The sequence below is a fragment of the Anas acuta genome, chromosome 18 (genome assembly GCF_963932015.1).
Source record: "Anas acuta chromosome 18, bAnaAcu1.1, whole genome shotgun sequence".
Lineage (NCBI taxonomy): Eukaryota > Metazoa > Chordata > Aves > Anseriformes > Anatidae > Anas > Anas acuta.
Window position 1 is genome coordinate 11359550 of NC_088996.1, and position 975269 is coordinate 12334818.

At 52.4% G+C, this 975269-nt stretch overlaps 28 protein-coding genes and 10 long non-coding RNA genes across 68 annotated transcripts; 22 read left to right on the forward strand and 16 right to left on the reverse strand.

The window, feature by feature from the left end:
* The first annotated feature begins 20589 nt into the window (after nt 1–20589).
* On the forward strand, nt 20590–119707 carry LOC137841788 (uncharacterized). Of its 2 annotated transcripts, none has more exons than XR_011088741.1 (4): nt 20590–20725; nt 88519–88599; nt 89340–89466; nt 118215–119707. It is a non-coding gene; the product is annotated as an uncharacterized lncRNA (long non-coding RNA). The 2 variants fall into 2 exon arrangements; XR_011088742.1 differs by lacking the exon at nt 118215–119707 and adding an exon at nt 110205–111725.
* Nucleotides 119708–132457: 12750 nt separating this feature from the next.
* Nucleotides 132458–143890, reverse strand: LOC137841865 (uncharacterized). Of its 2 annotated transcripts, none has more exons than XR_011088805.1 (3): nt 143714–143890; nt 134129–134269; nt 132458–133631 (listed from the first exon to the last, which is right to left on the reverse strand). It is a non-coding gene; the product is annotated as an uncharacterized lncRNA (long non-coding RNA). The 2 variants fall into 2 exon arrangements; XR_011088804.1 differs by lacking the exon at nt 132458–133631 and adding an exon at nt 133635–133735.
* Nucleotides 143891–326955: 183065 nt separating this feature from the next.
* On the forward strand, nt 326956–354816 carry LOC137841869 (uncharacterized). Its single transcript, XR_011088810.1, has 2 exons — nt 326956–327073; nt 353751–354816. It is a non-coding gene; the product is annotated as an uncharacterized lncRNA (long non-coding RNA).
* A 23203-nt stretch (nt 354817–378019) lies between these two features.
* On the reverse strand, nt 378020–379971 carry LOC137841774 (uncharacterized). The gene is made up of 2 exons (XR_011088735.1): nt 379296–379971; nt 378020–379259 (listed from the first exon to the last, which is right to left on the reverse strand). It is a non-coding gene; the product is annotated as an uncharacterized lncRNA (long non-coding RNA).
* A 5823-nt stretch (nt 379972–385794) lies between these two features.
* Nucleotides 385795–513454, reverse strand: LOC137841928 (uncharacterized). The gene is made up of 9 exons (XR_011088837.1): nt 513368–513454; nt 498015–498151; nt 483529–483678; nt 423378–423586; nt 420422–420657; nt 419428–419474; nt 398939–399258; nt 397405–397612; nt 385795–397073 (listed from the first exon to the last, which is right to left on the reverse strand). It is a non-coding gene; the product is annotated as an uncharacterized lncRNA (long non-coding RNA).
* On the forward strand, nt 444196–448537 carry SOX9 (SRY-box transcription factor 9). The gene is made up of 3 exons (XM_068655407.1): nt 444196–445035; nt 446075–446328; nt 446842–448537. Exons 1-3 carry the CDS (start codon nt 444605–444607, stop codon nt 447624–447626), a joined length of 1470 nt encoding a protein of 489 aa, XP_068511508.1. The 5' UTR covers nt 444196–444604; the 3' UTR covers nt 447627–448537.
* RPL38 (ribosomal protein L38) lies at nt 499792–789705 on the forward strand. Of its 2 annotated transcripts, none has more exons than XM_068655412.1 (5): nt 499792–499797; nt 787805–787836; nt 788204–788264; nt 789382–789504; nt 789628–789705. In XM_068655412.1, the coding sequence occupies exons 2-5, from the start codon at nt 787834–787836 to the stop codon at nt 789651–789653; spliced, it is 213 nt and encodes a 70-aa protein (XP_068511513.1). In that variant the 5' UTR covers nt 499792–499797; nt 787805–787833; the 3' UTR covers nt 789654–789705. The 2 variants fall into 2 exon arrangements, with proteins under 2 accessions (XP_068511513.1, XP_068511512.1); XM_068655411.1 differs by lacking the exon at nt 499792–499797 and adding an exon at nt 787466–787571.
* On the reverse strand, nt 516451–545781 carry LOC137841929 (uncharacterized). Its single transcript, XR_011088838.1, has 2 exons — nt 545496–545781; nt 516451–517380 (listed from the first exon to the last, which is right to left on the reverse strand). It is a non-coding gene; the product is annotated as an uncharacterized lncRNA (long non-coding RNA).
* Nucleotides 551634–571587, reverse strand: LOC137841927 (uncharacterized). Its single transcript, XR_011088836.1, has 5 exons — nt 571502–571587; nt 570168–571366; nt 560155–568301; nt 554414–555286; nt 551634–554048 (listed from the first exon to the last, which is right to left on the reverse strand). It is a non-coding gene; the product is annotated as an uncharacterized lncRNA (long non-coding RNA).
* SLC39A11 (solute carrier family 39 member 11) lies at nt 574086–648942 on the reverse strand. Of its 3 annotated transcripts, none has more exons than XM_068655410.1 (10): nt 648785–648942; nt 647547–647678; nt 646869–646907; nt 641542–641700; nt 626243–626366; nt 604505–604675; nt 590988–591057; nt 575704–575802; nt 574494–574652; nt 574086–574367 (listed from the first exon to the last, which is right to left on the reverse strand). In XM_068655410.1, exons 2-10 carry the CDS (start codon nt 647652–647654, stop codon nt 574289–574291), a joined length of 1008 nt encoding a protein of 335 aa, XP_068511511.1. In that variant the 5' UTR covers nt 647655–647678; nt 648785–648942; the 3' UTR covers nt 574086–574288. The 3 variants fall into 3 exon arrangements, with proteins under 3 accessions (XP_068511511.1, XP_068511510.1, XP_068511509.1); XM_068655409.1 differs by having other exon boundaries at nt 626222–626366; XM_068655408.1 differs by lacking the exons at nt 646869–646907; nt 647547–647678; nt 648785–648942 and adding an exon at nt 642967–643034 and having other exon boundaries at nt 626222–626366.
* SSTR2 (somatostatin receptor 2) lies at nt 652598–660030 on the forward strand. 2 transcript variants are annotated; one of them, XR_011088816.1, is made up of 3 exons: nt 652598–653008; nt 653611–658111; nt 658177–660030. XR_011088816.1 is itself a non-coding variant. In XM_068655273.1 (2 exons), the coding sequence occupies exon 2, from the start codon at nt 653687–653689 to the stop codon at nt 654800–654802; it is 1116 nt and encodes a 371-aa protein (XP_068511374.1). In that variant the 5' UTR covers nt 652598–653008; nt 653611–653686; the 3' UTR covers nt 654803–660030. The 2 variants fall into 2 exon arrangements, 1 of the variants encoding a protein (XP_068511374.1); XM_068655273.1 differs by having other exon boundaries at nt 653611–660030.
* COG1 (component of oligomeric golgi complex 1) lies at nt 661145–669920 on the forward strand. Of its 3 annotated transcripts, XM_068655271.1 has the most exons (15): nt 661147–661729; nt 662376–662620; nt 662992–663173; nt 663517–663687; nt 663767–663920; nt 664824–665034; nt 665176–665958; nt 666077–666223; nt 666832–666993; nt 667287–667414; nt 667535–667643; nt 668106–668215; nt 668321–668396; nt 668783–668822; nt 669759–669920. In XM_068655271.1, the coding sequence occupies exons 1-14, from the start codon at nt 661412–661414 to the stop codon at nt 668798–668800; spliced, it is 2814 nt and encodes a 937-aa protein (XP_068511372.1). In that variant the 5' UTR covers nt 661147–661411; the 3' UTR covers nt 668801–668822; nt 669759–669920. The 3 variants fall into 3 exon arrangements, with proteins under 3 accessions (XP_068511370.1, XP_068511372.1, XP_068511371.1); XM_068655269.1 differs by lacking the exon at nt 668783–668822 and having other exon boundaries at nt 661145–661729; XM_068655270.1 differs by having other exon boundaries at nt 668783–669920.
* On the reverse strand, nt 668488–677984 carry VCF1 (VCP nuclear cofactor family member 1). Of its 4 annotated transcripts, XM_068655285.1 has the most exons (5): nt 677855–677984; nt 676804–676900; nt 673124–673165; nt 672775–672837; nt 668488–671135 (listed from the first exon to the last, which is right to left on the reverse strand). In XM_068655285.1, exons 1-5 carry the CDS (start codon nt 677899–677901, stop codon nt 670890–670892), a joined length of 495 nt encoding a protein of 164 aa, XP_068511386.1. In that variant the 5' UTR covers nt 677902–677984; the 3' UTR covers nt 668488–670889. The 4 variants fall into 4 exon arrangements, with proteins under 4 accessions (XP_068511386.1, XP_068511387.1, XP_068511388.1 ...); XM_068655286.1 differs by lacking the exon at nt 673124–673165; XM_068655287.1 differs by lacking the exon at nt 672775–672837.
* On the forward strand, nt 678012–681048 carry MTNAP1 (mitochondrial nucleoid associated protein 1). Of its 2 annotated transcripts, XM_068655274.1 has the most exons (4): nt 678014–678867; nt 679163–679270; nt 679447–679563; nt 680082–681048. In XM_068655274.1, exons 1-4 carry the CDS (start codon nt 678129–678131, stop codon nt 680108–680110), a joined length of 993 nt encoding a protein of 330 aa, XP_068511375.1. In that variant the 5' UTR covers nt 678014–678128; the 3' UTR covers nt 680111–681048. The 2 variants fall into 2 exon arrangements, with proteins under 2 accessions (XP_068511376.1, XP_068511375.1); XM_068655275.1 differs by lacking the exon at nt 679163–679270 and having other exon boundaries at nt 678012–678867.
* CPSF4L (cleavage and polyadenylation specific factor 4 like) lies at nt 680929–684565 on the reverse strand. Of its 2 annotated transcripts, XM_068655283.1 has the most exons (7): nt 683827–684079; nt 683313–683453; nt 682953–683051; nt 682628–682721; nt 682286–682328; nt 682005–682163; nt 680929–681504 (listed from the first exon to the last, which is right to left on the reverse strand). In XM_068655283.1, exons 1-7 carry the CDS (start codon nt 683918–683920, stop codon nt 681436–681438), a joined length of 699 nt encoding a protein of 232 aa, XP_068511384.1. In that variant the 5' UTR covers nt 683921–684079; the 3' UTR covers nt 680929–681435. The 2 variants fall into 2 exon arrangements, with proteins under 2 accessions (XP_068511384.1, XP_068511385.1); XM_068655284.1 differs by lacking the exon at nt 683313–683453 and having other exon boundaries at nt 683827–684565.
* CDC42EP4 (CDC42 effector protein 4) lies at nt 685846–693080 on the reverse strand. 6 transcript variants are annotated; one of them, XM_068655280.1, is made up of 2 exons: nt 692908–693080; nt 685846–687759 (listed from the first exon to the last, which is right to left on the reverse strand). In XM_068655280.1, exon 2 carries the CDS (start codon nt 687646–687648, stop codon nt 686734–686736), a length of 915 nt encoding a protein of 304 aa, XP_068511381.1. In that variant the 5' UTR covers nt 687649–687759; nt 692908–693080; the 3' UTR covers nt 685846–686733. The 6 variants fall into 6 exon arrangements, with proteins under 6 accessions (XP_068511381.1, XP_068511380.1, XP_068511379.1 ...); XM_068655279.1 differs by having other exon boundaries at nt 685846–687762; XM_068655278.1 differs by having other exon boundaries at nt 692904–693080.
* SDK2 (sidekick cell adhesion molecule 2) lies at nt 696323–741438 on the reverse strand. 3 transcript variants are annotated; one of them, XM_068654937.1, is made up of 45 exons: nt 740502–741438; nt 723221–723380; nt 715982–716088; nt 714698–714845; nt 713760–713893; nt 712680–712791; nt 712271–712461; nt 712057–712140; nt 711768–711962; nt 711476–711592; nt 711157–711324; nt 710869–710971; nt 710522–710698; nt 710297–710433; nt 709921–710068; nt 709708–709848; nt 709431–709612; nt 709062–709177; nt 708197–708392; nt 707935–708033; nt 707625–707816; nt 707412–707533; nt 707221–707330; nt 706973–707123; nt 706568–706805; nt 706361–706476; nt 706013–706202; nt 705738–705836; nt 705333–705527; nt 705045–705246; nt 704732–704835; nt 704588–704658; nt 704257–704392; nt 703496–703552; nt 703194–703295; nt 702883–702998; nt 702055–702241; nt 701793–701930; nt 701565–701726; nt 701289–701414; nt 700424–700588; nt 700122–700262; nt 699335–699473; nt 699008–699134; nt 696323–697585 (listed from the first exon to the last, which is right to left on the reverse strand). In XM_068654937.1, the coding sequence occupies exons 1-45, from the start codon at nt 740578–740580 to the stop codon at nt 697232–697234; spliced, it is 6534 nt and encodes a 2177-aa protein (XP_068511038.1). In that variant the 5' UTR covers nt 740581–741438; the 3' UTR covers nt 696323–697231. The 3 variants fall into 3 exon arrangements, with proteins under 3 accessions (XP_068511038.1, XP_068511039.1, XP_068511040.1); XM_068654938.1 differs by lacking the exon at nt 703496–703552 and having other exon boundaries at nt 740502–741174; XM_068654939.1 differs by lacking the exon at nt 701793–701930 and having other exon boundaries at nt 740502–741174.
* Nucleotides 789706–790980: 1275 nt separating the features above from the next.
* Nucleotides 790981–798349, forward strand: TTYH2 (tweety family member 2). The gene is made up of 14 exons (XM_068655024.1): nt 790981–791188; nt 792092–792264; nt 793292–793403; nt 793877–794097; nt 794184–794279; nt 794363–794435; nt 794526–794595; nt 794735–794790; nt 794872–794964; nt 795048–795140; nt 795227–795369; nt 795457–795642; nt 795763–795841; nt 796998–798349. Exons 1-14 carry the CDS (start codon nt 791060–791062, stop codon nt 797076–797078), a joined length of 1605 nt encoding a protein of 534 aa, XP_068511125.1. The 5' UTR covers nt 790981–791059; the 3' UTR covers nt 797079–798349.
* Nucleotides 798350–799098: 749 nt separating this feature from the next.
* On the forward strand, nt 799099–805652 carry DNAI2 (dynein axonemal intermediate chain 2). Of its 2 annotated transcripts, none has more exons than XM_068654806.1 (13): nt 799099–799492; nt 799988–800149; nt 800230–800351; nt 801127–801269; nt 801839–801952; nt 803038–803177; nt 803285–803407; nt 803809–804032; nt 804267–804402; nt 804673–804819; nt 804981–805205; nt 805327–805436; nt 805528–805652. In XM_068654806.1, exons 1-13 carry the CDS (start codon nt 799310–799312, stop codon nt 805631–805633), a joined length of 1935 nt encoding a protein of 644 aa, XP_068510907.1. In that variant the 5' UTR covers nt 799099–799309; the 3' UTR covers nt 805634–805652. The 2 variants fall into 2 exon arrangements, with proteins under 2 accessions (XP_068510907.1, XP_068510908.1); XM_068654807.1 differs by having other exon boundaries at nt 799108–799492; nt 805341–805436.
* A 1181-nt stretch (nt 805653–806833) lies between these two features.
* On the reverse strand, nt 806834–812354 carry BTBD17 (BTB domain containing 17). The gene is made up of 3 exons (XM_068654808.1): nt 810205–812354; nt 808851–809127; nt 806834–808351 (listed from the first exon to the last, which is right to left on the reverse strand). Exons 1-3 carry the CDS (start codon nt 810296–810298, stop codon nt 807271–807273), a joined length of 1452 nt encoding a protein of 483 aa, XP_068510909.1. The 5' UTR covers nt 810299–812354; the 3' UTR covers nt 806834–807270.
* A 1458-nt stretch (nt 812355–813812) lies between these two features.
* GPRC5C (G protein-coupled receptor class C group 5 member C) lies at nt 813813–819340 on the forward strand. 2 transcript variants are annotated; one of them, XM_068654810.1, is made up of 5 exons: nt 813813–814224; nt 817062–818121; nt 818565–818653; nt 818821–818958; nt 819160–819340. In XM_068654810.1, the coding sequence occupies exons 2-5, from the start codon at nt 817104–817106 to the stop codon at nt 819190–819192; spliced, it is 1278 nt and encodes a 425-aa protein (XP_068510911.1). In that variant the 5' UTR covers nt 813813–814224; nt 817062–817103; the 3' UTR covers nt 819193–819340. The 2 variants fall into 2 exon arrangements, with proteins under 2 accessions (XP_068510911.1, XP_068510912.1); XM_068654811.1 differs by lacking the exon at nt 813813–814224 and adding an exon at nt 815855–815971.
* Nucleotides 819341–821545: 2205 nt separating this feature from the next.
* CCDC137 (coiled-coil domain containing 137) lies at nt 821546–824393 on the reverse strand. The gene is made up of 6 exons (XM_068654812.1): nt 824077–824393; nt 822931–823061; nt 822631–822835; nt 822278–822360; nt 822096–822175; nt 821546–822001 (listed from the first exon to the last, which is right to left on the reverse strand). The coding sequence occupies exons 1-6, from the start codon at nt 824376–824378 to the stop codon at nt 821816–821818; spliced, it is 987 nt and encodes a 328-aa protein (XP_068510913.1). The 5' UTR covers nt 824379–824393; the 3' UTR covers nt 821546–821815.
* Nucleotides 823112–824086, forward strand: LOC137841672 (uncharacterized). The gene is made up of 3 exons (XR_011088690.1): nt 823112–823212; nt 823477–823655; nt 823983–824086. It is a non-coding gene; the product is annotated as an uncharacterized lncRNA (long non-coding RNA).
* Nucleotides 824366–826507, forward strand: OXLD1 (oxidoreductase like domain containing 1). The gene is made up of 2 exons (XM_068654813.1): nt 824366–824472; nt 825954–826507. The coding sequence occupies exons 1-2, from the start codon at nt 824377–824379 to the stop codon at nt 826320–826322; spliced, it is 465 nt and encodes a 154-aa protein (XP_068510914.1). The 5' UTR covers nt 824366–824376; the 3' UTR covers nt 826323–826507.
* A 1856-nt stretch (nt 826508–828363) lies between these two features.
* On the forward strand, nt 828364–829730 carry PDE6G (phosphodiesterase 6G). Of its 2 annotated transcripts, none has more exons than XM_068654847.1 (4): nt 828364–828452; nt 829166–829395; nt 829507–829547; nt 829654–829730. In XM_068654847.1, the coding sequence occupies exons 2-4, from the start codon at nt 829250–829252 to the stop codon at nt 829728–829730; spliced, it is 264 nt and encodes an 87-aa protein (XP_068510948.1). In that variant the 5' UTR covers nt 828364–828452; nt 829166–829249. The 2 variants fall into 2 exon arrangements, with proteins under 2 accessions (XP_068510948.1, XP_068510949.1); XM_068654848.1 differs by having other exon boundaries at nt 829169–829395.
* On the reverse strand, nt 829640–831698 carry TSPAN10 (tetraspanin 10). The gene is made up of 3 exons (XM_068654846.1): nt 831474–831698; nt 830474–831072; nt 829640–830385 (listed from the first exon to the last, which is right to left on the reverse strand). The coding sequence occupies exons 1-3, from the start codon at nt 831558–831560 to the stop codon at nt 830079–830081; spliced, it is 993 nt and encodes a 330-aa protein (XP_068510947.1). The 5' UTR covers nt 831561–831698; the 3' UTR covers nt 829640–830078.
* Nucleotides 831699–832072: 374 nt separating this feature from the next.
* NPLOC4 (NPL4 homolog, ubiquitin recognition factor) lies at nt 832073–859632 on the forward strand. The gene is made up of 17 exons (XM_068654845.1): nt 832073–832252; nt 833451–833531; nt 835128–835240; nt 836411–836590; nt 838913–838961; nt 839753–839847; nt 841008–841131; nt 841770–841949; nt 843572–843658; nt 845298–845369; nt 846078–846204; nt 848188–848348; nt 854901–854972; nt 856691–856786; nt 857759–857875; nt 858724–858826; nt 859061–859632. Exons 1-17 carry the CDS (start codon nt 832238–832240, stop codon nt 859216–859218), a joined length of 1830 nt encoding a protein of 609 aa, XP_068510946.1. The 5' UTR covers nt 832073–832237; the 3' UTR covers nt 859219–859632.
* LOC137841681 (uncharacterized) lies at nt 848355–854894 on the forward strand. Its single transcript, XR_011088691.1, has 3 exons — nt 848355–852840; nt 853349–853640; nt 854422–854894. It is a non-coding gene; the product is annotated as an uncharacterized lncRNA (long non-coding RNA).
* A 2658-nt stretch (nt 859633–862290) lies between the features above and the next one.
* FAAP100 (FA core complex associated protein 100) lies at nt 862291–870553 on the forward strand. Of its 4 annotated transcripts, none has more exons than XM_068654941.1 (10): nt 862291–862408; nt 863133–863301; nt 864121–864239; nt 864449–865443; nt 866173–866323; nt 866964–867736; nt 868095–868231; nt 869094–869210; nt 869597–869683; nt 869758–870553. In XM_068654941.1, exons 2-10 carry the CDS (start codon nt 863137–863139, stop codon nt 869881–869883), a joined length of 2670 nt encoding a protein of 889 aa, XP_068511042.1. In that variant the 5' UTR covers nt 862291–862408; nt 863133–863136; the 3' UTR covers nt 869884–870553. The 4 variants fall into 4 exon arrangements, 2 of the variants coding, with proteins under 2 accessions (XP_068511042.1, XP_068511041.1); XM_068654940.1 differs by having other exon boundaries at nt 862307–862456; XR_011088709.1 differs by lacking the exon at nt 869758–870553 and having other exon boundaries at nt 862307–862456; nt 868095–868242; nt 869597–869629.
* A 388-nt stretch (nt 870554–870941) lies between these two features.
* On the reverse strand, nt 870942–875019 carry FSCN2 (fascin actin-bundling protein 2, retinal). Its single transcript, XM_068654943.1, has 5 exons — nt 872952–875019; nt 871883–872039; nt 871670–871791; nt 871421–871588; nt 870942–871316 (listed from the first exon to the last, which is right to left on the reverse strand). The coding sequence occupies exons 1-5, from the start codon at nt 873772–873774 to the stop codon at nt 871111–871113; spliced, it is 1476 nt and encodes a 491-aa protein (XP_068511044.1). The 5' UTR covers nt 873775–875019; the 3' UTR covers nt 870942–871110.
* Nucleotides 875020–876873: 1854 nt separating this feature from the next.
* Nucleotides 876874–880019, forward strand: ACTG1 (actin gamma 1). 2 transcript variants are annotated; one of them, XM_068654929.1, is made up of 6 exons: nt 876874–877019; nt 877344–877476; nt 877621–877860; nt 878178–878616; nt 878762–878943; nt 879061–880019. In XM_068654929.1, the coding sequence occupies exons 2-6, from the start codon at nt 877354–877356 to the stop codon at nt 879202–879204; spliced, it is 1128 nt and encodes a 375-aa protein (XP_068511030.1). In that variant the 5' UTR covers nt 876874–877019; nt 877344–877353; the 3' UTR covers nt 879205–880019. The 2 variants fall into 2 exon arrangements, with proteins under 2 accessions (XP_068511030.1, XP_068511031.1); XM_068654930.1 differs by lacking the exons at nt 876874–877019; nt 877344–877476 and adding an exon at nt 877981–878018 and having other exon boundaries at nt 877763–877860.
* A 2619-nt stretch (nt 880020–882638) lies between these two features.
* On the reverse strand, nt 882639–910536 carry BAHCC1 (BAH domain and coiled-coil containing 1). Its single transcript, XM_068654780.1, is given in 28 exon segments — nt 882639–883732; nt 884441–884677; nt 885858–886996; nt 888179–888352; nt 888440–888562; nt 888643–888751; nt 889541–889616; nt 889707–889948; nt 889950–889961; nt 890050–890157; nt 890406–890731; nt 890843–891007; nt 891207–891456; nt 891553–891670; nt 892323–892424; nt 892552–892688; nt 892779–892963; nt 894182–894898; nt 894984–895341; nt 895796–895986; nt 896464–896622; nt 896740–896948; nt 897073–897178; nt 897264–898988; nt 899474–899596; nt 900512–900691; nt 908604–908918; nt 910262–910536. Coding segments are annotated over 27 exon segments (7653 nt in total). The 5' UTR covers nt 908779–908918; nt 910262–910536; the 3' UTR covers nt 882639–883525.
* A 976-nt stretch (nt 910537–911512) lies between these two features.
* Nucleotides 911513–916079, forward strand: LOC137841666 (uncharacterized). Of its 2 annotated transcripts, XR_011088689.1 has the most exons (3): nt 911570–911788; nt 912443–913812; nt 915889–916079. It is a non-coding gene; the product is annotated as an uncharacterized lncRNA (long non-coding RNA). The 2 variants fall into 2 exon arrangements; XR_011088688.1 differs by lacking the exon at nt 915889–916079 and having other exon boundaries at nt 911513–911788; nt 912443–913550.
* A 3497-nt stretch (nt 916080–919576) lies between these two features.
* Nucleotides 919577–950567, forward strand: SLC38A10 (solute carrier family 38 member 10). 2 transcript variants are annotated; one of them, XM_068654793.1, is made up of 16 exons: nt 919577–919789; nt 920426–920543; nt 923331–923376; nt 924656–924749; nt 925776–925919; nt 927611–927735; nt 930639–930741; nt 931387–931569; nt 933416–933527; nt 933669–933775; nt 938624–938777; nt 943631–943801; nt 944066–944488; nt 945070–945192; nt 947069–947248; nt 947543–950567. In XM_068654793.1, exons 1-16 carry the CDS (start codon nt 919682–919684, stop codon nt 948676–948678), a joined length of 3327 nt encoding a protein of 1108 aa, XP_068510894.1. In that variant the 5' UTR covers nt 919577–919681; the 3' UTR covers nt 948679–950567. The 2 variants fall into 2 exon arrangements, with proteins under 2 accessions (XP_068510894.1, XP_068510895.1); XM_068654794.1 differs by having other exon boundaries at nt 947546–950567.
* NDUFAF8 (NADH:ubiquinone oxidoreductase complex assembly factor 8) lies at nt 950564–951713 on the reverse strand. Its single transcript, XM_068654805.1, has 3 exons — nt 951554–951713; nt 950873–950983; nt 950564–950748 (listed from the first exon to the last, which is right to left on the reverse strand). The coding sequence occupies exons 1-3, from the start codon at nt 951686–951688 to the stop codon at nt 950731–950733; spliced, it is 264 nt and encodes an 87-aa protein (XP_068510906.1). The 5' UTR covers nt 951689–951713; the 3' UTR covers nt 950564–950730.
* Nucleotides 951714–951989: 276 nt separating this feature from the next.
* On the forward strand, nt 951990–955712 carry TEPSIN (TEPSIN adaptor related protein complex 4 accessory protein). The gene is made up of 13 exons (XM_068654795.1): nt 951990–952106; nt 952306–952378; nt 952536–952627; nt 952767–952860; nt 953060–953127; nt 953234–953312; nt 953494–953565; nt 953694–953900; nt 954031–954205; nt 954355–954468; nt 954583–954661; nt 954760–954894; nt 955097–955712. The coding sequence occupies exons 1-13, from the start codon at nt 952065–952067 to the stop codon at nt 955577–955579; spliced, it is 1713 nt and encodes a 570-aa protein (XP_068510896.1). The 5' UTR covers nt 951990–952064; the 3' UTR covers nt 955580–955712.
* A 143-nt stretch (nt 955713–955855) lies between these two features.
* On the forward strand, nt 955856–967953 carry CEP131 (centrosomal protein 131). Of its 2 annotated transcripts, none has more exons than XM_068654791.1 (26): nt 955856–956289; nt 957805–957988; nt 958405–958490; nt 958871–958985; nt 959175–959293; nt 959558–959671; nt 959776–959925; nt 960159–960276; nt 960880–960996; nt 961726–961882; nt 962019–962119; nt 962233–962415; nt 962572–962763; nt 962867–963004; nt 963492–963617; nt 963730–963846; nt 964223–964325; nt 964505–964706; nt 964941–965048; nt 965153–965270; nt 965388–965462; nt 965554–965696; nt 966172–966349; nt 966421–966617; nt 967575–967635; nt 967726–967953. In XM_068654791.1, exons 1-26 carry the CDS (start codon nt 956201–956203, stop codon nt 967798–967800), a joined length of 3366 nt encoding a protein of 1121 aa, XP_068510892.1. In that variant the 5' UTR covers nt 955856–956200; the 3' UTR covers nt 967801–967953. The 2 variants fall into 2 exon arrangements, with proteins under 2 accessions (XP_068510892.1, XP_068510893.1); XM_068654792.1 differs by having other exon boundaries at nt 962046–962119; nt 965533–965696.
* A 1404-nt stretch (nt 967954–969357) lies between these two features.
* Nucleotides 969358–972870, forward strand: LOC137841664 (alpha-N-acetylgalactosaminide alpha-2,6-sialyltransferase 2-like). The gene is made up of 9 exons (XM_068654804.1): nt 969358–969940; nt 970388–970532; nt 970645–970810; nt 970994–971159; nt 971241–971379; nt 971490–971593; nt 971692–971775; nt 971862–971961; nt 972213–972870. Exons 1-9 carry the CDS (start codon nt 969789–969791, stop codon nt 972390–972392), a joined length of 1236 nt encoding a protein of 411 aa, XP_068510905.1. The 5' UTR covers nt 969358–969788; the 3' UTR covers nt 972393–972870.
* The last annotated feature ends 2399 nt before the right edge of the window (nt 972871–975269 follow it).

Here is a 975269-nt window from a genome sequence, read left to right on the forward strand (position 1 = left end):
GTCTGATCCCTTGCTCTAAAACAGTGGAAAGTCTATGGCATGAATATGTTAATATTACTGGACCAACATTATGCTCTGAGCATATCCAGTATCAAGGTAATACTACGGTAGTACGACACATTTCACCCTTGCCAAGCTGCCAAATTTTGATGCAGCAGAGAAAAAAAAAAATAAAAAAGAAAGAAAACTTGAATATCTTAGAAAGTTAAATCTCAACATACTCTTGGTTACCAGTGCACTTTGAATTAAACATTTGTAATGGATGCCAGGATAGAAAGACTTTATTTGGCTAGCCACGCTTTGTTCCACATGCACTAACAAGTCAGGTAAAACAGATGTGTTCTTTAAAATAAATAAATAAATAAATAAATAAATAAATAATGAAGCTATCTCAGAAAGTTGCAGAGTAACCCAAAGTCTCTCTATGAGTTTATAACTGGTTATGACAGGGGTTAAAATTATCAGGAAGCAGTATCGCCATTTGATGATGTCACAGCTGCCCTCTGGGAGAGTGAGGTCACTAACAGAGTTGTTCGGGGAGATAACAGTCTGTTAAAATAAACAGAAGTGCCACGTAATTACCCACACTGCAGGAGGAGGATTAGACTGTTTGGAAGACCCTGCGTCTGCCTTACGCTTACTGTCACTTGTTTTTTAAATCCTTGGGCAGAGGTGGATGGACTGGGTGACTGAAATCAATAACCAGTGAGTTCGAAGTAAAAGAATAATTTAAAATGTAATAATAAAATAAAAAATAAAACAAAAAGACCCAAACAAACAAACAAACAAACAAACAAAAAACTCTGCTCTTTTGCATTAGTTAAAAAGCTGTCTCTGTAGTGTTATACACTCTTTCACCAACATGTAGATCTGTGCTGTGTTATTAAGTGGAGAAGGCTGGGATGTTTTCCCATCCAACAAGGCAAATTCAGAAAAAGAAAACCCCTTTCCCATGAAAACTAGCTCTGTCACCAGGAGCAAGAACAAGCAATGTTCTCGACTGTTACATCAGGAGAAATCAGCACTTCCCCAGCTTTTGGAAGATCACAGATCTGCAAGTTTTCAGTCCCACTGGTAGTGGGAGCATAAACCAGCAAAATAAATGGCAGGCTTGGCACACATCCAGATCAGCAACAGCAAGAGCATGGGAGCTGAAGCTCAATTGCATGCGACTGCCATCCTGCCCCTTGAAAGCAAAGCATCACATGCACTGCATGTGCAGGCGCTTGCATTTCACTGAGTACTGACTCTGAAAGGAAATCTTCAGAAATCCTGAAGCAAACAACCACTCTGACATCTTTTCCTTCCTTCCTTCCTTCCTTCCTTCCTTCCTTCCTTCCTTCCTTCCTTCCTTCCTTCCTTCCTTCCTTCCTTCCTTCCTTCCTTCCTTCCTTCCTTCCTTCTTTTCTTTTCTTTTCTTTTCTTTTTTTCTTTTCTTTTCTTTTCTTTTCTTTTCTTTTCTTTTCTTTTCTTTTCTTTTCTTTTCTTTTCTTTTCTTTTCTTTTCTTTTCTTTTCTTTTCTTTTCTTTTCTTTTCTTTTCTTTTCTTTTCTTTTCTTTTCTTTTCTTTTCTTTTCTTTTCTTTTCTTTTCTTTTCTTATGGAAGAGATGACCAAGAGGTTCAGACTGTCTTGGAGACCTGTTTTAAAAGTTCCCATTGTACAAACAAGTCATCAGGTCTCAAACCACTTTAAAACTCTTGCAATTGAAAACATGCTTTTAGTGGTTTTGTGAGCACAGAGACTTTACCATCTATTAATATTCTGCTAGCTTTGGTTACTAAAAGTATCATCCTGGGTATGCTATTTTTGACACTCTATTTGGAACATAGCAAGAGCACTAGACAGGCACTGTAGATGGTTATCCTGAGCATTTATAATGTTTAAAGATCTCCCAGAAAGCATTGTAAAAGTGTGTAAATCCCAGGAATCTGGACAAATTCCAGTTCCAGTAATATATTCTCCCAATATTCCTCCTGCAGTTTCAATTGGAAAACCATCCTGAGATGCTGTATTGCATTGCCGTGTGCTGTAATACAACTGCCATATTTTACCCAACATTTGGCTGCTCTTCTCTTTAAATAATTTGTAAGTCATTTTGTGAGGGGCTATGGGATAAAAAAAGGTCTACATAAACATATTATCATTGTCATTAATTTTGGCACCATTTAAGACCACCAGTATTTAAAATCAATTAACAGTTCTTTTTCTATTATCATTGGCATTTTATTTTTATTAAGCTAGAACAAGTTTCTCATAAAAGTTAAAAACAATCTATTTTTGGAAGTAATACAGCAACAATAAAGGAGGTCTGGTGAATTCTCATTAGACTTTTACCAACACAAGTTTTCTGGAACTATTTTCACATGTAGAAGCCTTCAATGGTTTTAAAGAGTTAGAGCTTATCCAGTAAAATGAGTTAGCCCTGCTTATTTCACACCTTTAGCTCATCATGTTTTTCTTTTTAGCTTATCATTAAAATACTTCAAAACAGACAAAGTCTGTTCTAAGCTCAAAATACTGTGAAGCAGAACCTAGGTCCTGTCTATGCTTTGGCTCATAGAAGCCAAGTCAAGGTTGGATTTCTTCAGCTGTTACCAGCTCTCTGACAGCAAAGGTGAGGTTTCTGTTATTTTCCATGGCCCTGTATATGACAGTCCTCACTGAAAACAGAGTCAAAGTTTTGTCAGGAGATAAAGTGTGGCTAGACACAACAGAAAAAATTAATGTCTCCATTGTTTGGGGTTAGAGCTTCCTAAAGATGGTGTAGCAACACCTGTTTTTTCTATTCTCTAATAATAATGATTCCGAGAACTCTAGAATCTGGATTGGCATTTTAAACTGAGCTGCTTTTTTCATGGGAAATTTTACCAGAACTCTCTGTGTTATATGGAAGTATCATTAGAGCCAAATGTTAATCTACATTTGTTGTAGATAAAATGGAAAAAGGATATACCTGGGTTTTAATGTTTAGCATTTCCGAAACAAACCACAGGTGTGTCAAAATGTAAATACATTTCCAAACACAGAAACATAAATATGTCAGGCAATACTACTGACAGTGCTTCATAGGAGAACTTTGAGAAGACTTTTATTTTCTCCAAACACATAAACATCACCTAAATGATGTGGGATATGCAGATTTACTATTGCAAGGCAACAAGGAGTGTCTAGAAGCAGCTGGAAATAATTCAGTAACACAGTACAGTGAAAAAGAGTTTAAAAACCACACAGTCTCAATGATATTTTCATAGTGCTCCAAGCAATTTACTTCCACAAGTTAAATGGTTTCAAGACTATCCAGCTCAAAATTACATACACAGCATAAATGCCAACAGTGGTAAACTGCAGAGCATCAGGCCAAGGAAACAACAGCCAAGAGCCCTCGAGGAAATTTCAGTGAGATTTATGAATGGCATTCTCATGGCTTTGATGGATATCACCCAAAGTCCTCTCATATCTGTCAGTGTCTATCTCATATGTGTATCAATGTAGAAAATAATTTGCATTTTATACCAATACTGCAAAAGCTATTGGACTCATTCAGCCCGTAAAATCTGTGCCTCTGCTCTCCACCTTACTGGTATCCAGAACATAAACCACCTTGTGCCGGTAAGTTACTATGCCATATAGATTATACAGTCAAAATTTTGGACTGTATGGAGTCCTGTAAATTCATGGCCCAGTTAAGTCTTTCCTCATACTGAAAAGCACCTCCATCAGTACCAGGTTGTGAATGCTGCAAGAGAGAGTGTGGCTTAGGTAGTGCATGTAATAATGTACGTGCTGATGCTGGGCATAAACCTCGTGATCTAATTTGTGTTTTGTATTCTTCTGCTAAGTTACTCCAGGACATGAGTACATTTTTGCTTGCATGCATCATCCAAATAGCTCTTATTTAAGGTAAATAGATCGGATGATCTGATATATTTAGAGTTTTCTCTGTACGTTGACTTAAAGTGAGTGAGAGGTGAGGTATTTGGCAGATGTGAAGGTTACTCAGACTCAAGTTTATGTTCTGGAGTGGATTTGGACTCAATATACTTTTCAATTTTAATGGGAGCATGGAAGTAAAAGTCAGAGAAGGTAAATAAGTAAAAGGCAAAAAGCAAGCAAAGAATTTTGGCATGCAATTGTTATCAGTGCTAGAAATCTTAAATTGAACAGTATGGAGATTTTTCATGGGTCTGCACACATCTCAAATTAAGACACATATAAAAAAGCTTTATATATATGTGTGTCTATATATGTATATATATAAAGAAAACTTGTGTTATATGTTAAAAAAAAAAAATCCCCTTCTAAAATTTCATGTGAAAGTCCCACAGAACTTCAGGCATTATTGGAAGGGTTTCAGAAGACATGGCTAGCAAAGAGACAGTGCACCCAAGGGAAGGAGCAGGTAGTCACACAGCTGCAGGCCTTCTGGAGATATGTGATATGGGAGCCAGAAATGAAGGCCAGTAATCCTTACCTAAGAGAGATACGCTACCCAAGAATAGCACCACAAAAGTAAAATGAGCAGTTATTTATCTTTAAGGAAGAAGTAAAATTTGAAGGAGCACCTAGGAAGACAGATGGAGCTTTGGAGAATAAAATTATCTTGTTATAATAATGTCCTTCACATTCTTACTGAAAAAATTAAGGAGGGAGAAAATGCAACAGGCCAGATCATAGTGTAATGATAGACTTAATGAAAGACTTTTATTTGTATGAATAAATGTTAAAAATGAATGAGTGAAGCCTCACAAAATTTAGGGAAGTGGCACTAGTAAGTGTTGAAAGTCAGTTTATCTATGAATGAATCAATGCAGAGTCTAAGGAGACAGTTTGCAGACCTGAGCTATCTCAAGCTTGGCCAACTCTCTGTGGATTAAAGCCCAAACATTTTTTGTCTAAATGATACATACAACAGCCAAAGTAAGAAGCCCAAAGGTTTTATTTCCTGGATAGAGAGATTAGCTTGTTGCTATGTTTCAGGAGGCAGGGGCAGAGTCTCACACTTTCTTTATGCATTCTGATGTCATGATAAAATTAGTTATTTTGGTGTGGGTTTGTTTGTTTGTTTGCTTTTACTTTCTTTTTGAGAGTTCCTCTCTCTCTCTTTTTTTTTTTTTTTTTTTTTTTTTTTTTTATCTTTTTCAAAATACACAACTTGAGGGCAGGGCACAGTAATGGTTACTGTAACTAGGAATCACTACAATGCATGTAGGATGAATTAACTGAAACAATTTTACATTCTGAAAGCACAGCTCTGTGAGGTAGGGAATTATAAAAAGAAAGACGTTGAAAAATTAGAGAGGGGCTCTAGACAGGCTTAAGAAGATTTGAAACTTGGAAAAGAAAAGCTGCTCTGTGAAAACTGTAAGGTGTTCAGTTTCTGTAGTTAGCCAGAGAGAAGCTCAAGACTTGATTATATCACAGTAACTTTAATGCAGGCTATAATAGTGACTGTGGGATGCCGCTGTGTATTAAGGTTGCTGAACTGAGTATCAGATTTCTTTTATCATCATTACATAGACTAGCTAGAACAAAACCAGTTCAGGTAAGCACACTTTTGTGGCAGCCATGCATAAAGGGAACACAATATCTGGCAAGAGAGACTTTCCAACCCACTGGAGAAAAGCATAAAAACAACAAACTAAAGCCGAAATGAAGATAAAAATAGGGTATCCATTTTTAAAAAGGAGGAGTGACTTTTTATAGGAAGAGCCTGAGGAACTGGTGCATTCTACATCTCTTGAAGTCGTCTGATCTAATTTAAGCTCTGTCTTGGAAGATAGATGTTAGCTAAACACAACTTATTGGCCTCGCTACAGGCCTGTGTGTGTGAAATTCTGTGGCCTTAAAGTCCAGGTGAGGAGATTCCCTCTCCAAATACCAACCCAACAACCGCGGGTTCCTCCTGTGCCTGCTGGGTCCGAGCTGGAAATGTTCTACAACACGTCATAAATACAACTGCACATCACGAGGAATGTGTCGCCACAGAAAAAAAAAAAAAAAAAAAAAAAAAAGCTTTGCTAAAACGTCAGGCTCCCTCTCTGGCTGCGATGGTGGCCGCAGTGCTGTGCCATGGGCCTTTCAGTAACCATCACCGTGATGTAGAAGGATGCAAGGTATTTTGGACAGCAGGAAATAGCCACAGACACATAGTTTGAAAACTAAAAAGTTTGACAAAATATATTAGCCTGAGGTAAAATTTCATCGAATCTTTGCTTGATTATAAAGTGTCCAATCTTCAAACATGCATATGAACTTCTGAAACCACTTTTAGTGTTTTCAGTAAGCTGCAATTATTTTTGTAGGGTTTTTTAAACAAGTCCACCTTGGGATTTTGGTATTTTCCAATGCTGTCTCAGACAGTTCTGTTTTAAAATAAAACCTGGGCAGACTGTGAGACTGAGGGCTGGGGCTCTGGACTGTGCACAGGGATGCAGTAGGGCCAGCTTGGTGGGACCACGGGGATAGACTGACGTTGCTTTAGCCAAAAACTTGGCTTGATATCAAAAGCAACGGGATGCAAAGAAAACAAAGAATAGAAGCTGCAAGATGGGACTGACCTGAGCAAACACTGGCAAATGAAGGGAACTACCTTCAGTGCTTCAACTGCCAAATGGAAAAAAAAATAGAGAAAATAAGAAAAACAGACGTTTTCCTTTAGCACCAAGTGCCTACAGGTGAATGACATATCAAGAACTAGAGTCTTCTTCCTTCAATTCCCACTTGGGCTGCTTTATTTGTGTGAAAAGAAGCCTTCAGCTCGTGCAGTTATTGAGCTTCAGGCATGGTGGGATTTTTGGCCATGCAGCAATGTGCAACCTCCAAGTGAACCAGCAAGCCCAGTAGCCCCCTGGGGATATGGCAGGGGGCTTCAAGCTTCCAATACTATGGCACAGACTGTTAGAGCAAAGAGAAATCCTCAGAGCATGAGTTACACATTGACCACTCCGTTACCGCAATGTGCAGAGCTGAGATGTGGGGATCCGGAGCAGGACCATGCTGAGGCTGTTTGGGTCTTGGGGGAGATGGGAAAGTTTCATAATTTCTTGTCATTTTTATGCTGATTTAGAAAGAAATTTTCATTTTTTTTCCTGCCATATTACAATTTGGAGAAAGGAACAATTGGCAGGGGGAGATGGAGGATGCAAGTTTTTTCAGATATATTGAAATATATCCCTTCAGTATCAACATTGAAGGTTTAGTTTGAAAATAAGCAAAGTTCTCTGCAACAGCATCAAACTTTAGAGTGTTTTGATTGGAGCCCATAAAAATAGCACATTCTCTTTTTAACCCCCAAATTCAGAACTACCCCTGAAAACAGCTTCCACAAACCAAAAGTAAGAAGAAATAAATCTACCAGCTGCCACAGTTTCCTGCCTTACCCAGGTTTCATCTCCCTTATCCCCTTGAAATGTTGGAAGAAAGTTAGCTTTGAAGTCATAAAGATAAAGCCATAAAAATAGCCATAAAGATGCTATCTCTATCCCAGCCCAGGGATACTCATCCCTCTCCCTCAGTGGTGATTGTATGTTTAGATAATTAGCATGCATCAAATGTTTTTGAGAGCCCTTAATAAAAGGGCTGTATAGAAGTCTATTTGATTGTCATTTATTAAATGTCCAGAAGTTATTTAAGCTGCTAGGAAACCTAAAACAAGTTAGGAACTGAAGCTTATTTATGAACACTGAATACTGAGTGCATTTGGCAATGCTGACACTTTGAAAACACTTAGGGACAGTGTTTTTTGCACACATGTGTCTCATTTTGTACATTACCTCAGCCTTACAGTCTGTGGCTTTCCAGAAGTTGATTGACAGCTACAAAAGCATACTCTCAGCTGTCAAATAAATTGCTGATTATTTTAGTCCTTCTTCCAAAGCTTTGAACACCCCGTTTAACTTGCAGGGAAGGAAAAACAGCCTACCCCAAAAGAAACAGATCCAGGATGTTACTGTAAGGCTGAATTTTACTTTGTGTTGCAGAAATGGCACAGATCAGAGAAGGGATGCATCCAGGGGAAGTCTGGAAAGCTCTGCTTTTGTACTGAGGATGCAAAGTATAGCTCAATGAGATTGAACAATGGAGATGAGGTTCCTTTGGCTCTTCTGTGAGCAGACAAGCAACTGTTTCAACTATAGGAGTTGTCTAATCGTAAATCAGTGGCATCCACCAGTGGTGTTAATGACACATCTGAACACTAACTTTTTTCCTGCTCTATTTCTGAATACTATACTGTCTTAAAAAACAACACCTAAATTATGTGTGTAGAAACAGGGAGGCAGTCTAATCCAATTTTAGGAACTGTTTTCAGCGGGTTTGCTTTCAAAGCAAACAAAAGAAGTTAACAATCACTGATATCTTCCAGGCACTGTGTCCTTCTCTATTGCAGCCCTGGAGCTTCCACCACTGCTTATTGGACATGCAAACAATTGCATGGTAATTCTTGCAGCCCAGTCATTTATTTAGGCTAGATGAAAAGCAGCTAAAATAAAATAAAATAAAATAAACTTTATATTTTGCAGAAGATTGAGTTACACCATCTCTACGGCTTGTTTGAAACTTATCTGAATCTTCAGGGACAAATTTAGACCTGATTAAAATCTACTTTGCTTTGAATGAGGTTACACTAGGGATATAGTTGTAGCTCCTAAGGTGTCAAAATTTGGCTGAAAAAGTTTGAAAATAAAGCCTTTCCTGCTTCTGTTTGATATTCAAGATTAATATAGTCAGAAATCAAGCAGAAAGTATAAGGTCCTTTTTTCAAGGGAAAGTAATATAGAGTGAACAATCTACCTGGAAAGGTAAATTGTTCATTTACTACCTTATTTTATCTCACCTATCTCAGGCTTCCTTTGGTCCAGCAATAAGCATGAGCTTAGTTTTAGGAAAACGGGAAACTCTACCAATATTAAACAAACTACCAGACTGCTTGCACTAAAGCATGCACTTTTTAGACTGGAGTCCCAAGAAAACAGTAATGGCTATTATTTACCAACATGGTTCAGGACGGAACTTATTTCACACACTTCTTGACCATGCTCAGTTTTCTTCAGTTTGTGGGCTGTGCATTGTAGCAGCTGCTATTCCAAACCCACTTGTCCCTGCATCCTTCATTTTACAGCTACAGCTCTCCCAGGAAAGAACCACCACCCTGTCCTCAGCAAGGTTCATCTTACTTGTCTGGAAAGTGGTTAAAATTGTTTATGACCAAATACAAGTCAAGAGGTGGGGTCTGCCAGGGATCAGAGAGAAGCCAAATCTTTAGTCCTCTATTTTTGGATGTTTTCTCTAAAAAGCTTTTTTTTTTTTAAGCCCTTAGTGAAAAAGTTGCTCCATGAACCCAACATGTACTAATTAGGTGAAAAACTTCTTTGCAAAGGCTACTTTGTAATTATAGGATTTGAGCTGTGGCATAAAAAAATTTCAGATATATATTTTTTAAAAGAAGCACATTATTATATTTAGAGCAAAGTCACCCCCACTTTTTCTCTCTCCCAGGATAGACATGAAAACACCTTTGAAAATTATTTTTTTCCCATAAGTATGGTTTCTTTCCCGGGTGTAAGTGTGTTCAAGTGAATGTAATTACATCTTGCATTCAACAAGCCAAATATTTGATTTCATATTAATATGTTTTCTCTCCAGCTAGTGGTAAATGTGGCTTCATGCACTAGATGCAGAACATTTTTAAGAGCTGGGCAAAAACAATATATATTTATATGTTTATGTGTGTGTGCGCATGTATATACATATATAAATGTAAATGATTACCACAGGAAAGAGAAAAAAGCTCCTGAATGTGAAGCACCTTCCCCACCCTAATCACTTCATTTTCGTGGAGTAAAATAAAAACTTGAGCATTTCTGATCACTCTGGCTTTGTAGCAAAAGGAACGTCAGACACTTAAGCTACAGGAGGAGGTTTAACCCTTTAAGTTGATGCCTTAGCAATCCGAATTACATACATCGCATTTTACAGCCAGTAAGTGAATAGCTTTGACACAGAAAGTGGTCTTCCAACCAGTTAGCTTAACAATAAGCAATTATCAGGGAACTAGATGACTAAAAAATCCTGAGAGATTCTATTGAGCATGACTGTGTCTGGAGGAGTCAGGTGTAACGGTAGGACTGCATCAGTGAGAAAGCATCCAAAGATTCTTGCTTCCTCCCTGTCCATGTGTGATGTGAGCTTCTGGCAATTCCTTTAATGAGGACAGAAGTTGGGTTGAAAAGATGTCCTCTTGCAATTGCATGTTACTGAGACGCAATGAAAAAATGGTGGTGAAATATTTAATTGACAAGCTTCTTGCTTTAGCTCTGGACTTGGCACTCTAACAGAGCTACTTGGCATTAATTTTGCAGTCTTCTCTAGAGGTTTTATTAATGTTGTCATCTTAAAGTTGCATTGATAAATGATCTAATTTAACAAATAAAACACTAAAACTAACATATAACGATAGATTTCTTAATGCAAAGCAATATTTTTCTTGTACCTGGTGGCAGATGACCATGCTCACATGAGATCACTATTTCAGACAAGCATGTAGAGCACCCCATCAGCACAAACAGCTTAATGCATATTTATTCCCTTGTTAAGAGATTGATCAATGATCTCATCAGCTTTAGAGTCTCAGTAAAATTTTTTGTTTGCATGTTTGTTTGTTTGTTTAAAAAAAAAAAAAAGAGAGAGACAGAGAGGGGAAAAAAAATCTCTGGAAGATACTTCTAATATATTTTTTTTTCTATATTTTTACTACTACCAGTTCATGCCTATTAACATCAGCGTCCGAGCTGATTAACTTATGAGCTACAGTTCATCATGTGAAATTAATGAATTCATGGATTACCCTCAACATCAAAGACATTTCCTGAACAGAACAAGACAAAACCTATGGAAAATTGTTAACAAGTGAAAGAGGAAAGCGTCCATAATTATGTTTTGAAATCTGGACCCTAAAATAGCATTAAGCCAAGATATCTCTAGATTCACACATTGCTACCTTCAAGGCACATCAGTAGATTCTATTTCCAAAACTAATACATCACATTTTGAAATTATATTGTACTTTTTTTTTTTTTGCTATTTTCACAGTTCATGATTCAATAGCAGCTTTAGTAATGAACAGATAATTAAATTTTCACTTTTCAGCCTTGATGCTTTGTTTATTTAACAAGCTTGATTAAGAAATAAGTAGCCCACAACTTGGTATCACTCCAGCTGTTTCCAGCATCTCATTATGTTTATTGTAACAACCCACATCCAACCCACCAGGAATAGCAGGGAGACTCCAGAGAAATACCATCCTTCAATTTACTAATACCAATCAAAGAAAATGTTGGTTTGTTTGAATTAGGGAAGGGAAAGCAAAGAAAAATAAACTACAAACCAAAGTATGTTCCTACTCATGGTACTTTCCCCTGGATTAAGTAAGAGATCCAGCGAAACTTCAAATCATAAATGATAAAGATAGAAAAGCTTACACATTCTAACTTGACTTTGGTAGCCAGATTACCATCAGCACAAACAACAGCAGGACCATAATGTGGTCCTTCTTGATCTGTTCTAAGTAGGGAAAGGAAAATTGGCACTGAGAGTGTAAAACAACAAAAATAGTCCCTTGGTGTATAAATCACACCTAGTAGAATATGTTCAGATAGTTCTTTTTTTCCCCATGTTCCTTTTCCTTTCACATATCGGTCTGGAACCAGAAGGAAAAGAGACATTGCCATGGAACTCTTAGCCTCCTTGTTTCAGACAGATTGGACAAAGAGAACCAAATCATGTTCTCATTTGTAAGGAAAAACATATATATATAGATATATTTTCCAAAGCAAACAGCAAACGCAAGGGCTGTGGGGTCATTGGTGAGGTCTGTCTGTTTGCACTAAGCTTATCTGCTTCCAGAGAAGCTGCTTCTGGATAGCCGCCCAGGTTCAGCACAGCTTCTCTCCTATCCTAGGTGTTATTCATCTTCCTGTTGGACATGATTGCCCAGTCAAATAACAGAGGGAACAGTGCATTCACCTTCAGCTGGCCACAGTAGGTGCAAGTTCTGCCCAGAAGCCCAGAAGCTTTATTGATGATATTCCATCTTCATATAGACACAAGCGATACTTCAGATGCTAGCTCCCACTCACATCCAAGAAAATATTTTAGATTCACTTATTGCTCCATTCAGCATCATTTCCTCTTAACAGAAGTGAGCCGAGGTACATTTCTGCACCTTAAAGACAGGAAACATCTCTTTCCCCTGCTCCTTCCCACCTACAGACAAAGGCTCACTGTCTTCTCCATGTAAGCTTGGTTCAAACAGCATTGGAAAAAAATAAAAATCAATCAATAATCTTTGCACTGATTCCCATGATTAGTGGAGTATCAGATCAGTGTTTAGCCTAAAGAGCACAATGCTGTGTAAATATTTTTTTGGTCTTCAATGGGGGAGAAAATAGTAGGGTTCACTAGATTGTTACAAGGGAACAGAGTCGTAATTATTAAACCAAAATATGTAAGTCAGCTAGCTTAAGTAAACAGTCTCATGCCCAAAGTAGACAGGATTTTTCAGTATGTGTCTTCATCCCATTACAGACCGTAATGAGAATGTAAGGGAAGATAATGCAGAAAGTGTATCTAAGAAAAAACCTCAGTGTGGCAGTAAGAGTCGCATAGTGAGGGTATGAAATGCCACACTGAACCTAGTTCCTAAAGCAAACTGATATGAAAGGAATGGCAGGCACCTCTCCCTGTGCGGAGAGATGTACTTGGCTGTGGGCTGCTCGGGTCAGAGCTGTGAATGCAGGCAGTCAGGAAAAGTGGGCAACTCCAGGAAAATCCAAGGAGTACAGGGAAAAGGCTGAGCCCTGGACGGGCGCCAAATAAATCTTGTTGAGGAAAAATAAATATCTCGGCTGGATGTCATTCAGAGATACTGCTGTTAAGCTGGTATTTCCCAGCGAAGCTTGGGAACTGAGCAACTGAAGCCTCCTGCAACAGCACAGGCTACTTGTGGCTAGAGAAAACTGAATCTGTTCAAGAAGAAAAAAAAAAGATATCTATGAAAATTCCGCAAATTTTGATAAAAAAACAAGAAAGCACCATCCACATGACTTGGTAAGCTGCTTTAACCTCAGAGCTTACCCAATTACCAGTGCAGTATAACATTTCTATTATTCCTTTCATCCTGACCCAGGAAATCTGCAGGATGTGCATAGCTGTCGACCTCAAGCAGCAGCACGAGCAGTGGGACAGAGGACCTTCTGTTAGGACAGGTAAACATTTGTAGGGCCATCTGCATTTTTCTCCTCCCTCCCATAAAATCGAGGTGGGTTCAATGATACACAATTATTCTTCTCCCATATGATCTTATAGGGACAAGGAATTGTCACTGGCCAGAAAAAGTCAACAGAGAACATCAAAATATGGTGCTGAAACTGCTCGATCATATTGACTGATCGCTGAATTCTACAATACTGAGCACCTGAACCTGCAGGGAAACAAACGTAAGAACTATGGCTTTTCTGCTGACTTTTTCATCTATACAAACAAGAATTTCTTTTTTTTTTTTTTCTTTTTCTTTTTCTTTTTCTTTTTCTTTTTCTTTTTTTAAAAGTTAGCAGGATAAAATATCGGACTGTGCAAAATGACTGGCTGCTATATTTAACTCAGACAAACACATAACAAATCACTATTCTGTAGAAAGAAGGCACACCTCATAGGCTATATATTTTTTTTTTTTCTTGAGACCTGGACGTAAGACCACAACCCTCTAAATAATCCTCCAGAAATAAACCAATGAAATGTTCACTCTGACAACAGACACAGTATTATACCTGCAGCTGGTAAATGTTTCCACAGTTCAACCACCTTTCCTTTTCGTTTCCAGTAAAAATTTGATCCCAGGGGAAAGAGTCAGCAGCTAGGATTTTAATTACTTTTCTGCAATAGAGTAGAGTTGAGTACAGCAGTGTTTTAAATGCTGCTGCTACATTCTTCTTATCTTCTCCTTGAAGGGAAGGACAGATGACAGCAAAGGCAGCTGCCCTAAGGAGAACCATCCTTTTTTTTCTTTATATTTCTCAATCCTTTGTAATTCGCTATTTCCCTGCAGTCCAAAGACACAGTATCCTGTAAATCAATGAAGACTTCAGAGAACATTTTCTCTGCAGTGCTGGTGGCTCAGTCTTTTGGACCAGTCTGTGAGCTGAGTGCACTGACTACAGCATCTTGCCTGCATAGAGCTAAAACCTAAGGGGATCTGGACCTGGGGACTGCCATAAGTTTCAAATTTAATTTCATTATTTTTCTCTGAAAATGTTCCAGAGCCAGAAGGCAGAATCCTCTTGCATCTGAGATTGCCTTTAGAAGTCATTTAGTTTCCTGTTTGCCTCAAATAAAAAGCCCTAGGATAGTTTTGATTTACATTATAGTTACATTATAGAATTGTCACACTTTCAGACTTTGACATTTTCCTTTCTGCCATGAGAATTAGACACTTTTTTTTTTTTTCTCATATAAAAGATAATACAGATGCATTTTTATTTGATTTCAGGAGGGAAAACAGGAAAAATACTCACATATATAATCATTATATATATATGTACATATATAAATGATCTTTGTATATATGTAATGTGTGTAAACAGCACACTTTCACCAACAGTACATTAGAGATCCTTGCTGAGGAAAGTGGTGGGAAAAGAGACAACAGAACCTGCCCAATAATGTCAGCAAGAGCAGGAGTTGCACAAAGGAGAGCTTGATGCTGCAGAACTTCAGGTAAAATGCATTTGAGAGTGTGAGCAGGAACTTCAGAACCTGAAACTTCCCCAGCATTGTAACGGGTTTGGAATAAGCTGGGCCAGGATCTCCATAAGCATGGGGCAATAAGGGAAGTCCAACTGGGGCACTGCTGAAAGCTCTGCCATCATCCAAGTGTCTCCTTATGATCCAGGTCAGATGGGACAAGAATCAAACACCCACTGAAGTCAAAACACGAATATGTGATTGACATTGCTTAAAATATGGAGAGTGGCTAAATTAAGGTTAAAATCAAACACAGTCCCCACTGAACAATATGTGTCCGTCACTGCCAGTTAGTTGTGCTGCTGTATAAAGCTGTCAGGAGCCCTTGGCTGAAAAGAAACATTCATCAGGATCCAAAGTGATGGACAAGAAGAGCAGCCGCACAAGTGGAAAATTAATGTTTCCTGTTTGGATAAATCCTCTCCACTTATCCCATTATTCTAAGAGGTTTGTCTGGTCAATCTTCATTTCATTTTGCTGGTAGGCCTTACACAGACTGCTGAGGTTCCCACTGCAAGAGTCCCTGGCAGGGCAAGCTAAGGGCCATAAACACTATTGTACTCCAGTGCTTTTGGAGTTTGGTTTCTTTGTGGATTATTCAGGAAGGGAGGCAGGGAATGACCAGGGAAATTAAGTAGCATGGGAGCCACAGCTTCCTTTCAAATGACTTTGCCACACAGATTTCACTTTTGCAGTATATCAATACGTATCCAGCGTCCTTCCTTGACACTTAATTGGATATTGTATTTTTCTTCTGGGATCTCTGTGTATATATATGTCATTTCCTATTTCTCTAAAACTAGAAGCTTTGAAATATCTTAAATATAACCTGCTCACTCTTTCTGTAACAACTTTGATTTATATTAATGCTGTTTTATAACTAGCTACCCTCTGCCCTGTACTCATAAACTAGAACTGTGTTCCCAAATTATGAAATGAGACTTCAGGACAATAAAGCTTGTAGTATTGCAGCCTTTCCCTGTCAATATATTACTCCTATAAAACCTCCTCCACCCCACAGATTAAAAGCCTTTCCTTTTAAGACTTGAAAATGACTTTTTTTCACTGTTCTTATTCTGACATGGTTTGCTATAATCAACATTCAGGAAACACAAGCCTGATGATGTCTAATAGCCATATCTAATAATAAAAATTTCATATATTACTACTGAAAGGAGAACGTTCTAATTGCTTTATATTTGACACAGTAACAAACACAAGTTTAGGCCCAAAAGTTAGATTTAATAACAGTAGAAGGAAATTTCAAGGAACCAAATATTTTGCATTAAAATATGGTGAGTGTTCACTTCACGTTTCCTCGTATGGTACTTATTTTGTTTTAATATGCAATTATTATCCCACAGCATTGTAAATAACTCTCAATCTCATAGTCAGTGAGATCTATGCGCATGGCTCAGTTTGCGTTGGACAGCATTTGTCAGTCAAATAAATTCCTAAGATGATGTATGTGTCAAACCTGCAAAGAGAAATGACTGCTGACAACCTCAAAATTGGAAAATATCCTTCTCCCCATTTAATATACGGAGCCCATAGCAATAAAATGCTAACTGCGGGGCCTAAAGTAGAGACCTTAGGGCTTCAGCAGTCCCTAAAGAACCTAAGATTCAACAAAATATTTTAAAATAATAATATTTCACTTTCCTGGTAGGCGGCCACACGGTGCTGCGTGCAGAGGGTCAGGACAATGTGCTCCTTGTCCCTCCACGCCTCCTCTCCAGCCCCTTGCAGGGACTGCGCTGTGGCACCCGTCCTGGCACTGCATCATGCCCAGTACCTGAAAGCTGAGTGAATTTTATGAACATTTTAAAATTTATTCAGAGATCTTCTTTTGGCCTCTGGGTTTTTCCAGTAAGATGGGATATTTTAGAAATAATATATTCCATGGGCACTTCAGCTGGGAGTAGGGAGCCTTGGCTTGCAGGCTTGGTGAATGTTCTGGCTGCTATTGTCATAATGTATTTTTTTTCTTTTTTCTCCCTTTTTTTTTTTTTTTTTTCTTTTCTTCATGGTGGAGAAACATATAGCTTTAGTTTGCTAAGCTCATAATAAAAGCTCTCCTTTTGCACAAGAAACAGAGTTGCCTGATTTTAAAGAAATTCTGGAAATGCAATCTCTAATGTTGTACAGTGTCATAACTGCTTAGAGTTTGCAATCAGGGAAGTACAAAAATTTATGTTGGCTGAAGATGTGTCGCATAATGTTCAAACACATTCAAATTTATGGCATATCTGTGAGACTGTAGCTATTTCTCTGTAAAAGCTACCATTGCTTCTTTGCTTCCCATCTCCACTCCTATTGTTCTCCTCAACTCCTGTGAAAAGAGACCCAGAAATGAGCAGCATAGAAATGGGAAGGTCTTAACTCCCTGTTCTCAAGACCCTCTGGCCAACAAACATTTTTGTTGGTAACATCTGTGATATTTGAGTTACAAGCTTGTTATCTTGGTAGTAATAATGGTATAGGCACAAACAATAAAACAGTGAGCAAAATTGCAGACCGTGAAGAAACAAAGGGACTCAGCCCTGAGGAGGGTGGAGGTTTCATGCAATCCTTCGTGTTCTTCTTTCCTCCCTCCTGTGGGATGTTAGCACGTCACAAGGGAAAAGGATGGTTTTCTTGGAGCCTGGCAGGTAACTTTCTGTTGCTACTCCTGACATCATTGGCATTTTAAATGAAATATTAACAGTCCTCCTTTTAATAGGAGTTTCAGCACAACCTAAATTAAGTCATTGGAAGAGAGATATTGTCCCATTAAGAACAGTAAAACCTTAAGCTCCCTTCCCGAAGAGTAGCTGTGGGCAGTTAAAGTGACAATCAATTTAAACAGGCGACACTGCTTTATAAGTCTCTGAAGTGTGAAGTCCCAGCATGCCTGATGTATTTCATTTTAATTTCCTTTTGGAAAACAGAGCTGTGGTTAGTGGGGAACCTCACACTCACACACACATGCATGCAAGAAAAGCTTTAGGAGTGCAGGAAAGAAGGAAATTATTTAACCCTTTCAAAAAGCTATACAATTTCTCCAGCTAAGTAAAGAAAAATAAGCATAGATATTTTCTCCTTTAGTTCCTGTGTAAAAATAAACAATAGTCTTGCATAGCTAATAACTACATTAGGGCCCCTTGCTAATTTCTGCTACAAGTCCTGAAAACTTCACGAAAAATATTTTTTGCTAGTTTCCCTTCCCTAAATCAGTAGCTTGTGCCCTCTACAGGGTGGGGGGAAGATAAGAATCGTGTAATTTCATCTGATTTCCCATTTCCAAGCAATTTCTCTGACATCAGACCACACAGGTACATGAAGACTCATTATCAGATGCAGCTTACTGCTGTTTTCAGGTCAAGTCTGATGTTTTCAAGATGGTAGTGCTCTCAAAATGGAGAGATGGAGAAAAGTCAAGATGACACAACATGTGGAGCAGTGATGGACGTGTCTCCCCCAACAAGGTTCAAAAGAGAAAAACAGTGTGCTGCTTTAGGACTTTCCTGAGGTTATTTCAAAGGGATTGTGAAATCACAACGGGAATGGAAAACTTTCCAGGACCCTTCTTTGTTTCAGTTGAAACCAGTAGTTTAAGGAATTAATGAATACTATCAAGAGCTTGCCAGAAAAACACGCAAAGACAATTGACTAGATGCATGTGCATATATTAGTTGTAACCTTGCCCAATAGAGACACCTGCAAGATAGATAAATAAATAAATAAAACAGCACTTCTGGTTGGAAGGTGATTGAACACATTTATCTATGCTTGCTGTGCTCTAAATTTTTATTTTTAATAGAAAGACTGAAAGTTGGCCTCTTACAAAGTAAAAGAAAAGTCATGTACATAGTTGAGTCTCAGGAATACAAATTTATAAAATGGAAACAGACACATAAATAAAAAATCCTGATAGTTTTACTATCATATCTGTAGGGTCATGGTTCAACCACAGGCATGTGTTAAGCCATTAATTACTTCAATTTCATGGGAAAACAGATAGAGATGTGCTGACGACATAATCAAGGACTGTAACAACTGTCCTACAGTTCTGTAAGCTGTGCTACGTTTTGAGGAATCCTGCTGGTGTGTCTGTGAAGGACAGCTCTGTTTATTTGTAGTAAACTGCAGTGTAGAAAGAAACTAAACTTGTATTTATTTTGCATATGTATATTGCATTTGCTAGCATGAAAGGAAGGCTCTCTATTTTTCCAGACCAATCAGGGAGAAAATTTTAATGGTCTAAACATCTACCCCTTCCTGGTTGACAGCAGCTTTTGAAGCCCAGACCCAAAGTCAGCTAAGTAAGACAAGGTTCCTTCTTGTCTCATCATTTCATCAAGGTGCAGGAACAACACAGCTTGTCTATGCCCCAAGGAAATTCAAAGCAAGGGGCTCCCACATGCTACATTTAATGCCGATGCCCATCACCAAGAGAACTGTGAAAGGCTTCTTTAGATTTCGCAAACTAAATGGGGTATATCAAGTTGAAGTGGTTTAGAAATGTTGCATTCAGTTTTTGAGTAGGTGGTGGAAAGTGAGGAACTTAAAGATTAAGGTTTGAAATGCAAAACTTATGAAGTCTTGCTTTTCAGGTATAAAAAACAAACAAAACCTACACACTCAGAGAGCTCAGATCTGGATGCCTCCTACAGAAGTAAGCCACAGTGTAACCATCATCTGAGGATGTCTGTGTGCTATCCCCATGCAAAACCCTTATCTGCATCCTAAAGGGGGAGCTGCAGCAACCACTACTGCTCCAGACATGGACTAGTGATAAAAAATTCACCTTCACAAAATCCAGAAAGAAGGATAATGGATAAAAGAACAGAAAACCCAGCTTATTAATTCTTCAGCTACTCAAGAACAAACCAAAGTACCAGATAAAACCCAACTGCCCTTTAAAGCTTGGCTTGTTTGTTGTAAGCCATGCAGTTGCTCTCTAAGGCATCACATGCAAAAACCAGTACATGAAACATCATGTTGTTGTGGTGTGAGTAAGAATCAGGGGCAAGGGTTTATTGGGATTTCTAGGTTAGGCAGAAATGGATGTGTGATCTGCTCTCTAAACTGAAGTAAGCAGGGAATGTCTTGAACAATTACAACATAGTGGTTTGGCTCTTCTGTTTTTTGTAGTCCTTTAGTGGGCCCACGGATCTGAACCCTTCTTGGTGGCAGGACGAAAACATTCAGATTGGTGCACGGAGTTAAAAAGATACTGAGTTCAGGGGCAAAGCTCAGAGCTATCAATATGGGCTATCGATATGAGATCTGCAGTTCCAACTTGACAACTCTCAAGTTTAAACATTATAAATCAATATTTCTGAATTTGTGATAGAAATTAAAATTTGGGAGCTACATTTACCCAACCTTTTTCTGCATCTCTAATCATTAAGAGGTTATAATCTATTTTAGAACAGCATTAACAGTACATTAAGGGTATAATTGTGTGTGCTACTACTAGTGTAATTCTTATGAAGTTCAAACAAAGATTCCTCTTATTCAAAGGCTGCTTTCCCCGTGTTTATTACAGAAAACAGTTTATATATCTGGCAAATTGTGTAATTAAAGTCAGAATATTAATTAGAATGCTAAATGATGCTACACACGAGACTTGGAGTACTATTTCTAGGGCAAACCAACAGAAGAAAGTGACCCCAGCTGGAACTTTGAGCAATCTTGATGGTGCAAGGCCAAAAACATTTGGGCCTGAGCACCCAGGTGTGAACAATTGCACTATGAGGCAGACCCTGAATATAGCCCACCCCTGGGGGCTTTGCTGAGTTTGGCATCTTTGGGGATCTGCTTGCAGCAAAGTTCCTGATTTGTGCTGTAGTTGGGTTGAGTATTTAGTATTCAGCCCAAGCAAGCTTGGAGGTGGAAGAAGCCAGTTTGTCTATGGAAGCCGTGCTATGGAGAGTTGCTCAGGTAAGTTATGAGCTAAGTTCATTATAAGTGTATTGGCTCATCTAATTTTTCAGTGGTTTTGGTAGTGAGTATATTTTGTGTTAAAATACCTTATGTGACAAAGGTAACACAACCATTTAGACTTCAGAATTTCTAAACCAAGACTGAGAAGGAAGAGTAAACAGAAGATAATTTCTGAAGATATTACATAAAGAATTTTATGTTCCTGGCTGTTTTGCTGGAATAAATTCTTTCTGAAATATTTTTTCTGTGAGGAAAACAAAATGAAACATTCCTTCCTACTCCTCTCCTTCTGCAGATCTGTCTTTGAAATTACTTAGAAATAGTCTTTTTAGTGAAGCTTAATCTATTTTCTTATATCACACTGATGATGCAGAAACAGCTTCTCCTGCTGTGCTTTGTCACTTAAGCGTCTGTTTGCCAGACTACAGAACAGCATGGATATCAGAAAATGGAAAATGATAAGGATTTAACAACTATTTTGGTGAGCTTGGCTCAGCCACTTTTTTTTTTTAAAGCAATTTGTCTGTCTCTAATGTGCGTGAGGAGGCGTGTATCAGCACGGGGTTTTGCTGAGCTGAAATAGCACTGTTCTGAGCAGTGGCAAAATGCTGCATCATGATAGCAAGGTCTGGGGGAGCATCCTGTCCCCTGGCAAATGGGTGTGTGCGTGCTGGGGAAGGGATGTGTTAAAGCTTCCTAAATCTAGATGAAGTGGGGACTAGAGTCGTGGGCAGGAAGTCAGGAGTCAGAGCCTAGTGAAGCCTATTAAGATGGAAAAAATGAAGTAATCCAGTACAGTAGGCTATTCAGGTCTGAAAACGGTGAAGTGGGAAAGGCAAAAAGGACAGGGAGATTGAAATTCAGATGTAATTCAAGGGTCTCTGTGCAGCAGCTGTAGATCATGTCTGGCAAAGCAAGTGTTTATTTGGACAATAATAGCCTTGAAGCCTCCTGATAAAACCATCTCCTTGCACTTCAATCCATAATACTGCCAAAGGTTTCCTTAAGTATTCCCTTCTACTGGGATGTAAACCAATCCCTGCCCCAGTGTTGGGGCTGTCATTGTGTATGGAGAGCGGAAGGGGGGTATGAAAATGATTTCCCTTAAAGCAGGCAGGCAGAAAAAAAAAGGGGGAAAAAAAAGAGGAGGAAGGGTCAGTCTTTTGTTACCTTTTTTTATCCACATCTTTAATTATTTCCTTGGAAAAACAAACGAAGTGATGGATTCTGGACTTCTGAGGAAACAACAGAGGAAGTAGCCTGTTTTCTGAAGCCCCCTTGCCATGTGGTTGCTGCTGTGTGCCTTTTGTCTCTCTGGCTTCCTGAACATGGATGGAAAGCGTGCCCCTTTCATAATCCAGCTTCGCTTCTCTGCCGCCCTCCCTCTCCCTTGCCTGCCTTTGTACAGTTGATAGGAGAAAGGAACCAGCTGCAAAAAAGCCTTTTCATGTCTATCATGCTCCTTGACCCCCCTTCAACACCTTCTTATGCCTATTGGGATTTTCATGATTTCTAATGTTACGTTATGGCAAGCGCCTTCTGCTGAACTTGATGGGAGTTTGGCCTGAGACTAACAGCTGGCTACACAATCTTGGTACAGTTTTTAAGGAGAAAAAAATTCTGATCAGTTTTCTTCTCTGCTAAGAAATTCAACTCAGGTTTCCCAAAATAGGAGAACATAGAAACTGGTGTTGAGTTTAAGACATAAATGAATTAAAACAAGCCTGTCTTTAGACTCCAGGTTTAAGCTCAAATATGGAAATTCATAAAACATGTGGATGAATATTAAGAGCAAATTCCACACTGTACTTAACTGCCTTGTAAAGTACTAGGAACTTCTGGTTCCTTGAATCAGATTTTAAAAATATATATAAAAACACAGTTACAGAACTCTCAGTTCATGGGGAGGATTGGGGGCAGATAAAAGAAATCAGAGTACTGGATGGCACAAAAATAATTGTTCTGTGATTTACATTTAAGTTACAGTGGTGCTAGAAAAGACCAGATAATGCTGCTGTTTGGAGGAGTTGGAAAGAACAAAGAAAAGTATTCATTACTATAAGGTTAAATATTTTCCTGTGACTGCCAACTGTCCTTCAGGCTTTTTTATTTGATTTTTTAAATCCTACAACAGGAATGCTAGCGGGTTTTTTTCTTTGGTGTGGGGGGGGGGATGTTTCCTCTCAAAGATTTTATTTGGAAAGAAGCTAGTTTTGAATTAAACTCCCTGATTAAACCCCCTGACAGACTTGATGAAACTTTATTAACTGATGAATATAACTTAAATCTAGAAGACAATACCTGATTCTGTAGTTTAACGTTAAATTTTGCTGTTGCATCCTACCAGTAACAGTAATCTCCAGCTATCTAGAACATCACTGCTAGAAAAGTGTCTGCTCTTGATCTGAAGACAAAAAGGTGCAGAGAACTTGCTGATTCCTTAGTAGTTCCCTTTGCTAATCACACTAATCCTTTGCTGGTAAATTTAGGCTTATTCAGCAACTTGTGCTTTCCTTTCCTGAAGGTATTTTTACTATGGTATCAGGCTAATTCTGCCCTTGGACAAATCTCAGCAGGTCCCTACAAGGCTTTTTCTCAGGGTCTTTGGATTTTTGCACCCCTTCCCTGCACCCTCTGCAGCTTTTTGCCTCACATCTGTTTTAAAATCTGGATACCAGAATGGGATCAATCTCCCCAACACTCACCAAGAATGTACATAATAAAAAAGATACAGGCCACATTGCAGGAAAGCCGTCAACACGCTGCAGTGGCTAATATATAATATATCAACCTGAGCTGCAGAGATCTAAGCTTTATTTAGTATCTTTTATGAGCTGTTGCTACGGAAATGGACCTCCCGAAATTAAAGCTGTGGTCACTGATGGTCTGTATTCAGAAAGTATTGGTGGAGCTGTTGTAAATATAAACTCAAATGCAAAAGCTAAGGAAAAGAATGGCAAAAAAGAAAAGCTTGGAGGATATCATGGATCTTGCTGCTTTGCATCGATAAGTTGATATCACTTCTAAGCAGGGGACTCAAAAGTTATCAAAGGCCTTTTAGGATAGGTAGTTGTATGCAGGTTTGGCTTGTATGAATATTTTGTGTTTTGGCTTCTCTCGTGGGTGGGAAGTCTGTTAGCATTTTTCATGTGTCTATTATTCATGAGATCCGCCAGTGATTTGCCCAAACTAAAGCTGGGCACTGCTGTGGGGTTACTGTTTAGTCTGTTGAGGTATAACTCGGTTCAGTCTTTCCCTTCCTTTCCATTGAAGCTGGCCATCGTGGCTGGCTAAGCTGGCGGAACGGTAAACGACAACTATTACAAATGATCGCTGGTGGTTCCTCGGACACCCAGAGAGCTGAGTGTATTGCATAGGACAGGATGTTTCTGGCTGCTAGAAAATATTTCCATCACATGTCTTTGTAGGTAACTGACAAATATACTTAAAGAACCACTGCCCCATCCAACTAAACTGAGCAAAGACTGTTTAAAATACATTGCATATTTCTCCCACCACAGTATTTCCCTTTCCATTTTTGTTACTGTCAAAAATACTTTCATCGAAAGGTAGGAGAACATTCTTCTAATCATCCACTGCTTTATATGAAAGTAGAGACAAAATCTAAGGCAAGTAAGAGGAGCAATTGCTCATCTTTCATGGTGGTAGTCAAGTTGAGATTGTCTGGTTCCTCCTGCAGACACCAGGATTCTGACTGAGTGGCATGATATTTGGGGTACTTGCATATCCATAGATTTCCAAAAACAATTTTATTATGAGTGGAAATATGAAATCTATTGAATAAAGTCAATATGAGAAGACACAAATGAAGATTCATCTCTACCTGGCCTGAAAATTACACTTCAGTGTTAAAGCTGAAATTAAAAAAAGTCACTCCACTTCAGGAGCTGCCCCCCCCCCCCCCCCCCAAAAAAAGTAGTAATCATAATAAAGTTAAGCACTTTTCTTACCAATCCAGAATACACTGGAGACAAATAATCTGCAATTTTCACCTTCACATTGTTAGTGAATTGTGGGTTTGGCCTTTGCAAGCATTAGCAAAACTTCTAGCATGTACATGGAATAATTCAGCAAAGAAATTGGCCCTGACCATCATCAGAGCAGTGAGAAAACAAACACAAGTGGATTAACATAATTGCTTAATCAACAGCATTCAATGAGGGGTCTGCAAGTGTGCTGAATTAATCATCTCATTGTGAGGTGCATTATAGGTAATGAACATAATGAGAACTTTGCACAGCTGGGAACTATTTTAATCCATTAACAAGCAAAAATAGGTCTTGAAAAACAAGGTTTTTTAATCTATAGCTAATCTTGATGTTAAATTTTGGGGTTAATTTCAGAGAAGTTAAAGGGGGAAAATCATCTTCTTGACCTTCTGCCTGTCCAAGAATGACAATTCCATTCATCAGTATATAATCCTGAGCAAACATTAAAGGATCCTATGTTTAATTGGTCATTGTAATATATTAGTAAAATCTGCATGCTTTCAATGGGAATGCTGCATGAAATATTATGTGTATGGAGCTGACAGGATATAATCAGATCCTTTTGTTAGGCATCATGATGTTGCTGAAGGTGAGGACCTGTGGGGAGGTTTGAATGCCATCTTTTCTTCCTTGTATGCCTATTTCAGTCAAATTAGAAGATTGGTGGTCTTTGTCTTGATATTCCTGAAGAATAAATTCTGCCTTCCATCTGAAATATTCAAGTTTTTTTATATTGTACTGTTTGTATGGCTTTGATTTCCTGGGAGAGTATAGATGGGGACAGGGAAAGCCCAGGAAACAAAGTTATTGCAAATGCCTCAGGAGAAGAAGCCTTGAAAACAACATGAGTCCAATGCTCTTTGTTACACAGGTCTCCACATGGTGGTGTTGGTTTAGGTCCCACAGATATTCCTTTCACACCAGCTGTGACTGCAATCCTGCTAATTTGACTCAGCCCAAGTGCAGGGAATTTATTGTACTGTTTTTTAAAGTCTGACGTCTTCAAAGGAAATATTTATCCACAGTCATCACTGACCTGTGATGACTCAATCAACTGCAGACTGGCAAGAAAAACCAACTTACTCCAAGGGATTTAGGAGACAAAGTGCTCCCTTCTGGCTATAACTAATACATCTATGTTCCAGTCCTCAAGGGTCGCTGTTGGAGAACTATGCAAGCATCATCTCCCCCATTCCAGCTGGCTAATATTTCACTAGATTACTTAGGCGATAGCAAATATAGGTCATATTAAGCATGTGCAATATTCCCTCTCCATTTTTTCAAGCAGGATTTTCTCCTTTAAGAGCATGAAAATGAAGACAAAACAGTGAAGTAGGATAAAGCAAATATTCATCAGCATGTTACGTGGTTTTGGCAAACATAGCCAAGAGAAACTTCTTATCTGTAGACATCCTCCTCCAAATCCATGCTGTCTCCTCCATGTGGTGTGTTAAATACTACAAAAATTCTGAGCTGATCCTCACACAACTGATAAGCAAAATGTATTTTTTTTTTCCCCTTCCTGAAGTAGGATGTTCAGAAAGGGATCCTGTCCAATTTGGAAGTGTTTGAGAAAAGTACTTAATGCATGAGATTTGAAAGAAAAGAATTGAGTCTTGATCACTACACTGATTTTCATTTGGCTATTGAATTCAGGAAGGAGGAAATATTTTTCTACTCAAACAGTTGGCAAACAAAAACCCAAATAACCAGATGACAAAATATTTCTTGGTAATAAATGCTAACTCTTAATAAAAATCTAAATTTTAGGGAGTCTTTGTTCACTTACTGGTTATATATGTATGGAGAAGGTATATCTCAGAACATTTATGGTTATGATTAGTTTTCATAAAAATTGGATAATCATCTAAAGAGGCAAGACTTTTAGTTTAGCCTTCTCTCAGGTTAGGACAGGTCACTTTGAATATTTTTATTGTTGTTGACAACCCATGGCTTTTGACTGGGATTTTTTGGACTTTCCTAAAATGGAAAAATATTTTGGATTTCCATTCTGATTCTGAATGCTATTAGTGGGAAATGAGAGTACAGAACAGTTTATCACAGTTGATAATCTCTGCTAGAGCCCCTCTAGGGGAAGCTGATCAGCTTGGAAACTCTGAGAATGTAATGCTACTACCCTAACTAGGTTAAAGGTTGGACTCAATGATCTTAGTGGTCTTTTATCATAGAATCATTCAGGTTGGAAAATTAATCTTACAGGTAGGCTTCTATTCTGTCAAACAAAATGAAGGAATAAATAAAAATGGCAAGTAAGTAGGCATTTGCTTTGGAGGATGCTCATTCTTCTTTCAGTCAAGAATGTCATCAGTGCTGGTATTGAAGAATCTTTCACTCCACCTGAAAATGCTCTGTGCACAACCCTTTCTTCCAATTACATTCCAGATATGTGGTATAAATGCTTCTACCAAAATCACATTGTACAGATGATACAGTTTGCATGTATAGCTGTGTTATTGGGGTCAAGTTGCAGCATGCCAAAAAAGGGTGTCTGCATTATGCACAGAAGAGGATTTTAAAAATCTGAGCCTCTCTTAAAAAAAAAAAAAAACTCCTAGCTTTTGCAACCTTAGCACCTGCAACTTAAGTAACAAAAACTAGGTGTTAACTTTGGCATTTGAGCAGTACTTCCGGCTTTGCAGCCAACCCCAAAGTTTTAAAATTTATTTTAATTTTACATTAGAACAAAACCCAAACTTGTAAAATATTCTTACAAAACAGAATTATGTCAAACCATATGTTTTGGGATGGAAAGACAGGTTTTACATGCTGTATTTTAGTTCTCTCTGACTTGGAAAGGGAAGGCCAGAATTTTTTCCCCATAAAGATTTTAATTAAACTAGAATGTCTTTCCTAAATATTTAGATCTGGCAAACCAGAATAGTTTGGTAAGAGGACATTTAGTTAAACAGCATCTAGTAATCTCTAGTATTTTAGTGTAAAAATTTTGGTAAAGTTAGCATATATAGTAGTAATGTGGAACTTATCACATGAAAAGTTATACTTGTGCATTTTTCATAAGTAAGTTTACTGTACAGAAATATTTGAATGATTGTATTAATGAGCATAGGCTTAAAACATTTTGCATAACTAAATCTTAATGTTCTTTTATTTAAATGTGACAAGAAAAGAGGAAAAATGCCTGTAGAGCAGCTGTTACATTTTCTTCTGTGCAGCAAAGAACTGAAAGACTATTAGTTCTAATTTTTCCTCTGTGGTATTCTTGCATTATACTCTTATAAAACTGAAAATTCTCGTCTTTGGAGAACAAACACCAAAATCTCAGCAGAGACAATATACAGAAACCTTAGTTATTGTAAAGGTAATAGATATATTTGACCTGGCTAAGGTGTTTTGCTGTTTATAAAAATCTAAGTCAAGAATGCACCCAGTTTAGGGAACACCTTGACTGTTGATAGTAGGAATCATAAATATTCAGTTTGAAAATAGGCTAATTGAGGTGCTTTGCTTACAATGCAATGGTTCATTCTGTTCTACGAGAAAGAAATTGTCCTCTGATTCCTTGCTACTGAGGTCTTTTCTACAAATGATGGGACTCCTGTGAAGATTAAATAGTATTTTGCATAAACCCTTCATGAAGAGGAAATCTCTGTCCAGCATGTTGATGTTATTCAGACCAGTAGCTGAAGGATTCCTAAAATTTCAGCAGTTCATTTTCTTCAGGGAGGTCCTGGTGCATGCAGGACGGGAGTCCCTGCTATGTGTAACTCATTTAGCATTGTTACTTCAAAAATACTCCACTGATGGGTTCTAGCATATCACCAAAATGGTTTAAATAACCTCAGGTCTCACAAGGAGAATGCCATTTCTAAACTATTTGAGATTTCATTTTCTGCCTCCCAGTGGTGCCTAGAGGACACTCTAGTGTCAAACCTGGTGGCAAACCTGGCACTTAGTGTATCTTTTTCAATGTCAAAGGACCTCTGAGTTGATATAGGAGTGATAGTCAGGTATCATTTCTAATGGTGAACAAGACCCAAAAGCTAAGTTTGGATAGTTTCTTCCAATTGTTTCCCTCTTTCTGTCTACAACCACCTCCCCAATTTCTGGTGCTGCCAACATGGTTGGGGCAATTTATACCCATAAACCAAGTCAGTCAGAATAATATTTGGTCAGTTAAACAGATGAGCACTGTCATGACATGCTTTGGTGATAAACCTGTGTACTATGTGCTATATATGAATCTGACTAGTATGTGTATACTAGACATTAATTGTGTAGCTTTACTCATCACTGCCCTCTGAATATTTGTTACATGAAGGCTTCTGCATGTCTGCACTCTTGTAAACCTTCATAATAAAGATTCCAAGGTCTTCTTTTACTCTCCTTCCCCCTCTGTTTCCCTCCCTCCTCCAGGCTTGCCCTGCTGGGCCTGCACAGTGCTTTATCTCAGTGCTGGGCCTGTGCCTGATGAGGCCTCTCAGAAGGTGCTTCCTTTCTGGCCTATGTTCATGTTGGTGAAAAACAGGCCTCTCCCGAGCATTTGAGCTGAAGGCGGATATGAAGTCAACAAGTATAATATGAAAATAAATAAAAATCCAGTTCAAACAAACCACTTGCCTCAGTAAATAGTTTCTGGCCCCCTTTCAGGGCTGCCTAGCAAATCTTCTTAACTATCTTGTTTTCAAACAGCTTGAAGGCCTAATCCTTCAAAGCTTACCTTGTTTTGGAGCACTTAATTCAGCTCACATAGAAATTACTCAGATATTATTGTGTATTGATGATTCATGATGGCTCTGCTGGAAAATGAAAGCTAAGGAGTCTAATCAATAAAATAATTTAGTCTCTTTGAACTAGTTCCAGGTCAATTTTTCTTGGCAGTTTTTTCACTTCCTGAATTATACTGACCAAAACCATGAATAATGATCTAAAATTACACAATATACAGAAACCATCTGTTAGATAGAAACTGGAAGGCTGATGTCATCAGGCTACTTCTAATCTGAAGCTCACATGTTGCCAGTGATGATGTCATGAGCTTGGCAACTCTGGTAGAGTTGGTTAAGCATGAGTAGCAATGCAGTTTTCCCCAATTTCTACCAAAAGCACTTGTGCTTGTTATATATAAAAGAAATGGAAGCACTGTGTGCTGATAAAACATCCTAACTGTCTGGTGGTAGTGTTAAAGAACTTGTTTAGTGCAATTTTATCAACAACCCAGAGCCAAAGCAAAGTCTCTTGGACTTTCATCATGTTCTCTGTTAAGGATTTAATCCTGATCTCTCAGGTTAATAATGAAATAGTTATTTTTATCTGGTGTAAACCTGGCTAGGTATGCTTCAGACAAGGCAGGTGCATGTGGAAGGATCATCGGTTCCATGTGGTGTTCTGGATGTTCTAATTCCAGTGTAAGCTCCAAGCCTCACACACTGGATTACCTCTGGTGACACTGAGTATAACAGCAAAATTCATACAACTTAAATGGATGAATGTTCTGGATTAAAATTTGTTCCCCATCTCAGTGATAATGTAAAATAAGCTGATATCAAAGCCTGGCTGCCAGGATTTTTTGACGTTGCCAGTTGCTTCAATGGAGGATTAAACCCTTCCATAGGGTGCGGAACTGTGGAGTAATGTGGCCATATAGAAATTCAACCTGATCTCCACTGGTGATGATATTGAAGACAGAAACCTGAAGCTTACTGTTCCTTTTGTGTGTTAGCTATTATTGTCACATTGGCATCTGTTTAAAATGACTGCTTCCACCGGTTGTTCTTATTGGATATCATAGATCATGTCTTCTACCACCTAACTGTATTCAATTGAATGGCTGTGGATAGAGATTATTTTTTTATCTCATTTTGCTGCTATTGAACCTGAAATCAATCTCCGTGACTTCTAGAAAAGAGCATCAGCACTCAGATTTTTAGAAAAGCCCTTAGTGCTTGGTGCTTCAAGAATTCTAAGATAATCTTTAAATGGTCTGAGTCTGATTTTAAACTTCATATAAAATTTCATGTAATTTGTGCTTGTTTATCAAGATGTATAATTTAATTACTGTTTTAAGTGCCTGAAAATATTTCTAGTTAGATGGAAATCTGTAAACAATCAAGTTTCTTATTTTAACATTATTTTCATTCTGCATTTAGAGCTGCATAATATAGTAAGGTTTTAGTTTTTCTTTCTAAATTCAAGTCTTATGCTCATCACATTTAAGGAGTTCAGTCGCTACATTTGAGAGTTCTATTTTTAAACTAGAACCAGCTACTTCATGCGAGTACAAATTCACACTAGTTTATATACAATTATACCACAAACTTGCTGGCTGTTACAGGGAAAAAAAATACATTCAATGAGTGTAATATTGCTTTAAATGCAGTCACATTGAAATTTAAATGTCTCCATACACAGTTTTGTGCGTGACAGCTGAGATGAGGGGATTTTGGAAGCATAGTGTTTTGCTATGTCTGCATACTCTGTTAAGGTTTTCTGTATTTGCAGCACTACAAAACAAGTTGACAGCAGGCTCTCTAATGATAAAAATATTTAATTTCTTTCTGTGGCAAGTATAAGGTCGATCAACTTTATGTACAGATCTTGTTCTCTGTGACTGTCGCAGCAATGGGAGGTATTTCTGCTACCTTTTCAAAGCAGCAAGTAATTTGTGAGCTGAGAACATGTAGCAACTGATGGCATAATTCTGTGAGCCTAGACTGTAATGCAGGTATGTCCAAAAGGCAATGAGCTGCCTTTCTCTGTTACAGAGCAAGCCTCGTTATTTCTTGTTTTAAGGGGCAAGGAAGAATTCAAAAGGTCAATCTTGAATCAGAAAGAAAAGTAGGGTTGTGCTTTCTTCCCTGAAGGAATCGTGATTTGCAATTGCTTACCAAGCTCTGTAGTAAATTCAAATTTTCTGTGCACCCTGCTAAAGCCCAGAAGCATCTAACCTAAGAACTCACCACTGAATCAAGGCTTTTGTTAAAGTCCTGCTGATTGAAATCTGTGCTCCCACTGCCCTGGCTTACTAGATCTCCATGGCAACCTCACAGTTGATGCCTGCCCAATATTTTCATTGGCAGTCCATCAAAGGATTTGGGAATGTGCAAAGTTTGGGGCAAGAGAGCCAATCCGTGTTGTCTCCAGACACCAGGTCCTGTGTTGCTTCGTTACAGGAAGTCACTGGCTTTTGCTGGTCTCAAGCTGTATTTGAGGCAACAGCTTGGTGAGCAAGGGGTTTCTCTGCCGCCTCTTACTTCTGTTTGCCACGTACCCTTCATAAAGAGATTTGATTTATCTTTAAAACACCAAAAAGTATTTGGAAAAGAAGCCTCAGCTTTTCTTTCCAGAGCTTCTCAGCACTTGCAGTGCCTGATTTCCACCTGATTTCTATCAAAGCATCAGATCGGTGGAGATGAATGAACAGGAAAATGATAAGCACGGGGAACCTTGCTAATACACATATCCCTAGGGGGTTATGTTAGTAAGCCCTGTCAAATTCCTTTATAATTTAATGAAATTTTGACAAATGAAAGTGGCTGTATGTTTACAAAACAATTTTGTCTGACATTCACACATTCACATGTTGCTTTGGCTTAGATGAGAGATATGCTGGAGGGATACTTGTATTGCAACACCCAAACTGTGTCAACAGTCTTGTGTTACAGCTGCAATACCGGATCAGATTTGAAAAGAACGTTGACTAGGAAGGAAGCCCGGATTTGTTTTAAAGTCTGGCAAATTTGAAAGACCCGCTTTAACAGCAGCAGAATAATAAATACCTTTCAAGCATATTATGTATTTAAGGGATGCTGTCAGGTTGATTAAGGCTCCAAACCTAGCTTTTAGTCCTTTTTTTTTTTTTTTTTACAATGTAAGATTTTTATTTTAATGAAATGTTTATATTTTTATTCTATGGCAGCTTTTTCATAGGCAGTTAACATTATCTGTATGAATTCTGTTCAGTGAGGTTACTCAGGTAGGTGAAGTTGAGATTTACATATTTGTCCTTTTTGGAGTTAAGTAGATCATATTATTCTAGGAAGTGTGTTACAAACTTAGTAATTCAGAATGTCAAATTGATGGATAAACTTCCAAATGCTCCAAGAGTCACAATGCTATGTCCCTGCCACTGACACACCGTTTTGGTGTTAAAGTGCTGTACAGATAGCCAGCTATCAATTAACTAAAACAAAACCCTACTTTGACTGCAGAGCACTCCCCTAGCTAAGATCACTTGACTGTAATCCTCCTAATAGGGACAGCAGCAGATAATATTAGTCTCTTTTTTTTTCTTTCCAAAGAACTTTCAATTGTCTTGCTTTCTACCACCCAGAAAAATGGGAGAAAATGCTCATCTTAATTTCCCTTTTTGGAGGAGGGGAGAGAAATACACATCTATAAATCTGTAGCCCATTCGGGACTTCAAATGCTTCACTTATCTGGTATTGTAAACTTGGAGCTGTAGAGTAATACTCACCAGACAAGTCATAAATCATGACTAAAGACAGGTGCAATAAATACCAGTGTCAAAAAGTTACAAAGTAAAATTATATTGTTTTGACAAGATGTCCAGATGCGTTGACAACAGAGCAAGTAAATGGTCTTTCTCTGAGAGTCTGTATTAGTGCAGAGGAGGCTGAGGAAGAAAAAAAGAATCTAAAAAGACCTAAGAAAAATAACCCTAAGCTTAAAGGCTTATCATGAAAACTATGTTACTACTGCAAAACACCTAGGAACACATTCATTTTCTGCACAACCCTTCATTTTCTTTCTCAAGCAAACTGTCTGAGTGCATCTCCTTCTGTGCATCTCCTTCGCTTTGCCTTTTTAGGTACACAAGGACTGACAAAATTTTTCTTTTTTTTTGTACTGCAGAATATCCACAGATATTTTGTTTAGCTAGCTGTTTCTATCATCTGAATAGCATATATTTATGTAACTGCTCCGCATCACAAGATGTGAGTTCTGTTGAATATAAAAAGCTGGGACAGAAAACCCATTTCAGTGTGCCCATCCTGTTCAAGAATTCAGCCATGCATCCAAGTATCTTTGAATGGAGTTGGAGTTGCTCTTGAGTTTTAAATTAATATGGGGCTTTCGTGACTATTTGAACTGGGGCCAGAAGGTTGAGCAACTTCCATGCTAAAATATTAAATAATTTGTCAAAAATGGAAGGTATATTTTTTTTAAAACCTGACCAATTGCCCCAACCATGAGACCACCCCAAATTCCTTGCTTTCATGGGATCCCGTTGATGCTTGTAATAGATATTCCAGGATCTTGGGTCTTTTTATTTTCAGGAACATGCATGTATTTAACAGAACTCTTTCATGATGTTTTCACCAGAGTATTCTTGCCAAATTCTAGCAGCAGTTTTGGAACCTTGTGATATGCTTGGATTTTACTATTAAATAGTGGGGGGAAGACTTCTGTTCTTAGAAAATTTGAGCACTAAAAGTCTTCCATATGGTATATTAATTTGTGGAAATTAAATGCAGTGATACCTCACCAAAAATTGCTAGATCTAAATCATGCAGCAATTAAGAGCGATTGTATGGTATGGCTGTGCAGGGCTCAGTCCTCCTGAGAAGTTCAGTTATATTAAACCAGGTGGGACTTTCCACTAGTGAAATTAAACTCTGCTTCATTCCCTGATCTAGCTAAGACATTTTCACACTTTTCCAAATATGATATATGCATTTTTGCCTGAAATAAATTCTAATGGCAGAATCTTAATACTGAAAGCAAATCTTGGTGTTTCTGCTCAGGTGAAATTTTCAGGTTTTGAGTAACTTTGCCTGTGCAAGGATGATGCTTTGGACTCCAAAAAATCTGGCTGCACTGTAGATGGTGGTAGGACTGTTGAGGCTTGGGCTGCCAGGCCAGACATCAGCACCCTGTAAAATCAAGCCAATATGTTTCTGTTGAAAGGAATGCGCTACCATAAATGAAGGCACTTGAAGGTCAAAGGTCACTGTGAGTAATTAGCCCAGGCCATTAAAGGAAGAATAAAAATAATGTTTTACAAGCTGATAGAAAAGAAAGTTAAAAATATTCCTTAGAGGAAAAACTAAAAATCCAGCACCATGTTTGATTGTGTCCATGCATGTGCACATGCACGTAAGAGCAATGTACACATTTTCTTTATGAAAGTATGCTTCTGGCCCAGTATGTATACATGTTCCATTAACACTAGGATTTTTTGGGAAAAAATAAATTGTCCCATGCTATATATAATATTTTAAAAGCTACCTTTAAAATGGTCAAGTCTTTTTATCATCACATTATCTCCTTCCTCAATCTTAAAATCTGTTTGACATTGGAAAAATACACAAAGTTTGACAGCCGGGGTAAAGTGAAATCTGAATATATCCTCGGTATATGCTGGCCATTTCAAAGCAGCTCTCAGGAGAGCTGGAGGGATGCTGTGCTGTAAGAGTATGAACAATCCACAAAGGACAAGCAGCCTGTTGCCCACTAACCTGATGGATGAGTGACCTGTTAAAGAGACTCCTGGGGCTATACAGTTGCCTGTTTTACTTAAATGAAATCAAATATGCTTAAAGCTATGTAGGCTATGGTATAGTTAAGTTGTACAAAATATTGAAGAGTCTTTTCGTGTAGCTTAAAGAAAAATCCAGATCTGTTGTAAGATGATACTTCAGTTCCATAGCAGTTAGTAGTGCCTACAGGTTGTTGTTCAGTTTAATGTATGCACTGTGGTGCACCATTTTGTATTTTTCTTGTTTTTACTAATTAGGTGTGATAATAACTAAGGTAATTTCAAGAAGTTCCCCTTGTTGGGCTCCCCTCTGCCTGCCACATTGTAGGCAGAGATATCCAAACCAGTTTTGTTCTGGAGGACTCCAAGCACTGCTGACAGCCTTACCTTCACCACTGACATCTGCCAACCAGAATAAAAGCTTTTTAAAAAAAAAAAAGTGGGGAGAAAAATTTGGTTCTCTGAGCCCTGTCACAAATGACTCTCAACAATTGCCCTAACAGCCTCAAAATAGTTATAACAAAAAAGCAAACAAGTTATCTACAGTCATTTCAGGAACTAACTTAAATCAATTTACTTCTCATCCACTTCCTCCTAATCCTATCCCAAATTGACTAATACCCACCACTTCCCTATCACTGGTGCTGGGCCTAGAGCTGTTCTCTGCATGACAGGGGTCAGGGATAACACCTCCTGTTAATCAGCTCTAAGATGGTTTCCAGCTCTTCCTGAGACCTTACTGCTGTAGAGGAGCCCTGTCAGCAGCAATTACCATGAAGCTCTTTCAGAAGAAAAGAGACCTATTTAGTCCATTTGCCTCTCTGGTGTTTCCAGATCCTTCCTCAAAATGAAAAATGCTATTTGATAATCTAAGAGGACGTGTCACTGCTAAACTATATATTTTAGCCAAGGGTTTTATTACCCCTTGGGTCCGTGGCACAGAGGTCTTGACACAGTAGGTAACAGAAGATGGCATGCCAACTTTCATATAAAGGTTGGGATGGAAGGGTATGAAAAGTGAGTAAGTAGGCATACAGTTGGCTTTCCCTCCTGTGCGTCATCTCTCTGCATGTCGTGCTACTAAATGCCATTTGATGTGTTCAGAAGGAGCCCTAGACATCTAGATTTTTTTTTTTCAGCATGGTTTGGTGAATTCCATCTTGGACTGTTTCTATTTTATATCTTGATTTTTCTTCACCAGGGATTCTGCCATATTGCTAGAAGTGTGGACCACTTTGAACAGATACATCCTGTGCTGTTTTGTATTGTTTTTGGTGTAGTTGTGGTACCCTGGCTTTCTGGCTTTTTTTTTTCTTTCTTCTCCACCTTTACCTTTAGACCTCTTGATGACCCTCATGTTCACGTTTCACCTTTATCATAACTCTGCTCCCCCTTCTCTGGTAATGCTCATAACTCCTTATTGACCCTGTGCATCTCTTAGACGCTGCATCCTCAACTCTGCAATTCCCCACAGGACACTTAGACATTTGCTTTTAATCTGGACTCTGAGTTTATACCAAATTCTGTAAACAAAATCAGGAGGACTTTCATAAAGGAAAGCACACGCATATCACAGGCATTTTTGCTGACACTTTTGACTCTGGGCTTGATCTTTGCCCAAGTTGCAAAATAAAAAGGGCAGAGGGCAGAGTTCAAAAGCGGCCATTTACCTCTTGGATTATTGAAAATAAAACACCAGCGGAAACCCTCCTGAGTAATTTGAGGAAACTTCTCTCCCCCTCCTCCCCCAGGAAGGATGTCATTATATTGTTTTCTAAGGTTAGGTCTGTTTATAGAAATAAACACTTGAGTGAAAACAGGCATGAAATGCTAGAAAGCCAGCAAAGAAATCTAGATAGCATGTGATCTGAACCAGCACACACACACACACACCAGCAACTGTGCCACACAACTGCCTCAAGTTCAAGCACCTCCTCTCCTGGATGGTGTCCAGCAAAGCACATTTTCTTACAGTTTATTGGGGATTTACCTGTACACTGATAGGGGCATTTGCAAGTGTCTTTGGGGAAGCTTAACGTGACATGAAATTTAAAATATAAGCTTATAGTAAAAATAAATTCAACAGATTTGTTTGCCTTGAGTATAGCAGGAAAGTAATTTGAATGTCTTGCTGATATAGCTATTTAATGAAGACTTTAATGACCAAGTATCAGTAATTGTATTATCACCTCCCATTTGAGGTATCTGAAGCTTGAGCTTTCAAAACTACAAGCATCCCAAGACTGTCAGTCACTCCCAATAATATATGCTGTAAACATGAATTTAAGTCACTAAATCCCCTTTCCATGCTTTGAGAATTTATGCCCCAAGTTTCTCCTCCAAATACATGAATTTCTGTACATCTTCATGTGTACTTCTTCCCAAGGACAGCAGCATACATTAGGTAGGATCTCTGACTAAAGGCAAGAAGCTGACTGGGAATAGCTGGAAGCTCTTGGAATGTATTTCAGATGAATTTACAATTCTTTAGCTGACACTTGAGCATGGTATTTTCCCTTCACATCCCCCCCTTTTTTTCACTACCATACTTATCACCCTCAGTTTTACTTTTCCTCATTTTAGTTGCTTCTACTTTCTCCTTACTGACCAATAAAGAGTTCATTTATAGCATTTTCTTAATTGACTTTCCACTAGGTGACTGGGGAAGGGAGGAATTTCTTTTTTTGCCTTTCTCCTCCTTCCTTTCCACACAATATTTTTTTTCCTCTTGTTTTGAATCTGTAAACTGAAGCCATCAGTTTGAAACACTACTACGAAGTCATAGATCCAACCTTCCTATGCTTGTTCATTTGGGTATTGGTCCTCTTCTTTCTCCCTGTCTGAATCTGGAAGTAGAAATAGATTGAATAATACTACGTAGACAATAAAATTGGGAGGGAAGGCACAAAAAAAAAAACTTGGTGTTTTATATAAAAACTGAAGTGTTTAGGAGAGTCCATAAATCATTCTTCCTGCCACATCTGTTTTTATTTTGAAATTTATCAGCCTGCTTATTTGCAACAGGGGTTTGGGGGGGGGGGGTTGGGGTTGGGGAGGAGGAGGGAAGGGTTGCAATATTAATCTCCCAATGTGACTTATAGAATATCAGAATAGGGGGAAAGAAAGGCTTTTAGCTGGTTTCTGCTTTTCCTTCCTTAAGACTGGAGATAAAGATTGGCTGCACACCGTGAGCTTGGCTGAAAAGGGCAATTCATGCATCCCTTCTTATCAGCCCTCAGAAGGGAGAGCTGGAGTTCACCCTGCACACTGTACAGCGATAGTCCCGCTCCCACATGGGGAGGTTGGTGGGTGTGTGAAGATAAGACAAGCTTAAAACTGATACCTGTCCAGACAAAATAGGCTTTTTTCCCCTCTCTCTGGTCTGCAGGGAACATGTGTGGGCATCTTTAAAGACACTGGCAATGATAAGTTTTTGTCTGTTCTTCACGTCTAGAATCAAGTGGCAGTCGGGGGAGCGGGAAGTCGGCACAGATATCCGGCTCTAATGAGCCTTACCCCTTTCCCAGAACTTTGAGCAAGTTGCAAGCAATAGCTTCATAGTTCCCCTCCCTTCTGATAAAGATGATGTTTACTTGATGTCTTCTTCTGTCCCATTCTGTGACAGCAGCAGCTGATATACTTGAACTGGTTTTGCACTTCAAGACCTGATGCATGATCTTCAATGCAGGGTTTCTGCTTGTGCGGATGCTGCAGAGCACACAGATTGGCTTCCTTCCCTTTTTTTTTTTTTTTTCCAAGATGACATTTTACAGTGGAAGTGAGTGCAAGCACATCTCATAGGATACAACAGCAGAATCCACCATTTCCACATAATTTTTTTCAGAAGAGAGATGTAAGCACTTCAGCCACTTATACAGCTTTTTCTGACTTTGTCTTCCTGCATAGATTATAGAAATTAAATGAAGAAAAAGCAAAGAAGAACATCGATTTTTTTTTTTTAATTCACATGGATTTTTTTAATTCTGTTGAAGAGACCCTTTTCCATGGAAGTATATAAGCTTCCTTATTTTTCTACTCACAGGTCTGGACACCCCAATGACAAAATGTCAAGTATGAAGCTTCCCTATGCTCCTAGAGATTGATTCAATTCCAAAGTGATGACACTCAATATCTTTACCCATTTCTATGCTGTAGTATTTTTACTTTATTCCAGTTCAAAGCAGAAATACTCATTTATTACGATGCTAGACTAAAGCTCAACTTTGAGCCTGTTCTCCATCTTGAGTAGGTGCTCCTGTCTCAGTCTTCCAAACCCCCATTTATTTATTCCATCATTTTGAACTCTCTTCCATCTTTGGTTGCAAATGAGATGTGGATGTTATGATTATTTAAATCCACATCTGATGAGTCAAAACTGATGTCCAAGGCTGTGCTCTACACAGCTGGCACATACAATCAAGGGTCTGTATTATGTTGGTAGCGTCATATTTAGAAACACTAAGACTCTTATTCTCCCCTTAGTGTAAGAAAGGATTAGCAGAGGTATTGGAGTTACATCAGTGCAGAAGCAGTGTGAGTGAGAGGAGAATGCATTTTGAGTACTGATGTGTGTTACAAACATATATTATAGAAACACACGGATATCACCTACTTAAGATGGTGCAAATGGGCTGGGTTCCCATTACTGGACCTGTTAGTGAAGGAAAATATTTACCTTGAAAGAAAATCAATGATGCCAGACAGACGGTAGATGTGAATGATTTGGTACAGATGGAGACTGTGGGAGGAGACTCAGGCAGGAGCTACCCCTTATCAGCGCACCATTATACTTCATACCCAGTACAGTGGTGTCCCAGTCTAAACAGAAAGCTGCTTGTACATATAACGTCATTTTTGGCCTGCTTTTTCTTTTTTCTTTTTTTTTTAATTTGGGTCTTTTTCCTCCAATTCTGTATTCACAGATGAAACTCTCTTCAACCATGCCTATGTTGGACTGAAAGAGCTACCACTAAACTGGCATTAAAAATGGCATGTCCCATGCTTTTCTCCCCTGATAATGTCACTGCCTCAAGAATAAACTTCAAAATGTCTGCACTAGGGCATATGCATCCACACCTTAGGAGAAATCTCATCCACAGCAAGATAGCAGCAGCTGATTTTGTTATTGCCCGTTTTACCATCCTTTATTCTTTTTATGACTAGTGTAGTCCACTGAACTCATTGGAAATTATTTACTGCTGCTTTTATACAAAAAATAATCATGTAATCATCATTATTTTGCTATTAATTAGTGGCATATAATTTCCTGGAATTGTTGCAAATTTCTTCTGGTTTTGAGTCACATCATCAAATGTGAATTTGGGATGAGTGGCAACTACACATTCAGGCAAAATTGCCAAGTTTCCTCTCTCAGCTTATTTTCACAAGGGTTTTCCTACTTAGGAGGCTCTTCTCTGCAAAGCTGATTCCATTTTCTTTATCTATAAATCAGTCTGCAAATCACAAATGCACAAGCTTTCTTGCTGGATAACCAAGTTTTGCTTCTTTGCTTTCAGATGAATACCGATAGATTTCAAGTAACATCTAGTATATTATACTTCTGCTTCGGTTTGCAATTAAATGAACATGAATGAAGTACAGAGGATTTTTTTGAAGTTGATCAAATTTTTTCCAACCACCAACGTAGATTATATATGTATTCAGCCGGAATTTCTGTGACGACATCAGGATTATGGTTATTTTATCCAAATTAGTCTGCCCAGCCCAAGCAGTTTATTCATGTTCTCTCTCTTTTTTAGTTGCCTTCTAAAAATAAGGTGAAGCAAATCACTGAAATACAGTTTTCAAACTCCTGTTTATACAGACCATGTTGACTTAGCACTTGAATTGCCTGTCTCATTTAACTGATTCATGGTGCAAGAGGATGCTGCAGTCTTGATTTGTAGCCCAATTGATATTTTGCTTGCCCTCAGGCTACCACAAATGCTGGGGCCTGGTTTGCATTGAGTGATTAGTCCTGACAGCTGCAGGAGACAATTACCTTGCCAGGCTCACATGAAATGCTTGTGTTGGACTGTTCTTTCCCCAAGGACTGAGCCCTACCAAATTCTGTATGTAGGACTGGAAAGTTGACTCCTACAAGATGAACTGTGAGATGTACATAACAACCAGAGAAGTAAAGCTAAAACGGTAGTGAGCATGGGAAGAACTGCTTCCTTTAAGGAAACCTCATGCACTAAGTCTCCTTATTAGCAGCTAATACCAAAAAAAAAAAAAAAAAAGTGAATTTCAGTTCATCATGAAGATCTATTCCCCCAAATTATTCACATCAATTAATCAATTACATTAGTATTAAATAAATTCCTATAGCATAGTGTCAATAAACAGTCTTCTCTACCCTTCCCCCCCCCCAAGTCCTATAGGAACATTTTGACTGGAGTTTCATCATTTTCCTTTTCTATTGTGTATTGGTCTATTATTTCTTCTGCTTTAAATAATTATCTGTCTTTGGCTTCCAAAGTTGTTGTGTTTTTTTTGTTGTTGTTATTTTTTAAGATAATAAGAGCAGAGCATTCATAAAGGTCTATTTTCTGGAAACAAAATATCCTATTCCTAATACACAGTACAAATTGCTAAAATAAGAAAAATAAAATAAAATAAATATTCTTGAACAGCAGGCTAAAGAGTGAATTTCTTAATGAAAAATGTCACAGCTTCTTTGCAAAATAGTTACTTTTAAGGAAAAAAGGTGCTCAAAACCTGAGCATTCTGCAAAAGATACCACACCTGAATAAGTGAAGAAAATCCCCGAAGCTATGGATTTCAAGGATTCCCATCCATTCACAAGAGAGAATAATTCTTGATGGGATCAGCTGTACACAGCATTCATAGAAAAGAAGGGCTGCCTGGTTTCAGCTGTTTTAGGGATTGATGGTGTATAGGAGACTCCAGATAAGTAAACCTAGAACAGAGCATTCAAGTCCCCAGAACTGATACATGGCAGAAAATGGTATTTCCAGATCCTTGCAAATTCTCCTCTTTAATATGAACCCTAAAGCTTGCTTCAGACAAAAGCCAGATTTTGTCTTCATAATCCACGGGAGCTTTAGAAGGTAAATAACAGTGCAAAGGACCAGAATCTTTTGTTTTCCTTTTTTTTTTTTTTTTTTTTTTTAAATATAGACATATCCATAAAGAATCTTCTTATAATCACCACCTTGTTTTACCATCTTGGCCAACTAGAGCTTTTGGAGCAGTAGAAGGAGATATAGGTTTATAGGGGGGGCCTACAGGCAAATATCTTAATTAGCTGTTACCAAAACCTCTGAGCCATATGGCCACCATAAAAAGGGGACTTTAATACACTGTTCCATTTTATGTCATCAGTTGCAAGCTATGGATTCACTCTCACCCCCAGTAACTCATGATTGTGCAGAAGAAAACCTCTGAAGTGAAAACATAGACCATCTGTTAGTGATACGGGTAAGCCATGTATTCTCTACATACATATATACATTTCCTGCATTGCATATGATTTCAAATATTTGCTCTTGGAACTGCAAGGTGTCCTACTGTCATAACAGTCAAGTTATTCATTAAGCTGTCAGCACCTTAGCGTATTGCTCCCACACAGGGTCCATTTCTGATTTTTCCATTCCCCCTTGGAGAACCCACTCACTCATCACCAAGTGCGGTTACTCTCATAACGGGTGCAACTGAGATCCTCATGTCAACATATGTAAACCAAATCTATACCTTTCTATTGCGACGATTCCAACTCCTGAATTTCCTAGGGCACTAATGGATTTTGAGGGCCAGCTTGAATTTGCAAGAGTTTTGTTCATATCAATGTGATGCAGTTCTTGGCACAGACTTCTGAGTCAGTGCCGTGAAGTATTAAAAGCTGAGAAGTAGAGCAAACAAGTATCAACCAAAAGCAAACCCATGATTGATTTCAAACCCCCATGTTTTGAAATGAAGCTAAGCAGACAGTTTACAATAGCAAAGCCAAGGCACCAAAGCTGTACAGATCTTTGCCTAAAAAACAGCTATTATGCTAAACCCGGCCCATAGGCTGTCCGCTTTCAGAAGAAAGATAGTTTTTGTTTATTACAGCTCAGCGGAATAAATAATATATGTATATACACGCTCCAGGCAATTATTCACTTCTAAGGGTTACTAGTTTATTTATTTCTAAATTTAAATATTTCTGAAAATTTCTCATAAAGCTTTCAGAAGCCTGAAGCTGAAAGCTGCCTCTTCACTAGGAAAAAATGTTTCTTTTTTTTTTTTGTAATTTTTCATGATGGTGGCTGACTGCATTGTAAATAGAGACTGGTTGACATCACTCATTTCTCTGTATTAACCTACGGTTAGTTAGTAGGAAGCGAATTGTTTAATTTTGCTGAGTTTCAGAGGTACCTTCGCACCATTACATCATCTTGTCACCTGCAGAAATTAGTGCTAAGCCTCATCACATGGTAGCAAATGTGACTAATAGTAAAGAATAATCTAAGTACCCCCAACAGATCACAGAAGAAAAGAGGTTTGACTGTTCATACTGGATGAAGGGCACTAGTGAATTCATGATCATCATTACAGCAAAATGTTCTGTCTTCAGTTAAGGCCTCCCATACCATGGGCCCTTTGAACAATTCCCTGTTCCCTGTCCTGCAGTCCTAAATAACCCATTTTGTACCCGAGTTTCCCGATGGTGAGTGGGAAACTCAGCATGATGACCAATAAGTCACTTTTAATGAGCAGTAGGACAAGAGGGAATGGCCTCAATGGCCAGGGAAGGTTTAGATTGGAAATTAGGAGACATTTCTTCTCAGAAAGAGTAGTCAGGCATTAGAACTGGTTGCCCATGGAAGTGTTGGACTCACCATGCCTGGGGGTGTTTAAGGAAAGGTTGGATGTGGTGCTGAGGGACATGGTTTAGTGGGTGACGTTGGTAGTAGGGTGATGGCTGGGACGGATGATCTTTGAAGTCTTTTCCAACCCTAATGATTCTATGATTCTCACAAGGTTTCACACAGTAACACCCCAGTTTAGCAAAGCACCTTTTACCCTCACATAGTTCCTAGATTACCCTAATTTTCTTCAGAAGATTTGCCCCAGTGGTATTATTAGTGATGTGCCGTGAATACCATGGTTATCAAGATAACTTCTTAGTGTGATCTTGTCATTGCACCAGGCTTAACACTGGCCTGGCTTGTTACTACAAGCAGAGTGCACAAGACACTCTTGGCAGTCTCTGTTCTAACAATCTGAAATACTTCAGACCCAGTGAAGGCAACAGTGTGCTTCTTCAGGGCCCTGTCACGGCTTCAGGCTGCTCCACCATGGCTCGGGCCTGCTTACGCTGGCACCATCTGCCCCATCTGGGCTGATCCCTTCTGTGCCTGCTCGGGCCCTGCCCTGCCTGTTTCTTCCATCTCCTGTCCCTGCCTGTTCCTGACTGCCTCAGCCTGCCTCTGGCCGGCCCTGCCTGGCCCGTGGGGCCCGAGGCCGCCTTGCCGCCGTCGCCCTGCAGATGGCAGCGCCGTGCCGCCGCTGCGAGACCGCTTTTTTTCCCTCTCAGCCCTTAGCGGCGCTGCCAGTTTCTACCTGGCGTTCGTATTTAGATAAATATATACGTATAGACTGGTTAATTTTGAGCGATTTTCATGGTTTTCAGATAGAGAGACAGAGAGAAGGAGCAGTCACGCTCCTGTCAGCGGGGCGTTCCCGACAGCTCCCCTCCCCTGCGTCCCCTCAGGCGGTGCCCGGCCCGCCCCTGCCTCGCCGTGGGGCAGGGAATGGCCTGGGTTGTCACACCCGCACCTCCGTGGTGGCCTGTGTGCCTGTGGGGAAGCCTGTAGCCTACCCCAGCTCCGTGTGCCAAATCTATTTTCTTTCACTTGCTCAGTTTCTGTTTTAAGAAGCACACATCTGTATTTTACTGTGTCGTGGCTGGCACAGAGGTTGGTCGCTGCGGTGTGTAATGTTGGCACACGGAAAGCTGTGTGCCATTAGTGGAGGTAGCAGCTCCTCTGGCTGCAGCCGTGCCCTCCCATCATCATCTGATCGACACAACAGACCCTAAGCATCCTTCCCTAAATGCCCCCATTAAAATTACTCTGAGTAACAGACAAATTATTCTGAAACAGATGGGGCAACAGAACCTGTATTGCATAGTGAATTTAGGTTCCTTTCTTGAGGAAATGAAGCAGAATCCTTCCCCAGGCCTGGTATCCCTATCGTCTCCTTTTACAGGACGTAATGGATGGGCTGTCTGCACGGTAACACGACGTTTTGGAGGAGGCCGAGCGGTGTGGAAGGCTTTACAGTGGCCTGTCTGCACCTGAGGCTGTTTCGCTCTCTGTGACTGTTACTGCAGGATCCTTGTAGAAACAAACCGTATCACTCACTAGCAATCTGGTTTAAAAGAGACATAAATAAGGTCCGTGCCCAGAGTTCAGAGTGAAACGCATTATATCTTTCGCCATAGTGTAGGTGAACTTTTTTTTTTTCAGCTGCGTGTCAGTGTTCCTTCTGGGCCTGTTTTTATTTCTTTCATCACTGTCAAATGCCTACTCCTAAAGCTCTACATGCTCACGCATTTTCAACCCACTCTATGGGTTATAATTGAGAAGGGGTATGTTTGCTATGACAGGAACTCTCAGCTGGCTCATTAGACCCTTCAGCAGGTGGGGGAGCCCGGAGCAGTTCATCCATCTAAATACAGACATTATTATGGCTGACCTTAGTTTGCAGTGTGAGTGACCTTCTGAAGGCTTTTAATAAATGTATTGGATGATTCCAAAAAGCAGTCCCATGCTGGGCAGCTAGATAAGAGCAATGTCATGTTAAACATTCCATAGGAGTTTGCCTAATGACGTTTGATGAAATCAAATCTCAGAAAAATAGCTGATTTATTTATTAATCCTGGCCAAGTGTTCATAACAGCAGAGTTCTGAGTAGAATCATCTCTAAGAGCTGGAACTCACATACGTTTTGAATACTTTTATCTCACTAGAATATTCTGCTTGAAATCGCTGCTCAATCTTGTGCCACTGTTAGTGCATACGTTTCACATTCGTAGTGTACATGGACATGTATGATTGTCTTTCACAAAAACGAGAAAAGAAAAATTCATGTCCAGTGGCTGTGGCTTTGTTTGTTTGTTTGTTTGTTTGTTTGTTTCTGAATAAAATTAATCACAAGCATAGCAAAGAGTTAGAAAGCTTCCAGAAATAAAAATAAAATAAAAAATAGTAATTAAAAAAAAAAAAAGTCTTTTTCATAATTCCTATCTCCATTTCATTCTCAGGTAGCTAGAAGCTTAGATAAAATTTTGTAACGTTGAGATGGATGTTCTGAGAGGAGGTGTCCTGGCCAGGTGCTGCGGCCTGGGCCGGCCTGCTCGCTGCGGCCTTCCCATGGCATGGCCCAGCCCATGCCCAGCAGGCAGCAGGAACTGTATTCGTTTTTCAGACTGAATATCAGGAAAAGGATCTTCACCGAAAGGGTGGTCAGGCACTGGAACAGGCTCCCCAGGGAAGTTGTCACAGCAGCAAGCCTGACTGAGTTCAAGAAGTGTATGCAGAACTCTCTCAGACACATGATCTGATTTTTATTTCTTTGGGGACCCAGGAGTTGGACTCGATGATCTTTGTGGGTCCCTTCCAACTCAGATATTCTATGAGTTTTCACAGCTTGTACTCAGATTGCTTTCCAACCCAGTCTGCTCAACTTGTGAGCACCAAAGCAATAAATAAATCAAACCAGCAAACTGAAATAAGAGGTGTTCTGATATCTACCACAAGGGAAATTATTTTATGTTTTCAGTAACATTTTAGATCTCATATTGTTTGCATTCCTGTGGTCATTACATTTTTAAGCTTCAAGATAAAAATTTTGTCTTTTTAATATTTTTCTTCTTTCTGTTTGACTCAAATTCGCAAATAGTTCTGGCTGACCTAAAATGATGTTTTTTTTTGTATGAAAGTTCTAAGTAATAATACTGGCTGAAGCCACTACATGTTCATTTATTACTTGGACTAAAGGTGGTAAAAACAAAGACTTTTGTTTTCTTCTCTGTCACTGGAATCAGCAACAAATTCTTTTTTCAATACATAGGTCTACTAAAATTAAAATTTTGGCACACTGAAATCAGTAGCATACTCATTGTTCTTGTGTGATTGTAAAGAAGTGACTCATTAAGAACTGGAAGTCACCAAGAATGATATTCCATCCAGAGTGTATTTGGAAAATCTCATGTAACAAGTCAATGATAACTTTAAGACACTTCAGGAAATACGATCCTATTTCTTGGAAGTATCTGATTGCGCAAAGTCCTTGGTGGGATTAGTAATAGGTCTGTCTTTTTGCATGTAATTGTTTTGTCTGAAGCTGTGATGATGTGCAGTACAGTTATTAGGTGTGAGTCTGCGACTTGGCTATTGCATGTGTATGGCTTTTTAATTGCCCATCCCAACCGCAAAATAAGGCATCGAGACAAATTATGTTCTCACATAGCTCATCTGGTGGAAACCTGCTGTTTCATCATTGTAGAAGGAACAGAATTCAGTGTATTTTGGTCACATTAAAGAGAGGAAAGAGGGGAGGTTTGTTTCCTCCTCCTCCTCCCCCCCCCCCCCTTTATTTAATGAAGTTGCTTTATCCCGCAATCTCTGCATGGACAACATGCATCAAACAGTGAGAACTGCACTCAGCAAGGCTTACCTTTCCCATGGCTGCCACTACAGCTTGCTGTAACCCCAGTATGAGCCTCTTCTGTCTGCAGAAGTGGGCTACAAGTTGCAGAAATACTGCTGACTACCAAAACCTAGTAATTTCAAACCTGAACTGCTATATGGTATTCAAGCAAGATTTCTCCTCCACTCAGAGGAGCAAAACAAGAATACTAAACAGGCAGAAGTGATCACCAAATAGAAAGGGTATCTTGTCCTTAAACAAGTACAATAATAATGCTTTATAGATTTTGCTTTTTTTTTCCTTTCTTTTCCTTTTTTTTTTTTTTTTTTAATCTTTACCTCAGACACCTTAAAAATGAAGCATAGCAGCAACTATAAGTGCGTAAATTACAAGAACAGAAACAAGGCCGAGTCAACAGCTCTCAGCTTTGTTACTCTTTTTCTTTTCAACAGCTCCATTAGGCCTGGGTGTTATAGTCACGCAGCCATAAATGAGTTTTAGATTTAGGAAAAATGAATAAAAAACATTCTGATATCAAACACCATGGGCTCAAATGGTATCATAGTTGTCTGCAAACGAAGCAGAGAGAGCAGTGCATCCATCTCTGCTACCTGTGTGGATGGATAACCTGACCTCCACTGCAAAAGGACCTACTGTACCAGTTGTGGTCATGTGGAGGCCTCAATCTCCTTTACTCTTGTCTGTAAATACTGTCTAGGCTAGATGAATGGTTAAGTAGACAGACAAGGTAATACAAACAACACCCACTGCAGATAATCCTAGAAAATTTATGTTTTCTTGTAGACGTCTCTGCAGAAATTAATATAGCTGGGTAAAAAATTTCCGATAAAACGTATTTTGGGGGAAAAAGATTTAGTTTTAGAGACATCATTGCATACCATACTCATCTTGTTCTTGCTCAGCTACTCATTGGAGTTATATATATGTCTGCATATATATATATATATATATATATATATAGGGTGTATTCAGAAAACTTTGTTTTGATGTTTGACAGTGAAATGTTCTTTTCTTCCTGACGTGACTTTTGCTTTCCAAAATTCCTTGTAATTAAAATATAACTAAACAAGCCTGAATCCGAATGAAATTCTGAACAGTATTTTACCCACCAGAAGCACATTTGATGTATCAATTTGCATTAAAATATTTTTGTAATAATTTGATCCAAAAAGTTTATACTTGACTTGGCAGTAAAGGGAGAAGCCAGTTACTTACACGACTGTATTGAGAAGTACTAATTACAGCTTCTGCTGTTCATGGTGCATGGTATGTAGACATATGACTCACGTATATATCACCCTTTTTTCTTTTGAAGAAATGCAGTAGGAATTTTAACTGCAGAGATGAACATAAAGGACCCGAAGTTAATGGTTCACTTAGGAATAAATAGTTCCTCTTCTTGACACTTGCACACAGAGTGCCAGACCTCAGCTGGACTAAATCAGTAAATCATTAACTTTAATAGGGATTTGCCAGTTTACACCTACAGAGGATCTGGCTCACATATTTCAGCGACGATTCTCCTCAGACATGGCCAACACGTCAGGCATGGGGTCCTATCCGCAGAAGTCAGTGGCTACAAATCTGCTGTTCCACCTGGGATGCCGAGAGCACAGGCCTTTCCTCGAGACAGGATATAATGCAACTTTCCAATCATATATCAGATACATGAAGAACCAGACTTTTGTGCCCATATAGCTACTGTATTTTTTTAATGAATCAGACAGGAATAGTGCTTAAACTGCCTACCACTAACTTTAATTTACAGTGTGTGGTAATATAGTGACAGTAATGTTGTCATCATTCTCTCTCTTCCTCTGTGGCATCAAGCCCAGACTTTCACATTCTCATTTTTAGGATGGTGTCAAACTGAGTTTTACCCCCACCTACTCAACCCCTGATGAAATGATATGTTATTTAAAAAGAAAAGGAAAAAAAAAAAAGGAAAAAAAGGGGGGTGGGGGGGGCAAAAGAGACCTCACTGATAACTTTAACTTCAGAATTTGCTGTTTTTTCTCTTCTGCCTTAATGTGCTTTTTATCCAAGGAACAGAATGAAAATGCATTTTCTACGGTAGTAACTGGCATGTTCTAAATGGTGTCAGAATTCAAGAACATGACAAGGAAAATACAGCTGGACTGGAGGGCTCCACCACACATATAGTAGGAAATATTGCATTCCCATGCTGTTTTCATGCATGCAAACGATCAGCCACATTACAAACCCTTAAAAACATTGTGAGAAAACTTGACATTTCCCAGATGGGCGGCTTATTTGAGACTAGCCCATCTGACTTTCCTTTCTCCAAGGGAATTTAACCCCTTGGAGCTCCTGCAGGGAAGCTGTGTTTCCTTGTCATTCTACTGAAAAGCTAATAAAATGGCGCTGTTTTGGCAGGAGTGTTAGAGTTTAGGTTGACACCCAAGTCTTTGTGCAAAGTGTGGTCAAAGATGCGCCGGTAGCTCTTACTCCTTGGTTTTACGGAGAGCAGCTTGTGCCAAGCTACAATCTGCACAAACCGCATTACAGGCTGTAATGAGACCAAAATCAGCAACTGCTAGTCAGTCTCCACCATGTATAATCCTAACAAGCATCGTGGCCTTGCAGGCTTTAAACGGTTCTCCATGTGTCAGGACCTCTTGAGCTTAAACTCAATATGTTTTCAATAACTCCATGAAAAATGCATAAGCTTGCTTTAGCTTCAGGGCAGATCATTTGGGGAACAAACTCACCATCTAGATTTTTTTGGCATAGGCAGTAGAATTAGATCTTTCCAATTTCTAATGCACCACCCTGAGCAAATGTGGTTGGTATGTAACCAGTGTTGAGTACTGTACAGGAGGTTTCATATTTGGTAGATCTCTTAAAACCTGTATAAATATTATTCAAAATGCACACCTTACTAGTATCCTTGATTTTGTAATAATCCTTCCTTAATTATGCCATCCTGTAGGCCTACTGACTTTTTTTTTTTTAAGATAGACACAATTTTGTTCACTATTAGCTGGCTCAAAAAATAACCTTTATTTTTCAGTGCCAGACTGTTTGTATTCAACAGGTCAACTAACTCAAAGGCACACAAAGGCAAGTCTTTTTAAAATCAGAAAAAAAAAAAAAAAAAAAAGGTGAAAAAAAAAAAGCACAGGGGCATCCCACTGTTAAACAACTGAATAATGTCTGGCTCAGAGGATCAAATGCAAAAGGCAGTGTCTACTCAGTATAAAGATGGTGATCCATCTAATACCTCATACGATACAAATCACTGATTTAACTGTTATTGTCTGCTCTCTTTTTCTTTCTTTCTTCCCTGTTGATCCCTTCCCTTTTGCTCCCCCCAAACCCTTTATCAAAAATAACTTCTGGAAGGAAAAATAAACAGTGGAAGACGCTCAGCTGTTTTGGCAACCATGTGTACAAGAAAGGCCTTTTCCCCCTGCTCTGCTCCTCCAGACTGAAAGGAGCTGGAGCTCCAGTTTGGAGGCAGACAAGCAGCCTGTGAAACTTCAGCCAGTTTTCATCACAGCTGGCCATGCCTGTGTGCTTTCAGACAAAAGACTTCCGTCTTTATCTGGCGCTTATTGAGACATCTCATTCAGCTAGAGATAAAAGGGAAAAGATGTGCTTTGAAATTGAACCATTAGGGCGTCAAAGAAATCAGCATGCAAATGCCACACGCAAATGAATTCAAGATGAAGCTTGAGGATCAAATCTCAGTGCCAACAGGAGTTTGCCTGCACAGGGACCCAGCAAAGCCATTGTAAAGACCTCAGGGGAGTTTGGCCCTATGTTTGTTAAGGGAAGGAGGTTTAAAGTTGGATGTGGAAGCAATCTTAATAAATGACAATGGGATGGATTGTTTCAGAGAAATGTCCCTGCTTTGCCAAAGGCTTGAGTAGATTATTCACCAAAATGGCTTCAATAGAGCATGGAGAATTTCCTTCTGATTTCCCACCTTGCAGATTCGCATAGAACTTAATGTGCCACCCTTCATGTTTCTCACTTTCCCCACTGCTTGTACTGGTGCAGGGCTGGTGTGCTGTGCATGAACCTCGTTTGCAGGAACTGTATCTCAGACCAGAGGGTCTGAGGTAGTTCACCTTTAAACATTTGGTACCCAGTTATAAAAAGTGAAAGTATTTTTTTCTAATCATCTATAAAAGGATAGCATTAGCCAAAACCAAAACCAAAAATCTCTGATATAACAAACTTACTGTGTTTAAAAGGCTGTGTGTGGAACATGTCTCCCAGTAGAAAAGAATCAAGATTTGGCTGAAATGACAGTAAAAGAGAGTCTTTGCTGAGGATGCTGGAAGTAGACAGACCCTGAGGTTTGCTAGCTTCTGCAGTACTCTATCACGGTGTAACACTGACTCCCAGTTTGTCCCATGCAGTCCAAGCTGTGATTGTTGACTATGCACTGCAATGATCATTTCAAAATCTGTAATTACCTGTAGAGGCTAATTAATGGTTGGGGCTAACTTAAGAAATCTCCACTTGCCCACAGCCTATGGATAGATGTGGTGAATATAATCCCCTCTTTCAATAGGGATTTTATTCTGATTTCATTTGCCATTTTTGTCCTTCAGCTGAGACACACAGCATTGGCCTCTTATGTGAAGAATGAAGCATTTGAGCTTTCCATCAGGAGAAATGTTCCACTGCATGATAGCTTTCCACCCACAGAGAAAACTACCACTTAATAACGTGCAAATCTCTAGTTAAAGAATTACAGAGATTAGCCTGAAGCCTGACACTCATCCTGCAGGAGGGAACCTCACTAAAATGCTGTTGACAAAGGGAAACTTTGTTAAGCATGTTTAGTTCAGCCCTGCTATTGCAAAGATCCCTAAGCTGCTTTGTTTTATGAGACTTAGGGCAAAGGATTTTCGTAAAGCAAAGGGCAAAGGATTTTCTTGAAAACCATATTCCTTCTATAAGGGTGCATAGTCTCATGGGATCTGGGGATTAGATGTTCATTTCCTATACAAAAGCTTCATAATTGTCTAAAGGATGCCTGGATATTAACCAACCTCCAAGTAAAATATCAAACACGGTGCCTGAAAAAAATAAAAATAAAAAAAAATATCAGTGATGAAACTCATAAGTTTTTCTCCATGGAAATTGTTTGTAAAAAGCAAAAGATTTATAGGATCTGAAGAGAAACCAGAGAGCAGTGTGCAGATGAATCTGCAGAGAAGCTATGATATGATGAATATAGCCTGCAAGTCTAGTCCAGGGGTTCACAAATCTGCGAAAGTTCCTGTTGGATACACATCCGTTTCCCAGCATCTCTTGTTATGTACCTGGACTTTCATAACTCCCAGGATTAATTACACATTTCAGCCCAGAGTGGCACTGCATCATAGTTTGGCTGCGAAGCTCATCAAAAGGAACCGTGCGCATAGCTGGTGGGGATCGACATTGCTGGAACAATAACACTCTGAAGGCACTATGAGAAGATGAAGTTTCATGCTGAACTAATGTGAAATGAAATGTATTTGGCTAGCTCAATATGCAAGAATTTGGGGAAGTTATTTTCACAAAAGAACATGTCGTCCATGCGGAAAGCCTGTACAAGATCATCCGCTGCCTTTTGAAATGGCTCTGATGCACTGATGAAACAAAAATCATAATGCAGAAATGAAATAATCTGTGATATGCCACCAAGGTAGGATCTTTCCTGATCCCTACATACCAGTTTATTCTGATGACATCTATTTACAAATGAACTCTCCTAAAGCATTTTGTGCCTGTTGCTACAAGGAGCTTGGAAGCAATTTTGAACCAGAGAGCTAAGACTCTTCTCAAGGAACAAATATTCTTAGTTTAAATCCCAGTTACCTTTTATACAATTGTAGCTGATGCTATCCAAGATGATGAAGACTATGCAACCAGGTCATTGTCTACGATGAGATTAGCTTTTTCTTCAGTGATACTTAATCTGTCAATGTGGGGCTTGCCTCACAGGAACATTCCTGATTTATGTGCAACCAATATTTTATGCAATCATATGTCCCATGTGTCTATTTGGGAACATGCTAGCTTAGCACGAGAGAAGCTGTTCTATGTTTATTGTATCTGGATACTTTCTCAAGGCAAGCTCTAGCTCTTTTATTAATTAAAGTGTTTACTGGGGACCCAGTCCCTGTAGTACCATCCCCAAAGTTGTATCTCTCTGACCTGATTTTCTGTTATTTCCTCTTCTGATGAATCAGTAGTTACTCCTGAATAAAATCTGTCCTTTTAGCCAAAGTGAAAGTACTTTGCAGTGAACAGTTGAGGTTCTTATGAATTTCTTATGAATTAGCTGAAAAAAGCCCTCATCCTTCAGACAGAGATGCATAATGTACTTGTGTCAGAATATCTTTCCTTCAAGCAGCAAGGATTGTGTGCAGAAAAAAAGACTTGTGCTACGGATTGGTGCTTGTCTTGTCTTAATCAGTTATTACAATCACAAGTATTGCTGTAATGGAACGTAATAATTGTTATATTATTATTATAACTGTAATAACAATAATAGAATTATACTGTTTTATTGTAGTAATTATTCCCATTCCCTTGCAGCAAGTAAGACTTCTAATTTTAATTCCACTTGGACTTTTAGTAATTTTCTCATTTTTGACTGTGAGATCTGCTGGCAATCATGGTGTATTTATAGCCTATGGCCCCATCTTAAATGAAGTGTCAGTTCAGTATCAGTCCTCATATTAGCTGTAGGGACAGGGCAGGGCGTGCTGAGCAGTCCTTCCAGAGTTTAGTGTAATAAAATATCTGAGATTATCATATAGCGTAGTATGGAATGTGCTTGGTATTCCTTTGCTATTAAAACGTTTTCCTATTTTCACTATTTAAAGACGTTAAATACCTGTTTCTTAAACATTGCAACAGTTCTACTACCTTCGCACACAGGTTCAGTAATCTGCAAACAGTGAGAGAAGTGACTGACAGCTTCACATGTAGGCTCTGACCAAAAAAGTTTAGACTTCTGAAAATGGCCTTGTTCTTTTTTTTTTTTTTTTTTAAACTCTCTGTCTGTTTTTTCCTAATAAACCCTTCACGGGGATTGCCTCTTTGTAAAGTGTATAGTCTGAAGTTAGTTTTGGGTGGCTACTCCCTCTATACGAGCGATTCTCGTGACCATATGTAGCATCTGTGCTTGACTGCACTTCCATACAAACCGTCACCAGCAGGGCTATGGTATGGGATGTTTGTTGCTGTTGATTGATTCTCTACAAGAATGGCCTATGTAGCAGTTTTCTGCAGTATCCCATGGGATTTTATAGTCTTACTCTACATCAACTAATATTGTTCTATAAAAACTAGGTGACTGGAGTGAGTTTGAGATCACATTTTACTCCACAGGGAATTTTTAAGTCTCCAGGAAAGATGGTTCCAGAGGGGTAAAGAATAAAAGTGGATTATTTCTGACATCCCTCTGCGAGCTGTGCTGCCCTTCTCTACAATAATTGATTTTAGTTTTGCTTGCAGACTCAGCACCTTGGGTTTTTCCTGGTGCAATTAGTGATTAGAGCCAATTTTATGAAATTAAAGTGAAAACGAATAGGACTGTTTTTGCACTTAATGCTGATGCTACTGATGTTTTGTGAACTAAAACTGCTATCAGCAAAATGAGAATTGGGCTCAGTCATAATATTTGGAACAGTGGTGGCTCTAGATTTATAAGCTACTGCTGTGGAAGTGAAAGAAGAAATAGGCTTTTCTTGGCTTCTCTGTTACTGCTATTGAATGCTACTGGTACAGGTGATCAAAAAGATTATACAGAGACAGAATACAGAAGCTTCTCTTACAAAAAATCTTTGAAATACTCATCCAGTGCACTGAGGCCTTATAGAAAATGAACTGTAGAGACAGTCCTGCCACTGCCCTGGGAAATAAATGGGTTGACTCATAGAGCTTTCTGCCTTTAATTACTATGAATCCACTGATTAAGCCCAGGAGCTCTCCTCTTAATCCTGAATTACTCATTTTGACCCTCGCAGAGTTTATATGCCTGAGCCATGACACTGTCACCCCAGAAATCCTGTGCTGCTCATTGCAGAGGCAGTCTCCACCGGGTGAAACAGAAACCAGCAGGTACTTTAGCGGGGCGACCTCCGTGTACAGGCAAGCATCCGTCAAGGCAGCCTTTCCTTAATTGAGTTGCTTACATTCCACGCTCAGTTACTGTCTGCTGACTTGCAAAAGAACAAAGGAACAGCTACTTCCTATTAAGGAAGGTAATAACTTAATTAAAACCAAGTTCTATGCACTGCAGGATCTAGTTTGTCATCAAGAGGCCTTCCTTGCCTTTCCCTATAGTTTTTGATAATCTATGCCAGATATTTAATCACTGGATACCCCGGTATAAAGCTTCTAGCCTCCATAACCAGCAGAAAGCTTGTCAAAATAAATTTTAACTTGTGACCGTGGTAGAAGACCAACTAGAAGGTATTAACAGAATCAGAGCTGTCAATCAGAGCTTGGGCGCACCGTTTATATTATTAATTCCAACTCTGGTGGCATGGTCTTGGGATAACAACCATCCTAAGCTGCATTGGTCCAAAAAACACAAACCAAGAGTGGAATATATTTCGTGCTGAGGTGACGTTACTGAGTGTCCAGAGAAAGATTTTTTCTTTTTTTGTCTTTGAAAGGTGATGTTTTATTAGATTATTCCCATTGCCAAAAGACACAGCTACTGTCTGGCTTCATTTGCTGACCGCTTTTTCTAATGTAAAGATTCATTCCACACACAAATGCAATCTCTTAAGAAAAAAAAAGGAGAAAAAAAAATATGTTTGTTTGTTTGTTTCTACTAATTTCCTCCTAATTAATGCAGCATGTTAGAATGGGGGCTGTAAATAGTGGGTTATGAAGTGAAACTGGCCTCACAAATTGAAATCTATCTCGGAGACTATACGTTGGAGGTATTATTACAATGCAAACCAGCGGGAAGGATTCCAGAGAGAAAGAGGAGAAGTGTGTTAATTGAGAACAATAACATGCCAAAGACCTCCAGAAGCTGGTGGCCTTAATAAAATGAGACAATGCTATGTTGTTGCATAACCTGAACTTCAAATTCAATTTCAGTTATAGGGGAACAGAAGTGGTGCAGAGCTATTTCGTGTATAAGGCCATCTGAATGGTGAAGGTTTCACGGGCCATGTTGAACTGGGCTTGAACTGCATTTCTCTCTCCCATATCAATCACATAAACATGGAATAAATTTCAAGGGCATTAAGCACACAGAAGGTGACGTTTGCAATCACAGTAAATATTCTGCTCCTCTGGTTTCAGTTCCACCTTGATATGGTTTGCTTTCCTGTCCTATTTGGTTCTGCCAGTTTGTGAATTAAACTGCTGCCTCCAGGGGTAATTAGAGCAGGAACTGTTGGCATTAATTTGATTTTGAAGAGTCCATGATTTCAGAGTTTGTTTTAATCCCCTAGTTTTCTTCATCCTCAAGAACAAAACTAATCTGAATTTGCCTGGAGAGGTTCCAGAACTCCTCTCACTGTGACTTTCTTCCCTGGTCACCTCAAGGGTGAAGCCCTGAAGTGGTGCTAGACACACAAACCATGTACAGTCAGGTAGGGTCATGGATTAAATGCATTTCTTTCCGGCTCCTGTGTGGGAGGTTCTGCTCTTTTGTCTTCAGTAAAAGAAGTAATTAGGAGCAAGAAGCTGACTTGACATCCGTGAGCAAATTCATGAGTCAATTTGTACAGGTTCTAGGATATATGTTTTATACATGGCTGTCCTGTGCTCAAGGTGCTTGAGGATATTTCAAGGCAATGATTTGTATGCCCAGAACTATTTGGCAATTTCTATTAGTGTAATTTTTGCAGTTGTGTGAATCACTTTCCCAATGATTTCCCACTGCTTATTTGAATGCATTTGGATCCTCTTTACTAGATAAAAATGTGTCATTTTAAAGAAGACAGCAGAGTGCGATATACTCCTAAAGATCCTGAATATTTTTTTTAAATAAATCTGGTCTGAGTAAGACCACAATATTAATCCAGTGATATTTGCTTTATCTTATTTGAGCAAGTAAATGGAGAGTAGAAAGTAAATGCAAGCTTTAGGATTTGTCAAACACTCTAGATCCTGGAGTATTCAGGAATATTTTATGAACAACTCAAAACCAGTGGTTCTTTCCTCCTTTTTGTCTAAGTAATAGAAATTTAATTGTCATTCATAAATGTGTACAACCTTTACTGAGCTGTATGTGCATTTTGAAGCCAGTGTGTTGGGGACAAACTCCAATATCTCTTACAGTTTCCTCCCTTGCCGCTACAACTCTGCAATATGCAGCACTGTGGTGTGCCTGCATGGGGTATGCATTGCTGGGATGTATTTGCGCATATCAAAAGCACTAGTCTCTCAATCATTCATTGAAAGTTCCAGTTGGCTTAGAGTCTTCCTGAAAAAAAAAAAAAAAATGTTTATTTTGTCTTCTTGACTTACTTTTCCTCGTGTCTGAGTATTGTGCCTCCAGGAAGAAAAGCTTAAATTGCTGAAGTAGGGCCTTTTTTCAAAGTCTGCCAAGAATAAAGTGGCTTAATAAGAAAGCACACAGATTTTACTTTCTTAGAGAGAAAAAAAAAAAAAAAAAAAAAAGAATAAGTCATTTAGAATGAGACTGGAAACTTCTGTAGGAGCAGGCAAAGATAGGAGCATTTGGGGAAGTAATATGGAGCTAACTAGCCATGAAACTTGGAAAGCTCTCAGACCCTGCTGACCAAATTTCATCTCTAAACACACGCTGATTTATGCTGGTGGAAATTATGTAATGGCAAGTCAACAACAATAGGTTTACAGAGTGATGTAGTCAGGCTGCCGTGAAGCATCTCTGTCCCAGCGGGAGGTGTTTGCCGTGGGACACGCCAGCGGCTGTCCCTTTTGCGGTAGTGTGGCTGGCACCGTGTCCAGTCCTATCGGTGTGGGCAAGGGACCCTCCCTAAAAGACTGCTTCACTCAGGAAACGTAAATGCCAAAGCTGCTCTCCCAGCATGTATTACGATCTCCTTTCCTTACGCTTTTGGATGTAAAATTGGTGTTGGCCTGGCCCCCGATGTTTCAGCTCCTGGCTGCCACAGCGTGTGGTGTCACTGTCGGCACTGGGGCGAGGCTGAGATCTCTTTGCCCATTTGCAGCTTGACCACCAAAATAGATGACACTTCCATTTCTGCGGTGGCAGAGGGAGACTGCCAGCCAGTGATTATTTTGTTTATTTTGTCTGAGCAATATTTGTATAACAAACACTATCGGCAGTAGTTGTGAGTCATCTTGTTAGCTGCAGAACATATGCAATTTCTATTCCCTCCAGCAGCAAGGGTTGTAATGCTGGGAGGGAAATGCATCCTACTGGGAAAGATGGCAAGTTTGTTCATCAGGGACTTGTAAGTCCAGGCTTGAGAGCCCAGTCAAGTCCTCCAGCTTTAGGCTGGGATGTTCCAGCACTGCCATCTTCTTGGGCTTCCTGACAAAGTGTTGAGTAGCTATGGGTTGAGAGTAACCCAAACTTACTTCCAACAGACCTTGTCTCTTATTGAGAAAACCTAGATTCATTTTCCCAGATGCAAGCTCCTGAAACCTAAGAAAAGGAAGAGAAAACAATATGCTATATTAAGTACAAAAATCTGGAAGTTTGATGCCTTGTTTTGCATAAGGCACTAGCAAGAAGACATTGTGTCCTCACTCAGTGCCAGATCTTCAGTGCAGTATTGACTCAGTGGGCTGGATGCCACCTCTTGAGTCACTTAGCATCACTTCTCGATACACCTGGTTTATAATTTATTTTTGGAGGTTTCCAGTCTAAGTACAAATAAACATGCCCAGCCCATCTTAGACCACAGCCTTAGGTGGAGCAGTTGCAGATTTCTTAAAGATAATGCAATGGTAGTGAAGGAAAAAAAAAAAACAACTGAATAATTGAAGAAAAATACTGAACTAAATATATAGTATATGTTATTCTTGATCAGTTGATTAAGGGTATTTAACATTCAGAATTGTTTTTTATTCCCTATCCAGAGAGATCAGGTGAATGCTCTTGCTGCCTGACAGCATGACTGCAGTGCTCATTTGTTCTTCTGTTATTTATCAGCTCAGGTCCCACTTGTCATGACTTGGTATTATCATAAATTCAACTATTGAACTATTTTCAGAAAGTAAGACATGAATGCTATTGAAACAAAGCCATCAGCTTTATTGTTATTTACCAGTGAGTGTAGATCTCAGACAGGTCTTGTCCCTGATAAACACAGAATAAAAGGCAGACCCTGCCACAGGTACTTTTCAGTCTAAGACTGAACAAAGGGAGGTAAAACAGGGCTGATAAAGGTGAATAGACTGAGAAACAAAATAAATACAAAACATAGCTGATAGTCACTAAAATTCAACCAAATGCTGACTAAAACATGTTTTGCAGAATTTGTCCAGGATCTTAAAAACAGTGTAAATATAAGAAGGGTGTTGTGTCAGGGCTAAAGATGGGGCCAGTCTCAAGGAAACATCATCAGATTTCCCAGATATTTCCCAGTCACATTCTGGGTTGCCTGTTCAGCACTGCCTGTTCTTTTCAGCTGGTCCCAGAATGCAGTGAATTCACTGACCGCTCCTTTACTTTCCTGAGTAGCTTTATTCCACCTATGACTTGATCCTGTCCCCCTCAAGATAAAGAAAATTATTGTACACTCTCCAGTGAGCTCTGTACTGGACATAAACCAGTGCCTCTCTGACGTCTCCCTGTTGGGATCACTGGTCCAAGCAAACCTTTTCAGTGGAATGTGCAGGATTGGGCTCAGATTTCTTAATTTCTTTGGATTCTACCCTAACACTTTTATTCAGGGTTTGCTGAAATTACTTGTGTTGTTAAAAGAATTCAGAACTTGAGACTTTTAGTAGAGGATGGTATTCAGGCCTCCCACATCTTGATTAATCTTTATTTTATGTTTAGCAACTGAACAGATTTTTAAAACCTTTCATTCCTCACCAGCAAAGTCACCTGTTTTCAGAAAGACACTCACTGGAAAAAGTATGTGGGCAGTCAGATTTCTTTGCAGTTCAGCCACTCCTATATTTGAAACACTTCTCTGAATAAAATAAAATAAAAATAATATAATAAAATAAATAAGAAAAAAAAAAAAAAAAAACAAAACACTTGAGGAAGACCTGGAAAGTGCAATTTGTCATAATCTCACCCATTTCTGAAGACCTATGATTATTTTCTGAGTCTTATCTCATCATCCATCTTTCTGTACCATATACAAAAACCTGTTTTTTTCCATTTCTTTCACATGATGACTTGTGCCTTCTATCCCTCTTTTGCCATTCTTTGCTTTAAAAATTGCTCAACTCACATGAGAACCTATAACTCAGCATAGGATGGAGCAAAGAATCCAGGGGATATTTCAGAAGTGCCTTATCGTTAATAAGTTCTGCTTGAGTTAAATAATTCCTGCATTGGCAGCCTTCTTTACTTTTCATGTGGAAATTGCTTTTCAGAGGACATGCTTGTCTGGTTGTTTTTCAGACACAAAGTCTACTTTTTGAGAACTTCATTACAATATAATGAAAAAATAAATTAGAATAAGATGATGAAGAAGAAAACCTAGTTTAAAAAAAAAAAAAAAAAAAAAAAAAAAGGATTCCTGGAACGCAAACAGCAAGCAGAAGTCCAAAGAAAAACCCCAACCTACGTCAGGCCTAATATTTATCAGGAACATGACACCAATGTGGTCATTTTTTGCTTGTTTACTGTTCAAATGAAGTTTATTCAAATTTTTAATCTGCAAACTTTCCTTTAGGCTCCTGGGCTGAAAGGGCAAGCTGGGTTTGGATGGAGTGGGATGAAGGAGGAGAAGAAGAGATGAAAGGAAAGGGAGGAGGCAAGGAATAAAACCTGACTTGCCAAAAATGTAAAGTACACAAACTAAAATTCTTTGCTGGCCATGTCTCTGTTTCACAGCATTGTGAATACTAAGCGTTTTAAAATGAGAAGCAAGTTATGTAGATACATATTTGGCCTTCGTTGCCCTTAGGTGAATGTTGAAAAATGCTGAGAAAACTTTTCAAACACTCAAATTGAAGAAGAAAAAAAAAAAAAAAAAAGGCTTTTACCCCAGCAGAAAGAGTTAATAATGTTTGTTATCCAGAGTAGGATTTTGGCTCTTGTCAGTACAAAGTACAGAAATGATCACTACAGATGTGAGTGATAGAGCTTCTCCACTTTTCTTCTACATCAAATGTGTAATCTTTGCTTCTGTATCTCTGTATCTCTGGACAGCTGTTCGTTCCATCCACTGTGCACTACTTGAAGAAATTCAGTACTGGGGCTTTTTTTTTTTTTTTTTTTTTTTGCCATGCTGGACTCTTTCAACTCTATTTATTTATTGGTTTATTCAGATGACAGACCTAGTATCAATGACAACATTTACATTTAAGATCTACCATGAACATGAAAATCAGCTTCAAATAAAAACTTTCTGGGGGCATTGAGAATCTGATAGAGATGCCCTTGCCTTTTGAGATAGGCTTTCAAGTCCTGGTACGTAGGCCATTTATGACTGCAATTAGCAATCTCCTTTTAGTACGAACCTTTCATATTATGTAGCACTTGCCTGTGACTCTCTTCCAGTTGAAATTCCTACAAAATATCTTAAAGCATCTGGCTGCATGAATAGAGCACATTAAGACAACAGGAGGTTTTATTTATTTATTTACTGCGTAATAATTCTTCTTTTAAAAGAATAATTACCCAGCACAACCTCGAATTGAAAGAAGTTATTTCCTTTGAAGAAACTGGAATACAGAGTGCAGTCTCTCCTTTCCATTAGCTGCTTGCTTGAGGTATAGCCCAAATGCAAAGAGGGACAGAAATATGATATATTAAAATTATGCTCTCTGGCTTGAGCTGTCGTTATAAAATGATTGATCTACTTTCTTGTATGAATTCATTTCAAGGTCCATCTTACCTGAATGAATGTACTAAGAGAACTCACTGAAGAAGCTATAGAAAAAGGATCATACAGATATTATTGAACATCCACAAACCACTGTAATGAGACCTAATTTAGGCTGTTTTAAGCTTTGATGATTTTTTATTATTATTATTTCTAATGGCTCCCAGCTAAATTTGTGTCTCAACCAAAGTTGAAATGATAAATAACTTGTAGTTACCACAACCAGAACAAATTTATAGCTGCCCACATTACTTGGCAAAGGGAAAAGATTTTAGAAAGATGAAAAAAAGTTAGGAGGAGGCAGTACATGTACTAAAAGGCTCTCCTGGGAAAAAAGAAGTTGAGATATCAGGGCACATACTGTATGAGACTGCCAGCTAAGAATAAGACAGATAATGGCTGATTATTGCTCTTATCTTGTTTTCATGAGAACAAGGATCTTCTCCCTTCTCAGCTCTCATGTCTTTTCCATAATTAATTTGCTTTCCTAGCTCCTTTTCTAGTAAAGGGGTTGGATCCTAAGTGCTAAGCAAAACATCCACGTACACACGGAGCAAACCCTGACTTTTTAGCTTTAGGAGTTTGCATTGTACACACATGGCCTTCTTCCAAGCAACAAATCTCTCAACACGAAGTACAGCTTTTCTGAAAGCCAGCTAGAAGTTTAACTACTATCTCTATCAATATTTATGATATTTATAATTATATTTCTTATAATAATATATAATATACATATATATTACGTATACACATAAATAATATACAAATATTTATTATTTCTTGAGCTAAGTACAAAGAATGGGAAAACATAAAGCTGTATGACAAGTTAAGCTTAAGTTTCTAGTCTGAAAAGTAAATATTGTTCACAGGCAGATAATGAGAAGGCAGTGGCATAGGGAAGTCAGATACTTGGGACACATCACCAGTTTTGTTTTGTTTTTATTTCTTTCCATTGGAAATAAACACATTTTTCACTTGTGTCCATTAAACTGCACTGCCTCCCTGGAGCAAAGATAGCCACTCAATCACCTTAAATATGTGTATATAATGTATTAATCATCCTGTCATGTCCTGGGACATGAAATGATTATTTAGAGATAACAAGGAAAATACTATAATCAAGTCTTTGTGGCCATTTATTTGAGTAAGAGCAAGGAATTCTCTCCATCATTATTCTATACACCTTGTTCACTTTTTGGGAACATTGGCATGAGTGAGAGGAACATGTTGTGAAACTAAGCAAATACTTACGCAGGAATATTCCTGTACCATGTGTATTTACATAAATATTCATCTGAGAAGTATTTAATGGCCGCTTTGACAGGCTGTGTGCCGAAGTGAGCTGAAATAATACGCTGTGCCTCGGTAACCAGTTGCCCAAAGTAAATTTGGATCAAATTTATTTAGCAAAACTGAAGCTGAGAGATGCAGAGAGCCCTAAGCTACGAGGAACCCCTGGCTGTGAGCCAGTGGGGCAAAGGAAGAGAGGAATTATGCTTCCTTGGGAGAGCCATGGGGACCGGGGCACCTCTGCAGGAAGGGAAATGCCAGGAACCTCCGACAGGACCTCTCGGTCTGCAGCCTGGATACTCGGGCTGTGTGCTCGGGGCGAGATTTGCCCCCAAAGTGCACGCAGTACACACATACAGTACGCAGGGTGAATGTGTGTGAAATGTTTCAATTACCTCTAAAATAATGTTTAACATGTTCCAGACATACTGCATTAAGCAAATAGCCAAGCAGTATTTGAAGCATATTCTGTTTTTCATTTTAATAGATTGTAAATGTATTAAACACATGTTAAGAATATATTTCATATACTGCATTTGTAAAATATTATCAAATTTATATAGGCGGAAACCACAGAGCCACCACAGGATCGGCCCAAGAGCAATACCATTTTTTAAGTTAACCTTTTAGCACCATTCTATCAGAAGGATGGAGGATTTGATTTGAATTGAGTTCTTTCCATTTCATTTCATTTATTTCATTTTTAAAGAAGAGTCTCTAGGTGGAAACCCTGTCGTTAACCCTTTCAGTTATAAGCTTTGTGCTGTATGCAAAGCCCATACCCCAGACATCGGGATGGGAGGCTCTGGAGTTACCTGCTTTTGTGCAGAGATAAGTGCTAAATGTTGGAGCTGAAGTAATGCCCCTATAGCTGTATGGTTAGATGTCTGCACCACATATAATATGCCCCCTCAAATTATTTGATAATATTAAATCTATTAAAAGGGAACACCAGTAGATATTTCAAAGTTTGAAAATGTTATCAAGAACACACAATTCTGCTCACCTCTTTCTGTCTTGCAGACTGAGCTAAGTGGAGTAGGTTTTTGTGTCTTTGTCCAAGCCAGGAAGAAGGGCTCAGGTTTGAAGGAATATTCCGGACACCCTCAGGTTTCTCTGAAATCAGAATCTGGAGCTAAGTCTGTTCCCTGGAAATGACTCCCATCTCCCTGCTGAGCTCAGCCAAAATCCTGGAAGTCAGCACTTAACACGAAGCAGAGCTCGGGCTCTGTGAGACAATTTGACCTAAAACTATAGCAATTAATCACAGGTAGCCATAAAGTACAATCCACTCCTCATTCTCAAAGTGTGGAGGAATCCAACACATTTCAAGACTCAAACCTTCGTTGCTGGTAATACAGGAATAATTTCGGTAGCTGGCTGTTACATTGGATTCTTCTCCTTTTATGTGGATTAAAAAATAAAAGCAAAGCCAGCCCAGACCCACAGTTTGCTGGTGAGAGTCAAGACTTCCAAATTTCACACTTCGTGCTGTATTGAATGGGAATCCCATAGCTGTAGGTGTCTGAGGCCCAGATGTACCAGACCTACTGTCACGCAGATCACTCTCTGCCTCTCTGCTCCTCTTCATTTGAAAGCTTGAAGAGAAGTTGTGGATACAAAAGGGTCACTCCCAAGAACAGAATGAAATTCTTGGTTTGCTTAGGTATTGATGTAAGTCCTTCTCAGGCATAGCAAGAGTACGAAATGCAACTTTGTTCATTAGCAAACATTCAATCTCTTGCATTGTTGTTCTTAAAAAAAATAAGTTATGAGAACCTTGTTGACACAGGGTGCTGAAGAATAAAGGAGGGTTCAGTGTGCTAAAGCTGTGTGGACTGCTCCAGCTTTTAGAAAGTGCTCACCTCAGCCCCTGTGGATGGTCCCATGCCATCTTTTAAAACTATTCTTGAAGAGATGTTGACAAGGGGGTAAATGAGTTATGGCAGCACTGCTCAGTTATTCCTTCAACTTTTTAGACACCCTGTTTTTTAATAATAAAATTTAAGAATGCAAATTTATTTTCATCTAAAATGCAGATCCTTAGTATTAACAGTTCTTCATCTCAATGAAGTTATAAAATAACAAATGTAGTGGATTAATGAGGTAGATTTTTTTTTTTAATTGTAATTTGTGTCAGGCTCTGCAGTCTGTAGACAGCAACCTTAATAAGCAGTCTGTTTTTCCCGGTGTGCTAAGGCAACATCTGCTCCTTTTGGAGGTTCAGTTTGGAGAACAGCTGGAGATTTCACCATCGTTTGCTCTCCACTGGCACAGTTTCTCAGCTGCAATAGAGATGCTGTGTTCATGAAAGAACGGGAGTTGAGTAATAACCATCTGTAGGAGCCCAGCATTACATGAAATCAGTCTGTCAGTGTGTGAGGAAGAGGCAAGGCTCTAGGGAGGGTTTGCACCATGCTTTTTATCCCTGAATACAGACTTGGAGGAGGCTGACCTGCTAAGGCAGGGTGCGTGGGGCCGCCCAGCCTGCCTGGCCTCTCAGCATCCTCGCTCACTTGCCTCCCCCACTGCATCCTGCAGGGTCTGGGAGCCCAGGCTGAGGCTTCAAGCAACATCACAACAGGTTATGGTTTTCTTTTTCTTTTTTTCAGTTATGGAAAATGAGACACCAATGCTATTTTTTCACCTTCAGTTTGAGCATTTTTAGCTAAAAAGTAATGGTGGGACTGTCTTTCAGACTGGAAATTCTTACCTCACTGCCCAGTCCAGTACATGAAAGCATTCATCAGCTTCGCAGGACTCTGTGACACTCTTCTTTCCTTGCCTAGGAGTTTTCAGAGAGCTCCTTGCAGAACTGATGCAAACAGAAATCAGGGCTTTTATCAGGCAGAGAGCCCTGTGCCATGGCAGCTCACAACATGGTGCCAGAATCCCACCTGGATGCTGGTCAACTCCAGGAAAACGAATTGCAAAGCTTTGTAAATCAGTGCACAGGTGGAAGAGAAGATCCTTTAGAACAAGATGAGACCTCGGCATTATTACACCCTAGCATTGTAACTATACACTCTATTGACACTATTAAATATATTGCCGTTGACCTGCAGATATTCAGTTTCCATAGGTCTAGTGCAGTTCAAGAGATACATTACAGCTCGGAGTATATAAGATCAGACACATTATGAAGCGCCCCATAAGAGTTATGACAGATGTGTCATAGTAACTTAACTACACTCTGAAAAAATATTAACTATGAAGTGTGTTGGTTTTTGTAGGCTTATTTCACATCATTACCCACTTAACTATTAAATAATGTACCAGGTATTTCCAACAAGCAGCAGGAGATATTTGCTGTGCTTTGACTTCCCAGTTATTTTGAATGGATGTTCAAGATGAAATAATAGACAGACTTTCTGGAAACACACTCAGATAGTCACTAGCACCAGAATTCTCCTCCTCTCATGTTTAATAATGCAGGATTTATCTTATCACAGTTGATAGACTTTTGCTGTATTAGTACTTTGCTTTCAAATTTAAAGGCTGATAGGAATGCATTTTCCACTTTGTTATATGCAATGTGTGATGCAGCTGTTTTAAATATTTGTTTTTCAGACAGAAAAAAAAAAGTCTCAATAAGCATTGCAATCAAAATTTCTGTGTATGAAACCATCACCTTGCATTGCTTTTGATTTGGTCTTGTCTTTCCAAGCAGCTACTGTATGACCTAGTGCAGAAATAACTTCTGGACCTCATTTTTCCTGTGTCATAGTATTTTCCTTCTCAGTAAGTGTGTAGAATAACTCAGAGAAAGAGAGGGATCCCAGGCTTCTTCCTCAATTTAAAAATCAGTTTCTTTCTTAATCTACAGATTCTCCAGGAAGCTAGCTAAAAGTTTTCTTAAAATTATCTTCTCCCTCACCCAAAAATGTAGTTTCATTCTAAACAAATTTATTTTATTTAAATTCCAGGACATGGAGCTGCTGAGATATATATTTTCTATTTTTATTCTTTCCAGGAGTCAGTACCCACAGCAATTCCAGCCTGGCCTTTACTAGTTTTTGCCAACTATATAGCTCTTGATTTCTCTGGATCTTTAATCTGCCTCTGTGGCAGCCATTCAAGCATGTAATTGTGGGAGATTTTTTGAGGGGAGATTTTCTGCAGCTACCTAGACATATGGGGCAGCTGTTACCTTTCAGATTCCTTGGAGAACATGCAAAATACGCAGCAAAGGCTGTCATGGCTTGGTATAATCTGTTGTAGTAGCTGGGAGTCTCAGCCAACTTCTGGGTAGATAACAGATATTATCAAGGAGCACTGAAACAACAGACACAGGACAGAAAGATGCCTGAATTAACTAACAGGACTATTGTATTTTATTTTGCTAATTCATAAACTGCTAGGGTGGATTCTGTGAAATTGCATTAATATTCTTGCAGGACAGAAAGAGGTGATTGTAGGTCTGTGTTCAATAGTGTTAATATTTCAACTTTTGTGTCCTAAGACTACATAATAAAGAGAGTGTTTATTTTCCACCTGCTGACACAATATTTTTCTACATATATTTCTACGTATATTTTTCTACAGATATAAAATCCCATAGTTAGCATATATTACCTTTCTGCCTGAGAGGTGAGAGTCTTTGAATAACATTGTCTGTTAAGCAATATCTGCATGTCTATTACTTAAGAAACCCAAAAGTCTGTATTACTGCAATGTCATAACATATGATTGTGTAAATAGCAAATTCTCATTTACATGATTTTTTTTTTCCCAATAGCAAACTCAGTAACTTGGTTAGCTTTTTAATATTTTTGTATTAACTACACCAGTAGTTCTTGTCTCCCCTCTCCCCAGTTCCTTCCTCCCTGCCCTGTGTTCCTTGCATTTGTTGTATGTGTGCATTTAAACATTAAATATATTGAAGATCTGGGAGACAGGACAGGTACATGTCTAGAGTCAAACAGAACAGAAAAGAGTATTTATTCTATGATCATACACAATTGTATTTTTAAAAGCAAACCTCCATAAGTTCATCTTGCTGACTTTCTTCACCAAAATAGTTTTTTTAACCCGACCTTCAATGTCTAAAAGCAAAAGCTAAGGGTATTTTTTTTTTTCTTTTTTTCTGGTCAAAATGGAAGCATGTATTTCAAACCAAAAGGAATATTGCATGTCCTGTTTTTTCCCCTTTATCAGATAAGCACTATTGCTGTAAGGTTCACACTGTCACGTACCCTGTGAGAAGAGCCCTGCACACATGGCTTTGATAGAGTTACACCAGCAATGAATTTAACCTAGAAGTCTTTCTGTACAGCCATGAAATATATGATAAGACACCAGGTTTGAGAGCAAGCACCTTAAACATGCTAAGGCATGGATATATTTGAGTTTCCCAGCTATGGTAGAAGTCACATCGCATTCTGCTAAGTGAGATTTGCTGAAGCAACACATTGTCCTTTTGTGACATGAAGAGATAAACTTGAATTGGGAATTAATGTGCACTTTCCACATCTGTCTTCTGCAAATCCTGCTCAGCTTCATGTATTCAGAACAAATTCTAGGCAAGAGGCCACTGGGAAATTGTCCAGTTCTCTGTACCCCATGCCCAGCTCTGTCAGACTGGCTGCAGAATAATTTATTTCATACAGTTCCTCTGGCCAAGGAAAACATATTTGCGCCTTGTGGCAGGGAAGCTCTGAAATGAAGGCACTGTGTTGCAAATTATACACCCTAGGGGTTGACCTTAGCTCGTGTGCCTTCTGACCTGTAGGAAACTCCATGCAAGTAGATGGGGGCAAATAAGAAATGTGCTTTATTGGTCCTTATGCCTTCAGAAATCAATTTATAACCAATCCTGTGTGCTAGCTTTCTCTTCACTTCATAAAAGTCCATGATGAATTGATTTTGTTACTTTTTTATTTACAACTGTATGCAAGGTAAAATTTGTTTCTAAAAGGCTGAAGAAAGGACCCTTCAAAATGAAATATCAAGATGTTGTTTAATGTCTCTAAGTGAATCTGGGCTGGGGGCAGGGGGAAATGGCTGTGTAGCCATACCCGAACTTAATTTCCTTATGTTTTCTCTGGAACATATTTTTTAAAGGTATACTGGAATACCTTTTCATTGAAAACAACCCCCCAACAAACTCTGTTCTTCATTCCTACACCCCAGAAATAGTTTAAATGGAAGGAGCTGAATGCAATGCTCAATCATACCATGCCACCATGGAAAATTGTGGTGGTCACGAATCTAATCTGGGGCAAAACCCATATTTAGAGGACAGTGAGACTGTTGCCACTGCATTTAATGGTACCAAGATCTCACCTTTGAATTTATCCTTTCCGTTGCTCTTGTTTTGCTCATCTGTTCCCAGTGGGCCTGGAGCTACCAGCACACTGTTTAGGCAAGATGTAACATTTTTTACTCTTCTGAAATATAAATGTGGTGATGAGTGCTTGCTGTTGTGGTAGGATACAGCTGGCTGGGAAGACTGTTCTGCTCCGTTGTAGTAAGAGCAGTGGCTGTGACGGGAGTTATCTTTATTGTTGGTTCACAGGAAGGAGGATTGAGGGATCAGATTCTGCTAGCAAGAAGATTATCTGAACACGAAGGATTTCTTTCTGAATTGTAACTTCCTTCCAAGCTTTTGTATGATTTCAGTGCCAAATAGTTCAAAGGAGCCAAAAGTTGCATCTCTCGTCTGACTGTCACTCAAAGCCAATCCTATTTTTAAATCTTTTACCAGCCCCACCACCCCATCCCTAAGTCTCAAGATTTTCTGCTCTACAGATTTTCTGCTTTACAGTGTTTGCCAGAAGCCTATAACAAGGCTTCTTAGTTATTATTTTTATCATCTCCCGGGGACGTTATCAGAAGGACCCAATACAGCAGACATTTCTCGGTATGAGCATGGCAAACCAGAGCTTTAGCTGGTGGAAGTCAGGGTGGTTTCTGCTGAAGTCCCAACATCTAGCATATTGGCATTCTTCACAAAAATAGACAGCACTGGGTCTACTCTCGTGAAGAAAGTTACGTGTGTAAGTGCTTGCAGGATCTCATTCTTAATGAGCTAAGACACCATATTATTAAAAAATAGTGCAAATTATGCTTTCAGTTATCCTAGTACAGATGTGATATAACTTTTTTGACAACTCATTGTATTTACTTTGGCTTTCCACTAGCCCGAGGTCACTGAAATCACTACAGTTTCTCTAGATTTACAATGGCATAACAAAAATTGGGAATCTGGGTGTGGAGAACCCATGGTAGGCTGAAGCCATAATAGTTCTCAAGAACTGCTGTGCTAACCTTCTGTGAGAGGCTGCCATAGGAAAGTTACATGCACGGTGATTTGAGTGCATGTATATTCTAATTGGAAATGAAAATGTTGTATAGAAATGAAATAGTCTAGCACAGACATTATAGTTATAAGATCTTTTAGCCTTTGGATGAATTCCAGATGTTAAATTCCTTTGTCCCATCTGGTGGAAATCCAGAGGATCTTTCTTGATACAGTGAACATAATTTCAGTTTTTACTGTGCATGAAGAGGACTGAGCTCTGAGTTTTGCTGTACTCAAGGTTACTCTAAAATAGTTTTGAATTGTGTCTTCTTTTTTTCTGTGTAATCCCTGAGACCCATCCTTTTTTCTAAGCTTGGAGGCAAGAGCATGTCCCAAGAGCAAGGGTATGGGCTTGGCTGGAGTGAGGGAGCTCTGTCTTCTGTGGGCTTTCCAGGCCAGGTAATACCACAGGGTGGGAGTATGGATCTGTAAACGAGGCAAAATATATTTCTGAGAGACTTCCATATACCATGTCCTATAAAGAACCAGTGGCATGTCCAGTGTGTGGGACTCAGAAACCACAACCTAGGGAGTCACTAAAGAGCTCTTTTAAGAAAAATGGGAGGGACATTTCTTTGAAATGTTGCACAGCGGTTTCCTACCTGAGGAAATGTGTGAAAGACTCGGCTCAGCTCCCACAAGGACTTAGCCCTGTTATCAAGTATATTCGGTTTCAGTCAACTTGCAAGAAAACAACATTTACATTCCTTGCTTTATTTAGTGGCTTCTGCTCAACTCCAGCTCCACACAGCTCAACCAAAAGGCTGAAAAGGAAGGCAGTTTGTTAGTTCTCTTGAATTTTTCTTTCCAAGCAACATTTTAGCATGTATCTAATTAAATCTTTCAGAATCATGTCTACTTGTTGCAGGACAACTACAAAGGTTACGAGCCTACACATGCTGTGTGTATTTGGGTCTGTAGGCACTCCTGTCCTATGCAGACTTTGTGTGTATGAGTGAACTCCTCACTGCATCCCAAGCTACACCTTTTGGACTGAAATTTTATGGAATCGTAATGGCAACAGAATGATTCCTCCCACTCATACCCTTCTTTGTCTGTGACTTTCCTGATGCTTGGTTAGACACAACCCTCATAAAGAAATTGGCTGAAACTGGGGCTCAGAAGAAAGGAAGGTTTTGTGCGTAGGTGTGGGTATGTGGAAGGAGGTAGAAAGGGTAGCCTACCTACATTTTTAATAGTTTCTTTATGAGTGTGATACAGGCATTTTCCTATAATAAAACAGTAATGTTCCCAACCAGCAAGTGCTGTTCTTGGCATCTCATTTTATTCCAATTTGCTTTTCTTGCAACAGTGGGCAAGATTCATGAAAGGGCCATGCCTAACAGGTAGGTAAGAGAAGGCACTATTTTTTATACAAATAAATGTCATTCCTAAATTATCTACTTTTAGAGTACACCAGATGGTTCTTGCCTATCCGTACCTCTCTCCCACCTTCTAATTGGCAGCTGCCATGAAATACAGAAAGGTGATTAAACAGTGACTTGTTCCACTGAATCTGCAGCTGACCTACCGCCAAAATTAAAGACAAATGAGTTCACTGCTTGCAAATATAAATAAGTAGAACTGATTCAGAAGTTTTCATCAAAATAAATAAACCTGAAAATTATAGGTTTCATTTTTTGCAGTAAACAATGAACTGCTGAAACTTCCCCAAAATTTCTCAGTAAATGACTGGATATTTCCCATATCTTTTCAAATACCAAGCTTTCAACTTATTTCAGAAATCTTCTTAGACAAGATGGGCCATGCAACCCATGGAATAAGAAAAGACCCATGGATTGGAAGTCAGGGAATAGAAATCTACTATACTCTACCATTTACCTCCATCTGACCTTGGTAATCTCATGTCATTTTGCTGTGCCTGTGTTTGTCTGTAGTCATCCTACTCACTTCCCCAAACCATGTAGGAAAACATCTGTAAAGGAAAACCAGCTGGGACATGCATGTATCTTCAGTTTTGTTATTTAATTAGAATCCTTCCTATTAATTACTTATATTCTCCATTTATCCACTCATGTCAACTATACTATTTCTTATGAAACTTTTAATATTCCTACTGAGACCAGAACATGTAGTTCAGATATAAGTTCACATTCCAAAATTCATCCTTAAGTAGAGATTGTGTATTGGCTTTTTTGGCATAGTAATTAAGTATAATAGTAAGGAACTAAATGGCATTAGATAAATAATAGAAATGGCTCAAGAGCCACTGTCAATCTTTACTTCAAAAAATTAAGAAGATAACTGCTGATGAACAAGCTATGGCTGCTCTAAATAGTCTATGGGAGTTATACTATCTAAGCAAAATTTGCATATTTATCTGTTTGCAAGCACCTCATTTGAACTTTCCACTGCTGTTTTCTGCCTTTGAAAGACATATGGAAGGTCTCTTCTTAGCCCATCTGGTTCTAAAGTTTTGGAAAAAACATGTATCAGTGCTGGACAACACTTCAACCTTCTGCTTTTTCTGCCACAGGCTCAAAACCACTTTACAAATTAAAATCATATTGTGAAAGAAGAGATCAGATCTCACATTTCAGAATGCCAGAAAAGGGCCTCTGGCAGTAAGTCAAAGGTTGAGGGACATCCCGCCTCCCCTTGCTTTGGAGGAAGCTTGATCCTCAAGGGAGACTTTTTTCAGGTGTGCATTTTTCCACAGCAAATCTGTGAACTAGAATACTTGATTCAAACCCATTTGTGCTCTGAATCTGATCTGCAAATTTCAGTGTTAATTCTGGAGATAAGGCTGAACACTGATTGTTTGGTCATGTCAGTCAGAGGTGTGCTTTTCTATGGGAAATTTCTCTTTTCTTCTGAGCTGAACGCAAACTTCACTAATAGTCCTGGAAGCCCACCTTAGACTGATGGTTACAGTAAACTTCCCACCTTACAATTCCAGGAATAGAGCTGCTGAGGTTTTCCTGTACTAGCTCTGAAGGGCCAAGACAAACCCTAGTGCTGGTGGTTCCTCCAAAATACTTCAGTAAGAATAGGATGTTTCCATCCACCACTGTATATTGACTCTTGCTATGCTTCTGACCTTAAATCATTTGATGACATCACATTGTTACTTTGAATCCATGTACAAATAAGCTGTATTTCCATTAGGGAACATAAAATGGTCCATTTTGACTCACTCTGCAAACTGTTTATGGGTTACTTGCAGCTTTCAGGATTTTTACAAGAGAACATCCACTGTTCGGTTCCTGGCTCAGCTCCAACTGGACATGTTAACTTTGCCTAATTTCCAAGACATTTGGTGGGAAGGCTTCATAATAGAAGCATGTTTTTCCACCAGGGAACTTATACCACTTTTTTAAAGTCTATTTTTCCCAGACAAATTAAACCTACTTTTTATGAGCTTCTTCTAAAGGGTAGAACAGTAGCTCGCCTTGTTAGATATTAGTGCTTCTGTTCGGAAGGGTGATCGTGTAACTGCAGGGCCTCAGTATTTTACACTTTCTGGAGTTCATTAACCAGAGGCTTCTGTATTTGAACCTGTAACGTTTTAGCTGGACGAGACCCAGAAAGCGAAATCAATCCAGTCCCGTAGCACAGAACTAATTGTCATCATAGCCAAATGTGCAAATATACAAGAAGTATATAGGAAAAGAGGAGGGGGAAAATTGAGGGCTTTAGTTTTTAGGGTATTATGTTGCTGAAAAGTTTTTACATGCTTCCTCACTGACATAAAATACAAAATTGAAAATATGTTTCCTATATCAAAATATCTATACCAAATTGAATGGTTTTATATACCTACATTCATCTAATCAAATGCTTTCCGCTTAAGTCATATATTTGACCACATATTGGGCTGGGTAGGAGTTGGAGGAGTTTTCTCTTCTTGTCAAAGTTTACAATGTCACCAGTTCATTTGACAAGAGAGGCACCTTTTTCCAGCTCACAACTGAGTGAGAAAGAGATGGCACAGCGACCCAGCTCCTCCTCATCACCTTGGAGAGACTGGAGACCTTCTGAATATTAATATTACAAAACTCTTGATGAACTTAAGGAATATTACTGTATCTGTCCAGAAGGGACACATGCAAGGTCCATGAGCTCACTTGAGGAAACTGGTCCTGTTTCCTGAATGTGAGTTTTGGAAGGAGCTTTGTGCCTCAACAGCTCTGAGGTCTCCTGCCTCCTGCGCATGCCAGCTGCCCTTAAACTAGGGATGCTCCAAGCCTGTTTCAGTACTGATTCAAAGAGCACTAGCTAATATCTATCCAAATATTTTCTCTTAATTTAAAGTCTTCTGAAGTCCTTCCAATGACAGTGAAGACCGGAATCTCCTTTAAGTGATAATATTATCATACCAGTTATCTGGCTTGGCAGGGGAAAGTTCCCATCCTCTAATCAATGCCCTAATTTAACAGTCATCACTAAAGTTGAGCTTAGCCAAAAAATAAAATACGTTGTTCAATTTAGAGACGAAGAGGCTGTTACTAGAAACAAAGTCAGTAAATTTTGATTTAGAGTAGTATATTGGCAGTTTCCTTCTTGGAGCAGAAGTGAGGGCCTATGTCTAATCCGAACAGATCCTTTTTAAATAAATATGACTATATTTAATTCATATACATTTTGAAAACGCCAAGGATGCTTCCAGGGAAGTTTTTTTTTTTTTAAGGTGTTGCCATATGGTTTTAATTCCTCGGAAATATATAGACCAGCTTGTTCACTGAGAACACTGTGCCAAATACGGCATGTCAAGATAGCTGAAAATGAAATTTAACATACAGTCTTTTCCTATAGTGATTCCTTACTAATAAACTATATATTTACTAATAATGCGTCTGACTGGAAAGTCAAATGAACAGTTAAAGTAAGAAATCTAAAATATTTATTACTTAATGGACAAGGAAAAGTAAAGGTTATTGTTTCCTATTTCATTACCCTCATCTCATATCTAATAATTTTAACTTTAGTGTAAACAATAGTAAACAGTATTTCCTAATGCAGTTAGAAATTTAACAGAGTTAGACAAATAACCTTCACATATTTAAGGGCCAAAAATATTCTCTGAAAAGATAAAAGCTTAAAATCAAACATTCCTTTGCAGGCAATGGAATGCTATGGCTATGCAGCCAAAGTTAAATTAATAAAATATGTCATTTCAGTTGTCTGGTCAATGACTTCATGATCACTGAAATTCTTGTCCTTCTTTCTATCTTTGTTATCTATTTACTTTTTGACCAAACTATGAGTGTACTGGGTAATTAAAAGTGAGTCTTACATTATGGACCACCACTTTAGCAAAACATTTTCTGTGTAACTGTAAACTAAAATGTGATCCATATATTTGCCATCACTGTGGTTGGTCCATTTTCACATTATTATTATTTTGTCTCAGAACTCCTGTGTTTATAAAATAGTCACAGAAACACAGACTAAATATAAATCCATTCCTCTTTGCACCAGAGAAGCTAGAAAACAGAAGCCTGAATTCAGAATACTCCCAAATATCCTGTAAGGTGCCTAAAGGTTGCTCAGGCATAAACCTGAAATAGTTTCTGTCCTTGGAAAGAGATGGGGAGAATTACATATGTTATAAGGACAATAAAATGGTTTCTGGATTAGTGTGGTGATAGGAAACCCATTTATCATTGTGGGATCCCTTAAAGCGGGCATCATCCTTCAGAGCTGGTTGGAGGAAATATATATATATATTTATTTTTTTTTCACATTTCCCTTAACTCCTAGTATCTCCTCCCATCTGAGATTTTCTTGTGCAAGTCCTACATTTTCATAATGGTTCTAAAGTCTGGTCTGCCTATAGCAATTCACCATGGAGTCCAGAGGAGATGAATGGGTTTTTAAACGAACAATTATAAGAGATGTCTAATCCATCATTTCAGTGATTTTTTCCTCTAGACAGTCATTAAGAAAATAGTTCATTACAGCTAAAGCTGTATCTGTAATGCAATTGGATACAGCATATACATTTTGAAACTTGCATTTCCTTTCCAGTGAGCCTACCATGCTCAGGCCACTGTATGTGCTGGATTGTTTGCCATTATAATAAAATGCTGTGAGGGAAAATATTTTAAAATATTATATTTATATATAAATATATAATATAAAACATAAAGGATTATATATTATGCTATTAGATATTTGCATTTATATAATATTTGTAAATAAATAGTGATCATTTTAATGTTCTTTTTGACTTTTTAATGTGTTTAATTAATAAACAAGTTTACACAAAATATAAATAAAAATGTATTTCCTGCTGTAAGTTTCCACATTTCAGATAGTTTGCAATCTACCTGAAAATGCAGTGTAATTATTATTAACTGTAAATGTATTCACAAATATCATTTGCTTGTTAAGAGATATGTTCCAAAAAATACTACCTTACAAATTGCAGTGGTAAAGAAAAGAGGAAAAAGGAAAAGGAAGGAGGAAAAATAGTATGTGTATGTGAGCGCATGTGCGTGCACCAATGCACGTTTAATGCTATTGCGGAGCTGCTTTGGCTGTTTTCTGTTTAAGGTCTCAAGCCTTGCTTGTTCCCCAGTGCTCCTGGGAGCAATGAGGAAGATCGCTGGGGCATAATGGTTACGGTTCCACCGAGCTGCTAGATGCATGCCTGAAAAATACATGACATGCAAAATATTCTTCAGATATTTAACCCCACAACCATGCTGATTGAACAGCATTAAATCTGCATTGCCAAACTGGAATATGTTGGCAAAACTGGTCCGTTTTTGGTTTATTTGTTGGTTTATTGGGAAGTAAAGGCAAGTTTTGTTTAATGCAATTAAATAAATAAATAAATCTGAAGAGATACTTTCACCAACCATCTGTTGACTTTGAATCCTACTGTTTAAAGTACAGTGTCAACAAGTTAACTCTCCTGCCTGCTTTTGCAAAAACATCCATCTATTCTGGGACTGTGGGCACAATTTGAGTACAATACTCTTCCCATTTTGAAACTGGTTTCCACCAAATATATACATGGACAAGGCTTTTTGTACTTTCTGTACTGTCAGCTCAGCCACCATGGGGCAATTCACAGCCCATGAGCCCAAACCAAACTGTCGAGAGGATTTCTGTGGCCATGAGCAGGGCTGGTGACATGGCATCAGAAGCATAGCTTTGACCCTGGCTTTTTTCCATATCTCATGATGCATCTACGGTACAGCTTGCTGTAAAGTAATAAAATATATCAAAGGATTGGAAAAACATTCATGTAATTATTGAGTAATTCCTTGGAGTAAACATGCCATTAATCACAAGGAAGTATTAATCATCCTTGTATGTTTGTACAGGCCTATATATATTGTCTGTGATCTTGCTACGAGTGCAGGAAAATGCAGCCGCAGGAAGTCGGCACTCCTTGCCAGGCACTGCCCCTCACTCCACACATTTCCCGGTGGTTGGAGTACATGGGACCTCTGAGATTGGAGCACAACTCAGGAATGATTTGTCTAAACACTGCACCTTGGATTAAAATTTATATCACGTCTAGGTTGTGATCTAATACTCGCTGCAGCTCTTTCACTAGATACTATTGGGCTTTTGTACCCTGTCCTACATATTTTGTAACACAAATGTATTTTAGCTTCACCCTTTCTGATTTCTGCATCTATCCCAATGAATACGCACAACCATTCCATCCTTTCTGGAGGCCAAAGGAAGGGAGACAGAATTTTTGTACTCAACTTTGCAGTCATCAATGTTCAGCACAAAACACATCGTGCAAAGCTCGCCCTGTATCTTAAAACCCAATTTTCTGTTTTTTTGTGTCCACTGGCCTGCTAATGGCCGAACCCCCATCTCTTTGCTTCTAAGCCTTCTAGGCGAGCAAAACCACGGGAGTGAACTGAGACAACACTATTTGCATCTGCCTGCAGCCTCCCATGGCGCCCTGCAATCGGAGAGCTGCCGCAGAACATAGAGGTCTTTCTACAAAGCAAACCCAGCGGAAATCGCCACCAATGTTAATTCGAAACAGAATGAGATAGCCACAGTGCAGGGCCTTGAGAGAGCGCACAAAGAAGGCCTTTTCTTGTTCTCAGGGTGCTGACAGTATGGGCGAGAGTCCATCCTGTGCAGCCGATGTGAGGAATAGCACATCCTTAAATCTCAGCACCTGGGCACAGCTCAGGAGACCTCGGGAGAAACTTAGAAGGAAGGTTTCTGTGAACGACACTGGGGGAATCCCAGGAGGCTCCCACAGCTGGCCAGCTACATAGCTGCTAAAAAAGGGTTTCAAAATGAACTTTGGGATCTCTAGAAAGGCTCATTTATCAATGTAAACAAAGTTTAGCTGTTTAATAAATCTGTTTTCTTTCCTCCTTTTCATCAGGCATTGCTATTATGGCTGATGGTTTTCATAATGTGATCAGCTGCTGTGTTAAAAAGCACTGTGTGCAACCAGATAAAGATGAGTTAAAGTGGTTCTGTTTTTTTTTTTTATTATTATTATTATTTATTACTTTTATTAAGTAGAAGCTCAGTTTGTCCTATGTGTGCTTAGCATTATTCTTTTTATTTCATTTCAGAGCTGCATCTCTTCTAGGGATGGGTAAACTGCTATGGAAAAATAAGAACTAGCCAAACCAAACCTCAGCCCAAACACTGACATCAACCTTAACATTTTTGAAGGTCAGTGTTAGTTTGGATAAGTAAACCATCTACCCAGTCATAAGTAGGGCTGGTTAGAAAATGGATTTCCACCTTCTAAAATATTTGGAGATTATATCTCTGTTTGCAATCACAGTTTTTGAATCACAGCTAAAATTTTGAAATTCTTTTCCAAAACCAAGACCAGTCTATTTAAGTGGTAATTTTATTAGCATTGTACCACCTCATTTTTTATTTAGATTTCTTTTTGGAAATTTTAACGTCCAGAAAAAATTGTACCCACAAAATACATGCAAGACAGCAGTTGATTTAGTAAATCCACCTTCTCCAAGCTAGCTCTTCTCTTCCTATTTTGCACAATCACTGTGCTATGTAGAATAACTGCATCTCATCGTTTTGGCCACAGACTGAGGCTAGGGGGGATCTCGCAAACCTCCAGTCCCATGAAAATTGATTCAAGCAGTCCTGCCTGAATAAGGCAGCCAGATCAGGAGGGGTTGACAGCAAACAAAGACTTGTGCTTGGTGTGGCACAATTGTCATGAGAACTGGGAGATTATCAGGGGCTGGAGACTGGTGACGGCCAAGCGCCCTCTCAACAAGCCAGGATGGTGGGGTCTGGTGGGATCAGCTCTGGCATGTCTAGGCCAGGAGGGATGGCAGAAAGAGGCCAAAGGAAATCTCAAACAGTTTTACCTGGAATAAGCTTGATTGTAGGATTGGTTTCATTTCTTGGTGTGTTTGCTGTAAAAACTAGAGCCATTTGAGCAAAAGGTGATTCCGTTGGGAAAAATGGTTACAACTTCATGTGTTTTTATGAGTGTAGTGGTTGTCATCCTAAAACAGAGGGCATGCTAAGGAAGGTTGACTTTGGGCAAAAGTAAATTGCAGAAAATTTGGTAAGAAAAATATTGGCATTATTTTAGTATGTTTGAAATAATAATATAAAAGAATGTTCTTCAGGAGGTCTCTTTCCACTCACAAATTGAATGTGAGACAAAAATAATCATGAAGGCAAATTGAGACACTTCCCCATCTTTTTCCAAAGTGTTAACTTTTTTTTTTTTTAAATGAACATTTAATTAGATACTGAAAAAAAAAGAGGCAAACAAACTAGACCCCAGCGACTCAATACTGAGCTTTGTGTATAAAGGAAACTTCATGAAATGTGAATCAGGTTAAATAGTTCAATTATTGTCCATTGCTTACATGTTTGAGAACGAGTGCAACTGTTTGAAATTGTTTAAGTAGTTAGTAAGGTGATCGTAACATTTACCAGCAAATGACATAAATCCAGAATTAATTATAATGGCTTAAATGGTTAAAAAGAAAGGGGATCATTGGTCCCATGGTTTATTGTGAACTGTCAGGATAATGGAATTTTAATCAGTCCGTTTATTTTAGGAAGGATTAATTGCATGGCGTGATGCAGAAAATACAGTGACTAACTTTGGAAACAGAGCCGACTGCGTAATTTTATTAAAGCGGATCAGTTGTAGCATCTTAATTTCCTTAGACATGTTTATGGGGAGCCATTTGTTTTGTCAAGATTCTTTCCCAACTGTTAGAGTCACTGGAAATGGATGTGTTTGCTGAGCTCATTGCCCAGGCTTCAGTCCCTGTCCCACCTGCTCTGGCCCTGCTGTTCACCAGAACGTGGGTTCGAAAAGTCCCTTTGGGATAGGTTTGCATGGAGCTCCTCAGAGCGGGCCTATGGCCACGTATGAAGGTTTTCTGTGGACTTTCACTGAAAGAATGGGGCCTACCCCAGATGTTCCTTCATTTTCCTGGTGTTTCCAGGGAATTCAGATGGTCTTTTCCTTGGGATATGACCCAAAGTTGCACTACTTGTGGCCTCCCTGACTGACATGTGGAGATAAATAGTTTAAATACTGTCTAATATGCAGATAGTTTGAATGCTGTCTAAGACAAAAGCAACAATTTGAGACTAATAAATTATATGTTTTTTGTTTGTTTGTTTTGCTTTTTAAATGATGGAGATTAAGACACCCAAAGAGATGCTAGAAAGATCTTGCAGCTCTGCTATATATTTTGGCAAAATATTTTTTGCAGGGAAAAATAATATATATGCTTCCCTCACAACTGAAAATATTTCATGTTGACATTATAAGGTGGAACCTTAACAAGGGATGCGATGGGAGAAGTTTCACTGGAAAGTTGCTGCAATTTTCTTGCAAATACATTCAAAGGCTAAAAAGTTCCAAACCCAAGATGAAGTTTCATTTCACCTGCACATATTTTTTGCTGAATAATTATTTGCTGGTCAGGCCCATTCTCTCTCTCCTTAATATTGCCTTAGCAAGAGAATTACAAACTACGCTTTGGTTAGCTTTTTTTTTTGCCTTATAAAACAAAAGCTTGGGTACTTTATATTTTACTTGTACTCAAGCCGAATCCACACTCCTGGGAGGTTGCATGTAGGAATTTTGGTTAGGTGCTAATGGTTGTGCCACACCTTTACTTTGTTTTCAGTTGCTTTTCTTTTTATAATTAGAGGGAGACGAGGCATTTTAAATAACTTAATATCAATACAGACTGTCCTTTCCACAGTTATTTGTTGTTAAGCTATTATTAGGCTGTATTCGTCAGCTGGGCTAAATTAAAAGTTGGTTATGTGGTAGAGTTTTACTGGTGTGCTAAAATAAAGTGACAAAAAAAAAAAAAAAAAAAAAAGGAAAACATGGAAACGAGGTTTACAAGTAGCATCAATTCTCCTTCCTTTTTCCTTTGAGGAGAATGGAAAGTGTGATGGTGTACCTGGCAAGTAGTCGTCTACATGAATATTTCAAAAAAAGAAAAGAAAAGAAAAAAATAGAAAGAAAACAGAGAAAAGCAAATGTTGCTGTTTTGTCTGAGCTACAGAGGAAAAATAATTCTTAAAAGAGTTCAGCAACGATGAGCTTGGGCTTGCAAAGTGTGTTGGGCTGGCCGTAGAGCATATGTCAGCACCTGTGGTGGGGTTTCATCCCTCACAAACCTGCCTGATGGATGCTGCAGTTGCTTTAGCTCCCATTCTATACCTTCGTGGATTTCCTAACAACTAGAAATATTTCCCAGTTTTATTTACAGAAGTAGAAAGAAATGAAATTCTGCTTGATTATAATTTTAAGAATTAATTTATCTATTTTTAGTTTGGTACCCATGCCACTTGATACACTTGCATCTTAAGTTACTCACAGCAGGCACATTTTTAGTTCAAAGACTTTTAATTGAAAGATTTATATTCTCTGAAATGAATGTTGGTTTGCATACAGAGTTAAAAGCTCTACGTATTTCTATCTATAAATATTAAATTCAGATATGCAGTGAAAACTAATGAAGTTCCTGGTTATTTACTACAGCTGATCAGATTCCTTCAAGACTTGCAACTGCTTTGAAACAGCACTTATATTTTCAGAAATTGTATATCAATTTCTGGTATCAATTATAGAAATCATCTAATCTGCTAAAACGTTCTTTGTATGGAGAACACAGTTCTGACAATCTGAAAAAGAAAATTCTGTTTTTAACAGGTAGGCTGGCTTGTCAGCTTTATTATCTGTGGTTTATAGCTCATGAAACTGAGAAACAAAGAGGAGGAGATGCAGATAAAAAGCAAAGAAGGACATAGGATTAAACCTCCATGACTCCAAGCTCCTCAATAAATCCCCAAGTCCATGGTGTGCTGTGTTGTACAGCAGTCTGGGACAGTACTGACTGCTATTAATATGAATAGAGCTTTGTCCCATACGTTTGGAGTTTCTTTCTCGCCACAAATGTTTTGAAAAGCAATTAAGTTATTTAAAAAGCAGCCAACATGCCTACCAGTTAACAGTAGTTAACATTTAAAGTGAATAACTATTACATGTTATTTTTTGAAAGATCAGACCTTAATCAATGGATATTGATACTTGCATAACACGAAACTATGTTTTTATTTTAATATTACTTTGGTATTCAAAAGGTCTCTATCCTGACTCAAATTAGTTATTTGTATTTTTTTAAAGTGAGAAAGAGTCAAGCTTGAAATCCTACTTGAATTGAAAGATTAGCTTTATGTTCTTGGAATTTCAGTGTGATCTAGTATGAAGTGGTAAAAACAGAACCAGTAATCAGTTATCAATATCATTTTTGTTTTTATTAACAATGACTTCTTAACACGTGTATATTCTCACATACATATGCACATACACATATGCTTAGCATTCAAGGAATTAAATTCCCATAATCTGCAGTATCTGTCTCTGACTTGGAAGGATCTGGATGAGCCTGGTGCCACCATCTCCACACTTGTTGTCACCCTGGCATCTTGTGGTTTCTCATGAAGTGCTGGTCTTTGCCAAAATGCGACACCAGGATGGTGGACATGGGCTCGATCCAGTCTGATAGATAATGGATGGACTGGTGTAGAATGATAGAATAGCTTGGTTTGGGAGGGAGCTTGAAGCCCACCTTGCTCCATCCCCTGCCAGGGGTAGGGACCCCCAGCCTGGCCTTGGGCACCTCCAGGAATTGTGCACCCACAGCTCCTCTGGCAACCTGGGCCAGGGCCTCACCTCTCCCATTGTGCAGAATTTCCTCCTAACATCTAATCTAATTCATGAGTTTGTTTCCAAAAAATCCCTTTATATATATATATAAATGTAGATTTTAGTAAGAGATCATTCCTTGTTATTGTCAGGCAGTCATTCCCTATGTACAGAGCACACAACCCCGGCCACACTGGTCACAAAAGCCAGCGAAACAGAGCTATGGGGAATCAGGGCGGCTGGCTGACATTTTCTCTTTCTTTCTCTCTCTTTTTAAAATAAAATTATTTGTTTAGTTTGAAAGACAATACCCGGCTGGGCTACAGGGAGTGCGCTCACTGAGCTAATGCAGGCAGCTGGCATAACCACAATGAGTGGAGCTGCACCCTTCCAGGAGGAAAAAAGGCTCGGATGACAATATAAGTTACTCAAAACAAATAGCAATGAAATGGAGTGGAAGAGAGTTCTCCACTTGAATTACTATAATGTTCCATTTATAGTTTCAGGCTTCTCAGAGGCTGTGATTATAAAACATTGGCTGGCATCTTAAAAAAGGGAAAGAAAATATTCTCCTGGAGGTAGAGAATCTAGATTATCAAGTGGATTTTTATTTGATATCAATAATAAATCACTACTGGGCTAATTTTATTGCAGCCAGAATGTAACGTACACCCATCTGCAGGGCTGTAGGGTGTGCTAAACTTAGACTGCAAGCTCACTTCTCTGTGCAGCACCTTACACCACTGGATCCATGCCTGTGATGAGAGCTCCTGGCAAAATAGCAGCATTACCAGTAACAGCAAGAGTGCAGGCAAGGGAGAAAACAAATCATTGTACAGTGCCCAAACGCTGCATGAGCAGAGCACTGGGGTGGGCCGGGGGCTGGTGAGGTGGTGGGTGATGAGCAAGGTGATCACAGAAATCTCATCTCTGTGACTTTTTTTCCCTCCTGGGGCATTTTGACCTTTGAATTTCAGGAGAACTGTTTGGAAGGAGCAGGAGGGTCAGCCCATCTCACAGCCCACAGGGGATATTTTTGAAGGGCTGAAGCTCTGCAACAGTCACTGGGGCTTCACCACTGCCTATGCTGTTGGGCGGTCAACTCTGGGCAGGGAAATACAGAAATACAGTTCCCACAGCTGTTTTATTCATGAACCTAAGCCAGACCTGTGTATGTGTGTGTGTGAGAAAAGTATTCAAAACTGGGTGAGGAGAGGTCCTACCTTCTGAGCGGGGTCTGGGTATTTTCTTCTGCCTTGAGCTTAAACAATGGGTAAAAATGCTAAAATACTTACAAAATTCAAAACCTGACAGCAAACATATATGTATTATGTCAAATGTACTATTTTCATTCTAACCATTTTCTCCTGGGGGCCCTTCAGTAATGATAGTGTTTTACCTTGGTTCAGATTCAAACCAAAATGCTGCTTTGGACCAGGAAACAGGGCCAATTTTTGATAGTAAGATGATGAAATGGGGCATTTCAACAGCTTTGAAATACTGTTTCACCTCCGGCATATTTCAAATGAGGAACCTTGCTGCAGACAAACCCTCTGCTGCAGTTAGGTTGGATCTCATTAAAATAGGTTGGATCTCCCCATTAAGAACCACTTACTTTTGATTGTTCTGGTTAGTTCTGATCTATTCTGCCATGGGAATGATATTCTGACATTTGGAAGGAGCTGCTGTGAGCCCTGGGGCTGCCAAACCCTGTCCCTTAGGCCACGCTGTACAGGACAGAGAAAGGAGGCACAGAGCTCCCAGGGCGATTATTTTTTCAACAAAAGAAAACACTCGGAAGGTAAATGTTTGAAAGAAGTGGTCATCCAAAGAGAAATGACAAAGTGGTTGCTTTGGTTAGAAACAAAACAAATCTCAACTGCCACATTTTTTATTTCTGTCAGAAACGCTGTTCGAGGGAGAGAAGTGAATTGTGTGGAAGCAAAAGAAAATAGAAACCAAAGATGACGAGAAAAAGAAGGATAAGAAATCATCTGAGGATAGATGATAATAAATGACTAGGAAGGCCACTCTGTCATGAAGAGTCGGTTTAATGTGCTCTCTTCCTGCCTTGGTGTATAAAAGGTTTTTTGTCAGACGTGCTTGACTAAAATCCCATGGAAACATCCTTAGCTGCAGCTCACAGGATTAGTGCTGATTTCCATCACGTGGAGCCTGACCTGAATGCCTTGTGCTGGTTTGTGGCACGACAGCTCCAGCCCAAGGGACCTCGGTGCAGCCCTGGCTGCCCTGTGCGGCCTGTGGCGGCCTGGTCCTGCCTCAGCTCCCGCAGGCACCCCAAAGGTGCCATGCAGCGTCTCAAACACCCACATCTGCCGTTGTGTCTGAGGAAGTGAAAAAAAAGAAGAGGGTGATGGTGGATGGAGGTGGGCAGAGAGCTCGGCAGGGCTCGTGCTGGGCCCCTGGCTGTCCGGGATGGGGGATCTGGGAACAAGGGGGAGGCTCTGGGAGCTGGCATCTGCACCCAAATTCGGTGTTGTAGCCATGTCTGTAGAGGGCCTCCTCAGACCATAAACTAAAGCTGCATCCTAGCTGCTGAGGGCCACGCTGCTCTCCCTCACCCTATGGGAAGGGCTGGCAATTCAGTGTGTCCTGTTCCTAATGTTGTTTTACTGCTCCTGCCCCAGAGAAATGCTAGCCCACCAACACGCATTCATCCCACTTAGATCCCTGACGTGATGTTAAATGAGACCCAGGAACAGTCCCTCCTTTCACCTTGACAAATTTCAGATCAGATATTTTGGGGGGAATGGTGCGCAGGAGCTCCCACAGCACTGCTTCACTTTTCTCTCTTTCAAGGGATGGGGTGGGGGGTGAGCCAGGAGAGAAGGGAGAAAACAGAGCATCTTCCGGGAACTTTTTGACAATGTTTACTCAAATTCTGCAAACTTATCAGATGGAGAGGGCGATTTAAAGCAACCTGATGGTTTGCTCGGGACGGTGGTCCCCCAAGCTCAGCAGCGCTTGGAAGTGATGCATCCCCTCCCTGCACCACGTTCAGCTGTTATTTGCTGCCAGATAAATAGCGTGGCTTCTCAGCTGGAAAATCCAACATCAAAGGAGTAGCAACACACAGCTGATCTGTGCTCTGTCAGCTCAGGCCAGCGGCTGACGGGAGCCATCCCCTCCCTGCTGCGAGGCCGGGGCCGTTGGCAGCGCTGCCGGCCCCAAGGACCCTGGTGCTGGCCGTGAGGGGCCACGCTTCCCTCCCCACGTGCAATCTGTGGTTTGCTCTCCTTGGCCGTGTTCCCCGCAGCGCTCGCAGTTACCTGCGGAAACCAAAAAGCACCGGTCTACGCACGCGGCTGTCTCCATAGTCCCTGTGTAGACAAGTGGAGCCAGAGGGCTGATCCCCCGGCCCCAGCACACAGCCTTCCTTTCAGCACCTTCCCCTTACACAAAGACCAACTTATCCCACCTCTTTTTTCCCCTCGCTCTCCCTCTGTCTCCACTCCCCATAGCCCTCGCAATGAAAAGCCCTCCACGCGCAGGCTAATAAAAAGTCCTGTGCCACCTCCTCTCCCCCTCCCTTCCCATCCAGAGCGGTGCTGCCAAAAAGGAAAAAAAAAAAAAAAAAAGTAAAAAAAAGGAAACAAAAAATGGGTGGGGGGAGTAGGGAGGGTGAAGGCTGGGGAGAGTTAAACCTGGAACTCATTTAGCAAAAGGGACTTTAGTTAACAAGAAAGTTACCCATCATGAACTGCCGGTAACACCTCGAGTGATCCTAAATCCATTACCCAGAGACTTAGCCCTGGCTGAGTTTGATTTTATGAACTGTGAGGCTGCTATGTTGAAAGTCTGCAAATTGGACATAAATTGGGCTGCAGAAGGCTGGGGAACTGAAAGGGTTGTGTTTTTTTTTTTTTTTTTTTCTCTGCTGGTGACGTAACAGGAGACTTGGCTGCAGACGCTTACTCCAGCGAAGAAGCTGTCAATGAGATTCTCCCTATCCCAAAGACAGAGCTCAGGATGAGTGAAAACCCAGGAAACCTCAATCTTGTGATTTTTGGTTCTGTTGCTGCATCACCTGTACAAGGATGGGCAACTGGCTGCACTCACCCTGCTTCATGTTCTGCCTCGTACACCTTGTGAGCTTTCACTCTCATTATTCGTGTGGTGTCTTCATCACCTCACTAAGCTTTGTTTTTGTTGTAGTTTAGTCTTTAAATTCTGTGACACAAATCAAACTCTAACCAAAGCAACTGGATTTGGTGAAATACAAAAAGCTACTCCATTTATTCTCAGAACTGGGTAGCAAAGACTCCACTATAACAACAAAATGACCGGGAAGGGTCAGTGCCCCAGGGGAATGTTGTGGTTTTTGCTGCTCTGTTTGAAATTAGGGTTGCTACAAATGCAACCTCAGTGCATAATATTTTATCATGTATAATCCGAATCTCACATGTTTCAGGGAACCTCTAATATACGGAAACTTCAAACTCAGCCATGGGTAATCTTAGGTCCTCAGACAATTTATGTAAAACCAGTTGCCTAGGTAGGGTACAACAAGTTGCAGCAGAGGTGGATGAATTTTATTGGGAAAGACAGCAGGTTGCAGGGTAGTCGAGCCACAGGCAAAAGACCTGTGTTACTCTCAAAACTGAGGATTTCAATAATTTTTCCACTTGTTATTATCATTTTGTTATTGCAGAAAACTGTTCATTTATCCATAAATTGTATTTAGTGCTGATGGTGCCTTCTAATTTTAGGTAGCCTAAGAACAATGAAGATGTCATGATTATGGAGGAAAAGTTTGGATTGGACATTAAGAGTCCTGTTCGCAAGCAGAATTTCTGTGGCCTTCACATTGTCAAGGATGATGACCCAGCTGCAGTGGGAGGTAAATTCCTTTTGGTGCCTGCCCTGATAACTCAAGAAACCCATGGACAGAACATGTCCTCCCCTCCTGCTCCCCACTGGCCAGAGTGCTGCCATCTCCTCATTTGCCTTCTGCTGCGTTTAGATTGAAAAGAATTTACCCCTAGGTAGTAGATGCAAAGATCATCAGCTTTCATTAACTGTGGAAAAAGAAATATTTTCTACACATGAAGTTGTATGAAAATTTGATTTTTCAGCTCAATGGCTGAACTAATTTATTTATTTTTATTATTATTACTTGAGTTAACTTGAAACAAATGACTTTCGATTCCATACTGAGATAGAAAATAGAAACGAGATGTAGGAAAAAAAAGTCCTTTCTCTGATTTAACTGTTTGTTTTATTGCTGATGCTTTAAAATTTAAACAAGTTTTGAGACAGGTTTTAAAAGTGAAAAATCAAGATGCTTTCTTCTAAAAAAATATAATATCAAAGAAATATCACTGCAAGATTGCATTTTTAATCAGATAAACTGTTTCTTGAACTCCTTTCAGCATTCAGGACAATTGAGAAAAGACATGAGTTTGCAAAGACATAAAATCAGTGGGTTTCATTTGAACTTAAAACTACTTTTTATCTTTAAATTAAGCATGTATAGAGATACCTTTCTAGATGGAGAAGGCATACCCACCCCATGTCAGCACAGACCTTTGAATATTTAATTTAAAAGATTAGCTAACATAGTTCTTCAAGGTACCTTTCTCCCTCTCTCTTAAGTCCTCGAGCCCTGATTGGTACCAATTTTGGATATTTTTTTGACCTGACATAGCATAGCACAGCACCTTCTCTGTTATTTGATAAGTAAAGGTAACACTGTGAAACACGTGGCTAATTTTACCAGCAAGGTGGCAACAATTCAGTATGTGATATGTGAGGGCAAAGCACAGGCAGTTCATTTGGGTAATTTCTTAGCCTTCTGGCTTCTGCAATGTTTCTTTAGGGGGCACTGAATATGAGTGATTGAGTGAGAGAGAGTACGACAGAATTAGCACACACTGGATCTTTTGACCAAGGGGGGAAGAAAAAAAAAAAAAGAGAGAAGAAAAAAAAAAAAAAAAACACAAAACAAAACAGTCTAATGTTGGTCTAGGGGCACGTTCCCCTAGGACTTGGGAAAGAAAAACACCAAACCACGTTAGTTTGGTGCACCTCGAGCAGAGCAGCACATTCAATTAAAATCCATTTCAACAAAATAAAAAGACACTTAATCTTGGATCAAAAATAACTACAAAATAGCAGGCAGCACCACCCAGCCTGAGCTGCGGTGGCATTTCCAAGGCAAATTCAGTTTGCTGATACTGTACCGCGAAGTGTGCTTCTAGGAAATTGCTGGCTATTCCCTCTTTGAGTTTCCAACGCCGTCTGCGAAAGGCTCCTCTTAATGAAAGCCCACGGGTACCTCCTCAGAGTCACCTGATGGTGCCATGTAGAATTTGCCAGTTTGTGTGAAAGGCATGCTCATGTTTGCCGTGTAACCTAAAGACAGGTAAAATTGCTCTGCTCTTTGCCTTTTCCCCCTTATTTTCTTTCCTTTTCCTTTTCTCTCTCTCTCTCTTTTTTTTTTTTTTTTTTTTAATTCTTGTTTCTTAATCTATGCACTCTGTATGGAATCCTCTCACCTCTGATACAATAACTACAAGGATATGTGGTACCTATTTTTAACATCAATGTCTTGCAGAATGTCTGTATGAGAAACCTGCTTGTGCCTTAATAAGATCTGGTTGCTGTGCTGGGAGAATTAAAGCCCCGATTTTCAGCTCATCCTTTCTGTTTGCACCTGCCTGTCTGTGAGCTCATGTAGTATTATCTGAGATCTGCAGTGATATCTAATTACTAAGCTGTCCTCCAAGGACTTACATTTCTCTGCAGTTTCTGATTTCCCTGCAGCAACAGCAGACACATCCCCAGCACTCTTCGGGTGACTCAGTCAGGTCTCAGCAGCCTCCCTTTTCCATCACCTTCCAAGACAACATGCTCACCATGTCTCGAGGTGGTCCTGTTGCCTTGGGGTCCCCCAGCTCCAGCAGCCCTGCATGGACCCCTGAGGCACCTGGCAGTTGTAAGAGTGTCTGGGATTGTCAGATTAAGTTTAGTCTGACCCAACCATAGAGGTTTGGGGATTGCAACTCTGCATTTAGTCCACAGAGGTCCTCTTTATGCTGCTAGGATCTTTACTGAATCCATCCCAACTTATTTTCATTCTTCTGTACAATACAGAAGAATGGGCTTTGGGGAATTAACTACCAGACACGCTGAGCATCTGTGGTTTCTTCTTACAATAGATTGAAGCCACACAGATTGTCTGAATGTGGCTCTAGCACCAACTTCACTGAGGTCTGGAGCTCACAAAGCAGCTCGGAGGAGTGGAGTCACACAGGGCAGCCTTGCTGTTCGAGCTGCACACTTAATTTTAATGAAGGGGAACTCTGCTTCTCTCCAGCTCCACAGCCAGGGTCCTCCTTGCATGCAAGCTCAGGTTCCTGATTTGCTACCAGGAGGGCATAAAAAAGTATTTAAAGATAATTTATTCTTACCGAGCAACAATAGCAATAGTTAATCTCTTATATTAAAACTTTTAATGACTTAGGGGACTTATGAAACCATCGGAGCCTGTTTAATGAGGGCCTGCTCTGGCCCACACTTTTGGAAGCTTAAATCTTTAATAGAGCAGAAAAGAAATTCACAACAATTTTTTGGGGGACTGTACTAAAATTTATGGAGCTGTTCAGTTTCCAGGACTCCTGTTCCTGCTGGGCAATGCTCTGATGATGTATTACAGTAACATGTCATCAGGGCAATGGAGCTCCATGATGCATTACAGCAATAAGTCGTTTGTAATACATCATCGGAGCAGCTGCTGCCCCGGATTGGGAGTCTCAAACAAAAATTAGGCAAGCAATTCAATGAGCACCGATGACGCTTTCTTTCTTTCCCTTTTTCTTTCCCTGTCTCCAGGTCCTTCTCTCCTTCTCACTCCCAATCTCTCCCTGCCAATAGCAATTTGCTGGTAATTTATTCATTCTGCTTCTCCCATGAAAATTCCTTTCTGGTGGAACCAATTGAGCACAATGTGCTGCACCCCAGGAAAGCACCGCGAGGAAGACGAGGATGACTGTAATGAATTAGATGTGTAATCCCTGCAGACTGGTAGCCCAGGTCTGACAGTGACCGGCACCAGATGTTTAAGAGGAGACAGCCCATGACGGCGAGTTGACGGGTGTAGGGCAATGTAGGTCTTATTTCACTATTACTAATTAAGAGTTAATACTTAATCCCCTACCCCACCCCACCCCCAGTCACATCCTGTTTTTACTTCTCATATTTTTGTTAACAATATTAACAATTCCATATAACCCAAGAAAAAAACATCCAAAATTATTTAATAAATTGGGGTAAGTTCTCAGCCTCAGTAACGTTACTGGACAGTGAGGTCCACAGTCAGACAGTGCCTGTGGCTTTACAGAAATTCCTGCTCCACTTTTTGTTTCTCTATGCTTCATCTCCTCTGCCTTTGGGCCTCCTTTTTCAGCAGCAGATTTTACCAGTTGGTCTTTGAGCTCCCCATAACCCCTCTTCTTGCAAGAGTAACACAAAGACAAGCAGTAAGGAGGCTGAGCTGGATTGGGAATGGCACTGCATGAATGCTTTGCCAACCATCTCCTCATCACCTGAAATAGCTGGATGTTCCCAGAGTGAAACAATCTAGAGAAATACTGTTTTCTAGACTGCCATAATTCCTGATTTCAGGAATCTTTAGCAAAAACATTGATCTCCTTTCACTTCTTTGCTTGAAAGCAAAAAATGTTCTGGTGCCAGAGCTCAGGTAAGGAAATGTGTTACTGGAAGTAGCCACGTAGCAATGGCAGCCTGATGGCATCCCGAGCCCTGTAATCTTGCGGGTGGCTTTCTAAGCTTTCCCCCTCTATTGTGCTTGCCTTGGCCTTCTACACATGTGGCAAACAGACCTCTGGAAACTCATCAAATACACTGAAACAGCCTTTTTTCAGCCTTGAAAACTCATTTCACTCTGTTCCTCTTCTGCTGTTTTCTTTAGAGAGGGGGCCCAGGTGAAATGTTTGAGACCTGACTCTTGCTATTTCCCAAGCTCAGAGGTACTAAGAGTTGGCCAGGGTGATGTTTCAGTTCATGACAGAGGAAAAAAACAATTGGGACCAGATGTAGTCCCTGATAGGGTATCTGGGTATTGGATCTAGGATTAGGACTTTGCTCTAGAGCTATCTGTTGTTCTCTTCAGCAGAGGTTGGCTTGGGAGATAATATAATGTTCAGTGGGGAACCGCTGAATATACTGTCCATACTCACACACTGCAGTTTGTTTTGTTTCAGGGAGTTGTTTTGATTTTTTTTTTCTGTACCACTCTTTTAGTGTCTAATGCTCTGCACTTATTAAATCACCCTGCACAGCAGAGAAAAAGAGAGGAAAATCACATCCATGGGTTGTTACAATGCATGAGGCATAACCAAGTGCTTCAAATCCTTGAGGGGATTACTTCAAAATCACCAGGCCACCTGGAGTTTCATTATGGCTCTTACAAACAGGCTTTTAGCAAGAAGGATGAGGTGGGGGGAGAAGGGGTCTTCTATTTAAGCACTGAAAAGAGATAAAGTTCAGAGAACTGAACAATGGCTTCCAATGGGCTCAGCCGAGTCAGCTGAGACCAGGGACTGGAAAGGATTAATCAGAGCGAAAAATGTCAGCTTACAACAAAATCTTTAGCAAAGTGTCCAAGCCACAGGGCTCAGCAGAGACCAGTGTTAGTCATTCTCTAATCACGTACTACTTTTTCCCTTGCTTAGTCTGTGAGTCAAGAGTTTGTACTTGAATCCAAGTCTTCTTTGCAATCTTTCTGCCACAAGCTGTTCCTTGGCCCTTATGTCCCATCTGTAGGAGAGCCCCTCTCTTGCTCCTGTGTTTTTTCTGGCATATTGGCTACCCCATGCATCCTCTGTCACATCTTCTGCTTTTGGTTAATTACATAGTACATATGTCTTCTGAAGCATATAGCGTCTTTGTAACAGTCTTACCTTAGACAGAGGAATACTTTAGTCTTGATGAGCACATTCAAAAGTTCTATTGCAAACTCTAAAGGGTAAGCTATAACCAAGGGAGTCTGGCCCTGCTCACTTGAAGAAAACCTGTTGTTCAGCACAGTGCTGGGGATGCAAGCACTCCATGATTTTTGGACTGATGGAGAGCAAAGGTTCCATCACTCACTTCAGCTGTGGAATGGATTTAACATTTTGGCCTGCTGCAATACAATTTATATCAGAAACAACTAAAATCCCCTTGTTCTGCGTCACGCTCTCAAAATATTGAATAAAGAAACTACAAGTTTCTACAAGAGCTTAATTTGCATTATGGTTCAGACCGTCTGTAAGACATCACTGCAGTAATATGCACAATATCTTTAATTTAGAGTCTATTCTTTATCTCCTGAAATTTGCTGTGAATCTTCTCTGAGTTTGTTAAAATGATTTATTTAGAAAGCAGCTTTTGGCATAGATCAAAAACTGTGCTCATTCTATGTCAGTTATTTCTTTATGTTATTAACAGGATGATCCTATTGATACTCAAGTGCTTTGTTCTGCTGTTACCTAGAGAAGAATTAAACTCTCTACAAGTTCTTTAAAAGCTCAGTTACGAATGGGATATAAAAAGCCTGCTAACCAAACAGCAGGCTGGCCCTTTCTCTGGAGGCAGCCACGGAAAGGAGCTGGAGAACTTTCTACCCAAAGCTCCCTGGGACCTGTTTTCAAAATAGTGCACGTAACGTGTGTTCACAAGGCCCTTTTATAGCTCTGCTGTCTTGTGCAGTAGGGAGCCGAATTTCCTGTAGCTGCTTAATGAGAAGCTTAGTCACTACAGAATGCTTTCTGAAGATTGTTTTCCATGATATACTGAGCTATGAAAAGGAGGTTTGGAGTCATTAATTCATTTTTACTCCATTAAATATGTAGGAGACTCCGTTAAATATGTAGGGTTTGGACAATCAAATATTGTCAGGGTTTGATTTTTCACCTCAAAGAAAGCAACACTATGATTGCAGTCTGGTAGATCTACATGTACAATTAGGTATGAAAATGTAGCTGGTCACCTGCACACAATTGCCATGATTGCATATATCAAATTATGGTAATTAAGGATGACAGCTTCTCTGAAGTTGGAAGGATCTCTCTGGTTCACTTAAAGGGCCCCAGGTTTTCCACAAAGTGCCATGGTGAAAGTCGTACATTTTGTTTGTAATAAGTCTCCCCAAAGCTAAGTCCTGAGACTCTGAACTGGATATCAAGTCTTTTAATCTAAGATCCATTCTGAAAGTGCATTAGTTGATCCAGTAATGTAATCTATGCAAAATAGGTATGTGTTTTTTTTAAAGACATCCTCTGTACTTCTCCAGATAGACAAACATAGGTTTGGGTTTTTTTTTGTTTGTTTGTTTTGTTTTGTTTCATTTTGGTTTTCTTAATTCCTTAAAGCTAGGGGAGGGAGTGGAGGTGAGAGTGTTAAAGCACTGAGGATGAAAAGAGCTGTTGGAAGTACTGGCACCCAAATGGATTGACAACCAAAGGGTTGATTAGGTCTGAGGGACAACCAGCAGTTTTGATTGGATCTTTTTCCCCTTTGAAACAGTTTTGCCACCTTTCAAAATTTATTTTATTCACATTATAGAAAAGGTCCAGTATACATCTTTAGAGTAACAAGTAAGCAAATGTATTAAACCTCTTCATATATGAACTCCTCCAATACCTCCTCACTCCTTTCTCTTCACGTAGACAAATAGCACTAAAAGTCTTGGAAGAACATAGGAATTTTTGTAATATTTTGCAAAATTGCAATAAGAAATCAGCAGGTAAAATCTTCTAGCTTATTATTTAGAAAACAAATAACTGGCTATGAGGATTGCCTTGAACGTCACTTTCAATTACTTTTAATCCTAGGTGGTGAAAGAACAGATGACACATCTGTAAGATATGCTGGCACTATTCTCAGGCTTTGCAAGAATAATTCAGGGTTTCCAGTTCAGGAATCTTCTCTGTAGGATTCTATTATATATTAACTTGACATAACTTATAAATATATACAGTAATTTTTATGCACTCTCTTAAATAACCTGAAACTTTTACAGAATGTTTACTTGCAGGCCTAGAAAAGAAATCCTAAAAGGGTAAAAAGAATTGCATGTGATCTTCAACTAGTATATGACAGCAAGTTTATGCAGGTGAAAGATGATTGAAGATCTAGAGACGAAGAGTGCATTTCTTCTCTCTTTGTGTTGTTCTTTCATAACCATTTAGGAATTTTATTCCCTTGTATTTTTAGTGGCATTACTTGGAGTGGGGAATCCTGAACACCACCCTGGGAATGCTGAGGTCCTGTTATACTGCTAATCTCCAACATTTCACCTCCTTAGAAATGAGTAGCAGAAGTGTGAAATGCACATACTAGCCCATGCTGACTGATTCCTATTACACTGACAGAGGATTGAGGCCAAAAAGTTTATGAATTCAAATTCAGGGAACCCTAAGGTGACTAGAGTACTCTTTTTCTCTGTCTCAACTTTTATCATGTAATCAAGGATAAAAAATATGCCACCAAATGCCTTTACTGTGGATACTGGAATTCAAATCCCTCCTCACGAACTTTTCTGGCTTTCAACTGAATGCCAATTTGAAACTATTAGAAAAATAACTAACCTAAGAATCTACTTACGCATTTGTTCTGTCACTCTGTTAAAAAAGAACAGCTGAACAAATTATCAACATTTTGTGAGGATTAGGAAAATTGATACAGGCTGACTCACTGCATGCCTATATAACCCAAAGTAATGTTAAAACCCAGGAAATGAGACGGGGACTGGAAAGGCTGAGAGAATTATTGTATTATTGTAGCATCCTATAATGCCAGATTATTGAACTTGGTTTTCCACTGCCTATTTATGCCCTTGTAAATGTTAGAACGTTCTTGCTCCAACCTGATAACCATGTTCTTGTGATGAACTGATGGTTCTCTCCAAGACCTCTATTCCTCTTCAAAAGCACAACTTCCATGAAATAATCAATTCAAGTTGTATATGCTAAATATCAGAAATAAATTACAAATTAAGCCATCATTATAGAGAGTCATATCAAACTATGTTTAATACAAAGGCATAAGTAATAAGAAATTTCAGCCCTACCAGTAAATGTAGGAGCAAGTAAATGTATTTGTGATCTTCACGCTGAGGAACTTCAGGGAGGGAGAAGAATTTCCAAAATATTCCCAAAAAATTTATTTAACACTAAGGATGGAGCAAGTGTCTTCCTCACATTTACATCTGAAGAAAAGGAAAGGCCCATGATTACAACCCCTGGTGTTAACTTGCCATATTTGAAGGGATGAAATCTATACCTGCATTTTGCCCAGAATAGGGAATTCTCATCCAGGATTGTCTTTTGTCTTCATTTCTCCTTGCCTGTATAGCTGCCTACAGTAGCAGAGCTGCAGAGCAGCTTCCAGTAACCTTCTTGTTGATAACAGGGTTACAGTCAAGACAAGCTCCTGGAGAGTCTCACTTCAAATTTTCTATGTGAGTGACGTTATTACAATTAAAGAGGAATCTGACCTGCACAGTTCACTTCAGAGGCTGCACTTGTGTGAATTCTGCTGGTAGCTTTTACATCTAGGATTTTGGATCCACATCATTAAAATTTTCTTCACCTTCTCCATCTTGTCAGTGGAAAGAAGAGAACTCTACATTCCTCCTGCCCCATTCCCCACGGCCAGGAGTTTCATTTTAGCCTCAAGGCAGGGTGAATGATCAATAAAACCATGCTACATCTGCCTCAGACAGAGGGGACACGGTGCAGCCAGCCAGTCCCTGGCTTTGATCGGTGGCTAAGCGCTGCCAAAATCTGGGCAGCCCCCAGGCAGCTCCAAGGAGCCCTTTGTGGGCATTGCATGTGGGGAAGGCATCACCTGTCAAAGTGAATGGCTGCAACCTTTCCCTGGCCATGGGAGGCCTTTTGATGCAGGGGGCGTTGATAATTAGGGCCTAATTGAGTGATTAACAGCCCCAGCAGCTCGTCTCTTTAAGGGTATGTGAGGAGAGCAGGCAGTGGTCCCCAGCAGGTCCTGGGTCCCTCTGAAGCCCTGGTTTCTCCTGCTCTGTTCTCCCTGGCTGGGCTTGTTCTTAGATCAGGCTGAACACAATCTTCATCAGCAATGTGCAGAGCAAGCAAAATCATAGAAGGTGATTACATTTTCTCACGAGTGCTGTAATCACTTTCTCTAAACCACTATTGATAATAACTGTTGCAGGACTAGGCTCCCATTTGCCAAGACACATGGTCTCTGCAGGCAATGAAAGTCTGTCTAGATATACTGAACTTAATTAACTGAGTTTGAAGAGCCTATTAAGGCAATATTAAAAGAAGCCTATCTCAGCAGGCCCTCACAGTGGGGAGACACAGCAGAGCTTTCAATTTAAGACTTATTGCAAAGCTATCCTGCTGCCCAGCTCCACGGTCTGCCTGGGAGCTGTTTAATAGACTGCTTGGGAGCAGGGTAAAAGCGTTTACAAAGAGATCGGGGTAAGTGGTGGGGATATCAAAGGAAATCAACCTGTAATATATTATATGCTCACTTTGTGGATGGGGGAGGAGGTGGTATATAAATGGGGAGATTATTCAGCACTGAATGAAACAAATGACAGCATGGACATGCTTAAAAATCTTAAAATAGGGCTTTGGGAATCCAAAAATAAGCTTTTCCTGAGTAATTTTGGCATACTGTGGTGCACAGCAGTTCCTTACTAAAAAGTGCAGACTTGTCACATAAAATAAAATCAAAGAAATACTTCCTGCATCTCTCCTACTTTCCTCTCCTCTTCCTCCCTCATGCCTCAGTTAGTGACTTTTGGAATCCCTTTTTTCTCTCTACTTCTTGAGAAAAATAAGTGTCATCACCGCTTTGAGCATCACTAGTGGGTTACATTTCCAGCTATAGGCGAACAAAACAAAGCTAAGTTCTCTATTAACTGACTTATGAATAAGGAACTCTGTTTTACAAACAGAGGTTCCCTCAGGCCACTATTTATTATAGGCCACTGAATTGCAAAACTACAGTAAAAATAACAAAAAAATAACAGAATGTGTTGATTTTGCCTTAGTACAACCTGCAAATGGAACGGTACAAAAGTATAAATGTAATACAACGCTAACAATAATTCCTAGCTTTTATGGAAGCATTTTATTTATTTAGAGGACTGTCCAGCCAGTACATGTGATATTGTGAAACCAGTATTTGCATTGAATTGAATGGTATGGACCTGAAGTCAGCATGAATCAAAACCTTTAGGCCCAGGGGAATGCTGCTGGCCAGCCCAAGGCTCCAGCTCTTGACGTCAACGGGCCATTTTCAATCGTTTATTGAGATGGGGAGGTCAGTGTGAAGTTGTGATGGGTGTAGGAAGAAGCTTGAAAACATGACCTGAGGTTACCCAGTTAATGAGGGGAGAGGATTCAAATTGTTATGATATAAAATCACAGGGGTTTTTAAGTGAAACAGTCTGTTTAAGGGGTTTAGGCGCTTAGGTGGTAACAGGTTTCCATCTCCTACTATTTAGTGTATGTACCAAGCCTAAAAGATGTGGCTCGTTTCATTATATAGGGACCCTGTCAGAAAAGCGGTAGTCTTTAGAAACTTGTAAGATTAATTTTTCTAATTCATTGAAGCCACCTTGGGATGGGGGTTATGGATGTTAATTTCTGCTTTGGGCCCATCAGCCTCTACAGCATCCCAGCCTGTGCTGGAGAAGCAGCAGCTGCCTGGGCAGAAGGGGATAACTGCTCCCATTTGCCCTGGAAACAAGAGGGGAAAATGTTCAGCTTAGCTTTCATAGGCTGACAAATTATTTTTCACTCTGCATGGGAGGGGAAAAAAAAAGGCAGTCTTCTCCATTTGCCAAACTCCACCACCTTTGCTCGGGGTGAACTTAAGAACCCCAAGCATAGGGGGGGGAAAGCTGTGGAGTGAGCAAAGGGAGCAAAAGCTGCACAGGCTGGATCGATGGAGAGTAAGCATTTCCAGAGTGCCCTAACTCTTCCCAATTAGAACAAAACCAAAATTATTATTTGCATGAATAATGTACCGTGTGTATGTTTACACTGCAGTTGTTCCTAATGCTTTATTTTTATACAAAATAACAAGGCTGTAAAGACCAGAATCCTTAGCTAGTTTATTGCAGTAACTGAATTAAAAATAGAAGATCCTACTGAAGAATGTCTGCTCAGTGCAACCGATGTATAATTGTGTGTGGCTTCAGTTTGTTTGGCATAGGAAAACCCAGTGTAACTTGAGAATTCATTACGAGAAAAGTACAGGACTCCTGCCATCTTCTAATGGCCTTCTTACAGCTTTAAACGCAAAATTTACAAGAGAAGTCTTAAAGAAATGACAGGAAAATCTGAGAAGATAACGAAATCAGACAGGGAAATTAATAGAAGCCTTGGGTTCTCTAATCCACAATGATTAATATCTTTAAGTTCCATGATCCTTGGTTTCCACTGGAATTGATAAACTACCAACTGTGGCTTCTCTGCTTTAAATCAGTACAAAAATTCTGAGTTGGCCTTGCTGGCCTATCTGTCATCCCTTTTCTTGCTGAAGGTTACATGTAATACTTACTAGCTGCAGCAGTACTATATTCTACTCTTTTCAGTTGCACTTGAATTTCTTTTTTTAAATTTTAATTGTAGTGCCCAGAAGGAGATGGTGTGACCAACATTTGAGATGCTAATCAGTTTTCAGCATCTTGCCAAAGCCAAGAGGTTTAATGACATTTTTCCAAGTTTTTCAGAGCATCCACCTCTGAAATATCAGTTGCCTTCAAGGCATCTCGGGTCCGGTACCGCAAATTAATTACTGCTTTAGCAACTCTTGGTTGTCTGCAGGAGTTCAGGCGGTTCATGTGAATCAGGCAGGCATATGGGAAGGGTTGGGTGCTGTTAGGTTCATTTTTTGCAGATGTGGAGGCTGAGCCATGGAGAAGTGAAGTCTCCTTCTGCAGACCACAGAGCTGCTGAATAGCAGAGGGGGGTTCAAACTCCTCAGCTCGGGACAGACAGATGTCTTCCAGGCACAAGTGTGCTGGTGAAGAAGCTGCTGGACATTGCCTCCAGGCTGGTGAGCATCTCCCAGCCTCTTCCAGCAAAAATGCCCCCAAAAATACCAGGGAAAGAAGGGTACATTTCCATGAGCAGCTTTGGTGATAGAAGGTGCTAACTCTTGGCAGGGGAAGGAGGAGGCAGCTGGGGGAAGTGATCGGTTCCCCTGACATGTGGGGATCAGAATGGGGATGTTTGTCTGCAGCCATTGTAATCTGGGGTCAACAGCAGGACTGCAAGGGAAACCTTGCCCTTGTTCATCAGCCGCAACTCTCACTGCAGGCAGGAGGATCTGGAATTTTTGGCAGAGAAAAAATTGGGATTTTTGGCAGAGAAGCAGGGCTTGCCATCTTAGCCCAAAAAGATTCCAACCCATTTATTTAAAATGAAGTGCAGAGCAAATCTGTCATGTTTAACTCTAAGGAAGAGATATTCAATACCAACCCTGGCACTTCAGGCTGGAGGATGCAGAAGGAGATGTGGCAGGAAGCCCACGGGTGGGTTGCCCCAGGGACAGAAGGAGTTAAGGGCTGCAGTGAGCCAAGGTTCAAGTCACTGCAGGTGTTCAGTTAACAGCAACTGGCTCCTAAGCCCAGTGCATAAATAGCAACAGGGCAGCTGGATCAAGGTGGAAAGGCTTAGTGCTGTGAGGGTGAGGCCAGGGTGATCTTTGTTTAGCAGGACTGAGGATTTTGTTTCCATCTGACTGTGTTATCAGGGCTAACTTCTGCTAACTCTGAGTTAGGAGAGCTCAGAATTCTGAGCTTATGCTAGAGAAAAAACGTACAGAGCACTACAATTTTACTGCAAGTGTGAATCTCTTGGGTAATGAAGGGGATGGGCTCTGAGGAAGCAGGAGCTAGAGGGTGTTTGGCTGTACCATGCTGCATGTGGCAGGGCCGTTCTGCTGCTTCTGTAGGACTTGAGACAGGGTTTGCTAGAGCTGCAAAGCCACTTTAAATTTGGGCACCTCGCAGGGACCTGATAAAGCTGGAAAACTATGGGAAAAGGACAGTCCTACCCCTTTGATGGGTCTGTTCATCAGGAAGTCAGGGCTCAGCTCCATCCTGTAATCAGGTCAGGGTGGCTGCTGCACGGTCCTCATGGCAAAGCCCTTCACTGCTTATGTTTCCTTCGGTGACCAGGCAATTTAGTCTGAGACTTGCCAGCAGGCCCCAGAAAGCTCCTGGGACTAGATTATTTGGGAATTATTTGCTGGCTTGTTCACATTTGCAGAGCGTTGAACCAGTTTGTTTTCCAGTAAATAGCATCATGTTATTCTTCTGAGTCTGAAATCTGCAGCACTGGACTATAAGCGTTCCTGTTAAAAAGCAACACATAGGCTCTGGGCTTTACCAGAAGTCTGTCCCTTTTACTGTTTGTTTGTTTGTTTAAAAAATAAAATAAAATTGTGGGAAAATCAAGAGGAGAAAATAGAGGTGGTGTCACATCGCTGCTTAACTGAAGAAAAAAAAAAAAAAAGAAAGAAGTATATTATAAAGCAATTGAGATGTGTGCTGAATTACAAACATAATTCTCTGAACTTTCAGACTTCTGATATTTTGTAGAAAACATTACTAAATTGTCTTTAAATGCATGTTGTGGGATAGAGGTATCTCCAGACCTAACATACAACTACCCTGACATTTTGTCCTGCCTGAATATTATCTGCCATAAATGCAGCCTTACCTTCAGTGCTTGATGTACGCAACTGTAGCATGTTACAAAACGGAGTGGGTTTATGGATCTGCTCTGAAGCAGAATCTCTGAACAGTGAGCATTGTAAGCTGGGTCTCTGTTTCAAACCTTACTTTTAAAAGTGCCGCCTCCTTCTTTGGAGAAAGCGGAAAAATACTGCGCCTTCCTGTATTTTTGCTACACACTCCCTTCCTCCATTTAGCTGCAGTCTATTTTCCTTCACACTTATTTGACATCATGGAAATTCAATGGATGCCAATAAATTATTATGGTATATGTAGGAGACGTAGGTGTTTCTGCCATTAGAGCATTAGATCGCTTTCCCAGTTCAGTTCTCAGAAGAAGCACTGCGGCAGACCCAGCATGCCTGCCAGCTCCTGCGCCTTCCAAGCTCGTGGTGGAGCACGAGTTACAAAGCATCCTCAAGCTCACGTCTCACGTATCTGGCATGGTTTAATGCCGTTCCTACCTCTTGAGGGGCTGTCAGTCATTAATATTCAGATCTCTGTTCCCTAGTAATTATTCCTCCCAGATCCCTTCATAGAAGGAAGACTTGCTAGTCTGGAAAATGAACATGTCATGATGAGCTGCCTTGGGTAAATATATCTTTTTTGTTTTGTTTTGTATGAAATAAGCCCATAATTCAGACATATGTTGTGTTTATTTGTGAACATGTTTTTTTGTTAGTGAATGTGCAGCTCGACCTTACGCTCAACAGGAAAATGTTTATCCAAAGAGTTAATGCAGATGAGTAATCTGGGGCACTCCTGCCAGTTCTCGGGTGGTGGGATTCCCGTAAACAGCTAGACACTTTGAACTTATGGGTTTTACTTTATGTCATACTCCAACCACTAAAACAACACGCCACCAGGGAGTTCTTCCCTGTTGAACCAAAACACAGATTAAACCATGGAAACTTAAGCTGAAAGTATCATCTGGGGGGACCTCCTGTTCATCATCACACCCTCTTTAATTCATTGCTGTCCTGAGATAGGTGGTGAAGTGCTGTTGTCACTGTTTGTATGCTGTTGTGGTTTATTACAACACTGGTAAAGCTGTCCTGGGTCAACGTACCTGTAGACATGGAGGTGTAGAAGTCGTAATTGAAGACATGTGAAAAGGGAGAGAGAATTGATCACGAGGAACTGGAGGGTAACATTTGTGCCAATAGATTTCCTTCTGGTTCCTTTCATTGGAAATTTAATCTTGAGCTGTTTCTTCCATATTTCCCTTCCCTCTGAAGTGCCTGCTCTGAGGGACCAGGTATTGGGCTGGTGGATCAAGGCTCTGATCCTACACAGAAGTTTCAGTATCTGCACGGATCAGCATTCACCCTCTCTTATCTGTTTGTATCATCAGTACTGTCTGAAAGTCACTTTGAAAGCCTGAATTTAACAAAACTTGTGTTCATTTGTTGTAGGATATAATTACACATGCATTATACATTCTCTTATATCTACTTTTCCAGGCAGTACCAAAAGCTCAGTTCTGCCTAGTTGTTTGTGTTAATTGTGGTCATGGAGTTTATATGGGATCTGTATCAATAAAGCTCTTGCAGATTTTCTGTGGGTGACAGGCAGCTCCAGTACCTTTGGATAATTGCTCAATATCAATACCATGTGGAATTATTAGACTGAAGTATCCAAGAAGTAATAATAATATGCATCACATGTTAAGGACATTACATAATCATTCTATTACACTGGCATGAGTCACTGTTAAAATGCCCTGTATATCTTTCAGGGTGGATTAAGGATACAAGCCACTGGGTATCATGAAGGCTGCTACAATGCTCCATAATGTCTCTAAAATGTGCAAGGTCTTTTGGAAACAACTAAGAAAAATAGCCTGTTCTCATATTCAGTAAATAACTTGGTCACTGGGGAGGTCAAGAGCTAAAGGCTCACATCCAGGTTGTGGATTAATGACCTGCAAAATATCAGTTTAAAAATAGGCTCTTCTTCTACTTAAAGACATGCAATAATGAAGCATCTCCTACCATTCCTTACTTGTCTTTTCAGACAGAAAAATGGGGCTTACGCTGGATGTACAGAGCTGAGTTAAGTAGTGATATAATGCACACTATGTAAATCATGGGCTAGTGGCACTACACCCTGTTTCTTATGCTGTCAGGATGTGGCACGCAGGACCAGAAACATCCAGGAGTCGTTCTTTATGTCAGAAACAATTGTGAGTGAAAAGGTTGAGGTGCGCGTGCTTGCTCACGATGTGTTTACATTGGTCCAACATCCGATGACAAGTTATAAATGTCCCCGCAGTGGACAAATTTCCATTGCAGAAGGGGAATATTTATTATGAGATTAAAAGGTATAGAATGGTGAAAGGGAAGGCAGAAAACCAACCTGTCCTGCGCTGGGAGGATCGATGAGGTGACTTAGTCCTGCATGCTTTGTGTTGTAATGTCCTTGTATGTACGCCCACGACTAATGGACTGGGCTGGGCTGCTGAGAGTCGTTTTTCAGATAATTCAGTGTCTTCGAGTTTGCCAAGATGGTTTTGCAATATGTTAAGAGGCCCTGAATTTAAAAATAAAATAAAAATCCCTCTTCTAGCTCTGCTTCTTTTTCTTGTATTTTTTAATGAGGCTAGAAGCCATGATGAAGGGGACTATTTTGTGTCTCAAATAGGTGAGGTGGAGGCAAATTGAGAGCAAATCTCGAGAGAGAGCTCCTCTCCTATAAGTTGACTAAAGGATGAAGCATATTCTGCTTTACATAGCCATGCAGATATGTCTCCATAACATTACTGGACTGATAGCTTTGAGAATGTTAATGCACTAAAACATGGTTTGAGACCATTCAGCAGCTGTGAGCTGGTATCACATATTTCCATCCGTTAGCTCTTCTTTGAATGTCCCCTTCTCAGCTAGAGCAGAGGGAATCCACTTGTTCTGCATGTCTGTGACACAATTTGCCATTTGGAGGAGGATTGCCACTTTGAGTGGGTTTTTGGTTGGCTTTTTGCTTTACATAATCATTTTAAAGCATGTAGAATACATGAGGAGGACGTTGGATCTGGAGATTTCCCATGCCTGTTTGTGGAAGGCACCTTCTCTGTAATACAGTGAGGATCGAGGCTCAGAGCAGGCTCCCTGTGAGGATGGCACTGGCTTTGCAAGCCCGCTGTAATTTGAGAAACGTGTTCAAAATTGTGAAATGCTCTCATTTTTTGAAGATTGTGTTTTCATGCCTTGCTCTGCATAAAGACTAAAAAATTGCTTTTCCTCTTGAGGGAAAGTTGAGATCCACTTACAAAATATCATTAGACTTGGGATGAAGTCAACAGAGCTGGCAACACAGACATCCTATTGCTGCCTCTACAATCACTTTTTTTTTTTTTCAGTAAATGTTTTGCCATGGGTAGAGCTTTTGTCTGAAGACTGAGAGCAAAATTGCAACATTAATATATTAGCCTAACTAAGAGCAGGATTTACTGGAAAACCTCAGTGGTTTTGTTCATCAGATGTGAGAATACTGCTTTCCATGTGAGACCTGTAGTGATTTTAATCCATCTGTTATTTAAGGTGCAGCTCTGAGGAGGGCAGTGGAGCAATGTTGAAGCACATCAGCTGCAGGTAGAGCCAGGAGCACTGAATACGTGCACAGTTCACATTGAAACAGGTTTCATCTGATGATGAAATAGGGATGGACAGAGGAAGAAAATTAGTGCACATTCTGCTTAATCAATCTGGCAAATAATGCACACAAATGAAGTCTTGGAGAAGGGGCTGAACAAGTTTCCAGAGGAGTGCACAGGTCTGGGGAGAGGACACATGGTCTGGGGGAGGTGGCTGGCAGGCACAGAGAGCAGCTCATCACGTTCAGCTCTGCCGTCCCTACCAACATCCCTGTTCCCAGACTGTTTGTTTTTCCTATCATTCCTCTCTCTTCACATTCTGGAAGAAGTGAGCTTTGTGTTGCACTGTTTCATCTTTATCATGAGCTATCATGTAGTTAACCAGCAGCCTGGTAGCAGCTTAATTCTGGAGATCAATAGGTTGCTCTGTGTTTCCAAAAAAACCTCCTTTTATTTTGCCATTACTGGTAATAACTAATATGAGTAAGGCTAGCATTGTGTATTATAGCCAAAAAATAATACAAAATTTAAAATTATTTGAGGATTACATCTTGATGGGTTTAATAATTTAAAATTAAAGCCACATGAAAGTGTGGGACAGTGGAGCTAAATGAACCGTGGCACTTGGAGGTGCACGAATGGGGTCCCTATTATTCATACTCACGTGAGGTTGTGAGCTGGTGTTCAACTTCGAATTTCAGGTTTGAACTAACGAAACCCTTAATGCAAACCTTGAGCTGAAGTGGCTTAGTTTCATCAAAACCATATTTAGTCTGCATGCTTTCCACCTTAGCTTAGACAAAATTCACATGAAGCCTTGTTCAGCCTGGCTTGAACGTGAACCTCAGCAAGTTTTCCTAAATCCAGCTAGCGATGTTGTATGCTAGAAAAAATCTCGTATAGTTGCAATACAAATAGAAAATAAAGTGGACGTGCATGGAGGTTGTGACATGCATTTCCATATCTGCATTTCACCAAACAATCTATTTGGACTTGGGGTTTGTTTTTGCAGGTTCCTGTTTACAGAATGTTTTCTAAAGTCCTGCTCCCTTTTGCGTGGAAAGTATTCATATAGGAAATAATTTTATTTATTTGTTTATATTCCACTAACCACATATGTTTAAACTCTTTGAGATACTTGAAAAAACAGGATGTTTCTTGCTCCAGTGTCATTCCTATTAATACATGTTCTTTCTCAGATGATGTCAGAATCATCTGTTTATGGCGTAATGGAGATTGTTACATCCAACTGGTAAACACTAAAATGTAGGTTTAAATCATGTCCAAATTTTTCTCAACTAATATTAATCCAAATGAATTGGATGCCAGCCTCTTCAAAAATACTTCTTTTTTTTTTTTTTTTTCTTTTCTTTTTTCTTTTTTGTTCTTGGCAGTGTTAGGGTAGCCCTGTTTGAGGCTATCCCAATGACAGTAACTCTCATGGAGTTATGTTTAAACCAGTATTTTAATTTTTAATAAGAAGAAAATATGTGAGAATGTTCACAGAACCAGACTATTGGACTTCTGGAGGTAAAAGTGAGTAAGGAAGAAGTTCATTTCTTTTAAAAGTGCAGTGAAATGTGTAGATTACAAAGAAAAAAATAAATTAAAAAAAAAGCTGATAAACTTAGCAAAAATCAGCATATGGAAATTCTGTTTTATTTTTGGAACCTACATACAGCTTCATTTCATTTGAGAGTTATTCACAGATCCTGTTCCTGAAACCACTCTGGCTTTGAAAAATGCAAAGCCGAGGAGGCATTAGAGTGACCTTTCTCTCAGGGCACGTTGGACACATCTTGCTCTGTTGCTGTGAGTGCCAGGGACGGCGCAGGTCCTGCGCTGCAGCAAGGCTGCGCCTCGGTGTGTGTGTGCGGTGATAGAGGAGTAAAGGGAGACCACCGGGCTCGCGTAAACCCCAGATAAAAATATGTCAATTTACACTTGAATGCACTTATTACAACTTTTCAAGTAATGTAATTTTAGAAGTGCCTTGGGCCCAAAAATATGACAATGCTTTAAGCGCAAAATCAAACTGTGGAGGTTCATTTTATTTCCATTAAATTCCACCGTGAATATTGCAGAAGCTTGGGTTTTATTATTGCTAATTCCAAGCATAATAAATATGCTTCAGAATCTAGGCTGATTTATTATCACTTTAAACAGCATGATATTTGCAGCTTTTCAAATATTTAGGAAATAATGTCTATTTCCAATTTCAGCCTTTCTTTTCATTTAAGTTAGGAGACAGCATCAGTACTAAAATCAGGTATTTAAAATATAACAATTATTTTCCCTGTATCTTTAGCTGTATCTTAACTTAATCAAATTGAAGGAATATCAGAAAAGTTTGTTTTTTCTTGTCACCTTTTCACTCTGAAAATTTTCAAAGGCAGTTAAAAATAAATGAGAAATGAACCAGTGAGTTTTATTCAGAACCTTTTTACTTTTGTGCTTTTTTTTATAAGTGCAAGCCAATGAAACCAGGTGGCTTTTTCATAATAATTTTTACTTTTCAAATTGTGGCTTGTACAAATCAAATACATTTTGTTCCTCTTAACATTAATTGATGAGTTATCAAATAAGAACAGATGTCAACATCTAACCAAGCCAAATGAAAACATTTCTCATTCTTAACAGTATCAATCATACCAAAATTAAGTGGTCATCTCAGACTTATTTTTTTTTTTAACTTACATGAGAATTTTCTATGCACATTACAAATGCCAGTACTAAATGCTTCATATAAGACTCCCCATTTTTTTGTTCTGAGGGTAGAAAAATATACAGAGATCTTCACCCAAAGACATATACAGCCAAAGGCTAAAAAATCCTACACGTTCATTTAGAAAATGTACTTTTTTTTTTTTTCTTTTTTTTTTTTTAATCAGATTAGTCATAAATTGAAATCTGAAATCAATTGGTTGGTCCAGAAAATCCCCAAATTCAGGCTATCACCCAGACAAGGCTTGTTAACAGGCTACTGAAGGACTGTTTGCTATTTTACACTAATCACTTCAGCCTGCAAATAAGCAAAGGGCTGATAAATCAGAGTAGTCCCAAACCTCTGACCTTGTGGTCCAGAGAAATACACCAGAATAACTGATGCTAACCCCTTTTTCCAGCTCACTTGATGTTGACTCTACTGTCCTTGCAGAAAGGGCTCAGCTATTCATGCTCTAGCAGGCAGACCCGGGCATCTGTGGTGCTGATTTTGTTGTTTTTCATATGAATATTTCAGACACGTAGCTTGTATACGACCTGATCCTGACACTGCTCATCTGCTCTGAAACACAGTCAGGACAGCTAACATACCCAAATCTCAGCATTTCAAGAAGAAGCCTGACAGCCTGGAGAATTAATGGAGCAAACAGAGATAATGCAGTAACCTGCGGCTTTTAGTCTCGAAGTGATACGAGGGGCCAGTCGGAGTTTAAATAAAGGATAAAACATTAAATCTTCAGGGGCAATTAACTCTGTCATTTACTGAGAGACTCCTCTAAGTGCGGCTCGTCTCGATTCCTATTCCTGTATATTATTAGTGTGACATGACGCTGTAATTTTGAGATGGACCCGATCCCTGGAAGAGGTGGCACTGCAGCACCATGAACATTGGCCCACCGGGCTGGGTGGGCTCGTGGGGACAAACACAGCTGGGCTGCTGCTCTCATGGAACTGTTTCCTGCCTGCACCAAGCCCTCAGCAGATCCTCGGTTTTATCAGCTGGAAAGGGCCAGGATGAGCCAGAGAATGAATTAAATCTTCCTCTCAGTATCTATGGAAAACTGAATGTAAATCCCTCACAGGGCAGCGACAGGAGAGCACCGTGGGCATTTCCCTTCAGCACTAAAAGCACTTAGTTAGATTAGAGTCATGCCCTAAATAATTTCTACCCCTGATTTATTCCTCATAGTGGTTATGGGCTATGGGAAAACAGTCCTCCTGCAAATTCCCATGTCCATCTCTCTTCAGCTTACTTTGGAAATGCAGATCTGGATTGTCATCTCTCTTCCCGTTCAACGACTTGTGGAGTTTCTTACTTAAATCTGTGTATTGATTTCAAACCTTTGCTTTATCACAGCTTACTTGTCCAAAGTGACTGGGTAGATGGTTTACTTTGGTGCTTGGCCAACATGAATTCTTGAAAGCTGCTATGTTAATATACAAAATTAAATTATTCTCCTGTTGCTGAGTGTACAGACATAGGTTTCTCTTCCTCATTGTCACACTGGAGGGCATCATGCCTTTTATATTTTATTTTCTTTGGAGAGCTGCAGCAGTTCATACGATGACTCTTTATGATGTTGGCTGCTTAGCTATTTTTTTATGAGACTCTTTCAAGATTTTATTGTTAGCAGTTAAGGCTTCCTAGAGAGCCATTTGCCTCTTGAAAATGTAGCAAGGTATCACACTGGGGTATGAGGCAGTGCCTCGGTCTAAAGGTGTATCTGATCTGTGCAGGAACATGAGAAGAGTCGCACATCTGTAGTTAGAAGCACAGAAATGCATATAGGGACATAAGTTCTTAACACCAGGAATAAGAAAAAGGTATTCTTCAGGACATAAACATGATTGATTGCTTACACCTGACATTGGTTTGCCACCTATGCACTGGTTTGCAGAAAACCTTCCTGCTCGCATGTACAACATATACATACAGGTCTGAAATCCTGCTTTGCAATGTGTTTTGGTTTACCTACCTTCCTGCTGGTATAATCTTGTCAAACATTTTGCTTTTTATTTGTTAACTTTTATTCTGACACTTTAAATTCAATCATCTCCTACTGGATTGTATTCTGGAGCTGTGCATAATGCTTGCATCCCAAGGATTATCCGAAGGCACATAGCACTACATGATGTCCAGACATTTCAAAGGTTTGTGCTGCATCTCTTTGGTAAATGAGCCATTGATCACAGCATCTACTCGAATCAGAGCAGGAAGGCAAGGAGGGATAATCAAACTTATGGGAAATGCTCCAAATTGGCAGAAAAAATTGACCAAAATAACACTTAAAGAGTAAAACAGCAGAGGCTGAAACAAATACCCCATCAGGAATCTCTTTTCTCTAATCTCTGGCATCATAATATTGGTTATTGATTAGCAGGGCAGGATAAAGGCTGAGTGGATTAAATTTTTATTCCTTTGTCTTAGTACATTTTAAGTCCTTGCAGACTTGCTTAGATTCTGAGTTTCCTCTCAGTATATGATGTTTTTTACCATGAAGATACTGTTTTGTGTTCTTCAGCTTGGCATTTTGTGCAGTACCCCTGCAGTTGGTGCCCAGCACCCAATGCTGCTGGGCTTGGCCTCTCCACACCTCTGTGCACTCGGGCACAAAGAGATGCCCATGCGCACACACCAAAAGGTGGGAGCCAAGGTAGGCTTTGGTTTTCAGAGGGTCTGAGCTGTCGTTTGCTTTTGCGAAGCACAATTTCTGCTCGACTCCACCCCTTCTCCCTCTAAACCAGATGAAATATTTATTGGGTTGGAGTGTAAGGGCTCAGTGTTTCGTCTGCAGAGGAACAGGGGAGTCCTGGTTCTGACCAGAAAATTCTAAGACTTCTTTGTGGCTACTAAACGTTGGAGGAAAAACCACAAATTACCATTGCAGTGGGGCTGGGCCTTGTGTCCTGGCTCCAGTGCTTCCCCATTCCCTTCCCCCTCTCCTCCTTTTTAAAGTGCACTGCATCTGTGTAAATAAGTACCCCATGTATACAGCAAGGTAATATTTAATGTGGACACGGTGTGTACAGAATTAGCCACTGACAGGGCGGGGAAGTGAGGGAAGAGCAGAGTTGTAATTACCCACAAAATTAAGCGATTACTGTGATTAAGATATTTCTTTAATATGTAGCTGAGGAACCTCCTTTCCCCCTAAACTAGTCACAATTCATCCCCTGTATGTCATTTTCTGGCTACTCCTATTTTTTTTCCCTTGCCACACCTAATCCCTGCACTACCTGGGGCAGTCCCACCTCACTCTGCCCATGGGCGAGGTGCTCCTGCCCCGGGGTGGCTGTGGCCCTGCTGGAGAGCCACCTCCTGCGTCAGCCTTGGGGACACCAGTTCGTTCCCTCTGGCTTTGACCAGGTTTCTGGGGGCTCAGAAGCTCTTCCCAAGCTATCCATCCCCATGTGTGGCTCATGTTATCTTCATAACCTCACCCTGAGATTAATTTCCAGATAGTTTTAGGAATTAATCCATAGGTGGAGTTGAGCATCCATGTTATAAGGGCATGATAGAAAAAGGATGAATACAGGGAAATTCTGGCATATGTAGTGCTGACCTGTGTTGGAGATGGGAAAGAGAGGAAAACAGATGGGATGTGTTATTTTGAGAGGATACAGCACTGGAAAGAAAGGTTCATCCACCCAATGTCTCAAGAAGAGTTTAGTAAGGATGGCAGAACAGGGGGAGCAAAAATACCCATGTGAAATAAGGCTTTGCTGAGCAGCCTTCTCCTTGTCACAACATACTTTAGTTTTAATACTGTAAATACTAATGTGATTTTTTGAGATGATTGTCAGAAACACTCAAATTATAACATAAAATTATAAAACATGAACTACGGTGCTCCCACAAGCAACACTGCTTGTATTTCATCGTCTTACAGATGGCCAGTATTTTGCACTTCTTTCCAACATATCTTGTAAGTAAAAATGTTATGTATGTGATTAATTGACAAAGATTTGCTAATCTTTCCAGTAAAATTTTCAACAAAAATGGATTTAAAAAAGGTCAACTGTTTATAGAAAAAGGAGTATTTCAGCAATTTACCATCACGTTCAGAAAAATTATTTTCAGGAAAATGTCTTTTTTTTTAATGAAAATATTTTTCTTAGAAATAGCATTGGTCAGCTCTATTAATGATATTGGGAGGGTATGAAGTGACAATGAGCAAATCATGAAAAATGGACAGAAAACAAACACAGAATCATTCCAGTCCTGGATTGCTTTTTAGTTATATTGGAGACATTCCAGAGCTTCCATTTTTCCACCAGTGTTTAATGGGCTCTCTGTTTGCATTTATGTTTTCCCGATCTTTCAATCTACAGAAATGGCTGTCTCTAGCAGCACTGTTAGCATCACTGCCTTCATCCCCTCTTTTGTGTGGATGTATGTGTGTGTCTTTTTTTCCTGAAGTGGTAGGAAGGAAATGCCCTGATACAAATGCATAAAGGGTAAACATAAAAAAGGTTGGAAGTCAGGGGTTTCAGAAACTGCGTGAGACTCCATCAGTGGATTTAGCTTGTACACGCACTCCCTGGAAAAAGTCCCTGCCCCAGAGAGTTTATGCCAATTAAAATTTAAAAAATGACATCAGTGAAATTAACCTAAATTTTGCTTGACCTGGAATTTAGGTCAGTTTAGATCATCGTCTCACCAGGGCTGTCTACGATTCAAACCCACGTGGAGAGCTATAGAAACAGAAATGTACTTCAGAGCAGAGGTAGCTCCTGCAAAGTCAGCTCTGAGGCAGTACAGGACTGTGTGTTCAATGATCACCAATACTCCTGTTGTTACTCATGTGCTGATATGAGAAACTGCCCAAAACACAGCCAATGGGCACACAGTCTGTACCAGAGGGTGCTGGTGGCTGATAGTGAGCTCAGTAAATGGATGTGGTGGACACAGCAGCATTATCTCCTTCCAGGATGCCTGGGGGTGTTCATCTGAGTGTGTCTGGGTAGAAGCAAAGCCACACCAGGTCTGCTAGGTGGGCACAGCACAAACGTGACTGCTGGGCACCATACCCAAGTGCTTGGTAGCAACTGGAGGTGGCCCCTAAGCCTAATGGCATTTGCCATCTTTGACCTATGGCATTGCAGGAAAAAGAAAAGGTAAAGACTGTTTTGCTCGCTGTGTGCCATCATGATCTGAATTCAGTGACAAAGCTCCAGCAACTTTCACACTCTGGGTACCCTTGTATCACTTTGTACAGGATGTGAGTGCCAAAAGGGCTTTTTCAACCCCCTACACATATAAAGGTGACTGAACACACACATGCATCCCTGTAGGAATGTGTTACTGGAAATACAATGATCTTGTTCAGTTGGATTCTTTATTTCCTGAGATTAAGGTATTTCCATAACTTGCTCTTTAGGTGGCTACAGCATTGAAAACACTAAGACAAGAAAAGAAATCATCAGTTGCCCTCTCATTTCAATGCTTTCCACCTTGCAGTACAGCCTTTGAGGCTGTTTTCAATTTTTCTCGTTGTGATTTGTGCTGTGTTTGTCTTTGTGCATAATTCTTAGCAATCATCAGAACAGAAAAAAAAGCTCATAAATGAATGGGAATAGCTAGGTAATGAACAGCATGTGAAAGTTAGGTATCATGTACATGGGATATTTTATGCTCATTCTTCTTTCCCAGAGACCCCAGGACGGACACACGTCCAACATTATATTCACAATGCATTTAACAAGCAGCGTGACGCTTCTTTCTTCACAGAGTGCCACAAGCACACGCAATTAAATATTTTCCACTTCTTCAATTAAGGCAAATGACCCTTGCAAGCAAGCTCAGTACTTTTTCCTGCAAAGCTTGTTCTGATCAAGTGGTGGCAGTAGGTTGCTTTGTTAGAATAATTCCTCCATGGATTTACATGCCCCACCCTCATGTAAATAGAGTTGGGATTTAGAAGGTGTGAGCTGGCATGGCAATGAAGTCTGCAAAATGTAAGCTGCAGTAGCCCTTTTTCCAAAGTCTTGACAGTAAGCAGAGTTAAATAAGAGACTGGGATCTCATTCAGTATCTGTGAGTGGGAGAAGTGTTGGGGAAAATAGAGTCATGCATTGCTCTAATCCAGTCCTCCCCTAAAGCTCGTTGTGGTTTTAGTTGTTATTGTTTGTTTGTTTTAACGGGAGGGGGGGTGCGCTGTTGGACGTGTTCCACAGGAATAGCTGTGAATTATCACAGTATCAGCACTGGGGTGTGGGTGGCAGAGACTGAAAGCTATCTCAGCGTGTGTTTCCTAAAGGTGGGAGGGATGTGAGGTAACCTTTTCAGAGTATCTGTGTGCTGTCCGGAGAGATGACAGCTTCCGAGGACTTCAGTCACTGAAGGTCCAGAATACCCAGTACCAGACCTGGAAATGCTACAGAGCAATTTAGCTATACGTTCTCACTCCTCGGGACTCAGCCCAAACTTTGACTGTCAGACTCTGGAAAGAAATCTCCCTTAGTGTTAGGTTATCCCATATCTGGCTGCTGTAAGGTGTCTGCAGCTCCGCCGAAGCAGCTGGTGCCACTCGCTGCTGGGGTACCTGGAGCACTGCAGGCAGATTTTTTGGAGCCCCTGCTGAAAGCGTTGAGCTCCACAGCCCTCTCAGTAAGCTCTGCGAGCATGTAACTTGGCAAAGCAGCAAGGAGAAAAATGCTGGTTGCCTATTTCTCTAGTAGACTGGCTGGTGGAGCTTTTTGTCTGTCAATGTCTCTCCTTCTTGAAGCAGAAATCTTGGGTGCTCCTTTCCCCCAGGAAATGCCTAGCACAATGCAACTGCCATTGTCATGCTGCAGACAGCTGTAACACCATGAATAATACAAATTAAATTGTTCAGTAACTTTAGATAGTGATAAGGAAACTGCCCCACCCTTCTCTTTCGATAGTGGGACAGATCTGCCTGGATTATGCTACTCCTTGGCAGGCACTGGAGATCTGTATGTGCAGCTGCCTGGTATTAAGAGATTAATTATTAATTTCTATAGACCCTCACATTAGGTGATTTTTCTTATTGTGTTTAACAGCTATCCCTGTCAACTTCTCTTTCCCAAATGGCATCTTTTTTGTGATACTTTAAAGTGATGTGTTGACATCATTCCAAAGAAATAAAAGCCCGTGTGAATTGTTCTCAGACTTTGCGTACTTCCTGAGCTGGTTTCAAAGCATTGATTGCTCCAGGGCAAAGAGAGGACAGGGAGCACGAACACTGCCAAATTGGCACTGCGTTCAAAAGGGGACTTCGCATCTGAGTGGGGTTTGGATCAAACTCTTGCAGAAGAAAAATGAAGGCACTGAAATATAGTCTGGGGTAATTTCCTACCTGTGCTGCAGGATGTTACACAACAGCGGGCCGGTGGGTGAGAACGGGACACAGCTAAGCTCGCCATCCATCCAAGTTATGTAGACTCCCTTGATAATCAAGGGGAGGATGAATCATCCTTCTGTTAGACAGCTGTCCAAGATGAGTGGGCTGAATTGTTTTCTGGCTATGTCTGTCTCCTCCATTAATTACAGAGAGTTTAGGTAACTAGTTTGGACTAGATCCCTAATTTTTAGATGGCCAAAGTGAAAGAAAACAAATCCACCCTAAATCTCTCTCCGCCTCAACTGTCCACCTGTAAAATGCAGGCTGTTCGTGTGCTTGAGTTTTGATAGTAAACTCTTTGTGGATCTAATGAGTCTGTCAGGATCCAATGCTAGTGTCCTGTTCACTACAAAAGGGGATTTGAGTTGGGTCCTCTGTTCATTGCAATAAGAGAAATGAGTAAAAAGCTTGGGAGCTGCAGGTGACAGATCTGTTGAGCTCCAAGGTGTGCATGTGTGGTGGTGTATTGTTTTCATGGGGAGGAAGGGGGGGAAACAGCTTCTTGCAGGGAAATAATGATACAGCTGAGATCCTCATCTTTCATGTGCTTTGTTGTCCTTGACAGCCTGTGGAAGTTCGGGGGGGGCGGGGATTGTAGTTGCTATGATATATTGTTAGAGGATTAGTACAATTTACCTAATGCAGTTCTAGTCTTAACGTTTTCTGATCAAAACTCATGATTAGAGAAGCAGGTTTCCAAATTGGTTATTTCGTTTAGTACAAAACTTGTTTTCAGGTACTAAAGCAACATGGAAAAGCACATTCAATGAAGACTTCGCCCATTTTTTTCCTTTCAAAAGTGAGAACTTATTTTGAAGAGTTACAGGAAGAAATCTTATTTGCTTGTTTTTGTTTTCATATGCAATCTCTGTAATTTGTTACACAAACCAGTAGTTTATTTTTATTCTGAGTAATTGCTCCAGAAATTTACAGATATGCACAGGGTTATTCAGACATCATTGGAAGACACGGAGGAGTCACCAGAAATTTGGTGCTTCTTGTCCCACAGCTTTTTAGGATGAAGAACAAAGCTGTGGTTCAAGACAATCAAAGTCTTCCTTTGGAAACAGACACTGCCTAAGTGTTATCACCTAGATCTGAACCTTGTACCCTTCATGGGTAGGAGTTTCCATTTCCAGTTTCTGTTTCCTCTCCCACAGATACTCACTGATGTCCCGATAATCTCCAAAACAGCAGTACCGTGCTTTTTTCTTCAAAAAATACAAATGCTGGCACTGGTCGATTGAGTCACCTCGGTGTTGTGGTGCTCAAAGAAAACCCGGCAATGACCTCGCACTCCATCTAACCTCACCTCCATTCAGCGGGCAGAGGCTCCCCTCGGCTCCGTGTAAGATACAATCACATTTTGTTTCTTCATTTGCCAGGTTGTTGCTGGTTTAAAGACATGACTCCATTAGGCCACTCTGGATATAGCACGGCATCTCCCAGCTTGGGCGGCTGCTTGGGCTTGGGTGATTGCTTTGATCATGAGAGCCACGACAAGTCCATGCAGGGTAACCGTGCTCTGTGCTCACTCTGTGTCGAGCCGGCCCATATGACTTGTATGAGTATATGTTGTCATAGGCTCCTAGATTAATGTGCTGCAGTGCTGTATGAAAGAACTCCACTTCCTGCTGAATAAGGCTTAGAGGTATCTTAACACAGTTACATAGCATGTTTAAAGGGAAAGATCAAAAAAGAGCTGTTCCAAATACCTTGAGAGCAGGATAGCAGATACAATCATGTACTTTTCTCTTTTAACTGATAAGGCAAGATGGAAAACAGCCCGTACATCTGCATGGCAAGTCTCGGGAACTACCTATTCACCAGCCAATGATTGGAAGAAAAAAGATGTTTTTTCTAACAAACATCTGTTCCTAAAAAAAAAAAAAAAAAAAAAAAAAAAAAAAAAAAAAAAAAAAAAATCAACCCTGTTATTCCTACCTCTTTTTACCCAGAACAAGCACAACAAAAACTGAAGGCATCACAGCCACAAGAATGTCCTCATTGTTTTGTGCACATCACTGGGTTTCTATAAATACCAGCCCAGCTGCTATTGAAATAATCCTCAAGTTTTTTAGACTATTCTGTTCTACTCATGTGTCCATATTAAATGGGTTGTTTTCATAAGGCCAGAATACCTCTTTCCAATGAACTGAATTTAGCATTCAGCAAATGCTGCTCAACCATCCCTCAGACCATTACGTTTGTAAGTTATTTTGGGGGTTTGGCAAAGCCATTAGCATCAGCTTCAGAACAGCCCTTCAAAATGTGTGCTCAGCTAAATTCACTTAATATAAAAAAATATTTAAAAGTCCAACCAAGTCGCCCACCTTCCTTTTTGCTTCCCAATCTATGGGATTGTTTTCAACTAAAATACCACGTGGGCGTATATATTCTACTCCCTTGTCCAAATGGATGTGAATATGGATTATTATGATTAGTTTGCATGCATCTACACTCTCCTGAAGAACATTTTGGGAAAGGGAATGTATACCTTATATTTCACATAGAAGCTTCTGTATGTTTAAAGAATTAGAAGTATCCTCTGGTGTTTAGGAACCTAGGGACATTAGATTGGAGATTAGCTGAGTCAGAAAGGCTGTAATCCCCTGCAGTTGGAAATGGTCTAGTAATCTACAGTTAGTCATGTAGGATCCAAGGAAACATCCAGTTCAGAAACAACCACATACCACAATCCTTAAAGCACCTATTAAAATATATATATATATATATATGCTTACTTCCCTGTATAAAGTTCAAAGATGGACAATCAGTAGAAATCCCAACAGTGGCTGGTGTTTTAAGATGCTTCAAAGAGCATTACTGGTCTGTCTTAAGAAACCATCAATGGTTAGCCAAAGTGTCCCAAAATATGGCATTTTAAAAATCACCTGTCATTTTCCCCTTGTGTGTTTTTTCACATGCATGAACTTGCAGTAAGAAGCATGATGTTTATATAACTTTATAATAAAACATTAAAAATTACCATAACATTATATTATCAAGTCAATACTACCTTGTTCTTTGGTAGGATTATGGTTTAGGGCTGATTTTAATTTTGTTTTTCCTATCTATCTCATGTTTACAATTCAAGAAGGAATACAAAATACACTTATACCTAAAACATGATAACAGAAAAGCTTTGAATTAGGGATCAAAAAAAAATAAATCACTGAATCATAAATGACTTGAATCTGAGAATAAGTTTTGAGTCAAACTTAAATGAGCAATTCTGGAAACTGAAACAAAGTTCAGAGAGCTTTATTCACTTCTTTATGCTTAGCTCCTCACTCCTCCTCTCCTTTCTTAGGTTTTGTAGTTACTTTACCATGTTTCTCATCTGTTTTCCTGGTATTTCCCTGACAAACTACAACTTTCCTATGTTTCCTAAGGGTACTAGTGTACTTGAATGCAAAAACATTAGGTAGCATATATTTTTATCTTATCTGCACTGTTCAGGACTGGGAATGGGACTGTGAGAGCTTTACTGGAACTGGCTCGGTATCCCAGCTCAGATGGGATGAGCTTTGGGAAATCTGGATGCCCACTTTGCTGCAATTTCATCCTGTGCAGGCTCATGCCTGCTGGTTTGAAGAACTGAGAAGTGGGAGCTGAGACAGTGATCAGTCTCCAAGTGTCTACTTAATTTCATAAATCAAGTTTCTCTCTCTTTCTGTCATATTGAATCACTGCTTAACTTCTGTGTCGCCATCTCAGAGACGATGCTGCTCCTTCTCCTGCTGATCAGCTCACTTGTGTTTGCTGCTCTCTCCTCTGTGCAATGGCCAATGCTAATCAAGTCACTGCAAAACCTTGCTGCTGGGTCGGAATTATTGGCACCTGCCAACAACAGCAAAATCAGGTTTTCAAATTTGTGTTCCCAACTCTCTGCACAAGACTGACATTTCTTCAGCCCACAGTCTCTTCCCAGTCTCCACATGTGCCCTAGGTGCCCGTGGTAGAGGCCCAGTATTTAAGCCATAAAATCCAAGGGTTGTTATCTTATTCTACAGAGACTGGCTTCTTTGTGTCACTGCTGTGTTCCTGGCCAGGAAAGTCATGTGCTGAAACTGCTCTCATGATACCTAAATTGTGGATAAACAGAAACTGTTAATTTTCACTGCTGGTATCATTCTTCAGGCTTTCTAAACAAGTACTGCTCACCAAATATCATGGGCTCTTGATGGATGGATGAACATTGCCTAACCGAATGTGCAGAAAGAGGGTTTTGTTGTTTTTTTTTCTGTCTTTTTCAGTTATTTAGTAGATTAAATAAATAAAAATAATTCCCTTTCACTTGCGGTCCAGTGTAAGCAACTTTGTGACGTTTGTTGCCTTGGGATTTATACATTTGAAAAACCTTTGGTTCCAACATTTTCTAAAGATTTGGAAGCAAATGTTGTTCTTTAATTTGGCTCCATCTGAAAATGGTGGAGGATGGAAATGAGAAAGACCAGGAATGCCTCTTCATGCTTGTAGAAGTCTACCTTACTCATTTAAAATCAAGCTGGGAATAAAGTAAGCAAGGAATGAATTTGCATTTAAATGCAGTGTATTTTCATCTAACATCATCCAAGAGGTTTCCTTGGTACAGGGACTTCTGGCAGAATTCCTCTTGTATCCTTGTTTGCTTCTTAGCTGTGGTGATGTACAAGGAAATCGAGCTACCAGATTTGGCTGATGGTTTCAGTCTTCCCCAGACATCTGGCAGATGCTGTGCTGGGTCAAACAGTTTTAAGAGGCTTTTCAAGTAGATATGATCTGAGCCACAAGATTCGGATTGTCAGACCAACTTTGGGGGCGTGTGGTTTTGGTTTGGACCCATCTTATTTTTTAATGTCACGGATGACAAGGCCTCCTTGTTCCAATGTGCAGATTGGCTATGAAAAAAAAAATAAACAGTGGAAAAAAACTTTTCATATGGACAAAACATAAAACCACTCACATGTTCTGTTTGAAATTTTCCAGGGCAATTGGAACCTTCTAAATTGCCCCGTGAAAGACCCCTCAAAAAGACCGAAGTTTAGTTTTGACCAATTACCCCATTGGTAAATTTAATTTGACCAATTACCCCATTTTTCAGAAAGATTCACTGCTCGGGTAAGCAGGTGTGATTCTCCTCACTAACACTTGTCTTGCAGGGAAGGTTGCAGATTTATTGATTCTATTCTAAGTGAACCATTTTTTTCTCAAACTGTCCAGGGCAATCTGTTATGTGTGTAGTTGGCAGAAACAAGAGCATAATCTTGTCACTCATTGCCTTTGTTCTTTTCCCTTCCTGCTTTTAGTTTATTACACTTGCCTGTTGGGAACTTTTTTTTTTCTAAGTGCATCAGGATGAGTAATGTGTCATCTATCTCTCTCTTCCAACAGTTGCATTATATGCTTTTCTGCTTGGTGTGTAGGTGGAAGAACAAGCTGGAGTTTTATCATGGATAATCTCTATGCCAACAAGCAAATACTGCTTTATGTATAATAATGAATAATGGTTCACTAGGATGGTGTTAGCAGTCCCCGGAAGCACTGAGGAACCTCATACGAGTTTATGTCCCATGCAATTGCTTCTGATTCTACCATCTCCAGTGCTTCAGAGGGACAAAATACAACAAAGCATGGAGCCAAATTATGCATTGAGGGGGAATGGGGAACATTGATCTTCTCTGTGGGTGATCAACCCCAATGCTTGAGATCAGTATAATGTGAGTGTGGTGCAGACAAATATGATAAAGAGCAATAAAACTAATTTTTAATTTAAGACAGATATGAACACTTTCAGTATTTTTTCATCCTCAATGTTGCCTTGATAGAACTTGTATTAAATATTCAGATATATTTGACTTATTTTTATAACATCTAGGCTTTATGTACAGTTACTGGAGAAAGCTGGGCATCTTCAGATAGGAATTGAACCCAACTATCTTAGCTTGGGATGGGATACATTATCATCTGGAATTCTCTATCAGTCTCTATCCTTTGACTCCAGCCAGATAGGGCTCCTATCTTTGATTTAAAAATTAAATATTTGGTGGATATATTTAGATGAAAGAAATCTGGATTTATACTAGAAAATAAATAAATAAATAAATAAAAAGAACACTTTCCTACAGCCAAAATCCTTCTCTAGAAGTGCATCTTCCAACTCACTTCTCAGCCCTGATGAAGGTAGTCTACTGAAGACTTTGAGAGGGTAAATTCTCATGAATCCCACAGTGACAAACACAAACAATTATTTATTTTACTTTACTATTAAAAACTTTCTGGTCATTCTACTAAATCCTCCACATTCAGGGTATTCAGGCAGTCCCATTCCGGTGGAAATAAAGTAAATTTCTCTAGTTGATTTTCTCTGTACTGAACTTATATGTAATAGTGAAGATAGTCTAGTGGTGGTTTCAGTATAAGCGCACAGAGCTGTCTTACAAATCACTGCTTTTTTCATGACAGAACAGTGAGATGGCAAGGCAAGAGTTATAAATTACACTTAGTTTACTTAAGAAATAAGCCTGCATCATCAACATAGGAAAGACATCCAGCATCACTTCTACCATGAGTACGCAGTCCAAGGAAAGCAAATAACCAGCTACAAAATTCTCGGAGGGAGCCTTCCTTGGGCATTCACAGGACCTCAAGGAGGAACAAAAATGGTCCACGATCCATCATTCATATGTTCACCGATCATATCGGGTTGTTTATAAGTGAACTTGGTTTCAAGTGGTGCCAGACACAGATGTAAACGCTGGCTGGTGCCGGCAAGGACCATCACAACCCACATTCTGTTGTGCTGCACTCAGACAGAATACACGGGAATGAGAAGGGGGTTTTATTTGGGGAATAAATAATGGCTTAAATCTCTGAAAGTAATTGTTTCAATACAATATTGGGAGAATCGTTTTAGGCAGTCTGGGCTGATTTTCAGGAATCGCTTCTACAATTCTGTAGCTGACTGAAAGTGTCAGCAGCAAAAAAGGATGTGTTTGGAAATAGGCCTCCAACTTCCAAGGGCTTCAGGCTCCTGGGATTGCTCCCATAGATGAGGGGAAACAACTGCTGTTTGAAGGCAGGAAAAACACCGCCAACAGTCAGCAAGCAGTTTAGAGTAGAAACTATCAATACCCTCACACTGTACACAAGGTAAAGAAAAGTATCTTGGAACGGGATAAAAGGGACAAATTCTTAATTGCCTTAATAAATGCTTCCCCCAACAATAGCATATAGGCACCAGGGATTAATAAAGGTATTAATCTCATGCATGTTTTCTTAAACTCAGGATTTAATAAAACTGATAGCGGTGTGTCTTTCAGAATCTATTCTTATCTGAAAGATATGTCTAGCACTGTACAATAAGACTACAAGGTTTTAAAGCTATCCTCATGTGGAGATGGCCCATGTATAGTCTGAGCCCAGCAGAATCTGGCAGCCATTTCTGCCTCTGCTACCATGGTACTGTTTAAATGCTCTAATTAGACACCTTCAGTTACCTCCTGGTAAGATTTTACAGCTATGAGGACACTATGAAGTCACTCTGAGTTTACAGAGTTTAGGAGAGCAGATCATTTAATACACCTTCTCAACAATGTTTTATAGCAGAATTAGTCTTCTGATAAAAGTTTAAATACTGAAAAAACTCTGAATTAAATGAAATAAAGATATATTTTTTTTTAAGAATAACTTCAGTAATATCTGAAACATTTGACTCGATGATCTTGAGGTCTCTTCCAACCTAGAAATTCTGTGATTCTGTGATTTCCCTAGAGCACTGATTTATCAATACTGAACCATGAAGGACTCAGTTCCCAGTGACTCCCATGGAAGAGCTGCGTTGCAAAGTCTGGGCATTGCAGAACTTCAGGATGCTGCTTTCCCTCTGGTGTCCATGGAGTGATGCTCTGTGTCATGTTTGCCTGTTTGATGGCATCTTTCTGGTGAAGTCAAGCAGATGAAGACTGAAGAGTCAGAAGTGATGAGACAGGAAATGTTTCACTTTTGCTGCGGTCCCCACAAATTGGTGACTTTGGAAGAACCCCTTCTCTAAGGTAATGTTGATTATAATTTATTACATACTATGTTTTGACTAGCTAAGGAGAAAAGAAAATAAAAGAATAAGCACAGTGTTCGGCCACGGAGATCTGCCTAGCAAAAGAAAAAAAAAAAAGCACAAGGTTACACAGATGAAGTGTGTAAAAAGGTAGGGAGTGAATCACTGGCAATGGGAGCTCTGTCAGAATTAGGAAATTAAGTTCATTAAAGCTGTGGTAACTTAATTTTCTATGCAAGCATGTAATGATGAGGGTTGGGCAGAAAAAAAAAAAAAAAAAAAAAAGTTCAGACATCCAATTTCACACAAACCCACCCAAACTTGGCAAAGGGGAGCATCCCCAGCTCAGCCCAAACTCCTGGCTCCCTAGTTAGATTACATTTGCTCTAAATAGTCCAAATGAGCCTTGGACTGTGTACCCTCCTTGTCCCCTTCATCAACATCATGTTGTGTCAATAGCCTGAGAGCAGCCGGGCTCTGCGGGCTGCCACGAGCTTCTATGTGGGACCGTCATCCTCTGCCGAGGAGCCCTTGCGTGGTCCTGCATCCCACAAGGGGGAGAAGATGTGTCCTGGCGGAGATATGGCCCTGCTCCCACCCCTCGTGCTGATGCTCAGGAGGATCCCTCTCTCCATGCCCTTCACCTGTTTGTCTGTCTGAGCATTTGTGTTTGTGGCATTGCTTGTTCTCTGACCTTTCTCTGCATCCCTGGGACCAGGGCCATTGCTTTTCCCCAGAAGGGTTTAGGCTTTTTGCTTGCTAATTTCTTAAAACCTCTTCCATAAACTAATCACATAAACGTGCTGGAATCTGATAATACTCCTGTCAAGCCTCAGTGTCCCATGTTCTTGTCAATTCTCTAAGGTGTATTTATGTTCAAGTATGTGGTAGATAAATAAGTCTTCATTCTGATTACTGACAGAAAACCTAGAGAAGAAACCTCCTTTGTATTCACATTGGCTCCTTATATTCACTACTTCTTAACTCAAAGGAAAAGCAATATCTGCTTTGACCTCATCACATTGTCCTACAGCTAAAAGGGCCCAGTTGTTTCCAAATCCCTCTCATTGCCTCACTTACCCTTAGAATGCTCAACCGAAAATTAAGCAAATTTTGGTTTCCAAAGAAATCCAGAGATTTTAATCCTTTCTAGTCTTGCTGATGATCGTGTGGATTGCCTTGCCCAAAAAGAGATCTCAGGTTGATTTAGCGAAGCCCACGAAATCACTCTGGATCATATCTATGTGCCTAAAATGAGAATCTTGTCCACGTTCTTTAATTCTCTGTGTAGGGTCATTACTATAGCCAAATTTCTGGTGGCCTATTAGCTTTATATAAAACTATAAAAATTTCCTGTTCCAGCAAAGAGCGGGTCTCACAGAAAATCTGAACTGGATTGGTTCAGGGAAAGTCAGCAAAAAATCCCAACGAGAGACATCTCTGACACAAAGGTGCCACCAAAGGTTTCTTCTGCCCACACGAAAAAGCAGCTCATGGGTGATGAGTTATTTCAGGTATAGTACAGCACAAATCAGCTGAGATCCTGAGGGATATATAACAGCAGCCGTATGCTTCAGTGCAGCTGGGTTGATCTGTGTTGATAAGAACAGGGAACATGGGCTGCAATTTTGCATTTCTTTCTCACCACTGATCGTGTATCTCCTTTTGGCTTCACAACATGCTGTTATTAATGCTGGCCTTATTGCTTGTGCCTGGCAGCAGTGATTAATCCAGGTCCAATTAGTGTTTGTTTCCACGCCATCTAAATCAAATTGTATGCTACAGCTTCCTGAGTGGGAGACGAGCCCCAAGCGACCTGCCATAAACTGCGTCTTCATCCTCCTCCTCCTCCTCCTTGGCCACTGGGGCTGCAGGGGAGGAACGAGGGGAGCTCCCTCTGAGCCAGGCAGGTGACTGGTTCTAACGTGGGTTTTCTACACTGCACATTTCACTGTGGATTTGCTGTGTTTTTATTCTGCTTTCTGAAAGCTCTGAGTGAACATTATTAAAAAAAAAAAAAAAAAAAAGGCAAAAAGAAAACAGTGAAAAGCAACAAGGAAGGTTTCTGTCCAAAAAAAAGTCCGAAACTGGCTCCAATTGGACCTCAGCACGGAAATGCTGGAACTTGTACCCTCCAGTGGCAAAATAAAACAGGCTACCATTATTAGAAATTTTCTACAGCTAAAGATGTAACATCATAGCTAAATTCAGTCAGAGACAGGTCGAGCAACAAAAACCAGGAGCCAAGGCAGTCTAGTCTGGTCTGAAACCTGATTCAGGCACCAGATTATGAATAGATTTAACTAGTTTGCCAAATGAAAATGTAGATTTTGGCAGTGTTGGGACTTTTTTATTTTTTTATTTTTTTGGTGTGCTATATGTGGAGTCCTATTGCACGCTGTGGGGATATGAGAAAAGAGCCTTTTTATATTATATAACTACTTGACGCGCATGTGTGTGTGTATATAATACAAAAAACACAATTAACCCTATAAATGCTAAAAACCTCAAGCACCTCTACCTGGCGCCCCTTAGCGAGGAGCACGCTTGGTACCACAGATCACAGCCAAACAGGTTGCACTTTTCCCTGTTATTCCTAACTCATCCAGAGCTGCTTTAGTTACATGACATGTAGTTTTTTCTTTGCCCTGAGCTCCCCAAAGAGGCTCTATCTGCTCGCTTGACTTTTCAGGCTGACTTATGGAGAGGGGGTTCTTTGGGTATGTCAGAGCAGCACGTAAAATATTTTTCCCAGTCCCTGTGCATGACAGAAAAGAGGGTTCGACCAGGATAGAAACATCCCAGTTCAATCCCAACAAGCCACCAAGGAGCTTTCTGAGCCTCCTGGAGCCTGTCTGAGCTTCCCAGAAGAACTCATTGGTCTGCAAGGAAGCTGGGGAGATGCAGCACCACCTGCAAAGCTCAAGCAGGTGTGGGTGCTTGTAGGGTGCCAAGGCACAGTGAGGCCTCCTTCTTCAAGAACCCTTGGACATTTAAAATCTTGATTAATGATGGTGAAAAAAAAATAAAAATAATCTATCTATTTGTCATGGAAATCCTGTACAGTATCATCTAAACCACCCCTGCAAGAGATGGGTATTTCACAGTAAAAAAGGTTAAAAATACCCACAATGCTGCAGCACACATGTGTACAGCAAGAAAAACAAACAGGCGATCTCTGGAGGTATATTTTGATGACAGATGCCAGTTCTCTGTGGTCAAATTTCGCTCTGATTCCGTTCAGGTATGTGATCTAGGAAGCAGTAAAAAAGGTAGAAGTTTAAAAAAGAAAATACAATCAAGGTGGGAGGAGGGGATTGTCAAAGGAGAAGGGAGCAGATGCCTGCTTTCTGTGACTGCTCCTTGACTGGGCTTTTTCGGAGTATTTCACTAACAAGGAAAATACACATCGGTCTGTGCATGTGTGTACTTGCCAGATGTCACAGCTGAATCTTACCATCAATATCTCTATTACCGAGTGAGCTCCAGAACTACTGTCACTAAGACAAAGAACACAAATTCTCATTTGTACAGCTCAAGGTATCAGAATCTCCTTGAATCACTGAGCACTTCAGTCAACATCTTGAACTGAAGTGTCTCTGCGTTAATAAATCGCAGCAGAGATATGATAAAACACAGAACGGGGCTCTGAGAGCTGTATAAACACATATACACAGGAGATAGCATAACTGTCAAGCTGAGCCTCTTAGAAGAACCCAAATGTTGTCGCTGCTTATATCTAGTGTATTGCACAGCTGGTTATTTCGTAAGATGTAATGCTAAGGATTTATTATGAAACTGCATTATACATTTGGAATAACTTGAATTAATCTCTTCAACCACTGCATGCATCCATAAATTCAATTACTAATTGTAATCTTTTATTTTATTAAATCATTCTGCACACACTAAATCACTGGAAATAGCACCGCCACGACAGTACACCAGATGTTTTACCCTTCTTTACTGTGGAAGTGTTGATTGACTAGGTCCTACAAGAATTACAATGTCTGCTGGTGTCTGCACCAGCCCTGGGCCCAGATGAAATGTAGCTTTATCACCATGGTGCTGTGTTCTTATCAGAGCAGGTTTTGCCACCCAGGTGACTATTGCTTCATAACACTGCTTCTCACCTGGGGAAGTGCCAGATCAGGTCAGCACGAGGTTAGGTGTCATCATACCTGTGGTGCTATAGGCATACCCAAACCATTCCTGCTATTTTAAAAGGTTTCATTTGCAGTGAACCCAAATTAAACCCCAGCTTCCCCACCCAAAGTCCACCCAGAACATAAAGTGTTACTACATGCTTGAAAGTACCGTGGTGATCCTCAGTGCTTATCAGCAGCTTTCGTAATTCAAGCTCTTGCCTGGCTGCTTGTTGGGAGGTTTGCTGTAGGGCCCCTCTCCATAAAGCTGTCCTCAGGGATGCGGATCTGGTAGAGGTCAGACTACATTTAAAGGAGATATTTCTCACCTCAACACCTATTTCTGGACTCTGTTTTCTCTGATATATTGTTTATTAAAAAAAAAAAAAAAAAAGGCTGAAAAGACACTGTGGTCAGAAACCACCTTCCTCAGTGATGCCCACATCTGCCGAGGAGACACTCTGCAATGCAAACAGCAGAGACAGCTCTGCGGCAGCAGATTTCACACTGGGCTGAAGCATCACAGAGGAGAATCCACATGCTGTTTTTGATATTCATTAATCATCCAGCTAATTTGTTTTTACACAGGAGCGCTGACAGCAAACGAATGTTATTATAGCAACAGCGCACTGCATAATCCAGACTATTATGGTATTAGCATTGATGAAAACGGCTGCTCTGTGTTCGCTTATGCTCAGCTCTGTATCCAACTGCAATTGTAAATATATCTATTTTTATTCACATCTGCTGAAAGAAATAGACCTACCATATGTGGCCAGAAGGATAAAAGGATTGCTGCTGTCTTTTTCTTCCTCCTCCCTCTGGTCCTTATCTCAGGAACATGAGTTGAAATCTGGCCCAGAATTTACTGGCTGTTCTGAGACTTTTTATGAGGCAATGCTTTCTCAGGCTGATATTGAGAATATATATATTTATATATGTGTACGCACATGCACACACGTATTATTGTGCCTCAGGTTATTTCTCCAGTAAATCTCTTTCATATTTGTATACAGTATGCATAGGCAGTATTCACACAAGAGAGAAAAAATAATCCAGTGGTTAAGGTTAACTTGGGATTTGAGAGACCTGTTTTTAATTCTTTCCCCTGCCACAGGCTTCCTTTTTAAAATATATATATATACATATATATTTTTATATATATACACCATGGAAAAGGCACACAGGGCATTGTCTATGCTGTCCTTCAAATGGAGACCTGAAGCCACATTGGAGCCTAAATGTAATGCAATTTTTGGATGGGATTTTGCATTCAGCAAAGGGTTTCAGTGAGCTTTGACCCACACGGGACAGGGACAGACTGGCAACACATCCCTCAGGACAAGCAAAACCCTCACAGTCCAGTCACACACAAGCTGTATTTCATTTGCCTACTACCCTTCGCCCACATAACAAAGGGGCATCACAGGGGTAGACAATGCAAAGAAAAATGTGAACCCATCAACCCTGCTAGAGGACCCATAGGAAAACTAATTAATTTTGCTCCTCTCCCTATGGGGGGGAGAAGAGCAAATTTTGCTCCTGGCTCCTCTCTAGACCCAACAGTCAGTTCACCTTGTGTGCCCAACTGCTTTGTCATCACAGCAGATTTGGGGCAGAGAGCACAGAGTGTGTATACCTACAAAAAGCCTCATTATGGGGACTCTGGTGTTCCTGTGGGCATCATCCCTCGGTTGGACAGTGGAGGAGGAACTGTCCCTGCAGGAGCTGTGCGGGTTATCCAGGAGGGCCGTGTTAGCGCCCTGTCAGTGCAGTTGCTCATATGTTGTCACACTGAATAATGCATTTCCTTATATTCGACACCCCATGATCTTAAAGCATTTAAAGCTTAACTATAGCTATAAGAGTTATTTTGAAACAGATGGGCACCTGGCCTTTCATGACATGGCAACTCCCTGCACTCCCTCATTTTATGCAATACCCTCATAAAAATGAAGTGTGCCGATAAAGGGAGGAGAAGAGGGCTTTCAGGTGTTTAGTGGCTGCAAAAATATTAATCCCGGTTTCAAATATGTGATTGTATTGTGTTATTACTGATAGTGCAGTATAAAAACAATCACAGCGATATCATATACATAAAAAGGAAAGCCGTTTGTTGCAATGGTTTCAGAAGTTATGCACATGGCCTTTATTATACCAGGATTTTAACCATTTGGGTAGCTACAGATTTGTAATGGAGTCCTGCTTTACATAGCTGCAGAAAGATTTATAAGAGTTCATTTTAGCCCGTTATCAAACACGGGCTGAATACACTACAAAATGGACCAAAACCCAAAATCCATCTTCAGTCTGCTTTAAGGAAGACCTGAAGAGACATAAGAGACCAAATCATAAATACATTGACACCCATTTCTACCTGGAAAACTTAATGGGCATGGAAAATGAATTGCTCCTTCTCGTATCTGTTTATCTTCCATTATTTGTGGTCTCTCACACAGTAGGAAAGTTGTGGTTCCCCTGATTTGCTCACTCATTCTGTTATTAGAGGAGATCTTGCCCTGCACCACAGGGACCCATTTTTCTGTCCTCACTCTTTAGCCAGTGCGGGGATCCCCGTTCATCAAAACAGTTTGTCAGAAAGTTAAAACATGTCTATACTTCTTCCTTCCCATTTTCTGTTGTTCAAATACTGACAGCCAAAAATGTGTTCATATGCTTTATGCATGAGGAAAGGTGACTATTGATGTTAGCAAATGTGTGGTCATTTTTTTTCTTGTCAAAAATCAGTCTCTGGAATCACTGATGCCTTGTGAAATTACAGTCTAATGTAACCAACTAGGGTATAAAGTAACCAATTTTTTTACTTTTTAAGAAAATTGTTCTCCTGGAGGTTGAAACACAAAACCAAGAAATATATGAAGTTATTTTTGTCCCTAGTCAGGGGAAATTAATGAAATGGCACCTCCCATTCTGTTGACATTGGACAAGATTGGCCAAGTCCTTAGTAATATTGGGGTTCCCATTATGGGGAATACAGTAATCACAGGAGGGGTTAGGAATATTATACTGGTGGGAATGTCCATGTAAGCGCCAACGCAGCCGACTACTTAAGCTCATGCTTAACTTTAAGCAAATAATCAGTTAGGGTCCATAGCTACAGAACTCTGATGAAATATATGCTTACATGCTGGATTGAACGCTGTAATGAAAAATATGTACAGTGAAAGTCTGATTTGAAACATTAGAAACCATCAGTAAATATTGTCTGAAAAAACGTTTTATTCATAATGTGTATTCAGGAATACGTATCCATACTTAAAAAGCAATATTTTAGTGACTTTTCTATAATTGGCAGGATTATTTTTGAGAATCATGACATTTTCAACACAGTTTTTCAGTTCTCAGTATTTTCCCACTTAAACAGAACTGGCTAAACTAAATAAATAGACTTCATTTTTCCCTTCCAGATCCAGTCTGAAACTTTTGCTCAGTATTTTTGCACAATTTGTCTGTGCTTTCAGCTTGTGGAAACCAGAGGCATCTCTATATCAAATACTGTACGGCTGCCTCTCTGTGATGAATTCGTGACGGAAATGACACAGGGAGGCCAAACATACACAGTAAAATAAGGAACCCTGTAAGAAGCAAACATATTGTTCTTGGCTAAACAAGCCGTTAGTCAGCATCCATTTTGATAACAATCTTTGAAAATACAGAGTTTTCTTTGCACAGATAGGTTTGCTTAGTGCAGTTCTCCCTGGAGTTTGGCATTCTTCAATACTTTGAAACTGCTGGTTTTGCACTACATCAAAAACTCTATGCCAAGCAATTTGTACATTAAATTATAATCGGTGGACATATTAATAAAATTATCTTGAAAAGTTAAATATATGAAGTGGATTTTTTTTAACTACATATGTTTTTAGAAGCTGTAATTGATATTCAACCTGATTTGTGCTAAAAAAGAAACGTATTTAATTTAGTGCATAAGTGTGTAATTACATGCCTTGATATAATTGAAGACATTATTCCCTTCTCATATAAAGAAGAGCTATTATATGAAGTTTAATTTGGCCCACAAAGATACAGTTTCCTCAGAGTAATTCCAGTATCTTTATTTTTTGTTGTTTGTTTTCTTTTAATCTGTGTTTATAGAAAGCATACCTAATGAAGAGCTAGTTAAACAGACGAGGACTAACTCCGGTTTCCACTGGTTTTCCCAAGGGATGGGTCCCCCCCAGGACAGCCGCGTGGCTCTGGACAGAGGCTGCTGGAGGATGCAGGAGGATGGGGACGGGCGAACGCGATAGTTGGCACCAGCCCAGTGCTTGTAGAGCTGGCAGGGATCCCATGCAGGAGAAGGATGGGGTGCCACAGCCATCCCCCTCTCTGTTTGCATCTCGCTCCGTTTTCCCTCTCTCCTTTGGATCTTTCTGCAACAAGTCCCAGATCTGATTCCTGGGGCTTAAAGGGGTATGGAGAACCCTGAAAGTGTGGCAGGAGCAGGCCCAGTGATAGGGGGAAGCTGTACTCAAAACTAAAAGAGAAAGAAAAATAGTTATAGCATCGTGTAGCTCCTTCTCCTCTTCAGAGAAAGCCCTCTGTAAACATTTCCTTTCTAATCTCCCTGATAGCAAGTGTAGCGAATTGTCAGCAGAGGTAAGAAACCCAAAACTGGGTCCACGAGCCCTGGGTTAGGAGCAGACCTTGGCGAAGGCCCTTTCCCTTTCACACCCGTCCCAGCATGAGCTCCCTCTCTCCCCCGTCCCTTCCCTCCCACCCATTGTATGGCTTCCAAGATTCCTCATGGAAATACCCCATGGCTTGTTTTCCATTGCAGGTTAATACCGGATTTCAGGCTGTTATTTTCTTTTTCCTGACATGTCGCCCATCACATTATGATTATTAGAGTTTTCTTTTGAAGAGTTACCTGAGGTGAAGCCTAATTGGACTCAAGGCTGCTGAGGAAGGATGCCAGGGCTCGGGAGCGCTGCCAGCCGCTGATGTGGCTCACGCACAGACAGCAAGCACAGCGAAGGGCTCGATTTCATGCCGTGATTTAAGATACAGCCTGTAAGAGGACACCGATGATAAAGCCTCGGTGCCTGCTCGAGAGCTGGAAGCAGGAACGGTGCCACTTCAATGCACAGAGACTGAGCAGCGTTTAATATAATATTTTTAAGGCAAAACAGCTATATATCAAATGACAGAATGCAACAAAGGAGAGGCTTAATGGCTGCGAACTTTAATCCCGTTAGAGTTTCCAGGCTCTCTTGCTGGTTCTGGGAAGCCAGCAGTGGCTAACAGGTAGTGCAAAGCCTACCTGTTAATGGTTTAAATAAAATTACCTTGAATACAGCAAAGGTCTTATTCTGCAAAATATTGCACGCTGGATTCTGCCACACAAACATGCATTAAATCTGTCTCAGGGATTGTAGTACAAATCTCACCTTTGCACCACTGCTCGCATAGACTTTAGCGGGACAGCTACTGCAGGTGAGTGCTGCTCAGTGAATGCACCAGTGAGAAGAGCTTGGAAGCTTTGAGAGGTTGTCATTTTCTGTCAATGTATTTACCAATCACTGAGCTAGAAGTAGCGGCAGGACACTGAGCATCCCTGGTGAAACTCCACTGGTTTAACTCCATCAGTTTATGTATGTTTTCCCTTCATTTAGATCAACTTTCATCTGATTCTAGCTAAGGCCTGGATGCATTGATAGCAAATAAAATGTCTGGCCCAGACATGCTTTTTTCCAGGTAGATTAGATTGACTACTTCAAATGCTGTTGGAGAATTGACCTTAGTTTCTTGCTTTTTACCAAAGAATCTATATTACCTTTATGAACTACAAAGATAAAAACACAAGGGAGGGAAGAGGACCCAAATGCTGTCACAGCTCCCCTCCTGGACCTCGAGCACGCTGCTACACAGGCACTACCCATGGTGTTAGCAGTGTGCATTTTGTCTGTCTTGGCATTTTGGAACACAAATGTCAGCTAAACATCCAAATCAGTCTGTTTTCATCACTCGTTTCAAATTGAACTGTTTTATCAGCAGCTAACTAAAATGATAGCTAGGCAAAGAGATGGTGGGAAAAAAAGAAAAAAGAAAAAAGCAAGAAAAAAAAAGAAAACAGCAGAAAAGAAACAGAAATAAAAGGTTTAAATGTTTGATTTTTATTTTTTTTCTGTCTACACTTCTTTTATTTTCCCTTTAAGCAAGCTCTAGAAAACATTTTGATGTGGTCTGTGGGATTGTTCCCTCAGAGATGATTAAAAGCAAATCCCATCAGCCATTAGGCCCTTTCAATATGATCATGTTTTTCCATCTAATTTTATCAGCCCAAATGATGACTTAACTGGGAGCAAACGCCAGTTGACCAACTCTCCCAAAGCATTTTCCTAACCAAAGGTGGTAAAGGCTCCCTTAATGAATTCTGATTTTCCATTTATAAAAATGTCCAGCATGCACGTGCATGCACACACACACAAAGGCATACATAGGAGGGAGAAACTAAAGCCTTCGCTTACCGTTTCTCTACAATCAACTGTTTTGCAGATTAAGGAGAAGGGGGGAAAGGAGCAGAGGAAAATCACATGGGACAAAAGAAAAAAAAAAAAAAAAGAAAGCCACATTTTCTACCTCTTCCTACTGTTTTTGTTGTTGTTGTTGTTGTTGTTGTTGTTGTTGTTGCGCTTTGCTTTTTTATTTTTATTTATTTATTTATTTATTTGGTCTGGGGTTTTGTTTTTGTTGTGTTTTTCCTTTTCTTCTCCTTTTTCTTTTTTCTTTTCATTTTCCAGCCCCATGTTGTGACTTTGACAAATGATGATGCGCGGAGAAAATTTATGCCAAGTCTTGGAGCATTAGCACATTATCACGAGCAAAACAGAGCCCTTGGTTGACATCATTGGGGACCCATTGAAAAATTCTTTGAAAGTGATATATGGGCCAAGGCCCATCTCTGAGAGAGCTGCGGTGCTGTCCTGCTGCATGAAGTCTGGGGAAATGCCCAGAGAGAGCCAGGTGAAGACACCGAGCATTAGATGAGAAATGGTTAGTAAAAACCCATTCTGGAAAGGAAAGAGGAATCTCTGTGCTCTCAGGGGGCCAGTGTGTTGAATGATTTAATGGCTACCTTTAGGAAATGCCTTTTGCTTTATTGCTCTCTTTCTGCTTTTTTCTTTTTTCATTTTTTTTTTTTTTTTAAGGAAAAGAAATATGCTGTAGGCTCTTCCCCTCATTTTCACCTCAGTATCCCAAGTCAGTGCTCCTGCAAAGCCACATCTTGAGACCTGTCATCTTTACAAAAAAAAAACCTCCCAAAGTGTCTACAGATGGCCTTACAGATCACGACATTCTGAACTGACTACTTGTTGAAAAAAATTGGGGAAAAAAGAAAAAAAAAAAGTATATGAATTTGCTACAAATGCAAAAGGATTTTTAAAGTTCACTGCAGACAGTTCCCACTCCTGTTAACTTCATTCTCAAGTCATTCCAAACACAGCTCAAGAGCAGGGCTGCAGCTCCCAGGATTAAGCTGTGCAGACTTTCCAGAGAGGTGTCAGAAATTGCATGGAAAACTGGTGGGATTTTCAGAGCTCCTCGAGGCATTGGCCCAATTCTCTTTATCCTGCTTTGATGCCAAAACTTCTTTAAAATGCTTCCCATTCCCCCACACAAGAAACTGTGTGAATCTTAATTTGCTGACAACACTCATTGTGCTTCTGGAACCAAAGGTTGGATTTCCAGTATTTCATTAGAATTATTTTATTTTATTTTATTTTTAATTTGGGGAATGAACATTAACATTTCAGTTCAAAGATCTTACTCCCTAATTTGGTTTGTGATTCACAAAATCTGGAAGACTGTATTTTAGTTCTGGTTCATCTGTGACTGAGATCTCGAGACATTATTTCATTTTCCATATTTTTGTTATTTTGGGCCTGAGTTTTCTAGGAAGGATTAAGATTTCAGAACTTTTTCGCTTCAAACAACCAATGCAGCTACAGTTTATAATTTCAGAGGAATTTTAGACTGTTCTTTTAGGAACTTGTATATCTTTGCTAGAGCTACATAAAGCTTTAGAAGCCAGAATAGTCTCACAGACAATATTGAGAGACTTTGGGGTACAGTATACCTGAGATTAACACACATTAAAATTTTGTATAGGGACTAGAAAATATAGAAATTATATATGTGGCCCCTAAAAATTGGATTGATTAAATTTGTCTCATTGAAAATTCCATTTTTTTCCAGAGGTAGCTAAATATTGGTAATATGTGTGCCATAGCTGAGGAATTCAGTCATTTATTTTGCATCCAAAGCACTCTGAATGATCTGTGACTCTCAGAATACCACAATTCAGCTGGAAATCTTAAAACAAAGCACTGGAATTAGCAGAAAAGTTTCAAAGCGTAAGGGGGGAAAGTTAATACAAGTAGGTCTTTTATCACTTGAAAATGTGCTGCACATCCATGTTTTGAATAAAAGTGCTACCGAATGAAGAAAGACTCAGTGATTCTAGTTTCATATACAAACTACAACAGTTAAACCCATACTGTAAACAATGAATAGTGAATGCAAAGATTTCAGTGCTATTATGGAAGTTTTTAAGGGCACACACAGATAAAGAAAACATTTTTGAGTAAATGACTTGTATCTTTTCAGCACTGTTTCAAGTACAGTGTGTCAAGATGATTGATGATATAAGCCTGTAGCGGCTTCATGACAAATTAGTGATTTTGACATATGTTTGATGCTCTAAGCATTTTTCACTTGAAAGCAAGAAGTCTTGCTTTTCAGGTGCTGCTTTTGCTCATAAGCTTGCAGTTGAGTCTGGGAATTCAGTTATCTGGAGGACAGCAGCATTTCTGGAAATATCATCAGAGCACCCAACTATCAGTGTGCTCCCAGAACTGCTGTCTTATTTTGTCTAAAGCGATACAATCAAAATGCAGGAGGAATGTCAATACAAAGATAAGGGATTTGGATGGTAAAATCAGAAGGGATTAAGGGTAACACTAATATGGTCCCCCTTCTCCAGGCAATCATCTTTCTTTCTGGAAACAGGGTCTTTTACTTATTTTCTTAATTTGTTTTTGTAATTTGTTTGTCTTGCCAATTTACAGCTTTGTGTATTTGAACATTAGAAACATTCTACAAGTGATCAGAACTGGATTATTGTGTCAGGTCACTTGTCTTCCAAGCAAAAAGAAACAGAAAATATGGATCTTTGGTTAAAAATCAAAATCATATTGCTAATCTATGGAAAGAACTAAGAATCCTAATTTCACCAGGTGTTTTACTTTGGGTGCAACCTTGGTATCACAGAAGCAGGCCAGAGCTCTGAGCAAGCCTTGCAAAGCCGTGATCCCTTCTTTTCCTTTGCTTGGTATGGACAGCCCCTGTGCTGATGAGTTAGTGGCTCTGTGTAACTGCATGTGGCAGAATCAAATCCAATATTTTATCACAGATTGGAAAAAAAAAAAAAAAAGAGAGGAAAAAAGGGCATTTTCCACAAATAATGCTGCTCAGTGTTGCTGCCAGCTCTACACTGAGATATCAGACCGTGCTTGCACTCTTTCCTCCTTGGACAAAAACAAACCAGTGTTTTGAGAGAGTACCGTTGTAATTGTGGGCAGTTATATGGAGGGGAAAAATAATGTGGTTTGTCATCAATCTCTCGGTGTGGCACACAAGAGCTGACTTGTTGAAATTTTGTAGGCTGTATTTACAGAGAAAACATAGACCTGGTGCTGTGCAGGGCCCTATCAGTCCCTAGGTCTGGAAGAATCATATCGGAGAAAAAGGGAAGGCTTGAATCATAACCTTTCAGGATAATCTAATCCATAAGGGAACAAAAATTACTCTGCTCCTCTGAGGAAGATCAAAACCCTAAGAATTTAATTATTAGGGATTTATTTGTGAATATATTCATAGTGATTCAATAGCAATAGTTAGTTACTGACCCTGACTGAGACTGCTGTCTAATGCAGACACAGACAATGGGGAAAATTAAGGATGGATGCTTCCACTCTTGAAAAATGCTACGTTGGAGTAAACTGATATGCTGCGTTGCTGTAGAAAGGCAATGTTAGCAAAAGGTCCAGTAGAGCTCCAACCCAACAGACACCATTCAGACTATGTGCTGTCATTCAGACTTGGGCACATTTTGCTTCAGGGTTATCTTGCGTATAGCTTTCATCAGCATAGTGTCTTTTATTTGCACTTGCCTGTCAAAAGTACCTGATAGGCCCAGTGGATTTTGTAATTCAATTATGGATTATATTTAATTCAAGAGATGAACTGAAAAAGTGGGGGGCCACACTGGTAGAATTTGGAGGGGTATTTTTCTAGAAACTTATTTGATATTGCTTACATTTGTGAATGTTATAAGTGTCCTGTTTCCCTCTCCTCTGATACCTTTTTTTTTTTTTTTTTTTTTTGTATTATATTTTAGAATAGTGTTATCACATGGAAGAAAACTAACCTGGCTCCAAAAGGTGAAAGACTTTATAGGGTAAAGGCTTTGAAAAAATCCTATAGCAAGACAGAATCCCTGCTATGTAGCTGTTCAAGATGGAACTATCACGTGTACCACAATGCTGGCAAAGACCAAAAGCAGATACACATGAGAAATGGGCTTCTTCTGAGTTCATTTTTGCCCTGTAAAAGTTAGGCAACTCCTCCATATCTGCAAGATCCATCTGCAGTCAATGGGGAGCAGAGCTAGACAGCTCAAGAGGAAGAGCCGTGCTTTACAGCATTCTGTGCTATTGTCACCCTGAAACAAAGCGTGTCTTAGACTGAAAAGTTCATAGTCCTTCCCAGGCATGAACTGTACCTACAATTCTGCAACAACAAAAATATCCCCAGCCTGGCTTTCCTTTGGACAAGTTCTACTTGCAACTCATACTATTTATTTTCTTTGCTTTTTTGTTTTGTTTTGTTTTGAACTTGCTATTCTGCAAAATTAGGAACACCATATGAAAGGTAAAACCCTCCCAGCGCAGTAAAGGACCTCTTTCTGCAATTTGACTATTTTCTCTCTTTCACTTATATAATTTTTTTTAGGAGATTTCAAAAGAAAACTGAGTCTACTTCTTATTAATATTGCCAAATGAGTCACCCACATACATAACTCTAACATATAAAAGAAGCATTTTCTTTTACTTCCATAAAAATATCCAGAGGGCAATGGCAGTGGGAGTAAATTGAGAAGACCAAAGTTAAACAAAACCAGTCTCATACATTTTCTGCAACTTCATTGTCTACTTTCTGTCTTGCAGGGAAAAAATGTACAGGTTTACACTCCTAAAGTTGGAGAAATTATCATAAAAACCCAATGGCTATTTTAACTAGCTCACTACTTATGCATACATATATATATATATGTTTAATGTTCATATTCTATCTTATTAAGACCATGCTAGGTAGTTGGTGGGTAATTTCTTGTAATATCACCCCAAAATGATTTGAAATTTGCCAACTTCCAGGTTTTGTTGCAAGTCCAAATCTAGGACAGATTTATGGAGTTTTATTACTGAAATTGATAGGTTCATATATCTTGAGCTGACATGCCTGGAGTCCACAAAATTCCAGAGAATAATTGACTGACCAATCAGTCTAGTGTCTATAAATATATAAGTTGAATACAGTTGTCCTTCAAGTCTAAACCTTCTTTCGGTATGCTAATTCTTGGAGCAGTGTCTCTGTTAATTAAGTGGCAAAACTTTTAGAGACCCCCAAGAGTTCAGGATTTGGCCTGCAGAGTCTTATGCACAAGAGAAAGGTGAAATTTCTTGCATGCTTTATTTGCCAACTATTGTAGTTTCCAGTTAATGTGAGCTGTTTGCAAATCGTGCTTTCCACTGTAGTTCTGACCTACACAAATGAGAAAAAAATTCAACACTAACAACATGGGTCACTGCAATGTTTCTGACATAGAAATGCTTTGATATCCATCATTCTTTCTTTCCAAATAGTCCTTTATTTGATTGCAAAAAAAAAGATTTAATTACATTTTCAAAATGAAATTGGAAGACTTTTTGTCCTTTTAAAGTTAACTCGAAGGAAACCTTTTGCTCAATGTGTTCCTTGGGTCAGCCAAGCAACTAGAAAGCCTGCTGCTTGCAAAGTTCAATAATTTTTTTGCCTGCTATCATTAATGTACATAAAAATACCACTTTAATAACTCAGAAACTATGAAAACAGCTCCAAGCAGAAATTTTAAACAAAATCTGAGCAGCTTTAAGACAAGAGCAACCAAATGTAAAGATTTTAGGGAAGAATCAACCTTGCAATGGCTTGAAGGCATTCATTCTGGCATGCTACTTCTTACACAGGCTGTGTACAGCAGCAGCTTTTGGATAACTCAATAACAATATTACTGTTTTAAAATTGCATTGTGTCTTCAGTCCCAAAGGAAAGCTTTTCAAAGTTTTTTCATCTATAATACCTAGTGGAATAGAGCTGTTTCTTGGCCAGGTCAGGAGCTCAGATTCTGCACATCAGCTGTAAGGTGCAGGGAGGTGGGAATGCTGAGCCTGATCCGGGGTCAACCCCTGCTCTTCCTGACAGATGTGTCCCATAAGCATGGGCTGCAATGCCAGCTTCACACAGCACTTTGTGTGGCTTCCTTGGAGGAAACCTCTGATACTGAGCACTGGTTTGCTCTGTGCTTAGTTTTTGTTCTGCTCTAGCACCTGTAACAAGCACACACACAGAAAGCAGCTTAAAAGGAGTTTCTCTGGTCTCTTTATGGCGAATATACTGGCCATCTGCATCCCTCAGATACTTGCTGAAACTGGCTCCTGAGCAGCCTAAAGAATAATGATTTGTCTGCTGCCTCTGCCCCAGCAATGGTGGCACATCAGTGTCCCAGCTCCGTTGAGTGAATAAAGCTTCAATTCCTGTAACCACGAAGGTTTTGTTAGTTAGAAAAATACCGGTGGTGCAGAGAATTAGGGAAATAATTCCAGGTATATAAGAAGTGAGATAGGATTTAGATTTGGGGGATTATAAGGCTCATGATATTCTTCAGTTACAGTGAATGTGTGAGGTTTCAAGAAAGGCAGAACAAATAAAAGAGAGAAAAGAGGAAGGAAGACAGAAAACTGTATTTTTGCAACAGCAAAAATACTTCTAAAAAACACAGTATGACCCAGTAATCAATACAAATATTTTAATGGAATTGTAAAATAGTCATTATAAATACAGTTGTCTTTAAAAGGACTCTGAATAGCTGGAGATATCCGATATTAATTGATTTTGAGAAGCATTTGAATATAGACAGAGACAGTAATCAGCTTTGCCTGCTTTTTTATCTAGATCGAAATAGATTTATGTAGGAATCTACAGACATAAGATAACTGAATATACAAGGTTTTGTCCCACAGACTAACAGAGTAAAACATATAGGTTTTAAAAATGAACCTCTGGGATTTTGTAATGAATTGTTTCCTATTTTTAGCCTCACAGAAACTTCTTAACTCTTTAATCCAAAGTTCATTGGAATCAATGGAAATCTTTTCATTTACAACATGAGAGTTTGAATAAGACCCTGAGTAGTGATGAAATAAATGTAGCTCTATAAAAATTAAACATAAATATGCCCAGAAATCATTTAAAATCTGTTCAGATTTTCAGAGAGAATAAAATCTTTTCTACAGGATTTTTACACTGTCTTCTGGATCTCATTGACAGAAATGTAATTTCCCATTAGATGTCAGAAGCTGGTTTAGTATGTCTGTATATAAGATCTCTTTTTCTATTATTCTTTGTAAGGCAGAATGTCCGCCTTTCTAAATAGAAGACAGTAATTCTGCAGGGATTAATCCTGAATTAGCTCCTCGCTACAAAGCTACTCCATGTGATTAAGTTTGCCTTTTCAAAATGTGGAAAAATACATGAAAACGAGCAGTTTTAAACCCATCCCTAGAAGTTCCTGACTCTTTAAAAAAAAAAAAGAAAAAAGTTTTTATGGGATTTTAAAGCCCTTTGTTTCAAATGCAGGCTGAACAATGGTGCCACTGCAAAGTTTCCTCCTGTCAGGAAAATCAGCTATTTTTCACCTGTATATTCATTTCATTTAGCAGGTTTCCACTCATCTTCTGTCTTTCTCTCTCTATTCTTCACATAGTACATGTCTAACCATGCCTGTATATGCATGTTCTGCAATGCTGAGGGACATTGCAGTTTATTTTCAGTTTAGTGGAAAAGCAGCCCTTCTTCATTAGTGCCAGCAACAGTGTCTTTTGGGATAGATTTCAGTATCAATCCCCAAAAGACTTGTTCCTTCACTGAAGTAAATTATTGCATTATTATTTCTTCTTCTGTATTTGAGAAGGTGATGAGATCATTTATTGTTTTTAAGGGTTAATAGAGCCTGTCAGGGTCTTTTCCCCTCGGCTGGTTTCGCTGCTGCTATAGGATCAGTAACAGCTCCGAGCTACACGATGCTAAATCAGACCACACTTTCCTGAAGAAAAGAAAAGAAAAAAAGAAAACTTACCACCAAGCGAAGAAGCAGTTCAGTCTGGTTTAAAGGAAGGGGAGGGAGGGAGGCAGGGGGAACAGGGACTAACTTTGGAGAGAAAATAACAAACTTTAAGTCCTGAGGTCTTTCCTCTGTATTGAAAAGGCAGTTTGGAAAGGAAATTAGTAAAAACAAACAGAAGGTGCCAAGGTTTCTTTATCATACCTGGAGTAGGATATGCTAAATTCCACAAGCACTCGCACTGGCGCCTGGTGCTGTGCTGGAAAAAATGGTACCCATGGCTCTATAAAATGATCTATTGGGACTTCAAAGTCGTGGCAGCCCCGTGTGGCACAGGATGTGCTCAATTAATTATGTGATTTTTAAATGACAGGGGTTGGGAAAAGTAAAAATAATAAAAAGGAGGAAAAAAGAGAAAATTATGAAGAAGAAAAAGGTTTTTAAAGAAAATAATATAAAAAAAAAAAAAAGAGAGAAGTAAACTGAAAGGCCTTGTTGTCTGTCTGCCAAACAGCAGCAGCAGATAAGGTCCGTAGTTGCCGTGGAAACACAGGCCTGTAGGAGCCAGAATCCAATTTCAGAAACCACAAAATCAACATAAACGTGTGCAAAAATAAAAAGGTTTGTTTGGCAAGTAATAAGTAGAAGGCTACCAATGTATAAAACAGATGAACCGGGGTGACCTTAGCCAACTTTAAGCCATAATAATGACAATGTCCCATGTAGCTTTGGCACCTCCGAAATGAGCAGTAACGAGACGCAGTCCATGCTGCCTACTGTTGTCTTCTAGTTGCCACCCTTTTTCTGTAGTACTCCAACCCCACATCTCCCTCCCCAGTTGTCCCCTCTTTAGAAAAAGAAAAAAAAAATATGAATGAAGAAGGAGAAATATTCATTAAAGCAATGATGGTGATCTCATGTTAAACCTCAAAAGGCTGAGGGATGCAGGACTGAGGCTTTTAATTCAATTTTCACCTACACATTGTCTACTACTACTGTCCAAAGTGATTATATGTAAAAAAGTCATTTTCTTTTTCTGCCTTCTATCATATGTGGCCAGAAATGACCAGACCTTAAACCATTAAACTCTTAAACCATTTCCAAGTCCATGAAGACTATGTAATTACAACCTTTGCAGTTTTCCTGGAAAAATGTTATAGTACATGTATGACTATCACTATTTCAAAGCAGGCGTCACTGAAAAGACACGGGGATACCCCTTCTTTTTATATCAGCTCAAGGGATTTCTTTACTGCAGATGGCTTTGGGGTGCTTCAGGCAACTTTTGAACCAAACTATATAGGTTTGGGGTTAAGTGGGATGGCCAGTACTTTCCCTTGCTTATAATTTTGGTAGAATATTTAGCATGTTCTGCCATTCTGTGAGACACCCCAGACAAATTCAAATGCCTATTTCTTTCCTCCCTTCTCTGCCTCCAGGCCTGCCTGCGTAGACGGTAGGAGAAAAGAGAAAGATATTCATTGGGATATAGCAGACTCAGCTCCCCTGGTTCTTCCCATCACATTCCCCATCTGAAGATCCCTTAGTGGGCTGCTGTGGGATGACCTGAGTGCTCTTAGGCACATCTCAAGCAGAAATACCACCCCAGACCTAAGGAACACTTCCCAGAGAAGTGTAGTGGAAACTGAGAAACATTCTGAGGAAAGTTTATAATGAACTATTGGGTCAAAAAATTCCTTTTCTCACACATGGTGAGTAAGCCAGGGAAGATTTCACCCAGCAAGGTCCTCGAGACTGCAATTGCAATGTAGGCAGCAAGGCTTTCAGGGTCTTCCACAGTTAGAAACGCTCCATGATTTCTGCTTTGCTCCTCTAAAGAACATTTCTTAACTTAATCCAGCCAAACAGCAGGAAGATCTCAAAAGTAATCTTAAATAATATCACCAGTGAGCTGGGAAATCAGCAGGGGGAGACAAACAATTGTACTTATGGGGTAAAAACTCAATTTTATATTTTATTACAACCTGTCTGCTGGGAGCCCCTGACAGCAAGAAGGGACGCATTCACTTTATTACAAGAGTCCACTTCCAAAAGAAACAACAGAATGGATCATGCCTCCATTCAGTGCTGAATGTCTATTTCTGGTTTAGAAAATAAGACTTTATCTTCTCTATCTGATGATTACTCACTGTTTCTTTTTCCTATATGTCAGGAACAAGGAGCTGTGTGTTAGCCCTATGCTAGCGCTGTCCTGCTCAGAGCGCTGCAGTCTGGTAGGGAATGCGATGCAAAAGAGAGTCCTGAGCTGCTCCCCTCCAACAAAACTTCTGAGCTTCAGGGGAAAGAGTTCTTGCTCAATTATTCCTCATATTTGCATGATATAAGGGTTGCTTTTCCATTCCCAGGAAATATCCCTTATAAAAAACTCAACTGGTGCTGACTAGGACACTTTTTGACAGAGGGTTGGGTTTATTCACTAAGGACAGCAAAATTTAAAAGCCATTGACATTAATAGGGTCCTTATTCTTGTGTAGCTATGTCCTATAATTTCTTTCAGCAAAGGCCTCAGTTACATGTTAATCGTTCTTATTCAGGCTCAATGCAACCGATTTCAGTGTTGGTCGGCTAGCTTCACTGGAGGTTTTGTCTTCATGAGCATGGAGTAATGCATTCATCTGTACAGTGAGCTGAAACCAATATTTATGGGCAGGAGAGTTTTTGCAAGGTTTTGCCAGGTTAAAGCCTGGTACTCCTCTGCACTTTGTACAGCCCATTGCGTTTTTGCTTTGTGCTAATATTTTCTTGCTTCCAACAGTGGCATGTGGATGAAACAGCCAACAGCTTCTTCAAACGCTGTCATTCATCACTTTTTTTAAAAGCAGAGTTATACAACCACATGGACTTTAAATTACTCTAACAAGAAAAAGGCAGAAAATTGAGGTGGAAGGTGTAGGACTAATGTGTTTTCACAATTTACGTGTCCCCAGTTCTTTTGCTGTCTTTGTGATTTCATCCAACAGGGTAGAAAGCTTGTCTTGCTGTAGCCTTATTTTGGGAGCTTCAATTCCCACTTTACCCCAAAATTGACTGATTTTCTGCTACTCTGCAAACCTGTGGGCAGCAGGATTGAGAGCTTGTGCATTATAGACATCCAGGGACTCTCTATTTCCCTCTCTAAGCTCAGCTTTAATAGGAAAATGCCTCACAATGGAAGCAGAGAGGAGTCAGAAGGAAAGAGATGGGAGGAAAATCTAAGCAGGGAAAAATAAGAACATCCCTCATTGTTACAACAGCAATTTGCACTTTCAGCTAAATTCACCAGAGCTTTTCAGCGAGCTTAAGAGAAAAGCGTTTCTGTGTCACTGAGCAAGCTTAATAAGAAGTCGTGCCAGCATGGGCTTTTCATGTCTCGCTGCACGAGGACTCGGTGTGCACAATGCGCGGTGACCCTCGGCGCAGCAGGCCCAGGGCCGGGCTTGCCAGGTTCCCCTCCTCGCTCCCCTAGACCTGCTCTGTCAGCTAAATCCAAGCCGAGGTGGCTCACTTGCCATCCAGAGGCCAGCTCCATCACCTCGCCTCTGATGTCCCCGGCCGGTGGAGCCGTGCCAGGTTCCCACAGTCCCATCACACACAGAGAGGGCTCCTTGGTGTCACCAGGGCGCTGCGGGCTCCTCCAAGCGCTCGCAGCCTGAGCGGCTCCTCTTGGTTTTGCTTTGGACTGAGCAAGCCCGAGCAGTTTGCAGAACTGTGACAAAAGGAAGAGGTGCAGCCCCAGCGACACAGGCCAGGTTACGTGAGCGAGGGATGAGCTCGGAGCAGGCGCGAGGGGCTGGGAATAAAGAGGTCTGTGTTCCAGCCCCGCGGCTGCCAGCAGCGCGCTGCGTGACAGGGAGGGAGTTATTTTGGCCCCGACTTTCCAAAGTGCCCACAAGCTTGGATGCATCGTTTTTTTTTTGCATGGTCAATTTGGCTTACTTGCATTATGAAGGGCCCGGTTCTCAGAAGCAATTACGGCCTGCAGCTGTAGCTCACTTCCCCACGGGCCGCGCGAGGCAGACGCTCGTTATCCGCAGGCAGACACCAGGAATTAGTGACAGCTCCTCTGCCCAGGTACACAGCGTGGGGAAAGATAATTGCTCCTTCTCTGCTGCACATCTGCACCGGGCCAAATATAATGAAGGCCTATATTTTAATGGGCAGTAATGTTTAATATTTGACATTAGGTAAATATACTTTCCTTGCCGCTAGAATAATTTCATACAGATTTAGGGTGGAGCTTTGAAAAGCTCCTGGGTAATGGAGTACAAATTCGACTGCGCTCAAGGCTCGCACTGTTTGGAAAGTCCCACCCTTAATCTCTGATCATCATCAACTCTTACCAGCCAGTAAATCTCGACCGCTGTCTTTTCAATAATGGTTATACCCAAAAACCCAACACCTGAGGTCAATCCTGTGACGCTGCCGGGCGGTGTTTCTGAGGACAAGCGGTGATGTCACGCGCGGCCCCGCGGGCTCCGCCGCACGGCTCCGGCGGGGGGAGACGAAAGGGAAAATTTCTATTTATGCAAAAGCCTTGGCAATCCAGAGCAATGGAAAACGACATAAAGAGAGAAAGTATATAGCTGAAATGTAAATAGCAGTTTTTATGAAATATGTCTCCAAGCGAGTCCATACCCGACAAAAGTTCTTGAAACATATCTGGATATATTGTAATGTCTTTTTTTTTTTTTTTTTAAGTACTTTACCAGTCTATCTATGGCAGTTCGGTGAATGTCAGCAGCAGCGCTGCGTTTAAAATGATAGATATTTTAGAAAGAAACTATAAATCTTTAGAGAGTTACAATCTACTTCCTTTTAAGAAATGTGGGTAATGGCAAATGGAAATTTACAATGCTGAAGGAACGTGTGGTGACGGCAGTTGGGCTTGATGCAGCAAACACACCTCTGCTTTAGTTAAGGGGGTAGTTGTCCTCATTGGCTTGAAATCCAGCACAGGCATCAGTGGGGAAGGACCCATGAACTGTGTTCATGGAAAAGATACATTACTGATCTAGCTGCTCTCATCAAGGAAAAGCGCCTTAGAAATACCACTTAATGCATAGGAATAGCAAAATGACAAAGGCTTTAGTAAACAGGGTAGACTGGATAAAGAATAGAGACGATGGGGGATTTTAGAACATCAAAATAACTTTTATGACAGGGGTGCTTGGACCACAGCAGCTTTAAAGGTTTGGATTTGATGGAGATCTGAATGAACATAAAACAGCTCTGCCACCAATCGAGACACAGCTGGATGCACACAGGTGTGGACATTTCCCCTCTGCTGATGATGCTCACTGAGATTTGCTGTTTCCCTGTGTCTCTGATTGCTTCTGAGTGCTGCAGAGGAAAGGCAAGGCTACATCAGCCATAGCTTGACTCTGCCAGGTATGTTTGGGATAGCAGAGAGGGGAGGAAGGCATAATTGTCTAGAAGCCACAACGCTTGTCCCATACCAAAACCTGCATAAACCTGATGGATATAGCAGAGGAAGTGCTAGCATGATGCTAAGCCAGCAGCTATGTCTGGTTTGCATGAGGGAAGTGGCAAAACGAAGGTTTAACAACGCAGTGAAAGTGGCTTCTAAGCCTCACCTACTCTCACACAGATCAGAAATAACATTTCAAGCATTTGGTAACGTGCTGTCATGCACTGAAGATGGTTTCTGTTCCCAGATAGTGACCTTATTGTGAAGCACACTGGCATTTTGTGAGATCTCTTCCATTATTTTTCTGTGCAAGATAACAATAATATAATAAATTATCCTGAAATAGAATAACAGAGCCTCCTTAAATCACAACACTAAGAACCTGAATGCTTTTCTAAACGAAAATTAAATAGCCCATTATATGATATATTCTCTTTTGCTACACATGCTAGGAAGAGATTTATTTCCATTAAAATTTATCTGGCCTCCAAGCACAAGAAAGAAAAATGCTTGCAAACACTACTTTTTTTAGGGCTGGTTGAGTTGGAATAAACTTCAGGTATCACCTTGTTATATTTGATACATATACTAATGCTGAGCAGTTTCATCTGAGGTATTTTTCAGGATCAAAATACGAAAAAGAGGTGCTTCGGCTTCCACTACAGGGAACTGGCTCAGCCCCATGATCTAAGTTTGGTCAATGGATGATTTGTGTGGGTAGGTACATTTTCTGCCCAGTGTATCACAAAATCACAGGACTAAGCTTAAAACCGTCAGTGAAATAGGCTCTGTTTCTTGTGGGGCTGATTAAGCAAGACAAAATCAATTAACATCTGAGACCTCACAGGGTTCTGCAGGCAAATTGTTCCAATTACCAGCACCAGAGAGCAAATTAGGAGGCAATTAAAAGGAGCAGCTGTGATTTCACTAAGTTACTCTTGTCACTGTCATATACATTCCATCTTAGGGTCATTAAAAATGTCTTTTGTCATTTTAATTTTTCTTTAACTGTGGCATTTTTCTTTAAAAAATTAAAAATGCCACTAATTATGGATGGAATAATTCCCTGAAATTGAGATAGGTGAGGGTATGTGCACATGGATATTTGTATTGCATGTGGCTCAGGTAAATGTCTTTGAAGGAGTTGCTGCTGATGATTATTCCAAGAGCTAATTTGCATGCACAGAAGTTTTAGGAAGAAACAGACCTCTATGCGCAACATCTGCTTCCTTCCAAAATATCTACAAGAAATATTTTTCTCTCTTCTCATCTTTCTGTTATCTATCCATCTTCTTGCCTGAAACAAACCAATGAAGTCCAGTTTTATTGGCTTATGTTCACAGAAATCACATACAAACCATACTGAGGCCATAGTCTATCATTATGAAGTCTACAGTCGAGGATCTCAGGTCACGTTGCAAACAGGAATTAATTATGTTTTGTTCTAGTTTTGCCTCACAGGCAGATTAAGTGGGGAATTAAGATTTAAATTAGTCAGCATCACAGAGGAAATAGGAATCCTAACCTTTAATATTTCCTAAATAAATTCGACAACCTTAACTCCTTCCAATTGAATAAAAAAGTCACACTACGCAGCCTTGGACCATCAAGCCTAACTTTCCTCATCCGACTTTCTTCCTTAAAACCATCTGCTGTCCCCAGCCATCCTGTCCCGGGCTCTGCTTTTTTCCATTAGCATTCCTAAATGTTTTGGAGATCCTCCATCTTCTGTACCTTCAGTCTCAGGGCACTGCCTAATCCCATCGTGTTTAATGCTCTGGGTGCTGGCTGGCTTCCTTGGCCTTGGAGCTGTTCAGTGGTGGAAGGCTTCATGCCAAGGAGGGAACATTTCGGGTCAGAAGCAGCCCCAAGCACGAGGAGGAACAAAGCCACTTTTCTTGGCTTTTACTCATCGATGGACCCACCTCAGCTCCTCACCTGGCCCATGATTTTAGCCAGAGCAGTCGCCACTCACCACTGAATCCAAATCCCCTTGGAAGTCTGGAGGCAAACCACATGGGGAGCGGAGCTGACTACCAGTAGCCAGAGTGAGCATTTTTTTGGCAAGCAAGGCGCTCGCAGTCATACCAAATCACTGCACGAATCCATCTCATTTGGGGGAAAGGGAGAGGAGGAGCTGGTGCAGATGTGGCACTTGGCACCACAAGGGGTGACCAGAGGGATGATGGCAGCGGCCCCCCGGCACATGTGGGGACACGTACCTCTGAGTGAAGGAAAGCCAGAGGTGGGAGAGGAGACCCCACGCTTGGGATGTGAGAATGGAGAGGCTGCAGATAGGGCTGCAGCTGGGAGCAGGAGCAAGGAGAAGGTGGTGAGGTTTAGAGAGATGCATTTCAGGGCTTTGGGATGCCTGCTGAATTTGTTTCCGAGCGTTTAAGAGGTTAATAGTCTTCTTGGTTAAACACCATGTGTTAGTCTGAGAGGTACCACCCAAGGGAAAAGGAAAAAAAAAAAAAGGCAAATTAAAAAATAAGCCTCACACCCACTAGTCTGCAATCAAATCTGCTCCGTCATGCTGAGGGACTGGTGGAGGAGAGGGAAGCAAAGGAAAGCAGCTTGCTCCAGCCCTAATAATTCTGATGATTCATCGCTCCGAATTAACAGAGGTCTTTGGGGACAGCAGCAACGGGATCGCACTGCTTCTTTAGGGATAATAAACACTCCTGGTAAACACGCCTTCCCCATCCCCTAAATATTCACCTCACGCAAATAATGTGAGTCATAGATCCCACCCAACTGCAGGTCCGTGGCTGCTCCTCGCCCAGACGTTCCCTTAGCCCAGCCCTCCTGCCACCCAGCATCGGTCCTCCCTGGGCAGAGGCTTCTGGAAAGCATACAGGGCTTATTTTTATTTATTTGGATGCCAATGCCCATGCACACATGCACACATGCACACTCACACATATATATGTGCAAAAAAGACTTTTCTTTTTTTTTTTTTTTAAGGGAGCCTGGAAAGGCATCTTGCCAAATAACCGACACTAAGCGGCGCGTTCCATTTTAGGTGTTGACAGTGTATAATAAATCCCGGCCCTACCTAACATTTACAGGAACATTATAAAATAAGTGAAACGGCGTGAGCTGGTTCCCAGGGCAACCAGACAAACACAATAAACAGGCCGCAGAGGCAAGAGTAAGTTACACCATCCTCTTGGGTCTCAAATATATCACTTTACATTAGCCTTCTGCTGTTGCTGCTCCTGAAAGCTCTTTGTTTTATTATTATTTAAGGGAAAAAAAAAAAAAAAGAACAAAAAAAAAGAACTTTTTTTTTTCTTTTGGTGCACATCAGTGTGAAATAGATGAGTTCCTTTGGTTGCTTGTCTTTATAGGTCTTTTACTGTACATTAAAGCTTCTGTGAAAATAATAATGACTAATAAATCTTTATAAAGAACTACATCCCCCTCTTACAGAAGAATATTATTAATAAGGTGTCTAGCAACCCAGGGCCTTTGTTGGCCAACTAAAGACTAGTTTCAAGGGGGATTTTTCCTCAGCCTAGATACAAGATTAACTGTAAAACATATGGGGTGGCCAAGTCAGCTTTCTCTTGATTCAGCAGCCTCCCTCCACCTTTTCATGTAGCCCAGCTAGGGCTTTGGATCTGCCACTCATTTTAGAAAGCTATTCAGGACCAAGCTGGGCTATAGCAGCTGTACAAAATGATGGCATTTAGTTCTCCCCTTAACTGGCTGCTACTTTTCACCTACCTACTGGACTGTGCATATACAGCAGTGACATTTTCAGGCCCATTCCCTAAATACACGATTTTTTGAACGCTCCCCAAAACCAGGAAAAAAGAGCTCCATATGAGATGGGAGAAGGGAGGTGAGATATTTAGAGAGGCACAGAACAAGGAAGTGATAGGTTTGGGAATGTGAAGATGACCTTAGGAGTTCCTCTGCTTTTAAGACCACCCACAGGTGATTCATCCTTTGATGTACCATCGGTGCTGAATGAAACCATCTTTGCCATTTTTCTCTAGTTTTGCCCATCTATTACTGCAAACCATGCTCTGCTTAAAGCTCCCTGAGCACTTACGCTTACTGAGACACCTTTCTGTGGTTTCTGTAATTGTTTTGGCTTGTCCTGTTTCAGGATGGGCTGAAATGGGGAGGCTCCATCTCAGAGAAGTGTCCTGGCGACTCTACCTGGATAGGAACTGGGTGAGTCAAAGGGAGTATATGGAGCACGAGAAGCTGGAAATCATAAAAGCAGCAGCAAGAGTCATTCAGCCCATCTACCTCCCCTTCTCCTGAACTGCCCTTCTTGTATGAGGACCAAGTAATACTGACCAAAGGAAAATTGCTTGGAAATACGTGGGTGCCTGTTAATAACCCCAGAATTTTAAAGGTGCTTTGGCAATGCCTGGAGCCCTTCCCCGTGTGTTATCCAGGGATTTCTGCACAGTAATGACATTTGGAAGTGCGGATACCAGACGGAGTTACAAGTGAAGGGTGGGGTAATCACATGCTCTTGGTTTCTTTGCCATATTTAGCTCCATCCTTTCCAGACTGCCGCAGTTTACAGGCTCAGGTTTAGTGGCCGTGCCAAGAAACAAGCTGCTGGCCCGCGAACACCGGGGTGGATGGCTGCTGAGTGAGAACACATCCACCCGCTCCAGGCTGCGAGCAGGGAGTCATGTGTAATAGCTCTGCGTAAAGGCAGGACGAGGAAAGTGGAGGTGGTGTTTTTTTTTTTTCTTGTTTTTTTCCTTTTTCTTTTTTTTTTTTTTTATGACCAAATCACCGCCCTATTGATGACTAATTAGAATGAGTGGGGTCCAGATGGCCAGCTTCTTTAATGAGGCCAATTAGGGATCCAAATGTTTTCCTACAGTGCCCTTTTTCCTAGAAAGACTAAGCAGCAATGGAGGTCCCACCTTCTGCTCCAGACACAGGTCAGCAACACGATCCTGCAGTGCTTAAAAATAAAACGCAAATGTGATAAGGGAAAAACGGTGCAGGTTTTCAGTATGGAAGCTTTCTGGCATGCTTCAGGCTCCAAGATTTATGCCAAAGTCCACCCCCAAACACTTTCTCAAAAATTCTAGAAACTTTTTCTTGGTGAGGTTGCCCAGATTCACTTTCTCTATTTTTTTTTCTTTTTTTTTTTTTTTTCTGATGCAGACTTTGCACTCCTTAGTCATGGTCATGAGGAGAGGAGCTGTAACCCTGTGATACAGAATTTCCGATTTCTAACCTGAACAGACAGCTCACGAGGTTTCCACCCTTGTTTTGCAGGTTTTCAATAGAGTGTCTAAGCAACTGGTTTGGGGTGTTTATTTGAACAGAAGGAGCTTCCTGAGGCTCTGTTGTCACCAGGGCTTCTGCTGTCTGGCCACCTGAGGTTTACAAGACACTCATTCCTGCATTGCAATAGTACCTGAGGACCTCGTGAGTTTTAGTATGTTTTTCTTCACAAGACTGCCATGAAACATTTCCATTTTACAAATGCAAATCGGGGAGAAGTGCTATCTATAGTGCACAGAACGAAGAAAATGAAGCAAAAAATACAAATTTCCGAAGTCCAGGATAGTATTTTGCTGCCAAATATATCTTCTTGTTTCTTGACTTCATGGACATAAAGAAAGAAATTCTATCATGGGTCAGATATTTGCAACCTTTACTCTGATTAATACTTATTTATAAAGGCAACCACACTAATTTGAATCCAGTAAAGATGCTCAGATGAAAAGCTCCAAAACCTGCAAACAGCTGTATTTCCTAGTGGCTTTAGGAATGTAAAATTTGTCTCAATTCTGAACGGGTCTTCAAACAAAAAGTTATTATTGTTTTTGATAAATGAGACATTTATGAAAAAAATCCATTAAATCCATTCTTTAATCCTTCAGTTCACAAAACATTTAATTTTTACAAAACAGATTTTTTTTTCATGTAGTAACCCAAAGGGATAAAGAAATATTCTATTTTTACATTTCCAATAGCTAGAGTAACTCCTTTGCAGGCCTGATCAGCAGCTTGGTCTCAGGGTAGCTGCAAGCCTGGCTTAGATGCTTTAGGGTCACAGCCTCCATCAGGTGAGTGAGCGCTCCCACGTGGGAAATGGCAGGAGAGGAATGCCACGCATTCCAAAATGTCTAAGGGCTATTTGGAAACATCCACGTCTGAGTGCACTGGACTGGATCAACCACAGACATTATGAGGTTTGTGGTGTGTCTGAGTGTAACAATAGCAGCAGAAGTCTATATGAGATTTCCCGGACGTGTAAGGCTAATATAGATTACATATGTTCCATTAAATACTCTGCAAGCCCCAGGAAAGCTGCACTGGAGTTGTAGCTCAGTTGGCTCCTCAGATGTGTGGGAACAACATCGGTGTTGCCAGGATGCATGACCAAGTGGTGTTAGATATATTCCAGTTATCAAAAGCTGTATGAGGGAAAGTTTACTCTCCGTGTGGTCGCCCACACACCTCTGTCCCAGGAGGATGGGTTTCAGTCCTGGGGAAGACCATACCCTGACCACTGCTGTCCTGTGCAGAGGACAGGGAACCTTACAAGATCTCCGTTTCTTTTCCAACAAAAAGGGAGGAGATAACAGTGTTTAGAGAAGTTGGTGCTCTAAAAAGCTGGGAGTAGAGAGAACTTTTGAAGCCCCCGGCAGCTAAAATGTCAGTGTGTTTGAGAAGTGATTGACCCAGGGCCTACTGGAAGCATTGCTGTAATTTTCAAGATTTTATCAGGTGAGTGGCAGGAAATGTCTGTGGCAATGAACCTTTTCCACAAATTCCTTAAAAAATGAAATGAATAGAAAGAAGTATATGTCTGGAGAGAAACCCTTGTGTTGAGCAGAGGTGGGGAGACCAAATGCTCTACCTGATGTGATTATAGAGGGACTTGTTTTCATTTATATTAGAAAAAATACAAATAAAGTTACAAAATGCTTCACTGAGTTTGATAAGTTCATGAAAAACATACGCCTAGCCAATGGACAGGCTGAAGCTCCTAAAAATGTCTAAATTGGATTTCTGGCAGGACAGAGATTAATGGATAAGTAGAGGGAGAGGCTGGGAGAGAGCAAAGAAACACGCTGCCCACGGGCCCTGTGGGCGCATGAGCAGATGGAGGCCTGAAGGAAGCACGAGGCCATTTAAGGCCAGAAAACTCTCTTGGGAGTTTCTGACGTATTTTGGGGATAAGCAGAGGCAAACAGAACAGGGACTTAAAACACTAATATTGGGCAGAGCAGAGACAGCCTGAAAACCCAGAGGTCAGGCTCCCTTTGTAGTTATTTGTGGTGCTGGGTAGGATTGCACTCGTGGTTTCTATTCTTTCCCTCACCCTTAAAAAATGTGATGAATTCAATAAGTTTTCTGACTGCCAAACAGGTCCAGCATTGCAAAACCAGCCAACCCTCCCCACTCGCACCGTCCCGGCCCCGAACCAGGCTTTGGTGCTGAGCATCCATAGTGTGCCGGGTTACCCAGCCCTCCTCAAAGGCTGTGTCACAGCACATAGTTAACCAGGCTGGTCATTATTTCAGAGCGACTGTCCCACGTTTTGCAGGGTGTCTGAAGGGAAGGCTTCTCTCTGCCATGCGTTGAGGCTGCCAGAGGTGGGAGTCTGGGGGCGCTGGGTGGAAAGCTGACAGACCTCGTCTCCTGATTTATTTCATTTTTCCCCTGAAATCTTAGTCCGAGGTTGATCTCCTCCATCTGCCCCCCTATGCCCGTGCCAATGTCTTTACCCCAAAGCACAGTGTTCCTGCCAGCAGTAGTGCACGGCACGGGGCAGAGCACTGCCTTTGCCCCTGCTCCCGCTGCCATGACCCCAGCTGGGTGCTCTGCAGGATTTGACCCCTTGTTTTTAGATTCCTTGTGGGTCACCCTAAATACCTTTCCACCACAGTCACTCATTTATTATGTAGGGACGGAAATGTTACCAATTTCCAGAGCAAATTGCTCTTATTTTGGTCAGGTACTGAATATTTTTCCTTACATTAGTGCAGAAAGGCTGACTTAAGACACTGCACTGAAGATGTCACTTTCTGTCCACTTGTGTTAATGCTTCAGGTAGAAAAAAATATCCCTTTTCCGGATACATCCTTCTGCCCATAATTGAATAAAATGGACCTGAGGCACACAGCAACCCGTAAGTCATTTGCTGAGTGCTATTTAACGACACTCCCAAGCCAATTGACCACCCAGGCATCCTCTAAGCTATTGCTCTGTATGGGTGGCAGGTTATAAACATCTATTTGGCCCCTATTTAAGGAGCCCCTTCCGGATTCAAGCCAGCTAGCTGGGCCATTTCCCTCAAAATGCTCCTGGCAGCTTCATCATACTGCTCTGAGAGCTCCTTGGCCAGACTGATTTTTTCGATGTTCTCTCTCAGATTACCTTCTAGCCGTACCTGGTCCAGATACTCGGGGTTTGCAGTTTTGATCCTCTCCTCCAGCTGAGCCTGGCCCTGGAGCAGCGAGCGGATCATTTCCTGGAGTCTCGTTTTTCTCGCAAGGACACGCTTTGTGGAACGACTCAGCTCCCCCACCTGCTGCTGGGCCTGCTTCAGTTTGTCAGGCGCTTTCTTGTCCTTCACAAGGAGGAAAAAGCTATAGCCTTCCACGTGCACCTGCACGGTGCAGGCACCTGAAAAGACAAAACAAGGTCTATCCTGTGACTTGCCTCTGGTTGGAGTCCAACAAAGAGATGTCTGAGCACTTTTGTTTCTGCAAAACTAAGCACACGAAGCAATAAGCTCTCCAGTGACTGACTGTGAAAGGCATCCATAAAATAAGCTTGTTTCCAGTTTCCTTATCACTGTGGCTGCTCTGCGTGCCTGCATTATATAATAGAGGCATTTGCCAGCAGCAAGCCAACTGACTCCACATAACTTCCTTGAGCAGACAGGGGCAAAATGAGCCCTGATATTGTGGCTTCCCTCCGGTGAAATCAATAGTCTTTCCACCTGGTTCAATTTGATCCATCTTTTCTTTTGTTCAAGTAGTGAAAAGCACAGGGTATTGGGTGATTTTTTTCTGAAAAGCGTACTGCAAATCCATCCTAATCTTCTATGAGACACCTCATTGTTCTGATCAGGGCCACCAACTTGTGGCTTTTCTGTCCCCTGTGTTTCGGGGCTGGTTCTGTGGTATGGCAAAGGCTGATGCCACATAGCTGGGCTGGCCTTAGTGCCACACGAAGTAGCACTACAAAGCCAGATCTCATGATGTGTCCTCAGAATCAGTCAGCCCATTTGGAAACTTTACATGGTACCATAAAGTAGAAACAAGCTGCAAAAATGACCGGGATCTCCATGAAATGTAAAATCATCTATACTCTGTCATACAGCATGTGAAGGAGCAGTGATTCGGGCTCTGAGCAGGCTCCAGATACAGGTGCTGTGACACAGCAGCCCTATAACAATGATGGCAACTTGAATGGTTCTGATTATTTTAAAGTTGGCCTCGTTTAATCTTTACCTTTGGTCTGCTTACCATGCTCCTGCTGCATCGTCTCTATGCAGGCTGTAAGACTAGCAGTGGGAGCACAGCCAGAAACCTCCTTCAGCTTTTGGGCAGCCCTCATCATGGCAGAGTGATCACTGTGCTGCTTGTTGAATGTTTTAGCGATATCTGAGAAGTGGGTGTCGATGGCACGTACGTTCACCAGCTTCAGCGTGAGGGTCCCCTCCTTACTGAAGACCCCTGAGGAAATTAAAAACCCAAAGGCATTTAGGAGACAGCAATAAAATAAATCAACCAGGGACTTGGGGAAGGGGTGAAGGAGCATGAAAACTTGTTTGAAATGAGCATGGGAAGTTGACTTGTGAGCTACAGGCCCTTCATTTGCCTTTGGGAGTTCTTTGGTTACCACTGGCTGCCCTCATCAGTCATTCCAAAACTGGATTTCTTGGCAGTCTGAGAAAGTAACGGGAGGTAGGTGACCATTCACCTTTATGAAGATGAAGAAGTTTAAGCCAACTTGGAACGTGGGGTTTTTTGAAAACTCGTACCCTGAGCAAAACCCCCAAGTCTCACACTGAACAGAGCAGGGAAGTGAAGCCAGATCCCCTGAGTGCCCAGCATGCTACCTGTGTAGCTAGCTGGGAATTTTCCATGAAATGCATTGTTTGGGATTTTTATGCTCCCCTGGTCCCCTAGTCACAAGTGCTGCTTTGCAGAAATCAAACCTTTACAAGAGGAAAAAGAGAGTCCCAGAAATTTCTTAGCAAAGCCCTTTGCCCTTTGGGGGGAACATTAAAATGGTTGAAATAGTCTGTATTAAGTATTTCCAAAGCAGGATAAAAATTGCAATGCCTTTTTTTTTTTTTTTGGAAATGTAAATTGACTATTGAATCATCCATCTCATTCCCTGCAAGTTTCTGGAAATGCCATACAGTCAAAGAACTCCCCATAGTGAGCAGAAACACATAATCTGTTATCAGGTCGGAGACTAGATCACACTGAAAAGCTTTCCAACACAGCAAGTGTGATATCACTATGCCAGGCGCTTCAGGGGGAAGGCAAAGAAGCCCTCAGTATGGAGCTGGTTTCACATGGCCTCCACAAGGCTCCCATTTGCCAGGAAAACAAAAGACAGTGGCTCTTATGGGGCTAAAAATCATCCTGGCTCCACTGAAATTGGATAAAATATGCTGATTTACAGTAGCAGAGGATCTAGTCCAGTAATTTTTCATACCTATAGTAGATTAAAGTTTTTCTCTGCTAAGTAAATCCTTCCGTGTTATACAAAGTGAAGATATAGGCCAAAAGTTTCAAAGCCTCTTAGAGCATGCTCCATTCACAATAATCATAATTAGAATTTGACATTCAAATCCCTTAGGTAGCTGTAGAAATTGCAAAGCGGTTGCACCACTGGAGCCCTAATTAAAAGCTCAGTTATCCAACTGGAAATCAGAGCAGTGGTTCCATGACAGCGCTCCTAGGACATAGTTTGTTTTACAAACCTGCAGAAATCTAATTGCATCTCCTGCGCAATGGAATACATGATCCATTCGCTAGCAGTATTTCCAGCAAATGTCAGAGAGGTTTGTTTTTTTATAGAGGGAAAACTTCAAGTCTCGGTTTTAAACAATAAAATCTGTTTTAGTAAGTTTCCCTGTTGCCAAATTAATGCTGAGTGTGCTTTGTTTTGCTTCTCTCTTTTGCTCTTCTGTGTCTAAGTTTCCTATTAGCAAAAAGAAAGAAAGGGGGGAAGCAGGGAGGGAACTTTGTTATTTTTTTCCCAATAAAGTGATGGATCCTAATGATAAGTAGAAATGAAGAATTTGTTCTCTGTGGTGCCACAGAAGATCATCATGTTCCATGTTCCTTCACATTTATAACAGTATAAAAATAAAAATTAAAAATAAAAGGAGAAATTGTTTTCTATCAAATTCCATTTAGTTCCATAAAATTTATTTAAAGTAGAGTCAATGAAAAAACAAATACTTCATTGGACTACCCTGAAATGTATTGTGTACATGTAATTTAAGGAAAAGTTCAGGGCATAATTCTGGACTTATTATTGATCCCATAGCTTACTCTCTTCAGTACAAGTTCTTGGCCTCCTTCCCACTAGAAAAGTAGGACTTGTCTTTGACAGGAACATGAGTCTTTAAGAAAAATAAAATATTCAAATGTCTAGTTTTCTGGAGAAAGTTAGGCTTCTATGTGAAAATATATATATATCCTGGAAAACATTTTTTTTTTTTTTTGTCTTTACTTAGAGGTAAACTATTCAATTAAAAGGCTAAACAGTTGCTTTCAGAAAGACCACCTCGGTGTTTCTTGGAAAGGTATTTCAGCTCTCTCAGTTTTAGCCTGTGAGTCCTGCGATGCCCCATTTCCCACCCATAAGACAGGAGGTTGGGGCTCATCACGAGGGATGCAGTGAGACAAGGTGTGTTGGTCCACACAGGAAAACTGACAGCACCCAACTCACATCTCCCACAAACTGAAAAAATACTAGCTTTTAAGTTTCTTTTTCAAGAAGTTCATTTTTTTTTCAGGTTTCTTTCAGCCAGCTGAATAAGATTCCTTTTATTTCCCCTCCTGTGACCCCACCAACACTTTACTTAAATCTTTGAGGACTTTTTACATGAGTGAATGGCACAGAGCTGGACTTGGGTTGGAGGATTTATGACTAAGTTAGCATTACAAATGGAAACTGTCCTTGCACGCTCCTCTAAATGAACATTCACAGGCAGTATTGTAAAGTCAGCACATCCAACTCATTGGGCTGGAAAAAATGTCCTATTTTGTCATATGCCTTTTGCTCATACAACGTTATTTTGATCTTCACTGGAGTTTCTATGTCATATAAATAACTCACTGCATTTTTTTTTTTTTTTAATCTTTATTTCTTGCAAACAAGCAATTTTGGGGGATCCCTGCATTTTCTTCAATTTCTACTGAATTTTAGTATTTTTCACTTCCTGTCCTAAATTGTCCCATAGTGACCACCCATTCCAGCCCTGCAGTGACTTTCAGAAAGCCTTGGCAGTTTGCAAAGCAGTTAGGTTTCTTCTGGATGAAAAGCACTGTTTAAATGTGAGGTCATTACCATTTAACATACTCTTTTATAACTGCATGCTTACAGTCGCTGGCAGGGGGGCTGCGCCATTATTTTTTTGTTTCTACTGATGGCAGAAAGTGGGGTGCTGACAATTTGTGTACACGTGTTTCTTGTGTGCCTGTGTACAATTTCAGCACTGGAGCATTTTTGGATGAGTACCAGAATTTACTAATTATCACTTTAACCACTATCCACAAAGAAGGGGGCGAGGGGGGTGAAACTTCCAAAGAAAATAGTTAAAATCTTATTACCAATGTTTCGACAGGGCTGTCTTGTATTTACAGGAAGAGGTTCCCGCTGTGAAGGAGAAAGAAAGCTATGATGTCGTTTTCAACGGAGGAGGAATTGGCTCACTTTACACAACAGTTTCTGTGACATTTTCCCAGAAGACGATATATTCTCCAGGGGCAAACACTGCACTGCAAGGGCAAGGGGCTCTCAAGCAGACCAAGGAAACAGGAGGGTTTGGCTGGGTCGGACACATCCCCAGGGACCAGGGCTGCATCACACTGCCGTGAGGCTGGGCCCCACCACCTCCCACCTTGCTTTCAGTCATAAGTCATCAGATGGACCTCACATTCCGAAAATGTATGAACCATGTGGCCCAAAGAAGGGAAAACTTTACATCCAAATCCCCGTTAAAATTCAGGTCTGGAAAGTTCTGAGCAGGGCAAAATGCTGGTTTCTCTCACCTCTCCCACCAGTCTGTATAAGTTTCCCTACATCTTTTGCATCTCCACCAGCAGAAACCTTGTTAGCTCGCCGTCCCTCTGCTTCTGAGCCAACATCCAAATGCTTTCCTCATGCTTGGCTACCTTGGAGAACAGGCAATGCCTGAACCCTGAGCAGCAATCAAAGGTAATCTATCAGGTGATGCTTGATGCTCTGCTGGCACCAACCTCTCTTACCGATCCTTGGTTAAGCGGAGAAGGCTTTTTCTGGTTTTAGCCTCCGTTACGTTCCCTGGTATTACCACCAGAAGCTGTTATCTGCCTATCATCACTACATTGCACACTTCATAATTCCCTGTACCAAATCCTACCTCCAGCTTCCCAGCCTGTCCTGGGATGAAATGCTGGAAAAAGCATTTGCCAGTCAGTTCAGGAAGTCTTTAAAAGGCAAAAAAAAAAAGAGAAAGGTTAAAGAAATTAGCTCCCATTCTATGCTCCCAATGCCTCCATTTCTTTTTCTGCTTTTCTTTTTAGTTGTTTTTCTTTTTTCTTTTTCTTTGTCTTTTTTTTTGTTTGTTTGTTTGTTTCATTGTTGTTGTTTTTGTTTGTTTGTTTCTTTCTTTCTTTCTTCACCCCTTTTTTCTAATTACAAGCTGAGGGTGCTAAGTCTTACCTATTTGGCATTGAGTCCAGTTCAGTTCAGGTACTGAACAGTAATTCTGAGAACTACATAGCAAATTTTGCAGAAAAAAAATAAAAAATAAAATAAAAAATAAAAAATCACTTGAGAGCTAAGACTTCAGGCCTTTATCCACAAAATTCAAAATATTAATAAAGCCTTTCATTATGATTTTGAAATCTATAATAGCAACTACGTTCAGATTGAAAAGCTGGTTTGTGACAGTGAACTAACAGGCAAACATGATGGCAACTTAAAAATAGCAGTATTAGCTCTACCTCTTGATTGGAAAATCAGTGGACAATCAGCAAAATTTGTCTTAGGAATATTTTATGTGTTAATACATCAGGCGAGTATGTCACTGTTAAAATTATTTAGTACGGAACATGCTCTCCCTTGAAAAATTAAGGCAAAACCTGCTTTTTTAAATATGGAAAAAGAGTACCAAAGAAAACTTGTTAATCAAGGCACTGTCACGGCCTCCTTAATCCTCATGCGGACCTACAGAGCAGGATTAGGCCCCTCTGTGTAAGAGCAGTGGCCAGCTGGCTCTGCCAGGTGCATTGCAAAATCCTTGTAGGTCCACAGAAAGCTGGGGGTGGTGGATCTGGAGGGGGCTGCAGGTGGGACCCTGCCAGCAGGAGGGAGCAGGGCCTGAGGTGCCACTGGGTCAGTGCAGGGGGCTCGGTGCTGCCCCTCTGTTCCTCCTGCCAAGGGGCACTGGGCTCAGTCTGGTCCCCGCCATGGGTAATTGCCTCCCTCCGTCCCAACCAGCCGCTCCTTCTCCCAGCTCTGCAGCTCGGGCACGGGCAGCTGCAGATCTTGTCATGTCCCGAAGTTGCTTTCTTACCTCTTCTGGAGACGATGAGAGACAGCAACAGCAAAGGATGGGCATGTTTATCTAAAAAAATAATGATCCCAGAAAAAAACAGGGAGTAAAGGTAAAGCGCCTTACTGGGACCTTTTAAAAGCACCACAGGAAAACAGCAGCAGCCCCGTTGCAAAACCACTGGAGCCCAAATCGTCAGGACTTCATGTCACAGCATGTCCAGGGACTTCCCAGTGCAAAGTGCTCTCCTGCTCAAATATTCACTGACAACATTTCTTTTTTAGTCTACAGTTTTCCTCTTGGCAATGTGATGGCGTCTGACGGGTTGGATTCTCTCCCTTTGCAAACAAACCTGGGGTTATCAAACAAACGCCTTGCACTTGACTTCCTCGGGGCCCTTCCGGGATGGGGTGAGGCCAAGGACAACCCAGGTTGCTGCAGACACCATGAGGAACGAGGCCGGCCCTGGGGACATCTGGTGACCAAAAGCACTTCTGTGCACATTGAGCAATGCCATCCTAAAACACGGGGCGGCACCTGCAACAGGATGGCTTTCATGCCAGTAAACGTGATAGAGTAGGACTGGTTGTTGATATTTTGAGCAATGCTCACCTTTGATTGTCATTATTGCTTCCCCAATTTGTGTTGTGACTTCTCTCAAGTGACAAGTCGGGCAGGAGGATGATCCCGATCACAAGGATCGTTTCCTACCTGGCACTGCGTCTCAGCGCATCTCCTCTCTGAGCTCCGTGGGCTCAGACAATTTTTAGGAGCATTTCTGATTCCATCCTGCACATATCAATCGGCCAATTTGTTATATATTCTATTAAACTGGACAAAAAACAGCCTTCCCTCTATATACTAAGACAATTTTTACTCTAAGGGAGCAATGCAGGGAGCTGTAGCACACCTGGCAGGCTCCGTCAGTACAGCCAGGCAGCGATCTGTTACCAGCAGCACAGGAACTCGGGTCCTCCCTAGGATAAAATGAGAACTGGAGAGATGGGCATCTCCCTCAAAGAGCCTTCTTTGAGTTTTCAAGGGCTCCAGTCAGACAATCGTTTTCTGGTCAATAAAAGGTGGAGACACAGATTCACAGAAACTTTTTGTATCTAATAAAGAAATAAAACACAATTGCTAGCTTAGAAATTCAGCTTTCCCATGTACTTGGCTGAATGGAAATTGAGACTCCAAATTGTTTATTGTTAACCACAATGTGCTGGGCTGGTTTTGTGTTTTTCCTCCAGATCCCCTTCCCACTCCGCTATGACATCTTTTCTCTTTTTCATACCAGTCTTTCAACCACGAATCCCAAGTCATCGTCAGATTGGTGTTGCAGTCTCAGGTCTCCTGCCCATTCTCTTACTCATATAAAATGGTGCAATTAATTTATTGCAGTCTCGCCACAGTTGTTTTATTCATCATAACTGTAAAGCTCCTGTGAAGTACGCCCAAGAGAGGTAATATCATTTTAACAAAACTGTCCTGATGAAAGAAAGCTGAGAACCCAGGGAGAAACAGTAAGCTTATATAGCTAGGGTACGTTTCTGAGATAATATTTCTTCCACTAAAACATTATTTCATATTATAATGAGTAAACGGCCTGTTCAGTGAAGAATCCACACAGTAAACAGATGTGGAAAAAGTCAGAGACAAAAACACCATTGGCAGACACCAGAATTAAGCTCAGCAAGCTATGGCTTATCATTGAGGGATCCCCTTTTACCCTGTGAATGAGTCTGGGATTAAAACGTAACTGTCTTAGAAGTGTGGGCATATCCAACACAGAAATGATCAGGACTATTCCATAGGTGTTAAAATGCTGCTGTGATGGATGTTAAAATTGTACCCATATTTAAAGAGGTAGTGTTAGAGCTCAGGGACTGCCCGAGGGCTACGGATCCTCTCATGGGAGAAGAATGATCATTCCATGGCAAAAAGGAAGATATGGGTCCTGGAGAACCAAGACTCATTTTGTAATGTCTGTTGATCAACTAAAGCAGCTTGATGTGTGCTGGCTACTCATGGTGATATTTAAGGATATAAAGGATAAAAAAGTCAGGTCATGCTTACAAACCAGCAACCTGAGCAGGCTGCCACGAGGTTAGCTACTCCTTTTTGTCAATCCAAGTGATGTTTTGCTTCGGTTAGATCAGGTTAAGATTGCTGGTAGAAATTTTGGAATGTGTAATGGGTTTTTATGGATTGTAGGATTTTAATTCTACTGTCTAAAATGGTAGGGACATGTAAATCTCAGTCTTGGTCTACAACCTGTCTTGCCCAATGACTTCTTATTGCCAAGCTAAAGTTCTGAAGTGAGTTCTACATTTTTAAATTTTTGTTCTAAAATTTTTGAGTCAATACCTGAAATCCTCTGAAGTTGCTTTATCCTGGGCGATTGACAAATACCTGACATTCTGCTCCCAGCCTATTTCTATAGCCTAGCAGATTTTGTTGTAGCTCATTTTAATGGCTGTATAGAACACTAAAAGGGTCTACATATATTAAAAAAAATAACAACAAGCTGAGATACAAAACTGGACTGTCTCACTATGACATAGTGCCATGAGGTTCCCAGACTGCTCTTAAGAAAACATAGCTCATACGCATGGTGCCCCTGCCCAGCTATGTTTCATCTGCCAGGGGATGTTGAAATTGTGCCTTCCTGGCTCTGCCTTTATTTACCACAGTGGCATTGACTTCATGCGCTGGGGCCCTTTCCATTTGGGTTGCCTCAGCCAAGGTCATCATTGCGTAAAGCATGAGCCCGCAAATAGCAATTTCTTGCTATTTCTGAGGAGAATTACTAGTTCTGTTTGCATCAAGGACTGTGAGGAATCCCTGCTACACTTGGGACGTGGCAGAGCTGACTTAGTCAGAGTTTCTTGGATTAAGCAGTAAGAAAAAAAAAAAAGAGAGAGAGAGAGAGCTAGAACGATGAGTCACTGCTGAGTGAAAATGTACTCTGTGGCTGCTCGTGGAAAGCAAGCTTTATTAAAAATCATATGATGTGCATCTATATATACTTTCTTCTATATATTGATATAGACATGTGAGAGTATATACATATAAATAAACACACACAAAGAAAGATCCAAGTACACATACACCCAGAAATGGATGCCTACAAACTTGTAACACCAAATTCTGGAAAGAGGTGAGGGTATATGCCTAAGCCATAAAATAAATCCACTGAATGAATTGTACAACATACCATTACACACCTCTTTTGTGACTACATTGCAAAAAAATAAAAATAAAATAATACTTTAGGAAAATAAAAAACCATGAAGAAATGATCTTCCGATAGAGGATTTTAAGACGCCTCCAATAGAGGATTTTAAGGTATTTCAGTGACCAACTCTTGAGGAAATCACAAACCAGATGTTCTGCTCATCTTCTGTCCCATGCGCAGGGCAATGCAGAAGCTCAGACACTTCATACATGTGGACTTCTGACATTACAGTAACGTGTCTTCTCTTCAAGGTTTTTGAGCTTCCCTTTTCCAGGCACTAAGGTAATGCAATATTATGGGGAAAAAAGTAAATGTCAAATGAATGAAAAATACAGATTCAAGATCTAATGACCAGTAGAAGTATTTCTTTATTCTGCAAAATTGCATTGTATGATCTCTTATCAGCTGATGAGGTTGTGTTTACACTTTAGTGTAACTTACACAATTTTGACACTGTTAAAATTACCTAAAAAAGCAATGTCAAGCACAAGTCTATAGGCTGGACACAGCATTGATGAAAAGGATAAGGTCTTTTGTCATTTTTCACTTTCCCTATAGCTAATTCATCATCTCTGATTTCTTAGGCATATCCACCAATGAAAGCAAGACATTTCATTTGATCTTTTAAGTGCTCATGGAAGTCCAAACATCGGAAAACATCTCACTTCTCCAGGTACTCTCTGAACTCTGCTTTCCCTGTACTGGGGATTTGTCCCAGGTACATGGTGTACATAAGAGCACTGGCTGCTGAAGAGCTGAGCTTTGTTCCCAGGCTGACGTCTGTACTGCAATGTCTCTCCAGATTTCTTACCTGGAAAATACCCTCCTGTTCCACACTGCATTAGGGAGCAGCATGGCCCTAATCGAGATACCTAAATAATAACACATCCTGTAACTAATTACAATCTGTCTTGCATCTATAACAGAAATAAACATTGATGTTGTTTTTCCTAACGGAACTAGATCTGTTCAATTATTAATTCTAACCGAAGAGGTCAGCTATCACTCGTCTCTTATGGTAGGTCTTATTAGGTCTAAACTAATGACTTTGACTCAGAAGGTACAAGGTAAATATAAGAGGCAAGAAAACGATGACAGAAAGAGTCCCATACCTCCAGCATGGTTTGGTTTCTCATGCTTTGCTGTGTCTAATTAAGGTTTTACAGGATGCTGCAAGCCTCCATCTCTCCCCGAGAAGCCTGTCCTGCATGGCCACCATGTTACAAAGAGGCACCCCCATATAAAACACAGCTGCAAACTCTACGGACAATTTACAGGTCTCCGAGATCGCATTTACGCAGAGGTCCTGCAGCAGGGAGGTTCTGAATGTCGGACCCGGTTGGTGGAATGTCATTAATCAGAGGATAATGGACAGGAAGGTGGGTGGCTGCTGATAGTTTTGGCTCATTTAAGACGGTTTTGGAAGGCTGCCAGATTGTGTGGAGAATTTTTGAAATGTTTTAAACAATACGGTCTTTACAATGTTATAAAATACTGGGGTGGCTTGAGTGGGTTTCAAACTGGCTTCTGGCCAGTAAAACCTCAGGATTCCAGTTGGCTGTGACCTGGACTCCAGTGGGTGTCTGGGATGTCCCAGGCCACCCCTTTCCCCTTTCCCTGGTGTTTGTGCCCTGCCATAAAGGAGACAATGTCCAGGGTGCTCAAGCTTCTGCTGAGCCTCAAAGCTCATCTCTCAGCTTTGCTGCTGCAACTATTGCTCTTTTGTAACTCGTGGAGATCCCCTTCCCTTCATGCAAAGGTGGCATGTTGTGTTGTACTAAAAACAAACACTGCATTTATGAACAGGTAAGGCTGAATCTTCCATAGTATTTCCAGTCGGAGTCCAAAACCTGTCTTGCCACAAAGGGAAATGGTACGTTGTGGAGAACAGACAGATGCTTGCAGGGAAAGAAATGTGCAGTAAAGAGTCTGCAGTTGTCTTAGGTAAAATAATAATAATAATAATAATAATAATAATAATAATAATAATAATAATAATAATAATAATAATAATAATAATAATAATAATAATAATAATAATAATAATAAAAATAAAAAACATTCATGGGCTTGGGTTCACACTCTGATTGTTTCTCATTTGCTTTCTAGTGCCTTGCACCCATCAGCTCCTTCAAAGCTGCTTTTTTGAGGGTGCCTGAGCCACACTGACTGCATTCAGAGGGCACAGTGGCACAATGCTGGGCAGCACCACCTTGCCTCCAGCCCTCCTGTTGCAGGCAGACTTGCCATGCAAGCCCCATGTGCAACCACACCACTTACAATCTTGAACAGCTCTTCATTTCAGTGCCTGCTGAGCCATGGATGTAACTCCTGTGCGCTGGTGTCAACAACCGCAGCATGTGTGTCATAAGCAAGCCTGCAATGAGCATCATCTGGTTTGTAAATAGTGTGCCTGTTGCTGTTGGGTACTACTTGATCATACAAAGAAGTGAACTAATTGTATTTGTATGAACTAATGCTGTAAGTCACAGACCAGGCTCTTTATTCTTATCCACGGGAGGTAGTCACACTTTCATTAAAATTAGGGAAACTTTTCTGTGCTCTCTTGAGAGCTGTAACACTGAAGTCTTTCAGCTTTTTAAGAGTAAAACTTTCCCATACTGGTAAAAGTGATATTATTTCATTTTATTAAATTAATATTTTTTGTTTTAATCTTATGTTAGTAAAATATCTTCCTGATTTTTTCTATTATTTTTGTTACAGAAAATGATTCCAACATTCTACGTCCAAATGAGACACAGTTCAGAAGGCTTTATTTATAGGAAAGTAAAGCCTAGACCTGAAGCTATCTTTTCCTCCCTTCTATGTTTCCATAAATAAGATTTCTCCCAATAGAAAAAGTAGTAGAAGTAACTTGTCATAATATCATTCATCAAAAGCAGTCTGATAATCCCAGACATTTGAAGCCACGTTTGCAAGTAAAACACACTAAATGGAAACAGAACGCTCTAAGAATTAACTGGTTTGCATTTCTTTTCCTTCCTATGTTTAAAAAAGAAAAAAAAAAAAAGAAAAAAAAAGAAAAAGAAAAAAAAAACTGTAAGACTTGATATTATGCCTTCTTTGTGTTTTACTCTAGAGCAAAATAACTACAGAAGCACAGCACTGTCATTCCATCCTTACCTATGTGACACCCTACGTAACCAAATTCCACATCTGGAGAAGGAGCTCCATTTTCCTGAGGACACAGCCAGAGTCCTCTGAGCAAGCCCACCTTCTTGCCAAGGCCCTCCTTCTTTCTGCACGTGACTGTGCAGCAGATTATTTGTTGTTTGAGCACATGGCGTATGTGAGGGACACGCTTCCCCTTTTCAGCAGATTTTGATTGATCCATGAAACAAAGCCTACTGTGACCACAGAAACTAAAAGCCATCAGCAACCACAATGGTGAGAATTAGCAGGCACCCACGAGTGTCCACATAAAATAAATCGGCGTAAAAGCAAATTAGGGAAGATGGTATTCTAAATGCTACTGTCCAATTCCTTGTGTGGAGTCAGATGTATGCTTCCATAACATAAGGATCCAGCCTTCCAGGATGGTTTTCTGTGTTGTTGGCACTGTTTTGCATAGTATTTGGATTTCTTTACACAGCACAATGTTTCACCGCACCACCACTATCACAAGAGCTCAGGCATACCGCACACTGATGTAAGAACAGAGTTCATCCTACTTCAAGCAGTGCATTTTGGTTTTGAGAACTTCTAGGGCTCGACGACAGTACTTACAACAGTTTGCTCTTACTCTCTGTGCCACTTTAGGAAGGTTATTTTTCACACTTGCTTTTACTACACAAACCTGAGGATCAAAGCACCGTTATTTGAGGCCTCTCTTTCACAAAAGGCAATCCCTCAAAGTTAAGGGTTGAAAATCTTCTGGAGGTCTCACGAAATAGAAGGAGGGAAGGAGAAAAGAAGGGGGCTTGTAAGTGTGTGTCTCTGGTGAATAGCTCTGTACAGCTCTACTCCTGATGCTCAGCCAAATAGCTTAAACAACAGACATTAACGTTAAACCTGCACTCATATTCAGCTTTAAGACTGCCAAGGCAGTTTTCCTGATACACCTACTGTGTATCTCAGCCCTCAAAGCCTCATGCTCACTTCCTTAGCTTTGCAATGACTGCAGCACGTCTCTGAAGTTATAAAGTCTTTTTGTTAATAAAAATTATACTGTGATTATATAGTAGCTTAAGAAGCAGTAACGTTAGAAGTCTTTTCAATATTCCCATAATACTAAAATAAAATATATGTTATTTTGAATTCCCAGAAATATAATCTGTTCTTGGAAGTAAACTCATGGTATATAATCGCATGCTCCTCCCTGCCGGTGAATGCACTCCCACCTCTGATTCATTTTTATGTTGTGAGTGGCTTTTAATGACAGAACAGGGGAATATATTGTGGTTTCACACATACACAGATTTTACGGTCACTTATTCCTAACAAGGAGATAGAGAGACATAGCAGAGAATTCTTTCTTTCTTCCAAGGTACTTCACCTCTGAGTACAGTACGTGGCTTGCTGCATTGTAACGTCACAGCTTGGAGTCGGTTCTAGTTCGAGAAGGAGGAAGATAAAATAAATAACCCCAGGGACTCTCTGATGGGAAATTGCTTTAGGAGAATTCATTTCGGATCTAATACCTGAGATTTGGGGTAACTGAACACTCAGTGTAGTGCCTTACCACAGTAGTTCATCAAATTACCTCCCTCACTTCTCCAGTGCCAATCTTTGAAGAGAGCCTGAGTGCCGTGACGTTACCTCGTTGCAGTACGTGTGAGTGTAGGATCAACAAGGTGCTTCGGTAGAGCAAACTGCGTCCTCCTAAGGAGTGGGAGAGGGGAGCTCTCCCACCCTGCTGTGCTTCCCATCCATGCTGGGCAAACCCTTCTGCCAAGGGTGGGCATCACCCACATCACCCGTGGCTGTTCTGCAGGGCTGGTGTAGGCTTGGACATTCTCTCTATGCATTTGATTTTGATTTTGGTTTTCCAGTTTGACACAGAGGCCTGCAACTTTTCTGTGATCATCAGAAGCAATACAGCACTTATGTTTATGCTTTTCTGCGGGCAGTAGGCTTAAAGTAAGTGACTAGAATTAGGTATATATTCAAATGTTTTATGTGTGAAAGCTCAATGGCTAAACTGGTGCTGTATTACATGCCTATCTTTATACAGCCAAAAAGATTGGTCTAAATTGGTCTAAATGTATTTTGGAGTCTCTTCTTTCTCTACCCTCCATGACATTAGTACTTTACAAGAATTTGCTTTTTTTAAAAAGGCAATGAAAAATGTATTTTTGAAGCAAACACTACCTAATTTGGCACTGCTTTTGATTGGCATTTCAGATTTCCTTTTTTTTTTTCTTTTTTTTTTCTTTTTTTTTCTTACCAGGATATTAGTAGCTCCTTTACAAGCTGCAAAAATAAACAAGAAAAAGTAAATGCAAGCCTTTGTTTGGGATTTTTTTCCTTTTTTTCTTTGGGTTTCCATCTGAATGTATTCGGCCGTCTGGGGTGAATCAAGGCTGATCCTGGTGCAAAACTATTCTCCAACAGATAGCCAAGCTGCTTAAACAAATGGTTCGTGTTAGCTAGAGAAAGACACTGAATCTAAACCATGTGCTTCTGGGTCTTGTGGTTTCAAATTGAACCACAAACACTCAGGCAAGCTGTCAGTCTCTATTCACAATTTCAACCAACCTTGCAGAAAAAAGGGGGGAGTCTTTGCCCACCAATCATGTTTTTAACCCTTCTGTGATTAGTGGGGTGGTTTTAATGCTTTGTGTTAGGGAGGCTGGCTGATGCTTAGAAGAAACGGTAAGTAGACTGATGGCCTGGAAAAGGAATAAAGACAAACATATGATGCAATGTGGATAAAAATAAAGATGTTTAGAATCATACAAGGAAGGGCTCAAAGAAATCTCAGGAACACATCCAGTTTGAAAAAGGCAAGATCATATAATCCTAGGCCATCCCTGGCAGGTGTCTAACTCATTTCATGGAAGCCACAGAAGCGTGTCTTTGAACAGTTTTTTTACAGGAGAACTAATTTATAAAATGCTAAATTTTACCATTCTCATTAAGTAGCTATGAAAGCATTATTGTAGCAGAAAGTCACCTGTGAGAGTGAGCCTGGGACATTCAGTATTCAGAATGAGCTGCTACCACTTGAGCTAAATAACTACTGAGGACTGAGCAGCATGAGGTTTTGAAGCACATGTCCTGATTGCCCTCAGTTACAATTTGTTGGTTTAGGTCACACAGCACTGAGCTTAAATGGTGCCATAGCCCTTACTCTTCTGTTCCCACTGCTTTGTCCAAAAAATAAAATAAAATAAAATAAAATAAAATAAAATAAAATAAAATAAAATAAAATTAAAATAAATTAAAATAAAATAAAATAAAATAAAATAAAATAAAATAAAATAAAATAAAATAAAATAAAATAAAATAAAATAAAATAAAATAAAATAATAAAATAATCAGAGTACACATAATCCCAGCCCTTGAGACAGAAGCACAGAAAGCCAAGAGATACACCTAAGAGAAGATGCCTGTGTATGTTGGAGGACGTTATGCACAGCAGCTATTTGCAGGTTCGTTCTGGTATTTTTCCAGCATGTAGGTGACTTACGTGCAAGGAAAGAACTGCTTGTTCAGGAACTGAAGCTGCTGGGGGAAACACATGGGGACAAGCTGCATTTACGTTCCAGGAATCACGCTGAGTAAAACCCTGCTTCAGAGAGTTCAGACACACCTGGTTGCAAGCCCAAAATGGAAATGTGCAAGGGTTGAATATTCTGTGAGGACAGGTTCTATAACAGCATTGTTTGGGGGGAAATAAATAATAAAAAAAAGTCCCACTGTAAGACCTTTCGTAAACCTATATCTCACTACTCAGCACACTTGAAATACCATAGGAATATTTGTCTCTTAAAGTCCTGGATCATATTTAGGACTGCTTAGTGGACTAAAGGCTAAAGAAGAGAGAAGAGGTAAGGATTGGAATTCATAATTTGTAATCTCATTAGTGGATTATATTTTAAAATGGGTTACAAGCCCCTACCTTCTTGCGCTTTGTTTCCCTACCTACACAATGAGATATTGTGGTTGAGATCTTCTCAGGAAGCCTAAATTGTTATGAAAGAGCTCATACACAAAATCTTCCCATCCTTTCCTTTCCATTAATAAACTTTACAATGTGGAAAAGAAAGATAATTTTAAAAATTAATTATTTCTTTTGAAGTTAAGTGTTAGTCTTCATTGCTAGTTGCAACTGTGAAAATCAAATGTGAAAACTATCGTATATGTCAAAATTATGCAGTCACATCAAATGACAAAAATGTTTGACAGCCTGTGAAGCAATGCATTGCTATTGAATAAAGGCCTTTAAAGAACTAATGAAATACTTCTAAATATAGCTAAAACCACTTTTATAATCTAGCGTTTGAATCCATTTTGCCTGTATATGTAAATGATATATAGCTGAAATCATTTATGCCCTGTTGCTTAATTACATTAATTGTCTGATCAAGTAGCAAGACAGATACAACATGACCTGCTCAGCTAATGTGAATCCAATAAGCAAAGCAATATTCACAAATATTGGAAGATTAAATAGTTTTGAGTTTCCTTACCTCAGAGTTAGATCTCAACAGATCAGAGAAAACTAATTCCAAAGAAGAATATGTTCATACCAAAATTAACTTTCAAATTGGAGTGCATATGGCAAAATTCTCTTGCATTACTTTCTTTAGCTCCATCCATGAGTACTTTGATGTTCCCACTGATATTCCTGTACAGAGAGCAATGCCATGTAATTAGACCTGCACCTGAAAAGAGAAGTGCAGGGAAAAAGTAGCACATATCACTTGGGAGACTACCATAGCAGGACTGGAAAATGCAGAGGCAAACATCATCAGCTTCCCACAGCACACGCCTGTGTTTTCCAGCAGAGAATGGGGGAATTTGATGTGTTTGCTGTGTGCAGTAGCAAAACACAGAGCCAAGTTTTTGGTTGGTGTTAGCTGATTATAAATCAGTTTGGCCATTACAAATGGGTTTGGCCAACCCATTTGGCCAAAATAAATACTGTATTTTCACTTTTTTTTTTTTAAATTCTTTTTGAGGGGAGAAAAGAACTAAAAACCCTTTAAAGAAACCTGACTTTTTTGCAAATTTGCAGGAATTTTCATCTAGGATGAAAAAGTCATTTTTTTATTTGGAAAGATGTTCCAGTACAAATTTTATTCAATTTCACTGCAGTGGAACAGGACTGATCTCAGCAGCTGAGAATTTACCCTAGTATTGAATAGAAGAAATAAGGTCAGTGTAAACTGATAGTTTTAAGTATTTAAGAAGAACATGGTGAAGATATGACTGTAGCTCCTCTATTGCAAGAAACTAAAGCAATTGAGCCTGCTGAGGATGAGCAGATTTGGGAATCCTGGGCAGAAAAGTTATGCTTGGAAAAAAATCAGACCGCTGGCTTGTCAGCCAATCTGCTTGCTGGACAAAAAATTGTTGCCCACATTGAAGAGGTTACTCCTATTAGTACTTTTTCACTAGGAGGCACCTTTAATGATAATCTTAAGGAATTATTTCTCATTGAGCTGCACAGTCACAAGCCACCATGTGCTTGGAGCAAGTCTACAGCATACTTCACCCAGCACCCTCCTTGTGCAGCCCTTTAGGGTTATAAATGAGAAGAGTGGTTCACAAGGATAGAGTGAGGCCAAATTCCATCATTTCTGATAGCAACTCAAGGTTTTTCTCAAACAGTGCTGAAAGATCTGCTACCTCTTTGTACAGTTGGAGGAGAGGAGAGTGACAGCTGCTGCCTTTTGGGACAGTGGGGGAACCAAGTTCAAGGAAGCATTGCTCAGCTTCTCACAGCCCATGGTACACCTCCCTCGTGGATATTTAGTGATTTCCCACCGTTAATCGATTCAGAGGAGTGTCTGATCAGGGCTTCAACCCATTTGGTTTAGGTCATGTTGCTCCCTTCATTTATATTCCTTCCACTTCTAATCCAGGGAACATTGGTGAATCCAAACTCAACTTTGTGCAACCAAATATAACTCTGGATTAATACTGCTGAAGTCAAGAGGTGCCTGAGACTGACAGTGCTAAAAATGAGTGCTATAACTCTTTAAAAAACAACCTTTTCCAACATTGCTTGCAGGTTACATGATCCCCTACTTAATATGCACATGAACTGGGATGCCACAAACTTCCCTGGGGTTTCCTGAGGGCTGAAGTAAAACTTAATTATACCAACCGGTTAGACAGACTGCTAAAACTTTTGTTTCCTATACACTTTTTATTCCCTCTTCCCCATCTTTTCCCATTTGCCAAAACCTCCTGAAGAGAAAATAGAGATTATTTTACTTTTTACCTTAAAGGGCTCCTTGTGTGCATTTGCCTTATTAAATAACTGCCAGAATATCTAATATTCCATGGACAGCACTGATGAAAATGAAGCATAACATTGGCCAAATGAGCAAGTTTCGTGTATAGCATTGTCCCTCGTTTGGTCTCCAACCAACGAAAATTCTGTACCATGCATCTGGTGGCTATAGATGAGTCTTTGCATTTAAAAGGACCTTAAAAAAGACAGGCTTTTCTTTTTTCTTTTTTTTTTCTTTTTTTTTTTTTTTTGGTCACTATTACTTTGGACAAAATCATAATGATTATAATAATCATTAATGATTCATTTATGCATCACTGATTTTTTGTCAGCCAAATTTCAGTCATCTTTCAACTGTCCCTGCATAGGGCTTGAGTCTTATTTTTCTCCTCGATGCTATTTCTGCCAGTCATGCAAACCAGCACATGTTGATTACAGCACAGTTAAATTCAACAACAGATATTATTACGGATCACAACAGCCTCTAACCACTACCATTTCAAAAATGGCAGAGGTAGAGGGAAATGCAGGTATTATTATCTACAATGCCTAGTAAAACTAAGGAGGAAATATGAAGCTTCAGTGTCTTCAAAGCAGCCAGTCGAATATCCAAAATGCGTGTGTGCATCTGGCTGAAATGAACTCTCCAGACTGATGCATCATTAAGTTCTCCTTTAATGATTTAAAGGGGAAAAGGCCTTTGCTGGATTTCCACAGATGGTTAATTTTCCCTTTTCTGGCAGATCCACAAGGTGCTTAATGGTAGATGGAAGGAAACGGTGCTACCTTTCTACACACACTTTTCTGTAGCTAGACCACTAATGCGAGGACCACCATATTCTTATGTTTTACCTATAAGAAATTAAACACCAACCATTAATATGTTACCTACTGACGGCAGCTCAATTCCTTTCCTGTAGGTTTGCCAGTTGTTAACTAGGAGGTTCCATTCTCTGACTTCAGACAGGGATTTTGTCCTCCATGGTAAAACATCGCCTACCTGAGGCACCAGGATCTTGTTCAGCATTTCAGTCCAGAAACAGCAAACTCAATCTAGCTGTGGCAAGCAGGGGGAAAACTGGAATGCCAAGGGCAGACTGGGAATCCAAACCACGATCTGCTGGAAATAAGGCCGGTTCCTGGAGAAGCCAAGAATTTCCACCCTGTTTGTTTGAAAAGATTTCACTTGTCTGTGCATACGGACAGGCTTGAATACACGGCTCCAGTACTCTTAGCGGCCTCACTGCAAATCACGTTAAACTTCAGACTGCATATGGACCGTGAGTTTAAAATAGTTTTTCTCCAAGTCCATCACTGCTAGTGCAGTGAGCTGGACTGCCTTCAAGGCTTTATGAAATAATTTCTGGTAATTAGGTTTGTAATTCTGTTCAGAGATGGGGATACTAAAAAGCTTGTAGAGGCTAGAACAATGATACTGTTATGCTAGAGGAGAAGTCATCTCCACACCTTTTCAACAGCCTGTTGGAATCCAAAATGTTTTCATTTACTGTCATTTGTCTTTGCCTCGCTCTGCATTTACTATTAAACAACCAGAAACCTTGTATCTCAGGCAAGTTAGCCATCTCTCCTTTTTTCCATTTCAGCTTCTCTTCAGTTTCAAAATGAATCTCCACCGTTTTGCAGAATTTAGCACATTTGCAGCCATCTAATAGACATTAAAATTAAGACAGGTCTCCAGGTTTGCAGAGCAGTAGTGGAATGAATTAGCCATTCCGATGAAAATGACCCATTAAAAGAAAATTGGGCACACGACTGGGAATAATCCATCCATTCGCATTTGTCAACATGGCATGCTGATACTCTTATCAGCACACTAAGTGAGGCTGGAGAATCATACTTAAATTAATATACCAGTGTAACAGTGGGTGCTTAATAAAGTAAATAGGATTGAGGATTTGATTCAAACATCTCAGAGAACTGTCCAAGGCTAGATTAATCAAGAATATACTTTGAGATATTTAGCTGAATTTTTGTGTTCATTTGAAAAGTTTTAATTATATTAAAAAAAAAAAAAAAAGCAAACAAAGAGGTGTTTTTAAAAATGGATGGATGATTTATTTCTGGAATATGGCTTCCTGGTGGTGAATATGGAATAATTTTTTGCATTTTAGCAGGCTGCAGCAAAAGCAAATAGAAATGGCAAATAGTAGAAAATATGTCAGAGCGATCAACAAATCTGCTTTTAATATACTTTGCCTCAAGAGCAATGTATTCGCTATGTATTTCATAATGTTATACAGTCCTTTCCCTCAGGCAACTTTTTAATGGACAGCATGAAGCTGAAAGCCATCTCAGGGACCGAAAAATCTTGTTATTACTCTGATCTCGGTTTCAGGCGGACAGAAACCGAGACATCACACCCTCATAGCTAAAAACAACAGCCCAGGAGCTCCGCTCGGCTGTTCAGCAGAAGGGACAAGGCCTGGAGAGGGCCCAGCAGGGCTGGAAGGGCCCATCCTGGGGCCTGAGGTGAGGCACGGGCACCTGCAGCCCTGCGAGGGGCCTGGCTTGGGCCTGGTTTCCACAGCAGCTCATCTGGCACTTGGTACTTTGAAAAACAGACAAACAGAAAACAAGGCAGAAAATAAAATGAAAAATAGTCTGAGATGGAATTTTCAGAGCCAGGTGTAGAAATGCCATTTTTCATTGTCAGGTGAAAGCCTGTCTCTTCCCTCCCGGGCTAAATCAGCCCAGCAGTCGTTACAAAGACCTACTGATGGGTCTCACCCCAAATTCAAAGTATCAACTCCTCTGAGCATTCACAGGTGAGAGAGATGTTAGGATCCGAAACCACATTCAGTTTTAATCTTCCACAAAGTCCCTTTCCTATAGGATTTCCACTGAACCAGGCAGCACAAGTACAATGTAAAAGTCTATTTCTAGCTCTTCTTAGAACAAATTATTTTCATTCTCTGCATAGCCTCTTGTCTCTTGGCTAATGGCTTATTTTGATTATAAATTATTTTGGGCTGACATCTTCTCTATATGTACACATACATATATAGAAATATATAAGCACTTTTTTTTTTTTTTATGTGCACTGCCAGCAACCCTTCAGCTTTGATTAAGCTTGTACATGCAACTCTATTCTACCAAAAATTAAATCCCAGATATAAATAATCTCAGTTTTATCCACATTCAAAACAGAGATGACAAAAATGGTAAATAATAGAATACATTTACAGCTTTGCGCATTAGCTTTCCACATGATGTGCTGGGGATCTCAGAATTTAAAATATTGGTACCTCTGGTATAGTATTTCCTCACAGATGGCAGTGAGAGAATTAACCCCTTTAATCTGAGTGAGAAATGAAACTCTGAAACAAGAATGATTCTAGCTGAATTTTAGGAGTCAAAAATGAAAATGACTGTGCAGTACGTATGAAAAACTGACATTTATATACTCTAACCAGAGATTTTTTTTCCACTATGGAACTGTTTAAGTTTACTTTTTTTTTTTTTTAACTGCAGCCATGGGAAGCATTTTAGGACATTTTGTACACCTGCTAGCTCCATTTCATTTGTTTAAACACATTTTATAACTGCAGTTTATATATTTTTCCAAGAAAATAAAAATGCTAAAAATATAATGTGGTGTTTGGGAGAATGTAGGTGGGGGATTGAAAGGAACAAGAGGGCCTCATCTTGGCATATGTTCCACTTTATGCCAACTGCAGCACATTCATCATTAACATGCTGGATGGGGATTACCTCCATACACTCATTCTCACTCACACACACGTTTCCCCTTTGCACCAAAGAGCAAAATCGTATACGGGACACAATAGACCTATTGGGCATGGGTGCTGCTTTACTGCTAATTACAGTGTTTGCTTCGCCAAGGTGTTACTGCTATTAGCCTTGAAGCAATTTTCTGCTCCATTGGTAGGATATGCCTCAGCCCTTTTGGTGCAGTCATTGTTTTGGAACATAGCCAGCCAGAAAGGATTTCTGTACAGTAAATGTTGCAGTATTCACCCCATGGAAAAGTCTTTACAGGGAGACCCAACCAGAGCTTGGAGAAGATCTTGAAATTATATTTTAACAAAGAGCCTGTGATCTTGTCCCTTAAATGTTTTTAATTTCACTAGCCTTACTGCCACTGTCTTTACCAGCTTCTACAAACAAAACAAACTAAAAAAGGCAACTCTTTAATCATGGACCTTCTCATCTTGAGAAACAAAGAATTTGGAAAGATATTTTTCAGAAATCATGTCAACTGCTAGCAGTTAGTGTGATGTGTTTATCCAAAGCCTTTTATCTGATTACAGAAGTACAGAAGAGCAAAGAAGCTTTGGGTGTTTTACCAAGTTCCCTGTTGTCACATTATCTTTCAGGAATTTAATTTCAACAGTGCATTACTTACGATTTAGCATGATTTGGTTCTAGACTTCTTGCCTCCATTTCACAAAGGGAAGAACACCGAGCATCATCACCTAAGTGTCTTACTAGAGGTCTTGCAAAGTGCTGTTACAGGTCTTGGGAGAGATGGATCCTGCACCCAAATCCCCATCTACTGGTCTCAGTAGCACCCAGGCTAGACTGGCACTAAATAACGAACCTATTTGTGTTCTAAGATCTAGCAAAGGGAACAGCTGGATTCACCTGAAGCTTCATGGACCATCGTGGACCTATCTATCTTTCACCATGGAAAAGGTTCTTGACCACTGTATCTGTGACTTCAAACAATTACATCATCTCACCACAGAACATGTTCCCTGGCACAAAGAGATCTTTTTCCTTCTGAGGGAGTTGGTGTTCTTCGGCTCAAGCTCTGGACTACACTAGCGAGCATGATTCAGATCTGCCAAATGACACATTAGCATAATGCATAAAGAGAGGGAGTCTCTATTCCCAACTAACACTGATTTAGCTTGGCATTATGTATTCCCTCCCTTAGGCTCCCTTCCCCCAGTGCAAGAAATTCATGACCTTTGATTTTCTTTTCAGTTTTCATCCTCCAGAATATGAGAGTTCTTCTCATACTGACCTTCCTCTTTTCTATGAATGATCAGAGAGGTCTCTCACCTCCTAACCTAGTTCCATCTCAGTCTTCTGATGCCACTAAGATGAGAGATAATGAAAAAAAATAGAAAGGAACCCAAACCAAACAAGAACATGTTTTGCCTTCTATATTTGAAGAGGAAAAAGAATAGCCTCAAGACAAGAAGACTCCCTTACGGCCAAGAAGACTGACAAATTCTTGTGGTTTTCTCCAAAAGTCAAACCAAAATCCAACCGCCAGCCAAGCTCAGTTCTGGCAATCTTGCATTGCCTGGAAATGAGCGCAATCGTATCCTAATAGCTATTTGGATAATTGTCCGTATGAGTGATCTGCCAACCAATGTTGGAAACAAGTCTTTATTACAAATATAGCATGAAGTCTAATCTGGAATACATTAAAATGTTATTTCTGTAGCTGTCTTTTCCCGAACCTTAAATAATGGCTAAACCATTTATCAGCTTTTGAGGAGAAAGGTTGTGTATGCTGTACTTTTAGAGCAAAGATGAAAAAAAAAAAATCTTCAATAAAAAATATTCTCCGTATATACTCTGTAATTTTTGGTCTCCCATACATTGCTAAAAAATACTACAAACCTTCTTCAGACTTGTGACATGGGCATGGTATGGTTTGAACATAAAATAACAAAACTGTCTTTCTAGTCACCTGCTACAGACCTCTCCAGATATCACTGGAAGCTCTGAGTGACCAAAGCAGCCAGACTCACTCAAGTTTTGTGGAATACATATAAATACTGCACAGCACTTAATATGATATGCCTGAAGGACCCATCCTGCACCATAGCATGAGTACTCACCACGGTGACAGGCTCTTTATTAGGAGAATCACCACTGCTTTGCTATATACTTGACTTCATGAGACCAGATACATCTATTTTTGACTTCTACACAGTTCAGGAAGCTATCTTAACCTTAGGTTTTATTTGATTCCTACTTGAGTTCTCCATCTTTGTAACCACCTTCTGATGGTGATCTCTCAGATGGGGCTGACTCACTCTCTTGAAATATCTGAAGATCTGAAGTTCCCAAAGCACTGCTGAGATAGTCGAGGTGGCCACAGTTTGGGTGATTAAAGGTAGCTGGGATGATTCCCACATGCCCACAGCCAATTTAGAAGAGGTGACTCTAAGCTTTGCAAGCCTAATGTTATGTCACGGTTCATGCTGAATTCAGAACATTGCACTCAGAACTGGCACCACAAATTGGAGAAAACATCAAAATAAGTTTTTTATGCATAAGTCTGAATGGCATCTCAGGCATCAGAACTCCTTATAACACCATAACAAGTCTAAACTTTATTAGTTGGTGAGTTCTCCTGTACCTCAAGAAGAGTATTTTGTGTTTGATGGATGCGCTGGGACTGCCATATTTCAGTCCCTCCATTTCTCTGCCTTCATTTTTTTCTTCTTGTTATATCTATTAAAGTGATTTACGACTTTTTCATTGTTCTGCCTGGAGCTCAGCCAACTCTTGAGATCAAAATCCAAAAAATTCTCCTCAACAAAACATTAGGGTGACCTGAATGAAACAAGACCTGTGGAAAAGATTTGAATTGTGGGAAAGGAAATAACCCCATCTCCGTGGAAACACAGTCACGTTTTCCAGTTACTCCTGAACAAATGAAGTTTGTGTTCTCTAATTCCTGGACTTCAATTTCAAGCACACCTTGCCTTAAAGTACCTGAGAATACTGTTAAAAACATCAAGGTTCCTCTGAGCAGCATTACAGTGTCACAGTAATTCTTGTGCTTTCTCTTTCTGTTCCTTTTCTTTTTCTTTTTCCGTTTTTTTTTTTTTTTCCCTTTTTCTTTTTCTTTTTTCTTTTCCTTCTTCTTTTTCATTTTCTTTTTCTTTTTTTTTATATTTTTTCTTATTCTTTTTTCTCTTTAAAATTTTTACGTTTTCCTTTTTTTTTTTTCATTTTCCTTTTTTTTCCTTCTTTTTCTTTTTTTTTATTTTTATTTTTGGAAATCAGCACCTGAGCTCTTCAGAAAATGCCAGCAGAGCACACACAATCCACCAGGTGCTTTTAAGAATCAGCTGCAGTGGCTAAGTTTGTGCTCTAGAGTTGCAAGCCCTCCTAATTCCTTAAGAATGCCTATAGTAGTCAGCAACACTTAACAAGCCCCACGTGTGTGACATTATTTTAAAAAAATACTTAAAGCTTTCAGCTTGAATTTACATAATATGAGCATCCAGCCAAGAATTTCACTCCATTTCTCCTTTGCAAGCTGTTGCTGTCTCTCCTTGGCAGTCCTGGCGCAGGAAGACACCATGCTGTTCAGTTTTTGCATGTGCAGCTGAAACAAACTCAGCATCTGCACCAGGCTGTTGTAGGCTCGCGACTGCTTTCAGCTCGTGCAACGTTCCAGCAGCACGGGGGGGCAGGATGCCCTGTGACCCCCTCCCTGCCCACGCAGGCGTGGTTGTCGGCATTTTGAGGTGCCGTGGCATTTCTCACTGTGTATCACCAGCTAAGCTGCAGGCTGGGATCAGGGTGAACTTGCCAGTTTCATTTGGTAGTCATTCCTGACTGTCAGTGGCCCGTGGAAATAAATATTAGCAAATCCCAGAACATCTGTGGTGGCAGTTAGTTATTTCAGTGTGTCCTCTTGGAACCAGGATTAGTCCTCACTGGGTTCAGCCTGAAAACAATTGTTATTAGCTGTATTTATTCACTCTAATTGTTCATGGCTTTAAAGACGTGTAAAAGAGAGCATTGTTTGGTCAATTTAGCACAAACTAAGAGATCTCATTTTAGTGTTTTCAGTCTCCCATGTAAGAGTCCCCTTCACATGACGAGTTCACATGCCCCGCTTCTCAGTAAGCACCTTCCTTTCCCAAAGCAATGTTTCTGAAGACTCCTCTACAAGAAAAACTGAGTGTCAGAACCTCTGAGTGGAGTTTTTTTATCATTTATCATTTCCCTACCACGGTGAATTGGCACCTGCAAATCCACCGATATGCCGGGTAATTCCTATAGATGCCAAACTATATACTGGGGAAAGATGTTTCATAAAGAAGCCTAAAATCCCTTTTGCTGACCACAAGCAGGAGGGGTTTGTATCCCTTTTCCAGGCCCCAGCACATTTTGCTCCCAAATCTGTTCATTTTAATGTTTCTGTATAAAATTAATGTAAAAAATAGGGGGTTCCTAGGACTAGCTGCTGCAGTAAGGATTGGCAGAAGTAGACTGTGCAGGATTTTATTTTAAGCAGCTTTGCTTGCATGCCTATGTTTCCAGTTGCTGTGCACTCTGTATTTGAACCTCACATTCACCCCCTTGCAAAAAAACAGATTTACCGGGGTAATTCTCACTGCTGACCTGCAACAACCTTTGTTACTCGGGATCCTTTTCTGAGCAGAGAAAGGCCATTACCCACATGTGGCCATATAGATTTTATGTGACATTTAACCATGACAAAGATGAGGCCTTCTGAATTAATTTTCACATCTAAATAAAGCTGTGAACCTTTGTCCTTAAAGTTGCTTGTAGCATCAGTGATCGCGCACCTCCAAGCTTCTCTTTGATGCATGGCAAAGGGAGTGCATAATTTAGTGCAAAATTATGAACTTGTTTTATTCTGTGCCCATGGCTTTTAGCCATTCCCAAATTAACAAATAAAGAACATTATTTTTTTAGATAAAAATCTAAAGAACATTTTTAGATTTTGGAAAAGATAATGGTTCTGTTCTGTCACAGAATTGTCTTCTGAGCTTGAGTAAACTGCTTTTAGCTTTCTTATGTCCCAGCATCAAGCTGTAAGTCAGAAAGTAAAGAAATGTTCCACTTTCCTGATGAGTTGTGAGCTCCCTTCTTTGTAGCAGATATCCCACAGCTGGATTTGCATGTGTGTCAACCTACAATGCAAAACCTCTGATACTTCATAGATACAATAGGATGCCACGGTTAAAAACCCTAATGTGGACCCTACACTCTGGCGTGTGGACAATACTTTTCGAAATTAGATATCAGTTGGATATTAGAAGAAAATAAAGTGCATAAACAATTCCCTTTTACTCACAAGTGTTTCAGGGCTGCTTAGCATGTGCCTTCCCTGTAGGTTAGTGGACACCGGGCTTGCTTAGCACTAAGTCAGCCAAGTTATTTGGGGGCCACCGTACAGAGGTGCTGAGCATCAGACATCTAACCTTGAAATCTTGGCCCGCGTCCTGCGGACATTTTTCACTGTCACAGGCCAGTCGCACGTGTTTGTTTTGCATTGCTATGAATGGCGGGGCTGACACTTTCATTCTTGCAACGCTTTTTTGGCAGTTTGTGCAAAAGCTTTAAAATGGATTCAACAGAGATGGATTGTCCCTGACTGCACAAGCCAACAGGTAGGTGTTTGGTCTTCTTTCACTGTTACCCCAGCCTCGCAAAGACCCAATAGCTGCGTGGATCAATACCCCCTGTGTTTTCAATCCATGCTTATTAAAGGTGGTGCATGGAAAAAAAATAAGAAACTTTCTCTATTTATATCTGGAACTTAATGAAGTGAAATTATCACAGCCGACAGGCGCTAGCGCTGTAATTCAGAGACATGGCTTGGCTTAGAGGGATCTGCAGGCTGTTTTTATTCCAAATAATAAAAAAAAAGAGTGAAACCTAATCCCCTAATCAGTTCCAATTTACATATTCACAGGTCTTACTTCCAGCCTGCTGGAAGAAAAAAAAAAAAAAAAAAGATAGTGTTGGAGTCACGGAGCAATTATTTGATTAAGTAATTATTAATCCCAGAGTGCTCTGATTAATTCTGAGCTGGTTAAACAAACGGGTTGGAGCTGGGCTGGTCACCTTCACGCCATTGTAACATGTAGGGGCAGAACTCGCGTAGATGTATTTTTACCTGCTCTACACTGAGGAGTTTTGTTCACTGAAGGTCTCCCTTTCACTTCCCAAGGGGTTAATACTCTGCTAAATGAAGTGTTACAAATTTGAGTTTTATCTGTGGCTAACTGCAATACCAAATGCTGATCTTTATTTTCAGACTGGAAACTCCATCCTGGATGTGTGTGCAATTCATTTTCAAATGTTTAAATTAAAATAAAAAAAAAAAAAAAGGGGGGGGGGGGGGGGGAGAACCTCTCCATGTATTTTTTTAACAACTGTTAACTGCCTGCCATGAATCTATCATGGAGATAAAGTTGGATGTGAGTTCTCCAAAGTAGAATATTTGCGCTGATTTCAAGAGAGCTGAAATAAATGCTTCAAATCGTTATAATTCTTCTAAAATATAGAAGCAAACACTGGAAGAAAACAAGTTTGGAATTTAGTGTTTTTTTCTAGTTGTGTAGGAGTTTATGTATTTTATTCTAACATGCTGGAATCCCTTGTAGCTGGTCACTATATTTCTTTAGACACACACACACACAAAATGCCCTCCTCAAATTTACTGTACTGTTCATTTCAGCTTAAAGTCTGCCTTCCAAACGTGGTCTTTCTCAGTCTTTCCATTTTCCTCCCATTACCTCTTATCCAGAGAAACAGAAGGATGAGGTATAAGAAACTCCATGGTAAATAAATCTGAAGTATACTGCATCAAGAGGAAAAGGTGAGAAGCACGGCAGGGAATCCCTTACCAAAGACAGCTCATAAGCTCTTATCACTAGGACTGAAATCAATTTATGTCACCCAGATATCTTATAATAAAAAGCAGAGTTAGTCAAATGTCTTAGATCTTCTAAAAATGCTGATAAAAGCACTGACTATGGACAGACGAAAGCAATTAAAAATCAACACGCTGGTTTTGTGTGTCAGATCAAAAGATTTTTATTTGTTATTTATTGTCCATTATTCTATTGCTTAACCGTATCTTCTCATCTGGTCCCGGGTCCAGATTCATCTGGTAAACCACATTACACAAGTGATGAATATTTGGAATCAAGAGTTTTGAAGCAATTTGGAGATTGAGGCTGGCTTTGGGATGGTTTGTTAATGAAATACAATATTCATAACAAACACTTCTTCCTGTGGGCATTCTTAATGACCCAAGTCTTTCCATCAGCACAGTCCAGCTATAATTCCTAGCAACAAATCTCGAACGTGATTAAAAAGAGTTTTCAAATTCCCTTTACAATTTTTAAATCAGAAAAATGTAAATTAACTTCACCGAAGATGGTTTTGATTTATTTTCTTTTATTGTCTGTGGAATATAATACGGAGCTCACCACTCACACCAGTTTGAATATTCATTCTCCCTTTTGAGGAAAGCACGTAGCCAGAATATTGAGCAGTGTGAGTAATTGCTTGGTCCATGGCTAGAACTTCCTTAGGAAGTTCAGAAACACTGAGCAAAGCCCATTTCCTTCAATACAGGCTACCGTATTTCAGATGAGCACATGGAGGGATGGAAAAATGTCAAATGCCTGATCTTCAGGGAAATTCGGCATGGATGAAAGAGATGAGGCTGAGACCAATGACCCAGGGCTGCAACTGAAATAGTTTGTCATGAGCTCAATAATGAGCAGAGTAATTATGGTCAATGAGACAATGCAGTGAGTGAGCAATGTGCGTAGATCCAGCTCTTCCCTGTCTCTTATGGGGGGATGTGAGGCTGAAACAGCTCAACTTTGGAGGGAAGAAAATATTCAGCGAAGTTTTTTATTCTAGAAAGATGAAAGCTTTTGTTTTGATTGAAATGGAAAGTTTTACTTCTCTGTTCTTTGCCTCAGTCATCTGTGTAGTCTTTTAGCATCTTATAGCACAGCATTAACTAAGGCAACCAACATCTGCTTCCCGAGCCAAAATAATTACTTCAGGTTTATTAATCAAGAAATAGCCTGAAGTACATTAGCAAAGACAATAAACACATAAAATCAATCCTTTTCCTGGAAAAAAAGTTGATTTTGACTTCTCTTTGGAAAATAGCTCCTTCAAGCCCTTTTGCACAGCTCTCTGCATGACTGCTGCCTCCCACTCAAGATTTGACAGGAGCACAGGGAGCCACAATGCTGCAGGGAATCCTTAGGATCAGGAAGATTGCCGAGGATGTAATGTAGGGCAGACTGTAGGCATCACCGTGATGTGCTACAAAATCTGTCTGCAGCACTGCGGAGAATGTATGAGGAGGGCTGCAAGGATGTAACCACAACCTCACTCCCTTTCAAAACCTTCCAAGTTTAAAGGAAACTACTGCTCAATGCAGAGATTTAAAAAATATATATTAGTAAAAATAAGTTTGTTTGTTTGTTTGTTTTTCTTTTTGGTTCTGTGACCATGCAATCTTTCTACTTCCTTAACTTGCTGTCACACTCATGCAGCACCACCAAACCCAGGGAAGAAATCTCCCTGGCTTCTAGGCTGACATTTCATCCTGAAAATGAAAGGGAAAAGAGCGGACAGTTGAAGTGCTTCTGAAAGCAGCCCTCGAATCGCGCCTGCCTGCTCCAGGCTGAGTCTGGCTGAGCTCCAGAGCTGAGGCATCCCACGTCTTCATGTGATCCCAGTCACACACGTCCCACGCTGGCTGGGACCCATCATATTCTCCAAACGCAAAACTTCTTTTCTTTAGGGTTTGAAAGGATATGTTTCAAGTTCTGGTCTGGCAACAGCTCCCACAATTTATTTAAGATGGAGCTCTCTGTTTGATGAGCTGAGGTGGCCAAATAACACAGATATTGATTTGTAAATATTTTCCTGAAGAAGAACACGGAGCACTGCTTATTTTGTTAACCACTAGATCAGATAATTGACTGCTCAGAAACATCTGAAAAACCCTTGAGTTCTTATGAAAACTCAAGACTTGAGATAAGCATTGAAAAATGCAGCTGCAATAGCCACGATCCACTTACATGAATATAAGAATTGAAAACTTTGGTAAAACATGGACATATGCTACCCTAAAATCTCATGTAAGAACACTATGGCACCTGAAACTTGTAGAAAGGACTTAAAAAAGACAATGTGAACCATATTGGCTTGACCACAGGTACTCCACAGACAGTAGCAGTGTGCCATCTCAGCTGGCAGGCTCACAGCAGCGAGGCACTGAGAAATCAGATGGAAAAAATAAAAAATAAAAATAAAACTTTATTTGTCTTGTGCTCGGTAATGACCAGAACTGGGAGGTTTCTTTCAGCCCAGTCCCAAAGCAACGTGTGTGCTTCTTTAACCTTTTGAGTCTAAAATCACCTCATACCTAATGGACTAAAAAAGAACAACTAATAATCTGAGAGGGCGGAATAGAAAATCTGTCTGCCTGAGTCAGACTATTGGACCATCAAGCCCAGTATCCTGTCTCTGAAATGCTGTCAGTATCTGACACTTCAGGCTTAGTTGGGATAATAAAACATTTTCCTCAACCTTATGTAACATCTCGGCCTGGCAAGGAGAAGATTTAAACATCGATTGCTTTCCACTCCCCTCTGTCCCATGAATGTGAATCTGACTCTTTTCCAAAATGAACAACTCTGATGAGCTGGAATTGGTTTCTGGGCAGGATGGGAAAAGCTCCTCTCTCGTTACTCATTCCTGGATAGATCTGCTAAACCTTTGCCTCCTAAAAGGGGGACTTGAATTACGATTCATAAAACTTCATCCGCAAAATTCTGGGTGCCCAACGATACCTTTTCATGGAAGGTGGAAATGCATGTCGTAAGACTTCATGTCTAGTCACTTTATTTTTCCCCCATCATGTCTACTTCCTTTATTTTTTTATTTGTTTAAGCTCTCCATTAGTTTATTAGCTTGACAGCAGCCCAGTTAATTAGACCGTCTTCCCTCCCCCAGCATAAGTGGTGTATTAGGCTCCCCAAATGCACACAAAATTTAGTGCTGCTGCTGGGGCACTTCTCAAAACAAATAAAAGATTTGCAAACCAGCCACCAAGCATCCAACGTAATTAAACTGCATTTGTTACTTTTTCGGCACTCGCACACAATCGAGGCCTTGTACGAAGCAAGCACTCCCCAATCAGGCTGTTTTTCTTTCGGAGGGAAGAGTGCCAGAAGTCTTACCACCCCAAGTAACATAAGATCTCAACACGCAGCAAATGGACAGTTGCAGCCAGAGCGAATGGACTGTGGGGAGATCTATATGAATGCGAATATCTATAGAGCGAGCTATAGGTATATGCAAACATGCACACACAGGGAAGTATAGTTCCTGGGGAGGGGGAGCAGTGGAAAGCCTCCTAGAAATTACTGCTCCACGCACAGGTATGTAAATGACTCTGGAGTCTTGCTGTCCACCACCTCAATCAATTACAAGGTTATTCAAGATAAAACAAACACCATTTCAATTAACTGCGTATACAGCAGTGGTTAGAGGCACAGGCAGGGAAGAGGAAGTGGGAGGAAATTCTGGAAAATGGAACTTTTTTTCTTCTTCTACAGATACGCACAAATAGAAGCTGTCTTGAGGTGCTGTGCGTACATGTCTTGAAACGTGTGCTGAGTTTGTACTGGCTCAGATTAACTCTTTGTGAGAGCCAGAGGGAGCAGAGATCTGGACAGATGCTTGAGTATCACTGATTCTGTCGGATACAGGTCCTAGCTACAGTGTCCCTCAGCAATTCGACAGTGCAGCTCTGTGCGAGTACAGCTTTCTTATTCGTATGCATGGGAATGTTTGAAGGCTTGCCGTACCGAGACAAAACTGCTTGACAGAATCTGAAAACAACCTGCAAATTCAGCAGTGGATCCTTCCAACCCAAACCATTCTCTGATTCAATGACTGTATGTTCTCCAGGACCAGAGTCTCCAAGGACATCGCTGTTTGAAAACAGGGCACCGAATATCTGGCAAACCATTGATCAAGTCATTGAACTATTTATCTGTGAGTTTGCCATGATCATATTTTGATTGATATTTGTCGATTGAAATTATGAGTTAAAAACTAAACAGCGAGTCAGGGATCCCAGCTGGAGCACAGACAGATTTGGGGCTTATTTGTTCACTTCCCAGGACCATTAACAGTCTAAGATAATGAGAAATGAACCAAGGTTAAAGAATTCGGTACCTTGTGTATTTTCACAAAAAACACTGACCGCTTCAGGGGACCTGCCAAGAGGAGAGTTTAATATCACAAGAAAAGGAAGAATTTTCGTAACGATACTTGGCAGTTCCTGCATGACACCCTAAATGAAGTTGCTGTTTTTTTCTCTCTGCTGTTCTCTCTCTTCCCTCAGTGCAATGGCAGGACAAAATATTTTCATTTTGAACAGGCAACTGAGAGCCATGAGGCCTACTAAGCCTGGTTCAAATACTGCTGAGCAGCCTTGGGCACGTCTCCTAGGGCATGTGGTGGGGGGGCTCACAGTGCGCAAATTTAAGCACCTTGGTTAGGAAGGTACTTGGGGAAAGTAGCTTTTCAGGCTGTGTAGTTTCTCTTTAGTCAAAAGAAAATGGATCCAAAAGTCTTCTTGTTAGGCTATGTGAACCACTCTCCTTGGTTTCCAGGCCTGGACAGCGGACCAAAGCAGTGACTTCCTTTGTAAACAGATTTGAGGCTTTTTGATGAAAACTACAGACATGGGAAGAATTACCTGAGCCATTAAGATCCATGCAGACCCAACAAGCCAGTTATTAATACTCAATGCAGAAGCACACAGCACAAGACCTCTTTGTTGGGTCCTGCACTTTGGCCACAACAACCCCACACAGCGCTACAGGCTTGGGGCAGAGTGGCTCAAAAGCTGTGCAGAGGAAAAGGACCTGGGTGTTGGTCAATGCTTGAGAGGTTCATGTTGGTAATTAGGAGACATTTTCTTTCAGAAAGAGCAATCGGGCATTGGGACGAGTTGTTCAGGGAGGTGGTGGAGTTACCGTCCCTTGGGGTGTTTAAGGAAAGGTTGGATGTGGTGCTTAGGGACATGGTTTAGTTGGTGATATTGGTAGTAGGGTGATGGTTGGACCAGATGATCTGGGAGATCTCTTCCAACCTTAACAATTCCATGATTCTAAGATAATAATCACTCTGGTCATGACTTAGATTTACTGCTCAGACCCAGCAGAGAAAGTCTATTCTTCTAAGCAGGCTTCTGTTAGAGAAGTGTTTCACATAACCACAGACAGAAGTGAATGGGAAAGATGTTTGTGAGACTGGAAATCCTGAACATTATTTTTGGCTGCAGAATGTAAGGGATGTGCCCTGGAACAACAGAACAGCCAAAATACTTCCCGAGAAGGAGAAATGTGTTGATATGACCATCATATTTCTGATATTTTATGATAAAGTAACCAATGGTCAAGCTGGGTTAAATACCGGCCAGCTTGGCTTCGTTTTAATTTAGCCATTAATGCTTTAGAAGAAGCTAAGCTTGGCTGGATCTTATCATTAATGGGTAACACTTAACACAAAGTTTCAGTAAATTTAGGCAGAAACCTGGATATGATTTTAATTATGCTATGCTCTATTTGAGATAGAAATATCTGATGTCTCTTGACTTCCAGATGAAAAGATGAACCAACAAAACAGAAGCTGTCACTGTAACATGTTGTCCTCATATTCCCTTTCATTTTATTTAGTTGCAACAGAAAAAGTTTCAGCCATTTTGACTTAAGGCATCTCCACATTTGCTGCTTGTTTAAGCCCCTCTGAATACCAGTGGGTTAGCTTAGGTCAAAACGGACAGGAAATACTCCAAGCAGGTCAGGAGTCAAACTCTTTAATTTCTGATTTATGTTGGATACGAAATCTCCCAGGAAGGCTCTCTGGAAAAATATTGAGAACTGATGAAAAATCTTTCTTTCTCCCTTCTTTTTAAAACATCATTTTCAACTTCCACATTAGTTTCTGAGTAGAAATAACTGATTCCTTTATACCTAATCACTTGTTCTGATTTGCCCAATTCTGATTATATTCAGAAATGTAGTCTGTAGACTCTGTCAGGTATTCTCCAAGTTCTGTGTGCATATGGCATTTGGGAAAGACTGGAGACCTTCACAGTGCTTGTTGTTCCTGTCTCTCAGTCCCATCTATCCATAGCCACTTCATAGCATGATAAAAGAGCAAGTAAAACAGAAATGAATGTTTTGAAAAGGGTTAATAATGTTTAATGTAACATAGTCAAAATGTTCTTCATCTATTATGTTTTAATGAGCAGTCAGAACTAGTTCTCAGTAACAAACAGGCTACAGCAGAAACAAGGCCTGCCCCCTACCAACGGTCTCATCTCAAAGGGTTTTATCATTTTTATTCAGGCAAAACTCACTGAGTGAAGTCAAAGTTCCCAAAACAAGCTAAAAACCGACTGGGTTCCCCAGTGTAGCCGTTAGGTGGAACAACTCCCTTGTATGAGAAGAGCTGAACATCAGGAAAAATTCCTTCTGGTGACATGGAAGAGTAGTAGTCAAATCATGCTCACTCAAGATGACGTGCAAATTAAAACGATCCCATCGAGATTTCTGGGGCTTAATAGCCGTCCTCAGGGAGTCACTCAAATCCTGCAGCAATAAAACCAAGCACACTTAGTTCATTTTACTGAGACTCCCAGTCTAAAGTAAGCAGAAAAGTGCCCTGGAATAAGGATTACAGAATGTAACTCTTCCCTTGGAGATGACAGTAGGGCTCTCATTTGCAAGTGATAAATGTCAGTCCCTTTGCATCTGCAAACTTTTTAAAACATTTTAAGGGACTAAGCCAGAGAGTGTAATGAGGCTACACTGCCCGTGGTGACTTGGAGGGATGGGGCAAGGAGACAGAAAAGCAATCAGAGTTTTATTGAGTGCGTCATGGGGGAGTTGTCCTTTTTTTTTTTTTTAATATATATAATTATTTTTATTTTTTTTAACAAAATGAGGTGCCCCAGGGGAAAGTCAGCAGTTAGAAGCGGCCCCACCTGAGTGTGTCTTGGGAGGAAGCCTACTGCCTCATATTTTTTAAAAGGAAAAAAAAATAAAAAATTATAATAATAGAGCTGAGCCAAAAATATCAAGCAGTTCATAGCTGTTAAAAAGCCAGGGAAAGCTGAGTCGCACCCGTTCAGTGTTGTTCTTCCAAACAAGCTGACCACCCTCCCTTCGTAACATCTTATTTATTAAAGCAAAAGCTGCTCCATTGGAATTAAAATTATGTTATAGCCACATGCATGCATGTCTGTATACACACACAGATATGTAGTTGTTCATGAGTATGCTTCTCAGCAGCACTCAGTCATAAATTCCCTTATATTTTTTGGTGTGTGAACTGCTGAATTTGATAAAGAAAGAGAAATTTAAGTGGGCTGGAGGGGAACGGGCTTTAAATGGCGCCGGGTATCCCCGGGCTCTCCTCAGGCTGCAGGGCGGCACTCGCAGCCCCAGGCCGCAGCCCGTTCTGCCGTCACCCTAGCAACAGGGTGCCTCGCTCCCATTGGCCCGCGCTCCGGGCAGTCCCGCCCAGGAGGGTGAGATCTCACGCGCTGTCCAATGAGCGTCAGCGGCGGCCCGGGGCGGGAAGAGGAGGGGCGCGGGGCTGGGCGGGAAACGCTCCTGAGGAGAAGCCGAGCAGAGGCGCCTCAGTGAGGAGGGCGGCCATGGGGAGAGCGGCCATGGGGAGAGCTAGCTATGAGGAGAGCTAAATCCGTGACTCTGTGTGGGTAGTGCAGCTGCCACTGCCTCCGTTCTTGCCTGTGAGCCCTCCACATTTGTGGCCACTCTTAAGGAGCTGTGCTGTTAGTTACTTCGGCCTTGACCAGTTTCTCAAGACAACCTGTGCTTTCTCACATGGAACAAAACCATATAATGCCTTTAGATACCCGACCAAATGTGTCTGGGTCAGCAGAGGCAGCGCCATGGGGATTTTCCTATGGCTATTAATTTATTTTTGTGTGTGTTCATTCCCATTATTAAGAACCCTGCATTTGCCTGTAGGACAGTCTAGTCTTACTAATGAAATAGTAAGAACTCCTTGGATTTTTACAAGAACATACATGAAAAGAATTTAAGAAATAAGTGTATGTTTGAATAAGCAGAGGAAGGTCAATGTCTGGGTACTGAACACACCATAGGCAGGGGTATCACTTGATTATTGGAGGCATTACTGTCATTCCTAAAAATCCCCAAAGGAATCAATCCATTGTTCTAAGGACTGTACGGCACCAGCAGGTCAAATTTATAAAATGTGCTTAAAGATGCAGATAAGATCCCAAAGGGATTTTTTCAGACAGTTCATAAAACTGGGTTATGAGTCACCACTGGAAACTAATGGGAGAAAGGCCCGGAACTTATCAAGGTGCTTTTAATAAAGCCTACTCTTTCCATATCGACCTAATTAAATGCATAATATGCTTTTTAAAATTTGACCTAGCGTTTATACATTGCCAAGAGCAGCGATCTGAGCACCGAAATACTCCGTACTTCTGGAGAATAGTGCCTACTCCAGAGAATCTAAAATCCTAATGAACAAGGTAGAGCACGGTCAAACTGTGAGAAGCAGAAGTAAAGCTGTTGCTTCAACGTCTCACAGCAGCCTTTTAGCATTATTTTATGTTGATGGTTATATTTAAACCTGAAATATCAGAAGTCACCTCTGAACTACCAAAACCAGATTTGCATTCCTTGCATTCACTGATGGTAACTTCTTGCCATGTGTCCTGACAAAAATGACAAGCATTTCTGTAGTACTTTCACCCTCATCACGCAAAATATGAGAAGCAACCGAGGGATCATCTGGAAAACCTCGTTTTTTCCATTCTGTCTTCTCAGAGGAGGGAGAGATACAGAGAACAAATTCCCCTGCTGCAGTTACCTGCTTCCTTTCTTGCTCATTGCTGACACTCATCAGTCACCCTGTAACCCATCACTTTTTCCAGACCCGCGCAGGGTGTTGTCGTGTGGTCCTTCCTCCCGTGTTACTGCTGCGTGTTGTTTCTGGAGAGCGCAGTACTACTGCTTGGCGTGGGTTCTGGCGAGTGACTCGGAGGTGGTGGCAGGCAAAAGCGAACCGTGCCCAGCACTTTCCCATGAAGGCCTGGCTTCCTCACAGAGGAAAGGCTGCTAAGCCTAGTGAAGCATGTCTTCCAGTCTATAGGCAAGAAAATAAAAAGTGATTCAGCTTATTTTTGTTTCATCCAGCTGTCTTACAACTACCATCCACAGAGAAGTGGAGCTGTTGTGTTTGTGTTTGAAATATGTTCTTTACTTACACGAACGATTTTCTTTGAATGTTAATTGTTTATTTAGAATTTCCTTCTACGTATGTGGCTGAATAAAAAGCCCTTTTCTTTTTAAGCATCCTGTTAACTGTGTGAGGAACAGGAGAAGCTCAGTAACGTCTGGCGGACTGCTAGTCTGAATAAAACACATTCAATGATAATAAAATCGTAGAAGGTTAGAGCCAGAAGAAAACTAAATAGATCGTGTAGTTTGACTTCCTGCACTGAGTCAGAATGAACTACACCTGGACTTGGAAGTTTGCCTGACATGTTCTTAAACATTTTAAACATCTCCAGGTAGCTTCCACAACGTTGTTACATGGCTCCTCTTAATGTTTCCCCTCTGACAGCTAGAGGCTGTTGAGGCCAAGGGGAGGAGGTTCAACGTGGCTCAGTGCCGGGTCCTGCACTTTGGCCACAATAACCCCATGCAGCGCTACTGGCTTGGGGCAGAGTGGCTCAAAAGCTGAGCAGAGGAAAAGGACCTGGGGGTGCTGGTCGATGCTCACCAGAATATCAGCCAGCAGTGTGCCCAGGTGGCCAAGAAGGCCAGCAGCATCCTGGCCTGTAGCAGTAGTAGTGCAGCCAGCAGGGCCAGGGAGGTGATCGTCCCCCTGGGCTCTGCTCTGGTGAGGCCACACCTGATGATTTCAGGGCTAGTACAGACATGAGCTCACTTTCCTTATTTCAGAGAAGCCATTCAAAGCTGTTGAAGGCATAGGAAGAAGATGTTAGGATCTGAAGTTCTACAGAAACTTGGTGAAATCCTCCTTGGGGCTCACGTAGAAACTTCTGTTGTTCAACCTATTTCCTGAAAGGAAAAAAGATGATTCCTGATGGGCAGACGTGAAGTACTTGTTTTACACCTGTTCATTGGAGTGCTCCATTAGCCACTGGCTAATTTATTGGAAAAAAAAAAAAAGAAAAAAAAAAAAAGAAAACCATGAGTAGCCATGTCCAACAAAGGGTGTCCAACAAAGAGCAATGAAGCTGGTGCAGGGTCTGGGAAACAAACCTTAGGAGGAATGGCTGAGGTTGTTCAGCTTGGAGAAAAGGAGGCTCAGGGGAGACCTTATTGTACGTTACAATGAGATTAAAGGAGATGGTAGTGAGGTGGGGATCGGGCTCTTCAACCAGCCATCAAGTGATGGGATGAGGGGAAATGGCCCATTGTGGAGTCCCCATCCCTGGAGGTCTTCAAGAAAGCGTGGAGATGTAGAGTTTTGTAGTGCAGTTTAGTGGTGGACCTTAGTACTAGGTGAAGGGTTGGACAGGATGATCTTGGAGGTCCCTTCCAACCTGAATGGTTCTGTGATTCTGTGATATATCTGCTTACATATGGCTCATATTGGGGGGATGGGGGGGGGGCGGGGGGGAGGGAGGAGAGAAAGATATTTGGGGGGCGGGGGGGAAGGGAGGAAAGAGAGATATTGGGGGTGGGGAGGGTGTTTTTTTTTGTGTTTTTTTTAGCAACTACTTACACTGAGTTTGCATTGAAACACTACAGGGAAGATTTTTTTAGATGGTTAGTGATGGTTAGTAAAGTTGCTAAAAAAAAAAAAAAAGGACAATTTATGTGTGTCTCCAAACAAGCAGTATTTTTTGTAAAAAAAAAAAAAAAAAAAAAAAAAAAACAAACCACCTGCTTCATCCAAATTGCTCAGGGTTTTGTGGCAAAACAATGTAAAAAGCAATAGTTCCTGGTGGCGAATTCCTATCAAATCTGTGTGATAGGAAAAGCTGAAAAAATTCAACCGTAGGTCTTTATTCGTCATGTACTTTCTAGAGGGGAGAAAAAAAAAAAAAAAAAAAAAAAAAACAGAAAAAAGTAAAAAAGAAAAAAAAAGAAAGAAAAAAATCAGCCAGTTTTAGCTGGTATGACTTTGAAATTTCCTCTTAAAAAAAAAAAAAAAAAAAAAAAAGAAGTATATTGGCCAGTTGCCATTGTATTGGTTCTATATTGCATTTCTGGGAGATAACTGAGGATCAGAAAGGAAGCGGGTACATCATTAAAACAGTTGAGCAATAGCATGGGATGGAACCCTTGATGACAAGATTTGTTCATACCCATTTTAGAAGCTAGATACAGAAGAATTCCAGCCAAAATTCAAGTGTTTCTTACCTGAGCTGAACATTTTTCACTATCAGATGAAAGTTCTTGCACCAAATTCGATTGAGACTCAGACGATATGCCATAAGTGGCTGGAGAAGGAAATCCCAGTTTATATGACTCACCATTTTTGTGCAAATATTAACCTTGGCTGATACACCTTTCTCCTTGTATCTCTTTTCCAGATCTGAGTGGAATTATACAATGTCCCAGAGTTAGCTTGGCTACAGTCAGCTGCAGCCTTTGGTTATTTGAATAGCTTTCATTTTTAACTGTTTTATCTATTTATTGTTTCTTAAAGTTAAAGAAAATATATATTTTGCCCATCATTCCGATCCCTGTGATACAGTATTAAATTTTACACCACTGAAAACTTTAATGGTGGCAAAAGCTCAATGCTGAGTGTTCGCTTCGCTGTGCTAAACCCAGTAAAAAAATCTTAGAAGCTGACAATTGCTTCCCAGGATTTACCTGCACTTTGAGCCCCCTGGTTTATTTTTTACTGCTTTATTTTGCCACTGGGGCTCCATGGAACAGGAAAAAAATCAGTGGACACTACAGTTAACCTTTCATTTTTGACAAATGTTCTTGTCCTCTGTCAAAATGCTCTGGTTCTGATCAAAATGCATGACAGGTGACCAGGCAAGAGCAAATGAATTAACATTGCTCACGCTTGGGTTTCTGATCGTGCAGCCCAGCTGGTCAGCACCCACAAGAGCAGAACACAGGAATGCAGGGGTTGAATCTAGAACCCCAGGTCTCTGTGGCAGTATCTCAAAACACACTGAAGTCCATGAGCCTCGGCTATTAAGCGCATTTAATGCATTTTGGGCTTCCTGGAAATAGTCTGGAACTGGTATCAGGCACTTTTAAAAAATGTTTAAGTCCCATAGCAGCTTTTACTCAATCTGTGGGTGTTAAAGTGCTGATGCACGATGATAAATGAAGCTCTATCTTCCCAGGGCTCACCAGCCACGGGGACACCGTTCCGCTGGCGTACCGCATGCCACTGTTGGGCCTGCATCATCGCACAGTTCCAGACAGAAAAGCAAAATTAACTTTTCCAGTTGAAACTCCAAGCGGTATTTTAGGGAGGCTGAATATAAATAGCCAAGATTGGATTTGGCCAGTATACCAGGGCTAACACCCATACTCTTGCAAAATGTGCCCTGGGATCTTGAATGACCACAAGTGGTCAGAAGCGTGGATTTGGCATCTTCTATTGACATATTTTCTTCGTGAAGTCAACATTCATCTCCCCTGTGGTCCTATCTTCCCCTTTCTGTGGCAGCAGCAGTGCTGCAGACTGACAGCTGTGACTTTCAGAGGCTTTAAATAGCCAACACGTCTTTCCTCTCCTCTACAGCTCTTTTACAAAGTGGGTAAAACAAACTGCCCGCCAGATAAGGAGCAATCGGTCCATGTCAGTATAGAAAGGAACTGGGAAAAGTCCCAGCAGCAGAATTAACTGGGCAGCGCAGAACTTCGGGGTGGTTCCTGGTAGTTCTGTCTTGCTCTGCTAGGCTGCTTTACATTGTCAGGTTTAATTTTATTTAATTTTGGGTCCTTATATCATCTTAATTTTGGACTTCTCTGCTGTTGCAGCGTTCATAGTTTGGAAGTCCCTTTGCGCTTATCTTGTTTTGGTTTCCTAATTTCCACCATTAGGTGATGTCTGACACCTTCTGTGCTCAGATCTGGCAGTCTGACACACAGTGAGTCACTTGCGCGCCCCCAACATCTTCCTGCCTCCCCTCATCCCCTCGCCGTGGGTGTGACGGCTTCAGAGTGAGATACACAACAAGGCAATGAAAAGAGTTTCAAGGGATGGGTGACGTTAGTTCTTCACTGCGAATACTATGGGCAGCAAACCCCACAGAGAGGATGGTTTAATACAAATGCACCCAAACTTTGAACTGAATTATAGAATTCAGTTTGCAAGAGCTCAGAGTCGTAATGATGTACAAGGGGACAGCTTTCCCCGGCACTAAAATCAGTAATACTCAGGGGAAGAAAAAAAAAGAAAAAAAAAAAAAAAAAAAGAGAAAAGGAAAAGGAAAAGAAAAAAAAAAGAATAAAAAGAAAAGAAAAAAAAGAAAAAAAGAGGGAAGGGAAGGGAAGGGAAGGGAAGGGAAGGGAAGGGAAGGGAAGGGAAGGGAAGGGAAGGGAAGGGAAGGGAAGGGAAGGGAAGGGAAGGGAAGGGAAGGGAAGGGAAGGGAAGGGAAGGGAAGGGAAGGGAAGGGAAGGGAAGGGAAGGGAAGGGAAGGGAAGGGAAGGGAAGGGAAGGGAAGGGAAGGGAAGAAGGGAAGGGAAGGGAAGGGAAGGGAAGGGAAGGGAAGGGAAGGGAAGGGAAGGGAAGGGAAGGGAAGGGAAGGGAAGGGAAGGGAAGGGAAGGGAAGGGAAGGGAAGGGAAGGGAAGGGAAGGGAAGGGAAGGGAAGGGAAGGGAAGGGACAGCTTTTGTAGCTGTTCCTGGGTCAGTCAGTGGGATGAATTCCCATCTTACTCATATGTAAAAGTTTGTCAGGACTTTACCTAACCTGTGTGAGTAAAGTTCCATTTGGTAGAGCACACCAGGTCGCTGAGGTGTGTTCAAGGCTTTCTTCTTCCCTCCTTCACTCTAGAAGAATACCCAAATTGTAATTTGGGGGATTGACTGGGGAAGAAAGGAGAAAGGGAGGCTGACAAATGCCAGCGCTAAGATCACAAGACACAAAGCCAGAGTACAGACCCGTGGTGGACCACTGGATGGAAGGAGCCAGTTTGGAGGGGGAGCTGTGGCTGACAGGCAGTGCTGACAGCACTGTTGGCTCCAGCAGAGGATTAAATTTATAACTGCACAGACGGCTGAGAAAAAGTATTCCTCCCACACGAGCTGCTGGGAGTGCTTGCTGGTGGGTTTATGTTGGATTTGAAGAAGCACTTAGTATGTGACTAACAACTACCTGGTTTCTCAGTGAAACGTGCAAAGTGGACAATTAAAATGTGATTGGTTCATTGCAGGAAAGACAATTAAGGGGAATGAAGTGATGGATGGCTTGTTGCTTTATTTGAGAGCCCCGGAGCGTCTGTGTTTTGAAGTCCCTCTTAGCACTTCTCACTGAGCTTTTAGACCAGAAGTAAAAATTGTCATTAATGCATTAAAATGCATGTAGCCTCGGTCTATTTTCCCATGCAATTGCTATTTTATTTATTTAGCAAAAATAGTAAGACTATCAATATTTGTAATTTCAGTCTTTTAAAACATTTCCTCTCTGATATCAAGGGCGATGAAAACGTCTTCCGGAGCAAGAGAAAGAGCAAGAGAGTGATGGAAGTCTTTAGTTCCCATAAATTTTGTTCCTATAAAGTCTGAACACACTGGGCGGATGCCTTGGCTCAAAACTGACCTCCTGGCTCCTTGTTTTAGTCGTGGTTCACGACTGGAGCCAGGAGAAGGATCCTGGCATTTGCCAGGTGAATGCGAGCTGTACCCTGGCAGGACGCCTGCAGACCCATTACTGGTTTGTAGATTAAAGTAAGGACAGCAGAAGGGGTGGAGGGGAGCTAGGGGGAGGGAAAGGGAGTAGCCAAACAGTTTTAATTCAGGTGCAAAAGTTAATCTCGGTGTCTCTGCAGACAGCCTGCCACGTACAGGGTGGAGGGAACAAGTTCTTTTTATACGCGCAGAATATTCTCTAATTATCCCTGTGTGCCAGCCTCTAGGAACAATCAAAACCCGCTGCCAAAGGCTGTGCCTGCTCAGACGTCGTTCTCATGGGGAAACTGGGAACGGGCTTGGCTGCTATGGGACCAGCCAACTGCTTCCAACAGGGCTCCTCGGGGCTCCTCGCACCCGCAGAGCCTGGGCTCTGACACTTGATCTCCGGCTGCCAACGGGGAGGGTGCTGATAAGAACATTTACTCAGTTCCAAGCAGTTGAGTTGAGTGGATTCGGGGCCTCGGTTACAAAGCAGTAACAAGCAGGTGCTGTTACCCTGCTCGTTACTGTGTGGTCCAGCCTAGCTCCGAATGAAGCACTTTTTTTTTTGCAGAGTTTTAAATCTAATGGACTGCAGAATGAAGACCAAATTTCCTCTTCTATTAGGCAATGAACTTCTATTACTAAGCCTCTTGGTTCTCAGGTTTACTTGAGTATGATGGAGAAGTCTGGTCAGTCACCGTAATGGCAAAAGCAGTCCTACAGCAAGCCTGCCTGAAAACCTGGGGCCGCTTATTTCATCCTACCACGTGCACTGAACAGGTCTGCTGGGCAATTTTCCATCAGAATGATTTTCTGATAGAAAATGCCTCTCTGCAAAATCAAAATTTCTCCCGGAGAAGGCTACAATTTTGCCAGAAAAAAAAAAAAAAAAAAAAAACCACACCAGTTTGCCAGTGGGAAAATCAAAATGACAGCTTCCTGGCTGCTCACCTTGGAGCCTCATAATGTTTTGTGTTTTTATTTTTTTCTTTATTGAAGATAAAAACTGAAATCAAATAAATCCTTAACATTAAAAAAAAAAAAAAAGGAAAGATAAGAAAAAGAAAAAGAAAAGAAAAAGAAAAAGAAAAAGAAAAAGAAAAAGAAAGAGAAGAAAAAGAACAAGAAAAAAAAAAGAAAAAAAAAAGAAAAGAAAAAGAAAAAAAAAAAAAAGAAAAGGAAAAAGAAAAAGAAAAACTTAAAAGTGCTTGGAAATCCCTCCACACAAATCTGTTTATATTGGGTTTGTTGTTGCCATTTAACTTTCATTTTTGTCCCTGTCAGTTTAATCTATATCATTATTTCATAATGAAAGCAATATTTATTTTTTTCTGGAAAGAAAATTACATTTTCAGCCAGCTCTTGTACTAAGGAATTAAAACCTGCAGGGAAGACAGGATACAAGACAGAAAGGGTTGGGTAGGAATTAGGGGATATGCTGTGCCTGGGAACAGTTTTCCTGTATTACAAAAATGATCTTTTGACTAAGACAACCATTTCCCCAGGAAGCTGAATTGGTTTCTAATTGATTACATAAAAAGGCAAATCATATTTCTGAAAATCAATGTGTGCACATTTTTGGAATTTCTATTGAAGAGTTCCAAATTTCAAACTAGAAATTTATTTCTCATTATCATGTTAATCAACTACCTGTGATTCTTTACTGTGTGCTGTAAGATGAGCTGGTGTGGAAGAAGGTACCAGTGTGTCTGAACTGGGAACTTCTGCTGAGTGTCTGGGAGAAAAAGAGAGTTTATATATGGGGGAAGAAGGGGCAGGCAACTCGGGGAGAGAACAAGGAAGTTGCCAGCATATGCAGAGAAAAAATTAGGAAGGTCAAAGCCCAACACGAGCTCAACCTGACCACTATGGTTGAAAATAACAAAAAATGTTTTTACAAATATATTAATGACAAGAGGAGGGAGGAGAAGAATCTCCATCCTTTCCAGAATACAGTGAGGAACGTGACTACTGAGGATAAGGAAAAGGCTGGGGCTCTTGACATCTTCTTCGCTTTGGTCTTTGCCAGCCAGAACACTTATCCTCGGATGTGTTTGCTGGGCCTCTTTCCATCATGTATCAGCGGTCATGGGCATCCGGAGAAGTCCAAGGTGACTGGAGACTTGCTGATATGGCACCCATCTAGAAAAAGGGTCATAAAGAGGACCTGGGGAACTACAGGCCCTGTCAGCCTGACCTTGGTGCCAGGAATGGTGATGGAACAGGTGGTTGTGATCACACAGCATATGCGGGACAGCTGCGGGATCAGGCCTGGTCAGCATGGGTTCATAAAAGGCTGCCTGACCAACATCATCTCCTTCTACAACTGTGTGGCCCACCTGGTGGATGAGGGAGGGCCTGTTGATGGCGTCTACCTGGATTTCAGCAAGGCCTTTGTCACAGAGGTGGTGAACGGAGTGAAATCCAGCTGGCTGCCGGCCCCCAGTGGTGTTCACCAGGGGTCACCCTCTTTAATATCCTTATTGATGACTCGGATGAAGGAATGGAGCGCACCCTCAGCAAGTTTGGAAGGTAGGAAAATTATTCTATAACTTCTATAGTCAGTGCCTTTAGAGAATTTTGCCATCATAAAATCCATCCGAAGTTACCTGACAGATGCATGTATATTCTTGTGTTTATGACGCCTAGTTGAGAAACACTCTCTCAGGCCTGCCTTGTATTTATTTGAAACTGTTTATGCTGAGTAAACTCCTTGGAGACAAGGAGCAAATTCCCCGGAGACCTTGTGGTCGGATCAATTTGTAGAGCTGTTTCCATGTTTTCTGATGCAATCCAATGTAACAATGCTGTATCCCAGTAAACATGGAAATGGAGCAAGGAAAACATTTCTCAATCGACTTCCTAAAAATACTGCTCTGGGTGGGGAGGGGCTCCAGTTTTATTCCAGAAGCTCATTCAAGACATCATCAGCTTCCAAAATGTCTCAGATTTTTCTTAGTCTTCTGTTTCATGTACTTATAGATTGGAAAAGAGACTGCTACTTAGGCCAAATGCCTGTGAGCGTGACATGCAATAACCATTATGCATTCAAATGTACATATACATGATGCAGAGATGCCAAGCATGGCTGGAAGCAAATTTAATGTTTGGCAAACTGGGCAGAACAGCAAGGGTGATCCTAGGAGGGGTAATCATGAATTGCCTTCTTCTGACTTTGTATTTTAATCTGGTTTCTTTCTGTAAAAGGAAAAAAAAAAAAAAAAGAAAAAAAATGATGGCTTTATTATGCTACTTTGATTTTCTGTGATTTTTTTTAGCTAGGATTTTCTCTGTTAAAATTTTTATTATCTTCCTGTCTCTCATTGCCTAGTAACTAGTGTTGCACTTTCACATAGAACCTGATAAAAATATAGGTTCTTACTGAGTTCCTGGAGAGGAGGGAGGAGGGTGGCATCAGGTCTGTATGCCACCATATTATGGACCCTATTTTTCAATAGAAAATACAGTGACAGAGACAGGCATGTATATTTACTTATTTGCACTGTTATCACAACAGCACAGTGCACTTGTGGCTTAGCCATTTGCACAGGGACTTGGCAGTATTGTGGGGGAAAAAAAAGGCTCTGATAGAGGATTTGCAAGGGCTGTTCTTGTGCACAGAGCAGACAAGGCATGGAGCAGTTGTGTGTGTGCATGACTTTTTATACCTGCAACATTCAGATGCTAAGTCCTGGCTATCTGATACTCCTTTGCCTTTCCTCTCTGCTATCCAAATATGAAAAAGGCAGTAATAAAATGCTCTAAAAAGGACTGTTTATGGTCTTTGGTGCTGTATGCCTGTGACATCTATATTGAATTTTGTCTTTTGGGCATAACCTATGTGGCTTCAGGGACTATTTTGTTCCAGAATCCCTTGCAGTGGGGCATAGTGAAGAATAGTTCATTTTAGTGAAGATTGGGTCAGCTAGCTGTCTGGACTGTGTAGAGACAGGTCTGCAGTGGAGCTGGGTCTCAGTTTGCTCTTCAGCATACACCTTGCCATGTAAAATTGGGTCCAGGCACCACAGAGGAACTTCCACCCTGTTCAGAGCTTATTCAGGGTCTCAGCCCACAGCACAATACTCCTGGCCTCGTCAGATTTCAACAGAGCAATTGCATTTTTTCTTATTCCAGTGCTTCTGTTTCTGTTTTGGGGACACTTGAAAGAGAGCGTCTCCCAATGGCAAAGATAAGAGCCCACGTCCTGCATCCTGTGGCTGCACATTCTCAGCCACAAGAGTCACCGAGTCCCTTTCCAGCGGGATGCGATTTGGACAATGACATCTCAGACTGATGCAGCTAATCCAGCCGTACCCAAGGTAATTATGTGAAGTGACATTCAAACCAGAGTGGTTTTTCTAGACACTGAGATTATTAAATTATGAAGAAAGTACACCAGCTACTTTCCTCCCCACATGTCTCTAGTGCAGTCTAAAAATAGCCCCAAGCATTTGAAAGTGTGCCTTAATCTTTTGATGGGGAAGTGGATGAGGTCAGAAAACTGGGAAAGGACTTGTTTGCTGTCGGGAGGATGGTGAAGTTGACACATCAAATAGAGCTGACTGCTGCTGTTGGTGAAGAAAAGGTAGGGAAATGGAGCCCAGTGTACTGTTTTTTTAAGTGTTTATCATATACATTTCAGGTGCTTGTGAAATGCTGTGGGTTAAAAACCCTTTTGATATATAGAGGGCAGGAGGTGATAGGATCATCTGGTCTATTTTCAGTATAGTAAGCTGCAAAGAGCTTATAGTGTAAAGACAAAACAGTGTATTCAAGATTAACAAGAGCCAGTGTAAACTTGTCCAGGGTACAGCTCTGCTTTGAATCTTCCAATCCCCTGTGACAGCTCAGTGTCTACATTAAGAAATTTGGGATTTCATCTTCCATGTGTTCAACACGCTCCAAATCAAGTTAATTCTCTTTGGTTTTAGAGAATGTTTTATTTGTTGTCATTTGATTGTATCTCAGATCTTGGCACTCCAACTTTACTGGAGAAATGTTAAGGGTGTATAGCCGAGGTAGTAAGCATGTGAGTATGGAAAAGCTAAATATTAAGAAGTCCTTGCTCATTAAATGAGGCTTCATCTAAACTGTAGGTTCTCACAAGTGTTAATGAAAAAGCATGAAGTCTCTACCACCCCAACAAAGAATCCCTGGGATAAATTTTCTCTGAATTCTCATTTTTCTGCCCCAACAACGTAGAGCCAGGCTACCACAGTCATTCATGCATGAAACACTTCTCCACAGATTTGCAGCCCAATAGGAGCAGTTCTATTATAGGTCTATTATTTGCATAATTGGGTGCTAACAAAAATAAAGCTAACAAATTGCTGATAATTGCAAAATGTCAACTATATTGGGCTAGGTCAGAGGTGAAATGTAAGGGTGAAGTCTCCAGGTGTGTTGAGGTCAAAAGCAACTTGTTATTGAAGGGAAACTTGTTAGGGATAATAGCTATCAGAAGAAACTTAACTGAATAATGTCAGAGCCAACCAAATCTTAAGTAACGTGTTGCTGCATTACTCCAGGAAAAGGTAACCACTGCCAATGTGACTAATTGGCTGGTTCTTCACATCTTACTTCTGAAAAAGAGCACTAAAGAGAGGTATGTAAACTCTTGTTGTATAGTAAGTGGTACAGGACAACTGCACAGAAGGACTTTATTCTATTTGATAACATATTTTTAATAAATGCTATAACATAGAGGTCCCAAAATCATCTTAGTACCTGAGAAAATTGAGAGTTTTTTCCCAGAAAAATCCACATGGCCCTTCAAATGGCTGGGAAGAGAAATCTCAGTTGTCCGTGGTAAGTCTTGAGAACCTGGGAGTCAAAAGGGAATGAACTCACACCAATGCTTTGAAGTGACTCAAAGCCCACAGAATTTAGCTGACTTCTCCCTACCAGATCTGCAGAGTTTCCTGGTATTTTTAGGAATGAAAAATTATGGATGGCCTGAGGAAATGCAATTATTTTTAGAACGGCCTTGGTTCTAACTACCAGACTGTATTGCTTCAAAATCCTCTCAAGAACTTCCGTATGTAAGTGAAAAACAGCCTCACAAATTGTGAGGGTGGTTTAAATCAACTTCAATGCGATAGAAGGTATATGTGCTCCCTTAGTCAGGGGAGTTGGAAAAAGAGCTATCAATAACAGTATGTCAGGTAAACACCGAGGGCAAAGAGAGTACTTCGCTGGGACATGACTTTTTTCCTTCTCTCAGGGATTCTTTCTCTTCTGTCTTCAGTTGCTTTTATATCTTTAACCATACAGCGGCCAAGACAGGAGAGGAACTGTCTGACAAAGGTTTCATTGACAAAAGTGTATGATTTTTGCTAGAAGGCACTTCCTTCTCCGCTGAAAGCTTTGAAGTGTCGTCTTTGTTCTTTCAGGCTTGTTTTTTTTTTTCTCTTTTAAAAATGATAGACAAAATACTTGAAAGTCCTACTTTAGCAGCAACAGAAACCCTTCATTTCAAAAGGTATCATCATGTGAAAGTCATGTATTTGGAATATCATTTCTAATCCTCGTTAAGAAAACAGTGCCTTAAATAATTAAGAAGTGTTTGTTGAATTTTAAGAATATGTGTAATTTTCTCTTCAAGTTGTCTTCTTCCTTCATTGACTAGCTCAGTGTGCCCTGTTTCTGCTGACTGTGATCTTTGTACCTCTTTCATGTGGCTTGGTTTCACTATCTGCAAAATGGATTAATGGGAATGAGCTCCTTTGTAAAGAACCAGCATTGAAAAGTGCTGTGGTAAAGCTAGGGATTATTAAAGAAGTCTGCTATTTAGTATTTGAACAATGTAGTAGATTTTGGTTTTCCACAACCTGAAATCTTTTTTTTTTTTGGCTCATTTGTACCAGATAACCTATTTCATTATCCATACTAACCTGCATCCTAGAGCAAAAAGTAATGGTAACTAAACTGAGGTCTGGTCATTGCAAGCATGCAGCACTCACTGCAATTCACTGTGTAACTCCAGTGAAACCAGCAGTGCTAATCCCTTGGTGTGGAGAACTGATTCTCCATCACTGAGTAAAAGGAAATTTCACTATTGACTCCACTGGTAGCAGGGTTAGATCTGTTCCAGACACTGCAGGATCAGGGCCTAAGACTAGTCCTTAGGGTTACAGGTAGGGAGAAAGACACATGATAATACTGCCAGCAATGAAGTTACTGTGTGTAATAATTTCAGTCAGTCAGACCACAGAGATCAGCAAACCACCAGAGACAGCTTCCTGTGGTTTGACACTATAATCCTGTAGTGAAACATGACTGTGTTAACCTCCTTTTTTCCCCTTGATTAACTCACTTTCTTTACTGAAAGTTTTAAAGTCCACGATCTCCAGGTCGTTATTATCCACCAAAGAGGGCTTCTTTGGCATGGATTGAGGAATGAAAGCTTCTTGGCACGTGAGGAGGGATGATTACAGCACTGCAATTCCTTTTGGCGCTTCCAAACTTAGACTCCAGATGAAAAGCTATTTGATACACTTAACTGTGCCTGTGTCCAAAGCACAGCAAAGCTCCGTGCTAGGGGAGATAATGGGTCTTTTTATTCCCCCACCCCACAAATAGTAGTGTTTCTGCCTGTGCTTCTGCAGGAGAGCTTGGCTGTGTGTTTTCTCTTTGCTCTGACTTGACTGTCCAGGGAAAACGAGGCAGAAGCTCAGATCTGAGTTCAGTAGCAGTGAGATGGATTTGTATTGTGTGTGCTGAATCCCATGGGTTTGGAAAAGAACTGGTAAGGTAATGAGAGCCAGATAGTGCTTCTAGTGTACTAGACCATATATGCTGCTCTCCGTACCATACAGAGACAGGTAGGAGCACATTATGCCCTGCCTGTGCTTCACAGCAGCTTGAGGAGAGCCAACGCTGCTGCACAAGCACAGAGCTCTTCCTGAGCTGCTAAACCCTTTAATGTGATAAGGTAAATGAATTCAGGGAAAGTGTCACAACAGCACCAAATGTGCTTGTGTGAATAGCTCAAAATCCAGGCAGGCTAATTCTGCCTCTTTAGCCATCTACATGCATAGACTTTGTCCTCCCATCTCCCTGAGTTTAACAGCTGAGCTGGGTGAAATTTTATAAACTGTGAGTTTTCAACAAATGTTTGGCCAGAATTTCCTAAATATTTTATTTTAAATATGGAGTATTTTTAGTGGCGGCTGTTACTGTTGGGAAGTCAATCTCATTTCTGCTGATCTGAATTTTCCTTAACTTTCATAATTGGGATACTTTAGAGAACAGTCTTTATGATCTGTAAGTAAGCACAGTTACAGGATTTACATGAGGAAAAAGATAATTTGTTTCCCCCACCCCTCCTGCTGTTTGTCCCACTCCCATAGGATTGCAGTTGCAGCTTCTTAGAGAAAATAAACCCCAATAAACTGCCTAAACACTTTTTTTTTTCAAATCCCCATTCTTAGCATAAGCAATGCTCAGCTGGAAGCCTAATAAAACCTTTGAACCTGTAATTCGCACCCATTCTTTTAAAGCCTTTTCCCATTTTAAATATTAGTGTAAAAAGGGGATTTGAAGAATTGGGATCGCCAAAGCAAACATTTGACACACTGTTATATTGGACTTATATAATATAAAGCTTAGGCACATGCACCCAAGCTGCTGCTGCTGTTCTGCAAATCAGTGCTTATGTCTGCAGGAAGGACAAAAGTGCTAGGGGGAAAAAATTTTAAAAACTTACGTGCAGGGTTGCACTGTGTTGGTATGGCAATAAACTGTAAAAAGAAAATCCTCCCACTTAAGGCTCCAAAGGCTATTGACTAATTTGTATCTTTCACTGTGAAAACAGTAATATCAACATACTTTTTCTATGTTGTGCCACAGACATTTGTATTTGAATGTTGTTGTGGAAACTTTTCAGCCCAGTTAGTTATTTGGGGTTCTGCTTTAGGAAGGATACAGCATGATACCAGATTTCAGACCTGGAGCTTGTAAGCATGTGTTTAACTTTATGGACCAGAGCATGTAATGATCCCATGTGCTTCTAGGGCTGAGTTTCTGGATCCTGGAAGCAGAGATTTGGATGTTAAAATTCTCATAGTAGTAAACAAGTAACTTGGTGTGCAGAGGGATTTATGGAAGTTACTTTTCAACATCTCACCCTCTCCTTTCCTCCTCGTTTTTTCTGATGCCTGAAAAACGGTGGGGGTGCTTGTTGTAGCATTTGGGGGCCATCTCCACTATCTAATTCCCTGTTTAATTGCATTTGTTAAAATCTTCCATAGGCATCCAGCTAAAACATTTAACACATCCAAGGTGAAAAGTACCATGCTAGTCTGATGCTCTGTATTTGTCATCTATACTTGCAAATCCGACACTGGAGCTTTATGCTTCTGCTGGAAAGAAAAACAAACTGAGAACAATAGGAGAAACCACAGAGCTGTGCCTGCAGTGCAGGGATTTGTGCAGAGACAGGGCAGGGTCAGTGGCAGGGAATTAAGTAAGTTCCCATGGACCAGTTATAAAAGGGAGAGCCCCAGCGGCTGTCCTGGGAGCAGGGGCAGAGGAGTCCGTGTATGGGGTGCACAGACTGGGCAGGCAGCTTGCTTTGGTTGGGAGAGGTGCATTTGACTTGATTTAGTATTTTCTCCCTACCCTCTCTGCAGTGTATTCAGTCATGCTAGCACAAAATATGTCTGGGAGGCATATATAGATATTTAATCTATTAATTGAGTTCAAGTGGGCCACGCTTCTTGGCCGATGTTTTGGAAACAGTGCCTGTTCTGGTCTTTGCTAAGGCTTAGAGAATTTCGGATACTTGTGCTCTTAGCCCTTAAGGACTTGGACCTTTCCTACTCTTTTTATTTTTTCCCCTCTAAATGGAGCCTCCTTACACAGCTCAAAACAGAAGAGGAGTAGGAGAGCTAAACAGGAGCAAATAAAGTATGTGCATAAAAAAAATAGCATCTGCAAATTAGGAAGACTACAAAATTAAGGCTAATTATCATTTTCAGAAATACCGTCCTTTTCATATTCTTAACACTCTGTCTGAGGCAGTGTCCTGCAGGGCCAGGAGTTTCCAGGCTCCCCGGACTCTGCTTTTAGCTGACCGTGTACTCTTAAGGCCACCTTTGCAGCACCGAGTGAAGATGGAGAAAGGTATAAATCTGTTTGTTTCTGACGACAGTAACTGAAAAGAGCCCTCTCAGGTAGCCAAGAGCAGAAAATACCGTCTTACAGAGGAAAGACTTTGGTATTCTGATTCTTCAGACCAAGGGAGAAGTTTTAAAACAAAACCCTGATTTTAATGAAGGATACCCACAAATGCTGCTTGACCACTACACAGGAATCGTGCCAGGTTCTCCTCAGCAGCTTGTCAGATTTCCCTGGGAACTGTTAAAAAAAACAAAAAGCGTGTGCATGTGAGATGCTGTCACAAAATAAAACCTCATCTCCCTTTCCTCTGCTTCCCCATCCTGCCTGTTGCAGGCCTTCCCAAAATGTATTCTGCACTGTCCGTCCCTTCAGCAGGACGCTGTCGCTGCAAGCATGGAGGGGCCAAATGAAACCGTGACTCACAAGTATGTCACTGTTTTTTTGCCTTTGCTCGTGGCATAAATCAAAAAGAAGAAGAAGAAAAAAAAAGATCTGTTAGCACAGGGCTCAGGTTTGTTTATTTTTTTGCCAGCTGCAACATGCTACCCTCTTAGGGGATCACGTAAAACCAGTCATGGTTTAGGTTGGAGTGACATGTCAAACCCAAACTGTAGGCCTGGCCCCTCTCAATGAATTACAACCTTGTCAAAAACCTATTATATATATACATATATACATACGTAGATATATTTTTTTTAAATTAAGGTAGGTTTTTTATCACATCAAATACCTACACACTAAATTATATTTCTGGTGCCAGCCTGGCTCTCCCTCTCCCCTGCTCTTTTCCTCAGCACTACGATACAGGGGGTTTTGTTCCGAGGAGAGAGTGAACGGTGAGGTCCCGTGCTGCTGAGGAAACACTGTTTGACCTTGCCACATGTTTTGTTTTTGGATATTTACCACAACATGTCCCAGTGCTGTTGCCTTAATGGTAAAAATATTCAGAGTCATAGACCGGAGGCCCGGGGTGGTGGGTGAAAGGAAGGAAGGTGAATCAGTAATAGAGTACAGACATCAAAGATGTTTACTCATCTGTTTTCTGAAAGCAGTTTGTTTTGTTTATTAATAGGGCTTGAAATGCCAAGGGGAAAGTTTAAGGTGAACTAAAAATGCCACATGTTCCTCTGGCATGGAGTCTCCTTTCATACTGGCTAAAATTAGTTGGGTGCTGGGTTTTCTGGTTTTATCCACCTCCTCCCTCTGAGGAATAGATGCTATTGTTATTTGGGAGAGGGGCAGAAAGCTCAGCAAGAGAAAGTGGCAAAAAAGTTTGCTGGAGGACTGTTTTCATCCATGGGATTAATTGGCCAAGGCCCAGCAGTTTCTGTAGTCAGGCAAGTAAACTACTTCAAAGTTGTACACACTAATTAAAAAAATAAATAAGCATTCAACTCATTCTATTTTCCATGAACAAAAAGGGTAATAATTGTATGACCAAGTATCGTTGTTCATGCACAACTCTGTGTACAGCCAAGAGATGCTTCTGCAGTAACTATGGCCTCAAAAGGGAAGTTACATATAGGAAAACATTAGACAAATTAAATTGGTACATAATGTCCCTGTGCATAATGGTTTGATCATGTAGTGTATCCACATGAGGGAAAAATGTGTACCTGGTTAACAACGCATCCAGCTAAGCATTGACCTAAAATCCCTTCTTTGTGTGCTTCCGAGGGGCATTATGGTTTGTTTCCCATGGAATTGAATTCAGAGCACACTTGGGGGAGGCAGGAAAGTTTTCCTCAAGAGGGACCTCCACAAACCGTGACCATTTCTGTTCAGAGAACATAATGAAAAACTCTTACTAATCCTATATCATGCATGTCTGGGCATTGAGCTCATGTGCAAGCTGAAAGAAGCTGGTGCTTGTAGGATCAATTGCAAATTTAATACAGGGTGATAGAGTATGCTAGTGTCTGAGCATAGCAGCACTGCATTAACTCCACTCTATGTTCAGGCTGCCTGAAATTCAAGGAATTATTTGTTACACGAGGCTACTGGGTGAAGGAGGGAAGACCACATTTTACAGGTGGTTTGTGGAGGTGTCTGTGCTGATGGACCTCGGAGCAGAGCTCAAAGAGAGGTAATGGCTTCAGTCTTTTCTGTCTAGATCAGGAAGGGACATTCAAATTTTCATTACAAAAAAGCTGCAAAGGAAATACATGGTAGTTCTTGAGATCTTAGACTAGCAATGATGAAATAAGATGAAGTTAAGATATAAGGAAAGGAGAGGTATGAAATGAGAGGAGGGAGAACCTAGCAGAGAAGACTGATGTCTCCAGCTCTGTAGCATAACCAATCCTCCTCTTCTGAGCTTTGATCTCTTGGGACCCTACAACCCAGACTAGTTTAGGCCTTCAGCACCCAAATAGGAGCTGGAGAGGTCAGCACAAGAACCCATTCAGACTGAGATGTGCTATGCCCAGGAATATTAAGGCAGCTAAATCGAGCAGGGCTATGGTGTTTCTGTAGGTCATTTCTGATTATTAGTTCATCAAATACAATAAACAGAAATGTGTGCCTTAATACAACCCTCCCAGTATGTACGTATCCCTCAGGTTAGGGTAGCTTCCCGCTATGCTGCCTGCTGAGGATGAATGAAATAGGTCCTGCCGAATCCCTCTGCTTCAGTATTGTACTCCCAGCTCTGAAGGGGCAGAAATAAATCATTCCAGGAAATGGCTCAGAGAAAATGTTAAATGTTATTTAGTCATTTAATTGCATTATAACCCTTATTAAATAAGACTACAGGCGAACGTAGAAGTGGCCTGCTTTTATTTTTGATGCAGATACTATGTAAATTTATGTACCTGATTATGCCAATCTTGTAAACCCCCTCAGGTTTCTGAACTGTTTCCAAAGTGTCCCTCTCACTCAGTGTGGAATACTTTGTCGTTTTGTTCTGGTTTTGAAGTAGGGCCTGCTAAACCTCCCATGTGTGTGTGCATGGGTGTGTGTGCTCGGTTGCTTTCCTGCAAGCCATGGACTGAATCTGGCACTGTGTTTTTTTTCTGGCTGGTTGAAGAAAAGTGCGTTTCTGAGGTGAAAAATTTGCCTTTTAAATTTCTATATAGCTTATACCAAGATTATAATTCATATCCAGGGCTGAATACCAAATGATCCTGTTACTCACTTCCACAAATATTCTGAAAGGCAAAGAGTGAGGCAAGGGAAAATGCTGGCCAAAATCCAATGCTCTTAGAACCCCAAATCAATGGCATTTATATGAAGGTTGGTTTTGGTCTCCTCCATCTTTCATTCAGAGGTATAAGATTAACAGATTATAAATATTGCACGATGCCCCAGAGCTGCACCAGCAAATCTGCTCAAAGAGGCATCTTTCCTTATTGAACAAGGCAGATATTGTAAAATGAGGTGTACATAACAAAGACCCCATCTCCTGGAAAAACTGTTAGTAACCGCTCTCAATATTGTATGTTACAAGGTACTTGTGAAGAGTAAAACTTGGAGGAGAAGCTCTCCAAACATGACAAAAAACCTCCTCTTTGGCAGCAGCAGTAGAACAACACACAGTGGTGATTTACATGATAGATCTTCAGTAAGAGTTTTAGTCAAATGTTTCCATGCTGACAGACCCATGCATTATCCCAAGACTTTTCCAGAACAAAGCAAGAGAAAAAAATACTAACTTTATTGTAAAGGAGATAACTCACTGGAAAATGAAGATCTTTGAAGAATCTTCATGTCAAATAGGATTTATTTGGACAACTACTGTGAATTATGGCTTAATTCCATTCTTTCTAATGTAGTTGACATTGCATTGTGTAAACAACACATAGTTTTTATCCTGAAATAATAATCGTAGACATGACCCCAAGGATACTACATTTCTCCACCAGGTCAGATGCTAATGGTGATTCTTGCTGAAATGCTAAGCTGTGTGATACATCCCTGCAAAACTCCATCCCACCATCAGTGCTCTTCTGTGCCTGGAGCACTGACTAGTGACATTCCAAGTCTTTGCACATCTGGTGCTAATTGTTCACTCATACGTGAATCCCAAGGAAGCAATATGGCAAAATAGTGACCGAGCATATGTTTAACTTCCATTTTGGAATCCTGGCTCTCTGGGATTGAAATCTTGAGATAAAACATGTGGGTTTCGGTTGTGTCTCCAGGGATGCAAAGTTATAGTCCTGTAGAATACATATTGTGCATAATGCACGGCTGTTATTTCTACATTAGCGCTGCCAGTGCTGGAGTTGGCTGTTAGCATGTCATTCTCCTGACACATCATTAATAAACAGGTAATTTCATACCTGATTTCCACAGAGTGTCATGCTGAAAACCACCTGGGTTTCGGTTTTCATCGACATTCAAATAAAAAAAAAAAGAAAAAAAAAGACATAGACTGAAAAGTGGTGGTTATATTTGAACTAGGACTGGTTTAATTGAATAATGGATCAATGAGGTTTGGACAAGCGTGCACGCCACAAGAGTAATTCCCTGTTGTTGTGAAGGAGAATTCACAGCTTTAGCTTCACAGGTTTGGGAAATGAGGGTCTTACCAAATCTTTGCTGCCACAGTAGTATATGCGTTGATCCTTTATTATGTCTTATCCCATGGATATGGAGATCACATTATTCCCTTTTGTAGTAGTATTTCATGTATTTGAAAATTTGACATCCCTTCCTTCTGTCTCTTCTTACTTTGGCTGAATACCTTCATTTTTTTCCACTGTCCTTTGTATCATGTCACAAAAAATCTGGCCTATACTCACTAATTCCTATTAATTTTGTAATTGATCCTTTTCCAGAAGTTGTTATAGGAGTCTGTTATTTGCCAGCAGGTGTCACCATAAGAGAACAATAAGTTTAAATGCTGAAACACAACTTCATCTTTCAGGAAATGCAACTTCTATCTCTGCAGTTATTTCTATTTTGCATACCACTGGAACTCTTCCCGTAATGACTTCCCACTTTTATTGAAACTAGATGTGTCCTGAAAGCAAGAGACCCTCCAGCAGAAGGAGAAAAGTTTGGAAAAGGGGCTTGACAGAGTTATCAGGTATTTCATGAAGTGGTTGCTGGCTAGTGGTGGCAGAGAACTTGGTTAGGATTCGGGATGGCAAAAGCCCCTAGGACCCCCCAGCAGGGTCCAGCATACTGAGAACATGAGTAACCTTCCTGCACAAGCTGTCTCATGCACTGAAGCACTCTTGCAAATAAATATCTTCATCTGTAGCCTCTCCAGGTACAAACATTCTCCCCAAAGCTAGGAGAAACACTCTGATTTATGCCCTCTAAGTATAATTTATGGAGGGAACATCAATGACATAAGTGAGGCTGTCATTAGTTTCTTTCTCTTCCTCTCTTGTTCATCCTTAGCTTGCCAGAGGATTTGAGTCAAACCACCTTTTGCCCTCCCCAGTTTAAAGAAACCAGTGTGAACAAGTGTTCATTGAAATGTCATATTCTCACTGTCAAGAGTCTTCAGCAAAAACTTTCTCACAGTTTCGTCATGATTTTCTGTTATGGGGACAGGGCAGTAACATAAATCTGTAACTGCAGCGTTTTAAGGGTCTTTCTAGCAAAGCTGGTAATTTTTGTGCAAGCATAGGTGAGTCCAGTACATCCTGCATCGTGCGAAATGCAACATGCTATTGATAGAGTTTGAGATGACTTTTAATTTTTATTTTCTTGATTAAACCAGCAACCACCGCACAAATATTGGAAATAAAACCTGCTTCAAACTGAAAGATCAGTATTTAGCTCTTTATCTAAATACACTCCATTTCCCCCATGCCCCCTCCCCAAAATAAAAGTGTTGTTTGAAATTTCCAGGGGAAGCTTAAGGCCTAAAGCATTGGGTGAGATGTAAATTTCTTAAAATATTTATCCATCCATAAGTGGCTACATATTTGACATTATTATAGGGTTTCTCAGTGTTCCATTTTATTAAAAAATATTTATTTGGTTTCTAAGATTACTGCTTCTCTGACCACAGAAAATTCAATTACCGAAAACTGCAGCTATCAAATTGGTTGAAAATAAATAGCCTTTTATCCAAACCTGGCATGGGCTGGTTTACTTTTAATACGTAGCCATAAAAAAAGAAGCTCTTTCCACAGAGAGCCGGTTGGTTACAGAGCAAGAAGCCAAGGAATACTTTGCATCATCAGGTTTTATTTAAAATAGGGTAGGGTGGGGGTAGAAAATAAGTCATGAGACTAATTAGTTGTTCATTTTGCTCTTTTGTTTTAACAAGTGACAGCAGATTTCTAACGGTGTTTCTTTTGTTGAGACAACTCACTCTTCTTATCTGGTTCACAAGGGTGAGTAGATATGTAGGTAATAATCCCAGATGCTAACTGAAAGCACGGGATGACTCCTACCTGTAAGGTTAAAAACAGGCATTATAATTTCAAATGATGTAGACGCTATTGACAAATAATAGCAAATGGTGCTGGAAGAATGGTTAGAGGTCATCCAGTTGAGCAGGTTTATTAATTGTTTTTCAGCTTTAATGATGTAGATTCCATCTCAAGGCAATGTACTGCAGGCATTTATTAAAGAAGTAGGTACTTGAATACAGATGAAGGCTGTGACATCCTTTCTGATGTATAGGCAATGTAGCACACCTACACACATGGTGAATGCCTGGCTCATATCTTCCACCCTACCGTCTCTCTTCTAACAATGCTTTTGCAAAGGTGAGACAGATCAGCAAGAACATAACCAAAGGGAACAAATTTTAAAAGAACGACTGTCATTTCCAGCTCTTTCCAAGTGTTCTGGGATAAGACTTCCCCTCCTTTAATTTGTTAAACAACCATGTTGCTTTTTTCAGTCTGCTGCCTTGCCTGTAAAGTCCCTTCTACACCGTGTCTGAAGACACCATGTCTTTCAGCTGAGGTCCAAAAGGCATCAAAGGCTGGAATGTGAAATATCTCTGTAGTGTCATGTGCCAGGAGTTTGTCGTTAACAGGTCCTGTTAGCAGACAGGCTTACAGAGAGCCCCTGGCTTCGAGGGATCAAGGATGCTCGCTGAGAGATGGCCCTGCAGTGGCTTGATAGGAACAATGTGCTCCAAGCAAACACAGGGCTCAGGATGCACCAAAGGGCTGCTTTTCCCAGCACAAGGATGAAAAGCTATGAGATCAAAGCTCAGACACGAGCAAAAAGAGATAATGCAGTAGGCATGCTGTCTTTCCAAAAATGCTACTTTTAAAGGGAGACTGCCCTCTTTTTTTATGTGGAATGAGTGCCCATTGCTTAAAGGTAACCCTCAAGGGGTTTAAAGGGCCAAGGAGATTTTTCTAAGAGAAACAGAAATGTGTCAATATTTAAAATCACAGCTCTTATTGCTTTGGAAAAAGTGAGGCAGCTAAATCCTGTAGATCTGTGGGGAAATTTGTCAGCTGCTGAGATGGCTTAAAATATTCCTCTATCTCCTAGTTGGCACAGCAAGAGAATCAGAAAGTTTTTCGGTCACGGTCATAACCCTTTCCTCCAAAACCAGAAGCACTTTGTAGTTGCTGTTTGGCGAGTTTTTGTATCTGTGGAAGTGCACGGGAGGAGGATTACCTGCAGATCTCAGCTGGAGCACTCAGGTCGAGACAGCAACCCGGACCTTTAGGTGGCACATTTCATTTCCCCGTCCCTCAGTCTTCCCAGCTGCTAGATAGAGATATTGCAGAAGGTTAGACTGCAAAGTTTAGGGAAATTAAAAAATGCTTGGAAAGGGCTTTACGGAGATTTTGCGAGGAAAGGACTCACTTAGGGTTGAAGAATAGCTGGCTGTTTTTCCATCGATGTGGTTTTGCAGGTCTGTACACACACGTCCCATTGTACACAAAAGCCGCTTATTTGTTTAAGCCAGTCGGTGAGCATATTATATGACATCAAGTCATCCAGAGAGATTGCTTCAGCCAAAATGGCAGGAGAGAAAAGAGGCTGAGAACCAGCACTTTAATCTCCTTTCTGACGTGATTTCCCAATTGCATCAGGAGGCAAAGTCTCCCCGAGCTTAAAGCCTGATTATGCCGGAAGGTAACGTACACAAGTGGTTATGCCACAGCCAGCTTTCCAGGAGATCTTTCCTCAGCTTCCCCGGGGATGAACCAACTCCCATTGTTTCCTGCAGAGCTGCTAGCTACAATGCTGTTGAAACGTAGTTTATGGATAAAATGTAGTTTAGGTATCTGTAATGGATCCTGTGCTCAAAGCCAACAGACTGGTAGCTTAGCCATCAGCTGTCAGCCCATAAAATCTGTGGTTACCTTTCCATTCCTTTTTTATTTTCCACTTTTTCCTTTTTTCATCCTTAAAGTGATGGCAAGAGGGAAGCTAGAGGATTTGAAATTACAGGAGCAGCTCCACTGGCTTCTTTAATAATTGGAAATAGAAGTGAGTTGGAAGTTTGTGCTGAACTGTATGATTGTGAATAGTTGTGTCCCCAGTGCTTTTTTTTTTTTTTTTTTTGGTGCTGAGTCCCAGCCTAAACTGCTTCCTTCTCACTGCTCTGCGCCTCCAGAAAGGCAATAAAATGCAGCAGATCCTGTTGTAGTGAGGTAACATCACTTTAGGCAAAAAACTCCTTGGAAGTGCATTTATCTGTAAAGCTTGTGTATTTGAATGTATCTTGAATGTCTTCTGTTAGATAACATTGCTCTGCTCATTTTAAAAACTCTACCTTGAATAAAGAGCTTCTTTGGGAGCTTTTGAAATGTGTTAGTACTTATGCTGCCGTGGTAGCAGATACCCTTCAGGTTACAGTATTCATTGCGATGCATACAAACAACACATTGACTATGGGCCCATTTTATATTCTCACTAAATCAAGGTAAAGTTTTTAAAGCCAAATTTGTATTAAAATTTTTTCCTGTGGGTGTGAAGTGATTTTGACATGAGCACAGCTCACACTGAGAACCCTCCAGGCTTGTGGCTTCGGAGCAAAAAAGAGAAAAATATAGCTTGGGGTGGGGAAAGGAGTTAGAAATAGTTTAGGAGACCCTTCAGTAATGGATGCTGGGCTTGAATTTATGTCAGAAGAGACGTGGCTATCACCCACCACTTGTCACAGATTTATGGATCATCTATTTTGCTAATGCTTATGGATCTCTTGCTGAACATAACCTTCCTTCTTGATTTTTTTCTCCTGATCAAAGACTGCTAAAAGTATGAATGTTCCTGTGATATCTTGAGGTTTTCCTAAGAAGAAGGTGCATTGATGGAACAGTTGTTAGGTACTCATGAAGTAATATATTTTCCATGCATATCTTAAAAGTTTCTGAGGTGCACGTATATTTTATATATATTGAACAATCTGTGCTTTAAAATAACCAGCTGATGGATTTTATGCTGCATATGACCGCATAGAATGAGGCCATTTGTATGTCATCAGTATTACTTGAAATGTGCAGAACAGCCCCTTTAAAATCTTTGCCATGTTCTTCCTTGAATTCACTCATAAGTAAACTTTTAAAGTTACACCTGCATGCCTGCAGCTGTAAAAGATTTAGGCATATATGTAAATAAAGTACAGCAGGATTTTCATCTCACATACATCACGACGTGACAACTGTCTCTCCACTCCTCTTTCCTGTTACATTTTTTTTTCCAGTCTGAAGTGATTATCTTAATGAGAGTAAAGTCTGCAAATGTTCGTGGATCAGCAGCTGCCAGGCACACACACACATCCTCTGCCACACATCGCAGCTCTGCCCTTACTGAAACCTCCGTGGCAGGTTCAGATCTGTTTCTTCCTGCACGCTGCTCAAGCAGCAGCTTCTCTCCTGGGAATAACAGTGGAGGTGATTTGCGTCTTTGGGAGAAAATAGAGAATTTCTGAGTCCTGCAACTTACTGTGCTCTCTTTTGTAAATAGGGCTTGCAAATGAAAAATTTTCTCTATTCCAATAAAATTCTGTGCGCAATATTGTATTTCAGCATTCTTAGGTTGGACAAAGCCCTGAGGTTTCATGGGCTGAAAGCTTGCCAAAAGCACCTGAGGTAGAAAATCAGCGTCTCATTTTCACCCAGCCATTGAAGCGTCATCCACTGAAGGAAATGCCAGTAGACTGATTTTCGTTTTAGGATGCATCTGAATTGTTTAAACTTTTAGCTTGGGCTCTGCTGGTAGAGATCTTCAGCTACTGGATATGAACTTTGCTAAGGATGGAGCAGGAAGCTCTGTGTCTCTCTGGTGATTTATTAGGCACCTTCCCACAGGGAACATCTCTTGTCCTGTAGCCTAGGGATATTTGCTACTAGACTCCGAGGGTTTCTTGTCAGAATAGCTGTGAAGGGAAATAAACTGAATACCTGGCATTTTGAAGAGCTTTCTGGTGGGTCATCACATTGATTCGCTCAGCAGAACTGCAGGTGGGCCTCCCTGAGTTGTTTCCCTAGGATGCTGCATGTAAAGCAATGAGCATCTACAACCAAACGCATCCACAAAGATAGATGTGAAGGGAAATGCAGGCGGTGCCCAAACCACAACGTGTACGGCTTGATCAGGCTCCAGACCTCAAACATCCCTAATTTAAGGGTTATCCAGATACAGGTTTTTAGGTTTGCTCATTATGGAAATTAGAAACTAACTACAGCATTCAGATACTGGTTTGAATACTCACAAAGACCACAGCATTCAGACACGTTAGGACCAAAGGTGTTAATTTTAATCCATTTTTAGAAAGGCATGATTTTAGAAAGGTAACTATTTTATTTTCAATTTAATTACTGGAGAACAAACTGTTTTACACAATTTCCATAACAGCTGGACTACGCTTTGGAAGCCACGTATTCTGGCAAGAGACAAGATCACTTTATTTTGCAAAATTAGGAAAAGATATACACACAGAGCTCTATGTAAATTGCTAAAATTATGGTTCAGTGTCCATTCTGTCAGCCACCTTAGAATTTCATTTAAAGATCTATATTTTAGATACAAATTAGGAGGTTTTATTGCTGCTTTAAAGCACGTACAGATTATTTTACTCTAATTCAAAGTAAAATTATACCCATTCAAGTCTAATGTCATTTTGCAGACATGAATACATAACAGCTCTATTCTCTAGTTCCTCATTATAGGACTGAGTCTGTTATTTACTGATTATGATTTTCCTTTATTTTACTGAAAGCAGCCATGGGGGATGAGTGCACTGTGTGAGCTGTTCTTCCAGTTTATACTACTCCTGTGTTTGTCTGTTAGCATGAAATTTGGTAAGGAACTCTGTACTGTATGATTTAAGTGAATGAGTAGACAAAAGAGAGAAAACAGCCACAACATCTAAGCTAATCATTCAGAATTAATAGGCTATCCATATTTCTGAGCTTGGCAATATTGCCAATGCAGTTGAAAATTTCCATCCTTGTTTGCTTTTTGTTCAAAAATGTGTGTTTTTGTTTTTATGCTGAATTTGATCAGACATTCAGAAAGTTTCAACAATTTATGTCAAGATGAGCCTACAATGTTAATGTTGTCAGAATGACAAGATAAATCAAGTAAAAATTGTATATGAATGAGTGATATGTGGATTACCTTTTCCTTTCAACATTTTTCATAATATTATCTATAAAGCTTGAAGCACAGGATTGCATACTTTTGTGGTAAGTAGAGAAGCACAGGGACCATGGCTTGCTTGGAGCAAAGATGGGGTTTCTAATAATCAAGAAGATAGTTTTGAGTGATAAATGATAGCATACCATATCCAGAAATCAACAAGTGTAAAAATTCTCATTGGAGACATCCAACATTTCCAGTATTTATCTGAACAGACAACAGTCTTGTATTGTGGAGAACAGGGGAGGAAAAGGCTTTCATTGGCATGTCACTAACAGGATTTTCATGAGATCTTTGTTGTATTTCTGAAACATTTGAATGTGCACCAGCTGTTGTCTCAAAGCCATAAACGTTCTAGATAGCCAGGTCCAGAAAATTCCTTTTTAAAAAAAGGTAGAGCAAAAAAATAAAACTGTATATTATTTACATCCTAGTATTAATGGGACTGTTTCTTCAGGAATTTTACTGGAATTACTTTAAAAGAATGAACCCCAAAATCTGAGCTTAAGGTTGCCTCTTGCTTTTCTTGGTAAAGAAAAACATAAAGAAAAGATAAAGAAAGGTAGAAACTTTAAAAAATAAACATCAGAACTAGAGATAGCATTTTTTTTTTTTTTTTTTCCTTTTACAAATTAGAAACATTATGCTTTTATGTCTGTTTCCAGAGTACCTCACTATCAAATTTTCATGTTTTTTTCATGGAAATTTTCCAGTCTGGAAATGCAGAGGGAGTGTATACATACAGAAAAGGATGGAAAAGGAGTGATAAACCCCGTAATAAATCTGTCACTAGGAAAGACCCTTGGAAATGACATAGTTCTTAGCTTTCTCCAACTACCACATCTCATCTTTTAACAGTATAAATAACTGGTTTTAAAACTAGATTTCTCAACTCAAAATGTAAAATTTTCTGGCAAAAGATACCAGCTTTTGACATTAGAATATAGGACCATTCAATTAGATTTACAGTCCTGAAGTCCATATTCCCTTGAAGATTAAACCTTCATTAAGTTCCCCCTTTTTTTCCCCTTTATTTCCTGCCTTTTGCTCCCATCATACTATAACTTTCATAAGCACTCTTGGGTTTAATGCTTTAATAAAACAGCTTTGGTAGAAGTTTAAAGGCACTTCAGATTTTCAAAAAAACTTTTAGAAATTCACCCCTAAATTGGTAATTCAACCTTCCTTCCCTATCCCCTTGTCTCCCACCATACATCTTCATTAAGATGCATCTAAAAGAACGTAGCCTGTAATTTAAACAATTACATCAAGGGTTTGATTTTCTCTCTCTTTCTCTCTCTCCCTTTTTTTTCACCATTGTTATGACTAGACAGAGGATCATACTGAGTACATTAGCCAGGCAGTGACTCAGGACACCTACTGCTTGGAATGCCATTGCACTCTGAAAGGAAAGGGATAAAACCGTCTATCCTCCAGCCCTGAACCCCACTACATAGTAATATTTCTGCCACAAAAATACTTTGCTGTCAGCTCCAGCAAGGCAACATTGGATAGCTGCGGTAGTTTGTTGTCAAAATGAAAAATGGTTCAGTGCAAAAGGTCTCATTGCTGGGATGCTAACAATCAAGGAACACTAAGTCAAGCATTTGACAAGGAACTTTGGTCTTGCTGTTAAATACCACTTAATATTGTCCTGCCCGATAATCCCTGCTGTTTAACAACTGTGCAATCATGGCTCAGTGATGGCATTATGCCTTTTCTGAAGGGAAAAACTAGGCCATATGTCATGCATTTTCCTGCAAAAGAAAATACATGTCTCTTAACGTCCAAGGAAAATATAGATGTTTCAAAAATAAGACAATTACAGACACATTATAGTCTTGATTCTTCTTTAGAGTTTGTGTCCAGAATGGAGCCTTGCAGCTCCAGGTGAGGTTAGTGAGGTGAAAAGCTGAGTAACTGCTAATCCTGACCTGCTGAAAAGCTTCTATGTACTGCATGCAACCTAGGAGCAAATAAATGCACCCCAGCCTGCATTCAGCAGTGGAACTGGAAAGCTTTGCTGTTATCACCTTGGTCTCTACAGCTTCTACCTTAAAAAAAGGCTCCCTCGTGGCATGAGGTGTCTTTTCCAGCTAAGATTTGTTGCTGTCAGGCCACGACCTCCCATGCATCCATCCTTTAACTGGTCCTCCTCAGATAAACCTGAGTTCTTTGTGTCATTTTTCTTCCTGCCTTTCAGTGCCCGATCTCTTGAGTCATCCAGCCACATGAGAGTCCTTTCTTTATTTTGATGTGCCTTTTTGGTGGTTTAATTCTTTTTGCAAGTAGTATCCTTTGCTTTTGTAATTTTAGTTCCATTTAATTCTGAGCCTACTCTTGCATTATGAATTAGGGAATATATGATGTGAACATTTTCTACCACCTTTGTGGTAGAAAATGTTGGAGCGTAAGATGAGTAGACTATTGACCTGCAAGCCAATATGACATTACTTCATTTTGGTTTGCCTACAAATCCAAGCTAGAGCTGGGAATAATGATGTTCACACTGGAGAATGACAAAATAGACAGTGGAACAGTTAAATGGGCAAAATTGAGCGTTATTGTGGGTCATTCCTTTTCAGCAAGGAATTGTATGGAGTAACAAGATTATGAATTAAACAGTTTGCAATAACAGAAAACAGTGATAATGATTTTCAGGGAGGGAATTCCTGGAAGGCCAGGAGACCTAAACAGTTAAGGAAGAGCTTGAAGACAGTCTTAAGAGAAACGAGTTAAGACCTGAAACATCTCAACATCTCTTTAGTTATACTTCTGGGACTGAGCGTCCTGCTGAAGGGGGGAACCAAAAGCCGAGCCTGGTGGTTTTCGGTTTACTTGCTGTTCCCCCATCAGTGTGCTGTCAGGGTAGGCCTACATTGTGTAACATTTTGCTTACATATAGACCCAAGTGAACTAAATAAACATGTAAAAAAGGCAAAGAAATTCTGGAAGAGATGGCTGATGGCAAATATTTTTCTATGCTTGATGTGTCAGCAGGGTTCTGGCAGGTGCCCTTAGAAAAATACAGCACACATTTTTGTGCATTCAACACCCCCTTTGGGAGACACTGTTTCCTCAGACTGCCCTTTGGGTTATGTTCAACACCTGAGGTGTTCAAAGGAAAATACAACAACTGTTTGATGGTATAGAAGGTACAAAGGTTTGTGTAGATGACATTTTGATCTGGGAAAACCAGTGGAGGAACCGGTCAGTAGTTCCTAGCAGCCTTGGAAAAAATGGGAGTCAGGCTAAAAGCTAAACCAACTGTAAAAGTAAGTTCTGTGAAATGGAAATAACATACCTGAGAGACATGTACATAGCGAGGCTCAGTGTAGATCACAACAAATTGAAGCTGTGTTGGCCCCAGAAGGTGAAGAAGGAGTCCGAGGTTTGTGAAGCCCAGGTAAGAAGTTCATTAACAGTTATAGACTCTGACTTGTTATCACCAGGCCAGTGTTTCAGAATGCTGCCAACTGATAAACTTCATAAAAAGAGGCACCATGAAAATACTCCTTCATCACAAAATGCCAAATTTATATGGGCAGTTCCTGCATTATCAGCCAATCTCGTGTATACTTCAGTATTCGAGTGCTGTGAATACCCTTGCTTTGAATCTAGAAACTATTTAGCTGTTGTAGAATGTACTCACTTTGAATCCAGAAAATGATGTAGAGATGAGAGGTTGTTGCATTTTATTTATTTCTCAGCATTTATCTTGGTATTATAGTTTTGTAAGGCTTTATTGAGGGGAGAAAAACATGAAAGACTGCTTCAGATCTGTTAAGTCTCAATCTGGAGAAGCTGCTCTCTTTAGAATTACCAAAATACTTAGCAAGATGAAGGTCTCAGACTCCCCTCTGGCTTTGCAGCATCATTTCCATGTATAAAAAAAATGGGTTCATTACTGTGATTATTGCTATTGTTTGAAACGATTACACCTCTCCTTTAAGACACTGCCTATTATCATGATTTTATACTTACCCCAATGGATCAAACAAACCCATGTTAAAGAAAAGCATATGCAAACTCTGTATAAATGGAAAGGTATCCTTACCAGACCCAGTTCTGCCACAGTAAAACTCCATTTGTTTTTTTAATCTAAACTTTTACCAAAACAGTCCCCAAGCTTACAATAAAGGAGAAGAGGACTTATGTAAAAAGAAAGCAAGTTTTAAAAATTGACTTTATGCAATTTGTCATGCTAGGGCATTAGATATCTCTGTTCTGGGAACAGAGCAAGCAGTGAATCACAGATGATTTTGCCATAAAAATAAGTAAATCATTGATTGAATTTAAAAGACTTAAAGAACTGACAGAATTTGTGGTTTCACTGTAATCTCTCCTGAAAATTGTTTTCTTTTTTTTCCCTTTAGTTATCTAAGTAGGTGAAAGAGTATCAAATTCAGAGTGAAGAAAAAGCTAATCTTTATGAAACAGTTATTCCTACATATTATATATACCGTTTTCTGTAGAACGGGCAATTATTTTTGTTTGTTTGTTTTTGTCTTTGCAGTGATGCAATTCAAATCCACTGGCTCCAAAGGAGCTCAGTTCTGTTTCAAGTATCCTTAACTTTATGAGTAAGGCACCATTTTCCCTGTTCAATAGCCCCTGAGGGATAGCTTTAAATGGGTCTATAAATCTATTACTGAAACTCTGCAAGGAAATGATAGTCTGCCAGCCTGAACAAAACAGCAGATATTGTGTCAGATGTGTCATATCTTGTCAAATGGCAAGTACATGGCTACTGGGATTGTGTTTCTATTTGCTATGGATATAAGCTGGTCTCGATTGTTAGGAAGGATTACTCACCCTCTTTACATTCAAGAGATGAAATGGAAAAGAAAATTGTTTCAAGATTTCCAGTGCTGGGAGCTGGCTCTGTGTGTTGGAAGCACCTAGGTTGAGCGACAAATATGGAGGAGCTGCCTGCAGGGCCTCACCTGAAAAAGGGTTATTTTCAGTTTGGGTATTTTGGTATGTATGTGGGGGGCAGGAAGGTAATGAGAAAAGGTAGAAACAGCCGTTCCCTTGAAACTGGAGAAATACTCTGCATCGGGGGCACTTGGAAGCGTGCAGCGCTCGGTGCACAGCTAGGAGAGGGTGATAATGTTAAAACCACGCACGTCACAAACAGGGTTTTTCTCACAGCCTCACTCTTCAGGTGAAACTCCTTCATGCCTGGGAGCTGACCTCATGGTGGGTTGGATGGGATGAGGTGTCGCAGCTGTAACCGCTACAAGTATTTCTGGTAATTCAGACGGGGCTGCCTGTCCCGCGTAGATCTGGACTCACCAGCTTTCCAATTACAGAGGAGCTGAAAGGCAGCAGTACAGGCAATACCGGTGGCATTTCTAGTGCTTTTTAGTTAATAATTCCCTAAGTAGACACTTTAGAAAGACAGGGAAGCAAACAAAGGTCCATAAACTGCAAAGCTAAAAAAAAAAATTACCAAAATTACCTATATGTCTACAGCTTACCTTGAAATGCTAATCCCTGAAAAGCCCTACCTTTAGAAGTTAGCCTGTTATTAAAAAGGCACAAAGATATTCTAGTGATGCATAAATAACCTTCACCTTTTTTTTACTATTTCTTATTTTGAATAGATGTTATATTAGTGGATCTAGTTTTACGAATGGAGCATAATTACAAGCCCATTGAGATGCCTCCCTCTGGACTTAACAATGAGATTTCCACACTCACTGTGGACTTGAGCTGAAAGCTTTGCCTTTTGGGTTGTTGGAATCAAAGGCACTTACAAGCTGTTCTCAGTTATATTCTTATTATTATCTCAAGTTGTTTCACTCTCGGTTATATCATTAGCCATGGAAGCTGATGTTACTTATGGATGTCAGAACAGTGGCAAACCAGCAGGGAGAGGAACTTGGCCCTCAGTTCTTCTTCAACCTCTAAACCAATATACTTTGATAAAGCTTACTCTTGAGGAATGCTTTGCAAAATTCTTGTGGTGTAAAAAACAGACTGCAAAATAGTTAATAAATCAGAGATCTGGGCTCCTACACTTATTTCAGTCAACTCCAACTGTTCTATATTTTCTCTAAAGAAACAGAAAAATACGTTATCATTTACCTACTCAAGGAAAAATAAAAGAAAAGAAAAAAGAAAGAAGCCCATTCCAAATTCTTCTTTTTTCTGGGAAATTCACTGTACTTCTTTACCATCTGGCCAACTGATATAGGAAAAACCATGCAGCTCATTTTTAGTAGCCAGTTTTTCAACTGAAAGTAAAATGATTGGACCTTTCTCAAGAATGATAGGGAAACCCAAAAATTAGTTGGAATCAAGTTTGCAGCAATGTGGTTGGAAGAGAACAGCTTTCCCTCATCTTATTTTTAAATTTTTCATGCATTAATGATTGCTCTAAATTCTATACTCTGAATGCCTATTTGGGGTCAGATATTCAGGACTAGATGTGAATTGAAAGACAATGGCTTAGACCCATTGCAGTTGTGGGAGATCGTAAGCAGGTTGAGTCACCCAAATCACTCTGCACCTTGGGGTTTTCCTTTACTTCACCAATAAATATAAACCTTATTATCCTGAGCTGCTTCCTGAACTGGCTCCTTTCCAGGGTTTTCCCTTGCCAAAATATTTGGCTGACTGTGGAGACGTTCTCCATATTTTAACTTCCTGAATTGATGTTAATGGGACCCACCTGGTCTGGTTTGGAGATGAGTCAGCAGAAGAGTCCAGCATATTTAGAAAAGTCCTTGAAAGTCAGGTCTAATAGAGACTCAAACCCAGTGAAGACAGGGAGCCAGCATTTACATCACTGAGGCTTAACATTGCATTTGTTGTAGTAGCTGCATTTCGGTGTCACTTCCTGAATTTTTATAAAAGCATTTGTCCAGCTAGGTAGCATTTCAAAAATTGCTTGCATTTGTGGTTGCAGATATTTGAGCAGGCAGTTTTGTTCAATCTTTCATGCTTCACCTCCCAAGCAAAACTTACCTCTGCGAGTAAAAGCCCTGAGATCAAGGCATATCTTTGCTGAGTTATTTGGGACTAGTTTTAACACCTCTTTGGTGGGTTTCAGAGCCCATTCTCAACTGAAGGTAAGGCAGCATTACCTATACCTAGCAGGTGCTTCCTTCTGCAGGCAGGGCATTCCTCACTCTCCATCTTTCCGTTCACTGATAACAAGGTTATTCCTTTGCACAGTTGTAGGGAAAGTACTTTTTTTTTTCCCCTCCATTAAGCAGATCAGTTTCCTATGCTTCCCATACAGCGATAAATTTCTGGTGGGCAGACCAAATGGATTTCTTAGTGTAACATACTTGTATAGGTGTGCCATAGTAGTCAAAGAAAATATGGGCAATGTCTGCTCTGAAATCTCGCCACGAATGTCACTGTCGTTTTTCAAGAGAAGGGGTTTCAGCTAAAGAACTGACAGCAAACAGAGCTGAAAAGAGAGCGTGAGCTTGTTGGTATTACGATAACTCTTGCCTTGCAAAATTGTCTCTGCTCCAACCTGCAGAAAAATTCAAATCTCTCAGCATCGCAGTCACTTTTCCAGGCAGAAGAGTGGATCACATACTCAGGAAAGGAACACACACAAGCAGTCTGATAATTTACAGCTTGTGAAGCTTACTGTGCTTGTAGATGTAATGGAATAAATGCAAAACCAAAATAACTTGCCTGTCTTAGCTGACATTAGGACTAGTAATTAGAGCTTCTCTGTCTCTTCCCAGAGAAACTTATCTAGCACTTTTCAGTACAGATCAGTCATTCTGCTAAGTAGCAAGATCCTAAGTGGCAATCTTTCATTCGCGTTCTTTCCTTTCTTCTCTCTGGTAATTGAAATGCTAAAGCTGAGCCAAGACTAGATGAAACCCTTCAAATGTACATTTGTGGCTTTCAGAGAATTCCCTACATCAACGTTCAATGTTTTTAAGGGAGAAAAAAAACGGTAGTAGTAAGATGTTCCCTTGGAGGCAGCGATTGTTTCACCCCCAAATGAACTTCCCTAAGAGAATGAATTTAAAACTGCACAAAGTGATTGATAACAAAGATGAAGAAATTGCCTGCTCTGCTCTAAAGCCAGTTCAGAAAGCTAGGTGGTTCATCAGGCAAACACAGGCATTTACCAAGAGGCCAGCAGGGTACCGGGCATCCCTGCAGGTTCACCTCTGCGTGTGCATGGTGGGGGCTGCCCTCACCATGAAGCTCAGGTCCTGAATTCAGTGCATCTGGCTCCAAAGTTTTACCAGCTGTGCCCTTGGAATCGGTTGTGCTGGGATGTGTGCACCTCTTCTGCATCTGTCAGTGAATCCTGTAGAGTAAAGGTGGGTGGAGAGAAGCCATTTACAGCTTCTGCAGCTTCTCTAAGACTTTAGGGTAGCTAAGTAACCTGACTAATTACAGAATAACTACAGTAATTAAGATCAGAGAGTAGCAATAGCTCTTATCTCATGGCTGGTAATGCACTTAGCAAGATCCTAATGTCAAAAGCACAAACATGTGCAAACACCTGACTGCGAAGTCAGGGCAGAGTACTACCTCCGTGTTTTTCCTTCAGTAAAACTGTCAAATTAACAAAGAAACCCTGTAAGGCTAAAACAACGATTGTGCACTTGTGTCCTGGAGCTAACTAGCCATGAATAAATTTGAGTTAATAAATAAATGCATGTGTAATGAGGCTGATCCTGATCTTTTGACTTAACTGAAGATTTTCTGATTTTTTTAAGGTTTGAACTGAGATGATAAATACTTTCGTGACCTTAATTTCAAGCTAGCAAGGTTTTAATTTTCACCTGTGAATAATATAAAAATCCAGCCACAAGATGGTTATTGAAGCTAGCATCACATACGTATTTCCAGACAAATCCTTGTTTCTAATTAAAATAAACAATGGATTGAGTTTTTTGGTGGGGTTGAGGTTTTTTTATTATTGTTTTGGGTTTTTGTTTTGTTTTTTTTTTAAAGAGTGAGAGGAGATAATAGTTTAATTAATAGAACCTGGAGCCTTTCCAAAGTACACTGTGTCAGTTGAAGTATGTGAGGTGGGGAAGCTCAGGGTGGCTGGCATGCGAAGAACTTCTCTCATGATGAGTCTTGCAAGAAAATGCCAGTCACGCTTCAGTGAGCAACGTCAGGTGTCTGCTCCCTGCCGCCGAGCAGGCTTCACCTTCTGCTCACATTCAGCGTACAAACGTAGCAGCATTGGAAATGAATGCCACCAGGTGCCAAGTCAATGAGTCGAATAAATCTCTTTAATTGAAAGACATCGGGACAAAACTGGGACCAGGTTGGGGAGATGCAGCCAGCCCGGTGAGCCGTCGGCACTGCCGCTGGTTGGGGCACGTCAGGCTGAGCACAACAACAGGAAGGAGATGCAGCTGCCAACAAAGCAAAAGGTGTCAGATCTACTTCCACCTTGCCTAGGTATCAACTGATGACTTCCAATGAAAACATTTTCCCTGTAGGACACTTTCCAGATTTCCAGGGGCAAGAGGGGCGTGCATCGGGCCAACAGCACCGCTATTACACGCAGCCAGGATGTTTTGCTGGAAGACATGGGTCAAGTGACAAAATACCCAAAATGCTTCAATTCCCTGTCTCTGCTCCCTCCTGCTTCCTTTGCTCCATGTAGATCTAATTCTGTGTCATTTTTCACCACCCATCTGGGTGTAACTGTTTTTGCTTTAAGAGTCTTTTGGTCTGCAGCCCTTCTTTGTAGGAATCCCTTCTTACTCCACCGTCCGTGTCAGGAAGTCAACCCAACGTGGAGGCAGTTCGGATCGTATTGGAAAGCAAAAGAGCCATGCCTGCTTCTCGTTACACCTTGATCTGTTTTAAATAAGCTGTTTGTGAAGAGGTATTTTGCTGGTCAAGCAGACATAATTGAGTTTGTGACTTCCCATGCAACCACCCGAGTACTGCTTTTTGTGGTTGACTTGTGCACCAAAGGGCAATATGATAGAATCAGAGGATAGTGGTTCGTTTTTGCACTGGTGTCTGGGGGTGGAAGGTGTGTGTGACTTCTGGAGTTAATCATCCTTTAAGGGCACAACAAGGCACAGCAGAGCCAGGTGCATCTGATTTCCCCGGGGCTTGATTATCTCATGATAACCACATCCTCTGAAGTTGATCTTCTGCTATGTTTTCCCAGGTTTTTTACAAAGGAATGATTTAGGTAAACTGAATTGACCATAAAATTTACCAAGTGAAATCCCCCCCTCCTTTTTTTTTTCTTTTTTTAAGAACATCCAAGTAAGCAGTCTGGTTAGGGAGAGAGAGGCTTGCAAAGTGAAATAATCCCATTTATATTTTAAATTTCAAACATGGGTGTCATCACTGAAACTTTAAGAACTTGCAGCTCTGAGATCAGCCTTCAGCTTATACAGATCAAACAGGAGTTAAGGATTTGAAGGGGCAGGGGTGGTCATAAAACAAATGTCAAAATAAACAAAAAATACTTTCTACATACATTGAGCTGCTGACACCTGTTCCACTGCCGTGGATTTAAGGTAGCTCAGCATTCCCATCCCCAGTGCTCTGCTCTGCAAGCATCAGTATCCCTGCTCCTTTTTTCTCCAGAGCACTCCAGTGCTGTGTGCCCAGCCGTGCTGGGTGGAAGTACTGATGTGTGCCTTATCCAGGCAGCTGTGCCAAATGTGCTGAGGTACCTAAAAGCTATCCCTTTTTACACATGTAAGAATAGGCTTTTCTCACTGTAAATGTTAAAAAATATATCAAGGTGGAGGAAGTGGTAGTAGAAATATAAAATTTAAGTATCAAATTAAGAAAGGACAAATCAGATGTCATGTAGGGTTCATTTATTTATATTTCACTTGCCTCCCAAACTGGCATCCTAAAAAGCTGTAGTTCTCTGCCCATGGATGCTCAGGATGCTTGAACTCCAGAGGAACTAGAGCTCCCCATGGACATTATTTTGGGAGTATAACGCATGCTTGTGCCATAATGCCATGCCAACAGCCAGGCATTTGAGCATTTGTGAAGCACTACAGCATTCAGCACTGCAGCATGGGAAGTGCCTCTGCATCTCGCCACCCGAACGCCCAAGCTGCACTTCCAGCCCTGCTGCTACCTCACGGTACCAGGTTGGACGAGGCACTCAGCTTCTTTCTGGGTTGTTTTTCAACAACTAGATGAGAGATGACTTAATCTCTAGTGGATATGAGAAGATTTCAGTCTTCTTTAGATCACCGATTTAATTCCAACAAAAACCTCTGTAGGCAATTTAGATATACTATTATTAGTAGTAATACAGTAGTAACAGTAATGGGCAAGATATGGATTCCTCAGCTTATGTAGCCAGCCCTCCTTTTTTAATTATTAGTTTTACTTCAAAGCAGGTGGGGAAAAAAAAAAGAAAAAACACGTTGACAGCCTCAGTGCTAACAGGAGAGTCCAGACTCCCGTGTCTTGTAGTAAATGTGACATTTCAGCTAATGTGTCTAAAAATAAAAGGGAAGCAGTGGAGAAAGTGCCTGTTACCTGCAAGTTCAGCCACACCCTGGTGCATTCTTTGCCTGATGAGATCTTTTTGTGACAGAGCCAAACTCCAGATTTCCAAAAGCCAAGGTGTCAGTCAAAAAATAGTAATTTCACCTCCAATTCTTGCTCACCGTCATTAATGTTTCAGCTGCTGACAATGGAGCAGTGAGAGAGTTGGATCGTTTCCCTTGGAAGGGGTTTGGCTCAAAGGAGCTTACTACCTTTTTGGAGGTTCTCTTTCTACCCATGTAGATGAACTTAGGGACAGGTTAGCTCTTCAGTTACCTCTGAACCACTCTGGCCAGGGCTGCAAAACCTCCACAAATGGACCAGAGCTTTTTAGGCAAAGTACCTACTTCTACGACTAGTTGAGAATTTCTGGAGAAAACTCTTTTTCATCGTGATTCATCAAAACCACAACTTTTTGCAGGAATGTATCCATTTTGACCAAAGCTTCCCACATCCAGGATAGCTCTTGGCTTTTGATACCAGGAGACATCTCTAACAGACAGTGAGAATATTTGAATTGGAATATCCAAGGTCCCAAGCGAGAGCTTTCACCACTGGACTATTATATATTCTTGGGTGGGTCTTTTTTCTCTTGCTCTAAAATACTTATTCCTAATGCAGAGCAAAGATGTTTTTGAAATCTCAAGTATTTGTGGGATGGGAAAACTGTCAGACATCTTTAGATTTTATCCAGAATTTTTTTTTCTTTCTTTGCAAGGATATTTTTCTGAAGCATCATTCTTCTTGTTTCAGACATATTTTTTGCTAAAACTAAAAGCAGATGGAGGAGATTAGATTTTTTTTTTTTTCCTGAGGGAAATAGTGAAATCATCAAATTTTGCTTAAAATGAAATTTATGAAAATGGTTGCAAGAATTTATGAAAATAAACTTTTTTTTTTTCAAAACTGTAATAGAAAACTGCAGTTTCCTAGAAGAAAATCAATGTTTGCACCATTAATATTTTTTAAAAATTTTCTTTAGACAACTTAGACAACTCAACACTTTCTTGAATAACTGTTTCACTGGAAAAATAATTGCAGGTTTTTTGTATTATTTTTTTTAACCACTGTCAGTGCCAAACTGCTTATCTGAAGCAGGTTGTCTAACTCAAAGTGTTTGGAAAGAAGAGAAGGAAAAATACTATTATAATTTTTGAATACTTTACTTAAAAAAAAAAAAACACTTTTTTTTTTTTTTTAATGATGAAATTGAAATTTGAATTTTAGACATTTTTACCATTCTGGATTTTTTTTTTTATTCCCACTATTTTCTTAGGTTTCACCCAAGAACAGGACACCATCAATGTCTTCTGTGACCTTGCCTAAGCTAGTGGCAGATTCTGCAGTTGAACAATTTGGCTTTCTTCCAAATTAAAACAGAAATTCACTTTGTCTAGCCAGGAAGAATGCTATTTTGTTTGCCCACCCTTTGTCTTTCCTGTTCAATCAAGAAATTTTTTGTTGCTTAAGGCTGATTTACTCTTGCAAGGTGATGGTGTAAAATCCAAAGTCAGGCAACAGTGGTTTTAGTGGTCTTGGGGAAGTGAATGCAAGTGACAGTTACAATATTTTGGAGGCTTTAGGTAAAGATTTCAAATGGAAGGACAGAGATGTGCTTGGGATGAACGTGAAAGAAGGCTTCTCTACCCAATTCCCAGTCAGCTCAATGTTTATACACAAAAGCACCCAGGTATTTTTGCAGTGGGGCAATGCAGGACTGTGTTTGTATGGTATTTCCAGGTTGGTTCTCCAATCTCTGACTTTTCAGCTGCACATCTTTAAATGTAGGGTTAGTATTTTAACAGAATAAAGAGGTATTTGGGCTGGTAACTAAGCCATAACGTTTGTGGATCTGATACAGGGCTTGCACTGTTGATAATTTGAGAATTACAACGTGGGTGTCAAAGCCTTAGGATACCATGTGTCTCATGGTATCCCTCTGCAAGCTCCAGCAAGAGGCCCCTTAGCAACACTGGAAATCCCCACGGTCGCATGAAATGTGCTTTCCTGGCACATCAGGCACTGAGGTCATGTGGAATGTCTGACTAAAAGGGTTTTCTCTATCTCAAACTGGAAGAAACAGCAGGCAGTTTTATTGTTTTTCCTGAAACCTGCCTCTTTGCATGGGTGAGTACACTGGCACTCTAAATTTCTTCCCCCTTTCAGTAAAACTGATTACCTTCTGTTCTGCCTTCAGAGGCCTGTCCAATATCAGGGGAAGAAGTTCCTCTGTATTGCCCTCCATTTCACTTTAGATAATAATATTCCATTTTCCACAAACTCCCCTCAATGTTTCATCTGGTTACAGCAATCTGATTTTGTCTTCAATAATAATAATAAAGTGCTTCTAAATATAAAATAATAAAGTGCTTCTAAATATAAAATAATAAAGTGCTGAGAGGCTGTTTGCTGGATAGGGAGTTTCCGAAATATAGACCCTTAAAATTCAGATTCTGGATTTGGCCACACCTGTGCAGGAGTTGTGGTACCATGGTAAATTGTTCTTAAATTTCTAGTATTTTTATTTTTAAGTAGCAGTGGAAGGAATTGAAGACCCTAAATCCCCAAAGCAAAAAAAAAGATAGTTGTATATTTTGAGAGGTTTTCTCTCCCTTCCTCTCTTCCCCCTAACAAAGCCCATCCCCTCTTCATAGAATTGCAAAATCATTCAGGTTGGAAAGGACCTCAGGAGGTGTCTGACCCAGTCTCCTGCTCAAAATAGAGTTAAAACTGAATTCAGACCAGGTTGCCTCGGTCTTCATCCAGCCAGGTTTGAAAACCTCCGAGGATGGAAATTCCACAGCCTCTCTAATTATTCTCACAGTAAACTGATTTCTCATACTGACTGGCTGTGGTGGTGCAATTCTTTTTCTGAATGACATCTCCTGATGTCAAAGCATTTTCTTGAGGTTCTTACAGTTTCTCCACGACCATCTCTTATTTTGGGTTGAAGTGCATTACTAAAATTCCTAGATTTAACTTCTGTATTTTAACCTCAGCTTCACTAGGTAGATCACTAGGTTACATCTTCGTTATCTGGCATTTCTGCCTAGTAAGACAGAATTGACACATACCTGCCTGTTTCTCATTAAATTACCATTTTTTTTGGCATTCTGGTATACTATCTTTTGTCTTGCTGTACACAAGCAAAATAAAAATTGAGTGCTTATGTATCTCCTTGCACAGGATGCCAACAGATGGCAATATTTTATCATCATTAAACAATGCAGTTCTTTACTCCTTTGCACTGCGGAAAGTTTGCATTTACTTCTATATTGTGATAAAAGGAGTTGATGAAACTTGTGTTTGTCTATAAATACCTCTCCACTGTGGTATTTTTATTTTTAAAAAAAATATTGCAACTGTATGTGGCAGAATATGTCACATTTGAGAATTTTAGAGAAGTCTCTTATATAAAGTCCTTACATGTGTTATGGTTCCTAGAAGGCTACACTCACTGCAAAGCAAGCACTGAAACATGAGCTTCTGAGTGTGTCCTAGATTTTTCCCTGGAAAAATCCTGCATGTGCTTTTTCATACTGCTGCATTTCTCTGTACAGAAACAGATTTAAAGGCCCTGGCCTCTACATTACACATATCTCAAAAGAAAGCAGGAATTCTTAGCTGCAGTAAACCTCATTGTTGGTTGTATTTGCTGTGTTTTTATTTTCCTAATCATTCCACATTACATGTTGACGTGGGTGGCAGTGTATGCACAGACCTAGGAATGAAAAATCCTGCCTTTAACCCGTTGGGCGTGCCACCTAATCTCTCTGCTTCCACTACCCTGTATGCAGTGGCCTGCTAAAACATTCTGGACTCAAAGGAAGGGTGTTTTCACCTCTTCAGCCCATGTTTAAGGGTTTTTATGATGAAGACATAATGGCACATGGCACAGCTGTCCGCTCTTTAAATTCGACAAGAAAGAACAAAGGATTGTTGGCTGTCTCCACATCTTCCTGTCTTCTGTCAGATGAGCTGTGGGGGAGATGTTGGCAGTGAAGGAAGGCACAAACTTTGCAAAGACCCATGCTCAGGATTTCCTGACCTACTGGGATGCTAGCATGTAGTAAATACTTCATGAAGTAAAGAAGTAGACAGAAACCAACTCAAGAAATCACCTGAAAACTTTTGTACTAAAGCATTTGTCCAACTCAGATGCATCACAGCAGTATGTTTGACTTTCATCTTTAAAAACTTTCCCTATTAAAGAAGGTGATCTAATGGACTGATGAAATCCTTTCTGCACCCTCTTCCATTTCTGTTTGCATATTTTAACAGCCAGGTCTTTTGCTGCCACCTTTTCTAATGTTTTAGCCCGTTTTCTATTTGTATTTTCAGATGCATTTTTTTCCTGACATATAATCCAGAAACTAAGAAGCAAAACATCTTAGTGCAAGATCAGATAGGGTAGAATGCACCAGTACCCCTTCTGCCCCCATGGCTCAGAAATGTGTTAGCAAAAGAAAACAGTCTCATGAGACAGAGGACAGGAGGGCTGCTATTTCAGAAAGGTTTTCAGTTGAACATGCCAGTTTTTTCAGAAATGAACTTCCTCCATCTCTGTTGGTCACTTTTTCCTAGCTGTTGAGAGCAAACATTTGGCAGGGAAAGGAAAACAGATGGTCCTTAGCATATTGTCTTGTTTTCTTTTTCTCAGTTCACTTTCTGAGGGGGTAAACCCAAGTAAATTGTCCTTTTCTTCTTTCTCTTCAGGCCAGAAATCCACGTGCCTTTGCAAAATATCTTTTCTTTTACTAAGTGTGCATTTCCCCCTCCCATTGTTATGACAATCGTTGAAGCAGGTATAAGCCATGTCTTGCATCCTATAACAATACACATCAGCTTTGACCTCTACAATGAAGACAGGACTCCAGCAGCAAATCCACAGGCAATAAAAATGAGACCACCAGAAAACCAACTACCATTTATTTCTTTTTAAAAGTGTTTCTTTCTTTCCTTCCCTCAGCAGACTTTCCCTGTGTTGAAAGGGATCCTCTGGTCACAAGTCAGCAGGCGAGGTTGTCGAAAGCTTTGACAGTCAGTGAAGTGGAACATTACAACACATGGTAGCAGCACGCACCAACGGAGAGTCCCAACGCTACATGGACCTCCCTCCAAGAGCAACCTCAGATCGTTCTTCATCCAGGCCCCCTCTAGTGATTCAGATCCCCTACTTCCACTAGTCCCGACACTGCCTGGGTCCCCAGGTTGCTCTTTTCCACAGGTATTGCTAAAGCAAATAGCACACAGTATTTACTAGGTGCAACACTTTAAATCATATTAATCTGGCCAATAAAGTATTTATGGCCAATAAAAATTCCACAGTGGCGTAGCTGATTCGTAAGGAGGATGAACGACAGACTCATGCCCTGCCCCAGCCAGACTGTCAGAAGTCTGGGAGGAACAGGGGAGCAGCAAGAGGAAATGGCACCACAGAGCTCAAATGGCCCATGTGCTGGGGATGGCAGGAGAAGGAGACACATTAGAGTATCTGACTTATTGATCATAATAACAGAGGGGTTTTTTATATATCAGATGAGCTTCCAGAGTCTTACTTAAATAGTGAGAAAGCCAAGTACTGATCTGGTCTAAGGGAACTTAATTCTGAAGCAGAGCTGTATTAGTTGTGCATTAGATCAGTTTGAATCAAAACTCATTCACTACAAAACTGATAAACGTTATTAAGATCTATAGAAACTGCTAAATCCACAGCACATTGTTAAGATACTACTGGAGAAAACATACACTGGACATGTTTCTGTGCTGGGGTCAGTTCTCACTGTGTTTTTTGGAGAGTGCCTCAGCTGCCCAACTCCTGGTTGCAGAAGGTAGATGAGTTGTAAATAACCTTACTCATATTGGGAAAGGAGATGACTAAGATGACATTGAAAAACTATAACACACCAAATGAATCACATAAGCTTCTCAAACCACGACCTTGGCCACATGGCTGGCCAACTCTCAACATCTCTGCTCCAAACCTCTTTTTAACATTCTTTCTTCTCGGATTAGGAAGGAGACTCCCGGGAGGATTTCTCTCTTTTTGTTGGTATTACAGACCTTATGTGGCATCTACTATGATTCTTCATTTCTTTATCTGAGAAACAGAATATTTGTGCGGTGCAGACTCAAGCCTTGGGACTAGCATGTCAAATATACAGGCTGAGAAAAGGGGATTAGTCTGGACCAGCCTGGTCATTTCTTATTTCTGCAGTACTCTGTGCATTTCTCCATGTTTTACATGCATCTGTGTCTATTCCAGGGACACAAAGCTTTTTTAATGTTACATTTGAGCTGTTGCAGCCTCTTGCTCTTTCCTGGAGGACCTGAAAGCATAATAGCTGTGAATAATGCAAATGCTTGGTGTACACAAATCAATTTTACATTGCCTATTATTTGTTTAAATAATGTATTAGGCATTTTTTTTTTTTAGTCATTTAATTCTGGATAGCTGTCACTTTTGAAATTCATGTGGTTATGGTACAAGTGATTATCTTAGGACCAGAGTATCTCAGTAGATGATCAGTTTGGGGATGAGAGACTTTTCAGCAAATCATGGGTTGGTCCAATTTTGTTGTTGTTGTTGTTGGAGTCAAAGCTAAAGAATTAGACATTTCCGATGGAAATCACTTCCTTTCCTATATTAGCTCACTGGAGTAGATAGGAGGAAAATTAGGATACCTCGTTGCCTAGGTTGACTGGCATCTTGAAGCCCTGTGAGTCAATGGGCGTTTCTTAGACCTTTGGAGACAGCTAGGCTTCTGGTATTACTGACAGGTATCTGTTGCCACTTCCCAGGGATGTGGATAGGCACTTGCTATTTTTAGATGGAACATAGAGGAAGAGAAGGTAAGAGACATGAACTCATGGAACAGTTTATGAATTGTCTCTGACATTACGTTGCCTAGTCAAATCTATTTCTTAACCCATAGTAGTTTTGCCAGCATCTTTCCATGTTGCCACCCAAATTAACATTCTCTCCCCATAGAGGTTAATGAGTTAGTGTTATTAAATACCATTCTTCAACAATGAGAGCAGAAATGGGAGGAAAGTGGCACTCTCACTGCAAATACAAATATATGAGGTTTTTTGTTTGCTTACTTCTGTGGGTTTTCTTTTTTCCATGCTAATTCTTAGGTGACTTTCCATTTGACATCTTGTGCAGCTCGGAAAGGAGGTTGCTTCAGCAGAACTTGTGCCTGTAATACCACCACCCTTTAGAACAACAAACCCATCAGTATGTGTAATTCTAAAAACCCTGACATGGCATGACATAAAGATGAACAAGGGCAACACCCAAAGTTAGCAAAGACAGGCTGTGACACTGGGGTTACTGATGATCCATAGGTCCAACCACTTAGCTGGATAAGCTACAGAAATTTATACCAGCAGAGAGGTTTGCCTCTCAGGAAGCCTCAAATTCCCATGCTCTCCTGTCACACAGACCATTTCAAACGGCAGAAAAAACAGCTGGATCGATCTGTCACATTTCCTATGGATTGATATTGTTTCAGAGCACACCAAGAACACGTACCGCTGGCCCACAAACAGTTACATGTCCAGCTTTTTCCTCTTGCTCTTTGGAAAAAAAAGGAAAGCTGTGGCAAAGAGATGAATTTTCCATTCCTTCCTGAAGGAATGAGGATTTGTTGTGGTCATTCTTAATTGCCTTGAGGATTTGTGGTTATCTGACACCTCGTTGGACCTGGTCTACGAGAAGATAGAGACTTCTTTTCTGTCAGCTTATGCAATTGGCTTTCAGCCTGATGGTTTTGCAGTTCCATTTTTTTGTCTGTCCTGTACTCCTGTGTAGAAGTGCTGGCAGCCTATGGCCAAAAGCAAAGAAGCAAAACTTTCCATGAACATGAAGTATTGCATAAGTCGGTGTATGTATACGTAAGTGCGTGCATGTGTGTATCAATATCTGCATGTGTACGCTCTTTTCTTTAGCCATTTCATATGTGGGCAAAGAATCCTGAACTTCAAGTCATATGTTCATATTGTGTGATGTGATGGAAATTAACACCTTAATATATATATGAAAAACAGCTCCAATTAGATTTTTTTTTTCTTTTACTGTGTTTCCTGCTCCTTATGACTAAGTGTGGGTAATTATCCTGGCTCACTTTTTCCACTCCACCCATGCTTAGAGAAAACCTGTTGCAATTTTTCTTGATATTTGCTTTTTTTCTCCCTCTCCTTTTTTCTAGTCTTGTTAATTAAAAGGTTTGCAAATTGTTGTATGCAATAATTATTTTTATTCAGGTTTAGCAACCTAAAAGTAGAGATTTGAAATGCTTTAAAGAAGAAATCTTGGTGTCCAACATGATTTCTTTTGCTGTAAGTATTATTAAAAAATAATTTTCCAAAAACTTATAAAGAACATCCTCATATAAAGAGGGTCAGACCAAATAATAACACTAAACTCTACTGCTCACTTCTGTAAGAGTTCCTTTCTTGCCACATAATTTCTTTCAGTTTGGTCTGAATTCGGTAGCATTCTGGACCTCGTATGGTTTTCTATGGTTAAAAGGTAACGCCACATCTACCCATCTACATCATTCCTGCCTCCCAAACAGATCCAGCACTACTGCAAAGGAAGCCAGTCTATCCATTACATATTAATTACATATTAAACATAGAGCTGATCTCAAATACACCCCAAGTCCAACTATTGGCAAGCTTGGGCCATCACTGAAGTGTTTTGAAGAAGGAAAACATACCTTCTCTGTCAGGAAAAAATAAATGTTGGCACGCTCGCTTTCTTGCAGGCTTGCTTCTTTTTTTTCTTTCTCTTCACCCATGAAAACGATCAGCACCTCCCAGGAGGAAACCTGGTCACAAAGCAAAAGATCTTTCAATTGATTTCAGTGCTATTTTCTTCTCTCTAGACCCAGATCTTTGGAATACACGTATTCCCAACTTTTAGAGAAAATCTGGCAAAATGCAGCAGTAAATTATCAAATAATACACTTCATTCATATAACATTTCACACATAAATAGCAAAAAAATATAAACATTGACCTCCATGGATCAAATGAAATGGGTCTCCCAGGCATTTTCGCCTGACCTCCAAAACATCCATAACTTTTTTTTTCTCTAATAAATGTATTCTAACTTCTTAAAGGATTTACTGTTTTGATCTAAAGAGAGGCTTATTCTGCTCTACCCAATGGTCAAACAGCACTAATTTTAGGGCTTCTAGAAGATTTAGCTGATTTAAATATTTTTTCAAAAGGTGACATTGGTGTTAAATTGAAATCAATTGTTCTGTTGATACTACCTACAGGTGATAGGAGACTCTTTGTATTGCTTTACATTGTAATATACTGTGTGATGCACAGTCCCAGGAAAAAAAAAAAAAAAATTTAGTTATCATTGATTTTTTCTTAATGAAAAAAAAACGGTCGTCAAAAGCACCTTGGGTTTGGCCAGGGGAAAGAATTGGGGAGACTCTTGAAATGCTACCCCGGAGCAGAACTGAGGAAGAGAAAGAGTGGCTGGAGGGGGTGAGGCACCCTCTTTTCTAGGGAGCCTGAGAACTGCAGGGGTTGGAAAAGCAGGGAAACTCCTGTAAAGCTGAAAACTGGGGGGAGCTGCAAATGGAAAGCAAGGTTAATGCTAGCAAAGAGCAGCCCAATGCCTAATAAAGGTCCTGAATGGTGAATTAATCTTAATGCAAACCTGAGGCTCAGGATGGAAGTCAAATGTGCTCTGCTCCCCAAATAAGATCATTTTAGGAGCATTCTAGCCCTACAGCAGACAAGAATATATAGTAAGTCTTGCAAATATATATGTATGTATACATGCACATTAAAAGGTTCAAAATTTATAAACTGAATTATCACTGCTGGTAAGAAACATACAGCACTAGCTTGAGAGCTGTCTTCTACCTGCAGGAGTTATCTGGGAGAACGTGAGTATTGTACTTGAAGCTAAAGAGGAATGACAGATCCGTCATAAAGGTTTTATTTCGTGATTCATTTTGGTTCTGGACACAATGAGTAAAAGAAGCAGCTTTATGCAGTGATTTCTCACTTTCACTGTTTCCAAATATTTCCTTGAGTATTCTGTTGCAGACGCCGCTGGTGTCTACATTTGTGTGCTGCCCTGTCACTTACACTGTGACCTTGGAGCATAAGTAGGCAACTTATCCAGGGCCAGGATGAAACACAGGATCAAGGCAAAATTATGCTGATCCTCACTCTAAGTAATTAAGAGATGTCATCTTTGACAAGTGTGAATGTGTAATTTCCTAGAGGAATAGTTCTGTTCTGTGTTTTTCTGCAATTAATTGTTGGGCACAATTTAAACAAAACAATAATTTGTTTTAGGAAAATGCAATATCCCAAACACAACTTGGGCCTTTGTAAAAGGACTTTAGTATTTTTAATATACAAATAATGAATGACCAAAGAGGAAATCTGGTGTTTGCCTTTTTTTTTTTTTTTTTCATTATTGATTATGCTCCTCCAAAGCATCTTCTTCTCGATGTCTTTCTTTTAAGACTCTGAAACGCCGGTACCTTCTTAATTAAAAATCAGAATATGAAAATCAGTTGCGATATTAGCCAGAAAAGAAGAGGCAGTGAGCAGAGCATTGAACTGGGACTCGGGGTACTTTCTGTTCTTCTCCAGGGCTTTGCTACCTGGGTGGAGAGGACCAGTAGGAAGTCCTCAGCACTTCACAGGATCCGACCCTAATATCCGCGGGCAATGGTGCCTGAGTAAGCTTGTGGGTTTTCCTGAATTACGTTTGGCTGTCAGCTTTTCTGCTGCAGTCAGCAGGGACTTGTTTTGTCTTGCCTTCCGCCAAAATAATTCCCACAGACTGAGCAACCAGAAAGGTTCAGGTACAGGTTACAGACTTCCAGTCATCCAGAAAATTGACAATCGCAACAGGAGATGGATTTGACTGTGTCTCTTTTTGAATATTTTTCCTCATGCATGAGACGTTAGGCAGACATCTTAGAGACAAATATCAGGTCCTTTTGTTCTGCCACTTCCTTTGTTTTATCAGAGGAATCTGACAGATCCAAGGGAGATTTTGTCGCCAGTGGGCTTGGTACTGCACATGCCGTGCACACACCACGGGGTCTGTTCTGCAGTGACTGAGCTTGATGCGTCATGTGAGAAGCAAGAAGAAATCGATAGGGAAAATGGGAAAATAAAGGCTTAGGGACGAGAGGAAAGTGGATAAAATTAAAAAAAAAAAAGTAGATATTTGTTCTGGTGACCACATACAAAAAAAAACTGACATATTTTGTTCTACAATTTTCTTTTAATATTTAACTACCAGTTCCTGACAACAAAGGGTTCCTAATGGCCATTCACTGGAGAAAAAAGAATTAAATTTGATTTCATATGAGAACAGCGATGCCATTTGTTACTCTAAACTGAAGTGCTGGTCTGTTTTAGGCTACATTTCTTCCAAAGCCTAAAGGAAGAAATCATTATCATTATTCATTATCACTGATATCAATGAAAAGCAGTTCTTCTAACTAGAAATATCACATTTAGAATCCAACCCTCGCTGGTGCTGCCTGTTGCTTACCATGCCCCAGTTCTGTAAAAATGCCTGACATATTCTAGGCTCTGCCACTATAAGGCTTGGCATTGCTTAAGAGGTTTCCTTCCTCTTTGTCTACCCCAAGTTTCTCTGCAGTGCTAGGAAAAATACTGCTCATCATGAGATACGAAAGTGAATCCCAGGTCTATATCTCATTTGACTATCTATGCTACCGAGAATTTTCCTGGCACCATAAGACTAAGTCTTTCCCTGCGTAAATTCTGGGATTGAGGTTCAGCAAAGAACGGTTTAAAGCATGAGTTACACTATAAATAATTGTTCAAGCTTTAGTGCTTTGTTGAATCAGGATGTGAAAAGTCATCTGATAGAGAATAAAACCCGGCTCTGAAACAAAGGGTCATTGAGTGAGTTTCATTCATGAAGAGCAAACACCGTTTTTCTAGAGAATGAACTTCAGTTATTCTAATTTTGATTTTTTTTTAATGTCAACATGACGGGGAACAATATAACAAATAGTGCCTAATTAATGATAGTTCTTTGTTTTAGGATTCAGATATGCTATTAGCATTACAGATTCCATCTTATTTAACATCTTCATATTTATATATTATCCTATTATTTAGATGTTAATCTGAGTGATGTGCCAAGTGTAAAATACGTCTTCTCTTGAACAGCAATGTTTCCAAGATGCTTCCCATTTGCCCTTTGGCAGCAGGAAGGTCAAATGATCCAAGAAAAAATGTATAAATACTATCTGTAATTCACATACACATTATAGGAGTACGGTCAAAAAATATCCATAAAGGAAAGGAATTCAGATCCTGTTGTAGTTCCATCAAGTTATCATCATCTGATGCAAACAGATTCCATGAAGCAAATATGACTGTAGCTAATTCTTATTCTTAGTTGCTTTTAGTAATATTCCAAATCAATCAAATATGGAACAGTCAATGTTTTAGTTTCCTGAATGCTTAATTTTTCTCTAGCACTACACATCTGATAAAAATAAACATGAAGCTGCTCAGACAGAGAGGAATAAATCCTCTTCTGGCAGAAATGTCACTGTCACAGCTGAGCCTGCTCTGCAATCATGGCTCTTGCCATCATTCATGGAATCATAGAATCATCTAGGATGGAAGAGACGTTCAGGGTCATCAAGTCCAACCATCAGCCTGATTGACAGTCCCATCAACAAAACCACATCTCTTACTGCAACATCTACACATCTCTTAAATACCTTCAAGGATGGCAACTCCACCATGTCCCTGCCCAGTCCCTTCTAATCCTTGACCACCTTCTCCATGAAGAAATTCTTCCTAATGTCTGATCTAAACCTCCCCTGGCACAATTTGAGGCTGTTTCCTTGCATCAGCTGAGAAAAGAGACTGGCACCATGACTACTGCAAGCTCCTTTCAGATTTGTATAGAGTGTTGAGGTCTCCCTCAGCCTCCTCTTCTCAGACTAAACAAGCCCAATTCCCTTGGTTCCTCCTCATAACTCTTGTTTTCTAGTCCCTTCAACAGCTTTGTTGCTCTTCTCTGTGCACACTTGAGCAACTCAATATCCTTCTTGTAGTGAGGAGCCCAAAACTGCAGGATTTCCAGACCCAATTTCACCCAGTTAACCACTGTAGTATAAAGTGGTTGTTATCATTTTCTTTTTTTTTTTTCTCTATGTCTTTTCTGTATATATTTTTTCAGAATTTAAACATGATTATAAGCACAGTTCTAGGCAGCAGCACTTACCGTGCCAATGAGAGTTTTTTATGACTGTTCTGAGTTAAGGGCATACTCTTTTCTCACTACCTCCTTGTCCATTTGTTTCCATTTATTCTGTATTTATACTCCAGTTAAAAAGAGGGAAAAGGAGCATCTCTAGTGAAGAAGAGCAACACTGAACATGTGGTCGTCGCTTCCACTTCCAGTCTGGTTGCATAACTTGGAGGAGAGACCTTATCTGCCTGTCTGATCAGAATATGATGCCGCAGAGCAGCGAGTGGGGCTCTTTTTCACTCACTCTCCTGTTCAGACCTGCTGCTTTTTGCTCCGTGACATATAATGAATGTCAAGAGAAATTATTTTCCAGGTAATAGAGTACTTAACCCCAACAATTGCTGTTGATGCTGTGAGCAGCTCAGAAAGGGATTCACCTTCAGACACGTTGCTGCTCAGTAGGTGGCCAAGCAGCAGCGCAGTTTGCTGTCAGGCAGGGGACCAAAGCTGAGCTCTTGACAAAGAGAGCCAAATGCTGCTGCTGCTTCTTTGGGAGCCCTGGTGTCTCATTTTTCCTATGCACATGGCATAGCAAAGACAACTCATGCAAGGGCTACAGGACTTGTTCAAAAGGGTCACGGCGCTACCAGACGGCGTGCATCACAGCCAGTGATCACCCAGAGGGCCTTCCTGCAATGCAAAATATTTTATCTCATATAACGTTTTTACTTTTAAATGCAGCCCCAGATGAAGGCCAGAGTCCAGAAGAGTCCCTGTGGTTTCCCCTTAGCAATTTCCACTGGCTGGAGCACCTGGCAGCTGCCCAGGTCTCTCTGGAGTGGCTTGGATCAGTATACTTGGACATACACGATGACAGTATATGTGGGGCTTACAGTGCCAGGTGACACGATGAAAAATCAGTGTTCCTTATTAGGACAAATCACTGAAAATCAGGTTTGCCTCAGTCTGATCAAGATGCCTGGCAGTTCAAAGGACAGCATGAAAATGTCATCCCCAAGCCAACAAAAGCACTAAAATTCGCCTAGAAGGAATCTGGCAGCTCATGACAGTGTAATATCTAAAGTCAATCATGATTAGGAAGTCCTCTTTCTCTGGCAGTGGTTGGACTCCTAACCAAAGACTGCATGAGATGCTGTCACTCTGAAGCTACTCAACAGGAAAGCTATCCAATTTTGGGAGGGCACTAGAAGCTAGTGAACAAATAAATAGATAATGCCTACCTAGCCCTCTATCTAACCTGCACCCCTACCTGACAGCACAGGCTATTTTTAATATGGAAATCCCACAGCAACTAGGCTTGTTTATCCTTGAAAGGATTCGTTAATATTGCTTTCCTTTTACAGACTTCCATTTTTCTGTACTATATATTTTTTGAGGTCAAAACTCAAAGGATGAACAAGGGAAAGTCCACTATCCAAATAAAGTGAAAGACAAGTGAAAAGAAATACGTGTAAAGTCGGTTGCTGGTTTGTTTGTTTAGAAACCTCACCTAGGGTTTTGCTTCTGCTGGAAAGGCAGAGGGAAAAAGGCAAATGATTACAGTTGTGTTGGAAACCTCAGGAATTATTTTAAGTGCATCACGATAGTTATAATGTCGGTCCAGTTTTGATTTGTAGGATGGCAATATGAAGTATCACAAATCTCTGAAAGAAATCAGGGTGCTAGCATGCAAAACCCGAGGACAGTCTCAAAGCCTTGCTTGTTGTGACATGCTACCTTTATTGCAGCAAATCCTTCATAGCTATTTGCAGTCATTAAGCTAATCTGTGGCAGGAAAGAGAAGGGAATAGAGAGAGAACACAACTGCAGAATGCGAAGGAAATTACACAGACACTGTCCACCCCCAGATCTAGCTTTTCCCTTCCATGTGGTTTTGGGATACATGTGGGATTTCAGTTGTACTTGGAAAGCATAATGCATGTACCAACATCTGGAAGTATCATAATGGTTGCTGTAAGAATTATTACAGTAGTTGTGGATGAAATTTAGCGCTTTGCAGCACATGCAGCCTAACAGCAGCTTGCTTTAGTTATTGAAAATATTTTAATGTCTTGAACTGTGTTTAACTGAAAAGGAAAAAGAAAGAAAATATAATCAAGAGAATAGAAAAGCGGGATGGGCACTGAACTTTTCTGTCCAGGCAGCAGGGTTTTTGAGGGCACGAGCTGGGTTGTGAAAAGAATTGAGATGCATCAATTTTAGATAAGCAATGAGTTTTATAATTGGGCTCCCTCTGAAGGTTGGGTCAAGCCGCAGAGGTTAAGCTTTTCAACTATTTCCACCAATCAGGCTTGCTTTATATTTTGGGTGCCACCACGGGAATCCACTGGTTCTCCTATTCCGATGGAAGTTAGGAGATAAAAATAGGGAACCTTCAGCACTTAAAAGGGATGGGTGCTTTGAAATAGCTTTTCTCTTCACTATGTTTGTGTTTCAGTTGGCTCATCTGTGATACGGCTACAGGGCAGCATCTCTCTGACAGCGACGTCGGGAGGCTTGTTTGCCGCGTGTGTATTGATTTTCAGGGCTTGGAAAGGAACTACCAAAATTGTGATGTGAAAGCTGTTACTTATTACTTGGTCTATTTCTTGAATTCAGGGTGGGCTGAATACTTTCTCATTGACTTAATTCTGACCCGTGTGTGCTCTGAGTGGCCCCACCACTGACTGGGGCTCTTTTTCCTGCAGGATGGAGCTTACTTGCATTGAGCCTGATGGAGGGAGGGCTTGGCAGAGCTATTGAGCTGGTGCTCGGATCAAAGACACAACTGATGGCATCCATTAACAGTTTTTCACATAAAGTGCTAGAAAGTGTTGTGTATTAGGCATGGATTGCTTGATCTGTCCTGTAAGCACCAACATCTGGACCTAAGGTTTTTGGTGGATGGATAGGTTTTGTAAGAATGCGATTTGTAAATAAGGAATAACAACCTACTTTGATGTGTTATTTAAGGATCCAGCTGGATGTCAGCCCAGCTTTGGTTTTCTCTTCACGTCTGTGTACTGTCCTGTGGTGCTCTGAACCTTGTGTCTTATCTGCAGTGAAAAATTGGGAAAGCCTGATCAGTTCCTAGTGAAGGAACTGCAGCCTCTCTCCGAAGGAAACCAAGCCCTGAATGCAAAGAACCCCAATTAAACCTGTTGACAAAGCTCATTACTGGCCACATGCCACTTCAAACAGGCTGCAGGCTGGGGAAGGTGGGTGTTGTTTATCAGAGACACATCTCTTGAAGTTTCATAATAACTGCCTTTCAGGAAGAGGTCTAGTGAAAATAATTCCTTGCTGTATCCCATAGTGCCTTCTTGCACCCTGGGCTCTTAAAACGCGATTCTGGGAATCAAAAAATAATAATAAAAAACCTATTCACTTAAGTCAGACCGAGCCAAGAATGGAAAATTGTCCTAGAAGTGCTTTTGGTTCCAGCAATAATAAGACCTGTCATTTGTTACATGTTAATTGCACGTTATTATCTTTTGTAGGTTAAGTCAACCAAAGGGTTCTTGTATAGTTGGAAACCAAATTGTAATCTTTATATGGTTTGCAACGTCAGGTTAGGGGTTTGTTTGTTTTCTTTTTGGTGGTGATGGTGGCTTGTTTGTTTGTTTTTCTGGTAGTCCTTGCTCTTAGACTGATTCTTTGCAAGTGAATTAGATACCTGTTTCCCCGTGGAAATGTACAGCCGTTTAAGCTAACTTTCATAGGATAATCTCAAAGACCAGCACTGCATTTTGGTATAAGTGAGCCTTACAGTTTCCCATTGGAAAGGTATATCCTAATCCTCATTTCTGAAAGACTAGTGGAGCAAGCCAATGATGAATCTAGGAAAGGAAACAAGATTTCCAAGCGCTGAAGTTCTTTAACCACTGCAGATAAAACCATCTGCTCCGACCAAGTACCCTACAACAGAAGTATGATAGTTCTGTAAGACTCTGCTTTAGCAACGAAACACTACCTTTCCTCTTCTCTCCCCCGTTTCTGCTGTCATTTTGCTCCTTAAAAGTCTCAAGCACTTCTCTCCCGCCGCTCCCAGGACGCTGTGTAGCAGTCGCTGTCTGCACGCGGTGATTTATCAGGACTGGGAATCCCCGGCGCTGATTGACTGCTCCTTGACGCTGCTGATCAATCAGAGTCTGGGACAGGCCGGGGCAGGGACAGGGGGATTGGCTGGACTGTAACCTAATGCATCCTTGATGGGCTTCGAAATGTTTATGCCTGAATATTAGTTGGCTAAAGATCTGTGTTGAGAGATGGAAGAGGATACCCAGGATTTCTTGCATTCAACGCTAATGAAAATTGAGCCCAGGGAAATAAGTAAAACATATTGTCCATTTTTCCTTCCACTTAGGAAGATCCTGGCAAGCTGTATCAGACTTTTCTAAGTGCCCCGGCATTTCTGCAGGTTACTATATCATCTTATACAAAAGCAACACCACAGCAATCATCCTCCAGCCACTGCACTCTCATCCCATATTTTGTCTGTTTCCATCCTTTACTGACTTTTACTGCACAAATAATGGACAGTCTGAGATTGCTGGCTGCAGACACAGAGAGCAGCTTTAAAAGCTGCACAGTATTTTTTCCCTATTGCCCCATGAATGTAATATAAACCTGGAATTGCAGGATTTGCCTTGTTATCACCATCTTTTTTTTTCTCTACGGACAAGTCTGGACCTGCTTTTCCAGTCAGGGCTTTTACATTCGTCTGTTGATTTAATTTCTCACGGGGAAAAAAAAAAAGAAAAAAAAAAAAAAAACAAAAAAACCAACAATAAAACAATCCCAATCCTCTTAAAGTCTTCCCCAAAAGGAAACAATACCCTGCTACCTACAGGGAAAACAAGACACTGAACTTGAGCATTCCTGGAAGAGATTTCCCTGAAGAAGGGAAATGTGTTAGAGAGTGACAGAAATCATCTTCAGACTTATTTATACTTTTCCTAGAGTGCCGAGGGACAGCACTCGCTGCCAACTTGAGCCATGCAGGTGTCCAACCCGAGCCAGGCTCCTGGGCTGCAGTCAGAGGATGAGAGGCAGCCAGCCACCAAGAGGAGATGATTCCTCTCGATTTTCTTTAGGGCAGAACCTTTGCCAGTGCTTCTTTCACCACATTGATATGAGAGGGAGTTGGATATGAAATTTAAATTGGGTGATGAACTTTTAGGGAGCAAGAGCTGCAGGAGGTGAGTTCTGGCTGTGGCTGCTGGTCTGCACAAGTCCATTCTCGGGGCTCTGTACCTGCCTCTGAGCATCATTTTGTCAAAGGTCATACAGCTGACAGTCTGCACGGTAATTTTCCAATCACGTGGAGTTAAAATAAATTGCACAAATCTTTCGTATTTTAAAATACAGTTTAATTAACCCACCTGTCCCCTTATCTCCAGTCCTGTTTGTACTCACCTGTTTCCCTATCAGTCGTCAATCTGTTTTCATGTGTGTCTACTTATGTAATCACTTATCCAATTCCTTTAATTTCAGCTCAAAAAGGAACATGGTTTCACATGTTTCTTGTCGTGTGTTACGTTCTGCACCTGGAGTGGTATGGGGGGTATTTGGGCGTTTGGTTTGGAGGGGGTTGCTTTGTCTGCATAGCAGTTTGCCTCCAGGCATTTACAGTGTCTGATTAAAGCCTTCCCCCTCCTGAAGGACAGCAAAAAGCTTTGCAAGAAGGAACAAGTGAGATACTTTTTCTGGTCGTGGCAGGCTGAGAACAGACCACCGCACTAGAACAAAAGAAAATAAACCAGAACCAGCAGCTATAATTATACACTGCACAGCTGGGGGTAGGACCCAGCACATCCATGTTTGTACAGCATATGTATAATTTCTTTCTATTTTTTTTTTAACTCTTTTAGACTCTTTGGAAAAATGAAGCGATGGGTTAAATTTAGTACAGGTATTAGGAAGCTCATTGCAAGGCTCACAAATTGGGTGTGGGGCCCCGCTGGTAGTGTGGATGTGCAGCTACAGCTGCCCTGGCTGGGAAGGGCTGCTCTTAGCAGGTGAAGTTCCTGCTCTCTGTCACTTGGGCAGTGTCCAAATGTGCAGCAGGTAATCAGAGGGCTGTAATTCAGTTTGAGACAGTGACTATGTGAGAACGCTTCTTGTTTAGACAATGAGCAGCAGTGAGCAGCAATAATGCAATTCCACGTCTCTCTTATTTTCCTTTCACATAAAAGCAAAACCCTTCCCCCGTATGCAGCACACTAAAGGCTGAATCATTTCCAACCCTATCATTAATGTTTCTCATCTGGAAGAATCAACCAGTCCTAACGCGAGCTGCTGTCACTCCTGCTGGAGCGTGCCATTATGGTGAGATAGTCTGTGAAAAGTTAGTTAATTGTGATAACCACTGCGCAACTATTTGTTTGGTTTTCTGTTCCATGGAACAGCAGGAAATGTATGCAGCATCCTCATGCTGCCTGTACTTCTATAATACTGTCACTTGTGCTTTATATACGCTAGATCTGTTCCTGCTTTTCTGCCTATGCCTAGTGACAAAAAGGGGCAGTCGCACAGTTCCCCTTTTTATTTTGTTCTTGGAAGGGCAGGAGCATGGAAAATCTACAGAACATCCAAAAACGTGCATTTTGCTGCCCAGGGTTTTCAAGCTGTCTGCATGCTGTGTGCTTTATCAGTTTAATATGTCAGTGAACCCCTGCAGCTTTGGAGGGTCTTGGGTGCCTCTGGGAGAACCTAAGAGAGCTGCTGGAGCACAAGGTGCCAGCTCTGGCCCCTGCCTGGCCAGGAGCTCAGCAAGGCAGCAGGGGAGCCACCGGTGGGGTGCTAGAAGCAAGCCTGGCAGTGGCAGTGACACAACTTTACCTTACCTGCAGCATTCTTCTCACCAGGGGGAAAAGCTCTGTTCCAGGGGAGTCTTTAAACCCAAATCGATGTAAATAATATTTTAGTTGAGGACATCTAGTGGAAGAATGATATACTGCATATACTGCATAGCACGTATCTGTGCTAGAGCTGGTTGGGGGATTGGAGGGTCTCCTGCAAGTCTGTACAGTGTGTAATGGAAAAACAGGGAGAAAAAAAAAAAAAAAACACTTTCAAAATACTCAAATACTCCCTCAAGGAGTGACAGAAATGCAATGTACATTTCTTTAATTTAATTAGGAATTTAATTCTCACAAACATCTCATTTTTTTCTGTTTTCAAACAGATAAAGATTAAAAAAAATAAACTTTTGAGAAATCCATCATTTAAGAGAAAATAATTCATTTTACAAAACTGGAAGAACTAATATAAAATTAGAAGGTAGAGGATGAACATTTTTGTAGCTTCAGTTTCAGGGAGACTTTCAATTTGCAGATTGAAGTGGTAATAAAGTAAATGAGGGAAATGATGAAATTGTTTTGGAAACAAGAGCCCGCTTTTTGGCAGTGACACATTTGTGCAGTGACAAGGGGTGCCTGGCATGACTATGTCTCCTTGGAATCACCAGTGATGATGGGAAAAGGTCATTTTTTATGTTGTTTCTTGTGCTGCTGTGCCCAGGAGCTCACAATGGCTGCAAGATCCAGAGAAAGCAACAAAAACCCAAGTTCGTGCTGCTCTTTAGCAGCAAAACTTTTGGATTTGCAAATGAACAACTACATTTTGTGCTGTTTAGAAGCAAAGTAAGGATCAATGTTCGTATCTGGGAAGAGACATTCAAAAGGCAGGACAAATGGTAGTGAAAGGCAAAGGGTAGAAGCATGAGGTCTATCACATGCTCCTAAATTTGCTTCTCCCACCCACTCAGCCCTGACACTGACAGGGCCAAATTGCAAAATTCTTTCCTTTTGTTTTTCAAAAAATCTGCCAAAATCAGATGTTACATTGTGCTGCGACCGTCTCTGGCCTGGTCATTCTTGGATAACTCCTGGGCAGACTTAACCTTGACCTTGACCACCTCCGTTAAGGTAAGAGAAGCTTTTCAGGATAACAAATACAGTAACAGCTGAGAAGCTTTCATTCATTCTGCTCCGCTGCCTTGACGTAAGCATTTGTTGTGTATATATGCCAAGTTATCCAACACCTCCTCAGTCAGTGGCTTTGTCGCCGAGGTTATCTGAAGCCTGCCAGAGAAATTGCTTCCTTTAATTGATGTATCTCTTTGCAACTGCAAAACAGCCGAAACGGGAGCAATTCCTGTCCATGTTCTTCAGTGGGGCTTTAGCAAATGCCCTGAACTTGGGACTAGGCATTGCATAGCCCCCTCCTTGCTGACTGGAGGTGCTTGCAGGGATCACAAGGAGCTAGAGCAGGAGCTGCTGAGGAAGCTGAGCTGTTCTGCCTCCGTAGCCACAGGGAGGTCTGAGGACTGGTTAACCAGAGCAGTGTTTAGCGAAGGTCAGAGATCTCAGCTTGTGGATTGTGGATCTGACAATTTTGTGTTGGCTCCGAGGCAGGCGAAGTTGATCTAATAATTATTATTTTCCATCTCTAGCTCGGAGGAGGCTGACTCCTTCCAACTTTATTTTTCTCCTTTTGGGATAATGAGGTGGATAAAAACCATGAGTGTTCTGTATCAGAATCCCTTCTTGACACTCTCACATGCTCCTAAGTATGTCATCAGTTGCACTCAGTCCCTGCTGCCAATACACAAGCAAAGGTTTCGGAAAGAGTTGAATTGGAAAAGAGGTGGGATCAGGCTCGCCCACATAATTTTCTTTTGTGCCAGTGCTAACAGACGTTTCGAGTTAAAGTAAGAAACAGCCAGGAAAAATGTGCAGATGCTTAATTCTCTGCAGGATTTATAATATTATACGGTAAGCGTTTGCACCCTATACAATAAAACCAAGTTGGCTTTACTACATATAAAAGAAAACAAAACAAAAAATCACAAGTTTGACAGCAATTAGAGTGAATAGACATTTATTTTATCCTTTTACTAGCAGGACCAATTGTGATTTTATGCTCTGAAAAAGCTCATTTTAAAGTTTTATGTCTGAAGTGGCCCTGCCAAATCTAGCTTAATATTGTTACATTAAATGGATGGTAAAATGTGTTCTTAAAACCCTCCATCCTGTAAAGGACCTGGAACCAGGGAACTACTGCTAATGAGAGTCAGGTCCTGAAACCCAGCCCTTACGCATGTTTGCTAGCGACCCAGCTGGAGGTGTTTGCCAGTCCCTCCCAGTACGGATCGTCCTCACTTTTCAGCCTGCATGTACCATCCAAGCTCCCACTGATTTCCAGCCACCCAGCCCACTGGCCAGTCCTCAGCAGGAAACCCAAACAGCCTGGAACTGTGCTGGCACCATGAACATTTTTAAAGAGGTCTTTCACATCTCCAGAGGTGGATCTCTGACTTCCTAGATCCCCACAGCCATTCTTTTCGGCAACTTTTCTAGCAACAAGAAACCCTGAAACCATTTATTAGAACTGGCTTTGCAATGGCAAGAGGAATTCTGATGATATCTCATTTTCTTTTCTTTGTGCATCAAAAATCTTTATAATTCTTTAAGATATCTCCAAGTGTTTAGGAGCATCCCTGTTACTTGATTGCCCGCTGGTGCTTAGATGGCTCTCATCTTTATTGGCCTTATTACCCCCACAGAGCCCTTCGTTTACCAGTGCTTCCAAATATGTTTTTCCCCCCATTTTTGATAGTGGGTTGGACAAATGTTACACACCAGGGACTGTTGTTGGTATTCACACCTGCACAGCTCTACTTAGACGTGATCTGGGCCACAAAAATAGTACAAAAAGCTGTAGAAAAAGCTGAACTGGAAATGAAGTGTCATCGTCAGCTCTGGTCTAAGCATGAGCAGCTGAGACACAGCATGGATGAAGTAATAGGGCTTACCAGGTAAAAAGCCTCTCCCTGTGCACGGGGACCTTCAGACTGGTTGCACAGTTCTCCAAGTCCATACAGAGGGTGCCAATTCCCAGTGCTGCCCCAATGCCCCGCAGAGTTCAGCAGACTCCAGGAGGGTGTGGAGAGCTTCCCATGCACACCCAGCGCGTTGGCTTCCCTCAGCAGGTGAGACCAGGAAATAACAACATGCAGCTAAGAGGAGATAATTACAGGGTGAAAACCGTCCAACCTGAAGGTTAGATATTGCCTGAAGGTAGCACAGGAGCGCTGCAGATACTGAAAGCTGCCACAGAAAAAGTTTCCAGCTGCCGCCACGCTGTTTCTGGTAGAGCAGGTCTGCAGGCAGAGTTCCCCACGTCGTTCCCATGCACGAAACTGGAGTATTGGGTTTGTTTTGGGGTATGGTTTGTACAAGGCTACTTAAATCTGAGTCTCTCTCTTGGCTTTCGCAATGGAAGGCTGCAACGTCAGTGTTGTGCAAGGAGGACAGAGCCACACAAGTTAGGTAAAGCAGAGAGGTGCTGTGCTGCTTGCTGCCCTGAGATGTCTGAGCAACACCTTAGCAGGAGTGAGCACTGGTTTTGGAAAAATAGTTTGCACGTTGCTGTTGTGCAGTTGATTGGGCCAGGAACTGATACCTAATGTTACAGTCTGCAGTCTGTATTCACTAAAAATAAAGGTTCCATGTTTTAAAAAAAAAAAAAAAAAAAAAAAAAAAAGGAAAGAAAGAAACAACACGCACACACACAGCCCATAATCAAAATTATTTGGATGTACCCACTGAAACTCGTGATTTTTATGAGTATTCCAGCCTACATCCTTCCTCTTCGTGAACGAGCTGATTACTGAATTGTTAAGAAGCAAGGAGGCGTGGTGTGTCCCTGTGCGAGTCAGTAGGATTGATGTGGTGCTTTCCTATTCCCATTGCTCTTCCTTCTCCTGCTTGTTGCCAGGACTGAGTTAGGCCAGGGTTCAATGAACCTGCCTCAGAGAGATGCTGATCCTAAAAACTAAGCACGTCTTTCACAAAATGCTTGCATTAGTAATGAAGTATCACACAAATATATCGCTAGTTTCCACTCTGCCCTTTTGCCTAGGAGGCATTACTCAGCAATACAGAAAGTTTCAGATCTTAATGTTGCTTTAATTAAGACACTGTTATTTCAGACCACTATTGGCTAGCTTCGTCTTTTTTCAGGTGCTTGCTGAAAGCTGTTTTAGCTTTCCTGTAGGGTGGTGATTTCCATTTTGTTTGTTGCTTATTTAACAATTATATTTGACAGTCTTAAAAGCAAACACCGAGACTGCAGTAACTGGGAATTTAAAAATATCTTGCTAATACAATGCCAAGGGTTTTTCTTCCCCCTCCACCAAGTGGTTTGACAGCACCAGAGAGGGAGCCTGTTTTCTGTAGGTACAATTAACAGCAAAGAAACTAAGAGTTACCCCGTCTGCCATGGCATGGCTTTCTTTTGCTCACACCTTGGTGACAATCCTTGAACCAAACGCCTGTGGGGTGCTTAGGAGCCAGTTTTCTGAGGTCTCCACCCAGAACACTTTTTCTGGAGGGACAGAAGGACTTTATTTGGGTATCAGAGTTAGAAGTGGGCGTTGAGCTTAGATGTGATGGCTGTTTGCAGGTGTTGTCAGATAACAATTTACAAAATGGCCTTGTCTCTTAATATATATATAAAATGTAGGCTGCAGCTATAGAAAAAATCAACCAGTAAGAACGCAACTACCATTTTCAGCCCATCTTATAAAATCAAATATTATTTTTTTTAATTTAATAATCTTTTGGCCCAACCCTTTTAAAATAATTTTCAGAACATCGAGCTTCTCAGCTCATGCAAGCATAAACACATGAAGTTAAAAATGCTAGTTTCTAACACAGAGACATCAGCGTGTAACAGCATAGAAAAATCTAGCTCTAAATAAATCCTAAAGGCTAGAATTTGGACATTCATCCTCTCAGCATCGAGTACAGAGCTGACGGCAAATGTGCTTCTAATTTAGGCCATCCCCAGCAGACGCCTGCAGTTGAGTGGGGTGAGCGTGTGCCAGGTATTCTTCCAGGCAGACTTGGTGTCACTGGGAGGAGAAGGTACTTCAAGGAGAGTATAAACTTGGGAGGGGCCTAAAATAATTAAATAACTTACTTAACGTCGCAGCATTTCAGTTTATACAGAAGGAGAAACTCTGGCAACGTGAGTCAGGCCCACTTCTAAGAATGACTAATATTGCAAACAAATGTTAAGATAGTGGCGTTAAATTCGCTTTTAACTGCAGTTCTTAAAGGTCATAAAACTGATTCAGTTTTCCAGTTTCAACTTTTCCCATCTACTTTGCTGAACAGTAATCAGGTCATTGGGCCATTTCCCTTGGAGACTGACCAATACGTCCTCAGCTTTATTCTAAATATAGCAGTCCTTTTTTTAGTATTGTTAGTTTTCCCATTTTTTTTTTTTTTTTTCACTTAACTCCTTTAAAAGTGAATTTAGTGCAGCAGAAAGGTGCCAGATCGACATCACTGGAAAATGACGTTCCAGGGCTGCTGTTTATCCGCAGAGAGCAGCCCGTGTTTATCCACGGCGTGTTGGCAGCGCAGCCTAACTTCTGCACCACTCCACCAGTGTGCCTTAACCTTGACCTGTGGGAACCAGGCTACTCTTAGTCCCTGTGCCTTGCTGTCCAAAACCACCCGGTGCAGGCAGCCAACAAGATTAACAAATCCTCTTGTCCTGGTTGCTTTGAAACTCAGACAGCAGTCGACAAAGGCTGGACTTGCGGATTTAATGCCATCAGTGGGATCCTTCTGAAATCCCACAGAAAAGCTGGGATTCAGCTTATCCATCTCGAGAGACGATGCGTCCAGTCCGAGCTGCTTTCTCTAGACACCTTCTGTAATTACCTGACGAGGGGAAGGGACCTGTGCTAAGAAGCCCTATGTGAAGGCTGTGGCACAACTCCATTTCCAGCCTGGCTTTCCTTTCTTCTTCTCTGTTGGCTCTGAAGAGGGCTGGAGACGTAGCTTAAACTAGACAGGTGACTTATGGTTGGGTAGGGTGTAGTGAATTGAATCCCACCCAAAGTGATTGGAGGGAAAACGACATATTGAATAGCCTCCTTCTTCTGCTATGTCAATTGGTATATATTTTCTTAGGCCCCAGTCCTACAACTGGATTCCTGGAGCCTCCAGCATCTGCTGCAGCCGATACCATTCACAGAGCAGGGCTTTATGTTGCAGGCTCTCCAGGGTGCTGTCTGCAGTCGGCTCCACAGAAGCGAGGGTCTTTTGATACCTTGACATATACAGGTTTGCACAACACCCAAAACAATGGGGGAAATGTGGTCCTGTTGGGAGCCTCTGGTTGTGATTGAAACATCAGTTTCTAAGTAAATAGCACTTGAATTAAATTTTAATAACTTTGCACTGCTGTTTATTGTGTCACCAAGAAGTATTATATATGTTATAATCGCTGCAATTTGCTCCTGTAATTGCAACTTCATGTTTTGCAAAATGCACGTGCTTTTCACTTTCAATCCGCGAAAAAAAAATCAGATTGACCCTGACAGCTCCCAACTTTTCCTTTTTCCCCTGTGTGTTTTCATTTCTCTTGACGATTCTTAGCTTTCTGCTTTGGAAGCTGCAGGACTGTTTGCAGGCAACAGGGTGTATGTATTAAAAAACAGCATAGCAAGATGTCCTCAAATGGATTTCTACTCATGATGTTCCACAGATGATATTCCGGTGCAGCAGCCATCCAGTCCGAGGAAATAAAATTGTCTTGATGCCCTAATGTTCCTTATGCTCCAAATCCAAGAAATGATGAGCTTGGTTTAAATGGTACAGATGCTCCACAGTGCAGTGGACTTTAAGTGCAATGTTATATGTTACATTTTTTTTGTGCTTTAGTCTTTGTTGTTCAATCTAATGTATGTTCTGGCAGAGGGGAGGCATGACAAACTGCAGTGAGTTACCTGGTTGGCACACTTTGCTCTTCTGGCTTACTGGGGTATTCACTGCTTCAGGAAATATTTGCTGCTCATTTCTGAAGTCAATAGAAGATGAAGGTGCTCAGCAGTAAGGAATCCTGCAAGTCTACCAACATCAGTGGCACAGCTGCGCAGGGAGAGTCCCTGTGCAAATACACTCACAAAAACTTTACATTTATGACTTTAGACACCTAACACAAATTTGGCTCAGAAACACAACGAGCATTCTAGCAGAATTCTGGTAGGTTGAAAACATTCATGGACAATGATTAGGGTTTTTTTGTTGTTTTTTTTCTTTTTGCCAACAAAGAACAAATTCTTTTTGATTTTGTTTTGATTATTTTTATCAGAGTTTGTGTTTTAGATGGTGGCTGACCCTGCTCTGGGGAAGTATGTTTAAGAAACCTTTGAGCCTCTGCATGTTACAGCATATCAGGATCTCCATTCAGCTCTTTCCTCTACTATAGGTTTTCTGTAAAACCTGGATGAATCAAACAGAAGAGTCTCATAGCTAGCTCCTGTCATCTGAGCGACTGCCCAGGTGAGTCCCCCTGGACTCCTGATGTGCCTCTGGGAAGAGCTACAGACCTGTAAAAGGGGATTTAGCCCACCTAGTTCTTCCTCGCCATGGAGGCTCGAGTGTTGTCTGTTAGTTCCCACTGAGAACAAGCAGAGGTTTCTCCCTTCTGCCCTGGAGCCTTGTCCGTTCAGAAATTGTGCTGGACTCCGTGTCCCTGCAGGGGGCTTAGCAAGGAGAGCTGGGCTAGGGCTCAGCCATCCTCAGGTCCCAACAAACAGCAAAAACACAACAACACAGAAAAAGTTTTGACCCAATTCCATAACCTTTGAGAAGAAGGAGAAAAGACTTTCTTAAAGTACGTTTTATAATTTATTGTCTCAAAACAAACCCAGCTAGTGGGTCTGCCTTCAGATAGACAGATATTTGTCACTCTATTATTGTTTTACAGTGTCAGTTCCAGACACTTAAGTATTGTTGGAATGCAGTAGGGGAAAAAAAGTCATGTTTTAAATCTCCGATGGGGTAATAAACTGCAGCCAGGAGCTAATTGTCCTGAAACTTGATCCTTTACAATATGTTATTGCTGTAATGGGACTACCCAACTCTACTGCACTGGGGTTTGTTTCACCATTAGTTAGGTAGTACATACACATTCAAAAAAAAGAAAAAGAAAAAAACAGATCACAGGTTTGCTCCCAGCTGTAGACTTAAGCACAATTCTCAAAGCTATCGATGCATTTTGTACATTAAGCTAGTAAGGGAGGGTATTAATCCTCATCAAGTTTAATGGCTCACTGTGGATTTGCTTCCTACCAACTTTCTTCCACCCAAGAAGTCCTGAGAATGTTGTACCCCTCCTGTCAGGAGAAAATGAATCATTACCCAGAGCCTGGAAGGCCAGAGGTGAATTGGAAGCCACACTATGGAACACTCACACTACAGTATTATTATTTTCTTTTTACACTAGCATTAAATAATATTTGAGCTCAGGGTGGTCAGCCCAATGGGTGGTTTTACATGCTGAATGCAACCAAAGAAAGAGTACATCCATCATGTACTCGTTTCAGTTTTTGTTCAACAAGCTTTTTTGTATTGGTTTGTTTTGTTTTGTCCCAAACTACTTATTAGCCAACCAGATCTTCGGCTGTAAAGTCCAACTTCTAAATGTTACCCCCAGTTTGGATGGAATTTTGACTGGAAAATCTTTTGAAGATCCAAAAAAATGTGATGTTCTTTCTCAGTGTTTTTCTCATCTGTGTTCTGGTTAAGGCCAATTAATAGATGTGCCTGGTGACCATTGGAAAAGCTGTTCTAAGGATGTTTTAGCCAAGTAGAATGAGATTTATTGAAGCTAATGGGATGCTGGAATCATATTTTAATGGAAATTCACTGAATTCTTATTTTCTGAATTTTCCAACTGTAAAATCTATTGTGAGTGTCATAAGATTTCCACCCAGTCCTGGGGTCCTTGGCTGTGAGCCATTAAGCAATGCCCAACTCTCTGTGCATCGAGTTCACAGGGGATGCACATTTCAAAGGGTCAGAGAGAAATTGAGGTCATCAGAGAGAAAAATCACTTGAGGTGCCAACACAGAACAATCGGGTGTTGTATCTCAGTTGCCTTCCATTTTTCTTTCTGATAGTGTCTTTATATATGTGAGACTTTTAACATCACTTCCAGTTTGAAGAGTGGTGCAGCGACTCTTGATGTGCTGTTGAACCTCTTGGGTCTGAACCTTGGTGCACTGTCCCTCGTGACCAGGTATCAGTCATACGCCTGTCTAATTCTTCAGCAAGTCTACTCAACAGAATAATCATTATGCTTGTGCTATTTTAGCATATCCATGCTTCTCATGCAGTAATCCCATTATGAAAATGGATACTGGATGTACCTCCGCTTGGCAGCGTCTCTCTGTAGAAGATGCTGCTTCTGGAACGATGCTAAGAGTACTGTTTGTTGATTGCATCTTGGTGCTGATGAAGAAAAATGTTTTTCTCCCTAAAGAATGGGATTTTTATTATTATACACAACTCAGTTAGCCGAGCACCCCATTAGCTCCACGTTGCAGTCCAGGTAGATGACAAAGGTCGTTGCTTCTTTACACAACTGCGGATCTGACAAATAAGCAAATTCATTGGAAAGGGTGTGATGCTTAAAATGAAAGCCAAGAGCTTGGCACTCAGGACGCAGGCATGCAGGGAGCACATGTGAAGTGAGGAAGTGTTTTACACAATCATTTGTCACACCGTAACTGCTCGTTAAACAATGGTCAGTCTTTCAAAGTAAATTCACTCCCTCCTGCCTAAAGAGAGCTGAGATATACATGTATATACACCATAAACTCCCATGGTTTAGACACAGCAATTAGAAACTAATTACACTAAAACACTTAATCCCAGTGCAGGGGGGGGTGGGTTGGTGGGGGGGAGCTGTTGAAATTTGGAGTTGTTAATCCATCATCCTAAGTGAAGGAGCAGACCTGAACCCAAACCAGCTCGAGGAGGTTTTTCTGTTTACTCTTTCTTTAACTCCGAAAGCGCGTGTTTTGTCACAGGGGGCATTACTGTCATTGTGTTTATACTGAGCTTTCAAGGGGCATTTCAGCATGTAACAAAGTTTATTCCCAGTCTTCTCTTTGCATTTGAATTAAGTTCAGCCAAGGCAAGAATTAATGTTAAACTCAGCTTTGGTGTAGCTAATAGAAAAACTCCTACTAGAGAAAAAAGAGCCTTTCACTCTCAGATACTTCCAAAATAGTTGCTGTAGTTTATTAGAGTCACTTCAATTGCTGTGTGTTGTATTTTGAGATGTTCTGAGGCAAACAATGCATCTCTGCTTTGTTGTACAGTGCCTCGTGTTGTGCAATGCTGATAATCGTGAATCCCTACAAAGCTTGAAGCATGCCTGGTGATTTCTCTTTGAGTGCTAGCTCAACAGCAACAGTTTGTGGATGTTAGTAAAGCCAGAAGGCAACAGACCTGTTCCTTGGCAGGCTGGGCAGCAGCAGGATGCTCTGTAAAGCTGGGCGTTTTGATGCTCTTACACATAGAGCGGACACGTGAGTTATCGTGCAGGTATCTCAGCTCTCTGCCATGTATGTGATGACTTCTGGAACAAGTGGTCCCCATGGCTTATTATTCAGTTTTACATGTCTATGATTGAAGGGAATGTAAAATTGCTTCTTCATGGGGTTATATCAAGAGGAACTTTCCTACCAAACCAAGGATTTTTTCAGTTCTGTGGAGGGCTGACCAAAATATGGGATTTCCATTCTCTGGGAAGTGCCCCTAAGTAAAATATAACTTGACTTTTCCTCCTGAGATGCGTCGTTGCAGTGTACGGTGAAAGCTGGCAAGGGTAAAGCAGAATGTTCTGGCTTTCAGAAATGAGAAATTGTGATAATTTTTGACAAAAGTCAGCAAAATTGATACATATCTTTGAACATGTGGATTTCACAGCAGAAGCCTGCGACACTGGAAAAATATCGATCAGCTCTGCCTGAAAGATCACAGTGCTTTTGTGGAGGAGAAGTTAGGGAGAGGCCTTTGGGTGATTCACGTTCCTCCTGTTTCTCCCCTGACTTTGCAATGGGCCAAAATAAGCTTCAAGGGCACAATCACCTTTTGGGCTGAGTAGTTTGGCAGGTAAACCATATTCCACAGACATCGGGGGTACACACAGCTGAGTCGAAGTGGAGCCCATGCTCAGCTCTGCACAAGAGAGGTTGATTGTTTTGGCCTCTTTCCTTTGCTCTAGGGTAAAATAGAGGCACCCTTCTTGGGATATTATTGGTGCGAAATCGTAAGTTACAGTTTTATTACCAGTTGCTGTGTGCGTGTGTGAGGGAGAAAGAGGAGGAGGTGGTGGGTATAGGAGAGTATAACCAGTCTTTTGTAACTGTGAATCCATTCTTTTTTTTTTTTTTTTTCTTTTTTTTTTTTTACTTCTTTGCAAAACACGGGTTTAGTTTTAGGTAGACAAAAATAGAATTTGCCTTTCCAAATTATGTTAAACATCAACATAGTTTGACAATCACTTTCTAAACCCTGCTTTTCTACGAAATGGTGGATTTCTTCAATTTGCATTGCTGAAAAAAATAAAAAAAGAAATAGGTGGCCTATGTGGATTTATGAAATGTTCACTTTATATCCTACAAAAATTTCAATTTTATGTTGCAGATTTTACATGCGGCATTTTCAAATGCTCTGTAAAACCTGGCTGTAAATGGTCACAGTTAAAATGTAATTGATTTATTCCAGAGAATAATTTGGCCTAGAAACTGAGGTATAATCTAGTTTGTAGATCAGCTGAACAATGGGAAGGTCTTGGTAACAGAGAGAAAATCTGACTTACTAGCATTTATCGTGGAGCCCAGTGCTATCTGGGACTCCTGTCCAGCCACGTGAAGAAGACTGCAAGCAGAAAAGCTGCTAAAGATGAAAGGGGGGCAGAGGATGGAACTGGAGATGATTTTCCTAAATACAAAAAAGATGGTTATAAGGCCCATTAAAAAAAATAAATAAATAATAAATTAAATAATTTAAAAGAAATGATTAAATCAACAATGAAGTAATTGGGGAGGAGAATGGCAGAATTAAAATATCCTTCCTCTGCATTTGATACCATATTCGGTGTAGTTCAGTGGCATGACAGGACGTCTTCCCTGGCTCCCTACCTGGACAGTTTAGTAGATGACAATGTTATTCAGAAGTTTAACAAGAACACTTCTACTATTTGGGCAGCGTTACACCCAGACAAGGACAAACTGAGGAGCCTTCTGCCCGTACAGTCCCTGAAAGCACTGGCAAGTTGTTTTAGACCACCTAACGTATTGATCTACAGCAGCCACGTTTCCCACGTCAAACATCTCCGTGCGTTTCCTTGCTTTACAGATTTAGAGGACCCTCCGTCTGTGTTGAGTTGTAAAGTTCTGTTCAATGGCTTGGTTTGCTTCCAGTGAAACAGGCTGGAAAAAATTGGATCTGAAATCAAGGTTGTTGGGGAAAATAATATTTTTCCCATTTGCTTCAGGATGTTTTCATTGATTGTTTTGCATAGGGTATTGATTTGTTGGCTTTTCCAGTGCCAGAAGCTTCAGCTGGTACATTGAGTCCATAAGGCCAGCTTTCAGCAACTGGCAGATTTTTCTGTTCCACTCAGCAGAATCAGAGCAATGTGTTCTTGGAGGCAGGACCACGAAGAGTTTGTCTTTTGTCATTGAAATGACCTGAATATATTGTTCAAGCCTGTCTGGCAAGATGGGAGCTCACCTTATGTACCATGGGGGGTAGTGAGGATGCTTTTTTTTTTCACTCTTGCATAGGTAAGGTCCTGCAGTTGTCTTAATTCCAGCAAGGATGCTGTTTGGAAATGAGAGGCAGGGGTGGCCTTGTGACTATTTCTGTTACAGACGAAGTGCAGGGTGACTTCTTTGCTCCTCGAAGAGACGCTCTATATAAGTTCTAAATTTAGCAGACGTTTAAGTTTATGTTGGTATTTTTGTAAAATGATTGTTAGAGTATTTTGTAACTTCTGTTCCCCTCTGGCTGGGATTCGAGAAACCTCTCCCTCCCACCCCCTCCCCAACTCCTTGACAGCAATCGCTAGTTGTAAAATAATAGACCATCAGCCAGCAATAATTTGCAATCCAAACAGACTTGACGCTCTCTGACATTTATTGAAACCTCAGACCCTGTTCGCTGGTTTCAGTTTTCCTCCCTTTGCTCTGTTTTTACAGACAGACAAGTGCTTAGATTTGGGTTTAATAATGAGGAGAAATTTCGTCTTGGCCCAGCTTTGCTTGTGTTGGCTGCGGCGGGGGCTTGCAGCAGACGGGCGGTTGGAGTTAATTACGCTAAATGGTGAGAACATTATTTGACCCCACTGGTTCGGCACCAGATGTTGTACGTTGCCTCTGAGAAACCAGCACAGACGTAACGCTTTCAAGGCTGGATGGGGAAGGATAACATACTTGGAGCTTAGTCATTTTTTGCAGCGTTAACTATCCCAGGATAAGCCTGTGACAAACAAAGCACTGCGACTTATTAGCTACAGATGACAACGTTCAGCTTGAGCCACTTGGGGCAAATTAGGGTATCACTGTAGTCTTGGAAATGAATGCATCAAAAGCCAAAAAAAAAAAGAAAAAGAAAAGAAACAGAAAGAAAAGAAATCCTTTTGCTAACTGTACAGTTAACGTTCTGCCAGCACAAGGTATCAACTTTGGTAAATCCTTCCTGGAAAGTGAACTTTACATTTATGGGCCAGACATGATGGAATTTAATGTTTGAAAATGATTAAAGGATTTTGTTCTTTCCTAGTAACAACTGCATTTATCAAGGTGGCAGACATGGTGGCCTTAGAAAGAGCTGAAATGTAACTGAACTTCAGAGCTTACACTGGTTCGGGTCTGGGAATCCCTCTGGTCTTTAAGCATTAGGGTTGGGGAATTACATTTGTAGATATGGGAGGCAGGGAATATAAAGTGTTTATTGACCCCAGTCTGTGTTAATAAAGCATTAGAAGTATTACCTGCTTGGGGATTGTCAGCACAAAGCAAAGTTCTTCTGACCTTTGTGGAAAAATGAAATTCTTCTTAGTCTTTGAATAAACTGTTTGGACTGGGGAAATGACAACACTTCTGCAAACTTGGATATAACAGGAGAGCAAGCTAAAAAGCATTCCTTGTACACAAAAAAATGTATTCCCATGGCGTTATTTCCGTGCATGGTAATAATAATGTATTTAGCATTACACCATTCGTAGATAAATTTGAGTTATATCTCCTTTTCCAGCACATGACATCACGTTTCAGTAAGCAGTAGCCCTCCTTCAGCCCCTTCCCAGGGGTGAACCAGGTGCTCTGGATGCAGTCCTCATCGATCCACACACCCTCCACTCTCAGCTCTGGACAGTTTTTACTTACTTTTTGGGGGTGACATCCTCTGCTGGAGCAAAACCACTGACACGTCATCTACTTGGACCAACACTGGTAGGACAGGAGAGAGTTTACTTGGAGCTTTTTTGGGTGTATATCAACAACAGAGGAGGGAAGAGGCTCAGTCAAGCCAGCATCTAAATGCCATCAGGTGGCAACAGATTATTCCATCCTTTTTTCCCCCTCTGGGCACTAAATAGGTAACATCAGATGAACTATACAATTTGCTGTATGTACTTCCTGAAAAATTGTATGCCTAACATCTCCACCTTGCGAGTTCTTTCCTGAGCTTCACAGCCAAATAATCTTTTCTTGGAAGGGGAAAGGCTGCTTTAGGGGCACTGAGGTTGTCTACGAGAGATTTAGATTCACTCGCAGCCTGCAACACTGTCTATAATTTACTGTGAACCATGAGAGACATTAGCTGAAATTTTCAGGAGCAGATTAGGTCGAAAAAATTTATGACAGCATTTAGAAACATTAGACTTAAGACTGCATGCCAGAGCATGACAAAATAGCAGGTAATAACAGATCTCATTAGAACTGTTTATTTAAATTGAACATTATCCTGTCAGGGATGTTTTCACTGCTGTATAGGTCTTATTTTCATCCAGATTAACTTCTAATCCAAGCACCCAGAGATGTCCTCCTACAGACGACTCAGTGTGCTCATTCATTTCAGTGTGCTCACAAATTTCATGTTTTCTTATGCAATTTTTGAATTCTAAGGGAAGTGCTCCTTTTCTTCCTCTTTATTGACAATTTCAGTATTTAATAATTTTTCTGTATTGAAATGCAATTAGATTTTCAATAGTATTTATATGATTTAGACCCCAATATACTCACTCAGATAAATCCAGAAACACTTGAAGCACCTCAGTCCCACATAAAGGTGCCTCGGTGACTGTGGCTCTTGGCCATTACCACCCTGAAGCCTGAGTCCTATATATCAATGGATATTACACTGCTCAGCACCTGTCCTCTCTGACAAAGCAGGATTCAGGCAGTACAGCTCTTCAGAGACTTAAAAAATATTGTGCATGGGAAAAGTCTTGGCTCACAGACTTCAACTGCATATGTAGGTAGTTCCTGCAACATACAGGCCAGAGCAGAAAGCTTGGCTCAACCTCCCTGAACAAAAACCACTCTCTAACATTTAGGATTTGGGTTTTCATCTTCAAGGTGATTGTAGTTTCATCTTTGTGGGGTTGTTTCCACCACTTAAAGACATGCTGAATGTGTCTGGACCTCTTGCATGGTTTATCCACAATAACCAGGCCAGCTATCTCCAAACAGCTTTCTGCTATATTTGCTTAAACAGAAGAGGTGGTAACAGCATACTTATATGCATAAAAATTAGACAAGACTATGCCAAATGAAGAACAAACAGGCAAACACCTTAGAAAGACCTTAGTTGTTTGTTCTTTTTTATGGAATTGAGCTTTGTATGATGGAAATTCTGCCCTAGCCACGTCTCCTGTAGACTTTAGCTGTGTAGCTCTTATAAAACCAATGGAATGATGTCACCACTGCTCAGCCGAAGTCTAGGCAATTGTTTGGATTTTGCAACTGTGGATATGAAAAGTACTTTTCAATCAGTCTTGTCAAAATAATGTTAAAATCACTTTCTATTCTGTATTTTATTTCAACAAATCAAACTGTTTCCTTATATGTCATAAGAATTTGGAAAACTTTAATCCTGCAGTAGCTTCCTAAGCCTTTTTTTTGAGGATATTCCAGGGCACAGAAAATGGCAGTTTGGGAAGGCAACACCAAAATGTTTTCCTGGACGGTGTTCAACCCTAAGTATCTCCAGGTTTAAAAAATAAAAATTAAAAAAAAAAAAAATAAGCATTAATACAAAGAATGCTATTCCACCATCTTTAGATAGGCTCCCTGATGTCTTACTACCTTTGATTTCCATTTGCACACCTCTGTGACTGATGAAAAGCAGCAAACTGCTATTAACTTCACTGGAGCCATTTTAATAGGGGCTTTAATATTCATTTCACATGCTTCACATCCACCTTTTCCTTACCCTCAAAGCTCCAGTAAAACATATTTTAGCCTATCAGGGTTAACAAGTATCCTTCTGCCAGAAACCCATCAAATCCATTTACTAATGACGTATATTCAAGACAATATAATGTTTTTGATTCATGTTTTTTGGAAAGCATTTTGAGTTGACTTCCCTGTAAATCTTGCCACTTTATTAATCCCCGTTGAGTAGCTGGCAGACAGCGCTCTGCTTTATTTGGCCGATGGCACTGGTTTTGAGATAATGCCCAGCCCTGCCATTCTCATTAGGGCAATAAGCAATTTAAAAATGTCTTTCAACAGCAGGTGAGGTGTCTGAATAGACTCACCTGCTGGGGTCCCCAGGGTCAGTTGGCAGCAGTGCCCACGGTGGCATTATTTACTGGAGCTGTGGGAGTGATGCTGTCACACTGAGGGTACCAGGGCTTTTCCAGGGAAGATCTTTCAGAGCAGAATTTCAAGTGTGCTGCTGCAAAAAAAAATGTCTTGCTGACAGAGCTTTGTTTACCCTGGGGAAAATTTCGTGGTCATCAACATAAAAAAGATAATTTATATAGCAGGAAGAACTTCTGCATCAAAACAATTGTGCACTGTAACACAGAGAAACCCATCACCAAAAATATTATACAACCCTGCTCTATCACTGAGCTAAATTTCTTCTAGGCTCTCCTGTTAACAGCCACATTCTGTTCTCTATTTGTGCTGGGCAGATAATGTATGTGATGATCATTTTTCATCACTTTTCTATATTTCCCCAGTTTATGGCCATTTCATGTTTGTTAATACTTGGTTCAAAGTGTTTAAATAACCTCGAGCTTCATATAAATGGAGAAAAAGCTGGATTACTAGATCTAAGTGAACATACAGGTAACAAGATGCACTTGAAATTAGAGAAATTCAACAGAACAACTTTTTAAGAGTAGGCAAACAGCCACCAATGCAGTTTGTTAACAGCAGCACTGCATGTCACTGCTAAGATCTTTAAATCATTCCTGCTTGTGTTTCTTAATGTTGTTAACTTCAAACCACCGAGCTCAGTTGTGTCATTTTTAGGTAACAGAGAAGAACATTTTCCTTGCTTCAGGAAACACAGGGTATAATTCTGTGGCTGACGTTGTGGTAGCATTCAGACTGATTTTTCCTTTCTGGCTAAGCTCTGCGAAATTACAGTGTATTTTAAACTTCAATTCTCAAGCACCTGAAGGAAGCAAACCTGCTAGGAGTGTGAATAGATACAGCACGAGGAGTTCTTCAGCTGCCTGGACAGTAGCAGGAAAGCTTTCTCCATGGTTTCCCAACAGGCTTCCTTCACCCTGCTGGATGGAGTTAGGTTTTCTGCAGCCCTTCGCTCCCGATGTCTTTGCTGAGCCAGCTAACCAGATGCCATTAGTGCTAGTTGTTGTGGTGGGTGATCTCCATTTTAAACTAAACAGAATTAATTCTGTGGTCGTGGTGGGAAGCTCACCCCCAGCATTTTTGCTAAGTTCTCAAATTGCACACACACAAAAAAAAAAAAAAAAAAAGCAAAAAAAAAAAAGCAAAAAAAAAAGCAGTGGATTTCATCCCAGAATGGTAACAGGGTCACGGGCATCACACTCCTCTGCCTGCCCTGTCCCCATTGAAGGCAGAGCCATTGTTTGCACTGTGGGCATCGTGGTACCTCCTGACATGAAGCAAATACTTGGAGATACCGTCACCTCATAAATTTGCAGGCTTCTCAATGGCTTTCCTCTCCTTCCCCCGTTTGGATCCAATCCACTGCCACCTCCTCATGTGAGGACAAGCTCAGCTCCCAGCGCTGGGGGAGGAAGGTGGCAGGGCACAGCTCTGGTTGCACCAGCCCATTGCCACCCCACAAGCTTGCCAAGGTTTGAAACAGGGCATGAGAAGCACAAATGAAAAGGAAACATTGCCTTTATGGTGCTGCTTTAATCCGGGGCTGTGCAGTGGAAAATACCACACCAGCAAAGTCAGATTGTGGTTTTTCTTCCTGGCTAAAACAAATCTTTCTTTCTGGTTTCTGCCGTATCTTGCCTAGGGAGCAGGGGGAAGCATCTGTGTTATTGCTTGCTAAACAACTCCAGCGTGCCCAGCCAAGCCACAGAAGCAAATTTTAAACAGGGGAGAAAATTCAGAGAGGTCTGCAGGCTCCAAGCCTGGGCTCCACCGAGGAAGGATCCTTGGTGCAGCATGCAGGACTCCTACTGGGCCACCTCCTGTCCCCCACCCAGCAGGAGGTGTTCCCCAAATTTAACTCCTACACAATGCTTTTATTGCAAGGAAACGAGGAGAGGGCTTTCTGAGCATTTTCATCAAGTAACGAGAAACTTCAGCTTAATTATTGCTCCGTGAGAGCATAGTGGGATGGTCAATGCAGTCCTCCAAAAGGAGATTGTGATTTCACCTGGTCACAGCCATGCAGAGCTGGCTCCTCCCCGACAAAGCAGCTGCTAATTGGCTTAATTTTTATAAGAAAATCTCAGGTGTTGGCTTCTCTTTTAATTAATCAATACTGCAGCAGCAGGGGAAAAAAAAAAAAAGAATAAAATCTCCCAGTTTTCATCTGGTTTATTCTCTCATTGTGCCCAAAAGATATCCTCTAGCCAGAACTCATCACTTGGTCTTGTTAATTAGTTAGATCTGCTGTGTATTTATCCATATTTCTCAATACCTAACCTCTCATTCTACCTGTTAGCTTATGCTGCTGACATACAAGCTGAAGAAAGCGGTTAGAATTAATTATAGATTTGGGCTAAAAGGATTATCCACAGATGTTGGATTACTGTTATTGTACTCTATTTGGGAATGACAGAAGGAATGTGTGGAGACTGATGGGATCTGTGAAAAGAAACAGGTGTTTAAATCACAAATGAACTTTAATTCTCTTTTTGTTTCCTCGTCAGTAATAACAACAATAATGAAAATAAATAGTTCTTCTTTTTCTAAGCACGCCTAAGGTGACAGCCTCCTACGAGTTGTGCTCGTTACAAACCATGGTTGCTCAGTTGACCAGTAGTGTGGTTTTTGCTTGAGTGGCTTACAGACTAACACGCTTTCTTCTCCCAGCCATGTACCTGAGATGGCTGAGACCTTTGAGATGTGTCCTCGTCTCACATCATTCCCCACCTGTTGCCTTAAAGCCTCCTATCCCTGCGCTAACACTCCTCAGCATCTCTGTCGTGCCCAGGTCTGTAAATTACCATTGCCTGAGCAAACTGAAAATGCTGTTTCCTTTTGCTGTATCTCATACTGAACGTACCTTTTGGGAAAATCGTTGGCATGCAACAAATGTGAAGTAACTAAAAGCTACTTCAGGCAGTGGTCACTGCAGAGCCCCCCGATTTTCCAAAGGCAAAAGGGCTCCCTTAAGCCCCCAGAATGAGTTGCACACACAAATGCACTGCTCCATCCTGGAATGCCTGCACATAGGTGTAAACAAGATATATATTTATTTGGAGGCAACAAGATTCATGCTTGCACCTACAGCTCATTTTTGTTTCTTCTCGGTGGAGCAAACAAAAGCCGGGCTTTCCTGTTTGTAAGGATTTTCCTGGAATGTGCCCATACCACGTGTGCCTGCCATATGAATTTCATGGCTAGCAACACGCTATATTTTCTGTATTAAACTAGTCTCCTTAAAGCATCAGTTGGACATTTATAAATCAAAACCATGCTTTGAGAATCTCAAGTGAAAATCATCCTGCTCTGTATTTACAAATTATCTTTTCTCAAAACTAACTCCCTTCGTAGTATAAATTGGCATAATATAAAGTGAGGCTTGTCACATTTAAGTGTTTGGCATGTGAGTTATTAAATTGCTCTTCTGCCCTTTGCAATTATGACTGGATTTGACCACGTAACCTTGTTCAACACCTGGGCATAATCCACAGCACCGTGAGCTCAAAGATTATTTTTCTGTTGACTGAGTTCAATTAGTTTTGCATTTAGCTCTGGTAGTGGCTTGCCATTGTTACAGCTAGTTGGGATTCAAAGAAAAGAAAAAAAGTCCAGTGTAGACAAGGCCAAAATGAATAACATCAGAAGCCTGATCATTTGTCACCTATGGTCACTCAAAACCATTATTTCTTTTACACACTGTAATTTCAGATAGACTTGTGTAAACAGTGTAAAGATTTATTTTCTCAAAATATCAGAACCACTTAGCATGAGTCACAAGCTAGATTTCAGGCAGATAATTTTCTTCTAATAGATTTTTGGGTTAACAAGATAAAAATTAACATGAAAATGATTATGTGCTGACTGAAGGAAACCTGGTTTTATTTTGTTCCCTATTTGTTTTACAAGGGAAGTCTTCAAATATCTTGCAGGGGCAAAAATATTTAAAGTGTTTGCACATGTTTCCCATTTCCATTTTATAAGATTCATTCACAGTCAGCCAAATGTATCTCTCTTTCTCTCTCTCTCATTTTTTTTTTCTTTTGATACACTTCTTAATTAGTCTTAAAGGCTCGAGAGGTGCTTTTTTCTCTCTGTCTTTTTCTTCCAGACGTAGAGTGGCAAGCAATGCTAGCAGTTAAGTCATAGGGCTGTAAAATCAGTGCTGGATGCTCCTCAAAGGATTATGGGGTGTCCTATGATTTGCTCTTTCTACTTGGTATGAAGGAGAAAAGTGGAGATCTAAGGCTTGTGCGTCATTGTGAACTGGAGTGACTGCACTTGGATAATGTAGTTTTGGCTCTTGCTGCCAACTTCTAGCCCCTGTGAAAGTTTTGCCACTGGGCTCAGCGTATAGCTCCGGCTTCAAAGGGCTGGAGGCTGAGATGAATGCTCTCATCGTGACGGACTCCAAGTGTGCGGGGGAGCCAAGGCGATTTCAGTTCCTCTCCTGCTCTATGGTCAGACATTACAAGGTCTCTGCTAGATGATGGGCAAGAGTCCGGGCTCTTTTGGAGCCCTTTTCTATCCCCAGAGGAGCCGCGTCCAGGTCACAGTGCCACCAGAGGCAGGAGCACCATGACATGAGAGGTGCTGCAAAAGCCATCCCCAGGCCAAGTCTCAGTAGGGTTTTTTTTTGCACTTAGGGGCCAGTCTTCAAAAATATTAAGGTCCAGATTTGGGGAGGATTCGGTAAGAGTTGGGTATTTCGTTCTCTCTGATCCAACTAGGTAACAGACAAAGGGGAATAGCAGACCCAAAGGATCAGCAAGGCACAGAGGAAGGACCGACTTTCCCCTGAACCATCCCAACAGTCCGGGAGGCACTGCTGCACCTCCAGCACCAGCTCATCCTTGGGCTGTTCACACTGCCTGTCCGATGTGAACTTTGTAACCACAAGTACAGGAGGTAGGAAATACAATTTAACAGGCCTCAAGGTCTCTTCCTCCATGGTGATGAATGTGTCCGCAGCAGCACTATCTGGACCGAGCTGAACATTGTTGGGGAGAATCTTATCACGGCGATTAAAGTTGCTTTGTATTTTGCAAAGTGATCTTTTTTTCCTATCACCCCGAGTTTTGGCACCACAGTGAAGTCCCTCCTCCCATTTTAAAGGTAGAGGAAAGAAGGACTGAAAGAAGTTAGGAACTGTTTAGTCTGTCCCATTCCCTCTGCTCCACGTTATGATAGTCTCAAAATCCCTTACAGCGTGAGAAATCATCATCTTTTCACTTCTTTAATCCCAAGCTAAGTTAATTTCATTTAAGGCTGGTAAATAATTTTTGACTGATGTTGATGTAAATAAAATAGGAGTGACTGGTACTTCACCAGGACATACCAAATATGCATTTTTACCACAAATAATGGGAAAATACTATGTTAGTACCAACTAGAAGAGAAAAAAAAAAAAAAAAAAAGAAAAAAAAAAGGAAAAGAAAGAAACAAAATGCAGCTGTTTGCAGGAGATCTGTGATGCATTAAAACTGGTACTGGAAAGTTGCCCTTCTGCTCATGTAAATCAGCAGATCTCTTTTAGAAGTGGGCAGAGTTTCAGCAGTTTCTGTCTAGATCAAGGGCAGAAGCCGTTATCTGCCTGAAATCTTAACTGTCTCGATTCTAGCTCTGGCTCGTGCAGAGCGGTCCTGCTGAATCCCGTTTGGGTCCATGCGGAATGGCAAGCGGGCCCACAGTGGGCTCAGTTTGAGATTAGACGTGTGGTAGTAAAGACTATCAAAAAGCCCGTGGGCTTCCTTGTGGTTTCAGGTAACAAAACATTTTAGTAAAGGACCAGCAAAAGCAGCAGTGGTGCTGGAGGTCAGCAGCAGCCAAACTGGGGCAGCTGCTCGAGCCCCATCCCTTGCTTGGAGCCAGTTTCTGCTGCAGATTTTGGAGTCTGCCCGACCAAGTCTGCAGCAACCTTCAGAGGCAACACCTGAAGCTCGCTTCTCCTTCTTTTCTTCTCTTGGAACCTTCTCAGCAGTCACTGCAGAGGTTTTACTAAACATGTCAGATTAAAGGTATAACCAGACGAATAAATGCAGTCCATCTGAGGGCATGTTTCCTCTCACACGTACAGTGGCTGTCAGCATTTTGAATAGGATTCAGAAACATGTCCTTGAAGCTGGCTGGAATGTAGCTTAATGTATCAGGGGCAGCATTAGAGAAAGGAGAAAAAAGGATGGGGGAAGCTTTCATGGAAATGTAACCCTCCCCTCCCCGCCTTTCCTCTCCAATATTGCGTTTGCTGCAAAACTGATAAACAAGTTGTGTGAGCGAGGAGGATGGGCACCTCCAGCCATGGGAGTTGTTGTACTCCCTATAGCCTTTTCTCTTTTTTCACACTCTCCTCAAAGCTTATTTTCTTTTTATCAACATTTTGTTTAGAAAGAAAGGTGATTCCTTTCAAGTGCTTTTAGCTGCCAGACATCTGCACTGCTCAGAGTTAGCCTTTCGTTCATATCCCTATTTTAAATGGAAACTGAGGCACGGGGTGACAAAATGACTTCTCTATCTCACGCTTAGTTCTCAATCTCTTCTCACCACTCACTCACAACTCATTTCTCCAGGAATAGCTCGTCCTTCCCTGGACAAGATTTTGTCTTGATCCCGGTGCAGGGAGTGGAATCAGAGCAGCCGTTCAGAATTAGGCTTGCACGAAGCAAAGCGTTCTGTGAGCAGGTGACGATGCTCTTGGCATGCAGGAGAGTCCCAAAAGGAAGATGAACTGAGCCCAGTACATCAGCGGCAGAGAAGAAGCAGATGCAGGTGTCTGGGTGCTCTACCAGAAAATAATTAATAGAACATGCAGCATTTAACCTCCTACTAAATTGCACATTATCATCTCTATGGAAAATCAGGAATTTCTCAAGTGGAGGAGCTCTCAAACATTGGTTTAAATGTGCAAATGTTTAGCTCTGCTATTGATTGTTGCCTTTTTTTTTTAATTTAAAATATTTACTTGTTTCTTTACCCTCAAGTCTTTAACAAATAGTTAATTCCAAAGTCTTTTTAAGGCCTTCTTTATTCCAGAGCTGAAGGCTTTCTGGTTACACTGCACCAACCTCCTCTGAATCCTGCCTGGAGTTCAGGAGGGTAATACCAGAAGTCCATCGGAGAAGCTTGAGTAAATGAGCGGTACAGGACACCTAATGACTTCTGCATTCATCTCTTTTCATCCACATGTATTTGTAGGAAGACAAAGTGCTGTGTTACAGTGAAAGAAAAACTATACGGGCTCCTGTGCATTGTAGGGTACTTAAAATATCTCCTTAAAGTGTAGATTTTGACTTTCTGCCCAGCATTGCCTAGAAAGCTTTGCCATTAAAACCTAATTGCTAAGTAAATGTTCCCTCTATATTTCTCAGTGGAGGACAGGGAGAAAGTGGTTCGCTGCTTAGCTTTAGTATCACTTTTGCTCCCAGTAATCTGTTCCTTTTATTTTTTCTGTGACATTCTTTCATTGCAAGTTACTAATCTTCCACCTTGGAGTGGATTGCACCTCTTTGAGACCGAGGGGGAGGGTAAAATGTGTTAGGTTTCTGAGAATTAGTTACCGCTTCCCAACCGAAAGATGGATTTCCCTTCTCTAGGGTCGCTGGCACCATCGTTTTTCCCTAAATATTCCTGACATGTCGCAAATCACTGCTCGGTTACTGACTTGGAAATGGTCTCCTTTGTGCCTCTCTTGAGAAGATGGGGACGGCGGTGGCTCAGGTCCAGAAATGAATCCACCACTGGGGTATAAGAAACACTTGGGGCTCCTGGGTTTGTGTTTATTCAATAAGATGCATGGAATTAATTAAGTTAAGCTTTAATATGATAGTCCTGTTATGTGACCTTGTGGGCTCCGTACCTGGGGAGGGGTAGGGAGGCAGAGTCCCCAGGAAAATGACACTGGCAATGGCTCAAGGCAACCGCAGACATTAGCTGCTGAGACAGAAGCAGCTCCCGCCTCGTGTTGGGACTGCAGAGGTTCCTCCTGTTGCTGAGGCAAACAAAGCAACAGTTTTCAGCTGTCTCTTTGTTACCTGCTGAGGGAAGTCTCAGGAAAGTCCCCGTTTTTGGAGGGGAAGATATGTGCAGGCAGGACGTGCCAGGATGAGCACTTCTCTGCCTTTCTTCTTTGCTCTGTAACAGGCATCGGCACATTTACTGCCATGAGGAGCTTGGAAATGAGGTTCTGCTTGGGCACAGGAATACTTGGAGGGAAAAATAGTGAAGGAAGCTCTCTATCTAGCTGTTCCTGCTGACCACTTGGCTGATACGACAGAGCTGGGAAGGTCGCTCACATCCCCTCCCAGGGACTGGGGACAGATGTCCTTCCCCCAGCACGCAAAGGGTTTTCCCACCTGATGGACGAAAAGCAAAGGTGGGATATTTTGTAAAAACAAGGAATAAAAAGAGGCTTTAGCTCTGTCTCTTGCTTTACCAGGGAAAAGAGGCTGCATCTCTGAAGTCTTGCCCAGTTCAGGTCTCCATGATTTGTAAGCATAAAGTTATCAGCTGAAACTAATAATAACAATGAAGCTCTGTTGTATTTCAAAGTAGATGCTTATCTACGTGAAAAGCGTAGTACTCCAAAACTGCAAGATTTATTATTTGCTATTTATTTGATCTTATGGGTAATTGCTTAATTAAAGCAATTAGTAGCTGCTTTCAGAGCCTGAAATCATTACCAACCTAGCATCCAGCAAGCAGTTACTCCAACCACAACACCTTCCTTTGCTCTCTGACAGTGCCAGCCCCGTTTGCAGTAGCTACAATTCAAGGTAATTCCTTGACTGCAGGACAGCCCATAGCAGTGTAGGGCGGGATTGCTTGGACACGGAGCTGGTACTGCACTACCTGTGGCATCCACATAACTGTTGGCACTACAGCCACAGTCTGATTGAGTTTGGCAGGAGGCTGGAAATAGATTTTGAAGTGAAAGGCTTGGATATATAGAAGTCTATTTGGTGTTTGCTAATAATTTCTAGCTCCGAGTGATATTTTGGCTTTTTTTCTTTTCCTGATATGAATTCTTCATGTCCATAGGAAATTAATCAGAGTTATTTCATGCTTCTCCTGAGTAAACGACTAATATATACATACACAGTTAGGCCAGCACCAGGGCATAATACATTGAAAGGACATTTTGTGATGGAAATCTGTGTTGATGATCCAGTGGGGATTACCAAAAAATGGCTTAGTCAGTTGAAAAACTTGTCAGGCAGAATGTAAATAAGCAGAGGGTCCATATCCACGGTCCTAGAGGGAGAAAAGGAAATTGAGTTCATTTATGTGTTCGCTCTTGAACCCTCCCACAGCAGAGGAAGCAGTAGGCCATGTAAAACCTATAAATAGCTATCCGACTTCACGTTCCCTCTCAGACAGAGAGCAAAAAAATAATGCTCCATAGGGAAAACCAGGACTTTTTCTCCATTTGAGTTGTCAGTTTTGACAGAAATGATACAAGCTAATTAAATTTTTGTTAATTTATTTTGTCTGATTCAACAACTGCCTGTCACACAAATCGCTCAGTACAGCAGACTTGGCTATAGGCTTCCCAGTTCTCTTCCCCTCTGAAGCACCATTAAGCTGATGCAGGCAAAGTGGACCTGTTCAAGGCAAATAAACACGGAGAGCATTTAAGTTCAATTCTCTCTCCATGCTTCAGCTTTGTACATCTGCTCCAAAGGGAAACCAAATTTATTCCACCTTATAAATCTCTAGCATGGGAGACTGGCTGCTCTCCTCTGGTCAGCTGGGTGAGCTGGAGATAAAATATGGAAAGGCAGAGGTAGAGGACAACCCAAAACTCCATTCTGGAATTGTCCTTGCATTGGTGTTAAGCCTGGAATAACTGAACAGTCATATTTTTGGCTGGATTTTTCCCAACGTATGAACTGTTTTGTTTATTTTTTTTTCCCCAATGAACTGTTCTGAGATCCAAGCATTGTCTCATTTCACATCAGGAAAAAACCTGAGGTTTGTGAATGGTTTATCACAGAATAACTGAAGGAAGACTGCAGTATCCGATAGCTTGGTAATGAACGGTCGGAAGAGCAACCCCTCCATTGCACAATGCTTGCTTTTGAGTCTACCATGCAGAAGAGTTCTGCAGTCACTGAACCGTGATACCAGCTTATATCTGTCTTAGTTAAATATTAATTACTTGGATAAAGCAGCATCCCATTTAATTTCTGTTTAGATTTCAAGCTTCTCAGATGCTTTTTACAGTGCCATGCACACTGACTGGTACATGCCTCTGAAATTATTCACAGTAAAATTCAATTTTTGTTCAAAGTGACACTTCATTACTTTGTTGATAAAATAGAAAAAAACTTGTTGTATTTTTTCCCTTCTAATATGGAACTCAGGACCCAGAGTGTGTGTTTGGACCCAGCACGTTTAGCCCAGCTGCCCCAGACCATAACCTCCCCCCCATCAGTGTTATTTAGAGAAATGATTTCAGCTATCACTTCCCCTCTCTGTGATGAGAAATCCCCTATGCTTTCTGCAGGGCGATCCATTTGGTCAGTGTTGGTCCTGTGTTTATTGACACCTTGCCCAGGAGGGTGGGGAATCACGCACGCAGCTCCCCAGCCGTCCGGGGCCGTCGCTGCCTGCTCCGACACGCCACCATCTCCCCTTTGCATTCTCCTGTAACTCTGTAAGTGCAAAGCCATCTCCAAAGAAAGCACTGTGAAGTCTGATTGTTCTGAGATAATCAGTTGAGGAAACAGGTAAAAGACAAACCCTGGAGGTATTTGTTCTTTTTTTTTCTTTTTTTTTTTTAACCAGTCTTCTGTAAGGGGTATGCACTTTGCAGGCCTTTCACAGTTCAAAACACACTTAATAAACATACACAGGAGGCAAATTGGGCATGAGTTTGGAGCTGGAGGTAATCAGATTAGAAAATGAGATAAGCAATTAGCAGAGCCATTCAAAAGGGTGTCTCCATCATAAACACAGACACCAGCCGTAACCTACAGATGTTCCCTTGCTCAGGTTCAGTCTGTTTACACAAACATCCAACGCTCATTCCAACAGGGCTTTGTGTTGTGTTATCTTGTTTAATGGGTAATTTCTGCATTAAAGGATCTGCAGTTTTAAATTAAAGCTCTAATTCTTTTTGGCATTAAAATCCCAATGTACGTGACTTTGCACTCATAAAGCACTGGCAGTTCCAAGCCCATTTTTGTTGAACAGGAACGTACCCGCAGCACATTCTGCACTTTACATCAACTCACAATGCTCCAGCTGAGGGCATGAAAACCAGCCAGAGGTGGCAGGAGTGTTGAGTCACATCAGGGAAGAATGGTTTTCATAATAACTCCGGGAGCTGAATCGGGATCAATGTTGTTAAAAACTCTCAAGTGTGTACACAGCAATTACCCGGTGATGCGGTTTCCTCAAAGCTTTCTCGCACATTTCATAACATTTAGATTGTGGCAGCAGGAATTAAGGGACAAATTTGCTGCAGATCCTCAGGCACCTAGAGGTGAAGATTTATTCTTTGTAGGGATTTGCAAAACTTTCCATGAAGATCAGCTCAGAGGGGTTAGGAACATGATTCACTGTGGCTGAATGCAAATCTACATTTATCTGCATTTCTAACATGTAAACCTCTATCTAAACATAACCTGTGTTTTTTTCCAGAGCTCTTCTTTTTATCTTTTTATTTATTATGTTTACTGAAAGTGCTTAAGGGAGAGCTAAAGACAGGACTTCATTATGCCAGGTGCTGTGAAAACAGAAAGTAAACCTTGTTCCCATTCTGAAGAGTTTATAACATAAGTGGATGAGTTAAAGTGTCCTCTTTTCAGTAGGAAACAGTAACGTGCTTTGATGATGTGTTTTTCACACCCACAAAAACATGATGACTTGCTTTGGCGCGAGAGGTGTTGACTATGGAGGGAATGAGGAGATTCCTACCTACCTGTTTCTTCATATGCTATTCCTATCCTAAACAGGATGATGAAGAAAATGGGGGGGATCTTTGAACCACTAGAGTAAGACTAACCTTGTCTTTCAAACATGCTGCAGTGGAAAATTGCATATTACTAAGATGTCTTCAATAAACATTTAATCATATAATCTAATATATTAAAGTTATATATACCCAGAGAGTCAGGTTTGCATTACAAACATATGTAATAAACAGGTATAATTTGACAGGCTTCTAGACTACTAAGAAATTAGCAAAAATAGCAAGTAGGAGAGTATATTTTTTCTTAAATATTCATCCTAAATTGAAGTAAATGAAATGGTGTTCCACCTCATGTGGCCACATATAAGAAAGGAAAATGTCTGATCTTAGTTTACCAGGAGCCCAACCCTGTATACTGCTCTAATCAGGAGGTGGAGATGGGGGATAATGTTGCAATGAGCTGTACATGACCACAAGAAGAAAAAAAAAATGCAATGGGCAAACAAAAATCACCTAGAGAACATGGTCCAACCATTTATCTTGCAACACGCCTAGCATACAGGTCAGCCAGATGGAGCAGGGCCTGGCTGTGTAATTTTCCCCCGAGCAGTCTGCCAAGTCACCTCCAGCCTAGCATGCTATTTTGTTGCTGAGCCTGTACAGAGCATGGGCTTCCAGCAGAGCCATGCAACGTGTCAATTTATTGCCAGCTTTGCTTTCCTTTCTTCAGGTTGACACCTTTTTGCTCAGCTCTGGTTGAAAGGGCATGCTAGATAATCCAGCTGAAAAATGGAGCCTGTTGAGCAGTAAGATTGATCCCAGCTGGTTCTTTTCCAAGCCCATAGCAATGTTCCTTTTTTGTTTGACTGGGAACTGGATCTGACTCCTGGCAAACCTGTCTGCACGGCTGTGAAACCAGGGTCACGTTTGGAGTCCAGGTTGCACCACTGCCATCCTGAACCACGCAGCTGCTGTGCACACTCAGCGTGTGTGCACGGTGCAGGGAGCGCAGAGCGTGGAGGGGATGAGCAGCGGAGGAGGAAGACACCTCTGGGAGCCTCTGGGAGCAGGAGCTATGTCCGATCTTGGCTGATGGAAGAATTGATATGCATAGGTGGAAAGGGATCTTGCTGTTGTATGTGGGTAACTGAGCCTTGATTCAGAAAACTGCTCTCAGGTCTACATTTATATCATGTAATGTTCAGGACTGTGAGCAAGATGCAACCCTGAATTATCTGCATGTTCACTTTTATTTTCTTTCTGTAGAAATCTAGAGAGAGAGACAGCCAGGCAGAAAAGGTTCCTCAGCTCTGAGCTCTCCTCTAACAGCAATCTTTTCTTGCACTACAGAGACTGCCAAAGGTGGTCGCACTCCTAAGATAACTGATCCAGGTAGACGGGTGCTAGATATACCAATGAGCTCACTGGGCCAGCAAGGTATTTACAGTAAAGGATTACTCAGACCTTCAGTGTTTGCCACATGAAAACTGTGGGATGATGAAGGTCCCCTAGGAAGAACAGCTTGTGAAACTCCATCCATCTTATGCGTCACATTTCCCGGACTTCTCCCCATACTCATAGCATAAAATGTGTACAAACAGCAGATGTATCTTAAAATTTAGTTGGGACATTAGCCATTAAAGTACTAGGTCAGTGAGCTGGGCTTCTCCTTGCATTCAATCAGATATGCTCCTGGTGCAGGACAAATGTGACTTCTGTTTGCAGAGAGGCAGTGAAGCTGTATGAGCAATGAAGCAAGAGTGAGCTGAAAGTATTATTAAACCGTTGCTTTGCATCTTTCTGCCAACATTTGAGATGTTGACCAAAGATAATGTTGAAGTTTCAAAGCTGGGGAAAAAAAAAATCACACAGCATTTTTATGATGTCAGAGAAAGAAGGAAGCCAGCTTGAAATGAAGGTCTGCTCTCAGGCTCTAATCTTGTAGACACCTACTTAACTTTAAGCCAATTAAATCAATGGACTACTTAACCTTTGCCTACAGGAGAAAGGATTTGCCAGCACAGTTTATATTAGTGCCCCAAACAAAATAAGCAATCCTCAAAAAAGCACTCTTCTTTCAGCAAAACTGTATCTGCCCTTAGTGTCACGAGTATAAAAATATGGCCATATACTGTTAAAGAAAACCCTTCCTTTAAGTGACACCAGTAAAACAATTGTTTCTGTCAGGCTCGGCCCTGTTTTCTTAAAGACGAGATGCAAACAAAAGCTTTTGCAGAGCAAGGCAGCTTACACAGAGCTGGCCCTTGAGCCCGTTTTGCTCATGGCTCTCAAAAATCCAGCGGCGTGCTTCCTGGGCCAGGTTCCTGGGAGCACGGAGCAATGGGCAAGTCCAGGGCTTGAGGTCCAGCTTGGGAAAGTTCCCCCACATCCCTCAGGGCTTGCAGCCTGGCCTCTACCCTGCGGCTGGTGCCGGTTTGTGAAATGTCTCCCAGGGGTGCCTATTCCCCAGCTAACAGAAAGGCTTAAGGCGTATGATAAAAGGATGGTATGAAGGACACTGCTGTCTGTTTGCTTTTGTCAGTTTGGTAATACCTAGAAGTGACTTCACATCACTTTGTGTGTGTGGAGGTGTTGTTGTTCTTCAGAGCTAGTTAGAAAAAAAATGTTGCGTGCTAACTTTAATGAAACCCAGGGCTCCACTGAAACAGCACCAATGGTCTAATAACACGTTACATCATTTGTCACTGGACACATTGAGAATATGTCACTGGAAAACCTTTAAAAGCTGAGATGTAAGTGGTGTGGAGACAACCATGGCCTCAGCAGGGTAAAAAAGACAGTATCATTTATAAATGTTTTTATGTATAATATTTACATTTGGAACATTTAAATGTAAAAAGGAAAAAAGAAAGCCTACACTTAACATCTTCCCAGATGTTAACAACATCTGTCTGGATGTCAACCCAAGGATTTGACATTTCATGTGGAAAGGGGAGCGTTTCAGTATTTCTTTTTTCCTGCCCCCACTCCCACCCCGGTTAACTGTCCAGCATGTTGGTCCCATCACTCTTGCTCTGAGCCATATGGTCAGATGTCATTAACCCTGGAGACCAACAGCCTAAGAAAGTGGAAACATATGTTCTTACCAGAGATAAATCGTAAAATAGGGCCGCACGTCCAGGATCATTGGTCTGGGAGCAAAGGGGTTGTCTCCTGGTTGTTGTTGTTGGTTTGTTGAAATGGATGCAAACACCTTTGGGTGACAAAGTACACAGACAAGCATGGGCCAAACCTAACAGCTATGTTGTCCTCTGGCAGAGTAGCTCCCGTGGGTAAAGGAGGGCTTATGGCTTCTGCATCCCAGCTCTGACTCCTGCTCTGAAGCATTAGGTAGGGAGAAAGGGGAAGGGGAGACAGTCCTTGGTTGCCACGTTGAAAGGATGCCGGGTACTGCAGGTACATCTGACTTTCTGTCAATTTGATGTGACAAAAAAGCCCCCAAGATGAGTGTGCTTTTCCTCTGGGCCAATTATGTTTTGGCTGACATCATTTTGAGCTAAATGAGAGATTTCCTTTCAGTTCATGGATGCTATGTCAGCTCTGTCAGTAATTCCATGGGACGCGAAGGGGCAGGAAGTCAGGAGTTCCTTCATCTGTCTCACCCTACCAAGTCATCCTGACACTGCAGTGTATCTGAGGAAAAATGGGAAAATATGCACAGATCCATGGCTGGCTGATGAGACAAGATGAAATGTTTGTTTCTTGCCAGGCGTCATTCTTATTTTCTGTGTCTTTGGCGGTAAGGCCTGAGCTCTCATTTCAGACAAGAGCACTGTTGCTGCATGCTAAAAACTGGAGGATTTCAGTGGTAGCGTAGAAAGTCAGTGAATAATAACTGCATATGTGTGCCAATGAGTTATTTTTATAACAAAATATCCACTTGTTTAGATTATTTATCATGAAACAACACCAATAACAACACCTGTAGAGAATTACTCAGTGATGCAACCCTGGAAAGAATTTGGGCCGAATATCAGGCCTTGCAGATTTGCTGTCAGCCCTTTGAACTTGACTGCAGATGGTGCTAAAATTATCTGCCAAGGGAAGAAACTTTGTAGTCCCAAATATTCACCTCCTTTCGGTGTGGAAGGCCAGGAGAGGCCTAGAGGCCTATATTTAGAGCAGGTCAAAGGGAAGAGCGGGGCTGATAAGGCATGGCTGGAATAAAGGCTGTGCCGGCCTGCCCGCGCTGCGTATCGCAGGGGCAGGCCACCACAGCAGCCAGGCTCCCAAACCCTACTTTCTGTTTGTTTGTTGTCTTTACCTAAACCGGATTAGCTCAGCCCAGAACAACACATGTTTGTGGTGAATAACTACAACGTGTTTGTTTGAATGAACGGCCTCGATGAGGGGAAAAATAACACGCAAAGCCACATATGACGCCAAGGGCCTACAAAAAGGCACAGTCTGGAGGGGTCCCAACCCGGACAGCTGCTAAGATGAGGACAGTTTTATGCAGTATCTCTGTATAAGACAGACATTATCACCTCTACTAACCCTGCCTGGTCCCTAAAACCTGGGATTTTGCCTGGGCTGCTAAGACTTGAGCAGCCCATCCTGGCAGGGCAGCCCTTGCTCCTTGTATTGCCATGGGATGTGATCGCTGTACTGCATGTCTGATATGAAGAAGATGAGATATGTGTGGAGAAGATGAGATACGTGAGACTAGCTCTGATCCAGATGTAATGCCAAGCAAGGTGCAAGGTGGCTTTCCCTTGCCCCTGAGGAGCAGCCGACGCCCCCCATGTGTGTCCAGCCAGCCCAGGGCAGCCTGGCTGCTCTGGAGATGCAGACGGCCTGAAATGCCGCTCCTATTTGGTTCTTTTCTTTGTGTGTTTTATGCTACAGGCAGGCCAGAGAGATCTATCTCACCCTGAATGTGTCTCCCACTGCCCCCAGGAGATTCCCTGCCTTTCTCCTGTCCCCAGCACAGGCAGGGATGCGCTGCCACGCTGAGATACAAGCCAAGGGGAGCTGGGCTTAGCACCTTCCTCTGGGCACTCTGGGGTACCCTCCGTCAACTTGGCCAGGCTGCTAGTTGCTTCTCATAACACAGCTAATTTGATCATATTTAGCATGCATTCTTCACACATGATCTTATTACAGTTCCAGGGCCCTTGTTTTTGCTTATTCAGGCTGACCTTAAGCATCTCCTGCCATCCTCTGCCATGGTCAAGACCTCCCAGCTTGTTGCCTGGTGGCCCCCAAAGGAAGGTGTGAAGATTAACAGCCTAGAGGATGTATTTAATGAATGGCAACAAGGGATTAGTGACACAGTGTCACCTTTCATGGCCTCTTTAAGCAGGCGAGCTGACACCCGTTTATTTTTGTTTGCACTGTTGAGTAAACTCTGGAAACGGACTGGATTTACAGTCTCTGCTCCCCCAGCGTGGAACCTCCTCCTGTCCACCAGCCTTTGCTTGGGGTGATGATAAAACTGGTAATCTCTCTCCCACCTTTCTCCCAGAGGAATCCAAGGCCTTAAAGTTTTGTGGCCTTCTTCCTTACTGCTAAAAATACAGGGGGAGAGATGTCTCAAGACTGTGGAAGGCCTGATTGAGAGCTCAGGTTTCCAGCTCTCCACATCTGTCAAAAGCCAGTCCCATATTCCCCACTTCTGCCATCTGCACAACAGTTCCTCAAGGTCCCTGGAGCACCAGGGCAGGCTCCCTGCTGTCCTCCCGCCCTCCCTCACAGCCCCCTGCCTCTAAATTGTCTTAGAAAGGAAAATTTCTGTAATGAATTCTAAGGGTACAGGATGCAAATGCAGGTTTTCTTACTACAGAGCTGGCTGTACTGCACCAAACATAGAGATTGTGTGACCACAGCAAGTTACGTTTATTTCATTGCTTCTCCTTGCACTGACTGGCATCTGCAGCCAGACTCCCCCAGACTTCGGTGGGCTGTATTGTAAGCCTTCAGGACTCATGCTGATGACTTTGCGCCAGCAAAGTGTTCGTTCATCAGGTCCATTTCAAGCACTTTCACAAGCCCTATCAGCTCTGTTGGGCTTCTGAATGTGCTCCAAGCTTAACACATGCACTCAGTTGTTGGGCTGGACTGGGACCTGTGGTCCTTATAGCATGGTGCTGGATAAAGCGATCCTACAGTTGGCCTGCAATAAATTCTGAGTGACTTCTGCAGTCTCTGCTTTCAAATTATTCTTTAGGCTAATGAAAACCCAGTGTTCACAAAGTTTTTTCGTGGTGGTTCTTGGTTCTACTTCATTTGATTCCCGCTGATCCTCTCAGCCTTTGCAGATCTCTTGATGAAATCCACAGAGCAAATTTGCCTGTGACACTTAGTTTATATCTCAGTGCAGCTGCTAGGGAACCAGAAGAAAATACACAAAGCACAGCGGTCAGTTGAGCAGAAAGCCCAGCTGCACGGATGGTGGGGTAAAGGGAAAGCCCCACGTGGAGATGGGAGGTTGAAGCTAGAGGGAATGCTTTGGACTCCACGTACATGGGTAATCTTTGCTGCTGGCAATAAATAAATACATTCTGTAGTAGGGGGGAAACTGTGAAGTTATCTTTTCCAAGAAGCTTTCCATTGCAAATGTTGCAATTGTATCTGAAATGCAATGCAGAAGTGAGTGTCTGCAAATAAGAGGCCAATCAACTGGCTTTGATTTCACTCCAGAGCAGGGAGTCTCCTGAGATCCTATCTCCCTCCATGTCAAGGACAAAGTCTGATATGTTTCCTGAGCATAGAGAATAAAACAAACAACCTAAAATCCTGACTGGGCAGTATTTCAGAGAACTGATGGTCTGATTCAGCAGTTGGTGCTTCGATGTATTTCTTTAGGTATTTAAATTGTGCTCCTGAGCTTAGCTGATTATTTGTGTGGTGGAATTCATTTTAATGAATTGTTTGCTCTACACTGAAGACCAGAAAGAAAACAAGCAAACAAACAAACAAGAAGAATGCCTTTAAAGATGCATATTCCATTTTTATGTATTATATGTAAAATGAACAATAGATGGAGAGATTAAAATCCTGACTGACAGCTTCTGTTCATGGATATCACTGACAGAGGAAGTTCTGCAAATCAGGGCTGAGCCGTGCTGGCAATGCTATGTCAGTCTGAAACAACAGGTCCAGACTGAAGATGCATCAGCCTGTCATCGAGTGGTCTATAATCAGAGCAAGGGTGGGAAATGCAGGTTAGGACTGAGGTTTATCTGCAGAGATGTGTAGCTTCAGTTGGAAGATACACATCGGGCCAAATGCAAAGCAGGGGAGGTGGAGAAAGCTGCTCCAGGACTCACCTTGCTTGGCACAAGCCAATGCAATCTGCTCCATTGTCTTACAAATTAATTTCCCCTCACATCACAAATTTTTTTCTTTTTTTTTTTTTTTTAATCACACTTGCTATTATTTTTAAAGCAATTAAAATATAGAAACAAGACCCAAGGAAACACCCACTGCATTCCTGGGATGATCTGTCTGTGCTCCCTGCATTCCACCCCAGGCACAGAGGTGGGAGGCAGCTGTGTGCCAATACCACCACACTCAATTCCCACAAGGGAAGAAACCAAGGATAAAGTAGGATGATACAACTCGATTGCTTCCAACGAATACAAGGTCTGGAAAGAAGTCCCCCACGGCCTTTTTCCAAGTGCTGCTTCAACGGGAGAGCACAAAATGCCTTCCACTAACCAGGACAAACCTATCTTTAAAAAAAAAAAAGCCAATTAACATTGCACAGTCTCCGCACCCAGATTCCTGCTGGTTGGCATTTCTGTACCTTGGATGCTGTGTGTCTTTGCAGCTGGATTCCTGAGGCTTAACACCTTAATTCCTGAAATGAGCCCCAGTCCTAATTCCTGATTTTAGGAAAACAACATTCCTCCCATTGAATGAAAACATTTGTACACAGTTCATAAACCATCTTCCTGAGGGGTGGGAGGAAAGGGGGGCTGGAAAAGGAAAGCCTGCAAATGCATGGCAGCACAGCATAGAAGTGCATTGTCTGCATGTCTCTGACACTGCTGGCTATAGGAGCCAGCTGCTGTTTGGGTAAGTGCTCTGTTCAAATATCCAAATCCCCCACTGGACAGGGCTATGACCAAAACACTACGCAAATACTAATAAACACGTTGCGTAGAAGCTGCTGGATCAGGTCTTTCATTTCTCTCCATCGGGAACAGACCCAGATTCAAACTCAGCCCCCGAAGTCCCCATGGCATCAGCACCATTTGGGTGGGAATGTGTGCCCCCATTTTCTGACCAACCCAACACGAGAGGGCTCCAGATCTCAGGTCCAACAACGCTTTTGAGTAGAACAAACAAAACCTCATTGGAGTGGATGTAGTTGCTCTGCAGCTGTCGTGTTGCTTAGTTTCCTTCTTCCAGCCATGATGGGTTGTGGCTCAGAGGACCCCAAAAGGGATCCAGCACAGTCATTCTCATATCTTGCGGTCTCTCTCCTTTGTAAGCCTGTATTAGCCAAGCTAAAACCAGTGTTCTCCATCAGTGAGAACAGGATCTCTCTCAATTACTGTTTCCATAAGATCCATAGAAGCCACCTATGAGGGATCACCCTTGAGATCAAGTTCAAAGTGGCCAGTGAGCCCCAAAAGTAATATTTTTGTAACGAGCAATGCACCTACATGAGCACATATACAACGCCCCCCAAGAACCAGCAGGATTATGGCTGAGGGAAGAGGTAACTGGTGCAATTAGCATATTTTAACAGTCAAAGTAATTTCTTTCGGGTATTTGCCCTGCTTTAATGCACTCTAGAATTATTCAGGACATTGAGATCCTAAGTCTACACATATTTCTTATGTCTCTACCTATAGTCAATACCCAGTGCTGTGTGCATTCTTAAATTCACAGTGTGGTGAATGCTGAGGCTTACGGTATTATGGTTTTATGTGGTGGCCTGGTCATGGAGCTTCTGGGTTTAGTGGTTCTGAAAACCAATTCAGTATATGTGCTGGCTCGTGGAGTGGTTGTACAAGATTGAATACAATTGGGGGGGGAAGGGAAAAGGGAAAAATAACCCAAATAAAATATCTGGATGGCTAATTTTGCATCAATTCATCTCAAATGTCAAGGAGAACTTATACCTTAGAAAGCTCAGCGAGGTGCTAGTTGGGATGGCTGATTAAATAGATTGCGTGATGGCTCACCCTCACCTCAAGGCATCTCTGCAGTGCACTAAGGGCTGTCATCATCACTATCCCATTTCTTTTTTTGTTTGATTTATTCATTGGAGAAGAGTAGAATAGAAGACCACATCAGAATTTGAATGTGAAGGTGCAAATCAACAGAGAGCCATAAAAGAAGCAGGATCTACCCCATTTCTTCCTGGCCTGTGTGACTGCTGGTCGGGTAGAAGCAAAGCTGAAGGCTGACCAGAAGGGAGACAAACCCTTTTCTTACCAGTTCATGCTCAGAGAAACACACAGGCATGGATTCGTCCCACCCAAGCTAGAAGCCTCGTTGCCATCAACTCGGAGAGATTCACTGTGAGCAGTCTGTCAGGACACATTCATTTTGAAGAACGAAGGGAAGAAATGTTGGCACCGATCAGCTAGAAGGGAGGTGGAAGCTCCAGCACATGGTGTCCTTACGGCAGGATTTGGTCTGTTTTTAAAGGATTTGCTCAAACAGAAATTCTTGGGTGAAATCCTTTGGCCTGCATTCTGCAGGAGGTTTGCCTAGAGGGTTTGGATGGTTCCTCCTGTCTCTTAAATCTCCATTCTAGGAAAATATAGGTGAGAAGCAAGAGTGAGAATGTTGCTACCTGCTTATAGCTCAGGTTATGCTCCGCTTCCCTGCTAGAGCTCAGCATGTTAACGCACCTTCTCTCTCATGCCTGCAAGCTCATAACCCACTCAGCATCCTGCCAAGAACCTCATCGCAGCCGTTCTGTCATAACAAACAGCCCTCATCCCCCACGGGCTGTGTAAGAGCAGCAAGAGCTGACAGAGAGCCCGACACAAAGCAAGCAGAGGAGACGAAGTGAGCTCCGGTGGGTTCTAAGATATATTTTTCCAGCACACATTGCCTGTCAAATTACAGGATCCAGTCAATACAGTGAAATTGCAGTCCTGGAAAGAAAAAAATAAAAAAAAAAAGAGAGAGAGAAAAAAAATTTGATTCCGAATTGGAGGGATTAATGGTCAAAAGAATGTTCTTCTGGGAGTAATCTAAGTGTTATATTTACATTTGGCTTGGAATTATTTGCAGTGAGGAATTTCAAATGCAAATATTTTAAAAGCGTAACATGTAGAGAGACACTGTGGGCACTTCTGTTTTCTCAAAAAAAAAAAAAAAAAGAAGAAAAAAATGATTTTCTTGACTATTTTTTATTGGAATCTTAATGAGACCATAATTGCAGCAGAAAAAAAAAAAAAAAAAGAAAAAAAAGAAAAAAAAGGAAAAAATGTAGCTCTTAAAGGTTTGCTGTTACTGTACATACGGGCCTAAGTAAGTCTTGTCCATTTATGTGCTTAGTCTGTATTTTCTTTTTCTAAAAAAATATATATGAATCAATGTTGAAAGTAGGCATGTTCTGTTTGTCTTGGCTCTCTCCTTTATCTTATTTTATTGTGTTACAGTAACAAGGGTGTTTTAGGAACAGCAGATTTTTCTGCATTTTTTTTTTTTGAGCAGAAAGTGAAGTGAGCACTCGTTGTCTTCGGGGTATTCTCTGTGTTGTAGCTGCTCATCTGTGAGGCTTGTGGCACTGAACAACATACCGACAAGAGGACTTGCACCTATTTATTTGCTCTCCTGGTCTGGGAGCAGCCTCATATGCAGATTTCTTTCTTGCAGGGCCTGCATGAGTGCCCTCTCCTGAGCAATATAATAGGACCAGACCTCACGGAGCTGAGAGGTTTCCTCCCCTTCATATGATGTTCATAATTTCAAATTGCTTCTCATCAGCAGGGTTTGGTGCCTGTAGTTTTTTTCATGTGATATTTCAAGATCTCCAACTATTTTTCTTATTTTGTTCACGTTTATTTATTCTTCATTCATTTTCTTTGCCTTAAATTTTGCTCAGGTTTCCCACAGGTTTCTTTCACTTCTTTCCACCTTTATTTCTCTCGCTGCCTTCTGACGGATGCCACTTTAAGTGAGGAGCAAACATGTTAAAATAAAGTCCCTTTTTTTTTTTTCCCCAAGGAAGAAAGTGTCCATTTAATATCCCATATGCCCATCAAAGCCGATGGGGAGGCAAAGCATGACAGGCATATTCTGTGCTCCAGACCTTCTGGGTATTGGCAGGAGAATGAAGCTTGTGTCTGACATAAGAGGACATCAGGAACCAGGGAAACTAACCTGAAGCTTTTGGACAGGGTCCACTGAGCTGTCAGTCAGAAGGAGATAAACTTTACATGAAATAGGACCTTCTAAAGCCATTAGTTATCCACTTCTGCCAGAACCGCTGACGCGCAGCTCTGGAGGAAAGCAACGAGCGGCAGCCAAAGAGAACAGAAAACAAACGTGAATGGCAATATGTCTCTGAAGAAAGTGCCTAGTACAAATGTGGGAATGCTTCCTGGTCTGAGGAAAAGCGGTCTCCAAAAGGCTCGTGTACAAATAGTATTGATCCACAGGAAAACTTTGTTGCCTGGAAGTCCTGAAAACAGGGAGATTAGCTCATCCCCAGGCAGATGGCTGTAGCTCTACACGAAGGGAAAACACAGCGAGGACCAGTTGTTCAATAATCTGTTTAACTGACTGCAGGAAGATCTGTCGCTTAAGGGAAAAAAAAAAAAAAAAAAGAAAAAAAAAAAGGCGGGGTACTGCAGGGAACGGATGAAAGGACGAGGAGTGGTGATATTGCTATGTCAGACATACATTTGGTATACATTAAATAAGCTATCACCACCTCCCTCCTCCTGCTACTCTGCTCATACCAAATGTTCTTTAAAATCCCTGTCCTTAAACCTTGCTGCTCTGGAAGATGCTCAGCTGGCTCTGCACGTTGGCCACCAGACAGCACTTTGCATGTAGAATCTGTTGTCTGCAAAGCTGGCGGGTTTGGGACAGGGAAAGGCACCCTCTGGGGCACACGGGGCTCCTCGGCCGGCCTCGGGGAGCTGGAGTCCCCCCAGCAGTGGGGACACACAACACGAGGCTGCCACGGTGCCCGTGCACAAAGTAACAGCCTGCAGGAACACAGCTGCCTGCCTAACGCTTGCAGATAACAGGGCGGTTATGCTGATTTACACCAGGTTATGCTGATTTACACCAGGTTATGCTGATTTACTCCAGGTCCAGGCCCCAGCTATTTCCCTTTGTTATAAATAATGAGCGGTAGTTAAAAGGTGACACAAAGGGCTCCTTAATCCTCGCCGTGTTCTTCCCTGATTCGTTTGCTCCTGTGTTTCTCGTGATAACCACTGCAGGCAGAAGGCTTTATAACGCAGTCTATAAACTTCCACCCAGTGGAGCTCTGCCAGTGCCAACCAATGACCCAGCAGGCAGCGAGCCTGTGCTGACTCAGTGATCCGAGTCTGCTTTTAATTTCCTTTCTCTACTTTTCCTCCATCCTGCGAGGAATAACTGTGAAGTAAATCAAACGGCCTATCTCCGCGGGCTGCCCCTTGGCTTGGCACAGGCCGAGCCGGGGGAAGAGGCTGCCAACGCTGCGGCCTCCTGACAAAGTGGGTTCTGTTAGCACAGCGCAACAGCCTGCCACACGAACCCGCTGCCGTTCCTGCAAGGGCAGCGATCACAGCCCTGTGGTCCTGCTCCTTGGTGGAGCCAGAATCGGGAATCACTGAGACCTGTGGAAATTTTGGGGGAAGAGCGTGGGGTGGTAGGGGAGCGCTGCTTCTGTGTTTCTGAGGAGATTTTTAGTTCATCTTCAGCCTGAGGGAGGTGAGGGTGATGCTGTGGAGAAGCACCCGCAGGAGGCCGGGGGCACAGAGGGTGCTTTAGTGCTTTACCAGGCAGCTCTTTGGGTTAACACCACACTGGGATCAGGGCACCGTGCTGCCTGAGGTGTGTGTGAAGCAGGAGAGCTGCCATCCACGCTAACAGGCCTGCCCGAGAGCTGGGTAGTCTGGCCAAATTCCAGCTCTGGCTAAATTACCTGAACTCCCCTCAACGTTATGAGCTAAATCTGCTACTCCCGCCTTCTCTTTCTAAAACTTTATTTAATGTTTCTGTGCACTGATGAATAGCCACCGGGCTCCATCTCGGAGGTGCTTCACCTAACGAGGAGCTCTCCAGACTTGCCTCAGGGGTGACTTGGTGGGCAAACCCTGCAGTCCGCATTCAGCCAAAGCTCCAACTATCAGTAACAGAACTGACACAACATTTGTTCAGAAGGGATTTGAAATTTTCCAGTGAAAACTGCTGCAAAAATGCCGAAACATCACATAAGTGAACAGGCTCGGCAAATTTAACAGCAATGAAATAAAGGACAGCTCACTGCCAATTGATGCCATCGGAGCAGCCTCAAATATTTCTGATTTCTTTTACCTTTTGCTCTGAATCCCTTTGGCTGGAATCTGTTTCCTCATCCAATTGCTTCCCTAATCGTTCAAGAGACTTCAGGAAATGGCAAAGCCAGATCCTGCAACTCCCCTTGTGTCTAATGTCATCAAGGGAAGTTCAATTATTATCACTAATATAACACATGTGTTTAATAGGCGCTTCAGCGGGCTATTTGTGACACGTGGCCTGGCAGAACAATACCCTGCCAGCCAGGGTGTAATACTATCCTCGGTTTTAGAGCTGGAAAATTCTCCCCAGTACGACAACTGCCATTACCTCAGATTTACCAACTCCTTTGAGGCTCCTAAGGACCCTTGGGTTGCTGCTTGTTTCAGTTTATGTTACTTAGCTGCATTATATAGTGAAATGAGGGCAAGCTATCTTGTCAGAATCAATTGGAGCCATGGGAAGGATAGGAGCTTGTTAAAGCCTTGGCTCACACTGCTGAGCATTGCTAACCTACTGCCTTTCTGCTGGGTTGCCTATTTCCCCATCACTTTTATCACAGCATTTGCAAGTGAAAATACAAGGGTTTGCATCAGCAGAGATGCACACAGGGCACCTGTGGGCACACCTGTGGCCTGTGAACTTTTATCTCTACAGTTACATTTCAAACAGATGTTTTATGCTTTGTTTTCAGCAGTTGTTGCTGTTTGTTGTTGCCCTGAGTAACTTCATTTTTAACAGCTGTCTGACAGGACAGGCTTTTCTTCTTGACAATGTTTATTGCTTATAATAGAAATACTCGGGAAAACTCATTTAATGGGAGAATAAGATGGAAAGAGATGGGTAGAAATGGAAAAATTTAGTCAAATTTTAAAACGTATTTACAGAAAGTTGAATTTACAAGGATAGCAGTCTAAATTCTCAATCTAATAGCACTCCAGTGTGTCCTGTGTCTATGTATATAGGAAAATAACTTATAGAGAAGATGCTATTAAAGAAGGCTCAGCATTGTTGCTTGGTTTGTTGGTGCTGTGTTGCATGGGTACACTCTGACCATCTCTGTAAGTCCAACTGTTCAACCGAAAGTGAACAACAGCAGCAGAAAACAGTACGGCAGAAATGTGAGTGCTGAATATTTTCAAGGCTTTAATGATGCGTCATATTTTAGCATAAAGTAAGCTTTCCAGGAAAACCCTGGGTCCAGCGTCACTCCCAGTGCCAGGTCCCTCTTTAAGAAAAGAGCAAAGATACGAAAATGCATATTTCTTCTCTTCATCTGTGTCTTTCCATGTGGTTTCTCTTGCTGCCTCTCTTCACACTGAAAACTAATATCTGTCTTCGTGGTGTCCTCCTGTAGAGAGGATGCACTGATGATCTCAAGTGGAAAGAAGATGGTGACGAATTGTTTGAATGATCCCCAAGGTTATGAGGAAAATGAATCGAGAAGAGGGCTGCTTAGCCTTTGCTAATCTGGTTTTGGGTTTACTCTGTTTATAGTGTGATCCTCAAAATAAGCTCTCATGGTGTAATATCTCCCCAAGCCATAATATCATTCTAATAATTTAATTTATAGCCCTGTTTGTTTACATTTATGGTTTAACAAACCAGCTGGCAATTAGGGCCCTAATTATGCTGTTATGCAAAGTAGCTCCCTTTATTTTTATAACATCGGCTGCAGCATAAGCTGTATTTGTTTTTAATTGTGAAATCAGCCATGGCAACATGCTGCAATGATCCATGTGTCACAGCTGGGAACGCTGCTCAGCTTGGCCCAGTAAGGTGCAGAAGAGCTGGATAGGTTACAGTGCTCGGACTCCCCATCCACACCAAGACAGGGGAGCCTAATGTGAAAGCTGAGTATTTGCCCTGGGTCCAGCACCAGCCTCTTGGTATTGCTTCTTCTCCTCCTTCTCCCTGTATAATTTCTCACCAGTAGAAACCAAACTGTGACATTCCACAGTAGCACAAGGCTCTACCGATTCCCTCGCATTGCTGGCGAGCCGCTCAGCTTGCTGGACTCACAGGGGTGTGCCGTTAGCAGCAGTAAACATTTGGGCATGTGCATAAGGAAACCTTCAAAAGGGCAGGAGATCAGCAGACACATCCTGATCAGCAGACACATCCTGCCGTCATCTCTGGCTTTTGGAACACCAGGTGTTCGGTCCTAATCTCGCATGTTACAGGAGGAAATGAATGCAGCCGTTTAGATGGTGCTGGTCCTCCTACAGAAGGATAAGCTAGTTGTGCTCTGTGCTAGAAGGCTGCATAAGACAACTGAGATCTCCCTTCATCCTTCATCTTTTATCTGTCATCCATCAGTAATGTCTCCTGTTGGGATTCCACTTTTCCAGTCATCTTCAGTCCTAATTTGTCTCTCCTCTGTGCTTTCATTTTGCTCTATTTCTTGTCACATTCCCATGATTCAGAGATTTTTTTTTTGCCCTTATTTCCAGAAACCAAGTTTGAGAATTCCCTCAAGTCTCCAGCTGTAGGTGGTTGCTGTCTTCCCAGCTCTCCCCTTGCCAAAAGCACGCGCACACATGCACACACATTCACATGCACTTAAAACAGCTCAGGCTTTGTGACCAGAAATGTTTCAGAGAAAGGGTGTGACTTGCATGTGGCTCCAAATGTTTCAGTCTGTATTGGCCAGGAGATGTTGGGCCTGCAAAACAAGAATCATAATAAATCACAACTCTAAGGGGGTTGCAAGTAAAACGAGAAATTACAAATGCCTTGCATTTACATAGCTGTCTTCACCCATTGGACTTTTTCACAGAACGACTTGTCTTATCTTCCTAGACAGGGACCAAACGGACATGAGTTCAGCTCTTGGCATAACCACAGACCGCTTGGATGATCTCAGACAAGTGACTGAGTGGGCTGCTCTCGAAGTCTGCTCCTGCAAAGTAGGGATACTCTCCCTCCTTCTGCTTTCCCATTGTATCTGTTTGAATTATCCTGTCTTTTGGAGGACACATCCCATAGGTTTCCACATACCTGGTGCCTCTGAGAAGTCTCTGGTTTTAGGGGGAAGCTCGTGCTGGCAGTTACGTGGGATTTTAGGCTATAGGATATGAACCTCTGCTCCAAGGTAGGGAGTAAGTAAATCATGTCAGCTAGTGTATGGGCTCAAAACATAGCAGAGGTCTCCATACTGCAGAGGCCTCCATCATCTCTTTCCTGGGCCCATATTCTAAATAACAATACCAGGATAAATTACTCCAGGATTGTTATTTTTATCTGATGCAGTAGGAAACTGAAATGCAAAGGTTGACTTGTTCACTCCAACTAAGCACATGAGCACATGAGCTCTGCTGCTCAGAATGGAAACTTGCCCACCTACCTCCTCCCCACCACTCTTATCTGCTGAGCAAGAAATGATAGAGAAAAAAAAAAAAAAGGAAAAAAAAAAAAAAAAGAGCTTCCACCCAAGAGAGCCGAAGCAAAGAAAAATAACTGTTTTATGGAAAAATTAGTAAATATTTTTTGAGAATTTGTTTGTAAAGTGAAACAAAAAAGAAATCAAATCCTTTGGATTTGAGATTTAATACTGGATGCATGTCCTGGTGCTTTATTTTTGTTTGTTTCTTCAGAAGCAGTCTGTCAATCTCTAATGGAAATAACTGGAGACGTGTGTGAATTAACACACACGCACACAAAAATGCAGACAGCAAGAAGAAGTCATTCCACAGTCTAGCCTTGTTAAAGAATACAGTCAGTTTCCAGCAGCAAACCTTCCCCCCTCAGTCTCTCTAGCCAGAGGAATTTCTTTCACCTCCTCAGAAGCTGCTTATTAAAGCTAGGCTGGTGCTGGTTCCCAGGTAATAGAACAGCAGCAAAGCTTAACTAATCTATATTTTTACTGCAGTAATTAAACTGTGCACTTGCTAATAAAAAGGTAACACTTTAAATTAAGGCCCCATTTCTAAATGCTATATTAATATTTATGAAATGATTACTGCATACAGCCACATTCTTTAAGGACTTATTAGAACGCGTGTTATAAAACTCAATTGTAATAAAGCCTTAATGGTTATGCTCTGGCGAGCTGCAATTTTTTCAACCCTACAAGTGGCGTCTTCTGAAAATGAGAGGAAAATGCACACACACCCCCCACGTCCCCACAAACTTTTGTCTTTCTGCAGCTGTAGGTCTTGGCCCAAGTACTTCTGCTCAACCATCTATGAGGTAGGGGTGGGATTTCATTGCTGTGGTATCTCTTCTTGCTCTCCAGCCACTTTGCGAAGGTCTGCAGTCTCCTGTGAAATCTTTGGGATCGTACTGGATCGTATCTGCCACCTGGGTTACTGCAGGACTCTCAAAGGGCAATAGGCTTCTATGTTTAGGCACCTGAATCCTGCCCTCGGCATCTAGGCTAGCTGGATGGCCAGGCTCCTTCCAAGTCAATGCAAAGAGGTAGGGCTGCCGGTGATAATTTATTCCCCCTCCCCAAGGCGTTTTGACATCTGTTTGGAAACTCCATGTGAACTGGAACTGCACTGAGTTTGCAGCTTCAGGGAGTGCTTGCAGAGGAAACAGGGTGAGGTCACACAAAAAAATTCAGACTCTCATCACCATGGTCACTTCATGGGCCAAGAGATAGAGGAGACAGAGACCAAAGTTTTAGGAGCAACGGGGAAAGAAACTACTTAGACTATTTCTTTCATAAGGGAATATATCATAATGCCAAGGTACTCTTAATAATTGTTTTTACACTTACTTTTACTAACTAGAGATGCAACTCATGGACTTTTTCACCTTGAACAGTTATTTTCGATTTGAAACTTTTGCACTGAAGAACTCCGAATGTTTCATCCAAATGCAATTGGCAAGGGGCTGTACTTAAGGTGGTAATTAACAGCAAGACATTTTTATGTTGTTGCTCTTTTTATGTTTTCTACAGTTGTAATAGTTTGTGATGCAGTTTGCCTAATTATGGTATTTCTACCTCCTGCCTTTCCTTTTACTTCAGCTTCCTAGAAAGACAAACTTGAAGTCCCAAACTTGCAAAGAATGAACGTCCATAAAATATTTTGCATCATGAATGGCTCAATTTAAGGCAGTGAGACTTCTTAGGCATAAAAATATTCTCATGTGAAGTGTTTGGTAGTTTGTAGCATAAGTGATTAACCTCTTTTAATTAAAGCTCGAAAAATAAAAAATTCCAGCACAGCTCACAGACAGCATAACAACTGGAAGAAACTCAGAGAGAGAAAAACTCTTTCTATGAAGGAGACCCTCAAATAAAATAAAATGAAATAAAATGAAATAAAATAAAGGCAACCTCCACCCCAAACATACAACATCTTTAAGGGCCAAAATGCAAAGACTTTGTGCTCAAACTGACCTAAGCTAAAGCTTAGACTTTATGGTCTAGTAACATAGCAACGTTTGTTATGTATAATAACAGCATCCAAAATGACACAATAAAAAAAGAATTATCTATGATTAGAACTAAACTATTGAAATGTCTCCAGCTGGAGCCAAAATTTGGAAGGGGACAAGGGAGGGGGAAAGAGGAGTTTATTATTTCAGTAGCTGCAGCGAAAATCCCCTCTGGGTGCTCTGCAAACCACCCTCTGCTCTTTGAAACCATCCCCCTCATTGACATGGTAATGGTCTTTGTTGAATTCAAAGACGATTACATCAGAAATGTGTGGCCTCTTGTGGGTTTTCCAAGGCTTATAAAACACACAAATTATATGAAAATATTGGGTTGAAAAATTAGTAAGCCATAGGAGTTTGTGTTGTTTTAGCCACGCTTTACTGCAGGGAAGGAAAACTGTGGCTCCTCCAGACCTTTGCCCAGTCTTTCAAAGCCACTTTATTATTTTTCTTTTCTGGTGGGCTCACTTCGGATATACAGCCTGTATTTCGAAAGGACTTTCATGCTGGAGCAAACATTTCGACATGCAATGTGTAAAGACCAACAACTGATTCTCCTCTCAATTACTCCAGCTCAGCCTTACTCTTTCTGCAGTACAACCGAGGAGAAAGTTCTGTCCCACAACATTTTCTCAACTGAATTCTCCAAAGAGATTGCTCTCTTTATGGATTCTTGCACCCAGATGACAACAGTGTATGTACAATGGGAAACTGTGGCTAGAAAGTACTTTTTAAAATATCCTTAAGAAATTTGGGGTTCGTAGGCATAATAGCACCACCTTGAGATAGAGTACAACACACCCAACTCGGAAGAAGCACAGGTTCCTTCCTGCACCTCTAAATCAAAGGTAAATCACCGCTGGGGCAGTGGGATCACATAGCTGTGCACTGTGGTGTTGTGAGCACTGAGCAGTGGCCTCACAGCAGCACCAAGTCGAGAACAAAATCAGCTGTGAAGGACAAGTACCTTCGGGATAGAGACTTATTCTAAAGGCTGGTGTTGGGGATCGGGATTCAGGTGTACTGGGGTCTCTGTTTAGCCATTTAGGTATTCTCAGTAGTGGTATCAATGAGATATCTTTCCTTTCTTCTCCACCTTCCTGTGACTCGTAGTGAGGAAGCAAATGCTCATTGTGCCATGCCCGTGTTGTAGTGAGACTTGGATCTGGCGAGAGCACAGCTGACACTACCATGTCCTGAATGTGTTTTGTGTGCGTGTATTTATTTATTTTTTTAATTGCCATTTGAGTGCCACATTTGAGCTTCTTCTCAGAGTTCATTTAAAACTTCCCCAAAGGAGTAAGCAGAGCATACAGGGGGAGGTTCCCGCTGTTTGTGCCATCTCCCCTACGTGGAGCTTGAAGTAAGAGTTAGATCTGCAAACAAGATCCAGAATTAGGAAGAAGGACTACCAAAACCAAACAACAAAAAAAGCTTGTATGGGGTTTTTAGACGCTCTGGAGTTCCCTGCACAGGCCGTGGCACAGCCCCATCCCGGCAGGTGGCCGGTCGCCTGCAGAGAAGGAACAGCAGAAGCGAGGGAGGCAGCCTCGCTGCCGGGCAATTTGCATCGTGAAACCACGGCCCCCGTCTCTCCGCTGCTGCTCGGCTGCCAGGTTGCTGTTAAGGAAAGCAGCGGTGCCAGGAATTAGCTATTCATATACGGTCTATGTATAAACACGGCGTGCTCACCAGAGCACCCGCTACCGCAGACCTAATGGGACCTTTAGCTCTGCCTGTGTGTAAGGGGCAGATAAATTTAGAAGTGAGATAGTCTGTTTTGACTACCAATTAGGTGGGTCTGAAGACAGGAGGAGACATAGGGGAGATGATTTTTCCCTCGGTGGCTGCTTGGCACCGTTACGTTAGCCTCCACACGCATGATTAATTGCCCCATCATTCAAGTAGCTCTTTTTATTCTGGCCACTCACAATATTATTATTATGAGCTACTGTTTTTCCAAAGCCAATTATTGTAGGATTAAAATACAGCATCTACCCTTGTATGTGTGTAGATGCATAAATAAGGAACCTTTTTTTCCTCTACTTCCAGCATTTCATATCCATATATAAAAGCTCCTGAAGGAGAAGGCATTTGAACAAGCAAGGAGAGAAAAGTTTGTAAGGGGAAAAATCAGTGGGACCCTGCAGAACAAACATGTATAAAGGCTTTGTTTCAAAGTGCACGAATGCAAAAGCCTGTTGGGGATAATTTTTAGGCTTTGCCTATTTTTAAAGGGTTGAGGAGCAGGAGTAAAGTGAGAAAACAATTCTCTGTAGGAAGCTGTAGCAGACTAAATGGAGCTTGTTGTTATTGGCAGAGGCATCGATGCTGAGGGCAGCAGCATCGTTACTGAAGCTGGAGGCAGTGGAGGTTTAAATAAATACGGAGCGATCCATGAACCAAGATAAAATGTGATCTAGCTGTGCAGGGTCCTCCTGTCCTATAAAGCAAGGAGGTTTGGTGGGGTGTGAATAAAAGGAGATGAATGAGGGCTATCAGATAGGAGATTCAGAAGAAAGTGGAGAATTTTTTATCCTGGTTGGTGTGTTATGAATTAGTCACACTCTTTATGAGGATTTTATCTGGGCATCTCCCTTGCACAGAGGCACATAGACATGTTGTCCCCAAAGGCAGAATTAGAGAATGACAAAATCAAGGAGCTGTTGGGCTCTCAACTGCTCAGTGCCCAGGTCTGCAGCTCCCCTTGCTGCGGGCAGCCTTTCCCTTCAGGTGCAATGACAGGCTCGGGGAGAAAACCCAAAGCTTCCCACCCACTTTTTCTCTGGCCTTACTCGGTCACAAGCTCACATAAAATTGATGGGGATTATTGCTGGCTAAGGCCAGCATTAACACAGGATTTGGCCCAACATCTCACATACAGCTAAGCAATACTAGCAACAATAAAAAACCCCACGGAATGCTTGCAAAACCGGTAGCCTGCAAGACTCTGCACAAAGTCTTGCCTGGCAACCTGTCCAAAAAGATTTGACAGAAAGTATTCCCTAACCCTCACCACAGCAGAGGCTGGAGATTTCAAGGCTGGTGATAAAACAACCTGCAAGGGAGGACTTTATGGAAGGAAGGACTTTATGGATCCATTTGTGTTCTTCATCATTTACTCCTTAAATACACCTCTCCTTATCTTTACAGTATTTTCTCATTTTTTCCTCTGGGCATAGATAGCCCAGCAAAGAATTGAGACATCCAATGTTATTCTAATGCTCGTGTTCATGCACAGCCTGACCCTGAGCAGTGCTGGTAGAGGTGTTCCTGTGGTAGGAGACCCCAGCTACACCTTGCAGTCAGGCCTCATATCATGGTCTTTGTTCTCCCCACTCCTGCGCTGGGATGAAAACGCAGCAACAGAAATAGGTCCAGCCAAGCATGTAGAAAATTCCGATTTTTTCCTTGAGGAAAATAGTATCTCTCGATTAAGTGCCTTGTTCACAGAGATGGAGGTTAGGCAGAGCAACACGGCTGTGATACATCAGCTGTAGATTTGATTTCCTGAGGTGTTTGCAGAGTGCCCACATCAGTGCGCGGCCATCCCTAGGGCAGGAGGTTCCGTACCCGCACCCTCCCGTGCAGGAACAGCAGCGCCTGTCCTGCTCTCAGTGCTGTGTTGTGACTGCAGGACTTCCAAGCGGCCAGTGAACCATTGAATGCTGTTATTCAGTGTTGTGTGGAGGGGTTATACCAGTGCCTAAGTTAAATAAACCAGTTACAGGTGAGCTGCATCCCAAAAAACTGTTTTCCTCCCAGATCAGCCAAGAAGCAGGCGCAGCTCTGCGACTGGTGGCCAACAGGAACAGATCCATTTTTGGGTGCCAAAAAAAGTGAACAATGTTCAGTGTCCTGAGAGCCCTGGAGAAGGAGAGGGATGGAGAGCTCTTCCACCTCCCTCCCTTGCCTGCCCATTTGGGGCCGTGGCTGTTAATCTCGGAGCCCCGTAAGGGCAGAGCCCAGTGCCACGCACCTGATTCCTGCAGCCAGACCCGGCCGGAGCCCGGGGCTGTTTGAATACACAGGATCAAAGAATCAAGAGCCTGTTTGTAATTTCTCTATGTAAATAAGAGCAGCATTTGTGCACTCGGAGGCTGTATAAAGAAGCCTTGGTTTAGCAGTAAAGAAGAACTATTTTTACAGAAGCCAGCGAGAGAGGCTGGAGCCACCGATTTAGCGGGATTACAATGAACAAAAAAAGTCAAGCCTGGAACTGTTTATTTTAATTTAGGGCTTTTGGGGCCACGGCAGGCTGCTAGGGTGGGAAGATATTATTTTTATGGACTTAATCAGATGGACAGGATTTGTGGGCATTGCTAATTGAATGGAGAAAACTGAGAAAGGTGTCTACTTTGCCTTGAAGCTCTCCTTTTTTTCTTGTTTTTCTTTGTGTTTGGGAGTCAGATAAAAAGCCGTTTTATCACCTCACATAGGCTATGGAGGGCTAGCAGGCTGGGAGAGGTGTACACAGATAAAAGGATAAAAGGTACTTCGGTTTGTAGGGGAACCTTTTGTCTCTCCTGGATTCAGCTGCCTGGCTGAATGGGCTCTGCATTTGTTTACCCTTCCCCATGGCAAATGAGGGCTGGCAGTGGCCTGGTGGTGAAAGAATTGTTTAGTAATTCCCTGTACCTGGCCTTTCCCTTTAAAACACTTCCTGAATGCTAGATAATGAATCTTGTAATGAATCCCATAACACAGGGTGCCTCATTTTCCCCAGTGTACTGACAGACAGCTAAGGATTACATGTATGGGCCAACACATGGAAATGCAACAGCAAAGTCACCAAAATCATACCTCCAAGCTGCACACTCAGCAAGTTGTGAACTTGACTTAAATACTGATGTTCTGGGTAGTCTTGCAGATTTTTTCCTGTGTTTTTCAGTGCTGACTCCCCCACAAAGCAGCAAGCAGAAACCAGGACAAAACCAGGACCACTGCGCGTTGGTGAGCGGAGGATTTTCAGGGTGTTTCTTTCCTTGGTGGTTTGTTTTGTTTGTGGCGGAGGGAATTCCAAACAAACCAGGCGATGAAGAACATCCCAAAAGCTGCCACTTCTTGTGTGTCTGCTCAATGATGTCACTGAAAAAAAAAAAAGAAAAAAAAAAAAGCCGTCAGGGTGTAAATATCCCACTCTGCACACCCTGCAGTCCCCATTAGGGCAAATGTGTCAGGCTCACGTAGGAGGCAGGACTGAACAGCACATTAGTTACGGTCCAAAAACATGATCTACAAATATTTTCTATATCATAATTATACAAAATGAGTGGAAATTTCTCCCCCCTTCCTCAAGTCCCAAAAACATAGCCCATTATGAACACAGAGCCATGCTGCCAACTCTACAGGAACATAAATATCATTTAAGTCTTTTTGTGCTGTGTAGTAGCTGGAAAGTGGAAAAATGATTGAGGGACAAGTGGTTTTTAAAATCCCCGCAAGGCCTGTAACTTACCTGTTTATTTCAAGAAGAGCTGCAACTGCCAAAAGGAAAGGAGTTACTTGAGTTGCTATCATGTTATGTTTCCAGAGATTATTTCAAAATAAACATGGGTTGGATCTTTGCTGTTCTCTTTCACTCAGCATTCCTCTACACGGCGACCACAAGGCTGCACGTGGGGCTGGGGGCAGGGGCTGCTCCTGTGTAGGATCCATCTCAGTTTGGACATGGCCTCAAGGATGCTCTGGGTCATGGGCACGTCACTACCAGAGGCTGCTGCAGGGTGGAGTCTTCACAGCCAAGAACAACCAAAATGCTTCCCTTTGGCCTCAGGAAGATGCTCTGAAATGAGATTATTTGCTGTTGAGAATTAGATTGTGTTCAGAAATCCAGTGGGTGGGAACAACATAAGGCAAGCTGTGGAAGACAGGACCCTGCAGATAACCCCACACATCACTATGACTTCAGCTCACGGGTGTAAATTTAAAAGATCTTTATACTACGTAAAATACCTCAAATGACAGTGAAATTCTCAAGTCATTTATAGTTGACTTTCAAAAATGTAAGAGAAAATTGGTAAAGTAATTAACAACCTATCTCAATCAAGTGAAAGAAAAGTGGTATTGGAAAGTCAATTGTAATTCTTCACCAGTCTTTGGGCGTGAAAAAGAACTAGCTTAATGTTCATGCTTTGTGTTAAATCTTCATAGGAGTGTCAATTCAGCGTTGAATGGTGAGGAATTTACATCAGGTTAAAAGAGGACAGGGCTAAGAGTTATTTAACAACCGGTTCCTTTTCCATTATCGGTGTGAGTAATCCTGATGGAGTTGTGGAACAACACACGGTGACGTCTGGCAGAAATGATGGTTAACAACACAAAAGGTTAAAGACTAGAGGCTGCAGGAACCTGATACCTCTGGCATTGAGCCAACGGGTAACACTCGAGTTCAAAGAAAAGATATGGATTTATCCCTGATCTGTACTACCTCTGCCAGTTATATGGTTGTCAAAGGACTCCAGAGATCCAAATTTCATCCTCTGCTCAGCTACAAACTTCCTATGTGACTTGAGTAAAGTGACTAAATCTCTCTGCTTTTCAGTTCATGCTCCCTCCAGTGCAGGGGAGACGGTTCCCTTCCTCACAGGGGTAACGTGGAGAAATGCTTTAAAAGCTGCAAGGCTCTGCTTTAACTTTTCCATTAAACAGATACACATTTTTGACCAGACTTGTTTGTAACCTCTGTACCACAGCTATCTGTCACAGAACACATTTCTGTGAGTTATTGAGCAAATATAAAATGACATTTTTTAATGATAGTCCAGGTGCCAGGTACAAATTACGAAATCTAGGTAATATGGATAATGATGACTGACACTGTAATTGCAGAAGATCCCTGGTTGTGAAAGAGACATTTGAGTTTTAACAAAGAAAAAATGATACCAGGAAAACAAAACAGAAAAATATAAAATTTAGCTGCCTTCTTCCTGAGATCGCAGACTAAGGTGTTCCAGATAAACTGCCACAATATTAAGAAAGCAAAGAGCTAACTGGACCTTTAAAGTGTAATTGTATTTTCTTCTAGGCACACTTGACTCTATTGCCATTATAAACCATCACCTGCAACTCTCTAGTGCATCCAAGTAGCTTTCATCTCGCATCAACGGAAGCTGTAAAACAAGTTCATGCACAATTTGCACAGTCCAGGTGTCTGCAATTTCCATCTACTGATCCGCACAAAACCCCCAGCCAGTTTCAACTAACTTGCTTCATACCTGCAGAGATGGCGGTAACGATATTCCATTTAATAACGTCGACATCTTCGTGCCAATTGAGTTAAAGACTCACCAGATTCTCATCTAATGAACCAAACTAATGAAGGATAAAAGATCATTAAGAAAACAGAGGCACCGAGGAGGGGAACGCAGAGCCAGCTGAAGGCTTCCTAGGAGCTCAAGGAAATGTAAACTTTCCTGCCCCAGGAACAAGCCCATACTGCCCCAGCCTTTGAAAGGAAAAGGATAAGTGGGGGAAATAAATCAGGACAAGGAACTGGGGGAGAGCTCCAAAAACTCAAGCCTCTTGCTGTCAAAGAAATGACAGACAGGGACATAATTTACTCAGTCTTTTGGAAGATGGAGAAAATTACACAGTTGCTGAGCTAAGTTCCACATTGCAGCCATTTGTTTCCCTCCTGTTCTGTTTTAACTATCCTCAGCTTTGTCAGCAGAATTTGGGACGGAGTTCTGGTGCTGTCACACAAGGGGTGCGAGTCTTTTCTGATAGCTAGCAGTCCTCACTGCCCAGCTGCTGGAGTCAACTGCAAACAGAAGAGTCCAATCATTCACTGAAAACAAAACTGGAGGTGCTTCAAAGCATCTGAAGATAAATACTGAAGATGCTTGAAGAGAAAGTATTGTCCCTGTGACAGATAAGCCAGGCACTGTACAGAAAGAACTAAAAGTTTCCCATTTTTCTGAGATGGTTTTGTGATTCTTGTAGTTGGCTTGCAACTCTCTGGCACCTGAGATTATCAATATTACTAAAAATTCTTCTAAAGATTAGTCTGTTACATTCAGTCTGTTTCTTTCTGGAATTCACAGAATCATCCCTTTTGTTTATCAGCAATCCCTGTCAGTCTCCCCGTTGGTCTCAGCAAAGGGCAGTTCTCAACAGGCTGCAGAGGCTGGCTGATCCCCAAGTTTCTGGGTAAAACCTGCTAGTGTGCATGCTGCGGGGAATGTTTGCACTGTCCTAATGCACACTATGAAACAGGTGAAGGGTCCACATCTAACTCGTGTATGGCCAAATAGTGGTTGTTCACGACAGTCACTTGGCACAGAGGTTAGAGAGGTGCCATAGGCAGGGGGGCTCCATCTATCTCACCTGCATTCAGAGCACACTGGGAGCCTGAATGCTCAGTTTTATGGATAAAAATAAAATGTCAGCCTCCAGACTTTTTGCCGAGCACATCACCCTCTTGGATTCCTCTGCACGCTCAAGCCACTAGCTTGGAGCTTGCATTCCTGCTCAGCGTGGCTCTGTGTTTTTCAAAGGCAGTGGAAATTTTGTTTTGGAAACACCGCCGCGAGTGCAAACAGGAAGCAGGAAGGGCTTCTTCAGAAATGCAAGAATATGAAGGGAGTGCAGTTTCCATTCCTTTGGATCCAACCCATGAGTTAGTTTTGCAACAACAGCAAGATATGAGTGGTGAGGTCAAGAGAAAAGCAAACATGTAGCAGCCACAGAGAGTGACTTTCAAAATCGCCTGTTGGGGCTCTGAGTCACCAAATGTGCTACACGCAGCCAGGATGCCTAGAAAAATAAAGAAAGATGCTGAACAGTCCCTGCAGTGCAGCTGTGTTATTGACAGATGGGATTAAGTGGTAGGAGTGCTCAAAGTGGGATATTTTCTTATAAGTGCATTGCCTTTGTTTGTTGTAGTTTTGATTTTTAGTCCTTTCTGCTAAGGCATTTGGGGACCTTTTAGCCTAGGGTGTACAAATGGATGTTTGTTATTGTTCCTGTTATTGCTGCTATTTGATTTGGGCATGTTTCTGTGATTCAGCAGTACCCTTATGAGATTGCAATGTGACGTTTGTTTGATCAGCAGATCATAGGAGTGAGAAGCAGCAAGGGAGGATGATTTCTTTGCCTTTGCAAGGTAACAGGCTTGCAGGAGGAAAAGTAACATCAAGGTCTCTTTCCTGGCAGCTACAATGTGTAGTGACAGACTCAAAGCGTCCATATCCTGCAGGTTTATATCCTTTGCCTGATTTTTGAAGCACTTTCTCATGCAACTAGCAATAGTAAGAATGCATTAGAAGGGCTCAAAGGTGTTCTGCCCTCTCACCCTAAATTTTCCCCAACACACCTTTCAAGCAGCCCCTTGCCCACACTGCTCTGGCCCTGATACGTGGTGCATTCCCTGAGAAGTACCAAAGCTTTTCTCCTTTTTGCAGTAGCTCCAGGTGGAGCTGGTTGAGGGGCACCAGCCAGAGTGGGTGCACAGACATCCAGAGAGAGAGCGATGCTGATGTCTGCTGAAATTGCTGGTGTGTTGGTGCTTCTTGAAGTTTCTCAGTGAAAGCCTGGCTCTTTCCAGCTCGTGTGTATATTCGTGCATGTGCTCTTTTATACCTGCACTTAGTTCGAGATGCTCTGATTTTATATCCAGCAATGCAACTGGGGGGCTTTAACATACAAAAGAAATGTCTTTCCTCCAGCTGGTCTTGGCCTTAAAGAAACCGTAAGCGAAAACATGACTAGAAACTAAACGTGAAACTTCCCCATCTCTTCCAATCTTGTCTATCTTCTTACTCAACAACTGTGCCAAAACATTCCTTGACCAGGTTTTTATAGCTGATAGATTACAAATTTATGACACACAATTTACGGAGATTGCTTAACTTTCAGAGGTGTAGCTGAGCCTTTGGCTGGCCGATTGGCTCGGGGCACCTCACCATAACCAGCCACCCATCAGTCATTGCCAGCCACCAGTGTTTGCCTTTCAGGGATGCCGGAAGAATGGCAAGGAGATTAACGGAGGCACTCCTTGGTTTTTCAGACACAGTCAAATCCTTTCCCTTTCTGCCAGTCCTTTGTGACTGGCAAATTACAGCGTGAGCTTATCAAACATTGATAAACAATAGAGGACTTCCGCACTTGGGAAGAAAATAAAGTAACAGGATTAGACAGGCCACTGCATTCCAGCACTGTGTTTATTCTTCACGGGGAAGATAGGTCTATGTACCTTAAGGGATTTCTCCTTCCTTTTCTCAGGAGTGACTGAACTCAAGTGCAGTTTGCACACTCTTTTAAACACCTCTCCTAGGAAACAGTGTTAAGGGAGCGGGTCTGTAAAGGAGGGCACTTAATGGCAAGTGCCACCCCGGTGTGCAGGGAGGAACACAGCCATGCCTTCCTCGCTATGTGACGTGGTGCAGAAGACCACGTACTGCATCCAGCAGCACTGTAGGCAGGGAGGATTTCTGCAGCAACACCCTTCTCATCCCACTGAATGCCAATGGACTTCCAAACCCCAAGGACTGGTGCATTTCTTTCTGGCCGTAGTTCAGGAGTCTGTGGTGTGATGGATCTTGGTTCCAGAACCTGCTGTGTGCATGGGAACCAACTCTGCAGACAAATGGCATAATTAAATGCCAATCAGAGCACATGTCAATTTGGCAAGGCCCTTCTTTCTTCTGGAGGATGTGCAGAGGATGTGCAATTACACACCCGAATGCAAATTTTTGCTCAATACTGTATGTGTAAAGAAATATTTGCTTATAGGTCCTCTACCTGCAGGCTAGGAAAATCCCAGCTCTCGCCTCTTTGTGGTGCAAGGCTCCTCTGGCCCAGCAAAGGCAGCAGCTCCGCAGTGGTGTTCACTGGTTGCTGAGTGGAACCAGGTTGAGCTAAGCAGAACTGATGTCTGATGACTGGCTTCTTCTGGTTTGTTTTTCCTATTTCACAGAAAAGTGGATTTTTCATCCTTCTACTCCATGAACTGGTTGAATTCAGGATTTTTTTTTCCAGCACTGGCACTTTACCAAGGCTCCTGAAAAAGATGCAGTAATGTTTTTTAATCCTGTTCATAGCATAGCTTCAAATGGCCTCATTTTTTAATCCTGACAAGGTTTCTCTGCTGAATTCCCAAGCCCCATTTACTCCGGGGTCAGTCAAACCTTTCCTCTAGAGCAGACGGGGATTTGAGGTTTCTCCACTGACATTAGAGCAGGGCTGTGTGTTTATACCTCTAGAAGACCTGACTCCTTGCATAGACAGCATGGATTTTTATTTTCTTTGCTTTCCAGTGGGATAGTAAGTACGAAGGGTGCTTGTCTGCCTGCTTGATGTTCCATGACAAGCAGCAAGACGTAAATCTGTTACTGTCCAGACCTGAAGTAGGTAAATTCAGGTTGCCTGCATGTATCTGAATGTACCTGCATGTATCTATCTCTGAACCCTCCACACCCAACCCTGTGTTGTCATTTCCTTGCAAAAGCAAACTTCCCCTCGCAATCCCCAGTGCTTTTGCTCTCCTCCTTGGCCTCCCCTGCTCTCAGCCTGCGGCACACGTTGGTCCTGGTGCCGCAGCACTGGGAGTCTTGTTCGAACATTTCTCAGTGCATTTCAGACCGTGAAGGCTGTTCTTGTCTTCCACCCTCTCTCCTAGGCCCAAACAAAATGTTTCTCAATGGTAAGCTGTCATTAAAGTTCAGAGAAGCAGAGAAAGCAGATCCGGTTTCATATCTAATTTGCTGTAAAATGAGAGGCAGGGAAGAGAGGAGTCCTTTTTAATTAGAAAAAGGATTGCCGAGATACTTTAGCCAACACAGTCTTTCTCTCCAGTGCAAGAGCTTTCATGCGTGTAACCCAGCCCTCTCTCTTTCCAAAGAATGAAACATTATAAATATTGCTCTCTGCTCTGTCTTTATTCCTATTTCTCTTCCGAGTGCTTTGGATCACTGCCGTCCTCCTGATTGCCTGACAAGTGAACGCTGAAGAGAAAAGGAGTGGAGGGCCAAAGCCTCTCCTTCTGTCAAGTGCCAGTTACTGGGCGAGTGTAAAGGGAAAACAGGGCGACTGTTAGCCCCCACCAGCATCATCCTGTGCAGCACATGTTCCCGTGTCATACAACAAGCCCATGAAAGTGTGAGCCACTTTTTCCCCAAATAGGCTTGGGACTATGTCTGCCTCTTGCAAAACTTTGATGAAGAAAAGCAGCAGCCCGTGGACTTTTCTAGGCATGAAAGGACAAAAATAGAGAAGGACAAAGAAGTGCAACGTGGAAGAGAACATTCTGTAGAGCTTGATGCAGGCTTGCGTGACTCTCATCGGGAGAGTGAACGATTCGTTTAGGTATCTTGGGCACATCCCATCCCATCTATCACTGAAGAGCATTCATAGGCAGAAAAAAAGCAGTCAGGTTGCCAGGAGCAGAGGTCTTTGCAGGTCATTTTCCTGTGCAAACACTGAAATGTCACAGGCAGACAAACCACCCTTCCTCAGAGCAAGGCCAGCCTTCGTCAGTGCCAGAGCAGGCAAACTGTGGGCACCTGGATCTGGTGTTGTGACATCAGTGCATCTTCCACTAAGGCTGCAATTTAAGGGCCTATCCACAGAAAAACAAACTCATAAAATGCAGATTTGCAAGAAATTATCGCTATTAAACCAGGCTACTTTCTCTTCCCACAAAACTGTGTCTCAATTAATGGAAATATTTATTTGGGTGACTTGCAGATTATGTCTCCGGCCAATTAGCTCCATCTCAATGTTCTATTTCTTGCCTTTGAATCAATAAACAGTTCAAGATTTCCTGGAGTCAGAAAATGAACGTCAGTGCCAAGAACTGTGGGTGTATTAAAACCATACCTACAACAATAGCCTCAACAAGGGAGCTCTGCTAATCACTCCCTTGTTTGGCTGGGTGTCTGACAGAGGAGCTAGAAAGCTGAAAGTATATAACACCCCCAATAGAGGAAACCACAGCTTACAGAACCCATGAAAAACATTTACTAACCTCCAGGTACCCTTTGTTCTCTATCCCTCCTGACAAGCACTTTTCTTCAGCACTACATACCTTACATGCCTTTGCCATACGATTTGATTGGGGGCTTATAAGGTGGATCAAGAAGAGTGAGTCATTATCTGCCATTTATCTTTCATTTAATGAAAGGCGAAGAAATCGCAAGAAAGCAGGACACAGCGTTCCTTTCTATAATTTGGCCAAATTGTTCCAGGTTGCTTTCAAAACTGAACAAATCAGCCCCAAAACTCCTGTGCGTGCATGTGGGCCCATGCACACGAGCAGATGCAGAACTTTGGGGGTTTGTGCATGGGAAGGAAGCAAAACAGCCCCTGTGCAATGATTTCTGCTGGGGAGCGCTCCCAGGGCAGCACCTTTACCCCATGAAATGGGACATACATAGGAGGGGATATCTTCCACCTCGGCCAAAATTGGGTTCTAAAGTGAGGAACGGGGACAAAAAGGAGGCCTACCCAGCTCGGTGCTGACAGAGCCGGTCCCCTCGGCCGTCCCAGCCTTGACGCCGTTCCAAGCTGGGAGCTTTATGGCCGCGTTAGCACGGCGCCCCTCCACGGGATGTATTAGTTTGGGCAGGGTGCCATGCTCATGCAGCTAGAAGGCTGCTAGAACGGAGCTGGCTCGTATTCGGCCTGCTTGGGGAGCCTGTAGGCATGCCCTTCCCCTCTGGCTTCATCAGACCTGCTACCACCCAGGCTGACACAGCCTGAGGGTTGCTCACCCCGTCGATGTTAGGCCTCTGATGTGCCAGGCCGGTCAGTGGGCTGTCAGGCATTGGGGTCGCACAAAGGCAGGGTGATGTTGGGACTGCATTCCCTTTTATCCTTCAGAAATCCCCATACTGGCACACAGAGCCAAAGCATCTCAGTTTTGCAAGCCTGCTTATGAGAAAGCTGGCAAGAACTGGTGAGGGCAGCTCAGAGGGCTGGTGCTGATGGCATCTCGGGTTGGGATCCGGCGCCTGCCACCAGTTGGGACTCTGGGATCCCAGTGCACTTGGGCTGACAGTGAATGAAAGTGCTCTAGGTAAAGACAAAGATATATCACCAGAGCTGTACAGGCCTTAGCACTGCAAAAGTAGACAGCTTCTGCAAGTCAAGGATAAGCGAGATCTAGGATAGTGAGATCTAGTTGAGGCCCATAATGTGACCTAATGGGTTTTCTTGCAGGGTCTGACTAAGGGAAACCTAGGTGACCCCAGAAACATAGCAGCGAGGCATCATTAAAATTAGGCAACAGAGGAGTTAAAGCACAGCACAAGTCTGTATCAGTGACTTGAGGCTGTCCCGCTCCGTCATGCCCAGGAAAACAATAACCTTTAAAAGAAACTGCAGCAGAAGAGCCGGTGTTGCGCGGTTCTTCCACCCACAGGCATGTGCTGGCTGGCTCTTGGCCTCTCCGGCGGCATCTGCCCACACAGTAAGGTCAGCGTGTGTCATTTTCTGCTTACCGCCGCCTCTCGCACCTCACTCCCACTCCATGGCTTGTGCTGGGCCATGGCCACGGCCAGTTCAGCCACTTGCTGCTGCCAAGTATGTCCAGCATCCATCCTCGCCATGCTACGTGCAGCCACGCTGCCAGCCGCCAAGAGGAGAAACCCAAGATGGAGCAGGGGAAGGTGATAGATGCGGTGGGACCTGGCGTGTCAGTGGTATGCTGACTTGGCAGGGCTGGGATCTTAGCGGTCAGGATAGCCGTGGCTCTGCTTGCAGCCATGCCAGCTGCCTTTTTTAAGATGTAAATCACTGCTGCGAGCCCTGTAGAGCCCTGCTGTCAGTCACAGCAGAGTTTGTAATTCTCAAAACTACTACATTTTACAATCTTGGGAGGTTTGTTTTGCTTTGGTTTGTTTGTTTGTTTGTTTGTTCACTGGCAGCTGAAGCTGGGCTCAGTTCTGTAAATGAAGCTGGTTTTTATTTCTCCTCGCATGACAGCTATAAAGCCTCGGGTCACGATCACGTCAAATCATCCCTGCTAAGCGGAACATGAGCTGGTCACTGCTTGGGTGGGTGGCCTCCAGCTAGGATCCAGATGGTGGTAAGGATTAAATCATCCCCGGGAAGCAGCACCAACTGAATGTCCGCTTTTGGCACCATGGGACTGACAGTTCCAGCCTTCATGCCCCTCTTGGGCTCTGATCACTCCCAGCCCCGGGGAATCTCATCACACCTTTCACAAGCCCACGGGGATCCTAGGATGGGTCCAGCTTTTTTAGCCATTTTACTGTGTTTACAAATTATGAACATTCTGCAACATATTTTGCACCCATTCAATGCTGGTGTCAGGGATGAAGCCAAGTGCATAATGCTGCGGGTCAGGCCTGTTGTTTGGAGTTAGGAGATGACAGATCAGAGCCACGATACAGGGGAGGTGGCTGCATCTGGCAAACACGATTTGGATTCCTTCTGGAATCTGTTATTCCTTTCCCTTCCACAGCCTCTGTCTTCTGCACACAGACACACACATCCCGAACCTTGTTGTCCATTAACTCCCAGCAACTTTGTCCAAATCCCCCAAACCAGGAGGGCCCCTCCATGTGGAAGCTTGAGGAGGAGGGCCAGGGGAGCACTCGTGCATGCCTCAAAACACAGTTTTGTCCTCGTCCCTGCCGGAGCAAATGGATGCACGCTGGGCAGGCTGGAGCAGCCCGTCCAAGTTTTGGAGCATCGCTGCAGAGAGCCGAGCCAAGAAAGAACACATGGTGGTTGTGTGCTGCAGTGACACTTCAAGAAAAATCGCTTTGAGTCGTGAGCCTGATCACTTAACTGCAGCGGGCACCTTCCCAGATTTCCTGAGTCAAATGTAAATTGCCTGAGGAAACGTCCCCCTCCTGCCCCCCACCCCGGCACCGCTCCCCCGTCGCACACACGCTGCCTCTGACTGCACACCCTATGTCTCAAAGCCATTTTACTGTGTTTACAAATTATGAACATTCTGGTCAGTTAATTATGAAAATATTGGTAGGTCTGTAAGGCTGGCTCCCGGACGGAGCCGGAGCAGAAAGCAGGCTGGAAAGGCCTTGAAAAATGAGCCGCTTTCCCTCTGCTCTTAGTGCCAATGGGTTTTGTTGTTCTAGGGAACGACTCCGCCAGTCTGCAAGCGCCGCTTCACAGGCGGCAGCTCCGGAGGCCGGGCTGGCGGCGTGATTTACCCCGCAGAGCTGCCCCGTGTTAGCAGGAGGGAGCCGGACAAGCAGAAGGGTGGTGGGAAGGATGAAGTCTGCTCTCTGTTAGCCCCGCGTAAATCTCTGTGCAGGAGCCAAGAGACAAAGCTCCAGCAGCAGGACTCGGTGGAAGTACCTCAGTTCGCACCATTTTAGTCCTAGTCCTGAGTTAATTTCAGACGCGTCTACAGCTGGAGCACCTTTATGAAAGGCAGGGCTGTGGCTCTGACCCCAGGAAAGGGTTTTTGCTCTGGCCTAGTTCCCTTGACTTGAGCAGGATACATCCCGCTGTGTGCCTTAATACGAGGATCAGGGGAACGAAGTCCGGTTCTGTCTGCGTAGGGACTGGAGGTCGGGCAGCGCTCTGAAAAGAAGGGCAGGTCCTGCAGAGCCAACTTCTGAACCCAGTGGAGTTATGTGAGCAGAAAATTGACCCGTTGCTCTGACCTAATTTCCTGTATTTACCTGGCGTAAGTGAGAGGAAAACATGTATTTGTTCGCAGCCTGTTTTCAGTACAACAGCACTTAATTTTCGTCAGCCGAATCGCTGGCCATTGATTTCTAAAGAATCACGCCAAGGCAGAAAGCTTAGAGAAAAGATAATTTTCCTACCTTACCTCTTTCCTTATCTACCCTAAAGGAAACAGATAATTTTGTTTTTCAATATTAGTAGGGGAAAAAGAATCTGAATAAATTAGTGTTCCCATTTCTTTGCATACACAGGCAAATAAAAGGGGATAATATATGTAAAGTGCAGCATATTCACAGTATGACAAAATTGATCAGTTTTCATTGTATTTGAATTATGTTATGACACAATACACTTAAATGTGTCATGCTGTATATTTTAAACTGTACAAAAATTGATCGATTTTGTAGCATGTAACACGTAGATTAGACATTTTTGAATATATTAGAAATACACACACCATGTTCTTTACTGAGAAAAGAAAGAATTTTGCTACAAATTTAAAATGTATATCATGTTTTGCGGAAACTATTTGTGTATTGATTCTACCATATCATATATCATAGCATATCACATCATCAGGTGCTCTGTAAAAATAGGTTTCATTATTCTAATTGCACTGGCAGCTCTAATAGCAGGTTAATGTTTTTTTTTGTTTGGTTGGTTTTTGTTTTGTTTTGTTTTTAATTCAGAATTTAAGATCAGGTGATGCAAATACAGCTATATTTAAATTTTTGAAATGAATTTGGTTTTCATCAAGTAATACAAAGGTCCATTCAAAGAGACAATAGCACTATTTAAAGATATTGTAAGGTCTACAGGGTTTCACAGAGACCAGATTATCAAAAAGGATAATCATCTAATATGTTCAGAATAGCTGAGATTACCATTTTTTAGGGAGAAGAAATTTAAAGATTAAAAAAGTCACCTGAAAATGCAGTTTACACAGAAGTGCCTTTGGAAGCAGGGGAGACATCCTTACCTAACTGAGCAGTAACTTATGCAGAAGGATGATGCATGCGAGCAAATCATTGTAATCCAAAAAAAGGCAGGTATATACCATGCCAGAATTCATTGTTCTCAAATAATATAAGAACTTTTACAAGTTTGTATACACAACAGTTAACTAAATCATTTCATTTATATTGCCTAGGAACATTTTGTTCTGTTTTACCTGCTCATATTACATAGTTGGTTTATTTTCCAAATGGCAACCTATTTTGAACTTTTAAAGAAATATCAAATCGAAATTTTCAATGATTTATCTCTTTTCACAATGAGAAATGTAGTTAGCTGACCTCTCCCATGAACAATTTGAACCAGTGTTAGGCTGAGAAGTTTCTGAACCGGTCGGTTTTTCAACAGCAAATTCCTCCCTCGTAGTTTGTGAGGCATGTAGAATTGTGTGTATACTATTTGCTGGCAGAATTGGTTATTAGTGGTTATTAATGTTTTTTTATTTTTTTTTTTTTTTTGGGGGGGGAAGGCTAATATATGTTTTTATTTTTCTTAAAGTGTCCAGATATTTTGTGGGTTGTTATTATTATTATCATTATTATAAATTATTACATTTGGGTGCATAATGATCCTTCCATTCCATGCACGGTTATGAATTTTCAATCTGTGTGGGATTAAGGTGAGTTCTACCTGCAAAGTCAGGTTAGCAGTGAATAAATCGACCTGGTGCTGTAATTGATGGCCAAATACTGCATGCTCCTGAAACCGAATTGCAGTGGAGAACACCTCCAGTATTGCTGCTCTTGTGAAAGCATTATTTGGATACAGTGTCAAAAGTACCAGCTTGGCCCTATTATTCCGAAGCTAAATTGATCCATATGATTGGAGAATTGCCCAGATATTTTTTTTTTCAAACAATCATTTTGAAATTACCATTATCAATACATTAATGCATGTTGAAGGCTTGTTGGGTCTGACATAGGAAGTGATGTAATAAGGGAACCCTTAATACTCGCAGCCCTCAAACAGGAAACATTTTCCTTGAGGAATAGTATACTTGAAAACTGCAGATTACAATTTAATATTAACCAGATTTCTACATTAAACATGATTTCCGAGAACAATTTGATTTTTCTTTTTTTCCCCCTTTTTTTCCTGCTTCTTCTCTAAATGATCAAAACTGCATCCAACCACAAGCGGCTCCTGGAATGAGCCCATGGCTGCCTGCAATTTAAATGTCAGCCCCGGCAATTGCAGAGTTACATTGGATCTCTCCGCCAGCCCTTGCCACTCACTACTTCCCCGTCAGTCCCAATCTGCCTCTGATACCCACACGTGTCAGTAAGCCTCATTTTGTTTGCCTTGCCTGGGTAGGTACGTTTTGCTTCAGGGATGTATGGAAGCATCCCCCAGGGTTTTGGTGGTATTGCTAGCTCATATATAGCCAGGACCAGCTGATGGAATACTGATAACGCAGCAGCAATGAAATTCAGTTGTGTTTTTGGAGACAAATGGCAAACTTTACAGTCTCCAGTGCAGTAGGAGGGACGGAATGCGGAGAATTAACAACTGCACAAATATTTCATTTTCCGGACTGACCGAGTACTTGATTTCTCAACTGACCACTAATATTTGTAAGTATTTGTTCATGGTTTAACAGTCCTGTTCACAAGTGCTCATGATGCCAGGCTGCTAACAAACACAGCAAACAAAAATTGCTGCCCCCGTCTCAAGGAGTTTGCAAGGTGAGGGCCATCCTGCACGACACCAGGTAGCAATAGATGTGAGTAACATCGCTTGTCCTGCACTGCTCGGGTGTCTGCATGGTACCAGGGGATGGATCCCTGCTGCTCCCTGCAAAGGTTGCTGCCAGGAAGCCCTTCAGGCTGAGCCAAGCACAACTCATTTCACCATCTCCCTCAAAAGTCAAGTCAGACCACACCATAGCAAGACGTGTTTACCAGGCCTGCAAAAATGATGGGTCTAAATATAGTGCTTGTCAAAACAGTCCTTACAGGGAGGAGGGAGAAGGGATGGTGTGGCAGGGAAGGAAGAGGTAAAGCTGAAGGTCCTCAGCTGAAACCTTCAGTTCTATTATGATTTTTTCTCTGGAATTATCTATTTGTTTTCCAGAGGCCTGCTCCTACAAAATGAAACATTTCAGAGAGCCAAAGATTTAAAAACTAAGGAAATCTCTGTGTACACCCAGATCCTGCATGCAAAGACTATCTAGTGAGGCAAAGACAAATGAAAAGGAGAACGTTGCTGCTAGCTGATGGGTTGATTGGTAGCATCAGTTCTGCTGGTAGCTGCTTCTGGAAACTCACCTGCTAAAAGCCACTTTTTTTCCAGAAAGGCCTCCAAAAAACAGAAACCACAAGAGGCATCCTGCACCTGGCCTCCCTAAGCTGGTGCTCTGCAGGCTGAGGAGCACGATGGGGGAGTGGGAAAGGAGGGGCACGGCTGGGAAAGGAGAGGCACAGTTTTCTCAAGGTCTGCAGACAAGGTCAGTCCCAAAGGTGAATTCCCACCACTTTGCATCAGGAGGACTTGAAAAGGGTTCGACAAAAGACATATAGCAGAGAACATTCCCCGAGATGCCTAAGGATAGAGAGTATCTACTTGAAACCGTCTGCCCCATGCTTTGAAATCCAAGCGCTTTGTTCCATGCCTGGTTTGAAATGGTCTCCTCTGTTCTCACACGGAAGACTCAGGAATATTGTCTGCCAGCCAGAACTGAAATGTAAACCAGGATCCCCAACGAGCGGAGTGACAATGTAACACTAATCCATCCCACTTCTGCTGATATGATGCACATGGAGAAGGAGGTTAACCGCACTGGTGCCTCCTGCGGTGGGCAATCACTGTAATGTAAATTGTGACCTTCACACAATTGCTGGTTGGAAACATTTACATGGAGACTAAATCCCTCCCAGGTTGCATGATAGCACATGCTTTGTTTTCTTAGGCTGTTGTTCCCCGTTTGGCACGCAGTACAAAGCCATCCAGGGGCTCTGAAATCCATGAAGCACAAGCCCGGACTACCCACACTCTGCCAGCAGAATTGACAAGCGTGCAAGAAAAAGGCTCCTTGGGCTGCCAAGTCATGCAGCTTTTGAATGAACCAGCCTCCCCATGAAAGATCCCGGCTTTCTTGATCAGCAAAATCCTGATCTGCCATGAAATTCTCTCACCCACCTTGGTCTTTGGAAAAGGAGGCCACACCGCAGCTCTGGGCCTGGACAAGTGTTGTTCCATGCCAAACCCATTCTGTAGCTCTTCTGTAGCAATCTGTGGGCAAAGACAGCTGGTAGAGGGCAGTGAGACACCGGAGATGAAGGTGTGTTGGAAAAGGGAGCTAAAAATGGAAATGAATAAAGGTATCGGCTGTTCTCTGCAGACTTTTGGTCACAAAACATTGTTGAAGACCTTCCAGGCAAGTGGCTTCATCCCAAGCCACTGATGCCAATTCAGGTATCAGACCTACTAGAAACATACAGCAATACAGGAATAAACTGAAAAAGAAAGAAAAGGCTAACTTTGAATGTTATATTTCAAATCTTACCCCTAATTGATCAAGAAGGTACCAGGTCTGAGACAGCTACAGCCAGAGCATCTGCTGAGATTTACCGGTGGTTTAACCTGCTTCAATTACAATTAAAGATTCAATTAAAAAAAAAAATTACAGTTACAAGATTCAATTACAATTAAAGATTCATTTTGAAATTCTGTTCAAAATCTGTATTCTAAGCACAAGCGATACTTGGGAGTGCTCTCTTCCCTCCCCTCTCAAATTTAGTCCTTCATATCTGAAGGCCAAGTGCTCATTTTGCCCCCTCTACCCCTCTACCCACAGATTTTATATTCTTTTTTACATGAACGAATGAAACCTGAAATTCATAGACAGAAATGAGAGGTTTCATGGCCCCAAGGGACCTACCGAGAATATCTCCCATGTTTGGTTCAGACAAGGGATTCCCAAGAGAGCTTGAAAAAGTGGCTGACACCCATGGCTTCTTGCTCTAAACTGGATGCAATTTCATAATCCCTGTCTGTTCTGTTCTAGTTTTAGGTTTGTGGCTTTGGATAACCACCTATATGTGCCTGTTTTCCTTAACTAGGTGTCAGGTAACAGGCTGTTCTGAAACAGTGTGTACCAGCATGGGAACAGCAGGCTTAGAAACCGGTGCCAAAAAGTTAGGACAAATTTCTTTATCCGTGTCCTTGCTCTGGCGACAACATAGTTGTTAAATTCAGCTAATTAGAGAAGGTTGATAGAACAAATCTGTAAGTGTTGCAGTCGGACTTAGTAGATATCACGCGTGTGTACTTTCCAGATTCAAAAGAGCTTGGGGAGAGTCTGTGTGTGTGATATGAGTCTCTCTTTATATTAAGCCTTTCTTGAACAAACATAAACCTCATGGGGGAAGTGCTATTTTTTTTTTTTTATTTTTCCTGTCCCCAGAACCTCAAGATAAAATTTGAAATGCCAGGACATAAAATATCACACTTGGCTCTATTTTACCTAGTTACCAACAAAAATATTGGCACGAATTCCTCCGTTGGCATGAATTGGCACCATTTCAGCAGCTTCCGTTGAACCATGCCAATCCACCAAATGACACTCTGGCTCCACATATATTTTTAGCCAAAATACTCTGTGGCATGTGTTACTGTCTTTCTGGAACCGTTTATAGTTTCTGCAGTATCATTTACCACCATTTTCTCTAAACGTGCTTCCAAGAGAGCTGTAAACGTATACTTCTGCTGCAGGCACTGAGCACAAAGTAGGAAAAAGAAGGAAGGAAGGTCGGACCAACAGATGAGTCACTATAGAGCTAAAAAGAGTCAGATCTCGGGGCAATTCCGGAACTTTTGATACTGGTTTTTGGCAATGCAGGGTTCAGGCATCCCAAATTATTGTGGAGAGAGTTATTGTCATGCATCAGTTTCCTGCAGAGTGATTGTACGTGGATCTACTAACTGGTGCTGTGTCGCCTCATGGTGTCCTGGGTGTGTGATTCTTGGAGTCATAAAAATGGGGAAAAAAAAAAAAAAAAGAAAAAAAAAAAGGAAAGGAAAAAGAGAAAAAAGAGAACCTGGTATTTCCCACTGTTATGCTGCAGTAACTCAGCGATTAATTAATATAAAGTTAATGTATTGAAATAACCAGATCTTCCTCGTGAGATTTTCTGTTTTGTTGCACTGCATCTTGTTACCTTCCTGATTTCAAGACAGGTCTCATACTGCTGACAGGTGAGAGCAGTGTCATTTAGCAACCCCTCTGACTCCACTTTTTGCTGGTATAAACGACTGTGAAAAGGAACCAGCAATAGAAAACCAACCTCGTGAACTTTTTTCATGGTGGCTTGTTCTGGATTTTGGTACACCTTTCTAAGCGTATAGTTTTCTACTGCATAACATGATCACAAAAGCCCAACCAATCAGGCTTATTATCAGAATTTATTATTAATTATCAGAAGCACATCTATGTAATGCAATAGAGAAAAATGTAGTCATATGGTCTTAAATATATGTATGACTCAGAATTCATCAAGAAAACACACCGGAACAGAGGGAAAAAGATATTCTCTCCACCCTCTTCTGTATGCCTGAAGGAAAAAGAAAGCAAATTTGCGAGGGAAACCTCAGCCCTAACACAATCTCCAAGTGATGGGAAATCCACGTCTATAAACCCTGCAGAGATGCAGAGGGAGCTGTTGGTTGTGTGTCGTGTTCTCATTAGCTCTTGTGCTCAGAGGAAAGGCAAGGTTTCTCAATACCAAACTTCATTACAATGAACAAAATTAGCTTGTTTTCAGCAGATTAGTTGGTTATCATCACTGGAAAGTGCTGAAACACTGCTACCCCTCAACACTCCCATCCAGAATGGAGCTGTTAAATCTAATTTCTCAGTCTGGGATTGCTCATTTTGCAAGTGATGCCAGCAGGAATTATCCAGACGTGTTTTGTTTGTTTATTTTTTCCCTTCCTAGGTATAACATGCTACTTTCTGGTCGTGACCAAAGATCCAAGAAATTGTCATTGTTTATAGGGAATAAAATAAAATAAAATAAAATAAAATAAAATAAAATAAAATAAAATAAAATAAAATAAAATAAAATAAAATAAAATAAAATAAAATAAAATAAAATAAAATAAAATGACTTCCTAATTCTAACAGCACTGTAGTGTCAACAACTGGTAATCACTGAAAGACATTGTGATTGCCCACAGCTGTATTACTCTAGGCTGGGTGCTTCTGCCAGGTTTTTGAAATTATGCAAAATTTGCAGGTAATCAGGAGGGGTAAGTTGGGCAGATGGTGCAGCCCTTAAGGTCAGGCTCCAGGCAAGATTGCCTCAAGGCTGAGCTTGGTCAGCAGAGGGAAGGTTTCTCTTGGGACCTCTGATGTTTGTACCATGGGGAAAAGGTAAGGGAGTCCATGTACTATTTTTATTTTTTTTTTTTACTTTTTTTTTTTTTTTCCTATTGCAGCTATGTCTCTGATAAAGCCTAGGTGCTGTCTGGCTTGCTAAGAGAATGCTTACACCGAAAAGGTGTTTTAGTGTATGTGGTGGTTTGCAGCTGGAAGTGTAGCTGGTGTTTTTGGATGTGGTGTTGGCCCTTCCAGTTTCTCTGGAGCTCTTCTACAAAGCCATTATTTTTGTTCTTGTTGGGCTCATCTGGTCATTTTAGGTTAGCCTGTTTGGGGTGTGTGTGTTCGTGCTGTTTTGGGGTTGGCTTTATCTCAGGAGCTGCTTTGGGGTCTATATGTGAAAATGCCTATCCCCAGGTGGTATGAGCAGAGAATGTTACAGAAGTAGAAAAGTGACTTTATACTAGAAAATGTTTTCCTAGCTGGTCTCTGGGACTAGCAGGACTGTGTGGGGTAAAGATGATATTACTAATAATTCCAATAAATGGTTTCAGAACCTGATTTCCTGGCAAAATGCTTTGAGAACATCAAAGGGGAATTGCTACCTGAATATATTACCTTCACTGGATCTCGCTGGTTATTGTTAATTAGGAAATCAAAGGATGTCATCTTGAATTGCTAAGTAACCCTGTGACAAAAAAGTTGTATGTCACATGGCAACTGCTCTTCCCATTTTGGTCAGATGAAATACTTAAATTTTATTTTTTGTTCTTCTCTATTAGTGTCTTATTTTCACTTCTTTAGTCTGAATATTTCCAGTGATTATTACTGGTATCTCTGTCTGGTCTGGAGAAATTCTTCTTGCTGAAAACTCCTTTGGATGGTAAAGGACAACTTGGCCATTGCAGAAATAAAGCAATACTCTTCAGGCACTCAGAGTTACCGATTTCAATCACACTAAGGGGAAACTTGCATTTTAAAGGACTTCCCTCCACGCTCGCCCAGAGGCAGTGCTACAAAACCCAGTGCTGGAGGAGGTCCTTGTGTGCCCTCCTCGAAAGGTTGCGTGTGATATCTTGCATCTGTGACTAGTAGTTTGGGGGAGGGAGGGAGGGAAGGATTGCTTCTTGTTTTGTCTTATTTTTTTTCAATTCCATTGCATTTTTTGTTGTGTAGTGCGTAATTGCTGTTGCTTGCAAAAGCAGATGGGTGACAGATTGGTTTAGGTGACCTCACCAAAAGGCATTTTTATGCTCCTGAAGTTTAATATAGCTTGCAAAAAAAAAGTACCTACAACAAAGCCAAAAACCTTACACTCCTACAGCTGTTTTTCTCCTGGTCCCACCTACCATGTAGCTCAGCAATTGCAATTTTTTGAGACAGTCCAGCAGGTCATTCACTGATGGAGAGCTGTAATATAATGAATTTCAGAGATGCAGATTACAACATGCTCTTCTTTTGTTTGCTTAGGGTATATTTCCACTATTTTTCTGATACATGAATCATCTGATATTCTATAGCATGTTTTACCATTTGCCAACGCTTATGAGGCAAGAAATAATTTCTTCTGAAAGTAGAATAACCAAAAATTATTCTTATTGTTTTATTGGCAAATAAAAATATAATTTATTAGCCAGTCAAGAGCAATAACCATTAGGAGTACTACTTCAGAATAGCCCATTAAGACTTTTTTAATGCTCATTTTGTCTGGGCTTACGTTTTTTAATTCAAAAAAAAAAAATCAGACCTGGCTTTTCAAAAGTATTTAGGTGTCTAACCCCAAGTTATTTCAATAGAAATTAGGCAATTCAGTCCCTTTGAAGATCTGGGCCTCAGCCCAAATTCTCTGCTGCTGTAAGCACATGCAGCTGCGTTGCTCTTGGTGAAGTCTGATCCCTTTTCTCAAGCTTGGGACCAGGGCCCTGGATGCAGCTGATGATCCCACTCAGACACTTCTGAAGGAAAAGGAGGTCTTTGAGTTCTGATGTATCCAGACGTGTGTGAGGGTGAGGATTTCCCTTTGCAGGGAAGCGTGTATGGGTGAGTGGGGAGGTAAGGGAAGGTGCAGAGCTTTGTGAATCATTTGTTCGTGTGGTCTGGCAGAAGCTGGCAGCTGTGCAAGGGTGATTAATAAGGAATCTCCAATGCATTTGGTTCTCTAACTGAAGCGTACATTTTTTTTGTGCTTAATGCAAGGACGAGTTCTTAGCAGGCCATGTGCAGTTCAGTGGAACTGTGTCTAATCCTTCTGCAAACCTGACTCTAATTTCTAAACAAACAGGCTGCCGTTACCCTTGTCCTTGTTCTTAAGGCACCCAGGTTTGTTATCTGATAAAGATGGACTGTGAGAGGATGTAGGGTGGGAACAGAGGCTGAGCCTAGGAGGAAAACATCCATTTGTAGGGTTAAAGAGCAAAGCTTGTGGTAGGCAGGCTGAGACTTTGCTGGACATGCACCCTGATGTATGGAAGGAGCTGCAAGAGCTGACATGCCCTGCAAAAGGTAGAGATTCAAGTAGTGACCTTGTAGGAGTGACCTAAATGCAAACAAAAATAGGTGCAGTTATTTTAAATGTTATCTTGTGCTGTGATTGATCTTGGGACTTAACGCACAGCCACTTTCCCACTTTGGGTCTATAATAAACACAGGAGTCACGTGGAAAGGCAACAGCTCTGACTCCTCTTCAGAAAAGGAGAAATAAGACAGATGCTTTCCATCCCTATTAACTTCTACCCCTCCCCTCCTTCAATCTGATCAAACCCAGTGGAAGCTGAGCAAGTATTTCAGCTTGGTTCATTTGCTGAATAAGGGCTGTTGGCTGCACTGGATCCCTGGAGGATCATGAACTGCAACTTTCAGGCAGGAAAATGCTTGTGGAGAAGAACACGAGTAGGAACATGGCCTGTAGATCGAGGGGGAGACACGAGCTGGGCTCCAGAGGAGACACAAGGACCCATCTATCCAGCCACTGGAATTATTCCTACCGTTCCAGTTAACTCTTTCCCTAAGGCTGGTGCTGGCCAACTCGTTTGTTTGAATTGAACAGATTCTGGGAATATTTGCTTTCCATTTCAGCTGAGGGGCATACAGCAGTTGAGCATAGGCCAGAAGGGATCTTTTTTTCTCTTCTTTCTCTCTCTCTTGGTTGCCCTAAAAGTAAGAAAACAGTGAAAATAGTAAAACAAACAAGAAGAAATGATCTGCTGGGGTGGAGTTCTTCCTTTTTCCATCACAGAAATTTTTTAGCAAAACACCCTGAAAATGTTTGACATCCATTTGTGGAATCTCTATAATTAGAATTAATAAAAGGACATGTCAAGTACACCTACCTTGCAAACCACAGATGCATTTTTTTCTCCTCCTCTCAATGGCTTTAACTTGTTCTGATTGGCATCTGCAGGGAAATTATAATTAGCCTGCGATATGCATTCGGTGTGCATAATGCCTGGGTTTTTCTATAGGTATGCATATATTCCCGCACAACTCCTAGGAGGATTCCTTTAACTAAACAGCTCAAGGTATCGAGGATAGCAAAAACATTAAAATAAAAATATCTCTGCAAATTGAGTTGGTGGTCTCCAGCACATTCCCAATGGATTCTTGCCCACATCAGCAAAAGGCTGTCTGCTGCAACTGGTGCTAATTAGCACCCCAGTTGGCAGTCTCAAACGAGCGATGTGGAGCTGAATGGGCTACAGAGACAGCTGGCATCAGAAGTGGTCCCAGCAGGTCTGGGCTGAGGTGGGGGCAGGCAGCACGGAGGGAGCTCTGTGGAATGCTCCCTTCCTGCAGATTTGGAGAGAACCTGTCTCTTCTGAGGCCCTAAAAGTCTCATTCACGGCTGCACTAAGTTACTTTTTTTTTTTTCCCCTCTGCCCATTCTTGCCTTTTCAGTTCTTTAATTCTATCCAGAAACAGGTCACTGGGCAGAAGCCTTATTGTAAGCATCAGACAAGGAAGAGATTTCCTAGGTTTGTGCTGGTGACTTCAGTTTTAAAAAACTGAAACTTCAGTGAGAAAGGGGAGGAGGATGGAACTTAAAACTTTATTTTTTTTGAATCCTCTGTGGCTGAGTCTGAACACTTTTTCTGGAAGTTGATGGGTGTGACTTGCCATTGTTTTTTGCTTCTGATCTTCTCAAGAAGATCCAAAGGACATCCTGTGTTTGACTGGCTTTTTCTTAGGTGCTTCCAGTTGGAGAAGGGATTGAAAAAGAAGCACCTACATCTGCAAACCCACATCCTTGGTGTGGTGTCACTGTTTCAGCATCTCCTGCCAGGCAGAGGTGGGGCAGTGGATGTGCATTTCCCTGCCAAGCTGCATGGCTGGAACACCCTATATTGTTGCATGAGTAATAGGAACGTATCTGCCATCACACCTTCCACCCCAAACCAAGCTGCAAACATCTTGTAGTCTTTGCCTGTGTAAAGGTGGGAAATGTTTGCATGGGTCATAACTTTCATAAGGTCAATGGGAAAAGGGTCTGTGCTGGGGTCTGCCTACCCTCCTCCAGCTTGATTTTGTGGCTGGTGCTGGTACTGCTGCTCATCGGCAGGTACAGAGCTTCTAGGAGGTAGAAGTCTGTGCGATAAATGTGTTGTGCTGTTCAAGGCAATCGGATCTATTTCATGGGATTATTTTTTCTAATTGCTATAAATGAACTGAGCAGATCTGTCACTCTCTGGGATGTTTATGATGTTCAAATTAAGCAGCTGCTAGGTACTTAATCTCAGTCCCATTAACACTGAAGAGCTTTTATCAATGAGATGCATGTTTTTGCAACAGCTCCTCGGACTCCAAGGCAGAGGTGTGTATTGACTTTCCCATCAAAATGTCATGTCTGAAGTGGCTCCTAAGTGCTTTATAGTCACAGACAACCAAAAAGAAACATAAGAGAAACCTACTGTCAAAAGCAACTTGGAGCAGTCCTCCTGTGGTAAATAAAGAAGATAACTACAGGGAGAGAAGCAGATGGGCAGGGTGTTTTTTAAAAATCCCTAGTACTGCTTTCTTCGTGTCAACACAGGCGGTTTCTGTATTAGATTTCTGTATGAAAAACCATTTTTAGAACCAGAACTGTGCCTCAGAAATTGATTACTACTTATTTAGTGATGGGGGAAGACAGCAAAGCGACACGAGGACAACTCCATCCTTTCTGCACGTGCCTGTATGGGCAGGGCATGTTCCTCCGAGCGAGCAGTGTTACAGCGAGAACAGGGAGCTGGAATTCTCACCACTTCCGAACCCAGGGATTCCTCCAGACTTTTTCTGAAACCTGACAAGCGACTGCCTTGGTACCCAGAGCACAGGTTTGCAACCCCAATGTGTGATAAATTAGACCTTTCACTTGAAGTTTTTCCTGGCAGGAGTACTAGAACAACCCTCTGAATAGCTACTACTGCTGAATTTTAAAATCTCCCTGGCTCTTTGCTCAGCCAAAACTTAAAGTTACAGTCAACTGGAGCTTGGCGTCGTGTAATGTTCCGTAACCTTATCTTTTTATAACAATCATGTTTATTACTATTATACAGGGCATTATAGGGCCCCTCTTCAGAGCCAAGGTGCTGCGTCTGCTGCAGGATGTATAGTTTAGGTAATCATAACAGAGTTTTCAAACAGCTGTAAAACCAGCCTGGCAGTGTGGTCCTGGGGATGGAGACCCAGCAGCTCGAGAGCTCTGCTCCTCTCCCATCTCTGCTGCCAGGTGGCAGCAAGCAGGTTCAGCCTGCCTGTGTCCTCTTGGTCACTGCCCAGACAGTCCCGTGGTCCTTAGGGGACTTCAGAGGGGCACTCAGGCTGGTGTTTTAACCCATTTTCTAATCAAAGAGTCTGCCATCTCCTTAACCTCTTAGATCATCCTGAGCTCTTTCCTTCCCAAATCCAATTCAGTTTGGTGGCTCAATTTACCCTGATGCGTAAAACAATTTAAAATGCAAATGCGCTTTAAACTGTACTGCAAATCGTTTTCCCTTTATTCTGCTAACAGAGTTTGGGCCCTATATTTCCACTAAAATGGCTAATAAAACTCCAGATATCCAGAACTGTTTGCAATGAGTTAACAGCTCTGGTATCACCTATATAAAGGAGCAAAAGCAAAGCAGGGATCAGACATTGCTAGCCTCTGCTGCCAGGATGCAAAAACCTGTATTTTCCTCTCAAGCCCATGGAGAAAAAAGTCTGCTTCCCATACCACCGCTAGGAGACTTGCAAAATTAACAAAACCAGTATTTTTCTAGCCTTTTTGGCATCTCCATCCCAAACACCTGCAAACACCTTGAAGCTGCTAATTGGGGTTTGTTATCTAGGTGCTCCCTAGGATGGAGACGATGCTCCTTTTGGCCATGGGTCCAAAGCCTGCTCTTAGGCTCTATGAGCCTGTAGAAAATGATCTGTAGTGGTTCTTGGGTTGAGGAAAAGGGGTTATTTCTGTTTGGATTTGTAAGAGTCAGGCTTAGGAAAGCAAACTTGGGTTGACTTTGCTGGGTACTTACTAAAGTAGGCTGCTGTCTTTCTGTTAGCGCTGTGGTGGAGTATCCAGGCTTGGCACCTCTTTCTTCAGATGAAAATGTGTTTTTTCAGCTCTGTGTAGGGTTTGGACGTGACAAGCCGTCCTTTTTCTGGCCTTACCTCTATTTCTTAAATTATTTTCGTATCAAATGCTTGTTCTGATTGAAGCTTTCTTTCCAAATCTGAGTGTCAGGTTAAATAATGAGTCTGGGCGATTTACTGTCCTCCTTATTACTGCTGTCAGCTTCTCTTCACTCGCACAGCACAAAGGCATGCATCTCCACGGGAGGAATGAGGCAGCCCTTTGGTTTTGTGGTAGTTCTTGCCTAGAAAGTGCATCGAGATATTAGTGTCTTCTGAGCCACTGAAGGCAAGAAAAAGCTGGTACTTGGGCTCACAAATGAGTTACTTCAGTTTCTTCTTAGAAACTGATACGTCATCACTTCAATGATATTATTTATGAGGGTTTTTTCCTTATTTTTCAAGCGCAGAAAAAAATGTCTTGCCATGTTTTAGGAACAAAATGAGTATTTTACACACATACCAATAGCTCTCTGGAAAGCACTTAAATTTACAAGCTGTTCGTAAATTTACTGACAGTTGGCAACACTGCATCCAACATACAGGAACCTTTTGGAAAATAGATCTATTGTAAATAATATATATTGCAGCTTAATCTGAGCGTGCTTTAGCTCAAAGTAGCTTTAACAAATGTGTTACCTAATATATTTTTTAAAAAGCTATTTGACCTGGAAAGATGATTTCAGTATCTGAAAAGCTATAATTTAAAAAATCAGCTGCCTCTTCGGAATCAACAGCGCTTCTCAACAGAACTCCTTTGAGGGTACCTTCTTCTGGTATTAGAGTAGTCTGAATAATTCAAGTATCTTCTGTAGTAACATGCAGCTCAAATACATAACCTAAAGATTATGTCCTTGATATTTTAAGGACAGTGGTGGTAGTTTCTCTATAAACCAGCTCCTCACTGTAATGCAACTTTTGTATATGTGACTAAACTGTATGCATTTAAATGCAGTTTGGATTTGAGGAATCTTGGGTTTCTGTACATGCTGAGGTGGTATTTTATAAGGATAGTAATTGTTTTCCATTATAACTGATACTGGGTTGCAATACTTGAATTCCAGTGAATCAGGAAATCCATTGCTGTTATCCCACATCCCCAATGTTTGTGACTGCAGTCGTATTTAGTAGCTGAAAAACAACTTTAAAAACTGCCCAGGTGGTAAGATTTTTGTAGCATAAAAACCTGGCTGTGAAGGGGGACAGGATCTTTTCCTGCAAATCACGTTTTCAATTTCACTTTAATAGTTTAAAGCTATCAAAAAGCCTCCCTCAGTGATGGTTTATATGAATCATGCAAATGAGTGCTGTCAACGTGGTCTTTCTCTAGAGTAGAAAAACCTTTTCTTGATAATGCTTCAGGTTCTTCCAACTTCACAATGGGTCAGAATATGCCAAAGCTCTTTGTAAAGTACTGTGGGACCACGTTGTTCCTTGGGAAGCTAGTGTTTTTTTTCATACTGGTGACCCTTGCATTTTCTGAAGGCAGAACTGATAGCACTTTTTTTTATTAGTTCCTTTACGTATTTGTATTTTGCAAGCTATAAATGCCAGTTTTGTGTCTTGGGACTGTGGCTCATCACTTCTTCATCACCTCTTTGACAGGAGAAAAAAAAAAATCTAAGTAAACATTATCTTTATCCCAGACAACCATTTAAAATGTCAGCTTTGCAGGTACTCCCTTCCCCTAAAGCTGATTTTCTTGAGGTCCCTGGCTGAGAGGCTCCTTCTGGGGGGGGAGTCACAGGATACTTCTCAAAAGAAATGTGTTCCTATCACTGCTGCCTCAATGTTTTCTGGTGTTCGTAGCAGCCTCTTGTCAAGCTCTAAATGCAGCATGATTATTTTTGAATGTGATCAAGCACATACCAGTTTCTTCTGGGACTATTGGCGGTATTGTTTTCGGGGAGTTGAAGTCATTTTGATCAGTATCTTAAAAGGAACACCAGCACAATAAAGAAACAACATGAACAGTTGCTAAATCATAGAGAAGCACTTATCTTTAATAGCTACAAAAGCACTTAATATTATCATTATTCATATTATCATCATTCAGATGCCTCAGACTATTTTAGTGCCAGTATTGATTTTTTTTTTTTCCTTTGTGCTACAGCTGTGGGGAAAGCCTGTGCACAAGCATCAGCCCAGCACTGCCAACCCAACCTGAGGGCTCTGCTGGGCTGGCCCTGATGTGCTTGTCCTTCACAAACACGTGTGATAAGATCCCAGCCTATAGGGTTCACAAAGTTTGTGACTTATCCAACATTGTCTAGGGCTTGAAGGCGACGGGAGTCTTTCCACGGATTTCATCAGGACTTGGATCCGTTTAGCAGCGAATTAAAACCAGAACCTCAGCCTTGTTGCTCCCAGGCATTTGTCTTGTGAACACAAACTGCTCCTCTCGCAGGACCGGAGGTGACCTCAGCACCAGACGTGTTACACGATGGACAGAGCGCCCGGGCAGCCGCTTACGGCAGCGGCTGGAATCCTGTTTCACTTGTGTGGTCAAAGTCTGCAAGCCTTGAGGCTGGCTTAGCCCCTGTTCCCTGCTCCCACCCTGCTGCTGGGACTGGTCCCGTTTGTCTCTGGGGGGGGGGGAAAAATGCAGCTTCATCCATCCCTGGGTGGATGGGGAGAGCTGCTGCAGCCCCATGCAGCTGAGCCATGCATGGGAAGGGCTAGGAAATGTTATATTGCTTTTGTCTAGCTATAATGAAAATAAATGAGGGCTTCAATTTAAAGTAGTTACTAAAAATTTGTTCTTTCCTCTGCCCTAATTCCAAAAGCCACTTGCAGCTAATCAGACTGCGTTGAGCATGCTCGTGCTGTGCTGTGCTAGTGTAAACAGCAGCCATCTGAGTTTCATTACAATAAGGAAATAAAATAAACACAGGGCCAAAAAACAGTAGTTTAGGCATGGCTCATTACAGCACAATGCAGTTAAAATTCTTTGTAGAGGCAGTGGGATGGGGCACAAAGGGGATTCTCTCTGTGTTTCTGTTCTGAACTTTTCCCCACTGGTGCATCACAGGGAGAAGCAAAGCCCCTGCTTCTTGGCTCAGGGCTTCAGGTACCCATGGAGCCTGCAAATGGGCTCACTGCAAAGCTGTATTTATTCCCTCACCTCCAGGCTCCTCATGTTGCTTGGGCAGAAGCTCAGGGAAAGGTGACATTGCAGTGTAGTGCCAATGCCAGGGGTCTGGGAGCCTGTTACAGGACTGCAGAGATACCGCAACCATCCGTGACTAAGGAGGTCACTGCTGCTTCTCCTGCTTTCAGCCCAGGGAGAGGGAGTGCAGGCAAAATGAGAATAGAAAAACTTGATTGAAAATCCCTAAGTGTCCAGAGATGTTATGAGACAAGCTTTAAAAAAAAAAAAAGATTTTATTTGCACCTTTAAATCAAATGATTTATGGAATTAGACATGAGCCTGTCTCCTTTTAGAGCAGCAGGGTAGGTTATTTGGAAGGGAAGAAAAACCCAGCAGCTGGTGGGATGGCACTGCAGACAGCGAGGCTGAGAAGCAACTGGGTAGAAAGCATCAGGAAATGGCAAATTTGAGACAAGCAAAACAAAGCGAAATGCAGCATCGAAACACATGTCCTGAAATTGGCATTAAATTTAATCTGTGGAAGCAGTCACCCATCCATAAAACAAAAGGCAGCTCCTCTCTGCTGCAGATGTTTATAAATGAGTGTTTTTAACAAATGTCTGTGTGTTGCGGTTCTGACTGCTGCCCTCCTGCGTGACCAGGTCTTGAGTCATGACTTTAAAGCCTTTCTTTGGAGAACGTCTTTCACATAAAAGATAAAAAGTGAAATTTGGGAAGGCTGTGTCCTGGTGTTCATGGGAGTATTGCCAACTTGGGTAGTAAAAGTGAATTAGATTTTAAATAAAGGAGATTGCTCTGAGCCCTCCTAGTAGGGAATGGGGTGGAGAGCTCCTCTTCCCAGGAGAGACCTGGCCATGGGAGAGTTAATAGCTGCTGTTGTGAGCTTCTGTTTTATTTTCCTGTGCATTGTATTAATAAGGATCACCTTGAACAACAGCTCCAATTCTTCATCCCTTTTGCCCCATTTGCCAAAAAAAGATCAGAGCATATTCGCCACTGTTTGTTTTTCCAGTTTCTTTAATTTGGGTAATTGCTTAGTCAATTCTCAAACATATTTTGTCTTTAAAAAGCAAAAGGCAGAAAATGACAGATCACCTTCTTTTCCACCCCAGCTTTGGCATGCAGGTCCCAGATTTTGCGTTCTCTCTGTGGTGCCACACCAGCCTCCCATACTTAATTAATTTCCCTTCGTTTGTGCAGCATTGCACTTAAAGAAGCAGTGTCCCATTTTGATGGTTTGGCTTTGGCTAGATTTCAAAAGTGTCACTTCTTAAATCTTTTTTTCTTGTTTTCCAACATCCCAGTGTGCTGTATGGCAAAGAGCTGGCATTTTTTAATTCCCACTAGTCCTACTCTTTCTCCCCCTTCCCTGTCTCCCTATTCTCCCTAGCACTCAAGATCCAAATCAGGCTGTTTGGGGAGAAAGGATGCTTGGGATCTGGTTTCTTGACTGTCCTTGTGGAAGGGCAGCATGGTTTGGTTTAATGATACTCTCAAGGGCTTGAACATCCAAGATCTATGGTGGTCTCCTGGAGCTGGCTCTTCATGTGACAATTCAGCTGGTAAAGGGCTATTTTCCTGTTATATCAGAATTATTATATCAGGTTCCTGTGTTCATAATCTCTGCGTCATTAATGATAGCTAAGGCTTAGATCCAGCACCTTGCAAGCCCTGCCCTAGATCACTCCCATTCTCCTGATCTTCCTCCTCTCCCCTCCCAAATCTTGCAGTGTTTCCCAGCCCCAAGGCAGGAGCGTGGCTCTGCCTGCTTTTGCAGTGGTTCTTCATAGCTGCCCAATGCTGTTTTGTGAGTTTAAAAGCTAAACAGGGACTCAGTGCACTAAGACAGGTGGTTTGTTGCCACCACACACTGAGAAGACCAGCTGCAAGCCTGTCCAAGTGTCTTGAAAAATTTGGTAAAGTGAACATTGCAACAGCTGCGAGTTGCATTTAGTTTTTCATATGAAGCTTTGAGTTAAGGCTCCCACCAGCTTTGGGTCAAAAATCCTCTTGTTTTGCTGCTCCTGGCTTTTTTTTCTGGAGACACCAGGTAGCCTGATCTTGCAAGAAGAATGTAGCTGAGTCTTCAGACCTCCAAGGTTTTTTACCATTTGGATAAACATCAAAGTTACCTGCAGTGAACTGAAACTCCTTGCAGCTTGAGGTAGACTCTTTAGGAACAAGTTGATGTTTCTCTCTTCAAAGTCAATAAAGAACTTGCTGAGACCCAAAATGTTTTCTACCCTACATGTATGGAGCCTTAAAATTTCAGATCTGGCTATCAGGAGCTTCCAGGAGGTTCACAGATGAAGGCTCCCATGGACAAATGGACACAGCACACATTGAAATGCTGCTTTTGGAGTCCCACTAAGGACGAGTGTCTGCAAACTCCTACCTCCCACATCTGGCAGAATGGACTGTCCACGGCTGTGGGCAGAGGTCAAGGCTGGTGCTCAAGGCTCACAACTTGACTAAATTCAATCAACGTAGTGTCTAGTCAAACTTATCTCCTCCCAAAACAAAACATGCAGTAGAAGAAGAAACAAATTGTTTGACACCTCATTAGCAATTGTAAGCAGACTCCATTTTCACTCCAGGGTCTCATTGGAGTGATTTGTGAGGCAGTTTTTCCCTCCCTCTGCCTATCCCCTTAATGGCCCCAGTTTTGAGGGAGTTGGAGGCAACACAAGAACAACAGTGATTATTTGTGTTCTTCTGGGACACCCGTCCTGCTGTCTGCTGCTGGAATGCCCCTCTACCTGGTGTTGTTTCTGGAACCTGAAGCTTGTTTCACGTTGCTCCTATGCATGTGTGTGGCTGGTTGTTAGGAGGGCACAGCTGGCCTAGAGCAAGATAACCAGAGCTCCATGTCCTCTCAGAGCTGAAATGTTGATTAACATAACCAGCTGACTGGCTGCCTGATGGAGATGTACTACTAAGCACAAGTGTGTGGGTGTTGGGTGACTGTTGTTGCTTCGGGGCTTGAGAGATGTTATTGGCTGGCTGTGTTTTCATGCTACAGAAGAGCACAACCCAAAAAGATGAAAGAAAATGAATAAAACCCCCTCCTATAATGATCAATTTGTTCTTTCTTAATTAAATGTCCATCCTCATCACAGTTTGATCCCACCATACTTCCTTTGCAGTTCTACCTTCTTATCTTGGCTTGAGAAGCAATTTATTTTCAATTTCAAGACCTTTTTGTTCTTGCTTTTTTCTTCCAAATCCCCCATCCACCCACCCACCACAGCAGGACATGTCTCTCAGGAAACCGCTTCCATGCTCAGTAATAATTTTTGAAATGTAAGCACATCAAAAGGGACTTTGACAAACACAGTAAGACTTTTGAGGGAGCCATTTGTTGTTGTGTTGGGATTTTTTTGGTCTGCATGCTCATTTTTCAAATCCACACACACAAGCAGATAACTTATCTCAGGCAGCAGCAATGAGCCGACAGGCAGTGATTCGGAAGCCTGGCCCCAAGGGAACATTCCTGCTACAAGACAGCAGTCTGGGAGAAAGAATGAAATTGTTTCTGAGATTTAACATTTTTCTCAATTGCCAGGTAGCTATCCTGCCACTGAAAAGAAATGTTACTGTGTGTTTCTGCCTTGATTTGACTTTCTAAGAAGAATGGATTAAAGTAGGACCAAAAGGGGGAGTGGTGAAAGACACCCCTTTCTTGCTTCCTCTAGCCTTGTCGTCTTCCATTAAAGTTTCACTTAAAATTTTCCCTATCATCCTTTTAAAAATATGTATATATTCTTATATCAGAAAATAATAAAGTTGTTTGCTAATATCTATACCAATAGAGAAATCTGCTAGTTGAGTGATACTCCAGTTCTTCAAACAAATCTGATGCTGAGATCAGTGTTCATGATTATAGGTCGTCATTCCAGTGGAGCCATTGATTTTTAATGCTCAAACAATGATCTTATCGCTCTTCAGTAACTTTAATTCTTGATGCATTCATCCAAAGGTTTTTCCCTGACAGTTTTATTTTTCTAACTTCTTACCAACTTTAATTATATCATCAAAATACATTAGACATTTTAACCCTGCATGTAGGAATGAATTTTCACTAGAGGTGTGTGTGGCTTGGAAAACCCGATAACCATATCTGTTTGAATTCCTTTTCCATCATTCCCTTCATTTAAGTGTTTCATCTTGGCTGACTTCAGCCATTTAACACAGACAAGCTGAACCACTCTCCAGAGACCCCAGTGACTATGGAACAACCATAGATAACTCTTTTGGACTAGACTCCTAGCTTTTAGCAAGCTGAAAATACAATGGAGCCTGTCTCATCTGTGTGAGTTTGAAGTTAAAATGGTATCTGATGAAATTCTCTTTGAGAGGAATAAAAAAGTTATTTTCTCTAACATTTGTTTAATGGAATTGGAGAGTGCAATTGATTCTGATAAAAAGGGATATTGTATGATGAACAGGCTAAGAGAGCAGCTTTGAGCTGAATGAGCAGCTACTAAAAGGCTGGTACAGTAGCAAAAGCAGCAACGCCATGAATATATTATCCAGGGATCTAAGGCAAATGCATGTTGTATTGGATACACACTGTTGAATGTAAATCCGTAGTGCTGAAATACTGTATATTTATTATGCAAGCCAAAGCTGAAGACAGTTTCTGTTTGATGGACTCCTGGTGATGAATGGATTGTTTCATTCGAGTAAATGAACTGTCAGAAACAATGGCTACACAGTACAACTTCCCTCCCCGTCCCCAAAGGCCAGGAAAGCTCTGCAGCCAAAATAAAGTTGTATTTTTTTTTGTTAAGTCTAGTGAGATGGCAGGCTTGGGCAGAAAATTCAGAGGAACGTGTATGGATAGTTTGACCTTAAAACAGCCTACATCTCTTAGCTAAAAGCAACTGTGTTTAGGCAGATTTGTTTAAAGTTGAGGTGAGATCAAGGCAAGCGTCTCTCTAGGCCAGGGAGATGCTGGAAGTCCTCAGTCTGATTAGGGCCAGAAATAGGTGTGTGTGGGGAGTCCTGCTGCCAGTGGGGATGAAGCAATGGGGTACACGGGGTCCTGGGCATGTCCCCTGTGTCCTCTGCAGGAGTTTAGGGCCTGTGAGCAGGCCCAATGGAGGCCTGGCCGCTTGTCTGGCAGAAGCAGGCCATGCTCCTGCAGGGCTTTGGTCATACCCAGGAAGGTTAGCTCTAAATGAAATCTTCTCATTTCTCATGTTTTAGAGGCCAATAGCTTTCTCAAGAAGTGATGAGTCAGAGAAACCCTGAGCTATGTGCGTTCATGTGAGCACTTGTAATGAGCAAAGCCTTTGAAAGTAATAACTGCAGGTGGTTTGAGATACCTGCAAAAGAGACATTTTCCTGGAAGCAGCTTTTTGCAGCTCAAGAAATAAGGGAGTGCACGATGTAACTTCTCAACGTTTTTATTATTTAATAGAACCTTCCTGAAATAATTTGCAAGATGTATCCTTAAGGGGAAAAATAAAATCTAAGAGAAATTTTGGGTTTTCATTTCAGGGTACTAGTTCCTTCTCTGAACATGGTGTGCTTAGAAGAGGGCTCTTTCAAGCAGATTCTTGCTATTAAAGGGCTGGGCTTTGCTAAAGGACAGGCAGGAAACACCATACCAGGTAGTAAATATCCCCACCTTGTTCAGAACTTTTACCAGTGCTTATTGTAACAATGGAAGGCTTTGGATTATACTAACAAATTGACAGTACCTTTAGAAAATAGTAACAGATAACTCCTGTTGTAACTTCCCAGTAAAACAGCTTGATTCTATCTATACCATTTGCTCAGGAAACCTGGGCATTTAATTTATGACCTGGGGTCCTTTCTGAGCTCAGGCAAAACAACATGCAGGACTGGTAGTGGGAATCATGACGGTTCTTTGTTTGCTTTCCACATATCCACACCTCTTCAGAGCAAAAAATCTTATCCCACTTCAGTGAAGGCCCCCTGAAGTTCTTGGATTCAGCCAGATTTTGTTTTCTGCTAAATTAACACAAGCCAAAAAAGAAAAAAATCAATCTGTGAATTACACAGGAAAAAAAAAGCCTGATTTGGATACTCCTGGGTCAGAGTTGAAGGCGCTTTCAGCTGTCGTGCTCAGAGAGGTTTTATTGACTCCGGCTGCTTCCGCACCATCTCTGCTCCAGGCTATCACAAACTGACAATTATCTGGGATCAGTGATTTTTTTTTTTCCCTTCTCCTTCAAACAGTTAGCTGGGTGCATCTCTTTCCTTTCTGCTCAGCTTTTAGAAAAGAGAATTTCCGTTTGCTGAAAACTGATAGCCCAGGTTTTTTCCCTGGATGTACTGCTGAGTAATGGATTTCTGCACATCTGGGCAGCCCTGTTGTGCTATGGATGCACACCCTATAGGCTTTCTGTGACTAAGGGAAGGTGGAGGAAGGCTTGGTGTGCCCTTAAAACATGGGCTGAAAGCTCATGGAAAACAGGGAGTAACTAATTTCAGAAAAAAAATGACCTCAATGTCTTACACACCTGTTCATGATGCAAGCTTTGGTGTCAGAAATGAATTTGGCAGTTAAAAAAATAATTCTGTATGTTTTCAAAGTAGTCCAAAGACCACACAAGTCATTGTTATTAGATGCCAATTCTAATTAACTTGATGTTACTTAACAGTCTATTGGTGAGTGATTTAGGCATTAACAGACAGTCATTGGCAAATTTGGTATCATGCAGTACTGTCCTGCAGCCTGAAGCATGTGCAGACACTGTGTCCTCCTGGCTGTGTCCTGCAAAAGGGACCACTCAACCTTTCTCCAGCTCCAGCATGGATCTAAGCATGGTCCTCAGCCTGGCCTTCACTGCTTTAGGGTGTGAACAGGAACTCGCAGCATCCCCTTGTTCATGTGAGAGACTGGGGAGAGGGATCTGATCCAAGATAACTTCACCGTAGAGCATAGTGCTGTAAATCAAGGCTGGCTGACGTAAAGCATGGGCAGGTACAAGCAGAGAGCTTTCTAGACTGGAAAACACACTCATCTCTGGGAAAGCTTTTCACTGCCAGCAGTGTGAGTTCTCCTGTTTGTGCCGGTCAGCAGCACCTTGGCTGGGGTGGGACTTTTCGAGCAGCTCCTTCAACTCAAACATCAGGAAGGAGGCATCAAGAAGACAAACGAAGAAAGCAAATAAAGAAGAGCAGTCTGTAAGATGCCCTGGCAGATTTATGACTTCACCTGCTTCCCTGCCAGGCTTACATGTTAGTCATCTGCTGTAGCCCAAGGGGTGCGGCTGGAGGGGCCGTGCTCCCCCCAGCATCTGCCTGGGCAGAGTGCTCAGACACGAGCACCGTGTTTTTTTCCAGCACAACTGAACCAGAGCAGCTCTTGGGTCACAAATGGTGAGGGAACAGCTCTGTAGCGCTCCCAGAGCATGGTGCCCTTCATCGGGACACACTGTGTGTTTCCAAAAAAAAAAAAAAAAAAGAAAAAACCACAGTACCAATACCTTGATGACAAACTGTTTGTCTCATTTGAGTAAAGGATAGGGTCAAGTCCCACCTCTACTTCAGCTTTTGCTTTTTCTCTTCAACCATCTGCAGTTCTTGCCTGCTCGTTTGGCTGAGGTTAGGGCAGGCTGTATCAGCCAATATTTGTACTGAGTCTAGGAATGTTGCTGCTTTGCTTTCAGCAGTAATAATCCAGTTCCTTCTCTTGTTTTGTGTCTGTAACACTTCTACAAGAACTGTTACAAGGGGCTTTGACTTATTTGTGACTATCATTTCAATAAAACACTGACATTACAACAAGCAAGGAAACCTCTCCCATTTGGGATCTTTAGAGATCAACTTTTTTTAGAACCTCATGAAGAGTCTTGCTCTTAGGACTAGAAGAGGCCATTACAGTTGGCTGAATTTTTGTGTAACTAAAGTGGTGACTTGAGAAAATTTAGGGGAGACACAACACTAGGAAACCCTAGAAGACCTACACCCAGAAATAGGATGGGAATCTTTGCGTGACACAGAGCTTGCTTTCCTTTCTATCGCCAGAAGCCAGCCGAGTCTTTTATATAACGATTCCTCAATTCAGAGCTGCTGTTCTCTGCCCAGGGCTTGATTAAATATTGTATCCCTGTGTGAAAGCTGAGAGAATGCCCATTTGTGTGCACGAGTGTCTAAATATTTGCCTGTGATCTGCTCGAGGATGCAGTGCTGCAGGGAACTGAGAGCTGCCAAGTCAGCAGACTGCAGCCCTTTGCTGAGAGCCGCACAACTGCTTGCCAGGGTGGGACAAACACACAGCCTGTGGTGATGAGCATGGTGGCAGCACGGTGCCCTTCCTGATGGAGACAGCAGCCCCTGGGAGGGCTCAGCTGTCACCTCACTGCCAGAGATGGTTCATGCTCCCAGGACTTAAAACAAATCCCCTGTGTGAGCAAAGCTTAAAACAAAGCAAACCATGGAGCATCCACCTAGCTCCCAATGAACACAAGTGACTGCAATTTTCTTCATAGGATTTGCAAAGCTTAGCCCTAGCAGGGGCATTTTAATGTTGGGAAGAAAAGCACGGTGAGGCAGACCATGTCTTTTTTCCACCCTTGCCATGTGGCTTTATAGGATGCTATATCTCCGCTCCGGGGTTCCTCTCCATTTGCTGTCACAGCCTCCTCAAAATGAATTCCTGCTTGCTGCAGGCTCCAGGCACATCTGTATGACATGCAGAGGCATAGCCAGCCCTCAGCAGCAAGCCCAGCAAGGTCGTATCCTGTCTCTGCAGTCAGCAGAGCCAGAGGGCAAGAGCCTGCGGCACTGCGAGCAGCCGTGGTGCTGCATCCCGCTGCTGCTGGGAAGGGCGAGGGCATCAGCAGAGACTGAAGCCCTTTTAACATCAGCCCTCCTGACATATAGCTAGTGGAAACATCCCTTCATCTGACCCTGGAGGACCACCCAGGGGTTATTTAATCCTACAGTCCATCTTCTGAAACCCGCTGTAACAAGGTGTGTTAACCTCTGAGGTGGATTTGCAATTGCGGCCGGGGCTAATGACTGCAAGCTCATCTCCCTTGTGACCTTCCTCCTCACACATTGAGGCTTTCATTGGGCTCCTAATATATATATTGCAGTTAAATGTCACTGGCATAAAGAGGAGGGACACCACCTCTCTAAAACAAAATAAATAGATTGCGTTGGCATCGCTTAGGTTTTTCCCCAGCCATTTTAAAATAAGATGTTTTTTTGGAAAGCCTCTACCCGGATTAATTCATGTCTTCATCAACAGAGCAAATTTGTCTTTAAGAAAGAGAGCACAGTGAGCAAGAAAAATATTGTGGTCCGGCAAATGACATAGAGGTTTGCAGGGTAATTACAGCACCTCTGGTCCTTTGGCTATTTGAGCGGAAAGGGGGATGCTTGGTGGAGTTCATCAGAGCTTAAGGTAGTTCCACTGAAATGCTTTTCCTTTGGTCTCCTTTCCTTGCTGCGACTGTCCTATAATTTCCCTTTTCCCCCCTCTACTTTCCCTCGCTGTGGAAGAAACATCCCAAAGTAAAGTTTTTATCTGATCTTCTGAAATTGTAGCACTTTGTTTAAGAAAACACCAAAGCCAGTTCCTGGTGGTGCAACAGAAGGTCCTCTGGGCTGGATATTTCAGCCCCATTTTTACCTGCATCTACTGCAGCCCAAACCAATACAGAAGGCATTTATCTGATATGCAGGCAGCCAAGTCTTCTCTCCCTGGATTCAAATTTAGTGCCTTGGATGAATTTTTAAATCAGTGTCAATGTATGTCTGAAATGCTCTTGAACACTATTCCTAGTTTGTATATATATAATGTATATATGCAAACAACAACAAAAAAAAGTATCTCACTTCTGGCTGCAGTATTATGCCCCATGTTGAATAACAGACTTCCCATAAACTTCTCAAATTCTTTTTTTCAAGGCCTATTTTATCTTTACAATATCTGAAATGTGCTTGTCCCTAAGCCTTTTGGGCACATGCACAAATATTACTTCAAGAGCAGTGTGTTCAGCTGTGTTCGCTCGTTTACACTTTCCTTGAAGTTTAAGCTCCGTCACATTAATTGTAATTGGGGGGGGGGGGGGAATAAGAACTTCAACAGACATGGGGTGAGGCTGATAGCCTTGTTGTATCTCTGTAGGTCAGCTGTGCATTTTAGCTCTTTTTTGGTGCAAATCAAAACAGAATAATCCAGCTTTAAGCTGCTGCACGAGTGTCCTCCCCTGTAGTTAACCAGCCAAGCTCGGAGGCATAGCTGGAGTTGTGTGAATGCAACGTTGTCTGCAGAACGTGCCTGAGATTTCAGAAGCCAAACTATGTGGGATTTTATAGATCTGCATTAACACCTGAACACCGACTGGAAACCCATGCAGTGTTGGGATAATAGGAAGAAAATGTTCTCTGCAGTGGGCGGCTTTAAAGGAATAGGTGCTGCTTTCTGTTAGCTGGGGGATTTCAGTCTCCCTAGCGAATGTGTTCCAGTAATTAAACATCAGAGCAAAATTCCTAGAGGGATGAGAATTTTTTTTCATGTTTCTGGCCAGTGGCCAATGAGAGGCTTTTATCTTCTGCCTCCAGGATGTGATAGAAGCCAACCTGTATCTGCTGTGGGTGATACAGAAGCGAACTGAGAGCACCACTTTGCTGGGTCCAGCCTGTAGCAAACACAAACAAGTGTCCTCTCCCCTGGGGTGACACATCTCTTACAGTTGGTGGGACGGATTTTCCCCTAGTGTTGTTGTCCCCTTCTTACAAATGTGGAACCTGGGACAGAAAAGGCATCTGCCTCCTGCCTTGGCCAGTGGCTGGAGCTCAATAAGGCCCTAAATGTTTATGACCGCAATTAGCTCACATAAACCTCCCAAGGAGGGAACCTTGCTGCTGCCACACACAGCACATTATTATGGAGCTAAAATCCTCACGCTTAACCTGCACCTTCTTTGCTGTAGCAGAAGCTGACGCTCTGCCCTTCCTACCCAGGCTGGGGATACAACTGGCCACCCTAAATTTCAGCGAGGAAGCTAGAAACACCAACTTGCCAGAAGCAGGCTTGGTCGTGCTTTTTTTTCCCACCTCTGTATTTTATTTTGCCACATCAACACTCTCTATGAGGTGACCTTCAGACATTTGGCTTGACACTAAAGCCTTGAGCCTAATCCTTCACCACCTGAAATCCCCTGCAGTCATTTATAATAATGTCAGTGATCGGTGATACAGAGCCATCCTCAGCTGGAAGTGTTTGCCCAGGTATCTGTGACAGAGGTTTGATGGCAGAGGTAGATCAGGCTCCTAGCAGTATCAGACCTTTAAGAGCTGACCTGCTGCTAAACCTCACGGAAGGAATGCAGAGGAGGTAGGTTACCACGAACCCTAGAGTCATCTTCTACGTATTCACAGTATGTGTCCAAGTATGAAAGGCGTTTCTAAGCCTGCTGCCAGCGGTGGCCCTTTGCTAAACATCCAACCACATTTATGACACCTCTGGCCTGTGGGAATTGCCTGTCTGAGACCGTAAAGTCAATTTTCATCCAGCTATGATGCAAGCTCAATGCGTGCTAGAAGAAATAATATTTGGAAATGAAGGACTGAGGGAGGGAATCTTCAGCTGATATAAACCTTATTGACTTCAAGAGAACCACACTGGTCTACGCTAGCTCTGCTGGTGGCCCATGGTTTAAATAAACTGTAAGGGGTAACTTAAATTCATTTCTAGGAAGGAAAAGGCTGCTGGGAAAGTTGTGTTCTTACTTAAATCCATTTTGCACTGGTTTGGGGTTCTGTCCCATCCTTTAGCTTCAAAAATTAAAGGATTGATGGTTTTATTTGGCGGAATAGCAACTCCCCAGACTTTCTGCACAATCCTAAATAAATGACTAATTCTGCTGTCTTTGTTCCGTCTCCTAAGTGGAGTCAGCCTGTTGTGGTTACCACCACTTTCCCTGAACCTTATTCCTATTCTCTTCTGTAATGTGAGGTTGGACCACAAGAGGCCATCATGCTGGGAGAGTAATCAGGGCAAGGGAGACGTCTCTGTGATCTGTAATGTGGTCCTAGGGTTTGCGGTGGACCATCATGCATGGTCACCCGCCTGGCTTAGTCAACCTTCACAGATGATTGTGAGCAACTTAGAGAAATATGTGCTCAGCTGCCAGCAAACGCACGGGATGGCTGATGGTCTGTGGTGCTGCTTGGTACTGATGTGAAGCTCTTTGCTTTGTTTTTTGGGCTTTCCCTAGTGCCGAGGACCAGCAGATCCTGTGGACTTGGAGTCAGCAGCTGATCTAGAAAGAACACAAATATTGGGGTTCCATTTGTTGCCTTAATCTACCCATTCCTGAAACTTATGCAAAACCTTCCTGGAGCAAATTGGAAGGGCAGATTTACGCAAAACTGCAAAGCAATTGCAAAGAGCTCCCCAGCAGTAGCTGCCTGCTCCCTTCCCCCAAAGAAAAAATGTTTTACTCGAGAGTATTCCAAAGGCATGGCAAAACGCACATGTCAAACCTCCTTAACTTTCACTGGCTCCAAAGGAGGATTTAATCAGTGAAATAAAGTGAGGAGTTGTGAGTTCCTTGCAGTAAACAAGTTAAACGTTATTAAACACACACGTGTCTCTTTAAGGAGATGAATTGATTGTGTGTGTTTATTTTTACAGTATTATTTCACTGAGTAAGAAAAAAAAAAGAAAGACTCGGAGTTGATGCCAAGATGATATAGCAGAAACAAAGCCCAAGAAGGGATTTTTCCACTATGCTCATTTTTTTCCTAATAACTGTCTCCCATATCTGCCAATCTTAGGTCAACAAACACAAGTTGATTGACAAGTTAAAATGTTTAGCTTAGCCTGCAACTCATATAAACCAATTTAAAATTTCTAGTGCAGGAGGGAGATGTAAGAGAAACAAACAATATCCCTTCCTTCCTAGCCTCTCCCTTGAGGGTAATCTAGGAATGTTTTTGTCGTGGGCACTGGCTGATAGCAGGGGACATCCCCTTGTTCACGGAGCAGCAGGTGGGAGCTCCTTGCTCCACCAGGCAAAACGTTGTGGGGCTTCCTGGGGCTGCTGGGGGAGCTCCAGCAGGATGCTCTGAATCTGGTGTGCTGCCATCCTCACCAGGAGTTCTGCTTCTACACAACCCTTTGTCTGCTGTAATATGGCCATGTCGCAACTGTTTCAGCAGTCGTATCCTAAATAACGGCACGGATAGAATTATATGCAGATGGCTCCTTCTGCCCTAATGGTCCTGGGGTACGTTCACAGCATGATTAAGGCTTTAATTGATATTTTACAAGTGAGGAAATTCCAACAGGATGAAATCACGTTGATCGAATCAGAAGTGTTTGGAAGGGTGATAACTCCCAGTCTTCTGTTCCGAGGCTGTGGACAGGAGGCATGAGCTGAAGCCAACTGGAAGCTGCTGCATTCTCAGTTGTTTCTCCTAAATGAAGAACCAAACTTTCCTGAAGAAATGATTCCTTCAGTCTCAAATGTAACCATTGCGAGAGGAAGTCTTCACCACCCTTAGCCAAAGTAACAGGGTTTTTGGTGGCTGAGGTTGGCTGGGACATGGGACGTGGCCTCCAGCAAGTCCCTGAACTGCCCTGCTGCTTTCTGAAGATGTCTTTGTGTCCTCAGTCTCCCATTTTCAGTTTCTGCTTCAGAGAATTGTAATTTAAGACTATTTGACCTGGCATAACAGCAATGGGAAATAGGGAAGCCAATAAGGGTAGGGAAATGGGGGTGTTCGTTTGGTTTGGTTTGGTTTTCCCACCAAGGAGCACTCTTAAGTAAAACTTCTATCTTTCAGGAGATGGCCTATTGGCTGCTCAGTGTAAAAGACCTTTCTTTCTCCCCATTTTATTCTCCAAGGTCATAGATTTGAAGTCCCTCAGTAGTTTTTAGGCAAAAAAGCCAACGGCACCCCCCAAAAAAGTCGCCAAAGAAAACATTCTGCCTCAGGGCAGATATTGTCTCGTTCAAGAGGCAGATACCAGGAGTCAGCACACCGATTTTTAGATGGGTATCTTCAAGTTTTCTTACCATTTTATAGCGGTCACCCGAGCTGTCTGGTGGTGGTGCAGTGCCCACAGCTCCCTCCCGAGCCCCAGCTGTGGTGGGCTGCTCTGCTCGGATTGTGTCCCCTGGGTCCTGCTGCACAATCAGCCCATCTGAACGGAGCCGGCAAGCTTCTCCGACCACCTGGCTGGCAAAAGCAACAGCCTGGTGTTTTAAAATAGCAAAGCAGCAAATTCCCACCACCACCGCCGAGTCTCAGCCCACCACCAAGGAGTGTGCTTGAGCTTGGTTTCTTTCCCCGTGACAGCAGTGCTTTAAAAGTGGATTCTGAGCTCTGAATCAAGTCCATTACTGGGTAGTTATTCCTCTGGAATTTGAACATTTTTCTATGCAGTTAAAATACTGAAGGGACCTGTTTCTGATTTTTTAATACTTATGCACACACCTGCACGACGTTTCTTGTGCCCCAACGCAGAAATGTTAGCCAACTCCACCTCCCTCACCAGAAGAGGTTGCAAGTTCTGTGCCTGTTTTCTTATCTTCTGTAAATATTTAGCAGCCAAGCTGTGGGATTCTCAAGATGTTTAAAAGATAAATCTACGTCATAGTAGCCCTGTCTCACAACTACATTCTCTTAAATAATATAGTAAAACAAATAACCCTTCCAACTTAGCTGGATGGAAAACAATTACTTGGCTTTGAAGGCGTGCGTACAAATGCCTCTGCAGTTGACACCTTTGGTGATTGATGTTTTTTGATGCTATAGGTTTGTTTTGCTCCCTCACTGTTTGTTTTCCCACTGGGCTGACTTGGTCAGGGAATGCCGTTCCTCCCCATGGAAGTGCATATTTGGGCAGCTATGGACTTTGGGATCAAAGAAGCGAAATGTGCAAACAGAGCAATTCATCTGAGAGGTCGAATGCCCTCGAACTAGCCAGGGAAGGCAGATGGAGGTCTCTGCTCCTTACGAATGTTAATAAAGACATTTTGGAGTTGAAAGAGTAGTGCATTGTGGACCAAAGAAGAACCCTTATGAGAAGATTAATTAGTAGGGTTGGTCCAATTTTATGTTTACATATTTTACTTTATTAGTAAGCCTAGTTTTTGCTTAGCTACTGGCATGGCCAGAGTTGAGGATGCCAAGACAAGACAGACCCAATTTTCCAGTTAGACATCCGTGCTGCTGTTGCCAATATGAAAGGTGCAAACTGTGGGACTCTGTGCACTCTTCTCCGAGAGGTTCTTGCAGTAGCCCACTGCTCATCTCATGGTTCCTGCCCTTCAGCTGGAGAAAAGTGGTTTCCATACCTTGGTGTGGTTGGGTCGCTCATCAGAACTATGTGGTATGGGTCTGGGTTAGGTGTGCAAGAGCCCCCCAGCAGATGCTTTGCTCCATGCTGCCATCTGACTTCTGAGCTCCCTGGAGAGGAAGCTATTCTGGCAGCCTGGATTTTGGGTTGTTTCAAGGCGAGGGAATAGGGAACTACAAAATGAGAATTAACTAGCTGATACTCAGCCAACCACCCAAGGAACCAGGCATGTCTCTGCTGCTCCTGTTGCTAAAGTTTCCAGACCTGATGTAGATTCTTCCTATCTTTTTTTTTTTTTTTTCCTGAAAGGACATTGTTCATTTGCTCTAGAGTATACTGCCCTGATACAGAAGCCCCTAAAAATGTCCAAATCAAGGAAGATCTACAGAATATATTTGGGAGGCATGATTTACCAAGTTTTCCTGCTTCTCTCATAGGTAGGCGTATTGGGCAAGGCAGGCATTGTGGTTTCTTCAGCCAAGCCAATGCAAGCAAGCTGGATACCGTGGGTCACTTCACGGTATGCAATGAATCAGGCTTGCAGTGGACTGAGGCATGGCTTGGGCAGGTCAGCGCCTACACGTTCTGCCCCGTCCAGCTGCTGGCACTTCGGAAACCTCCGCATGCACGCACACGCTCGCGCCGCACACACTGGCAGCCTTGTTTCTCCTGCCACAGGCTGGTCAGGATCTACCAGCAATTGTTGAGATGTCACAGAAAACTGGTTTAAACTGAGACGGAGCCGCAGCTGTGCTACAAACGCTTGGTTTTCCCAAGCCACTAAACAAAAGTGAGCTGTCTCCTTCTGGGTGGATTTCTAGGGAAGGCTTTTCGTTTCCTTGGGATCAAACTCTTAGACCTATTTTTTCTTTAACAATGACCAGCTTTAAAATGAAAACGTATTACCATAGTCTGGATGTTAAAATGAGAATAAAAACTACTGAAGATATGACAGTTAGGTTTTGGTATTTTGATATTTTTCTGAGATCTTTCTCTGACTTAAAAATGATCATCGGTGCTTGTGCCACAGTGTAAAAATTTTTTCTAGAACTGCCCAGATGGGCATCTTTTGTATGGTTTTTGCAAAGGTATTATCTGAGTGAAAACTGCATAAAGCAGGTCTGGCTGGAAATGACAAAATATGTTTAAATTGTTTTATTTTTGTTGTGTTTGTTGGTTGTTTTGTTGTTGTTGTTGTGGTTTTTTTGGGTGTGTGGGGGGGTGAAGATGTCTGTATACTGCAGTTTCTTTAATCGTAGGGCACCAAATAGGGAATAAATTAGCAGTTGCAGGATTGTTGCTTGATATTCAGCATAGCTTTAATATCCTAAAGAGTGCTGTTAAGTTGTTTCACTGTGCATGATGCTGCTGCTGAGCTGGAAGCCCGTGCTTTCCTTGCCTTTACATGCTCAGTTGCTCCCTGTGAGCACAGGGGAACGCCTTAGCCGGGTGGAAGGAGCGTTGTCGTCGCTGTTTAATTCATTTGGTTTGAGGTTTACGTCCTGCGTAACAAACATCTTGTTTGTGGCCTGACAACAAGAGTTGTTTAAAGCCGTTTTCTTCTGCCAGCTGCTTTGTGGTCAGCTGGAGGGAACCCAGCCAGACAGCCACCCTGTAATCAGATCACTTTCCAGTTAGGGCAACCAAAGAGATAGTGGCAGGCAGATCCCTTAAGCCGGCGGCTTTCAGAAAGCCCTTTGTTAAACGGCTGTCTTCTGCCTTCATTCCAGGACGGCTCCATTGCTGTTCATTTCCTCTCCTATTAAGTGCTTATCTGTGGCTAGACACGAGCAGCTGGATAGAGACTGAGTGAAAATTGGAAAAGCTCGCGGCATCGCTCTCGTCGGAGGCAGCCACAGCCAAGAGCCATTTGCCTGCGGAGCTGGAGAGTGGCCGGGGCTGCTCTGTGCAGGTGCGTTTTACCCTCCTCACAGCTGGGTGATGAACGGGATGGTCAAACAGACTGTTTATCCTCTGGCACAGGAGGGACTGACTAGCATGAAAATTAACACTCAGCCTACAGCTTTCACTCAAAGCCCCCAACCGTGGGCTGCCGGCGGGCAACCTCAGGCTTCGAGTGAAAAATGGAAGAGGAAACGGTCTTGTTTTTCTAACATTCAACATCAGCAAAAATTAGGAGGCTCATCAGCTACTGATGACTTTGCTTTGTTTTGTTCCAAGTTCTTTCACGAACCTACGTTATGGAAATATCCAGCCCCTGCTCGGAAGAAGAAACCATTTAAACAAGCAAGAGATAAGGAGTAGTGCGAGGACCAACGTATTCATTAGAGCAACATAAAAGACAAGTTTTCTGAATGACACAAGCTGTTTTTATCTTTATCTAGAGTGTCTTGTCAATGAATAAAAATCTGCATAATGCAGGCTCTCACAGTAGAGAATATCAAGGAAGCCTCGTGGTTTCATGGCTGCAAAGGTGCGCTTGCCAATATAAGGCAGTGCAAGGCAGTCTCCTCTGGATTTTCCTCAGTGCCTAGGTTGATTTCATTACTTCATCTCTTTCTGCAGTTTCCTCATCTCCAAAATAAGGGATTTATGTGTCTGATTTGTGAAACTCTTTGAGATCCACAAATAAAAAGGATTATCATGTTTTTTTGTTTACAGTACAAGCCTTGCTCCAGCCTTCATCTCTGGAGGAATACTCCTGCCATTCTTGTGTTAGAGGACAAATCCTTTTTGTAGCAGCAGTCCCTGTTCAGACTGCTCAACCCCATGGGCTTGAAAAAAGCCCCTAGAACTCTCTCTGTATTTCTATAGCTGGCACTGCCACGGCACTTCTTGCAGCCTGGTTATTAATCAAAGTCTAATTTACAGCTTGTCAGTGCAAAGAGAAAGCTTTTCACATCTGTCCATGAGCTTGCCATCGTGCTCTTCAGGCTTCGCAGTGATTTTCAAGTTTTTGGGTACATGGGAAACCTGTGAAGAACAGGGGAAAAACTCAGCCACTTCCTCGAGCTCACCCAGGAGCCCGAATTGGATTAATCCCTTTATCTGATCCACGTGGTTTTTCTTGTGCTGGTAATGGAGCCACGGGGGATCTCAGCTTTGGAGCTGCCAATCTTTTTTTATGAAATAAAAGTGTTATTTTTAATATTTTGTTACTTTCTAAAGTGTGTTGAATGAGATTAAGCAAAATTAGCACCTTCCAGTTGTGAACTCCAATTTCACTGCAATGATTGCTATTCCCCTTCAGGATTCATTCCTTTGCCAGGTCAAGAGTGCACAGTAGTGCTCTGGAAGCAATGGATTAAAGTGTTGATAGGAGACATTTCTCCTTTTATCTTCTCGAGAATCTGTCTGATGACTGCTTTGGCCTGTTTAAATATTGGCTTCAATTTCCTTAGCACAGAGATTGGCCCTGAATCGTGTGTGTTTATTCTGTCGAGTTTAATGGCAGCAGCTGCTTGGTAAGGGTTAAATACTTGCCCACGTTTTCAGCACTGTCTTCACTTCTCCTTCACTGCATGGAGGTGAATTTCTGTGAATGACTATTGCGTTTAATTGGGCACACGGGTCTCAGCAAAAATGTAGAAGCTGAGGCAGTCTGTCCATGGTGGAAATGAGTTCTTATAAACACTTTATCTCAACCATTTCAGCACAGGCATTCCTTGTATCTATCCTGGGCAGTCAGTCCGAGGTAAAAGCAGCCCACCGCAAACACAGGACCCCAGGAAAAGTTGAACACATGGATGCACAATGTGAATAATAGTAATAATAACAACAGCAACAACAATAATGTCACTACTCGTTTTACCAAATCAGTTAAAAAAGCGCTTTGTATTCCAAATAGCAATCTTAATTTCCAATGCTGACTAGACACAGGCTTGGACTCTGCTCTGATTTTACACTGTGCAAAACAAAACAGCTGTCAATAAAAATGAAAACAAGTTTGCTGCAGAAAAGGTACTCAGTGTACCTTTTCCAGTGCTGATTAGAAGCTATGCAATGCAAGTACTTAGGGCTTGAGGCACAGAACAATTTTTATTTTTGAAGCTACAGGACAAACAACCAGCTCTGATGCTTGCTGTGAAATACTGGAAGCACAAAGTGATTAAGCAGAGCTTGAAAATAACCAAATCTGCACAAGATAATTTGACAATAGTTGAAACTTCTGTTTTCAAATACAAAACAAAAATCGAGCTTGGGAAAGCATTGGATGATTTCCTTTCCCCACCACCAATTGAGACTTAGATGGGTCTCTTTGTTCCCATTGAGAACAAAAATAATATTCACCGGTATATTTGTTCGAAGAATGCTACTGTCAGCATTTTCAGAAATCAAATGCAATCCATCAGCTTAAACGGAGATGGTGACATTGTTTTGAATGTTTCATTATCAATTTGCACTGAAGGAAGTAGCCCCATGCTGTTATCTGCCCCTGTTTTCTTTTGCTTCAAGGAGCCTGTTTGTGGATTATGTTGTGTTGCATTTTTGGCTTGCCAGGACACTGCCATGGCTTCAGCAAGGTTTTCTTATAAAAACTGCCCAGTTTCTATTATTCACAGTTGGTGCAAGGCCAGCGGTTGTTAGACATCTGCCTGCTGAGGCTGCTCAGGGGGACGAGGTCAGCACGGTCGGGGAAGCTCGAGGGTGCCCAAACAGAGCTAGGAATCAGCTGGGGCCATTTGCACGGCTTGAGAAGGGCTCGAGTAGCCTGCCCAGTCAGTTTAATTACCATTCAAACCGGGACAGCCATTGTGTAAAAATCATGGGAATTACAGTTCTTGCAAAGGCAGAGACAAAACGTAGATGACAGTGAGCAAAACCAACGTGATTTCACTTAAAGCACCGGGATCTCTCTCTCCCCTCCCTGCCCAGCTCAGACATGCCTGGAAGCTGGAGGTCTCTGTCCTGCAGATCTCCTGAGCAAGGGTTTGTGTTCCCCCAAACGCAGACGTGAGCGGCCTCAGGCCCTCTGCTGCAGGAGCAGCGTGTAGCTGGGGAGTTTTAGTTTCACTCAGTCCATCACTAGAGAAAAACAAGCCACATACACTGAGGTTACTGTGCTGAACGTAAGGAAAGTCAAACTTTTTCCAGACACTGGAAAAGATTAAGCATACGTATGGCCCGGCATTTGTCACAGAGCAGTCTAAATTGAGAATATGATAGAATATTAGCCTCGTTACTGGAGCTGGTCCACTGAATGCAAAAAGTAACCGTGAATAATCCAAACTTAACCCAAGGTTGTTAGAAATGGGTCTTCAAAATTAAAGTTTCTGAGCGATGTTATCAATAATCAGAGCAGCATCTAAGTAACTGGTGGGCCTTGGTCTTCAATTCCAGCTTGTGTTTAATCCACCGAGGGCTCATGGCTGGGCACCGTAGTGAAACCCACCTAAGCCAATGGAATAACTCAGGGTTAGCTCCCTTTCAGCTGAGATCAAATCCTTAAAAAAAATGATGCCTATCCTTAGCCTTCTGAGGCTGACACTTTGCTCTCTGCAGCTCTCTTCCGAGTGGTTTCATCCACACAGTGCAGGCACCTTGCTTTACAATTTGTCTTTTCACATAACTACATTTGATTTAGCTGGGAGCTTTCCCCGCTGTTCTCCCTCTTCCTGCTGCCACGAAGAGCGTGACATAACGCGGTTTTGTCTGACTCAGTGCATGGGTTTTGGTGACAAGCATCCGATCCTGGCTTGTTCAACATCGAGGGAAAGAACTTGGGCAAGGAATTTTGATCAAAGGGTAACACAAAAAAACGAACAAGTAAGCAAAGTTGTTCTAGCACTATCAGAAGTGTAAGGTCTGTGCCAGCTGCATGATTCTCTTTCCATCCACCTGGCAAGAAGCATTACATTTTCCCTCTAGGGCTGGCGAGGGACTCTTTTTCCATAGCATCGTCTGACCATGGAACAGTTGGCAGGGGGAATTTGCAGAGTGATGTGGCTGTATCCTCTCTTTCAGACAGTTAAACGTGTCTTCTGCAGTGGCAACTCTGGCAGCAGGCCCCTGAAGATGGGAAGCTGCACGAGTGGCCTCCCACAGTGCTAAATCTCGGGCTGCTTTGGGAAAGCAAGGAACTCGGAGAATTTCTGTGTGTGAACTACACATGCATACAGATTCATTTCTTTCTGACATACATTTCAGCTTGCAAATGGCAAGATCTTCAAAAAAAAATCATTACAGACTGACATTTGCAACCTCAGCTGATGGAATCAGAAATGGGGGAAGAGAAAAAGGTCCCGAGAGTGTCCGGTCTGGGCTCTGTCTTCTCCAGACCGATGCAGCGATGCTCTGCGCAATCGGTTCTTGCTGGATCTCTGCAGCAATCAGTTTTTGTGCATACTCTAAGGGATATTAATCTGTTCTCCCAAACTGCTCTTCTTCTGAGCATGTTTTGTAATTCTCAGCTTTGGCCAGACTCTCCTTTTGCTCTTTCCTCTCTCACCATCATCTCAGATGACAAATGCTGTGCTGCAGCTATTACTATCTTACAATTTATTTATAGGAGTTAATGCTATCTTCATCAGCCATCTTTTCTTAAGCGATGCAAAATCTCTGGCTTCAACATCTACATGTATGTATAAGTTTAATGAAACTTTAGTCGGAGTTTTAAAAAATATTATATGGCAAACTAGGTGTGGTTTGATTGCATACAACACAATTCACATGACCAAACTAAAGAAGAAAACAATGTGCTGACTAACACCACAATTGCCTGTTGTAAGTAACAGTTTTAATCGTGGAAATATTCTGAAACCCCACACTGTAGTTTTATTCCAGTGCGGGAGTCAGATTTCTATCGTGAGCCACCTCCGTGACTCAATCCTTACCAACAGGGTTTGCCCTTTGTACGGTGCAAATGGCCAAACAGCCAGCTGAGCTGGGAAACGCTGGGCAAGGGTTTAAATACAGAGTGAGCAGAATCTGAAAGGCAAGCTAAATTAGAGAAAGGATAAAATGGCAAAGTGAAGGTGGGTGACACAACACAGCAAGTAACCATGTCTTCTTTTCTTTTTCTTTCCCCTCATAACTATTATTTTCATCTTGCACTACTAAGATTTATGTATATATGTATTATTATTATTATTAATATTATTTGGTGAGGGCCATAAACACATTTTAAAGGCACATTAAAACAATAACTAAATTTCGTTCTCAGAAGTATTAACCAGCCACACCAGAAGCAAAATCAGTGCCCTGTGATTCAGGTAATCAGAACACACCAGGAATAAGAAGCAGCAAATGATCAAATCATACAAATCCCAAGCAAACTGGAGATGTTTCTTCCAGACTTGATCAAAGATATATTTAAAAAAAAAAGACTGTTGTAACAAAACCACAGTTGGTTTTGAACAATTCACAGACATTGAAAGAAAAAGAAAAGCCTGAATTGTGAACAAATACTAATGGCAACAAATAAATCAACAAGCACCTAATTATTTATGTCTTCTCGCTATAACAGCACATTAATCTGCCATGAAATAGTCATAGATGAATCACAGAATATTCAGCTTTCCAAATGCACGTTGGATTCTTTAAAACTGGACCGCAGATATCAAGAAGAAAAAAAAAAAGATTACTGGAAATGCTGAAATAAATTGTCTCATGGTAGTTTGTTTATGCATAACATTTTCAATAGCTGGCATGGGGCAAGGGAAGGGTGGGAGGGAGCAGTTCTTACATCTTACGTCTATGAAAGAGCTCAGGGCTGGGACAGTCCACAGCAAAGACCTCTCCATAGAGTCAGACGGCAAGAGGCTGGAGGGAGGAACTTCTCCTTTAGTCCAGGTATGGGTGGGATTGGATCCCCTTTCCTCTCCAAATGGTTTAAACATCTTGCTACCTTCTCATTTAACTCTTTCTTGACCTGGCAGAGGGAGGGGAGGGTATTTGGGTTCAAATACAAGGCTCATTCTCAAGGCTTCTGGCTCTGCCACTGATTTGCTGCGTGCTTGGGCAAAGCACTGCATCTCTTCATGCCTCCAGTCCAGCAAAAAGCAAATAATTACAGCACGTTCACCCTGCCCTGTGTCTTCCTTGGCTGCAGTGTGAAACCACCGGGAAGGGGCCGAATTCATGGGGGCTCACATCTAGCATCAGATGGCCCCATCCAAAGCAGATTGTGTAAGTGTTGTTGAGATTAAACAGCAATAACAGCTCTGATGTTTCCTATCCTAGAAAGCACAAGGCTAGTCCAAAGTTATGCAAAAGGCAGGAAGTAACAGGAGATGAGGGGGAAACATAATGGCAAAACTCTTCTAATACGATCCAAAACTTCTCAAAATCCCTAAAGATGTGGTTCAAGTTTTACACAAATGTTGTGAGATGCTTGTGTTTTCTTTGAGGAGCTTGCCAGCCCTCTGCGAGAACCGCTCGTGATGGAGACAGTGACACAGGAGGCGAAAGAGAAGTGTGAATACCTCTGTCGCCCTCGGGTTTGTGCTTTCTTTGTTGCCCTTCTGTTCTCACCTAGCCAGAGATGAACATCTGCGTTCACAGCTATCGCAAGACACTGCTGCTTTGCTGACTGGCAGGAAGTGCCAATGTGAAACGGGTGTAACCTTCTTCTCCAGCTTGCCCTCGGAAAGTACATGAAACACATCAGCCCTTGTTGCTTCCATAAGCTGAAAGGAGTTTGTGATTCCAAGTCTACTCCGCTCACAGCACGACATGCCCTGGGTCAGCCCCAGCAATAATGTTTTTAAACAATATTAGGTTATTCTTGGCAATCAATGATGACATTTTCTACCAATCGGGATATGAGAAAAACTTCTAATAATAAGAAGTGATAGAATAACAGAACTGGAGACTGAAATACTCTGAAATGCAGAGACTAGTTACACCGTGGGGGCAGAGGGAAGCTGAGACAAGTCCCGGGTATGATTTGTCTTAAGAGTTTAACCCAAACACGCTGTTAATTCCACACTTGGGGAGTCCAAGTCTAATTACTCAGTACTCGAGATCCTCACTGTAGTAGGCAAGGCAAATGCTGCGTTTGTATTTTTCTCTGCTCCTATTTGTGATCAAACAAATTGATACTTAGAAACTGAAATCATTTACAAATCCGTTGCATTAATAATTTAACAAATTCTGGGTTACTATTCTGTGTGTGTATACCTCCGTTTGAACTGAGCTTACTTTTTCTAGGGGACCTAACATAATATCTGAAGCACAGAAAGTCACTTCACTCCCCTCCTTCGTGCACTGTTTGGAGGCGCTTTGTGCAGTGCAGGCAACAAACCTGGTGATGGTGGTGGTTCTCTGTTACGTGTATAGTGGTAATGTAATCCCCCCAATGGACTCAGCAAAATTAAGGACAGATTGAAAGATGTACTCGCAAAGGACAAAGACCATGAAGATGTGCTAGGTCAAGGCTTGATGCATGCTTGCAAGGTGATTGTATCCCTTGTGCTTTATGCACCAACATATCTGAAAGTTGAAGTGAGACACAGCCACCATTCCTGCACAAGCTCAGTGCCACCCTCATGGAGCAGAAACCACATACTAACCTTTATTTTTCTCAGCTTAAAAAAAAAAAAAAATCTCTTTAAAAAAAAAAAAAAAAAAAACTTTTAAAAGAAGAGACTTTAAACCAAAGATCTTCAAGAGGCACTGATATCTTTGACCTAGTAGTAAAGGATTCTTCTTTGCACTACGGTTTGAGTGGCTTTGTCTCCTTCAGATTGAACGATAATAAGCTGTTCCTAATGCACATCTTCAAAGAATAATTTCAGCAGCTCCTAGACAAATAACAAGATGAATTGGGACTGGGAAAAGGAATTATCTCAACATTGCCTGCTGTTACTGCTCTGCCAGCTGTCATGGTTCAGTTCCACTACCGTCCTTTAAGGATTATTTTTAATGGTACAAACAGTATCTGCCCCTCCCAGCGAAAGCGTCGCCTGGTTCTTGAGAACTGCTTCCAGACAACTTGTTTTTCTAAGATTTTACTTTTAGTTGCTTATATTCTTAAATATGTCATGCTCCTTATCCATCCTAACAAAATTATAACCCAATTAACTCAGCTGTCCTCCACGAGGACGGGGCCTTACTCGGTGTCCTACTCAAGCCCATCTCCACACACACGATGAGGAAGTCTCTGTAGGAACAAGAGCAACCTACAGGAGGGGCACGTTACCAGAACCAATGCAAGAAATTGTATGTTCAGGGGGGTCCAGCCCCACGGGGCAGCTCCAGGCTGCCCAAGCAGCTCGGCGATGCTCCCTGCTAACCAGCTGGGCAGCCCTCAGCCCCCAGCCTCACTGCAGTTACCAGCACAACACGCCGTTCCCTGAGCTCCTTTTTTCCATCTCCCAGCCCTCAGGATGGCTTTCCAGCCTTCTCCCCACCCCGCCACCATCTGATTGATTGTGGCAGTTGATCCTCGTGCTCTCTCTCCCCCTCGAGTGGGAGAGCAGCTGTCAGGTCCAGGGAGTGAGCGAGCGAACTCCTCCTTTCCTTTTTTCTTCCCATCCGTCAGCTCAGAAGTAACACTGAGAGCAAATGGAGTGTCCCAGCTGGTTTGATTTATTTGGTTTAATGTTCCACCACGACCCCTTGGCTTGGCCTGGCCTTTCATCCAGGCACTGTAGGGGCCTAAGGCTACTTAACTTCCGTGATTAGATGAGTTCAGTGTATTCCAGCCTGCCTGGCCAAAATCCAAGCAATTCACTTAACTACTGTCTCCATTTTGAAGAGATTGAACTAAGGCACGGGGAGAGACATCCCAAGAAAGTCTGTTCAGCCCAAAAGCATGCAAGGAGGCCGTGAGGAGCCAAGCACTGAAGGTCTTCCCTATACAACTGCAAGGCCTTAAGGACTTGCTCCTTTGGCACAAGGCTGAGAATTTTGGCTGCTAGAGCAGGCCTTGCTCTTTAAACTATAAGCACAGTCCTTTATAAAAAGGGTTTTCATTCCTGAGTTTGCAGAGATTTACACTGAGCTTTCTTCCTCTCCCAGCGAGACAAAAGTCCCTCGGCGGTGCCAGCCATTCTGAAGCCGCCTCTGGGGCTGATATTCAGCGTGTCAGGCCGAGAAGAGCGAGCCCCAGAAACAACAAACACCAATCCAGCTTGTCGGATGTGTTGGATTTCGAGCCCCGTGACATCTCCCTTCCTAGTCTCAACCTCTCTCCGGGGCAGAGCCCAAGGCTGTGGATGGGTCGACAGGCAAAACAAGGAGGAGATGCCTGCCCCCACCGAGGGGACTGCCCCGGCTCTGCCCGCCTGTGTCAGAAATATCTGTTGACCCAGCTAAATTGGCCAGTTATTTTCCTGCTGTAGGGATGTTGGGAGGACCTGAGTGAACGAAGTGATTTAGCTCAGGTACAACAGTGGCCAAAAGTGGCCTATGAAAGTATTAGGAAGTGGCACATGTAGCGCAGGCCTACACACAGTATCTTTTGTACTGGTGTAATTATGTTGGCTACGGCTGTGATATTTTACCCATACAGTTATAGCAGCATATCCTGTAGTGCGGACAGCATAAGGGTGCCTTATGCCATCTAAGCTCGTTCCCTTTTCTCATACAGGAATAAGCTGTATGAATACAAGTGTTTTTATATTAGTAGAGCTTCACCCACATCAGGGAAATTATACAGTTTTAGCCAGCCAAAGAAAAATAAACTTCTTGCATAGAAAATCCTTAAAGAGGTAGGTAGTAAGAACCAAAACGTTTCTCGACTGCCATGCTGCCACAGCCAGAAGGAGTTTAAAGGCATTGAAGGGAAGGGTTTCCCAAAATGTTCAGAAATTGTCTGTGTGTTTGGCATGTCAGATATGCCCTCTTTATGTCTAGGCCAGTGTTAAAGGATAAACCAAAGCCAAGCTTTGATGCGCCAGGTTTACGAGTCACCCAGCTGCTTTTGAAGGTTTTTGCACCTTCACTGAAAAAAATTAATAAAAGATTTTGCAAGAGCATCTCTTAGACCATGTCGATCAGCACCTTTCTCCTGAAAAAGAAAATAGGGTGCAGCAAGAGCCAGACATGACCTGATCCTATACACATGGCAGTGTAGGTTCACCTATATGTGGGCACATTTCTCTTACTTCCACTTTTGTGTCCTCACGTGGTCAAAGTCAGGCATTTCTGCTAGTGTTTGCATAATGAGAGCCACATGGGGCATGATTTAAATGCCAGGAAAGGACATCAATTGGCTATTCGATATTTAATTATACCTACTCCGTTTCACACTCCTGTGAAGATTTTGTTGGTCTCGGTAGGAAATGATATTCTGCGTTTTAAACTTTCTGGACCCTCCAAGAACATAGTTTGTCTTTTTAAATATTATCTGAAGCCTTTTCTATTAAGAATCAGGGGTTTTGCATGTGTCTAGAAAAAAGAACACTTCCAAGCCCTATGTTAACATATGGTCTAGCTCCAATTCCTCCCTGAGACATTTAGCACAATTGCAATATAATTAATAAAGACAAATAAAATAACTTATTTAAGGAAATCTGATGTAACCAATATAGAGCTTTTCAGGGGAAAGATAACCTTCTGCAAAGCAAGGCCAGGTTAAAAAAGCTCAGAAGCATTTATACTGATATTAAGAGGGGGCTGGAAGGGCTCTTTCTCAGGAATATCCCTTTTTCTTTGTTTTAGTTTTTATCAACTCATTTTTAAAACACCTCCTCTGTACATAAACCCTCAGCACATGTGAGTTGGTTGTTTGGCCAGTCAGAAAGCCGACCATGGAGGCTGGTCATGGTGGTGTATTTGACTAATGAAGGTTACATTTCTCTGCCTCTCTGCATCTTTGTCTTAGACAAGAAGGGGAAAAAAAGTTCTGACTTCCAGACGGCCATGAAAACTAAATAAACATGCATGTAAATGAGAGGTTATTTGGATGAGGATTTGTAGATGTTGGCAAGAAGAACAGCACAACTTATGACTTTACTTTTTTTCCTTTTTTTCTTATTTTCTCCCTCTCTTTTTTTTCCTTCTATTTCCCTCCCCACTCCCCTACCCCCCCCCCTAGGCCAGCAAGGCCAGCGGAGATATTTTTTAAGGCAAGAGTTTATTTTCAGATCACGTTGTTACTGCAAAATGGGGAAATGACCTTTTCATTCAGTCGGGAGGCGTCGTGATTGGCAAGTGTGGGACTGGAGCCATCCGTGCCTTAGGTCCTGCAGGGAGGCTCCTTGTCCTGTTCTCTCTGGTTGCCTTCTAGATGGAGATCTTATGGCCTCCAAGACGAGAAGGCTTCGTATATAGACAGAATAAGTGTTCACTTCTTGTCTCACCATCCAACAGTTTTCTTTTTCTAAAGGGAAAACAGGAGCCAAACGCTGAGCTCAGGCGAAGAGGCTCGATCTGTACCAATTTATGGTTGTGGGATTAGGGCCGTCGTGTACCTACTTGAACTAGCAGAAGACCTTCCTGTTATGCCACAGTTTGTAAGCGGGGAGGAATTCCTTTGTGTATGTTTCTGTTCCTCTACCCAGAAGAGTCAGGCTCTTTCACTCCTGGGCTTTGAAATAGTGTCTGCAGGGATTTGAAAACAGCGTTATTCTCCTGGGAGGCCTGAAGCTGCTGCTTCCAAACTGTTTATTTTCTTTTAATTTTGTACTTTGACCAACCTTAACTGGCTTTTCTTTCTCATTTTAACGTGTGTACTTTCTGAATGTAATCTCTAAAAGGTTTAATTCTAGCTTTGCCTATAAATACAAATATCCTCACACCACCTGGCTCCTACCCTGTCCCAACTTTCACACTATTTGAGCCCGGGGGATGTGATAGCCCCCTGCCTCCTTCTGTGGGCTGGAGGGGATCCCTGGATCACTCTGGCAGGTGACCAATCCATCTCTTTTCATACTGAGGGACTCTCTTCTTCCTTGTCTATGCCTCTTAATGTGCTTTTTTCCCCTGCTGCTTAGTGTGACTAGTATTTCATCCCTGGAAAGCCTTTCAGGATGTTCAGCCAAGTGTTATTTTAGAAAAAAAAAATAATAATGTGTATTTGTGTGTGCATTGCTGCCTGTACATTTGCGTACAAGCATTTCCATGAGTCCCCAGATGTGCGTGCACCTCTCATTTCCAAAAGCAGCAAAATGATCCTTGTCAGAGGAACTGATTTACTGCAGCATTTAATGAGGTTCTTGTCAGAACCTGGTTTAGTGGTGTAAAAGCAAATGTCAGGTCAGCATAAATCACAAGGGTAGGGGACAGAGGGAAAGAAATGCTCCACTTCTCCCTGAGAGATAAACCAGCTCCCTGTTTAAAGTGGTCTCCTCCTTGATCTGCCATTTGAGATAAGCTAATATACAGCACCATTAAGAGCCCTCTCCTGCCTTAATTGCTGATTAACTGGAGGGGCAGGGCCCCAGCTGGGCAGGGTTCATTCCTCTGGGATCTGATGGCTTCCAAGCCCAGGACCCTCACCCTGCTGTGAACTCCTTTTGCTCCCAGATGGGCATTGCTCCTTTCTTCTTTACACCCTCTGAACCGAGGGGATGCCTGCCCTGGGGTGGCAGACAGATGCAGGAGCAGAGCAAAATTTTTGCAGAGCTCTAAAACAAAGCTATGAAGCTGCTGGGGGCATCCCAGTGCTGCAGCAGGGAAATATGCCTTGCTGGGGCTGTGGGGCTCACTTGATTCCTTAGGGTTTCATGTCAAATAGAGAGATTTCCTTTTGTCTGGTGAGGATGAGTTGTGGATGAGAATTTTCCCCCTGCTCCAAGGCTGGAGTCTGCCACAGGTGGGTTCTCTGGTGTCTAGTAGTGGCTGTGCTTTCCTGGGGGAGTCATTGACCTTAGGCTCTGTCTCCTTTTCCTGGGCCCCTTTTTTTCATGGAATCTGTGTGAATTTGACAGAGCTGTGAGTTGGTCAGATCTGGGAGAAGGTGGCCACCCACTCGCAGAGTTATTGGGAAGGGGAATGACTTAAAACCTCATTTCCTCTGAACAGTCTGGAGGTGCAGGAGAAAAGGGGGGACTGCTGGGGAGGCAGTCGGCACGGAGGAGTGGAGTTGCAGGTACGTGTGTTAAACATCTGCCCCGTTGTGCTTTCTTAGATTGATTGCTCGAGCTGGAAGCAGCCCTTTTCTTCGTACCTTGCTCCCTGTGCTAACCACCCCCTGCCTGAAAGTGGAAAAAGCACCAAATCTCAGCAGCTGCCTTCCCTCCAGTCCCTCCCTTTCAGCCTGTGCTGAAGAAAGATGCTCACGAGCCCCTGCCCCATGGCAGGGCTGCTCCCTGGGGGCCCTACAGGGCTGCAGCCCATCCCCAGACCTGCTGGAGGGTGGTGGAAGGGACTTTGCCTGGGGGCTCACAGCCCAGGCTGGCTTTCCCCGTGCCCACTGGCTGCGTGGAAGGCTGGTTCCTCCCTCCCAGCCCTCAGGGCTGTCCTGGCCGTGCTGCTCGGCCACAGGTCTGTGCCTCCTGCCAGGCTGCTGCTTGCTTTTCCTTTCTAGGAGGGCTGGGGCTGGGGTCAGGGAAGGCCAGGCAGTGCTCCTCCACCTCTCTGCCTCAAAGCTCCCAGCTTCTTTTTCCAACATCAGCAGCGAAAACGATTAAAGATGCTGTTGGATATAAAAGCTGGCTTTTTCTTTTTTTCTTTTTTTTTTTCTTTTTTTTTGTCCAGATTCCTTAAAGCTCTTCAAGAGATTCAAACCGGAAAGGACAGGCACCTAATAGTGAAAACAGAGAGGGGGGGAGGTGGGAGGAACAAAACTGGCACAAGGGTCCCGAATTTTTCCGTGACTGATTTGAGCATTGCAAGGCACTGGCACGGAAAAGCGACACCCGCAGCACCACAAAAGCGGTCAATAAAACGAGACGAGGAGAGGCTCAGCTCCACCATGGTCCAGCGGCCCCAGTACCGAGGCCAGCCCTGGTATGGGCGTCCTGGCACTGCCTCTTTAGCAACGCACGAGGCCAGCGCAACAATCGAGCTGGGATTGGGAACGGGGAGCAGTAGTTAATTAAGCCTGCAGCTTTTATTCTCTAGGAGGCGATTCAGCCCCGGCTTGAATAAGCCGGAGTGCCAGGACCTGGTGGGAATGTCTCTCCAGGCGCAGGAGAATCCAGTCCCATGGGCTGCCCTATTAGCATAACAATATTGCCCAGGCTGCACTTGGCGTGATGTAATGCCAAGAGTTAGCGAGGAGAGATGAAAGTTTCTCCGCGCAGGAGCTGGGAGCGTTTGCCACCGACTGGGGCTGTGTCAGCGCATGAAATTTCTTTTCTTTCTCCCTCTCTCTCCTTCTGGGATGTTTGCTAATTGGGGGAGTTCTGGGAAACAATGCGTCGTTAGAGCCCCCTCCCCCAGCTTCTCATTTAAATTCACATTATCCTGACTTGCTGGCAAAGCAGGAGCTTTTTCTGCTCCTTAGAAAGCAGCCTCTGATCATCTGCGTGTGTAAAGTGGAACCAAAGGAGAAGGGGAGCACAACTGGCTGGGATGGGCAGGGGGAAGGAGAGGAGACCTCAGCTGCCACCCCATCTCTGACAAACATTTTTAACAGCCAGAGAATTGCCCTGAGGATCAAGTTGCCCCATTTCCCCATCCACCCCCTTCCCAGGTGGAAGCATTTGTCCCGGGGTGGTTCTGCTCCACCGCTGCTCCTGCCCACAGAGGAGGATGGTGGTGATGTGCAGCAGCCCAGCCTGCTGGGGAAGAGGAAGGAGATTTTGCCAATCTTTCCCCAAATCCTTCCCCAAATTGTTCTTGGTGGTACTGATCTCTGCATGTGTTCCGCCTCGAGTCCAGGTTAGCTTATTTCAATGAAAACAATTAAAACACCAGCTGGTTTGCAGGCAGGCCCCCTGTGTGTGACCAAATGAAGAACCAGATGCAGCATTTAGGGGTCGTTTACCACCCCTCTGCCACCAAAGAGCTGCGCCATCAGTAGATGCCATCACACACGTGCTGGTGCCTGTGCTGTCCCTCTACGTGCTGCTCTGGTTGGAGTATTCCTGGTCTGTGCTGGATGCTGCACACTGCAGAGCTCACCCATGCAGAGACGAGCACAGCTGGCTCATTTTGGCATAAATGTGTAATTCTGCAGCTCTAGTCCTGGCTGGTAAATTTTTGGTAAAATTGGTAAAAAAAAAAAATGTAGTGTGTGTGTATAACCCTGAAAAAAGCAGCTATTCTTGACTCTTCTGGGTAAACCACCTTTTTGTAGCAAAACATCGAGTTTCAGTAAGGCTCCTGGTGAGAGCTCTGCCTCTCAGCCCCCCTCCCCATCCTGCCTGCCCCAGTTATCGAGGTGCAGCTCCAGAGCAGGAGAGGCTGCCTGTGCGGAGGTGCTGGCCAAGTTTTTGTAGCTTCTGGACACTAGAGGCCTCTAGATGCTCTGGTATGATTAACGCCAGTTGTGGCAGTCCTGTGTAATTAACAGGCGCTTGGAGCAAAAGAGCAGAGCTGATGGCACTCAGCTGATTTTTCTCTCCTCTCCAGAAGTTGTCCCTTGCAGTCAGTGCAATTGCTGCTCAGGCGCCTTGCGAGCGGGCAGGCTGCAAGAGGGCATGGGTGGGGGGAAGCCGGCTCAGCAGAGATTAGGATTAATCTCTCTCAACCCATCCATGCGTGTACAAACACACAAAGGCAGCAGGCTTCATTCGGTGGAGGGGGGGGGGGGGTTGCTAGGTCTTTGGACCAAACCCAAAAATGTGCTTTGAGAAGAATGTTATGAAACATGAAAATGAGCATTTTATGTCTGTGTTATAGCAAAAAAAAAAAAAAAAATTTAAAAGCTGTGCGGGCCCACCCAGCGCTGTATTTCTGTCCTCTAGCTCCACGAGCCCACACATCTTGAAGGCAAAGGACTTCAGGAGTGGTGCTGCCTGGAGCAGCCCAGGCCTTGCTTTTCACCCCAGCTTTTCTCCTGGTGACTTCGGGCTGAGTTCCCCGATAGCCAGGGAAAGATTCCCCCATTTTGCACTTCCAGCTTTATTTTCTAGGAAGCCTGTCAAGCCACGGCCTGCCTGGACAGGGGCGATCTGCTCCGTCAGGAACGGTCCCAGCATCCTGTTTTTCTCCTGGATTTCCCTCGTCCCCCCCCAGCAGGTCTGGTTGGGACACGCCGGACGCTGCCTCCTGGGGTTGTTGCTGCTGGGAGCAGCTGGTCCGTGAGCCCTGGTCAGCCCCGATTGCCTCCCCCGTGCCTCCTGTGTTATCCAGCCTGCAAGAGACAACACGTTGTGCAAAAGCACTGAGCTCCAACGCGTGTCGGACCTGCCCCGGTGGTTATTGCACAGCGGTGTTTCTAGCTAGGGAGAGCTTTTCAGGCTGCCATGCTGCACGCTGTCCCAGAAGGAGCTATTTTGTTGTCCTTTGGAGGCAAGGAGCAATGTGGGAAACCCTAGAGAAATGCCCTGGTTAAATGTGCCGCGTGAGCCGGACCACAGCAAGCAGCTGGGTGTAAAGGGAGCCAGATAGGGAAACTGAGGCACAGATTAAGGACAAGCCCTAAAGGGCATCTGGGTGCATAAAGCTGCACCAGGAGGGCACCCCAGAGCCCAGCCAGTGCAATCCCCAGCCTCGAGCATCGTCCCTGGGTGGGGGGAGGCAGAGAGAAGCCCCCAACAGCCCTGATGGAGACCGCGCTGCTGCAACCCCTGCATCCAGAGCTGTAAATGCTGGCTGCTGCTAATTGCTGCAATTAGTGAGCAACGTGCTCCTGCTAACGGGGTGCTGCTGGTTGCTTTAGGAGATGTCGGGGTGTGATTTGGTGGCAGGCACCCCGAGAAATGTGTCTGAGGGGTCCGGTGCAGGCACCAAATCTGAGCGATGCTGCCCTGCTCCTTTAAGCAGTAGCCAGAAGCTTTCTAAATATTATCATCTTACCAAAAGAGGAGGGGGAGGGAAAAAAAAAAAAAAAAGTGTTTTGGCATGAGAACAATTTCTCCATTACCTCAATTAGTTCAAATGATCTGGAAAGGTTCTCTCTGGAGAAATCAAGCGAAATCTCCGCCAGCAAAGGGGCTGGTGGCTGGTTGGTTGCTGTAGGTGTTGATATGAGCATTAGTCAGCAATGTAGATTGCAGTGAAGTAAGTCAATATTGCTGTCGCTGCTGTCTGGCTGCAGTCATAAATTAATTAATTATATCACTGCAGTAATTGAAGGCCTTATTCTCTCTAGGTTTCTGGCCCTGGCACCTCCCTGCCTGTTTTTGAGGCTGTCCATCAAGTCAGTGAGGTCTGCGTTTTACTGAGATAATTATTTCCTGAAATACTGTGAAGTATTTCTTCTGGGGAAGAAAAAAAAAAAAAAAAAAACGAATTTATTTTACCCATCTTCATCCTTTTTCTTATTCAGTGCAGGGGAGGGAGAGCAGCAAGTGCAGGACAGATGCAGCACAAGGCTGGATGTGCAATTCCGGTACCTCCAGATTGTCCCTTTGCAAATAGGGACAAGCAGAAGCAACCCCACACTCCCTGACGAGGTGGTGGGGTCCTTTGGAGAAGCAGGTTAATTGCTCTCAGCGGCCCAAACCAGCCCTGTTCCTACAGCAGGGTTGAGACCAACCCAAACAAACGCCGTGGTGGAGTAAAACCCAGATAGGCTGAGAACCTGCAGGGACTGGTGTAAATCAGCGTCCCTGCACTGGCTCTGGTGGAGCCGTGCCAAATTCCACCAGCTGAGGGTCTGGATTGCATATTCTACCTATAAAAATGGTGTTTAGGATATCTTGGCAAACGAAGGTATTTTTGCAACCCACTTATAACTGGGCAGTGCTGTGTAGGGATGAAATCCAGTTGCACTGGTAAAAAAAAACACTAGTCGGGCTAAAAACTAAAAATTACACCATGAGTCTGTGGAGCAGAGCTTGTTTTGCTCTGCTCTTGTAAGGCTACTTTGTTACATGGTACCTGCCAAAACTTGTCAGACACATTGGGATTATCCCCAAATCGCAGTGGAAAGAGGAAGGAGCACCCTTATTTCCAGCATTTGCTATTGATTGCGAGCTTCCCGGCACATTATGTTATGATTGGAAGTCCCTGTTCCGAAGATAAGTAATAGTGGAAAGATTTTTGGCTTTCCTTACGAAAACAAGGCACACTTCTGGTCTTCATAATTGTGAAAAATGGATCCAAAATCTGAGTCCCTGGTCAAAGGCTCACGAAGGTGCAGACTAATGAAGAGCATCACGTGCACAAGCTTGGAGGGTTCTGTACTCCGATGTGAGAAATAGCACGGTTACTGCTTTTTTTTTTTTCATAAAAGCTGGCATTTTTCAACTTGCCTCCAAATATGCAGCATGGTTAGAAGTTGACATTTACCAATGAATGCAGCCGGTCATTTTTTGAGTAAAAGAAAAATCGGTGCCAGCCCTTTTGAAATCATTATTCACTTGTGCATGGAGAAACGTGGCGCACGGACAGCAATTGTGTGATGTCCAAGGAAGCCTGAATTGGAGAATTCTCAATCATTTTGGGGGGCTAGAGGTGACACGAAGCCTTTCTTCACATCTTTTTGTCATCTGTCATGGTTAAAAGTACAAGGTTTTTGCTGGTCCCCTCGAGGCAAAGCCTAGCTGGCCTGGGAGAGGGGACCTGTCCCTTCCCCGTCCCCACACCCCAGCCCGTTTTGCAGTGACTCGTGGCGTGATTCAGGGCTTTCAGAAAACAGACCCTCAAGGTGTGCAACGCTGTAGGAAGCCCTAGGAGCTATGGAATATTTTTGTAGGCCAATAAACCTCTCAATTAGCGCTGTAAATGAGGAAAATGCTCTTACTCTGGACATTGCCCAAGACATAATGCATTTCTGCCTCTGCAGCAAGAAATCCTGTAAGCATCTGAGTGATTTGGGAGGCAAAGGAAGGGAAGGCTCAGGGGTTTGTAACTGAATTTCAGGTAAAGTTAACCAAACCTAGTGCTCAGAGGCACTAGAAAATGATGTTTTTGAAGCAGTTGTGTTGGATTATTAGGCCAGCACTGCAAACGTGCAGTTAAAGCTAAGGCTGGAGTGCTCTGGGTGCTCTGGCAATGTCAAAAGTTAGCAAGGAGATGGGGAAAATTCAGGTTAAACCATGGTGAAATTAAAGAAAAAGCAGCTGCTTTGGTGAACTAATAACCAAAAAGAGAAGTATTTCCCTTCCCAGAAAGGGTGACTGTTTTCTTTATTTTAATATCTGCTTTCAAAATGCATATTTAACCATCAGCTTATTTTCTGATGAATGACTGGAACTCAGGGTGAATTTTTCATGATTCAGCAAAACCTGGAAAAACACTTCAGGGGAGCAACAGCATATTATTGACCTGCAGAGAAAGGGGAAGGAGGCTGGAGTCAGGACTTCACAATGTGGTCTGTAAGCCTGATTTAGGGGCTGTGTGAATATAAGAGAGCACCGAACCACAGGGGACAGTGGGAATGTCACCCTCCTGCACCTCCCTGCACCACTCCCCCATGGGTGCCTGTGGCCCGTGGAGCTTTGGATGCCTTGGGCATCACAGCTCCAGGGTGGATGGACCCATGCTGGGGATGGGTAGGAATTGGTGGCCTCGTTTAGTGCTCTTATTAAATGAGGGTAATTGAGCAGGGCTTTCTGGCTATGCCCACTGGGCAGTTTCAGGCACAGTGAGCAGAAGGGAAGGAGCATCCCACTGACATCCCTTTTGAAGTCCCTTTTCCTCCCCTTGATGCCCTGCTCCTCTGATGCCTAGGGCCTTTCCCCCAGCTGTTCTTCATCTTTTTTTACCTGCTGGGAGGCAAGGGACGGCTGCGGGGCACAGCCACATTCCTGTAGGTTACCCGTGTCACGGCTTTCCAGGCACTTGAGTGAAAAGCCTCAATTAACCAATAACCAGCCAAGCATGGCAGGACCAGAAGCAATAAGTGCTTCTTCTGGCTCCAGGGCCAAAGGCTAAAATCTGCTCAAGGAGCTAAATTAGTCATCTAATTGGGATTTCTTTCCATCCTTATCCAGCTCCTAGTGCTCACAAGAATGAGGTCAGTGACAAATTTCCAGTTCTCCCCACCGCCGCCACCTTTCCTTTACAACCCAATCTAATTAGTGCCGGGAGGCAGAAGAAAGGGCTGTTTCGGGATCTAAGGGCAAGGGTGGAATCCAGTCATGAAGAAATCGGGACAAATAATTCTGGGAAGGTCTTCTCATCCAAACTGCTGGTCTCGTAAATTTGACTGAATTGCACCGATTTACATCAAGGAAAGGATGAGGTCTTCTCATCCTGCTCTAGGACGGGAGATAGTGGAATAGGGATAGGAGTAGGGATAGGAGTAGGGATAGGAATAGGGATAGGAATAGGGATAGGAATAGGAATAGGAATGGAATAGGAATAGGAATAGGAATAGGAATGGAATAGGAATAGGAATAGGAATAGGAATAGGAATAGGAATAGGAATAGGAATAGGAATAGGAATAGGAATAGGAATAGGAATAGGAATAGGAATAGGAATAGGAATAGGAATAGGAATAGGAATAGATTTTTTATTTTTTATTTTTTAATAAACTGTTTGTATGTATCTATATAATAATTCTGGGAAGGTCAGAGAGCATCTTCATACTGGGAAGGATGTTTTGCTCCGGACCCAACAAGGCAGTGTGTGCACAAGGGCTGTCCTCAGCAGGACGAGGCTGTATGGCCCTGATCCGTGCAGCAGGTAACCAGGGTGAGAGGATGCAGGGAGCCAGAGCTAACAGCTCCCATCCCTGGGGGGCACACAAAATCCTGCAATGTAGGATGGGCAGTGACCCTCAGAGGTCACCCAGCACATTTCCTTTGCCCCAAGGTAAAATCAGTGATAACTGAGCCATTCCTGATTAATTCTTGTCTGAAATGTCATGAATGCAGCTCGTGGGGTGGGCACGTCGGACTCCGGACAGGCAGAGCATCCCTTATTTTTTAATGTTGAAAGTGCATCGAAAGGAGTTAAACTCATGCAGAGTTTTTTAAAATAGCCTTTGGCATAGTCAGGTTTTAGGAAAAATGACTGCTGTATCTCTGCGTGAGCTGATCAGAAATAATATCATCATCCTTGCCGATTATTATTATTTTTTAAAAAATAGTTTTAACATTTCTTTTGGATTTTTAGCAATCAAAATATGTTGCCCAAAAGCTGAGAGGATTGAACAAATTTGGAAAAAAAATTAAATCCAAGGTATTTTCTAGGAAACGAAAGATGTAATGAAAACACTGCTGAAATCAAAAACCTAACTTTCCACTTAAAGAAGAAATCGATGGGTCAGGCTGGAAATAGCAATTCCCTCCTTGCTATGCAAAAAAATATAATATCTTTCAACTCTAAAAGCATTAAAATTCTATATTTATGCATAGAGAATTATAAATAAATATGAAAATTAAAGGCAGAGTCTCAGGGAGCAGTGGAAGTGCAATGCCTTTTTTGTGTGAAATTGCAGTAATTCTGGGAGTAAAACAGGAGCTGAACAGTGAAGATGGGGGAGTTTTTCCCAGTTCAGTCAATGAATTGCTAGAAAAGCGTTGTCATTTCCCTGCCCCGTAGGTCTGTGTGAGTTTGGCAGGATCAGGGCAGAGAGGGCAGGAGCCCAAGTGCCAGGCGCTGGGTCTGGGGACCTGTCCCCATTCCTGACCCCGTGTGGCAAACGCCACCTCCCTCCAACACCACAAATATCAGGTTTTGCTGCACCATGTGTGGTGGATTTCAAATTCCCCTGTCAGGTTGATAATAGTGATAAAAGGTAATAATCCATGGACAGGCGGAGGAGAAGGCCTAGGCCCGAGGGCCTTCACAGAGACCTGTCACCCGCGATGCTCCACTTTGGGACACCAAAAGCTGTCCCTGGTGGTGGCAGCCAGGGCTCTGCTGTGCGTTTTGCTCTCCTCAGCAAAGGGGGGTGCAAAAGCAGCTTCTGTGTCTCCCCAGATCAGCCTGGGCAGTGTGTGGACCCCAGACTCTGTCCCCATGTCCCCAAGGACCGAGCAGGGCCGGCGCCACGGCCGCACGCTACCGGCCTTCCCCACAAGCAGGGCTTCTGAAGGGGGGCTTTCTTGGTATTATTATTTTGTGGTCAAAAGGTTGCACACGCTATTTTTTTCTGATGCAGAGGCTTAGAAAGAGTGGAAAGCAAAATATTTTGATAATTATTCAGGCCAGCGGGTTACATAAAAGGTTCCATAGCCCTCTGCATCAAACCTTAACAGTTCAAACCACAAATTCTGTTTTTGCAGCCATAAAACATTCAGGGGGAAAAAAAAAAAAGAAAAAGAAAAAAAAAAAAAAAAAAAGGAAAAAAAAGATATATAAAAAATAAAATAAAATAATAAAATCCATTTTCCATTCGCTTGAAACTTATAAAATTTTATGTGGTGAAAAATGACAGTTTATTCCCAGAAGGAAACTGCCCAGAGAGGCTTGTTTCATAGGTGCAGTGGGATCACGAAATAGGCCTGGGCTTGTGTCCCTGGTGCCATAAAGAAGATGTCACGGGGTGGCAAGGGAACGCTGCAGCAGCGTGGCTGGCACTGGTGCAGGGATGGAGGGAGGCTCCCTGGGGGATGCGTGTCCCAGGGCATGCTTGGTGCTTTCTGGTCTGATAATATGACCCAGCAGGCTAAAAGTAATGGGGTGAAGTCTTGTAGTGGATCACGGAGACTACCGTGCTGCACTTCCCAGGTTGAAGATTCCCCCGTGAGAGAGGGAAAAGCTCAGAGCAGCCATGGGACTGAGGGCACTGCCCCACTCATCCAAACTGGGGTGAGCACCAGGGCTTGGAAGGAGGTTTGGGATTATGTGTGGTGACCCACAGCCCACCCCAGAAGCATCCATATCTCTGTTATCTGTCACTGCTGTCTCGCAGGGCTGCCGCTAGCTCACCCCACCACCATTTCATTCAGCTCTCACAACAGTGCCCTCCGTGGAGTCATTGAGGTTTTCCTGGGCTTTGCTGGGTTAAGAGAAAGCAGGATCAGCTCACAGCTCGGGATGAGACACTGCAGTATTGATGGAAAGCACGGGTGCAAGAGCTCACAAGCTCGAGGAATTCAGCCTGAATTCCTGGTTGCACAAAGTCAAGCCTGCGTGGGCTGGCAGTCAAATCTCGAGCACGGAGCAGACGTCCCTCTCCACCCCCAGCCAGCTCCGGGGCTCAGAGCAGTGCAGTGCGAGCTATGAACTAGCAATAGCAAACTTTTGCTTTTCAGCCACACGTAAAGCTGCCCCAGCTACATGGCATCAAGTGCCCTGAGCAGAGCAGGGCGGAATGGAGCAAAGCAGAGCCCCGGCTCGGTGCTGGGCTGAGTGCAGCTCGGGGCATGCACGCTGTGCTCTGCAGCGTGCAGATGTGTCCTTTGGATTCCTGCCCACTGCCACAGCTGAGATGTAGCTTCCATGTTACCTTCACCAAAAAGAAGCCCTAGAGATGTGCCCTGAGATATTCTTCCAGTCACTGGGTATTTTCCAGCTCCATCTGAAGGTGCAGGGATTGGTATGTTCTGAGTTTCCTTTGCTGGGAAGATTCAGGTGGGCAGTGCTGCAACCCCACCAGCCTCCAGCAAAGCCAAATGTTATCCCGAGCACCCCGACACTGCAAGAACTATAAAAAAAATCACAGAAAACCACAGGTGCAGTGCATGGGACAGCCTGCAAGGCAGCATCCTGCAGGGCAGATCCGTCCCCTCACACTCCTTTGGGTCCCAGTTGCTGCCAGCATGCCAAGTGCCAACACGCCCCTGAAATCCTAAGAGTGCAGGTGGGAAGCTAAATTCCAGACAACAACGTGTATCATCAGGTTTCTGGATGTTAAACCAACATAAGGATGTACATACAAAAAGTCCCAGTTATGTAATTACTTTTGCTTTCTAAGGAAAAGATCTATTCATGATCACTGACAATAAGAAAGGTGCACTTTCTTTATGGGTTTTCTATGCTGGAACATTAAAAAAGTCATCTCATCTCCTGAAAGTACAGGATGAAGAAATATGTTAAAAATTTCCCAATAGTCAGCCACAAAAACACAGACTATTACCAGCTAAAAAACAACATTATTCCCCCTGCGTGTTAGAATTTGACACTTCTGGGTACTGGCAACATTTTTCAGAAAAAAAAAAATAAAATAAAAAATTAAAAAATAGCTGCGCATAAATGAAAAAGTTCTCTTTACTTTTCCTTTTCCATTTGCAGAGGAAAAAACAAAAAAGTCACTTTATGCGTTTTTTACATGGGAAACATTAAAAAGTCATCTAATCTCCTCAAACTTGCACTAATTAATGAGCAAGCATGAGATCTGGGAAAAGGAATAAAACCTGGGCTTTCTGTAGGGCAATTCAGTCGTGACACGTTTAAAGCCCCGAGTGCATTTTGCTTTTGATTCTGTAGGATTCGGAATTAACAGCTTGAGAGGAAATCTAGGCAGCCGTGGAACACAGGCCTTCATTTTTTTGCAAAAAAGCTTCAGTCTTGGTGGTTTTCTGGGGATGGGGATGCGTTAAACTGCTTCGGGAAGGTCAAGCCCACCGGGTAGAGCCACACCACAATCTGCCTCTGTGGTCCTGTCTGGAATAGCCGGGCCCTCCCGGACCAAGGCTCCCCAACCATTTCACCGAGCCTTTGCAAGGCACTGAGCCTCCAAGGGTTTTGAATAAGAGCTTTGTGCCTAGGAGGTTAACTAGTGGTGTGCCAGCGTGCTTTCCCAGACAAGCGGCCTTCAGCAAGCCCCGTCTGGTGAAAAAGTGGCCAGCGAGCCAGGGGTAGACTCGTCTGTTCTCGTTGCCACCCATCAGGACTCAGGGCTGAGTCCTTTGTGTCCGATTTGGAGCCCCGAGGTGCCCCAGGAGCGTGAGGAGCATCGTGCCCAATGTCCATCCTGCTGCTGCATCACTGCTCCCCTTCCCGAGGGGCCGTGGGTGCTGCAGCAGAGATGTCAGTGCTGAGCTCTGCAAAGTCACTTTGGCTGGCAATGCAGGCACCATGTCACCAGTAAGTGCTCTGCACATGGGCACCGATATCCTCAGAGAGGTTTGAAACGCAATGAGAAGCCACAGAAGCAAGCAGCCCACCTGTGTGGTGCCTCCCAACACCCGAACTGCTGAAAAAATGCACCTTTTGGCACCATCTGGAGCTCTATACTAGCTAACAGCATCATCCCTGGGCACGTTTATTGCTGTAACCTCACGGAGCAGGCCCATAAGGTGAGAAATCGCATCCAGATTGTTGTCTGCCAGGATGGGATGGTGTTTCCTAGCTAAGCAGAGACAGGCAGAGTTGTTCTCAGAAACTCTTTGGTGAAGGCCTGAAGTCAGACGGGAACCCAGGAGAACACCTAAGCCATGCACTGAATTGCCTGATTGTGGTTGTGTAGCCTCAGCTGAAGGAGTTATTATTTTCAAGTCTGGTAATAAACAGAATAATAGACAAAAAGCCTAACTCCCTGCATGCAGCCTGAGTCAAGGAGCTGGGCACAGCGGCTCGCTGCAGGATTTGTGGTCTGGGACCTTCTTCCAGGCTGTGAATCAAGGCACAAAGCAGCTCCAGGGCCACTCACGTAGCTGTGAGGACTCACCAGGTCCCCCGGGACCCCAGCTGTGCCTCTGCAGAGCACACCCCATCGCTCAGCTGCCCCTCAGTGCTCGTCAATAGTATTTCAGATGCAAGAGCATCAGGTGGGTTGAATTTATGTGGAGCCCAGCTTGTGTGATGTTAAGGGCTCAGTCTGCCAGAGATTTACATGTGCAATTGCTAAAAATCGGTGGGAATTTTCTAGCATCCATATGGAAGAAAAAGAAAGCAATTTCACTGCAATCAGCAAACACTTTCCTAGCCAGAAATAGCGACCAGAGAACGCTGTCCCCTTGCAGCCCTCGGAGGAGGAGCAGCTTCGAGGAGCAATGTTTCTGTGCCCTGCATGTTTCAGGTGCCCATTTATCTGCATTGTCAGCATCTTTCCCTTTCTATTTCCTCTTCACCCACCCCACATATTTGTGCATTTCCCCACTAAAGGCATTTAGGGTCCTGGCGTTTGCCTCTTTTGAAATATTTTGTTTTCCCCTTGGGAAAATGCATCCATCCGTCTGGTCACCAGCAGTGCTCTGAGATGAGCTCTGCCTTCCCCAGCTCGTCCTCTTCCTCAGGCCCAGCCCCAGGCTGCTTTCAGTTGCCACCAGAAAGGGAGGAGTTTAAGTTGGAAAACTTCGTTTTTTTTCATTTGTTTGTTTAACCATTTGAAAGGGATTTCCTTTTTTTTTTTTCTTTCTCTCTCCTTTCCTTTTCTTTCCTTTTTTCTTTTTTTTTTTCCATAAAGGAGAGCAAACTTCTTTCTGTGATCAGCTCTATTATATTTATTTTTACATTTATCTCTAACTTCCCTGTGTACTAAATGAGACTGTCAGCCTATCAAACTCTTGACAGCTAATTGAGCCCTACAGATATTACAAAATCTCTCTGCAGATATCAGACTGAAGTAAGATTGAACCCGATATCATGAGAACGCCCAGAAAATCTGCCCCTTCTCATTACCCACAGGAGATTTTTTTTTCCATCAGAGGTTACACGGGGTTTAAAATCATCTGCTTCATTATTGATGAGAACTGGGAAAGAAAATTGAATTATTTTAATCTGTGTATTATTTTAAGGCTTTGACAAGCAGTCAAACCACCATGCTAATCCCTAATCCCTGGATAATCATCACCCGACAATTTTAAAATGTGGTCTTTGAGAATTGCAGGAGGAGCCAGGCGAAAAGTAGTCGGAGTGTGCACATCAGAGGCTTTTATTATTACTAGCATTACTAGCATTATTATTATTTAAAGTACACCTCTGGCATGTCTCACAGAAACCTCTTCCCCATCTGCTCTGCATCGGGAGTTTCAGGAAAGAGGTGAAGTCAATCACCCAAAGCAGAACAATGTTGAGGGTGATTTTAATAAAATAAAAATAATTCTTCCTTTTAAAAAAATTGCCCCGTTTGCCACACATTTTAAAGCACAGAAAGTATTGCATAACTCCTAACCACCAAGCAGACTAGGAATACTGTATCCCTTTATTCTCTGAGTTTAATAGTTATAATTAGAACCTTTCCTATACGGTTTCTATATCTATGTGTAATTTAAAAAAAATCCCTCTTGTCTTTCCCAATAAACCAAGGCATTGTTACACAGACTGAAGTGAAACAATTAAAGTGAGAAATGGAGACGGTGGTTTTTGAAGAGGGTTTTATTTTATTTTTTTCTTTTTTGACGTAGAGAAATTCTCCAACTTGAAATGTTCTCACTTAGCATCAATTTTGTCTTCGCAGTCTTGCTGTCCGCACTTGGGGAGCCTCTCGAGGCAGAGGGTGACTACAAAGGAGAGATGGAGCTAGTTAGGGAGAGCAGAACACGTGCAGCAAACGGCCAAGCTGGGCAAATTGTCACGTGCAGGGAAGAAAGCAGAGAGATGGCCCCATCATATAAATGCTAGAAAAATAGGAGATGAGTTGCAGGAGAAAAAGGGAAAAAATGACTATTTAAAAACAAAATAAAACAAATAAGCAACCCCCTTTGGAAATGTATGAAGATTTTGTTTTGTTCCAGCACTGATTTCAGTCTTTGCTGATCTCCTCGGGGGGAAATTTGGTCTCAGCACAGCCGGGCTGCCAGCATGGAGCTGGGGAGGACCACGGCCATGAATGGCTGTGAGACACGGCAGCAGCAGGCAGGGGGAACACAGCCTGGTGCTACGTCCCCCAAAGAAGGAGCTCCGCTGATGGGAGACGTCTGCTTAGCTCTGTTTAAAATACCTTCAGCAGTATCAAGTCTCCTTGGGACGCGGCATCTTACCTTTCTCTCCCTAAAAAGGAAACCTGTCTCTTTGCTTAAAATCACAGAGGATGGTAAAGGAAAAATTTATTTCTTGGACTTCTTCCTAAGCCAGAGAAAGTCCTGCTATTAATGCACGAGCGTGTGTTCTTTCTTTCAGGAGGAACTGCAGTGTAGCCGTATGGTTATGCACACTCTCATGTACACATTAATATTTTAGAATTTAATCCTTTTTTTTTTTCATTGCAGCTTATTTTTCTTCTCTCCTGCTCCGTGTGTCAGAAGATGATTGATATGTGTAGAAGTGGGTCTTAAAAACACAAGTCATTGCCTGAGGTTCTTCCTATAATCAAAGCACGTGCCCACCCATAGCTAATTAGACATTAGTCTAATGTCAGCTGATTGATTTAGAGCAGTCCTACCACCCACCCAAAGAAGAGCAGAGAGCCTTTAACGGTGGGCATTGGGGGCAGAGTGGCACCTGAAGGCGAGGATGTTCTGCCTTTAAAAATTCATAATGTAAAACCTATTTTGCTTATATATGTAAATATTCAGTGAGTTTTTTTGTCACTTTAATGTATGTGTTTAACAAAAGGAATTGGTTAGCAGAAAAAAAAAAAGGATTAAAGTCCATTCCAGACAAATCTGGGAGGTTTAAGCTGTTGAAGAAGTTCAGTTTGGTGGCGGTGCCGTACGTCGCCATGAGAAAAGCTGAGGTCCTTCCTCGCCCCCAGGCACTGAGGTGAGACCTGGCTCTTTTGCTGATTCTAATCTTGCACTTTGCAGTAAGCCTGGAAAAACACATTTGGCTACAATCTAGACACAATTTTTCAAAATCCTTTTCCTTCTTTCTTTTTCTGTATTTTTTTTTCCCTTCTTTTCCCTCCCCTGCAGTCCCCTCCACCCTCCCACCCTGGATTTATGGGTCAGGAACCCTCAACGTTGTCCTGATGGATTAAGCAGAGACAAGTTGTATCGAGTAAATTAAAAATGAAATAGTTACAGCTGTTGGAACAGTCCCGGGGCCAGAGGAGGTAAAAGACTTTCTACCCTCCAGGGGCCTGGAAGTAATCTGTGAAGCACCAAACACTTAAATGAAGACAGCTTGAGTGAGGGCTGACGTCCTGCTGCATGGGGAGCACAGCCAAAGCCTCGGCTCGAGCCGGGGTTAAGGGAAACCAAGGCAGCAGCTGCCCCCCCAGCCCTGCTAGCCCCAAGCATCCCCAGACCCCTTCCAGCACCCTCGGTCCCATAGCTGAGAGGGGAGAGCCAGGGGAGGGCAATGAAGAGGGTATTTTGAGGCGAGCCACCTCAGGGATTTCCTTTCTGCTATTGTGACTTTATGCCATATGTTATTGAAATCTGGTTTTTGTGTGGTTTTGTTTGTTTGTTTTGTTTTGTTTGGTGGGTATTTTGTTTTAAAGAAGCAACAAGCCAAACAGGGCAGTTCCACCAACAGGGCTCGTACCAGTGATGGGCACCGCGGCACAGGGAAGGCACCGCCACATCCCAGGGCCTGGGTGGGACCAGGACCAGCACCAATCCTGTTTGCTCAGCTAGCCACCACAGCACAGCCTCTCCCTGTCGATTATAAATCAAACTCAGACAACAACATTCATAATTTACCTTTTTTTGGAATTCAAAGTTGTGCACAATCACCCTTTCTGAGCAAGTAAAAGCTCTCCAGAGCGTGTTACTGCAGCGGGGCGAGCGCTTGTGAGCCTGCCCCAGACACACGCGTTTGTAGCCAAAGTGCTTGGGCCAGTCCGAGTTAATGGAGCAGAGATGTCAGGGAATGAAATGTGGAGCCTTGCTCATCCCAGCTCATCTTCAAACAGCGCCCAGGAGGGCTCTGTCAAGCACACAGCAAGGAACCGCTGCCAGCACCAGCACGGGCGACTCAGACAGGCTGAATGCCTGCCTGCAGACCATGGCCAGGGTGGAGTTTGTCTCCGCAGATGCAAGGAAGAGCTAAAGTCAGCCCACGAGGCAATCTTGCCCTTAGCTCAGCTGCACAGGGGGAAGCAGCGGAGGAGGACGCATCTCCAGCAGCAGAAACTGTGCAACTTCGCATTGCTGGGCTGTAAACCTTTCACTAGCTGGACATAAATCCTTCAGCTTTCTGCCACAGCGCAGCCTCTGCAGCTGCAAATTTATTTGAGCAGAGAATAGGGCCAAAAGAAGTAAATATGAGCAAAGTGACTGATAGTGGTAGAACATTACGCAAGCTCCCACCCAGCTGCAGCAGAAGACGCTTCCCCAGCTAATTCCTCCCGGAGATCCCCCACCAGGAGCTGGAGCCATCCTGCCCGGGATGCTGAGCAAGGGAGGAGGATGTAGGCAACAGTGGGAGAAGAGATTTGTGGAGTGGGGTCTGCAGAGCTCAGCCCCAAATGGCAATTTGGGATCCAAGGATGCTCATGTGCATTGGAGAGCTGCAGGCAGGGACCGTGCACCGGTTTAACTCCAATAATCTGCAGAAGCTTCCAAAACGAGCAGCTCATGAACACTGCAGCTGTGACACAGCCACCAGAGCACCAGCAGAGACCTGATCATGGCAGATCCCATCAACTTGGAGGGTTTGGCCTTAGAGAAGTCTCCAGCAGGCTGAAAACTTGCAGAAAACTGCAAGTCAGGCAGAGCAAAGGCTTGAAAGGTGAAGAGCTCACCATGCAGTGGATGAGTGTTACACCACCTGCACTACCCCAGAACTTTCCCTAATACTCTGCTTGCCCCAAGGGACTTGGCAGCTGGTGCAAAGGGTGGGGAGCAAGCCCAGGGCACACGTGCCAAGGTGGAAAATCCCAGGGGTGCCCAGGACATGTGGCAGAGAGACAGCCCTTAACCTGTCCTCACTGGGCTCTCTCTCCTTGCTCAGCTGCTGTTGCTTCCCAAACTTGCAGAAAAACCTCGTGGGCCATCTGTTGCCAGAAGGGGCTCTTTTTCCTTTAGTGTTCTCTATTTTTCGTATTAAATTTGTGGGGTATCCCTTTAATACAGCCCTCATCTCAAAAGCATCCCACAGAGCAGCGCTGGAGAGAAGGGACTGGCTGATGGGCTGCAGCACTTCGGGAGGGCAGGAGCAGTTCTGTGTTGCTGATGCAAAATGTCAAAGTGCCATGATGTAAGCTGGTGAGGGGGTGATGTTTGGTTTTCTTGTTTCTGTAAAACCCCAGCCCTGAGAGTCATGTGAATCTCAGCTTTCACTTCGAGCCAGGCTGCTTCCAGTGCGCCTTTGTTGCACAGATGCCAGAAACTATGATGTGAAAGGCACCCTAGAGGTTTAAAACTTAAAACCCGATTACGAAGGATCCTCCATATATTTTCAAATGAACCTTTATGATTTTCTTTTTGTTGGTGGTGGCATTTCTGTTTTGTTTGTTTGTTTTATTTTTATTTTTTTATCTTTTTTTTTTAAGACAATGCTGTTTTTCTGGAACAGCAAATCCTTGAAGGCCTGTGCTGGTAACACTGATGGTGCTGGATTTGTCAGTTCTGGACCTAGAGAGGCACAAAAGCCTCCCCAGGGACTGCCTGACCCCGTGCAGAGCTGGGTCAGCTCGGGTGCTGGCAGTGAGACCGAGCCATGCCATCTTGTGCCGACTTTGCCTTTATTTCTGCTGCTGTTGCTGCCATTATTACAACTGCTATTGCATTAACACCTAGGTCCCCTGTCACAGAGTGAGACCCCTCTGTGCCAACGCTTATAAAAGTGAAATAAAATGGGGACGACTGGCCCGAGGCATCCACAATGTGCAATTTCACTCACACTTCTTCCTCTCCCTCGTTGTTTAATACTTTTGGAATCCCACAGTTCTCCAGCCATGTGTTATCTTTTAGATCTTTTTTGTTTGGTTCGTTGTTTTTTGTACAGGGACCTTGCCTTTGCTTACATTTTATAATGTAATTTCTTGTCGCTGTACTTCAAAGTGGATCTCTCAGCTTGCAAGCACACTGACAGCACAGACAGGATAACTTTCTCCTTTGGAAAGAACACGTCCCTTGGTTCAGGTCTCTTCTGAGCAGAAAATTGATTAATTTGCAATCCAGCAGAGCTACCTTTGGAGCCAGAGATAGTTATCAATGCGTTGTCACTTTTTCAGCAAAATACTGGGGGGAGTGGGTCTGCTTTAAATGCTGGGGCACTGAAATAATGCTGGACTTCGAAACAAGCTTTCATGGGTCTACCTTGTTGGGAATTACAGTGCAGAGCACCTCAGTCTGGCCCTGAGCTACTCAGTCTATGCCATCCCCACCACCCCAGGAGCAATGCCCCCAAAGGGGACCGTCCCCATAACGGTGCGGGGTCAGGATCCCCTGGGGAGGACGGGCAGCCCCTCTGGAGCTGCCCCCGCTGGCAGCTGCAGCACAATGACTTGTTTTTGCCATCGGCCGCCTGGCGATGCCACAGACGTTACTCACGGCTGCATCCTGGAGCCAGACGAGAACATTCATTTCACACCACAAACTTACTTTTTTTCCCCCTCCGATGCTTTCTTTTATCGGGTTTCAATATAATAAACAAAGGAGATGATATTATTTCACTGGCAAAGGCTCCAACTAATGCACAAACAGTTTTCAATACTGGCACACGGAGGGACTTTTTCACCGTATAGTGGCCAGTCAGACCCATATCAGTCCTAATGGCAGAGGAAAATGGAAATTCAGATCTTTCACCTTGAAGAATAGCCGCAATTCATACCCGGCTTGTACTCCCCGCCCCCCCCAACACACTTTTTTTTTTTTTTTTTTCCTTTTATTGCCAGCACAGCAAACCAAACTGTCACAGCAGTATCAAAGGGAATTTTCCAGGCTGTTGACATACAGCAAAGGGACAGTCTCGTGTAGCTCGGCACTTAATCATCTCGGGCTGTGGCACGGTGTCTGCAGCAGGGCCCCCGCCTGCTTTCTGTGCAAGCTTTGGTTCTTGTAATGACTCTGGGCAAGTTGCTTCACTCCTCTGGGCTTCTGCTTCCCCTTGGATGGTCTGTTTGGATATCAGTTCTTCAGGCTGGAAAGCATGAATCTGAGCCTTTTTCTTGAGTTTTACCAAAGCCGTGTCCAACGGGCTACAGCTAAATTGGTACCAAATTCATTGCAATGAGGGTCAGAGGCATTGGGATCCTGCCCCAGTCGCTGTTGGCTTTCACTACAGGTGCCCTTAACCATGCTGGCTCCTGGGTTCCATCAGACCTTTTAACCTTCCAAATACAAGGGATATTTCACATGTTTTATAAGTTTCTTTTGTAAAGCTAGCTGTTGTGAATCGGATGATAAGGCACCAGCTGTGGTTAAAGCAGATGAGCACTTTTTTACTTTTGTTTCAGTCAGTTTTTGAGCATTCCTTTCTGGAGCTGAAAAGATACCAAAGATGTTAAAGAAAGCCTCCTCACAAGCATTTTATGAAAGCAGAGATTTTGCAGGCAGTCCCACAGTCTGAGGCCCAGAAGTATCTGCCAGCTTTCATGGCAAGGACAACCAGAATCCCCATCCCACACATTAACTGCAGTTACCAAGCAAATACAGAAAGAAAGAAAGAAAAAGAAAAAAAAAAAAAAAAGCAAAATGGGAAGAATGCATCTGTCTAACTTCCCCAATGCAAATTTCTCTGTCCAAAACAAGCCAAGATTCATTTCTGGCCAAATTTCCCGCACTAACACTAACCACCGACTGATTAAGTGATTTTCCCTGCGATCGTGCTGCAAGTCATTGTCCGAGAAGGGGCTCCCACAAGCCTGCTGGAGACCTGATTCCCTGCTGAACGCTGCAGCCGCACACTGATCCAACCCACCGTACAACCAGGCAGACCTGTCACCTGCAGCCAGCTCCCCCGTTGGAAAAACACACAATTTTCCAAAGGTAAAGGAGTCTTGGGTTACTAGGAACACAAATCATTATAAGTAAAACTGCATTCCCAATTTATTGTATTTGTTTTATTTATAATTTTATTACTTATTCCACATTTTCCATATTTTCCATGTGCTCCACGTCATTCTTGTCCATTCAGGCCTTTACGTGGAAACTTGGGCTCTTCTCCACTGCCTAATGTGTTGAAGGCTTTATAAACAGTCTTGTTTCATTGTTTGCTCTGCATGTTTCCATCCCAAGAGTTGCGCCTGAAGCTGTGCTTGGTACAAGTCTGACTGTTCTCCGACTGGGGAACTGGGCTAGAAGGGAAGAAAAGCATCTATTAATGCGATAAGCTGGCGAAAATAACGACCAGCAAATTATTCAGCTGGAGCTCTGACAAAGAACAGATTGAGACTCCTCTGATTTGTGGTTGTGGGTTTTTTTATTACTGTTGTTTTGTTTTATTTTTTTTTCTCATTATAGGGTTTTAAGTTGCCAAAGACAGAGATTTTTCCAAACACCACAGGCGAGGCTGAGGACTGGTCAACACGTTGCATGCACACACCCCAATTTCCCACCAAGCCAAAACCAAACTTCACTGAAGGAGGAGGAAACGCCTCGCCATGCTGGTAGGTTCCTTCCCTGCTCTGCACGGCTGAGAAGGTAACATCATGCATTTGTGTGCACAGTTAATTCACTATTTTCCCCTCTCCTAGACGCACAGGCAAGTCGTTTCTTTCGTGCTCACATCTGACCACAATCTGTGAGCAAATCAGGCGTGTTCAGCAATGCTGCTTTTAGCCGCGCTTTCAAGGTTTCGTGTCAACAGGAACATTGGGTCAATTTGCAAACAGCCTTGGAAAATCTGGTGCAGCGTCTCTAATGCTATTGACAGGGCCTGCTTCCATTTGGCATCGCCAGGCTAACAGTTGTCATTCAGCTCCTGAGCACATTTTACACCAGCTCATCTATTTTTCATCAGTCTTGCACCCTCCGTGCCAACCTTATCAATGCAGGAGTGCGTTCATTCTGATTCGCTTCGATCCCGTGCATCCCGAATGTGCGTGCACCCACCCACAACCCTGAATAATCTCTCGGAGAGCAAAAGGATGCTCAGGTCCTGCAAAAAAAAAACTCGTCAAGTTTCTTCTAGATCGTGTGGCCCAGGTGACTTTTCCATACCAGGAGCTCAAAAAAACCCACGGCGCATTTGATGGCAGGGGAGGGGCGGGGAGATTGGATTAAAACATCTGGTGGGGTAATTAGATTCGCTAAAAAGTTTACACTCCAAACTGCCCCTACATAATTGATGGGGCTATTGTGGCGTGTCACTTCCACTTACGGGTGTGCAGCAGCCGCTTTCGCCTCGCTGCGCCCCGCGCTAACCTTCGCGGCTGACCTGCTGCGGCTCCCCTATTAAAGCTGCAATTATGGGGTGACTCTTAATAGCGAGGTCTTGCTTCAGAGTGGGGAGAAATGTTTCTGTAACTCACATGCGACAATTAAAGATAATTTAAAATGTAAGTAATTGCGCTGGGTTTCTGGAAACTACTGTAGAGGTCTTGTCCCAGGCATCTGACATGCACGGTGGTGTATTTTGACAAGTTTTGAGCAGATTTCCATTAAATACCAAGCAGCAGCTCTATTTTCTTTGGAGTCAGTGGTCAGGAAATGGTGATTGTGAAAGGTCAGGTCTGGTAGATTTGGGAGGGGACGGAGGTGTTATTCGTGTTCTGATCCATGGGGATCCAGTTCCAACATAAATCTTTCAGTCGCTTCAATCTTGCTTTCTGCGTGGTCTTTGAGCAGGAGAAAATTAAGGGTTGATCCACAGGAAGGTGCTTCTCCTACTTTACCCCTGCTGAGATGCAAGGCAAGGTGGGACCTACATAATGTCCATCTACTCCTTCAAAACCTGTGGGGTCTGGGTTTAGAGACCTGGTGAACGTTAAAACGGATCTCCATCCCATCACAGCCTCGCACCAAACCTCTTAGCTTGCAAAAGCAGATTTGAAATTGCAACTATTCCAAGGCTTCTGCAAGGTCAGCTAAGTGAGAACATCCTGCAGAATTCACGCGGGTGCTTTCGGAGGTTCAGCAGTCCCTGAAGGAGTTTTGCATCACGAAAACAGACTGTCGGATGAGTTTGGATTCTGCCACATGGTCCTAGCGATAATAAGCCATCTGTGTGCACCACGCTGCACATGACCTTTCCTCTCTCAATTTTCTCTCCCTCACTTTTTTCCCCAAGTCCTCTCTTATTTGACCTACATTTGAGTAACCCAACAACTCCCAGCAGAGCACGCAGAAGAGTTAAATATGCGATCAATTACCAGCATGCAAATGAAGAGTCCATCTACATCAGAGTGAAAACAAGCATATGAAAACAGGACAGTCACAGAACAGAGAGGGACCCTTCACAAATACAATCACCTTCTGCTACGTTTGATCGATTCAGGCTCCTGTCTCAGCTGAGGAGCCCCTTGCTCCTAAACCATTAGAGGTAGGGCTGTAAAAAACCTTTTGCATCACAAGATGTAGAGAGAAAACTCGTACAACATTTGAAACTTTCACTTTTATTTCACTTTTCTGAATTTATAAATTATGTTCAAAAGTTAGAAATAGATGTCTTCAGCTTGTGCCGCGTGATAATAAAATTAAATACGTGCACAGGCAGTTTCATGATCAGGATGTCTGAAGGCTTTACCCTTTGGGTAAGTTTATACAGGACAAAATACGTAGAGGAAATAAAAGCTGTGAAAGTCTTGCCCTCATTATCGCTTTTGAGTGGCTGACTTTGTGACTGGAATTTGTCAGAGGCATCAGTCATATCATGGCTGCTCACCACAAAATAAATAAATAGATAAATAAAGCACTGCAGAACTTCATAAAAAAGTAATAAAAACAGAAAAACAGAATATGAAATCAAATATATTAAAAAAAAAAAAAAGAAAGAAAGAAATGAACAGATCTCTGAGGCAAATGCAGAGAAATGCAAATTTAAAATGCGTGGCCACAAAAAAAAAAAGCATCAAACCTTAAAATCCTTATTTTTTCTTGACTTAAAAAGACTCCAAATAAGAATAAGAATATGCCTGTGCATATTCTTTATCTGTCCTGGTCTTTACCTATATTCCAGTGTGGTATTTTTAATGAGGGACTCAGAAATTACGCTTGAAATGTGCCAAGAGCTGCAGTTATTTGATCGTGACTGAAGCATCACTGGTGCAATGGGCTGGTCCTTATGGATGGGACAAAGCGACAGGAGCTGCTCTGGGGGTTGGTTTTCTTCCCTGAAGAGCCCAGTTTCAGGTCTAACCCAGAACCTCTTCCTTATGATTTAATTGAAAGCCGTCGGAGTGCTCAGACTCAAGGCACGTCACCGCGCAGCGGCCGGGTGCCTGTGACAAATGCCACCGCGTGGCCCCGCGCTGCAAAAAGCATTCCTGGGGCTGTTTCCTGGTGCCTCTCCAGGCCGACAGAGGAGGTTTACATTACCATCACACGGCTGTCTTCAGCCGCGTCTGCGAGCACAGCCCATTTGGAGGCCTTGCCATGTTGGGCTACGCAGGGAGCAGGAGAGGGGGGGGGGAATAAAAAGGCCAACAAAACACAGCGAGCTTTTAAGCACCCGCATCTGCATCAGTAATGCGCCCAAACCCAGCCTCCGCTGCCTCGTCCATGCAAAACCCGTGTACGACGCTTGGAGGGCAGCTTTAAAAATGTTTTTGAACACATAACACATAGGAAAATAACACACTGTAGAAACTTGGCAATGAGTTTGTCGCAAGTAGCCAAGTTGGGCATGGAAAAAAAAATTAGACAATAAAAGGTCATTTCTAGCCAAGTTTTAAGTGAGTATACAATACATACCTTTTTTTTTTCTTTTTTTTTTTTCCCTGCTCCTTGCCTTAGTTATTGGCCAACTTGGCTACAAGCTTATGGAAAACACTGAAATGGAATTATTGTAATTGTGCTTTTTTTTTTCCTCTTTTTGACGAAGCAAAAGTTCTTATAAGCAATAATTTAATTATGGCCAAAGCGTAACACAGACACGCTTCTAAGGATGCATCATCAAAAAAAAAAACCTCTTTTCTACACCATATTTTCAACTAAAACTACTTCGTGTGTGCCAGTGATCTAATACTGCTGCTATTTATGATTTTCTTTAATTATTTATTATAAAGTATGCCATAAAGTGGAAAATTACTGGTGCTGATCACCTTTCCAAGCAGGCTAATTTAGAACCGGGCTCTGTAAGTCAATTAGGATAATAAACCTGCCGGAGCGAAGACGGGGACTTTCTTGGCATTAACGTGTCCCTCCTGCTTCTGGCGTGCTGCTGAGCAGCCCCGAGGCCAGGACCCACGGCTGCCTCCCGTGGGACGTGTCCCCGCAGCCTCCTTCCTTGCCCCCAGGTAGCTCAGGTGGAGGATTATTGAGAGCGAGCTCCTTGCTGACGTAGGTCACGTATTTGACATCCTGCTCTTTTTCATTCCTTCATGCGTCTTGTGTTTTATTTTAGATCTTTGTAAGGGCAGAGCTTAAAAAATCAATTAAAAGCAAATGCCAGATTTTTCCTCCCTAAGCTGAGCTGGAGGCATCTTCCTGTCCTAAAGGCTGTGGGCTTTTTGCCCAGAGGATCAGAGAGAGTCTCAGAGGTTTGACCCAGGAGCACAGGTAACTCCACCGAAAATCAGCCCAGGCATCTGTGTAGAGCAGATACCAGGGAGAAATGCAAGAGCTCTGTAGCTCAGAGAGCAGCCGCTGAGCACTGGCATCCTCTGAGGATGCTGCGAGCTGTGCTGGTGCTAGGACAGCTCGTAAGGGGATGTAAGACCAGGTCTGAGAAGCTGACCTGAGTGAGAGAGAAAAGGAGCCAAGCATGAGAATAAAGGGGAAAGATAAATCACATTTGATGATGCAAAAAAAAAAAAAAAAAAGAAAAACAAAAAAAAGAGAGAGAGAGAGAGAGAGAAAGAAAGGAGGTGGGAGAAGGAAGGAGGGACACCACGAGCCTGAAATCATCAGGAAGTTTGGAAGTTTATAAGCTGCACATTTGGAGCTGTGTTAAATAGGAACAGTGGTTTCCTTTCTGCCACTTATCATCCAAAGGCCATTCATTTGCAAATAGAGTTGATCTTACACTTTCTCATGTTCTCTTGGAAATATCCTTCCAAGTCATCTGACATATTTTTAGTAAGTGAAGGTTTTGCCAGACACATTTACCTCTTGGCTTTTTTTTTTTTTTAGCTTTTTTTTTGTCTTTTCAAAAATATGAATCTAAAGTTAAAAAAAAATAATAGCCTTTTTCTATTTATGCCACTGGAAAAATGGGAGAAAGCTGTAGCAATGGGAAAAAATATATATATATTTTTTTCAGTTTGTAGAAACTGATATTTTTAGCAGCAAATATTGATGGCATAAGTAATTTTGCGAAGAGAGGGATATTTTTCCCCACTAGTATTTCAGAGTAGAGTGTGACAAGTTGCCTCCAAGCCCACTCTGGGTGCAATACACAACCAGCAGGTAAATGGGGCCGAGTTGTGCACTGCTGGGCTCCGAAACCCCATGGACAGGGGGTGGGCAGCGGGCGGTGGGCGCCTGCAGCCCCTCTGGGCACACTCACCCCGTGCTTTTCCCTCGTGTTGCTCGAGGGCTCGCAGCCCAACGAGCCTCGTCAAGCCCAGGGTGCGTAAGGAGGGTGTGGTGATCGCTAATTACACCCCTTGGGAGGACTTCCATGACCTGACGTATCCAGCAGACGAGGCGGCCATCCCGCCCCGCTGAGACGGCTTCGGTTAGGTGCCACGACTGGTTCGGCACTGCAGGAGGAACGAGGGGGGGTGGAAGGGGTAAACAGGGTGAGTAACGCCCGAGTCACGTTGGACACGGTGTGGGATAACTTGATCTGTGACTAAAATCCGTGGGGAGATGGGGCGATGCGGCCACCTGCCCCAAAGGGATGGTCTCTGGTGGCGTGGTGCTGAGGCTTCCCCTTCCTAAATATCTGCAGGTGAGCCGATTGTCAGCAGTGGTTCCAGAACACGGGGGGAACTCCTTGAGGAGAGGCAGTGCAATGGGGCTGGGATTGGGTTGCAGCACCCCTCACTGCTCCTGTTGGCTTCAGGATGCGTTTTTTGGGTAAGGGGGCTCTGCTTTATTCAGCCTTGGTGCAGTGCGTCTCTTGCACCTTCCCCTATGGCTCACTCGTTAGTCATGCTCCAGCACAGCCCCCAGGAACCTAAACCGCCCCACGGACATGTGGGCACCGCTGGGGTTGTCTCATCCCTGGGGAATCTGCCCGGTGCCACGCTGCTAGAAAACCAGGGGTGGGAGCTGGCAGCCAGCTAGGTGACAGGACCATGTGTTCCTCCGTTGGTGTCTCCAGAAGTGCAATAAAAAATAAGTGAAATAAAATAAATAGCAAATAGGAAAATTAAATTAATAAAATAAAATAAAATAGTAATGTAAGTAAAATTAAATTAATAAAATAAAATAAAACAAAATAACAATATAAAATAAGTAAAATTCAATTCAATTCAATTTAATTTAAAACAAAATTAAATTAAAATAAAATAAAATAAAATAATAAAATAAGATAAAATAAAATAATAAAATAAAATAAAATAAAATAAAATAAAATAAAATTAGAAACAATGAGGAAAGGAATATGCCTTTTCTTGCAAAATCAAGAGCTCATCCCACTGCTACGTCACCAGGTCAGTTCCTGGTCTCTGCTATTCCCTTGTCTCTCTTGCTCAGCCTAGCCCGGCCACCACCCACTTGCTGATCCTCTGAGTTGACAGGACACAAAGTCCTGCCCAAGCGCGAGACCCTCAGAGGAGCAGCAGGACATCCCACCCAGCCAAGGAATCTGGAGGCTCCCAAGCTTTTATGAGTCAGCCGTCACCTCCAGCAGCTTCAGAAGGAAATTGCTTTAGGGCACTGTCGTCACTGTTTGAGAGTATTTGTTGACAGGGAATGTCTGTGCCACTGTTACAGACCTCAGGCTGGGTTATATCTGAACCCGGCATCACCGGTTTTAGCACAGAAACGTTGGCCAGCTGAGCTGAGAAGCGGGGAGCTCAGCATCACCAGGAGCTGGCAGCTGCTTAGAATTTACTGCACGTCTCCATTCACAATCTTCACCAGCAACAAATGCAGCCCGATAGACTCAGCTTAGTTGAGGACAAAATATATTTACATGGAATCATGTCTACACTGCATGTCTACAATCTGGTGAAATTACAAAGAAAAAGGTGAAAAAAATACCACTACTGATTTGGACCTAAACCCACCAGCAGGGAACAAGGCGCACAGGCACTTTTGCCAATGAATTTCACAACTTTGTGCTGCTGCAGCCACCGAGAGCACGTCTGAGCCTAGCTCGTGGTCACAGGGCCTGATGGCATCAGCAGGAGGGTGCTCGTTTATTCCAGACAGGGAAAGGAGGCTCAGGGCTTCCCATGCAGGAATGAGCCATGTGTCACCCAAAAGCTCTCCTCCACTATCTCATTGCAAGGCGTAGAAGCATTTAGGTTGGAAAAGACCTCTGCGATCATCAGCTGTTAGCCTTGCTGCTGAATTGAGCACCTACAAACCAACTTGTGTGCAGACATCACAGCTTTTACTAAAAATTAGGTGTGTGTTAGCAAGGAGCTGGCCGCACCATTTTCTCCCAGCCTTTGCAGCGTACAAGCTGCTGCCTCCAAATTCCTCCCCCAGAGATGAGCTTGGATTTGGTGTAAGGATAGCAGGATAAAGTCAGAAGGCACGTTCCCTTTTCCTCAGGGCCTCGTGGAGGAGCCAGGGCACCAAAAAGCCCCGAGACGTCCCCAAGGACACCGCGCTCCCCTCCGAGGGCCATTCCCACTCCCTGCCTTGCAGGCAGCCGGCAGCCCCAGCAGCTCCCCGCTCCAGGCTGTTGATTCACCGTGACGGCTCAGGATGTGTAACCTCATCATCCTCCTAGCAGAAAGCTATTTCTGTCTCCCAAACAAACACAGGAGAGGCTTTGGTGAGGCAGGATGAAAAACGGCTTCGTGGCTGCCCTAAAGGAAGCGAACGCAAGGCGGTGGTCGGCGGCGCTCCCCTCCTGGCTGATGGGGCTTTGAACCCAATTTTGTCCAAAGTCTGGGGAAAAATAGAGGGGCTTTAAACTCGGGACGACACGCTCACAAAGGCTGGCTGAGATCCTAGCGGAGCCGAAAGCAACTTGAGACCTGGCCAGCCCAAGCAGAGCATTTTGTTGTTGTTTTTTTTAAAAATGATACTCATTAAGAGCAGGAGCCGGGCAATGTTCCCCTTCTGCAACTGATAATATTGAAAGAAGGAGATGAGGGGAAAAGAAACCTCGGAAAATAAAACTTATTTGGCACCGCTGATTAAAACCAGTGTGTGTTTCATATTGAAAGGCTGTGTTTGCTCAAGGTTTATTCAGCTCTGGTCTCCTCCATCCACATAAGGTTTGTTTTAATGACCATGGAGTTATTTGAATCTATTAATTTTTTTTTTTCCTGAAAGTTTCATAATAACAATGCCTGTTTTTTCATATAGCACTCTGCAGCCACGCGTCTGGAAATACATTGCAAATGGGCAATTAGTGTCAGCCCTGTTGTGAAGATGTAGAAACTCGAGCAGAGTCCAAGTGAGACACTCACTAAATAGCAATGCCAAGATCATGCGTTTAGCTCAGTCTTGAAAAGTGGGAGCTAAAGACAAAAAAAAACATCCTGGAGACACTGGGGACAAATGAAAAGCAGGTTAGGCAGGCAAGGGGACAGCAGCAAGGGCAGGCTGAGCCACACGGGTGCTATAACCTAAAGAACAGAAGAAGGGAGAGGACTTTCAGTAATGACAGACCTCAAAGAGGCCACTGCAATCACCCACGTCCCAAATCCAGCACTAGGACATCCCACCCCACTGAAGGGCCGGCTGTCACAGGTCATGAGGGTGCTATTTTTTAAGATTTTGTTCCATTTTTCCCCTCCAAGCATTTTAATGGGAAAATCTGGAAAGGTTAAAGCTCAGAGCAGAGAAGCAGCGAGAGAATATTATTTGAGACAAATATCTAACCCTTTACTCAGCCTATGTGGGAGGCAAGAGAAAATGTTATATGTTTCCCCCCCTACCCCTGCCTCTGAACTAGATGGCACATAAAGCCATCCTGGGCCCTGTTTGTGACTGCTTTTGTTAAATAAAGCTCCGATGCAACCCCACAAGGCTTGGGAGGGCTCCCTGCCCCATTCCAGGGTGCCCTGTGGGACTTTTATTTGGGGCTTTGAGGTGCCTCTTCTCAGCGCTGATTTTCTCCCGTCTCCCAGCTCACGGGCCACTTTCTCACCTGGTTGCAGTTGTTAGGCCCAGTCAGGATCTGTTCCCAAATCTTTTACTACCGTCAAGGAAAACCCTGTCTTTTAATGACTCTCCCAGCTCACTTTATCTACTTAAACGAATTTTAAATGCATTAAACAATTTCAGTGGCATTAGGAGCAAATCCATGAATTTGGAGGCAGGAGATTTCCAGAGAGGAACAGTATTTCATCCAAAATACATTTCTGTGTGAAAAAAATACAATTTTATTGTTTAAAATAATAGAAAATAAAGTCAGAAGATTTGCAATTTAAAAATCATAAGGCAGGGGTGGGGCACCGGAAAAAAAAAAAAAAAATCCTTCTTTTATTTTTAAGGTGGGAATAAATAAAAGTTATTTTGTGGGTGGGAAGCAGCAGGAAGAAAAATCACTGACTATGTTAAACTCCAGAACGAGGGAAAAAATAACAGTGAAACTGGGGGAATTTTCACCATCAGATCTTTCTGCCTGATATTCAAAACATGAAAACGTAAGGTCCGAAATGGACCTTTGTGAAGTTTTCTCTTCCCTGAGACTTTCCATCCTACCTGCTGGCAGCCAGCATCATCTTCCCAATCCACGAGGAAGGAAAATGTCAAAATCGCAGAATTTGAAACCAGTTGGAAATCTGGGGGAACAAAGGCAAGAGGACTCACAGCTCCTGAGACCTCCACAGATCTTTCATCACCAAAAGCTTCCAGCAGGTCTAGGTGGCTCTTGGTTACTGAGAGAAGTTTCTCCTTCCTACAAAATAAATAGAGAAAGATAATTAATCAAGCGCAGAGCTCAGGACTGGTTTTGTCCTGGAACCAGCACCACCACCATCATATGGCTTAATGCATTCGTTTATCTATCAGCTCATTTGAGAAGACGACAGTCCAAATTTCCAGCCTCCCTTTCCATTTCCATCTGCAGGCTGCACCTTGGGGCCCCCCACACTCAGCCAAGGGTACAACCAGCTACATGTCAAGCCAGCTATTTAGCAGGTGGGGAAACTGAGGCACAGACAAGCAAGGTGACCTGCCCAGGGACCCCAAGCCATCACCCAAGCTGAGGTCACTCCTTTAGAAGACAAGTTTTTACTGATATAAAGCTGAGACTTCTTGGAGTGATCACGACTTTCAGTGTTGTCCCTTTTACCAACATACAGATATGAAGGAGATACAAAAGAAACAGAGAGGGGGAAAAAAAGAAGACTCTAATTAGAGACACAGAGGTGAGGCCAAGGAGTGTCAGAGATGGAGAGGGAAAAAAAAAAAAAAAAAAGAAAAAAGAAAAAAAGGATGAACAAGTAGGAATACAGATGCCATGAAGGAGTGAAGAAAAACTTAGAAGAAAAATACAAAAGAAGCAAAGATACCAAGAAGGAGAGAGATGGTGAATGGCAAGAACAGAGTTAATGAGAGCCAGAAATGCAAGTTGGAGAAATGTTGATTTTATTTAGCATTAATTGCAGGAAAGAGCCTATAAAGTGTGGTAAAAAATTATTAAGTACCACGATGCAATGCCAGCTTTATGCCAGCCATCCCTATGAAGCAGGTGTATTATTCCTAGTTCCCTAGGTATAAATAAATAATTGCTTTCCCACATCTTTTTTTATGATGGCATTTCATTATTTTTTACTGCCACATTGTTATGGTTCTGAGTCTTCTGGAGCAGATTTGGAGATCAGCCGGCGTGGGAGCGTGCACGCCTGCGCGTACACAGGTTGGCACACATGGGACATGGGGTGATGGACAAGAGGAGCAGGGTCTCCCCCATGGTTCAAGCCCTGACAGCAACATCCAGGTGAATACAGACAGGAAAGCTGTGGAAAATTACAGTTGCAGGGTGATGTGCATCACATCACTCCAAAGGGAAGAGCTGTAAGGAGCAGGTCACCCCAGCCAGCTTTGCTGAGACCAGGATTGCCCTGGGACAGAAGTTTCTGGGGGACACCAGCACAAGTATCATGTCAACACATTTATCTTGGCATCAAGGACACGGAGCTGGGGTTTCCCTGAGATCCCAGCCATCCATGACTCCCATCTGCATGTACAGAGATGAGAAAAGAAAAAAAAAAAAGCAAACCTGTGCTGTGCTCCACTTTTAATTTTCTGCTCATGATCTGCCCATATGCTCGTCCTGGCATTGTTATGTGCAGGCTCCAGTATTGCTTTGGTTCAGAACAACGAGGGCAGAGCACGTTTTCCTGAGCAATATTTATATCAGCATTTTCAGGCTTGTTTGATCGCGTCTCACACTTCTCAGGAGACCCAGCAGGGAGATAAGCGCTGGATGCATTTTCCTAGCAATGTCTCTTGCTTCAGAGGAGGCCACCAAAGACGTCTGGGGAAGCAATGATTCCCTGGTAATGCCTCGGTCCAAGCTCTGACCTGGAACCGTGGGCTCTGCAAATACACATAAATCTTCAGCTCACGTCCAAATCATTGCAAGGTTCAGTGAAAACAGCAAAACTGCCAGTGGATCTAACCGAAGCTTTAATCCAACTCCAGCGTGATTTATGGGCTCAGGTGGAAACCATGAAGCACGGTGGCTTCAGCCCCAAACAGGAGGATGGGCTGCTGCCCCAGCCCAAAGGTGCTGTGGTCGGGTGCTGAGGAATCAGGGCAGCAAGCAGCACAGATGAAATTAAACAGCACAAACACGTCCTAACAAAACCTTCCACCCCGGTGCATCACGTGCTGAGCAAACGTAGCTGACACAAATCAGACCAGTGTCCTGCTCGAGGACACAGGAAATTAAACAAAATCAAAGAATACTGAGGGCAAGCAAGCAAGAAAACTTTTTGTTTCTGATTAAAAAAATAGCAATCGAGTATCTCCACGATTAAAAGAATTCTGAGAAAATGCTATGCTATTTCAGGACATTTACAATAGCTTTTTAATATTTATTCCCCTCTCAAAATTCCATCATGGATAGCATTTGACTGATATTTTTTTCTACCAAAAAAAAAGGAAAGAAAGGGAAAAAAATCTCAGTTTTCTAGAGAAGAAGGGGTGCTGCATCACCTTGGAAAGTGTCACATCAACTTGGGAAGACGCTTCTGTTCCCTGCTGCTGAACTTGCCCCCAGCCAGGAGAAGGAATGGATATCTCCACAGAGCATTACTAAGGCCGTTTCCTCTCCTCTCTCTGGCCCTCATTATCTATCTGTATATTAGCTCAGAAAAACGAACCACAACAGCAATTAGCACACGATCCCAGGTGATGTGACCAAGACTTCTGACCAGTCTCCGTATCAGCACTGCGTATCACTGATAACCTCCAAGTAATCCCATCCCACAGCACGTGGAGTCCCTTTAATGCCTCAGTGGGGATGTGGCTGGGTGGGGGGGGGATTCCTGCACCGGTACCACGCAGTTGGTGTTGATGCAGGCCTGAAGCTGTAACATCTGCAGCCCCTGGTGCCAAGTTCATCTTTTTCCCAATACTCAGCATCCCCCTCCCATGCATGGAAATGGCCAAAGGGAAACAGTGCATCAGAATTTTTGACCAGCCCGGTAATCCCGGGCAGGACGTTATAGCAACACCTGCGAGGTGCTGTGGCTTTTCCAGCTGCGACCCCTGTTATTGTGGCACGGGGCTTCCAGCATCCCCACAGGGCACCCGCAGACGGCCGTGAGCTAATAACCACAGCGCAGACGGTTTACAACACCCCGTGGGATTTTAGGGTGGCAAAACGATGAGAAACGGGTCACCTGGCATGGGGCTGGGGACCGGGGAAGCCAGGAGGGAGATGCTCGGGAAAACATCTGATGCTGAATGAGTTCAGTTGGCTGCAGCACATCTGTCCTCGTCGGGTCTCACTATTTCTTGAGGTGGATGCTGGCAGAAAGAGAACCACAGGGCCCGTTCTGTCCCTCTCTTCCAGCACAAAAACAGAGAATTTCCCAGCTCTTATCAGAAAAAGTCAGCTTGCACTGAAAGGGTTTCTGCAGGACCTATGTTGTAAATGAAATTAGATTAGTAAAAAGGTGTTTTTTTTTCATTTTTTTTCTTTTTTTTTTTTTTCTTTTTTTTTTTTTTTAAATCCTGTGACAAGGAGTCAGGAGCCTGTCTGCCATGGAATATTCCTGCAGTACCCGGGGCTGTGGTTTGTTTTACTAGTGGTGACTAGTTCAAGCCACATTTAGTCAATAAATATGAGATATGAGGTCACCCCGCCATTTAGCTGTTCCCCTGTCTACATATTTCACAGCTGGGTAGTAACCTTTTAACTAGCGTCTACCTCGGTGGGGAGTCTCCATAAAAAAAGAGCCAGGATCCCTTGGTCGTGGTGGGGGACCAAGGCGCAGGAGCACCACGGGGATTTCTGAGCAGGAGGGACCACGCTGAGCCTCGCCTGCTGCTGCTGGTCCGCAGCCAGGCGGTGCCCAGCTCCATGGGATGGAGCCACATGTCCCAAAATTTATCTCCATCTCCCCCTTTTTCCACGTGGAAATGGGCCGCAGGACAAATTCCGTCTAATTTCCCCAAATTTCCAAAGGGTCATTTGTTTCTCTTAACCACGTCTGATAGGATTTAACAAGAAAATCAACTTCTTCAAATGTTAATTCACCTCTGCCCGAGTCCATAGCTTCTCCTCCGTGCCTTAGCCTTGCCCTGGGACGAGGAGGACATCTCCTTGGCTTCTGAGCTCCTAACTCAGGCTACGTCTGGTCAAGATGAAGTGTTGAAGTGTTCCCGAGCCCATCAGCCAAGCTTCCCACCAGCACAAGGTGCAACGAGAGCAAACTTTCCATGATGGTGCCAAGTCAAACCAGGAAAAGATGCACCCCCAGCTCTGCCCTGACCCAATTTGAGACCCCCAGGGTTTCAAGTAAATGGATCAGCTGCTGCTGTCCCTGCAGTCCTCCTCCGTGCCCACCCTGCCTCATCTCCAGCACGGCCCCACAAGGGGCTCGGCATCAGCAGTCCACAAGAAAGCAGCAAGCATGAGAAGGGAGCCGAGCCAAGGCGCCTGGCCCGCCTCCAGAAAGGTATTTGGGTACCTAACAGAAATGAGATGCTTGAGTGGATATGGCGAGAAGCGGGCAGGGAAGAGAAAGCAAACCCGCGAGCGAGAGAGGCCGTGGTGAGGGAGGGAAGCCGTGGAGCAGCCCACGGAGCTCTGCTGCTTTCCACCAGCCACCAACGTCACGCTGGAGTACGTGCGCTGGAGGCTAACGGAGCCGCGGGGACCTCGGCTGGCCCCGAGCTCCTGCTGGCCTCATCCTTCCCTGCAAAGCGCCGTACCTGCGGCACGGCTGCCAACAGCGAGCCCGGGGAAGGGGGGAGAAGCTCTTGCCCGTGGAGCAAGGTGCTGCGCTCCCTTCCAAGCATTGCACACAGTCTCCAAGAGGCTGGCCAGGAAAGCAGCGGCCTGGCGCTGGCAGGGTTGTGGTGATGGCTCGGGTGAGCGGCCGGCTCCTGCCCCCGGCACGCCGGGAATCCCAACCCAGCTCTGCCTCCCCGACGTCACGGCCCAGGCTCGGCACCAGCAGACGCGGCTCCGGCGCCGGGAGATGAGGCCAGCTCCTCCCAGCTCAGCTGGAGCCTCCAAAATCGGAACCTCTGCTGTCAGCTGCCTTTTATAGGGCTATAAAACCACAAGTTCATGTACAGACGTTGGCCGGCATCAGCCTCGGCCACCTTCAGCATCGCTTCTCGACGTCTTGCATGCCCTCCATCTCCAGAGCCTCCTTCCCTCGTGCCCAGCCACCTGCAGCCCCAAAGACGGACAAGAGGACATGGAAAGACGGACATGGAGCCACGCCAGCCCCCACCAAGTAAAAAAGGTACAAGCCAGGCAGTGAAGCACCCCATCCTCAGCCCCCTGCGTCCTCACGGTGCTCGGTGGCACAGCCCCCAAACCCCACCAGCAGCCCCCAGCCCCTCGCGGCATTTCGGTGGCCGTGCCGCCCGCTGTCATCAGGCGCAGGGAATAACGCGCCCGTAATGCTGGGCCCTGCGACAAGAATAACATGAAATAACACTGCACCCACCCACTGAGAACACCAAGTGTGTCACACTCCTCTGTGTCATGGGTTTAAAAATAGCCCCCTCCTTTCCCCCCGCCCCTTTTCTTTTTCTTTTCCCATTTATTTATGGGTTTTTTGGACACCCAGCTCGGCCAGGTGGAAAAAGTTTGCAGCAGCGCCGAGGCAGAGGACGGTGACGGGTGTCTGCTTGTTTTACACTAAACGGGACGAAAGGGAAAAAGGAAAAAAAAAAAAAAAAAAAAGGTTTGCAATTACATGTTCTTTGTGGAGAGGTGTGGCCACTGGCACAGGGAGAGGTTTCAGCCCAAACCGCACAGACAGATGCTCAGGGAGGTGGCTTTCGTGGCCGGTGCGAGCACACAAACAGGGGCAGCCTGCAGCTGAGATTTTATGGGAGCGGAGGGATTAGGAGCTAATTGAAAGGCTGGGGAAGAATTTGGTCCTCCTGAGGGCTTCCGCTTTGTGTGAGCCGTTTTGCCCAAAGCTGCAGGAGAACCTGGCAGCAGCGGCAGGAGGAGGCAGGTCCCATGGCACGGCTCGGGTCCCTGTCCCACTGCCAGCGGGTCCCCAGCGGGGGCACAAAGCCAGCAGCTCACCACAGTCCATATCATGCATCAACGCCTCTCCCAGTCTTTTCACAAGCTGTGATTCCCACATGCACCCCCAGATAAATGCTGAAGTTATCGTTAAATCACCAATATTCATGGTAAGTTTTCAGTACAAGGCATCCCCAAACGGAGGCGGCTGGGAGCAAGGTGTGGCTGGAGAGCGGCCAAAAGCAAACGAGTCAGATAAGGGGTCACAGCACGGGTGTGAGGGGAATTTTGCCAGCAGAGAATCAGGGTTTCAAAGCCAGGCTGAAGGAATCAGCAGGTTGGGAAAAACATGGAAACGCGGTAGAAAAAAACAGATTTTTGCTAAAATAAAAGCTAAACCTGTGTTACCTTAATTGACCCAGCAGCTTCACCAAAATTGCTTTAAATTGCACTGAGGACAGCTGCCTCTTTAGCGGGTACATCTTTGTGCTGAAGACGAGAGGAGCCTGAGCAGCGAGCGAGGCAGCTGTGCAGAGCTGGGGGAGGAATTTGCACCCAGCAGAGCTGCAGCACCAGAGGGTTTGCACAAAACTTGGGCAGAAGGGCACGAGGTCTGTGCTCATCTGCCAAAGCCCACTCCAAGAGAGAAAATTTCCCTTTCCAACAGCCCCTGCGAGCACCTGTCCATCCATCGGATGCGTCCAGCTTTGGTTTATCTTCCAAACGCCTCCATTTCAGAGCTGTTCCTCTGAACTGAGCCTTTCTCCTGGTCCCTCCCGTGCCAGAAAACACACTTTATATCAATGGCGGAAATAGTCCCAGCTTAAAATAATACATTAGGTTAGGTTTTGTGGATTGTTTTTTGTTTTTTTTTTTATTAGATAAAAGCACAACCACATGACACACATCTAAAGGTACTTTAATTGTTAAAGAAAGCGTTTGGCAGATACGAAGCCTGGAGGGCAGAGAGCTGTGGCCGAAGCCCAGCCCCACCAGAAAAGTTACATCCACAAATTTAACAACTCTGCTCTGCCCAACAAGGTGCAAAACTGTCAAGAGCCGGACAGCGATGTTTCCATCATCTTTTCAGCCTTAATTTAATCGTGCAGAAAAAAAAAAGGCTTTTGAGCTATTTCTGATTCTTTTTCCAGGATGGGAAAAAGGATAAAAACAATGCCATGGGAAGAAGCCCTGAGCTTAAAATCTCTCCCCTTAATTTTTTTTCCCTTCTTGCTTTCTTCCACAATAGCAGGCTGAGACATCAAATCAAATTGCTGGCCTAACGCTCAGCTGCTGCAGGGTAGGAAAAAAGCAAGCAAGTGGTGCCTCCAATTGCCATGTTGTGGCTTTCGGAAGGCTCAGCTGCTGAGCTAATTTGGTGCCGTTTCCTGTTTTTCTATGGCTAGATAGAAGGAGAGAAAGGAGATGCAGCAAATCCGAGCCGCTCGAGCACCACGCTTACAGCTCTGGTGATTCGGAGCTGAAAAATCCCAGCGCAGGGTGCTCAGAGCCCATCGGTGACACCATGCCCCAGGGACTCTGTCAGCTGCAAGGGTCTGCCAGCTGCCTCTCCCAAATGAAGGGCAGGGGGTCGGACTGATTTGGTTTTGGAGCAGGGAGCTGGGCTGGTCGGCAGCTGGGAGCTTGCAAAAGCCTCTCCCCCAGCTCCGAGCAGTCACTGCTGGTGGCCTTAGGTGGAGAAATCCCTGAGCCTGAAATGCTTAAGCCTGGTGTAGGAGCAACAGCTTCATCTCTGCTCTTAAGTACAACGACAACGTATCTTAACTGACCCCACAAAATCTCTGCAGAACACACACTAAGCCAAGAGCGCATGCGTATGCACGGGTGTGTAAGTACTACATGTGTATACATACACACACACACTACATATTCTTAATACATTTATACACGTTACATGGATTGTACAAAAAGCAATTTCCTACTTTAAGGAGCCTGATCTCCTAATCTAACAGACCAGCAGTAACACCCAGCACCGTGCTGAACCACAGAGCCGTGCCCAGCTCCTCGGACGGGCACTGCAGGCTCCGGGACTGCAATTCCCAAGCCCATCTTAAGCAGGGGCTGCTCATAGCTGGCCTAAGGTCTCCAAAGCAACGAAATGCTGCTTATAAACGTGCTTCTTCTGGGGAGCCTGCTCAAATCTCTGCCCACCTCCACCCAGTGCATCTGTGCAAATAAATCTGAGGCACTTCGAGCAGCAGCCGTCCCTCCTGCACGGGGCACGCTCTCATGCCTAATCACTAACACAAGGAGGCTGCGCATGCTACAGCCCCCTGATTGAACATCTGCTGTCCCTAATAGGAACACCAAAGAGCAGCACACGACAATTCCTGACATGGATTGTGATAGATGGATGTTCGAAATGCATTTCGTAATCTGCAGCCGGGAAGGGCTTCACGGCTGCCAGTCGGTCCCATCACTAGCACAACATCTACCGTCCCCGATTAAGTGACGCCGTGGCCAGGGACTTCAAAACGGACGGGATTATTGTTTAATTGGATTTCTGGTCTCAATTAGGGCAGAGGGAAACCAAATGCAAAGCTGACATGGAAAGCTGCAGACATCTGTAACAACAAGTGGCAAATTTAGCATGCCCCCGCCTTGGAGCAAGCAAGCAGGATGCAGACATTTGCCTCGAGGTGCCCGGGGACTGTCCCTTGCTCCCAAATGAGCCCAGAGATACTTCAGCAAGGACTAAATATAATGAAATGTTTTCTCCCTTCCCTGCATCATAGCAGCACTGGGATGGTACCAGGAGGAGTGGGTTCAGCAGGTGACCACCGACCCCCTCCTGCCTCCAGAAATAAGCTTGGATGCAAGAGCCAGGCTGGATTGAAGGGGGCAGCACCCCGCAGCTCGATGCAGAAGCCTTGGGAAACTCAAATCGGTTTCACCCTGAAATCAAACAGAGATTAGGGCCGAACAAGCAGCTAAAGCAAAGTAATGGCCGGGGCCACATGGTGCAGCTCAGATGCCGTGTGAGGCTAATTGCTGCAGCCCAAAGGTTACGGTGGCTGCGCAAGCGTTTCCACATGGTGCTTGTTGGAGACCCAGCCCTGGAGGAACCAGAAGATGAATGAGTTGGTACGGAGGCACCAACAGCTGATGGCCCGCGGGAGAGGCACAGCCCCTGCAGCCCGTGCAGCTGCTGCCATGGCCAAACACCACACATTAAAGGGCGAAGGCCAGGCTCCTGCTCCTTTCTCGTGCTGGCTCCGTGCTGCAGCTCTCCTCTGCTGGCTGCCATCCAGGCTCATTCAGGCCTCCAGGTCGCATTGTTTAACCGTATCTTGCCAACTGATATAAAATTGGGGTTTGCACATGTTTGCATGGGGCATTCATGTACCAATAGGGCTAAATTCTGCTTTTTTATGGAGTAAGCGCAGCAACTCCATGTAACCCCACTCCCACCCCAGCATCACTTCATTTCAAAAAATGAATACTGCTTTTTTTTTTTTTCCCCCAAAAAAAAGGCCAGTTTCTCGCAGATCCTCTCACCAGCATCCTCAGAGCAGCCAGGCTGTGGCACTGAGGGCAGCAGCTGCGCTCCCGTGGGCTGCGGCTGGGGCTCAGCGCCGCTGCAGGGAGCCCGGCCGCGGCACGCCGCGCAACCGCCTCTTATTTCTGACACAGGTTATAATGGTCGGCTGCAGCCACGGAGGAACTCCCAGCAATTTCCACCCTCAGCAGACACAGGTTTTCAGCGCCGGCTATTTTTGCTTCCCACAAGTATTTTCATTTAGCTGGTTTAAAATCAGGGCTATAAACGGAGGAGGTTGGATCCCGAGTGGCTGCGAGCGGCTCTCGCTCCATCGAAGTCCAAAGGAGATGCTGCCGTTCTCACCCTCACAGCATGGGATCACTGCTTGGCCCCTTTCCAGAGGGGCTTCCAAGCTGGTTTTTCCTTTTTGCTGAGCAATCTGGAATTTGACTTTCCTCCACCGTGCATTTTCCTCGGTAGATGGAGGGGAAGAGGGTTCAGCACAATGTTTTTAATGCTGCTGCTCAAAAAGCCCTGGAAGCAAGCCTGGTTTTAGAATGCATCAGCAGTAGGACAGAGAAGTAAAGGCCCAGTGCTCACCAGCACTCCATCCTACAACAAGGCAAAAATTCAAATGAAATCTCACAGAGATGGAACAAACACAGTAAAAAGAACAAATGCTCAGGGGGAAAAAAAATAAAAAACACAACAAACCGCAAGGACTGCGAGCACAGTGGTTATAGAAAATGGATGCGAGCATAAGTGTGTGATTCAGAGAGTCTTGTCTGAGTGTCAGAGGTTCAATACTATTGCCTCCAATTTAAATCATTTTTAAAAGCTGTGCAAAAGAAAGGTGATGAAAGGGCCCTAACGTTGTTCCCTGCTCTGAAAAACACAGCCCACTTGTGCACTGTGGTAAAGTTTTGCATTTTGGCTAGACATCGCGTGCAGGGCTGTGCTGAAGCCTTTGCTTATTTTTAAAAGTTGAAGTCACTGGTGATCCATGGAGGGAGAAAATGCTTTTTCCTTTGAGGAAGATGCCGTAGGAGCAACATCTTCCAGAGGGAGGGAGCTCAGCTAAACCCAAGGGGCATGGGGGGCTGCCCTGTGCATCCGCACCTCCAGGTGCAATAAAGCTCAGGCAAAGAGCAGAGCTCAGAGCTCAACCTTCTCCTGCTTTGTGGCTGAGGCCTGCATAACTCCTTTCTCACTTTGGAGCAGTGCTCAAGGCTGCTGTTCACATGGGGACATCACAAGCCAGAGATTTTCCCCATCATCGTGGCACAGAAGGGTGGCACCCACGTGTAAGGACGGGCACGCAGGCAGCCCCACATGGCACACACCAGAGCCCCCTGAACCCAGGAGGAATCACCCAGCACCAAGCCATCCCTGTCCCAAAGGGCGTAGGGGGCTGGATCCGACCGACCCCAATCCTCACCTCCAGAGGCTCAGGGTAGCAGGTTTGGACATACCCGGCCTGGCTGCCGGCCTCGCCCGGGATTCCTGGTTGGGAAGGCTGAACCCTGCGCCTTCTCCAAGGTAAATACGCTGGGCTTTAGGCAGTTTACTCTATGGAGGCCCTTTGCTGCAGCCCGTCTGCTCTGACCAGATGCTGGAAGTGCTGCCAGCCCGCGGCAAGTGAGCCCCAAACTCCTCCTTGAAAGCGTGGCCCGCTGGGGCCTCGGTCTGCACAGACATCCCCTAGCAAAACGCAGGGAAAGCCACCAGTCCCCGCAGGGAGATGATGGAGAGCAGCACGCTGCAGGATCCAGCCCATCGCAGTGCCATCCCTGCAATGAGCCCAGGCTCCATCCCGCAGGAGCTGAGCTGTCGATGTCCCACACCCAGCCCCTGCCCATGGGGTCCTCAGCAGAGCCAGCACGGTGCAGAAACCCATTGCAGAAACTCATTGCTTTCCCAAGGGGACGGAAAAGCCAGGCACAGGCATCCAGGGACAGCATCCCTGGACTGGGAAACAGCCACTTTACTGATGGAAACAGCCTTGAAATCATTATTTATTTTTTTAAGTCCTTTTTTTCCTGTATTCTTTGGGCACCCAGACCTTTCAGGCACTGAGCTGGGCTTGATAACCTCACCTGGCAATGGATCATTTCTGTCCCTGCACTGAAGCTTGGATTTTAAGCTTAGTGTGAGCTACCATTATCATCCATCTCCTTTGTAACACAGGCCAGAGACTTTCACAGCTGTATCAAAACAATAACTTCTGGTTAAGCCTGCCAAAAATTTTCTAGGTGGATGTTCTCTCTGTATTTTAAAGAAGGATGGAAACGCACAATGAACACCCTTTCATTACAGCAACCTTGTGGGTTTGGGGTGTCCACGGATGTGTGTATGTGTTTGTACCAAAAGATAAGTTGAATGATTGTATGATTTCTTTTTTTTTTTTTTCCCCTCTGCTTATGCAGTGAGTTACTAATATCCTGATTGGAACCAGATTTGCATGAATTAGAAGTCGAAATTGGAGCAGCAACCGCTGTGCAGAGGATATAAAGGGAATAAAATGAATGGGGTATTAACCTTCAACCACTGAATATTAATCAGCGTTTCACAAAAAAGAAAATACAGAGGCTGCCACACTAAATATTTTTAGCATTTATTGACGGGCTTGATTTCCTCTCTCTTTTAGACCTTTTGCTTCCAATCATGGACCATAAAAAATCACATAGGGGATGGGGGAGTAGAGGGAGGGAAGGAGTGAATTAAAAAAAAATCATCCATTTTCTCAAATGCTGGATGGTATTTGTGAGTTATGCAACACAGAAAACCATCTCGCAAACAGAGTACCTTATCCCACAACTGATCTGTTCAAAGGCTCATTTCTCCAAGTCCCAAACCAAACAGAAATCTACCCAGAAGTACAGCGAAGCCTTCGGAAATGAACGCACGATAAAGAAATAAACTTCTTAAAAACTAAACTTCCCGTGTGCTGAAGAGTAAAATGGAGCTGAAAATCAGCCCAATAAAAGAACCAGCTCGTTAAACAAAGCCTTTTTTTTCACCCAGTATGCTCCAGTGCAGTTCATAAAATACCACTATGGAAAAGAAAATCGCAAAATCTTACTGAAACACCCCATGAAATGGTGAAATCTCCGTAGCACTGGAAATACTTTGGCCTGAGAGCAACATCCAGGGCTCGGTGGGGATGCTGCATTGCCTAGTTTCTGCTGGACCACTTCACCCACTCCCAGGACAGCGGCTGTGTTGGGCAGTGTGCTGCTGCTCACAATAGGAGCCATAAATCTCTGCCACCCAGAGGCACTGGGACTCATGGAAACACCTCCAGCACGTGCTGGGGGGCTGTGGGGTGGGCAGGTGGGTGCCATGGGTGGGCAAAGGCAGCTGCCGGGACCAAGGATGGGACCTGGGGCTTCTTTGGGGTTGGCAAACACAGCCCGGTACAACCTCGCCAGAGCGAAACACCAAAATCAAATGCCATGGTAGTGATTGAACCATGTCATGTCACCAAAAACATTTAAAATAATGACAAAAAAAAAAAAAAAAAAAAAAAAGGAAATCTAGAGAGACTTTTCTTCTTTTCTTTTGCAATTTCTTCCCTGCAATATTTGGCATGGGAGGATTTTGAAGCCAGCTGTCCCTTGAAACCTCTTTTCACCGGGGACAATTCCCCCTCTGCCAAACACTGCCGCCCTTCTCCTCAGTGCACCTTTGCAAAACAGAATTCATTTGTTTTCATTAACTTCTTATCAAGTTACCTGGATTTGTTTCAATGCTCCGAACGTATTATAAAGAGAGAGAGAGAGAAAGGGAGAAAAAACAGTGGTAGGTTTTCAGGAAATAGCAAGTTCTTTTTCACTGAGATAGAAATCATTTGGCAAGCCGCAGTGAAATACTTCTAGGTTCCAGAAGAAAGCAAGGAGGGAAAAAAGCAAGCGAGCAAAGGGAAGATGCTAATGAACTGCCGAGGAGAAAAAAAAAATAAAGTTTAAAAGAAAATGAAAAAAGAAATATCAAACTCAATATGAAACATACATCCGCATCCAGCTGGTCTGGGGGGAACCTGCAGTGTGTCTCCAGGTCACCAGGCAGGAGCTCGGGCTGCTGTCCTGGGAAATGGTTAAGGATAGGTGGCGTTCCAGGCCCAGAAATAACTGCCATTTCGACTGTTTTTGCCCAAAACCCCTAAGCACCAGAGCAGTGAAATGTTTAGGGGCAGGCTCCACTCCTGCTTCGGGAAGGCTGAGCCCAGCAGGTATGGGGGGCACTGCAGGGATGCCTCGCTTTAAGCCTGCACTTTGGTGCTCTCTTAAATGGCAAAGCCTCCGTTGGAGCTGTGCTGACGTCCTTCAGTTGGTGCTCTAAAATCTTGTCCTAAAGTACCAAAACCCACCAGGTTTGTTTTATTTTCTGTCCTCCTGCAGCTGAGCATCGGACCAACACAACCAAGTCCCAGCTCCAACCCAGAGGGAATCAGCTCCCTCCCGTCCAGCCGTGCAGTGGGCAAACACCAAAACGCTCGACCCAGGAGAGGGCTGGGACCTCCCAGCACCTCCTCGGCCACCTCCCAGCAGTCGGAGCAGAGCGCTGTGCAGCCTTGCACGTGCACGTGCACCTTGACTGATGTGAAATTTCCAGCTGTAAGCAAAGCCAAGCAGCAGAGCTGAGCTATCCCATGTTCTCGGGCCTTTAGTGCTCACACGGCTTCTTTCCTGGGGAGGAAAGGGGTGGCTTTTAATGTTTTCTGCTTTTTTCTTTCTTTGCATTTGCTCAAAAACGAGGCTGCATTCTAATTAGTTTGCATTTACAGGCTGCTTAATGGAAACGCGATCCCTCCCCTAACCTTTATCATCTGTTTCTTATCTTCAGGGCCACGCAAACCCCTTAACTCTTAGCGCACGGGGATGCATTTGGAGCCCCTCTGCTCCAAGGAGATGGGAGGGAGGCTGAGGTCCTTTCCCATGTGCAGGCAGGGGATCAGCCCAAACCCATGCGTATATCATGGGAGGACTGGGGACATCCTCCCACCTCCAGTTCTGCTGGCACACCATCCCTGGGAGGTATATGGGAAGATGCTGCATTAACACAGGCTGTACAATTGCACCACCAAAGGTACATCAGCACCTCGTGCTTGTCACCTCTCCACGGACCATCAGCAGTGCCTGCCCCAGGGGATGCTCCTGGGTGGTGGCACGGTGAGCACAAGGCAGCTGACCCCATCTCCCAGACATGCTTTGCATTAACCTCTGCTCTGCCCAGACCTTTGCACCGGAGGCTCCAGCAGCGTCAGGAGCAGCACACGGCCAGGCACAAAAACCCAGCCCGAGGGAGCTGCAAAGGCACTCACTCAACTCACGTTGCTACCTCTGGTCCTGCTGAAGCCAGCGGTAGCACTCCCACAGCAGCTTGGCAAGTGATGAGCATTTCTGCAGAGCTAAAATTTAATCACTTGTTTATATCTTAAATAAGCCACACGCCTGGAAAAAACATCTCTTCTGCAGCAAGTGTCTATGGTTAGGCGCTGGCCTGTTTGCGTGTGTAGCCCCTTTGAGCCGAACGTTAATTGCAGGTTGCTGTAAAAAAGTTTTTCCCCTTGCACATTTTAAACCTGTCAGCCTCGATTTCCGTCACCTGGTGCTAATGCTGAACGTCCTGGGGACTCCCCGGGCACAGAGCAGGGCTCATCCCGAGCTGCTCCTCTGAGCCAGGAGGGGAGGAATCTCCTTTGAAGTCCTCCTGGTGCTTCATTCCCAAGCTCTTCCCATCCCAGATGAGGATTGACCGTCCCCATCCTGGGGCCTGGAGGACAGGCTGCCCCCCCCACCAAGGGATGGGACCTGATTCTTCCAGCTCTGCACCAGAAAACAGCGTTGGGTTTAAGTGCATGGGAAGACAACCTGCTTCAGCCTGACAAATCCTCTGTCCTTTTTATCTTCTGGGAGGGATCTCAGGACCTTTTTTCAGCTCAAAGTTCAGGGGGTTTCATCAGGATTCAGCAATTACCACAGTGAGACAAACGAAAGCCCTGTTTGTTGGCTTATGTGGATCTCCATGCTGAGTCTTGCTTTGATAATAGAAGAATGCCAGCTGGATCTTTTATTTTATTTTTTTTTTTTTTACTGTTTCTCTTTCTTTTTTTTAAGCAGTCTGTGTTGCTTTTTAACCATCATCCTGTGCACGTGGTTCAGCTTTTTGAAAAAAAAAAAAAAAAACAAAACAAAACAAAAAAAATCCCTAGGTGTGAGAAGATTAAAGATTTCAAGATCTGGACATTTTCAAATCAGAAACACATGTTTAAAATAAATCGGGCTGGCGGACAGCCACCACTTTTAAAAGCCAAAGAGCCGTTGCATTAAAAGGATCTCCCGAAAGCCTGAGGAGAGCAGGAGCGTCAGCACTTCCTCCACCCGGCCAGCACAGCCAGGACCAGGACAACTCTGCGGGGTTTTATCACTTGTCATCAGACCACAATGCACGTGAATGTCACGATCATTTGTTGACCAGCCCTAGTGCTTTCGGTGTGCGCTCGCTCTGCCCATCCATCCCCAAAACTTCAGCCTGCTCCTGCGAGAGGAGCTCAAAGCCCAAACTCTTTCATTCGGTGCCAAATCAGCTCCCGCAGAGATCTGGGGGAATCGCAAGGACAAAAGCTACAAACTCTGAGCTGGAGCCAGAGCCTCGGCTGAATTCATCAGGAAAAGGAGGAGGCAGCCCTGCAGAGGGCAAGGGAACGGCCAGAGCTGTGGCTCCTGTGGAAGAAGAACCTGACCCTACAGGGAGATGAAGATGAAGATGAAGATGAAGATGATGAAGATGAAGATGAAGATGAAGATGAAGATGAAGATGAAGATGAAGATGAAGATGAAGATGAAGATGAAGATGAAGGCGAGCCTCTCAGTGCAGCCAGAGAGCTGCAAACAGCCGGGAGCAGATGGCTACCAGCCACCTCTTCCATCCCTTCCCAGCCCCTTTCTGCTGGCAATATCCAAGGTGGGCGTCAGGGCTGGTCCTAGCTCATCTCTGAGCATCACGGCCTTTCAAGATGCTGGCCATAAAACCATACACGCTAAGCAAAAAAGACCTCAAGCCTGCTCCTAGATTTAGGGCAAATGTGTAGCATCAACACCCGCAGCAACTGCTGTAGAGTGCCCCTGAGCTATTTTACATTTCTTTGGCACAACCCAGCACAGCCAAAACGCCTGCCCAGGAGGGTCCAGCAGGGCTGGGATGGAGCTGCAGGCTGCCAGAGCATCCGAAATAACCAGGTTGCTTCCTACCCAACGAGTCCGATGCATTTCCAACCAACAGGAGAACGTCCCAGAAGGAGCACCAAGCATTTGCTCATCATCACCCAATTTTCTTATTCCTTGCTTTTTCCCAGTTATTAGCAGGAGAACCTAGAGCAGGACTCTGAGTTTGGGGGCCTAATTGGTGAGGAGGAAAAGCAAAAAAAAAAAAAAAAATGAACATAATTACCATGCCATGATGTTCAGGACCTGGTTTACACGGAATAATACTCTTCATCCTACAGTTGTTTACGGGGTCTTTAACTCTTCCCTTTTTACAGGGGGGTTTCTGAAATCTATATTATTAGGGGAAAAAGATTTGAGTGTATTAGGCAAAGTGCCAGTAGCCATGGTAACCTCGGATTTTTCCATCTTCATTACAAGTTCAAGTAAAACCTTCATATAAAATCTAAATGAAAGGGTACATTATAAGTCCATTTTGAAATGTTTGCCTGGAAGTAAAACTTTGGACTGCATCCTTTTTTCTCCTCTGAACATTCTGGTTCTATGCGGAACACATTTTTCAAGTCAGATTTTTGTTTTCTTTCAAATTTTATTCCGTTTGCTCATACAGGGTGGGTCGTCTAGTGGTTAGAGCAAGGCATCGAGGCAACTGGTTTCCAGTCTCAGTCTGTTCCTGATCGGTCAGGGAGTGTTCCCAATTTTATCCAGGTGATTTGGGCAAATCCCATCATCTCTAAACATGCTTTTTTTTTCTTTTTTCCTTCCTTACCAATATAACAACGATGATAATTAGTGATGTTGCACAAGGATTCACTCAGCATTGGCCAAGGAGTCTCTCCACAGAGTTCTTCTCTCTCCTACTCCATTTTCTCCTGGGTCTTGAAGCCAGACTGAGAGGTTAAGGAGAGGTAGAGGTTAGAGGGTGGCATGAATTGTCTGTTTTCCTAGCAAAGACTTGATTAGGAAATACAAAATTAGACTGCTCGGTGTGGATATGAGCACAGTGTTGTTCCAGGAGATACTCATCATACTTAGACAATACTTCGGTGCCACTTGAGCGGATTAGTCCTTGCGCTGTGTCATCTTAAAGTGCTCTGGTTTCATCCAGTCATGGGAGGAGGCAAATTCTGTAGCTGCCTTTCATTTCTGGGCACTGTCTCACCTCAGGCCAGAAAGCCACAAACATTTTGAGGACTTCCTTCTCAAACAGTCCCCTCCGCTGTAGGCAGCCGAGCAGCACCTCAGAGACTCAACCAGAAGAAGACACCTCCACACCTCCAGCCTCTTCCTGGTCCACGCAACGCAGCCGGTACCCAAGGCCCCGTGCAGCACCTGGGTCTTTGCTTTTCCAAAATGGCACTTTTGTCCCCAAAAAGGGCTGTATCATTTGCCCAGAGCAGCCCACAGCCCCTGCATTACGTTGGGCATGGCAGCTGCTCACGGTGGGCTAGCTGTTGCCCCCAGGGCACGCATGGCCCAGGGGACTGGTGCATTTCCAGGGATGCTGGCACGGGTGCTGGTGCCACAGTGCACAGGGACAGGGCCTTAACGCTTTTCATCCTTCCTAACGATGCTGGCAAACATTTTCCAGATCTGCCATTAGGCTGAAAGGAGACCCAGCTCCTGTTGAATCTGATTTCCCTTCTGCTCCGTTACAGTCAAAACTACAACCTGCTGCCTCCTCGCAGCGCGCTTTGGGCAGGGGAGGAGGGGGGCTCCAAACAGCATGGGGCTTTTTCTTTTTTTTTTTTTGATACATCCTTCCTTCCGCTCTTCGCAATCAATTAGTGGGCAAAGACTTCCGAAAAGCTCCTTCCTCCCTAACCTTTCGCAGCCTGTTGCGATAATGACTCTGGAGAGCTCGACCTGGGCCTTTGCGTGGGGTTCGTTACCGTCCCGGGGCAGCGGAAGGTGACCTTCATCGCTCCCTCGTCTTCCTTTCCTACCCCTGCAGCTCGGGCAGGGAGGGGCGGCCGCTGCTCCCCCAGCAGATGGGATTTTGGCTCCAGCATCATTCCTGCAGCCCCGAGTCTGGGGGTGGCTGCGGGGATGACATAGACCCTGGGGGGCGCAGGGGGCTGCCCTTCAAAATAATGATTGCAATTATGCATACCTCGAATCAAGACATCAAGAGATGGAGGGAAAAGGGGCTTTCTGGTTTTAATTTGCAATTTCTTGCTCCGTCTCTCGCAAGGCAAGCTGCTTTCCAGAAACCAAGCTCCGAGCTGCTGCAGCTTCCCCTCAAGACACCGCTCATAACTGAAGCGATTTATTTTGCCAGCAGCACTGGGTTTTTTCGCTCCCTCCGTGACACAGACACGCAGGTAGCACATACTCGCAGAAGTTTTCCCTGGCACCTGCAGCCACTTTCACAGCCCATCTGCCCAGGAACGGCGTCGTGGGCTTTTCAGGCAACACCTTGTACGAAAGCATCCCTGTTCTGTGGGGCTCCGTGGATGGGTCCTGGGGACAAGCACATCCCGCTCGGCATTTACACAAGGTTTTCCCCACGGCCCTGACAGCTCTCCCCAGACCTGGCAGGGTTCTCCCCCGGCACATCCCCATCACAGCCTCCCTCGTCTGCTGCTGCTCACTGCAGAGCCAGCTCCCGGTGCTGCGGTCCCCCTGTGCCACACAGGTGACACTCGGGCGCTTTGCTGACTCACATTGCTGTGTTCGGAGAGGAAACTCCCCAGCTAATTGTTTTTTCCTCCTCTCGGCAGCAGGAGAGGCGAGCCAGGCACCTCCAAGGCAGCGCTGCCGCGCACGGACACAGCTGAGCTGCGGAGCTGGACGTGGGGAGCTGCAGCCAGCGCCGAAAAACAGCTGCTGAAGCCTGCGAGCTGGCCCTGGCACAGCCCTGCACTGCTCAGGCAAGCCATTAAGCAAGCCATTAAATGCAACGCTTTAAACATCTCAGCCCAATATGGTCACAGCTGCAGTCGTGCAGTTACTGCTACGAGTGCAAAGTGATCCCCCAGGAAAAAAAATAAAAATTATAAAAAGAAAAAAAAAAAAAAAAAGGGCATTTATTTAAAGTAACTGCCAAACTCAGGCAAGGCAGGAGATGTTTTTCTCCCCAACCATCACCCGTCCCAGGAGGGTGTGAGCAGCAACCTGTGCTTGTGCTCCCCCAAGGCTCAGCACTGCCCCGTTTGCCCCCCAGCACCCCGCACCCGTTTGCTGAAGGCGCTTAATGGAAACCATCAAACCCAAAGCCAGCGGAGAGCGACTGGAACCACTTTGAGGTGAGAAGCCTATTACTGGGTTATAAACCTCTCCCATCCTCCACGGGAGCCTTTCACGGGGCCAGCTAGAAAAATAATAACTCAAGCCCATGTGGTGAGAGGGAGAGAATACGGTGTCTCCAGGTAACAAATATTTGCTTCTTTCTCTATTGTTCCAGCCATAAAATGGATTTATTAAAAAATCCAGAGTCTGATTTCATTTGAATTAAATGTAGACGTGCCCCCACTGAGCGCTGCTTAATATCTTTAAAGCCACAAAGTCACAGCTGACTGCACACAACACAGAAGGCTCAAACCTCGAAGCCTGCAACATCCCAGCTCTGTTGGCATCGCATCGATTTACACAGAGCAAAGGTTTGCCGAGCGGTGCCGATGTGTGGCAGAGCCACCACCTCACAGTGGTGCTGTGCAAGCAGCTCTACTTCCAAAAAATTCCCCAATTCTTCTCTTTATCTTCTTCCCTTTGGGCCTGGAGGGGGATGCTCTCAGTGCTCTCAGCTTCTCCTCGTGGCTGGGCTCTGAGCAGCAGCCGTGCCGGGGAGGTGGTGCTGATCCAGGAGCTGATTACCTTCAGGCAAGCTCCTGAAAACACGTGAAATTTGGAAACTTCCACATTTTGCTTCCCTGCTTGCTCTGCCCAAACATCAGCCTCTCACCCCGCCCCAGCAACACGTGTTGGATGGAGAGCATTCCCTTTCCTGGAATCATCGTGATTAAAAATCTGAATTTTTAATCACGGCCAGTCATTAATAAACCCTTAATGAAGCCATGCGGGGGCATGGCTTTGCCTGAGACAGAGATAACGGCTGCTGCTTGCAGAACTCCTTAACCCGAGGACAAAAAGCCCTTCACTTCATGGATCTCCACTTTCAGGGCCCTTGCTTTCCTGCTTCCTCTCCTCGCCCTTGAAATCTCATCCCCGGCCACTGGAAGCAGAAGAGAAAGTCAAGAGACAAGCAGAGGACATGGTTCCCACTGCTTTGCCCCCTCCCTCACCCAAAATCTAATAAAGATGATTAAATTACATGTCCTTTCCTCCCATTGAAATCACCGCACACTGCTCGAATATTAGAGCTCAGGAAATAAGGCACGACAACTTCCCTCGTGAAACTTAAGAAGGCAGAGCAGGGGTCTGGAGCGACAGGCCTGCGAGACCGGGCTGCTCTAATTAAGAAATCACCCCGCTGAGCAGAACCTAATCTAAATAAAATAGAAAAAGGAACTCGGTTCAAGCCGTCGCCTCGCGCTCGGCCCCCTCCCCGCCAGCCCACCCCCCCCAGTAAGGAAGCCATCCAAGGCACAGCGAGTTTTTCTCTTCTGCTGTTTCTTGGAGGGCGAGGGAGGCTCACACAGAGCCCTGTGTGTGCTTGGGGTGGCCAACTTCCAAAGGAAAAATACACCGGCCATCTACGGCAAAAGGCTGCTCTTTTTTTTTTTTTTTTATTGGTGATTTTTTTTTTTTTTACTTCTTTAAATGATACTTGGCCTGCTGTTTGCTAAGGAGGGGAAAAAAAAAAAAAAACTGGTGATTACATTGTTGGTATGGCTGGTCAGAACTGGTTTGGGACAGAAAACTGGAGGTGAGATTGCACATTCCCCCCTCCCGAAAAAGTTTCTGCCTTTCGCGGAAAAATGTTGAAAATGTGAATCTGAATATTCAAAGTAAAAGAAAGGGAAAAAACAAAAAAGGAAAAAAAAAAAAAGGGGGAAAAAAAAAACTTTTGCATTATAAAATTTACAACCAAAATATTTAAGCCAAAAATCTCAGCTGATCTGATCATTCACCATTTTTTCTCGTTTCTCATTTTTTCTTTTTCAAGACCCCACTTGGCCAAGTCCCCTCCAGCCCCCTTCTCCTCTTCTCCCAACGTTTCTCTCCCCGTTCCCATTTGGAGCAGGCGGCCCATGATGTGCTGAGGCCGCTCCATCCATCAGCTGCTCCCATTTGTGGATGTCACGGAGTTACCACGTGAATCCCTATTTAGGAGCTCAGGCACAGGAAGATTTATAGCCATAAACAGAGGCGCACAGACATTCCCGTGTATGTTTTAAAAAAGCACTTACCTGCTTAGGAGGGAAAGTGCTGCTACTTGAAGGTTTCCTGGCCAGGCCTGAGGAGTAAATCAAACAAACATTATTTGCATTTATTCATAAATCCCAGCAGGTTGTTGTTCTTTTGGCTTCAGCGGAGTTGATCTGACTCGTGTCAGCAGAGGACCACGCTGGCTGAAGACACGTCCTGAAGGCACCAGGAGTGGGACGAGACCAGAGCACCAGAACCAAACACCTGATGGCATTGATTGAAGGCTGTCAAGCGCCACGGATGCACCCATACCCAGGGGCTGCTGTTGCCAGCACAAGACCACATCTACAGTACCATACCCAGTTTTCCCCCCTCAGAAGAAGACGTGGATGTTCTGGCTTGAGTCCAGCAGAAGCCACCAAGCTGGTGGAGAGCTGAGGAGAAGCCGAGAGGACAGGGTTTGATCAGCCTGAGAAAGGCAGGGGTCAAATCTTATTGCTGTCTTCAACTGCCTCATCTGAGGGTATGGAGAATATAAGACCAGGCTGCTCTTGGAGTGGCACAGGACAAGAGGCGATGGTCACACATGGGGACACAAGGCATTAGGAATACTTTTTGTCACCAGCTTGCACACCCCCACGGTGCACCCAAGCACCCTCCCAGCCTTGTGCTTGTCCCCGAGCCTCCCAAGTGCTGCAGCACACTCCCAGATGCTCCCAGACAGGTTAATTTCACCCTTTCTTTTCAAACAATTAGACAATTTTTCCATAATTTGGCTAAAGCATTAACACTCCCAGTTCGGTTTCTTTTATGACAGCCCCGGGCTGCTGCCAGCCAGGTCCCCCCTCGCCACACAACGCAGCAACTCCGTCAGCCCTCTCACAGCACTGCCCAAACACATAATTCTCCTGATCTCCAGTGGAAAAAAAAAGAAATAAATCCAGTATAGATTTGAGTTATCTGCCGATAGAGAATGACTACAAACCAGCACAAGTCCTCAGGTCCACCCTGTGCCCACCCCAGACAGGGACCAACCTGCTTCAGCCCGTGATGCTGCTGGGGTGGAAGGAGGCTGATTAAAGGGCAGGGTCTCAGCCGGTTATCTCCAAGGTTTGTGCCCGTTCCTCATCCCTCTGGTTGTAAAGGGGAGGAAATAGGGACTGGAACTGAGTCTGACGGGTTTTCTCCCCTCCATAGCCAGGGTCTCCCCATCTTCCACAGGGCTTCGCGCACGTCCTGCAGCTCCTCGGACTCAGCAGTGTTGTGCCTCCCTGTAAAACAGAAAGGGCTGTTTCAATTTTCCCGAGCCTTGTGAGAATAAAACGCTGTGTGACTGCAAAGTATCAGGTGAGGGAAGGCCACTGCTCTGCAGGGGGAAAAATACAGAGCCAAGGTGCAGTCGCCCAACAATTTCCCCTACGTGTGAGATGCTCCATAATCTGGGTGCAGTACGCTCAGGGAGCAGCACCAAATAGATCACAGCTTCCTGCCCTGAAGAGCTTGTGGCTTGAGTAGATTTTAAGTACGGGAGTGCGATGACAGACCATTTCTCAGCTTAGTGCTGCGTGTGATATTTTAGCAGATACGGTGTTAGAGACGCCCTTTACATCTGTTTCTTTCTTTTTTTTTTTTTTTTTTTTTTTTTTTAATGAAGCCAGCAGAAAAATTTCCCCAACATCCACCAATGACAGCCCCAGGGGAGACGGGTTTTTGTTTTTTTTTCCCTACACCTCCCATTGATTTCCGTTCACTTCAGTGCTCAGCACAGCCCCCTGATACCTAGTGCAGCGTGACTCCCTGCGATACTTCAGCAACTGTAATTTCACTGCTACCGTGTGTGTGAATACACCAAGGCTTACTGCACAGACCATACCCTTACAGGCAAGCATGGGAGGGAGGATTCTTTGCAGAGATACTCCATGCACAGACGGGGATTTTTTCTCTCTCCTCCAGCTCTTCCTCCTCTCCCCCCTCTGCTTTTCCCTTTCTCTCCTTCTCCCTCTCTTCCCTTCCTCTCGTGCAGGAACAATCTGGCTCTGTTCATGCACATTCCTGCAGGTCCAAGGCTCGGGCTGCCCGCACCGGGCTCACTTTGTGCCCAAGGTCTGAGTTTGGCAGGGGCAGGAAAGTGAACCCAGCGTGCCCGGGGACTGCTGTGCCATCAACTTAATACCTGCACAGGGAAAACAAAGGCGCTTTAGAGAAGCGACTGCAGTGCCGTGCCCCTGCTCCCAGCCCGGAGGAACTCGGGAGATAACAAGGGCTGAAAGAAAAGGCACGAGCATAATTAAAGCTACCTGAGCAATTTCTGGAGGTATTACAGCTGGTGATAGCCCAGAGGATGAGAGTAGTCCTGGGGTTATTAACATCCACTGGCACAAAGGGATAAGCGGTTGGTTTGGGGTTGTTTTTTTTAAGCTCTTTGGGTGTAATTATGTTGGAGAGGGAGGAAAAAGTTCCTCTTTGGAAGGAAAACTTGGGTGCAGCTGGGGCTGGGACAGGCCACCCCCTGCGATGGGCTGAGGGTCCCTGGGGACACAGCCAGCCCGGCCCTCTCCTCTGGAGCAGGATGGGGCCGTGGGCTTGGTGTGCATGGGGGGCATCCAGGCTCCCCAGGATAACTTGGGAGCTCAAACCCAGCCAGCGTGGTGCTCAGCTGGGTGAAAGCACGGTTAATTCCTCCGCTGCTGCTGGCTTCTCCTCACCTGTGCCATCACGCCTGCTGACGCAAGGGGTTGGAACAAAGCTAAGCAGGTGCAGGAGATTAACGTCCCGGCCGATCCTTTTGTTCACGTGAAACAATTTCAGGCTGTCAGTAATGAAGCCCAGAATTGGGCTGTTCATCTCTAATAAAGAAACCCTAATGACATTCCCTGGATCAGGCCCTTTGGTTGCCAAAGCCATCCCCGCTGGCACAGCCCTACCCGCAGCGGTGCCGTGGCTTGGGGTGTCCGCACCAGGGCCAGCAGACACCAGCCTGCTCCTTCAGCCAGGCACCACGATCATCATCCATCTGGCTCAACTGCTCATCTACAGCACCCCTGCCAGCCCCCTGGGGAAAGTGCCCCTCCGTGGCCCAGCATTTCTGGCCCATCGTATGCGTTCAGGAGAGCCAGAAACGTGCTGTGACCAACAGATCTCAGTTGCCACCATTTGGGTTTTTTTCCCCCATCAGTGTTCCCAGTAACCCACGTCACTTCACGAGCCCCAGTTTTTCCATCTCGTGGTGCAGAGCACAGAGGTGGGGACTGAGGAGGGAAGAGCACCAAAAGGAGCAAGTGGGAAAGGCAGAGCCCAAAGCGCTGTGTGGGCAGGGGGCACAACGCCATGCAACTGCCCGGCACCACCAGGCAAAGAAAGCAGTTTTGGGAGCAGCACGGGTGTGGAATTTTCCTCAGAAATCACAGAGATATTTGCAAAGAGTTTTTCACCCTGGTCCGTTGCTAGATAGAGCCAACTTCCATCCTATCCCAGTTGCATAATGTAATTAATAGTAATATAAGCTCTGCTGTTATGCAAGAAAACTGGGGGCACTTTCTGTTCCAGTTTCAGCTCACCACAATCACCGTGTTCGTGCATCAGCCTTAACGCTGCTTCCTCGCGCTGCACTCAGCGTAACCTCATTAAGCAAAAGCATAAAGTCTGTGTTATTTATTTATTCCCCATGATAAAACCAGGATATTACTCACTGTGATAACACGGGTTAATTTTCAGTGAAGCCTCTCTTGGCAAACTTTTAATACAATGAATAACACGCCTATCAGATCCGAGATAAAAGGCTGTCATATCGTAACCTCATTTCAGCCTTTGGCCCAGTAACGCTACACTTCAAGGTGCTGTAATTATGTGCTGCTGCTTTTTTTCTTAATTGATACTCATAAAAAAAATGAAGGAGGGGGGATAAAATTAAATTAGTTCAATGTTATTTAGCACGAGCTGGGAGCGGGTAGCTGAGCGTGTGACTCTAGGTGCCACTCAAGGACAAGCCTACCTGATCGATAAATGCCGTGTGGCTTCTGCTGCTGGGAAAAAGGGCCAAAGGAGCAGCTCTGCCAGAGCCAGAGCTCGTGGCAGGGCATCAGGCAGACAGGAGCTTGCTGGAACAGCAGGGACAAACTCCGCTCGCAGCTCTCCTCTCTGCTGCTCCTTGTGTTTGAGACCTGAGCAGTGGGGTGGGTGGTGTGGATCCTGTCCCCGGTCCTGAGCAAGCAAGGAAACAGCACATGAGTCAAGGGCAACGGGGTTATTTTAAAATTAGAAGAGGGTTTGAGTAAGTTATTCCGTGAACGTGTTCAGCAAGCCTACCTTTTTCTTTTTTGCATGCCTAGAACAGCGGCACCGTACAAAGCTACGCAAGAGATGGCACGAAGCACGCTATTAAAGCAGGGAAGCCTTCCCGAGGTGTCAGAGCCATGATAAGTCCTGTTTAAACTTTACCTAGAGCCGAACACCGAGTGTCAACACGAGGTGCTGCCCAAACTCTCTGATCAGGCCAGGCAAACATCCAATCAGAAGTATAAATCAAAGCCCAGACACATCCAGGTGAGGCGGTGCTGTTTAACTCCATCATTCCCACCGCAGCAGGACTTTCCCAGCAGGTTACCCGCAGCCAGGTCGCTCCCCAGACATTTATTTATATAAGAAACCCGTCTGTGTGCATTATTTTGGTGTTTATTTTCCCCGGTAGGCACAGACACAAAGGCAGTGCCGGGCAGGGTACAGGCTGTCCCAGCAGCATCCGCGGGCGCTGCTGATATTGGACCTGGTGTTTGCTTTTCCTCCCGCCCCGGCTCCCTAACAGCAGCCCTGGGAAGCGGCTGTCAGCCAGCCCAGAAATGCAAACAGCAGGAGGGGAAGGCACCGATCCCACCTCAGCCAGCAGGAACGGGGCTGGAGGGGCTCACAAAGGGGGGCAGTGCACTCCCTCCATGTCACCTCCGCTAATTTGGGGATTATATTCCCCATGCGAAGGGGCACGGCAGGGAAGCGCTCCTCTTTTGGGAACTCTTAGAAAAAACAAAAATCCCACTTTCTTAAGCCACCGTCACATCCTACCGTCAACTACAAGGCCAGACATCCACTGCCCGGGATGACATGATATTTTGGCTGACAATAAACACAATTGGGAGCAGTTTTTGAGCTGACACCACCCCACCACAGCCCTCGGTCCCTGCTCTGGCACGTGCCCCTGTGTCAGCATCCAAATACATTACAACGTGAATATTTGGGGCTGGCAGTCTGCGTGCTGGGCTCACTGAGCTTCGGATCAGGCCTTTGAGTGATGTAAGTCATAATTAAAAACCCATGTCAATATTCTAAGAATTCTTTTTTTCCCCCAGATTGGGCAAAAGAAAGGTTAAAAAACACCATCTGTCATGGTGATTTTTTTTTTTTTCCTATTTCTCCTTCCTTTCCCTCGTTAAAGGGAAGCGGGCAGGGGAGAATGTTCATTTGAAGCTTGCAACATGTTTTATTAATTGATGGCAAATAATCCTAAGATAAAGTGCACAATAAATTTCTTAATGAGAACATATGGTGGGGAAAATTGATAGGAGGGAGCCTTTGAAGATTTCCGTGCGAGCACAGTTACAAAAGGAGCAGGCAGAGCCCGGCGAAGAGGAGCCCGAGCGCTCCCCAAGCGGAGGCCAAGGCAAGGGGCAGGCAGGGCTGCTCCTGCTGCCTGCGACCCCAAGCCCAGGGCTCGCAGCTCGTCCCAAGGTGGATGTGTTGGAGCATTTTGCCTTCACCTGTCATGCCCCTGCGCCCCGGGTTTTGGGGATGCTCGTCCTTGGCATCAGCCGGGCAGGAGCAGGCTCCAGCTGAACCCAAAGCAGCTGCTGGGGAAGAGCAAGTGGCTGCGGAGTCCGTGCCCACCTGGCCTTATTTTGGACAGCTGGAAAGCTGAGAAACCCATCTGGGAACGCCTTTGGTGAAATCAGGATGAAAAAAACTTGTGTTTTCACACTGCTAAATCCCACGGAGGAGCTTGGCTGCATCCTTCCCTATCCCATCCTCCACAAAGCCACGCGACACAGAGGTGATGCAGCAGGGACGTGGGACAGCTGATCTGTGCCCAGCTCCCCAAAAGCTTCCATCACACAGCAGCTGCAGCAAAGCCCGAGCCAACGGGGAATGCCTAAAAGCACATCAGGAGCTGTCTACTGGGAAGTATTTTTTTTCTTAATCACGTAATTCCTTTATTTTAGATTTCCCAGCTGCGCCCAGCTGTGCTGCAGACACATTCAGAGAACCAGGCAAAGTGGCAGGGGTGGTATTTAAAGCAACATCTCGGGCGGAAATCAGTAAATGGAAGTCACCTCCCAAAGGCAACCCGATCCCAAAGCAGCCCTACCAACACTGAGCATGGGACTTTTCCAGGACTGAAGTGACTTAGGAACACAGGCCCCCAGCCAACTTTTAGAGGACTTGCGCTCACTTCGGCATCTCCAAATATCCCATTCTAACACACTTCCACGAATGGTTACACCCTCCAAACCAAACACACCCCAGCCCTTAATCCACCCCTCCCTGCAGAGCTTGAGAAAACAGCAGAGCAGGGCAAAACGGGGCAGAAGGAAAGCGGGCAAGGACAGCCAAGAGCTGCCCTCCATGCACCAGCACATGCTGGTCCTCATGAGCCTGACCCCAAAAGGCTGTCTGCTGGGGATAATGCCTTCAAAAACCCATGACAGTCACTGCAACGTGTGTTTTGGGAAGGAGTTTTGCCGTGTACCCACAGCGGGACATGGTCCCAAGTGGTGTAACACATTTAGCATCTCCTCGAGCACATCATGGGGTGCAGATGCAAAAAAAAACAGGCAATGCCACCACCTCCAGCTTGAAGACCACGCACAGCACGTGCTACAAGCAAGAGGTATCCCCAGCCTTCACAGACCACTCACCTTTTAATTAAATCACTCATTAAACAGAAATCATAAAGGCAAAGGTTGCCTGGCTATCACATCACTCAGGGTCACTCAGGAAAGTGGCTCTGATGAAATTCAGCTTTCAGGTAGGAAAAGTCAGGATTCACACAGTTCCAGGGGCTGGAAATTGAAGGCAAATGCCCTCGGAGCCGGGGCTTTCCCAGCCTGTCGATAGTTCTTGGCCCTGTTCGGTTCAGCCTGGCTGGGGCACTGCGGGTCAGGTACTGGCCAGGCCAATTTGGAGCTGTAATCCATTAACCACGGGCAGATACAGGCACTGGAAGGACTTTGATTTAAAAACACGTAGCCCCAAAATCAGATGCTTTGCACCTGGACTTTGCATCTTTTAGCCACTCTTGCGATTCATGGCTAAAAATGTTAATACCTTGATGAGACGGGCAAACGGGATGGTCCGGAGCACCCTGAGCCAGGAACACACCTCAGCCTTAGAAATAAAGATCTTTTTTAGTAGTATCTAATGAGGGGTGCTTCCATTTTCCAACAACCATCTCCACAGCCCTTGGGGAGGTGGTAAAAATCAGATCTGTTGAAGAAGTGACCCCAAAGCAGGCACCAGCCCCCGCCTGTCCCGCGTGCAGCCCGGCGGGATTCCTCTCATTCCTCCCGCGGACTTTCACCGCTCAAATCAAACACGGGAGCGAAGCTGCGGGCAGCAGCAGTGCCCAGGGACCCTGTCGACTTTCCCACACTTTATGTGATCGCTTTTTATCAGTGTTTGGCCAAGAGATGTCAAGGTCTCCAGCAGTGCCAGAGGTGTCTCGTGGGGTGGCACTGGCAGGGGACTTTGCCTTCCCGCAGGGTCCCTGACCCACAGCTCTGGGACCCGGCACGTGGGGACACCTCAAAGGCAATGTGTGTGTGTATAACTATTTATATAAACATTATTTTCCCAGAGAACTTTTGTTTAAGTGGAAAGTTGGGCCAGGGAAGCTGTGAGAAGAGAGCAGGATTGCTCAGGTTTCCATCGCTTCCTCCTGACGGTCAGGCTGCGGGGTGGGCGCTGTGAAAATCAACCTTTGTTGGGTATTTTGGCCCACCTGCTTCCAAAAACACAGATGTAAATGTTGTTCTGATAAAAGCAGATAACAGCCCAAACCCCAGGGCAACAAAGCTGCCAGAACCTGAGGCTGCTCCAGAACCCCATCGCTTTGCAGGGGGAGCCACGAGGTGACATTTCAAGCCACCGAAGCCACCCAGACTGGGAGCCCTTTGGGAAATGGGACCTCAGCTGTTTGGGGGGCACCTTTCTGCTCTTTTTACATCAGGGAAGAATCCGCCTTTGCCATAAATGCTCCATCGAAGGCAGAGAGAACAAGGTCAGCAAGATGGAGATCTTCAAGAAAAATCCTTGCTCCCCTTTCTGGCCTGATCCTCCCCTGGACCATGGTCCATCCCACCCTCAACACAAAATTTAGGGCAAAAACACTATAAAAAGTGGAACTTTTCACTTTATATATATATATATATTATTTTTTTTTAAGTTGGGCTAAAGATACCTTTCCTTATTGGCTGTCATATCAAAGAAGAAATCATAAATCCTACCTAAAGTTAAGGAAGCGGGGCTCTGCAAAGCAAATGGCAATGCAACATGCAGCCCTGTCATATTTGGTTACTGTCCCCATCAGTAGCCTGGCCAAAGGCAGCCCCAGGAGGCCAACAACTCGACCCATGCCAAAGTGAAATTAATTTGTGACTTCAGAGCTTCAGGCAGACTAGGAAATATGACTGATTTAATTTTTTGCAGACCTACAATCACTAACCACTTTCTCTTCACAGTCGCAGGCAGAAACCTGCACAAAATGCTTTGCCCATCTGCTCTTTCCCCACAGAGCAACGCAATATCTGGAACTCTTTTTTTTTTTCTTTTTTTTTTTTTTTCCTGTCCTGAAGCTGGCTGGCAGCTCCTTCGAAATTTCATCGCATTGTTATGTGCACGGAGCAACCGCGCCAAAAAGTTCCCGTTTCCCAAGAGGTGGACTGAAATAAGGAGTTCTGGGATTTCTGAACACCCTTATTCAAAGCGGCTTCGAGCCCCTCAAGGAGTTGCTTTACTCCCATGATTTCCCTCGGTTTCCTCCAAACCAAACTGAAAAAATAACACGCACAAAGGTGTTTGCAAGCAGGGTGCAGCCCGGGGGAGCCCTAGGCAGGGGAGGGGCAGGGGCTGACCCTGGGTCACCCACCCTGGGGTGGCTCTGGGGGCTCAGGCACCCACCCGAGGGCGAGCTGACAACCAGGAGCTTGGCTGGGCTGTCCCAATGCCACCCCACAACCAGCTCCATCACACCCAGCCTGTACCACGGGCAAGGTTTGCCCAGAAGCCGCGTCTCTAGCCCCGTTTTTGCCCCGATTTGCACCAAAAGCCAAACTCATTTCTTTACAGCTGCTGGTTTGGACCACGCTGTTCCCAAAGGGTGACAAAAGGCAGCCCCACAGTCCTGCCAACACCCGCGTGGAGCAGGGCAGGGTCAGGCGAGGTCTTTTTTCCGCACAAACCCTTCCAAAGAGCGACACGCGATGCGGAGGGGGGGGAAAAAGAGAAGGGAGGATTTCAGGAGCCGGGCCGGGGCTTTTTCCAGCTTCAGCAACTCGATGTCTCACCTCTGCGAGGAGGGAGGGAGGCGCGCCCCCAGCTCGGCACACAAAACCTGCCCTGTGTGCGTGGCAGCCAGACCTCAGCCGCATTTTGGCTGGGGACCGGTGCCGTGCCCCCCCACCCCCCCCAGCCCTGCCCTCACCCAAGGAGGTCTCACACCAGCGGGGGGGCCGAGCGGATTTCGACCTCTCCCGTCCCCCTTCCCTTCTCCAGATGTCCTGGGGACGCAGCCCGGGAGTGGAATCTGACTCCGGAGGAAGGGATTGCAGACCTGATTTAGCAGTTTACCTCCAACGTTTGTCCTGAATTTTTACGGAGCGGCTCGAAGTCAAGCTGAGAAGTTTCTCAAGCCCTTGGCCAAGGCGGCGGGGCCACGCGGGTGCCAGCGCTCGCCCCGTACCTCCCCGCAGATTCTAGGAACTTCACCCGAGCAGGGCAGGAATTTTTCAGCAACCTCCCTACCTCGCCCTGTGCTTTTTGGCCGGGGCCGCCTAACGCCGTTTGGCCTGTGCTGGCAGCCAGGTGCCAAGGTATATATGTACGTACCGATCAAAATGAATGGAGCTGCTGAATTAAGTGCTGGAGCAAAACCCCGCAGGACAATAAAATCCATTGACGGCGGAGCGGAGGCCAAGTCTCCATCGCTCCGCGCCAGAGCTCCCACAGCAGAGCCCTCTTGGTCCGAGCCATCCCCGCTGTGGGATGGTCACCAGCCTGCCGGTGGCTTTTCCTCCTAGGGAAAAGCCACTTCTCGCTGGAAACCCGATGGGCAAGCCTCTGCTGCCAGCTCTACGTGGGCTGAAGTCTTCTTCTGGGGCCCTACCGCCTCGCTCGCAGCCCTCTCCAGGGCTGCCCAAACCCACGTTTGTTGGAAGGGGAGTCCACACGCAGACAACATCCTCCCAGCCACCCAGCCCACATAAAGGCATGGTGGGGCAAGCCTTGGTCCAAGCAGGGTCCCGCACACACCTTGGATGCCTGCATGGCTCGAGGCAGCGGTGTTGCATGACTCTGTGCCTCAGCAGAGCCTCCTGCCATGCAAAGCACAGAGTGGAAGCAGCTTCCAGCTGCCAGGCTCAGCTGGAGAGCGAGAAATCTCACTGCAAGTCGTAAACGGAGCAAATTTGATATGGACAGCTATTGACAAGGGATAAATATTTAAAAGGGAAAAAAAAAAAAAAAGAGTAGGATGTAATTTTTGCAGTTGCTCTCTGGCTCTTTTCTGACCATAACCACACTTTAAACATTAGTTTATGATGCAAACAGCCAGCACGCTGCTGCTGGAAGCTTGTGGAATGAGCTGCCCACTTCGCAGCGATAGCAGCAGCCCAGGTAGACGTGGGCAAGCCAGCACGCCTGCAGGCTGAGCCAGGGCAAGAGGACTTGCTTGGCTCTGGGATGCAAACCACAGGCTGAGCCATTGATGCCGGCCATCTGCATGTGAAAAAGCAAACATATAAATAAAAATTGCTGTGAATGGCAGAAAACGATGCTGGAGAATGCTGCCACTGGCTTGGCTTCTCCTTAGCCCTGGAAGCTGAGCTGTGCTGCAGCCAAGCAGCCCGAGCCAGCCTGCCATCGCGCGCCCACCTCCGCACCCGGCACGCAAACCCTCTCCCACCCACGCTTGTGGGAACAAGGGAGAGGCTGTACGTTTGCAGCCATGAAAAATTATTAATAAAAATGCCAATCAGGTAGTTGGAGGTTGGGGTTTTATTATTATATGGTTTTGAATGGCACAAACCCTGCAGTATTGCAAAAAAACTTGCCTAACACGGGTCAGGTTTGCAAATGGTAGAGTTCGCTTTTGTGGGACATGCGGGGAACATGCACAGCACACAGCAGCAGTTCCCAAATGCCTGATGTCCCTAACGGTGTTTGCTGAACCTCAAAAACCTGAGATGAGCCAAGAAGCATGCTGGATACTCAACCTGAAAGCTGCCACAAGCAAGAACGCAGCCTCAGCCCTTTGTTTCGGCTTGTTTTTCCAAAGGACAGTTGTGCAGATTCACTCTGTGTGTCTGCGGATCTGTCAGTCTGAGAACTTTGTTATTCAGACAAACTGACCCATTTTTGCTGTTTTCAAGCCTGTTTGGGAGAGGATGGAGCTCCTAAAGGATGGAGCTCTGTGACAGAAGGTGGTCAGGGAGAGGGGGGGAAGCCAATGGGTGGGGTGACTGCCAAAGGACTGCCCTGTTGACACACGGCACATAGACACGAAGAGAACCTACCCCGAGAAAGCTTTCAGGAATGTCCCCGTGATGGGAAAAGCTTTCACCCTTCCACCCTGCTAACAGACTAACAGCTTCTCCCACCACTGGAACAAGATTTATGGCACATGAGATCACAGGGACTTCTTTTTAGCACTCTTGAGCCAGATGTGCAAGAGCTGCACACCAGCACCGGGGCTGGCTTTCAGCAAGAGCACAACCTCACGCTGCGCCCAGCTCTCAGCTCCTCCGAAAAGCCCAGCTGGAACCTCTTACCCTTGCTGTTTACCACGCTCCTGCAGCCTGTGCTGATACCACTGCAAAGGCTGGGGCTCACCTCGTCGGCAGGCAAAGCATGCAAACGTTGCTATGGAGCCCAACAAGGTCACATCACACTGCTCACACGGGCTCACCAGCCCCTACGGCTGTCTCCATCGCAGCAAACCCGACTGCTTCAAGTGATCACCCCGCAGTTACCTGCGGATCTCATTAAAGCAATTTGCCCTCCTGAAGATCATCGTAATTAAACAACAACAACAGGGAAAAAAAAAAAAAAAAAAAAAAAAAAGAAAGAAAAAAAAGACAGGTGGCACGCCCTTAAATAGAGAGGTTTTCATAATGGTTAAACACTGGCCTGGAGCCAAACCGCAGTTCAGAAAGCTCAGGGGCAGGATGAAGGGACTTAGGATCTGAACTCCAAATTTCACAACTGGGCCCATGTATAAATAGGGACTAGCCCAAACCCCCACATTCGGGAGTTTGAAGTCAGATCTTGATCTGAATTTGGTGGCTTGGGCCAGTTTCAAGAATCACAAATTACCTCCACTTATTATTATTAATAATAATAAAGTGTTATTTTATGCAGGAGCTTTGAGGCTCATTGTGATACGCAGACAAGCGGTTAGACCGGGCGAAGCTCGCAGCTGGTGGGAGCAGGTGGGATTTGCATTGTCTGCAGCACTGGGGCCAAATTCTGCCCAAACCCCATGCCAGGAAGATGCTGCATGTGGCTCAGCCCCAGCGAGGCTCCAGGAGCAGCTCAGCACCCTGCTTCTCCACCCTGAGCATCACCGGCCAGGCTTGTCCCCGAGGTTGCCACAAGCCCAGGGCTGGCTCCTGGCCTTCTGCCACACAAGGCATTTCACCAGCCAGGAGCTGGGCAAGGTCAGACACCACATCAATTAGGCATAGGCCGTGCTAGCTCGTCTGCACGCAGCCATTGGGCTATGGGGAAAAGCTCTGCGAACCTGGTTTTCTAGTTCTTCTTGCACCACACGGGTTTTAGAGTTCATTCAGTAGAAGAACCAATGCAAAAGAAAACATTGCTCCCACCTCCTAAGGAATGAGGGAGGGCTGGAGCCCCGAGAGGACACCTTGGGGCATCTCATCCCAGCCTGGCTTCCAACAGACTTCCAAGAGCTCAGCCTGAGGCTCCAAACTTCTGCACACCGAGCAACACAGCGCAAATCCTCCCCAGGAAACTTCAACATGCCCAGACGGGTCGCTGCTAGCAGGCCAACTGCCTGAAGGCTAGGACCACTGGAAGAACTGATTGTGTTCCTCAATCATATTTGCAAACGAGCACTCATTTCCTGCTTGCCAGGCGAGCACATGGGCATTTTGTCCCTTTAAATCATTGTCCTCGGCCACCGATAGGAAACACTGAGCAGCACTCGCTGCAGATGCTCAACGTCATCAGATTCAAGGAGTGGATAATCAATATTGAAAGGTGTGATTGCAGCCAAGCAGGCTGGCTAATCAGCTACTGATTTTGCTCTAACGTCCTAGTTCATTTAGAAATTTAATCTGGAGGTGGTGGGAGGGACAGGGGAGCACTAACAGGAATTACTGTGGAAATGCAGTATCCCTTTCCACGTCTAAACACGCCACAATTACGGCAGTGACTTGGTTACCCCCTTATCCATCCTGCCAAGGCCAAGTTCACAAGCTAAAAAACTTGGATGCATTTTTTAACTCCAGCTCTTTTCTTCACCAGGGCAAATGGGGCTCTGTATTCCTACCATCCTTCCCAGGGTACTGTATTAGCAGTTGGATTGGGGAAAAAGCTTCTAGATGAGTTTGTCATCTCTTCCTCCCTTACATCATAGTAGACAAATATCCGTTTTCTGTTCCAACACCAAGATAACACAGACCCATCCCACCTGCACACACATGGCCACAGCAAGCGTGTTCATCTGATGCAGCTCTGAGAACAAGAAAAGAGAGGGAGGATGCACTGTGGTTTCAAAATAATTATCTTTTATCACAAATCACCAACTTTGTGGATTTTGGAAGGCCATTAGAGTGACTACATTATGCCTAGATATCCCACAACAAAACCTTCTCCTTAAAATCCTGTAAAAGCCAAGCCCCATGCTTCAGGTGTAGGCCCTTTTATAGGTGCAGGTGGGCTATATTAGGAGTTAGGGTCTTTTTTATGATGAGTTGGAGACTGGCAGGAACCATCTGGTTGATTTGGCCTGGGATAGGAGGAGATCCTCCTTCCTGCTCGTCACCAGTCACGCTGTGCCGGGACAGAGAGCACTCAGAGCCACATTCACAGGGTGTTGTCCCACCTTGTGCAAAGGAGATTAGAAACCAGGATCCTACACTACAAACAATGCTGTGTTCCTTCTCCTACGCCTCAACAGATGATTGCTCTACCTTCCCCTTTTAATTAATTGTAATCCCTGTGCTAAAGCACTCCTGGTTTTCAACCCATGAGGGTCTCCACACCGTCCCTGTCCCACTGTCTGAGGGCACACGGCGGCTGCCTCACGTGGCAGCCATTTTGGCGGCCTGCATCCCACAGCATCTGTTTGTTTTGGATGCGAGGCCCAGCGGCCCCGGTGTTTCTCAAGCTGACCTTTCCTGTTTTCCGAGTCAACGGTCTTAGATCTGCAAAGCCAGGCACAAGATGTTGAAAATTAATCAGCGTCTGGGGCTGACAGGGAACTGTTTGGCTGGGGAAATGGCATGTGGCGGGAGCAAACAGCCTCATTTTCTCAGCAAAGAGAGGACCCTTGATGCTCTTTGCTAAAAACCCACCACGAGCTGCTGCAGGATGCTGCTATAAAGCACCAGGCAGTCACAGAGTCAGCTGAAAGCACTCAGCGGCCTGCAAGGTCAAGCTCCAAGCACTGTCTGCCAACAGTCCTAACACTGCTGATACCAGCACCAGGCCTGCCTGGGAGGGCAGAGCCCCAGGGGTCCCTGAAACGGTCAAATAAATTCTGGTTGTTGGCTCAAAAGCCTTATCCAGCCCCAGAAGTGTCCTTCACACATGGCTCCAGTCGCTCAATCCCGCTCCCGGCTTTTTCGTTCACAAATGCTGCACGACCAGTAAGACTGGATTTGATTTTCTTCGGGGGATTTTTTCCTATCCCAAAATACATCCCTCCTACCCCAGTAATACAGAAAAAATGTGGGTGTTATCTGTGTGGTTTCGGGTAATTTTGGAGACCTGAGGCTTGTCGCCTTCCCAGGGACGGCAGCTCAGGCTGTGGCAGAGGACTGGACCTCCTTGGAGTGCTTTGTTCAGACACCACGATGGGACCAGCTGCTAGAGCACATAAAACTTAGGCCAAAGTAGGTCTTATTCTGAAAATCAGCCTTTGAGCCAACCTAGGGCAAATGATATGGTCTGAGATAAGCAAATAATTAAATAAAAAGCCCACAGAGAGCTGTTTGGGAAGCAGAAGACAGGAGCCTGTCTTCCCATGGCTTGGCCTCAGCGTCAGTGGATGCTCTGAGGTCAGGGGAAGCTCCTGCTACCACTCTTCTTCTAGGCAAAGTATTTTACTACATCTTCACAAATTCCCAAAGAACTGATATATTTGACATCCGCTTTGCCACATGTACACATGCACATTCTCTGTTCAGTGTGAGTTCAGGCGCAAAACAGGGACACTAAGAGGCCTCACTGATGGGCACAGGGGATAAAGAAGAAGCTACAACAAGTTCCCTGGGGGGCAAAGACCCCCGATGCCATGCAGGCACCAGCTCAGGGCCACAAAGCAGGGAGCCATACGGGACGGATGGCGCAGTGCTGTCCCAGGCAGCATGGATCCAAACCTTCCTTTGTTCCCAAACTTGGCTGTTTCAGTTTTCTTTGCCTTTTATTTTTTTTTTTTCCTTTTTCTTTTTCTTCTATTTTTTTTTTTAAGGTAACAATACCTCCTTTCAGGCACTGCCAAAGCCCTACTCAAGCCCACTCAGATAAGAGCTGGCAGGAAAGGTAACTGCCATCAATATTTTGGTGAATGTTAACTACCTGAGGACAGACTGGGTGGGGGATCACAACAGTCGGTTGCGAGCACCTGGGCTATGTTTAAAAACACCACATTAAAAGTCATCTCCTTCCCTGGATCCCCCTGAATTCCCAGTACACACTCTCCAGCCTAAGTGGTTGTAAAAGACAGAGCTTAGCCGGTCGGGACTAAGTCGACAATCGTGCTCCACACGAAGGTATGTTTTCATGATGCTTCTTTTGCGGCCGTTTCATTTACTCCACTAAAATATTATTCTTCAGCCAGAGTTTATTTTGGATAAGTGCGGCAAGTAGAATTTGTAGCCCTAAATTCTCAAGTGCGGGATTCAGAATTAAATGTAAAAAAAAAAAAAAAAAAAAAAAAAAAAAAAAAAAAGGAAAAAAAAAAAGGGGGGGCATATCTTTTTTTTGTTGTGTTTCCCAGATAACTGCCTGCCATCATGCTCTCACCCCGCTCCGAGAAAGCAGAATTTTGTCTCTTTCTTGAAGGGAGCACCTGTTTTCATCCCTTTCTTCAAAGTCAAAAATCGTTCTGTATGTTATGAGTAGGAACCCGGGATTACGATAAAGAGTGGTTTCAGACTGACAGCAAATTAAACTGCAAGCCAAGGTATATATACACCATTCGGAGACATATTTATAATAGGTTTTTTCCTAAAACCAGAAAATATAACGATATTCTGTCATGGAGTCTGAGACTTTCTGTGTTATTATTAAGACATAGCAAACATTTCTAGGTAAAAACTGGGAGCTAGATGGTGTTATTCTCAGAATAAGCTTTTCCCACTTAGCAGCAGGATGATTTTTTTTCTCATGTTCGTGCAAAAAAAGTATGCTTTTTGCCAAGCTAAATGGCCGGTGCATATTTCTAATCTGTCACAGATAGGAGAGACAGGTAGACAGACAGACGCAGAAAAACCAGCACTCCCTGCCCTCCTGATTTCTGTTTTTCTATCATAGTCTGCCTTGCCGTATTAATTTTAACGTGATGAGTGTTATGCTATGTTTTCTTTTAACCGTAAGCACGCTGCTCTTGCTGCAGCCGTTCTTTCGGTTTTGGAACGCAAATAAAGCAAATGAAAATAGAAAGAAAATGGAATAAATTATCATTGTTAAATAAAAAATAAAAAAATAAAAATAAAAAATAAATAAAAACAATTTCTGTTTATGGAGTAAATAGTGATTCAGAGAGAAATTATCGCGGCTCCTCTGGCGAGGATCCCCAGCACGGAGCCATGGCTGGGCTGGCCTGCATATGGACCGGTCCTTGCTCCAGCCCTGGGACAGGTACTAAAAACCAACTTTGGATTTCGGCACCTTGTGGACACCCTCACCCTGCCCCCTTTCACAGCCCATCCCAGGAAACCCCCTGAATTACCAGCATGGGGCAAATAAGGGAGGAAACAGGCACAGAGAAAGGGAAGGTCTCAGGGCTGTGGTTTTGCTGCGAGCATCCTGCCAGCCCTGCAAGACCAGGTGCTTGCCCAGGTCATCCAGCTGACACAAAGAACAGGCACCTTAAAAATGCTTTGACATGGTTTTCCCATTGGAAAATAAGGCCAAGAGCTGCCCGGTGCCATGTCCCTGTTTTCCTGGGAGTGGGAAAACACCGTTCCACACTCAGCAGCATCCTCTGGGTTAGGAAAAGGCTCGGCACTCGCTCCCACCCTCATTCAAACCCTCATCGCTGAAGGGACAAAGGCACCTCCAACAGCAGAGCAACCAGGGCAAATGTGCCCAAAGCACCAGTGATGTGTTTTTGGGGTCTCCCATGCCTAAATGTGCCCACCGGGTGCACGAAGGAACAGCAACATGTATGAACCAGGACCAAAAGGGCAGGGTGCCCCCGCGCGCCCTTCACCCATGGGAGAACCACAACGCTAGCTGCAAACAAGAGAAGTTGTTATCTACGTTCTTAGACGTGTCCCAAGATTTATATGTAAAATAAAATATTTATACAGTGCTCGGGCACATGGCTATGCACTTGGCATGAAAGAGGAGCAGCGAGAAGCAGATATACGTATTTTCAGTATATGTGAGCGCATGCATACGTGAGCCTGTATTTAGGTATATATATACATATCTCAAACAAATCCCTGTTTATTACTCAGTAGAGAAAACTGCACTTTTTTTTACATAAATAATCCCAGTGTAAATAAACTCCCCACCCTGAGCAAACTAAAAGTGATCCCATAGCAGATTTCTCTATTTTTCAAATAAATCATAGTCCCACCCGAACATGGACCTGGCAGCTAGAATTTCCAAATCACTCAGGAGCAGCGGTGGGATGGGAGCTGGAAACAACCCAAACAAACAATTTTACAAGTTCCAGAAGCCGGGTGCACCCCCCCCCCATACCCACCACCCCCTTTTTTTTTTTTTAATTTGACGAGCGGGAGGGGTGGGCGCTGCGGCGTTCGCTGGCCCATAGGAAATCAGTGACCCAGGGACATCTGCAAGCGATTAGGACGCAGACTTCAGGTAGCTCCCAGAAACACGTGCTGTCCACATTACACCCTCCAAGTATATTTCCACAACTTTACTTCTCCAAATAAACAGTCGGGCTCTCCCTGCATTAGCAAGGAGCTGCACAAACAGGTAGAGAGAATGGCAGTTTTATTCCCCCTTCCAATTCTGATGGATTTCTTGTAAGCTGTTGCCGGGCTGTGTAATTTGAACTATTGCTTGGAAAACATAATAGGGCTGGTTTAAAATTACTGCCATTTATTTATCTGTATGTGACTACGAAACATCATGTACGATTTGCACAGCATGTTAGCTGCCGCAGCCGTGCTGCAAGCGAGCGGCCGCTTACAGGGGTGAGCCACGCCGAACACATGGCTCAAACCAAAACTAAAAATTGTGTATATTAACCAAAAATCATCAGGATTTATAACCGGGTAGAGAGATTTCTTTTTAATTTATTGTCAGGGTTTATGCCTTTCAAAGGAAACATACTTCTTTTTAATTGCTTTGTGATGGCACATCCCTGCCCGAGCACGGGGACACGAGTGGTGAAGCCACCACATCTCTCTGGTCATGATGTAACTGGGGGTGACACTAAGCACAGACGGAGCTGCGACAGCACTAGCGATGCTGGGACATTCTTCATTTACAGAAAAAAAAATAAGAAAAAATAGGGAGAAGACAACACTGAGCGCGCTGATCACTCATTGCTGGCGTTTGCTCTGGGGCATTTTTCTTTTTCTGGAGAGCTCGGAATTGTTATGAATGAAAACTGCATCTTTTGTCCTCATTACCAGAGCTTTACTTCTGGCTTTGATCACTTCACCCGAAGTGATTCAAACCAGATTGATTTATCTTAGCATCCCATTGAGGACTGCTTCCAGCTCCAGCTGGCAGTTTCTGCACAGGGACGGGCAGGGGGGGACGGGGCTGCTGCTGAGCCTGGCTCCCCCCTGAGCCCAGAGCTCCCCCCAAGTGGGCATCATCCTCCCAGGGACCAGGACCAGGGCAGGATTGCTCCTCAGTGCCCCAAATCAAGGCTAACCCACAGCTGGCAGCAGAGCATCAGACAGACCCGATCAGGCCAAAGGTTTTCACAGAAGGTAAAGGTGGATCTTGGGCAAAACTCGTCACCACGATAATTCTCCTCTTCCTCAACACAGAGAAAAACTCAGCACTTTTGCGCATTTCCATTCTATTTTAGCTGAGCCTGATCAATTTTCCACTCACCAAAGTTTGCAAAGCCTCAAGCCAAACGCTGCGAGCAAATAAATAAATTAATTAATTAAAATGTATCACTGTAATCTCCAGAAAAGAGCGTTTGTGAGGCACAAGTTTGAGCGCAGTGGCTTCCAACTGGGGGAGAAAGAGCAGAAAAGAAGGGCAAGGTTATGTCTATTTACCATGGCGGAGCCTGCGCCGGAGCCAAGGAGCCTTACAGCCTGTCCGGTGCTGCTCGGCGCACGGAGCTGGACTCCAAAACGCAGGAGAATAAATCAGCCGCTGGACTCGCCTCTGGGTAAACAGCCCGGCAAGCTGGGGAGCGGCTGAGCAGCCCAGGTATTAGCAATCAGCACGTTCAAAAAAAAAAAAAGAAAAGAAAAAAAGATTAAAAAAAAGGTGTTTTCCCCCTCCTTTTCTCATATTCTCATATTTTTAGCTTTTTCCAGGGGAAAAAGTGTTTCTCTGATCCAAATGACCACGATGCTTTCACCGCTTGCTCTGAGATTCAGCCCAATCCTGATCACCACCGGCAGGATCTGGCCCCCGGTGGCTTCGCCTTTGCTTATTTTTTAAATGGTAAATCTTGAGGCTATTGAAAGTGATGCTATCCCACCAGCCACAACGAGCGTGCAGTTATTTAATAGCTAAAACAGACAGACGTGGTCAAATTAACACTGCTACCCGGCTCCATCCTTATAAATAATCCCAATGATTTTACGGCGGCGCTGAGATTCTCCACTCCCGACTCCCAAAATTCTTTCACTCTATTCTATTCACCGAGTCCGGCAGGACGGTATTTTTAGGCATGAATTAAAACGCCGTAAAAGCAAATATCTTCCAGGCACTTGTCTTGGAGTCTCCAGGTTCCCTGTTCCCTTATGAGCCAAAGGAAAAAAAAAAAGGGGGGAAAAAAGCTGCCAGTCCCCAGCTTTCTCACCCATCCCCAGTTCATTATTTGTAAAGCTTAAATCAACACACGGCGTTGTCTCCTGCTCAACCTGGAGCAGCTGTATGTTATCAGGACGGGACAGATAAAGAGAACAATTTTTAAAAATGAAAACGATAACGTAAATACATAATTTCAAGGGATTCTTAGCTAGAGCTGCAAAGTGAATGACAATTTTGCCACTGAAACATCAACAATTAACTCTTTTATTTAAAAAAAAAAAAAACTATTTTTTTTTTTAAAAAAAGGAAAAAAAATATGCAATGACCTTCTGATAAGGACACGTCAAACAGCCTGAGGAACACTCAGGATTTTGAAAACTAAGCGGGCGCTGCACCGAAGGGGCAGGAGCCGCACTGTGCGCAGGGCAGGATGCTCAGCCACCCCCGGGGGCTGTGGGGTCAGCTCCCAGCGGGCTCGGCCCAGCCCCGACAGCCTGGGAAGGGCCTCGATGCCCAGCGTGTGTCCGGGGACCATCCACGTCCCCCAGCGCAGGGTCCCGGCAGCCTTTGCAGCAGCAACGTGTGCTTGCGAGGGAAAAAGCAGCGCTCATCGCTCAGCGCACCAACAGCCGGTTTGGGGAGATGTACGAAGAAGAGCACTGAAGACCCGACCATGACTGAAAACAAGCTGATTGAGAAAAATGAGCTAAAATGCTAACATCTTGTGCCGCACGTGAAAACGTTCGGCTGCAGCCAGGGGCAGGGCTGACCCTTCCCGGCTCCCAGCCGCGATTTATTATTGAGCAAAAACCCGGAGCGTGCAAAGCCTTGTGAGCTGTGGGAATGATTTTGTGCGTGGTGGGTGCAGCAAAACTCTCATTTTTAGTATTGTTGTTGAGGAGGGAGTGATTCTTACAGGTAGGAGCATTAATTACACTGCAATTAACCGCACTGCACCCCCCCAGGAGCTGCCCCAAAAAGGCAGCAGCAATCCCGGCCAGCTTCCATGGCACAATTGGATCTGGCATCCATGTTTTGTGCCATCGATAACAACCCAAATAATCACTTTTTATATCAAAACAAAGAGGTATCAGCACATCCTGGCTGCGGGAGCATCTTTGTTTTTTAGGGAATTCTGCCCGAAGCCAAATCTTGCCATTTTGCCCCCAGACAGAGCCATCAGAGAGGCGGCTTTCACAGCGTGGCAAAGGCGAGCAGGAAAGCGTTTCCCCGCATGGGAAGGCAGCGTGCCAGGGTCAAAATGGGTCTGTCACCGAGCTGGGGAGCTGCTCCGTGGGCAGCACGTGAGGTCAGAGGGGCCGGGTGCCATCACTGCCTGCTTCACGAGGCCAGCACCCACCAAAGATCCCTCAGCCGGGTGCTCCCACACCGCCTGCAGCAGGACAGGAGGCACCACGGCGTCAGGAAGGAGCAAACGCACCCAGGTTCATGGGGTGAGCCCCCAGAAAACCCCAATAAATCACAGCGTGTTGCAGCACACCAGCCCTGATGTATGCTTGCATTGCTGCGCTGCATTTGTAGGGCTGGAGGGAAAAATCCCCCCAAAGTCCCCACGCAGCTGCTGTCCCCTTTGCTGCTAAAACCTCACCCCGTTCGCTCTCCGCTCGGAGGCTTGCAAGGATTGTTCCCTAAAAAACAGGGGGTTGATTTAGCACGAGGAATAAAAACATCAAACGAGGACCAACACCCGCAGGCTTCTTGCTAAAAATCTTTCCTGGTACCTGGGCTTGCCACTTAGGATAAAACAATGTTAATTCTTCAAAAAGAAAAGAAAACTTCCATCCTGGCGTAAAAGCACCAACAGCTTGTCACTTTAAAGGAAACTTCTAACCTTGCAAAATGACTGTGATTAATCAACTTGTCCGTATCGTCTAAATAGTCCACAGAACAGGAATTCAAAATAGTAATTCCGAAATTATAAAATTACGTGCGATAACAGAACTGGAAAGCTCCTTTACATTTCGCTTTTGTTTATTGTTCAAACTTGCCAAACTACTTTCTTTTGTTAAAACGGATTCTTTTGTAATGAAAAGGCAGAGTCCCTTTCAGCAGATGGACTTTCCGAATGAAAAATGTTCTAATTATTACACTTTTCATTAAATCAATTATCCTCCCAAATTGTTTTTGTGTTTATCTCTGCCAATCAGCAGTAAAGCCCTGGAACAATCTGTTGTCACCGTACTTTTCTCCTACAGGTACGTTTCTTCGGATTTTTGCTAGAGCAGCTCCAGCTGAGATAAGAACAATCTCCTGCCTGAGTTTTCTTTGATGTTCCTATAACAAATACGTACGTTAAAAGAGATCTGCTGAGCTAAATTCCGCTCAGGCACTAACCTAGAGCTGAAATTGCCAAGAGAAAATATTTCAAAGTTTTCCCCTTTAACTTTTATTATAAGTTTTCTCTTTTCGCTGCAAATAATGACACAAAATTCAGCATATCTCCTATTGGATTACGGCACAGTTAGCAAAGAAAAGATACAGAAGGCTGTGAAAATGGTCTTCTGCGCCGCAGACAAGCATAAGAAACCCCAAATGCTCATGAAGAGAAATCCACATCTGCTCTGTCCCCCGTTCTGTCAGACAAAGGCTCTGTAAATAGGACAGGCACTTACCTTGCAACTCCCCCAAAGATAACTACTTCCCAAAAGTTTGCAAGCAAAAAAATTCTCAGGGAAAGATAGCAAAAGACAAGCAGGGTCTAGCGGGGAGATTGCTTGCAAATGCATTTATTCAGAGCTCCTTCCTCCACTGCCTTTTTCTTTCTTTTTTACTTTTTTTTTTTAACTTTTTTTTTTTTTTTTTTACCCTTTTTCATGTGCCTTTTCCAGTACTTTTAAAAGACCCCTTATAAACGTAACGGCGGAACGGTGACAATGAGGGATCCACACCACCGCACAGCTCCCGAGCCGGCCACTGCCCTGAGAATTGTCCAAAAAGGACAAAAGCTGCGAATTTAAGCAGCCTCAATAAAGCACCAACATCAACACGTGAGTCGAAAAATTATGGTCTGCGGGTTTTGCACGGGAGCCCCGATGGCAGCTCCTCCATCCTGGAGCCGAGAGCGCAGGGGTGGGACGCGGGGAAGGTGGGCAGCTCACCCGGCTGCGTGCACATCTGCTCCCCAAAAGGGGCTTCTCCCCAAAAAAAAGCCCCTCTCCCCCAAAACCCCAAAAGCTGAGCTCTGCGCTGCTCTCCCTTTAGGTAACGTGCTTCTGCCAGCACCCCGTGCTCAGCTTTACGCACGTGAAAAAAAGCAGCACGCTCATAAAACGCAGGTACCGGGTGATTCACTACAAAGGGCAATATTTGTATTTATCCAGAGATAGGACCTGGAAGGCTCCCAGGGCTCGTTTGTTTGCTTTCTGCCCTTGTGTCCCGCCGAGGCGCCTTGGTCAACTGGGCAAAGCCGGGCGGGGGCACGGAGGAGGGGCCGAGCCCCTTCCCCTCGCCCAGCGGCACCCATGGGGAGGGGGGGGACACGGGAGGGGACGGGACGGTGCCAGCGGGCATCCGAGGAGCCCCGGAGAGCACCGGGGATGAGGGGTGGGGGGGTCCCGGAGGCACCGCGGTGCAAGGGGCACCGAGCAAAGCAGAGCAAAGCAGAGCACAGCACCCACCGGGTGCCCCCTAAAAAAAAAAAATGTAATAATATTTAAAAAAAAAAGTGGATTTAGGGGATTTGGGGCTCCGTGCCCCCCCCACACTGCCCAGCCCCAGCAGGGGCGGTGCCCCGCAGCCCCCTCCCCGGCCGCTCCCCGCCCCCGTTCTCCCCTCGCCGTTCCTGGGCTTTTGGCGCCCCCTCCGGACGGCGCCGCGCAGCGCCCCCAAAATCCTCAACCGGCCCCTGCGCGCTGCTCCGCAGGGAAAGGGGGGGACACGGGGACCGTGCAGGATCCTCCCCCCACCCCAGCCCCGCGGGGCTCAGCACCCAACAAAGCCCCAAACCCTTTGGCGGGGGCGCGCAAAGGAGCGGCGCAGCGCGCAGCGCTCGGGAAGCTCCGCGTTGCGCGCCCCCCGCGCCGCCCCCTTTTTGCGCGGCGCAGCGCGGAGTTGCGCGCCCCTTCGGCCCCGCCCCTTCGGCGGCCTCTCAGCCAATAGCGTGGCCGCCAGCCCCCGGGGGCCGGGCTGCGATTGGAGGAGCGCTGGCGGCCCGAAAAGGCCGCGCAGGGTATTTATTCCCGCGCAGCGGCGCGGGGCGCAGAAGCCGCGCTGCGGAGCCGCGCCGCGCACACCGCCGGGCAGCGCCCGGCCCCGCTCCTCCGCCTCGCGCAACTTGCAAAAAAAGTTTTCCCTCCTCCTCTTCTTCTTCTTCTTTTCCCCCTCTGCTCAATTTTTTGGACGGGCAGGGAACGAGAAAATCATCATCGTCGTCGTAATAATAATAAAAAAAAAAAAAAGCAACTTTTTGCAAACTTTTTCCGGCTTTCTTCCCTCCTCTCCCCGGCCGGGCTGCACGCTGGTGGAGACTTCGCCTCTCCTCGTTTTTGCTCTTTTTGTTTTTTTTATTTTTTAAACCCTCCCCCCCCTTAGCCAGCTGGTTCTTTTTTATTTTGAATTTTTTCGCCCCCCTGCTCCCCCCCTCCGCCACTTTCTCGCATGAATCTCCTAGACCCCTTCATGAAAATGACAGAAGAACAGGACAAATGTATCTCCGACGCCCCCAGCCCCACCATGTCGGATGACTCCGCCGGGTCCCCCTGCCCCTCTGGATCCGGCTCGGACACGGAGAACACCAGACCCCAAGAAAACACCTTCCCCAAGGGCGACCCGGACCTGAAGAAGGAGAGCGACGAGGACAAGTTCCCGGTGTGCATCCGAGAGGCGGTGAGCCAAGTGCTCAAGGGCTACGACTGGACCCTGGTGCCCATGCCGGTCCGGGTGAACGGATCCAGCAAAAACAAGCCCCACGTGAAGAGACCCATGAACGCCTTCATGGTGTGGGCCCAGGCGGCCCGGAGGAAGCTGGCTGACCAGTACCCGCATCTGCACAACGCGGAGCTCAGCAAGACCCTGGGCAAGCTCTGGAGGTGAGTGCGGGGCTGGGAGTGCTCGGGTCCCGCTGCTTTGGGGTGGGCTGGGGCCAGGGGGGGATGCCGGAGGGAGGCTGCAGCCTGCAAAGTGTGCTCTGGTTGTAACAGCAGGAGGAGGAGGTGGGAAAGGAGGGAGAGGAGGGTTTGAAGCTTGGAAAACTTGCTGAAAACTTTTGCATGCGCTGGCAACTTTGCTTGGTGGAAGGGAAGCCGGAATAGTAGGGGAAAAGCAGGGAAAGTGGCTCCCCGTGGCCGGCTCCTGGTCTTGTGAGGGGTTCCTCTGCCTGAGCAAGGTGTGGGTGCGAGGGGGACCCCCACGGCTGGGGGGGAGAGCAGGGCCTGCCTCGGTGGGCATTCGGTCACGCTCCCGTCCAGGGAGGCGATGGTCCTGCCGGATTGCATCAGCTTCGTGCAGGAGGAGAGGAGAGGCGATGCGGGGAGGGGGTGGCAGAAGCCGGGCGCAGGGCGAAAGCCGACGAGGCTGTGCCAAGCCCCGGGTGGGTGGGTGCCCTGAGCGCGCATGGCTGGGTGCCCTCCGACTTCCAAAATAAGGCAGGGAGGGGAGAAAAACAGAAGGAAAGTGAGTCACCTGGCTGCCTCTGGCTGACTGCAGAAAGGAGGGGGTGGAAATCCTAAATTTGCGGCTGCTCCCGCAGCCGGAGGAGAAAGCAGTGAGCAAATCCGTCCCTGGCAGGCAGGGAAGGAGCCGTCACCCAAAGCGCCCCGGGGACGGGGTGTGCGCCCAAAGCAGGGGGGGGCAGGCTGAGAACAGCAAGGGCCAGACCCTGCCACGGTTCCTGGACCTCTCGTTTGGCCACCGAAACAATCTGGCTGTGAGGGGAAATGGGGTGACAACCAGTGTGCACCCCAGCCAGGGAGTTCAACGCTGGGGGGAGTTTGCATTCCTGGTGGGGGGGATCAGAGGGAAGGTTTGGGGATAGGATGATAGGATGGGCTGATGTTAATGCCATAGAGGGGAGAGCCCCTAGAGCACCCCGCAAACCAGCTGACTCCTTGCCCTGTGCCCCCCCCCCAGGCTGCTGAACGAGAGCGAGAAGCGTCCCTTCGTGGAGGAGGCCGAGCGGCTGCGGGTGCAGCACAAGAAGGACCACCCCGACTACAAGTACCAGCCGCGGCGGAGGAAGTCGGTGAAGAACGGGCAGTCGGAGCAGGAGGAAGGCTCCGAGCAGACCCACATCTCCCCCAACGCCATCTTCAAGGCGCTGCAGGCGGACTCCCCGCAGTCGTCCTCCAGCATCAGCGAGGTGCACTCCCCCGGGGAGCACTCGGGTAGGTACCCGCAGCCCCCTGCCCCTCTCTGAGTTAAGTCACAGCTCTTTGAGCAAGGATGCATCCCATAACGGGCCAGGATCGGGTATGGGGAGGGGGGAAAACCATGAAACAGAGCCTTAAATGCAGGGAGAAGGGGCTGGCTGTGTGGCTGCCCATAGCACAGGCACAGCGGCGCTCGCCCGCGTGTGCCAGCCCTTGGAGACACCTCCACCCCACTCTGCCCATGAGCAATGGGAATCTGTGCTTTAAAAAAAAATAAAAAGTAAACAGAAAGCTGTCCCTGCTCAAACAGCTTGTCTCTGAAGTCCCAGTTGTTTTACCTAACAGGATAAATCAGCACCTTCAGGGCTGGTGTTTGTGGTGCCCGCACCCGGAGCTGTTTGTGTTACCCCCAAACAGCTGCTCCCCCCCTGGCCAGGCGCTGCTGCCTTGCATGAATTACCCATTAACACCACGATCCCATTAAGAGCGACACCCCCTTCACGCACGTGCCCTCTCCTTCCTCCGCAGGGCAATCGCAGGGCCCCCCCACGCCCCCCACCACCCCCAAGACGGACGCGCAGCCGGGCAAGCAGGACCTGAAGCGCGAGGGCCGCCCCTTGCAAGAAGGCGGCCGGCAGCCGCCCCACATCGACTTCCGAGACGTCGACATCGGCGAGCTCAGCAGCGACGTCATCTCCAACATCGAAACCTTCGACGTCAACGAATTCGACCAGTACCTCCCCCCCAACGGCCACCCGGGGGTCCCGGCCACCCACGGCCAACCCGGCCAGGTCACCTACACCGGCAGCTACGGCATCAGCAGCTCGGCCGGCTCACCGGCCGGTGCCGGGCACGTCTGGATGTCCAAGCAGCAGCCTCAACCCCCACCACAGCCCCCCCAGCAGCCCCCAGCACAGCACGGGCTGCCGGCGCTGAGCGGGGAGCAGGGCCAGGCGCAGCAGAGGACGCACATCAAGACGGAGCAGCTGAGCCCCAGCCACTACAGCGAGCAGCAGCAGCACTCGCCGCAGCAGCTCAACTACAGCTCCTTCAACCTGCAGCACTACGGCTCCTCCTACCCCCCCATCACCCGTTCCCAGTATGATTACGGCGAGCACCAGAACTCCGGTTCCTACTACAGCCACGCCGCCGGGCAGAGCAGCAGCCTGTACTCCACCTTCACCTACATGAACCCCACGCAGCGCCCCATGTACACCCCCATCGCAGACACTTCTGGGGTCCCCTCCATCCCCCAGACCCACAGCCCGCAGCACTGGGAACAGCCCGTCTACACACAGCTCACCAGACCCTAAAAGCCATTAAAAAAAAAAAAACATAAATAAACGAGAGAGAAAAAAAAAATCACAGAAGCAGCAACAAGAGCAGAGAACTTCCGCAGACTTTTCCTGCTTTGAAATCAAAATAATAATTAAAAAAATAAATAAAAAAAAGACGCTCAAGTTCAAGGCGGCGGGGAGGAGGGAGCGCCTCAAGCCTTCTGCACTTCAGCATCCCCCAGGGAGTGGCGAGACCGCTCCGAGAGCCCGCGGTGCAGCAAGGACTGGACTTGGACTTGGCTTCGAGGGCGCAAGGCCATGAGATTTCTAGCAAGCGGCTCGGTTATCCGTTCTCTGGACTTTTGTAACAAGTTTTTTTTTAGCAGTAATTAAAAAAAAAGAAAAAAAAATGGGGGGGGAAAAAGAGAAAACTCAGTCCTCTGTGAGGAATATTCTCTATTTTAAATATTTTTTAGTATGTACTGTGTATGATTCGTTTCCAATTTGCGGGGATTTATACATATTTTTTAGAGATTTTTTAAATGCTCTTATTTTTCCAACAGCTAAAAATGACACTTAGTGGAGCAGTCCTAGGTTTTCTTGCAGTCAGAGGTATTTTTGTATAGAGTAAGTGTCTTTTTTTTTTTTTTCTCTAAAAATAAAAATAAAAAAGCAAAACTGCGTGCTTCTAACTCGGAACAAAGCTCTGTCAGCGGCCAGCGCCAGGCGTGGCGATGGTCAGCTCTGCAGCGCGGGAGACGTGAGCTGAGCCTGTGCGGGGATGAGCATAGAAGAGGCTTTATTTTTCTAACTCGAGAATAGCAAAAAAAATAAAAAAATAATAAAAAAAAAAAAAAAAGCAGCCAGGAGGAGATTTTTAACTTTATTTTTTAATAACCTTGAGCCTTAAGAAAAAATAATAATAAATACAGCAAAAAAAAAAATAAGTGCTATGGAGAAGCCTTAAAGCAGCCCTGTGATAATCACTGGTCCCCAGCTCTGCCCGTCCCTGCTCCCTTCACGCCCCGGTGCTGATGCAGAACCCAGCCCTGGGCTCCTTGGCTTCCGTGGGCTGCTCGAGGGACGTCAGAGAGACTTTAAATTATTTATTCTATGAGAAGAGCAGTTTTTAATCATGATTTTTTTCTTTTTTTAAAAAAAAAAAATCTCCCTTCTATTTTAAGTCCTTTCAAAAGCGATTACGTTTGTTGGAGCATTATTTGGAAGGTAACCGTGCCTGTTAAATTATGGTCTAAACTGTAACCAGTTCTTTATTTATCTCTTTAATTCCTTTTTTTATTATTATTATTATTATTCTTTTTGGAATCTGTGTCCTGGGTTTGTACAAACTTGTGCTCTTCCTTTTTTTTTTTGTTCTTGCGTCTTAAGGATAAACTGGAAAAAAAAAAAGAAAAAGAATTTGTACAAACTAAAGATTGCAAATGTAGCGTATCACTGAATCATTTGCCTTGTTTTCTGCCTCAGCTCTCTGGGACACACGAGCTCGTGCGAGGACGAGACCCAACGCCCCGGCGGCGCCTGCGCGGGGCGGCACCGTTTTTAGCCTTCCAACCCCCCCCCCTCCCAAAAAATGGCTCGAGGTGGGGACACGGACTTTGGTGAAGCTGTGGCTGAACAGTTAAGGATTGCTTTTTAAAAAAGACAGCAAACTTTTTTTTTTATTTAAAAAAATTATATATTTGTTAACATTTTTTTTTTTTTAGGGATTCAGTAGAAGAAAAAAAAATCTTAAAGCACTCTTATAATATGGCATCTTTCTATTTCTGTATAAAAGCAGATCTTTTTAAAGTATTTCTGTAACTTAAAAGACCTGTCATTTAAATCATATTTTGTCTTTAGGTAAGTTTTTGTTTTGTTTTGTTCGCAAGATCCTTCTCTTCGTGAAACTTACCTTTTTTTTTTTTTTTGTATATTATTGTTTGCAATAAATATACGTTGTATTAAAAGTTAACCCCCCTCTCCTGGTGTCTGAGTTATTGGCAGCCTTCAAGGAGAGTCCTAGCAGGGTGTGACTTCACCGGGGGGGCATTGGGGGGTCCCCACTTGTACCAGCACAGATCCTGGAGCCCAAATCCTGCCCCGTCCCTGCTGCTCTCACCCAGCTTTGTGCCAGCTGTGCTCAGGTGGGGGTCCCCACCTCGCACCCATGAAGCCCCCCACCTCTAAGGCAGCCTCAGCTTGGCCAAGGCAGTCTGGATTCTCCATAAAAAGCTGAAGTTTTCCCAAAACAAGATAAAACTTTGGGAGCCACAGCAGGGCTGAGCCTGGCGCATCCTCTGCCCCGCGGAGCACGGTGCCAACACGGTTGTGACAGCACCAGCCCAGGCAGGTCCCTTCCCTTCCCTCCCAGGGCACAGTTATTCACCTGTGAAAAGTGGATCTTGTAAAAATGCGATAACCTGACCCAGCAGTGCCCCGGGAGAGGCTGGTGAGCGTGCATCAGCCCCGTGCCCCGAGGCGAGCGCATCGCAGGACACCTTGGGATCCATCCCACAGCACCTACAGGGCACAGCACGAGGCAGAAGCTGCATTTTGCAAACGCTGCCTGATCCAGCACAAGGTGATTTCACCCCACTGCTGCTTCTCTTCCCCCGCCTAAAAGCCCACCCAGTCCTCAAGGGAGCCCCTCACCGCAGGGGCTGCCTCTGGCTGCAGCCCCAGCCCCGAGCACAAAGGGCCCCGCGAGCGCATGCCCGCCCTGCAAAGCCTCCGCGCCGTTGTAAAATATTTACTCTCGCTACAAGTAACACTTAAGCCAATTAACTGAAAGGGATTCATTTACTCTGTGCATTAGTTAGGGTCAGTGTCACTATTTACCTGTGCAGTCAGCCACCGCGGCTGGTGGGAACGCTCCGGTCCCTGCCCTGTCCCATCCCGCTGTGGGTTTGGGTTTCCCTGCCCCAACCGGACTTCGCCCACTGGGAGCTTTGGCTTCTCCTCTCCTTTGGGAAGGAGAACACCTGCAGCTCCCATGATGTGGTGAGGAACCATCTGGGAGCCCCCACGAGGACTTGGCAGCCCCATCGGGGGCACGGTGCTGCGGGGAGCCCACAGCAGATGAATGGCACCATAACGCAGCTCAGGCACCAGCTGTAACTTGGGAATGAGCTGGAAAACATCCCAAAAATGGGACAGCAGCCACTGCCTGCCTCACCAGAGGGACCCCAGGCAGCCCCCATGGCGTGCACTGAGTGTAGTGAGAAGGGGAAGGTGGGAACAGGGCATGGTGGGGACGACCCCAAGTGCCACCCCAATGGGAAGAGCCCGAGCTGCTCGGTGGTGGCACTTCTGTCCCAACACAGCCGTGCCCAGCTCCCCCCAGTGACACAGAGCCACCTTCCAGCTGGGAGCACCCGGGGAAATCCTCCTTACAAGAAACCAAAAGAGCAAAGCTCGTGACCCAACCCCGGACCTGTAATTCCTCCACTGTTGACTTATGGTGTGGGCTTTAAGGCCTCGGACTCAGAGCCAAGCTGGACCCGGCTCCTCGGGCAGCGCCAGGCTTCCCGGCCCCCACCGCAGGGCTCTGCCCCTCTGGGGGCACCCATAGAAAAAAAAGAAAAAAAAAAAAAAAAGAAAAAAGAAAAAAAAAAGCTGCAGAGCTCCAGGCACTTTGTGCTAGAAAGCAGAGCAGAAGGAGGGGTGGGGAAAAAAAAAAAAATGAATTCAAGGGAACTCTGACAATGCTGCAGGGCAGGTTTGAGCCGCAGCAGATAACAGCGGGCGCAGGGACAGATGTGCAATGCTGCACAGCGGGTTTGGGAAGCGCCAGGGGAGTGGCGGCAGCGCTGCGGGGCAGGGCAGGGTGGGGGGCACCCCTTTGGCCCCCTCCCCAGCTCCTGCAGAAAGCCTCAGGTTTGGGGCCAGCTGCACAAAGGTCTGGGGCTGCAGCGGGCAGAGCGAGGCTGAGCCGTGCTGGCAACTCAGCGACGGGTTTTCTGTTTTCAGCGGTTCAGAAAAAAAAAATATATTTATATTTTAAAGAATGGGGAAAAAAAAAATCGGAGAGGCCCCGGGGAGCACGGCAGCACGGCCCTATAACACCCCGTTGTGCCGGGCTCCGTGCCCGGCCGGCTCCAGCCACACACGGGCTCCGCGAGGCGGCTGCCTGCAGCGGTGGCAGCTGCTCAGAAACGGCGCTGGGTTCTCGCCTTTCCTCGGCCAGCTGTTCAACGTTGCCATCGAATTAAAGCCGGAGATTTCTCCCAGAGAGAAGGAAGGCGAGATCGCAGCCAGCTGCGAGCCGGGATCCTGCGATCGGCCGGGGCTCCTGCCCAGCTGCAGCGCTCGGGCCACGTAACGCGGCCATATATCATGGCCAGGTCGGGCTTGTTGCAAGTCAAGCGAGATTTGCTAGGGTTTTTCTTCCCCTTTTTCAGGGCCCAGTTCCAGGAGTTAGCTGAGGTGGAGCTTTAGACGTCAAAGGGAAAGGAGCGAGCTGGGCTTCCCCCCGCAGCACAGCGTTAGGGGGTCCCAGCCTCAGCGAGGGAACTGCTCCCACCCCAGGAGGTGGCTCCGGGAGGGGACAAACGAAGCCCCCAGCCCCTGCCGCCACCAAGAAAAGCTGGCTGAGATGCTTGGATTTGCTGCTGCTGAGATAAACCCACCTGGAAAAGGTGGGGAGAGAGGAGAGCTGAGACACGAAGTGTAAACGGGTCCAAGGAATAAGAAAGGACATTAAAAAAAATAAATTAAAAAAATATATATATATATATATATGGGATCCTGCAGCCCCCTGCTGCCCCCCCAGTGATGGGGAAGATAAAGCCAGCTCCTTGCAGACGTAACCCCCCCAGAGCAGGAGAGCCCGGAGCCACCCGGACATGCGGCAACCCCAAAACTTCCCAGGAGCAGCCCCACAGACACCGCAGCCGGCGTGGGCACAGACATGCCGTAAGTGCTACTGTAATATAAATAATTGATCCTCGGGTGCCCCGGGGGCTGTAAAGCCCTCAATGGTCGGCTCCTTGGGTCAGAGCCCGCGTCTTTATTACGTGTTTGTACAAGGACTACTCTAATGGGGCGCTGAGCCGCAATCGGGGTCCCGAAGTGCTATTGGAGTACAAATACTAATCACGCACCAGCCGTTATACAAGCAGCCCCTGCTCGGGGCTGGGCTCCAAAGGCTCATAAACCGGGCAAGGCTCTGTTGAAGTCAACAGGAGCTTGGCCCACGCCAGAGCTGGATCCGAGCTGCTTGGCAAACCACGGCTGTCGCGTTCCCGTTTGAATTCCTCCTGTGTGTGCGTGAGCGCATGCGGCTGTGTGTCTGTGTGTGCACACTCATGCACACAGAATTTGGGACCATCGGTGCTGGGTAGGTTGCGCTTTGAGATGAGCTGGCTGTAAAGCCTGAGGTGGGGAGGGGAAGCCTTTCTCCATTAAAACAGAGCCACGGTTATAGGAGGCTCAACAAAACTCATTTGAAATAAGAAATAAAAGCGGCCATAGAGAAGGAAGGGAAGTGAGCCTCCCAAATCACATTTCTAATTAATTACCTGCCTGGGAGCTGCTCTCGGCTTTCAAGGAGTCAAACATTTTACAGCGAGGATGTCTGAGGGCTCGGTCTGTGCCGCTTGCGAGCGCGGCCACCGCAGCGCCCGGCAGCGAGACGCGGTAACGGAGCCCTTCAGCACGGCACGAGGGGCTGCAGCCGGGGCCAGGCTGCCCAGGCCAGACAGATGCAGCTCTTCAGCCCAAGAATAAGTCAAATTTTTAATGAGGTTGCAGCTCTGGCGTGAGGAAAGCCACAGGATGATGGGGGCCATCCCGAGACAGCCACGCGTAGACACCCGCACGGAGCCAGAGCTGCAGGGAACAGCACCAGGGAACCTGTTCCCATCACCAGCCCTACAGATGGTGGGATCCAGTCCCTACATCAGGCTTCACCTCCTTAAAAACCCCAAAGAGCTCCCAGCCTGGCTCCAGTTTGCCCAGTAAGTCAACGGGACTCTTTCAGCCCCCAACCTGGGGCTTCTGTCACTACAAGGTGAAGTTTCTCACTTGACCCAACTCCTCTCCATCGTGGTCCTCCAGCCAGGCTCAGGTAGCCCGACCAGACCCCCTGCACACCCCGAGATGAGTCAGAAGGAAAGGAAAAAAAGCCTGAAATTTGATTTTCCTTCCCCCAGCGTGGGGATTAATTACACGCGTTGTCTGGGCACAAACCAACTATCACCAAGTAAAGTCTCACTCTATAAATTTTAAACTGCTAATAATACGGCTGGACAGGAGTTTTAAAGCTTCAGTAGACAGTTTACAATTAACCTACTCCTGTCAGCTGGAAAATCACCTTATAACATGATTCCAGTTCACGTCTGACTCACTTTGAGTCAGAAGCTGCTCCTGAAACCCAGTAAATGCACCTCACATACCCACACGGAGCCCGGCACCATCAGGTGCCCTCTGCCCAAGGGACTGAGCTTTAGCCCAGACCTGACCCAAATTTCTCCCAAAGTTTCAGCAGGTTCCTGCTGGGCACTCTCCAGCACATCCCTTGGGAGCCTCCCCAAACTCTGAAGCTCTTTGGACTCATCCTAACCAAGTTTTTACCATCTGCTCTCAGGGGACAAGAAAAAAACAGGCTCAAAACACTTCCAACATAGCGATCGAAGTAAGGGCAAGGCACGAAGCTTCGCCATCCCAACCAGCCTGCTCAGAGCCTACAAGCTCCTGGACAAGCTTCAGTCCCCTGGCTTTGCCCAGAGCCACAAGGTGAGGCTTCGGAAAGGGCTGAGGTGGAATATCTTGGAGGAAAAAAAAAAAAAAAAATCCCCGATAGCAAATTGCTTTAGTGAGAGTAATTTGGGGGGGCTGGGGAGATACCCAGTCATTTTCTGTGATTAAAAGGCAAATTTTATTCCTCCAGAAACTTGGAAGCAAATGTGGCGTTGCTATGGTTTCACACCCACTGGCTGGAAATGACAATATTAGCAGGGTGACCTGGTAATTAGAAACTGTGCCCCCAGGTCAGACTGCGGAGAAAATAAAGAGAGATTACGGAGTCCTAAAGACACAGCATAATGCTGCGGGCTCCTGGGCTCCCTACCTTTTATAACCGGCCCATTTAAATGCAGATTATGACTTTCCACCTGGGGCTGCTAATCTGTCTCACAGCCAGATCAAACAATAAGGCATCTCTCCGCACTGTGGGGCCAGGGTGCTTTCGAGCCCGGTCTGTCATCGGGTCTGTCAGGCTGTCTATCCCCCTTTTCTCAGGGTAAAACCCAGAGTTTTTCACTCGCAGATGATTATTTTTTTCCACCCTGGATGTTTACGTCCTCCCCGGCCTCCCTCAGTCCCCAAAGATTTGGGGCAAACCAGGCTCAAGTTTTCCTCTGGGCCACGCGATTAAAGCAGGGGGGCATTGGGGTGGTGTAGGGCACACTGCATGCAGGGGGGAAGGATTATGCAGCCAAAATAGCAGGAGGGGGCTTGCAAGGAAGCAGCTTGCTCCTTTCAGCCCAGCATCCCTGTGATGGCACGAGGAAGACCTGCTGGCCCAGAGCAGATCCTACTGGTCTGAACTGGGTGAGGGGGAATGGATGCAGGACACCCCCACAGAGCTACCTGCCCCAGCACCTGGGCAATCCCATCTCTCCATCCCTTCCCTGATGAGAACAGCACCATTTGGAGACCAAGCATCACCTGGAAGGACCAAAAAATCAAACCCCACATCTCTGGAACAGGGGTAATGGCACCGAAAGGCAGGAGATGAAGCCATCAAAACCACAAGATGCTCAGCTAGGACATTACAGGAAGGGCCCTGGAGATAATCAGGGTTCAGTCCTGATTTTTGCTGATGTCCTCCAATCATAGGAACCTCCAGAACTGTTATCCAGTGACAGCAGATAGAGGTCCAAGCAGGTGCCATCCACCGAGGTGCTCAGCACAGTGCCAGGGAGCCCTGCCCGTGGAGACACCCACCCACCCCAGGGCTTCTGCAGCACACAAGTTGTTAGAAAGAAGCAACACAGAAGCACGTTCCAGTTGGACATTAACACACAGCCCGTTTTAAACGCCGACAGGGCAGGTAATGCCAACACCATGAAAGCCAGATGACTCCATCAACAGCGACAGAGAGGGAGAGGTTTAAGCTCCTTAGCCGGTTGCACCTGGCTCTTTAATGCTCTTCGCTTTCACTGAGTGAGAGAGCATTTTAATGAGGGCTAATAAGAGCCCTACACACACTTAGCAGCTTCCAGCCCAGAGCCCGGCACGCATTTGCACACAAGAGCAGGTGTCAAGTGCGTGGCCATCGGCCTCCTTCCGCAGCTCTGCGCAGAGCCTGGGCTTTGTGGCCCTGGAAACCCAAGCCCAGACAGCTCCATCCATAGCCGTTTCCAAATATTTCCCGTTCCAGAGCCACCTCAACCTTCGCAGAGTAGGGAGAAAACTGCTCATGTCTGGTGCTCGCGGATCAGAGACCCAGCTTTAGCCAACACGAGTCACTGCAGATTATCAGCAGCAGAGAAGGGACTGAAGCCCATCACAGGAGTGTCTCTTACCACGGAGAAAAAGCCCAAATAAAAAGCCCAAACTGAGCCTTATTAGCTTCATCCTCGCCTTCCTCAACCCCTCTGCTGCCTCCCAGCCCCTTTCCTCGCCCCCATTCCTCCTCCTTTCCCAAACTGTCATGGTTTATTTTGCTTGGGTGGATTTTCTTTTTCTTTCCTCCCCCCCTGCCCCTTGCAAACAGATAGTTTTCCCATGGAGATCCAGCACGCTCTGTGCCTATTAGCATCCTTGCGCATAATTAGAGCCCAGCCCATTGTCATGCAAAGCAGCCTCGGATGACAACACTTCAGCCCGGACGACACAGAAATGCGGCGAGGAAGTTTCTCACACTGGTTTTAGCCAAGGCAAACCGGACTGCGCACGGGTTTGAGATTTTAATTAATTGATGGGTGCTGGGCTGCCCTCAGGGCTGCGCGAGGAGAGCTCCCCAGCCACCCGTGTGCTCCCCAGCCCAGCCACGGGCTCTGCGTCTCCCTCTGCTACTTTCTGCTCATTATAATAAATTAAGAACCCCACCCTGAACGGCACAGAATCGTTCCTGCCAGGCACAAAGGATGGCAGGGCTAAATCAGCATCTCCCTCTGCTAGGTTCCTCCTTCTTGTAGGAGCAGGGCTCTCCTTTGGCCAGCAGAAAATCTGCTCTGATGCTTATGTTGGCATCAAAAAGCGCTGCAAAAAAGCTCTCAGGACAGCCCACACAGCTGCAGGGATGCAGATGGCTGCCACGGGTACCTAGGCTGAAGATGGAGATGCCAGCACCAGGAGAAAGCCTCCGGCACGATGGAGCCCTGGCTTCACCTTCCAGGTGTGCGCAGAGGAGGGCGAGCACCGGGGGCCAGGGGAGGAAGAGCAGCCCCGCAGCACAGCTGCTCCGGAGCACATTTACATTCCAAGCACTCACAGCAAAGGCCAAAACAGAGAGACACGGAGTTTTCAGAGAGGAAAATCCCATATTGGTGCAGGAAAGCAACGGGATGCACAACAGCAATCGGATTTTGGAGAGGGAGACTACGAGCTCCTGGCACAGGGCTCCTGGTATTTTGGAGCCAGCACAAGCATGGTGGAGACACATTTTCCCCAGGGCCAGAAATGCTGTAGATTACAAGGAGCAGGCTTTTGAACACCTTCAGTAAAGGGAAAGCATCCTGATCTACCCACCCCACTGAGAACAGCCGCATTCACCACATCAGAGCAAGATCAGCTCAAAAGGGAAACTAAAGGTAAAGTCACACGCAGACTTTACCAAATACCCAGGTCTCGCTTTCAGAAGGGATTTAACTTCCCGATGGGCAAAGTCCCACTCACTTGCAGTGGGATTTACACACCATGTGCAGCAGAAAGGAGTGCAAAGGGTTTAAGAGCCTCCAGTTGGAGGATTTTGCTCCAGGGGAGAAAACGTGGGCTCGTTTTATCACCTCCCTAAATGTTCCTAAATGCAGCAGCACCCTGCAAACGCTCCCCTGCGCCTCCCCCAGTTGGTGTGGGAGGCTCCAAGGTCTCCCCGTCCCCTCGCATCCCCCGGCATGCTTCGCCAACATTTTCTGTAACCGTTTCGAGAACACATTTGATAAAGAAATTTCAGAGAATTCAGAAAAAAATTATGGGAAACGGGGGCTGCGGGGGAGAACGGGACCTGCTCTGAGCTGCTTTTGGCTATTTTTGCCATTCTTTGCCCTCTCTGGCGCTAATCCCAGCTCAGTGAAGGACGGATCCACAGACGTGTATGCCACGGGAGGCTTCCCAGCACCCAGGCCCATGCCCTGCTTGAGTTCCCCAGAGCATTCCTTCTGCTGCCCACGACTCCCAGAGCCTCACAGGCATCACTGAGTCAGGATCCCGTGGCAGCAGGTTGACTCACACTGTTTGTGGTCTCCGGGAGGTATCTGGGAAGTTTCGGAGGTGCCCAGGGTTTAATCATTAACCTCTGAGCTCTGTTTTTTGGTTTCGCCTTGGGAATTCACCCTCCCTCACATCAGAGCCCGAAGCAGCGGCGTTTAAAAAGCAGTTTCCAAAGCAGCCAGGCATGAGCAGGGAGGAGGAGGAGGAGAGGGATGGCCCCGTCCCTATTTCCGCAGGATGCCAGCACCCTGGGGCTGCGAGGCTGGCCCCAGAGAGCCAAGCTGGTCAGAGAAACGGTGACTTCAGCCCTCAATCTGCCCACGCAGACCACACCATACATCAGTGGGTTGTTACAGGCTCTGACGTTCATTACCAGTCCCCCCAGGGCTTTGTGTGCCCCTGCAGCCTCCCTCTGCATTATCCCCCCTGCAGGGGACCAAAGGGGGAAGCCGCAGGGAAGGACCCGACCTCCAAGCCGGTGGCAGAGGCTGCTACAAACCCAATTCCCCCCCTGCGCCCTCCCTGCTCCCACGCATCCAAAAATGACAGAGCTTGGCCAAGGGGATGCTGCAATGAGTTTAAAACTGAGAGATTTGGGGAATGCTGCGCAGAGCCACAAGCGGTGCCTGTTGGGCACGGTGGGGGAACTGTGGCAGCACCAAACGGAGCCAGCCCCGCTCTGAGGGCAGCAGTTTTGCTCAGGCATCCCCAGGGGCTCTGCTCCCTGCTGCCAAAATCCCCCTGAGCCACACAGCACCGGCGGATGCTCGGGGCCGGGGAGGTCAGGAGCAACTCCTGGCTGCAGATCCCTGGTGTGTTTGCTTTGCCTGCCCCTGGACCCTGCCGTGGAGAGGCACCAGAGGCGGCAGCGGGGCTGACCCCACCGCTGACCCATAACCAGCCCAGCCAAGCCCCTGATTGCAACCTTCTGGAGGGTCTGGGTGGTTAATGCACACCTCCCGGGCAGTGAGCACGCCAAAAGGAGCTGCTCTGGGGGGTTTGGTTGAGAAGAGCCCCCTGCACCACCAGCAAGGGCAGGGCGGAGGGCAGCCAGGTCCGAATCCCACTACGTTTTCTAGATGGGAACTCAGCAAACGTGGCAGCAAAGGGCTGGGGAAGGACAAGGGGGATGACACCCAAGGGGGATGATGCGCAGAGTGGGATCAGCCCGCGTGGCCCACAGCAAAGCCAGGTTTGCTGCCCCTGCCTGCTCCTGCTGCAGGGGAAGCATCCTGGAAGCGCCTGCAGCTCCCCGGGACGTTTTCCCAGTTCCCTGCCAGAAGGGATCACCGATCCCCATCACAACTCCTGTTATTTTGGCAGCTCTTTGCCTGCAAGATCTTTGTTTTTCTTCCTGCAAAATCTCTCGCCTGGGAAATGATTCTGCAGCAGGACGAGGGCTGTGGGGTGGCTCACACGTGGCCGTCCCACTGCAGGACAGGAAGGGGTCGGGAGACCGGGTAGAACAACGCCAAGTCCTCACACCGCCTCCTCAGCTTCTCCCTTCTCCATTCTTCTTGGAAAGCAGAAAAAACACCCAGAGAGATTAAATATTCACCGTGGTCAAACCTGCAGCACACTCACTTCCAGCAGTTTGGAAAAGGACAACACTTTGTTTAAACTTTCTCCTAATTCATATTTCATACGGGCCTGTCATAATCCATACTCCATCCATCTTCCTTCTTATTTGTTTTCTCTTTCCCCCTCCTTTTTTCCTTTTAACCTGTTTAATCCTTTTAAGTTCAAGGATTTGAAAAGTAAATACTATAAAAGATGAAAGGTGCGTTGGAGGAAATCAACTTTGATAAGAGGCTTTTATGGCTTGTAAACCTTATTCCGGCCCTTTGGCTTAAAAGGCAACACTAATTTTAAGAGCCTTATGCAAGCCTCACGTTGAGCTTAAAAAAAAAAAAAAAAATTATACCAGCCTTGCAGTGATGGGCACCTGGCTCAAGCCTGAGAAGCAGCACAAGGAAAGCTGCAGGTAACATTGGACAACGAACAGCAGGACAGCTCTGGGATTTGAACATCACAGTTTGCAAGAATCCAATTGAAAGCAGAGCTCTCCCAGTTAAAAAAAAATAATAATAATAAATATTAAGTTTAGGAGGACAGCCCAAAATAAACTGCTGCTGCGATGCTTTAAATCACTGCACCTCCACCCAGCCCTCCGGAGCGAGGCAGCCAGCAAGCAGCACGTCTCCAGCAGCTCGGCGCTGTGGGACCCTGCCCGGCTCCTCCAGCATTCCCCGGCCCCGCTCCACGGCACGTTTCGGTGTCCTGCACCAGCAGGACCCGGGTGCAATTAGGTCAGCCCTTGGCAGAGCTGCTCCCGGCCGGGGCGGAAACACGGAGAGCGTGGATTGCGTAAGACGAATGTTTGGAGACGGAGATGTGTTGTTTGACAGGGTAAACACGAGCCTGCATCACTGGGTTGAACGCGAGCCACTGGACCGGGAGGAAAACGTCTGAGAAGAGGGGCGAAAACTCAGGATAATGCCTCTGAGTGGGGGCTGTCCCCATGCAGGCACCCAGAGCGCTGCAGGAGCCACCGGACCCCTCTTTGCCTGCGCTACCAGCAGTGCCACCACCCCTGGGTGCTCAGGGGGGCTGCAAAAAGGAGCCCCCTTCCTTCCTGCACCCCTGCAGGTGGCCAGCCACCTCTTGAGGCAAAAACCCATCTCCAGGCCCTGCTCTACAACTGTTTCCCTCTCCATCTGCAAGAAACAAAAGGGGAGACTGCTCACCCCGCACAGGGTCCCGGCTGCCCATCGCTGCTCGGGGCTGAGCAATTACACCACGAGAGCGAGCGCCTGCAATCATCACCTATAACACTGCTCATAGAGACAGGCTTGGTGCTAATTAGCATCACGTGGGAGGTTCGTGCTCAGCATTATTATGAGGGAAATTAGCTGTGATCCAGAGGAGGAATATCCACCAGGAAACCAAGGCTGGGTGCTCAGGACACCGCTCTTCCTACAGGGCAGGAGGTTTGGCCACGTCTGAGCATCACGACACTGGAGGATGGTCAGCACCACGTTACCATCTTTCAGATATATATGGCCAGATGTTTTTTTGTTGTTGTTTTTTCGTGCCCAACCGAGGGGTCTGCTGTCCCCATCACCCCGTGCCACACGTGGTGCCATGCTCCTAATAATATGCAGGGACACAAGGGCACCTTCCCCACACTGCCTCTGTGCACCTTGCTTCCCATCTCAGCTCAAGGCAAGCAATTATAATTAACACTACAACAAAAGTCCCCTCCCACAGACACAGGCTGCTTCTGCATTTCCCCAGAGCCAGCGAGGAGTTTGTTGATCCGCTCCTCTGAAGTTTCAGCCTGAACTCGTGTCAGGAACTACAACGAGAGGAGGAGGAAATAAGGAAACTGCCCCGCCACCCTAATGTTTTCCAACAGGCTCTGGGTCAGGACCTGCATGTGTTTTTGCCCACCCTGGGTGAAGTGGAGGAGGAGGGAAGAAAAAGAACTTGAATTCGCTCTTGAAGGCTGCTCCACAAACACGGTTGCGGGATCTTTGTTACGGGACTTTCCAAACCTCTTCAGAACCCATAAGCCAAGGTCTGGGCAATTCAAGTGCACCCAGGAAGACGGGACATCCCCCTCTGCCTTTCTGCAGCCATTAGCAGAGGCTCCAAGCTCCTCTTTGGTGCTCGAGATTTGCTTTGCCAACAACAGCAGCAGCGAGGAGACGAGCAGCGCTGCCATCTCCCCAGGCTTAGTTTACTTGGTCTCGCCCAACGAGGATATGTGCAGCTCAAGGAGCACTCACACTTAGGAAAACCAGCGTTTCTGAAGGTTATTTCTTCACTCGTTGGCAATTTCTTCTCTGGGGAAATATCGGGGCTGTCCCTGCATCTGTAGCACTGCCAACAGGCTCCCTGACGCTGGCCCAGGGGATGGTTGGAGGCAACAGACCCCTCTTCACGCTACCTAAATACAAATCCGACATGAATTCACATCATTTTTAGGGGCCTAAAGGCTAACCAGAAATTGAAATATCAATCTCAGAAACAACCCGCAATACACTCTTAGGCAGACGTAATTTAACTACGGACATATAAAGCTCAAGACCCAGAAGCTAAAAGCAAAAAAAAAAAAAAAAATGTTTATTTCCCTCTTTTTATTTTCTAAACTGAAAAGCAAAAAAGTGTTTGTGAACACTGTAATCATAATATTTGATATCTGCAGCAGTTTTCACAACTGCAGTACGCTCCCAGCAGCTCTAACACACCAGCCACTGCTCTCTACCCATCTGTACCTCCCGCAGATCTGCAGACCCACGAAGCTCCTCATTAGCATGCAGGACCAAAGCAGCACAGTGGGCTAGAAATTACAGCAGTGAAATCAGCTCAGCTTTTTTCCATCGTCCCGGCTAAAAGAAACATCAGTAAATAATCATAATTAAAAAAAAATAAACAGGGGAAAACGGATAAGGATTTTTTTCACAGCCATATGTATCGGAGTTATCCTGGGAAAGGCTCTCTCTGCCGACCCAGATGTCAGGCGTTACACCACGAATCCTTACCAGACCCAGTCTCAGTTTTCAAGGTCTTTTTCTGAGGGAAGCAGCAGAGTTATTGTCTCACAGCAGTCCTAAGGGACACCCGATCTCTGGCTGAATTTTCAGCCTGGGAAGCAGCTCAGGTGAGCTGGGGGCTGAAGCCCAGAGCCATGCTCAGGCTGGTGAGGAGGAGGAGGAGGAGGAGGAGGAAGAGAAGACCGCACACAGCTTGTGTTGTCCCCGTGCCACCTCCAGCAGGAGGAGCAGGACGGGGGGCGCTGACGCTCGTCCCTCTTCCAGCCAGATGCAGAAACCCCAAGAGCAATCAAGCCGCACGAAAACGAGGTGGGAGAACTGCAGCCTCCCCAACCCGAGGGATACAAAACCTCAAACCATTAATATGAAAGGACGCCATGGCCCACACCATGCCTTTGCACCGCAAATGTCATCCGACAGGGACAGCAGCCAGCTCCACGATGGTCCCCCCCCCTTCCCCGGCACCAAGCAGCTAATGTGACACAGGAGAAGGAGAGGCAAACCCAGCAGCTGTTTTGTTAAGCAGCCCCACGCTGCAAATGCAATTTGCTAACAATCATTACAACGTGCCTGCAACATTTGGCCACCAGACTTGCTCCTTATTTGTTTTTCGAGGACGGACGATTGCTCAACAGCTGTTGTGTAGGCCTGGCTAGCCTAAAAAAAAAAAAAAAATACACCACCCTACCCTAAGCACATCTCCAGGGAGACCAAGTGTTTTTTTCCACTTATTTATCCAACAGTAGCACCAAGGGATCTCACCAAGCTCAGGCCCTTGGCAGACCGGCCCCATGTGGATGGAGAGGTGCCACCCTGCCCCACAGGAATTCGGGCTGCAGCAGGAGGAAGGGCAGAACCCAAAACAGTGGGGACAAACCGAGGGATGAGGTGAGGAGCTCAAGGGCTTGGGAACGGCAGCACAGGACCCCAGAGCTGAGTCGTGGAAGGGACCCAGCAGCAGGGAGGTGCACTACATGCAGGGGCAGGTGAAGCTCCCTTCACCTTCACAAGCCCTTAAAATGTCTTTTTTCTGGTACTGGGGAGGGAGTTCTCATTTATAATGATTTTTCACGTACTCAAAGCAGTTGACATGCCTTTACTATTAAAAAAATAAATAAAAATTGGAGAAATGCAGTTGCCTACACACACATCTCCTGAGGGTCTTTGTGCCACACCAAGCAAGCCCTCAGCTCCAGCCCAGGCAGCAAGGCAACACAGCCTCCGGGAACCATTTCACTCACCAAATCAATGCCTTTTAGGGCAAGAAAATACCAGAAACAGCTCTCTGGGTTTATGGTTTTCCACTGTGGGAAGATGGGAAGGGAGGATGACACAACAACGAGCATCACCACTCATCACAGCAAGCACACCACATCACAGCAGCGTCACCCTGGTCAATAAACTTAGCCAATAAATATTAAATGATGGGCTGGGTACCTGCAGAGTGAGTGATGAGGGTACCAAATTGCCCTGCTCTGGGCATGGGGAAGGGTCCTTCGTGCTCTTGGAGCACTCTTGCAAGCACTTCTATAATCACGGTGGTGCCTGACCCCTTATCTCCCCTGCTCACCCTTTGGGGCAGGGAAGGTTTGTGCATCTGGGCCCTCTCCTCTTCCAAAAACCAGCACAGTGCCACCAACACCATGCAGCAATGCAGCCCCAAACTCCTACACTTCCAAAATCTGAAAGACATCGTGTGCCAAGGTACCGCACATCAGGGTTAACCCACTCTCTGGCAAAAAAAATGTTGCCTATGTGTCCTATGAGAAAAACTTCAAAGATTTTACGAAGGAAATAACGAGCCTTTTCTCCTAAATTAAAATCCTTCCCCTTTCCAACACAGCAGGACTTATGCTATCCCCGAACCAGATAAATTAAAAAAAAAAAAAGCTTTCATGTCAAAAAGATTATGTATTTATGAAGGCATCTCAAGCAACCTTTAAAATGTACTGTTAATTAGCAGAGGTTGCCAAAGCCTGAACTTACACCCAAATTTCCTTCGTATAGGTGCACTGCTGCCAAATTAGCGGAGGGAACACCACTGTGATTTTTTACGGTACATCCTAGAGGAGGGAGCCTCCGTAAAGCTACACGGGCTCAGCAGGACATAATGCAGACCAGGGCTTCAAGTGGAGAGAAAGACAGGGGTGAGGAGAAAGCAACCCCATATTGTAGCAATCTTCTCTTCCCAGTCATTAATCGTATCCCGCTGGCACAGCCCTCTTGCAGTCTGGTCCTAAAGCATGTCAGACACACTTCCCTCCTCCCAGCACTTGTTAACGAGGCTTTAACCTCTTCAGCCCTGAGTCCCGAAGAAGCCTGCTGAGGAAAAGGAGCAGGGGAAGAGGTCCAGGGGAGCTGAGCTCGGAGGTCAGCTGCCGGCGTGAACCCCGAGTGCCCAACTTCCTTCGTCTGCAGAGAAACGGGGAGGGGAAGGGGGCAGATGCCTTCTCCGGGATGAAGAGCGGTGGGAACCCACTCCTGCTTCTCAGCTTTGGGAGGATATGGTCCCGGCTGGAGGTCGTCCGAGATGAAAGAGCGTTTGACATTTTCGGAGCAAAGGGTCCTATTTTTATTTTATTTTTGAGGGCCACATGCAGTCAAATGCCTTTAATGGTGCTCGAAACAGATGGGCCACCGTTTTCTTTGCTCATTCGGGGTGTCGGATATAAAAATGCCATTGACAAATGAGGAACAGAAGCTTTCCCTTTCTCCTTTACTGCTTCTGCTCCCTCCTTGCTCCTGGAGCCTGGCACTGAACAAGGGAAGCGGCCAGAGCGGGCAGCAGCTGCCGAAGCCCAAGTCGTCTCCAAGGGAAGAACGATGCCGTGGAGCAGTCAGGAAGCTGGAAATGAAGACAAGCTGGCTTTAATTCCCAGCGTTGAGAGTTTTGTGATGTGCAGACTCCCCGGACCAGATTTATCCCATCTCGTGTTGCTTCAGCTCAGCTGCCCCCGGTTCCCTGAATCATCCGTGGGGAGAGGTCAGCGCAGCGGAGGGGCGTGGGGGGAGCTCCCCATCCCAGCAGCTTCTCCATCCCCTGCTTCTCTCCCCAGAGGTCTCCAAGGAGCTGAGAAGGCAGAGACTGCCGCCCACAAGAACAGCTTTTTTTCCAGGCTACACCTCCAGCCATCACCGTCAAAAGGGACTGATGGCAGAGCCCTGCTCGGTATGGGACAGCTGAGCGAAACCAGGAAAAGCAGCAGGTCAGCATGGTTCTGGGAAGGAATCACTCTGCCAACTCCTCAAATGAAGAGATGTTGCTCATTTTCAACAAGATATCAACAAAAAAAATAAAAGCTTCCTGATTTTTTCTTTTTTGGTGGGTTATTTTTCTCCTATTAATTTTCTTTTTTTGTCTCAGTAAAGGAGAAGTGGCATAAGGTAAGCCACAAATATGGGAAACAACGGAGAAGAAACCCTTTTCATAGCTGAAAATAACAGAAAATACAAATCCAAACTCTATTCTTCTTTCACAAAAAGTAAGCAGATGAGTTTCAGGAAAGAAAGGAGGAAGCTTTGGCTGAAAATTTCCAACCAGGACAATTAAAACACCCTGTGAGCTTCTTCCTCGGGGGACACCCCGAGGCCAGCACCCCACCGTGCCACCTCCGAGCTGCAGCCCTGCAGGGGGGCAGCACGAACAGCCCAGCTCCACATGGACAAGGCTGGAAATGTGCGAGATGTCTCCTCTCTCCCCTCCCCTCCTCTCGGAGGGCTGTGATTTTGCCATCTCTGCGCACAACGCGTGCAGCCAAAGCAAACACAGATTGCTGGAGGCGGCTGTCGGGCGAGCAGCTGCGCGGGGCTGGCAGCCCACCTCCTCGGGGACCTCCTCGCTGCCGTCATCCCCTGCTGGCCACGCGTGCGTGAGCAGAAGGCTCTCCCAGCCCTACCCGTGTGGTCGGGAGCTGGGCTTTCACTTGCACGTAAAGCCACCGGCCAGGGCCACGTTGCCACAGCTGGGAGTGCAAACCCACGTCCTAGAGCATCGGTATTTCAGGGTAAAACGCTGGCACCAAACCATCCCCAGACCTCTGGCCAGCCCAGCTGCTGCCCCATCGTTTCCCCAGGGGCACTGGAAGCTGCTTTTTTCACCCAGTGCTTCCAAACGGGTGTCCCAAGCTGTTTGCCCCTGCCAGAGTGCTCGTCCTGCAGCATCGTGGGGCTGAGATTAGTGCCACGCTCCCAGCACCAGCCAGGCTGTAGGTTTATCTATATACAAAGCAGCCCCAGCAAAGGACACGACAGCCAAACAAGAAATAGGTTCAAAAATCCTCAGTGGCTTCTGAGGGAGCCACGCTCACAGAGACAAACCAGCCCCTTCTATTGCACAAAACACACCAATTTTCACCCAAAAAGTAAGGTGTGTACCAGAGCACTTCCAGTTTCCAGTCCTGCTCTGACAGCACCTGCAGGAAACACTCAAAACGAGCACGAATTCTCAGGAACAGAAGGACTCTGGTCCAAGAGCTATTTTTGTTCTCCCCGGAATATTTGGACAAACACCGTTTTCCTTATCTCTGGCACCTCCTGCCGCAGATGGGGCACTGCGAGAGCAGCCCCACCCCTGGTTTGATGAGGAATTTGAGGAACAGCAGAGTTTGGCAGGAAGAGAAAGCCCGGAGGGATGGAGAGCCAGGATGGCACCAGGGCAGGTGACACCTGGGGCTCTTTGAGGTCCTGAAAAGCAGCGCCGAGCCAGGCAGCCCGCACCAGGCTTGGCACAGGGGCATGGGAGTAGCTTGGCTCAGGTCGAAAGCAGCTCTCCTGGGACTGCACCTAGCGAAAGCAGGGCTGGGAAAGGAAAGCTGCCTGCTATAAATTCTGAGCCTGGCTGGCACTGCTCCCCATCAGGGATGCTTCCTTTAGGGAAAAAAGAGCCCAAATAAATCCTATTCCCTCGCACTTGAATTTAATCATACCCAAACCCCACATCCCCTTTCCCCATCACACATCCCTGGGTGCCTCTTGCTCCCAGAAAGAGCTGTGAGGGGGCTGCCCCCGGCCCTGCACCCTCCCCAAGACCCCAGGAACCAGCCCCAGGCGCACGGTGCCAGCCACCGAGGATGAGATAAATGCGACAGCACGAAGGGAAAGCCCTGCCACAGGGAAATGAGTTATGGACAGCAGGCAGAGGGGTGCACAGATGGGTGCGTGTGCGCACTGGCATGAAGGATGGATGGGGACTCGCATCATAAACCACAACCAAGCCTGTGAAGCCCTTTCACATGCAAGAGCCAACCTCCTGAAATCCTCTCCCTGATGGCACGCAGCAGCTGCCTCGACCCTTTGCTGCAGCCAAGCAGATGCCGACTTCGGCTCTGCAGCGGGGCTGGGGAGCAATTTCATGCCAGTTCCCTCTGGGAAACGCCCAAAACTGAAGAAATACAATCGTATGGGACCTTCTTTAGTACTCCCTGCATCAAAATACGCTGCAGAAGGAAATCCATCCTTCTTCCCTTGCTTGCTCCACTGTACAGGTACGATATGCAAGAAAATAGCTCATTTTCTGAAGAACCTCCTGCACCTCGGTGCCATTCCCCAGCACGGGGACCCCACCAGCTCTGTGGGCGAGGGGCTGCCCCAGAGATGAGACCCCCAGTGATGCTCTGCGCTCTCTCAAACCACTGCCTTGCCCAGGTATTTTTTCCTGGGTGTTTGTTCCCCAGGCCAGAACCTGCTCTCCTGGCCACCTGGACCCAACCACCACCAAGGGCCCACTCCAGCAGCTCCAGCCAGGCTCAGAGATGGCAGCATCTGGGTGGGCGAGTGGCACAACCCCAAAAAGGACCAGCAAGCGCCCAGCAGACCCGTGCTACCATCATACAGCTGTGTGATGAGTCCACAGCCTAGCGTGCCGCATCACGGCGGTTTGGAGACGCGGACCCACGACCACCAGGGAGCACGGAAAGCAACCTGCCAAATACCACACGCTGGAAAAGCTCAGCGGTTTGGGTAGCTGCAGGTCTGAAAGCCAAACTGGAACAGCCTCAGCTGCCTGCTTTGGGGTTGACTGCACAGCTCAGTTTTCCCGACCTCCTCGCGGCTCTGCTGAGCAGCCTCCCTGGATTCCCGTAAAGGTTTTGGCCAGCCTGGTCTGAATTAAGGGCTTACAGCAAAGCCTGGATGTGGGTGCTGAGGCTCCGAGCTGGCCACAGCTCTATTCTCCGCCAGTTCTGGTGGCTCTCAGAGTTGGAAGACTGAAAAGAAAAAACAAAAAAAAATGGGGCTTGTGAAGCCAAGCAGGGAGAGATGAGTCACGGCTCTGGGAACGCTGGGAATGATGGGGCAGGGAGAAAGAAAAAAAAAAAGGGGGGGACAGGAAAAATACACAGCTTCGTGGAAGGTCACACCTTCAGCCACAAATTGACATATGCTGACAGAGAAATACCAAAAATCCATAATGCATTAAATCCTTTTCAGCAACACGCTTTGGGGGATAACAACTGCTCAGGAGCTGGGGGCTGAGCGAGGCGTTAATCCCGCGGCACTGACACCAGTGAGGTTGGGGCTCTGCAGCTCCCACATCTTACCGGGCAGGTGCACCCAGGGGTGGGCTTCCCTGCAGGACACCCCTCACTTTGGGACAAGAAAGGGACCCAGGGGTACACACACACATGGGGGGTTGGGAAAATAATGTTGGAAGGTGACAGCAGCCACCCCACCAGCATCATGGGGAGGAGGAGGGATGGCAGCCAGGCTTCACCCTCCTCTGCAAGCATACAGCAAAGGGCCAAACTCCCCCAAATTTGAACCCTTGCCTAATCAACGTGAGGATTTTTGTCCTGTAGCCCTGCCGGGAGCCATCCCCACACCACGACAGGGATGCTCCAGCAGGGTCCTGCTTCTGCACCCGTCCATGCAGCCGCAGCGCTGCCCCTGCCCTTCTTTCCCTTCCTCCCCTCCGAAATCAGCCCCGCGGCTTCTCCCCGCGGCGGGAGGCCATGGCCCATTAGACAAGGCCTGATTGCTCCTCCTCACCTCCCCCGTGACACAATCGAGTGCGCATACAAGGCAGAACAAAACAGTGACAATTGGTGACAAATGGACTGCACAGCATCCCGTGGCCCCGTCGCCAGGGAGACCCCGGCCAAGCATGGGCGGCCGCAGGACGCGGCGATTTGGGGACTTCGGAGGGGACACAGGTGCCAGGGAGGGATGTGCTAATTGCAGCCCCCAAGGGAAGGGCTGTGGAGGGTGCTGAGCCCACCGGGAGCTGAGCACCGTGCCCCAGAGGAGGCAGGGAGGACATGGGCTCGCAGGACCACGCCGGCTCTGCCCCTCCAGGGCCGTCCCCTTTAATAGGGGTAATTTTCCAGCAGGATTTTTCCCAGGTCGGAGCTGTGGTTTGACAACAAACAGAGAGGGAAAGGGGTTTAACCATTGCTAGCGCTGGCCCAGCAAATATCACCAAGCACATTTCCAGTGCCAAACAACCCAGCTCTCTGCAGGACCTTGGACCACGAGCCCCATTTCGCCAGGGAAGGAACCGAGGCCAGGAGGGAGGATGACGCCTGCTCTCCAGCTCTTTGCTGGCAGAGCCAGAAATCTCTTCCGGGAACATCTTGGAGTGACTCAATGCCTTTTACTTTCAATGCAAGTGATGTAAATGCCCTGCAGCCAGCGTGGAAGCACTTCACACTCACCCGGGGCTGCAGACATTCCCCAGCACTCAGAGCACCAACACAACCGGACACGCTTTCTGAATCCCAGCCTCTCCCCCCCATATGTTGCCCCAGCTTGGGCTCATTTCATTATTTTTCCCCACAAATACCTGCAGCAGACAGCAGCAAAAGCCACACAGCAGCAATAACCCCCCCGGAAAATGCTTTTACTTCTTGCCCCCACTGCCTCCAACACAGCCGTACACCTGTAGCTCCATTCCCTAGCTGCAGTTGCTCTGAGGATTGATGCCAGAGGCAAAACCGAGCATCCTTGCACAGGCTACGTGCTTTTTGGCTACGCTTCCCCCCGGGGGACCCCTCCCCATCCCTCTGCGGCGGCGTGCAGGTGGGCAAGAAAGAGTTAAGGCTGCAGCTGCCAGCCCGCGGTGCGGAGTTATGCTCAAACTGTTCCCACTGCTGCATGAAGTCAGCTGTCATTAGGGAACAAAGGCGCCCCGAGCAGCTCGAGTTGTGTCACACTCGGGAGGCGCGGAGACTGCTCCCTGATTAGGATTTCTAAATCAGTCCCATCGAGGCCCGGCGAATAAAGCCGCAGAACAATGAGCGGGGCACATTCACACAAGCAGCAGCCCCCTCCGTGTCCCCCCCGCCCTCCCCACCCCCTCGCACGCTTCTCCTCCCACCCGGCCCCGCAGCACTTCTCCTGCACACCCCAACCAGGAGCACGGCCTCCCCGGTCCATAGGTGGTGGGCACATCACCCTCTGCTCACCCTCCAATTTGGGGAGCCGTCAGGTGCCCGTGGCTGAGCCCTCCTCACCACCGAGCTTTTGTCCTGGGAGCCACCAAGCCCCTGCCCCAAATTGCCCACCCTGGGGCAAGGCGGTGAGGCTGGAAGGAGGCCACCCCAACTTGGCACTGCGCTGTCCCCACCAGCCTCTTCTTGGCCACTGACCGTGGTTTTGGTGGCCACCACGGCCACTGACTGTCCCCATGGACTCACCCTCCCTGGGGACCCCAGTGCTACCATGAGCTTGCCAGGCTGGCTGCTGCAATAAGATCAATTTTTCCATATAAATAAGGTATTTTCTGTGCTATGCAGCAAATTTGCAGCAAGATCTAACTACCTGCAAGGACAGGTCACCTCGTTCAGCCCCAGGATGTTGCGCTGCTGCGCCTCCGTGCCAGGGGTGCTGACACTTGCAAAGCCCCCCACACCACCCTAGAGCATCACTCACACCCCTACCCCATGCTTGCCCCATAAATTGTTTTCTTTTCCCTCTAACCAACCCTTTGCACACACAGAAGCCGACTGGAGACTGCAGACTTGGTTGCTAAACTCATCCCACCCGAGGCGGACTTTCTACACGAGCACGCAAAGTTCTCACGCCGCGGGCGGGCAGGAGGTGTTGGTTTGGCTGGTGGGGTCTGTAAAAAGGGTTTTCTTGGAAAAAAGCAGGAATGTCAGCACTAAATGACGCAGCACGACTCAAAAAACCTGAAGGGAAACCAAGACAGTTGCGAATTTGGGACATTAAATACACAGAGGCAGGAATTAAATGGTAATAAATGCTATTCTTGGCTCCAGCTCTGGCTTTGGCTTTGTCGATTAAGAGCACTTTGCCTCAATTCTTCCCGTATGGAAAGAGGAGGGGACCTGTGAGTGGGACTTCCACCAGTGCAAGTCCTCAATATCAGGGTCCCCACAAGCAACCACAACGATGGTAGGGGTGTTAGGGGTGTCCTGCCAGCAGATCCAAGCTGGGATGAGAGGAACACCCAAGGTCTGCACCGTGGTGAGGTTTGGGGCCAGGCTGAGCAGGGCATGGCAGATGGGAAGGCAGCCAAACCCTAACCAAAACCCTACAGCTGCCCACAGGCTGTGCCATCAACGCAGACCCAAATTCACCTCCCCAAACCCACAGCTCTTCCGTGGGGAGCTCCCATCATCTTCATGCCACACGCTTCCATCGCACAGAGCCAGAGCAACATCTCCTTTATCCTCTCCTTCGGGCTAGGCAAAACCCATGGGGACGGGAGAAGGGGAGATGGGAAAAGGGTTGGGAATTCACTTCGCTGCCCTGCCCCGAGGTTGGATCTTCAAGAGCAGAGAGAAAAGCCCACGGAGGACAGCGGGAGGCCGGTGGCCAGCAGGTGCAATGAATAAATATCCCGGCAGCAATCAATACGGATAGGGGGGGGCAGGGAAGGAATATAGATATCGGGCATCCCCCCCCTGCCCCCAGCAGTACACGCACGCAGACACACACACACTAATCCGGTGGATTTGGCCGTCATATGACATGCCCAGTCAGTCCGAGGGAGGGGATTTAAGGCACGCCTCTCCTTTCACGCCAGGAAAGGATTTTCATCTCTTGAGAGCACAATGAGGGGGGAAGGAAGAAAAAAAAAAAATAGAAAAAAAAAAAAAAAAGCCAATCAAGCGGGGATCAGCTGTGGGCTGGGCTGCTGCAGGTCTGCTTGTCCCAGAGGGGGGTGCGGGGAGACATATTGGGCCGTGTGGGAAACCCACAGGCTCAGCTTCTCACACATTGTTCTCCTCCCCGGCTCCCCCCACCCCCAGCCAAAGCCGTTAATGCCACAAAAGATACTTTGCCCATTGTGCCGCGGACAGCTGAGAGGATAGAGTTAGCCTTACACAGCTTTCCTGCCTCCCTCTCCCGCTGGAGAGGGGAAGAGGGGACAGGGCAATCAAAATGGAGAGTTTGATGCTCACCATACAAAGGAATTAAATCCACTTAGGCCCCTTTCTCGCTAATCTAGGACTGTGGGGGGTTAAATATGGTTACATTTTCATTAGGTACTAATAGCAAAAGGGCAGCTAATGGTAGCACAGACCACCGAATTGTCATGCAGATGGCTCCCAAAAGGGCTACCCAGCGTCACCGCGCCCGGCCCGCGCACCAAAGGCATGCTCGGAGTGGGAAATTGTGTCACTCGGCATTGTTGGGGGCTGAATTCCATCAATGGGAAAGTCATGTTTCCTCGGCGGAAAGGAAACAAGTTAAAGGGCTTGGGGAGGGGCAGAGGTGGGGAGGGAGGACGGCAGCGTGCCCGGCCCCGCACCTGGCTCCGCAGGAGCCCCACACGGCATGGATGCAACGGCACGGCACGATGAGTGCCCGTGGGAATGGGCCACGGGTTTAGGTTGTGCCTGGTGCTCAGTGAACGTGATGGCCATGAGCTGTTAGCAATGAGACACCAGTACCTGCTGCCCTGGTGCAGAAGGATGCGCCATCCCCTTTCGGACAAGGCTCTGGGTGCAGATCCCAGCACCGCTCTTCAGCCATATGAACACAGTGAGCTCAGGGTGATGGGACCAAAATGCCATTTTCACCATCTTTTTAAGCACCTTGTTTCCATCCAGCTCAGCCTGATAGGGTCTCTTTTATTTTTTTTCCCCACTCAGGTGGCCTGGGATCATCCCTGTGAGGGCAGCTCACCCCTTTCATCCCCTCCTCAGCCATCCCTAGAGGCTCACCCAGCAGCGAGAGCTGTTCTTCTCCCCTTCACCCCCTTGTAGGATGGGCTACAAAGGACCAGGCTGAGCTGAGCTCTGGTGCAGGAGGAGTGTCTGGCTCCGATGTGCATGATGGGGACGTCTCCTGAGCAAGCAGCTTCCCCAGCAAGGGGCAGGTGCTGACACATGCCCCTTGCAGTGTCAGATGCTGTCTCAGTTAAAGGAGCATCATCCCTCAAAGACAGCAGCTCAAAGTCCCAGACCACTTAGGACCCACTTTGACCACGGAGGAAAATCACTCCTTTGGCTGCCTCAGCTAAATACCCACACTGAGAGAAAAGTCGGGACCTATGTTGCCCTTGTACAGCGTCCCAACTTATTTAGTGCTGGCTCACTGACATAACATGGCCAGAAAATATCTGCCTGGGGTATGTTTTATAGGGTGAGAGCACTCCTTGGATTTTTTCAGGGCCTTAGAAGAGAGACCCACAACCCATACAAGTCAGCAAAGCTACGTCCTTTCCCCCAAACCAACTGGCACGAAGGTAAAATCCATCACTCGGGAACATGCAGCAGCTGCGGCGAAAGCCAAGTTAAACAAGAACGAGGTCAGCATCGAGATGGCGCAGCCAATAACTGTAAAGAGGAGGAAATTGGTTATGCAGCCGAGAGAACAGCCACCTCCAGCGCAGGGTCCCGCCAGCCAGCCCAGCATCCCAAGCCCTAGGGACCTCACTTTGCATCCTCATTTCCCCCGTGTGGCAGCTCTGGGGCTTCACCTGCCCTGGAAAGCACCAGCAGAAGCCACCTGCCTGCTGCAACCAGCTCTGCACAGTACCTGTGCTGTCACGGGCTCGTATCGACCAAGGACAGACAAAATATCCATCTGCATAATGCTCAAGAGCAAATTTCCTAACAAAGCCCGACACCACGTTTATCTCGCCTGACTGCCAAAGACCAAATCAGAGCCAAATCCCCTGCAAACGTTGCTGAGTTTTGCAAGCTTCAAGTCCTCGGAGAGTCACATTTTCTTGCTTCTCTCTGTAACCTTGAGAGTCAGAGCTTGAGGGTTTTTTTTTGTTTGTTTTTGTTTTTATGAAAGCTGAGATTCTCAACGTTCTGGAGCCAAAGCTTTCAAGGAGAAAACAGAAAGTGAGAGCGAGGGAACCCACGAACACTGGCTTTCGGGCAGATTCTCTCATGTCCAGTGGGGTTGAGCTGAAGTGAGGCTGCAACCTTCCCTTCAGCAAGATTTCGGACAGGGCCTTCTCTTTACCATCACCTACGCACGCATGACTTGGTGGAACTGGATGTGTTTGATACCTCTGACATACTGGCCAATTTAGCTGACGCTGTCCAAAATGATTTAAAAGCTCTCGATGGTGAGGCAGACGGATGGACAGCGTGTCTCAGACGCCGTTTCCCCAGGAAAGCCCTCTATGGAATAGCGCGTTGTGCAACCACCACGATAACATCTTGACAGCTTACACCGATATTGCTCTGGTTTTTTGGAGAGCTGTGGTGTTGCAATCCAGGCTCAGGGTTAAGAGCTGGAGTTCTGGAAAGCTCATCTCCAGGAGAAGCGTGATGGAGAGGCGTCACGTCCAACGGGCGCCCGGGGCCGGAGGGGCAGGAGCCTCCACTGGACCTGCTCCAGCAGCTTACGCATTTGATGAGCTGTGCTGGCCCCAAATGTTTATTGTTTCCCAGCAAAAGTTGTACTAGAAGCACAACAACAAAATAAAATACAACAACATTCAAAGGTTAACGTGTGTTATTTTTCGCCCTCGCGCCCCAGGACTTTCCTGCACTAACGTTAGCGACTGCCACGCTTTGTTCAACCTGACAGACCAAAACAGAGGGAGGGGGCAGGAATCGAGAGCGGTTCCCGCTGCAGATCAGATTTTAAGTGGAAGCTGCTTTCGGAAACCTGGCCACGTCCAGAAATTACAACCGGTCTCGGCAATTACGAGAAGTAAAACATTAAAAAGCATGAGACAAAGTGCATTTGCATGCTAAAAGCTCCGCCAGCGGTGCTGAGAGAAAGTGTCCAACAACAAAGCAGAACGCTTCCCCCTCCAAAAAAAATATATTAACCCCGGTGTCACATCACCCTCCCCATTTGCACCCCAAAGACCACGGGGCACAGCCACAGCCCCCCTGCACCAACCATCAGGGCTGTGGTCCTGGGCCAGACACCCAAATCTCCAGGCTGAGCAAAGCTGAAGCTGCAAGAGTTAAGCCGTGCTCAGCCATCCCCATCGCAGCACAGCCCCGGGGGGTTGCCGGGAGGGGGTGCCGGGAAGTTTCTCCAAATGAGGTGGATTCACTGGAAAGCGGTGTTCCAGTAAATGCCTTCCAGTTCCGCAATTGCTGTCGCGGTGACAGGTCTGGGTTTGATTCTGAGGGTGCAGGTGAGCAAGTCACCTGAAGGCCACAAGAAGAAAACTCCTGCATCTGCTCCAAAAGTGCAAACAGGGCCTTTGGACAGGGACTGGGAGGGAGCGGGAGTGGGAGGCAGCATGCTGCTGCCTCCATGGGTAGGATTTCACCTGAAAACACAGCTTCGTGCTGAGCATGAGCTGCTGATAGGAGGGTCAGAGCAGAAGTCTTGGATAAACTGCAACCCTCCAACAGAGCTGTCCAACCCCCTGACTTAGCTAGAGAGTAGGGTTCTCCTTGAGGATTGTCCACAGAAACCAGAAGTCCACCCCACAGTGTCACTGCGAGGCCATCAGCACCTGCATGAGCATGGGACATGTTGCATGCACTGGAGCTTGTCTGGTCCCTTCCTTCATCCCCAGCTGGGCTTCCCCTGCCCCTCTCCTCATCCTCAGGAGCTGCCCTCCTGGTTCTGGTGCCCACCACCATCTCAGGAGGCACTTTTGCCACACCAGCATCAAATATTCCCTCCCCAGTGCTAGGTCCGGTCCCAGGCGTGTCCCCACCATCATTTCCGCATGACAACTCACTAGCTGCCCTCATCCAGCAGTACCACTGGCCCTCAATACCCTCCTCTAGCCCTGCTGCACTGGTGATGCTCCTCTTTTTTTTTTTTTTTTGGAAAAAAAATTTCAAGGATCTCAGGTTTCACAGCAGAAGTCAGCATCTAGCTGAGAGCGCAGGGAGATGTTCCTTCACTCCACTGAAATCCAGAGTCACCCACGTTACACCGGAGGTAATATTTTGGTCTGAACCCGGTGCTGGCCACCACGAGGGAGATGATGACAGACCTGTGATGCTCGTGTCAGCACGGCTGATGGCAGGACAATAGGCTGGTTGAGCCAATGGTTTGTCAGGTAATTTAGCGTAACGATGCAGTAAGTCGCCCTCCAAGTGGTGAGGGATTCGCCATCGAGTTAAGTCAATAACCACGCCACCAGCCCTCACCCCAAGACACCGTGGTGGCCAGGAGACGTCTCCTTGCTCATCCCTCTCCCTCCCAGGGCCTGCTCACAGGATACAACACAACATTCCCAAAAACAGGCAACTGCTTCAAACGATGCGTGCAGAAAGCTCTTAGCACAGGGATTTCTTCCTATTCCCACTTCTAGAACCTCAGTTTCAGCTGCAAAATTATTTGATAGAGACATAAGGGGAATGAACGGGGGTGACAACCCTCCAGGGACCAGCCTGGGAGACCGACAACAGGCCTGCAACGTCTTCTGGGGTGGAACAAACAGGAGCCACAAAGAAGGGGAAGCAATGTAGGAATGTACACTCACATCACATACACACAAATAGATTTCTCTCTCTTAAACAAGAGCATTTCTGGACTCAATGCAAAAGAAGGGCTTTCCCAGAGAAAGGCTCATTAGAAGTCCTCACCGCTCCAGTACCTTTCCCCTCGCTTCAAATAATAATATTTAAAAAAAAAAAAAAGCAGGGCATGTTCTTTTGAAGGTTGTTTTCTTTCATCCCTTCTCCACCCCCCGTTGATCTCTCCGGCATTTGTGGCTGGCCTGTTACCTCCGGCTGAGAGAGCAGGCCACGAGCCAGGCACAGCCCCAGCAATGCTCCTGGAGGAGCTCCACCACCAGCTTCCCTCACCCAGCACCTCGGGGACCACAAATTCCCTGCCAGAAAAGGGGGTCTGGGGACCCCAGCCCACCCCAGTGGGGAGCGGAGGTGCTGGGACGGCTTCCCCCCAGCAAAGGCTTGGTGGGGAGGGAGGTTTCAAGCCAGGGAATGAGAAGGTGGAGGATTTGGGGGATCTTTTTGCCCATTTTTGTTGTTTTCCAGGCAGTCTGTAGGGCACAAGTTGCCCCATCACCAGCCTCTCTGACCCTCAGGGGTGAGCAGTGCTGGATGCTTAATGTGGTTGTTGAAATCTGTCTACACAGGGCACTGAGTCTTCACCTGCTCCTAGGGCTGAGTTTTTGCCCAGCTGGGCTTATCTGGCAGCAGATAACATCACGGGGCACCAGCAGGACGGGTTGCAAGAGGATTAACAGGCAGGCGATGGGATCCATCCACCCCACAGCCCCATCAGCTACCCTCGACCCAGTCCACCAAGACAGCCATGCCCTCTCTCTGGGTGACCACATCCAGCCCTGCCCCAGGGACCTGAGGCTGGGGGGGGAAGTAATTCCTCATCTTCACCAGGGTTCCCCACATCAAATCCCAGCACCAGCAACAGGGCATCCTTTATTTGCATCACAGCAGCCACTCAGCTGGGCTGAGGACCTCGAAGAAAACTCTAAAAATGCCCAGGAATTAATTCCACCCTGCACAGGAGCAGGAGAAGCTCCTGCTCCGGACTCATTGCGTCCTTGATGCGTTTTTACTACTCTAAATAAGGCGGGGAACCCAGGAGCCCGGACAAGAGAACGGCAATCCCTGCCCCCAGAGCGCCTATAAACCGCAGAGACAAGATGTAACACGAGGAGGAAGCAGGCTGGAGGCTGGAGGGGATACCATAAAAATAGGATGGTTTGGAGAGCCTTTGCTGCGGGCGTAAATCACGGCTGATCTCCCCACAGATCTCAGCAGGGCAGAGGAAGTCCTCTCCCAGCGCAGCCGAACCAAACCCACCTCCCTTGGCTCGTGTTGGAGCAGCGGAGCCTGCATCCAGCCAAGCTGGCATAAATAAGGGAAGAAGTGTGCCTGAGCCTGGGGAAAAAAACAGATGGGGCTGGAGGCTGAGGGATTTGGCCACACGTGGATGGTGAGGGGCTCCCCAGCTCCAACAGGACCCTTCCTCTGCTCCTGGAGGGACCTGGGACCTGCCACGAGGAACATGGGGAGCTCAGGGCCAGCTGCCACTGACCAAGAGGGATAAAGTTCCCTGCACACCAGCGAGGCTTAAATAAACCCAACTGGTCCCAAAAGTGAACCCCACATCCTTAGCTCTCTCTCTCCCACCCCACTCACAAGTCTGCAACAGCTAAGATGGGATTTTTTATTTTTTTAAATTTTTTTTCAAGAAGGAAAGAGAAAAGCTGGGGGGGAAGAGGCATCCCATTTCAAATAAACAACCTAAATTTACTGCCGGACACATCTCTAAACCCTCAGCCCCGGCCAGCAAACTGCAGCTGCGATGTAATAAGCACATAAATAAAGTTTACAGCTAAACTGGCCTGACCCAGTATTGCCCCGAGGTGCAGAAGCAGTATCTTGTCATTAGTATGCAGAACACATCGCCTTAATGTCTGCTCATTTGTTCTCAGCCCACTCGGCTCTATAAATCTCCACAAAAGGGCAAGGCAGGGCTGCGGGGGAGAGGGGGGAGCACGGCCCGGCCAGGGGGATGGGAACAGCCCCCGGTCCCGCATCCCTGCCAAAAACATGGGTGATGGGGGCTCTACCTGCATTTATTGCTCCTTCATGTGTTAGGGTCTGCTTGAGGAAGAGGAGCAGCAGCTGGGAAGCACTTGCCCACTGAAACAGAGGGAAATAAAATAAAATAATATGATATTTCTGTAACAGGGGAGGTCCAAGGGCTATCTGTGTGGCTGGACCCCTTGCCAGCTGCCTGCAGTGACCGCAGACTGAGTGCAAGCACAGCAGGAGCATGAAAAAATAATATAGCGGGATTTTCCCCCTTTTTTCATCATTTTAAATGATTGCCAAGCCTTTATACCCCTGTATAGTGTGCCCTCTCACCACCAAACCACCCCTTGCCATCCCATCCCTAACAGCACTTTCTGTAGGGATTTCTCCGTGCACAAAGTTTTTGGCATGGGTAACAGGGAGATGGCGGGGTTTGGGGAGAATTCCTGCAGTTATGGCATCATCGTGCAGGATCAGCAGCATCCCCAGCACCCAAACAGCGGTGTGATCTCCTTCCTGCACTGAAGCCTTACATCTCCCAGGCAGGTTGTGGTGGGATGAGAACAAACTCTGATGTGCTGTCCCACACGGCCCTGCTAGAAAGCAGCTTCACTGCACAGAAAACTATTTTCTGTACAGGGAAATATTACCGATCCTTCTCTGTCATCAGTCTTGTTGGGCTCTCCCCGACTTGTCTGAAGAAAGCAAAATGTGATTTATTGTCTGACAAGAAAAAAAAGAGAGAGGAGCAGTGCAAAGCAGCCACACGGCTGATCAAGCACCTGGGGAGCAGAAGAGGAGCTACCTGGGATGGAAGGTGCCAAAGGGAAACCACTTCACATCGATCAGCAGAGTCTGGTGGCCCAAGAATCAGGATTTAATTAGGCTACAAAAGTCTAATTAGGCTATAAAAATCAGGAAAATCAGTGCATGAGGCACAGGGTCCCCTCTGAAGCCTCCCACAGGGACAGCAATTTCCCTCCATAGCCTGTGTCCAAAGACAGCCAGGAGATGAGGAAGCTTTGGGCTTGCAGCTGGCAGCTGTTAACACCCACAGCTGTGCTAGGTCTTTCCCTTTTTCTGCAAAAAGCACTGGTTTCTGCCCTGAGAACACAAGTTACTCCTGATCTAAGCTTTCCAAAGGACAGCTCCACATGCTTGTACAGCACAGGGCAAAGAGGTCAGAGCTCTTCGGAGATAACACAATAAAAGTGAGCATCTATGCAATTCGGCACCTTCAGCAGCTTTCAGGTGTTTCCAAGCAGAAAAAAAAAAAAAAAAAAAGAAAAGAAAAAGTATTACTAAAGTATGATTTTGCTTTTAGAATTATACCAGAAAATCACTTCTTTGCAAGCAAAGGAATTTCCCCTCCCAGCTGGCACTTCAGCCTGGGACTGGCAGCAGGGAAGCTCAGCATGATGTTGGGAAATAAAAAAGCAGCTTAAAGAGACCAGAGCTGAGGCTGGGCTGGCTCCAGCACTGACCTGTCCCAGCCCCTCTGGCACCTCTCCTCGCCAGGCCTGTGCAAGCAGGAGGTTACCCTGCAGGCAAGCAGAGCTGGTCAGAAAGGTGAGGCTGCAGCCAAAAAGCAATTGGCAAAAGGTAGGGAGGAGACTCAAAAATACACATCAAGCGTGTAACCAGGTGTAAAACCAAGCACACGCTCCCTGATAGCTTTCTGCATGCTAGAAGCTAGAAAGCCTGAACTTCAGAATTTTCCTAGTATGTACCAAGAAAGCCCTGAAGTTACATGTTTTCCAAGATTCCAAGTAGTTCACTTTCATTACTTTTTAAATAATGCAATCTGCTGACACACCAGGTTCACGCTTTCTGGGATTCCATCAACATTTGGACGTACACAAGGTGTGGTGTTTCGGCAGCATGCAGGCACCTCAGCTCTGCAACAGCCTCCAAAAATAAGGACACAAATCCCCTATTCTAGGTGATGTATTAAGGGCAGAGACTAAAATTAAGGGTAAGGTTTGAACTGAAACTCAGGGCTATAGCTGGTCTGCAAATCTAAGCCCACGTGTTGTAATTGAGTCACCTGGCTGCATTGCATGCATACAGTGCCTTCAGATTTGCTTTTTAAGGAGCTGATTCAGCAGATCCCAGCAGTTCCCACAGCTTTTGCTGCAGGTTAGCAAGAGGAGCTCGAATTCAGCACAGCATTTACCCAGTGTCACTTTGGATTGGGGTGGAGGGGCGAAGCCTGAGAACATTTCTGATGTCAGAAGCAATCAGGAGATGCAAGGAGGCTCCACGCAGACACAAAATTGGTGATGAAACCACTAGGTGTTTGGCATCTCGTTACACTGGAGGACTTCACTTTGTAACCGTGCAGCCCGTTGGTGTTAAACACGTTCCTGTACCTGAGCATGAGTAAGATTGTGTTTAAATACGGCAAGATCCACTAAAGCTGCCCTGGTGGCGAGGCAGGTGACCTCCCTTACCTCAGGTGGGAAACCAGCGCATCCGGCCGCTGATGCATCTCTCAGATATGCCAACTTGTTAGGTGATAATTGACACGCAATAAATCTGGTTTTTAACTCAGTTAATTACCAGCATTGCGCTCATGAGTAATATGATAGCATTTAAGGTGTGGCGCATTTTCCATTACAGAGCCCCGGCCGCATGAATTCCATGAGAAAAGCTTTCTCCTGGATGCAGCTCCGCAGCAGGCAGCCCCGCTCCAGCCTGAGCTTTTAACCCCAAAACGCCCCCCAAAACTTCACATCGCAGCTTCTTCTGCAGAGCTGCACCGACACACGCCGCCAGCGCTGTTGTCGGTGAAGCTGGGCTGATTTCATGCCACTCCCAGCCTTCCCCGTTCCGTAACACCATGGCACTTGCATCAGTGTCAGCAATACCGGATGGATTGAAGGGTATTATGCCTAAAAAAACAAGGAAGGAAATATTGCAACCGAGCCAAAGACCGAAGAAAAACCAAGGCTGAGGAACTGAGCACTCAGGTTCCCAGCTGGAAATTGTTCTGAAGGCACAGTTCAGTTCGGTGCAGCAGCAAAGTTAAAGCTTGTGGCAAACGAAAACACAAAGCCCCAACAGGAGGAAGAGCTCTAGGAAAGGACAAAGCGGCGTAGGAGAACACCTCTGTGATACAGCAGCAAGCTCAAAGCACAACGTCTGTAATCCAGACCTCACACAGCTCTTTGGTGTATTCTCAGCAGAGCAGAGCCCATTGAAACAAGTTTCTTTGCTGCAAAAGCTGCTTTTCCAAAATACCCTTTTGCAGGCAGGTAGTTTCAGCAGAACCTGCATCAAGGCTCAGTGCCAAAAAGCTTTTATCTCAGCAACCTAGGGGAAAAAAAAAAAAAAAATCCCGTACTCCCAAAAAGTCCTTGTGGCAGAAGTATTCAGCTAGGATAGGAGGACAACCACACTGGGGCTTCAAACCCAGGGCCACTCATGTCCTTAACTGGAGCTTCTGATGGAAGAGGAGGGCTTTGCATGGTTACACAGGCACTGCACGGGGAAGGAGAGGAAAGCAAAGCTTGCGCTCAGCTCCCTGACCCAGCCCAAGGTCCACAAGAGGGAAACGCCTGCACACCAGCTCTGTGATCCAGACACGGCCAGAACCAAGGTAGGAACTTCTTCCCCAGAGGAGCCCAAAAAGCTCAGCCCTGCAGGACCTCCAAAGCAGCCCAGCCACACGCAGAAAGCCTCAGCTTCAGCCCACAGCCTGCAAACATTTCAGTATCCAACCTGCTGGGAGCTCCACAGGTAGGAACACAAAGCAACCAGCAGCCTTTTTTTCCCCCCCCCCCATCACGTTTGAACCCTCCACCTCCAGGACACAGCATCACAGCTGCTCCCGTGCACAGATTTAGTCAGGGCTGCCTGAAGCCGTACCCCTGTTCTCCTATAAAGAGGGACCCGATGCATTACTACCCAACCTCACAGCAGTTTCAACCTCACTGCTTTCAAGCTGACACGTTTCTGTCAAAGAGACAGAAAATCGAGAAAAAAAAATTCCCTGCAGATTCTCATCTTCCTTCCGTAGCCTCCTCAAGCCATTGTTTTGCAGTACAAGTATTTCAGCTCTCACTGTACCAGGGAACAGGATTAGACAGGTCACCGTGGGATCAGATTACAGACTTTTACCTTTTTAACTTCTCTTCTCAGCACGTAGGCTCGAGAACTGACACCCGGCGAGGGAGCAGGCAAGGGACAGGCATGGGTGGAGGTGGCCGCCAACCGTCAGTGATTCAGAGCGATTTGCCAAGTCATTGGAAGTTCTCACGATTCCAGGGCCTAAAACAAAGAATCGGATGGGCTAAAATTAAAGGGTGCAGAAGCTGAGAATTTTACCCAGCCCATACAGGCAGCACAGGGAGCAGAGGATGAGAAAGCATCCTGCTAGGGCTTTATTTCCCATGCGGTTCAGAAATGCATTCGCCCTCCCAGCTCCCCAGAAAGACATCCCAGACTGGTCTGGGAGACATCAAGAGACGGGACAGGTAAAGAGCCCATTCCAAAGGGTAATCACTCCAGTAAAAGCCCACGCCAAACTTGTTATGTCTGTTTCTAACTTAGACCTATTAAAGCTCATTACAAACTTCTCTGATAGCTGCAGATAGCTTACACTCACTTTCCCTATTGCAAAGGGAACAGGGCTGCCCATCCCCACACCTCCTGCACAGGAGTGTCATACAAATTAGATAATGATACTCGAAACATCTTTATTATTATTCAAAACATCTATTAAAACCAAGCCTTGTCTCTGTAGTTAGCAGTACACCTACTATGTATTCACTGTAGTTAGCATTACTCCTACTATACATTCGCTATTAATATATCATTAATATATTAATATATCAACATTATTTGGCTTTGAGTGTAACATTTTTCCCCCATGAAGTACAGAAGTTACTGAATTTGTTGTAATTAGACTCAAAACACAAGGAGCACAAAGTGACTCGCCCAAATTTATGAGACAGACATGGCAGAGAACAAACTCCTTTTCCCGGTACATCAGCGCCCTAATCACTGAACAGTTCTTCCTCCATTAACCTCCCAAATGACACGAAAAAAATATTAATTACCAAATTAATTAGCTTGTGTTGTTTTCCTTGTTCACCAATTACGCACACATTCATTAACTTGGTTCCCTACCACCTCGTTACTTCAAGTCATAGGAATGCCCAGGTGTTAAGGGAACCTGTGCAGACCTGAACTGCCTCAAGTCCAGACACTGCCGCGCGTGGGACACGCGGGTCCTTAGCTGGACCCAGAAGACAAATCCCATCTCATCCTGCACCCGTACCAGGCAGCACAGCGTGTCCATGAGCTCTGCCAAGTGGTGGAGCACCAAGGAACCTCCAGTCTGGGACCCAAAGTCCAGCAAGGACGTGGTGTGAAATGCAATGTGCACGAAATGCCCAAGACTCATGGTCACAAACCACAAAGATGCTCTGGCTTTTGGAAGAAAAGGCAAGTTTCTTTGCTTTTTCTAGCAAATCCCAAAAAGCCAAGATGCAAAATTAAATAATTCCATGTCTCTGCGGCAGGGTATTGCTCATGAGAAAAGATTTCCCTCAAATAGCACCAGCGTCTGATGTCAATTTGGGGTCTAATCCCCAAGGCTGTGTTGCACAACCTGGTCTCAAACCTTCTGAAGAAGGCTCAGACATATTATTTTAGCTGAGACATTTCCATTTGACCAATTTGCCTCTCCCAGTCCCAGGGATAACGAAGACAAACCGGTGCAAGCTGCACACCAAGAGGTAGAGATGCTGAATTCATTCCACTGTTAAGGGATGCACTAAAACACATTTCTTTAATGGTATGTATGATATACATTAAATTCATGATAGTTTCATCACACAAACAGCAGAAGCCCCCAGTATTAATTTTTGTAGCCACACAGCCATTTCTCATGCCTTGTGGCCCTTTTAAGGGTCCTCTCCCACCCTGTGCAGCCTCTCCAGTTTTTAGCCACAGGCTGCCTGCTGCCCACCCCTCCAACAGACACCCACAAGCAGGCAAAAACAGGAGAAAACAAGAATTTTAACCAAAAGCCAGAGCAGACAGGTCTCTATCATCCCAGGTGAACCCCAAATAGAGAACGTAAGCACACCAAGGGCTGGAGCCACCTGCTGCAGGTCCCATGTTGGGAACCTCATGGTGCTGAGCCCACCCCAGAGGCAGCCCCATGCCACCCCAGCCAGCTCTGCCACCAGCCCGGCCTCTGCAGGCATCCAGGGCTGCTTCAGACATTTTGGCATATCCCAAAATGGCCCAGAACACCTTCGTTAATAAAGCTTCTGAGATAAAGACTAACGCAATCCCTTTTTTCACAGGCTTCTGCCGGGTAATTACAAGCCTATCACTGCTGAGTTAATTACACGCAGCTAGAGATGTTATTACGTGCGGATGGAAAAACACATCCTACCTGGAACAAGTTCCTTCTGCCCTTAGCTGGCTGATAGATAAATGTTTTCCAGAGAAGAGGAAAGCTGGGAAACCTCCTTTCAAACGGTGAGCGGGCGGTTGTGCAACGCTGCTCCCTTCCGAAAAGGGAGCCGGGACCCAGAACACCTCGGGGGGAAAGGAGCCCACGAACTGGGGTTTGTGGTGACTGCCCCGTTCACACCTCCAGGGCTGGAGGGAAGGCAGCAGGGCTGAGCCATGCGCTCAGGGAGAGGAACCCACATCCCTCAAGAGCATCATTTGCTCCAGAGCCTCACAGATAAGTCACCAGGAGCCCCAGGTGGGCACCTACAGGCAGTCAGTGGCAAAAGGTGATTTTCTCCCGGTGATAACATGCATAGGGAGCAACTGAACAGTGGCAAGCCTTGGCTCCTTATAAACATCTTCATTTTCAGCTGATCCCCAAAGAATCCCACTCCTTGCTTTGTGGGGGGGCAGTTTCTGAAGGCTGAACGTTTCCAGACAGCACATTCAGGACATGCACCGTGGAAGCCCACACAAAGGCTGGAGGAAGATAATTTCCCCCTCCCCCCCCCAACTGCTGCTCTATTTTAAGCAGAGAATTTTGGAAAAGAAAACACATGAAGAAACACTGTCAAGCTGCACCGATTAATAAATGCCAAACAGATGCACACCATCCTCTGCAGGATGATGTATGCGACAGGCCAGGGCAAACCCCAGCAAATGCATTTCCGAGCTCACCGCCCGAGGGCTCAAACAGGTAGCGACAGAGAGGGGGGAAAAAAAAAATCACAATTATAAAAAGAAACTGTCGGGGAAAACACTGAAAACAAGCAGGCGAGGAAAGTGACAGTCGGGTTCAACAACGGAGGTGGTGAAAGGAGCTGGAGACAAACAGCTACCGGCAGCGTGCTGCGCTCAGGAGGGGTGGCAGCCCGGATAACGGTGCAGCCTGGGGGCAGTTTGGCCATTGGGACCAATGGGGAGCCCCCCTGGGGATGGTTTCCTACAGTTTTCATGACCAGGAGGGCTCCACTGTGCACCCACGGAGATGTGCACAGAGCAGCAGCTCGGCTCTTGGAAAGCTCCTCAGCTCTTGTTAACAACCCAGAGATGGAGAGAATTCACCCTCCCCCTCCTCACGAGCTAATCCGGTATTTAATTAAACTCCAGGTTAAAAAAAAAAAAAAAAAAAAAGGAAAGAAAAACACGTGTTATTTTCCAGTATGAACTTTGCTGATGGCTGTTTCCAGCCCTGGGTCTCCCTCTGCTTCCTGAAGGTATCAATCACCTTCTTGGGAAGGTGCATCACCTCCTCTCCTGCCACTCACCCCGGCTAGGCACTGCTTCTGGACTGAGTCAATACTTGAAATATTTGCCATCAATGTGTCAGGCATGTAAATTAGCATTTAAGTCCTGATGCTTGTACCCAATTAAAGGCTTCTTAAGCTCCCGATGCTCAGCCAGGAACGAGGCTGCCAAGGAGGGGCCATTCCCAGCCTGCACTTCGCTCCTGGTCCCTGATACACAAAAAAACACCCTTTTTTTTAGAGATTCTCACTAAAACCGGCACCGCTCCCTGCCCGGAGCCCCGGCAGCCCCTGCCCTTCCAGCTGATCCAGTGGAGCACCCGTGCAGCTGCTCGGGCACATTTTTGCCATTGCACACCCACCCCTGCGACCAGGCAGGAGGAATGCAGCGCAGTCAGTCCTGCTGGCTTGTGAAAACGTCTGCCTTCGCTACCGAGCACAGAACTGAAACCATTTCCAAGACATTTGCTGACCCTCCACACCCACTCTGCAGTATGTGAGGCCGGTAATTATTTACCCAGCAAAATATTAAATAAAGAGAGGAAAAAAAAGCTCTCAGGACAGGCAGAGCTACTTATCATTTCCTTCAATCTAGGGTTGGGTTTTGGAGAGTCATTTGCCTACAGGTGACTGACAGCAGCGTTTTATGATGAAATGCTGTTTGCAAAAACACCTTGCCTAAAAATGGTTCCACCAGAGCGAATAAATTCCATCAGCTAATCTGACGCTGCCACCCACAAATCCTATTGCTCATGGATCCAGACGTATGAGCCCAAGATGCGGCACCAGCAGTGGGTGAACTGATTTAACTGATACCCCAATAGATCCTGCACCTTTGGGACAGCGATGCCAGGCACTGATTTTATTGCAAGCTGCCCTTTAAGAGACAGAGATCACACCATGAATTACAAGGCACAGGCGAGCACTGCATGGCCAATTCTGTCTCAAGCATCTTTGCATGCCCAGGCCACCACCCTCAGGGTGCTGCTGCCTCTGGGCACGTGCTCCTCCTGGGCAAGTGTCATGCATGAGACAAGAAGGAACACGTTTACTCCTTTGTGATGCAGTAGGACTCCAAAAAGCACTTCCTCAGAGAAAGGTTTTTTTCAAACTGCCCCAGACACCAATCATGCAAATGCATAGAAGGGTTTCCTCCTTTCCAAAGTGAGGAATTAACATTAAGCAGAGAGGATGGGAGAAGATGCAAGTCAAAAAGAGTCAAGAAAAACTCACACAGGGTAGAGATTTTAGAGATTTGCAGAAGCATAAGGCAGGGAAGCTAATTAAACCAGCTCAGGTGTTCCCTGCACCTCAGGCTAGTGTCAGGAAAAAAAACCCACATGTGCACACACACAGAGGAAGGCGATAGCCCATAATATGCACTTTGGTGCTTCTCAGAGGCTTTTACCTAAGCGTTGCCACAGCGATGTGTACATAACTCTGTCCTTGCTCCAAACTGCAGTCAGCAGCCCGACGGCACCCAGTGGTGGGTGGACAGGTGCCTGTCAGAGCAGATGGGGTTTGCTCGGGGCAAAACCCAAATCCTGAGCAGGGTCCTGCTGGCAACCCCTTCCCCGGGGGGGAGAACTGGAAACCCTGAGAAGAGCGAGCCTGAGGGCACCGGGATTCAGCTCCCACAGCCCAGCAGTGGAGCCCCATGGTTAACCTCCCCCCCATGCTGCAACCCTGGAATAAAATCTGTAAATGTGCTGAAAACCTCCAAGGCTCGCTGGGTTTACTGGAGGAAAACATCCCAGCTTCATGGGGCTGTCCTGCTCCTTGTTCTGCCTGCAAGTCCCACCTGGCTGCTGCTTTTGCTTAATGTGGCCATGCCACAAGTGGGGACAGCAGCCAGTTCCCGTGTTCCTTCCCTTCCCAACACAACAGGATCAATGCTCAAGGGATTCACATCACTCTGAGCAGCTTACAAAGCACTGGAAGGTGTCAATGGAGCAGGCACAGCCTGAGACATCTGCTCGCTGTGGACCATGAGCAATGTCCCCAGAACCCAACAGGAGCAAACCCTTTTGGCGATCACCCCGGCATCGTCCCCACTGTGCTGCAGGAGGCAGACCGAGGGACCCAGCAGGGCCAGGCTCCCACCTCCAGCATTTTCCGAAGCAGTTTTGTCAAAACTGGCAACTTAATTAGCAAAAATCCATGGGTATAATTTAGGAAGAAACACTACTTCCAAGTTGATGAGAAAAATATTTTAATTACAGTAGTTAACAGGTGATGCCTATGCCAAAATGCCCCCCTGGGACGGCCACAAAGATTTTCCCTGAACGTCAAGCGAGGGAGAGAGTGGAAGGGGGAAACACAAGGGGAAGACTGCAGAGAGGAAGACAAGCAGCAAGGAAAGGCTTTCTGTAAAAGCTCAGCAAACATCTCCAGGCCCTGGTCAGTCACCAGCAGACATGAAACGATGGGCCAGGTAAACCAGATAACCACCGCGCCTCGTTCGCCGCCCAACAGTTGGCAAAAACCAAGGGGCAGGAAGCTTTCTCCTTTGAAGGCAGCTGCTGGGGGTGATATTTGTTTTCTCTGCACGGCTCAACAGAAATATGACTTTCCTCATCAATCCTGCAGACAGCAGTAAGTGGTGTTTGCTCTCGAGTCGAGTTTCTTTCCTGCTACGGTCTCCGTAAAGCATCCAGGTCCCTCTCCCCCTCGGAAACCCATCAGATCTGCTCGGTGCCCGCCAGCCCCACCGCCCCCAGACAGAGCCATAAAAATAGCAGCAGTTTTCCTGACACGGCCTGATATGCAAAGTAGCCATAGCTGGCAGGTGAATCACTGATCCACACCATCCCAGGACAGGATCTCAGCTCTTTGTTATTCCTGAATCACCTCTGCTCATGCACACCCCCAGGTTCTTCACACCTATTCTTAGGGGATAGCCAAAGGAAGAACGGCTTCAGCAGCCTCAGAAAAATATTTCCTCCTCTTTTCAGCTTTTACCAGGAAGGGTCCAGGCTCCCTAAAAGATCATCGCTTCTGTTGGTACTTCAGGTTTCAGCTACTCAAAGTGAGTAAGAGGTTAAAAAACAGAGAAAAAGAGGACTAAAATAAAACTGGACTCATTGTTTACTTCCCCATGTTGGTTTTTAGATGCTATCAAGCTCCTAACCAGGAACTCAAACAGCAGGGACTCACTTTGATAAAACATATCCTTCCTCCCCGCTGCAGGCATTGGGGTAGGAGCTCCTGCGGGCTCGCGGTCCCATCCCTCGGCATTCCCCAGAGCAGGACAGGCTGGGATTTTCCAGTCACACAAACACCCCTTTGGGCTCACAAATCCCAGGACCAACCCACAGGACCTGGAACACTGTAGGTGCCTGGCTCACTGAGACAATTCCCTTCCCTCCTCGTGAACAAATAAAACACCGGGGCTCGAATAAAACACACGCTGAGCCAGAGCAAGGACGGATGGACGCAAGAGGGTGGCTGGAGCCCCAAGTTCTCAATGCATTTGATCAAATATAGCTCCAGAACACACAAAAGTAAACTTTTCGGCAAGTTAAGGACTTCCTCAGCCCTTCCCTAATGGCAAAGAGCTAGGAACAGCCTGTAAAAACTTCTAGCTCCATTTCTCTGCAGGAAGCAATAGAGTGGTTTCTGCTGGGCACCCGCCGCCTGGGGAAATAACGGTGGCGAGCCACGATGGGAGGAGGTGATCCAGGGATCTCATGGACCCGAGGTGGCCACTCCATCCCCCGGCAGGGTTGGATGTGAGGCAGCATCCACGGCAGCCCCCAGCCCTCAGCTCCCTCCCGACAGGAGGCCCATGAGCTATCGAGATGATGGATGCCATCAACGCGCGGGGCGAGCGCTGGCTGCACGCTAAGCCACCTGTGTCATCTGTCAGTCCTCAGGAAGACACTGTTAACCACAGCTTCAAATTTCCTGAAACTGGAGATAATTGTTGGTTTTGGCCGGGCTCTGAAATGTGCCCAGAGCACCAGGCTCAAAGGCTCCTTGGGAGCGCCGTGATTTAATAGGAGACGAGAAACCCTGACTCCAGCAAGGCTCCGGGCTGGAGGGAGGCTCCAATCTACTCCAACAGGCTGCGTTATTGCTTTTTAATATTCCTCCTAAACCACCTCTGCTTCAAACGCCAGACCAAAGCACTGGTTAAGGACTGGGAGCTGTGATTAAAGCAAAACCATTCCTGGCGCTTGCAAAGCCACACGTCTCCCTGCGTGCACAGGCCTGGGGGGCTGTCACCAGCTGTCACCCCTCCAGGGATGCAATAAAGTCTGGAAACCAACAGACATTTGGGGGAACAGCCTCGGGAACGGGAGCAGGGCACAGCTTCAACACCGCTGGACAGATTTGGCAAAACCTCCCTAAGTGGAGGTTTAACTTCCCAGGTGCCCAAAGGATGGGAGCTGAACTGGGTTGCCTGAATTTGGGGTTGTGTTTTCTTCCAGGTAGGAATGGAAAAAGGTTTTGCCTTTATATATTATATATTTTCTGTTATTATTATTATTTTTAATACACTCCAAGGCCTCTAGCAGCCACGTAGCCAGCTCCACATGGAACACGCAGGGTAATAAATAAGATGCTGATGCAGGTGGCACACTCCTGAGCTCAGATCTGCCAGGATCAAGGGATCTGCTTCAAGCAGAGTGAGTGCAAGCACCACTCAGGACCGACTTCTCACCCTATATTTCCTGGGCAGCGTGGCCTTCTTTTCAGCCAGAGCCCCACAGACCCCAGCCACGCTCAACTGAAGCAAGGATGCCATGGGGCTCCCTCCACTTCCACCCCTCCTCTGGCTGGCCCTTTGGCAAAGCAGTGACCCCAAGCCTCACTTTTTTTTTTTATTATTATTTTTACTGCTGGCCAAACAGCCGCAGCCTCGAGATGTTCCTTCTCGCACTGCACACCTCATCCAAAGCCAATATTTGGATTGCACTTCGCCCGGACAGGCTGCACGTACCCCAGCAAGGTCTGCTGGACACCGGGGGAAGGAGGAGCTCCGTGTGCCACCACAGGTCACCCTCCACTGTTCCAGCCCCAAGAAGGTGGCACAGGACCACCAGCACACCCCTCTGCTGCTCAGACCCACCGACAGAGCCGGGGACCCCTCGGAGCTGTGCTCAGCAGCCCCGGAGAGCGAAGGAGTTAAAGCAGGCTCATTGCTGAGGGATTTCTCCGTAATCTGTACACATGTCATGGGGATCAGGGCTGTGGGTGGTAGTGCTAGTCTGTGGCAGTTGTTCAGGCCCATGGCTCAGCACCTGACTCGCTCCCAAAGCCCTCTGATCCCAGCAGTTTTCAAATTTAATTAAGAGGGACCCACGACGGGCTTAACTCCGGCCCGAAAGCTCTTTCAGGAGCTCTGCACAAAGGCCGGAGGGAGCGGAGTCACAGCAGAGGGACCACGGGGACACGGCGGGGAGGAGGGTGGGGGGGGTTGCAGAGTTTCACCCAAAACCTCCAAGGAACAGCTGGGGGGGGTGTGGAAGCAAAGGTGATGCCGAGAGCAAGAGGTCAGATTCTTTTCTGCAGAGGTAATGGTGGAAACAAGAGGAAATGCAGGTTAATAACCAACGGGCTCCGCTGGTTAAAGTTTGCCCGGGTGTGCAGAGCACCCGCAGCCCCCACCCCGCGGTGGGAGCAGCTGCGGGGGGGCTCGGGCAGGGGACGGGGCGTACTGGTGTCCCAGTTCAGATGCACCAGCCCTAAAGGATGGAGAACACGATGGCAACACAGCCACCGTGGGTGCTATCATCCAGGGAAGAAGCAATCATGGGGCATTACAATTAATGAGTTTTTTTTTCCCTAGGATAACCTGAGTCCCAGGAACGTCAGCCGAGGGATTCCTTCCCAAAAATTAGTCCCAGCCAAGGCGAAAGCCCTGACTGTCCCCAGGGGTCCCACAGCTCTGCTCACCCCCTGACCGTGTGCTCCCAGCCCCATCCCACCACCGAGCCCTCACATCACCACCAGCCTCAGTCTTGCTGTTAAATGCCTTGGGTGGAAGTTATTAACTGCGAACACAATTACCTGGCTGGCAGCAGCTCTATGCCCTGACTTGAAATCTGGAGCCTCATTTTAAGGCTGGGACTGAAGGGTTTGGGTCCCCACCCCCCACCCCCCTTCCCATTTTTGGCTACCAGGCAAACTCACTGAGAGCAGGAAATTAGGAATAGAAACAGTCTCAGTATCAATACTCCGCCGAGGCTGTTTACCATGGGCTATTTGCACTAGATAATCGCTCAGAAGTGTCTCACCTCCTCAGCTCTTCAAGAGCCAAATGATGTCATGGAAGTGGCATCCGGAGCAGGAGCCAAAGTGAACCAGCACAACCCGTGCCCAGCAGGAAATCGTTCAGGAGCCCCAACAGACACCAAACAAAAACTTCCCCCCCGATGCTGCCCATTTGCCAGGGCACAAATGGGGATCACCAGGAAACCTCTGGGAATTTGGGGGAATTGGACCTCAGCTGCACCCTCGTGGGGTTCCTTGGTCCCCGTGAGAAGTGCCCGGAGCATCCCTGCACCCAGAGGCACGGGGCAGTGAGTGGAGACCAAGCAACCCAAGGAGCCTGATCCTGCCCAGCAGCCACCTCCAAACTGTGACAGACCCAGAGCATCTCCCCCTCCCCACCTCAATTAGCATTTATTCCTACAGGAGGCAGCCACAGAAATTAAGAACAATGAGACCCTCACTGCTGGGAGCTGCTGAGCCACAGGTACACGAGCACAGAAAGCAGAAGAGGGCTCCTGGGGGGCTTCTTCCAGGGCCACCCCGAGTGCTCCCACCTTCCTGCACCCTGGGAGCTGCTTCAGCACAGCCAGACACAGGCTCTGGCATCGAAATCCCAGCAATTTCCCACTGTGAGATTTGGTAATCAGGGCAAGCAGCAGGACAGAGCACAACTGCCCCGTGCTCAGCAACCACAGCCGTGCCCACCCACGACCCCAGCCTCTCCCACTACCCCTCATCCACCCACACACCTCCAAATACTCCCTGTGGGCAATGCTGGGGCCAGGCAGCTGCTGCCCAGCCAAGGACAAAGAAAGAGCCCCCAAATCCCACCCCATGCCCCCAAGGGGCTGCAGCAGGAACCACGCAGCCAGGGGAGCGCACGCAGGGAAGGGGACCCCGGGAGCTGAGGACGATTTAGGTGTCAGTGCTGCCTCCAGCCCCTTTCAGTTCCGTGGGCATGCTCTAAAATGTGTGCACGGGGTCCACAGAGACAGACCTACATGATCTGCCTTTGGCAGACCTCAAAAAGAAACATTTTGCCATTTCATCCCGCTATTTAAAAAAAAATAAAAGCAAAGCGCGAAGGGGCATATCACACGATTAAATATCCACGGCAGCTAAGAGAAAGAGGCGGGCAGAAACACAGGAACCCAGAAGAAAAAAAAAAATCTGGGTTTTATTATTAAACTATTATCTCAAATTTCTAATAAGCAGGTTGGAGTTTAAATTACAAGATCTCTAACAAAGTCAGGATCCAAACAGTTCAGGAGCCCTCAGATAACAATCGCCTTCCCCCAGATCGGTTTCAAGTCATTTCTCTGCACAGACAAAGCTCCCTTTCAGAGCAGCAAAGAGGGACCTCGGGGTTTTATTACCCGCGGAGCTGTGGCCCTGAAGATGCAGTAACAGGGGTGGAAACAGGTCCTGCTTCCCAGCAGGGCACCTGAGCAGCAGCAGGGACGGGACAGCGAGGCCACAAGGGGCTTGGGGACAACCCAGCCCCGCGAGATGTGCCCTAAATCCCTGCTAAATGCAGCCTTGCAAGGACTCCAAGATTTGGGAGAAGAGAAGGGAGCAGGGACCCCTCTGCCTCATGGCCACGGGGTGATATCAGAGCAAAGCTCCTTGGGGGAAAGACTGGAGGGAAGCGAAGGAGCAGCTCCATCCCCACTGCAGCAGCCGCATTTGGATGATTTGAGGGAGGCAGCCAGAGCCAAACGATGTGCCACGGCTTGTTAGGGGCTGGCTTAAGCCTTGAAGCATCCCTTTTACTGGTAATCTCGCAGGAAGGATACACCAAGCCTCTGATAAGTTTGAGCAGAGCTTTCACTTGAAGGGAAGGGACATTTGATCCTCGCTGGGGAAGGTGAAACCAGGCTAGGAGCAAACCTTTTGCCAGGTGGTAACGGAGCTCACGGCCCAAACAGCAGTGGTGTCTCAATGTCAAGGACCACAAATCACTCCTCCCACAAAACATTGGATCTGGCATCCTTGATGCCTTCTTCAGAAGTATCCTGAACTGGAAAAGTCAGGGTTAGAGCAATCCCTTTAGGGCAGGAGATCACAGATGGGTTGGAGGACCTGCAGATTGTTCCCTGATTTCTCCCAGTTCCCATACCCAATACCTCTGAGCTTTGTGTGCGTGGCTGATACAGAGATCCAGGGTGCATTTGAAACGTAGATACCCCAAACCCAAGGGGTCTGAAGACACCAAATGCGTTTCACCACACCCCTCAGGACAGGCAAGGATTTGCCCCCAAATCCTGCCCCTTCCAGGGAAGGATTAGCCAGAACTGCAGAGCAGCCAGAGGCAGGGGCAAGGGGTTGGATGCAGGAAGGGGAGCACGTCCTGGGGCTACACCTGGAGATGGATGCTCCTCGCACAGCTCGGTCCCACTGCACCACCCCAAATAACCACCCATCCTATCCATCCCACTGCGATGCCGAAGGCGCACAAAAAACAGGGTAAATGCCCCAAATCAGGCACCCAAAGCCATCCCAAGGAGACAACCACCATGCACTCAGGACCTCGCTTTGGCTGCAGCTGGCAGGCGAGAGCAGCTCTTCCACCAGCAGCCCGGGAGGCTGGAGGAAGGCCACTTCGGTCCAGCTCTGCCAGCAGCCTATATATCACCCTGAAAAACTTCCCCTGCACCTTGCCAGCCCTGCCTCCCTCCCTCCAAGATTCCTCTAATTAATTCAGGAGAAAATTAATTACGGCGGGATTTTCAGAGGCCCGGCATCTAATGATGGACTCCCTCTGCTCTAAACCAGATAATCTCGGGCTCCCATTTGCTCTGCCAAACCTCGCTCCCTCCGCCTCCCCCTTCCCACCCCAGCACAATGCCGCCGTCTAAATTAGGCAGGGAAAGAGTCGCTTGGCAAAAGCGAATCCGAGCACCAAGGTCAGGCCCCGAAAAACAACAGAGCTGCCTAAAGAAACCCCAGCGTTAATCCCGTCATGCTTCCGCCAAAGATTCCCCTTTTCAAGTGTTTTCTTCCTGGTAAACAAAGTTCTCTCCATTGGGCTGTGAATTTCAGGACACGGTTGCTTAGTAATAGCGGGCTGCAAACCAGGAGCTTCGCCCTCCCCTGTCACCCTTCCCAACCCTTGGAGGAGAGCAGAGGGTTTATTAGAAATAATTAAAAGGCTACAGAAATCCAGAGGCAGGACAGAGCTGATTTAAGCCACGGTCATTTCTGCTTCAGGTGGACGTGGCTCCCAGTAATTGGGATTTGCAGAGATGCTCCCCGTCCCCTTTCAGCTCCAAAGCTGAGCAGACCGAAGCATCTCTGTGCTTGCCACTGCCCTTGCTGCAAGCGCATCACTGGTGCAGTGTCACCCACACACTGGTTTCCAGCTCAGGCTCCCAGTTTCCCCTCCGTAAATGCTGCCCAAGAAGCAGGAGCTGTGGGAGCTGCCCTGTGCCTGGTTGGTACCCAGCAAGGGATGCAGCAACCGGGCACCCAACCCACCTCCAAACAGTGAGGGCTCGAAGAGGAAAGTTGAGGCATCCACAGCTCCTCTGGGTAACCTGCTCCAGTGCCTCAGCACCTGTAGAGTGAAGAATTTATTCCCTATAGCTAATCTAAATCTACCCTTAGCTTAAAAAATCCTTATCCTATCACTACACTCCCCAACAAAGCTGTGGGTGCTGGAGCCATCTCCCCATATCTCCGAGCATCCCCTGCTCCTCACCAGGAAGGCAGAGCGCACAGGTGAGAGCCCCCGAGGGCACTGCACCACCGTGCACATCCCCAGCACAACCACAGGGGAGTAGAAATTTGGAAAAAATCCCTTTGCCTGCCCTACTTAAATCTCAGGGACTATTTTGGCAGTGCTGGGAGCCCCGGAGGACACATCGATGTTTGTGGTACCCAGGCCAAGAGCAGAGGGGCCCCTGCGTGCCGCGGGCTCCCGGCAGCACCCGCGAGGAGCAGCACAGGCGCCGCGTCCCGAACGGCTGCTGGCAGCTTGCTCGTAGGCAAACAATAACCCCCAGCTCAGCCTTAAACGGGTCAGGAGCCTTTCAGTCCACGGCCTGGCACCGCCTCAGCTTCTGAAGCCCAGATCCCTCTGCCATGAATAGGACTTCGGCGCCTAAGTCCATCTGGCCCCCACTTCACAGCATCGCCCCAGACGCCCAGTCTGGGCAGCTCCGGGGGTGCTCCCAACCCTCCTGGAGATCACGCAGCTGCTTCCAGTCCTCCTCGAATCCTGCAAGGCACTGTGACCATGCCACGATCCCAGGCCCCCGCGAGCTCCGTGTCCCTGAGCTTTGGCAGGCACCAGCCCGAGTCTGGCACAGGGACCGGGAGCTGTTCAGAGCATCTCCCTCCCCTTGGGCAGCTTGGAGGAGCCTTTCTGCTGAAGGCTTGCTCCAGCTCCTCGCTAATTACATTAGTCTCTCTCAGCCGTTATATAATAAATGAAAAATGCGTTTGCCTGGGTGTCAGAAGAGGGGACTGCCAGGAGCCAGGGCTCACGAGAAGCAAAGCTGCGCCCCCAGCTCGCCACGACGGGTAAGACCCCACCAGCACCAAAGGTGCCTTTTCCCCCCCATCTGTTCACTAACAGGTGGCACAGACAAGATTTTCAGAGATCAAAGCAAGCTTTCACTTATTTAAGCCCCTTAAAATGCCATTTAAAGTTTGACCATGTGTTACTTTGCCCGGGGTAAGCAGACATCTTTCTCCCCGGAGCTGGGGGGCACTCAGCTTCTCCGCAACATGTTCAAAGCATCCTCTGTGCTCACCTCCCTTCCTCACGGCTCTCACCAGCCCAGGAGAAGCAGGGGAAGAAGCTGAAACACTGACAAGAAGCTCAGGCTCAGCAGGGCTTTAGCACATCAGCATTGCTCTGGCTTAGCCCTGGCTGTGGAGCCATGCGCCCGGCACCAGTGCTTGGCTGGAAAAACAGCCAAGGGAAAAACAAGCAGAGTTTTAGTGTAGAAACCAGCCATAGATGTGTACAGAGCTGCTGGTAAAGTCTCTTGAAATTTGGGGAGATAACTTTTCATCAAAAAGATAAAGGAACTAACTCTTGCAATACTCAGCTTTTCACCAAAATTTCTCCTAAGCCAAGATTTTGGCACAGAAGAAAATAAAGAACAAGTACTTTTGGATTACATCTCCCCTGTAACCACATGCAGACCCCCACCCTGCTCTCCCTGCCTGCCTCGGGCTCTGTGCTGCTGCAAAACCTCTCCCCTGCCACAGGAAAGCAGCAACAAGCACCTTGAAGAGATGGAAACAGCCAGGGCAGGCACAAAGAGGTGACGCAGCTGGTGCCAGAGATGCAGCCACAGGACTGCCAGCCCTGCATTTTGTCTTTGCACCCCAAAACAGCCCCTCTGCCACCAGCCTCTCGAGATGCCCCAAACCCAAGAAGCAAACACAGGCTGCAGAGCACAGCAGTTAAAAGATAAAGCCCCAATTGTGCATCCTTCCCCCGGCCAAAACAGCGCCGGGTCGCCTGCGTCATCCTCCAGACAGCAGCACCCACAAGGCCGGGATCTATTTTCTGTTTGTTTTCCCAATTTCTCAGCAGCAAAGCAGGCCAGTTGGAAAGAAAAGTACTAAAAAACAGAGGGGAGGAGAAGGGGGGTGGGTGGGAATTAACTCCTTGCGATCGGGTTGTCCATCTTCAAGAGATTTTAATCCTGCCAAAGCAAGGTCAAAGTTGAACGTGGGGGTAAAGGGCTTGGGTTTGCCCTTGGGAGCAGCTCACAGCAGGCGGTACTCATGGGGACCTCATGCTTCCAACCGCCTCACCCATAAAACCTCTGCTCTGGGATCTCTTTTGTAATGGTTTAACATTTCTTTTTAACTTTCTCCTTGCAGTGAGACAGCATCACCTCATCCCTGGGCTGGTGGAAGACCTCGAGCCCTTTGCTGGAGGAGATGCAGGCAGAAGGGAAGGGGGCAGCAAATTCCCCAGGGACATCACTGGGGCAGCTAATGGGCAGTGGTGGAGGTGATGTTATGGCCTCACCCCCGGCCCCATGGTGGGGTGACCCCCCCATAGCCCACCCCATGACTTCCCCATCACCCCCCCAGCATCCCCATGGATGGCACCAGTGGGACAATGCTTAGAGACAGGGGGGTGGCTGTGTGGCACCCACCCATGCTCTCAGCAAAAAGGGGAAGACCCACAAGCAAGGCATCCACCCAGTGCAAAGGTCAGGGTTTGGGGGCATTTTAGGGGTGCAAACTCATCAAAAGCCCCCAACCATCTCCAAACACTGTGGTTATGTGGTGCCAGCCTGCTCACAGGTCCTGCTGCAAGTCTGCATCAAACGGGCATCACCAGCCTGAGCCGGGCAGGGGCTGGCACCAAACTGACCCCAGGGGTTGGGGTTTTTAACCCAAACTCATCCCAGGTCAGCTCCAGGCTGGGAGCATGATGTAAGGCAGTGGTCACACTGCGGAGAGAGCCCAGGCTGCAGCCTGGTGACAGCATCAGCACGGAAAGTCCCAGTGACACCGAGCCGCCACCACGGAGCTGCAGGCAGGGTCTGCACCGAGGCTTCAGGGCTTGGATTTCTTGCTAATGAAATCACTGCTAAATAAAAAGATCCAGAGGGGAAAGGAGGGGGGAACAGGGGGCAGTCAGCATGGATGTCAGCGCTGGGAGCACACGGGGAAGAGGATTAATGTGGCAGCAGTGTACAGAGGTCTGGGCTGAGCCTCTTGGGCACATCCAAGAGCAGTGTCCCCTCTCCGGTCCCCCACCTGGCATGGGAACAGCGTGACTCAATGGGTGACTCACCCGTCTCAACCCAAGCCAGTGATGAAGCATTTTGTTCAGCCGAGGTCTGGAGATTAACCCAAGCTCCCCAGAAGCTGCGTGTGCAGACTCAGGACCCCGCTGCACCCCCAGCCCAGGAGCAGCCCCCACAGCTCCGGTGGCCCTGGCACGGTGCCGGTGGCAGCTGGGCGCATCGAGCCACTCGTGGCCCATGCCTTGCTGGGGGCTCACCTGCTCAAACACCCTGCACGTCATTCCCCACGAGGTGCTGTTGCCAAAACAGAGGCTCAGCCACTCCCAAGAGATGGGAGAAAAACCTGGCTGGCAGCAGAGGATGGGGAGGGAGAGGCGCAGGGGTCCTGCTGCTGCCAGCCAGCCCCTGGGGACGGAAAGGTGGCACCTGGAGCAGTCCCACACAAGGGGCACGCTACATCCAGATGGTGATGAACATCACCAGGCTAACAGCTACAATGGATCAAGAAGGACCCAATGCCCAACACTAAGGGTCAGCCCCAAACTCAGTATATTGTTGGCAGCAACCAAAAAGGGAAAAAAAAAATCCATTTGGAGACAGGAACAGAGCTTCGGGGGGCAATGCTCCAAGCTGCGCCATCCTCAGCTCCTCCCTGCTGCAGCAGCACAGGTCAGGTAACGCACTACCTGCAACATAACCCTGGGCTCGTCAGTCAGCTGAGACTGAAATCATGGTTACCACAGCTTGGTGTGTTTGTTTAGCACCCTGGAGTCACGAGAAACACCAGGTTTTCTCAGGGAGCACCCATCTATCCCAGCTGCACCCGCTGCCTTTTGTCCTAGGGGTGGTCCCCAAGGACAGGAGCCTGGCCACCCAGGTGCCCCTGCTCCCCAAACGAGACCCAGGGGTCTTTTCCAGCACATCTCACCTGCTGCTCCTTCACAGGAGGTTTTTGCCACAAATACTAATTTAATTTGGATTACTGGGGGCCTGGTGCCATGAGGTCAGTCACAAAACACAGAGGTATCACGGATATCAGGATAATCTAATAGACCTGGCTGTCCACCAAGGGGTGAGCTGCTCAACAGCAAAGACAAAGGGGCCAGAGCACCTCCATGCTTCTGGTGTGCTCAGTGAGGTTTGCCAAGGACAGGCTGGGGATGCATTTTTTGGGAGCAGCCCCACAAGCCATCGGGTTTGAGCACAAAGGACCTGCACCACCCCAAAGCACCGACAGAGCAAACCTGGGCTCAGGGAAGCTGCAGAGCCACCCCAAATGGGCATCAGTACCACAAGAAGCCCCAGCCCTGCATCTCATCCCTCCGCTTTGGGGTTACAGCCAGACCCTCTGCCCCTGTTCCACCCAGCACCGAGCAGGTTCCTCCATCTGTGCTTGGGCTAAAAGCAGCAAAACCCATTTCCAAAAGCAGCTTGTTCTGAAAATACAACATCCCTCAGAGCTACAGAGAGCCCCCAGTTAAAGCAGTCCTAGTGCCTGCTGCTCCTCAGCTCCTGCTGCCAGCGCCAGCACCTCCCCTTGGCTCTCCCTCCCCTTGGCTCTCTCCCCTGGCTGCCATTGAGAAAAGCCCCGGGAGGAAGAGGATTTGTCAGCCTGTTCCTGCCCAACAGGTTCGCTCTCCTGTCCCACGTTATTACTGTTCCCAGGCGGCCTCCCCCCCGTAGGCATCTCGGGGCACGTCCGGAAGCGATTACGATCAGCTACAACAACGTTCGAGCGGCTCCAGAGCCCGGCCGATGCAGAAAACACCCCGTCCCTCCGTTTTATGAATGAGCAAACCCGGGTGCTTTCTATAAATGTCAAGATAAATTACCTCTGGGCATTCCCCTCCCACCGCCGCAGCTTTTCATGGAGACATCAACCCGAGTTCCTTTGTCCTGCGGAGCTGGGAGGGGGACCAAAGGAGCAGGCAATAATCGTGCCCAGATCCCCAAGGTTTAGCCCCCCCGATGCTATCTCTGACACTCACAGGGAAGCTTTTTGCTTTGGGAGGGAAGGGCAGAGCCTCCAGCTGCAGCAGCACTGTCAGGGGGAGAACAGCAAAAGCTTCATGGGGAGCAGCCCACGGTTTCCTCGCTCCCCAGGCTCGGTGGCTGTCAGATTTCCCCCCCATGGCGAGCATCTCAGGGGGCTCTGGGAGAGATGCCTCATCCCCACGCTGTCACTCCATGCCCTGCCATCCTTCCCCCCCTCCCCGGAGCTCTTTTTTTCCCCAAACATCTGGAGCAGCAGCAGCGCCCTTCAGTAAAGGTGATTCACCTCCTCTCCGCATTGATAAGGCGCACCTAAAAATACACAGAGATAGCGATCTGAAGCACAGGTGTCGGCTTTTCTGGCACAGCACAACAGGGCCTGAAGAGCAGGGAAATAACCAAGCAGTGTGCTCAACCACCTGAGCTCATATTTTGGAGTTAGGAGCAGGGTATGGAAAGAAAATCCCATCTCAGGGTGCTCCTCGGCACAGGGGGCTGCCAGCAGCAGGCTGCTCGTAGCCAACGGACAGCACCAAGCAAGTGTCAAAGCCTCTTGGCCAGGGGTGAGGAAGAGCTAGGAGGCATTTTGGGCACATTACCGGTGCCACCAGCACATCAGCTCAGCCAGGGCTACCCAGGGATCCCAGCAGCAGCACTGCACCTGCACAGCATCGCCGGGTCCCCCCCAAAAACAACCCAGGGACAGGGAGCTGGGAAGAACACCAGCAGCTCCCTTCAGGCCCTGACATGCCAGACAGGCTCACTTCGGCGCTGTACCTTATCCAAACATCTTCATCTCTTTCATAAACTCGCTCCCTCCTTATCAGCCGTCGGGAGGAACCGCAGGAGCTCTAGCGGCTGAAGTGCAGGGCAGAGCGCAGCTCACCAAACCCCCCCCCAGCTCCCCGGGGGTCAGCGGCAGTTCAGTCCCCGCGGATTCATTCACGTGTTCTCAATCACGTACTGGGAAATGAGGCTGGAGGTGAGAGCTTTCTCTGTGCTCACAGGAGGGGGGGTTCTGCAAATATTAATTTCGGTTCCCGTGACTAACGCGAGGCCGTGGAGAACCAGCAGCGCTTCTCAGAGCCTGGGCTCCTGGAGCCATGGCAAGAAAAAAAAAACTCTGCTTTACAGTTTGCTTTTTAAAAAGTGACATTTCTGCAGCAACAGGCTGCCAGGAAGATTTTTTTCTGGGTGACTGGAACACACCCCAAAGGGCTAAGCAAGGACTCAGACCTGCTCTAAAAGGAATCGCTCTGGTTGTGCGCGCCCATCGCGTGTATATTAAAGCACATGGGGCTGGGGTACTGCAAAAACTGCTCCTGCAGCTGAGCAAGCACACGAACACAAGCAGCAACGATATTTGCAAAGGGTGCACGTTAAGCAGGGAGCTCACGAGGGTTTGCCTGCCGGCAGAGCTAACACACACCCTGCTGCAGGATCTGTGCCATCCGCCCGGCCAGGCTGCCCACTGCAAACCTCCATTAATAACAGCTCCAATTTGCATTTTGGCATTTCACTTTTTTCCCCCACAATTTTGGCAACCCTGTGAAGAGAGCAGGCAGGGAGAAAAGCCCTTCCACAGCAGTCAAAATTCCCCATTTTTTGCCAAAAGCACCTGATAAAGCAGGCAGCCCGCAGGGACGGGACAGGGGGACTCCCAGCCCCGTCCTGCCCATATTTAACGAGGCATTAACCAAAGACAGCAGCATGAGGGCAGGTGCATTTCCCACACTCACACACCCTGGCAGGGCTCAGCTCAACACACAGCTTTCCAGGATGAGGCCAGAGACACAGCCCAAATTGCTGGAGGCCAAGGAGGTGCCTGGGGCAGAGGAGCCACCAGCAGGTTCCTCGCCCAAGCTCTTGACCTCAGGACCTCCCTCGGGCAGCTGTGCCCTCAGTGGCATCTACTCCTTGCTCCCATGCAAATTGTTCTCCACCTAAACTTAAATATTTGCCGCTATGGAGCTTTGGAACGAGCAGCTGTGAAGGAAAGGAGAAAATCACATTTTCAGGCTGCCCAAGGGCATCATCCTTGGGCACAGCAGCAAGGTCTGCCCAAGGAGGAGCCGAGCCCTCTGCCAGGGCAGGCCAGGCTTGTTGGTAAACTCTGCTGGGTGGAAACACAGCTGGGAGGTAATTCAGCAGCAGGTTGTGGATGGAAACAGCCCGCTCCTTCCTACAGGAGGCTCTAACAGGGCACGGAAAGATCTCTCTGGGGAACAGGGAGCAAACAGCACCCGAGGCGCCTCAAACTCTACGGAAGGAGACCTCAGAACAGCGGAGCTGGGCTGGATTAGATGGCCAGATAGGTTTTTCCCTAGATTTAATCTTTTTAATTCATTGTCATTCCCATAATTACGTTCCGTGTTTTTAATTAAGGAAACCACAATATCATTTCAAGGAGACAGCCGAACAAAGGGCTGGCTGGCTCTCAGCAGAGCTGGGATGTGGCTTCCAGCTCCCAGGTGCGTGGTGATGCTGGCGAAACAAACCACTGGCGACCTGTGGCAGGTAATTTCTCCAAGGGGGCTTTTCCTCATTGCCCACGTACTCCTCTCAAATCAGCCTCTGGGGGCTGAGCACAACCCAGTTGAAAGGGACCTTCAGCATCTTCTTGCGTTACCAAGGTGAGCTCCAAGACATTGCCAGACACGGGCCAACACGCTCCTTCCCCAGGAGGAAAAAAAATAAATCAGTGATTCAGCCTACTGGGAGCTAACATACTATTAGAAAAAGCCCATGGGATCCACTGGGGCAGAAAATCCTCCATCCAGATCTTCTTTCTACACAAATGGCTCCACTATGCCTATTTTTTCCTGTACCTATATTGCCTTTAATTAGCAGTTTATGGTGCTCTGTATAAGTGAATGCTCACACAAGTAACCTTCAGCATCACTCAGAGAAGCCAAAGGACTTGCTGTGAAGTCAGAGCTGTGTTGACACCAACAATAACGCCCAGCACCATGGGGCTTGGCCTGCCACCAGCAGCTGGTGGCTCACCCATCGCTGTGCACCATGGAAAGAGGTGCCAAGGGACAGCAAGACCCATCTGCAGCACCTCAACAAGCATCACTGTGCTGACCCAACGCTCCCCTGCCCGCAGGACCAGCTACAAACCCAGCAACATCTTCCATCCCTCTGAAGTCAGATCAGCATGAAAGAAATAGGGGCTGAAGGGAATTGCAGGAGAAATCTTGACTCGGTGATGGATCTCTGGATAGTTGGCTCCCAAAGCATCGCTCCTATTAAAGTGATGAGCCCCACACCAGAGTTAAGGCTCTCTTCAGTCTTTGTTTTTAATCACCCTCACTTAATGAGGGCCAAAAAAAAGATCAGGCATACAGCTATAAGGAAGAAGTCTGCAGGTCAAAGAGGAAAACGAGGCTGGCAGCCACCACGAGCATCAGCATGGACACAGCAAGGACAGAAACCGAGCAGAGCTCCGGGCTCCTCCACCAGCCAGGAGCTATGGGGGACTTGTGCCCAGCCCAGGGATCCAGCAGCAGCATCCTGGCCCCACAAGGCAGATGGACACCAACAAAAACCCACACCCCAACCCATCACAGTCCCGCTATCACCTCCCCAAAAAGCCAGCCAGCCCTCGCACCTCTCACCCCAAACCCATATTGGAGAGGCGGCAGCTTTGCAAGGACCCCGCTTCCCTTTAAAAAGGGGGCAGAGGGGGAAGTCCAGACCCATTTCTTCATTCTTCAGCAATGATTAATTATCTGCCTTGGCAGAGTGTGAAACACCTCGCTAGTTGTAGGCCGGGCTGAGTTATTGAGTGAGAGCGCTCTGAAAGCTCCCCCCACCCCAGGACTACAGAGCGAGGGCTGCAAAGCGAAATTAAAGCGCACGCTGCTGAAAGGTACGAGGCACAGCACGCCTTTTGTGGGGAAAAGGGCTTGGGGACTCACCCTGTAATGAGAGGCCACCTTCTGAAAATTAAAGCAGCCCGGACTAGTCCACAATTAAAGCAGCTGGCGGCTGTGTCAGCAGAAACACCCTGCTTGAAGCTGGGTCAGGTCCCACATCAGTCCCCCCCCCTCCCCAGGCACGGAGCAGCCCCAACCCGCTCCCAGGGATGCTCCTGCAGCAGCCACAGCCCCACAAGGAGCAGAGGGCATTTCCCACAGCGTGGCACCGAAGGGGAGGTGTCGGGTAAGGCTGTGACCCCAGGAGGACATCGGTGAGCATTTAGTGAAGCAGAAAGGCAAAGCCTCACTTCGAGGCATCACTCCTGATTTGGGTCGTGGTGCTTCCTCCACCACAGTGCTTTCCAAGCAAGATGTGGCTCAACCAGTTAAAAAAAGATGAGAAAAGCAATATTCTGCTTTTCCTTCCCCAAAATCACTTAGCCTGGCAGCGCTGCCCACCACCCTCAGCCCAGTGTTTCTCCAAATCCCGCTGCAGGACCTGCGCAGATGGGTGGCTGCTGTCATTTTGCCATCCCTGGAGGTGCAAAACTCTTGGGTAACAGCAGGCAGCTCTCCCTCCTCGACAGCTGAAATTAAACAGCAGGAGGGGTGGATTTTTGTCCCCCTCTAGACCTAACTTGCTTCTCTTTCCCAGTCACTCCGGAAAGGATCTGTTCTAGTCTTGAGGAAATAAGTGTTAAGGACCAAAAGGAGCCGGGCAAATTATGCAAGAGATGCCCCCAAATCCCCAGAGCAGAACTTGCCCAGGAACACTGCTCCATTACGAGCACTGAGACTCTCCAGGACAGAAACGTGGCCACACAGAGAGGGGAATAAACCCAGCACAGAGCGATCCCAAGCACAACACGCACGGGTAGCAGAACACCCTGGTGCCAGAGCAAACCCCAACCCTAGAAGAAGGCACTGCCCCTGCCAGCACCCCGTGTGCCAAGCGGGTGCAGGGCTCCAGGGCTGTCAAACCATCACCTTTCACCAGATCCTTCAGCAGGATTTATGCTTCCCTCCCACACGCTCCTGCCCTTATCCAAAAACTCCTTTGCCAGCCTCCTGCTTTGCAGGATCTGGCCCTGGCCTCTCCTCCGCCCCCGGCTGGGTGCGTCCTCCCCATTTGCCGTGCCAAAGCCCCAGACAGGGTGGGAGGTGACATTTCCGCCCCGTTCTGCTGCTCCCAGCCTCCCGCAGCCCCACCAGGCTCCGAGGGGAGGAGGTGTGGGAATACGGGGGCAGAGCAGCGTGGACAGAGGACCAGGAGTTAACTCCTGGTGTCCTGAAGGATGCCGTGCCACCGAGAAGCACCTCCTCGTGCACTGGCAGGAGGGGAAGCTCCAGTGCTCCTTGAATTTGGGTAGGTGAAGGCTGGAATTCATCAGCCAGCAGGACATCATATGGTGTTGATAAAAAGGTTGCAATTAATTACCACATCCCTGAGGTCTTGTATTCTCCCCACCAGACCAGAGCATCCTATGGACCATGGAAAACTGGGACCACTCCCCCCGTACAGCACCGCTGGTAGCCCACAGACCACCCCAGGCAAACTGCTCCCTCCCCAGCCCAGCCACGTGGGGGTGTTCACCACCTCTTCCCAGCTACCTACACTTTGAACTTGATGCAAAACCTCCCCCCTTTTGTCACTGACATGCCTTGAACCACCCAAAAACTTGGGAAGTCATACAGGAGAAGGAGAGGAGACCTGCAGACGAGTTCACTCCGCACCGCAGCATCCCTGGGAGGTACCCGCTCACCAGCAGGTGCCAGAGCCCGGGGCAGTTTTTCCCCAAAAGCCGTGACCCTGCTCAGTGTTTGAGGACACCAGGGCAGGAGGAAGCTGGGTGAGGACTGCACTGAAAACCCCAAGGCAATCTGCTAAGCTTCAGGACAAAGGACACCAAAGGGCACCCTGCTCAGCTCACACAGCCAGGAGCACCAGCACCCAGAGGAGGGGGCTTTTCTTTACAGGAGCCAGGACCCCTTTATGTCCCACCTTTAGGATGTTTGCACCCAAGCATTTTTCCCCATTAAAATCATTTTGCTGGAAGCAGCTTTCACTTGAGCTTTGCAACATTTCACCACCTCCACGCTGCGCAGCTGCTCCTGAGCAGCACCGAGCTCTCCTGCCTCCTTGGGACACCGGATAAACCCCCTGCAGCCAAACCACCTCCTTGCCTACACCCTACCACCCCTGGAACAGCGATGTAGGGAGAGCAGAGCACTGCTGAGCAGCTCGGTGCAGCCACAGACCGAGGTCCCCATCCCTCTCCAGGAGCCAGCCCGCGCCTGGCTCTGCCCTAAGCCCATCATGTGCGGCCGGCGCTCGTGCCAGCAGCAGCCGCTGCGCCGCCTCCCAGCTCCAAATCAGATTAAACCCACCGAGCCGCCGGGGCCATGCAGGTTGTGTCAGGGTAATTAAATCAGATTTGCTCCCCCTCGCCGCCTTCTCCCCTTTCCCAAAAGGAATTCTTAATGACTGGGGAGAGCTAAGGCAGGGGGAAGGGTCGCTAGCATCACACGGGACTGCTGACAGGGGAGAAATCAGGAAATGCAGTGCTTAATTCTCCACTTATAATCCTCCACAGGCACTAAAAACACCCAGCTGGGGCCAGGACTCGTGGCACCGTCCACACACAGCAGCAGCAGCGATTGCCAAGGCAGGGATTCACCCCAGGTCTGGTGCCTGCAGAGCCCTGAGCTTGTTTTGGGACACAGGGTAACGCATGCTGGTGAAGGAGGGCTGCAGAGCTAAAGCAGGGGTCCTGGTTTGAGTTCCCCATCCTCTTATTTCTCTTATTTCTGCCCCCCCGAGAGCAGCAGTGCCACCCCTGCACAGCTCGAGGCCGCGCAGCCCAGAGCTCTTCTCAAGCCGCACGCAGCCAATTCACACCCAGCTCAAATTGCTCAAGACCAAAGGCAATTACGGGTTGGGGTTTGTTGTTTTCTGATGGCGGGTTAGATGGAGCGCGTTCCAGAAACCACCGGCACCGCTTTTCCAAAAAAAAGGAGCAGGAGAAAAGGAGAAAAAGAGCAGGAAAAAAGGGCAGGAGAGCTGGAAGGGCAGACCCTGGCGAGGATGCCTCCCAGGCACAGCCCCAAACCAGGCTGACAGCACTGCCATATGACCATATTTTATTTTTTTTTCTTTCCTGGGCTGACACAAAGCCCCCCAGGACCTCCAAGAGCCACGACCCTGTTGTCCAGCTTCTCTCCAGCAGAGCCCTGGACTTGTTGCACCTCCACATGGCCAACAGCTCCTGCAGGATGGAGACGGCGCATTGCAGGAGCAGCAAGACCAGCCCTGCCCCATCCCATAACCCCCTGGAGGGGCCAAAAAACCCAAGTTCTGCTGCAAACTGAGAGCTTGGTCTCTTCCTTCCCTCTAACCATGCTCAGAGCTTCAAGGGTCACCTTGGACCCAATCCCCAGGTTTGCCTGCGGAGATGGTGGTTGGAAGCCACGCTCTTAGCATTTAAATACCCATTTGGCTGTATTTTTAGCCTGCAATGAGGCTGGGACTGGGAGAGATGTTTGGTTTTCTCCTTGCTCTTTGGGCGCACGCACCCAAACACAACACAAAGCAGTCGTCACCATCACCACCGCCGGAGCAATTCTCTCCCCTCGCATTCCTCCGCGCGTTTCCACACCGCGGCACACACCCACACCCCCAGGAGGGGGAAGCCAGCCTTCCAATTACAGCAATTAACGTTATGTATATTAATAAATGAGTCTGGTTTTCCCAACAGGGTAACCTGCAGGGGCTTGTTGGCAGCGCTGGGAGGCCCTTTTTGCAGCGGGGGGTGGCAGAGCGCTGGCATTTGGGGGATGAGGCCATGGGGGGGCTCCAGGAGGACCCCAGCACGCATCCTGCCCTGGTGCGGGGAGAGGCTGTGGGATGGGACCACCGCTTCCACTCCAGCTTCTTCCTTTCTTCCCAGCCTGGGAGGAGATTTTGGATGCCGAGGGTGGATGCAGGTCTAAAGGAGCTGCTTGCTCCAAGTCCTGCCCTTCCTCGTGGCCTTCCCAAATTCTTCCCAGCCTGTTTTCCTTCTCCGATTGGGAACGAAAACGTGCAGGGAGCAAGACCAGACAGAGGGAGAGGAAACGGTGGTTTTTACCCCAGCATCCAAGACAAATTATGCCGCTCATTACGCAAGCCACCCATTCCCATCGCCGGGTGCAGGCAGACGATGGGGTAATTCCACCTTCCCTCGAGCACAACCGAGCCACCCCACAGCCCCACAGGCAGCCTCTTCGCCCAGCACCGAGCTCGCACACCTCCACCCTCCCCCGGGGAATTAAGAGAAGGGTTTAAGAGGCTATCCCAAAATCATCCCGAAGTTTTCACGCAGTCATCCCTTCCCCTTTCTGCCTGCCAGGATTGTCCCACCTGGTCCCTGGGGCCACCACGGCTCTGCCCATGCCGCTCCCCCCTCGCTGGGTTTCCAGCTCTTGCTGCTCCCCCCCAGCGCAGACGATAATATCGCGTTTTATATGGAAAGCACTAAAATGGGATCACACCTTTTAAAAAAAAGATATTTCCACCTCGCTGCCCGCAGCCAGGCTTTGCCTTTCCCACCCCCCCCTCCCCACCCGAGCTCGCTATCAGGCCTCTAAGCCCCTTTAATTGAAAAAATGTGATTTCGGCTAATTGACAGCAGATGAGTTACACTGCAAGAAGGCAGGGGAACATTTGATCAATTTGATTTATGGCAGCAGAGAACCGACCTTCCCAGGTCTCTGCATCCCACTTCCAGCCCCGCTGCCAGAACAGTTCAGCTGGCAAAAAAAAAAGTAATTAGTGTTTAATTTCTTAACAATTTTTTTTTTACCTCCCTTTTAATTGCTCTACATAAAACTGTCCTAGAATTTTACAGCCTCCAAACCTACGTCCCGGTCCAGCCCCCTCTTTGCTGGTTTTAATTAGGGCGAGACACGGCTGGCACGTTAATTTAAAGAGGAGGAGAGGGGGGGACATCAGACCATGCTCCGGGAGGGTTTTGCCATTACAGGCACCAACCTGCAGTGTGAGCAGGGGGGAGCAGAGACCTGAGGGCTGCTCTGTCCTGTCCTGATGGGAAGATTTGACTTCTGGTTGCCAGAAGCGAGCAGAGGGAGGTATTTCCAGCAGGAGAATTTCCTCTCCTTCAAGGCAACAGAAACACGAAGGCTTAGAGCAGGGGGGGGGGAAACGAGCTTAGCTTGGAGAATTTGCTACCAAGCAGCTTTGGGGCTAATCGACATTCCTGCGGGATTGGGGCTGGAGGCGCCCCGACGCTGCTGCTGCCTCTGCAGAAGGGATTTGGGGGATGCACGGCAGCGCGCACCGAGTCCCCACGTGAACTTTTTAAAGGATGCTCCCAAAGCATCCCCATCCCTACCAGGGGGACAGCCAAAGCCAGGTTGCATCCTCAGCTACAGGGGGAGGGCTGCAGTCCCTGCAGCATCCTGGAGGGGATCACATCCTCAGCCCTATCCCAGTTTGCACCCCCTGATTCTCTGCTTCAGCCCATGGGGCCAGCTCCACAGCCCACACACGGGCTCAAAAACCCAGTAGGTATTACATTAAAAACACCACCAGGGAGCATCTCCCTAGGAAAGCATGTTAGGATTAAAATAATTGAGGGACACCCTCACAGCAATGCTGCAGCCTGCCCATGCTGATTATTTTCTGAGGTGATGGGGGAGAGGATGCTGCCAGTGCCACCAAATTGTGCTGGGAGGTGAGAGGGAGCAGAGCACCCTTCCCCTTCCCCATTCAGCCCTTTTCAGCCAGGGCAGGGACCTTTTGCAGCCCAATTTCCAGCCTATGCCACCTCCTAATTTGACAAACATTATTATGGGTTTCAAGAAAGCCATGGGGAAGGCAGAGGTGAGAGATGTGCCCAAGGGACAGCTGAAACACCAGCATGTCCCTGGCAGGACACCAGCCCAGCCCAAACCATCCCTCTCAAGGGACCAGGCACCTCCCAGAGAAATTCCTGTGCAGAAGGTAGGAGAGATGCAGGAAGCCTGGGTGGACAAGGGAGAAGGGGAAGAGTTGAAGAAACAGCTGAGAAATACCCGATGTAACGGGAAGGAGACCTATCTGCCCCCATTTCCTAAGCTTGATCCCATATAGGGAATCTTGGGATTCCTGGAAAGGATTTTTCCAGGGGAAAACAGAGGATGAGGCCCTTAATGAACAGACAGCAGGCTTGGATTTGCTCAGCTGTGTTGTCTGAAGAGCAAAAAAAACAATAACCAGCTATTTCATCCCCAGGTTCAGCCCTCCTCGCTCACTAAATCCCTTGGCAACATCGCACCGAGGCGATAGCTGAGGCATGCAACCCCAGCCCTGCTTATCTGCAGCTTACGCAGACCTCAGGCAAGTCCAGGAGCCCAGAAAACCACACAACAACCCGAGAGGCTCAACCTCACCCTCCCACCCCAACACCACCTCCTAGCACAGCAGGAGGAGCTCAGGGTCCCCGCACCAAGCTGTGGTTGCGCAGCCCCAGCACAGAGCAGGTAATTGGTGCCAAAATCAGGAGCACCTGCAGGGAGGCTCTGAAAAAGGCTCAGAAAGCTGGGGGGGTTGGCAGGAGGGCAAAAATCCCCCCCGAGGTGCTGAGCCTTGCTCGAGGGTGTGCCTCGCTACTGGAAGGATTAAACAAGGGAGAAAAACTCTCCGCAACCCAGCCCTAAAAGGCACCTTGCAGGGACCAAAGGCACTGCTCCCCAGAAACGTTTGCAGCTAGAACTTGGCTCAAATTTACTTGGCAATAATAAATATTCTTGTTAATCACAATAATTTGCACAGCATGGCCACAGGGAGCTCTGTAGGCACCCAGCATACCTGGTGCTGGGTGTGCACAGCTGAGAGCCCCTGCCTCCAAGAGCTTTTACATTTCTCCACAATTCTCCCACCTGGCTTTCAAAGACCCAAGAACTTAAAAAAAACTCAAAAGCCTTCTTCATCCTTCTCATGTGTAATGAAAATTACCATGCAGCTTTTTATTTTTGTTGTTTTATTAAATAAGAGCCTGCAATTGGAAGTTAAAGCCAACTTTTTAAGCTTTTGCACAATGGTGGCAAGGGGATACGAGACCCCCTCCTGACTCAGCTACAACAGAACTTTCCCTCTGAGGATGGGAGGGGAAAAATCCAGCATGGCAAGACCAAGGTCCCCAGATTTACACACAAATCCCACCTTTTGGATGGCTCCAGACCAAGCTTAACCAACTTTGTGCTCTGTGGTGTGCTCCCCACTGCCCTTTCTCCCAGGAGCAGCAAGGAGCTGAAGCTAACCACATCCCTCTTCCACTTACAGGGCAGCTAACAGCAAAATCCAGCATTTTAGGAGAAAAAAATAAAAGTTCAACCAACTCACCAGCCAGAACAGCCCAGAGAGCAGCTTCTTCCCCAAAAACAAGCCCCAAAAGCTGCAGCAGCTGCACCATGCTCAATTTAAAGGGCTCACCAACAAGGTGCACCTGAGCAGGGCAGGGATTTTGTAGGCAGGGGCTGCAAAATGTACCCAAAGGAGAAGAGTTTTGGGTCCTTCCCAGCTGTGCTGGCTGATGGAGAGCACCGGTGCCTCCATGGGGGTGAGGATGGGCAATGCTGGATTTGTTCACTTGGTTTGTTCCTTTAAAAATTGCAATTGTCTGCTCTTGTTCACGAGACAAATGGCTGTGTGTGGAGGAGCCCAGAGGAAGAAGTCCCAAATAACACATGGGAGGAAAGACAGGAGAAACCCAGATTGAGTTCCCCTTTGATTTAGATTAAATTAAATCAGATCTGGCCGTTAAAGCCTCATTTTCTCATAGGGAGGTAACGTGTGTGCCCTTTTTAACACATAAAAAAATAGTTATAGAAGGGAAAATGCATCTCCAGTAAAGCCCAGCCACTGGGGCTGCCCAAACCCCGTGGGCACAGCCTCCAAACCCGCGTGCTGTCAGCACCAGAGCAGGGCCTGGAAATTCCCCTGAGCCAGCCGGCAGCTCGAGCAGATGGGTTTTACGAGGCCTGGAGGAAAACTCACAGCTCGAAGAGCATCTCGAAGCGCCTGGAAACACGCACCAGATGCTGCCGGGACAGCTGAAGCGGGGCAGAGCCAGGGGTGGGGATGGAAAACTGCAAATAGGGGGAGTGGGGGGCGGCCTCCCCTCCTCCTACCTGCAGTGGCTCGTGGCTTCTAACCTCGTATTTATTCAAACCAAAGCACAGTATTGATTGACCACACGCTGCCCCTGAGCCTTCTGTATCCCCGTTGGATTCTGCTCCTGTTTTTTTCCAAGCAGAAGGATGGAGAGCCTCGCGGATGGGGCAGGACGGTGCCATTGGGGAAAATAAGCTCAGGGGGCTGCTGCCAGCTCCGGGCTGGACCTACAACACCCTCATGCTGCTCGAGGCTGGTACACCCAGGGACCCCAGCAGGTGCCCAGCCCCTCGCAGGATCAGATCTAAGCAAAAGGGAGACAGAAACATTCCCAAAGAGCCCCCTTGAGCAGGGCTGGCTCGGCGCAGCGCACGCCCTTATCAGCGCCCGTAGGCGCCAGGCGCTGCAGCACACAAAAGGCAAAAGGCAGCCCCTGGGCCGAGCCAGCTTGCCTGAATATTTGCCTTTGGTAAAAGCAAACTAATAAATCCCCGCGGGTTTATCCATGCTTCCAGTTTGTATTTATTCGCGCGGATGACAGGCAGGTTTTCCTGCTGGTTCCACGGGTAAATAGCACCGCAGCTCCCACACCCTTCCCCTTTTTAACGGCCTGGCTCTCTGTTTGCTCGCCGTCTCTAAACAAGCTGGAATTACACGACTGACCGCCGCTGAAGGCAAACAGCCTTTGAAGTCAATATTGGTTATGAGCTCGGCAAGGTCCGTGCCCGGGCGCTGAGCCCCCCCCCCCCAGCACCCGCACCCATCGGCGGCTCGGAGCAGGCTGGGATCAGCAGGGGGGCAGCCTTGGAAGGGAAGGGCTCTGCCAAAGGATCCCACAAGCGGATTTCCCCCAGCAGGGATGCAAATGATTTGCATCCCACTGCGGGGAAATGCAGTCACCTGGTGGCTGTCCCCTGGGCACGGCTCTTTCCAACCAGGGGGGTCATGAGCGTCAGCCACGGCATCCCCAGGGCGCACGGGGTTGGGGTTTTCTCTGCCTTCCCTGTGGGAATTCAGCCTCTTTGCCCCTCAGCTCGGCCATATGGACGTTTTGGTGATTCACACGCAGCCTACAGCGGGGTTTGACCTGTGCTGAGGCCAGGAAATGCTGCTCGTGGCAATGTGATGCCAGCCAGCATCGCTTCTAGCACAACCACAGGCACTGGGCCCATTTTTTGAGGTGTCTCCACCAACAACCCAGGCTGTTTTTAGCAGGCGAGGGACATTACAACCCCCCAGCAAGCTGAGACAACGGCTCTCGGAGCAAGCACAAAAATCCAGGTTTGCCCCGTGGGTGGGAATCCAACAATTTGCCCTGGGCTCGCTGCCACCTGGGGCACGGCCTCGTCTCCCCAGGAGGAGAAATTTTGAGGGCAGAGCGGCAGAAAAAAGGGCTGAGCACTGCCTCGGCCACCTACCTCTCACCTGCACCTTTGGGGATATTTCACCGATGCAAATGGATTTGCCATCGCCATTTCCCCATCGTCACCAAACCAAACGCCAAGCGTTTCCCTGCATCTCTGCCTTTTGCTTTTCTCTCCACGTGTTCCCCGAGGGCATCACGCAGTTCTTAAACCTCTCCGAGGTGTTTCGGAGCCGGGTGCTGGTTTCAGGGGACCCAAGGCTGCGTGTTTCTGCCCAGGTTTCTGCACCTTTGTCCCTGGGGCACAGAGGGAGGCAGAGACCCCCCAGCTACAGCAGCCAGCTCGAGGTCAGCACCAGGAGGAAAATCTGGATAAATTATTAATTAAAATATTTATCTCCCCAGAGCAGCCCAACACCGAACGCATTTACACACGCGCCCGGGGCTACTGTGCTTTTGAGATGAAAGGGCATCTTTTTTTTATATAATGAAGACATAACTCTTAAAAAAAAAAAAAAAAGGAAATCAAAGGAGATTTCCATTACATAAATACCCCTTTTTATGTTACATTTCCACACGGCACCTTCCAGTGCTTCACATCAGCTCTCTGGGGCAGGAGGGAACACACAGTCCACGGACAAGAAAGAACATGATGGAAGGGGAATTAATTTGCGTCGCGGGCACCTTTGGAGCAGGAGGCGTGCGAGGGGTGGCCCGCCTGGTCGGGGGGCGATGGTTGAAGGCTGCAGAAAGGAAAGAGGGAAAGGACGGGGAAGAATTTTTCTGCAAAGCAAAGACACGAAACTCTTGGCCTGGCTCCTCCAGGGCAGAGCACTTTGCCAAAGCGCCGGTTTCCTGTGCAATCAAACCCGGCCGCTCGGCAGCCCCGCGATAGGGCCATGATGTAAGTGTGCCTGAGCCAAGGCAAACGGAAAGGAACAGCGAGCACTCAGAGAGGCAAAGGGTTTTATTAAGCCATTTAATTGTTTCTGGTGGGGGGGGGGGGGTGACATTTTTTCTCTCGACATTCCCCTCGCTGCGGCTTGGCCCCGTGCCCCCCAGCCCCTCCTCGTCCCACGGGGGATGTGGCGGGGATGAGGATGCTCAGCCCCGGAGGCAGCCGGCACCTCCTGCACTGCACCAGGCGGGCACCCCCATGGGTGACACACAGCCGTGCAATGCTGGTGACACGAGGGGACACTCTCCCGGACAGTTTCAAACCCGCAGCATTGATGCTGCCAACTCGGTCCTGGCGTGCGGCTCCTCCGGAGGCTTTCATCCCTCTGCAGGGAGACCACGCTCGGTGCTGCGGGCTGGGTCCAACCATCCTCGTGAAAAGCCCCAGACCACGAAAAGAGTCAGAAGGAAGAGCAGAGGGGCACAAAAACAAAATAAAATAAAATCCCACAGCTGCTTCCTTGGAACCGGGCAAGCGCTTGGTCCTTCGCAGGGGAAAATGTGGAGCTACTGTGTGACCTGAGCGCACTCAGCCATCCAGCCCCACGTATCCGGCCTGGAAGCCACCCGGCCAAGAGGAGAATTTGCAGAGCCCAGCGGGGAGCTGTAATTCAGTCATCTCTGCCCTGCGTGGGAGCCAGCGGAGCGAGGTCAGTGCGGGAGGACCCCTCGCCGAGCGGGGACGTGAGTCACGGCGAGCGCACGCTGGGTGGCTGCACCGGGGCTGTTCCCATGGTCGGTGCTGGGTGCAGGAGCTCGCCACGGCCCCGGGTGCACCCTGCTCCCCTGCTGGGTGCCAGACGTGTCGTGCTGCCTCTGCTTTTCCTCCCTCCGTGCTCGCAGTTGAAGCATCCATCCTCAGCTGGGTGGCCGCGGTCCCTGTGGCTCCCCTCTCAGGTGCCCGCAGCCTTCACCACCGACCCTGCGAAGGAAAACCACAGGGTTAGTGGGAGGAATAATGGATGGGCATGACGAAGCACATCGTGATCCCTCTTGGTCACCAAATTAAGTCTTTGCAGGGATGGACAGAAGGGGAGACACCCTGCAGCCCCTCAGAGAGCCGCTCTGAAAAGCCACCTTCAGCATCGCACCCAAAATTTGGCAGCTGCCAAGGCTGGAGCCCTCCCTGCACCCGGATCCCCATGGCCAGCACGCACCCACTGCAGCCCCAACAGCCACGGGCAGCACAAGGGTGGGTAGGAGACAGCCGGGGGCTGATGGAAGGAAATCAGATGGTTATTTCCATGGGGCAGACAAAGCCACGGCACCGGGGGGCACACAGGGAGGGAAAGCAGCTCCCTGCGCTTGTGTGCCAGGGGCTGATATCGTGCTGCAGCGCTGCACGGGGCCAGCAGGAGCAGCTTCTTAGAGGAGGCCAGGGAGGCTGCAGCCCTTTAGATGGAGATGGGTGACAGTCCGACAGCAAATGCTGCCACCAGCATGGAGATGGGGCTCGTTTGGCCCCCCTGTCCACGGGCTGCCCACCTACAGGTCTCTCGGATCAGCTGCACCGTGCTCGAGGACCCAAACTCCACTGCTAAGTGTGTTTCAGCCAGCTCCCATTTGGCTCAGACACGCTTTTGGCCCACTTGGGGAGCTTAATCATCATTTGCTGCCCCCTCTGCTTCTCCCCGTTCCCTCCCCAAAACCATTAAGCAGCTTTTCCATCAGGCCAACCCTGCCCAAGCCCCCATCCCACTGCAACATGAACTAGGGGTGCCCAGAAAGAAGGGTAGAGGTTTCTGCTCGCTTATCACGCAGCACTTATCGCCTGTTTGCTTTGGACCTCGCAAGGAACATGCGAGCAAGATTGGCACCTCCCGGCCGAGATGCCAAGTCCCCAAAAACGCTGGGCAGGGGCACGAGCAGCCCCCCCCCCCCCCCGCCTTCCCCTGGGGAAGGGCTGATGGTCGGCTCTGGGGGAACGAAGCAGCGCAGTGTCTCCGAGTTTGCAAAGTGTCCCTGGCTCTTGTAAATGTGTTAAAAAATAAAACCCTTTAAGAGCTTCCAGATGTTCTGTTTATGTTGTGGTGTTACCCAGCGCGGCTCTCCCGAGGCCAATACACAGCCTCAATGAAATCGCAGCAGCCGAGGGGGGCGGTGGGGAGGGCAGGGGGAGGTCCGAGCCCTTTTCCTCCGCTTTCCCCCCCGTTTCACTGTTAACTCCCACGCTGCTGGCGAGCACGTGGAGAGAGCCTCCAATCCTCCCTGCCTGCCCAGACACCTACAAGGCTTTACCACCAGCACACCGCATGCTGCCGGTGGCACCGCAGGGGCACCCAGAGCTCTCCACCACATGCAGGGCGAGCAGGTCCCAAGGGTCCATCCCTCGGTGCCAAGACCCCACCCCGGAGGACCCCCAAAGCCACCCAGCTGCCAGCGCAAGGATGTGACGGGGCAGAAAGCTTTGTCAGCGAGCGCTGGGCGTAGACGCACACAGGTAGAGGTGCGTGCGTAAAGCCCGGCTCGGGACTCTTTGCCCAGGGCGTTGCAGGCAGGGCGCTGCGTTTGAAGTCCCGGGGAGCGAGCTGCGTGGCTGGTGGCAATCAGGGCTCCATAAAGCCACCCTATCGCGGCTCTGAGCGCAGGCTCTGATCTGTTATCTGCCCGGCCCGAGCCAGGGCAGGGCAGGAGGGCGCTCATTCGTGCGGCTGGGTTGAAAAGGTGTTAGCGCCGGAGATCAAAGCCGCTTCCTGATGCGCTCCCCTCCCCGAGGGAGGCCACCGGCCAGCGAGGCTGGGGGCACTGCGGGATGGGGACACTGCGGGATGGGGACACTGCGGGATGGGGACACTGCCAGAGCCCCATGGGGGCATGCAGAAGCCCCCGTGCAGCCGCATTTGGTGCAGCCACGGAGACGAAGATGCTGAGGACAGGATCGGGCATCCTGCCCTGGTTCCTGCTGCAGGACGTCCTCCTGCCCCTGTCTCTGCCCACACTGGGGACATCAGCCTGTCCTCGCCATGTGGATCACTGAAATGAAGCCCGGGCAGGCTCGCTGCCATGCAGGTGCCCCAATTTAACCACTCACCAGATGACAGAGCGCTGCGTTTTGTCCCAGTGACACCCTGCTGTGGGACCATCCTCCCTGCGCCTTGGTGGCCAGCCCAAACCCCTCTTGGATCAAGCCTTCCTCCTTCCCCACCACCTGCACATCCTCGGCACCAAGCCTCCACGCAGGGCAACATCCCAGGTGCAGTTTTCTTTCTCCCCGGGGCAGTTTTCTTTCTCTTTTGGGGGTGGCCGGCTGCCACCCCCAAACCTCAATGTCCCCAGCGAGGCATCATCTGCTTCCCCCAGCCCTGGACCGCTCCGGCCCCGGGAGGATGAGCAGCGGTGCAGCCAGGCCACCCACGGCGAGCCCCGCGCTCCTCCCTGCAGCCCCCACGCTGTTTTTTTCCTCTCCACGAGCCCACCGAACCCCCCGAGGAGAGCAGGGGAGCTGCCAGGCACCAAACGAGGGCTTGGGGCTGCCTCCACGCTCAGCAGCAGCCCGGGAAGGAGAGCACATCTGCCCAGAGCAAACAGAGGAGGCAGAATTACAGCAGCAGTGATGAGCGGTGTGTTTCTGTGCAGGACTGGAACTGGGGCTTTTGGCTCCAGAAGATGAGAGCATCGCATCTCCAGACATCTTGAGCACAAACTGTGTAGGCAGCAAAGCCAAACAGGAAAGGAAACCAACGGACAGGGAAACGGTTCTGGCAGCGCTCGCGCTGCGGCTCGCTCGGCTCCCATCAGCTGCAAATACCTCCCTGCTGCTCCCTCTCCCCGCTGTCCCTCCCTCAGACCCCTCGCCCTGCTCAGACATGCCCCAGTTCCACTTGTGCTGTCGAAACACTTCCCATCTGCTGGGCTGGATTCAGAACAATGCAGCCGGAGAGCTGGATCCTGTTGGCAGCAACTGGTCCCAGCACACCCGTGCCAGCATCAGCACCTCGTCGCATCGGGTCCCGCACCCGGAGCCAGGTGCTCCAGCGCTCAGCCCAGCCCCAAAGCCCTGGGAAGAGAAAGGAAAGATCTAAAGAGGCCGGGTCAGTGCAGGGAAAGGGGGGCCAGGACACGTTAAAGGACGTGCAGGGCGATGGGGCCGTGTCACCGGCACCTCCAAAGCGTGGAGGTGGCGGAGGACGGGGGCGTGGAGCGAGGCGGGCGGGTTCCTGCTGCGCCCGCTGCATCCCGGCCAGCGCTTTGAGCCCGGCGTGGAAGCTGAGGGATGGAGGTTTATTCACATGCCCCGACGTGCTTAATGACCAAAGTGCTCTTCAGTGAACCCAGCGACGGATTGTAAAATAAAGTCAATGAGGCAAGTGGATTAAAGGGAAAAGAAAAAAAAAAAAAAAAAAAAGCAAAAGATCCGAGAGATGAAACGGAGCCGTTGAGTCACAGCCGTCGCCTGCCAGCCCGCTGGGTCCTCCCGAGCTCCGCCAGCCTCCAGCACCCCGGCAGCAGCCCAACCTCCTGCAAACAGCCTCCCCGACCCCCAGGCGTGTAGGAGCAGGATGCGACCCCGCAGCCGCCCAGGGACTTGTTCTCTGCTCATTGACACGTCCCAGCTGGAGGGGGGGACCCATCACAGCCCGTTCCCCCTCTCCTGCCTGGCTCCTCCAGGCCCCCTCGCACCAGCAGTGATCCCCCCATCGCCCCCGGCTGCTCCATGTCCATGTGCCAGGATTTATTTTGGGATGGCAGCGCTGTGAAGCAGGCTGTGTGCGCACCAACCCGGTGGGCTCAGCCCAGAGCCCACCCTGCAGCAGAGGCTGCAACTTCACCGGGTGCCTCTGCGCCCCCCCCCGTGCCCTCCCCGTACCCATGCAGGATGTGACCTGCAGGCTGTGGCAGGGGACACGCAGAGGTGACAACCACGGGGGTGACCTGGTGGGGGACCTGGGGACCCTTGGGGGAAAGCTCTCGACCTGCTGCCTGCTCCACCAGCGGCGCTGTGAGATGTGTCACAAACCAGCACGGTGCCACCAGGGGTGGCACAGGGCTCCAGGGAGGGCTCGGGGTGGCCCCCAGGACCCGCAGCCCCCCTGGGCAGCTGGGACCCCCCGATTCCCACAGGTCTGATGTGGCCATGGATGGCATCACACAGCTCCATCTTGTGGAAAATGCACGCTGTGGCTGCCGGAATGGGGTCACGGACCACCACCGTGGGACAGGGAAGCCCCCGTCAGTGCTTGTGGGGTTGCAGGGGTGACCCACGAGCACCATCCCCTCCTCCAGCAAGGACCTCAACAGGGGTCCTGAAGCCCAGCCCAGGGATCCCACTGAGACCCTCAGGGCAAGCAGAGCAGGAGCGCACCAGCAGCCAGCCCTTAGTAAAGCCTGTGGGACCCCAACCCACGCTGCACCCACCCCGTGAATACCCAGACAAGGAAAACTCAGCGCCTGGAGCAGTGGGAAAAGGACCCTCGGGAAGGATCAGTCCCACCCGAAATCTGCAGGGAGAAGCCCAGGGGTGGGAAGGGAGAGCTGTGCCCATCGAGCTCCCCAGCTGCTGCCCTCGCTGGGCACCCATCTCCCCACCCTGCCTCTCGGATATTTCCTCGGCGCAGCCCCTCTGGGGTTTTGCTACCAACCCCACAGCCCCACCGCCACGCAAACGTGTTCTCGTTCAGCCCCCAGGCTGCAAGAGCCACCCCAAACCCCACAGCTTCACTCCGCAGAGGTTATCTTCATTTACTGAGCCAACCACCGGGCGCGGAGGCCTTGCCAAAATCCCAGCCGGCCTCGGCACGGGTGTCATTAAAACTCCTTCGGCTAGGGGAAGCGAAGCGGGCGCGCTGTTCCCATGCCGCCCTTTTCTGGGAAGGCGTTAATAAATAACCACATCCCAGACAGGTGCTGTCAGCTTCGCCGCGGAGCTGCTGCTCGCCTGCCCGTGAGTCACTGCCCTGACACCCTGCGCGGCGCCCTGAATCACGGGCACAGGGTGCCTGCACCCAAACACAGCTCGCCCCTTTTGGGCGCTCCACCCTGCCCCTGGGAGGGGGATGCTTGGTGCAGCAACGGGGTCAGGCTGCAGGAGACCCCCCCTTTGCTCCTGGCTACGTACCCCAAAGGAATTGAAGGGTATTCATTGCCTAGATCTCCTTAGATCTTAGATTCATTGCTGTAAGATCCAACACCCCCAAAAACCTCACAACATTGGGGTGCAGCAGCCCCGGCTTGCAGAGCGCACCCTGCACCCGTTCCCAGCACTGTGACCTGGTCCCAAATCAGGGAAAGGAAAGGGAAGGGCTGTGATTGCAAAGTGTCCCCCAGAATCCAGGTCCCGGACAGCCACTGCTCTGTGCCAGCTGGGTACGGAGGTGCTCAGCCCCCCGGGATGCTCTCAGCACCGCCGGGAGCACCGGGACCACAGGGCACAGCCCCGATGCCACCACAGCCGGGTTCCATCCCTGGCTCTCCCCGGCGACTTTTCCCCTCCCTCCCAGCGCCAAAAGCCCATTCTTTCTTTAAAGCAGTCAAAGTGTCACGTTGAGACTGACAGGAGGCTGAAAGCACGAAGCGAGTCCGATTCTCCTGCATTTTGGAAGCACAAAACGCCGTCAGGGCTCGGAAAGCACCAGCTCCCGGGGGAGGCTGGAGGCAGGTTTCACGCAGGCTCTGGCACCCGCTGACAGTTCTGGCTCCTTTATTAAAAGCATCCCCAAAGTGATAACCCTCTGACAGATGGATTGATGGGCCTAAGCAGCAACACGATGTTCCCCGAGCGTGAACTCCGTTCACCTCCCTGCATTTTCGCTTCTGGAGCCGAGCAGCTGCCAAGCAGCTGCCTTTGGGCCCTGCTGCCCACGGGAGCCCCTGAAGATCCCACCCATCCCTGGGCTTTCCTCGGAGCAATCTCTCCACCCACTGCATGCTCCTGCGGAGGAGCAGCAGGGACTGCAATTGAGGCCCCGGTGCATAAATGCCAGGATTAGACCCCATCCCAAAGCCCTGGGGCTCATTAGGGGCGTTTGGTCCACGGGATGGAAAGCAGGAGCTCTCCGGGCCGTGCAGACAGCTTTGAGCACCTCGGATCCCAGCCTGATCACCCAGGGGACCTCACAGTCCTCACAGCGGGGTCAGGATGTTTTCTGGAAAGCTTCGCAGCAGGGAGCGTCCCCAGACAAGGGTGCCAAAGCACCCACACTCCCGTCCTGCCCTCGCTGGAGGCAGGATCCGTCCCGCCAGCTCCTGCTCTCTGACACCTGCCCCGCCGGGGAGAGCAGGGAAGGGCAAACCACCGGGCTGCACATTTATTATGCAGCCTTGAGCTGATTTCCATCCCCGGGGATTACCAATTTAAGCAGTGTTTTTTCCTGTGCTGACCCTAAGCTGATTAATTCCCTTCTCCCCGGCTCCCCCCTTTCCTTTGTGTGCGCAGACAGGCGTAGCGAACGCCGGCAAAGCGTGCCAAGGCAGGGCCGGTCGGGGGGGGGGACAGAAAGACCACGGCCCCCAGGACAGACACACAGCCCCCCCGCCAAGCACCAGTGCTGAGCAGGGCGAGGAGACAAAGGACATTCGTGGAGACGCAGCCAGGAGCGAGGGAACCTGCCCTGGCACGATCCAGCCCTCGCCTCCTCTCTCCGGCACCGGCGCTCGCGGTGGCGCACAGCCCAGCACGATGCCCAGCACCGGGCATCAGGCTGAGCTCTGAGCCAGAAATTGGGGGGTTCAGGGGGCTGTGAACGCTGCAGGGAGCCTCCAGAGGCTGAGAGGGGCTGAGAGGTGACACGGAGCTCAGGGAAAAGCGAGGAGAGCCCTCACCACCCAGCTGAAGCAGGAAGGGAAAAGCCACGCAGGCGCCTGGTCCATCAAGGAGATGGGTCCCCAGCGGGGCTGCCCCAGCTCCTGGCAACCCTCTCCCCAAAAAAATAAACCATGCTGGGGTTAGTTTTGGCTCCTGGAGTGGTGAGAGCTTCCCTCCTTGCCACCCCATGGCAGCTCCACAGCCACGCATCTGTCCCCACAGCCACGCATCCGTCCCCACCACGGCTGGCCCCGTGCCCGCGGCCCCGCTCTGCCCTCCCGCTCCCCCTCACCGTCCCTTCCCCTCCACCAGAAAATTTCCCAAAAAATGAAGCTCCGGTGATTGCCCCGGCTCACAGAGCGCAGCCGCAGCAGGAGGCAGCTGTGCCAAAATCACTGCTCCCACGCACGCAGACACAGGCACGGCCAGCCCCGGAGTACAGCGGGACAGCCCCGAGCACACCCAGCCCTGTAAAAAGGTAATTATCCCATGCGTGGCGGTAAATTAGCGCAGCAAAACACTGCTTAATTCTCACAATGGACTTCCACCCCGGATCAAGAGGTAAAATTACCTCTCGGCTGCAGGGAGACGGGCCCCCGGGTCAGGATTAGGGGTTGCTGCTGAGACGATGGGGTGGGAGGTTTTGGGGAAGTGTCCTGAGCCAAAATGTGGCCTTTGGGGGAAATTGGGTGGTTTGTCCCTCCTGGATGCTTAGCACAAAGCTGGAGAGGAACAACAGAAATTCTCTACGTGGATAAATCAGAGCAGAAGTCAGAGCCACGGGCACGCTGGTCTTTTGTTTTCACGCGGTAAGGCGTAAAAATTGGGGATTTTTTTTTAACTGCTAAATTTAAATGACTTCCCCGCAAGAGGAACAAAAAATGGCCATAAAACAACTGGGCCTTGCAGTCCCTTCCACCCCGAGGACACTCAGCCGAAAGAACAAAATAGCCCCCGCTCCAAGCCCCCACCCAAAAACCCACCTCACCCAAGAACCCCCCAGGGACCACGTTACCCCCCTTGTCCCCAAACCATGGGGACATCAGGTGCAGCAATGGGACAAAGCCCCCATCCCCCTGCTCCAAGGGGCTTGAGATGAAATGGAAGAAGCTTAAGGAGTCCTTTGTATCTTTAAATTCAAATTTGCTGAAAGTGCAGGGAAACATAAAAGCAACCTTTTCAAAAATGATTTTAATACACTTCCAAAAAAATAAGGTTTTTTTAGTCCAAAAGCCCCCCACTGAGCCAAACCCACCGCTGATCATTCTGTAAGTGACACTGAGCCATGTGTGATGGGATTTGGGGCTGTCTGGCCTCAACACCTCCATCACACCACGTTTCCCTTGGGTTATGGGATGTGGTGGGGGTCCCACATGGCCACCCGCACACCGAGGCTCCCCCCAGCTCCGGGCACGGGACAGCGGCTGTGCAGGGCTGGCAAGGAGCTGGGTCCTTCCCTTCACTCTCCACAACCCAGTCCCGGGGTTGGGAAGGTTTAAGACACACGTGGTGACCCCAGGATTCGTGTCAAGGACTCGGGTGTGTTCCCAGCAGAAAGAGAAGGGAACAGTGCACTCCGCTGGAGCCTCGGCGGTGACCTGGGGAAAGGGCAGGCGGTGCCGTGCTCAGCCCAGCCTTTCCTAGAACCAGGCGGGGATTTTTCTGAAACCCTTTCCCGCTGGAAAACGCCGACCGCTCGAAACTTTACGCAGGATTATAGAAATGTAGGTCAGGCAAAAAGCGGCCGAGTGAAAAGCTCCTTGTTCTGCGCCCGACATCACCACGCTGCTCCTTGGGCACCAGGCTTGGCGAGGGCTGGGCTCCAGGGCGATGAGCACCACAGAGCACCCTGATCTGATCACCGGGATGAAACCAGGCTGGTGTTTCCAACCTGACCTGGTGTGAGGCAGGAAGAGGAGAGCCAAAATTCACCAAAAGTCGAGGTTTGAGCACCAGGCAGTGCTACCAGCACCCTGACAGCATCCCGGTGTTTCACCACCACAACGAGTGCCACGTGCCCTGCTACGGAGTCCAAAAGCAATGCAGGGCTTTGGATTTAGTCCATAAATGTGAGGACGTTGCCCTGGCACAGGGTGGTGCTGAGCAGACCCTTGGGATGCGCCCTCAGCTCCCAACCTGCTCCCTTCTCCCTGGGGGGATCCCGGCAGCACCAAGCCCTGCAGCACGCAGAGGGACGCAGGTCCGCATGCCCCCAGAAACATTTCCATGGCTGAGTGCCCCTGCCAGAGGAGCCCGGGCTGCCCTCTCGAGCTGTGGGATAACTGATTCCTTTTCAGCACCTCCCCGTATCGCAGCTGTAATTTACGGGGCGCACCAGCACCGGGCTCGGAGCTCACGGCCCCCCCCCGCAGCCACGGCCACGCTCTGCAGTGCGTTTTTTGTTTGCTTTAATTGAGAAAGGACCAGTGGAAAAAAGAAAAATAAAAATAAAAAAGAGAGAAACCCTTCTCCCAACCCCTCGGTTTCATTTTTCAGGTGCTTTGATTTATTGATTGCCTCATTCCCTTTTAATAGGCTCTCCCCACCGGAGCCAGGGCGGTTCCTGCAGGGGGGCTGCCCACGGGGGGCACCCCAAACAGTCCTCGAGGGGGTCCTGCCTTCGCACAGCCCAGCTTAGGGCTGTCAGGGCTCTGCCTCCAGCCCTCAGCACTCAGCATAGGCAGGGCCACAGCAAAGAGCTTCCAAGAAAGACATTTTCATACAATAACGGGAGGATCGCAGACATAAAAATATGATTTTTTTTTTCAAAGCTACTCCCACTTGGTGTTGCTTTAAAATCCAACCCAGGGTGGATTTCAGCACCCAGCTGGGCTTCGAGGGGATCCCAAAGGCAGAACAACTTCGTCTCAGCCCCATCCCTGGGGTAGGGAAGGGGAGCAGACACCCCCCAAGCAGACCAGAGCCAGAGGAAGGCGAGAGGAGCCCGGGCTGCACACCACTGCCCAGCCTTCCTCCCTGCCCTCCTCCTCCTCCTCCCCTGCTCCCACGCCTTGGCCACGATCCAGGGCACGGTGCCCACGGGGACAATTCCCAGCAGATGAGATCGACGTCTCCTTTCATTAAATTTTCCCTTTTAGGTCAAAATAAGAGGACTCGGGGCTGGAGGATGCACGAAAACCCATCCTTTACTGCTGGTGATACGTCTGTAACCCAGCTGCCCCATCCCGTGCTGGGAAGGGCTCGATGCAGCAGGTTGTGTGGGGTCAGACCCCGTGGCTTCCCAGCTTTCTGGTCTCTGCTCTCCAGGTTGTCCCCAAAAATCTAGTTCGGGACCAGGCAGTCATTAGGGAGACAGACTCCCCACCCCATTACCAAGAGGAGCCAAAAACCACCTCGCAACGCATGGGACCTCAAGCAACAAGAGTAAGGGGGAAACTGGAAATCCATCCCCTCCTGCACCCCTTCACCATGCCCTGTAGGAAAAGAGACAGCCAGCCCAGTCTCCAGACATCCAAACCCCCTTAAAGCCCTCCTTGGGACGATGCTAAACCCCTTTGGATACCAGAGCAAGGCTCTCGAGGAGCAGAGAGGGCACGGAGAAGGGCTGCGCCCCCCCACTCCCTCCTGCCCCCTGGCCCAGCTCCACCGGTTCAGCCTGGGTAAAGCTGCTCGAAGCCACGTTTTTCATCAGCACGGCAAGCAGGCTTGGCCTGGCGACAAGCAGGGCTCTTTTTAAATAATATATATACCAGCCTCGCTCCGCCGCTGGCTGAGCCCCAGCTGACTGCAACCGGGGCCAATCCCCAGGATAAACACAGCCTACCTGGGGTTGGAAGTGCCAGAAGCATGTAGGCACCGTGCGCGAGCTCTTATATAAACAGCGCTGCAAAAACAGCCCTGAGCGCTGTAGGAACACTTGTAGTACGCACTGTACACAAGATGAAGTGTTTGGGAACATTACTGCAACGGGTCCCCGGGGGGAGACGCTTTCCCTCCCTGCCCCATGCTTCAGCCTTAAAGGCAACCCCGAGCTCGGCACCGCGTTCCCCTGCTGGCCTGGGCACGCTGCTCGGTGCTGGGGGATTGATGTCCTGCAGCCTGGGGTGCTCCTGGCCAAAAGGGGTGCCAAAAGGGTGCTGGGAGCAGCCCCCGTGCTTTTGGGATGGGGGCGGATGGCGCAAACGGTGCTGGGCGGCCAGCACGGCAAGGAGCAGTCCGTAACACGGACAGGCAAGGGGCAAAGCTGAAGAAAAAGCTACAAAATGCCCAAAAGTGAGGGGAAATGTGGCACTGAGCCCACACGAGGGGCAGCAGCTCGGTGCCCCACTCGTGGAGCAAACCCTCCTGGCTGCTCCGAGCGCTCCCACGGCGCTGCAGCCACGCGGAGAGGCGCAAAAAGAGCCAGGAGAGGTTCCTGCAGGAACCCCACAGGCAGGTGCAACGATGGGGGCGCACCAATCTTATCCCTGAGCTACTCCGAAGACCCGCACATCCCCACCCTTCCTCCCTCTACCCGCATTTTCCCTCTAAGCCCGGGTTTCCAAGCAGCTTCCAGGGGGTTAACAAGGTGTGCGCGCCCGCAGGGCTCCGCTCCCCTCCCTCCACGCCCCCCGCCCCGCTCTTCCCGGCATGGACTTGGAGTCCGGGGGCTCTCCAGATTTAATCTCCAAGACAAACATACCGGAGCTGGAGCCTGCTCCATTTGCACTTCGACCGCAGATATTAACCAGCAGCAGGCAGGCTCACGCCTTTGCCCACCTCGCCCCCCTCCCCGGCAGCCCCCCCGGCCCCCTCCTCGTCTGCTCCAGGCGCACGGTGACAGCAAATTGCCATCGGCTTTGCAATGAATCCGTGATGGGTGCTTTGCTGGTGTGAGCTGGGAATAAAGCAATACCCAACACGTGGAATAAAAGCCACCGGGGGGTCCCCTCCGCCCATCCTGAGCCACCAGCGTGGCTGGAAAGATGCAAGGAAAGAGGAAAGGGGGGGGGAAAGCAGCACCCAGCAGCATCCCCGGTGCCCCCACGCACTCCAGGAGGAGGTCCAGGAGCTGCCGGGATGACTCCATCCATGCCAGTGGCTGGTACCTCTTGCAAAGGTTCAAAATCGTTCAGGAAAAAGGTGAAAATCTCATTTCAGAGCAGGATGTGCTAGGCAACGTCTCAGCGAGGCGGTTAACACCTGGACGGCCTCGTTCAGAGAGGAGGAAGGAAAGGGTCTCCAGGCTATTTGGCAGCCGGAGCCTTCGGTAAACACTTATCTCACATCTTACGTTTCAGTCGGAAGCGGAGAGATTTGCTTCGTTTTCCACAGGGAACAGGAGAGCCGAGCCTGGCAGCAAGGGAGCTGCCGCCCCCCCGAGCCGTGCCGCAGGACGGTGGGAGCAGGAGATACAAAGAGGGACCTTCTGCCCTGCCCTACAGCCTGTAGGTTAAATAAAACCTGCTTTCCTCGAAGCCAGCCTGGTCCACAGCCCGCTCTGAGCTCCGGCTTGCTGGATATTCAGCTTCTTTCACCCCTGGGAAATGTTTTTTCACGTGGCACAGGGGGACGCGCGAAGGGAAGCGACTGCGCTCTGTGCTAACGCACCCCCCTCCCAAGCTCACAGCCCCCAGGGAGGTGGAATTAGCTCAAAAAGGGCTGAAAAGCTCGAGATCAGCCCGGCCCCACAGCCAAAGGGCCCCACAGCAGCCAGGAACCCAACGGGCAGTGCCCGAAACCCAGCTGTAAAATCGCTTTCTGGAGACGATGCCTGGAGTAATCCCCCACACATCCACACCGAATTTCTCATGAAAAAGGTTCTTATGCAACATTTTCGGGAGCAATAAAAATATAAATAGGCCTAAAGGCACCGCAAAATGATGCCATTTTAAGTGCATTTATTTTTTTCCTTTAAATCTGCGGGGTGGTATTTAAAGATGAAGGGAAGGGGGGGGGGGGGGGGGGAGGAATATGTGCTGCTCTGTCCCGGTGCCAAACACCCTCCAAAGCTCCGGTGGTCTCCCGAAGCCAGCCAGGGGCTCCAGGTCCCTGCTTTAACGACCTCTCCACACCTTTTATGTGCCACCCCGCTGGAATCCATCAAGCATTTCATCGTGGCTGCAGCCTGCAAGCGGTGGCTACCAGCGCCCGAGGAGCGCCCAGCCCTCGGGCTCCCCCCCCTGCGGGAGGGTTTCTCAATATTTGCCCTCGCCGTATCAAAAGGTGGCCGCAGCCCGAGTCCTGCGGTCACCAGCAGCTCGCTGGTGGTCCCTAAATAAGCCTCCAGCTGATCTCACCCCAAACATCCTCAGGTCCTTGCGGGCTGCCCACAGAAACCTTCAAACGAGCCCCGGGAACAGGAGAGCCACAGTTCCCTCCAGCCACCCTCCTGCTCCGCCAGGGTCCACCCAGGGGGACGGTTCTCAAAGTAAACTCAGTGTTCTTGGGGTTTGCCCAAAATACGAGCCAGCCAGGACAGACAGACGCTGGAAAAGGCAACCGAGAGGGAAAGAAGGAGAAGCCGCAAGCCTCGCCGCGCCGGCCAAGTCACGAGCCTGGTGAGCTCCCCGTGGCTCCACGAAGGGGAAGAGGATTTTTCCTGGATTGGACAACTCTCAGTTAACAGCCTCCAGGGACTGAGGTGGCGGACAAAGGTGACAGTGTCCCTCGCCCTCCCATCTCCTTCCATGCCAGGAAAGGTGGGACAAACCCCAGCACAAGCTGGGCTCCGTTGTGAGATGCCTGGCAAATGCTTTCCAGCGCCCCGCAGCAGGTTTGGGGACAGTGGGGTGCCCTCCTGGGGACGTGTGGCTTCATGGACCAAGGTGCCTGGAGAAACAGTCTGCTGTCACCTCTGTCCCACGAGGGGGGGCAACGGAGGTGTCTCAGGACGGTGCCACCTCCTGTCCTTCAGCTTGGGACGCACAGGGGAGCAGGCTGCAATGTCGCTGGGTAGAGGTCCTTCAGAAAGAACCAAATCAAAGCCCAGCAGGGTTGGCACCGTGCTTTAGGGGGTGCAACAAACATTCTCTCTTACCCACTGCTCTGATTCTCTGCACCTTCCTCCACTCTCACCAAATTCCCTGGGTTTTCCATAGGGTGAGGGAGGAAGCTCCAGCTCCCCTCTTGCTTTACAAGGCAGCGGTGTCCACCTCCACCTTACACAGATGGGGAAAGCGAGGCCGGCACAGGACGGGGCCGAGCTGTGCTGTAGGGCTGGAAGCACCACGGCGTGCGCCAGCCCCACGCCATGGCTTTGTTTGGCCCCAGCTCCCAGGAGAGCTCCGCTTACCAAAGCAAACAGCTTCACCTAATCCCACCCAGCAGCAACAACAACGGCGTTTTAATTAAACAGCTTCCCTGCTGCAGCCGCAGCGCTCGCCCAGGAGCCGCGCACCGGCTCCACGCACGCCCCGGGTACCCTCGGACACCGCTCCTGCTCCTTGCCGTGCCTTTTTCCAGCCACTCTGCTCTGTCATTTTGTGCCTGGGAGCACTGCAGCCATGGCAATCCCCAGGTGACAGCAGGGCAAAAGTCCTCCTGCCTCCCCTGGGCTCCTCTGACAGCGGGCTGGGGTGGCTGTCCCCGTGCGGGATCGACAAGGAACAAAATAAAACCTCGTGCAACCGGGGGGCATTCACCAGCTGCTCAAGCTGGAGGCTTTTTTTTTTTATTATTATTATTTTTAAGGCCAAGAGAGCGCAAGAACAAGCTGCTTTTTTTTTTTTTTTTCCATCTGAAGCCTCGGGAGCTGATGAGCCGGGAAACAAGAGTTGCTGCACCAGGCGGAGGGGACAGCGCTGTGGTCTTTAAACATCTGGTTTGCAGCACCCGGGAGCCTGCTTTGGCTGCCAGCCCCACGGCCGGAGCACAGGGGGGTCTTAAAGGCGCTGCAGCCTCCAGTACTGGGCCGGGCTGGCAGCACTGCTCAGCCCCAGCAGCCCCCGACCCCCCCAACCCCGTCCTGTCCCATCCCGGGGAGCCCTGGGGGTGCCCCGGATCAGCAGCGGGAGCCGTTTGTGTCCCCCAGCTTCTCCTCCATCCCCGCCGGAGCCTCCAGCGCCCCGAGCTGCTGATGCTCAGTGAGATTTGCCGCCCTGCTGCCCAATATTCCTCGCTGAAATAAGCTGTCATCACTCAGGGCTTAGCGAGAACTCCAGCCCATGGGGGCAGGAGGACACCCGAGAGCCAAATCCCTGAGTTTAGGCCCCACAGCAGCCAAAATGAGCCTAGAGCTGATTCCCCTGAAAGGCCACAAAGCCCCTGACCCAGGCAGCCAGACCCAGGCAGCCCAGCTCCACATCCCTGCTGCCAGCCCAGGGACAGGGACGCACCGAGCTCCTCTGCTCCCGAGAGAGAAATATTGGGACAGACATCACCAGACAGGACCCAGAAGGCAAAAATGCCCGTGTTGCTTTCCCCAACGCTCCAGGACGCACGGAGGCTTCCCAGCTCCGTGCACACACACGTGGCCAGGGGCCGGTGGTCAGCAGGGACCCCCGAGCATCCCGCACCCCTCGAGTGGCCGGGTTTTGGTCTTGCTCCTTCCTGGCCCGGGGACAGAGGGGAGCTGGATCCGCAGATCCAGGCGCTTTCCCTCCTCACCTCAGGGAACACGCATGGATTTGAAAATTTCCTTGCCAAGTATCAATTGTGCAGATGTTGAATTCTTGGCAAGCACCACCAACGTGCTCCCGGAGGTAATAAGGAAAACTCTCCAGAGCACAGGCTCTGGCTAAACACATTTCTGGAGCCCTGTACCCACACACCGGGCTTCCAGAGGGGTCCCTGTAAGCAAAACCATGCCTGGGAGCAACCCCATAGCACGAGGCAGGGCAGATCCGTGCCATCTGTGGGATTTCCACCTTGTACTTTGTTTCCCAAAGGTGTGCGCCTGCGAATTGTTTTGGTCCTGGCCCCACACGAGCAGGGATGATCCCGAGCCAGAGCATCACCTCTGGGGCTCCTGAGACGAGTCACGGGCAGCTTCCCAACAGCACCATGGGGAACGCACATGCACGTGAACGCACCCCCATCCTGCTGCACGGTGAACCCAGCTGAGATTTAGGACCAGCAGGAAAAATAAGAGAAGCACCCTGCAGTAAAGCAACCTGCTTGGCCGGGCGATTTAGCATACATGGGAGCAGCTGATTTTCTTGAAAAAGCACGGAAAATAAGAGAAACCCCACAAAAACAAGAGGGCAGAGGTAACATGGGTGAGCTGCACCCCACAGCGGTGCCCGCCAGGTCCTCCCGGAGCCGGCCCACGGCAGAGCCCCGCAGCCATCCGTTGGAAGGGCAGAACACGATCCTCTCATTATGTCAAAGCCTTGGCAAGCTCCCCCCCTCCGTCGCATCCTGTTCGCCGCTTCGTATCCGGCTTGGGAATTCCAGGAACATCTGCACGCGCCTCCCGCCCGGCCGTGCAGCTGCGTGCCCGGACCTGCAGCGCGGGCGCGCTCCCCTTCCACCCACCGTGCCACCCCCGCCTGGGGCAGGCAGCCCCAAACCAGCCCTTCCCCTACATCCCGCTGCCCCCCCCGGTGCTGTTCTGTCCCCCGCCAGCCCTTTCAGTGCGTAAATAAATCAGCTCTGCCGTAACCTTCACTCCCCCTAAAGCACGGCGCACGCATCCGGAGAGGAGCACGTTCGTTCACTTTCTTCCCACCTCCCCAAAAAACAGAGCTCGTCCTCCCCAGATCCATAACAGGCTGAGATAGGAGCATCGCTCCCAAGTCACCAGTGAGGAAGATGAGGGTGGCTGTGGGTGCTGCACACACGTTGGTGTCACCCCACGGGTGTCACCCTGCCAGGGCGCACGGGGTGCTCGCAGCCCCTGCCCCATGCAAATTTTTCAAAGGGAAGCTGGAAAACGCAACAGACCCCGCGCTGAGCACCCCGTGGTGCTGGGCAGAGCAGCAGGACTCTGCAGGTCACCCTCTGCCACAGCTGGGAAATCCTACAAGGGAACCTGCCCACCCGTCCTGCCCCTTTCCAAGAGCTCCAGCAGCTTTCGAGGTGGGACAAAGCTCCCCGTGGAGACGCTGATGGAAAAGGGGCCTGGAGGGGGTGGAGGAGAACAAACAGCCCCCCTCCGACCCTCGCCCGCAGCAGACGGAGCTGGCAGGGCCGTGTTTTCCTGAGTTTTATGAGGATCAGAGCTTACCTGGCATGTGCAGGCTGAATAATAACCCCTTGTGGCCGTCTGCTGCTGGGTGGGACCGCGGGGGAGGCAGGTCCCAAACCCCCCACCCAGACACGTGCAGACACCGCCGGGACCACCAGGCAGTGGTTGCCCCATGGAGGGGTTCGGTGGCCCACACTGGTCCTGTTTGGAGCTCAGGGCTGGCTTCACCAGTCTTCCCCCCACCCCAGCCCAGTTAGACCAGTGCAGCCCCATGCGGTGCCCAGCTGGGTGGACGGGAAGGCAGGACCCCACAGCCATAAACTGTGCTCCTTCATTTAACCCATGGACATCCCAACGCCGTTCTTCTCCGTGGCTTGCTCCACCATGCACATGCATCACTCCATCCCTGCTTTTGGGCAGGAAAAACCTGAATTGCACAGTTTGAAGCTCAGGGGAATCTGCAGTCCCTCGGGGGTACTTTAGGAAGGCAAACGTCTCCGCTTGAGATGTTGCAGACTATGAGAGCAGCCCCGTCTCTCCAGAAGGCGCCCTCCTGGATTTGCTGCCACCTCCGTGGTGCAAAGCAGCCATAAAAGCTGCCCCTGCGCCCGGCTCCTCGCTGGCAGCAGCTCGGCACAGCCAAGGGTGCAATTTGGCACCGAGAGCCCCGACCTGAGGACGGCGTGAATGGGGCTAAAAACTGCTGGTGTGAAAAAACATATTAAAAAAAAAAAAAAAAAAAAAAAAAAAACAGGTAATTACCCAAATTATTTCAGGGGAAAAGCTGTGAGCCAGGACATTGGATGGGTTGGGAGCAACTGCCTGCAAAGCAAACTCCTATGGGTATGGACAGATGCCCCTGTGCACACACTGCCATACCCCCAAGAGGCACATCTGCCCCAAAAACCTGACCCCGTGTTTTCTATTCTCTTTACACAGCAGCTGAGAGCGGCTCCATGCGAGCAGCAGTTACCCCGTGTTTATTTTAGCGCTGCAGCAAAGCTCAGTTTTTAAAGGACGGGCTGCTTTTGGTGGCTCCGACTTGAAATTCTGTTTAGCTGAAAAGAAGGGGAAAAAAAAAATGAGGGAAGAGGGGGGAAGAAGGAGGTTTGGGTGAAATTTAAGAAGTCCCGTAAACTGTGCTGAGCCCTGCTGAACATCCCTTACAGCCCCGTGCTCCCAAAGAGGCAAACAGACCCCAGTGTTATTGGGCACGGTCAAGCTCTGCGAAAACCTCCATTTGCAAAATGCAAGGGCTCAGCTGGGCACCACGGCCTCATCCTGCCCCAAAACTCCCCAGCAATGGGACAGGCAGCCAGGACAGCACCTACAGCCTCCCTGGAAGAAGCTGGGTGAAGCTGTGGGGATGGACACGAGGACAGCAGGCAGCCCAGGACGGGGCACGCGTTAAATGTCTCAGCTTCTTCCCAAAGAAATCCTCCTGGAGCAGCTCAGCACAGCGGTGCTGAAGCCATCCACATCCCCACCATGTCCCACTCCTCGCGTGGACCACCGAGCATCGGGCAGGACGCAGCACCTCCAGTGAGGATGCCAGGGGTGGGGGAACAAAAGGTGAGAGAAACTCTGCGTAATTGAGAACCTGCCTCCAGGCCATGCTTGCCTGAGGTCATACAGAGGAAAGCAAGGTTCCTTTACAGCGTGCTCATTCACCTGAAACAAAAGCAAATAGAGAGGGCTCCAAGGCAGGAGAGGAAAGGAAAAATAAGGATTCAGATGACCTTGGCTGGAGCTGGGATCTGATGACTGCCCAAAAACCAGAGAGGGTGCAGGCTCCTGCCCCATCGCCAGAGCAGCCTCACTCGGTCTGCTCAGCCCAAAACCTCGACCCCAGGCACAAACCTTGGTCAGCAGCACCGAGCTGCTCGGGGAGGAGCAGCAGGAGCCGTGTGGGCACCTCCTGGCCAGGCCAGGACAGCCACATCATCTCCCAGCTACTTCTCCTTAACGCCCCTCATTCACAGCTGGGGACGCGCAGCGCACAGGCTTGGTGCGCTTGGGGACACCAAATCCCACAACCCCTGTGCCACATCCCCCCGGAGCAGCTGGGCTCTTGGCTCCTCCTTTAGCACGCAAGCTCCCAAGGAAATCGGTGAGCTGCAAGGAGCCCAGATCCTTCTGTGGATCTTGGCTTTAGCAGTGGTTCTCCTGGCTGGGATTTGCAGGCACGAGGCTCTGCGCCCTGGTGGGGAGGGCAGCGCCGCGCAGCATCCCCCAGCTGCCAGCCCCTTCCCGTGCCCCCACCTGCCCCCCAGGGCTTCCCAGCAGCAAGGGGAAGCGACCCCAGGCTGCTGCACTGCGGGACGTGCCCTGAACATCCAAAAATGCCTTTTGCTCCTCGACCTCCTGCCCTTTCACCAAGCACAGCCTCTGAAGCTGCCTGCTGAGACACGGTCTGGGGCTCCGGGTGATGCTAGGAGGGAGGGAGGGGAAGCACGCCACGGGACTGCGTTTTGCTGCCATTCACCTGCCCTCTGTCCTACCAAAAGCCCCTTTGGGTCCGTGTAAGCACATCTGCAGAGATTTCCCTCCTGATAAACTGCCTCGACACCAGCAAGACTCCAGTGCCGAAGGCAGGGTGAGGGCTCTGCCACTCAACCCCCTTCTGCGCCCTTCCTCGTATTTCAAATCCACCTTTTTCCTCCAGGAAAAAAAAAATCTTCAAAGAGCAAGGACAAATCTGGCCGTGCACTCCAGCACCAGGAGGAAGGGAAGGAGGGAGCAGCACACGGGGCAGCACGAAGGAACAGCAGCACACGGCGAAAGCTCCGGGGCTGCCAGGTTTGGAAACGCAGCACAGCAAAGCCCATCAGCGTTTGGCATTTGGTGCCCTGTGGTGAAAACAGACCAGTTTGGGTTTTTTTTTGCAAGTTTTATTCTCCTCGGAGGGTGGAAGGAAGCTCTTTCTTGCTCAGAGCAGCACAAGGGCATCAGTAGCTGTCAGTGCGAGGTCCCTCCCGTCCCGTCTGGATTTAGCTCCTCTCCTCAGCTCTGGGAAAAAAATGCACAATTATCCCTAAAAACAGCAGCTGCCCAGCCACATTTCAGGGCAATGCAAGCCCCAGAGTGGAAGCAAAGATCAGAGACCCTTTTCCCTACCCTTGGCCACACTGCACCTCCACACATCTCCCTCGAACGCCACCTGCACCGGGATAAAGGCGCTTTGTGCACCGCCGATCTCTCAGCACGTTTCCATACAGAACGCAATCACGCTGGGCTTATCCGAGCAGGGCTTTGAAACCTTCCACCCCTCAGCTCCCAGCATGACCGCAGATGTCAGCGTGACATTAACGGGAGGCTGGCACCCGGGCACGGCAAAGGACGGGCACCCATGGGTGGGAGCGGAGCAATGCGCACAGAGCTCAGCCCGAGCTCAGCGCCTTGGGGCAAGGCAGCGCTGCAAAAAAGCAGCAGGATGGGGGTGTGGGGTGGCACACAGCCCCTCTGCAAATCTCAGAGGTGGCAGAGCAAGGAGGCTGCTCCCACCCGCGCTCACACCCCTTCCCCACCTCCCCGGGGAGCGGGATGGCGGCCCGATGCGTGCGGTCCCCGCGGCGCTCCCTCGCAGGAATATAAGGGGAAAGGACAGAAAGAGAAAGCAACCGCGGGTCCGTCCAAGAGCAACACAATTTGGAACCTTGTTTGGAAAAATTAATCATTCTGCAACATTTCAAGAGAACGGAGGTGGATGGAGAGAGAGAGAGAGAAAAGGCAGTCTGGAAATGCAGAAACTCCCTTCAGCTTTCTCTCCACAATCAGAAGCGAGGCCGGGAAATACAGAAACACAACATGTTGTTGATGACTTTTCCATTAAATACGAACATTTAAACCCCCTCTTTGTATTCAGGCCTTTGCTCGCAGCCTCAGCAGGCCCCACTTCTTTTTTCCCTTCCCTCCCTCCTTTTTAATAATAATAATAATAAAAAAAAAAAAAGTTATATGACTTTAATTAAATGCACTTATTAAAAGGGTGAAATATTTGGAGAGGCTGTTTTTACGCTGGAGGCACATTTTCCAGCATGCTGCAGAGTGTCTGCATCCGCCCGCCCCAGGCAATTTTTAATGCACAAATAAATCCCCACCTGAAGTGCTGACAGGTTATTATGCAGCGTGGCAGCCAACTAAAGTAAACACAGGGGCAGAGTTTTAACCTCTTGCAGGCGCGGAGCCTCTCCCCCGCCGAGGCGGGCTCAGGTGTAAATGACCAGCAGCAAACCCCTCTTCCTGCAGCTCCTCCCCGCGCTCCCGACGCCTCCGTCCCCGACCCCTTTGCCACCCGTTGGGGACGAGGAGTGCTGGCACCAGAGCATCGTCCCAAGCAGCCTGTTCCTGCCTCTCCGAGCTTTTTTGGCTGGCACATCCAGCAGGGCTGCCCACAGCCAGCAGTGGCCACGGTGCTGCAGCCTCGCAGTGGTGCTGGGCACCTTGCAGGGGTCTGGGGACAGCTGGGGACCCTTCCCCTAAGCCATTTGCCTCCTGCTCAGCACCACAGCAGTCGTCCCCAGCCACGCTGCAGAGGAGAGGACGGGCGATGCCCATCCAAGCACCCCAGGACGAGCCACGGAGGCAGCGTTTTCAAATTAGCTCTATCCAATTTGCATTGATGTTTCCAAAGGGGTTTGCACGTGCCCTTATCAGCAGGAAAGATCGAGCAGATAATCGCCAAACTGCAAACAAATAACCCTCCGAACGGGAAGGGGATGGACAGAAAGACCCAGGGAGGGCGGGTGCCAAACCTCAGTCAAATTGCTGCTTTTTTGTTAAGATGACACCGGGGACACCGGGCAGCTGCCCCCAACGCAGCCACATTTGGGAATTAAATCCAAGCGTCCCCATCCAGGCACCCAAACGTGCCCAGGTCCCAAGCCTCCCACCACAATTAACAGCAACTAATAACCGTGCGCTCGAGCCCTGCGAAAGCCAAACCCTGAGGGTGTCTTCAAAGCTGAACTGCCAAAAAAAAAGAAAAAAAAAAGAAAAAAAAGCAACTCTCAGAGGCAGCGGCCACTTCTTGAAGCTGACGCACCGAGCTCTTCTCTTCCAAGGCTGGCGAGGTGCTGCACCAACCCGCTCCTAAAGGTCACAGCTTCAGGACACCGGCACAAAGAGCCGCATCCCGATCTCTGGCACGTCCCCGCGTGAGGGACTTTCTGCCAAAATAATTGATTTATGCAGAAGTGCGTGAGCTGGAGAGAGACCAAGAGGCAGGTCAGCCACCTGCAAGGCTTCATCCCATCATCACACAGCCCAACAGCAGCGAAGGATCTCAGCACCATCCTGCCCGTGGTTCCCGCACGGGTCACTTGGCCAGCCCGCGACGGAGACAGGCTGGAACAGAAACGTCTCCCTTGTCTTAAAAAATTAAGGCTCCGGCTTTGCTTCCACATCTGACAAGACGCCGCATGCTTTGCTAATCCTCGGAGGAGATTAACTTTTTATTTAGAATTCTTTCCTCTAAATGTGGCAATTATGAAGGTGTTTTTTTTTTCTTTTTTTTTTTTTTTCTTTAAGCTCTTGGCAAAGAGAACACTTTCTCCAAGTTGGCTGCAACAGTTTAGTTAAACGGGGATCCTGGTCTTAATTTCCCTTCCTGAGCAAACCCTTCCTGTGCAAGGGATGCTTGCTTAGGGTTAGCTTGTGGGACAGGAGCACCAAACGCCTCCATCGGCGGGGCTGCACGCAGGGCGCATCTCCACTGGGGGGGGGTCAGGTTCAGGTAGGGGAAGCCCCCGTCCCCAGGAAGGTGCCCACCCCATCACAGGGGATCGAGGAGCCCCCCGTCCCCCTGACAGCCTGCACGAATCCACAGCTGTGCTCTGCATTTGTGAGGGGAATGAAGATGCCCATGCCCGGTGGAGATGAGGAGGCAGAAATGTGCACAGCCCCCAGATCGCTCTGTTGCCAAAAAGAGGAGCATCCATGGAGACGAAAGGTGTCTTCTGCTGCAGGGAATCCCCAGATCCCACAGTCACATCGAAGAGAAAGCTCTGTTGAGCCTGGGGACAGCCCTGCTGGTCCCTGGGGACAGCCCTCGCCTCTCCATGGGCTCAGGAAGGACGCAGAGGCAACCTCCAGAGCAGTTTCCATGAAACTGGAGGAAGGATGCCCCGAGCACAACCAAGGCAACCCTCGCTGTACACAGACACCAAAAAAAAAAAAAAACAAAAAAACTGTATCGAGCGCCTGTAAGCTGTCAGAAAGCATTTCTGCAGCTTTGGCAAGACAGACACAACCAATTTAGCGCGGCCTCGCGGAGGTGTATTAAGCTGTCAGTCTGGATGAGCTGAATTTAATCACTCGGAGCAGATCAAAGCGCCGCAGCGCTATCGGTGGCGGGTCGGACACGCGGGGAGCAGCGGAGGACGAGCGCGCCCAGGAGCACCAGGAGCCTCTGCACAGGGTGCAACCACCCCGGTGCGCTCCGGGGATGCCCCCTGCCCACGGGGACCCTCCCTCCATGGGGCACCGGAGCTCCCTGAGCTCCGGGCACAACGCATGGCCAGGCACCGCTGTGATTGAGCCCAGCTCCCAGGTTAACCATGTAAGGTGCCAGGGAGCACGGACACCCCAGGAGCACGGACACCCCAGGGGCAGCACATGCTGCAAACAGGCAGAATTTGTCCCCCTATGGGCTCAGCAGGTGGATGTTCTCCTGGAGGGTAGCAGCAGCATCCCCTCCAGACCTGCTATTTCCAGACCTGCCCTGATCTGCGCCCCCGAGGGTCTCACCGGGCTCCTGACCACTCACCAAGCTGCCCAGGGGGGGAAGCACCACTTCCAAGAGGATTTCCCCGTGGTGCTGCTCTCTGCAGCCCGCTGAGGTTTGCAGCCCCCCACCCAGCACACCGCAGGCTCAGGATGATGCAGGATGCCCCTCGCTGCATCCCCAATTTGTGCCCATGTGCCCAGCCAGACCCGCAAGCTGCACGAGGGTCTCTGCCCCTGGGACCTCAGAAACCCACCCAAGGGAGCACCCCGGAGCCACAGCTGATCTGTTTTACTCTCACCTAGATCCCCCCCCAAGCTGTCACAGGGTCAGGTGCTGTCCCCATCCCCAAATGCGCCATGAACGTTGCCTACACTCGGTGCCTGTAACAGCACCGAGAGGGCCGGGGAAAACAAAGCTTCTCCTGCAAAAAGCTGCCCCTGGATGGGGGGGGTCCCAGCAGGACCCCACTCGTGGCCGGGGGCTGAGCCACCAACCAAGGGGTGCCAGCGGTGGGACTGCTCGTGGGCACGTAGCGGCACACGGGGCAGTGCCCGGGGGATTTCAATCAACCCAGCAGCAGGAGGAAAAGGTGGTGGGACAGCTGCCTGCCCCCCAGCACACAGCCAGGAGCAGCAGCATCTGCCCTGCCCATGGAAATGGCACCAGTGACATCAGGAGAGAAGTCAGGGACGTCTCCAGTTCCAGCAAAAAAACAGAAAACAGCAGCAGTGTGACAGCACGGCGCTCATTCCCGGTGCTAGCAGCAGCACTGTGCAGTGCCACCGACTTTTTGGAAGGTGCAGGAGCTCAGCCCAGGCTCCGGCAGCCACCCGGGGCTGCAGCGAGCTTCCCACCCAGCGCCAGGCCAGCCCCTTACATAAACCTAATTAGCAGGGCTCCGCTTTCCGCACGCCAAATGGCTCCGCTAATCCTGGATTTGTTCTCCTGGAAACTAATTTACGCGCACGGTGCCAGCCAGCCCGCTCACGTGGCTCCAGGCGAGAGCAGCCCCCAAATCTCTCTGCCCCCAGGAAGGAGCCAGGGGAGGTAGGGCAGCCTCGCGCACGGCCTGCCCGTACGCATGGGTGGCACACACTTGGGATCCTAATCCCCTAAAATGGCTCCAGAAAGATCCGCTGCTAAAAAAATACATAAAAATCTGAAGAGATTTGGGGAGAAAGGCAGCCCTCTGCTCCTCGCCTTCCTAGCAGCCAGGTCGTCACCAGCACTGGAGCATGGTGACATGAAACTGGTTTGTAAGAAGAAAAAAAGTCCCAAAAATTGACCATACAGAGAGTTGTGTTTACACTCCTGGTTCCTACTCATATCATCCCCAAGCACGGGGCAGGGACACCTCCATCCCTCCTACAGGAGTGGGACCAGCACCACGCCGTGTCTCACACCCACCCGGGAAGCTTGGTGGTACCCTTGGGGTTAACCAAAGCCCTTGCCCCCCCTCGCTCCCCCCTGCTGCTGATTTCGGAGGCAGGGAGCCGAGCCTGGGCTCTTTGGCAGCCCGGTCACGGAGCGGCGTGCCGGGTGCTGGCCCAACACCCCCGGCTTTCATTTCCTCCTCTCATTTCTCTGTCGTGTCCATTGAGGCGCCCTGAAGGAGAGCCTTTGAGCCAGCTCGAGAGGTAACACAAGCCCCAGGAAGGAGAGACAAAAGGGATCCCGTCCGGTCAGCAACTTCATTTCAAGTGCACGGGCTTGGGGGGGCTGGGAAGGGGCCCCTGGAGCTCTGTGCAGGTACCAAGTGGGTCAGGGGGGGGAGAAAAGGCAGCGCTGGCTGAGCCCCTGCCCCTGGCTGGAGGCAGCAGGGTGATGGAGAGCTGGTGCCCCCCCGGGATGCGCCGTGCCAACCTCCATCCCCAGCCCCTTACCAAGGGCATAAATGTCGCCAAAAGCTGAGCTGTGAGAGCAAAGCCCCATGAGCAAAGCCCCGTACCCAGGCTCCAAAGCTCAGCACGCGTAATTAGGGGCTAATTATCTCACGGGAGGAGGAAGGGGGGTGTTCAATCTCCCAATTCCTCACAGCTGGGGAAGGGATAGGGGAGCACAGGGTCACCATGCGCATCTGAGCGGCTCCTTTGGAGACGTGCGCCAAATCCTAAAGGCACGGCTCTGGCATTACAGGACAGACCTTAATAACACAACGCAGAAATTGGGCTTTAACTGAAAAATTAGCAGCTCGGGAGAGAGAGGTGGTCTTAGAGGGAAGCAGCCCCTCCAGCACTGCTCTGATTTACCCGCAGCCCGCAGCCCCCAGCTTTAAAAGCTGCGCACAGCAGCTCCAGCCTGGGGCAAACCCCTCCGGAGCGAATCCAGCCCTGCCAGGGCTCAGGATCCAGCCCCAGCATCACCCAGAGCTGCCACCAGCCTTGCACACGAGGAGGGTCCCGGTTCCTCGGACTGGACCCTCTCGGAGGTCAGCCCCAGCGCCGCCCTCGTGCCTACGTGATGGGTTTCACAGGGCACCAGCTCTTGCTTGGCTTTTCCCGAGCCAAGCGCGAACGTTTTCTTTCCTCCTCTGCGGAAAGGTGAAGCAAGGACAGCTGCAGCCAAGCGTCATCCAGCCTCGGAGAGCTCTGGCAGCGGCGCTCGGTTCTGCAGCAATTTTTAATTTATAACCGCGCTCACGGTAAGCTCGGAGAAAGGCAGAAATTGGACTCCTAATCCCCCAAATTAAAGAGGATCCAGAACTCATCATTTGGGAGCTTTCTTCCTTCTGAGCTTTCCACGAGAGGACTTTGGTTCTGGCTAAGGAAGGTTGGCTTTCCCAGACAGCCTGAAATAAGTATTAAATCCAACACTTCTACACGGCTCAGCATCCCAGAAGGATCCCGAAGGCCTCTGCGAGGGAAAACCCCACCTCCTGGGCAGGCTGTCTGCATCTCCTGGGATATTTCAGACCCGCCTTGCCCATTCCCTTGAAGCAGCAGCAGCTCTGCGAGCCTCCTCCCGCTGCCCGAGCACGAAGCCACCCGGCACCGAGGCGTTTCCAACAGACCCAGGGGCACCTGAGCCCCACCACGGGGTCCCGAGGATGCGCTCTGAGGATGCTCCCCGCTCCTGGAGCCGTGCCTTATCGGCGGCGGCACAGCAAACGGGCAATAAATGGGCCCCCGCGGTGCCTCTGGTGCGCCACAGCCGTCACCCATCGCCGCTGCCCTCCCCGGGTGCACCCTGGGCGGGTCGGCTCGCTTTCATCCAGCGGCACCGGGTTTTGCTTGAAGCCTGGCGAGGGCTTGGGAGCGGTGGCAGAGCTGCAGGTTCAGGAGGTGCTTGGGAACTTTTCGCTCCCCAGCATCCTCCTGTTGGGCACGGGAAGGCAAGGTGGGTTCTCCGCACATGCTCCACCTTCGCTGTCCTTCCAAATGGAATTACGATGGCTGTCAGACCCCATCACCAGTTCTCCCAGGTTTGACCAGACCAAAATTTCCAGCACAGGCTCTGCAGGGTGCTGGGAAGTCAGGACAGAGAGGGCTCAGCCCTAGCTCTGGGTATGGGGGTGTTTCACAAGGATGGAGCCCACCTACCCATAACTGCTCCCCTGTGACACGCACGGGGCCAGGTCCACCACCCGTGGCCACTCCAGGAGCTTCAGCAGAGCCCCGCACATCATCACCTTAACCCTGGTGGGTGCTGGGCTCTGCTTCCTCCCCCCAGAGCCACCCACCAGAGCTTCCAGGGGACACCGGTGCCAGCTCTCCCCTCTCCAAGCAAGCAGCGACCCCCAGGAAAAAAAATAAGCCAAAATAATTAAACAGCTTGGAACAAATCAAGAAAAAATAGAAGGAAAACAGAACCTCCTCTCACGACCAGACCTTTTCCTTGACCAAAGTCTCCGAAGACGCAGCAGCATTTAACCCATTAGGCTGTCCCCAAGGGCCACCTCTGCCACCAGTGTCACCCCCGGGCCGGTCGCACGCCCTGGCTGGGCACAGGGCTGCCTGCGTCCTTGGTGTGCGCACAGAGCAAGTAGCGAGTTATCTGCCCTCGGCAAACAACCAGGCCGTTAAGCACCGGGGCTGAGACAATATTTAATTACCCCGAGCGTGGGAAGGGGGCAGCGAGGGGGAGGCAGAAACTGCAGGGGAAATTCCACGGCCGGAGATTAAACGGAGCTGAGAGCCAGCGCTGACGGGCTGGCAGATGGGTACGGTGCCAGCGCTGCTCGGTTAACCCGGAGAGCTCCCCGGCAGCCCCGAGGAAGGCCGGGTGCCTGCCACATCCCAAACGCCAGTAGGTGGAGAGCACAGCACCAAAACCAGCACGGGACAGCGGGGTGCTCCTCCTGCGTGGGGCTGGATCCCATTTCCCAGGAGGGCAGCTCTGTGTGGCCACCCCAAACTTCCCCCAGACCTGCCTTTTGTGGACACCCCAAAACCTCTCCCAGCATCTCCTCCATCCCCAGCAGGCAGACAGCCTCCCCAGGCTGCCCTGCCCTGCTGCCAACCCTTGTGGGGTCCCCGGGGGAATTTGGCAGCCCCAGCTCACCCGAGCGATTAGGAGAGGCAGCGACAAGGTTGCATCAGACAGACAGGAATGTGCTGTGAAGGGCAGCGAGCACACACATCAGCTGAAGGTGTTAAAGAGCCCGGCAGGTTGTTTATAACCCCCCATTACCCATTAATCCCCTGCCAACGCTGCTCGTTATGAGCCAGGGCTCCCACAGCCGGGGTGGCCACGGGGTCTGAAGGGAGACCCCAAAGCATGGGGAAACCCAAGGATCCCGGTGGCACTGCCCTCTCCTCACCCCCAGAGAGGCCAAGCAGCCCTGGTCAGGTCATGGAGACCCCAAAGAGAGCTGGGGGACTACGTCCAGGGGAGGAACCCACAGCAGGATCCCGCTCCAAGGGGTTCTCCTGGTGAAATTTGGGTGCTCCATCCCAGGTCCCACCCTGGCCAGGCTCAGGACGATGCAGAGACCCCCGCAGCCTCCTCCACCACCCCTGTTAGGATGCTCTCGGCAGGCCCCAACATGTTTTAAGATCAAGGTTAGATGCATTATGGAAGCAGCTCTGCCCAAATTTCGGGCTGCAGGGGAGCAGCGGGAGGCTCAGCCCCTTCCTGCGCCCTACGGATGGTGCTGAGCCCCCGGGGCAGGGCTGCAGCAGGAGGGGGGGGAAGCCCCCCAGCCACCACACCCTGTCGCCTTGCTAACGCTCACACCCCCCAGAAGCAGCCAAAACCTCCTGGGACAGGTTTGGGGAGCTGCAGAGAGCAGGTTTGATTTTACGAGCATCCGGATGAGCGCGGGCCAAGAAGGGGAGGTCAGCGCCGAGCTCACTCCACCTGTACTGACATCACAGCATCCCTCGTCTGCCAAAAAACATGGAAACAAAACACAGCCCTTATGGGGACACCCTGAGCGTGTGTGGGGCTGGGAGATGTCCTGGCAATGCTGCTGCTCAGCGCCCTCCTGCCTGCGTGCTGTGCTTTGGTGTCACCCCATAGCCCGCAGTTACTCGCCAGATATTCGGTTCCCCTGCTGCCAGCACCAGCTGCTTCCCCTCAGCCAGTCCCAGTGTGAGGCCACAAACCAAAAAAAGCCAGATCTGCCTCAGCAGCGATGAGCTGAGCATTTTCAGCCCCCCCGAAACTGCCCGAGCATTTTCAGGCATTTGCTTCTCACCCCCAGCGCACCGCTTCCAGCCGGGGCTGATTCACCTCTGCCCAGCTCAGCCCCCAAGGAAAACACCAGGGAAGGAGGAAAAAGGACAAAGCCTCGCCAGGTGGAAGTCAGGGAGGAGCAAGGGATGCTCTGAAAGGAAATGTCTTAACGGATTTGTAGTCATCATGGTGCCTTGCTGTTCTCCTGAGGAGCCTGGATGTTCCGGATTGTCCTAAGACCCGAGCCCGATGCGTTGCAGCCACAAGTTTTACACGGGGGCTCTGGAGCAACTTCTGTGACTTGCAAGTCCCAGGCTTCTTAACCAGGAGGCTTTAGGAAATCCCACCTCTAATCCCTGTGCTGCACTGGCTGCCTTTCCCTTCTGTAAAAAGGGGCTAACGCCTTCCTGCCCCACAGCACCGTTGTTAACCCAGGTTTGGAGCCGCAGGTTTGGAGCCGAGCCCTGCAGCACCCAGAGCTCTGGGACTGCTGCACGAGCAGCTGCTCCCCTGCTGCTTCCTTGGCATCCTCTGCCTGAGCAAACACAGGGTTCCCAGCTCTTGAGAGGGGGAAAATCACATCCAGAGACACCTGCAGGCACCGAGAGCAGGGTCAGGGCTCTGCCCGTCCTGACCACGGCGCAGGAGGAGCAGCGCAGCCGGCTCGGGCGCCCGGCCAGACCTCGGAGGGGGCAGCTACCCGAGAAGCCTGCAGCTGCTGCAGAAGTTTTGCATTTTTATCTTTTCCTTCTCTATTTGCCATGGGAAATAAAGGCCCAACCTCCAACTCCCACTGTTTCCATCCCCAGGTGGGAACCCAGGGAGCAAACCGCCCCGCCAGCACGTGGGCACGGAGCAGCCGCGCCGCTCCCCCAGCTGATAAAGCCCCGGGGTCCTTCTGGACATCCCCCCAAGTGGGTTTTTGTGCTCCCTGGGGCTTTGTGCTCTGCCCCCCGTTCCCTCCATGCCTTTGGAGAAGTTGCTTCATCCTGCAGAGCCTCCGTTTCCTCTCTTGAAGAACAAAACAGAGCCAGCCGCCGCCGTACCTGCCTGCCCAGAGGGGTTACCAGGCTGCCAGGGCTTTACAAAACTCTGAAACCGTGACACAGAAAGCGTGAGAAAAGCACAACACGGGGTTGTTTTTACGATTAAGAAACTCGGGCTGACTCACAGAGTCGAGGCGGCGTATTCCCAGAGCACACACGGGGCACCCACCAGAGCAGGTCCCAAAGCAGGCACGGGGTAACGGGGACCCCGGCACCTCGAGGTTCCCATTGGCGCACCCCAAAACATCCCCTGCAAGGGGGGCAATCAGGGGAGCAGCACCCCTCAGTGCACATAGCCCCACAGCTGAACATTCCCAGCCACATCCACAAAATGAGTTATTTTTATCTCCTACAAAAAGATACCCTGAAAGCCCAGCTCGTCCTTTAGCATCTGGGGAGCGCGCCGAATTTTCCTTGCCCTTTAAATCACTTCTTCTGCCTCCCCCCCTGCCCACACCCACTCATTCAGCGCTATTTATTATTGCTACTGATTTCCTAATCTCTAGCACATGATGCAAGAACAGGGCTCGGGACAATGTTACACATTAAGACCCAGGCACAAAGCAGCGATGTGGGAAAGCTCCGCTCTGCACAATAAATAACTCCGAGAAGCAGGAGCGGGGCAGCAGGTCGCCCTCCCCCAGACGGGGGCATTTGCAGCAGGCACAGCCCAGATGGGGATGGGGAAGATGCTGGGGGTAAAACCCACATCGCTTCTCCCTGCTCCTTTAGGACCATCTCACATTTTCCTAATGCCCATGGCAGGGGGAGCAGCCAGGCTGGGCACCGCAGGGGGATCTGAGGCAAGCTGGAGCTTTCTGCCCCTCCACAAAAAGGATTTTTACCTAAAATTTAGAGGATGCTGGGGCAGATAAAGGGCTTGCTGCATGCAGGCGAGTCCAGCTCTGTAACATCAGCCTCAGGCTCCAGCTCAGACACCAGCCCAGCACCCTTTAGTTTTATATTTATTTTATTTCAGTTTTGGCATTTACCAAAGTTTGGTCCAAACCCCACGCTGCCCTTTTCTCCAGTGAGAGGTGAATTCCCCTGCAGCTGGCCCAACCAAAGCTCCTTTCCAGGAGCAGAGAAAAGCCTGAAAGTAAAGCAAAGGACCTGCAGAAGACGAGGTCAATAAAAGGACCTGCAGAGCCCCGGTGCCGTTCCTGCAAATCCAGCAAAGCTTCAAAAGGGACAGCGAGCCACAGAGCTTGGTGGCCAAAAGACAGCACCAAAACCCCTGGAAGAAGCCAGGCACAGCAGATGAAGGAAAACAAAGCAGAAAAAACAGAGGGAGGGAGAGGGTGAGCGGGACAGACCAGGAGGGCACAGGATGGAAAAGGAGAGCGGGCTCTGCTTGGAGCACGCTCTGCAGCCCGCTGCTGAAACTTCCCGCCTGTGTGCCAGGCACTCAGGAATACTAATCAGAACTGAAAAAATACCAAACAATTAGGAAGGAAAGTCTCTTGGCAGGGTTTCTCCTGGAGACGTCGGGCTGGTTTTGTTTATGAGCTAGAGGAAGTGGTAACCGCTCCTGTTTGTTCTTCTGAAGAAAAGAGAAAGCTTCAGCGCTTTCATTTCTCTGCTGAAAACCCTGGAGATTTCCCCTTAAACGGATCAGAATGGCCGATCCAGATTCGCCCTCCGCCTTTTGTTAGGGGCAAATATTTTAGTCATTTTCTCCCTCCCCTTCTGCGTGGGGAAAGGAAGGGACGGCGGGCACAAAGCCCGGAAAATATCAATGAAAAGAGCATCCCGGGGGCCGAGGGCGCAGCGCAGTCCCAAAGAGATGCCCTGGGCAGATGCACCCCAAGGAAGGGCAAATATATACACCCCAAACCCCCTCTGCATTATAAAGGCATGCAAAGGAAGGCACAGAGAGCCAAGATAAAGGTTGCAAAGAGGCGCAGAGCAAGGCCAGGAGGGTGCCAGGACGGGGTGGCAGCATGGATTTACCCCAGGGCACAGCTCCCAGCTCAGCCGCTGCAGGGTGCCCACACAACCACTTCATTTAGGTCTCAAGAAAGTCCCATGAGGAGGGTTTGAGCTCACGTCTGGGCAAATTAAAGCGGGTTTCTCGCGGTTTGTAACAGCGAGCAGAAGGCACGAGGTGTGCAGGGAAGGAGCACGGCGTGGCGGGCAGAGGCAGGTCCTGCCTGGAGGAAAAGCAGGTCCCAGGACAGAGCCACAGCCTGGCCTCGTGCCTTCCCCACCCAGAGGCAGAGGGGTGCTGGAGCCCACAGCAGCGTAAGAACAAAGCTCATGAGCCTGTCCCCGGGGACATCGGACTGCCGAGCATCACAGCACCACAGGCAAGCTGTGAAACCCAGGGCACAAAAAGCCCAGAGGTTTTGGGAAGTTGGGTGCAGCACCAAAGCGAGCTCGCCATGGAAACCCAGCCCTGGGGCCAGTGGCACCGCTGGAATTTGCGGTTGGCTCTGGCTGTGGAGGAGGCAGCCCCGACAGCAAAACCTTTCAGTGTGAATGGTGCCCACCCAGCAGTCTGTCACTGCTCTGGAAGTGCTTTTCCAGAGCCAAAATGTGTGGGTTTGTCCAGCAATAACTCACCCGCTTCCAGGCAGCACGATGTGGAAGTGCGGGGCCAGGCAGGGCTCCCCACCTCTCTTTTCCTGGGGAGCTGGAGAAGGCAGGGGAGGGAAGATGAGGAGGGGAGAGGCAGAGCAGGAACCTTTTCAGTGGGTTTTCTCTGGGGGAAGCAGCGTATCAGGCCATCCCTGGGTCAGCAGGGCAGCTCCAGGGATGCTGCGCACGTGGCATGGTCAAACCAGGTTGGGGTGGCCTCTGCATCACACCCCAAATTTGCTTCATCTGGTGCCCTCCTGCCCCAATGCCCTGACCCAATTCCCATGGCCATGCTCCGGGGAAAATCCCAAGTTACCAAGTGAGGTGTCCTCAGGACCAGCCCTGCCCTCGGCACCCACTTTTCCAGGTCTCACTCGGGGATCTGAAGCTTTTCAGACAAGAAACCTGTTAAGCTGGATGTGCCAAGTGGTTTTGACTAAAGCCAGATTCACAGGGTCACGCTCACAGCCCCAGAATTTTTTGCTCCCCAGCCTCATCCCTCATTGCCCTGACGCCCTGCTCTGTGTACTGGGCATGAACAAACATCCCTGGGGTTAGGAACTGCTGGTTGCCCCCAGAGCTTGAGGCAATGAGGCACAGGGGTTCCTACATGGCCCTGCAGAAGCCCATTTGGGCACCCACGGTCACTGGAGAAGCGCTCTTGAAGGATTTACTTCGGGTCTCCAAGCACCACCAAGCACTCCCAGCAGCTGCACACCACCCATCACATCCCACAGCACAGTGCAAGAAAAAAAATAATAATAATAATAAAAAAAAAAAAAAAAAAAAAAAAACTTTTCCACCCCAAACCAGGCTCCCGGGACAGCCTCGCTCCCAGCGGCGGAGCCACAGTGCCACCCAGCGGCAGCGCCGCCCTCCTGCTGCGCTCCGGGCACGGCAGGGGTGGGGGGCACCTCGCTGAGACCCCCCCGGGACGGCCTCGTCCCTGGCTGGAGCAGCCCCGGCACCCCCCGGCCCGGGGATGCTGCGCGCCCCCGGGGGCGCACAAGGGAACGAGGGCGCACGGGGTAGGGAGCAGAGGTGGCTCCTGGCAGGGGTTGGGGGCATCATTTTTCCTGCCCTAATGACCCCCCCACGTCTTACGGTCAGTCCTGCTTCTTGCTCTGAGCATCCGGGAGGAGCTGGGGCGATAAAATCACCCCTCGAATATGCACCAGGGGTGCGGGGAGCCCCTCTGGGCAGCAAACACCCACTCCCCCAGACCAAACCTCCTGAGTTACTGCAGATATTTATAGGAGGGGGCAAAAAGCAGAAGAGGGAAGGACCAGGACTGCCCCACAGAGATCCTGCAGCCACCCAGGGTGATCCCAGCTCATGGTCTGTGTGCAGCCCACCCCGAGTTTGGGCATGCAGCACCTGCAGCTCCTGGTGCCCAGCAAACGGCCCTGCCCCAGCAGGAGTCAAACCAACCTCCCGAGGCAGAAGGAGAGATCACAGGGAGGGGAACACGGGGAGAAGTTCTCCCACCTCCCAGTCAAGCACCAGTTAGCATCAGACACAAGAAGCCTTGCTCACACTTTCTCCTAACCTCCGTTTTGTTTGCGTGGGTTTTGTACGCTTTTTTTTTCTTGGAGGTTTTTTGTGGTTTGGTTTATTCTCTTTGGGTATTTTGTTTATTTTTCAGGTTTATTTCTTTGGGGCTTTTTGTTTGTTTTGAGCAGAGATTCACCTTAGAAAGCTGGATGAAATTAAATCCGTGCTGTTGTTCCCTTAACATGATCACGTTTGACTAGGGTGAGCACACTGTGGTCACCTTCTCTTTCCTCCCACCCTCTGAAGTTCCTAAAATTGACCAAACCTACTGTAAACCCCATATAACACACCTCAGATAACAACCCCAGGCACACACCCCACTCATTCCCTCCCCCCTTTCTCCTTTGACCCCCCAGCACCACACCACCAGAACCCAAAGGGGAGGCACCGTGAGGGTGCTGCTGTCCCACAGCCCACCCTGGGAGCCGCACAGCTGGGGGGGGGCTGCAGAATCTGACCCTTTCCGAGTCTGGGACTGAGATTTCCGAGCCCCATGCGGGGAGGGGGGGATGCTCGGGGGGTCCCTGCCCTGCGCTCCGCTACCGGCAGGCGGCAGCGCGCACCCGAGCGCAGCGCCACGGGACGGGGCCGGAGCCCGCTGGTCCCGGGGTCTGCTGGCCCCGGAGGAGAAAGGTGAGGAAGTGTCCCCCCCCCACCAAGGGACAGGCCAGAGGTCAGTGTGCGTGGTGGGGTTTTGTGATTTAGGTCATGTTAAAGGGTTTGTGCTGCTTGGAGCTGGAGGAAGGGATTGCTGGAGTAGGATTCCCATCTGTCCTAGGGGATCCAGAATGTGCAGAGCCAAAACAGGACCAGAAACCACCACGAGAGCCATGAGGACATCACCAGCAGCCTCCGAGGACAGTGACACCTCCCCAGGGCAGCCACAGTCCCAGCAGGGCACGGTGCAGTCACTGCGCACTGAGGAGAGCCACCGACCCGACAGCCAGGGCACTCATTTAACATTCATCCCTCAAACAGGGGAAGATGCCACAGCAAGGCTAAGCACCGAGCTGCTTCGTGCTGGTTTGGGGTGGAAATCTCCACCTCACCTTAGCCCAGGGAGCTCAGCACTACCAGCAAGAGGGCGTGCGTGCTCATCCTCCTCCCCATGCTTCCAAAGCAGGGGTGGGAAGCCAAGGGATGAAAGGAAGAGCTTGATACCTTCAGATGCTCAAGGGAAAACTCACAATCCCGAGGGCCTGTGGGGAGGCTGAGATGTGGAACGGCTCCAGTCAGACCCAAGGGAAATTAATTTAAACAGCCCAGCCCCGTTCAGCTCGCTGGGAGATCGCAGTGCTAAACACATCAGCCTCCTCTCCAGCGTGCATTTCCTTCTCCATCCATCCTGACAAGCTCCCAGCTGGCAGAGCTGCCTCTGGGGAAGGCTCAAGCACATCCTCTGGGGTTCCCACTCAGCAAGAGCACAGACCCCACAGCCCTGCCATCCCCCACCGGGCTCTTTATGGGCTGATCAAACACCAGCAAGCAGGAACACAGGAGCCCTAGCCCAAAACAGAAGTCTGCTTTAAAAGTCCTCCACAGCAGGAATTTTCCTCTTGTTCACCACATTTCCCAGCCTCGTGACCCCAGGCCAACCTCCCCTCCAGGAAAACACACCAGAAAGCAGCCCAGGCAGGGTGAGACACCACAAATCCCCAAGAAAGTCACCCTAAGAAAGCCATTTCTGCTCTGTGCCCCAGAAATCAGCAGACCCTGAGGCTTGAGCCATCCCTCCAGGATGACACCAGAGGGAGAGGTGCTTTGGGGTGCAGACCCCCAAGAAAACACCAAACTGCACCCGCAGTGCCCTCCAGGACAGCACAAACCTCCCTTTTCCCCAGCACAGGGGTCACCAGCTCATTTTCCACCCAAGCCAGAAATGACCACACTTGCTCTTCATCCTCCCAGGCTAACACAGAGCCCCTGGGGCACGATGCTGAGAGGTGTGCCCACAGCATCAGTGCAGATGCAAGCCTCCCCCTCCAAAAACCAAAGCCCTGGCATCATTTTCCAGCAGTCCCCTGCCTTCCCCAGCATTTTTGGTTTCAGGGAGGCTCACAGCTCCCCTCCACAGGGAGCGTGGCCACTTCCAGCTCACCCCCTGCACCAGCTCAGGACTGGGATCCCCCCCAGTACCCTCGAGACAGGCTGCACATTGTTCCCAGTAAGCCTCACAAACAGCAGCTCCCCTGCACGGCCCAGCACTGGTGGCTTCAACAGGCTTTAAAGTGCAGAAAAGCAGCGGGGTGCCTCCGCTCTGGGGAAGGAAAGAAAGAAAAACCTGCTTGTGGGCTGCCCCACTCCAACTCCCTTGTCCATCAGTAACTCCAGGGAGAAAGCTCTCATTTGGGATGAGATGCTCTTATTTGGGGATGAGATTTCAGGCTTTAGATGGGGCTAAAAATTGGTGGCTTGATTAAAATAAGAGGGAAAAGCCAAATCAAGCTTCCAGAGCTATCCCCTACCTCCTCCCCTGTTTACCCTGAAGTAGCAGGTGACTGGATTTGGCATTTTCCCAAATGTGGGGGAAAATACACCTTAAAGAAGCCAGCTTTAGCTCCACAGGAAGGCTTTTTTCCCCTTAAAAAAAAGAAATAAGAAAAGCAGGTATTCTTCACTCACCTAAGACCAGCGGGACTTGTCCTACACAGGTGCACGGACTCCATCCTCCTCCAGAGAGCCACGATGCTGAAGGAAGCAGCCCCCCAGAAAAAAAAAAGAGAGGGGGGGCTCTGAGCCCTGGGCTGGAGCTGCTGCTTTCCCATTTCTGTGAGCTGGGTGATTTCATGCAAAGGCAGCTCCATGAGATCCACAAAAACCGCTGCAGCAGCAGGATGATGCCAAGAGCAATAATCCACCAGATTTGGGGAGAAGCAGGTGTCCGTGGCCTTCAGGCAGCAATGCTCGCTCCCAGACGGAGGCAGAAAGGAGCATCCAAACCCCTCTGCAGTCCACGAGGGCTCCAGACTCTTGAGATCACCCCAAAGAGAAAACATCCCAGGGCAAATCCTCCTGCTCAGGGCTGTCCGCTTGGTCGAGGAGAAGTCCCAAGCCTGCACGTGGTCAGGCTGATTGCTCCTCCTCACTCCTAGCGATGGAGACACTCCAGCAGCTATTGCATCTGCCCCTTTCAGCAGCAGAAAGGTGCCAAAACGTGCAGAGAAACAAGTGTCAGGACAAGGGAACGGCTCAGCCAGCCTGCACCTTGTCCTCCAGGCGTGCTGCCAGCTGCAGGAGCAGGGGGGCACCGAGCACATCCCAAATATTCCCAAATTCAGTGTTCAGAGGGGCACAGCACAGGGTTCCCGTGGTGGAGAGCAGCTCCATCAGACGATTCTCAGCTCATTTTCCTGTCCCAGTTCTCCCAGTAGCCGTGCTGGTTTGACACTCAGCCGAAATCCACGCTCAGGAGGGGACATCGCTTCCTCGCGGGGCACCCCATCTCCATGGCACAGCAGGGCGGGGAGATGAATCCTCCAGTGCTGCTAGGATTTCCTAATTAAATTAAATAAGCACCTGCAGCTGGGAACCAGCCCGCAGCAGCTGCGCTGAGCTCTCCTGAAGGTCAGCTGGAAACCAGGAGCGCATGGAAAGGAGGTGGCTGAGCACAGCCCCCCGCTGCGCCTCACCTCTCCAAAAAGGGAACCAAAAAAACACCAAGACACCATCCCAGTGACCAACGGGCACACAGGATGGGGAATGCTCTTTAGGATATATTCTGATTTACAGCTCGTGCACCAGGTCCAGGCTCGCCCAGCGCCGCCTGCGCGCTCACAGCCCCATTAGGGACGCGTCAGCCCCGCTCCGTTAGGGCGCTGCTGCTCGCCGGCACAAAGTCCGTATTTGTTTCCCCCGCAGGGGTGGAAATAAAGGGGGTTTTGTGTTTTCTTCCTCTTCTCTTTGCAGGCTGGAGTGAGTTTATTTGACACTCCGGCACTCTTTGTGAGCTGAGTGCCCGGGGATAAATGCTACCCTTAAGAGTTACTTGGCGTTAGACAGAGGGACCCTCTTCAGAGGAGAATGGGGGCTTGTTGGGATGGGGCGGGGGGGGCGCGGGGAGGGGGCCTATGGAGCCCTCATAGAAGGGTCTCTGTCCTGGGCCACAATAGAGCGAATTCTTAAAGATACCGGGAGCTGAAAGGAAGGAAGGAACTCTCCTCCCTTTGAAAAAGGATTTTCAGGAACAATTGAAGAAGCTGTAAGAAGGGGGGCATTATTCCCCATCCAGGCTGCCCGGCTGGCCAGCCCCCCTCCCCCTATGACACGGGGACACCCAGGAGGCAGTGCCACTGCCACCACCCCGACCCCGGAGATGTGACCCCAAACCAGGGGCCAGGAGCAGGACACCACTGTGCTGCCAGCAAATGCTGCTGGGGAGCTGCAGCTTGGCACCAAGCGACCCCAAAGGCTTTCAGTGACCGATTCCAGCTCTTTCTACCCCATTTCTGCTCCGAAGCGCAGCTGGGCAGGATGCTCATGTACATTGCAGCACCCCTGGCACCTCACAGCAGCAACCACAGCTTTTGGAGGCCACCCTCCAAGGCTGCTTTCGGTGGAGGTGGCAGCACTCAGCCACAGGTCCCACCTGGGACACCCAGTGAGAGCCGAGCAGGGTTTTTCTCGTCTCAGAAGCACCAAAAAGCAGCTGCCAGCTTTAATTCCTAGAGCTTACTTCCAGACCCGTTGTATCAGAGGCAGGCATTTGGCCACGCCGCCAGGGAACGAGCCCGATGGCCTCTTGGTGTCACTGGCACCCCAGTTCCTCCCCAGCAGTGCCACCTACCCAAAGGTGAGCAGGGGGGTGCCACCTGCCAAAAACCACACAATCCTAAACCCACAGATCCTAAAGGAGCGGTCCCTGCACCTCCTGGCATGAGCCCACGCACAAATGACTTTTCCCCCATCAGCTTAGGAAAAGGTTTCCAGAATTGAGACCCACTCAGCTCCAGCCGGGAGACCTGAAGGGGACTCCGGTGCCACCACGGAGCCTCCAGCCACCCGGGGATGCTGCCACCCCCGAGCAGCCTCCTCCTGACCCGATGCATTCAAACCATTCACAGCAGCACTGCAAAGCTGCACCAAAGCCCTCAGACACCAACATGCACCAACATTTTGGCCATGAGGACTTATTTGTGTTGCCTTAGGGGTTGTTTTGGAGCGCAGTGAGAGCAGAGCCACTGCTGTGCGCTCCCTCTGCGATACCACAGGAATTGCAGCTGCACCAGACACAGCTCCCATCCCCTTCCAGGGAGAAGAGCTGGGAAAATAAAAAAAACTGCAGTAGGAGCAGGAGGAAGCCTGGCTAGGTAACATTTGCTCCTGATCTGAAACCCATTCCGGGCTTCGTTTTTGCAGGAAAGCTGCACAGCCACCCAGGGATCCAACAGATTTATTTAAAGGCTCAGGTTTTAGCCCTCCAAAAATCATCTGTGGGTCCTCACCATCAGCTCTGCCTGGGAGAAGCCACTTGTGGATAACCCAGGAGCAAGAACCACCCCAGCCGCATCCATCCCAGCCCTTTTTCCTCTTGCAGGCAGCTCTGCCTGCAATTCAGCTGCTGCCACAGGGGGGAAAAACCCAAAAGGAAGCCAGGAGAACCCTGCAGCTCCAAAACCAGGCTACGGAGCAGGACGCGAAGCCAGGCTCTGTCCCCGGGGACTAATAAGGCACCGTGCTGTAAACCCTGATCTCATGTTAAGAGTTTTCATCAAAACCAAGCAGAATTTATTAGGGAGCTACAGGACATCCTAAAAGTGTTTTCACGCCGTGTTTACACCATCACAGGGGGCTTTATGCTGCCGTTTGCCCCTTCATTACTTTTTTTTTTTTTTTAAATACATCTTTCTGATGAAATAAGCTGTCCCGAACAAGGCTGCCCTTTGTCAGGCAGTTATAACTTTCTGGCCGGCCTCGGTAACTGGCAAAACCTTGTGCTTTCCTTGCCCTCTCTTTTGTTGCTTCTCCCTCCTGTTCAGAGTTCAAACAAACAAAAAAAAAAAAAACAGCAAGCTGCATTGTGCTGCTGGCATTATCCCCCCATTGTCTGGGGCTACGGGAGCCGGAGCCCTTGTGGCCAAAGACATTTGATCTCCTAAAATTTAAGGCTGTCATCATTCCCGTTACAGAAGAACCCCTGGACAGAGAAGCTGGAGCCTAAAACCCTCCGCAGGCCAGATAAGCTGCTGGAGAACCCCATCTCCAAGGAGAAGCAATGCTGCTGCACTAAATATATTTGAAGCCCAAGCGTTTCAGGGACTACCCCTAAAAACCCCACAGCACACAGTTGAATTTAGAGCTGTTTTCTAACAGTTCATGATGCTCACTGCGATATCTGTGACCACCAGCCCTCTCTGTCCCAGAGCATCCCTCCTCTCCCAGCCCCTAAGGATTGAATCCGCCTCCCCCAGCGCACAGCTCCCACACGGGGTCCTGCACTGGGGGCAGCCCCAGATGCCTGGGTGACCCCAGGGGCTAGGAATTAGGTCCTGACAAAGCCCAAAAGATTTGGGGTCGGATCATTAAGTCACCTCTCCCACATCCCCGTGGCTGCAGGCAGGGAGAGCCGTGCCAGACCCACCAGCACCGAGTTCCTGGAGGCTCAGAGGTGGCCACCAGTGACACCAACATCCCAGCCACTGCCACCAAACCTGCCAGAGCCCTACAGAGAAACAGGAGGACACAGACCCCATCCCAAAAAGCTGGGGGCGAGCTGGTGCCGTGCAGAGACCGAACGGCCAGGGGACACCAGGAGAGGAATGCTCCTGGAGATAACAGAGCTCACTTCCTCCTGCCCGTGAAAGGAGGGGATTGTGCTCCTCTCCGCGGCTGTTGGGCTCCCAAAGTCCCTTTGCACTTTCGGTTCCACACCCTCAGCCCAGCAGAAATCCATCTCCCCGTCACCGGGGGGCTGCAGAGCCCCCGCCAGAGGAGCTCAGCCTCACCGCCAGCTGGGAGCACCCCAGGAAAAGCTGCCTCTAACACCCCAAATTAAATATTTGGGGGTGCCACATCTCCAACTGCTTCCCATTTTACACAACTGCCTTTAAATAAAGGACAAAACCAAGCAGTTTCAGCTGTTTTTGCAGCAAACCCTTTGAAAGAGGAGAGCACAAGCGTTGCAACACCCCCCTGACCCCACAGCTCTGCCCGGTCAGCACAGGTGGGACCCCACAGCTGTGGGGGGGTTGAGGTGAGCTGAGGAAACAGGTGAAGGTTTTTCCCACCCATCCCTTATTTTTGAGGGAACTGAGAACACCGATAACCCAAAAACACCACCCCAAAACATCACCTGCCCAGCAGCAGGCAATGAGTTTGGGGAGGAAGGGGTCCCCAAATGGTGTCCCAGCCTCTGGGAGGAAATTTCCCCTGGGAAATGCCCCCCAGAGGCACAGCTCCTTCCTTCCCAAAGCCTGAGCCACCCCACACAGCCCTCTCCCCCCGCTTTCATCCCCCCCCAGCTGTGACCGTGATTATTAAAAGATGTCTCAATTAGCAAGGGAGCCGAGCAGCCCCTCCGGTCTCCAAACCTTTTGCAGGGAGCGCGTTCCAAGCCGGCAGCGAGCAACCCCAACAACATCTGGGCACTAAAAGCACCTCCCGTTTATACCAAAATTCAAACATCCTTCCCCCAAAAGGAGCATCCCTCCTCGGGGCAGCGCTGTCCTCCCTGTGCCGGGTCCCCAGGAGCAGACAGCACCAATTTCTGTGTGGTGCTGGCCACAGGTCTCACCTAGCGGGGTCTTTTTGTTGTAACGAGCAAAATTAGTTTTGTTTTTTAGTTTTTGTTTGTTTGTTTGTTTTTTGTTTTTTTTTTTTTTTCATATTTTTTCCAGTGTTTTTCACCAAAGTGCTGTTGTGCATCACAGGTATCTCACATCACCACCCCCCAGGCAAGTGTTCCCTGCTCAGGGCAGACAGCTCCAGAGGCTGGGGAGACCCCAGGGACCCCCATTAGGGCTGGGGAAGGGGCTGCGTGCCCCCAGGACCCCCCCCCTTTTCCACCTCCAGGCACCTGCCCGCAGCGCGCCCAGGGCGCGGAGCCTTTCTAAGGAGGGTTTCCAAGGAGAGGAGAGGGGGAAAAAAAATCATCAAAAAAAACAAAAAAATCGGGAAAATCACCACCCGCACGGCTTCTCTTCGAGAAAACACCCCCCCTCCCCCCAAATCCTCCGCGATCGTCCCCCAGGAGCAGCGGGCGGGGAGGGGGCGATAGGGGGATGCTGGGGGGGGGACGGGCACAAGGGGGGGGGACCCCCAGCCCGGTTCAGCCCCCCCCCACACCCGATAACGACCCCTGGGGGGGTGCTCCGAGAGGCTGCCGATACCCAACCGGACCCCCCCAGACCCCCCCATGCCGAACCTACCTCCTGCGGGCCGAGCCTCCCGGCATCGCCATCCTCATCCTCATCCTCATCCTCATCTTCATCCGTACCCACAGCCCCCGGGGGGGCCCGATTCCACCTCCCTCGATAGCGGGGGGGGCTCTGGGGTTATATTTTGAGGGGGGGGGGAACCAAACAGGGACCCGGGGATGCTCCGACTGCTGCGGCCGGGCCATTGCCCCCCTTATAAAGCCCGGCAGCGGGCGGCGCGGCTCCACGGGACTTGTAGTTCCTCCCCCCGGGCTGGGAGCCGCCCCCCTCCCTCCCCCTGGCCCTCCCCCTGGCTGTCTGTCCGTCTGTCCGTCTGTCCGAACCGGGGGGGTTCCCCTCCTGCACGGGTGGGGGGGTCCCGACCCCAAAGCCTGAGGGTTTTGGGGGGTGCCGGGGGTCGCATCCATCCCCCCCCCCCAGGTTATCCAAGCCCTTGTGGGCAGGATTTGGCCCCAACCCGCTGGGTAAATGAGTAACCCCCCCCCCCCGGGGGCTTAGCACTGAGCCCGAGCGTGTATTAGTTATTGCTCCGTTTAATTATTGTCCCAATTATTAATTTGACTTAATCATTAACCCGCCCGCGGAACGGAGGGGGCAATTAACCGCGCCGCTCTGACATCCAGCCTCATTTAGGGCCCCTTCTCCCAAGCACGCCCCGGCCAGGCAAAGTCACCTGAAGGTCCCCAAGGGCTGGGTCCTTCCCTGGGTTCTTCCCTGCAGCCCCCATTTTGCAGCCCCAATTTTGTAGGGTGCAGGAAAATGCCCCAAAGGAGACCCCATGCAGGTGGCAGCAGGAGGGCGAACACCTCCGTGCCCGGTGCCGGATGAATTTTGGTTAGGGTGAAGGGTACAGAAGGTGCTGGGGGGGTGACCCCACACTTTCCTCGTCCCAGGGGGTTCGATTTGGCTCAGAAATCCCCCCTTTGGGTGCAGGATCCCGGCACCTTCCCACCTGCACCAAGCTGGGATTTTTCATCCCACCCGCAGGAGTGAAAACCCCAGGAGTTTTCTAGGACAAGGGGGCTGCGGGAGAAGGAAGGCGAGAGAAGGGAGAGAAAAAAAAAAAAAAAAAAAGTCCTCCTGGCAGGTTTTCAGGGCCCGAAGCCGGAGTGGAAATGCTTCCCTTCCCTAAATTGCTTCGAGGCCAGATGAATTTCTTGAAGAAACCACAGCCGAAAACGCTGCACAAGTCCCATTGTTGTGCTTGTGTTGGCTGCGCGCTGAAGGAGGGAAAAGGTCATCGTTTGTGGTCTATTAAATGGGGGAAAAAAATATTATTTTGGTGCCCCCCCTGTTCTGTAAATTCAAACCTGTTTGGTGAGCACCCGGCTGTGACGATGCTGGGAAAAGGGCTTGTGCATGGCTCTGCTGCAGCCCCCACATCCCCCTGAGTCTCCCCAAGTGTCCCCAAGCCCCCTCGTGTCCCCTCGTGTCCCCTCGTGTCCCCCAGCCCTGCTGTGGCCCCGTTCGTGGGGTGCAGCCGGTGCCCAGGAGCGGCTCCGGGTGCCGGTGCCGTGGGCGAGTGCGGCGCTGCGCCTCGGCAAGTCCCTGCAGATTTGGGGCCGAGCAGGCGAAGCGTTGTCTGCCTGACAGTGGGATGGCTCCCGAGCTCACTGCTCTTAGCCAAGCACGGGATTTGGGAGCTCTTTGCAGCAGGCAGGGTCTGGCCGTGCTGTAACTCACCTGTCCCTGCTGGTAATTCGCCCCAAAAAGCAGCTCAGGGCATAAAGGGCTGGAGAGTGGAGGGACAGACGGACACACGGACCCACAACCAGCCCTGATGATCCGTAGCTTAACACGTCCTGCTGGGGAGGATGGGCTGGGGGTGCTGCTAAGAAGGATGAGACCCAGACCCATGCGCAGAGGACGCAGCCCCGCGAGGCATCGCTGGCATCCTAAAGGACGGCCACGAGCCCCTAGAGCAGCTTCTGCTGCTGGAAAGGAGGGTGAGAAACGCCCCGGTGCCCCGGTTCCCCCAGCCAGGAGCTGGGCTTTGATTTACGGGAGGATCCCAGCCCCGGTTTTGCAAGATTATGACATGACGTGAGCGTGAAAGGGTTTTAAAAGCTGCTGAACTCCGCGGTGCTGCTGCCAGGTGAGCCAGCACGCGAGCACGAGCCGGGGCTGGAGCCCTGCACCATTTGGGCACGGCCTTGCGTGACTGCAGCAAACACAAAGACATTGTTTTTAGGGGGGCGGCCACCTCCCCTCCGAGGCTCCTTGGAGAGGACAGCATTCCTGCCTCGCATTCCTCAGCCTCCGCTGAGCTGGGGAGGGGAAAAGAGCGAGAGGGGGGGAGCGAGCACCGAGCTTTAATTAGCAGAGCGGTGGTGGCGGTGGGTGGCGTGGGCAGGGAGCAGGAACAGAGTCGCCCATAAAGCAAGATAAAGCGCACGCAGATCAGGTAATAAGGGTAATTACCCGAGAGCCTGTAGACTTAAGAATGTCAACCAGATGTTTCCAAGTCACTGCAAATCGGCGGTTTCCCGACAGATCCATTTAGGGCAGCTGAAAGCATCCTTTATCCTGCGGGGGCAGGGGCTTTGGGGCACCTGGTGAGAGGAGGACACGGGAGCTTGGTCCTGGGTGAAAATGCTCCACAGCCCCCGGCCACGCTGCCCCCGAGAGCTTTGGGAAAGCTTTTACGCAGAGGAAATCCTCCCTGCAAGGGCACGTGGAGAGGGGAGGGATTTTGGGGGGGGGGATGCGAAAATCCTCACCAAAAAAAATAAATAAATTGTGCTCTGTGATGGGCACCAGCACGGATAAAATGAAAGAGATAAAGAGATGGGAAGGGAGAGGTGGGAATGAGTTCCCGCAGGGTGCCTGCTCTCCAGGCCTGGTCAGCACAGAAACCTCTGAAAGTCCTCTGACCTCCAAATACCCTCCCCAAACCGGCTAAATATATATAAATGTAGTGAAATACGGAAACAAAAAGCTTTTTATTCCGTTCGCTGAGAGTGCCAAATGGCTGCAGGAGCCAATAAAGAGCTGTTGCTCCAGGGAACAGGGAGCCACGTCTCAGGTAAAACAAAAATGACCTGAATCTTTGCCCAAAACCTTGAACTAATCCCAAAGTTCAAAAAAAAAAAAATTGAGGTTTTGTAAAAAAGGAGGAAAAACACGGTGACATATTTTGGTTTTCTCCCCGTTTCTGGACGGCAGCCTGGACCACAAGCGGAGCATCGCTGTCTCCCTGGAAGAGCTGCCTGAGGAAAGAGCGAGCGAGATGGGAAAGCTCCTCGGAGGGGGGTGCAGGGAGCCTGTCCCTGACAGCAGCTGCAAGGGGGGGCCCCCATCTTCTCCTATCACCCTGGGAGAGGCTCCTTCCCCTCTGCTCCACCACCGACAGGACAAGAGAGATTTGCCATGGCTCCGGCAGCATTTCGTGGTCTGGGGACCCCGGTCCGTGGGGTGGCTGCCCCCAGGCCAGCAAACACACATCAGGTCCTCCAAGGTGCACAGCTGCCCGTGTTGAACTCAAGGGCTGACGGAAATCCACGTAGCCAGAGAATTTAGGGACCACTGAGAGGGTTTCAAGGTACCCCGGGGCAATTCGGTGCCGTGCTCCTGCGCCTCGCTGCGCACTCGTGCCCCCTCCACCCTCTCCAACCCTCCTGGCACAGCAGAGGCAGGACCCGCTCGCACGTGGTCCTCGACCTCCCACCCGGCGCACACCGGGGAGCCCAGCGAGGACAAAACGCCCTCACCCAGCCTGATATGGGGGGGTGATAAACCCCCAAATGTCTCCGTGGGGCAAAGGTGCTGGAAGGGCACAGGTAAAACTACAAACCCGAGTGCCAAATCTGCTCCGCGCAGGGACTGGGAGGAAGAAAAATCCACCCTCGTGTGACTCCAGCCCCATGCCGGGGAATATATGGGCTGTGTGTTTTCTGCTGAAGTTACTTAAAAAGAACTTTAGAGCTGAAACGCTGCTAAAAGCACACGGCGCGCTCCGCTGCGAAGATAAATTCATGATTTAGCCTCGAAAAGGTGACTCATCTAACATCTATTATAAAGAGGACTAAAACCACACACACACTGAGCAAGATTTTCAAGGAGCCCAATGATTTAGTGTCTCTTTCTTTCTCTCCCCACACTTTTTGCCTCCTGCACAAGGATCTATTGAGAAGCTGCAGAACAAACGTTCCCTTATGCAGCTCCAAAAAAGTCTCCGTCAGTTTGTCTGAGACAGCTGCCTCCAAGCACGCTATGGTTACTCATTAACCGGGTCTCCCAGGGCAGGGGAAGAAGGAGTAAACTTAATAGACCCTAAACCAGAAGGAAAAAAAATAAATAAATAAAAGAAAATAAATAAATCAGGTGTCCTGGAAAAGAGAGGGGAGAAAACAGGTGGCACCGTGAGCACCTCGGTGGGCAAACGCCGAGGGTCCCGAGCTACCGAGCAGGAGGGAGCAATGGCATCGAGAGCAAACGTATGGGGACAAAAGAGCAAGATTATTAAAGGGAAGGAGAAGAAAGAGAGGGGACAGAGAGGCACTTGTGCTCCGCGGTGCTTTATATGCTCCGGGTGCCGGGGGAGGATTACTTCATTGCGGCACAGCCGCTCCCCAGTGGCCGGACCCCTTCCCTCCCCCTCGTGCTCTCTGCATGCGAATGAGGGGCTGCGAGGGCCGGGGGTGCTCCCCAAAATCCCCGTGCTCCGAGGTGCCCCAGCTGCCAGCAGCACTCGCACCGGCCCCGTGGCAAAGCCTCCTCCTGCTCCTGCGTCCCCAGTGCGCCCACGCTGCTTTGGCACCACCGGCATCGCAGAGGGACTGCTGCTCCTCGTGCTGGGGGCTCACCCAGCACAATTTTGGGTCAGATCCTGCCCTGTCCATGCCAGGGTGCTGCCCTGGCTGTCACCAACCCCTTCAGTCCTGCCCTGATGCCCTGTGCAGGCACCATTTCCCCAGGGTGGAGGAGGGCAGCCTGCACCCTGGGGGCTGCCGCACCTCGCGGCCTCGTTTCCTGCAGCCCCCTGATTTTGGGGAGGAAAGCAGCAAGGGGAACACATCCCAAAAACACATCCCCGTGAATTTGGTGGCTCTGCAGCAGGGCAGCATCGCTGGGGACAGCTCGGGAGCATCGCCACCCCTGTGCCCCTGGGGAGCCAAGGCCATGCAGAGCACCGGGAGCCGCTCCGCCCTCTGCACCCGGCAGTGGGAAGCACGGTGCCGGCCTGACATCTCCACCAGATCCTGATGGGGAACGATAATTAGAGATGCAATAAAACACCGAATATAGCTGCGAAGAGCAGCAGTAAATCAGCCCTTCCTGCCATTCGCAGCCTGGGCCACGGAGCCCCGGTCACCACTGCCAGAATTAATTCCCCGCGCTTTATTTGCCCAACATGCTCTCCCCGGAGATAAGGGGAGGCAATTGACTGTAATTATCTCCCTCTATTTTGTCATGTGATTATTTTTTTTTTTTTTTTTTGAAACAATTAAGGGATTGCAGTCAAAGGAATGGGGTGGGGATGGAGCGGAGCCAGGCAATCGCTCTCCCGCAGGACCACGGCCCTCGGGGCTGCGCAGGATCTGCCCCAGCACCCAGACCCAGATCCAGATCCCATTAGATCCCCCAGTACGGAACCTGCCAGCCCCCTGCAGCACACACTGCTCTGCCCAAGGCATTATCTCCCCCCCAGGGGTGCCCAATTCCCTCGAGCAGGGGGCACAGGCATGGAGCAGACATTGCACGGCCCCTTGGCACCCTCCGGCACCGCCGCTGCGCCCGTAGCCACGAGCCCAGGGACTCCACAGGGAAAGCTGCTCTCATCCAGCTCTGCCCAGCCCCTGCACCCCCCAGCAGCTCAGCACCAGCAAACCCCAGGGCTCTGCGGGGTTGGGATCTGCCTGGGAAAGGCAGGAGAAGGCTGCGAGGCGGCTCTCCCCCAGCCAGGTCAGCTGGTGCGCCAGCGGAACAGGTACCTTACGATTAGATTTTGGTGAAATGCTAAACATCTGGAGCCCTGCGTTACAAGGCAGCCTTTGTGCAGCTGGTAAATTATCGGCAATAAAACAGCACTTGTTTCTGAGAGCTTCAAGGAGAGGGGGAGGGAAAGGGAGAAGGGAGGGAAACCACCCCCGCCGGAGGAGGAACCGCGGCCACTTCTCCGCTCTCACCAGGGTTTTCCACGCCGTGCAGGGTGCGGGCAGCTCGCTGCAGCCACGGCCAAGACCTTGCTGAGACCTGTCTGCGTCTTAACCCTTGGAAAGGAGCAGCTCCCACCCTGCTCAGAGCGGGGGCTTTTGCTGGATCGCACTCAGGGTGTCCGATTCCAGCACGGGCTTGGAGCCCGGCTCCTGCGGCACAGCTCTGCGGGAGAAACGAGCCCACGCAGCTCCCCACACAGCCAGCCCTAAAACAGCGACCCGAAAGGTCTTCACAGAATTAGTGGTGCTCCTCCGAGTGCGGTGATTTGTCACCCCCTGAACGCCCTGCTGAGAACCAGGGGTTAGCAAAGTTTGCCCCAAATCCTGGGTGGGAGATTGGAGAGGTTCGGGGAGCTGCGTCAGGAGCAGGGCTTCACCTCTCCGCATGGGGCAGAGCAAAAAACTGACCCCAGAAAGAAATGCCAGGCTGCAAAAACAGCTCCGCAGGCAGTGCTGAGCACATCCTACCCCACTGCACGGTAAAGATAAGGCTCCTTGTCACAGCGCTGAGCACTTTCCTCTGGTATTGCTATGAGAGAGCCCAAAGCTCCTGGGCGCAGCGCAGCTCCCCGACCTGGTCTCCAGCCCAGCTCCCACGGGACGAGCTGGGGAAGGTGCTGAGCTGGTGGCTGGAGTTGGGAACAGCCTCGGAGCTTGGTTGCCCCAATTCTTGCACCTTTTTCCAGCCCTTCAGAGCAGGAACCCCATTTCCAGCCCTTCAGAGCAGGGACCCCGCGTCTCCTTACGCACGGAGCCTGGAGAAGGCTCCTGCTCCCGCTCGCAGCTCACCAAGGCAGATTGCAGCGCCGCGCCTTATCAGCTTGTCATCTCGTCTAAACACGGCATGTCTAACACTGCGAAGGAAGAGGCAGCTGGGTTTGGGAATTTTGCATCTTTCCTTGGAAAGCTGCCGCCGCTGCTCCTCCCAGGTCACGCTCGCCGAGGTGCAGCGGGCAGGGAGGCTCCCGCGCCACCTCGGCGGCGATGCTGGGCTGGGGCAAAGGGCTCGGGGCAGAAGTTCAGAGCTCCAACCTCCTCCCAGGAGCAAGGCAGCAAAGCTGACAACCGCAGCAGCCCTGCTCTGCTTCCCTCTGGAGTCACGGAGGGTTAAGAGCCACCTCTGCAAAGAGCAGCAGGGAAAAAGCTTTGAGCAAGGAAGGAAAAAAAAAATCCCCTTCACTCAGCCTCTTCTGCAGCTCTGCAAGGAGCGAGGCCAAGGATGGTGTCAGAGGCAGTGAAACCCCTCGGGGGTGGGAGCCAGGGTCCGGTTAAAGGAGTGAAGCTCTCCAGGCCTGAGCATCACTTGGGGCTTCCAGCTGCCCGGGTGGCCGAGTCCCCAGGTGCCCCAGGAAGCCCGACCTGGAGCTGGGAAGGGGGGGAGGAGGCAAAAATCCCCCCCTGGCTCCTCGGCTCCCTTCCACCCACCAGCGCTGCCTTCACTCAGCAATTACAGAGGCCCCCCGGGGGCTTTCACACCCAGTCACCTGGGCCTCCTTGTTCTAAACAACTTAATTTGTTTAATGACTCGGGAGGCCCCACGGGGGGCTCCCTTGTTGTTGGAGACGTTTCCCTGGTCTCGGGAGGGTTTTTGCGCAGCGGCACAGCCACCACCACCCAGGAACAGAGGGCAAAGAGGGGCTGCTGTGAAAACTGTGCCAAAACAAGAGCTCCCCAGCTCCCCAGGACGGATCCCCAGCTCCCCAGGACGGACGGATGGATCCATCCATCCATCCATCCGTCTGTCCGTCCATCCATCCATCTATCCGTCCACCAGGCCCCCAGCAGCACCTCCCTCCTTTGTTCCCCAGCACGCCCTTTTCCCTATGAGCTAATCTTCCCTTGGCTCTCGGAGGTACTTTTATGGCAGGGGAATTGTTCTGCAGTAACAGGGAAGCAGATCCAGGCCGTTCTCTGCCGTAATATTTCCATCCAGGTTTTGTGTTCTGCTTCAGGCGCAGCAGAAGGATTGCACGAGATGAGCTGGGGAGAGAGCGTGTGTCAGGCTCTGTAATAGCTTCATTGTTCGTGTAAGAACACGAGAATGCAACAGGCCGAGAGAGATTTAGGCAATTCCCACATGCAAACCAGCTCTGGACACAAAAGCTTTTTAGTTATCATCAGCATTTTGCAAGATTATATTAAAATAACCCCCCGGGCTCAGCTTCCTGCTCTCAAGAGCCCCCTCACAGGATTGCAAAGCACAGAAACAGAGCCCAAAAATCTTAACCAAAGACATCCTGAGAGCCTGACAAATAGCCTCTCCCTGTCCTTGCCCAGGTGGCTTTCCCTCGGTGATGTAAAAACCTTGAGTTAGGGGAAGAGGCGCTAAGGACGGAGCCACACGCAGGTCCCACACTGCCCCATTTTCTCTCTGTTTCCATTAGGAACAACTTCCATTAGGAGGCTTTGCAACAGAGACACACTTGGGCCGATGTCTCTTTACCCTGATTTCGCTCTCTGACCCCTCAGACACCGCACACGGCGTGCAGGGAGCAGGAGGCAGAGGGTCCCCTTCCCACACAGCCACCACCGTGCTGCTGGCCCGCTGCCCTGAGGACTTTCAGCAACACCAGCAAGAAAAGGCACCCAGGGAAATATCCAAGAGCTACAGCCCGGCACAGACTCGGGGCAGAGTTATTTTAGGGCTGGGTGACCATGCAAGACTAAACACACACACCTAGAGCGTGGCACTACATACCTAAAAGGGAGACTGGCATTAGCTCAGCAAACCCCAGCTGGAACCCGGTGACCCCAGAATATTTGCCCTAGGAAAAGGGCAGCTTGGGCCCTAAGTTCTCTTCTTCCCTCTCATTCCTGAGGCTCAGGGGTCTGCGTTGGGTGGAGAGATGCAAGGCAATGCTGCACGGATGGGCCACAGATGGGTTTGGGGTGCCCGAGCAAGCTGGAAGCAGGAAGACAAACCCTGCACTCGCTCCGGAGTTTGGAGCCGGGAGCCTGCATGTGTGCGCGCAGGAGAGAGTCTCACTTTTAATTGCAGCCCCGCTGCCAAGTACAACAAAAGTCCGCACACAAAGAATAGAAGTCATTCTGTTGGAAGGTTTGAATTGTTTCTTTCCTACGGGGAGGGGAAGGGAGGGAGGTGAAATCCACTCCTTTATAAGCAATGACTCAGGTGCTGCGATCTACCCCGGGCGCGCATCTTGCAAGCCCGAGGAATGCCCTGCGCCGTGTTTTGTTTTACGGCATGGGCCCTAAGAATGGGATTATTGTTCGCTTGCGTGCAAAGCCCTTGCTTGGGGTTTGTCCCCACCCAGCCCTGCAAACCGCAGCCGCCTTCGATTCGCCTTCACCCTCCCCAGCACCCGGTGCCCACGCGGGGGCCACCCCCCGCAGCCCCGCGCACCATTCCTGCGCCCTGACTCAGCGTGAGCTGGACCCAGTTGGGGTGAGCCGTGCTTCCCCTGCCCTGCCCCGCCTGCAAAACCCTCCCCGAGCAGCAGGAAGAGCGCTGACCGAGGCCGTCCTGCATTCCCCGCTGCTTTCGTGGTTGTGCATCACTGGGGAAGGGCCCCCGGGGTGCTGGGAGCCGCAGGGAGCAAGGGGGGAGCTCTCCGAGCAGAGCCCAGCGCCTTCCCCTTGCACCCCAGCTCCAGGCAGGATGGAGCAGCCCCAAACCAAGGGGACAAGTCCAACACACAGCCTCTGGACTGGCCACACCAAACAAAAGGTAAAGCCACCAATTTCTCAGCTGGTCCACGCTGCTGCGGGACGAATCGCCTCCGCTGTCCCAGGGTGGGTTGGCACATCCCCGAGTGCGCAAAAACCCTTTTCAAAAGCCCTTTTCAAAGCCCTAACCCCAAGACAACCGCGTGTAGCACCACACACCTGAGCGCCCGGCAGCCTCCCCGTGCCCCTTACAACCACGAGCACAAGGCAGTGATTGTCTCGGGGCAGGGCTGGGGTTTGCAGAGGAGATCCCCAAGAACTCGTACGCCGTCTCCTTGCGAGTCAGTCACCAGCGTTATTGCACAACGTGGGACGGCCATCCCGCAGCCCTGCGTCTGTTTGCTCCAGCCTCTGGAAGAAAAACCCAAGAAAAGCAGGAAAAATACACCCAGGGCAGCACTGCTGAGCTTTTTCTGCAGCAATGCAGCTTGGAGAAGGTCTCCGAGCAGCAGCTCCGCAAGGTGTGCCTGCACCCGCGCCTTCCTCGTGCTCAGAGCCTCACTTGCTGCCAAACGCACCCACCTGGGGCGCTGGGAGGATTTGGGGATTTCTGCTTTCTTAGCTCAATGGTCGGGCTGCTCGCCTTCATCAGCAGAGTTTGCAAAACCCCAAAACCCACACAAAACCTCCAGGAAGCAGGCCACAGACTTACTTACACGAGGTATTTTTAAACCCGAAGGCAAGAGGACATACACAGGCTGTTTAGGACCGGATCTTTGGCTTTACTTTTTGGGGTTTTGGGCACAGTGTGGGGGTCACACTTCAGGTTTTCCTCCAGCCAGAGCAAAAAGCCTTTACTGCTCTAAGACAAACCCCAAGGATCTAAGGTTTTTGTATGCGTGAGGCTTTACTGAAGTCGTCAGATCCTCTCACTGCTCGAAACCCAGGGAGGGGAGCAGCCGGCAGCAAACCCCAACCCACGCACTCGCTGCTGCCCTGCCAAGCGTGCCCCTGGGGCTGGGCTCACGGCGCTGAACTCGGAGCAGAGGCTCGGTGCTGAACCCCAGCCTCCCGAAACGAGGCTTGCTTGGAGCCGTGGTTCCTCCCCAAAATACAAAGTCACAGCCCCCAGCCCAGCGTTGCACCCTCCTGGGTCAGAGCCTGATGCAAAGTGTCCGGAGCCTGGGCTGGCAGCTGGCAAAGGCACCCCGAGTGGCACTTCCAGGGCTCAGCTGTGGAAACAGCAAGAAATCTGAAAGCCAAACACTGCTGAGGTTGTTCAGGGCGGGCTGAGGTTGGTTAGGGCAGGCTGAGGTTGTTTTGGGCAGGATTTGTCTTTGCCAGCTACCGCAGACAAAGCCCTGGAGGCTGTTCTTCCACTTTGGTGCCCTGGCTGGCCCGAGTGACACCACAGCGTCCTGAAGCAAAGGAATAGAGAGAAAGAAAAATAAAAAACCAGTGTGCCCCACACATTAGGTGAGCTGGAGTCACTTGGAGTGGGATGGTTTTCTCTCCATTTCACCAGACACGAGGCAGGGACACGGGACATTTACCAAAGGGACCCCAGGATGGGGAGGGACCCCCGATGCCTTCATCCCCAGACACAAAACCATCACCAAGCTGCTGAGCCCCCAGGACCCCTCCTACACCCCAACGAGGGCACAACTTTCCCCTCTTTTCCCCGTGCCCGTGGCAGAGCCACTCCTGCTGCTGCAGCCCCAGCACCTCTCCGTGCCATGCGGCTCCTGGCCGCGCGCTTATATTGCATTTGCTCCCAGCTCCACCTGGGTGCTGACAGCGATTGTTTCCACCTGTAATTCCAGGGCTGGCCCCCCGCCAGCTTTTCAGTCGCCGGTGAGAAGCAGAGAGATAATTTCATTCCCCTCCGGGGTACAAACAGAAAAGGAGGGATTTTCAGCCGTGTTTTCGGCATCGCCCTCCTGCCCTCCCCGCTGGCTTCCTACGGGTCCAATGTACATAATTACCTCGGCTGGCTACATCTAAGCAGGATTAAGTGCATTACGCGATATTATCTCCCAGCAATCTGATTACGAGGCTGCCTTTAAACGCATAATGTGTTTTTCGTACCGACTTACACCACACGCCAAAAAATCAAACAAGAAAACGCGCCTTGCAAACAAGTCCGCGAGAAATCCCCACCCGCGGACGCCCGCGAGGCTTTCAAGCCTCTCGGGAAGGCTTTTTGGGCTGAATGTGGCAGGCTGGAGCCTTCCAAAAACGTCGAGTGGCCAGGACGAGGTGGGCAGGGGTGGTGATGGTGATTCCCATGGGAGCCTGGCCCCGCTGCCCGGCTCACCTGCAGCTCTGGGGACAAAGGGACATTGTCCCCAAACCACCTCCGTGCCTGGCCCTGGGTGAGCGCTCCTGTCCCCATACCCACTGCTCCTCCACTGGGGACACGGCAGCCACAGCTGTTTTTAACAGGATTTTTTTTTCTTTTTATTTTTTCCTCGAGGGATTTGTTGTGGTTGGGTTTTTCTGAGTCACAAAGCTCCAGCCGGGGTCGGGAGCTGGGGCTGGGCTGCAAAACCCCAGTGAAACACACCCGTGGGTGCCTGGGTGAGGCATGGCACAGATGCCTTTCTTCATCTTTTTCTTCTCATTTTCCCTTCTCCATGCTTGATTTCTGGTTGAGAAGCAGGAGCTCTGACAAGCCGAGAACCATTAAAGAAGAAAAGAAAAGCAGCAGAACGCGGGGAGGAGAAGACAAAGCAGGGATTTACTGCGCTGAAATAAATCAGTGCAAACTCAGAATTTCCCATTTATTGAAACCAATCACAGTAAAAAGGTCAAATCCATTGGCAAACAGTAGTTTTGTATCATCCAGAGTGACATACAAACAAATGAAACCCAACCGAAACGAGGAACTGAACAGAAATGCATGGCTCTGACCGGGTTTACTCCAGCCTCTTCCCCCGGCTGCCCTGGTGCAGCCTCTCCAGCAGGACCCACGCTGGCTGGCACCACCCTGTGCCCACAGGTACGGCCGCAGAGGGGCTGAGATGCAAGCAGCAGCCAAGAGATCCAGTTATGCTGCTGAAAAATCTCATTAACCCCTTTTTCCTGAAAATTTCCTGAAAAATGAAGCAGCCTTGGTGGAGGGCGAGGTGTGCCTTGCACCCACTCCTGCATTTTGCTCTCTGCTTGAGCACGAAGCAGGTTCAGCCGTGGCACGGCACGGGGAGGGGACAGGAGATGCTCCAAAGGAAGACGGCAAAGAGGCAGCCACATTAATGAGTGTTTAATTAGGGGAATTAGCTCCCACTGATGAGCTATCGCATCCCGATGCTGCTCGGGAGGATGAGAGTTTCTGGCACCCTGGGGTCCTCGGGGAGGTTAACTCAGCACCGGGCTGGGCAGAGGGGGGCTGAGGAGCCCCCAGGGCCACCTCTGGGGGCTGCAGGAGATTGTCGGGGAGCTGTCAACGATTTGAAAGAGCAGCCAGAAAAAAAGCAAATTCAATAATGCCCCATGGCCGTGGGCCCATGTGGAAATGCCTCCTGCTGCACAACAGGCACGGAGCACACCGCGGGGAACCACACCTTGCCTTGTCACCGAGTGCCTGCTAGAAAACACAAAGATTCTCCTCTCCTTATTTTTTTTTACCCTCTGGGTATCGGACAAGCCACCATGCACTGGAACAAAGCCCTGCTTAGGAAATAAGTTTAGGAAAAATCAGTATTTTCCTCTCACAGAGATACCAAGAAAATTCATTTTTATTTGCTTGGACTACTTGTATCCGTCAGAACAACGAAAGCCCTAAAACATTGCCCAGGCCCAGCGGGATGTGTCAGACCTGCTGCCCCACAGGGTGCTGCACGTGTTGTCCTAGCCCTAATTCTTCCCCCTGCCTTCCAGAACCAGGGGTGGGAATTGAGGAGTTTACCTCATTAAATGCCTTGGGACGCAACCCTAAGCATGCGACGGTGAATTCCTGCCCTTCTGCAGACCAAGGATGATCAAAACCCACCTGACTCAGAGAAAACACCCCAGAGCTGAAGGAAAAGTCAAGCAGGACCTGTGCCCTGGCCGATGTGTCTCAGCCCTCTAGGGGGAAACAGAAAATCTGGTGGCGAAAGGAAAGCAGGACCCGCACCGAACCCCCCGCGTTTGTGCTTTGGAAACCATCGACGTGACGTTGGGGGGAGCAGACAGACCAAATCAGAGGGAATTAACACCAAACCGGATCCCAAAAAAATAGTCATGTACAAAAAAAAAATAAAAAAAATAAAAATCGAAGAGGCTAAGGCGTGCCCGGTCCCCAATGTGCCACCACGGCCGCTGGTGAGAAGCCTTCCCGCGGGGAGCAGCGAGCTGCCCTACCCCAGGCCGACGTCCAGGGACATCATCACCACGAAGCCGAGCACGGAGGTCCAGGAAGCCAGCTTCCCGTTGCCACTGCAGGGAAAAAAAACGAAGGGGTGAGCTCCTGGGGTGCTTGTAGGGTGGGTAAAGCACAGCTCGGAGCCTCGTCGGGGAAGGGAAGGGGTCTCCTGGAGCCCTCGGGTACCTCCCTGTGCTCACCTGGTCTGCGCCTCGGGGATGATATCGTCCATCACCACGTAGACCATGGCTCCGGCCGCGAAGCCCAGGGCGTAGGGGAGGAGAGGCTCTGCCACCACCACGGCGAAGGCACCAAAGACGCCAGCCAAGGGCTCCACCATGCCGCTCAGCTGCCCGTACCTGCAAGGCAACGAGCCTGAAAGGGGCTGCGCACCCCGGGAAGCCCCTCACGGGGAGCACCGAGGGGCTGCGGCGTGGGGAACGGGGTCCTCTCCGGTGCCACCGTGTCCAGGAGGAGGTCAGACGCTGTCCTGCACACACCAAGCCCCCTGGGTCACTCTCGACAGGGGATGAGAGCAATTTGACCAAACCCCGTTGATTTTTCCAGGCTGGGAATTAAGGCACCATCCGGATCCTTCCCCCCAAAACATCTCTGTGGGGTTTGGGGATCCAGGTTGCAGGCAGGGCTGGGTCAGAGAGGAAAAATTTGCAACCAGCACAGCTCAGTCCCCAAAAGGACACCCGGCCACAGCCTCACCGCTCTCCCCCCTCCTCATTTTCCTTCCTTCTGGGGCTGTTTTAAGGAACAAAGCTCCCCAGCCCAGGGGAGCTCCCTTCCAGCAGCAGCCCTGGTGCAAGTCCCAGCCCTGGCTGCGCTGGCCGAAATGGAGGTGGGTGGGAGGGAAAGAAAACAAAGCCCCCCCCCTGCCCTCCCATCCATCACCCGGCCGAGCACACGTGCACGGGCAGGAACGCGGCCCTGCGCCTGCAGAGTTCATGCCCTCGGCTTTTTCACCTCGGGGGAGAAGGAGAAAAACAAAGTGGGTTTGAAACGCAGCCCAGAGCGAAGTGAGAGAAAAACCAAACCAAAACAAAACCCAAAAAAATAAAAAATAAAAATAAAGACTTTTTGGGGCAGGATCTGGGAGCTGAGCGCAGGCACTGCTCAGCCGGCTGAGCTGGGCTGGAGCAAAACCACGGGGACCGGGGCGAGCTGGGGGCTTGGGGCTGAGCTGGGGGGCACCGGGCAGCACCCCCTGCTCCCCTCCCAGGCTGCTGGCAGGTCTGCAGCACAACATCAGCCCCAGAAAACCCTCCCCGTTGAGCACAAAGACCATGGGAAGAGGCTCTTGGCTAACACAAACCCATCCCGAGGGTACCCCAAGGCACCCGATGAGGGGGAGCTGCTCGCAGGGTGCTGGTGCCGTGGGCTGGGGGCAGCTCTGCCTACCAGAACGCCTTCCAGGTGGAAAATCCCGCGCCACGTAAAGGCAGGCTGACGGCGAGGCCTTCGGGGAAGTTCTGGATGCCGATCCCGATCGCCAGGTTCCTGCCAAACAAAAGAGCGCGCGTGGGTACCCGCAGCCACCTGGGGTGGAAAGGACGGGCTGGGAATTGGGAAGAGAAAGGGGTTGTGAAAGATGTGCCTCTAATGCAAGCACAGCTCGCCCTGGTGAATATTTAAGGTGAGCACAGCAACGCATGGGCCCGATTCTGGGTGCAGAGCAGAAATAAGGCGAGCTCTCCAAACGATGCTGGAGGGGTTGGGGGCAGCAGGGAGGCACCCCAACAGCAGCCAGACCCCAACAAGGTTGGGAAAGGGAGAGGGGAGAGGTCTGTCCGTCCCTAACGTAACCCAGGCTGCTGTGAGGACCAGTCCTAAGGCACAAAAGATAAAAAGCCCCGATAAAGGGGCTTACACGGGGAGGCACGGCAAACTTGAACGGCTGCAATTAGAGCCCCGTGGCCCCAGGGGCAGAAAACTCGGGTCTTGTAGGGTTTGAAACCCAAGGGCAACCCGGAGAGGTTTGGATGCTGGGTGTGGATTTGTCCCTGGGGACACCGAACTCGACCACCCCGGGGGGCTCGAGCTGGGAGCCTCAAGGAGCCCCCGGCCCCTACCCGGCCCCAGCGGGGTCGGCGATTCCTCATCCAGCAGCTGAGAGCTCCCTTTGCTGCCCCAAACACTTGTTTCCCATTAGTAAAATAAGACTGGTGAGAAAAAAGCTCTCCGGGTTGTTTAAACTTCTACCACGGTTTACAGAAGAGGGGGGGGGGGGGGAGAGGCTGTGGGTTTCCCTAAGCAGGACAGGCTGCTACAATCAAAAACATTATTCAAGGCAAAGAGAGAGGGAACGGAGGGGGAAAAACATCCCTTTTAGAAAACACTGGGGCCGCTGTCTGTGTGCTGGTGTGCTTTTTTTTTTTCCTCCTCCTTCCCTCGCCTTCACACAAAGCAGCTATTACCAGCCCCAACCACAACAAATTAATGGGGTGGGAGAGGGAAGTGTGAATGGAGGGGTCTGTACGGGAAGCAGCCCCGAGCTCCCCCCTCGCTGACCCCTTTGCTGTGGGGCTGCCCGGGCAGAGAGGCAGCCCCCAGGGCCACGAGGGGGGGAATTTAACCCAGGAAGAGACCCAGCAGGAGAAATGCAGCCGGGTGGGCTCGCCCCTGCCCTCCTCCTCCCCTCTCTGCCATGCGCACCCCTTGGCGAACCCATTGGGGCTCCCTAAAAGCAGGAGCCAGCCCCAGCCCACGGCAGCACCGATGCCCAGGGGGTCTGGGGCATGCTGGGGGAGTGGGCTCGGGGGGCACGGGCCTGCCTGGGGGAGGTAGAGGTGCTGGCAGGGAGGAAGGCTCAGGGAGAGAGGTGCTGCACCCACGGGGAGCGATGGTCATGCACTGCGGGTGCTCCGACCCCAAAAGGGACACGCCAGGGCCAGGTCACCCCCTTCCACCACCCCTCGGTGGGAAGCAGCCACCTGTCCCCTGCTCCAAGCCAGGTTTTAACCTGTTTTCCCTAGGAATATGGGTGCAAAAACCCAAGGAACAGGGGTGCAAAAGGTGCAGGCATCGTGCCACGAGGGTGCCAGCCGTCGGGCGCAGACACAGCTCAAGCGTGCGGCACCACAGGAGGCAAAGGCCACCAGAGCCCCAGCACCTTGCCCTGGGACATCCACGGGGGAGAAAGGACTTTCTGGGCTCAGCTTCAGGGTGACACTGTCCCCATGATGGCACCGAACCCCTCTGAATTGCTCCTGCTCCCCCAACCCACGCTCCCCACATGTCACAGCCCCGCGTTCCTCCAGCGCTTCCCAGCACCGCAGCTCTGCCTGGAGCGCTTCGTGGATTTTCGGGCTCCCTGAGCCTTTTCCCAGAGACGCTAATCCCATCAGGATGAGAAGGGCTCCGTGACAACACGGGGGCCAGGAACACACAACCCTTCCTATTTGCTCTGCCTCGGTTCGCTGCACCAAGGGCACCTCCGCTCGCCGCTCCGGGGCCACCTCTGTTTGCCCAGCGCGGCGGCTCGGAGATGTCCGGGTGCTCGGGCGAAGAAACCGAGCTCTGATGCCTCAAGCTGCGAACAAAACCCATCCCAGGAGACATTCCTCTGGCCCTCGGCCGCCGATCCGCACACACCTCACACCTCGGCAGCTCCCGGCTACGCGCTGGGGGAAGAAAGCGAGGGAGTCGCATAAAGCTGCATTGTGCGCGGGGGAAAACAAAGGCGTCCTTATGACGGAAATAGGTGGGGATTCTTGGAAGGCTTCCCCCTGCTGCAAAGAAACACATTGTAAAACAGATGCACAAAGGCAGCCTGCAGCAGGAGGAGGGCCGGGGGCCGTGCCTTCGGGTGCCCACGGGCAGCGGGACGCAGAGGAGGTGGCAAGGAGACGAGGAGCTTTAGCCCAGGGGACAGGCACGAAATGTTTAGGGACATTTGGGTGTCTGAAGTGGGGTAGGGGGGAATAACTGGTACTGGGGTGCGTGAAGCTGACCCTATTTTGTCTGATGGGTTGCCCATGGCCAGCTAAAAGACGTTTTGCAGAGAGGAGGATAACCTTTAATGTACAAAGCGCGTTGATCTGAAAATAGAGGAAACCACACCAGACGCTGGGGATGAGCGTGCTCCTCCAGCAGCTCCACCACCAGCCCCCTGGCCAACGCAGGGAAGTCGCTCAGGTGTCTCTGCCACTTCGGGCACCAGGGCCTCAGGTGTCCTTCGAAATACCAAGGACCAAGGAGCCAAAACGCGTTGGGAACGCTCCCTTTCCCAGCGCTCTGCCCCGGGTTCCCCAGCTGTGAAACGGGGCGAGCCCAGCGACGTGCCCCCTACCCCCTCCACCTGGGAGCAGGAGTGCTGGTCCCACGCACACCTCACACCTCTGCAGATGCCGGCAGAGCCCAGCGGGGTAATTTTAAGGAAGAAAAGGTGAAATCTCGGGCACCTGGCCGAGCGCCACCGAGGACCAGCTCCTCGTGGCAGGAGGGGAGCACCCGCGCCCCCCGGGGCCGTACCCCCGCTGGCTGCCAAGCGCCGCGGCACCACGCTGGGAGGCTCCAAGTTCACTTTCAAAAAAAAAAAAAAAAAAAGTTGGCATCTCCGCATATTTGCAAGGTCAAGGCACAGAAAGCCTTCTATAAGCCTAAACCCTTGTTTTCAAGGGCCTATTCTTTTACAAACTGATTATGAAAGCAGGCTACATATTCTTAACAAGCCCCTTTTCACTCCGGCTTTCAATTCCCTCCAGTGTATAATGTGCATGTGTATTCTTGCATGGCAGGCCCTTACATACTGTTTTGATTGTTATCGTCTTGCCATGAAAGGGCCGATTGTTTTGGGTTCCCGAGATTACATCACGGCTTCCCACTCGGGCTGCCCGTCGAGGTGTTTGATCAGGGCTCGCAGGTGGGAAGGAGCCTGCGGTGAGCGCGGGGCCCTGAGCGTTTCCCCATACCTGCCCTACCTGTTCAACGCAGCTGCCTCGGCACGCAAGCTCTGCCTGGGCTTTCCCGGCGCCTCTCACGCGAGGCAGGGATGCGGCGCTGAACCCGTCCGACATCGGGAACCCAGGAGCCCTGAGCTGTCCTCCTGGGCAGCACGGAGACGGTCAAGCTGGAAGCCGCTGCGTAATTTGCCGGTTGCGCAGAGATATGGGAAGGTTGGGAGTTATACGGGGGAGAAAGGTGGAAAAAATCAGTGCCCTGGTTTTAATTTGGAAGTCATCAGCACAGCTCTCAGCTGACCTGAGCAAGGAGCCTCCCAAATGGCACCGAGGACGGGCAGCAAAGCTGAAAGGAAGCGAAGGGAAGGGAGAAGTGGCAGGGAATAATTTGGGGCACAAAGCAGTGGAAGTGGCGCAGAGCTCAGGAGGCAGGAAAGGGCAGGACGGGCGCACGGACGAGTATCTCAAACTAAAACCACAAAAGCACAAAAAAACAGGCCTGATTTTGATGGATTGCAGAGGTTTTGTGCAAACCACCCTGCCAAGCTCATTGTGGGGCTCTGCTCCGACATCCACAGGGCTCCCGGGGCTGCTCGCAGCCACCTCTGCACAAACACCTGCGAGATGATTTCCCTCCTCGGAGAGCCAAGAAAAGGTCTTCACCACCCCGTGCGTGCACCCAGGGCAGCGACGGGCACAGCCCCAGCCCTGCTGGGTTTGTGACCCCCCCCCGTGCCACTTCTCGCCCCTCCGCTGCCTCTTTTCCAAGCCCCCGGCCGGGGCTGTGCCGCACGGGCTGCGTCCCATCTGCTCGCCTGGCCCCTGGCCAGCCTTCAATACCCAAGGCTTCAATACCCGGCAAACATTTACAATTTTAGGAAATTTTTACCCTTAATTCATCCCCAAGGCACGCACGCAAAGTTCAAAGCCGTAAAACCCGCTCGCTCTCCTCCGAGCGCGCCAAGCGGGACGTGAACTTGAGCTGGAGAGCACGAAATTCCTCGGCTTCCACGGGGCAAATCCCTGGTGTCAGGCAGAAAGGGGGAGGCAGGCGAAGGAGCAGGGCTGCAGGGAGGGGACACGGATGCCACCACCATCCCCTCGTGCAAAACGCCAGCTCACAGCAGGCTCGGGGACCCCCCGTGCCCCCCACATGGCCATACCCTGCAGACCTGGGATGTTCGAGGCCGCAGCAAAGAGCCCAGAGCCAGCCCAAAGCTTTTTCTGCTTGGTTATGGTCGGCTCGCATCCACAGCCCGATCACACCGGGGGGGTCCCGTTGTCTCGGGGCCGTTTATTCCCCTGGGGGTTGAGAATCTGTGCTCTTATCTGCCCGCTTATTTACGGCCCCGTTTGATTTATGAGTCAGCCTCACGCACGGGGTAAAAGTTCACGTCTCCCCCTACCCGCGGCGCACAAAGCCGCGGCTCACGGCTCCGTGCCTTCCTCCTCTCCTCTCTTTTGCTGGGTTTTGACCCCAGCAGGAGGTCAAAACACAGCTCAGGGAGGCTCGACCTGCACCCAGCTCCCCTCAAAGCCCCTGTAAACCCCACCTGCTCGCTCAGGATCCTGCCCGCAGCACCAAACCTGACCCGGCTGTGGCCGCGTGCTGGCAAAGCGAGCAGGAGATGGACCTGGGCTCACAATTGCACTGATTCTGCTCATCCTGGTGGCGTGTAATGAAACTCAGGACCCAGCACAGCCTGCACCACGGACAAATCTCCGTTTGCACAGTTGGGATCTACCTAGATAAAAAGTTTAAGGATGTTTGTGAGCAGCTCAGAGCGTAACTCCCCGGAACGCCACCGCGGCGCTGCCGGGCGCAGCGTTGGCTCCTTTCACCCTGAGGTGCTCTCGTGTGCACGGAATGATGTTACACCTTCACACAGGGAAATGCCTGAAATAACCCAAGCTCGGCTCCCTGCTCCGCTCTGCTTTGGGAAAAGCAAAATTTGGAGCGTTTTACGGTTGCCCTTTCACATGCTGGGTGCTCCGAGCAAAGAAATAAATGCGTAAGATCACCAAATGCTCGCCTCGAAGTGAGCAATCTGTTCTCAAATATGTTCTTTTCCAAAATCTCCCTTCGAGATTGAAGGAAAAGCATAAAGAAAAAGAAATTCAGCCCCAGGAAAGGCAGAAGGAGGCTTGGGGCAGGCTGGGCTGTGCAGGACAGTGCAGCATCGGCCGCCTTGGGGCACCGCAGCTGCCCTGGCTCCCTAAATCCGTGCACCTTGCCATCAGCACCCTGTGGCACCCAGCTCATCGCGTGGCACCCAGCTCACCCCGCTGGGTGTTTTAGCCAAACCTCACCAGTTACCAGGTGGTGTCCAGCCAGATGTGTCCGTGGTTCAGTTTGGGAAGGGCTGCGGAGCACCAGAGGACGCAGCACCCATGGGATCACCGTCCCGCAGCCTAGGGATGGTGCCTGAAAGCAGGGGGTGCTCTGGGGGCGGGTGGTGAGGACAGCTCGGGGCAGAGCACAGCAGGGACAGGGCTTTGGGCATCCTGGCTCACCCCAAGCTCGTCCCCACCTGGGTTAGGGCTCTGCAGGGTCCTGGCCATGCCCCATCTGCACCCCGTTAGCAGCCTCACGGAGCCGTTTGGCCCCAAAATTGAAAAACCATCACCCTGGGGCAGAAATCCTAATTGCTCTTCCCGTCCCCATGTCCCTGCTGCCACCCCACAGCCAGCACCCAGCACCCACATGCACCCATCCAGCTCCACAGCACCCTAAGGACGGGAATTGTGCTTGAATCTGACCCCCAGCTGACTGCAACGTGAGCCAGGGCCCCTTCCTCCACCTCAAAATGTTTGGTTTGGGGCTATTTTTAAATACCCTAAGAAGACCCCAACACAAGACCTCGTTAACTCTGTTTCACATAGCTCAGAGCTGCAGAAATGCCCACCCAAATTTGATTTTCTTTTTTTTAAATATTCGTATAAGCACGCCCATAAATAAAGCGAATTTAATGATGTGGCTGCACTGATCGCGGGTAGGGCTAGAGCTGGAGGGAGATACAGACCCTTATAAAGGCTCTTAAAATATTTTTAAAAATTGAACACGCAGAAGCCGGGTGGTCCGAAAGCAGGGCTGGGATTAGGGCCCACCTATAAAAATTCCCAATAACACCTGCCAGTTAACGTTTACAGCTTCATACAAACCCGCCAACCCTCTCCCTTTTATACAATTCCCTAAACCATCAGCACATCAAAAACGTTACATGGTGTAGAAATCTCAGCACAGAGCAATAGCTGGTGAAGCATTTGGGGAATTATTAGGTGGCAGAAGCATTTGGGGGAATTATTTAATTTTTATCTTTGCTCCGTCCTCCAGTTCCCGTGCACAACAAGCTCGGCAGCCAGCGGCACGCACGGCCCCGATCGCTTACAGGGAACAAAAGCCTCGAGCCCAGCGAGGGAGGGCGGACAAATTGGGTGAATAAAGAGCCGATTCTTCCCCGCTGGGGGTGAGGAGAACCTGAGAGAAGCCAAAGCCCAGCTCTGCAGAGAGGCTCCTCGGCTGCTGGCTGCCCCAGTGGGGCTGTGGGGGAAATGGGGGATGGATGAGCACCGGGGGACGGATGAGCACCAGGGGATGGATGAGCACCACGGGGTAGATGAGCACCAGGGGATGGATGAGCATCATGTGGCCGTCCCTCCATGCTGCTGAGGATCAGCACCAAGAAGCTAAGAGCAAAATTAAAAGCAGGAGCACGTTTTCTCCTCTCCCCTCCCCTGCAACATCGCCGCTAAAATGCGCCAAGGGGGGAGAGTGTGGAAAAGCCCCAGCGCGGCTCCTTTATGCAGCCCCAAAACCTGGAACTAAACAATTTACTAACAGATGTAGCCATAAAAGGCCCCATTATCGCATCTTGTACAGTAACAATGTCTGCATTCAAGTCGCTTCCCCTCCTCTAAGGGTTTATTTTTAAACTGTGCTGCTAAAGAGAGGAGCAGGCCACTGCGGCGGCAAAGCGCGAGCCTCTCGCTCAAAGTGAGCCTTGTTTGGCATTATCTTGATAAGATAAACAGGGATAATGGCTTTTTCTTCCTCTGCTCTTTTCTCTGCCCTCTCTCGTTTATTTTAACGCGAGCAGGAACTGAAGCAGAGCGCTTTGCAGATCAAAGCTGGGCAGAGACCTTCGCGGGAAGGGGCAGGAGAGCACCAGGTTTCCAGGCTTGAACCTGGGTTTGGGGTGGGAGCGGGGCCCTGACACCCACCCAGGGACCCCCTGGGAGCAGGCAGCAGCTCCTGGCATGGCCCCAAAGCTGAGCATCCTCCGAGGGGCACCCCACAGGAGAGGGCACCCCCTCGGTCCCAAAGCGGGGCCGGGGAGCGCAACGGAGCAGGGCGAGGAGCGGGCGGCGAGGCTCCCCGGTGGCGCTGGGGATTTGCTCTGTCGGGAGCCCCTGACTCCTCTCCGGGGTGAATTTTTGGGGAGTGAGTCCAGGCATCAAACAAGCCCTCCAGGCACAGGTTATGCAAGAGAAGATGACTCAAAGTGGTGAGGTATGAACACCTGGAGGGCAGGGACAAAAAGCACCGGGAGGCTGCGGGGAAGAGGAGGAAGGGAGGAAGCTGCCGGGAAAGGGAGCAGATACAAAGGAGCCCCCAGGTCTCCAGAGATAGCACAATGATAGCAAGGGACACAAAGGTCCTTGTCATCCCTCAGGATCTGCTCCTACAGTGCCCACCAGGGGAGGGGGGGCAGGCAGCCACTGCACAGACCTCTGCACGGGGCAACAAATAAAAGCGTTTGCACTTTGTTCCTGATGCAAGGACTGGAAAATGAGGTCTCTGCTCCATCCCTGCACCTCTCCGCATCACAGACTGAGCAGCAAAGCGTAGTGAGACCCCAGCTTTAACATCCTGGCCCTGCAACAGACTGGAAAGCAGAAGGAGCAGTGTGGGAAGCAGCTCCAGCAGCCCGAGCTGTGGCACCCCAGTTACCCCAGTCAGGCACCAGCTGGGACCAGCACTGCCCAGGTCCATCCACAGGACTCCTGACCATCCAGGCACTGCAGAGAACAAACATTTTCCCAGCACAGAAAACATCTGGTAGCTCTGAAGGCAGCTCAGCGAGAACACCGCAGGCCACAGAGGTTTCCCTCTGCAGGTTTGTGCCCTGAGCACCTGTGGAGGTTTCCTTCCCACACACCATGCACCATAACGAGGAGCTGCTCTGAGAGAGGCTGAGCATGTTGGGAATAATCTGCATTATTCGTGCAGATTTCACTTCCCAGGAACAATTTTTCTTGGACGTGGGGTTAAGCCAGAGCACCACGGCCAGTCTGGCTTCTGCTTATCACCGCGAGACCTCGCTGTGCCGCAAACCCAGCGCCTCGAAGTCCTGCAGTGCCTCCAAACAGCAACCGGGAAACTCCATCCCGAAGGACAAAAGCTCCTGTGAAAGGCATAGAGAGGAGCAAGAGAAGGGCGAGACACTGCCTGACACGTTTCACACATATTTGTAAACAGATCACCCTTGGGGAAAGCGACTGGAGCCTGCCTTGTCTTGCTTTCCAGCCAGCCGCTTCCTTCTTCTCATGACCAAGAAGCAGCTTAATATCTGGTTACAATAAAACGCTGTTTTCTGAAAGGCAGAGAGCTAGGAGGATTTTGCAGGAGGGCATTTCTTTATCTGCTCTGCTGCTTGGGCAGGTGAGCGTGGGGCGTCTGTCCCGGCACGACCCCACGAGCAAGGGGAGCGCCCTTTCCGGACACCCACGCCACCTCATTTAATTAAGCTGAGATCTGCTTTGCTGCAAAAAACAAGCATTTGTGCTCCCAAAGCACCCTCGCAGAGGTTGGGACATCCTCACCACCAGCACACTGAGCACCTCCCTGCTGGCACTCATGGCACGGGGCAGCAAGACTCACGGACAAGTCAGGAAAGACAAGCTCCCTCGGGACACCGCCCCGGGTAGGTAACCACCGCTCAATAATAACCATATCCCTTCAGGACAGGTTCATTAAAAGGTGCTTAATGAGCATCTCGCAACAATTTTGTTTTGTAACCAGAGGCCCCAACACGGTGCTTGGGGAAGGAGCAGCCCGGCTGGAGAATGCGCATTTGTCTCGGAGCTGGGGGGCCGTGGAATTCCCCATCCAGCCCCACCTCGCGCTACCACAGGTGTTTTTTTTTCCCATTAGGTGTTCCCGTGCACATCCTCCATCTGATAACGAGGCCAGCAGCGAGGGGCCGACCCCACATTTCGATCCCACCCGAGCTTTCTGAGCTCCACCGCTGATCACGGAGATCGTGTGCGCAAAGGGCAGAGCAACACCCAGCGCGTCTTCTGCTGCCTCAGCCCACAATGATCCCCATTCATCCCAAGAAAACACAGTATTAAATTTTTGCCTGGTTTCAATCTCCGTACATTAATCAAGCCTCAGCTTTTTTTTTTCCTCTTTTCCTTTTTTTTTCTTTTTTTCTTTTTTTCTTCCCAGCCTGAGAGACACAGCGTGGGAGGCACGGGGCTGTCCCATGAAATAATATTTTCCAAGCCGCGCTCAAAGCCTGCCCGTCAAACCCGAAGCCTCCTTTCTGGCTGCTTTACCAGAGCTGGACAGGAAACAATCCGCGGGCACAACAGATCGAAACCCCGGCCGGCGTTCCCAGCACGGAGCTGATGAATGGGAACCATTGTGCTGCAGGGGAGGGAACATCCCCGTCGGCATCGGGGGAAAACTGCAGCTGTCTGCAGCGCCTGCACACGCACACACGGGTGTCCTGCAGCTGCACGGGAGGGCTCCCGGAGCAGCTCGGTGGCACGGCGTTTCAGCAGCACCACCAGGCACTTCTCCCTCTCCTTACGGTGAACCCCGTGGGATTTGTGTGCTCTGGTGCTGCCGAAAAGGAGGGATCGGGACCTTTCCAAGGTGCTCGGGCTCTATCCGAGATGCGCTCCCCAGGTGATGTGGCCACGGGTGCCTTGTCCCCAAGTGGGTCCCAGCCCCAGCAATGCCCAGGGGACACGAGGTGGGGCACCCCGACCCCTCTCCCAGCACTAAGCTCAGGGCACGAGTCCAAAAAAAGAGGGCTGAGGTTCAGCTGAGCGATGCAAACCCACAGGAGAAAGCATCTCCCTGGTTCCTGGAGGTACCCGGCCTCATCCTAGGGCAGTTTTACCCCAAAACCATTTTACCCCTACACCACTTTTAACCTCTCTGACTTCTTTGCAGCCCCAGTGCCCCGTCGGGACCTGGTGTCCGCACCGCACATGATAATAACAAAATATTTCAACCTATTTTTCACGTTTTTAGTCCTTTATGTACGCACAGGCCTGCAGGAGCTCGGCTGTTACCACCTAGTGCCCAGCAGGAGAGGAGCAGCAACCGCACACAGACGGGGGCAGCTCGGCCACGGCTCTTCCCTGGGGTCCCCCGGGGCAAACACGAGACCTCCTTGCTCTGCCCGTGGGCACCCAGCAGGAACAGGGGCTGAAAAACGCTGCTGTGCTTCAACTTCTCTTCCCTTTTATAAAAAAATAATAATATTTTCTGGCACGAACTGTCCCTTGTGACTGGACTTAGCCCCGGGCCACGACAAAGGCAGCTTTCTTACCGAGTTTGAGGGCTGCAGGGCACCGTGGCCCCGGGGTTCCCACGTTGCAGCCCGTGGAAATGGGAAGGAGCCGTGGTGCCGGGCACTCAGCACCATCCTGCTGCGTGCAGGGGGCAGAGGGAGCCCGGGGCAAACCGCAGAGGGCCAAAGAAATGGATGCTGAGGGCAGGGAGAGAAGGCAGCCAGGCAAGGAGCGCAGTGCGCAACGTGTGCCTGCAAAGATCCCAGCACAAAGCTCGCCGCCGTCATCTTTCAGCATCTCCGAGGTTTTCCAGCCTTAATAACCACCTTTCAGCCTGTGTTTAAAATCCTACACGCCAACGACAATCAAACAGCACCGGGGCTGCGAGATGAAACGCCCAGAAGCTACGCCCCCGCAGAACGGGAGACGGGGAGGGGGAGCCCCCGGCACCCGCGTTCGAGGTGGGAGCAGCGACACCGCCCGTCGGGGCATGCAGCATCCCGAGGGATTATCTCCCCCTGGGATGGGGTGGAGGAAAACCAGCTCCTGGTGCCCATTCCCCAAGGAATTCCTCTCCCTGCCAGCCCCAGCCACTGCTGCAGGCAAAACCCTCATGGGACGGGGGGCTGAGAGACCCCCAGCATCGTTTGGCTTAAAAAAAATAAATGATGGTCACTAAAGCGGGAGGTTTTGTCCTCTAAAATGCACGCCAGGGGCTTGGAGTGAGGGAGACCACCCTGCACCACGGTGCCAGTGGATGGAGATGCCAACAGTGGGGAGCAGCCCTGGACCCCCCGGCTGTGACCCTGATACCTGGCACGGTGCTGCCAGCTGGCACAGCCCCGTGTCCTGCAGCGTGCCCGTGGGGACACAAGGACTCGGCCCATTTTGCTCTGGGTGGCTCCAGCCCCAGCTGGTTCCTTTTAAATCAGCCACATGAGGTGAGGGAGGGGGGAACAGAGGTTTTTTAAGCCCCGGCTGCCCTCCTCTTTACCTTCCTGCCTGGAGGGCAGCCAGGAGCAGCTCGCTCCTCCCTGTGCACATCTGGAGAGGTCGGGTCCCCTGCCCAGGGCTCACCACGCTCCCCGGCCACCCAAAATGGGCACAGCTCCTCCTGCACGGACCCTGCTTTGTCCTGAGTGGCTGTGTCCAGCCCTGGGACCATCCACAGCGTGCTTATAACCGCAGGGAATGGGGCCGACCAGCTCTGCCAGCCTGGGGATGCTCTGCAGGGCTCAAAGGGACAGAACACGGAGCAACCCAGCGCGTGCCAAGGACCAAAACTGGTCCTGGCCCCGCAGCACCAGGAGACTCCTTCACCCTGAGCTTCTCCTGGCATCCCCACACCAATATCACTGAAAATCTGCCCGGTCCTGGCAGACCAGCAGCACTCAGATGCTGCTCCAGGCGCCTTACACCCTACCAGCAGCTTAAACGTGCTCTGATAAAAGCCCTCGGCGCGCCACCCGTGGGGACGCAGCGGGGACAGGCAACCCCTGCCCAACCACAGGAGCGCAGATCCTCGCACACTGATGCAAAAAAAAAGGGGCTCTGCTGCGGAGATGTCTGAGATTCCTGCACGGCCCCTTGTTCTGCAGCCCCTTTCCAAGCAGCTGAGCCCAAGGAGCGCAGCAGGAACGGGCTGCGCACGCCCGGGGGCAGCAGAGCAGCGCGGAGCCGCGGCACCGGGATGCTCCCGAGCCCCCCGAGGAGCTGCGGGGCGTGCAGGAGCCCCAAGAGTGCTCCTGCAGGGATGGGGCAGGACCCCAATGGAGCCTGGTGGCCGAGGCAGGCACCCTGCTTTACCAGCCGCAGCTCCAAGCACGCTGCTCCGACACAGATCTCGCTCATGAGATGCCCAAGAGCACAGAGGAGTGGCACAGCACCTACAGCCTGCTTTTCTTCCTGCTGTGCTTTGCAGAACAGCTGGCACACTGGCACCCTCCCCTTTTTCATAATTCCCTCTCTGCACACACGCTTCTTAAATGCAAAGCTTACAGCTCTGGGAACAGCCCTTGGGGATGCCGCGGGGACGCACATCCCTGAGCCCTACGGCGAGCTGGAGAGAGCCCAGGCTCCCCGCGAGGTTTCGCCCCGCTCGGGGAGATGCAATCAGTCAGCATCCATCGGTGCTGGCAGCGCTTCCCAAAACCAGCCAGCATCTCTCCATCCAGCAAGGAAAGTCCTCTGGCAGCACGGGAAGCCACAGGGAGCCCTGGGAACATCCACCCGCCACTGCGTCCCCAGGCGCTTCCATCCCAGTGGGCTCCAAACACGTCACAGCCTTCCAAAACACTCTTGCACGACCCAAGGTTGGAAGTAATAAACCTTCCTGAAAGGCAGCTCGCATCAGCTGCAGCTCAGCGTGGCAGTAACGCAGTTAGTCACAGCCAGGGGGGGAGAAACAATGGCAGAAGGGAGGAGGGAAACTGAGTCACGCATCCGTCTCATCGCGACGCTATTTTTACCGTAATGGACACGAGGGAGGGCGTAGCTGTCACGTCCCCGAAGCGCCGGGGCTGACCTTGGGCAATTTCCTCTTCAAATGTGTCAGATTTCCCTCCGTTTCTCACGTTAGAGGTGGAATCGTGTTGGGTTTGAGCTGGTTTTTAAGCCCGCGTAACGCAGCGGGGCCACCTCGCCAGGTTTCCAAGCCGCGATCCCACGCGCTTGGTGCTCAAACTGGAACAACTCAAGTGCTGGGCAGAGAGGGGCAAAGCTGGGCTGGGCCAGAGCTGCTCTGCTCTCCTGCAGTTTTGGGGTGCTCACATCCCCGTCATCTCTCTCGTGGCCCCACAAACCCAGGGGCTTTGTCCCCTTTTGTCCCTGGCACCCCGGGGACCCCACACCGCTCGCCCTTCCAAGAGCTGGCGACAACAACTCTTTATTCCTGGATATTCGCAAGCAGCTTCCCGGAGGAGAAGCCACGCGAAGCGACTTTTGTTCTGCCCGCAGCTGACAATGATAGACAGATTGATGGCAAGCAAGTTATTTTGTCTCCTCTCGCAGCTGACAAAATTTGCGCTGGTATTTTCCCGGTCCAGACCCCACCTTTCATCTGACATGATTAATGCCGCTGGAAAGACAGAGAAAGAGCCAGCTGCTTCTGCCTGCTGAGCTTTCACCGAGCAGCTGAGAAAAAGCGTCCTTTTGTTCCAGCATCTCTGGAGCCTCTGCAGACTTTTCTGAGCAGCCTTTTATTGCGAAAGGTTAGGGAAATGTGGCTGCTGGGGCTGGCATATTGTGCCGTGCTCTGCGCAGATCTGGGTACTCGCCCGGGGCAGCACCAGCCCGTGCCCTCGGTGGGGTCCCCATCCACTGCAGAGGTGCCACGGGCATCAGCCACATGCTCGCTCTGCTCATGTCCCTTCCAGGCTCTGCCTCTTTGCTTGGTCTTTGTGACCACGGCAGGGGATGCTGACAGCCTGGGGGGGTGTCTGAGGCTCCCCACGCAGCCCTGGGGTCCCTCAGATCTCACCTGGCAGCACGGAGGTGGCTGACACACAGCTGTGCTTCCATCCACCTGCCAGAGGGGCTGGGAAGGGCATTTATCAGGCTGAACACACCGCATCCCCCCCCCCCCGCCCTAAATACATTATAATGCGGGTCTAGGAAACAAGCCTCAGAGATAAAATTCAAAGAGAAAAACAAAAGCACTCGGTGAGAGCGCACTGAGCGCTGTGCGCACCTCCCCGCCTCTCTTTGTCAGGCCAGCAGCCCCTCAGCAGCCCCAAACTCACGGAGAGGCACCCGCAGGAGGGTGCTGCATCCAACCCACGGGGTGCCAGCAGCAATTCCAAAACCAAGCAGCTCCTGCGGCTCCAATTCTCACCAGGAGTCCTCGTTTCATCCTTACCTGCACCACCACCGCTCGTCCTTGCTCGCTGTCACCTTTGAACTCTCACTGCTGGCCCTAAGGCACCCAGCAAACATTTCCCTGCCCCCTCGTGCCGGTTCAGCCCCCAGAAGCAGAAGGAACGGAGCTGATATAACCTGCCTCCTTTCCATCCCTTTCCCCAGCACCGTTTATCCGCCCAGCGATGCAGAAACAAAACCATTTCAGACACCAGGCATCACTGACAGAAGGGTTTTTCCCCACCTGACAAGCACAGAGGCTACAAAAATTCAGCTGCAACGGGAACTCTTCCTGCCCCCTCTGCCCACACGTGTGCATCAGACAGGAGACAACCTCCAGGAGACGAAGACGGGCACAAAACCTCTGACACGTGGTGCAGGAGCGGCGTTGTGCCTTACCTGGCGCTCTGGAAGGTGGCAGATGCTGATTTTCCAACAGCCCCGAATCCGACTCCCACGGCCAAGCCCTCTGAAAAGGGAAAGAGAAAAAACACCACGGTCAGATCCTGCAGCAGCCCCGAGGCCGTCCCTCCTCCTGCCCTCAAGCGGAGAGCAAAGCAGCACAGGCAGGGGAGCAGAGCCCCGGGTCAGCTCATCACCCCTCTCATTTTAATCCAAGCTCTCTGCAGATCCACCCGATCGCTGTCTGGGTGATGAGGGTGGATCTGCACCACGCCAAGGGGGTGCCACAGACCCCAGCACGGTGATGGGAAGCTCTGGGCACGCAGATTCATGCTCCCACTGCGAACCTGACACAGCGCAGGGGTCTCCTGGGGAGCTCGCACAGAGCAGAGACTTCTGTATTTGCACGAGACATGAAAAAACCACAATCCCCAGCAGCTAAAATGCCATTTTGGTAAGGGACAGAGCAGAGCAAAACTCCCACCTAAAGGCTGAGGCTGGGCAAAGCTCTCCGCAGAGCTGTGCACAACGCGGTGCCATGGGGGAGCTCTGCAGGGGAGAAAAAACCTCTCCTTACAGCCCCGGGGGTGATGCTCATCCAGGAGCAGGCTCCCAGCAAGAGATTTCCGTGTCCTGTGCCAAAATTTGGGCACGCCGCCTTTACAGACAGTCCAAAAGGCAGGAGGAAACCCAAACTCTGCAAGACATCACAGCCAGCCCCAGAGGAAAGAACCAGAGGTGGAACCAGGGCACGGGGCAGGGCAAGTCCTCCCCATCCTCCCCGCTCCCTCCCTGCCCTTTCTGCTCCCGCTCTGAAACTTTTCTGACCCTCCTGGTGCTGGAACAGCTCCCTCAAACCTCCCAGAAAACCCCTCCTTCGAAGGAGGTGTCAAAACGCTGCCACGTCTGCCTTTGTTGGAAATTCAGGCTTTGTTCCTGCAGCTTTTCTGGCATCGCTCCCCTCCCAGTCAGGCGGGGGGGAACCATTCCAGGATGAAAAACGAACCCGTTTGCGTGGCTGGATGCTGGAGAGGGCTCGCCAGCCTTCCAGGAGGCGATTGCCTGCTCCGACAGCCACGCAGGGGGCAGCAGGGACTGCTCGGAGGCACCTTCAGACAGGCTGAGAAGTCCCACGGCGCGTGCCTGTGCGCCCGAGGACGAGGTCTCAGAGGAACAGGCCCGTGTAATGTTTGTGGTCTTCTGGATTTCCAGTTGCCTTGGAAACACCCCAGGAAAGGCAGCGCCAACTCTTGTTATCAGAATTTGCATCCTCTGCTCCAAGAGTCACAACGCGCCACAAGCCCCCGGAGCCCGGATCCGAGCTTGGTGCCGAGGCTTAGGATGGAGACAGGGAACACGGCCCCGAGAACCAAAACCCTGCGTGCGGGTCCCTAAACCCTGAGCGTCCCTAAAACACCACGGCTGGACGATAACTCCACCAGTAAAACAGCCAGAGCAGCCCAGGCACGGGGTGGTGCCAAGGGGGACGTGTGCTTGTGCAAAGTGCTCGTGCAAAGCACAAGTGCAAAGCACAAACGCAAAGTGCTCGTGCAGAGTGCAAAGCGCTCGTGCAAAACCCTCGTGCTCCCCAAGAGCACCCTCCTGGAGGATGCAGGAGCAGCCCCAGAGCCCAGGGCAGGCTGTGAGTGCCAAAAGCTTTGCACCTGCAGCTGGTGATGGTTTTGCACGCTCGGTGTTCACGCAGCGACCTGCAGGAGGGGAGAAGGGGAAGAGCTTTTTCAAGACACTTTATGGCTGCGGTGAGGACACAAAGAAGCTCCGCACGAAGGGAGCTGGCACCGCTCCCCCACAACATTTCTTCTGAAGTGAGACTTGCCCAGAGAGCAAAATTCAAAAAGGCCGAGAGCGCTAATTTGGGTAAATAACGAGAAAAGCTTAGACGGAGCGGAAAAACCGCAGCAGTTTGCCCTGCTGTACGGCGAACCTCACGGAATAGGCAGCTCAGCAGCACAATTAATGGAAGCACAAATCCCATATATACGGAAACAAACGACGGGCGGGGAAAATCAACAGATGGCGCGTGGGGAGCTGCCTGCTCGGGGAGGGAGAGGCAGCGATGGTGGGAGCTGCAGCACGGTCGGGAAAGGTGACAGAGCAGCGTCGGGTCCTGGGCTCATCCAGCTCCTGCTTCCCAGGAGAGGGGAAAGAGCCGGGGCAGGACAAATACACCCAGGAATCACCTAGGGGATGGTGACCCCATGCCGGCACAAGCCCCAGACACGGCACCATCCAGGCTACGGTGGAGAAATTCGCTTTACCCCAGGCAGAAGCAGCACAGAGGGGAGCTCAGCAGCTCCGTACGGATCCAGCAGGGACCCCGCACGTGGTGCCGAGGCTCGGGAAGGCTCCGGGTGCACCCAGCAGGTGCCACGGTGCCCGTGCCGCAGCCTTTTTTTTCAGCCACGGCACTTGGCACAGCCTGCCAGGATCACACCCTAACTCAGAGGCTTCAGAGCCACGGGGCTGGGCTCTCCAAAAAGAAGACGTCAGCCCCGAAGCCTGGCGGAGCAGCCAGCCTGCTCACAAAAGAATCGGGGGAAGCCGCCGGGAGGCTCGCTGCCAGCCTGCCCACGCTCGGAGCTCGCAGCAGGCTCAGCCCCCGGCTGCAGTCCCTCTCTCGGGTGTTTTGCACGTATCCAAATTATAAACAGCCCGAGAGGCTTCCTCGGGGTGGTAAAAGCACAAAAAGGGAGGTAATGAGTCTGAATCAACCAGCACGTGGTGGTCGTGTGAAGGATTTGAGGGACATCGGGGCGCTGATGTGGCTGGGGGAGAGCCCTCTCGTTACCTGCTGGGAATTCAGCCCTGAGCCCTGGTTCGGGGCTTCATCAGGCTTTAAATATTGCCTGGGCAGAGTTCCCGAAGGAAACAGATCCCAGACAATCCTCAAGGACCAAGGGACGTAAGGGACCGCTCCTGAGGGACCGCTGCTCCCCGCAGGGCGAGGCAGAAGCCCCTTCGTGGGGTTGCAGAAAGCAGAAGCAGAATTATGACCGATCCCAGCCCAGCAGGAAAATGCTCCCGTTTCAGCTAAACGAGGGGATTTTGCCTCTCTTGGACTTCCTCGGCTTTACCATTCAAGGCGTTTGAACCTGATAAGGCATCTCGCAGGGATCAGAGCCCCCACCCCTCCTCAGCAGGGCGCCGGCACAGCCGCTTGCTGATGCCTGTAGGAGGAAAAAGCCACGGCAGCTTTAAAGTTCAAAGGATTAGCTTGAAAGCGGGCTGGCTTCCTGCATCCCTCAGACCTCTCCCTTATCACGCATTGCACAAGCCCACACGAGCTCGGCGAGCTGAAAGAACCGGGGGAAATGAAACCAAGTGCTGCTTTAAATCCTATTCACTGCGGCTTACGAGGTGAAACCGGGACCTGGACCTCTCCTCGCTGCTCCCTGGAGCAGCCCCGCGGTGGCACAGGAGCCAGGGCAGCCCTGAGCCCGGTGCCAGCCCAGGGCCACCTCGGGAGCTCACTCGGCTCCTGCCGTTTCCAGCTTCGTTTCCAAGCATGAAATGAGCTTCACAGCACCACGGGAAGCCAGGCGTAATCCCCAGGGAAGGCCAGCTCACAAAGAGCAAGCAAAAGGTAAAAACCCTCCGGATCCCCCCAAAACCAAACTACTGAGCAGCGAGCATCTCTCACAGAGCCTCCACAAATCACAGCAGCAAGCAAATTAACCCCAGTTGTTACGTTACTCTTACACGACTTAAAGAGCAGAAAAACGAGCGCAGGCTGGAGGTAGGGAGCAATATCCCATTGCAATGTTTAAAAATTAAAAACCTCCAGCGGACTGAAGGACATTCCTGGTGCACCTTTGTCTCGCAGAGGGCACCGGCCGAGAGACAGGAGGGGACGGGGCAGGGGATGGTTTGCACGAAGCCAAACCTGAGCCTTGCGACTGCTCCAGCCCCCAGCCCGCTGCTCCTCTGCCAGTTCTCTGCAGGACAAACATCACCTAAAAGACTGAAATTCCCTTTTTGTTCATGAGGAAACACAAAGCACAGGCTGTGTATTAACATCGCTGCCTTTTCCACTCGTCGTTTCGTGCTGGCACCTGTTCTCTGCTCGCTCCTCCCGTGCCTTCCGCTCCCCGAGAGGATGCGCTCGGCACGGCGCCTTCCGAAAAACACACCTGCAGGAAACTGCCGGGGATGGAGAGCAGAAAACTGCCGGGATGCAGCACGGCCCCCCCAGGAAAGGAGCACGCAGGGAGCTGTGAGAGCTCTCAGACCTCTCCTCCTGCCAGGGCCGGCAAAGAAAATCCTCCCGGGTCGCCGAACGAAGGCGCTTCCCTTCGGAAGGTGCCACAGATGCCAGCACGTCGTCAATTATTCATCCGGCCTTTGAAGAACTGGAAGCTCCTCGTGGAAAATTAATCCTGCTGTAATGAGGTTTGTATTTCTAAGAGAGTTTAAGCGTGTCCCCGTCTCCACTACTCAAACTCTCAGTGTTTCTCCCGTTCCCACTAGAGAACATCTTTTTGCCATTACTGCGAAGGATAGCGCAGGCATTACCACATTTCAGCAATTTTCACATCTCCACACATTCCCCATCCTCAGAGCAGCGAGCAGGAGGTTAAAGCAGTTTTAGAGAGACTTCTTTCCTTTTTGAACTTGAGCTCGAGAGCAGTGAATTTCCCTTTGTGTTTCAGACACCAAGCCTGCAGCTGCTGGGAGGCAGCCTCGCCTAGCCCCATGCGCACACAGCGCTGCTTCCCACCACCCTCACTCCTCAAAAGCCGTGTTTTTCCCCCAAAACCTGGGTTGTCAGAGCGGGCACATCTAGCACAGACCCCAGGCTCCCAATGTGGCTGTCTGAAAAGTGCAGCAGGAAAATCCATGCGTGCAAAAAACCCCTCCGTGCCCCGGGAGCACGGGGATGCTAAGGCTCCCTGAAAGACCCAGCCCGGATCTCCAGCAGGAAATAATAAAATCAGCATTGCAGCAGCCCGGGATGCGCACAGCCACCCTCCAAAGCAGGAATGGACAGGGGAGGGTGAAATAAAAGGGGCAAAAAAAAGCAGCAGATGGATGGCAGGACCGAGCCTCCCCTCACCTGGAAAAACAAACAGCCCAAATCCCCGCTGCTCAGGTGCTCGGCACCAGCGCTGACACCAAGGAAATAAAAGCCACCGCTGTGCGCAACGCCACGGAGCCACCCGTCATTAAAGGGGGTTGTAAGCTGCAACCCCATCCCAGCGCCTTATCTGGGGGATGCCAGGCAATTTCAAAAGAGTTTTGCGTGAAAAAAACACGCAGAATTGGGTTTTGTAGAGTGTAGCTGCACCTGCCCTGCTCTGGGTGAAGTGTTTGGGTTAAAGCAGCGGAACCAGAAGGGACCCGGGAGGCTGAGCTGAGAGAAAACCTGGTGGGATGCGACACGGGACAGCCACGGGTGCCTGGTGACAACAGATACTGGAAAAAGCAGCCCAAAAGAACATTAAATAGGGTCATTAAATAGGGTGAAATTCAGGTAGGACGAGGCAATTCCCCTGTGCCCTCTGCTGAGTCACCCCACAGGAGCCAAACCATCCACATCCCATCTCACTCCTCTTTTCTCCCCCCTTTCCCCAAAGCAGAACGACTCGGAACAAATCCTCCCTGCAAACCACCGAGCAGCAACAGCTAAAAACGTGCCACCCGCAGCCCAGGGCTTACAAACGAGGGACCTCGTTGGAAAGAATTAACTGCCCGACGTCCTAAAGCTCCAGCACAAAGACGTGGCTCTGGCTGAACGAGCCCCTTTCCGAGCTAATAACCCAGAACTACCCCAAAAGCAGGGACCGACCACACGCCCTGCCTCGCACCACCAACCCGAATCCATCACTGGTATTTAATGTTTCATTTGCGAGCACGCAAACGATTTCTCAGGCCGCTGCTCACGGATATTTAATGCAACAGCCCTGAAAGATCTGACGGGGATAAGAAAGAAAAAAAAAAAAAAGAGCTTCCACATGCATATTTCTGCACATTTTCATCCCAGCTGGTGAAAGCGCTGTATTTAATTGGCTTTTGTCACCTTTGTGGCTGTTACCTTTTACAAAACGCTGATCGTCGACTGAAAACGATGCCGCAGAGATAAATGTACATTATCATTCTCTGCTGGCTTTCCAGGTGTCTGCCTGCAAATGAGTTTTGGAAATATGAGCCGCAGCCAGCGGGGCACCAGAGACCTGTGACTCGCTGCCACCGTGCCCACACGTCCCCAGCCTTTGGGGCCAGAGCCCCCCTGATCCCCACGGGGTGATGAGCTGCCTTGCAGGCTGCACATCAAGTCTCACCAAGGGTGTCCATGTAATGCAGGGAATTCCAGGGAATTTGGGCTTTTATCCACATGCTGCTTCCCCACGGCACCATGCTGGTGGCACGTCACCACGCGGGGCACAGCGGGGCACCCCCGGCACCCTGCAGCCCCCTGCAGAACCGTAACAGCCCCGAGCAAGTGCTTCCCACTCATCGAGGTGCTTAATCCCTGCCAGTGTCAAAGCACGTCTTGGTGAAGCTGCAATTACCGGGGGGTTAATGAAAGGTTCAAGCAACCTTTACCAGAGCGAGCTGTGCGGGATCACGGCTGAGTCACGGCCGTACAACGCCGTGGGTGCCCCCGGCACGTGGCTGTCCCTGCTCTGGGTCCTGCCTCTGCTCTGCTCCCCTGGGCAGAGCTGAGCTCCCCCGAGCAGGCGCAGAGCGTGCACGAGGTGCCAGCCGTGCGCACGGGCACCTTCCCTCGGCCCCCTTTTCACCCCGTTCTCAGAAATTCAAGCTCTGAGCCAATCTCCCCCTTCTCCTTTTCCTTGTTCAACGCAAAACCGAGGTGCTCCGAGAATAATCATCGAGAGGAACATGAGAAGTAGAAGGGACACAGGGAGGCAGCCCCACGGTTCGGAGGGAAGCATGCGCAGAGGCTGCCTCCCAGCCTCACGTTCTGCTGAAGCAGGGAGAGCTGCACGCACGTTAAATTCAGCAACCACGACACATTCTCAGTGCCTACAGACCACCAAAAAGCCCTAACGCAAAATGAAGGTTGCAAACGCTTAATGTTATCTCAGAATTATCCATATAAATAACGGCGTTTTTTGCTGGTTTAATAATTGAGCCACACTCACTGCCCCAGCCTCCTCTCCAGAGGCTAAGCTCCTGTCCCAGGAGGGTGAATTCAATCAATTTTGTTAATGACAGAGCAACCAGCCAGGAAATCCAATTGTCCCAGCCCTCTGACACCCTTCTGACAGCTCAGCACACAACCTCTGTGCAGCCACAGCCACCCTCACACCCTCTCCATACCCTCCCCTTCGGCCAAGGGCAAGCTGTTTGCGTCCTTGCACCCACCCAACATCTGCGTGCGCCCCCACAGAAAACCCCGGTGCTGGTTTGGGTCTGATGAGCTCCAGGTGGATTTTTGCTGGGTTGTTTTTAAAGCTGCAGCCCCCAGCACCCTACCTGGCACCCTTTTACGGAGCACATTGGACCCGGTCACTGCAGGGACACCCAGGATGTGTCACGCCACCCCAGGGGGACACGGGGACAAAGCTCACCGTGAAGCTGCCCGTGGCCGTGCTGCCACTAAGCGGGATGACAGCAGCTCTGCCTGCGCTCGGGGATGAAGCTGCCATGTGCGGTGCTCGCGGCACAGCAGGCGCACAAACGCCCAGCAGCCAAGTACCAGAACCGAAGGACGCCGTCTGCTCCTCTTCCCCCAGACGGTCATAAAGCAGGAGACACATAAAAGGACAGGGAAAAACGGCTCAAGCTGTGGGAAGCCGTAAAGAAAAGACAGCGCCCTGAGGCAAAGCGGGCAGCTCTCGCCAGCAGAGCTCGCCCCAGCCAAAGCCCACCTTGCAGAGGGCAGTGGGAGGGTTTGGCACTGTCTGGCCTGCAGGCCTTCAGCTGCGCCATTCTCCTTCCCAGGTGAAGCTGCAAACGAGGATGTTTCAAATCATTTTGATGTTTACCAGGCCTTTTTGCAGCCTTCCCTCCTTCCCCGGTTTCCTCAGGACAAAACATCTCACTGCCAGCCCCTGCGCCTCCCTCGGGGACAGGCGATGACGCAGAGCAGAGAGCTCCAAAGCCGCGTCCTCTGCTCTGCCCTGGCTGCACCTTCCCTCCGTCATCATTTCACCCTCACCCCAAGGATTGATCACAGTTTTAGGGCTAAATCTCCCCTCCTGGGCAGGCAGGGAGAGAGGGACCCCAGGAGCCACTGCCCAAGGACTGCTGTCCGTCTGTGCGCAGCCCCTCACCCGTGCGCAGTCCCAAGTGGGGACCAACCTGAACACCACCTCCTGGGAGTGTAAGGCGCCCCCCTGACCCAGTGCAGCTTCCTGGCAGGCTCGTTTGTCCTTCTAGATGTCACCACCTGAAAGTTTTTTTTTCCATTTAAAATCTCTCCTCTCTCGCCCGCAGCAGTGCCCCGCTGTGCCCCTGAAATAATTCCTCCCTCCTCTCCTCGGTGCCTTCACATTTGTTCCATATTTAGCTCCCAGACTTCACTGCTCCTTCCACTTCTGTGCTTGCTTTTTTCCTTCCCATCAAATACGAAAAAAAAAAAAAAAAAAAGAAATCCAGCCAGTTAATTGGTTTCTGGTACTGGGAAGTGGAAAAAAACCTTCAGGTGGCTCCACGTGAGGTTTGGGCACCGGGAGGGCGAGCAGGGGACGCCGTCACTGCGGGGCTGCTCCCGCTGCCACCTCCAATTTGCTTCCTCCCAGACACCTCCGCTTAACTTTGACACTTGAGGCAGAAACACTGCAGAAATCGAATTAGGGAGCAAACATGGGGTGAAGGGACTGCATGCAGAAACGCAAGGTATTTTAGGGCAAAAAGGACGGGGCTGGGGCAAAACTAAACTGGCTCCTCTGGCTCCGTGCGCAGCTCATTGGGGAGGGACTGGGTGCCCGCACGGTGCCTGCCTGCTGCTCTGGCCCCACAGCATCACCAAAAAAAAAAAGAAAAAGAAAAGAAAAAAAGGAAATTCAGGCTGGGTTTCCTTAGCAACGTCACCCTGGCTGGAAGCCTCCCCTTGTGCGTGCCGATGCCCATTTCCCAAAACGTCGGCGCAAAGCGAGGCGGAGCAGCGCTGCCTTTCCACCAGCTGGCAGAGCAAACACCTGCGGCTTCCCCTTGCTGCCCACACGTGCCCGCTGCAAACTTTCAGATGCCCGATGGAAAATGCCTCGGGCTGCAGCTGAAGGCACCAGGGGCACCGTGCACCGGAGACCCCCGCGAGCAACATGGATTCGTGGAATCCGGCTGCGGAACCTGGCTCGGTCCCGTCCATCTCCAACGTCAGGGGCAGGCACGTGGGCTCCTGTGGTGTTTCCACGCTGAGAATCCCTCCAACCCCACACACTCAGGACATCCCTTTCTGCACGCTGCCATGGCCAGCTCCGAGCAGAGCTGTAGGAAGCCCAGCGGCAGCGCTGAGCCCCTGCTGTAGGACTGCATTCGCCAGGTCCCCACCCGGCTGAGCGCTCAGCGAGTCCTCAGGAATCTGCAGGGCACGTGAAGGATGCATTTCCAGGCAGAGGAGCAAAATATGAACACCAGCACGTGCTTTTCTTAGCACCTGCACACACAGCAGAGCTTCCTGGGGTCCCTGCGGAGGTGGAGAGCAGGGCACGCAACGGGCAGAGCCAGCTGAAACAGCCACCCCAAAAACCTGCCAGCAGCTGCCGTGCCTCTGAGTGATGCAGAGCGAAGTGAGGAGCCTGCCCCACACTCGGGATACCCCTGAGGCTCCATCCTGCAGCCTCCCCTCCTCCCTTGGGAGCAAGAGCACAGAGAAAAGAGTTTAAACTCACACCTCGCTAATTGTTATTTGCGCTACACCAGTAACATTTCAATTAATTTCGAGTCTTCGGCATAACAAGCACCTAAAGTACAAAGATGAACCAGAATAAACAGGGCTTGATTAAATACATAATTAATGTTCCACTAAAGCCGGCATATATGAATATTAATTAGCAGCAATGTTCTGCAGTTTGGCATCTCTTGTCATTATCAATTTATTCTTTACATCGCCAGCCCCAGCTTTGGAGCGAATTAGCAAACCTTTTGCTTGCCGGCGGAACCCAGCAAACTCAAACCGAACGCAGGAGGCTGCTCCCTCCGTTCAATTACCTCGCCCGCACAGTAACTGGCATCCAGAGCGTTTGCCCAAAATGAAAGGCAGAGCACTGCCAAAACTAAAACGTGTTCACCCCTAACTGGGGCTCGGAGTAAATACAAACAGCGCTGTGCTGGCTGTGGCAAAGGGGAGCGCACCCAGCAGGCTCGGATGTGCTCCCAGCCCTGCCTGGTCCCCCTCCAGCACCCCGTGCCCATGCTAAAGGAGAGCAGCTGATGCCCGGAGCTGGCAGCCACGGCACAGGTCTCACCTCGTGGGCAAAGCCATGGCCGTGGTGCTGGTGCTGGTGCTGAGCCGTCTCCTCGCCGTGCTGCAGCGGGCAGCGAGACGTCGTGGGGCTCCCCGCGGTGCTGGGGAGCAGGGGGAGATGCGGGGGGGACCACGACAAATCGCTCAGGGCTTTGGTTTCCCAGCTAAGCCCACAGTGCCACAAGGAGCTGCCTGCCTTGCTTTTAGCACCCCGAAGTGCTGGCGCCTTCCCAGGTCCCTGTGGGAACTTAAATCACAACCGGGGACGTGGCAGGGCTCAGGCTCGGGGGTAAAATGCTGCAGGGGAGCAGCATCCCCTTTCCATCTGTGTCCTCCTCACTGCAGTGACCAGACCATCGCTCAGCCCCGGGGATTTGCTCTGCAAAGAACTGGGGAGGGCAGAAAACCCTGGGAGCCCTCGAGGGGGCAGAGGTGGCAACATGAGCCTGGCTGGGAGGCACCGAGCATCCCAAATCCTGGGCTCGCACGGAGCAGCTCAGCCCGCGCCCTCTCGGCTCCTCGTGCTGCACAGCCCGACACGTTAAGCACGGTGCCATTACGCTGTGGGAGCCCGCACTAATTATAGTGTCAGCCTTCCCGCTGCTGAGGATGGTAATTGAGGGAGAGCATTACAGTGTTTCCAAACCCCGCGCCGCAGGCAGAAGCCTCAGCGGAGCCGGGGAGTGCTGCCAGGAGCTGGTGGCACGGTGCTGGCAGAGCAAAAGGGCTTTAAGCAAGGGGCTGGTTTTGTCCCACAAGACCCCGCAGATCACCCCAAGGCTGAGACCAGCATCTGGTGCTGCGTGCAAGGCAACCCTGCTGCGCCCTAGACCCCGCTGCGCCCCCGACCCCGCTGTGCCGAGCCCCCCGTGGGACGCAGAGGGTGAAGGACTGGGCTCAGGACCCGGTGCTCGCTCAGCTCCCCGCACATAAATTTTTAACGCCGTGACCTTTCAGATGCAGGAGAATTTCTGAGGCTCTGCGAGAATCCGAGGGTGGCTTTGTGCTCCTGCTGGAGACGAAAGGTCAGCGTGGTGCCGCTGCAGCCGGCAGGAGCCCGCTGTCGTTAGCTGCCTGCCGCGGGTGACACTTTTTGTTCGCTCCTCCCCAAAACTTGCTTTTTCCTGCCACAGCGAAAGGAATCCCCAGCCAACACAGCCCCAGGCGGCACGACGCGCACGCAGCCCGGCTCCTCACCCCGGGCTGCCTGGCACTTCATTTGCAGGATGAAATCCAATTACCGCTCCCTCGGTGCGGGCGCTTTCCCCCTTTTCTGTGTTTGCGTGCGGTTAATTGAAAGCTCCCGAGTTGTCTGCAGCAAGTGCACCGCGGGGCTGTAACTCCTGTAAGAGCCCGGGCTAAATGCAGGAGGAGCAGGAGCAGCCAGAGGGCTTGGGGACAGGGACACAGCTTGGCACGGGGCTCCTCTGGGTGCTCAGCTCTGCTGCCGAGCCCCCAGCGGTGGCAGCCACTGGTGAGCCCCCTGGGCACCCATCCCACCCCCTCCAGCCTCAAACTCGGCTCCAGGATCTCATCACGCTGTGAAAATGAGAACAGGGCCACTCTGCTCTGCTGCTTGCATGGGAAGGGGAAAACCCTGCTGTGGGCAGGGGCCGAGGGGCTGCCCGGCGTTTGCAGAAGGCTGAGGTTCTCCTCTGCCGTGCCCCTGCCTCCCCGGGCAATTCTGGAGCTGAATTAAGGCAGCTGAGCTATCCACACCTAATTACAAGAGGTTAAGCCTGGAGGTGCAGGTGTAGCCCGAAATCTCCTGGCACCGCTGCCAGCTATCCAGGCAGTGAAAGCCACGCGGGCGCCCCAAAACAGCACCAAAAGCTCCGGGAAGCGATCGCCGGCTGGAACGAAGCAATTATTGCCAAGAGCCGAGCGAGGCACAGCCAGGCTGGAAGGGACGGCAGCTCCTGAATGCTGGAGGAGAACGAACGCCCACGTTTCTCCCAGCCCTACAGAGCAGGCTGCCTGCTCCGTCTTTGTTTTGATTCCCTGCTGTCACTCCGAGCCGGGGGTGCCCTTGCGAGGGGAAACGCGGAGCTGGGAGCGCAGAGCGGGAGCTGAGCCTTCCCACCACGGCTACAGCAGGGGAGCTGAGCCTCTGGTGGAATTTAAAGCCGGTGCCCTGGCACTGAATAAAAGTCACTCTCGGAATCAGAAAACACGAGGCAGCTGCCACCTTCCCTGCGCTGACGGAGGAGCCAGCCCCGTTCCCGAGCAGCTTGAGCTGATCACGACAGCAGCCTCTTGGCCAACAAGCCACACGTTCACGTCAGCTAGGAAACCACGGCTCTTCAGAGGGCCCTCACCAAGTTTACAGACCCCAATTACGGACCAAAGCCCCTTCTCCTCCGTTCAGGCTACAACCTGAGAGAGACGGAGCTGAGAGGGGAGGAAAAAAAAGGAGAGGGGAAGAAAGGGAAGGAGAGCAGGAGGGACAGGAGACAAACCCGCAAAAGCATTTGAACAGGCTGCCTGATATTGCTTTCAGCATCACCAAGAACTGGAAAGCAGCTGCGTGTTCTCAGCTGTTATAAATTTATCTCATCTTGCACTGTTTTTTGGAGCCTCGGAGCCCAGCAGCCCGAGCCTCCTGGCTCTGCAGTTTTCCACCTACTGGCGCACTCCGTCCCTTGAATACGAAAGCTGCGACTGTGCGTGTTCCCGCAGAGCAGGAGTGCTTTAAAATGCATCTCTTGCTGGTACACAAACCAGAAGAGAAATAACAGACCAGAATTTTATTGTCTTTCGGCGTCATCTTTCTCCAAATGCTCTCAGATTTACAGTTCCTGCCCACCCCGGGCTGGCAGCGGAGAGCGAGGCTGCAGATGTTCGGGACGCACCGGCAAGCCCACAAACCCTTCCCGAAGCCCCTCCTCGCACGGGGTTTTGCTGCCAAGACCCTAGATCGCTCCAGCCCCCTGCAAATAGCACAGCTTGATGTGACAGATCTCGGCAAAAGGCACCCTGGTGCTATCTGCGAGGAGGAGGAGGAGGAGAGAGGAAAGCAGGCGGCCCCGTGCCATCCTCCTGGGGTGGCACCAGCTCAGTGCCCCCCCTGGGAAGGGACTGCAGGGACAGATGGATGGACAGACAGACAGCTGGGCCTCACCTGGGATGTTGTGGATGGTTATAGCGAGGATCATCAGCAGAATTCGCCTCCAGCTGCTGCTGCTGCCCATCGGGGAGCTGTCCTTGGGCACAGGGAACGGTGTGGGGCCGTCGGGTGGGCTGGTCCCTGCGCCCTTCCTCCTCTGGTACGGCTCCCCGTTTTCACCTTTGTCTGAGGGTACAGAGAGACAGAGCTGGGTCAGCCGAGGGGGTGACAGAGGAACACCTCCTGCCTCCCCACCCAAAAGGAAAAAGCACAAAGAAGGAAAAACACCCACCGCAGCAGGGCCGAAGGAGCGCGCAAGGTGTCCCCCCGGCTCTGTGTCAGCTTAGGGCAGGGGGGTTCCCCCCATGCAGACTGCAGAGCCCACGGGATGGTGGAATTTTGAGATGGAGCACAAATTTCTCCTCTTCCTACAGCTCCCCAGCATCACCCGAAGGGCTCACACCCACCTGCAAAACCAACGGCCCCCATCTCACGGGGACAAGGATGATGGGGACGGAGCCGGTGGGCAGCAGCTGGGGGACCCGCGGTCAGACCACGGTCACACCGTCCTCCTGCCCTGCCACCCCGCTCAGGCTGGCACCTCCATTTCCTCCACGGACAAAGGAGAGCCACATCCCTTCGTTCTGATTTCACCCTGCTCACAGAACGGGAGCACTGAGCAGCATCCAGGATTATTTGTACCACTACCAAACGCTGTCGCTGCTGTTCATGGACACGCCAGGCTCCCCCAGACCTCTGCTCCCAGCAGGACAATTACCATCAGCTCCGTTTCAACCAGGTATTTAAAACTGACACTTAAATCCGAGCCCCAGCCAGGGCTAGGAAGGGTGGAAGCAGCCCCGAGGAGCACTGCAATGAAGCTCATGGCGAACAAGACCCTCACCGCTCACCTGCGGCTTGGAGAGGCGAAGGGAGCCGCGGAACGACGCGCATGGGTTCCTGAACCTTACTCAGCACAGCTACGTGGTAAAGAAGCTTTGACACTCAGACTGTAATTCCCTCTCTGCGGATTTATGTAATTCCCTTCCCCGACTGCTCCCCTCCTGTCCCTTGACTCACCCACCCCGAGCCTCTTTTCGCAGGCACGGTGCAAGGAGCTGTCTGAAAGCGTTTTGACTGAGCGCCAACCCCTTCCCGTGCCATTTGCAGGCAGCAGAACGCCCCGCTGTCACCTCGCGCTGTGCAGAGCGTGCTTTGCAGTGCCAATTAAAACCTTAGCGTGCGAGCACTCATGCAAATTGACACGCGGGGTCACCTTGGGGGAGCAGGGGTGGCGGCAGCAACTCGCGGCTCGCCACCTGAAACACAGAAACGGACACTTGAAGGCGTTCTGAAGCGGTCCTCAAAATGCAGAAAACTAAATGCCAAGCTTCAAGCATCCGAGTGTTTATCAATTTTTGGCACTGAGGAAGCAGAGCAAAGGATGAAAAACCCTGGGTCACGGCAGCAGGAGCTGGCGTGGCTGAAAAACCCTGGGTTATGGCAGCAGGAGCTGGCGTGGCTGCGCCGCGGCACAACAGACCCCCAGCAAGGGGACAAGCGAGGCTAAAGCCCCTTATGGATAAAATTTCCTTCTTCTGCCAGGCCATGGGTACTTGCATAGCTCAGCATGCATCCCTCGGGCCCCAAAAAAAGAGCCTAATCCACAGCAGAGCCCCTGGGGTGAAAGACTTTCCAAGGAGGAGGCAGAATGCTTTGGGTGATGTTTGGAGAAGAGCGCTTACATCCAAGCACCAAAATGCCACCCTTTGCAGGGTTTTCTCTGCCAAGGAAGAGGAGGCAGCCAGCACTGGTCCGGGTGACCAGAAGTGCTCCGTGTCCCCAAGCACCACGCAAAGCCCCGAGCTGGGGCACAGCTGCCTGGTGCTGCTGACACAGCCATCAAAATCGAGCCCTGCAGCACACAGAAATGATGTGCGCCATCACCTAAATCCCCAGTGCCTGCAGCTGGCGGTTTATGGGGCTTTGTGCTGCCTGTCCTCATCCCCGGATTTGATGGGTTCACCACTAAACCGAGCTGTCCCCAAGGTCTCCCGCAGCAAGGCAGAGCAGGGGTACTGCTGGTGCTTCACCATCACAGCAAAGGCTTTTCCAGTCCCCTCTTCCAGGCTTTGATCTCCGCTCCCTGGGTGAATTTGCACTGAGAAAAAAGCAGGTTTTGCTGAACGCGTGGCCAGGAGCACTGGAGAGAAGTCACCAAGAAAGCCAGAAGTCAGCTCTGCTGGGCTTTGGTGGGCTGGGACCTCCAGCAGCGAGAGCAGACGGTTTCATCCCATATCCCCAGGAGCCACAGGGGACCAAGAGTTTTGGGAACACCGACCCCAGGGTGCTGCAGCTGCCCCCACATCCACGGAGGAGCAGGGCAGGGAGCACATGGCCAGCACGAGGCTCCTCGTGTAGCACCCCTGATAAGATTTCAGCTATTCCCACTCTGCTGACAGTTCCCGTCGAGTTCCTTTCTCACCATTATCGAGTTGCCAGAGGAGATTCATTTCACGGCTCTCGCTAATGAAAGCCAACGCCTGGGCCAGCTCCTTCGCTTACCACGAGCCCACCGCCTGCTAAGATACTAATTCATTCCCAGCACAGAGCTATTACTTGCATTAGTTTTTTTTTTTTTCCCCCACTTGGAAGCAGCTGGCGTGATATTATTGAACAAAAAATTAAATAAAAAGTTGATGGAAATCAGATTTTGTACATGCATGTTTGGAGTTAGCTAAAAAAATGGGCGAGGACCCCAGCCCCTTCCCTCCAGCCAGCAGAGAAAGGCTCTGACCAAGCACCCAGCCCCTTCCTCGCACCAAAGTGAGACAAAAATCACACCCGCAAAGGGATCGTGGCCCCAAAGGGCTCGGCAAAGCCACGGTGCCCAACGGGGCGCAGTAGAAAAAAGGGGAAGTTTATGGGAAATCAACAAACCAGACCCAGCTTCTGCAGGAGAAGGGGGCAGTTTGCGTTCGCCATCTGAGCAGCAAAACGACTCCATGCAAATTATCCGTGCATTAGCCCAGGAAAAGGCAGCGACGCCGCAATCAGGGAGGCGACCTGAGCACAATTTTCCCTGCTGATGTGTAACAGCAGGACCGCGGGCTGCATATGGCAGAAACCGTGTTTTATGTCCAATTGCAGCAGGGAAAAAGGGCTAATTACGGAGGAGCGATGCTCGGAGCTCAGTGCCAGCTCTGCGCCCACGGGTCAGGGAGGCAAAATACGGCACCCAAAGGGCTGCCAGCCTGAAACGCTGCAGCTTGGGCAAGCTCTGGGGAAGGGGAACAAAACAGTAATCGTGGCTAAGCGTGGGCTTGGCTGGAAGTCAGGGAAGCCTCAGCAGCACACTGGAGTAGTGATAAGAGTGGACCAAGGGAGGGGGGGTTCAAAGAGACACAAAGCTGACACTATCAGATCGGGGTCCTCGCAAGGACGGCGCCAAGACAATTATACGGCAAATAATTATCTGTGCCACGTCCCTTCTAAATCTTGTTCACAAAAACCCCTCTATATATTCTACTCCATTTATCATTATTGAATTTCTTCGTAAAGCCACAGGGCAAAGACTCTGCCAGAAGTTTAATTACGTATGTGCAGCCTGCTGCATTTTTCATATCCTCTGCAGCCAGCACCGGAGCAAGATAAATGGCTTTGAGTACGGCTTAAACTGCTGGCAAAATACAAAATCCAACGGACTCCTTATCAACGTGTGAAACGGATTTTTAGTTTTGATTATTTCTTAATGAAAACCGCTCGCATTAGCGGCGAGCTCAGCTTTGTTGCGCTTGCGAGCGGCACGCACCCAGACGAGCGCACGACTCGCTCGCCGCACTCAGAAATCTCCTCACTGCACTACTTCAGCTCCTGAATTAAAATCAGAGCCCACGGAGGCAACAGATCCCTCTAGCTTTCCACATCTGCTTTGGAGACCTCCCCTTCTTCCTCCTCTCCAATTAGGCCTGGGTGTAGCCGTGCTGCTCTCCTGCCGCAGCTCTCCAATGCTCTGCGCAAAGTTCAGAGCGCCTGAACGAGGGCGGCTGCCCAGAGCCCCCCTCTGCCCCACCAGGTTTCTGGGTGAGGAATACCCATTTTGGTCTTGATTCAGCTGAAAATGAACCTGAAGCCAGGCCCCTGGATGGCCCTGGGTGAGAGGCAGAGTGGCCCCAGGGAGCAGCACCCCCGGGCAGCGTGTCCGTGCTGCCTTCCTGCTCCCAGCACGAGCTGATGTCCTGGGGGAACCCAGAGCACTCAGAGCCTCCCTTGGCTGCAGATGCCAGAAGCCAGATCGTTTAGAGCACCAAAACCCTCTTCAATCTTTTCCCCATCGATTTCCCCATCAAATTCTTGTAAGGAGACTCTCTGCCTGGCCGGGCAGGGATCTATAGCTGTCAGCAACCAGAGTGCTGCAGACAAAGGAGGGACGGCTGCGCTTCCACGGCACCGGCACATCCCTCACTGGGGGCTCCAGGGGCTTCTGCCTTCGGATTAAACTTGGATGAGATAAATCGGCACCCTCAGCACGGCTCTTTACAAAGATCTGTTAGCTCCCATCTCAAAACCTTGGGAGAAAAGATGGAGAGGCAGAGCCAAGCCCAGGAGAGCCGCAGACTCGTTAAAGCCGTGACGAAGTGCCACTCGCAGGCTGTTCACACAAGTTGTTTCATGTTAACCTGCACAGGAACAGGGTGAAGGGAGAAAAGCACCACAGGAAACACTCGTTTCAGAAGCCTTTACCCTGCCACATCTCTCTTGCTGTCTCATCTACTCCTACAAAGCCCAGCACAGCCGCACCTGCACGAGCAGCACACATCAGCCCAGCCCGACACCGCGCACCTCTCTCTCATCACTTCCAGCTCTTGTTCTGCTGCATGAGCTGGAAACGTGCATTTTGTGCTGGAGCGGCTCTGCTAAAACCAGGAGAGATGAGCAAGCTTGTTCTGACCCTTCGTCTGGGGGTGGGCTGGGAAAGAGAGAACAATTTGCTAAAGGAAACGATAACACAAGCAGCTGCCATCCCTTCCCGAGGTGCAGGAAATAACGGCACGTTCAATTCTCTCCCCTAATGGCTGAGATAAATCAGGATTACTCGGAAATTTCGGAGATTCCCAAAGGCCCGGTAGCCAATCCAAGCCCCTCACATGAACGTTTGCCCGTGGAGCCATTAACATCTCTCACTCCCCGAAGCCCACGCGCTCCCCTTTGCGCCCTCCCCTCGTCTCCACAAGCCCTGGCTGCTCCATTAACTTTAAGCACTTGTAACGAACGCCTGGCAGCAGTTGTGTTTAATTCTGTGCCATATGGGCTCCATCGACGCCTCCTCCCACACCGAGCAGGTTCAGCCCTGGTTTGCTTGGGCAGAAATAGGAAAAATTCCCGGGGTGCTGGGAGCAGGGCTGCGAGGCACCAGGGCTGTGCCTGTGACCTGCACCCAGCTGAAGGTCCCCCAAGGGTGGCACACGGGGGAGCAGGCTGCCCGTGGCACCGTGGGCACCCCCAAAAGGCACCCAGGGCTGCTCAGCACCCTCAGCTCGCACCCCACGGGCAAGGACGGGGAGCGCAGAGCCAGGCAGTGCTTCCCGAGGCTGCCCATGAGGTGTCAGCAGCTCGTTAGCAATTAGCAGAAGCAGGTCGGGCTCAGCTCTTGTGCGAGGCGATGCCGGCCAGCACAACCCTTCCTTCCTCCGACTGCCTGCTCCGGGAAGCCCTCGGTGGCTGGTTTCAACCTGGCATCTCCCTTCTGTCCTCGGAGCTGCTGCCCTGCGTGGTGAGGCACGGAGCAGGCAGGAGGGCAGCTGAGACAAGGTGGCACACACCTACACACACCCACACGACACCAGGGACTTGGCACAGGGAGCTCCACCGGGGTGGAGAAGGGCACAGGGATGAAACCACGCTGCAAAATCAACCCCAGATCCCACCTCTTGTGCAACAAAGAGAAACTGGGTGAGGGCCAACAGCAGCAGGAGTGGCTCTGAGGGGTCCCAGGACCACGGAGACCTGCAGCAGGGGGAGCACCACGGCACAGGAGAAGGGTGGCACCGCTCCCCAGCTCAGCCCTCCGCACCGAGCTGCCGGGTGCCAGCCCCTGCTGCCACCCTCCCATCTGCCTTCCTTCAATTTCTGGCCACGAGGGAGCCCCAGAAGAGAAACCTCATCAGAATTAACAGCCACAGCCCTCGGGAAGCCGAGCCAGACGCACGCTCGGAGCTGCGCCCACGCATCGCTCGCGGTACAGCGGCGGCACGCTCTGCCTTTCGAGGACACCGCCATCAATCTTTTTGCATCTTTTTTTTTTTTTTTCCCCCATTGTTTCAGGCTCTTTTCGAGGACTGCTGCCAGCACCTGGCTCGGGAGCTGTCAGCCCAGCTGTTCTCCCCAGCACAGAGCGCCCAGCTGATGGGGAACACCAGGACCCGGAGCCCTCCTCGCTCGCCCCGCACCTCTCCGCTCCTGTTCCCCTCGGGCTCCTTCTGCAGGAATTTCGGGGAGCCCCAAAGGAGCAGATGGGTGGCAGCGAACAGCTGCTCCACGCTGCTCTTATCTGGCACCTCCGTAAGAGGTTTTAATTACTGTGAGTAATTAAGCACCGCACCTCTGCTGGGAGGGCTGCTCTCCCTCGTAGGCAGGTACGGGGAGGGCACCGCGCGCCGCAGGCTCCCAGCGAGGCGGAGGGGAGCAGGCAGGGAGCTGAGCCGTGTGTCTGCTCCGATCAGAGCCGGCAGCACGGAGCAGAGGAGCTGGAAATGGAAGTGCAGAGGGAGAAGGCTCTCGTTTAAGGAACGAGTCCCCAAACGCCAGGAAAGCCCAGCTGCTGGGGAGGCTGCACGCAGAACAAAGCCGCAGCACGAGGAGCTCCCTGCAGTTGCCCGTGCTCAGAATAAGGGCGCCTTTTAAAAATATCATTAATTTACCTCTAGCAAAAGCAGCAGAGAAGCGCAGGGATCAAACCCACAAAGCAGGCAGGGAAGAGGCTACCCCTGTCACCGTGCTTCGGCTCGGTGAGAAGAAAACACCCCAAGTGCTCAGAGATGGCAGCGTGGGCTCATTGCCCCACATTCCCCAGCACAAACCAGTGCCATCAGCCCCACCATCGTGCTGGGGACAAAGAGGGCCACCTGTGACACTTATCCGCACGCCGCGGTGACTGCGAGCCCAGGCTGCTGGCAGGATCTCACCCCTCTGGTCCCCCCCCTCACATAACAAATTCATTTCCAATGTTTCTGGCAGATAAAAGAGGTCCCTGCATCTGCTCAGGCTTTCAGCATGGAAGATAAATAGAGAGTGTCATGACTCACTGTCTATTAGGAGCCTTCATTTATCCAAGCGTGCACAGGAGCTTTCATAAAAGGTTGTTTAATTCAGCATGACTGACTACCACTTGCTCTCAGACACACGATTATTGCCGGGATCCGTCTCAAGTTTGGAGTCAGGAGGATGCTGGAGCACGCCAGCCTGCCCTGTGCTGGCACCAGCCCCCGGTCCCACACCTCCAAAAGGCTGCAGCTGCCCAGGAAAAGGAGAGCCTGGAGCCTGCACCCACAAAAAAAATGAAAAAGCGCACAGGGAACAACCTGAAAACAGAGCCCGGAGTAATGGGGGAGAAGGGAAGGAAGAGCAGAGGAGATGCTGGCTGGAGCTGCAACCAATGTCATCCCCACACCTTCCCCAATTCCCTTTCCATCCCCAAAATCACAGTGTGCTCCCACTGCTCCCTGGGGACCCGTGGCACAAGTGGCAACCTGGTGCCTGCAGCCGTGCCACCCGTCTCCCTCCCTCCCCAGCCTCCCCCACTTTACCAGTGTCACCTCCATCCCCGCAGCCCTGATCCTGACACAGAAACTTCTCCTCCCTGCAATCCATCACCGGGGACGGGTGAAATTGGATGGAATTACTGCTCTAGCCCTCCGTGCCATCCTTTATCTAGAGCAGCCAGGCGGTACACGGACCTTCCGTGCCGCCCCACTTCATCTCCCACCGCCGGTGATCCTTCAAGCTGCCACGTGCTGCCTGTGCTGGTCCCAGGGAGCTGCTGCTGTGCACTCGGGCACGCTCGAGGACGGGAAAATGAATCCATAATGCGGCTCTTAATTCAGACAAAGAGGCACTTGAGAAATGCAATAAAAAAAAAAAGAAAAGGGATGAAACAGCAGAGCTCGTCCCAAGTTTGTCCTGGACAAACCAAGCCTCTGGAAATCCCAACCAGAAGCACACAGACAGCACTTTGCGCCTCCACAGCTGCAAAAATTAATTCCCACCACCCTCAAGCCCCTGTCCGTGGCAGGGGTGATGCCTCAGCAGCTGTTCCACGAGGAGGTGGAGGAGGATGGAGGTGCCCAAGTTTGGAGCAGGGTCCCCAGAGCAGGGGGATCAGCAGGGAGCGAGCGCCTGGTGTGGGATCAGCCTGGCCCCATCCCCAAAAACCAGCAGGTATCTCACCAGGACGAGATGCAGCGACGTGGCTGAGCTCATCACGGTGACCCTGCTGCCACCAGAGCCGTGTCCTGGCGAAGCACCGAGCCCCGAGCAGAGGTGACACGGCACCAGCCAAGCACGGGGTGGAAACCTGCAGTAAGAACGAGGCCGAGGTGTCGCTCGCCCCTCGGGGTGGCACAGCTGACTTCGTGTCAAAATAGAGGAGGAGGAGTGCCAAAAGCCTCGCCACTCGAGGTCTGCGGTGTTTAAAGATTAATTTCGTGGGGAAGAGCAGCGGCACGACGTTAGATGTAATTACATGCACCAGGTCCTTTTAAGCAAACTAATTCATGCTAACTTCCAAGAGCTCTTTAAAGAGTTCCCAGTAGATGAAGCGTATTGCTGAATCATTTTATGCTGGATTTTTACACATTCAAGTTAATTTAATCACTCCATTTCAGAGGGCTGAGCTGTGTTCAGATCTCCGATCTCTGGCAGGGAACAGCTTCTTATCTTAGCGGGCTCAGACACACCGAATTTCTGAAGTTAGAAGGGAAGGAAGCCCGGTACCTGCTTAAAAGGACACCGGGCTCTTATCAGGAAATGAGACGGGACCGAACCAGCCTGCAGCGGGCTCAGATGGTGATCACAGAGCTGTGGAGGAAAGCATCGGGCTGCTGGTGGGACGCGACCCCCCTGGCGCACGGGGATGAATTTCGGAGGGCCACATCACGAGGGGGTCACACACGAGCCGGGCACCCCCTGGTCCACAGGAACACCTCCCAGCAGAACAACGAGAGCAGTTTGTGCAAACAAAGAAGCAAAACGGGCATGGCGCACGGGACCCCCTTCCTCCAACTCTGAAGAAATCGCTCCTCGCGGGTGGCAATGCCCACGGGGAAGAAAATGCATCAAAAAGCTTTGTCCAGAGAGCAGGAGACACCTTCCTATGCTGACAGAAGGACCCCGGGCTTTTCCTTCTTTCCCAGCCTGCTGTTATCTTCCTGACGTTCCTATTTTAGGCAGCCCCTAGGGTGAAACCAGGAAAGCAAAACCAGGGCTTGACCTGCAGCTCACGTCAGGTGGGCAACGGCAGCAAAACCCTCTCCAAATCTTGTATTAAAAAGGCTCTGAACCACCACCACCATATATTTATGGGGATTAGCGAGGCTACTTTTCCTTTTACCCTCGAATCCAAAGCAAGTTGACGTGTCCCAGCCTGGGGTGAGGAAGCTGAGGATGACTCAGGCTGCAGACCCACATCGGCCCCCCCTTCCTTCCTTCCTTCCTCCCTCTGCTGCAGTGCAGGAATGTAGCTGGGAGGCACACACTGGCAAAAAAAATCCTTAAATTTCCCTCTAGTATTTCCATAAAGGACCATTTTCAGCAGCTTTTATCTGCATTTCTATAAAAGAAAAACCAGCACTAAGCAGCCAACTCCTGTTTCAAGTCGAAGGCACTGCTGATTCCTGCATGAAGAGGTCTCCGTCGCTACTGAAATTTAAAAGCCAAATTTCTCAGCCACCCCGCCACGCTCTCGCAAAGCTGCTGAGGTCCACCTGGAGAACGAAGCACAACTTCCAAAAATTTCACCCTACAAACTGCGTTTTCCCAGCTCTTCCCCCACCCACGGCAGAGCCAAGGCTGGAGCAGCACCGGGCCACCAGCTCCAGGAGTACAAAACTCAGGATATGGCACAGGGGACAGTCCCCACGTGCACCCAAGAGACACGCCTGGGCAGAAAGAGCCCAGAAAGTGCCTGAATGACTGCTTTTAAACCCAAACTCTGCCTGCAGATGCCACGAAGTGCCGCCTTCTGCTTGCAGCAGAACCACCCCTCCGCAGCGCCCGGCCGGATCCCCTCGCTAACAAAGAGGAGCCACCCGTTGGCAGCAAAATCAATAAATAAGCAGCACTTTAATTACACGTAATTGCAGATTCAGTGCGATTCCGTAATGACTCCGAGGCGCTTCGCACCATCTGCTGCGGCAGATCCGTGCCGGGGCTCTGAAGGGGAGCAGCCGCCGCTTGGCTCCGTCGCCGCAGCCGCCCCGGGGGCCGAGCGGCACGCACCGAGGGTGCGCAGGGCGCACCGGGGCCGGGGGCGAGCAGCCTCCTGCTGCCGTGCCGAGGCACAGATGGCAACCACCAGGCTGCAGCTCCAGGACTCGCAGAGAAAGACGGTTCAAAAAAAAAATAAAAAATAAATAATAGAGGTTTCTTTGGGGCTTGTAAGAAAAAGCGGTGAGAAACCACCAAGCTTTAAAAAAAAAAAAGGGGGGGGAAAGGGTTTTGTTTTTTTTTGTTTTTTTTTTTTTGTTGTTTTTTTTTTCATCCGGAGCTCTCCAGAAGCTGAGTGCCAAAGCCCTGAGGCAGCAAGGGGGAGGTACACGGAGTGCAGAACATCCACAGAAGGGGCGAGCACCAACCCATGGCAAGAAACTGGCTGAAAACATCGCGCTGGGCACAGCTCTGCTGCGCTGCACCAAGCCTGGAAAGCAGCGGGGTACAATCAGCCAGAAGTAAGAACATCAACTTTTTTTTAAATCCGTTTTGTAGGACAAACACTTAAGCCATGGGATTCAGCACCCAAATTGGGATTAATCAGCACAGAGAGGAGGAGCTGGGGGTGCAGGGGGCTTGGAGGCAGCAGGAGGGGCCGCATCCTGCACCTGCCCGAGCAGCGCCGTGCCTCCCTCGCAGGCAGGGGCTCCTGCTCGAGGTGCTGGGGCTGTTCCAGCTTCCCTCCTGCTTCCGTGGCCCACTGAATAAAAAAATAATAAAGAAATAAAAACAGGAAAAGCATCGCTGGAGCTCTCTGCTGCAGCTCTTTTGCGTGGGAACGGAGATGGAGAAGTTCAGGGCGCTGTCTCCAAACAGGGGGCTGCGACGCGAGGACAGCACAGCCCCCTCTGCTCTTGCTCTAGCTGCCCCCTTCCAACACCAAGCAGCAGAGGAGACGAAGAAAAACAACCAGGAGGCCAACAATCACCTGCCCAGCCGGGCTGAACGCCGCTTGCACCCCGCACGGGGATGAAATGAAGCCCTCATTTAAAAGAGACCGCTGAGAAGGACATTAGGCGACGGGCAGGGTGGCTGAGCAGCCAACCCATTAGACAGGCACAGCTTGAAACTCGAAGTCATTTCAGCCCAGCAGAGCCCATTTAAAAGCAGAGAGACGCTCTCTAATTGGGGTTATTTATTCGGCAGCTCTCCCGGCACAACAGAACTCCCACACAGACCTGCTCCAGGCTGGGCGAGGACGGGGCCACGGCCACCAGGCACGAGGTCGCCCGGGTCCCCTGGGCATCACCGAGCGGCTCCGGGATGGGTCAGGAGGTGTCAGAGAGATCCGAGGCAGGGCAGCTGCTTCAGAGCCATTCTGCCTTTGAAAAGGGGCAAAATGAGAGGGGAAGCTCTGCTGTTAGGGCAAGAGCACCAGCAGGAGCTCGCTCCCTTCAGCCACCGGCAAATTCAAACGAAACAGAGCCAGGGCAGAGGTCCGGGTGCTGACAAAACCTCAGCCACAGCGCACACCTTCCCAGGCAGCCGGGGCTCGGCGCAGTGCAAGACCCACAGGAGCACAGCCCCTGCTACCTCTGCCTCTCACAGAGCTTTCTGAATTCTTAAAAATCACCCCGTTATGGTGCTGCAGCCCCTGCTCCAGCCCCTCGCCAGGCACCCCTGGGATGGGCACGCACCCGGCCGCACGAGGCACTCCTTTCTCAAGGCCAGGGGCAAAACAGCTGCAAACCAGCAGCCTGGGATTTTAATGGTAAAAAACACAACATGCAAAGACCCAAATATCTCCTTCCTGCACGGCTCCGCAGCCCAGCGCCACCCCAGAACCAGCATCCTCCCGTGGCACAGGGGAGCCCCCAGCACGCCGGGGGCAGCTCCGGGTACGGGTCCCCCCAGGAGGAGCCGCTTGCAACGTCGCTTCCCAGGGTAGCCCGCGGAGCCAGCTGTCTCCTCGCCAGCCTGTCGGGATGCACAGGCACTAAAAATAACATCGAAAATATTGATAGTGCTGAAGTCACCCTGATGTCACTGAAGACAGGCGTGCGCAAGGTGATGGCTGCGCTGCAGCAGCTCTGGGATTTGCATAGCATGACTAACATCAGAGTCTTCTGCAAAAAACATTGTTCGAGCGCTCTAATCCTCCAGCTGACATGCATTCAGCTTGTCTCCAAGCATCTCTGTCCAACAAGAGGCTGTGAAAGCCCCTGGTAAATGCTGGCCCACCCCCGCGGTCACCCCGACCCGCTGCCAGGCGGCAGGAAAGCGGAGCTCACGTGGCCGGCCCCAGGAGGGCAGAGCAGCTGCCAGAAGTCTTGAAGAATTCTTCCTCACACCAAACTCTTGAAAGCAGACTGGCCATCACGTCCCACCTGCCCGTGAGCTATGAAAACAGACAAACAGGTACGGACTGAAGCAGGGTCAGCGGGCATCGCGCAGGTCGTGTGGCTGGGTTGGCCTGGAACCGGTGCCCAACAGTGGGGCTGGCCCTCCCCAGGATTTACAAGCCCCTAAATGCATCACCGCAGGCAAAACTTGGCCGCTGTCACCTCCAAATATCTCCAAAAGCAGCATCGCTACTGCTCTCCTCCTGTCCTGCTCGTCTCCCTGCAGAGGGTGACCTTCCCCTGTTAGGGCGCACGGGGCAGAGGGGTCCCTGCCACGAGCTGCTCTGCCTGAAGAAATCCAAGACCCTCCGAGGAGCTGAACAGTCTGAAGGTCCAAGCACGTCTGGCACTGCTCGGCTGAACAGCCACGGAGGCTTTTTAGTACCAAAAATTATGCTTGTAAAAGCACATTAATAATTAAACCTCCGTCTAATATATTCATGCGGTTGTTGCATAGCGCAAGTAGTAATTAACATTTAAGTATCAAGTACATGAAAACAGATACGGACAGGTTCAAGATGAAGTTCCACTACAATGGCTCTGAAGCTGTTTTTCCCAGGGCTGCAAGCTAAAAATAAGGAAGCCAGCCAGGTCCGCACGGTGCCCACGCTGTGTGTTTGCATGCAGCACACGCTGGATGTCACAGCTACGCAAACAGATGTACCCATAAAAAATTCCAGCACACGTTTAAGATCCCACCGCCTGCTCTGTTTCTCCACCAAACCTCTTTGGTCACCTTCATTTCCCAATTCCCACGTGCGCCTGCGGTGGCTGTTAAAACTCCTCCAAAAAAAAAAAAAAAGGAGGAAATTGCAGTAATTGTACGGCGCCCTGCACCAGGGCGCTGCGCTCACAGGGTGCACGGCTGTGCCCGGGGATCACACGGTGCCACCATGTGCACAAAGGACACCCCTGATCCTCCTTGGGATCACGGCAGGGCAGGCTCCCCATGCCTGCAGCCCCATCCCCACAGCCCCATCCCCACCATCCCCACGCCCCAGGAGCTGCAGGGTGCCCCCAAAGGACACCGGAGATCCAGGGCAGCGCAGTCGCACCTCTGCACGTGGCCATCGGGTGAGACAACTCTACCTGGGCAAACAAACTTCTTTTTTTATATTATTTTTTTTTGGCTTTCTTTTGCTGTTCCTTACGAGCTGAGTGCTCTGAGGTGCAGGATGACTTCTCCGCTGCGCCCTCCCCTGTGAGGCTGCAAAAAATAAAACCCAGGGACCCAACCCCACAAGGTGCCAGCAAGCAGAGGGCTGGTTCCACCACCCCGAAGAGCAATTATGGCATAAGCGTGGTGTTTATCAGAGCAATCAATGCTCGTAGCTGGGAAAGCTTCCTGGGGGGGAGGAAACAAGACATCGATTTTTAGCGAAAAGGCATGTTCTGTCATCCTGTGCCATATACCACGCGGAGAAGGCTGCACGGAGAGAGCCTGGACGTGAACGACTGTCTCAGGCCACCCTCACCTGAAATGGAAACGTGCTGGAATTGAAATCAGATGGGATGGAAAAAAAATCAGCACCACAAATCACACGAGGACTGCCGTGATTAGGAAACCAAACCCGCTGCCCTCCAAAGAAATGCACCAGAGCCTCCCCGCCTGCTCCATGGCGGGGACACCTCGCTGAGAGCTCCTGGCTGCAGCCCGCCAGCTGCAAATCAGAAATGGGGCCAAAACCTTAAATCCCCATGTTTTAGGGTCATGGGTTCAGCCCCACAAAGGCATCCCAGAACCCAATCCCCAGTCTCAGCCAGCATGTGGGGTGCCTGCTGGACCTCTGGGCATCTCTTGGAGGATCAGGACACATTTGTGCAGCTCTGCAGAGATAAAAAGCCCTGCACGAGTGCCACGAGCTTTTATGCGATAAAAATCCCTCGTGGTTCCCCCGTGCCCCTTTGTGCACCCAGAGAATCATCACCCTGATTTTGGAGAGGTTTGCGTTTGCTCAGAGCTGGCTTGAAGCAAAGCAGAGAGTGGAAGCGCCCAGCACCAAGCAGCAGCAGGCACAACAATTAAAAATCCCAAAGCAGCACAGGCTCTCCTATAAATAGACCCCCCCGTGGCCACACCGCGAGGCACGCAGGTCACCCGGAGGTGTAAGAACCACAAGCAGATCAGCACACTGTCCATAAATACACACACAAGGGGCTGGGGACTGCCTCAGCTCCTCTCAGGCAGGTTTGGGATTGTCCAAATTCCCACCCCCCCCAGTTACAGACCCCACGACATGCGCTTTTACTCCCTTGAAGACGCATCATCCCTGGTGACGCAGCTGTGCTGTGTTTTTACACACTTACCCTTAAAATCATTAAGTTTTAATGCGGGGAACAACCCATTTCCTGATGTAATTTATTCCCTTCCCTTAATTCGCTCCGTGGTACGTGCCCTGCTATTTCTTTTCTCCCTGCATATTGCTGCTGCAACTCGCAGCCACTGCTGGGGATCCTGATTTTTCATTCCACTCCCCAAAAGCATCCTTAGGGTGAATGAGAATCACGCCTGTCCCCACTCAACTGAAGAACCATATCAAGAAAATAAATGAATTATTGTGCTTATTGAATGAAGACAAAAAAAAAAACACAAAACATCCACTCCAGAGGCAATGATGCTGATTGCTGGTTCAGTTCAGTTTAATAAACCTCGAGATTTAAGGGTTTCTTCGAGGCAGCTGCAGGGGAGTGGTGGTGCTCTCCCAAACCTCATTTGTGCCAACCCCCGTCCAGCCCAAACCAGTGCTGGAGACGTTCCTGAGGGATGTCCCAGTGCCCTGTTACCTCGCTAGGTCAGGAGATTTATAGCTGGAGGAGCAGTTACAGCACCAGAGCCCCGCCAGCACCGCGCTCACGCACGTGTGCGCACGCTTGTCCGAGCTGCCAGAGCTGAATCACCAGGCTGAGGATGGAGATGAGGCTGAACAGCCTATTTTATAGGGATGCAGCATTAAAAATCGAGTGAAAAGAGGTAACAGATTGTCAGGTGTGGCCAGGAAATTAAAGCTCCTTGATAACACTGCACGGAGGTAACGAGGCTCAATTTGGGAAATGAGTCCTGCGATTATGAGCCCTAACCCACAGAAAGCGCCTCTGCTTGCTGACTGGGCTGATCTCAGAGCACGGGTCCTACCCAGCACGTCACTCAGCAGGCTTTAGCAAGTCTCCTGGATTAACAAATCGTGCTCAAACGGAACAAGAGCAGAGCAGCAAGCACGGAGCAGAGGCTGCACCATCCCTGGCACTACCTGAAGCCCAAGCAGGGCTGCGCACGCTGCAGCGCCTGGAAACTCCTCGCCTCCAGAGCTGAGAGACAGCTGGACTGCAGAGCAAACAGCCGAGCAGGAAAGCCACATCCTCGCACTATTCAATCTGTGCCTGTGTTGACACAGGCGGGAGGAGAGGTTGACAGGAAAAGGCACTTCACCGACAGAAGCCTTTCCGTCCTCAGGTAGCAGCTGGCCCCTTCCGAGGCAGCGCGGGATGCACGAGGCATTGTGGCACGGCACACGCTGCAGAGGTACCTGCGGGGCACAAATACCAACGGAGCCAGCCCAAATCTGATGCTGAGCAAGCTCAATTTGTGCCATCCTCATGCACCTGCACCACCGCCCTGGAAAGCTCCAGGAGGGGTGAGCGCTACCCCGAAGTCTCACCGAGGAGGCGGTAACGGAGATGATGGAGATAACACCGCAGTTCTCCAGCAACTCCGGGAGCTGAGCAGACTGGAGCAGAAGCTGGGAGCGAGGCTGAGCCCTTCTGGACACGCTTCACTTGGGAGAACGTTGGCTGCAGCCCAGGAAATGAGGACGTGCCAACGAGGAGCCAGGAAAGGCTCCGTGCGCAAAGAGCGCAGGCAGCGGCGCGAGGTGCCAGGAGCACGGCACACGCAGATGTCTCCTCCGCGGAGAGGGCCGGCTGCTTCCCCTCGGCTCGGAGCTCCTGGCTTGCCAAGCAGCCGTGAAGGCAGCGAGTGCGGAGGCAGTTTGTGCCTCGGCGGGCGGATAAAGCAGCTGTCCGTGCCTGCCAGCATCTCTCACGCACGTTACAGCTCTGTGCACTGGGAGCAAAGCGCAGGACAAAGCTCCCAAGCGCCACCCCAGCCTTACTCCGAGCAGCTGTTCCTCAAGGGCCCAAAACCCTTTTGACAACCTTCCAGCTCCAGCTAAAGACTTCTCCGCTTGGAAGGGCAGCTGAGCTCTTTAAAGATCCAGCACCACCCCAAGGAAACCTGAAAAAAATAAAAAATAAAAGGAAACCACCCAAGGAATCCGAAAGCCGTTTTGCTGGTGCTGCTGCAGGCTGGTTTGCCTCCTCCCTATTAGTAACAGATAATAATAACTGATAACTAATGGGTAAAAACAGGCTCTGCTCCTCCATAAAGGAGAGCAAGGTTCTGACCAGGATAATAGGGGCACGAGCCCACATTTGAAGGAGGCTGTTTATCAGGTCGAGGCAACGCATGCTCCGCATTTTTATAGTTTCGAAGCTCTGTGTGTATAAATCCACATTTAGCCACGACCATAAAACCCAAGCACAGAGCCCAGCCTGACAAGGATGGCCAATAACCGCTCAAAATGCTCCAGAAAGGGGCATTAGGAAGGTTTTTAGATCGATACAGACATAGCCAGAGGCGTTCCTCATCAAGGCTGGCAATTAACATGCAGAATGAATTGATGCCTTCGGAGCGCCGCCGCTCTCCGGGCCAGGCACGGTGTGAGCGTGTCAACGCTATTACAAATGCAGTGGGATCGCCTAAAACCGGTGGCCATCCCATTTTGCAGAAGGGTCCCCGTGTAGGAGAAGTTGTAACGACTCCATGAACCTCTCGACGGCACACATGAGACTCCGGCTGAATATTGCTGCCATGAATCACGACGGGCTCCGCGGCCGGAGAGGTTTATAGGGCTGCGCTCCTTCACGGCTCCTGCTCTGGGAGAGGGGACAAGGAGGAAAATTACGGGGAATTTACAGCAGCAAACCGCCCCACAAGGGGTACAGGGAGGATTTCTGCCCCTCGGTGCCAGGGCTGGAGCTTCAGCGTTCAGAAATACCTCGCCACATCCCAAAATGGGTACATGGAGGCTTCCCCGCCGGCTGCGCAGCCCAGAACAGCCCCTAAAGGCAGTGCAAATCGCACCAGCTGCTGCTCCCCGAGCAAGTGGTGCACAAACCTGCCACAATTTCAGAAGGAACAGGGCAAAGAGGGGATTTTCTGGCTGGAGGGACACAATGAGATGACAGAGGCAAGCAATACCCGCACTGCTGCATCGTACAATTCAACAATTCAACTCATGTCCTCTTTTTTTTATTGCTCTCTAAGAGGTTTTGGCTCTTCTTTTATCTCAACAGCTCCTCTCCTTCCTTTCATCAGGAGTTTATTACATCATTACGGGATTTTAACTGCCTGTGCCCTGATGAAAGGGACGCGGCACGGACAAGGTCTGCTTCTTCTCTCGTACAGGCGGCAGCAGCCCCGGTACACAATAATTCCCTTTGTAGGGGAAAAAAATGAAACACAAGTGGGCAAAATGAGAGCCTCAGAAAGGAGGCAGAAAATTAAGAGTAGAGCCTGTGTGATGCTACTGAAACGGGCCCAGGAGGGGGGTCTGGGGGCAGTGCTGGGGCTGGCACTGGCGGTGCCACCAGCACACCCGCCTGTCCTGCCCGAGAGCCTCCCCAGCCAAAACATCGCGGGAGCCTTAGCCAGAGGGGCCTGCACAGCACTGCAGCTCAAATTTAAGGAAAAAAAAAATACAAATTATACGTAGCAAGGCTTGTCCGTGCTGTCCCCAAACAGCACGGCTCATTAAAGTGAGGAGTTTAATGAAATTTCATTTCTTAAGTGCACGATTTCCAACACCAGCTTTTTTTTTTCCCCGACTACTATCCCCATCTGGAGTTACTTACTGCACATCTGTGCAGGAGCACCACAGTGCCATTTCCCAAATCTCGCCCTTCCAAAAGTCAGCCAAGTCATTAAAACAAACCCTGCTACCCCCGAATATTTGGGACTGAGCCGTGTTTAGAACCAGACGTGCACCACATCCATGCCCCGGAGCGGGCAATGGCTGAGGCCGGTCCCAGCCCCTCGGTGCCACGAGATTTAGCACTCGGCGACCACTTTGCTGTAACCTCCTCTGCCACAACGCACCTAGAAATCATTTTTTTGGACACAGGAGATCTCTCACCTGCAGCACAGCAGCAGGAATATTAAAGCAAAACGAAGGAGGCTGGCTGGGAACATCACCGCCCTCCCACTCGGCTCCGTAATCTGATTTGGAGCGCCGTGAATCATTGCGCACCAGGACGCCGGAGAAGCAGCGCGCCTCGCTGTTCAATATCCAGCTTGTGGCAGAAGCATGAGTCACGGCTCAGATTGCGAGGTGCGATGCCGTATGTAAATCCTTTCTGAGAACTAACCCCGGCACACCACGCACGTAGCTGCGATTTAAGGGGCCAGGCGCAGACTCCCAGCCCTGCAGAAACTGCAACTTTTGGTGACCCTGCTCAAAGTTTTTCCCCCCGATTTTGGAGACCCAAGCGTGCCGAGCCCTGGGTGAGGCTGTGGGGTGGGGGCAGCCCCCAGCACCCTGCTGCAGGCAGCACGGCCCCGTTTAGCAGGAACTAAAGCCTAGCAGTGACCCCAGTCATTAAACACCGAGTCTAGGCACACATTTTCACTGCAATTCATGCCAAATCTGCCCATACTCCATTCCACATGGACATGCAGAGACACATCCATTACTCCATACACCTCAGCACCTCCCCTAAAATCCCGTTCGGAGCCACATCAGTGCCTGCAATGGGGTGAGAAGATGCCCTGCTCTGCCCTGCTGCAGGACAGCATCCGTGGGGAGCCCACGGGAATGGGCAGGAGGAGCAGAACAGCCCCGGGCACGCGTGGTGCCTGGGTGGTGCCGGGCTTCCCCGCTGCAAACCGAGGGACTCAAGTGATGGGGAGGCACAGAGCCACCCCAGACACGCTGCTGAGAAGAAAAGCAGCAAGATTTTATTTTCTTTTCTCCCAAAAGAATGGGTGAGGGGTAGACTTAGCCATCGCATTTCCTCCATCTCCCTTTCTACAGGTCTAACCCAAATCTCCTCGCCTGTTGGTTACCCTCAGCAGCTGCAAGGCTCCCACTAACCAGCCATGACCACGCAGTTGTTTTTGCTCTCACGCAGCCAAGTTCAATCCATCCAAACCTCCAGCAGCAGGGACACGCAGGGCTCTGGGGAGCTGCGTTTTTATGCTTCCTCCCCTCACTTCGACAGCAGTCCCCCTGCTCCTCTCCTCGCCGCCATCCCCAGAAGACAACCACAAAACAATGCAGCTTTGGGATTTTTTTTTTCCCCTGTTTTGTTTTCGCAGCTTTAGCGACTTTAAAACATGTAAATACGAAGCAAGGGTCAATGATTCAACAGTGATTAAGTATGAAACATTCCAGTTAGTACCCATTAGGCTTGGAAGATACCCATTATGTTCCCAAAGCGTTCCCAAGAGCACAGCCAAGCAGAGCCCAGCGCTGGGGAAAGCTGCCTTCTTGGAAGGCCTGATGTGCCTTGTGAAAACACCGACTTCATTTCGGTAAGCAAAAGAATAACAAGAGACAATAAAAGAATTAACATATTGTAGATTCTTAATGCCATTTCCCCGGAGAGAGGAAAAACAAGCGAGCCTAATGGAAATTTTCTGTTCTCAAAACCATTTGCACTGTTGTTGTTTGCAACGATGAGAGAAGAAGAAAGCATAAAACCCAGCAGCTTAACTTTCTGAAAAATCGCAGGGCTATCTACTTTTTTTTTTCTCGAAGAATAAAATTAAATTGCATCTGGGATGTAAAGCTCCACCTGACAAAATCACAAATAACCTGCAACAGCCTTACAGACTGCAGGGCTAGAGCAGTCTTCAAGCTTGAGCTTCTCCCAGGAGCTACGAGACATCACGGACCTGAAGCCCGCTGAGTCTAGCACAAAACTTCCTTCCATCCCTTTGGAAAACTCCAAGCTGATATTTCAGATCCTGAAGAATGCTGAGGATTTGAAACACTTCATGAAGCACGCAATTAAGCAACGCAGTTAAATAACAGAGCCTGGTTGCACCACTCTTTGCAAGAAGAAGGATTGTTTCCTCATCTCAATCTGCTCCCAATCATACTCGAGATATTGTAAACTGCTAGTTTAGTTTTTTTCCAACCAAAAAAAAGCAGAGGAGCAATAAGATTAATTCACCAAATTACGTTTTCTTTGCCTACTGTTAAGCAGCAGGACCAGAGGCAGGCAGCTGGGCACGAAGGGGGCCACCACCGTCCCCAGTGCGCACCCTGGAGCTGGGACACCCAACAAGGTGCCACCACCTCGAGCAAGAAGTTCCCTCTTTAAAAGCTGCGTGAAGAGGAGATAGCTGCCAATGAGATATTTTATATTCCACGCTTTGGCAGCTACAATGCTATTAACCTCCAAAAATAAGGAGTGATGACACGATGGCCAGTCCTCATCTACAAGTGGGGAGGGCCACCACGGGTCAGCGTTACGGGGCACCTTCAAGGTGGCACCACTCGGAGAGGGCACGGTTAGAGCTCACTGCACCCACGCTCCAAATCAGCTTATTTCAAGATAAGCTGATGATTTCATTTCCCTGGTGAACGAGATATCTAATTATCAATAATTCACAGGCACAGACAGACGTGCAAGTGGTTTTGAGAACCGGAGGAGAAACAGAAGCAACGATTCCTGGAACGAGAGCCAGCACAGAGACAGCTCCAGAGAGGGGAGAGGAGGTGCACTCCGCATGCACGTGTCAAAGCCAATCCAATTTCAATCACATACGTTACATCTAGGTGCCAGCTTAGCGGGGGGCTTTTCCCCCGCGCGCTCTGCGGTTGGTATATGACAGGATGCTTGCCTGGATGGTGCCCAGCTCTACCTATCCGGATGGACAACTCGCTCTCGTAGTCCAGGCGAGAGGCAGGCTCCTGCTCGTGTTTCTCTTTCGCCGCTCGCGGGTCGTAGCTCAAGGCAAATGCCGCGTGGGGGGGTCCGCTGAAACCCTGCAATGCAAGAGACAAATTCAGGCTTTCCCCACATCTTCCCAGCCCCATCCTCAGGGAGCACCATGAGGAGATGTTACGTGCACAGCCACCGTGTTATTGCAGTGGAATTTGGCCAGAGGGGCCCATGAACTTCAGTCTCGTTTGGAATATGTTCCTGTACTCGTTGTAATCCCAAAAAAACGGAGCGGAACGGCCAAAACCAACACTGCCCAGCTATGTGTAATGTCTGCAGGGAACCGAGCAGCACCCTACAGAGAGAGGCATCCCGTGAGCAATCCCTGCCAGCCTGGACACAGCTCGTGAGAACCTGCAGTGACTCCAGGACGTGCCAGAGCCTCCAACTGCATCGGCCAAAGGAAACCTGGAGGACACCAGCTCTGCCCTCCCCATGGCACAGGGACACGCAGAGGTAAAATCCGAGGCGCTGGGTGCCCCCGGGCTGCTCAACCCAAATGGAGCCCAAAATTCCCGAACCCTGGAAGGGCTGGGGCTTTTGGAGCAGCACCAGCAGCATGCACAGGATGGATGTTTGGATTGTGCTCGGTGTCACCAGCCGGGAACATTGGCTCAGCTGGCAACAGAACAAACGGACGTGCCCCGAACAGCCAGCGGCAGTAACGGGAGACTCGTCGGGTAAGGTCACATTAAACAAAAATAAAGGTTAAAGATGAATAACTAAACCGTCTCTTCTCCCATCATTTGCATAATATCGTCTGACCAGCACTATTAATACTCATGACGGATCCGCTGCCTGCTCCCTCCTGCAGTTTAATCAGGGTGCTTTCACCTCCTTTAACCCAGCAGCTGCGCGGGGTGCTCGAGGTTGAACCCGCTGGCAGAAGGCAGAGTCTGCCCGGGGAGGAACTGCACACAGCTCGTGGAGGAGCTGAAATAGAGGAATATGGGCTTTATCCTGCACAACCTGGATGGCTCGTCACCGAGAAAAAAAATGGGAATTTCAGCAGCACAACCCAAATGGGGTAAGATGGGAAGAGACCAAGAACGCAAGCTCGTGGGCACGTCCTGCTGCTGGCAGCCCTGCAGCTCGGTCTCCTTGCTCCTGAGGAAATACCAACAGCACAACAACCCGAGGAGAAACAAGGACGGGCACCTTATTAAAGAAGCTACGGGCACCGTGGCAGCAGCTTTGCACACTCCATCCCCACCAGATTCGTGCATCTCCTCCCCCAGCTCCGTGCCGCGCTCTCGGCGCACCGCACGGTCACCAATATGATCCCCAAGGATGTGCTTACACCAACACGGAGGCAAACTCGAAGATATTTCGGATTTCTATTGCCAGGTTAAGTCACCTCCCCGTTGGCGGGCACAGACACGCAGCACCATCAATTTGGAAAAATATTAGTGACCTTCAGCGAGGCACGCGATCCGTTCCAACCGTGATTGCTCTGAGTCATCTCAGTCCGGTCCCTGCATGAGGCCCTTAATTGGAATGTGTCAGTGGGTTAAAAACGCATTAGGAAGAGAAGAGGAAAGTCAACCCGTGTTAATTAGTTCATGCCACTAATTAGTATTAACTGAAATAACCACGGGGGCTGATTATTTCGGAAAGCCTGATGCAACGAGAGACTTGGACAGGAAGACCTGGAGAGCTTGGAGGAAAACTATTCTGGGACGAGGGAGTCCCCACCGCGCTCGCTTCTGTTTGGGGAGATACAGCAGGAAGGTCATTAGATTTTCATAGCCCCTTTTAAAGAAAAAAATAAATAAAAAGCTCTTTTTCTAAAAAAGCATCCTTGCAGACGGCAAAGAAAACCCCGCCCCACGCAGCACTCGTCTAAATAGGCAGAACGTGCTTTTGTTATCAGAAAGGCAGAGCAATCCTGAATTAATTTGTATGGAGACATGCCCCGTTCCTGTTAGCACCCCGGGTGACGCAGCAGTCACCGGGGAATTGATTTTCTCTGGTCAAACATCCCGGAGCTGCTGTTATCGATGGCGCACCGCCCCGGCACACGGCAAGGATTGCTCACCCGCAGCTTTCATGGCCCTGCCCGCTCCTCCCACACTGCCTCCGCCCTGCTCTCGGTGAGCTGTGCCGTGATAAATACCCAATAAATCAATCGGGGCATCCATTTCCACCTTGGCACACGATGTCCACCCCAGGAGGTGCTCGAGGTCCTGCAAGGCACGAGGCAGCGCCGTGCCTCAAACGGCAAATCCAAAGGGTGCCTCGTCCTGCTCCCCAGCCCCAACCCTACCACTGTACCAGGATTATTTACTGTCCCTCGCACAGACGGGGTGCTTTGACCCCTTTGGGTTTAAATCAGAAGGTTTTTTCCCCTGGGGGAGCAGTCGGTGGTTGCAGGGATCCCCGAGCGAGGTGGAGGCGGCGGAGAACAAAGCGGTGCCGCTGCCCTCGCCGTGCCGCAGCCCTACCCCTGCACCTCGCCTTGATCAAAACCCAGCACGAATCTCTACTTATATGGACAGCAGCACTAAAAAGGGATGCACTTCAAAGCAGGAGCAAAGCAGCCAGCTGTAAAACTGAGATATTTGGGCAAGTGCCTCCCTCTGAAAGACAAGAAACAGGCGTTGTGCGCATCTATCACTGCTAGGGCCGGGCCGGCGCTCCTGCGGGGCTGCACGTAGGGGCTCGGGATGGAGCACAGCAAATCCCATTTATTTGAGTGCCTTCAGCTGCTGGCCCCCAGGGCCAAAAAGCCACTCCAGCTGCAGACCTGAGCGCAGGACTCCTCATTCTCCTAGAAGCAGGCTCTCCACAAAGTGATCGTGCCAAGGACATGCAAATCCCCATGCCAATCCCTGCTGTATGGGACTGGCTTCTCCCTTTTTTCATGTTCTGCCTTCCGCAGGGCAAAGGGATAAATCCGAAAGGAGGACACATCAGCTTGGTTTTAGATGAAGCAAGAAAAGCCCTATCAGCCACGTCGTTCTCCAAGGATGTGGCAGTGGCTGGAGGAGAGGCGAGGAGCCCCCCAGCGGGGTCAGGCCCTCCTCGGATTCCCCTCGCTGCCACGCCAGCCTCCAAAATTTAAACCCAAGGAGGAACGACAAGTGAGTGGCAGATTTCAGAAATAATCTGTTCTTCCCCATCCGACGAGTGAGAATAAATGGATAAGGAACTCAGGACACAAGCTCGGATGCTCCGGCTGCGTGCGGATCGCTGAGTGCCCGATGTGAAGGTGCTGCCTGGACCCACAGCTCGGGGAAGGTCGGAGCCACGGCGCTTCTGCTTTGCTTTCGTCTTGGATTTCTGCCCAGCAAAGCATCCTGGCAGGCCCACAGCAGGCTCCAGCAAGCCGGAGGAGACAAAGCCCACAGCCCATCGGCTAGCAGCAGAAAGAGTTTCAAGGGGAAAGGGAAATGGAATGAATGGCACCGCCTTATTTAGCAAATAAATAACGCTCCCAACTCGTCCAGGAGCCAGCACGGAGAGGGAAATGAGAGGCAGCAACGAGCCACGCTGTGATGGTGCCCTGAGGCTCTCATTTCACGCTTATTAAAAGAGAGAAAGTGGTAACGGAGCGGAGAGCAGAAAGCGATTAAAGGAGAAGAACAAAGCGGGGCGGGGAGCCAGGAGGGGACGGGGAGACCTGGCACATCTGCGGCCACCACGGACACAGCGTGGTCGCATCCTGCCCGCGCCTCGTCCTCGCTCAGCTTTGCTGCTCCTGCGCAGCGCCGGGAGCGGTACCAAGGCTGTGCAGCAGCAGAGCCACACGGCTCCACCTTGTCTCAGGCAGAGTAAAGGATCTGTAGTGAGAAATGTGAAATAGGGGCAGGTAGAAAGGACAACAGCTTCCCTAGGAAGTGCTCAGTTAGCAGGGAGGGAGCTTCCAGGGGAGCTCGGCTGGCGAGGCGCAGAATCCCTGCCCCGTGCCCGCAGCACCTGAAAGAAAAAAGAAAAAAGTAGGCTTGCAGCCCACTGAAAGCTGCCACAGGGTGAATTGCCAGGGGTGGCTGCGCCCCCAGCCCTCCCCTGGCACCCATCGGTGCTCATCCGATGGGAAATTGGCTGCTCACACCGCTCCCAAAGTCACCCCGAGGTGTCCCCGGTGCGTGCCACCTCGGGGCGCAGCACCTGCGGCAGTGCGGCTCACCGCCCATGCTCTGCAGAGCCCTGCTCACTTAAAAATGCATTAAAAAAAAATAAATAAGCTGATGGCCACCTGGCTGTATCGATCCCAGAACGTCATTCCAGAACAAACACTGAGCCAGGGCTCCTTGCAAAGCACAACGAGCCCCACGTGGACCTCAAGTCATTGGGGACGGGCGCTGCCTGCAGCTGGGGACGTGCCTGGGGCTGGGATTTGACGGCCCCAAAACGCACTCAGATGGCTCCGAGGTCCCCAGCACAGCCTCGGACGGAGCACAGCGTCCCAAAACCAACCCAGACGAGCCCCTTCTTGAGGGAAATGGAGTTATCACAGTCAGCACCGAGCTGGCACAAGGGGACGGGGAGAGGGGAGCTGCTGGCAGGGACACGGGGAGCTCCTTCCCAAGCCAGGCACCGCTGGCAATCCGCCACCAAAAACACTGAAACCAACAACCCGAGCGCAGCCTTAAATACTCCCTGCCGTGAAAAAATAAAAAAATAAATAAATAAAAAGCCTTTCTCGACCCTGCAGTGGGTGCAATCGTATTTATCTTTGGTAGCAGCTGACGCGCAGCTTCGGGACATAAGCAAACAGCTCGCCTTCATCGCCTGGCAGCCCCAAACGAGTCGATGCTGCCATTCTCTGCCACAAAAGCCCCGCGTTACACCTCAAATCACCAGCTGCTCACTAGAGACGTTATTTTCACCCCCCCCAAGCCTTTCACCCTGCCTGGCACCCCCCTCCAGGGCACGTCGGAGGAAGGAGTTTAATAAGGGCCAGGTGAAAGAAACCCCCCGGTAACCCCACATCCACAAAGCCCTGCGTAATGAAGACATCTTCAAGGGAAATTTACTTCCTTAAACAAGATAAAGGGGCTCCGAGAGTCTCAGGTATGTCTCGCTTTGCATCTTAATTCGGAGACTGCTAACAAGGGACCAGCCATAACGGGACGGACAGAAGGCATTTCTTAGCCAATTCTTCTCAGGTTGCTAACGAGAGCCTGGCCAGCGCTGCCTGCCAGGCTGCAAAGCAGTCAGGTGTCGCAGGATTTCTTCCACTTCTCCCCAGAGTTCAACAAAACCTCGTAAAAACTAAACCAGAGCATGAGCAACCAGGGGCAGGAATCAGAACCGTCCTCGTAAGCCTCCAGGAGGTGCCAAATACAGCGCCAGGAGAGTAGGACAGCACTAGAGAAGATAAATGCAAGGAAAAAAATTAATGTATGGACAGCAGGGCACGTGCTCGTGTGCTCCTGGCAGGCACGAGAAGAGCTTGGGGTCTACAAACGCAGCCCAAAGCCCCATTCCCAAAAGGATCCTGGCGGGGATCCCCTTCCTCGCCTCGCCACCAGGGCTGGGAGGGAACGGCTTTCCCCAAAAAAAACTCACACCGGGGCCAATTTGGGAGCTGGGCTGCGGGATCAGCTCCGACCCCATCCCCTCTGCATCGTGCCAGGCTCACCAAAACACCTCCCGGAGCCGCGGCAGCCGGCGCGGGGGGAGGCCCGGGGCTCCCTCTTCCCACGCAGAGCATCTTCCATCTGGCTCCTCCGGCACCGCGTCCTCCCACGGCCCCGCAGCCCGTAGCTATGGCAGCGCTGCTGCGGGAATTGGAAGGGAGAGGTTTGTCCACAGGCACACAAAAATGAAAAATAATAAAAAAAATCAGCGTTTTCACATCAGGTTGGCTCCGGGAGCGCCTCGTGGGCTGGTAACACCGAGCTGCAAGGTGCTGCTCTCACGGAGCAGCCGGCAGCAGCGCGACGCCCAAACTTTCCCCTAAAAACTGGGAGCCAGGAAGCCGAAGTGAACCCTGAGGGTATGGGTTTATCTGGAACCGATGGAATATCACTGCAAGTACATTTTATTCGCTGCTAATTATCAGCCGCTCTGATAACTCATCATTCTTCTCGGTTGCAAACAGCAGCTTTAATCACCGGCCTCCGCTGGTGCGCCGCGAGAATCCATCCTCCTCCTCCTCCTCCTCATCCTCCTCTTCCTCCTGTGTCAGTGGGAAGGTGGCAACAGCCAGCACATCCCATGGGATGACCCCGCAGCACCACAGCCAGGTGGGCTGCCAGCAGTAAAAATCACTAAAAACGATCTCTTTGGCCAAAAAGATGTTTGTATAAAGCCAAGCGGACGGATATTTCCCCTGTCGGCACGTCTGGGGCTTCAGGCTTTGCGGGAGGAGGCAGGAATGTTGCTGGCACCCGGCCGGGGAGCGGGGCCGTGCACACCATTCCCAAGCCACCGAGGAAACCCTGGAGGTTCGTTACGAAACTCCTCGTTTTGTAACGGGGATGTTGTGCTTGGCCGAAGGGAGGCGGTTTGGGTAACCTCCCTCGTTACAAAACCAAAAGGCGCGCAAATAGTTTTGCTTTTTCCCGGCAATCTAGCAGAAAATAGCTCGCTAAACAAGCAGGGCCCACCTCTGCGGCAGGAAAAGAAAGGATTCAGGTCACCAATCCCCTGTCCACCGAGAAAATTTGAACCCCCCCCCAGTAAATTCACCTAGCAGAGGAGCGGCTGCACGAGCACCCAAGCCTCAGACGCTGCGCGCTCACCTCCTGCCTTGGGACAGCGGAGGGGACAGCTTTGGTAGGGGATGGCATCTCCTCTCTCCTCCCAAACAGATGCTTGGAACAAAAAAAAATAAAAATAAAACTACAACAATCTGTCCTTAAACTCCTTCGGCTCCAACCGGGTGAGTGCTGCCCACCAAAACCAGTTGGGACAAGCCCACGTTTCCAGTCCCTTGCTGGGAGGAATCTCGCCAGGCAGAGGGAGCCTCACGGCCAGCCCGAGCAGGAATCTCCCCCGGGAGAAGGAATCTCCCCTCGGGAGCAGGAATTTCCCTCGGGACCAGGAAATTCCCCCCGGGAGCAGAAATCTACCCCCGGACAGCTCTGCCCACCAGCACCACGCGGACGCGCTCGGCAGGACACAGCAGCGAGGTTCGTGGCACCGAGTCAGCGCTACAATATGAGATTTTAATTGTTGGCAATAAACCTCGATGCCTCCGAGGGGATTAACAAGAGCTTTTTCTCCACATGCTTATTAAAGTCTAATGGAGAGCAGCTTCGCATCCCTTCTCCCTCCCTGCCCCCTCCCCACCTCGCTATCTGTAACGTGGCAACACGGATTTTCGCAGCCCTTATTATGCAAGGCTTTTTGCAACAGTAAGAGAAAAAGCAAACAAAACTTCAATTAACAGCTCGTTTTTTACACAATATACTTCTCAGGAATGATTTGCTAACAGTGCAGATTGAATTAATGGGGGGAAAAGCGAACAAAGAGGGGGAGAGGCTGCTGCTGCTGCTGCGCCTGTGAGGCCAGGAGCCCCTGGAGAGGGGAAGGAAAAGCCAGCCCCACTCCCCCCAACCAACACAAATTGTGGGGTGCCAGCCATCAGCCGAGCCCTGCAGGGCAGCTCTGCCCACAGAGAAACCCACAGGTGAAGAATGAAGGAATTGGGATCCTTTAGGGACTGAGAGGTGACATATCCACAGCGTGTCAACGCTGGATGCGCATCAGATGCAGCCGGCAGAGCCCAGGAGAAACGGGGAGGGAGCGCGGCTCAACTCGCTATCGATCACCTCCCCGACAAGGAGAGGCTGTGCAGCACTGCTCAGTTACGCCACGCTCCAACCCGACCTCCTTTAGGCTCTCAATTACCAGCAGAAATCCGCGGTACGGGGATGGGGAAGTGTCACCTCTCCGACGTGTCCCTTTTCTCCCCGCACCATCGCCCCCGAGCCCAGCGGCACCGGCGCAGCCTCCAGGGACCGAGCCCGCAGCAGGCTCATTTCCAAGGCCAGGTTTTCTGCTCTGTTTTTCCTTCCCCGGGTCTCGCACACTGCATAAAACAATTACCAGCATCGCGTGTCTCCTGGGCTTCTCTGCAAACCACTCCGAGTGCCTGCGGGAGGCCGGGCAGCGCCGGGGGAGCCCGACACACCTTCCTGAAGCACAGCGCAATAAACCCACAGGAGAGGCCCTTCATTCCCTTCAGCTAGTCCAATTAATTTGTTAATTCATTACAGAAGAGAGGCGTAATGAGGGACAAGGCACTTCCTAATTGCCAGCACCGAGGAGCTAACCAATTTCCCTTTCTCGGAGCTCAGGACAAGGCTGGCCCAGCGCTGAGCCCCAGGGCTGCTCCTATGGGGCACAGCTGAGTTCTGATCCCCACTGATCCCCCTAAACTTGCCACACGAGCAGCTCTCATCCTGTGTTCAAGGGTAAGGCGTTCAGGCGCTGGATTTCAACCAAGACAACTTTCAGCCCAGACACCAAGCTCTGAAGCCAGCCCTCTCCCCTCCAAGGCGCTGCTGCCAGCACAGAGCTCACGCAGCGGGGCTGGTGCCCAGCATCTCTTCCCTCTGTGCTCCCTGTGGATAAATCAGTGCAGAATCCAGGAGTAGGGACACCATCCCCATCTTCCCTCCTCTATTTATTCTGCCAAAACCCCCAGGACCCACTCCTCAGGCCACCTTACCCACCCCTGGGCTGTCCAAAACAGAGAAACACCAGCTCTGCATTTTGAGGAGGGAAACAAAAACGGGCACAGCACGACTGCGTGAGCCAGGCTTGTTTTTCTAAACCCAATTCCAGGCAAAGCCAGACAAAAGTAGCCCAGAGGAGCAGCCAAAACCACGAGGACACTCTGAACCTGGAGGCTGCTCATCACCCCGGGCTCTGCCAGCCGTCGGTCGCTCCTTCGCCATCCCCGGCACGCACGGTCCCGCGGGGACGATCCGGCACACGTGGGTGCCACGCTGCACCACTTGTCAAGGCTGAGCCACCTCCTGTGCTCACACCAAAGGCCAGGGACGGCTTCCAGGAGGGCTGGCACAGGTCGGAGCCCTTGTGCAGGGTGTCACCGAGCCTGGCAGGAGGCAGCACCTCGGCAGAAGTCAGCGCGCTTCCAGCACTGCGCTCCAGCGGCAGCCACACCGGGCTGGAAATCCCCGCAGCGCTGCCCCCCTCCTGGCTGCATCTTGTTCCCTGCAATGCAAACGCTCATTAAATATCATTTATTTATACGTCTAGCATTTACCTCACCTACAAAGCCGTGACAGGCCATAAAGAAAAGCAGGCAGAATGTGAACCAGCAGCAAGGGACCTTCGCGAGCCTGCAAACCAGGAGCGGGCTCCTCCGGTCAGTTCTTCACTTTGCATTAGCTGTGAGGCCCGAGGACACCAGATTAACATCACGTCACTGTCACCATCTCGTTGATAATTAGAGCGTGATAGGAGACAGGAAAACATCATGCAGATTTCCACACCCCAGCAGTAACATCCCAAGGCACCACCACGTGCGCTCCCCGAGCGGCACAGCCGGGGGACAGGGCGCACGGCCCCAGCAGCCTCACAGCCCTCCACAACCCCTCGCCCTCAGCCTGGAGAGGAGAGGAGAGACATCCGAGAGGTCAAAACACCACGAGAGGAGCCTCGGACTGGCTGAGCAGAAATAACCAAGCCGTTTTTCCCCCCCAGTTCTCCCCTCTTCCCAGTGGGGCCATCAGGTTATTAACAAGGCACGATGCGCCGCCGGATTAGCTGCGGACGCCTGTTTGGACGCCTGTTTTACTGCACCGAGCTCCGGGCAGCAGCTTGCAGACAGCAGCCACCCACACACACGGCGGCTGGAAGCCAGGAGGAGTGCGTGGTGCCTGGCTGCACCTCTCATCCTGCAGCTTCCAGGCCCCCACCTGAGCTGGATGCGGCCCCGAACCCAAATACGCGGGGTTAAACCGAGAGGTTTAAAGAGCTGCTCCCTGCCAGGCTGGGGCTGTGCAGCAGGAGGGTGTGAAGGCACAATTCTCAATCCGTCTGTGCAAAGGGAACACAAATCCTCTCCGCAGCATCTCCGTGCTCCTGGCTCAAAGCAGGAGCACGCTGCAAGGCAGCGGCACACCGGCACCCGCGGGCATCGCCCCGGCGGCCTCTCCGGGGAGGCACAGGCAGAAGAGGCACAAAATCGACTCCTGGCAGCTCGTCTCCAAAGCAGGCAGCACGTCAAGTAAATCTGGGTGAGTCACAGTTTACTCTGATAGCAAGCTGCCACGGCGCTGCATTTACAGACGTATGCACATATATTTTCCACGAGCTGCATGAAAGCAGCCTTCCTCTCCCTGACAGCTCGCCACCCAACCGATTGTAACCTTCTTCTCCTCTTCCCTGTCGTTTTTAATGGCAGGTTTACATTTCACAGCAGAGGCATTAATTTGGGTTCTGCCAGGAGCACGTTCAAAGGCAGGTTTGAAGATCGAGGAACAGCCGAGGAGCAGCCCGTGGCGCTCGCCGTGCCCGCAGATGAACGGGGCCTCATTCAGGTGTTCGGAACAAGCACGTGAAGGCAACAGGAGCAAGTCCTGCAGGTGATGGAGATGATGCTTCTCTCCGTGGTCCCCAAAAAAAGGGGCACGGAGGGTCCCATCCGCCTTCCCTGAGCCTTCCAGACCCAGTCTGATGGCAAGCAGGGTGCGGAGGGACACAGCTTTGTCACAGCAAGGAAAGGAGCTTGAAATTTCTCCAGCATCCCCACCACCTTTTAGCACAAACCCCTCTTTCTGCACAAGTTTTTTGGCTGAACTGCAAACCGCCCCTGCCCAGCAGCACCCGCAGACACCAGTGCCATAAAGCAGTGGCCACAGGACAGCCACAGCACCTCAGTCCCATGTCCCAAAATTTAGTGAGCCAGAAAAACACACCTATGAGCACGTCCTTTGGTTAATAATCGAAAGGAAAAACCTCTCCCTACTACAGCAATGAGGATGTGCAGCTAATTAGCTTTCTAGGAGTCGCAAATGAACAGGAAAAGGCGCATTAAGAAGGGGAACTTGCGCTGGGCATGTCTCGGAGAAATCAAATTGCATAAGAGGAACTTTTATCCTGATTATAAATTAGCACCGGCAATAAGCCCCAGCACGTTTCCACTGCCTCGTGAGACAATTAACCCGCTAAATTCGGTCTGGGTCAATCAGAGGGGAGAGCTGTGCTAAAAGCTGTGCCAAAAGCTGTGCTTTCAGCGTGCTGCAGCCGCTGGGTCTGGGGTCCCCAGCACCCACAGCTGGGCCCCCCACCCTCACAGCTGCTTCCTCTCCATGTATGTGCCACACGTGTACCCACTGGCCCAGGAAAGACCCAATCCAGCCGACTTTCAGCCCAAAAAATGGCCATTTTAAGTAACGTGCACGCACGCCTCGAGCATGCACAGAGGTCTTTGCCACCACGTCCACGCCCCGCGGATAGCTGAGCTCCCAAGTCCTTCCCAAGAGCGCTCGCCAAAAATAGCTCCAAATTCTGCACAAAGTGCCCGATCCCAGACCGCATTCCAAAAAAAGCTTGTGACCATCTCTCTGCTTCGCTGTGCCTGCCCAGGAGGCCAGCAGCACGCCCAGACCCCGCCGTGGCCTCCAGTGAATACACGGATGAGGGGCAGGAGCGCAGCACAGCCACGTTTCGAGAGGGTGAGCAGGATCTGGCCCTTACTGCAGCCACGCACCACCGCCACCTGCTCCACATCAGGCTCCCCAGCCCTCACTGCTGCTAAAACCATGAATGCAGCTGCAAACAAGAGCCTGGGAAGCCTCAAACCGGGTACAAAACACCCAGGCGCTGGGCACAACTCCGCCACGTGGGTACCCTCCGCGGAGCACCTGCCAGCCCGGTGAGAAAAGCTCCAAAAAAGCCCCAAAGATGTTATTTGTGTTAAATCCAACGAGCGGTCCCCCCGTCACGGGCAGCTTCATTGATTTGCTCCGCAGCCAGGAAAAACAAACCCTGCGTCTAGCTGACAAGGAAATAAAAAAAAATTGGATGGAGATGGGATTTCCAGGACAGATTTACAGCCCTGGCTCTCCAGACCCTTTTCTCCGATCATCCTTTGCCCTGGAGGCAGCAGCAGGCTCCCAGCTGGGTCACCCGTTAGCTGCTGCCCATCCTGCAGCACTTGCCCAGACCCCCAAAAACTGCCCAGGCCCCCCCCATACGGCAGGAACCCCCCCGCAGCCTGGTCCCAGAGCTGAGCAGACGTTTCCAAGCCCGACAAAGCCTTGAGGTAGAGGAGATGAAGGCAATTAAGCCTCGTTATCCTATTTAGCACAGCGATCCCAAAGCAGAGAGGACGTCAGGCAGACGGGGACGGAAGGAATAAGGTGGTTAAGGGGAATGGTTGTGCACAAGGAGTAACGTGGTTAATGGGAACGGGTGGGCACACGGCTATGGTGAGCTGACGTGCAGCCCATGAGGGTTTCATCCCTGTGGGATTTATCTCCTGCTGGGGCCAGCTTGCTTCTCTCCCCTATCCTTGCCACCTTCCCTATTCCACCAGAACCAAGTCTTGGAATTCCTGCTCGCTCCAAGGAGCATTGCAAGGGCAGTGATCCAGAAAAGGCACAAATTAGGGAGTTCCTGCGAGCCACAGCTTTGGCACAGGTGCTGTGCTGTGCCCAGACCCCCGCACCCCACCCAAACCCCTCTACCTTGGTAGCATCGGAGACCCTCAGACCCAGCCCCCACACGCAGCCCCCCATCGGCCGCCCTTCTCCATCCAGAATCCTCCTGGAAATATCCAAAATTCGCTCTATCGCTAAAAATCAGCGCAGGAAGGAAATGATGCTGCAGCATCAGCAGGACCAGGGGAGGGAAGAGGCAGACAGGTCGTTTGTTAGCGGTTCGTTAGTGGTTTAAGGTATTCCCTGAGACTACAGCAACATCCTACAGCAGACCCAAACCACCAAATCCAGCGCGGCTGGTAAAAGCTTGGCTGAACAGAAAGGAGATGGCCAGCAAAAGGCAGGAGGCACCCACTTTTAAAGCTCCTCACACCTATTTCTTGCTCTCCAAGCACACCCAAATGCCCAATTCTCTTTTCTTTTAGCCTGGGGCCGAGGACACTCAGCATTTAGGTAGAGGACAGGAGAACAGCCCTCCGCCAGCAGCAGCGCTGGGGATGTCTCACACTCGATAAACTCCAAAAAGGATGAGCAAACACGCTAAAGGCTTCCAGCAGGGAAGCCGCGGAAAGATAAAGATGTAATAGATTAAATCTGTCTTTTGTAAGGAATTTAATGACTACAGCTGTTCGGCGTCATTACCCACTTTGTCTTGGAGGTTTAACCCTCCCACCGGCCCCGCTCTGCCGCTGAGCAAACATTTGGGTACCAGCAGAGCCGCTCGGCTCCTGCCCCTGCTGCCGTGGGAGCAGGGGAGCCAAGCCTTGCTCCAGCCCCACGAGCAGCCCCGGGGAGATAAGGGCTCATTAAAAGCTTTTACTACCTGTTGCTATATCGCAAAACAATTATAGAGGAGTGCTAACACGGGGAGCGAGAGCAGCCTGTGGGAACAGATCCCTTCCTCCTGCCCGCCCGGGTGGCAGCGTGCTCTGGGGGCTCCCCGGCGTCCCCTCGTCTCACCTGATTTTAAGGGGAGGAAGAGATAAAATGAAAAGCTGAGATTTTAATTGATTTAGAAAGGAGCGAGACTGGTTGGAAGTGAGCCGCAGCGGCTTAATCCTCAAACTCCAGGAGCTGCACCGGGCTGGGGGCGCGGGGTCCCCCGCTCTGACCACGAGTTACGTGGGGCAGGACCCTTTGCATTCCCATGAACTCCTTCAAAGCAGCTCCTGCCCAGCTGGGGGACAGCAGCCCCAGCCCGGGGACAGCCCCCTCACCGCCTGCAGGCTTAGGAGCAGATTTAGGAAGTGCTCCTAAGGCACAGGCGTTAGGCACAGGGTGTGAACCCTCTCCCCTGACACCCCTCCTCGCTCCGTCCTGCTCTTTGCAACCCAAGAATTTCCCTCCCCCGACGCTCTCCCCACCCGGCACGATTTCCAAATGCACCAGAGGCAGGCAGCAGGAGGAAGAAGCGGGCTCTGTGCTGCAACTGTTTGTCCCTTCTCTTGGGAAACGGCGGCGTGGGGGCAGCTGATCAAACACACGGCCCCATCCAGCACCTCGGGACGAGGACAAGCGTTGCCACAGCCAGCACGAGACCTCGGGATGTGGGGAGCAGCCACCAAAGGCTGAGAGCATCCCCAGCACTGCTGCTGAGCCCCACAGCCCAGAGAAAGATTTGGGAGCCCTGAGAGGAGCGAGGGAACGGGCAGGGAGCCACCAGCAGCCCGCGGAGGGGGCGCAGGCTTTTAGCAGCCTGCCACCGCCGGCGTTTCATTTATTTGTTCTTTGCTTTAATGCATCCATTTACCCCGGCACTGACACACGGTAATATCAGGCCATTTTCTTCCTAACCGAGGACACGTTGGGCTATGCCTCTTCGGAGAGGCTCAAAAAGGCAGGGAGCAGGGAAAATTAACACGGCGGCTCCCCCAGGATGGGGGTCGCCAGCCCCTACCCCTCCTCAAACAAAAAGCCTCAGCCCCACCTGCCACTAAAATCAATCAGGAAATTTTAAAAAGTCCTCTGGAAGTTTTGGAAAACATCCCTGCAGACCAAGCTGTTCTGACGCTCTCAGCCGTGGCAGCCCAACAGCTCCAGGTTTTTATTTTTTAATAATGCTCTTAGACGGTGGGATGGTTCATTCAATTCGGAGACACTTAAAGGGCTGGCAGCTCCGCAAATTAAACCTCTGGGCTGAAACAGAAGGTCACACCTGAACTGTTTGCAAAGCGTTGCCAGTGAAAAGAACAAAAGCAGAAGTGTGAAAAAAAAAAAAGAGAGAGGAAAAAAAAAAAAACAGCGCAGAGCCTGAAACTGCCTTCGGCACAGGCAGAGCCACGGGGTCTTGGGGGAAAAAACAGTTTCATTAAGTCTCTGATAGAAACCAATTTGTATCTGGCTCCTGTCATGGCAGAAGCCGAAGGAAGCAGAGAAGAGGCAGCTTTCCAGAGAGCCAAGGTGAGGTTTTTGGCTGCTCGGGGCCACCAGCAGGGACATCGGTGCCCAGGAGCCAGCAGAGCAGCACCGGGGCCAGCACCGCTGCCCTGCACCTCACCCCGAAGGGTCCTGGGCTCCTGGGAATGCCCTGAGTTCCCCAAATCCCACCCCTGCAGGAAAACGAGGATATTTTATGGGGTGGGGCACCTCCAGTGGGGCACAGAGCAGGCAGAGACCCGCGCGCACTTACCAGCACCGGGATGAGCAGGTCGGCCCCGTACACAAAAGCTGCTCCCAGAACAAAGCCCACGGCCACGGGGAGGAAGGCAAAAGCCCCAAAGGTGCCGGACTCCTCAGCCATCTCGATAGCCGGGGCCAGCAGGGACCAGTAGGAAGCGGCCAGCATGACCTAGGAGACAAAAGGTGAGAGGTGAGAGCCCGGGGACCGCAGCCACCGGGTGCCAAAATCCCCGCGCCCACGGGCGTGCTGCCTGCATGGCCTCTGCCACCCAGCGGGGCCACTCACAGCAGCTCCCCAACCAAAAGAGTCACTGAAGGATGGAGAAGCGATGGTTTTCCATCAGTTTTTTATCACCAGGAGCATTTTTCTTGGCTCCAGCCCGAAGGAGCTGGCAGACCACACGAGCTCGGCGGGCTGAATTTCTGTGGAGTGAGCGCAGCCGCAAGCGTCCTTCCGAAGGACAGCTGGAAAACCTCCCTCACCCTGTCTTGTTTTGTGTTTTTCCCTACTTGGTTGGGTTTTTTTTTGGTTCTCCTCCCATCCTCAGCTGCAGGACTGGGTCTGTGACCCCCACCTGTTGGGGGTGAAGCAAATCCTCCCACCCTGTGCCCAGCTCCAGGCTCCTCCACGGAGCAGGAACACACGCAGGCTTCAGCTCAGGAAGGAAAAGAAAAAATAATTAAAAAATATATATATAAAAAAATAAATCAGGTAATGTGTAGAGCCAAAGAGCCATTTTAAGTTAGATAAAGCCAGGCTGGGGCTTTGCCACGAAGATCCCAGCCTGCAGCAGCTCAGCTGCCAGTGTCCCCTGCCCCCCTACCCAAAATCGAGGCAACCACAGCACAGGGGCGCTGCGAATCCTCTGCCCCTGCACAGCCCCGGGGCACATCCAGCGCCTGGGCACTGCCTGCTGCGCTCACAGCAACCCTGCCAGACCTCCAGGGAGCCAGACACAGCTTTGTACATCGCTTACAGCTGGGAGGGAGAAGGAACTACCCCAAAAAAACACAGGAGAAACAGGACATGGGATCTGTTGGGCTTTCCAAGCCAGCCCAGGGCAGGTTTCAGTACAGCCGGGTGTCCCTGCAGCTGTGGGAGCTCACCGGGACCAGCTCCAGGACCAGTCCCAATGTCAACGAGTTCCTATCCAAAAGCCAAAGCTTTGATCCGGAGGGAGGGCAGGGAAAGGAAAGAGAAGGAAGGGAAGAGCTGCAGGGCTGCAGGCACCGTCCCGCAGCCGCCTGCCCCGAGGGATGGACGAGGCGATGCTGAACCCTGCCTGAATCGGGCAGCAAGTCGGGGGGAAGCTTTTGGGGTGCAGGAGGGTGTGAGATCAGCTCTGGGGGAGCGAGCCCACAGCTGGCAGCAGGAGGGGTGCTGTAGGAGGTTGCTTTCACCCCACGGTGCCCGCAGGAGAGGAGCATAATGAACCTGCTCGCTTTAAATCGCTGTCAGAGGAGCCAGATGCCGACTGCTGGAGACACCGGTCCCCGAGGGGCTGCGTAACTCTCAGCTCACTGTGAGTAAGAAGAAAGCAGGCTGTCAAGTTCAACTGAACCACAGCTGTCAAGCTCCATATTTCAGATGCCACCTCCTCTGAAAAAACAAAAAAACACACGCCCCGGCGTGGAAACACGAGCAACAGGGAGAATTATAGGATCTGCAGAATTAACACCGACACCTCACATTAAGAGATCATTTCCCCACGGAAAGCAGAGACCTGGCACCAGCTCCTGTTGCCATTAAATCAGCACCAAAGCCCCCACCAGCTCCCCAGAGGATGACACAGCTCCGGGCCCCCCCCGAGCCTCGCCAGCTGAAGGAGCAGACGTGCCCAGCAGCTTGGTTTGCTAGGGAAGGAGAAATTTTTTCCTGCACACCTTGGTTTGGAAGGGAGCGTCCTGACCCCGCTGTTTTGGAGCTCCTGCCCTGTGGCAGAGCCAGCACGGTGACCCCCTGGTCCAGCAGCATCTCTCAGCATCCCTCAGCAGACGATGTTCCCGACGTACCCAGAGGGCTGGGATTCCTGCCAGCGAGCCGACCGAGTGACAGAACCACGCTTTAATTACCAAGTCCTCATTTGTGCTGAGCTTTGCCACCACTCCTCACCCCGCTGTGGTTGTTCCACACACGCTGGGAGGTCACAGGGCACCTACAGCCACCCCCGGGGATGGCAGTAAAAGGGTTTTGGTGCAAGGGATGTGCCGTGAGCTCCATTTCCCCTTCCTCGCTGCAGAAAAAGCCTGCCTGGGTCCTCCCCGGATCAATAAGACACGAAGCCCTTTTGGCAGAGGACACGATCTCCTGCACCAAGCCTTCCCATCGCACGCTGCTGGCATCGCCCACGCTCTGCTCCCATCAGCTGGGAGCAGGGACCCGCAGAGCCCCGGCTGGCACGGGGCTGGGCTCCTCCTGCCAAATCCCATCCGGGCGGCTCAGCAAAGAGCCTCCGTGCTCCAGAGCCGAGGTGCACCACGCCGTAAACCCACCAGCTCTGGGAAAACAAACCGCGGTTGAGGACGGGGAGGAGGAGGCAGCTGGGGGTGGAAAGCATCCCTGGGCTGCAGGGAGCCCAAACCCTTCCCTGCCTCGATGCAGACAGGAATTAAAAGAAGATGAGACCAGCAGGCTGCTCCCCCTGCCCAAATCCTCAGCTTGACTTCATTAAGCCTCCAACAACGAGAGGCGGCCTCGGCAGACCCCTGGAAATTACCGATGCTGTTTTAAGCGGCCCTGAAAAGGGAAGATTCGAGGCAGACTCGCGTGGCGCGGCGCGAGGAGCGTGTCTTTATGATTTTCTGCTTCACCTGGGACAGAGGAAAGAAATCAAAGCGTGACCCAATAAAAGGACCAGCCGGGCGAGGCGGCAGGCAGGCTGCAGCCCCTGGATGTTGGAGGGGAGCACAGCACCCCCAGGACGACGCGGAGCTAACGGGGAACATTTAAAAAAAAAAATCTCATTTAAGAATATCGAGATTTAAGAGAAAAAACAACAGAATTGCACATCAGATGCCCAAGTAAAGGCTCGTCTCCATGGAAACGTCACCTCGGAGGCTCCCGCGTGCCAAACCCGCGACTTCCAGGGAGGGAACCCAGGCAGAGGGGGCTCGGGGCTCACACCCCCGGGGGGCAGAGTTAGGGGGGAAGGAGCCGAGCGTCCCCTCCACCCGAGGCACCGTGCCACCAGCCGTGCCAGAGGGATTAAAGAAAAGAAGAAAAGTGCAGCTACACCCCAAATCGGGGCACTGCTGCAATTCCACCGTGGTTCCAAGTGGCTCACCCAGAGCTGTGGCTCCCCAAATCCCTAGCACGCCGCACCACCCGCCTCGAGGTCGCTGGTGTCCCCGTCCCTGCCCTCCTCTTGGTGGTGCAGAAGTTTTTAGTTCAGTCGGGCGTTATCTTGCTGTGAAAGCTCCCAAAATACAAGCAGGGAATGGTTTCCAGCAGAAAATGGAATTACTGCGACCTGTTTTACACGTGAACCTGACCTAGGAGAGCATCACACACACCCCTGGAACCAGGAGTTCATGGGGACCCTGCGCTGAGCACCGACAGCGGAGAGACCGCGGGTCCCCGACGCGCCCGGAGGTTTGCTGGCTCCAGGAGAAGTTTAAAGAAACTCCACAGGGCAGATTTCGGAGCTCTCATCTCAGAGATAAAGAGGAGGTTCAGTTCTATGCCCCCTACCCCAGGGCTCGGAGGAGCAGCCTGTATTGATGTGCGAGAAACCCACATCAAAGAGACTTGAACAGAAATCCCTTACAGCAGGAGAAGCAGCCCCTGATCAGAGCAGCTCCACCGGCTGAGGAAACGCTTTTTACGAGACAGAAAAGAGAGAAAACGGTACAAAGAGCTTCCAAAAGAGGCTGCTCCACATCCTGCCCCCCTCCACGCAGCACGCCAGGTGCCCGCAGCTCCCCGGCACCGGAGGGGCGCAGAATCGCACGGCTCCTGCTGCTCCCTGCCAGGATTTTGGAGTCCAGCACGGCCCCTTTGAGCTTTGCTCGGTTGGGGAAGGCTCCAGCTCCTCCATGGGGCTCTTTGCAAAGGCACCAAACACGCCAGAGGGAGGAAAACACTTGTTATTAAACCTTTTGGGCAAGGACAAGCTGGAGACGCAGAGCGCAGCGGCACCGGGGGGCTGAGCGCAGCTTTTGGGACTCCAGCCCCTTATCAGCCAACGGGCAGAGCGCCACGGGCACATCTGGAACAAATCTAGCAAAAAAAAAAATAAAAAGGAAGGCAATTCTTGCTGTTCCACCCTCCAGTGCCTTTGCCACGTCGCTGCTACCCCAGCACTCAGCCCCAGCCCCGTGCCACCTTCCTCTGCGAGGGTCCTGGCACCGAAGAGGGACCGGGGAGGTCCTGGTGAAGGTTTTCCCCTCCAGACACCGCAGCGATCCCCCAGAGCTCTCCCTTCCCTTCCCCAGCACGGCGAATATAAGGAAGGAAAGCAAATAAACGTTTGTAGGACAGCTGCTGCGCCGGGCGGGCCACACCTCTGCCACGTGGGGGTGAGTCAGGGTCCCCACGGGGCTGCAGGAAGGTGACAACCCCACACCATGGTCCAGCACCCCACACCCATGGGGACAGCGGTGCCACAGCCTGGGCAAAGGGACAGAAGAAGCCCACAGCCCGTGGTGTGCTTGGCAGCACCTCCCTGACCCCGCAGAGGTGGCTCTGACCTGCTTGTAGGGACAAGGGTGCCTCTGGAAGACAGCTCGGAAGGGAAACTGGAAAGGTCCAGAATGGGAAACTCCTAAAACGAGTGATGGATTTCTCAGAGATGAGCTGAGGAGCTGCTGCTGCTGCAGCCTGACTGAATTATTCGTGTCTTCAGCAGGTCACAGCCAGGCTCCAGGAGATCAGTGTTGGGGTTTTGGGGTTTGGGAGCAGGCAGCGAGGAGCCCTGCAAGCACACAGCCCTGCTGCCAGCAGTTAGGGCTCTGTAGGATGGATTTTCCTGCTCCCAGACCAAGGGGTTCTCAGTCAACCCAGAGCCCGGCTGAGTTTTCCCCGCTCCAGGTGCTGGTTGCAGAGCCAGGACCCCACAGGATCTGGCAGAGCCCTTGGGGCCAGGGGCACCGGGAAGGTGCGGGTCAGAGGGAGGAGATGCCAGATAAACCCCGGAGCCAAACCCATCCCGGGCAGCTCAGCACCCTCGTGGCTCTCCCCACCTCCACCCTCGCCCCACGAGAGGCCCCAAAATGTGCCAGGACGTGGCCAGCCCCGTGCCCCCCCCGTTGCCTCCAGCTCGTTTTGTCCCCACGAAATGAAAACCCAAGGAGGGACCCCGAGGGAGCACGGAGGAGCAGGAGGGGCGCCGAACTCACCCCCGCAGCAAAGCCCAGGCTCCCATCTAGGATCCGCCTCTGGAACGAGAAGGAAGGCAGAGAGCAGCGCTTAGCGAGGGCACGACGGGTGGGGGCACCCCAAAATCGTGCTGGGATTCCACCGGGGGGGAAATTTCCCCTCTCCAGAGTCACCCGCAGGGTGTCCCGGCTGCCCCATAACCATCAGCCACCCCAAAACCACCCCTGCTCGCCCCAAAACACCCCCAAATGGTGCTGAGATTCCCGGCCAGCTGCACCCCGTGGCCCCACATCCCCCCCCCCGGAGGATTTTGTCTCCGGGAGCCCCGCACGCAGCCCACCCAGCCTCACCCCTGTGGGTTTTGTGGGTTTTTTGTTTCTTTTAGCGCATCGCCCTCCCCCCCAAGGAGGAAAAGCGGCGAGCTGCTGAATAAATCATCACAAGGCAGCCAGAAATAATAAACCCAGCGAGGCGGGGAGGGGGGGGGCTCAATTTTGGAAGGGGAGAGGAGCTGAAGATCCCCAGCGGGGGCTGACCTGGGGGGGTTTGATCTCCTCCTGCACGGGAGAGGAGCGGGATTATTTCCTCTCCCTGCCCTGGGGGCCAAAATCAAGCCCCTGGGAGCCAAAACCAAGCCCCTGGGAGCCAAAAAGAAGCTCCTGGGACCCAAAACCCAGCTCCTGGGACCCAAAACCCACCTGCCCGCTGGAGAAGACGAAGACGAGCGCCGAGCCAGCCGCTGTCAGCCCCCAGGTGAGGAGGGTCCCCAGCACCGACTGCAGCACCGGGCCCTGCCCCGGGAGCATGCTGAGCGCAGCGGGAGCCGCAGCCTGGAGGAGAGAAGAGGCCCCGTCACGGAGATCATCACATTTGGGGCTTTTTCCCTGAAATTTGAGGGATTTAGGGCCGGCTCAGCGCAGGAGGGGGCCGTGGGCAGGTCCCCTAAGCAGCCCCCCCAAAGCCAAGGCTTCCTGGTCCCCCCCAAAAAATCCCCAACTCCCCAAAGAGTCCCCAGACCCCCCAAATTGAGTCCCTCAGCCCCCCAAAATGGCCTCCCCCAGTCCCCCAAGCCTAGCCCTACAGACCCTCAACCAACCCCCCCCAACCCACGGCCTCCCGGCTGCCCCATACAGACCCCAAACTGGGTCCCCCAGCCCCCAAACTGGGTCCCCCAGACCCCCAAACAGCCCCCAGCCCCTAAATTGGGTCCCCCTAACCAAGGCCTCTCAGTCCCCCAAAACAGCCCCCATATCCCCCAAAATTAGGTCCCCAACCCAGATCCTCACAGCCTCCCTAACAGCCCCCAGGCCCCAAATTGAGACCCCCCAGGCCCCCAAACCTGGCCCCAAACGGCCTCCAGCCCCCAAACAGGACCCCAGACCCCCCCAAACAGCCCCTAACCCCCAAAACTGGGTTCCCCAGCCGCAACAGGCCCCAAATTGGGTCCCCCAGCCTCCCAAACCCAGCCCCAAAGCTCTCCCAAACGCCCCCCAGCCCCAAAAACAGCCCCTAACCCCCCAAATTGGATCCCCCAGCCCCCCAAACAGCCCCCAGACCCCAAATTGGGTCCCCCAGACCCCCAAACCCGGCCCCAAACGCCCCCAGGCCCCCAAACAGACCCCCAGGCCCCCCCAAAGAGCCCCTAAATTCCCAAATTGGATCCCCCAGCCCCCCAAACAGCCCCCAGACCCCAAATTGTGTTCCCATGCCCCAAATTGGGGCCCCCAGACCCTAAATTGGGACCCCCAGGCCCCCAAACCCGGCCCCAACCCCCCCAAAACGCCCCCAGCCCCCCCAGTGGAGTCTCCCAGGCCCCAAACCCGGCCCCCCAGCCCCCCAAACCCCTCCCCCAGTCCCCAGCTCCCCCTCCCCGCACTCCCGGGCCCGGAGCCCCCCCCCCAGCCCCGGGACCCCCCGGGCCCGGCCCCCCCCGCACCTGGTCCCGGCCGCCCCGGCCCCGCCGCCACTTCCGGGTGCGGCCACACGTGGCGCCGCCGCCGCCCCGCCCACCCGGCGGCCTCAGCCAATGGGAGGGAGGCAAGGGGGCGGGCCCGCCCTGCGGCTCTGCGGTTCGGGTGGAGGCGGCGGTGAGGGAGCGGCGCGGGCGGGCGGAAACGGGCGGCGCGGGGCGGGCGGGCGCGGCAAGAGAGAGAGGGGTGCCAAAATGAAGGGCACGAAAATAAAATTTAAAAATTAAAATTAATTAATTAATTAATTAATTAAAAAGAGTCCTCTCGTGTCCCCAGCACGGAGGTCCTCCCGTCCTGCTTGTTAATGACCCGCTTATTAACAGCCTGCATATTAATGACCCGCCTATTAAATGTATGCTAATTAGCATATTGCATATTAATTATCTGATTATTATCATTAGTGATGGCCCGGTTATTAATACATTGCATATCAATGACCCAGCTATTAATAGGCTGCTTATTAATTGCCATCTTATTATTATCTTGCTTATTAACATCATGCGTATTAATTACATGCGTATTAATTATATGCATATTAGCCGACTGCTCATCAACAATTTGCATATTAATGGCATACTCATTAACGTTATACATATTAATGAGTCATTTGTTAATATATTTCATATCGATGACCCAGTTGTTAATATTCTGCTCATTAATTATCACATTAATTATCAGCTTGTTGACATCCTACTTAATAATGACCTGCTTGATAATGAATAATGAGTGATTACCCTGCATATTAATTACTTTATTATTAACAGCCTGCTTATTAACGAGCCACTTATCAACATCATACATATTAATGACCTGCTTATTAACATAGTGTGTATTAATGACTCGGTTATCAACACATTGCAGATCAATGACCCGGTTATTAGCAGTTTGCTTATTAATTACCAGCTCATTAACATCCTGCTCATTAACGACCCACTTAATGACGGGCCCTGAGCCCCCTGGGGACACCAGGAGGTCCCTTCCCAAAGGGTGCCCCCCAGCAGCCCCCCATCCCGAGGGGTCCCTTGGGGAGGGTCCTGCCAGGCACCCCACTCATTGCGCATTACCGGAGACCCTAAAATTACCAGAGACCCTAAAACCCATTTTATGGCAGCAAAAGGGGCTCCAACCCCACACCAAACCCTCGGTGCCAATGGTGTGGATTTAATGCGCCCAGCCCTCCGAAAAGCCGCTCACAGCAGGGAGAGGTGGTGGTGAGAGGAGAGATTTTGGCCCCTGGCTGCCAAAAACTCGCGGGCAGCGGGGGTTTCTCATTTAGGATTCGCAACAAACGTCTGCAGCCCAGACCCGAGCCCCTCGGCGGGGATCGATAAAGTCATTACGGAGGCGAAAAATGGCAGGGGGAGAGGAGGAGGGAGGCGAGGAGCCGGCTGCGGGGAGCTGGAGGCAGAGGAGGAGGAAGAGGAGGAAGGGCGAGGGCAGTGGGGCTGCACGGCACCGCTGCGCACCCTACAAACGGCCTCGTTTTGGGTACGTTTGGGTCCCTCCACAGCACGGGACGTGCCAGCTGGGGAGGAGAAAGATGAGATTTGCCCCCCCAGGGACCCGTTCAAAAAAAAAAAAGGGTTTGGCGAGCTGCCCCAGCATTTTTGCCCTCGATTAATAAGAAAAATAAAAGAGACCCCCAGGAGGGCTCCGGGTAGGGGCGCGCCGACTGCTGGCACCGCTGCTGCCTCCCATCCCGGGGGGCTCGGCACAACCTCTGCCCCCCTGCCCTATACCCTTGGGGGGGGTCCCGCTGCCCTCTCCATGCGGATCGGGGCGAGAGGTCGCTTCGCCCTCTCCCTCTGTTGGCAACTCGATGCCTCTCCATGCGCATTTCCAGGCCAGGGGTTGAGAGCGCCGTGGATTTTTTTTTTTTTACAGAACAGGAATGGGTGGCAGGAGGCTCAGAGGGGTTTTAAGAGTTTTTTTTTTTTTGCTTTGTGGTCTCGTAATCCCCGTGGCCCCGTCCCATGGCACTCGGGGTGGTGTGGGAAGGGGCCGTGCGTCTCTCCCCGCCACTAACTGGCTTTTCAGCACCGTGGATGCTTCCCAAATTGAGGGACAAAGAGGAGTTGATCTGCCAGCACCCAACCAGCTGCTGGGCTAAGGCAGCGTCTCTCCAAACCGGGGACCACCCAGAGAACGGCGCGGACCCTACACGAGGCTCAACCTCAACGCTAAATCGAGGCGGATTCGAAAAAAAGAAGCCCTCCAGCAGCCCCCAGCACGGCTTCCTGATTCAGTTAGCCGCTGCCACACGCCTCGCTAGACAGATCCCAGCTCCGAGCAGCTCCTCGGTGCAGACTGGCCCTTCACTTCATTAGTCGGTGTGGTTTTTTTGTTGTTTGTTTTGTCCTTTTTTTTTTTTCTTAATGATCAGGTCTGGTTTTAGCCGAGGGAGCTGGGTGGATTAATTCACGCAACTGCCCGGCTCCTGGCTCCAGAGCCAGAGCAGAGGGGTCGGGAAGCGGAGAGGAGCCACGGGGACATGGGGTGAGGGTGCTGAGGCCGTGGTGCTTGGAGGAACCCCCAGGACAACCCCGCTCGGAGGCAACCCCAAAAAATCTGCCCCCTCGCTCAGCCCCAGCCCTCCCACCTGGGCATGGAGGGAAGGGCACGGACAGGACATCCCTCCTGGGCACACAGGAAAAAACAACCCTGAAAAGGTCACGAGGCGTCAAAACCCTCTCCTGTGCCACGCCAGGGCTCTGCACCCCCTGCTCCTGGGTGCCGGGGAGCATCCCTGCACCTCTCCTGGGGAAGGGCACGGCTGGGGGCACACAGGGGCACTCATCAGGGGGCAACGAGGGGCTGGCAACCCCCAGGGAGCTGCCCTCGGTGACACACCGGGACCCCAAACCCCAAGGAGAGCACCCCACGGAGACCCCACCGCCCATCGCACCCGCCGGGCCGTCTCTCCACATCCTCCCTCCTTCCACACTTTCCCTGGGACATTAATTTCCACGTTATTTATTCTGGTGGAAGCTCTTTCCAGCTTCCGAAAGATTTATGAGGCCGATAATGATTCTTGCTCTTGCTCCAAGCCCCTGTGCCTTCGGATCCACCCCTGGAAGCGGGTGGCTAAGTGCAAACGAGACCCCCCCAGCCCCTCGCGCTGCAATCAGCAGCCTTGCTCTTGGCTCTTTGTTTTAAGTCACTCTTAATTTCCTGCTCTCTATTTTCCCTGTGATAAATGATGGAAAGATGCGGGGAGGGGTGGTGAGGGGGAAAGGAATCGCTGTTATTTAATTGCTTTCCAACCTCAAACAAACCAGAGCAGGGGTTATCTCACCCCGAGCTCTCTCGTTGGCCTTCCTCCTCCAGCCGTCGTTACCGGGTAACTGCAGCGGGGCAGGCTGTGGCAGCCACCACCTGCACTGCACGAGCCCCAGCTTCCATGCGGAGCCCCCAGAGCCGTGGCTGGTCCTCGCCCACCTCTCCCAGGCCAGCAGGGAGCTGCCTCCCCTCCCCTTTGGTCGCAAGGTGCAAAATCCTGGGGCAAAGACACTCCTGGCACCCCAAGGGACACGGGGACTTCATGTACTTGGTGTGGCATGAGTTCCAGTGAGGTGACAGCGTGGTTGTCACCCTGTCCCTCCCTCCCAGTGCCCCTGGAGATGCTGAGCCATCTGCACCACCATCAAGAACCAGCTCCTGGAGCAGACGCGGGGCACGGAGCTCGCCGGCTTTGGGCACCCTTCACCGTGCCAGCAGCGATCAGAGGAGCAAAACCCGGCACAGCCCGGCCAGGAGCTCTTCTGGGAGGGGGCTGCAGCACCCAGAGCCGTGGAAAGCTGCGGTGGCATCGCGGGGCTGCTAGGGCAGGGGGGGCGCAGCAGGGTGGGCAGCACCGGGCACCCTCGAGCATCACCGGGCAGCACCCGAGCAGCACCGGGTGGCACCGGGAAGCACGGGCAGGGTGAGCAGCACCGGGTAGCACCGAGCATCCTCGAGCATCCCCGGGCAGCACCGGGCAGGGCTGTCCCCGCCCCGGCCCCACGGAGCCGCCCCACGCGGGGCGGGGCGCAGCCGGTGCGCTTGGGTCCGGCGGCGGAGCCGCACCGGGAAAGGCTGCGCGGAGCCGAGCGCTGCGGAGCGGAGCGGAGCCCAGCGGGGTGCGGAGGGGAGGGCGCTGCCGGTGCCTCCCCGGTGCCCCCCCGGGCCGGGGCAGGGCGGCGGAGGAGGAGGTGAGAGGAGAGGGGAGAGCCTCTGCGCCCCCTCCAGCGGGTACCCCCTTGCACGGTACCGGGGAGGTGGTCGCCCCCCGGCTCAGCACCCCGAGGCTCAGCACCCCCCCGGGTGGCTGCAGAGGCAGGGAGCCGGCGGGCGATGCGCGGAGCCGCGGCTGGGAGCGGAGGGAGCGCGGTGCGGGGTTGGGGCTGCGGTTGGGGCATCCCCGCACCCCCGAGCGCAGCCTCCCCGGGGGCTGCCGGGGCTCGGTTCCCCCTTCCCCGGGTTGCGGTGGGGTTGGATCCTCCTCGGCTCCTGCCTAAGAGGAAGGGTTTTTATCCCCCCGTCGCCCCGCGTTGGGCAGCGGCTCCACGCCCCCGGGGCGCAGCAGCCGTATTTTAGGGGTCGGGAGGAGTCCGGAGCCGCTGGGGTGAGGAGGAGCCGCGGTGCGCCCCGGGCAGAGCCCTCGGTGCCGCACGGGTGCCGGGGGGGAGGAGAGGTGGGGGAGCCCGGCTGGGGAAAGCTCCTCCGGGGAGCATCTCTCCCCCAGAGCTCGGCAGCGGGATGGGCACATCCTCCCCAGGAATCCCTTCATTTGCACTTCTTCCCTCCTTTCTAGAATCTTCTCCTTAATCCCCAAAGGGAAGGGGAGATGACATCTGGGCTCCTCTGAAGCACCCGTGCCCGGCGGAGCCATGGAGCTGGAATTCGAGCTGCCCAACGCCACCGCCTTCTGGTTCTCCCCGGCCTCCCCGTTCGACAACTTCTCGGTGGAGGCGCCCACCAACGCCTCGCAGAACGCCACCGGCCAGCACTTCGACCTGACCAGCAACGCCATCCTCACCTTCATCTACTTCGTGGTCTGCATCGTCGGGCTGTGCGGCAACACGCTGGTGATCTACGTCATCCTCCGCTACGCCAAGATGAAGACCATCACCAACATCTACATCCTCAACCTGGCCATCGCCGACGAGCTCTTCATGCTGGGGTTGCCCTTCCTGGCCATGCAGGTGGCCCTGGTGCACTGGCCCTTTGGCAAAGCCATCTGCAGGGTGGTCATGACGGTGGACGGGATCAACCAGTTCACCAGTATCTTCTGCTTGACGGTGATGAGCGTCGACCGGTACCTGGCCGTTGTCCATCCCATTAAATCGGCCAAGTGGAGGCGGCCCAGGACAGCCAAAATGATCAACGTGGCCGTCTGGGGTGTCTCCCTGCTGGTGATCATGCCCATCATGATTTATGCCGGGGTGCAGCACAACCACGGCAGGAGTAGCTGCACCATCATCTGGCCGGGGGAGTCGGGCGCCTGGTACACGGGCTTCATCATCTACGCCTTCATCCTGGGCTTCCTGGTGCCTCTCACCATCATCTGCCTTTGCTACTTGTTCATCATCATCAAAGTCAAGTCCTCGGGCATCAGAGTGGGCTCCTCCAAGAGGAAAAAGTCCGAGAAGAAAGTCACCAGGATGGTCTCCATCGTGGTGGCTGTCTTCATCTTCTGCTGGCTCCCCTTCTACATCTTCAACGTCTCCTCCGTCTCCGTCCTCATCGTGCCCACGCCCGTCCTCAAGGGCATGTTCGACTTCGTCGTGGTCCTCAGCTATGCCAACAGCTGCGCCAACCCCATCCTTTACGCCTTCCTCTCCGACAACTTCAAGAAGAGCTTTCAGAACGTCCTCTGCCTAGTGAAGGTCAGCGGCATGGACGACGCCGACCGCAGCGACAGCAAGCAGGACAAGTCCAGGCTCAACGAGACCACGGAAACCCAAAGGACCCTGCTCAACGGTGACCTGCAGACGAGCATCTGAGGGGCCGGCGGCGTTGTCCTCTGCTCGCTCTCCTCTCCCCACTTGCTCCCAGCTGCAGCAGGGCAGCGGCACGCAGGGAGTCAGGGGGTGGCAGCGCGCACGCCGGGGGGGCCGGGTGTCCTCCCGAGCTGCTGGCGGGCTGGCTCGTCGGCGCTGGGAAGGATTCGGTTCTGAGGAGCTGCCTCGCCAGGAGCACAAAGACAACTCGCAGAAATCCCCACGGGGCAGCGCGCATTTCAACACCAAAGTGCCACCGTGGGGCCGTAGCCATCGCAGGGGTGGCTCCGACGGCTCCTCCTCTGGCGTGACCCTCGGGGCTGAAGCCACCTCTGGGTGCTGTGCCCCGGGGTGGGTGCTTGCACATGGACACACACCCTGCAGCCTGCCCGGGCTGGGCCCTGCATGCACATTTTGGGTGACCCAAGGAGGTGCCACCGCGTGGATGCGCCAAGACCCGGCGGGAGCTCCGTGGGTGTGCTGCACTCCTGCAGTCCCCGAGGAGAGGAGGATGTTTGGGGTTGTACTTTGCCCGGCTTATCACTCTCTCAGCCACGTCCCCCGAAGCCTCCCTGCTGCTGTTTGACTGCGTCTTTTGTAGAAGGGGTCCTGCAGGACGGAGGCAGCCGCCCCGAGGGACGCAGCCGCCCTGTGCCCCCCGCTGCAGGACAGCCCCTGCCCTCCTCCCTGCCGTGACGTCACCTTCCCGCAGGTTTTCTCCTGGGATGGAGGATTTCCCCTTTTTTCCCTCGTTTCACCTGGAGCTGTTCGCATCAGGCTCTGGCTGCGCCGCTGGCCCAAAACCACCGCTGTCCCCGGTGCGCCCTGGGCAGGGTGGCTGGGTAGGAAATCCTCGGCGAAGCACCGGGGGGGTTGGAGAGCCCTGCTGCAGGCTGCTGTTCGTCCCCATCCCGCTGCTGATGGCTTCTGGGGCTTGTCCTGCTGCTGCCGTGGCTCCGGGGGCTGGGGACACCGCCCCTGCTCCTCCCAGGCACATCAGGAAGGAGGAGGAGGTGATGGAGAACGATGGAGAAGACAGGCGACAGGTCAGGGGGCGCTGGGGACTCAACCCAAACCTTCAGCCGAGCCGAAGGGAGCGGCACAGCAGGTGACACGGAGCTGAAGGAGAAAGCCCTGGAGGAGAGCCCCCAGCCTGTCCCCCCCCCTATGGGATGGCTGCTCCTGTCCCCGTGCCCCAGGGGTGACAGCAAGGACCCACGTCACTGCCGGGCGCACGTCCTGCAGGTAACTGCACGGGGAGGGGGACAGCAGCTCCCCAGGGGGGGCTTCCAGCACAAAGCCCTGGGGAGGAGCAGGGCGCAGGGTGAGGGGGTGGCGGGTCTGGGCTGGGTGCTCGGGGCAGAGCCAGCCCCAGCCCACCACCACCACGTGTCCCCCCGTGGCAGGGGGACCCCGGGGTCCAAAAGGCTCCGCTCAGGCACCAAAGCAGCAATTAGAGCCCGGCGCCTGCTGAGTTCAGCTGCTCAGGAATGTCCCGGAGCAGCCGCTCTGCCCCTGCCCACGCCTGGGGTCAGCACGCAGAGCCCTGCAGAGCCCGAGCAGGAGGGAAGGTGCTGGGATAACCTCAGCACCTGGGAACGCAGCCATTTAGGAGGAAGGAACCGTCCGGTCCCAGACCCCTTCCCCTGCCCGTGGGATCCATGAGCCCCCACCTCGTGCTACAAAGGAGAAGGGCAGGGGGACAGGGGGCAAGGAGGAGCATTCCCACCAGGTGCCGCCTGTTTTGGGGTGCCACCTTGCTCGGTGCACACCCCCAGGCCATGCTCCAGGAGTGCCAGCTCCAAATTTTCCTCTTTCTTTCCCCCTGCAGCGAGTCCCCCCACTATGGAGCATCACCCCCATCCTACAGGGCCACCCCACCGCCCTTCAGCAGCCCCCCAAAACCCCCCGGGAGCTCCGTGCTCTGCAGGGCACAAAGCAGCGCCTCGTCAGCATTTATTTGCTCCTAACCCTTCACCTCCTGCTCCGAGGGACACGCAGAGGCTCTGCGTGGGCTCGGCGCTGAGCTGGGCTGCTGGCAGCCGCTCCCATCCCTGCCACGGCTCCCTTAGGGCGTGTGGAAAGCCACAGCGAGAGCCAGGCTGCCCCTATGGGATTAAAACCAGCAGCATGACATCAGAAAATACGGGATCGGGATCGCCGGGGCTGGGCGCTGTCAGGATGAGGCTTTAGTGGCAGAGCATCGTCTGCTGGGCTGCGGGTGGCTGTATGGTGGGGGATGAAGGGGTTGGGGGTGGAAGGAGCAGGACAGGAGGCAGGGAGGGATTGGGGTTAAAGCTCCTGGTGCTGGCAGCGCCCCGGTCCTGCCCGTGCAGCCCCTGCCAGCAGCACCACGACCCACGGTGGGGCTCCAGTCCAGCAGGAGCCTCCAGCAGGAGCCCCCCAGCTCCTCTGTGGGCTGCAAGCACAGAAAGCGTGGATTTCTAGCACAGGAGGGTCCTCAGGAGCCTGGGAAAGGATGGGTGTCCCCAGGTGAGATGTGGAGAGGATGCTTTGTGCCCAGGGCAGCTCTGCCTTGGCGCACACCCACCCCAGCAACACCTTGGAGCTGTGGAAATGGGGCTTGAGCTGCTGCTTGTGCTCAGATCTGCCCTGCACGAGGGGGCTGGGAGCTGAAATACCCCAGTTCCCTCCTTGGTACCCGGGGGACCTCATGGGATGGGGGTAACAGGGCAGCGGGCGAGGAGTAAGGGACACGGGACACTGCCGTGGGCTCCCCAGAGGTCACCCCAGGTGGGCTGTGTGGGGCAGAGCACGAGGAATCTCCCGGGCACTGCTGGGGCCCCAGGGCTCGAGCAGGGGAAAACACAAAGCAAAACAAGCCCGTGTTGGCAGGGAGAGCAGGAGAGGGAGCCGCAGGCGCTGCCCAGCACCCGCAGTAAAAGCAGGTGAATAAAAGCTGCTGCCGGGTCCTCAGCGGCTAATCACCAGCGGCACCACTATCGAAGTTTTCCTTCTCAGCCACTTGAATTTAGTGGGGACTTGACCTCGTATCGGATCTGTTCGGAACAGCCTCGCAGGGCTGCCAGCAGCGTGGTGAGAGATCTCTGCTGGTTCGTTTCGGGGCGGAGAGGTTGCTCCTGTGAGGGCTGGAGCAGCCCCGCTGCCCCTTCACGTGCAGGCTGCCCCCAGGCAAGCGAGATTAATTATGGCTCCGAGCTTTATCCCAGACTGGAGGCGATGGGAAGCAGAGTCCCTGTGTCCTGTGGTGTCTCTGTGTGTCCTAGTGTCCTGTAGTGCACCCAGGGGACCAAAATCTCGGTGCTGTGGCTGTGCCCAGCATCTCCCAGGGTGCTCAGTGGGACAGATCCCGGCTCCTTGCACCACGATGGGCAGTTCTCCCCGCTGCTTTCCAGCCAGCTCCTGCTCCGACGGGCAGGGAGAGGCTGCCTGCAGACCTGCAGCCTGCCTTTGGCATCGCTACAGCTCCTGACACCAGCACCAAAGCTGCCCTGGACTTCTTTGCTGGGAACACCGACAGCATTTGCTCCCCAAATTTGTGCCAGAAGGATGCGGGGTTCAACGCAAGAGGCCGGCCGCAGCCCCCGGGGCTGTGGGAGGGGGGCACTAGGGGGGTCCCGCAGCGCTGATGGCCCCTGCACAACTTGTGCTTTGCTCCCGAGGTCGTTTGAGCTCTCGCTGTGAACAAGCTGACTCCAAACTGCTCAGGGGGAGCCTGCATCCTGCCCCCCGACCCCAATCCCTGCCCTGGGCTGCGCACAGGGAGATCACCGGCAAGGCTACAGCAAAGGGGCACTGCAGTACCCAACCGTGACCCCCCCCCCCCCAGCCCTAGGTCTGAAAAGCAAGCTGCTGCTCGTGGCCCTGAGACATCTCTGCCCTTCTCTGCCTGCCTGCGGTCCCCAGCTCGTGCCTCCTGCTGGATTTCCCCCTGCTGGCTCCAGGACTGCAAAAAGGACGAGCAGGAGGACATGGCTGGGATCAGGGGAACCTGCCTCGGTCTGACCACGAGGAGACAAGGGACACAAAGCCTGGACACCCAGCCCACGGGAGGGAAGGGCCGGGTGACTGTACATATGTGTATATAGCAGACACGCCAGCAGAGCGTTTTATTATCACTGTTCACCCCCGTTCTGCTGCGTGTGCCTTCACCAGCATCCAGCAGAGAGCCAGACCGAGCCCTTTGGGGTTCCCTGGCTCCTCGGTGGGCTTCCTTCAGCCTGCACCAAGCAGAAGGGCCCGTGGAAGCTGCTGCCGTGCTGAGAGGCGACACCAGCAAGGAACAGAGCTTCACCCCTTGCTAAATTTGGGGCCTTGCCCTGCCAAGCTGGGGCTCCAGCGACGGGGAGCGTCCCCCCGCAGCGCCGTGCTGCCCACGTCGTGTACATAACCCCCTCCCCGTACCTATATCTGTGCTCTGTGTGGTGTGCGTGGGTCTGGTGTAAGACTTTGCGACTGGAACATGATGGAGAGCGGGGCTGCTTTGAGCCTTTTTCTTCCCAGCAATGTGCTCGGAGCTGAGCCTTCGCGCCGCCAGTCTCACGGGGAAGGAGACGCTGAGGGGGGTGGGAGGGAAGTAAAGGTTTTCCTACGGTTTCTGAATTTCTGTGCGTGTGTCAGAGGTGGGTGGTGGCCGTGTAGGTATAGGGGGGCTTGGAATCCTCCCTGGAGGACGAAAGGCACCAAACCTGGAGCCTCACCAAGGGACAGTGCGCCCGCAGACCCCTCCAGCTGCCCCCCACAGCCGCTGTGCTCCAACACCCCCAGCAGGAGAGCTGGGTTTGCCCCAAAAGCTTAGGATCACTCCAGGTCAGCACAAACTCAGAGCACCTGAGGTGCAGACGCGTCTGTGCCAGCACCAACCACTAAACCCAACAGGTCACAGGCAGAGAGTGAGGACAAAGAGCTGCGAGGGCAGCGGGTGGCAGCAACTCTCTGGGAACAGCTGAAAGGCAAAAACTGGTCTGCGAGGTGGCAGCAGCCCCCGTGCTGCTTCGGGAGAGATCAGAGAGCAAATCGCCACCGCCAGAGAGTTAATCTGCTGGAGCAAACAGCACCGGGAGGGGGTGCAAGCGCATTAGCGGGTGTGCTTGGAGACAAGGTGTATTACCAGGGAAACACAGGGCCTTTACTGCAGACCTATAGAAATCGGCTCCATGATAAACTGTGGAAGTCCAGATCGCTGCAGCCAGCAGCACAGACCAGCTTTGCTATCAACATTTATCACCAAAAAAAAATCATCAAAACAACCATGATTTATGCACGCACACCATTTGCAACACAAACGCTGTTTCACAAGATTTGGGTAAAAAAAATAAATAAGCAAAATTATCAGCACCAACAGCATCTCTGCCAAGACCACGCGCTCTCATTCCAGGACACGGGCAGCACCCGTGCAGCTGGGGTTAGGGTTAGGGTTTCCTGGGGACCCTAGGGTTAGGGTTAGGGCTTCTGACGAGCCCGGTGTGGGCAAGCAGCACCGTGCCGCTGCCCTGCCCCTCGAGATCTGTTTCCTGCAGGTGGCTGGGGCAGGATTTTCCTCCACAAACGAGGATTTCTAAGCAAGCTGTTGCTGTGCCTCCCGCATTAGAGCTGACTGAGTCAGTGTCAGGCGCCAAATGTTGGCTGCGGGGAGTTTTTCTGGTCAGATTTATGTATAACTATAGATACGCAGGCAGGACGTGCTCAGAGACGTATCTAGGTTACCGTCAGAAAACATTAAATCTTCACGAGAGTGCTGGTACGGGAAAGCCACCAACTGCCCTGGGAAGATTTCGCAAACCCAAAAATAAAAAATTAAAGCGTGCGCTGATTTCGTTCTGCCTCCACAGGCTGGGGATGTGAGATGATACCAAGCGCACGTGCTTCAGCTCGCAGCTACGTAAAGAAGAGAGGCAGGGGGAGGGAAAAAAAGGGAAAAAAAAGGGAAAAAAAGGGAAAAAAAAAAAAATCTGATCAGAGGGGGCCTTTGTGCTTCCGAGCGGTATGTGGCAGGTGCCACCTCCACACACACACAGTTTGACACAGCGTGATTTTGCCAGACCTGTAAGCGATGCTTATTAAAACACAAACACATTTATTTATTAAAACACGTTTATTTATTAAAAACGCTTTTATTTGAAAGCCCGGTGCGCCGAGCAGGGCCTCAGACCCCCCCCCAAGCAGGCAGCTCTGCCCTCACAGCTCCTCGGGAGGGGCCCTGGAGCTCAACCCGGGCCGTGCCGTGCCGCGGGCTCCACCTAGCGCTGCTCGGGAGCCCCGAGCTCGGGGCTGGCGCCGGGACCGAGCCCGGTTCCCGGGAGAGCCCCGGAGCTCTGCGGGGCCGCCCCGGGCCGGGGCCGGGCCTGCCCGTGAGCCCCCCCGGGGCGGCGGGGCCAGGCCCGTAGCGCACCCCCGGGCTGAGCGAACCGACCCCAGCCCCGAGTTCTGGGTTTGCAGAGCGGGACTGACACCCGCAGGCCGCGGAGGCGAGCTGGTTTGGTGCGAAAACCGGAAAAAACGGGCAAAACGCTGCGGTTCTACACCCCCCCCCCCCCAACAACAGGGCCAGGCCGCGTTGCCATGGCGACCGGTGCCCTGCACAAACATGGCGGCGGCCGCTGACGGAAGCGGGCCCTGCCCGGCTCCAAGATGGCGGCCGTGGCGTCACTGCCGCCGGGAAGGAGGGGGGGGAACCCGGTAATAGCGGCCATGGCGGCGCGGGCGGCGGAGGCCGAGGCCTTGTTCGAGGCCCACACGGCGGCCGAGCTGCGGGCGGCGGAGCGGCGGCTGCGGGCCGGCATCGAGCAGAAGCGGGAGGAGCTGCGGCAGATGGTGGGCGAGCGCTACCGGGACCTCATCGAGGCGGCCGACACCATCGCCGAGATGCGGCTGAGCGCCGAGCGCCTGCTGGGGGCCGTCAGGGGGCTGCAGAGGGGAGGCGCCGCACGGCCCGGGCCCGCTCCGCCGGTGAGGGCACAGGGAGGGGGGGGGACCGTGAGGGAGCCGGGTCCGGACCCCCCCCCCAGCCCCGGCGTCCTCCCAGTCCCTCCCCGTCCTCCCCAGTCTCCCAAGGCCCCCCCCAGCCCCCCTGTCCTCTCTCCCCGTCCTCTCCCCCCCCCCAGCCCCCTGTTTCTCCCCCAGGTCCCATCCTCCTCCTGCCCAGCCCCCCACCCTTTCCCCCGTCCTTCCCTCAGCCCCCCCAATCCCCCCCCCAGAAGCCCCCAACCCACCCAGTCCCCCCATCCTCTACCTCCCCAGCCCCCCAGTTCTCTCCCCCCACAGCCCCCACTTCGTCCCCTCAGTTCTCTCTCCTCCCCCAGCCCCCCATCACCCCCCAGGTCCCATCCTCCCCCTCCCCAGCCCCATCCTTCCCCCAGTCCCCCTCCAGCCTCTCCCCAATCAGCTTCCCCCCTCCTCAGCCTCCCCCAGTCCTCCCTGCCCAACCCCCTCATCCTCAGCCCCCCAGACCCCCATCACCCCCCCCAGGTCCCATTCCACCCCCCCTCAGCCCCCTCCAGCCTCTCCCCCCATTATCCTCCCCCCTCCTCAGCCCCCCAGCTCCTCTCCCCCCATCCCTCCCCATCCTCACCCCTTTTTTTCTCCCCCTCCCCAGGCTCCACCGCGGCTGCCGGAGAAGCTGTACCGGGCGGCAGCGCAGCTGAAGCTGCTGCTGGACATCCCTGAGCGGGCTTGGGGCGCCATGGAGGCCGGCCGCTACCTGCCCGCCGCCCGCCTCTACCTCCTGTGCCGCCACCTCCACGGATTGCTGCAGCTCGACGCCCCCCGCGCCCGCTACAGCCCCATCCTCGCCCGTTTCCCCATCCTCCTGCGCCAGGTGGCCGCCGCCAGCCACTTCAGGTGGGCAGCGCCTCGGGAAGGGTCCCCCCCCATGCCTCAGTGGGGTGCAGGAGGTGCTCCCCGGCTGTCACCGCCCTTGGCACAAAGCCTGGAAGTTTTTCCGATTGCTTTCTGCCAAGCAGGAGCTTCTCAGCTGGCTGTGGAGCAGTCGGAGAGCTCTGCTCTGAAAAAACAAGCAATCACAGAAAAGCAATCACAAAAAATCACAAATTATGGGGTTGTGGTGGGTTGCGGAGGGGCTGCGGGTGTTTTCTGTGAGCACCACGTGCTTCTCCTGCTCAGGTTCACTTAACCAAGCCTGAATGCATCCATCAAACACCAAACCTCCTCCCCGCAGCCCGTGCTGACTGCCTGCCTCCTCTCCTTGCCAGATCCACCATCCTGCAGGAGAGCAAGTCCCTGCTGAGGTGTCAGAGCGTGTCGGACCAGGCGGTGGCAGAAGCCCTGTGTGCCATCATGCTGCTGGAGGACAGCTCTCCCCGCCAGGCCCTCGCGGATTTCCTGCTGGCCAGGAAGCTGGCGATCCAGCAGCTCCTCAACCAGCCGCACCACGGTCGGTACAAGGGGGCTGCCTCCTTTTTGAAGTCAAAAAGGGAACTCTCTCTTTCTCTATAACCCAAACAGAAGAGTGGGTGGCTTAGTTTTGTAGAGCTCACAATGCTGGGGACGTGTATTTTGCCATGGTGCTGAACTAACAGCACTCAGGACCTACAGTCGAGCTTTTAACCAAGTCAATTTTACAGTCAATTGTTAACCAAGAAGCAGGGGCTGAGCCCTGTGCCCTCCAGCCCATCCCTGGAAGGTTTCACCAGACCCACAGGCCTTGAAACACAGGGCTGGTCACTTGTGTTAAGGTGTTACCTCTATTAAAAGGCTTTTTTTTTATTTATTTGCAGGTGCAGGAATAAAAGCTCAGGTGTGCTCACTGATGGAGCTGCTAACCACCACTCTGTACCAGGCTTATGCCCTCTTCTACATGATGCCAGAAGGGATGCCCCCAGACCCAGCCCTGCCCTGTGGCTTGCTCTTCTCCACCCTGGAGAGCACCACGGGCCAGCACCCAGCAGGTGAGCACCCGGCCAGCTCAGTTTGCAGGCAGGAGGCCCCCCCGTGCTGGGCTGACTCCCCCATCCTGTGTGTTTCCAGGGAAAGGCGGGGTCCTGGAGGACGAGGTGAAGCTGAGCAGCTGGTTCAGGTACCTCCCGGAGTCCGTGGTGGAGTTCCAGCCAACCCTGCGGACCCTGGCCCACCCCATCAGCCAGGAATACCTCAGGGACACGCTGCAGCAGTGGATTGCCATGTGAGTGTGACACCGTCCCCCCAGCACAGGGCTCTCCGAGACACCACAAGGTCTCTTTGTCAAGGCAGCAGCACAAAGCAAAGCCCGGATAACCCACAGAGCAAAACCACCTCCTGCCAGGCTGCACCTTCTGCTGGCTCCTCGCTCAGTGTTCCCTCTCCTTTACAATTAAAAACCCCAAAGCAGCACAGCACAGCCCTAATAACCAGGCTGTGGCACCCAGATGCAGTAAGCCACGCAGGCTAACTCAGGGCTGCACAGCAATATTTGTCTTGAGCTACTTTACACTGCCACAACCACCAGCAAAACAAACATCAAGAGTAAATGAGCAGGAAATCCCTCACCTGCCTCTGTTGGCTCTTGCTCCAGCACATCCTTCTTGCTGTCCTTGCCCAGACTGCTGGGGTGCCCCCAGGCCCCCTTTATGGGGTTCTCAGTTCCCCCCTGAGGATGCAGACAGCCCGTGCAGCCCCTCAGCAGCCTCGTTACTCATCCATTGCAATCAGTCCCACCTCGTTACCCCGTGCAGCTGCTGCTGGGCTGGCCAGCTGGCCCCTGCCATCAGCTGCAGCCCCCCACGGGGAGCACGCTGGCTGTGGGATATTTCTCCAGCAACCAGAGGCTGGCAGTGGGGGGCAGTTAGCATGGCCAGGGTGTTCCTGGGGTGCTCCTGGCTTTGACACCCACTGCAGCCCTGGATTCCCAACGCAGGGCACGTGGTTTCCCTGCTGGGATCCAGGGTGCAGCTGCCTTGCTGAGAATTAGAAATCCCCTCAGCCCTGCAAGTGCTTCTGCAGGCTGAGCCTCTTGCTGACAGATCAAGAATTCCCCCACCTCGATGATTTTCTGCTGGGTTCTGTGGGGCTGCGTCCGAGCAAATCTGAAGCTCAGCGTTGCCTGCAGGTGCAGTGATGATATCAGGGCCGGGGTCAGCAGCCTGCTGGTCTACGTGAAGAGCTTGAAAGGCCTCGCGGGGATCCGCAATGCGGTGTGGGAGCTGCTCACGAGCGAATCCGTCAGCCAGCACTGGGACGTGGTGTGCCGGCGCCTTTTGGACAAGCCCGCTTCCTTCTGGGAGGAGCTGCTGCGGCAGCTCTTCCTCGACAGGCTGGAGGTGAGTGCTTTGCTGCAGCACTTCGAGCAGCCTTGCTCTTTTCCCTCCCTTTTTGCCTCAAACAGGCTGCCTCAAACTAAGTGCTGCATGACAGGAGGCACGTGGAAAAGCTGGTTTTTTTTTTTCCCCTTCATTTTCCAGACGCTGACCAAAGAGGGCTTTGAATCCATCTCGAGCAGCTCCAAGCAGCTTCTCGTCGCGGCCCTGCAGGAACTTGAAGCCAAACCTGCCTCCTCCGCCCTGAGCAAGCCCGTCCAGTTCGAGCACAACGTGGCTTTGTTCCTGTGGTCGGAGAGCTCCAGCGATCTCCCTTCCGACGCCGCCTGGGTCAACGTGGCGAACCGCAGCCACTTCGCCAAGAGCGGGCTGTCCATGAAGGCCCAGGCGCTCACCCCGTGCGTGCAGAGCTTCTGCTCGGCCCTGGATTTGAAGCTGAAAGCCAGGTTGGATGACCTCCTCTCCTACCTCCCCACGGAGCCCTCCAAGGAGGCTGCTCCCACCCTACAGCCTCGCTCCGCCTTCGACCGCTACGCTGACACCGGGCTGGTGGAGGGCTTGCTGCGCGAGCGCTGCGTCGCCTGCGTCCACCACCTGCTGGGCTGCGTGCGAGAAGAGCTCCAAAACGCCCAGAACCTGCTGGGGGGACAGGCAGGGGCTGGCAGCGATAGCAGGCTCGATGCTGTCCTCTTCATGGCCAGGCTGTGCCAGTCCCTGAGCGAGCTCTGCCCTCACCTCAAGCAGTGTATCCTGGGCCAGTCGGGGGGCGCGGAGATGGTGCTGAAGGAAACCCGCTCCGCCAAGAAGCTGGGGAAGGGGAAAGCTCAAGAAGTGAATCCTGTGCAGGCCAAGTGGCAGGAGGTGAAGGCAGAGCTCCTGCAGCAGAGCCTGGTTGCTTACCAGATCTGGAGCTCCGCTGTCACCAAAGTAAGGAGCTGCTGCTCATCACAACCATTTTCTGCGGGGGTTTTGCTCGCTCAGCTCCCTGGGGCTGGCTGCTCAGCTCACTCTGGGCTCCGTGGTGCTTTTGTGTTTTGTGCTGTAGGCTCTGGTTCAGGGCTTCACCCACGCGTTGCTGCTGGATACGGCTGGCTCCGTCTTGGCTATGGCCACCAACTGGGATGAGATTGAAATTCAGGAGGAGACCGAGGCTGGAAACAGCGTAACGTCAAAGATCCGGCTGCCTATGCAGGTACGAGGAGCATGCTCTTGGTAGATGCAGAGAAATGATCTGCTTGGGAAGATAAAACTGTTGGTTTCCAAAACCACTGCTTTGTGGAATGCTGCTGACCTGCCCCAGAGTTTTCCTGGTGCTCTGAGCACCGGGCAGTGACCCTCTGGTGCTGTTGTTTGCTCTGCAATACTCACCTCCTAAGGACAGAGGTCAGAGGAAGGAAATTAGGTAGTTGCTGTGTGTTGAAATGATTCAGATTGGCCCAGATCCTATAAAGCTGAGTGAGAGGAGTTGTTCTGCCTGGTTTATGCACAAGAGCCCACAAGAGAGAGATTCCTTGGAAATTGGTTGCACTGAAGGACGGGGCTGCAAAGCCTGAGGGCTCAGGTCAATCCCTCTGGTAAGGTCGCTGGGAGACTTTCAGGGCTGTGATAACCAAAAGCCTGCTGTGGCAGGAGATTTAAAACCCATGAAAGTTTAAATCCTGCTACGGGGGGAGGTCAGGCTCAGTGGCAGAGCTCTGTGGTTGCTGAGGAAGCTCCTAAGAACTGAAATGTTGTTGTGCTGCTGGTAGAGCTAACGAAGTTGACAGCCCCCGTGCCAAATAACGCTGTTCTGTTACGCAGCCGTCCTGGTACGTCCAGAGCCTCCTCTTCAGCCTGTGCCAAGAGGTGAACCGGGTCGGGGGCCACACTCTGCCCAAAGTCACCTTGCAGGAGCTGCTGAAGACCTGCATGGCAGCAGTGCTTGCTGCCTACGAAAAGCTCATGGAGGAGAAGCAGGAGAAGGTACGTGAGCGGGATGGGTCCTTGCCCCAGCTGGTGTGGGATGTGGGGGTCGCTGGGCAGTCAGCAATGTGTGTGTGTGCTCCGGTCCCTTGGAAAAGGAAACACACCTGGGAGAGCTGGGGGGGGTGAACGCACCTCCCAAAAATGAGGCAAAAAGGGATCTGACACCAGAGTGTGCTCAGAGCAGTTTGGTTGTGCTGGTTGCTGCTTGGGGCTGATGATTTGAGATGTTCACCCTGATGCAGTCCGTTCTCAGCCGTGTTGCGGTGCGAGTGGAGCCCTTCTTTTTGCAGAAAGCAGGCGCCTTCCCCATGACCCAGAACAGGGCTCTGCAGCTGCTCTACGATCTGCGCTACCTGAATATCATCCTGACAGCCAGGAGCGAGGAGGCAAAGGCCAGCAGGAGCAAGCATGACTCCAGGTGAGCGCGATTCTGGGGTTCAGATACTAGCAGTAGGTTGCCCACCCCGTTGGTGCTGGCAGCCATCCTTGTGTCCCACCCTTTGCTAAGATGGGAACGGTGACAAATCTCTGCTCGTAGGATTGAGAAGGTGACCGACTACCTGGAGGGACACATCGATCCCTTCGACTTGGACGTTTTTACTCCTCACTTAAACGGCAACCTGAATCGCCTGGTGCAGCGAACGTCTGTAAGTGTGCAGGAAAGGGAATGCTCAGGAAGCAGCGCTGCAAAATGCTCTGAAGGGCAGCTGTGGTGGCACTGTAAACTGCTTAATGTCCAAAGATAACTGCTGGCACTCGCTCAGGAAGGGGAAGGGTGTTTAACGCCAGCTGATGATAAGAGGAGCTTGCTGAGCTGGCTGAGCGGCACATAATCAGGCGCGGAGTTGGCTGAACTTTATCTCACAGGATTCACTGGAGCCTGGGCAATGCTAATTGGGTTAAGCAGTGCTGAAACAGGCCTGGAACTCGGCTGTGGTAACAGTGAGCAGTGCCAATTAAAAGCAGGGGCTAGAAGGGGGGGAAGTTTTAATTTCATATTAAAACTTCAACCCTGAGTGTTACGCAGCGCCAGTACTCAGCAGCAGTGTATGGTTGGGGTCAGCTCTGCAGATGCCCCCAAATTCAAATAGTTCCTTTCTGCCTTCTAGGTTCTTTTCGGCTTGCTGACCGGGACGGAGAACCAGTACACGAGCAGAAGCAGCGCGCTCAACTCCCAGGAGCTCCACAATATCCTGCCCTTAGCATCCAGCCAGATCAGGTAAGTCGCTCAGCTCCCTTCTGTGCGTTCCCACATCTCTTCAGGAAGCAAGGCCCGAATTGCTGCTTCCCTGAGACCAAAAGCATTTCTTCCACCTCTTTTAAGATTTGGACTTCTGCCGCTGAGTATGTCAAGCTCACGAAAGGCCAAGTCTGCCACCAGGAACGCAGAAAGAGTTCAGGTTGGTAAACCAGAGCCACCAGAGCCACCTTAACTTTTTGCCAGTGCACCACAGCTAGAGCTTGCAGAGAAAGAAGAAAGTAACCAAACAGTTAATATTTAACCTGATTTTTATTTTCTGTAAAATGAGGACCATTACGGCAACACAGCATGAGACGGTTTGGATTTCCCCTTGACCCTCACAAAAAAAAAAAACCCTGACAGCCCCTGGATATCTGGGGGCTTGCTGCTCTGCGGTAAAACATAGGCAGTAACTACCATGAAAATGCAGTGAAGACTTGCACAGATGAGTCATTTTGAGATCAATTCATAAACAACTTAATTCATTTAAGGATAGCTGCAAGAAACATTGAAGGATACTATCTAATTATTTGAACTCCCTTCCAGTGCGATGCTGACCTTTAACTCCTGACGAAGTCTGGCTTGGGTATTGAAGCCTGTGTGACCAGAGTGGCTTGCTTCTCTTGCAAAGGCTCTGCATTGTCTTGCTTCTGAGTTTTATTAGTTGACAACAATGATGTTGCTACGTTTCCTCCAGTTTAAAGCATTTGCTTAGCTGGAAGTCCCTGTGCTGAGGACTGAGAGCCAAGGAATACCTCACTGCTCCAGGAAGCAGGAATTGGTGACGTTTCCTTTAGCCACAATCCAATAATCCATCGCTGATAATGTGTCTTCGAATGGGATGGAAGAGTAAAGATGTTTTTATCAGAGCAGAGCGTTACTTGAAGTGCCAGCCTTTGCTCTGCAACTCTCATTCTCCATTATTCAGAAGCATTAAGAACCAGACACAGTGTCAGAGTTGTTTAAAAGTCCAAAGCTTCCCAGTCAAGGTATTCTTTACCTCTTACACCTCAGCTGTAGTAGCGTGCAGTGGTGTTTGTCTTGCTTCTACCACTCCCCTGCTGGGGCAGCAGCATTGGCTGTGCTGGCACGTGTGTATTTGCATTAGCCCCACATCACAGAATTGCTTGTTCCTTTTATGATAAAACAGAGGTTGAAGTCCAGTTACTCAAGAACAACTCTGCACAGGCAACAGCTGTAAATTCATCATTATTATCCCATTGCTCCAAGAGCAGCAGCCCTCTCTCTGCTGTACAGATGATTATCTTGGAGCACTGGCCGACAGCTGAGAAGTTAACTCACTAACAACAGCAAAAAGCTGTGCATCTGCCCCTCAGCCCTGCCTCTGCTTGTCACTAACCACCAGGAGTGGAAGCAGTTATGTTGTGGTTCAGGCTCAAGTTGTCTGGGAACAGCTGTCCTGCTGCAGGCTGCGCCTCCTTGCAGCTACTGTAGATGAGGGTAGGGAATAAGTCAAAGGTGTGCTGTAAGAGGTTCTGACTCTGGTTTTTAAAACAAACAGGTTCCACCTCCCGCACTCACAAGAGCAGAAGAGGAGGCAGCGCGCCCTGGCTCTTTGTTCAGGCAGCTTGTAACCGAGGAGGAAGACACAGCTGCACCTTCTCTCTTCAAGCTGGGATGGCTTTCTGGCATGACCAAGTGATTCAATAAAATATAAGAAGTTTGTCTGTGTGTTTGTCTTCACTGGGAACACTCTGCCCTCCGTGGGGACTGGTGGCACCTCCGCTGGTGCTGCCAGAAGAGAAGTACTTTGCCATTTTAGCCAGATGCTGCTTGAACCAGGCACGGGGCAGGCAAGTCCTTGTACTTTGCGTGCTGAAACGGCGCGCTAGCTACTCCTGCACTTTCTATTCCTTAGGAGTTAAAGTCAAATTAAAGAAATAAAACTACACAATGTAACAAAAAAAAATTCACAGCTAGAAATTGGTATCAAAGCAACGTAAGTTTCCTCTTTCCTTCAGAAGCTCCTCCCCAGGCTATTCTCAGCAGATACCTCTATACAAACCCTGCAGGCACCTGGTATTTTGGCTACAGCTGCCTATGCTTTCCTGGTTCTAGTTTCACAATTTCTTTTCAATACTGCAACAGTAAAGATGAGGCAAAATAGAGCTCATCACGCACCGAACTGGGCTGAGATCAGCTGGATCAGTCCTAACAGATTCCAGTGACAGCACCTACTGCTGTTCTGTTACTTCTAAATGCTCAAAAAATATTTTGCCAAATCTTTTTTTACTAGTTTATTGAAATTAAAAAAAAAAGACTTATAAAACTGAAGATGAATGTTTGAAAGAGTTTTACATAAAGCAACAAACTGCTAACAAACAGATTAGGCAGTCAATGGAATTGGACATTATGCAATCCTATAACACAGATGTGGATTCCTCGGTCTCCTCTGGACATGTAATTTACAACCACCCCAAAAAGAATCCTATAAAAATTGCTTCAAAGCCCCTTTTGCATTGCAATAGTGCAGCAAACCACAAGTAAACAATTTCCTGTTAACCTGTTATTTCAAATATAGACTGAAAAGGCAACAGGCGTTTTGTGCAATTCCATTTTAACAAACTTGAAGTTGAAATATCAAATCTACACAGTGCTGTCCCTTCACAGAAGGCAAGGAACTGCTGGTTCATCATGTAGGAGGGCGTCCCCGGCTCTGTAAGCTGTGAAAGTGTGCCTCCTTCAGGATCTGGTTGATGTGGAAGTAAGGACCTTGACTTAGTGCAGACTGCTCATGGAAGGACTGAGAGGAGACAGGACTGGATCCTGCAATTATCGGGTTTAGGCTGGTTTCTGGACCGCTTGCTCTGTCAGGGCTGTTGATGCTACTGCTACTACAGCTGCTGCTGCTGCTGCTGCCGCTATCGCTGCTGGAGGACTGAGACAAAGAGAACATTAACAGCAAAACAACATTTCTCTCTCCCGTCCACGACAAAATACCTTCGTCAAGCAAATACTCTTTACAGTAAGCCCCTCCCTTCCAGATTTCCAGGCTTATATTCAGCCCAATGGAGAAAAAATTCCACCAAGTGCTTTCTTGGCATTCAGCGCTGTGGTTATTGCCCCGCACGGAAAGCGTCCCGGAGCTGAAGGGCTGAGCAAGCTTCCACCCGGAGGGTCGCTGACCTCCCCGCTGGATCGCAAACTTTCCGTTTTAGGCCCATCAGCTCTGCCCCCATGACCCACATTTTAGCACTAGTGAAGTTTGCCAAATTCATCCGAGAACTGGAAAATAAAGAATATTCCTACTGAGCTGCACGGGTCAGTAAAGGCAGGCAGGGCGTAAGGGGAAAAAAAAAAAAAAGCTGGACCACCTTTGCATTTATCCCTTCTGGCTTAGCAGATATTTTAGGTAAGCACCATGCAAAGCGTTTTTCTACAGGTTAATTTTTCTAAAAAGTGATCCGAAGCATCCAAAGCAACAGGCTGTTAGGAACAGATGCAACACGATTCCCATTTTAGGTCTTTGAACACCTCCACATGCATCCGTCCTCTTCTCCCAGTTAAGCACTGGGACTGGGATGTTAGCTGTTAGCTTTCCGTAACAATTTACTTGACAAAACAGTGGAAAAATGACAGCCATTAAATACTTCCACACACAGAGAACTTCAGCTAACAGAGAGGACAGGGCTGGTTTGTTAGCATTAGGATAAACACGCTTTATGGTAATGACTGAAGAGCATTAGCCATCATTTTCGGTGTTTCAAAGACATAAAACTGTTTGTTTTACACCATTTTAAGGGCTGATAATGAAAGGTTTCTGTTAGTTAGAGCTGAAATATTTTAATACTGTGTGATAGGCTACTCAGGAAAAAAAAATGCAAAGATTTAGGTGCTTACGAGTCAGAGAATGACCACTTTGCCATCCCGTAAGATGGAAATTCAAACAAGCAGCCAGCATAAGTGACAGCAGCTAAAAAAGCCCACTTTGAAAGTAGTAAGTTAAAACCACAGAAGCCAAAGCTCGGTGGCCACAGCAGAGGAAGACAAATTTTAAGAAGTCAACGGCAATTTAACAGTCAGCACCACATCCAGGAGGCCTCGCTTTGGAGGAGGAGATGTAAGGACCAGTGCAAGGCCCGGGAAGCCACCGTACAAATATTTGGAAGAGACCACAACGCCACCTGGAAGCCCCGTGGCACTGCCTCCACAGTTGGTCGTTACAATTCCACCACGCTGAGTTTGTTTTGCTAAGCACCAAAAATGCCTCAGTTCTGGTGCAGAGGCATCAGCACCGAGGCCGCACCCGTGCTGGCGTGGTAGGTTCCAGCAAGGAGAAAACAATAAAAAAAATATATATAAAAGTCATTCTTAAGGAAGCAGCAGATGGAACCAGGCGAGCAACGAGCTCCTCTGTCTGCTGCTGCTAACACTCGAGAGGGAGAGGACACCAGAAGGACAGAGAGGAGCTGCGAAATGGTGCTTGCTAGCCCACCTCATTTCGCACAGAAGCACAGAGACTGAAATGCAATGCTGTTACGCTTAACCAGTCACAGCAGCCTTGGAGAGAAACCCACCGCACAGGACACTTTGTTTCCTTTTAGTCTGTGTTCCTTACTGTTTTTCGTTACAGCCACCTTCTGCAAATCAAGGTAAAGATCAAAATGAGAAGCTGGTATTTACTACTTACTGCCAAAGCATCACATCTTAACAGAACAAACATTTTAGAGCTGTTAGTAATGATTATTTTACGCATGTCTAGTTTTATTTTGATTTTTTTTAAGCAGAGGTTGTGTCCTGGGACGTGCTTCCTACATCTAAGGCTGTTGGTAGATCCGTCAGACCCTCTTTATTTCCATTTCTCTAATGCAAAAGTTCACTAGCACGTGAAGCCCAGTTATTGCCCAAACCACGTCATGGACCTACCATTTCCCCCGGCTGTGGTGCACATTCTGTTACGCATTTGGACTACAATTAGACAAAAAAAGAAGCCTTAAAGTCATCATGTCAGCAACGACAAGCATCTACACAATGAAACAAAGCTTTAAGCAAAAGGGAAAAAGAAAGCAGCCCTGGGAAAGTTTATGAGCACTGTAAGTAGCAAAAGGGCCTCTCAGGGTTTACCTGACTCACCAGCCCCTCTTAGCACTGTAGCTACAGAAGTTTTACCTGGACATTTGTGGGAAAACTATTTAATTGTATTCACCTGCTGAGCTGTGATGTAGCATCTCGATCACTAACAACAGGAGTTTAAGAAGCAGCTCAGGTCCTGCTGCTCTCGAGATGAGTTAAACAAAGAAATGATCTGGGTTTAGTCAGAATTTAGAGCAGCCCTTCCTCACCGTGGTGATGGCTGTGGAGAGGCAGAGCTGCAGAGCTACACAAAAACTGCTGCTCTGTGTCAGCGGCCTCCACAGGGGGAAGAGCAGCACTTGGAGGCTCTGAGGAATCCTGCCATCAGGCAGGTTAACGAAGAGGAATCACAAGAAACGAGGTTTTGCAGAAGAAAGTTATCCAGGAAGGAAAAAAGAGTTAGCAGAACACCACAGGCTCCTTTCCACTGGTGGTTCCCCAGTGCAGCACCTCTGAGGGCCCCCAGCTCTGCCCAGCTTTGGGACAAGCTGGCAGGTGACAGGAGCAGGAAAAGCTTGCACTAAATTTACAGGTGAGTACCTGCAGGGACCAGAAAGCTGCCCTCCTGGTAAACGGAGGAGATGGAGAAGCTGACAGGGAATGAAAAAAAGCTTGGCTAATGGTTAACAGCCACTGCAGTCGTGTGGAAGTTCACGGACTGGACTGCAGAGGTTTCCGTGGCTGTCAGCTAGGAGTGGTTTGTGCCAGGACCGGCAGGAATTGCACGTCAGCACAACAATTTCCCAAGAAGTCGTGCTGATGGGTATCAAAGAGAATCTCAGCTTCGCTCCTGTCAGAGTCAGCTGGCCAAAGAGGCTGCCTACCCTGGGCGAAGAATCCAGTGGGAAAAAACTGCAAATCCTGTTCCTTCAGGCCTAGCTTAAATGCACAGTACGGCTGAAAGTGAGGGACTGAGGGACAACCTGAACGGGAACTGCCACTAAAACAAAACATTTCCCTTCACCTTACACGTTGCTGCTGGCTATGAGGAGCGAGGCAAAAACAAAAAGATCCTGCCACAAGCCAAGGTCAGTCTCAGTGGTCTGTCTGCCTGACTGTCCTACCGAGGTTATGTTCCAAGTAAACCACGCTCTGGAAGAAGCAAACAGTCAACTTTCAGCTGAAGGGAGGCAAAGGAATGGGTACTTTTAGCCAATGTTTAACAAAAAGCAGGTGTGCGTGCGTCCTCAGAGGGAAGCAATTCTCCCTGCACACATCCTTTGAAGTTACGGGTTGCTCTCCCCCAACACTCTCTCTCTCTCCTGCTTTCTGTCCTACAGCTAGTTGGGATTTTTAACGGGCAAGAGCTCCCTTTGTAGGTTGCAAAGCAATAGGAAACTGCGTCCAAGGGTTACAAATGGCCAACAGCTTCAAAGTGCCACCAGTCGGAAGCACTTGAGCACTGTAAGCACAAGAATTTCTCTGCTCGGCACAGGAAGTCCTCAAAGAAGCACTGGAACAACACCAGGCGGATCCCACAGCTCCAATTTCTGGCCATGCTCAGTTCAGTGGCTCCACAAAGCAAGAAAACAAGCAAAATACAAAAAAAAAGCTCTGTTCATCAGTGGATGACACTGCGAATGTCATTCCCTCGAGGAAGGAAACGCTGATTTTGGTAAAACCGCCCAGCAGGTGCATTCCTCCACGCCAGCAGCAAGAGCATGGAGTTCTCCTTGCCTGCACGTTGGGGTTTAATGTGTTAAGACACACTTTGCCAGCGCCAGGGCATGCAGGAAGCAGGGGTCCTGATGTTAGCTGCAGCAGCTGAACTGCTCTGCGCTGTCGGTGGCGGGGCGGGCAGCTCACACCATGCTGTTTGCTTGCAGCACCCCAAACCAAACAGGATTTCAGGACAGAAACAAGGTGCCCCCGCACCCGCGTGGCCAACACAAGCTGCTAAAAAACACCGAAATGGGAGCAGCCTCTGCCCAGTCAAACGTCCAAGTGCTCACACCAAGCGCAGGTGCTTCTGCCACTCACCATCAGGGGTTTTCCTCAGAGTCTTAATTTCATTCCTCCCACTTCATTCCCTGGTTCCACACTAAATTCTTCCTCCTCCCCGCCACAAAGCTGCTTTTAGCCATTAACTACTCTACACCGGGGGCGTGCAACCTGTTGGACAAGTGATGCAGCGTCAGGAGGCAGGCAGCTACCCACGGCTCTACCCGTTATACCCAGGGAGCAGAGAGAACCTCGTCCCAGCAAGCCTTACTGCTAGAAAAACAGCAATGCAGGTAACAGGAACACCTCTCAGCAGGGATTTTCTTTGGGATAATCACCCCAGCAGCTGCCAGAGTGTTCCCAGACAGCGTCACCATCACAGCACCACTTGTAAAGGGGGCACTGGGTAAAAGCCTCCCTCAAAAAAGGAACAGGGGGGGTACACAGAGCCTCGTAGCCCATTAAAATATATGTTTGAAGGCGTTGCCATCTGATAAAAGAAGTGTTGCTCGGTTACACAACACGTTTGGTGCAGTCAAAGCACGGCCGGTGGCTCAACGCAACGGCAGCGCCGTGGAATTACTCACTGCAGCCTTCAGAGGGAGAGGGCTGCACAAAAACATGGCTATTTTTAAAAAAATCACAGCAATTTCGTTAACTTCCAGAGACACAAACGAGGAGGCGGCCCCCGTGCCGCAGGCCCCTTCTCCGGGAAGGTTTTGCAACGGAGCTACGTTGCTAATTAGAAATGCACAGAGTGAATTTTCGGATGATTAATACAGGCAACGGCTCAGGAAATCTGGTGGCAGTTTAGAAATCAGCTTTTTTTTTTTTTAAAAAAAAAGAAAGCTCAGATGCTAGCAAGTCACACCACCCTAGAACACCTGCCATGTGAGCGAGGAGATAACAGGAGAGTTTATCCCACGTCCAGAAAGAAATCAGAGCAAATCCGAGTAGGAACAGAGAGTCTGAGGTCAAGCATTTCAGTGGCAAAGGAGCACGTCAGCTGCCAGGCTCTTCCAGAGCATTTCAAAAATAAAAAAATCACGCCAGCACCACTGCTTGCAAGGGGCACTTTTGTGCTCGTTGAAATGCTTTTTGCCTTTCTACCACAAATAAACACGCTCCTAAAAATGCAGAGTGGGAAGGGCAGGCAGCCAGGCAAAGCGACCACAGGCACTTGTAACCCCCCCCCCAGTCACCTGTGTGGTTCTGGATGCGCTGCGCCTCGTTTCAGGCAGCAAATTCTATTTTTTTTTGGTATCTTCATTTGGGATTTACACATGGGTATTTGAAATACACCAACAGAAACTTTCTGGGGTAGTTTCAGTGGAAAACGTGCCAGTTTCCAAACCACATTTGACAGATTTCAGTCTCTGAATACCTAACAGAGTTGGCCTCGTACACAAAGCAAAAATGGGTTTTCATTAACTGCTCTCCCTGAAAGCAATTTCAAAGAATATTGCAACCATTATGTAAATTCTGTAAATTCAGCGTGAAAGGAACCCAAACCTGCCCGAGAAGGCTCTCACCTCAGTGTCCCACGAGTCCTGGAGGACGGTGTTCCTGGTGTTGCGTTTTGTCTGGGGCACGTGGCCGTCATCTTCGTTGCCATTGCGCCTCCTCTTCCTGAGGAAAGATCAGGGAAAAAGAAGAAAAACACATTAGCAGTCTACTGGTCTACCACACGTTTTGGCCTCTATTTCTATGTAAAAGCAAGAAAATTTGGTAATTTAGCGAATTATGTTTAAACCTCTGGTCTGGCGTGAGCTGATGTCCCCTTTGCAGGTGTTGTGGATGGAGAAGAGAGGAAATTGTTGCTCCTCTCACAGAGCAGCCAGGCTGCTGCTTTCACATCAGCTTCTGGGGCAGGGACCTGCCATTACGACCTTTCTAAATCTTCCTAAATTTATCTTTCTAAATAAATGACGTAAATTGACAATTCTCAGCGTTGCAGCGCTCCTGACTTTCTAAAAACCTAAAAATAACCCCGGGGACCGTGCCCACCCTCTGACAGTGACCCCATTTCCACTAAATACCCCGTTACACTCATCTTCTTCACACCCATCCACAATTAACGCCCGCGACGACTTTCTTGAGTGTTATAAATGTCCCAATTCGGCATCATTCAGCCCCAAATCGCGGCGATTTCCAACACCCAGAGCAAATTTCACTCCTAAACCCCCACAGAACCCCCAGGGGACACAGAACCCCCCGGGGCCTTGTGACATCAGCCCCACCTCACATCACAGAACCCCCGGGGCCGCCATCCCCCGGCGGCAGAACCCATTTTTTATTATTATTATCATAATTTTACCATTTTTATTATTATTATATTATTATTATTATTATTATGCATAACCGGGCCTAGGACCCCCAGGACCCTCCGGGCTCAGCCTTCACCCCCCGGCCGCCCCCCCCCCCCCTTTCCCTCCCCCCCCCCCCCGCGGCCTACACCGGGCCCAGCCCCCGCCGCCCCCACCCAGGCCCCAGCCCCCAACCAGGCCTCGGCGAGCCCCGGAACCCACCCCGTTCACCCCCGTTCACCCCCTCCGGCCCTTCCCGTCCCCCCTCCCGTCCCACCTCTGCCTCGCCCCTCGCTCGCTGGGCAGCGGCTGGCGGCAGCTCATGGCGGGCAGCGCCCGGTGCCTGCCCCGCCGCCCGGCCCCGCTCCCACTTCCGGCCTCCCCGCCCCTCTGCGCATGCGCGCCGCCCGCACCGCCCCCGCCCTTGCCCCCCCGCTGGGCGGCACTGCGCATGCGCGCCGCGCACCGCTAAGGACCCCCCCCTCCCCGGTGAGCCGCCGTTAAGGGTGGCCGCGGAGGTGCCTGACGGAAAAGCGGCCCGGTTACCGGGAATGGCGGAAGGGCCGGGCGGGCCGCAGCGCTGCCCGTACTGCCACAGGAACTTCCGGAGGCTCCGCTCGCACCTCCCGCACTGCAAGGCCGCGCCGGGCCGGCGGGGGGAAGCAGCGACCGGGATAACCGGGATAACCGGGCCCGAGGCGGAGCTGGCCCGGAGCCTCGACCTCCGCCCTGACGAGGCCGCGGCCGCCGCCGCCAAACTGCGTCGGGGACCGAAAGTCGCGATTGAGAAGCACCGAGCTGTGGTGCTCCGGGAGCCGCCCGGTACCGGTACCGGGGCTCGGCCCAGCCCGCAGCGAGCCGCAGGCCCGGAGGCCGCCGAGCCCCGAGCTCCCGGCCCCGGTGGCTGCAGTACGGCTGAGGCACCCCCGGTGCCCGGAACCGGCCGCGGACCGAGCCCCGGGGGGCTCCTCCCGCAGCGGGGAGCGGGGCACGGAGCCCCCGGGGCTGCTTCGTGCTCCGACAGCCACCGATTGCCCGCGGAGGAGCCCGGAGGGGATGGGGAAAGGACGGTTAAAAAGGAGCAAAGCGGCACGGACACAGCGGGGCCCGGTGGTACCGAGCCCCGGGGCTCCGGTTGGAGCTCACGGGCAGCGGCCGTGGGCTTGGAGTGGTTCCCAGAGCTGGCTCCCCATTACCGGGCGCTGGGCGTGTTTGCGGAGAGGCCTTGGCGGGGAGAAGTTGGGGGCCCGCTGAAGGCACCGAGGGGCGATTTGGCAGCAGGACGGCAAGGTAACGGAGGAAACGCACGGTGCTGCCGCTGTGCCGTTAGGCTAAACCGTCACCGTGAGGGGGAGAGGGGTGGGGAGTGCTCAGCTGCTGGGCTCAGAGCTGGAAGAGTCCAAGGAGCAAGCTGTGCAACCATCTTGGCCCAAAAACCAGCATTTTAAGATTGTTTTTTGCATATTTGGGGGAGAGAATCCCCGGTGTATGGCTCAGCCTCACCACCCGGTCAGCAAACGCGCTCGTGTCGTGTGTTGGCCTCGTTTCCCTCCCCGTGACTGCTCTGCCCTCTCGTTTATCACAGAGCCCCTCGCAGAAAGGCGCCTGCTGGACGTCAGGCTGGGCGAGCTGCCCACCTGGCTGACCACCCGGGACTTCTCGCCCCGGGGGCTGCTCGGAGGAGTGCAGAAAGGTGAGGCTGAACCCCCGGCTCGTGGGGCAGAATCGTCCCCCTTCCCTGATTTATCTGCTAGCGTGCTGGTCTATAAATAAATCAATCAATCAATCCAACCATCTGGCTTTCCATGGAAGCCAGTGAAATTTATGTGACCCCTACATGGTTTGACCCCTGCATTTTTATTCCCACAGCATGGAACGGTTACTGCAACAAATACATCAACGTGAGGAAGGGCGGAGCAGCCGGGGTCTCCATGCTCCTGGCTGGGTACTGCATCCTCAGCTACGGCTGGAGCTATCAGCACATCAGTAAGGTTTCCTTCTTGATGTCTTATTTCACTCCTTCCCCTTTTGCAGCGGGTGGTAAGCCTGTTTGCTACCCGTGTTGTTTCAAGCTCTGAAGTCATTTAAATACTTCGCAGTTAAAAGTTAATACCGGAGCTCTGGGAGCCGTGTTCTGATTTGGCTTAGGTAGGCAGAGGAATGTAGTTAGTGAAGGAGGTGGTAACAGTTACTGATTTACAGCTTCTCCCTGGAGAGAGCCAGAAACAGGCAGGAGCGCTCTTTAAACCTGAACAGAGCAGAGGGAGATGTTCCAGCCCTGGACACAGCCCGTTCCCTGGCTTTACTCAGAAATGACACGAGGGATTTAGTGCTGGTTGGGCAGTTTCCCCACCAGGACTCGCTCCCATAAACACAGACAGCTGCAGTCAGGCTCCTGCTCATCCCTGCTGGGCAAAGCACTGTGTCACGCCATCCCCGAGCACAGCACTAACACTTTTTCTTTTTTTTTTTCCCTCTTTTCCCTTCCCCCCCTGTTTTGCTAGAGTGTAATCGCTGGCGTAAGTACCACTGAAGAAGCTGGGACAGCAAGCAGGGAACAATCACAGCTATTTGATGGAGTCAGCACAAGCTCTCCGGACCAGCGTCCCACCAGGGATTGAACCCAGCAGAGGCCCCTTCCTGCCAGAGACAGCTCGTAAATCCTTGCTGCTGGGGGGGCGCTTTCCAGCTGCCCTCCTGCAGGCAGAGGGGCGACGCTGACAGCCTGCAGCCACTGCCCTGCGGGTCAGGCAGTGGTCAGTGCTGAGAGACAGAGCGTGAGGGCAGCTCCTCAGAGCTTCGTGCAGGAAAGCTCCTGTGGTTTGCAGCAGCTCAGGTCTCTTGCTAGATAGGGCAGGGACAGGGCAGTTCCTGACACAGGCGGTTAGTAGAGATTGATCTACACATGTTAGAGTGTATCTGGCAATAAATTATGTGATTGATTGTGGCACAGAGGGATAATCAGTCCCTGAAGTTAGCAGAGCTGTGCCCAGCACTGCTCATCATTTACCTACCCCCCTCCAAAAGTGTTTGCTTTGCTACCACTCCCAGGAGAAGGGTGGGCCCTGCAGAGCTGCTCCACAGAGGGGCCACAGCACCCCTGGGACTGCCTGGACACCAAAACAGCCCCAGGAAGTTGCTCTGCGAAGGCTTTAAAGCAGCAGCACTGTGAACGCAGTGCCCTATTTCTGGAGGAAGAAAATCCATTGGATTAGCTGTCGTGCCCAAAGGGCAAACTGACATCAGACAAACGAGGACAGTTATGAGAGTGCTAGTTGGAGCCTGCCGTCACCCAACATGTCTGGAAAAGCAGCGTTGGTCATGTTGCAGGCATGAAGGGTAAGAAAAAAGGCAACAAAAATAGGAACTCTTTATTCCAGGTGAGGTGCAGAAGTGTTGTGTCAGAGTTGTTTCACCAAGAACCCCCCTTCCCAGCAATAAAAGCCTTTGTGCGTTTTCCTTTCCTGCTCAGCCCCCGGTGTCCTCAAACCTGGTGTTCCTCACCCCCCAGCACAGGGGATCAGCACACCCACACCCTCCTCCACCCAGGACTCTGACATGAGCTGTTCCCACACCCCTCAAACCTGTGGGTTGGTAATTTCCTCGTGCCCCCTCCCAAAGGCAGCAACAGCAGCCCAGGAGGGAGCAGGCGGTGACCACCGGGGGAATGGTGAAGGGTGCAATTGCAGCTGCATTAAGGACGCTGTGATCCCTTTGCTCCTTCTGCAGAGCTGTGAGCGAGTGCTGAGCAAAACCAACTGGCTTTTCTAGTCCAGCAGCTGTCCTGGGGGGGAGTCTCTCTGGCTCCATCGTGCTGTACCGCGTCCTCCTTCCCCTCTCCTCGCAGGAGCTCTCAAGTCATTTTCCCAGCAGGATTTCCAGCTGATTCTTCCTACACTTGCCAGCGTAGTGACCTTTCTGTCCGCACTGGGGAGGGAACAGGGAGAAGACAGCCTTCAAGTTTGTGCTAGATCAACTCCAGGCTGCTTTACCATGTGCTTTGGTCCCAGCATTTCCAAGGGAGGGGGTTAATGGAGCCTCAGTTGGCACGGCTCTCATGGGCAAGAAGCAACCCAAGACCTCTCACTGTATAAAAGCCCTGCCCCACAGAGACAGGGTCACTGTTCTCCAGGGCTATTCCGCTGTGTGCCAAGCACTTGAAGAATTTTTTTCTCCCCAACATCGCTTGGGGTTTGATTATTTCAGCCATCCTCCCCAGCCAGGTGGAACCCCAGCTGCCTGGGTTTGCTGTCAGCCACTGTAGATGAGGGGATCTCCTCTCTGGGGACAGGCTCACAGCCCAGAGCAAGAACACATCCCAATTCTAAAAGCCCCTTTCGGAGCCCCCACACCTCCTGCTGCCGCCCACCTTCCCCCAGAGGTGTGGGATCACCACGCCCAGGGCTCCCGGCCCCAAAACCACCTACCTTGAAGCAGGTGCCTGGCTCCAGCAGCCACTGCAGGCTGGGGGGGGACGCTGCTGCTGTCCCTGGGCTGCGCTGCCCCGTGCTCTGTGGTGCCAGCACGTCCTCGGGGCTGCTCTCCCCCCCAGCAGCAGGTGCCAGCCCCTGAGGACACCGGGCTCCCTGGGGGGCACGAGGCAATCAGACACCCCAATTCCCTGGCTCCCACGAGAGCCCTGGAGCAGGGACACAGGTGAGGGGGCTTCAGCTCAAGGGGGATCTGCACGGGACCCCCCCTGCATCACCTTGGCTGGATCCACGCTGTGAGTCAGCAGCCCGGCCTTGAGGCTGGAGGGGGGCAGAAGGAGAGGCGGTTACCCCCAGGACACGGGGAGAGGCACCCCCTGAACCCCCCCACAGCCTCCCACAGCCTCCCAGTGCTGTCCCAGTGAGCTGGGTGCAGGTGTCCCCAAGAGACTGGGGCTGTCACCAGCTCAGGTTGGAAGCAAGGAGTCTAGAGAGAGCTTCATTTAATTTGGATGATGTCTCTGCCCATCCTCATCCTTGATCCAAACACCACAAAAAACACAGCCTCGGGGAGGGGGCCGTCCCCATGGAGCCCCCCCTCCGCCCCACGCCGTACTCACTGCATGAATTTGCAGTTGGGTCCTTCTGGGCAGAAGCCGACGAGATAGTTGGCACACATCACCCTCCGCCTGTGCTTGTACTTGCACGAGGGTCCTGCCACACATGAGAGAGCCCCCCCATCAGTGGGGACAAGGCACTGAACCCAAATCTCCTCTGGGGCACCCACTTCCCCCCCCCAGGTCAGCCCACCCACCCCTTGGGCACCCACTGCCACCCCCAGCCCACCCCTCCCAGTTCACCCAGTTCTGGCCCCATCCATCCCAGCAGCAGGGCACACGGGCAGCTCCCACTCACACCAGTTTGTCCCAGTATCTGGGCCCTCACCGTTCCTACAGAAGCCTCGGTCGTACCAGGGGCAGGCCCTGCTGTTATTCACCGTGGTGTCAACATGCAGGAAGGGACAGTCCTTGATGCTGCACTCACCTGTGGGATCAAGGGGGGGGACAGAAGGTGGGACGAGGCTCTCCCAAGCCAAACACAGCAAAAAAAAGCACAAAAAAAATCACAGTTTGGGTGACTCAGGTGCTGTGGGGCGCACAGGTTGGGCCTAGGGGCTCGTGTCCCCAGCTAAATGGCAGAGGTGCTTCTCCCCACAGACAGGGGGTGGCATTGGGGTGACAGCTCGAGGCCAGGCCCGAAGGACACGGGGGGCTAAAACCCTGGGACCCCTGGTCTGGCACTCACCGAATTTGTTGTGGAAGTAGCACTCGGGCCTCTTGGTCACGTCGTAGCCGTGCAGGAAGCTGCAGCCATCGCCCTTCTTGCACAGGCCCCGCAGCCAGTGCTTGCACACCACCGCCCGCTCCGTGCCCGCCTGCCACGTCCCTGTGCCCCCCCCCGACACCGATATGGGGGTCACCGACCACCCGGAGCCTCCCCAGCCCTCCCCAAAGGGGTTTTAGGGTGGTGGGCTTTGAGTTTAGTTAGGCCTTCGTGCCCCAAACTGCCTCCCCATGGTGGGTATATGGCCATGGAGATGGCTGCTAGGGAGGTGACAGAGCGGGGGGGCTCCAGCACTGGGACCCCCATGATATTGGGGTGAGAAGGGCACCCCAGCTCCTTCACAGGGCTGGAGCCACCCGAGGGGCACCCAAGGGTGCAGCAGAGCAGGGATGGGGCTCTCCTTCCCCCTCCTGCAGCCCCGCCACCCCCCCCCAAGGCTGCCCCAGGGCCCTGGCCCCCACCTCACTGCACGTACCCGGGAAGGGCAGGGGCTGGGCTCCCCCCTGCTGCTCCACATCAGCCTCCAAGTCGACCCTCAGCCTCTCCATGCCCGCCACCAGCTCCTGCATGGCCCCAGCTCCAGCCAGAGCACCCCCAAAAGGAGCCCCCCCAAAAGGAGCACGGTCACAGCACCCAACCTGAGCCCAAACAGCCCTTAGAAACCCCCCTTTTTCTTCCTCCTCCTCCCCAGAGCAGAGCAAACCTAGCCTGGGGGGAGCCCAGTGCCCTCCATTTAGAGGCAGAAGCCGCCCGCAGCTGCTCCCAGTTTGCAGCTGGGATTGCCTGGTGCCGCAGCCCAGCTGTGGGGTGCTCAGCCCCGAGCCCGTAATTGCCCGTAAATGCTGGCAGCTGCTGCTCCTCCGCCCTGATCTGTGCTGAGAGCAGCTGGCTGGTGGCCCCCGGCCCTCAGTGGGGTCTGCTGGGACCGACCATGGGGGCTAACCCCTCATCCCGGGGGGCTAACTCCTCGCCCTGGGCTTTCTGCTCAGCAGGGAGCCCCAAACCAGAGCTCAACGCTGTCACGAGAGCAAGGGATGGACCCTACTTTTTTTTTTGTTGCCCCCCCAAGTGCTCTGAGCGTTGCTGGGTGATGCTGAACAGCTCCAGCCCCACTTTGCCATCAGGACACAGCCACGTCCCCAGGCTCCCAGTGGGGACACCCAGCTCACACCTCACACCCCCTTTAGCCCCCCTGGGGGCTTTCACACAGACCAGGCTGCAGCAACACGTGTGGGACACGGCCTCGGTGCCGGGCCACGCACCGGGGGCACCCTAAGCAGCCCCCCCAGCCCCAAGCATCACCCCTCACCCCAGCCCTCCTCCACCATGCACGTCCCCGTCCCCATCACACGCCCGGAGCGACAGGGCCTGACACATCGGGGACGGAGACCTGCTCCCATTCTGTCACCAGCAATAAACGCACTGGACCAGCACCGCCCGCCCGCTGAGCGCTGCCGGCGGGGCCACCACCTCGCACCATGCACCCCCAGCACCCCCCTGGTTGTGCCATCTCCATCCCCACCGGTCAGACGCTTGCTGGCACAGCCCCTGACCCCCCAGCAAGCAGGGACCAGCACCCATCGGCTCGGTTGGGATGCTCAGGGCAGGGCGCAGCGACCCCAACACCACGGAGCAGGATGGGGGGGCCACAAAGGCACGGGGAGCGGGGCAGAGGCACCCCGGTGAGCTCAGAGTGGCCAGCTGCAGCTGCTGTTGTTCTCCCCAGCCCGGACAATAGCCCAATGTCCCACGCTGCGGGGCATTGTATCGGTCCTGGCTCACGCACAGGACCCCATTGTGTCCCCATAGAGCAGCGCCCGCCTGTCCCCGCAGGGCGATCCTTTGGGCAGGTCCCGGGGAGCCCAAGTGCTCCGGGGCTGCTGTCCCCATCCGTACCAGTGGGACCGCGCAGGGAAGGCAGCCCTGGTGCTGGCAGAGCCCTGCTCACCCCCAGAAATCCTGCTGTGGCACGGGGACAGCCCCAAAGCTGGGTTCAACCCCTCCATCCACCCACAGGAGGGCTGGCGAGGACCACGGCAACCCCACGGGGCTTGGAGCAGGGCACCGAGGATCCCTGCAGTCTGCAGGAGCAGCAAACTTCCCCTCCCACCACCTTTCCCCTGCTTTCCCTGGCTCGAATCGGGCAGGCTGCAGGAGGAGAGAGGCAGCTTGGCACCGCCGGCCCTTGGCAGGAGCCGGCCTGGCCGGAGGGGCACAGCCCGCAGCCAGATCCGGGCAGCAGGAGCTCGCCGCTTCCCCCGCTGCGATGGGCAGATAAAGCACGGCCACGGGCACCGAGAGGAGGCCGGGCTGGCACGGTTCCCGTGGGGACAGGGCTGCAGCGAGGACAGAAAAAGCAGGACAGGGGCCAGGGGTGGCAGCAGGACAGGGGCCGGGGGTGGCATCGGCACAAACAAACCCCATCCCTGCACCAAACCTCGTGCTGAACGCATCCCCACCACCACCACCCCTCTCCAGGGACTCAGGCCACTGCTGTCACTACAATTTCCTTTTATTCTCTGCATTTTTACATACACGGTATAAAACCCTCCTCTTCCACCCGCCTGCAGCAGCCAGACCGACCCCAAGGCTGCAGCCACCAGCTCGGGGGCTCAGCCCAGCCCGGGGGGGTCCCGGGTACCCCTCCTGTAGGGACAGGCACCGGTGGCCCCAGCACAACTGGGAGCGTGGAGGGTGGCTGGCCACAAAAATGCTGGGATGGATCCATCCACCAGACAGATGGGGAGCGAACCCCCCCGGCAGCACGAGGCTGGAGGCTCTCGGACTGCCCAAAGTCCCAAAAAACCCGGGAGCTGGAGCTGCCTGCGGTCCTGGAGCCCTCCGCACGGTGCAGAACTCCGAGCTCCAGAGCCAAGTCCTTCCCCGCAGGAAATTTCCCCTCCGTTAAAAAAAAAAACAACAAAACAACAAAAGCAGGAGTAAAGAAAGTTAGGTACAAATCAGAGAGCAGTAAAAACTGTACGGCAGGAAAAAAAAATATACATATATTACTAGAGGGGCTACAACTTCGAAGCCTCGTCTTGTTTGATCCTATTGCTTTACATAGTGGGGTGGGGGGAGGAAAAAGCGCTAGCATCCAAAGTCCAACAGAAAGAACCAAGATCGAGTCTGCTTCCCTCTCCGGGGCTGTGCTGGAGTTTTCCTGGGGGTGGGGAGCCAGCGGGGAGCCCCGGGAGCGAGCGCTGTCCTGCCGCCGCACGGCCACCCCGGGACGGGCACCGGGACAGGCACCGGGAGGGGAGAGGGAAGGGGCGAGGAGCTCAGTCCACCCCCGGTGCCGTCGATTCCAGTATCGGGTTCTCCGTCCCCGTGTCCAAGCAACCGTAAATGAGAACCAGACCCCTTGGCTCGGCCGCCCGCCTTATACCCTGATCTCGTCGTCGTCTTCGTCGGCGAACGAGAACTCCTTGTCGGGGCGCTTCGGGGGGCCCCTCTGGCTCTGTGCTCCCGGGAGGGGGCTGCGCTCCTCCGGCCCCGAGGCGCAGCTGGACGCCGAGCTGCTGTCCCTGGGGCCGCGGGACACGCTGCGGGACGGGCTCTGGCTCTGCGAGGCCACCGGGGAGCCGGGCAGGGCGGCCGCCACCTCCTCGCGGCTCTCCTCCGCCTCGGGGTCTTCGTCCTGCTCCCACTGCTCCTTATCCATGATGCTCAGGACGTCGCCCAGCATGGAGGGCCCCAGGTCGATGTGGAAGGACATGATGGACTCGGCGTGCTTCATGCCCGCCCCGCTCTTGGCCACCACCACGGGCAGCTCCGTGATGTCCCCGAAGTCGCGCTCGTCCAAGCTGGGGCTGAGCGGCCCGGCGGCCGCCCCGTTGAGGCGCTGCTGCTCTTCGGGGCTCATCTCCTCCGGCAGCTTCTTGACGGGGCTGGAGGAGAGGCTTTTGGGCAGCTGCCCCGCGCTCCTGTCCACCTCCTTCTCGTTGAGCTGGGGCAGGGACACGGCGTTCTTCACGAAGAGCGCCGAGTCCCGCAGCGAGCCCAGCATGTCGCGCCGGTCACCCCGCGTCACCGACTGCGAGCGCTTGCTGCTGCGGAAGCGACGGGACAGGAGGCTGGGTTTGGAGGCTCCCTGCTCCTCGCCCGCCTCCGGCCCGGGCTCCCCGGCTTTGCTGGTGAGGAAGGAGGTGTCCCCAAAAGCATCCCCGGCCCGGCCCACGTGCATGGTGTGCCGAAAGTCCCCCAGCGGCGCGCTGATCATCTCGGCCGTCAGGTCGGCCCGCGAGCGCCGCTTGGAGTGGGCCGAGTTGGAGACGAGCTGCTTGAGGATGGGCATGGTCCCGGCGGGGTGGCCGAGGGGATGTCAGGCGTCCTGCGGGCCCGTGCTCACGGTGCTCACGTCTCCTGCTCCGCGTCCAGGCTCCCAGGAGGTGTCACGGATGGGTCACTGCTAGGGGACGAGAGAGGGACGCGGTCAGGCCTCGAGGACAGCGATGGGCACGGAGCTCCTGACAGCAGCCCTCACCCTGCCAGGCTGCAAAACACAACCCCGTGCCTGCAAACGGCTCTGGTGCCCTGAGGAAAAGCATCTGCTGCTCCATATGGGGTGGTGCCACAACAGGGACAGGTCCCCAGACCCCTCCATGAGTCCCCACATCCCGCTTGGTCCCCAAATGCCAAGTCCCCGAGCACAGAGCAGAGGCAGAAGGGCTGCAGGAGAAAGATGGGGGCAGGGGAATGCAGCAGGACGGTCCCCGAGCCACGTGAGCACGGCACTGCAGCCCCACAGCGTCCCCTCGCCCTGTCCCACGGTGACCCATGAGTGGGGACACCCAGTGCTGCGGCCTCGCTCGCACCCAGGTCTCCCTTCCCCTCCTGGAAGGAACAAAAGCGCTTTGTGGCTGCTTCGGGGACAGAGCTGGGACAGCAAACGTGGCCTGGCCACGGGGATCTGCCAGGGCTCTGCATCGCAGCAGGGATGGGGACAGCAGTGCCACATCCCACCCTACACCGTGGACCCCCCCAAAAACCCCTCCTGCTCCCCAAAAAGCACGAGCTGACCCTCACAGCAGCCGGATCCGCGGTGGCACGCCAAGAGAGATCCCGCTGCGCCTCGGGGACAGACACAAAGAGGGGCACCGAGGGCACCCCCTGCCCCCTCCCCGCGCAGCCCCAGCCCCCCGGAGAGGGGCACGGCAGCGCTCGAGCCTCTGGGAGCCGCAGGCCAAGAAGATGCCTGGGATTTCTTTTTTTTCTTTTTTTTTTTTCTTTTTTTTTAATTGAAAGAAAGCGGGGAGGAGCAGCCGCCAGGAGGAATTGGAAACAGACGGCAGGAAGTGTGTGAGGAGGGCGTAGAGCCCCCGGGAGGCACCGCCGGGCCAGCGGCGTGCCGAGGGGAGCAGCACGGGGAGCAGGGGATGGCTCCTGCGTCCTCACACACCTGGGACACGGGGACACGGGGACGCAGCCTTGGTGCTGCCCCCGAGCACCCCAAAGCCCCCCCCCACGGTGCCGAGCCCACGCGTGCCGGGTTCCTGCGCCCACCCTCGCTGCGCTGTCCCATGCACGGCCACCTCATCGTCACCGCCGTGACTCAGGGGTGACAATTCACAGCACAGATGACAAAGGTCCCCCCCCGTTCCTCTTTCCCACAGCCCGGCGGCACGACAGCCACCTCCAGCCCCAGTGCCACCAGCCCAGCCCCAGTGGCCCCGCAGGAGGGGACAAGGATGGCGTCACCACGTCCCCCCCCGTGGCGTCAGGCAGCCCCAGGTGGTCCGGGGAGTGGCTGCCAGGGAGGAAGAGCTCGGGGAGGAAGAGCTCGCAGCCTCCTGCTTCCTCCCCCCCTCGGGCACCGCCGGCGACACCACGGCCCCGTGACGCTCACGGGGAAGGGGACAGCGTCTGGAAGCGTGGTCCCAGCACCAGCCAGCTACGTACCCGCTCAGCCAGACACCCCCACGGCTGCAGCATCTGCCCCCCTCCCCGGGCACGTCTCGGAGCTGCCCCCACCACGCACGGATTTCCCCTGCCACGCAGCCGAACCGGTCCCGTGTGGGCAGGATGGACTCTGACCCCACGCGGGTGCAAAGTCCCAGCGCCCAGCCCCTTCCTCGCCCAGCCCCATTGCGCCCAGCCCCTGCTTGGGGCCACCACGCTCCACAGCAGCTCCTGGGGGCTGTGGGGCCACAATGATTTGGGGGGGGCTTGAAGGAGACACCCCCGGAGCACGGCAGGGTGCAAGCAGGGCGCAGCAGCCGCTCTGCCGCATCCCATCGCCTTCTCACAGTGCAACCACCCCAAATTGAGCGCTGGTGAGCTCCTTCCTCCCCTTCCCTCCCCAAATTTGTATGCGGAGGCAGCTCGCAGGGCTGCCAGCGGCTGGCACAGGCCGGGCGCGTGTGCGTGGCACCGGCGTTTTCCCTCGGCACGGTCTCCTTCCAGGCCAGCATTCCTGCAGCCTCGGGTTTTACATAAAACAAACACTCCCGGCAAGCTCCCCAGCTGGGCCAGGCAACTGCGCTGCTGATTTAGGCCATCTGGGGACTGTCCCTCCCCTTGTATTTAGATTTCGGGGCCAAGTTCAGCATTTGTGAGATACTTTGCAAGCCTCGGTGAAGGGGCCACCGGGAGGTTCGAGCGTTACCGGTGCGGGCCAGGAGCTCTCCATCAGCCCCCAAACAAGCTGCGTCCCCCCTCGAGCCTCCTGCCCACCGAGGTCTCCCTCGGTTTTTCGCTCCCGGCCTCCCCAAAAGGTTCCCCAAAAGGTGACGGGGGAGCAGATGCCCCCACCAGCCCCGTGCAGCCCCGGGGGGGCGGCACACAGAGCCCTTTTCTCCTGCTCCCGCTCGGGGCGAGGAGCAGATCCTGTGACATCCACGCTGCAGAAGCTCTCACAAAGGAAACCGGAGCAGCTTCACCCGCGGCTGGGCACCACGGATGGGCGCGAGCCCTAGCGGGGCGGCGGAGAGGGGGGACAGTTGGATAGTTTGAAGGTTTTCCCTTCAAACCTGCAAGTTGGAGGGGAAAAGGGATAAAGCAAAGCGATAGGTCGCACCCTGCTTCAGCCCTGCCTTCTCACCCTTTTGGGATTACGAGCTGCAAAGGGCGAGAGCCTCAGGTCCCCAATTTCCCCTACAAATGGGTGGTTTCCAGCAGCACCCCAGCCCCATCTCACCCCGCTCAGCATCAGTCACCTCCTGGGGACCACAGGGGGGCAAGAAAGAGGACGGTGCGTGGGCACACATTGGGGAAACACCGCTCCAGCCCTGCTCCCACACCCCCTGCCTCCGGCTCAGCCCGCTCACGAGCTGGGAGAGCCCCCCCGGCCGGCCCGGCCGGCTCCAAACGAGCCTTGGCTGCGCCGACGCCACGGGCAGCACCCTGCAGCCCAGAGATCAGAGGATGCTCCCCGGCCTGCCGTGAGCTGGGGCAGCCCCAGACCGGTCCGGGCCCCCCCGAGAAGCCCCAGGGCAGGGAGGAAACGCTCAGCCCAACTCCCCAGGGCTCCGGCCCCCCGCCCCAGGCGCAGCCCTTTGATGTCGCTGCCTGGCAGGCGGCTGCCAGAGACGTTTCGCAGCTCACGCCCTGCCACCTCCGGTCCCAGGATCCCAGGAGGGGACCAGCCCCGATGTCACACCCTGGCGTCGGGGCTCTCCAGGAGCCTGGGGGCAGACGGTCGTGGTGGCGCCCGGTGAGCGCCTCCGCTCCGGTCCTGTGCGCCGGCACCGGCACGGTTTGGCTGTGGGACGCACGGAGGAGGCCCCGGTGCCACTGGAAGAGGAAAATTGGCCGGCAGCAAGAGGCAGAGCCTGGGAGGAGAAGCTGGGCTCTGGCCGGAGAGCTATCGGCACGCAGATCAGAGCTGACCCGGGGAAGGCGCTGCCCCAGCGCCAAAAGCGGAGCAGCGATTCCCCCGGGGGAGCGCTGCCGACCGAGAGCTATCCAGAGTTCAGCTCTAACTATTGGCAGGACGCGCCAGAACACGCAGAGAGGATCATAAATCCTCCTGCCGTGGGGCGGCCGAGGGCATGGAGGGGACGTTTCCGGGGGGGTAGAGGTTATCTCCTCGCTGGCCTCTCTCCGTCTCGCAGCGGGGGCTGGCGGGGTCTGACAGGATACCGGGGCTGCGCAGCCCTCCCGGCCTCCTCCAGGCTCCGAATTCCTGCGGTTTCGCTGGGCTGGACGGGAAGTAAACAGGCAGGGCTTCCCACGGCTCGCCCCGGCACCCTACCTGCTGGCAGGCACCCCGCAAGCCGGCCAGCTCGGGGCCCCACGGCCGCTGCCTGCGCTCAGACAAAAACCCAGGGAACAAAGGGAGAGAAGAGGCGGCCGCGGTCAGCACAACGCTGCCGGCACCCGGGCTGCTCGGCGGTGCCACGGGGAGGGAGGGGAGCCCTGCCACCGTCACCTCATGCCAGGGCACAGAGGTGACAGCTGCCCCGTGCCCCAGGGGTTAGGGCCAGCCTCGCTGTCCCCACCCAGCAGCACCCAAAGTGGCCGAACTCGTGGCTCAGCCTCAGCTGGATTCGCTCCACGGTCTCCGAGGGAGCGGCGGCCAACACGGATCTGTTTACCGTGCGTCCCGCTGGGGAGCCAGCCCTGGCTCGGGGTGCTGAGACCCACGCTCTGCTCGCTCCCCGGCACCTAATGAGCACGGCCCCCCTTTAACAGCCTCCCCGATCTATAGGTTCGGCACTCGGAAACATCCATAGGGCGTGCTGCGACTGCTGGGGTCACGCCAGGGCAGCGCAGGCTCGTGGCCAGCAGCCCCACCAACCTGCCCAGCCCGGTGGCACCGGTGCCACACCACGACGGGCTCACAAACCCCGTGCCCTCAAAGCCCCGAGGTGCCCGCACGCGTCCCCCGGGGGTGTGGAGCGTGGTGGAGGGCAGGCCGGGATTTCGGGGAAGCCGTGTCCCCATCCCAGGAAGAGCTGGACGGGGATTTCGGGCGGCTCTGACTCAGCACCCGCCTTCGCCCGGTCCTGGCGAGCCCAAGGGGTGCTGCTGGAGCTGCTCCAGTTTGGGGAGGATCGACCCGACTGGGATGGGCCGCGGGGATGTGCTCGGGACCCCGATCCCCGGGCACCCCAGGGTTGGCACCGCGCACCCCGGGGCTGGCACCGCGCACCCCGGGTGGGGCGAGCCGGTGCCCCAGGCTGGGCAAACACGGCCCGGAGGTGCCGCATCCTGTTAACTCCTTCAGCAGCACCGAGCCCGGCCCAGTGCCGGACCTGGGGCTAGGGGCAACCCCGGGGACCCCACCCGCGCCCCCCAGCTCCTCGCCCCCCTCGGTGGGTTGCTGTCTGCACCGGGAACCGGGGGCACCGGGGCGCTGCCGGCGCCGCGCCCCCCTCGTCCCCAGCCGTTCACGGAGCCCCGTGAGCGCTGCGCCCCCCCTCGAGCCCCCTCCCCAAACCGGGACCGGCCTCGGGAGCTCCCCAACTACCCCAACCTTAGCCCGGAACGGTCCCCCCCGGTGCCAGCCCCGGTCCCGCCGCGCCTCGTCCCTACCCCGGACAATAGCCAGGGCCCGGCGAGCTCCTCCCGAGCCGTGCCAAACCGTGCCGAGCCCCCCCCTTCCCTTACCTACGCGGTGGCGCCCCTCTCCCAGCCCATGGCCGTGCTGTGCCGAGCCCCCCGGTGCCGTTCCCAGCCGTGCCGAGCCCCCCGGTGCCGTTCCCGGCCGTGCCGTGCCGAGCCGAGCCGCCCCGGAGCGAAACCGAGCGCCCCCCCCGCTCCACTACCGCCGCCACGAACATGATGTCATCGCCCCGCCCGAGCCAATAGGGGGGCGCCACGTCACGGGGCAGCTCCCCCCCCCCTCCATTCAAACCCGAGGGGGCCGGGGGGGGGCAGTCCTGGGGCCGGGCGCGCCCCTTTTTTTTGGGGGGTGATGGATAACGGGGGCCCCCCGTTGCGCATCCCAATGATGGGGACCTCCAGGGTGCGCGGGGGTACGGGGCGCATCCCCACGGGGGGGGCTGAAGGATCGGAGCCCCCAGACCCAATAGTGGGTGGGGGCTGCCTGCACCCCCCCCTTCGCAGAGGGAATGGGGTTGAGGAGCTCGTGTGGGCAGTCCCAATTAATTAGGGGAATTAATTAAGCCAGACTGAGCGGCCAAGGGGCTCAGCGTTGGGGAGCAGCTGTGACCCCCCCACGCTCACCCCCATTGCCCCCAGCTCCCCCCTTCTCCCCAGACCCCCCAGTGGTCCCAGGCCTGGTGCAGGGGGGGGACACCATGGGGACCCCCAGGCTGGGGGAGGAGGCTTGGGGGTGCGAGGGGTGGGTGGGGGCACCCTGGAGAGCCGAGAGCAGGGGCTGGGGGCTGCAGGGCCCCCGGCGGAGGCTGAGGTGAGAGCTCTGTGGGCGAGGAGGGGCGGGAGGCACGAGGTTATCCTGCATCTGCCTAATGCAGCGTTCCTTGCATATTCCCAAGCGTCTGGCGCCTCTGGGTGCAGCCGGGCTGCTGCGTAAAAGGGTGGCGAGTGGGAACCTCGGCCCCAGATGCCGTGGCCCTACATGCCTGGCGGCTTGGGTGCTGGGGCACAATGGTGCCAGAGCGCAGAAGCTGCTGGTGCCACCAGTGCGAGGAGAAACCCGTGTGCAGGGTGTCTCCGTGCCCTGCCACCCCGCTGCGTGGGCTCGGCGGCACCAACCCCACATCTGGGCACAGCCCCCGGGTGCCCAGCGCCACCACCTGAGCCCCCTCCTGCTCCCAGGAAAGTCCTGGGCTGTGCTGCAGCCTCGGTTCACATCGCTGCCATTTCCATAGCCGGTTTGGTTGCCAAATTTTCCTTGCCCTGCTTTGCATAGGGGAAACTGAGGCAGGGCGCAAAGCGCTGGGCCGAACCACCACTCCTGGATGCGCTTTTTTTTGGGGTCGGGGGTAGATGTAAGAAGGGAGGCTCCATCCCGGAGCTCTCCCCCTTTGCCCCGAGCCCCCCCACGCCTCGTTATCTGCCAGCTCAGCGCTACCAGGCCAGCTGAGATCAGAGGGGGAGGCCTTGCATGGCTGGGTGCTGTGCGCCTCACCTGATGCTGTCACGGGAGCAGCGCGCCGGGTGAGACAGCGCAGTCGGGAGGAATTAAAATCAGCCGCCTGGCGGGGAGACAGCGCTGCCGGGGACGGCTCCCGTGGGCTGGGAAGAGCAGGCACCCACTCAACCCGAAAAACTGCCTGCCAGAGCTGGGCCCTGCTCCTCTGCGCACCGGCTCCGTCCCCGCAGAACCCCGGGGGCTGGATGAGGTCCCCCGAGGAGGTGCTCGGAGGTTGGGGAGTGGGGTTGGTTGGGTGGCTACGACCCTCCCCGAACCCCGCCGCTGGTTCTTTTTCGCGCATCTCAGCAGCTTTTGAAAGCAGAGTTAATATAAATAAATAAATAAATTGTTAAGCACTTTGAAAAGCCAGGGAAAACGTGCCCGGGTTTCCCAGCAGCCCGGTCCCCTCCTCCCCAGCCAGCGCCTGCCAGCTTTGGCTACTGCTGCTGCTGGCTTGGCCGCTCAGGAGATGCTTCTGGGAACGCCGGGCACTTTCCCCCAAGCCCTGGAGCTGCAGTGGGGTGTGGGAATCACCGGGCAGGCAGCCAGGGTGCTGGGAGTGGGGCACAGCCCCCCAAATCCCCAAATCCCCCCAGCCCCAGGGCTTGTGTTGGCGCTGGCCGTGGCCAGAAGCCTCCCCAACAGCCCCCAGCGCCCCACAGACAGCAGCTCACGCCAGAAATTTGGGATTTCACCCCTTCCCCGTGCCGTTCAGCTGGGGTTGTGTGGTTATCCACCCCCCCCGGCACACCCCGGCACGACTGCGCCGCCCGCTCACCGCCGGCGCCTCGGCACCCGCAGGTACCCGGGCGAGCGCCGGGGCAGGGTGCGTGCAGGTCGGAGCCTGCCACGGGCAGGATTTCTCCTCCGTTCCCAGAAAGCACGCTTCCCCCAGCCCCAGTGTACTGGGATCGAGCTCGCACAACCCCAAAACCCCCCCTGGGAACCCCGGTGGCACCGCAGCCGGCAGAGCCCCGTGCACTGGGGAGCTTCAGGGGGTGCCCGGCGCGGTGGTGCTGAGCAGGGGGTGGTGGGGCTCTGAGGATGCACTGAGCCCCGTCCCATCACCAGGAGGGGCTGTCCCTGTCCCCACAGCCCACAAGGGAAAGGTGGAGAGCCCCAGCTCGGCCCCGGGAGCTGGCAGAGAACTGGGGGAATCGGGGAGGAAAAGGAGAGCCCAGGCTGCGGGCGGTTTCCCTTCCACCTCGCCGAGCATTTCTCCGAGCTCTAATTACACCTCCCTTCGGCTTAACCCCGAGAACAAAACCTCACCGCTTGGCTATAGCGACGGCACGCCAGCTAAGAGAAAGAAATAAAAGTGAATCACGAAGGCTCAGCCTCGGCTTACGGGTCACAGCCCCGTTTCTGGCACACGGACACCTCCCCATGGCCTCCCTGCCCCGGGGTGTAGCGAGCGGGTGCCACCCCGGAGCCGCACGGCCAAATTTTGGGGTTTTGGCTTCTGCCCTCTGTCCCCCTTTGGCTGGCCCAGCCCTGATAAGCTCGTGGTGCTCGTCCTTGGCAGACCTCAGGCCCCAGCCGGGGATTTTATCAAGGCCAGCGTGGTGCCGACAGCTCGTCCTAGCTGCAGCAGCCAGCTGGGTCACCCCTGTGCCATGGGGAAACTGAGGCAGGGCAGGGGGACACGAGGTGCTAACACCACTGGCACCCACCCCCTGCCCAAATCTGCAGTGCCCACACCGTGCTTTGCCCCCTGCGCAGCTCCTCCCTCATCCCCCGACCCCCATCGCATGCTGCTGGGGGGGTGACAGGCACTAAAACCCCGTTGTTTCACCCCAATTTCCCCACCAGGCTCCCGGCCAGCCTGGTGGCAGGGGCTGGCTGCAAGAAACTCGGGGTCCCCTCCCTCCGGCGACCCCTTTTCCCCCAGGCACCGACCCTACAGCCGTACGGCCGCTGCAGGACAGACGGACACGTCCCCACAGGTGACAGAGGGCAGAGGGGCTGGGCTCATCCTCAGGCTCTTTATTGGCATCTCCCTCGGCTCGCCCCGGGCGCCGCGGCCCCGCCGGCTGCTGCCCGGCTCTCCGGTAGGCACTGCGGGTGTTTTGCTGTGCAGAGACCCCAGAAACCCCCCCCCTCTTCATGTCCCTGGAGCCCCCCGGGCATCGCCCCCCCCCTGCGTGCCCCTCGCTCCAAAGGGAATTGAAATAAAACCAGCCCCAAAGCCCCAGGAAGGCGGGGGGGTGGCCGCGGTCGCTGCGCCACCCCCCCAGCGAGTCCTCTCCAAAGCCCCTGGGTGCAAATCCGAGGGGACGTCAGCACCACTTGCACCTCTCGGGGCTCTCCTGGGGGGGCGGCGTGTTGACGAGAGGAATTAATTATCCACACGGGTCCTGGCGCAGTGGCTGCCCCCTTCCCCAAAGGGTCCGGGTTGGGGGCTCCCCCTCCAGAGGCTTTCAAGCCCCTCGCCCCCCGCAGTCGTCCTCTGTGTCACCACCCGGCCCCGTGGCCCCCCCAAGCAGAGGGGCCAGGGTTTGGCACGGCGAGGGGCCCCCCCAGAGCCCCCAGGGCGCAGAGCTGCCAGCCCCGAGTCCTGCCGAGGAGGCTGTAACGCAGCAAGCTTTGGCCAAAAGACGAGCTGGGGCTTTGCTCCCCAGCCCAGCACAGTCACTTGGCATCCTGCTCCGAATTCTGCCAAAAAAAAGGAAAAAGCCCAAGCTCCAGCCTGTGCCCACGGCAGCCGGGGCTTTGCCCCCTGCCAGGAGCCCTGGGACCCTCAGCATCCTCCTCCTCTTCCCCCCCTCGTCGCTTTTTTCTTGATTCCTTGGGGCTTTTTTTTTTTTTTGTATTTTTTTTTCTTGTATTTTTTCTCGCTCCTTTCTTTCCGCTTCTTTTCCAAAAAAAAAAAAAATCAAACGAAAGAGGAAAATCCGGCGATGGGAGCTCTGGAACCGGGGGCCAGGCTGCTGGGCGGGCGGTAGAGGGTGCCGGGCTGGCTGGGGGGGTTGCCGGGGGTCTGGGGGGTGGGAGTCCTGCTGGCTTTGGGGCGGAAGAGGCTGCCCTGCTGGGTGGAGGTGCTGGTGGAGAGGGGAGCGTGGTCGGGCTCCCCGGAGTCGCTCTCGGTGTAGCTGTACGCCTGCGCCCGCGAGATGCCCTTCTGCTGCCGCCGCCACGAGTTGTAGTAGGTGGGGTCGCTGATGTAGTGGTTGACGAAGGAGTGGGCTTTCTGGTGGCCCGGGTCCACCTCGTACTCGCTGTCGCTGCCCTAAAGGATGGGGACAGGGAGAGAGTGGGGTAGGGGGCACAGCTCGCCGGCCCCAGAAGCGGGGAGAGGGCTCCCAGCACCAGCAGCCCCAAAAAGGGGGGTTTGGGGGATGTGATAGGTGCCGGGGTGTTGCTGCCTTTTTGTTAAAGCGAAGTAAAAACCTTCCATGAAAATAAAGGAAAACAAAACCTGCCCCAAAAGTAAAGCAGAATAAAACCTCCCCAAAAAGTAAAGCAAAACAAAACCTCTCCAAAAAGTAAAGCAGAATAAAACCTCCCCAAAAAGTAAAGCAAAACAAATCCTCCCCAAAAAGTAAAGCAAAACAAAACCTCCCCAAAAAGTAAAGCAGAATAAAACCTCCCCAAAAAGTAAAGCAGAATAAAACCTCCCCAAAAAGTAAAGCAAAACAAAACCTCCCCAAAAAGTAAAGCAAAACAAAACCTCCCCAAAAAGTAAAGCACAACAAAACCTCCCCCAAAAATAAAGCAAAACAAATCCTCCCCACAAAAGGGTTGCGTGGCCCTGGGGCCCCCAGGGTGGCGCAGACCGGGGGTGGCGGGGGTGTAAGGGTTTGTAGGGTTAGGGCTTTTTTTTTTTAGGGTTTTTAGGGTTAGGGGGGTGAGGGTGGTGGGGAGGAGGGTGCTGGCGGGCGGCCCCCCCCCTGCCTCCAGCTCTCGGTAATTGGATTCAGCTTCTCCTGGGCGCGCACAAAGGGCCCATTGAGGGGCTGCGGGGAGGCAGCGCCGCGCCAGCTTTCAGCTCTCGCCGCTCCTAAAGCTCCTCAAAAGACACTCGATCCCCACTCAGGCAGGAGGGGAGCGGGGATCTGCTGCGCCACGGCGAAAAAAAAGCTAAAGCTGGCGCGGGAGGAGAAAAAGGGGGGGGCTCGGGGCCAATCTCCCCCATGCTCGGGGATGGGGCTGTGCCGTGGGGACCCCCAGGACCTTGCCCCTGGTTTCAGCCTCCTCTTTTCAGCTCCTTCCCAGCATCCGGCCCTGGGGGCGATGCTCCGTGGCCTCCCCCAGGGCTGGCTCCTGCCCCGGGGGGAGGACACAAAAGTGGCATTTTGTGGGGTTGGCAGAGCCACCGCCGTTGCCACCAGCGACCGGGCAGCGGGACAGTCCCCAAGCCTCTGTCCTCTTGCTGGGGGGACCGTCCCCGTGCCGTCCCCTGCGGTGCCCACGGGCCGGGGGCTGTGCCAGCTTCCTGCTGGAGCCGTGCCACGAGGCCTCGGGGATGCTTCAATGCGGGAGGGGGGGCACGGGACCGGCAGTGCCGACCCCAAACGCACAGCGGGACCCGCGTGGTGCCGGGCACAGAGCGTGGTGAGGCACGGGGGGGGCTCCTAGAAACGTCCCTCTTGTCCCCCAGCCCCTCTGCTCCCCGTTTCCCCGTCCCCGTGCGCAGCCCCCGGGGGGGTACCTGAGAATCGGAGACCTCGGAGGGCTTCTCGGTCAGGCTGCTGCTCTCGGCGGGGATCAGGTCGTTGTATTTGGTGACGTCCTCGTCCGAGTAGTGCAGGCTGCCAGGGCTGGGCCGTGGTGGGGACCTTGGGGACAGGAGGGGGGTGCTCAGGACAGGACCACCTCGGGGTCCTGCCAGACCCCGGGACCCCCCAGGGCCACCACTGCGGGGTGCCCCCGGCCACTCCGAGACCCCCTCCGGGACGCTGCGCACCACGGGGATGGGCGCAAGGGTTGGAAAACGGCCTCGTGCCTGGGGAGGGGGCTGCGGGGAGGGGGTCCCTACCGGGTGTAGATGCCGTTTTTCCTGCAGAAGGAGTTTTTGACGGAGAGGCGCCGGTTGTTGAGCTCCAGGGCGGGGAAGCTGCCCTCATCCAGGCTCACCATCTCGCCGTGGCTCAGGGCGTTCGCCTTGGAGCCGTTCCCTGCGGAACAGGGGCTCAGCCACCCAGCACCTCCCCAAGCCCCCCCCCAACGAGGGTGCTGTGACCCCAGCCCCTGCCCCGACTCCTCGGGGGGCAGCAGGAGGGGCAGTGCCAGCCCTGGAGCTGGGGGTGGCACAGCCTGGGGACCCCCACGAGCTGTGGGGTCCCGCCGCGGCCCCATGCCACCAGCACCACCGCCAGCTCCCCGCTCTGTTTGCTTAACGAGGAGCCCTGGATTTTCCCCACAATTTGAGCCCTTGACACAGCTAAGAAAACAGAGCCGTGTTTGGCTAATCCCACTGACCTCCGCCGAGCCCCTGCGCCGCCCTGCCTCCGCAGCTGACAGCGGGACAAGCCCTTTATTTAATCCCTCGAGCTTCCAGCCCTCTCCGCGAAGCCTGCTGCATCCTCCTGGATCCACCAGGTCTCGGGAGCCCCAAGGCAGGAGGGTTGGGCGCTGCTTGGGGTCTCACTGACCCATTTGGACCCCAAAAACAGGCAGGGGTACCCTGGAGAGGCTCCCCCCACACCTCTCCAGCTGGCACCCCACAGATCCAAGGATCCCCATCCCACGGACATTTTGCTCCTCCTGCATCCCAGGCAGCCCCCCCCCGAGGTCCCCCCGTGGGTGCCCACCCAGGCGCTCACCCGAGTCCGACTTCTTGGCGTACTTCTTGCTCTGCCCGCGGATGATGAGCACGAAGACGAGCAGGAGGATGAAGATGAGCCCCACCAGGGCGATGACCACCAGGAACCACCACTCCTCGTAGAAGGGGTTGGTTTTCTGGGCTGGGGCACACAGCAGGAAGGATCAGAGGAGAGGGGGGGGCAAAGCGGTACGGATGGGGAGACCCCCAGGGATTTTGTGGGAGCTGGGTCCATGCAAGGGAGCTGCTTAGGTGGGGATGGCAGGAGGAGATGGCACCCCCCCAGGACACCCCCCCAGCTACCTGAGACCGAAGGGGACGGCGTGCTGGGGGTCCCGTAGCCGTAGTCGTTCACGGCGATGACACGGAAGTCGTAGCTGACCCCCTGCTTGAGGATGTCCATGCTGAAGGTGTAGGAGGTCACTTCCTTGGGAATGTCCTTGATGAGGATGTCCCAGAGCCCCTCGTCTGCAGGAGGGAAGGGGCTGGGGGGGGGGTGGCAGCAGCCCTGCGGGGGGCTCCCCGGCGCGAGGGGCTGCTCTCCCCTTCAACCCAAGCGGGGGACGTGGCCCTTCCCAGCCCCTCTCCCATTTTTCTCCCTGCTGGGATCGTGCCCTCTGCCATCTGCCCGGCTCCACCAGGCGCCGAGCTCTCGCTGCAGCATCATTAAAAAGCCAGAGCGAGGCGTGGGGCTGATTTATCACCTCCCTGCTCATGACCCAGGGCCAGGCAGCTCCCCGGGGAGCGCAGGCAGCGGCACCGATGCCCCGTTAGCCATCAGTTGGGCTGTCGGTGCAGCAGGAGAAGGCATTAAAGCAGCTTGCAGGAGAAAGCACGGCTGTGCCCACCGGTTCCTGCCTGGGGACGGGGGCTCCTGTCCCCTCCCCATCTGTGGGACACCTTGGAGCCCCCTTGCTTGGCCCAGGGGACGTCAGCGCCTCCGTAACCATGAGATCAGCAGCTCGCTGGGCCCTTTCCATCAGTCCTTTTATCAGCACCCTTGGGTTTTTATCAGCACCCTTGGGTTTTTATCAGCACCCTTGGGGCAGGCACGTGGCCAGCGCCGGGTCCTAATCCCTCACGCATCCCCCCCCTCATCTGATATTCCCTGCCTCAGTTTCCCCAAAAAAACCATCACGCCCCCGGTGTGCGCACGGAGCTGCGGTACCTGAAGGCCGAGCCTCGATGACGTATCTGGTGATGGGTCCCTGTCCTGGGTCCCCGCTCGACCAGTGGATGGTGATGGCCGAGCCGTAGCGGGAGATGAAGGGCTCACCGGGGGGGCCGGGGGCACCTGGGGACGCAGAGCAGAGCTGGTGGCACGGGGACACATCCCCACGGGACCCGCGCGGTCCCGGTGGGCAGGAGCAGCACCGGGAGGGGGGCTGTCCCCAACCACATCTCCTCCCGCACCCCAAATCCCTCACGCCTCCTCCCCCCTTACCTTCCCCAGGCCCCGTGGTGATGTTCGCCTCGATGTCGGGCCCGTAGGCGAAAGTTTTAGCCCGGATCCGGAATCGGTAGGTGACGCCCTCCGCCAGGTCCTTCACCTTCATCCACAGCGGGCTGTTCCCCTTCACGTCCACCGTCACGATCTTACTGACACCTGCAGGGACCGAGGCTGAGCCGGGCCCCCCCCGCGCGCCCCCAGCAGCCCCCGCCGTGCCCTCACCGTCCACGGGCATGCAGGGCTCGTAGACCAGCCTGTAGCCCTCCAGGACGCCGTTGGGCAGCGGCGGCGGCTCCCAGGACACGTTCACCGAGGTGGTGGTCAGCTCGCTGAAACGGATGGAGCCGGGGGCGCTGGGGGCTGCAAGGGAACGGGGCAAGGTGGGGGGGACACGGGGAGAGCTCAGCGCTCATGGGGATGCCCCCCCGGCACCGTGCCGGCCCCTTCTCTCTCCCCACCGGGGGTGGCCGTGCCGCGTCCCCACCTGCCTGCTGTGTCTGTCCCTTGACGGGGGGGCTGCGGGGCCCGTCTCCAGCGGCGTTGAAGGCAGCAATGCTGACCCAGTAGGAGGTGTACCCCGTCAGGTTCTTCAGCTTCACCCCGGTTTCGGGCAGGAAGAGCGTCTTCACCCGCGCGCTCTCGTTGTGCCGCTGGGCCTCCCAAAAGTGGATCTGCAGGAGAATGGCGAGGCGTCCCCCTTTGTGCCCAATTCGTCCCCCCTTCCACCCCTCCTGGCCCTTCATGGTGCTCAGACACCCCCTGAAGTCCTGCCCAGGCTCCTAAACCCCTGTCCTAAACCCCTGGGGGCTCTGGGTGCGCAGGAGGGAAAGCAGCAGCCTCCCCTCGAGGCCAGCTCCAGGCTGGGCTGGACCCCGGCTGTGCGCCCTGCCCGCAGCTCACACACGCGCTGATTTTTTTGGGTGCGCCTTTGGGGACCCGGATTGGAGGCGATGATCCCTGGGGGTCCCTCCCAGCTCGGATATTTCATGATGCTGCGCTTCTGGCACAGGACGGACCCCCGAGATCCGCGCTGGGTGCGCCCAGGGCTGCAGCGCGCAGCCACAGCCCCGCACCGAGCGCATCCGAGGGCCGACGGCGCCCTCTGGTGCCCCGCTGCGCCCCGCGTTCCTTTTTGGTGGCTCTCCTGACATCTCCCGGGGCATTTCCCAGTACACCCAGTGCCTCCCAGGGCTCCCCCCAACAGCACCCACACAGCATCTCCCCAGGGAGCCCAGCGCATCCCCATGGCACCCAGCACCTTTCCAGTGCCCCCCAGCTCAGTGCCAGCTGCCCGGTGGCCAGGGCTCGGTACCTTGTAGCCCTGGATGTCCCCATTTTGGCTCTCCGGGGGTGGTGGCTCCCAGGTGACATCCAGCTGGGTGGCCGTGGCCGCCTTCACCGCCACGTTCTGCGGCGCGCCGGTGGGCACTGCGCCGAGGGAGGGGACAGCATCACCGCCTGGCTGCGGCCAGGGAGGGGGAGAGACCCCCCCTCCAAGGCGTGGGGGATGCACGGGCACCTCGGGGGCGTGCAGAGGGGATGGGGGCCACGGGGCTGCCGCGTGGTGACACGGGGGAGGACGGGGTACCAGGGTGTTTGAGCACCCCAGGATGTCAGACTCACCCGCTTCACCCACAAAAACCTCCTGGGGGGGGCTGGGGGGGCCCTCGCCCACGGCATTGTACACGCTCATGCGGATCTCGTAGCGCCGGTGCTTGCTCAGGTCTGGGGGAGGGAGAAGGGAAGGGATGAGCAGGGTCCCACCACCCCCGGGGGGGCCTTGTTGAGGGTGTCCCCGGGGAGCAGCAGGAGCCAACGGAGGCGTCCCCTGGGCGCAGGGCTGGATTCAGCCCATGGTGACGGCTGGGGGTGACACAGGGGGGTGGCAGCAGGGGGGGGGACAGGCAGGAGGAGCGGTGACTTACTGTCCAGCTCGTACTGGGTGAGGGACACCTCGCTGAGGTTGTGCACGGCGTAGACGGCTGGCGGCACGGCACGGCGCGGGGAGAGCAGGTAGCGTTAGTCTGGCACAGCAAGGGGGGGCTCCCTCCTCACAGCACCCCCCCCAGCACAGCCACCCATCCTGGGGAGGGTCAGGGGGACCCCACAAGGTCCCCTGGGTGCCAACAGGGCTGTCACGGCACTGAGGAGCCTTTTTGTCCCCTGTCCCCCTGCTGTGAGTGGCACAAGCGGGGTCTGGGCTGTGGGGTCTCCACATGGGACCAAGCGACTGCTGCTGAGCGCAGCAGCGGGGTGAGATCTGGTCTTGGGTCCCTGGCATCCCTGCTGTCCCCAGAGTGGATGTCACCCCCATCCCCTTCAGGGTTTGGGGACAGCAGCACACACAGACACAGCAGGGACATCAGAGCCCCCCCGTGTTAGGTGCGCACACGGGGACGCCCGTGCTGCAGGCACAGAGCGAGCTGAGCACAGCGGGACCAGCACAGACGAGTGCGTTAGGGACCGACAGACTCGGTGACACAAAAGGGGACAGTGACACAAAGGGGACGGTGACAACTCCACGGGGCACAACTCAACCTCGACAGCTCCAGGCTGGCACCCGGCAGAGGAGCGCAGGACGCTGGTGTGAGCGCAGGACGCAGGACGCTGCCCTGCCCCGCACTCCCCCCGCCGTGCCACCCCCCAGCCCGGTGTCCCCACATCCCGTGGGACCACGAGGACTCACGGGTGAGCTCTGCCCACGTGGCGCCGGGGTTGCCGATGCCGCGCAGGGTGAAGCCGCGCAGGCTGTCGTAGAGCAGCTCGCGGTAGCGGAGGCGGAAACCCAGCAGGATCCCGTTGATCTTGTCCTCGGCTGGGGGCTGCAAAAGAGGGTGGGGAGGGAGTTCTCTGAGCTGGGGCACCCCGAAATTGCCGTCCCCAGCTCCCTCAGGGTGGTTTGGGGCCAGCACAGCCCCGATCCCCAGCCTTGGAGAGCCCCCAGGGACCTGGCTGGCACGGCCACCCCTCGGTGCCACCTCCCGGCAGGTCCCCAAGGGGGGCAGAGGGGACAGTACCTGCCAGCGGATGAGCACCGAGGTGGTGGTGTGCGGGGTGACGGAGAGGATGGTGGGGGCCTCCTCGGGGGCTGCGGGGTAGAAGCGGGTGGTGAGGCTCCGGAGATGCCCAGGGCACCGTCCCCGGCCCCTCTGGGCACGGACCCGCCTGCAGGGTGGTGAGCGACTCCGACTCCTCGCTGTACTCGCTGTCCCCGATGTCGTTCGTCGCCTTCACGCGGAACTTGTAGGAGGTGAAGGGCTTCAGCCTGCAGGATGGGGACAGTGAGGCAGGGGGGGCAGCCCCACGGATCCCTCCTGCAGAAGCGGGGACGCAGCAGGGGACACCACAACCCAGGGGCAACTTCTTCCCATCGGATGGGGAAAACGGAGGCACGGGGCGGGTACCCAAAGCAGCGCCCATCTCTCGGGATCCCCATCGGGGCACGGCCTCATTTGGGGCCAGCTTGTTCCTCACCTATCCACGACGAAGGCGGTGGCGTTGTGGCTGACAGCAGCGGGGTGCGGCGCCCACTCGCCGTCGGGCAGCTCGCGGGTCTGCACCGTGTAGAAGCGGACAGGGGAGAGCCCGTCGCTGCCCGGCTCCCAGGACAGCAGCACGCTGCGGGCACGCACGTCCTCCTGCCGTGCCAGGGGCTTGCTGGGGGGCTGCGGGCGATCTGCGAGAGGCACGGGGCTGGGATCGCTGCGGGCACCCCCCCTGGGCACCCCCCACCACCACCACGGAGAGCTGCACCCCTCGTACCTCTCTTCTCCGTGGTCACCACCAGGGCTTCGGCCGCCTCGCCCCAGCCCTTGCGGGTCTGCGCGGCGATGCGGAACAGGTAGGTGGATTCGGGCTGCAAACCCGTGGCCGTGTAGTGCCGGGTGCTGGGGCTCAGCACCTCGACGGCCGCCGCGTTGGCCGCCGTGGTGTTGAGGCGGTGGGTGAGCTGGTAGGCTGCGGGGAAGGGAACAGCACTCTGAGCATCCCTCCTCCCTCCCTAGGGACAGTAAGGGGGGTTTGTCCCAACCCTGGGGGCAATGGGTGGCTTTGAGGTGCTCTCGGGGTGGCCAGGAGTTGGTCCCTGCCCTGTGACGTTGATCCCTGCTCCCACGGGACGTCTGCACCCCCTGCAGAGCAGCGCAGACGGGACGGCTCCCCACGTACCCAGGATGATGCCGTTGGGTGCTGCGGGCGGCTGCCAGATGAGCTGCACCGAGGTCGTCCTCACTTCGGGGAACAGGATCCCCACGGGGGGGCCGGGCACTGGAGGGGGAGAGATGGGGATCACCATGAGGGGCACAGCGCAAACGGGGCCCCCACCGCTGGGAATGGCATCCCTGGGAAAAGGGATTGCCCCAGGGGATGGGATGGCTTTTGGCACCCCAGGGACCCCCTTAGCTCATCGGTGTCTTTCTGCTCGCCCACGCGCTGGCACCCACCGTCATCCAGCGTCCTCTCGAGGACGGGGGGCCGGCTGGGAACGCCGTCGCCGATCCTGGTGAAGGCCAGCACGCGGATCTCGTACAGCATGAACTTGCCCAGCCCCGTCAGCTGGGCGCTGCGGGACGCGTTGCCCTCCGCCAGCCAGAACTGAGCGCGCGCCTCCGAGTCCTTCTCCTTGTACATCACCTGCAAAAAACCCTACGTGACGCAGCCAGAACGCACCCCCCAGTGCTCCCAGGCTGGAGCAGCGTGGCAGGGACTGGCACAGGCTCTCGGAGGTGGCACAACCCGGGCAAGCCGTGGCTCCTGGGGCAGGCAGAACCGGGGCTACCGGAGCCACTCACCTTGTAGCCCAGGATGAGGCCGTTGCAGTCGGCCTCGGGGATGTCGCTCCATCGCACCAGCATGCTGCTGGAGGTGGTGGCCAGCGCCGACACGTTGCTGGGGCCGGAGGAAGGCACTGGAAGGGGACAGGAGTTGGGGACAGGAGCTGGGGTCAGCATCAGGGCCGGCCACGGTGGGCACCCGGTGCCGCGGGGGCTCGGCGGTACCTGACTCCCGCGTGCGCCCCAGCACCAGGTGGCTCCAGGGCCCCGAGCCGATGGCGTTGAAGGCTTGGACCTGCACCCGGTACTCGGTCCACTCCTCCAGGTCCTCGATGGTGTACTCCCGCTCCACGCGGTCGTGGACGACGTGCAGTGCCGCCCGCCCCCGCCCGTCCGAGCGCGCGTAGCGGATGCGGTAGCCCACCGAGTCGGGGTTCCCGTTGTACTCCTGCTCCAGGAGGGGCTGGCCCAGGGGGCACAAAGAGGCACCATCACTCCCCCTGTCCCACAGCCACCCCAGTTCCACCCCCCTCAACCCCCCAGGCCCATCCAGCTCAGCCCCCCAGCCTCCAGCCAGCCCCCATGCGCACCGCACCCCAAGGGCGCAGCACCCCAGGGTGCCCCCCTCACCATCCAGCGCAGCCACAGGCTGGTCTCGCTGGCTGTCCGCAGGGTGACGTTGGCGGGTGCCACGTCCGGGGGGGCCTGCAGGGTCTGGATCCTTCGGGAGGGCAAACTGGGGGGGCTGGTGCCCACGATGTTCACTTGCCGCATGCGGAAACTGAGAGGGGAGAAGAGGGGGGTCACGGCGGGGGGGTGAGAGGGCTCCAGCCCACCCCCCCCAGGGAGGATGGCACAGCGCAGCCCCGGCCACTCGCCTGTAGTAGGTGTAGGGGCTGAGGTTGGGCACCTCCATGGAGCGGGCGTCGGGCTCGTTGGCCAGCTGGTGCACGAGCCTCCACTCTTCGGCCTCGCCACTCTGCCCCACCTGCAGGGCGGCAGTGGGGGTGAGCCACCCCCCCCCCCCCTGGCACCCCCCGTGCCAACCCCAAAAAGCCACCCCCGGTACCTGTGCCTCCACCTGCCAGCGGGAGATGGAGGTTTTGCCATCATAACCCGGGCGAAACTGGAGGGTGACGGAGCGGGGACCGATGTTGGAGATGCCCAAGTTGGTGGGGGCACCGGGGAGCTCTGCGGGGGGACGGGGCAGGGCGGTCGGCACCGGCTGCTCGCCCCCAAACCCCAGTAACATCCCGCAGCCTTCCCGCAGCGCTGCGCTCACCTGGGGGCACCCCCGAGGAGATGGTGGAGGAGGAAAGCTGGCCCTGGCCCTTGGAGGTCATGGCGGCCACCTCGATGGTGTAGGTGGTGAGGGCGGTGAGGCCGGTGACGCGGTACTCCAGCGTGACGTTGGGCAGGTAGTGGGTCACCCGCGTGTTGGTGCGGTTGTACTCCTCCCACGAGATGCGGTAGCCTGGGGGGCACCCCGAGATGTCAGCCCCCTCGTTGCGCACCCCCTGGGATCGATCAGGGTGCACGGAGAGGTGCTATGGGGTCGTCGGGGGGCCGTGCTCTGCCCTCAGCACCCTCACCCGTCAGGATGCCGTTCTTCTCCAGGGGCTCCTGCCAGCTGACCTTTAGGGACGTGTCCAGGATCTCGCTGAAGCTCAGGTGTCCCACGGGGCCGGGCACTGCCCAAAGACACCCAGAGTCAGCACGAAGCCACGCACAGAGGGAGCCCACGGGATCCCCGAGCGGGGCGAGCACGGAGGGGGGCTCGGGGGCACCCCGTGCCACGTCCCCCCACCCTGTCACCAGCCCCACCACGGGGCGCACGGAGCCTCCTCCCCGTACCGTCCTCGTGGGTGCGCACCAGCTGGGGCGGGCTGCGCGGGCCGTCCCCCGGCGTGGTGAAGCACAGCACCGACGTCAGGTACTCGGTGAACTTTTTCAGCCCCGCCACGTAGCCCACGTGGACGCTGTCCTGGAAGTTGGGCCGCACCGTCACCACCGTCGCCTCCTCCTCGTGCTCCGGCTCCCAGGCGATGAGCTGCGGGAAGAAGGCGCTGGGGAGGGCGTCCCCGTCCCCACCATCCCCACGGCACCACCCCAAGCAGCCCCACGTTTATTCGAAGTGCATTAAATACCAATTCAGGGCGCGGGGAGCGCTCGGTGCTGCCTACCAGGCGCGCGTTTACCCGCACGAGCCAACTCCGAGCGTGCGCTCGGTGATTAACTCCCCGCGATAACGGCGCGTAATCGCCCGCTCGCCTCCGTTTAGGACGGATGTTTGGGCATTTAATTGCTATTGTGCAAGATAGCCTATAGCAACTTAATTAAACACTAATTAGGCCCTAAAAATACTAATCAAAAATACTAAGTGGCGTTTAATAAGAACGTTAAATATCCTACTTGCTCCGGTTATCTCATTCAGCGGCAATTAAATTCCTCAACTTCTTTTGAGTGGATTAAGAAACAAGTTTAATGTTTTAATTCAATTTAATTAATGTAAATTTGAATTAATTGCAAATTGGAATTAATTACGGAGACTCCGAGCCCATGCAAGTGTTAAATCTGGGTAAATATTGTTTGAATAGTCGGGCTGGAATCGATTCAAGCGGCCGGGGTTGCCGGCGAGGACGTTGAGCCGCTTCGCGAGGGGTGGTCCCGGAGTTCCCCACCGCAGGCTGCCCGGATTTTGGGAGGAATCCCCCCTCACCTTGTAGCCCTGGTTGATGCCGTTGATGAACTGGGGGCTGGGGGGGTTCCAGGTGAAGCGGATGGTGGTGGAGTTGGTGGCCTCGGTCTGCACGTTCCCTGGGGGCACGGTGGGGACTGCGGGGACAAAGGGGAGGAGGCTGGTGGTGGCTCTGCCGGGTCCCCTCCCTTGGCAGAGGGACCCCGGGCATCCAGGGTGGTGTCCCAGGACATTCCCCAGCCGTGCCATGGCTCTGCAACCTGCAACCCATGCCTGGTCCCCGTGCTCATCCCCTCCATCGTGTCCTGTCCCCTGGGAGCCCCACACCCCCACGGCACAAAGCCAGAAGAGCCCTGGCCCCGCTGGGACCACCCCCAAGTCCCTGCCTACCTCCCTGCAGCGTCCACTCGGTCACCTTCATGCTGTACACCCCCAGGCCGGCGCTGTTGTACGCCGCCACCTCGATCTCGTAGTTGGTCCAGATGATGAGGTCCTCCAGGAGCAGGTTGTTGACGTCGGCGTTGGTGATGTTCTTGAACTGGTAGCCCACGGGCAGCCCGGCCAGGCAGTACCTGGGCACGAGGGGGCCATCAGAGCCGCCAGCACCCCCACGAGCACCCCGGGGACGCTGGGGACAGGGTGCCTGAACCCTTCTGTTGGCACCTACCGGATGATGTAGCCCTTGAGGACACCGTTCTGGTGGCTCTCAGGGGGCGGCTGCCACTGGATCATGATGGACTGGTTGGTGCGCCCGCTGGCGATGACGTTCTGGGGGGGCGCAGAGGGCGGCTCCTCGGGCAGGGAAACCCTACGAGGCACGAGGCACGGGTGAGCACCCGGCGTCCCCACGGGGTAACTCGGCTCCCCCGCCGCAGCTCACCTCTCCGTGTCCTTGCTGAACTGGCTCCTGCCCACGTCGTTCACGGCGCACAGGCGGAACTGGTAGGAGCGAGCGGGGACCAAGCCCCTCACCACCACCGACGTCAGCTCGGGGTCGACGCTGGCCAGCAGCACGGTCCAGGGAGCGTCTGTGGGGGGAGAGGACCCAGCCTGTAGGGTGCCCGCATCCCCCACCCGGTGGCTACGCGGTCCTGTGGGTCCCCAGGCTCCCTGCAGCTTCCCCTTCCCTCCCTCCTCACCCCAGCCCACCTCAGGGCGATAAGGATGGGACTTCGCCCCATGTCACCGTGTGGGGACGGCAGAGCCACCAGCACGGGGACAACACAGGGACGAGGCAGGTGGGGGCAGCCCCTTACTGTTCTCAGAGACCTCCACGACGTAGCGGAGCAGGGGGCTGTTGCCATCGAAGGGTTTGGCCCAGGTCAGGTTGATGGCTCGCTTCTCCAGGGGGCTCAGCGCGGCCACGGGGCTCTCGGGGGCGTGGGGGAGCTGCCTGGACGGGGCGGGGGGCGCAGCGGTTAGGGTGTGGGCACAGGTAGGGGGGGGTACGGGGTTCCTGTGGGGTACGGGGGGGGTCTCACCGGACACGGAGGTGGGCGCTGCGCGAGTCGTTGCCGCCAGCCGAGAGCACCTTGCAGGTGTAGGTGCCGATGTCCCCCGACCAGGTTTGGGAGATGTGCAGGGTGCCCGCCTCGTCCAGCCGCAGCCGGGGGCCGCTCTCCGTGCCCAGGGGGGCTCCATCCTTCTCCCAGACGTACCTGTGTGGGGTGGGAACCCAGGGGGGCGTCCTGGCACCCTGCAGCCCCCTCCCCAAGCAGCACAGGGGACCCAGCGCTGGGATCCCTGTGCGCAGGGCACCAGGTGGCACTGCAGGACCACCGAGCGGTGCCGAGCATCTCCAGCTCCGTCCCCAGCCCCTGGAACCCACCTGACATCCACGCTGGGGTCGTGGGTGACCCCACAGCTCATGGACGCCTTGGTCCCCTTGATGACGCTCTGGTCCTGCGGGGGGTCGGTGATGCGCGTCCGTGCTGCGGGGGGGGACAAATTGAGCCACCAGGCATCAGCGTGGGGACAGAACCACCAGGGGAGTGACAGTGGGGACAGTGCCACACATGGCCATGGGGCAGCAAGTCTGAGCATCCCTCCAAGCAGCCCAGCAGCATGCCAGTGCCCATCCCGGGCATCCCAGAGCGCAGTGCCACGGGTGCCTTACCCCAGACCACCAGGTCGGCGGAGGCTTCGTCCACGCCACGCGAGTTGGTGGCCAGGCAGGTGTAGGTGCCGGCGTCGGCGAGGTGCGCGGGGCTGACGAGCAGGCTGCCCGATTCCAGCAGGGTGAAGCGCGGGAGCTGCACCGAGCCGCTGGCCAGGATCCGCTCCCCTGGGTGGCACAGGGGGGGCACCCATCACCCGCAGCACCCAGACATCAGCCGAGCACAGTGGGTGCATGCCCAGGGATCAAACCCGGGGGCTGTGAGTTTGCAGAGACCACCCAGGGCTGCCCGCACCCCCGTAGCCCCCAGCCCCTTTACCTTTCTGCCAGGTGATGGCTGGGCGCGGAGCCCCCGAGGTCTCGCAGTTGAGGATGACGGACATGCCATCGATCACCGTGCTGTCCTGGGGGCCCCTGGTGATGTTGGGGGCGATGCCTGGGGGGGCAAAAAGATGCACGGCCACCCGTGAAGCCCTCCCCAGTGCCCATCCTGGGCACGGAGGATCCATCCCTGCTTGGAGAGGGTCCCCATCGAGCCCGGTGAGGGGGGTCCCACCCTACCCAGAGCCCACGCAGGGCTCTGGGGGATTGAGGGGGGGGCTGGCACCTACTGGTCACGGCCAGGTACGTGGTGGTCTGCACCTCGCCGGCCGCGTTGCGGGCGAAGCACTGGAACATGCCGGTGTCGTCGGGGAGCAGCCCGCTGATCTGCAGGCTGCCATCTGCCAGCAGCTGGAAGCGGGGCAGCTGCTCGGGGCGGAGGAGGGACGCGTCCTTGTACCAGGCCATTTCGGGGGGCGGCACGCCTGCGAGGCACGGGGCTGCGTCACGGATGGGGCCGCAGCGAGCGGGCGGGCACAGGGCCGCGAAGGGGCACGGGGTGGGGGGGACACTGCCCACCTTTGGCTTGGCACGGGATGGCCACCACCTTCTCCATCTCAGCCGTGATGTGCCTCTCCGGCTCCTTGATGAACTGCGGGGGCTCTGCGAAGGGAAAGCACCGAGATGAGCAGCGTTACACCAGGATCCCCCCCATCCACCCCATCCACCCCCCTCCTGCCGCCTCTTCCCAGGTTCTGAGACCCCCCCAAAGCTCGTTGCACGTGTGGCTCACCCAGCACGGACAGGTAGGCGCCCTCGGCCACGGCGGGCACGCTGCTGCTGCGCAGCACAGCCTCGCACTCGTAGTAGCCGCTGTCGCCCAGCGCGGGGTTGAGGATGGTGAGGCGGCGGCTGTAGTCGCTGATGCCGCTGGAGAGGGGCACCCCGTCCTTCTTCCAGATGATGTGCAGCTTGATCAGCGGCCTGGGGGGGCCGGGAGGGCGTCAAGAGCCAGTTCTAGACCCCCTCTACAGCCCCCCACCTCCCTCCACCATGCGGGAACCAGAGTGGGAAGGGACCCGGCGTGGCACCGGGGAGCTGGGGCACCCAGCCCTGGGGTGCACGCTTCGCCCCGGTGCTTGCAGAGCTGATGGGGGGGGTCCCCCATCCCCATCCCCATCCCCATCCTCTCCGCTACTCGCCTGGCGTTGGCCACGCACTCCATGGTCACCTCCGAGGTGCCGGCCACCACGCTGGTGTTCCTGGGGGGGACGATGATGGTGGGGGCAATGGGGTCGGCTGGGCCACCCACATCTGGGGAGGAACGGGGCAGAGCGACAGCCGTCAGCACCCACACGGTGTGGAGGGGGCAAAGGGGGCAGGAAGCAGAGATCTGAGCCCTCAGCCCTCCCACAGCAGGTCTCAGCCCATCACTTGGCCCCTGGGTGCCTCCACAACTCCCCCTTAAGCCCCCCAAATTCCCCCAGGACCCCCCCCCCCCCGGCACCCATCGCAGGCAGCAGGTCCCCGCGCAGCGCCGGCTGGCGGGGAGGAGGGAGTTTATAAAGCAAAATAATTGCGACAATAAAAAACCCTCATGTAGACGCTGTAAAAATGTGATCGGCTGGAAAGCTGCTGATATAGCTGAATCCATAAACACGGGCTCTAAGTTGTTTATTACGCACCGGGATGCCCGAGGTGCAGAGCAGCAGATTAATGAGGTGGGAGGGGAGGGGGGGGGGACAGGCACGGAGGTGTCAAAGCAGCCACGGAGCAAACAGAGCTTGGGGGGAGCCGGGATGAGAGCTCCAGGAAGGCTGAGGCCACTTTGGGACATTTCCCTGGGTTGGGGTCACCACTGAGCGGGGACCCTGGGCTGGGTCCCAAGGGGTCCAGACGTTTGGGGCCACTCGGGTCACGTCCAGAAAGGGGCTGAGCCAGAGAAATAGGGACCAAGAGGGGTCCGTGGCCAGGCCAGGGTGACCCCCAGCAGAGCTGATCCCACATGGGGTTAATCTCAGCACCCCATCCTGGGGCACGGACCCATCCCAGCACCCGTGGGCATCCTGGCAGCACCGAGACGGAGACGAGGACAGCGGGGAGGGCACCGCTGGATGCACAATTAGCACCCGGCGCCGGCTTCTGCAGCACGGTGCCCGTGTAAATTTGGAGGCAGCCAAACTGTTAAGTCAGCAGAAGGAGGAGATTTACTGCAAATTAAATCTGGGCGCGAGCCAGGCGGCGCTGGGGAGCGGGACCCGGGCCCCCCACCCTGCACTCACTGGCCACGGTGAGCGTGATGGGCTGGCTCGTCTTGTTGTCCCCGTTCTTGTCGTTCACCGCCTGCACGTAGTAGCGCCCCGCGTCCGGGGCCACCGTGGAGAGGATGACGAGGGTGTTCTCCAGCGTGATGGCTCTGCGGGGAGAGCGTGGGACGGGGGCCATGAGCCCAATGGGGACGGCGACATGCCAGGACCCTCGGTCCCCACCCCATGGGACCCCCAGACGGATGGCACCCGGACACGTCCCCGTCCCTCAGAGGGAGCAGAGCTCAGCTGGTGGCCCCGGGACCACGCCAGGACCCAGCCCCACGACCCCAAAAACCTCCCACGCCAAGCAGCCTCCGAGCGCATCGGGTGGTGCAAGATTAATAGGGCTTTTTTTTTTTTTTTTTCGCTTTTTTTTTTTTTTTTTTACGGAACGATCTAATCTGCTGGAAACATAAAATGGTTCGGGGAATATATTTTACCATTAAATATGAGATAAGGGAGTTTTATCTCCTCAATCCTGCTTTGCAAATAGAAAGGAGCCCGGTTCAATTCCTGCATAATGTGGGTTACAAATTCAATTCCCACGGGCTGCGGCTGCCAGCAGCGGGCTCCGCGCTCCGGCAGCGCTGGGACCCAGCCTGGCCCCGCAGGGATCCCTGGCACACGTGTCCTGTGCCAGTTCCCTCACACCGCTGCTGCCCCAGTGGGTGCCGAGCCCCTTTGCCCACCCTCCTCCCTCCTATTTTCTTATTTTACTTATTTTTCTTTCCATCCACTTCCCCGATGGCAAACGGAGCCGTCCGTCGCCAAGTCCCTCCCCGGGTTTTAGTGCAAGGCGCTCGGGACGGCTGCTGAGCACGGAAAGAGCAGCCCCCCCCGATACTGGGGGGCTACTGGGAGATACTGGGGAGGGGGTACCGGGGCTTGGGGGCTCCTCAGGGGCTACTCACATGCGGCTGCTGGGGGAAATCTTCCTCCCGTCGCGGAACCAAGTGACCTGGGGCTGGGGGAAGCTGGCGATGCGGGGCGCTCGGATGACGGCCGCCTCGCCGTGGGACACGCTCTGCTGCGCCTCGCTGTCCTCGAAGCTCCCCATGTCTGCGGGGCAGAGGGGACAGCAGCATGGGGACGAGGCAGGATCCGGCCCAGGAGCAGGCTGGAGGCCACGGGGATGGGGTCCCAAAGGGTTGGGGAGGATCTGCGGGGTCTGTTCTTCCCTCCTGAGCCCCCAAACTGCTCCCATGTGCCCGGGGCTGTCCTCGTCCCAGGAGCCATCCCCGCAGACCCCACAGCAGCTCATCCCCATCACCCAGAAGAGGATGGGGACAGCGAGGTGGGATCAAGCCCCAGGGCTCCCCGGTGACCCCCCCGAGCAGGGAGAACTGGGGCACGACCTTGGCTCCATGGCAAGGTTGGGGTGCCCGCGGCCGCAGATTTATACCAGCGAAAAGAGCGAAGCAGGGTGCGTGGAGAAAGGGGAAGGGGGGGGGGGGGATTTTTATTGACTTCCCTTAATTGCTGTAATTAAAAACATGTAAAGAATCTTTTTTTAACGACTTTGCCATTATCATTAGTTGTTAGCACAGCTGCCTTATTAATTTCTCATTAGCTTCCTGATTTGTCATTGCTCCTCGGGAAGGGGTTTATGGGGATGGGACTGGGGGCACCCCAGAGGGAAGGGGGTGGCAAACAGCAGCAAGGTCCTGGGACACAGAGCCAAAAGCCCAGGCACCGGCACCCTCCTGTCCTCCTTAACGTGCCCCATGCCCCCAGCTCGGGTCCTGCCACCACCGTGCAGCCCCGGAGGCCCCACACATCCCTGCCTTGCCCCCGTGGGGTGCCCGTTTGCAGGCTCGGTGCCCTCCCGCCCGCTGCTCCCCCAGCTCGGTGCTGATGGATGCGGCACCAGCTCCGGGCACGCTCCTGTTTGCTTTCCCTAACGATTACAAACGGCGTTTGCTTTACGCACGCCAGGGAGGAGCGGGGCTGCTTCCACGCCGTGCTGCCTTTCACACCCCCAGGGAGCCACAGCAGCCCTGCCCGAGGTGAGGTGGTGCCGTGGGTTTCCACCTGGGGAACATCCCGCACCCCTGCGCCACCGCGGCACCGAGCAGGGGGCAGAGCAGCCGGGAGGCAGCGACAGCCCTGTCCCCACCAGCATCACCCCGGGGGATGCTCCAGGCTCCCACACCAGCTGCGTGTGTCCCCGAGCTGTCCCCAGGGCTGTCACTTACAGGCCACCTGCACCTCGGTCTGGCGCTGCAGCAGGGCTCCCATGCGGTTGCGGACGATGCAGCGGTAGAAGCCGGCGTGCGTGCGGTCCAGCGAGGTGATCATGTACCTGCAGGAGGGAGCAGCGCTGAGCCCACGCCAGCACCGGGCTCCTTCCCCAAACCTCAGCTGCTGTTTGGACACGGAGCTGCCAAGGTGACCCTTGCCCACAGACCCCCTGGTTGGCACCCCCCTGCCTGCTCGCGGTGCTGGTTTCGTGGGTGGGAGGCACTGGGTAAGTGGTTTTGGGGCTGTCAGAAGCAGGATTCGACCTGGGACCTGCTGGTGGTGCCACCTTCTCCAGAAAGCCAAGCCTGGGAGGTCTGCCCAGGCTGCTGCCCCTGGCACGTGGGGCTCCGACAGCCTCAGGACGTGGCACTGGGGCTGCCCTGCAGACACTGGAGCATTTCCCAGCCCGATATAAGCAAGGAGCCCCTTTCCTCGCGCTCCCCCCAGCCCCACATCCACCCAAGCTCTGAGCCCAGCACCGCTCTGATGAGCCAGGGCTGAGCCTTATCAGCCCCAGCGCCCTCGTCGCCGCTCTTATCAGCGCCAGCACCGCGCAGGCTGATCCACAGATAGGGGAAATAACCACGGCTCGGCTCCCAGCATCACCCAGTCCCCGCTCAGCACGTCCCAGTGCATTCCCAGCCCCTGGGACCACCACAGGTCCCCCTGCTGGAGCCCCCCCCTCAGCTGATCCCCATGGGGCCGGGCAGGCTCCGCACCGCTGCCTCCCCGAACAGGGAGCGCACCGAGATAAAGCGCAGGGGGAAGAAAGAAGAAAGCCCAGCCCTCCTCACCCGAAATCCAATCTGGCATTAAAGCACGCCGCGGGCTGTTTCGGCAGAGCTTTGTTTGTTCTTTCGCTAGCAGAGAGTCAATTAAACTTTCATAAGATGCGAGGAGCACGTCCCCTCTGCGGGGATCTCCTGGGGTGGGAGGGAGACGGCGCTGGGGGCGCGGGGCTGCCAAAGAGCCAGGCTGGGCACCTCGGAGGGACCCCTGCCAGCACCCACCCCCAGGGGCACTTTTGTAGGCTCCAAGGTCCAGCCCTGAGCTGCCTCGGGGATGCTCCAAAGGCAGCTGTGGCGTTAGGGACCAGCTGGGTGCGCATCCAGAGGGAAAACGCACCGGGGAAGAGCCGTGTCCCGCTGCCCCGCATGGTGATGGTGGCATTTGGAGCACCGTGCAGGGCACCACAGCACTGCCACCGACGTGGCCACAGCACAGGGATGGATTTGGAGGGGTCCCGACTTCCCCTGCAAAGGGGGCACCGGGTGGGACACCCAGCTCCCCTGGGGGGCCGTGCGCCGGGGCAGCAAAGGGCACCTGGTGTGCCAGAGACCGCGAGCGCCCGCGGGAGAAGGGAGGGCGCCCTTTGGGAACGAGTCCTTGAGTGCCACGGCTGGTATTTAAAACGATCCCTCCGGGCTTTAAATAAGATATTTCAATTCCAGGGAGCTGTCAGGAGCCGAGGCGGACACCAGAAATAATGGGCGCGCTCTCCTTGCCTCGTCCTCCTTGATAAATTACGCGGGCACGCCACGACGCCTGCACATGTGTGGATGGATGGACAGACAGACAGACGGACACCAGCCCATGCCAGCCCCCCGCACCGCAGCAGAGGGGCGCACAGAGCCCCCCTGCAGCCCCCCTGTGCCTCTCCTCTTCGCCACGTCCCCTCCGTGCACGAGGCGCCCGCCGCCGTCTGATCTGCTCCCTCTGCAGCACCTCGTCTCCGAGACACCCCCGTGGGCACCCCCCCGACGGAGACAGCCCTGCAAAGCCCAATTAACGGGGCCTCGTCCCTGCGCCACCGGAGCTGGAGGAGCTATTAAGGAGACGAGCTTTCGCACACACCTAAGCGGATGAAAATAGCCCAGAGAAAGGAAATCAATTACCGGGCGCAGTCTGGCCTGCAGTTATTAACCGAACACGAGCAGAGACGCCGCTCGCTGCCACTTGGCTCCTGCAGAAGCTTTTATCCCAGATTGCTCGGATGCGATTCCCTTCCCCAGCCGGGGATGCAGGGGGATGGGGACCAAATTCACGCTTCTCGGGGTGGGTGAGCGCTGCCTGGGGGCTCGGTGCGAGGAGGAGGAGAGGCAAAGGGCGCAGCCCCCAGGTTCGGGCAGGCAGGGGCTGCAGCACCCCAAATCCAACCCGAACATTTTTTTTTTTTTTGCCAGGACACGATCCCACAAGCACGTGTTGCACCAGTTCAAGCTGGGAAGGAAATCTTGCCTGGCTCCGGGAGCATCCCGTGCTGCTGACTCCTCTGTTTCAGGGGCTTGTTTGTTTTGCTGCTACAGACAGAGGTTGACAGGGCATCGTCCGCGGGGAAAAGCGCTTCCAAGGCAAGAAGTGGCCAGCGCTTCAGAAGAAAGCCCTGACGGAAAGCAGCCGCCGTCTCCAGGCTCGCTCAGGACACGTCTGTGCTGTGCTCACACCGGGGGGGCCCCGAAGCCCCGTGCCAGGGAGCTGGGGGGCTTTGCAGAAGCATCCAGCGAGCAGGAGGCGGCTTTGGCACCGGCTGGGTTTGACAGAAGGATGGGTTCCCGCTGCAAACCGAGCCCTCTCCATCCGCCTACTGCGCCAGGGAAGCACCTGCCACGTTCCCCTTAACAGCTCGGCCCCAGCTCCCCCCCATGCTCGTGGAAAAAAGGGGTGAAGAGCCCCCAGCCCCAACCCCAACCCGATCCCAAGCAGCTGCTTTCGCCCTAGGGCAGGGACATTGCGGCACAGCCCAGGGGGGCAGTGAGGGGAGGCTCCTGGGTGCCCCAAGGAAAAAGCAGCCCCAAGGACCCCCCCCTCCCATGGGTGCCTGCGCAGGGACCCCACAGCCAGGGGCGCATCGCCCTGTTCATATGGCACAGCACCCAGACCAGCCACCACCCCCTCACCGTGCCACCCTGGCAAGGCACCGGCAGCACCAACACCGCGGGCACAGGGTCCCCAAACTCCTCCTGCTCCAATTCCCGGCACATCCAGCACCCAGCACGCCCTGCCTTGTTATTGTAGGGTCGCTCACAACACCGTGGGACCCCCGCACCCTGGCAGAGCGATGCCCCAACCTTGGCTGATGCCGGCGGCTCTGTTATTGTAGGGTTGCTGAGAAGCGTGGGGCTGACGTTGCCGAATTATTATTAGATTGAGGGGGTGGAGAGGGGCCGGGAAAAGCACCAGCCAAAGGATCCGATCCATCAAATTTCAAGCCAGGAGAGCGCAGAAAATCTGAGCGGTTCCTCCAATGCAGCCCGGTAACAGCTGGATCGGATTTTGGGTATAAGCACACTGGCACAGCCCCCTTTGATTAATATCCTGTATAACGACTAATTAATTCTAGAGGGGACACGTATTTGAATAGTTACTGTGTGATAATGAAATGTCAAGTGAGCATTAAAACACACTTAGCGAGGGTTTAATGACTCCCAGCATCTGAGCCGAGTGCCCCAGCGCCTCACCCACACCACGCCGCCACGCTGGGCTCCGGCTCAATATGTTTTTAAATCCTCCCCCTGGGATTTCATCAGCGCCCATTAGCTCTATTATTGAATCTCAATTAGCTCCTGATTGGAAAGGGCTCTGCTTTGACACACGTGGCCGGAGCCGTCGCCTCGCCGCTTGCCAGCGGGGTTTTCCTTTGGTCAGGGGAATCGCCAGGGCACCGGCGGCCCCATGAGCCACTGCCTCCCTTGGCCCTGCTAGGACAACGAGCTTTTTAATAATTAATGCCCCAAAATCAAGCCGCTGCCCCTCCTGTGGAGCAGGGAGGGGAGCGAGGGGCTGCAGCCAGGCACCAGGCTCAGCCCAGGACGTGGCACCCAAAGGGTCCCCGGCGCTTCGCTCCCTGAGAACTCATCCACGGTGCCAGCAGCTGCAATTTTGGGCTCAGCAGCTCCCCGTGGAGCTTCCCTCCCACTGCTGCCCGAGCCAAATGAGCCCCCGGGGGACAGGGGGGAGGCTTTGTGCCACCAGTGGCACCAGTGGCACCAGTGCCACCAGCACAGCCCACCCCACGCTGCCCTTACCCACTGGGCGCAGCCTCCGTGGTGGCAGCGCACCGCGGTGCACAGCACCCACTTAGCCTGGCTGCAGCCCCCTTCTTATGCTCATCAATGCCTGTTAATTACATTAATGAATGGTAATTAGCTCCCCAGGCTGCGCTTCACACCTGGGCTGGCAGAGAGCTCACGCAGGCAGCCCTGGGCTCTGCTCCTGGCTGGCACCGTCCCAGTTCGGGGTGCGACTGGGGAGCCTGGGGTGAGCCACCCAGCGTGCCCCTGGATTGCTTTTCAGGGGGTTCTGCCACATCTTTTACAAAATTTGGGGGTGAAGTACCTGCCTCAAACACCTGGGACCCCCGGAGGGCCATAAAGGCTTGGTGTTTGTGGCACGCTGCATCCCCAGGGGACGTGCACCCCAAAACACCCCGATCCAACAAAACATCCCAGTGAGGGGAGAAAAGGAGCCCCAGAAAAAAAGGGGCAAATCCAGCACACGTTGAAGCTGTGGTTTTATTTTCCTGGGTTCCCAGCTCCTGGCACAGGGGGGTCCGGGCTCTTGGGAAGCGCCGGGGGCTCCGTTAGGGGCTGCTGGGCTCCCCCAGCAGCTGTGGAGGGCGTGGGGAGAGGAGAGGGGGCTGGCTGCAGAGCTGGAAGCTGCGTCCCCGTGGCTGGGAGGCTGTCCAGAGGTAATCTATGGGTAAGGCAATTTCCGAAGGCAGCAGGACTCGGTGCAGCCTTTAATAGGACAATCTCATGTGATAAATTACCAGCCCCAACTCATCTGCATGTTAAATTTCTTGTATGAGAAATAAATAGCCTCAATCCACCGGAGAAGCGCTTTTCCTTCGGAGGCTTTCATTAAAGGCAGCGAGCTGCCTGATTTGCATCTGGTGTTTCCTCCAACGAGGAGAACTCAGAGCCCGGAGAGCTCGCGGGAGAGCCCGGCACCGGCGAGATCAGGCACGGAAAAAACAGAGCTGGCCCCGGGGAGCTCGGTGCCAGGGCACGGGGCGCACCGGGCAAGCCTCCGCCGCCTCCTTCCTCGCCACCTTGCTCTTACCCAAGGTGACACCAGGCATCGGGGGGCTTTGGGGTGCCACACTATGGGGCGAGCTGGGGTCCCCTAGGAGAGCCACCCCCACGCCAGCAGCTGGTGATGAAGGAAACAAGTGGCCAGGGGATGGTGCCCGGTCCCCGCGGTCCCCAGGGATGCTCCGGGTGGGGACGGCTCCCCCCTGCCCCCCCTGGGGATGTCTCTGCCCTTTGGTGGATGAGCACCGGGGTCCCTCCGAGCCCACTCTCCGCCTGCCCTTTGCCGCGTGCCAGCGAGGAGCTCCTGCCGCGAGCCGGCTTGCTGCGGGAAGGAAAAGGGCAGTTGCCATGGAAACCTGCTGGAAAATTGGGAGAGCGGCTCCTCGCCTCGGAACGCGGGGAGCGAGGCCGTGCAGGAGGGCTGGAGCTGCTCGGGGGGCCGAGGGGGCGCGAGGAAAAAGGGCGAAAAGCGCGGGGCTGGGAGCAGCCGGAGGGGAGGGCAGAGCAGTGAGGAGGATGCTGAGGCCGAAGGCTCCTGTGGCACGATGCCCTGCTCAGGAACCGCAGCTCCCTGGGCAGCACGGGGGGCACAACAGGGTCCCGGGGGGGTCCCCAAAGTGGGGGCACACCAAGGGGTACGGGCTGGCCCCAAGCAGGGGGTGTCTGCACCCCACATCCCCCCCCACACCCCACCAAGGCACCCCCAGCCCCAGCATCCCTGTGCGCTCCCGGCCATCAGCCCCAATCCTCTCCTCCCTCCCCCCTGCCCCCCCCAAGGATTACTCTGTTTCTAAACTCGTTAACTTTTAATTACTACCTTCCCGCTGCCTGAGCGGGCTGGCTCCCAGCCACCTACATCTCTATTAAAATTCAATTTATGCCCATCATAACTAATTTGGGCCCTTCGCCTTCCTCTCCGGCAGCCTCCGCTTGCAGCCGAGGTGTCCAAAGTCGCCTCTGGCCACCCCAAATCCCCGCGGGGAGCCGGGGCCGGGCAGCGGGTGCCGGGCTGTGCCAACGCTGCCAACAGGTTGTGGGGCCGGGGGGAGCCGGGCAGAGATTTGCAGGGATCCTGCCTGCTCCATGAGCTCGGCAGCAAGCTTTGTTTGGGGTTTTTATTTCCCCGTGTTTGTTTGTTTTCTCGCTTCCTGCCTTAATCCTTTCCTGGCTGCGAGCTGGAGCCGGTGGCAGGGGGCTCAGGGGGGAAGGCAGTCACCTTGGGATGGGGATGAGGGCTGTAGGGCACCCCAAAACGCTGTGGGGACACAAACAGTGGTCCCCGGGGCACAGGCTGCTCCTGCATGGGGTTTGCAGCCCCCCACCCCACTCCCACAACTCCATTTAACACCGAACATTTCGCATCGCCGCAGCTGGAGCCCTGCCCTGCCGGCATCACAGGGCTCGACGGGCGTCCAAGCTTTGCCACCAGGTTTAGGGACAAGGGACCCATCCCACAGGGCCACCGGGCACCCAGCACCGGGATCAGCACCCCGGTACCGAGCCAGGAGCATCGCAGAGCTGCAGCCACGGGGCACCTCTGGGCTTGGCGGGGGGCACCCCAAGGGTCCCCAGGACCCGCAGCCACCACGGCACGGTGCTGGGGAGGGGACCAGCACCCCATTTGGCGCAGGGGAAGGGACAGGGCCGTCCCCCAGCCCCGCTGTCTGCATTCCTGGCATCCCGGAGCAGCCCCGCGTTGCTACAGCAACACGAAGCCTTGGGATGCGATGCCTTTTAAACGGGGAACGGCGCGTCTGGGGCTGAATTATTGATTACAACGGAGAGGATGACACACACGCGCGCGCACGGAGGAGACGGCGAGAGGTGCCCGGCTGGGTTTCCAGGCGAGCTGGAAGTGACGGGAGCCAGCAGGATTACTCAGGGCACGGGGCTGGGAGCGCTGCTGGCCAAACCTGGCCGTGATCTGTGGCCCGCTGCTAATCCTGCGCTGTGCAAACGCCTCCTCTCGCCGCTGACCCGCTTAAATCCACTGCTCCGCTGCCGTTTTTGCTCTCCAAACAGAGCGAGGCAGCTCCCGGCATGCTCATCCTGGCTCCAGCCTCGGGCACGGCCACGGTGCCCGCGAGGCGTCCCAGGAGGGGACCAGCACGCCGGGCAGGGCTTGGTGTCCCCATTGCGCATCCCCAGGAGGGCACTCACCGGTACTCCAGGGAGAATTTGGTCAGCTCCCGGCTGTTGTGCAGCCACTTAAACTCCAGGGGCCAGCTGCCCTCGGCCATGCAGGTCAGCACCAGGCGGTTCCCCTCCAGGTGCACCTGGCTCCGCACCGGCTCCGTCTTAAAGTAGGGGGAGACGTCGTCTGGGGGAGAGAAGGGAGAGGGGTGAGAGGGGTGAGAGCATAGCAGGGCCCTGATCATTTCATTTTGGGCCTGGTTTTATCCCTGAAGGGCTCAGGGATGTGGGATCCCAGCTTCTGCCTCCCCCGTCCCCCCCGGCACAGCCCGGGGACCCCTCCACCTGGCCGCCCCCCCAGCCCAGCCGTTTCCCGAGCGTATCGGCGGGAGCTTAGCCCATCCAGGGTTTCTCTAAGCCGCTTTCTTTGCTTTATTCCTGGCTGCCTTTGTAGCGTTTCAGAAGCACGGAGCTTTTAACTCGGGGGGTGAAATGGGGCGGAGGGGCTGGGAGCCGAGTGAGACATAAACACTTACTCGGCTCCTGTTTTATTTGCTAAGTAAAACTATAAATCGAAACACACAGCTCCATTTTCTGCTTAACAAATGGAAGCCCTTTTACTTCAAAGACACATTCATATTCCCCAGCAGCTTTCAAGTGCGCTTTCAATCACGGCTTCGGGTTTTTTCTTTGGGGTCGGGCTTTTGCTTTCTTCTGTGCGCCTGCTGAATTCCAGCCCCGGCGCTGCGCACCGCGAGCTGCCCGGGGCCGGGAGGGATGCTGGGGGTGTGCAGGAGCTTCAGAGGCACCCAGACACCACCAATCCTTCCCTGGGGGGCTGTTTGTTCCCTTTCCTCCTTGCTGGCACGCCCCAGGGTGCCGCAGCCTCCTTCCTGCACCAATTCACAGCCCCATCCTTCCCAGTGCCTGGGGAAGCAGCAGCTCACGGCTCCTTCCTTGCAGCCCCCCAGCAGCACGCGGGCTGTCGGGGGCTGCCCTCATCCTGCTGCCCCCTGGGTGTGGGTATCAGGCCTGAACGCCCCCCAGCAGGCTGGTTCCTGCCCCCTATAAACCCCAAATGCTGCAGGCGGTCACAGAGCCGTGCTTGGAGGGCCGTGGGTGCGCACCCAGGAGCTGTGGCCACTGCTGCTCTGCACGCGTGTGCGTGGGGCTGCACACGTGCCAGGGGCAGCAGCAGACAGAAGCCTGACCTCAAACACCAGATGAGTTCATGCTGGGGATGGAGACCCCCCAGGATTACCACAGCCCCCCCACTGGGGCTGAGGCACAGCCAGACGCCGACCCCGTACCCAAACCAGTAAAAGAGCCATGGACCAGTTTGGAGCCCAACTGGACGGACGCTGCCGATGCACCTGGGGACCTGGGGCAGCTCAAGGCCATCCCCGGGCACAGTACCCATGGGGACACCCGGCTGGGGGCTGCCACGAGCCCCCCCGCTGCCCCCACGTGCTGCAGTGGCACCGCGGTGGCCCCGAGAGAGCCGCGTGCCCGGGGCACGTCCCCACGCCGAGCGTGGCACTGTCACAGGAGACGTTTGGGAGCAGGGTGCCCCCGCTGCACGCCCCCCCCCGGGGGCAGCTCGCTGTTTGCACACATCCTAATTTGATTTTAAGCAGCTAAGTCTCAGCTCGCTTTGAAGCGCCCCAGCCATCTGTTCTGCATTAAAGGGTGGAAAGCGGTGCCGAGGAGGAGAGGCGCATCCTAATTCCGCTATTGATCATGCGATCGTTATCCGCCCACCAAGGTCACGGCAGCAGCTCCCCTGTCCCCTCCACCCCCCCGGAGCTGCTCCTCCGCTCCCCCCTGGAAGCCAAAATCCCCCCCAGAAGGGCACGGCCAGGCCGGGGCTCCCACGGGGTGGGGGCAGCTCCGGGCTCCCTCCTCGTCCCCCCGCAGTGGCTGCGCTGGAGCAGCTCCGGCTGTGAAATCCTCGCTGCCCTCCCAGCGTGTGACAAGGACACGGGGACCAGGGGTGGCAGGAGGAGCAGAGGAACCAGGGGAGAGGAGGATGCCCGATTTACTGCTGCACCCTACAGAGGGTGCTCCGAGCAGGGGCTGGGCTGTGCCCGACCTTCACCTGCCCACCAGCCTCACAGACGCATCACCCAGCACAGAGCTGCAGCCGGGAGGTTCCTCTGCAAGAAATTTACGTTTTCTTCCCCAAAAATCTCCCTCTGCCCAGAGCAGGATGGGCCATGGCAGGATCCCAGCACCGGGTGCAGGTGGGTGCCCACATCGACACCACCGCCCTCAGTCCTGAGCCCGGCAGGAGAATTCCTGGGGCGTGCCAACCACATCCCCCCCTTCCCACCCCCCCCAAAACGGAGGGTCATTACCGCTAATTCTGCCTCTCCCCCATCTGTTGTGACTGTTTACACTCCACTTGCTAATTAGAGCCTAATTAGTTGGTGCAGAAATTCATCACTTTCCAAACACAGGCGGCGGCGAGAGGGAGAGGCGGCCCCGGGAACAGCTGCACGGCTGCTGGCGGCGCTGGGGTCCCCGGGGTGGGCGCATGGGTGCCGTGCCGTGCCAAGCTGTGCCGTGCCGTGCCACCAACGCCACCCCATCACAGTCCCCTCCACGCCAAGAGGTGCCCCTAAACCTCTCCGTCCCCATCCTGCCGTGCAGAGGAGGGGGAACGGCGGCGCACCCCCTGGCCACGGTGATGGAGGGGATCAGTGGGGTGCCGAGCGCTGGTAATGGGGAAGGAGGATGGGAAGGGGGAAGGGGGTGACCCCAGGTCCCTTCTCTCTGCTCTCTCACTCCCCTGCCTCTGACATTTTAATGCCAAGGCCTCGCGAGGCACTAATCCAGCCTAATGGGATCAAAATCTTTGGTCCTTACCCTTTATTTACATAATGGGCGCTGGGAGCTGGGGCTGAGCTCGTGGCCGGTGCATTAGCACTGGGGAGGGCGTGAGGATATAGGGCAGGGGGGCCCGGCCTCACGGTAATGGATCCTAATACCCGGGCGTAATGGGCGAGCTGGGATCTAAGCATCCCCCCCCCAAGCTTCAAATCCCTCCTGATGGGGAGAGACGGGGAGTTTTAAGCCCGGAGGAATCCAGCCTGAAGCCCTGCCAAGGGCACGGCTCTGCTGGCAGTGGGGGCTGAGTTCAGCCCCCCCGTGCCCAATGCACCCCAGTGAGAGGAGCCGAGATGGGGCTGGGGGCGCAAGGCACGGCCCCACAGGCAGCACGGGGTCCCCACAGCTCCGCCACCATCCTCGCCTGCCCCCAGCCCTCCGTGCAGGGCCAGCAGCTCACGAGATGCCCAGATCCTTCCCCTGTCTTTGCTGGGGACGCCTTGCACGAGCACGGAGAGGTTTTGGGTCCCCCCCCTGCCCAGCACGGGGACCCCAGGGACAGCAGCAGGAGCACCGCAGGCCCCCTCCATGCCTGGGCTCAGCACAGGGCCACCACCCTTGGGACAGGGAGGTGACACCTAGCCACCCCCCTCCCCAGCTCATTAATCGGAAGCTGATCAGCCCTGCGCCTGCTTCCTGCTAATTGCCATTAATCAGGGCGAGGAGCAGCTGGATGCGCCAGGCAGCCCAAACCCATCCCTGCTCATCACGCAGCCAGACCCCGGGGGACACCCCGAGCGCGCAACGGGGGTGACAGAGCCACAGCCCCGCTCCCCCAGGGTTTGTAGGGCTGCAAGCACCGGCCCTGGCACCAGCAGAGCCCCCGAGCATCCTCCTGGGGTGTCCCTGCCTGGCAGCCCCGCTGTGCAGCCCCCGCTCTGCCCCCCAGAGCCCCCCCAGCAAGGGGAGATGGAGCTAAATCTCTTCTGCATCAGACTACGCAGCACGAGGAGATTAAAAAACAATAAAGAGAAAGCGAAACCCTCCGCTATAATTACCAGCCTTTAGCCGCCAGCGGAGGCAGAGGGAGGGAGGGAGAAAAGGAGAAGGGGGGGGAAAGAAAAAGGAGCAGAGAAGAAGAAATCCACTAAAATTTTAATAGGAACCACTGCATTTAATTTAACGACACATTTTTTCAATTACCAGAATAATTGTTTTATTCATAAAACGAGTTTCAATAAAGAGGGTAATTTTCCTTTGTTTTTATTATTCATTTGTGGAACATATTCGCCGCGCGGTTCCCTGGCGCCGCAGCAGCCGCTCCGCAGCCGGGGGACTGGGGGAGACGGGCGGGCGGGCGGCAGCGTGGCAGAGAAGGGGTTAAAACCACCCGGCACAGCACCCATGGGAGACCCCCATGGGGTCACAGCCCTGCTGGGTGGGCGCACGGTGCCACCCGGCTCCCCTGGCCGTGGGATGTGTCCGTGCCATCGCCCCGGCACCGGCCACCCCCTCGCTTCTCCAAAGAGCGAGCACCCAAGGGTGCACCCAAAGAGCACCCATCCCCAGGGACGAACCTCGTCCCCTCTGCAGCCACCCTAACGCGGTGTCCCCGTGCCCAGGGACCTGCCCCAAGAGGTCCCCGGGGAGCGTCATGCTGGCTAAGTTCCATTTTCTGCTCGCTCGCCCCCCGTGTCCCCCCCCCATGGCCGTGCCGGTGCTGGTGGCCACGCGGTGGCCGGCAGGTGCTGGAGGATTAGCGGCGCTCTCCGCCGCTGCCGGGGCCATTAGTATTCCTGAGACGAGGCCTCTTCCCCTTAATAAAAAGCAAACAGAATTGAAATGCCGAGCGCCGCCGGCACCTGGGGAGACGCGGAGCTCGGCGCGCCCGTGCCATGGCGCCGAGGGGCTGAGAGGGAAGGTGGGGATGGGGTGGGCACCCTCGCCGAGCCCTGCGCACCCCCAAAACCACCCCTGATCATCGGCTTCCCCACAGTGACTCGGCACCAGCTTTAAACACGGGGCAGGAGCAGTGGAGAGGCGCCAGGCGGTGCCCTCCAGGCAGCAGCGGGGACCACGGGTTGCACCCCACCGCCACGCAGCACCGCTCCCCGGCATCACCACCCACAGCATCCCCAGCACGGGGCTCTCAGCACAGCCCAAATTTCATCTCCTGCTGCTGGGAGAAGCGTTTCAGGTGGTGCCAGCCCCGCTCACCCCGTGGTGGTGGCACGTCCCCAGCACCAGGGGTTGGTGCCAGGATTAACCTGCCTGGGGACACCCAAAAAAACAGGGACACCCTGTCCCCCCCCAGGCCTGGCTGGTGGCCGTGCAGTGGCACCGAGCAGCTCCTGTCCCCGCTGGCACATGGAGAGGTGCCAAAAGCAACCCGGCGTGACCCTGCCCCCTCCCAGCACAGCTCCTCAGTGTGTTTTTAACATTTTTTTGCTTTTTATTCGTAAAAAGACTTATAATTGCAGATGTGTCCGCTAATCCTCGCAACTTACTTCGTTCCTCTCCTTGCCTGCTTTTCCCCTCCCTCCCCTTCTTCGCCCCCCGCTGAGACCAAGAGCTTTATAAATCTCCTTCTGGCTATTAATTAAAAGCAACCTCTCTGCTATCATGAGTGTACTTGCCATAAATTAATAGCGGCCTTCTTAATCAAATCTTATCTCCTCTCCGAGCGCCCGGTGCTGGAGTCGGTATCCCAGCCCGCCCAGCCGTGAAATGCAATTTCCAATGCTCCAGCAGAGGCTGCGGCTCTGCTCCCCCCAAAACTGCCCAAACCCCTGATCCTACACACCTTCTCCATAGGGTTTCCCAAACCCCTGATCCCATGCACCTTATCCACAGGGTTTCCCTTCTGCCCACCCTCCCACTGCACCCCAAGGCGCTGCTCCAGCTCTGGGACCCCAGAGGAGCACAGGATGAAGGTGAGGACCCCGTGTCCTGGCCCTGCCCCACGAACATCACCACCAAACCCGGCCCCATCCCCGCTGAGAGCCCAACTGGGCCGTGGCAGGGGCAGGCACGGAGAGGCTGAGCCGTGCCAAAAAGAGGCGGCTTCTCCTAAAGCCATTGCAGAGCACAGCTGAGAGGGTTTTTAGCAGAGGCAGCACAACCTGGAGAGCCTCCCTCGCTCGGCCGCAGCCTTGCAGAGATCTGAGCGGTTTTTAAGGAAGAAAACCACCTTTTTTGCACAGAAAGAGCATCCAGAGCATGCAGGAGGGTCCCAGAGCTGCGCCACGCTGAGCCTCCTCCGAGCCCGTGCCCGGTGCCTCCCTTGGGGGCAGAGCTGGTCCCGGAGCAGCGAGAGGCTCCCGGTGCTGCACGGGCACCCAGGGCCCTTTGGGCACCCCTGGCCTTGCTGTGGAAACGGCTCCGTCTCTGCTGGTGCCCAGCTGGGGGGATGCAGGCACAGGGTGCCTCCTCCCAATGCACCCTGACCATAAATAAACGCCCCTGCACAGCCCCGAGCCAGCCCCAGAGGCAGCGGGGAATCGCTCTCAGCTGGGCCATGAGCACGGAGAGCAGGCAGCGGGGCGCAAACACCCCCCCCAGGGCAGGTCTGGGTGCTGGGAGGGTGTTCAGGGGATGTGGCCAACCTCATGGTGAGCCTGAAAGTGTGCACAAAACATCCACACCGCATGCAGAGGGAGGGAGTGGGGGAAAGGCAGAGGAATCAAGGGGCAGGAGGGGTCCCCCCCATCTCCAAACTGCCCCGAGGCTGCCGCGGGCACGAGCACGGCTCAGCCAAGGCTGGGCGCTGTCTCCAGGGACCCGGTGGAGCATCCTGCGCCTCCCTCGCCGTGGATTTGGGGTTTCTTACATGCCGTAAGCCGATTGCAGAGGTGTGTTAACGGGATTAGGTGGGAGGCTTGGAGAGAGGCAGACCTGGAGCGGCTGTGAAGCGGAGCGCCGCCGCAGCCCGTGTGACGCCGGCAGGATTTGCAGAGCTGCCTTTTCAACTGATTCCTCCCCTTAAAGCCTTCAGAAAGGAGAAGCTGTGGGAGGGACGGGGGCTCTGCCGCCTCCTCCCCACATAAAAACCCTGTAGGGCCCTGCATGGGGGTCACCTCCCCACACAGCCACTCCTGCGCTCAGCTCCGGCACCCTTCGGGTGGCAGGGTGGGCGAGGTGACACCCGTGGGGTGGCACGGTGACCCCACAGCCCCCCGCGGTGACAACCCCAGCTGGCAGCCAGCACCAGCTCCCTGTGGTTAATGCCAGCTGGGAGCTGCAGGGCACAGACGGGGAGGGCTGGGGGCCGTGGTCTCGGCCCCCACCCGGCTGCGCCCAGCCCCGCGGAGCTGCCCGGATCCCCGGCACGTCGTGGCACTGCCAGGATCCAGCCCCCCCCCTGCACCCACCAGCTCTGAGCAGGGTCAGCACTGCCCAGCGGGGCTGTGGCACCCCCCAGGACAGACAGAGGGACAGATGGACAGACGGACGCCCTCCTCCTGCACTGCCTCTCCCCACACCAGCAGGACCCCCCCCAGACCGCTTCCAGCCCCGCTCCCTCCTCCCGCATCTCTGTCTCCAGGCCCACACTTATTTATTTATTTGTTAATTAACTGCTGTTTCCATAACAAACGCTCCAGCTTCTCCCAGACTCCAACAGCCCTGGGGCTGGATTGTTAACTAGGATTTTAATTTGTTAATTAAAAGCAGGATGGCTCCATAACAAGCTCCTCTTCCGCAGCCCCGGCTCTCAGAGGGCTCAGCAGGCCATGGGCTGCAGGGTGCTGGCGGCCTCGCCGTGCCCGGCCAAAGCCCCACGGGGGACAGGGCGCACGGGGAGAGGCCAGCACGGCTCCCCCAGGACGAGGGACACTTGGCAAAAGGGGTGCTGAGCCCCGCAGCACCACGGTGCCCGCTCAGGACCTCCCTTCCCAAAGCCACCTCCCTTTGCAGCCTCTCCCAGGACCCCTCCCCAAGCAGCTCACAGCTCCCAGCACGTGTCCCCGGCCACCAGCAGGTCCCAGACTGGGGGAGCTCCCCCCCTGTGCCCCCAGCTGCGGAGCTAAGGCTGTGCCAGCATCGCCCCCTCTTAGCCCCCAGCCCCCTGCCCAAGGATTGGGGCTTGGGAGAGCCCCCAGCACCCAACCCCAGTGGCAGCAGGGACCCAACCGGTGCCCACGGGGGCCAGGTGAAGCCGGAGACCCCCGCGGAGAGGAGGGAGAGGCGCCAGCCCTGGCCAGGGACCAGCAAGCACCTCATCGAGGGAACAGAGCGGGGCTGTGTGCGTGCCCAGCCCTGCCTGGCCTCGCACACCCAGCCCCTCTGCCCGCCCGGACCGGCAGCTCCGGCTGGAAAAAACAACATTTCCCCCTGCGGGAAGCCCCAACAAGGAGCGCACACACGGCACCGCTGTGCGCTCCCAGCCCCTGAGCCCGGGGGGGGGCCAACAAGCAGAGCTTTGTGCTCCGAAACGCCGCGCAGCTCCGTGCGCACAGCCCCCGGTGCCTGGCCCCGATCCCAGCCCCAAATCCACAAACCCCGGCCCCAAAAGCACGGACCCCGTCGCTCGGTTCCAAATGTGAACCCTGGTGCCTGGCCCTCATCCCAGTGCCCCCCGGTACCAGCCCTAAATCAGTTCCCCTGCATGCAGCAGAGCCAAGCAGGTCCCCATCAGCCGCTGCCCCAAATCCCCTGCCCAAGCTGGCTCCGTGCCCCGCACACCCCAAAGCGAGGTGCCCAGCACATGCCAGTGTCCCCGTGTCCCCAAGGCCACGTCAGCACTCCTGTCCTGCTCCCCTGTCAGCCCGCATCAGCACAGGAGCCACCTCCAGAGTCCCCCCCCTGCTCCAGCCACACGTCCCCCCGCATCCATCAGCACCAGGCTGGGGACAACGCACGGGGACAGGGCTCAGCACGGGGACGGGGGCTGCCCAGCCATGGGGGGCACAGCTGGGTGGCCCCAAAAGCCGGAGCGAGCCTGTCCCCTCTGAGCACAGCCCTGTCCCCAGCTGGGGCCACTCCACAAGCTGCCGGGCTCCGGCCAAAACTCCTTCCCCAGCAAACTCCTTGCGAGGCCACAAACCCTGCTGCTGCTGCTGCGATTGCAGCTCCTCCGAATCTGGGTCAGGGCTGTGAGTCACGGACACCGGGGGTGACTCAACGCCGCCGGGGCTCTGCCGGAGAGGGGCCGGGACGCGCCGCTGGCTCCCCGGGAGTGACCCCGGCACAGCGAGAGGGCGAGGGGCAAGGATGGGGACGTCACCGTGGGATGGAGGGCACACGAGCCCGGTGCAGCCCAGCACGGCTGCAGGCTGGATTTGGCCCCACGGGGCACATGGAGCACATCCTCCAGGTGTTCCTGGTGGGCAGCAGCGGCTCCTGGCCCCAAAAGCCAGATTGCAGACCCAGGGTCACCGCGGATGGTGAGGGGCAGGAAAGCAAAGGCACCGCCAAGCCCCTGCTGCGAGCAGACACACGGCTCCTCGGCAGTGCCTGGAACATCCCTTCTGCAGGATGAGTCCCCAAGATCCCCTCCCAAAGCCCCCCCGCACCCCCTGGCCGTGCAGGATGCTCAGCATAGCCCTGGCCCCGTAACCACCCTCGCAGCCAGCCAGCCAGCCAGCCGCTCTCCAGGCTCACCGCGAAGTCTCAACAAGGCAGCATTTCCCAACGGAAAAAACACGCCAGGGAAAGAAAAACAGAAGGCAGAAACCACAAGAAAAACCCCACTCAGCCTTTCCCAGGGCGCTGACGCAATTAAGTCGCCAGCCCTGCGGGATGGAAAAGGCTGTACCAGCTCCCCACATCCCCTCCAAAAAGCTGAGGGGGACAAAGCCACCGGTGGCCCAGGTCCCCTGCGCGTGTCCCCGTCCCCTGAGCCAGCAGGCACCGCGCAGCTGGGACAGGCAGGCAGGGATTTATGGGGGGGTGCGTCCAGCTATCGTTTATTCAGACTATTAATTAATCATTGCATTGCTCACTTCAAACGTAAATAGCTGTAGCATGAGCGCAAGCAGACTTTTTCCTCGGAAAAAACCTTTTCCAAAGCTTTCCTCTCCAACCGCCCTCGTTCGCAGGCAAGGGACGGGAACAGCTCGTGGCCTGGCGGCCCCCCCGTACCCCTGGCTTTCCAGGGCAGAGAAGCGAGCTCCGGTTCTTGCACTTATTTACACACTTGTGGCTCGCTCTCAGCCAGAGGGGCTTTTGCAGCCAGCGCCGCTGCCCAGCCCGACGCGCGGCTTATGGGGGAGAAGCCAAGCGAGCGAGGCTGTGCCAGCGCCCCAGGTGAAGGGCTCGGCGGTTTATTTCCCCTGCTCAGAGCGCGTGCTTTATTTCCACCCTCCACTGCACAGCTCAGCTCCCCGCCGCCGCCCTCCCAGCCCCTCTCCCCCCCTGGTGCAAGCCAGCAAAACGGGGAGCGCGGGGAGACGAAGGCGCCCGTCGCCTTCCTCCTCCGGCACCCAGCACGCGGGCACAGGCTGGGTGCTCCGCGCCTGCCGGCAGCCCCCCCCCCGGGGAAGGGCTCTCCCCCCAGCGGAGCTTTGAATTAAACATACCACCCTAATGAGTTGATTTTATTAGTTTGCGAATGCATTGAGAACTCATTATCAAAATAAACATCAATTCACTCCACTGAGCGCGCCGCGCACACGCGCGCCCCGGCAGCGCTGCAGCTGGGACCGGGCGCAGCTCCTGCCCCCGGGTACCCCCCCGTGCCCATCTCCCTGCACCCCCAAAGGGCTCTGCACCCCAGGGAAACACAGGAGCTGCAGCCACACACCCTGCAGAGCGCCTCACACCACCGGGTTTGCTTCTCCATCCTGGCTGGGGGGCTCCAGAGGGGGGATGAAGCATTCCTGGTTGCGGGGACAGGATGGCCACAGCTCCTGGCACGGGCAGGATGGGGTCCCCTGGTCCCCAGGACCCACTCGGCTGTGCCAAGCAGGCTGAGCCCCAACCCTGCTGCACCCCACAAGCACCCCGTGATCCACAAGCAGCCCCCAAGGACATTGGGGACAGCCAGGGCAGGAGGCACCCACCCCGGGCAGCCCACACCGAGCCCCTCTCCCTGCTGGGGCCGGAGCGCCGAGGCGTGAAGCGGGGGGACAGCGGGCGCATTGTCCGGCTGGGCAGGACGTGCTCCCTTTGGAATCGGCAGCTAATCCCATTTCATCCCCCTCCACGGCCATCAGCTGTTTTTGCAGGCACGCAGGGGGCGGGTTGCTGAAACCAGAGCTATTGTGGCCGCACCGCCCCAGCCCCCTCCAGCAGCAGGCACCCGGCAGCATTCCCGCACCCGCTCCCACCCCGGCACCTTTGGGAGCTGCTCCCTGTGTCCCCTTCCCCCAGGACCCTGTGCTCCAAGCCCAGGTGAGGAGGAGGAGGATGAGGAGGAGGAGGAAGAAGCTGTTTCCCCTCCATGCTGACCCCACAGTTTCAGGGACACCCCCAGGACACCACCGGCACGTCCCAGTGCTCGGCGCTCCCCGCTGGGAAGATCAGTCCCCAAAGGAGGGCAACGAACAAGATGTCGATGACACCAAACCCCAGTTAATGCCTACATTAATTTGGCCTACATTCACCCCGTTTCCTAATCCCAGTAACCCCCCAAAGAACCAGGACCTGGCCCCGGGGACACAGTGGGGCCAGGCTCCCCCGGGCAGCCCGGCGCACACAGCCCAGCCCTGGGGACGCGGCACAGGACCCCAAACCTGCTTCAGCCCCACGGTCCCCCTGGAGAAATTCCTGCTGGCTTGGGCGATTCACGTGCCGGGGAGTGGGCACGCACGCCCTGATCAATTAAAGGGCTCTAAAAATAGCATTTGCCTTCATCACCTTGTTGTGAGCCATGAACGCAGCGATGGCGCAGAGTTGGGGCACGCAGCCCGCATCTCCCACCGACCCCAGACCACATTTAGGGGTCTCTCCCCCACACCACACACATCCCCGCTCCCCAGGGGACACCTACCCACACAAATTGGGGCACCCCAGCCCTGCAGCACCCCGGTGAACCCCCCTGCAGGGATCGGTGCCCCCCAAAACCACCCCCACGTCCCGCAGGACCCCCGGCACACGGGCAGGGGGGCTCAAGGTTAGCGCCGAGGACTGGCAGGTTGTCGCCTCGCCCAGCAGCACACAAAGCAATTAGCGATGGCAGCTAAAATTAGCTCCCTGGTTTCTTCCTGCTAATGGTCAAACCCATCAAGGTTTCCCTACACCAGGGGCCTCGGCGTCTCCGCGCGGGCGGGCGGTGATGGATGAGAGCCGACAGAGCCGCTCACGTGTGTGCGCACCGGGCAGCAGAGCCCGTCCCCAGGGGGCACGGCAAGGGGGACACCAGCCTGGCCAGCAGCCCCAGGGGTCAGAGAGCCCCTATTCCCCCTCCCCACCTCGCCCAGGCTCTCCCCTTTCCGCCCCCTGCCTCAGTTTCCCCAGCAGAGCGCGGCTCGGTTCAGCTGCCGCGCTGCGAGATGGGGACAGCGACAGCACAAAAGGGGGAGGGAAGCGAGGGTGGCTTTGGCACGGGGATGGGTTCTGGCATTCCTGGGATTGTCAGCGTGCTGTCCCCGCTCCCAGCAGCTGGCCACCATGCCCAGGGCCTTCCCCAGCCCGTGGTGGCCACCAGCCAGGAGGTGACACCGATCCGCACGGGGAGCAGGCGGTGGCTGCCACTCACAGCATCCCCAGGGGACAGCACAGGCTGGGAGCCCCCCCTGCACCCACATTCCCCATTCCTGGGGGGGGGCCCCGAGGGCGCAACCGGCCCCACGGGAGCAGGGGAGACAAAGGGGGCCGGGGACCAGCTGCGGAGGGAATGTCCCCTGCCCTCGGCCCCGTTCCCAAGGATCAGGTTACCCAGTTCCCAGGCAACCCGAGCCCCGGCGCAGCTTTTCCAGGCGCAGGCATTCCTGCGCCCCGCGGGGCTGGGGGCAAAGGGAGGGGGGCCGCCGAGGGGGCGCGGGCAGGTGGTCTGCGGGGGCTTGGGGAGGGAGGTGGCAGCAGCAGGATGCATCCCTGGGAGCAATTTGGGGGGGGCAGGATGCGCCCCAAAATACCCCCGGGAGCAAGGAGGGGATGGATGCGCCCCAAAACCATTTCTGGGAGCGAGGGGAGGGGATGGATGTGCCCCAAAATCATTTCTGGGAGCGAGGGGAGGGGATGCACTCCCAGCAGCTGGCCGGAGGGGTGCTTGGGGCCCTGCCCTTGCAGGCGGCATCACCGGCGTGCCCGGGGTGCGAGGGATGCCAGGAGGGCCCAGCGCAGCAGGGAGCTGTTGCCGGCACATTCCTGCCTGCTGGCAGGGCGAGCTGACAAAATCCTGCCCCAAATCCAGACCCACGGCCAGGGATGGCTCTGGGGAAGCAAAGGGTGGGACCCCCAGAACAGAAAGCAGCACGCCTAGGGATTTTTTTGGGGGGAAGGTGCCTTGCTTTGCCACCACCTCTCCAACCCCTGGGTGACACCGTGCCCCCTCCAGCAGCTCCGCACGATGCTCCCCTGCACAGGGCAGCCCCCACCCCGGTCTGTCCTTCCCCAGGAGCTCCCGGGACACCCCTTTGCCCCCTGCACCATCCCCTCTGATCCCCACAAGGGTGCCAGACCCCCATGGGTGACCCCTTTTCGGACAGCCAGTGCCCAGCACCACGCACAGGAGCTGTGTGGCACCAGCAGAGCACCACCAACCCCTGTACCCTGCCCCACAGCCGCCGTGGGGCTGGGCTCGCCCTTGGTTAGCGCGATCACATCCCATCTGACAGCAGCATATTTATTCCGGGCCCAGCACTGACCATTTTTCACCCAACGCCACGCAACCTGCTAACGAGCTCGGGGAGGTAACGAGGGCTCACGGGCAAGGCCACCCGCTGCGCTCCCACCCAGCTGGGACCCAGCACCACGAGGGTTTTGGGTTTTTTTTTTTTTGGCTCCCTTGCAGCTCCGCATCCCCGATGCGAGCAGCGCTTCGTTTTCCCCAGGCACCAGCCTGCAAACAGCAGCACGGCCACTATTTATGTAGGACCTACGTAATGTGGTGTGGCTGGAGCTGGTCCCGAGGTTGGAACCACCACCAGGGACCAGCTCCAGACAGGGGACGGGGAGGGCGGGTGCTCCCCTCCTGCATTGGGTAAGGAAGGGGGTGTCCCTCTGGGGCAAAGCAGCACCTCGGGCTTCACAGCCCCAAAAAGAAGCTGCTGGAGCTGCCCCATTCCCTGCGGATCCACGGCACAGGACACCCCAGTGCCACAGCAGCCGGGCTGGGGACAAGGACACGGTCCATAAAAACCCACAAAGGCGGACGCGGGGTCATTCCTCATCGCCCCCGCCCCCGTGAGCCAGCCTGCCTCCTCCCAGGTTTAATTATCAGCCTTTTCCCAGGACCACAAGCAGCCTGCAGCCGCCTGCCTGCCTCCCCCCCTCTCTCCTCCAGCTCCTTCACTTGCTCCCGCTGAGCAGAAACGTCCCCGCAGCCTTGGGGACATTCAGGGACAGGGGCAGCGCTCGATGGGGCACAAGCAGCCAGCACCACTGGGCAGGGGCAGCTCAGCCCCCCCCAATTGCACCCAAACATGCCAGCATTGGGGTTTGCCCTGCAAAGGGAATGGGGTTACAAGCCCACAGCCGTGCCTGCGCCCTGATCCTACAGGGACGTGGGCTGCCCGCGAGCGGATCGCATCCCTCCTGCGCGCGCGGTTATCGGGTCATCAAAATTTCATCGCTGCGCCCGGCCACTAATGGCTTCCAAAGAAGCATCAAATTTTAATCTCCCTTTCCTCTCCCCTAAAAGCCACTTTCCTTCCTGAGCCGGAGCTTTGCACGAGGCCGGAGGCTAAAGCAGCAGCCGAGCTCACGGGGAAGGGGAGGCGGCGCAGGAGCGGCCACGCTCGGACATCCCTGCCCCACGCACCCCGACCTGCCCCACTGCAAGGGGCTTGGCCCGAGGAAATCCCCCCCAAAAAAGCCACCCGGTGCTCGTGGGGCTGCAGGGTGGTGGGTGGGTGCCAGCCCCATCCTGGGCAGCCCTGGGTTGGTGACTGCCACCCCGTAGCCGGGTGTTTCCAACCCCACGGGGACCCTTTTGTGGATAAAGGCACCTTCCCACGAGCCCTGAGACCTGCCATGCGTGGCACCAGCCCGGCACCACTGTCACATCCCCAAAAAGGGGCAGGGGGTTGTCCCCTCCAGCCCCGCAGGCTCCGTGCGTGCAGACGTGCCCAGGATCCACGCGTGGGTGCCAGAAGGAGCCGCACCTCCGCTCCAGCCCCCTAATAAGCCTCTTTGGCTGCCTTTTCAGGCCCCTGCCCCAAATCCCGTCTGGAACCTTAAGCCTGCCAAATCCCTCCTGGGACTGGCCGCAGCCTCCTCAATCCCATTACAGCCGCTGTGCCCGTGCGGGGGGTCCCGGGCTGCGCCCCCAGCCCCAGGGGAGGGAAAACTGCTCCTGGGGGGCACAAAACCCACCCGTAACCCCCCCAGGAGGGTCGCACTGCGACACAGCTCCCACCCGGGCGGCGCTGACTGATTAGCCTTCCACCAGCACCGCATTCGCCTCCGGGTAATTAGCGCGAGGGCCCTAATCAATAAGTTATTTTTTGCCACGGGTAATTAATAATTACGCAGCGCAGCCAGGCTGTAATTAAACTTCCATCCCATCTCTCCCCAGCGGTACGGAGCCCTTTGTTTTAGGAACTGCAGGTATTAAAAGCTTTTTCATCCCGGTGCCTGGGGAGCTCGGCGCCCCGCTTGGGAAGGTCTCGCGCCCTCCTCCCCCGCTGCTCTCCGTCTCTATTGATCCCGTTTCTCCTCGGCTGCTGGAATCGATAAAACCCGCACAGATCCTGTGTCTGCCTCCGCTCCCGGCTTGGCTGTGGGGTCACCAGCCCTCGAGGGGTGCCCGCAGAGGGGCTGCTCCTCCTTTGGCACCTCCACCCCGGTGTCCGGTTGGCCACGACGGGCTGCAGCGATGCTCGTCCTCAGCCCCTCGTGCACGGGGGAGCAGCAGCAGGCGGGGAGGTGACCCGCGTGTCCCCATCTCATGGCACGAGCTGCTCCCCGTGCTGCTCCGTCGCAGGCAGCGGCCGCCACGCAGCGCAATGTCACGCTGCCCGCTGCAGGGAGAGAAGAGGCAAAGCCCAAACCGTGCTCCAGGATCGAGGCACCAAAGCTCCTTCCCCTCGCTTCCAGGCACGGATGAAGCACGGAGAGCCCCCCCGTTGGAGAAACAGGAGGGGAAGGGGTGCCGCCAGGAGCCCACCCCGCAGCCGGGAACAAACGGACCGTGGGGGACTCGCGGGTTGGAGACGCCAGCCAGGAGGGAGAGAAACTCAGCAAGGGAGTGAATCAATCAAAGAGACCTTCACAGCTCCCCACACAGGGCCTGCCCGGATAATATACTGCCGCTTTAGATGTTATGTTCTGAACTTAATTACTGAGAAATTATAGCAGTGCTAGGGGAGGCTCAGGGGGAGCGCGAGGACGGGAGCGCACGGGGACTGCCGGCTCCACTCGCTGCTGCCAACAAGGGCAAGAAATGTCCTGGGCAAGGACCCCCCGAGCCACAGCGCTGCCCCCCGCCGTGCCCCCTCCCCAATTTTGCAGCCTGGATCCACTCTGTCCAAGCTGCGTGGACGGAGGTGGCCGCGCTGCAGCCCTGCCAGACAGGAGCCTCCTCCTCCCTCATCCTCATGGGGATCCTCTCCAGGAGGGCCCCCCCTTGCACCCCCGAAATCCAGTCACACCCCAAAGGTCCAGGAGTTATTTCTGCCTCTCTCTGGGGTAACGGAGCAGCTAAAACCAGCCTGTGCCACGCCAGAGCCCTGGAGGTGACGAGCAGACAGGGCTCGCCCTGCCCAGCGATACCAACTCGCCCCAGGGATCGGCTGGGTGGCACAGGGAGCCCCAGGGCACCCATGGGGGGCTTGGGGATGCAGCCCCCCCCTCCAGCCCCAGCACCCTGCCCAGCCCAACCAGTGGCTGGAGGTCAATGGGACCGACACCAGCACGAGAGCTGCTCCCTGGGAGCTCCCAAACTTGCGCCCCAGGTCCTGCCACTCAAATGGGGAGGGGGGAAAACGGGTGCCCTCACCCCACACCGTCCCTGGAGGGTGCTCAGCCCCCCCAGAACGGGCCGGTGCAGTCTCTACCCCATGCTCAGGGCAAAATCTCCCTCGCACCCCCAGAGCTGGGGCTGTTATGGGGCATGGGGAAGGGGGAGGCAGAGCAGAGCTGTGCCCTGCACCCTTCAGCCCTGGGCACCAGCTCCTGGGGGGGCTCCTTAAACACGGCCGGGGCTGTGCCCCCTCCTCACCCCGAGCTCTGGGGCTGCCTCGGTCCCCGCCTTCCCCCCCCCAGACACCCAAACTTCCCAGGGCAGCCTGAGGGCTCCCCGGAGCTCAGCTGAAGGGGTGGCCAAGCCGGGTCCCCCTCACCCCCCATTCCTGCTCCACCTCCAGCATCAAAGGGGAAACTGGGGGGGGGGTGAAGAAGCTGCCCCCCGCTCCGGGACCCCCGCGCATCCCCTTACCTTGGGCTCCGGCTCCCTGGGGACCGAGCAGGGCGAGCACCACGAAGCGCAGCAGCGCCCAGCTCCCGAGCCGGGCCATGGCTCCGCCGAGACGGGGGGGCAACTTCCCCGACTTTATAATCCGGGCCCCCCCCCTGGGCGCAGGGACCCCCGCAGCAGCGCTGCTCGGGGATGGAGGGGGGGGAGGCGAAGGCGATGTGCAAGGCTCCCGGTAGGGCTGGAGGGGGGGGGTCCGCAGGCAGCTCCCCGCCGTGTCCAAGTTCCCCGGGGCCGTGCAGAGCCCGGGATCCCCAAAATCCGGTGCGGAGCCCGCAGCCGAGCCCCTCTCGTCAGGGGAAGGGGTGGGAAGCGCTGGGCTGTGCGCCCCCGGCCCCTTCTGCGTCCTCAAGCACCATCGGGGCCGGGCACCCCCCCCCCTCCCCCCCGTGCCCGCAGCTCCCGGAGCCGAGCACACCGCAGGGAAGGAAAAAAAAAAAAAAAAAAAAAAAAAGAAAACCAAGAAAAAAAAAATCACAAAACCCACAAAGTTTGGGGTCCGGGGGCGGCAGCCGGCCCCTCCCCAGCGCTCAGCTCCCTGCTGGGGACATCCCCGCTTCGGCGGCTCCGGGGGGGGCTTTATGGGGAGGGGGGGGTCTCTCCCCAAAACAACCCCCCCCCAGCCCCAAATCCGTCTCACCCCCCCTTGTCAGCCGGGGGAAGACGCGGAAAGTGCTGCGGCGGGGGGCAGCGGCTCGGGGTCCCGCTCGCAGCCGGCGGCGGGGCGCGGCGGGCGGGCAGGAGGCGCAGCGCCGACCCCTTCGGGAGCTCCGGGGGGGGGGGGGGGGGCTCCTCCTTGCGCGGAGCCGAGCCCGAATGAGCCGAGGTGGAGGCGGCTGGAGGGGCTCGGCGGAGCCGGGGGCAGCCCGAGCGAGGGAGGCGGGGAGGCGGCGAGGCTCCGAGCGCTACCCAGCGGCCGCGGCCGGGCGCGCACGGCAGGCGCGGATGGAGAAGGAATGGGGAAAAAAAATAAAAAAATAAAAAAATAATAAAAAAAGCGGGCGCGTCCCCCTCCGGCTGCTCCCCGGTTGGTGAGGAGTGGGTGTCCCCCTCCCCACAACCGTCCCCAAAATGTCCAGCCGAGCTCGCTGCCCCCAGATGGGGATGCAGCAGGAGGTGCCCCTCTGTGGGTTTTGCCTCGCCCAGCGCTTGGAGCCGCCCCCCACCCTCCCTGCTGCTTTCCCCCTCCCTGATAGGGCTCACAGCATCAGCACCCAGTCCCCTTTTTGAGGGAAGGGGCACCCCGAGGCAGCACAGCAGCAGAACTCGCCGCCACCAGATTATCAATGCTCATGGTATAGGGTTCTGGAAAAAAAACAGCAGCTCTAACCCCAGAGGCGAGCCAGCGGCACCTCCCAGATAACATACCACCTCCTCAGGCCCAATCCTGCAACTCCTCAAGCCCAGATCTCCCAGCAGGATCAGGCCCGGGTCACACATCCTTCAGAAGTGACTGCTTTATGCCAGCACAGTGCCTCCCCCTCGGTGGGGGGGGGAGCAGCTCAGTCAGGGCTGATACCGAGCAGTAACACCCAAAGGACCCAAAATGTTCGCACAGAAGGAAACGTCCACCCTGAATGCTGGATCAGCCCCCTGGGCACAGGCAGCACCTTGGAGCCGAGGGACCTAGAGGGTCCTAAGAGGATCGGGGTGAGAGCAGGAGCAGATTTGGCTGAAGCCAGGCCCAGCACCAGAGGGTCAAATCAGGGCAGGGGCAAGGGGATCATTCCCACACAACCCTCGTACAACTGCGTGGTGGTGCCTGGACACCGGCGTGCGTTTCCACGACGTGATACAAGCTCCCATGTAAATCACGCACAGGGCTCAGGGGGGACAATGCCCGTGTGCGCGCTGCGCATTTGGAGAGCCGCTGCCAAATTTCCCATCGACCTCTCGAGGCGAGACTGAACAATAACCCAGGCGCTTGCCCACCCCGGCATTAATCAGCTCCGTGGCTGGCATTCTCAACCGAGACGGCGGGGATCGATGTGCCGTGGGAGGCTGCAAGCCTGGCTCGCCCCTCGGGGAGGTGTTCCCCAGCACGGGCTGGATCCAGCGGGGAGGAAGGCTGCCCTGCCAGGGGCGAGCGCAGCAACCCCGCGGTGAGCTTGGAGCCCGGTCCCGCAGCACTAACACGTTGCTGCAGCAGGGGAGAGCAGCCGTGATAGCTCTCAGCACGCTCCCAGCCCCCCGCAGGGGTCAGGGCTTTGTTCCTGAAAGAACAGGAATTCCTGTCTCCAGGGCCGTAAATTCAGCACCTGCCCCTGCTGCCAGCGCTGATTTATGGTTATTACAATTCATCTTGCCAAGGTGTGAGCCCTTTATTACCTTCCTCTCCGAGGTACCTGGCTCCCCGCAGCCACCCGGGCGGACTGGAGGAGTTTTGATCTCGCAGCAAGGCTCCCACCCAGCCCTGCCTGCTCCGTGCCAGCTCTCCTCTGCCCAAATTTATCCGAGCAGGAGCAAGTCTCCGCACGCAGCCTTGCAGCTGCTTCCAGGGGTGGCTGGAAAAGCTGACACCTTCCCTGGGCGATGCTGGTGCACCGCCGAGAGGGCACCCAGCTCTGGTGGCACCCACGCTCCCCGTGACCCTGGCACAAACTGGGTGATGTCTGTGCGCCCCCGTGCACCCCCGCCCCATCTCTCATCAGCTTTGGCCCCATCCTCCAGCCTCCTGTGCAGCATCCCAGCTACGTTTCGGGGCAGTGTCACTTGTAATTACCATGAGGCTCGCGCACAGACCAGCTGCTTGCACGACTCTCCCCTCTCCAAGACTGCTCTGGAAGGGGTTTGAAGGAGCAGGTCTCCAAGGGCGCATCGGGGGGGTGGGTTTCTGAGCTCCTCTCCAGAAATCTCCCAGACCGAGGGGCTCCAGCCCCCAACAGAAGCCCCACGGCCGCCGGCTGCTGCTCGGGGCCTCTGCTAATGAGGGGTTTGCCCTGCGCAGCCCCGCAGGCAGCAGAAGGCAGCCTCAGGCCTATTTGCAGAACTGAAAGCTGTTATTTTGCCTCCTGCTTGAAGGAGGGCGCATCAAAGTCAAGCCCAAAAATACGTCGCTAGGCTTGAATTAAAAAAACTCTTGTCTGAAACCAAGGCAAGTTCCAAAAAAAGATCAAGGCTGCTTGAAATGTAGAAGCCTTCGCTCAGATGTCAGGCGCTTTGGGGACCAGGAGTCAGCACTATCCAAAGGCTACAGGACAACAGCCAAGAGCTTCCTTCGGCCGTCCTCGGCACCCCTTGTCAGCCTCGGATGAGGCCCCAGCTCTCTCGGCACAGCTCCCTGAGCTGGGAAGCAGCGAGCCACGGGGAACCCAGTGCCCCCAGAGCCCCAAAAAGGGCTGGGAGCCCCTCAGCCCTCTCCTGCCATCCGAGGGGAGAGGCAGCAGATGTAACCACAGGCTGTCGGCACCGGCGCAGGGAAGAGAAATTGGATAATGGAGGCTCTGCAGTCTCGCAGATAGAGGCATAACAAGCTCCCACCGGCAGAAGCTGAAGCCAGACATACCCAGACTAGCAATAAGGTGCACGTTCCCAGCAGCCAGGAGAGCCGGCTGGCTGCAGCCAGGCTCCCCGATACTTCCCCTTTGTAATTAAGATTGGAAGTTGTGTTTTGTTTTATTTTTTTTTTCTACTTTTTCTCCAGAAGCATCTGCTCTCCTGGAGGGGCGAGCTCAAGGTGGTTCAATAGACCACGAGCAGGCTCTGATCTGCCAGCTCCTCGCTTTAAAGCTGGGCTTCGGGCACTTCCCCGCTCCCCAGGAGAGCCCGGGCAGCGTGGGGCGAAGCAGCCACCGCGCACCTCGGGCTGTGGGGTGGTTTCCCAGCCCCCGGGCAGGGCTGCACACAGCAGATGCTCTGCTCTCAGCAGGACTGAAGCTGCCTCCCCTTGAAGGGCATCAAACGGGGCTCCGCGCTGCCCCCGGATGCTGCGCGAGGGGCCTCCAAAGCGGCTCGGCGCAGAAACATCTTTAATATTTGATGACTTTAAAATAAAATACCAGGAGGAGGAACAGCGAGAGGAGCGAACGCTTTCTACCTGCCAGCTCTGCTCCCTTTCCCAGCCGGGAGCTCTCTCCCAGCATCAGCTGCTCGGGGTGTCTCAGCTCAATTAAGACCTTCCTTCAAACCCCCCGTCAGCCTGAGCCGCGCGTCCCCACCCTCAGTGCAGGGGGGTGCAGAGCTGAGGGGCTCCTGAGCTGGCAAAATAACACAGGGACATCTTCCTGCCCCATTTCTGGGCAGGATCCTTCTCTCCCCACAGCCAGCAGTGGTTTGGGAACGAGCCAGGAAGAGCCAGAAAGTCCCCAGAGCAGGGAAACGTTTCCACAGCTCCGCTCCACCCTCACACCATCAGTCCCCACCGTGCTGGAGATGTGAGAGGAGGCAGCGCTCATCCCCACAGCCATCCTCCGCTGGGAAAAAGGCACAAACAGGAGCCTTCACTCCAGCACAGAGCTTTTACCAGCTCCCCCGCAGCTCAGGGGGCAGCCACCAGCCCCTTCTCCCCATGGGGAGGGCAGCAGGGGGTCCAGGAGTCCAACAGGACCCCAGAGCTGCGGCACGCAGGGGGCTCCTTGAGCTCTGAAATGCTGCTCTGACAGCTCCAGACTCCTCTGGAGCAGCCCCCCGGGGAGCAGAAGCATTTCGGAACATGGCCACGTTAAAGCAAACAGCCCCAAAAACCACAGCCCAGGGACCACGAGCCCCACAGCCCTCCCCTGTTATTAGGGCTAACGAGCACCCTGCGCATGGGCTTTGTGGGGTTGGCTCCCCACCCCGAAGTCACTGCTGAGGCTTGGACACGCCAAAGGCTCCTCCACCACCCCAAAGCTGAGCTGAGCTTTTCCTGCAGGCTGCAAAAAGCCCGGAGGAGCCCCCAGGGTGGGCTTGGGGAAAGCTCCACGTGGGCAGGGTGGAGGTGAAACCGCGGCCCCACACCACAGCCACCGGCACAGAAATACCCAGGAGCCAGCACTGGGCTCCACCAGCAGCCCCAACCGCAAGGCTGACTTTTAAATCAAGAGATTAAAAATTTAAACTAGGGCTTTGGCTCATTTTAAATGGTTGCTTAACATTTAAAGGCCGCCTTCCTGAGTGCTTCTCGGTAACAGCAGCTGGGCACCGGCCGGGTTTGCTGGGAGCTGGATCCAAAGCTCTCACAGAAGCCACAAGGTGAGGTTTTAGAGGTGCTCGCTGCTGGGCATCGTGCGCTGGCAGCCCCAAAACTGGCCAGGTCCAAACCCCACCAGCTCCATGCCCCTGGGCAGGGCACCTGCGGTAACCACACTTCTGACCCCCAGCTCCTCAATCAGAGAAGGGATTTTTGATGGATGCACCGTGCCCAAAAGCAAAGCACTTGGTAGGATGCCAGCTCCCTATTTAGGGGCACGTATCAAAGCCACCCAAGCTCCCTACAGCACCCCTTGGCCTCGGAACTGCCACATCACCCTGAAGCGTGCGCAGAGCCACACAGACCCACCGCAGCCCTGGGCTCTCCAATTCACAGAAACAGCACAAAGGGAGAAATGATGGCCAAAACCTCTCTTACTACCCTACCCCTGTGAGCCCCCTGCACCCCAGCTCCCCCCAACCTCACCGTGCCCCAGCCTCGCTGCTCCAGCGCGGCGCGGTGCAGGGGGGCTCTCCGTCACCTGGTGGGTGCTTTCCCAGCACAGGGCACTTCAGGTGCTGCACTGATTTCCAGCACTACAGGATTAGGTCATAAATAATGGATAATAATAGTAGAAATAGTAAATAATATATTTACAGGCTTGCATAATGAATAATGCTGAGCATGAATCGCCGTGCCTGGCGGAGCTGGCTGCCGCAGCGCCGCTCAACCGGCAAAGGGGACTGGGCACAAGCGGGGAGCTGGGGAGGGGAGCTTTGCGGGGCTCCCAAAGCCTCCCCACCCCAAATACCAGCCATTCCTCACCCCTGCCTGTGTGCCCACAAAGCCCCGGGGGCGTTTAAGGGAGATGCAATTACCGGCTCCTCAATCCATCCTGTTAACAGCAGCAAAACCTCAAAGTGAATTATTCCGTGCGCACTGGCGAAAAGTCAGGTTGGGATCAGGACCCCGGGGGAACCCGCGCCCGGGGGGCTCTGCGCAGCCCCCTCCCCATGCCCAGCACCCAGCAGGATGGCCGGGTGGGCTCTGCACCCCTCCAGCTCTCCCCTCCGCTGGGTTTTTGGGCAGGGGGCTGCGCCCCGAGCCATCGCCGCGCTCCCCCCGGGGGCCGGGCGCAGGGATGTGCGCAGACATGTGGGAAATGGATCGTGGCCGGTTCCTGCCGAGTAATTACGCTCAATAAGAGCCTGTCGATGCGAGCTGCTGCCAATTGTCACCCCGAGCAGCCAGCAGCCGAGCGGGGGCAGGCGGGGGGGTGGACGGGCTGCGCACCGACTGCTGACTCATTAAAAATGAGCCGAGGAAATGGAGACGGCTCCGTGCCGGAGCAGCCGAGGCAGGACTGAGCTGCGAGGGCTGCTGGGGGGGAGCCACGGGGCTGCTTCTGCCCCCACCACCCCCTGGTTACCCGGGGGCTCACCGCCTGCAGCCCCCAGGAGCCAGCAGGCACTCTCATGCCAGATCCACCAAAATGTTTCTTCCCTCCCCAAACAGCCTCACAAAAGGCAGGCGGAGAGCCCGACGCGCACCCAATCCTCTCCATGGAGGCAGAGGCTGACCTAGGGCCACCCCCCTGCCCCCTGCCTCAGTTTCCCCATGCGTGGAGCCAGCCAGCACCAGCTTTTGGTGGCGCTCAGCCGGGTGACCGAGTGCATCCATGGGGTCGGGGGCTGCAGCCCAGCCCTGCCCCGTGTCCCCAGCGCCCTGGCAAGGCAGGGCCAGGCTCAGGACCATGTGGAGCCCATCACAAGCAGGTCGTGCAGCCGTGCCGGCCCCGGCAGCAAGGCAGGGGAGCGATCCGTCTTCCTGACTGCCAGATAAAACGGCTACATTTCAGATAATTCCAGATAGTAAATTTTTTGAGTCCCTATAAGCTAAAATCAATATTGGCACAACTGTGCGTCATTAAAAACTAAATGAACATGACAAAGCCAAACTGCTGCCTATTAAACAAATGAGTTTTCTATCCACACAGGCACAGCGGGTTATTAAATTCTTTATTACAGGAGCGTTGCCTTTTATAAAAGGGGGTGGGAAGATGTCGCCCCGCGCGGTGCACGGCGGAGCCGACGTGTGCCTGCCCTTCCCGCGGCACCCGGGGCTCTGTGCCAGCCCCAGAGCCGTGCTGCTGGGGGGCTCAGGAGGCGTCAGGATGCGGCCAGGGCTCAGGGCTCGGGGCTGCAGGGGGCAGGGGGATTTCTCCGGGACTTTGTGCAGCTGCAGTGCAGTGGCAATGCGATGGCGACGCAGCAGCTGCGCTCCCGTGCTCTTGAAATCTGGTGGCCTGCACAGTAAAGGAGGCTGCACTGAGCTTTTTTCAGCCCAAATTTTAGGAATCCCGGGGGCTGGTGTCCTCTGTCCTCTCCACGGATAGACCAGGCTCTGCCTTTCGCCCTCAGCTGCCGCCCGGGTGCCACAGGTGCCCCCCTCACCGGGCAGCCCCCGCGTGCCGATTTCAGTGTCCTGATTGTGTCCAAGCTCTCACTGCACACCGGGAGGTATAAATAAATATTCATAGGTGCCGGATGAGTGCTGGGGAGGAGAAGGCTGGGAGGAGAGCGTGGGGGGGGGGGGGAAGGGATCAGGCTGCCCATCTGCAGCAGCCCCCCCGAGCCCCCCGCCCTTCGCTGCAGCCGTCAGGAGCGAAATGCTGGGAAAGGGAAAGGTCAGCGTGCTCAGCCAGGGGAAGGAGAGCGCTGCCGGGCTCTCTCGAGTGCCAGCAGCCTGGGGAGGGTCTGTCACCACCATGGCCCCCCCCCCAACCAGCGGGGAGCGATGGCACGGGGCCAGCACCCAGCAAACAAGGCCAGCGGGATGCGTCGAGCTTTGCAGGAGAGGGCTGAGCCCCGCGTTTTCCTCCCATCCTGGGTGGGGGAGACACAGCCTGGTGCATCCCAAAGGCTGACGACCCGCTCTGCAGGTGCACGGGGAGCAGAGCTCCCTGTCCCCATCCCGATTCCTGCCCTCCTCTCTCCTGGAGTTTGACAGTGATGCGCTGTGCCAACGCGGCCACTCGGTGCCTGCCCCAATCTGCCTGCTGCCCGTTACCCGACAGCAGCTGCGGTGATGGATGCTGGCGAGCGCATCCCCATCCCTCCCGCACCCGCTGCCAGCATCTCCACGGCAGCTCCTGCCTGGACCTCGGACACCGGGGGTCCCCGGGGGGGCTGCGGGGACCCTGTGGAGCCTGCACCCTGCGCCACCAGCACGGGGAGAGAGCCGTGGTCCCACTGGGATGGTGCCAGGTGGCCCAGCTCCTGCCTCGAACACGCAGGCAGCGCTTGGAGAGCGCGAGGTTCACCTCTGTCTGAGACAAAAGTGGCTGGGAACGGCGAGGCGCAGCCCCCCGCCGAGGGGGCTGCGGGGGCCCAGCCGTGGCCGCCGTCCTGATTGATGCTTTGACAGCGTGATGGATGGCGGCGGCGCAGCCCCTGCCACCGCGGCACATGCGCCGCATCCCTTATCTGGCACGGCTGCAGCAGGGGAGGGGGGGAGCTGGAAATTAGCCCCCGGGTTCCCCCGATCCCATCCCGGCACGGCCAGGGAGTCAATCACGCCGCCACCGTGCGGGGAGGCTGCGAGGGGTGGGAGCTGCCGCGGGAAGTTTTATGGGGCCCGAATCAATCAGTGGGAATCCCATAAAAGTCGGTGGGTATAAATGGGCTCCTCGGATAGGTTTTGACATCCAATTGTCTTTTCTATTTCAGATGTCATAAAGCTATGCACACCCATATAGAGAGAGAGAGAGAGGGAGAGAGAGAGCGGGGACGCGCGCTCAGAAATATGGATGTGCAGACACATGCACGGCAAGGCCCGGCACACGTGCGCACAGACGTGGTGCACGGGGAGGCTCCGTGCATCACACACGCACACGGGGCAGATCTGTGCCCCCCGGGGTTAAAAGGGGCTGCACAGCCCCCCGCTGCCAGCACCAGTCTCAGGGCACAGCCTGTGCTCCTGGCTGCGAGCGGGGGACCCGTTTTTGCCTGCCATTAACCCGAGGCAGAAGCAGGCAACGGGTGGCTGGGGATCGATTTGTGGAGCCGTTTGAAAACCTGATGGAAAGGGAAAAAAACGAAACCTCCAGCGGTGCCAGGATGTGTCCCAGCCCCTCCTCAAACAGCACGATCAAAACAGCCGGGAGAGAGAGAGCGTGCGAGGAGGCTCCCCCTCCTCAAAGCCACCCCTTCTCCCCGCGGAGAAATCGCAGCCACAGCCTCAGCCACCAACTTGGATGAGCGAGCGGGTCGTACATCATCCCTGCGCAAATCGCCTGCCGGGCTCGGCTACGTGAGCATCACGGCCTGGGGATGGAGAGCGGCTCGTGCGCCTAAATAAAAAGAGGGGAAATTTACACAGCTGAGGGAGAGGAGAGGAGAGAAATGTGAACGCGGAGCGGCGGGGGGAGCAACTCCCCGACACGGCACCGAGGAGGCAGGCGGACCGCAGCACGTGGCCCCCCCGCCTGCCCAAGGACTGCTTGGTGCGAATAAACGCTTTTATTTCGCCCGTGATTGATTGTTCCCGAAAGCAGCACGGCCTCCTTGCCACCCCGGGAGCAGAGCGTGGGGTTGAGGCACCAGGACACCCGTCCTTCCTCGCTGCATTCGGCTCAGCACCATGCGGCCTCACCGCCTCCGAGAGCTGGGACAGGTTTTGGTCACCAGGAGCGGTCGCCCTGTGCCACCAACACCTAGCCAAGGGCACACAGCCTCCCCCCGGAGAGGAGACAGCCCTGGGTGTGACGGGGAGCCCGCAGAGCTGGCACGAAGCAGACAGAGGTGCCGAGGTCAGGGCGAGCAGCAGCACCCATCACACACCCCATGGCACCACCGGGGGTGCCCCACGGGGGCTGCGCCGGAGGGGGGCAGAGGAGCAGGAGGAGGGCACAGCCCGTGGTTAGGCTCCTGCCCCGGTGCTTCAGGGGAAGGTGACTCCTTGGGAGAGGGCTCTCGGCGCGCCGTGGAGCTGCTGCTGGATAAACAATTACCTCCTATTTACCTCTGCCCATATGGCGCCGGGGAACAGGTGTGCAGGTAATGAAACACCCAGCTCCGGAGAAGCTGGCTCGTGTTTCCTCCTCGTGCCTTCGCTTGGCTGCAAATGAGAGCTAAAGAAGATGGAAGGGCCGGGAGGGACGGAGGCGGGGGGCCCGCCTGGTGCGCCGTGGGGTCTGCGAGGCGTCACAGTGTGGCCCTGGGGGGCTGGGGGTCCCCTGCACGTCTCAGTCACAGCCATTTTTCCACAACCCGGCATCCTCAGGGCCCCCCCCAGCCCAGGACCCCCTCCCTGCTGTCTGCACGAGCGCTCTCCCCGCCAATAACTCCTGGCTGAGCCACTGCCTTGCTTCAAAAACCATCTAATCTCCGCGCACAGCCGCGGAGAGGGGGATTTATCACCTCCCCCGGTGCCGTATCCTCTGCGCGGATAAGATGGTTTATGCAAACAGACGCCGGGCTGTGTCGCTTCCTTATTTCTCTCTCCTCGACTCGCAGCTCATCATCGGTTACGGCAGTGACCAGTCACCTAAATCACCCGGCTGCGCTCCCGCTCCCGGCTCTGATTGATGCCGGCGTTTGTCTGCGCTCCAGACGGGCGCCCAGCCCCGTGGGCTCTGCTGGGGGGCCTGGGGAGGGGACACGGGGACACCGTGGGGCTCGGTGGTGGCACCCACTTGTGCACGGGCACCTGGAAGCACCAGGTTCGTGCTGACGAGATGCCAGCACCTGAACACCCGACGGCTCCTGCTGAAACTCCTGAGTGGGGACATTCCTGCTGCTCCCTCCCTCCCTCAGCAGGGGACAAGTCCTCCTTCCAGCACTGCTTGTCCCCCTGAAGGTGACCGCCTGTCACCGCTCAGCCACCTGTGCAAACCTCACATCCACCTCATTAACGACCGAGATGCCAGCACCCGCTGGCACCGGCAGGACGGGGGGCGCGTCCCCCAGAACCCACACAGGGTCTGCTCCACGCAACACCGCATGCCCCCTCCCCGCAGGATCAGAGGGAGCGGGGCCGTGCTGCGATGTCCTTGTCCTGGCACGGTCCTGGGCACTGGTGGCTGGCAGCCAGAGGAGGCTGGAGGGGAACAAAGCGAGTCGCCGAGCAGCATATGCGAGCCGGGAGCGTGCGGTCCCCAGGCAGCGCGGCGAGCAGCCGGGCGTGCGCGGGGAGCTGGCTGCCAGAGCCCGCGGCCCCTGCCAGCAGCCTGCCCGTGTTGACACGCTCTCGTCCCCTGCCAGGTTTTGTCACCGCCAGCTGCACGAGGGAGGGGGACGGGCACTGATCCACAGCTCTCTGTGATGGTGCGGGGTGGAAGAAGTGGTCCCCGTCACCGCTGTGACCCCCAAAAGGAAGGACGGAGCCATCCGAGCCCCCGTCTGTGCCCCTAATCCCCTGTGCCGTGCAGAAGTGACCCCAGCCTGGCCGTGGGGACGCAGATCGCTGGGTGCTGGTGGCTGAAGTCGCTCTGAAATGCACGGTCCCTTGCACCAGGTCTGGCACTGAGCAATGTGACGTTAAATCCCGGTGTCCCTGGGGCTGGGCTGGTCGCCACGCACCGCAGGCTCAGCATCCACGGGCACCGCAACGTGCAGGGCCCCGCTGAGCAGGATCAGGCCCCGAGCCACTTTCAGCTGCCTGCAATTCAGCCGGGCAAAGGGGGGTTTGCAGCGTGCACCGGACCCCCGCTGAATCCATTTGCACCTCCCTAGCGAGGCTGCCCCGGCCCCGCCAGCCCAGGCGAGGTGCGAATGAATCCCTCGCGCTCCCCGTGCTGATCATGCTGTCCCCACGCTGCCCCTGCTCTGCCCACTTTGCCAGGCCACCAGCCGCCCCCAGGTCCCCACCCTGGGGTGCTCCCATCCCCTGTGGTCCCCAATGAGGTCCCCAGTGTCCCGTGGGGTGCCTCGGGACACCCCCTGCCTCCCGCCGCTGGCACGCGGGGCTGCGCTTGGCACAAGCTCTCCAGTGCATACCAGTAACAAGCTTCTGTTAAATAATTGAATTCCTCAAATCGTTCCCTTTTCCCTTCGGTTTCGGTGCACATTTGTCATCATTCCATTAGGCAGACGCTTTGCTCTCACTTCATTTATTCATAAGCGTCGCCGTGGCTCAGGCAGCGGCGCTGACAGCGGCGCTGAGCCGATCACTGGCACGGGACGCGCCGTGCCCAGAGCTCCCTGCCCGCACGGCGATGCCACCACGGTGCTGGCAGGGGGGTGGCAGGGAGGATGGGTGCACCTGGGGGCCACCCCGTGTCATCCAAACTCATTGCCTGTGCTGGGGACAGTTGGGGACACGCGCACCCCACAGCAGCAGATCTGGGTCTGCCTGCAGCAGGGGAAGGGGGGGCTCACTCAGCAGCCGCACACCGCCCACGGTCGTGTCACCGTAAGCGATTCCTGTATCAACAACTCGGTTACAAAGGAAAGCAAATAAGGCAATTACGGGAAAATATCCTGTCACCCGTCCGGCTCCCCGCCAGCGCAGCAGCGCACCGGGGCAGGAGGGGTGCGTGCCGCCTCCCCGGTGCAGCGCGTCCCAATTACGCACCCGTCATGCCAGCACGTGGCAGCAGATGAAAGGACCCCACGGCTCCGCAGCCTCCCCCCAAAACACCCCGCTGGTGGCACAGATTGGAGCCTCTCGGGAGCCCCGTGTGCCCAACGGGGCCACATCCTGCCTCCGTGCACCCAGGGTCCCCTGCCCGGTGCTTTGAGGGGAGCCCCAAGGCACGGGGTACGGGCGCCCATCACCGTGCCCCTGGGCTGGGAGCGCTGAAGGGTGCAGGAGAGGAGCTGCCTCGCCCCTTGGGCTGCAGCCATCCGCGGCTCTCTTCTTTCAGGCCACGTCTGGGAGGAGACCCAGGGGAGGAATTAAAGATAAAAAATTGGACACTGGCGGGAGGGCGCGGGGCTTCCCCGTGCATGCAGAGCAGATCCATTACCGTAATAGCCAGGCGCTTAATAGCCACTTCCCCACTTGCACTAATTGAAACGGATAGCCTTTGGGTAGCCCTCGGGTAGCCCTCGGGTAGCCCTCAGATAGCCCTCAGGTAGCCCTGCTCCTGGCTGGCACATCCCCAGCCCCACTCACAGAGCTGCCAGGGGTGCTGCCGGGGTGCCAGGAGCCACAGTGTGTGAGCAAAGGCATGAAAGGTCAGTGAAGAACGGCAGCCCCTCTGTGAATGTCACCAGTGCCACCGCAGAGCCAGGGGAGCAGAGCCACCCAGCGCTGCAGGCACACATCCATCCCACGGTGACCTGCAGGAACCATGCAGGACTGGGACAGGGATGGGGACAGGGAGGTGTGTGCTGGCTGAGGCAGCTACAAGGGGCCGGAAAGCTCAAACATCCAGCCCTGTTCTCTTTTCGGGGTCCCCATGGGGGTGAGATCCCTTCGGGGTGCTGAGCTCAGCCCCCGTGCCACTCAGAGCACCCCCGTGTCCATCCAGGCAGGGCTGCGAGGGGCTGGAGGGGACACGGCTCTGGGCACAGGTCCGGCACGCACTCACAGGAGCTCTGCTCATCTAATTGCACTCATTAGCCCGTAATTGTGCAATTATTTGAGGACGTGAAGCCATGTGCTCCTGCAGGGGAAGAGGACAAGGGGAGAGGTGGACGCAGCCAGCACGTCCCAGGGGGAGCTGCATCCAAGGAGATGTTCCCTGGCGTGTCCCCCCCCCTGCCGTGCTACTGTGGGGCAGAAATCCTGCTCTGGCACGGATGGCGTGGCTCTGATCACGTCCTGCTGTCACCAAGGCCTCGGTGACACCCCGTGCCAGGGGGCAGGGCTGGCACCGAGTCCTGCGGGTGTGGGTGCGCAGCACCTCCAAGCACCCCCCGTCTGCTGGGGGAGGCAGCACTGAGAAAAGGAGCTGGAAATTGGGAAAAAAAGAAGACAGTCAGGTCTGCCCGGCTGAGCTGTGCGAGGAGGATTCCTTTCTCTCCACCCATTTTTCCACGAAATGGCAGCAAACTGCACCAAGCTCCGCTTCCGAGCGGCAGCGGGGGCGGCTGTGCTGGCAGACGCCCGGCGCCGTGCTCAGCCCGAGCTCAGCCCCTGCTCGCTCCTCTTCTTCTGGCAGAGCCCCCCCTAGGCTCTTCCTGCGCTTTTCTGTGCCCCCAGCCCTTCTGGATGCACCTCCACCTTCCCTGGCATCATCGGGTTGTGCACGAGGACGAGGTCCTGGTGGAACAGCGGAGGGACGCGGTGCCCGCTGCTCCCCGTCGTGCCGGAGCCCTGCACACGCAGCGGGGCCAGGCTGCGCCTTCTCCACGAGCAGAGGCACCTCGGGACGCCTGCACCCCCGCGGCCCCCAGCCCAGGGGGGGGGGAGGCTGCTGCTTCCTGGCCCCGGGACCCGCCGGTGCTGGCTGGCGGCCCGGAGCTGGCGGGGAGGCAGAAAAAAAAGGCTGGAGACGAGCCCTGAGAGGCCACGGCGCGGAGACGTCGCTCCGGAGGCATGTGCTTGTGCTGGAGCGAGCCGAGGGGCCGCAGCCAGCTGGCTGCCTCCGAGCCCGGGCTGTGCCTGCGCTCGCACAGAGGTGGCCAAGTGAACCCCAGGCTAAGAGCAGCCGGGGCTGCAAAGGCATCGGGACCCCCATCAAACCCTGCAGCACTCGGGGTACCCCCACCCTTAGGGCTCTGTGGGGTCCCAGGATCCCTCTCCGGTGCTCCCTGACCCCACGGAGGAGGTGTCAGCCTGGATTTTCCCCGTTTTCCCACATCCACACTGCTGGGGGAAGGAGCAGGGTTGGTCCCTCTGCGGGCAGCACCGGCCGTGCGCATCCACACGCGGGTCCGGCACCGCCTGGCAGCGCCCAGGCTGCGTCAGCACGGGCAGAAAAAACCCCGGAATGGCTCAGGGCTGACAAGTGTATGGTGGCTCCAGCAGGAAGGAGCGGGCGGGAGGGAAATAAAAGCAAATGACATCACTCGCTGGCACGGGAGCGCTCGCCGAGAGCTATTTCTGGCAGGACCTGGCCCGGGCTGCTTGGGTAAACGCTTGCAGATGTTGCTGCGTGCGCCTGGCGCGGGGCTCCCCGCTCCTCCCCGTGGGCACCCGGCCCGGGGCAGGGCCCTGCGGGTGCTGCTTGATGCCAGGATCCATCCCTGGGTGCCAGGGGTCCCGGTATGGACCCTTGGGTGCCACGTCCCTTCATGGTGAGGTGGCTGCGTGGGGGCACCCGGCTGGTGGCCGGGACCCGGTGGCACCTCAAGGTGAGTGGCAAGGGCAAGGAGAGAGAAACCTGGCAGTTGCCATGGTTACCAGCAGAGCATCCACCGGCGCTGGCTCGGAGCACACGTGAAGCCCGTCCTTTGCTGCCGGGGTGGTTTGTAGGGGGAAGGAAGGGCTGGGGGGCTCCGAGTGGTCCCGGTCACCACAGACAATGGTGGTGGGGAAAATCCTGCCCTCATCCCTGTGAGGGAAGGCACAACACCCCGGATTTGCAGGGTGAGCTCGTTCTGATGTTTATTTTCACAGGGCACAATCATTGGGGGAAGGCACCAGCCTGGCCAGGCTGCCGGGTGCCATGGGTACCCCTCGCCCCCCAAAATCCGTGGCTGCTCAGCCTCCTCAGACGGGTCCGAGCCCCTTGGCAGAGACCTGGGCTCGGCTCCGCTGGGTCTGATCCCGGCTCCCCGCCGGCCGCAGCGCTGAACCAGCAGCAGAAAGCAGCTCGGGGTGGAACGCAGTCAAACTGGAGACGTGGCAGCTGCTCCTCCTCTCTCCCCCTCCTGGTTTGCTCCACGGAGTGCGGTGCCAGCAGGTCCCCGTCCCCGCTGCCGGCCGTGCCCCCGCGTGGCACAGGGTGACGGGCACGGCGCTGGCAGGTGGCATTTACCGGCTGCCCCCAAGCCGCGGCAGGGAATTTGGCAAGCAGGGGGTGTCCCCCTGGCTCGCTGCAGCCAGATGTTCCTCTGCGGAATTATTGGATGGAAAAACAGGGAAGGGAGCACGAGATCCGCCAGCAACATCTTGCTTTAATAATAAAATTTTTAAAAAAAAAGAAACAGGAAATGTTGCTGGGGGAAGGAGATGCGCCCAAGTTTATCCCCCTCCTGTGCAGAAATCTGCTCCGTTCGAGGAGGATCTGCAACAGCCACAGCGATGCTGGGATGTTTTTTTTTTTTCCCCAAAATGGAAACATGAAACCCTGCTCCCAGTGTCCCTGCCCTCGCCGGCACCGGAGCACAAAGGGGACATCTGTCCCCATGGGGACACGCACCCCTCTGCGCCCTGCCAGCCCCCAAATGCCCTGGGCAGCTTGGGGAAGGCAGCAAACCCTAAAATCAGGATGGGGTGAGGACGGGGGCTTCGCCCATGGGTCTTGGCTCTCGCAGCCGCCTCCCTGCCTCCGCTCAGCCGGCTGCCAGCAGGCTGCGGGGGACGGACGGGGAGAGGAGATATTAATAACGCAGGCGGCTGGCTCCGGCCCCAGGGCTGTGGGAGGGCTCCCTGTCCCATCCCATCCCGTCTGGTCCCATCCCATCCTGTCTTGTCCTGTCCTGTCCCATCCCATCCCATATCCCCATCCCCATCCCATCCCATCCCCATCCCATCCCATCCCCATCCCCATCTCCATCCCCATCCCCATCCCATCCCATCCCCATCCCCATCCCATATCCCCATCCCCATCCCATCCCATCCCATCCCCATCTCCATCCCCATCCCCATCCCATCCCATCCCCATCCCCATCCCATATCCCCATCCCCATCCCATCCCATCCCCATCCCCATCCCATATCCCCATCCCCATCCCATCCCATCCCCATCCCATCCCATCCCATCCCCATCCCCATCCCATCCCCATCCCATCCCACCCAATCCCATCCCATCCCCATCCCCATCCCATCCCATCCCATCCCATCCCATCCCATCCCATCCCATCCCATCCCATCCCATCCCATCCCATATCCCCATCCCGTCCCCATCCCCACCAGCTCCCCCAGTGTCCAGGCTGTGTCCTCGTCTCTCCCACCAAAGCCCGGCCACAAACGGGGACCAGGGAGCGGAGGCACCAAGAGGCGCCACGGCCCGGAGGGAGAAAATAAAACAACCCCGGGGGGGAGAGGGGGACGGAGAAGAAAAGTGAACTGGCAGGGAGAAAGAAGTTCAATCAGATTTGTAAAGGGCACAATTTACAAAATCCATCACATATTTTACTAGGCTGGGATTTACGGATTAGCCTGTAATACTTAGGTGGCTTTTTGTAATAAAACCCTGAGCTGCAGCAGATTTGGGAAAGCGAGAAGGTGGAAGAAGTCTCCTTTACATCCCACTCTCATTTTCCCAGCATTTCCTCTTTTTTTTTTTTTTTTTTTTTTTTTTTTACCTTTTTTTTTTCTTGATCTAGGCAGCCCTGCTAATCTGGGCTTTATCTGCCTATGGAGAAGGCCTGAGCTCTTTATTGGATTTTTGTCGAGAATAAATGATTTAGTTTGGGATCTGGTGGAAACGGTTTCCGTGGCATTACACCACCTAATAAATGAAACAGCAGGGATCAATTCCCTCCTCGCAATGTGCTCAACAGGCTGCGGGAAACTTACGCTGCGATGATTTGCTGCTGCTGCTGCTGCAGCCCTGGCAGCTCCGCGCTGCTCGCCCGATGCCGACGGCCCCGTGCACGCACTGCCATCAGGCTGTCCCAATCTGGCTCAGTTTAGCCCCAAAAATCCCACCTGGATAGGATGAAGGGAGGCTTGCAGCACGCAGTGACCCCTGCACATCCCAAAATCACCAGCACTGGGGTTTGTGTGATGCGCCAGGTTTGGGGAAAGCCAACGAAGGAGCAGAACCCATCTGGAGGTGCCGGGGAGGACGTGGGCACGGGGTCACCACGCGGGGGACAGGGCAGAGGACAGGGGGATGGAAAGCGGAGGCTCGTTTCTCTTTCAGGCAGGATTATAAAATCCATCATTAAAGTTCTTCTTAATCGTCTTAGCGCAGACCTAATTATGGGGGGAGAGAACTCCAGGGGCCAGAGATGTGCCCTGCGCTCCCTTTGTCTCGCTCAGCACCACGGCGGGGACAGGACCCCCGCCCCGGGCTGGGGACAGGGTCCGTGCCCGACCCCCCCGTGGTGCCCCCGCTCTGCCCCATCCATCCTGGCCCCCGGAGCCCCAGCAGGGTGGGTGGGCAGAGCCTTTGAAGAGCTGGAGATAAGCGCGGGTGCGCGCACGCTGCTGATTTATGAAGCCTCCTAATTAAGGAAATCCTTCGGGGAACAAAAACCCCTCAGGTTGGCGTGGGAACGTGAGCAGCCAGAGCCAAGGACCTCGGGGACAGGGGGCTGGCAGCCAGCACGAGCACCCCCTGCAATGCCACCGCTGTCCCCAAACCTGTCCCCAGCCCCGTCCCCACCCCATCAGAGCCACAGCCCTTGGAGAGGGCAGGTGGGGGACGTGGTGCTCATCGGCATCACCCCAGAGAGCCAGAAATGGGGCAGGGAAACCCCTACATAGGGCTGGGGGGGGTCAGGGGGTCATCCCCAGGACCCCCACCCCAAATCAGGGTGCACCCCATGAGCAGGGAAGGGCCGGACCCAGGGACACGGCGCAGCTGGAAGCGGAGCCGCGCCGCCCGCCCCCGGCGAGCGCGATGAGTTATTACTGCAGGAAATGAAACTGCTAATAAATCCCCAGGCAGGAGCCGGGAAGGTTAAAACTCCATCTTTAAAGGGAGCCTGATGATTTATAAAGTGGCAGCCAACTCCTCTTCCCTGCCGCGAGGGCTCTGGGGCTGCCTCCTGCCTGCGCTGGGGCCGCTCGCACCCGGCTGCCCCCGCGCACGGCGATGCCCAGAGCCCAGCCTGGAGGTTGGGGCAAGGGAAAGGACCCAGAGTGGGGTCGAGGCTCCAGATTCCAGCCCCCAAACCCCAACCCTCAGCCCCTAGCCCCCAGGCACAAGCGGAGGTGCCCCGGGCAAGCAGCACGCGGCGGGGAGCCCCCATCCCTGCCCTCCCGCTGGGGGCTCTCAGCTGCAGGAGATGATGCTGTGGGGACGCAGGGCAGGGGAAAACCGGACCCCAAAAGGACCCCCGGGGTTGGGGGACACGCGGCATCCCCCTGCACCCAGGGGAGGGGATGGATGGGGCCAGCTGGACGCAGCTGCCAGCTCCGGGATGTGCCGTGCAGCCACGGTCATCGCTCTCATCCTGCTCCCAAAGCAAGCGTGAGGAGCCCTGGCTGGGGGTTTGGGTAGCAGGGGGGGCACCGTGCAGGGCAGTAGGAGCACATCCTGCCCCCACAGAGCTGCACCGGGGTGCCCGGGAAGGATGGTGCTGTGCACGGGGTTAGGGGAAGGGATCCCCTAACCCTGGGTGTGCCACGGGGTGAGCACCAACACGGCACAGGGATAGAACCGAGGGAAAATGAGAGCTCCCCAGCGAGCGGAGCAGGAGAGCCTCTAAGTTAGCACTGCCTCGAGACACATCAATAATGGATGGGGCACGGGGCTGGGGAGCTTTTTACCCGGTTAATTAATATGTACGGTAATGTGCACGCACGCGGCACAACGGCAGGGCTCCCCCTTCGCTCCCAGTAAAAATCCTTCTTGGAGGACTGACACATTTATTATCTCTGCCATAATTACCTTATTGTGAGCGTTTGTTAGCGGGCGCCCTGGGAAGCTCAGCCCCGTGCAGGGCTCCCAGGTGGGGGCTGGCTTTGAAGCTCTGGGGGGGAGATCTTGGCTTGGGAAAGTGGGTCAGGGAGGGACCCCCGGCCTCCAGGGTGGGGGCACAGCCCATCGTTCATAGGAAGGGAATAGTGGGATGGGATGGGATGGGATGGGATGGGATGGGATGGGATGGGATGGGATGGGATGGGATGGGATGGGATGGGCACAATGGGATAGGCACAATGGGATGGGACGGGATGGGCATAATGGGATGGGATGGGATGGCACAATGGGATGGAATGGGCACAATGGGATGGGATGGGGATGGGGATGGGATGGGGATGGGATCGGATGGGCACAATGGGATGGGCACAATGGGATGGGATGGGGATGGGATGGGCACAATGGGATGGGCACGATGGGATGGGATGGGCACAATGGGATGGGCACAATGGGATGGTCACAATGGGATGGGATGGGCATAATGGGATGGGATGGGATGGGATGGGATGGGATGGGATGGGATGGGATGGGATGGGATGGGATGGGATGGGATGGGATGGGATGGGATGGGATGGGATGCAATCATACGGAATCGATTCAACGGGATGGGAAGGGAGCCATGTGCCATGCAGGAGTCTCAGCAGGCTGCGCAGAGCAGGACGGGGCTGAGCGGCTGCAGCGTGAGCCGTGACAGTGGATATTAAAGCCTTTATTACAGGGTGACACTCACTAATTGCAGAGCTCCTTTCAGGCAGCCGGCAGCGGATGAGCCCGGGCGACAGCACCCAATTATTGCAGCTCAGCGGGGGGAAAAGGAAAGAAAAGAAGAAAAGAAAGCGCAATTATCGGGGCCTCGTCTGCGGCGCGCACAGGGCTGCAATTCCAACCCGGGCTCGTTGCGCCCAGCCCCGCTCTCACTCCTGGCACCACGCACGTGACAGCTTGAATTTATTTTTAAATGTAATTTATTTTTTCAGCCCATCTCTGCCCCGTCCTCCAGCCCTCTGCATCCCCCAGCACCACAGCCAGCACCCTGCAGACCCCTTTCCTGGGGAAATTTGGGGATTTCCAAGCGCCAGCAGAGGTTGGAGGTGTCAATTCCCCTCTGTCCCCCATGGGAGCACAGATCATGTCCAAACATCCCCAGCTGAGCCCAGCCTTGGCTTGCCAAAATCCGGTGCCACGGGGAGGCTGCGCGGCTCCTTCCTCCCCCTCCTCCTCTTCCTCCCAGAGTCGCTCCCGGCCCCGCGGTGGCAGCCTGGTATATTCAAAAAGGTCACATTTCAGCTCCTGTGAAGTAGCAGAAACCAGGGCAGCGTGAATATCAGCCGCCTGCTCCTGCCCCACGGGACCACCAGCCCCCCTGCCGTGGGTTCTGCTGTTCCCCACGGCCCAGCCGCTGTGCCAAGGGCTCTGGCAGCGCCTGGAGGCAGAAACAGCACCAAAATCATTTGGGATCCGTGCTGGGTACCCTCAGGAAGTTGAAGATTGCCTGGCATGGCTTGATTATCCATTTCAGTAGGGAAAAAAAAAAAAGTGGGGGGGGGGACATGAAGGCACCCTGCTGGGTGTAGTCACTTCCATCTCTGCTTTTTTTTTTTTTTGTATTTTTTTTAATTTTCTTTGAAACAATATCGCAGAGATCCCCCGTTATTTTGCTGCCTGATTTATGAATCCTTCAGACGCAATCACCGGAGGCTCTCCAGGCTTCTGCCGCAATTAGGGGGGGGGGGGGATTCAGGAGGGGGGAAGGCAGGTGTGCAGAGCCAGAAGGCGACCGGGGGTCTCTGGTGACCCCAGGGCTCGGCAATGGGGCTAACGGGGAGCTTGGCTCCCCAGGCGGCTCCCTGCGCCTTGGCCTGCCCTTTCTCTGATGAAAGATAATTACCTGCAATTGCCTAATTAGCATCTGATGATCATGGTACCATCCTGTGCATGGGGACAGGACGCTGCCTGAGTGCCAAATCTGCGCCCAGCCCCGGTGCAGGATTTGTCCCCAGGGTCCCCAGGTGCCACCAGAGTGGCAATGTGCCCTCGGGGTGACACCGCAGGCTGGGACACTGGTCCTGAGCCCAGGGACATGGGGACAGCCCCCATGGGTGGGCACGGAGCCGGTGGGACATGGGGACAGGGCCGAGCCCATGGCTGGACACACGGCACCACCGCGGAAGAAAAATTAGGGCAAAGCAGGGCCCGGCGCTCTCTCTCCCTCTGAGTGATCATCGGCCTCATTAAAAAACAACTAATTATTATTCTGGCTCATTAGCAATTATAAATCTCCAGCTCCGGTACTTCATTAAAAAAAATGACAAGTTAGCACTTAATTACGTTCCCCAGCAGCCCGACGGGTGCAAGCCTTAACCCCCTGCACCCCGCCACCGCAGCGCCCTGCTCCCCCTGGGGACAAGGACCCAGGGGACCACCCTGTGCACCCCTCATCCATGGGGAATTTGGGGAAAAATTCCCCTGCCCCGGGGGCAGAGCCACCCCGGGGAGGTGTCCCCGAGGGCCACCAGCTCCCACGGTGGCCGCTGTGGCCGCAGCCCCGGGGCAGAGCTCTGCGCACCGCGGCGAACGGAGGGGGAAAAATTACAGCTGCGGAACCAGCCCTCCCAAATTATATCACCTTCCCTGACAGGATAATTGCTCCTTTTCCCCGAGATTTAATACGGATCTCACATCCTTAAACAGTTGTGTGTTATTTTAAGGGCTCCCGGCGTTGCTCCCTCCCGCAGGTAGCGCAGGAGCAGGCAGCGGCGGTGTCAGAACCCCCCCAAAAAAAAAATGGGGGCCATACAGGAGGGGGTCCACATGGCACAGCCCCTGCTTTGGGGTGGAAAATGAGGACATCAGCACCTTGCTCTGGTGCCGGGGGGTGATGCAGGGAAGCAAGCACACGCCTGCAGCATGCAGAGGAGCGGGGAGGGAGGGGGCACAATTTTGGTCCAGGTGTCACCGACGTCAGCCGCATGCGAGCAGGGCCCGGCGCTGCAGCTCCCCGCAGCACGCCCCCTTCCCTGCGCACTCTAATGGCTGTATCAATATTATCTCGCCTGCAACTTGCCCTGTGACAGATAAATTAATGACACGGCGCAGCAGCGGGAAGGGCAGGCAGGGCTTGCAGGAGCAGAGCCGGTGCTGGCGGTGCGATGGGGAGCGCAGCGCTTGGCACGGGCAGGATGTGGCACAGCCAGCCCCGGGGGTGCCAGGGGGATATTTTTGGGGTCAAAGCATGTGTCCAGGCTGTGAAAATTCCAGATATTTTCAGCTCTGGTGCTCCCAGGAGCCAGGAAACCCTCAGGGAGAGGGACCCCAGTAGCTCAGGGTGCCCAGTGTGGGGTGCATGCGGCGCCCCAGGTGTGTGCCGGATGCCCAAACGCTCCCCCAGGAAAAATCTCCCCATGGAATCCGTTCAGACTTGGATCCTACAGCCCCACCCCAGCGAGCAATAAATCACCCCATGGATGCTGAAGCCCAGCAGAGCTCCTCACCCGCGCTGATCCCATCCATCACCACCCCACAGTCCCCGCAGAGCCCCACCACCACCAGCGTGCCCTGCTCCCCGCCCCACAGCCCAGACCCCATAGCAGCACCGAGCCCGGCCCCACGGAGCCCGTCTGTTTGCCTGGGAACATTCATTAAATTTCCCGTGCACGGAGAGCTCCGCGAGCCGTGGCAGCTCCCGCTCCCCTCCTGCGTCCTAGAGGAGCGCGGTGCCGACAGCGACAGCCGCAGCACGGCCCCGCTCCTCCCCGCAGATCGATGGCGATCGCCCAGCCTGGCTGAGCACCAGCAATTTGGCAGCAGCTGGCGGCCGGCAGGAGCAGATTGGGAGCGCACTGGGCACGGTGGGGAGCGGGTCCAGGCCATCGCCACCCCCCTACACCGCCCCGAGCCCCCTCCTCATCCAGGGGACCCCCAAGGACCCCGCTCGCTCCGCCCGCGCTGAACCCGTGCCAGCCATCCGGGGCGAGGGAAAGCAGGCTTCGCTATTATGTACTGCTTGGAAAATAAACCGGCATTAAAACATTTTAGGATTACAGTCAAGCGCGATCAAGTTGTTTAGGAGGCAGGGAGCATGAAAAGACGGCTCAGCAAGAGGCTTTCTGTCGGCGAGCCCCGTGCAGGAGCAGCAATTTGTGGTGGTTGGGAGCTCGTGCCATTCACCAGAGCCTGGGGACACCGCGGGGTGCTGGGTCCTGAGCACAGGCTGGCTTTGGAAACGTCCCCGAGGTGCAGCAGCGGGGGCCCTGCCAGCACCAGCCTCGGGGCCGGCAGAGCCAGGACCACGAATCTGTAAATACATGGTGGATTATTTCTATTTTTTCCATTATTCCTTATTTAATTCGCCACTCTTCTGTTGTTACCTCTCCAAAGTGCTTCGGTGGTGCTCTGGCATAAAAGGTGCCGCAGGATTTCGCTTTTGTCCTTGTGCTGTCACCAGGGTGGGTGTGGGACCGATGGCCCCAGACAGGGCACAGCCGGATCTGAGCAGGGTGCATGGGGTCAGGATACGTCCCACAGAGCCCTGGGCAGGTGGAGACAGGGCAGGGCTGGTGCTGGGAGCATTGCCTTGACCCTGGGCTGGGCTCCAGCAGCTCAGGAGCACCAGCAGGGCCACCACCACCTGCACAGCCACGCCAAGGGGTGCTGGCAGCAAAAAGGAAGAGCAGGAACAACCCCAGGGAAGCACAAGAGCACAGGAGAGCACCTCGGAGCACCCTAAGGGGAAGGCAGGGAGGAGGATGAGGGCTGAGCATTTTCTGGGTGACGGCACCGTTGGATTAAGCTGAGCACCCACCTGTGGCACCTGGGCCTTATTTATTTTGCATTACTGCTATTTTCCACGGAGCTATTTCAGTGGTTTCCAAGACTTTTAGCTAAATCAAAGCCCAGCTCTCCACGTAATGTGGCTGCCTCCTGCACGCCCGAGGTCTCACCCCCAGCAGCCGTCTGGATGCTGCCTCTCACCTCCTCCTGACACAGCACCGGGTGCCACCGGGTGCCTGTGCCACCCTGCACACGGGGACGCTTTTGGAGATGAAGTTTTGCCGCGCCAAGTCCCTGGCTGAGCCATGCCCCGAGCCTCCCCCTGCTCAGGAGCTTATCTGTAAACGGAGGAAGGCGCGTCAGGATGTTCAGCAAATAGCTGTCATGTAATAGATGGGGCGCCCACGGAAACGAACACTTACAAATGGCTGTAGCATTTACCGAAATGTCACGCCGATTGCTCGCTGCTGCTCTGCCGAGGGGTGGCTTCGTGCCTGCCCCCGGCACCGCGGCGATTTGGGGCGCCGGGAGCTCGGCTCGCACCGAGCGCGGCCACGGGAGCAGCACGGGGCTCGGAGAGGCAAACAGATCCAGGCCAAAATCTCCTCTTCCATCACGTTTATTCCTCTTTCACGTTTCCCTGGATGAGGGCGTTGCCAAGCACCTGGCCCAGACTTCGAATCGTCATTTATTCAGATTTATGCAGATGCATTCCACTAACAAGTTAATTCGTTTAGCGGGTCCGGCAGCTCTTTACATTTTGCACAGGTTTTATCCCCTCCTCTCCCTTCCAGCCAAGCCTGTCAGGAACCTCCGCAGCTTTTCTGCTGAGCTGGGCTCATTTCTGCTGGGGGCCGTGACCTGCTGGATCCCTGAACCTCCCCAGGAGCAGGACGGGGACGTGGCACGGAGCGGGGATGTGTGGCAGGAGGATGCGCAGCCGGCGATGCTCAGCGCTTCCCCTGGCTGCCTGCAGGGCCTCGTCCTGCCCTGGTGCTGCTGTCCCAGGGCTGAGCTCCCAGGGTTTGGGCTGGGGACCGTGTTGGCCACAGCATCCTGGCACGGGGCAGCGCGGAGCTGTGGGTGCTCAGGTTGGAACCACAGCACCAGGAGCTGCAGAGTGCTCCCCTGGCACAGCCCACGCTCACCCTTGGAGCCACGCGGGCACACGCTGCCCTCCTCCAGCACCCATGGGACATCTGTGCAGGATGGGGCATCAAAACCCTGGCACCCATCCCTCCTTCCCAAAAAATTCGGTGCCCGACACCCCCTGCATCACACGCTCCTGACAGCTTGCCACGAATTCACGCTGGGGGCAGCCGCTGGCGCACAGCTCCCGCGGCGGCCACGGGGCCGTGTCCCCGCTGACAGCAGCACTACATCAAATCTGCTGCTGCTGCAGCTCGGTGCTGCTCTTTCCTCGGGTGCAGAATATGGCCTCGCCAATAAACCTGGCCTCCCGCGGTGATCACGGGTGCGCTGGAGCAACAGGCAGGGCGCTGCTCTGCTGCGTTTTTTAGGGGAGAGGCTCGGGGTGCTGAGGGGCAGAGGGGTGCAGGGGGGGCAGAGGGGTGCAGGGGATGGGGGGAGCAGGCATCGCCCTGTGGTGATGGGGACGAGCGTGTCCCACAGCTGCCCGTGAGCCCTCGGCCCCTCTGCGCCCCCCCTGCCATCCCCACGAGCGCGCCGGCTGTAAATTGCTCGGTTAAATTATGCATTAGCTTTTTAAAGAGCCGTTTAAGCTGGAAGCAAGATGTGCTTTTTTTTTATTATTTTATTTTTTTTTATCAGTGCCTGATGTCCACCTCGGGCTGTTAAATTTCATCTCAGGCTGATCGGGTTTTGGGTAATAATTCCAGTGGTTATTGAGACGTGGGAAGCGGCTCCTGGGCTGCAGCTCCGTCCCCCGCCTCGCCTCACCATGGCATCACCCATTTCAGGGCGATTTTCAAAAAAAAGGCAACCAAAAAAGGTGAGATACAAGAGCTGGTGATGAGACCTTGGGGGCCAGGAGGTGCCAGCCCGGGATGCTCAGCACCACCAGGCTCCTGTCACCCCCTCGGTGCCAGCCCCCGCCTCGAACCTGTCCCCACGCCCTCCCCCGGCACCGGGGAGCTGGGATCTCAAGGAGACACTTTAATCTCAATCAATTAGAAATAAAGCAATTCTAATGGCAGGGCAATAAAAGAACACTTTAATTTTAGAGCTAATTAAATATCAACAGTTGGAACGCAGCAACAGACAGTTAACCTGGAGTAACCCATTATTTATTCGGCATATAACGCGCCGACGCGGGGTATGAAGTGAGTTGTAGGCATTTTAATCCCGGCTGTCACACTCTAACTGTTCTCTTTTGTCTCACTCCAGCACAATCATCTTGCCTGCTTCCTCCGGGACCGTTCGCACTCCTGCACTCGACAGAAGATTAATTAAGCCGGGGTCCTGGCAGAGGACAGCCCGCGTGGGCTGGGTGAGCGGGGTGACCCCGGGGCGCAGCCCGGGCTGTGGGGCCGAGCACGGACGTGCCTCCAGCAGGAGGGTTTTCACTTCTAATTGTGACCCTCCGCGTGTTTGGAGCTCATTAGAAGCTGGGAATTATTAATGGAGAGCACCGGTGGCTCCTCTGGGCACCCCAAAGCCTGCAGCAATCCCCCTCTGCTCCCCATGCACCCATGCACCGGGGAGCAGAGGCGCATGGAGCTGTGGGATCCCCAGCCTGGCAGCCCCAAAGCAGCACTCAGGAGCTGTCCTGGGGGGTCCCAGGCACTGGTTTGGGGCTCTGTGCCCCTCGCCAAGTCGGGAGCCAGGCTCAGGAGCTGCTTGGCCCCAAAGTGGCTGCTCCACGGGGTGCATTTCTTCCCCATGGCCCCAAAAACCTCCTCCATCACGGGGCTCCAGCGAGCTCCTGGCCTGCTGCAGGGAGGTTCATTTAATATGTGCAGGAGTACTGCTTAATTTAACGCATTTGTTAGATTTTTAATAGCTTCAGCATCAGGAATGAGGAGCGGGGACCGAGGAGTGAGTGGAATCGTCACAGGCAGCTCCTGCGGGTTCCTGGGCTGCTCAGGTCCCCCCCAGCCCTCCCGGAGGGGACTCGGGGTTGATACGGCCCTGAAAACCCCACAATCCAGTCCTGGGGACCCTCTTCCAGCCAAATAATTTTTTGGGGCTGAGATTTAAAGCACAGGACCGGACCGCAGGACTGTGCCGCTCTCAGACAGAAAGACAACTCCCAGTTTCCCAAAGTTTGCAAAAATCCCCCCAAATTCATTCCAGCCTCGCTGAGTCACGTGCTGGTGCTCATCTCCCACACCATCCCCATGCCACACACCCTCCTGTCCCCATCTCAGCCCCAAAATCTGGGCAGTTTGGGCACATTTACCCACACCAGGGGCTGGGGACTTTGGATCTAGGGCGCAGGGGCAGAGACCTCACCCATGGAGATGAAAAACCCCAGCCAAACGGCACGGAGCTGTGGCCAGCAAAACCCAAGGGCCACGAGCCACAAGGACCAGGAGCCACAAGGACCAGGAGGGCACGGAGAGGGAAATTGGGGCGAAGCAGCAGCAGCAGCGTGGGGCAGGAGGGAGGCGCCTCCTGGAAGGAGCCCGGAGCGCATCGCTCGGCGCAAAGCAAATGTTTTGACTTCCAGTTGCTGGGCTTTTGTCACGGTTCTGATCCGTTGGCTCTGAAAGAAAAATGCCATCGTGTGACAAAAAAAAAAAAATCAGAGATTTTTCTTTGGGAAATGTCAAAACGAAACGCTTCCAAAGCGAGATGTCTCATCAGCCAAATCCCTGCCCCGAGGCTGCGCTGGAGACCGTGGGGCTCCCGGACCCAGCACCTGCGCCCCCCGTTGACCCCCCCCCAGCCCATGGGGAGGACCCAGGAGTGGTCCCCAAAATGTGCCGCGGGTCCCACAGCCTGGCCATGCCCCGGTGCGCACCACAGCCCCGTGCGTCACTGCTGATGCTCAGCGTCCCCATCACCGCCCAGCCCCGTGGCCTTTTTCTGGACCCATGGGGGTCACAGTGGGGGCTGGGGGAGCTGCCCTGACCCCATCCCATCCCAAATCCATCGGGGTGCTGAGACAGCAGCAGCTCGGTGCCCTCTCCCCTTCACAAACAAGTCCCCATGTGCCAGGACAACCAGAGCCCTTCCCACCTGCCTGCGCCGAGGGGCCTGCTCCGGGCGGGCAGTTCCGTGGGGTTTCATTATTATTATTATTATTATTATTATTATTATTATTATTGTTATTATTTAATTCTCAAGGTCGCGGGATTTACGGCCCGAGCTTACTTATTATCAGACGCAGCCAAATAAAAATGATAGATTTCCGTGCCAGCTTTGCGGCAGCTCGCGGTGGCTATTAAGGTTGCTAAAAACGTTTTCCATTCAAAAAAAAAATAAAAAAAAAAAATGGAGAGCAAAGAACGGAGGGAAGAAAAAGAGCAAAAGGAAAAAGGCAATAGGATCCAGGCCAGTGATGGATTGCAGGAGATAATCCTTCCTGGCAGCCCAGGACTGCATAACCTTGATGTCACCAGCTATTTTTCTCTGCCTGAGCTCTCCAGCTCAGCACGGGTGCCCGTGGCAGAGGGGTGACCCCACTGCGCCTCCCAAAAACTGCCAGAAATTGGGGTTTCCCCCTCATTTCTGTGTCCTGGGAGGGAGGGGAGCTGGGTGCCGGTGTCAGAGCATCCCAGGGGGCAGGAGAGGGGCATAGGGGCAGCATCCCCAAAATCAGCCCCACTCCGGCACGGCCCCCGCTCCCCTCCCTGCCAGCATCCCCTCTCCATCCCCTTTTTGTCATCCGCCGTCCCCCCCCCGCACCCCTCCCCGCCGCGCTCTCTTCCCGGCGTTTCTGCCATTTTTATCTAACGCCGGCCGTGAAAATTGGTGTGAAATAAAAAAAAAAAAAAAAGGCATCTCTGCCCACAGATGAAATCAATTGATTTGGCAGGTCGCCCGTGGACACCTCCGAGCAGCACTTCCAATTTGCAGGACGGACGCGGGCTCTGTGCAGCTTCTTCCCTTTCTTCTCCTGCCTCGCCCCCACCCCTTCTCCCCCCTCCCGGATTTTTTTTTTTTTTTCTTCTGTCTTTCCAATTTGGCTTTGATGTCCCTGTTATTTCGGCTTTCCTCTTAATGGAAATCACCCCCCGTGTGCGCACACGCAGGGTTTTAGGGGGTCTGCACACACACGGGGCTGCCTCCTTTGATCGGAGGTGGCTCGGGTGCAGGGATGTGCTGGGTGCTCGGGGGCAGGATGATTTTGGGGAGCCCCATGGGGTTGGGTGGGATCTGTGGCACCCCAGGGCCCTGGGTCTCCATCCACGGCACCTCGGGGAACCAGGGTGGGCGCCAGGGCAGGGGGCACCCTGAGGGCTCGGCACCCCCTGCACCACGGGGAGTTGCACCATGGTGCTGCCGGGTTTGGGGTGCAGGGAGCAGCCCCACGGCCACAGGAACCCAGCAAAAATAAAAATAAAAATAAAAATAAAAATAAAAATAAAAATCAAGGGGATGGAGAGAGCCAGGAGCAGCCCCTGCACCGCTGCTGGGTGCTGAGCACCTCGGGTGGAGCTGGATGGAGCCAGAGCAGAGCCTCAGGGTTTGGGGCTGCTGCTGTCCATCCATCCATCCATCCGTCTGTCTGTCCCACACGAAGATTGGGACAAACTCATCAATTTTAGCAAGGTCCCAGCAGGAGCCGTGCCGTGCGTGGCCCCTCTGCGCCCCGTTGTCCCCCAGAAGTGGGGGGGTGCTGCAGGATGGCACCGCGGGGCAAACGGGGCCAGAAACCTCGATGTTCTGCGGGAGACATAAACCCTACAAGGGAAGGGGGGGGGGGGAGAAAAATGCTTTCTTTCTACCGCTTTCATTTTTGCTTTGAGGTTAATAGAAGGCTAATTTGAAAGCACTCGGTTAATGAGAAAGCTAAAAATATTCCTCCCGCACAGCCCCGGCCCCGTAGCGCCTGGGTGGCAGCGCTGCAGCCGCCTCCTCCCGGGGACAAACTGCCCAGCCCGGGGACGTGGTGTCCCCACCTGCCCCTTCGCTTGCTCTGGTGACAGGGATGTGACATTTTGGTGGCCTCGCCACACCACGGCCCCCGGGCAGCCTCGGGCAGGGATGGGGAGCCAGGGTAAGACCCCGTGGGGTGCGCGGGGCAGTGGGTCTGAGCGCCCCGGCTTGGCCACGTGTGGGGCAGGGGACGGAGATGTGTGGCTGGGGACAGAGTGGCCCCCACTGGCTCAGGACAGGGTCCTGGCTCCATCCCATTCAGGACCATCAGGGACAGAAGCCAGAAGTCCCCTTGAGGGGTCCCAAAACCGCTGCCCCCCCGGCCCTGCTGCCCGGCCTGACCATGGCGCACGGGGAGGCTGGTGGGGAGACACAGCGTTTATTTATTGGCGTGCCAGAGCCTCCCCAGCAACTGCAACCAACTTCTACTTAAAAGTGCAATAAACAGAGCCATAATTAGTCCATAAAATTGGGACTTGGAGGCTCGTTACTCCCCGGATGTTTAGCTCCTGCTCACCATGTCATCACGCAGGGCTGCTCGCCTCGCCTCGCCGCGCCGGCACCAGCCCCAATCCGCCCCCAAAACGCACCAGGGAGCCCTGAGTTGGCACGGAGGGCTCAGAAGATCACAGCACCCCCTCCTCCATGCCCCCCATGCCCCAATTCACCCCACACAGCCCAGCAAAGCCCCCTCGCTCTGCTCCCCCTGCCTGCAGCCCCCGTTTTGCTTCACCCGCTTGGCACAGCCACCAAGGCACGAGCCTCCGGTGCCGCAGGGACAGGGGGATCAGTGCAGCCCCCCGAGCATGAAACGGGGTTAGCAGAGCTGATCAGCCTCCCACGGGGGGTGGCAGGGGCTAATCCATGGCTGGGCTCATCCTGGTGTAATTTGCACACCGCTGCCTGCCCGGAGAGAGCACCCAAGGGTTTGAGCTTTTTGGAGCTCCTGGAGGGCTCGGGGGTGGCTGTGTCCTCCTGCTGCAGCTCGCATGAGCTCAGGGAGGTGCAGGGAGGATTCCCCTCGCAGCCTGGGATGGGTCCAGGATTTACAGGGGGGCTGCGAGGAGCTGGGGGGCTGGGGGGAGCTGCCCGTGCGTGCTGCTCCACGCGAGCCCCCGCCAGTTTGGCCCCCTGGGAGCTGGCGCCTTCGCCAGCGCTCCCAGCTCGCAGGCGGCTGCTTCAGAAGCCGTTTAATTAGGAAATGATCTGCATGGAAAATTTTGCGTTCGGCTGCCTGGAATCTCGCGCTGGTGGCTCGTCTCCAAGCCGGTGGAAAAGCAGCCGAGCTGGAGGATGATTCCTTTGGGGGGGGGGGTTTAGGGATCGGCTGGCCGGGACCTGCAGGCATCGCCCTCGCGGTGCCGCACGCTCACGGCACAGGGCTGGGGTCGGCACCGACCCCTCTGAGAGCTGCTAAAGGCAGGGGGGGCATCGGCCACCCAAAAAGCAGCCACCTCCCTGCACCATGCACACAAACAGCCTCCAAAATGAATGGAGGTGCCTTGGGGTCATCCCATTGCTGGGCTGCAGGGAACGCTCTCCCTGGCACCCCAGGGGATGCTGCGAGGTGCCAGGAGATGCTGGGAGATTATGGGAAATACTGGGAGATGCTGGGAAATGCTGGGAGATGCTGGGAAATGCTGGGAGATGATGCCTGGAGAACCTGGGATGAGCAGAGATGTGCCAGGAGATGCCCCCAGCCCCATGGCAGGGGCACCGGTCCCTGCCTCCATCTCCAGCCATCCCCTCTCCAAAGGCACCCCCAGCAAAACGGGGCCCGGAGGGCAGAGCTAAATTGTCTCCCTGGAATAACCGAGGCATCTTTAATCCCCTCCACACAGAGCCACATTAAAGGGTTTCTTGTTCTCCTCGCTGAAGGAACGCAGTCCCTTTTTCCCCGTCTCTCTCCTGCGCTCTCGCCCTTCTCTCTGCGCTCTCGCTTTGAGGTCTGGGAGCGTTTAACCTCCGTTTTCCTGGACAATTAACGAGGTTTATTTGGGGCACACGGCGAGAGGCGGCGGGCAGGCTCCGGGGCGGGCGCACGCAGCCGTCTGCCTGGCTGCCACGCTCGCTCCCCGCGTCTCCCCGGCTCCTCTTGATGGTTTAATTTTCCTTGGGGTTGGGGGGGAAAAGAAGAAAAGCACCAGATAATTGTAGCGGAATGGGATGATAAGTAATGTTTGGTATCCTTTTTACAACCATTCCCCGGGGGCCCATTATGGTAATTTTTCTTCTATAACTGGCAAATTGTATAACAAGTCGGATGATAAACTAGCAAGCCAGGCAGAAATTTGCATTTTAATACAACTGTCTAAATCATTTCCCCACGTAGGGCCGGACAGGACACTTCAGCCACCTCTGCTGCACGTGGTGGTGGCCGGGAGGGGTGAGGGGAGAGGGTTGGGGTCCCTCCAATGCCCCCCAGGGTGCCTGAACGTGGTTGGAGCTCACCCCATGCCCAGGCTGAGCCTTTCCCTTCCCTCCCGTGCATTTCCCAGGTGGAAACCTCGGTGGGGAGGAAGAGCCAGGTCCCTGCTGCTCAGCACCAACCCGCAGCCCTCGTGCCCAAAACCTGGTACCCATGGGGTGGGCTGGCACCGCTGAGAAAAATGGGCAGACACGGGGGTCCCGCAGCTCCTGGGGGTCCCAAAACCACATCCCCTCGTGGCTGTGGGGCTCAGGGGGGGATTGAGCAGCCCCAGCTCCTCCGCGCGCTCATTGCCTCGGTTGAGGAGCCGTTAGCAACCACTCAATAGCAACCTGATAGAGAAATGCCAGCCTCCCCTGACAGGTTTATAAATAGCTGCTTTGAGCCCAATTTGAAGTTTTGATTAAAAAGAACAGAGGGAAAAAAAATTAAAAAAAAAAAATAAGAAGGGGAAAAGAAAAGCCAATGGGAAGCCAGCAGCCGTCCTTCTGCAGCTGCTCCCCATCCCTCTGCCCATCCCAATTCCCCAGCCCTTTTCCCCACCTAACCCCATCCAGCCGCAGGGCACGGGCAGAGCCACAGCATCCCCGAGGTGCCGGTCCATTAAGGCAGAGCCTTGCTTCGGTCTCTGCTCCAAAGAGGAAACCTAATTAAGATTTTATAAACACTCACCCGGCGCAGAAAACTGCCACCACATTAGCAAGGCAAATAGCCCCCAAATTAAGTTATTTTCTTCCCTTGTTTTAGTCCAGTTTTTAATTAGGTGGCTGCTGAGATGTGGCACGGCCCCGTGTAATCACATCACGGTGATTTATTAGGGCCCTTCAATGAAGTTACTGCTGCTCCCTCCACCCTCTGCATCGCCGGGATCAGTTTGGGTCAATCCTGAGAGCACGAGGATCTCCGGGGGGAGCACAGCGGGAAGTGGGGGCGTCCCTGTCCCATCCCTGTCCCATCCCATCCTATTGTGCCCATCCCATCCCATCCCATCCCATCCCATCCCATCCCATCCCATCCCATTCATCCCATCCCATCCCATCCCATCCCATCCCATCCCATCCCATCCCATCCCATCCCATCCCATCCCATATCCCCATCCCATCCCATCCATCCCACCCCATCCCATCCCATCCCATCCCATCCCATCCCATCCCATCCATCCCATCCATCCCATCCCATCCCATCCCATCCATCCCCATCCCTGCAGTCCCTTGGGGTCCCCCTCCCCGCTGCGGCGCAGCCCCCCCAGGAGAGCCCCCTCTCTGGGGAGCGCAGACGCTCCTCTGCTGGCAATCACAACACCGCTACAAACAGTTTCATAAAAGGGGGAAAAAAAAATAAAACTGCAGACCTGAATTGATTTTGTCTCTACGTTTTTAACAATGGGGAATACATTTCTGAACAAAGCCTGGGGAATCGGTGTTTTCCCTGTGGAGAGGCGGGCGCCGAGCTGCAGAGGGATGATTGCACCCCCTGCGTGGCTGTGGGAGACAGAGGGGGGGGGAGGCAGGACCCCGGCCCCTTTTGCTCTTCCCAGCTCCCAGCCTTTTACAGGGGGGTGCACAGGGACGGTGCCGTGCGCCTCTTGGCCACCACGGGCTGGGGCTGGTGATGGGGACAGGACAGGGGAGATGAGAGCTCTGGGCTGCAACGTGCCCCTTTGTGGGGTGCTGCCGGGGGGGCTGGGGCCGCATCCTGCCCTCCCCCAGCAGCAGAGGGAGGCAGGATTCCTCCCTTCCCTTCGCAGCCTGCCCTGTGATTGATGGCACAGCTCAAACCCCAGTGACCCGCGGAGAGGACCCCGAGCTAACGCTGTCCTTTTCCTTCTGCTGCCCACAGGAAGAAAAAAGAGCAGGGAGCAAAGGTGCCGGGGTGGGCAGGGAGCCAGGGCAAAGAGGATCCCTCGGTGGCCACCGATGGCGAGCACGGGGCAAGGCAAGGACACGGGGCCGGGTGTCCCCACGGTGCCTGCGGGTGGCACCGGGGCTGTGCCGCTGCCTCCCCATCACGCACACCGCCGTGTGCCGGCCCTCCAGGCGCTGACCTCCTGCTCCCAGCACTCTCCCCGCATTTTGAGGTCTCAGCTAATTCCAAATTTGCTTTCCCTGCCTCCACCTGCACCATCAGCTGCAGGCTGCCAAGCCGGAGCCGTGCGCGTGAGCTCTGCGTGTCCTCACCACGCCGCCCCAGCCTTGTCCCCAGCCCTGTCCCCATCCTTTCAGCCAAATCACACTCGGTGCAAAGTCCGAGCAGCAAGCAGCGAGCAGCAGCAGCTGGAGCAGCAGGGTTTATTTCCTTCTCTGCCCAGCCGCAGCCTCCCCAGCGCAGGGGACAAACGTGCCCCGGGGCCAGCTCGGTGCTCCTGAGCAACCTGCTGCAGAGCGAGAGCACCGAGGGACAGGAAAAGCACGATCCCGGTGCTGGGGGCTGCGAGTAATGGAAGAGGAATCCATAAGTAATTACATTCTAATTAATTAAGGATGATGGATGGAGGGGAGCGGGTGACTCCACGCAAATCGCACAAGCTGGAAAGGGCCGTGCTCCTGCCACCATCAAATTGATTTGCTGGTTTGGAGGAAAAAAAGGGAAAGAAGGAGAAAAGGAGCTGAGCGTTTTGACATCTGCAGCCCTGGAAGTGCCACCACGCCGCTGCGGGTCCCCTGCCCACGGGGACATCCCGGCTGGGCGCTTCCCCCTGCCCTGCACCAGCACCCAGCAGGGTCTGGGGTGCACGGTGACATTGAGCCAGGGTGGCCACGCAGCCGCAGCTGCTTCGGGGGCAGAGGGATTTGGCTTTGCAAACCTCAGCCCCCTGGTTCGTTTGCGAGCTCACGCACACGCTCCTAATGATCCGGACCCCGGCACGGCGCCTCGCGGAGCTGCCAGCATCACTGCTGCTGCTCAGCGTGACAGCCAGCGCTCGGCTGAGGGCTCTTCTGCGAGCCGGGGCTGCAATTAATTAGTGCTCTGTCTTATTAGCACCTTTATCTACTCAGTCCTGCGCGCTGCTCCTGATGGGAGGTGACGTGACTCCTTCTGCGGGGGCACCGTGCAGAGGTCGGCGTGCCGCCGGCCGCGGCTCTGCCCTGCTCCAGGGTCACCAGCCTCAACCCTCCTCGTTCTGTGCGTTGCAAATTGTGTGTGGGTGTGCAAGTACACGTGCAAACACACACACGCATGTGCAAACACACGCACACGTGCTTTTCCCTGCCTGCCCCGCTCTCCTCCCCGCCGCTCATCCCGCTCCCGAGCTGCTCCATCCCGGTGCCGGCGCGGCGTCCTCGGGAAGTGGCTATTGTTACATCGCCTTGGAGACTAATTAAGCCGAATCTGAGAGCTGGAACACCTTGACTGGGGGAAGGTTAATGGCGCGAGCCTGTCTCGAGGAAGCTGGAGCTCGAGTCAACTCTGCAACATTAATTGTGGTATCGAGCGGCACGGCACGAGTGGCTCCGGAATCGCTCCTCGCCATTACGTTAATGGCGTTGCCGTGTCTATATTCTTTAAGTAATTGGCAGCTTTCTCTGGGTCTCGTCCTCCATTTACTTTCACAGGACATTAGAAGTCATTGTGTACAATAGCTCTGCAAACCCTGACTCACGCATTAAGCAGGCCCGCGCAGAAAAGCAGCCGATAATAAGGTGAGGGACAAAAGGAAAGGGGCAGCGGCGGCGGCGGATGGCACGGAGCCGCTTTCTTCGCCCCCCACTTCGCTGTTGGGTGGTAATGCAGTGACACGCCCCCGCATCAGCCACATCCCGCTGAGCTTCAGACACAAGCACGTTAATAAAATTAACTAAAAGTGCTCCGTTTTGCTGGGAACTCGCAGATTTTTCCCACAACCTCCCGCTCCTCACCAGCGGACGCCCATCTCCATGCCGGGGCTCCAAACCAGTGCCCTTGGGAAGGGAATAACTGCAGGGCTGTGGGCTGGGCTTGTTAATGAACCCCTGACTTCATTAATAAGATAATGATGAGTCATTTAACTCTGAAATTCCAGAGGCGAGCAAACCACCTGCGTGCGCATTGGGTAATGACGGAGACGCTAACGAGACCTTTCTGAACTGGCTCCTATCAGGAGATGCAAGGCTGCACTCCGAAATTTGCTGCTGCTCGGAGGTGATATGTTGGAACTGCCTGGCAGAGCTGGCATCTTGTGCCATGCCAAGCCACGCCATGCCTCACTGTGCCATATCTCACCATGCCATATCTCACCGTGCCATATCTCACCATGCAGTGCCGTGCCGTGCCATGCTGTGCCGTGCCGGAGGGCTGCAGCCACCCAGCTGCCCAGCAGGGAGCTGCCCTGCTGGTTAGCATTCTCCCGAGGAGCCCAGCAGGTAATTACAGAGAAATTAAAAATGGAAGCGAAAGCAATTTTTCTTCCTCACAAGTCTGGGCAGAGACGTGCGACCTGATGCTTACGGAGATGACGGAGCCAAGCTTGTAGCTGGCACGCAGAATGGAAAATGTTGGGTGTTGCGTGCGGGCTGCACCCCACAGCCCTGCACCCCGGCATCCACGGAGGGGTGCTGGGGCTGCACATCTTCATCCTCAGCCTCCTCTTCCTCTGCTGCCCAGAGCCACCGGACCCTCTCCCCCCATGGTGGCACCGAGCAGGCTTCGGAGAGCAGCCAAAGAAGCAAGGTCCTGGCGCAAAGGGCATGCTCGGTGCTCTGAGTTCGTTCCCTTTCCTGGCTCTTAGGAGCCCAGGGAAGGAAAAGAGTTGTTTAAGAAAAAAGTATATTTTACCAGAATTGCCAGCATCGCTTTAATTAAGCGATAAAATGAGTTAGAGCGTGAGGAGCTGCGCGTTAATTCATCCTGAAGACATTGGGCACCGGGCCAGGAGGATCCTCTTACTGCAGTGATAAAATTTCATTAAAAAATGTTTAATTTTTTTTTTTTTTTTAACACTTGTTAATTTAACAAAGAGACTAAAAAGTTATGAGCAGGGAAAGTAATCTTCTATGAATTTCCCGCCTGGTGAGCCCAGCGCCGCTCCCTCCCGCTGCGGGGAAACCCGCACCACGCTCGAGCCACCACCTTCCTTTCCCATTCCTGTATTTTAACCCCAAATTATTTTATCACCCAAAGAAGAAAAAAAATCAAAAAGAAAGTGCCTAAGTACTCGTTTATTAACAGCTATAAGTATCATTAGGCAGCGAGATGTGGTAAAATATAGATTACACCGGGAAGAACCGGGGATCCGAGTGCCATTTTTCCTGTTCAGCATGTCATTACGCATCCCGTCGTGGCATATCACCGCGATGATTAGTAGCATCAAATGACTTCTGAAAAATGATTATGTGCCATTAAAAACATTAGTCTGTCTGAAACCAGCACAAACAAATGGCCGTGCCGGGGATGAGTCATTAGCTCCGGGGGCCCCGGGATGTGACGGGAATCCCGGAGCCGCGCGGGTGCCACCGGTGGGTGCCGCGGCTCGGCGCACCGGGGAGCAGGGGGTGCCTCCTCCACATGCCCCCCTTTCTGCTGCTGACTCCTTTTTCCCCAGGTCCCAGCTGTGGGGCACCTCTGAGGGGTACCCAGCTGCCTCCTCGCCTTGGTATGGACCCGCCTGTGTGCCCGGTGGTGTTGGTTCCACCACCCCAACCCCATCATCCCAGCTGATTGCCCCGGAGCCATCTCCCCAACCCATCCACCCTATCACCCCGGCCCCATAACCATGACCCCATCCATAATCCCGGCCCCATAACGCCAGCCCCATCACCCTGACCCCATCCATCACCCCAATCCCATCACCCTGACCCCATCACCCTGACCCCATCCATCACCCCAACCCTATAATCCCAACCCCATCACCCTAGCCCCATAACCTGAACCCCATCACCCTGACTCCATCCATAACCCCAGCCCATCACCCCAACCCCATAATCCCAACCCCATAATCCCAACCCCATCACCCCAGCCCCCTAACCCCAACCCCATCACCCCAGCCCCATCACCCCCCCCTGCCCTCCCCGTCCCACTGCCGTGCCCACGCCGCTCCAGCCCGCTGCCGGCGCTCCGCTCCCTGCTGTTTCCACTTTCAGAGGACATAAATCCAGTTAGTATGTCCAAAGGAGAAAAATCAAAATGTCACATCTGCGGAGACGGTTCAATTGAAGGGGTATTGATTGTCACAGAGAATATTCTCACTTTATTCACCTACTTAGTCCCTTCCCCTAGGCACATATGAATTCATCAAACATTGTCACACCACATAATAATACTTGTTCCCGGGTGTTGTTGCAGCAGCTCAGGCTTTGTCCTGCCTTCCTGGGCAAGCAGGAATTTAGGGAAGGAAAGCTTTGCTGGCAAAAAAGAGCGCGGGGAGGCACCGGGGTGCGAGTTAACCCCCGTGGCTCCTCGGGAGCCAGTGGGAAACGTGTGGGCGAGGAGGGCTCGGGGCTGGTGCTGCTCCACTGCCAGGTCTTGGGGGTTTGGGGAGAGGTATGGCAATAAATTGGAGGGAAAAAATATATTTTCCCTTTGTTTGCAGCCATTTATTGCTACGTCTTCACTGCCTTGTGCTGGAGCAGAGGGAGCCGGGCAGAGCGGGGCCGCAGCGATGCTGCCTGCTCTGGGAGCAGAAATGGCACAGCCAAGGAGAAAATGTGGCTGTGAAGGGCGATGCTTTGGGTAGCTGGCTCTGCCCAGGTCGGGTGTTCCCGCTAATTACAGCTCCCAATTAAGAAAGGCCAGCCCAGGTGCTGTGGCTGTCCCCAAACCTCTCCATGATGCCTGCACGGCCCCGCACGGCTCCGTCCGCAGGTGGTGGCAGCCTCCAGCTGTCACCTCCCGGTGCCAACAAATTGGGAGCACGAGCCGGTGTTTCCGATCCACGTTAGCCTCATATTATTCGTGCTTAATCTGATTCGGCGCGATGATTTAATCCGTTAATGGCCCCTGATTGGATCTGCTCCTCTCTGCCATCCTTTCCCTGTTTGCGCCCAACCTGCTGATTTATCCGCGCGCCTTTTGGCAGCTCGGGGTCGGGTTCAGAGCTCCGGGCACGGCGCTGGGGTGGTGGAAGGGTGATGGGGAAGAGGAGGAGGCAGCAGTGAGCACGCAGCAGCCTGGAGCCGGGTCTTTGCGTGGTGGAAAGCCCTGGGGCTGCCCCAGCATGGGGACACGGAGAAGGACGGGGACGGGGCGCACAAATTGGGAAGGTCCCAACCCCATCCCGGCAGCAGGAGAGCAGCAGTTGAGAAGCCCCCTCATGCCCAGCCAGGGCTCTCCGGGCTCTCTGGGCGCTTTGCATCACCTCTGATTTCCATTTCGTAACCTGGATTATGCCGGGAGTGCAGGGCCGGTGTCCCCCCCCCCCCAACGGTGCCGGGTGTTGCTCGTCTCAGCCGAGAGGCGCCCGCCGTGACATTGCCATTCCTCCCCCGCCGCCAGACCTCCCCCGGGCTGATTTATGGCCCTGCACGGAGGCAATCAAGGCCCCGGGCTCCGAGGAGGAGGATGACGCCGCGTCTCCTCCGCTGCATCCTGACCGGGAGCGCGCGGCCGCATGCCAATGCGGGATGGGGACACGGGGACACGAGGACACGGGGAGGGGGACGTGAGGACAGGGGGACATGGGGATGCTGCAGGGGGCACGGTGGGGTCTGGGCAGGGAGGACGGCCGGGTTTAGGCTCTGTGTGCCTGCTCGTGGGGGGGGACGTGGTGCCGAGATGGTTCTGGAGGACGCACGGGGCCGTGACAAATGCTGTCCCTCACCAAGGGACCTCATCCGTCCCCGAGCTGCTATGGGGCTGAGTGGGCACCCTCAGCCCTGGCTGATAAATGGGGGTGGTTGTGGGGCTGGGATGGGGATTTAGGGCTGAAATATTAACGTGGATAAGCTCTGCAAGAGCAATCGGCTCAGCACAGGCAGGGCAGAAACCGGTCTGGGAGAGGGGAAGGGGCTGGGGCTGGGGCACGGCACCTCTCACCGGTGGTTATGGGGCTGGGATGGGGCTGGGATGGGGCTGCACACCCATGCTGGGTCCCCCACTGTGTCCCCTCCGTCCCCAGATGCACCCACGGGGTCCTGCCCAGGGAGATACCTCGCTCCCCTCCGGTCTGGAGCCATCGGATCCAAAGCCACCGCCCCCACCAGCCGAACACGGCAGCACGGAGACACCCACGGGGGGCACGGGGACTTGTCACCGCTTCCCGGGAACAAACGGAGACGGAGGAGGCTCCTCGTTCCCCTCCGGAGAGCCCCGGGCGCCCTGCGCTCCCTGGCCTTGATCCCGCCGCCGCCGAGCCTGGAATCGTAATCACCCGCGCTCGCCTGGCCTCTGCTCTCGCTCCTCGCGCCTGACTTGAAATGATTTTTGGAGGCAGTTGGTGGCGAGGGAGTACAGCTGCCGCTAAGTTATCCAAACGATTTATCTTAAGATTCATCCAGAATTCATTGTGCAGGGAGCCTGGGCAATGTCGGCTTTTAATATTCATGCGGATTTGGAGGCAGTGTTAATCACGGGCTCTGACAATTTGCACTTCCCTTAATTGTCCGTGCAGCGGCTCTGCCCTCAGTCCCTGCCACGCTCGGGGACGTGTTTGGGGTCCCCGGGCAGCGGCGGGTGGTGCACGGTCACGGCAGGCAGCAGGAGGACGGGTCCCCCGGGGGTGCCAAGCGCAGGGCAGGGAGCAGAGCGCTCAGCACACGCGCGTGTGCAAGGCTGCGGGGGCACAATTGTGCAGCCAGGGGCTGGCACGAGGGCTCTGCACGCTCGTGTGCACCAGCAGCGATGCGCAATCCTGCACGGAGGGGGCCGATGCTGCTGCACCCCCCCAGTGCTGGCTGGGGCCCCTCGGTGGCGTCCCCGTGGCGGTGTTACCTGTCACCGCTGTCACTCCGCTGCCACCCAGCCAGCTGCCACCGAGCGGGGACAGAATACCAATGAGGGACACGGAGGGGGGCTCACGGGGAGGGGGGGCTCCTCGTGGAGATGCGTGGTGGCACCCCCAGGGATGAGGACAACGTGCATCCTGTGCCGGGACCCGGGGCATCTCCCCCTGTCACCAAGGTGCCGGCACCCCCGCGGCTAAAGGTGACACGGAGATGTCACCAGCAGCTGCACCCCAGGTCCCCCCAGCAGGACCCTCCTCCGGTGACACTAGTGTGGCCATGGGGACAACCCTGGGGCTGTCCCCATCCCCTGCAGGACCCCAGGACCCCACCACCCACCGCAGCCCCACGGGCAGCCCCCGGTGCCGGCTCGCCGAGCAGCCAAAGCTCGGCTGAGCCGAGGGCACGGCGTGGGGCTGGGCAGGTTCTCAGCTGTCCTGGCGCTGTAATTGTCCTAATTAGATCTACACGTTTTGATGAAGGTTTCACAAGAAAAAAAAAAAAAAAAGAAAAAAAAAAAAAAGGGGGAAGGCAGGAGGAGATAATCGAATCGCAGATGACATTCCCATCACCCAATCTCTCCGCACAGCCTCTGCTGCAGCCGAGTCTGAAAATTATGCATAAGGGGGGGGTTGAGGGGTGGGGGGGGGAAGGAAAATTACCATAATCTTCCTCTGCAGGATGACACCAAATTTGACTTGAGCTGCGCGGGGTGGCGGGGAGCCAGGCGGGTGCTGCAGCTGCTCTGCCCTTGCCCCGACGGTGCCACCAGCGGTGCCACCTGCCCGTGTCCCCCAGTGCCAGCCCACCCCGAGGTCCCAGCCTGGGATTTGTGGGGCTGCCACCACCCTGGGCTGTGCCACTGGGACTTTCCCTGCCTGTCCCTTCCCCAATTTCCCCTTCCCCAATCTCCCCTTCCCCAATTTCCCCTTGCCCAGCCTCCCCGGCGCACGGTGGGCGCACGTCACCCCTCGCCAGGCACCAGCAGTGCCACCTCCTGCACCGGCGTGGCCAAATTCATGGCACGGTGCTGCAGGGGGACGATGGAGACCCCCCCACACCCCCAGCATCACCCCCAAAATCCCACCTGCCCCTCTGTGCTCACACCAGGACCCATCCCTGCGTCACCACCGCGGCCAAACCTCACCCCCACCTCTCTCCAAGGGACCCCTGGGGACCCCCAGGCTCCGTGCTCGCCCCCCCCCCAGCCCTGCTGAGACCGGAGCAGCTCGTGACACCAGTGCCCAGGCCCTTCACCAGCCAGCCCAGGGCGCAGCGTGGGCTGAGCATCGCCTGCCACGGGCAGGATCCGAGCCCCTGCCTGGCCCTAATTCAGAAAAATATTCCGGAGCTTCAAACAGCTCCGATGCCTGCAGGAAAACTTTCAGCAGCCGCCTTCCTTCGCCTTTTATCGCGCGGAGGAGAGGCTCCTGCTCCGGTGACACTTGCTGGAGAACACAAACCGGGGCACTTTTTGTCCTCCCCTCTCTCCCTCCCCAAATTTTCTCTCTCTTTCAGGTCATTTGCATGAAAACGGGCTCTTTTGTTTCTCCGGATTTTCATCTGCCTCTGCTGCCTCTTCCCCACCTAGAGCCTGAGCCTGCCTTTGTCCTCGGCAAATAAAGAACAAAAGGGGAAGAGACAGAGAAAATATGATCTCGCCTCCAAATGGGCTTTTTTTTTTTTTGCTTTTCTTTTTTTTTTTTCCCCAAGTCGTCCATGAAGCTTCAGATGCTCTTTAAGAAGCCGGCTGATGAATGATGGGGCAGGGGAGCTGCCATTAGGACGGAATTGATCGGCGCTCAGCAGCGCGCTGCCAGGGCCCCGCGCTTCGAGAAACAAGAAAGGGAGAAAGAATGAGAATGAAGGGAAAAAAAAAAAAAATAAAAAGGAAGAAAATACCGGGTGATTGGGAATAGTTTTCAGTCCCTGATAATAATAAACGCATTCAGCAAATCGCGCCCTCACTTCGGAGCAGGTAATCGTGATGCGAGGCCTTTCTGCTCTGCACCGGGGGGAGGAAACTCGAGTAAACAGGGGGAAAAAATCAATTTCTGCCGCAGTTTGTTCCCTGAACGGGGGAATCTCCCTCCAACCTCTCCTTTCATGTCTCCTATTAGCTCTGCCAGGCTCCCACCTCAGCCACGGCGCTGCCTGCCAGGACAAACACGTTTGCACAGCAAAGCAGAGCCCAGGACTCAAAGAACAAAACCGGGGCTGCGTGGGGACACGGGGGGCACGGTGACCAACACCCAGCGGCTGGAGCTTGCAGACCCCAGCTGGGCACATCCCAGCCTCGCAGTTCTGAGCTGTGCACCCCTCGAGCTTGGGCATCTCACCGTGCACATCTTGGCCACGCGCACCTCGGCACAGCACATCTGGGGCTCGCACATCTCAGCCGTGCACAGCTCTGGCACGCACATCTCCAAAAAACGGGCTCCCCATGGCAGGGTGCCCCACCATCCCTGCAGCGGGGATGTGAGACTAGAAGATGTTCTGCTCCCAGTGGGATGCTTGGAGCTGGGGGTGCAGGATCAGACCCCGGGGACCAGCAGTGACACCCAGAGTGGCTGCAGGGACACCCGGAGCCGCAGCGAGCGTTGGCACAGGCAGAGGACAGCCCCACGGCTCTCCAAGCGGCACCCTCCCCTCCCGCACAGCAGCTCCAGGAAAAATGGTTTGCAGCTACATTAAGGATAGCGTAATTATGCCTAATAAAAACACGGCTGCCCCTGTGTGAGTAAACACAGCTTTGACGGAGAGCCCTGCCGCAAGCAGCTCCCCGGCACGCGCGGCGAGCTGGCACTGCCGGAGGGAGCCGGCGGCTGAGGATCCTCGGCGGCTGCTTGACTTCAAATCAGACCTCTGGAAGGAGGAGGGGAGAGACAAATCACTTCAACCGTTCCTTTTTTTTTTATGTTTTTTGCTTGTTATTTCCTCCTCCCTCGCCCCGAGCCCTCCTCGCTGCTGCGGCTGATAAGGCGATAGGATCTAATCGCCGGGCGGCACGCGCGGCTCGCCGGCTGCCAGCGCCGCGCCAGCTGCACATCAAATGCTGTGAGAGCGGCTGCGGGGTGGCCGCCGCGTCCCTGCTGTCCCCAAGGGCACGGGGACACGGAGCTGGGGACGATTCGCCCCGCAGCACCCGCGGGTGGGAAGTGTCTGGGGAGGGGGAGATGGGGGGCACTGGGTGCCAAGCAGGGGGCTGGGGGCCTGGTGGTGCACCCTGGGGTTCCTAAAAACGCATCCCAGAGCAGCCTGGAGGATGAGGAGAAGGAAAAGGAAAAGGAAGAGGAGGAGGAGGAGGAGAGGAAGAGGAGGAGGAGGAGGAAGGCTGCTGGGAGAGCTGCTCCCCAAACCCCGCACTGCGCCGTGCCCCCGGGTTGTGGCAGCCCCCAAGCAGCGGGGTTAAACGCGCCGTGCCCTCGGCACCGCTCCTCCCGAGCAGGACCAGAAGGAGGTTTTAATCTAAACCCGGTAGCCAGAGGGTGAATTAAGGATGCTAATTGAATTTCATGACGCGGAGGAGCCGGGGCCGGTGGGAGCCGGGGAGGAAGCGCATTTGATGTGTTTTAAAAGCTGCAGTTTCAGAACGTGGCGGCTCTTTTTTTTATTATTTATTATTTATTTTTTTTAATTTAAAGCCAGACATGAAAAGATCCCATCTTCGAGGAGCTAACGACTCTCATGAATTATTTTTGTTGATTTATACGCCCACTCTGCCCTTTAAATAATATTAATAAAGTAAAAGCAAACCCATTCCCAGGCGGGAACGGGAACGCCTTGCTGGGCAGGCGCAGGGGCCGTGGGACGAGGGAGATTGAGGCAGCGAGGCCACACCGCCTTTTGGGCCAAAACCTGGCGATTTTGGAGGCGGGGGCAGGACCAGATCCTGCTCCTTCCGAGCCGTTTTGGTTTTATTGCCCTGCCGAGGAGCTGGCTTCATTCTCTGCTGCCTTTCTTCCGCGCCGTTGATTTACGCTGCCAGGGCTTTAATTACACAACTCAGCACTCCTTAAAACATGAAAAACTGCTCAACTTTTGAAGCAATTAAGGAGCAGCAGAGTAGCTCAGCCGGTCGGAGATGAGATAAGTAAATCAAATAATTAAACAGCTCGCTTGGGCTGGGGGCATCCCACCCATGGGAGCCCCCCCCCAAAAAATCCTCGTCCTCATCCTGGAGGGATCAAGGGGCTACGGGGGGGGGCACGGCCGCTCCCCGGTGCCGGGAAGGGTTTTCCTAATTGCAGTGCTGGTGGTAATTAGTGGGGGGGGAGTGGGGCTGGAGACAAGAAATGGGGTGTGCAAGGGACGGGGACGTGCAAGGAATTGAGTGTGCAAGGGACGGGGACATTCAAGGGATGGGGCGTGCAAGGATTGGGATAAAGCAGAGACCCCGAGCCCCCCTGGGGCTGCAGTTCCCCATTAACGGGGGTTTTTGGAGCCCCCCCCCAAATCCCGTCCCTGCTGGCACCCATGAGTGCCCCCCCCCAGGGTGTTTGTGCACACTCGTGCCCCGGGGACAAAGCGCCCCGATCCCACCGGGCCTTAAAGCACAGCAGGGCTTTGGGGTTGCTTTGGGGCAGTTTGGGGTTGTTTTGGGGTTGTTTTGGGGCGGTTTGGGGTTTTTTTGGGGGTGTTTTGGGGCGGTTTGGGGTTGCTTTGGGGCGGTTTGGGGTTGTTTTGGGGTTGTTTTGGGGTTGTTTTGGGGCGGTTTGGGGTTGTTTGGGGTTGTTTTGGGGCGGTTTGGGGTTGTTTTGGGGGTGTTTTGGGGTTGTTTTGGGGGTGTTTTGGGGTTGTTTTGGGGGTGTTTTGGGGTTGTTTTGGGGCAGTTTGGGGTTGTTTTGGGGTGGTTTTGTTTTTTTTGGGGGGTGTTTTTTATCAGCGTGGCTCCGGCTCTCTCTGGTGGCCAAGCGGCCGCACTGCACCCACCCCACAGAACGCGGGGCCACGGCGGAGCCCTGAAGGTCCGGGGGGGGGGGACACGGAGCCCCCCAAACCCCGACCTCAAACCGCGACCCCCGGGCCGGGGCCGGACCCGGCCCCCCCCCACATTCGCGTTCACGGCCCCGCGCGTTCCCTGAAGCTTTTTGTCCCTCGGCCCGCTCCGTAGCGGCGCCGCGAGGGGCGGGGCTAGAGGAGGGGGTGAAGGCCCGGATGCGGAAGTGGCCGCTTCTTTCTACCCGCAGGCCGCAGCCGTGAGTGGCGGAGGGGGGGGGGGGCCGCGGAATCCGCCGCCATCCGCGGCCGCGCGGGGCTGGGGGGAGCCGGGGCGCTGCGGGGAGGAAGAGGGGAGTGCGGGAGGTCCGATGGTGGGCGGGGGGGCGCGGGGAGAACGGGGGGGGGCGGGCGATGGGGGCGGCGGTTGGGGGCCGAGGGGGGGGGGGGGTTTGGATGCGCGGCCGCCATCTTGGATTGTGTCTGCCCCTAGGTTGGAGCCAGCGGAGCCGGCCCGGAGCCATGGTGAGGGGCTGGGGGGGGCGGGGGGCTTTAAGTAATTTATTTAGGGGTGTTTTTCAGGTCGGGGGGGCGCAGGGGGGGAGGTGGGGGGCGATTACTCCCCCCTGGGGCTGGGGTTGCGCAGTTTGGGGGGGGAAACGGGGTGAGGGAGGATGGGGGGGTCTCTAGGTGCGGGGGGGGGGCTGCAGGGAGGGGGTGATGCAGTGAGGGGGTGGGGGCACAGCCACAGCCCCCCCCAGATGGGTGTCCTGGGGGCTGGGGGAGCTCCTGGGGGGGGGGTTGGCAGGGTCCTGGCCCCCAATAATTCGGGGGGGGGGTGGTGGGTGATGCAATTGGTGCGTGAGCCCTGAGTTTGTGCTTTAATTTCCAGCCTCGCAAGATTGAGGAGATCAAGGACTTCCTGCTGACAGCCAGGAGGAAGGACGCCAAGTGTGAGTGGTCCTGGGGGGGCAGCGGGCTGGGTTGTGCCCCCCCACCCCGAGTTTGGGGTGCTCCTGGTGCTGGGGTTTGGCTGGGGCAGGTTGTGCTGGGTGAATCCGCCCCGGCTGCAGGGAGCTGTGGCACGGGGCTGCTGCTCGCTCAGCCACATTTCCTCCCCCGTGGGTGCTCTTTCCAGACCCCCCCTCAGCCGGTGGGTAACTATTTACTGATATTGCCCCGTCTGTGGCTCAGCGAAGTGTTTGGAAAGCTGCTGGGTGTCAGATGCCGCGGAGTTTTAACAAAATGACAAGCAAATCGTGTTTAAATTCAAGTTTTCTTTTGTTGCCAACACAAAGACCATTGTCATCGAGAAACCCGAAGCGTTTTGTCTGCGTTTAACAACGTGCCGAGAGTTTTCCCTGTTTGGATTTAGCTGTCAGGGGGAAGCGGTGCTTCAATTCTGGAGATGTTTTGTCAGCTCGGGGGTGTGGGCGAGGAGGGGACAGCTCGGTGTGAGGCGCTCTGACGGCTGCTGACAGCCGCTCGCAAAGCGTCCCCGCACCCCTCAGCGTGCTCAGATCCTACAGGAGATCTGATACCCAACACCGAGCCCTACAGCGGGATGGGGGAGGCACAGCCCCGAGCTCTGAGCGGGTTTTTTGGATAAATACCCCCGGACAGCTGTAAAGGAGGTGGGAAGAGTCCAGGAGATGCATTGGCACACGAGATGACAGGAGGAAATAAACCCTACAAGAGGAAATAAATCCTACAAGAGGAAATAAACCCTACAGGAGGAAATAAGCCCAGTGTGCGCTGCCGTGCTCTGCTGGAAATTTGCGACACGATAAATTTTTGGTGCTGCTGGTCGTAAACTTCCCTCGGGAAGCCTCCAGGCGGGCTGTGCCCTGTGGCTGCTCACCAGTTCAGTCCCTTGTGGTGTGGGGAAGTTCTTGGGGTTGGGTTTTGCGCCGTGCAGGTGGGCCTGGAGCTGGAGTGGGTTTGTGGAAGGTTTGGTCTACAGAAAACGCTTTTCTCTGACGTGATTTGTGAAATTAAAACAAATAAAAAACCTTGTGGGCAGCGGGTGGGGGCGGTGCCGTCCCGCTGACCCTTTCCCCGATCCCACAGCCGTCAAGATCAAGAAGAACAAGGACAATGTGAAGTTCAAGGTGCGCTGCAGCCGCTACCTCTACACGCTGGTCATCACCGACAAGGAGAAGGCCGAGAAGCTGAAGCAGTCCCTGCCCCCAGGTACCCCGTGGGGGGGTCCAACGGGGGCTCCCCGGGGCCGGACAAATCCCAGGAGCGTGGGCAGGGGGGGCAGGGAGAGGGGCGCCCCTCATCCCGTTAAATCCTTTTTTCTCTTTTCCCTAGGTTTGGCCGTGAAGGAGCTGAAATGAACCGTTTCTGTCTGGATTTCTTCACATTCGTTACAATAAAAATTAAATCTTTTGTGGCTGTGGGGTTTGGCCTTGCTGGGAAAACAACCCCGGGCGGTGCCCCCAGTGCCGCCACTGGTGGGGAAGGGGGGGGAACTGGTGAGCATTGGGGTGGCCCCACTCCATGGTACTGGGCTGAGGGGGGTGTCTCGAGCAGGGGGTGCCCCCAAATGCCCAAGGGAAGGGGGTTTCTGGTTTTGGGGCCACTCAGGATGTTCTCAGCTGCTCCTGGGGTGCTCGGGGGGGGCCCCAGTTGTGCTCAGTCCCTGCTGCAGGCAGTGGGGGGCGGCACGGCCCTATAGCAGGGGGTGATGGGGGTGATGACCCTTGGGTCATTGGGGTGCAGTTCCCTCAAGGGGTGAGCAGTGCCCCTGTAATGGAGTCTGGGGTTTTATGGCCCCATAGAGGGGAGGCGGTGGGGTGCAGGGTGCTTGTAGGATTAGGGTACAGTTCCATTAAGGAGGGGAGCAGTTCCCCTATAACAGGGAGCTGATGGGGTGTGCTGACCTTGTAGTATCAGGGTGCAGTTCCCTTATGGGGGGTGCAGTGCCCCTATAATGGGGATTATGGGGTTTGATGGCCCCATAGCAGGGAGGTGTTGGGGTGCAGTTCCCTTAAGGGGGGGAGCAGTTCCCCTATGGTGGAGAGGTTATGGGGTTTGATACCCCACAGCAGGGGATGATGGGGTGCAGGACCCTTGGGGGGAGCAGTTCCCCTATACCAGAGGTTATGGGGTTTGATACCCCACAGCAAGGGCCTTATAGGGTTTGATACCCCACAGCAGGGGCTGATAAGGTGCAGCCCCCTCAGGGGGAGCAATTCCCCTATAACAGGTTATGGGTTCAATACCCCACAGCAGAGGGCTTATAGGGTTTGATACCCCACAGCAGGGGATTATGTGGTGTAAGACCCTTATATTATTAGGGTGCAGCCCCATCAGGGGTAGCAGTTCCCCTATAACAGGTTATGGGGTTTGATACCCCACACCAGGGGCGTTATAGGGTTTGATACCCTACAGCAGGCTGTAATGGGGTGCAGCCCCCTTTTATCATTAGGGTGCAGCCCCCTAAGGGGGAGCAATTCCCCTATACCAGGCTGTGGGGTCTGATACCCCATACCGCTGGGGCTCGGTGCCCTATAGGGGGGAGCTCGGTGCGTCCCCATTCCTGGAGGGACTCGGGGGGCGTGGCCACGTGGAGTGGGCGTGGCCACCAGGTGGGCGTGTCCTCCCCATCAGGGGGCGTGGCCTGGAGGGAGGGGGCGGAGCCTGCGGCGCGCTGGCGCGCCTCTCCCCCCCCCCCTCTCCCGCGCCGCTATCGGCGGCCCCGTCCCGGTGCCGGTGCCGGGTCCCGGTGGCGGTCCCGGCCATGCCCCCCGCCCGTGCCGATTACCTGGCGCCCTGGTGGGCGGCCTGGCTGCACGGGGTGCCGCACCGCGACCTGCGCCTGCAGCCCGTGCCCGCCGCCTTCCGCCCGCGGGACCCCGAATACCAGCAGGTACCGACCCCCCCCCGGTTCCTGACCCCCCCGTCCCGGTTCCTGACCCCCACCCGTCCCGGTTTGTGACCCCCCCCTCGGTTCCTGACCCCCCCCGTGTCCCCCTCCCGGTTCGTTATCCCCTGCTTCGCACCCCCCCCTCCCCCCGTAGGACCCCACCCGGGGCTCGGTCCCCCCCCCATCCTCGTGTTAAGGGAGGGGGGGGCACGCATGCAGCCCCCCCCCTCCTGCCCGTGTGTACCCCCCCGATAACGGGGCTTTCTTCCCTCCCGGTGATGCTCCCCCCCCCCCCCATCTGAGCTGTAACGGGTCCCGATGTGGGGCAGGGGCTGTGTGAGCCCCCAGCTGTACTGGGGGAACTGCGGGGTACTGGGGGGGGGGCAGCGTTGAGCACTCGTTGCAGCCCCCCCCCCAGCATCCTCGGCTCCTCACCATGTGTCCTGCACAAGGGGGGGCACGGCAGGGACAATGGGGGGGCAGTGGGGACAATGGGGGGGCAGTGGGGACAAGGAGTGGGGGTGGTGGGGACAAGGGGGGGGCACAGCAGGGACAATTTGGGGGGCAGCGGGGACAAGGGGGGAGAAAGCGGGGACAAGGGGGGGCACAGCGGGGACAAGGGGGGGGATGGCAGGGTCAATGGGGGGGCAATGGGGACAAGGGGGGAGTCAGCAGGGACAATTTGGGGGACAGCAGGGACAAGGGGGGGCAGTGGGGACAAGGGGGGGGACAGTGAGGACAAGGGGGGGGGCAGCGGGGACAGGGACGGTGCCGCTTCCTCTTTCCTCCCCGTGACCGTCCCGTGGGGAGCTCGGGGACGCGGTGAAATCACCCCCCCGGGAGAGCAGGACCCGGGGGGTGCTGAGCGTCCCCGTGTCCCCCCCCCATCTCTTTTTTCCTCCCCAGTCGCTGCTGTTCCTGGGCTTGGTGGCCGCCGTCTGCCTCGGCCTCAACCTCCTCTTCCTCACCTCCTACCTGCTGTGCCTGTGCTGCTGCAAGAGGGACGAGGAGCCCGACCCCAAGCGGCCCCACTCCTGCTGTGTCACCTGGATGGCCGTCACCGCCGGCCTCATCTGCTGGTGAGACCTGGGGGGGGGTCCTGCCACCGCGTCCCCCCCCCCCCCCCCATTCAAATTTGGGTGCTGGAGGCTTAAATATTGTCCCCACACACCCCCCCGTGACCGTGCTGGGCACCCCCCCATCCCCTTGTAGCCATGCCGGGCACCCCCAGGTCCCCATCCCTGTGTCCCCCCCCCCCCCCCCAGTGGCCGTGCCGCCCTCCCAGTTAATCCCAGTCTGCAGCAGCGGGGCCGGGTGCTTAATCCCAGCACGGAGCAGATGGCGGGCGGCAGCGTGACCCAGCTGGCAGCCCCCCCTGCGGGGCTACCCTTAATTATGGCCACAGCAATTAAGGCGGGGGGCTCTCCCGCAGCTAGCAGCACTCCCTTCCTTCACCGAGCCCCCCCCTGAGCCCCCCCCTGAGCCCCCCATCCGGGCTGGGCCAGCACGCGGCCGCTTTTCGCCCTGCTCCAGACAAAGGCTTTCTTTTTCCCCGGGCAGTGTCCGGCCCCAAACGCGTCCCGGAGCAGGCAGACGTCACTCATGAGCCCGGCGTGCTCACCCCGTGATCGCCCCCCCAGCCCCGGGGGCACGCATTTGTGCACGGTGCTCGCCGCCCCCCCCAAATCCACGAGCTGTGACCCCCACCCCAAAATATCAGAGCCCGGCGGGGGCTGCTTGGAGCCGCGAGAACCTTTAGGGACCCCATGGAGGCGAACGGCCCCGCGGGCGGTGTTTTTGGGGGCAGGGAGGGGGGGGCATGGAGAGGCTCTGAGCTCTGCCCACACTGCTGCTCCTCAGCAGTGGGTTTCCTCCAGCGGGTTCCCCAAATTTGCTTTACCTCGAGCAGCTCCGGGTTCGGGTGTCCCCATGCGCTGCGGTCACCCCGTTGCGGTGCCGTCCCCATTGCGGTGCCGTCCCCATCTCCCCGGGGTCTGCCTCCACCAGGCTGCTCCGGGGAGCCCCCCTTTCCCCCCCCCATGTCCCCACAACCCCAAAGCTTTGGGGTGAGCCTTTCCCCACCCCTAACCCTCTCTGTCCCCGCAGCACGGCCGTCGGGATCGGCTTTTATGGGAACAGCGAGACCAACGATGGGGTCTACCAGCTCCTCTACGCCCTGGACAACGCCAACCACACCCTGACCGGCATCGACGCCCTGGTAGGGGCTGTGGGGCAGGGACCCCCGACCCATTTTGAGCCCCCCTGGGGGGCTGCTCTGCCTTCCCGCAGCTCCTCCCCACCCTTTTTTTGGGGGAAAAAAAGGCGCTGGGGAACCCGGAACGGGGCCGGTGGTCCCGCTGCGGGGTTGGGGGGCTGCAGGGGACCCCTCCCCAGCCCTACAGCTCCCCGAGACCGAGCGCGGGAGGCTGACGTCAGCCCCATAGAATGGGGCCTTTGTGCCTTGTTATCCACGCCGGGGCCGTCCCCGCCGGGTTTCTGCCACCCTTCCCCTTCCCTGCTGCACCCCTGGGCGCCACCGTGGATTTGGGGACCCAAAAATTTGCTTTTGGAGGGCGTCAGCTTGCCCAGCTCTCATTAGGACCCCCCTAAACCCATCCTCGGACCCCCCTAAACCCACCCTCCATCCGTGCCCCCCAACCACGCTGACCCCTCGCTGCGCCCCATCCGCAGGTCGCGGGCAGCACGCAGCGGCTGGGGGGGGGCCTGGAGCAGCACCTGGGGAGGCTGAGCGAGGTGCTGGCCCCCCGGGCCGACTACCTGCAGACCCTCAAGTTCCTCCAGCAGCTGGCAGCCACCGTGATCCTACAACTTTCGGGGCTGCCCCCCTGGCACGGGGTCAGCGCCCAGCTCACCGCCCTGGCCGCCCGCGCAGCCTACGTGGAGTATTACCGGTGAGCCCCCCACCCCGAGCACCCCCTTTTTCCTTCCTTCCTGGGGGGGGGCTACCAGCTGATGGTGGCCTTCCTCTGCCCCCCAGGTGGCTGGCTTACCTCCTCTTCTTCATCCTCGTCCTCGCCGTCTGCCTGCTGGGCTGCCTGGGGCTGGCCAAGCGCTCCCGCTGCCTCCTCACCGTGTGAGTGCCCAGGGGGGGGGGCCAGGCGCTGGGTGCCCCCCCCGGGGGGGCCGTGCCGTGGTGCTCACCCCCTCTCCCCGCAGGATGCTGTGCTGTGGGCTCCTCACCCTCGTCCTCAGCTGGGCTTCCGTGGCTTTGGACACGGCGGCGGCGGTGGTGAGTGGGGGTTGTATTTTTGGGGGGGGGGACAGCTCAGAGCCCTCCCGGCCCCCACCGTGCTCCGTCTCGTCCCCCCCCCCCCTGCAGGGCACCAGCGATTTCTGCGTGGCCCCGGACAAGTTCATCATGAACCAGACAGAGAGCGAGATCAGCGCAGGTAAGGACCGGCTGTGGGGCACCCCAAAACATCCCTGGGGTCTCAAGGGGGCCGTGCTTTGCGCTGAGCCCCCCCCCCCACGCTGCTTTTAACCCCCTGGGGGGGCTCACGCTGCTTTGCTGTCTCATTTGCTTTGCAGAGGTGGCTCACTACTACCTGTACTGCGAGCAGAGCCTGAGCAACCCCTTCCAGCAGGTATGGGGGGGCGCAGAGACCCTCGGGGTGGGGGCTGGCTGGGCGGTGGGCCCTAATAATTCCCCCCCCCCCTCCCCGCAGGCTCTCACCGTCTTCCAGCGCTCGCTCACCACCATGCAGATCCAGACCCAGGGGCTGATCCAGTTCGCTCTGCCCCTCTTCCCCACGGCTGAGGTATGGGGTGAGGTGTGTGTGGGGGGGGGTCACCCCCTCCCTGCTCCCCTTTTCTCACCCCCCTCCCTCCCCATTCCCTGCAGAAAGACCTCCTGGGGGTCCAGCAGCTCCTCAACGCCTCGGAGACCAGCCTGCACCAGCTCACGGCCATGCTGGACTGCCGGGGGCTGCACAAGGTGGGCATGGGGGGGCCGGGGTGGGCGCGGGGAGCTCCCAGAGCTCCCCCAAACCCCCCCAAAAAAATTTTTGCATCCTGCCGCAGGACTACCTGGACGCCCTGATCGGCATCTGCTACGACGGGGTGGAGGGGCTGCTCTACCTCGTCCTCTTCTCCCTGCTGGTGGCCGCCTCCTTCTCCACCATCATCTGCGCCGCGCCGCGCGCCTGGAAGCACTTGGCGGGCAGGTGAGCTTGGAGAGCCCCCCCCCACCTTATTATTATCCCCCCCACACGCACCCTGGGGGTGATTTTGGTGTCCTCAAACACTCGCAGGGACCGGGATTACGATGACATGGACGAGGAGGACCCCTTCAACCCGCAGGCGCGCCGCATCGCCGCGCACCACCCGGCGCGGGGGCAGCTCCGCAGCTTCTGCAGCTACAGCAGCAGCCTGGGCAGCCAGAGCAGCCTGCACCCCCCCGCGCAGACCATCTCCAACGCCCCCGTCTCCGAGTATATGTGAGACCAAATTTTCCCCCCCCCGAGAGACCCAAATTTTCCCCCAAGGGGTCCCCAGGGATTGCGGGGTTTGCCCTGCGCCCTCACTCTGTGGTTTTTTTTCTCTTCCCCCCCCCCCAGGAACCAAGCTGTGCTCTTCGGGGGGAACCCACGCTACGAGAACGTGCCCCTGATCGGCAGGGGGTCTCCCCCCCCCACGGTACGGCGGGCGGCCGAGGACAAATCCTTTTTGTGAGGGGGTGGTGGGGCAGCCAGAAGCGTCCAGCATCCCCTCGGGGCTCCGTTTTGGGGAAGGGGCCGGGTGAGCTGCGCCCCCTCCCCTCCTGTGGATCCCTCCTGCCCGCCCTGCTAACCCAATTCCTCCCCAGCCCGGGGGGGGGGGAGGCTGCAGGGGGAGGTTACCCACCACGTGCTCGGAGGAGACCGAAATAGCCCTCCCCTCGCTGTCTGCTTCATTTTTTTTAATTTATTCCCAGACTTTTGAAGGGCGCTTTCTGCATGTTCACCTTTCCCCACCGTTTATTTGACCCCCCCTGTCTATTAACACCTGCTTTATTTATTTATTTATTTATTTATTTATTTATTTATTTTTCTTGTTTTGCTTTGTTTTGCATCAATTATTTTGGAGCTAAGTTGCCCATCAAGAGTAAGTCCAGCCGCCTCGTCCCCCCTCCTGCTCCTTGGGGGCAGCAGCTGGGGGGGGGGTTCCCATCCTCAGCTTCCCTCTTAGATCCCATCCCTTCCGCCGGGGGGGCTGCGTTTTGTCCCCGGGGGGCTGCGTTTTGTCCCCAAGCCCTGGAGACAGTGGTGCTCGGGGGGTGCTCGAGGTGCTCCCCCCCCCTGCCAGGGACAATTTTTGGCAATCAGGTGAATGCACGGAGCCGCTGCCCTAATCCGATTGCGCAGACCTTGCAGCTGGCAGGGCTGTTCCTGGGGGGGGGGGGACAGACGCAGGGATTAATTCGAGCGCTTCTCCCTGCCCTGAATGGTCTGATTTAACCGGGATTCAGATCCCTGAGGAAGGACTTGAGCGGTCCAAAATAACAAACTTGAAATAATCTTCCTTAATGCCCGCCCCGGGGACGCCCCCTCCCTGTGGCCCGGTGCTGGAGGGATGTCATTGTGCACCCGGGGCAGGGGCTGGAGGGGGTTTTTTTTGGGGTCTTACCGAAATTCCAGCTGGGGGATATGCTGGCAAGACCTCCCCCCAGCCATAAGCACTGCAAATTAATTGGGAATTAATACAAAGGGGAAGCGACCTTCCCTCTCCAGCGCTGTGGGGCCGGGTGGGATGTGGTTGGGGGTCTCGGGGGGGGGGGCTCAGGTTGTGTTAACCACGTGCCCTCTCCCCGCAGTACTCCCCGAGCATGCGAGCCACCTACCTGGCCGTCACCGATGAGCACGTCAGGCCCTTCAACACCGAATTCCCAGCCTAGTGCTGGCCCCGAGCCACTCCTGGGAGGAGAAGAAGCCCCCGGTGCTCCCATGATGGAAACCAAAGACCCCCGGCTCCCCACACCACGGGTCCGGGGCAGCCCCCCCGGGAGAGGCGGATGAGATGGAGCCCCCCAGGCCCCCCTCTCCTCCCTCGGCAGCTTCTGCTGGCTCTCATGTCTTCCTGCCTGCCTTACGGGACGCATCCCGGCACTCACAGCGGGTCTCCGGCCGGCAGCGGGGGGCTGGGGATGGGTCGTGCCCACCGCCTTCTCCCCCCTTTCCCACCCGTGCCAGCTTTGGGGTTTTCATGCCACGGATGGGGGCCGCGTTTTGGCTTCCTTTTTTTTTTTCTGGAGGGGGAAGATCAGGGCTGTGGGCTGCCTGCCCCGCGTGCTCCTTCCCCCCCGTAGCAATGCAGACCCAACCACTAGTGATCCCAGCGCCTTCCCCGCGTCCCCCCCTGCTGCCCCCTGGCCCTGGGTTTGGGGTGTGGGATGGGGATGGTTTTGGCCTTGTTGTTTTTTCTGTGCTTCGTGTCTGGGTTTTAGGTGGCACACAGTGGCCGGAGGCGTTCGGCTGGGGCTGTGGGCGTTTTTGGGCAGCTCTGCTCCCTGGGGCAGGCTCCCCTCTTTGGTGCAGGATGGCTCTGGGGTAACCACAACCCCCCCCGGAGAGGTTTAGGGGCTACTCAGGCATCCCCAGAGCAGGATTCAGCTGTGCCAAGAGGGGAAGGGACATCCCCGCCGTCCTGCCTGGCACTGCCAGGGCTTGGGGCTAAGCAAGGGCTCAGCTCCTGGGATGGAGCCAGGGAAGAACCAGCAGGGGCTGAACCAGATCCTTTGTGGCTGCTCGTTTTGGCGTGGGCTGCCCCAAAAACCTCCAGGCTCCCGTGTTGCTGGTTTTGGTCGTCCATCCCTCCCTGCTCAGCGAGCAGCATGGGCTGCCCGCGGGGCCAGCAGAGCCCTGCTGGGTTATTACTTGATGGCAGTGACTCACTGTGTCTTTTAAAGATAACTTGTACATATCCTCTCGTCCCCCCCTTACATGTGACTAGCATTACGTGCTGTTGGAACTTCCCGTTTTTTTGTTGTTGTTTTTTTAATAATTTTTATTTTTGCTTTTAACGTTTTGGTGTAACGGTACTGGTAGCAGAGCTGTTCCTCGACGCATGTGAACTAACCTCATTAGGGCTCCTGGGAGGAGTGGGAGTCCTGCCTGATTTGTATGTGCCCTTGAGGGGAAAAGACAATAAACACTTGTACTAAACTCATTTTTTAAATCTTGGGGCTTGCACTGGTGTCAGCTCCAGCAGCGACAGGGGGGTGACACGGGCTGTGGGTGCGCGAGGGGTGCATGGAGGTGCCCTGGGGGGCCCAGCAGCGTGGTTGATGGGACATTTAACATTTAACTGTGTTAAATCTGAGCAGTGTGCTGGTGTTGGGTCACAGCCTGTGCTGTCTCCTCTCGGAGCCGGCCTTGGCACACTTGGGGACACATTGAGCACTGGGCAAGCCCTGGGGACACGGGGGTCCCCCCTCTGCCACCTCCACGACCCCAAATATTGCACAGGGCCCTGTGGTTGGGTGCTGAGGCCATCGGGCACGGTTCTGCCACATCTGCCCGTGAGCTGCAGCCGCCCCTGGCACCTTTGGCACTTCAGGGACCAGGAGAAGGCCGGGGCTGGGCGCCAGAGGGGATGAGGCCATGGCTGCTGCCACACCAAGGGGACATTGCCAGCGTCCCCCCTGCTCCACGCAGAGCCCCGCAGGGCTGCAGGCGCCGCGTCCTGGCCCAGTTGGTTCCACCCTGGCACAGATTAGGAAGCTGCTTTCCCTCGGGGAGCTGCAGCTGAGTGCTAATCACCGAGCCTCATTAACCACGCTCTGCCCTCCCAAGATGGCGGCGGGCAGAGGACACCTCCCCTGCCTTGACCTTCCCAAGATGGCGGCATCGGCACGTGACCTCGGGCTCCTGTTGCCAGGCAACGGAGGACGCGGACAGGGCCGGGCCGAGCCGTACTGGGCCGTACTGGGCTGTACTGGGCCGGACCGGGCTGTACCGGGCCGTACTGGGCTCTACTGGGCCGTGCCGGGCCGGGCTGTACTGGGCCATACTGGGCTGGGCCGGGCCGGGCCGGGCCGGGCCGGGCTGCACTGGGCCGTACTGGGCTATACCAGGCTGTACTGGGCTGTACTGGGCCGTACCGGGCTGTACCGGGCCGAGCCTGGCCATGGAGATCGTCCACATCTACACCAGGCGGCGCAGCGATTTCGGGCGGCCTTGCTACTTCTCGGACCGGCCGGCCGAGGTGTGCGTGGACATCCAGCCCGACCCCAGCCTGGCCGAGGCCTTCATGCTGCGCTGCCCCGTGGACACCCCCGTGCAGCATGGCAGCGAGATGTCGGAGCATGAGGTGCGTGGTTGGAAGGGGGACGGGGTGCTTCGCCTCCTTCCTCCATCAGCTTGTTCCTTTGTCATCTCGTTCCTTCATCGCCTCATTCATTTATCACCTCCTTCCTCCATTTCTTTGTACCTCCATCCCCTCATTCCTCTGTCACCTCATTCCTCCATCACCTTATTCCTCCATCGTTATGTTCCTCCATCGTCTTGTTCCTCCATTGCTTTGTGGCTCCATCACCTCGTTCCTTCGTCACCTTGTTCCTCCATCGCTTCGTACCTCCATCACCTCATTCTTCCATCCCCTCATTCCTCCATCCCCTCATTCCTCCATCCCCTCCTCCCTCCGTCACCTCATTCCTCCATCACCTTGTTCCTCCATCACCTCTTTCCTCCATTGCTTTGTACTTCCACCCCCTCATTCCTCCGTCCCCTTCTTCCTCCATCGCCTCGTTCCTCCAGCACTTTCTACCTCCATCACCCCAGCCCCACACTCTTCCTCTCCCCGCAGGTCAACACGGAGCGGGTGGAGGTGGAAACCCGCGGCGTGAACCACGTGGAGGGCGGCTGGCCCAAGGACATCAACCCCCAGGAGATGGAGCAGACGGCCCGCTTTCGGAAGAAAGTGGAGAAGGAGGAGAACTACATCAACACCATCGTGCACCTCGGCACCGTGAGGCCCTGACCGCCCCCCAGCCCCTCTGTGGCTGCCCCCCGCGCGGCGGCACGGCCTCAGCAGCTCTGTGCCCGCAGCTGATGGAGCACTGCGTCAGGCAGAACAACGCCATCGACATCTACGAGGAGTACTTCGGCGAGGAGGAGGAGGCGGAGATGGAGGATGAGTCCCCCTCTGCCAAAACCATCAATGTCATCAGGTAGTGCCGCTGGCTGTGCTGGGTTGGGATGCTTGCCGGGCTCTGCAGTGCCACAGCAGGCGGCTGCGTGAGCTGAGCCCTCTGTTCAACTGCCCTGGAGGGAAGGCAGGGGAAATCCAGCAGTATTAGGATCGGTTTATGGATGGGCAGACCTGCTACAACCCCGCATGGAATCATTAGGGTTGGAAAAGCCAACCAAGGTCATCTGGTCCAACTGTCCCCCTACCACCAGCACCCACTAAACCATGTCCCCAAGCACCACGTCCAACCTTTCCTTGGACACCCCCAGGGACGGTGACTCCATCACCTCCCCGAGAAACCCACCCCAACCCCTGACTGCTCTTTCAGTACCTCCACACACTTCATCTGTTCCTCCCCTCTCTGCCCTGCCCAGGCATTTTGGAGGCAGATGCCACGGTCCAAGGATGGCTGCAGCTCTGAGCATCCTCTAACAGCGCTTTAGACAGGAACTTTTTTTTTTTACTGCCTCAAAGATCATTTCTAAATGTCAGGGGCTGCTAGGCCGTTTCAAGAAGTCAGCTCCAGTAACGTAATTGGATTCTTAGAAATGTGTAACTGGAAAGACTTTATTAAATCATCAACTCTTCTTCCCCCACCCAGCCCCCAGGAGAATCGTTTCCTGCACTCGATGCTGGAGAGCTGCAGCTTGTTTTAATTGTGATTCCCACAGCTTCCTTTGGGAGACAGCATCCCCAGGGCACGTTGAAACTGTTAACAAACTAACATCTTTTTTTGATGTCCTGTTACCAAAAAGGGATCCAAACATCACGAAGAGGACAGCCGCACATCTCTCCTGGCACCCTGACAGATGCAAGAAGCTGGCCGTGGCTTATTCCTGCCTGGAGTTCCAGCAAAGCACGGAAGACATGAGCCTGGACTCGTACATCTGGGACCTCGGTAAGGGAATGAGAGAACTCACCAGTCCGTAATGGTGCTGCTGCGGAAGCACTTTGAGCCTTCAAAGCATCTCACGGATGTAACGAAGCCTCACGACACTCCAGGGGGGGAGGAACAGGGGTTCGGTTTCTGCTTTGCCCACAGATCAATGTCAAGAAGGGAAGAAATGGGACCTGAAAGCTGGCCAACAGGTGGAAAACAACCGCTAAAATCCCACTACATGACTTCATGAGCTCGAGCGCCCGCCACCACAACAGGCAGCTGAGCCACACGTCTCTTATGTGGTTCTTGTGTTTCTGTGGCTTGCTTGCGCTTGATTAAGAAAGGAAGAGGCAGCACAAGACCAGGCTGAGAATTGTCCTGTTCTGTCAAAGAATCTCTCAAACTTGTTGTATTCTGGAGTGAAAAATGCAAAGAAGGGGGGTCAGAGTACCAGGGGTCTGTCCTTAGGCGAGGACAAGTCACTTCTCATCCCTGGTGTGATGAGAGTGGTTTGGAGGTGGGGTGCTACACTCCGGGCTGTCCATGTGCTCAGAGTTTGTTTTTTTTTATTTATTCCCTCTCGGCAGAGAACCCCAACAAGCCGCAGCTGGTCCTCAAGCCATCGTCCCCTCTGGTGAGCCTGGAATACAACCCCAAGGACGCGCACATCCTGCTGGGAGGCTGCTACAACGGGCAGCTGGGTGAGGAAGCAGGGTTGTGTGCGAGGCCGTGCTAACGAGGTTTCAGCTTCGTTTGAATTCAGCAGGAGCCTGAATCTGATCCTGCCTCTGAATTTAATTCAGAGGCAGGATCAGGCCACCAAACGGCACCGGCGCCGTGCTCCTGCATCACCCGCTGCCCCCAATCTTTGTGTGCCAAAAGCCCAGAAGAGCTGCTTCGCTCACTGAACTGCTCCCGTGCTGCTGCTTCATGTGCCTGGAAGAGAGCCCCTTGTTTGCCAGCTTCATTTTATGGCTCTGTTATTTACTTGGCCACGCGAGCCCTTTGATTTAATTGCTCTCATTTCGATGTTTTCCTTGCCATTTGCAGCAGCGATCGGATCTGACAGGGCATGCATCACGGGGCTGTTACCAAGCGCTCCGCAGGTGATGGAGGGGAGGGGATTTCACCCCGGCCTCCCCAGGCGTGCAGCACTGGCCCAGCGGAGCTCCCACTGTCACATCCCATCGCCTAATTAAAAATGAGCCAGGGGGAGCACGCACGGCTCGCTGCCACCACGGCCCAGCCACCCAACCGAGGACAGTCCTTGCGCCCTGACCTGTCCTCTGCTGTCAGAGGCAGGGAGAGGGATGGGTGGGTGGATGTCTGCTGCGGCCCCCCCCGGGGACCTGCCTTCATCAGGCACTGCCCTTAGGGCATGCAAGAGAGGGAGCTCAGCCAGGGTCAGGTCACACAGGATGGTTCTGAGCAGCGCTGAGCGTAAAATCTGCTCGTTGGGGTGCTGCCTCCACCACGTCTGCTCCTGCTGCAACCCCTTGTGCAGAGCCGGGGGGCTGGGGGGGGGAGCTGGGAGGATTAATTGCCTCTGGGGTCGTAGTGCATCTGCTGCAGAGATGATCAGAGGAGAAATGCTGCGGCTGTTAATAGGTTGCTGCTGCCCAGCGTGGCATTTGCAGAAAGTGCAAATCGTGCCTCCCTTCGGAGCGGGCCCCCCTGTGAGTGATCGCAGCAGCAGGGTCCCAGCTTTGGGGGGGGCACTCATAAGGTTTTGGGGAGCCAGGCAAGGCAGCTGGTGTAGATTTTGATGGCTCCTTTTCTTTCGCAGCTTACTGGGACACCAGGAAAGGGGGGCTGCCCGTGGAGGTGTCCACCGTGGAGGCCAGCCACAGGGACCCCGTGTACGGCGCGATCTGGTTGCAGTCCAAAACGGGCACCGAGTGCTTCTCGGCCTCCACCGACGGGCAGGTAGAGGGCAGGGGGCAGGGAGGGGGCCGGGCACACACACACAAAGCAGCTGCCCGGCTCCACATCCGAGCAGGATCAGCCCCTGCCCTGCAGCATCTCTCCTGCAGGTGCTGTGGTGGGACATCCGCAAGCTCTCCGAGCCCACCGAGACGCTGGTCTTGGACATCACGCGCCAGGGGCTGCTGGAGAACGCTCTGGGTGCCATCACGCTGGAGTTCGAGCCCACCATGGTGAGATCCCTGACCTGCCACTCCTCCTCCCTGCGCACAAATAATCCCAACGTGGCAGGAGTGGGAACAAACCCAACCCGAGCAGGGTGGGCAGTGCCAGGTCACCCCCAGGGGCAGGGCTGCAGGGGAGCAGCACACGAGGGATGCGCAGAGGGAGCCCTGGAGCACGGCGCTGCAGCTGGCAGCAGGTTCTCACCCAAATTTGGGAGTCGGCGTGCTCCCAAAGCACGGGGGCTTTGCTGGCAGCTGGTCTCTGAAGCCCCCCGATCACGATGTGCCCCAGGGCTCTGTCGCTGTCTGCTCGGGCAGCAGAGCCCTTCCCTGCCCAACTGTCCCCCGAAGAGTGGGGTCCCCGGGTCCCCAGCCTGCTGACGGCTGCACTCTCCTCCTCCCACCCTCAGCCCACCAAGTTCATGGTGGGCACAGAGCAGGGCATCGTCATCACCTGCAACCGCAAGGCCAAGACGCCCCCCGAAAAAATCTCCGGCACCTACAGCGGCCACCACGGGCCCGTCTACGCCCTGACCAGGAACCCTTTGTACCCCAAAATCTTCCTGACGGTTGGCGACTGGACTGCTCGGATCTGGTCAGAGGAAGCCAAGGAGTCGTCGATTATGTGGACCAAGTAGGTGGCAGCGTGTGCCCCGTAAAAAATCCTCCTGCTCTGTGGAAGAGCACGGCTGGGGCAGGGTCTGCGCCCAGGTGGAGGTGGTGGGACTGAGCCAGAGGTGCTGGAGCAGAGACAGCCCGGGCTAAAATCATGTGCTGGAGGCTCTGTGCGCAGCAGCAGTGCTGGAACGAGGGGATTTGGGGCCGGGAGCCCGTCCCGTGGCACCCAGCAGCACGGGGTCCCCATCAGGTACCACCTCTCCTACCTGACGGCCGGCTGCTGGAGCACCGTGAGGCCGGCTGTGTTCTTCACGACCAAGATGGACGGGACCCTGGACGTCTGGGATTTCCTCTTCAAGCAGAACGACCCCTCCCTCAGCCTGAAGGTCGGTCCCCACCGATCCTCTTCCATCCCTCGGGGGGAGCACGGGCACGGAGTGGGCATCGCCCGGGGATGGGGTGAGGAGATGGGGAGCGTACAGGGCTCTGGGTGTGCTCCATCAAGCAGCAGCCGTCCCCACAACCCTTGGAGCCCAAAATTTTGCATGCAGGCTCCTGATACAGGGCAGCACGTGGGTTTGCTTGGCCAGGTCTGCCTGCCCCAAGGCAGCGGGTAAGGGCTGAGCGCTGCCACCCGCCTGTCCTCCCCTCCCCAGATCTGCGACGAGCCCCTCTCCAGCCTGCGCCTGCAGGACAACGGGTGCATCGTGGGCTGCGGCTCGAAACTGGGCACCGTCACCCTGCTGGAGATCTCCTCCGGGCTCTGCACCCTGCAGAGGAATGAGAAGAACCTGGCCAACGCCGTGAGTAGGAGCCGGAGCGGCTGGATGCGCGCACAGCAGCGCTCTCAGTGCTGCCAGCGTGTGGCTGCCTGCTTGGCCGCTGCTGCCCTCGAGCCCAGCACCGGGCACAGCCGTGTCCCCATGGGGTCCCTTGCGCCCCTCAGCCCCTTTCTCTGCCCCAGATGTTCGAACGGGAGACGAAAAGGGAGAAAATCCTGGAGGCGCGGCACCGGGAGATGCGGCTGAAGGAGCGCGCCAGGTCGGAGGGTCAGGACGCAGAAGCGGAGGAGATTTTGGAGGAGAGCCCCCAGGAGGCACTGGACAGAGCCCAGAAGGAATTCTTTGAGGTTATTGAAGCGGAGCTGCAGAGGAGGGCACGGGCAGAGGCACGGCACCTAGACGGCAAGGTACCGGCAGCAGCACGGACCCGCAGCTGCAGGGGGGCTCCGAAATCCCCAGGGGAGCCCCCCCGGCTGCCCAGTGCCATGGGATGGGGAGTGGGGGAACCGGGCAGGGGACGTGGGGCAGCCTCTGCCTTTCAGGTTAAAAAGCGGGCAGGAGAGGAGGCGGTGGTGCAGGGCGAGGAGAGCGAGCTGCCCAAGTATGAGGAAGAGAGCGAGGAAAAGGATGCCGCCAAGGTGAGCTCCCTGCAGCCTCACAGCCCCCCTCCTGGGGGTCTCTGCCTCCGTGGGGCAGCCCCCGGACACCCCCCGCCCGCTCTCCCCACAGGAGTAGCAGCAGAGCCAGGCCCGGTGGATCGCACAGAAAGCGTGGAGCTGCGCACAGATGCTCCTTGGCCCTTTGCCCTCCCGATTTTATTTTTCCTCTAGCGTGAATAAACAGCAGCTCCCCGCGTCACGCTTCCTGTTTTGTCCCGGCAGGGCCGAGCAGGGGGTGGGAAGGCAGCGTCCTTTCTCCCTTCCACCTCCCCTCTTGCAGAGCAGAGCCCCCCCGGGATGGAGCAGCAGCGGGGTGCCCCGTGGGGCGTCCCCAGCCCCAGGAGCAGAGCACCCCGCAGCGGCAGCGGGGTCCCGGGGCAGACGAAGCCCCCCGAGCCCCGCCAGCTGCTTCACCCCCTCCTCACCAGAGCCGCCTGCGGTGCTGGGGGCCGGGGTTATCAGCGCTGGGTAAACACAGCCCGGCTGTTATCACGGAGCCACCGAGCTGGAGGCTTATCCCCCGGTCAATTATTAACGAGCTGCCCGCTGCGCTCACCCCACAACACGGCTGGTGGCACGGGATGGGGGTGCCGGGGGGGGCAGCGTCCGTGCTATGGGGCTGGATCCTTCCCAAACACATGCTCCGGGCAAAGGGATGTGTGGGGACAGGGTCTGTGGCCCCCAGACCCCAGCTGAGCACCGCTGCTGCCCCATTGTGCTGGGGGGGGGCTCGGTGGAAGCAGGGCAGCTTTTTTTTTTAGGTTTGCCTTACCAGAAAGGTCAAAATCTGCATGGCAACGGGAGGCAGCAGGGATGCTGGCAGCTGTGATGGGGTCAGCGTTGGGGTCCCCCTGCCCTGGCATCACCCACAAGCTGGGGGGGTTGGGGACAGTGTGGGTGGGGCCCCAAAAAGGGACAAAAAAGGGTCCCTGTGGTGTGCCAGCACCACGAACCGGCTCAGGGTGCACGGGCAGCGGGCACCTTGGGTGCTGCGCTCACAGAGGTGCCTTTGTGCCCCTCGGCACCGCGCACAAAGCTGGCTCTGAGCCCCGGCTCGGGGACAAAGGGACACTGAGGAGCACAAAGGGCCCCGCGCCGCCAGCACCGGGACCGGCCCCGCACCTTCTGCTCCCCAGCACGGAGCCGGCAGCAGCAAAGCAGAGGGGGTGGCACCGAGTCTAGGAGGGCTCAGACCCCTTGGGGAGCGCAGAGTCCCCAGGGTGCCCCCGCACAGCTCCTGCTGGGGCTGGCCACGCTGCTCTCCCCGTGCCAAACCTCTGCTGAAGCAGGGACCCGAGCCCCCCGGGGGCACGCAGCGATCCCATCCCGGTCCCCAGGGGCTGGAGGAGGCCCCAAAGACGCCCCCGCAATCCCCGTGCTTGTTTTCTGCTTTTATTAGGAAGGGGTAAGGGGTGCCCAGGCAGGGGTGAGGTGGCTGCAGGCTGCGAGTGGGGGCAGCACCCCACAAGTGTCCTCTGCCGGGGGAGGCAGCGGGGACCCCCCTGCCCTGCCACGCTCCGAGCTGTGACCGTGAGGGCTGCGGGGTGGCACTACGGGGGCTGTCCCTGTCCCCCCCCAGTGCCCCTTGGCGCAGCACAGGCTGAGCCCCCAGCTGCGCGTTTCCAGAGCTCCCTGCAGGCACCCGGGGATAGCAACGGGGACATCGGGGTGGCACTGGGACAGCCGGGCAGGGGTGGGCACCCCCGGCACAGGGACCTCTGTCTACCTACAAAACGGGGAGGGGGTCGGGGGGGCTGGAGAGGCAGAGCCCCGTGCACCCAGTCCGGCGGCAGCGGGGCAGGGCTGATCCCCGCTACTTCTTGGCCTTGATGAGGGAGTGGTAGACGGGCTTGACGATGATGTGCAGGTGCAGGGAGTTGTCGATGAGGTACTCGGAGGTGCGCTTCTGCAGGTCGGCGTGGGCGAGGAAATCGGCCGCCTCGTCCGAGCTCTGGTGGAAGCTGTAGGCGTGCTTGACCAGCACGCGGCCCTGCTGCCGCACGCCCACCAGCACCGTTTTTTGGAAGCTGACGCCGGCAAAATCGGGGCTGCTCATGGCCGGGGTGACGACGAGGCGCGGGCGGCCGTCCTCGATGCGCGCCGCCTGCACGGCGCCCGACACCGAGTCCGAGTAGACGGGGCGCAGGCTGACGGGCAGCCAGCGCGGCGAGAAGAGCGCGTTCCAGGTCAGCCTCTTGCCGGCGTCGTGGCTGCTGGGCCCCAGTTGGGTCTGGAAACTGGTGCTGCGGTCGTCCCGCGCCGGGTTGTTGATGACCCACTGGGAGCCCCAGCTGGGCGCGAGGTAGTTGCGGGGCAGGAACATGCTGCAGTTGACGTCGAAATACTTGGCGAAGTGCAGGGGGGAGGCGGCGTGGAACTGGAAGGCTTGGAACAGGAGGTCCCGCACGGCGCCGTGGTGCCGCGCCAGCACCGCCGACTGCGCCTGCAGCCGGAACAGCTGGCTGGGGGCGATCATGGGGTAGCGGATGGCGCGCAGCACCCGCTCGGCCACCGCCTCCTCGGGCTGCCGCCGGCTCAGCCAGCTCTCCACGGCGGTGTAGAGCTCCAGCTCGCTGTGCAGCACCAGGTCGGAGCGCTCCAGCAGCAGCAGCAGCAGCTCCACGCTGACCGAAGCCCACTCGGCGCTGCTCAGCACGGCCGAAAGGTTCCAAGCCAGGAACTGGAGGCAGCTCTCCTGCAGCGCCGCGTCCCCGACGCGCACGGCGTAGTGGTACCAGCCCACCACGTGGCCCTGGCTCGACTCGCTGGCCAGGTGGCTCCTCATGTAGTCGGCCACGCCGCGCTGCAGCCCCCACACACGGTACTTGCTGGCCAGCTGGTGCATGGGGATGGCCTGGTGCAGCAGGATGGAGACCCCCCCGCAGTACAGGTACCTGGGGCGGAGCGTGGCGCGGTGACACTGCTGTCCCCTCGTCCCTTTCCCATCCCTCTGCGTGGCCCCAGGCTCCAGCAGGTCCCCAGGGGAGCACCCTCCCTCCTCGGCTGCACCCTGCAGCATCCCCACCCTGCAGGGTCCCCACGGTCCCCAGTGGCATCGTCCCCACTTGGCTGCACCCCTCCTGCTGTCCCCATCCCGGGAGGTCTTTGTGGTTCCCCAGGAAGCATCTCCTCCTCCTCAGCTCATCCCTTTGGGCATCCCCATCCCAAAAACTCCCCGTTGTCCCCAGGGGAACCTCTCCCTCCTTGGCTGCATCCCCCAGGCCATCCCCATCCCACAAAGCCCCTGATATCCCCGGGGGAACATCTCCCTCCTCAGCTCATCCCTTTGGGCATCCCCATCCCAAAAAACTCCCCACTTTCCCTAGGGGAACACCTCCCTCCTTGGCATCCCCCTGGACCTCCCCATCCCGCGGGGTCCCCCCCGGCGCACACCTGATGAACTTCTCGAAGAGCGCGGCGGTCTCGGGGGGCTCGTGCAGGGTGAGGACGCTCTGGTTGCGCAGGAGACCCTCAAAAACCTCGCTCTGGAGGCTGAGCAGCAGCTGGTGGGTGTGGAAGACCTTGGCCTCGTCGGAGGCAGCCGTGCGCACCCGCAGCACCGAGTCGCTGCTGTTGCCGTTCTGCAGCAGCTCCTGCAGCCGCTGCAGCAGCGTCAGCGAGTGGTTGATGGTGGCAGCCGTGGCATCGCCGCCGGGCTCGGCTCTCTGGGCTGCGGGGAGGTGGGAGAGTCACAGCCCTGGGGCACATGGGGGGGGCTGGGGGAGCCTGGTGTTGTGCACGTCCTCCCTGCGCTCCTCCCCGTGCCAAAAGGCCGGCCGGTGCCAAGGGGGCGTGGGGAGGGCGAGGGGACGTGGGGACAGGGGTGTCCCTGGGAGCCAACAAGCAGTGGGGTTGGGACCACCGTGTCCCAGGCTGGGCCGTGCTGGGAAATGGCCCCGTGCCGGGCAGGGCTGGCTCCCAGCCCGGGCTGCCAGCCCCCGTCCTGTCCCCGGAGTGAGCAGAGCCTGCCCTGGGCACTGCCCCAGACCCCCAGCATCCTGGGCGGGCTGGCACGGGGGGGGCACACGAGGGCTGGTGGCTTTGGGGGGGCTCCATGAGCTCCAGGAAGGGGCTGGGGGTGCCGACGGCCCCGGCACTGCCATGGGTGGGTGCTGCTGGGCAGGCAGGCACGGTGCTGTGACCACTCCTGGCATGGGCACTGCCTCCCGCTGGTTCTGCGAGCCCCCAGAAACAGGGAGAGGGGCTGGGAATGCGCAGCGGTGGGCTCGGAGCTCCTGTGGGCACGGGGAGCCTTCCTCCCGCTCCTCTCCCTCGCGCACGCCTGGCACGTCTCCCATCTTCCCCCTGGAGCATCTTTCCCCTGGGGAATTTGGCTCCGTCTCTCAAATCTGCTGCTTGCCGGCCGGTGATCCCGCAGATTACCCATCCCAGTTTACCCAGATTACCCATCCCAGTTTACCCAGACTACCCATCCCAGCGCCGGCTTAATCCCAGCTGAGCGGGGATCAGGGAGGCGATCGCAGCCCCTCGCCCCGTGCCGCCTGACCACCGGGCAGCGGGGAGCCCAGCCCTCGCCCCCAGGCACCTCCCGGGCACCATGGGCACGTCGAGGAGCCACATCCAGCCCTCCCCGTGCCACTTCGGCTGCCGGAGAGCCGTGCCCACCCCCCCGTGACCACCACCAGCCCCCCACCCCGTGCCCAACCCCACCCCGGCACACGGCGAGGGCAGTGGGGCTGCGACCCCAAGACCCCTCCACGCCTCCCCTGGCTGCGACCACCCTTACCGGCCTGCACGGTGAGGAGGAGGAGGAGGAAGGCAGTGGCCGTGGAGCCCCAGCGGTGGGTGGCAGCGGGCCGTGCGCCCGTCAGCCTCCCCATGGCTTCGCAAGAGCATCTGCCGGCGGCGCGGGCGCGCGGTGCCCGCGGGGCTTATGTAGGCCACGAGCCCTCCCAGCCCTCCCAGCCCGCGCCGCCACATCGATTGGTGGAAACTGGGACCCGCCGTTACCACGGGAACGGCTCCCAGCCCCAATCCATCCCACCCTGGCCCCCCTCTTTTGGTCCTGCATCCCCCAGGGGTGTCGTGCCGGGGGTACCCATGGTGAGCCCCGGGCACGGTGCGGGGTCGGCACCGCTCGCCCACGGCACCGGTGCGCCACGGTGCGCACGGCCACGACCCTTTTGTGTGGGGTCTTTGCATTCAGGGCACAGCGCAGAGCGGCCCCCCCCGTTCCCCCCTGCTCTTGGGTTTTCATTCATGCGGCCCTCGCCCTCCCATCACCATGGCATCCGGCAGGAACTGCCTGCCCTTTTCCCAGCCTTTGCAGCCAAGGCGCTGCGTGTGCTGCGCGGCTGCCCGGGGACGGCCTCCGCTGGCCCCTCGCCCACCTCTCCGGGGGCTCTTGCGGGGTTTTTTGGGGGGGGGGGTTGGCCCCGCAGCCCTTGTGCGGGATGCGGGGCGGGGCGATGGGGAAATGGGGATGGGATGGGGTCGTCGCCCTAATCCCTGAAGCAGCTGGGCAGCGCGGGAGGTGGGCACCCCTCTGTGTGGGAACATCTGCTGGGGCAGCCCGAGCAAACCCCACTTTTGTTTGTGGCCCCAATGACCCCCGCTGGGGTGGGGAGCAGGGCCTGGAGCCCCCACATGGGACACAGCAGGGGACAGACCCCACAGACATGGGCACAGCTAATCCTGAGCTGCTGGGATCAGCGCCGGCACCTGCGTTGCTGCAGCTCTGGTGCCAAATTGAGCGAGGCGCAAACCCCACGAGGTGGCCACGATGCTCACACTGGTGCCAGCGCTGGTGGTGACACCCGGCAGCAGGAGGGATGCTGTCGGAGGGACAGGGGGTGCAGGGGGGGCCGTGTATGGGGCAGGATGGCTGGGGAGGGGAAGGGGGGGCTCTATCCAAGCAGGGGGGCCCATCTGCCCCTCTGCGTCAGGCTGCCGGGTCCTGACACGGTGCCGCCGTGGTTGGGGGCGTTCCCGTGCCAGGAGGGGATTTGAGGACAGGGGCCAGATCCGGAGCGTCTGGAGGAGGACGGGGACGTGGGGGTGAGGAGCTCCAGCCCCCGGCACCGCCTGGATGTGCCGAAACCCAGGGGATGAGCCAGGAGCAGGGGCTTAGCCGGGGGCTCCAGATGCTGGGTGAGGGCGGGGGGGGCCCATCTGGCCCTGCCCGGAGGAGGTGGGGAGGGAAGATGTGGGGGCTGGTGGGGACAGGGACCCCCCCCCCCCCCGTAGAACAAATGGGGTCAGGGCTGGGGAAGGGTTAACGCGGCCGTGCCGCAGCTGCTGTGATCGATGCCACGAAGCACCCGGGGCTGCTGATTACCCAGATTTAATTGGCAGCTAATTGACATCTCTCCCACGCCGCCAGCTGGGGGTGGGGGGGGGCTGCCCGGGTCGGTGCTTCCATCCCCTGGGATATGGGGACAAAGCCCCCCCCCAGCTCACAGGGAGGGACACACGATCCTCCGCTGGGCCTGGGGGGCACCGGGGCTGGGACCCCCCCCAAAATCCCTGATAGGGGGTGGCGGGGCTGGGACCCCCCCCAAAAAATCCCTGGTAGGGGGTGGTGGGACAGGGGCAGGGATGGGATTGGGATTGGGATTGGGATTGGGATCCCCCCCGCAGCTCACTCCCGCGGGATGTGAATTTAGGGGCGGGTTCTGACCAATCAGAACGCAGCGCTCGGGTTTGCCCCCCCCGCCCGCCCCCCCCCCCATACACACACACACACTTGGAGGGCGCCTCTCTGATTGGCTGCAGCCCGCCCCCTCCCAGCCAATAGGAGCGCAGGGCGTGGCGCAGGGATTTGTGAATGGGCCGGGGCGCGGGGCACAACCGGACCCCCCCCAGAGCCCCCCAGTGCCTCCCAGTGCCCCCCAGTCCCCCCCAGTCCCCACCACCTCCCCACCACTGGTCCTACGCCATGGCCACCAGCCCCAGCCCCAGCCAAAAACATCTTGATTTTAATAAAAAAAAAAAAGCTGGGGGGGCTGGGGGGGGGCTGGGGGGGGTTGGGGGGGGGGCGCAGCACCCATCCTGCCTCCCCCCCAAAGGGCGCTGAGCACCCGCAGCTCTCAACCTCTGCCCCCTGCTCCCAGCCCCCCCCAGCTCCCATCCCAGCCCTTTTTGGGGAGCTGAGGTGGGGGGGTCCTGACCTCCCCCCACGCTGCCCCCCACCCCGGGGTCGGCACCAGGCTGGGAGCCCCCTCCCCACAAAGCGTTTGCCTCGCCGGGGCTGACAAGGCAGAGATTAATCAGCTCGGCAAATCCCCCCCCCCGTGCTGCGATATTTATAACCCCCCCACTGTGCCCCCACCAGAGCCAGGGGGCTGAGCCCGGCTCCGGGGGGGGGGGTCGGGAGCTGGCATCGCCCCCCCCGGCACCCTGTGAGACCCTCCCTGGGGGACACGGCCCGGCTGTGCCCACCCCGGGGTGCTGGTGGGGTCGGGGGGGGGGCTGGGGGCTGCCCCCACGCTGTGGCTCCATTGAAGCCCCCAGGAGCCATGGCTGGGGGGGCTGGGTGCTGGGGGGCTCCGCAGCCCCTCCGAGGCGTAATGGGGCTGCTCCTGCCCCCATAAACGCCTGTTTTCACACCAAAACCTGCCTGGGTCTGGCTCCGTGCTTGGGACGGGGGCGCAGCCCCCCCCTGCGTGTGGGGCTGGGTCCCCCCCACCTTTATCCCCCCAAAACCCACCTGGGACACCCCCCACGAGGTGCCACCCTCCCGCTGTGACCGTGCCTGGCCCCTGGGGCCACCGGAGGGCAGGGGCAGGACCCCCCCATGGGGCTGGCACCCAGCACCCAGCACCCAGCACGGCCAGGTTTGGAGCTCCAGCCCCACGGCCCCACATTCCTCCCTAATTCCCCCATAAGGTCCTTAGCCTAATCCCCCCAAAACCCCGGCCTTGCTGCTGTAATTCCCCATAAACCGGCCCCCGTGGGGCTGTCCCGGTGGCGGGGGGGGGGGCTCAGCCGGCCCCCGGGGGGATTTGGGCTGCCCCGTGCCCACCTGGCTGAGCCTGGGAGTGGGGTGGGATGGGGGGCAGTGGGGTGGGATGGGGGGCAGCGGGGTCCCTGCTCACCTTTGCCCTCACTGCCCATAAAATGATCCCATAATGTGGGGCTGACCCACACGGGCACCACCGTGCGCCCTGGGGCAGGATCAGCCCCCAGTACGCCCCCAGCCCCCATGGGCAGACCGACCCCATTACAGCCCCCCCGGTGCTGCCGATGGGGTTAAACCCCAACCTCTGTGGGGCGGGTGGTACCCGGGAGGTGCTCGCCCCATTAATTCTGGCATTTCGGGATGGATTAGCCATTAACTCCAGCACCCAGCGCCTCCCACCCACCCACCCTCCCGCAGGATTTCCCACCCCGCAGCCCACTCGGGGGGCTCCTGGGGGGGGAAACGGGGCAAGGGGGGGGGGGGAATTGCCCAGGAAGGGCAGCGTTGGGGCCCCAGCTCCAGTTTGTGCGTGCGGAGGGAGCGCAGGGAGGCTGCCAGCCCCCCCCCCCGGCAGGCAGCGCTTATTTACTTGGAGAGGGAGGTGGAACCGCGCTCACCGCGTCCGCCTTGGAGAGGGGGCTCGCCGCTGGGCAGAACCGGCTTGGATGGAAAACAGCTCCCCAGCCCCGGCATAAACAGCCTGGAAAAGAGGGGGGGGGGGCGAGCACACGGTGACCCCCCCCCTCCCCAGGTAGGGCCCTCACCTTCGCCAAGGTGAGGCCGAGCGGGAGCCGCCGCGGAGCCCGGCCTGGTGCCGCCGCCTGGCCCCGTGGCTCTGGAGGAGAGGTAAGGGTGGAAAAAATGCGGTGTTTTCGGAAGCTCGCCCCGCGAGGGAGCCTGGCGAGGCTCCCAGGCTGTGCCGAGCTGCCCCCCCAGCCCCTCGCCGCGGCTGCTGTGCCACCGGGGTCCGGCTCTGCCAGCCCTGCCACCGGGGTACCCGTCCCCAGCATGGTCACGGCACCGGGACTGGGCTGAACTGGGTGCCCAAAGTCCCAGCACGCAGCCACGGCACCGGCCCCGCGATGCCACCAGCACACGGCAGCCTCGCACCCAATTTACCCCCCCTGGCTGCCTCCCCAGCGGGGTGTTCCTGTAGGACCTACAAAAACCCCTCCTGAGAAACTGGGGCTGGAAAGCTTGGGGGACAGGGGACAGGGGAAAGGGGAAAGGGGAAAGGGGGGGGCGACAACCCGACGTGGTGGGCACACGTGGGCAGGCACCGGGCACCACGGGGCGGCCTCAGCAGGATGGATGCCGGCCGGTGGCCCCACAAGGATGGAGCCCCCGCTGGGGGGGCAGCGGGGGGGGGCTCGGGCCAGGCACCACGGGGAGCGCGCCGTGAGCGGAAGGAAGCGCAGCAGGAAGCCGCGTGCAGCCTGGCCTCTGCAGCACGGGTCGGGGGCAGCGGGGGCGCCGGGGGAAGCCGGCCCCCGTTCCCAGCCCGATTCAAGGCTGACCCCAAATCCCCGGGGAAACCGAGGCACGGAGAGGCCACCGGGGGAGGTGGGAAGGTGGCGGGGCCCCGCTGTGCCGCCCCGCAGCCCCGCTCCATGCATGGGGGCGCACAGGGGGGTGCGTGCCCCCCGCAGGCAGGGAGGAGGCTGCCCCGGTGTGGTGCTGGTGCCAAGAGCTTTTTAGGGCTAAATAGGGCAGGAGGGACGGTGGCTGTGGGTGCAGCACCCGTCCCCGGTGTCCTGCCCCGTCCCCACGGTGCCACCCCTCGTGCCGCGGTGCTGCCAGCCCCGGCTCTGCCTCCCTGGGATTGTTTTTGTCTGGGGGGAGGACCCGCCAGCGGCGCGCTGAACTTTCGGCTGCATCCTTCACCCTCTTGCTTCACCCTCCCAAAATAGCAGCGCCTGCCTGGAAACCTCCTGCGGGGCCAGCGGGGCCACGGGTCCCCGGGGTGCCCCAAGCCTCCCGCGGCTCTTCCCCATCCCCGAGCCTTGGGGGACGCGATGGTTTTGGGGTGCCCCGACTGAGCTGTGGGTGTAGGGTCAGCCCTGCTTCCAGCCCCGCTCCCGGGACCCCCAAGCCCCCGGGATGGGGTTTCCCCAGCCCCCAGCCCCTCGCTGGCTGCAGGCCTCTCTCAGTGCCAAGGGCTGACATTCCTCCGGGAGGCCCCTCGGGGCTGCTCGCCTTCGGTTCCCGGGCTCAGCACCGCAGCGAGCACCCGGTGCGGAGCCCCCCCAATCGGTGAGGCCACCCCGGTTCTGCCCCCGTCACCCCAAGGAGCCCCCGGGTGTTGAGCACCCGCGCGCTCATCGCACCGGTGCTCGGAGGGGGGGCTCCCGACTCGCTCCCCCCCAGCTCCCCCCCCTCGCCCCGGTTCTGTCCCCTCCGTTTAGGGGCAGCCCCCGCTGGGTGCCCCCCTCCCCAGCCCGGTGCGTTGGGGCAGGTCCCGGGCGCACCCCCCCGGCAGCGGCGCACCTCGGGGAGGGGCCGGGCCGGGCCGGGCAGGCGCGCACGGGGCTGCGGGCTCGGGGCTTGGCACGGAGCGGAGCGGAGCGGCCGGGACACCGGGGCGCTGGAGCCGGTGAGAGGGGCCGGGAGGGGGTGAAACCTACGGGGCTGGGCAGCACCGGTACCGGGATGGACCCGGGAACCGGCACCGGGAGCGCAAACGGGACCGGCACCGGGAGCGCAAATGGGGCCGGTACCGGCACCGGGAGGCGTCCACCCGGGGGCTCTCCTGGCCGCAAAGTTGGGGAGGCTCCGGGCGAGTTTGGGGCCGGCACTGCTCGGGGACGTGGGGGGACCGCGAGGGGTGGGGGGCACCGGCCGGGCTGGGGGCGGTAGGGGCTGTTTTCCTCCCCCCTTCCCGGTACCGGGACTCCCCGTCCCTATCTCATGGGGTGGCTCCAGCCCGAGGGGGCTGGGCAGAGCGCGGACACCGGGGGGGTGCCTGGCCCCGGGAGGGGAGCAGAGGGGGCTTTCAGGGGCTTTCGGGGGGCGCAGGGATGGGGGCAGCGATGTGGGGCCCCCCGCCGCCCCCACCCCAGCCCCGAGGTGACCTTGTCGCAGGTTTCCTGCCCGGTTTCCTCCCTCCAGCTGGGGGGAGCGCAGGGGGCTGCAGCTTTCCCCTCGCCTTCCTCCTTCCCACGGGCACCCCACCACGCTCCTTGGGGCTGGCAGCGGGGCCAGGGACCCCCGTGCCCAGGGGGCCGTGCCGTGCCGTGCCACACCGTGCCGTGCCGTGCCAGGCTGCGGCTGTGTGCGACGGGGAGCTCTGCTGAGTGGGGCCAAACACGGGACCTGCGCTGGGTCAGTGCCCGGAGCCACAGGAGGGAAGTGGGACAGGAGAAGTGGAAAGGGGAACGTGCGGCGCGCTCAGTGCCGTGCCAAGGGGACCGACCCGGCCCCGGGTGGTGCCTCTGCGGCCAGCCCCGACCCATGCTCGTTGCTCCCGGGCACGGTGCCGCGTCCAGGCAAGGAGGGGTGGGAGATGTGTGTCCATTTGGGGCTGCACCCGGAGCTGCTCAGGGCTGTGGGGTGGTGCTGGCACATCCCGGGCTCACCGGGACCCCATCACCAGCTGTGGTCCGGTGGGAGATGGAGCAGGGACCGCGGGCAGGGGGCTCCAAATCCCAGAGATGCCTCCTTGTAACGCCTCCTCTTCCCCGCAGGGTCTGTGGACGCCGCGCTCAGCGCCCACCCCACGGTGCAGGATGGGGGCTGCGGGGGTGCTGCCCGCGGCCGCCTGCGTCCTGCTGGCCCTGCTGCCCCCTGGCCGTGCCCAGAGCACCCCCCCGGCGGGCTGCGGCAAGGACCTGTCCTCGCTCTACTACAACCTCTGCGACCTCTCGGCGGCTTGGGGCATCGCGGTGGAGGCCGTGGCCAGCCTCGGCGTGGTGACCAGCTTCGTGCTCACCATCGTGCTGGTGGCCAGCCTGCCCTTCGTGCAGGACCCTCCGAAGAAGAGCCTGGTGGCCACGCAGGTCTTCTTCATGCTGGGCACCTTCGGGCTGTTCTGCCTGACGTTTGACTTCATCGTGGGGCCCAACTTCTCCACCTGCGCTTCCCGACGCTTCCTCTTCGGCGTCCTCTTCGGCCTCTGCTTCTCCTGCCTGCTGGCGCACGCCGTCGCCCTCAACTTCCTAGCGCGGAGGAACCGGGGCCCGCGGGGCTGGGTGACGCTGGCGGTGGCCCTGCTCCTCGCCCTGGTGGAGGTCATCATCAACGCCGAGTGGCTCACCATCACCGTGGCCCGTCGGGAGGGGGGCCCCGCGGACCCCTGCGTGCTGGCGGACGCCGATTTCGTCCTGGCGCTCACCTACGTCATGGTGCTGCTGGTGGCCGCCTTCGGCACCGCCTGGCCGGCGCTCTGCGGCCGCTACACGCGCTGGAGGAAGCACGGCGCCTTCATCCTGGCCACCACCGGCCTCTCCATGGCCATCTGGGTGGCGTGGACGGCCATGTACCTCTACGGGAACCAGCGGGCGGGCGAGAAGCCCGGCTGGGACGACCCCACGCTGGCCATCGCGCTGGTGGCCAACGCCTGCGCCTTCATCCTCCTCTACGTCATCCCCGAGGTGACGCACGTGACGCGGCGGGGCCCCGAGCAAGCCTACGAGGACGACGGCTACCCCACGCGGGGGGTGGGCTACGAGACCATCCTGAAGGAGCAGAAGTCGCAGAGCATGTTCGTGGAGAACAAAGCCTTCTCCATGGACGAGCCCTCCTTCGGTAGGCACCGGGGCGCGACGCACGGGGCTGCGAGACGGCTGCTGCGACGCGCCCGGGCGGCTGGGAGCGAGACCTGCGATTGTTGTGGCTCCCCCAAAACACGCCGGGCTGGGTTTACCAGTTTAGGCTGAGCTCACCCGCTCCGGGGGTGCTCCCCTCCCCGGCGTGGGGTGCCCGCGGCTCCCAGCCCTCCGCCCCGGGCGGGCGCTTCTCCCTACAGGAGGACGTGTCGCCGAGCTGGCGGCACTGGGGAGACCCTACAATAATAACACGGGGCGGTGCTCCCCCACCCCGCAGTGATGCAAACCTCGAGGGATGTCCCTCCCGCCCCCCGGGAAGGGCGCAGAGCAGCTGGCTGCTCGTTAAACCTGCTAACGAGGCCCCGGGTGGGGTGGGGGTGGCGGCGTGAGCCCCCCGTTTTCAGCGTCCCCGTCTCTTTGCAGCCAAGAAGCCGGTGTCCCCGTACAGCGGCTACAACGGGCAGCTGCTCACCAGCGTCTACCAGCCCACGGAGATGGCCCTGATGCACAAGGTGAGAGCCCTCCCCTCCCCGGGGTGATGGGTCCCCCCCACGTGCTGGTAATGGGGAGCAGGGGAGGGTCCCCCCATGCCGTGCTGCTCCCCAGGACCCCACAGGGAGTGCGCCCACGCGCTGGGGGTGCTCCTGGTGCCCCCACGGACCCATTTTCCCCCCCGCAGAGCGAAGGGCCCTACGACATGATCCTGCCCCGCGCCACCGCCGCCAGCACGGCCGCGGGCAGCGCCAGCTCCACGCTGCGAGCCGAGGACGCCTTCGCCGTGCAGGCCCGGCACGCCGCGGCGCAGCGGAGCGGCCAGGTGAGTTAATGAGCAACGAGGGAGCCGGGGAGGGGGCAGCAGGGTTGGGCTCCTGCCCAGGTACAAAGTCTTTCCGTGCCTTGACGTCTCCGGGGGAGGGCAGAGCTGGGGATGGCAGGCACCGGGGTGATGCCGTGCCGTGCCGTGCCGTGCCGTGCCGTGCCGTCACGCCTGCCCGGTGCCATCCCGCTCTGCCCGTAGGTGCAGTCCCCGTACAGCAGGAACCGGTGGTGAAGCCCGGGTTCCACGGAGCCAGCACAGCCACGGCCCCGCCGTCCCGATCTTCTGAGGTCTCGTCCCTCCCCGCCTCGTCCATCCGCCCCCGTCAGAGCTGGTTCCTGAGCTGGGGACGCCTGGATGTGGCCCCGGAGCCAGCGCCGTGCCGCCCGGCCGTGGCACCCGCAAGCTGCCTGCTCTGCCCGGCTCCCCTTGTCCCTGCTGCCCACTCTGCCACGAGGACCGGCTCCTGCGGGGCCACCCCGAGCCACCCCACTGCTGCCTTCGTGAGACACCCGGCCCCTCGGGGACAGGGACACTGCTGCCGGACAGCCAGGGGCACGGGGCGGCTGCCCCGGCGCTGGGACTGGGCGCTGCGCCCCTTCCTGCTGGACCTCGAGCCATCCCCGAGCTCTCCCAGTGCTGCCCCCGCTGTGCCTCAGTTTCCCCTTCACCAGGGGATGGGGGGGACGCTCTGGGTCCCGGCACCCGGTGGCGTCCCCCCGCGGCTCCGGCCACCTTCTCGGTGCCTTCCCTCTCCGCCTCTCTCCCCGCGCCGGGCTCGGGGATCACCCTCAGGGGGGGGCATCGACGGAGCTGGGACCCCCTCCTCCTGGCTCCCTCGTTGTTTTTTCCTCTCCCTTTTTCAGGTCAAACCCATTAAAGTTGAGTTTTCCTACACGGTGCCACCCGATGGGGACAGGGGGGACCCGGCTGCGCTGCTCCATCACCGGCTGTGCCGCGGCCGAGGGCTTCCACCTCGGTGCCATCGTGCTCAGCCCTGCATCCCCCAACGGGACGGGGCAAGATCCCAACTGGGATCCTGCTCCCCGAGCACCCCGGGGAGCCTGCACCGGGGCCAGGCTGCAAACGGGGCGGCCGTGCCAGGAGCTGGCAGGCTCGGCACGGACCGGCAGCCCGCGGGCAGATGGGCTGCCCGGCGGGAAGCGGCACGGCGCGGAGGACGTGCCAAGGTCGGGGGCGGTTTCTCCTGCCCGGATTGCCTTTCCCCTCCGCAGCGATTTCTCCTGCCAGGCAGGAAGCCTGCGGCCGGGCGAGCGGCAGCGCCATGAATTATTCAGGGCCTGAAATGGCTCCGTGGCGGTGGCTGGGGGAGGCGGGTGACCCGCTCTCCTTGAGAGCACCGTGCCCCGCGCGGGATTTTGGCACGCACACGCCGTGCCCCAGCCCTGCCAGCGCCTTCCCTCTCGCTACTGGGAACGCCACCAGCTGCGGGGACGTGGCACAGCCCCGGCAGGGGTCGGTGCCCAAAGGTTGGAGACGTCCGTGGGTGCTACTGGGGTGCGCAGCAGGAGCAGGCGCCCGGCCCTGCTGAGGGAGCTGCCGGTGCCCCCGGGGGTTGTGCTGCGTCACCCGTGTTTGCCTGGCGCCAGCAGGCAGCGCGGACGTCTCCAGGCAGCGCCAGGAGCTCAAGGTCCCCGGGGCTGCCACCACGGCACCACATGGCACGTGGCATGTCCCCCGTGGGCCTGGAGCCAGGCTGGGCACGCAGCAGCTGCCCCCTTGATGGGGACACCAGGATGGGGACACCAGGATGGGGACACCAGGATGGGGACACCGTGGTCCCCAGCACGCATCCAGCCATGGCACAGCACCGCCTTGCTGGGGGGGTGCAGAGGAGACAGCCCTGGGGGCAGGAGACACCCCAAAACCAGGGCGCGCAGACGCTGTCCCCGTTCAGCCCTGCGCAAGGGCACCGGGGCTGGTTTGGGCCGTGCTGTCCCTGCTGCCACCGGTGCCCCCGGCCCCCCCCCGGCACCACGGGAGCCCCCGGACACCGCCGGCCGCAGGGCGCGGGGCGGCCCCGCTGCAACAGGCAGCGCTTTGTGCTGGGGCTGTGGCACGGGGAGGCCGAACAGCGCTGCCTTTGTGCCGCGCAGGTGAAGCGGCCGCAGGCGCACGTGGGCTGCGCCGTGCCAGGAGCACTCCCCGGTCCTCAGGGTGGGAGCAGGGGGCACTGGGGGGGCGTTATGCCCAGTGCGGGGTCGGTTTTGGTGTGGGGATGAGGGATATGCCGGGGAATGGCAGGGATATAGGGTGGGGTGGTGGTGCTGAGGGCAGGGGGAGCATGGTGAAGGATTGGAGGCTCAGCTGTGTCCCCAAGGGGTGACAACGGGGGACAGTGACACCACACAGCCCCAGCTGAGGGTCCTGCCCCAAGCGGAGGGCGCGCGGTGCCAGCGCTGCCAGCCCGTGGTGACAGCCAGGACCCACGCTGGGGCTGCCATCTGCCGGCACGCCACGCCACGGGCACAGCGCCGTGCCTTCCCCGACACCCCGCAGGGACCCCGTGCCAGGACAGTTTGGGAAGGTTTGGGGAGGTTTGGGAAGCAGAGACGTGCTCGCACCATCAGAAAATGGCATTTTATTAAAAAAAAGTCCATGGCACCACAGGCTCCTGGCTGTGGCACAGGTGCCAGGAGGGTTGCACGGCTCTTGTGAGCCCCCGGGCACTGTCGGGGCAGCAGCACAGGGCTGGGACAACCGCCCCCTGTCACATCCTGGGCTAAATGTCCCCCCTGCTGCACACCCAGCCGGCTGCCACCCCTCTGCTGCTCCACGTCAGGGTCCGGGGGGGCTCTTGTGCCCCCTCGCCGGGACGGAGGACGAAGGGGAGGGCTCAGCCGGGCACCCCACGGGCTGCCTGGGCCTCCCTCTGCTGCCGTTTGCGCTTCTGGATGTCGCGATAGGCCTGCACGACGCGCGCCCTCTCCTCCTGCACGATGCGCTGCCGAGCCAGCGACATCGGTGCCACCGGGGACCCCCGGCCCAGGTGAGGAGCCAGCAGGAGCCGCTTGCGCCCAGCCTGCGGGCACAAACGGGGCAGGTCAGGGGGGGGCGAAGGGAACGGGAGGGCACGGCCACGGGGCAGGACCCCTGCTCCATATTCTGCAGCTCACCTGCTCGGCGGGACCCCCCCGACGGGGCCGTGAGGTGAGGGTGGGCGGCTCCGTCACCACCTCGCCGAACGCCACCGTGTCTGGGGGAGAGGCAGAGGCCGGCATCAGGCTGGGGGGCTCCACTGACGCCCCCTCCTGCCTCCCCCCCCCCCACCGTGCCTCCGGTGCCAGCCCAGCCCCACCTCGCAGCAGGCTCTTCTCCAGCAAAGCCTCTTTCTTCTCCTCCTTCCTCCTCCGGGCTTTGTCCAGCTTCTTCTTCTGGAACCTGGGGAGCCGTGTGAGGAGCCGGGCTCGCGAGCGGACAGCAGAGCAGGTACGGCACCAAATCTCCCCAAATCTCCCCAAAAAATAGGGCCCCGCAGCTCTCCCCTCCCCGCCCTGACCCCAGGCTCCCCAAAGCGGGAGGATAAAGGGGGTTCAGGGGCTGCTTGCAGAGGCTCAGATCGTGGAGCCGAGACCCCGGGGCTGGCACAGCCCCGTGCTGGGGCTCGTCCCCCCCCGCTGCCCCCGCCGCGCCGTGGGGCCGTGCTCTCACTCTTTTTTCCTCCTGGATTTCTGCGGTGCCGCCGCCTCCTTCTCAGGTTCCCGCTGCACCTGGTTCTTGGTGAGGAAGAGGATGTGCTGCACCTCCTGCTCCATGCGGCAGAGGTAGGAGTGCTCCGATTCCCCCTTCCCCCTCTTAAATTTGGGCACCGCGATGTCCCCGTGCGCCGCCGGGGGCTTGGGCTGCTGCTGCTTCCCTGCGAGAGAAACGGGCAGGGGGATTTAGGGCTGAAAGGGGGGGGTCCCGTCCTGCCGGGGACCCCCGGGGGAGGGGGCAGACCCCGTGCCCCACCTGCCACCCGCCTCCTCCCGGATTTGGGGTTCTTCATGGCCTCGCGGCTCCGCATCAGCTCCCGCAGGCGGGAGGGGATCTCCTGCTCCTCGGGGTGCTCGGGCCTCAGGTTGGCCCCCGCCCGCCGCTTCCTGCGGCAGAACCGGGAACGGGATGGGACGGAACCGGGGAGACGGAGCCCGGGGAGGGTGGGAGAATGGGGAGGGTGGGGGGGGAGAGGTGGGCACGGGGGGGCACCGGGACACCGGGGCATGGGGACACCAGGATATGGGGTCACACGAGGTCACCGGCACCCCAGGACGTGGGGACACCGGGATATGGGGTCACATGGGGTCACCGGTACACTGGGACATTGGGACACTTGGATATGGGGTCACACGGGGTCACCAGCACCCCAGGACACCGGGACATGGGGACACCGGGATATGGGGTCACACGAGGTCACCGGCACCCTGAGACATGGGGGGGGCACCGGGATATGGGGTCACACGAGGTCACCGGCACCCTGAGACATGGGGGGGGCACCGGGATATGGGGTCACACGAGGTCACCGGCACCCCAGGACACCGGGACATGGGGACACCGGGATATGGGGTCACACGGGGTCACCGTCACCCCGGGATATGGGGACACCGGGATGGCAGGGCACCGGGATACGGGGGGGCACCGGGACACCGGGGGGCACCGGGACATGGGGACACCGGCACCCCGGGACGTGCGGGGGGGTAACCGGGATATGGGGTCACGCGGGGTCACTGGCACCCCAGGACATGAGGGGACACCGGTACACCGGGATATGGGGACACTGGGACATGGGGGCACCGGTTACCCCAGGACACCGGGGCAGGGGGACACCGGGACGTCGGGGCACCGGGACAGGGGGACACCGGCACCCCGGGATATGGGGACACCGGGGGGGCACCGGGACATGGGGACACCGGGACACCGGGATGTGGGGACACCGGGATGGCGGGGCACCGGGACACGGGGGGGCACCGGGACACGGGGACAGCGGGGCACGGGGACACCGGCACCCCGGGATACTGGGGCAGGGGGACACCGGGACGGTGGCACACACCGGGACACGGGGACACCGGGACATGGGGACACGGGGACACGGGGACATGGGGACACCGGGACACTGACCTGCCGCGGGGCGGGGCGGCGGCCGGGACCGGGACCGGGGCCGGTCTGCGTCCCCGTCCCTTCCCGGTCCCGGTCCCGGCCCCGTTCTCCGCTCCGCGCCCCCGTCCCGCTCCCGGTCCCGCTCCCGGTCCCCGCCCCATGACCGGCCCCGCACGCGGCCGGGCCCCGCCGCCACTTCCTGGTTCCCTCCCGCCCCGGTCCCGCCCCCCGCTCTCCCATTGGTCGCTCCCAGACTCCGCGCTCTGATTGGTCGGCGGCACGGGGAAGCCGAGCTGCCATTGGTGGACAGAGCTGCCGCTCATGAGGGAAGGGGCGGGGCCGTCGGTGGGGAGCGGCGGCGGGATGTGGCTGCGGGGGGCGCGGGGGGCGCGAGGCCTGGCGGGGGGGCGCCGGGGGGTGAGCGGGGGCGGGGCCTAAAGGGGGCGGGGCGGAAAGGGGCGGGGTCTAAAGGGGCAGGGGGCGGGGCTTGGGGCAAGGGGGGGTAATGGGGGGCTTGGGGGTGGACGGGGAGGGGGCTGGGGGGGGTCTGGGGGCTCCTCATGGGGATCTGGGGGCAGTAAATGGGGGCCTGGGGGCTGCACATGGGGGTTCTAGGGGCTCCGTATGGGGTCTGGGGGCTCCACATGGGGTCTGGGGACAGTAAACAGGGGTCTAGGGGCTCTTTATGGGGGTCTAGGGGCAGTAAATGGGGGTCTGGGGGCAGTAAATGGGGGTCTGGGGGCTCTGTATGGGCTCTGGGGGCTCCATATGGGGTCTGCGGGCAGTAAATGGGAGTCTGGTGGTTCCGTATGGGGTCTGGGGGCTCCTCATGGGGGTCTGGGGGCAGTAAACGGGGGTCTGGGGGCTCTTTATGGGGGTCTGGGGGCTCCTCATAGGGGTCTGGGAGCAGTAAATGGGGATCTGGGGGCTCCCTATAGGGACTGGGGGCTCCGTATGGGGTCTGGGACCAGTAAATGGGGGTCTGGGGGTTCTGTATGGGGTCTGGGGGCTCCTCATGGGGGTCTGGGTGCAGTAAATGGGAGTCTGGGGGTTCTGTATGGGGTCTGGGGGCTCCACATGGGGGTCTGGGGGCAGTAAATGGGGGTCTGGGGGCTCTTTATGGGGGTCTGGGGGCTCCACATGGATCTGTGGGCAGTAATTGGGGGTCTGGGGGCTCCACATGGGGGTCTGGGGGCAGTAAATGGGGGTCTGGGGGCTGCACAGGGGGGTCTGGGGGCAGTAAATGGGGTCTGGGGGCTCCACATGGGGTCTAGGGGCAGTAAATGGGGGTCTGGGGGCTCCATATGCGGTCTGGGGGCAGTAAATGGGGGTCTGGGGGCTCCATATGCGGTCTGGGGGCAGTAAATGGGGGTCTGGGGGCTCCATATGGGGGTCTGGGAGCAGTAACTGGGGTCTGGGGGCTCTATATGGGGGTCTGGGGGCTCCTCATAGGGGTCTGGGAGCAGTAAATGGGGGTCTGGGGGCTCCCTATAGGGACTGGGGGCTCCGTATGGGGTCTGGGACCAGTAAATGGGGGTCTGGGGGCTCTGTATGGGGTCTGGGGGCTCCACATGGGGGTCTGGGGGCAGTAAATGGGGGTTTGGGGGCTCTATATGGGGGTCTGGAGGCTCCATATGGGGTCTGGGGGCAGTAATTGGGGGTCTGGGGGCTGTGCATGGGGGTCTGGGGGCTGCACTGGGGTTGCTGTGCCTTCACCAGGGGTCTGGGGGCTCTGAGGAAGACCCCGTGCGTGAAGGCAGGGACAGGCTGGGGGTGAGGGGAGGTTCGGTGGGGCTGGGGGCACCAAGGAGGGCTTGCTGCTTGGCTCAGGGGGTGCTGGGGGGATTTGGGGGGGCAGCCCCCAACCCCTGCCATCACCACCACCCCCCTCCCCGCAGGACCACCCTGGAGCCCCCCACCCAGGCACCACCTTCAGCACCCACCAGATGAGCTCAGACACCCCAGGAAGGGACAACAGCGGCGAGGGGGGCTCCGACCCCTCGGGGAGCGACCACCAGGCAGAAACCTCAGGGAATGAGGGGTCCGAGACCCCCTTCTCCGCCCCCCCCCCCGACCTGGAGCCCCCCAGCAACTGCTGCATGAGCGGCTGCGCCAACTGCGTGTGGATCCAGCACGTGGAGCGGCTGCTGCGGCACTACGGGGACGGGGGCGAGCGGGCGCTGGAGGCCGTGGAGAGGCACGTGCAGGATGAGAGCATCAAAATGCTACTGAGGACGGAGATCAGGCTGCGCGCCAAGAAGGACTGAGCCCCAAAAACCCACCCCCGCCGAGCCCCCCCATTTCTTTGTGGGGTCGGGGTTGGGTTTGTTCGGGGTGCCCAGGCACCGGGGGGTCCCCACAGGACGTCGGTGCCCGGGGCCTGGTGCTTCTGCTTCCCCAAGGCTTATAGATTTATATTTATATTTATATATAAAAAGGTAATATATTGAGAGATGTGTGTATTTATTTTTATTTTTATATTTATATTTATTTTTATTTTTATTTTATTTTATATTTTTATATTTATTTTTATTTTTATATTTATATTTACATTTATATATTTTATATTTTTATATTTATATTTATTTTATTTTATATTTATTTTATATTTTTATATTTATTTTTATTTTTCTATTTATTTTATACATTTTTTTCTATTTCTATTTCTATTTATATTTATATTTTTCTATTTATTTTATATTTATTTTATATTATTTATATTTTTATTTTTCTATTTCTATTTCTATTTCTATTTCTATTTTATATTTTATTTTATATTTATATTTATATTTTATATTTATATTTTATATTTATATACAAAGCGCCAGTCACCCTATTGATAAACCACTCCGAAACCCCTCTGCTGTCACAGGTAGGACCAGGAGCTGACCCGTTAGCCCCTCAACACTTATTCCCAACCAATTTTACTCCAAAAGAACACAAAAAAAGGACTTTTCCCCCCACACACCAGGCAGGGATTTTCCCCTTGCCTCGTCCTTGTGGCGTGCGAGGAGCGCGGTGGCGGCCGGGGGCCGTGGCTCGGTGTCACACCGCCCCGCTAAGCCTCTTAGGGGCCCGTCAGCACCGGGGGCTGGGGGCAGGCGTCCCCCCGGGGGCCTCTCCGTGCCCGTTTCCCCCCCTTGGTGTAGGATTTTGCAGCGTGCGGCCTGCGCACGTGGGCCCCGCAAGGGCAGCGCGCCCGGCTCCGCGGCGCCTCTCCTCTCGGTGCCTCTTCCTCGTCTCTGCCCTAAAACCCCTTAAACTTCACCTTCAGGCGTCCCCTCCCTAAATCCCGAGCGGGATGAGCAGGGTCTCAGCCCGCTGACGCGTGGCCTGGGCAGGAGCCGGCCCCGTCCCCGTCCCCATCCCCGTCCCCCCCCTCCCTTGGGTGAGCTCGCCAAGGGCACTGCTAGGCCCCGAAATCGGCCCGGCGCTAACGAAGCTCGTTCTGGCAGCGGTAATTAACAGCAGGGCCCTGGCCTTTGCTGGGCTGGTGGCCGGTTCGGCCTGAAACGCTCCCGGAGCCGCGTAATCCAATTTGGGGAAGGCCGGCTAATTGTCATCGCTGGAAGGGGGCTGGCGGTCAATTAAAGTGTGCTGAGATTATGGCTTTTTGTAATTGCTTTAGGGCCGGGATTACGGCAGGCTTGGGAGTGATACTGCCGGGCTGCAGGGCCGGGTGGGCAGTTTTCCCCTTTTCCCCAGGTTTTGGGGTCGGGAATAGGGCAGTTTTTGGGTTCAGGAACAGAGCGGTTGTCCTGGGGTGCCCGTGGCGGTGCTCAGGCTGTCCCCACGCTCGGATGTCCACGGTGCCACCTGGGATTAGCTGCTGGCCTCGTGTTTCGTGCACCTGATGGGCTGGGGATGGGGTTGAGATGGGGACGGGGACAGCAGGAGCCCCCCAGGACCCCCCCCCCAGCCCCTGCTATCATGGGCACGCTGCGCCCGGTGCCAACACCGTGCTGGAGGGATTTTGGCCACACTTTTTTGCCTCGCCCTTCTGGGACATTTGGTGCCCGTGTCCCCAAATGCCATCCCGAGCACGTTCTGCAGGACTGAGCCCCCCAATCCCTACAGCTCAAGGCATGGGGACCCCCCCCCGTGGGCTCTTTGCTGCCGTTCCCTGCCCCTCACCGTGGGGCTGACGCCCGGCCCGTCCCCACCCCGGTAATCCCGACACCCCCTCCCCACACGCACGCTGCCGGCCCCCCCGGCGCAGAGCAGGGGGAAGGACAGCAGATTACCCATTTGAGGAGAAGGGACTTAATCCTATTACCCCGGGGCAGGATAAAATCCGCCGGCCCCCAGCCGCCACGCACAGCACCCATAGGACACGCGGCAGCGGGCGGAGGGGGTCCTGCAGAGCAGCGCTGGCCTTTGGGGACTTCAACTCCTGCGTAAGTGACAGCTCTGCCACCTGGGGCACCCCCCACAAAAAATGTGCCGGGACAGAGCCTGCGTTCGCCTCCCGTGCCCGGAATTTGGAGCCAAACCCTACAGCTCCGTGCTGGGTCCCAGCGAGCCCGCAGCTGGAGCGGTCTCGGTGCCGAAAATCTGCGGTGCCGGGCACGTCTCGGGGAGGCACAGGAGGGATGGAGCTGCCCTGGGATTTCTGGTTTGGGATTTTTGCAGCTCCTTGCCCTAAAACCCGTGGCCAGACCGGGGTCTGTGCCATCCTGCTGCATACAAACCCCGAGGGACACCTCAGTCCCTGTGGCTGCAGCGTCACCAGCTCCTGGTGGCACCTTCAAGGCCTGGCACAGCCCCCGGGGTGGTGCCAGCGAGGGGTCCCGGGGTGCCACATCCACCCTGGGGTGGGGGCAAGGACCCCTGGCACTGCCCAACGAGCTCAGGGGCTCAGCGTGCCCTTCACTGCCTTTGGGGTAAGGGGATTAGCGGGCTCTGAGCTGGGCTAATTCCAGGTTGTGGGGACAAAAGGGGCACGGAGGGGGCTGTCCCCCAGGGTGAGCACAGAAAGCTGATCAACGACAGCCAGGGGGGGCTCAGGGCAGGGTGGGAGCACCCCAAAGGTACCCTGTGGCCCCTCGCTGGTTGGGCTGGGTGAGGGGGCTGCAGCCGGAGCCCCCCATGCCCCAAATCTCCCCTCCAGCAGGTCTGAGGAGCCGTCCCGTGCCAGCGCCGGAGCCGTAGGGACAGCCGCGACCCGGGGCAGGCTGCTGGCCCCGGCACAGCCATGAGCCTGGAGCCCCACAAACCGGAGATCAAGTCGGCCACCAGGGTGACCGGGGGACCCGCCACCCCCCGGAAAGGACCCCCCAAATTCAAGCAGAGGCAGACGAGGCAGTTCAAGAGCAAGCCACCCAAGAAAGGGGTGCAGGGGTGAGTGGGGCCGGGCAGCGGGACCCGGCAGCGGGACCCCACGCGGGGACACGGACAGGGGGTCCCAGCATGGCACGGGTCAGGGGGGACTGAGCCTCGCTTTCCTTGCAGGTTCGGCGATGACATCCCGGGCATGGAAGGGCTGGGAACAGGTATGGGGTCCCGATCCCAAATCTATTGGGGCAGCAAGGTGCCCTGCGGGGACAGCCGCTGCTGCTGGAGTGGGTTTTGTGCTGACGCAGCCTCTTTTCTCCCCAGATATCACCGTGATCTGCCCTTGGGAAGCCTTCAGCCACCTGGAGCTGCACGAGCTGGCTCAGTACGGCATCATTTAGGGCAGCCACGGCCACCGCAGCCCATTCACCCCATAGCACTGCTTGTTTAGGAGCTGCCCCCTTTGCGTAGCAGGGCACAGCCTGGAAAAAAATACTCATTAAAACCCAAAATGAGTGCAGGAGTGTGGTGTCGTCGTGTGGGGTTGGCGGGGACAGGGCTGGGAGGCATCTCCTCATTCCACGGGTGCAGGGATCCAGCGGGAGGGGATGCAATAATGGGATATGGACATGGTGGGGGCTCAGCCTCTGCAGAGCTTTATTCTGGGCAGCAACAAAGGGCAGACGGAGAGCACAGAGCCCCTCAGCCGTGCTCAGCATCCCCCACTTGTGATGGCAGCCAGCTCCCCCTCACCCCTGCATGGGGCCAGGCGTGATGTCCGCGAGCACCTTCAGCGCCATGAGCAGCCCAGCAGCCTCCAGCAGCACCAGTACGGCCGCCCCACTGGCGATGCCGCCCGCCTGGCCGCGAAGCCAGGCTCCGAGCTGCACCACGCAGCCCCCCAGGTGCACGATGCCGGCCGCCTCCACGTCCCCGAGGCTCAGCACCCCGCGGGCGCACTGCTCGTTGGGCACGGAGCCGTTCTGCAGCGGCTGCAGGCAGCAGGAGGAGGGCACGCTGCAGGCTTGCACCCCCGGGGCGCTGCAGTTGAAATACCTGCGGGAGGAACAGGGAGAAATCACCGAGTCTTCGCCCCCCTCCCACAGCAGGGACACCCCCGAAACCCTCCTAAATCTTAACTCACGGGTTGCTCTCCCAATCTCGGTAGGATCGGAGCCCGCAGCAGCTCAGGGCGCGCTGCACCTCGTCCACCAGCAGCTGCAGGTCGGGCTCGTGCTGGTAGCGCAGCAGGCAGAGCAGCAGGGCGGCACGCAGGGCATCCCGCAGCCGGCGCCTCGCCGCCAGCAGCAGCAGCCCCCCCAGCACCTCCAACCCCACAAAAGCCAGCACGGCCCCCACAAAAAAGCGCAGGAGGCAGGCGCTGGAGCGCAGGGCCCCCAGGCAGCCGGCCAGGGACACGGCGCTGGCCCCCAGCCCCACCAGCACGAAGAGCAGCATGGGGTCGGAGCCCAGCAGGGCCAGGCGCTCGTCTTGTAGGGACCCCTTGGCCAGCAGCCCCCAAACCCCCACTCCTAGGGCCAGGAGGCCCAGCAGGAGGAAGAGGAGGTTCCAGAGGAAGGCCAGGTAGCGCACGCAGTGGCTGAAGGCGCCCGGTTTTTGGGGGACGGGGTGCCACTCCTCGGGGTGCTGCTCGGCCACAGAAAGGTGCACGTCCCCCAGCTGCAAGCCTTCATCATCGTCATCATCATCAGAGGGGTAGGGCAGCTCCACCAGCCTGGCTGCCTGCGTGGGACAAAGACACAGCCCCCATGGTGGCTGTAGGGCCTGCAGACCCCCTGAAACACCCCCATAATGGCCCCCACCCCCCACATTCCCTATGTACACCAAGCACAAGGCAGCTGGGGGTTCCCAAAGCCACCCCATAACCCCAATGGGGTGTGGGTGAGGTGGGGATGGGGCACCCTACATCCACCCCCAGGGGGCTGTGAAGATGGGGAGCCATGGGGGGAGCCCTGCCAGAGACCCTGCCCCTCACAGAGACCCCCAGCTCATCCCCATGGGGACCCCCAGGGGATGCAGGCACCCATAGGTGCCCAGGAAGCACCCAGCCCCCCCTCCAGGCCCAGGACACGGAGCCACCCCAAGGACCCCACAGAGGCCAGGACGGGGGTCCCAGGGGTTACCTGGGGCAGCAGCCGGCTGCTCTCCCCGCTGCCCCCCACCCCGTGGGGGCTGAGGAGCCGGGACAGCCGTTCCCTGAGCGGCGCCATCCTGTTCCCTGGGGCTGCTGCAGTCACGCTCCCATCATGTGAGAGGCTGCGGCCGGGCCTTAAATAGGGCCGCAGCTCCCAGCACCGCAGCTGGGCCCACTCAGACCCCCCCCTGCAGCCCCCACAGTGGGGGGTGGTGAAGGTTTGGCAGGGTGGGTCCAGGACCGCCATTAGAGGGGCAGCGGGGGCGAGCAGGGGACGAGGACCCGCACCCCATCTGAGCCCACCCCGTGGTTTTCTGACCCCTTGGGGACTCCCCCAACGTGTGGGGGAAAGCAAGAGGAAAGAGGAAGAGGAAGATGATGAGGAGGAGGAAGATTAGGAACGGGGGACCGTTTGTATCCGGAACGAAAAAATAGGTGATGTGGTTGATGGGGGCGGGTTAGGCGGTTGCACCGCGCCTCCATGGGGGAACGCTGTGGCGGCGGACCGCCCCGCCTAGGAACCTTTGTGCGGCGGAACGCGGGGGCCGGGGGTTGGGACCCGCCCGGAGGCCTGAAGCGAGCGGGCAGCGGCGGCGGCGGGGCCGGGACCGGGCCCTGGGGGCGGCGGCGGCGGCGGCGGCGGCGGCGGGAGCGGAGCGGGGGGGGGGAGGGGAACGGAACCGGCCTGGGCCTCAAGGAACGGCGGGGGGGGGGGCCGGGGGCAGCGCTGAGAGGGCCCCGGAGGGCGGCGAGATGGCGGAGACGATCGTGAGTGGGGCCCGGCGGCGGGGGAGGGGCGATGAGGCAGCAGAAACCGGGGGGGGGCGGCGGGGAAGGCCCCGGTGGTGGGGGGGGGGGTTGGGGGGGTAAGGGGAGGCCCCCCCCGAGCCCCGGGGCCTTCCTCTGCCCCCTGGCAGCCCCCTCAGGGGGGTCCTGCCCGGTCCCGGGGGGGCAGCGTTGACGTTCGCTGCTTTTTACCGCCTCCTGTGCCCGGTTTTTGTTTATTTTTTTATATTTCGCCCACCAAAGTTGCCGTTTTTGCCTCGTCTCCGGCTTTAAACTTCAAGCAGGGAGCGTGAGGACAGCGGTGTTTACGCTCGCTGCCACCCCGTCCCTTTTTACCACCTCCTGTGCCCGGTTTTTCTTTATATTTTTATATTTTGCTCCACCAAAGTTGCCGTTTTTCCCCCATTTCTGACTTAAGGCTGCAGCAGGGAACGTGAGGACACCGGTGTTCACATTCTGTGCTTCCCCAGCCTTTTTTACCACCTTCCATGCCTAGACTTTGTGTATATTTTTATATTTTAGCCCTCAAACTTGCCATTTTCCCCCCATTTCTGACTTAAGACTGCAGCAGCGAGCTTGAGGACACCAGAGTTTACATTCACTGCTTCCCCAGCCCTTTATTACCACATCTATGCCCAATTTTTGTGTATATTTTTATATTTTACCCCCCAAAGTTGCCATTTTTCCCCACTTCCGACTTAACGCTTCATCAAAAGCAACACAGAACGTTTCCTGGCTTCGTGTCTCTCCATTATAAACCAACGCAGGATGTTCCTCTCTGCGTCCCCTCATTAGCCATGCAATTTGCACGCCACTAACGAGGCTTGGAGCCCGTCGGCACCGGTCCGGCCGGTGGTTGTGGCGCTGGATGCGTCCCTCCCGGAGCAGCTCTGATCCACCCTTGTCCTAAAAGTTTGGTTCCGTGTCCGAGGGCAGAGCTGTGACAAAACAAAAAGCAGTTTTAGTGTTTTATTTTCCCTGCCAGCTTCTCGCAGGGCCTCATCCATTAGGGTAATTAATCCTTGGGCGTGTAGTGCCACGCAGGAGGGAATTACTGCCTGGTGTGGTTGTGCTCTGACGAGGAGCAGCGTTAAAAACTGTTGCGGGGGGGATTAATTGTGCTGGAGTGGTGGGCTCCGTGTCCCCACAGCTAACGGGGGCTGTCCTCTTCTCCCCACAGATCATCCGCGTGCAGTCTCCAGACGGGGTGAAGCGCATCACGGCCACCAAGCGCGAGACCGTGGCCACGTTCCTCAAGAAGGTAGCCGAGCCCGGCACGTGCTTTGCCCAGCTGTGGAAAACTGCTTCTATTGATAGAGCTGAAACTAGATCCCTCGTTGTAACTCCAGAGGGATAAATAACCAATTTAAAGAGGAAAACTTCTCAGCTTTTCGGTTGGGATCCTTGGGGCAGGAGCTTTCCTGCGACAGGACAACAAATTTTGTGTTCTCCCAGCGGTTGGGGGAGCCCAGGCTGACAGCAGCACAGGGGAGATTTTGGGAGCCAACGGCTGCTGCGGGGGATTGGCCTCTTCAGCACGATCCAGTTGTGATTCAGCTGCATCGTTGTGCTTTCGGTGCCATTTGGGTGCGTTTTGCATGCTGCCAGGTTTCCATTATCGTTCTGGAGAGAGCAGGCAGGTGGTGAAGGCGAGTTTGGGAAGGGAGCTGAGGTCCTCTGGGGCCTTCTGGGGCAGGTTTCCACCCCGAGGCGTGAGGAACACAGCAAACTGTCAGGTTGGGGGTGGCTGCAGCTCGCAGTTCTCCATTTCCTCCCCTCCTGGAACCCCCAGGTGAGGATTTCTTTCCTTCCTAAGAGAAAAGCTGCCCTGGGCAGCTGGGTTTCCTTTCCCCCTGCAAGGAGGAAGGGGAGCAGACTGAAGTTCTGCTGGTTTTAGGTCACTTGATTTGTTCTACACTTGTCCCCAGACCACAGCAGCGATCCCCTCCTGACCAAGCAAAATCCTGATGGATTTCAGGGCTGGGTCACAGATACCCACTGCTCTCTGAACAGTCCCACCCAAGGAAAAAGTTTTTTTGCTTTCAAAACCTCTGGGACACGCTGCTTGATTTCAGGAGCTCCTGTTGCTGGAGGGAGCAGGGAACAATTGTGCTTGCAGCGACTGTTGGAACAAAAGCAGCAGTGCTCACTGAAATTGTCTGCTGATCGGGGAAAAATGCACCCTCGTGCAGAGCTGAATAAAAGAAATGCTTGGGTTTCTTTCCTGAGACAGGGTTTGCAGCTTTGCTCTTCCACCACAGATCTGTGCAGGTTAACGGCTGTGGATTTTAACGCCTTTCAGACTAAGGGGCACCTTGATCGTGGCTCTTTGTCTTTTGGAGCACGTCCTGTTGGATGATAAACGTATAAACTCTCAGGTACATCATGGTTAGTGTCGAGCTAGGAGCTGGAGCCTTTTGTTAAAGGGCTGTGAGATTTGTCTCCTCCAAAAACACTGAAGTCTGTCATCGGAGACAAAGGTCTGGGCCAAGAAATCCTGGTCGTAGGAAGATGAGAGCAGCGTGGTGCATGCTGGCAAGGCTGGAGTGGGAGCACTGGGGTAACAGAGGATGGTTCCCCCCCCCGAGTCATTACAGCTTCCCAGATGTAGGTTTTATGCTGTTTTTGTGTTGTAGGAGCGAGAATCGCTTTCTGTTTCAGTTGCTTTTTTAACAAACTGCTTGTGTTTCTGAGTGTTTCTGTTTTTCTCAGTTTCCCTGTGCCTTCAGAAAAGAGGATGAATTCAGCTAAGCTTTTGCAATAGAAGTTCCCCGGACTTAGCGCTTGCTCTGAGCAGCTTTCAGCACCTGACCCGGGGTGTGAGGTATCTTAAACTTTGCCATTCTTTCTCTTTCAGGTTGCAAAAGAATTTGGTTTCAGGAATAATGGGTTTTCTGTCTACACCAATAGAAACAGGACAGGAGAGATCACAGCATCACAAAACAAATCCCTCAACTTACTGAAAATCAAGTGAGTCCTGACAGGGAGCGCTGGGGGTGCAGGGGGAGCTTTGTACAGCAGGGTGCCTCTTCTCTCAGCCTGTCTGAACTCTTTTTTCCCCCCCCCGAGCTGGGCAGCAGCAGGAGCTATCACGTTACCGCAGGCCTCAGCTTTCAGAGGTCACTCAGCAGCAGCTACTCGGAGAGGAGAGCCTGGCAGACGTGCAAAAATGGGGGGGGAGCAAACTGACGAGGCGTCGGGCTGTGGCAGCCGTTTCTGAGCTCTCTTCTTGCCTCTGTTTGCTTGTGGGGAGGCAGCACCAGGCCGCTCTTTGCTCCTTTGCAGCCTGCAGCGAGCTCCCTCATCCCTGCCCTCGCTCACGCTGCGCTTTGGGGTTTTTTCCTGCATCAGTGCCAGCCTGATAATCCCCTGCGCAGAAGCCAGGGTTCCTGTTCTCCTGTTCCTGTCGTAGCCAGGTCCCTGGGGAGATCAGAGGTGCCACGTGGTGCACGCACCTTGTGTTTGGTTGGGAACGTCTTTGTTCTGTTAAAGTCAAGAATAATGTTATTATACCAACTTAAAATATAAGAGCTGTTCCTGCTGTGTGCAGCTTGTCACTTGGATGTGCCAGCGCTGGCAGCTGCCCTGGGAGGGCTGTGGCGACGTGTGCAGGATCCACGTCAGCCCCTTCCCCTGCTGGAGCTGTTGCCTCTCTCCATGGGCTCCTTCCACTTTTTCCTTCCTCCTTTTCTGTTGGTCTTTGCTGACGAAAAGTTGTCTTTGTGCGAACACCTGAAGCAGGAGAAGAAGGTAGCTAATGGCTAGGAGAGCCACATTCACTAATCTGCCTGCGGACTGAGATAAATCACGCACTGCTCCATGGTTTTGGGGGGTTTTGCTACCCAAAAGCAGGCCCTGAAGGTGCGTGTGGACACGGGTGTGGTTTGTAACATGCAGCAAGCTGAGCACACAGCGTCTCCTACACTATGTAGGGCAAAAAAGACGATTCCTTCAAGTGGTCAGGGTGGAGATCTGGCGTAGCTCAGTCCCTGCTGAAAGGGGCTGGTGGAGAGGGCAGAGCAGGAGCCTTTCCAGCTGCCTGAGCACGGCGTGAGGCTCCTCACCTGGCTTCCCACCCCAGCCTTGGAGGCAAGGTTCGTGCTCCTCTGACGCCCTCGTGTTGTTCTTGCTCCCCCACAGGCACGGCGATATGCTGTTTCTCTACCCCTCGAGCCCAGCGGGCTCTTCCTCAGAGACCATGGACACCTCTGTCTCCCAAAGCTTGCGGCCTGCGGGGGCCCCCCAGGTGGTGGAAGATGAGATCGACCAGTATCTGATCAAACAGGACGGGAAGATTTACCGAAATCGAGACCAGCAGCTGTAAGTACCACAGGCTGCTGTTCCACCGGCGCGTCTGCGCCTTCCCTGACGGTGACATCTTGCCCAAAACCAGCAGCCAGGAAGCGTGCTCTGGGAACTGCTGCCCGAGCCACTGCTTTATCCCTCGCTTTGAAACGTTCACAAGGGAAAACAGCTCTCGCCATTGTCCTGCAAGGTTAAGCGGAGGCTCTGGTGAGCTGAGGAAGGAAGCAGATACCAAAATTCCAGGGTCTTTGCCAGGAAGGACTCGTTCAGAGCATCTATTGTTTTGATCAAGGTGGCCCCTGTTCGGGGACTTGTGATCGTATATTTTGTGCTCTTGAAACATTTGGAGCTCCAGATTAAAAGGAATACTTTGAATTCTTCCCCGGGATGTCCTGGCAGCTGGTGGTGCCGTGGGGAAGTGCTGGCTCGTGCTGCGTGTGTGGCACGCTGCTTCCAAGGCTCTGCTAGCTTCTGTCCCATCTGGTCCCAACATGAGGCTCCCCGCTGGCTGGTCCCGAGGTGGCAGGCGTGCAGAGCAGCAGGGCCAGGTCCCCACCTCGCATGAGAGGTGATAAAGCAGCAAGGTTTGGTTTGTGAATCGCCGACAGCTCCTCTGCCAGAGCAGAGCTCGGAGATCTCGTGCCTCTCCCCGCTCCATGCAGCGCTGAGCTGAGCGTGAGGCACGTCACCAAGGTGTCCCGAGCTGGAGCCCTTCTGTGGCTTCACATCCAGCCACTCCCTATAAAGGAAAAACAAAGAAGTGAGGGGAACGAGTGGAAGCCTCATCCAGTGTCAGAGATGTGGAATTTGGACTCGGGTCCCTGCCTCCGCTCGGTTTTTGGCTTCCTTTCCATCACGTGCTGTTCTTAACCTTTCTCTGAAACCAGGGAGTCCGTTCTGCTCGCAGAAACGCAGCAAAGTTTAACTTTGCCAAACCCCTTAGCTGCGAGGGGCTTAGATAAACAAAGCAGCTTGTATTTTTGTACAAGCAATAATACAATGGTGACTTAATACCCCCATAAATCTGCACTGATGCTGCTAAAATGGCCTCTGTCTGGATGGTTGTTTTTTGTGGCTCATTGTTAACAACGTCCCAGTTGGCTCCTGGCCTGACGGCTGTGCTGGTTGTTGGCTTGGGGCTAGGCCCCTCTGCAAAGTAGCTCCTGAAAGGGCTTGAGGAAAAAATTTTAAAGGCACCCAGGAATTCTTTCTAAGACAGAGGAGCTCACCCTTCCCCATTGTGTCGTCTTCCATGTGGTTTATCTTTGGTGCTGCAGCAGCGAGGAAGTTTGGAGGGAGGCAGCCTTTACGGGGAAAATCCTATCTAACCTTCTCAGGCTGATGATAAATGAGGGAAATGTCACATTACTGAAACAATAAAGGCGAAACCCACCACTCCGTGGCAAAAACATTGTCTTTAACTTGACCGCATTTTTCAAAAGAATAAATGAAGGTATTGTTCTTAGCAGGGAGCCAAAGCCCAGTGGCGGATATTTATGATAAAAAGTGTGTGTCTGGGCTTGTTCCTGTATTTGTGAGTGCATATCAATCTAAACATGAAGGGATGCTGGCGTTCGGCGGAGTGCATTAGCAGCCTTTAGTGGTCCTTTATGTACATTATCTGCCACAATACTTTGTTAAAAGCAATGCTGCAACTGGATCCCATCCATCTCGTCTTCAGAAGAGCCAACATCCATACTGCTCTCTAGAGGCCTTCTTTGGAAAACTAGCACTGACCTGTTCCTCGTGCTGGGGCAGAGGTGCAGGGTTTCGTGGTGCCTTTTTGTTCTTTTTTAGGTTTAAATTGATTGCCTCGGGAAGGAGATGCTCTCCCCGCTGTTTTGTAACTTCACCCAGCAGGTCTTTGTCTGTCCGATAAACACATGCTCCCCTGTTTGTTCCAGACCATCCTCGGTGCCTGATAAAGGATGAATGTTTTGGTTGCCTTTTTTGTTGAATTTACACAGGCCGGCCCTGTGACACGTGTTCAAAATGCTTTGAATTGAAATACAACCTCAATGTGGGGTCGTAAAACTTGAGAAGCTGTGATCTGCCCCTGGTTCACGTGGCTGTTCGGAGCAGAGCTGTTTGCCAGTGGCACGGACATCGGGAGGGTTTGATCTTGACCTGGGACTCTCACATTTAAGCTCAAGCTGTTGCTGTCTCCATGCACAAAATTATTTTGTGATGATGGCTCTGTAATATCCCCTAATAGGCGGGGGGGTTGCCCAGGGTAATGTGATTTTACAGAGCTTTTACACCAAAATTGTTAAACTGTACAAGTCAGCGCAGATTAACTTTTCCTTTCTTGTGCTAATTCTGTTTCTCTTTGCGTAGGTGTCGCCACGGCCCCCTGGGTAAATGCGTGCACTGTGTACCACTAGAGGTAAGAGCCCCCAGAAAGGCACACGGGAGCGTGTCACCCGAAGCTCTCGGGCTCGGTTTCTTGCAGTCTGAATGCTTTTCCTCGTGGTGCTGCCCACACGGAGGTGGCAGCTCTGAGTCAGAGCCCTGCCGTGTGCTCCCGGCCAGGACAGCTGAAGCTCCTTCGTGACCCTGGCTTTGTCCTGGTGAACGCTCTGTTTTTCTGCGGTAATGGTTTTAACAGAAGGTGCTGCAGCACAGCTCCAATTTTCCTCCCTCTTTGCTCTTGCCCAAGTCTTCTTGTTTCAGCCCCTCTCTTCACTCAGCCCAGCACTTCCCAGTTTAACCACACATTATTCAGGTTGAAGGCAGCGTTAGCGACGCCTACAAACGTGCTAAGCTGTGTAATTTATGGCACGAAGCAGCGATCCCTGAAAAGTCTCTGCGAGCCAGGCTGGCTGTTCCCCTGCTTCCCTGCCGTGTGCTCTGGAAGTTCTTTGGCCGTATTTGAGCAGCTGGGCTTTTTGTTTGTTGTTACATATTGAAAGGAAAAAGCGTTTTGCCTTTGAGGCTCACTCTGATTTGTGGAGCCAATCTGTTATAAAAGTAGGAGGCGATAATAAAACTCGCTGTTGTAAAGTCCCACTGTTTCTGTCACAGTAGTAGCTGCCTTGAAAAAGAGCCTAAATTTTCTTGATTGCTTCCACATTGAGAGCCGGTGGGGTTGGATCTAGAACATCCATTTGTTGAGCGATCAATGTATGATCAGACAGGTGTCTGACCTGGCTTTTCTTTGTGTGGTGTTTTTGGCAGCCTTTTGATGAGGATTATTTAAACCATCTGGAACCTCCTGTGAAGCATATGTCGTTCCATGCCTACATCAGGAAGCTGACCGGAGGGGCAGACAAGTAAGAAAATCTCCGTGTTTAAGGGAATCTAGTTGTAGGGGTTTTTTGTTTGTTTTTAAAAAAAATAAATCCCACACAGTTCTCACTGGAGTAATGTTGGATACAGCTTACGAATGTCAAGCTGAGGAGAACACACTTTTTTATTTTTTTAAATACGTTTTTTGGTTGTGGATATTTTTTTGTGCGTGTGGCAAACTAATTGCTTCCAGGAACACTACTGATGGGGGAGAGGAGGCCAGATGGAAGGTAAGAGGTTCCCTAATTACACCGAGCTCCAAGCCTGGGTCTCAACCTTGTGGAGAGGCGTTGAGGCTGCTGAGGCTTCCTCGGGGTCTGATTCTGTTCTGCACCATGCTCCACGCGCTCTCAGAAACCTCTTGTGGAGCCATGGATCACCACCTACTAATGGGAAACAAGGCATTGCATCCCTGCCTCTTAATGGGGTTGAGGATGCTACAGTGAGGCCAGATAAGCACTGAACAAAGAGGAGGCACAGAAAGCAGGATTTGTTTCAGCCTCTGATGCCTCGCTGTGGCACACGTGCTCTGTGAAGGATCTGAAGTCTCCTTTGGTGCTGTTGGTGAACCCACCCTTTTCTGAAATGCAGCTCCTTTAAATAAATGATGTGGGGATGTAACCTTCTCCCTCCCGTTCCTAAATGCTGTTGGGAATTTTTAAATGTTTTCATGAGATGTAGCTCAGGCCCATAACACTTTGATTTGAAAGGAACTTCCCTTTACAGGAAGCTTTGTGCACATGAAAGGAGCTTTAATTTGCCCTAGCGATATAATCTATTACTTGCCACGCGCTGCATCAATTATTTAAGCTGGATCCCATGAGTTTTCTCTGTCTTCTCTTGCTTGAGTACCTGATTAGGAGGTGGGCTGGGGGGCACGTGTCAGCCTCTTGACCTGCCTCACTAAGTGGGCAGCAGAGGTCACCTGGGGACTTGCATAATTCCTGCGTCCCCAAGGAGTTTGGAGGGGCACTTTGAGATCCTTGGAAGATGCAAAGCATCGGTGTCACCGTGTCTCCTCTGCCCTGCTTCCTCTGTTATTTTTCTGTCCACTTGTTTTTGTTTGTTTGTGGGTGTTTTTTTTTTTTTGAGACCCAGAAGCATTTACCATGGTAACAGCAGCCTTCTCTTTTCCTTCTTGCAGGGGGAAATTTGTTGCCCTGGAAAACATCAGCTGCAAGATCAAATCGGGCTGTGAAGGACACCCTCCTTGGCCGGAAGGCATTTGTACAAAGTGTCAGCCAAGTGCCATCACTCTCAATAGGCAGGTGAGACAGTGCTCGCAGGGGCCCTTGAGCTTAGAGCTGGGAAGAGTCTTGACTTTTATTTTTGGAGAGATGACTTCAAGAACAGCCAACTTGGAGCGGGAAGCCTTTGCGTATTGGCAGTTGTTGGGGAAATGGCTGTTAAGGTCTTCAGTCCTTGCAGAAAAGGACTCCAGAATCTATCTGGTTCAGCAGTTTCCTCTTAATGGGAAGGACATCTGAGCTGGCACCACTAGCAAAGAATCTCCACTCTCTTTCCTCATGGGATCCAAAGGCCCACCCGCTGTTTTTTCTTGTTTCTGCTCAAATTTCACTGTCTCTTCTAGCTGCAAGAGTTCGTGGGATAAGGGCCCTAGTCAGGACACCAAGCTCAGGGGATTTGGGGGCTGCGCAGCGCTTCCCCGCAGCCCAGCCCGGGCTGAATTCTGCGTGCTGGGCAGGGAGAGGTGCTGGATGGGGAAACTGAGGCAGAGTGGTGTGGGACGGGGAGGGAGCCGGCGTTCCCTGCTCCTGGCAGGGTTCAGCTGTGAGGGGTGGCGAGTGTCCTGTGCTGCTGGGGGCCCTGGGGGAAGGGTTTGGCGATAGGCAAAGGGACCCGACCTAGTTGAGGATGGCCCTGACGCTTGAACTTTGTCAAACAGAAATACAGGCATGTTGACAACATCATGTTTGAGAACCACACAATTGCAGATCGCTTCCTAGACTTCTGGCGGAAGACAGGAAACCAACATCTTGGGTATTTGTATGGCCGGTACACGGAGCACAAAGACATCCCTCTGGGGATCCGGGCCGAGGTCGCTGCCATCTACGAACCCCCACAGGTAATACGAGCCCTGCGCCCTAGCCTCACTGTCGACTCGTAATCAGGGAACACAAACACTTTTCTGTTTGGGAAACCTCTCGAGTTATTTCCAACTGCAGCTCCGTGAGGAAAACAGTCCCATGAAAAAGGAGTTGTGATTTACGCCGTGCTGTGCGCCGTCGTCACTGCTGCTTATTGCCTCTGAAAGAGTTTTAAAACCCAGATTAGCTTTTTATTACTCTTATATTTTCTTTTACATTGCTCTGTGCTCGGATGATTTAAAGCTCGGGAGGCTTCAGAACAGTGGGTTTCACTTGTTATGTTTTCCTTGATGACTGGGTTTCCAAGGTTATGGTACAGAACAGTCCTTAAAACAAATTCTATAGCAGGAAAAAAAAAAAAAGTTGGCCCTTGCTACGATTTCTTATCAGCTGTCCGGGAATAGTTAAAGCAGCTTAATTAGACAAATAAAGTCTGCCACCTTGATTGAGGGGTGGAGGATAAGATTGGAGACCTCGGGAGCTGCCTGCTGCTGGCTCCGGGGCGGGCAGGAGCGGCCGCGAGTCCCCGCTAGATGGTGCAAGGCACCGCACGGTGCGCGCTCAGGCTCCACCAAGCTCATCCCATGGGCTCCAGCCAGAGCGGGTCCCCTGGTGCCTGGCCTCACAGCAAGCCCAAAAGCTGAACTCAGAGTTATGGAGCTGAAAATGGAGCTGGCAGACGTGAAAAGCCACTCTGCCCTTAACGCAAGGCTTGGTTTGAGTCTGAGTTTGCCTGTTGGCTTCTTCTCTGCTGAGCAGAGTCACTTCTGTAAGTGCAGACCCTCGGTATGTGAATGTATTGTGGGGGGGGGATTCTGTGGATTATGTGCTTTCTTCCTCTTGGTTTCTGCAAGGTTTCTAGAGTAAAACACAAAAAAATTATCCTTAGAAAAAATACACGGGTCTTCAGGACTGTGCGTTTGAGAGCAGAACTGCAAACCTTTTGTAAACTCTTCCATTTATTTCAAATATCAGCGCAGCCATGCCCTCTGTGTTTCAGTATCTCTGTTAAGCCCGTGCTTTGGAAGTTCATGTGTTCTAGCTGTGCACAGGAAAAGTGAGGAAGCTTTTGCTCTCCTGGCAAGCAGTCTCTGCTGTGCTTCTTGGCAGAGCAGCTCCCCACACGAGAAAGCTCGCCTCTGAAACGCACCCAGATGGAGTCGTGTTTTCCAGAACGTGGGGGGAAGGCCTGGGTGTGGGCTCTCGGATTCACTGGACTTCTGCCTCGGTGCGGCTCAAAGACTCAAACAAACGGAGCAGGAGTACAGAACTGGCAGGTTGAACAGAGCTTTGGAACATTTTATAATCCCTCGCCTTTTCCAAAGCGCTCAGAGACGGCGATAGCCTGTCTGTAAGTGCTGAGCAAGGGTCTTTCATTCATAAACCCCAACACGCTTTGCAGGCTTATCTGAAGAGCTCCTGCAGGATGGGTCTGTGAGCAAAGGAGGTCTCGGGGGTGAAAATCAGTGCTAGTGCTGAAGGGAAAACCCCTAACCCTGCTTCCATCCTCTGCCTCGCTCCAGGTGATGGCTAAGGGTGCTGTGGTTTTTCCTGTTCTGTTTTACTAGCAAGATTTTAATTTTTTTTTCTTTTGCTGCAGATTGGTACACAGAACAGCCTGGAGATCCTGGAAGATCCAAAAGCAGAGGTTGTGGATGAGATTGCTGCCAAGCTTGGACTGAGAAAGGTTAGGATGCTGTTGGGTGTCACACGTTTTTGCATATGAAGAAAGTCCCTGGCAGTTCTCTTCAGCTCCACAGGGTTATTCGAGATCGTTTGGGCACATTTCAAATCTAGCATAAGTGTCAGTAGCTCATATGCTCTCGAGTATTAAAAAAAAATAAATAAAAGAGCATTTTACTGAGCATGAGCATACAGCAGAGCTGTTCAGCTGCAGTCAGCAGTCCTCTGTCATGAATGACATCAAAGGGAATAGCAAAGAAATAGAAACACAAATTTCCCTTTATTTCTCCTCTGATAGGAGCCATTCCTGGTAGCATCTTCCCAGTGAGTGCTAATTGGGCACAGATGTAGCTGAAGTTGCCTTCTGAGTTTGTTCTTCCTTTTGACAGAATCTGTGCTCCACTTCCAGGAGCAGAGGCTCCTGCTTGATTTTTATTCCCGTCTGTGGGTCCTGCCTCATGTTGCTGCTCAGGCAGGCGGCGGGGAGTTGATCTGGACGTGGATTAGGGGTGCAGGTCCCCCAGCAGCTGAGCCTCAGTCCTCCCTTCTCCTTGTGCCCGCAGCCTGTCAGTAGCCCAATCAGGATGTATGGGCACTGGGATCTCGGTTTGCTGACATCTCCCAAACCTGTACTGATGTTTTCTGCTTTGGGAAATCTTTTGGTATCATGTGAATGCCAGGAATGAGACGTACACAAACAAGAATTGACTTGCTAAAGAAAACACAAATCAGAAAAGACTCGGTACGGTAGACTATAAACATCTGTGGTGAGATCTTTTGTTCTCCGAAGATAAGATCTTCAGCCTCTTGCCAGTGTCTGGAGCAAAGCTTCTGTGTGTGTTATTTATTTCCACGCTTTCCCTTTGCTTCTCACATCAGACATTTTTCATCAGAGTGATTTAACGTGCAGCTCGCTGCTGGTTGCAGATTTTTGTCTTTCTGGGCTCCGCCAGGAACCTGAATCAGCAGTTCCCTCTCTCTGAAGGGTTAATGCTCCAGGAGCTGGTCACGAGGAGGCTGCTGAGAGCTGTTTTTAGCACGTGTGTGGAGAAGGGTTCATGCAGCGGTGTGTGTGTGTGTGTGTACACATCTCTGCTCCTATGTGCAAACAATGCAAAAAGCAGGAATGTGTTTTTTGGAACGGGGCAGGCCGATTTGGAATGAATCATGCTCCAGTGGGAGCACACGAGCTTTATCTTAGCTAGTGACTGCGAGCTTCAAAATGAGATCATGTGAGCTGCTTTGTCATCTGCTGGCGCTTCGGATGCCGCTTTGCTCTGAATGCTCGATAGGAAATGCTTTTTGCTGTGGGTGGGAGGAGTAGCGGCTGAGAGGCCTCTTGCAGCCTCCAGATCTTTCCATGAAAAAATATTCCAGAGTGAAACATAAAGCTGCAGGTGCCCCCGGCCGGCCAGCTGGCATGCTGCTCCTGGAAATCGTATTCAAATGAGCCCGGCACAGCTGGGAGAGCCATTTCCTTCAGGCAGCATGCAGCAGGCCCTCGCAGGGCTGTGCGAGGAGCCAAGAACATCTTGTCCTGCTAGGAGAAAATGTATAAGCTCTCTTCTGTGGGTTTGGGGTTTTTCTTTCTTTTTTTTTTTTTTCTTTCTTAAAGCAACTTTCTCCATAATGCTGCCTTATAGGTTGGCTGGATATTTACTGATCTGGTCTCTGAAGACACGCGGAAAGGGACTGTGCGGTACAGCAGGAACAAGGTGAGGCTCGAGTGTGTCCCTGATTGCTGCTGCTGATACTGAGGGTTTGTGCAATCACCTAAATGCTGATGCTGCCAAACGGGGCACTGAGTGAGACAGGGCTGGAGGTGACACTGGGACCGGAATTCTTGTGAAATGTGGTTTTTAGAAGCTGTCGAAGGACAAGGAGCTGGAGCTCCAAGAGCACTGTTAGGGGGTTTGAAGCTGTTTGGCTAGCAGGCAAAGCTGCCTGCAGCCCTTCTCCCACCCTGCTTTTAAGAAAATTGTGCTGGTGGTTTCAGAAAAGTTAGTAGAGTGGAGAGAATGGGTTTGTGAGAGATGCAAATTCAGCCAGCAAAAGTGATTCAGCAGGAGGATGTTCCTGTGGGCTGGGCTTTGCGAGGTGCGTGGTTTGGGTGCTCAGGCGTTGACCTCCTCGCAGTTTCCTGTAATTCTAAAATCGGCGGCAGCCCTTCAGAAAACAAAACCCCGTAACAAAGCCAGTGTGTGAAGGTGGGTGGAACCGAAAGTGGGACAGTCCTTCTGGCGAAAGCCACGCTCAGGGCTGGAGGAGTGATAAGTCACATTCTTTTCCCGGTCTCTGCAGCAGCTTTCTACGAAAGCATGTTTTACTAGGGTGTTGGTAGTTTTCCTTGGCCGCAGACCAGGGAAATAGGTCCCGGCTACATCGTGTTGTCCTTTCTATTGACATCTCTGCTCTTCCCTCAGGACACGTATTATCTCAGTGCAGAAGAGTGCATCACAGCTGGAAACTTTCAGAACCAGCAGCCCAACATCTGTCGCCTTTCTCCAGATGGTCATTTTGGATCCAAGTTTGTCACAGTTGTGGCTACAGGTATAAACTGGCCTCAGCTCGCCCGCGTCTCTTGATTACACTCGAATTATCTTTTGTTAACAGAAGTAGAATACGCAGCTCTGCTAGAGGAAGTTGAACGTCCTGGTCCCCATCTGTCCTATTTAACGAGGGTTTTGCCTTGTTCCATCAAGTAAAATACCTTTTTTTGTTGTTGTTCTGTTCCCTGTGATGTCTCCTCTTCAACTATTTACCCTGTCCCCTGCAGGAAATTTAGTTGAGGCTCATACCTGGAGCACCCACCTCTCTGATACAGAAAGTATTTTTTGCCTGCAGCCAGGGGAGTAGCTGCTGATTGCTTTTCTGTTTCAAATCTTTAAGTTCCAAATTCTGTTTCCTCAAAGCGGCAGCGCAGAACCACGGCGATCCAGATCCTGAAAGTTACTCTGGGTGGTTCAGCATAAAGGAGGGTCCTTTATCTCCCTTGTGCTGCTGTCAGGGAAACCCTTGCGGAGGATTCTCTGCTCTGCCGTGCGTGGAAGCCTTTTTTGTTTGCCTGAATAAAACGGAGAAGCCTGCACAATGCTTTGCTTTGTCACCTCGGATTTTAGCCATTTTCACAGCAAGTCTCCAGAGGCACTGTGGAATAGTTTGTGCTGCCTGGGCCGCGAGGGGCGATGCTGGCACACGCTGGGAGAGTTGTAGCATTAGGAGTTCAATCTGCTGTTCTTCATGGGATGACACGTGTATTCATTTAAAATTTCCCTGGAGCAGATACGCTGGGTTCTGGGTCTATTTAGCACAATGAAAAAAAAAACAAAAACAAAAACATGACTTCCAAACAGCATCCAATATAAAAACTGAAAGTGTGATATTGTGCTGCCTTTCTGAGCCCAGGTTTTGTAAGCGTTCTTGGAGCGTTTTTCAGCAAAAACGCTGTCTTTCAGTTAACGAGCTCGTGCAATTAGACAGCTGCCCCTGCATTCCAGAGTGCTAAACGCATCAATCTTTCATTATAAATAAATGTGCGTCTCGCTCACTCTTTTTAATTTAATTTATTATTATTTTTATTTCTTAAACAAGGGTGTTTTACTGAGAAAATGATAGCTAGCTTTGTTTAGGCCTTCCCCCGTGTCTTGGTCTATGTTTAATTTCTAGGAGTGTTTGTTCTGGAGCAGTGAGTGATTGAGGTTAGAGATCAAAGGGAAGAAAACGAATATTTCCTCTTTTCTGTTCCAGATAATTTCATTCTCTTCTGTTCTATCAGCCCATCAGGTTTCTATTTAGACACTTGATTCCTTCCTTTTGTGCAGTATAAATATAATTGGATAGTTTGCATCAACTTTGCCTTTAAATCCTCTACATGGATTAATTCCTCTCCCCTCCTGAATTCCTAGGTTTGGAAATCGTAATGTTTTCCTACCATCTGTCTGTATCTTCTCTTTCCAGTTGTATTCTAATGACATATGACCCGATGTTGCTTACATTATCCAAATTAAAGCGCCAAACATGTGATCTATCAGTGAGCCAGGGTCTTAATTTCCACTTTCCATGTCAGATTTCCACCGAGCCATCCATTATGGGCTGAGAAAACACTTTTTCTTCTTATGCCTGACATTGCTAGGTGACAAACCCTGACTCCGCAGCTCGTGGTACACTGGAAATAAAACAGGCTTGCAGGAGTTGTGTGCCTGGTTTATGTTTTGGAAGAGAGAGGATACCTGCAGGGTGCTGGGGTGGATGCTGTCAGGAGCCTTCCAAGAGGGCAGCTTGGCTTTGTTTAAGCTCCTGGCAAAGTGCTCTCGCTGTCCCATTAGGCGAGGTGTGAAAATAGTGCTGAGAAGTGCACGTTGCTAACTACAAGGAGAAATACTTACTAGAAATGCTCCCCGTGCAGCAGCACAGCCACTGTCTTCTCACCATTCCTCACTGTCACAAGGACTGTTGTGTCTTGCCGTGCCTCTCCGAGCTGCTCCGAGCAAATCTCTCTCCTGTGCAACTCTGACCCGGGCTCTTCTCTTGCAGGTGGTCCCGACAACCAGGTTCACTTCGAGGGGTACCAGGTCTCCAACCAGTGCATGGCACTGGTTCGGGATGAGTGTCTGCTGCCCTGCCGAGATGCACCGGAGCTGGGCTACGCAAAGGAGTCCAGCAGCGAGCAGTATGTGCCTGATGTGTTCTATAAGGTAAGCGCTGCGTGCTCGTGGGTGGGGGAGCTGCGAAAACAGCTCTGCTGCGTGCCTGGAAATCGGCATGGCCAGCTCAGGAAAGGATGTCTTTGAGGTCTGAACTATTTTCAGTAGTAACCGTTCACCACATGTCTGCAAAGTAATTGCATAAGCTCCATTTCCCCCTCGTAAAAGTGCTGTTAGGGTTTCCAGTGCTGCAGTAGCCATTGGCGATCCAGCTTCTAAATAAGGGCTGCAGCGATCTGCTGAGAGCCCGTAGCAAGTGCTCCGAATTCACCTCCTCTTCTGTATTTGTTGGCTGAATCTGCCGTGGCTCTCTGTTGATTTTAACCCCCAGCTGCGTTCAGCTTCCTCCACGGTTGTGTGGTGTGTGCTAGCACAAAGCAGCGGGTTCCTTACACAGTGCTGGGGATTTGCTCGTGTGTGACACGCCGACAGGCACCGACTGGGCAGCAGATGCACCAAAAGTTAGTGCAGCTCATGCAGCAAGAGGAGAAACAGCCCTGTGCGTGCTTCTCTGCAACAAAAGGAGGGTGAGAAGGCTTTCAGAGCAGTGGCAGGGCCCAAAGGCGTCCCTGGTGTTCCTCCCTAGCACTGGGGCTCCTGCCTGTGCCCAGCGAGGACAGTGAGGGATAGCTGCATCCTGCGTGCATCCAGAACGCTCCTATTGAAGTGTCGTGCTAGAGCACTGCTGGTGTCTGGCCTGCTGCAGTTCTCGGTACAGTTTTCGTGATGAATGGACTGTCATCGTTCACTTGGCAGTTGTTTCTGCAGATCTTCAGACCTCCAGTATCTGCGGGGCTGAGTTAGAAACTTGGGGACAGGATCTCCGTGGAGGCTAATGGCACCGCTGCTCAAACTTGTGTATGTTGGTGCCCTGTGAGCAAGGACAGGGGAATTAATTAATGGCACTGCTTGCCAGCTAATTAGCCATCCATCACCCCAGTTAGTTATCTCATTCTTGTCTGTGTCTGATATTCAAAGCCTGCTCAGCCTGCAGCGCTCCTGCCATCTGTATTAAAGCTGTCTGCTGAGCAGTACAGGATATGCAGAGCTGCCATTGTTTGAGACAACCGAAACGAGCACGCTGCGCGCCATCAGCAGGAAAGGAGCTTGTCAGGATGCTCTTGCACTGCCCGAACCTGAGACTGATAGATGCCAGCCTGGGTGAATTACCCCACCAGACTCTAACCCCCATCTACCCCTCGATGCTGCGCTGTTGGGTTGTTTTAACCCCACCTGAAAACAAGGAGGACCTTTTGGCTAAACTCAGGATTTGAGAGCGATCCGTCCTTTGGGGAAAAGCAGCTAAAATCCTCACCTTTTCCCTCAGCTCGCTGTTAGGAGCTGATAAGCCGGGTCCGTTGGAGATGCAGCAGGGCTGGGTTGTGCAATGGTTGGCCTGGAGCGCGGAGATGACTTCACCTCCTGGCGTGCTGTGGTCCTGCTCCGCGGGAGCCCGCGCCGTGCCACATCGGGGTGCAGCCCCGCAGGAGGTCCCGCAGGTCTGTGTCCCACATGTGGGCCACCCTGGGTGTTTGGGAGCAGGAAGCCGGTGGGTGTTCCCCCAAGGTCTTCCCTGCGATTCGTAATCTGAAGCAGGGAGATAAACAAAACGCACGCTGATGGCTCCAGCCTCCTCTGGAAATTTCCATCAGCCACTGATTCACTGGGTCGGGCTGCAGCTTAGTTCGTGTTTTATAACTTCTCTCCCTAATTGCCTTTTTCATGATGTGCTCGAGGAAGGCCTGAGGACTGCTCTGGCGGGTGTGATTGTCCTCCAGCCTTAAACGTGTTTGGCTGTAGGATCTCCTAATTATTTTTTTTTTTTGGTATGTTCTTAAATCAATGGAAAGCTTAGTCACTCCTGGCTTTGAAAACCTTTGGGGTCTCATTAAATGTGCAAGGCTTGAGGTCAGAGACACTACCTCATGGTTACTGGGTTGGTGACAGCGATGGTGTCAAAGCACTGGTTAAATACACTGCGAGGAGCAGGAGTCCGCTTCTTGGCCGCATGCTTACGGACATCTGGTTCGTGGTGCAGCACCCTTCTTCCCCTTTCTTTGTCAAAACTGCAGGAGCTGAGCAGCTTTTGCCCCAGTCCTTGATGTGGGGGTTACCCCTGTGCTGTCTCCCCACATCTGTTTTTGGGCAGAAAGCTGCGCTTTTGGCCAGTTGCTGCGTTTTGTGTCGGGCTGAGAAGCTCCCACTGGTGTAGAGAGAGAAATCCCCAGATACATTTCAATGTTACGTGCAAATATTCGTTCGAAAAGCCTTTTAGGATGAAAGGGGCTGTACAAATTTATTATAATTGGATGCAAACCAGAAGGTCAGCGCTGGTCTAGCACGGATGTATTTATAGAACAACTTTGCATCCAGATGCAAGAAGAAAAAATCTCTTGAACTCGTGTGTCTCCTGTAGCAGGGTAAGGGAGTAGGTTCGCCTCCACCCCTGCAGATAGCAGAGGTGCTGATGTCTGCACGGTGAAGTCACGCTGCTCAGAGGTGTTTCTCTGCCTGAAATTGTTGCTGGTACTTGAGCAGTGACTGCTAGGAAATGCACCCCGATGGGGAAGGGGTAGGAGAGCTGCAGCTTCAGGGGCTTCAGTGCACGCACCCAGCTGCCAGGAAATAAAAGGACATCGAGCAGTGAGCCATTCTTGCATGTTTTGCACCACTTTGTGGTTGCAGAGTGGAAGCGGGGGCTTCCACGACCCCAGGGCTGCAGCCCTTCTGCTGAACGTGACGGCGGCGTGGTGGCAGGGGTGGGCTTTTCTCCCGTGGAAACAGGAAAACTGATGGCACCAGCGTTGTCCTGCCAGGATGAGGCATTTTTCCTGAGCCTCTAGCCTTGTGATTTCTGTATGTCTTTACCATTCTCTTTACGTTGGCCACTAGCCCTGCTGCTCGGAGGAACCACCCCAGTGGAATTGGCAGCCTGTGCTTTCTGCACGCAGCCTTTGCTTTCCTGGCTTGTGAAGGCTGGAGCTCTGCTCTAGCGTGAAAGTCGAGGGCTTTGGGGACCGGCGAGTACAAGTTGCTTCCCTCTGAGAGACGCCCCTCCAGGTAAGATCAGCCAGAAGGAAGAAAACATCCCCCTCGCCTCCCAGGTTGCCTGCAAAGCGTCACAGCAGCCCTCTGCTTGCAGGCAAAGACGAGGATGTTGCAGTGAGCACTTCGCCTTGTTTCCCAGCTGGGTGAGGGAGAGCCCAGCTGAATGACACACGGACATTTTCAGTGCCTTCTGCCCTTCAGCAGTTACCTCCTTCATCCGCCTGGCTCTAAAAAGCAACCATATTGATTTCAATTTTGCTAAGAATGTCACTTCCAACCTATGGGATGATTACCCAGCGCTGAAATTGCTTGCTCAGTGCCTCAGTCGGGTCTGATCCTTCTCGTCAGGCTGCCTGTGCCCAGCAGTGCACTGCCTGCACGCTCCCTGCTCCCACTCTGCTGGGTCTATAGCTGCAGCAGGGCCAAACTCTGCTCCCCGCAGCCCAAACAGAGCAGGAAGGAGGATTGCTGTGTTTTACAACCCTTTGAAACATCTCAACAATCAGATTTGGGGACTGGGAAAGGCTTTGGCTCTTCCCACAGTTGTTTACCCCAGCACAGAGCAAACACGAAGATGTCATCCGTGCAGCGAGTTGCATTTTACAGCTGCCTCGCTGTTCCCCAGCATTTCTTCGGGATGCTGTAAGACAAGAACCCTTCACAATGGCAGCAGTGTTGTGAAAGAGCCCTTTGCCCCCGCAGGGTCCGGCAAGAGCATTTTTGCTTTACAACACTTGAGGCTGTGTCCGACCAGACGTCTTCGTGAACAAATGTGCTCCCATCTGGCCCGGGCAGTGACCAAACGGGACGCGGACCCCCAGCTGCTCTCAGCCACTCTGTCTCCCTCGTGGCACGCGTTGCTTCTGCCCCTGCACTTTGAAATCCTCTTCCCGGGCAGGATGCAATAGCCAGGCTGCGCAGAGACCTCTGCAGGGAGCTCTCACCAGCAGCCACGGACTTCCCCTGCCTGGCCTCCGCCCAGAGCTTGTGCTGGGCTGGAAAAGCCTTCCTAGCCTTAAATGTCCCAGCTGCTCCGGGGAGGAGGATGCTCGATTAGCTCACGGGGAGTCTCCTGAGAAGGGCTTCAACTCTCCCTGACCTGTTGCTTACTCGGAGAAAAGTCGCTTCATTTCTGCACGTCGTCAGCTGCCTGTCTGGGTGAGTTTGAGCCCGGTGCAGCTCCTGGACAGCAGCAGAGGGAAAGGCGGCTCCGGGCTCCCTTAGCACCCAGAGCCAGGGCTGCTCAGCCCCGTGCCAGCTGCCATCACCCTCCTCTTGGAGATGCTGAAGCCCCCCAGGACCACCTCTGCCCGATCCTGTTTTCTGCCTCCAACCAGCGGTTTTGAGCGCCTGATGCAATCTGCAGTTTGCTCCTGTCTTCGGGATGATTCATTGTCCAGATCCTCCGGGGCCGTGCTGCCTGATTTCTGTCCAGGTGCCAAATATCTGTGCCTCTCCGTTAACCGCTTCCTGCCCTCCCTTAACGGAGCACGTTTTTGGCTGGGGGGGGCTCTGGGGTGCGAGGCACAGCAGCACAGCACCTCATGCTCCGCGGCCAAACGCAGGATGAGGATGTCCCCCTCCTAGCAACCCTCCCAGCTTGACGTTTGTTAGGACCTCTAAAATGTAATTGTCTAATAAAACGGTGCACGGGGGGCTGCGGGAGAGCGCCGGCGTGGGCAAGGGGGGGGGTTTGTGGCAGGGTCTGGACGCGTCGAGACCCTCTGAGCCGGGGGCAGCGAGGTTGCAGCGCGACGCTAACTGTGCCGTGCGTGTCTCGAAGGCCTCGGCAGCGTGACATTAAAAAGGAGGCATTTAACATGGAAATCCCCAGAGGCGGAGATTAAAGAGAACAGGTGCTGGAAAAATGTTTCTGCATATTAGAACTTAATTAGATTTGAAAATGAATTCCAGATGGGCTAATTATGTGTGAGTTGTTGCAGGTTCTTTCTTGCAGGGGCAGGATTGTGTTTGGGAAGCTGATTTGGTTTGATTGGATTTGATTCCTGACTCTCGCGGTATCGCTGCGATCTAGAAGCAGGTTAGCTCGCAGGCCCTGTGATCTCTCTGAAAAGGCTCCACGTCTCCTGCTGCTCCTGTCAGAGCCAGAGAGATCTGAGGCCACAAGCCACCAGGCTTGTTGCTGAAATAACCACGGGGCCAACAACCTGTCATGTTCAAGGAGAAGAGATCCTTATCGGGCTTGCTTTTAAAAGGAGCTTCAAAGACTGCAAGGTAGATTCCTACAAAGGGAGCCGTTCCTGGGGACAGGGGCTGCTCGGGGTGGAGGTGGGGAGGGGGCTCGCGGAAGGGGGGTCGTTGCCTGGAGCAGGGCAGCGAGCCGCAGCCTGCTCGGGCCGTGTCCGGCGGGGTGCACCGTGAGAGCGGGGTGCTGGCTGCCTCCACGCATACCTGAGCTGCGTAAATACCAGCGGGGCTGAGAAATGCTGATAGCAGGGGGGGTGGTGTAAAAACAGGGAAAAACACAGCTCGCCAGGGGAGGCTGTCAGCCACGGGCAGCTCGTCCCAAAGCGCGCGGCTCCATCACTCGCTGGCTCATCCCGAGGAGTGCTGCCCCAAATCCGCAGCTCGTGGCTGCTCGCAGAGCTCCCCAAAAGCCCCCGTGGGTGTCGGGGTGCCCGTGGGCCTCAGCAGCCTCGGGTCTGCCACTGGGACCCCGCTCGCTCAATGCAAACTTTTATGTAGGGTCTCTGATGGGGAATTATGGGCGTGTAATTTATATGGGGCCCGATGAATGATTTATAACATGTTAAGTGATGATTTAGGGAGAGAATACAACCCCCTCTTACAGAATCTTTAATGAAAAGTGTCACTTCTTATGAATTTATTTCTGAAGCTGTGTTTGAACTCGGCGTGTTTGACATAAATCACGTCTAATTGTCATTTTGTGATTAATGAACATATGCTGGCCATTTTTCTCCATAATTAAACTTTATGTTCAATTCGCCTGGCAAAACCAAACAAGTTTGCGCGCTGCGCTGTGCTGGCCCTTCAGGTCTGCAGGAGGAAATGCCTGGATTTCCAGTTCCCGAGCAGGACTTGAGTGCTCAGAGCAGGGACTCGTGGCCAGGTCTGCAGAAAGTCAGGTTTGCTTTGGCTGATGTGGATCTCTCCCTCGTTTCTACGACAATTCTGCACCTTAAGTGGCCTTTACCCTGCTCAGATAATGCTGGCCGTCTCTCTGGTGGTGATGGCAGAGGCAAAACAAGAGCAAGGTGCTGTGTTTGTCCCAAAACACTCCCTTGGCTCGCAGGGAGACGGGTGAGTGGCTTAGAGCTGCAGAGGGCTCGAACCTCGGGGAGCTGCAGGGAGCTGGGCAGCTCTGCCCTGACCCCAGCACACGGTGTGGTGCCAGCAGGTTCTTTCCTACATGCTGAAAATCCCCGAGCTCCAACACGAGTGTCCGGGGCAGCGTCCCTCCTGCTTCACACCGTTCTGCACCGGGGATTAACGCTCCTCTTCTTCTTCTTCCAGGACATAGACAAGTTTGGCAACGAGATCACCCAGCTGGCTCGCCCGCTCCCAGTCGAGTACCTGATCATAGATGTAAGTAGCTGCTGCACTCACGGGGCAAAATGAACTTCCTCACCCACCTCTGGAATTCACACTGGAGCTGATTTGTGGGACAGGCTCTGCTCCTCTCCTCTTTTACCTCTGCGGAGAGGAACTCCTAGCAGAGAGGCGCAGGAGCAGCGTTCCCCGGGGTGATTGCAGTGCCCCGGGGTGATTTTAGTGCTCGTGGGGAGCAGCATGCAGTGGTGCAGAGGTTTGCTGCCCGGGGAGGCCCTGCCTGCTCTTATCACTGCGTGGATGTGGCACGGAGCCATCCGGCAGGGGAAGCAGCCAGCCCCACGGATACGTGTGCTGGGCACCACCTGACAGGGGAGCTCATTAGAAAGCTCCCATTGTCTGTCTTAGCAGCAATTAAGACTCCAGCTCCTTGTAGTGACTCAGCAAACCGGGTTGCTGCTCCAAAAATGCCTTTTCCTGGGGGAGGGAGGACAAGACAGAGCACGGGGCTTGGCTGGAGCAGGGCCACCGCCTGCCCCCGAGCGAGCCCTGCCAGGCCCTGCGGCACAGCTCTGCCCTTTTGGCTCGGAAGGGAAGTGTTACGGTGCGTGAAAGGCAGGGAAGCAAATAATTCAGATGACAGATGATGCTGCCGGAGTCGGAGGCGGTGCCAATAACGATTAAATCCTCCCGAAGCAACTGGTCTGGCCCAGCTGCCCCTGGCACAGGCGCTGCCCCGCGGCACGGGGAAGCTGGCAGCCCGGAGGCTTCCCCCTTGCTCTTGCCTCGAGCACACAAACTGCGAGCCCACAAACTGCCCAATTTTGGAGCCCTCGGGCTGGCAGGGTGACGTGCCAGCTGGGGAAACGCCGTGTTCAGGACAAGGGGCCCGTGGTGCAGGTCCCCCCGACACCCTGTGCCAGCCAGCAGCTCTGGAACGTATTTATTACTCGAGCAGTAAAGGCATCTGCTTCCGGGCTACCTGGGGTGTAATTAAGATGAAAACAGATTGATGGAACATGCAGTTAGGGGCAGTCTGGAAAGCTGCGTTTCTGAAGCATCTTGGTTTGTCTCTTTTTTTTAAAAAAAAAAAAAAAAAGTGGCATTATTGAAGTTAATGCTGCTCTGGCAGGTATTTCTGCCTACAGAGAGCCTCTGTCAGGGCAGAGTGACTGACAGCAGAGCTTTGAATCCCCCGGAACGAGGGCTGGTGTAAATGTCAGTCGCTGGCTGCTGCTGCGCCCAGGCACCTCTGGAGGAAGGTGGGCACGAGGTGGGCTGGGCGCAGGGTGCTGGTGCACCCCAAGCAGGTGCACGGCCTGTTAAATGAGGTGCAGAGCTGTTCTCTGAGCACCCAGCCCAGAACAGAGCCCCTGTGTCCCCATCCTGGTCAGGGGCCGTGCTGTGCCCCCCCCAGGTGCTAAGGAGACCCCCGGGGTGACCCCAAGCAGCGGCTCCCAGCGCGGGGCAGAGCTGTGGTGGGAGCTTTGCAAAGGGGACGCTCTCTGCAGCACCGTTTCGTGGTGCTTCGGGCTCAGTGCATTTCCCACAGCTCCATTCAAAGTGCCTGCCTGGAGCTGGGGTTGTGCTGGTTGGAATAAACCTTTAAATATTAAAAGCCATCAGAAAATCCATGCTGGGATTGCCTTCCCGGCTGAGCCCTGCCTGCTCTCAGCTCTCAGCAGCTTTTCTTCCCGTGTCCCTTTTGCCTCTCCTGCTCTCAGTGCTCTGATCGCCCTTTCTTGGATTTCCAGATCACCACGACTTTCCCCAAGGATCCAGTCTACACTTTTTCTATCTCTCAAAACCCGTTTCCCATCGAGAACCGCGATGTGCTGGGAGAAACTCAGGTAAGCACTCAACACCAAAACCACCTCACGCAGAGACATCATCTGCTCCCCTTTCCCTCTCCAAAGGCTGCCCGAGGACAGCTGCAGTCGTGCCCTGAGATCACCCCTCCGTGCCTCAGCCCGGCGTTTGACAAACCCCTTCCTGCTCTGCACAGCGTCTGCGTGCAGATGAGGGGCCGGGCACTGTTCCCTGCCTGCCTGGTGATGAACTCTGTGCTCTGCCAGATAACCCGGGGAGGTGGGGAGCCACCCGGCCGTGCTCCAGCCCCACGGACAGGACAGGACCCACTGGTGACAGGAGCAGGGTCTCTTGAAGCAGCTCCGGCAGTGCTTTTTTCCCTTCCTGCACTGCTGCTGCAAACACCACGACCTCTTGCCCAAGAGCCCCGTAGCCTTGAGCAGAGGCAGCTGCCGGACAGCCCGAGGCGTGCACGGGGTTTTGCCAGCGCACAGAAGTCCTGAGTGGCTTTAAAGCAGCAACAGCCAGTTCCTCTTAAGAGCCTGTGCCAAAGATGTCAAAGACTTCCTCCAAAAGCAAGCACAGGAGGAGGGCCGCTGCCCGGCGCGGCGCTGACAGGCTGGGAGAGGTCGGCTGCTCATCGCCCTCGTCTGTTGGAGAGCAGGGAGGAGGAGGCTGGGGATGAAGGGGCTGCTTTCCCCTCATCCACCTCTTTTTTTCCTCAAGGACTGGGCTTTGTGTTGAGCTGACAGCCCCTGCCCAACGCTTCCTGGGGCTGGGCTCAGCCTTTCGTGGGCTAGGGTGGTTTGGTGCTTGGGTCGGAGGGGCAGCGCGGACCCAAAGGTCCTCTCCCTTGGAAGCTCTCAGCTAAAACCCAGCCAACCAGCCCGGGGGGTGATTTGGGTGATTTTTGCTCAAAAGGGGAACGTTGGTGTCTGGTGGTGGAGCTGAAAACGGAGTTACGACGCAGGGGGAAAAGTGACTTTTTTTTTATTACCTCCCTGTCTCCGCAGGACTTCCACAGCTTGGCCACGTACCTGTCCCAGAACACTTCCTCCGTTTTCCTAGACATCATTTCTGATTTCCATCTGCTCCTCTTCCTGGTCACGAACGAGGTCATGCCTCTGCGGGTACGTAACGGGAGGGAACGGCCGTGTCAGCGCCGCCAGCCCTGCCCTCGGTGTCCCCCGGAGTCCCTCGGTGTCCCCTGGTGCTCCGAGGACACCGCCCCAGCCCCGGACACGGCCCCAGGCCGGGTTCCTGCAGCCAGGCAGGACGTGCAGCTGGCCCAGTGCCTGTTCTTCCCGGCTGCCCTTTCAGCAGAGAGTTCAAGAAGTGAAAGCGAAGCCCCCGGCTGGCCCGAGAGCTCTCCGAGCACCACTCGGAGCAGCGAGGGGGTGGCGGCTGCTCGCATGGCCACAGCCTGCACGGAGCCAACTTGGCCGCGGCTCAGAGAGCTGGAAACGTTTAAGAAAATAATAATTATAACAAAATCTCAGAATCAGAAATCCCTGTTGTAACGAGAACGAGACCAGAGCCCCCACACCTCCGCGAGGCCCCCTCTTGGCCTGGCACCGGTGTCTGGGTGCCTGCCCTGGCCCCCGGTTCACGTCTGCACCCCGGGACCTTGCCGTGCGGAGCGGCGTGCCAGCGAAACGAGCCGTGTGTGTGTGCCAGAGACCTTGTGGGCGCCGGGGGCCGAGCATGTGCGGGGCAGCTGGGCTGACCCTGGGCGGCTGGAGATCGGGCTTGGGGCCGGGCACGGCGCTCTCTGGGGCGCCTGGTTTGGAAAAATTTGGGAACTGGGCTCAGCCGCAGCCTCCCGGCGCAGGGAGGAGAAGGATTTGGGTGCTAGGGGGGGGTCTGCACGCCGGGGGGAGCAGAGGGGTTGCAGCTCTGGCGTGGTGTGAGTGGTGGAGGAGGGCAGGAGGAGTGCCCGGTGCTGATTTTTCCCCTTTTATTTGTTTGTGGCTTTCAGGACAGCATCAGCTTGTTGCTGGAAGCCGTGAGAACCAAGAACGAGGAGCTCGCCCAGACCTGGAAGAAATCGGAGCAGTGGGCCACCATCGAGCAGCTCTGCAGTAAGAAGGGGGGCTCGGGGCCGTGCCCCCTCACCCCTCGGGCCAGGGGCTGGTGGGAGGGGGCTGTGGGCAGCATCTCTGCTCCGAGCGGGGCTGGGGGAGCAGGGCTGGGGTCTTTGTGGGGTTTTTGGTGCTTGATGTGGGGTGGTTGAGCCCTGCGCCCACCTGGGAGCAGCCCCCAGCCCCTCTCTTGTTTCTCACTATTTTTTTTTTCTTTTTTTTTTCTCCCCCCAGGCACGGTCGGCGTGCAGCTCCCCGGCCTGCAGGAGTACGGTGCCATGGGGGGGTCGCCCCACGCCGTCTCGGCGGCCATGTGGGCCTGCCAGCACTGCACCTTCATGAACCAGCCGGGCACGGAGCACTGCGAGATGTGCAGCCTGCCCCGCACCTAGCCCCCCCCTCACAGCCCCCAGCACGGAGCCAGCCCCCCGGCAGCAGCAGTGGTGCTCGTCCCCTCTTCAGCCTCCCCCCACCTTGCTTCCCGCACCCCCCCAGGGGCCAGGAGCCGGTCAGAGTGGGGGGTGGCTCTGCTCCTGCTCCCCCCTCGCTTTTTTGGGGCAGCCCCATCCCCGTGGGGCTCCTTTTAGGAACCTTCACCCCGCGGGGCCACGCTCTCTGCTGTCCCCAGCGCGGCTTTGGCCTGCTCCTGGTGTCCCCGGGGGGCTCGGGGCTGCTCCAGGGCCCCCCCTCCCCACCCACCCCCCCCTGCCCAAGGTGTCCCCCAGGCTGTAGAGGTGACGGGGGGGGTGGTGACACCTTCCTCCCCCCACTTTTGCACCCCTGCAGCTCCCTGCTGCCACCCTGGGGTTTCCCTAAGGGCCAGCGTGTGCCTGTGAGCAGCCCCCCGGGGGGGGGCACATCCCTGTTCCCCCCTTGGCATCACTCCCTGTGCTGGGATCCTCCTGGGGGAGGCAGGACGGGTGATTTTCCCCCCCCCACAACCACCAAGGGCTCTGGGGTGAGCCCCCAGGGGAGCTCATCCCCTCCTGGGGGGGCGAAGCCATGCTGGGGGGCTGGGGGGGTACAAACAGCCCCCTGTGGAGCCTGCCCCCCCCTCACAGTGCCCCCCAGCTGGGAATTTAGGACCTCAGCCCAGTTCCTGGGGGCACCCGTAGCAGCACCCCCCTGTGCCACCCCCCCGATGGAGTCACCGCAGCCTTCCCCAACGGGGGGGGCGGCGTGGTAGGGACCCCCAGAGCCCCCCCCAGCCCCTCGCTGCTGCCTGCGGGCTCTGCTGAGCCCCCCCCCAACTTTCGGCCCCACTGTGGGGCTGCGGCGATTTGCTTTCCCCCTGGCTTTCTCGGTGGCAGGGGCTGCGGCGGTGCCTGGACTGAAGCGGGGCGGGGGGGGGGCCGCGAGCGACGTGGAATAAAAAACAAAAAAAAGCACCTGAAAAAAGAAAAAACACCTAAAAAAAAAAAAAAAAAAGCACCTGAACCCCCCCCCCAGCTCAGGCCTCCCCCGTGCTGGGGCCGCCTGTTTGCAATCAGCGCCGGGCCCCGCGCCAGCCCCAATCCTAAAAAAAGGGGGGGGCCGGAGCCGCAGCCGCGCACAGCCAGAGCTCGCCGAGCCCAGCGGTCGCCTGGTTTCCCCCAGCGGGGTCCCGGTGCAGGTATGGGGGCGGCCGAGCAGCCCCCCGTGCTGTGGGGTCCACGTGGCGGGTTTGGGTTTTGGGGTGCGACGCCTCCGTCCCATCCCCGGGGGGTTTTGGGGACGCGGGGCTGGCAGCGGGAGCGGGGCTGGAGTCTCGCCGCTGTTAACTGGGATGGACTGGGAGCTGTGGGGCCCAGATTGGGGGGGGGAATTGCGGGGTGGCCGCGATCCTATAAATCCTGGGATTGTTCCCCTGTGGGGTCTGCCCTGTCCCCAAGGGTTTGGGGCTTTTGGGGATGTCCCAAATCAGGGGCTGCAGCGGGGATGGGCCCCCACTGGACTCCGGGACCCCCACCGGGCTATAGGATGGGGGCTGCTCGCCCCTATAGGAGCCTCCTCGCCCTGTCCCGACACAGCCCCATGTCGCGACTCGTCCCCCTGCTGCTCCTGGCAGCCCTGAGCTGCGCCACGAAGCCAAAGCGGCGCCCGGCGGCGTGGGACGAGCGACCCGAGGGTAACCCCGAGACCCCCAACCCGGCAGCTTTGAACCCGGGGGGTTAAGCACAACCCTCCCCCGACCCCAAATCTTTTGGGGTCGGCTTTTTGGGGTCCGTCCGGCAGCGCTGCCCTCCCCGCAGCGGGCACCAAGGGCTGCGCCAACCTGACGCTGATCCTGGATAACTGGAGGTTCGCCATCACCTCGCAGCTCCGCAACCTCCTGCTGCAGGACCACCACACCGTGCTGCCCGACTACGGCCGGTGAGGGGCCTGGGGGGGGCACAAAACCCCCCTGGGGGGGGTTATGGGGTCTCATAGTCCTTCTAAGTGACCCCCCCAACAGGATCCGGGCGCTGTCGGGGGCGCTGGACGGGCTGTACGGGGAGCTGAGCGCCCTGAAGGAGCGGCTGGGGCGGCTGTCGGGGCGTTTTGGGGAGGTCGAGGCCTTCGTGGAGCAGCTGCAGCGGGCACGGGGGGGGCCCCGAGGAGGGGGGGGGCAAGGCTCGACCCCAAATAACGCCCGGGGGGGCACACGAGGGGGTCCAGGGTTTGGTTGAGGGGAGGGCAGAGGGGTTTGGGGGGGGAATGGGGTGTCTGTGAGGGGCTGGAGGGGGGATTGGGGGACTGGGGGGGGCACTGGGAGGCACTGGGGTGATGGGGGGGCACATGGGGGGGACACCGAGTTGTAGGGGGGGTACTGGGGGGGCACCGGGGTATCCCCAGGGTGATGGGGGGGGAACTGGGATACTGGGGGGGCACCAGGGGGCACTGGGGTGTCCCTAGGGTGATGGGGGGGGCACATGGGGGGGGGAACCAAGGTATTTTGGGGGGCACTGGGGGGGGCACTGGGGTGTCCCCAGGGTGCTGGGGGGGGCACCAGGGAAAGGCACCGAGGGGCTGGGGGGGGGACTGGGATACTGGGGGGGGCACCAGGGGGCACTGGGGTGTCCCCAGGGTGCTGGGGGGGACACGGGGGGGGGCACCAAGGTATTGGGGGGGCACCAAGGTATTGGGGGGGGCACCAAGGTATTGGGGGGGGCACTGGGGAGCCCCCAGGGTGCTGGGTGGGATACGGGGGGGGCACTGGAGTGCTGGGGGGGTACTGGGGATACTGGGGGTGCTGGGTGGGACACATGGGGGGGCACTGCGATGCTGGGAAGGGGTCGGAGCCCATTTGGGGGGGCCCCGCCCCCCGGTTGCTTGTGGGGGGGGGGGCCCCGGGGGGGCTCCATCTCCCTGTTCGCGGTGGGGGGGGGGCTCTCAGACCCCCCCCCCTCAATAAACCACTGCTGCCAGCCCCGTGTCCCGGCTCCTTGCTCCTGTCCCCGACCCCCCTCACCCCCGGTACCGGACCCCCCCCCCCCCCATAGTGCCCCCCCCCCTTGGTGACCCCCCCCCCGTCGTCGCTTTACGGCCGCTGTCGCAAACTCCCCGCCCATTGCGGCGGGCGCCGCGCAGCCGTAAAGCGGAGCCGCCCGCGCCCCCCGCCCGGTACCCGCAGCCCCACCGGGAGGCGCCGGGGGGCGGGGGGGGGACGAGGTGGGGGGGGGGGATTTGGGGGTGGGGGGTGATGGGGGGGAGATTTGGGGGGATTTGGGGTGTAGGGGGGTGATGGGGGGGGTCTGGGGGTGGGGGAGATTGGGGGTGGGGGGGTAATGGGGGGGGTTTAGGGATGGGGGGGCGATGGGGGGGGACTGGGGGGGTAGGGGGGGTGATGGGGGGGATTTGGGGGATGGGGGGGATGATGGGGGGGTCTGGGGGGCGTGGGGGGATGATGGGGGGGTCTGGGGATGGGGGGGTGATTTGGGGGGTGGGGGGGTGATGGGGGGGATTTGGGGGCCTTGGGGGGGGTCTAGGGACAGGGGGGATGATGGGGGGGGTATTTGGGGGTGGGGGGGTGATGGGGGGATGTGGGGGGGGGTCTGGGGGGGATTTGGGGTAGATTTGGGGCTGGGGGGGGCAGGGGGAGATGGGGAGGGGGGGATTTGGGGTTGGGGTGGGTTTGGGGAGGGGGGGCTGAGCTGTGATGGGGGGGTCTGGGAGGGATTTGGGGCTGAGGGGGCTGGATGGGGGGGGGGTCTAGGGGAGATGGGGGGGATTTGGGGCTGGGGGGGGGTGGGAGCTGGAGGATGGGGGGGGTCTAGGGGACATGGGGGGGGATTTGGGGCTGGGGGCGGGGGGGGCCACACACCCACCATCCCGCGGTGTGTCCCAGCACCATGGCGCACGTGTGCCCGCGGGTGGATTACCTGGCCGGCTTCTGCTGCCCGGTGGGGGGGCTGGTGGCGGGCAAACCCCGCGTGCTGTGCCACGACAACGAGATCTTCCTCTCCAACGGCACCGAGTTCGTCTACGTCTACGACCAGGAGGGGAAGGTGCTCAAGGTCAGGCCGCCCCCCCCCCCCCCCACCTCCCCACCCACACCCCCCAGGGACCAGGAGGCTCCCCCTGCCCCGGTACGGCTGCGGGGATCCCGGTTCTGCCCCCCCTCAGGGGTCCCCACTGGGGTTCCTGCACCCTAAACCCGGCTTTTATGGGGTGTAAATTAATTTAATGAATTTTTGGAGCCCCTGGACCCCGCTTATCCCGCACCGAGGCTCTTCCAGGGGTGTGGGGGTGCCGCTGTCTGCGCTCCCCCTGGTTGGAGATTGATTGATTAATTAATTAATCAATTAATCTCCAAAAAAAATATTTTTAAAAAAATATTTTAAAAAATAATTAATTAATTACATTTTTAATAAATAAATTAATCTGGGGGTATTTTCTCCTTGCTGACCCCCCTCGTTCCTCGCCCCCCCGGCGCCCCGCCGTGACTAACAGGGGCCGTGGCGCTGAGCTCTGCGCAGCTGCTTTTTTTTTATTATTTTTTTTTAATCCCTTCTCATTGTCATTTCTAAGAAAGACGCCGCGGGAGGATCGGGGTTTGCCTCCTACACCGCCCTCCTTCCCCGGGGAGCAGCTCGAGCTCAGGCTCCGCATTTCTGCTTCCCTCCCCTTCCCCTCGGGGAGGGCCCTGCCCCTGCGTGCAGCCCCCCAGCACCTCGTGGCAAAAAATTCCTGGAAATCACCCACAATTTGCATGAGCAGGGGATCCCTGCTTTAATTTGAGGTTATTTTGGGGCTGCCCAGGAGGAAACACAGCCCCGTGTGGGCACCTGGGGGGGGCCCGCAGGCGGTGACCTCCCCTCTGCACCCCCCCGCAGGCGGTGTACCGGTGCCCGGACCAGGTGTGGCACGTGGAGCTGCTGCCCCAGCCCCGGCAGCTCTACATCCTCTGCGCCCACAGCGGGATTTACTGCGTGGCCCTGGAGCAGCAGAGCAGGTGAGGAGAGCACCACGGGGCGGCCCCGAGCCCCCCCGGGCACAATTTGGGGCTGTTTGGGGCTATGCCCCCCGGCTCCCTCCAGGCTGCTGATGCTAAAATCCGCGCCGTGGAGAGCTCCTTCCAAGGAGCGGGGCGAAATGCGGCCAAGATTGGCTCTGGCTTCTCCCCGTGTCCTTGGCTCAACGCCTCTGCCTGCTGGCCCAAAGGTTTTCGGAGCAGACGGAGGGCGACGGCCAAGAAAGCGACTGCCCTTCGGGCGTCTTCCCCGTCGATTCGGACGCCTGCATCTTCCCGGATTCCAGCCTCTGCATGTTCACCCTGCTCAACGCCTTCGTCGTCACCCTCTCCCAAGCCCAGGACAAGTGGTGGATGAAGCTGCACGAGCTGCCGCGCCCCGAGCAGGAGAGCCCCCGGTACCGGCAGGTCAGCGAGGTGGGCTTCTGCCCCGGCCCCCCGCCCGCAGCCCCGGAGGACGGCGCGCCCTCACGTTTCCTGCCCGTGCTGTGCTGCGCCTCCTCCCCGGGCACGGCGGGCTCCGGAGAGGGGCCGTGGTGCTCGGGGGGCTTTGTGCTGGAAGAGCCCCTCTTCAGCTTGCTCTTCGGGATCGACGCGGCCATGCTGGAGTCGCCGATGATCCTCTGCGGCTTCCCGGACGGCCAGCTCTGCTCCGTGCCCCTCAAAGCCCTCAGCTCCTCGCCTCCCGCCGACGGCTGCCACGACGTTTCCAGCCCGGACCCCCCGGTGAAGATCCTCCACCACCTGGAGGAGCCCATCGTCTTCATCGGCGCCCTGAGAACGGAGCGCAGGGCGGCGGAGGACGAGGAGGAGGAGGAAGAGGATGAAGAAGAGGCCGAGGACGAGCCCATTTTCGGCGCCACCGGCTGTGACTGCGTGGTGGCCGTGGGCCACTACGGCAAAATGGTGGCCGTCAAGGCCGACCAGCGCCAGGAGGCCACGGTGCCGGAGCTCAGGGAATATTCCTTGCGCGGCCCCATCCTCTGCGCCGCCTGCGGCAGCGGCAGCCGCATGTACTACAGCACGCACTCGGACATCTCCGCCGTCGACCTGGACTGGGTGGGCGACTCCTCCGACCCCGAGGACGCCGAGAGCCCCGGCGGCGTCCTGCCTCCCGTCCTCTCTCCGGCCAGTTTAAGTATCTGTAGCGTCGTGGCCCTTTCCTTGTCATCTCGGGCGTCTGAAGGTACCCCCGGCACAGCGGGGAGCGTGGCGGGGCTGGGGGTGGGATGGGGCCGGGGAGTTGTCCTCGTCGTGGGCCAAATTGGGCTCCGTCCGCCCGTTTTTGTCGGTTCCCCTGGTTTTTGGAAGTGGTTTCTGCGTGCTGGGAGGAGCCTCTCCTCCCCGCCTGGTTGTGGTTTGTCTCACGTGAGGCTCTGCGCCGCCGTGGTGCTGCAGGAGGCCAGGAACCCGTGAGGGTTCCTGCGAGGACCCGGATGTCCCCATCGGGTCCCTGCACAGAGGGGAGCGTGGGGACACCCAAAGGTGCTGCAGGTGCAGCTGCTCAGAGCCTGCACGTGGTGCTCCTCCTGGTGCCACCCCGGGGCGCAGGCAGTGCACGGTGCCCAACCACGGTCTGGGCACGGAGCGAAGTGTGGTGCTCGCCTCGTCCTCCTCCTCCGGGCACAGCGAGTCCCTCGGGCAGCACGAGGAGCGAGGATTTTGCAGGCATCTCGCAGGGCTCTGCCACCGGGAACCTGCGTGGCAGCGTGCCCCGAGCACCCAGCTCCTCCTGCAGCTGCCACTGGCGAGCGCTTGGGGTGGTGCTGGCAGCACGGCTGGGCCCCGGGCAGCGTGGTGGGGACGGGGCAGGCAGGAGGCAGCCGTCCCCTGCCCCTGGAGCCGTGCGTTTTGTGGCCACTCTCGTGCTCCTCATCCCCTCAGCCCCTGACCCGTGCCCGCCTCTGTCCCGCAGGGGAATCGGAGCTGCTGGCCCTGTCTGCCAAGGGGCGCCTCATGACCTGCGACTTGTGCAGCCCCGAGGACGCTGACGTGGAGCTGACGCCCGCCGAAATCGGCCGGAGGATCAAGGAGCTGCTGTCCGGGATCGGCAACACCTCGGAGAGGTACCGGGCAGGGCTGTCCCCTCCTGCTGACACATCCCCAGCCCCTCCCTGGGCGCCCCGCTGGGTTTTTGGGCACCGGCTCCTGGCTTTGGGAGTTGCTCACCGCATCCCCTGCGGAAACAGCTCCGAAATTTACCTCTCCCTGGGCTCCTCCTGCAGGAGGCTGGCGGGGGAAGCCCCCCAGCCTCGGGAGAGTGCGAACAGTTTGGCAGAGCCCTGCCTGCTGCCCTCGTTGCTCTCGGCGCCGGCAGCTCGGCGCTGCCGCGGGCGGGCTGGTGTTTACAGCCTCGGCGCCAGAAGGTGGGAGAGGCAGGGTGCCAGCGGCCCAGACGTCCCGCGGCTCCTGCCAAGCCCGCAGACGCGTGCCTCAGACCTCTGCGGCCATCTGTGCGCGGGGAGGAGGCGCAGACGAGCCCCCCCCCCCCCTTTTTGCAGGGGGATTCCCAAAGCTCTGAGCTCTGAGCAGGATCTGTCGCCCGCCGCGCGCTGCCCTGACGCTTCCCATCACTGGGGGGCTGCTGTTTTTGGGGTCTCACCGGCCACAGCCCCACATCAGGGTCCGCTGCGGTGCTATGGGTGTTTGGGGGTGCCCCAGCCTCCATCCCTCTCCGTCTCAGCCCTGGCGCTTTGTCCCTTGCAGAGTTTCCTTCCTGAAGAAGGCGGTGGACCAGAAGAACCGAGCTCTGGCCAGCCTGAACCAGGTGATGAACGTGAGCGCGGCTTTGCTGTCCAGCCAAGAAGGCCAGAAGCCCATAGCTTGCACTGTCACTGCCAACTGGAGCTGCCTCCTGCTCCGAGATACCGTAACCATCTCCTGCCTGCTGGAGAACTGCAGCGAGTACAGCCTGGAGCAGGGCTGGACCCTGTGCGTTCAGCTCCTGGCCAGCCCCTGTGCCTTAGAGGAGGAGTCGGCGGATTCAGCCACCACCTTCACCTTCCCCATCGAGCAGCTCCTCCCGGGGAACAAGAGGGAGCTGACGCTGCCCCTGGGCTCTGCCGCGGACACCAAGCTGGACCTGCCTCTGACCATCTCCTGTGCCCTCTACTACAGTTTGCGGGACATCCTGGGCAGCGGCTCCGACTCCTCCGAGGCCCTGGACGACCTCCTCCCCGACGATTCACCCATCCTGTCCCCGGACAGAGAGGGGATCTGCCTGCCCCTCAGCGAATGCACCATTGACATGCTCCAGTGCCTGCGTTTTGAGAGCAGCCCCCCCGGGCCGGACACCTCCCCGCCGGCGGCTGCGCTCCCCGCGCCCCCAGACCCCGTGGAGACCTTCCTGAAAGCCTCCGGGGAGCAGACTGAGCCCGGGGAGACGAAAGCAGGGGGAGAGGGGAGCCTGCCCCCCTCGGCAGCCTCCATCAGGGTGTCCTCGGAGCTGCTGAAAGCCGCGCTGAAAACCTCCAGCTCAGGTGGGTGCTGCCTGCAGGGAGCTGCCGGGGTTGGTGCCGGGGAGGTGCGCTCGCCTTCCAGGATGGCACGGGGGGGGTCCCCAGCCCCTTCCCTGGCTGTGGGAGCACGCGGCAGCTCCCGGGCTGGAACGTGGCCGTGGTGGCAGCTGCATGGCCAAGCTTGGCGGGGGGGGGGGAGCTGTTTTTGGGGTCCCCAAGCCCCCCGGCGTGGCAGCAGCTGCAGGCGCGGGCTGCACCAGGCGCTCGCCGCTCCCCGCTCTGCGCTGCCCGCGTGGCTCCGGCCTCAGCCCGGCTGCTGAGCCCCAGGGAGGGCGAGCAGAGGCGTAACGAGCTCGGCTTTCTCTCCTTCTGTCCCCAGATGTCCCGCTGAGCTGTGCCACGCTGCGCTGGCTGCTGGCTGAGAACGCCGGGGCCGAGGCTCTGAGCAGCGGGGAGGTGGCGGCGGTGCGCGGCGCGGCTCCGGACGGAGGCGAGGTGCAGCTGCTTGTCCGAGAGGCAAGGACGGGGTTAGCCCTGCAGAGAAACACCCCGGGGTGCATCCCACAGCCCCTGGCTCCTGGTGGGGGAGCGGGGTGATGCCCGGGCTGGCTGTCATCCCGTGGGTGCGCCGCGTGCCGGGCTGGAAGGGCTGTGCTGCTGCTCCCCCCCCTTCCCCAACCCTTCCCCAAGGCTCCTTTGTGCTGCGCTGCGCCTGCAAAGCGAGGGGAGAGCGTGGATTCTGGGCGTAACCCTGATCTGCTGCAGTTTTTCTCCCCTGTAATGCAAAAAATCTGCCTCAAAGTGTAAAGGAGAAGCTCTGACTGCTGCAAAGTGCTCTGCCACGGCCGGACAGCCCTCCGGCAAGGGGCCCATGCGTGCCGGCAGTGCCCTGGCTCAGGCTGATTCACACTCGAGAGCTCTAACACTGCCAGCGTAATCAGCGACAGCATTAATTCTGCTCGGGCTAAACCTGCTGGATTAAACCTGCTGGGATGGCTGCCTGCATCCCATCAGGGCACAGGCGTCGGGTCACCCTCATGCCCATGTCCAGTGCCGGTCCCAGCAGGGCTCAGGGAGCACCCAAGGGCTCAGCTGGAGCCCAACGGGCACTGGAGCGGGGCGAGCACCCCTCGGAGGGGCTGAGGAAGGTCTCTGATGCTCTCAGCAGGGCTGGCAGCATCCCTGGCTGCTGCTGCGTTTGCTTGTGCAGGTCTGGAGAGCAAATGGGGGGCGTGCAGAGAGCGGGGACGGGAGGAATGGCAGCTGCTGCTTGGGGCCCAGCCCTCTCTCGCTGTCCCAACCCTATTGCCTGTGGGGTCCCGGAGCCGCCCCCTCCCCTGGCACTGCTGTGCCCAGCGAGGATTTGCTTCTCCCCCAGGTGGCCATGAATGACCTGAGCCCAGCGGGCCCCATCCAGGCGGTGGAGATCTTCATGGAGAGCCCGTCGCTGGCCGACATGTGCAGGATGCACCACGCCGTCATCCGGCGCATCCAGGTACCCCAAACTGCGGGGCCGTGCCGCTCCCCCCGTGCCCCCCAGCTCCCCCCAGACACAGCCCCGGGGTCCCCAGGCAAAGCCGATGCCCTGGGGCCAAACCCTGGGGGCCCAGCTGGGGGCCTGGGGATGTTTTCTCTGGCAGATGAGCCCGGTGTCACTCCGGGCTGAGGATCGGGACCCTTTTGGACCCCGCTCCCTTCCCAAGCCGTGGTGCGGGTGCCACGAATCCCCGGGTGGCACCTGTGGGGTCTGTAGGGTCGTGCCATCTGCCCCATGGGTTGTCCCATCTGCATGGCAGCACCGTGGCCGGGTTGGGGGGAGCTCCTGCCCCCGGGCTCTTTGTTCCCGGAGCTGCCCCCCCAGCAGAACCCCTCTCCCCGCAGGCGCTGGTGCTGGAGCAGGCGGCACAGGGCTCGGGGCCCCCCGACCTCCGCATGCAGTACCTGCGCCAGATCCAGGCCAACCACGAGGTGAGCCACAAAACCTCATTTCCCTGCCCCCCCCCAGGCTTTTCATGCCCCCCACCTCCCCGTTTCCCTCCTAGATGCTGCTGAAGGAGGCTCAGTCCCTGCGCGACCGGCTGCCCCTGGGCGAGGAGAGCGCGGTGACGGCGGAGAAGCTCCTGCAGGTCTACAGGCAGCTGCGCAACCCCAGCCTGGTTCTGCTGTGAGCAGAGCGGGGGCACCCAGAGCACCCCGGACACCCCCCGGGGATAAGAGGGGACCCCCAAATTGGGGCAGCAGCCCCTGCTGGGGGCCGCCCGGCCAGGGCACGCGGCGGCGGTGCCGGGCGGGTTGTGTGTGTGCGTGTTTCGTGGTCGTGTTGTGGGCAGCGCCGAGGGCGCGGGGCTGCGGCGCGGTTCCCCCCGGGGGAGGCGGGGAGGGGGGCACCACCCGGCGGCAGAGCAGGGGGCTTCTGGGCTGGCCCAGCCCGGCCCTGCCGCCCCCCACCCCCCACATCCCACCCCCTTCACCCCCCCGGCAGCCCCGGGGCCGTGCTGTCTCTCGTGGGGTCGTTTTAGCCGTGGTAGTTTTAGCGCTCTCCCGGTGGCTGCGGTGCCGTGCCGGCCGGGGGCTGTGCCCCCCACCCTGCGCCGCCTCGCCTTCCAGGAGCAGGACAAGCAGGGTGCCCGGGGGGGAGCCCCCCCACCCCCCCCGTTTTCTGCTGGGCAGGGGAGAGGGGGGATGTTGGGGGTTGTTCCGTTCCCCCCCCCCCAGTTCTGTTTCTAGAAATGATCTCGTATCTCTGTGGTGGGGCAGCGGGGTTTGGCCCAGGCCTCCCCCTGCGTGCCCCGCTGTCTGTAACTCTGTCGTCTGCCATGAAAACGATCGTGCCGCTCAGCCAGCTGCCTGTCTCTTTTTTTCCATCCCCTCACCACCCTGTGCGCCCCACGGCACCTGGGGGTGCTTAGGGGGCAGCTCTGCAGAGCCCTGCAGCCCCTCGGCACCCCAAATCCCAGTCCCGTTGGTGTGGGTCTGCTCGGCTCCATCCCCAGCTGCCCGTGGGGTGTCCCTGTTCCCCTCTGCCACCACCTGCAGCAACCCCGGGTCCCTGCACCCTTAAACCAGCCCTTTATGGGGGCACTGGGGCTCTGTGGGGCAGCACTCCCCTGGTTATAGGGTCACTGGGATGGGGCAGAGGCAGGATCCCGACCCACTGCGCCCTTGCTGTGGGAGGCGAAGGAGGAGACGTGGCCCTGGTGCAATCCAGACGCATTTTAATGCCACGAGTACAGGGGGGTTGGGGACACAGCTGCCACAGACGATGCCACCGCCGGCTCTGCCACCACCCTCAGCCTGCCCGGCTCTTCCCGGCCACCCCATCCCCAGGAGCAGGGTGGGTTTGGGACCCCCACGGTGCCGGTGCCGCGGCCACCCCGTCCCCAGCGCCCGGTGGCTCAGTACTCCCAGAGCGTGGCCCGCAGCACCGACTCGCTGTCGGCCCGCAGGGTGCCGGCCGGGTCCCCCCGCAGGTAGCGCCCGTTCTTCCCTTTGATGGCCACGCGCCCGCGCTCCCGGAACTCGAAGAAGAAATCCTCGGAGAGGTCCCCGTCGCTGCAAACCGCCCCGCTGCTCGCCACGTACCAGAACTTGCCCCCCTGGCCTGCGGAGAGCCCCCGGGGGCCGTCACCGGGGTCCATCCAAGCCATCAGCAGCCCCCTGCCCGCCCCGTGTCCCTGTCCCCCCCCCCCAGGACCCGCCACCCACCTCGGATCTGGTAGGCGCCGTCGCTGAAGCCCACGTGGAAGACGTCGTAGACGGAGCGGTTGGAGTCGAGCAGGTTGGAGCCGCGGTGGTAGCAGACGAAGCCGTGCTCGCCCCGCAGCACCAGCATGGGCCGGTTGATCAGCTTCAGGGTGAACTCCTCATCCTCCCCTGCGCGGAGCTGGCGGCGTCAGCGGGGTGGGGGGGCCCCCAGCTCCCACCGTGCCCTCCCCAAAAAAAAAAATCACTCACCCACGGTGTCGCTGACGGCCGCCAGCTGCCCGTTCCTCTTGGTGCAGACGTAGCGCCCGTTGCTGGCGCGCAGGGCCACGCGCCGCCCGCGCCACTCGATGTCGAACATGGTGTTGGCACCGCTGGCAGCGGGGCGAGAGCATCAGCAGGGGTGGCCCCGACCCCCCCCCAACCCCTTCATCACCTCCCCACCACCACCCGGCCCCCACTCACACTTCGGTGGCCACGGCCTGGATGCCCCCATGGGCCACCAGGGTCCAGTAGCTGCCGGCGTTGGTGTGCAGGCTGCACTTGTTGGTGTCGCGGTCGATCTGCAGCTGGAAGGTCTCGTGGTTCAGCTCCTCGTCCTGGTTCGCCGAGACGTTGACGCCTGCGGGTGGGGGCAGCTCTTGGTGCAGGGCCAGGACCCCCCCCCCCAGCTCCCCAAACGGTGGCCACGTGCGTGGATGATCCCCGGGTGCCTTCCCCCCACCCCTCCCGGGGTAAATCTCTCTGCAAACAATCGTGCTAATTGGGCTGGTTAATCAGCTTGGGGCTGTGTCCATCTGGTTGGCGCCAGGGCGCACGGCCCCTATTTATGGCCCCCCACCGCCGTCACCCGGCCCTAAGCCGCTTGGCACGGGGCAGGCGCTCCCGGTGCCGTGGGGACAGGGGGCAGCCAGGGCCACAGCGCGGCCACCCCTGGGGACCCCCAGGGGTCCCGGTCTCATCCCATGTCCCCAGTGTCCCAGGTCTGCGTGGGGATGTGTAGGGCCGGGGGGCACGCACGGAGCTGTGGGTGCAAATCCCTCAGAGAACGGTTTGGGGTGGGAGGGAGCTGAAAGTTGTTCTTATCCCACTGGGTTGGGCTGCCCCAAATCCTCTAAGCACACGGGCACTCGGCGTTGCACACGCATGAGCTGCATGAAATGCCTGCAGCACACCGCACGGAGCCCTGCACACGCGTGTGCACACCGAGCCCTGCACAACCCCACCGCTGAGCCCCCCCCAATGGGCACGGTGTCCCCCCCAGGCAGGGCCCTGCGCCCCCCGACAGCCACGGGTCCGTCGTGTCCCCGGGGTGGGAGCAGCCGGACCCTCACCAGCTGCTGCGGGGCGTCCCCAGGCAGGGGCAGTGCCATGGGGATGTTTTTGTAGGGTCTCCTCCCGCAGCAGGGGTGTCCCTAAAGGTCTGGGGGTGCTTTTGGCTGAGCTGATCCTAGGGTGAGGGGGAACCCTACCCCACTGTGTGATCCCAGGGAGGGGAGGGACCCCCCCGTGCCGAGGCCGGGGCAGCGCTTACCCTGCCGGATGGAGACGAATCTGCCGTTGGCCGCCGTGAAAACCACCTGGGGGTGGCTCTCCTCCAGGTCGAAGAGTTCGTCTTTGCCCGGTTTGGAGCTGCGGCCGGACTTGAGGGTGCCGGTGGGCCCCGTGGGCGCCAGGTACTTGCCGTCGCAGTCCTTGAAAGCCAACTTGCCCGCTTTGAACTCCAAGGTGTAACCGGTGCGGGTGCCGGGCTCGGGCACCAGGGTGCCATCGCAGCGCAGGTAGCGCTCGTCGGCGGTGCGCAGGCTGTACTTCTTGTCCTGGAAGCAGAGGGTGATGAGGGCGTCCACCCCCCAGGGCAGGTTGCTGTCGGTGGCGATTTCGTCCTCGTGGGCGCTCAGGTGGGCGTAGCGGCGGCGGCTGACGCTCAGCAGGTTGGCCTGGGGGTGCATGGCCAGGTGCACGGTCCAGAGCTCGCCCTCGGTGACGCTGGGGGCGAAGCAGGACAGGCGGTCCTCCCGGCCCCCGAAAAAACGCCGGTGAGGCTCCGACTGCAGCGCCCAGCGCCCGTCCGACTGGGTGATGATGCTGAACCGCTCATCGCGCCCGGGCTGCTCGGCCTCGCAGCGCACCTTGCCGTCCTTGTCGGCCCCCAGGTACCGGCCCAGGTGGCTCTTGAGGAAGACGACGGAGCCGTCGGCTTCGTCCTGCTCCAGCGTCCAGATCTGTTTGCGCTTCAGGCTGGGCGCCGAGGCGTTCACCTTGTAGCCGAAGCTCTCCGCCGTCAGGTAGCGGCTCTCGCAGTTGATCAGCCCGAACTGGATCTTCAGGACCTGGTGGATCCCATTCGTTGGCATCTTTCGCCAACCGCCCTCCGGGGGGGGGCGGCCCCAGGGGGCTGCCGGGGGCTCCCCGGGCGTCGCGGCGGGGACGTCTGCGCTGCCGGCTGCCGCCGCCGCACTGGCCCCGCGGCTCGGCACCGCTCGGCACCGCACGGCACAGCGGGGAGGGGGGGGCCGGGGGTGGGCTGGGGGTTGCGGGGCGTTGAATTAGGCGCAGGTAGGATTACAAAATCCGGCCAGATCGCCGAGCCCAAGGGAACCTAGAGCGCGGCCTTCGCTTCCAGCCCCGAGGGGCGCCCCAAAAGCCCCCCGCCGGTTCCTTGGGGTGCGCGGCCCCTCCAGCCCCACGGCCCCGCTGTCCCCGCTGCGGTGCCGAGGGTGGAAAACTTGGGTGGGAACCCGATCCGGGCGCGGGCCGGCGGATCCGTTCCCCCGCGGGCTAAGGTTACCGGGCTCTCTGATTCAGCTGCGGGTCACCTCCAGCCGCGCCGCCTCCCCGCCAGCCCCTAAGCGCCTTACAATTAGCCGAGGCATTTTGATTAGGGTTAAACCTTTTATCCTGCTTTGGGGCCCTCGGCCTCCATCTGTCCTGCGGCCCCAAATCCCTGCCGGCTGTAGGGTCACGCAGCCCCTTGGTTGTGATGGGATGGGGATGGGGGGCGCACGGGGACCCCCTGCAGCATGCGGGGTATGGGGCCCTATGGTGCTGGGGGGTCCGCACCAAGGGGTCCGTTTGGGCTCCCCAGGGGGGGGACAATTGGGGACAGGGCATGGGGACCCCCCCTGGTGCCACCCAAGGGACATGGGGACGGGCTGGGACACCGGGTCCCCAGCACCCAGCATCGGCTGCGCACCGGCACCGCGCCGCCGCGGCCTCCTTCCCCCCCCCTTCGCCCCCCCAGCTCCGGTGTCAGCGCAGCGGCGAGTTATTGTTCCCGAAAATAGGTCCCGGGGATTGTTTGCCTCATGACTTTTTCATGGCGGGGTGTGTGTGTGGGGGGGGATATTGAGGGGGGGGGCCCCCAGCCGCTGCCTTGGGTTACCCGAGCTGCCCGGCGCGCTGTAACTGACCCCCACCGAAACGAAGCCGGGTTGGCTTTCGGGCTGGGGGGGTGGGGGTGGGGGGGAAGTGGGGCAGGGTCCTGTGGGGTTGGGGGCTCCGGGGGGGCGCACCCCAGGGTGCTGCTGGCTCCCCGTGAGTGCCTGGTGCAGGATCCCGGAGCTGCGTTTGCACACACGGGGGGGGCCCCTCCCCAAAATATCGCTCCCATGGGGTGGGGGGGGTCCTGCCCCACGGGCACCCCGGGGGTGGGGGCTGCGGATTTTGGGGGGGGGGGGGAAAAAAGGGGAAGGGGAGGGGGGGCGACATCTTGCGCAACGCCCCGCCGTCACCGTGACAACGGGGGGGGGGCTGTCGCTGTCACCACGGCGACAGAGCCTGGCGCACAGGCTATGGGGGGGGGGCACCGCATCACCACCGCGGGGACCTTCGCCCGGGGCTGGGGGGGGGGGGAAAAAAGGGAGGAGAAGGAGGAGGAGGAGGAGGAGGAGGAGGAGGAAGGCGCACAGCTGTGCGCCTTCCTCCTCCTCCTCCTCCTCCTCCTCCCTTTGCCCCCCCCCTCCCCGGGCGAAGGTCCCCGCGGGGGCGGTTTCGGTGCGGGGCGCGGCCCCCCCCACCCCACACCCTTAACCTTCCCCCCCCCCCCGCCCCGTTCACGCCCCGGGTGCCCGGCAGCAGCTCCTTCTTTGGGCACGAAGGCAGCGCCCTTGGGTGCCCCGTGGGTGCCCCGTGGGCGCGGCCCCCCCCCGGCACCCACGGGTCCTCTGCGCACCCAGCCCCAGCCCCCCCCTCCAGCCCCGACACCCCCACGACAAGGACACGAGACCCCCGCAGCCCCCCCTGGGGACACCGTCCCGCTGTCCCTGCTGCCGGCCTTGGAGACGCGACCCCCCCCAAAAAAAAAATCCCAAATCCCAGCCCTTTGGGGGTCCCCAGGGTGCCAGCCCCGCTCTGCGCCCCAGCACCCATCTGTAGGGCTGGGGGGGGCTCAGCACCACCCATGGGGCCCCCCCCAGCCCCCCCTGGTGCACCCAGCCCCCGGCACCCCCAGCACATTACGGGGGGCTCGGGCACCCATGGGTGGCACCGTCCCCAGGTGGTGGTGACGGGGGGGGGCACAGGACCAGGCCTTGGGGTGTGACAGTGCCAGACATGGGGGGGGGCACGGCCAGGCCTGGGTAGAGTCGGGGGGTGAATGGGGCTGGCTGTGGGGTGAATGGGGTGGGGGTGTGCCTGTAGGGTGGGGGTGTCCCCATAGGGTGTGGGTGTCCCCATAGAGTGTTGGTGTCCCCATAGTGTCCCTACAGGGTGTGGGACGCTATAGGGTGCCCCTGTAGGGTGTCACTATAGGGTGTGGGTGTCCCCATGGAGTCTCAGTGCCCCCCACAGGGTGTCCCCATAGGGTGACCCCATAGGGTGACCCCATAGGGTGTCCCTCCAGGCTGTCCCTATAGGGTGCGGGTGTCCCTATAGGATGTCCCCACACAGTGTCAGGCTGTCCCCACGGGGGGTGCCCATAGGGTGTGGGTGTTCCCATAGAGGGGGGGTGTCCCTATAGGCTGTGTGTGCCCCCCTATAGGGCACGGGTGCCCCCCCAGGCTGCCCCTATACCCGGGTGTCCCCATGGGGGGGGGCGTGTGTCCCTATACCCTGTGTGCCCCCATAGGGTGTCCCCACGGGCTGGGGGTGTCCCCACACACTGTGGCTGCCCCATAGCCGCCCCCACACCCTGGGGGTGCCCCCATAGGGGGTGTCCCAAAGGGGTCGCCCCCCCCCCAGGGCCGCCCCCCAGCCGGTGCCCGTTGCCCCCAGCCCTGCAGGAGCAGCCCCAGGGCCTGGCACCGCCGTGGCCCCCCCCCCAAGGTCCCAGGTCCCGGTCCCGGTCCCGGGGTCGCCACGGCCGGGCCGGGGGTCGCCGCCCCCCCCCCCCCCCTTTAGGTTATGCCCCATGCAGGTTCCGGGGTTCCTTGGGGCGGGGGCAGCCCCGCCAGGCTCCCCACGTGGCCGGGCAGGCGCCAGCCAATGAGAGCGCGTGTTTCGGAAAGATCTCCATATATGGCGATGTTCTCGGCCGGGGGGGCGTGGCCTCCGCCCCCTGGGTATAAAAGCGCGGGGCTGGCAGCCGGGCGGTCTCACTCGGCCGGCGGCAGCGGAACAGGCGGCACCGCGCTCCCCAGCTCCGCCAGCAGCAACCCCGCAGGTACGGCCCCGACCCCCTCCGGGGGCCTGCAGGGCCTCGATGCGACCCCCCCGCGGGGCTCCTCCGCTGCGGGGAGCGAGGGGGAGAAACCGGGAGGGAGAACGGGGAACGGGGAGGGGTGGGCCGCGGGAACCCCCCCCGCGGGGGGAATGGTCTCGCCCAGCGGATCCCGCCGTTGGGTTGTGGGGCGGCGCTGATTGGCTGCGGAGGGGGGTGACGTCACGGAGCGGGAGATTCGAATGCGGAGGGCGGGGGTGTGGGGGGGGTTCTCGGTGTATATGGGGGGGGTCCCGGTTTTAACGGCGCCCCCCCCCCGCCCCGCAGCCCCCCAGCCATGGAGGAGGAAATCGCCGCGCTCGTCATCGACAACGGCTCCGGCATGTGCAAGGCCGGCTTCGCCGGGGACGACGCCCCCCGCGCCGTGTTCCCGTCCATTGTCGGCCGCCCCCGGCACCAGGTAGGGCGAGGAGGGGTCATTGGGGGGTCACAGGGGTCATGGGGAGGTCATGCGGGAGGTCATTAGGGGTCATTAAGGGGGTCCCGGGGGTCGTGGGGGGGTGTTCGGGTGCTGATGGCGTTGTGTTGTGTCCCCCCCCCGCAGGGCGTGATGGTGGGCATGGGGCAGAAGGACAGCTACGTGGGCGACGAGGCGCAGAGCAAGCGCGGCATCCTGACCCTGAAGTACCCCATCGAGCACGGCATCGTCACCAACTGGGACGACATGGAGAAGATCTGGCACCACACCTTCTACAACGAGCTGCGCGTGGCCCCCGAGGAGCACCCGGTGCTGCTCACCGAGGCGCCCCTCAACCCTAAAGCCAACCGCGAGAAGATGACGCAGGTAAACCCCCCGCCCCCCCCTTACACCCCCCCCCCAGCCATCTCTCACCTCCGCCGGCCCTCCTTTGGTTGTTTTGGCATCTTAAATCTGAGTTTATTTTTTTTCTCCCCCCATTTTCAGGGTTCTGTACTCCTGGCATTTCTTCCCTGACGTCTCAGGTTTCTTTCGTTTGTGTTTTCTGCCTGCTTTCTTTGCTTTTTCCTTCACACACCAGTTTTTTTTTTTGCATGTCAGCATGTGTGTTCTAACACGGGTGTGACCATCCTGACTCCTCAACCTGGCATTAATCCGAATTCTCTTCTCTCCCTGCCTCCCAGATCATGTTTGAGACCTTCAACACCCCGGCCATGTACGTGGCCATCCAGGCCGTGCTGTCCCTGTACGCCTCCGGCCGTACCACCGGTATTGTTATGGACTCCGGGGACGGTGTCACCCACACCGTGCCCATCTATGAGGGCTACGCTCTGCCCCACGCCATCCTGCGCCTGGACTTGGCCGGCCGCGACCTGACAGACTACCTCATGAAGATCCTGACAGAGAGAGGCTACAGCTTCACCACCACGGCCGAGAGGGAAATCGTCCGTGACATCAAGGAGAAGCTGTGCTACGTCGCCCTGGACTTCGAGCAGGAGATGGCCACCGCTGCCTCTTCCTCCTCCCTGGAGAAGAGCTACGAGCTGCCCGACGGGCAGGTGATCACCATCGGCAACGAGCGGTTCAGGTGTCCAGAAGCCCTCTTCCAGCCATCCTTCCTGGGTAGGTAGGGGTTGGAGCAGCCTCACAGATGCTGTGCCACCGCGGTGGGGACTCGCCGTGCTGTGGGGGGAGGCGTGGGGGTGGTGTGGCCGTGATGGATGCTGCGTGGGTGCTGACCTGCCCCTGACTCCTCCTCCTCCCTTAGGCATGGAGTCCTGCGGCATCCACGAGACCACCTTCAACTCCATCATGAAGTGTGACGTGGACATCAGGAAGGACCTGTACGCCAACACGGTGCTGTCCGGCGGCACCACCATGTACCCGGGCATCGCCGACAGGATGCAGAAGGAGATCACAGCCCTGGCTCCCAGCACGATGAAGATCAAGGTAAGGAACTCAGGAAAAGGTGCCCTCCCACGGCAGGGGGGGAGCTCCGGGGGCTGTGGGTGGTGGGAGGAGCAGTGGGGGGAAGCCGGGGCAGCTCTGACAGCTCTCCCCCTGCAGATCATCGCCCCGCCGGAGCGCAAGTACTCGGTCTGGATCGGCGGCTCCATCCTGGCCTCGCTATCGACCTTCCAGCAGATGTGGATCAGCAAGCAGGAATACGACGAGTCCGGCCCCTCCATCGTCCACCGTAAATGCTTCTAAACGGACTTGCTAGCAGGTGCGCCGCATCTGCTGCATGAGTTGTCTCACTAGTATATGTTTGCCCAGGCAAATCTATACACCTCATGCTAGCCTCATAAAACTGGAATAAGCCTTCTTTTTTCAAAAAAGAAAACTTGCCCTTGGAAAGTCTGTACCTGATGTTATAGCCCAGTGTCGGCACTGGCTGGCCGAGCTGCCACTCGATTTGACCTTTTGTAGCCAAGTTCTCCGTTCCCTCGGTGTCCCCCTTAGCGCAATAATACCCTGTACAGATCTGCTCCAGCCTGGGGGGCGGGCGCCTCGGGGGGAGCCTCGCGCAGCTCCCGCCCTACTGACAGCGGCACCGCGGGCGGCCAGATGTGTACAGGGTATTGGGAGCCAGGCTTCCAGTCCACCCAGTGCGGAGTATTCCAGATTTCGTCTAGAGGCTGGTAGGAGTCCATCCAAGCCCCCACTTCTGTTGCTGCCGTTCTAGCAAGGTCGGGAAAAACATATCGCATCCGAGCCTTACGAACCAGTCCGCATCCTCCTTCCCCCCTCCCCGTCTCCCAGTAACCATCACGGGGCTGAAGTTACTCAACTTTTGAGTTGCTGAAACTTTGCATTTACACCTGTAAATTTATGCATTGTTTAATTTATGTAAGATTTTTCTTTTTTTTTTTTTTTTGTACGTTGCCTTAATGTTTTCTCTTCTCACATGACAAGTAGGAAACCAAAATTTGTAAGTCATCCGAAAGTTGAGAAAAAAAATTGTAACGCCCGACAACACGTCATTGTGTAAGGAAAATAAAAAGAAAAAAAAGCGCTGCAGTAAACTCCCCCCCCCCCGTGCCTCGGTGTGCTGTGATGGGGGGGCTCCGAGGGGGGGTGGATTAAAAAAATAAATAAAAATGGGGTGGGAGAAGGGGTCCTGGGGGGGAAGGGGCTAAGGGGGGGGGGTTAAAATAGGGTGGGGGTCGAGGTGGGGGGTGACTGCCTTGGTTGGGGGGGGTCAACTGATGCCAGGTTCATTCATGAACCCCCCCCCCCCCTCATGGTGGGATTTTGCTGCTGGGGGGCTCCTGATTTGCCCCTATTCCCTTCCCTGCTAATTACCCGGTTAATTGGGCTGCCCCCAGTCAGGCCGTGCTGCTGGTGGGGGCTGCTGTCCGTTTGTCCCCCCCCCGTGTCCATCTGTCCGTCCCCTCGTGCCCAATCTGCCCGTCCATCTGTCCGGCCTTCCCCGCAGCCGTCTGTCCGTCCAGCTGCCCCCCCCATCCGTCCGTCCATCTGTCCCTACGTCTGTCCGTCCTCCCCCCCCCTCGGCAGCCACCTGTCCGCCCACCCCTCCCCGCACCCGTCCGTCTGTCCGTCCTGCCCCCCCCTCACCCAGCTGTCTGTCTGTCTGTCCGGCTGTCCCTGCAGCCCCCCCCCATTCCCCTTCCCCTTCCCCACCCCCCCGGCCTTTTGTCCTCCCTGCCCCTCCCCACCCCTGCCTCAGCCCCCTCCCCAGCTGTCTGTCCGTCTGTCCGTCCCAGCGGTCTGTCCGTCCGTCTGTCCGCCCCCCCAACCCCCCAGGCGGCCGCGAGGGGCAGCGCCGCTCCGCAGCACCGCGGCTTGGCTCAGCCCCAGCTCAGCGCCCCCCCCCATGACCCCCCCGGACCCCCCCCCAGCCCCGGGTCACCCCCTGGGGCCTCTCCCCCACCCCAAGGACCCCTCCCCTCACCCCTTTGTGCCCCCCCTTGTGCCCCCCCGCTCCACCCGTTGCCCCCCGCCCCCCCCATGTGCCCCCCCCGCGTGCAACCCCCCCATTCATTGCCCCTCCCCATTCATTGCCCCCCCCCGTTTATCAACCCCCTCTGTGCCCCCCCTGCACCATTTGGTGCCCCCCCATTGCCCCCTCCAGTCCCCCTGCCCCCCCCATGCCGCCCCCCCCATGCCGCCCCCCCCGCCCCCACCCCCCCCACTCCCCATTTATTGCCCCCCATCATTGCCCCCCCCATTTACCCACCCCCTCTATGCCCCCCCGTGCCCCCCTGCACCACCTGGTGCCTCCCCATTGCCCCCCCGCAATCCCCCCTGCCCCCCCCATTCCGCCCCCCCGCCCCCACCCCCCGCTCCCCATTCATTGCCCCCCCCATTCATTGCCCCCCCCCCGCCCATTCACATCCATTCATTTCCTGCCGGCAGCTCAGGGGTTAACCGCGCCCGGGTGGCGAGAACAAAAGGGCTCCCCGCCAGCCAATGGGCTCCGCGCGCTGCCCTCTGCTCCCCTCTGATTGGCTGCGGCGCGGCCAATGGCGGGCGGCCTCTGCCTGTCCGTCTGCCCCCACGTGGGGCGGGCCCGGCTCCCTGCGGCCCTCCCCCCCCAGCCCCTCCCCCACCGCCCCCCGCTGGGGGGGGGAGGGGCGGGGCTGGGGGGGCCTGGCCGGGTCCCACCGCGCCCCTCCCCCCATCCTGGCCCCCCCAGGGCTCCTGCGTCCCCCCCACCCCCCCTGGGTGCCCCCATCCTGCCCCCAGCCCCCCATCTGGGTGCCCCCAGCCCCCCCCGGGTGTCCCCAACCCCCCCATTGGGTGCCCCAGCCCATTTTGGGTGCCCCCATTTCCCCTCCCCCCCCTCATTGGGTGCCCCCCAGCCCCCCCCGGGTGCCCCAGCCCTTCTGGGTGTCCCCAACCCCCCTTTGGGTGCCCCCATCCTGCCCCCCCCTCATTGGGTGCCCCCAGCCCCCCCGGGTGTCCCCAACCCCCCCATTGGGTGCCCCCAGCCCCCCTTTGGGTGCCCCCATTTTACCCCCCCCCCTCATTGGGTGCCCCCCATCTCCCCCTGGGTGCCCCATCTCCCCCAGGTACCCCCATTCCCCCCCCCGGGTGCTCCCAGCCCCCCCCCGGGTGCCCCCATTTCCCCCCCCCTTTGGGTGCCCCCATATCTCCCCTGGTTGCCCCCATGTCCCCCTAGGTACCCCCATTTCCCCCCCCGGGTGCCCCCATCCACCCCCCATGCCACATTTTGGGTGCCCCCATTCCCTCTGGGTGCCCCATTCCCCCCCCACCTTAGGGTGCCCCCATTGTCCCCCCATCCCTTCCCTTTGGGTGCCCCCAGCCCCCCCTTTGGGTGCCCATGCCCCCCCCATTGGGTGTCCCAACCCCCTTTTGGGTCCCCCCATCCCCCTCTGGATGCCCCCCCAGGTACCCCACCCCCCCCCCTAGGTACCCCCCCCCCGGGGGTTGCCCCCCCCTTGGAGCTGGGCAGGCGGGGGCTGCATATATCCATTTATTTCTCATTTATTCTTTATTCAGAAGCCAAGGGGGCGATAAAAAAGTTCCATACTAAAAGGCCTTTACATAGAGTTTGCTGTTCATAAAACCTTTGTGTTTTTAATCCTTTTTTTTCCTTTTTTTTCCTTTTTTTTTCTTTTTTTTGTCATTTTTTTTAATCTTTGCTCCGCGTCTGCGTGTTTTTGTTATTTTTTTTTTCTCCTTTTTTTTTTTTTTTTTTTTTTTTAGTGTTTACACTGGAAAAGCCCCCCCCCCCCCCCATTGCCTGTACACATTTACAGCGCGGGGGGGGGGGGGGGGGGGGGCAGCGGGGGTCGCGGCGGGCAGGGCTCGGCGGGGGACGGGCCAGCGTCCGCCGCCACCCCGACCCCCCCGCTATTGCACCGGGACGAGGAAAAAAAAAAAGGGGGGGGGGGGGCAGAGTTGGGACCCCCCCTGAGCCCCCAACCCCCCGAGCCCCCCACCCTGCCCGCCGCGGCCCCCCTGTACAGAGCTCCCCGCTGTCCTCGTCCCAGCCAGGCTGGGGGGAAACAGTGCATGAAACGGAAACGCGCCCCCCCCCCCCACCCCAAACCCCCCCCACGCCCCCCCAAACCCCCCGACCCCCTCCCCATATTATTATTATTTTATTATTTTTTTTTTTAATTTTTGTTTTTGTTTTGTTTTTCCGTCCTCGTCGCCTGTTGGTGTTTCGCCTTTTTTTTTCTTTTTTTTTTTTCCTTTTTCCTTTTTTCTCCTTTTTTTTTTCCGTTAAAACTTCCCGGCGAGAAATACAATATTTACACGCAAAATAAATAGAACAACACACTGATTTCTGCTTTACCTGCTGGCAAACAGTCAGAGGTACTAGGGAAAGTATGGCTTGTACGGGGGCGCCCCCCCCACAACCCCCCCAAAACACCCCGTAGCGCCCCCCCCCAACCCCCCAACCACCCCCCCCCCCAAAACCCCAGCCCCGGGCTTTTGCATAATGACCGGGAAGGGGGGGGGGGGTCCCGCGGCGTAGGGTGGGGGGCGCATGGGGGGGGGCTGCCCGTCCCCATCTCCGTCCCCCCCCCCCCGTGGGTCAGCAGAGGATGGGGACCCCGTCGGCGGTCACCAGGCGCCCCGTGGTGGGGTCGTAGGTGCCCGCCAGGTAGTAGAGGTCCTGGCGGTCCTGGTATTTTCTGCTGCGGGTCATCTGCTCGTAGTGCTCGCGGCCAACCACCTGGCACTTGTGGGAGATGGTCTGCACGTCGTTCTCGTCCTCGTGGCACGATTGGTACAGGGCGTTCTGCATGGGAACGGCACGGTGTCAACGTGTGGTCCTGGCCCCGTCCACATCCCGTCCGCATTCCCATTCCTAACCCCATCCCATCCCCATCCCATCCCATCCCATCCCTATCCCCATCCTTGTCCCCATCACCGTCCCCATTCCCATTCCCATCCCATCTGCGTTCCCATCCCCATCCCTATCCCTATCCCCATCCTTGTCCCCATCCATCCCCATCACCGTCCCCATTCCCATTCCCATCCCATCTGCATTCCCATCCCCATCCCTATCCCTGTCCCCATCCCATCCCCAATCCTAACCCTGTCCCATCCCCATCCCTGTTTCCATCCCCATCCCATCCCATCCCATCCCATCCCATCCCATCCCATCCCATCCCATCCCATCCCATCCCATCCCATCCCGTCCCAATCCCATTCTTATCCCCATCCCTATTTCCATCCCCATCCTTGTCCCCATCCACCCCCATCACCATCCCCATTCCCATTCCCATCCCATCCCCATTCCCATCCCTATTCCCATCCCTGTCCCCATCCCCATCCCATCCCCATCCCTGTTTTCATACCCATCCCATCCCATCCCATCCCATCCCATCCCATCCCAATCCCTATTTACATCCTCATCCCATCCCAGCCCCAATCCCTTTCCCAAACCCATCCCATCGTGCCCATCCCATCCCAATCCCTATCCCCATCCCCACCCCCCCCTCACCTTGCCGTCGCTCTGGCGCTTGCCCAGCTTGGTCTCCTCGGGGTGGTAGAACCACTTGACCTTCACCACCATGTTGCTGCCCCACGACTCCCACATGCTCTCGATGCGCCCGATGTAGGGCAGGTTGGGCCGCCCGGCCGAGAGGAAGACGGCGCAGTCCCCGATGCGCAGCGTCTCCTTGCCCCGCACGATGGCCTTATAGAACAGCTTCCGCGCCTTCCCCTTCATGCCCCGCCGCTGTGGGGAGGGAGAACGGGGTCAGGGGTGGCGCGGGGACCCCGGCCCCATGCCCAGTGCCAAGCACATGGCACCCTGTCCCGTGCACCCAAGGACTGTGCTCCGTGCGCACCCTGCTCTGTGCCACCCTACACCCTATGTGGATGCAAGTTCCCAACCCGTGTGTCCTGCAACCTGCACCATGTGCCATGCACCCTGCCCTGCATCCCTCCTTCATGCCCTACCCCATGCTCCACGCACCCTGCACCCCATGGATCGTGCCCCAAGCACCCTGCCCTGCACCCATATCCTGCCTCATGCCCTACTCTATGCGCCCTGCACCCTGCACCCCATGGATCCTGCCCCATGCATGATGCACCCTGCACCATGCACCCTGCCCTGCACCCATCCTTCGTGCCCTACCCCGTTCCCCGCACACTCTGCACCCACAGATCCTGCCCCATGCACCCTGCCTTGCACCCATGGGTTCTGCCTCATATCCTACCCCATACCCCATGCACCCCATGCACCCTGCACCCATGGATCCTGTTCCATGCACCATGCACCATGGTCTGCGTCCATCCTTCATGTCCTACCCCATACCCCATGCACCCTGCACCCACAGATCCTGCCCCATGCCCCATATCCATCTTTCATGCCCTACTCCATGCACCCTGCATCCATGGGTCCCTGCCCCATGCCCCATGCCCTGCACCCATCCTTCATGCCCTACCCTGTTCCCCACGCACCCTGCATCCCCAGATCCTACCCCATGCACCCTGCGTTGCACCCATGGGTTCTGCCTCATATCCTACCCCATACCCCATGCACCCCATGCACCCTGCCCCCATGGATCTCTGCCCCATGCCCTGCATCCATCCTTCATGCCCTACCCCACACCCCACGCACCCTGCATCCCCGGATCCTGCCCCATGCCCCCAAGCACCCTCCCCTGCACCCATATCCTGCCTCATGCCCTACTCCATGCACCCTGCCCCCATGGATCCCTGCCCCATGCCCCATGCCCCATGCCCCATGTCCATCCTTCATGCCCTACCCCATGCACCCTGCACGCCTGGATCCTGCCCCATGCCCCCAAGCACCCTCCCCTGCACCCACGGATCCCACCTCCCACCCCATACCCCCCATATCCATCCCCCAGCCCCGTGCCCCGTGCCAGGTCCCCCCATCTCACAGGTACCTGCGTGGGGTTCCCGGACCACCTCCAGAGCTGGCGCGCGGGCAGGAAGGCGGAGATCTTTGGCCGGTTTTCCACCGAGGGCAGGCGCTGCCTCCGGGAGAACTCTTTGGCTTTGGAGAAGCTGAGGGCCTCCTTGCGCTTGAGCTTGGCTTTGGGGCCGGCGGCGGCGGCCTTGGTGAGGAAGCAGCGCTGCGGGGCGCCGCTCTTGGAGCGCAGCGCCTCCGGCTGCGCCAGCAGCGCCGGCACCGGGTGCGAGAGGCAGGTCTGGAGCAGCAGCGTGGAGTCCTCGTCCTCGGAGCTGTAGGACGAATCCTCGTTGTCGGAGGAGCAGAGGCTGGAGGTGGAGACGGAGCCGGAGCTGGAGGAGGTGGAAGAGCCCGAGGAAGAGGAGGAAACCGAGAGGCGGGTCATAAAGCGCGAGGGCACGTCGGCGCCCAGCCCGCCCGCCTCCTCGTCCTCGTCCATGTCCGAGTAGGAGCTGTGGCAGTCGCTGTCGCAGTTCAGGGTGAACTCGGCCTGGCCCGAGTATTTCCGCAGCGCCAGCCCCATGGGCAGCTGGTGCACGGGCGCCCGCCCCTTCCTATCCTTGCCCGCCAGGGCCGCGTGGGCATAGCCGTGGCTGGCCAGGGGCCGCTCCAGCTTGGCCCCAAAGTCCTTCTCACCCAGCAGCAGGGCCTTGCAGTTCTTGTTCTTGGGGGACGTCACCCCTTCGTGGTCCAGCTTGACCAGGTACTCACTGCCCGCCTTTCTCCGGCCGCCTTTGCCCACTTCTGCCTCCAGCCGCTCGGCCTTTTTGGAGCGCAGGAGTTTTTGGGCAGCCGGCAGCACCAGCCCAGCCCCGGCCCCGAAGGAGGCGTAGGAGCTGGCGATGCGGCTGAAGGAGTCGGCCCCGAAGCCGTTGCCGAAGACGGGGGCGGCGACGTGGTGGTGCACGGGGAAGAGCGCCTCTTTGGCCCGCAGCTTCTTGGCGCTGCCGTTCACCTGGAAGAGGTTCTGCAGCACGGCCGTGCCCTTGCTCGCCGCCTTCCTCTTCGTCTGCGCCACCGCCGACCAGCTGAGCAGCGGCCCCCCGCGCCGCCCCACGAACGGGTCGCTCAGCACCGGCGCCTTCCCGCCCGACAGCACCTCCGCGGCTTTGCCTGGGGGGAAAAGGGGGTCAGGAGGGGGGCTGGGGGGGGCTGGCGGAGCCCAGGAGCACGCTGCTGACCCCGCTGCGTCCCCGCTGTGCGCCCTCGTCCCTGCTTCCCTCTGTGTCCCCTCCATCCCCTCTCCATGCACGTGTCCCCATGTACCCGTGCTGCGTCCTCCCTGCGCCCCTCTCCCTGCCCACGTCCCTGCCTCCTGCCCTCCCCGCATCCCTGCATCCCCCCCCCATGCCCAAATCCCTCCTCCTGTCCTCCTGGTCCTGCATCCCTGCACCCTTCCTCCGTGCCCTCTCCCTGCATCCCGCCAGCTCCAACACCCCACGGTCCAGCCCCGTGCCTGCATCCTTCCCTGCTTCCTTCCCCAAATCCTTCCCCACGTCCCTTCCTGCATCCTTTCCCATGTCCCTCCCCAAATCCTCTCCTGCATCCTTCCCCAAATCCTTCCCATGTCCCTCCCCAAATCCCTTCCTGCATCCTTCCCCACATCCTTCCCCATGTCCCTCCCCAAATCCCTTCCTGCATCCTTCCCCAAATCCTTCCCCATATCCCTCCCCAAATCCTTCCCCACATCCTTCCCTGCTTCCTTTCCCAAATCCTTTCCCAAATCCTTTCCCACATCCCTCCCCAAATCCCTTCCTGCATCCTTCCCCAAATCCTTCCCCAAATCCTTTCCCCAAATCCCTTCCTGCATCCTTCCCCAAATCCTTCCCCATGTCCCTCCCCAAATCCTTTCCTGCATCCTTCCCCAAATCCTTCCCCAAATACTTTTCTGCATCCTTCCCCACATCTTTCCCCAAATCCTTCCCCAAGTCCCTCCCCAAATCCTTTCCTGCATCCTTCCCCAAATCCTCCCCCATATCCCTTCCTGCATCCTTCCCCACATCCCTCCCCAAATCCTTCCCCATATCCCCCCCCAAATCCCTTCCCACATCCCTCCCCAAATCCCTTCCTGCATCCTTCCCCACATCCTTCCCCAAATCCTTTCCCACATCCCTCCCCAAATCCCTTCCTGCATCCTTCCCCACATCCTTCCCCAAATCCTTCCCCATATCCCTCCCCAAATCCCTTCCTGCACCCTTGCCCCCATCCCTTCATCCCCCACCCCTCTCGCTGCCGGTGCCACCCCCCTCGGTGCAGCGTCCTGCCGTCGGGTGTCTCTCCAACCCCCCCACGTACCACTTTTCTCCTTGCCGGCCGCCTTCTTGCCTGAGTTCTTGGGGGTCTCGGGGCCGTCGTGCCGCTCCGTGCAGAGGCTGGGGGGCAGCTCTCCGGGGGGGGCCACGTCGCCGCACGACCGCTTCGTCCTCCGGCACGAGCTGGAGACCAGCAGCGCCGGGGACGGCTCCGTGCCTGCGGGTAGAGCCAAGGGGGGGGGTCAGCACCATCCTGACCACCCCCAGACCCCCCCCGTGCCGCCCCCATCCCCGCCCCACTCACACTGGATCTTGAAGTCGGGGGGCAGCAGGCGGATGTTGGAGACGGCGATGTGCCCCGTGTCCCCGTCGTCGAACTCCACCATCACCGCCTCGGGGTCGTCCTCCTCCTCGTCGCTGGAGGAGCCTGCGGCACGGGCAGGGCGTGGGGCTGGGGCATGGCCGGGAGCCCGCAGCCCCCCCGCCGCCGCCCCCGCCGCCCCTCACCTCGCACCACGTTCCCCGGGTAGAGGCACCGCGACTTCTGGCTCCAGTAGGCGCAGACGCGGGTGCCGGGCGGCAAACTGCGCCTCGACTGCGGCCGCACGTCCAGCACCTGCCCAGAAACACCCGGCTGGCACCGTCCCCTCCTTGGCCCCAGCCCCGGCCCCATCCCTTGTCCCTGTCCCTGTCCCTGTCCCTGTCCCTGTCCCCATCCCCATCCCTTTAACTTTTGGTTGCACCTGAAAACATCACCAATTGGATAAGGATGATTGTTGAAGGTGCCTTCCACATGAATTACTCTACTCTACTCTACTCTACTCTACTCTACTCTACTCTACTCTACTCTACTCTACTCTACTCTACTCTACTCTACTCTACTCTTACTCTACTCTACTCTTACTCTACTCTTACTCTACTCTACTCTTACTCTACTCTACTCTACTCTTACTCTACTCTACTCTACTCTACTCTACTCTACTCTAATCTTACTCTACTCTACTCTTACTCTACTCTAATCTTACTCTACTCTTACTCTACTCTACTCTTACTCTACTCTACTCTAATCTTACTCTACTCTTACTCTACTCTACTATACTCTACCCTACCCTAGTCTAGTCTAGTCCCTGTCCCTGTCCACATCCCCATCCCGTCCTGTCCCATTCCACCCCTATCCACATCCCAATTCCATCCTGTCCCATCCCATCTTGACCCTACCCATGTCTCCATCCCAATCCCATATCCCCATCCCATCCCATCCCATCCCATCCCATCCCATCCCATCACCATCCCTGTCCCTATCCATCCCCATCCCATCCCATATCCCCATCCCCATCCCATCCCATATCCCTATCCCATCCCCATCCCATATCCCCACCCCATCCCATCCCCACCCCCTGCTCACCGCCTCCTGCAGCAGCTGCTCCTGCGAGTAGATGCGCTGCCGGTTCCCCCTCTCACCCTCGATGATGATGCTGTAGCTGCAGGGACAGGCGGAGGGGCTCAACCCCTACCCCGCGCCCCCCAGCACCCCCCCACGACCCCATGCGCCCCCCCCCGACCCCACTCACATATCGGGGGGCTGGATGGTGCGGACGCTGCCGGCGTAGAGCAGGCTGTCCTCCTTGGGGATGAGGATGTGCAGCCCGTCCCGCAGATCCTCCTTCTGGATGGAGCACGTGTGGGGCAGGGGGGAGCGGCGCCCCCCCACGCAGCCCCCCCCCGCGTCCTCCTCCTCCTCCGAAAAGCTGCTGTTGTCGTCGAAGTCGAAGTCGTCCTCCACCGTGAAGCTCTCCAGCAGCTTGCTGACCGCCCCGGCCCTTGCACTGCGGGACAGGGAGCTCAGGGTGGGGATTGGGGGGGGGTCTTGGTGGGAGGGGGGATATTTTGGGGGGGGGGGGGCTCATCGCTCACCTGCTTGGTGGCCACTTTGCTCTTCACCTTGGCCAGCTTCTTGCCCTTGCTCAGGATGGTCTTGGCGCTCCGGGGCGAGAGGGCCAGCGAGAGCGCCCCGTTCTTCCGCTGCGGTGTGGGGAAAGAGGGCTTGGACCCATTTTTGGGGGCTTATCCCCCTGCCCCCCCCCAATCCTACAACACCCCCAGCCCCCTATTCCCACCAGCACCCCCCAACCCTCACCATCACCCTCATCCTCCGCAAGCCCCGCACCCATCCCCTGCACCCCGGGGTCCCTTTGGCACCCCCAACCCCTCCATCACCCCAACCCCCTGGCACCCCACGACCCCCCCGGACCCCCCCATCCCGCACTCACCCTCAGGGCCGACTGCAGCACCTTGCTCTTGCGCGTCGCCTTCTTGAGCCTCTCGCTGGCCAGGCGGGCGCCGTCGTCCCGCGCCCCAAAGTGCCGGGGGTCTGCGCCCCCAAAGAGGCTGTTGGGGGGGGTCGGGGCGCTGGGGCCGCTCGGGGCCGGCGCCCTGAGGCTCTCCTTGGGTTTCGCCTTCAGCTTTTTCTTGCCCCCCTCCTCGCAGCCGCCCGCCTTCCTCCGTGCCGGGACCTTCTCCAACTTGCCAGCTCCCGGCTTCACCGGCCGCCGCTTGATCTTCACCTCGCCCTCGGGGCTGCCGAGGCGGCAGGGACCTGTGGGGGGGACACGGAGGGGCTCAGAGCCCCGCGGGCACACGGAGCAGCCCCCATAATTTGTGCCGGGGAGCCCCCAACGCCACCCTTCCCTCGGGGGGAGCCCCTTACCGAGCAGCCCCTGCCTTTCCTTCTTCTTCTTCGCCTTCTCGTTGGCTTCCATCTTCACCACGGAGGAGGGCGAGGGGCCCAGCACGGCCACGGGCACCGAGGGCAGCAGGGCCAAGCCCGGCTCGTCGTCAGCGTCCTCGCTATCCGAATCCTCATCGTGCCCATCTGCGAGGGGGGGGCACAGCTGAGTGGTCCCGGGGGTCCCCCAGGCACGAGCTGCTCCCGAGCCGTTTGCGCAGCCCCCCTGCAGCATCCCCCCATTGCGCATCCCCCCACACTGCAGCCCCCCATTACAGCATCCTCCCATCGCTGTAGCCCCCCCCCCGGCCCTATCCTGGCCCCCCCAGCCCCGTGCCAGCCTTGCCTTTGAACCCGGGGGGCTCGCGGGGGTCGGGGTCCTGCGGCTGGTACTTGGCGGCGCCGCCCTTGGAGCTCTTGGCGCGGGACAGCTTCTTCTGGATGCGGCCCCCGGGGTTGGGGTCTTTCCGTCGGAAGGGGCTGATGCCGGCGGGGAGCCCCTTGCTCTTCACCTTCTGCTTCAGCTGCGACACTTTGTGGGCCACCTTGCAGGACAGCTTGCTCTGCGAGCCGCTCTTCTTGCACCGCACCTTGTCCTGGGGGGGGCACGGAGAGGGTCACCAAGGAGCCAACCCCCCAACCCCAACCCCAACCCCAACCCCAAGGCCACCCGAGGAGGGGGCAGCACTCACCGAAGGGGGGCCCTTGATGCCTCCGTACGCCTCCTGGGCCAGTTTGCTCCGTTTCTTTTTGGGTTGGGGCTCGGCACGCAGCCCGGCGCACAGCAGGGACAGGCTGCTCTTCACCGCCCTGCGGGGAGCGCGGCGTGGGCACGGCGCGGGGCTGCTCCCGGCTGCACCCCCCCCCCCTCCATCTCCCCTCTTTTTAATTATTTTATTTTTTTTCCCTTGTAACCTTCACTCGCTCGCTAATGTTTTGTGACATAAAACCTAGAGATTAATTTTTTTTTCTTTTTTTTTTTTTTTTTCCTCCTCTCTGTCTTAATTGAAGGAACCATTTAGTGCAGATTTAACTATTATTACCAAATCATCGGGCCTGATGCCGCGCGCGCACACACACAACTCCAATCGTGTTTGGACTAGCTCGGAGGATTTATGCAAATGGGCCTGTCGGGAGAGGCAATTTGTAGCAGAGAAGGACAATTATACAGGGCCCGTGAGTGTGAAAACGACTGCGCCGGGCGGCTAATGGATAATAATAAAGCGCCAGCAGCAATGAACACCACTGCAGCGTGACCAATGACTTTATACAGCGCGGATAAAGAGGCTTTTATGCAACGCTGCTCCCGCGGCCGGGCAGGGAGGGGGGGGCAGCCCTGGGACGGAGCCCCCCGCAGCCACCGCAGCACCGGGGACGCGGCCCTGCCACCCCCAAATCTCTCCCCCCCTTACCCCTACCCCCGGCACGGGGACGGGCGGGCACGCGCCCCCCGGTCACTCACTTGACCTTGCGGCTCTCGGCCCTGCCCAGCGTGCTGGAGTGCTTGCGCTTCCTCGGCCGCCCCGGCCCGCGCCGTGCCGGGCTCCGCGAGCTCTCGTCGCGCCTGCAGCCGCGGCAAGACCGGGGGCAGCCTGAGACCGAGGGCTGAGCACGGCCCCAAACTCAGCGCACCGCTGACCCCCACCCTCTGGCCAACCCGCTGCCCCCCCCAAAGCAGGACGGGGACGTACTCGTGGTCGTGCCGCCTCTGCAGCTTCACCAGCTCGCGCTGCTTCTCCTTGTAGCGCCGCTGCAGCTCGGCCAGCCGCATCCGCACCTCCACCTCCTGCGTGTTCAGCTGCTCGATGGCCGCCTTCAAGGGGCACACCTGGGGATGGGGATGGGGACGGGCGGCTCGCACCGGGCACGGCTCGACCCCTAACTGGCCACGGTGGCACGGGGACAAGGGGACACTCACGGCCTTGGTTTTGGGCGTCCAGGTGTACTTGCGGCGAGGCACGCGGGCGCGGGGCGGCGGCGAGGCGGGCAGGGGGCTGAGCGCCGGGGGGCTGCCCTCCCTGCTGGCCGCCTCCACCAGCGACCAGGCGGCCGCCACCGTGGCCAGGTTCTGCAGGTTGAAGGCCAGCAGGTCCTCGTCCTCCCCTGCCGAAACCAGAGGTCAGCGGGGGCACCCCGGGACCCCTGCACCACCCCTGAACCCCGCTGCTCCTGCGCCACGACCCTGCGCACGCACACATGAGTAGCACCCCCGGGTGGGGCCGGGCACCCCCGGGGCCATTTGGGGTGAAAAGGGGTCAGCGGGGTCGTGCTGGGGGTGCTGCACGAGATGGGGCAGAGCGCACAGGGTGCCCGTGGGGCGCAGGGACAGCACAGAGGGTGCTGCGTGCGTGGCACGCCCACGGTCCCCAGGGTGCCGCGGGGCCGCGGTGGCCAGCGCTGAACTCATCGGGGCGCAGAGCCAAGGCCGGGGCGGGGAGGGACGCGGTGACGCGCCCCATCCGCGGGGGCTGTGGTGAGGGGCCCCAGGGAATGGGGCCCCTCGGCCCCCGCACGGCACCGCCGCACGCAGCGGGGCTCGGCCAGCGGCAGCAGCGAGCACGCGGGGCCCTGCGCCCGCCCGCGGCAGTGCTGGGGAGGCGCCAGGGCCTTCCCTGCCGGGGCCCCCGGGATTCCCTGGGGAAGCCGAGCCGGGAGGGAATCCCGGCGCCTGCCTGGAGCCAGCGCTGGAGCAGAGCCCCGGAGACGGCCCCGGGCTGCGAGCAGGGCCCTGCAGCCGGGCACCGCGCTGCGAACGCGCACAGACACGCGGTGCATGCGTTCCTGCAGCCCTGCGCTGCAAATACGGGGTGCCAACGTGCACAGCCCTGCAGTGCGCCTTGTACACCAACACGCACAGCTCTGCATTGCACCTGCACCTCACAGAATGCTTGCAGCTCGGCATTGCACACACGTCACGCTCATGCACAGCTCTGCAGTGCAAATAAACGGTGCAAACGCGCGCAGCCCTGCACTGCAAGCGTGCGGTGCAGACGTGCACCCAGCCCTGCGCTGCAAAGACACGGTGCAGACGTGCACGCAGTGCAAGCACGCGCTGCAAATATCCACTGGAAACGTGCACAGCCCCTGCATCAGCACCCTGCATGCAGCCCCATGCTGTGACTGTGCTCAGTGCCCCGCGGTGCCGGTGTGCACGCAGCCCCCCCTCTGCTGCACAACACGTGCACCGCCCAGCCCGGCCCCTGCGCGCATTGTGCAGCCCCCCCCCCTGCACCATCTCCGTGTTGCACGCACCGAGGGCACCAAGGGGTGTGACAACGGGGCAGGGAGCACCACGGGGAGGGGGCCACGGGGGTCACTCACCTTCCAGGGCCAGGTCGCAGCGGCGCCGGCGGAGCTCCAGGTCGGCCAGCTCGCTGAGCAGCGCGATGCCGGGCAGCCCCGCGGCGCAGGGAGCGGGTGAAGGGGGGGCCGGGGGGGGCTCCTCGGGGGACCCCAGCGCCGGCAGCTCCCCCAGGTCGATGCCGGCAGCGATGAGAGCCTCCAGCCCGCCCGGGCAGCCCTGCCGCCCGCTGGGCGCGTGGCTGGGGCCATCGCCCTCCTCCTCGTCACAGCTGCCCTCCGGCCCTGAGCCTTCGCTGTCGCCCTCCTCCTCCTCCTCTTCCTCGTCCTCCTCCTCCTCCTCGCCGCAGGGGGGGACCAGCGGCGAGGACCCCACCACGGGCACCGGGCGCTGCTGCTCCACCGAGCTCTGCTCCAGCACTGCCGGAGCCACCTCCCGGCGCACCCCAAAGGGCTCCTCGGTGCCCACCGCAGCCGGGGCCGGCCCCGGGGCGAGGAGGAGGTGGTGGCGGTGCAGCAGCGCGCCGGGACCCTCGGCTGCAGCCCCCCCGGCCGGTGGCTCTCGCACGGGGGGGCCGGGCTCCCTCAGCACATCCTCGGCGGGGCTGAAGGTCCGCGACTGCTCGGGCTCAGCCGGGGGGGAGCCCGCGTGCATCGTGTCGGGGTCGGCGGGCTCGGCTGAGTGCGCCTCCGAAAAGCCCATGGTGGCCGCGGGGTAGCTGTAACCCGGGGGCAGGTCTGCGGGGAAGGGGGTGACGCTCAGCGGGGGGACCCCAGCACCCCAAATCCACCCTCCTCCTCCTCCTCGCCGCCGCGACCCTACCTGGCTCCAGGGATTTGGGGTAGTCGCGGGGCGGCTGGCCCTCCCCGCGCTTGTCCTCGCCGTCGCTGCCCTTGCTCTGGACGGGGACGGGGCTGTCGGCCGGGGAGCGGGGGGCCACGGCGGAGCTGGCGGCGGGGCAGACGGGTAAAGTGCAGGGGGCCGCGGGGAGAGCCACGGGGCACTTGGCCGGGTGCCGCAGGGCCGGGGAGTGGCAGCAAGGGGACAGCTTGGGGGGGCCGGGGGCTGCCGAGGACATGCCCTTGGCCGGGGGGTTTAAGGCAACTGCTTTGTGGGAGGGTTTGAGGGGCTTCTCGGGGCACACGTCCTCCAGCTCCAGGGGCTGCTCCTCCGGCTTGCGCTGCGGGGGGGGACACCGGGGTTGGCACACGGCAGCACCACAGCACGGCCCCAGCCATAAATCCAGCCCCATATCCCACTGCCCCCCATCCCCCTGCCCCGCATCCTCCTGCCCTGTATCCCCGTGCCCACCATCCAGCCCCAAATCCAGCCCCACATCCCCCTGCCCCCCATCCCACTGCCCTGCATCCTTCTGCCCCCCTTCCAGCCCCACAATCAGCCCCACATCCCCCTGCCCCACATCTCCCAGCCCCACATCCAGCCCCATATCCCACAGTCCCCCATCCCCCTGCCCCACATCCCCCTGACCCCCACCCAGCCCCATATCCCCCTACCCCGCATCCCACCCACCATTACCTCACACCACAGCCCCAGCCCAGCCCCACGGCCCCCCACTTTTCATCCCAGCCCCCCGTCCTGCCCCCCACCACCACCACCCCCAGCCCCGTGGGCACCTGGACGTGCGCCTGCCGCTGGATCTCGAGGGCCTGAGCCGCCCGCTGCTGCTGCAGGGCGTAGAGCTCCTGCTGCCGCAGGAACTGCGAGCGCGAGTACACGGGCAGCTGCCCCGTGTGCTGCAGGTGGGCGCCGGGACCCCGGCCCGGGTACATGGGGGGCCACAGCGACGCCTGGTCCATCACGTCGGCTGTAGACAGCAGGGGGGGGGTCAGCAGGGGACCCGTGGTGGGGTCGCCCCGCAGCCCCCATTATCCCATCTCCCACCCCAGCACCATCAGCATCACCTGTAGGGCCCCCCCCGTCTCACATCCCTGCGCCCCAGCACCCCCAGGACCCCATTTTCCCCCCCCACCCCCTTATCACCACCTATAGGGCCCCCCCCATCTCCTCCCACCCCCTCAGCATCACCTATAAGGAACCCCCATCTCCCCCTGCACACTCAGCACCACCTGTAGGGACCCCCCCCACATCTCCCCCTACCCCCTCAGCATCACCTTTAGGGTCCCCCCCATCTCCCATCCCTGCACCCCATCACCCCCAAGACCCCATCTTCCCCCACCACCCCATCAGCATCACCTGCAGGGACCCCCATTTCCCACCCCAGCAGCACGACAACCCCTGGGTGCCCCCCCAGCCAGCCCCCCCAACACCCCTCCAGCCTCACCCAGCGTGTGGGGGGTGCCGTGGGCGGGGGGCTCGGTGGGCAGGATGACGAGCTGGGCGGGGGGCTCCTGGGAGAGGGGGAAGACGGGCTGCATGGTGCTGGGCATGGAGGCGGGGAAGGCAGGCGGCAGGTTCTGGTGCAGCGCGGGGTGGCCGATGCCTGGGGAGGGGTAAAGGGGGAAGAAGGGGGGGGCCCGTCAGCGCCGGGGCGGGGAGGGGAGGGGGGGACAAGCCCCCCCCTGCTCCCGCAGCCCCCCCCCCCGCCGCCGGCACCGACCGTAGGAGTGTCCCCCCATCCAGATGGAGGGGCTGCGGGTGCGGGGCAGCCAGTGCGTGTGCGCCGGGTGCGCGTGGGCGGCCGGGTCCCCCCCGAGCTGTCCCGCCGGCAGCGAGGAGCCCCCCGCGATCATCAGGTGGGGGGTGAGGTCCCCGGGGCACCCCCCCGAGGGGTGCATCCGCGCGAACTCCACCAGCTCCTTGTTGTCCCTGCGGAGAGAGGGGCGGCGTGGGGCACCGCCACGTGCCCAAAGCGGCGGCACGGTGACGGGGACCCCCCACGCACATCCATCCCCCCCCCACCCCCCAAAACCACCACCACCACGGCACTTACTGGAGAAGGAGCTCTCTCCCCGGCAGCCCCAGGCGCTCCTCGCAGAGCCGGCCCCGCTCCTCCTCTGCCTCCAGGTCGATGACGTGCATGGGCCGTGCCGTGCCGGCTGCGCGGGGCGAGAGGACGGCGCGGTGAGCGCGGCACCGCCGGCACCCCAAGACCCCCCCCGCCGCCCCCCGTCACCCCCTTACCTTTGATGCCGGTGGCCACCCGGCCCTGCCGGCCGGAGCCGCTGCCGTAGGAGGGCTCGGGGCGGCTGAGCGTGTCCTTCTGCCGCGCCACGGCCACGGCGATGCCCACGGGGGGCTGCCGCACCTCGCCCTCGCCGTGGCCCAGCTCGTGCTCCCGGCTGCGGGCGCAATCCGGCCGCTCCAGCTCCTGCTGCCCCTTGCCCGGGGGGAACTTGGCGTCCTGGTGGGCGCAGCTGCCCTTGATGCCGCCCAGCCCCACGAAAGGAGCCTTCTGGCCCACGATAAGTGCTTGGTTGCTGTACTTGAGAAGGTTCTTCATGGCCGAGACCTCGTCCGGGGGGGTCGGCATGTCCTGGCTCAGCACCGAGCCCTGAGTCATCAACGCAGCCTGCTGCAGACTCGTGCTGAAGGGGTCCAGGTAGGAGCCCTTCCTCTCCTCCGCCATGGCCATGGGGGGGCCCTGGCCCTGCACGCCCCAGGGGGGCAGGGGGGGCCCGTTGTAGCCCAGGGAGTTCAGCTCCAGAGCTTTCCGCTTGCCTTCGGGGCCGCCGCCGGCCGGCTCCGCCTCGGGGCCGCCGTGCTGCTGGTGCCGGATCCGCGCCACCTTCTGCGGGGTCTGCCCGGGGGGGTCCTTGGGGCCCTTCTCTAAAGTGCAGCAGGACGGGCCCACCTTGGCACCCAGCGGGTCGGCGTGCGGGGCGCGGGAGCAGTCCGGGGCCGGCGGCACCTCGAAATAGCCCTTCTCCAGGCCGCCCTTGGGGGGCGGGGGGCCGAGGCCGGCGAAGGGGGGCCCCTCGGCCGCCCCGCCGCCCCCCAGGTACTCCAACCCCTTCAGCCGGGCGCCGGGGCCGCCCCACTCGAGCCGCCGCTCCGCTTTGCCCTCCGCCTTGGCGTGGTGGTGGAAGGAGGCTCCGTAGGCGGCGGGGGGCTCGGCGCCCACCTCGCCGTGCCGCTCCTTGCCCTCGGCGCGCTCCAGCCCGCAGCTCTCGGCCGCCACTTGGAAGGAGCGGCTCTTATCCGCCAAGTGTCCCACCGAAGGCACGAACGTGGCCCCGCTCAGCTTCAGCTCCCTCCCGGCTTTGTCCGGCAGCGGGCACAGCACGTCGGGGCCGGCGTGCAGCTGCAGGCAGGGGAAGGAACCGGCGGCGGCGGCGGCGGCGGCGCCGAGCGGGGCCGGCCCGGTGGGCACGGCGTAGGAGACGGCGTGGTGCAGCATCTGCCGCCGCTCCAGGCACTCGCCGTAGGGCGGCGGAGCCTCGGGGGCTCCCGGTTCCCTCTCTCCACGGCACGGCTCCTTGGCGCAGCGGCCGGCACGGGGCAGGGCGCTGCCGGCACAGCTGGGCAGCGCCGCGCGGCCGCCCTCGCCCTCCAGCCCCTTGGCACCCAGCAGGCAGGAGGCGAGGTGCTTGGGGCGCCCGTCGCCCGCCGCCCGGGGGGGGAGCCCCTCTTTGCAGTGCCCCTCGGGCGGCACCGGCAGCACCGCCCGGTGCCTCTCCTTGGCGTCGTCCTCCGGCGGCCGCTCCTTGCCCTCCGCTTTGCTCGCCTTCTCCTTGGCCGCCAGGAAGCGGTCGTAGTCCTTGGGGGTCTTGGGCAGGGGGCCGGCATCGCGCTCCCGGCTGCAGGAGCCGGCGGGGGGGCCGGGGGCGGCGCGGGCGATGCCGGGGAAGCCGTGGCCGGCGGAGAGCAGGGCGGGCTGGGCGGGCAGGTTGCGCAGGTAGAAGTTATCTGGAGGGGAGGGCGATGCGGGGTCAGCCCCCACCCCAGGGCGCACCCGGCACCCCCCTTCCCAGCCCCGTGCCCGAACAAAGGCGCGCGCGTTCGAGGCGCCCGGGGCCGCGTCCGTGCCAAGCGCCAGCTCCCCGCTAATGAGGGGAGGAGCGCGGGGGAAGGCACGGGCTAATTAGCTCCATTTCCCACCCAAACAATGTTCCCTATTAAGCGCCCGCCACAATATTGTGAAAAGCGACAGCGGCGGCGGCTGGGCCGGGTGCCCGCGACCCCGCTCCATCCCCGGGGACCCGGCACCTGCTCCATCGCCAGCCCCTCGTGCCGGGGACCCACCGCCGGGGACGGGCACCAAGGACGGGCACCGAGCCCCCCGGCAGCGCCGCCGTGCCCGGCAGCCTCCCCTCTGCCCCCCCGGGAGCGCTGGGGACGTGCCCCCCACCACCACCACGGGCACCCTGCGCGGTGCCAGCCCTGGTACCTGCCTTTCTGGCTCTCGTAGAAGCGGTGCTGGCTGTAGAGGACGTTGCTGTTGCCGTGGTGGTCCAGGTGGCTCATGGGCAGGAAGGTGGACGCCAGGCTCCCGGAGAAGCGGGGGTACCCCGGGGCTATGGGGGGGGGGGGGGGGGCGCACAGCAATCAGGGGGCCGGGACTGAGTGGCTTGCTCGCCCCATCACACCACGCACACGCGTTGTGTGTGCCACACACCTCCTGGCCATGCAATATCTGCCCTCCTCTCACCACGCCGGGGCTGTGAGCCCCCCCAGTGCACCCCCATGAATTATGAGGGGGGGCTGGAGGGGCTCGGCACAGCGCTCACCGGGCTCCCCAGCCGTGCGAGCCGCCCGTCAGCAGCGAGCGCTGCGCTGCTGGAGCCGCGTGCGCTGCCCGTTCCCCCCCCGCCTGTCCCCGTGTCCCCCCCCGTCCCCCCCTGTCCTCCCCCCCCCCCCCGGCGCGGCGCGCAGGCCCCGGCACGCCGGGAGCCAACTGGCAGCCGGTCAAACTACCAGCTGGGCCGGCTGCCAGGGCCCCGCGCCAATACCACCGCCCCGCTCCTTAACTCTGTCGGCCCCCGCTCAGGTGGGGAGGGGGACGGTGGCGGCGTGCCGGGGGGGCACTGCCGGGGCTGCCCCCCCCCCTCCTGCCACAGCCCAAAGCGATGGGGAAGCGGTGTCTGGTTAATAGGGCACCCCGGGGACACCCCGCACCCTGCAGCATGACCCAAACGGGGGCTGCAGCCCCGCACAGCCCCCCCCCAGCACCCTTTTTGCAGCGGGCTCAGCCTTATCCTCGTGGGTGCCCCCCCGTGCTGGGGATGGGGGGGGTCTGTGGGATGCGCTGCCCACCCCACTGCCACCCCGAAGCTCCCCATGCGCCACCAGCGTGCCGAGGCCACCCGCGTGCCGTTGACATCCCCCCCCCGCAGCCCGGCCACCCCGATGCCGTGGGGGCGGCCGCGACACCCGGCCCTCCTCCCCTGGGGGGGGGGCTCCTGCCCAGCCCTGCCCCAGCGCCCACTCACCTTCGTGGGAGTGCGAGAACCAGATCTGGGAGGTGCCAGAGTGCGGCCCGCGGAACGCCGGCTCCGGGGGGGACGCGGCGGGGCCCGAGGGGTGGCTGGGGGCCCCCGAGCCCAGGCTGCTGCTCAGGAAGCTCCCCATGAAGGACGAGGCGGGCGCGCTCCCCATCAGTCCGCTCCCTGCTGCGGGGGGGGAGAGGAGAGAGTCAGGGGGAGCCCCCAGCCCCCGCCACGCACGCGCACCCCCGGCCCCCCTCGCTCGCCATGCGCTCACACATTTGTGCACAGCCAGGCGTGCACGCGCTTCCTGAGCACACTTCTTGTGCACGCTGCTTGTGCGCACTCACCACGGGCACGTGCACGCTCGGGTACAGGCACACCTCATGGGATCGTGCCCCTCGTGGCCCCCCCAGCCCCACCTGGGGGTGCGCGAGGTGCAGCAGAGACGCACGGGGAGCTCCCGTGTCCTGCCCTGACCCCGTGTGCACGTCGGGGGCACACACGTGTGCCAGCACATGGGAGGCTTTGCACACGCGTGTGCCTCCCCGCACCGCTGCCCGGAGTGGCTCCAGGACCTGTGCCATGCCGTGCCGTGCCGTGCCGTGCCACGCTGTGCCATGCTGTGCCACGCTGTGCCATGCCATGCAGCCGGGGCACGCCGGGCCAGCCCGCTGCCAGCAGGGGCAGCTGCCAGCTGCAGCAGCTGGAGCCCTGCCAGTGCCCAGGGGCGGTGGCAGGAGGCTGGGGACATCGGGACAGCCGGCTGTGACCCGGGCAGCGGCTTCCCGGAGCAACGCCCTGCGGGGGCCAGCGTGCCAAGGGGGGTGCCGTGCACAAATGTGCACAAATGTGCACGCGTGGGCACGGAGAACACCACAAGGGAGGGCACACGACGCAAAGGGCAGGGGGGCAGCCCCCACCCGGCCTTTCCCTGCACCTGGGGAGGGGGGGAGAGGGGCACGGAGCTCCCCAGCGGGGACGCCCCCGCCCCGCAGGGCCGGGCAGGCTGAGCCGTGAGATCATGGTGGAAACATCGCAGCCGGTAGCCAGCGGCCGGGTGGGAGCAGGGGGGGGTGCTTGGCCTCGCTCCCCGCCTGCATGTGTTTGCCGACGTGGGCTGGCGGGGACCGCGGCCGCCTGGCCCCTCCGTGGCACGGCTCGGCACGGCTCGGCACGGCTCGGCATGGCACAGCACAGCCCAGGGCTGGCCGGCCGCCCGGCCGGGGCAGGAAGTGATGCTTTGCTCTCTAAGCCGGCCCACGCTCCCCGGCTAATCCCGCCGGGATGCCTCTGGGATGAGTGTCGGGGATGTGGTTTCAGGCAGCTCGCTCTCTTCCTGCGCTGGCCGGCACGGGGGCCGAACCCGGACCGGGGCCGCGCGTGGGTTGGGGGCACGGCCGCACCCTGGGAACCGGCACCGAGCGGGACGGGACCCGGCATCGCCCCCGGGCACCGTGCAGGAGAACAGAGCAGGGGGGGGACCCCGGCACCGGGTGCCCCCACGGAGCCGGGAGGCGTGAGCTCGGCAGGAAGCCGAGGTTTCCAGAAGGAGCCGAGCACCGGGGCTGTACCAAAACCCGTGCGCTCACGGCCCCGGGGCAGCGGCTGGCCCCGAAGCTGCTCTCTCGCACACCCTCCTCTCCCCCCACGTCCCGTCCCAGCCGCTGACTCACGCCCCCTGGCACGGCCGGGTCCCCAGGCGCACGCTGCTGGCCCCCACGCCGTTCCCACCCTGCTCGCACGCCCGCACGCACGCTCGCCCCGGCAGCTCGCACGCTCCGGCCCCAGCTCGGCTCCGCGCCCCCTTCCCACGGCCCCGGCTCTCCCCCACCGCGGGGGCTGCGGGCTGCAGGCGGCCCCCCAGCAGGAGAGGATTTGGGGGGGGGTCCTGAGGCCGTGCACAACTCAGCTCATCCCCGAGCACACGGCACCGGGGAGGGCGCGGTGCCATGGGACCCATCCTGACCCCGCAGCCCCTCGGCAGCGCCCGCCTGGGAACTCCCTGGCCCTGCTCCCTGCACCCGGGGGCCAGCGCCGTGACTCAGCCCCGCTGGGCACCGCTCCCGGCTCCAGCACGGCCCGGCCGGGCAGAAAATCCCCCCCCCGGGAGCCAGCACGGAGGGGACCGACCGCAGCCGTGCTTTGGGGAGCGCGGGGCTCCGCCACCGGTCATCGCCTGCGCCCGTGCTGGGAGCTCCCACACGGCCACGTGGGATCCGTGCCGGCCCCACAGCCACTCGTGTCCTGCTCCCCCCCGAGCTGAGCTGGCCTGGAAAGGGAAACTGAGGCACGGGAGGCGGTGGGGCAGTGTGGGTGGATGTGGGCGCTCGCAGCACCCCGGGGCTCCCCGAAATGGGGTGGGAGGGAGGCGCAGGGCTGGAGGAAGGGGTTAAAAGCGAAGCTGCGTTTTGTTCTGATCCCCTGCCAAACCGCGGGGGCCGGGAAGCCCAGGGTGGGATGTGGGGGGGGGGGGAGCTCGGGGGCTTTTCGCCAGGGCAGCCCCGGCCCCAAACCCACCGGGGTCACGGCAGCGACGACCGCAGTGACGGGCAGCGGTGGGACCGGGGGGGGGGCTGCGGGGCAGAGCAGGGCGTGAGCCCCCCCAGGGCCACGTTTCGCCCCCGCGCCGGGCCCAGCGCAGATGGGAATGTGCTGGGAAGACGGAAAGTTTCCCCCCGGCGGCGAGCGGGGCCGCGGGAGCGCTCCGGCCACATCTGCTCGGGCCGAGCTGCGTTCTGGGCGCCCGCCCGGAGCGGGGCGCGGGGCCACGGGCGCCCGACCAAGGCAGCGCTGCCGGGAAAGGGAGGGGGTCCCCGGCCCCGCTCCCACGCAGCATCCTCCCTGCCTCCCTCCCTCCCTCTCCGGGAAGGCCCCGGCTCTTCCCGCGCCCCACGGCCCCGCTGCTCCCAACCCCTGCTGTGCCCCCGCGATTTGGGGGCTCCTTTTTAAGCTCCAGGCTCCCCCCGCCCTATGGATGCGCAACAGGGACCCGGAGCAGCCAGAGCTGGGGGCTGGGAAGAGGGGCGATGGCCCCCCAGGGATGCCGCGGTCCCTGCTCCAAGCTCGGGCACGCGGCCCAGGCCAGGCACGGGTCCCCACGTCACCACGGCCGTCCCCAGGGCTGTCCCGGGAGGAGCGGGGAGGCGGGCGGCCGGGACGTGCGCGGGGCGCGGGGTAGAGTTACTGCCTCGGCTATTTCGGGGCTGGAACATTCCTAACGGGGCCGAGGCCGCACGCGGAGCCGCCGGAGCTGGCGGGGACCCTCCTGGCACCGCGGGCCGGCAGCAGCCGGTGGCACGCGGGGCGCACGGAGGCGGCGGCACACAACGGGGACCAGGACGCAGCAGAGCCCCCGGACCCCCCCCCAGCCCTGCCCGGGGACCCCCAGCCCTGGGCGCGACCACATCCTCAGCCCGGCACAATAACGACATCCGCGGTCGTTAATAACCTCCCCCCCTCACGTCCGCCAGCTGCTCCCCTGGATGTGCCACCTCCGGTCCCGTTCCTCCCAGGCACGGTGCAGGATGCGGCCCCCGGCCCCGGGAACCCCCTCGGGGGAGGCGCTGGGGCTGCCGGACCCCCCCCAGCTCCCTCCCGGCCCCGCACGCCTCGTGCCGCGCTCCCCTCGGCGCACGGCGCTTTTTAACCCAACGTGGCCCCTTTAAACATTGGGCAAATAGGAAATAAGTGTAATATAATTTCCTCGGTGTTATAATTTAAGATTAATCCATATTGTTATGGCACTAAATAAATGCTGTAATATTGAAACGCAGTTCAAATTAGCTTGACAGAGTGCCAGAAGTACAATTAAAACGTTATCCGATGGGTAATCACCAGCCCGGCTCTCCGCGCTAAGTGCCACTTGCAATCTGTCGGCTGCTGACGGAGAGGGAAAGGGGAGGCTGGAAGGGGAGCAGGGGCTGCAGCGGGGCCGCGCGTGCAAACCCTGCACGCTGCTGGCTGCACGCTGCTGGCTGCACGCTGCTCGCACACGGCCGCTGCACGCACACCGCTCGCGTGGCCGCTGCCGGGGGCTCGCTGCGTGCCCCTTGCGCGCCTGACGCCTGCGGCTCTGCACGCAGCCCCCTTGCACGGCTGCTGGGGGCTCTTGCACGGCCCCTGGGGGCTCTTGCACGACTGCTGGGGGCTTTTGCACAACCGCTGGGGGCTCTTGCACGGCCGCCGGGGGCTCTTGCACGGCCAGCAGCCGGTGCACGCCGCTCCGGGCACGCCGCTCCGCGCCGCCTGCTCGCACGGCCGCCGTGCGCCCCCGCCACAGGCAGCTTGCACAGCCCAGAGGCCATTTTGGGAGCAGCCGCCGGCCCCGCACAGGACGGGGGCCGTGGAGCAGCCAGAAAGGGCCCAGGGGTCCCTGTCCCTTGCCCCGCAGCCCCACGGGGTCCCCAAATCTCACCCGGCCCCGTGCAAAGCTCCGCACCCTCAACGCACCTTCAGCCCTCGCCCCGTGCGCACACTTGGGGTCCCCGTGCACCCAACGGGAGGGGAAAGGAGCAAACCCCGAGGGGCTGCGGTGCTGTGCCCCCCCCGGGATCCCCTCCAGCACCGGGACACCCCAGTGCCCACCGCGGGGACCCCGTTGGGGACCGGGTGCTGGCGGTGCGGCGGGGCCGGGCCGGGAGGCGCGCGCAGCGCTGTGCCCATCTGTTTCGTTTTACGGAGCGGATAAAGAAGAACTCCAAGAATGAGATTATTGGGTGAGTGTTTATTTACCCGCTATCGCGGGCGGGAGGGAGGGGCCGCAGTTCAAAGCCCGTGTGAATCTTTGCAAAGTCACTGAGTAGCCAAATCCTGCTATTTTTATTTTCTGCTATAATTACCAGCTCGGCTGTCACGGAGCGCTGCCATCAGCGCCCGGCCCCGCGCGGGGAGACCAAGCGGCTGCACGGGGGCAGCTCCGGGGCCAGGGACGGGGCTGAAGAGCCCAGGAAGCAAAGGGGAAATCGGGGGGGGCACCCACACAACCCCCTTTGCCATCCCCTCTCCCCCCACAGCCCCTCCTGGTGGGGTCAGTGCCAAGCCCCCCGTGCGCACCGGTGCTTCGCCCCCGCAGCTCCGCGGAGCCCGGAGGCATCACAACCCACACGGCCCTCCCCAGGGCCGCCCAGCTCCGGCCCCCCCCGAGCCCCCCAACCCACGGGCTGGGGGTCGCAGCCTTGAACACAGGAGGACAAAGGAGGGAAGGGGCCGTGCGGCCGCCCCCGCGTTGGGGGGATCGCGGCGCGGCGGTGCTGCGGCTCTCTGCCTTCCCCCGGCACACACACACGCGCCCGGCCGCGGCTCCGCGCGGCTCCAAATAATAACTAATGAACAGATGAAACCACTCAGCTGTAATTCCACAAGATTTGGGTTTCTCAGCATTCTGCTTTTTTTCTCCCTGACACATGTGCGTTCACCTCCCGCCTCCCCCTCCCCCAGTAATCTGCAGCAGAAGTGTCACTAATAAGGAGTAGACAAGTTAATCTCAAAATCTGTTTTAACTTTGACACCTACTTTTTTTTTTTTTTTCCCCCCCCATTTTTTTTTTTTTTTTAAATAAAAACTCGGCGCACGTTGCAGGGAGGCCGGCAAGCCGCGGAGGAGCCCGAGCACCGCGGCCGTGCCGCCGCCACAGCCTCCCAGCCCCTCACCCGGATTAAATCCTTCGCGAGCACCGAGCCGGTGGCCGAGGTGCAGCGGCGCCAGCGCCGGGGCTGGATGGGGATCACCACGTCCCCCACCCCCCCTGCCAACAAACCCGGGGATGGAGGCCACGAGGCCGAGCGGGAGCCCCCCCCCGAGGCCCCACCTGTTTTATGGCCCGGCCCTGCCCCAGCAACGCCGGGGTGAAAAAATGCAGCGCTCGGCCTGGAATTTAATCCAGCGAGGGAGGAGGACAGCTGCGGGGAGCTGCGCGCCGAGAGCGGCCGCCAGCGGGGAGCAGCCTCCGGGCTGCACGGCGGCACCGGCACCGTGCCACGGCCGGGCTGCACACCAGCACCGTGCCGCACACCGGCACCGTGCCGCAGAGCAGGAGCGGCACCGGCAGCACCCCGGGGCTCCTGGTGCAGCGCCGTGCCGCCGCGAGCCCCCCCCCGGTGCCGCGAGCCATCGCGGCACACCGAGGGCTCGGCGCGGTGACAAACAGCCCGGCGCGCTCTCAGCGATATTTTCCTCCGTAAAAACGTCAGGAGGGCAAGAAATGGAGGCCCTGGGTAAAGCCGGCAGTCGGCAGAACCTGTTTGGCCGAGTTTCCCACCCTCCGGCCTCCCCCCGGCTCGCCAAAATCCCCCCCGCCCCGCTGCGGCACGGGGGGCACCGCAGGCACGCCGGGAACCCCGCTCCCTGCCCTGCGGCACGCCCGGAGCGCGGCACCGGGCAGGGGGGCCCCGGTGCCTCCTGACCCCTCCAGCAGTGGGGCAGGGCCCCCCCCGAACCCCCCCCCGGCACCGGGCAGGGCCGCGGCTCCTCCGCGCTCGGGCCCCCAGCGCCGTCTCGCGCCGTCATTTGCATGGTCCCGGTGCCAAAAACAGATGCAAAGCGAAGCATTTGTTTGTAATAACTGCGCAGCCCTGAATTATGGCTTTAATAAAATCAAGCTAAACATTTTTTATCTCCTTTTTTTTCTCAGGGCTACTTCCAAGCCCCGAGCGCTCAGCAAAGGCTCCTGGGAGGTGTAGTCCGGCCGGGAGCCATTTGGGGAGCGGGATCTGGGGGCCTCCCCCCCCCTCTCTACCCCCCCAAGAGCCGGCGCCGTGCCCCGGGGCGGCCGCGTGCCGTACGGCCCCGCCGCCGCCGCCCGGCGAACCGCGGGCTGGCTCCCGGTGCTGGGCGGGGTAATTATCAAAATTATCAATCATCGGCGGTAATTACCACCGCACGGCTCCCGGCCCCGTGGCGCGGCCGCCGGGTCCTGGCCCCGTTCGGGTTTTGCCCCAGCGCCGTTCCCGTAGGCGCGGGAGCCTCTGAGCGCGGTCGCCGGGAACGTCTCCGGCTGCGGCGGCCCTGCCAAAGCCCGGAATATTTTTAGCTCTTTCTGTTGTTGGGTTTGGCTTCTCCTTTTTTTTTTTTTTTTTTTTTTAAAAAAAAAAAAAAAGGCGAGTTTCTGCAGGGGTATTTTTAGCCCGATCCATGTTATTTTAACAGCCTCCTTTGCTTTCGGGCTCCCATGTGTCGCCCAGACCCCGGCGGCGGGCGCGAGGGGCCGCCGAGCTGCGGGAACCCGTGCGGCTCCGTCCCCGCCGGGGGAGCCCCTCCCGGTTAACGGCAGCCTGGGGGGGGGGGGGGACCCAGCCAGGGGCTGCCCCCCCCCGGGAACCATCGGCACAAAGCGAAACCGCCCCGGTCGTGGGCCCAATCCTGCGCTGCGTCCCGGCACCCCGGTGTCCCCCCGTTTTCCATCTCCTCGCAGGAACCCGAGCCGCCCCCCCCCCGGCACCCGACGCGGCCCGGCCGTGCCCCCCGCCCTAATCCATGCACTAATTGTAATCCCATTAAAGCAGATATAATTTTATTAGTATTCACAGCTCATCAAGGCGCTGCCGCCGTGCGACGGAGAGAAAAACGCCGGCGGGGAGCGGGAGGCCCCGGGCGGCACCGGCTGAGCAACGGATCCAGCCCCGGCTCCGTGCTCCCCGAACCCGGCCCCGCTCCACGCACCCCGCTGGGACCCCCCCCTTGCTTTGCAGCCCCCCCTGCAGCCCCGCACGGCCGTGGCCGAGCGCTCCTCACCGCACACACAAAGCCGCGGCAGCCGGCGGGGCCGCACCGAGGATGCACCGAGCCCGGCTCCGGTACCGGGCACCGGCTGCAGCCGGTAACGGGAAGGTGGGAGCTGCAAAACCGTCCCCCCCCCGAGCTGTGGGTGCAGGACGGGGATTTTTTTGATTTTTATTTTTTTTGCTGCGCATAACGGCGCCGTTGTTCGCCCCGAGCGCACCGCCTCGGCCCGGCGGGGAGCAGCGCTGGCACTGGAGGGGGGGTCCCCAGGAGACGCCGCCGTGCCAGCGACCCCCGTGCCGCCACCCGGAGCCCCTCATGCAGGATGCGACCCCCAGACCCTCCCCAACAGCCCCCCCCAAAACCCGGTGCCGCTGACCTGAGTGCGTGGCCATGGAGATGGGCGCGGGGAAGAACTTGGCGGGCTGGAAGTGGCCGGGGGGCTGCACGGTGCTGTGCGCCGAGCCCGAGACGCGCCCCGTGCCGTGCCGGTGCCCGAGGCCTCCCCGCTCCGCCAACAGCCGCGGCGGGGGCGCGAAGTCACGGCCGTCCATGCCGGGGGCCGGGGGGGGCAAAAGCCCACCCGGGGGGGGGGGGGGGCCCGGGGGCTGCTCGGTGATCCTCAGCGCCGCGGCGGGCCGGGCTGGGCGGCGTGCCGCGCTCGGGGCCGGGGCTGCCGGCTCATCCTCCGCTCCTGGAGAGAGGAAAAAAAGCAGAGTGTGAGAGCACGGCCAGACCCCCGGTAACCCCCCCACGGTTTCCCACCACCGCTTTTTTTTTTATTTTTTTAATTTTTATTATTTTTAATTTTTTTTGCATCACCCCCGGTGCGCGGTTCCCCGGTTTCCCCCCCGGTTCCACCGAGCCCTGTGCGCCCGCTCCCCCCCGATGCTCGCTCCCCGTTTCCCCGCTCGGTTCCGCCGCCGCTCCCGGTGCGCGGCCGCCCCGGTCCCTCGGCCCCCGCTCCCCCCCGGTGCCCTGCTCCCGACCCACCTCCCCCCCTCCCGTTTTCCTGCCGCTCGTTTCCCCTCCGCAATCCCCGTTCCCCCGGTGCGCAGCCACCGGCATCGCCCCCAGCCCGGCGCACGGGGCCCCGGCCGCTCTCCGCGTCCCGGGCACGGCCCCCGGTGCTCGCCACGGTCCCCGGTGCTCGGGCCCCGGCCTCTCTCCTCTTTCTCCCCCCCCCCCGCCGCTCAGGCTCCGTTTCCCGTCTCCCCCCCCCCCCCCGTTCGCCTCCTTCCTTCCTTTCCCCCCCGGCCTCCGCCACCGGGGCTCGGTTCTCCGGGCCGGCGGAGAGGCCGCACAAAGCCGGCGGAGAGGCCGCCCGGTGCTCCGGGCCCGCCGGGGCATTGTTCTCGGCAGCACCGGGGCCGGAGGGCCCCGATCCGGGGGGGTGCCCGTAGCCGCCTCCGGGGCCGGGGCGAACAAAGGGGGAACGGAACCGCGGAGCTCAACCCGGGGGGGGGTCCCGGGGGCCCCTCCCGGTGCCACCGAGCCGAGCCGGGGCCGGCGCCGGGCGGTATTGTCCGCGGGCGGCCCCCGGCCCGAGCACGGCGGGGAGAGGAGCTGAGAGCGCAGCCCCCCCCCCCCCCAGGGTGTACAGGGAGGTTGAGGGGTTGGGGGGGGGGCAGAGGTTTGTTTGTTTTTATTTTTATTATTTTTTATTTTTTTTATTTTTTTTGGGGGGGGTTCAAATTAAAAATAAACGGGGAAATTATAATTTAAAAAAAATCAAAATAAAATCAACACGAGGGAGAAAATCGCAATTTTTATTATTTTTTTTTTTGGAAGGCGGAAAAAAAAATAAATCCAAAATAACGCAATGAAAAAAAAATATATAAAAAAGGGCAAAAATAATAAAATTAAAAAAAAAAATCGCTGAAAGCCGCTCGGCCCCCCCCCAGCACCATCCATCCCCCCCCACACACACACAACCCCCCCCTCTTTTTTTTCTCTCCCCCCCCCCCCCAACCTCCCGCCCCGGCGAGCAGCAGCGCAAACAAAAAACCGCCCGCGCCCCAAGTGCCCGGCACTCACCGGAGGGGCGTTCCGCGCGGTGAGGGGGGGGGGGGAACGGCGAAGAGAGGGAGCGGCGCGGGGCGGCCCCGCCGGGGTGCGCACGGCGGTGGTGGCGGTAGCAGCGGAGCTCCGCCGGTCCCCCCGCGCACTGCCCATGCACCGGCTGCGCCTGCAGAAAGGGAGCGGGGGCCCCGCCGCGCCTCCCCGCCCGCCGCGCACTCCGCCGCGCGACGCGCCCCGCATGCTAATAAGCGCGTGCCGCGCGCGCGCCCCCTGATTGGCCGCCGCGCGGCGCTCGCGCCCCGCCGGCCCCTCTCTCCCTTTCCCTTCTCTCCCTCTCCCTTCCCTCTCCTCCCTTTCCCGCCCCCGCCCCCGCCGCGCCTCCCAATAGGCTGGCCGGGAGCCAGGCGCCTGCCAATCAGGGCGCGCCGGGGGTTGCTCCGCGCGGCGGCGGCGCCGAATTCAAGCCCCCGCGGCGGATGAATGGGGGGGAGGAGGAGGTGGTGGTGGTGGTGGCGGCGGCGCGCGCGCGCGAAACGCACTTGGGGCGCGCCGGCGCGCTCCGGCCTCGCCGAGCGCGCGCGCGCGCTTTCTCCCTCCTCTCTCCCTCCCTCCCTCTCCCTCTCCTTTTCTCTTTCTCCCTCCCCTCCCCGCTCGTGCGCGTGCGCCGTGCGGCGCGGCGGGGGGCTGCGGTGCAGCGGAGGTGCGGTGAGACCCCCCCCCAATGCACACACCGCTGCAGTGCCCCCCTCTCACCCCCCCAGCACCCTCCTCCCCTCCCCAGCCGCCCCCCCGCGCCCTGCACTGAGTCCCCGAACCCCCTCCAACCCCCCTCCCCCCCCCACATTGCTCCCCATGCCCCCCCCAAGCCCACCCCAAAGCCGCCTCGGGACCCCCCCCACGACCCCCCAAACCCCCACGACCCCCCCAAACCCCCCCCCTCCAGCCCAGCGCCCTGCCCCGCTCCCTTTTTCCTCCCCCACCCCGGCACTGCAAGGGTTAACCCCCTCCGCTCTCCCCTCCCCCCCCCTCCCCTCCATTCACTCCCCCGCCCCCTCCCTTCCCCTGCTCGGAAGCGCGCGCGCGCGCTCGGCGGGGACCGGCGCGCGCGCGCGCTCTCCCCCCCCCCTCCTCCCTCCCTACCTCTCCTTGCCCCGCCCCCCGCCGTCGGGGTGGGCGCTGATTGGCTGGCCGCCCGCCAGCCCGCTGCCAATCACGCAGTGTAAACAAGGCGCTGATTGGCCGCCCGCCAGCCCGCACCGCGCCGCCCGCCCGCCGCGCTCACTGGCCGCGCCGTTTCAAGGCCCCCCGCGGCCGCGCCATGAAAGGGGAAGGAGGCGGCGGCGGTTTCCAGGCTCCCCCTCCCCCCGTCTCCCTTCTCACCCCCCCCCTCCCCGGTTCCGTCCCCGCTCCCCCCCCCCCCCCCCCCTCCTCCTCCTCCTCCTCCCCCCCCCGGGCGGACCCCGCGGCCCCGGGAGCGGCGCGGGGAGATCAAAGGCGGCGGCAGCGGGGAGCGGCGGGACGGGGCCGGGACGGGAGCCGCAGGTTTGTAGGGGGGGGGATACGAGGCCGGGGGGGGGCCGGGGGAGGGCTGGGAGTTACCGGGTACCGGGGCCGTACCGGGCCGGGAGAGGAGCGGAGCGCTCCGGAGGCGGCGGGGCCGGTGAGCGGCGGTGGGGGTGGGTTTGGGGTCGGGGGGGTTCGGGGGTGCTGCGGGGAATAGAAAGGGGGGAGGGGGGGGAGAGAGGGTGGGGGGGTGGGAGAGGGTTGGGTGCACCGGGAGAGCACCGGGATGCACCGGGATGTACCGGGATGTACCGGGAGGGCACCGGGAGGGCACCGGGTTGCCGCAGCTCGGGGCTCCCGGGCAGCGATCGCATCGGGACGGAGCGCGGCACGGCCGGGACCCGGGCACCGGCACCGGTACCGGGACCCCCGGACACCGGGACCCCCCCCCCGCGTGAGCACCGGAGCTTCAGGAGCGAAACCCACCGGGAGAAACGGGCACGGGCAGCCCCAGCTCGCTCCTCCAGCCGGGCGGGGGGGATGCGCTGAGACCCCCGGGCAGGGTTTTAGTGTCCTTCCCCTGCATGCTGCTACCCCATTAAAAAAAAATTAAATTAATTATTAAAAAAAAAAGGGAAAAAAAAGCACAAACCGCAGATTTTTGTTTCCTTCTCACCTGTTTCTGCCCCGCAGGATGGGGTCGGGTCGCATCCCGCCGGCCCCGCACGGAGCTGCCACCGGGATCGGCCCCGTTTGGGAAGGAACCGGCACGGGCGGCACCGGGAGCAGCACCGGGGCCGGGTACCGGAGCACCGGGTGCCGCAAGCAGCGCGGTTGTTCGGGGCCACCCCATTGTTCCCAGCCACCCCTCAACATGGGGTGAGTTACCGACAATTTATTAGCTGGGAAGAAATGAAAAATGAAGAAAAAAACCCAAAACCGACAGCCGGGCTTCCCACATGAGGTGGGTGACACGGGGACGTGCCGCTGAGCAGCCCCGGTGCTTCCCCGGTACCGGCGTAACAGTGAGGTCAGTGCTGAAACCAACCCGGGCCGGTTAATTAATGGGGTTTTAATAACAGGCACCGGCCCCGTGCATCCTTCCCGGTGCGTCCTATGCGGCTCAGGGTCTGGGACCCCCCCTCCTCGCCCTTGCCTTTGTCCGCACCCGGGGCGGCCCCGCGGGCACCGGAGACAAAGGGTGGCGGGAGGGGGTCCTGCGGGGCCACCCTTTATTGGGGCCGAACCGAACCGGGTTGGACCCGGTGCCCCCTGCCCTGGGAACAAAGGCGGCAGCTTTGGGGTGAGCTCCCCGACCCCGCTCCGGGTGGGGAAAATGCGGGGCTGGGGGCTCGGCACCGGCACGGGACGGGATGCACCGGGACCTGGCTCCTTTGTCCTCGCTCCCTCCCGCAGCACGCGGCGTGGAGCATCTTGGGGGGGCTCAGCACGGCTGGGGGGGGCTCAGCACGGCTGGGGGGGCTCAGCACGGCTTGGGGGGGGCGCACAGGGCTTGGGCTGCGCCCCCGTGCTGTGCATCACCGTGGCCGTGCGGAGCCGCCCCGAGCACCCAAGGGTGCTGCCTGGGGCTGTGCGGCGGGGGCACCCTGGGGATAGTCATCAGGGGGGGGTACCGGGGGGGCTGCAGAGCCTGCGTTGGCCCCCGGGGTCCCGGCACGGCCCCGTGGCTCCTCCGGCAGCCGCCCCGGCCTCGAGCCGTGCGGTCAGCCAGGAGCAGGCGCCTGCTTTGGGTGTTTGTTTGGCGTTCATTTAAAAAATAAATAAATAAATTGTTGTTGTCTTTTGGGTTTATTTATATTTTTTTGAATTTTATTTTTGTTGTTTGTATTTTGCTTTTTTTTTTTTTTTTTTTCTGGATTTCTTTTTTTCCCGGCTGCGTGATTAAAGGGCAGATTTGTGGACGTGGAAGCCGGGAGCAGCTCCAGGCTGCCGGGATGCTGCCGAGGGACCGGCCCCGTGCCCGGGGGGGTACCTGAACCACGCCACCCGTAACGGCCCCCACGGTGCCCGTGACACCCTGCCTGGCTCCGGCCCCATCCCAGGTGAGCGACCCCGGGCACGGGGACGTTCCTGCCACCACCCTGGGGACACCACCACTGGGGGGGGACCTCGCCACTGAGCCCCCCACCCAAGCAGCCCCTGCAGACTCCTCGGGGGGCTCACGCTGCTCTGCACAAGCAGCACCCGAGGGTGTCACAGCCGGTGGCAGGGGACACGGGGACACCACGGTGGGGGCACGGCAGCAGCACCGTGAGGGCTGCGGGTTTGGGGTGCGGGGGTGTCCCCTGGCACCACAGGGAGGAGGACGGGAGGACGGGGGGGCACCCACTGGGGCTGGAGCTGCCTGGGACCAACCCCTTGTCCCCGTCCCACAGCCAGGCCGGGTGTCCCCTGTCCCCACCGGGGGCCTGGCCCAGCCTTGCCGGTGCCGGGATGCGAAAATCCCGGTGGCAATGTCCCGGAGCATCCCGGTAACATCCCGGTAACTCCCGTTCGGACGTGTGGGTCCCGGTGTGGTAACGGCTCCCCCCTGACAAAACTCGTTACCGGGGGGGGCTTCTCTTTACGGCACGGGCCAAACCCATGAGGGGGGAGCACCCGGGCCCCTCCCCAGCCCCGCACACACCGGGGTCGGGGCACGGCCCCCCCCCCGCGGAGCCACCTCCTTTGTTCTCGCTCCCGGCCGGGGAGGGGGGGGGCACGCACCGGCGCTTCCCCGCCGCCCCCCCCCCCCCCCCGGGGCTGCCCCTGCCCCACTGCCCGCACGGCTCCCGGGAGCGGTCGCAGGGCCCCGGTGGGGGCCGCGGGGGGGAGCCCCCGCCGTGACCCCGCAGCCCCGGGACAACCGGGAGCCGTCATTAAGGGGGGGGGGGCTGCGACCTGCCGGTACCGGGGGGGTCTCCGCAATCAGCCCCGCGGTGCTCGGGGCCGGCAGCCCGCGGGTAACCCCAGCGCGCACCGGGAACCCCGGGGGGGCCCTCGCCCGGTCCCGGGGGGTGCCCGGCGGGGCCGTTCCCGGAGCTCAGCGCAACCCCCGGTGCCCGGTACCGGGCCCGTTCCCGGTACGAGCACAACCCGGGGGGGGCTGGGGGGGCCTGACCCGGGCAGGACCCCGTTGGGGGGGGGGGGATGGGAGGGGGGTCACGGGGACCCGAGGGCGCGGCCCCGCTCCCCGCCGCCGCCGCCCCCGGCCCTGCCCCGCGGTGGCGGCGCCGCGCGCACGTGGCCGGGCAGGGGCATCCCCGGCCGCCCCGCGCCGCCCCTCCCCCCGCGCTCCTATTGGTCCGCGCTGCCCCCTCCCGCGCTCCCATTGGCCCCGGCGCCCCGCACAAACAAAGGCCGGCGCCCGCGGGGGGCTCGGCGCGCCGCCCTCATTGGCGGAGCATGGGCTGGGGGCAAGCCCCGCCCACCGCGGCGCGCCTCGTGCCTTAAAAGGAGATGGGCGTGGCCTGAGCGGGGGGCGGGGCGGCGCGAGCCCATTCATGCGCGCTTCGGGGGGCGGGGCCTGGAGGGGGCCGTGGCGCGCCGCAGGCACGTGGGGGCGCGCGTGGGGGGCGGGGGGCTCGTGGGTGCTGAGCCTGGCGCGTGGCCGCGGGGCGTGCACGCGCTGCACGGGAGCGAGCGGGGCCGCGCTCACGCGGGGTGCGCGCCTCCGGTGGCTGCGGGGCCGCGCGTGGGCGCCTGCGGGGCACGGGGGGGGGGGGTCCACGGGTGTCGCACGGACACGCGTGGGTGGTCGTGGGGCCGGGGCCGGGGTTTTCCCTCCCCAGCCCTAATCCGCAGCCTCCCGGTGCTGCTGCCCCCCACGCACCGGCACCCACGCCCCCCACAGCCTTCGCTTCCCCTGGTCCTGGTGGGGACCCCCCGGTGGGGACATCGGGGTGACACCATGGGGACATCAAGGTGACACTGGGGGGACATCGGGGTGACACCACGGGGTTGTTTTGGGGACATTGGGGTGGCCCCACGGGGATGCTGCAGCCTCGCTGCCCCCCATCCCTGGCCGGTTCGCGCTGTTGGACTCGCGCCGCTTCCCTCCCGGATAAATAGCCTGGATAAATGGGGTCCCTCTCCTCCGTTTTCCTAATGGTGCCCATAAATTTATTTACATTTCCAAGCTGCCAGGTACTCGCATGACACACGGCGTCTTCCAGCCCGCGCCGGAGATATGGATTGAACTTTAGTCTCCGAGCAATTAAGGTGCCTGAAACTGCACTTCATTAATGGTTGTTATGCAATAAAACCGATAAAACTGCCCTTATTTGCAATATAAAAACGCAATTTGTTTTAATTTATGTTTTTAAATACTCGCCGTCTTCTTCCCGGGCTCTGCCAAGCATCTGTCTTCGGGGTGGCCGCGGTCGCGTGGAGCAGGCGGCCCTGGCTGCTCCCTGCTGCTGGGGACAGGGACGGGTGCCCCCCCCGAGCATCCTGCCCCCAGGGCTCCCAGTGCTGCACCGTGGAGGACCCCCAGGACCCTGCACTGGGACCCCCACCCCATCCGTGCCCCACGTTCTGCTCCTCGTCCTGTGGAAGGTGCCTGGGCTGGGAGACAGGGCAGGATCGGGCCCTGGGGGGCAGGAACCCCCCCGGAGGAGCTGCTCCCGGAGGGGAGGAGAGGAGGGGGCAGGTGCTGCTTGGGGCAGGACAAATAAAAGAAGAGAAGGCGAAGGAGGAAGGAGCAGCAGCACGAGGCAATATCGGGCGGTTATTGCCAGCAATAAATATTTCGGAGACCTTTGGGCCGGCAGCGATCGCCCTTCCCGGGGCGGCCCCCTGCACAGCAGCCCCCCCTCGGCTTCGCTCCCTTTTATCCCGTATTTGTCTGCTTTATTTCAGCTCTGCGGGCTGCACAGCGCCGTACCGAGCTCCTGCTGATTTTGGGGGGGTTGCCCCAAAATGCAGGGGAGGAGCAGCTCCGGGGGCTGCCGGTGGCCCCCGCTGGCCCCCACTATTCAGTAGCTGGGTGCTGCTGGGTTGCAGGTGAGCAGCTGTAGGAAGTGGGATCCCAGCGGGGTTGGGGACACGGTGACTTGAAGCACGTTGTCCTGGGTTTTAGAAATCGCCTCAAGGGGGGCTGCTCTGAAAAGCAAAAATCAGGGAGAAAAGAGAAAAAAATCAGGGAGAAAAGAGAAAAAAATCAGGGAGAAAAGAGAAACAGGGAAAGGGGCAGGAGAGGTGGAAGCGGACGGTTACCAAAACCGGAGCCATCAGCACCCTGAGCCCCCCAAAAAGCCCCCAGACTCAGCTCGCCCAGCACCCCAGGGGTGGGCACAGCGTGGGGATGGAGCCTCCCAACACCTCCCCCAGGGCCCCCCAGGACATCCCAGTGCCCCAGGGGTCCCACCTGGGGATGGGGACAGTGGGGACGGGGACACGGCTGGGGCATCAGCAGGATGGGTCGGGGTCCCCGTGGGGTCTCTGTGGGGTCCCCATCCCCGTCCCGCAGTGTGGGGGCTCACAGGCAGCCAGCTCTCGGCGTGCTCCTGGCTGCCGGCGGCCGCGGAGCACGCGGAGCAGCCACCTGAGCCCTTTTTTCTGCCAGCGTTGAGTTAGGGGCCGTGTAAAACTAATTGGATAAACATGATTTCCCCTCTAACTCGCTGCAGATGTCTCCTCCTCGGCGCAGGGAGAAGGTGAGCTCCCCTTCCCAGGCAGGCAGGGGGCTGCCGTGGGTGCCTGGGGGGGGCTGTGCCCCTCAGTGGGTGCTGAGCCTATTTGGGTGGGGGGTGCCTGGTGCCAGCCCCTCGCCTGGGGACAGGGGGGGGGGACGGGAATCCCCCAGAGCTGGGGTCACGGTGGTGCTTCTGCTCCCAGAGGGGTGGAGGTGGTTTGGGAAGTGGGGGTCCCGTGTCCAGGTCCCTTGTCCCATGTCCCTGTACCATGTCCCATATGCAGGTCACACATCCCATGTCCCTGTCCCATGTCCCTGTCCCACGTCCCATTTCCTTGTCCCATGTCCCATGTCCAGGTCCCACATCCCTCTTCCATGCCCCACATCCCACATCTGGGTGCTGCAGCCCCCCCCGTGACCCCAAGCCGAGCCCCCAGCACCGCAGGGAGAGGGGACGCAGGGGACCCATCCCACCAGGTCCCCTCCCGCCTGGCAGCCCTAAACCAGAGCAGGGGGCTGGGGCTGTGGGGAGGGGCACCCCACACGCTGCTGCTGGGATTTTTGCTGGTCCCATGGGTGCTCCTGGCCCCGAGGGGCTGAGGATGCCTTGGGGACAGCGTGGCGCTGTGGGGACACCGGGCCTCCCTGCACCCAGCCCCACGGATCCCCAGCCCCACTGATCCCCAGCCCCACATCCCCAGGACCCCACTGGCAGCAGGACCAGCGACAACCCCAAACTCCCCCCCAAAATCCTTCCCCCCCAAAATCCTTCCTGGGACCTGGCGCTGCCTCGAGCAGCAGCAGGCACCAAAACTCAGCCGGCGCCGCGGCTCCAGCCCCCGGTAGCACCTGGAGGGAATTAGGCAGGCGCACTCCACCTCCCCGCCAACCTTTTGTAGAGCAAATTCCTGCGGTTACCCAGTGCAATTGCTGCAAATTATACGAGCGCCGCGCGTTCGGGCGCATGGGAACCTTGGCTCGCGCCGCCCTGACCCTGACACCGCTGCTGCGGGCACGAGGCAGCCCCACCGCGGGGTCTGCCCTTTGGTTCCCCCCCCTCTCCAAGGGTTGACCCTGGGGTTTGGGGGTTTTGGGGGGCTCCGGGTGTGCCCCCAGCCCCTTTGAGCCCATGCAAACCCCCATGTTTATTTTTTTTTTGGGGGGTCCTGGCCATGGGGCTGTGCTCAGTGGGGTGCATTGGGTTGGGTCTGAGCACCAACCCTGCTGCGTGCATGGTGCACGCGGGCACACGAGGGGATGGTGCACGGCCAGAGGTGCACACGCGTGTGCAAGAGCAGGAGGGGAGGGCAGGGGCTGGGCAAAGGCAGCGCCTGGGGTGATGCTGCAGGGGGTGGGGTGTGTGTGCAGGGGTGTGCATGGCTGTGCATTTGGGTATGCATTTGGGTGTGCATTTGGGTGTGTGTGCATGTGAATTTGGGTGTGCATGGGGGTGTTTTTGGGTGTGCAGGGGTGTGCATTTGGGTGCCTGCAGGTGTGCACACTTGGGTGCATGCATGCGTGTGCATGCGTGTGCATGGCCGTGCATGCACATACACGCGTGTACACTCGTGTGCATGCATTTAACCCCCTGTGTGAGCCCCTCGGGTGCCAGCCCAGCGCAGGGACCCCCCCTTTTTTGCCCCCCCCATCCCCTTGGGGTGATGCTGGTGGGGCCTTGTGGGGTGTCCCAGCCCCCCTGCCCTGTGCCTGGGGCTGTGTAGGGGCTGTGGGGGTCCCGCCCCACCCCACCCCACCCCATCCCCACCCCACTGCCCTTGGGGGTTCCACAGATGGGGAGTGGGGGTCGTGCCCCCCCACACCCCCCAGGCCCTGCATTAACCTCTCCATTTGGGGTTGGGGGAGGCAGGGGCAGCCCCACACAGCCCCACAAAGCCAGGATCGGGCCCTTGGCCCGGGGAGGGGCTCAGGAGGGTCCCAGGGGGGGTCTCGCCCCCCCCCCCTTTAGCCCCAGTCCTCCCAGGAGCAGCGAGCTCGGTCCTCCAAGGCAGCTAGAGCGTCGCCGGAAGCGCCAGCGGAGCACCGGAAGCCGGAAGTGCCGCTGTGGCCGGTGCCGGCGCGGGGCGGGGCGGGGGCGCTGCCGCCATGGCGGGCGGCTGAGGGAGGGCGGCGGGGCCGGGACGGGCCGGGACGGGCCCTGAGGGGCGGGGAGGGGCCGGGAGGGGGCCCTGCGGGGTGTGTGTGTGTGTGGGGGGGCAGCTCCGGTACCGGAGGAGACCGGGGGGACACCGGGTGTGGGGGGAGGAGGGGGGGGGGTGGGGGGGGCACCGGTTTAGGCCATGGCGGCGGCGGCGGCGGCGCCGGGCTCCAACTGGGGCCTGATCATGAACGTGGTGAACAGCATCGTGGGCGTCAGCGTGCTCACTGTGCCCTTCTGCTTCCGGCAGGTACCGGCACCGGCAACGGCACCGGGGGGGTACCCAGGTGGGGGAGGCCCCCGGGGAGGGGGGGGGGGGGCTTCAGGGGTTGGGGGAGGCCCTGGGGGGGCTGCACCGGGGGTGATGTGGTCTTTGGGGGGGGGTCTGGCCCCGTGTTGAGGCGTCCGGTAAAAAAAACGGAGGGTAACGGCCCCCCCTCCCCGGTGTCCCCCCCCCCCCTTCCCGGTGTCTTCGTAGCACGCAGCCCGGTGCCGTGCCCGTGGTGTGGGGGGGGTGTAAAAAGGGCAGAGGTTGGGGTCTGGGGTCTGCAGCGGGTCCCGGTGCTTTGCCGGGCCCGGGGGGCACCGGGAGCGGTCACGGCCCTGGGGGGGGTCACCGGGAGGAGCTGCGGGGCCGTGTCCCACCGAGCCCCCGGCCCCGTTCGGTGCTGGGAGCCCCGGGGGGAGGCAAGCAGGGGGCTGAGACCCCCCCGGGCTGCGGGATCTGGGGCTGGGGTCCCCTCGGGCCGGCTGCGGGGAGCCCCCGGGTGGGCAGGAGCGGGGCTGGGGGTGCCTGAGGGGGATCCTGAGGGGTCTGGGGGGGTGGGGCTGAGGTCACTGAATTTTTTTCCATTTTCTCCTTGTTTCCCCCCTTTTTCCCTCGCAGTGCGGCATCGTGCTGGGCGCCCTGCTCCTGGTTTTCTGCTCGTGGATGACCCACCAGTCCTGCATGTTCCTGGTGAAGGCGGCCAACCTCAGCAAGCGCCGCACCTACCCCGGCCTGGGTGAGCACCCCCGGCTCCCGGCCTTCCCCTTGGCTTTCCCGATTTATTTTTAGGCGGCGGTTTTACCCCAAACTCCTAATTTACAGCTTGCAGCCTGGTTTTCTTGGCACACCCATGGCTTCTGGGGGCAGCGCTCAATCCGTGCCCTCTTCCCCCCGTCGCTCTCCGTCCCCAGGGGGGGGGAAATTGGAGGCTTTAATCCTGCTCCTGGGGTTAACGGGCACCGAATTGTTTGGGAGGGGATGCAGGCGCTGAGTGATGGAAACCCAAGCGTTTTTGGGAGCTGCCTGCTGCCAATTATTTGGCTTTGCCCCCCCGCCCTCCTCTCCCCGCCCAGCGCGCTGCCGAGGACATCGGGTCCTGGCACGGAGCTGCCGCCCGGAGCGTTTGTGGCAGAGCTGGGGGGGAGCCGGGAGGAAACGCTGCCAGCTTCCAGGCGGCCGGGAAAACAGAAACATCTGCGGGGGCCGTGGGGGGGGCGGGGGGGGTTGGCAGCGCCCGCCAGCTCCCTGCCTCGGCTCCTCTGCACTGGCGCCAGCGCCGGGCTCTGGTGGTGACCTCTCTGCCTGCCGCGGGGGGCAGGAGGGGGTGGTTGGGTTCGAGACCCCCTCAGGTGGCACGTGAAAGCGCAGGGGAGGTGGTTTTTTCATCGTTTTCTCTTGTTTTTGTGGTTTTTATTTTGGGGTGGAGTTTTTTGGGTGGTAGCTGGGGAAGGAGTTTGGGAGGTGAGTGGCTCGGGGTGCTGACAGCTGGGTTTCCTCCACGCTCGCGGTGCCCAACGAGCTTGGCTCCTGCCGGGCTTTATCTGCTGGAAACTAAACAGGGCAAAAACTGCTGCAGCCTCCAAGGCCGTGCCTCTGGTCCTGCAGGGAACGCTGAGCCAGCCAGGAGCCCTCAGGTAGCACCCGGCTGCGGTGAAACCACCCCTGGTGTGTCACCTCCCCCAGGGAGAAGGGATCCTCGGCGCTTTCAGAGCCAAGGGGCTCGGGTACACAGAGGCTGGCGATGTTTCCAAGCTTCCTGGCACCTCCTGGCATCTCCTGGCACCTCCTGGCACGCCGAAAGGAGCCTCTCCTCCCTCCCCGGGCGCTGGGAGAGGTGCCACGGGGCTCGGGCAGGGGAAGGGAGGGCACTGGGAAGAAAAGGCAGCGGCTCCCGCGCCGCATCCTAATGCAGCCAGGCCGGGCAGCTCCACACAGGCAGCCTTTGTCAGCGCCCGCCTGCGCCCCGCTGCATCTGCAGCTGAGCCCGGGGGAGGCTTTGGCAGCGCCGAGGGACTGGGGGCCCTTCCGGAGGTGCTCTGAGAGCTGGGGGAGCACAAAAGAGCCGGGCTCGTACCGGGCTGATGCTGGTCCCGTATGGCTGCGGGGCTGGGCTGCCCGGGGAGAGGAGAAGCAGCTCCCTGCAGCGAGAAGTGCCGAAATTCAAGCTGCTCCCTGCAGTGACCACAATTAAAAAAGGGTTTCTCTAATTACCGAGCGGGTTCGGCTCTGCCCAGCTTGAGATCCCCTCCCCGAGCAGATAAAGGACCCAATTTTCCCATATCTGACCTAACTTCTGAAGGCTGCTCTTGGCAGGCTGCTGGTTGCCACCAACAGGAGGCACCGAGGCTGCGTGGCGTCAGAAAGGAGCCCCGGGGTCAGTGCCACAGCACCAGGCCTCTGCAGCAGCCCCCGGGGAGGACGATTTTATCGTTTTTATCCCCTGCTGGTTCCCCTCCCTCGTGCCAGCCCCATGGAGCCGGGGGCGATGAGAGCTGGAGGCTGCTCCTCGCGCCGCCGGCTATTTTCGGCGCTGCCCCTCGCCGCAGCTCCGTTTTGTTTTTCTGCTGCCGCCCTCCCGCTGAGCCTTTTTTTTTTTATTATTTTATTTTCGTTCCGCGGGAGAACACGCTGTCTCCTTAATTTTTAACTCGAGCCGAGTCCAAAGGAACCGTCGATTGTAAGTTAATATTTAAAATAACAGGGGGAGCTTCCAGGAGGGAATAAATTTGCTCTCTGGCGGGCGCTGGGGAGGGGGCAGAGGGGAACCCGGGGGGGTTTCGTGCTGGGATTCTGCAGTGCCACGGGTGGGCAGCGCGGTCCCTGCTTGGAACTGGAGGCCTCAATTCCCACTCTGCCCAGCGAGATCTAAAAATACGTGCGGCGGTTTCTTGGCTTTTTCTTTTTAAGAAAAAAAACAATGGTTTGAAGAGGAGCGACCGTTCTCCGCTCCAGCCCCAGCACTGGAAGGGGGGAGCCAAGCGTTGGCAGCAGCCCTTTGGTGTGGGCTGCGAGTGCCGGGGGTTCTGGGCGTGGGGTTTGAACGTTCTGGGCACCGGCTCAGCTCTCCCATCCAGCAGCGTCAGGCGGCTCGCTTCGAGTGGGGAGATAAAAATAAAACAGGGGGAGCTTGGTTGCAATTCTGCGCCGCGGTCGCTTCTCGCCACGCAGCATCTTCGACGTGCGCATTCCCTCCGCCGCGCCGACTTGCCTTTAATGGTTGCCATGTGTGGCTGCTGCTTCGCGCTCCTTTTTTTTAAAAATAGAATGGGGAAGAAGAAGAAAAAAAAAAAAAATAACCTGCTGTCTGTCTTCCCCTCGTCTTTCTTACCCGTCTGATGTGGTTCTCAGTTTGTGGAGGGAGTGGCTGAAAAGGAAAATGGGAGGGTGGGCAAGGGAAACCAGCCCCAAAACCCAGCCCTGGCGGGTTGCTGCCCTCTGCCACTGTTATTACTGAATTTCTGACTGATGTTTGGGACGTTCCCTGCATTAACTGCAACTTTTTTTTTTTTCCCTCTTACACCAGCATTTCACGCCTATGGAAAAGCAGGAAAAATGTTGGTGGAAACAAGGTAACCTGCCCTCAAAGCTCGAACAGCTCGGCTTTCATGAGGAACACTCCTGTGGCCTTGCTGTGCTCGTTTCCCGTGCTGCTGCCTCCCCTGCTCCCACCAGGCCTCCTTGGCAGCTAGAACTTGAACACGAAAGTGAGCGAGGTGCCCGAGCACAGCCCGTGTGCTTTGTCCTCAGCTTTTTGTGCCCACTTCTGAGCTCGTGAGCTCCTCCCCGGCTCTGCTGTGTGTTGGGAAACCGTGGGCAGGTCGCTCGTGGCTGTTTTCCAGGGGTGAGATCCCTGCCAAGGCTGCCGTGAGCTTGCAGGAGAGGTCAGGACCTCAAATCTGCCCTCTGGCTTCCCGGAGCTTCCTGCTCCTCCCCTCGGTGCCGCCTTGCCCCGCGGGGCCCCAGGCGCTGGGAGGTGCCCTGCGGTGGAAGTCCTGTCCCCAGGGCTGGTGGTCCTGTTCCTTGGACAACCCTGACAAAAAATTGACCCCAGACAATCCCTTGCTGCAGAAAATCCCTCGCAGGTTGTTCAGCAGCCCAGGCAGGCGATGGGGTGTTGTTACCACGCTGCCTTTTCCAGAAGAGGTTCCCTGGTGGAGGCATCTTGTGCTCTGGCCAAGCTCTGGTGCCCTCTCTTTCTCTGATCCCTGCTGCCGAGCACCAAAAATACGCAGAATCTTTCTCAAATGCTGCTGGTCCATGCAGGCAGCTGCTGTAATTGCCCCGGGGATGTTATCTGGTGGATGCAGTTGGGTTTATTTCGCTGGGGGTGGCCTCCCCCTCACAAACCCAAGGGTAAAGCGTGGTGCTGCCTCAGCTCCAGCAGCTGCAGGGCTCCCCCTGATGCACACACCGCTCGTGTGGCTCTGAGAGTGAGCACAGAGCCCCCTGCGTCCCTGTGGATGGAGAAACTGCTTCACTGCTGGTCGCCAAACGAGTTTTTGGGGTGGGTTCTGCAAAATTTGGGGGTTATCTCCATCGTGACCTGCCAGAAAGTTGGGTTGAGTTTGGGCGTGGATGTGCTTCAGAGCAAGGCGCGCTGGGGCTGCTTCCCCACTGAAGACAAGCGAGCAGCTGGCTGCATGGATTTGAAGGCATTTTAAAGGTTCTCTGTTTGCTGTTTCCTTGTAAATCCTCAGGAAGCTTCTTGGGAGAGCGCGGGAGGGTTTTGAGCCACCTGTGGCTGTCGTGGTTGGGCGCAGAGAGAGGCCCCCGAGACCTCGCCTGTGCCGCAGCCGCACTCCAGGGCTCCTGCTTCAGCCTCCTAACCTCTGTCCTGTTGTTTTGCAGCATGATCGGGCTGATGCTGGGGACTTGCATTGCTTTCTATGTTGTCATTGGTGATTTGGGGTCCAACTTCTTTGCTCGGCTGCTCGGATTCCAGGTAAATCAATCCTCGCTGCGCTGCCTCTCCCATGCAGGTGGCAGACCACGGGCTGCTGTAGGGTCATCTCCTGGCAGGCTGTAACAGCACACCTCGTGAGCAGAATTTCCTTAGAATCATACAGAAAACCCTCTTAAGATCATCAAGTCCGATTCTTTTGCTCTGTGAGGTCCTGGAAGCTCAGACGTATGCCGAACAGTCAGATGTGCAACACCTCCAGTGAGGCACGGCCAACAAAATGAATCCTTTTAATATTGCTCCCTATTAATTCTGAAGCAGATTCGTGAAGGAAATAACTCCTGTCCTAAATCTTGCCCCTCCCAGGCAGTGCCAGCCAGTTCTGAGCTCACCCCTTTGCAGCCCCCTGGCTCAAGAGGAATTTTTGCCCTTTTTCCTCGGTGTTTTAGTAGCCAAAGCCACGGAGCACCTGCCTCCTTGGGGATGAAATCTGCCCTGTGGCAGCCCCGGTGTTGATGCTGGAGGCTGCAGCAGCCCCCGGAGGAGGGGAGCAGAGAGGGGCTGTGGAGGGGGCTTTGGCGGGGCCGTTATCTGCTCCGCCTGCTGCTGCTAAGCTCTGATTAAGGGACTGTGAAGTTAAAAAGATGCGTCGTGGCTGCAGCCAAATGAGGTATTAAATATTTCCCAGCGTTTCAGAGTGTTCTGCTATAATAAATACCAATGTGAGGTTTTGATTAATTTTCTGGATCAGAATTTTCAAGACTTCAATCTCCTGGTTCCCGAGTAAGTTCGGATTTGATTTAATTGCACGAAAATGCTCAGCTGCCTGGCGCTGGATTAGCATTTAAAGCTCCCCCCTCCCCACATTTCCACTTCGGGGTGGACCTGTCACGCGCGGCGTAGAGCAACAGTGTCACCCAGTGACTGCGTGAGCTCCTCGCAGAGCTGGCTGTGGGAATGGCAGCATCAGATCTTTAAATCCCTGCAGAATCACGGGCGGGAGATGCTTTGCTGCTTCCCTGGGGTATTTCGAGCGTGCTTCAGTTCTCCCTGCTGCTCCCTTTCCAGGTGTCGGGCAGCTTCCGCATAGTCCTGCTCTTCGCCGTCTCCTTGTGCATCGTGCTTCCCCTGAGCCTGCAGAGGAACATGATGGCCTCCATCCAGTCCTTCAGTGCCATGGCACTCATCTTCTACACCGTGTTCATGTTCGTGGTGGGTATCGGGGCTGGGAACGCTGTTTTCCCAGGGGGTTACCGCAGATGTTCCTGCTCGAGCCCTGCTGGGACAGCCTGCAGGTGCAGGGCTCAAGTTTAACGTGTCCTTCCTGATAAAGAGTGCTGAGAGTGCCTGGTGTAACGACCAGGCTGCATCACTCGGGCTCCTGAGGGCAGGAGCACAGCGAGCAGGAGCTGGCCAGCAGGGTCTGTGCGCTCACAAACACCGGATTACAGCGGCCGAGAGCATTTGTGGTTCATTCTCCTGTGGATATCTCGTAATTTAGGGCTCCGAAGTTTAAATCGGAGGATGGGAGATGTGTGGGGGGAAAGTTCCTGGAATCAGGAAGGCTTTTATCAAATGTTAGAGCTTTGCCTTGAAACCTCAGCGCTTGCAGCGTGTTGTGGGAGGACGATTCCCGTTAACAACTGCGTGTCCTTCAGGCTTTCTGCAGTTGAGGGTTGTGACTTTGTTCACCACCACTTCTGTTCCTTGTGCAGGGAAAGCTTCAAAACTCTCAGCCCCGGCACAAGGGCGTTTTATTTGTTCACCGATTTTTCTCGAAGCATTCTCCTTTACTGAGATAAATGGATTCTTGACCATTTAGATCAAGTAGAGTAAGTGGAGGGTGATCCAAAGCTCGCCCTGTTTGGCTTGGCCAAGCTTCGTTACGCAGCACCATTCACTGAGAGGTGGGGACTTTATGTACCTTGTAATGACTTCAGTTTGAGCTCCGTGGATGCTCGTGCAGCTTGATCTTGGAGCCCCAGCCTGATCTGCCCCAAATTTCAGTCCTGGAAGAGCTGAAACGAAAGGAATAGGAAGGAGTGGAGATTTCTTGTACTTAATGTTTTTTTTAGTAGGTCGGGCTGTGTCACACTTCTGAGTTTGCCTCTGTAACGAGCCTGGAAACTGTAAATGAGTGTTTTACAAAACTCCTGTGTTCCAGAAGCTGTGCCTTTAAGAAAACCACAACATTTCATGAGACTTGGCTGCCCTAAAACGTAATCTCTGGGGATTAGAAAACCCCCATTCAGGCGATATTATAAACAGGCATTCAGACATATTTACCTTCTGTTTCCTGTGCAACCCAATGCCTGCCAGCTTCCCTGTCAATGGCCAAAGAGCTCCCCTGGCCTCAACCGGGTGCCTCACTCCCCTTTTTTCATGAAATTTATCCTTGTCTTCAGTAAACCGGCGGTGTTAAGTGGTTCTGGAGTAGCAGTGGGCAGGTGGGGTCCTTTTCAAGGAACTTTTGTCATTCTCTGTTGAACAGGATCTCCGAGGCAAATGCTGCTTCTCGTTTGGATGTAAAAAACGGTTTTAAAAAAAGCGCAAAAGACATTCTGGGAACAATAACTCTCACAGTTAGATGTGTCAGTGGAAATTGTTCCACCCTGGTGCGTGCTGTGATGTCTGATGGCATCAAACAGGGGGGAATGCCATACATCTTGTAAAATCCACCCAGGATCCGTGGTGGCAAGGGGCCAGTGAGGCTGTCGTGAGTGTTATTAAAGTGGGTGGGAGGGGTGGGGGGCTGGGGAATTTGTCTCTCAGAGCTCAGGCTGTGGTCGGCAGCGCGAGCTGTTCTCTGTGAGCTGCCACGTGCTGCCTTTTACCCCAGCACTGGCGTTTTCTGTCAGTCTGGGGCTGGATCTTAACCCTTTTTTTCTTTCTTTTGGCTGCAGATCGTGCTGTCGTCCTTCAAGCACGGCCTCTTCAGCGGGCAGTGGCTGCAGCGAGTTAGCTACACCCGCTGGGAGGGCATCTTCCGCTGCATCCCCATCTTCGGCATGTCGTTTGCCTGCCAGTCGTAAGTACCTGCCCTTCCCTTCTGGCAGCTGGGGCGTGCGAGACGTCTTTGTGAGGGCAGGGGGGTTGTGAGGGATAGATGCCATCTGGTTTCCTTTTTTTTCTTCGAATCAAAATCTTTTCCAGCCTGCTGAAGTACGGCGTCTCGTTCAGACGTGCCCCTTTTGTTCCCTAGGTGGGGGGAGGGAGTTGGATTTCACGGGGGAGTTACTGCACGTGGGCAACGTGAGATCATTTGGGCCAAACAGCCCCGCGGTGCAATGCACGTTGCTTCTGGTGCAGCCCCATAAGTGGGGAATTTCCCCCGTTTCTTGGAGGGAATGGCTGAGTACCAGGGAAGGCAGCAGGGCTGCGTGGCTCCTGATGGCGTGCGGGGCAGCGTGTGCTTGTGGCTGCTCCCCTGAACCTCTGAGAGCACTCAGCAGATCTCGGGATGGCTGGCTGCATGTTTGCAGCTACCTGCTTGCAGCGAGGGTTTCCTCTGGCTCACGGGAGGCCCTGATGGCAGAGCAGGCTCTTTCCGTGCTTCTAACAGCATTACCTTCGGCACCAGAATGGCAAGTGAGCAATACGTGCTTGGCCAGAATAGAAACAGACTTTAAATAGAGGTGTAAATCCAAATGTGGACACGGAAAAGACCATCCTCATTTGGAAGGCTGGCAGAGTTGGGCTTTCCCCCCTGTAGTTCTAGCAAATGGGTAGCATGCCAGCAGTAAATGAATGTGACAGATAAAATTTGTTCAGACTGCTGTGTTTACACCCACACGCAAGATCCAAATCATCATTTTCCACTTATCGGCTCTCTTGGCAGCTTGGTTCCTACCCCAGCACGCTCCAGTCTTGCTGTTTAATGTCTCCATTACAACTGGCGAAGGGAGTTGTGTTCTTCTACAGCTTTACCTTGTTAACATCTTAGAATTTTTCAATTCCCATTTTTTTTTCTCGTGGTAGCCCCACGGTACCCAGCACGGTTTTGCTGGGAGCTGGAAACAGGGAAATCCTCTCTCTGGACCAGCGTGCACGAACCTCAGTACAGAGTCCATCACAGCTCTTGTGTGGCAAGCCAAACCTAAAGCTGTGTGTTTTTTCCAAGCGTCAGGGCAATACCCTGCCCCCAGGCCAGGCACTCTTTCTAAGCATGTCATTCTCAGCTAGGTAGGCTTAATTTTGCTAACTCCTGAATCACCTTTTAAAAAAATAATCCTAACATAAAACAAAAATCCCTTTCCTCCAGCACGTAAAGGCAGCATCCAGTAAGGAAAAATAAACCTTGAGAAACTGGTGGTTTACTTGAGAGTTTGATGCCTTTTGCTCTTCAAAAGCCATCCTGTTGGGGCTGAATTTGCAAAGTAGGTCGCTCCTCTCCCGTTGCGCAGCACGGAAATGCGCTGTGGGGTGAGAACAGAGCGCGAGGACTCGGGGCTCCCCTCTCCTGCAGCCTCCCTGCCTCACCTTGGTCAAGTCACTGAGCCCACCAAGTGCTGAATTCACAGGAGTACCACAAGTCAGGGGGTTTGCTGCCTCTGAGCACCAGCTCCCTGCAGGCAGAGGTATTGCTGTGTTTGGGGAGGCTGCGGGGTGACCACGACCCCAGGGTAAGGACAGTACGGCGGCTCTGACCCCTCCAAAGCAACGCCATCGTCTCCGAGTCAGGTCTTGGTGCTTCTGCTGGCTTGTGCCCGTGCTCAGGAGGAGAGGATACCTGCTCGCACCCTCTTTGAGGTGCTGCTGCTAGAACAGACAACGTGTGATGTGTTCATCAGGCCAGACCCCGATGCGTCGCTGCCTCCAGCGCTCTCCTGCTTAAAAGCAAACCCTGGGTGCACCAGCACGCGCTGCCTGCTCCGTGCTCCCTCTCTTGCTTTGTCCTGGCTTTGGCAGTCAGGAGGGCCCCACAGCACGCTTTCAGACCCCGAGCAGTTTCTCCAAGCCCAAGAAAACCAAACGTCTGCAGGCAGCTGACCCAGCTGAGGTCGCTGCACACCAGGTCGGGAAGGAGCCGAAGCCACGCGGCTCCCCGGGAAGCTTCGGTCCCTGCCGGTGGCTGCATCTCATCGCCTCCTCAAGCTGCTGCTCAGCTCCCTTTGTGCAGAGCCCTTTGAAGTTAGGGGATTAAGGGTTAAGGATTTTTCTGTTTGGCCTCGGCTCCGCACACTCTGGGTTAATGGCTTTTTGCCCACTGGAGCTGGGGATGCCCCTTCCCCTCTGCCTGGATGCGCCCCCCTCCTCCTGAGAGCGACTTGGGTAACGTGAAGCCAGGATGGAGCCACTTGAATTCGAGTAGCAAGAGGTTAACGAGTTGCTAAAATATGCACCTGATGTCACAAAGTGCATTCCACATGCTTTCCAAGCCTGTAAATACCCCAAATCCGTGTAATTGGCGCTCCCAGCTTTCTATGAACCGAGCCCTAGCAGCAGCGCTGCAACACGCCGGGCGCTGCGCTCAGCTTTGTTTGTTTAACTTTTCTTTTAGACAGTGCGATGCTCTAACCTTCTTCCTGCTTTTCCTCTGTAAACACGGCGTTGCTTTAATTATCAGCACAGCCAGCTCCAAGAACAATAATCGCAGTGCGCTGCCTGGCCTGGTGCCACTGGTGTTTCAGTGGAACAAATGGTCATTCATTTTGCAACACTTCTGAACCAAAATGTTTACATCACACGTTCAGCTCCACGTGGTGGGGTGGGGAGAGCAGGAATATTTTTGCAACACTTAAAGTTATGAGTGTTCTGAAATCTCTTGGCATTGGCAGTATAAATTGTGGAATAGCAGCGAGTGTTTGTGCTCCATAGGGGGAAGGTGTCAGGGAGGCTTTGCTGCTGGGCTGAGGCAGGGAACGTGCTCGAGTTCGTTTTTTTTCTCTCTCTGTAGAAAGTTTCCTCAAATAACTTGCCCCTTTTCTACAGTCAGGTCTTGCCTACCTATGATAGCTTGGATGAGCCGTCTGTTAAAATCATGAGCTCCATATTTGCTTCTTCCCTAAACGTGGTCACCACCTTTTACATCACGGTAAGAAACTTCCCCTTCTCTTCCCTTGCCAGAAGCCGTGCTGCGGAGGGGCAGCAGGGCCGATGGTTTATCTGCAGCTGGGGCTGGTTCCTGCTGTATTGATTCTGAAAGATGCTTCGTGATTGCTGAAAGCAAAGTGAGCTGGGAGATGATGCAGGGAAGGGGGCAGGAGGCGTTTGGAGAGCCCCAGTTCTCAGCCCAGCACGCTTCCTCGGGTGGAGGCAGTGGGGACGCAGCTCCTCCGTGCACATCAGCCTGCTGCCTGCCTGCCAGGGTACAGCCCTGGGTTTAGGAGAGCTTCTTTCAGCCTGTTGAAGTGGGAAAGATGCAGAGGGAGCAGTTAATAATTCCTGAGAGCAGCCTCCCCCGTGAGGCAGCCTGCTGCAGGAAATCCTCACGGCCCATCCTTTGTGGGACAGGGGCTGGCAGCAGGCACTGCGTTGCTGCCTGGTGTCGGAGGCCACGGCAGCTTTCCCTCGCTGCAGTGCTCTCCACGAAAGCCCCCTGTGCTTGGGGAGAAACTCGCCTCTGCTTTTTAGGGAGGGCCTGCACCCGGGAGGTCACCGACTCCCCCTTTGTAGTGAGCGGGTGTGAATGTGCTTTGGAGTCAAACCCCCTCTGCTCACCTCACCTCCTGCCGGACAGGTGGGGTTCTTTGGCTACGTGAGTTACACTGAAGCCATTGCTGGGAACGTCCTAATGAACTTCCCTTCCAACCTTGTGACGGAGATGATTCGCGTGGGATTCATGATGTCGGTAGCCGTGGGGTTTCCCATGATGATTCTCCCGTGCAGACAGGCGCTGAACACCCTTCTCTTTGAGCAGCAGGTAAGAGCCTCTTGCGCGGCCAGGAGCAGCTCCCTGCCTTGGCCTGCACCTTTGACACTTGCTTTTTGGAGGGCTGTCACTTGCTTTTTTGGCTGTCTGCCTTCTGCTGCCTTGGATCTGCGAGGCTCCGCTGCCAGCCACGAATTTCTGAGTCGTGAGGGGCGCTCGCTACCCCGGGGGGGGACAAATCCTCCATCACGGTGAAATCCCAAGTGGCAGCGGTGCAGCAGGAGCCCCGTGGCGGTCTCTAAATCCCGCTCTGCAGAATTAATCCGTGGCTCTCCGAGGTTCCTTCCCTCCCTGCAGAGGAATTTCGTGGGCTGGGGGGTGCGAGTCTGGATCCTGCCACGGCTCCGCTGCGCCCCAGCTCACGTGGTGGCCGCTGCCCTGCTCGGCTCTCCCGTCGAAGCGTCGCACGGTTCAGAGCTGAGCGGTTCTCCCCCTCACAAAGAGGGAGAAATGTGCTTTTGGAAACAGAGGAGCCTCCTTATTTCCTGCTGCTCCAGCTGGCACCCTTTTGCTGGCCAACTCGATCTTGCTTTGCATTTAGCTCCAGCTTCTGTTCCTGGCCTCAGAGCCCGGCCTCATTTCTTCTCTGCGTGCCTGCTCGTTTCTGCTCTTTTATTATTATTATTCTCATCTTTCCACCTCTGTCAATAGCTCCCTGAGCAGCCTTCTCCTCTGCGGGTTCAGATGTCCCCTTCTGCCGGTGCCTCGCGGGCTGTTTGGTGCCGATGTGGTGCAGAACCGTGCGGCGGAGCGCGCCCCTCTCCCACACGTTCACCTTTCCCAGGGTCAGATCTTCAGACAGCCTTTGTGGCTATAGCTGGGCTGTCTGATTTAGACTGTAAGTCCCTTGTGGCAGTAGCGTGTTCTCCTCTGTGTATTGTACAGCACTAAGCATGCCGATGGTATTCAGTAAATAACAGTAAGAGATTGTGGGAATGTTCTGAGGCCTTTGTGTATCTGCATAAATAGAAACCTCTTAGGGCAGGAAATAAAACTCGAGCAATTTATAGCTCTAAATCCTGCCACTTCTGCCTGTGAGAAGCCCCCGGCTCTTTTCTCACGTCGGGAGGGTCTGAGGATGAGGGAAGAGTGCTGGCGAAAGCCAGCAGGCGTGGAGGAGAGCAGCTCTGGGGACGCTCTGGGTTCTCCCCCGGGTCCCCGATGTGTCACTTCGCTTTTCTCTCCCACCCCTGCAGCCGGGAGCGCGGGGACCTGCCGGGTCCCTAGGGCCCGTGGCATTCTGTGCTTTCCTTCCACACCTCCTGCTCGGGGAGTGTGGGACGGGACGGGAAACGGGGGGTGCCTGGAAGCCCTCCAGCACCAGCAGCTCCCCCGCAGCTCCGTCACATCGAGGAGCCGACCCACGCGCCGCGCCGTGCTGGGAATTAGCCCTGCTCCCCGAGGCGCTGGGGATGCCGTGGGGTGGCTGTGCCGGAGCTCTTCCCCCGTGCCCGTCCCCCCCCCTTCCTCTCCTGCCTTCCCAGCTGCGCCTCTTTCTCATGCCCTTGGCCTTGGGGCCGCTCGCAGAGGCCGAGCAGCAGCAGCACTGGCAGAGGGATTCGGATACAGCTGTACGGTTCACGTTTGGGGCAGGATGGAAACTGCAGATTTGGCTCCTTGCCTCCCATCAGTCTTGTTCTGAAGGTTCCAGCTCAGTTGCATATTTAAAAGTGCTCAGCCACGTCTAGCTGCCCCCCACCCCGCAGAGAGCACAGCGCTCAGCTCATGAAACTGCCCCTGTCCTGTCCCCCGTGCCCCCCTTGTTCCCCCTGGAGCCGTGTGGCTGTGCAGCGGGGGCTCGCTTCATTCTCTCCCCCTCCCGATGTTTCTCTTCCAGCAGAAGGATGGCACCTTCGCCGCGGGGGGCTACATGCCCCCGCTCCGCTTCAAAGCCCTGACGCTGGCCGTGGTGTTTGGAACCATGATCGGAGGCATCATGATCCCCAACGGTGAGCGGGGAGCTGGGGCAGGGGCTGCGTCCTGCTGCACTGGGTGGGATTATCGGGCTTGGCCACAGCCTGGGGGGGCTCAGGGAGCCGTGCAGCTGGAGGGGAAGGGCTCTGCTGACTTCTCTCCTTCTTCTTTGCCAGTGGAAACAGTCCTGGGCCTGACGGGTGCCACGATGGGAAGCCTCATTTGTTTCATCTGCCCGGCTCTGATTTACAAGAAGATCCACAAGAACGCGCTCTGCTCACAGGTCAGTGGCGACGCTGCTTCACATCCCCCTGAGCCCTCTGCGGAGCCTGGGAACGTAGGGACTGGGGCTGCAGGAGGGAAACTGCTCAGCACCTCCTCCAGCACCCCCCCTGCTGCCTCCCCCTGCTGCAGGTGGGAGCTGTCGTGGTCGCTGCCCTGCATGGCACCGCTCGCGGGCACGCAGACAGCAGCAGAGGGGCTGGAACACCGGCTCTTTTTGTCCCTCCGTGCTTAAAATGCTGCTTCCAGCCCGCCTTCTGGTGGGCTTTTAGGGTCTGTAAGCCACAGACGGGGAAATCCAGGCAGCCTATAAAACCTGCCCGGGCCTTACAGCTCAACCTGCCCGGGCTGGGTAAAACAAACAAAACTTCCCAGCCGTGCGGTTCTTGCTGCTGACCCTCAGCTTTCTGGTTTCAACCAAAATAATAATAAAAAGGAACACCCACGTAGAGGTGTTGCTCCAGGAATTGATTTTGAAGCGATCGGGGTCGCTCAGAGGCTGGTAGGAGTTCAGCTTTTCCTCCTGCTCCGGGTTGAATTGACCTCCTCGGGGACTGGAACAAAGTGGCTCTTTGCTGGGCTTGATCCTTCTGCTCCTGCAAATAGCCTGCTTTTATGGGGCTGAAATTCGCATGTTTTGTTTCTTTCTAACAATAACTTAATCCGCTGCCTTTTAGCAGGCCTCTGCTCCAGCGTTACCCCTCACGACAGCGCTGGGCTGGGAATAAGGTTTTCAGCAAACTGCGGAGTCAGCAGGGGGAGAGCAGGACATTTTTGTGGGTCCTACAGAGCTAATGGCTTTCTCTGCCTTTAATGACTTGTGGCTTTACAAACGTCCACGAAGTTTTTAAGCAGGGCGTGTTTTTTCTTTCTTTCTTTCTTTCTTTCCCCTTTCCCCACGCTTTCTCTGACACGAGGAAGTAGTCCAACTTTCCAGCTTTCACTCGGGATTCTGACACTCTGCTCCTAACTCCTTTGACTGAAACCCCGAGCAGGAGCCTGACTGCCAGCCGGGGTTTTTCAGGGGAACAAAGAGCACTTTCAGGAATCGCTTTCTGTTCCGGCCGAGCCTCAGCGTTTCTCTGCAGTGCCTGGAAGCTGCACTCAGGGCGTGCTGAGCTCTGCGACCGGCTGCCCAGAGGCAGCAGCCAGGGCTTGAGCACCGGGTTGAGGTCGCAGTGACCCCAAATGCTGCTCCCGAGGCTGCTGGGGATGGGTTTGTCCCGCAGAAATCCCACAAAGGACTACGGGCTTATCGCAGGCATCAGCCCCCGGGTTACCCTGGCGTTTTAGGGGGCTGGTAGCAAGCTGTCCAGCCTGCTCCCGAGTGATCCATGGCCTGTCAGGTTTGCATACTTGCTTTGACCGATGCTGCGAGGGCAACACCTGTCCTCAGAGCTGTGTGAGCTGCTCAGCGCCTCCCTGCACCTCTCCGGGAGCTGAGCGCGGGGCCCAGCCTCTCCTCGTGCCCCCAGGTCTTGTGCAGAGTCTCATTTATTCTTTCCCCGGAGCTCTGTCTGTGCTCTCCTCCTTCATTCCTGCTCGCTTTGATCAGCTCTGCTCCATCCAAACCTGTGAGGAGTGGCAGGCGGGGGGAGAAGGAGCCGGCCCTGGGCCTGAACAATGCCCGTGAGTGTTCCCCTCCCACCCTGAGCCCCCTCCTCAAATCCAGCTCTGGTGCTTGCCTGAGCTCCCTGGGCTCTCCCAGTGCTGCTTTTATGGGGCCGCCTCCGATCCGTGCCGTTTCCCTTTTGGAGCTGGGAGGATGGAGCCTGGGCTTTGGGACAGGAGCTGCACCGACAGCAGCGCAGAGGGCTCCGGGGGAGGGATGGGGGCAGTCCCAGATCCTTGCTGGCCAGCAAAAAGTCCTGGCTTCTGTCAGCGAGTTGTTAATTAGAGTTGTTAATTGGCACAGCCGCTGGTCGGGCTGGGGCTGGGGGCTGGGGGCAGCACGCCGGCTTTCCGAGAGGTGTTAGAGCAACTCGAGGAGCTGAAAAGCTGAAAGCCAGGCAGCAGGGCTGGGAACGGGCTGGGGAGGAGCGGGCTGGGGAGGAGCGTGCCCTCCCTGAGGGTGCAGCCCCCTCTCCCGCTGCCCCCCGGGGCCGGGCGAGGTTTGGCAGAGCCCTGCTGAGGTCTGCAAACAGCTCCCAGCAAGGCTCCTGGTGCTGGAACCTGGCTTCCTCGTCCTGCGTGGGGCAGAGGAGCCACCACGAGGCTGCTGGGGGTCGGGAATTGGGGATGGGAAAGGTTCCCCTCGCTGTGGGCTCTCGGGGTCCGTCCAGCACCCTGAGCACCTCCCCTGTATGACGTCCCCATGCTCTGCCTTCCTCCCCTCGGTGCCCAGAGCAGCCCCGGGGAGACAAACACCCTTCTCGTGTCCCGCTGGTGGCTCAGGCGTGGTGAGAGGCTTTGGTTAATGACACCGCTGTGCAAAGGTCGAGCTGTCTTTTGGGAGGAAGGACGGCCGAGGGAAAGCAACCAGCAGAGGAAACGGCCGCGTAAACTTCCTCCTGTGAGCTCCTGTCCGGGCTCTCCGGGGACTCCTGCTGTGCTGACTGCCCCTTAAGGAGCCCTGGAGAGGGGTCTTTGCTCTCGGCAGGTCCCCTTCTCACACGTGGGGGGCCGATTCTTCCCATGGGATCACAGCAGCCCTACAGTGCTGCCCCCCCTTGCTCCTGGTTCTCCGCTCCAGCTGCTTTGGGTGGTTCCTGTGCAGTGCCCAGCTCCTGGGGCCACCGAGGCCTCGCAGCTTTTGGTCCCCTGATTGCCAGAGGTTTCCCTGGGGGTCCCCCCGAGTCCAAAGGGCCTGGTTTTGTGTGCCACGAGCATCTCTGTGGACCTGGTCCGAAGCACAGACCTCCTCCTCCTCCAGATCCTGTGCCGCTCCCCGAGGGCTGGGCACGGAGGCGCAGGACGGCTGCAGCTCCCCGGCCTCCCCCTGCCACATGTGCCCCTACCCAGCGCCCTGGGAAGCTCGCAGATGATCTCCAAAACCTTAAAAAATCAGAGGGGGCTGAGTCCAAGGCATTCGAGCCCCTGGCTCCCTACAAAGAAAAGAACCAACAACCCCCCCCCCTCATTGGAAACGTTGGGTGTTCTCAGCCGTTTCCTACGGTTCCCTTCTCTCCCCCATCTCTCCCGGTTCCTGTGGCACCAGAATAGCTCCCCTTTGTGGGAACGCTCTTCCTCTCTGCTGTTGTTTCTGGAAGGGGCCGGCGCGGCCACCAGAAGCCTTTTTACGGGGGGGAGGAAGCGGAGGAGCCCCCGCGCCGAGGGCAGGGACCCGCTGAGCGCACGGCGCGGGGCAGGCTGGCAGGATGTCTGCTCTTTGTGCAGCCGCGCGGCGAGGCAGGCAGCAGCCTGAGCTTCTGTTTCCTCTCCTGAGGCTCTCAGATCTGCCCTCTGCTCCCTGACCGTGCCTGTCCCCAGCCCGGAGCTGCTCCGTGTCCTGCCGGCCCCTTCCTTCCGAAGGCGTCTCCGTGGCTGGGGGGGGCCGCGGGTTCCCGGGGCGCTGACCCCACTCCTGGGCAGCCCAGCAACGAGGGGAGCAAAGCACCAGCCCCGTCCTTCCCTCAGGGCTGGCCCTGCTTGGCCTTTGCCTTTCAGTCTCTGTCCCCCCCCCCCCCATTTTTTTTATTTTCCATCTCCTGCCTCCCTCCGGTAGCCCACGGCAGCTCCCGGTTGCGTTCATGGTCCCCAGCGGCTGCTGCTGGTTCCTCTCCGGCCGAGCTGTGTCCTTTTTGTTGTGCCTTTTGTTAATTGTGCTGCAGGGTAAGGACTCCAGGGGGGGGGGCGAGGCAGAGGATGAATCCCTTGGGACTCTCCCCATCCCCTCGTGAGCTGCTGAGGTGGCAGCAGGAGGGGGATTTATTCACCTGAAGGGCCGGGCAGCTCGTGGAGGACGGAGCAGGGGGGGGTACCCAGGAGGCAGGATTCCTTGGCAGGGGGAGACTTTGGCACCATTGCCTGGTGAAGAGCAGCAGCAGTGAGCCAGGTCCCCAGCCCTTCAGACAACAGGATTTATGTTAAAATAATAAAAAAAATAGATGTGTGTGTGTAGCGTTGCTGCATAATAAACACGACTTGCTGCAAACTTCCAGCCTTGCAGGGGAGTTTGGGTTTAGATACGATTTTTCCTGCTGCTCCCATGTCCTGCTGGGCACCTTGGTGAAATGGGTTTGTGGGGAGACCCCCGGTGCGAGGGGAGGGAGCTGCTTCCCTGCTGGCCAGGTCACTAGATTATAAGGTCAGCTGTAGGAATTCCCTTGTGGTGATGGTGACGTCTCCTTTTCGAGTCGGAGAAGTTTTTGGAGCCCTTCCCTGCACAGGACCCAGGTTCTGCCTTGCTGCCTTTCCCCTGTTTGCTCCCAGCTTTCTGGGGCTCGGTGATTTGCTTCTCAGCAGCTTCCTCTTAGCCCTGACCACGTTCCTGGAGCATTAACCTCCAGGGCTGGTGCGTGGAGGTCTTACTCAGAAATGGGACATTTTAAATGATTTACTGGAACCCTTCCTAGCCCGTATACACAGGTTGGGCACCTCTGCTCTCAGCCAGGCTGGATTTTGTGCTCCTCTGCAGCTGGGCTCCTGGCCACCGCGTGCGTTTTGCTGTTCCTGTGCCCTGTCCGCTTCCTTCTGATGCAGGAGTTGTCATTTCTGCAGCTTCCAGCATCCGAGGCTCTCACTTTGTGCCTCTGCATCCAAACACAACTTATTTGCCTCTTCCCCTTCTCTCCCGTCTTACTGGCACGTGTGATTGCGCCGAGCTCCGAATTGTTTTGGGGACCCTTTGCATGACAAATGCGGAGCAGTTCCGTTGGTTTTGTGCTAACCCAGCCTCTGCTCCCTGCAGATCATCCTGTGGATCGGGCTGGGGATGCTGGTTATTAGCACCTACACCACCCTGTCTGCCACCGAGGACGCCCCGGTGAAGACGGAAGCGGTGGGCTTGGAGCACCTGGAAAGAGAGGAGAGCAGAATGGAGCAGGACCCTGTCAAAATGCCAGGTACGTGCCTGCTCGAGTCGTGTCCCCTGCTCCTCTTACTAAATTGTTTTATTTTTTTAGCGTGGTGGGTGCAGGGTGGTTTCCAGGCAGCTCTCCAGTGCCCTTTGGGGTTGTTCCTTGGGGAAGGGCAGGGTGCGGGGCTGGGGACAGGGCACGGGTGTCCCCTCCCCATGGGGACAGTGAGCCTGAGGACAGCCCAGCAGTGGCCACCTGTGCGAGGGCTGAGTGGCCAAACGGGACAGCTCCCAGCACATTGCCCCCGCTGCCAACAACCCCCTATGAACACCCTACTCAGAGGTATGTAAATTTACGGGCACTGCCTTTTTTTTTTTTCTTTTTTTTTTTTTCGGTGGCGAGGATATAAATTTGGATTCGGTTTGAGCTCTGACAAAGCCTGTGATTATGCCTCGGCTTTGTTTACCGGTTCCCGTTATTTATTATTTGTTTACTGCGCCCGCTGATGGAATTACGGCCGCTGCCTCCCGTCCCCAGCTGCGGGCTCGCCTCGCAAGGCCATCGCTGGCAGGTGCCGCCTGACCCCGCGCTCCCCCTCGGCTGCGTCCTGTTCCTTCAGTTTATTTTCCTTTGCTTCTCCTCGGGCTTTTTTTTTTTTTTTTGTTCTTCGGGGGCCTTGAAATCTCCTCGCGGAGATTGAGAGCGGAAGCCTGAGGAGGGCTGCCTCTCCTGGAGGTTATCCATCCTCCCTCCTGCTTCTTGGCCGCGTTCCTGCCCAGCGGCTCTGGGTGTCTCCCCGACGCCGGTGCTGCCGCCGATAACATTCACTCGGGGCTGCGCCGGCCCTGCCAGCCCTGAGTTTTTTTTCTCCCTTCACCCTCTAAGCTCACCCCAGCGAGGCGTGCGCCTTCCCAGGCGCCGGGGTGCCCGCGAGCTGCGAGCAGAAGCTGCTCTCAATCCCTTAATGGGGCTCAGCAGGGCCGGGAGGGGGGGGATGCGATTGAATTTTTCCGTCTTGGTTAATTTGGGAGCGGTAACAGCCAAAGAACAGCTGCTCCTTTCGGGTGCTCGTGGCTGGGAAAATAAAAAAAAGGGCCCATAAACGGCGGTGTCCGTGGAGTTTGCTGAATTTCTTCGCTTCTTCTCCACGTGAAGCAGGGCGGCAGCACAGGAGGCTTGGCTGGGGGGCTGCCCTGCTGTACCCCCCTGTGCGCCCCCAGAGCTCATCAGCATCTTCCCCGCAGGGTGCTCGCCTCTGGACCAAATACCCCTACCCAGGAGGGATCCATTTGGGGCGCCCTCGCTTCCTAAACCTCCCCTGGGCCAAACCCCGGGGCTGGGCTCCCTGTGGAGGCTCCGATTTCCCCCTGGGACGTCCCCTTGGTGCTGGAGGAGGAGGATGGGAGGAGAAGCGGTGTCGGGGGGCTGCTGGGTGCTGCTCCTTGGAGCTGAGCCTCCCTGCGCCCCGGTGAGGGGCAAAGAGGGGCACTAAGGACAGCCCCGGGAGGTGCTGAGCCCTCTCCCCCGGCGCTCAGCAGCGTGCGCTCGGCATTTATTGGCCTCTTTGATGGTGCACGGGGCAGAACTGTGCAGACTTTCATTAAAACCCTGCCCCGTGGGTCCGGGGATGATGAATATTAGAACATTGCCCTTTTATGTGAACGCGGCTTGACCAGCGAGCTCCGAGTGGTGTTTTTCCTAACGACACCCAAGCGCCCGGTGCAGCCCCGGCCTGGATGGCTTGAGGTTTGCTGTCAGCAGCTCCTCGGGAAAGGTATAAAACCCCTTTCAGAACCCTTCAGCCGCTCCGCGCCGTGCGCGCGCGCACGTTAAAAGGTTGCTAAGCTGCCCGTGAAAGCTCATGAAGGCAATTATCCATTTAAAAAAAAAGAAAAAAAAAAAAAGAAAAGAAAAAAAAGAAAAGAAAAGAAAAAAAAAAAGCTAATTAGGCAATTTCTCTCTGTATTTGAAAGCACCCCAGAGGGTCTCGCGGGGCGGATTAAGATTTTGTAATATTTTTCAGCTCCTTACTCGCTGCTTGCCGCTTCCTTTCCCTTCCCTGGCGTTGTGCAATCCCGGCTAACAAAGCCTCGATTCACGCCGTGAGGAGAGCGCCCGCTGCCACGGGAAGCCCTCGACTTGGCCGTGCTCCTCGTGGCCGCGGGGTCCCCTGGCCGCAGGTGACACCGGTGACACCGGGGTCCCCCTTCGGCCGCTCCGCCGGCACCAAGCCTCCTCGGGCAGGCGTCAACCCCGAGACGAGACCCCGTCGGCTGCAGGCAGTGTGCCCGTGGGTTATTTTCTATTTATTAAGGACCGGAGCAGCCCCGTGCGTGGAGCCGTGGGCTCTGCACGCTTCCCGAGCGCCGCGGGAGCAGCTTGGCGCTGCCGCAGCTCTCCCCGGTGCCTTGTGCGAGCGAGCTTTTAATAGCGCCTGTGACACAGAAAAGGAACCGGCAGCCTCTGGTAATTGGGGTTGGTTTTTTACTGCTGGTGCGTCAGGAGACAACTGTGAACTAATTTCAGGGATGCCATTCGATAACCTTGTGAAATCTGGAACCCTCGCGGCCGCCGGGGGGAAGCTCCCGGAGGCGCCGCTCGGGCTATGGGGGGGGGCTCTCTCCGTGTCCCCAGGGGGCTGCAGCCTTCCCCGGGGGTTTTGGGGGGGCTGGTGTGCCCCCATCCCTTCCCCTCGCTTTCTGCAAGGGGTTTCCCATCCTGTATTCCTTGCAAAACGGGGTCACTCCATTTCGGTGGGCTCAAGTGGTTGAAGCTCGGCCGGGCTCAGCGCTCCTGCGGCGGGCAGAGCGCGGTGAGAGCCCCGCGGGGAGGGCTTTAAAAACCTTCCTGCTGCCCCAACCGGGAGCGAGAGGGGGGGGAAGGGAAGCTTTTAGGTTGCTAATCGTGAAATTTTATTGCAGCCTGGAGAGGCTGCTGGCAAACCACAAGACAGAGGCGCGCACACGCCCGCACAAATCAGCTGCAGAAAGCCTCGGCGAAGGCGAGCGGAGCCCCGGGAGCGGCGAGCCCTCGGCGGGGCGAGCGCCGGGGTTTTGTTGTTGTAAAGCCAAGAAGCTTTTACAGCCTCTCAGCCCCTGCCTGTAAAGTCCAGCGCCGCTCATAAAACATTAAGAGGCGCAGCATTACTGTAACGCGCTCCGAAGGGACCCGAAGGGCGACTAGACAGTTAGAGTGATTATTGCACAGCCCGAGCAAAATTGTTCTCTGCAAACCGCACGCGGCCCCTTCTCGGTTTCCATGCAGCGCGCGAGGTCGTTAATTCACGCCCCGATGATGAACTTAATTTTGTTTCCCGCTGAGCAAATGACGGCTCAGAGGCAACTTTGGCTTATTATGGCGTTGGAGACTTTTTTTGTTTTCGTCGCTGTTTTCTTTCTGCCTCCTCCTCGCATTGTTTGCCGGGCCGTGGAAGCCCGCCCGTGAATTCGGGCTGGCGCTCCCCGCAGCCTCCCCGGGCGGCGCTGGCACCGGCACCTGCCACAGCGCCATGTGCCCAACGCGGGGCTCACTCCGGCCCCAGCTCCTCCGTTTGCCTGGAAAACTTCCTCTCCTGTTTGTTTTTTTTTTCCCCTTTTTTTTTTCCCCTCCCCAGCCGGCCCCGCGTCCTGCTTCCCAGGGCCCCCGGCCAGCCGCGGGCACCGCTTCCTGCGCTCGGATTATTCCTGAAAGGAGCGTCCTGCCCTGACTCGCTGAACTCTGGGCACTCCCTCAACGGAGAGGGAGAGACCCCTGAGCACCAGGCTGGGGTTTCTCATAAAAACCCCAATCCTTTTTTTTTTTTCCCCTCCCAGCAGCAGCGCCGAGGCGGGGAGGTGCTGACCGCCAGCCAGCGCCGGCGCGCGGCCCTTCGCGCCCGGGGCCAAGGAGCCCGGGGTGTTCCTGGCACGGCTCCCTCTGGGCCACGATTTGTTCTTTTTTTTTATTTTATTTATTTTTTTTTCCTTTTCCCAACTTGGGTAAGGCCCACGCAGCTGAAGTTGTGGCAATCTCCTCTTTCCCATGAGTTCATCTCGTAATAAATCGCACCAGCCCTGCGGAGGGGGAGGAGAAAATTGAAAGATGTTTATAGAATTAATTCCCCAAAGGAAATCACAAGGGGGGGGTGGTGGAGGGAGGGCAAACGGGGGGGGAGAGTTGGGAATTTTTTCTTACAGAAGACGATTTTTTTTTTGCTGTTTGTTGGATGGGAAAAAAAAAAAAGCACAGTACAACTTCAGTGCTGGGAAACAATCACGTTTCCTCCTCCGCTGCTCTTCCAGGGGAGAGCGAGCCCCGTGCTCACACGGGGCAGGTCTGGGGGCCAGCAGGATTTGCTCAGACCCTAGGGGCTCTTATGGGGCTGCTCCAGTGCTGGGCCCTGTGTCCCAGGAGCCCCCCATCCCTTTGGGGGGGGGTGACGAGAGCCCCAAATCCCTCAGGACCGTGTCCTGATTGCGCTCCTGGCCGTGTGCCGCCTTCCCCGGGGTCGCGCTGCTCCTCTCCCTCCTGCTCCTCGCGTCACTGGGAGGGCTACGGGAATGCTCTTGCAAAAAAAGGGGAAAAAAGCAAACAAAATGAATAAAAAAGGCGCGGAGCTGCTCTGCGGTGCGGGTGGGTGCTGGGGGCTCCCTGCGCTCGCGTGCCCCGCGGCGGGCAGCCGGGTGGATGCTACCATCTGGCGGCACGGGCTCGCAGCGGCAGCGGCTCCGCGCTCGTGGCTTCGTCAGAGCGGCTGCGGGGAGAGCAAACGGCGAGCAGAACAAAGCCCCCAGCCCCTCGGGGGCAGAACAAAGCCCCCAGCCCCTCCGGGGAGAAGTAGCTGCAGGCTCGTGCTGGCGGAAAGGGGTTGCAGCGGTGTGGCCGCGCGTAACCCGGTGTGATTAACCCTCCATCCACAGAGCAGAACCCCGCGGTGGAGGAGGCGGAGGATGACCGCGATAAACCGAAGCTGCTGGATGAAAAGGAGGAGATGGAGCAGCCGCAGATCAAGGTGCCCATGGAGGTACCCGAGAGGGACGAGGAGAGAGGGAAGCTGGAGGAGAAGGTGCAGCTCGACCGGCCCGACCAAGGTAAGGAGGAATTTGGGGCAGGGGCGTCAGCTTTGGGGTTGGGAGGTGTGTGAGAGCGCTTCGGTGAGGTCAGGGTCCTGATCTCAGCTGGCTGCCCCGTGGGCTGAAGGCGATTTCGTGTTTGGAGCTCTCGGGGCTCGTTAGGGGCGCAGCCTCTCGGTGAGGAAGCAGAAGGGTGACGGGTACCGGGCACGGCTGCGCGTGCTGGGAGCCTGCTGGGTGTTATTTTGTCCCCCCCCTAACCCTGCCTGCTCTCTGCCCTAGGGATCGCCCTGCCCGTGGGGGAAGCGCACCGCCACGAGCCGCCTGTGCCGCGGGACGAGGTGCAGGTGGACACGGGCCGGGAGCGGGAGGAATCCGACGAGAACAAGCTCGGGGCAGCCAAAGGCGCCGCCGCCGCGCTGCAGGAGCCGGCACAGCCCCAGCCCCAGGAAGAGGAGCTGGGCCCGAAAGAAGGGAAGGAAGCGATGGCTGAGAACCGACCGCGGGGAGGGACCGAGGAGCCAGCCAAGAATCCCAAGCACGTCCCGGAGGTGAAGGTGCAGCAGGGTGCCAGGCCGCCGTACAAGGAGCAGCAGCCGGCACAACCAGCGCCGGACGGGGAGCAGAAAGCTGAGGCTGGGGAGAAAACAAAGCTGCAGCCCCCCAGGAAAGCAGAGGAGGCTGCAGAGAAGGAAGCCGAGCCCGGTAAGCTCCCGCTGCAGCGGCTCACCCCAGCGGATTCCTCTCGCCCTGAAAACTGCCCCCGGTTGCTCCTGCCCACGTCCCAGCTTTTCCTTTCCGCTGCACGAGATCAGCCCGGGAGCACGCACGGCCCCTGCGGCAGCTGCTGGGGAAAGGGAGGAATCTGGTGGCTTTGACAGCTCCTGTAATATCTGTCAAACAGTTGTTGGCTGGCCTACCAAATGTCAGGTGCCGTGCTGTTCCCCCTGCGTCTCCGAGCTCACTGGGGACGCAGAGCCGGGAGATCTTGACAGGTAACACATTGCTAAGTGCCCGTCTAAAAGCTGCTCGGAACCCCTCTCGCATTTTAATTGGCCGAGGTAGTTAGCGCTGGCTCGCTGCCACCGCTCTATAAGGTTGTTAATTTATTTATTTATTTATTTATTTATTTATTTTTATTGCTTCCCTCGCAGCCGCCGGGTTGAATATAAACGGCGCTGCTTGGGGCAGGCGGGGCCGGCACGGCGCGGAGTCCTTGCGGAGAAACTCTGCTTGGGGCAGCCCTTGCTGAGCGTGGGGTCTGTTTTTTTTTTTCTCCCCCCCAGGTGAAAATCAGGAGCTGCCCCTCCCGGATCGAGCTGCCCCAGCCCAGCCCCAGCAGCCGGAGCCGAGGGAGAGCAGGAATGTGGAGGAGAAACAACCCGAGAACGCCGAGAGCAAGCTGGAGGGTGAGTGCTTGGCCCCGGGACCTGGGACCTGGGCTGTGAGCACCGGATTCCTCTGCGGCAGGGACGTGCCAGCGCTGCCTGTCCTGGCTCTGGGGAGCACATAGCTTTGGGCTGTCGTCACCGCAGCAAGCGGTGCCTGTCTGCAGCGGGCTAACGCCTCCGGCGGAGGCTGGCACGCTCCCGGAGAGGTCCCTGGCAAGGCGAGGCCGGCTCCGGGACGTGAGTCACTGGAGGCCAGCCCCGGCTTCCTGCTCCAGTGCCAGCAGTGCTGACTCAACCCGAGCGCAGCCAGCCCGAAACCCTTTGGGTTCTGCAAAAATCAGGGCTCGGCGGCAGGGGGAGGTACCAGGGCATCGCCCTGGGGTCGTTAGCACAGGGAGGAGGGAACCCGGCCTGCCCCGTCCTCGGGGTGCTGCTGCTGGGACCCCAAATTTGTGGTGCCGTGGGGGTTTTGGAGCCAGGGTGGCTCATGGCACCGTCCCCGGGCTGTGCAGTTCCCTCGGTGTGATGCCCTGGGGCTGTGCTCCGGACCCGATGGGACGTCTGTGAGCACGCTGTGCTCGTGGGGCGCCTCCTGCCCTCCTGGTTCGGTGGTCACGTCCTGGTTTTTAACTCATTTATTGGTTTTTAACTCATTTCTTGCCTTTTTGCATTGCAACGGGGCTGAAAAAGCTGAGCGTAAAAAGCTTGTAGCGGGTACTGGCTATGGGGACTCTGCACGTTTCAGGGAGGATTTGGGGTCGGAGTCTTTTTGGGGCTTCCATCTCTGCCTGGGGAACGTGCCAGGGAGCTCTCCCATCTCCAAACCTCGGGGCTGCTCCTCGGAGCCGTGGCTGCAGCTGCCCTGGGCGGTGTGAACCCGAGTGCTTCCGCTGGGTAATTGTTGGGGATGTTTTTTATGAAGGACGCCTTTCAGATCCAGCCCGAGCGCTGGCTGGGGCCTTTTGGAGATCAAAGGAGGAGCGGGGAGGCGGCACAGCCTGTTGTTTGCCTGGAAGAGGTGTGTCACGCACGCACTCACACATGTTTGCGAAGCTCTCGGTGAGAAATTCTTTGATTTGGCTGAAGCCTTTGCTGTGAAATTCTTTCATTTGGCTGAAACCTTCGCTGCGGGCCCGGCCCAAACGTTCCCATGCTGAGCCGGGACCCGCGGGCCTGGAGGACGAGGCAGAGGAGTGCCTGCGGCTCCCAGTGCTTATTGGGAGCAAAGTGCGAAAAATAAACAGATCTCCAGAAGTCAATTGCTCTCGGAAGGGGCCGAATTCCCCCTCCTCACCCAGCTTTCGGCAGCGCAGTGAGAGGGGAATTCCAGAGGCCCTTGGCTAAGGGCTCTGCTGGGGACTGGAAACGTTTCGCTGTGGTTATTAGCGGGACGGGGGAGGCAGCGTGTGCCGGGAAGGGATTAGCACGCAGCATCCCTTTTTAATTTCAAGGGCGTTTCACAGGAGATTGATTCTGACACGATTTCCTCCGGGGCACAGCAGGCTGGAGACACCTCGAGCTGCTGCTGGGGGAGGCGAGAGGCAGCGGCCCCGGCCCTCGGCTGGGATACGTCCGACTGTCCGCGAGGAGAGGAGGCAGCAGCGTTTCCGTGCAGACCCGGGGCTCATACTTTGGGCCTGACGTGGGGTTTGCAGCGAGTGAATCAGCCTGAGTCACTTCTGCTTGGCCTCAATCGCCCCCGGCTGCTCCCTGCAACCCCAGGAGCCGCGTGCGGGCACCCTCAGCCCCGCGAATGCCTCCTTTTGCTTTCTGTTTGCAGGGCAGCGCTGCCCCGCTGAGGAAAGGCACCGCAGCCCCTCGAGCGCTGGGAGATGCTCAGTGAGGATTTGAGGTCAGGGATTTATTTTTCCTTTTTTTTTTTTTTCTCTTCTAGATGCTGGGCAGGCGAAGCTGCTCGATCACGCGGTGCTGCTGCAGGTGATCAAAGAGCAGCAAGTGCAGCAGAAGCAGCTGCTCGACCAGCAGGCGAAGCTGCTGGCGGTAATCGAAGAGCAGCACAAGGAGATCCACCAGCAGAGGCAGGAGGAGGGAGGAGAGGAGAAGCCAAAGCAAGGTGAGGAGAACACGGAGGAGTGTCAGCAGCGATCACTGCTCAGAGCAGCTCTGAAATCAGGCTGGGGGGGATCCGAGGCCCTTTGGCACGCAGCAAAATTCACTCTGCAGATCCCTGCCCGACTGTGGGGGAGCCCCTGTGGTGCTGTGGGGGGTTAATAACGCTCCTCTCCACCTCCCTCTGTATTTTCTCCCCTGGTGACCTCATCCCCTGTCCCTTTGTGCAGGACGTGGTGGCAGGGGAAGGGAACCCATCGCTTGCTGTAAGGTTTCATTGTCAGTTTTTCCTCCGCAGCAGAAATGCAGCAGGAGCCCGCGGCGCCTCTGTCCAAGAGCAAGGAGGAGGAGAGCCTGGGAGCTAAACAAGAAGCCAAGGCAGGGGGTAAGGAGCCCCCCGAGCCCCCCGTGGCGGGGCTGGGCAGGCAGCCTGCAGAGTCAGCCGAGCAGCGCAGGGGCACGGCAGGAAAGCTGGAAGAGGCCGGGCACAGGCGCGAGGTTCCTGGGGTTCCTCCCAAGGAGCGGAAGGCGCCGCAGCAGGAGAGCGACAGAGCTGCTAAAAAGGCCGCGGAGAACTGGGATGCTCAGGATGCCAAAAACCACCTAGAAAAGAAGCCCTTGGCCGAGGATTTCGGAGGAGCCAAAGCTGGGAGAGACGTCCAGGAGAAGAATTCCCTGAAAGCCGTGGAAGCGGCCACAGCTCCCATCCAAAGAGAGCCGCCGGGGGCTGCCAAAGTTCCGAGAGCGGCAGGAAAGGGCCTGGAAAGAGACTCGGGAGCAGACCTGAAAGCCAAAGCTCTGAGCCAGGTGGAGCCCAGGGAGCCGGCAGTTGCGCCGGGCTCCTCGAGCAAACTGAAGGTGGCCGGGAGCGAGCAGCACCCGCGGGAGCAGCGGGGAGCTGAGGGGGCCGAGGGGGCCGGCAGGCAGCAGGCGGCCGCGCAGGGCCACGTGGCCGGCAAAGGGCAGGGGAAGGACGGGGACCCCGGGGAGAACGCGGTGGAATTGGCCCAGGACCCTCAGGGAAGCCTCCGGAGCAGGCAGAGGCACGTGGAAGGGCGGCTCACGAATGATTTTGAGAAGAAACCCAGCCCGGAGAACGCCGCCACCCGCGGGGACAGGAGCCGGCAGGAGCACGACCTCAAACCCAACCGCGACCTCAAGCTGCAGGCGGACCTCGACCTGCGCCGCCGGAGACGGGAGCTGCTCCCCCCCCAGGAGGAGGAGAAGGAGGGGGAGGATGAGGAGGAGGAGGAGGAGGAGGAAGGGGCGCAGGGGGCGGGGGTTTTAATCGGCCTGAACCCCCTCCCCGATGTGAAAGTGAACGACCTCCGCAGCGCGCTGGAGACGCGCCTGAGCCAGGTGGCGGAGGGGGCGCAGCAAGTGGTGCGCAGCCGGCGGCTCCGGCAGCTGGGGGGGGCTGACAGCAGCGTGTGAGGGGGGCGGGGGTGGCTGTGGGGGTCTGAGAGGAAGGCTCGAGGCGGGCAGCGGCGGCTCGGAGCCCGCAGCACCTTGCGAGACCCCCAGGGCCCTGCTCGGAGCCTGCTCAGGTGCTCTGTGGGGGTGCCACCGCTCTGCGCACACCCTGGGGGGCTGCGGGGATGGCAGCGAGGAAGGGCAGCACCCCTGGGTGCCCGCTGCCTTGCAGGGGCTGCCACCGAGCTGGGATCCCCCCCCCCGGGTGGCTCTCGAGGGCCCTTTTTGCATCTCGTTGCTATCAAATCGTTCTCACATCTGGGTTCCTACCCAATCGCCTTCTCCCCCCCGGCTCACAGCTCCCCTTTTCAGACCCGAGGGGCTCCCCCGTGAGGTTCCCCTGCCTGGAAAGGATTCCCTGCTCTGCCGGGACCCCCGCCCGGCCCCCCTGGCCCCCCTGCCCCGCTCTAGGGGCAGATTCCTGCCTCGGGGAGCTTCCCTCCTGGAGCAGCACCGGGCCAGGCACAGCCAAGTGCTCGGTGTCCCTCCTGAGGCGGGCACTGTCAGCCCTGCGTGGTCAGGAGGTGGCTGTGGGGTTGGAACCCCCCGTTGAGCCGAAACGCTGCCTTAAACGGGCACAACCGCTGCCGTTGTGCTGCCTCTGCTCGCAGGGACCCAGCTGGGCGGCCGCGCGCTAGCAATAACGCCCAGCTTGGCTCTCCTCCCTCTGGCTGCTCGCGCTCTCCTCTCTCCTCTCCAGCTTCCTTTCTCCTCTCCAAAGTGCATTACAAAGCTCAACCCGGGGGCTGCAGCCTGCCCCCCGCCTTTTTCTGCAAAAGAATGACTCATTTAGGAGCAAAAAAAAAAAAAAAAAGGGCAAAGTGGGGGGCTTGGCTCAAGCAAACCTACCTCTTCTCTGACTCGCTGGAGCCGTTTGTTTCGTTGTGTTCTTCCCAGCCCCGTTCCGTGCCGTGTTTGCATCCCTCCGTGTGGGTTCTGTGCCCCCTGTGTTTTACGAGCAGGGGAAGGAGCTGCTGGCGGAGCCCTGGCTCGCTCCGGGCTCCCAGCCCGTGATTCATCCCATTGTTGTTTTATTTTTACATCCTGACGCGCGAATGTAAGAAAGAAAAATCCCAAAGCTCTCGCTGGAACGGCGGCACCTCCGCAGCCCGCAGCCTGCAGACCTCATCACTGTGGTGGTTTTTAGGGCCGGATCTCCAAGTGTCTTCGGTCGTCGAGCCTCGGAGGGGGGGGGTTCGTGCCCGGCGGGAACTGGTGGAGCCGGGGACGGGTTCTGAGCCGCGTGCCCGTTGCTGGAAGGAAATCCCCAGCCCTTGCTTTAAGGGGATTCGGCCCCCGCTTCTCCACCAGGACCCCCCCGCGCCGCTCCCCCCGTGTGTGTCTCGGTTGTGACGGTCGTGGCCTTAACCCCCGGGACCTCATCGTGCCAGCGAGCTTCTCCCTCGTGCCCCCCCGAAGCACAAACCCTGCAGCGGGGAGCTCTGAGCTGCAGATTTTGGCAGGCCCGGGGCAGGCGGCAGCCTCCTGAGCGCGATCCTAAGCACGACCCCGCAGTTGTTGGGGTGGGTTTGTGCTTTGGTCCCCCCCCCCACAGCACCAAGGAGCCTTTTTACAGCAAAAAGGAGCTGGGGGGGGAGCTCCTGGCACCCCGCAGCAGGGAGAGGACGGGCTCCTGCCCTACCCGCAGCACCGACAGGGACACGTGGGTGTTTTTTTGAGGACTTACTGGCGTTTTTGGGGACTCGTTGGCATTTTTTGATGACTTACTGGTGTTTTCGGGGTGACCACAAAGGACCAAAGAAGCTCCCGACGTTCCTCAGCGCCGCCAGGAGAAGAACCCAACCCCGCCGGGGCTGTGCTGCACATCAATAAAAAAAAGCTGAAGCATTTTTATCCGAATCTTTATTTTTTTATTAAATAAATCGGGAAAAGAGCTGGGGGCGGGGGGAAGGAGCCTGGGAGCTGGGGCCGGCCGTTTTGGGAGCCCCAGGCTCCTTCCCCCTGCCTTGTTGTGCTGTCGTGACTATCGTCATGTCGTGACTATCGCTGCCGTTACGTTCTCGCCGCTGCCTGTGGAAACAACCGAGACGCTGCCGGTCACCGTGGGTGGCACCAACCCCCCCCCCCCGCCCCGTTATCAGCCCTGTTATCTCCCCGTTATCAGCCCCGTTATCTCCCCGTTTTCCCCACGTACGGCTCGGTTGAAGCACTCCCGCAGCGCCGTGAATTCCCGCAGGCAGCCGTCCTGCCGCACCTCCCCGCTGCCCGCCGAGGCCGCGGCCACGCAGCGCCCGTAGGCGGCGGCCTGGGGGGGGACAGGGAGGGGGAGAATGGGGTTAAAAGGGGTTGGGGGGGGGGGTTACCGGGGGGAACGGGGGGTACTGGGAGGGCACCGGGGGGTATTGGGGGAGTACCGGGGGGTAACAAAGGGGTAATGAGGGGGTACTGGGGGGCTGCAGGGTACCGGGGGGATATGGGGGGGGATATGGGGGGGTCACCAGGGGGTGCCGGGGGGCTGTGGGGGTAACGGGAGGGAAACGGGGGGTACCGGGGGGGGCCGCGGGGGGGCTGTGGGGTACCGGACGAATATGGGGGAGTATCGGGGGGACACCGGGGAGGGGCTGAGGGGCACCGGGGGGGTACCGAGGGGGTACGGGGGGTACCGGGGGGGGCTGTGGGGTACCAGGGGGATACGGGGGGGTACCGGAGAGTGCCCGGGGAGTATCGGGGGGACACCGGGGAGGGACTGAGGGGCACCGGGGGGGTACCGGGGGGGCACTGGGGGAGTACCGGGGTATACCGGGGGGGTACCGGCGGGTACCGAGGGGGCACCGGGGGCGTACCGGGGCTCCGTGTGTCCCCCCCCGGCCCTCACCTGCTCCCCGCAGCCCCCCAGCAGCGCCGGGAAGCGCCGGAGCCGGGCCCGCGCCCGCAGCCAGACGCCGCGGCCCGACATCGCCGCCGCCGTCCCGTCACGGGCTGGGCGCCGCCATGTTGGCGCGGCGCTCATTGGCTGCCTCGGCTGTCCGTCACGCCGCCGCGCCCTCGCGTTGGGGGAAGGTGAAAGCCCCGCCTCCTCGCCGCTGTGATAGGTGGAGAGCTGTGCGCTGCTGAACGCTGATTGGTAGTCCCCGAGGCTTGCTCGGATTGGTCAGCCGTCTCGGGTGGCTCTGATTGGTGGAGGGATCGGTTGTTTACTTCCGGCCTCCCGCCCTGCTGCTGTCGGCGTCAACCTCGGGGTCCGCTTCCGCCCGGAGCCCCGCCCCTTCTCTCTGCTGACTGGCTGAGCCGCGGCACCTCGCCCTCTCATTGGCCAGCACCCATTTCCGGGGGGGCGGAGCCCTGAGGCCGCGCCGGGTGCGGGCAGGGCCTGTACCGGGGCTGTCATGGCGGCGCCTCTGCGGGACCGGCTGTGCTTCCTCAGCCGGGTACGGGCCGGGCCGGGCCGGGCCGGGAGGGGGGGGCCGCGGGGGGGGCGTGACGTCACCCCGACACCCGTGACGTCACCACGACACCCGTGACGTCACCGGGGATTTGGGGTGGAACCGGGGAGGGGGGGGGAGGAACCGGGAGGGGGGGTCCTGGTGCTGGGCCCTGACCCCCCCCCTGCCCCCTCCTCCCCCTCAGCTCCCGGTGCTGCTGCGGGGCACGGCGGACGAGGACGGGCCCTGCCCCGGGTACGTGCTGGAGGAGATCGCCAGTATCCGGGGAACGGGGGGGGGAAAGGGGGGGGACGGGGGGGGCTCAGGGGACTGGGGGGGGCTCAAAGGGACCGGGGGGGTGAGTGGAGGACCGGGGGGGACCGGGGGGGTCGGGGCTGGAGCAGAGCAGGGCACGATCCCTAACGCACGGCCCAGAGATCTCCCGCGAGTCGCCCGGCAGCAGCCAGTGCCTGCTGGAATACCTGCTGAAACGGCTGCAGAGCGGCTCCTGCCGCGTCAAGCTGAAGGTACGGGGCCCTGGGGGGCTGTGGGGGGCTCTATGGGGCCGTGGGGGGCTCTATGGGGCTGTGTGGGGCTCTGTGGGGCAGCCCCAGCCCCCCGGGATGGCTGCGGTGTGACCGTCTCACCCCCCAACCCCCGTGGCAGGTGCTGAAGATCCTGCTGCACACGTGCGCCCAGGGCTCCCCCCAGTTTGTCCTGCAGCTGAAGAGGAACGCCGCCTTCATCCGCGAGGCTGCAGGTAACGGGGCCAGGAGCGGGGCAGCGGGGGCAGCGAGCGGCTCTGCGGGGTGCTGGCGGGCTCAGCCCGGCCCTGCAGAGAGCCCAGCGCTGCTCCTGCCCCTGTGGCTGCTCCTGAGGCTGAGCTCTGCCCGAGTCTGAGTTTCTGCCCCGTTCTGGGAGCAAAAAATCTCCCAAAAACCTCGCCTCGTGACTTGCAGCGTTCACTGGGCCCCCAGACCCCCTCCATGGCAACAGCTTGAACCAGAAGGTCCGGGCGGCTGCGCAGGTGAGTGCTGGTCCCGATCCCGCTGTGCCCAGGGCACTGCTTGGGGTCTGGGGCAGCTCTGGTGCTCCCCGGCCCCCTCTGCCCCTTCCCCCATCTCTCCCGGCAGGATTTGGCCAGCGTTCTCTTCTCGGATGCTGCTCTCCCGACTCCTGCCCCGCTGCCTGCCCGTCCCCTGCCTCCCGCGGGTGAGTGCAGGGCCCTGCAGCCCCCACGGCCCCCGTCCTGTCCAGGGGAGCTGGGAGATTTTGCTCTGAGGGCTCTCCAAGTGCCCTGCTCTGCGTCCCAGCTCCCCCAGGCAGCCCCAAAAGCTCCCCTGGGGGATGAGCAGCAATAGGGGGGACCCCAACGTGCCCTGTACCCCCCCAGGCATGGGATCCAAGCCCAGCCCCTGCAGCTCCTTGCAAGGATTCGGCTTCAGCAGCGAGAGGAGCGGCTCCGGTAGGTGCTGGCTGCTCGCTGGGCTCTGCTCTCCCCCCTCTGTGAAACCCAAGGGTTCTGCCCTGCCCCCCCCTCGTGAAACCCAGCCCCCGGGCACAGGCTCTCAGCTTCCCAAGCCTCTCTCCCAGGCTCTGCAGGTGAAGCCCTGCTCAGCACCATCCAGCGAGCGGCCGAAGCGGTGGCCAACGCCGTGCTCCCCACCCCGGAGGCTCCCCGGCCCCCCTGCAGGGAGCTCCACGAGGATTCCTACCAGCCCGTCAGGGCTCCCTCTCCCTCCAGGAGCTCGCCCAGCTCCGCCAGGCCTCCAGCAGCCACCACAGCTCACAGCACCCGAGGTTTGTCCCTCGCCGCTCGTTTTAGGGTGGCTGCTGGCTGCTGGGGGGGGTCTGGCAGTGTCCCGGGGTGTTTTGGGCTCCCCCCAGGGCCGTGGTGTCACCCCCCTGTTTGCCGTTGCCGTCCCTGCAGCGAGCCACCAGCCGGGGCTGGCCGGGGGAGGCTGGGAGGAGGCGGACAGCGGGCACAGCTCGCAGGATTCCTCGCAGGACAACGCTGACCTGAGCCGAGCCTCCGACTCCTACAGCAAATCCGGCAGCGACAGCCACTCCGGGGCCAGCAGGGACTTGGCAAACGGGGCTGAGAGGTGAGAAAAGGGGGTCCGGGGGGGCTCCCCTTCCCCTGAATCCTCCTGAGGTGGCTCCATCCTCTGCACGGTGCCCTGTTGGTGCTGCCAGGCTGCGTTTCCCTTGGGGTTTGTCCCCTCTGAGCCCTGTTCCCGCTGTCCCCGTGCAGGGTGGACGCTGAGGGGCCGGGTGACTGCCTGCGGGAGGTGAGCCTGGTGGCGACGCTCACCCAGGGCCCCAGGGTGTTCCTGAGCAGGGAGGAGGCGCAGCAATTCCTCAAGGAGTAAGTGCCCGAAGAGGGGGCTCCCCACGAGCACAGGGGGGGGCCGTGGTGGTTTAGGAGCTTGGGGGGGGCTCCGAGCTGGCTCCGGGGCTCACCCCTGCCCCTTTCACCAAGGTGCGGGCTCCTGAACTGCGAGGTGGTGCTGGAGCTGCTCAGCCGGGCCCTGCAGGACCCCAGCGACAGCGTCCGCATGGTGAGAGCCTGTGCTGGCCGCCCCCAGCCCCCTTGGGGAGGGGGGGGAAGGGGGGGGATTTTCGGTGCCCTCCCCACTCAGCTCTCCCCTCCCCGCAGCGCTCCATGTGCGCCATCTCGTCCCTCATGTGCTCCGACCTGCTGGCCCTCGACCAGATCTTCGCCGCGACGCAGCAGCACCTGCAGCAGCTCAGCCAAGGCAGCCCCGGCCCCGTGGCCAACCGAGCCACCAAGGTGACCACCACGATGTCCCCGCGGCCCCATCCCAGCGCGCGGCGCTCCCAGGGACCGGGCTGTGCCCCCCCCCTGGTGGCACCCCTCGCTGCCAGCCCCCCGGGAGCGCTTCCAGGTGTCACAGAGGGGTAGGAATTCTTTGCCCCCTCCCTGCTGCTGCCCCAGGAGCTGATTTTCCCCTCTCCCACCTCTTTTCCCCCAGCTCCTGCGCCAGTTCGAGGCTCTCTGCAGGGGCCGCCCATCCCCGAAGAGCCCCCACCCCTCCGTCCTCCCCGAAGCTTCAGCCCCGTGCACCGCGGACCTGCTGACGGACGTCCCCCCGCTGCCCAACGAGGGAATCCTCCAGCCCCTGAGCGCGGCCCCGCTCCCCCCCGCTGCTACCCCAGCCCCCGGGGGGGATCCCCGGCTGCAAACGGAGCCGTGGGGGGAGCCCGGCCCCACGGCAGCGGCCACCCCCCGCGAGGAGGAGGCGGCGAGCAGACTGCAGGGGGACACATCCACCGTGGCTGCCCCCCCCCGCAGCCTGTCCCTTTTTGCTGGCATGGAGCTGGTGGCCCGGCCGGGCACGGTGCTCGCCCCCCTCGCCCCCCACGAGGAGCCGCGGACGCTGCCCCAGCCCGAGGATGGGGCTGGGCCCCCTCAGAGCAGCCGGGAGCCTTCTGCCTTCTCCTTCCTCAACGTGTAGCTGCTGTCACACCCGGCCCTGAGCCCCCCCCGTGCTGCCCAATTTTGGGGGCTCTCTGGGGGCGCGTTCCTCAGCTCCCCCCGCGGCACCGGGGGCGGAAAATAAAGGAGCTGCCCTGCGGGGGAGAGCAAAACGGGGCTTTGGCAGGGAACTGCGGGTGGCCGGGGGGGTATGGGGTGTACTGGGGGCTGGTGCCAGAGCTCAATAATTGGGCCGTGACCCCCCCCCGGACCATTTTGGGGAGCGATGTCTGGGCACCGTGGGGCTGGGAGCGGGGCTGCGGGGGGGCTTTGGCTCCCTGGGGCCGGTGGGAGGGCAGGGAGGGGGTGCGGGGCTGCCTCGGGGGTCTCTGCCCGGCTGCGCTGGGGCCAAGAAGCCCCCGGTGACCCCTGATAACCCCTGGTGACCCCTGATAACCCCTATGACCTCCAGTAACCCCCAGCCGGCGGCACCGGGATTCGAACCCGCGGCTCCCCGGCCTGAGGCCACGCCCCCTTTCCACATAACCACGCCCCTCACCCACCAAACCACGCCCCCTCCTTCTAGACCACGCCCCCTTTTCTCCTCCACCAACCCCTCTCCTCGCCCCGCCCCTCCGCTGACCGGCAGCCTCCTCAACCAATGGGGCGGCCGCCTCCCGCTCGGCCTCCACCAATGGCGGCGCGGGGGCGGGGCCCCGGGGCGGTGCGGGGCGGCGGAGGCCCGGCCGGGTGAGGGGCGGCCCCGCGGCGGGGGCGGGGGGCGGGGGGGGCGCCCTGGGGGCCCCTCTGGGGTCTTTTTGGGGTCCGCGCTGGGTTCGGCCCCTTTAGGGTCCCCTTTGGGTCCACTTTGGGTTGTTTTGGGGTCCCCGCTGGGTCCCTTTTGGGTTCTTTTGGGGTCTTTTGGGTTCTTTTGGGGTCTTTTGGGGTCCTTTTGGGGTCTTTTGGGGTCTCTTTGGGGTCCCCTTTGGGGTCCCCTTTGGGGTCTTTTTGGGTCCGCGCTGCGTTCGAGTTGGGTTCGCCATGGGACCCCTTTGGGGTCTCCTCTGGGTCCACTTTGGGGTGTTTTGGGGTCCCTTTTGGGTCCTCACTGGGTCCCTTTAGGTCCCCTGTGGGTCCCTTTTGGGGTCCCTTTAGGGTCCCCTTTGGGTTCCCACCCTGATCCACATCGGGTCTGTGTTGGGTCTCCCCTGGGTCCTTTTTGGGTCTGTACCGGGTTCGAGTTGGGTTCACAATGGGATCCCGTTGGGTCTGTGCTGGGTCTCCCTTGGGACCCCTTTAGGGTCTGCGTTGGGTCCCCTCTGGGTCCCTTTTAGGTCCGTGGTGGGTTTATGCTGGGTTTCCCTTGGGACCTCCTTGGGTCCGCACTGGGTCCCCTCTGGGCCCACACTGGGTCTCCCTTGGGACCCCTTTAGGGTCCTCATTCGGTCCCCTCTGGGACCCTTTTGGGTCCGTGGTGGGTTCGGGTTGGGTCATCTTAGGGTTCACACTGGGTTCGCACCGTGATCCGCATTGGGTCTGTGTTGGGTTTGAGCTGGGTCCCCTTTGGGGCTGCTTTGGGACCATGTTGGGTCTCCCTCTCACGTCTGGGTTTCCCTTGGGTCACCTTTGGGTCCACGTTTAGGGCCCCTTTGGGGTCTCCCTTAGATCCCCTTTGGGTCTGCGGTTGGGTCCCCTTTGGGCTCCTGTTGGGTTCACATTGGGTTCTCTTTGGATCTGTGTTGGGGCTCCCTTGGGTCCCCTTTGGGTTTGCATTGAGTCCCGTTTGGGTCCATTTTGGGTCTTCTTTGGGTCTCTCTTGGGTCCACTTTGTGTCCACATTGGGTCCCCTTTGGGTTCACATTGGGTTTGCAATCCACGTTGGGTCCATGTTGGGTTCTCTTTGGGTCCATTTTGGGTCTCCCTTGGGTCCATTTTGAGTCTCCTTTGGGTCCATTCTGGGTCCCCTTTGGGTACATTTTGGGTCTCCCTTGGGTCCCCTTTGGGTCTACATTGGGTTTGTGCTGCAATCCACCTTGGGTCCATTTTGAGTCTTCTTTGGGTCCATGCTGGGTCCCCTTTGGGTCCCCTTTTCATCCCCTTTGGGTCCATTTTGGGTTCCCTTTGGGTCCATTTTGGGTCTCCCTTGGGTCCATTTCGGGTCCCCTTTGGGTCCATTCTGGGTCCCCGTTGTGTCTCCCTCATGTCCCCCTTGCGCTCGCGCTGCTCTCCACCCCCCGGTCACCCACCTGCCCTCTCCCCACACAGGATGAGGAGCTCCCGGAGCAGCTCGTCGTGCCGCGGTGCCGGCTGTGGCGGCGTGGCCGTGGACCTGAGCCTGACGGGGCTCCCCGTGCCCGTCCTGCGGCGCCCCAGCAGCGCCTCCCCCGCCAAGCACGTGGCGCGCTCCCTCTCCGTCGTGGCCGATGGCAAACCCAAGAGGAACGCCCTGGTGGGTGCCACGGTGGGACCCCCGGGTGCTCTCGGGCCCGAGGGGCTGGGTGGGGGTCCCGGGGGGCTTCGTGTGCCCCCCCTGTTCTTTTTAGGATGAGCAGAGCTGCTGTGGGGTCTGGGCACTGCGGTGCCGCGCTCCCAAACCTCATCCCCTGGAATTTTCTGCTCGCTGGGGCCCCTCTCAGCTCTTCCCTGTGCCTGAGGGGGGGCAGCGTCAGCCTCTCCATCCCCTTTTTTCCATTTATTGTTTTCCCTCTGGGAAGTTTTGGGGTCCTGGGGTCTCCTGCTGGGTGCTCCCGGCTTTCTGAGCAATCCCCGCTGCCTCGGCGGCTTCCCTCGCGCTCATCCCCTGCTCTGGGCACCCCAACCCTGCCCTTTTGGAACCCCAGCTGAGCTGAACTCTCTCCCCCCCAGGAGGATTCGGGGTCCCGGGCCATCAACAACCTCCGCAGGTCCAACAGCACCACGCAGGTTGCCCAGCGGGCCAGCAGCGGGCACAGGTACGGCTCCCCCGGGATGGCACCGCGAGGAACCCCCTGCTCCGTGCACCCCCCGGCCCCACGAGGGGACCAGAACCCAGCAGGGCGGTCACTGAGTCCTGTCCCACACACCAGGGGCTCTGGAAAGGCACAGAGTGGGGTTTTTTTTGCAGGGGAGGGCACGTGGGTGGCATCTGGGGAGCCTCCTCTTAGCGCAGCCCCTCGGGGACCCGCCAGGCTGCGTTAGGGGACAAAACTTTAGGATCAAAACGTTAGGATCAGAGCCACCTGCACCCTGAGCAGGAGGAGATCCCTGCTGCTGCTGCCTCGTTGCCATTCCTCAGCTCGATGTTAACCCCAGCACACGCATCCCTTTCTCCTCTGCCTTCCCCGTGCTGCAGCTCGGAGCAGGCAGGAGCCTTCCTGGCCTTTTTTGAGAGTGCTTCTGGTGGAAGAAAGAAAGGAACGACCCCGAGCACGGCGTCCCCGGAGCAGAAAACCACCTGGAACGTCCTGGTGAGGGCAGGGCTCGGCGGGGGCACGGGGCAGCTGCCTCCTGGCACGAGGAGCCGGGATTTCGGGTGGGATTCCCCTCCAGCAGGTGAAGCCGTGGGGCTGCGGGGCAGAAATCAGCTCTGGGGGAGGGATGGGGAGTGGGGGAGGCATTTTTGGTGCTGGCTGAGCCTCGTGCCCGACCCCACGCAGGACGATCAGCCGCGAGCCCTCCCGGCCCCATCCAGCTCCGGCGGTGCCGAGCCAGCAGCGGGCATGAGGAAGAAGGAAGCGGCCGTGCTGCTGGCAGCCAACTTCACCGCCAACAACAGGTAGGGGGGCAGCCCCCCCGGGAGGAGCTTGCAGGGGAGGAAACGAACCAAAAAATACCCGGGCGGGAGAGCTGGGGCTGTGGGCAGCGTGCCGGCGGGGTTGGGTGCTCGAGGGAGGGTTTTTGGGGTCTGGAAAAGGCCAGGTGCCCTCGTATGAGGGGTGGTGGCCACCACACGGGGGGGGTGCAGGGCACTCGCTGGCCCCATCCCTGTGGATCTGACGGGCCCTGATGGGTTGTATCCCCCCTACAACAAAAAATAAAGGAGCAACAAGGGCGCGATGGGGAACTGCGTCACCACCATGGTGCACAACAACTACACGGCCGACAGGGGCCCCGCGCCCAAAAGCTCCAACCAGGCTCCGAGCAGCAACCTCAAGTAAGTGCTGGTGGCCTTGGGGAGGGGGCTGCACGGCCCCCAGGGGGGTGCTGGGCCCCCCCCTCGTGCCGTGCTGGAGCCACGTGGTGTTTTTTCTGCCCTAGCAATGTCGTCAAAGCCACCGCCAACGAGGAGAGTGAAAGCAGCAGCTTGGTGAAGTCGCAGAAGAATTTCTCCAGCAACAACAACACCGCCCGCAACAACGCCGGGGGGCTGCCCCGCAGGAGGGAGGTGACCGAGGAGGAGGCGGAGAGGTGAGGCTGAGCGAGGGCTGCGCCCTGGCTCCTGGGACAGAAAAGGAGCTGCCGAGGGGTTCGGAGAGCTGCTGGGGGGCTGCGTTGGCTTCCCCTGCCCCTGATTCCGCTGAATTGTCAAAGGAATGAGTTCCTGCACCCCAAAACGGCTTCCCCGAGCCAGGGAGCGAGGCTGGGGGGGCTGTGGGGGGCTGTGGGGCTGTGGGGCTGACGCTGCTCCCTTTTTTTTGCAGGTTCATCCAGCAGGTGAACCTGGCCGCCGTCACCATCCAGCGCTGGTACCGCCGCCACGCGCAGCGGCACAAGGCAGGAGCGGCGGCTCTGGGGCGCCTGCTGGCTGCCAGGAGGGAGGTTGGTCCCCGGGGGCAGGGGCACAAACCCTGCTGGGTGTCCCCGTTGTGACGGGGGCCAGGACCCGAGCTGTCAGTGCTGGGGGCTCTGCGCCACGCAGCGGGCTGGGGAGGGTCCCTGTGGTGCCAGAGGGGTCCAGGAGCCCTGCAGCCCCTCCCCGTCCCTCTGGCTGCAGGGACGTGGCAGCAGCAGCACAAATCCTGCTGAATTCGCCCCATCCCAGACACCCTCGTGGTCAGAGGGGGGAGCCCTCCCTTGTCTGGCTGCACAGCAGCGAGGTTTTGGCTCCTTGGAGAGCGCCGTGGCCTCGGCAGCTAATTGTGGGGCTTGGTGCTTAATTATTTATCCAAACAACGGCGAGTGCCGCTGCTCCCGCATGTGAGCTTCTATTTTTGAGCCCTGTCTCCGTGGTGGTTTCAGCCCCGGGTGCCCGATGGCTGCGTTTGGTGCCCGAGGAGAATCAGCAGAGTTCCCTGCGGGCTCCTTACCCGCGGGAGGGGATGGCCGGGGGTGCAGCGCTTGGGGTGCCTCGTTCCCCAGTTTTCGGCCCCGGGTGGTGGCTGTGGGAGCTCTCGCTCAGCTTTGAGCTTTTTTTCCTGGCAGGAGAGGCAGCGGCAGACAGAGGAGGGGAACATCCTGGGCTTGCAGGAGCGGAGGGACGAGGAGCGCAGGAAGATCCGAGAGGAGAAGGCGCGGCTGGCGCGGCGTGCTGCCATCCAGGTAGGGACAGGACCCGGGGAAATGTGCCTGCCCCTGGTCCCTGGGCTGCCCGGCTCCGTGAGGCAGTGGCAGGGCCTCTCCTCCTCCTCTTCCTCCTCCTCCTCCTCTTTCCACAATTTGGAATTTGAGTGAGCCTTGGGGACGCAGCGCTCCCCGTGGAGACGGAGGTGCCACAGAGCAGTTCGCCTCTGTGCTCCTGCTAAGTTTTGACAGCTCCTCCAGAGCTCGTTTTGGGCTGTTTTTGGGGAAAGGGGAGTTCCTGCCACGGAACTGGGCACGGCCAGGGATGGGACTGGTCCCAGGAGGGGACGGGGCCCTGCAGGGTGGCTGCGCACCCCTCTGTGCCCTCTGTGCCCCCCAGGAGGCACCTCACCGCCCCCACCGTGCTCCTGCAGCTCCCTTGGGTGCTCCTGGGGTGAACCCGAGGGGCTGAGCCAGAGGCAGAGCTCGGGGAGGTGCCTGCTGGCTTGCAATGTAGTAAAAAAGGGATTTTAAGAGCCCCAACTCCTCTTTGGCCCAAATGGAGTCAGGTCTCGGCGGGGGTGCTGGCGGGAGGCACAGCAGCGAGCAGCTGGAGGGTGGCGAAATGCTGCAGCAGCCTCAGAAACACGTGCCTGTGCCTGGAGCCACTTCCCAGAGCTCTGCCAAACCCCCCCCCCGGGCCCAGCGGTGTCCCCCCACCCCGTGGTGCTCGGCTCCTGGAGCTGCAGCTCCTTCTCCTTCCCGCAGGAGCTGCACCAGAAAAGGGCCCAAAAGGCTGCCGAGGCGAAATGCTTGGTGGAAGAGGAGCTCGCGCTGGTGAAGGAGAGCAGGAGGGTAGCAAAGAAGAAGCCTGCCAGGCCTGCTGCTGCCACGAGGAACGACGGCCTCAAAGCCAACAACGCCGGTGCGTCCCCCTGCGCGTCCCCCTGCGCGTCCCCCTGCCCCTGCAGCCACGTGGGACGGGGACAGGAGGGTGGCAGGGGGCAGTTCTCAGCCCGGGGAGGGGGTTGTGGTGTGTGGGAGCGGTCTGGTCCCTGCAGGTGCCAGTTTCCACGCTGTCACTGCAGAGCCAGAGGCAAGCAGCCCGGTGGAGCTCAGCGCCGTGCCCTCGCAGGGGCAGGGGGCAGAGGACAAGCTGCAGGTGGGTCTGGCGTCGGCTCCAGGGGCTCTCCCGGCACTCGAGGGGCTCTCCAAGCTTGGGTTTGTTTCTCTGGAAATCGGGCAAGCTTCGAGGTGTGTCTGCTTGTCCTCCAGGACCTGAGCTCCAGGGAGATGGGGGGCGAGGACCTGGGGACCGCGGGGACGGCCGCCAGCAGGGCTCAGTCCAAGGTCACCCTCACCGAGCTGCTGGACACCCTCAGGCTGCTGGAGGAGGAGCCGGAGCTGCTGCCCCCCCCGAAGCTCTTCAAGAAGGAGAAATACGCCTGGATAGACGGGGTGAGCAGCGTGAGATGGGGCTGCCTCCTTCTGGGGCTGAGCACAGAGGAGGAGGCTGCCTACTGGGGGGCACTGGGGGCACTGGGAGCAGCCGGCACCTCCCCGGGCACCTCTGGGGCTCGCCGCCCTCCCCAAGCAGCTCCGTCTGCCCCGCAGGAGCCCGGCTCCAACTCGCTGACCGCTGACAACTTGGAGAAGTTGGGGAAGCTGAACCATTCCCCCGGGGTCCCCGAGGACGGGGCGCTGCTCTCGGAGGCCAAGCTCCAAAGCATCATCAGCTTCCTGGACGAGATGGAGAAATCCGAGCAGGAGAGGCCGCGCTCCGCCGCCTCGGCCACGCAGCGGGAGGTGGGTGCTGAGACCCCCCTAGGAAGGGGCTCTCTTTTTTTTTCAGAGCCTGGGTGCCCTCCAGCTCCTCTCACTCTTTTTTTTTCCTTTCCCAACACTCCAGGGGCTGCTCTCCGAGGAGGAGCTGGCGCACTTGGAGCAAGCGTCCGCTGTTGCCACGGAGGTGACGAGCTCCATCGTGAGGCTGAAGCTGGAAGTGGAGGAGAAGAAGCGAGCCATCAGCCTGCTGCAGACGGCGCTGGTGGGTGGCTCGGCTCCTCCTGCTCGCTGGGGAACCAAGGAGCAGAGCCCTCAGCACCCGTTCCCTGGAGCAGAGGCTCTGGAGCGCGGGGGCACGGCGCTGCGGGTTGGGGTTCCCATCCGTCCTCCAGCGGGGCCAAGTCCTGCGGTGCCCCCCAAGCTGTTGGGGGAACCAGGGGGCCGTGGGGTGCTGGGTCATGCAGTGGTTTTGTTTTTTGTTATCATGGGAAGGATCCTCGAGGTCCTTCCCCATCCTGTGGGCTCTCTCCGTGCTCCCTCACGGTTTGGAAACCACCTCAGCAGGTGCCTGGGCAGCGCTCAGCGCGGAGCTGCGCTGAATTTTTTCCTTTCCTCCACCCCTGGGGGTTTGGGCGGCCCCGCTGACAGCAGGGTGGGAGATTTGGGGGACCAGGGGCTTGGTTTGGCTGCTCGGGGTGAGCTGACCCAGCAGGGCTTTCCGTATTCAGTCCATTTTTGGCACCCACCAGGCCCAGCAGAGGGAACTGACCGTCCGGCACGTCCAACAAACCGAGAAGGAGCTCGGCCACCAGCTGAGGCTGCAGAGGGAGCAGTACGAGGCGGCCATCCAGAGACACCTGGCCTTCATCGACCAGGTCATCCTCACCTTCCGCAGCTCGAAGCCCGCGGGCCGGGCTGGAGGCGCCCTCCTGGCTGCCTCACGCCTTCCTTTTTCCCCCTTTTTTCCCCTTTTTCCCCATTTCACAGCTCATCGAGGACAAGAAGGTGCTGAGCGAGAGGTGTGAGGCCGTGGTGGCCGAGCTGAAACAGGCGGACCAGAAGTACAGCAAGAAGATCAGCCAGATGCAGGAGCAGCACGAGCTGGTGAGGTGACATCGGGGACCCCCGGGGGCTCACCTGGGGCCTGTGCCACCTCGGTGCCACCTTGGGGAGCCCCAGCTGCTTGTTTTTTGGGGAGCTGGGTGCAGGAAATTGGTGTCACCCCTGGAGCTTTGCCCTGGCTGGGTGGGGGGCACTCTCTCTGTCACCCCAGCAGGGGTTTTCCCAAGGGTTTTGCTTCCCCCTTGATGCAAAGCCCCATCCTGTACGGGGTGGGGGGCACTGGGAGAGGGTGGAACCGGGGCTGTGCGTGGCTGGGGTCGTCGGCTCCTGCCTGCACCTCGCTTTTTGGGCTCCCAGGGTAAGGAGGGGATCTCCTCCCTGGCTTCCCTCTGACGCGTTCCCCTTGGCTTCCCCCCAGGAGCTCAGGAAGCTGAAGGAGCTGATGAGCGCGACGGAGAAGATCAGGCGGGAGAAGTGGATTGATGAGAAAACCAAAAAGATCAAGGAGATCACCGTGAAAGGTGCCAGGTCCCAGCACGAGCCCTTCCCTTACCAGCCTGTCTGTGCCGAGCCAACTCCTGCAGCTTCCCCACCAGCTGCCCGGGGTCCCGGGGGTGCCCGTGCTGGTCCCAAATCTGCTCCTTTTACCCCCAACCGGCCCTGAGGCTGTGCTAACCATCCTCTCCCCTCCACCCCCCAGGCCTGGAGCCAGAGATCCAGAAGCTGATGGCCAAGCACCGGCAGGACATACGGCAGCTGAAGATGCTGCACGAGGCCGAGCTGCTGCAGTCGGACGAGCGGGCGGCACGGCAGTACTGCCGGCAGGCCCAGGAGCTGCGCAGCCTGCTGCAGCGCGAGAAGGAGGAGCAGGGACAGAGGGAGAGGGAGCTGGCCCGGCAGCGGTGAGTGCTCCAGGGCACGGGGGTGGTGGCCAAAACCACCACCAGGGTGGATTTGTGGTGATAATGGGTTTGCAGCACTGAATGACCTCGTGGAGAGGTGTCGCGGAGCCGGCGCTGCGCACGGGGTGGGAAGGGGCAGGGAGCAGGGAAAACCACAAAACACTGCCCTGCTCCAGGGGACTGGGTTGCTCTGAGCCTGGCAGCCCCCTGAGGCCGCTTATTCCCCCCTCCAAGGTGTGAGAAGCAGCTGGAGCAGGAGGAGCAGGCGCTGCAGCAGCAGCGGCGCCGGCTCTACGCGGAGGTCGCCGAGGAGAAGGAGAGGCTGAGCCAGCAGGCAGCCAGGTGAGAGCAGAGCCAGGAGCCGGCACGCCTGGCAGCCCCGGGGGGTGGTCGCCCTCGTGGAGGCTCCCTCGGGGGGCTGAAAGCTCCGCTCTGTCCTCGGGCAGGCAGAGGGCGGAGGTGGAGGAGCTGCGGAGGCAGCTGGAGGCGAGCAGCTCGGCCGTCACCGCTGCGCTCAAGGAGGAGCACGCGAAGGAGCAGGAGGAGAGGGAGAGGAGGCATCAGGTCTGTCGCTCCTCGCCCCCCCCCGATGAGCAAGGCACGGCCCCGAGCTGTGTGCCAGCACGGCTGGGAGCCCTGGGGGCAGCACCGGAGGCGAGCAGTTGTCCTGTCTCTCCGCAGGCAGAGGTGAAGGTGCTGAAGGAGCGGCTGGAGATGGAGAGGCAAGCCTGGGAGGCAAACTACGTGAAGAAGGAGGTAGGGTGAGGGCTGCTCTCCCTGCAGGGTGTTAACGCTGAGCTCCGAGAGGGCTCAAAGCAACGCTCAGCATCTTTGTCGCCGTCCCCAGGAAGCCTGGCTGCTCGCCCGGGAGCGGGAGCTGAGGGAGGAGGTGAGGAAGGAGAGGGACAAGGAGATCGAGCTGGTGATCCAGCGCCTGGAGGCCGACATGTCCTCCGCCAAGGAGGAGTGCGAGAGGGCAGCGGAGAACAGGTGAGGAGGGAGACGTGAGCCTGCTGAGTCCTTCCCAGTTCCCATTCCTGCCCCCCCCCCAGAGCTTTGTGCCTCCCCCACGAGCTCCAGGCACCACCTGCGTGGGCTCCTGAGCCACCTCTGCGTGCACGGCGCTGAGCAGCACGAGTTTGGGACGGAGCAGCTGGTGGGGACAAACGTCCTTCCCTCCCTGGCACAGCACAGGGTGTGTGCCCCTGCTCGCCCCCCCTGGAGAGGCATCCTCGGGGGTGTCAGAGCGCTGTGGCAGTGGGCAGCCTTCCCTAGGGCTGGAAAGTGGCAGCAAAACCACTCCAAACACAGCCAGAAATCCTCCAGCACCTCCTGAAACCATCCTGCACCTCCCGTGGGGCTGATCCTGCGCTGGCTGCGGCGTCGTGGTCGCTGCTGCAGCCTTGGGGAGGGGGTGCTGGGGATGCCCCCAGCTCCGGGCTGAGCTCTCTGTCCTCTCCTCCAGGATTAAAAGGATCCGGGACAAGTACGAGGTGGAGCTGCAGGAGCTGGAGAGGTCGGAGCGCAAGCTGCAGGAGCGCTGCAACGAGCTGAAGGGGCGGCTGGCCGAGCTGGAGGGGGAGAGCAGCCGCCTGCAGGGGCTGCTGAAACACCGGGAGCAGGAGCTGGAGGAGATTCGGAAGGTGAGCCGAGAGTACGGCCGGGTCCCCCTGGGACCCCGGCACCCTGGGGTCACCCCTTTTGCCCCCCGTAGGTGCGGGACCAGCTGGCCCAGGAGCGGAGCAGCCTGGCGGAGGTGATCCGGGAGGAGTTCGCCACCAGGCTGGTGGGCACGGAGGAGGAGAACAAGAGGCTGAAGGAGGAGATGGTGGAGATGAGAGCCCGGCAGCGCCTGGAGCTGGACAGGGTGGCGAGGGAGAAGGACAGAGAGCTGGAGGAGGTGCACAGGAGGTGAGGCAGCCCGGCCGGGCTTGGGGGGCTCGCAGCCGGGGTGCGTTGCCAGGAGTTTGGCTGCGGTGACTCCTCGGGGCTCTTTTTGGGCACGTGGGGGTGTCACTGAGCCCTGCAGGCTCCCCAGGAGCACCCCAGCACCAAAGGGGGGCAGGGGCTGCGCTCGCCTCTCCAGCAGGGCTCTGGCACCTCGGGGCTGTGCTGCGGGGGCTCAGCACCAGCAGGAGCCGGCGCTGGGCTCGGCACCAAGCAGGCAGCGCGGTGCTTCCTCGCTTCCCTCCCCGTCTGCCTGCGGGGGAGGAATTTTATCTCCCCGGGAAGGCAGCGGCTCCTGCCGGCACCGCTTTCTGCGTGGGGCTGAGCTCTCTGCCAGCTGCCCCGGTGGTACAGCCAGAGCCAGCCCTGCTGCCGGAGCCTGCAGGGAGGAATTTTGGGGAAAAAAGCTGCAGTGGGAGAGCTTTGCATCAGCGCGCGGAGCTCAGCGGCTTTCCCAGAGCCAGCCGAGCGCTTCCCATTCCCTCTGAGTCACACCCTGAGGGTGAGCGAGAGGGGTTCCCCGTCAGTCCCATGTGCAAAACCTGGCAAAACGGGGCAGATTTGGGGCTCCGAGAGCCGTAGGAGGGTCTGGCCATGGGACAGCAACTGTGGGTGTGGGAAATAGGAATGTGTGTCCCTGGGACCTTGTTAATTAGGTCTGGTGAGGCTGGTGTCCCCTTCGTCCTGCAGGGGACTCGATGCAAGCCGTGTAATGCTCCCAAAGTGGAATGAAGGCATTTATAGCATGCCCTGGCACCCCGAGCCCCATTTATAGCATGCCCTGAGACCCCTTTTAGCTTTGGGGTTGCAGAGGAGAGGGGCTGCCCATCCTGGGGTTGTTTGAGCCGTGCCAAAATCACCGCCCTGAGCCCCGGGGGTGCCTGGACCCCGTGCTCAGCCCCTCTCCATCCCCCTGCTCAGGGTGAAGACGGCCGTGGCGAGGAAGGAGGAGAACGTGAGCAGCCTTCGCAAGCAGTACGAGGTGAGCGAGGGGGGCTTCGGGGGGCTGCCCCTGCCCCGCTGCTGCAGCCCTGCCCCGGGCACAGCTCCCCGACCCTGCGCGCTCTTGCAGGCGGCGGTGCAGCGAGCCGAGCACCTGGAGGCCCTCCTGGAGCAGCAGCGCCAGCAGCTGCTGGCAGCCAAATAACCCCCCCCCCCCCCGGGGGGCGCTCGGTGGGCGCCCACCCTCCCACTCCCCCCTCACACCCAGGATTTGATTTTTTTTATTTTTATTTTTTTACGCCTCGGCAGCGCTCAGCTTCCTCCGACGTTTTACCAATAAAAGCTCTGCTGGTTTCTACGGCCGTTTCTGTCGGATTTGTGGCCGGGGAGGGGGGCAGAGGGAAGCCTCGGTGCTGTTGGCATCCTAATTTTTTGTTTTTTATTTTTTATTTTTTATTTTTTATTTATTTGCTCTCCACGGATGCGTTTTACCCATCCCTTGTGTGGTGGCGGCGGGGCAGGAGCTGCGTTTGCTCGCGGCGTGTTTGGGCAGCAGTCGGTGGTCCTGGGTCCTGATCCTCGTGGTGGGAGCTGCGGGGCTGAGCCACGGAGGCAGGGCTGGGATTTGGGAGTCCCTTTTTGGTGCTGCGGGAGCTCAGCACCTCTCCTCCTCCCCGCTGGCTGCCCCCGGGCTGGGTTAGGGCAGGGCTGGAGGGGAAGAGCCGAGGCCACGCAGCGCAGCGCACGCGGGTGTGGGTCCGGCTGTGCCCAGCTCCCTTCTCTGCTCCTTCTTTTTGCTTTTAAAATGAAATATCTGCGTGGTGCCATGGGAGGAGAAGCTGGGCTGGTGTGGGGGCGGTGGTGCCGGGGCAGGATGCGATCCCACAGCCCCTGCTCCCTGCAAATCTCTCAGCACACCCCAACAGCAACGGGAAACGCCTGGACCGAGCCCGGGGCATCTGTTTCCTCCCCGCAGGGCGTGCTGACGGCTGCCTGCGGGCTCTGCTCTCCGAGGAGGCCGGGGTTTGGTGCTCGAGGAGGCCGGGGTTTGGTGCTGGGGGCCAGCAGAGGCTTTGTCCTCGGCGTCCCGGGGCGTTTCTCATCCGTCCTGCCAGCCCCTGTGCCCTGCTGCGGCTTTGTGCCACGGGCTCTGCGCTCACAGCAGCGGGGTTGGGTGGGCTGTTGGGACCCCCGTCCTCCTGGGGGGCTGCCAGGAGTGTGTGTGGGGGGGTCCTGGCCCTGATATGGGGCTGGGGGGGGTGCTCGGGTGCTTCCTGTAGATCCTGATCTGCTCCTGCCCACGGCCGGGGCAGGGGGCTGTGTGCGCACGAGGCAGGGGGGTCCCAGCCCCCCAGGATTTGGTGTTTGCTGGCTGAGGCTGCGCCACCTGCTATAAAATATTCAATTTTACGAGGTAAATGGCTGTCAGGTGCAGGTGGGCTGAGCGATCCTGCGGCAGCCCCTTCCCCTCTCCCCCCGTTTTGGTGCTGTGCTGTCTGCCCCTGGGTGTTCCCCGTGGTGGCGTCCCCCGAGTGGGACCTGCACCAAAACTGCTCCTGGGGGGCAAAAACCCATGGCCAGGGGTGCACCTGAGCGGCTCCGGGTCCAACTCCTGCTCCTGGAGGACGCTCGTTGTGCCGGGTGCGAGCTGGAGCTGATCTGCAGAGGGGGCAGGGGGGGCGCACGGCCCCATCCTGCGCAGGCAGCTGGCCCAGCCCCTGCTTCCCCCATGGTTTCATCTCTGACGCCTGCTTCCTGACCCCCCCCTCCTACCTCCACCTCCCTATTGCGAGCTTCCGCCCCGGGCCACCCGTGGCCGTGCCCTGCGCCCCCGCTGCCCCCGTTGGCACGGCTGCACCCCCGTCCCCAGAGAACCGGTGGGGACGAGGCCGTGCCCGAGGGAGGCAGCGAGGCCGAGCAGCGTGGCCGGGAGCCTGGCGCAGGTCTGGGTGCTGGGGAAACGCAGCGGGGACGCAGGAGGCCTTGGCCTGGGAGCGGTGGCGGTGGAGGGGCTGTCCCCTGGTTTCCAGCCCAGTGTCACGGGCACCGTCCACCCTTTGTCCCTCAACGTGCGAGCGGAGGTCCTGCGGCCGTCTGGAGGAAGCCAGGGACGAGGAACGGCGCCGTGGGGGCCACCCGGAGCTCTGCGCGTTGTGGCCGGGGTCTCCTGTCCCCTCTCTGCCACCAGCTGCCATGAGAAGACCCCCGGCACTCGGCTGCTGCCGTGCCACCCCCGTGCCGTGCCCGGGGCGCTGTGGCCGCGGTGCCGGGCTGGCCCTCGCCCTCCTGGCCCTGCTGCTGCTGCTCCTGGCCACGCAGCGCAGGCTGGGGCTCGAGCTCTCCAGGTACCGTGGGGCTGGGAGGGTCGTGGGGCTGGGCTGGGGGCTGCGTGGCTGCCCCCTGGGCCCGGGGGGGGGGGTTCCTCAGAGCCATTTTTGCCCTGGGGAATGATTAACCCCGAGTCCACCTCTGTCTGTCTGCCCTCTCCGCGGGTGCCTGGCTGCAGCTCCCGGCCTTGGCTTGGACCTTGTCCTGCGGCCGGCTCCAAGCCTGGCTCCTGCTTTCTGCTTTGCAACACGGGGGTGGCCGGGGAGGGGGGTGCTGAGCACCACCACGGGGCATCGTCACCTCCACAGTGCCCCGGTGACACCGGCAGAGCCTCAGCAGCACTTCCTGCACCTCCCCAGGGCTCCTCTGTTGGTGTTTTCATGGGCAGGGCTGGGCTTGGGGACGGGGCACCCGCGTGTGCGCCACCCCGTGTCCCCCCCCAGCCACCTCTCTCCTCCTAACAGGACCCCCACCCGCCTGCAGGCACCCAGACCCCCTACGACAGAGGTCCCGGAGCTGGTGACACGGTCACCACACCTCACCCCTGCCCCCAGCCTGCCACCAAACCTCGGGGACACGTACGGGCGGGATGAGACCTCCCGCAGCTCGGTACGGGCGCTGCGGGGCTGGGGCAGGGACAAGGAGCCCACCCGTGTCCCCCCCTGGCACGGGACACCCCGAGCTGCTGTCACACGCAGGGACTTGTCACCTGTGATTTCAGGAGTGCCCCAGCAGCATCAGGAAGAGGATTACGGGCACCGAATTTGGGGCTGCCTTCCTGGCCACCGTGCCGGTGCTGCAGTGGGCGCAGCACCTGCGGGAGGACGAGTACCGGCGGCTCCGCAGATACGGGGGGGCTCACGGCTGGAAGGACGTCAGCTGGGACGGTGCGGGGAGCACGGGGCTGCGGGGGGCACGGGGGGAGCCCTGCACGAAGGGGTGGGCACCGCAGGCACTGGGGCTGCGTCCCGGGGGCTGCTGTGCCATGGAGAGGGGGCGCAGGACGCCGGGGCGCGGGGCTCCCCCCGCTGCCCCCTCCCCAAACTCACCCTCCCGGGGCTGCCCCCCAGTGCTGAAGGCGTCCCTGTCCCTCCTCAACACGTCGGCCAGCGGGGTCCTGGTGGACAGCCGGCCGGCAGCGGCCCCCTGTGTGCGCTGCGCCGTGGTGGGCAACGGCGGCATCCTCAACGGGTCCCGCGCGGGGGCTGCCATCGACGCCCACCACCTCGTCTTCAGGTGAGGGCGCACAAGGAATGAGGGGGGGGGCATGGCCCAGCTGGGGGCAGCGCCTGCCCTGCTCCCTGCTTCATCCTCCAGGGTGAACGGGGCCATCACGGCGGGCTTCGAGGGGGATGTTGGCAACAGGACGTCCTTCTACGTCTTCTCCACCAACACCTTGGTGAACGCGCTCGGCAGCTACGCCGCGGATGGCTTCAAGCACCCGCCCCGGAGTCCGGTGAGGGAGCTCACGGGGAGGGGAGATGCTGTGGGCACGGCACCCCCAGGGCCCCGTTTGTCACCTCCTGGATGGGGACAGTGCCGGTCTCACCGTGTCCCTTACCACAGGAGACGCGCTACGTCTTCCTCCCGGACCACGACCGCGACTACCTGCTGCTGCGGGCAGCCCTGACCCACCAGCGCGTGGACAGGGGCCGGGACAAGGGGGTCTGGTGAGTGGGGACACGGTGGGCGTGGGGGCTTGGGGGGGTGGGATAGGTGGGTCCCCTCCACCCCGCACCTCCGAGCAGCCGCTGGGACCTCCCCGCAGGCCCCAGGAGTTTTTTGGTGAGGACCTGCGTGCTGACAAGTTCAGGATGCTCCACCCGGATTTCATCCGCTACCTCCGGAACCGGTGAGGAGCCCCCCCCCGGGGTGGATTCCCCCTCCCCACAGCGCGGCGGGGGAGCCCTTAGCACGGCTCCTGCTCGCTGCCCGCAGCTTTCTCCGCTCTGACATCTTGGCCACGCCGCTCTGGCAACTCTACCGGCCCTCCACCGGCGCCGTGATGCTCCTGGCCGCCATCCACACCTGCGACGAGGTGGGCAGCCCGTGCACGGCTCCGCTGCGGTGGTGCCCGGTGATTTGGGGCTGGGCACATGGCACAGGGCACAGGGCACATGGCACAGTGCCGTGCCCACAGCTGCTCCCTCCCGAGGCTTATCCGAGGCCGTTTTGCACCCGTGCATCCTCCCCATCACCGTCTCTGCTCGTGTCCCCCCCCTGGAGCAGCCGCGGTGTCCTCACCCCTGCACCGGGCACCGTCAGCGTGCTCATCGCCGCGTTCCGCAGGTGAGCGCCTTCGGGTTCATGACGCCGGGCTACCGGGCGTACTCGGACCACTACTTTGACCGCGGGCACAAGGAGGTGCAGTTCTACGTCAACCACGACCTGAAGCTGGAGATGAGGCTGTGGCAGCGGCTGCAGCGCAGCGGGCTCCTGCGCCTCTACACCGGCACCGAGGGGACGTGATGCCCGCGGCCACCGGGAGCCAGGCTGGGAGCGCTGCTGGGACCTGAGTGAGGATCTGAGATGCTGGAGGAGGAGGAAAGCATCCTCTGCCCTCCTGCGGGCTCCAAGAGAGCTCCTGGGGCAGGGCTGGGCCCAAGCAAGGTGTGCGATGAGCTGCTGGGGCTGCACTGCTGCCTGGGGCTGGGGATCGGGGGGTTCCCGGGGGGGCTGTGCCGTGCCTCTGCCCCAGATAAGGATTTGCAGCATCCCCTGCAGAGCCCCGGGCCCTTTTTGCTGCCACTCAGTGGGGAAGGCAGCCCCAATCCCTGTCCTGTGGCCACGGGTGGGTTCCCATGCCCAGTCCCCTTGGTGCCCACCCCGTGCCCGCAGCCCTCCCCGGTGGGCTCAGCCCCCAGCCCTGCCCCTCCCCGGCATCTCAGAGCCTGGTTTCTAGGCCAGTGCCCGGTTCAGGCATGAATAAACCGGCGGCGTTGCATAACCAGGGATGCAGATTTTCACCGGATGGCTGCTTGCGCCCCGCTGCTGCACGGCCCCCCCCCTCCCCGTGCCAGGGTTCCCCGGGAGCAGGGCCAGGGCTGCCGGCTGCGTGGCACGAGCCCTGTCCCCGTCCCCATCCCCGTCCTCGTCCCTGCCAGGCAGACTGAGCGAGGCTGTCACCGGCTCTGCCAAAGCTCCCCAATTAAGGAGCCTCCCCCCCCCCCAGCTCCCCGCCGTGGATTAGCCGGGATCAGTGGAGCCCGTTCGTTAGCTGCAAACGAGCCGAGCGGCTCGGTGGGGAAGGAGGTCAGGAGGGCTGGGTGCTTTTGGCAGCCGCCGCGCAGAGATCGCGGCTCAAGCTGGTGTCTGCCCGGGCAGGGATTAGCCCTGGCCCCAGACAAATCAGCCTGGGGGGGGCTGGAGCAAACGGGCAGGATGCGCGCGGGGTAATCTCCCCTGCTAATTGGGGCGTGCTGCTTGGCTGGGGGGGACGCTGCTTGGGGTGCTGGGGGGGCTCTGCACCATGCCTGTTGCCGGCACAGCCCCACGGCACGGAGCTTGGAGGGGGACAGGTGCCGTGGGGATGATGCCCGGGGGGATCCTTACCGGGGCTTCTGGCCTCCGTTTGGCATCTTCCCCGTGGTGGTGGCAGAAAGCTGCAAGGAAATGAGGGGGGGGGACAGGATGCTGGGTACGGAGGGGCCCAGGCCTGTGCTGGGGTTGGGAAGGGTTCAGCCTGGGCATGGGGATCTGGGAGCACAGAGCCTCACAGAGGAGTGCGGGGCAGAGCTGCCTGGCTGGGCAGGCCCCGTGCAGCATCCTGTGCGCATCCCATCCCCACTTCCCACCCCATCCTGTCCCCAATTCCCATCCCATCCCGTCATGTCCCCACTTCCCACCCCATCCCATCCCCAATTCCCACCCCATCCTCACTTCGTCCCTTGGGGATGGATGCAGGGCACCGAGCACGGTGTCTGGGTCACTTCATCCCCTTCCTCTCACCAAGGCATTCGGGGACGTGTCCGGGTGCCCGGCGCAGCCCAGTGGGTGCCCAGCACGAGTGCAGGCGCCCACCCCCAGTTGGGTTCAGCCTTGCTGCGACTCAGCTGGAGCCAGCTCAGCAGCACGAGGAGCAGGACACAGCCACAGCATCCCTGTGGCACCAGCAGCACGGCCCTGGGTCCAGCTCCTGCCACCCCAGTGCATCCCAGTACCTCGAACCCAACGTCTCCATCTCCGACCAGTGAGCCCAGTGCTGCTCCTGTGGCCACGCAGCAGAGTTGGTGCTGGCACGGCACGAGTGACAATGGGGCCACCACCTCATGCCCAGGGGACGGTGGCACAGGGAGGGGGCAGCGGGTCCAGCCTGGGGTGCCAGAGCAGATGAAGCCCCCAGGGATGTGTAGATGCCACCGCAGCTTCGAAAGCGCCCAAATGTCACCCAAGGGTGCTTGGCACAACGCAGGAGTTGCTTGGACGATTTGAGGCCTGGGCAGGGCGGATGGGGGACACGGGGGTGTCCCCAAGCTGCACCGAGGCAGTGCATGGGGACGTGGCCTGCGCAGAGCTGGGGGGAGCAAAGCCCCCGGGGGGGCTGCTGGGCAGTGGGGGGGTCACAGGGATGCTGGTGCCATGAAAGCAAAGCGAGTTGGGGGGGGACTGCCCCCTGCCTCGCCGTGCAGATCGGGTCAGAGCTGCTCCGGAGCAGCGAGCGCGGAGGCTGGGGCGCAGCGAGCTGGCTCCAGCTGACGGAGGAATGTTTATTCGCCGAGCAGCCTGTAATTTTTCCAGCCCTGTGTCTATTTGCGGCAACGTGACATGTGCAGCGTGGTGTTCTGTGCAGGCTTCGAGCCTTGTAAAAAATTAATTGTGTACGCAAAAAAAAAAAATAATTTGGCTTTAAAATATTAAAACCGATCGCGGGGAAGCAAGAGCCCCGTGCACGCAGCTCGTGGTCCCCGTGGGGGGGTCAGGGGCCGGGGCAGGAGCATCCCAGCATGGACCCATCGCGATGTCCCTTGGGGGGGTCCCTGCACCGGGGGGTGGTGGTGGTGATCGGGACCCCCCGGGGGCTGTGGGGCTGGGAGCTGCCCGTGGTGGGGGCGATGCTTTGGGCTGTCCCCCCCCCCCCGCCTGTGGCTCAGGCACGTTTTGGGGCTGCAGCCCCACGTGCAGGGGCTGCGGCATCGAGCACCCGAGGCCGGGCTGCGCTCGGGGGGCACCCAATTGAGGGGATCCCCCATGGCGGGGGGCTGGTTTTGGGGGGGGATGCTGCCAGCGGGGGGGCTGGGGTTGGGGTCCTGGTCCTGTAGGGGGTGAGGTGGAGATGGGGGGCATAGGGGGGGTGTAGGGACGGGGTGGGGGGGCTGCGGACCCACAGTGTGCCCCTTCCCACCCGTC

Excerpts from the sequence above, each read along its gene's own strand:
- MTNAP1 (XM_068655274.1), top strand. The coding sequence starts at position 678,129 with ATGGCGGAAGGGCCGGGCGGGCCGCAGCGCTGCCCGTACTGCCACAGG. Across the intron at positions 678,868-679,162 it reads TTTGGCAGCAGGACGGCAAG|AGCCCCTCGCAGAAAGGCGC; the intron begins GTAACGGAGGAA and ends CGTTTATCACAG. Across the intron at positions 679,564-680,081 it reads CTGGAGCTATCAGCACATCA|AGTGTAATCGCTGGCGTAAG; the intron begins GTAAGGTTTCCT and ends CTGTTTTGCTAG.
- SLC39A11 (XM_068655409.1), bottom strand. The coding sequence starts at position 647,654 with ATGCTCCCGGGGCAGGGCCCGGTGCTGCAGTCGGTGCTGGGGACCCTC. Across the intron at positions 575,803-590,987 it reads GCCACCTTCCAGAGCGCCAG|GAACCTGGCGATCGGGATCG; the intron begins GTAAGGCACAAC and ends TTTGTTTGGCAG. Across the intron at positions 574,368-574,493 it reads ATCCCCGAGGCGCAGACCAG|TGGCAACGGGAAGCTGGCTT; the intron begins GTGAGCACAGGG and ends TTTTCCCTGCAG.
- COG1 (XM_068655269.1), top strand. The coding sequence starts at position 661,412 with ATGGCGGCCGTGGCGTCACTGCCGCCGGGAAGGAGGGGGGGGAACCCG. Across the intron at positions 663,688-663,766 it reads CACGGGCCAGCACCCAGCAG|GGAAAGGCGGGGTCCTGGAG; the intron begins GTGAGCACCCGG and ends GTGTGTTTCCAG. Across the intron at positions 668,397-669,758 it reads GGAACGCAGAAAGAGTTCAG|GTTCCACCTCCCGCACTCAC; the intron begins GTTGGTAAACCA and ends TAAAACAAACAG.
- CDC42EP4 (XM_068655280.1), bottom strand. The coding sequence starts at position 687,648 with ATGCCCATCCTCAAGCAGCTCGTCTCCAACTCGGCCCACTCCAAGCGG.
- FAAP100 (XM_068654941.1), top strand. The coding sequence starts at position 863,137 with ATGGCGCACGTGTGCCCGCGGGTGGATTACCTGGCCGGCTTCTGCTGC. Across the intron at positions 863,302-864,120 it reads AGGAGGGGAAGGTGCTCAAG|GCGGTGTACCGGTGCCCGGA; the intron begins GTCAGGCCGCCC and ends ACCCCCCCGCAG. Across the intron at positions 868,232-869,093 it reads TGCAGCTGCTTGTCCGAGAG|GTGGCCATGAATGACCTGAG; the intron begins GCAAGGACGGGG and ends CTTCTCCCCCAG.
- SLC38A10 (XM_068654793.1), top strand. The coding sequence starts at position 919,682 with ATGGCGGCGGCGGCGGCGGCGCCGGGCTCCAACTGGGGCCTGATCATG. Across the intron at positions 933,528-933,668 it reads AGGCATCATGATCCCCAACG|TGGAAACAGTCCTGGGCCTG; the intron begins GTGAGCGGGGAG and ends CTTCTTTGCCAG. Across the intron at positions 947,249-947,542 it reads AGAGGAGAAGCCAAAGCAAG|CAGAAATGCAGCAGGAGCCC; the intron begins GTGAGGAGAACA and ends TTTCCTCCGCAG.
- TTYH2 (XM_068655024.1), top strand. The coding sequence starts at position 791,060 with ATGCCCCCCGCCCGTGCCGATTACCTGGCGCCCTGGTGGGCGGCCTGG. Across the intron at positions 791,189-792,091 it reads GGGACCCCGAATACCAGCAG|TCGCTGCTGTTCCTGGGCTT; the intron begins GTACCGACCCCC and ends TTTCCTCCCCAG. Across the intron at positions 794,791-794,871 it reads TGAGCAACCCCTTCCAGCAG|GCTCTCACCGTCTTCCAGCG; the intron begins GTATGGGGGGGC and ends CCCTCCCCGCAG.
- DNAI2 (XM_068654806.1), top strand. The coding sequence starts at position 799,310 with ATGGAGATCGTCCACATCTACACCAGGCGGCGCAGCGATTTCGGGCGG. Across the intron at positions 800,150-800,229 it reads CCATCGTGCACCTCGGCACC|CTGATGGAGCACTGCGTCAG; the intron begins GTGAGGCCCTGA and ends CTGTGCCCGCAG. Across the intron at positions 803,178-803,284 it reads CGGCCTCCACCGACGGGCAG|GTGCTGTGGTGGGACATCCG; the intron begins GTAGAGGGCAGG and ends TCTCTCCTGCAG.
- SDK2 (XM_068654937.1), bottom strand. The coding sequence starts at position 740,580 with ATGGCCCGGCTCGGGAGCTGGGCGCTGCTGCGCTTCGTGGTGCTCGCC. Across the intron at positions 703,296-703,495 it reads CACCCAGTACGAGCTGGACA|ACCTGAGCAAGCACCGGCGC; the intron begins GTAAGTCACCGC and ends TCCCTCCCCCAG. Across the intron at positions 697,586-699,007 it reads CCGAGGTCTCCGATTCTCAG|GGCAGCGACAGCGAGTACGA; the intron begins GTACCCCCCCGG and ends CCCATCCTTTAG.
- LOC137841664 (XM_068654804.1), top strand. The coding sequence starts at position 969,789 with ATGAGAAGACCCCCGGCACTCGGCTGCTGCCGTGCCACCCCCGTGCCG. Across the intron at positions 971,160-971,240 it reads GCCCACCACCTCGTCTTCAG|GGTGAACGGGGCCATCACGG; the intron begins GTGAGGGCGCAC and ends TTCATCCTCCAG. Across the intron at positions 971,594-971,691 it reads GGCCGGGACAAGGGGGTCTG|GCCCCAGGAGTTTTTTGGTG; the intron begins GTGAGTGGGGAC and ends ACCTCCCCGCAG.
- VCF1 (XM_068655285.1), bottom strand. The coding sequence starts at position 677,901 with ATGAGCTGCCGCCAGCCGCTGCCCAGCGAGCGAGGGGCGAGGCAGAG. Across the intron at positions 676,901-677,854 it reads GAGCGAGGGGCGAGGCAGAG|GAAGAGGAGGCGCAATGGCA; the intron begins GTGGGACGGGAG and ends ATCTTTCCTCAG. Across the intron at positions 672,838-673,123 it reads CACCACAGCCGGGGGAAATG|AAGGTGGCTGTAACGAAAAA; the intron begins GTAGGTCCATGA and ends CTTGATTTGCAG.
- CCDC137 (XM_068654812.1), bottom strand. The coding sequence starts at position 824,378 with ATGAGCGGCAGCTCTGTCCACCAATGGCAGCTCGGCTTCCCCGTGCCG. Across the intron at positions 822,836-822,930 it reads CGGGAGGAGGCGGGTGGCAG|GGAAGCAGCAGCAGCCCAAG; the intron begins GTGGGGCACGGG and ends TTTCTCTCGCAG. Across the intron at positions 822,361-822,630 it reads AAATCCAGGAGGAAAAAAGA|GTTCCAGAAGAAGAAGCTGG; the intron begins GTGAGAGCACGG and ends ACGGCTCCCCAG.
- ACTG1 (XM_068654929.1), top strand. The coding sequence starts at position 877,354 with ATGGAGGAGGAAATCGCCGCGCTCGTCATCGACAACGGCTCCGGCATG. Across the intron at positions 877,477-877,620 it reads TCGGCCGCCCCCGGCACCAG|GGCGTGATGGTGGGCATGGG; the intron begins GTAGGGCGAGGA and ends CCCCCCCCGCAG. Across the intron at positions 877,861-878,177 it reads ACCGCGAGAAGATGACGCAG|ATCATGTTTGAGACCTTCAA; the intron begins GTAAACCCCCCG and ends CCTGCCTCCCAG.
- RPL38 (XM_068655412.1), top strand. Across the intron at positions 788,265-789,381 it reads CAGGAGGAAGGACGCCAAGT|CCGTCAAGATCAAGAAGAAC; the intron begins GTGAGTGGTCCT and ends CCGATCCCACAG. Across the intron at positions 789,505-789,627 it reads GAAGCAGTCCCTGCCCCCAG|GTTTGGCCGTGAAGGAGCTG; the intron begins GTACCCCGTGGG and ends TCTTTTCCCTAG.
- TEPSIN (XM_068654795.1), top strand. The coding sequence starts at position 952,065 with ATGGCGGCGCCTCTGCGGGACCGGCTGTGCTTCCTCAGCCGG. Across the intron at positions 953,901-954,030 it reads CACAGCTCACAGCACCCGAG|CGAGCCACCAGCCGGGGCTG; the intron begins GTTTGTCCCTCG and ends CCGTCCCTGCAG. Across the intron at positions 954,662-954,759 it reads CCAGCGACAGCGTCCGCATG|CGCTCCATGTGCGCCATCTC; the intron begins GTGAGAGCCTGT and ends CCCTCCCCGCAG.
- TSPAN10 (XM_068654846.1), bottom strand. The coding sequence starts at position 831,560 with ATGGCGCCGCTCAGGGAACGGCTGTCCCGGCTCCTCAGCCCCCACGGG. Across the intron at positions 831,073-831,473 it reads GCAGCCGGCTGCTGCCCCAG|GCAGCCAGGCTGGTGGAGCT; the intron begins GTAACCCCTGGG and ends TGTCCCACGCAG. Across the intron at positions 830,386-830,473 it reads CGAGATTGGGAGAGCAACCC|GTATTTCAACTGCAGCGCCC; the intron begins GTGAGTTAAGAT and ends TTCCTCCCGCAG.
- PDE6G (XM_068654847.1), top strand. The coding sequence starts at position 829,250 with ATGAGCCTGGAGCCCCACAAACCGGAGATCAAGTCGGCCACCAGGGTG. Across the intron at positions 829,396-829,506 it reads CCCAAGAAAGGGGTGCAGGG|GTTCGGCGATGACATCCCGG; the intron begins GTGAGTGGGGCC and ends CTTTCCTTGCAG. Across the intron at positions 829,548-829,653 it reads CATGGAAGGGCTGGGAACAG|ATATCACCGTGATCTGCCCT; the intron begins GTATGGGGTCCC and ends TTTTCTCCCCAG.
- NDUFAF8 (XM_068654805.1), bottom strand. The coding sequence starts at position 951,688 with ATGAGCGCCGCGCCAACATGGCGGCGCCCAGCCCGTGACGGGACGGCG. Across the intron at positions 950,984-951,553 it reads TGGGGGGCTGCGGGGAGCAG|GCCGCCGCCTACGGGCGCTG; the intron begins GTGAGGGCCGGG and ends GTCCCCCCCCAG.
- OXLD1 (XM_068654813.1), top strand. The coding sequence starts at position 824,377 with ATGAGGGAAGGGGCGGGGCCGTCGGTGGGGAGCGGCGGCGGGATGTGG. Across the intron at positions 824,473-825,953 it reads TGGCGGGGGGGCGCCGGGGG|GACCACCCTGGAGCCCCCCA; the intron begins GTGAGCGGGGGC and ends CCCTCCCCGCAG.
- FSCN2 (XM_068654943.1), bottom strand. The coding sequence starts at position 873,774 with ATGCCAACGAATGGGATCCACCAGGTCCTGAAGATCCAGTTCGGGCTG. Across the intron at positions 872,040-872,951 it reads ATTCGTCTCCATCCGGCAGG|GCGTCAACGTCTCGGCGAAC; the intron begins GTAAGCGCTGCC and ends CCCCACCCGCAG. Across the intron at positions 871,589-871,669 it reads GGCCGTCAGCGACACCGTGG|GGGAGGATGAGGAGTTCACC; the intron begins GTGAGTGATTTT and ends AGCTCCGCGCAG.
- SSTR2 (XM_068655273.1), top strand. The coding sequence starts at position 653,687 with ATGGAGCTGGAATTCGAGCTGCCCAACGCCACCGCCTTCTGGTTCTCC.
- CEP131 (XM_068654791.1), top strand. The coding sequence starts at position 956,201 with ATGGGGCGGCCGCCTCCCGCTCGGCCTCCACCAATGGCGGCGCGGGGG. Across the intron at positions 962,120-962,232 it reads GGGCAGAGGACAAGCTGCAG|GACCTGAGCTCCAGGGAGAT; the intron begins GTGGGTCTGGCG and ends CTTGTCCTCCAG. Across the intron at positions 964,707-964,940 it reads AGGGAGCTGGCCCGGCAGCG|GTGTGAGAAGCAGCTGGAGC; the intron begins GTGAGTGCTCCA and ends CCCCCCTCCAAG.
- SOX9 (XM_068655407.1), top strand. The coding sequence starts at position 444,605 with ATGAATCTCCTAGACCCCTTCATGAAAATGACAGAAGAACAGGACAAA. Across the intron at positions 445,036-446,074 it reads ACCCTGGGCAAGCTCTGGAG|GCTGCTGAACGAGAGCGAGA; the intron begins GTGAGTGCGGGG and ends CCCCCCCCCCAG. Across the intron at positions 446,329-446,841 it reads CTCCCCCGGGGAGCACTCGG|GGCAATCGCAGGGCCCCCCC; the intron begins GTAGGTACCCGC and ends CTTCCTCCGCAG.
- BTBD17 (XM_068654808.1), bottom strand. The coding sequence starts at position 810,298 with ATGGGGAGGCTGACGGGCGCACGGCCCGCTGCCACCCACCGCTGGGGC. Across the intron at positions 809,128-810,204 it reads CCTCCTCACCGTGCAGGCCG|CCCAGAGAGCCGAGCCCGGC; the intron begins GTAAGGGTGGTC and ends ACCTCCCCGCAG. Across the intron at positions 808,352-808,850 it reads CTCTTCGAGAAGTTCATCAG|GTACCTGTACTGCGGGGGGG; the intron begins GTGTGCGCCGGG and ends GCTCCGCCCCAG.
- CPSF4L (XM_068655283.1), bottom strand. The coding sequence starts at position 683,920 with ATGCAGGAGCTGGTGGCGGGCATGGAGAGGCTGAGGGTCGACTTGGAG. Across the intron at positions 682,329-682,627 it reads CCCAACTGCAAATTCATGCA|CCTCAAGGCCGGGCTGCTGA; the intron begins GTGAGTACGGCG and ends GCCCCCCTCCAG. Across the intron at positions 682,164-682,285 it reads ACAGCGTGGATCCAGCCAAG|GGAGCCCGGTGTCCTCAGGG; the intron begins GTGATGCAGGGG and ends CGTGCCCCCCAG.
- GPRC5C (XM_068654810.1), top strand. The coding sequence starts at position 817,104 with ATGGGGGCTGCGGGGGTGCTGCCCGCGGCCGCCTGCGTCCTGCTGGCC. Across the intron at positions 818,654-818,820 it reads AGATGGCCCTGATGCACAAG|AGCGAAGGGCCCTACGACAT; the intron begins GTGAGAGCCCTC and ends TCCCCCCCGCAG. Across the intron at positions 818,959-819,159 it reads CGGCGCAGCGGAGCGGCCAG|GTGCAGTCCCCGTACAGCAG; the intron begins GTGAGTTAATGA and ends CTCTGCCCGTAG.
- NPLOC4 (XM_068654845.1), top strand. Across the intron at positions 846,205-848,187 it reads TGTCACAGTTGTGGCTACAG|GTGGTCCCGACAACCAGGTT; the intron begins GTATAAACTGGC and ends CTTCTCTTGCAG. Across the intron at positions 857,876-858,723 it reads ACGAGGTCATGCCTCTGCGG|GACAGCATCAGCTTGTTGCT; the intron begins GTACGTAACGGG and ends TGTGGCTTTCAG.